We start from the raw sequence: 1,093,401 nt of genomic DNA on the forward strand, positions 1-1,093,401 counted from the left end.
CATCATAGTGATTTGATATTTGCATACAATAAGTCTAGTAACAATCTGTCCCCATACAAAGTTATTACAATATTATTGACCATGATCCTTATACTGTGTATTACATCCCTGTGAGTTATTTATTATAGAACAGGAAGTTTGTACCTCTTAATCCCCTTTACCTGTTTCACCCACTCCCTCTATCTCTCTCCCTTCTGGCAACCACCCATTTGTTCCTTATCTATGAGTCTGTTTTCTTTTTTGTTTGTTTGTTTGTTTTGTTTTTTAGATTCCATATATAAGTGAGATCATATGATATTTGTCTTTCTCTGTCTGACTTATTTCACTTAGCATAGTACCCTCTAGATCCAACCATGTTGTCGCAAATGGCAAGGCTTCATTTTTTCTTATGTCTGAGTAGTATTCCATTGTGTGCATATATATACAAGTATATGTATATCATATCTTTTGTATTCATCCATCTATCCATGAACACTTAGGTTGCTTCCATATCTTGGCTATTGTAAATAATGCTACAATGATCATTGGTGTGCATATATATTTTTGAATTAGCGTTTTTGTTTTTCTTCAGGTAAATACCCAGAAGTGAAATTGCTGAATTATATGACCGTTCTACTTAACTTTTGAGGAAACTCCCTACTGTTTTTCATAATGGCTGCACTTATTTACAATTCCACCAAAAATGCACGAGGGTTCCCTTTTTTTCACATCCTTGCCAACACTTGCTATTTATTGTATTTTTGATGATAGCCATTCTGTCAGGTATGAGGTGATATTTCATTGTGGTTTTGATTTACATTTTTTAGATGATTAGTGATGTTGAGAATCTTTTCATATATCTGTTGGCCATCTGTAGTCTTTGGAAAAATGTTCAGGTCTTCTGCTCATTTTTTAATTGGGTTGTTTGCTTTTTTGATATTGAGTTGTATGAGTTCTTTGTTTATTTTGAATATTAACCCCTTAATGGATATTTCATCTGCAAATATCTTCTATCATTAAGTAGGCTGCTTTTTTATTTTCTTGCTAGTTTCCTTCAATGTGTAAAAGCTTTTTAGTTTGATGTGGTCCCATTTGTTTATTTTTGCTTTTGTTTTCCTTGCCTGAGGAGACAGATCCCAAAAAATATTGCTAAGACTGATGTCAAAGAGTGCACTGCCTGTGTTTTCTTCTAGGAATTTTATGGTTTGGTCTTACTAATTCATTTTAAGTTTATTTTTGTGTATGGTGTTAGAAAGTAGTCCAGGTTCATTCTTTTGCATACAGCTGTTCAGTATTTTCCAACACCATTTATAGAAGACGCTGTCTTTTCCCCATTGTATATTCTTGCCTACTTATTGTAGATTAATTGACCATATAAGTGTGGTTTATTTCTGGGCTCTCTATTCCCTTCCAATGATCTATTTGTCTGTTTTTGCACCAGTACCATACTGTTTTAATTACTGTAACTTTGTAGCATAGTTTGAAAACAGGGAGCAAATACCTCCAGCTTTGTTCCTCTTTCTCAAGATTGTTTTGGCTATTTGGGGTCTTCTGGGGTTCCATACAAGTTTTAAAATTACTTGTTCTAGTTCTGTGAAAATTGCCATTGGCATTTAGATAGAGATTGCATTGAATCTGTAGATTGCCTTGGGTAGTATAGTCATTTTAATAATATCAATTCTTCCAGTTCATGATCATAGTATATCTTTCCATTGTTTGTGTTGTCTTTAATTTTTTTTTAATCAATGTCTTATAGTTTTCCAAGTACAAGTCCTTTACCTTCTTGATTAGATTTATTCCTAGGTATTTTATTCTTTTTGATGCAATTGAAAATGGGATTGTTTCTTAATTTTTCTTTCTGATAGTTTGTTGTTAGTGTAGAGAAATGCTACAGATTTCTGTATATTAATTTTCTATCCTGCAACTTAGTGAAATACATTTATTAGTTCTAATAGTTTTATGGTGGTGTTGTTTTCTATATGTAGTATTATGTCATTTGCAAACTGACAGTTTTACTTCTTCCTTTCCAATTTAGATTTCTAAATCTCTTTTTCTTATCTGGTTTTTGTAGTTAGGACTTCCATATTATGTTGAATAAAAGTAACAAGAGCAGATATCCTCTAATTCCTGATTTTAGAAGAAATGATTTTGGCTTTTGACAGTTGCATATGAAATTGGCCATAGGTTTGTCATATACGACTTGTATTATGTTGAGGTCTGTTCCCTCTGTACCCATTATGTTGAGAGTCATATCATAAATGAATCAAAGGCTTTTTCTGCATCTCTTGAGATGATCATATAATTTTTATTTTTCAGTTTAATGTGTTATATCACATTGATTGATTTGCAGATATTCAACAATTCTTGCATCTCTAGGATAAATCCCATTTCATCATGTTGTATAATCCTTTTAATGTGTTGTTGAATTTGGTTTCCTAATATTTTGTTTTGAATTTTTGTACCTATGTTCATCAAGGATATTGGCCTGTAATTTTCTTTTTTTGTGGTGTCTTTGTCTTGTTTGGTATCAGGGTGATGCTGGTCTTGTGGAATGAATTCAGAAGCATTCCTTCCTTTTCAGTTTTTTAGAATAGTTTGAGAAGAATAAGTCTTAACTCTTCTTTAAATATTTGGTAGAATTCACCTGTGAAGCTGTCTGGTCCTGGACTTTTTTTGTTGGGAGTTATTTTTTTTAAATTACTGATTCAATTTCATTACTGGTAATTGTTCTGTTCATATATTGTATTTATTTCTGATTCACTCTTGGGAGATTATATGTTTCCAGGAATTTATCCATTTTTTTCTAGGTTGTCAAGTTTATTGGTATATAATTATTCATTGTAATCTCTTATGATCCTTTGTATTTCTGTGGTGTTGGTAGTAATACCTCCTCTTTCATTTCTGATTTTATTTATTTGGACCATCTCTCTTTTTTTTTTCTTCATGAGTCTGGTTAATGATTTATCATCTTGTTTCTCTATTCAAAAACCAGCACTTAGTTTTATTGATATTTTCTATTGTTTTATCAGTCTCTATTCATTATTACCACTCTGATCTTTATTAACTCTTTCCTTCTACTAGCTTTTGGTTTTGTTTGTTCTTTTTCTAGTTTCTTTAGGTATAAGGTTAAATTGTTTATCTGAGTTTTTCTTATTTTCTGAAGTAGGGTTGTATCAATACAATCTTCCCTCTTAGAACTGCTTTTGCTCGGTCCCATAGATTTTATTTTATTATTATATATATTTTTTGGCTGTGTTGGGTCTTAGCTGCAGCACACGGGATCTTCATTGAGGTATGCAGGATCTTTCATTGGGGAGCACAGGCTTCTCTCTAGTTGTGGCCTGCAGGTTTTTCTCTTGTCTAGTTGTGGCGCACAGGCTCCAGGGCACATGGGCTCTGTAGTTGTGGTGCAGTTGTTCCAGAGCACATGGGCTCTGTAGTTGTGGTGCAGTTGTTCCAGAGCACATGGGCTCTGTAGTTTGCAGCATGCAGGCTCTCTAGTTGAAGTGCACGAATGCAGTAGCTGTGGCATGCGGGTTTAGTTGCTCTGTGGCATGTGGGATCTTAATTCCCTGACCAGGGATCGAACCTGCATCCCCTGCATTGGAAGGCAGATTCTATACCACTGGACCACCAGGGAAGTCCCTGTCCCATAGATTTTAGATCATTGTGTTTTCTTTTTCATTTGTCTCCAGGTATTTTTAAATTTTCTCTTTGACTTCTTCAGTAACCCATTGGCTGTCTAGTAGCATATTGTTTAGCTGCCACCTGTTTGTGTTTTTATTTTTGTTTTTTGCAGTTTTCTTCTTGTCATTGATTTCTAGTCTCACACCATTGTGGTTGAAAAAGATGTTTGATGTGATTTCAATCTTAAATTTATTGAGACTTGTTTTGTGGCCTAGCCACAAATTAGTGATCTATCTTGGCGAATGTTCCATGTACACTTAAAAAGTATGTGTATTCTGCTATTTTGTATGGAATGTTATACATCTGTATATATCTATTAAGTGAATCTGATCTAATCTATTATTTAAGGCCAGTGTTTCCTTCTTGATATTCTTTTTGGATTGATCTGTCCATTGATGTTTGTGGGGTGTTAAAAACTACTACTGTTATTATGTTACTGTCACTTTCTCCCTTTATCTTTGTTAATATGTGCTTTATGTATTTAGGTGCTCCTAAATTGGTCCATATATATTTACAGTTGTTACCTGTTATTGGATTGATCTGCTTATCACTATATAATGTCCTTCTTTGTCCAGTCTGTTTTAAAGTCTATTTTGGGGAATTCCCTGGCAGTCCAGTGGTTAGGACTCAGCGCTTTCACTGCCATGGCCTGGGTTCAATCCCTGGTTGGGGAACTAAGATCCCAGAAGCTGCACAGAATGGCCAAAAAAAAAAAAAAAAAGAAAAGAAATAAAGACAAATATATGATATCACTTATATGTGGAATCTAAAAAAAAAGAGATACAAATTTAAAATAATAAAGTCTATTTTGTCTGATATATATATTGCTACTCCAACTTTCTTTTTGTTTCCATTTGCATGGAATGCTTATTTTGTTTCACTTTCATTTATTCCTCACTTTCAATCTGTGAGTGTTTTTAGGTCTGAAGTGATTCTTCTGTAGGCAGCAAATATATGGGTTTTGTTTTTTTCATCCATTCAGCCACCCTATGTCTTTTGACTGGAACATTTAGTTCTTTTACTTTTAAAGCAATTATTGATAGGTATGAACTTACTGCCATTTTGTTCATTGGTTTTTGGTTGTATCTGTAGTTCCTTTTTGCTCCTTTCTTCTTTTCATCTCTTCCCTTGTGATTTGAGGACTATCTTTAGTGTTATGTTTGGATTCCTTTCTCGCTTTTTGTTTGTATATCTATTATAGGTTTTTGGTTTTTGGTTATCATGAGGTTCATGTATAACAACATATATATTCCTGTGTGTGTGTGCATGTGTGTGTATACATATGATTATTTTAAGTTGATGATCTCTTAAGTTCAAACACATTCTAACAACCCTGCATTTTTACTACCCCCTCCCAATGTTTAATGTTTTTAACATCATATTTTATATATATATTTTTTGTGTATCCCTTAATTACTTATGGATAATAAACAATTTTATTATTTTTGTCTTTTAACCTTCCTACTAACTTTTATAAGTTGTTGATCTGCTATCTTTACTGTGTGTTTGACTTTACCACTGAGGGTTTTTTTTTGGTATTTTTTATATTTCTAGTTGTGGTCTTTTCTTTTTCACTTAGAGAAGTCCCTTTAACATTTCTTGTAAAGCTGGTTTAGGGGTGCTGAACTCTTTTAACTTTTGCTTGTCTGTAAAACTCTTGATCTATCCTTCAAATCTAAACGATAGCCTTGCTGGGTAGAGTATTCTTGGTTGTAGGTTTTTTTCTCTCATCACTTTGACCATATTGTGTCACTCCCTTTGACCTGAAAATTTTCTGCTGAAAAGTCAGCTGGTAGACTTATGGCAGTTCCCTTGTATGTAACTAGTTGCTTTTCTCTTGCTTTTAAGATTCTTTCTTTTTCTTCAACTTTTGCCATTTTATTTATAGTGTGTCTTCTTGTGGACCTCTTTGGGAGTCATCCTGTTTGGAGGTCTCTGTGTTTCCTGTGCCTGGATGTCTGTTTCCTTCCCCAAGGTAGAGATTTTTTTAAGCTGTTATCTCTTCAGATAAGTTTTCTGCCCCTTTCTCTCTCTCTTCTCCTTCTGGGACCCCTATAATATGAATGTTAGTACACTTGATGTTGTTCTGGAGGGCTCTTAAACTGTCCTCATTCCTTTTTCTGTTTTCTGTTCAGCTTGGCTGATTTCCACTACTCTTCCAGTTCACTGCTCTGTTCCTCTGGTTCATTTATTCTATCACTGATTCCTCCTAGTGTATTTTTTTATTTCAGTTATTTTATTCTTCAACTCTGTTTGGTTCCTCTTTATATGTTCTAACTCTTTGTTGAAATTCTCACTGTGTTCATTCATTCTTTTTCTGAGTTCACTGGGTATTTTTATGATCATTACCTTGAACTCTTTATTGGTTAGATTGCTTATCTCCACTTCGTTTACTTCTTTTTCTGAGGTTTTATATTGTTCCTTCATTTGGAACATATTCTTCTGCCAGTAGCTTTCTCTAGCACCACCCAAATTCTGAGGCTTGATACCTACCTGATTGTGGCCTCTATTTTCACCCCAGAGGATGGATCCTCATAGGTCTCACCAGTGCTGTACCTCAGTGACTTCTCTGCTATCCAGTGAGCCAAGCTTTGCCCTTCCCAGTGATGTTTGGATCTCAGTCCAGGGGAAGACATGGGTGACTCTTCCTTCAACACTCTAACTTACCCAAAGGATAGTGGTTGTTTCTTATATATGTGATTCATGTATTCTTTGTAGTTTTCTTTCACACTCACTAGCTAATTCCATATTACTCCAGTTCCCCATTAATAATTACTTATATTACACTTTCTGTATTCAAATCACAGAGGGGATTCTATCTCCTGACAGGATCCTGACCAATATATTCTCAAAAACATATATGCTGTTATTGTGCAATATTTTAATCCTATCCTATTTCCTTCAAATTTGGCATTGTCTCTATTACTTTACAATGAGAATTTTTGTTTATATTTAAACTGATATTTATCAATACCTTAGCTCCCCACTTGTATTAGTTTCCTGTTGCTGATGTAACAAACTCTATAAACTTAGTGGCTTAGAACTATACAAATTTATTACATTACAAATCTGTAGTTCAGAAGTTCAAAGTGTGTTTCACTGAACCCATGTCATGGTGTTGGCAGAGCTGCATTCCTATCTGGAAGCTCTAGGGAGAATCCATTTTCTTGTCCTTCCTAGCTTCTAAAAGGTGCCCACATTCCTTGGCTGGTGGCTCTCTTCCTTCATGTTCAATGTCAGCATGTTGGGCCAAGTCTTTCTCATCCTGTCATTTCTCTGACCTCCTCTTCTGCCTCCCTTTTCCACATTTTAGGACCACTGTGATTACATTGGGCCCACTCAGATAATCCTGGGTAATCTCCCTATTTTAAGATCAGTTGATTGGCAACCTTAATTCCACCTGCTACCTTAATTCTCCTTTGCCATGTAAGGTAATATATTTACAGATTCCAAGGATTAGGACGTGGACATCTTTGGGGGCATTATTCTGCCTACCACACCATTTCTTCTTGTAACTCAGAGTTTCCATCTGGGATTATTTCCCTATTCCTTTGTAATTTATGTAATGAGAGTAATTTATTCCTTTGTAATTTATGTTAATGAGAGTGATAAATTTTTTTGTCTGAAAATGGTATTATTTTATTTTCATTCTTGAAAGAATATTTTGACAGTACTTTTCTTTCAGCATTTTGTGTCTTGACTCCCACTGTTTCTATAGAAAGGTCAGCATCAAATCACTCTTTGTAGGTAATCTCTCTTTGTCTCTAGTGTTCTCAGGTTTCACTTTGATGTATTTTGGTGTGGACTTTTTAAAAGTATTTATCCTTTTGTTAATTGATTAGAATTTCTGAACTGGAGACTTGGTGACTCTCAACAATTCTGTAATGTTCTCAGAAACTATTTATTTTTATATTATCTCTTCCCTTTTTCTCTCTTGGCCTCTTCTGGAAATCTCCATCTATCTCTCATGTCTTTTGACCTGTCTTTTATATTTTTTACTCATAATCTCTCTGGCCTGAATTTGAGTAATTATCTGCATCTTTTTGGCAGTTCCAAATTTCTCTTCAGATACTTATAATTTGTTGATTAGTTTGTTCATTTTGTTTTTTATCTCAATAATCACATATTTTTATTTCTAAAGCTGTATTTTGTTCTTTCCGAAATCTACTTAATTATTCAGTAATGGTTTCTTCCTTCTGTTCTTTTCAATTCTTCTAAAAAAATTCTTTAGGTACATTAAACATGCTTATTTAGATTTTTATGTCTCTAAATTCCAATATCTGATGTTTTTGTGTGTTTGTTTTTGCTATCTGAGTGCTGGTTTGTAATCACATATGTATATGTGGTTTTTGAAATTGTGCTGTTTATGTTACTCCAAACTTTACCTGTAGTAATTCTTTGAAGGCTACACAAAGTTTTATTCCTCAGTGTATACATTTGTTCTGCCACCTATAGGTGCTACCACCTTGGGACTTTAATTTTAATTTTCTGCTATAATTTGTTTTGGAATGAACAGATAACATTTTTTAAGACCACAAACACGTGAAAGGGCTGGTTTATATCTATGGATGCTCAGGAGAGATAGTTTTTAATTTACTCAGGGCTAGGGTTTAGACAGACAGGTGTCCTTGCTGTCCCTTTCTGTGTGGTGAGGTTTATTCCTCAATCTCATAGTAAATGTGTAGCCTCTTTAACTGGAATACAGACTTTAGGTTCTGAACATCACATGCCAGGCAGACATTAAAAGTGAACCTCAAGGTCTGTAAGACTGGCAGAATCACGCAGGGCAGAGCCAGCTTTGTTGCTCATATACTTCCCAGGGTTTCAGGTTTCACTGAATTTTTTATTTTGCAGAATCCTTATTTTTGTGTCAGCTCAGCAATATATTTAAAACGTTTCTGTTTTGTCTCTTATTTTAATATTTAATCTATCATATTGTTGAAAATGGAAACTTGCAATTTGTATTTTATTCTTAACATGATATTTGGTTTTCCCATTTGATATGAGTTCTACTTAATTTAATTTAACTGCTATTTAATATTCCATTGCCTGACTATATCATAATTGATGAAAACATTTTCTGTTGAAGGATATTTATAGTTTCCTGTTTTCATAATGATGAAAAATGCTGCAATAAATATATAGATAGATAGATAGATAGATAGATAGATACATGTTTTCATGTGCATGTGTATATTTTTTAAATATATAACTAATAGTGATGGCTAGGTATTATGGGTAGAATTGTATTCCCTCCAAAAGTCCCCCTTACTCTCAGTACTCAGAATCTGACCTTATTTGGAAATAGAGTCCTTGCAGATATAATTAGTTCAGGTAAGATGAAGTCATACTGGAGTAGGGTGGGCTCCTAATCCAGTATGACTGGTGTCCTCATAAGTAAACAGCCATGTGAAGACACAGAGATACAGGGAGAAGGCCATGTGAAGACAGAGGCAGAGATTAGAGTGATGCTGCCACAGCCAAGGAACGGGGCGACCAGAAACTGGAAGAGACGAGGAAGGATATTCCCCTAAAGGCTTTAAAGAGAGCAGAGCTGACATCTTGATTTCAGATTCTAGCCTCCAGAATTGTGACAGAATAAATGTGCTTATTTTTTAAGTCAGCCAGTTTGCGGTAGCCCTATGAAACTAACCTGGATCAGAGTATGTGTGCATATTTAGATTTTGTAGATTCTGTCTAGTGCTTTCTAATGTGCTTGTATCAACTACATTCCCCCATCAATGTATGAATATTACCATTGCTCTTCATTTTCACCAGTGTATGATTTTATTAGACTTCTACAACTTTCCTAATTTGATAAGTGTGAAATGGTATGTGTTTTTGTCCGTTTGGGCTGCTATAATGAACTACCACGTCTGGGTAGCATCTAAACAGCAGGAATTTATTTCTCCCAGTTCTGGAGGCTGGAAGTCTAAGTTCAGGGTGCCAGCATGGTCGGGTGAGGGCCTTCTGCTGGGTTGCCATCTTCTTACTGTATTCTCAACATGGCCAAAGGAGCAAGGGATCTCTGTGGGATCTCTTTTCTTAGGACACAAATCCCAATTGTGACAGCAGAGCCTAATCACCTAATAATAACCTAACTACCTCCCAAAGACCCCAAGTCCTAAAACCATCAACTTGGGGTTAGGTTTCAATACTAATTTTCGGGGGACACAAACATTCAGATCATAGCAGTATCTTTTCATCATTTTTAATTTCTATTTCCCTGATGACCTGTGATATTGAGCATATTTTGTGTGTTAATTTGCTTTTCAGATTTATTTTTCTATAAATTGCCAGTTTATAAATTTCCCCTAGTTTTCTTAATTGCTTAGTTTATTCTTATTGATTTGTAGAAATTCTTCATATATTCTGATACCAATACTTTGTTAGTTATAAGGACTGCAAATATCAATTTTCACCCCCATGGTTTCACATTTCATTTTGTTTATGGTGTCTTTTAATGAACAAAAGTTCCTAATTTCAAAGTACTGAATACATCAATACTTTTCTTCATGGTTTGTGCTTTTTGTTTTGTGCTGAGGAAATTCTTCCCTGCATTTAAGCTGTAAAAATATTCTCTTAAACTTTCTTTTAAAATTTATAATTTTGCATTTTTCAGATGAAGCCTTTGTTGCATCTGGAATTCTTTTATTGCCATGATTGAATAGTCCATCGTTTCCCCCGCTGACTTCTGAGCATATATTACGTTTTTTATATGTGTTGATCTATTTCTAGGCTCTCTCTGTTGTTCCATTTCTCTGTTTGGCTATTGTTTCACACAATCCTAAGTACTATTGCTGTCCGTTTTCTAACTTTTTGTGTTGGTTGCTCAACTGAAAAAAGAAATCAGATTTTCTTCTTTTCCAAGGTAAGTATTAATGACTATTCTTTCTAAATATCATGTTAGCTTCATTCTTTAAGTGTTAATATGTAGTATTTTCACTATTTTTCAATTTCTAAATGTTTTTAAATTTTGATTTTCTCTTTGCTCCATTAATCATTTAAAGCTTTTCCCCTTGATTTTTAAAGATGTGAACATTTAAAAACATTTTTTGTTATTAATTATATTTTAGTATAATGGTAATAAAAATATTGTCTACACGATATAGACTTCTTGGTATTTGTTGACATTTGCTTTGTAAATATCCAACTTGTGCTTGAAAATTAAATTGTATTCTTTAATTGTTCATTGCTGGGTTTATATTTGTCCATTAGAGCAGAATTTCTGATAGTATTGTTCAAATTTTCTCTATTCTTACTAAATTTTATAGGTTTGACCCATAAATTACTAAATGAAGTACATTAGCATCTTTTGATTGTGAATTCATGACTCCTTGTAATTCTGTAAAGTTTTGCTTTATATATTTTGAGATTATGTTATTAAGTACATGGAAGATTAGAACTATTATACCTTCCTGGCAAATTTACCATTTTATCTTTATGTAAAGATCCTCATTATTTTTAGTAATACTTTTTTTAACTGAATGAAAGATTCTTTAAATTCTATAGTGCCTTACTGTTTTCAAAAGTTTCACACACATGATTTCATGTAATCCCATAATAACCCTTCTTACCCCCCTACCCCTCTATTGCCCCTCCCCCCTTCCCTTTCCCCACTGGTTCTCTGTATCTGTGAGTCTGATTCTTTTTTGTTTTATTCACTAGTTTGTTGTATTTTTAGATTCCACATATAAATTATATCATACAGTATTTATCTTTCTCTGTGTGACTTATTTCACTTAGCATAATGCCCTCCAAGTCCATCTATGTTGCTGCAAATGGTAACACTTCATTTTTTTTTAATGGCTGAGTAGTGTTCCATTATATATATACCACATCTTCTTTATCCATTCATCTGTTGTTTGACACTTAGGTTGCTTCCATATGTTGGCAATTGTAAATAATGCTGCTATGAACATTGTGGGGGCATGTATCTTTTCCAGTTAGTTTTTGTTTCTTTCGGATATACACCCAGGAGTGGAATTGCTGGGTCATATGGTAGTTCTATTTTTAGTTTTTTGAGAACTCTCCAATACACACACTCTAATTTTCAACTCTTTTTAGGTGTTTCACTTGTAAACAGCTTACGGCAGCATTTTTAAAATACTTAATGTTAAACCTCTATTAATAGGTAAGTTTAGTCCTTTCATATTTAGTAATGGTATATTTGGATTTATCATATCAATTTATTTTGTTTTAAAAAATCTGCCTTCTATGCTTATTTTTTTTTTATTCCTTTACTGTCATTCATTGGATTGATCATGTTTCCTTCCATCCCCTTTTCTCCTTAATTTTTTGGAAGTTATTTGATCTATATCTTATCTTTAACTGCTTACCCTTAACGTTTTAACCAGCATACTTGTGAACAAAGAATATTTTAGTTCTGAGCTTTCTATTCTAGTTTTCATGCTATTTTTGCCCAGTATTTTGCTGCTATTTTGTTTATATGCCACGCAAATTACTCATTATTTTAACTTTTTTTGTTTCATTTTGTTTTATTGCTTAGATTTTGTTTAGATGTGTCCACGTGGTTTTTACTGTTCACTATTCCTTCTTCCATCTTAGAGTTTCCTTCCATGAGGGCCTGTTGGTGACCCAGCATTGGGTGCCTGAAAGTGTCTTTGTTTCTTATTTATTCCTCAACAACAGCTCAGCTAATTAAAGAATTTTTAATTATAGGCATGTTTTAAGCACTTTGAAGATACAAGCATCTGATCAGTTTCTATAAAGAGTCTGAAAGAAGCCCTAATCTCTGTTTGTAAAATACAAAGTTTCATATTCATGTATATGAATCATGTTACTTAAATCTTCATAATCACTGTTTGCACATTTGCTCTTTGAAAAACTCTCTCTCTCTCCTTCCCTCCCTCTCTCTCTCCTAGGTAGCTTCAGTATTAAATCAACCTTTAGACCAATTTTAGGAAAATGAATTTACTTTGGATTTTAGTAGTCTGATTTAAGAGTTTCATCCCCAAACTCTAAATCCAAAAAATAGCTTAATATTTTTTACAATAAAGTCAGCTTCCAATATTCAGTTGCTCATGGACGAAAGCAGGAAGGGAGCCACACTTTGCCATTTAGGGAAAGCATCGGGTTTTTAATGTCCTTCAATTCCTCTGTTGGCAAATACATACCATTTATCACGTGCCACCACACGATACTGCTTTTTGACATTCCCAGGTGCTGTAGAACATCATGTGAAGGTACTATAATATATCCTGTCCCCTTTGGACACATGATTCACTACACATTACCATGCCAACCTGGAAAAGAATTTCTTAAATATTGAGAAATATGAGAGACATAAAACTTTAAAATTACTTGGGTGAAATGATTTCCTTGGAGCAGTCTAGCAAGCCTGGATGGCTATGAAAGAGAAAGAGCAGGCATGGGTAGCCTCTTTCTCTGAACCGGGAAAGTAAAGAAATGTTTACCTCTTCACTTCTCTCTGACAGGGACCTCTCCATTGGGCTGTTGGTGTGGAAGCCATCTCCTGGCTCCTAGTCTGGTCGGCTCCATGCATTTAAAAACACTGATGTTTGTACACCTACTAACCCCCATTATGTAACTGAGCATGGTCTAGAGGAAGCTCTGGATCAGGAATCAAGAGAACTAGAACCTAGCCCAGGCTGTGTGACTTTAAGCCAACAGTGTAACCTCTCTTTGCTTCCATTACCTTGTGTATAAAATGAAAACAATACTTTCACCACCTATCCATTAAGATGGATACCCTTACCCTTTACCACCATCTCTACCAGTAAGATTTTTTTGAATTTTCCTGCATAATGCAACATGAAAATAATAGTTCTAGATTTTTATATAAGAGTGGTTTTGCAGTACAATGTTTGGTGAAATAGTCAAAAAAGAAAGATGCAGAAAAATACTCTATTCAAAGAAGGCAAACCATTCAATCATTCATTAAACAAGTAACTATTTAGCACCTGTGTGCCAGCTACATGAGTCTCTCCTCATTCTGTTGGGAAGAGACAAGAAAAAAAATGAACAAGTAAATTCACAAGAAAATATCAGCAAAGATTGATTGCAGAGAATTAAAAGAGAGCAATGTTAGACAGTAACTTGGTGGCCTCTCTGGAGAGGTGACATTTAAGACAAGACCTGAATGTCACCTGATGGTCAGAGCGAAGTACAATTTCAGGAAGTAGGTCAGTCCTAAGGCAGAAAAGAGCTTGAACAAAAGGCCAATAGACAAGGAGAGAATAGTCTGAGAAACAAGCAGGAGCAGATTAAGTAAGGCTTTGTGAGTTAGACTAAAATTTTTTTCTTTTGTTTTAAGTGAGATAAGAAGCCCCTTGAGGATTCTAAGATAGACAGGTGCTGGGGAATTAGGAGAAGACATCTATTGAAGGTAAGACTGAGTGGTTAGTGGGGAGGAAGAGGGAGAGACTGTAGGTCGTATATTAGTTTGCTAGGGCTGCCATAACAAAGCAACACAGACTGAATGGCTTATAATTAATTTTATCATAATACTGGAGGCTAGAAGTCCGAGATCAAGATGTTGGCAAGTTGATTTCTTCTGAGGCCTCTCTCCTTGGCTCGTAGATGACTGTCTTCTCCCTGTGTCTTTACATGGTATTCCATGTATGTGTCTGAATTTCCTTTTCTTATAAGGACACCAGTCAGATTGGGTTAAGACCCACCCTAATGACCTCATTTCAACTTAATTACCTCCTTAAAGACTCTATCTCTGAATATAGTCCCATTCTGAGGTGCTGGCTTCAATTTACGAAGTTGCGGTGGGTGGGATGCAGTTCAACCCATAACAGTAGAAGATACAGTGTGAGCAAAGGTGCAGAAGCAGGGTTTCCATGGTGTCTTCAGACAAACAGTGAAGGTAGCAGCCTGGAGCATAGTTTACACATAATGGAGTCACAGGAAGTCAAGTTATCAATGGAAGTGGAGGTCAGGCTCTTGAGGGTACTGAAACCTGATGAAGGAACTTTGACTTTCAGCTATAGGTCCGGGGGAGCCTTGGAGAGTTTCTCAGCAGTGGGGGAGAGCTGGGTATTAATGGTTAGGCAGTTGGTTGTATGAAGACCATGTAGGAGAGGATGGGGGCAGAGGACAGTTTAGGGCATGGGACTCGAGTCAAACCCTTAGAGAGAGAAAGGAGGGAGGAACATCCTCCAGAAGAACTTCCAGTAGTGATTTAGACAACAGGGAGACAGGACTGGATCCTGGAAAGTTGTGCTGAAAGGCAAAGGCTGCTGTGCAAAACTTGTGCTGGGATTACAGTCAGTGACTCAGGGAAGCCCTCCTTGTCTCCATCCAAACCCTGCACCTACAGACACAATGGAGGCTGGACACATTGTCTTATTTGGCTGGAAAAACATGACTCCAGTAGCAGACAGACCTCAGTTCAAATCCCAGCTCCTTCATTTATAGCCATGTGTGATGGTCAATTTGATGTGTCAACTTGACTGGACCACAAGGTGCCCAGACTTTTGATTAAGCATTATTCTGGGTGTCCCTATGAACTATGAACTGCCTTTGAACTGGAACATTGGCTTTTTCCTGACTTTGGACTCAAACTGAAATATCAGATCTTCCTGGGTCTCTAGGCTGTCAGCATTTGGACTGGAACTACACCGTCAGTTCTCCTGGTTCTCAGGCCTTAGGATTTGAAACTACACATTGGCTGTCCTGAGTGTACAGGACCCAGATCTTGGAACTTGTCAGCCTCCATAATTGCATGAGCCAATTCCTTATAATAAATCTCTCTCTCTCTCTCCCTCCATCTCTCTCTCTCTCTCTCTCTCTCTCTCTCTCTCTCTCTCTCTCTCTCTCTCTCTATATATATATATATATATATATATATATATATATATATATATTACTGGTTCTCATGTCTGGAGAACCCTGACTAACACACAGTGTAACTTAATCTCTTTGAGCCTTAGTTTCCCTAGGTTTCTAATGAGAATCGTAAGTCAGCTGCCAGACTTGTTGGAGGACTAAATGACATAATGTGTATAATGTCTGGCTCATAGTAGGTGCTCAATGAATGTCAGGTTCCTTCTCATCCCCCTTAGTGGAACAAAGCCCTGAAATGACAGAGCAGGTAGTTTAGATACTCACAGCACATCTGAACTGCTCTGGCAGGGCATGTGGTCTGGTGCTACTTGTGCCAGTGTTAGCAAAGCAGCTGGTGGGGCTGGAGCTGGAGCTGGTGTTGTCCCATGTGTGTCCGTATGTATCCACATCTTTTTCTGCATAGACAACACCAAATAATGGGCTAAGAGTCAGAAAAAAGGCACCCAACAGCAGGTGTGGCCCTAGGTGATTATCCACTATCACTATCGATGGCTTTATTTACTGCATCTCTACCATTTGGCAGAGAAAGGATTCACCTCCTTACAATTCATTTAACCCTGAAAATAACCTTGTTACATTAGGTTACATACTGTATTCCAATTTGAAGATGAGGAAACTAAGGTTCAAACAGAATAAGCAGTTTTCTTGAGTCATGTTTAGTTAGAAAATGGTAGAACTGGGTTTGGAATCTAGGTTTGTCCAATTCTAGAAATCATTCTCTTTCCACTAAGCTCTAAGTTGCTTTTCTTGGCCTCTACAAGTCTCAACATTTGAGCTACAGAATGGGACTAATTACACATTACACACAGGACTTACCTCACCATATTTCTCTTTTCCCAGTCTTTGTTGTAGACCAAGTTGGAAGAAGTATGTTCCAGTTACTCTGGAGGCATTACAAACCACCCCAAAACTTAGTGGCATAAACAACTGTTACTGAGCAAAGACTCACTGCCTGACACGCATAGAAGCCAATATTATGGCACCAGCTTTTGAGAAAAGAAAGAGCTTTATTGAGAGGTCAACCAGCAAGGAGACAAAAGACAAGGCTCTCAAATCTGTCTCCCCGATGCAGGGTTCAAAGGTGAAATTAAGGAGTTAGGGGAATTTCAAACTTGGAAACTGTTTGGCTAGTCTTGAATTAGTCTGTACAAGCTAATTGCCTGCTGGAAGCTGGGTATTCCTTACTGAAGGACTTCTTGCTTCATAAAGGGCTCTGGTGGCAAAATTTTTATCCTTTGAGTTTCATAGACTGATGATTCTTGGTTCTGGGTCATCCTGGAGACATGAGTTCCTGTCTTGCACATTTACAACACTGTCTCTGTAAAATAACTCAAGGTTTGATTAATCAACAAGTTATTTAAGGAAGAAAAACCAGTTTAAGTTGGTCAATGTTTTATGGGCTGTTTCACAACCATTTTGTTACACTCGTGGATTCTGTGGGTCAGGTATACAGGCAGGGTATAATGGGAACGGCTTGACTCTGTTTAATGATGTCCGAGACTTTAGCTGGGAAGATTCAAACAGCTGGAGGTGACTCAGCAGCTAGGAAATGAAATTATCTGGAGGTTCTGGGATGACTTAAAGGTTGGACTCAGCTGGGGCTGTCAGGGCACCTACATGTGGCCTCTTCACATGACCTGGGATCCTCAAACATGGCGGCCTCAAGGTAGTTGGACTTTGCCAATGCAGGCTCCAGGCTCCAAAAGTGAGCATCCCAGTGACCAAGGCAGAAGCTTCATTGCCCTTGTGATCTGGGAAGTCACAGAGCATCGCTTCTACCAAATTCTACCCGTAGAAGCAGTCCCAAGCCTGCTCAGATTCAAAGAGAAAAAAGATAGATCCATCCATCAATGGGAGAAGTGTCACTGAATTTTATGGCTTTTTTTTTTTTTTTTTAAACGCCACAGGGTATAAAGGTCCAAGGAAAGTGTAGGAGACTGTACTAGAATAATTCCTTGCTGTCATCAATGACATTTTTGTTTTCAGTCAGGCACTCTACCTCACCAAGCATAGAACACTGATGTCTAAACAATGTCGAACATGAACTGGATTTGGTAGTGAACAAGCTTGTCTTGCTTTCTCGTGAAGATAAATGCCTAAACTTTAAAAAGCTCCTTTGCCAACAGCAGTGTCTGCACTAGCACCAAAACATCTGAGAGATGTGGAAAATTCTGTAACCTGTACAGTTGTTTGTGGGTCATAAAGACCCAGCTTTGCCTGTCAAGATGGGGGAGGGGAGCAATAAATGACTCCAGTTCTTTAAGAATCAGGTTTTCGACCTTTCTTTTAAAGTTAAGTATTTTTAGTTAAATTCAATTTAGGTCATGTAGAAAGCCACAGTTTAATTTTCTTTTTAAAAATAAGTTTCCATAAGCTGGTATATTTTATTTATTTTCTTCATTTATCCAGTTTAAATTATTCAGGGGCTGTGTTTTGGTGCTTAATTGGGCAAGGCATTAATGACCCTGGTGAAAATGAGAGGGAATGGCTGTGTTTATGTCAGGCCTGTTCCCTTTAAATTCTATTTTCTGAAACTGGAGAGTTATTTATTTATTAAAAACTATTAACCCAAATAAATGGTCTGAGATTCATTACTGCATTGCCAGGTGGGGCTCTGGACTTGGAGCTTAAAGTGACCAAAGCCTTACATCATTCTGTTCACCATTTTTTGAGCAAGATGTGTAAAGGAACATGCTCCAATAGCAAGTCAAGAATAAAGGGGGCAGCCTCTAACAGATTCAGAGATTTGTATCACTACTTTCGTGACAACTAGTTATTTGAATAGTCATTATTCAGAAGTGACAGTGGATAAAGATTTTTTTAAAAATCGAATTCCCAAAGTTACCTCTTCGGATTTGAAACACTTTTTAATTGTTTTAATTTAATTTATTTTTATTTTTTAACATCTTTATTGGAGTATAATTGCTTTACAATGGTGTGTTATCTTCTGCTTTATAAAAATGTGAATCAGCTACACATATACATATATCCCCATATCTCCTCCCTCTTGCGTCTCCCTACCACCCTCCCTATCCCACCTTTCTAGGTTGTCACAAAGCACCGAGCTGATCTCTCTGTGCTATGTGGCTGCTTCCCACTAGTTATCTATTTTACACTTGGTAGTATATACAAGTCCATGCCACACTCTCACTTCATCCCAGCTTACCCTTCCCCCTCCCCATGTCCTCAAGTCCATTCTCTATATCTGAGTCTTTATTCCTGTCATGCCCCTAGGTTCTTCATAACCATTTTTTCTTTTTCTTTGTTTTTAGATTCCATATATATGTGTTAGCACATGGTATTTGTTTTTCTCTTTCTGACTTACTTCATTCTGTATGACAGTCTCTAGGTCCATCCACCTCACTACAAATAACTCAATTTCATTTCTTTTTATGGCTGAGTAATATTCCATTGTATATATGTGTCACATCTTCTTTATCCATTCATCTGTTGATGGACACTTAGGTTGCTTCCATGTCCTGGCTATTGTAAATAGAGCCGCAATGAACACTGTGGTACATGACTCTTCTTGAATTATGATTTTCTCAGGGTATATGCCCAGGAGTGGGATTGCTGGGTCGTATGGAAGTTCTAGTTTTAGTTTTTGAAGGAACCTCCATGCTGTCCTCCATAGTGGTGGTATCAATTTACCTTCCCACCAACAGTGCAAGAGGGTTCCCTTTTAACTACACCCTCTCCAGCATTTATTGTTTGTAGATTTTTTGATGATGGCCATTCTGACTGGTATGAGGTGATACCTCATTGTAGCTTTGGTTGCATTTCTCTAATGATTAGTAATGTTGAGCATTCTTTCATGTGTTTGCTGGTAATCTGTATATCTTCTTTGGAGAAAGGTCTATTTAGGTCTTCTGCCCATTTTTGGATTGGGTTGTTTGTTTTTTTGATATTGAGCTGCATGAGTTGCTTATATATTTTGGAGATTAACCCTTTGTCAGTTGCTTCATTTGCAAATATTTTCTCTCATTCTGAGGGTTGTCTTTTCATCTTGTTTATGTTTTCCTTTGCTGTGCAAAAGCTTTTCAGTTGTATTAGGTCCCATTTGTTTATTTTTGTTTTTATTTCCATTTCTCTAGGAGGTGGGTCAAAAAGGATCTTGCTGTGATTTCTGTCATAGAGTGTTCTGCCTATGTTTTCCTCTAAGAGTTTGATAGTGTTTGGCCTTACATTTAGGTCTCTAATCCATTTTGAGTTCATTTTTGTGTATGATGTTAGGGAGTGTTCTAATTTCATTCTCTTACATGTAGCTGTCCAGTTTTCCCAGCACCACTTACTGAAGAGGATCTCTTTTCTCCATTGCATATTCTTGCCTCCTTTACCAAAAATAAGGTGACCATATGCGCATGGCTTTATCTCTGGGCTTTCTATCCTGTTCCATTGATCTATATTTCTGTTTTTGTTCAAGTACCATACTGTCTTGATTACTGTAGCTTTGTAGTATAGTCTGAAGCCAAGGAGCCTGATTCCTCCAGCTCCGTTTTTCTTTCTCAAGATTGCTTTGGCTATTCAGGGTCTTTTGTGTTTCCATACGAATTGTGAAATTTTTTGTTCTTGTTCTGTGAAAAATGCCATTGGTAGATTGATAGGGATTGCACTGAATCTGTAGATTTCTTTGGGTAGTACAGTCATTTTCACAATGTTGATTCTTCCAATCCAAGAACATGGTATATCTCTCCATCTGTTTGTATCATCTTTTTTTTTTTTTTTTAAACATCTTTATTGGAGTATAATTGCTTTACAATGGTGTATTAGTTTCTGCTTTATATGTATCATCTTTAATTTCTTTCATCAATGTCTTATAGTTTTCTGCATACAGGTCTTTTGTCTCCTTAGGTAGGTCTATTCCTAGGTATTTTATTCTTTTTCTTGAAATGGTAAATGGGAGTGTCTCCTTAATTTCTCCTTCAGATTTTTCATCATTAGTGTAAAGGAATGCAAGAGATTTCTGAGCACTAATTTTGTATCCTGCTACTTTATGAAATTCATTGATTAGCTCTAGTAGTTTTCTGGTAGAGTCTTTAGGATTCTCTCTGTATAGTATCATGCCATCTGCAAACAGTGACAGCTTTACTTCTTCTTTTCTGATTTGGATTCCTTTTATTGCTTATATATTTTGGAGATTAACCCTTTGTCAGTTGCTTCATTTGCAAATAGTTTCTCTCATTCTGAGGGTTGTCTCTGATTTCTGTGGTGAAAACTTCCAAAACTATTTTGAATAATAGTGGTGAGAGTGGGCAACTTTGTCTTCTTCCGGATCTTAGTAGAAGTTGTTTCAGTTTTTCACAATTGAGAACGATGGTGGCTGTGGGTTTGTCATATATGGCCTTTATTATGTTGAGGTAAGTTCCCTCTATGCCTACTTTCTGGAGGGTATTATCATAAATGGGTGTTGAATTCTGTCAAAAGCTTTTTCTGCATCTATTAAGATGATCATATGGTTTTTCTCCTTCAATTTGTTAATATGGTGTATCACATTGATTGATTTGTGTATATTGAAGAATCCTTGCATTCCTGGGATAAACCCCACTCGATCATGGTGTATGATCCTTTTAATGTGCTGTTGAATTCTGTTTTCTAGTATTTTGTTGAGGATTTTTGCATCTATGTTCATCAGTGATATTGGCCTGTAGTTTTCTTTCTTTGTGACATCTTTGTCTGGTTTTGGTATCAGGGTGATTGTGGTCTCGTAGAAAGAGTTTGGGAGTGTTCCTCCCTCTGCTATATTTTGGAAGAGTTTGAGAAGGATAGGTGTTAGCTCTTCTCTAAATCTTTGATAGAATTCACCTGTGAAGCCATCTGGTCCTGGGCTTTTGTTTGTTGGAAGATTTTTAATCACAGTCTCAATTTCAGTGCTTGTGATTGGTCTGTTTATATTTTCTATTTCTTCCTGGTTCAGTCCCGGAAGGTTGTGCTTTTCTAAGAATTGGTCCATTTCTTCCAGGTTATCCATTTTACTGGCATATAGATGCTTGTAGTAATCTCTCATGATCCTTTGTATTTCTGCAGTGTCAGTTGTTACTTTTCCTTTTTCATTTCTAATTCTATTGATTTGAGTCTTCTCCCTTTTTTTCTTGATGTGTCTGGTTAATGGTTTATCAATTTTGTTTATCTTCTCAAAGAACCAGCTTTTAGTTTTATTTATCTTTGCTATTGTTTCCTTCATTTCTTTTTCATTTATTTCTGATCTGATCTTTATGATTTCTTTCCTTCTGCTAACTTTGGGGTTTTTTGTTCTTCTTTCTCTAATTGTTTTAGGTGTAAGGTTAGGTTGTTTATTTGAAATGTTGCTTGTTTCTTGAGGTAGGATTGTATTGGTATTAACTTCCCTCTTAGAACTGCTTTTGCTGCATCCCATAGGTTTTGGGTTGTTGTGTTTTCATTGTCATTTGTTTCTAGGTATTTTTTGATTTCCTCTTTGATTTCTTCAGTGGTCTCTTGGTTATTAAGTAGTGTATTGTTTAGTCTTCATGTGTTTGTATTCTTTACAGATTTTTTCCTGTAATTGGTATCTAGTCTCATAGCATTGTGGTTGGAAAAGATACTTGATACAATTTCAATTTTCTTAAATTTACCAAGGCTTGATTTGTGACCCAAGATATGATCTGTCCTGGAGAATGTTCATGAGCACTTGAGAAGAAAGTGTATACTGTTGTTTTTGGAATGAATGTCCTGTAAATATCAATTAAGTCCATCTTCTTTAATGTAACATTTAAAGCTTGTGTTTCCTTATTTATTTTCATTTTGGATGATCTGTCCATTGGTGAAAGTAGAGTGTTAAAGTCCCCTACTATGATTGTGTTACTGTCGATTTCCCCTATTATGGCTGTTAGCATTTGCCTCATGTGTTGAGATGCTCCTATATTGGGTGCATAAATATTTACAATTGTTATATCTTCTTCTTGGATTGATCCCTTGATCATCATGTAGTGCCCTTCTTTATCTCTTGTAATAGTCTTTATTTTAAAGTCTATTTTGTCTGATATGAGAATTGCTACTCCAGCTTTCTTTGGATTTCCATTTGCACTGAATATCTTTTTCCATCCCCTCACTTTCAGTCTGTTTGTGTCCCTAGGTCTGAAGTGGGTCTCTTGTAGACAGCATATACATGAGTCTTGTTTCTGTGTGCATTCAGCCAGTCTATGTCTTTTGCTTGGAGCATTAAATCCATTTACATTTAAGGTAATTATCGATATGTATGTTCCTATTACCATTTTCTTAATTGTTTTGAGTTTGTTATTGTAGGTCTTTTCCTTCTCTTGTGTTTCCTGCCTAGAGAAGTTCCTTTAGCATTTGTTGTAAAGCTGATTTGGTGGTGCTGAATTCTCTTAGCTTTTGCTTGTCTGTAAAGCTTTTAATTTCTCCATTAAATCTGAATGAGATCCTTGCTGGGTAGAGTAATCTTGGTTGTAGATTTTTCTCTTTCAACACTTTAAATATGTCCTGCCACTCCCTTCTTGCTTGCAGAGTTTCTGCTGAAGGATCAGCTGTTAACCTTATGGGGATTCCTTTATGTGTTACTTGTTGTTTTTCCCTTGCTGCTTTTAATATTTGTTCTTTGCATTTAATTTTTGATAGTTTGATTAATATGTGTCTTGGCATGTTTCTCCTTGGATTTATCCTGTAGGGGACTCTCTGTGCTTCCTGGACTTGATTAACTCTTTCCTTTCCCATATTAGGGAAGTTTTCAACTATAATCTCTTCAAATATTTTCTCAGTCCCTTTCTTTTTCTCTTCTTCTTCTGGGACCCCTATAATTCGAATGCTGGTGCGTTTAATGTTGTCCCAGAGGTTTCTGAGACTGTCCTCAATTCTTTTCATTCTTTTTTCTTTATTCTGCTCTGCAGTAGTTATGTCCACTATTTTATCTTCCAGGTCCCTTGTCCGTTCTTCTGCCTCAGTTATTCTGCTATTGATTCCTTCTAGAGAATTTTTAATTTCATTTACTGTGTTGTTCATCATTGTTTGTTTGCTCTTTAGTTCATCTAGGTCCTTGTTAAACATTTCTTGTATTTTCTCCATTCTATTTCTGAGATTTTGGATCATCTTTACTATCATTACTCTAAATTCTTTTTCAGGTAGACTGCCTATTTCCTTTTCATTTGTTTTGTCTGTTGGGTTTTTACATTGTTCCTTCATGTGCCTTGTGTTTCTCTGTCTTCTCATTTTGCTTAACTTACTGTGTTTGGTGTCTCCTTTTTGCAGGCTCAGGTTCGTAGTTCCCGTTGTTTTTGGTTTCTGCCCCCTGTGGGTAAGGTTGGTTCAGTGGGTTGTGTAGGCTTCCTGGTGGAGGGGACTAGTGCCTGTGTTCTGGTGGATGAGGCTGGATCTTGTCTTTCTGGTGGGCAGGACCGCATCCGGTGGTGTGTTTTGGGGTGTCTGTGACCGTATTATGATTTTAGGCAGCCTCTCTGCTAATGGGTGGCATTGTGTTCCTGTCTTGCTAGTTGGTTGGCCTAGGGTGTCCAGCACTGTAGCTTGCTGGTCGTTGAATAGAGCTGGGTCTTAGCCTTGAGATGAAGATCCCTGGAAGAGCTTTTGCCGTTTGATATTACATGGAGCCAGGAGGTCTCTGGCAGACCAATGTCCTGAACTCGGCTCTCCCACCTCAGAGTCAGAGGCCTGACACCAGGCCGGAGCACCAAGACCCTGTCAGCCATGTGGCTCAGTAGAAAAGTGAGAAAAAAAGAAAGAAAGAAAGAAAAAAATAAAATAAAATAAAGTTATTAAAATAAAAAATAATTATTAAAAATTAAATAATTAAAAAGTAATAAAAAAGAAAAAAAAAGAAAGAAAGAAAGAAAGAAGAGAGCAAGCAAACCAAAAAACAAATCCACCAATGATAACAAGTGCTAAAATCTATACTAAAAAGAAAAAGAAAGGACAGACAGAACCCTAGGACAAATGGTAAAAGCAAAGTTACACAGACAAAATCACCCAAAGAAGCATACACATACACACTCACAAAAAGAGAAAAAGGGAAAAAATTATATATGTCGTTGCTCCCAAAGTCCACTGCCCTCAATTTTGGGATGATTCATTGTCTATTCAGGTATTCCACAGAGGCAGGGTACATCAAGTTGATTGTGGAGATTTAATCCACTGCTCCTGAGGCTGCTGGGAGAGATTTCCCTTTCTCTTCTTTGTTCGCACAGCTCCTGGGTTTCAGCTTTGGATTTGGCCCTGCCTGTGTGTGTAGGTCACCTGAGGGTGTCTGTTCCCCACCCAGACAGGACAGAGTTAAAGCAGCAGCAGATTGGGGGGCTCTGGCTCAGGCTGGGGGGAGGGAGGGGTACGGAGTGCTGGGTGAGCCTGCAGTGGCAGAGGCTGGCGTGACCAGCCTGAGGCGAGCCGTGTGTTCTCACGGGGATGTTGTCCCTGGATCACGGGACCCTGGCAGTGGCAGGCTGCACAGGCTCCCGGGAGGGCAGGTGTGGATAGTGACCTGTGCTTGCACACAGGGGTCCATGCTGATAGCCAAGGCACGCGCCCATCTCTGGAGCTCATTTAGGCGGTGCTCTGAATCCCCTGTCCTCGCGCACTCCGAAACAATGGTCTCTTGCCTCTTAGGCAGGTCCAGACTTTTTCCTGGACTCCCTCCTGGCTAGCTGTGGTGCACTAACCCCTTCAGGCTGTGTTCACGCAGCCAACCCCAGTTGTCTCCCTGGGATCTGACCTCTGAAGCCCGAGCCTCAGCTCCCAGCCCCCGCCCGCCCTGGCGGGTGAGCAGACAAGCCTCTCGGGCTGGTGAGTGCTGGTCAGCACGGATCCTCTGTGCGGGAATCTCTCCGCTTTGCCCTGTGCACCCCCGTTGCTGCGTTCTCCTCCGTGGTCCGAAGCTCCCCCCTCCGCCGCCCCCAGTCTCTGCCCTCGAAGGGGCTTCCTAGTGTGTGGAAACCTTTCCTCCTTCACAGCTCCCTCCCAGAGGTGCAGGTCCCGTCCCTATTCTTTTGTCTCTGTTTTTGTTTTTGTTTTTCTTTTGCCCTACCCAGGTACGTGGGGAGTTTCTTGCCTTTTGGGAAGTCTGAGGTCTTCTGCCAACGTTCAGTAGGTGTTCTGTAGGAGCTGTTCCACATGTACATGTATTTCTGATGTATTTGTGGGGAGGAAGGTGATCTCCATGTCTTACTCTTACACCATCTTGAAGGTCTCTTCGATCTGAAACTACTTTTTTAAAAAATTTGTTTTATTTAAGTATAGTTGATTTACAATGTTTTGTTAATTTCTGCTGTACAGCAAAGTGATTCAGTTACATATATATATATTCTTTTTCATAATCTTTTCCATTATGGTTTATCACACGATATGGAATATAGTTCCCTGTGCTATACAGTAGGACCTTGTTGTTTATCCATTCTATATATAATAGTATGCATCTGCTAATCCCAAACTCCCAATCCTTCCCTCCCCCTTGGCAACCACAAGTCTGTTCTCTATGTCTATGAGTCTGTGAAACTACATTTTGTTGTTTACTTATTCTATATGCTTCTCTCAAAACCATGATGTGTGAGAAAAAGATGGAATTTGGAATTAGGCAGACATGAATTCACAATCTGCACAAATAGGTGAATGTAGATAAGTTACTCAAACTTTCTTAGACAGTAACCTGGTTAGAACAAAATAGGGAAAATAACAAACACCTGTTGTTGCAATGATTAAATTAAGTATGGGTTGCAAAACCCCCCATTGCAAAGCCTGGCACCAGGTGAACGGGGACACATTAATTGTTGTGTTGCTTTACCCATTTTTTGCATCTGCAGTGGCCCAGCACAGGCAGAGGGCACACCTGTGCTCCATACAGATGATGTGGACTTGAGGCTCCTGTGGCCCGAGAATTTCCAAGTCTATACTTACTCACCTTCATCCCCTCTAAGCCAGGCTGTTGGTGCCTTTCTCTCAAAAGACACAAATCAGGGTTATGACTGGCATTTCAGAGACTTGGGAAGTAGAGATAAAAGGGAGACATTTTTACATTTATTGGATGGTGACTATGTGCCAGGCAACATATTGAGTGTTTCACATGTATTTTCTCATTTACTTCTTGTAATGACCTTATGAAGTAGGCATAATGCTCCTTAATCAACCACCCCAAAACATAATGGCTTAATGCAACAACCATTTATTTTTTTTCATGAGTCAGCTGGGCAGCTCTGATGCAGGTCAGGATTGGCTGCCCTCGGCTGGGCTTGCTCATGTGTCTGTGTTCAGCTCGTGGGTTAGCTGGTGCTGACCGGTCTAGGATGGCCTTGGCTGGCTGGACAGTTCAGCTCTACTCCTTGTGATCTCTCGTCCTCCTGTAGGTCATCCCTTGGTGCAGTGGTCCAAGAGAGGAAGAGGAAACATGCATGTTACTGTCCTACTGGCCAAAGCAAGTCATGTGGCCAAGCTCTGAGTTGAGGTGGGAGAATACATCCAAAGGGAATGAATTCAGGGGGACATGAACAAATGGGGGTCATTAGTACACTTGATTTTTCACAATAGGCATAGTTATTACCCCCATTTGTAGAGGAGGAGATGGAGACTAGCAACGTTGTGCCTCTTATTCACTGGCCTGCCCCCTGGTGTCTTTCTCTGCTGTGTTCTTTTTGGTGATCTACTACATGGGGTGGGGATACTTTCCAATCAGCTGTATTTCCCCTTCTTTCTCATTATCTGGTCTGCATTTGAAGTTTCATGTAAAAGTTTTGGGACTAACCAATTGGTCTTAAAGAAACTCAATGGAATGACATCAAGGGGCAGTGTGGGTAAGTTAGTAAGGTGAGTCTACTTATTAGAAAATGAAGGGGAGGCAGATATGTGATTGGATGGAGCACAAACAGAAGAAAACGAGACAAATTTATGTTTCTCCTCCATCTGCTGATTTCCCTGATTTTGCCTGGGTCACCTTCCCTGTCTCCATGCCATCCTTTCTGGATCCTGACACCAAGTCTGAAAAAGGCAAGAGCCTGGTATTGACCTGAGGCGCTTATTAGCCCTTTGATCTTGGGCAAGGAAGTTCCTTCCCTAATTTCCCCGAGCTTCCATTTGCTCATGTGAGAAAGAATAACAGCACAGACGTGGGTTGTGTGGGTTAAAGGAGACCTGCAGGTGAAGCGCCCTGCCTAGGCTGAGCCTTCCTGCAGCCGCCAGGAGTCATGGCTGCCCTGCAAGCACTTCTTGGTGCCTGGAAATGCAGAAGAGTCGACCTGCACAACTGCAGCGGCTCTGAGTGAGCTGCCAGCGCGGTGCAGAGCGGCTGAGAAGCACGAGGGCTGTTAATGGATTTTATGGCTTTGTTGGGTATCCCAAACTACAGTTATTAATTATAGGATGCTCTTTAGACACCGTTGCAACATATACATTTTGTTAGTTGATTTGTATAGGCACATATCTGGCAACATAAAGAACGTGCAGGACCAGAACACTTACAAAGCACTGTAATTGCCTTTTACTGCCCTCTTTGGCTTCTCAGACAGGAACAAAGGCTTTGAGGAGAGGACGGACAACTCTCCTTGGTCTTTGGACTGTCTAATGTCTAATTTAGTGTCCAGTGGCAGGGTGACATAACCTGTCTAGGTGCTCAGTATATGGGTTGAATCAATGAATAAACAACTTTTGTTTCTCTCTAGATTTCTCTATTTCCTTAACTATTCCTTATGAACCCTGACTTGTGTGTGATACTGGCACTGCATATATGTATGCAAATAAGGTCAAGGATTTCTTCTGAGACATTAGTTAATGTTTAGGGAGTAACTCTATGAACCTTGTGTGGCCTGGGGGTGGTGGGGAGTTGTCAAGAGTGCAAGGCCGTTGCACTCTGGGTACTGACAATTACTCACGAGGTGTTACAAGGCATGACGTCGGGTGGCCTGGTCTCAAGATACGTGGAGCGAAACAGAAAGGTGGTAACTTCTTGCCTGGTTACCATACTGCAGGGAAGTGTCTGTCCCACTGCAGCCTCGGCAGGCCCAGCGGCCCACGTTTGCCTTTTGTGATCTGGTCTATCAGCCGCCGAGAGCCGTGGCTGTCCCTGCCTCTCCAAGATGGTGCGGAGTCCGGCCATTGCCCTCCGGGTCCTCGGTGATGTCCCCGGCTTGGCAACTCAGAGCGGCAGTCGCCCTTTCCAGCTCTAGCGTGTGCCTGGCGCCCTCCCCAGACCAGGCGGCACAGAACGTCCGGAGACCCGGCCAAGGGCAGGACCTGCAGCAACGCCCGGCCGCCCCTCCGCACGGATGTCAGCTCCAAGGGCGTGGCGGGGCACGGTGCGCTGAGCCCCCGCAGGCGACGCTCAGGCTCCCGGGGACCACTTCTGAGGGAGCCAGCCCTCCCCCGAGGCAGTTATTAGAGAGCCGGAGCGAGGGCGCGGGGCCGGAGGGCTCCCCGCAGCCGCCCACCCGGTCCTCTGGGAGCCGAGTCCTACCTGGAGCAGGAGCGCCCCGGAGCTCGAGGACGGCGGAGGAAAGTTGGGGGGAGAGGGCGCGGAGCCGCGAGCTTAGAAGCCGAGGCCGGTGTCCGCGTCTCATGAATATGCAGGAGCCACCTCCCTCCCTCCGTGACGTCACGGGCCGTCCCGGGGTGAGCGTCGGAGCTGCTCCGGGTCCGCGCCAGTGAGCGCGGCTGCTGCGGGCGAGCTAGCGGCGCGGCGGCGGGCACCGGAGGCCGAGCGCGGCGGCGCCCGAAGCGCACCCAGCGGCAGGGCAAGGCGGCCCGAGGCCCGGCGGACACCGGCAGGAGAGAGCCGGCGAGGGCAGTAGGCGGCGGCGGCGGCAGCGGCAGCTCGTAGGCGGCGGCGGCGGCGGCGGCGGCGAGGATGGTGACTGGGAGGCTGTGCTGGGTACCGCTCCTGCTGGTGCTGGGCGTGGGGAGCGGCAGCGGCGGCGGCGGCGGGGGCAGCCGGCGGCGCCGCCTCCTCGCCTCTAAAGGTGGGTGCTGGGGAAGTTTCTTCGTCTCCGAGGAGGGAAGCAGGGCGGGCTTGAGGGTGCAAGCGGCGGGGACCCCGCTGGATTTGCACACCCTCCCTTGCCGCAGCTTCCCTGGCCTCCGTGCGCCCGGGATGACCAAAGTGAGCGCCCTGCGCCCTGGACCAGAGAGATTCCACCTGCGGACGCCGGCCCAACCCCTGGGCAGGTTCTAGGGACCCAGGAGAAAGCCAGGTCTGGGGAGTCCGGACAACTTTGGGGGCTTTCTGCGCCGGAGTGGGGGTGTAGTGGCCGAGTGGCGGGCTCCGGCCCGGGAGCGGCGGGAGCAGGGCGCTGGCACGGCGCGGACAGGCAGTTGTCTGCTCCAGCCCAGAGGGAGGAATCAGTGGCGGCGCCTTCAAAGGAGGGAGCAGAGCTCGTCTCCCAGCTCGGGGATGGGGTGGAAACTTGTGGGCTCCGGGGAAGGCCTCCCTGGCTGGCTTCAGGATCCCCCAGGGTGGCTCTGGCTCCCCTGGGAACGCGCGCCCTCGGGGTGGGCCGCAGAGTCCGGAAGAAGTGCGGGATGTGACCCTCCCCATAACCTCTCCGACTGTGCTTGGGCACCGGAGCACAGAGGCGCAGAATCCGGTGACCTCCCTCCCCGCAACCCTATTGGCTTGGAGTTCTTGACCTCCCCGCTTCTCCCGCCCCGGAGGAAGCGAGATCCTGGTGAACGCCTGGCGCGGTCGGGAGACTGTAGGCTGGCGAGCCGCGGAATTTGCTGCCTGGGAGCGCGGGGCGGAGCGCCGGGGTGGGGGCGTCTGGAGGGCGAACTGAAACGGAAAGTCACGTGCTTGCTGGACGGTGGTGGGAGAGGCAAGGGAGGAGCAGAGCGGGCTTGGGTGGCGGTGGGCGCAGGAGAGGCGGTGGCAGTTCTGGGCTGGAGTGCCCGGCTTGGTGGTAACTTGTTGATTCTCTGCGTTTTGACTAGGATAGGCGGGCGTGCGCTTGGTTTAAAGGCTGTGGCCAGATTTGCCCGGCAACCAGTACGGGAAGGAACGTGGTCACTGACAATCCTCAGAGGACGGAGGAGTTTGCTCTTGTAGATAAAGAGGCTCCCTATTAGCGGCAACCTGATTTGCAAACTGGCTTTGAACCGTAGCTTACCTGTGGCTCAGGAGGGAATGTATTCTACGTTTAATTACCCTTGTAGGGTGGGGAGAGCGCGAGGCAGCCAGTTCGCCTCCTCAGGACCTCGGAAATGCCTCTCCCGCTACTTGAGAGTGAGACGGTTGAGAAGAATAGGAGAGTTTCTGTTTATGCTGTAATCTTTTAGTTTGGTGGCATCGTTTTTTGTAACATTATTTTATAAGCAGGCATCCTATTCCTTTTCATCAATTCCTACCCCCACCCCCATCCTTGAGAGGTAGTGTTTTGGGGGGGAAGACAAAGGAAAACTGATTATGAAAATGTCTCAAACGTGTGATAAAGGAAAGGTAAAGGAATGGGTAAAGGAGTCGTTGATCATTCAGAGAGACGCTTGTTTTGGTGAAAGCAAGAATAAAAAACAATGAACGACCAAATCTTTTGCTCTCTTTCTCCAGTATAGACACTTCGTTAAATAAGCAGATTACATGCTTTTGATTTTTTTCGTCACTTTGTAGCGGAGCAAATGGCGTATGTTTAAGCCGATGTTTACATACCGGGGGGCTCACAGCAAGTGAAGGAAGGGAAAAAAACCTTGTTTGGGAAGAAGACCTGGTATGCTTATGCATCGCCTAGTTCCCAGGTCAAAATGGAAAACTTGGTAGAGATAAAAGAGAAAGATTGAAAAGAAAAAAAAAAAAAAGAAATCCAGGCTCTCAGTGATTCACGCGTATGTGAATAATTATGTGCATTTTAACCAACACCTTGCATCTTCTCCACTTAGAACATATTCATTTCATGTTGAAAATAAGCCATTTGTCTTTCCGGAGTAAAAAGTTGATTGGTCCTGCGGAGCTAGAGTTGCTGTCTGAATCCCCCGCGTTCTTCCCTCTTTCTCTTTCCAACCACTGGGGGGCTGCAAAGGGCGCTGTTAGCTACATTTTTCTTTTCATTTCTTTTTTAAAGACAAATGTGTAATATTTGATCAAAACAGAGACATTTGCTATGACACTTTAGCTGGGATTTACAGGGCTGACTCTCCTTATTACAATGCACGTGCATTTTATGTCTCCAAATTTCATATAATTTCTGAAGAACATTTGAGATACTGAAGGTATGCTTCATATATGATGTGTCCCACCACTGACTTTGCCTTTTCTAAGGTTCATGTCATTATTATCCCCATCACTAAAAAGGAGAAAAGTCAGGAAGACCTATGAAGAAGATTGAACAAAAAAATAGCTTTCTTTTTCCATACAATTCTGAATTCATTCACAGAGGAAAAATGGGAGTGGGGCGTCAAGCTGCCTGGCAGACTTGAATGCACCCTCTGGACAACTGTCTGGAAGTATGTCCTCCCGGCTTGGGCTCGTGTACGATGTCGTGTTTGTGGCACACAGCTTGTTCTGCCTTTGTGTTTCTTGCTTCTTGCTGTACGGAATCGAGCAGCTAATCCCTGAGAACTGTTTGGGGTTTTCGCAGAATCGCTGCACTTTGAGTACAAACATATTCCTGACGTCAGAAATAATACAGTGGCCAGGCAGCTATTATAACCCCTTCCTTTTCTCTCCTGTATCTTGATTATTCAAAAAAGACAAACACTTCCTGCATGCCTTGAAAAGACCAGATCCTATGCATGTGTTTCATGAGCAAAGCTTGGGAAGGCATTGTGGACCCAAGGAGCCTCTAGAGCAGAGAAAGTCATGTCTTATCCAGGGAGAAAAAGACAATACAAAAAACCTCTTAAGATTTGTACCAAATTTGGTGATACATCAGTGGTCTCAGGTCTCAGGGATCTGGTACACAAACGCTTTTTAGTTCTCAACATCCAGGTATTGGTTGTTCAGGACAATGCTCGAGTAGAGACCATCAGCGATAACTGATGTGGTGCCCGCCTGTGTGCCCAGAGCCTGGCTCAGTGCTCTGGAGGATTCTTAGCAAATATAAGAAGATCACTGCCCCCCACCATTCCCATCTCAGTACTACCTTGCTTTGAGAGCTTTGATCTGGCTGGAGACAAGATTTTTATGTGAAGACTTTAAGAGAATGACAGCAGGCCGAGTTTGTGCCAAGTATAGTACGATGCGATGGGGACACAGACAAGGGAGATAGGAAGAGGGCTTGCAAGCACAGCATTTGGTAATAGGGAGGGGAAGAGACAGAGCAGAATTATAGCAGCAGTTGTATAATTGTAGTAACTGCAGTTTGTGGAACTTCTCCTTAGTGTGTTACAGGCACTGCGCTAATCCGTTTACCTGGGCTGTCTCTCATTTTTACAAATGCAGGGCTGGTTTTGGTAGCCCATTTCACAGAGGAAGACACTAAGTCTGAAAGAGGGCAAGTGACTTGCCAGGACCACCAGGGGAGGATGTGACACTGGGGTGAGAATGCGAAGGCTCACCATGGCCAGTGCCCCTTGACTGTTCATTGCATATTCTCCCCTTTGGATTTAAAGGCAGATCTAGTGACCACAGGGAAGCTGACTGTATCTCTGAGATCCCCAAGAGCCCCTGTGGCCCTGCATACACAGGGGGAGAGTCCAGGGCTGCTGTTTCAAGGGGCCTGTTGGGAGATCAATGGAGTGGGCCTTGTTCTCATCCATGGAAACCTGTACTGTAGCTTCAAGCAGCAGCCTCATCCTCCCTCTTACAGATTCAAAAACCATCCTTGCATATTCCAAAGTGCACATGCAGAACCTCCCGCGGGGGCGAAGGTGGTGTGGAATTTTTATGGTGAATTGTCCTATATCATCTCTTGGAAAGTAGCATGTGTCTCCTGGGGGTGTGGCAGTTATTTCCCCAACAACTGAAGCACAAATGACAAAATGTCCTCAGCACTGCATCAGAGGGTGCACTCTGACCTGCACTCATCCCAAAGCACCTGTGGTTCCTGGACCAGGATGTGCTCATTCCTGTCCTGGACCCTTTGGACCATGTCTTCAGGCTAGACGGTCACCTTCCTCAGCCTAATGCCTTCTGTAACTCAAGACACAGCCAGGCCTGGGCATGGCTTCCCCTAGGAGCCTTCCCTGACTGGTCCCCCTGGCTGGTCCCCCAGGATGTGGCTCTCCCTCTGGTGTACCTGTGCTCCTTGTCTGGCTCCAGCACTGCCCTGTGAGCCCTGAGGGCTGGAATCTTGTCCTGATTCTCCCTCCCTGTCCTGATCTCCAAGTCCACCCCACTGCCTGGCCTCCGGATGTGAGCCGAGCAGTCAGTAGTGAGTGGCTTGGTGAATCCACCGGTTTGCAGTTGCAGTGCTATTGTTCAATGACACAGAGATTTTGGATGTTTTCTCCTGTCCTGTAGGAAGGAAAATTTGGGCTTCATAGCGAGAGAAACCTGGGTTCCAATCCTGGCCCTACTGCTTCCCAGTTAGATAATCTTGGACAAATCAGTGAATCCCTTTGAACCTCAGTTTCCTTATCTATAAAATGGGGATACAAAGATCTACCTTGCCAAGTGGTTGTCAGGAAAGTGTTTAGAAATCACTTAGCACAGTCCATGGCATGTAAATAGCGTTAAATACACAGTGACTGTAATTACTCTAATTACTGATCATTTAAACCCTGGGTTCTAGCATCTGAGATTTGGTGACATTCTCCCTTTCTGACTGACCTCTTGGCAGTTCAGTAGCTTCGTTCATATCTTCCCTCCGTTCAAACTCTGTTCTCTCTGTCTCTGTGTCTCTCCACATGTGCTATGTGTGGACATAGTCGTATATAAATACATGCACACGTAGACATTTGGCTTGAATTGTGAAAACACCTGCCTCTTTCACTAGTCTATGAATGCCTTTGAGTCTGGGACCCATGTCTTGTCTAATTCATCTCAAAAGCCCTGGCACTTAATGCAGGGCCAGCTCTGAGGAAGGACTCAGCAATGTGTGTTATCTAAATAAATAAACATCTCTATGTGCCACTGCCGAAGGTGTGGGATTCTGGTCTCTGGAGGAAGAGCTTTATTGGTGTGATCTGGGTCGTAAAGAGAAGTCCCCTGACCAGCAAACACTATCCTTCCAACCTTGCTGTCCCAGAAAGCAGAGAAGCACTCTTTTTTGTTTGTTTGTTTAAGACACTGGCAACCTCTGTGATGATGCATGTTTATGTGGAAGGGGATAATTGACACTGTGATAACCAAATGACAGCTTGAGACGGATTATTAATTTTTTATTTATTATCTAGCCCACCACTAATTGGACCCTGTGGAAATTGGAATGGTGGGTTTGCAGATGAACCATGAGAGGACTGAGCTGGGGGAAACATGCTGAGCTGAAGACACTGGCACTAAACAGGACAGAAGTTCGCCATCTTAATCAGCTGGGGCTTCTGTAACAAAAATAACATAGATCAGGTGGCTTAGAAACAACAGAAATTGATTTCTACAGTTCTGAAGGAAGGAAGTCCAAGAATGATTATGTTCTGGTGAGAGTTCTCTTCTGGGTTGCAGACTGCTGACTTCTTACTGTGTCCTTCTGTGTGGAATGCAGAGAGAGGAAGCAGGCTCTCTCACGACTCTTACAAGGACACTAATCCCATTCGTGAGGGCCCCACCCTCATGATCTCTTCTAATCCTAATATGCTGGGATTTGGGTTGTAAGGAGAGGGTCTCCAAAAGGCCCTGTCGCCTAATACTATCACACTGAGGGTAGAGTTTCAACATGTGAATTTTGGGAGGACACAAACATTCATCCATACCAATCATGCTGTCAGCTTTGGGGGAGCAATAGGCAGAAGACAGGAGGCGGCAGTGGTTGGAGGAGGATGCTTGGGGTGAGAGTGAGGCCGACCCAAACATGCATTGGGCCCCATTTTTAGCTGTTTCAGCCAAGAGCTATGTCTCAGTCTCCTGTTATTCTCTATGAGTGGAATGAAAAGCTAAAACAAATATCAGATATCAAAGAGCTCTGTCTAGGGCAAACATCACACATGACACAAACTATTGGAGAACTTGGTAGCTTCTGGGAAAAGGGTAGTAGAAGACTGTGCATGAAACACCTGGAAAAAGTTTTGTAGGAAAGGAAGAAATTGGCAAGGATAGGAGAAGCCAGCAAAGGTTAACAGAGAAAATGAAAGAGGTCTTGATGGGTGAGTGGGCATTTGGTCAGCAGATAGGAGGTGGGCAGGACAGGTAAATGCAAGGTAAGAATGCCTATGTTGGTACACAGGCAGGAGTAAGGAGGGAGCCCAGCCCTGGACAAATATATTTCTACATACAGATTTATAAGGCTAATAAAAGAGTGAATGTTTATTGAATGCATACCGTGTGCCAGGCACTATTTTAAGCACTTCATATATGTCAGTTGGTTTGATCTTAACCCCAGTTGGTTTGATCTACCAATGATGCAGGTAGAATTACTATCCCATCTTTACAGAGGAGGAAACTGAGGCCCAGAGAAGGGAAGTAACTTGCCCAAGGTCCCACAGCTTAGAGACAGTAGAACTGAGATTTGAACCTAGAACAGTGTGGCAGACATGGATTTCCCATATCACACAGGCTTACCTAGCAGAGTGATGTGTTTTCATCCCGAGGAAGGCTCTGAGTGAGGCCAGAGAGGCTCTGTTGCCCTGGAACATTCCGAGGCAGTTCAAGAACATTTGGGTTTCACTTCAAAATTGCTGAAAGAATCAGTTTCTCTGGAAGCCTCACTCTCTGACTGACTTCCCCGTCAGGAGCGAACATCGTCTTTCTTTTCTTGCCTGGGCAGCTGGAAGCCTTCCTCCCCTCCCGTCATGCTTGGCCTCAAGTAGAGAAGGCAGCTGTCTGCATTGCATGGTCCATTGGAGGGGTCTCCTGCATCAGGAAGACCTCCCAGCAGTTGTTCATTTGGGTTAAACATGGCCCTCCTCTGACTCCTTTTTTTTTAAGCAGGCAGGGTTAAGAAAAGCTACCACAGACACTTTCAAGTATATTAGATGTACTTGAAGCCTGGACTCTGGGGAGAATGAGGAGGGGATGCTGAAAGGCGAGTGTGGCAAGAGGGGAGAGAGATGGCATAGATGAAATAGAAGGTAACGTGACTGCTTATAAGGCTGCCTTTTCTTTTGCTGTTGTGGCAGGATTTTATATATGTCAATTGTCTTTTTCACAAATACCCATTTTACAGATTGGTAAGTGAACACCACAGGGCATGTAGCCGCAGAGCCAGGAATCAGACCAAGGGGTCAGACTAATTGCAGTTGGTTGCAACCCAGCACCAGGAAGCCAGGTGATATCTTGGATGATGTCACCCAAAGGCCACTTCTCCCACTTCTTAGTAGTTTTCTAATCCTCAGGCACTTGTTTCCAGTACCTTCTCAGGACTTTCCTTGTCCCCAGCTCAGTGTTCTCGGCTTACATCAGTCCTCCGGAGATGGCCCTGACCAACTCTTCTCCTAGCTCACCTTAAGCCCTGCTCAGAGGCTTGCTCCATGTCTGTCCCCTCTAGGATGCCCTGGGGTACCACCAGCCCCATGTGTGCCAACCCAGCCTCTCATCTTCCCTCCAGGAATCTGCTGCTTACTCTGTGGCCTCTGTTTGGATGAAAGGTACAACATCTGCACACTCACCCAAGCCAGAGCCCTGGAGTCCTCCAGCATCCTCATCTCTCCTCTTCCATCACACCCAATCCTTCATCAAGTCCAGTTGATTCTACCCATAAAGACCTAGAACCTTCCCACTCCCCTCCATGCCCATTGCTACTGCCTTATTTAGCATCTCTTGGGACTGAAAGCACCCCCTCCTCATCCCATCCATCACCCTGTTGCCAGGATGAGTCACATCAACCCCAGTCCCACCAGGCCTATAAGAAATTCCATCCCAATCATCATGAATTCCATCCTTCACCATCCATGCTGCAGTCTGTTAAGGTCCCAGGGTTTTGAGAATAATGTAACACTCTTGGAATTGCCTCAAGGTTCCATCCCTCACAGGTTACCCTTGTGATGCTCATTGTCTGAACAGCCTGGCCTCTTGATGTCCCTGGCTGACTCTCTACTTCCATGGGCAGCAGAATCTTTGCTGCCACTGGGGTTCCAGCACCTGAAGTCCAATTCTCCTATTACATTTCATTGCCATTGCCCCGGGGGGTGCTTGGGGATAGGAGATGGAACAGGCCACCAGTTCCCATCCTAGAGGAAACCAGCCCTTCTCCCACCTTCTACCTCTCCTATCCCTACCATCACCCCTTCAAGGAGCTCAGGCATTCATAGAGCAAAGGCCTGGACCGAGTGTCTACAGAGATCTTCTGCCTACGCTCTTGCAACCCAAGCCTCCTCTGAAGCTAGGATACACAGAGAGCCTCACCCCTGATGACAAACCACAGTCCTCTCAAGATAGATCCAAACTCTCCAGCCTCACATAAAAGTCCGTTGATGGTTTCTCCCCTCACTTCTCATCTGGCCTCCTCTTCTCTCAGTGAACTTTCCAGCAGTTTCCAGATAATAAATACTATCTTCTATCAAGAGCTTACTGTGTGCTGGGCTCTGTTCTGAGTGCTTTATAGGTATTAATAATCATTCAGTCCTCCAGCCACTCAGTCAGATGTGTGCTCTTATTATCCCCATTTTACAGGTGAGGAAACTGAGGCCAGGAAGGTTAAGCTACTTACCTAGTTCACCCAACTACTACTACTACTACAGCAGAGCTGGGATTTGAATGGACAAAGTCTAGTTTCAGAGACTAGCCCCTTATCTGTTGGGTTAGTGACTCTCAAGCCTGGATGCACAGTGGAACCACTTGAGAGTTTCAAAATAACAGAGATGCCTGGAACACCCCTGCAGAGATGCTGGTGTCATTGATCTAGGTTAGGACTTGGGATTTAGTTTAAAGCTCTCAGATGTTTGTGATGCCCAGCCAAGGTTGAGAAGTGCCCCTGCCAACCCCTATTGCTGACAGTTACCCAGGGAATGCTTCATTTCTTGGCATGGGTTGCAGGGCTGCTACTGGGTGGGGGCCTTGACCCTCTTTATTTCACCACCTCTGGTTTCCCCCACCACAGTGCCTATCGCCTCCCTGTCTCCCCAGGCAGACTGTGAGCCCCTCGAGGGGGAAGCATCCTGTGTGACTGGTGCCCAGCACAGTCTGAGGTCCAGAGTGAATGCTGAGTGTTGAGGGAGTGACGATATGCCAGGGTGATGCCACCCACAGTGGCTGCAAGTCCCTCAGGACTCTGCCCATGCACACTTCCCCCGGTCAGGGCTACTCCCTGCCTTTGGTCACTGGTAGGAACTAGTCATCAGGCCTCTCCCCTTTAGTTAACTGATTCTCCTTCCAAACCAATGACAGCATTCACTTTGTAAAGGTTGAAAACACTCAGTTCTGCAGATGAGTTGAGAGAACTCTAGCCACACCAAGATGTGTAAGGGAGTCAAGTCCAGCAGATGCCGCTGGAATTCTCACTGAGAAAGGCTGTAAATGCCACTCCCGTAGCTTCTAAAAATGCTTAATTGGCTGAAATTTGACTTAAGTTTTGCCGATTGAAAAAAAAAAAAAAACACACAGCACATCATTTTTGTGATTTCTGCCACTTTGCATTTCCGTGACGTCTGTTGTATAATGTAGTTAAACAAATCTTCAGTCTTCAAAGAAGCCTGACGGGGAAATCGCCTGTGGAGAAGGCAGCGACTCCAAGTCACGTGACTTGGATCCACTGATCCGTGTGAGGCTCAGGGCACATCACTCAGCCCTCTGGGATCTGCTTTTCCCTGTGCAGAAAGGACAGGATGGCACCTCCCTCCTCTATTCAAGAAAGTTCTGAGTATCCACGTGCAAGTGGCTCTGAATACCCTTTGGAAGGATAAAGTGCTTAAGAAAATAAGGTGATCAGATTTAAGAAACTGGTTTTGAGACTTCAGGAAACCCTCCAAGCAAAACCCTACATCTTTCCATCTTTATACTGTCTTACCAATTTAATTAATGATATTTTCAGGAGAAGTCTGAATTTAGCGGTAAGGCCCTTCCTAATTCTGTAATGTATATTCTGCCTATGGTACACAGTGGGTGTTCACCATGGTTATGCAAGGGGTGCAGCAGTTGCAGGCCCATAAATTTTCAGGGAAGACCCAGTCAAAACTGTTAATATGATGTCAAGTTGATGTGTCATTTTCCAATTTGCATGGCTAACTGCATTGCAGCAAATTAATTAAAACAGATAAATGTTAATCTAATGCATGTCTCCTTGTAATGAATGAAATATAACCATTACAGGGTATTTGATTTATTATTTTAGTTTATAAAATGCCGAATTCTTCTGTAAAGTTAGATACAATAAGAGGAGAAGCTGACCCATATATAGCACTAGGAAAAATAATCACATTTCCGTAAATTAATCACTCTCTAAAAGGATATAGTTCATTAACACCATGAACTGAAAGCGTTAGATGTAAATTAGATTAACCTTTTTAGCGACACTTGCATTTATATTGCATACTCTCTTCAAACTCCAAGCACTTTACATATATTAATTCGATGAACCCTCCCCAGACCCTTCTTAAGTAAGTACATATATCAAAGTTGGAAGGGAGGAGAAATGAAACCCTTCAAAAATACTGAAATCCTGGTCTTAAGATTTATGATTTCCTCTTCAGCAGTACAGTGTATGCTGGACTTCTGGAGCTTGAGAACGTGGGTGGTATTCAGGCTCTCTCGTGCTGTCGGGAAACAATTAGTCCATCACTCAGCACCTGAAGCCAGAGATGCTTGTGCTTGGTGCTCAGGCCAAATGCTCAAAGGAAACCCTCTGCCTTCTTTCACAAAACACACCCCAGCAACAGTGGGTCTGGCTGTGGACAGGGCAGCCCCAAGTGGGTGTGGGTGATGGGAACTTAATGCCCCACTGGGGCCTCCAAGGGTCATCTTCCCTTGGGCCAGCTGCGGCTCCTCTTTTACATCCCTAACCTTGATCATCTGGGTGCTGAGGATGAGCTGTGGTGAGCAAGACCTTGGGAGGCTATTGGGAGAAGAAAGAAGGAGGGACAGGGAGATGGGAATGGGCTTAACCTCTTCAGCTGGGGGTCTCTACTCAGGCCCGCCTGAGTTGGGGGCCAAGACCGCTGTCTCTTTACCTGCTGGGATGGAGAGTGAGCGCCTGAGAGAGGAGGAGTCCCTCTCCATCTAGCTGAAAGCCTGCTCCTCAAAGAAACTTTCCTGAGCCAGGACCTGGGTCTTCTGTAGCAGCTTGTCACCGGGACCACTCCTCTCCTATGGGGGCTCTGCCTACTTGCAGGACTTACTGTCATTGCCTGCTGGAGATTGCACAGAGGGGAGAGGAAGCAGGGCTTGCATTATAAAAGCCTATGAAGAATCAGGGGAGGAGACTGTAAGCATTTCCTGAGCTTGGTTGACTGTGTGTTTGGGTGAGTTTGGTGGTTTGAGGTTCTGAATATTTATTTTTCCAACTCTTTCTGTTCCTTCAAGTTCTCAAACCCGCAAGTGCTTTCCTAGGGGCAGATTTTCACTTTATTCCACAAACCCATTGAAATGCTGTGTGTTTCAGACAACGGCCTGCCCTGGAGCTAGTGCATCACTAATGGTTAGATGTGAAATAGAATGTAGGAGAACAACGTTGGAGTGTCGGGGATTCTTCTCCCTGCTTCTGGAGTTGGAAAATCATGTACTCTGGTCCTCATGCAAGGACGGTTTAACACCACGCAGTCCTAGAATCTCAGCTCATTCTGCTCTGCCGGCACTTCTTGGCACACTTGTCTGCTGCAAAATGCTCCAGATTCTCTCCTCCAGACCTCGTATGGAAGGGATTAAGAATTTGGATTTAGGGGACTTCCCTGGTGGCTCAGTGGTTAGGAATCTGCCTGCCAATGCAGGGGACATGGGTTCGAGCGCTGGTCCGGGAAGATCCCACATGCCGCGGAGCAACTAAACCCGTGCGCCAAAAAAAAAAAAGAATCTGGATTTAGAGTCAAGAACTAAGACAGGCCATCACTCAGGAAACTCACAGAAATGCTAGGGAATGAGAGAAAATATTGAATTTGCAGTTTATGGTATTTTAAGAGTTTCCTTTCTTCCTTCCTCCCTCTTCATTTCTTTTTTCTTGTGTGTTTTTGTTTGTTTGTAGGAGGGTGCTTGGTCATTTGGAGCAGGGAAGGAGGCTAAGATAATTTATAATCAGAGTTAAAAAGAATTTCACTTTCAAGACCTAGATTTCACTTTCTTTTTGTTGGTTATTTTCTTTTTTCCCAAAAGCAAACCAATTATTTTGGCTTTATGACACCCTCATGAGAAATATCAAGATGGTTGTATCTTACGTATTAATTTTTAAATTATATTTAAGTCTTTTTAGTGATTTAGTCTTCTTTTAACTAGAGGTCACTAATAAAGCACTTTTTTTTTTTTTTACTGCACTTGCATCTTTTTCCTCTTGAAAACCCCCCTGCCTCCCTTCCACCCCAATCTTCCTGTCCTTAAATTGCAGCCCTCTTACGTGGATCAACTCAAGTCAGAGACCAGCCAATAATCTTTGCTTGAAGATGGAGTTTCCCTGGAGTTTTGCTTTCAGACGTGTCCCACCTCTTGTCCCAGAGCCCACGAGGGAGGAGGGGAGGGCTGACGGAATTGTTGGGTCACCTTCAGCACCCTTCTCATCCGCTGCTTCCCCCTCCTGCGATATCTCTTCCTGCTCCCCAAGTCCCTCCAGGATCTCTCTCTGCAAGACCTTGGTGGCACCAAGGTCTGCTTTTGGAGGTAGTGTTTGGCTGCTCCCTGGAAACCACTTCTTAAATTACTACCAATAATCATGAGAATCATCATCTTCCTAATCTTACAATTTGTTTTCTCCATCCAATGGGAAATGTGAATAGAAGCATCTTTAGAAAATTTTGCTACTTCTGTGGATCAGAACCACCTAATCTTTAACTAAAGACAGAGGGCTCGCTATGCAGCCACAGCTTCAAAACAAGTCACGTGGTTCATACTTCCAACCAAATGGGCTCTGGTAGAGGAACTTTGGAGCTGCCACTGCCCCTGTCTCAAGTCTACTAGACGTGGTGACCTAATGCTCTCCTTACATCATCTTATCAGAGAGGAAACACTCTGACTTTCCTGTAAGCTAAGGCAATGGGACATGATGCAGGATCTCACTTGGCGACGTGCGCATTTAGAAAGAGAGGGCGCTGCTCAACCCCTAGGGTTACGCATTCGCACACTGGTGGTGTTTGGGGCAGCGTGGCAGGCTCTCTGGAGGGTGTGGGGGACGTGTGAGGCAGATGGGTCTCTGTCATGGTGCTCAAACCATATTAGGGTGATTTAGCCCCTGTGCTCAAATTGTGGAAGCCCTCCAGGGATGAGTCTATGTGACACCTTATGTCATCTAAAAGCTGGCAGTGGCGGCTACAGGTCTTAAAAAGCTGGGCTCCTGCGCATGCTGACTGCCAGCTCTGGTGGGTCTTGATGTCTTTTCACTCTTGGGTCCCGGCATGGAGATAGCCTGGTACTTGGTGTGGGTGGCTTCCCTGGCAGTGGGTGAAGACGTGCACTTGGACATCCTCTCTCCCCAGAACCAAGGCAGCCTAGATTTCCAGGGAACTTGAGCCCTGCCAATCCCCAGCCCACCCTCCTGAGCACCTAAGAAGGCATCCCAAGAGACAAGGGAGGGGGTTGCCCATCCATTGTGATGCAGGAGCCTCAGGTGTGCAGACTGGGGGTGTGCTCAGACCCAACCACAGAAGCACTGCCTGGATACGGGCACCCAGCCCAGTGTCTCCCCTTCATTAGCCACAAGGACTCACCTGGTTCTCTAGCTAATCTGATTGCATCTGCTTAAAGGCAGGGCAGGGTTTCTCCTGAGCAGCGGCCAGCACACCTGACTCAGCAGTCTGTAGAGCACCGATCCTTCTCTAACTGGTGTTCTCAGTGTGTTCTTCAGTGTCCTGAGCTGTTCTTGTCTCTGGTCCTTGCTTCTTGTGGCAGGCACTATCTATATCCCTGACTCTTGTCTTTCTACTGCAGCCAGCTCAGGATAGGGATGGGGGGGGGGGCGGCGAGAGTGGGGGAGGGATGAGGAGGCAGGGGCCTCACTGCTCAGAGAGCACTTGGTAACTTGGATTCTCCTTGCCTGACTGTACTTCTCTATCCCTGCAGCTCATGGACTGATTCCTCTTTAATCCACTTCTACGCAGCCCTTGGTGGTTCTTCCAAACACACACACCCAGTCCATCACCTCCTGCTCAGAATCCCTCCACGTCGCTTCATCACTTTCAGGATAAAGTCCACTTTCCTTGGCTTATCCCAAAGGGCCCTTAGTGGGTGCCTACCTGTTCCTGGGCTAGAAAGTGAGCTCGTGTGAGCAGAGCCCAGCACCCGCACAGTGCCTGAGGAGTGAATGAGCGAATCTTCTCTCCATACGTTGTCCTCACGCTTCAGCCTGACCTGCAGAAAGAGCCCAGTTCCCTGCCTCATGGGTCTTCTTGTGTCTCTGCACCAATGCACACCCCACCCTTGCCCCATCTGCTTTTGCCTTGTCTGGCAGCCTGATGCCTCTTCTGGGATCCATCCCTGGGCATCCCCTGGGAGTATTCTTACCCCGTACCTCGATTACACAGCTCCCATACGGACCTCCACAGTGGCACTTACCAGCTTGCCTACCTGCCCCCCTGCCTGTTCCTCACTAAACTGTCTGATCCCTGAGGTCAGGGTCTGTGACGTCCTCATCCTGTGCCCCCAGGCATGTATGGTCTAGCACAGGGTAGGTGGGTGAGTGATGGCTGGAGTTCCCTAGAACCCAGCTCGTTGCCTTGTGGGGATGGAGGGCTGGGGTGGAGTTCCCCTTGATTCATCTTTCTCCTTCATCCCCCTGGGTCCCCAGTGCCCATCTTTCCAGTGCAAGCCCACCCGAGTAGGGCTGGTGGAGAAGGAGGATTTGGTTAGGAAGGTTAGCATCGCGGGCTGGGTGCTGGCTATCATTGGCATGAGCTGGTGCATTCAAGGATGGGGAGACAGAGCCAGGCTGGGGGCAGGTGACATGTTGGAGGTGAGACACATTGGGGACTGGGAAGCTAGATGGCTCAGGGCCTTGGACCTCTGAGGCTGATGATTCTGGGGGCCATTTCCAGAGTGTATATGCTTCTGGGATAATTAATGTAAAGTAACTTTCCCATCAATGAAAAAGCTTAGTCATGAGCTCCCTCTTTCATCTGTAACACTGACTGCCACCTATCTGGGAGAACATCTGTCACTGCACCGATGAGAATTAAGCTGTAACCATCGGCTGCTGCGGGTCTTACGCTCTGCCCAGTGCACTCTCCATGTCTCTCAGTGGTTACTCCTTGCCCGTGTCAGCATCCTCTTAAGCCTCAGACTGTAGAAGTCCTACGTGTGTAAAGCATGCCTCCTTTTCCAAACAGGCCATTAGAAGCGATTTGCAGTTAGCGACATCAGATGCATGTGTATGGAGAGGCCAGGATGAGGTCTTCAGTTGGAAAAGCTTTGCCGTCAGTTAGAGTGAGACGGCCCCACGTGATGAGGCCCTTGGGGTGCTGCCCCCATAGCTAGCGAAGTGGGCGAGCAGGAAGAGGTGCTGAGATTCCCAGGCTGTGTACACAGTCCACAAAAAAAAAAAAAAAAAAAAAAAATGAGCAAGTGGGCATCTTTCAAAGTCCACACATTTCCTTCCAGATCCAAGGATATGCTGGTTCAGTTCTAAGCATTCAGGCTTTGACACTGTGCACAGGGAAACGCCACCATCCCCATCCAACCCAAATGCAGGACTTTTGAGGCTGGTGTTGGTAGGGGACGCTCCTGGGGGTGCTCCCGGGGGATGTGGCTGTGCAGGGGTGCACGGGGCAGGTGGCTAACAGCCCTGACTCTGACCCTGAAGCCCCCCTTCTCCTTGGGGCAGGAGTTTTTGTGTAGGTTATGCTGCTGGGGCAGGGGCCTGGACAGGACTGAGATGCCACCTTCCCGTAACTCTGGCTCAAGTGGGAACAGCTTCTCCCTCTAGATATTAAGGCTAGAGCTTGGACCCAACTGGGTTTGACTAAAGGCTCAGGGTGCATAACAGGGAAATAAGCAGAAAGGATTATGAAGGCAGACCACTGGTTTGCATTGCTTCAGAACCAATGGCCCCTTTTTACGAAAAATATTTTGTAGTCCTCGCATTATTATCCTGAAATGAAGTGTACTGATATTACTGCTTGCTTGCATACATAATTTAACAAATCAGTATAATGCTTTAACTGAAATATAAAGAAACTAAACGGAAAATAATGTATCATAAAATAGTGTGTAATGCTTGTGCCCACCTATACTAGAGGAGTAGTGAATTGGATGTTTGCTGTGAATGCCACAGCTACAAATGCAGATGGATCCAGGTGCGTGGTATTGGCAAGTCAAATATCATGGTTGATATTGGGGTGATGTGATGTTAAGAAATGGTGACATACTTCCGGTGAAATTCTGAACAAGACAAAGTACCCTCTGGCCTTAATTCATAGGATGGTTGTATTCCTGAGAAACTTGGGGTTTATTAAAGCTACACGAAGAATATTTAGCTGAGTCATTCCAGTGCCATTAGTACGAGGAAGAGAACCATGGAGTTCTAGATGGTGTGCTGGGGGATGTCCAGGACGAGAGGTGCCTGGAGGATATACCGCAACACACACACACTGACTCCTAAGTTCCTGCTTCTAAGATGTACCAAAGCTGGATCCCATATGTACTTGCAGGTGAAATTGCCTTAAAAGGTAGACAGCTTCTGGAACTGTAGTCTTTCCGGGGAAATTTTGGGGCAAAGGGGAAAATGCCACTAGCTGGTAGACGCCTGAAAGAGGTTGTCCCGTTTCACCAGAAGACCTTCTGAAGAATAAAGCCTTCCCAGGGGGCATGTTGGAAGACTGCACTGAGCCCATCAACCATGTGCTGGAGCATCATTTAAGGGGGTAGACCAGCGGAAGGGAGGACCGCTACTTTGCCTAAGATGGAGCCAGGCTGGGAGTAGGTGACATGTTGGGGGTGAGACAGGTTGGGGCCTGGGAATCTAGATGGCTCAGGACCTTGGACCTCTGAGGCTGATGATTCTGGGGGCCATTTCTAGAGTGTATATCCTTCCGGGATAATTAATGTAAAGTAACTTTCCCATCAATGAAAAAGCTTAGTCATGGGCTCCCTCTTTCATCTTTCAACTGAATACCACGTATTTGGGAGAAGATACTTTGCTTTAAGTATAGAGACATGTCTTCCCCTTTCCCTTCTCCTGCCTCTCTTCCCCACAAGCAGAAGAGTAGGGTGGAGGGGAGGAGGAGAGAGCAGACCACACTCGGCCCCTCCATCAGGAGACTTTGGAATACCTTGCCTTTTTGGGGGGAGCAGAAGCTTTGTGGGTCAGATAGGAGACTGGAGCTTAAAAATGAGTTGGGTTGAGTCTTAGTAATTGAATGAAAAGCTGTAGAATTGGTCTGGAGTCTCTTTAAGGCAGTTGCCATCCAGTGGGAGGGAGGAGCTTGACAGCAAAAATAGGGGGCAAAAGTAACAGCTGTAGGGGGCAAAAATAACAGCTGTAGGGGGCAAAAATAACAGCTTTTCATGTTTATATCCAGATGGATTAAATGCTAACAAACTGGCTAGAGTATATATTATGGTCCATACTGATATTTCAGAGATAAAACATTGTTTTCTTGGATGGAAAATTCTTCCTTAGTGTTCTCATTCATAATTTAGAGGGATGAGGGTTTTTATTTTGTTATTAATCCCTAGGTGTCTGTTTATTTCCCCCCCCCCCCTTCCTTCACATAAGCTTAAAGGTGCTCCTAAGAAAGAGGCTGAATTGCCAAAGAGAGTTTCAGTAACTCTGAGATGAAAGTGCATTTTAATATTTTGATTTAATGGGAAATGGTATATCCCCTTAATAAGGAGTTCAGTGACATTTGGTAGTTCTGTAATATTTGACTTGGAGTTGAGTTTATAAAAATTTCAGCCCAACGGTAACTTCGGGGCACTAAGGGATATGTGTATTTCTGAAATGAGAAGACCTGGTTGACATTCTGATTCTAAAATCAACATCATCTCTTATGCGTCACCATATTTTCAATTATAATGGACGATGGGCCGTGCATTTAAAAGTGCTTTCCCTGCAAGCTCCCTCCCAGACCCAGCTGGGGAGGGAGAGTTCTCACACCAACTCTTCCAACTTAACTTACTAACACGCTTCCTTCTCCAAGACTGCTTTGTTTTTTTTTCTCCCCACATTGGTTCCTCAGGGATTCTTTAGAAAGTGGAATCTTTTTTAACTTCATGGGGGAATTTACATCCTGAGTCACCTGAAAAGGTTGAACTTGGGAAAAGTAAAATCATGGCAGGAAAAGCCTGAGGTTGTATGAAATAGCTCTGACAGCCAGACAAAAGTATTTCTAACAAAATCTGGGGAGTAAAACCAATGTCTAGGGCATGGCGTTCTAGTATCTTTTGGGTGTTTCAGGATGATTCAGACCTTCTCTACATTTGTTTCTCATTTCAGCATTAGCTTACTCTCCAAGGAAACAAATGCCCTAAATGGATTATATCAAGAACCCGATATGCCACTCGTAGGCAGCGAATAAGGTCGGGGTTACACTCAGGCAGTCCTAGGACGCAATGGTTTTGTGGAGTAATGTGGGTTTTTATTTTTAATTTTAAAAAGTTTTTAAAAATAAATTTATTTTTGTAATCAATGGAGGCAAATTTTATATAAGTCACCTATTTCGAGTGTACATTTCAATGATTTTTTAAATAAATTTACCAAATGGCTCAACCATCATCAATCAGTTTTAAAACATCTCTATGACCCCGATAAGATCCCTCATGCCTATTTACTCTTTGTTGCTTTTGTTGTTGTTGTTTGTTTGCTTTGCCAGGAGGCTCAGGAGCAGACGTCCCTACATCAGAGAGTGGTCACAAAACCAGGTCTGCGATGGCCCTCTCTTCTACCCACAGTCAGTCTAGGGTGGGGCAGGCCGGGTCTTTTCCCCACCCACCTCATCCGGCTGGGCTAGAGGAACAGAACAGCTGTGGACTTCGGTGGGGCCTGCTACCAGTGGCTTAGAATTAGGGGCCTCTTCCCCAGCGGGGCTGTGAGCTCCCAGCTGGCCTTATAGCAGGTCTTGACCCCTTCTCCAGTGTACATTGTCAACAGACTCAATAAGATGCAGGTTGGATAGAGAATAGTCAGCAGCCTCAAGGGTGTGTGTGGGGAGGGGATTTGTGTGGCTCTCGAGGGTGCCTTGCCCACATTCCCTCTGCTCCTGCCATTTTCATAGATTCAGGCCCAACTTCCAGCACTAGCTGCCCTGTGCCTGTGTGCTCTCTCTGGCCGTGAGACCCCTCTCTGCCTGTGTGTGTGTGGGCCAGGTCAGAAGTCCCAGGGAATTAACACCCCCAGGAATGGTCCTCCACCAGTGACTGACAGGAGTTGGTGCATCAATACCCCTGCTCCCTTGTCACTCAGGTGGGAGAACACCACAGCCTTTCACATGGTCCTCAAGGGGTTCCCACGAGGTGTGGGCTCCAGTTGCCCGGTTTCCACCCTTTGTTCCTGAGTCATTTCTCCCCTCCCCCACTGGTCTTTCCTGAGATCACCTCCAGATAAACCACCTGCACGCAAATCCTTGTCTCAGGCGGAGCTTGCTCCTGGGGAACCCAAACAGATAGGAGGAGCAAACACGAGAAGGTATTTTTTTTTTTTTTAAGTTAAATTTTATTGGAAATACATTTTTTTTTTTTTTAATTAATTTTTTTTGGCTGTGTTGGGTCTTCATTGCTGTGCGTGGGCTTTCTTTTTAGTTGCGGTGAGCAGGGGCTACTCTTCATTGCCGTGTGCGGGCCTCTCATTGTGGTGGCCTCTCTCGTCTTGGAGCACCAGCTCTAGGTGCGTGGGCTCTAGAGCGCAGGCTCAGTAGTTGTGGCGCACGGGCCTAGCTGCTCTGCAGCATGTGGGATCTTCCTGAACCAGGGCTCGAACCCGTGTCCCCTGCATTAGCAGGTGGATTCGTAGCCACTGCGCCACCAGGGAAGCCCCAGGGAAGCCCCGAGAAGGTATTTTGTAGAGAGCACTTTGTGTGCTCTCTGGACTTTGTGCTCTATAGTAAATCTGGTATTTCAGGGTTTCAGTGCTGCGATTCCTTTGCACATTTAGTCAGACTCACTTGGCGGCTGTGAGGTCTCGTGGGGCGTTTGGAGGACTGCTACCCCTGACTGGTGCCTCCCTTCACTGAACTGGGGCGCTCCTGTGTGGCACTTGGCCCGGCCTTCACTGCCACTCGGGGTGAGGAGGCCTCCCTGCGGCGAGCTCTGTGCAGGGCTCTGCAGCCCAGCGTCCCGGGGCCGGGGGGGTGGGGATGGGCGGCTGTTCCTTGGGGCCCAGGATTCTGAAGGCCCCTTGAGGGCAAGGTTGCCCCAGCTCCTTCCCCAAGATCTGGGCTAAGGTGGGTGTCCAGCCCCGCAGGGGAGATGAGGTGAATTAGGCTGATGCCTGCAGCACACATCATCCACACATCTGGGGCAACATCTGGTGCCTCTGATCGCAGCCAGATTTCTCGAGTGTCTATTTTCAGCATTTTCCCAGAGCGCTTATAAGTGAATTTGCAAAGCGGTTACCTCTGTCTGCAAAGCTTCCTTCACTGACGTGGAACAGCCGGCAGAACAGAAAATCTCTCCCCTCCACCCACCCCGGTTTGCCCATGAGTCTGAATGACTGTGGTCATTCTGTCATTTCAGGTAAGGCAGTGAAAAAATCTGATTGATACAAATTCTGCCCTTTCTCTGAGTGACTTAGTGCCCTGAACCACTGTCGGCTGAGCCGGTTGATGGGAATTAGTCCGTCCGCTTAGCTTCAGTCACATGGCCCAGCTCAAGTGGATGCGATTTGGTATTTTTTATTTTTTTTGACAGACAAATGACTTTATTTCAGAGGTGACTATTCTCAGCATATAAAATATATGTAAATAGGTGATTTCAGGTACTGAAGACAACACCTGATTTATTTAAAAAGTTCTCTTAATTCTGGGTGGCTGACTGATGCATGGTGTGTGAATGGTGTGTGAATCCTGATTCAGTGTATGGGTCCTGATGATGCAACTTAGAAGACATGGGATCTTGGAAAAGTTGCATAACTTCTCTGAGAGTTAGATTTCTCAGCTCTACGATGGGTATATGAAATCCTACCTCAAGACGCTGTTGGAAAGATAAAGTAAGGCCAAGGACGTAAACCACTGGGCATAGCAGAGGCTGGTATTCTGGTTATCTACAGCTACCTAGCAGACTACTCCCCAACTAATCCATGTAAAGCAGCAACCTTTTTTAAAAAAATTTTTTATTGGAGTATAGTTGATTTACAATATTGTACAATGGTATACAGTAAAGTGAATCAGTTTTATATATATATATCTCAGTTACATATATATATGTCATATATATCTTATAGATAGATATATATATATATCTCCATTCTTTTTCAGATTCTTTTCCCTTATAGATTATTACAGAATATTGAGTAGAGTTCCCTGTGCTATACAGTAGGTCCTTGTTGGTTATCTATTTTCTATATAGTAGTATGTGTATGTTAATCCCAATTTATGCTCATAGATCCTGTGGCTTGGGAATTTAGATAGGGGTGGGGTGGAGAGGATAGCTCGTCTCTGCTCCGTGATGCCTGCGGTCTTGAATGATCAGGAATTGGTTGGGATCATCTGGAGGTTTCTTCACTCCCGTGTCTGGTGCCTGGGCCTGGGTGACTCAAGGATTGGGCTCAGCTGGGGCCACTGACCAGGCTGCATATGGTTCAGCTTCCTCCCTGCATGAAGGATAGTCGTGCTTCTTACCAGAACACAGAGGAGAAGCTGCACCGCCTCTTGTGGACCCAGCTGCATCCTCTCCTAAGTCATCTGCAAGCAGGTCCTGCTCACCTCAGGGGTTTCTCTCACTGGATGATGGCTTGCATTTTCTCCTTGACTATGTCCTTGATCTTGGCCTTAGCCAGAGTAGTCTCTACTCTCTCATGCCCCAAGAGAGAAAGGATGGAGGACACTCATTTCCTGGGTAGCAGGCAGGGAGCACATGCTATGAGGGAGCAGCATGCACAGTGGGACCTCTGGAGGGAAGATGGGTCCCCGTAAGAGGTGCGACCCAAAGGCTGGAGGGAAGGGGGTGATGAGGAGGTGGTCAGACCCTGAGCATTGTTACCCCTGTTCTAGAGACTTTACACCCATCAGCTCAGGTCAGCTCATCCTTACAGGGGCTCTGTGCGGTAGGTCTGATAACTTCCCCACTTTATAGTTGAAGAAGTCTCCGAGAGCTCTTAGTAAGTCCATAAGTGATGATGTTGGGACTTGAAGCCGGATCTGTGACTTCTGAGTCTGCTCTTACTATCGCTCTGGTAGGCAGCCTCCTATTTGGTGACACCTTTCCATATTTTGTTCTCTATTTATTGTGCATTCATCCTTTTCCCCGACTCCATTCTGTACTCACTGAGGGCAAGAGTGTGTCTTCTCCTCTTATATTCTCCTCCTGTGTGCTTGGGAGTCCCTCAGAAAATAGCACTGGGGCCAGGTCGAGAGGCCGCCATCACCTCCATGGGTCCAGCCTGGCGATTCTCTGTCTTGTGAGCCCCACCAGCTGGGTTCCGGTGGATTGAGAGCAGGGAAGGCATAGTTGTTCATAGCCTAGTCTCCAAAGGAAATTTTGTTCTCGTTTATTGTTGAAGTATTGGTTTTGAAACTGAAACACAGAAGGTCTACTAAAGGGATGTCCCATTCGGAACGGGCTCTCTTTCCCCCCCCCCCCCCCCCCCCCCCCCCCCCGTTTTCAGGTTAAAAGCAATAACCATGAAGCAAACAGAAAAGGAACCCTCCAAAGAATATCGTGAATGGCTCTGACAGGTTAAAGCTGCTGGATAGACTTGGGATTTACATGACAAAAACCTGAGCACAATGTTGATTGTCAGTCACCAGTAATAAGATTCCCTGAAAAGCTCAAGATCTTAATTAAAAAAAAAAAAAAAAATCCCATAATTTATTTTTGCTGGTAAGTGTCCTTTTGCCTGATGAACTACTCAGGCTGGAATATTGCTTTTCCTAAACTTCATTTCACCAAGGCTGGGTCTGCTTCATCCCCGACCCTGCACCTTCAGCCCCTCTTCCTGGTTGAGCAGGCTGTTTGGAGCAGAGAAGTCTTGGGTGAATGTTGTTGATTGGAGAGAAACAAGAAGATCTACATTTTGATGGGGAAACCAACAAGCTGACAGATTAAAATAGTCAAAGATGATTCTGGGCAGGAGGGCAACACGGGAGTTGAAGTAGGCTGGAGAGTCAGGGCTGGTGGAGGTGGTGGGGGGCTTGATGACTGCTCTGAACAGGAGGTCCTCCGTGCCTTGGGGCCCCCCAGCTCTCCAGCCTCATCTGCAGCCTGGGTCTGGCACTTAGAGCACAGGGAAGGAACCAGGTGTTTCCCCCTCCAGGCAGGACCGCTTCCTCCCCGTGAAGGACCTGGGATGCCCTCACCTCCTCCCTAGGAGGTTTACCAGATCTCCAAGATGGAGAGAGATTTTTCTCCTCACTGGCGACTTTTCTGTGACACTTTGCGTTTCTCCTCCCACAGTTGTGTCCTGACTCTAACCTGTGCATACCTCAAATAGAGCCTTACTTTTCTTTTCTTTTTTTTTTTTTTAATATGAAAGCCTGGATTTGCCTACAAGATAGTGAGGTCTGTAAAGGGACAAGGCTCATCTCTTAATTCAATCCCTGTTCCCCAGTACCTGGTAACTCACAAACTTTTGACTGGGTGAGTGGACAAAGGCATGGATGACTTGTTGATTCAATGAAATGCTTTGGAATGTGGGACTCTGAGGGTTCCGGAGAGGGCAAACGATGTCAGGGAAAGAGCCAAAGTCATCAGAGAGTGCGTGCCATGTTGGGCACAAGCCGAGACCAGCCTGTTTTCCATGGGCTGCCATCTGAAGGCCTGCGGAGAACGGGGACCCCCTTTCTAAAGTTGAGCCTCACCACCCGGAGCTAGGGGGGCTGGGCCAGCACAGGAAACATTCTCAGGCACTCACAGTGTCACCATGGGAGCCCATGTGTCAAACTCCTCAAAGGCAAGCACTTTCCCTTGTTTTTCTGATTCTTTTTTCCTGCTGATTCACTGTCTGTGAGAAAGCCACTGTTTCTCCAACCTGCCAGTGGGGGACCTCGTGTTTGATCATTGATCCACACTGCAGATGCAGCCAGGACTGTTCAGAAATAGGGCTTAGCCAGGGCACCCAGCTGCTTGCATTCCTTCACAGGGAGCGCCTGGGGCCAATTGTCACTCAGAAGGCTGGTCAGAGCAAATACCTGCTCCTGCCTGATTTGTAGTCTGGACGCATCGTTGCCCCTGGACAGGGTAATGGCCACCGGAACCTTTGTTCCATAGTGATGTCTCCTAGGAGCCTGGGGGTGGGGACTGTCAACAAGGACTGAGAATGTTGCTGGCCCACTCTTGGGAGGGCTTATTGGCCACGTGGGGTATGTGCCCCACCTCCAGCACGTGTTCAGGAGGTTTGGGAGTGAGTGATGTGTGCTCATTCTTTCTTAGCTTTATCTTTCTGCTGTTTACAGTTCCTCTTCTTCTGCCTAAGTCGCTACTTTTCTCCTTTGGCACGGTATGCATTTCAGTACAAAAGACTGAAATCCATTGTAGAATGTGGTGGGGAATCCGTGGATAAAATAATACATTTGAATTCTGCCCAGGTTGACATGATGAACTTGAAGCCATGATATACTGGGAGTTATGATCTACCTGGTGGGCTGGGGGAAGGAGCATCCAGGAAGGGAGATCCACTAGGAACCTGCAGAGAAACACACCTGGCAACCCCGTGCTCCTTCTAAGGGATCAGAATGTGCCCCTGTAGAGTCAGGATTAGACGACGGTGTCACGCAAAGGAAACCCAATATGTCTGGGAAAATACATACTCCTCGAAGCATTGTTCCATCCCGCCATGTCTGCACAGGTATACCATGTTTCATCAATTCTAGGATGATGATTGTCCTTTCAAATGTTAACATCTCTGAAATCAAGATGGGTCTTTTAATGGATGGTGCCATAGATACAATGAAATGTGATGAAATGTGGGCAATGACTGTGTCATTCCTTTGCCTGTTTGCTGTCGGATCTGTCCCTACCCTCCTGTTGCTGGGCTTTGTAAGGGAGGGCACTGTGGTCCCCAGCTGCCTTGCCAATTGCCTCTGCCTCGGTACAACCCATGGGAGGCCCTGGTGGAGACTGGAGAGTGGGGGAAGGAGAAGTCAAAGTGTTTCCCCCTCTGCTTCTCGTCCCGGGCAGTCACTGCTGCCAATCTCCTGTCCCTGCTGTTGCCCTGCCAAGATTCCAGGTTCTGCCATGCGGCTCCACCTTCTGGGCTCTGGTGACCCTGCCTCTTCTGTCGCTTCAGCACTTGGTGGTGATGGTTTCCTGTCTTGCCATTTGCTGCCTAGCTTCCTTGTTCCTCGTCACTTGGGTAATTGATTCTTTGCATTAAATTTCCTCTCTTTAAAGTATCTAGAGTAGTCATTGTTCTCCTGGTTAGACCCTGACTGCTACAAAGATACAACATCACAAGATTAAACATTGAGGGGCCATTATTTCTCTTCCCCAAATCCCCTGACTGCATAAGAACATGATGTGACATTATTATTCATTTATGGTCATCATGGTGTGTGTGTGTGTGTGTGTGTGTGTCTGTCTGTGTGACTCACTGCCCTCTCAGCTCTTTCCTCCATGTTATGGCACAGTGGGGTGGGAGGGACAGGGGAGATGTAAATGAAGGAGAAGACCCCACCTCTGCCTTCAAAGGGCTTACACTCAAAATGTGGATAGAAGTGGAGCTTTAACAAAATAGAGAATAAAATTAGGTGACAGCATATGGTGTTCTTTGGTTGGTTCTCTAGGTTTTCTAAAAGTAGAGGAAGGAACATGGATTCAAGTTACAGAGTGGCAATTTGCAGGAAAGACACATCTACATTTTCACAGATGCAAAGATTAGAGAAATGCAATCTGGTTCTTATCCTTATAGCAGGGCTTGCTTTTTCAAGGAACAGGAAAGAGTGGAGGGTTTCCTTGAATATTATTTTATTTTATAATTAAAAAAATACATTCTTTTTATAGAAAATTAATAAAAAAGCATAAAAAATAGTAGCAACATTTAAAAATTTGCATTAAAAGATTAAAAATTGCTATATTTCCCATCACTCAGAGGTAATCCTCAAGGTATTTCTAGATTTTTCTATGCATATTTTTACATAATTTAATTCATACCATATATGTAATTTATATCTTACTTTTTTCACTTATCATTATCACGTAAGTATTTTTCCAGGTTATTAAAAACTCCTCATAAACATTGCCTTTAATGGCTACATAATATTTCAATATGTGAGTGTACCATAATTTATCTGAGCAGTCATTTTGTCAGATATATTAGTGGCTTCTATTTTCTTTTTTCATTTTAAATAATTCTGCAGTGAAATTTTTGTATCTCTTTTTATGCCCTTAGGATACAGTTCTAGAAGAAGTATCCAAGGATAAGGACATTTTAAGGTCCCTGATACATTTTGCCAAACTGCTTTCCAAGAGGGGTCCATTGGTTTATCTTCCTATTTATAGCCCTTTATTTCTCTAGCCTCTATTATAATTTTTTTAACAGGTATAATTAATATGCAGTAAACTGCACATATTTCAAGTGTACAATTTGATAAGTTTGACATACATGTGCACCCATGAAGCCATCCTCACAACCAAGATAATGAACAAATCTATCGCCTTCAAAATTTTCCTTATGCCCCTCATACTTCTCCCCTGCTACCCCTGCCCACCTCACTCCCATCCCACAGACAACCGCCGTTCTGCTTCCTATCATTCTACATTTAGTTGGCATTTTCTACTTTATATAAATGGAATTATACAAAATCTACTCTTCTTTTTGTCTGGCTCTTTTTGCTAAGCATAATTAGTTTGAGATTCATCTGTTGTAGCATGTATTAATAGTTCATCCTTTTTTATTGCTGAATAGTATTCCATTGTATGGGTGAACCAACATTAGTTTATCCATTCAGCTGATGGACATCTGGGCTGCTTCCCAATAAAGCTGCTATGAACATTCATGTACCAGTCATTAGTGAACATATGCTTTACTTTCTCTTGGGTGAATACCTAGGAATGGAATGGATGAGTCATATGGTAGTTATATTTTTAACTGGTATCTTTTGTTAGTAGTAATTCCCTCTTAGGGCAAAACATTGATGCATTATAATGATGATAATAATAATAGTTATTATTATTATTAAATTATTTTAATTGGCTTATTGAACCTTGTGCTGGTTCCCTGATCAAAGTTGAGGTCAGGGAGGAGTGGAAGTGAGGAGGAGTACAGAGACCCCCTTCCTGTCACTCTTTTACGTGTTCAGCAGAGAGTAACTAATGGGGATGATCTGTGCACAAAATGGTTTCTAAACCCCTGCTTCTCACTCTGGTCTGTAGCCCTGTCTCTGCTCATTATCCCTTTTTCTCAGAAGAATAGACTCATGTCCTGCTGGTCTTTGATTGGAGTGTCCTGCTTGGATTCAACTTTCTCTTTATAATACTTCGTGATGAAATAACCTAGTCCTCTGCCAATCACATCACCTCCTTTTCCTCTTCTACAATCAACACCCTTCCTAGTATTAAGGGGGGATGGTGGTTGGAGGTGGCAGGTATGGGACTGTGGAAGCAACCACATTGCGGGACCGACTGGGAACTCCATGAAGGCAGACTGGCCTTTCTTGCTTGCTGTCCTTGGCTGGAAGAGACATTCAATAAATAATTGTTGAACAAATAAATGCATGAATTTACATAAGGGGAAAAGTAAGCGTCAACAGTAGTCAGAGGACTGAGTGATCAAACCTATTTACTTTGGGCAACGAGAGAAGGTTTCATGAAGCATAGGGTACATATGAGAAAGCAATACAAGATAAAACCTAAGGTTAGATTGTGTGCTTCAGAGAGTTTAGTACAGGAGAGGAACTCTGTTTCTTGTTCGAGGAACTTTCCATACATCATGATGTTGAACACCCATAACAAACGTGGGCTAGAATTATCTCCATTTTCTGGTGAGTAACCAAGACTCTGAGATTTGGGTAAACCTGCCCAAGGTCCCAGCTAATGGGAGTGAGTTGACAGAGTGCATACCTCTTTGAAGGGATGGGCCTTGAAATGGCAGGAGAAAGGGTGAGATCGTTTTCGTCCTCTAAGTGGTGTGAGACACTCACTCTCAGTCCACTGGTCCTGCAAACATGAACCCCTGCGCTCTGCAGAGGAGATTGCTGTGGCTGGAAGGGCCTGAACCCCTCTTCCACTCTTCTTCCCAGGAGCGCAGTATGTAGTGAGATGCTGGCTGGGACCATCTCCTTTGCCCACTGTGGCAGCCCAAGGATGCCAGCTCTCATGTGGCCTGTCTTGGGGCCTTGCACTCCAGCATCTCTGGGGTTGCTTAGGAGTCAGGAAGACGAACAGAGTTTGTCTCTGCGCTAGTCTGTCTTCGTTCTTCTCTGAGTCTTCTCTGAGCCACTCACCACATTGACCCTAAAGAGAGAAGTTTCTGATGCATCTGATAAGGACTTCTGTTGAGTTCCATGAACCATCAGTTTGGGGTTAGTTTCTTTTTCTGGGAACTGCAGTCAGATCCAGAAGGCCTTTGCTTCCTGCTTTGCATTCTGGCCTACGAGAAGGATGATGACGGTGGTGGGTTCGTCTCTCAGCACAGCTTGTCAAGGAGCTCTTCCTGGACAACGTCTTGGGCTGGGGCCAGAGCAGGACTCACCCTTGAGAAGCCCGTCTGGGTGGCCCATGCTGAGTGCAGTGTTTGGCACACAGTAGCAGCTCGGCGGCTATTGGAGTGAATAGCATTGCAGGCCGGCTTGGCTGACATCGCCAGGGCAGAGGTTCCCCAACTTTCTCAGCTCCCAGTACCCTTCACCTGTGTCTCAGGAATGTTTTTTACAGTGCCCCTAGGCCGAAAGAAGTTCTGCTTATTAAATCGATTGGTCACCCAAATTTAATAACTATTTATGCTCTAACAACTTAGTGCCTACAAGGCACCACATGATGTCTCAGACTGTGGAACCACACTGGGCCGTGCCATCTTCACATCTTGTTCCACATTGATTTTTACACAGTTCTTGTAAAGAAAGATGCCAAAGATGGCATCATGAAAGGAAGGCAGCCCTCTAACGTTGAAACTGAGCTACCTCGAGCTAGTCATTTGCATGGCACCTGGCAGATGTCACTGTATGTCCCTCGGAAAATCTAAAACATCCAGGGACATCTCTGTGAGGTTGCGGTGGCTCTCCCGGGGTGCCTCGGCATGCACTTTGGGAACCGTGGCCCTAGCGTCAGTGTCCTCCTTCAGCTCACCTCAGTGTTGGTTGGATGCTGACAGTGTCCTCTGTCTCAGGGCTAGAGCCCTGCTGGAAGTGCTCTCAAGGGTCTTCTGGTCTAAGGGGAGAACGATCCTTGAAAAATCCAGTCTGGGCCATGCCGGGGGTCGGGGCAGGTGTTCTGCATGGCAGGGGAAGGGCACACTGCATCTAAGAAAGTGCATGATTGCAGGATGAGAAAGGTAGGCATGGGACATGTTGCAAGCACATGTTCTAACCCACCCTGGAGAGCCAGAGGACGCTCGGGTGGAGGTGACACCTGAGCTTGGGCTCGAAGCATGAGCTGGAGGAAGCATTCAGGGAGAAGGGGCTGCTGCCCTTAAGCAGGCAACATAGGGCCAAGCCACCCAGAAGGGGCTCTGGAGGCTGTGGAGCTGGAGGAACGGTCTGCATTTCCAGGCCAGGATGCTTTCTGAAGAGGGAGTGAGACACGGGCTTATGCACCGAAGGGCAGACTGTTGTGTCTTTTCCCCAATCCTGCGGGCTGTGCAACCCCAAACCTTTCCTGGGGTGCTTTGTCTTCTCTCTTTCTTCATTTTATTTAAGCAAACAAGAAATGCATTTTGCCTGTGTTATAAACTGCTGTTTCCAGGAGGTTTGATTCCATCTCCCAGCTACATGTCTCTGGCCCATGGCAGCCGCCTCCCTTCTCTTCTGTCGGGAATGAACTTCTTTGTCCTTCAGAACAGCGAGTTGACAAATGCCATCTGATGTGTCTCCCAGGCACCTCCATTCATCTTGATGGCAGGCTTCAGACAACACCACCACGGTTGATACTTTATACTTTGAGACTTTTCTGCAGTGATTTCATTTCGCGTGCTTTAGGTTTTAGTGCCACCTTCTCTGGGTCCCTGGCACGTTTACACGGTGCCACTTGGTAAAGAAAAAGCTTTTCTGCAGTTCTGTTCAAAGGTTGTTTAAAAGAATGGATGACAGGGTCTATCATTTGCCCAAGTCTAGTTGTGGGCAGTGGTTCTGCCAGAGATGCAGTCATTGATCCTTTGACAACAGCATTGTCTGAACCCACCTCTCTGCCTTGGTATCTGGGGTGGTACCTCTCACAACCTTCGCCGTGACCCGGAAGAGAGGCAGAGGGGAAGGAAGGGGGCATTTGGACTTGTGAGCGAGCCGTGGGTCCTGTGCAGCTCTGGGCAGAAGCCAGGCTGATCTGCTTCTCTCTTGTGGGGTGGGAATGGCATCGTCCACACCTGGGGCCTGGGCTTCTGGTCATGGTCTTGGGGCCTCTGCTCTGGTGAGTGCTGAAGGGGAAGGAGGGCGGGTAAAGGGCAGTGCTCCATCCAGAGGTGAGGCAGGGTGGCCAGCTCTGGTTTATGGTATCAAGACAGGGAAGCAAACACATTCCTTTCTCAGAGCTGGTCCAGCCCTCTTGAGAACCAGGTAAGGCACCAGTGCCTAGCTTTCTTCCATTCGGGGATCTGCCCACCCCCTGGCAGGGGGCCCAGAGCCTTCCCACAGCCTCCTGCCTCCTCCAGAGGCCTCCCACGTCTCCCTGAAGCCCCAGGATTCCCCCGCAGTGTTCTGCGGCATGCTATTCCGCTCACCATCTCTAAAACCGGAGCCCTTCTCTTGTTGCTCTGTTTCAAGATCAACTTGCCCTGACAACCTATTGGACAGTGGTTTGATGGTTGGCCCACTGAGCTAGTGTTCTGCTGTTTACCTCTGGAAGGTGCTGGCGCTTTATCAGCACTGGTCCCCGGAGGACAGGGAGGTGCTGGAAGGGCTCGGGCCAGGACCAGGAGAACAGACCAGCTAGTGGAAAGGGTGCCCTGGGCTCCAACTCACTGTGACCAAATGACCTGGGAAGATCTGGGCTCTGCAGGCCAGTGTTGCCATCCAAGTAGGTCTTGGTTGTGAGTGAGGATGACACCGAATTCCATTCTCAGCACTGCCGTGCCTGAGGCGACAGCAGTAACCTCCTACTCAGGCCATAGCTCTGCTGTCTCCCCACGATCTGTAACCCTTCATCTTCTCTGCGGCCAGAAACATCGTCCTCAATCCCAGAACCCAGTATGCCGCTGTTTGTTTGAATCCCATCAGCTGCTCCAATCATATCGAGGATGGAGTCAAAGCTCCTTGACTGCATCTGTGGTCCTTTATGACCTAGCCCCAGCCTAACGCTGGACCCTGTGTTTGTCGTTCCCACACATACACCATGACTGCTGTTACCTCCTGCTTGGCTGATGCTGTTTCCTCTGGGGGATGGCCATTCTCTCCCCATTCAAATTGCCTGCTAATCCCTATTCATCTTTTCAGACTCACCAGGCCAGGCCTCACCTGCTCCAGAAAGCCCTCCCAGGGTGCTGCAGGTTGGGATTGGAGCCTCCTCTCTGAGCTTGCACAGAACCCTGCTGTCCCTTAGAGCACAGACCACACTGCACTCTCATGGTTTATTTATTCATTAATCTAAATCCCACTAGAGGGACTTCCCTGGTGGCGCAGTAGTTAAGAATCTGCCTGCCAATGCAGGGGACACGGGTTCGAGCCCTGGGCTGGGAAGATCCCACATGCCGCGGAGCAACTAAGCCCGTGTGCCACAACTACTGAGCCTGCGCTCTAGAGCCCGCGAGCCACAACTACTGAGCCTGCGTGCTACAACTACTGATGTCCGCGAGCCTAGAGCCCATGCTCTGCAATAAGAGAAGCCACAGCAATCAGCAGCCCGTGCACTGCAACAAAGAGTAGCCCCTGCTCGCCACAACTAGAGAAAGCCCACGCACAGCAACAAAGACCCAACACAGCCAAAAATAAATAAATAAATAAAATTAAAAAAAAAAAAGAATCCCACCAGAGCCTGGGATTGTTGAGGTCAGTGACTACAGTCCTCAAAGGTACATGTGTGTCTGTCGATGGACTGAATGAGTGAAGGGTGACTAGTAAGAGTGAGGCAGGGGATCAGCCCCCTACCATGCAGCCAGGCTCCCAGGCAGTCCCCACTGGGAAACTGGAGTATGAATCAGGAGAGGAAAATGTGTAGGGTCACAGACATGTGTACATGCATCGAGGATGGAGGAAGCCTGCAGCTCTTTAAGCTTCAGCCTTGTAATTGCCACCGTCCCTGGTAATGGCCTTGGTAATGGCCTGATCACGGCAGGAGTCAGGCACTGGCTGGAAGCCACAAGAATGATAGATGAATGGGATGGATTTTGGGAGCAGAGGAATAAGAGCTACTTTTGAGGGATCTTGTGAATGGGAAGCCTCTTGCCATTCTTCTGCCTTCTTCTGTGACTGGCCCAACAGAAACCTGCAAGGTGACCTTGTCTTTTGAAGCTTTTAAATCATATCCATTAGGATGTGATTAATCTTTCAGTAGGTTATGCCTCTACCTGAGCTCCTGGGCGTGGAGGTCAGATCAGTTGTCAGCAGTGGCCACTGTCATCTTCCATCCGCACTCAGCAACACCCAGGTGTCCAAGGAAGGACCACCAGAGAATGGTCATGGCTGTCACCCACGTTTGTCCTTCAGGAACAAGCCAAGGGAATTTGGCATCTGGGACTCAAGGTGGCTACAGGACAAAACCCCATGCATTCTCTGGGAGCCTAACTGCTTTCTTTGTATAATTTTGTTTCCAAAACTGTGGATGCTTTTCTGTCTTCCCTCCTACTTTAGGAAAAGCTGTTTTGTTATTAAAAGTGGTTGCCAATTTATTCTTTGCCTAAAAATGAGAACTCCCCGTTTCCCAGGAATGAAATACTCTGAATATCTCTTGGATTTTTTTTTTTTTTAACATCTTTATTGGAGTATAATTGCTTTACAATGGTGTGTTAGTTTCTGCTTTATAACAGAGTGAATCAGTTATACATATACATATCCCCATATCTCCTCCCTCTTGCGTCTCCCTCCCTCCCACCCTCCCTATCCCACCCCTCTAGGTGGTCACAAAGCACAGAGCTGATCTCCCTGTGCTATGCAGTTGCTTCCCACTAGCTATCTATTTTACGTTTGGTAGTGTATATATGTCCATGCCACTCTCTCACTTTGTCACATCTTACCCTTCCCCCTCCCCATATCCTCAAGTCCATTCTCTAGTAGGTCTGTGTCTTTATTCCCGTCTTGCCACTAGGTTCTTCATGAACATTTTTTTTTCCCCTTAGATTCCATATATATGTGTTAGCATATGGTATTTGTTTTTCTCTTTCTGACTTACTTCACTCTGTATGACAGACTCTAACTCCATCCACCTCACTACAAATACCTCCATTTCGTTTCTTTTTATGGCTGAGTGATATTCCATTGTATATATGTGCCACATCTTCTTTATCCATTCATCCGATGATGGACATTTAGGTTGCTTCCATGTCCTGGCTGTTGTAAATAGAGCTGCAATGAACATTTTGGTACATGACTCTGTTTGAATTATGGTTTTCTCAGGGTATATGCCCAGTAGTGGGATTGCTGGGTCGTATGGTAGTTCTATTTTTAGTTTTTTAAGGAACCTGCATACTGTTCTCCATAGTGGCTGTATCAATTTACATTCCCACCAACAGTGGAAGAGTGTTCCCTTTTCTCTGCACCCTCTCCAGCATTTATTGTTTGTAGATTTTTTGATGATGGCTATTCTGACCGGTACGAGAAGATATCTCATTGTAGTTTTGATTTGCATTTCTCTAATGATTAATGATGTTGAGCATTCTTTCATGTGTTTGTTGGCAATCTGTATATCTTCTTTGGAGAAATGTCTATTTAGGTCTTCTGCCCATTTTTGGATTGGGTTGTTTGTTTTTTTGTTATTGAGCTGTATGAGCTGCTTGTAAATCTTGGAGATTAATCCTTTGTCAGTTGCTTCATTTGCAAATATTTTCTCCCAATCTGAGGGTTGTCTTCTGGTCTTGTTTATGGTTTCCTTTCTTGTGCAAAAGCTTTTAAGTTTCATTAGGTCCCATTTGTTTATTTTTGTTTTTATTTCCATTTCTCTAGGAGCTGGGTCAAAAAGGATCTTGCTGTGATTTCTGTCATAGAGTGTTCTGCCTATGTTTTCCTCTAAGAGTTTGATAGTGTCTGGCCTTACATTTAGGTCTTTAATCCATTTTGAGTTTATTTTTGTGTATGGTGTCAGGGAGTGTTCTAATTTCATACTTTTACATGTACCTGTCCAGTTTTCCCAGCACCACTTATTGAAGAGGCTGTCTTTTGTGCACTGTATATGCTTGCATCCTTTATCAAAGATAAGATGACCATATGTGCGTGGGTTTATCTCTGGGCTTTCTATCCTGTTCCATTGATCTATATTTCTGTTTTTGTGCCAGTACCATATTGTCTTGATAACTGTAGCTTTGTAGTATAGTCTGAAGTCAGGGAGCCTGATTCCTCCAGCTCCATTTTTCGTTCTTAAGATTGCTTTGGCTATTCGGGGTCTTTTGTGTTTCCATACCAATTGTGAAATTTTTTTGTTCTAGTTCTGTGGAAAATGCCAGTGGTAGTTTGATAGGGATTGCATTGAATCTGTAGATTGCTTTTGGTATTATAATCATTTTCACAATGTTGATTCTTCCAATCCAAGAACATGGTATATCTCTCCATCTATTTGTATCATCTTTAACTTCTTTCATCAGTGTCTTATAATTTTCTGCATACAGGTCTTTTGTCTCCTTAGGTAAGTTTATTACTAGATATTTTATTTTTTTTGTTGCAATGGTAAACGGGAGTGTTTTCTTAATTTCACTTTCAGATTTTTCATCATTAGTGTATAGGAATGCAAGAGATTTCTGAGCACTAATTTTGTATCCTGCTACTTTACCAAATTCATTGATTAGCTCTAGTAGGTTCTGGTAGCATCTTTAGGATTCTCTGTGTATAGTATCATGTCATCTGCAAACAGTGACAGCTTTACTTCTTCTTTTCTGATTTGGATTCCTTTTATTTCTTTTTCTTCTCTGATTGCTGTGGCTAAAACTTCCAAAACTATGTTGAATAATAGTGGTGAGAGTGGGCAACCTTGTCTCGTTCCTGATCTTAGTGGAAATAGTTTCAGTTTTTCACCATTAAGGATGATGTTGGCTGTGGGTTTGTCATATATAGCCTTTATTATGTTGAGGAAAGTTCCCTCTATGCCTACTTTCTGCAGGGCTTTTATCATAAATGGGTGTTGAATTTTGTCGAAAGCTTTCTCTGCATCTATTGAGATGATCATATGGTTTTTCTCCTTCAATTTGTTAATATGGTGTGTCACGTTGATTGATTTGCGTATATTGAAGAATCCTTGCATTCCTGGAATAAACCCCACTTGTTCATGGTGTATGATCCTTTTAATGTGCTGTTGGATTCTGTTTGCTAGTATTTAGTTGAGGATTTTTGCATCTATGTTCATCAGTGATATTGGCCTGTAGTTTTCTTTCTTTGTGACATCTTTGTCTGGTTTTGGTATCAGGGTGATGGTGGCCTCATAGAATGAGTTGGGGAGTGTTCCTCCCTCTGCAATATTTTGGAAGAGTTTGAGAAGGATAGATGTTAGCTCTTCTCTAAATCTTTGATAGAATTCGCCTGTGAAGCCATCTGGTCCTGGGCTTTTGTTTGTTGGAAGATTTTTAATCACAGTTTCAATTTCAGTGCTTGTGATTGGTCTGTTCATATTTTCTATTTCTTCCTGGTTCAGTCTCAGCAGGTTGTACATTTCTAAGAATCTGTCCATTTCTTCCAGGTTGTCCATTTTATTGGCATAGAGTTGCTTGTAGTAATCTCTCATGATCGTTTGTATTTCTGCAGTGTCAGTTGTTACTTCTCCTTATTCATTTCTAATTCTGTTGAGTTGAGTCTTCTCCCTTTTTTTCTTGATGAGTCTGGCTAATGGTTTATCAATTTTGTTTATCTTCTCAAAGAACCAGCTTTTAGTTTTATTGATCTTTGCTATTGTTTCCTTCATTTCTTTTTCATTTATTTCTGATCTGATCTTTATGATTTCTTTCCTTCTGCTAACTTTGGGTTTTTTCTGTTCTTCTTTCTCTAATGGCTTTAGGTGCAAGGTTAGGTTGTTTATTCGATATGTTTCCTGTTTCTTGAAGTAGGCTTGTATTGCTATAAACTTCCCTCTTAGAACTGCTTTTGCTGCATCCCATAGGTTTTGGGTCGTCGTGTCTCCCTTGTCCTTTGTTTCTAGGTATTTTTTGATTTCCCCTTTGACTTCTTCAATGATCACTTCGTTATTAAGTAGTGTATTGTGTAGTCTCCATGTGTTTGTATTTTTTTACAGATCTTTTCCTGTAATTGATATCTAGTCTCATAGCGTTGTGATCGGAAAAGATACTTGATACGATCTCAATTTTCTTAAATTTACCAAGGCTTGATTTGTGACCCAATATATGATCTGTCCTGGAGAATGTTCCATGAGCACTTGAGAAAAATGTGTATTCTGTTGTTTTTGGGTGGAATGTCCTATAAATATCAATTAAGTCCATCTTGTTTAATGTATCATTTAAAGCTTGTGTTTCCTTATTTATTTTCGTTTTGGATGATCTGTCCATTGGTGAAAGTGTGGTGTTAAAGTCCCCTACTATGATTGTGTTACTGTCGATTTCCCCTATTATGGCTGTTAGTATTTGCCTTATGTATTGAGGTGCTCCTATGTTGGGTGCATAAATATTTACAATTGTTATACTTTCCTCTTGGATCGATCCCTTGATCATTATATAGTGTCCTTCTTTGTCTCTTGTAATAGTCTTTATTTTAAAGTCTATTTTGTCTGATATGATAATTACTACTCCAGCTTTCTTTTGATTTCCATTTGCATGGAATATCTTTTTCCATCCCTTCACTTTCAGTCTGTATGTGTCCCTAGGTCTGAAGTGGGTCTCTTGTAGACAGCATATATATGGGTCTTGTTTTTGTATCCATTCAGCCAGCCTGTGTCTTTTGGTGGGAGCATTTAATCCACTTACATTCAAGGTAATTATCGATATGTATGTTCCTATTCCCATTTTCTTAAATGTTTTGGGTTTGTTATTGTAGGTGTTTTCCTTCTCTTGTGTTTCTTGCCTAGAGAAGTTCCTTTAGCATTTGTTGTAAAGCTGGTTTGGTGGTGCTGAACTCTCTCAGCTTTTGCTTGTCTGTAAAGGTTTTAATTTTTCTATCAAATCTGAATGAGATCCTTGCTGGGTAGAGTAATCTTGGTTGTAGGTTTTTCTCCTTCATCACTTTAAATATGTTCTGCCACTCCCTTCTGGCTTGCAGAGTTTCTGCTGAAAGATCTGCTGTTAACCTTATGGGGATTCCCTTGTGTGTTATTTGTCGTTTTTCCCTTGCTGCTTTTAATATGTTTTCTTTATATTTAATTATTGATAGTGTGACTAATATGTGTCTTGGCATGTTACTCCTTGGATTTATCCTGTATGGGACTCTCTGTGCTTCCAGGACTTGATTAACTATTTCCTTTCCCATATTAGGGAAGTTGTCAACTATAATCTCTTCAAATATTTTCTTAGTCCTTTTCTTTTTCTCGTCTTCTTCTGGGACCCCTATAATTCGAATGTTGGTGCATTTAATGTTGTCCCAGAGGTCTCTGAGACTGTCCTCAGTTCTTTTCATTCTTTCTTCTTTATTCTGCTCTGCAGTAGTTATTTCCACTATTTTATCTTCCAGGTCACTTATCCGTTCTTCTGCCTCAATTATTCTGCTATTGATCCTTTCTAGAGTATGTTTAATTTCATTTATTGTGTTTTTCATCGTTGCTTGGTTCCTCTTTAGTTCTTCTAGGTCCTTGTTAAATGTTTCTTGCATTTTGTGTATTCTTTTTCCAAGATTTTGGATCATCTTTACTATCATTATTCTGAATTCTTTTTCAGGTAAACTGCCTATTTCCTCTTCGTTTGTTAGGTCTGGTGTGTCTTTACCTTGCTCCTTCATCTGCTGTGTGTTTCTCTGTCTTCTCATTTTGCTTATCTTACTGTATTTGGGGTCTCCTTTTCGCAGGCTGCAGGCTCGTAGTTCCTGTTGTTTTTGGTATCTGTCCCCAGTGGCTAAGGTTGGTTCAATGGGTTGTGTAGGCTTCCTGGTGGAGGGCACTAGTGCCTGTGTTCTGGTGGATGAGGCTGGATCTTGTCTTTCTGGTGGGCAGTTCCACGTCTGGTGGTGTGTTTTGGGGTGTCTGTGGCCTTACTATGATTTTAAGCAGCCTCTCTGCTAATGGATGGGGCTGTGTTCCTGTCTTGCTAGGTGTTTGGCATAGGGTGTCCCACACTGTAGCTTGCTGGTCATTGAGTGAAGCTGGGTCTTGCTGTTGAGATGGAGATCTCTGGAAGATTTTCGCTATTTGGTATTACGTGGAGCTGGGAGTGTCCTGAAGTTGGCTCTCCCACCGCAGAGGCACAGCCCTGATGCCTGGTTGGAGCACCAAGAGCCTTTCATCCACATGGCTCAGAGTAAAAGGGCGAAAAAATAGAAAGAAAGAAAGAAAGAAAGGATAAAATAAAATAAAATAAAATAAAATAAAGTAAGATAAAATAAAATAAAGTTATTAAAATAAAAAATAAAAAAATAATTATTAAGAAAAAAAGAAAAATAAATTTTTAAAGTAAAAAAAAAAACAAAAAAAAAAACCCAAAACGGACAGACAGAACCCTAGGACAAATGGTGAAAGCAAAGCTATACAGACAAAATCTCACACAGAAGCATACACATATACACTGACAAAAAGAGGAAAAGCGAAAAAATAATATATCTTGCTCCCAAAGTCCACCTCCTCAATTTGGGATGATTCATTGTCTATTCAGGTATTCCACAGATGCAGGCACATCAAGTTGACTGTGGAGATTTAATTCGCTGCTCCTGAGGCTGCTGGGAGAGAGTTCCCTTTCTCTTCTTTGTTGGCACAGCTCCCGGGGTTCCGCTTTGGATTTGGACCCGCCTCTGCGTGTAGGTCGCCTGAGGGCGTCTGTTCCCCGCCCAGACAGAACGGGGTTAAAGGAGCAGCTGCTTCGGGGGCTCTGGCTCACTCAGGCAGGGGGAGGGAGGGGTATGGAGGAGGCGGGGCGAGCCTGCGGCGGCAGAGGACAGCCTGACGTTGCAGCAGCCTGAGGCGCGCCATGCGTTCTCCCGGGGAAGTTGTCCCCCGATCACAGGAGCCTGGCAGTGGCAGGCTGCACAGGCTCCTGGGAGGGGCGGTGTGGAGAGTGACCTGTGCTCGCACACAGGCTTCTTGGTGGCGGCAGCAGCAGCCTTAGCGTCTCATGCCCGTCTCTGGGGTCCGCGCTGATAGCCGCAGCTCGCACCCGTCTCTGGAGCTCGTTTAGGCGGCGCTCTGAATCCCCTCTCCTCGCGCACCAGGAAACAAAGAGCCAAGAAAAAGTCTCTTGCCTGTTCGGTAGCTCCAGACCTTTTCCCGGACTCCCTCCCGGCTAGCTGTGGTGCACTAACCCCTTCAGGCTGTGTTCACGCCGCCAACCCCAGTCCTCTCCCTGGGATCCGACCGCAGCCCGAGCCTCAGCTCCCAGCCCCGCCCGCCCTGGCGGGTGAGCAGACAAGCTTCTCGGGCTGGTGAGTGCTGCTCGGCACCGATCCTCTGTGCGGGAATCTCTCCGCTTTGCCCTCCGCACCCCTGTGGCTGCGCTCTCCTCCGTGGCTCCCAAGCTTCCCCCCTCCGCCACCCACAGTCTCCACCCACGAAGGGGCTTCCTAGTGTGTGGAAACCTTTCCTCCTTCACAGCTCCCTCCCACTGGTGCAGGTCCCGTCCCTATTCTTTTGTCTCTGTTGTTTCTTTTTTCTTTTGCCCTACCCAAGTACGTGGGGAGTTTCTTGCCTTTTGGGAGGTCTGACGTCTTCTGCCAGCGTTCAGTGGGCGTTCTATAGGAGCAGTTCCACGTGTAGATGTATTTCTGATGTATCTGCGGGGAGGAAGGTGGTCTCTGCATCTTACTCTTCCGCCATCTTCTCTCTTGGATGTTTTGAAGTTACGGCAAATAGCTATTTGAAAATGATGAAATGGCTTCTTTTTTTACACATCTCACTAATATTTACACATAATAACATGCTGGCAGACACTACCTATTTGTCAGGTGGTCAGTTTGCCAAGTGGTCCTTCTTGTTCTCTTGGAGTGAAGAGAACCACATGAGATGATTCACACCTCTTAGGTCCCATGGTCTCACATTAAGGTTCTCTGGAAATGGGAGAGTGAATGCAGGGTGTTGGGTCTGCTGAAATATTTTGTAACACAAGATCCATGCTGTGTGGCCCTTGGCAAGTTATATAACCTCTTCTTCTGCAAAGTGGGCAACAATAATTCTAGTTTGTTGTGAAGATAAAATAAGGATGTGTGTATATGTGCGTGTTATATATATATCGCACACATATAGACATATATCTGTGTATATATATATGTGTGTGTGCACACATATATCTGTATAGCAACAAACATCATTAAATATTTGGTATAATCAAAATACTTAATGATTGGTTATTTGGTTTAGAATAGGTTGAGAAACCCGAATGGTACTCTCCACTTGGATGGCATTTTATGCCTTCTTGAACATGTGAAGTCTTTGGAGAATTCAGTACTCACATTGTAGGCCATGGGGACTGAAGAATTAACTAGAGGCCACAAAGTAAACTGGAGGTCAGAGTTAACTAGAAATTCACAGTTGCAAGGACTGGGTCCCTTGGAACTGTGGAATACTAGTTAATGGAATTCTGGGGATAATAGAGGATTAACCTTCAAACTTGTCCTCTTCTGCAGTCCTTGTAGGATGTTACCAAAGTTTCAAGAAGTATAATTGATTGAGGACTCTTGGCGTAAACATTATGACCCTCATGACCACCATCTTCTGAGAGCTCCAATACTTCATTTCTTTTTCCTTTTTCTTAAGCGAAAGACAGACTGTAACTGTTTTATGGCTCTGTGTTCTGGTTAGTTTGGATCTTGAAGTATTCCAGAAACTCAATATGTCGAATATATTGCTGCATAAAATAAGGGAAAGATGTAAAAAGAAATTAAATATATTTTAAGAAACTCCAATGAAAAATTATTGACATTTTAACTCAAATTCATGTTGGTAAGTCTGTTCTCTAGCAGCAGCAAAAGACATAAACTCTTTTTATCTGTTCATAACTTTGAGCTATAAAAGAGATCATTATTGGGCTTCCCTGGTGGCGCAGTGGTTGAGAATCTTCTTGCTAATGCAGGGGACACGGGTTCGAGCCCTGGTCTGGGAAGATCCCACATGCCACGGAGCAACTAGGCCCGTGAGCCACAACTACTGAGCCTGCGCGTCTGGAGCCTGTGCTCCGCAACAAGAGAGGCCGCAATAGTGAGAGGCCCGTGCACCGCGATGAAGAGTGGCCCCCGCTTGCCACAACTAGAGAAAGCCCTCGCACAGAAACGAAGAGCCAACACAGCCAAAAATAAAAATAAAATTAAAAAAAAAAAAAAAGATCATTATTCACATTTTTTTCTCATACGGTAGCATAGCCTTCAAGTTTAAGAGGTTGGAAAAGTAAAGAGAACATGCAGAGTGTTACAGCCATCATGAAATTGTGTAGGGCTTTGTATATAATGCTTTTTCACTCCTCCAAACATGTTCATACACATTTTCTTATGTGAGACTCACAGCCTGCCTTTGAGATGAGCAGAGAGGGTTTGATTATTCCCGTTCATCAAGGCATGGAGGGTTAAGTGACTTGCCCAAGGTCACCTAACTAGTAAACGTCAGGGCTGCTACCAAAAGCAAGGCTTCCTGGGTTGTCAGTCACTGCCAAGTCTTGTCCATTCTGCCCTCAGATGGCTCTTACTCCTTCAAGTCTCACTGCCCTAGCCTGGGTCAGCTATGCATCCTTGGGAAGACTGCATCCTCCTCTTAGTTGAACTCCATCTCAACCCACCTGATCTCTCAGTCATTTTCTTGTTCCACGGTAGACCTTGAGTGTCTCCCCTGTGCCACAGCCAGATGACTCTTCTAAGAGCATCTCCATTGCCACTGGAGAATCTTCAGGGGCTTCCTTTTGCCAACCACATAAATCATCAGGTCCTCCCTGCAGCCACCTGTCTTTCTGCCCTGCCTCTGCCTACTCTCTCAGGCCTCTAAGCGCCAACCTAACTGAGTCACTGTCTTCACGTGGGTCCGGCCTGCTCTGCTCCCCTCCTTCCCTGCGTCATACATAACGTACGGTCCACCTGTACCGTCTCCCACGACCACACTATGGATCTGTGCCTCTAGGCCCCTTCCAAAGGAGACTTTCCCAAAGAAATCATCACCCACTTGCCCCCAATTCAAGGATCTCTCCTCCCTTGAACTCTAACCCTTAGCACCCACATCGTGGCATTGACTGACTTTCTCCTGCAACATTGTAGACTGGCCTAGTTCCCCTTATAGAGTCTGTGAGCAACCCGAAGGCAGGGACCTAGGATGGGCCCCCAGCTTCGGAGTCAGACCTATTTGAGTTCAAGTCACCCTGTCCCCCTACAGCCAGCCGTGGGAACTTCAGTCGGTCACTAGGCCATTGCTGGAGTCACCTGCAGGGCTTCCAAAAAAGGAGGTCTGCACCCAACTCTTAGACATTGTCCCGTAATTTGGGCTGGACTGTGGCCTGGGCATCAGAATACTAAAAGGCCCTCGGATGATTCTGATGAGCAGCACGGTTTGAGAGTCACTGATTAAACCTGCCTAAGCAGACAGGTGAGAACCTTCTCTCAGATAAAACACCTCTTGGGCTTCCCTGGTGGCGCAGTGGTTAAGAATCCGCCTGCCAATGCAGGGGACACGGGTTCGAGCCCTGGTCCGGGAAGATCCCACATGCCGGGGAGCAACTGAGCCCGTGTGCCACAACTACTGAGCCAGCACGCCACAACTACTGAAGCCCACGCACCTAGAGAAGCCACCGCAATGAGAAGCCCGCGTGCAGCAGCAAAGACCCAACACAGCCAAAAATAAATATAAATAAAATAAATAAATTATAAAAAAACACAACAAAACACCTCTTGCCCAGAGTTCCTGGCACTGCAAGCTATGGCATGCGTAAAGCATCTGGGGCAGGGTGCTCTCCTTACGCTGCCAGTAAACGGAGGTCATTACAATGATGATTCAATGTTGTAGCCTCCGCAGCACCTCACACCCTGGCCTGAACAGGGTAGGTGCTCAAAGCCCAGTTGTAAGGTGTGAAACATAAGAACAGTATGTGCTTTGTGACAGCAGTGTGATGGGTCAGTAACCCCTGGTGACCATTCTGATGACAACACTTGTCGCCAGTGGCCTGTGAACTGCCTGCGAGGCTCATCCTGAACGCAGCTGCCCTTGGCCTCGAGGGCCCTCCCTCTGCCCCTGTCAGAGGCACCTGCGATATTTGCACCCCACCCCTGCCCTGAGGCTGCCTCCTGCAATCCCATTTGGCGGGAGTTGACTGGTGCTGATGCTGTTGTTTCCAAGGGGAATTGTGGCCTCTCTCTTAACCAAGTCATGACGGGTCAGTGGCCGGGAGAGGATGCTCATTTTAGAAAAAGCTCTTAAGCATAATGATGGGATTCGGCTTCCAGAAAAGCTAAAAGAACCATGGCAAGATCCATTGTACGCCTGCCCCTTGCCCTGTGTCAGATGCATTGCACAACGTTATGGAGGGCTTGTGGCCTCTGTAAAACCCTGGGTAGTCAATGCTGCTTTTAATGGCGAATTTTTGCCTTGAGGACATCAATCAAGGGGAAGGTTATGGTTTAGAATTATCAGGCTTTCTTCTTGGCATTCATGTGCTCTCCTCGGGACCGAGTAGCTATTAGTAGTCCTTCCTGAAGCCAGAGAAAAGCAGTGACCACTGAAGATTTGGGATCTCAGTGCCATTAAATGAAACGCTTCTAGAATAAATATACCTCTGATTCGGAGGGGTGCTGAGGAGCCTCAGTGCTCTGCAGGGCTGGAGAAAAATGAGATGAGAGGCCTCATGAAAGAGCAGTCAATTATTTTAAAGATGAATTGGCATCTTTTAATTCCTCACCAGATAATGAAATAGCTATTTGAGCCTGAGACTATTGTATCATTTCTGGTGTATTCAACCAGATTTATTCAGCAATCATTTATTAAGTGCGCCTCTGTCCCAGGCCCTGGGCTGGGGCCTGGGGCATGTAGAGGAAGGAGCTACAGTCGCTGGCCGTGGAGAGATGACTGTCTGTTGGGGAGAAGTGTAGGATGGAGAGCAGTGCAGTCTTCCTGGAGGAGGTGAGGCCTCAGCCAGACTTGAAGGAAGGGAAGAGTTTGCCCAGTGAAGGACTTGTTGAGCAGAGTAAGAGGTCTCCGTCTAGGTGAGCTGGGCAGGTGCTCTGGGTTCTGAGCCCACCCATAGCTGCAGAGTGCAGACCAGGCCCACAGTTAGTGGCCTGGGCAGTACTGCCCCTCCTCCGTCAGGAGGCACTGGAGCCAGGAAGACAGGAGACATAGATCCCAGCCCCAGCTGTGCTTCATGCCTGTGTATGACATCAGCCATCGAGGCCCACTGGGCTCCAGGGTCACCATCTGCCAATGCAGCCTCTGATAGTCTCTGAATCCCTGACCTTAGGTGCTGAAGAGGGTCAGAGAGACTCTGTGTCTGCAGAGGCTTCCTGGAGGAAAGGGCTTAAATGGGGCCCTGAGGGATATTGGAAGGTCCTCATTTATTCTTCTTTCAGGCCCCCTGAAAGCATTTCAGCCCTCTGCTCTTCCCCCACGCTGCAGGCAGGAACTGCATGAAGAAGGAGGTAACAAAGTGACTATGAGCATCTCTCTGAGGATGTGAATTCCCTGTAAGTTTTAAGTCCAGAGGAAAAGAAAGAGCACAGGCTGTGGATCCTGACGGTGGGCTGCAGACGGCTCCATCACTTGCTGATGACACCACCCAGCTCCTTCTCAGAGCCTAGCATTCTCCTCAGTAAAATGAGGGTAATCCCAGTTACGCAAAGGTTTCTGAAGATTCCAGATTATCAATGAAAGCCCTTAGCAGAAAGCACTGCCCATTGCCAGGTCTCTGTAAATTGTGGTCAGTAACATCCATTACACCACGACAGTTCCCACGGTGCAGGGGCTGCACGATGGGGAATTTGAGGGCGATGCCAGAGGTGCCCCCCACTGCCTCAGTCCAGGGCAGAACGTGAGGATTGTAGAACCACTGCTTTCTTCTGCCTTGGCCCTCAGTTAGCTCTCAGTAGTGTTTATTGAATGAATAACTGGATGAATGAATGAATGGATGAATCAATAAAAAAAAACAGAACTGACCGTCTGGTATTTTTTGCTAGGAATTTTTGTCTGCACATCTGTCTTTTTTTTTTTTTTTAATTAATTAATTTATTTATTTTAGCTGTGTTGGGTCTTCATTTCTGTGCGAGGGGTCTCTCCAGCTGCGGCAAGCGGGGGTCACTCTTCATCATGGTGCATGGGCCCCTCACTACCGTGGCCTCTCCCGTTGCGGAGCACAGGCTCCAGACGCGCAGGCTCAGCAGCTGTGGCTCACGGGCCCAGCCGCTCCCCGGCACGTGGGATCTTCCCAGACCAGGGCTCGAACCCGTGTCCCCTGCATTGGCAGGCAGACTCTCAACCACTGCACCACCAGGGAAGCCCTGCACATCTGTCTTTATTGTTAGAAATCAACTGTTCCTTTAGTCTACCTTGAAAAAGAGACAGGATTCCTGCAGAGTTTTATATACGAGTGAGATGTTGGATAACTGGTGGGAAAAGGAGCCCACCCTTATTCGGTGCTCGCTGTGAGCTGGCTTTCCTGATGGGTACCCGGGGCAGGGCCTTGAAGCCAGGGTCCCTTGATTCAGAGGCTGCAGCGCTGAGGTGGGCTCTGGCAGGGCGTGGTCTACCTGGAGCCACGCCCACACCTCTGCCAGGTGTCCACATCACCGAGGAGCCACCTGTCTGTGACTGGCTTTGAGGGCAGTATGTAGCTGGGAAGCAGGCAGGTGTCTGGGCCTCCCGAGCACTGAGTTCCAGCGGCAGCCCCCTTGGTGGCTGGCTCAGGTTAGTGGCCTGGACTTGGAAACTCGGCCGAGGACTTGAGGGCTTACCTCAGATGGTGGCTTCAGGAGGGGAGGCCTGTCTGGCCTAAAGGCATGGCATTGGGGGGAACAGGGGGGAAGAACTCCTCAGGAGGAAGGGATCATCAGCCAACCTGTGACACCTGAGATTAGGCCGTGGGGCAGAGGGAGGCTAAGAACTTGGGGTTCCGAGCCCTGCCTGGCTGGGGAAGAATGACATTTCCAGGAAGCTGATATTACCCACTGGCAGGTTTCTGGGAAAGGATGGGACCTGTAGTTATGTCCAGAGGAAGAGTTCAGCTTGGGATTTGTGCAGTCAGGTGTCAGGACTGGGCAGGAAGCTGCTGGGTTATCCATAACACCGTCTTTGCTGTTCCTGCCCCAAGTGGCCAATTTTGTGACTCTACCCAAGCCAAGGTGCTTGTAAGCCTGAGAGAAAGCAATCTGATGTAAACATTTTGGGGAAACTTTGCAAAGCAGCGTGAAGCTGCAGGTTTGGGGCCTCAAGATGACACCACCCATCCTGTGAGAACTGGTTTGGGAATGGGAGCCATGGGTCAAGGACTAAAATTTCCTGTCCTTTGGATGAAACCAAGATACCTTCAGCCACAGGACTCTCCCTCTGCACCCCTGCTCTAGACACGGTCCCAGAGACATTGTCAGCTGTCCTGCTCGGGAGGGGGTGGGGGAAGTGACACGCCTGGGCTGTGTGGACCCCGCTCCCCTGCTTCCCCAGAGGTCGCTGGGTGACCTCCACAGAGCCCTCCGAAGCGGAGAGGGGGTGTTGTGGAAGGACAGCAGCATCCTGCACGGACCGAATTTCTACTCTTGCTAAATGTTTTACAGCGTACATTGCACTGGATAAATTGAAATTGGGCAGGAAGGTTTTTAAGCAATTCATCAGTCCGAGTAAACCCCTGTTAAGAGGTAGACGTGAGCTCTTATGGGGATAATAGCCATAGGGAAACAAAGTGCAATAATATTCTTCTCTTTCCAAAGGATATATAAAATCAGTTGCGGGTTCCCTGCTCACGATCCCGACCTCTGGTGCTATTATAATTTATTCTGGGCCTGAGCGGGGTTGCATGCTGGCTGCCCTCTGGCCTTGTACAGAGGCCCTGGATATTTATCTTAGAGAGGCGAGCTGAGGAGGTGATGCAGAGGGTGTCCTGGGCACAGGGGTTCAGCCGGCCCAAGAGTGGGGGGCTCTAAGGAGAAGGTGGGGCACTGCCTCACCCTGAGCACAGGGCCCAGCTCATGCTTTATCTCATTGAATCCCCGGGCCCCTGACTTACTCTGCAGAGGAGGAAGCTGAGACTCTGGGTGAGCAAGTGTCAGGTTGGGAGTGGTCACCTAGCCCCTGGACCTGGGGAACTGGAGCTTCCGGGAACCCTAATGGGGCGGGGGGGAAGGGGAGGTGTGGGCACAGGTAAGGCCTCAAGAGCGGGAGGTGCCGGAGCCCCGAGCCGGGGGTGGGGCTCGGGAAGTCTGCTAGGCAGAGGGAGGCAGGTGCTGGGGTGTGAAGCGAGAGGGCTGTGCTTGACCGTGCACTCCCGCAGGGCAGAAACCGCAGCTGTCAAGGGCTCACTGGCTCTGGAGAGCACAGAGTGGGTGCTCGTTAAGTGTTCACGAACCAAAGAGTGGTACTATTATTCCCAGTATTAACTGCAAATATGAAATGGTACCCTGAGTAGAGGTCATTCATCTGAAAAAGGACTAAGGGACTGATGGAGACATTGCAAAGTGAGATTCAGGAAATCTTGGTTCTAAGAAAGGACCTGTGATGTCTGACCCTTAGACAAGCAGTGATAGGAGTGCAAAGCTTCAGGCTTCTCAATACACAAGGTCATGAAGACCAGGGACTGGCTCCTGGTCATGTGTGGGTTCCTGCATCCAGGCCAGACTGACACAGAGTGGGACTCTGTGAGTGCTTGTCCCGTGAGTGCACGGATGAATGGACCATTCCCCCATCACTTTTCTGCAGGCGGTGCATCCTCAGTGAATCAGAAGGCCCTGCATCACATGTGCAGACCCTGCTCCCTGGTCCCCCGGGAGCCGGCTGAATCATGGCCATGGTCATTGCAACAGCACAAGTGCCGCCACAACCAGAAGTCTTCATCACGCTCTTACAGGGTGTCAGGCACGTGCTGAGGGCTTTGGACACCTGACTCCACATAATCCTCATGACTCAGTTAGGAGGCCACTATTAGGATGCAGAGACTGAAGCTTGGGGTAACATTAAACTGACTTTTCTATGGAGCCATGGAGTGAGTTCAAATCAAAAGGCTGAGGAATACAACTCATCAAATTACCAGGACCCCTTTGTGTAAATCATTGGTTTTCAGAATTTATTCCAGACTGTCATCAAATTATTTCTGCAGAGCAGTCAGAGCTGGCAGACCAGCCTGGAAACCTTGGGAAGAGCCTGTCTGCTACCCTGGGACCACCCAGAGTTTAAGGCTTAGCCGGGATGGGCCAAGCCATCTAAATTTGCCACAGATCTGAATATTAAGGTGAGAATTACTAACAGCTGCCACTTAAGGGAACAGCTGCTGTGCTCGGGGCGCTGGGCCAGGTGCTGCACACGTGGAATCTCACAGAATCCTTGAAACGGTGCAGGGAGCAAGTAATACTCTCCTCAGTGCATAGATGAGGGAAACTGAGGCTTGGTGGGGGGCGTCAACAACTTGTCCAAGGCCACTCAGCCAATGGTGATAGAGCCAGGAGTCGAATGGAGTCTGTCTGAGCCTAAGTCCCTGCCTTTTCTGCCCAAGCCTGCCCCAGTGTGCCAACCAGCAGGCCTGTGATGGATTCACCCAGCAGACAGATGGCTGGGGCGGGAGAAAGGACGGTGGTTCTGTGTCCTGGTCCAGCATGCAGCGTGCCATGGACAAGTCGCCTCACCTCGCCAGGCCTCTTCTTCCACATCTATAGTAGAAGGGAGCTGAATATGCTGAGGGTTGATGACTGCGGGGGTGTGAGCGTACGGCTGTGTCTATTGATGTGATAATATGTGTGTCCGCATGTGCGTCGGCAATTTAGAGACTTACCACCCTCCCGAGCAGACGTAATTCCTAGAATCCAAATATGCAGTCTGCTCCTTTGGAGACCTCCAGTAATGAAGCGCCCGCCTCCTCCATCTGCCTTCTCTTCCTGCTCCAGCCACTTATCACCTGGGCCCCAGCCTGGACAGGACCAGCAGCCACTTGCAAATAGGAATCTGTGGGAGAGAGAGGACAAAACCTCCAACCCTCCAGGACCTGCCTGGCAGCACTAACACATGATTTGTAGGTGAGAATGGGAGTTGATGTGATTCCTGCTGTTTTCTCCCATCTTCCTGCAGCCTTAACTGATCTCTTATCCCCACTGCATTTCCTTAAAGGGCTGGGCAGTGCTTCAGACCCCCGCGCGCAAGCGCACTGGAGGTTTGGACAGGGATGGGAGAGGGACCAAAGGAGGAGGGGACCACCGAGAAAGCCAGCTCCCCAGTGGGGAGAACCCCAAGCGTGGAGACCGTCTTGCCGAGCATCCTTGGGCCCCAGTCACTACAAGATCTGAGACTCACCATCTGCCCTCTCTTCTCTTGTTCCTTCCAGAATCCCACATTGGTCTTGAGCAAAATGATGGTGTTAGCCACACACAGTGTCAACTGGTGTGGATTTGTATCCCTGTGCCTTATTTTCCTCACCTGTGAATCTCCAAGGCACCTGCTAGATTAAGCATCCTGATAGCAGGATTACCAAGCTCCACGGGCATCATTCTAATTCACAGGCTTTGCAGCCTTTCAGGGACCCTCCTTCCCTTGTGCTGACTTTTTACTAGGTCTGTTTGGCCTGGAGGCTGAGATCCAGGCCTCTGACCAGGCAGCCTGGGCATTGTAGGAAAGCCACTGCCTGGCACAGAACAGACCTGCTGTTGTTTCTGTGTCCTGGCCAGGGAAGGGATCTATCGCATTATTTTTTATTCTTCACCTGCTGAGAAAGGTATAGTTTTGGAATCAAGGTTATTTCCCCATGTTCTCTGCTCAGCGTGTTCCGAATGTTTCCCTTGCTGGCCTGCTTCCATGACATGTGGTGACATGGGGGGCAGGGGCACTGAAAGGACCCTGTTTTGACAGTGGGAGGGGCTGATTCTGAGGAAGACCCTCAAACAGAAGCAGCATTACTTTCTGGAGAACACTGTGCTAAGTTCAGACACCAGAGGAGGGGCCAGTGCAAAGTTAAGGGAGGACCGAAAGGGCCATTTTGTCTCAACAGAGTGAGGAAGCAGAGAAAAGCAAGGGACCCTCTGAGCTCATCCATTCGATTGTTCCAAAAACTTGAATCCAATGAAACCCAATACCCGTTGTTGCTGGGTGCTAAGCCAGGCCTTTCCAACACTCCTGGGGAAAGCTTTTTTGTCAGGGGATACTTATGAATTTGTTTTTGAAATGTTGTTCTTGGGCTGCTATCTCCTTTCTCAATGAAATCTCCACGATATCGAGTGCAGGAGGCACAGAGAGTCAGAGAGAGTGAGCTTATAAATTTAAAGTTTACAGGTTTAGATTCTGCTCAGTAACTTAGAGAAAGTGCGTAGAAAGAAGAAAGACAGAAATCAAGATGGTTATTACAAAATGTTGTACTGATAAGGGAAAGTGAGGCATCTGTATGATTTAGGTGAGAATGGCATTTACTTAATCATAGTTGTGTAAACCCTGAATATAGGGCTAACCAGAGTGCAACGTAGCCAACTCCGTTGGGCAGATTGGGGGTGGTGTGTGCACACACATGTGTGTGTGCGTGCCTATGTGTATGCGTATATATGTGTGTGTGCACATGCGTGTGTGCATGTTGTGTTTCTGTGAGTGTGTGTGTGTGTGTCCATGTTTAGTTGTATGGAGTGGAGAGAGAACAAGAACTAAATCCTCTTCTTCCAAAGTGGAAAGATGATGCGTAGAGGTGAAAAATGAGGAAGCAACATAAAGACGTTTATTTAGAGATATGGAGGTAAATAATGAAAGAAGCAGCTAACATAGTCAAAAGCAGTTGCTTCTGGGAAGTGGGAAATGGGGCAGAGGGAAGATTCGGGATAGCCGCTGTTTTGTAGCAAGCCCTGCAGAACAGTTTGATTCTTAACTCTGTGTATGTAGGACTTTGATAAAAAGTAATCACACATTTTTTAAAAAGAAAATGTTAAAAAATGGACATATAATACCTAGAGGGTCCCCCTGACCATGGCCCAGGATGTGGACACCCGCTTCGGAGGCAGCAGGCTGTGCAGCTTGATCTTCTGACTTCTGAGGCCTGTCCAGCAGTGGGCTCTGATCCACGATAAATGACCAGGGCTCCAGGCTAGTCTGTGGTGACCGCCAGGGCTCCCTGCCTCCTCTGTGAGGGCCTCATTAGCAGTGACCTCTGCCCACTGCCCAACACCGCAGAGCCCTTGAGATTTGTCACTTGTTCTCTAAGGGTGTGCAGGGCGAATGTGGGCAATTCTGTTGTCATTTGTCATTTGCATTTCCTTGTTCATGGAACTCAAAATAACAGGTTCAATTCTTTCTCATCATGCAGGTAGCTGAAGACCAGGTTCCTACAGACAGCCCTATGTGGGTTTCTTGCTCGGTTTTGTGAGGACTAATTTTTAACTTTGGAGAACCGAGATGAGCTCTTCATTCTACCACATCATCATCATCATCATGCCATCCAATGGCATTTCCGTTTACCCACTTGTCCAGGCCATCTTTTAGTCATCTTTGGCTCTTGTCTGTTTCTCTCATTCCATATCCCATCCATCGCGAAATCCTGTGAGTTCTGCTTTGAAAATGCACCCATGACCCATACATTTCTCTACCTGTCTAGTCACCACCCTGGTCCAGGCCATCATCATCCCTCCCCTGGGTCACTGCAGTAGACATTTCCCTGCTCCCACTTTGGACCTACAGTCTGAAAAAGGAAATTTTAAAACTCAGATACCTTCCAGGGGCGCCCAGAGTGGAATCTAAAGTCCTCACGATGATTAGCAATGTTCTGCATGATCTGCCCGTCTGTCTAGCTTCATTGCCCGTCACTCTGTCCCCAGCTCACTCTGCTTCAGCCACACTGCCCTTCTTAAGGTTCCTGACCGCTTCAAGCTTGCTCCTGCCTCAGGGCCTTTGCACTTGCAGTTCTCTGCTAGTCTCTTCCCCGAGATATTCACATGCCTTCATTTCAGATAGGTCTCTGCTTCCATGTAAGCTCATCAGATAGGCTTTCCATGACTATCATGTGTAAAATGGCAACCCTTCTCCTCCACATCATGGTCTCTCCCATTCTCCTGCTTTATATTTTTTCATAGCACTTGTCATTTCTGCTCTATATTATACATGCATTTATTTATCTTCCTCTTTGACTGTAATCTTCTTGAGAGCATTTGTCATCTTGGTTCCCTGATATATCCACAGCCCTGGAACAGTGCCAGCACACAGTAGGCACTAGGTAGATATTTGTTGACTATCCCAGTGAATGACTTGTGCACCCACTGTGAGCAGAACACTTCCAGGGACTACAGGATATAGAGGCATTGGACTTGTGCCCTGCATTCGATTTGTCACACTCACAGAGAGTTATGTGACCACGGGGAGTGGCGCATACTGACTTCCAGCAGCAGTTGTGAACGAAGCGTACTGCTTTCTTAGTTTCCTCCTGTAACTGTCACCTGGATGTCTGGAATGCATGGTGTGTTGTATTATGGAGGGTGGGGCAGAGAATGGAGCCCAGAATACGCTGCCATTGAGAAACTTTCATGTGTGTGTTTCACTGGGCAAATCAAAGGGATCTCTGTCTATGGGTCACCTGCACATATTGGAGTTTTACTGATGTATCTCAGTGGCATCATCTCTTTTCTCTCAAGCTTTCTGGAAAATGTCATTCTCTCAATGGACTTTTTGAGACGATTTAGCTGTGTGCATTGGAGTGATGTAGCCCTCACTCCCAGATTGACCTCTTTGTAAAAATGTAGTGATATTTAACAAATATTTCTGAGCATCTGCTGTATTCCTAGCTCTGTTCTAGGAAGTAGAGATATGGATGGAATTAACCTCTTGCAGGGGCAAGAGTGACCCATGGAAAAGAGCATACGTCTATGTGGGTATTAGTGTCCTTTGAAAGTATAGTCTCACCCCCTACCATGTAACTTTTATCATTGCCTATGCTTCAAGGTGGCTATGTTAAGTTTCCATAAATTGGGCTTTCTTCTTCAACGAATGGAATACCAGACGTTAATTAATGGTCACTGACTATTCCTACCAGCTTACTTTTCTGGCTATACCTAATTATTAGAATTAAATGGTGAGACAGGTTAGGCAGACTAAATCAGAGGAACAAAAAAGAGTCCAGGCTTCCAAATTGAGTCCCTGCATTTGCTAAATCAATTTCAGTTAGTTGTATAAAGACATTTGGCTGCTTTGTGAAGGAAGATGGTTGCCTTTTCAGAGAGAGTCTTTGTTCTTCCCAGTTATCCGTGATGACTTTGGACCACATAATGACCCTGAGAGCCCATGTCTCCCTTGGGCTCATGCTGCAAGGTAAGCAGGTGAAAAAGTAGGTTTCCAGGCTGGGACTCATAGGTGGAGAAGGTAATTCTGTCTGTTTCCAAGGCTGCCACGCCCTGGCCCCCTCCGTCTCTTGCTGGTCAATATCTGTCTTCAGTATTCAAAGATGGCTGGTGGGAGAGTTGCTGTGATTTGTGTATCTCCTTCTCTCTATTGGCAGAACAAAGAAGAATAGACCTGAGTGATGAGGAACTTGCTAATTTAGCCAATAATAATTTATTTTCTGCTAAGGAGAAGCCAAATGCACTGTGGGCAGCTTTTCCCAACCAAATTAGGTGTTCATCAACAAACTAAATATGCTACTAATTTCTTGTCTCTTTTTGTGTTTGTTTCTGGTTGAGTTTTCGTATTTTGGGGTTATTATTATTTCAATTTATTTTTAGGTTATGAGGGGACAGGTGAACTTATTGCATGCTCTGGTTACACTTTAGGGAGGTCTTTTGGTATTAATTTTTAATACGTTTATACTTTTGAATGACAGTGTATCACAGTAATATTAAAATATCTTAAATTTTTTTTTTTTTTTTTAGTTATAAAACTTTCATGGGTTCCTTAAGCGAATGTAATACCCTTGGTATTGAATGCTTCTGTAGGGGCTTAATTTCTGCTGAAAGGTAATTGTTTATAGTTAGAAATGCTAGGAGGTCTTTCAACAATGGTTGGAGGGGCTTCTTTATTTGGCATCTGCAACTTACAAGCTTTCATAGATCTGAGAAAAAGCTGTGCACCATGGCAAAGAGACTTGCCAACCCCGCCCCACCACTGGGTGACGGGATCCGAACCCAACCTGCTTGTGAGTAGACATCCATCTCTAGTTTCACTGAATTGGCACTAAAATCCTCCTGTGATGTATTTACATCACGGCTAAAGTTGAAAACCAGATTTTGCTGCATCCTGTGAAGAAGAAATGTGCGTACAACAAGGGTACAAGAGAAAAAAAACCATTAAGGACTCGATTAAAATTAATAGGAACTAGACATAACCAGACACTATTGAGATAAGTTGACTAATGTTGATATTAGGCAGATTCCAGATATTGGTTCAAAGAAAAATATGTATTTCTATGGGTTCCATAATAAACAATACTCTAAACCATCACAAACACTTCAGAAACAAAAGCAACCAATAGGTCCCATTTGTTTATTTTTGTTTTTATTTCTATTTCTCTAGAAGGTGGGTCAAAAAGGATCTTGCTGTGATTTATGTCATAGAGTGTTCTGCCTATGTTTTCCTCTAAGAGTGTTATATATGGAATCTAAAAAAAAGAAAAATGGTTCTGAAGAACCTAGGGTCAGGACAGGAATAAAGATGGAGACATAGAGAATGGACTTGAGGACACGGGGAGGGGGAAGGGTAAGCTGGGATGAAGGGAGAGAGCGGTATGGACATATATACACTACCAGATGTAAAATAGATAGCTAGTGGGAAGCAGCCGTATAGCACAGGGAGATCAGCTCTGTGCTTTGTGACCACCTAGAGGGGTGGGATGGGGAGGGTGGGAGGGAGGGAGATGCAAGAGGGAGGGGATATGGGGATATATTTATATGTACAGCTGATTCACTTTGTTATACAGCAGAAACTAACACAACAATGTAAAGCAATCGTACTCCAATAAAGATGTTAAAAAAAAAAAAAAGCAACCAATAAAAACCTCAGAGGTGAGCTCTTTCCTATGTAAAATCTGCCTCTAATCTGGTATTTTTCCCCCTGATGTTACTGGAAGAACTTGGGGTTGGTTATGGCATGTTCTGTCTGCATGTTTTGATCAGTGAAACTTGATTATGTGTGTGCTACTCACCTTTCATAAGCAGCCACTCATGTGGAAATTTCATTTCCACTCATGTGGAAATCGGTTTACAAAAAGAACGAACGGACTGAAAAAAAGATGGGAAGGGTGGTTTTTATCTGGTTTAATATAATCTAACCACATTAAAATCTTAATTAGGAAAGAGAGTTTAAGCTGTGGGTCTCATCTGGAGAAATATGCCTGAAAGCACTCCTAAGAGAGAAATGAGCTTTTTCCTTAATTCACTGTCATAACTTGGTTCACATATTCATTCCAAGGCCTTGAAATAATCCCCCGTTTTAACCCTACAGCCAAGAAAATCCACATGCCATTATATTATGAACTTGAGGGATAGGAGAAATTATTGCATATTACTAAGACTGTTATCCTTTGGATTTCTAAAAATATAGAATTTTATGCGTAGAGCTCATTTTTATTAAATCTTCAAATACCCGTGTGATTGAAATTTCTTGGAGAATCAAAATGCCACTTTTCTTTTGCTACACTATAGTATTAAATGATGTAATAATTTAGTATGTAATTTTTAATATATTTTACAGTCAACTCCCAGATTATTTAGAAGATACTGTGTATCTTTTTTTGTGTAAAGTGCTTCACATTTTAAAGGGGAGCTTACCCAATCAATAGCATGTTATTAACTTTGCATATTTGTAATGACATGAAATTAAAATCCAGCAGTCTAATGCTTCTGAAAGTGAATATATAAAGCAGTATTATTTTTTAACCATTTGTAATTTGATCCAACCTCCCCAAATGGTCTCCCTTCATTACATTCCTTTTTTCCTCTCTGGGTTCTCTCTCAGAACCAGAAGTAAAACTCACTGGAGTCATTCCATAAATTGATCCATCTCGTTAGTGAGCCAAGCGATGGTTATTGATAACCGTAGTGTGGTCAAAAATACTCGTCATGGGAGTTGAGCAGGGAGTAGGAGGGGCCTGGTGGGGAAACGTGTTTGGGGAAGCAGAGGAGATGAGGGGTGGCAGGGACCAGCACACGGCAGCTGGGGAGACTAATAAGTTCTGATCTTACCCAAGAGCTCAGGTTCTTACCCTGGAACTATTCTCCTGGACGAACCATGGTTATGGAGGCTACAGGCGGTCACAAGCAAGGAGTATCATTACAGATGCTGCTTCAAGAGAGTAAAGCATCATCTACCAAAAGAGACAGAAAGAGACACATCTCGTCAGTTTCTCTGCTCCCATTTCCCCTGGATTCCCAAATCCCCAGAGAATTTCCTAGAATTCTCTGCTCCCAATTCTCTGCTTGATATTCCTGCCTGGGTCCCAGTTGAATATCTCAAAGGTCACCGGAAGTCTTGTTCACCTGTTCTCCATCTCCAATCTCAAATCTTTTCCTTTGCATATTTGCACCACATGCTTGCCAGCCAAAATACTTTTCTTTACCCATTACATTCCAAACCGGCAACAATGCCGTCAGCTTTGCCTCCAAAATGTGTCCCAGTTCTGCCCACTTCTCCCTATTTCCACTGCCACAACCAAGTATAAGTCACTGTTGTCTGCCACCTTCGCCTACATCACCTGTTACCTGGTCTCCTGTTTCTGATTTCCACACTCTCTCTACAGTTCATTATCCACAGGCAATTGTCCGCTCAACAGATTTTTTTAAAGACAAATAAGATCATGTCACATTGCTGCTTAAAACTCTCCAGTGGTTGCCCACTGTATTCTGCCTAAAATCCAAATTCAGCTGAGACATATGAGGCTCACCAGGGTGGAGTGGAGTGAACTGAGCTTAGCCTGAGGAGCTGACCATTTCGGTCTAAATAAGGACAAAGGAAGGAACGCCCCAAATAAAGTGGTATGAAACAGAAATAGAGCTTTTTGAGCTTTATTTCTCGTAAAACCTCTTAGGTATTCCTCCCAGCTTTATATCAGTCAACGATTTGATAAACAGGCCTTCTGGGTTGTTCTCTAAACTGAGGTTCCTAATCAGGGGTCCATGGGTGTGTACCTCCTGAAACTCTGACATCGTTTGCAAAATCGTGTGTGTATGTGTGTAGGAGTGTGTGTTTGTGTTCAGATGTGCATTGTTTTTCCTGGAGAGAGAATCCATTACTTTCATCAGCTTCCCATAGGTGTCTATAGCTGCCACTAAAAATAGCTTATTTAAATATACTGACTTAGGGATACAGTTGAGGAAGAAAAGGCGGTGGAATCTTGGTTGCCCAGAGATTCCTTTGGCGGGGTCTGTGTTTAGGGCCTGGTTGCCCTGAGCTCCAGTTCATGTCATCCAGGCTGCACCGCGGTCCGGTAGGACTTCCTGTGGTGAAGGGAATGTTCTACGTCTGTGCCATTCACTACGGCAGCTGCTAGCAACATGTACACTTGAAATGTGACTAGTGAGACCGAGGAACAGAATTTTTAAACTTTATCTAATTTTAATTAATTTAAATGAAGATAGCCACACGTGGCTAGTGGCTAGCACACTGGACAATGCAACCTCAAGCCTGGTGGTCCAGGGTAGTAGACAGGAGTGAATCACCCTGGTGTCATCTAGCACTTCAGCCCTTCCAACTTCTCAACATCTCTCCTCTCATATCCTAACTCTGGGAGGTAGATCGGACATGTATTCCTCTCTGATATTATTGAGGAAACACATAGAACTGAATTTTTATAGAGCATGTTCCAGGATGTACTGAAAATTCTAAAGTAAGTTATCACATGTGCATAGAGGTTTTTGTTGTGAATCATCATTATGTAATTATTAAAAATAACATGTCTTTATTACATGGTTTTGTGTTCTTGGGTATTATGCTCTGTTACCTCATTACTTTTCACCCCAGCCCTTTGAGGGAGTATGATGGGGCCCATAGAGGCTCGGATCTTGCCCAGTGTAAGTGGCAGAGCTGGGTGTCTAACCTTCCTTTGTCCGCGTTCCTGTAGGCAGCCCCCAGTCCCTGCTCCCCTTCACTTGACACAGGGTTCAGCATACTATGGGGAGGGCGTTTGTTCCGTCCACCCTGCTGCCCCGTCTGTGGAGCACATATAGCTTTCTGTCAAGTCTAGTAGCAAAGATGCTGTTTGACCCTCCCTTGCAACCCAGACTGTTCAGAGCCTAACTTGAACTTTCTCTGTTGCTCTGGGCAGCTCTCCCCAACCCTGCTTTTCTTTATGAAATTGTGCATTCCTGTGCTGCTTGATCGTGCTCAGCTCTGTCCTTAGCAGTAGGTCAGTGTTGATGAGTTCTTGCCTGGCTGGAAGGAGAGGTAATTCTCTGGGGATTAACGCAGCTCTGGCACCAGAACACAGCACCAGAGAGCTGGGTTTGTAGGCAGCATCTGTTGCACACTCAGGGACTGGCTATGGTCTGGTGTTACTGGACCATATTTGAAAGACGGTGGGGATGTTGGAGAAACAGAGTTGCTTTGAGGGCTGGGTATCTGCCCAAAGAGATACATCTGGTCATCCTCAGCCATTTTTCTTATGTACACTGCTTAACTTCAGGATAGATCATACATGCCTTTTATCTAGCTTGACGCCTTTAGTGATGCTTTAGGTCTCCAAAGCAGCATTCCCATCAAGATGTCTTTAGAAAAGTGCCAGTTGTACAATGTTAATACAACTAGAAAAGCTGGAAGCTGGCTAGCACCAGCCTTCCAGTGCTAAATTGGAATCTGGCCCGTTCTCTGTGTCTGAGAAAAAAGAATGAAGTATTTAGGTAAATACTAAAGTATACATTATAGACTACTTGTGCAGTACAAGTTCAGGAACAGTTGCAGCTGTCACACAAGACAGGTTTCCAAGGACAAAATCAAAAGCCACCTCTTTAATTAATTCCAGCTCCTGTAGCTCGGAGGCTGAACTCAGAGGGGTTTGGTGACTCGCCTGCTGCCCTCAAGGTGTGCAGTTTGTTTTGTGTGTGTATGTGTGCCTGGCACCTCAACAAGCCTCACCAGGAGGATAAAGAGTGCTGGAGACAGGAGACCTGGAAACCTTCCACTGCTCGAGGTGGATAAATTCCACCACCAGCAACGACATCTTCGTGCTGTTTGCTGGTGTGCAGAAAAATAGTATTAAGGAAGTGCTTTTCCTTTTCTATAATACCTCAGCTATCTATAAGACATAAGCTCCAAACCAATGACATAATGGCAAAGCAGCCCTTGGAGAGCAGCCCTGAATGGTGAGAAAGGTGGGATTACATGGGGGTTGAGCTGAAATATGGGAATGATGAGCTTTGTTGGCTGTTTTTAGTGGTTCCACTTGCCATCCAGTGTTTGCTGATATTAGATAATGCCGTAATTAACATTTTCAATATAAGTCTATGCCCATGTCTCATGTTCTTTCCTTAGGGTAAATTTCTATGGCTTTAATTTCTGAGTAAGAGGTATCAACACTTTAAAAACAAGTTAATACACACTGTCAAAGCACCAGCAGTTTGTAAGGGCCCAGCCCTGGGCATGGCCATTGCTTAAGAACTTTTCAAGTGGTATAAGTGAAAGGAAAAGGCAGTTGTACTTTCAGGTTGCTTTAATTGGATTATTAAAAATACTTGACTCTCCAGAAGATAGAGCTCCTGCCCTTACCTTCCTGTTCTGTGTTTTCCTCTCAGGGAAGCTCTGACTTAGAGCCACCAGCTGGCGTGTCAAACATTCCCTTCATCTTATTGGTCCCAATTAGACTCTCCTTTTCAATGTCATGAATTAAAAACAAATAACAAAGAAACAAGAAAAAAAGAAAAACAAATCATGCTAGTCTTCACAAAGATGGACAACATTCAGCTGGGTGGAATTTTAAAGAACAGTGTTGAGAGCAAAGTTGCAACATAATGAAAAGAGCCCCCAGTATGGTGACTCCTTGGTCCATTTTCCATAGTATTTGTGGGGCATCTGTAAATAGTCAGTTTCCCCTTCTCAAAAGTTTATTAAGCACAGATACACACTACTATATATAAAACAGGTAAACAACAGAAACTACTGTATAACATAGGGAACTATATTCAATATCTTGCAATAACCTAGAATGGAAAAGAATCTGAAAGAAAAAATATATATATAACTGAGTCACTTTGTTGTATATCTGAAACACTGTAAATCAACTATACTTCAATGAAAAAGAAAATATTAAAACATTTTAAAAAGCCTTCCGGGCTTCCCTGGTGGCGCAGTGGTTGAGAATCTGCCTGTCAGTGCAGGGGACACGGGTTCGCGCCCTGGTCTGGGAAGATCCCACATGCCGCGGAGCAACTGGGCCTGTGAGCCACAATTACTGAGCCTGTGCGTCTGGAGCCTGTGCTCCGCAACAAGAGAGGCCGCGATAGTGAGAGGCTCGCGCACCGCGATGAAGAGTGGCCCCCGCTTGCCACAACTAGAGAAAGCCCTCGCACAGAAACGAAGACCCAACACAGCCATAAATAAATAAATTAAAAAAAAAAAAAACCCTTCCAAAAAAAGTTTATTAAGCATCTACTATGTGCTGGTTGCTCTGCTACGTCATGAGATACAAGGATGAATAAGATGTAGTCCCTGCCCCAAGGATTTCGTGGTTCATGGGGAGACTAAGCTGTGGAAGCACTGGGGCAGGGGCAGCTAACCTGGCCTTCCTGCTGGCTTCCTGGAGAGGCAAGGTGATACCGTAGTAGGGGCGAGGTGCAGGGAGGATATCTGAGCAGAGAAAGTTGCAAGCAGTCATCAGAGAGCATGAGGCTTGAGTACTGGGGGGCTCAGTATTATCCCTGTGCAAATGGAAGTCTGCTGCTGGTTGGTGGGGCCTGCCTGTATTTGGATATTTTTTTTTAAATAAATTTATTTATTTTTATTTATTTATTATTTTTGGCTGTGTTGGGTCTTCGTTGCGGTGTGCGGGCTTCTCACTGCGGTGGCTTCTCTTGTTGCGGAGCATGGGCTCTAGGCGTGTGGGCTCAGTAGTTGCAGCGCATGGGCTTAGTTGCTCCACGGCATGTGGGATCTTCCCGGACCAAGGCTTGAACCCGTGTCCCCTGCATTGGCTGGTGGATTCTTAACCACTGCACTACCAGGGAAGCCCTGGAGATTTTTATATGAATAAAAATCCGGGCCCTGGGGCTTGTAACACAGGTGGATTTGCGTGGTGATTACTTAGTCACCCTTGGTAAGTGTAAGGACAGAGTGTGAAAGCCACGTGCCATCTCATGCATCTAATATGGAACGGAGTCCAGCCACACTCCATCCTCAGCAGGTGCAGGGAGAGCCCTCTACCCTGGGACAGGCCCTCTCATCTGCTTTACAACTTGGGAAGCACTTGGACTTGTGTTATTCAGTCCTTCCTTACAGAGGCCTTTGAGGGCACAAACGATAGCCAGCCAACGTCACACGGGTGAAAATGTTGGGTCCAGGACCTCTCTGGGGTTTCAGCTCTGATGTTGCAGCCCCTATCAGCACCCTCCTCCTCTTCCCATCTTGGGCTCTGGTGTGGTATGGGCCTCATAGGCACCTTTGCGGCCACCAAGGGCCCCGCCTTTCCCCTGCAGGGTTGCTTTTCCGCATCCCATCATAGACCCACACTTCCTCTTCTGCTTACTTTTCTCCCATGCTCTGGGGCTGCGGTTTTCCTCTCCCCTGCCTTTCTGAGGATTTTCACTCCTGTATGGTTTTCTGCTCTCCACTCGCAGAATGCCTCTGCTCAAGGCTTGTGCTCCTTACCGCCATGTGGCCTGTCACAAAGCTCTCCCACTCTCCACCCTCTGCGCCTCACTTTGCTCTGTCTGCCCTCATTTCTCCCTGCCTGAAGTAAAGGCTGCTGTCTCCGGGGACTGGAGTTCTCAGAACCTGCACAAGTGAGTGCATCCTGGAACCTCCCTGAGCTTTCTGATTTCTTAGCTCTGAACGGAGAGTGTGAGAATCAACGGGGATCATGTATTCACCAGCTGTGCGCTGAGCCTTTACTGCGTCCGGGGTGCTGTCAAATGGCAAGCTCCTTCTCCCCAGAGCACCAAGGCAAGGCTTTTCCCACCCGCCCTTCAGTCCACAGTTCTCCCCAATTTCCTCCCTCATAAAAGGAGGATTCCATTGCCAGCAACAGTGTAATCCATGTGCATTGGAATTAGCAGATTTGAAAGTGTGATGTAAAAGATTTGAAAGTGTCACGTTATGCACAAATTTGGAAATCGTTTGGCCTGCCCATATTTTTTTCCTTACAAATTACATGATTTCCAAGCCAGATGGCTGAACTAAAAACTGCACTCACCCTTGAACTGGTAAGCAGAAATACCCCATTCTTCGTCCACATCCTGGGGATCCTTTTGTTGCTTGCATGCGTTAGCAGGCTGCGAGGCATTTTTGGTAACCATTGTGCTGTTACTTTAACATTCACTGTTATTATCATTGGAATCCTCTTTTTTTATACCCTACAGGGGTATAAATGTCATGCATGTGTTTATTAAGAAGCATTGTTTGTCCTGAAAATTGCTTCTGAATGTCAATAGGTTTGGGCCTGATATAATACAAGGAGTAGGCCAGGCCACTGCCATAATATGTTGCATGGTAACATAAGGGTGACCACTCTGTGGAATATTATGACCATGCTGAGAAAATAAAAAGCAGCTTTATAAATTTTTTTTTTTTTAAACTTTGGGTTTATTTATTTATTTATTTATTTATTTATTTATTTATGGCTGTGTTGGGTCTTCGTTTCTGTGCGAGGGCTTTCTCTAGTTGTGGCAAGCGGGGGCCACTCTTCATCGCGGTGCGCGAGCCTCTCACTGTCGCGGCCTCTCTTGTTGTGGAGCACAGGCTCCAGACGCGCAGGCTCAGTAGCTGTGGCGCACGGGCCTAGTTGCTCCACGGCATGTGGGATCCTCCCAGACCAGGGCTCGAACCCGTGTCCCCTGCATTAGCAGGCAGACTCCCAACCACTGCGCCACCAGGGAAGCCCAAAAAGCAGCTTTAAAATAAAATAGGCAAGAGCGTTTACAGATTTATGTGCTTCTAGGGTTCATCCCCCTGACTTCGTATTTATCTGTAGGTCTGCAAATGTGGCTATTTTAAATTGTCTGACACCTTCAGAAATGCACCCTTTGCTTAAATTTGTCCTGAAAAATCAAAAAGGTCACCCACCATGTAAAAGATGATCCTAATTTTACTGCCAAGTTCCTGGTCTATCAATATATAAGTAATGAAATGCTTCATAAAGAGGAGAAGGCTCACTACAGGGAGGTCCAAGGTGGAGGCCCTACCTGGATGCATTACAGACAAACAGGTAGATGCTGTGGGACACAGGTAAGCTCAGGAAGGTGCTAGACAGGATGACCTTGCAGGTCTCACTGGAATGGTTTATTCACATTTCCCCCAAATGTGCCTTGACGACCATTGTTGGCACACAGAATGGCTTTAAATGGGTATAGGGATACACTGTTTTTATGTTAATAGCTATGTCTTTATTTTAATATTGTTTTAAAGCATAGCTAGCATATCAAACTCATGATATAAAGTTTCCTTTTTAAAATAAAATTATTTAAATGAACAATATGGGTCTATTTGAAGAAATATTTTAAGTAAATACTATGACAGGTGGCACGTGGCTATAGCAGAAATCATGAGAGTATTATGCAAATGATGGAAATTTGGAAAATGTTGGTTTTAGCTTGTTTAGGTAAATATGGGTGTCATGTTGATGGAAATCCTGGCAAGCATGTATTGTTCTTTTGGGGCAATATATTGCATAATTCGATGTACTGCTATTTCATATGTGGCTAATTTCAGAAGCTAAAACAACCGTGTCTATTAAATGCTATTTTATTTGATTAATAAAAATGCTAGATTGTTTTAGGATTGAATAAATATAAAATGCTAATTGGATATAAAATGCTTATTTATGTGATCATAGGCATTGCCATAAAATTATAAGACAGTTATTACTGTTTAATATTGCCTTAATTAGAAGTGCTCTTCCAAAAGTTAGAAGACAGTAAGCTTCTCCCCATAGCAATTCCTGAGGAATCAGTGATGTCACAATGAGATCAGAAGTCAAAATAGAACAGGGCGATTTTCTTTTTCCCAAGAAGGCACAGGGAGATGTTCAGCTGTACTTTTGAAGGCCAGGGTTTAAATAGGCTGCCACAGAATTGTTAGATTTAACTTATCTATAGGATGTCCACTATGTACCATTCTCTGTTAGGTCCCTGGGGAAGTGGTGATGTTTATATGAGCCAGAATTGTTTCAGGAGCAAATAGTAGAAAACCTAACTCAGACTGGCTTAAACAAACAGACAAAGGATTTATAGTTTCACACAATGAAAAGCCTAATGGTGGACTTCAGGCATGGCTGAATCCAGGTGCTCAGGAAGTGTTATTAGGACATGGCTTTCTCCATCTCTCAGCTCTGCTTTCCTCTTCACTCTCCAAGGTTCTCTCCATGTGGTAGCCCCTAACAACACGAGCTCCACCTGAGAGAGGATGCTCAGAGACACACTAGCATCTATCAGGGCTCAAGACCACATGTGGTGTAGAAGAGTCATTGTTTCTCCTCTCCCACTTCCCCTGTTGCTCATCGCTCTGTCTCAGGGTGCTCTTGTACCCTTTGAGGTCCTCTCTTTTGCATCCTATTGGGATGAACAGGGAGTTAATAGTTTCATGTTCTCTTCTTATAGTCCTGCCTCTCTTCCCAAGCCCATCTTTAATTCCCCTATAAGGGAGGAGGGCTAATTGGCCAGTGCCTGAGATCCTAATTGGGCAACAGTTCCCGGTGTGTGTGTGGCCGGGGCAGGGGCGGGCTGGCAGCAACCACTGTTGAAAGGTTTGGGCATGGGCCTTCCTTCTCTCTTTTGCTCCCATAGAAAGATCCAGCCTGGTCTTTCCTCCTTTTCTAAGAATACCTCTTTTGGGTAATTTAAGCCAAACCCTTCTTCTGGGTCTGGGGGGGGTCTCTCTTCCTCTTTTTGTTTCTACCTGCATATGTTCTGGAACACACTGGTTCCAAGATTCTGATCCATGTGGTTCTAGATCCATGTGGCCTCTGCCTCACGTCCCAACTCAGCCTGTACCACAGACCTCTGCACTGGGGGACCCTGGAGGGCCCTTTGCTTCCCATTACCGCTGCTTCTCTCCTGACCTGCAAGGAAGAAGAGGGGTGAGTGATGCCAGCGCCCAGCTAATCCTGGGTCTGTGGATAATGAGCAAAGGGGCACCAAAACCTCACCTTAACCCCCAACACGCCCTCTCCTGAAGGGCCTTTTGCCCAAAGAGTATGTCCCCACCTCTCCCACCCCCCAGAAAGAAACTCATATACTGTGCCTGCACCTCCCTGTGTGTTAATTTATTCACACTGATTGACTTATTAACACAAATTCCCCAAACGGTGGACAAAATTGTACACTTTGTGAACAAGCATATCTTGGTTTAAATCCTGACTTTGCAACAAACCAGTTATATGGTTTTGAGCCAATTTGAGTCTTAGTTTTCTCATCTGTCAAATGGGGATAAAAATACTGACCTAGTGGGGCTGGGAGAAATTGACAAAAGTGTGTGACAAGTGAATGATAAATGCAGACCGCTGCACAAAGAGACTTGTGACTGGTGCTGGGAATCTGTAACAGCAGGACTGGTCCCCACAAGCTGCTTGCTGGGGGCTTCCTGGGCCACCCAGGACACCTGTGGTGAAATCTTCACCGGGATTTCAGGAAGGTCTCCCAGTGGAGTGCCGGCTTAGCCTGGCTCAGTCCCCCGGGATGATGGCCTATCTGCCCTTTGTACCTGCTAGGGTCAGGGGCGAAGAGCAAAGCTCACTCACAGGTCTTCAGGCAGACCCAGCACTTTTGTGCTATGCCTGAAACCGTGCAGGTCTTGGGTTTGGGCACTGTGTCTTCCTGCACTGAAGTGCATTTGCCTCCCAGAAATGTCACCTTGCCTTTACCCAGCCCTATCTTTGAGCTGGCTTAGAAACTGCCTGTGACATTTCCTTGTGTTTCTATAATGTTCCATATCATACTTTCACATCCGTATTACCTGATCCTTACAGCACTTTGGTAGGTGTCATACTATTTGACAGATGAGGAAACTGAGATGTGATGTCTTACTTTAGATCTCCTAATTTCTGATCTCATGCTTACTCTATTGCTCTGAGTCACACATCTGGCATTCTGTCTTTATTATTCCTACATGGAGACAATTTTTTGTGAGGTCTTAAATTTTCTGTGACCTCACCTTTTGTGAGGTCTCTTATTATTCTGCCCGTGTTGAGATCCTGGACTGTAAGCACACCTTCCAGAATGTGCTGGTTTCCTTTGCTTCCCCCTTGCTAACCACCCCATCCCCAGCCTCCGCTCCTATTCAATGCTTATATGATATTAACTCCAGGTGCATCCTTCCTGTATATTTCTTGTTGCTTACTTGAGACTTTTGGATGGGAGAAATTGATTAGGCAATCAACAGCATTTAGTGAGAATATACTCTGCCCCATACTCTGCTAGGAAGTGAAGGTGTTATGAGAATTATGAGATGCTTCTGTTGCCACTAGGGAGTTTACAAGAGAGAGACGGTCCCCTCCTTATGATTTCTTCCCCTCCTTTCCTTCTTTAGAATCCTGATGTCCTTCCTAAATGACTCAGGTCTCAGGCTCAAAAGACTGCCTTTGAACCAAAAGAACACCATGCATTACTGGTGTCTTGACCTTTGTCTCTGACATTTGCTGGGTGCCTGTTCTGAGCTGTGGCTCTGACTTTGAGGAGCTTTGGAGAGTTGAAAGCTGGTGATATCAGTCACGCCCCGGGGTCTTCCTTGGCATCTGTCTGTCCAGGCTGAGGTCCTGCTTGCAGTGAGCATTCAGGGATGCATTAGAGGAATCACACTTCTTTCCTGAGCTCTGAACATCCAGTTTTTCCTCTGGGACCCCAAATGACCCACTCACCCATGAACAGAGATATTTCTTTGGGAAACTGGTTTTCATTTCAAGCCTCCACACCTCACAGAATAGCATATTTCCTATGTGTCAAGTTAAATATGCTGTTGTCCCTCCTGATTTTCCCTTCCTCTTGGGAACCAAGTAGGCAGGGGCTTGTGCCTAGGGCTTTGTCAACCAGGGAGCCACATGGCAGTTTTATGGACTTTGCGTCTCGCTCCATCAGCTGACTTTTCTCCTCTCTCTTGCTTGTGATCCCTTGAATTCTTCTTCTCTGAATTGTCTGCGGTTCTGACATCCTGATTGGGCTTCTTTGTACAGAACTCAGCCACTTTTCCACATGCTTCATCCCAAGTGACTATGGGGAGAGCTGTGTGAAGAAGGAGCTTGACGTCTTAGCAGATCCATTACCGATGTCTGTCATGGGCATGACAAGGAAAAATAGTCATACCTGCTATCTGTGCTAAGGTGTAAAGGGGGGATGGAAAACTTCTGGCTACAGCAGTCTGGGTGATATATAGGTACTTTTTATAGATGACAGTGTTTGGCAATTGCCAATATTCCATTGCACCCGTATCCCCGATTTTTAAAATTGGACCTTAGGTATACAGAATTGGATGAATCAGAGTTCTTTTCATGACACAGTATTATCAGTGGCCCTCTTTTATTTATTAAAAATATAGCAAACACTATGAACTCACAACTCAAACCAAGAATTGTATATTACCAATAACTTACACCTACCCTTGTGCTCCTCCCCCACCCCAGCTACGTGCCTCCCTTACTCCAGAGAGATGACCATGATTCTGAAGGTCGAGTTTATTACTCCCTTGTTTATTTTTTTTAAAGTTTTTAAAATCACACATGATACCTAAACCCAAATTGTTTGGTTTTACTCGTACTGAACTTTATAAAAAAGTGTCTTACTGGATATTGTCTTCTGGGACCTCTTTTTCCAGCCAACTTGAAGATGTTACTGTGTGTATCTGTTTAATATTTCAGTGTGAAATATACACCCTTTATTTGTCCATTCTGCTGTTGATGGGCCTTTGGGTGGGTGACTGTCCAAATTTACAAAATGATGCCAGATTGCTTTTCAAAATACTTGTATCGTTTTATATCCCTGCTGGCAATGTGTAAAATAGCCACATTAAACTGCATTTTCTCCAACACTGAATATTGTCAGCATTCTTATTTTTGCGGTTGAACGGATGTGCAATGAAATCTTGTGATCATCTTGATTTCCAATTTCTTGACTGCTACTAAGGCTTAGCATTTCTTCATATGTTATTGGCTATAAGTGTTTTTGCTTCTGTGAAAATGCCTGGTAATGTCTGTTGCTAATTTTCCTATTGGGTTGTTTGAGTTTTTCTTATCTCTTTGTAGGTGCTTTTTATAGTGTTGATACTAATCCTTTGTTGGTTGTCTATTCCACAGATATCTTCTTCGGGTTGTAGCTTGCCCTTTTTCTTTCTTTGAGTCATCTTTTGATGAACACAAGTTTTTAATTTTGTTGAAATCAAATGTATCAATCTTTTCTTTGATTGGTAGAACTTTCTTAATCTTGTTTAGGAAATCGTTTCCTGTTTCAAAGACAGAAATATAGATAGCTAAACACACACACACACACACACACACACACACACACGGAGTTGATTTTTGTGCATGATGAGTTACAGAGCCAGTTTCAATTTTTACACACAGAGAACCACATTTTGCAGCTCCATGGATTAAATTACCACTTCCTTTTCCCTGTGATGATCATGCTGTCTCTTTCAGATGTTAAAGTTCCACATGTGTGAAAATCTGTTCCTGAGATCTCTGGTTTAATGGTCATTTTTCTAGTCCTGTACCAATACTCTTCTGTCTTAATGATCACACCTCTATGTTTGGTCTGTGTGGTCTTCGTATCTGGTAAGTTCCTTCACTGTATTCTTCTGCAGAAGCAGTGCAGGCTGTGCCTTGTCTATTTCTCTTCAATATACACTTAGAATCCGTTTGTCAAATCCCTTGAAAAAGCTTGGTGTTGTTTTTGAATGGAGTTGCATCAAATTCATAGGCCATTTTGGAGAACGCTGACATCTCCCTAATGATGAAAACACCCTTTCCATGAATGTGGTATATCTCTCCACGAGGGAGAGGCCTGGAGATGATAGTTTTCTTAGGACCCTGGAATTACAGGGCACGTGTTTAGATGATAGCGCCCCCTTCCTTCTTCTTGCCAGTTAGAGGTTTGTATGGTCTTATGTTAGAAAAAAACATTCATAAGCATCTGGTTAAAAAGTTTTCTTTCCTGCTCCCAGGGGGATTGTGAGAATTTAGACGAAACCATGTTTGTAGAGTGTCTGGTGCAGTGTCTGGCCCAGGGCGATACCTCAGTAATCAGAACAGAGAGTGCTGCTGGGAAATGAGGCTCCCTGAGGTTAAGAATCATGCAGACCTGGCTTTGCATCCCTGCACCTACCAACTAGGAGGCCTGGAGCAGGGACCTCATGTCTCCTAGTGTCAGTTTCCTTTATGGAAACTAGGGATAGTAGTATCCGTAACACAGGGCTCTGGGAAGGTTCTGTAAGGCGTGCAGTTCGGTGTTTGGTACTTGGTGCAGGTCGGGAGGTCAGAAAAGAGTGGTTCCTTTCCCTGAACTGCGGCCAGGCCAGGACATTGACCGTCTCCCTTGAGCTTCAGGAACTGACCGTCCCCCTTCCCATCAGGCCGCCTCCCCTGCCCTGCCCTGCCCTGGACCAGAGTGGTCTCAGAAGCTGACAGCCCCATTTCCTCAACTGATGTTCTGACTTATATTCTAATCACACGCAGAGGCTACATAAGATCTAAATAGGTTTCTGGAAACCTTGAGGCCAAGTTTAAAATGAGATTACCTCTGATGGGAAGAGCAGAAGCCTCAGACTTGGCTTTCCTCTTCCCCCTGGACCTTGTGATTTTTTTGTTCTGAAGCCTCCAATGGCCCCATTATGTTTGCCTGTCCCCATGGCCTGCCCTGCCTGGGGCACACATACCGCAGTGCCTGCCCTTCGGAGAGGACATGTCTCTAGGCATCAGCCACTTGGGGCAGTCTCTGTGGTGATGGCCCGAGGTGCCCTGAAGTTTTCTGATCCTGACTCCTGGGGAACCTGGGGATGGGGAATAAATCTGCATCCCATACCTGCCTGCTTCAGGCCCCAGGGCCGTTCCTCCACCTGTGCAGCTCTTTAAGGAGGAATGTGAGCCTTGACTGGGGCCCGTGTGGTTATCTGCTCAGTCAGAGAAGGGCAGCTGTTCTGGAAGCCTGGACTGGATCTCAGATGTGCCTGACAGGAATGAGACCTACTAAGGTAGTGTTTCTGATATATCCTGGAAAGGTCTGATGCTGTAGCTGACAGCCCTAAACCAAATCAGAGACAGACATATTTGTTATTTATTTGACTTCCATTAAATACAGGAAAAAGCACAAGAAAAGTAGATGTTTGTAACTTTCACTTTCTGTGCGAATTATATGTATGGAACTTTAAAAATTCCAGGTCTTCCCTTTTTTCTGAGCTCTCTGTTATCACACAAATGAAAGGTAAGAGACAGCACGTCTAATGAGTGTTGACAATGTGCTGATCACTCTGATGGGCACTTTATGTAATTATCTCCCTTACACTTCACGGCAGTGCTGCGGGGGGTAGCGATGGTTAACCACAGAACTGCATTGCACATGAGGGGCTGAGCCCCAGGTGTTGCTGTTTGGATTCAGCCAGCCCAAGTATAAAAGGTTCCTAACATACTATCACCAGGTAGTAGCCATCCCTCGGGTAGTAGGTAAGAGTTGACAACCTCATTAGCTGGGTGACCTTGAGGAAGAGATTTAGCTAGTACTTACCTTAGAAGGTTGTTGTGATAAATGAATATAAAGAATTAATTATAAGTGAATTAATGAAATTAATAGACATGTAAAATGTTAAGACAAGTGCCTGGCACATAGTATGCGTTCATTCAATGCTAGCTATAAATGAAATAATATGTAGTAAGTCATAATAATCGTTAATTAATACAATTGCAAATAATGTTACTGAATATTGGAATTATTGCCTCGTTTTATCTAGGTCTCAGTCCATAAAACAGGGGTTGACCAAATGGAGAGGGTCAGATAAAAGACTTAGCAGAGCGCCAGGGCCCAGACGAGCATTGTTCCTACTGGAGTCTATAGATTGTCCCATCTCAGTGGTCATCACTGGATAATGGCAATGCAAAGCATCTCTAAGAGCTGATCTTTTCTCATGTGATCTCTGGGTCCTGGGAAGGGATGGCGCTTGCTCTGGTGGAGCAGCCTGGGTTTCTCATCTTGCTCTTCCCTGACCTACATTCTCTCTCCTTTCTTCACTTTCCCGTCCTGTGCTCTCTCATTGTGCCTGAGAGATAGGAGAAGCCACTCCATGAGTCTATATCCTTCTCTTTCCATCTTCCACATTGACCAAGGGCTTGTGAGCCTTGGAGTTCTGTATTAAGGTCTTTATTCCAGGGTTCTGCTTGTTGGCATGTGTCTTGATTTGGGACAGAGATGGTTAGGAGAAGCACACAGATAAATACTTCAAAATATCCTCCTGCCTCACTTTAAAAAGAGGTACAGTGTTGGCTTATTTGTTCCTGTTTTGTACCTGCAGAAACTGAAACTCAAAGGAGTTAAGTCACTGACCAAGCACACCATTCACTCATCCAGTAAGTGACCCAGCAAGTAACCTCAGAGGAGGGTGAGGTTCAACCCAGGTCTGTCCGAAGTCAAAACATATTACAACTTTAATTACAGTTATGTTAGACCACTTGGGTGTTTCCCACATATCTCTTGTACGCTTTTCCCTTTTTTTCCCCTATTCTTTTATCTCTCTGTACATTAGTTTGGCTATCTACTCATCTTGTCTTCTGCTCTGTCCAGTTTGCTGTTAAATATACCTGATGAATTCTTAACTTGATACATTGCATATTTCAGTTCTAAAATACCTTTTTAAATTCTTTCTTACACATTCCAATTTCTGTTGCAATTCTTCATTTTTTCATTCATTTTGTTCATCTTTTCTTCTATTTTCAACAGGTTAATCACAATTATTTTAAAGTCCTTATCTGCCAACTCAAATAATGGGATAGTACATGGGTCTATTTCTATGATCTTTCTTCCCTTGATTATTGGTCAAATTTCCTTGCCTCTTCATATGTCCTGTAATTTTTTATTGTATGCTGGTCATTGAATACAGAAAACTGTAGAAGCTCTAATATTGTTTTCTACCAGGGAGGGCTCCCCTTTCTTTCTGTTAGGTAGATAAGGTGAGAAAAGGATGATCCAATAAAACATATACATTTATATATTACACACCAGTCAGTGCTCAGTGCCTCTTTGAAGTTTCCATAGTTCAGACAGTTTTCCTCATTGTAAAGATTAAGCTGCAGTTTCTCTTACACCAAATAATTAAACAAGCACCTCCATTAATATGCAGTGCTCTTGTTTATTCACATAATTAAAGAAAAAAAGAGAGATAGTCAATCAGTTGGAAGGTAGCTTTCTTAATGTAAGCAGATGACTAATCTGACCTTGATTTCCATTTATGACAGGTGCCATATATGGAGAGCCCTCCAGGGGAGGGCAGACATTGATGAGGTGGGATGTGGGAAAAATCAGTGTAAATCCACCTCTGGCCATCTGGATCCCAACAGGGAAACCCCATCTAGCAATCAGCACTAAGAGACACTCAGAGAGGCAGCAGGAAGGGTGAACCTTTAGAATTATTTGGGAGCCCGTTCTTTAGAGACTTTCTCTAAGGCTGGGGCCCTCTCAGGGACCAGGTTCCTTGCCTTCATGGCCTTCCAGTAATTCACTAGCATAATGAAGCTCTTCATCTGGGAGTGAGGACTTGAGGAAGATGTCCGAATTGGAAAAAAGAAACAAATTTCTAGGCAGAAAGAGCTGTTTTCTAGCCCCTCCAAGTAATACAAGTAAAATTTGAGTGTGAAGGGCTTCTTGCAATAATTTGGTTGTGGCCTTTGGCCAGTTCGTGAAAGACCCAGTGGGTTTATTTGTGAGGGCCCCATGGTTTTATTGGGTGCTGAGCAAAGTATTGAAATCTAAAACTCCATCCTGGAGAAGGCACTGTTGTTCAGTTCTCCACAATATGGCCATATAACATGCCCCTTCTGTTGGTCCATTGGAACCAAAGTTTATGATTCATAAACGAGTATCATTACATCAGGTAGCCCTCATCTCCTATGGGCACTGGAGAAGGCTAGGGAAGAGAGAGTGGTAACTAGTGGCCAGCCCTGAATATCGCCACAGCTGGGGAAGGTGACCCCAGGAACCCAAAGGTAGAGGAGCTAAGGCCTACAGACATTGGCCTGGGGATGCGGTAGTTCTTGGCAGGGCAGCTCTAAGGAGGACAGTGTCCCTTGATTCCTCGGCTATCAGGTGACCCCCAATACCCTCGTGTCAGGCACGGTCTTGGTCCTAAATCACATGAGTGGGCTGTTTTTTGTCCCCCTCCTCACTCCAGATCCTTCCAACTTGTGTTGTGATTATTGGTTCCCCTGTTCACGGTATTTCCTGTCTGCTCTCACTCTGTGGTGACCTTGGCCTCCCTCCCTGTCTTTGGTGTTAATCCAGCCTCGGGCTACATTTCCTCTGGCTGTTCAAATAGTCGTGTCAGGCTCCTAGACCTTCTTTCACCCTCTGCCCAGCAGGACTCGCACACAGAGCCCCACCTACCTTCCTTTATGCCTCCTTTTGGCCCCAGTAAACCTTCTAACTCATAGCAAGTATGTGCTTATCCCACCCACTCTGCGTGCTGTGTGAATAAGTAAAACAAAATTCCTGCTGTTGAACAGCTACATTCTACCCGAGGAGACACAAGTTTCTCAATTCTTAACAAGATGGGACTATATTTAATTATGTGCTAAATGGTGTGGTGCTGATAAGTGCTGAAGAAAATCTGATGGGAGAAAAGTGAATGTAGCGAAGTGGGAGAAGAAGTAGATCTTGACCTGGGATGTGTGTCCCCCTGTCTCCCCACTTTTGGACTTTGGCTAATGTCATCACCAACTGGCAAGGCAGCTGGCAAACAACTACGGTAAAAGAAATGAAATGATAAACAGAGTTGTAGCGGTGCCAACCCACACATACCAGGATGGTGAAAACTCACAGCTTCTGAGGTTGACAGCTTAGTCGGAGCAATATTGTATATTTGAACTAGGCTAGAGTTAGCAATATCTAAGTCCATTCATGCTACTGCTAACATTAGCAAAATGATGGTTCAGGAGCCAGAGTTGATATATTGATATTCAATAATAACATCCACATTCTTGGAAAAGCAGCTCCCAGTTCAATCCCCGTGGAGGTTTCACGATTTCTCAGTGGGCTTTCCATGGATCCCTGGGCCTTAATGAGAACGTGGTATTCATGAGCAGTTAAAGAAGGCTGACCGATGGCTTTAAATCAAATTAGACATTTTTCTTGTGAGATATTTTGTTTCCTTCTTTCTGAAAAATTTAAATTTCAAGAAAAAGACTTTTGGCCACAGATTTTATAATAATCTCCCTCCCACAAATCTAAAATAATCTTATGAAAAATTCAAAGCCTGGTTTTTAAAAAAACCTACCAGGCTTTCTTCAGTATGTGGATCTTTCAGCTGGGAATCCTTTCCTTAGTTCATATGCAAATGTTCATGGAAGTGGTTGGTCTCCAAGTCTCTGGAACTTCTGCAGGCACCATGGGAACCATTTAAATCTCTCTGGCTGGCTGTAGAGCGCCTCACCACGCTTGCCCCATTCCATTTTTCCCCTGAATAAGATACACAGTAGGTTGATGTTTTCTAATCAAGCATGGTCCACTTGATTGCCTCCTGAATTTATGTCCTCACTACCTCTCCCCAGGTGTGTGACACTTTCTATGCTGTTAACATTTCATGTCTCGGTTTCCCCATTTGTCAAATGGGAACGTTCCTAAGTACTGGTAGGAGTATTGTGAGGCTTATATATAATTTTTAAGTGCAGTGTCTGGTATATGATTGATAACAAATAGTAGCTCTGTCAGTAAGGACTAGGCTGAGATGAGTGAAGTACGCATCTCGGGTAAAACTTCAGGAGGCTCACACACACACACACACACACACACACACACACACAACCTTAGAAATAAAGCTAAATATTATTTTAATGCAACATTTTAGAAAATCAAAATTAATACAAAAATCCATGATGAAAAAAATGTCAAAATTTTAAATAGTTATAAGATCAGTGTTACTGATTTTTCCTTTTGTCTCCAGTACAGCTTGGCACGGCACTGGTAGCGATATGTAACTATACATCTATGCCCGTTCCTGCCCTTTTATTCCTGCCTGGCCCACCATGAAGCCCTCTTCATCTATCACCCACTAGGGAATCTGAAAATAAGATGGAATGGGGTGGGGGGATCGTTCATCTTGCTGGGTGGCTTCCCCAAGCTGCCGGGCTTGCTGAAGAAACAGCATGCAGAAAAACATAGGCGTGTCCAGGAGCACGCAGGCCTCATTTGGGACTGAATCATTAGGAGTGTATGCTCAGGCCAGGGCCTGATTAGATGGGTGTGGAAACAGGACACAGGGGAGCAGGAGAGGCAGGTGTTCTGGCAGCTGGCGTGGTTAGCACAGCATGAGTGGTACCCATCGGGGCTGCTGGCCAGGGCTGTCCTCTAAGGTGGCAGCATTTTTCTTCTCCCCATCCTATCTCATCCCATCCCATCCTATCCCATCCCATCTCATCCCTGTTTCTTTTTGAGCTTATGGTAATTCAAGTACAGGAGTATAGTTGAGTCCCATCATCTATGAATTTAATTCCTTCATTTATTTGTGCTTCCAGCAATTTTGAAAAGGAGAGAAAAAGAACAGTTGAAATAATGCTAGGGATTCCACCATTCCACTCCAAGCAGGTGGGCTGCAGAGTGAGCAGGCCTGGGGGCAGCAGGAGGCTCAGGCTGGCCTAGGTTCCCAAGTACCCCCCATGGTGTGAGAACCTTGCAATGCCAAATGTGTCCTTGTGTTTGCATACTTCTGTGTGCATATGTGACGCTGTGCACCATGGTAACTCTCTGTGAGCCGGTAGCCACTTCCTCTGGCTTCAACAGAAGGACCAGTGACCTTGTCCAATTGTGGAAGAAGGATGCTGGCTGGTTCTATATACTGTCTGGGCAATTTAAGGGATTTACTGTTAATCCAGCTTCTGGCTCATGTCCTCAGGCTGCCCCAAATTATCTTACCAGCCTCCTAGACCTTCTTTCACCCTCTGCTCACCAGGACTCACACACAGAGCCCTACCTGCCTGACCACCCATGATTTTCATAGCATGTGAAGACTTAGAACCTAGCCTTGGGGGAGATGCAATTTTTATTTTAGGCATTCATCTACTCATTTAACGGCCAATAGTTACTGAGTTGAAGAGTCTTGGTCAGATACTGTGCCAGCCTCAAGGATGCCAGGCCTAATAGGATACAATCTTAATAGGAGCTCATGTTCCAGCGGAGAATGACCACATGTAAATAGCTGATTCCAGCACAGGGCGAGTAGTGTTGGGGGCATGATTCTGTGGGGTGATGGCCCTTCTTCTTTCCCAAGTCCTTGAGTTTGCCCCATGAGTGTCCCATGCTTCTTTAAGGGAGGAGCTATGAGCTGGCCAGCTCCCAGAAGCTACAACCCAGGTCTTTTCAGTGACAGGTGTACCATGTCCCTGGCATCCTTGGCCCTGGCATCCTTTTCGTTTTGGCTAGTGTTCCAAGGCTCAGCTCACTCCCTGCTCCTGCAGTATGCCTCTCCTGACATCTTCAGACTCCTGTGAACTCCTTCCACGCTGTTCCGAGGGAGGAGGTGCAGCCTAGTAGGTGAGGCACCCCAAGAAGTTTGTGGGACCTGGGAGGCCATGTAAGATACAGGCAGCTGTTCTTGCAATTTATAGGGGTCCCCAGGGCCCAGAGCCCCCCATTTGGCAGGTGCTTCATAACACCTGCGGTCGGCTTTCTTCAAATCTGCCAGGATCAGAGCCAGTGCTTTGCCTCTATCAGGACCTCCAGAGTTTCAAAGTTAACAGAATTTTCCCAATGATACGAACAAGCGGAGGATTACAATTTGGCTTCAAAAGGACATCAGAGAGTGGGTGGTGTTATTTGCCCAGCACATACTATTAGTGATGGTGACAGTGTAGCTGGCTGTGATTCTACCCAGCCACTGACTTGGTCGTCTGAGGCCATATTCTCTATTCTGCTAAAACATCTGGGAGAAACATGGGGGGTGCAATCAGTCACCCCAGAAATTGGTCCCAATGGCATTTGTTTGCAGATTTGCCCAAATATTTAAATGTTTGGCATACATAGACTTTTTTTAAATGATTTTGTTGGCACCATACAAACACAAGCCTGTTGGCTTCATTTTTGCATCAATGTAAATGTTTTCCTTTATGACTATTTAACTAATGTGCTGTGTTACAGATTGCTGAATAAATATGAAATATGTCATGGACTTCTGCTAAACAAATTCTGGCTGTGACATTGAAGAAAGGTTTATTTCTCTTCAATGTTTAGAGGAGGAATATTTTCTTATCTATTATGCTTATCCAGCCACACTATTTCCTGTTTTGTTTTAAGGTCCCATGTCCTAATTATACATCTCAATCTTAAAACTGACCTTATTGAGCCATTGATTGCTTTGGAAAGATTTCTTTTCATTCCTTTTTATTGTGCAAGTAATTCATGTGCACGGTACCAAAAATTAGTTCAGATAAGCAGATCTAGAAAACAATTTAAAATCACCAATAATTCCATCACCCAGAAATAATGACAGCAAACATTTTGTTTGATGTTTATCTGTCCAGAGGTATTTATTTGCCATTCATTCAGTAAATATTTATTGAATTCCTCTTTTGTACTCAATACATGAAATCATCCTATATATAGTCTTTGAGACCCGCTTATTTCTCCTAGACATGTACATCTTTCCAAGTTAATAAATGTGTGTCTACACTGTCTTTTAAAATATCTTTCAATTGTAAGGGCATATCGGTATATTCTGTTATTTTAAAATTTCAGTTATCGTAAGTTTCTGTTGTTATAAATGTTGCTGCAACAAAGGTTCTTGTAAATATTTCTTGGCATGCTTGTCTGATTATTTTGGAAAGATTTTCATATATATTTACATCCAAATTATAAAAGAAAGTGTAGAATCCCCACGGCTCCCACACACAAAAATGCCCCAATATGCATGAGCCACTGGTAATGAAATTGCTGTCTCACCAGTGGAGTTTCACCTATGCTATTGCACCTGCCCAGACTTTGCTTCATGGGGTTTGCATTTGATCATCCTTTAGTTTCAATTTAAATGTGACATTCTCAGAAAGTCTTTCCTGACTCTCCATCGGATTAGTTCTGTATTATTATTGCTGCCACCCCCAGCCCTTCCAGAGTGTCTGTACCTGTCCTGTTCTATTAAGATCCCTGAAGACAAGAATCCTGTCTGTTGTGCTATCTTTCCAACCAATTAACATGGTGCTTTGTTGAATTCAGATATTCGTTGGATGAGTGAAAGTACCTGTCTGTGGTTGTCTTATGCTTTTCTTTGATTTTCTCTTCTGTCTTTCAAGAGATTTCTGTGTCCTTGCCACCAATTAGGAGGCCTTGGTCTTATTCTTTGTGTTGGTGTAAGAGACTCTTTCTGTCCTAACTAAGATGAGAAGATATTGACTCACACACACACATGAAAATTCCAGCGGTGGGAGGGGCTTCAGACATGGCTGGATTTGTGTGCTCCATGATGGTTCCCAGAAATTCATCTTCCCATTTCTAGGCCTGGATTTCCTGTAACCTGGCCTCGTTCTCTGGCAGGCGTTCTTCTGGGGTGGGTGGTGGTACTCAGTTGCTCCAGGTGTATGTTTTGCTGTCTCTTGAGGACTCCATCAAATGTGGATGGAGGATTCTGAGTGGCCTGACTGGGGTCCCAGGCCCTTTCCTGAACCACCTGCTGTGCCCAAGGAGGTGGGGTTCTCTGGGCCCGGGGTCCCACTGGAAACCAGAAGGAAATTCAGGATGACAATGTTGACTGTTACCACCGTCCACTGCACTCTAAAGTTGTTGTGTGGTCCTCAGCACAGCCAGCCTCTTGGGGCCTTGCTTTGATGCTGTTCGTGTAGAAAATTAGCAAAATAATTCTGGCTTGATTGTTGTGAGGACCCAGTGAAACATTTATAAAACAATTTGAAAAAAGAGGGGCTCTTCGTATTGCAGATATGGAGATCCCTTTGTCTTTACCCCACAGGTGCAGCTGAGTGGCCTGTGTGTTCCAGAGGTTACAGACATGTCAGCTGGGGGACTGGTCTGTGCTCAGAGAACCAGGGCCCCTACCCACCTGCCCAGGGCCATTTCCCCACAGTTAGAACCTGAGCTGCCCTGGCAGGCAGGCTGCTTCTGCAGACCCTCTTCCTCAGACCCAGGGACCCTCCCTGGGCTGGCGCCAAGCACTGCTAACATGGCAGCTGGTTAGGGTGCCACATTGCCAAGGATCTATAACCCTTGATTGGTGGTGTGGCAGTGCTAGAGTCATGTCTGTTACAGCTACTCTGCTGGCGTCTGTGGGTGCCCGGTTCTGGGAAGGTGTCTCAGTAGAGCTGAGGAGCCAGTGACAGAGCATGGGGAGAGGGCTATCCTCTCTGCTCCAGGACATGCCTGCCTGCAACCTTGACCTACAGATCACCAGCTCCTCCAACCCCATTTCTCTTTACCTCAGACCATGGATCTGCCCATTATTTGCTGTGTGACTTCAGACCCACTGCTGAATCTCTCTGAGCCTTGGAATCCATTCTGTATACAACTATCCCAGTTGTGCACTTAAAAATGAGATAATATACCGCATCTTCTTTGTCCATGCATCTGTTGATGGACACTTAGGTTGCTTCCATGTCTTGGCAATTGTAAATAGTGCTGCTATAAACATTGGGGTGCATGTATCTTTTCGAATTGGAGTTTTTGTCTTTTCCAGTTACATGCCCAGGAGTGAGATTGCTGGATCATATGGTAATTTTTAGTTTTTTAAGTAACCTCCATACTGTTCTCCATAGTGGCTGCACCAATTTACATTCCCACTGACATAGGAGAGTTCACTTTTCTCCACACCCTCTCCAGCATTTATTATTTGTAGACTTTTTGAATATTACTTAGCCATAAAAAAGAATGAAATAATGCCATTTGCAGCAACATGGGTACATCTAGAGATTATCATACTAAGTGAAGTAAGTCAGACAGAGAAAGACAAATATATGATATCACTTGTGTATGGAATCTAAAAAAATGATACAAATGAACTTATTTACAAAACAGAAATGACTCATAGACACAGAAAACAAACTATGGTTACCAAAAGGGAAAGAGGGGGGTAGGGATAAATTAAGAAGTTGGGATTAACAGATATACACTACTATATAGAAAATAGATAAACAACAAAGACCTACTGTATAGCACAGGGAACTACATTCAGTGCCTTGTAATAACCTATAAAGGAAAAGAATCTGAAAAAGAATATATATATTCATCTGAATCACTCTTCTGTACACCTGAAACTAACACAACACTGTAAATCAACTATACTTCAATAAAAAAAAAAAGAGAGATAATACGTGGATGCCACTGGCCCAGGGCTTAGCACAGAGTGTACGTTTACTTAGCGCTCATTACCTTCCTGGCCTGGCCCTTCCGATGACTCCCACAGGACCGTTTGGCTCTGGATGACGTGCCAGAATGTAACCCTGGTCCTTCCTAAACCCCTGGACCACTGGGCCCCTTTCCCTGGCCGCTGCTGCCCTCACACCAGGGTTTCATAGAGTCCCTGCGGGAAGAGTGAGTGTCTGGGGACAGGGGTGTTCTAAGTGCTGAGCCAAGGGCTCAGGTGGCCGGCGCAGTGGGGGGAGCCTGAGAACAGGGGCTGTGAGGGAGAGGACCCCAGCTCTGGGATACAGAACCATCCTAGTCAGGAGAGTAAGGCCAGAGATGCCTCTGAGGGAGATGAGGGTCACTGCAGTCTATCAAAAGAGGAGATCCGAGATGCCGCTTTCGCTGGGGGTGTGCAGGAAGCCGCTGAAGAAGGCAGAAGGAACCATGACAGGAGACTTGACAAGGCTCAGCATGGCGGAAGGTGCACGGGGAAGCTAGCCTGTCACATTGCCTGTACGCACCGCCCTGCACTAAGGATGCCACTGTCTCCTGCTTCTTTGAAGCACAGAGCCTGTCCAGAGTGGGTGCTCAGAAAGCAAGCACTTGAAGAGACAGTGATGAGAGATGGGAGGGAGGAAGAGAGAGAAAAAAAGGAGAGAGTAATTGAGTAAGAAGGTCTGCTGCAAGCAAGCCAGGGAGTGGAGGGAGAAGAGATAAGAATGAAATAAGTGGATCAGCCAGAAAACACAATGCAGACATCTCTTTCTCTCTTAGGACAAGCAATCTGGAGACAGGCTGTCCAGAGCTTGAGGGATCCCTCAGCCATGCCCCCAAAATCCCCAGCTGTCTCTTCCCCCCTTCAGCTGTTGGCCTTGTACTTGCTGTGCCCGGGGCCTCAGGGCTGCTGCAGCGGCTCCAGGTGCGCCTCAGTGTTGGGGGGATTTTGGGGGACCGGGAAGCTGAATGGAGAAAGGGTAGCCGGCTGCATGGGTCCATATTTTCAGGACAGTAAAAGCTTTCTCAGACACCCCAGCAGATGTCTGTCTCTAACTCATTGGACAGAATCGTGTCTCATGACCACCTCCAGATGCAAGAAAGGCGAGTCATTAGCTTTCGCTGCCTCTGTGGTGAGGCAGGCGAGTCAGAAGGGTTGGAAAAGGTGTGCGGTGAGCGACAGCCAGTGCCCTTGATCCCGCGGGCTTATCCTGGGTGACTGAGCGGCCGCAGACTGAATTAACCCAGCGAGGGAGGTCAGGAGACGGGAGGCACTTTAGAGGGAAGCCAGTGAGCCTGAAATTCCAAGGTGCATCTACACAGAAGCAGAGCTGGCCCTGGAAATGCAGTCTGGAGGTGGGGCCGGAGACAGAGGCATGGAGGGTGGCCGTTACAGCTACACAGCCATGGGTGAATGTGTCTGTCAGGGAAAGAGTGCTGATGTGGTCCAGGCGGCAGGAGGGAGAAAAGCCAGGGGCTGTCAGGGCAGTGCATCCTGGTGGAGCCGAGGGAAGAGGGTCTGTCCAGTGGATGGATGGTCCAGGCACGGCTGTGGGAGGGGAACCGCCTCAGGAGAGCATCACTGGGGAGCGTGGTGGGCCCCGAGTCAGAAGGTAAACCACGTCACTTCAGGCAGCCTTTTTGGGAATTGATGAATCTAATTCTGGGTGAGGGAAAACAGTAGAAGGGTCTGCGGCTCTGGGCCCCGGGGCTGAGGCTCTGGGCCCCGGGGCTGAGGGCAGAATCACAGGCTGTGCTAACCGTGGACCCAGCCCACGGTGGGTGCTGAGGTGATGGGAAAAGGCCAACGAGTTCTGGTGGCTTTGAACGAGGGCTTAGTTACTTCGCCCAGCTCTGTGTTTGGGCTTACAAGGATATGGAGGGCATCACTGAGTGTGGGAATGGAAAAGAAGTGCATGGAAATAGGTGGGTGATATGGAAACAAGGGCTTTGGGCGCCAACTCTTGAAATGTCTTTTTTTTTTCTGGGGCTATTGCAACCCAAATATATATAAACGGCACATATGAACACACTGTGGCACATTACAGACAATCTGATGCTTGGGTCTAAAGTTGTAATTTAAGAAAATTTAATCGCGAAACACTAAAAATAATCCGAAGCATAAATAGCGGAGCAAGCCTGTCATCATCACCAAACCCAAAGCTGTAACTGGAAAGAGTATGAGATGCTGTAGAAAATGGACCAGTTGGAAAAATAAGCTGAGTCTTCCAGATGCTCCCAGCCTGTGCTGGAGGTGGGGAGCAGGGTCCACGTGCGCCTGGAACGCCTGAATCACTATAGTCTCCTTCCGGACGCCGGGCCGGAGCTCAGCCCTGGGCCACGTCTCCCTCCCCAAGTATATCTGCAGCTCCTGGGATGCAGACATTTAGATCAGCCAGTGCCAGTCACCCCTTGCTCCCTCCACCAGCCTCCAGGACCAGCCAACGCTCTGCCCTTTTGCTGAATGGAGAGCTGCTTCTTTCTCTCTGTTATCATGTCCCAGGTGCCTTTTCCCTTTCCGCAGCTGAGAGAACCTTGGGTGCCCTCCTGTATCATCAGGCATTGTCAGGGGTGGGGCTGTGACCAGGGCAGTTTTGTCTGGGGCAAGGGTGATGTTGAGACTGGGGAAAGTGACCCAAGAAGGCCACACTTGGGGAGGCATCTGTGCAGGTGGGGAGCCCTTTGGGGATCCAGGGCTTAGGGAGGTAGCATGGGGGGCCTGCGATGGCAGGGAGGATGCGGTTTTACATAGGGGTTCAGGATGGTCTCGGTGAGAAGGTGACATTGAGCAAAGATGTGAAGGAAGTGAGGAAGGGAGGGAGCAACGTGGATGAGGGGGAAGAGCATCCAGCCGATGGAACAGGCGGTATAAAGGCCACAGTAGGACATGTGCCTGACGTGTGTCTGAGGGACAGTGAGAAGGCCGCTGTGTCTGGAGGAGAGTGAAGGATGGAGGAAGAGAGGAGATGAGGTCAGAGGCCTGATGGGGGTGGGAGGTTTGCTTCTGCAGGGCCTTGCGGCCATTGTAGGGGCTTTGCGTTTTCCTCTGAGTGAGGTGAGGGTCATTGCAGGAATTTGAGTAGAGGAGCAACATGACCTGACTTAGATAATAAATGAGTAATTGGACTGCTGTATGTCAAAAATCGTGAAGAGTCCACTTCCAAGCTAACAAATTCACCTGCCACATTCTCATAGACGTTGGCAGACACAAGCCTCCTGGTCAGAGATAAAGGATTTTATTACTCACAGGATACCAGGCAGCACAGCCCCTGCCTCTCGTTCACAACCATTCCCCTTGCTCCCTGAGTTCTACCGGGGCCATTCGGAGCAGCCCAGGTGGATACTGTGCACACAGTGGGTCTGTGTCACCGCTGAGGAACCCCGGGCTTAGGAACCCACAGTCTTATAAGGGGCTATTGGCAAAGCTGCCCCAAGTTTGTCCTGGAGTAAGACAGCACCTTTATACTCTTGTTCAGGAGAAAATCTGCCCTCTGCCCAGGAAGGAGATACTATCTCTATCCTCCGAATCTGTTTCTATAAACGTCCTCGAAAAGATAGTCCAAGACAAACACTGTCACAACACACGTGGAAATACCATGGAGAATTTCCACCTTCCCCAGCTGTATAGTGACAATAAACTAAATAGGAGGAGGTCGGAAAGCCAGAGGACCCATCAGGAGGATGTTGCAGTGACCTGAGAAAGAGATGATGGTGTTTGGACTGGGTCATAGCAGTGCAGGTTGTGGAAAATAAAAAGTTTCCTCTGTGTAGACCCACTCAGGGCACTCTGCCCTGGTCATGCAGGAGAAAGATCAGTCCTGCTTGCTTCCTGAAGCCTCAACTCATCATTATAGAAGAGAGACTGTGTGATAGTTAATTTTATGTTTCAATTTGGTGGGGCCACAGTGCCCAGATATTTAATCTGACATTATTCTGGATGTTTCTGTGAGGGTGTTTTTCGATGAGGTTAACATTTAAGTTGGTGGACTTTGAGTAAAGCAGATTGCCCTCCTTAGTGTGGTGGGCCTCGTTCAATCAGCTGAAGACCCTCATAGAACAAAAGAGCAACCTCCCCTGAGCAAGAAGGAATTTTGCAGCATGTGGCCTTCAAACTTGAACTGGCTCTTCCCTGGGACTCCAGCCTGCTAGCCTACCCTCCAGAGTTTGGACTTGCCAGCCTATATAATGTCATGAACCAGTTCTATCTATATCTATCTATCTATCCACACACACACACACACACATATCCTATTTGTTTGTGCTTCATCCTGCTTTTGGTGGGAGTCACTGAAGAGTTTAAAGTATTTAGAAGAAGGACATGGTTGGATTTATATATTAGAAGGATGCTGAGGAGGTCCAGATGGTGGGTTGGGAGACTGGGCATTGGAGGACAATTATATTTATCCAGGTAGGAAATGACAAATTTGGTGGCAGAAGTGGGGATGGAGAGGAGGTCTGGAGTGGGGAGATATTTAGCCAGAGGAACGAATAGGAATCAGAATCCATTGCATGAGGGATGAAGGGGAAAGTCAGGGTGGGTCTGGTTCCTGGGTACGCTGGGGATGCCAGTGCCTGATGGTACAGGAGAAGGAGAATTGGGCTGGGGCAGTAGGTGATGAGTGTTCTGGGGGGCATGTCAAACTGTGCTCCCTTATGTTGAGGGAGTTGCCCAGGGAGCACAGATTTGGGAGATGTCACAACCTGAGGGGGGTTGAAACCCTGTGGAGTGCGTAGAGCTTGTCCCTGTTGTCCCCAGAGCACCATTCCCACGGAAAACCTGTCCGAGTGCCTTGCCCGGCATCGCCAGCCTAGGTCTTCACCCAGGGGCCCAACACAAAGAACGGGTTAATGCTGAGTGGGAAATTCAATACCTGCCACCAGAACTCAGCAAAGGCGTTAAACACCATCTGGTGCCAGACAAGTGAAACAAATGTAAAAAGACTCTGAGGAGACCCCACCCTAGAGGGAGACGGTGTCTTGCCTGTATTGGAGGGAGTAGGGGAGGGGCTTTCCTTGTGTGCACACATGTGTACTCAGGTAGAACCCTCATGCACGTGCACACATGCGTTTATGAATAATTGAATCTCCGTAAACCTGCCGTCAAGTAGCTCATTTTAGTTCCACAGACCGCCCCCGCTCTGTCCCCTGTGACGGCTGTCTTGTCCCCATTGACACATGAGGAGAGTGAGGGTCCTGGCCTGCAGACAGGCTCAGAGTGCTGCGAGGGAAGGAGAAAGGCAGTGGTTCTGGCCCAAGTCCTCCCCTTGGGTGCCATATGGGCCACATCCCACCCGGGATGGCAGGTCCAAGGCCAGCAGGCTCCAGGCTTTCTGCTGTGACCAGGAGCCTCACCCCTCCTCCCCCAGGGCTGGCTGGCCTCCGAGGCAGGACCCTGACAGAGTTATAAGTGTATCTGGCCGGGTGCATTATCTAAATTGTTATGTATCACCCCGCATAATGGCAAAAGTGAAAACCGCTGTTAGCTCAGTGAATAAATCCTCGGTGTTGATCAGTCATCGCGTGGTGTCGACTCTTTTAATAGGCACTATTTACATGGAAACTTGGCAGCCTGCTCCGTCGTCTAATTGCAGGTGGAAAATGGATGCCGGTCTCTGCTGTGCCGTAAAAATGTAAACTGTAAATGACTTAAATGCTTGTGTGCTCCCTTCTCTACCCAGCACTCGTTTCCACCCCGTATTTAGATACCAGGTGGGGAAAAAAACCTACTCTTCTGTGAGATAATAACTTTTAAGATGTGGGGCTCCCAGCTTCTCCCATCGGATGCCCCCAGTGCTTCCTGGAGCCGTAGTTTCCCTGGGTCTCTCTCCACGGGGGAAGCATCATTTTGAGCTACGCAGACAGTCCCCTGCCCCTTAAGTGCCATGATGTTATTGCATACTCTTAAGTACTCTGAGTTACTGCCCCTGTGCTCATTAATGCTCCTGTGGGCTGAAGGGATCGGAAGCTTCCAGAAGAGCTTAACTCCACCACAGAGCCCTGAGAGGAAGTGGATTCTAGGGGTGGGTGTGTGCTGATGATGGCCCGAAAGCAGGTCAGGAGAGCCAGGTCCACGCAAGTGACTCGGTGATAACGGTTTACCCGCAACCTTGCCAGGAGCCAGGCTTGTTTCACTCTACGCTTAGCTCTGAGACACCTGTAAGCCCTGTTCTGTTAGAAAATTCCCCGTCAGGGGTGTGTACCTGATGTTCTAATAGGGGCTGGGCGGGCTGTGTGTACATGAGTGTGGCTCTATATGTTGGGGCTAGTTTTTTTTTTTTTTTTTTTTTTTTTTATACAAGGGTAGCTTTATTAAAACAAAGAACTGAACATAATTTTAAAGGACATTTTTCAAAGGACTCCACCTCCATCATATCTTCTCCTAATTTTTATCTTCACTGAGAAATTGTGCAAGGTTAAGTTTACTTTTTTCTAGTGCTGCTGTCTTGCCTCGTTTTGGTAGTTTCATCTTCATTTCTGATTCTGGCTCTGGAACCTCATGATCACTTTCAGAGTCAGCCTCAGCCTCAACAGTCTGACGTCTCCTGTTTGTTCTAGCTGAAGCTATCACTTTTCTCCGTCCTCTGTTGGTCTTTTGCTGAGTGGATTTCATTCGGGATGCTTTTACATCCTTGACAGGAGTTATATATACTTCTTTATTCTTTTCATCTTCACTTTGAAAAACAGTTGTAGTTGTGTTGTCATCCTGTGCCACTACAGCTTGGTCACCATGTTCTTTATTTCCTTTTTCTAACTGAACCTTGATTTTCTCCAAAGCTCTCAGACACGTTCTATCTTTTACTTGCTCCAGAATCTCATTCAATAGAACTAGACGATCTTCAGCAAGACTGCTCCTGAGTTCTAAAGAACTCAAGGCTTTTGTATAGACCCGAATTTCTGGTGAATATGGACATGCTAGGATCTCATTGCAAATTTTTATAGCCAGATTGTCATGAACTGTTAAGGCCTGATAATCTTGGGAATTCTTGGCCTGAGGATTTAATCCACTTGGTCTTGTCAAATCTACAGGTAACTCAGCAACATTAGTGACATCTATTTCAGCTAAAGGAGAAGATGCAGGGGCATTGGCCAGTGTTTGTAGAGTTGGAAGAAAGGCTTCTTCAGAACATTCCTGGTTAGTCCTGCTTGCATAAGCAAACATTGGGAAGAACACGCCTAGGCAATGTCGAAGTCAAACATCCTCTTCAGTCACAGGATTTTACCATAACAAGACAAGACGAGAAAGAATCCTACTGCTAGTTTTTAATTCATGTTCCAGGAGCACTAAGGGAGTCCATGGAACTACTTTGGGATGATTTGAGGGGGTGCCATGAAGTCCCCTCTTTTTATGGGTCCAAACACTTTTACCCACATGCCGTGGTACCCGCTATTCTACCCATAAGGGGTGCATCTCTTAGGGATTTAAGGCAAGAAGACACCCCATTCATGTCCAGAATGGAGCCATTCTCCCTTGTTAATACATTAGTTCAGATTACAGTGTGGAGCCATTGAAGGTTAACCATGAAAAAAGGTTCGTTCTCTAAGTCTGTGGGTCTGCTTCTGTTTTGTAAATAAATTCATTTGCATCAGACTCACAGGCTTAGAGAATGAATTTATGGTTACCAGGGCGGAAGGGTTGTGGGGAGGGATAGATTGGGAGTTTGGGATTGATGTGTACACACAGTGCTATATTTAAAATAGGTAACCAACAAGGACCTACTGTATAGCACAAGGAACTCTGCTCAATATTCTGTAATAACCTAAATGGGAAAAGAATTTGAAAAAAAATAGATACATGTATGTGTATAACTGAATCACTTTGCTGTACACCTGAAACTAACAGAACATTGTAATCAGCTATATGCAAGTATAAAATAAAAATTAAAAAAAAAAGAAAAGAAAATAAACCATCCAACACACTTCTGGGGGAGAAGCACAGAATAAGAGTGAGATTGCAGTGCGCCTAGCCTGGCAGTGGGCAGAGCTGGGACCTGGGCACTGCACTTCTGAAGACAAGTAGCCTGGAGAGTTGCTGAGAGAGCATGGTGCATGCCAAGCTGTCTTGATGGGTGAAAGTGGAAGATCATACCGGGAACTCCAGGTCCACTCCAGGGTAGAGGGGTCCCTTGGAGGCAGTGGGAATGGGGCGGAGTCTGTGGCTGGCGTGTAGCCTGGATGCCAGAGATAAGAGAAGCATAGAGGTGCTGGAGGGCCCTGCTGCTCTGCTCATGCCTGGCCCCTCACTTTCCCAGGTGACTCTAGAAGGAGCCAGGCAGCCTACTGGGTGAGGGGGGAAGAAGCACAGGCCGCAGAGGCCTGAGCAATCCCTGTGCAAGTGAGAGGCACCTCCTACATTAATAATGCTTTGGCTCCTTGGTCTGCCTGACTGTGTCCACATGGCCTGCTGTGCTCCAGGCCATCCTCCTAGGGGGGCTCCTCTGCCCTGCTGCTTGCAGTCCTACCCAGCTCCTTAGCTGTACAAACACAGGTAAGGGTGGGGGAGACCTCAATGGGCTGATCAGCTTTTGTGGGTGGTTGGGTTGCTTCCCCTGAACTGATGTAATGGTCCATGTGCGATCTCTCAGCAAAAAGGGCTCAGAGTCAGTTCTCTTTTCTTGGCATCCCACGGCATGCAGGATCTTAGTTCCCCAACTAGGGATCGAACCCATGCCCCCTGCAGTGGAAGTGCAGAGTCTTAACCACTGGACAGCTAGCGAAGTCCCTCAGAGTCATTTCTAAGTAAGATTTTTTAATAAATCAAGTGATTGAATGTGGGGAAGTCAAGAAGCATAATCAAAGAAATGCGACAGGATTTCTTGTGCCTTTTATAGATATTACAAAGCCCCACATGTTTGTGAAGCTCAGGTTGTCCTCGGGCCCTGGCCCCTCTGGTTGCATCAGAGCTGAATGGGGTGCAGGCTGCCCCTGTAGAGGAATGACAGTCGGGAGGGACAGACAGACAGGCAGAGTCAACACAGTGTCACAAGTAGGTGCCAGGACAGATCTATGTGTGATGTGCAGCTCCGCAGAAAAGAGAGATGAGCCCTACCTGGAGACGGAAGCAGGTGACCCAGGAGAGGTGCCAGGTGAGCAGAGAACTAGGGGAGCTGTGTGTGCAGAGGCCCGGATGGTGTGGCGGTGTGGCAAATGCAGCTGTTCTGGGGCTGAAATGGACAGTAGGAGACATAGGGTGTCAGGGGGTGAGGCTGACAGTGAATTGGGCAAGGGCTGTTTGGTAAGGGTACTCCTTGACGTTCAGCCTGGAGGTTACGGGGAGTGCTGAGGGGCTTAAGCAGGGGAGTGACATCATTGCAGAAGGACACGTGGTGTTGCTGAGTAGAGAATGGGATGGAAGTGGTGGAGGCAGGTAGGTGTTACCTAACAGTGCCAGACCCTTGTAAAATAAGGCAAATGCAGGTGTGACTTGTGGAATATTAGATGGTTTTGTTGTTAATGTGATGCTTGGCCCCATGGGAGCTAGGTCATGGACCTCTGCAGGCAGGCGCAGAAGTGGACCCTCTGAACAAGACATATGAAATGAAGAGCCCCCTTTCTATTGCATGGACCCTTCCCAGAGTTTGTACCCTTAAGAGCCCATCATGACACCTCCAATATAGGAAAGGCCCTGGGTAGATGAGGAAGGTGATGCAGGATTGGGAGTAAAAAGATTCAGCCTTCTACGGTGACCTCTGCCCTTCACTGAGAGATGTGTGTCCTGGGAGGCCCCTCCCTCCTGGCATGCTGGTCATCCCATCTTGGTCCCTGGACACCACCACTTGCCCAAAATCAGTGGCTCAGTGAGCAGACACAGAACTGAACAGATCTCACCCCCAGGGGAAGGGAACCAGGCCCAGGACAGCAAGAGGAGAGATTGTCCTGCAGGTAGAAGTTACCTTCAGGGAGGGGGACCTCACAGAGAATTACTGGTGCTGTTGTCCAGGCTTGTGATGCTGGTGGCATGAATGGGGGGAGGGGTGGCCCAGGAAATTGGCCCCTAAGAGGAATTCCAGACTGCACCAAGAGTCACTGGAAGAAATACACAATCTCAGAAGGGGTCTCTTGAAGAACCACCAGTTTGTGAGATAAATTTCTGGTATGGTTGTGAATATGTCTTCTTTTATTCAAAAACTATTTATTGGAAGCCTACTGTGCGCCATCTCTGCTAGGCATTGGGGGTCCACCGGTGACTATGGCAGACCCACCCTGGCCTTTCTGGAGTAACTGAGTGGTGGGAGAGATGGGGCACAAACAGATCCCACAGAAATGATTTAATTCCCACTGGGAATGATGGAGAAGTCCAGGGGCCTGTTATCTGTGAGTCTTAGGTTTCTACCTCAATATGGCCAAAGCAGGGAATCAGGGGGTGGGTGGTGAGGAGGCTGGGGAGAACCCTGACAATTTGGAATGAGGACCCAGAGCAAGGCTTAGGACTGGTTCTGTTCCTGAAATGCAAATGCATTGAAGAGAGCAGGTAGAACTCTCTCAAACAGAGGAAACTTGTCATTGTTTTCTTGAGTCTGAAAGAAAAATTGCCGTTTGGCCCTGGACCAGCCCTTGCTTTCTCTGAGGCTGTGTCCCCATTTGCAATACGGAGAGCAGACTGGAAGGTCCTCCGAGGGTGGAGCTGCTCTGTGTCCCTGATACGCTGGGGCACTGGCCTCCCCAACTGTGGGTACCTCAAGCCCCCATTCCCTCAGCAGGTCCTGGGCCCGCATGCAGCACCTCTGCACAGGTCAGCTCTGTGGAGGGTGCTGTCCTGCACCCAGCGTCCCAGTCCTGGCTTCACAAGGCAGAGGAGACGCTGGTACCACTTTCAGTGACGTGAGCTGAATCTGCTGCCCTGGGAGCTGCTCAAGCTGGGCGCCAGGGCGCCTTCATGGTGGCGGGGGCCCCAGTGGAGCTCGGAGCTCTGACTCCTTGTTTACCAGGCAGCTCTCACTGAACGCTGTGTGTCTCACCGCTACCGCCCCTACCCTGCTCCTCTCAGGCACTGCTTCTTGGCAGGAGTCTGGTCCCAAGGGAAGAGAGCTCAGGCTGGAATCGCTGAGCCTGGGTGTGGCCTCCACCTGGCCCCAGACCTGGGGTTCTGGTTCCTGCTCCAGGACTCGGCGCTGCCCTCCTCCCCGATCCACAGCGGCATGGAGGGTCCCATGGAGGACGATGGGGGTTGGGGACCATCAGCAGAGGTTAAGCTCTCAGCCTCTGAAGTCCCACTGCCTGTGTTTGAACCCTAGCTCCACTCACTGTAGAGTATAGCCAATCTGGGTCTCAGTTTCCTCATCTGCAAAATGGGGATAAGTATGGATACCTACCGTGTAGAAGGTGAGGATTCAATGAGGGAGTTCATGTAAAGCTCTTAGCACACTTCCTGATGCAGCATTAGCGCTCATTACACTTTGCGGCTATTTACTAATAAGACATGTCAAGTCTGAGCATGGAGGTGGCAGTGTTCCACATGTGGGCATCCCACGGCACAGGGCACCCCCTGCCCGGGTGCCCACCCTTTGTCTTCCCCTGTGTCTGTCCCTCACACATGTGGGCAGCCTGGGGGAGTGTGCCGTCCTCCCCCAGGGAGACCTGGACTGAGCCGCAGGCAGGGCCCACCTCAGCTGCGTGTCCTTTTTCCCGTGAAGCGAGGTTTTCTTTTCCCTGGAGATCACTGAGGGGTTAAAGGACTTTTCTGCAGCCCTCTGGCAGCCTTGGCCTGGCCCCAGTGGACGTTTGGTCACTAGCAGATACCCTGTGGTTCAGGCCTGTGGTTCAGCAGTCGGGCCTGGATCTTACCCGCACCTCACACAGCTGGGTCTGTGTGATGGCTTCTCGTCCCTATAGGACTATTCGTTTTCAGTCTCATGGTGATACTGCGGGTAAAGGAGGCACAAACTTTGCACGTAGAGATGCACACAGACCCAAATCTCAGCTCTGTGGCCTCGAGGCAGTTACTTGGGCTTTCTGAGCCTCAGTTTTGTCATCTGTAAAATGGAGATGATAACCCTTATCTTGCAGGATTGTTTTCAGTCTCAAGATGCTACATATAAAGCATCTGGCACATATCTGCTGCTCAATAAATAATAGTTGCCATTTTTGTTAAATAAATATACCCAATGCCAGGGATTTGGCCCTTTAGAATAAACTTTAGTGATCACTTACAAAATTATTTGAACTACACTAAGGAAATTAAGCTGGAACCATAGTCAACTGCTTGCGTTTGGCAGATGAGAAATTAAGGACCACACAGGGTTGGTCCCCTGTCTAGGATCTCCCTGGTCAGGAACCTTGCTGTTTCTCAAATTCTTTCCCTTCAGCTACATATTATTTGTCAGTGAACAGGAACTTTGAAAGTGACCCCAATGTTGTTCCCCAAGTAGTTTTGTTTCCATTTACTATCTTGGGTACATTCAAATTTTTGGTCAGCAAAATTTTATTCATGGGGATGTTGACCCAAACTAAACCCGTGTCCACCCAGTGGCAGGCCTTAAAATACACTCACAAAGATGGTGGGCGTGCAGAAAGGGGATTCACTTTTTTCCAGGTGTTTACTTTGTAAGGCGGAGGTCACCGTTTGACTCCTGACTCTGCGCCTCCTCTGGCTGTGTGACTGCGGCCAGGTACCCATCAGCTTCCCCATCAGAGGTGAAAACAAACAAAGAGCACAGCCATATAGGGGTTTTGCTATCCTTAATATTACAGATGGTTATTTCTAATCTCCCACTGCTTCCCAGTGGATGTTGGTGGGGGATGTCGAGGAGGGGTTAAATCATTCTTCATGAGCAAAGCCGGAGAAGGAGGAGAGAGCGATGAGGCCGAGGAGATGTCCGAGGAAGATTTAAAAGATGTGCTCGGTACGATGTATGACACGGCCCCCTCTGAGATCTTCAGTAGTAGCCGTCTTGCTGGGTGTCCTACCTGAGGCTGGGTTTGCTTTATCGGGGTAAGGATAGAGTTGAGTGTGGGATGGGCGTGGAAGCAGCTCACAGGTCATGCAAGGAAATGCTGGATGGCTCAGGGCTGGGCGCTCAGGGGAACGGAGGAGGTTACATGGAGTTACATGGTTACAGTAACATGGTTACTCCGTGGTTGCGTGGAGTTACATGGCATTGAGGACAGTGACCATGGCTGTTGTTGATAACAGTGAAGGGCATCCCTCCCCCTCCCCCTCCCCCTCCAGGTGGCCCAATCCTGCTTCCCAGAGGGGGAGTGATGGGTGGTGTTTGCGGGTCTACCTCTTCTGCAGCATCTCCCCTCACCCCCTGCATCCCCCCAGGGGGCTGGGAGGAGACTGAGTCCCTCATCCCACTGGAGGGGTGTTGATGAATCTCTCTTGAATGAATTCAAGCCTCAGCACTTCAGTATTTTTGATATGAGGATATATCGCTATGGAAAAATATTGGAGTTGGGAACTATTAAAGTGTTTTCTGAAGTCCGGCTGTGGACCGCAGATTTATAGGGAAGGGTTTTGTTGGGGGGGGGGAAGGTGCCGAGAGCATAAAAGCTGACCATACCCAATATCTTTCGCAGACAGAAATGATATTTCAGTAGGTAAAATAAACAGTATATGGAAGTGCTTGCAAATACATCACCGCGCCCTTTATGTCCTGTGTGGGGTTTGTATGTGCAAAATGTGTCCCAAGGCTCAGAAAGCAGACAAAACTAAACAGACAAAAAAAATTTGCTTTCCCATTAAAGGGCCATCTTTCCTCTGCTTCCTCTCCGTGTCACAGAGTGTTATGGGGCTTGGGGAATGGAAGTACCGCTTGTTTCTTGTTGGATTGGTCACCAGAATGGGGGCGCAGAGTGGCTGGAGTCGAAGTTCCAGCCCCTCAGGGCCCTGAGCCACCCACTGCAAAGTGGCACTCTGGGGCTGGGGGGGCTCAGTGTGAGACATTTGTCCCCGAGGCCCTCCTGTCTCGGTTAGCTCACTGTCACCTGCCAGGAACGTCTGGGATCCAGAGCTGGCTCTTCGCCTTACAGATGGGTACCAGGGGCCCACAGAGGGGAGGGGAGACCCCCAGCTCAGAGGCCTCCCCACTTCACACTGCCCGTGCCTGGGGCGCATCCCTGCCTCCTGGCTGAGAGCCCAGGTTCCTGAGCCAGAGGTGGGACAGTGACCTTGGGAGCCTCAGCATGCAGCGCCTGAGGGGGTAACCTCTCCCCCGCCACCCCTCACCGTGAACGGAGCTCTGGGGATTATTGCCAATGGTGTCACAGGGTAGATTTGGGGCTGGTGGTGAGACTTCCCCTTCAGCTGTGTATTTCAGGAGAACCTGGAAAAATAAGTGTCGGTCCTTCTCCTGCAGTTGTCAGCCCAGAGGCTTCGTCAGAGCCCACGTGACTCGGCGGGCAGGGTGGAGGAGCCGGAGAGACAGCTTTGCCTTAGACGTAGTGGTGGGTTGACTAGTGTCCACAGAACCTCAGAAGGTGGCCTTATTTGGAAATGGGATCTTTGCAGGTGTAACTGGTTAAGATGGGGTTCTACTGTGTTAAATTGGGGCCTAAATCCAACCACTGACATCTTTATCAGAAGAGGAGAGGACACAGAGATGCAGGGAACGCAGCCCCAAGCTGAGAAGGCCAAGGGCCCCCAGAAGCTGGAAGAGGCAAGGAACGGCCCTTCCCTAGTGCCTTCAGAAGGAACATGGCCCTGACGAACCTTGATTTTGGGTTTCTGGCCTCTAAAACAGTGAGAGAAGAAATTTCTAAGCCACCCACTGTGTGATGATTTGTTCCTGCAGCCCCAGAATCTCAACAGGTAGAGAGGGGTTGCTCCTGGATCTGCCTCTTTGAAGAGGGCATATGGGGTGCGGGGATTTAGCCAAGGGGGTAGAGTTTGAGAAGAAGAGAATGCTCCAAATTGGGTTTTCTGCCTCAGAAGCCGAATTAGTCAGGGGTCTCCAGAGAAACAGTACCAATAGGATGTGTGTACACACACACACACACACACACGAAGATTTGTTTTGAGAAGTTGGCTCATACAAATATGGAGGCTGAGAAGTCCCACAATCTGCTGTTTGCAAGCTGGGGACCCAGGACAAGCCGGGGGTATAAGTGACTCTGAGTCCGAAGGCCTGAGAATCAGGAGCTCAGAGAACAGAAGATCTCTGTCCCAGCTCAAGCAACCAGCCAGGAAGACACAAATCCCTCTTTCCTCTGTCTTTTCTGTTCTATTCAGGCCCTCAGCGGAGTGAACGATGCCCACTTGCCCTGGTGGGCAAATGGCTTCTCAGTCCACTGATTCAATGCTAATTTCATCTGGAGACACCTTCCTAGACACACTCAGAAATAAGGTTTTGCCAGCTCTCTGGGCACCCTGGGGTCCAGTCAAGCTGACACACAGAATTAGCCATCCCAGAAGCTACGGCTAAGAATAGCGTGGCCCCTGCAGAGTGAGTGGTGGAGCTTCTGTATTACATTTAAAAAGCCCCACTGACTCGTACGGGGCAGGCTGTGCAGGAAGCCGAGGTCTTCCTTCTGAAACTGTGTGATGGGCTCAGTGGGTCACTTCCATATTCATGCTGTTTTGTCTTAAAATGGTTTCCATCTCCTCTTTTCTCTGCCTCTTCCCCAAACTCCCAGGATCTGGGACATTCTCATTCTGAGACTCCAGCACATTCTCTCAAGCTTTCTAGAGGTTTCTCTCCCTCTGTCTGGAGTGAGAATGGAGGTGGTTTGCAGTAAATGGAGGAAGGAAACAATTTTTGAAGAGAAATGAATTCTCTCCTTTGTTGTTTTTTTCCCCTGACTTTTTACATTTTAAGTATGGCAGAAATAATGAGTTTTGTGATTCAAAGTCTGGTGTCCATATGGTAATGCATGTGTCCTTAGCGTTCACAGTTGAATTTAGATCTGTAAAGGATCCCGGGGGAAAACAGAACACCGATGAGGATGTCAGGCCCACTCGTGCAAGGCCTGTGCCCCACGTGTTGACTTTTAACTTTATTGTTCAAAATTTGAAGCCATCCTCGTAAAAACATTGCCAAGCCTTTAGAATACTCTTCCCCAAACTATCTGACTCAATGAATTAAGAACTCGGTAGGGAATTTGGGCTTGGGGAATGTCTGTATGTAAGAAATGCATACATGCAAAACACAGAGATGAGATGTGCTATATTTCAGATGTCTAAATATTGTAAATTTTGAAATTCAATTTCCCCCAGAGCTTTCGCGTTTGTGTTATTTTCATCTCTGGTGCTGGGATCATTATCATTTGATTCTTCTAGGATTCCTCCTTATTTCTGCTCCCCATCTGTTGATCCCTCTGCATCACCTTGGTCAGTCTAACACTGAGATCTCCAGAGACTCAGGTTGGAGACCTCAGTGAATTTCGAAGTTGCCAGAATACAGCGGATAGAGCTCCCGAAGGCCAAGTTCAGAGAAGCCAAAACTATTTCTGAGAGTTCAGAGCTTCAGCTGGTTCTCTTAGCATTTCACCTTGGCTCTGCATTTTCTGTTTTTTGGTTCAGTGATGAAACACACTGTCCATCACTGCATGCGGCAGCACTGAGAATTGTCAGGAGCTGTGTGCTGGCAAAAACCGTAGAGTGGGGGCAGCAGCAGGATGCGAAGTCACCCTTTCCTGTCTGGAGGGCTTGCTAAGTGCCAGGCACATAGTAGCTGCTTGACATACGCCATGCCACATCATACTCTTGTGAAGTAGATAATATTATACCCATTATAGGGATGGAAATGAAGAGTTAGGTCACTTCCCCAGTGTTAGACGTCTGGTTAGAGGTAGAATACAAGCCCCAGGATGGCTGCCCACAGAGCCCCTGCTCTTTCTTCTTTCCCTGATACTGACTCTCTTTTTTTTGTTGGTTTGTTCGGGGTTTTTTAAATTAATTTTTTAATCGGAGTATAGTTGATTTACAATGTTGTGTTAGTTTCTGCTGCACAGCAAAGGGAATCAGCCATACATATACACATATCCACTCTCTTCTAGACTCCATTCCCATATAGGTCATTACAGAGCACCGAATAGAGTTCCCTGTGATATACAGTAGGTTCTTATTAGTTATCTATTTTATATATAGAGAGGTGTGTATATGTCAATCCCAATCTCCCAATTTATCCCTCCCCCCTTCCCCACCCCCCCCCCCCCCCGCCGGTAACCATAAGTTTGTTTTCTACATCTGTGACTCAATTTCTGTTTTGTAAATAGGTTCATTTGTACCATTTTTTTAGATTCCATATATAAGCGATATCATCTGACATTTTGTCTTTCTCTGTCAGACTTACTTCACTCAGTATGACAATCTCTAGGCCCGTCCATGTTGCTGCAAATGACATTATTTTGTTCTTTTTTATGGCTGAGTAATATTCCATTGTATATATGTACTACATCTTCTTTATCCATTCCTCTGTTGATAGACATTTAGGCTGCTGCCATGTCCTGGCTATTGTAAATTGTGCTGCAATGAACATTGGGGTACATATATCCTTCTGAATTACGGTTTTCTCCGGATATATGCCCAGGAGTGGGATTGCTGGATCATATGGTAGCTCTGTTTTTAGTTTTTAAAGGAATCTTCATACTGTTCTCCATAGTGTCTGTACCAATTTACATTCCCACCAATAGTGTAGGAGGGTTCTCTTTCCTCCACACCGTCTCCAACATTTCTTGTTTATAGATTTTTTTGATGATGGCCATTCTAACTGGTGTGAGGTGAGACCTGATTGTGGTTTCGATTTGCATTGCTCCCTGATACTGACTCTTTAAAGCTGGGTGTATGCTGAACTGTATCATTAGGGAGCTAAGAAGTGGACAGAAGTGGGGAGTGCGGGTCACACTTGCAGCCTCCATTTTCCCTGTCTTCTAATGGGTACGGGAGGTCTCCTCTCACCAGACAGGTGGAAGACTCAGAGAACATGGGGCTGAGGGGTGGTGGAGACCTTGTACCCCACATTCTCCCATTGAGGAAACAGCCCCAGGGTGGGAGGACACAGGACGAGTCAGGTACCTGACACCCAATGTTCTTTCCTACTCCTCTTCAGTCTTTTTACAAGAAAAATGATCTTGTCCCCTCATTGGAGATGATGTAACTGAAATCTAAACTCCTGAATGCACTTTTGGAATTGTTCATTAAAAATGCGTGACCAACAATATTTTCTCTAAGGACCCCAAGTGGCAGATAAATGGCATCTTCCGCCTTGACGTCCCCTTGGTGGCACATGATATTACAGCCAGAGAAACAGGGTAAGGGCTCTGTGGCATAAATTAGGCTGAAGGAAGAGGAGCCCTGGTTGAATGGTGGGTGCATGTCCTTCCTTTTTCATGTCAGCCTTCTGTTGAGGAGATGTCAGCTTGACACTGCCTCTTCTAGCTTTTATTCATCTTGGAACATCTTGACAGCACCATGTCAAAAGGCTAGGATGCCCTTCTGCCAAAGACCTCAACAGCTACGCCTGATATTTTTTTAAGGGCCTCAAATAAACCCAGGTAAAGGACTGGTATTCTCAGGAAGCCAGTGGGGGTGGGATGTGGTCATGCTTTGCCTCTATTTCGTTTTACGATAAATCAAACCGATTTTTACACGTGGCACGTGGAGGGAAGACATTCTTGGACTAGGAAGATGGGCAGAGCCTTGTTTGGTCATTCTTAGCTATTTGCTAATGAGGAGTGACTTAACAGTTGTCAACGGGTTGGGGTAACGTAACCACCATATCCCTGGGGTGGTTGAGGTGTGGGCTGTCCATGTCTTGGTGGCCACCCAGAAGGGTCCCGGGGAGGCATCCTTACTACCGCAACTCTTGCTGTCCCAAGTGAGGAGATTAATCGTTTGGATAAATGTTTTGAGATAGAGCAGGTATCCCTTGCTATCCAAAGTCTTGATGCTTTGCTCTCAACTTTCAGGAACCAAATTGATTCTGGGCATCTCTATTTGGGAGAAGCATCTAAGTGAATGGGTTTGAAGATCAAGGGATATTTGTATAGTTTCCTTATTCCAGGCATCTCTTGACAACAAGGACGGCATACGTGAGTTGGAACTTGGTGTAATGGAGAGGGCACAGACTCAGAAGCTGTTTGTTAGAGCTGGGTCTCTGCTGCTACAGTGAAACGGGGTGGTGTCGTCCAAAGCTGACCTGGGGAAGAAATCAGGTGGTTGGCAGCTTGCATGATTTGAGATGAGCTGAGGAAGATTCCTATGTCTTCGAGTAATTCTGTGCTCAGACTGAATTATCCATCCAAAGTCACATGGTTAGTGAGAGACAGAGCTGGCATTCAAATCAGGCAGTCTGTGGCTCTACCGTCTGTGCCTGCAGCCACTCTGCACAATTGACTGGGGACCTTGGGTGAGTCCCTCCTCTTTCTGGACCTCAGGACCCCTCTGTAAAATGGGGAGGTTAGACTCCAGGACCTTCAAACCGCTCAGCTGTCCAGGCACTCTCTAGCCTAGGGGATACTGGGGCACGCTGCTCTGGGCCCAGAGCAAAGCACAAATAGGTGGGAGGACCCTTTGACCTCCTTCTCCCCCTACTGCAGACAAAAGGAGGGTGCTGCCCCTGGACATATTGCATGGGGCTTGTCCTGAAAATTATGTCTGTGCAAAATGAACAGGCTTGCTGGGGAGAACAGGCTCATAAATATACTCAGGGGAAAAATTAATTCGTTAAAAATATATTTCCCATGTAGCCTTTTTATGAGTCTGCCTCAAATTTATTCTTATTCTCTGGCTCTGTCTTTGCTCCCACCAAGCCTAGGTTCCAGGGCCAGTAAGTACCGTTTCTGGGTGGTCCACAGCGGGTACAGGGTGGCAGAAGTGTGGGCACGCCTTCCTGCTTCCTGTCAGCTGGGCATCAGGCATGGTGCAGAGTCAGCAGTGGCCCAGGACCCAGGACCTGGCTTCCAGCCCCGCATCCGCTCTTTGCCACCTGCATGACCTTGGGCAAGTCGCTTGGTCTCCTTGCCCCTCAAATTCCCCATTTACCAAATCGAGGGTAACAAAATACTTCTCTGGGTTTGTTTTCGAGAAATGAGTTGGTGTGTGAGCAAAGTGAAAAGCACTGTAGAGATGAGAGAGACAGCCTGGCCCTTGACAGAGAGCGAGGAAACTGGAGTCAGATGGGTCCGGTGGAATCCGGCTTCAACACTTATCAGCCAGTAAGCCAGCATGAGTCCCTTCACCTCTCTGAGCCTCGGTTTCTTTATTTGTAAAATTGGAATCATGACCCCTACTTTAGTGAGTTGTTTCAGTATTAGAAAAGAAATAGGAGGCCTGGCACATAGTAGATAGTATATAAAAATTATGATATGCTCTGGGACACAGCTTAAGAGAACACTGAGGCTGCACAGACCTCCTGTGTAGACCAAAGGGGCATAGCATGGTGGCAGGGTCAACCTAACTGCATCAAGGACCAGGTTCTCAAAGATAATGACTTCACAATGATAACCAAAGCAACTTTATTTTTAACATTTATTTATTTATTTATTTATTTTTAACTTTTTGGCCTCTCCACACGGCATGCAGGGTCTTAGTTCCCCCACCAGAGATCGAACCCGCACGCCCTGCAGTGGAAGCGTGGAGTTTCAACCACTGGACCGCCAGGGAAATCCCCAAAGCAGCTTTATTGAACACCCACCTTGGGCCAGCTGCTGGGCTTCGGAGAAGAGCCTTCCTCTTCTGCTGTAACTTCCCTGGGGTGCCAGGCATGACATCCCCCGCCCCATTCCAATGGTGCATTTATCTGTCTTCTCCACAGGCCATGAGCACATTCTTAAAGTGCATGCAAAACACCTGATAATTTAGTGTGGGAGCAGAGAAATAAACACAAATACCGCTTATCATTCTGCAAGCGTCCTTCACTCAGCACCGACACTACTAATGAAACGGGCAGCCATCGGTTTAATAAACAGTTGAGTAGACTGAAAAAAGAAGAGAGGCAGAATATTCTTCAGGGTTCCTGGGATCTTAGGTGAGCCAGGAAATAACTGAAATGCTGTTTTATGTCTGTGCAAAATTACTTTTTTTGTGTGTGCATGTGCATAACTGGATGAAACGCTGGGATTTACCAGGGAGAGGGTCCATAGCACTCTTCATATTCTTAAAGGGCTGAAGATCAAAAGGTTACAGCCTATTAATCTGCTGAGTCATTATTTTTTTTTAGACAGGAGGAAGTGGAAATAATTAGTTGTATCATAATATATGGGAGAAAATGTCTCTCATTAGCCCTTTAATAGCTTGAAAGGGTGCAAACTTTCAAGACCTCACCGATGGACGTTTTCAGTTAATGTTGAGTACATTTCCATTTTGTAAATGTGATCAAATGTGTATGACGCTATATTTGAAACATTTCGAGACTCTGACAGAAAGTACAAAGCCAGAACACGGAGGTCAACGCCGATAATCTCAAGTCAACTCTCTATTTGTTTTAGAGATGGCTTTGCAGTGCATAGAAATTAATAAGTAATTTTCTTGGTGACAGCCTGAGACAACTGAATGAATGCTTAAATCCAAGTCTATGCAGTATGGAAAGGAGCAAATGATTTTTATAGAGGTTGTCTCTAGCAGTAGGGGAGAGGGAGGTACTATGGGGGAGCATCTAACGAGAATTCTCATATTTTAGTCATTAACCTAGAATCGAGATGTCACCATCCTGTCAGAGAAAGAGGAAATAAAAATCCCAGAGGCCACAGGAGTCTCGAATGCCAAATTGGAATCAAAGTTTGAAATGGGGCTTGTCCTCTCTGCAGAGGTGCTCTGTGCTGTTTCCTTGGGAATGATCCCCTTCCTGTCATAAGGCATTCCACGTGGGTAGTATGCCTGCAAATGCTGACCCCAGGGGGCTTGCAGATTTAAGGGAGCCTACCCTTACCTAGTTTAGGGATGATTGACACCAAAGGACATTGTCTTCTGCCTAATCATACATATTGGAATTTTTCTGAAAACAACATTTTCCTAGGGAGTTTTAAATTCTGGCCAGCCAGGATGCTAGCTAGTTCTATGGCCTATGTCAGCTAAGGAACTTTTACCAAAGCTCTACCTCCTTTGGAATTCTGGTTCATCCCAAGACTGGAAGAGGGCTTGGAGATCCCAGTGGCACCTTGTCAAGGGAATCACTAAGTACCTAGGATGGCCCATTAGTTGGAATGTCTTTCCTCAGTGTACTGTAAGCTTTTTGTGAACTATACAGGGTGATAGGAAATAGATGACTGTGAGAGCCTCTTGGGTGGTCTTCCAACCCCACCCTGCCCCTCCCAGTCATTCCCAACACAGCGACCCTGTGAACATAGAAGAAACAGAACATGGTGAGAGGGTGGACTTTGGAGTCGGGGTTTGAGTCCCAGCTCTAAGTCCTACTCGTTGTGGGAAATTGCTCCATCTTGGATAATAATAGTACCTGCATCCCAGGGCTGTTATGCGGATTAAATGAGAGGATCCACCACCCTCTGCCTGCCTTCCCAACCTCATTCTGGGCTCCCTGGGTTCTAGGCATGCTTGTTTCCTCTTCATCCCTGGGAAGTACCATCTTAAGACAGCACTTTTCTGCTTTGTGCATCTTCTCCTCAACTCACCTCTCCAGTTGCGTGGGTGCCACGTGCTGCTTTTACATCTTTCACATCTCAGCTGGAAGGCACCTGCTCTGAGCACCAGCGCTGGACCAGGCCCCCTGTCCTATGCTCACAAAGTAGCCAATCCTTTGGCCTCAGGGCGTTCATCACCACTTGTAATTATAGATTTTTTTTTTTTTTTTATTGGATTAAAATTTGTCTCTCCCAGTAAACTGTGAGCACTGCAAAGCCAGGGACCGCTTCATTTGCCTGTTTTGTTTCCCACTGCCTGGCCTGGGATTTGACACTAACTAGATGCTGGATAGTATCTGGTGAACGAGTGGCTGAACATTTATCTTCTGAAGCCCTGGCAAGCACATACATTCCACTAGTGTTCTGTTTCACTTTTCAGAATGGTTTCCATTCCTCCATTCCATTACAGGCAGACCTCTTTTTATTGCATTTCACTTTATTGCACTTCTCAGATACTGCTGCTTTTTTTTTTTTAACAAATTGAAGGTTTGTGGCAATTCTGCGTCGAGCAAGTCTATCGGCACCATTTTTCCAACAACATTAGCTCACTTCATGTCTCTGTGTCGCCTTTTGGTAATTCTCACAATATTTCAAACTTTTTCATTGTTATTATAGTTGTATGGTAATCTGTGATCAATGATCTTGGATGTTACTACTGCGACTTGCTGAATGCTCAGATGATGGTTAGCATTTTTTAGCAGTAAAGTAGTTTTAATCAAGGCATGTGCATTGTTTTTTTAGACACACTTAATACTTCAGTATAGTGTAAATATAACTTTTATGTTCACTGGGGAACCAAAACATTCACATGATTCGCTTTATGGAGATATTCGCTTTATTGCAGTGGTCTGGAACCGAACCCGCAGTATCTCTGAGGTATGCTTGATCTAAAACATTTCCAGCCCAGCCCAAAATCCATAGAGCGATTTATGCTGCTTTTAATTAGAACCAGCTCTGAGACAGCTTGGCTCAAGTCTAGAAGAATCCCATGACCTTGTCAAGTGTTTGCCCTGAAGATTCAGATGGCATTGTACACCTGTACCTTTCCTTGTTGATACACCTGTTTGAAGTAAGTGGGAATTAATGATATCCTGGGGTACGTATCAGAATACAGATATGTAGGTAAAAAGTCCAACCTACTGTATAGCACGGGGAACTCTACTCAATACTCTGTAATGACCTATATGGGAAAAGAATCTAAAAAAGTGTATATATGTATATGTATAACTGATTCATTTTGCTGTACAGCAGAAACTAACATAACATTGTAAATCACTATACTCCAATAAAAATTAATTTAAAAAAATGTCCAAATCTGGGCACAGCTAAGACATTTGGAAATGTTTGGATTTTCACTTTCAGAGTCTACTTTCCTTTCCCATTGTGCATGAAGTGGACATAGTATTAATGTCCAAATCACAGCATCGCATCGAATGCTCTGCCCACTCCCATTATTCTTGTCCCTTCAGTGAGGATACTAGATCTGTTTTTATAGGAGGTTGAGCATCAGATAAAATGCAAGACATTCTGTCACTCATCAGAATGTTTCCAACGTTTAGCATGTTGTCATTAATTTTGACCTACATTTTAGATCATATTTATTTATAGATGGGAGTATATTTAATCAAATTCTTGAACATTATGTACACTGTTAGAGGTAAAGAGTGATAATACTTTTTAGATTAAAATGTATGTGATAACTATAAAGAAGTACGAACTACAGAAAATAAAAATATAAAGGAAATAAAAGTCTTACATAATCCCTGCACCCTAAGATAATTACAGTTTGCATTTTGGAGTGTATAATTTTAGTCTTTTCTCTTGTGTTATACGTATATATTTATATACCAATTTAGAATCATACAGTACATGCAATTTTGTAACACCCTTTTTCTGAAAACAAATACATTGACACATTTTAACAATCTTAATGATTATTTTCAAACTTTTAAAGAACTTTTTTTAAAATAAATTTATTTATTTATTTATTTATTTATTTTTGGCTGTGTTGGGTCTTCGTTTCTGTGCGAGGGCTTTCTCTAGTTGCGGCGAGCGGGGGCCACTCTTCATCGTGGTGCGCGGGCCTCTCACTATCGCGGCCTCTCTTGTTGCGGAGCACAGGCTCCAGACGCGCAGGCTCAGTAGTTGTGGCTCACGGGCCCAGTTGCTCCGCGGCATGTGAGATCCTCCCAGACCAGGGCTCAAACCCGTGTCCCCTGCATTGGCAGGCAGATTCTCAACCACTGCGCCACCAGGGAAGCCCTAAAGAACTTTTTGAGGCTGGAAAATTTCAAACAGATATGACAAGAAACACACCATTGTTATAAACCTTCATGTACAGTTCCCCAGGTTCAACACTTCTGATTCATCTGCCATGGAGGTATTTTGAAGGACCTCTTAACCATCATATGTCTTTTATCAATACGTGAGCCTGGATCTCTAAAAGATAAGGGCTTATCATTAAATACATACCCACAGTGTCATTATCTCACCTAAAAATTAATAGTAATTTCTTATCATCATGAAATATTCAGTCACTGTTCAAATTTCCCCAATTGGCTTATAAAAGGTTTTTACGGTTTTAAGGTTTTGTTTGAATAAGGTCCAAATAAAGTCCATAAACTGCAATTGGCTGATATGTCTCAGAATTGTGTTTTAATTTAAAAGTCTCCCTGCGTGTGCACGCGCACGCACACACACTTTTTTTTTCTTGCAGTTTATATGTTAATTTTTTCTGTAGAGTTTCCCACAGTCTGAAATTATGTCCCTGTGGTATCTTTATAACATGTTCCTCTCTCCTCTGTATTTCCGGTAATTTGATAGTTAGCTCTAGAACTTTGCTAGGTTCTGGTTTGAAGTTTTGGCAAGATGGCTTCATGTGGTGTAGCATATTTCCATCAGATGGTATGTAATATCTGATTGTCCTTACTTTTGTGGCATTGGTAGTCATTAATGATTATTGCCTAAGTAATTAATTCACTGGGGCCTGTAGAATAGTGATATTCCAAGTTTATCATTCCTTCTGCACTTATTAGCTGAAAGACTTTTATTAAGATAAACTTCCCTTTATTAACTGTTTGACAGGTTTCAAACTAAGCAGTTGGTTCCTTAATCTTCCTTACTTGAAGGTAACTAATGTGTGTTTTGTGTTCTGTGAAAACATGGATTGAAGCACATTTGATGTGCTTTTCAGTAATTATTCAGATAATAATATTTCAGTTAACATTATTATTGATATTCAAATTGACCCATCTGTGGTCAGTGGAAGCCTCTTTAGGCCGGCGCCTGGGTTCTCTGAGACACAATTCCGTAGTCTTTGATGACGTCCGTGCTTTCTGTCGTGGCAGAAACATACACAGGCTGCACATGGCTCCTCTTGTTCATCTCCTGTCCCAGACCTAGAATTAGCCATTTCTCTAAGGAGTCTTTGTTCCTTTTACTGAAAAATGTTGTTTAGGTAGTAGGGGTGCCATTGCTGCTGGGTTTTTCATTGTTTCTAGTCTTTTCATTAGCTAGAGCTTGGGAAAATGTATTTGGTTAAGCTATATGAAATTGTCATGTTATTGGTTAAAGTGATCCAATGTTGGCAATTTCACATGGGTTAACCTGTGTTTAGAGAAAACACATTATGAGTTCAAACTGATCTGTTCCAGTGAGTTTGTCTTTACTTTACTTCATTGATCCCGACAATCTGATCCACTTATCCCTAGATATCTGGTGAGGCCAGTTCATACTGCTCTTCTTCTCTTAAGGGTTTCTGGGCTAGTGTTGATTTGGAACTTCATTCATTCATTCATTGTGTAATAGATGCAAGTCTGTCCCTTGTATCCACCATAATTTATTTAATCCATTTCCTTTTCCTGAATACTTTGATTCCATTTGTTCTCTTTGTAAATGTGGCTGCATTGAACATATTTGAACATAAATCTTTTGTGTGTATTTCTGATGATGTCTTTAAGATGAATTCTTAGAATGTGGAATTTTGAGGCCAAGGGGTAGAGACCTTTTAAGGCTTTTGGGTGCATTTTGCCAACTTGCTTTCCTCTCCTGCTTCCACCACTATTCACTGTTAGGTTTTTGGTCAAATTCTTCATTCCTAGTCACATGGATCTTTCTAGTTTGTATGTCCATCGTTTGCACGTTAATACTTGTGTTATTAGTACTGACAATATGAAAAACATGCGGAACTATTTGTAAAAAAATTAGAGTTTTTAGTTTATAACCATGCATGATATTCCTATAGCTAATTCAGATTTAGAGCCTGTGTTAAAAACACTATTGATTTCTTTGTCCACAACAATGCCCTATATCTCTCCCCTGCCACCAGGTTATTTGTGGGGCTGAAAACAACTTGAGGACTGGGATTCTAAGTTCTGGGGGAGAATTCCATTTGTTACGTGTAAATGTATATTATATGTGTGTGTGTGTATATATATATATATATATATATATATGAAGTATTCATAAATGCATATGTACTTTATAAAGTAATTTATTAAATAAGTAGGAACAGATAAACAATATGAATTAGATTAAAAGACAACAGTAACAACTTCTAAGTGTCAAAAATGTCAAACTCTGCCTAAATTATTTTGAGTTAGATAAATTGGAACTTTCCTTCTTTTACTTTAAGCAGTTTTAAGAAATCAAAGCTCCAGCATTCAATATCCCTTTGTACAAAAAAAATTCATTGTTTGTCTCCTGTAAGCCAGGCATTGGAGGTGAGCTTGTACACTTCATACCATTGCTTACTAAGCTGCTAAAGCTACCAGATTTTGAGCTCACCTGGTCAGTTTCTCCCGTGCCTTGCACATCAGCTGTTTTCCGTAGCTGCACCTGCCTTCCTTTCCTCATCCCCTTTGGTGCCTTTCTTATGCATTGCCCTCCTGCGCACAGCTGAGGCAGTCCTGGCCCTCAAGCTGACCGCAGTCCTCAATCTGCGTGCGTCCTAACTTCTCTGTGTCATTTATTATAGAAACACATTGTAAGTTTTAGTCGACACCCTTGGGTGCCAATGTGCAAAGAAAGGAACATCCTGAACCTTTTCAAGTTGCCAGACCATGCCTTGCATATGTTAAATAGAGTCAACTTATTCAACAGAAGCATTACAAGGTGTGTTATACACAGGAGGAGATTTCCACCGCTGGTATCATTCTCACATGCTGTTTCTGTGCCCGGGACGTGGAAAGAGGAAGGCCAGGGACTAATGTCGCCCTACTTGCGAGCGTTAATATTCCTCTCTGAGCAGACTGATCCGACCTTATCCAGATGCTGCCAGGGGTCTGAATGTTTTATTCAGCGCTGGTGTCTCTTCCCATTGGCAAAAAGAGAGTTCGAGTGGACAAGCAATTTGAAGAGATTAAAGAAAATGGACCGCTTCTTTAGAAATGTGCTTTTACTTCGCTTTTCGTTTGAACCCAGTGGCAAGAGGAAAAGAATAAAGTCTTGCCTGTTGATAAGGCAGTGAGGGTGACAGTCCCGCTGAAGGGGAGAGAGTATTTTTCATGATTACAAGGTGGAGTGTGTGGGATTCGGCTGTTAGGCAGGCCCAGCCATGAATCAGTCATATCTAGCATGACGGGAGGATGAGGGAAGAAAATGGGGCTTTGACATCCAACTCCTGTTGCCAGTAGCAGTGATAAATGAAGGAACTAAGCACCCTCCAAATCAGGCGGCCCTCGTGGAGAAGAGGCAATGTAATAAAGATGGGAGATACCTTTCCCCTGTGCCTCGGTGAGCTCTCCATACGATATATTACCCCTGATATTTATCACGTTAAATCCAGAGAGCAGTGGGGAGACATAACAGCTTATTTTTTATCATCTTGAGATAGACAAGATGCAGTCGTGACTTTAATTAACCGACTCAAAGCAAGTTTATTTAGAGTCTCCTCCCAAGGCCTTGTAAGTGCTGTCTGAGAGTGACTTGGCCACGTAGCGCTAGCTCCTGGCTGAGACGGCCATCTACTCTGCACAAGGGACCTTCTGGTTCATGCACACAGAGTTCATTTTCCAGAAACCAGAGGGGTCAGCAGAAGAAGATTCTAGGCAGGCTATGGTCTATTGTCTGGGAAGTCTGGAGCCAACAAAAGAATTCAGCACCATCTCCGACAAGATCTTTGTAGAGGACAGTCCCAGAGGAAATGGAGTTTTCCTTTTACACATTGTGGGGAGGGGTGGGTGGTGCAGGAGGAAAGATGGGAAACCGGGTCTTGTCGGAGGTTTCATCACGTGTGTGTCCAAGGCTCTTCCACCCCTGGCCTGTCTCTTTACAGCCATCTCCTTTCAGTGCTTACATCCTGCCCAAACTCCTTGCAAAGCCTCAGTCTCTCTTGCTTCCACACTTTTGTACACATCATTCCCTCTGTCTGAACGGTGTTTCCCCACCTTCCAGATTTGATGATTTCCTACAAAGCTTTTGTTTTTGTTTTTGTTTTTTTAACAATTTTTATTTTATTTTATTTTTTAACAGGCAGTGAATCTTTTTTTTTTTTAATTTATTTATTTATGGCTGTGTTGGATCTTCGTTTCTGTGCGAGGGCTTTCTCTAGTTGCGGCGAGCGGGGGCCACTCTTCATCGTGGTGCGCGGGCCTCTCACTATCGCGGCCTCTCTTGTTGCGGAGCACAGGCTCCAGACGCGCAGGCTCAGTAGTTGTGGCTCACGGGCCCAATTGCTCCGCGGCATGTGGGATCTTCCCAGACCAGGGCTCGAACCCGTGTCCCCTGCATTGGCAGGCAGATTCTTAACCACTGCGCCACCAGGGAAGCCCATCCTACAAAGTTTTTAAGGCATCTCTGTGTCACTTTAGACCATCAGAGTGATTGCTTCCCTCTACTCACCAGGCAAGAACCTGCACGGCGGCACGGGTCCTGTCTGCCTGGGTCGTTACTGTGTCTCAGCATCCCAAGCATAGATTGTGCAGAGCGGGAGAGAGAAGGCTTTGCTGAAGTAGGGAGATGGGCTGAGCTGTTTTCAGTCATGATTCCTCCTGCTCCATCACACCCTATCCTGAGTCTTTATTTTACTTTAATATAAAAGCCTTTATTGAAATAGAATTCACAAGTCATAGGATTCACCCATTTAAAGAGTGTTATAAAGAAAATTTTAGTATATTCGCCGACTTGTGCAACCATCACCACAAACAGTTTTAGAACATTTTCATCAACAAAACCCCATGCATATTAGCAGTCAACACACAGTGAAGTTCATTTGATTCGTTATGCATTTGAAAACAAAAAGAAACCCTGTACCCACGAGCAGCCTCCCTGTTACTTCCCCAACCTCCCTTTCCCCCAGCCCTCTGCAATCGCTAACCTACTTTCTTTCCTTATGGACTTGCCTATTCTGGCCGTTTCGTAAAAATTGAATCATACACTCTGTGGCCTTTTGTGTCTGGTTTCTTTCATTTAAGCACAACGTCCTTCAGGTGCATCTGTGCTGAGGGATGTCTCAGTACTTCATTCCTTTTTACTGCCAAGTAACATTCCATCGTGTGGATATATTACCTTTTACTTTTCTGTTCATTGGCCGATGGATCCCAGCCCCGATTCTTAACGACAGCTCTGGTGTCGCCTCCTCCAGGAGGCCTTTCCTGGCTCACATCTGTCACAGATTTGGGACAGTTTCCTTTCTGCTTCTACCACTCGAGTATGACACTGTGAGAGCCAGGACTCGACTGTCCTTTTCTCATCCTTGGAACTTGGCAACTGGCCTAGCTTGGTATTGCCACCTCCAGCTATCCTTTCTGGGTGATTTTTTGCACATCTTCATACCCTCTGTGTTATTTATGTTGAGAGATTTATAAAATAAAGGAAAAGGCAAGAATATTTGGTAAACATCGTGTTGTTTCCATCCAGAATTTTAGCATCATATTATATTTCCTTCAAGTCACTTTGTCTCTCTGTAAAAAAAAGGATTTAAAACTCTTAATACTTTATATCCCCTTTGATCATCAATCTTGGCCATACTCCTTCCTCTCTTTCCCCTTTACCTTCCACAGGAAACACCATCCTGTTAGTCAGTTTTGTGTATCTTTACAGTTATATACATGTAGTCATGAAAAATATCAGTAGTCCTCTTTGGGGTATGTTTTAAGTTTTCTGTAAACGATGCCACAAAATGCATATTGAGTCTACGACATTCTTTTCATTTCAGCTTATCTCTCTGTGTTGATATGTAGATTAGTCGTTCATTCTTTCTAACAGCCATGTAATATTCCACCTGGGCTTTTCATTTACATAATATTTTCTTTTAACTAACTCACTTCTTATGGAAATTAATTTAAGAAGGAAACTATGTCACCCCTATAAATGGAAAATGATTTTTGCTTGCCTTAAATAATGTTACAAGGAAATAAAGAAAAGTATGGCTATTAAAATTGAAGTATAAAGCATAAAAAATTGACCAGAAGGATATTGTTGCCATGATGACTGAGGGGAGACAGGAGGCGGGGGGGGAATAAAGTTAAGAATCATGATCTAAAGGGAGGTACATTTATCTGAAATATTAGCATTGTTTATTTAAATGGAAAGCTGATAGAGCTTGCCTTAAATATTGATATGAGGAAATTAAAAGTATACATGGCTATCAAAATTAAAATAATACCCTCCAGGGTAACCCCTGCTGTCAACTTGTATGCCATGGTTGTACTGGAACATACTTTGGGAAATCCAGCTTAGTTCAGAGTTAAATGATTGAATGAATGAACACATCCAAGAATGAGTGGTCTGCAGTGGAATTTCAGGCATCACGCCCAGAGCCCAGGGGTGATCTGTGGTGAGACTGAAGACTTCCGCAAGCCCTGCCTGCACACAGAATGGCCCTCAGACTTGGCCAGCGTCCTGCCAACCGGAATGACAGCCGGCCCAGTATAGCACTCATAGGGGCTAGCACTGTTGCACGTGCTTCTCATATATTAACTTATTTCTCACAACAACCCTATTAGATGGACACGCTTATGATCCTCCTCGTTGTACAAATAAGGAAACTGAGGCAAAGAGAGGTTAACTATCAATAAGTTGCCTAGGGTTGCACAGCTAGTGAGTAGAAGAACTGGCTGTGAACGTCGGGAGGGTGACTTCAGGCTCCGGATCCTTCCCCCTGCCCCATTGGTGCCTCTGTCCCCAGCTGGTGGGGCTGTGTGAGCCCCTCCTTTGGGGGTGGTCCTGCGTTCAAGGCCTCAGCGTAGGCTGGAGAGGGAGCTGGCAAACTCAGCGTCCACTCCTACTGAGGCCATAGCCCTGCAGCTGTGTGAGGTGCCTCCAGCCCCACCACACCCAGGGGCAAAGACCAGACTCAGACCCTGCCCGCAGCTCCAGCTCACCCAGACTCTCTTGTCTCCTGGTCTCCGGCCCGACCTGGTTCACCATCTCTGTTCCCTCCTAGTCTGACCAGCTGTACCTCTCTGGCCGGCACTGATGAGCCCCAACTGTGTGGTCCTTGCAGACTCCTGGGGAAACCCAGGCAGGTGGCACTGGCTGGAACTCGAGTTTGAGCCAGAGAAACAATCAAAGGGACCTGGCATCACGGGGAGCAGGGAGTTAACTCTGGCCCAGGCATGAAAGGCATCTCAACGGAGGACACAGTGACCAGCACGCCCTGCAGAGGGCCAGCCCCAAAGAGGAATAAATCGCCTTCAACTCGCCCCTCTCTGGGTGGCCTTTGATTGACTTCTTTGTCTTCCTAAAGGCCGTTGCCAAGGAAATCCTGAAATTTCACAGTAAAACCAAGAAAACCATCTTTTAAGGCAAGTTTTCTAATCCCAGGTACATAAAATCAAAGTGTGATAAACAGTTTTAGCCTCTCTTTTTAAACCAGCAATTATAATCTCCAGACTAGGACGATTATTTCCAGAAGGAGGGACCGGAACCAGCCCTTTATCAAATGCTTGTAGGTTCTACATGCTTTACCTTTGCTATCTTATTTTGTCTTCTTAGTCTCTCTGAGCGGGGGAGGGCCCTGCCTCCCTGAAGAGGAGGATGCTGTGTGCAGGGGGGCCAGGTGAGGGGTCCAGGGCACGGCGTTAGGAGATGCTGGCGCTGGGCCGCGGTCTCTGTGGCTCCAAAGCTTCCTGTCGACTGCATCGCTTTGGGAGGAGTGCAGTAGCGTCTCAGGGGCTGAACGTGAACTTAAAAGAGTCGAGGGTAGGGGAGGTGGGCTGTGCCCCAGTGCAAAGCCTCAAGACAGTGGTGACCCTAGTGACCCTGAGACAGTGAGCCACTCACTTGGCATTCTCCAGGCTTAGTCACTCTCACCTGTGGTTCCATCGCCCCCTACAGCTGTATGATGTACCGAATCTTGTACTAAATATGTCAGGGGCCGCCGGCGGGAGGGAGCAGGCAGAATGAAGAGAGTGGAAGGTCCTACAGTTCAGCTCGAAGGAACTCGGTAGAAGCAGCACACGGGCTCGAGGGATAAAAACCAGGCTGTGGTTAAGGGTCTGCAGTGAGGCTACCGGCCCAGTGCTGGGCGCACACACTCTCTCCTTTTATCTGAACCCAAAGCACGGGACCTTGTTAATCCCCTCCTGTCCCTTCGGGCCCGTCCTGTCCTGTGCCCTGGAGGGCCAACCTCTGGAGGCTGCTTCCTCCAAGCTTCCTTCCCTCTTGCTTCTGGCTGAGTTTGGCCAGAAGGAGTTACCTGCTCTTAACTTCCCCAGGCTTCGATGTCCCCACTGGGGACAATAGCAGTCTACAGTGGGTAGAATAACAGTCTGTACCTCAGAGTTTTGAGGACTACATGAGATCACCTGTATGAAATGTTAGCGCAGCGACTGACACACGGTAAACTCTCAACTTTACTATTTTCGCAGTCTTACCCTTGACCTGGGACGATTCAGCAAAGGCCTTTGGGTCTCTGCTCTCACCTGTGAATGGATGCTAACAGCATCTCCCCACACCTGCCGTGTGGGTTGAGCAGGACCCAGAGGCCCACTTGGAGGGATTAACTGACGAGAGTTAAGGAAGGGACTCTTCACGAGATGAACCATATGGAACTGCCAGTGATTTGACCATTTTTGACCTACAGACACAGCAGTTTCATGTAGTTCCAAAGTGCGGGCAGTGTTAAAGGGGTGACACTATTAAGGGAGATTGAAGTGCCCAGGCCTGGCAACATGGCAGCCGTTGGTGCCCAGGCCGCAGGGGTAGGGGGAGAGCAGTTAGCAGGAACGGCAACTGGGCCCTGCCCAGACCTGTGGCTGTAGAGACAGGATGGTCTGCAGCAGCTGAGACCCTCTGTAGGCGAGCAGGGACCACACTGGGACCGATGGAGAGAGCCAGAGGAACGAACACCCCGGCCTGTCACTCCTTCTGCCATTTCCATTTTCTCCTGGTGCCTTCCTTTGGTTAAACCCAACCAGACAGACGACAAAGGACAGTGGATGAAGCAGACCGTAGACATCAGCCTCCCAGACATGGAGGAGAGTTGGAGAATAAGTCTGCAGGGACGAGAGGGGTGTCACCAGCTCCCATGCTTTTGGCTCAAATGAGGGCCCTGCAGTGGGCCTGGTGTGTGTGGTTGCTTCCTTGTCATCCTTAGTGCTGCTGCTGTTGAGGGGTTTGAAGGCCAAGCAGGGGTGAAGAGGGATGCAAAGGTTCAGTAACATCAAAGAAAGAAACACGGCGCTGGACCAACCACAAGAAAAGCTCCCACAGATGGGCCTTCGGAGGCTGCCCTGCATTCCACGCAGCCTCTGGTATTCCCTGGCTGGGACTCAAGGCCAAGAGAGGCAGGAAACACAGCATCTGATTCCCACTCAAAGTCCAGGCCAGGCTGATGGTGTGAACAGCGTCAAGGTCTTTGGTAGAACCGAGCTTTAAATGGCAAATCGCTGCAGGGAGAGGCTGTTGGGGGAAACCATCAATTTTAGGGCCTATGCAACTTGCACAAGTTTGCAGACCTTCAGGACTTTTTCTGATGAATGAAAAGCAGTTGGACCTGGATGAAATATCACAGACTTCTATGAAGCCCCATTATAGTTCACAACCCATCCTCAGCATGGCCACTGCGCATCTTCCTAAAAGCGCTCTCATAGTTCATCCGTACCCCGCCTGCAGGCTTGCTGGGCCTTGCCCAAAAGGCAGGGGAAGAGGGAGGAGCAGTGGGCCATCTGCAGGCCACAGGGGCCAAGAGGAGGCCTCATTCACACTTGTGTTTCTCCATCTGTGCTCTTAGACCCAGCTCTCCACTTCCTGCAAGGACTGTGTGATCATCTCCAGAGAACAGGCATCTGGCATCACCAGGGAAGCTTCAAAATAGTGTTGAGGCCCAGGTCTCACCTCATTTACATCAGAGATGGTGATGTCATTGGCCTGGAGTGTGGCCTGGGTTCTGGGACTGCTGTAGAAACTCTCCAGGTGACTCTAGTGTGTACCCAGCATGAGGGTCATGGCCTTCAAGCAGAGAAGCTCTTGAACTGCATCAGAATCCCCAGGAGGACTTAGACACACAGATTGTGGGACCCCAGCCCCAGAGCTGCAGGTGCAATAAATGGGTCTGAGGTGGGGACTGAAAACGCACGTTTCTCTTAAGTTCCCAGGCAAAGCTGATGCTGCTTGCCTGGGGACCACACTCTGGAACCCCTGCCTTAGTGGAAACTGAGGCTCAGAGAGTTTAAATGATTTGCTTGAGGTCAAATGACCCTCAGTGGATAGAGAACTGAAGTCTGTTTATTCCCCCTCCAGGCCTGGCTGGTTGAGCCTGTGCAGAAGGCCGATATTTTCTTCAGATATTTCTGGTATCAAGTTATCACAGAAATCCAAACCTGCTCCCACCCCATTCTAGGTTTATTCTTTTAAGTCTGTGTTTATTAGACTTGACAGATCAGAAGAATCCCAGGCTGGGCGGGGGGAAAGCACCTGTTTAAAATATTTATTTCTAACCAGCCAAATCTCCCACCGCCATGAAGTGGGTTTGGCAATACCCGCTAAGGGAAGCATTGGCCTCCCTGAGCTTCTTTTCTGAAGTGCAGCCTTCTCTTCCTGTTTGGAAAATCCTTGGCATGTGCTCGGAGCCCAGCAAACCTGGGTTCCAAGCACAGCTTGTCAATGTGTAGGTTGTGTGGCCTTGGACATGTTACCTAACCTCTCTGAGCTCACTTTCCTTCTCTGACAGCCCCACTTCTGCACACTGAGGATTTGGGGAGGATTAAATAGCATGCCTTGGGTGTGGGCACAGCACATCGTTTCTCCCTTCCCTAGGCTGTGTGGTAAGGACAGACATAGCTGCCATCAGGAAAGCACAGTCAACCATGGGTCTGCAGGAGTGAGCACAGACCCTTCCTATGGGTGGAGCTGGCAGTCAGGTCTCCCAGAGCACCCGTGTGGGCTCCCAGAGCATCCACGTGGGCTCGCTGTGACTCCTGGGTGCAGGGAGGATGGGCCCTGCCCAAGAGCCCAGCCCTCCCAGTCGGCAGCCCCGCTGTGCCCTCGCTGTGCCTCTGCCGTCCTCTGGGCTCTGGGTGGGAGACAGTTTCATGCCCCTGCCTCTGCACCCTGGTGATGGATGTGTGTAAGTGACCTTAGCTCCTCAGCCACCGTTGGCACACACGGTGATGTAATTGAATTTGTATACACCGTAAATTTTATTAGAGGAAAGCAATCTAGTTCCAATTCTGGTTCTCCGGCGTTACTGGATTGTACAGAAGATAAACTGGCTGGTCAGCTGGCCGGGGACAGAGGTCAGGGCCACGGTAACTCTCTCACTAGCTTTCACTGGGCATGATAAACAGAAGTGTGTGGCCAGTGCCAAGAGCACCAGACGCCTCCCGTGTGGTGGGGAAGGACTTAAGGGAAGGGGCGGGTATGAGGCCAGCTCAGAGCTGCTCACAACAGGGGCTCACCAGGGAGGGGTCCCTCCTGGCTGACCCTCTGTCTCTGTCTGCCCCACTCTCCATCACCCATCTCTCCTTTTTCCCTTCCTCCCTCATGGTTCTCCCTCCATTCCTGCCCCTCTGAGCCTCATGGCTTTGGGGAAACAATTAGCTCACCTCTGTGAGCCTCAGTTTCTTCATCTGTGAAATGGACTCCATAATCCTTGTCTCAGAGGGATGTGGTAGGATAGAGTGAGATGATTACTGTCAAGTGCTTGGGCATAGTCAGGGTTAATGCACGTGAGGAACCTCTCTGTCATTGGAAACCCCTCTTGGGTGATTGAATGCCTTGTCTGTAGACACAGATTTACTAACTGTCTGCTTGGAAGGAGGCTTGGGCCTGACCCCAGTGGGTGACCACAGTTGGTTCTCAGGCAGCTCAGTCTGGCTGGGGGTTCCCAGCACACAGGACAAGGTGGTGAGTGACCACAAGGGGCTGGTGGTGACCAACAGTGCCACAGAGCTCGTGGGAGGGAGTGGTCCTTGGGGACCCGTATAGTCAGGGAATGCTTCCTGGAGGAAGTGAGGGTGAGCTGGGCCTTTATGTAGAAAATAGACTTATGGTTACCAGGGGGTAAGGGGGCAGGGAGGGATGAATTGGGAGATTGGGACTGACATATACACACTGCTATATATAAAATAGGTAACTAATAAGGACCTACTGTGTAGCACAGGGAACTCTACTCAATGCCCTGTAATGGCCTATACGGGAAAAGAATCTAAAAAAGAGTGGATACATGTGTATGTATAACTGATTCACTTTGCTGTACAGCAGAAACTGACACAACATTGTAAATCAATTCTACTCCAATAAAAATTATAAAGAAAAAAAAAAAAAAAAGAATGGGCCAGGTTCGGGGAGGGTGAGCCAAGTAAGGAGGTCAGACATTTATCAAGTGCCCTCCCTGTGCCAAGAGCTTTACACTATCCTTTTAAGTTCTTACTTTAAGCCAAGAAATAGGCATGCTTTTTCCTCCTTGACAGATGCTGAGACATCAGGGATAGCAAGAGGTAAGGGATTACACCCCAAGGGCTGGGTAAGGAAAATAAGATGCACAAATCCAAGGCTGTGTAGCCAGTAAGTGGTGGGAATGACTTTCAAAACTAGATCTGTCTGACAACACAGACTTTGCTGTAACCACCTCTCACACCACCGACACCCACATGCCCGCTGTCTCTCCCAGAGGCCCTTACCTCGTACCAGGGAAGGAGACAAAAGCGCCCCCTCTTGACTAGTAAGTAGGGTGCGAGTGGGTCTGTCTGTAGGAGACCCTGCACTGTGTGTGTGTGTGTGTGTGTGTGTGTGTGTGTGTTCTTCATGGACAAATTTATTAGCAGAGGTTGATTCACTGAGCACTTGCTGTGTATTAAGCGTTTGTCGACTACTGTTGACTCCCTATCAAGGATGGCCCTGACTGGGGAGGAGGGCGCTTAGGAGGAAAACTTAAAGCTGATGTCACGAGAGACACTCCTTCTATTCCATCCTGCAGCCACAAAGGCAGCTTTCCCTCACACGATTAGCAGGGACTAAGCTCCCCCTGAATTTCATTTCCACCCAACTTCTCAGAAACCTGGCTATTTCTGGAACACACCTGGGAAACGCCTGTAGGTTTATGGACTGTTGTTTCTGAACTTGACAGAAAAATTGGCTTGATTTTGTTGAAGGTTTTCTGTTTTATTAATGTTGGGTTTTCCCTCTAGATAGGAAGGCAGCTCAGTGATGTGTAAACCTCCATTTTCATCTTTTTTTTTTTCTCTCAGAATTTCATTCCACTTCATCACCTGCTGCCTCCTATCTAAGGCTTCCCAGAGATGGATGGCAGTGTCCAGAAACCTTTTTCTTATTCTTTTTATCTTGTTTGCTTAAACCCTGGCTCGGATGGGCTTAGCTCTCCCTTGAGCAGACCCTGGATTTTCACCTGATTTCAAGCCACCATAATCATACAGCAAACAAGTTCTGTGTATCTTTCCAGATTGCAGCATTTAACCAGGTCTTTGGAAGTAGAAAAGGGCATGTGTTCCTGAGAAAAAGCTTGGTGGAGGAAGAAGAGCTTACATTTCAGAATCGCCTAGAATCGCCTAGCTGTGTTTAAACCTCAGTTTTGCCCCCCTTACGAGTGGTAAGACCCTGAGCAAGTTAACCTACCTCCGTTTTTTTTTAATCTTTTGGCCGAGCCGCGCGGCATGTGGGACCTTAGTTCCCCGAGCAGGGATCAAACCCGAGCCCCCTGCACTGGCAGCGCCGAGTCAACCACTGGACCACCAGGAAGGTCCCTAACCTACCTCCTTAAACCTTGGTTTCTGTATATGCAATAAGGAAATAAAAATGCTTGCCTGCAGGCTTGTGGAGGGGGTTAAAAAGGGGTGAAATGAAAGCATCCAGCACAGTACCCAGCAAGTAGTAGATATTCAGTAAATGATGCCTTTTTCCTTCTGACACCTCAGACAAGAAAACAAAACATGCCCTGGTTTAGTGCTAATCTTAGGAAGGTGGTAACAAGTAAGAGGAAACATCTCATTTCAGCACCCTGTTAATCAGTCTCCCAGTCTGCCCGGCGTCTAGAGCTGTCCTTGGCATGATAAAGTATAAAAGAAGAAGGAAACAAGGGCCCCCGCTCAAAGGAGTTGAGTTGGGGGTGTGAGATACGTGGAAGTGAAATAGCCGGGGTGCCTCTCATGCCGGCCTCATCAGGAGCAGATATGCACGGGGGCCTTTGGCATCAGTATAAAGAGAAGTCCTGAGAAGAGGCCGAACTGGAGAGTGCCGATGGCTTTGGGCTGAATTTGGATGCGGGGAGGGAGTCTAGGATGGAGGGGCATTCTGGGAAAAAAGATGCTTGCTTGCTGGGGTTGGATGCCAAGCCACAGTGGGGAGGTCCTGTCAGTAGGGCAGAACGGTATAGAATGAGCACTGCAACGAGTGGCTAGAGTGAGCCATTGTGGATCCTTTTTTTTTTTTTTTGCAATTTTTATTTATTAAAATTTTTTTTCTTTTTATTGAAGTATAGTTGATTTACAATGTTGCGTTAGCTTCTGGTGTACAGCAGAGTGATTTGGTTATACATATATATTCATATTCTTTTTCATAATCTTTTCCATTATGGTTTATTACAGGATATTGAATACAGTTCCCTGTGCTCTACAGTAGGGCTTTATTGTTTATTTTATATATAGTAGTTTGTATCTGCTAATCCCCAAATCCTAATTTATCCTTCCTCCACCCCCTTTCCCCTTTGATAACCGTAAATTTGTTTTCTATGTCTGTGAGTCTGTTTCTGTTCCGTAAATAAGTTCATTTGTGTCATATTTTAGATTCCACGTGTAGGTGATATCATATGGTGTTTGTCTTTCTCTTTCTGACTTACTTCAGGAGTATGATAATCTCTAGGCCCATCCATGTTGCTGCAAGTGGTGTTATTTCATCCTTTTTTATGACTGAGTAGTACTCCATTGTGTATATATACCACATCTTCTTTATCCATTCATTTGTTGATGGACATTTACATTGCTTCCATGTCTTGGCTGTTGTGCTAATGTGCTGCTATGAACATTGGGGTGCATGTACCTTTTTGAATTAGAGTTTTCTCCAGATATATGCCCAGCATTGTGGATTCTTGAGGTAGGAAATGACATGGTTACATTCAGTGTTATATCCTCAGCATCGAGCAAAATGCCTCATACACAGTAGGTGCTCAATAAATAGCTGCAGACTGCTGGTTGGATGAATGTCTGGTTGGATGACCAAGGCTCAGCTTGAGCATCACCTCCTCCAGGAAGCCTTTCCTAACCCTGCCAACCCCCTCTCTGCCTGCGGGGCCCCTGTGCACTCTCTGTTGTAGACCATGACCCACCCGGTTGGCCTTGTCATTCTCTGGTCTGTCACCCCCACTGGACTCCAATCTTCCTGAGGACAGGACCGTGTTCTGTATCCTCAGCCTGGCTCATGGAACACGTGTGTTGGATCAATGCCCACAGACATGGTTGGAAAGATAGGGTGTAGCTCCTGAATGAAGACTGAGAGAGAGAGAGAGAGAGTTTGCAGAACTTAGAGGCCCTTAAGGGCTACAAATTGGACTGTTTAATTGCAGTGTAATTCTGGTCACCAAACTGTGGACCGAAACCCAAATAAGTGTAGAATAGGTCATATTTGGAGAAATTGAGGCTACTTAGTCACAACCTATTTGGAAAAAAGTGTGAACTATTTTGTAGCATTGGACAGTGCTGGGTTCCTAGAACAGTGTCTTGGAAATCACTTAGGGAAATGCTGTTGTTTTATGGATGTTGAAAGAATGACAACAATGCCCAAGATCACTTGGCTTGAACTTGAAGGGCAGGGTGGGACCCAGTATCCTGACTCTTGAATCATCCTTGCTAGAATCCCTACCTCATGCCAGAACCTCTTCCTGGAACAGGGGGTTTCTGTGGCCTCCCCACTCAGCAGCTTCGATAGCAATTTCTCCAGGACGCATCAGCCTGCTAATCTCCGTACCAAGTGCTTTACATGCATTGGCTCATGGAATCCTCACCTGTCCGTGAGACAGGTATCACAATCTCCATTTCACAGAGGAGGAAATCAAGGCCCAGAGCAATGACATGGGCCATCCAAGGCCACTTAGCTGTAACCGGTGTGGTGCTGAGATTTGAACCAAGTGTTCCTGACTCCTGAATTAATGCCATTCTAGCGGTGCCGTGTTGAAAAGAATTGCTCAGAGCAGCACACATGCAGGAGCCACACGGGAGCATTTGCAACAGCATCTGTTTCATAGCTGAGCAGATCAAGCTAGAAAGAAGTGGGTACTTTTCATGCCCTCCTCAGCCTTCCCTGACAGTAGCAATGTCTTTTCTTCCTAGATCCCTTTGGTCACTGATGCCATCAAACTGAATTGTTTAGCATAGAAATGTTACATCCCAGGAATTGATTTTCTTGCATAATATTTCTAGAAAAGTTAATCGTCTCATTAGTCATATTTGCATTCTGTTTTAATTGCATCTTGAGAGCAAATATATTCATTTTTCTCCCACGTTATAGTTCTCACTTTAACAACCTTTAAACAAAGCAGAGATCAGAGCACATGAAGAATACCTTGCTTTCTTAAAATACTCCACCTTCCAAAAATGTAGGGCCCAATTTTCACTGCAGCTATAAGCTAATTATCAGATACAAAATATGGATCACAACTCATTATCAGGATCTGACCTTATTTTGAAGCCATAGGTTCCCATAAACTAGGTTACCATTACTAAAGGAATAGAAATTTAAGTAGGAATTCAAGAACTGCAGTAATGAGTGGGTATGAAATGTTTATATTGTTAACAAATGGCAAAGCCAAGAGATCATTTTCCTAGGCTTATGTCTGGTGAAATTTTCCAGAATTCCACCCTTTGCAGGGCCTTATTAGTGGGACAGAGATGATGAAACATCCATTTCCATTTCATTAACATCCTAGAATCTTCTATTTGGAAATAAGGATGGCTGCTTCCAGTTTTCAGTTTTTTCAAAAATGGACACTATATGCCTGCTGTCTACAGAGCTCTGTGCTGCATGAGGTGAAAGATTGTGAGACAGCTAAGCCAGCATCCTTGCCCTAAAGAGGTCCATTGGAATAGGTAGAAATGAGGTGTGGTCCCAAATTCCAGGCAGGGAGCACTGAAATCCCATGAGGGCAGCTGGTGGTGAAAACATCAAGGGAGAACTCTTGTCTGACCTAGTGACATTGGAGCTGGGTTTTGATGGGTCACGAGGATTTCATTAGATGGAAGAGAGGAATGGAGGAAGCATCTGGGGTGGGAGAAAATGTTGAGAGGGAGATGGAAAGACACACGTTTAAGGAACTGAAGAACAGTAATAAGATTTGTGTGTCTAGGGACTTCCCTGGCGGTCCAGTGGTTAAGACTTCGCCTTCCAATGCAGGGGACGCAGGTTCGACCCCTGACTGGGGAGCTAAGATCCCACATGCCTCGGCTGCAAAAAAACCACAACGTAAAACAGAAGCAATATTGTAACAAATTCAAGAAAGACTTTTAAGAAATTGGTCCACATCAAAAAAAACAGAAAATCTTTAAAAAAAGAAAAAAAAATTTGTGAGTCTATTGCCGGGGTCTTCATGGTGGCATCGTGACAGTGCAGAAGACACGTGCTAACTTTGGGAGGTGTTCATACATGTGTATTTTCCTGGGGAAGGATGGTCCATAACTTTCTCAAAAAGGCCAGCGATTCCCCCAAAAGTTTAGGCTCTCTGGCACGGAGGATAGTTTTTGTGAACTGAGCATTGGGGAGCAGGAAGAGAAATGCAGAAATGCATGCTAGAGCAGACCGTGGTGGGCCTTGAGGCCAGGGCTCTATACCTGGACTCTTGGGGACTCAGCTGGGGTGGGAGGCAAGATGGAGTGGAGGTGATAGAGGCTACGTGGGAGCTGGGCAGAGGCTAGAAGAGGCAGGAAGGCTAGAGGGAGGCTGCTGTGCTTCCAGGACGGATGCGGGCCTGGGCCGCAGGGAGGGGGCTCCCAGAAAGGAGAGCAGGAGAAGCTACGGAGGAAAAGGTGAAAGGGTTGGAGACAGAGGGAAAGCAGGTAGAGACATGCGGCAGCAGAGAGTGATGATGGCGTGTGAGCTCTGGCTCCAGAGCGCGCAGTTCAAACCCAGCTTTGCTGCTTCCCACCTGTGCAACTTGGGGCAACTTACCTAACCTTCTGTGCTTCGGTTTCTTTAGCTGTAATGCTGGCTCCTCCCTCGGAGTTGCGTGGGCGAGCATCATTGGACTGAGGTGCACCAGGTACCTGGAACAGCCACGATGAGTGCCCCAGGGGCGTGGGCTTTCATCCCCAGGAGGCCGGCAGCAGCTCCACGTGGGCAGTGCTAGCTAGTCCACTGCTGTCTCCCCAGGGCCTGGAACCATTGCCCGGGGCACAGTGGGGACTCCAAAAATGTGTGTTCAGTGCTGAATAGATGACTCACGGTGACGTGCCAGGAACTGGGACATAGGCCTGCTCTTGCTGGAGGTACGTGTGATCATGAGCAGGGCACCGGTGAAAGCTACACGAGAGGGTGCCAGGGGACCACAGGACCTCACCCCGGCCTCCTTCTCAGGCCTGTGTGTCGAGCCCTTGCACACTTACCATCATGTCCAGTCCTCCCGGTGGCCTCCTCTGAGCATGGCGGGATGGATAGGATTATCCCCATTTTTCAGGTGAGAGACTGAGGTCCGTGCAGTGAAGGAACTGGCCCCTTTCAGCTACTCACTTGAAGGCAGCTGGGTGGGCCTGCTCCTTGGCCCTGTGTCTTCCCATCTCTGCTGCTTCCATGGATCCTCTATCTATGATTTCCCAAATTACAACAGAAGTGTTTAGCTTACTAAGAAAACAAAATGTCCAAAGAGAGTACGCATTTTAAACAACAAAAATTAGGGACTCTTAGCAATGCAGAAAGAGCTTATTCAGGATATAATGGTTTCACTTAACGATGGGGTTAGGAATAACATCATCACAGGCAGATTTCAGGAGCAGCTGGCACCATGCCCTAGCCCTGCCCGACCAGCTCTTGTGGCTTTTGACAAACTGCTTCATCTCTCTGAGCCTCGGTTTCCTCATCCATAAAATGAGGAAAATGAGACTCTTCCACGGCTGTTAGGAGAACTAAATAACATGTTTATAAATAACTCAGCAAGGCTCTTGGCGTATAGGAAGAGTTCAATAAAGGGTTGTTATCCTTCTTTCTTCTGATATTATGCCTTATTTGTGCAGATAGCCTAGCTTCGAGGGAATAATGTAATACACGTACTGTTGTGAAAGCTGAAAGGCTAGTCCTCCAGATGCAGGAGAATAAACTTGTCAGTGAAGGTCAGGTGTGATATTACTGGGGAAGAGGTGTGTGAGGTGGAGGAATGGGGTCATGGGAGGCAGGCACTTTACGACTATAACCAAGGCTGTCCCATGGCTAACCTGCAAAATTGACGAGGAGCTGCCTTGATACAATCCCCAAAGTCCTCTTAGAAGTGAACTTGGCAAGGGCAAGGGCAGCCTCGGCTTTCCCAGACATGTGGAAACCCTGGATCTCAGGGGACCCAGCTCTGCCACACCCTGACTGTCTGAGTGACCTGAGCCTCGCAATGGCAGGTCCAGATGGGATGACTGATGCGGTAGGGCCTCAGGGATGCCTGGTCCAGAGGAAGTGGTCCCCATCTGGCCGTTAGAGCAAGCCCTTTAGAGACTGGGTCCATCACCAGTGGGCTGCCCTCTGTGGGATCTGGGGTAATGAGACTTGTGGTTGACCTGGGTAACTGGTTAACCACAGTGGTGGGCAACACAGGGAAACATTTGAGTTTCACAGACATACATTCTGAGTGCTGGATCTGAGTTTCATGGGTGTGCCATTCTTGTCCCTCATTCAGCATTTTCTGAGCATCTCTTAGGGCCAGGTCTGTGCCAAGGGAACCTGAAAAGGATGAACCTTGATCCCTGTCGTCAGTGAAATTCCAGCCTGGAGAGAGGACAGAGGAGGAAACAGACCAGGACTGGACACTGGCCCAGTGCTCTGGCAGAGGGAAGCCCTGAGCAGAGGCAAACAGGAGGAGACACCCCTTACTCTCTCTGCCTAGGGGCCAAGAAGCAAGATTCCCCGAGGGAATCCCAAGCTTTCCCCCAAGATTCCAACCTTCTCAATTCACACGGAAATAGTAACGTTGATCATTTTCTCAAAGTGAGCTTTTCCGGATCAAATTCTATTTTGTAAGCAGTGCCGTAGTTAAAACTTCAAAGGCGAGGAATTAAAAGACATGCAGATAAATGCACATGAATGGACAGTTTCCTTTATCTGGAGCATCAGTTAGTTGCTAACACAGGTCCACAAATCCACTTAGCCCCCACTCTCTGTAACCACGTGGAAATGAGAAGCTCACTGCAGAGACTGAATTTGAGCATTCCCTTCCAGATGTTCCTGAATTTATAGGTCGTGGATCTCTCCAGATCGCCCTGAGTAGGGGTGGGCGGATGGTTCCATGGTTGTGGACAGCACACAGGAACCTGGTTTACTCTAATCCCCACCAGCCCAGCTTCTCTCCAGGTCTGGGGCAGGTGTTCTCCTAGAGCTGGAGGTGGGAAGTCCCCTGCACCACTCTTCTGGGCTGGAACCCCCTCCAAGAGTACTCTCGCCACCTTTCCTCTGAGACCAGGATAAAGTCCACCTTTCCAAGAAATCCCATCCGGACTGTTATAGCCTACTGGGACATGACACAGTTGCATTCTGAGCCAGGCAGATGGGAAGTCCTGCTGAGGACTGAATGGGCCATGTTATTTCTTGCCACAGTGCCTTTGCATGTGCTGTTCTCTCTGCCTGAAACTCCTTTGGTGCCTATGTTGCTTCTTCGGGACTCAACTAAGTGCCCAGAAGCCTTGTGCTCCCCGCTCCCGACACTGACCGCACAGTATTTTAAATGGTTGTTTATGCAGCAGCCTCCCTTACAGACAGTTCCTGCCTGCTAGCAGTCCTCGAGCTGTAGCAATTGCTACCTTATAATAATAACAGTGATAATGATGAAAATAATAACTATTACTATTATTGTTATTGTTATTACTAGTGGTAGTGGTGAAGTGTAGAGAAGGGATGCCAAGTGAGGGCTCAGCATGAGGAGATGAGTCAGGCGTTTGGGGAAGGCCAGGAGATTGGTGGCTGTGTGCCAGGAGTCCCAGGCACCCAGTTTGCAAAATGCTGGGTACGGTGACTTAGTCCCCACTAAACGTGTGTACACTGTCCTTTGAGAAGCACCTTCTTTCTGATTCCAAGTTACTGACCTCAGCAAGTCTCAGGTAGTGGGGTAAAGGACCATCCTCTAAGTGGAGGGCTTCCTAGTCTACAGACAAGCACGCCCACCCTTGTGAGGTATTATATTGAGGGATTATATTCTCTCCCTAAGCTGCTCAAATACAAGTATAAAGAACGCATGTACGTGATGTGGGTTTTAACTGCAAAGACAAATCAAGCCCTACCACCCTCTTGTGTGGCCACCGAAGGATCATCTAATCTCTTACTTGGTTTAATGTGAGCAGACTTCGGGAAAACAAATAATAAATACTTGTAACTGCTGCTTTGAGGGCCTCCCTGGCTGAGCAGGCAGGACTGCGGATGGTGCAGTCTTCCCTTTACCCTTGCCCTGCCTTGGCTGAGCCTCACCCTTCCTCCCACAGCTGTCATGAGTCCTCATATGACTAAGCTGTGTCATATGATGACACACATACCCACATGCCCATGTCCCCCTTATTGTAAACTCATCCTGTGCTAGTGGGGTTGGAAGATGGAGTCTGGTCCCAACTCTGCTGTATGACCTTGGGCGGATCACTTCTCCTCTCTGGGCCTATTTCCTTGTCTATAACCAGGGTTCTTCTTTTTTTTAATTCAAGTTTAGGTGATTTACAATATTGTGTTAGTTTCAGGTACACAGTGACGTGATTCAGATATATGTATATATATAACTGAATTATATATATATATATATATATATATATAATTTTTTTAGATTTTCCATTATAGGTTATTACAAGGTATTGGATATACTTCCCTGTGCTATACAGTAAATCCTTGTTGCTTATCTATTTTATGTATAGTAGTTTGTATCTGTTAAGCCCATACTCCTAGTTTATCCCTCCCCCCTCCTTTTCCCGTTTCGTAACCATAAGTTTATTTTCTATGTCTGTGAGTCTGTTTCTGTTTTGTACATAGATTCATTTGTATTACTTTTTAGTTTCCAAATGTAAGTGATATCACATATTTGTCTTTCTCTGTCTAACTTACTTCACTTAGTATAAAATTCTTTAGGTCCATCCATGTTGCTGCAAATTGTAATATCTCATTGTTCATTATGACTGAGTAATATTCCATTGTATATATACACCACAGAGTCTTAAGCCAATCGTGTGTTGATGGGCACTTGGGTTGCTTCCATGTCTTGGCTGTTGTAAATAGTGCTGCTATGAACATTGGGGTGCATATCTTTTTGGATTAGAGTTTTCATCTTTTCTGGGTATATGACCAGAAATCGGATTGCTGGACCATAGAGTAGCTCTATTTTTAGTCTTTAGGGAACCTCCATACTGGTCTCCACAGTGGCTGTATCAATTTACATTCCCACCAACAATGCAGGAAGGTTCCCTTTCCTCCACACCCTCTCCAGTATTTATTATTTGTAGACTTTTTGATGATGGCCATTCTGACCAGTATGAGGTGATACTTCATTATGGCTTTGATTTGCCTTTCTCTAATAATTATATAACCAGGGTTCTTAAACATGTTTTTGTACCATGGACCTCTGTAGTAGTCTGGTGAAAAATATAAACCCCTTCTCAGAGTCATGTTTTTTAATTAGTAAAATAAAATACATTGGATTATAAAGGGAACTAATTATATCGAAATAGCTATCAAAAGATTTATAAATTGTGATAGTGCAATATATATGCTTATTTATTAACACATTAAGTGACAAAACCTAGTTGTGGGTGTAATACCTATCCTAATTCTGAAGTAGCGATGGACGTAAATGATACTCTGAGATGTCTGTGATAACTGTGACGTGCCACGCAAGCACCTGTGATTTCTGTTGGTCACAAAGTCCCAGGTCCTAGATCCACAGCTAGGACTGCTGTGGTCTGCTGCCTACATACATAGTAAAGGAAATCCTGAATTGCTGTGAGATTAGGGAGGATAAAGATGCGTTTCCTATCCAGATTTTAGGCACCCCCTGAATTGTACCCGTGAACCCCAGTAGTGAACCCCTGGACTTCTGGGCTTCCCTGGTCCCTCTGGGCTCTGCCAGTCCTAGCACTTTACTGGTGTCAGACTCTGCAAAAGGTAGGCCATGACCTTCCAACTTGAGCCCCAAGCTAGAGTGGGAAAGGGGTGAAGGAACCTCCCAACCCCACGTTAACTGAGCACCTGCCATGTACGGGGTACCACCCTAAACCTATAGTACCCAGGGCTGGGTAAAGTACCCCCTCATCTTAGGGAAGGAGTGTTGGAAATAAATCATTTAAAAGTTAAATACATAAACAGAGGCTCAAAACCTTGGCTGAACTCCTGCCAGAAGCCTGCTCTGAAATAGGAATGTCTCAACCACCACCATGTTTTCCTGCCATGTCTTGTCACCCTTTGAGGAAGTGCCATCTTGCACCATCAGCCCTGCCCTGGATGTGTTCCCTAACCTCTCTGAGCCTTGGTTTCTTTATCAGTGAAGGGGGCTGAGAACTACTCCGTAGGATTAAATAACAAGCACAGTGAGGGAGTAGCACACAGTTAGGGAGTGATGTGGGCACTGGCCCCGTTTGGACAAGTCTAGCTGTGGCCTCTGGATGCTGGAAGTCTTGCATCTGGGGCACTTGTGTACCAAGACTCTCCAGGGCCTTCCTGGACCTAGTCTGGAAGACGGACCAGCACCACTCACCACCTTACCGCCTGCTCAGTGATGCAGCGCATGGCACTCTGGGAGGTGTCTTCTCAGCGTCACTGAGGGAGGACCTCCATGCCCTGTTAGAGGCCTTGTCTCTAGCTGCTGAAAACCCTTCACGTCCCTCCGCAACCCTGGAAAAGCCCACTGATGGTTGTGCATGTTCCCTGTTGCTGAATAAGGATCTTGGAGATTGTCTTCTTACGCAAAAAGTTTTGGTTCTCATTTCTGGTTTTATTGCTTATTATCTCAGAAGCTCCAGTCCAGTTGCTTAAGCTCACCATGCTTCAGGTCCTTCTCTCTGAAAAGTGGAATAAGAATGTCATCCCTGCTGATGGAGAATCATGTTGCAGTACTTACCAGGAAAATCAAAGCAAAATAAAACCTAATCACACGGAAAGAAAAAACGGAACTTTCTTAAACAACTTTTGTGTACAAAAGAAAATCAAAACCACAATTACAAGCTATTCATAGAGCAACACTGTACACCAAAACTTATGGGATGTAACCAAAGTTGTACTTAGAAGCAAATCCATAGGCTTAAATGCTTAACAATCAACGAGAAAGAATGAAAATAAATAAAGCATTCAACGCAAGAAATTAAAAAGGAGAAATCTGAGGAAATTAGGAAGCAATAAACCATAAATATGGTAGGAATTCATGTATTAGAAAAATAGAAAAACATTAGAATTTATAAGTGAATCTAAAAGCTGATTCTTTGAAGAAACCAATAAAATAGACATGCTCTTCTCAGATATAATCAAGAAAATAAGGGAGAAAGCAGAAATACCCAAGATTAAAGATGAGAAATGGAATATAACCATGATTTTGGAAAAGATTAAATTAAATTACAAGAGCATAAAACCTACATCTCTAAGCTAAGATATTGGGAAGCTTCTGAAATGTATGGCATCCTGAGGAATGTATATGATCCGATTTGACTCAAAAAGTTAACTTGGCTAATAGCCATGGAAGCAATTTAAAATGGTGTTTAATGAATTACCAAGAAAAAAATAGATGAATTTTCAGTGGAGGGTCAAAACAGACTGAGTCAGGGTTTTACTGGAGCAGGTGAGTAGATGGGGCAAAACAATGAGCAGGACATGGTCAGAGGCACAGGGAGATTAGAATGAAGTCAGGTGGTCAAGGCCAAGGGCAAGTGTGTGGGAAGCAAGGGCAGGTGAGCCAGGGTCTGGGACAGATTACATCTAGATACCAATCCACACTTTCGTACTTTTGAGGCTCAGATCTGGCCGTCTGGGCCCTGCCTTTCTTTATCTACATGGTCAGCCTGGGAGCTAGCCTTCACCACCTACTCACCCTTGAGTTCTGTGACTGTCAATGGGACAGGGTTTTGAAAAACTTGAGCACTTGTACTGATGCAACTTTAACAGTAACTTGAGGGAAAGGACTGCCCTCATCATGGTCAAGAAGTTTATTCCTACAAAGCCATTGTGTTGATAACTTCAAGACTTTAGGTGCTTCCCATGGTCTTGAATATGTTATCCTGAGAGGTGATGCCAAGAAGGCTGGGGGCAGAGGGAGATGCCCCGGAAAGCAAATCTTCTTTCTCTCTGGGTCACCATCCAAATTTAACTGGCATCCCAGACTCTCCATAGAGTCTCTCTGGAACCAGAAGGTCCGAAGATGTTGGGATTTTCAAGGTTCAATTCCCAAGGACCATTAAATGCATCACCATGCTTTGCTTCATTCATTTAAAGCACGATGTTGGCAAATACAGCCTTGGGAGTGAAGGGCACTAGACTCATGAGTGATAAAATGTCGCATGGAAATATTAGATCTTAACTGACTACTTTTACTATCCCGTGGAAGAATTACTATTATATGATCTGCTCAACCATGGTGGAGAGAGAATGGGAACTAATGGTTATCAAGTTCCCATGATTTGCCACCCATTTAACATTCACTATCCCACATAACACTCACCATCAACAACTGATATGCAAATATTATTATCCCTATTCAACAGAATGGGTAAATGAAGGAATTAAATAACTTGCCAGTGGTCTTTCAGCTAGAAAGTGGGAGAGATGAGATTTACGCGTTGATTCTAAGGTCCCTGATTTTTCTACTCCATCATCCTACAATTTTTCAGGTAGGCACAAGCCCAGAAAGGGTATTTCCTGAAATGTTCCACCCTGTTCTCCATGGTGCCTGTCAGGAGCCCCGCAGCAGCCTGTTTGTCTGCAGGAACAAATGGGAGCTGGAGAAGCAATCTCCCACTTCCTGCTTCTACAAGGAGGCTACATAGCCTCTGTCCTAGTGTTTCTCCAAAGCTGTCTCTCCAGTCTTTCTCTGATGCCTGAAATATTGTTTGCAGGCACCAAACTTTTGTTCCATAATGAGAGAAAAGGCCAAGGGAGGAAATGACCCTTTGAAAGAAGACAAGTAGATGCATATTAACATAAAAGTGTGGCTTATTTCTAGGAGATGCTTTCCTGGAAGAAGGGCTAGACAGGAAAGTGAATAGGGCTGAAGGCACCAAAACTTTCATCAGAAAGGAATAAGCACAGGGCTTCCCTGGTGGCACAGTGGTTAAGAATCCACCTGCCAATGCAGGGTACACAGGTTTGAGCCCTGGTCCGGGAAGATCCCACGTGCCGCGGAGCAACTAAGCCCATGCGCCACAACTACTGAACCTGTGCTCTAGAGCCCGCAAGCCACAACTACTGAAGCCCGCGCACCTAGAGCCCGTGCTCCGCAACAGGGAAGGCCACCGCAATGAGAAGCCCGCGCACCGCAACGAAGAGTAGACCCCGCTTGCCGCAACTAGAGAAAGTCCACGTGCATCAACAAAGACCCAACACAGCCAAAAATAAATAAATAAAAATAAAATAAATTAATTAAAAAAAGAAAAAAGAAAGGAATAAGCACAAACAGGAGAGGCTGATGATTGTCAGGACAGACTCTTTCCATTTTACAGCCTTGCTACCTTGGGGGAAATAATCCTCTACTTAGGCTCCTGTTACATTAAACCAAAGCAGTAGGTTGTTGATTTATGTTCATCTGTGACCACTATGACCTCCAGATTCCCTTCTAATGCATCACCTTCATTTCCTTTCACCCACAGACACTCACAGATGCTTAGGAGTCAGAAAAGAATGGCAAGGAGGTAGGCTATGCATGACAGTTCTTTCCGCTTCTGTGACGACCACCCTGAACCAGTTGTCAGTGGCACTCCTATCATTCACATTTCCACGTCAAGGAGTTTGGTAATTTATCATCCATGTGTTTTAATCAGAGAAAGAGATGCCTGGAGTGGATTTCATCAATCTTGGGGGAGAAGAGGTTTGACCCCTGACCCTCCCTGCACCCCCAGCCTGTGTGACTCCCTGATGGATTAAACGAGGTAACGTAGGGTAATGGGAAGTTGTCTTACCAACTCAGAGAGGGAGGCAGTGATATTACACAAGCTCACCGGGCCTCGGCCTCCTCCTCTCTAAACTGGGGACACAGTCACCTACTCGTAGGCGGTTCTGAAGATCATTGAGTAAAGCTCCCAGTGCAGGGCCAGCACACTCTTGGGGCTGAATGGCCTTGGGTTCCTTACCTCTCTCAATTTTTGTTTTTAGAAGTGATTGCTGTCATTCTCTGCAACTATCAACATTTTTTCTAATTAATTAATTTATTTTTATTGAAGTAGTTTCAGGTGTACAGCAAAGTGATTCAGTTATACATATATATGTATATATATATATATACACATATATATGTATATATATATATATATATATATATATATATATATATATACACACACACTTTTTTCAGATTCCTTTCCCTTATAGGTTATTACAAAATATTGAGTATAGTTCCCTGTGCTATACAGTAGGTCCCTGTTGGTTATCTATTTTATATACAGCAGTGTATATCTGTTAATCCCAACCTCCTAATCAAATTCTTGCTCTGTTGATGGGGCGAGGCACAGCCTTCATCTACTTCCTATAGCTTCAGAGAGTTAATGTGCCCGAGTCTCTGCAGTCCTAGGAAGATGATGTTGTTTCAGTCCTGAGGAAGAAACCGCCACATCAAAAACCTCTTTGTGGCAAGCATGTTACATAAAGGATCTTACGTGAACCTCCAGAACGTCCAGGAAGGTAGGCATTATGCTCATTTTAGAGAGGAAAAGATGGAGTCTCAGAAAGTTGAATGATTTCCCAGTGATCACACATAGTCACGAGGGATGTAAATTTGAGTGTGCCTGACGATTAAATGCCTGGATCGCAGGTGCTGTCATCCCTCCTGATCACAAGGGCTCCCCTGTGGGTGGCCATTTGAGGAAGGACACTTTCCTTGGAGAAATGGGGCTGCTTCCATTGTTCTGAAGTTGGTATCTTTGCCTCACTGGCTTCAGGAAATGGAGTTTTTGAAATAACCAATCTCCTCACCTCATCCTGCCGCATCCCTAAAAAGGATAAAAATTAACGATGTGTGTTACCTTCTCTCTGATTGACATGAAGGCCCGCCCTCTTGGCAGAGGTTGTGTCTGTACAGTCTGGACACTGTGTGTATGAGACTTTGGTTCTATTCCAGGCTCTGTGCTGGGCACTGCAGACACGGCTCTATCTCTCTAAGATTCCCAAGCCCACGGCCGTGGCAAACAGGTACAACCATACGCCCCTTGGGAGGTGATTTAAAGTGAGGCAAAGTGTCTGGTCCAGAGCAAGGCCAGCCTTGGTTTAGTTAAGCAAGAGGCAGGGTTTGTCCTGGGCATATGCCACTGTTTTTGTGGGGACCCGTTACAGCCAAGTGGAGGGTGGCCCTGAAGTTTGGAAGAAAGTGTCTGGGGCCACTTGCTTTTGACTACCTCTTTTAAGTTCCAGGAATCCAGACAATTCACTTAACCTCTCTGGATCTCAGAATCTTCATCTACAAATAGGCCCAAGGAACCCTTTCAGAGTTAAGGCCCCGATAAACTGATACCGGGAGCTTCTTGGAGCTTCTTGTTGCCTGGCACATGGTAGACTGCCCTCAGGTTCCATATGGACTGTTTACCTCGAGTTTATGCCTCTTTGTTCTTCTCTGGGTACTTGGACTTTAGATGCATTTGGTAGCAGTGTGCTTCATTTCTCTTTCCACCAAAGAACAATACATGTTTGTTGAATTGAAGGCTACCTTGTGATACTTTGCTTCCTGGGCAGGCTTTAGCTGGAACATGACCTCTTTAAATCATCCTGATGGAATGACCAATTTCTGATGATGACATCTTCTGATGGGATGTCTAATTCCCGATGGAGTGGACAGTGAAGATTTGGCCAATTTCTAATGTGATAGCCAGTTGGTAAGAGGCCAATTCATGGTGTGAGGGTCAATTTCTGCCTTATAAAAGGGCAACTATCATTTATTGAACATCTACTATGGACCTGACCCAGTGCAGAAAATGTATGAATTATATGTGATTTAAAGCACTCCAACGAGATTAGCATGTAGATGATGGCAATTAAGAGTCGGTTCTAACATCATATTATGTGGCTCAAATGTCATTTTTGCCACTTTAATCATATTACTTAACCACTGTGTGTCTCTGTGATGATAACAGAATCTCCTATCACAGGGTTTGGAGGAGGAATTATCTCCTGCCACATAGTAGGTGTCCATTAATGTTTAGCTGCCCTTATTTTTATCCATATCTTGCAGACAGGGAAACCAAGGCTTGGGAAGTGACAGTGAGAGAGACTTCCTTTCCCAAGAGGAAAACTCAAATTTAAATCTTGCCTTAAATTTTGCCTGAGATCCAATTCTGGATCTCAGAATTGTCCTATACTCATTTTCAGTTCAGGCCAGCTCTTTGCAATGTGAAGACATAAGCCTCTCACTTGTTGGGAGTGATACCTCCGGGGGCATCCTGGGTACACCATGGCACTGAGACATCAGGTTAAAGGCAGGGCCATGGTAGACCTCTCCTAAGTATAGACTGCTGAGACCCCATAGAAAGTCTGCCCTGCTTGGGGGAAGGGTAAGTTCACAGTCTCCAGAGGTTTCCCAGGCAGAGGCTGAGCCTGATTGATGCCAGTTGGCTGTATAAGAAGTGAGTTATGACCATCCCATTGCTGAACAGCAAGCTCCATGGTAAGAGTGGCTTTCAGCTCTTATGCATTATCTCTTTCAATCTCTACAGCCATGCTCGGAGGCATGCATGTTGCCTTTTACTTCTCTGAGGTCAGAGAAGTTCACATCTTGCCTTACGACACATTATGGCAAAGGCCAGATTTGAACTTGGGTGTGTTGGACCTTTTAGTCTGTGCTCTTTCTCCTCCTGTGCTGGCTTTCTCCATGAGGCTAGGACTGCAGGGCTAGACGAGGGCCAGGAAAGGATCCTGGCAAGGCATTAGGGGGCAGTTGGCTATAGACAGTTCATGATCCCAGTAAACAGTTAAGCTGAGCAAAACTCCATAGGAAGGAGGTGAGATTGGCCATGGTATAGAGTGTCTAAAATAAGAGGAGACCTCAGCCTGAAAGTCAAGGAGAGTTGGATGTGGGCAAAATTGATGACCACAGGCCCTCTGGGCTATCTCAGCCCTGAGGCAGCACTGCCCACATGGACAGCGGTAGGAAACTGCTGCATAAACCTGGCTATCACTCCTACCCCCAGAGAGCCAGGGCAGGGGGGTGGCTCTCACTCTCCCTGACTCCACAGCCAGTATGTTCCTGGTTACCTATATTTGGGTTCCATTTCAATACCAAAGCCCTGGCCTTTACCCATCTTGGGGCAGGGCATCTCTAATTTGGGACAGGAGAATGGATGGCGATATTGAGCTTCTGATGAAAGCTATAGACTCTTCCCAGGAAAATATGCAACATGTGTGAAGGTATCTAGGTCCCATGGGATTTCTCTGTCAATCCCAGAAAAGTCTATAGATCTGGTTATAAGCCTTGCATTAAACTAGTAGGTTGAACCAGTGGGTTGAACAAAAGTCAATGGGTACAAATAATTTCATGTGCAGTAACAAACATAAAAACAGATAAAATACGTCACACTAAACAAGAAATGTGCAGTAGCTAGGAGGAAAACTTCACAGTCTTATTGAGAGCAAAAATGAAGCTGTGAATAAGTGGAAGGAAAGAATGTGTTCTTGGATGGTAAGAGTCAACGTTTAAAAATGTAAATTCTCCCACTTTAATCACTAAATTCTAAGCAATCCCAACCAATAGTCCAAAACTGGTTTGGCTGCTTAGGTGGGAAAACTTTCAAAAATGATACTAGGATTCATTTAGAACAGAGGTTGGCAAGCTAGGGCTTGCTGAAATCCAGACCACTGCTGTTTTTGCAGATAAAGTTTTATTAGAACACAGCTACACTCAAAATTTGTTTACATATGACCTGTGGCTGCTTTCCAGCTACAAAGGCAGAGCTGAGTAGTCACTATACAGACACTGTATGGCCCACAAAAAGTCAAAAATATTTACTGTCTCTTTAACAGAAAGTTTGCAGATTTCTGACCCAGAAAATTAAACACATGAAAATATCCATGTAAACATGAAAAGATGGATATGGGCAGACTAGCCTTACCAAATTTCAAAATGTTTGATAAATACACACTACTTAAATCAGTTTGGTATTGACACATGAATAGAAAATTGTTCAGTGCTATGAAAGAGTACAGAAATAGGTCCAAATATCGGTAGAACTTACATCTAGTATAAGATAAGATGACATTTAAAATCAGGAGGAATAGATGGACTATTCAGTAAACTATTTGATATCTAGAAAAAAGTCTCAGTACTTTGCTTATACCTTATATGAAAGAAATCATGGATGAATACAATATTTAATAATAATCAGTGGAATCATCTGAAAGCTAAAAGGAAACAACGGTACAAGAGAAAGAAAGTTGATGTATTTTACTTAAAAAAAAAATTTAAAGCCTGCCCAGTAAATTTACTATAGCAAAGCCAGAAGACACTTGAAAAACAGAATATCCTCACCATGAGAGACAGAGGTTGTAAGCAAAGAGTGCCAGTGAATCAATGAGAAAATAATCAAACAATCTAATCAGCAAAAAGCATCAACAGGCAGTTCATACATACACAACAAAGAAATGAAAAATATCAGATAAACCATGGAAAAATGCTCATTCTTCCCGATTGAAGTGTAAACTGCAACAACTCCGATGTATCTCAATTTATTGAATACCTGTCAGATTAAGAGCTTGGCAAAGACATAAAAAGTGTCAAGGGTGTGTGGAAACAGACATTTGCATACATAGTTTGGAAAGAGCAATTGCAGTCTTGCTCTAGGGTAATTTGACTGCTCTTAAGAACATCGTAAATTCATCTACACTTTGACCCGTGTTGCCTCATTTAGAGGTTTATTCTCCAGGTATCCTCAAACACGCAAAGATACTTGGAAAATATTAAGTGCACATTGTTTGTATTAGTAAAATAACAGGAAACGACCTAAATACCCATCATTAAGGTTTCATTGTGTCAGTGTTTCTCAAACCTGAGTAGTGTATCCATTCCATTTAAGGGAAAAAGAAATTCTCGGGAACCCGCTCTATTGAATTTAATTATTTTTATTTTGAGGTTTCTCTAGAATGTGGAACTGCTGAACTAAGTATAAACCTCATAGCTGTATAGTTCTTATAATCCTATAAATTTAAAAATATATAAATCTTATATAAACAAATACAAAACCAATAAAATTCAAGTTAACACTATCAAGCTTATAAGATGTGTGTATTCTGAAACTGAAGGATGGACGTATTAAACAATGGGGTTGTATAGACACGGATTCAGTTTTATATATAGAATCTATACTTTCGGTTCAATAATACCAATAAAAGGAAGGCCTGCTTACATAAATAGGCTTTTAAATTGTATAAATACATTTAGGTTTTGCTTGTTAGTTCAGGCTATTCAGACCCATGAATAATCAAAACCTTCCAATGAGCAGTTTTAATGCGCGGTCGTTGATAATCCTGTGAAGCTATCCAGTTTATCTGAAGGTAAGGTTAGCATTCCTGGCTTATTGAAATGTGTGTTAAATAGTAATAAACCTAATTATCACTGGAACTGAGACCAGAAACATTCTTCCTGGGCTATTCACTGCCGTGCTCATTGCTAATGAGTTCACGTGCACAGGCGCAGACTGCTGTGGACGGCCTGTTTGAGTTCCGGTTTTGCCTGTTCTACCCAGAGGACTCAATTTCCCCACCACTTTTCCCTTTTCAAGTTACTCTGAAATCTTTATTTCCACAGATGACCATGATGTCATTTGATCTTCACTGGCAGTGACCCTGCAACACAAACGATGGGGCTGCATCTTTGAGCAGTTCTTGGTTAAAAGATGGCTCTCCCGATGGTCCAAAAGATGGCTTTGACTCCTTGACCTAGGAGATGTCGTCAAAATGAAAATGCAGAATCACCAAAGGCTGAGCTCCTGGCTACCAGGCTCACTGTAATGTGGTGAAATCGGAGAGTTACCCAGAAGGAGCTGGAAGAAAGGGGCGAGGGGAGAAAAAGTAGTCCCAGCTCCAAAGTCATAGTTACAGTTACCACCCGGGATGTGTTTCCTGGGAGCCTGTGATGTGCCTGTTGAAATTGTGCCTGACCTTTGGAGCCACAGGACACACGGGCTTGGATCTGGGCTCAGCCACTTACCAGTCGACTGATTTAGGGCTTGCGGAATGGTGAGTGCCAGAGCTGGCACTGGGACAGATGGCACCACTGCTCAGGGCCACCCACCTCCTTCTGCCAGGCTTAATTGACCCCTGCTCCTCACTCATGATGTCACCCAGCATCCCACAGTCAGGGTCCCCTAAGACAGTGGTCAGGGGCAGTGGAGGGAGAGGTATGCCCGGCTCACTTCAAAGATCTGGACCTTGCAGCTCTGGGCGGTTAAGTAGATGTTGGCAGAGAGCACTTAAGCATTTAAAATCTTTGCATCAGATGTTTTCATGCACTTCACTGCCAAGAAGTGCAAAGGGTGCTTGGTTTAACTGTGGTTATTTACAGCCCAAAGAAAGTGGCTGGCAGTTTGCTGGAAGCCAAGGGTTTTATTTCTCACTCCTGTTTTCCATTTCTGAGATTTATGGTCCTTGGGTCTGGCAGAAATGGCCTGAAAAGCTGTGAACTCAGTCCACTCCTGCCTCGCCCCACTCTCTAGAGGCTCTCGGAAGGCACAGGCTGTGTGCCCTTGCGAGGGGAGGCCCGATTGCTGGTGATGCTGCCAGAGGTGGCTGGTCAGGTAGGCCGTCCTCCTCCACTGTTGGCACCGGGAACACCAGCCCCAAAGCTCTTGACATAAAAACTGAGGTCAAAGCAACAACTTGCTGTTGGGTTTTTGTTTTTTTTTTTCCCATTTGCCATTTGATTTTCCTTAAGTAAAATGTGTATTTTCGAAAAATTGCCCACTTCTGCTCAGGGCTATAATCAACCATTTTTGACTTGATTCTTTGGCCCTTTAGTATCTGAGAGAGATTTCCTCATCTTGCCTACTCCCCGCCCATGAGGGTGTTGCACAGGAGGCTCAGTTGGGAGTGTGCACTGGCCCAGACAGTGACCGACGCTGCCCCTCCCTGGACCACCTCCTGGAAACCTTAACTGTTCCTGGCACATTGGAGGTGCTTCATAGGTGACTGCTGAGGGCATGGAGGGGAAAGGGGTCCCCGGTTATCTGGGCCTGTCCACAGAAGTGCAGTTCTGCCTCCCTGCCCAAATTGGTACATTGAGCTCTGTTCATAGACGTGTAAAAACAATAATAATATTCATAGTAACCCTCAGTGCAACTGAGCATGTCCTCTGTACCAACCTCTTCTAATGCTCACAACAGCCTTGTAAGGGAGGTACCCTTCTTTTTTTAGTTGAAGTATAGTTGATTTACAATATTGTGTTAGTTTCAGTTGTACAGCAAAGTGATTTCAGTTAAACTTATAAACATAAACTTAAATATATATATCTATCCTGTTCAGGTTCCTTTCCATTATAGGTTATTACAAGATATTGCATATAGTTCCCTGTGTTATACAGTAGGTCCTTGTTTTTATCTATTTTATAGATAGTAGTATATATCCGTCAATCCCAAATTCCTAATTTATCCTTCTCTCCTCCCCTCTTCTCCTTTGGTAATCATAAGTTTGTGTTCTATGTCTGTGAGCCTGTTTCTGTTTTGTAAATAAATTTGTATTTTTTTTTTTTTAGATTCTACACATAAGTGATCTCATATGATATTTGTCTTTGTCTGACTTACTTCACTTACTATGATAATCTCTGGATCCATCCATGTTGCTGCAAATGGCATTATTTCATTCTTTTTTATGACTGGATAATATTCCATTGTATACACATACCACATCTTTATCCATTCCTCTGTCAATGGACACTTAGGTTGCTTCCATGACCTGGCTATTGTAAATAGTGCTGCTATGAACATTGGGATGCATGCATCTTTTTGAATTAGAGTTTTCATCTTTTCTGGATGTATGCCCAGGAGTGGGATTGCTGGAACATATGGTAGCTCTATTTTTAGTTTTTTAAGGAACCTCCATAGTGGCTGCACCAATTTACATTCCCACCAACTGTGTAAGAGGCTTTCCTTTTCTCCACACACTCCCCAGCATTTATTTTTGGTAGACTTTTTGATGATGGCCATTCTGACCAGTGTGAGGTGATATCTCATTGTAGTTTTGATTTGCATTTCTCTAGTAATTAATGATGTTGAGCATTTTTTCATGTGCCTTTTGGCCATCTGCATTTCTTCTTTGGAGACATGTCTATTTAGGTCTTCTGCCCATTCTTTGATTGGGTTGTTTGTTTTTTGGATATTGAGCTGTATGATTTGTTTGTATATTTTGGAAATTAATCCCTTGTTGGTTGCATCGATTGCAAATATTTTCTCCTGTACCATAGGTTGTCTTTTAGTTTTGTTTATGGTTTCCTTTGCTGTGCAAAACATTATAAGTTTGATTAGGTCTCCTTTGTTTATTTTTGTTTTTATTTCTTTTGCTTGGGAGACTGATCTAAGAAAATATTGCTATGATTTATGTCAGAATGTTTTGGCTATGTTCTCTTCTAGGAATCTTAAGGTGTCATGTCTTATATTTTAGTTTTTAAGCCATTTTGAGTTTATTTTTGTGTATGGTGTGAAGGTGTGTTCTAACTTCATTGATTTACATGTGGCTGTCCACCTTTCCCAACACCACTTGCTGAAGAGACTATCTTTTCCCCATTGTATAATCTTGCCTCCTTTGTTGAAGATTAATTGACTGTAGTCGTGTGGGTTTATTTCTGGGCTCAGTATTCTGTTTCATTGACTCATATGTCTGTTTTTGTGCCAATACTATACTGTTTTGATTACTGTAGCTTTGTAGCATTGTCTGAAGTCTGGGAGGGTTATCCCTGTAAAGGAGGTACTCTTATTACTCCCATTTTACAGATGAAGAAATAGAGGCACAGAGCGGTTAAGTAATTTGTACAAGGTCACAAAGCTAGATAGTTGCAGATGTCAACTCAGTTCCAGTTGACTCCCTGCATTTGTGTCCACTATGAGATGCCATCTTATTTCACATCATTTGAGCCCCTTTGGCATTAAATGATCTCATTGTAGGACCCAGCAGGGGTTCTGCTCTCACCCTTGTTGGAGTAGCTTCTCTGGCTTCCCAGTCAGGGGCTCTCTCTCCTCTGAGCCTCCTACCTGGAGACCTCACTTGCCCGAGATCTCTTCCTGGTACTTTTCATGGACACATGTCTTGTCTCTCCCCTGCACTGTCAGCAACCTGTGGTAGGTAGAGGCCTACTCTGGGGGCAGCAGTCACACTAGCAAAATCCTCCACTAGTCATCCTGATGCAGGTTATCCCCTCCTTCTTTTTTTATCAGCCACACCAGAAGTTGATCATGCTCATTCGCCTTTTCAAAGAACCTGCCATTGGCTTTCTTGATGCTCCCTAAATTATGCTGATTATCTTATCAGTAGTGGCTTTAATCTTTTTTTTTCTTTCTTCTACTTTCTTTGGGTTCATTTTACTTTTCTTTTTCCAGTTTAGGAAGATGGATGTTTTAACGCATTCATGTTTGTCCTTTCTTCACTTAGGGCTGAATCCTGCATATTTTGATGGGTATATTTTTTATGTCACTGAATTCGAAATATTTTCTGTTTGTATCATGATTTCTTTTTTTGACTCACACTGGTTACTTAGAAGTGTGTTTCTTAACTTCCAAATAAGTGGAGGCTTTTTTGGGTTTATCTTTTGATGACTGATTTCTCCTTAAATGCTAATACTTTTACATCTAAACAGAAACACCCTCCTGTTTATCATTCCCGACCCTGGGGCAGGAGCTTACCCCTCCTTATTGCAGCTCCTTACACCCTCCCTGCTCAGGCAGTGTCAGTGTCTCCATCCCACAGATGAAGACACTGAGGTTAAAGACTCTGCCTGATGTCGCACAGCTATAATGTGTGAGTTGGAACTGTGGGGGCAGTGAGAGGAAGGCGGTCCAGTGAAACTCAGCTCTTCCTGGTTCTGAAGCTCAGCTCTGCCACCATCTCATCTCCAGTTCACAGTCACAGGGGACATGAACAAGTGAGGGCTTCAATGTTGGCAGAGGGATGGGGGGTCCACGTCATCATCACTCTGGTGGGTACCAGCGTCTGCTGCCCTGCAGTTACCCTTTTACTTCCTGCCTTGCACTCATTTTCACTAATTAAAGTGCTCCCTCCAGACTGCCTGGGTGACTTTTGACAAACTCACGTTGTGATCACCAGCTCTCCTCATTTCAGCCACCCACAGGAAGGAGCAAGGCTTCTACAGTCAGAGCAGCAGAAAATGAGTTCTAAAAATGCAAAAATAGCTTGGAGGGAAGGAGCTGCCTTGGGCTATGAGGGTCATGTCATCTGAGCAGCCTGTGGTTGTCAGTACTTGCCTCCCACACGCTACCTGATGAGCAGACCTGCCAGCAAGCGGCTCCCTTATGATCCCATCATAAAACAAGTCCATCCGGGTGGTTCATCCTTAGTAAATATTAAGGAGGAAAATGAGGACTCCGGTCATTATTTGGCACACGGGTTTTCATTATTGTCTTGTCCCCCGGCCCCCCGGCCTGTTTTTTTTCTCTGCCCTCCTGGAGGTAATCTCTTTGCTGTCAAATTATTCAGGGCAGCTGAAGAGAGAATTTGCTTCTGCACAGGTCCTTTCCAGAGATCATCAGTAAATAATAAATACACTCAGGAGTTTCTAGAGCCTTCTGTTTTATGATGAGGTCATTTGAGCTTGAGGTAGTGAGAGGGTAAATTCTATAAGGAGAAATGCAGAGAGGATATGGTCCAGGTATTCTGAGTGTTAGGGATCTAACCTGCTAGGTGTTAGTTCTTTAAGAGCCTTTAAATGATGGAGTTAAACACTGTATTCACAATTGGCCAGGAGCTGGGGCAGGCTTGGGGCGGCTGATCCCAGCCACAGGGCTATCCCCAGGGAAGATGGCCCTGAATGCCGTGGAATCTTCACTCACTTGACATGAGCTAGATGGCCAGTTTAGTCTGTGGTGTTGTTTAGTGTGTGTATGGGACAGGAAGGACTGTTCATTGTTTATTAAAATAACATTTTTTCCTTATACAAAAGCAATGCATGTTCACTCTGGATAACCCTCCCATAATCTAATCATTTATAGATAATCACTTTAACTTTCTTGAGTATATTTTTTCAAACGTTTCTTAAGGAAAACATATACTTGTAAAAAAATGGATCTTACAGTATGCATTTTCTTTGAATCTTACATTTTCAAGTAAGTATATACTGGAGACATAGTTCTGTGTTGATGACTATTCTGGTATAGTGTGTTAGTGGCTGCATTGTATTTCATTGTCTGAAGGTATCACAATTTATTTAACCAATATTTTTGGTTGGGCTCTTTTTCTTTCTGCTATACACAGTGCTTCAATAAACGACCTTTGAGATAATTTGATAGGCACATCTTTAATCTTTCTAACCCTGGGATAAATCCCTAGAAGAACTGTTGGGTGCAGGGCTGGGCCCTTCTTTCTCATGCTTTTGATCTGCACTGCCTAAGAGCATTGCACTAGAACTGAACCCATTATGCTCTCACTCCCATAGTGAAGCCGAATCTGGCCTCTGTACACCAACACCGAATTAAATTTCGGAGACAGAGTTTTGGGTGAAGCAGAAAAGAATAGCTTTATAGCTTTGCCAGGCAAAGGGGGCCACAGCAGGCTAATGTCCTCAAAACTGTGTGTCCTGACCTGGAGTGGGTAGTGAGGAGTTTTATAGTAATGGTTCAGAGAGGGTGTGATCAGCTCGTGGACATTCTTCTGATTGGCTGGTGGTGAGGTAAGCGGGAGTCAGCATCATCAACCTTCTGGTTCCAACCTGTCTGGGGTCTACGTGCTTGTGAGCAGCATACAGTTAACTTCTCCCACGTGGAGGGGGTTTCAGAATCTGCAAAACAGCTCAAAGATATTGTTGTGTGTATCCCTTGAGGGGGAGCCAGGACCCTGCCCCAAGGCCGCACTATTGTTTCTTTTCACTGTTACTCCCCTGCCTCTCCATCCCCTCTCTTCTCTGATTAGCAACTGTTTGAACCTGCCTGTTGGAACTCAGGGAAGGTCATGGAGACTGAATGAAGCCTATTTCCTGTAATCAAGAAATGGGGGACACAGAAAAGGCTTTTGTGCCCAGGAGCCCCACAGGGTCCTGCTCGGTATCAATAGTTCAAACGTGAGGGCTCTCTATGTCTTTTATTCCCAATACAGGACACAACAGACAAACTAGGTGAATATTCCCAGGCCTGGTGGTCATGCATGTCCTGAGCACAGCTTCACAATAGCACCTAACACTCTAAATGAGAATCATTTGCTTACTCTTCTGTCTGGACTAAAAGCCACTGGAGTGAAAGATTCTCATCAATCCCTACAACCCCAACAACCCAGTACCTAGTGGGAGCTCAGTAAATATTATTGCATTCATTCACTTAGTAAATATTTATTGAGTGCCAACTCTGTTCTGGGTGTTCTTCTCAGCACCAGGAAAACCTCAGTGAGAGAAACATGTTGACAGCCCTGTTCTGGTGGAGCTTTCGTGGACCTGAGCTATGTGGCCCGTGACTGGCCACTCACCGCCAGTGGTTTCTCCGCCCTTCCAGGCCCAGCTTCTCTCTGAAGTCTTCCCTGACCCCCTGTGCCTCCTGTGAACTCAACAGCAGCGAATGCCCGCATGATTTATTTGACACTTTGTTTGTGTAGTGTGAATTGTTTTCTGTATTTTTACAGCTCTTGGCCTTCCCGGCTTGACCGAGGACACCTTGAAGGGTGAGGACACCATGAAAATGGAGGCCATGGTTTCTGCATCTGTGGGTTCATGGCTCCAAACACCGCCTTGCCCACAGCTGCTTCACAGGGTGGTGCTCTGCCCACCCAGCCAAGCCCAGCCAGGCCCGGCCAGGCACCGTGCTTCACAGCTACTGGTTACCCCTCCTCTCCATTTGGCTCCCCAGCACTAATGCTTGAATTGCATTTTCCACCTCTGAACTTACAAGGACAACTATCGCGAAGATGACTGGGAAAGGCCAAATTCTCTCAACGAAGTGGAAAGTGTATCAAACTTATTAGAAGCAAACTTGAGTAAAAAGTGAATTCTGATCAACTACATGTGATGTCTAAGGAATCCTCACTGTCAGCCTGAAGTTCTCTTAGACAGTCATGGCTGGAACTGGGTCTTTGGTCATAGCTGTGTTCTGGGCCTGTTCTGTCCTAGCACTTCTCTGCTAACTGCTGACTTTTCCTTCATTCTTTGCCAGGATGTCCTCTCCTCTTATCTGTTCCAGGTCATCCCAGGCTGATTGACTGGTTTCTTATCAGAGAGCTCTCATACACATCGTCAGGTTCTCCGTCTTTCCCTAAGCACCTGGTCAATGTTAAAAGCATTGTTTAAATGCTTAAACATTTAAAGCAAGGTTCTTAAAGAGCCTAAGAGTTCTACCAGTGTTTCTATTGCACCGGTTATTTGTGTTTCTGTTGGTACCAGGCAGAAGTTTTCAAATATAAGAAATGGGGGAGAGAGATCCCCTGCTCAGTGGAAACAGGTCCTGCTAATGCCCTGAGCAGAAGGGGTCTGCCCTGCCCTGCTGGTGGGACCTACCTACAAAACCTCATCGTGCCTGCAGTGGGAAGGGTTTTGTCAGCATCCCCTTCATTGAGAGGAGAGAAAAAAACCACTCAAGTCTTATGGCGTGAAACTACTCAACCCTAGAATCCTCATCCACCCACTGCCCACACAGCCCTTTTTTCCCGTGCCCTTTCATCCAATATCAAATATCCACCTGGCTGTAGCTGCCAGTGTTTGGAATGGCTGACTCGCTCCTCTGCTGGAATATAACTGTCTGATGATTTACGTGCGGACTCTCCTGGAATCCAGTCCAGATTGGATCGTGATTATGAAAGCTTGTAGCTCCATCTCAGGGAAAATGGTTGAAACTGGAGGGAAATGAATCAACCGTGAGAAGTTGCTGGGATAGGTGGAGAAATTCCTCTGCAAAGGGTCAACTAAGAAGCTTAATTTGGGGTAGCAAAGGAAGAGAGGAAGGACAGAAGACAAAAGTTGAACCGACCTCCCCCCCCACTGACCCCATCCTTCTTTGGATCAATGTTAGGAGATGCTCAGACCAGCTCTCCTATGATAGACTTTGCATCTGTGTTCAGCTTATTTTCTCAATGAGGTGGTAGGCACAGAAGCACCGAACTAACTTCTGCTGGTGGATTGTTCAATTAAAGAATTGGGAATTCGAATCTGGAGCTGTCCAATGCACAGTGTTTGTCACTAAGGTCTAGGGGAGATGGTTGAGGCAGAACTGACCCACTTTCTACCAACATGGAACCAGGTGTGATGCAATATACTGCTGGGAGCATTAGAAAATTAAAGGTGACTTTTCAATCCAGGATTGCAAGCTGACAGCAGCTTGAGGAGCTCTATGTAATGAGTATATTGTCTCCAACAGGGGCCTTGATGACTGATACGTGAAAAGCTGTGTCACAGTCTAGAATTATTATGCTCCATCACAAAAGAGGGTGAGAGTGACAGCACAGTGATCTATTAGTGCTGTCTGTGGGGTTAATGGTGAGTTTTCCTGCTGCTGGTGGTCTATAAAGATAGCAAAGAAACGGGAAGTGGTGTGGGGGAAAAATCAGTAGTATTAGCAGAGTTATGATAATAAATGTAATCGTTTATTTCTGGGATGGTTTTTATTGAACTGGTTATGAACTTGATACTTTTTCCTTTCAGTTTATAAGTTGGAGAAAATGAGAATTCGGGAAAAATATCCAACTGTCTGGTAGACACAGCAGCCATGTTGGGTTGAATAAAGCTGGAGTTTTCATAGTCGTTGAAAAGGAGGACTGAGAAATGAATGTCTGTGCAGACAGAGGAGCTCTGGGGATGCTGGGGGGAAGAGTGTGATCTTTGATGTCAGAAAGACCTGTTTTTTTTGTTTGTTTGTTTATAAGTTATTATTTATTTATTTGGCTGCATTGGGTCTAAGCCGCTGCATGGGGGCTTTCTCTAGTTGTGGTGCACGGGCTTCTCACTGCGGTGGCCTCTCCTGCTGCGGAGCACGGGCTCTAGGTGCGCGGGCTTCAGTAGTTGTGGCGTGTGGGCTCAGTAGTTGTGGCTCACGGGCTCTAGAGCGCAAGCTCAGTAGCCGTGGTGCACAGGCCCAGCCGCACTGCGGCGTGCGGGATCCTCCTGGACCAGGGCTCGAACCCATGTCCCCCTCATTGGCAGGCGGATTCCCAACCACTGCGCCACCAGGGAGGTCCCGAAAGACCTGTTTTTGCATCCTGGTTCTGCCTGTTATTAGTTGCATGACCATTGGCCAGTTACTTCATCTGTAAAACAGGATAAGTATATCTCCCTAGCCAGGGTGGTTATGAGGCTCAAGTAGCATCATGCGTATTTGTAAAGGTGTTTAGCACAGCTCCTGGTAGGAAACAGCTACTCAGTAAATAAGCCATGGCTCTGGTTTGCTGATGCCATCACCATCTTGGAATTCATATTTCGTTATAGTCACACAGTTCAGTGGCCTCTCAGCCACAGGCCAAGAAAGAATTGTGTGATGTATTTGACTTTTTAAGTCTGTTGATTAACAATAATCACATTAGTCTCAATTTTAAGGAGCAAGCTCAAGTCTCTAAAAGATATAGAAAGTTCCTCCAAAAGATAATAATAAGCCTTGGAAATACCCAAGCAGAAGTGGAAGGGTCAGCTACCATGGACACCGTAGAAAAGATTACCTGGGTGGATGGAAAGGAGGAATGAGTCTATATGTAGATTTTTTTTTTCCCCAAAGTGAGGTTCAAATAGTTATTTTTAAAAAGCTAGAAAAAATTCTGAGGAAGAACATGTTGGTTTTCAGGTTTAGCTTTTTAAATGGTCCAGTGCATATAAGTTTGATTATTCTTGATTATTTGCTAGGGAGGAATTAATACATACCTGCTTTGCAGCAGATGTATTCATATACATTATTTTCACAATTCAGTGACGTGAGGTATTTTATCCACATCTTACAGAGGAGGAGATTGAGAATAAAATATTTAACGTAGACTAAAGTTGTACTGCTGGAGTGAGGCCAGGGTTCACATTCCAGTCTCATGTTCCTCCTGCTGCTTCATGGAAGGGAGAGGATATTGGCACCTGGAAAACCGTCCTTGAACCTTCTTCCCCTTCTTCCGCTCCCAGGCCCAGTGGGTGCCCTTCCTTAGGCTCTGACAGCAGTTGGGTCTCTGCCATCACCCTGAGACAGGGAGGGGGCAGGACACAACCTTTAAAAGAATGACAGCTATTGAGGACACGACATAAACTGGTTAGAACCAACTGGGTCCAAGATGGCAGACAATCGACTTCCACTGGACTTTGTGCCTCAGTATACACTTATTGTAATACATTAGCGTAGGCTAAATGACACACCCACAGGCACCATGACAGTTCTGAGGCCGACCACAAAAGGCCAAAAGTGGGCAGTGGCCCAATTCCTGGAAATCCCCATCCCTTCCCCCAAATAGCTGGAATACTCCTCCCACTCATTAGCCTATGAAATTACCCAGCCCTATAAAAACTGGCAACCCCATACCCTGGCACCTCTTGCCTTCTGAGGTGGCCCACACTCTGTCTATGGAGTGTGTATCTCCCTGAATAAACCTTTCACTTTACTGTGGCTCGCTCTTGAATTCTTTCCTGTGTGAAGCCAAGAAGGCACACTTGGTGGCCATCCCAGGGACTCACCTGAGGCCTGGGACGTGACCATCCTCTCACGCCCCACTCTCTTTTGCACAACAACCCCGCTTAACTCAACTGTACTGCGCTCATCTCTTCACTAGCCTTTATCTCTAGAGTGAATTCCAAAATTGCAAAAAAAAAAAAACTGTGTGCCGTTCGCCTCTGAACCTCCAGGACCTACCTGTGGGTAGCTGGCACATCATGGGTGCCTAGGAAACGTATGAATGAATATCGGAAGATAGTACCCAAGTGTCCGGCTTCCAGTCTTTTCCTTTGAGCCGCAGTGGGTCTCAGCCTCATCTATTCAGGGTCCTGTTTGGGTTCATGCTTGTCCCAACTCCATCTTCTTTCCCTCGTCCATGGGTCTTTTTCCATCAGGACAGAAGCCCTCCCAGCCCCCAACTCCTTTGGCCCCCTAGGATCCTCAGCTTCCCCAACCCCAGCTTCCCTCTGGTTGTTTCCACTCTGTCCGAAGCTCTGCCCCCTTCATAGGCTTCCACAACCCCACCTACAGCTCTAATTCTTGGCTGTGTCTGCTCATCCCCCCGTTTGTGAGGACACCGCTCCAGATACCCTCAAATCAGTGCTCTCTCAGGGGCTGGGGCTCTGTGACTCCACACAGGTGAGGCAACATCCAAGGCTTGCTATAAGAATGAGATGATTGCAAGGTGTGTAACATGGATAAATGCAGTTGTTGTTGAACCTGAGCTCACGTGCCCCAAAGCACAGTGAGGCCAAATAAACCAGAGCATCGAAGTTTTGGAGAAGAGGATGGTTTATTGCAAGGGCAAAGCAAGGCGTATGGGCAGCTCATGCACAAAAGACCCGTACTCCTTGAAGATTTTCAGGGAAGAGTTTTAATAGGGAAAATTGGGGGTGGGGTGGGGGGGGGGGTGGGCTGCCAGGTGTGTGACTTTCTTCTGATTGGCTGGTGGGGAGGTAACAGGGTGGTGTTCCAAGAATCCTGTGCTCAGCCTGGCTGGGGTCCTTAGCTCCTGTAGAAACACTCAAAGATAAGTTGTTATGTATATCCCTTGAGGAGAAACCAGGACTCTGCTTTACTGCTGCACTATTGTTTCTTGACTGCTTTTCCTTTGTTTCTGCATTCCCTCACTTGCCTAACAAGTTAACTGTTTGAATCTGCCCTTTGGAACTCAGGGAAGGTCTAGGAGGCTGAAGCCTTTTTCTTACAAACAATAATTGGCAGACAAGGAAAGGCTTTTGTACCCAGGAGGGCTCCACGGGGTCCTGCTCAGTAATTGGGGAGATTTCAGTCTGCTTCTGTCACCTATCAGCTATGGGACACCTAATTCTCTTAGCCTCTTTCCCCTTATCTCTACAATAGGGCAAAAGATACGTATTATGTAGTAGGTTTATCAAAGTGCAGGTTTCTTTCTGGCACTGTGAGGATTCTGTGTGTGAAATGAAATGGAGTGTCAGTGTCACTGAAATGAAATGGAGACGGAGCTGGCTGACCTCGCCCATCCTCAACTCCACAACATACGCGGCGATTCTAGGGATGACATAAACATGCTATTTCTTTGTGGAAACTGGATCTCCAAAAGAAAAGAAGATGCTTCTGTTAATGACAGGATAGGACAAGAGGTGAAGCTGTGTGAGAAGTTGAGGGCTCTCTTCGAGTAGAGACACACTGAATGGGGGGAGTTTTGTCCTATAGTGACATTTGTCAGTTTGGGTTTATTCCCCCCGCTTAGGGCAAATCCCTCACAGATGTCAAGATACTACTAAAAATGAACCATGAAGAAAAGATAGACAATACGGAAGAATCAAAAGCTTGGGGAAGTTTCATTTGTTCCTTTGTTTTGAAAAATTAATTTCTTGGTGCCAAGGTTGATGTTCCTCCTTTCTCAAGTTTGCCATTAGTATTCTGAGTGAAAAGTTAAACACTTGAAATGGATAAAGATTACCTGCCAATGTTTCCCCATGAATCAGATTGAAAATGCAAACTGTGACGTGAGGCAGAGACATTCATTTTATTTAGTAGGGAATGGGGAGAGGAGATTGCTGGCTTTTGCACTGCAGCCCCAGGTGCTGGTAGGTCATGCTGGCAAATTCCTCAGCCCCCTTTCCCTGAACCCACCCTGACTCCGGTTCTCCAATTCCAGCCACTTCTTTCTTTCCTCTTCCCTTTTCCAAGCTGCCCCAGCATCCTGCCACCCATACATCCTTTAGTGGTGCTTCTGAATGCTTCAGAGAGGAAGACTCCAGGAATCTGTCCGGTGAGAGGTAGAGCTTTGCTCATGTTTTGATGTACTGAATTTAGCCAGCATTCTGCTCTAGAGATCGAAGAGCACTTGGAGGTAAATTAATCAAGCTCTGCAACTTAATAGCTGTTTGGCCTTCAGCAAGTTGCTGAACTCTTCAGGATTTAGCTTACTTATTATTATTTTTATATAAAACGCAGATCTAACTACCTGTTGGCTGATTCATTTAACTAACTGTAACCCCCTCTGCTGTTCACCACCCTCCAGCTGCCTGGAGTTAGTGTCAGGCAGGACATTTCCCCCCAGCTGTTTGTAGATAACAAGCCTCTTAGGAGTGCTGCAGTGACAAAACACCTTAACTGGAGCAGCTGCGGGGGAGCAAGTACAGTCCAGACTCCCAGCAGGTGGGCGTCCAGAGAGAGGACTGTGAGCATTGTTCTGTGCCCAAGGGCTGGGGAGTTACGCAGGAATGTTAATGCTTTTCTGTGATCTTTCTTCTGACCTTATTTGAGGGCTCTAGGCTCCTCTCCTGTAGCTGGTTTTTTTTTTTTTTTTTTTTTTTTTTTTGCCTTCTCTCCTACTCCTTGACTTCAGAAGGCTGTGTGCTATATCCGGAGGACTGGCAGGGGGAATGATGGGAATGCACGTTGCTTTTTGCACTGGGGTTTACTTATTGAGAAACTGTCCGGTGGGCCATGCTTCTAGGCTTTGCTTTGCAGGTGGCAGGCAGAGTCTCAGAAATGCATCTTTGAAATGCATGTGTCTCCACTCTGCCTCATTTCTGGTATCAGAATGAGTTAGGTTCACCCTGGATTTTAAGATCCTCCAGAACTTGACCTCTGTTTACTTCTCCAAGCCCCTCACAACAGTTCTAATGCTTCTACACAACCTGCTCCAAGTGGAGAAGAGGCTTCCTTGTCCCTATCATACCCCACATGCGTGACTGCTTTCAAGCCTTGTTACCATCCCTTTTCTGCGGTGCTCTTGTTGCTTTTCTGTACTACTTCCAATCGTTTAAATTGACCCATGAACCTTCTCATGATCTACCATAGTTTCCTACTTATTACTCATTCTGGGGCTTGACCTTTGCCAGGGGCTATGTTAGGTGCTGGAGATATGAGGGAGAATTGAATATGGTCCCTGGTTGCAGTGAACTTACACCCAGGCTGTATCTTTTATACATTCCGCATGTTTGTCTCAGTAGCAAGCACAGGGCTTGCCATCAGGAACATGCAGAAAATGTGCTTTCTCTCCAAATCGGTGTAGCCATAGACAGCATCTGCATTTACACCCCAGGGCCTTTGCACATGCTATTTCCTCTTCTTTGGACTACTAAACTCCGTTAGGTTTTAGCTGAAATGTTACTTCCCCATGGAATCCTTTTGATCACTGAACACTATATCGGGGTCATTTTTATAAGCACTCGTGAGTTGAACTCTTCTGTCATAGCATTTATCACAGTTTTTACTTATCTGCTTGCATGGTGATTTAACTATTTTCTGTCTTCTTTTCAAGATTGTAAGTTCTGCAGTAAAGGTGATCTAATTTGTTCACTACTGTATGCCCAGGATCTGGCACAGTGGTAAATCCACTATGTTGCTATTCGATTAATCTGTATCAAATAAACCGCAGAAAAGATGGATGGATGGATGGATGGTTAGATCAATGAATGATTGAAAGAATAAAACCAGGCCTTCCCAAACAGCAACCCTGGCCATTCAGAGACATCTAGATATCTGCCTTTCTTTTCCCCTCCTACCATGCTTTGTCCCTCCAATCTTTCATCACCCTTGGACCCCTTGATCTTGAGTGTCTTTGTATTTCCAAGGGCAGACCCTGGTTCTTGTGTTGAGTGGCATATGGTGAGTCTGTGTTTTCAGAGTAGGGTTTTTAGCCCAGCTGTCCTCGGGAGTCCTCACTCAGTACAGAGATGCTACCCGGTTCTAGTGGTAACACTGCCTAAGAGGCATCTGTGGGCAGGACACAGCCAGGGTGAAGAACAGGAGGAAGAATGTCAGCATCTATGTGTCCTAAGCTCAGCGACCTTCCTTCCTCCCTCCCTTCCTCCCTTCCTTCCTCCCTCCCTCCCTTCCTTCCTTTCTTAATGAACTTTGATCCTCTGCCTCCATTCAGTATTCATCAAAGGTGAACTCAGTACTTATATTTTTGATGTGACACATAAACTAGAGATTGGTAGGAAACATTCTTCATTACCTTTAGAAAGTTCTTACCAAAGAGAAGTAATAGGTTCTCTTGGTCTGGGACTGTAGATGTTTCCTGATGTTGTACACATCCCCAGAGGAATGGGAGGCCAAATCCCAAGGAGTCAGCATTTGTACTATGTTCTTTGCCTCTCTTATGGCAAATTGGGCATGTGTGTATCTCCCATCTGCCTTCTGAGAGGCACCAACACATGCTTGCAGCATACTACCCTGTGTTGGTGACCTAAAGACGGAGAAGTATGTGTATGGGATCACATATTAAATAAATAAGGGCATCCTCCTTTCTTACCAGCCCAAGAAGTGGCTGGAGTACCAGGCGGGGAATGGGAAGATGAGGTTCCTGTTCAGTGAAGCCTCTAGCCAGCTGCGTGAGTTCTGGCAAGTCCTTTAATATCCGTGGGCTTTCACTGAGGTGAGGAGGAGGGGTGTGTATGGATGAGTATTCATTCATTCACACGTATTCCAGATGCCTGACAAAAACCTAATTTCCCGCAGCAGCTGAGAGTCTGCCAACGTCTGCCAGAAACCAAGCCTACAGACAACTGTAATAGAATATGCTGCTGTCTTATGGTTATTTTACCCAATTCACAGGTTCAAGGAGACAATATTTGAAGGTTCTCTGATTACTACACAGTGCAGGGCACACTGATGTAGGATACAGTCTATTGCTGAACTTGAGCACGTTCCAGAAGCAGAGATTCTAGGGGCTTGGGGGAAGCCTAGAGGCAGTCCTCCCATCAGACCCTTGAATCCTCTCTCCAGCATCTGCAATAAGTGTTTTCCTTCCCTGCCTACCCCCTTCCAATGACAGGGAATGCAGTGCCCTCCTAATGAAGCCCTGTTGCTCTTTGAATTAGGACTCAACCAACCTCTTTGTACATGTGAATGTAAGTGTGTATATGTGAGCGTGAGTGTGATTATACTTTTTGTGTAATCCATGAGTTTGTTTCCAATGTGTGTGGCTGAATCTCACACAGTTTACTCCCCGCAACAATTCCAAAGAGAAATAGAATATTTCTAGGTTTGTCAGATATTTTGGATTCTTGCAGCCTCTCTCCACCAGTACAGTTAATTGAGGGTCGATTCTGTTGGCAACTGTTATGCGTTACTTATCCAGGGTCTCTGTGGACACCTCATTTCCTGCCTTCTGTAAAAGAAATCAACAAACAGATGGGTGTCATTGCTGTCGCATTGTTGTGCTGAAAGAAAAATGGTGGATCAGAGCATTTTGTTCCCCTCTTTGCACAAGGAGCGTTTTCCTGCCAGCAACTGGGAAGCATCACAGTCTCCTAGGCACAGTCCTTCTGATCAGCATTAGATCCACTTACTTTCCTTGTTATATCTATGCAGGTAGGACTGTGATATGAGCTGGTATTCGACACACTAGGGACACTGCTCACCATGCTACCTCCTGGGACCACCCTGGCCTTGAAGTGGGGAGGGGTCAGTTGGGCTGTACGTATCTTTCATGAGAATGCACGTCCTGTGGGGTCAACTACTCTGCCGAGAGAGTGGACATGACCAATGATCTGTGGCTGGGTGCTGGGGTCTGTCTGATGAGAAACACAGGTGCCACTTTGATACACCTGGCTCTCAGCATCCTGACTCTGCTTCCTCTTGTGCTCTTCCCTCCATTGCTGCCCCAGGATCTCACACAAGCCTGGGTGGATATAGGCTTAATATAACTACATCTAGAGACTGAAAACTTGGCCCCTGTGGACACCCTAGGATTTATAGCTTCAGAGGAGGTTTTGAAGTATGATCTCCTTTGTGACTCAGTTGTGTATTTGCCAGATACTGTGCTTTAGCCCTTTGTACAAGTACTTGGTCAATCACGTTGCATAGAGCCAGCTAAAGTACAGATCATTTGGGGTAACTCCTGGAGAGCCCCTCAGATGAGCATTGACCCTTTAGTGAGATGTATGAAATTATTAGATGTGTTCAACCAACTGCAAATCTATCTTGGGGCTTTTCCCCTACCTAATTCATAAGACTATCATAATAGACTTTGCTGACTACCCTGTGGACATTTGGACATGTTATGCCAATGGCAGAAATGGCAAAGGGATTTCCTCTGGTGTGACTATGCCTACAGGTTAGGTGTGGTCCATCTGAAGTACTACTATCTTGAGAAGAATGTTGGGGCTGTATCTCTGTTCAGTGACAATGAATGCTGGGATTGATTAGCAATGTCTGCTATGGGAATGTGGTAGCAGAGCAGTAGTGTGTTTGCTGGATTTAGTGTAATGCATGGAACACAGGGTCTGGAGCTGCACTTCTTCACTTCAGATCCTACCTCTGATACTGCCTATAGTTGTAGGATCTTAGGCAAATTACTTAAACCCTCTGTGCCTCAGTATCTTCAACTGTAAATTGAAGATACTGATAGTACCTACTACCTCACTGAGATTTCCTGTAGATTGAACAAACATATAAAGTGTTTAGAATGGTTCCTGGGCACATGGTAAGTGCAACATAAGTATTTGCTATTATTGTAATTATTAATGCATACCCCTGACCATCAATCCAGTAAAAAATTAAGGTTAACCTGATGTATTTGTCATTAATAAGTCCATCTGGGGTCCTCAGGATTACTGTTTTGTTTTTTAAGAGCTTATAAATAATCTAAGATATTTTCTACAATTGTCTTGGGCATCACTGTGTATCTTATGACAAGTAGTTTTGGATTCATGCTTTCTCATTTCTTAAAAAATAAGACTTTTACCATTGCCTGATCTTTAGGCATTGCTCTCATTCCGTGTTATTGCACAGCTGTCTTTGACAAATCCTGGTGACATACTAGGTGTCACTGTGTGCCACACATGGCTCTAAGAGCTTCTCTTTCTTTGTCTCATTTGCTCTTCACAACAGCCTTTTCAGGTTGGAACTGTGATCGTCTCCATTTTACAGATGGCTTAGAGATTTTTAAATATAGTTACGGTTTACGGAACTTCAGTATCTTGCCTATGATTGCTCAGCTGGCAAATGGCAGAACCCGAATTCAAACCCAGATCAATGGCTCATGTGAAAGGTGATTTGAAGACCTTTTGTCTGGTGGAGAAGATTTTTAAATGGAGGGAAGAGGATCCCAGCTGATATCTGAGACAGGATTTGGGAGCTGGGGTAAAGTTCTGGATCAGGAACCAGTGTCATTAAAGACCAAGCAGTTAGGAGTTGTGATATGCCCATTTTACCTTTGTTGAGTTTAAGGGAAGGAGGTAGAAAGAACATCTGATTAAGATTAGATTAAGTTTCCTCAGTAGGTCAAGGGACAGGTCATTGAGATTAAGACAGAGTCCAGGTAGACGGATGGTCAAGGATCAGGCAAATAAGCCAATTAACGATTAAAAATATGAATTGTGGCCATGCTTTTAATTGGATTTATATTTTTAATATCCTAGGTAAATTTATAATATCCCCTGCCTTTATAGGTGTCTCTTAGGGTCCTGCATTGGAAGAGTCCATTTTTCTACCTGCCAGAATCAATCTCTCAGGATGAGTCCACCCTTCTACCCTTCCTAGACTTCCCTGAGCTGGGTCTTTGTGTTGTGGATAAAGAGGTGAATAAGATAGACCCATGTGTTTGAGGAATGCACTTTCAAAGTTAAACGAAGAAAATAAAAAAGTAAACACACCTGCACAATAAATTGAGGCTTATATAGAGACCATCATTAATTTCTGTGGGGGTCCCCAAAAGAAATACCTAACCCAACCAGAGATGGGAGAAGAAAGTCACTGAAGGCTTCTCAGAAGAGGTGAGTTTTGAGTTAACCAGATAAGGTAAGTTCTTCGTAGGTGGCAAGACAGGGAGATATGGTAACGTGTGAAATATTTGGAAACTTCAAAATGTTGGCATGGCTTGAATGTAAGTTGCAAGAATGGCAGGACCACGGGGCAAGACTCAGGCCATATCCCTATGGGTCTCAGAGTCCAGCTTAAGGAGTCTGGATTTTAAGGTGTTTGGAGCTACAGATCTCTGTGGTTTGGATGAAAGGATGAAGGCAGGAGAGTTTGGTTTCTCATCAGCCCTTCATTATGCTGACATCTCGGATTCATTGGGTTTTTTGTGGCCCGTTATTCTTTTTCCCCTAAGAAAACCAGATGCAAATACAATAAGATTAAAATAAGATTTAGAACACTTTTATCACAGAAGAGATGGTGCTATCATAAACGTCTCTGTCCCACAGGCAACATTTGCTATTAATAGTGGAAGATTTAACAGATGCCCATTATCTGAGAATGGGATTTGTTCTGATAATGGCCAGACAAGGAGTTCCAGACACAGTTTATAATCCAGAGTCTCCTTTATTCTTGTACAGAACACATAGAACAAGGTTGACTTTTTTTTTTTTTTAAACATCTTTATTGAAGTATAATTGCCTTACAATGGTGTGTTAGCTTCTGCTTTATAACAAAGTGAATCAGTTATACATATACAATATGTTCCCATTTCTCTTCCCTCTTGCATCTCCCTCCCTCCCACCCTCCCCATCCCACCCCTCTAGGTGGTCACAAAGCACCGAGCTGATCTCCCTGTGCTATGCGGCTGCTTCCCACTAGTTATCTATTTTACATTTGGTAGTGTATATATGTCCATGACACTCTCTTACCCTGTCACATCTCACCCCACCCCCTCCCCATATCCTCAAGTCCATTCTCTAGTAGGTCTGTGTCTTTATTCCCGTCTTGCCACTAGGTTCTTCATGGCCTTTTTTTTTTTTTTTTTTTCCCTTAGATTCCGTAGATATGTGTTAGCATACTGTATTTGTTTTTCTCTTTCTGACTTACTTCACTCTGTATGACAGACTCTAACTCCATCCACCTCATTACAAATACCTCCATTTCATTTCTTTTTATGGCTGAGTAATATTCCATTGTATATATGTGCCACATCTTCTTTATCCATTCATCTGTCGATGGACATTTATTTAGGTTGCTTCTATGTCCTGGCTATTGTAAATAGAGCTGCAATGAACATTTTGGTACATGACTCTTTTTGACCTATGGTTTTCTCAGGGTATATGCCCAGTAGTGGGATTGCTGGGTCGTATGGTAGTTCTATTTGTAGTTTTTTCAGGAACCTCCATACTGTTCTCCATGAGTGGCTGTATCAATTTACATTCCCACCAACAGTGCAAGAGTGTTCCCTTTCCTCCACACCCTCTCCAGCATTTATTGTTTCTAGATTTTTTGATGATGGCCATTCTGACCGGTGTGAGATGATATCTCATTGTAGTTTTGATTTGCATTTCTCTAATGATTAATGATGTTGAGCATTCTTTCATGTGTCTGTAGGCCATCTGTATATCTTCTTTGGAGAAATGTCTATTTAGGTCTTCTGCCCATTTTTGGATTGGGTTGTTGGTTTTTTTGTTATTGAGCTGCATGAGCTGCTTGTAAATCTTGGAGATTAATCCTTTGTCAGTTGCTTCATTTGCAAATATTTTCTCCCATTCTGATGGTTGTCTTTTGGTCTTGTTTATGGTTTCCTTTGCTGTGCAAAAGCTTTTAAGTTTCATTAGGTCCCATTTGTTTATTTGTGTTCTTATTTCCATTTCTCTGGGAGCTGGGTCAAAAAGAATCTTGCTGTGATGTATGTCATAGAGTGTTCTGCCTATGTTTTCCTCTAAGAGTTTGATAGTGTCTGCCCTTACACTTAGGTCTTTAATCCATTTTGAGTTTATTTTTGTGCATGGTGTCAGGGAGTGTTCTAATTTCATACTTTTACATGTACCTGTCCAGTTTTCCCAGCACCACTTATTGAAGAGGCTGTCTTTTCTCCACTGTATATGCTTGCCTCCTTTATCAAAGATAAGGTGACCATATGTGTGTGGGTTTATCTCTGGGCTTTCTATCCTGTTCCATTGATCTATATTTCTGTTTTTGTGCCAGTACCAAACTGTCTTGATTACTGAAGCTTTGTAATATAGTCTGAAGTCAGGGAGCCTGATTCCCCCAGCTCCATTTTTCGTTCTCAAGATTGCTTTGGCTATTCAGGGTCTTTTGTGTTTCCATACAAATTGTGAAATTTTTTGTTCTAGTTCTGTGAAAAATGCCAGTGGTAGTTTGATAGGGATTGCATTGAATCTGTAGATTGCTTTGGGTAGTAGAGTCATTTTCACAATGTTGATTCTTCCAATCCAGGAACATGGTATATCTCTCCATCTATTTGTATCATCTTTAATTTCTTTCATCAGTGTCTTATAATTTTCTGCATACAGGTCTTTTGTCTCCTTAGGTAGGTTTATTCCTAGATATTTTATTCTTTTTGTTGCAATGGTAAACGGGAGTGTTTTCTTAATTTCACTTTCAGATTTTTCGTCATTAGTGTATAGAAATGCAAGAGATTTCTGTGCATTAATTTTGTATCCTGCTACTTTACCAAATTCCTTGATTAGCTCTAGGAGTTTTCTGGTAGCATCTTTAGGATTCTCTATGTATAGTATCATGTCATCTGCAAATAGTGACAGCTTTACTTCTTCTTTTCCGATTTGGATTCCTTTCATTTCTTTTTCTTCTCTGATTGCTGTGGCTAACACTTCCAAAACTATGTTGAATAATAGTAGTGAGAGTGGGCAACCTTGTCTTGTTCCTGATCTTAGTGGAAATGGTTTCAGTTTTTCACCATTGAGGACAATGTTGGCTGTGGGTTTGTCATATATGGCCTTTATTATGTTGAGGAAAGTTCCCTCTATGCCTACTTTCTGCAGGGCTTTTATCATAAATGGGTGTTGAATTTTGTCGAAAGCTTTCTCTGCATCTATTGAGATGATCATATGGTTTTTCTCCTTCAATTTGTTAATATGGTGTATCACATTGATTGATTTGCGTATGTTGAAGAATCCTTGCATTCCTGGGATAAACCCCACTTGATCATGGTGTATGATCCTTTTAATGTGCTGTTGGATTCTGTTTGCTAGTATTTTGTTGAGGATTTTTGCATCTATGTTCATCAGTGATATTGGCCTGTAGTTTTCTTTCTTTGTGACATCTTTGTCTGGTTTTGGTATCAGGGTGATGGTGGCCTCGTAGAATGAGTTTGGGAGTGTTCCTCCCTCTGCAATGTTTTGGAAGAGTTTGAGAAGGATAGGTGTTAGCTCTTCTCTAAATGTTTGATAGAATTCGCCTGTGAAGCCATCTGGTCCTGGGCTTTTGTTTGTTGGAAGGTTTTTAATCACAGTTTCAATTTCAGTGCTTGTGATTGGTCTGTTCATATTTTCTATTTCTTCCTTGTTCAGTCTCGGCAGTTTGTGCATTTCTAAGAATCTGTCCATTTCTTCCAGGTTGTCCATTTTATTGGCATAGAGTTGCTTGTAGTAATCTCTCATTATCTTTTGTATTTCTGCAGTGTCAGTGGTTACTTCTCCTTTTTCATTTCTAATTCTATTGATTTGAGTCTTCTCCCTTTTTCTCTTGATGAGTCTGGCTAATAGTTTATCAATTTTGTTTATCTTCTCAAAGAACCAGCTTTTAGTTTCATTGATTTTTGCTATTGTTTCCTTCATTTCTTTTTCATTTATTTCTGACCTAATCTTTATGATTTCTTTCCTTCTGCTGGCTTTGGGGTTTTTTTGTTCTTCTTTCTCTAATTGCTTTAGGTGCAAGGTTAGGTTGTTTATTTGAGATGTTTCCTGTTTCTTGAAGTAGGCTTGTATTGCTATAAACTTCCCTCTTATCACTGCTTTTGCTGCGTCCCATAGGTTTTGGGTCGTCGTATCTCCATTGTCACTTGTTTCTAGGTATTTTTTGATTTTCCCTTTGATTTCTTCAGTGATCACTTCGTTATTAAGTAGTGTATTGTGTAGCCTCCATGTGTTTGTATTTTTTACAGATCTTTTCCTGTAATTGATATCTAGTCTCATAGCGTTGTGGTCGGAAAAGATACTTGATACGATTTCAATTTTCTTAAATTTACCAAGGCTTGATTTGTGACCCAAGATGTGCTCTATCCTGGAGAATGTTCCATGAGCACTTGAGAAAAATGTGTATTCTGTTGTTTTTGGGTGGAATGTCCTATAAATATCACTTAAGTCCATCTTGTTTAATGTATCATTTAAAGCTTGTGTTTCCTTATTTATTTTCGTTTTGGATGATCTGTCCATTGGTGAAAGTGGGGTGTTAAAGTCCCCTACTATGATTGTGTTGCTGTCGATTTCCCCTTTTATGGCTGTTAGTGTTTGCCTTATGTATTGAGGTGCTCCTATGTTGGGTGCATAAATATTTACAATTGTTATATCTTCCTCTTGAATCGATCCCTTGATCATTATATAGTGTCCTTCTTTGTCTCTTGTAATAGTCTTCATTTTAAAGTCTATTTTGTCTGATATGAGAATTGCTACTCCAGCTTTCTTTTGATTTCCATTTGCATGGAATATCTTTTTCCATCCCCTCACTTTCAGTCTGTATGTGTCTCTAGGCCTGAAGTGGGTCTCTTGTAGACAGCATACATATGGGTCTTGTTTTTGTATCCATTCAGCCAGCCTGTGTCTTTTGGTGGGAGCATTTAATCCACTTACATTCAAGGTAATTATCGATATGTATGTTCCTATTCCCATTTTCTTAAATGTTTTGGGTTTGTTATTGTAGGTGTTTTCCTTCTCTTGTGTTTCTTGCCTAGAGAAGTTCCTTTAGCATTTGTTGTAAAGCTGGTTTGGTGGTGCTGAACTCTCTCAGCTTTTGCTTGTCTGTAAAGGTTTTAATTTCTCCGTCACATCTGAATGAGATCCGTGCTGGGTAGAGTAATCTTGGTTGTAGTTTTTTCTCCTTCATCACTTTAAGTATATCCTGCCACTCCCTTCTGGCTTGCAGAGTTTCTGCTGAAAGATCAGATGTTAACCTTATGGGGATTCCCTTGTGTGTTATTTGTTGTTTTTCCCTTGCTGCTTTTAATGTGTTTTCCTTACACTTAATTTTTGACAGTTTGATTAATATGTGTCTTGGCGTGTTTCTCCTTGGGTTTATCCTGTATGGGACTCTCTGTGCTTCCAGGGGTTGATTAACTATTTCCTTTCCCATATTAGGGAAGTTTTCAACTATAATCCCTTCAAATATTTTCTCAGTCCCTTTCTTTTTCTCTTCTTCTTCTGGGACCCCTATAATTCGAATGTTGGTGCGTTTAATGTTGTCCCAGAGGTGTCTGAGACTGTCCTCAGTTCTTTTCATTCTTTTTTCTTTATCCTGCTCTGCAGTAGTTATTGCCACCGTTTTATCTTCCAGGTCACTTATCCTTTCTTCTGCCTCAGTTATTCTGCTATTGATCCCATCTAGAGTATTTTTAATTTCATTTATTGTGTTTTTCATTGTTGCTTGGTTCCTCTTTAGTTCTTCTACGTCCTTGTTAAATGTTTCTTGCATTTTGTCTATTCTATTTCCCAGATTTTGGATCATCCTTACTATCATTATTCTGAATTCTTTTTCAGGTAGACTACCTATTTCCTCTTCATTTGTTAAGTCTGGTGTGTTTTGACCCTGCTCCTTCATCTGCTGTGTGTTTTTCTGTCGTCTCATTTTGCTTATCTTACTGTGTTTGGGGTCTCCTTTTCACAGGCTGCAGGTTCGTAGTTCCCGTTGTTTTTGGTATCTGTCCCCAGTGGCTAAGGTTGGTTCAGGGGGTTGTGTAGGCTTCCTGGTGGAGGGAACTAGTGCCTGAGTTCTGGTGGATGAGGCTGGATCTTGTCTTTCTGGTGGGCACGTCCACGTCTGGTGGTGTATTTTGGGGTGTCTGTGGCCTTATTATGATTTTAGGCAGCCTCTCTGCTAATGGACGGGGCTGTGTTCCTGTCTTGCTAGTTGTTTGGCATAGGGTGTTCAGCACTGTAGCTTGCTGGTCATTGAGTGATGCTGGGTCTTGATGTTGAGATGGAGATCTCTGAGAGATTTTTGCCGTTTGGTATTACGTGGAGCTGGGAGGTCTCTTGTGGACCAGTGTCCTGAAGTTGGCTCTCCCACCTCAGAGGTACGGCCCTGATGCCTGGCTGGAGCACCAAGAGACTTTCGTCCACACGGCTCAGAGTAAAAGGGAGAAAAAATAGAAAGAAAGAAAGAAAGAAAGAGGCTATAATATAGTGAAGTAAAATAAAGCTATTATAAAGCAAAGCTATACAGACAAAATCTCACCCAGGAGCATATACATATACACTCACAAAAAAAGGAAAAGGGGAAAAATTAATATATCCTGCTCCCAAAGTCCACCTCCTGAATTTGGGATGATTCGTTGTCTATTCAGGTATTCAACAGATGCATCACATCAAGTTGTTTGTGGAGTTTTAATCCGCTGCTTCTGAGGCTGCTCGGAGAGATTTCCCCTTCTCTTCTCTGTTCACACAGCTCCCGGGGTTCAGCTTTGGATTTGGACCCGCCTCTTCGTGTAGGTCGCCTGAGGGCGCCTATTCCCCGCCCAGACAGGACAGGGTTAAAGGAGCAGCTGCTTCGGGGGCTCTGGCTTACCCAGGCTGCGGGGAGGGAGGGGTACAGCGGAGGCGGAGCGAGCCTGCGGCGTCAGAGGCCGGCGTGACGTTGCACCAGCCTGAGGTGCACAGTGCGTTCTCCCGGCGAAGTTGTCCCTGGATTACGGGACCCTGGCAGTGGCGGGCTGCACAGGCTCCCGGGAGGGGCGGTGTGGAGAGTGACCTGTGCTCACACACAGGCTTTTTGGAGGCGGCAGCAGCAGCCGCAGCGTCTCACGCCCGTCTCTGGGGTCCGCGCTGATAGCCGTGGCTCGCGCCAGTCTCTGGAGTTCGGTTAGGCGGCGCTCTGAATCCCCTCTCCTTGCGCGCCGCGAAACAAAGAGGCAAGAAAAAGTCTCTTGCCTCTTCGGCAGCTGCAGACTTTTTCCCGGTCTCCCTCCCAGCCAGCTGTGGTGCGCTAACCCCTTCAGGCTGTGTTCACGCCGCCAACCCCAGTCCTCTCCCTGCGATCCAACCGAAGCCCGAGCCTCAGCTTCCAGCCCCCGCCCACCCCGGCGGCTGAGCAGACAAACCTCTCGGGCTGGTGAGTACTGCTCGGCACTGATCCTCCGTGCGGGAATCTTTCCGCTTTGCCCTCCGCACCCCTGAGGCTGTGCTCTCCTCCGTGGCTCCGAAGCTTCCCCCCTCCACCACCCGCAGTCTCTGCCCGCGAAGGGGCTTCCTAGTGCGTGGAAACCTTTCCTCCTTCACAGCTCCCTCCCACTGGTGCAGGTGCCGTCCCTATTCTTTTGTCTCTGTTATTTCTTTTTTCTTTTGCCCTACCCAAGTACGGGGGGAGTTTCTTGTCTTTTGGGAGGTCTGACGTTTTCTGCCAGCGTTCAGTGGGTGTTCTGTAGGAGCAGTTCCACGTGTAGATGTATTTCTACTGTATCTGTGGGAAGGAAGGTGATCTCTGCGTCTTACTCTTCCGCCATCTTCTCTTCTCCCTCAAGGTTGACTTTTATGTGACACCTGGTCATGCCATAACTTGTTGGCGGAGACATTTTTCTGAAAGTCTTATATTTATAATCTAGAATATAGCTGAGCCCACAACCCCACCCCATTTCACATTTATGTCCACCAAGTCTACACCGACATTCAAGGTAATTTGAACTGACCTTCACAGAATTATAACTGCAGAAAAACAAAGGAAGCCAGCTCTCCATGGCAGCTGTCACTTGGCCCCTTCCTATCACTTTCCCAACCCCAAATCTTCTACCCGAATGTCTCTGAAGTGTCAGGGAGACCTTCAATACCAGGATGACGTGGCCCACCACAATGGATGTGGTGACATCATATATCATCCCTGGGGCTCTTCCTGGACTGCTGGAGAGGCCCTCACAGCTTGTAGTAGGTTATCTGAGGCAAGACCCACAAACAGGATTTCATTGGCGCTTGACGCATTCTCCTTATTTTCTCACCCTTTTTAGTCTGGTCCTAGCTTCCTGAGACCCGTTAGCATAGAGGCTAAGGCTCCTCGTGTACCACTGAGCCTGAACTCAGTTACACAAGCTGGCTGAGCCCTGGTCCCCACTCACCCCCTCACCTCCTTTTCCACTTGCTCAGACCTCTTGGGAGTCTTACTTGGGGGCTTGTTTTCCTACATGTGGCCTTGTGCACCCTTCAGAAATCAAGCATGGTCATTCTGCTCTTTTGGGGTTGACCTCTGGCTTCCTTTCTTGGCCAAGGTTCAGATTTGACCTTGGACTTTGTGGTCTCTCAGTGCCCTGGTTAAACACTTAGGTGGTTCCCCTCAGTGCAGGCCCTCAAGTCTAGGCCCCAACCCTGGCATCTTCAGGAGGGCACTGTCCCAGGACAGCCCTCTGATGTCCCCAGTGGAGAACGGAATGTATCTGTTCAGCAGGCTCTAAACACCCAAGAAGTTGAGAGAGAAGTGAAGCCCTGGGTGTTCAAGGCCATCCCATTTTAGTGGTCTTCCTTTTCAGCTTCTTTATATCCATCAATCTGCTCCATCCAGGAGGAGAACACACGGTGCGCCTCAGGCTGTTGCAACGTCATGCTGGCCTCTGCCGCCACAGGCTCGCCCCCCATTCTGTACCCCTCCCTCCCCCTGGCCTGAGTGAGCCAGAGCCCCCTAATCAGCGACTCCTTTAACCCCCTCCTGTTTGGGTGAAGAACAGATGCCAGAGAGCAACCTACATGCAGAGGCGGGGCCAAATCCAAAGCTGAACCCCAGGAGCTGTGTGAACAAAGAGGAGAAAGGGAAATTTCTCCGTTCAGCCTCAGGAGCAGCAGATTAAAACTCCACAATCAACTTAATGCACCCTGCATCTGTGGAAAACCTGAATAGACAACAAATCATCCCAAAATTGAGGCGGTGGCTGTTTGGGAGCAACTGTAGACTTGGGGGTTGCTGTATGTGACTGACTCGTTTCTGACTTATATGTTTACTTACTTTAACTCTTAGCACTTGTTATCATTGGTGGATTTGTTTATTAGTTTGGTTGCTGTCTTCCTTTTGAAAAATTTTTATTACTTTTTTAATTTTTTTTTGAATAATATTTTTTATTTTAATAACTTTATTATTTTACTTTATTTTATTTTTTCCATTCTTTCTTTCTTTTTTTTTTTTTTTCCTCCCTTTATTCTGAGTCATGTGGTGACAGGGTCTTGGTGCTCTGGGCAGGTGTCAGACCTGAGCCATGGAAGTGAGAGAGCCTCCTCCAACCCCCCGTCTCCACTCAGCCCCATGGTGTGTCTCTGACCATCCCCTGGGAGGGGTGAGTTGGGCGCTGCCTGGTGGGGGGACATGCTCTGAGCCGGCTGGTCAGGGGGCCAAGGACCAGGAACGGGGGGTGGGTGGGCGCCATTCTGCCCTTCTGGAGGCCACCAGCTCCATCTGTTCTTCCCCACGGTGTGTCTGCACCATCTGGATTCCTGGCAGGATTTAAGCCCTTTGTTACCCAAGGTGTTCTGATGGGAGCTGCAGAACTGGAGAGAGAGACAGAGAGACAGAGAGAGAGGGAGAATGAATAAAGACCAGGCTACAGGCCCATTCTGCTACCTGACTCCTTCAACCATGGCCCAGCCAGGCTTCCTCAGGTGAGGGGAGCATGGGCATTGCCCTCTGTGTTGCTCCCTGAACCGTTATTTCACAGATATTATTATTACTTAAGCCAGAGTCTACTTATAAAGTCAACTAAGTGACAGTTGAAGTAATAAATAATGGTGCCAGGCCATCGAGCCAGGAGGGGGCCCAACTCCAGTCTACACCCTCCTTGGCCTGAAGGTGTCCTCTCTGCCTTCCTACTTGCCAGTTTTCAGTCTTTTAATCTCTCTCCCAATGGCCCCCTGGCCCACTTCTGGCCTCCTTCTCTCTTATCCTCAAATAATGGAGTCCAGTAAAGTTCCCTCCGATCCCTCTGGATTGTGCACATTTCATATTCTTGGGTGTTGAGTTTCAGTGTCCCAAGGCCAATGACTGAGGGTCCTCAGAGTGCAGGGTGGGCTCTGACTCAGCGTCCACAGGGTGTGGTAGAGGGGCATAGATCTGGTCATTTTAAAGACGGGCTGGGAAGAAACCATGGCGATCTTCCACTCTCACTCTCCCCTCGAGAAATATTTCCTAACGAGCAGAGTGCAAAAGGATCTGGAATGGTGCAGGATGAACATGACTGATTTATAGTTCTGCACTGATTTCATTGGATATTAAAGCACATGCAATGAACATGTCAAACTATTTCTCAGATGGAAGTAATAATATCTTAAGACAAGGATAACTCAGTAAAGTGAGTTGATTCAAAGTCAAGTCAATAATAAGAACAAGGAGCAAATAAAAGTATCAATAGTGTCCAGATAGGGCAAGAACCCGAGAAGGGAATCTGGGAGGGGCTTAATTGTTGGAGGCACTCCCCAGGGGGATCTACAGTAAATGGCCTCACCCCTGAGCGGGTACAGTTCCTTCCGAAACCAACCCATCTGTTCCATAGGAGAAATTCAAACAATTAACAGAGCTTTGACTGCATTTTCCATCGCTAATATTCTTGGTATAAGAGAGACACCAGGTCCTAACCCCCAGCACCAAGATAGAGCAGAATCACCTGCTGCATGAACTTGACAGTCACACTTAAAACCTCTTCCTAATCCAGTGGGTGGGGAGCGGAGGACCTTGTCCAAGGTCACAGACTCAGGCAGAGTCAGAGTCAAGCATCAAACCCGCGCCTATCTGACTTCAGAGCCCATGCCCTTTCTCTTACTTTCCTAGAGGAGCTGTAAAATCTCTTCAAACTCTGCGAAATCTATGACTTGAATTAAGGGTATTTTAATTTCTCCCCATGCCCTTTGAAAAATAAAATTGACCTTCTATTTTCCTGGGGCTGGCTGATTCCTTTAACCCTCACAGGCATTTTAATTAGCATCAATTCCATGTATTCAAGGAAATGAATTTGTATTTCAAATGGTGCAAGAGCCTCTGTGGGGAAGAAAGGAAAAACATATTAGCAAATGAACTGTTCAGCCCTCAAAACTCTTTCTAAATTATAAAGGCAGCATCATAAGTGCCAAAATTAAGTGGCTAAAGTGCTGTGCAGTATTAATACTATATCCTTCAGTCTGCTACAGCAACGGCAACAAACATTGAAAAAAAGCAGAAAAAAGCTATGCCCCCAACAAGGTCTGTGTCCCCAAGTTATACTGTCAAGAAGCTCCCTTTGAATATGGAAATTGGCCATGTTCTGAGGTCCTCGTCAGCATACTGTCTTTTCCTTGTGGCAGGTTTCATGTGTAGCATACTAACTTTGCATGAATGATGTTCTAATACATCAATGATTTGACTGCAGCCAGGACTTCAGAGTCATTGCCAGGACCCATGGGACTATCAATGCCCTCTTGAGGCCTTGAAGTACCTTCAGTTAAGACCCAGACAGATTCTAGAAACTTAAGCAGATTTTATTGACTGCATGAGGCCATCACATTATAGGTGGCAAATGGTGTCTTCAACCCTGCAAGAGACTTTCACAAAGATTTTATGAGCTCAATTTCTCTATCCCTTTCCAATTAGTTCTTTCCCCCTCCCAACACCCTTAATATGTGAGGACTCTAGCTCCTCACATATTAAGGGTATTTGGGATTGGGAGCAACCATGGTGGAGAGAATATTAATGGAATACACAGAACTTGCACCATTGCGTTTTGTTCTGAAGTTTCTCCATGAATTACCACCATGCAGGGAGGACGGTCTCTGAAACTGTCTTGTCATGTGGCCCCACTCCTTATTTTGGTGCTCCAGGGTGCTTGACTGTGCTCCCCAGTGCCCTCAAGCCAAATGTCAAACATGAAAAATTCTTTAGATCTTACATATCTCCTGCTAACAGAGACAGTGTGTATGGATGTGGAAGACCAGTGACTCCGGAGAATGGGCAGAACCGGTGGGCTGTTTACAACTATTCCATTCCTGAAAGTGTCAGCTGATGGAGGGCGAGTGACATGCATTTTCTGCCTTACCCAATAATTAGCATCAAGCCTTGGCATGATTATTCCACTTCAGCTACAGACACCCTCAATTCTCAGAAAGTGTTCGGACACGTTGCTTGGTCTCCTGGTTATGAGTATTGGTCATTCTATGCTCAGATTTCTGCAGAAATGGGAGAGGAAAGGTGAGTGGCTGGAAGAGAACACCTGGGAGACAGGGATTGTGTTAGTGATCAGTGACAAACATCCGTGTCTCTTTAGTGCTATGCGTTTTCCAAGGGCAGCGACAGCTGCTCGAAACCCTGTAAATTAGCTTTAGGACTTGGAAGTAATAGAGCTACAAGCTGGCACCCACACTGTGGGTGAGTGGGTTGCCGTTGATTTGTCTGCGAGGGGCTCTTGTGTCTAATGCTTGTGCAGTTGTGTCAAGCTGCTCTCCTAGGAGATAAACCGCAATGGGTAGATGAGGAAATTTAAGGACGCTGGATGACAATTTAGTCAGCTTCTTGGAAAAACAAAAGCGCCTTTCCCAGAGAATAGATTCTAAGGGAAAGTCATTTGATTTTACCAAATGACTCCACAGTGTAGTTTCAGAGTTCTCAGACCGCATCATATTTCCTCCTGCCTTCCTGCTCCCGAAATCTCATTTTCCATCTGGTGGTCAGTGGTTTCCTACTGTCCCCAGCTCCCCGAATAGCTCAGGGCATAACTAATTCTGCTTCTAACTCCTGCCCCTTTCCCTCTCAAGCCAGTGCTTTCTAATGAAGATCATGTTTTACTTAGAAGTTTCCCAGCTTCCCTAGTAGAAGGTTTCTGATATTCCAATTGACATTAATGGCTTATAGGACATTACATCTCCCCAAAGCTTTTGTGATGTGCCAGAGGATAAATGTCATAGCTGGAAGGGACGAAGCTCTGATGGTAGACTGTGATATTGGTGCTAGGGTGCTGGGAGAGTCTTGCACAGGAATACATTCCTGGTATTTTGCTCTTTTGCTGAATGACTGGCCCCCATTCCCATGGCTTCTTCTGGTGATGATTGGTTGTGGGAAGTCTTCTGAGTCATGACCCAGGACCGTATCAGTTAGGGTCATTAGCTGTTGTGTGCTTCAGTACAGGTGGAGATCCATCAAAGCCTCCTTTGAAAATGCCCAGAGATAGATATGGCCCATGCTGGACATTGGCCAGTGGATCCAGGCTCTTGATTCAGAGTTGCTTCATCTCACAAGGGATCTGTGGTCTCTTGCCTTGACTGGTCTGCTATGCTGTGGGGAAAACAAGAGAAGGGGCAGTTCTAATCCTCTTGGACTTGGTGTTCTCTTTGAAGAAGCATGAAATAAGAGGGGCAGTAGGCAGGGGTAAATAGAGCCAGCATCTGGGTGCAGGACACAAGGGTCCTATCGTTAACCCTGCATAGTCCAGTTCCTGGTTAAACTTGGGTGGTCCACCTCCTTTCTCTGAGCCTTGCTTTCTTCATTTATAAGGTGGGAGTTTGGACCAGCTGAGCTCTCAGACTTCTCCCAGCCCTAATATCGGGTATAATATTATAGATTTATCATCTCAAATGAATGGACACTTTTTGAGTACCTATAAAGTGCCAGGGACTCTAAGTATATTTTTTCTAATATAAATAACAACTCTGCTATTACATATATTATTACATATGTAATAATAGCAACTCTATTATTTCCTTCACTTTATACATGAAGATGCCAAGTCTCAGAAAGTTTGGGTGGTTTACTACACGAAGGGGGTTGCACTTACAGTGAAAGCCACTCCAAACTTTGGGTTTGGGTGGCTTACCCAAGATTACAGAGTGGTTTGGGTGACTTCCTGTCTCTAGGCCCAGCAGTCCTTTCCTCTCTCCACTCCATCCTTAAACTGGAGAGATATACCAACTGTCTGATCTGGACTTTCTGCTTTTCTGCTTAGGGGTTTCTTTGCCCAGCCTTACTGAGGGGCTACTATTTCTCTTGGGATAACTAGCATCATAAAAATGATCATAGCAGCTAATATTATTCAGCCTTTACTATGTGCGCTTAAGCAGCTTACAGTCAAGTTGAGGAGATAAGGCATGTTAATATGAAATATGTAGGTAAAACCACACAAATTATTCAAAACGATACATAGTTGCACATGTGCTTTCAAATTCTAGAAGAGAAATAGATGGGGTGGGCCAGAGAGCCCACACATACCTCCTCTTCCAACTATCCTCAATTCCAGTGCAATTACAGGGCTGGAAGATGCTGTTATTAAAGTTTCCAGATGGGGTTCATTGACTAATTTGTGGAGTTGTACATTTTCATTGTCACAGGTGTTGGAGGTTTTCAGGAAGTGATTTAAGATCAGAAGATAAAGAATGTAATTATTTCCCCCAAATGCAAATGGCAGCTTTGATTACATTGGATGGGAGTCCTTGTATTTTTGTTCCCTGTCTACAGTACAATGAAACTTTATTTCCTGCTATTCCTCTTAGAGAAATGAATTTCCTAAATGCTTAGCACAATGCAGTGATATAAGACTTTGGGCAGACTATTTCTGAAAATGGCATTAGGAAGACAATATAAACTGAATAAATTTGCCTATTCAGCTTAAAGGCCAATAATGGTGAAGAGTGTAGGGAGAAGAAGCAGAGACCATTGGGAAACTTTATTCTGTGCAAGAGTGAGAGCCAATGGGAGGCTTCAAGAACTCCACAAAGCGAACCACAGAAGGATTGCAGCTTGGTGGATACTGACTTCTGAAAACTCCTGTCATTTTTACAACTGTGCTGGCCTTCCACAAATCCAAACTGATATTTTCTACCAACTCCCACAAAGATGGTACAATCTGCAAAGTTAGAATAAGCCTTTTCCGCACCATTAAATTTTAACATTTCACATTTCTGAGTATTTGGCTACTAACACAGCATTACTTTTAATGAGAAATCTCAAAGCTGATTTCTCTCCAGCTGTCACTGTTGAATTACTTGATGTTAAATCCTTCAACAAGACTGAGGGAGAGAAAGAGCTATAAAGTGACATTAATGACTTAATCAAAATAAGTTTGCTTGGAAATATACAGACACTGCATACTTACTATTTTGAAGGCAGTAAAAACTTTTTTTTTTTTTTTTTTTTTGCTGGAGATTTTATTCATTCCCCTGGCTTTGGATGCAATTACAAAATACTCAAAAATATGTAATCCTCTTTGGATGTAGTTCACTGTTTTATAGTAGACATGAAGTCCCTTGTTTTTTTCCTATCTGGCTTCCAAACAATTTATTTGATGGCCCTAAGTTACTGAGCTATAGACTCTGTGCTCCTGAAAGTATTATTATTAATTATTACTGTTTTATATTATGCAAAAGCATTAGGAGTTGAGTACCCACTCAGGAGCAGGAGGGAGAGGTGAAATTCACTGGACTGCCATGCCAAAAAAAAAGAGCAAACACTTTCCAGCCCAGATCATAAATCTAGGATTAAACCACAGGTTCAAGCTGTATATAGAGGTGAGATCATATGTGAACACTTGAAGCATTAAGAGTCACGTGTTGGGACAATTAGCCAAGTGAGGTGCGTGCCAGATGCCACAGCCCAGAGAAGGACACAAGAATCCACTGGTCCACACATGGCCCAATCTCATCCAATAGCAACTTTCTCCCCTTGGGCAGATATTAATGAACAAAAGGGTGAAAGAGTAACTGCTAGCTTTTAAGGAGCTCTGCTGGAAGTCCCCCTAGATTAGTTCCCTAGGGCTGTTCTAACAAATTACCATGAACTTGGTGGCTTAAAACGACTGAGATGTGTTCTCTCACAGCCTGGAGGCCAGAAGTCTGAAATCAAGGTGTCCATAGGGCTGGGGTCCCTCAAGCTTCCAGGGGACAAGCCTTTCTTGCCTCTTTCAGCTTCTGGAGTCTCCAGGCATTCCTTGGCTTGTGGCTGTATCACTCTCATCTCTGAATCCATCTTCACGTGGCTTTCTCTTCTCCCATGTGCCTCTCCTCGGTGTGTCCTAGTAAGGACACTTGTCATTAGATTTAAGGCCCACTTGGATAATTCAGGATTGTCTCATGTCTAGATCCTTAACTCAGTTACATCAGTGAAGACCCCTTTTCCAAATAAGGTCACATTCACAGGGTCATGGATGTGGACATATCTTTGAGGATGTATTCAATCCACTACACCCACCAGATTGCTGCTTCCATCTCAGTGGCAAGAACTGGGTCCCACGGCCATCCCTATCTGCAAGGGAGGGGGAGAGATGCACATTTTTAGCTGTCTAAAGCATTTCTATCATGAATTCCTCTCAGTGTGATGCTGCAGGTTCAATTGTGCTGACAGAGTAGATGAAATCTATTTGCCAACCCTGAAGAAAATGGCTGTCTCAGGTTAAGGGGTAAGATGAACACAGGAACAAAAGGTGGATTGAGGATACTGGGGCAGTTCTGTTGGTTGCACTCTGGGCCAGCCTGTGGGGAGACGTTGCCGAGGCAGTAGCATGCTTCTCTTGCTCCTAATTTTTTTGACAGTTGATAATCAGATGTTGCAGAGACCTGTCTAAAGACTGGCAGTGTCGGACTTTACCCCTCCTCCTGAGAGGTTACACGAAGTGTTTTTCCCCCCTCTCTCCCAAAGAAACACATACTTGCATACACATGCCGAATAACTCTTTCTAAAATCCCACATCACCACCTTCTGTAAATTGCATTTCTTTTTATTTTTAAACCATGCAACTTTCATGAGCTCTTTTCTGCAAAGCCCTAGCTCTCTTTATTTACCCTAAGAACTCCTCTCATCTTTTGCTGTGAACTCATTTCCTTTCTTGACCTGACATGGGGCCGTTTCCCGTTATTTCTCTCCTCCCCTCCTGTGATGTGGCAGTGGCTCCCCGCTCAAGGCCCTTGGCTGTCTGTGGACTGTACTGAGGTATTAAAATGACCAGCTGCCACCATAAGGCAATGCATCTCATCCTCCACTTATTAACTTCCGGCAGTGATCAACGTGGGCAGCTTTTTCTTAAGCAAAAGAAAATGATTTAAAATGTTGCTTTCAATATTCACTTTTAAACTCTAAAGACTAGAGACTATGAGATCCTCTTAAATTCTCTTTAAAATGTGACCCTGTGATAGGAAAGTAGGTATCTGTGTCACTGAAGGTTTTCCTTTCTTTTTCTTTAATAAATGTACTTCTCTGATTACGCAGCCTCCCACGCAGCCCAATATACCACTGAGGGTCCAGGCTGGGCATGAGGAAACGGGCACAGTCCTGTTCATGGGCTGGGGATAATTTCTTGCATATGTACAACGGAGGTGGGCTGTGAGGCTTACAATCTAACAAGATAGGAGAGGCATCTTTGGGCCACTAGGTTGCTACAGAGAGTTGGGAGACTACCGTAAACCCTGAAGTGATGCTTCCTGATAGCACCAAGGCCCAAGTGCAATTATAATTACCTTCTACTCTCACCTTGTGTCCTTGGTGCTCTTAGAGAGGCTGCCAAGGCAGTCTTTACTGGGAGCTTTTGTGATGCCCCTTGTGGTCAGGATGTATCACTACAGGCCCTCATGCGGGCAAAGGCAAGATTGTAGGGAACCTGTTAGGAAGAGGGTAGCAGATGTGCAGGGGTCAAACCTGGGTTTCCCTCTTGATGTTGGGCACTACCCATCACGTGTCCTTGAGCCTTTCTGCCAGTTTTTTTTTTTTTTTTTTTTTTTTTTTTTTGTAAAATGGAGCAGCTAATATCTCCTTTATCATTAGGATTTTTATAAGGATCAAACAAGGCAGTGTTCCTGGTATGCAGTAAGCACTCACTGGGTAAGTGTGAGTTTCTATCTCCCACCCTCCCCAGTGGACTTCACTGCCTCATGCTGGCCACAGACTGACCTTGGTTGCCACGTTATCAGTTGATCACCAAACAGTAGTAGTAATATTAGCATTAATATTGGTCGTCATTGCATTTGCCAAGCTATTCCAGTGTTCCAGTGTACATGTGCTTTCTCCTGGGGGATGGCCTAGGGATTCAGGTTAGTTCCATCATATAGCTGTGCCATCTGGAACATGTGGCCAAGGAAGGGAGCAGAATGATGGAAAAGGCACAACTGCTTTAACTGCATTGACCCAGAAGTGACACCACTCAGTTTTGCTTGTAGTAATCCATTGGCCAGAACCAGTTCATGTAGCTGTAGCAGCTGGATGGAACGCCTGGAGAAATCTCCTTTTTTTTTTTTTTTTTTTTTTTCCATATGATACTGCTTATATGTGGAATCTTAAAATGAACTTATTTACAAAACAGAAAGAGACTCACGGACATAGAAAACAAACTTATGGTTACCAAAGGGGAAAGCGGGGAAGGGATAAATTACGAGTTTGGGATTAGCAGATCAAACTACTGTATATAAAATAGATAAACAACAAGGACCTACTGTATAGCACAGGGAACTATAGTCAGTGTCTTGTAATAAACTGTAATGGAAAAGAATCTGAAGAAGAATCTGGAATTTGTTGTACACCAGAAACTAACACAACATTGTAAACAACCATCCTTCAATTAAAATAAATAAATAAATAAATGAAATATATGAACAAGAACAGAAAAAATGCTGGTCTGTCCATTTAGCCAAGCCAGGGGATGCTAATTTCTGCATTGCCTTCACACTGCCTGCCGCATCCCCTGCTGCAGAACTGAATGAACGTGCACAGCTGACCTGCTGTGATGAGAGGAGAGTCAGCCATACCATCCACGGTGAGCTCTCAGGGGAGACAGGAAGCCTCTATTCACAGTGTTCCCTCAACCTCCCATGCCTGCCATAGTGCCTCCAATTCCATCATCCCAGGCTCTCTGTAGCATCATTTAGAGATTGTATGCTTATCATTCCATCAGCAGCCTGGAGAAGTGAATTATGCATTCATGTATTTTTTAGGGTCCTTTTGGAGAAAGCGTTTTAGCTGTGATCTCAGAATGCTAGTCACAAGATATCAAATTAAGTCTGAACCAGGAAGTATGCTCAACCATGTCTAGATTGTCAAAAATAAAATACAAAGCAATATTCTGGAGGGGCTGGGGGAGATATTATTTTCTCTTGTTTTCCATGGCTTTGCTAAATTCTTGGAGAATCACACCCAGTGGGACAGGCCTTTATAGAGCACCTACTGTGTACTCAGTCCCAGTTGGGCTCTCAAGGAGTGTTTGAACTAGTTGGGGAGGGAAGATAAAGACAAGAAAAAAAGGCTTCACAATACCAGGGCCGTGCAACAACAGAGAACAAAATACCTGCCAGTCCTTGAAAAACTGTGGTGTTCTGATCTTCAGGGAACCGGAGCATGATGGATGGAGATGGTAGCGGGAACTGCGGAAGCTGATTAGAACTTTATCTTCACCTTGCTCTTATCAGGGAACAAGGAGATACTTGTTCACAGTAAAGGCTGGTCATTTTAGCCAGAATGGAAGGAATTGTACAGCTTTAATCAGAATATTGCCAACTTGCACAATTCACTCTTGTGCGGTTGGTAAGGATATCTTTCCCCCTGCTGACCGGTTCTATGGCCCCCTTCAAAGGATAACCTGGATTCTTCCAGAGACAATCCCTCCCTCCTGCCCTCTTCTTTACAGAGCAGCGAGCTAGGGGCACGGGAGAAAGAGAGAAACTCACTGCAGTATACCACCCACACTTGGAAAGTCATTGTTCTCCAAGTGAGAGCTGCCAGCAGCAGACATTTCTATTCTGTCCCCAGCACAATATGAGAAAAGACCCAGGATTCTTTCTTTGTTGCCACCTAAGCCATGTCCAGCTGAGAGGAGCCCCCTCTTTTCTTGCTCCCCACCCCAAGCCTGCTGACTTCACAGTAGAGCAGAGTTCTGTGGGCTGACTTTACATCCTCAGCAACTGTGCAAAGTGTAATAATTCTATCTCATACCAAATGCCCCTTGACTGACCCCAGAAAGAGTCGCTGTTCATAATTCAGGAAAAACCCAAAGCCAGGATGAAAAAAAGAAGCTGTTGCTGAAGCAGAAAACTAAAGGCAAAACCTGAATTTCTGGTGGTAACATGGAAGGAATCTCATTCCAGGGCAAGGACTCGGGATGGCTTAGAAAGAAGTGTTCTATTCAAGTCTTGAGATAGCTCCAGGTTTAGGTTAAGAAGTGACTAATAGCAGTTAAGAATGAGTGAGAGAAGTACCAAGTTTATTCAGAGGCTTATTTCTTTAAATTCATCCCTCTTAAGATGCATCACCTTTAAATATTTGATCCCTCTGACTTAGCTATTTTACTAAAGTACCTGACAAAGTGCATTCAGGTGCCTTTTAATAACCATGCTCATGACTGACCCTGGCTGAACACTGGGTTTTTGTCAAGGTTCATTCCCCGTCCTAACAGAGTTCCAGGAATGAAGGCATCATATCCTAAGACAGCTCGAAACTCTCTCAACCCTAACATTTAAAGGGCCCACACATGACACACATTTTGGTAATTTTAATCATAGCTAGCCATGGACGGTAACCTCCGTTCCTCCTCTTCTAGGCCCGGGGTCCCTCAGTGAAGGAGAGAACACATTACTTTTTTCCCAAGTGACTGAGTTTCAATCCTCTCCCCTCCTCAGAGCAACAGTTTGACTGCTGACTCCCAGCATCTACACCAGGCAGATTTCACAGAGTCATTCATCAGACAAACATTTACTGAGCATCTACCTTGTGCTGGGCTCCTTCCACGAGGCAGGTGCCTTCCCCAGGAAAGGCAGTCAGTGTGGATGCTGTTCGATCAGACCCCTGGCACCCTGGCCTCCCACTAGCCCAAGACTAGACGATGTAGCAGGACTTATAGACACCTGGCATTGCACCTCTGTGTCCTGGGACAGGACTTGCTTTTCCGTTATTCCCTGGCATCTGTACTACCACCCCTGAGAAAGGGCAGCTCTGGGTCCGTTTGCTGCTGTGCACACATCGGGTCCCCTTGGAGCACAGGTCATGCTCGGTGACCTAAGACGTGGTGGGCCCTGAGTCCAATCCCCTTCAGTGTAAGCCCCCAACCCCCTGCTCAGTCTGTGGGGACCGAGGTGGTGGGCCTGGTGTCACCTGCAGAGCACCTTCGGAACACGGTCACTCCTCTGGGGAGGACCAGTGGGGTTCCTGCTTTTTCAAATGGCCATGTGTAGGGCAGGCATTTGAGGCTGCCTTACCGTGTCAGATCCGGTCTGCAGAGCCTCCATCCTTTCTTTCTTTTAATACGGTCCAACTCTGAGCAGCACAGCTTGCAGATGGATAGATTCTCTGAGTGATAGATGACCAGGCCCATCTCTGCTCCAGAGAGAGGTCCCCCCTGGGACCCACATCGTCCCTAGCATGTGCTTCTTCCAGAGAGCCAATTCCAGGAAACCTCCCCAGAGCCTGCCGGAATTCTCCCAGGAAGGGGCAGATTGATCCAAAGGGGCTTTCTTCGCACTGGCAAAGTGAGCCCAGAATTGTGTCTCAGTACTCCTCCTGGACCCTGCAGGCTGGACGTCCACTGCCTGTCACCCCAGAGGGCAGCTTCCCTGACACATGAGAAGGAGCAGGAGGTCTGGCCTCAGTTGTCCCAGCATTCCGTCTCCTCCCCTGTGTCCACATGCCAGTTTCTGCCTGGAATTCTAGAAAACAAGGTCCCTCTCCAGGATGGCCCACAGGGAGATGGGAGGGTCAGTTAAGTCTTCCCAAACCCACACATGATGGTGGACAGTGCACAAAGCCCTTGTTCTTTACACGTAATTTATACAGAAGAAAGGTCACTTGCAAAATGAATCTTCATAAAAGCAAGATAGCAAAATTTCACAATAGATTTTTAGAACACTGTCATGAAAAATAGAATGAAGAAGTATAAACGCATGTTCATTTTACCTTATGTTTACCAAAAATGGTGTTATAACTGCAACTGTGTGCTATTTTATGCTAAGTCAAGTGTTGAGTATTTTTACCCGACACTCTTGTTAAGCTGTAAGCAGGGGGAACATTTGAGTGGGAACTCGCTTTGTAAATGATCATTCAATTAATGGTGTGACAACTTTTCCTTTTTTACACATTCTCACTGCCGGGCATTGATGAGAAAAATTCTCTTTGAGAAGACTAGCAATCTGGATGGATTCTTTCACTGAGTGCTAGGACAGCTGGGAAAAGACAGGCAAGAACACACTAGAATTTCTGCACGGCCCACAGGGAACTTCCAGAACGATGTGGTCCTTGGTGATGGCATCTGCTTGGAGGGTCCCCACATCCTGCCCTGGCTCCCCGAAAGTAGCCTGCCCTTTGGGCTCTTTGGTTTTGACTCTCCACCCTCTTCTCAGAGTTTTCCCTACCCTTTTCCTCTAACACAAGGAGGTGGCTCTTTCTCTGGATCTGCCCTCTTCCCCTAGCTCTTCCCAAGTCTCCCTCCTTCAGACAGGAGGAGCTCCTGGGGTCCCTGTTGTTCTGTGACATCCAAGGACAGCTCCAGGGAAGAGTCTTGTAGGGCCAGTTTTCAGGAGAGGGGTTCCCTGGCATTGAAATGTCAGACTCACCCCATCCTTTAAGCAGGGACTCTTGGAGCAGACATCTGCATATTCACCTCTCCAGGGTGACAGGAACATTCTGAGTACACCTGCATCTAAACCCACCAGCAGAAGGAAACGTCCCTGCTTGTCTCACTAGCCAGTGACGCCCCCTTCAGTCAGCATCGCTGCAGTCCAAGGGCAGGGCAGGGTTTGTTTCCTCACCTCTTCACCTTGGAGTGGAACCCAAGGGAAGATGCAGGAGCCAGAACTCTCTCTAAGGCTTCTCCCTTGTTACCCCGAGAGGAAAGGATTCACCATTCTACTGGGGATTAATGAAATGATTTTTTTTTTCTCCTCGTTCTTTTAATCCTCACAAGACTGTAGGGACATAGGTGTCCATCTCCCAGTTTGAGAGCTAAGAAAACAGAAGTTCAAAAAAGTTAGGGGACTTCCCTGAGGAGAGACAGCCAGTAGCAGTAGGGGACCTCAGACTGAGCCCAGCCCACTGTTCCCATCCAGCCGCTGTGCCAGCGCAGGGAAGAGCAGATAAGGGAGCCCTGCGAGAAGGGCGGGAGGGTGGTGTATACCAGGCATTGGGTGTTCCTCTCCAGAAAATATAGAAATGGATTTTCCAGATGGGATCTTCTTCTGAAATTTTAACATTGACTCTTCCAGTAATTATGCACATACAGGTAGAACCACCATATCAACAAGTCAGGGAGCTGACATGGGCCATCTCAAACCTTCAGTCTTAGCTCGCGTGGGGAAATTGGAGTGTGTTTGGCATAAATTATCCTTGCTCTTTAAAGTTTTAAATCTCAGTGCTTAATACCATATTATGTGCAACTATTTAGAAATCAAAGTCTCCATCATACTTGCCCAAGCCTTAGGGAGAAAGCTCTTTAGGGATTCCTGAAGCCAATGGAACCTGGGCGGTTGCAGTGGGGCTAAGCCACACCCACCCCCAGCCCCGCCTCTCTCCAGCCGCCCTTTTCCAGGCATTTCTCTCTCCTGCTGGCTCAGTGCTGCCCCTGCAGCTAGGAGTCCCGTCTCTTCTTGCAGGGAGCATGCATCTGAACACATTCACTACGTTCCCTCTTTGGATGTACTGTAGAAGATGTGCCCAGAAAGGGAAGACCTGCAGCCAAAGGGAAAGGAAGGGACCAACATTCGTTGTTCTCCTGCTGGGTGCCAGGGAGAGCTCCCCTTAGAGCTCCCCATAGAGCTCTCATCCTGGGGACAGCTCTATGAGCTGGGGATCATGATCCCATTGTAAAGGTAAGGAACGTGTGCCTCAGAGGGGTCCAATAACTCGCTCAAGCCAGGCAGCTGTGAAGTGGTAAAGCCCAGATTGGAACACAAGAGATGGGCACAGGTGGAATTCCTATGGTAGAATCCTGGGCACTGTGGTTCATAGCTAAGGGCATTAGTTCTGGGCATGTGGATCTTTCTTGGGTCTCAGTACATTACATATGGAAATGACTCCTGTCTCTTCCTTGCCCAAATAGGACATGAGAAGACCACCCGCACCATGGCCCCTTCCCTGGTGTGAGCTTGCTGGCCCCAGCGGTGAGCTCTCTGCTGTCCCAGAAATCCAGGTGTTTCTGAGAAAGATCACATCACCTCCTGGCAGGTCATCTCTGACTGCTTCCCGAGAAAATCTGGAACTCATGCTTGGGGGAAGCCTTAGCTGGACCTGTGCCCTGAGGAGCCTTGATTTGCTCTCACTGGGAGAAGTGCTCCTGCCTGACCAAGGGGATATTTGGCTCTGGCTCAGGTAGAAATGGGTGGGCAGGCTCCTTCCTGCTGCTTCTGGAGGCCAGCGATGGTTGTGGTGAGGGCATGAGCCTTTTCTGTAGACTTCTCCTTGGTCTTTCTAAGGCTATTGGACTTTTTAGGGAAGTCCCCCTGGTGGCTTTGTTCTATTAAAGCACTGGGACCCATACAGCTCTTCAGAAGGGCTGGGAGAATTCTGAGGGAACCGAGGAAGTTCCCAGGTTTTTGGAAAGACCCTCTATTTCCAGAAGAAGAATTTCAAGGCAGCACAGAGACAGGAACTGAAGAATCAGCCTAGAGCAAAAGTGACAGTGAGGATTTGGGTTGCATGTGACTCATCATGAGGCCATGCGCTCCAGTTCCAACTTTGTAGTCAACACCCAAGGGACCTAGGGAAACCATGCTTTTCTCTGGGGCTCATTTTCCTCTGCAGTAATTAAAGGGAATTCATTAAAGCTTTCTAGATTTCCTCCCAGTTTGACCATTTGATCACAATCATCCCGCCAACTCCATTGTCATGTTAACCCTCATCGGCTTTCCCAGAACCGTGATTCTCAGACTTCTGTATGCCAATTTTATGCCCAGATTTGCTAAAATATTTCTTTATGTTAAAGGGCTGACGATTTCAAGTCACTATCACCACTCATCTTAAAATCTGCAAGTATCAGAATAATTACACCTTAGTAGTCAGGTTTTGCCTTGAATTTATCAATCCTTTTATTTTGAAAAGCATGGTACATGGATCTGTGCTTCCTTGGGCTTTTTAATCAGGATGAACTTCTTGAATTCCAAATGGATGTTAAGATGATCAACATCTTCCTTAAAGAGCCGTTCACTCCTGACCATTAATACAGGAAACGCAAAAGACTGGGAAGTGGGCCATTTTTCAAGAGTAACCTCAGAGCATATTTGCACAGTAATATCTCAGCAATAAGCAAAAAGGGAAATGTAAACATTAAACACGATGGGACACCATGTTATTGAATTAAGAACTTAATTCCTACACTTCTGTAGAGAAGAGAGAACTTTGATTCTAAGGTCAGGGATTTTCATTTTGCTGTTCCTCCAAATGCTTTTATTTGTTCTTTATTATTAGAGAAAAATTTGAAAGCTAACTATGAACGTCTAAACAAGGTAACAAGGTAACAAGGGTAACAAGGGTAACAAGGTCTAAAATAATTCCATTGGAAGGTAAATATGTTGCTGCAATCACTGGGTTGATGATCATGATGATGATGATGATGATGATGATGATTTCTACTGTAGATATAGGAAAGCCAAGGTTCCTCAAGGTTCATTGACCTCAACCATTCAGGGAGCAAGGGCTTGACTTTCTAACTCTCAGTCCTGAGCTCTCTCTGCTGCCCCTCAACCTCTAGGGTGACTCCGGCTGCCCACCTGCAAGCCCTGCTTCCCAGCCAGACAGTAAACTTCTGGAGGGCTTGGTGATGGCTTCTCCTCCTGCTCCACTGTTAACCCCCAGACCAGGATAGGACTTACAATCGGATCCCAGGAAAGAAAAGCAGACTAGTTGGACAGAACCATTGTCCAGCTTCTACAGGGGTCCTAGGCTCCTCAACCCCATTCTCCTATTGTCCTCAGGGGATGAAGCTGCACATTCAAGGCTTAGCATGTATCGCTCTATGCTCCGCATCTCATGGGCTTTCTTTTTGAGCTCATTGCTTCAAGGAGGGCCAGTGATTCTAGTGGACAGTCTGAAGTAGTCTGTGCCCAGGGATGACATCTCCCTTTTTATGCTTTACATTTACCCGCATCCCCACAGACACAGTTCCTGTGCTGTTCCATGTATCAGTTCTTCTTGCCCTGCCCTCTCCATCGGAGATTATGTTTCATTGTTCATCTCCTCTGGCCAGATCCCCCCAGTCCATGGTGACGAGCTCACGGATGCGGCTCAGAAAGAGCCCATCTTTGTTAGCCAATTCAGAGAGGTGACCTCCCTAGTGGAAACTTGAGTCACCAGGGACCTGGGGAGGTCCCTTCAGCAGAGGCTACCATGAGACAAGTCTGAAGCCACATGGTGAAGGAGCAGGGTTCTTGCTTAGGTCTGGGATGTCTCAGCTAAGCAAAGTGCCACCATCTCCACAGAGGAGACACCCTCTTCCCTCCCGCAGGGCTTCCTTCTTACCTGGGCCCAGCTCTCTTTCTTCTTGCCTCCACATCCTGATTCAACAACACCTCGGTCTGCAAGACCTTGTTTAGCACCTATACTCGGTGTGTTCCTGGGATCTATGAGACGAGAAAAATGGCCCATCCCTTCAAGCAGTCAAAGTATAGTTGAAAGACAAGGTACATGTATTGGAGCAGCTAGACAGAAGCAGCAGCAGCATTTATGGAGTGCCTGCTCTGCACCAGCAGCCACTGTGCTAAGGGCTTTATATGCATTGACTCATTTATTTGATCCTTAGAACGGCCCTGGAATGTTCCTCTGTAGCTGAGGAAACTGAGGTTTAGAGAGTGCAAGTGAGTTGCCCAAGGCCACACAGCTCATGGGATGCCAAATTGGGCTTCAAACTCAAAGTCTGACCCCAAGGCCTGTGCTCTTTTTTTAATGTGTCTTTTTTTTTAAATTGAAGTATAGTAGCTGTACAATATTATATGTTACAGGTGTACAATAAAGTGATGCACAATTTTTAAAGGTTATACTCCCTTTATAGTTATTATAGCATATTGGCTATATTCCCTGTGTTTTACAAAAGTACTTATAGCTTATTTTATACCTAATAGTTTGTACCTCTTAGTCCCCTACCCCTATGTTGCCCACTTCCTTCTCCCCACTGGTCACCACTACTTTGTTCTCTATATCTGTGAATTTACCTCTTTTTTGTTATATTCACTAGTTTGTTGTGCTTTTTAGATTCCACATATAAGTGGTATCATACAGTATTTGTCTTTCTCTGTCTGACTTATTTCACTTAGCATAGTGCCCTCCAAGTCCATCCATGTTGCTGCAAATGACAAAATTTCATTCTTTTTTATGGCTGAGTAGTATTCCATTACACACACACACATCTTTATCCATTTAACTGTTAATGGGGTTTCTTCCATATCTTGGCTATTGTAAATAGTGCTGCTATGAACATTGGGGTGCATATCGCTTTTTGAATTAGTGTTTTTTGTTTTTTTCAGATATATACCCAAGAGTGGTATTGCTGGGTCATATGGTAGTTGTACTTTTAGTGTTTTAGAGGAACCTCCATAGTGTTTTCCACAGTGGCTGCACCAATTTACATTCTCACCAACAGTGTACAAGGGTTCCCTTTTCTCCACATCCTCACAATACAAAAGTGTGTGCAAAGCATAGGAGTAAAGATGCAGAGTGTCACTGGCAAGGCTTAGCTCAAACGCCAGTGAAAGAAATGGAAGCAATTCTTTAGTTTGTTGAATCCAGTGTCTTTCTTCAAAATAGAATCTGCTTTGATTTCCTGCTTAAGAAGAAGAGAAAGCACCATCTTGATGGGATTTTCATTTCTGTTCTATGAGGGGTGGCAAAGAAAAGAGAAAGATTCCTTTAACGGCTTGTCTTCTAAGCAATTTCAGGACCACCTGTATTTTGGAAGCTTATTTTGCTTTTGAAATCACAGATGAATTTGCAGTAACAGGAAGAGGACCAAATATTAAAAGTGTCCTTTTCATTACACTCCAAATAATTACTTTTCCTCTAAATTTCTTGGTGTAACATATACATTTTTAAAACCCACAATAATAAGGAGACTTATAAGTCATAGGAGTGCATCTTCATGGGGCAATTTCAAGGAGAAAGTGGCGGAGATGCAGACAACCACACACTGTATATTATACACAAGGCCATGATTTCCTTTGTAAACTCACTAAGTGGGAAAGAGTTATTCATCCCTCTGTCAAATACAGATGAATCTGAGGGCTGCGATCACTCTCACCTCTGGCTTCTCATGGATGCATACAGACCTGGGGAAGTGCTGGGTTCTAAGCAAAGGCAAGATGAACTTGAGCTAAGATTGCACGCCTGACTCAGGAAGCACCGTGAGAGAAAGGGGACTGTCTGCCCCTTTAGGGCTCTGGGCAGATCCCTACTTACTGATGCTATGGAAAAGGTACGGTAGAAAGTTCTCTTTGCAAACATACCTTTGGAGACAGAACAGGAGAAAAACATACCATAAAAGATCCCTTTGAGGCTGATTTTCATTTAAACAAAGTGAAGTGCAAATGCCTATCACAGAAAATGACTCATAATCTGTTGATGGTAATTTTCTGGAGAGGCCTTGAGATGCCAACTCCATCCTTCTGATGGCTGCCTCAGTGTTCTGCTGGAGCCAGCTCTGCCAGCTTGGGGCAACCAATTGTTAAATATTCTGGAATTTGGGGCGCCAATTCTTAAACCACTGGTGGCTTGAAATTGGCCAAGTTTGGAGTTTTTACACTGTGGAAAGCAGCCAGCGCTACAGATTGAGATTTTTGCTTTTGTCTTCTGGAGGGCTGGCTCCCCAGCACATCAGTGGGCCACCTGACATCAAGTTCAGAACATCCAGCAGCACCCCAACTGTGTTTCTCAGTGGTCTATTGAGACCCTGTGAACCTGGGGGTCCAGCCAAAGAGAGCCTGTGGGGCTTCCCTGGTGGCGCAGTGGTCGGGAGTCCGCCTGCCAATGCAGGGGACACGGGTTCGTGCCCCGGCCCGGGAGGATCCCACATGCCGCGGAGCAACTAGGCCCGTGAGCCACAACTACTGAGCCTGCGCATCTGGAGCCTGTGCTCCGCAACAAGAGAGGCCGCGACAGTGAGAGGCCCGTGCGCCGCGATGAAGAGTGGCCCCCGCTCGCTGCAACTGGAGAAAGCCCTCGCACAGAAACGAAGACCCAACACAGCCAAAAATAAATAAATACATAAATAAATTTATAAAAAAAAAAAAAAAAAGAGAGAGCCTGTGGACTGGGTGCAGACCCCGACTCTCTCCCTCAGTGATACAGGCTCTCGGGGCTTCACTCCAGCTGCTAGTGGTAGCTGCCCCCCGTCAGCATAGCCAGGGGTGCTCACACTACATTCACCCGAGCTCCCATTTCAGGGCCGTGCCATTCTGGTGCCCTGATTCCAACCCACATTGCTGCATCATTCACACAGTTGAGAATGGAGCTGTGGTTGTTAGAGTTTCAGTCACATAATTCCATTAACCTGGGGTTAAATTTTTCAAAGTTTCCTGAAAAAATATCTTATTTCCCTTCATAATAACCCTCCAAGTTAAGCTGGGTGTGATCATTCCTGTTTTGCAGATCAGGACCGGAAGGCAGAGAGTGGTTGGATGGATAGATTACGCAAAATTATGCCACTCATTGGTGGTAGCGCAGGACTCAGATTAATTTTAAAAATAAAATGAATGAAGCAATTGAGTGTGTGTGTGTGTTTGTGTGTGTGTATCATGCATGAATCAGTGACAGGAAATGTGGGAAGTTATCTGCAATCCTAGGAAGGCACCAGTTGCATGGGATAACTGTGGAAGGTCAGGCCAGTGAACATGGGATGCTCTGGGGACCTGTGATGGCCTGCAGTTACTTACAGCTGCCTCTGAGCAGATGTTGATATAGTCCCTCCAAGTCTCCTTGCTGGACTTCAGGATAAAGCCCAGATTCCTTGCCCCTGCCCACAAGCCTGGTCCAAACACCCCCTCCCTGGCAGGTCTCATGTCATTCTTCCTCACCTTAGGAGTTCCCAACCCAGTGGCTGTGTTCCCCCCTCCGCCTGCCCCATCCCCAGCTCTGTTGAACTGCTCAACTTTAGAACTTTGCAACTGTTGGTTCTTTGCTAAGGAATCTCCCCACTAGACCTGTCCTCACCTGTGGGCTGGGATAGGTCTGCCCCATGGTGCTCCTACTACCCCCTGCGTCTGTCATGACCCTCATCATGTAGCATCCTGTCTTCTCTCTCTTCTGTTTGTGTCCATCACTAGCCTGTAAGCTCTGGGGAACAGACTTGCATGAGGCTACTCTCTAAAGTTACATCCCTCAGCCCAAGCTACTCAATATATTTTGTGTTGGGAGAATAAAGGGATGGTCTTAGACAAAGGGATAATAACTCTTACAATAAGATTTGTCCAATTTCCACAGCAGAGCTTGTGCATTCAAGTGAGTTCATGCCTTCAAAGGGCCACTGGATTCTAAGGATCTTGGAGGCAGGATATCATACGCCTATCATTTCTATTCCTGGTGCCTGGCACACAGTAGGTGTGCCACTCAAGTATTTGTTGGATGAAACTAAATGATGAATGACTAACAAATGGGTTGATATTGTTTTCACCATCCTGGCTGCACGAAGACCTTCACCCTCTGCCCACAGTTTATCCATCGTTAACGTGGTGAACATCTGATGCCTGATGACCGCTTTTCCAGGAGCCATCACTGGAACCCTCTTGGTGAGAGCAGCTGCAGTCTCCCCTCTCCTGCCCTGATGGGACTTACACCTTGACTTTCGCAGACCCACTCCTGCGCCTGGATACTATTTGTTTTCCTTCTTTATAATAAGGAAAGTGTTGGCCGGTTTAGCTACCACATCTTCATTTCCAGTATGCTTTCTGATGATGATATCAGTTGTTCCCGGAAGGGAGGAAGCACCAGCCCATTTTACAATTGAGGAAACTGAGGCTCCAAGAGTTGCAAGGCTCATTCGAAATCACATGCTCTGAGCAAGTGAGAGGTGGATCTGGGAGCTGCACCCCATTCTTCAGCCCCTAAGCCTATTTCTTTTGTTTTAAATTTTTTATTTTATATTGGAGTATAGCTGATTTACAATGTTGTGTTAGTTTCAGGTGTATAGCAAGATGATTCAGATATACATATTCAAATATCCGTTCTTTTTCAGATTATTTTCCCATATAGGTTATTACAGAATATTTAGTAGAGTTCCCTGGGCTATACAGTAGGTCCTTGAGCCTACTTATTTTCTTTCTGTGATTCTGTCTGATTCTGTCTTTGTCTTCTCAGTTACAGGACTCTGTAGTGGGGTGCACAGCATTTCCCTAAAGCATACATTGCTTTTCTCTCTGTGTGTGTTTACAGTATTCAAAGGTATAAAGTCATGAATGCTGGGCAGCCTCATCCCTTGCTTCTTTTGAGGGGTCACACATTTCCTGGAAGCTCACCCCTTCCTCTGCTCACCAGGCTAGAAAGAGAGCTCATTCTTCACTCCCACTGGCGCAAGGATAGAGCAGGGAAATGTGAACAGAAGGTTGTCCGCAAAGGGCAGGCAGAAAAAGTACCTGCTTCTGATTAGATTTTTCTCCCCGAACCAGCTTGTCTTTTTCTGATCTCTGCACCTTGGCAGGGCCACCTGGGACAAAGGCTTTTGTGTTTGGGATTCTTTCAAGGGATGGCACCAGAGCCATACCCTCTTTGGTCACCAGGGTGTCATTCCCCAAGAGATGCGCTGAAACATTAAAGAAACCTTTACCAAGAAGCTGTTTCCATTGTATTGTTCTCAATGAACAGTGACTGGTTCAGAGGCTCTCACGCTTCAGGAAAGAAAAAGTAGCCTGCCAGCTTTGATCAGAAATCTTTTGTGTGGAGAAGCTTGCTATAGTGACTGAGAGTGGCCCCGGTGGTTATGCTGAGATGTTCTGGAAGCAGCCAGCTTCCTGCATCATTTGCATGGGAGATGTAAACCCAGTGTCATTGCTGGACCAGAAGCCTGCGTTCCCCTGTCCTGGGCAGTTGTGGCTTCTTCAGTGGACTGAGTGTCTGGTGTGTTGGTGCTTAATGCTGGGACGTGACCTTTCCTTGCCTCTGGAAGACTACCCATTCCACCTGAGGAAGAGCTGAGTGGGAAATCCTGGTGTTTGCCAGCTGCAGTCCCACAATCCCCACCTCATGAGATTTCCCCATCCACAGATCCCCTGCTCTGTTATTGACTTAATAGTTTTCTTCAGAGGAACTTACTTTTTTTTACTCAAATTTATTTTTCAAGGAAACTTTCTATTTTGACCACGAATGGAAACTAATATCACTCTCTGTATATCTGTGAAAGTAAATATGGTGAAATCAGAGCAATAGTATTAAATTCTAGCCAGACGCTGTGGCCTGCAGGAGGCTGTAAGCATGAGGCCCACTCAAAGCCAGAGAGAGGGCAGCCAGGTTTAGAGACAGAGAGCAAACAGAAGGATTTTATCCAAACTGAAAAGAGACTGACTTTCTCCCTTCCAGCGGGGCCAAGAGTCAGGTGAGGTCAGTGCAGCTCCTGGGCGCATAATTAAGAAGGCACTTGGTCCCAGGGATGGCCCTGCACTTGCGCCAATGTCAGAAGGGAGCGCCTCCTTAAATTTTGCACCTTGGGCCCCTCACTTTGTCCTACTCTGATCCAAGCCCTTTGTGAGTCAGTCTCACTCATCACCAGGTCCCCTTACCACTTAAGTTCATCCCTGGAGGACCAGACACAGCCTTGGGAAACACCAACTCCTTCCAACCTCCTGCCGTATCAGAAGAGAGTTTGGGTTGGTGTGTTTGTGCTCAGGTAGCTTTCTTTTAGCTGTGGTTGAACCCTCTGCTAAGTCCTCACTCAACCCCGTCCCCCCATTTAATATAACACCGGCAAGTGCATGGAGTGCTTTCATCTGCTTTTCCAGCATCTACTGTTTTGCTCCTTTTGGAACCTGGGTGCTATTTGCTTTCGGTCTGTCTTCTGGCATTGCTGCTGTACTCCTGACCCCTCTTCTTCCTCCCACCCCAGAGTCCCACGCAGGCAGGGGAATGGTGTTACTAGGATGGTCCTGAGTACACTATGCTCTTCCTGTGTCTGAAATGCCTTTTTCAGCCTGCTTCCTTCTCAGACCGCAAAGCCCTGCTCAGGTGTCCCTGCTCCCTTGATGAGTATTCCTCTGCCACCGCATGATGAAGAGTAAGTCTTGCTCCGATTCTTCTGTACTGGGCATTACATCGCGGTGGCCTCTGCAGCCTGGGGCATCCTTGAAGGTGGAGTTGTGTCTTACACAGCTCAGCGCCCTCAGTGCCAGTAACCAGGGCTCGGTCCAGCAGGGGGCCAAGAGCACAGGCTCTAGAATCAGACAGCTGAAGTTCTGCATGCTTGCCCCACCTCCACACACCACCACCCCCCCCCCCCAAAGCCTGCCTTTCCTCACCTGTAGCGCAGAACTAGCGGTACCTCCACCAGGGAGATGATGAAGATGTCATGAGGCAAAGCAGGTGGATCCCTTGACCTGGAGTCTGCCCATGACAACTTCCATGACTGCTAACTCCCCCAGAAGGGCGCTCATTGAAGAGCTGGGTCTCTGGTTAGGGTAGGGAGGGGCAGCAGAGATCAGCTTTCTGTAAACCACACTTATCACCGCCCCTCTCCTTTTTGGAAATTTTATTATCAGCCACATAGGTCCAATGCTTCTAGCTCCTTAAAGAGCTTTCATAGTCATAGATTTATAGGATGAGCAGAGCAGCTCTGGGACAGGAGGGAAAGTGGAGAACTGCCCATGTTACAAATGGGAAAATCATGGAGGTGAAACAGCTTGCCCAAAGTCACAAAGGGAGCTCGGGGCAGAGTCAGGCCTGAGACTCTGTTCTCCTAACTGGGTTCCATGTTCCTCGCATTTGGTCCCTTTGCCTCTAGGAAACCTTGTAATTGGGACGTCCTGCTGCTAACTGCTTCCTTCTTAGGCCATGTTATCGGCTGAATTGTTGAAGTCCTAACCCCCAGTACCTCGGACTTTGACTGTATTAGGAGATTGGACCTTTAAATTGGTAATTAAGGTAAGAGGAGGTCATATGGGTGGGCTGTAATCCAATGTGACTGGTGTCCTTATAAGAAGAGGAGATTAGGACACAGAGAGAGGGACGACCATGTGGGGATACAGCAAAAAGAGGTCCATCTGCAAGCCAAGGAGATAAGCCTGAGAAGAAACCAAACCTGCTAACACCTTGATCCTGGACTTCTAGACTCCAGAACTATAAGAAAACAAATTTCTGTTGTTTAAGCCACCCAGTCTTGTTATGGCAGCCTGAGCTGACTAATACAAGACATACGCTGGAATTGAAAGACAAAAAATAATAAATAAAAGAATGGGCTATCTGGGCACGGGGAATGATGGAAAAACTTTCCAATTCCATGGAAGAGCCACAAGCCATCATTTGGACTCATCACTGCTAGGACTTTCTGAGGTTGTTTCAAAGCTGAATGCTCTGGAGGATCTGGCAGTGCTGAGGTTTGAGGAGGACACTCTGGGTTTTTTCTGAATCGACAGTGGTTAGAAGAGGCAAAGTGGACATAATTCAGTGGAGCAATCTGGGCCCTGTCATGGAAGTCGGGCCAGGTAAAAGGACGGGGGTGTACTGGGCCTCAGAATGAGTTCTGTTGGGAAGTTTGCATGGGGGGACACTGGTTAATTTCAGATACCCCTAGGTTTGAAATCAGACACTGGCAAGTTACTTAACCTCTTCGAGGCTCAGTTTCCTCATCTTTAGAATATGGACAATGCGTTCTCTCCTAAGACAGAAATAGATGTCATGTCTGGAGTAGGGAAGAGGCTTTGTAAGTGGTGGTGCAGTTATTACCATCACTTCATTTGCTAACAATTCCTCTGGTGGTGCCCCTGCATTCCTAGGACACGGAGCAGGAGTTCTGGGGCTAAAGGTGGAGAAGCAGCCCCAGAGGCTGGTGGAAACAGGTGGGTGGGAGCCAAGGAAGGCATAAGGGAGGGAGAGAGAAGACCCAGCCCCCCACTAGTTACAGGGCTGGAAGGGGTCAGATGCTGGCTCAGGAAGTGAGGGTGTCACAGCTCAGAGTTTCCACAGGTCATGCTCACGTTCCTTCCCCTTCCCATTGCCTATCTCTCCGTACCGCTTCCTCCTGGATGGGGAGCAGAAAAGACGTGCTATGGCTCCATGGCTTCCACTCAGCAGAATCCCATAATCAAGTCAACCCAGGGTCAATCAGTCACTAGTAATGAGCCCCATGGCATGCCCTGAGTTCTCTTTGTGACTTTGGGCAGGTCATTTTACCTCTTTGATTTTCCCATTTGTAAAATGGGCATAATCCCGCCTTCCCCTCCTGTCCCAGAGCTGCTCTGCTCAACAAATCTATGACTGTGAAAACTCTTTGAGGAGCTAAAAGCATTGGACCTATGTGGTTGATAGTAAAATTTTCACTGAAAGGAGAAGGGGCAGTGATAAGTGTAGTTTTTAGAAAACTGGTCTCTGCTGCCCCTCCCTACCCTAAACACCTCTTCAACGAGCTCCTTTCCAGGAGAGTTAGCAGTCATTGGAGTTGCCGTGGGCAGACTCTAGGTCAAGGGATCTGCCTACCTTGCCTCATGACGTCTTCATCATTTCCCTGCTGGAACTCTGTGATACAGGTGGGGAAAAGCAGGCTTCGGCGGGGGGGTGGTGGTGGAGGTGGTGTGAGCATGCCTAGCGCTAGACATTGAGGAGTGGAAGGAGGGAGAAACCTTGGTGCCTCCCGTTACCCCAGAGAGGTGGGTGAGATGTCCAGACAAGACACAATTCAGTGAAGTAGTGGGTGTGAACCAGCCAGCACATAGTAAATGCTGGATTCATGTGAGCCGCAAGTTAGAGCACAGTGATTGCTGGAACGCGTGGGCAGCAGCCTCCTGTGTCTCAGAGAGAGCACTGCCTTTGGGGTCCTCAGCTGCCACCTGGGTGCTGAGTGGAAGGAAGCTCCTATAGCCTCGATTTGCTGGTACCTAAAATGGGTGCCTTCAGGGTTTCCCTTCTGGACTGGGAAGCGCTCGCAGTGGGGGTGCGCTTCCCCTTCGGGGCTGGAGAATTCCTCTGGGAGGAGCACTGTCCCCAGCAGGGGAAGCCTCAGCTCTGCAGCTCACCCCCACAAGAGTGAGGCCGGGGCATTTGGGGCGAGGACGGCACTGCCAGCACGAGGGGGCAAGCACAGGAATCCTGCAGCTCATCTCACCTTCCCTCCTGAGAAAATGAATCGGTGAGAAAACACACAAGTCTGCTGTTTGAAGTCAACACCAACTTTAGAGGGAGTAAAAACACAACTGTAATGGGGGTCATTAACTATAGTTCTGATCCAGTCAGGAGCAGAGCAAAGCTGAGCACCGGTCATCTCCACATGGTTCTCTCTCCTGTTGTCCTGCAGAGCAGCAGGTCCCCAACCTTTTTGGCACCAGGGACCGTTTTCGTGGAAGACAATTCTTCCAAGGACTGGGTTGGGGGGGATGGTTTGGGGATGATTCAAGAGCATTACATTATTGTGCACTTTATTTCTATTATTATTACATCAACCCCACCTCAGATCGTCAGGCATTAGATCCCAGTGGTTGGGGACCCGTGCTGCAGAGGACACTTCTCACACACCCCTCAGAAGTGCTTAGGTGTGACTATAATGCTGATTTTCATGGGGGTGCACCAGCCTTCAGTGCAGGTTTTGCAGCTGGAGGATGCCTCTCCCCACTGCACGAGCTTGTCAGTGCATCCCTAACAGGATGAATCTATTAGCTGTGCAGGGCTGGAATGTATGAGGAGGCAAGCCTGGGTGACCCCTCTTAACTTCAAAGCCAACAAAACACAGTGGATGGATGTGAGGGGCAGAATGTTGGGTCCACAACAGAAACCAAGTGGGAAAGAGTGGCCGTTACTGCTAATGGGATCACGTTAGCTGAATCATGGGCTCCTGATTCACAATATAACTATTTTATTAGATAATAAAGAATGCTTTTACTCCCAAGAAATGGATTCCTAGGAAATTCCCATGAAGAGCCCTCTTGAGCATGCTGCCCTGTACCACATTATCTCCCCAGTGGGATGGAAACATGAATTAACGGTGCAGGGAGAGCGTGCACCACTCGGGATCATGGGGGGACAGTGTCTGTCTGAAGAGTGGCAAAGCAGTGGACACAGCATGCTCTCCAGAGCGCCCCAGAGGGGCAGGGAAACACACACCAGTCACTTTGGTCTCCTAGTGCAAGGGTCCACACACTTTTTCTGTAACAGGCCAGATGTTTTAGCCTTGGTGGCCCATCGGTCTGTCACATATTCTTTTTATTTTTTAATGATGACCACAGTAAGTTTACTGAACATTCATCATCTTATATGGATACAAAATTAAAGAAACAGAAGGAAAATTTTTTCTCCTTGTGATGAGAACTCTTAGATTTCCTCTCTTAACAACGTTCACATGTAACATAAAGGAGTGTTAATATATTTATCACGTTGTACATGACATCCCTAGTACTTATTTTTATCTTATAACTGGAAGTTTGTACCTTTTGACCACCTTCATCCTATTCCCTCTCCCCTCACCCCCTGCCTCTGGTAGCCACAAATCTGATCTCTTTTTCTTATGAGTTTGTTTGTTTGTCTTTGAAGAGTAATTGACCTACAACCCTTGTTCCTATGTTAGTTCCTGTAACACAACCTAGTGATTTGATATTCCTTGTTGTTGATTGCTGTTGCTGCTGCTGCCTTTTCTTCTCCTCTTTTTCTTCTTCATCCTCTTCCTCTTTCTCTTCTTTTACAACTCTTAAAAAATGCAAATACCATTCTTAGCTTATGGGCTGTACAAAATCAGGCCACGGGCTGGGTATGGCCAGTGGGAGTTAGTTTGCCCATCCTTGTCGTAGAGGTTGGAGAGCCAGTCGGTTCATGAGCCTCACAGATGGGGGACACGGTACCGAAGGGGCCCTGGGTGGAAGTCAGTCGCTCAGGCAGTGCATTGCTGAGTGCCTTCTGTATGCCAGGCACTGTTGTAGGACACGTGGGATATGCCAGTGGGCAAAGTAAACAAGGACCCCTGCCCTTGTGCAGTCACATTGCAGTGGGGAGAGAGAGACAATGAAAAAACATAATAAGTAAGTAGGAGGGTGATAAGTGCTAAGAAGTAAATATAAATAGAACAGTAGGAACTGCTGGAGGAAGGTGGTAGGGGAAGAGAGATTAGATTTTTGTTTCAAAATCTAGCTTGACCAATTCTTGGCTGTGTGACTTTGGGTCATTTTGTTAACCTCTCTGAGTCTCACTTGTCTTTTCTATAAAATGAGGATAGTCTTTAAGGGCAGTTGCGAGAATTAGATGAGCCTATGAGCCTATGAAGCACAGGGCCACAGCAGGAGACATTCAACCAAAAGTTCCAGATATTGTCATCATCATATTGTAAGCAGTATTGGTAGTCACAGGGGTGGTGGTATTAGTAGTACCTACAACACCTGAGGTAAGCTTCCAGATCATCCACCCATTTATGTCAAGGCTGCCAAAACAATCATGGTTATGGACCCTCCAAGAGAGGTGAGCTCCCTTAAGGTCACACAGTGGGTCTTAGAGCACCTTCTACTCCTAACCTAGGGCACATCAGACCACTTCACTCTTACACTAGTGACTTCTCTTTAGTGTTATCCCCTGCCAAGAAGGACCCCTGGAAGGCATACACCCCAATGCCTTCACCTGAGTGCTAATCCTGGCCCTGACATATACCAGATAATAGGACCTTGGGCAAGTAACTTAATTTCTCTGTGCTTCAGTTTCTTCATCTGTTAAAGGGGGATAATAATAAAACTAATAGCATGTGATTAGCGTGAGGTTTAAGTGTGTTGATATTTGTAACACACTTAAAGCCGTGCCTAGAGCGTGGTAAGTGCATTATAAGAGTTTGTTAAGTGTTATAGAGAAAATAAATAAGAGAGATACCAGGAGTGAGTAGTCAGTGAGGGCTTCTCTAAGGAAATGGCACTTGAGCTGAAAATTGAAGGCTAAGATACCAACTGTGAAAAGACAGAGGGTATAACATCCCAGGCAGAAGGAACAGCACATGCAAAGACCCTAGGTAAAAATTTGTTCAGGGTATTGAAAAATAAGCCTGTTCATATTTGGGGATGGCTGGACAATGAGATGGAGAGGAAAGCCAGGGTCAAATCAGGGAGAGCCTCATTACAGCTAATCTTTATTAATATTACCATACGGAGCTGCCAGGGTTGTAAGCAGACTGCACAGAGGAGTTGAACCGCTATATACAGTGATGAAAGTAGGGAGATCAGATGCTCTCTACAGCAGTAGCCCAGGCAAGGGGTGCTAGTGACTTGCACTACGGTAAAAGTAGTAGGAGATGGTAAGAAAGGGATGAATTTGTGGAAATTTTTGAGGGTAGAGCCACAGGCCTTACTGATGAATGAGATGTTCAGGCAGCATGAAAAGAGGAGTTAAGGACGACTCCCCAATGTCTGGTCTGATCAATTGAGTGGAGAGCGGTGCCAATAACTGGTTGGGGAAGACTGGGCAAGGACCAGGTTTGGGAGAGGCAATCAGGAGTCTAGTTCTGAGCATGTTGAGATGCCCATGAGGCATCCAAGTGGAGATGCTGGCAGAGTTGGCAATTGAATATTCAGGTGTGAAGCTCAGGGGAAAACTCAGGCCTGGGGATGAAATGGTGGCATCATCAGCATACAGGAGGAGGTAAAGTTTCCTGCAGGATGAAAACATGGGGGAAGTGAGTGCACATAGAGAGGACGGCCAAGGGCCAATGACCAAGCCCTTGGCCAACACTGAGGCCAGGAGAGGGGACTCAGCCAAGGATACAGGGGACAGCAGCCACGAGGTAGGAGGAAGCCCGAGAGACTGTGGTGACGCATAGGCCTAGAGGACACAGTGATTCAGTGTGACCTTCTCTGAGGCTGAATAACGTGAGGCCCGAGAACTGACTATTAGATTTAGCAGGACAGAGGTGACTTGTGACCATGGAGGAGTGGCTTCATTGGAGCGGTGGGGACAGAGCCCAACTGGAGTGGGTTGAGGGATGATGAGGGGGGAGAAGTGAGAACCATGAGTGTTGTCAACTCTTTTGAGAAAGGTTGCATGAACAGGCACATGGAAATGGGGCAGAGACTGAAGGGGGGAGTGGAATTGTAGGATGGGGAATGTTTTCAGAGAGTCGATGTCAAGGCATGTTTATGGTGAGAATGAAGTTGACTGTTTGGGAGACAGAGGGCCTGAGTGGGCAAGAGGGACATGTCTAAGGTCTACAGAGAGGGCTTGACCTTAGGAGCAGGGAAGTTTCTACTGCGATAGGAGGGAAAGCAGAGTATGTGAGAACAGATGCCAGTAAGCCAGAGAATTTGGCAGTGGGAATATGAGGCAGTTCCTTGATTTCATCTGTTTTCTTTATGAAATATGAGGCAGAGTTAATGGCTGAGAGTTAGGAGGGGGAGAGAGAGTGTTGGAGCTTTAAGTAGAGAAGGGAAGGTGTGAAATAATCAGATGGGGAGTGAGACAGTGAATTTCCTGGGGAAAATGTAGCACTGTCCACGGTGCTGACCACTCACTGGAAATTTGAACTCACGCATAGGCTGAGCTAGAACTGTTTACTTGATCTTCTCTAAACACATTTACACGGTGCAGAATCTGAGAAGGGGGGGTACTTGGGTTAAACTGGGATTGGAGTAAGGGAGGAGAGAAAGAAGGAGAGAGAGCCAAGGCAGTTAGGCAGGTTTGTGAGAGAGGGATTAAACTGCTGGACAGTGGCCTCTAAGAAGAATAAGGGTGGAAATAAAGACACCGGGACATGGTTGACAGCAACAAAGTGGCAGCATCAGTGGGGTCAATGCAGGGCCCTGTGGGGGGGTGTCAAAGAATTGTTAGTGCATTTATGCCAGAGTGAATGAGCAGGAGGGATGGGAGGTGATGGTCAGTAATGGGTGCTAAATAGAAATTTTGTAGTTGGTTCAGTGATTGGTGATGATGTCTGACCTTAGGACTGGGTGCCTGAGGTGGGAGGAGGAAAAAGATTGGGTCAAGGAGGTCAAGGAACTCAGAGGTCATGACTATGGACAGACCATTGCCATTGATGTTCAAGTCCCCCCACATGAAGACAGGGAGGCAGGTCTGAAGTCATTGGTGAATGGCAGGGCACAGGGTGACTGGGAATTTGGCAGATGATAGCAGTGGGATGATATGCTTCAAAAGAGCTGACAGTTTTGAACGAGGAAGGCAGCGACAGGGTTTGGAAGTGGCAGTGAGGATCTAAAAGGCACCTTCCCACTTCTCTGAGCTGCAAAAAATTAGCCTCTACCACTAGAAAGTCCTGCTTGAGTGCCCTAGGGACTTCTGGGTTTCCATTAGAATAAGAAGGTAAAGGAACTATCCAAAGCTCAGCCCTGGGTGAGGGATTGAGGTGAGTTTGCTTTCGATATTCTCTGAGTTTCACAAGGACTGGCAGACAGATGGGTTAGAGAATCAGGAAGGGATATTAGGTGACATAAGAGGAGGAACAGGCTAGTATGGTCTCTCCATCACTTGCTTCTCCTTCCAATCCTTTTGCAATTTTTTTTATTACCTGACCTTTAAGACTTGAGGGTCATCCTTTCCAACTTCATTCATTCATGCACTGTTGCCTGCTCTCATTTAAATGATGAGGGCCTCAGCTGTGCTGGGGACACAGAAATGGTCATATTTGGATCCTGCCCAAAGTAGTGAATCCCTGACATTTTGTGCAGATACACAAGTAGGCTGGCATTTGTCAGGAGGTGCAAGTGCTATTTTCCTGGCAATGGTTAAAATAATGCAATTAGCAAATTGTTGAATTCAAAAAATTCAGAGCAGGTTCAAGGTTATCATGATAGTGTCACTCTTCTTCAATTGCATACCAGGATGCATTCTTGAGTGGGGGAAATCGGGGTGATGTTAGGGTCAGCGGGCTGGGATATATGGGAGTGCCCCCCAGTATTATCTCAAACCCGGAAGGCAGTAATAATCTGGGGAAACCTGCCAGGGTTCAGATCCCAGGTCCAGGACTTATTAGTCACTTGACCTGGTCCAAATTGCTTAACCTCTCTAAGCCTCTGCTTCCTCATCTGTAACATGGGAATAGTAACACTCCTAATGATAGAACTGTCATGAGACTTAAGTAAGGTGCAATGCCTATAAAACTCTTACAATGGGGTTAGTCCTGTACATAGGAAGGTTTCAAAACACAGTAGGTTTAATTATTGTTAGTAACATGCTGCAGTTCTGGATCAAGCGCATCACCATGGGAAAGATGTTGAAAACCACTGGTGTGATGGCAGGGGCAGTGCACAAACAGGTGACCATAATGCAGATGGCTGAGTGGAATGACAGTGCTGAGGGCAGGGGTCTATGGAAGTAGGATGAGTGGGCTGTCAGGAATCATGGCTCTCAGATCCCGCCTGAGTCTAATTTCCTAGTCAAGAGTTACAGATGTAGAAAATAAACTTATGGTTACCAGGGGGTGGGGGGGTGGGAGGGATAAATTGGAAGATTGGGATTGACATATACACATTACTATAGGTAACTAATAAGGACCTGCTGTGTAGCACAGGGAACTCTACTCAATACTCTGTAATGGCCTGTATGGGAAAAGAATCCAAAAGAGAATGGATACATATATATGTATAACTGATTCACTTTGCTGTACAGCTGAAACTAACACAACATTGTAAATCAACTCTACTCCAATAAAATTAAAATATTAAAAAAAAAAGCAGTGATTTCCCTGACCCTTACGAATGGAAACAGCCAGGCTAATATCAAGGGCTTGAGAAGACTGGGGGAGATGAGAATAAGACTGACTATTGGGTTATTGTGAGCATTAAATGAGTCAATATTGATAAAGCAGTTAGGACAGTGCCAGACACAGAGTAAGGGCTATCTAAGTCTTTCTGTTTGTTTTTTTTTTCTGTCGTTTATAAGACTTTAGAATTTTCAAGCTTCATCCCAGATCCTGGGAATACCACACTGACTTGTAAATCCAAGTGCCATCCCCATTTTAATAATAATAATAATAATAATAATAATAATAATAACACAGTAATCATAGTAAAACATTTAGAATTGACTGTGTCTCAAAATTAGGAAGCAAGTACTCACATTGCAGTAGGATCTTTGCTTTAATAAATAACGGATACATTGCAGGGATTCTTGACCTGTGGTTTATGGACTGCCTGAAAATTTATGCAAACATTTGCAAAAACATACATTTGTATGTTTTTCTAGGTTGAAGGTCTATAGATCATCAGATTTTTTTAAGAGATCCATGTCCCCAAAATAGATTAGGAAACATTGAGCTCTCCCAATTAAAATAGAATTTCATTAGCAAAAAAAAAAAAAAAAAAAAATCAATTTAAATAAATTTGCCACTAGTCCAACTCTTGAGTGAGTGAGGAGATATCCAATCAGGTAATTCCCCCCCACTGTGGGCCTCACCCTGCTCTGTGGTTGATACCGTAAGTAATGAAACAACACATTAAATATGGTTTCTGTTCTCGAAGATGGCATCAGACAGCATCCTGGCAGGAAACAGATGGCACATTCAAATTAGGCAGTTTGAAGAAAGGCTAGTAAAGGGGTTATTTACAAAAGTGTGGGCAGGATGTTGTGAACGACAAGAGATAGTGTGGTACCCTGGTCTAGACATGGTGGAACACGTGACAACAAACGATCCCCACCACCGCCCCCGCCCCTGGCTTGAGGCGGGACTCGTTACGGAACCTGAAAATAAAGCTGGGAAGGGAGGGTCTCCAAAAAGCTGTGACTTTCCTTTCAGTGGAGGAACTAGGCCACATTGTCGGAAGCTAAGGGGAGATTGCTGGGGCAGTAAATACCCCAACCTCTCTCCTCCCTTCCTCAATCCCTGCAGCAGCCCCCGTTTCTGAGCCCAACCACAAGTGGGCGGTCACGGGAGCTCACTGATATGGTCCATTGTCTCCCGGGGCACACAGCTGGTCAGAGAAGAGAAGGTCCATCTGGAGGGGAAGTGGAAGACGTCCAGCCCAGGGACCTTGTCGGGAAAAGGGGATGGGCTGAGTGGATCATGTGAGATTAACACATGAGAGAATCAGAGATGCAGACACAATGCATAATTAAATTCTCAGCAGGAAGAGTAGGTAGTGTTTCCACAGGTAGGGTTAGAACATGAAGTCATCACATTTTAGGAAATGTGAATCTTATATCTAAAAACTTGTGATCCTAGAAACTGAGTGGCCATGTCAGTTTCCCCTGACAGCAGCGAAGAGTTGATCCCAATTTCAGTGTTTAGTAAGTGTTTGTCAAATTGAATTGATTCCTATCACTTAAAAAAAACTTTTCTTTTGAACTAATTACAGATTTTTAAGAAGTAAAACTAGCACAGAGAGATCCCCCAGCCTCCCCTGTGGTGACAGTATGTTATCAAAACCAGATCCCTACCACTGTGTAAGATATAAGGGTCACATTTGGTGAGAGTGTTTATTCAGATGCACCCATTTTGCAGACCAAAGGCTGGTAAACACCTCTCCTGGCCACTCCCTTGGCAGCCCTGTGAGGCTCTTGGAAGAATTTGTGATGCCAGCATATAGCTTCCAACCCCTTAACAAGCTGTGTGTCCTTGCTCAAATGTCTTAACGTCTTTGAACTCTGGTTTCCTCATTTGAAAAATTGGGAAAATAACATCTTCCTCATGAAGTTGTCATGAGAATAAAGATAGTCAAAGCATGAAGAATGTCTGATATAGCCCATAGCTACTGTTGTCTGCATCTCTGCAGAATAACTACTAGCAAGGGCTCCTGGAGTCAGTGGACCTGAGTTCCAACCCAGGTTTTTTTCCCTAATTAGCTCTGACTTGGGATGGTTAGTTAATCCTTCTTCATCTTAGTTTTCCCATTCTTTAAAAGAGGATTATACCTACCTCATAGGGAAGTGGTGAAGATTCAAGGAGATGAGGCACGTGTAGTGTCTGGTACACAGTAAATGCTCAATAATCTATGCTCTCATTATTGGATGGTAGGGAAGGACCACACCTTCCTTCTCTGTCTGCAGCATCTGGCAAGCACTGGCTCAGACAAGGTGCTCAGTCAATTGTTGACAAGCAGAAGGGTATATGAATGGCTGGGTCTTGAGCGGGTTGGCATTCTGGAACCCCTAATTGGGCACCACATCAGCTGAGCCTGGCGTGTTGAAGCTCGGCACCGTTCTGAGCGCTTCGTCTTGCAGCCCTATTCATCACTTCTGACTTGTGCACGCCGGCACAGCAAGTGACGCATCGCTCAGCCCCTTATCACGCCTAGGAAGCCCGCCCGCATGTAAATGCAACCCGCACGCCATTCATCAAGGGGACGCCGTGTTCTCCTGGTAAACTCAGCTGCCTAATGTACAGTGAACACAAGTTCCCCAGCATACTGAGCGAGGCGCCTGGTGGGACAGATGCCAGGTTTGGCCTGCTGACATTCAGGAGATAAAAGTCCTGTGTGGCATAATGTGATCGTCTCTAGCACAGGTTTCCAGACGAGGGCCAGGGCGGGGACTTCACAGCCAGAGAGGCACAGTCAGCTCCCATGCACCCCTCAGGATGTACACTTGGGAATGTCACACAAGCCCTGTGAGCCTCCGTTGCCATCTTCGCCTCTCGGGAGTGGCAATAACAGACTCCAGAGTGCTGGGGAGAAAAGCACAGCTTTCCGTGGGCCTCTGCACTTGCACTCTATACAGCCACTGTGGGGCTCGCCGTGTAAAGAACACCCCCACTGCATTTTTTAGGGAGACATTGAGGGAAGCTCCACTGATGCTCTGAGGAAGTATTAGATGCATGTGCCACGAAACCCTCACTGAAGTCCTTCCGAGAATCGGAGATCAAGTCCTTAGGGAAGGTTGCCCGGGGGTATAATGAAGGGACGCCATGTTTTTCCTCATTCATTCCTTCAACAAACATTCACAATTACAAACTATATGCCACATGGCTGGGCGGGGTGGTGGGGTCACAAAAAAAATAGCCCCTGCTCTTAGGGGCTCACTTTCTAACAGTAAAGAAACAAACATGAAACAAGTGTGGGGTTAAGTGCTGTGACAGAGGGAAGCGCAGGGGCTGGGAGGAGGGGTCCTGAACCAGCCTGCAGGAGGTGGAGCTGGCGATGCTTTTCTAGATGCTGATTTTATATTTTGTATCTTTTTTTTTTTTACATCTTTATTGGAGTATAATTACTTTATAATGGTGTGTTAGTTTCTGCTTTATAACAAAGTGAATCAGTTATACATATATATACGTTCCCATATCTCTTCCCTCTTGCCTCTCCCTCCCTCCCACCCTCCCTATCCCACCCCTCAAGGTGGTCACAAAGCACTGAGATGATCTCCCTGTGCTATGTGGTTGCTTCCCACTAGCTATCTATTTTACATTTGGTAGTGTATTTTTTGTATCTTTGATTTCAAGAAGTTTTGGCATTTGCAACTTTTTAGCCCGATTCCAAGCAATGTTTGGATCCTGTGTTTAACTGTTTTCAGCACTGCCAGTCCTTTTATACCGTATGCCTGAGCTCTTAATTTTACTTCCCATTGATTTGATTGGACTGAGTTCATTCCCATAGACGTACTTCGATACCGTCTCCCTCAAGAAGCGCACATCGGGGCAGGCTTTCTGAACCTTTATGGACCAAAGGTAATCTTTCCACTTCCTTCATACATGAAGGACAACGTGACTCCTGTTCCTCTGTTGGGTCTCAACAGCTTTGTCCCTCACAACTTGATAGATCTGGGACTGGCAGTTAGTGAACCAAACAAGAAGTCTCAGGAAGCCTGACACTATTTCTTTGGCAGCAAACGTTTTTCATAATTTTTTGCTCAGGTATTTCTTAGACCATATTTTGTCCTTTCAAATGCAAATTTTCTCAGGTTACTAAGAGTGAGTTTCTTGGAGGAATTTTTTCTTTGTAATACAATGATCCTCTTAGGTCATTTTTTGGCTCAGGTAATGTTCTCTTTTTGTACATCTTTATTTGTTGCTTCTATAGTGTATACTATACCGGTGTTTTCTTATGGAATACAAGTTATGTATGTGTTTGATGATTGTAGTCATCTGTATTTATCATTTTCTCCATCTTGACTTTTACCTTTTTGTCCTGTCTTTCTGTATTCTAAGAGAGGTTGTCAAGTTTGTGGTTCACATCCAGAATATCCACAGTCCCTTAGAGGCAACAGGCAGACCTGGCTCCCTCTGGCAATTTTTAGCCCAATGTTAACTACTTCTGGTGTTGTCTTTAATTCTGCTTCTGCCTGAAGATGGTAGAGGTGTGAGATGGGGGGATAGGGGCAAGAGATGGCTGGATGGTGAGAGGTTTTGTGTCCTGTTGATGATGGGGAGTCATTCAAGGCTATTGTGCAGGGTGTGGCCCAGGCGGTTTTGTGTTTTGGGAAGCTCACTCTGACATTTGTGTAGAGGAGGATAGACTGGAAGGAAAAAGACAGAGGTAAGAACATAGCACAGGGAGGGCCCTAAACTGGCCCTACAGTTGACCAGTGTTTTGTCTGAACCGGCTGGCAGATGGAAATTAATGTAGACACAGGCAGCAAAGTTTAAAACATTGAAGACTAAATAGATCATTGTGGCTATAGTTGTGTGTGATTTAAAAGCAGGTGATACAACACCCCCAAAGTGATAAGCTTCTTTCAGAGATGAATTAAGATTCAGTCTGGCAATTACATTAAGGTTTCTGATACATAGCTCACATGGAGAGCTGCAATTATGATGCATATCGCTATTCTGCATGGCGGGCTTAAATAACACATCATGTTGGTTGAAGTTTAACAGGAGGAAAGAATGTAAAAGATGCCTCACTTTAAGGGGAAATGCCTTCCTCTGATTTCTATGATTTTTACCGGTAGCACTTAAAGAATTATTTTTCCTGTGTTTGAAGGTGAATAATAAATAGACCCATATGTCCCTTCCTTCTTAGTTTTTCAAGCTAATACAGGTAACCTCAGTTAGAATGCATAAATCTAAAAATACTATGTAAACCAACTTCATCTCCCCATGCAGGAAAAGAAGAGAAAATAATTCCCCTGTGCTGTGAAATGTAGAGGAGAGGAGGCATGGGGTAGGAAAAATGCCTGGACCCTGGGCTTTGGTAGACCCAATTTCCAGTCCCAGCTCTATCACTCTCTAGCTGTGAGAAGTTGTTTAGTGTGTCTGAAACTCAGTTTTCTGGCCGGGTGTTGAGCACAATAGGGTGTCTTGAGGATTGAACGAGATGACATGTGAAAGTATAGCGCAAAACAGGTGCTCCAGTGAAGTGAGCTCTTTTAAAATATTTTTGTATTTCTTAAAGTTGAAATACATGATTAATAGCAAAGGACATCTCAAACAGTTCTTACAAGAGCAGCTCAACTCAATAGCTAGAAAATGATTAGTCCCTTGTAATTGCATCTGTGTCCCTGTGGGGATAGCAAAACCCCTTAGGCCTTCCCAGGGAAGTCACATTTCAAAGATACTGTATTGAAAGGAATGTTCAGTGTCTTTGGAAAATGATAGATTTTTGTCATCATTTTAAAGGATGTTAAAACGGAGACGGGGCACATTCTTAAGATGTTTGCTTAGTGGAGCAGCATGTATCTGTTGACCTGGAAATCACACAGAGGTCTGATTCTTCAGTGGAATCATAGACAAGGTCTTGATCCATGCCTAAGCCACTGTGTTTATAGCCAAGGTATTTCCAAGAGTGACCTGGGGGCAACTGACACTTGGTACATCAATAACTAGGGGCTGGGTAGAAGCATGGCCAAGATTACATTTGGAAAGGCCCAGATCACTCCCACAGCATCTGAAGGTTGACTCCTGGAGAGGGGCAAAGGTGGGGGCAGCCAAGAGCCCGCCTTCATTGCCAGGTTCGAGAACATGAACAGATGTTACTGGGAGGCCAACCATATTACACACTACTGGAAAAACTTGGGAGGTAGGAATCCAGGTACGCCATGCAGGGCATTCAGTGCTGCATAGAAAACCTGGGGTATTCTCCCTGGAAATGCGGGAATAGTATCCTTCCCTACTAGAATAGCCACAGCCCACCATGGAGGCAATAGGACACTTCTGGCTGCAATTTGGACCTCAGGAGGTCAGAGCTTTGATGGGATATCCCCCTACCCATGTCCCTTGGGTAACTGATTGCAGTTAGGGTAGAAAGAGCAACTGACTTGAAATTAAAGCTCTCACCTGGCTCGGAACCACACCTCATCATTTACCTGTGATATAGCTTTACTGACTTTGAATCTCAGTTTCCTCAGTTTAGCGCAGAAGATGCCTTTATTTTTCCCTTTTGCTTGTATGCATGTCCTCTGAGCTGGGTGTTCGTCTTCTGGATGTAGAAGAAGTCATTCCACTAGAGTGGCACAGCTCTCACAGCCTGAGTCTGTCTGTCTCCTGTTTGGATGGCTCTCTGCTCTCTGGCCAACATCAGACAGGAAGGCTCTTCTCCATGAGTCAGGACAGTCCCAGCCCCACCCCCAGACAACTGACTCCTTGGGAAAAGCAACCGTGCACGGGGCTCGTAAGACCATCCAAAAAGTCGGGACTCAAGACATTCCCCTTAAAATAATGTTTTCATAGAAATGTGGACTCTGCTAAAACTGAGAAAGCTTAGGTATTTCATCAGGTCTCTTTGGGCAGAGGGAGTTATCACTTGAGCATCAATTTAGGAGAAGATAGTTTGACACTTGCTGAACATCGTCTTTACGGATTTCTCCCAATGCAGCACACAGACCACCAGACAACACACTGTGTGATGCAGATTATCACTGCTGAGCTGGGCTGGGGCAAGGAAGGGAGGGGGAGGGAACAGCTGTCACTTAGTGCCCAAGATGCATGCTCTGTCATTCCACTAATCCATCAGGGAACATCATATTCGTCAAAAGCTCCAAAATATATAAATACATTCAGCAAACCCCTAGATGATGGCTTGTGAAGAGTTTCCCAACTGGGTTGCAAAGAATAGGTTGGAAGGTGCATGTAAGAACATTTTAGAATGGAGAACACGTGGAATTTCTTGCCCCAGGGTGTGATCACTTTGCAAACAAGAATGGGTTCAAGAAAGGTTTAGACAGCATTTCCAAGAGGGTATTCCTCATAATAACAACAGTCCGAGGTGATGCTTTTAAAAAGATATATTGGGGATATACCGGGTATCATGGGCATCCTTTGGAGTTATACAATTCCTATTTACATATAAAAGACTCTGAGATCTGTAGTAAAGATACCTGTTTAATTTTGTTTCATTCCGAGTTTCCCAAACTTATTGATTCTGAAAACTTTTTGATGTCCCTAATCACACTCCCTCCCTCTTTGGGGGCACACACTTGGGAAGCCCTGGAGAGTTTCCATCACAGTTTTCCTCCGTGTCATCCTTGTGGCCATCCTCGGAGGTGGAATCTGGAGCTGAATGGAGAATGAGGTTGATCTGATGTGTTCTTTCTGATGTGTTTCTAGTCTCACATTCTCTAAACATAGATGAGTTTGGGTAGGAGAAATTCACGAGCACCTAAACTTCTAGGAACATCAAAGAAAATCATCTGAAGGGGGAAGATGAAAGCAGATATTACAGGGCCATATGGGCAGCCCGTGGCACTGTCTTATCCTACCCTGAGAGCAGAACCATAGCGGAGCACCCATGATCACATGTGGAGCATTAATAAGATTTGGCTCTTTGACAAATGGACGTGTTAATCTGGTAGAGCATATGTCGCTTTTTTTTTTTTTAATAGCTGAAGTCAGTTTATAAAAGAAATGTGTTGTGTGAGTCTCTTCCTGTCCGGAGCCCCTCCATTTTAGGAATCTGGCTTAAACCCTAATCTCTAAAATCATATAACCCCAAACCAAGTCATATTTCTGCTCTTTGCCTTGAGAACCCTGTGAATGCAGGCGTACGCGTGGGAGATTTACATCTCTATCTTAGAACATTAATATGGGTAAGTCATTGCTTATCTTGGTCTTAAGAAGATTCAAAGGTTTTAGATCCAGGAAGACAGAGTAAGGGTCGCTGTCATTCTTAATGAGCAGTTTCTTCAGAGCTTATCAAATAGAGTGAGGCTGATTATGCCTATCAGCCAAGCTTCCCTGAAATGATTTGGGTGGATGATAGTGCTCTAGTAATTAAAAATATATATCACTCTTCGTCATCAAGCCCCAATAGGATCTTGGATTCCTACCGAAAATAGACAGATCTCCCCCTTGAGTCTTGCTGTGTTTGTAGCTGGCACTAAAGGGACATTGTGGGAAGAGGACAGACTTTGGAATTAGGCAGAATTAGTGCCACAACTTAATAGCTGTGTCTTAACGAAAGTTACTTAGCCTTTCTGAACTTCAAGATCCACAACTGTAAAATGGAACAATGGTGCTTGTCTCAAGGGAACTATATGGACTAAGTAAGATGACAGTTAGTACCTTGCTTTGTCAGTGAGAGGCATGAGACTCAATATATAATTGTTATTTTTGTTGCTATTGTTATTATTATTTGGTCCAAAGGCAAAAAACACAGGTTTTGGGGGTGAAAGGGACATGAGCTAGAATTGTGACTCTATTGCTTAACCAGCTGTGTGACTTTGGGAAAGTCACTTTGCCTCTCTGAGCTTTAGTTTGTGCATCTGTAAAACATGGTGACTCTTAACTGCCCTGCAGGCTTGTTGGGAGAATTGGATGGGAAAACTTAGGGAAACCCATGAGCACAGTCCTGGCAAGGAGCAGGGGGTTGACGAATGACTGCTCTTCTTACTCTGCACCTGGAGGAGGAGGAGTTGTGGATGGATAGAGCCAGGGTACCTGGGTTTAATGTCACATATGGACTGTGGAGACTGAGTAGCAGAATACATGTCAGGTCACTGTAGAGATAGCTGAAGTCAGTTAAATGATATGGCTATAAAAATGTAGGACTGTTTGATACTCTATCATAATCATAGCCTGCTACCTCTAGATTATATTGGAGGTTGAAGATGCATTTATTCAACAAATGCTTATTGAGAACCAGCAATGTGCAGGGATTTGGGCTAGGTACTGGGGGTGCATTGATTTATTCTGAAGAAGGAATCATTGATGAGGGCTAGCTCTCTAATCAGGGGCAAGGGGAGATTCATCTTCCTCCGGTCCTAGCCTCAATAGGGCTCAGGAACCCAGTGATATGAAATCACTTAGGCAAGAGCTGGGGTCCTTTGCAGATATCAAATTACTTACATCCCAAACATAGTATACTTGTTCTTTTTTCTGTTTCATTGTACATGCTGTTTCTCTGCTTGCCTAGAGAGTGACCACCATCCCCAGCCTCCCAACCTGCATTGCTCTTATACATCCTCCTGGACAAAGCTCAGGGGTCACCTCATCCATGAAGCCTTCTTGGACCACAGTCTAGGTCAGGTGTCCCTCCTCTGGAACCTGAATTCCCTCCCTGTGTTCCCTTCTGACTTCTTTAGCACCCACCTCTCAGTGTCCTCTGGCTGGGAACCTCTTCCTCCTAGACCATAAGCTCTTGATGGCAAAGACTGTACCTAACCCAGGGATTGTAATGTGTTAGTGGCAATACTGATATGATTTGAATGTGTGTGGCATAGCATACTTGCAAATCACAAAGAGATGTAATAATGGTAGCTGTTATTGCAACTACGGCAATATTCACATAAAGCTTTGTAGTTTACAAAACACTGCCTCAGTCTTTCTTCACTGAGTTCTCACCCAGCACCATGAGACAGACAACTTCAGAGCATAATCTGCTTTCCTGTCCCCTGCCCTGCAAATGAGGAATCAAGGAAGGACTGACTGTGTGGGCTGTGCCATGTCAGGCCTAGAATTGCACTCCAGGTCTGTGTGGTTCCACAGCCTTTTGTTGTCTCTATTGCCACTTTATTTGTTTGTTAATTTTCTTGCTTAACAGAAGTTCTTAGGAAAGGACACACACACAGGACATATGCACGTGGAAACGCAAAATCCAGTGACCAGTGCAGCGAATGATGGACTCTCCAATAAAGAGTCTCCTAGCCGGCAGCAGCTCTCCTTCCTCTAAATTACTCACCTGTGTCTAATTTCCTGAGACCTGACATCTCTCCACAGGGACCAGAGTCTAACATAATAATACAATAGGGTATGGGTTGTGAATATTGCAAACACCCAAAATGGCAGATAGCAGATTTCTTCCAAGACTCTGTGCTTGAAGGGAGGACAGAGTGCTATGTGACAAGGGACAGGGACAGATAGAAAAGGAAACCAGCTTTGCTGTCCCCACAGCGCTGCCTGGCAGGGTCCTTTGCTGTTAGACCACCTGTCTGGCCCTTGTCCAGCAAATGGGGACCCCATGCAGCCACTGGGCCAGTGCTTAGGGAGGAGCATCCATCCTGGGTCAGACTCACCTGAGGTAGGTGCACTGTCCAGGTGCCCTGAGGCAGCACGGCTGGGGTGTGCTGAGATCAAGGGTGAGTGAACAGGAAGACATGGGAACCTCTGTCTGAACCTCAACGCTGAATGACAAATTCACCTTGTGGGGCATTGGAAGATATGTCAACACCTTCTCCTGGATCCTGGTGGGCCCTGGAAGCACATGAACACTTGCTCTGAATGGCTTTCTCCTTGAACCATTCAATCCCTGGACTACCCTCTCTTCTCACCCAGGTCAGTACAGCCATCCGAGGTCCTCTCTGCTCCTGGTTCATCCAGGACTTGTAGAAAAGGTAGAGGAATGTGCAAAACTAGAAAAATAGATGCGCCTCTTTCTGGTTCTGAGTTGCTTTGTTGTGATGGCTCCAAATCAAAGTCCATTTTGAGAGGCTGTGTTGGCATTTCTCATGTCTTCTCTCCCAGACATGGAAAGAGCACTAAGAACAAAAAAGATCCAGGTCCTACCCCAGCTCCATCATTTACTATCAGTGTGATATCGGGCAAGTTAATTACTTTTCTGCACTTGGGTTTTCTCTTTATACAATATGAATCATCATGTCTTGTCTGGCAGCATGGTTGCTAAGGATTAAGGATGAGTCAAGTGCTTACCACATGGTAGGTGCTCAGTGTGTGGGCACTTTCTAAGTAGAAGCTATAGAGAGCATGTCACGGTAGAGCAGACTCTTGGGAGGTAGAGGACCACGGCCAGGGGTCAAGTCTCAGCTCAGTTCTTTCTTTCTTTCTTTCTTCCTTCCTTCCTTCCTTCCTTCCTTTCTTTCTTTCTTTCTTTCTTTCTTTCTTTCTTTCTTTCTTTCTTTCTTTCTTTCTTTCTTTCTTTCTTTCTTCCTTCCTTCCTTCCTTCCTTCCTTCCTTCCGTCCTTCCTTCCTTCCTTTCCTCATTTATTGATTTACATCTTTATTAGAGTATAATTGCTTTACCTTGTTGTGTTAGTTGCTGCTGTATAACAAAGTGAATCAGCTATACATATACATATATCCCCATATCCCCTCCCTCTTGCGTCTCCCTCCCACCCTCCCTATCCCACCCCTCTAGGTAGTCAGAAAACACCAAGATGATCTCCCTGTGTTATGCAGCTGCTTCCACTAGCTGTCTATTTTACATTTGATGGTATATAAATGTCAATGCCACTCTCTCACTTCGTCCCAGCTTCCCCTTCCCCTTCCCCGTTTCCTCAAGTCCATTCTTTACATCTGCGTCTTTATTCCTGTCCTGCCCCAAGGTTTTTCAGAACTATTTTTTTTTTTTTTTTAGATTCCACATATATAGGAATCCTTACATTCCTGGGATAAACCCCACTTGATCATGGTGTATGATCCTTTTAATGTGCTGTTGGATTCTGTTTGCTAATATTTTGTTGAGGATTTTTGCATCTATGTTCATCAGTGATATTGGCCTGTAGTTTTCTTTTTTTGTATCATCTTTGTCTGGTTTTGCTATCAGGGTGATGGTGGCCTCGTAGAATGAGTTTGGGAGTGTTTCTCCCTCTGCTGTGTTCTGGAAGAGTTTGAGAAGGATAGGTGTTAGCTCTTCTCTAAATGTTTGAGAGAATTCGCCTGTGAATCCATCTGGTCCTGGGCTTTTGTTTGTTGGAAGATTTTTAATCACAGTTTCAATTTCAGTGCTTGTGATTGGTCTGTTTCTATTTTCTATTTCTTCCTGGTTCAGTCTTGGAAGGTTGTGCTTTTCTAAGAATTTGTCCATTTCTTCGAGGTTGTCCATTTTATAGGCATATAGTTGCTTGTAGTAATCTCTCATGATCCTTTGTATTTCTGCAGTGTCAGTTGTTACTTCTCCTTTTTCATTTCTAATTCTGTTGATTTGAATCTTCTCCCTTTTTTTCTTGATGAGTCTGGCTAATAGTTTATCAAGTTTTTTTTATCTTCTCAAAGAACCAGCTTTTAGTTTTATTGATCTTTGCTATCGTTTCCTTCATTTCTTTTTCATTTATTTCTGCTCTGATATTTATGATTTCATTCCTTCTGCTAACTTTGGGGATTTTTTGTTCTTCTTTCTCTAATTGCCTTAGGTGTAAGATTAGGTTGTTTTTTTTTGAGATTTTTCTTGTTTCTTGAGGTGGGATTGTATTGCTATAAGCTTCCCTCTTAGAACTGCTTTTGCTGCATCCCATAGGTTTTGGGCCGTCATGATTTCATTGTCATTTGTTTCTAGGTGTTTTTTGATTTCTTCTTTGATATTTTCAGTGATCTCTTTATTTAGTAGCATATTGTTTAGCTTCCATGTGTTTGTATTTTTTACAGATTTTTTTTCCTGTAATTGATATCTAGTCTCACAGCATTGTGGTTGGAAAAGATAACTTGATACGATTTCAATTTTCTTAAATTTACTGAGGCTTGATTTGTGACCAAGATATAAGCTATCCTGCAGAATGTTCCATGAGCACTTGAGAAGTGTATTCTGTTGTTTTTGGATGGAATGTCCTAGAAATATCAATTAAGTCCACCTTGTTTAATGTATCATTTAAAGCTTGTGTTTATTTTTTTTCAGTTTGGTTGATCTGTCCATTGGTGAAAGTGGGGTGTTAAAGTCCCCTTCTATTATTGTGTTACTGTCGATTTCCCCTTTTGTGGCTGTTAGCATTTGCTTTATGTATTGAGGTAGTTCTATGTTGGGTGCATAAATATTTACAATTGTTATATCTTCTTCTTGGATCGATCCTTTGATCATTATGTAGTGTCCTTCTTTGTCTCTTGTAATAGTCTCTATTTTAAAGTCTCTTTTGTCTGATATGAGAATTGCTACTCCAGCTTTCTTTTGGTTTCCATTTGCATGGAATATCTTTTTCCATCCCCTCACTTTCAGTCTATATGTGTCTCTAGGTCTGAAGTGGGTCTCTTGTAGACAGCATATATATGGGTCTTGTTTTTGTAACCATTCCGCCAGCCTGTGTCTTTTGGTGGGAGCATTTAATCCATTTACATTCAAGGTAATTATCGATATGTATGTTCCTATTCCCATTTTCTTAAATGTTTTGGGTTTGTTATTGTAGGTGTTTTCCTTCTCTTGTGTTTCCTGCCTAGAGAAGTTCCTTTAGCATTTGTTGTAAAGCTGGTTTGGTGGTGCTGAATTCTCTTAGCTTTTGTTTGTCTGTAAAGCTTTTAATTTCTCCATCACATCTGAATGAGATCTTTGCTTGGTAGAGTAATCTTGGTTGTAGGTTTTTCCCTTTCATCACTTTAAATATGTCCTGCCACTCCCTTCTGGCTTGCAGAGTTCCTGCTGAAAGATCAGCTGTTAACCTTATGGGGATTCCCTTGTACGTTAATTATTGTTTTTCCCTTGCTGCTTTTAATATTTTTTCTTTGTATTTAATTTTTGATAGTTTGATTAATATGTGTCTTGGCATGTTTCTCCTAGGATTTATCCTGTTTGGGACTCTCTGCACTTCCTGGACTTGATTGACTATTTCCTTTCCCATATTAGGGAAGTTTTCAACTATAATCTCTTCAAATATTTTCTGTCCCTTTCTTTTACTCTTCTTCTTCTGGGACGCCTATAATTCTAATGTTGGTGCGTTTAATGTTGCCCCAGAGGTCTCTGAGGCTGTCCTCAATCCTTTTCATTCTTTTTTCTTTATTCTGCTCTGTGGTAGTTATTTCCACTGTTTTATCTTCCAGGTCACTTATCCATTCTTCTGCCTCAGTTATTCTGCTACTGATTACTTCTAGAGAATTTTTAATTTCATTTACTGTGTTGTTCATCATTGTTTGTTTGCTCTTTAGTTCTTCTAGGTCCTTGTTAAATGTTTCTTGTATTTTCTCCATTCTATTTCTAAGATTTTGGATCATCTTTACTATCATTACTCTGAATTCTCTTTCAGGTAGACTGCCTATTTCCTCTTCATTTGTTTGGTCTGGTAGATTTTTACCTTTCTCCTTCATCTGCTGTGTGTTTCTCTGTCTTCTCATTTTGCTTAACTTACTGTGTTTGGGGTCTCCTTTTCACAGGCTGCAGGTTCGTAGTTCCCATTGTTTTTGGTTTCTGCCCCCAGTGGGTAAGGTTGGTTCAGTGGGTTGTGTAGGCTTCCTGGTGGAGGGAACTGGTGCCTGTGTTCTGGTGGCTGAGGCTGGATCTTGTCTTTCTGGTGGACAGGACCGTGTCCGGTGTTGTGTTTTGGGGTGTCTGTGAACTTAGTATGATTTTAGGCAGCCTCTCTGCTAATGGGTGGGGTTGTGTTCCTGTCTTGCTAGTTGTTTGGCATGGGGTGTCCAGCACTGGAGCTTGCTCGTCATTGAGTGGAGTTGGGTCTTAGCCTTGAGACGGAGATCTCTCAGAGAGCTCTCGCCAATTGATATTATGTAGGGTCAGGTGGTCTCTGGTGGTCCAGTGTCCTGAACTCGGCTATCCCACCTCAGAGGCTCAGGCCTGACACCCGGCTGGAGCACCAAGACTCAGTCAGCCACACAGCCAGTTACATGGGGAGTTTTTTGCCTTTTAGGAAGTCTGAAGTCTTCTGCCAGCATTCAGTAGGTGTTCTGTAGGGGTTATTCCACATGTAGATGTGTTTTTGATGTATTTGTGGGAAGGAAGGTGATCTCCACGTCTTACTCCTCTGACATCTTGAAGGTCCTCTCTCAAATCAGTTCTGACCACCCAGCAACCCAGGCAAAGTACTGAACACATCTCAGAATCTCACAGGAGCAATGTTGTTTTTCTATTCATAAAACTGAAATAATAACATTTGCTCTTCCTTTCTCCAGAGGTTTTTGTGAAGTCCATGTGACTTCTTCCAACTCATGAGCTGGCTTTCTACCTCTGCAGTGAGAATGGCTGAGTCTGTGAGCTGAGGGTGGGGACCAAGAGGTGGAGGGGTGGGGATGAAGAGAAGAAGGGGCTGGCCTCTGCTTCCTGCCTGCCTGCAGGTTACCAGCATTGCAGGCTGACCCACCTGGTTCAGTGGTTTGTATCCCTGTACTGTACAATGCAATCACCTTGGGTGCTTTAAAAACTACTCATGCCTGGGTCTCACCCCCTCCCAGAGATGCTGATGTGAGTGGTCTGGGCTGTAGCCTGGGCATCTGGATCTTTCAAAACTCCCTACATGATCCTTTTTAAAATTAATTAATTAATTAATTAATTTTTGGCTGTGTTGGGTCTTCATTGCTGCATGCAGGCTTTCTCTAATCGCGGTGAGCAGGGGCTACTTTTTGTTGCAGTGCACAGGCTTCTCATTGCAGTGGTTTCTCTTTGTTGTGGAGTACGGGCTCTAGGTGCACGGGCTTCACTAGTTGTGGCATGAGGGCTCAGTAGTTGTGGCTCGCAGGCTCTAGAGCACAGGCTCAGTGGTTGTGGTGCATGGGCCTAGTTGCTCCGTGGCATGTGGGATCTTCCCGAACCAGGGCTCAAACCCGTGTTCCCTGCACTGGCAGGCGGATTCTTAACCACTGCACCACCACGGAAGTCCCTCCCCATGCGATTCTAATGTACAGCAAGGGATGAAAACGTCTACTTTCCAGGGAAGCAGATCTAAAGAAATATAAGTGGCAGGCCATATTTAACTGGCTCTGACTCCATCTGCATGTATTGAGTGCCTGCTTTTAAGGCGAGTTCATTATTCTGTGTAATAGCAACCACTCAAATTCTTATTGGATTAGATTGAGTTGAATGTACTCTTGACTCATGTTTAAGTGTAGGTACAGGAACCACACTCTCGTCCTGTACCCAATGACTTGTCCCAGATGATCACCGTTATGTCATGACTGGTCTGTCCACTGGCCACTTCCTTCCTTTGGCTCTGTATCTGAAAGTCATTACAGATGAAGATCATTCCTTCATCTCTGGCTGTGGACAGACTATTTACTGAGTACATACAAAAGTTCTTAAACCTTTAGGTGTATCAAAATCACCCGTGGGGCTTGTTAAAACACATGCTAGGCATGATTCCTGTGTTTTTGATTCAGTGAATTTGAAGTAGGGTCGAGAATCTGCGTTTCTAACAAGTTCCCAGGAGATGCTGTTGCTGCTGGTCCAGGGACCACACTTTGAGGACCCCTGGTCTAGGCAGCCTAGGTTCTTTTATTATTTATCTCTAATCTCCCAAAACTACATGAGTAGGCATGGCCACCTCCATTTCAGAGAGCTTAGAGAGTTAAGCAACTTGTTAAGAGGAACATCCTTTTAAGTGGCAGGGCCAGGATTGGAACTCAGGGCTGCCTAACTCCCAAATCTGCCTCTCTCCGCTTACCACTGTGCCTCCTGATAGGCAGTCACTGGCTTCCTGCAGTGACCTTAACCATGTCTCAGGCGCCATGGAAGTGACAGGAGACCCCTCCCTAACTCACTTCAAACCTTTCTGTGGTCTCCATCAAAGAAGAAAACTCAGAGATACCACTCAGGTATGCAGCAAAGCAGTAGCAATAGGAGACGGCCAGTGACCCAGGGTCCAATGGCTCCTTTCCACAGAACATCTCCAGGGTTGGGGAGGGCTTTGTGCTGCAGGGGTCCAGAAAGACTCTTGGAGGAGGAGGTAAAGTGGGTCCTGAAGGACATGGGGTTCTAGGTTCTGGCCCTGCTTCAACTGCGGCTTTTATGACAGGGTGAACCTCAGAGGATGTGAGGTCTCTGCTCCAGTTTTAATGCCCGGTCCTTGGACTATGTCCCCAATCCCGCCTCATGCCTTCTGGGTGGAGTCCCGGTGCTGGCGTCCCTCCTGGTCCTATTCAGTCTTTCTCTGCCTTGTGCTTTGACCAGGTGGGCCCTGTTTGCCATCAGCAGAACTGGACTGTGCCAGGGGCCATACTGGAGCTCCCCTGGGGAAGGCACAGCAGGAGTGACAGGGACAAGCTCACCATAAGGGCTGCTTTAGAGGAAGCATGGCTGATGTTGGGTCTTCGAGAAGTCACTATGGTTGAGTTTCTGGGAAGCTGCCTGTCTTAGGAGAATAATGGCAGTAATAACATGTGGGAGAACTGCTGGCCTGTCCAGCACAGGAAACAGCTGCTAACAGAATCCCCCAGGACCTCCTGAAGGTGGTCTTCAGGCTAGAGCACATGCACGATCACCGAAGTGGGGTCAGTCAGCTCCTGGCAGCTTCTGCTGCCTGGAAACCCAGCCGTTAGCCCTGCTCAGACTTGACAGGTGCCCCTCACGTAGCATATACTCTTCGCACAGCTGATGGGGCTTCACCCACACCCCCTGAGGATGAGGAGCAGCCTCTATGCTCCATCCAGCTCTACTGTCACAGAGGACCTCCTCTTGACTCCCTGGTGTGAGTTCTGTGGCCCTAAGAGCCATGCTTATCCCAAGAAGGGGGTCTTTTCCTGTAGTTTCCAACCTTGCCTCCCTTGATTAAGGCAGAAACCAAAACACAGGAGAGCTGTTCCATGGGGGTAGAACAAGATGGGACTTGGGTTCTAAAGCACATGTGATGGCCCTGACGTTTGGGACACCTCACTTCATTCTTCTTGGACTTGGTTGCCTCATTCGTCTGATTGATAGAGTCATTTGGGATTTGCCTAAGGAGGTGGATAGGTTAAAGAGTACATATCCTTCAGTCAATCTTGGCATCCAGGTGTGTGTTTGCAAAGTCTCAACTTGGCTCCTGTTACTTCCTGTGTGTGTACACTGAGGATGGAGTTCATGGTTTTGTTGAGAATATCATCAGGACCAGTGGAGGTAGTTTCTGGGGACAAGAGACACCTAAGAGCATGAAGCTTGCTCACAAAGGACCCCCAGCCTGAGGTGAGCCTGGAGGACCACAGGACGGTCCAGGCTGCCCAGGCCGGGGAGGACCTCTCAGTGAGAAGTCTCCACCCCAGGGGTGTGAGGGAGCTGGATGTCCTTGGAAAAAGCCGAGGAGTTGTCCAGAGCTAGGCCGCCCAGCCAAACCCACACTGGGTGCTAGAGACGCCCAGGTTCCATTTCCATAAATTACAGGAAGAGTCATGAGTGACCAAGTGATACACCTGAATTTCTGTGATCGTTTTTCTTCTTATTTTCAAACCCCCTTTCATGTGTTGAGACTTATCATCATCCTGTCTTTGTGTCTGGACATTCTTGCTCAAGTAATGACTGGTCTAATGTTCTGGGGCCCTCGTGTGACCTGGAGAGGAGTCCTGAGAGGCAGGAGGTAGCATCCCGATCCTGGTTTAGCCCATTGTGACCTCAGATAATAAGTACCTTATCTCTTTGGGCCTCAGTTTTCCTAGCTGTAAGATGGGAATAACACCTGTCCCATCCACCTCATGGGAAGTCAGAGGTGATGATGCCTTTGAAAGGGCGTTGGGATGTTGCAGACAACTTTAAACTCTACAAGTGTAAAGAGCGGCCAATCAACCTGAACTTGAATGCACCTCCACTTTTTGCTAATATCGTGACCAATGAGCTCCCAGAGCTCCATATTCTCATCTGTCTGATAAAGATAATAGTCCCCTCTCACAACAGGACCATTGGGCTGCTGTGAATTATGATAATGTGTGTACAGCATCTAACAAGTACCTGACATACAGTCTACAAACCCAAAACAGCAGCAGCTGTTATAGTGATTATAATCATTAGACTGATTATAATCTTCACAGATATGAATACAGATAATTTTGCCAGGTAGACCCAATTCTTTCATGGAAATCCCTTCCCTTCCCTTTCACTATAATGGTTCTTAGTACCTCTGTTTAAATCTAGAATCAGCCTTGCTAAGCCTTCCTGGGCCCTGGATAAAGAGCATCTTCTAGAGCTCGATGGCTCACTCTCTCTGCATTTCACCCTGTTCTGTCATTTGGGGAAAGAAGTTTCTGTGTGTTGGCTGTGCCTGTCACCCCACAAGGCAGGACAGGCTTCAGTCAGAAAGCCTAATGATTTGTGTAGGAATTCAGAATGCTCTGATAGCATACTTCCAATGGCTTCTTTGCCTGAGATCTTTGAAGGAAGCTTGCAGAAAGACATGTTAGGATTCCAGCTTTCCTAACCCACGAAGGCGCATGGAGGGTGCTACGCTAATTGGCATGTCTGCCGTGTCCCTCCCAGAGTGCCTTTGTGCTGGCTGTCAGCTTCCGCTTGGTAGATACTAAACACTGTGAAAGCGAATGATATCATGACTGACAACTTAATAGATGTCTTTTTGAGCTGCACGTGCTCCCGCCAGATAAAATTAACAGAAGCCTTCAAGACCGCTCTTTTCAGGCTGAGTCTTGAGAGAGAGTCTTGTTATCAAGAGCCTCCCTACTCACGTGAAAGGCAGGGAACTCAGTCTGATTGGAGATTAGGGGCTTGGATGCTTGTCAACAGGGCTGCTGCCTGACTTGCTGGATAACTGACATTTTCCCAGGTCTTTCTGATAACAGGTAAAAATTATGAGGGGTTGAGACAAATATGTCTCCTGTTAATGTGAGCAGGCCCCCAGATGAGGCTTGATGTTAAAAGTCGTCACCTTAGGAGATGGCACACTTATTCTGATTATATTGGAAGTACTTAAAATGTTTTTTCATTTTTTTTTTAAAGGTTGTTTTCAGAGTCCATACAACCCCAAATCCCAAAGTAGTGCAGCTCAGGTTGGCTAGATTAAGCTCAAAGTGCTACTTGCTCTGGAAGTTGGTGATGCTGGGCTCTTTTCTTTTCTTTTTTTTTAAGCTTTATTGAGATGTAATTGATATACAAAAAAAAATCACACACATTTAATGCGTACATTTGATGAGTTTGGACATATGCACACACTCATGATACCATCACCACAATTAAGATACTAAATACATCTATCACTGCCAAGAATTTCCTTATGTTCTTTTGTGGACTTTTTTTTGTAAGAACATTTAACTCAAGATCTGTCCTCAACATCTCAACATGTTTTAAAGTGCACAATACAGTCTTGTTACCTAGTGGCACTGTGTTGTAGAGCTAATCTCTAGTTCTAGAGATTGCTCATCGTGCATAATAGAAACTTTCTACCCACTGAAAAACAAATCCCCATTCCCCCTCCCTGCAACCCCTGGCAACCACCATTCTATTTTCTCCTTCTATGAGTCTGACTAATTTAGACACTTCATATAAGTGGAATCAGTCAGTATTTGTCCTTCTGTAACTGGCTTATTTTACTTAGCATAATGTCCTCTAGGTTCATTCGTGATGTCATAAATAGCAGGATTTCCTTCCTTTTTAAGGCTGAAAAATAGTGGATAAAGAAGGTGCACTGGGCTCCGCCCCACACTGCCTTGCATCACACTAAACCATTTTTATTCACCCAACAGGCTGCACATTCACCTGCCTCTGGGCCTTTACATGTGACTTTTTTTTTTTTTTGCCTGAAACAACAACTTCCCTTTCTTTGGGGGCTTGATAATTCCTTGTCATCTTTGAAGAGTCATTTCAACTCTTATCTTCCATGAATGAGGTTCTCAACTCCAGTTTTCCCCCAAGAAGACCATTTCCTGCCCTTGCACCTCTGCCGCTCCATGTCCATTTCTTGGCAGTTGTGTCATCTTGGAAGAATTGAGTTATGGCATCGTTCCCCACACTGTGATTTCTTTTAGATCAGAGGGCAGATCTTTATCAAAACTCTGTAACCCAGCCTCCAGTGGAGCATCCATTAGGTGGTGTCAGCTCAGTAGATATTTATTCAAAACTCTAGACAGTTAGCGAGAAGCATGGGTAGGTGGGAAGAGTTCAGGCTCTAACATGAGGCAGCCTTGATTTTGAAACTGCACAACTCAGACTGGAACTTGAACCCATGGGCCAGGAGTTGAACCCAGCCTAAACCCAGATTGGGACTTGAACCCACTGTCTTTTAATTAAGATCACACACCTGGTCTCAGGACTTAAAGAAGCTCAGGTTCTTGCTGCCTCATCGCAGAAAGAATTCAGTGAGAGACAAAGTGATAGGTACGAAGTGGATTTATTTAGAGAGGTTCACATTCCATAGACAAAATGTGGTCTGTCTCAAAAGGCAGGAGCGGCCCTAGGGAATGGGGTCATCTCAGAAAGTGAGAGTGGCCAAGGGAGAAACACACTACACAGGGAGAGTGAGAGGCCCCGAAATATGGGGTGGTTAGTTTATGGGCTGGGTAATTTCATCCGCTAATGAGTAGGAGGATTATTACAACTATTTGGGGGAAGGGGCAGGGATTTCCAGGAATTGGGCCACCGCCCACTTTTGGGCCTTTTATGGTTGGCCTCGGAACTGTCATGGTGCCTGTGGGTGTGTCATTTAGATGCTAATGTATTACAGTGGGCGTATAATGAGGCTCAAGGTCTACTGGAGGTTGAATCGTCTGCCATTGTGGACCTAGTTGGTTCTAGCCCATTTATGTCATATCCTCAAGGCCTACGTCATTCTTTTAGAGGTTGTGCCCTCCCCCCTTCCCTCCTGTTTCAATTTCACCTTCCTTCCTGGCTCATAGGAGTGGGGAAGCCACAGGGAAACCCTCAATGTCTCTGAGCCTAATGTCTCCTGATCCATAGGAGAGAAAATGATTCCTAAAGCTGTGGGGTTTCTAGGAGAAATCAATAGCATGGGCCAGGTGCTCTGCACAGCACATACAGGCTGTGTAAAGCATCTGCTGGAAGGATCATAACTTCTCAAGGCAGTTCTCAGAAAGAAGCTCTCCAAATGGTTCCGGCAAGGCTGAAATCTCTGGAATAAGTACATAGGTTCTCGAGGGACTACTTAGAAGAAATCTCTCTCAATGGTCTGAGCAGATGCTGGTGTGTGGTGAGAAATGCAGCTTTGCTTTCCACTAGCCAAGGCTCATGATCAAACAGCGTCCTGCCCAGGGCTGTGCCAGGTCTCAGCCCAAGAGCCCCGGTGGCAAATTCTAACACATTTCCAGCTTCATCTGAGTGCCCTGTTCAGCCTTCTGCAGTTTAACAAGTTCCAGGGAAGATTCCAGTGCCTCTTCCAAGCATAGGAAAGCTTCTCAGGTTCAAAGAGTATCATTCCTGGAGCTGGCAGAATGATCGTTCCGACACATCCCGCCCATGTGGGACAGATGGCGTTACAGAACGTTTTGTCCGATGAAAACCACTGCCCATGAATGAGATTGCCTGCCATTTGAAAACACGTTTCCACAAGAAGCCTGCTTTGTTTCTGGGAATTAGTTAGAGGGGCTTGGACGTGCAGTGCCAGAATGCTTGGAGCCACAGTGCAGACTCTGGGAAGACCTTTCCCCAGGAACCCCTGAGCCCACCTGTCACTCCCTGGTGAGGTATAATTTCCTGTGATCCCTGCTGGCTCAGAAAGCCTGTTGAAAAGTATATGCCAAGGGGCACAGACTCCATTACAGAAAAGAAAATAAACAAAACTGGAGACAAGTGGAATTCAGTAAGTTCAACTAAGCATATAATACCTTACAATAGCTGGGATGCCCTAAAGTTGCTGAACACACGATAAGGGAGGAAGGATTTAACTGCACTTAAGTGTGCGATACAGGTTGTTTTTATTAGGAAAGGGGTATTACGGAAATAGCAAAAGTTCAGCAGAGCATTGTTAGGATAGTGCTGAAAAGCAGAAGGATGAGATAGCTCAAAGCAAGAGGGTGAGCCGCAGCACAGCACCCAGGAAAGTGAAATGAAAGGGTTTCGTGGAGCAGACAGTATGTGGAGACAAATGGGCAGCACTTCTCCTCCTCAAAGGCTCTTTGAGGTTTTGCTAAATAAAGCAGGTAGGTAATTCAGAGGAAGTTCAACTGGGGGAAATGAAAATTCGACAGGAATTGGTGTTGCACCTACAAAGTGGCAAAAGTAATCTAGTAAACATTTTACTGGCAGCACACAGAAGAAAATATCTTAATCCAAAAGAGTGATAGTGCTGGCGTGGAAGAGTTTTCGCACGCTGGGATGGAACAGTGAGGGAGACACTGCTGGTCAGCTGGGATATTTACGTCAGTCTCGAATCTGAGACTTTACCCACAGGGATATTATCCTCGACAGTCTCATCCATCCCTCCGGCAATAGGCCCACCTGGGAATGCAGCCCCCTTAGCAGAACAAGTCCTCAGGCACCTGTGCATTTATTCATCAACACTTACTTAGTACCTACGCTGTGCCAGACTCTGTTTCCGGTGCTGGATGTACAAAGACAAGGTAAGCACCTGGCACCGTGAAAGGAACTTGCTGATTGTCAATCTTTTGAGCGAATTAATGATTGAATGAGTGAATGGACAGATGTATGGGTGGATGAGTCAGGGCATCATACTCCCCTTCACTAGCGGAGGCCAGGGTGTAAGAGATGGAAACAAGGAAATTCAACTGAACTATTTCCATGTACTCAGATAAGAGTCTGTGCAGGACCCAGTGGGTGCCCTGGGGAGGCGGTTGCACCCCCTGGGAAGTCAGGGAGCATGTCCCACAGGAGGATAGAAGGAGTCCTGAGGCAGAGCCTTCTAAGATGACCCTCCTGTCCCCTGGCCCCCCTTCAGAGGGCCCTTGGTCTCCAGGAATGGTTCAGCTTCTCTGCTGGATCCTTGGCCCTACTGCTTGCATGGGTTGCCCCTTGCCCACTCATTCAGTCTGTTTATGGCCACTCTGGGGTGACTGACACACCGAATCCTGCCCTGGTGTTGGGCCCATGGGATTGACCCACACTTCCCATGGACGTGACAGGGTCCCCTGCAACATGACGAGGGGGTAACTTGCACACTTTATTTTTTTTTATTGGAGTATAATTGCTTTACAATGTTGTGTTAGTTTCTGCTGTACAATCAAGTGAATCAGCTATATGTATGTGTATATCCCCTCCCTCTTGGACCTCCCTCCCAGCCCACCCCCATCCCACCCATCTAGGTCATCACAGAGCACCGAGTTGAGCTTTGATTTATAGCATGTTCCCACTATCTATCTATTTTACACGTGGTAGTGTATATATGTCAATCCTAATTTAAAATCATCCTGTGTTGGGGGCAGTGAATGTAGCTCATTCCAGAATCATCTAGAACTCATAAAAGAGGATCACAGTAGAAACAAACAGATGAGTGAGAAAGGACAGGATTAAAGAGGGGTGGAGGGTCCATCACACGGCTCCCATAGCGGCTCCTTGTGGCCCTCTGAGGGACCCCGGGGCTGCCTGGAACCCTGTGAGGACCAAATAATTTCTGATTCTTCCAGCTGGAGGCTGAGTAGGAGGGTAAAAAGTGAGTATTGTCACAGGCCACCAAGGAACACCCAGAGAACTCTCACTTAGCTGGAGAGGTGGGGTGGACGTCATCTTTTTCCTAAAGCCTTTAATTGCTAACGACTTTGAGTGGGATTTGTTAAAATGATTCTTTGTGTTCAAACTCTTTTTGTTCAAAGTCATTACTCACTGTGGTTCCTCTGGATATTTGAGACAGCTTAGCCTGGCATATTCCCCATCATGGCACTTTATAAATGTTCATGCTGATTAGAACTTTTATTTTTCATAATGACCCTCTAATGTAATGATAACACAAGTAATAGTCCATATCTAATGTCTTCTTGTCCAAAGGCTGAGGGAATTCATTTCGTGTATTTAGTGCCGAACTCCTAAAGGAAAACTGTTTAAGCTGTTGCCTTCACTTATGCATTTTTATGAATCTCTGGATAATAAAAGGGAATGGCTTGTCTGGAAAGTCGGGAGAAAGGGAAGATGTTCAGGTCATTTGTGATGGCCTTTTGGATGATCTAAACACCGTTTCCTTATCACAGAGCTGCTCAGAAACATTCGGTTCTAGGCCAATGACAGGACCAGGAGACTCTGAGTGGGAAGCTGGGGGTTTTGCAATACCTGGGTCTGTTTCAGATGCAGTGACACTAGGCCACTGGACTCTGGGTGGCCCATAAACAGGTCATGGGTGCAGCTGGTTGCTAGTGGGCAGGGGTTTATTGTGAGGGTGTGAAAAGAGTGTCCTCCTCCAAGCCAGAGAGAGGAGAGCCCAGGAACCCACTGAGAAATCCAAAAAGAGTGGGACCCCCCTCAGGGAGCCTAACTGAGAAAAATGGAGACTGCCCATTTTTCACCAGGCTGCCCTGCACATCATGAGTCTTTTCTTTCATCCTGAGCCCTTCACCCCTTAGTGATGTCCTCTCCTGGCATCCCTCTTCTCCATCTGTGTCATTTTGTGTGTATTCCCCAAAACCTGCTCTCAGTAATACCTCGAGGGTGAATAAGTGTAGCTCATGGGTCCCCTCTCCCAGGGGTGCATTCACATTAAGTGTGCAATGAAAAACTTTGGGTGCAGGAAAAGGGACTGCAGACTGGGAGAGAGCTTGGTCTGAGGAAACTTTCGTGTCACTGGAATCATCTTGAGGATAAGGAGGCATGCCTTCCACTTCACCCATGAGAAAGCTTGACAGCTAAAATACCAGGCACCCAGTTAATTTAATGTCAGATAAGCAGCAAATGACCTTTTAGCAGAAGTATGTCCCAAAGATTGCATGGACATACTGATACTAAATTAATCATTTGTTGTCTATCTGAAATTCAAAATTAACTGGGCTTCCTGTATTTTTATTTAAGTTAATCTCATCCATGAGTCCTAGACTTGGTACAATCTCCTGGGGTCCTGAATGTGGCTTAAATGCTACCCAGTCCCAGCAAAGGGGTACAGGTGAGTACACATAGTGGTCCAATCCACTTGTGCCCAGACTGATCCGAAAGTGGTGCTTCTGCCTTCATCCTCCTGGTTATTTCAGTGAAGAGGAGGTCCTTCTGGTCTATTGTAAATCCAAGATGTGCTAGGAGAGGGGGCACACTTTGAGCCCCTACCCACTTGCTTGGGAGGAATGAACATTGTACAGTGACACAAGCATAAGCTGTGAAATCAGAACTGAGTTCAAATCCAACTGTAGAACTTTGGTCGAGTGATACTCTCTCTGTGCCTTTGTTTCTCATCTGTAAAGTGGAGATGACATCCACCTCTCAGGTTGTTGTGATTTTCCAAAGTAAGATATGGAAAGCAGCTGTGTAGTGAACCCCATGATGTGCCCCAGCTGCTGGGAGAACTGGTGGCAGAAACAGCTTCCAGCTGTCACCCCCTTCAGGCCCTGCCTCAGCTGTAAAGAGTCATATTGCCCAAAGTTAAATCCCTTCCAGGGGCCCTCATCCAGTGATTGACGAATGCAAGAGCCTAAAGGCCTGTCCATCTCAGCTCAACCCCGGACAACGCAGAAAGGGCCATTCAAGCTCTAGAACATCGCTGGTGGGTCACTGAGCCTGCATCACTTCTCCCTCTGCAATTCCTGCTTCCATACCTTCTCTTCCACAGCTGTGATCCCAAGGCCACTGCTAACAAAATATCCTGCACAGTAAACTCTGTCTTAGAGTCCGCTTCCCAGGGAACCCTGCCTGCCACAGCCTGGTACCGTTCCCGGCACCTAGGATAGGTGCTCAACCCATGGAAAACACGGATGACAACAACCCAAGAATGGCAACAGCAGAGTCAAACATACAACATGGATCTAGTTGTACATGGCAGCTCCTGCACCTTCTTAGAAAGGGCTTCCTTGCTGGCGGTGGTGTCATTTGACATTAGATTGTGATCAATGCAAGGCCCATGCCTGCCCCTGTGCCTCTCTTGGTGGTCGACATGGGCCTGGAAACACAGCAGGTGCTCAGTAAATGCTTGGGCAACATTTAGCTGCTTGGCCTCAGAAGATCCGATGGAGCAGTAGACTTCTATGGGACAATCATTTACAGGTATAAATAGCTTCAGGAGGGTTTGCTTATTAAGTGTGTGTGGAAGAGATACATGAGTGGTTGCAGTAGGAAAGTGTGGGGTTCGGGGATACCCTTGGTCCATGAAATAAGGTCATGAAGGAAGAGTGATGGATCCCCCAGCGACCCTAGGAATTGGTGGGAGAGAAGCTCTGGGCTACAGGCAGGGCTGGAGAGAGAGCAGGCTATACCCAGGAAATGGGAATTATCTCAAGTTGTCCAGGGGGTTAGGCAATGAGCAGAGGTCAGAGGCACATGGAGATTATAGAATGAGAAGCCTGTGTGCCAGGCTAGGGAGTGTGATCTTTATTTACAGAGCGACGGGAGCTACTAGACGGAGGGGAGCAGGGGGTGGGGTGGCCCAACCTGCATTTTACAGGCCACTCTGCCCTTGGTAGGGAGGATGCCTAGGTAGCTGTTTGGCCTAGGTAGTGGGGGTGGAAAGCAGACGCACAGGAGACTTTTCTGTGAGGGACCTTATATACAATATATACGGTAAAAGATGAATTAAAGGATGAGAGAGAAGGGAGCCATGGAGGTGGATATCCAGGGTTTTCCCCTTCCCTCGCCATTCTGTCTACCCAGCTCATCATTGCAGGACCCAGCTGAGGTCCAGCCCTCACCTCCTGAAGGTCATTATTGACCTCCCCTTCCTCTGAAGTTACTACAAAATTACATCTGAGCTACCCAATCACACAGTGAGAATTCTGAATCCTGTTCTCATTTTCTTATGTTATTGGGAGCTTCTCCAAGCAGAAGCTGCCCTTATCTTCCTAAGCACACTCGATTGTCTCTTCGTAGTTCTTTCTCAAACGGACCAGCTGTGCCTCTCTCAGAGTTTTTCCCCAGTGTGATTCTCTCTTCTTGGAATGTTCTTCTTTCTCAGCTGTCAGATCTCAGCTCACTTTTGAAGAGTGGGCCCTCCAACAACCTCAAAAAGGTCATGTCCACTTGACATGTATCCTCATGGGATCCTGTATTTCTCCTTCTCAGCACTGATGCCAGTTTAATTACCAATGTACTTACTTAGTGCCGTACCTCCATTGTCCCTCCCACATACAGTAGTTACTCATTAAATAAATCTTTGTGGAATGAAACTGTTACTTGTGGCTTCCACCGTGTACATGGGCAATCAGTGTTCACATTCCATTAGTCCAGCTCGATGTGTGGGTGGAAACCATTTTGAAAGTTGTTTCCAGGGGGTTGAATCTATTCTCTCTTTCAACCCCCAGGATGAAGCAGCCCCCGTATCATAAAGCTATGCTTCATAGCTAGTTCCCTTCCCTTGTGCTGTGGGAAATCCCATTTTCTCCCACTCCATGCTTAGTGGAGTTGGAGGCAATCTACGTATCCAAGACATAAATGCTTCATGAATCCAGCAGATACTGAAAGAGAGCCTGCTAGGTACAAACCCTGGGGACATGCTCTGGAGCCAAGGAGTGTCCCCACACGCATGAACTCCGGCTCAAACATTCCCAAAGGAAACCTGATCCACCTGTGACTGGAGCCACCTGGGCTGTGGAGCTTGGGTGCCTTCCTGGTGTATGTGCCGTCTCTGAGAGCTTGGTTTATGAGGATTTCAGAATTGCATGCCAGGGCATGATGTGGGGCTTTTGCTAAACTCCTGTAGAGGAAGAGATGAGGTTTCAGCCTGTACTGTTGAGAGGGAAGGGGGGATCCTGGCACCTTGTTACCTACATGACCCCTCTCAGCTCCATTTCTGGACCCTGTCGCTTAGACTGTGTAGATGGAGGCTGCTTTATAAAGATGTAGGGGTGGAGGAGCAGGTGCACCCGCTGGCACAGGGAAGACAAGGGGCTGCCAGGCACTTAAAAACACAAGTCACCCTATGCAAAAGCATGGGGATGCTCTGCCTTTGATCGTGTCACTCCTCAGGGCTGGAGCCGCCTACCTGTGGTGGAAATGTGGCTGGAGCTCTGGCTTGGAGCTTCAGCATTCTGCCCAGCTCAGGCAGTGGGTGCTGTGGCAAGAGCTATGAGGGCTGGGTGTACCTGTGTGTATTTAAGGGTCGTGGTTAAAAAGGAAATCACGGCACAGGTGAATCAGAGAAGTCATTCTCAAAATCATCACCTTGCCCTTTAATTCCTTCTCTGAGAGCCTCATTCTTTGGAGGTTAAAAGGCCTTTGGAGTTCTCAGATTCTCTTTGGATGAAAATGAGAGCCTTGAGATAGAGAGAGTCTGAGTATCATCCACCAACGGTGGATGATGGTGGATGTGTGGGGTGCCGTGGGGAGGGCGATCGAGGGCTGTGATATCAGCCAGGGAGGTGGGAGAGAACACCGTGTGGGGAATGGGGCTTCCAGAGGGAGCTGAGCTGAGCCAGGAAGGCGCCTGACAAGAGGAGACCCCATGTCAGAAAGACACTTCCCTGACCTCACTGACAGTCATGAGGGGTGCCAGTTTATTCACTGACTGAGCACGTATTTATCAGAGCCTATTGTGGGCCAGACACTGCCTCAGCTCTGGAGAAACAGTGATGCACAAAACAGACAGGGCATCCATTCCAGAGGGACCAGACAGACAATCACAGAGTCAAGTCTTACAGAAGGTGTGATCCCTGTGATAGAAAGATTAAAGAGTGGGTTATGGAGGCAGGGAGAGATAGTTGGGATGAGGTCTTCAGGAAAGGGCTCTTTGAGGTCTGAGCTGAGGGCAGAGTTATGGGAAGCAGCTAGTCATGCTATTGGGGGAAGGCATTCCACACAGTGAGAACAGCTAGTGCAAGCACCCCAGGTAGGACTCGGTTTGGTGAATTTGAGGAATATAAAGGAAACCAGTGTGGCTGGTGTATCGCGGGGGAGGGAAAGTGATGGGGGATGAGTCAGGACTGGGCCTAATAGACCATGGGAAGAAATTTGAACTTTATTTCAAATGTGATGGGCAGATTTGAGAGGGTCTAAGCAGAAATGGCCATGGCTTGCTTCATGATCAGATTTTCTCTTTGAAACCGTCGCTCCAGAAGCTCTGTGGAAAAGGGATTGTAGGGGAGAAGAGTGAAAACACAAAGATAAAGTTGAGAGTTCTTGCAGAGGTTCAGACAAGGAATAGTATTGGCTGGGCATAGGTTCTTGGCAAATAGAAGGAAGAGGGCTTCCACATTCTACTGTGTTGGTGTAGAAATGGCAGAACCTCTGATGGACTATGTGTGGATGTGAAAGGATTGCTGGTTAGGAAAAGGTAGGAATCAAGCCCCTCCTGGGGTTTTTGCTTGAGCATCAGTAATGGTGCCATTTTCTAAGATGGTGCCCCTGAGGTGAGGAGCAAGTCTGGGAAGGAAATCAAAAGTTGCCTTCTGTTCCCAAGTGTCAGCCAGAGGGGAGGGCTTCCTGAACATCTGAATGGGGATGGTAAATTATACCTGGTCAGGGACTCATCTTTAAGAAATGAGCAGGTAACTCAGATTCAAAAGCTGAACACCCTTCACCTTCCTTTCTCACAAAATTAGGGGCTGGGAATTAAAATACCTGGGCTCTGAGGCCATGCCTTCCACGGGCTATTCCTGTGGAGTGTGGGAATACTGGGAGACGCTAAGACTCCTGGGAGACATGGGGTTGCTCTGACTGTTGACTTTGGCTTGAGGAGGCCCTAGGGCTTCGGCTTTGTAGAGTCACACATAGACTGCATGACGGTATGAGACACTTTCACCAACCTTTTCTTTCTTTTCCCTGCACTGGGATTACATTTGCACCAAGGTCGAATCTGCATTTTCTCTTATAAAATTCTTGCACATTTAATCCCATCTTGGGTCTTGGTATTGGCTTCTTGGAGGACCTGGACCAGTAGACCTTGCTGACATCAGAAAGGACAAGGGCCATATTAACCCTACCAGATGCCAGCAGGGCAGCAGGGGAGGTCTTGCCCATGCCCTTTGTGAAGTGGATTGAGTTCTTGGAAACATACAATGGGAGCAGCCATCACTGTTGAGAAATTCAATCCTCATTTTAAAAAAATGATATGCAAAAATTATACTGAGGATTAACATATAACATTTTTTAATAAATATCTCCATTTTCACTAATATGCAGCAAACCAAATAATACACTATCAATAGCATGATACCCATCTTAAAATCACTATAATGAGCTCTGCACAATTAATTCCATGCACCATTCTGTGCTCATAAGAATCTTGTAGACTTTTCCAACCCTAAATCAGTTCATTGCTCATACATTTGTGTGTTTTGTAACAGATAATAACATATATCTTGTTCCCCACCAAATGTCCTGTGACAATCTGATTTCATGAGTCAGAGTTACTTTCCTCCTGGGACCTTCTCAATTCCATGGAATTCCATGGAATTCTCATTCCATGCTGAACTGTTCTAGGCTGGTGTTTATCTTCTGTCAGTGTCCTTTATCTAACTGTCCATACATCCTCTTTGTTTTTATTTCCTTATTTCTTCCTTGTTCAGTTATCCCCAGAAGTAATGTTGGTGTATGTGGAAACCAACATTCTCTTGATCAACCAAAGTTATTCAGAAGTAAATATGTCCAAACCAGATATCTTGGTTAAGAGAATTTATAATTGGTGAGGGATAGTGATTCCATGCAGAGTGTTACATGGGTCTTTGTGCAGATAACTGACAAAAGCAGGAAGAGCATATTCATTTATTGATCTTTTAATCACATTTGTTGGGCACCTGCCACGTGCCAGACCCCAGGGTGCTTAGAAATTGTCAGATCAGGGATCCCAAAAGTTTCTTTTGAGAAGGATGCGTTAAGCATTGAGAGACTCTTCCAGCTGCAAAGACCTGTTCTATTTACCTCTAGGAGAAATTGACACCTTTAGCAGTGGAGTTACTCTCTAAAATTGCTAAGACCGTGATTTCTCTGTTGAGATACAATGGTTGCCTCCCAAACACTCTGAAAATTCAGAGTCCAGATTTATTTCAGAAATTCATCATGATGCTTTTAACCCTTGATGCCTTTTGCAGGAATGATTTATGGAGTTTGTGTCTTTATATGGTGGTGTCTCCAACCAGGTTGCAAGTGATATAAGGGTTGTGATTTCAGACAATTATTCTCTTGACAGCATGCGCCCAGGTGCATACAGCAAGAGAGGATGTTCCTCTTGCTTTTTTCCAGAAAAGTCAGCACGGCAAAAATGAGCTACATGGCATTACAACAATCGGTGTGCAAGCTAAGTCAACCAGCTGCTCTTCTTTCACAACCAGCACAAGAGAAAGGACTGATCTGGTCACCATGTTGATGGACTTTCCCCCAACTGAGATGAATCTAAGAATTGATTATGTGAGCCTGGCCTTGACAACTTTAGACGTCCTTTCTTTCCCTCCCTCAACTCTGTCTCTTTGTTCTCTCTCCCCTGTTCCTCTGCTCACACCTTTTCTCTTTATTCCTACGTGAGTAGTATGTACTATGTTTTAAGCCCTTTGCCACGTTATACAGCAAACTTTTTGGTCTCAGAACATTTTAACATTCTTAAATATCATTAACAAACCCCAAGCTTTGGTTTTTGTGGATTTTACCTATTGCTCTTTATTTCATTAGTAATTAGAGCTAATAAAATGTGATATATATATATATATCTTTATTAATTCAGTTAAAAATAATTTAAAAACCTATCATATATTGACAAAAATATAGCACTTTTTATTAAAAATAACTATATTATCCAAAATTTTAAAATAATGAGGAGAGTGCCCTTGTTTTACATTTTTGCAAATGCCTGGTTGATTAGAAGACAGCTGAATCCTCATAACTGTTTCTGGATTCTGTTGTGATACCTCTTATACAGCCTCTGGAAAACTCCTCCCGAGAGAATGAGGACAAAGAGAGCAAATACAACCTTAGTACTTTCATGAAAATAGTTTTCACCTTGTGAACCCCTCAAAGGGTCTCAGGGACCCCTCAGGGTTCCTGGGCTGTACTTTGTGCTAGGGTTAGAGATACAGGCATGAAAGCCCCAGCATCTTTACCCACCATCTGGTAGTGGAAAGACACAAAAGGATAGTTACAGCCCGGTTTAGTCCTTGATGTGCTAAGTATAGGCAGGGGGCTATGGTGGGACAAGGAAAGAGCTAATTCAGTCTGCGGGGTGTCTTTAGGGGTGGAGAGGAATGGGGGTCAGAGAATGCTTTCCTGAGTCAGTGGTGTGGAGCTGAGCTGAGCTGAACGGATGGGACTGCAGATAATTCAACTTGAATGCAAATGGAACCACCTTGTCTGATACCCTGATCAGGGTTGATTATGAGGGTGACCTAGGGCATTTGGCTTTCAGCTTTATGATGATTTTGTGTGTTTGGTGGTGGTAGAGGGCAGGCTTTTCTAGCCTATCCTCTACCTCTGATATTCCACAACTTCCCAGGAAGGAGCCAGAGCTGGAGAAATGCAGATAACAATCCACATAAATAAGAAGTGAAATTGACCTGCCAGTGCTTTCTTTCTGAAGCACTGAGAAACAGGTGAGCATTTTGCAGTGAATATACTGTAAACCAGATAATTGCCATTCATTGTTCTGAACACCTTGGGATCTAAGGCATGAAATGGAATTTGCAATAAAAATGTATCTCACATTTGCTACCTTCTAGAACAAAGTTGATAGCAAAAGCCACAAAGGTTTTATTTATTAGTTTGCTTGTAAAGAAACAAGAATTTGGTGTTTCTGTCTGAGGTTAGAAGGCAGTTGCACTGTCACATCCAGTCTTCTCACTCATTTTGAATATAACATTTTAAAAGATTCTTCAGTGAGTGTGATGTTTAGTTTTATGTGTCCACTTGGCTAGGTTATAGTATCTAGTTATTCAATGAAACACTCATCCAGGTGTTGCTGTGAAGGCATTTTGGACATGTGGTTAACATCTACAGGCAATTGTTTTAAGTAAAGGAGATGATCCTCAATAATGTGGGTGGGCCTCATCCAATCAGTTGAAAGTCTTTAAGAGCAAAAATGGAGTTTTCCCAGAAAAGAAGAAATTCTGCTTCAAAACTGAAGCATTAACTCCTGCCTGAGCTTCCAGCCTGCAGGCCTGCCCCATGAATTTTAGATCTGCCAGCCCCCGCAATTGTGTAGGCCAATTCCTTTATATATACTTATACACACACACATACATATGTATCTATATATGCATGTGTATCTCTCTCTCTCTCTCTCTCTCTCTCTCTCTCCATATATATATATATATATATATATATATATATATATATATATATCTCCTATCTCTATATCTATTTCTAGCTCTAGCTCTAGCTCTAGCTCTATCTATCTCTATCTATCTCAATCTCTGTCTCCCATTGATTCTATTTCTCTGGAGAACTCTGCCTGTTCTCTGGTCTGTTCAGTCTTGGCTCTTCTGTGCCCCCTCAGAGCACTTGGTCCAAGGCTCGACCCACAGGGGATGGAAACAAATATTTGCTGCTGCATTGACCTCTGGTTGGGGGAGGAATGACCCAGTGGAGTGGGAACCTCAGTCCTTCCATTAGGGACCATGACCTTGTATGATTTCCTTAAGCTCCCTGAGCCTCCATAACCTCATCTATGAAATGGAGCCCATGCAACCCTCACAGGGGCAATGGGGAGGATTTAATGAGATTGCACATAGTAGGTCCTCCGGAGTGGCCGCTCCTGATTAGTTACATAGTGGTTGTGATTGAACAATGGATTACAGAAAGAGTTGTAGAGAATTACATTTAGTAGCATCAATTCCAAAGTAAGTTACGGGCTGGTTTTAGGAGTTAGAGATGTTTAAAATGCAGTGAAGGATGAGATATTGAAGTAATAACAATCTTGGGGAATTATAGGTATAACAATATAGTGCACACTTCAGTCCAATAATGTTGTTCAGTAGGTAAGACATTTTGTGTGGAAAAGTGTATTGGCTCTAGTAATTGAATGGGAACATTAAACCATCACAGTCTTTTTCCCCCCTCTTCCTATTCTAAAAGATTTTTTCCTGAATTCCTCCCAATCTTCTTTACAGTCTTAATCTAATCTTCCCCGCCCACCAGTAGATTTATTGCGTAACTTGGGCATGTCTATCTGGGGCAGGCTGGGTACCATGGGGGTCCTCACCGAGGCTGTGGGTGTTGAGATTCAGAATCAAAGGGCCTTTACTGGAGACATTTAAGGTGCTCATCACCACTGAGTCAGCTCTGACTTAGTGTCTCATTTTATCTTCCTCCCAATAACCCTGTGGGGTTGATATTACCTCCCTTTTATAAAGGAGAGTGAGCAGAGGTCTGGGAAGATTGATACTTGACTAAAATACCCTGTTGGTTACATAGTGTCAGAACTATGACATTAAGGCCAGTACCACTTACACCTAATCTCAGGGTCTGTCTTAGGGCAAGCTTTAGGCAATTGGCTTTATCTGGATGGCTTGTGCAGGGACAACTGAAAAATCACACTTTTGTGAGATTACACAATTCCCCAGTGCACAGTTCTTGCTAGCCTTTCTCCTTGCCCACGTGCCATTACCCAATGGGATAATGGTATATGGTTCATCCGCAGGCTGGGGCAATTTAGTTAATGACTTTGAGAGAACCCACACTCTAAACAGTTGAGTATTTATGGATGGAAAATGACAGATGGAAGGGAAGAAAAAAATAGGAAAGGTGGATACATGTATGGATAGATGGATAGAAGGAAAGGAGGAAGGAAGGGAAGGAAAGCACTGGTCCGCCCTCACTGAAAGCACCCATCAGCCATCTTTTCTTCAAACGCTTTTTCAACCCAATTAACACGGTATAATGTAGCCCTCATCCTCTGTGAATCTTTGCATATGTGAGTCACACACATGGGATTTGCATTTAAAACTCTCTAATTGGTACCTCTAGCAAGAGATATATAGTGCCTCTAATTAAGTGATGACAAATGTCACCCTATGTTTTGCGAGGCACACCCTCCTTCTATTTGGGTGACATCGGAATACCTGCTCATTGGAACCAAAGTGCTGCTAATTGCTTCAGGAGGTGCTGGGAAGGCAAAGGTGTGCTCACCTCATTTATCAAGGTTCCGGGCACTGTGTCAGGACCTGTGGACATCATTGTGACTAGGATGCTTCCTCTCCTTGAAGAGGGGGAAGGAGGGGCAAGGAACCAGCTAATGGCAATGTGGCGGACCTATAGCCTAATAGTAGGCAGTGCAGGGTGACAAGGTGTACAGAAGAGGACCACTGGAGGAGGGGGTGCTGGAGCTGCATCTGGCAGGATGAACAGGCAGGAGCCAGGAGAAAGGAGTGTGAGGAGAGGGGCAGACAGCACAATGAGGGCAAAGGCATGGGTCACGGAGGGAGCGAGGGTCTTTGGGTGGCTTCCCTGATCTTGTTGTTGGAGAGCAGGAGAGCTTCTGATGGATCCTAGGCAGGGAAGTCAGGACCAGATTTGCCCTTAGGCAGGCTTACCTCCACCTAGACACAGATCCCGTCCCACCCTCACTCCGAAGCAAGGAATAAAAATACTTTTTGAAATGCTATGACAATTATTGTAGTTAGGAGTCATTTTATTGCAAGAACAGACACCCACTCAAACTAGTACAAATTTACAAAATGATGGTTGGTGGAAGAATTATTTGAAAGGCTTCACTTGGGAGCCTCAGACAAGCCACGGCAGGCTGGCAAGTCAGTGAAAGGTGAGCAGGGCCAGGACTGGAGAACAGAATGCGGGACCAGCCTCTAGATCTCCTGCAGCTGCTTGGGGTGCTTCTCTTCTCTCTGTATGTCGGCTCCCAAATCCTCTGTCTCCTGACCGATTAGCTTTCTTGGATTTTCATAGCTTTCCATCTCCGTTTAAATGTTGGGTTGGGTGATCACTGCATGAACGCCAGCCCCAACTCCTTATGAATTTTCACCTCACACGGATTGGTGCCCATCGCCAAATACATTATAGTTTCTCGGCCTCTTAAATGAAAGTTTAAAGATCCAACCAATTGACCCAGCCTACTCCACCCACGGATGTCCCCTGGTCTAGGCAATTCTACCAGGGGATGGAGTCAGAAGGAGAAACTGGGCATGACAGGCAAAAGAACAGCCTGACAGTCACTAGAGTGACCTGTTTCCTAGGATGTAGTTAACCTCACTGGAGCATTTTACAATCAGTATGGTATGTTTTTACTCACAATTCAGTTTTACCCAGGGAGAATTCTGAGGACTAAGGAGCTAGCAATGGCCAGAGGGTCAACTGCAGGATGTAGGTAGAAAGACTCAAAGGGTGAATCATCAGCCACTCGGCCCTGCTGCTTGGATTGAGTGTTAATGCAGTTTTTCAGCGGTGCATTGAGTGGAAGCAGAGAGACGAGAGCCAAGGCGTGTTCTGCGGATGCATCTGTGTTCTAGTTAAAGGCGCACTGAGGGGCAAGACCTAATTTCTCTATATAAATGGAGCAGAAATATCACACTGGCATTTCCTCTATATGAGTGCAAAGACACAGGCATTTTCCAGATGCTGAAACATCATGGAAAGGAGACAAGACAGAGGCAAGAAGCAGTTCCTAAGGGGGCATGATATGACAGAGTTCAGCCTCGAGAGGAGTTGTATAGCTAACAGGGACATTATCTCATGAAGAACTGATGAAAAGTCAGTTCTGAAGTTACAACCAAATGGAGCAAAGCGTGTGCTGACTGGCCTCGGTCTACTGGAACAAAGGGGCAAAACGTTTGCCAGGGAAGGGAAGAGATTAAATAGGAAATTACAGCCGAGCCACCAGCATCAATACCTATTGTTTCTTTCTGGAAAGGAGATTGTTCTCCAGTGTCTCTTGAAGCCAGAGTTTGGAAATGGTTCCTGGATGATTCTGTGCAAGCCAATAAGCCTTGGGTGATGTAGATGATATCCATCAGTCCAGCCTCTTGGCTGGCCTTGCCCCTCAAACTATGGTCTCCAACCAAATATAACTATTTACATTCCCCCCATGGTGTAGCAGGGTGCTTTTACCATCGGGCCCTTGCCCATGCAATGTTCCTCTGCCTGGAACCCTCCATATCTTGTATCCCTGCTTAATTCTTACTGCTCATGACTTAGAATCTACTTTCTCCAGGAGGTAATTCTGGATTGCCATGGTGGGGTGAGTGCTTCTCTCTTTTTCCATAGCACTCTGCTTTTCCTCTTCTTACCTACCTCTTGCTATACTGGTTTCGTGGATCCCTTTCTAGTCTGAGAGTCTCTTGAGGATAAGGACTTTGTTTTTGTCCCATATTTATTGAAGTATAATTTACGCACAATACAATTCACTCTTTTTAAATCTGCAAATTGATAAGTTTCAACAAAGACACATAGAGGTGTGACTATCACCACAATCAAGATACAGAATGGTCCTTCAACCCAGAAAGTTCCCTTGTGCCCCTTTGCAAGCAGATGCTAGCAATTACTGATCTGTTATCTCTCCTTATACTTTGGCATTTTCCAGAATGTTATATGAACGGCATCAAACAGCATGTAGTCTTTTATGTCTGACTTCTTTCATTTCACCAGTGAAATACTTTGGAGATTCATCCATTTTGTTGTATGAATCAGTTGATTTCTTTTCAGTGTGGAGTAAGTGTCCATTATATGGATATACTGCAATTTGTTTATCCATTCACTAGTTGATGGCCATTTTAGTTTCCACTTTGGCACTACTCTGAATAAAGAGTCTATGAACATTTACCTACAAGGGTTTTTGTGTAATTTATGGTTTCATTTCTCTTGGATAAGTCCTAGGAATGGAATTGCTGAGCCATTTTATAAGAAATTGCTAAACTGTTTCCGAAGTGACTATATTATTTTACATTCTTACCAGCAATGGATGAATTTCAGTTGCTTCACATCTTCATCAGAACTTGGTATTGTCAGTCTTATTTTAACCATTCTAGTAGTGACATGGTGATATCCCATAGTGGCTTTAATTTACACATTTTTGATAACTATTAATGTTGAACATCTTTTCTTGTTCTTATTTGCTGTTCATATATTTACTCTGGTGACAAGTGTGTTCAAATTTTTGCTTTTTTAAAAAAAAACAGATTATTTGTCTTATTTTTGTGTTGTAGGAGTTCTTTATAAATTTTGGATTCAAGTCCTTTATGAGATATGCTTAGTTAATATTTTCTCATAGTCTGTAACTTTAAAATATTTTCTTTAAATTGTTTTCCAAGAATAGAAATTTATAATTTTTATAAAGTTTGATGAATCAATTTTATCTCTTATGATTCATGCTTGTTTTTTCCCTTCTAATAAGTCTTCACCTAAACCAAGGACACTCAGGGTTTTTTTCCTATGCTTACTTTTAAAGGTTTTGTAATTTTTACTCCTACATTTAAGATCATGATCTATTTAGAGACAATTTTTGTGTATGACGTGCAGTAGGACTGAAGTTCCAAAGCAACATTTAATGAAAGGACTATCTTCTCCCCCACTGAATTATCTTGGAACCTTTGTCAGAAATTAACCATATGTATGTGTGTCTATTTCTGTACCCTTCATTCTTTCTATTGACCTGTATGTCTATCTTTATGTTAGTATCACACTGTCTTGATTAGAGTAGCTTTATAATAAGTCTTAAAATCAAGTAGTGGAAGTCCTCCAACTTTGCTCTTCTTTTTCAAAAGTGTTTTGGCTATATCAGGTCTTTCTCATTTTCATATAAATTTTAGAATTAGCTTAACCATTTTAAAAATTCTGCTATTATTTTGACTAGGGTTGCATTGACACTTACAGATCAGTTAGGGGAAAATTTACATCTTAACTATGTCGAGTCTACCAAATCAGGAACACTGTCTATCTCTCCACTAAGACCTCTCCAGGTCTTCATTAAATTTTCTCAGCAATATCTTAGAGAATTTACAGATCTTGCATGTATTTTGTGAAAGTTATTCCTAAATGTTTCATTTTTTGATGCTATTATAATAATATTTTTAAATTTAAATTTCCAATTGTTTATTTCTAATACATAGAAATACAATTGATTTTTATAGATTGACTTTCTATCCTGTGACTTTCCTAAACTCATTTATTAGCTCTAGTAGTACTTTTGTAGATTCTGTAGATTTTGCTTCATTGATGATCATGTTCTCTGAAAATAAAGACAATTTTACTTTTTCATTTCCAACTTGAATGGGAAAATATTCACTCTTTAATCATTAAGTATGATGTTAGCTATAGATTTTTGTAAAAGCTCTTTATCTGAGTAAAGAATTTCCTTCTATTTCTCATTTGCTGATAGATTTAATTATGAATGAATGTTGAATTTTGTCAAATGCTTTTTTCGGGGACATTTTTCCCCATTTTACCGCCGATGTTTAGACTGTTTTTGCACATTTTAAGTACTCCATAGATATTTGTTGAATGAATGAAGCTGGGCTAAATACCTCTGAGAATGTAAGGTTATACTTCAACCATTCAGAAGCATGAGATGAGCTAGGGGGACTTCAGAGTATTTGAATGCTTAGTCATGTCAGGAGTACTAGATTTGCCTAAATGATCATGCAGTTTTTACAATATTCCTATGAAGAAAGTGTCTCCATTTTACAAGTGAGGAATGAATAATAGATGGAAAGATTAAAAACCTATAATATTGTTGGGATGTGGGGAAGTAGTTCTGTATTTCATTACTCAACAGAAATAAAAAGACAATCAAGACAATCATTAAGTTCAGAAAACAAAAAATAAACAATATGATATTGCTTATATGCAGAATCAAAAAAAATGATACAAATGAACTTATTAATGAAACAGAAACAGACTCACAGACTTAGAGAACGAACTTATGGTTACCAGAGCAGAAGGGCGGGATGGGGGGGAGAGATAGTCAGGGAGTTTGGGATTGACACATATACACTGCTATATTTAAAATGGATAACCAACCAGGACCTATTATATAGCACACGGAACTCTGCTCAGTATTACTATGAAACAACCTAAATGGGAAAATAATTTGGAAAAGAATGGATACAGGTATATGTATAACTAAATCACTTTGCTGTATACCTGAAACTAACACAATATTGTTAATCAACTATACTCCAATATAAAATAAGAAGTTAAAAAAAAAATGAAGGATGCTGGTTCCAAATATAATGCAAGTTAAAATGGAGGATGATTCAGCCATTTGATGGAATGAATAAATCAAGAATCCAACTGGTCTCTATACAAGGAACGGTGTTCTTGGAATGACGGTTGGACCACTAAGAAGGAAAAGTAATCCTTGCACGATACTTGGCTCAGCCATGAATGGTATCCTCATAGTCAAAATAATGTAAATTTAAGTTATTGGTTTGCAACCCTGAGGATTTGATCTATACACAAAGCAAAGAAGATTTCATTGGGGTTACTCATCAAAGTGCAAATGTTTATCAACCTTGACAAAGCAAAAGTTGAGATAGATCTGAAAGAAGTTAGAAAGTGGGAGAGAAATGAAGAAATTTTAGGAATATGAACCTTTTTATTTTCCAAAAAGGGAATATTTAAACCCCTCTGAGACTCAGTTCCTCACCTGCACAATGAGATACGAAGTCTCATCTAGAGGGTTTGTTGTGAGGATTAATGAATGAATGTAAAATGCCTAATATGTGGTAGGTACTCAACTAACTATAGTAGTGATAGAGAGGAGAATCCCCACTAATGATGCAGAAATCTCGACTTCTTAACTTCAGTGTCTGCAGAGCACTTTTCCTGCGACACTTTCACTGCCCAGAGAGCAGGGGGGTAATGAAAGAGCAGGGTCTATGTGGCCAGCCGAGGACATCTGAATGACATGACAACCCTGTGGGCGGTGTCATCTTCCCCATTTTACAGCTGAGGGAGTTGAGATGCTGCGTGGCCAACTGACTTGCACTGTATTAGCCCTGAAGTGGCTAAACCAGGGCCACAACCCAGCAACCGTGACTCTAGATTCCGTTGTCTGCCACTGAGCCAAGTGGCACGTGAATCTGCAACACTGGGTAAGCTCCTGGTATATCTTCTGTACACATTTCTAATGAATAGGCCCCTAGGTTTAATTAAAGGAAAAAAAGATTAATTATTTTTCCCAACAGTTGCAAATTATTTACATTGCATTTGTGTTGATGGCTAATAAAAGAGCAAAGGAGCGTGGGGACAGCCCAGAGTGGCTGTAATTCTTCCAGGGTCCATAATGAAGCACTAGTTTGAATGCCAACAAGTGAGCATAGATGAGCCTGTTGCCCCATTAAGACCTGCTCTAGGCAAGCGGTTCTCTACCCTGGGCATGATTCAATCATCAGAAATAGGTCTCAGAGGCCAACACCTGAGAATAGCAACGCATATATCCATGCCCCACTGAACTGCCCCTCGGTTAGTTCACGGTTGCTGTGGAATGGGTGACAAAGGGCAAAACAGTGGCCGAGGTTGAGCCTACCACCAATCCTGGAACAGCTCTTAACTGACCTTTTAAAGCATGATGGAGTGGGAAGGGGACAGAGCCATTGCCACAGACCTGTTCTCAAATCTATGTATAAGCTTTCGCTTTGCCATGGCTATTGAAACAATATGTAATATGTATTGTGTGTATAACATATATTATAATGTGGGTTATATAGTGTAATGTGTATTACATATATTATGAGTGTGTGGGGGGGCACTTTTTGGATATCATTATGTAGGAAAGAGTTTTGGGTTTTCACCATTGTTAGTTATTAACCCTGTGGCCATCTTGGGAAAGTCACACCTTGTGAAAGTAGTTTCTTTGTCATTTTCATAATGATCACACCTACCTCTCAGGTTGCTGGGGGGAGCATTACATATGTGACAACATCTCTTAAACTGTGAAGGAGGGTGTGAGGATTAGCATTAGGACAGCTTTGATTATTCTAGGGCTCCCTCTAATCTGTCATTTCATTTCTAAAGCAGCTACTCTGCACCCAGATTCCTGTGGGGGAATAAAAGGACAAACCAAGGAGTTCCCAGTTGAAGAATTAGATTAATAGTTTAGAAAGATCACTCTTAATGTCAGTGTGGAGGATGGATTGGAATGGGACAAGACTTCTTACTGGAAGACAAGTCAAGAGGCCATTGCAGCTATTCTCATAGGAGAGCTGGGCCAGAGACAAATCAAGGGGCTGGAATTAGCAGAAATAGGATATTCACCAGATGAGATTTTCACATAGGACTATTACACCAATCCTGGTACAAGTCTTAGTGCTGGTTGACTTTAAGTTATCTTGTATTCATTTGCTCATAACAAAGTACCACAAACTGGATGTCTTAGAACAGCAGGAATTTATTGTCTCACAGTTCTGGAGGCCAGAAGTCTGAAATCAAATTGTCAGCAGGACCATGTTTGCTCTGAAGGTCTCTCTTGTAGATTTTGGTAGTTCCTTGGCTTGTGACAGCACAACTTTACTCTTCACGTAGCGTTCTCCCTGTGTGCAGGTCTGTCTCTGTGGCCAAATTTCCCCTTTTTATAAGGACACCAGTCATTTTGGATTAGGGCCCACCCTAATAACCTCATTTTAACTTGATTACCTCTATAAAGACCCTATCTTCAAATAAAGTCACATTGCAAGGTACTGGAGGTTAGGACTCCAGTCCATCTTTTGGGGGAGACACCTCAACCAGTAATATATATTTGATACGTATTTTAAGTGTATTAATTGTACATTATACAGTATATCATTCAGCTGATCAAATTATTGAAGAGCACCTTAAAATGCTATATAATTTAGACCATTTAGATAGACTCAGTCTTTAATGGATCAGAAAATATTCAAATGTTTGTTGTATATTTACACATTTGTTGGTACTTATCCGTATACATGTATATAAGATTCAGTAACAGCTCCTAATGATGGATTGGATAAGATTGAGGTCAGAAATCTCAGCATGCAGTTGTAATCTGCTAGTTTGTTGATTGATAATGGGCTTTAACTCTGAAACATCTCTGAATAGATAGTAGCATTTAAGAATTAAAGCTTTTGATTAATTTTTTAAAATATCTATACTGGGCATCTAGAAATAGAAATAATGGGATTTGGGCAATATTCATAATATTATTATGGATTCAAATAATGATCTTAAAAGTCAATCTTTTTGTTTTATTTTTTCCACTGTTTTCCAGTGAACAAGCACAAGCCATGGATTGAGACTTCGTATCATGGGGTCATAACAGAGAACAATGACACAGTCATTTTGGACCCACCACTTGTCGCCCTGGATAAAGATGCACCGGTTCCTTTTGCAGGTGAGATGATAGCTTAGCATGGTTAGGCTCTGCTCATTTGGGAGACAAGTTGGGAAACCTCCACGAAACCCAGGCTTGGGCTTTATTGCTCTTGTCACCACCTGTGGCTCTCACAGATCAGCTTGTGCTTTCAAAGCTGTATGCTTCTTCTGATTCCTGGTGTGCATTCTGTATCTCCTTATGGTTTTTCTCCTTGGTGTTGCCTCCAATGCAAGACCCTTATACCTTCTTCTTCTGAAAGATGGTATATTGCTGAAGTGGCCTCTGGAGTTGGAAAAGCTGGGCCAGCAAGGCCTGTGGGGGAAGTTTCCCTCTGGAAAGAGGGAAAATTCTGTATCTTCTCATCGACACGAGTAGATGTGTAAACCACTGTCCCCACTACCCACATATCATGAACAGGTGAAGACTTGTAACTTGGTAGATTGACAAGAGAAAAAGGAAAGAAAAAAGGATCCGGAGTTATTTGCTAAGGGTAGGACAAGCTTGTGCCCTTGAGCTTCAAAATGGGTGTGGCCTTTAGAGGAGGAATCTGGAGGCAGTGTCATTTTGCCCTTGCAGCTTGTGGCTAGAGAGCCTTCTCATTGTCATCAAGATGACCACTGCTTCCTCCTCTAACCTCCTGCAAGGGCCAGGTCCCAGGAGGGGTGTGTGAAAGAAGATGGCTGTGTCTCATGTTTCCATAGATTTTGGTAAAAAAAAGAGGATGGATGATGGTGGGGCGGGGCGGGGCGGGGAGGGGTTGGACAGAGAATTTCTGAAGATGCCTACATCATGAGTGATATTGTTAACATTTTATAACTGTCAGGAGAAAGACAGGAAATTTAATGAAGGTTTTCAAGATTTCTGGAAGATTGCTTTATGATAGATGGGTGCCAGGCTGAGGTTTTTACCATGATGAAGTCTAGTTTTTATGACAGTTTGTATGTTACATTATGAGCTACTTGGGCGGAAAAAATTGGCTCTTTCACACTTCTAAGAGATAAGTTCTGTGAAGTCCTCTTTTTCATTACGGAACATTATAAAGTAAGGAGTGAGGGGGTGAGTTAAATGGGGAAATTCAGCCTTATGTGAAGACAAACCCATAAGCATTCTCGCAGAGCATGGGAGAGATATTCTAGACTCTCAGAAGAAGGCTTAATCTTTATTTTATGTAGAATGATAACCACCATGGGTACCTAACTGTGACTTCCATGGTGTTTAGAGTTGGGACATTTCCATACATCTTCCAGCCATCTTCAGAGGTCCCAGCTCAACCAAAGGCCACTTGGCAGTGTAAATTCCACAGTAAATGAGGTGTCTTCCCCAGACTGTCTTTACCAGCCTGGGACTATTCCAACTCATCCCCTTCTTGGACATAACTATACTGAGGTTAATCAGCAATTCTCACCAACACCCTGGAAATGAGATTTTAAAACAAACACTAGCAAAAATGTTTGGGTCATGGGAATGTTTGGATTGGCATGCACTGTGTGCTTTAAAAAATGAAATAGAGACAACATTTAGAAGTTGGGAAAGTTTGCATAAAACTGCAGGATTCTGGTTTATCTTGATGAATTAGATCTGAAATACAGAGCTGTGTTGTGGCTTCCCTCATTAGACTGAGCATGTGCAGGTCCTTTATTCATCTTTCCATTCAACTGTGTGACTCCTCTTTAAGATATAAGAGAAAAAACTAATGACATATTAAATGGGAAGTAAACAGATGGTTTTAAGTCACTGTAAGGTAGTGAGGCTAACACTTTAAAAGATGAGGGATGTGTCTGATTATTCATTGTGTCTGCCTCAGTATAGCCCTGTTCTCATCCAATAGTGTACTAGGAAACTGAGGTCGTTGAACAAGCTGTTCTACAGTAAACTTATAAACTCTAATGTAAAGACTAAAATGGGAAAAAAAATTCAAGCAAATCTGCTATTTGAAAGTTTGGATTACAAACACTTACCTTCCTTGGTTGTCGACCTGAAGGACAGTTAATCATTTCACCTGAAGATTGACCAAAGGATTTCCTTCAATGCTAAATTCATCAAATACTTTTAAACTTTAAGTTGTATTCTGACCATCAGACATGACCACAGGTGTTCTGACACCTCTTGAAACTAAGGTTTGCTTCTAAGCGAAGCCCTGAGCAGTTATTTCCATCTGAAGACAATCTCTACACTCTGCCTGATACTTGCAGCTGCGTTTAAAAAAAAAAAAAAAATCTAGCTTAATGCATCAAAATATAATCTTGCAAGTTCTTAAGAGTAAAAAGTAAAGGTGCTTTTTAGAATGGTCAAAGCTATTTTTCTCAGCGTTATTTATGATTGGCTCTGAGATAGGACACAGACACTAACCAGCCATCCATGCTGCAAAGAACATTTATCTTAAAACATTTATCTGAAAAATAAAATACTGAAGATTTATTTCAGATCCCTATCATTCTCATAAAATTGAAAAATTCATATCTGCCAGCTCCATCACTTCTTGAAGTCAACTGCAGCTTTTGGTCCCCCCCCTTATCAACTGCTCTGGTATTGTGTGTCAGTTTTTCCACCCGCATCCCAGTGGTCTTTATTTCCAGCTTAGCCAGTGAGATGAGCTACAAACTCATGAGGGGATGGTTCCATCCGTATCACTTTTGCTCTGTCTTGTTTCTCTTGAGATTTTCCCTCTTTAAAAACTTTTTAAGAAAATTTCCTACCTAAAATATCACTCATTTAAATAAAAATCATGATGGAATTTTGTGGATAAATAAAAAATTCAGGGATATAAAATAGCTTTTATTATATATCTCCTGATTATGACAATGTGTTTATTGTAGAAAATGTGAAATCTTCTTACCCCCAGAGAGAGTCTCTGTTAACATTTTAGTGTATTTCTTTCCAGTCATTTTGCTACTCTGTTTTAATCCAAAAATAGTGATACACTTTATATTCAATATTATAACTTATTTTTCCTACTAATGAATATACACCATTTTATTAAATACTCTTCTGCATCTCATTAAATGGCTGCATGATTTCCAACTCAATGAATATTCTACAGTTTACCGTTCTTTTACTTTTTTCCAGCTTTATTGAGATATAATTGACATACAGCATTGTGTAAGTTTAAGGCATACAACGTGTTGACTTGATACACTTATATGTTGCAAAATGATTACCACTGCATAGTGTTACCTAACACCTCCATCTCCTCATGTAATTACCACTTCTTTTTGTGGTGACAATATTTAAGGTCTACTTTCTTAGCAATTTTCAAGTATATAATATAATATTATTAACTCTAATCACCATGCTGAACATTAGATCTCCCAAACTCATAACTTGAAGTTTGTACCCTTTGACTGACATCTCCACATTTCTCCACCACAACCCCTGGTAACCACCATTCTGCTCTCTGTTTCTATGAATTCAGCTTTTTCACTGTCCACATATAAGTGATATCATACAGTATTTATCATTCTCTGTCTGACATTTCACTTAGCATGCTGCCCTCAAGGTCCATCCATATTGTCACAAATGGCAGGATTTCCTTCTTTCTCATAATGAGAAATTTGAGATTTCTCAGCCATTATTATGGCTCAATAATGTCTATATACATCTCCTTTATTCATTCATCCATTGACAGACAGGTAGTTTCCATATCTTGGCTATTGTGAATAATGCTGCAATGAACATGGGAAGGCAGATAATCTCTTCAAGACCCTGATTTCATTTCCTTTGGGTATATACCCAGAAGTGAGATTGCTGGATCCTATGGTTGTTCGGTTTTTAATTTTTTGAGGAACCTCCATACTGTTCTCCATAGTGGTTGTACCAATTTACATTCCCATCAACAGTGCACAAGGTTTCCCTTTTCTCCACACCCGCTCCAGCATTTATCATTTGTAGACTTTTTGACGATGGCCATTCAGACTGGTGTGAGATGATGGGCAATTTGTCTATTTCAAGTCTTTTTTATTACAATATGTGTCTACATTTCTGATTCTATCATTTGGATGGATTTCAGAATTGGAATTAATTTGTCAAATATTTTAAAGTTCTAAAACCTGTTAAAATGCTTTCCAGAGAAGTTGTGTACGTTTGCGGTCACATTCACACACGTCTCGCATTCCCTGACCCTGTATGGCTCATTCTAATGGTGTGGTTTCATGGCAATAATATGGATTCACCAATTACAGTAGTCTCACTCTTTTCATCTGTGGAATAAATATATAAGCTTCCCAGGGTTGCTGTGTTGATTAAATTTAAAAAATGTCTAGGATGCATGTTGCAAAGATTCAAGATATAGTAGAAGTTCTGTAAATTTGAGTTTACTTTTCATGATCCTTCTCTCTTCTTTCATAGAGGAGATCACTAACTCACAGGGAGCCCAAGAAAGTTGCTCAGTGTCCCAGAGCAGGCTAGCCGTGGGGCTGGGATTGGAGCCCAGGGCTTTCATCCTTGATGTGAATTCCCTTTCCCTGTGATATTTCCGTTTGATTCCTGCCACAGCTGATGAGCAGAGGTGCTCTCTCTCAGTCAGTGAAACCTCCCTCAGACCTCAGTCAAGTCCATGAGACCTGACTCAGTTCTCAACCCGGTGTCTGAGCTCAGTGGACATGATCTTAGAGAATCACATACAGAAAAATCCTTGAGTCATAATGCAAATTCTGTCCACTGCATGGCAAAAAAATGGTAATGAAAGCAAGCTGGGCACACCGTGAAATTATTAATTTCTACATAAGCCCCACTGAGGCCTGTTAGGAAACCGTGGAAACTTTTAAATTTAAAGGGAATTAGATTGCCTTTCAGAGGTAATGGAACTGCTCATTTGTCTACACTGGGCCAGTCTGGACTTGTCTTTTGGGAGGACGGGGCTACAGAGAATGATAAGGCATAATTGGCTGGCTTCCCAGCCTGGGTGACTCTCTGAAGGCTGCCCAGAAAATTGCCTGGGACATGATTTGGCCTGGTTTGATTAGCTGGTTGTAGCAGAAGGTGCTTTTTCCTCCGTGGTTGTCTCCATGGGTCCTCCTTGTTCTGCCCGGCATCTGCCCATCTATCTGCCTCCTTGTCTTTGGACCTACCCAGGGCCCTTGCTTGTGCTTTGGGCCCCAAAGCTGCCCAATGGCAAAGACCCTCCCTGGGGGGTTGTACAGCGATGGTGTCTTATAGCGAAAAAGGAATCCTGGTTGTGAACAGTCCCAGGTTCTGACCAGACACACATGGTTTCACAGTTAGGCTCTGCCTTTGACCAGCGATATGGTCTTAGATAAGGTACTGAACTCCTCTGAGGGGCAGTTTCCTTATATTTAAAATGGAGGTAAACGCAGTACCTATTCCTGGGTTAATACATGGATTAAATGAGATACTAATGTAAAGTACCAAGAGCGCTGGCAGCCAGGAGATGTTCAGTGTATCATAGTTCTGATAATCCTAGCAATGGTAGTAATGAGAGTAGTCAGAGTAATAATAATTCTCATTATCATCAATAGCCGTGTTTTATTCATTTTAGGTTGATTACAATGGTGTGATTAAAATCTGTGATGATGATGTTAAGGAAAGAAGAAAAGTAAGCTTGGAGTTTGTTCTGAAGGCTTGATGCCGTCACCCACTTGCACCACCAAGCTACGTTGCCTGGATTGTTTGGTTATGTGGCAGTCTGGGGACAACCAGTTAACTAATGCAGGGGAAAGTCGTCTGTGAATTGTGCAGAACTCTGTAAATGCTAGTTGAAAGTGAACGTCCCCTTACATTCTACCTATCATTTATCCCTGTGGAGTAACCTATTCGTTGCAAGATATACTTTTAGATTACCACAGACCATGTGCCCTTTTATTATAAACACACACACACACACACACACACACATGTGTGCCAGCTCCAGCACACACAAAATTACATCCAAGCCTCATACCAACCCTGTGGAAAAAGTGGGTCAGCTGTTATGATTCAGTTTTGCAAGTAAGGACATTGAGACTTAGAGAAATTAAGCAACTGTTCCAGGTTACCAAGCTAAGGACAGACCAGCCCTGTCACTCAGTTCCAGACCCTCAGACTCCAAGTCCTGCCTTCTTTCCCCTCTGCCGGTTGTCCAGTGTTTGAGGCATATGTCACTGGCAGTAGAAGATTTCCATGGTACCCGGACATAGTGTTAAAGAAAGTTGAGCCCCATGCTAATCCATTCCCTTTTAACTTCTTTTTTTTAATCTTTCTGATTATGTCAAGGAGAGAGGTGCAATTTGGGAGGCTCAAGATATCTTCAGCACCTCTCAAACACTTGCTAATCTCTCTTTTTGACAAAGATAGAGAAAGCGCTATCCCAATAGCATTCCGTAGGCAACAGCACTGTGCTAGAATTTTAATAACATTCTGTTGTATTTTATTTAGATTATGCTCTATTTGAGGCACATATTGCTGGCTTTTCAGTTTTCTTTTTAAATAAAGTCAACGAAGTTTTTAAAACCCCAATTTAAAGAAAAATGTAAGTAAATAAGTATTTAGGTAGTTTATGGCAGTGGCAAAAAACCATGAAAGAGGTCTTTGGCTGAGTACCACGTGGATACCAGGCAATGGTCCCATCCAGGCCTCACTGCCCCATCCAGCAACCTCAGGATCACTGGCACTGGACACAGCCATCTTCAGTCTGTCCTGCCCCACGGCTCTCTGAGCTGTGGTCCTGGAAGCAGAGGGGCGGTCTGTCAGCCTCACCATGGATGCGCCTTTGCGTTCCAAGTTGGTTGCCGCGGGGGTCATTCCTGAGGGCCAGAGGGTGGTGTCCCACCCTGCTCTCTGAGCATTCACTTGGCCTCAGCCAGAGGTCAGTGCATAGCAGGCCCTGCAGAGAATCAGGTTTAGACTTAGCTCTGGAATCTACAATGTGGGCTACTGCCTTGGACCTCCCAGAGTTGGAATCTAGCATAAACAGGAACCAGCATCTATTCATTCAAATACATGTGAAAATTACTAAAAATAATAAAGAATAAAACAGTATACCCATACTCCTAAAACCCTGCCAGACTGTTTTTATTCACGTCTAGATACATAGCTCTTATTAATTTGGATCATAGTATGTATGGTTCAGAGTCTTTTTTTTTTTCCTTTGCACAGAACATTTTCCAAGCAGATTGAAACAGATTCAAAAATACTACTTAAATGTAGGCATAATTATATATCATATAACTGTCTCATAGTTTACTTAATCATGCTACTATGTTTTGTATATATGAGTTGTTTACAAAATTTTCCCATTTAAAAAAAATTACACTGCCGTGGGCAACTTTGCTTAAAATACCTTTCTTATATAAACATAGGAGTCAGGATTTTATGTTTATGGTTTAGTTCATAGACAGTAAGTAAAAAAAAAAAAAAAAAAAAAAAACAGATGTGTCCTATTTTCAGTGGCAGATTGAGATTGTGTTGTCGAATGTTTCTGCTGATATGATCTGTGATTGCCCAATTTCCAGCAGATGGTGGGGTTCAGATTAGACTGGGAAGTAAGGACTGGAGGGGACTCCCACCCCTGTCTGCAGCCTGTGGCAGAGTCCCCTGTCCCCATCTCTGCAGGCTTCAGGCCTCCATCCCTATGGCAATGTCTCCCCCTCACTACAGTGACTGTGATCGAAGGGTTTCCAGCTGTAGGCAAGATGTGATTTGAGAACGATACAGAAGTTATTTTAAAGTTGAAAAAAATTGAGGGCTGAGGGCACAACAACCAGTAAATACGGCAGAAGATCTGGTCAGGTCGATGCTTGTGATCACTGGGGGGACGGGGAAGGGGGTGACAAGAAAAAGGTCCATTTGTAGTCCCCAGAAGCAGCAAGGCTTATTGGACCGCACCTATGGTCCTGATTCTGCTGGTGCTGGAGGGGCTTGCGAGGCAGGCTGGGAGAAAGAAAGGCCTGGTATATCCATCACTCTGGAACTGAAGTGTTGATCATCTCTATTCCTTGGTTCTCTTTCTTCTGCCAGCTTGACAGCTGCCAGCCTTGACAGTGATGGATGTGGGGTTGGGGGCATAATGGGGGTCCCTTCTTGGTTATCCCTTCACGGGCACTGCATTCACTCCAATTTTCCCCTTTCACACATTTTATATCTCCCTCCTGTCTGCTGAGGGCCAAGCAGCTCAGGAGGCAGATCTCAGCTCCAGCGGGGGTAGACAGGAGACATCAAGTCATGCTTGGGCACCGGGAGCTTGGAGCACAAAGCCCTAGCCTCACTGGGACGAGAACACAACACTCCTGCCGCCACACTTTCTAGGGTGGAGCTGCTCTGCCAAAGGGAGGATAAGGAGCTTCCCTGGTTCTCTGCTGCCCATGAGTTTGGGGTCTTTGCCCTGAGTTTTTTCTCTTGGCTATAACAAATCCTTCCACTTTTTTCTTCTTGTTAATTATCCTCTTTCTTGGTCCACCCGAAAGTGGCTCTCAGTGGTGCTGAAAGTGTCTGTCTGTGTATCCCCTGCCATGTGGCCTTTTGTTGTTGTTGGTTTTAACTTCTCTCAGGCCATGTGGCATTGCAGCCTTGGTAAGTTTTGGATGGCCCATCTCATCATAAAGATTCTACTGCTCACTTCTCCTCCATCACATTCTATGCTTAATCCTGGTATCCCAGACCTCTCCACAGGAGCCTGGTTGGACTGGGTTCTTTGGCAGCAGCTGGAGACCCTGTGAGTGTGGTCACACATGGTCACAAGGGATGGCTGGAGGAGGGACTAGAGCCAGAGTGCAGGGGAAGGAGCTTGGGAGCAAGGGGTGGTCAGTCAAGGAGGAAGAAGAGGGCGAGGGTCCCAGGTAAATCCCCACAACAGGGGCTAACTGGAGATAGAAAGCTATCCACCAGTGACCCTGACCTTCTCGATGAGAAGACTCTAGTGAAGGTGAAGTCATGCTCCAGGTAAAACTAATGCTTAAGGGAGAACCAGTGGATACTGTGGGCTGTTCTCCATCAATAAGGATGAGGAGTAAGGGACATTCAAGGAGGGAGGTTTGCCTGGGACTGAGAGTTTCCTAGGTTGTGGGACTTTCACTGCCAAAACTGAGAAGGTCCTGATAAACTGGAGCAAATTAATTACCCCAGCAGGAGGGATGTGGAGTCCCAGGTTGGAAAACTTGAGTGCTGGCCCTGAGAGAGAGCTTGAGAGACGCCCTTGAATGTAGGAATTTCAAGTCTCCTGGGATTCTGAGTTAATGACAGTATACTAAAACAAGATGAAAAGTGAACAATAAAATTAATAGTAATAGCAGGACTGTTGCCAGCCCATATGGTAACTGTGCCAATTAGAAACAGCTGCCCCTTCTTTCAGACAGACACTCTCCTGCACCAGAGCACGTTACTTAGTAAGTGGAGAAAGAGGTGGATTTTAACCCCTAAGTTGTCCCCTTGATCATACATCCTTGTACAGGAAACAACTTGCACACAGCACTGAAAATGAACTAACATTCATTGAGCCCATACTACATATCAGGCACTGTAGTAGGTATTTTACACACACTACATCATTTACTTTTTACAACAGTCCTCTGAAATAGGCATTCTCATTATCCCTATTTTATAGAAGGAGAGACTGAAGTTAAGTCAGATTGTATAATTTGCTCAGAACATAGTAGTAAAGAAGTTGTCATTCCAAATGATAAAGTTGACATCTCAGTTAAGTGTTGCTGTCCAACAACCACTGCAAAACTTAGGATCATTGAACAAGAGCCATTCATTCTTTCTCATGAGTCTACCTATTGATTGGGCAGCTGTGCTAATCTGAGTCAGACTCAGCTGATGCCAGCTGGGCTCATTCGGGTGTCTGCAGACAGCTGGTGGGCAGGCTGTAGGCTGGCTGGTCTAGAGTGGCCTTGCCTGGGATGACACCATTCTCCTGCATGTAATCTTAGGCATGTCAGCAGGCTAGCCAGGGCATATATATTCCTGTGCTGATTGCAGAGAAGCTTAAAAGCACAGAAATGTGCAAAGACTTTTGCAAGCAGCTACTTGGGACAATTTGTTACTGTCCCACTAGCTAAACAAGTCACATGGCCAAGCCCAGAGTAGGAACAAACTACCAAAGGGCACAGAGAGGTGACAAGTTAGGGTCATCAGTGCAGTCATTCTATCACTACTCTTAGGCCACAATTATTCACATCCTTCTTCAGGCAAAATATGGTCACTGCATCCTGGGACTCCCAAAAGTGGTATCCAGTCATGGCATCTAGCTTGAAGCCAAGATTTTGTGATCCTCATCAGGTCTGGATGCAGGTCCTCTTGATCCAGAGAACTGTGAACTAAAAAGATAATTTATCTTCCCCTACACACCCTCCGGGGAAAGGAAAAACACAATAAATTCTGATTCAAAAGGGAGGAAAATGGGAGCCACACAGCAATCTCTGGACTTGCCTGTAGCAATCCTGATATTCCTGCCAGAAAAATGTTGCCAGTTTCCCCCATTTTGAGGGTGATTCTGTTCTGCAAGAGGGCTCCCCAGTGCACTGTTTTCTACTGCTCCCCATTAACCACTGTTCGGTCTTGCCATCATTCGGTTCTGCTTCATCCCATGCCTGGTGGACTCAGTGGGAGTGGGCACGGTGCCCCTGAGGTCAAGTTCCTGGCCTCAGTCCCTGAGGACACTCTTAGCTTCATTCATCTCTATGTCAGTATCCCTGACTCTGTCCAGCTCAGCCAAAGACAATGGGCCCAACTGAAGTCCAAAGACTGGAGCTCCTTATATAACAAATCAGGAAACACACAAAACAAAAACAAAGCCTTTGCTTTTGCTGGAGAAACAATTCAAAAGGCACAGCCACTCTTCCAGCTCCAAGCTCAAAGACATCCGAGCATAAAGGACCCCCAATCTATGGCCTTATTGACAAGTGTGATGCCAGCATGTTTATGGTACTTTCACACTCACTGCCCCTGGTGGCCAGATTCCAGGCCACATGACCCAGCCCCCTTGCCTGACTATGATTGGACCTGGGGTGGACATCTGACTCTAGGTAGCTGATGAGTTGGCTAGTTCCAGCATGTGACCTGCTACCTGGGTAGAAAAGACCACGTAGGCCAGTTGGCTTCCTGTCTGAGTACTGAGGGGCCACACTGGAGGGTGAGGGTTGCAGATAAAACTTCTGTGACACATGCAAATCACAGTATAAGGGCTTGGTCAGCAGACTGAGAGAAAGCAGCTGGTCCCAGGGAGAAACAGATGTGACCAGAGGGAACAGAGTCTTAAGTGGTCCTGATGGGAACTGTGGCCTCAGTTCCTGTGTAGTCCTGGTTTCCTGATGATCTCTGTACTTGTATCTCCACTCTGCCCTGAGATGACTATGTCTCTGTCTCTGAAAACCAAAGAGGCCAAATAAAAACCACCTGTTAATGTGGTTCCCTATATTGAGGACATGAGACATTGTTTGAGCTACAGGAGAGAAAAGAGCCCAAGAAAGTTAGAATAAGGGAACAGCATGGAGAAGAAGTCACTGGGAATTTGAGAACACTGAAGAAATCCTCTTAAAAAGGATCGCCGTAACCGGTGATCATCATGGTGAAACCAATGATAATTGAAAACCAGCTGCAACTGTCCATAATTGGACCGTTTAATAGCCAAGCTTAGACAAGTTAATACCGATTCAAATCCCTTCTCTAGAAGCTATTTCTGCAGCTTACGACAGTAGCCATATTGAATAGGCCTGGAATCAGACCCCATCACAAATATTAATTATGAACATGGATTTGTAAGGTCAATGGTTTTACCTTAATAGGAATTAGGGGCCTATGAATGCAAGTCCTAAATGCCTTAGCTTGTTGTGAGATTCCAACGGAGTACAGGCAGGCATTTATAGTTCAGTTCTTCTGCTTTGGCAGTGTCCAGCGTGAGATCACTGAATACCTTGACATGAGTTCAGAGCTCGATTTTATGATCTTGTAGCTGCCTGTAATCACAGATGAGGCATCAAAGGCCAGCTGTCCTCCATGAACCTTGACAGTCTGTATAAACTAATTAGTTTTTTATGAGCCATTCTTTCAGAGGTTTGGAGAGAGGGCCTATTAAGCCAAGTTCAATATGATCTACAAACTTAAAAAATTATTATTATTTATCTAAGTTCCAGCTGAGTGCCATGGTAAATGACATCCCTGGCAATGGTCAGCTTGGGTGGCTGTGGACTTTATTAAAATATAATACTTTGTATTTTTTTTAGTAGAAAAGTGAATCCCAGTGTGGCAGGAGTTCTTTCTGCACATTAATGATACTAATCGCAAAATTTCAAGGTCAGGGAAGAAAAAGGAAAACAATTTGGAAAGCGTGGGCATATCCGCAAAGCCCACTCCTGGCCCGTTTTGCTGAAGGTTGCAAGGGTAAAAACAGGATGCTCTTCGGCCCCAAGTCCAGTGTCCAAGAGCATCCCTTGGCCCTTTGCCTTTTTTGTGTCTCTCTCTTAGAGTCCTAAATAGGTAAGATGCCAGATATAACACTCACCACAGCTTGCCCTGCTGCTGCCTGCCCCTCTGCTGTCCCTCCACCTCAGCGATCTTTGGGCCATCCTTCTCAGTGCTGTTTCCCGTCCCCTACGGTGTCTGCCCTGGGCTGGCCATACCATTTGGGTGTGTATTCTATCTCAGCCTCCGCCAGTGGGTGCTCCGTCACTGCCCACCTATGATGCTTGTTGCTCTAATGCTGAACTTAGGGATCCACCATGATGCTGATTGGCCCAGTAATAGGGCTTCATCACCTCCCCTCCACCTCTTTCCCAGCCAAGGAGGAAATGGCCTTTCTCCTCTTCTGGTCCACCCTTGCTTAGGGTTCCCACAGAAATGTTGTTTGGACTCCTAGTGTTTACACTTCTTTCTGTCCTCCCTTCCCAGAGATGGATGGGTGCTCCCAAGCTTTAGGTATGTAGGATAGGTTCACATGCAGGTCAGAGCTGTGCTGTGGTACGTAACCTTCCACTCAACTTTCTGCCGCTGATTCTGCCCTCTACCATCTGAGTTTTTTCTCATTTGTAGTGTTTCTCCTTTCTCTCACAAGTGCAGATATTCTTGCCTGCTGTCTGCTTTCCACTGGGTGTCTCCACTCACCCCTCCTCTCACGCCCACATGTAGTCCATCAGACATGACTCTAAATGTCTGAACTTAATTTACAAAGAGGGCTCGACTGTAAATGATACTGTTTTTTTTAATTTTGTTGTTCATGTGTTCATTGCTAGTGTATAAAAATGCAATTGCTTTTTTTTTTTTTTTTTTTTTTTGGCTGTGTTGGGTCTTCGTTGCTGTGTGCAGGCTTTCTCTAGTTGCAGCGAGCAGGGGCTATTCTTTGTTGTGGTGCACAGGCTTCTCATCGTGGTGGCTTCTCTTGTTGCGGAACACCGGCTCTAGGTGTGCTGGCTTTGGCAGTTGTAACACGCGGGCTCAGTAGTGGCTCGTGGGCTCTAGAGTGCAGGCTCAGTAGTTGTGGCACACAAGCTTAGTTGCTCTGTGGCATGTGGGATCTTCCCGGACCAGGGCTCAAACACGTGTCCCCTGCATTGGCAGGCAGATTCTTAACCACTGCGCCACCAGGGAAGTCCAATGCCATTGCCTTTATATGTTTATTTTTATGCTTTGTGTCCTGCAACCTTGCTGAACTCCTACATAGACAATCATGTCATCTGCAATTAGAGACAGTTTTGTTTCCTTTTATTCCCTTACTGCACTGACTAGAAATGAGAGAAGATTTTCTTGCCTTGTTCCAGATCTTAGGGGAAAGCATTCATTCTTTCACCAATAAGTATAATATAACCTATAGGGTTTTTGTAGATTCTCCTTATCAAGTTGAGGCAGAATTCTATTCCAAGGTTTCTGAGAGTTTTTTTGTCCTTGTTTTGTCATAAATGGGTTTTGATTTTGTCAAATTCTTTTTTTCTGGTATTGATTGATATGAATGTGTGGTTTTTCTTCTTTAGTTTGTTAAAATGGTGATAACATTGATTGATTTTCATATATCGAACCAACCTTGCATCCCTAAAGGAAACCCTGTTTAGTCATAGTGTATAATTCTACTTGTAAAATTCATGCTACTGAATTTTATTTGCTAATATTTTATTCAGGATTTTTTCTCCCATATTCATGAGGGATATTAGTCTGCCATCTTCTTTATTTGTCTGTCATCTTCTTCATCTTTCTTCATCTGATACAAAACCAGATGCCATTATCTGGTTTCATATCAGGGTAATACTATCTTCATAAAATGAATTGGGAAATGTTTTCTCCCTTTCTATTTTCTGGAAGAGATTGTGTAGCACTGGTGTTAATTCTTTTGTAAATGTTTGTTAGAGTCCTTCAGTGAAAATGCTTTCTGGAGAGTTTTACAATTATAAATTAAATTTCCTTAATAGTTATAAGGCTATTCAAATTATCTATTTCACATTGGGTGAGTGGTGATAGGTTATGTTTTTCAAGGAATTGGCCCATCTCATATAAGTTGGCAGACGTATTTGTGTAGAGTTGTTTTTAGTATTCTCTTATCATCTTTTTAATGTCTACAAGCACCTGTAATGATATATACTAGTTCACTCTTGATATTGAAAATTTGTCTTCACTCTTTTTTCTTTGTCAAACTTGCTAGAGGTTTGTCAATTTTACTGATCTTTTTGAAGAACCAACTCCTTATTTTACTGATTTTTCTCTATTGTTTTTCTATTTTTTATTTCTTTGATTTTTGTTCCTATCTTAACATTTCTTTCATCTACTCATTTGGGTTTATTTTGCTATTCTTTAGCTAGGCTTTTGAGGTGAGAGTGTAGATTATTGATTTTAGATATTTTCTCTTTTCTAATGTATGCGTTAAATTCTATCTGTTTTCCTTTCAGCACTGCTTCACCTGTGCCATACAAATTTTGATGTATTTTTATTTACTTCAATCTATTAGTTTTATTTACATTGAGACCTCCTCTTTGAGCCATGAGTTTTGCTAAGTTTCCAAATGTTTGGAATTTTTTCTGTTATGTTTCTGTTGTTAATTTCTACTTTGGTTCCTTTGTGGTCAGAGGGCATACTTTATATGAATTTAATTCCTTTAAATTTTTTGAGGTTTGTTCTATGGCTCAGGATCTATCTCTGTATAAGTTCTCCAGGTGATTGGAAAGAACATATATTCTGCTATTGTTGGGTGAAGTGTTCTAAAAATGCCTGTTGGTTGATAGTGTTGTTGATTTTCTTCTATATCCTAACTGATTTCCTGTCCAGTTCTATCAATTGTTGAGATAGGGCTGTTGAAAACTTCAACTTCTATATTTTTCCTTTCAGTTTTATCAGTTTTTGCTTCACATATTTTGCAGCTCTGTTGTCTAGTGAATACACGTTTATAATTGCTATGTCTTCTTGGTGAGTTGACCTTTTAATCTTTACATAGTGTCATTCTCTGTCTCTAGCGATTTTTTGCTTTTTCTGAAAATTTTATTTATTTATTTTTGGCTGTGTTGGGTCTTCATTGCTACACGTAGGCTTTCTCTAGTTGCAGTGAGTGGGGGTTACTCTTCATTGCAGCATGCAGGCTTCTCATTGCGGTGGCTTCTCTTGTTGCAGAGCACAGGCTCTAGGCACGTGGGCTTCAGTAGTTGTGTCATGTGGGCTCAGTAGTTGTGGCTGGTGGGCCTAGTTGCTCCGTGGCATGTGGGATCTTCCCAAACCAGGGCTTGAACCCATGTCCCCTGCATTGGCAGGTGGATTCTTAACCACTGCGCTACCAGGGAAGCCCAATTTTTTTGCTCTTAAGTTTACTTTATCTGATATTAATATAGCGACCCTGCTTTGCTGTGATTAATGTTTGCATGCTATATCTTTTTCTATTATTTAACTTTGAGTCTGCCTCTTTCATTATATTTGAAGTAAGTTTCTCATAGACAATATGTTGGATCTTTTGTTTAATTTACTCTGCCAATCTCTGTCTTTTAATTGGTGTATTCATACCATTTACATTTCATGTAATTATTGACATTTTTAGGGTTTAAGTCTGCCATTTTATTTATTGTTTTCTCTGTGTTCTCTCTGTCTTTTTGCAACTCTGTTTTCTTTGTCCTGCCTTCCAGTTAATTACTTGAATGTGTTTCAGAATTCATTTTGATTTATCTATAGTGTTTTTGAGTGTTTCTTTTTGTATATCTTTTTTAGTAGTTGTTCTGGTAGTATGTACACATAACTTATCAGAGTCTACTGGTGTCATTATTTTGTCTGTTCAAACAGCATATAGAAAACTTACCTCATTTATGTCCCTTTACTCTCCCCTGTTTATAATTGTCTTAAATATTTTTTCCATACATTTAGAATCACATCAGAGAATGTTATGATTTTTGCCTCAACTGTCAAATGTAATTTAGCAAACTCAAGAAAGTCTATTATACTTACCCATATTTTTGTTTATCATGTTCTTTCTGTTTTCCTGATGTTCCAGGTTTCCTTCTTTTACAGTTTCTTTTTTGTTTCAAAAACTCCTTTAGCCATTCTTTCAGAATAGGTCTTCTGATGACCAATTCTCTTAGTTTTCCTTCCTCTGAGAGTGTCTTGATTTCCTCTTCATTCCTGAAGCATATTTTTGCTGGATATTGAATTCCAGGTTGACAATTACTTTCTTTCAGCATTTGAAAAATATTGTGCTTCTTCCTTCTGACTTCCTTGGTTTCTGGTTAAAAATCCCCTGCCATTCTAATTGCTTTTCCCCTATAGATAAAGTGTTGTACTGGCTGCTTTCAATATTTTTTCAGTCTTATACTTTCAGAAGTTAATTGTGTCACCTTGGCTTAGACTTCTTTGGGTTTATCCTGTCTGACATTCACTCAACTTCTTGAATCTATAGGTTTGTGTCTCTTGTCCAAAAGGGAGTTTTCAGCCATTACTTTTTTATTTTTTTGAATATTTTTTCAGCATTGCTCTCTTTATCCTCTCTTCCAGAACTCCAGTGATGTGAATGTTAGATCTTTTGTCGTAGTCCCATGGGTCCTTGAAGCTCTGTAACTCTCTCTCACTCTTTTTTAGTTTGTTTTCCCTCTGTTGCTCAGATTGGGCATTTCTGTTTTTCTCTCTTCCAGTGCACTGATTCCTTCCTCCATTCTCCTGATAAGCCCATCCACTGAGCTTTTTATTTAAGTCATTGTGTTTTTCCCTTCTGAAATTTCCATTTGGTTCTTCTTTATATCTTCCATTTCTTTACTGAGGTTTTCTAATTCTTTGCGTAGGCTTTCTATTTTATTTTGATTCATGCATGTTTATAATTGACCATTCAAGTGTTTTTATCATGCCTGCTTTAAAATCTTTGTCAGATAATTCTCATATGTCCTTTATCTTTATCAGCAATGCCATCTATTGATGTTCTGTTTTTCATTCAGCTTGAGATCTTGTTAATTTTTGATATAATGAGTGATTTTCTGTTGAAACCTGAAAATTTTTATATTATTCTCTGAGACGCTAGATCTTATTTATACCACCTGTTTTAATTGGCTTTTTCTGACACTGAGCAAAGGAGGAGGGTGGGCACCATGTCCTTACTGACAACTGGAGGTAAGAGTCTAGATTCTCTACTTGGCTTTCATTAACACCTGAGGGGGCTTTCTCATTACTGCTGGGTTGAGGAGGGAATTCCAGCTTCCCACGTGGTCTCCTGTGATACTGCAGTGGAGACAGCCTCATTACAGCTGAGCAACGGTAAAAGTCCTGACTCTTTCCTAAGCCTCTTCTGACACCACCGCAGTGGGGAGCAGGGAGGGCTCCTCATTACTGTCAGGTGAGGGTGGAGACCCAGGCTCCCCACATGGTCTTCATTGACACTGTAGGGTGGTCATCATTACTGCCTGTTGGGGATGAAAGTCCCAGCTCCCTACTTGACCTTCTCTGACAAAACTTCAGCCAGGATGTTGGGGTACCTCATTACAGCATCATGAGACTGGAGGTCTAGGATCCCTACTCAGCCTTTTATGGCATGGGTAGAGACGAGGTCACAGTTTTTTATGTAGCATTTATCTGAATAGAGGGGCAATTGTATGAAAATTATTCGTTTTGCTATGTAGCACTTTTTCTGGTCCTTTGGCTAGAGAAAGCAACCTTTTGTCTGGGATTTTGTTGTTTTTTTGCTGTACCTATTCGCATTTCTGAGTTACAGCCTTCTTCAGCTTCAAGTTTGGGATATATGAGGCAAAAAGAAAACCCAGGGAACTCACCATCACGCTGTTTCTTGTGTCCTAAGCTCCCTAACTGGTTTGCCTCTCTCCAACTTTCAGAGTCTTCCTATGTATATATAGCTCCAGGATTTTTAATTATGCTTAGTAAATAGGAAAAAGTCTAATGATTTTCTTCTATAAATGTAACCCCAAGTCTACCAGGTCTTGTCATTTTCCAAAAGAAGCCAGAAATCCAGAATTTTGTATGAAATTTCCAAAATTTTTTTAAAAAGTAAATAATTCAGTTTTATCTATAGAGCACTGTGTGGGCAGACAATCTACAGATTAAACAACACTGCTGGCTGAATTTTGCCCCAGGCCACCAGCATGTGTCCTCTGGTTTAAGCTACCCAGGCAGTGAAGGATGAAGGACTGTGGGTTTGGTACACTTGGAGGTTTACACACTGCCAAAGAGGGATGTTTGCCTATCCCACATTTGTTCATTTATTCATTCGTAAGAAATTTTTGAGAGTCTACTGCATGTGAATTACAGTGGTGAATGAGACAGTCAAGGACTTCTCACTATGGAGCTTACATGAGCAAACAAAACACACCCTCGTATAGTGGACATCATGATGGAGAAGAGGTTTTCAGAAATAGATGTGACTCTATGGGCAGCTCCCTAGGTGGGCCATCTTTCTGATGGTTAATCCTAGTGGATTTCCTCAGGAATCCAAAGTCATCTTTCTTGTTGTGTAAGAGGAATACCTGGGGACAGCTCCACTGGCTCCAATGACAGCCAAAAGAGAGAGAACAGGAGCCTCCTACCTACATCAGTGTGTCCTGATCATCGTCAGAGATAGCAGAGCTTTCCCAAACTTCATGGTGGTTTGGGAAAAAAATCCAGAGTCACATTAATGAAAACCAAGGAAATAGGAGGGCTGACGTCTGGATGTAGGGCTCGGGCATGAGTTATCATTGCATGGACAGGACCTGGAGATGGGAATGAAGGTGAAGAGCAGCTGTCTCAGCATGCATTTGCCTGGTCAAACCAAGGGCTGGAATGGAATGGGTACCACTTGCCATTTCCAGGGTAGAAAGGAGACAGGTATGAACCCAAGAAGTCACCACATAAATTCCTTTCACCCCTTTCGGTCATTAGGGTGGATATGAGATGATCAGTCCTGACTCTGAAGATGCTTATGTTTCTTCAAGTCCCCTGAATTCCCAACCAACACAAACACCCACGGTGGGGTGCAAACAGAGAGAGGCAGCCAGAACAGAAAAAGTGGTCCCACTCTCATGTATTGGACAGTATTATGTTTCTGCACACACAGATTTTGTAGTAAGGCCAGAGTTTGAAAACCCCAGCATTGAACTTTCTGTTTATATTCATACCTGAACATTATCTGTGATCACAACGACACCATGGTTATTTTGTTATGAAAAAAATTACTTCTCCCCTCTTATACTCAGGCCTTTCCATCTCAAAACCCTGAAATCTTCAGAGCTCTTTGGCAATTCCACTTTTTTTATGAGTTTCAGCAATAAAAGAAGTTGACTTACTCAGCCAGGAAAAGGATGACAAATACTAATTGAATTTAATTTTGCAGAACCCTGCAGCTGGAGATAAGGAAGCTTAAAGACATGACAAAAACAAACAAAAAAGCACATAGCTTGTCTTCCTGCACAGCAAATACAACCCTGCCTGACTCACAAGCACTCTCCCTTTCCTCCAAATGTGAGGAGGCCCCAGCCTCAGCTTACTGCTGCCAAGGTAGCTGTCCCCATTAAGAAATGATTGTTCGGTGGCATTTACAGCAAATTGCAGACAGGAGAAAGAGCTTGCTGGAAATAGACTGGTATCAAACTATCACAACTCATAAAAATAATAGCCACTGCCTGCCTACTGTGTGCTTGGCACTTTACTGACAGACTTGCATACATAATTTCATTTACATTCACCAATCATGTGAACTTGTAAAGCTGGCACTATTTTTACTTTAAAGATAAGGAAACTCAGTCTCAGAAAGGTTAAGTGACTTGCTGAGATCATACAGCCAGGTACATCTTAGAGTCAGAATTCACATAAGCTGGCATCGTTCGTTCAGGTCACTGGTTCTTTACTGGGGTGATTTTTGCCCCCCAGGAGACACTCAACAACATTCGGAGACATTTTTTGGTTTTCTTAATGGGGTGGAGGGTTGCTGTGGCATCTTGTGGGTAGAGACCAAGGATGATGCAAAACATACTAAAATACATGTGACAGCTCCCCACACCAAAGAATTATCTGACCTAAAGCATCAATAGTGTCGAGATTGAGAAACCCTGCTCTGGAAGGCAGGAGGCTTCAGTTTTAGTTTCTATTCTGCATGTAGCTCAGGACGTAACTTTGGAAAAATTACTTCCTCTCTTTGAGCCTCAGTTTTCTTGTATGTAAATCAAGAGGATAGACTGTTAGATTGGATTATCTCTAAGGTATTTCCAGCTTTCATACCCTACAGATCCTGAGAAACTTGAGAATTTCATTTGTGGCTCTTGAAGTGGTCTCGAAGATGTCTGTCAAATGTACTGAGGCTTCAAGCAAAAGTAAGGAGAGTTTTTGCATGGCATCATTACACTATACAGAGTGGACATTTTATGCATTCTGCAGTAGAAAAAGATGTCTTCACCTCATTGTATTTGGGTCTTAGTTGATGGTCCTGTTAAATTTTGACTTCTTGCCATAATTAAGTTGCCCTTTCTGGACCAGCCAATGATTGTGTCACCATGGGCTGGCCCAGCTGCGTATTTCATGATATGTTGGTGCCTTTGGGGAAGGCAGATCAGCTAACCATGGGACTAAGGTATTTGTGCCACACACACCCTGGCAACCACAAGAAGAGCTGAGCCCTCAGCGTGGGCAGACCACATAAGCCTTACCTTGGCTCTGTTTTCCTGGATTGGCCCAGCTGGCCAGTGGAGGTCTGAGGAAAAAATTACTCGAAGGCCAAAAATTACTGCTTTACCAACACACTACACACATATACACCTACATACACATAGATTAACCCACACATTTGGCAAAGGATTAAACCTTTCAATCACTTCACTTGTGTTTATTTTATGAGGATTTAACTTCAGTATTTTATAATTGTGGAGAACAGACCTTCAGTGGATTAAAGATGCATTGCTAATGTTTTTGTGAAGGTCGGTGGAAGAAAAACAGGGAGGAATTTGCTTAAATTTTAGAGAAGAGAGCATTTGAGAATTGGTAAATTAAATTCTCAACTCTCTATGAGTCATGGGATAGAATGTAGGCATGGGTGTGATTCAGCTCCTGCCTTAAAGGACCTGGCAATGTCTTGTTGCGGAGGCATGTTAGAGCTGGATTGGAGGTGAATGACACTGCTGTAGCCATCGAGGCTGTGAGGCTGAGCCAGAGTCACAAGAGTAGGTGAGCTTTTTGCAGGCTGAATTACTTCTACATTGTCAGGGCTGAGCAGAGTGTCTGGCACACAGAGGACTCAGTGAGCACTGCTGAGCATAACAGACCCAGCACAGTTCTCTCTCCTGCTCCACGTATGCTGCACTGAAGGTGTTACCATACACTGCTCTACCTGAACTAGTGACTCCTTGAGGGCAGGAGCCCTGGCTTGTTCATGTCAGTATCCCCAGCACCTGGTCCAGGGAACCCCTGAGGAATGGATGAAGTCATGCACAGCTGAGTGGCATACCCAGGGGCCTGCGTTCCAAGGACTGCAAACTTCCTGAGTGCGAGGGATAGTCGGTGGGGTTCCATGGATGCCAGGGAACCTGAAAGAGAAGGCAGAGAAAAGTAGGCAGGAGACTTCCAGAGAGTGAGGGGAAAGTCAGAGTCCCTTTTCCTGGTGAGAAAAGTCAGATTTTTGGTGTCTGAAGGCTTGTCTGAGTTTTCACTTGCTGCTTAACAAAGTGCCACAAGTTTAGTGCCTTAAAACAACACCTGGGTAATCCCTGGTGGTCCAGTGGTTAGGACTCCATGCTTTCACTGCTGAGGGCCTGGCTTCAATCCCTGGTCAGGGAACTAAGATCCTGCAAGCCACGCAGTGGTCAAAAACAAAAAGAAAAACAAACATCTGCTTACAATCTCAGTTTCTGAGAGTCAGAAGACTGGGTGGGCATGGTGTGGCTGGGTCCTTTGCTCAGGGTCTCACCAGCAGAAGCCGAGGTGTCCGCAGGGTTGCGTTCTCACCTGGAGCTGGGGTTCTCCTCCAGGCTCCCTGTTGTCAGAATTCAACTTCCTGTGGCTGTAGGACTGATGTCCCTTCATTCTTGCTGGCTGCCAGCCAGGGGGAGATCTCAGATCCTGAAAGTTCTTGTAAATAACATGTAATACATGCCAGGCATTTCACATCAATTCTTTCATTTAACCCTCTAAACCAGGGGTCAGCAAACTTTCTTACAGGGCCCAACAGTAAATATTTTAGGCTTTGCAGGTCAAAAGGTAACGTCAAAGCTATTAGGTAGGTACTTAACATAACCATTTAAAATGTAACCATTTAAAGATATAAGAGCCATTCTTAGCCTGTGGGCTGTAAAAACCAGGCTGGCTGAATTTAGCCTATGGGTGGTAGTATGCCCACTCCCTGCTCTGAACAATCTCATTAGGCTGAAGTTAATATTATCCCCACTTTAGAGATGAATAGACAGAGACACAGGGGCTTTAGATTACTTGCCTGACTCTGTCAGCTCCCGGGTAGGTCTGTTTCTGGTTCCCAGGTCTGATTCTCATCTGATACCCAGGTCTGGTTCGCCAAGACCTGATCAAACCCCACAGGTGCAATGATTTATTGCCTGCTCTTCTTCCATCTAGATGCTAACTCCCTCCCTTTCTCTCAAGTTTCCACAAGGGCGTCAGGGCCAGAAGTGGAAAATCAGTCTACCACATACAAATTGCATGGTCTTTGTGGCTGTCCAGGCTTAATTCATCAGAGTAATCCTACATCTAATCAGCCATGCTCTTGCCTGAACATCAGAATCACCTACAGACCTAAAAATCACATTCATGGGTTTCTTCCCTAAAGAATTCAACTCAGTAGGTCTGGAGTGGACCTGGGAATCAGAATTGTCTTGAGACTTTCTAGGCAATTCTGATGCAGAGCCAGATTTGAAAACCACCAAATAGATCAGTGCTTCGAATCAGCTGGGTGCTTTTCAAACGTGGAGCCACTCAGGCTCCTGCCCAGTTGTTTATTGTCACCAGGGATGACTGGGACACACTGACATCTTTTCTCCCAATTATCTCCTTCCATCCCAGAGTCCCCACACTTGCCCACAGCTGGCCTTCCCAGAGATGGGGTCAGTGGGCTTGGATGAGCTGTGGATAGCTAGATGGCTAACAAGTACTGCAGGTGAATCTGAGGCGCTCCAAAGTTGTTCTCCAGAGACCCACAGGGATGAACAAACTAAACAGTACCTGGCCATCAGGTGGACCCAGCAAAGTTTGCCTCTAGCAATCACTTAATTAGACCTCAATGACATTTCATCCAAATCAGACAATGGGTGTTAGAAATTGTCACGGTCTTTTAAATTTAGCGGCATTGAACCCAAACATTGTACACAAATAGAGTTCAAGTTCTGGCTGAAGGACATTATTATGCTAGGATTGGAGCAGCTGGTGACTATTTCCAGGTCCTTCCTAGGAGACCGTTAGTGCAGGCATGAAGGCAGTTCAGCTCAGAGAAGTCTGTATTCTACATGTAGCCTGTGCTTCTTCCCCTGGAGCTTCATTCTAGGAAGAAGCTGTATGAACCAGTCCCAAGTTTGTCCTTGGTCAAGGTCATCCTGCCTTGACTGTAGTATGGTACAATAGTTTGTACACATTTTAAAATTGCAGTCCCCGTGATATCTAATGAAATATAGAGAACTTAGTGCCCTGAAAAATGCTCGGAGAATTTCACTTAACTATTAAGGGATACATGGAGCCCCTAAACCACTCCATCCTTAGACTACAGGTAATGACCCCCAAATGTAGCCAAAAGTCTTAAGAGGGGAAGATGGGGGACCTGTGTTTAAAACAATTAGCTTGTCTATGTTAGCAAGCCTACAACATTTCCAAGTTTCTTTCTAAATCTGTGAAATGGGAGTGTTATTACCGTGTTCTTTATATCTACAGAACAGTAGTGAAAAACAGAAACCAAAATGTATCATGGATGTGAAAACATCTGGAAGTGTTAAAAAGGCTATTTTGAAATGCAAGATCCTGTTATTTGTTTTTTTTTTTTTTTTTTTTTTAAAGTGTGTCTGGTTCTAAGGCAGGTGTCCCCAACTTTTTTGGCACCAGGGACCGGTTTTGTGGAAGAAAATTTCTCCATGGACCAGGGTGACAGGGGCGGGGAGGGTGGGGGATGGTTCAGGCAGTAATATGAGTGATGGGGAGCAATGGGGAGTGGCAGATGAAGCTTCGCTCGCTCGCCCGCCGCTCACCGCCTGCTGTGTGGCCCAGTTCCTAACAGGCCATGGATTGGTACCAGTCCGTGGCCCGGGGGTTGGGGACCCCTGTTCTAAGGCATCTGAGTAATTCTTCAATCTCATTAAGGCAATGTATGTATATATTCAAACATTTAAAAGAGCATCAAAGACAGAACATTTCTCAAAGACTGAACTGAACAAATATTACTGAGTTCCTCACTGATCTCTACTCTAGAATGCCTGCTCCTCCCACACCTGTCTCTTCTTTTCAACACCTACCCCATCTTCAGGCCTTGGGTCAGGCACCTCCTCCTGCTAAGCCTTCCCAGCTCCTCCCCCCCATCCCACTGACCCATCACCCAATACTTCCCTCTATGGGACCTTGACAATATGACCTTGGAATTGCTTGTTCATCCAGCTCTCTCCTCTCCTAACAGGGACCACCCTGAAGTCGGGGAAGGTGACCTGCTTGCCTTTAGGTCCCCCATCCTTGCACAGAGTAAAATGTCTCTTAAATCAAAGAGAGATAAATGAGTTTAAAGCCCTATCCTTTTTGACTGAGGTGAATATAACAAAGGCCCTGCCCTCTAAACATTCACTTAGTGAGCAAGCTGACATGAGAGATGCCCTCAAGTCCACTGTGGCCTTTAAAGACTAACGCGGTCTCAGTTCACCTTTATTATGGGAGGTGATTCTTGAAATGGCCATTGAAAGACGACTGGGTCCCAGAGGCTTCATTCAAAAGGAGAAGGGAAGCCAGGAGCAGAGATGCAGGGGGAAAAAGGTGTGGTCGGTCCCTTTGCCTGGCACACAGGCCTCACGTATGGAGGAAGTGGGAGCCACAGCAAGAAAAAGCAATGGGACAAAAATGTAGAGCACCTTCTCTGCCAGCCTGGGAGTTTGTACTCAGTGGGGAGCCAGGAAGGTTTTTCATTGACAGGACTGGGACAGAGGCCTGGGAAGTCAAAATCGTGGCCACTATGAGAGTAACTGTGACTACTCTATACATTTTGGTGTTGTGAAATACTAATTGTTTATGCAAAAAAAAAAAAAAAAATTATTGAACACTTGCTATGTGGTCAGCTCTGTTCTAGAAACTTAGGATACAAATCAGTAAACCAAAAAGAGCTCTGTGCCCTTGTAAAGCTCACATCCTAGCAGAGGGGAGAACAAGACACAGACAATAAACAACAGATTTAGCAAATAAGTGAATTATATAGTAGGTTAGATACAAGAATGAAGAGGGAAAGAAACCTGAGAAGGCAGAGCAGGGAGGTGGATTGGGAGCATCAGGTGGCCTCACTGTGAAGGTGATATTGAAGGAAGGAGGGGATGTGCCCTGTGTCATGGGGCGGGGCGTATTTCAAGCAGAGGGAATTGTCAGTACCGAGGCCTGGAGGTGGAAGCTTGCCTAATTGTTTAAGGAAAGGCTGGAGGTGAGATGGGAGTGGGGCAGATCAAGCATGGCTTGTGGGCTGTGGTGAGAACTTCAGTTTTTTGTTTTGTTTTTTTTTTTGAGTGAAGTGCAGCCATTTCAGGGTTTGGAGCAGAGGAGTGGAATGAACTGATTTCCCTCTGGTAGGACTTCTCTGGCTGCTGCATTGAGAATATATTGTAGGAGGACGCAGGCGGTATCAGGAAAGCCAGGGAGGAGGACACTGCAATAATCCAGCTGGGAATGCTGGTGGCGTCTAACAGGAGGTGAGAACTAGTGGAATTTATTTATTTATTTATTGATTGATTGATTGATTGATTTATTGGTGGGTAGGTTTTTTTGGGTTTTTTTTTAACATCTTTACTGTAGATAATTGCTTTACAATGGTGTGTTAGTTTCTGCTTTATAACAAAGTGAATCAGTTATACATATACATATGTCCCCATATCTCTTCCCTCTTCCGTCTCCCTCCCTCCCACCCTCCCTCTCCCACCCCTCTAGGTGGTCACAAAGCACCAAGCTGATCTCCCTGTGCTATGCGGCTGCTTCCCACTAGCTATCTATTTTACGTTTGGTTTTGAAGGTAGAGCTAGCAGGATTTCTTGATATGTTATATTTGAGATGTGAGAGAAATAAAGGAGTCTAAGATGGCACCAAGGTTTGGACCCAAGCTAGAAAGAAGGAGGTGCCATTGCCTGAGTTGGAAAAGCTGTGGGTGGAATGGGTTTGGGAAGGAATACTGGTCATTCTCTTTAGAATAATCCATTGCTATGTCTTCTAGCGTTCAAGTGGAGATATGAAGTAAGCAATTAGATACTCAAGTTTAGGGTTTGGGAGAAAGGTCTGACTGGGGAAATAAATTGAGAATTGTTGGTATACAGCTAGTCTTTTAAGCCATGGGGTATTCAGATGTTTGAGGGAAGAGATGGGACAAGCAAAGGAGACTGAGCAGAAATAGCCAGTGCGTTAGGAAAAAAGCAAGAGCATAAAGTATCTGGAAATAAAGTGAAGAAAGTGTGGATGGAGCATGGATGAGACTAGTAAGATGCTCCCAAACCAGTTCCTCTTTTTCCTGGGCGAGAATCAGACTATATTTCCCACCTTCCCTTGCAATTAGGTGCATCCATGTGCCTTGAGTCCTGGACAGTGAAATGTGGGTGGAAGTGAGGTATGCCACCTTCAGGCCTGGCCAACAAAATCTCCTGCTCTCAATGGCCTCAGGGGAGAGTGGAGCCTGTGGATGGGAGGATCTGGTCCCCTAATGACTCTGTAGAGCTGTACCCCCAACACACACACACACACACACACACACATAACACACATGCACACACACTCCAGAATGTGTCACAGGTGAGAAATAACCCTTTATGATTTTCAGCCACTGAGATTTGGGGATTGGCTGTTACAGCACTTAGTATCTCTGACAAAGATAGAGAGTGATCACTTGCTGCTGCTAGGTCAAGGAAGCTGAGTGAGGACTGAGAAACGGTCATTGCACGTAGCAACACGGAGGTCTTTGATGACCTTGAGAAGGGCAGTCTCCGGAGAGGGTGAAGGAACGTCTGATTGGAGTTGGCGCAATAGAAAACAGGAGGAAAGAAATTGGTGACGGTGAGTCCGGACCCACAAAGCACCGGGGACTAGCTGATGGGGAAAGAGGGGTCAAGAAAAAGGTGCTTTTGTTTTAATACGGGAGAGATAAGCACACCCTGTGCCATTTGTTGGTGGAAAATGTCAGCTCTTTCCTGAGACCGTGGCGCAATTTGGCCCGTGGCCCGCGCCTCTGACGCTCACCTGGGAAAGTTATTTGTTTCCGCCTGACTAGCAAATGATATCGTTTTGAAAGGCCTCCTGGTGCCTGATTTGTTAGGGAGCCTGACAGCCTTAATGGACTTTTCTGACAAGACAATGGTTTCTGCTGGCAGTGCTTATCTTGGAGAGGTTACAGGGATGGTAATGAACAGCGTTATGTTCAAACACAGAGGAGGAAGAGGAGGAGGAGAAGGAAGAGGGAAACGCTGCAAAGATTTGTACTTAACATGGAACCTGCACTTAACATGGGAAGGAAGTAAGCTCCCAAGTTCTGCCTAACTGGCAGATACTGGCGGAGGGAACAAAGACAGGAGAGAAGGGTGTTTCTTCTGGGTCTTCGTTAGTAGGAGGCAACCAGGACCGCCCTTTGAGGATATTTCCTTTTGCGATTAATCTCCGTGGATCTCCCCTTTCCTTCTGCTCTCCATTTTCCAAAGGAAAATGTCCTTTGGGATGCAGTGTGGCATGTTAGAAAAAGGCTCGACTTTAAATTCCTGCTTCATCACTTTCTGTGTGATCTTGAGTAAGTCATTTAACTTTTCAAATCTTCAATTTCCCCTGCTGGAATATGGAAATTGTAATACCTGAAATAGCTTCTGGCATGCAGCAGGGATCTACAAGTGGGGGTTATTGCTCTTTGGGACCCTCCCAGAAGACGTGATGGCCCAGAGAAGGAGAACTGTTGGGTTACCATCCGATTCTTTCTCTCCAACCTTGCACAGGTTACTGACCCTCCCTGTACCTCCCTCTCCTCACCCATAAGTGAAGGTCACCACAATACCTATGCCCCAGATTTGAGGGGTTTAGTGATGAATGAATACACAGAAAATGGTGTCTGGTGCATCATAACTTCTCAGTGAATTAGCTCTTAGAATTATTTGCACGTGTGTCTGTGGTTTTGTGTTAATTTGGAAAAGGGCACATTCCTTGGCTAGTTGGTTGACTTAATGTGGTACCTGGGCAGAACTTGGGGGTGCAGTGAAGGATCTGGAACTAAGGGTAACAGTGTGATACTCAGCCGGTCACTCCAGATATGTCCAAATGTCCTTTCCCAGAAGAGCTAGATGTGCTGATGGGTTCCCCTCCCCCCATCTGAGCGGCAACATGAGCCACCTTGAGGTCCTTGCAGTTGCCTGGGGTCTTATTACCCTGGTCACTGCCCCCCAGGCAGCCAGGCTGCAGTAGTGCTTGTGACGGGTCAGAACTGTGTGTCCCCTGTTCTGGATCTGTGAGGCATTGGAAGGAGCTGGTGACCCTTAATGACAATGCATTGGTGGACCTCACGGCATTATTGACCTGCTAATGATTCTTAGGGGCTCAAAATATGGTGGGGAGTAGGGGAGTCAGGAGGCGTGTGAGAAAAGGGCAGACATTTTCTGTAAGATGTGGCCCCTGTCCTGCCTATGACAGGGTAAACATTATCATGTGCACTTAAAAGTTGAGAAAAGTGAAAGTCAGAGAGGTTATGTAAATTGCCTAACATCACACAGCATCCAAAGGGATTTGCTGGGATCTGAACCCAAGTCCCTCTGACACCCATTTAAATACCATGTGTTTTACATTTCTTTTTCATTATACCTGTGTGTGGTTCAACTTGACGCTGGAAGGGGAGAATATATGCAGAGGCAGAGGACATTATGCCCAGCCATGAGGAGTGCTCAGAAGGCAGGATGTGCTCGAGGAGCACCTGAGCACGTGATAAATGGTCAGTTTAACCAAACCATGAAACAGGGATTCAGAGAAAAGCGATTCCAGGTACCTCCTGGGTCACAAATGTGGGGTATCAGAGACATAGTAAACTGAGGTTGGAAAGCAGATTAGGCGAGGAAATCCACAGAGGAGGGGTGAGGAGACTGAAGATTGGGTGCCCTTGCTGCTCAGACTTGACTCCACACGGCCATGTTCTACGCATGCTCACGATGCAGGTCTTGGTTAGTCCATGAGCTCATCAAAGCACCGCCTTCTGCCACTCCATGAGGACTGAGCACCCACTGTGTGCAGGCACCGTGTCTGGGGCTGGAGCGCAGAGGACAATGAGACAAGGTCCCTGCCCTAAGGGGCTCTTACTCCCTGATCGATGCAAACAGCCAGGCCTCACAGAGCTCCAAACCAGTGGTGCCCGCTGGTCAGCCCAGGGGGTGGGTGAGCTGTGCCCCTAGGGGCTGGGAGCTCCATCTTCTGTCCCTGAAAAAAATGCACCAGAATGCACAGGGGTAAGAGATTTTATTATCGATATAACCTTGAAGCCACTCCTACTTAAAAAAAAATAGAAAGGAAATCATTCACAAACTTCAGAACATTTGCTTTTATTAGTAACAAATCACTGCCTGTGGAAATACTGCTGCTGAGACCCATAGCTGTAAACAACTCCAAATTAGTCTGTTCACTGGGGTGGGAGGGTAGGAGGGTGGGTTATGGGTAGTGGAGTCGGGGAGTTGAGAGAGGCAGGGAGGGAACCCACAGGACACCTTCTCCTTCTCCAGAGTGGAGACCTGGGCTCAGCAGGAGGCAGATGCCTGGAGGGAAGGGCATGCGGTCATGGATGGGGCCAGCCTTCCCCAGCTTGGAAGCAGAGGCCAAGGCGGAGGTAAGGATGAGTGGCAGGGCAGGGATTTGGCAAAGTATCCCCAAAGGAACTGATGGAGGAATTGCGGCCCCAGCCAGCAGGAAATGAGCTTGAAGTGCTCCAGGCGGAATCTGGCTTCATTAATACCCATCTGCTCTTATCAAATGTGAGGACACCTGACAGTAAAAGCCAAACCTGACTCATCTTCCAGACCTGAATTAGCTCCCCAAACCAACTCTTCAGAGCTTCTTCTTTTAAATAATGAAGGATTCGATAAAGGTACTACCAAGTGAATTCAGAGCAGCCAAGGAGAGAGGCTGAGATCAGGTTTACAATCTCCCAGTGAAGCTCCCCATGGGCTCTCCAGGGAGACATTTGTACTTGCCCCGTTAGCACCTCTGTTTAGGGAGGGCCTGATGGGCTTTTCATTTTGGAATGCCGGTGGAACGCTGTCCAGGGTCCTTCCAGGGAAATCTCAGGGGCCAACAGGCACTTGGTCGGCCTGAAATGGCAGATGTAGGTCTACAACACAGCTACTTGAACCAGGAATTCTTAGTCCCAGGAGATATCAGAGCCTGCCCTGACCTGAGCAGTGGAGTGAGCCATTGGGATTGGTTCTCTCTTTCTTCTGTTCCTACTTCTTTACCCATCCCCAGGACCACGGTGTGACCAGAGCCCTCCTGTGCAAGGGTGGAACGTTGGGAGATTCCCAGACCCTTTTTCAGAGCTTCCTTAACCTCCTATTTCTCCATTACAACTGACCCAGCACGTGTCCCATTTCCAACTTCTAAGATGCCTGTGTTTTAGCTAATAATCTAACAAACAGAAAAGAGAAGAGTTTAAGGGCAGGCCCTCCTTCCCAGGAATGTTTGTGCTTTCCAATGAGTTAGTGCAAGAGAAAGAGTGTTCCAGAATCACCACGTGAACCTCAGTAAGAACCTTCCCCTCTCTGAAAGCCAATTGTTTAATTTTTAAGAGAAAGGATTTGGTCTAGGTAATCCACGCTTCCCATTCTGTCATTATATTTTCATGTCTTCGTGGCATGATTTCAGCCAGCAGAGAAAACTTTCTGTGACTTTTAACTCAGACTACATTGACCTGCCCTTTTTGTCTTCCAGTGTCTTTAAGTGGGGATAATGATAATAACGCCTTCTTCAGGGAGTTGTTTCAAAAATTAAATAAGATGACGTTTGGGAACATGATCCACAAATTCAGGTCAAAACACCTGTGAGGACTGAGGTTGATGGTAGTTTTTAAAATAACCTAGAACAGAGCAGATAGAGCATCCTGGGATTGGAGAAGTCCTCCCGGATACCCCTTGATGCACTTGTTTTATTGATGCATGGGATACATTTCTAGGAGTTGAATTGGTGGGTCAAATGTGTACACTGTTAGTATTCTTGGTACCCAGTGCAGAACTGGCTTCCAGAAAAGAACTGACTTACCAACAATTAAGAAACAAACTGCTGTCTCCTCTGTTTTGCCCCAAAAGCAAAACTGCAGTTTTACTTTGCATTTTGTTGATTACTAGGGAATGTGAACTTTTCCAGAATGTTTATGGGTATATATATTTTTTGTTTTGTAAGTTTTTGATTCATATATTTGTAAATGATTATTGCTTCCCTATTAAAATGCAAAAATATCTATCTCTAATTTCTTCTTTTTAATAGTAACCTATTGCTGCACTTTTTGTAAGAAATATTGCTCTTTTGTGCTTTTAAATTTTGATTAGGTTGTTTTGGATATAAATTTTAAACTGTATTCGTCAAATCCATTGATGTTTTCTTTTGTGATTTTTTTCCCATTACTTTTTTTTATAATGGTATTTTTTTAATATAAATTTATATATTTATCGACTTATTTTTGGCTGTGTTGGGTCTTCGTTGCTGCACGTGGGCTTTCTCTAGTTGCGGCGAGCGGGGCCTACTCTTCGTTGCAGTGCGTGGGCTTCTCATTGCGGTGGCTTCTGTTGTGGAGTACGGGCTCTAGGCACACGGGCTTCAGCAGTTGTGGGACGCGGGCTCAGTAGTTGTGGCTCACGGGCCCTAGAGCGCAGGCTCAGTCATTGTGGCACATGGGCTTAGTTGCTCTGCGGCATGTGGGATCTTCCCAGACCAGGGCTCGAACCCGTGTCCCCTACATTGGCAGGTGGATTCTTAATCACTGTGCCACCAGGGAAGTCCCTCCCATTACTTTTTGCTCTAAGTAAAAAGAAAAAATGTTCTTCATCCAAATATCCAAACAATACTAATACAGTTTTTTCCCCAAGGTTATACATAGCTCATTTTTACATTAACTCTTTAAACTACAGGTTTCCCCCACTATCCGAAGGTAGAGCATTTCTTTGAAGCCTTTCATAAGCCAAAATGGCATAAAACAAAGAGCAGTTCTTAGGACATATCTTGCTAACGGATGCACAAAATAAATCAAGGTAAAGCACAGATGCTCACAGACACAGTTCAAAGTTATGGTGTCTTGATGTTGAGGTGCTGAGTATAGTTCCCTGGGCTTTAAAGAGCTTGGTGGTGTCATTCTGGTCGAGGTGCATAAAGGCTCCCTGAAAAACAAACACTAGATGCTATTTTTGCTTTTTGCCTTTTTTTGCAAAAGTGAAAATCGCCTTCGGATTTCTTTCAGTTCGTGAAAGCAGGTACTAATGTAGGTCTTTTGAAAAAGTGAAGGGGAGTAAAGCAAACTTTCAAAAAGCAGAGATACCTGTATTTGAAATTTGTTTTGATGTGGGATTGGTGAGTCTCTAACTTAATTTCTTATTTCTTATGAGTAAAAGTATTTTACTAATTGTCTTAAAAGTAATCTTATTAATCCTTGATTTAGTAAATGTAGCTGGCTGTATCCAGGAAAAGATTTCTTTTAACTGATTTTGGAATACAGTAAGATCTTTTAATCTTACAATTATGATTAATCTTTTTTGTTTGCTTTGTTTTAGCTTTTTGTTTCTTTTTTTTCATTTTAGCCAAGAGAAATTTACAATATCTTTGTTTACTGATTCTGTTTCCCCCTAATACAGATAATGTTTAGAATCTCTGCCCTCTGTGCGTATTGTGTGTTCTGATATTGTCATGTGTTGCTTTGGCATTTACCTGCCTTCTTAGAGATCTTCTTGTTTTATTTTTTTCATCACTCATGCAGTTTTCCAGTGTTCATTTTGCTTTTGTGTGCTACCAATAGAAATTTTCATTGTAGTCCTGCATTTTGGGGTTCTGCTGCAATCCTACTTATTTCACTCATCTTGTTTTAATTAATTCTGTTGGGTTTTCACGTTATTTGTTATCTTTTAACCCAGTTCTGCAACTAAAGACCTTGTGACTTCAAGTGAGCTGTGTAACTTCTCTTTACTTCTCAGCAGGTAATTAGGAGAATAAAATGAATCAATACTTGTAAAGAGCTTGTAGCCACACGTGGCACATAGAAAGAGTTCAGTTAATCTAACCTATTATTATTAATACCCATCACCACTTTCTGGTTATTTTACACTCTGCAAGCATACAATGGATAGAAAATAACAATTCCCAGTTTGAACTGCTCCCAAGTTTCTTCATATCTTTGTGACCATCACAGCAGCTTCCTATGAGAACCATTTATTTAGGAAAAATATGTCACTGCGATTTCATCTACTGACTCCCATTTCTTGCTCTCAGATTTTTGAAACTTAGGGACTTCAACTATCTGTAGAGTAAAAACAATGATGTGTGTCTCTTGGTGGTTGTCAGCAGGAGTCAGAGTGGAGAGTTAAGGGTGTTGTTTGGAGGACAGCATTCTGCTTATCAAACCAGGAACCATTTAGTAGAAAAAAGATGGCTCAGTCTTTGGGTAGGTACTGACTTTGCACTTCTGGATCGGGGGTATGTGGGGGGGCTGAATGGGCTTTTGGGTCAGCAGGTTGCATCCTTTCAACCACAGAGCTTAGGTGGCCATTAATGGATCCTTTTCATTTTCATTTGATTAGTGAGAGATAGCACTTTCCTCTCAATTCTGGCAGGAGGTTAACTGCCAGGGCCAGATTTGGGTGCTTTTGTGAGGGGTGGTCCTTGCTGTGCCTTCGTACGTACTTCCAAGGGGTACCGAGTGAGACTGCCTCAGCTGCTGCTAACGAGGGGCCCTTCCAGACAGGAGGTCCATGTTGAAGTGCAGCGATGTCTGTGTTGCTGTCTGGACCTGCAGGTCCCCAGGCTGAGTGAGCAGAGCACCCCAGTATTTACTGGCTGAGACGGTAACAGGGCCCCTATACACCCCCCCTTCCTGTGGGCTGGAAGCTGGAGAGGACAAGTGGCTTGAAGAGGCCAGCACGAGAAGATGCAGTGGACTCAGTTCAAGTGGTGGTGGAAGAAGGATTTTCAGTGGTTCAACTTTGAAGTGGTTCTAACTTTTTAAGTGTAAGTTGGAGACAATGAATTGAATTCTCACATAGATTTCAAGGACTTTCTAAGTAACTACAGGGCCATTCAGGTATTCATACATTCCCTCCCTTATTCATATTTATTGAGCTCCTGCCATGTGCTGAGTGCCGGGGGTACGGTGGTGAACAAGATGGAACCTCCGCTGTCTCTTCTGAGAAAATCCATTCTTCACTGCGTACCTACTGTGTCACCCTCTTTTATTAGGAGCCTTGCATGTATCACCACATCTGTGTAATGACTCTGGGAGGTTGCTGCCATGTTCCTGTTTCACAAATGAGGAACTGGGGCAAAGGGACTTACTGGTTGTGTCAGTGGAGGATCAGGATTTGACCTTCTGTTTGCCTGACACTAGAGCGCTTCCCTCGCGCTTCCTAAATCTACCAATCCCCACTTCCTGTGAGTGATCAGAATATGTTTTCAAGGGTGCGACACTAGAACAAGAGCTGCGGTGTTCAAATGGATAGAAAGAGCCATAGCTGGAGCATGCTGGATACTAAGAAACATCTGGAAGTATTACACACTTTCAGGCAGGTGTTTGGCATCAAGGAGCCAGTCAACCGACATGACACATGTCCAGCAGGAAAGAGGCATTCCCACCTGGACTACAGACTCTTGAAGTTTGAGAGAAATGTTCAGTTTTGCTCGTGTCATCTTCAGGGAAATCATGCACTAGCTTGAGCTGAGGTTGTAGAGGCTCAAGAAGACATCAAGCTGCTTCCCTTTTGGTTGGATAACTCATCACGGTGCAGCCACCCGTGTCCTGACCAGTCGTTGCCCCATTCCGCAGGGAGGATGCCACTTGCCTGGATGTTTCTCTTGAGTAGATCTTAGTGGGCCCTGTCCACGCAGTGGGCTTGAGAGAGGAGGGTTTTTATAGAAACCTGCAGAGTGGACCTATTTACAATGATTGGGATGAAATTTGGGGACAAAGAGGGTTTATAAAAAATACTTAGACATCCATGAAGTCAAGGATGCTGCAGCATCCCCTCAGCTTCCTAGGAAGCTTCAAGTCTCCAAATTCATAATACCCCCACTCCTACTCTCAAGTACTTCAACAGTAACTAGAGACTCTGCTCTCTACATTAAAGTGAGCATGACTTTTAAGGAAGGTTTTGTAGACTTAGCGTTGGAGAGGGTTGCCTCATTCCCTGGATGGACAGAGCCAGCCTCCTGTGGAGGCTCCGCGTGGTGGAATCGGAGATCTGACGGTCAGTAGAGTTGGGACCTCATCCCAGCCCTGTCACTCACCAGCAGTGTGGCTCTGGTACATCACTCCCTTCCCTGGCCTCAGTTTCCTCCTCCATAAATTCAGCAATTCAGTTTAGATGATTTTAAAGAAACTTCCAGCTCTGTTCTTTAAGGTCCATTCTAGAGTGATTTGTTTGCAGGGATGAGTGTCTTTTCTCAATTATCTATGACCAATAGACAGAAGGAGAGGCCCCAAACCACATAAGATATGCCGGGTAATTCGTATATATCGATTTATCCCCACAACAAAAAACTTTTAAGTAGTTGTAATAGCTACAGTGGTACAATGGAGCTGAATCATAGTACACGTTCAATTTACTTGAATGAAAGCAGATGTGGATTGTAAGAGAGAAACCTGCATTTATCTCACCTCTACATCCCCTGCCCCTCACCCTGTTCACCATGTCTCCCTCAGCCTTTCAAACTAGACCTTCACCTCCAGTAATCAGGAAAATATGGGAAAAGAAAAAGAAAAAATATGGAATCTTTTGGGCCTCCAAGTGCCTGGTGTTCACAATTCAAAGAGGATATAAGATTTTGTTGTTTTAGTTTTCAAGTGTAATTTTGACTATGCTTGATTTCCAATTCTCAGCATGCCTGTTGACTTTTGACTCTAAATCTGCATAGATTTTCCCTGTATCATTCATGTTAGATATCAGATGCAGAGACTGTTGCCCAGGGATTAAGTGACCTGTCAAACATCAGGGATCTAGTGAGCAGCCAGGACTCCATTGCACAGCAGTGCAGTGACACCAAGGACCAAGCCTCTTCCCTGTCCCCTGCTTCCTGCATGGCTGCGCTGAATCAGCCATGGACATTTGACTCCTCGGGAATGTGATGGGTTCCTGCCGTGGGCATTCCCTTGAATGAGCAGTCATTTACATTTGGCTTTCTTATGCATTATTTTAATCATTTTGGGCAGAGATTTTCCTTCTGGATTTGGTTAGGCTCCATCCAGTGTTAGAATGAGTTTGCAGGCCTAGGGGAGTTGGTGACTAATGACAGAAAGGCAGCCATCACTGTCCTGTGCAAGAATGGAAGATCAGTTATGGCTTAACGTTTTGCAATTGCCACAGGTTATCCACAAAGCAAATAATCTGCATACAGATAATTACAAGTTGATTTGGTTGTACCTCTTTGAAATCCAGACTGGTGTAAGTAGAAAGCTTATGTGCTGTGTTCTGAGGACTACCCAGAGCCACCCGGCCCGGAAACCGCCTTTAGCAAGCCGGAAGTTCCACCCTCAACCTCTCATCTGCTTATAATTCTTCAGTGACTCCCTGCTGACTTAGGCTAAAGTCTAAACTCTTAAACATGACCCATAAGTCCCTCTAGTATCTGCATTCTGCCTATATCTTTAGCTTCATCTTTTTCTGTGCCACTTACCTCCCAGCAGCTATAACAACCTTATTTCATATTCTCAAATAGGCTGCCCTTCTGTTCACTCTAGACCTCGCCACATAATGTTGCTTATACCCAGAATACTTATCCCCCACTCTAGGATCCCCTGCCCCAGGCCTCAGTCCTCAGGCTCTGGGAAGCTGATCCTGATGCCTCCTGCCTGGGCTGTGTGCTCTCCACACTCTATTGTAGTTCCTGGTTCCTCTACCATAAGCTCCTTGAGGGGGAGAGCTCCGTCTGTCTTTCCACCATGCCCTGTCTCCTTACACTGCCGGTGCACAGGGGGCGTTCAATGGCTATTGAGGAATGAATGAACCAGCCAACCACCAATCAAGGTGGAACTTCAGACTCCTTAACTGGGAGAAATAGCTCATAGCTATCAACACTTCTCCTTTCATTTTTATAACCTCATAGCCATTAGCAATTTTCCTTTCATTTTTAATACCAGAAGTAGTACACTAATATATTCTCCTTGTTTAAACAAATAAAAAGAAAAAAGAAGAGAAACATTGCAAATGAGTCTAAACTCCTCTTACCTATCATTTCCACTCCCAGACTCCTCAACTATATTTTTTGTTAATTTCCCTGACGTGTGTGTGTGTGTATGTTTGTGTGTGTTTGCATGTTTCTATTCATGTGCCCACATATCCTCCAAAATGTACAGTATTACATGGAAATATCTTTTTGCAGCTTGCTTTTTCAAATTTACAATATGTTGTAAATTTCGTTTTGTGCTAGCACCCTTAGCTCTGATTCATTCTTTTTAGAGGCTGTCACGATTTCCGAACATGGATAGAACAGTTTATTTAGTTACTCCCCTATTGTCCATCAACGTTTAAGTACATTGTAATCCTGGAATCTTCAAGAGAGAAGGACTTCAGGGATCATATGATCAGATCTTCTCTTCTAGAGCCTGGAGTCCCTCCAGTAGCATCCCTGGGCAGACATCTCCTACTCTTGCTCAGATACTTAAAGGAACAGAACGCTCAGTACCAGAGAAGGCAGCCCTAATTACAACATTTGTTCCCATAGTAAACCAAGATCTCCCCCCTTTTAATTCCCATCCTTCTTTCTTAGTTCTGTCCTCTGGAACCTCAGCCACTAAGTGTACCTCCTCCTCATCGCCACACTTGCCCTCCGAATGTGTGATGGGAACTAGCATGTCGCCCCACTAACAATTCTTCTCAATCTTTTGCCAAATCCTCTGCCACTTGGTTTCTAGACCCTGTGAGCATCAGGCAGCCTCCTGATTGCACCCAGTTTGGAAAATCCTCTCTCAAAGTGTCACTCTTAGGAGGGAATGCAGCACACTAGATAAAGCCAAACCAGCCCTGGGCTCTTTGGGATTATCCTCTCCCTCCATCTCACCATTACACTTGTATTAATGTCACCCGGGATGGGATCTGCATAGCTTCAGGCCCCAAAGAAAGAGGAGGCAGGATGAGTAGCTTTTGTAGCTTTTGTTCTGGGAGTGGGCACTGGGGTGACCTTGGGTGAGATCTCTTCTCCTGGAATGCAGCCCTGGGCAGGGGGAAAGGGGCACCGAGATGATGCCGAGTGCCCTTAGAAAATGCCAAAGAGCAAAGGGGACAAAGAGCATAATCCCTCTCCCAGACCATTTTGCTTGGCGTGGGCAGTGGAGGAAGCCAGGTCCAAGGAAACTAGGGGTGCCTATTGATTCTTATCAGAGTAAAGTGAGGAGCACCTGCCCCCCAAGGCTTAGGCAAGCAGGCCCAGAGATGCGCAGAATACCAGGCAGAAGCACTGTCCTGGGGAGTAGCAGTTGGTGCCCAATGTCTTGTCTTCCCTGTTTGGTCCAGGAGAACGTCTAGTCTACCCTCATTCACCTAGTCTAAAGTCTGACCTTGTGATGTGAATGTAGGGCCCCTGGTGGGGTTAGCAGGAGGAGGAGCCCCATTTCCTTCACAGAGGGTTAGTATTGGCTTCATGAAGACCGAGGCTCAAATCCAGCTCTGTTCTCTATCAGTCAGAATGCTTTGGTTGCAAACAACAGAAACAGACCCTGCTGGCTGAAGCAGAAGAGGATTTACTGGAAGAATATGAGAGCAGAGGGAACTCACAGACCCCAGAGGAGGTTGAATGTCCAAATTTAATTCCCATCCTTGAGCCAATCTGTTCAAGATTTGGTGATCTGGAAAGTTCAACCAAGCCTGGCAGTTTGGTTTATCATTCTAATCTAAAATAAAGAAGCATGACGATAAGGTATCCCCAAAATAGCCATTCTAAGTCTATCTTAGATAATGTTATCCAAGCCTCAGCTTTCTCATCTGTTATATATTAAACAAAGAGATGAACATGCCTACCCACTTTGAAAGGGTTTTCAAAGTGCCCAGCACAGAGTCAGTGATCAATATTCTTTAGCTTCAAGGTATCCCAAGGACTAGAGTCAGAACTTGCATCTTTTCCAAATAGTTCGGCACAACACTTACCAGCTCGTCTGACCTCTTTCTAACACATCTTCACTGCTTGCAGGCCTTCAATAAAGAATTTCCCAATTACTTAAATGGTGTTTTCAAGGATCACATCCAGAGATTGAGGGAAAATTCCCACCACAAGTGATTACTCATGTGGCAGACAGCTTTGAGGCCAGGGAGAGTGCAGCATAGGGGGAGAAATTCAATAACTGCATAATTTAACGAAAGCAATCTTTCTTTCACTGTCTGAAGCCTTATCTGCTTTCTTACACTTTGGAAAAGCACAGATACCATATGTTTTGGAAGTGTTTATACAATGTAATAAAATTAGACTATTTATTATATGTGCGTTAATCTGAATGTATCAAATTTTTATCAAGCAACTAAAATAACTAACACTTACGGATTGTGCATTATGATGTAAATCTAGGGCAGAGGGATGAATATTTTAGTAAATGCACTTAGTTATTAAATTTTGCAATGACAGGGACCTGAATCCCCTGGTAGAAATAGAAGGTAGGGAGATTCTCTTTCTGCCCTTGCTCTTCTGTGCCGCTGGTAGGTTTGATAATCAGAAAAGCTGCCCATCATTCTGCCTTCCTTCTCCCTCCCCCTTCCTCCTCTGCCCTCATCCTTTTCCCTTATTCTTTTCTTCACTCCTCTTACAGCATTCACATCCTCTTCTTTTCATTTCCTCTCTCCTTCCCTGTTTACCCCCACGTCTTCCTTCTATGACAATCACAAACTCTCCCCGGCCTTCAAGACCCACCACTAGAGGCTCGTTCTTTGGAATAAAACAGTTTCCTCCGTAAAATGTAAGGTGCACATAGAACACGGGGCAGACAACTAGTTCTTAGCTAGATACCCCTTAACCATAACAGTTTATCTGTCTTTATCCCCATGATACTTGTCTCCATGTAAGAGGTATCAGAGGTTGGAGAGAAAGAAACATTGGATGCAGAGTTGGGAAGGGATGGGAATCCTTGTTTGGCTCTTAACTACCAGTGTTACCTCGGGAAACCTGAGACTCTTTGTTCATGTAGGCATTTAGCACAATGCCAGGCATAGAACAAACATTCAGTAAATTAAGAGAGTCGGGAGAGCCTAGTAATAATCATGCACAAGTAACATAACCTCTCTGTGCCCCACTTTTTTAATTTGAAAAATCAGGATAATAGCACTGCTTTTCAAACTGCATTATTGTTAGATTTAATAAGTAATTTATGAAAAGCTTAAAACAGTGCTTTGTATATAGTACATACTCAATGTGTGTTATTTAATATAAAGCAAGTATATCAGTCTGGGTTTGGTCAAGAAAATGGCTAACACTCCAGGTGTTTCCAACGGGAAGGGATTTCACAGAGGGGATTAGAGGACATAAGGTCTTTAGAGAAGCTGTGGGGTGAAGGAAAGGGAAAGCCACCACTAGCATTTAGGAAGTCAGGAATTGCAGCACCAGTGGGGGTGATTTGCAGAAGGATGCCCAATGCATCTGGCATCAGTCCATCCATCCGCTCTCTGCTGGAGAGCCCACATGGCTGCTCACCCCCCATGGCTTCAGGGGCCGCAGGGCTCTGCTCCTCCTCCACCTTCAAACTCTCCTACACATGCCTCTCTGCTGTTACTCTTACAAAGATAGAAATCTGTTACCTGCTGGTTAGAATTCTAGGAAATCTAGTTCCCAGGACTCTAAGCCTGTGATACAGGACAAAACACAGAGGAGAGAAGGTGATGCTAAGTTGTCCAAAACAATCAAGCAGAGTGGGGAGTAATACCCAGGGTTGATATAAAGAGTATGTGAGGTTTAGGGTGTAAGTGCGTTTTGTAATCTTCAAAGTTCCATGCAGATATTAGATTTTGATGGTAATGGGAGTGAAGTGGGAGGGATATGTCCAGACAATGAATCCAAGACCAGGTAAGAAAACCTGGGAAGCCAACTGACAGTGGAGTGAAAAGATACTCCATAGATAATCTGACATATTTAAGACTTTACCATGTGCCACGCTCTAGTATAAACCCTTTATATGCACTAACTCATTTAATCCTACAAACACCCATGCAGGAGGTGCTATCATTACATTTTACAGAGGAGGAACCATGGTCCGGAGAAGTTACATAACTTGCCAAAGGTCACACTGCTAGTAAATAGGATTTGGATCCCAACAATGTGACTCCAGGGGGCAATTTCTTAACTGCCAGGTAACAGAGAAATGAGGGGATGTCAAGTTGGAGTTGGCTGACTTCGCGATTCCCCAGGAGCTGGCTCTGGCTGGAGCTGGGGGTCTGTTACATGTGCCAGTTTGGTTTCTATATCCTCAGAGAAAAGGTTATTTTAAAAAGCACAGGTTGTTATTTCACTCTTCTAAAAGCAATTCTGCACCAAGGTTGGGGATGTTTTCGCCAATCAAAAATAATTTGACAGACTAAACTAAGCCACTTTGACCCAGGATGGCTGTCCGTGGAGCAGACTTGTAACTTGCCCCGAGAACTGACTTATCCTGTTAGAATTCATCCTCATTCAGCCCACAGTGGCACCTCCTCCACAATTTGCTGAGATCCAAGAAAAACTGATCATCATTCAATAGTCACCATTAAAATACAGTTTTGTTAATTTCTTTGTACATGACAAAAATTTAAAGGTAGGAAAATGCAAAAAGCAAAATAAATCTTGTTCTACAATATGATTATGATATTTTCTGTACCTTTTCAAGATCTGGAAGGAATAGAAATTGTTGGTGTCTTGAGAGAGGGGTTTTGGCCCTAGAAATTGTATGTAGCACATGACATATTTCTTCAGATAGCCTTCCCTGACCTTTGGTTTTCTCCCAGTCAGCTGCTTCTTGAGCAAAAAAAAAAAAAAAAAAAAAGCCATATTTTCCTTAGAAAGCAAGAGCACTGTTGTTGGGCTAGAAAATGAAACTATTTAAGAAATGTCAAGTGCAGAGGAAGCTTGGAAATTATGCTTTAAATTTTAAAAGTTCTCTAAAACAGAAAGGAAGGAAGAAACCAAACCATGTTCTGCTTTAGCTCTGAAGCACATTAGCACTCTTGCGGCCCTGCAATGAACCAGATCGTCCCCAAAGTCTTAATTAATGACTCAGCATAGAAGAACTGATCCATTTTCTATCTGCTCCAGCAGAAAGATGACCAGGAATAGGACCTGTGGTCATTTTTCAAGAGCTCATCATGGAGCTGGAACTCAGGAAACAAAAACAAAACTAAATAAATGTTGACAAGAAATATAACAGTTATTATTCTGTAAAAACAATGTCTATGTAACTAAGCTACTATCAGCAGAAATTTCCCAGTTCTTATCAGAAAAATGGCCACCCCTATTAGCTAAGAGATTCCAGTCTTTTTTTTTTTTTTTTTTTTTTCGTGTCTGATCTTATTTATGTCTCTTAGAACATCTCATTTTTGCCTGGAATCAGACTTAGAAGTAGAAGCTCTCAGAGAGGACAGCCTCCATCTCTTGGCAATCTGTTCCTGGCGTTTTTCTTTGGCATCCTTCATTCTCTTGGCTAAAAGTTTAGCATATTCTGCAGCCTCTTCCTTATTTTTCTTAGTACGCTGTTGCTTCAGAGCAATACACCTACGTTTGTGTTGTGTAACAAGACGCTGAATCTTGGGTGCTTTGGTCCTAGGTTTCTTACCTTCTTTGTTTAGGGACTTTCTAACAACATACTGGCAGATTTGGAAGCAAAACTCTGGAGTCATTGAACTTGCTATTTCTTTGCCTGTATTCATCAATGCTATGTAAGCAAAGACGCAACCTCCTGCATCCCCTTAGTTGCAAAGCTGTTAGGGCTCTGGGGTGGTGCTCTCAGTGCAATCTGGGCACTCATAAACCTTTGCTCACTTATGTAGTTCTTACTTCTTGGGTTGGAAAGACCCCACCCAAGGACCAAGTAGGATGTGAATTCGAGTGAGGGGGCAGAGTATAAGACAGAGGAGCCCTGGGATCGTGGTGCTCTGGAGAAGGTCTGCTCTCAGGGAAAGCAGGACCCAGCAATTGTTGCCTTGTTGGCCCAGATTGCTAGCTCTCCCGATTTTCAATGGGAATCTGAGTTGATCCATCTAAACCTCCTGAATTTTACATTTCAGCAAGTAGTTCAGATTTTTTAAAACACTGAGCAGATCAAGCAAGCATGTCTTTGGGCCAAATTTAGCCCACAAGAGTTTTCTCCCCAGACACTTTTCAAGGCAGGTGACAGTTTTACAAAATAGCCCAAGACCCATGACATCTGGAGCAAAGATAGTGTTTGGGGTGAATCTGTTGAGGGAAATGATGACTTGAGTTTGCTTCTGAGAGCAGAGTATGTGGAGTCCCCAGGGGGATGAGGATATAGAAACAGCCTTCACAAACACAGTCACGTGAGGCAGGATTAAACGGGTGCAATAATTTGAACCATCTCACTGAACAACGTGAGCAGAGGTGGTGGAGTGGCAAAAGGGGAACCCAACCTGGGTGGAGCAGGAAACCCCAAGTGGCAGCGTTTGGTTCACACACAAGATTATTGTAGAAGGAGCGTGGACCTATTTATTTTAATTTTAATAATTGAGAATTAAAAAAAAATACCACCAGCGCATCAACTCCAACCACGCTATGGTCCATTTGGGTAGCACCAGAGCAACTATCATACATGAACTGCAGGAATGATGGACACTCGGGTGCCCGGGTGCATTCGTCTCTGAAGAGTGGGGTTTACAACTTTTCCTAAAGAGAGGGAATGGGAACGGGGGCACACGGCTCTCACATGGGTGCCAATGACTCAGGAGTTTCTCCTCTCATCAAAGCCCTTCTCTGGCCTACCTTCCCAGAGAGCACACAGGGGACCTCTGGGCTCACACATTAGTTGCCCATGAGTGAGCTTTAATTAAAGCTCAGGGCTTTAAAAGCTCCAGATTTCCCACAGGTAACCTTTCAAACCACAGTTCCTTCATTCAGAGAATTTTGAGCTCCTTAAGAAAACAAGGGTGGCTTTTTTATCTAGGAGCAATCTTGTTTCCAGAGTTCTCTTTCTTGATGTATTTTTTAATATTTTATGGATGCTACTCACTTTTCATTCGGAGCAAGTCCTATCTTGGTGTCCTGGAGGCTGATAAATACAGTGGGAAGGAGCACCCGTGGTGCCTTGATGGAGAGGCAGTGCCCAGCCCTTCCAGACTGGCCAGTGGATTCAACTCTGACACTGGGGCAGCTGGGCTTCCGCACATCCGCTTGGTAAAGCACTCATCAGGAAAGCACCTGCTTGGAAACCTGCCTTCTTCCAAGCTTCCTGGCTGACCTCCGCACCTCCCTTAGGGCGTGCCATCTCAGGTAGACAGGAATGTCTCTGAAAGACAGCATGGTCACTATCATATCTGCTGCTTACTTACGGCTTTGGTTTTTTCTTTTTTCTTTTTTTTCTCTGGAAATTTTATTTCTTTGTTTTTTTATTTAAATTTTATTTTGTATTGGGGTATAGTTGATTTACAATGTTGTGTTAGTTTCAGGTGTATAGCAAAGTGATTCAGTTATACATATGCATATATCCATTCTTTTTCAGATTCTTTTCCCATATAGGTTATTACAGGATATTGAGTAGAGTTCCCTGTGCTATACAGTAGGCCCTTGTTGATTATCTACTTTATATATATAATAGTGTGTTTATGTTAATCCCAAACTCCTAATTTATGCCTCCCACCCCCCTATGTTTCACGTTGGTAACCATAAATTTGTTTTTGAAGTCTGTGAGTCTGTTTCTGTTTTGTAAATAAGCTCATTTGTATCATTTTTTTAGATTCCACATATAAGTGATATAATAAGTCTTTCTCTGTCTGACCTACTTCACTTAGTATGATAATCTCTAGGTCCATCCATGTTGCTGCAAATGGCATTATTTCATTCTCTTTTTACAGCTGAATAATATTTCATTGTATATATGTACCACATCTTCTTTATCCACTCCTCTGTCGATGGACATTTAGGTTGCTTCCATGTCTTGGCTATTGTAAATAGTTCTGCAGTGAACATTGGGGTTCATGTAACTTTTCAAATTATAGTCTTCTCTGGATATATGCCCAGGAGTGGGATTGCTGGATCATATGGTAGCTCTATTTTTAGATTTTTAAGGAACCTCCATACGGTTCTCCATAGTGGTTGTACCAGTTTACATTCACACAGACAGTGTAGAAGGGTTCCCTTTTCTTCACATCCTCTCCAGCATTTATTGTTTGTAGACTTTTTGATGATGGCCATTCTGACTGGTGTGAGGTGATACCTCATTGTAGTTTTGATTTGCATTTCTCTAATAATTAGTGATGTTGAGCATCTTTTCATGTGCTTTTTGGCCATCTGTATGTCTTCTTTGGAGAAATGTCTATTTAGATCTTCTGTCCATTTTTTGATTGGGTTGTGGGATTTGTGCTCCATGCTGTTCCGAGAGCTTTGGCCATATTTACTCATTCCGCCTCACTGCGAGCCCAGGCAGTGGGCACTTTTATTCTCCTCATTTTATAGATGTTAGATGGAGGATGGAAGACGTGAGGGTTCAAGTATGTTGTCAACATCTGTAAGTGGCAGATCCAGGCTGTCGGGCTCCAGATGCTATGCTTTCCTGCCTCTCATGGTTTCCCTGCTACCAGGAAAATAACTCCCAGATGAAAACAATCAGATGCATCAGTTCAGATTTAAGCATCAGCAGGGGTACAGAGTGTGCTCTGTCACCTGTTGCAGGAGTCCTCAGAGGCCTGCTGTGTAATCTGCTCACAGCACCCCCTGGCGGAGGTGGCCCACCTTCCAAGTGTCATCTCACTATGTTCATCATGCTGTATGTCAGTGTCATGATGTACTTGGTCGCTAGCCTGTAACACTGGTGGGAGCGGGGAGTGCAGGTTCCCTGGGAAAATAGAGCTGTGGACATTATCAGGACCACATGTGGAATCCGGCCTCTTGTCTTCCCACCTGAACCCCGTGGTTAGTTTACAGACAGTTTCCAATTTTAGCCTTAAATTGGTCTAGATGTGTTTAGCTTTGGAACCAAGCATCCTTGCCTGGGCAGCATAGCAAGTACCCCTCCCTTGTCTATTACTATTAACACCATCACTCAAGAAAAAGATTCTGGGTGCATTCAGAGGCAAATTCTCCAAGAGCCATTTCCATTTAATTCAGTAGAAATGTCTTCAGTAGAAATACATCATAAAGATACATGAGCAGAATTGGCGTCTGCTTCCATAATGCATTCCATCTAATTGAAAATCCAAAAGCAAAAGCAGATGCATGAACTCAGAGGCAAGAGAGAACAGAACAAGACCAAATATCATTTTGTGCTGATCTGTGACAGAGACAAGGCAGTTTCCATCCAGGGAAGGAAAGGAGGATGATATTTCTTCTGTGTGCCCAGCAGGTTCACCTACACTGTGTCCTTGGATCCTCACAACCAGCTGGTGAGGTCAATATTATTATCTACATTAATAAATTTGGCCTCTGGGGCCAGGAAGCCAGAAAGTAAATTGAGGTACTGTCTCTGTGGGACTGTGGATTTGGGGCTGTAAGGAGACCACATTGAGAGCAGGTGGGGAGTAGGGGACAGGTGAGGAGTTAGCCAAGCCCTGGACACACATGAGCCCAGTCCTATACTGGGTCTAACTTCAAATGTACCACCGTTCAAAGCAGAAATCAAGGGCCAAGTCTTATTCTTTGAATCTCTACAATGTTAGGCCTTTACCAGTTGCTGAAAAAATGTTTTCTATTATTGAAAGAATGAATTAATAATATCATTTAAGGGCTCTTACGGCTTGAAACATGATGGATACTCAGCAGGATAATAAATTTAAACGCACAGTTGCTGTCCTCAAGTCTTTGCCTATGACTTTAATTCTCAATTATCACTCTAGACAATCCTTGGAGTATGTCTGCAGCTAAGAACTAAACATCCCATCAGAATGTGGGGCAAATGCTTGAGACCTTGAATGCTGAGATGCAAGAGGACAGGATAGATTAGGAGGCCCTCCGGGTCTCATTCTGATGCCAGCAGACCTCAGGAATTCCAGTGACATCTCCATCCTTCAGGGGTTGATGTGGAACTGTGCTGAAGGTTGGCTGGCACCTGTGTTGAGACCTAGGATCCAGGGTCTACAAGACTCACAGGGCAGCCAGGACTGGGACCCCGGCATTGCAGCTCCCCAAAATAGAATTTATCAGTGCCCTGGAGTTGATCCGATACCAAGAGGTTGTCTCGCCACACTAAACACACCGAGGCTGATCTGAAGACCAGAGGGTCAGCAAGACATATAGTCATGCAGAAGACGAGCCTTACATGTAAATACCTTACATCTCTTCTATCTTTCAATCCTTGCCATAATCTTAAGAGATGCTGTCATTTTTATCCCAATTACATAGATGGGAACACTGAGACCCAGAGAAATAAAATAACTGGCTCAAAGCAGACACACTTAGAAAATGGAAGCATTAAGAATCAAACCCAGACAATCTGGCTTGAAAGTTTTTCTTCTTAACCACTGTCCTCTGCTGAGTTGTAGTCGTGTTGACCAAGAAATGTCCTACCCATCCTGGGTCAGAGGTGACTTCTTACCTGGAGCCAACACAAGATGCATGGAGAAAGCATCAACAGGAGGAAGCAAACGTGAGCTCCCAGTGGCGGAGCTGGCCTCTGGAGTCTTTTGCCAGCCTTTGGCCAGAGCTCAAGAGACCCTTGAGTGCTCGGGTGCTGATTCAGCACTTTCTGAGAGACGAATTTCCTGTTTCCAAAGAGAGATCCTCAGAATGCCTCTCTGCACCAGGCTTTTTACCGTATCAACGTCCACTTTCCTGGGCAAGTTTGTTACTTCTTGTCTACCACAGTGGGGGTAGAAGCATCATGGAGACATACTGGGAACACTGAGAGGTTGAGACGTCCTCTCTCCTGAGCCTCCATCTACTGTGTTAAAGTAAATACTCCTAATTCCTGATGGGAAGCCTTAGCGATTATTTAATTGCTTCCATGGCCTTCATCTCCCCACCCCCACCCCGCCTCCTAACCCCTGTTCCTGTGGCTGTTTGATTTCAAATGCCTCAGTGTTCAGTGTGGACTCTTTTAAAGAGAACCCCATGTAACTAAATGAAGATCAAGCCAAGTGATTCTGGTGACTCTGGTTCTTGATGACGTTCCAGTTCTCACAGGCATATGTGCCAGCCTCTGCAGCCAGGAAGGTTCTGGAAATGTGTGTTATCCCTGAGTATTCTGGAAGGCCATGTCCAAGGATGAGTTAGCTCAGAGGAGTGGGGTGTTTCAGTAGGGCCACTTGGACTAGTTCCCTTCCTGTGAGTGATTCCTGCATGGGTTTTGGATTCATTTATCTACGTATCTGTTCCTTCCTAGAAGAAGTGTAGAGAAACAGTTACCAGCGTGGGCTGTGGAGTCATATAACCTGGATTCAAGCCCCAGTCTTCCCCTTCCTATCTGTATGACCTTGGGAAAATTAATGAACTATCATAACCCTCAGTTTTCTCATCTATAGAAGCAAGTAACAATGAGACCTATTTCTTTGTATCGTTTTGAGAGTTAAATGAGGTAATATCTAAAAAAAGTTTAGCACAATTCCCCAAGCAATAATAGTTACTTTTAGTTGTTCAACCTGTGTTCAGTAAGCACTTACTATGAGCCAGGCACTGTCCTAGGGAGTAGTGATACATCAAGGAACACAATGGAAAGTGCCCCCAGCGTAGAGCGTATCTTCTTGTGTTTATGGTGTCCCTGTGCACACAGGCCCCACAGACAGGAAACAAGGCCCCTCAGAGTGGGACCCAGAGTGCTTTTGTCTGGGTAAATCTTCACAAGAAAATGAGGTCCCCTGGTCAGACAAGTTAAAAAAAAAAAATCCTGATTACAATCTTACAATCAGTCATCATAACTGTACAATCTTACTCATAATAATCTGTAGATCTCCCATGCACAGCCTCATGTCAAAGGGTCTGAGCACTCCTGCAGTAAAGATGCCTCCTTAACTTTGACTAAACCAGCATTCCCCAAACTCACGTGACCGCAAAATCTTCGTTTGCTAATTCTTATTAGACTGACTGCCTATGTTCTATGTTCTGAGAAAGATAAGGAAAATGCTGATTAGAGATGACTGAAAAAGCAAGTCTACAGTATAATGAGAAATACCAGGGTCTGTTCTTCCACCAAGGAGCCCAAGCAAGGGGCTACTTTCAAAGAAGGACAACTCTCCTTGTTGTCCCACCACATCCTCCCACCCCCGGAGTCAGTCCTGCGGAGATGTGTAAGGCAAGACTTGAGCACTAAATGCTGAACTTCCCTTCTCTTGTACAGAAGTCTGTAAATCATTGACTGGTGTTTGCCCTCTTTGGAATAAACTCCTAATTGATTTCTAAAGATTGCTGTTTGCAAATTAAATTACACTTCCCTTATACATTATACAAAGAAGCATAAACCAGTCACTTCCGCTGGGCACACACCCCCTCCTTGAGTTCCTAGGGTGTGATTACATTACTTTTCAACTGCTTCTTTTCAACTCAAGCTACATGAATTGTTTCTCTTGCTTAATCACCCATGTCTTATTACAGAGACAAGTTATTGTTTTAGTGCAGCATAAAGTTCAAATATCTTATGCAAGATGAATATGGCCACTGACATTTTTATTCCCTTTTCAAGTTCACATGCACAAAAATCACATTGGAAACTTTTCAAAATGTTTGTTGCCATTACCGCAGTGTCGAAACCTCCAGAAGGTGGTTGTTTAGATGTAGAGAATGGACTTGAGGACACAGGTAGGGGGAAGGGTAAGCTGGGACGAAGTGAGAGAGTAGCACTGACACATATACACCACCAAATGTAAAATAGATAGCTAGTGGGAAGCAGCCGTCTCGCACAGGGAGATCACCTCAGTGCTTTGTGACCACCTAGAGGGGTGGGATAGGGAGGGCGGGAGGGAGATGCAAGAGGGGATATATGTATACATATACACTTTGTTATACAGCAGAAACTAACACAACATTGTAAAGCAATTATACTCCAATAGAGATGTTTTAAAAAAGGGAACGACTCTAGAGAATATGTTTCCTCCTATAACATTGCAAGGGATTTTATTGGTATATTCACACAAGCTCATGAAGAACTTCCCCTAGGTGTGAAAATGCCTTTGAAAACACATTGGGAATGAACTGTTGATACTTACTTGAGTCTCCAGAGCATCAGGCTGAGTGAAAAAAGCCAATCCCAAAAGGCTACAGCTGCATGATTCCATATATATAACATTTTTGAATTGCAAAATTTTTGAAATGGAGCAGAGCTTAATGGTTGCCAGGATTAAGGAAGGTGTGGGGAAAGAAGGATAGTAGGTTATTTCCACCTCTTAGCAATTGTGAATAATGCTGCAGTGAACATGGGAGTGCAGACATCTCTTGGAGATCCTGATTTCAATTCTTTGGATAAATACCCAGACGTGGGATTGCTGGATCATATGGTAGTTCTATTTTTAATATTTTGAGGATCCTCCATACTATTTTCCAGAGCAGTTGAACCATTTTACATTCCCATCAACAGTGCACAATGGTTCCAATTTCTGCACATCTTTACTAACACTTATTATTTTGTTTGTTTATTTTTTGTTTTTTTGAGTTTTTTGATAGTGGCTATTCTAACAGGTGTAAAGTGATAGCTATTGTGGTTTTGATTTGCATTTCCCTTATGATGAGTGATGTTGAGCATATTTTCACATATTTATTGGCCATTTGTCTTCTTTGCAGAAATGTCTATTCAAGTCCTTTGCCTATTTCTTATTCAAGTTATTTGGGTTTTTGCTATCGAGTTGTTGGAATTCCTTATATTTTTTTGGATATTAACCCCTTAGCAGATATATGGTTTGCAAATGCTTTCTCCCATTTCCATAGGTTACCTTTTCACTCTGATGATTGTTTCCTTTGCTACACAGAAGATTTTTAGTTTGACGTAGTCCCACTTGTCTAATTAGTTTGAGGTAGCCTCACTTGTCTAATTTTTCTTTTGTTGCCTATGCTTTTGGTATTGTATCTGAGAAATCGCTGTGAAGACCAATGTTATGAAGCTATTCCCCTACATTTTCTTCTAGGAATTTTTAAAGTTTCAGGTCTTATGCTTAAGTCTTTAATCCATTTTGAGTTGATTTTTGTTTATGGTGTTAGATAAGGGTCCAATTTTATTTTTGTGCATGTAGATATCCAGTTTTCCCAGCACCATTTGTTGAAGAGACTATTTTTTCCCTATTGTGAAGTCTTGACACCCTTGTGAAAGATCCTTTGATTGTATATGCATAGATTGTTTTTGGGCTCTCTATTCTGTTTCACTGGTGTATATATATATACCTGCTATAGCTTTATAATATTTATAATGTTTTGAAGTCAGGAAGTGTGAAACCTCCAGCTTTTTTCTTCTTTCTCAAGATTATTTTGGCTGTTCAGGGTCTTTTGTGGTTCCATATGAATTTTCGGTTTTTTTGTCTAGTTCAGCAAAAAATAACATTGGAATTTTAATAGAGATTGCATTGAATTTATAGGTTGCTTTGGATAGTAGGGACATTTTAATATTAAGTCTTCCAATCCATGAACATAGGATGTCTTTCCATTTGTTTGTGTCTTTAACTTCTCTCGTAGTTTTTAGTGTACTAGTCTTTCACCTCCTCAGTTAATTCCTAAACGTTTTATTATTTTTGGTGCTATTGTAAATGGGATTGTTTTCCTAATTTCATTTACAGATAGTTTGTTGTTAGTGTATGGAAACACAAATGATTTTTGCATGTTGGTTTTGTAACCTGCAACTTTACTGAATTTGTTTATTAATTCTAACAGTTCGTGTGTGTGTGTGTGTGTGTGTGATAATTAGGGTTTTCTACATATAAGACCATGTTGTCTGCAAATAGGGACAGTTTTACTTCTTCCTGTCTGATTTGTATGCCTTTTATTTGTTTTTTGTTTTGTTGTTGTTGTTGTTGTTGTTTTTGGCCTATTTGCCCTGGCTGAGACTTCCAATATTCTGTTGAATAGAAGTGATGAGAGTGGGCATCCTTTTCTTGTTCCTGATCTTAGAGAGGAAGCTTTCAGGTCTTTTGCCTTTGATTATGATGTTAGTTGTGGTCTTTTCATATATGACCTTTATTATGTTGAGGTATTTCCTTCTATTCCTAGTTTGTTCTGTGTTTTATCATGAAAAGGTGTTGAATTTTTTCAAATGCCTTTCCTGCATCTATTGAGATGATCATGTGATTTTTTTTATCCTTCATTCTGTTAAAGTGATGTATCACATCAATTGATTTTCATATGTTGAAACATCCCTGCATCAAAAGGATAAATCCCTATTGGTCTTGGTGTGTGATCCTTTTAATGTATTGTTGAGTTCAATTTGCTAGTATATTGTTGAGGATTTTTGCGTCTATATTCATCAGAGATATTGTCCTGTAGTTTTCTTTTCTTGTAGTGTCTTTGGCACTAGTATCAGGATAATGCTGGCCTCAAAAAATGAGTTTGGAAGTATTCTCTCTTTTTTAATTTTTTGGAAAAATTTGAGAAGGATTGACATAAATTCTCCTTTCAATGTTTGGGAGAATTCTTGAGTGAAGCTGTCCTGGGCTTTTCTTTATTTGGGTGTTTTTGATTACTGGTTCAATCTCCTTACTGTTCATCGGTCTGTTCATATTTTCTAGTTCTTCATAATTCAGTCTTGGTAGGTTGCATGTTTCTATGAATTTATCCATTTCTTCTAGGCTATCCAATTTTTTTGGTGTATAATTGTTCATAGCAGTCTCGTAATTCTTTTTATTTCTGTGACATAAGTTGAGATGTCTCCTCTTTCCAATTTTATTTATTTGATTCTTTTCTCCTTTCTTTTTAGTTAGTCTAACTAAAGGTTTGTCAATTTTGTTGATCTTTTCCAAACGCCAACTCTCAGTTTTATTGATTTTTTTTCTATTGCTTTCTATTCTCTATTTCATTTAGTTCTGCACAAATCTCTATCATTTCCTTCTTTCTCCTAACTTTGGGCTTAGTTTGTTCTCCTTTTTCTAGTTTCTTGAGGTATAAATTTATGTTGTTTATTTGTGATTTTTCTTCTTTTTTAATGTAGGTGTTTACTACTACAACCTTCCCTATTATTATTGCTTTTGCTGCATCTCTTAAGTTTTCATATGTTGTGTTTTTATTTTCATTTGTCTCAATATATTTTCTAATTTCCTTTTTGATTTTTTCTTTGTTTAAGAGTGTGTTGTCTAATTTCCACATATTTGTGAAGTTTTTAGTCTTCTGCTATTGACTTCTAGTTTTATTCCATTGTGGTCAGAAAATGATTTTAATCTTCTTAAATTTGTTAAGACATTTTTTGTGATCTAAAACACTATATCTTGGAGAATTATCTGTGTGCACTTGAGAAGAATAAGTATTCTGCTTCTGTTGTGTGGGATGTTCTTTATACGTCTGTTAAGTCCACTTGGTCTATAGTGTTGTTCAATCTGCTGTTTCTTTATTGATCTTCTGTCTGGATGTTCTATCCATTACCGAAAGTGAGTTATTGAAGTCTCCTACTATTATTATATTACTATCTAGTTCTTCCTTCAATTCTGTCAGTGTTTGTTTCATATATTTGTGTGCTCTGATGTTAGGTTCATATATATTTAAAATTGTTATATCTTCTTGATGAATTACTCTTTTATCATGATATAATGTCCTTCTTTATCTCTTGTGACAGTTTTGACTTAAAGTCTATTTTATCTGATATAAGTATGGCCATCCCTGCTCTCTTTTGATTGACATTTATGTGGAATATCTTTTTCCATCTTTTCATTTTCATTATATGGTCCTTAAATCTAAAGTGAGTCTCTTGTAGACAGCATATATTTAAATCTTTGTTTTGTTTTGCTTTGTTTAATCCATTCAGCCACTCTATGTCTTTTGATTAGGGAGTTTAAACTATTTATATTTAAAGTAATTATTGATAGGGAAGGATTTACTATTGCCATTTTGTTCACTGTTTTCTATCTTATGACAATTTTGTCCCTCTTTTTCTCTCTTGCAATCTTCCTTTGTATTTTGTTGACTTTTTGTGCAGACATGCTTTGATTCCTTTCTCATCTTCTTTTGTGTATCATCTATAGGTATTTTCTTTGTGGTTACCATGGAGCATACATAAAACATTTTATAGTTATAACAGCTGGTTTTGCACTCACTTGGGGTACAGGATCCTTTTAACTGGCTTCTGCTTTTCTCACAAAGGGAATTGATTCATGTATTGTTGCTGGATCAGTATCTTCATGGGAAAAGGAGGTTCTGAGGGTTCTCATTCCACTCTCTTGTTCCTAGCATCCTAAGTTGTTTTCCTTTGACAAAGCAAAAAATATATTGATGTTCCTCATGTGGTTATTCAAGAGAGCTAAAAATCTTTCAAGCGTTAAGGAAGTAAGGAAACAAGGAAGTGAAGAAGAAAGTGGGGAAGCTGCCATGCTCACTGTGGAAGCCTGGAAATACTGTATCCACTCTTGCCTTCTCCACAAATTCCTCCAGGGCTCCTCTAGACCCAACTTTCCAGCCTTCTCCTTATCAAGGTCTCCTCTTACAAAGGCAAAATAAGCTCTTGCTCTGTGAGAGGCAAAGCTCTAACAATGAAGAATTTCTTTCTGCCCTATGGGGATATAGACAGAGACTTCTGCTGACTAGTTCTCTCACACTTGTGCTCTCTCCCATGATTGTCACTCTGAACAGGATGTGAGATGGGAGCTCAATCTATTTTTTGTTTTTGATATACAACTATCATAGAATCTATATCACTCTATTGCAAGTATTGCTTTCCTATCTTTCTTCTCTAATAGTCTGTGAGCAGCTTGGAGGATGTGTCTGATTCATCTCCTTGCCCTCAGAGTAAGGCTCAGTAAAGTAAATGGTCATCCAGTGTTTCCTAGATGACTGGGATGGATGGATAAATGGATGGGTGGGGCACTGATGAAATATCAGGTCTCAGTAAGCAGGGGTTGGGGCTAGTTTTGGCATTGATTTCTGATGTATGGAAAAATACATACTGACAGCACTGACATGAGGCAAATGTATTTGCTGGGAAGGTTACACATAGTAGTACTGTGTGGTCCAATAGGCAGCTAGCCTACATGCAAATAAATAGGTCAAACCCATGGGCATTTTCGACTTACCTGTAACACCCTCAATGACTGGTTAGTCCAGTCCCTGAAGCATGTCTCAAAGAGTAAATACAGCTGTTTCAGAAATGACCTTTAGTTGTCTGTAGAGGGAATCCTTCCCAAACCACCCTCTGGATATTGTAGTCTCCCTGGGATCTCCCATAATAGTATGAGGACAAAAAGCCTTATAGGTTCTCAGGATACTTCATCGGCAGGTCAGCCTGGCAGTTCCTGAAGGCAATGAGATAGCTCAAACTTGGCTCTTAATAAATAGGGGAATAATTCTCTCATTTTTTTTAATAAGTAACTACTATTTCTCCACATTGCAACATCTATTGTAGATTCCTCCTAATTCAGACCTTTCTCATCTCCATAACAATGAAATCCCATGGTGAGCATTGGGAAAAGAGGTATTATCCAGAGATAGAAGAGACCATTATTAAGAAGAAACAAGGGTCTTAGCTTCTTTGGGGGGAGGCTCCCACTGTCCTGGGTGATGTCACCCAAGAGTCCTTCCCACCTGAAGTAGACACTCTTCCCCATCCTGACTCCAGAGTTGTTAATATCCTCCCAGTCATCCAGCACTGGATGAACTCCATGATTCCATAAATCCCAGCCCTCTAAATTCTAAATGTCTCAGTCTATTCCCACCATAAAAAGGAGATTGAAAAAAACTTTATTGTTTTTTAAAGAGTGCAGATTATCTCATGAACAGTGAAGTAACCATCACAAAAATACTTTCCACTGAAAAACACAAGGGGAGACAAATTCAGGTCAAGGCAAGTCTGAAATATCCTTAAGTGACTGTGCCCTTTAAACTAGTTTGCCCATTATAGCTCATCTCAGGTCTAGAAAAGTACTTCACACTGAGGTGTTAAATAAAATCCTGCATTTCTCTCAACTGTCCCCAGTTCAAGTTTCCTCCACATTCTGTCACTCAACTCTATTGTCTCTTCATTGTTTGTCTTTTCTCAATATGATTGAGAATTAGTTCTAGGAGGTACTGGACTGTAAGATCTATTTGGGTAGGAATTGTAATGTTTTAGCACATTTTTAAATTGCAGCATTGGACACGATGCCTGGAATGTGGTAGTCACTCCATTAGCCTTTGCTGAATGAAAGGTTTCAGATCAATTCAAGTTGTATAGTGTATTGGTTAGGTACACCGACTTGAGAGCCAGACTTCCTGTGTTCAAATCCAAGATCTGCCTTTTTTTTTTTTTTTTTTTAACTGCACAGTCTTAAACAAGTTTGTGCCTCAGTTATCTCATTTGAAAAATAAGGATAATAATAGTACTACATTGTTGGTACTGTATATCATTGGATTATTATGAGTGAATATATTTTAAATGTTTATAACAGTGTCTAGAGCAAAGTACATACAAATAAAAGTCATTCATTTTATCATTGAAACCTGTGATGTACCTTGTGGGATAGAAGTGCATAGGTTTCAAATTAAAAAACAAACATGTTTCAATCCCACCTCCAAACCTTACTGGCACTGCAAACCTAGTCAAGTTACTTTTCCCCTTTGATTCCCTGTTCTCTTTTCTGTAAAATAAGAATAATCAGATCTAGCCATACAGCTGTTGGAAACATTACAAGAGATAATACATGTGCCATTCTTGGCAATGATGTTATGCCACTCTCTCCTGGTCCTCCTTCCCTCATCAGGGGTGCCGTTTCCCTTCTCCCTCATGGTCTCCCTACTCTGACCATCTCTCCCCTGGGATTCCCCTGAGGCCCTTTGCTCTTACTCTATTCATCCTCTTTGTGTGGTCTCCTCTCTGCCATCCCTTTGATCACAATTCCTAAAAGCTTATGTTCCAAATTCCTTACCTCCTGCCCAGAGCTCTCCGTAACTTCCAGTCCCATATACCTACCTACTCAGCATCTTCACTAGTCTGTCCCACAGACACTCAGAGTCAAAAGCTGATCTCACTACCTCTCCTCCAAACCTGATCTTCCTTCTGTATTGAATGTTGCTATAAATGACAGCAGCACCCACCCAGTTACTCAGACGGAAACTTGAGTGTCTTTAATTCTCTCTCACCACTGACATTTCAAAACTCACCAAGCTCTATCAGTTCTCCTTCTATAATTCTTCCTTCTAGGACTACCCCTTCTCTTTGAGCCCTGTCACTACCAGAGCCTCCTGATTGGCCTCTCCTCTGTATTGCACCCCACCCCCTCCTCCCCAGTACATCCATTTTCTATAGTGAAACCTTAGTAAAATTTCTCTGGATTCTTAAAACAGAAATCCATGCATTTTTTCTCTCTGATTTAAAAGGCTTCAATGCACCCTATTGCCCTAAGAATTGAGCCCACCTCCTTCAGAGGGTGCAAAGACCTTTGATAATCTGGCTGCGGATTCTCCTTCACCCATTGCCCTCCATTCCCTTTTCAGACTAATTCTCTGGTTTTGCACTCAGATTGCTTTAGCCTCCTGCCCTTACTCCTGCCTCTAGCCTTTGCACATTGTTTACTCTGCCCCTCTTCCTTCACTTAGTCGATTCCATATCCTCCAAGCCTTCAAGTATCAATGAAGGGTTACCTTCTTCCAGAAAGCTGCTCTGAAAGCTGCCCTTCTCCTGGTCTGTGTAAGATGCCCTCCTCCAAGTTCACGCCATGCCCTGTGGTTATCTCCAAGCTAGCATGCACATTGGTAGGCTACCTATTTACATCTTCCTCCCCATTGGGTTATGAGCTCTCTGAGAACAGGAACACTGCATACATTATCCTGTGTTTATTTATACTACATGGTATATAGTAGTCATTCAGTAAAGATAAGTGAATAAAAAAGAATTGATGGATGTTTTAGTTGACATTTCCCTCTACTTTATAGAGCTCATCTAACAAGAGTTGGATATGAAGGGGCAAAAAGTCTCCCTGTCATAAATAGTCTGATACTCTTCTTCACCCTGTTAGTAGTTGTAATGTTCATCCCAGACACCCAGAATCCAAAGATTTCTTGCCCCCATTGAAATGTCCTGCATCCAAGTGGCTAGTAGAAAGTCTGTTCAGTTTGAAGTATCTTTTCTTACCTTCCCTCCCTTCCATAGCCCCTCTTTCAGAGGGTAATATTTGGTGCTCTAAAATAGGGATGACAAACTATAGCCTGAGAGCCAAATTCAGCTCACCACCTGTTTTTGTAAATAAAGTTTTATTGGAACTCAACCACCCTTGTTTGTTTATGTGCTGTTTATGACTGCTTTCATGCCAGAGTTGAGTAGTCATGACAGAGAACATGTGGCCTGCAAAGCCTAGAATATTTACTCCCTGGCCTTTTACAAAAAAAAAAAAAAAGTTTGCCAACGCCTGCTATAGAGCTTTGCTCAAGAGCATCTGGGCCCATTCAGCTCTGTGCTGAGATTTACATATGCAAGGCATAACCCAAGAAAGGGTCATGGTCTTAAATCCAATGGCTGAGAGGTATTCCTAATACTTTCTCTGTGATAACGCTTTATGTTTTTCTAAGTACTTTCATATTCATTGAGAAAAAGATCTTCATATACAAGTATTACTGCTCCCAGGTGAGGCCCATGCAGCTGCTCTGCAGCCCACACTTTGAGTTGTGAGGAGGTGGAGCATAGGCTCTGGAATCTCACTGCCTGTGCCTACAGTTGGCGCACTGCTCAATGGTGTGAACTGGAGCAAATAAGGTACTTAAGCCTCTGGGCCTCAGTTTCCTCCTCTTTGAAATCTGCTCAATGAAAGTAACATCCAACTACCAAAGTTATAGTGAAGAGTAGATGGGACATGGAAAACTCTTATCGCAGTGTTTGGTTTATTTTAAATGCTTAATAAATGTCAGCTGTTATGATCTCATTCAGTTGTGTTCTAGTACCATAGCAAGAAATTCCAAGGAAGTCTCCTGGATTTTGGACTTCCCTCCCCAAAAGGAATAGCTTAGCTCTCTAGGAACAGCCAAATTTCCTAAAACTTCCTTGTCTGCATAAAATCGTCTATGTATCTCAGTGCCCATGTGAGAAGATCAAACTGGCATCCATCCATTTCATCCATTCTGATGTCATTCAGCCTCTGTCCCCATCAATGGGCCTTTTCACTGCCCTGATCATTCTTGCTCTTTTGCTTTATCATGCTATTCCCCTAAGGTCAAATTCTCTCATCCTGCCTCACAGCCTGTTTCTCAAAGACCAGCAGCTGTGCCACTTCCTACAGGAGCCCACCCAGGACTGCGGTCCCAGCCACAGTGCTGTCCTCTTTTCCACAGCTCATATAGCCCTAGGACAAACAACTGCTCTGTAAATGAGACTTGTCTCCTCAGGCTTTATTTAGCTGTGTGACTCACTCAACCTCTCTAAGCCTCAATTTTGTCAACTACAAAATAGGAATATGTATCTTTCAAGGTTGTTGTGTGAGGATTAAATATAATTTAATAAATGTTTCTTGCACACAGTACGTTCAAAATACATTCATTTTTGTCCTCCATGCTTTTAGCACATGGCTGTCTGCATACAGCTGGGCACATGGACTGATTAATGTAAATTGCCCCAGATAGCAGTGCTGCTCCCAGTGATTGGCTTCTGAGGGCCAGATGAGGGCCCTGACAGTCCCACACAAGTTCTTTCTACCCTCTCCCTTCCCTGAAGACTTTCCTCGTTAGCATGTAACATTCCCCCACCCTGCCCCCAAGAAGAAGGGTGGTGGTAGAGGAGAGCCTAAGTGCTGCTGGGAGCAAAAATGGATCAGTCTGTTTGGAGAGACATTTAAATGCATGCTCAGTGAACACAGTGGAAATGATAAATCAGGACCTAAATGTGTCCAGTGCTGTGCAGGTCTGGGAACCCACCTGTTGGTCTGAGTGGCTTTAATTAATCTTCTAGTTTGCTGTGACTGGCAGAGGGCTGGTCTTACCCTTCCACTGTGCTCTGGTGAGGAGCCCTTGCTGTCTGTGAGGAGCTCTTGCTGTCTACCTGGTCTGTGCCCACAGGTTCCAGAGCTGTTTTGCCAGTGGAGCTGGGAGAGGTAGGGGCCCCAAGGGGAAGACCAAGACCATCCTTGGGGTTCCTAAGCCTCCCCCTAGCGTGTAGACTAATGTATTCCCAATCTGTGAGTGAATGGGTGGTTTGTCTTCATCCAAGGTTTAAACCCTGCTTTGAGCTAAATTAAAGAAGGTGAAGACACTTTATTTACTGGAAGAAAGGGAATGAAGGAGAATAAAATACTTGGGAAAAGAAAATTCTGAGAAAAGGACTTTTTAGAGAAAAACCACAGATATGAAGGGGAGGTAGCAGTGAAGAGCAATACCTGTCTATCATCTATCTATCTATCTTCCATATCTTTCCTTATCTGCCTGTGCTTTCTTTTCTTTTACTTGTTAAACATATGAAATATGTTTATAATAGTTGTTTTAATGTCCTTGACTACTAATTTTATCAGCTGTGCCACTTCTGGGTCTGTTGGTATCAACTGGTTGTTCTCCTTATATTGCATATATTTTTCTGCTTCTTTGAATGCCAGGTAAATTTTTATTAGATACTGGACATTGTGAATTTTATGGTGTTGAGTTGTGGGACTTTTTTTATACCTTTAAATATTTTCAGACTTCATTTTGGAATGCAGTTATGTTTCTTGGAATCAGTTTTAGTTTTTCAAGCCTTGCTTTTAAGCCTCATTAAATGGGGCCAGATCAGCTGTTAGTCTAGGGATAATTTGTCCTCATTACTGAGGCATTACTCCATGCCTCATGCATTACGAGGTTTTTCCTCCCTGGATGGTGGGAACACAAACTATTCCTAGCACTGAGCTCCAAGGATTATTCTGTCTGCTTTTTGTCAGTAGTTTTTTCCCTCAGCCTTGGTAGTTTTCTCATACTTCTCTTCTCTCAGGGATCACTGTGCTGTGTTACCTGTTGTACAATATCTGAAAACCAGTGTTTTATACATTTTCCCAGTGTTCTGGTTTTTTAAGGCAGTAGTTTCTTATTATTCCATCACGGTGGGAAGCGGAAGTCCTATTAGATACTATTTTTATCCTTGTTTTATACGTGGTGAAACTGAGGCACAAAGAGGTTGAGTAATTTGCCCAAGCTTACATGGTTAACAACTGGAGTAGCCAGAGATGTGAGGTCATGTTCTTAAATTTGAGGCACTACTGTCTCAAAAGTATTTCTGTAAATCAAGTCAAAATTTGTATAAGTGATCATTTGGTATTTGCCTATTACAGAAGAAGGAAATCAATGTGTGTTTTCACATAAATCATCCAGCATTCAAAGGAACAGCCCCATTCTGTTCATCCCTGTGCTCAGAACTAAGCATGGGTGCTTCTCCAAGCATCAACCCCAATGCTGTATTTGCATCCTGTCTCAGATCTGAGGACATTTCCCTTGACCCTTTGGGGCCACAGGATAGATTGCCAGAGCCTCCATTTGTGACAGATTCTTGTATTAAAGAAAAATATAACCTGACTTTTCACCACTATCTGGAAAATTCCCATCTTCAGAGCACAAACCATTTACCTGAACAGGGTAAAGAGATTATGGTTAACTCTCTATGCTGAATTATGCATGGTTTTCAGCTAAGTTCTCTGTGTTCTATTTTAAGAACATCTTCTGCACAGAGTGGAAGCAAATCTATACTGTCCAGAAGCAACTATTTTTGATATATTTTACTTCCACTAGGAAAAAGAAATAATAAGTCTGAACCTTATCCATTTTTCTTGCATCATGTTTTGTAATTGGTAATAAGAGATTTCTCTTCATTTTCAGAAGTGGAACTTTCCCTTCATGTTCCAAGATGTTAAAAGGAAACAAAAAAAAAAAAAAAAGAAGCAAATTTGGCACAAGTTTTAAAACATCTATTGTGGCATACTCATTATGACATCTTTTTAGAATTAGGCTGACTAATCCTGCTTAATACATGAGAAGTGTTTGCTATTAAGCACTGTGCCTTCTCAGAACACCATGTCAAAACCATTTTAATTTGAGTTAGGGATGATTTAAAAATGTCAGCTTTAAAAGGACTATTTCAAGAATGCCTCAGAGCCTTGGGTTCAGCTACACAGAAATTTGTGATGCATTGAAATAATAGAATGACTAAGGCAAGAAAGGACTTGAATTCTAGAGTTTTTGTTCAGCATTCATGGTGTAAAGCACAATGGATGTGGATCTGAAGGGGAAGTCAGATTACCCAGCTGAACTGAAGACATTCATTTGGGGGGAGAAATCAAAGTGAAAAAACAAATCTGTGCATTTCTCAAACGTACTCTGCCTTTCATCATCTATACCAGCAATCTTTGCCACATTGGGTTTTCAGGAAGGCCTTAATAATTGCAGTTTTTGCTGCCAGTCTCCCCAAATACTGGCTGTGAGTGTGGGGCAGGGTGGTTGGTGGCATGAAAAGCAAAATGAGGTAACTTCACAGTTTTGATTCAGGCCAGACCTACAACTAAATTTTTCTTCAGGGTTGCAGAATAGACACACCCACATATGAATACATACACAATACATATGTGAGTTCTATTTATTGATGCTATGATACCATCAAATGTGAGATGCACCATTATTTGTACCACTAAGAAAGGAAAAGCGTTGCCAGCTAAACTATGACACGTTTTCCTAATACTTAGAAAAAAAAATGTTATTTTATACTTATTAAAAGACTTATTAAAACAAACAGTAGACTGTTATCCCTCCCATGCATACTTTAAAATAATATAGGTAAAGTTGAATGGTTGAGGAGCCTTCAAATTATCTTCACATTTAGAGGCTGAATTTTCTAATCACCTGTCATTCAGAGTTGTCCAATCCAAAGTTTTTGCCTACAATATTATCCTTCATGCCATTAGAGCATTGCTCATACAGCATTTTTAAAAAGTGCTTCATTATTGTATCCAGAACTTTCTCCAGGTGCTAAAAGTCATTCTCCAAATTTTGATGTGTACACAGTGGCAATGAAAACTACAGCATGACTACAGCCTGGCCAGAAATTGTGAGATGCCGTTGATTTACTCATTGTAAGATTCATTGATAAAATATGAAAAAAAAAATGCATCTTAGAAGACATGAAATGATATATATGTATATATATATATATTTGTGTGTATACATATATGCATGTGTGTATATATACATATACACACATAGATATATAAACATTTATAAAAGAAACAAAAGATTTCCTATCTTGTAGGATCTCATGCCAGAGAATAGGTTACCTTTCTTCCTTTTCTGGGCACAGACATTCCATCTGTGCAATTACCTCTGGCCTTGACATTTCTACAAGCCTGGCCCCAGCCTCAGCCGTAGCTCTGCCTTAATTGTACCTGGATATCCTGTCTTTTTATGGTAGTCCTTACAGAGCAAGTTATCATAAACAAAGAAAATAAGCATGAGAGACTGCATGACATTGTGGGAAAAGAATGAGATTTAGAACAAAGAGACAAGATTTGAGCCCCACTGAGCTATAATATTTACCAGCTATGAGACCTTGGCTAAGTTACATATCCTCCCTAAACCTCATTTCCTCATCTGAAAATGATGGTGCAATATTGCCAACTTGACAGGTTTGTTGAAAGGGCAGATAACATTTATACAGATGTAAAATTATACACACATGGATCTTACTTATACTGCCAGTGTGCTGACACATGTCCTGTCGGCCAAGAGGTGGGACCTTTACTCATGGTAGATGATCCTTAACTTTGGTCCTAGAAAAGCAGCAGAATAGAGAGCTAGAGAGCCAGCTTCAAGAGATTGAAGCAATAAAGACTGACCAGGGGATAAAGGGTGTTCTGAAGCTAGGATAAAAGAGGAAGCTAAAATTTTTTGTGGCACTACTAGGTTCCCTGCCTCTACACTCACCCTCTCTATCAGAGAACCCTCCTTTTCCCAGATGACATGCTGACCATCATCTAGGAGGTTAAGAGTGGGGGAAGTGGTATGCGTCCCCCATCATCAGGTTGTAATGCACTGACATCCTAGGAGATGGGAACTTGTAATTGTTGACAATGTGACAGAACACGAAAAATGATAATGCATGAAATCAGCTGTAGGAATTATGATTTGTAAATTATCATTCTATGTGTTCTGTTTCTCAATATTTTTAGCAAGGTAGTTTTTTAAAAAGGAATATTAAGAGTGCCATCTCATAGTGTAACTTATATCCATTTTGTCAAATAGAGCCTGCCCGTCCCTGTCACCTATGCTCAGGATGTTAAATAAGTTTTATATTTCCCGTCATCTCCAAGCAATTGGCAGTGACCACTGGGAGTGCTCTGTTGTAAAATATTCTCAGGCCATGTCCATGTTCAGCAAGTAAGTGTTCTGTGAGGACTTAAATTTTAGTATCTGCCATGGATGAGGGAGAGGAGAATGGAGTCAATGTTCCATGAATCCACTGACCCTGGCCTGTGGTCCAGGTCACTCATTCAGATCTGTTTGTTAGAATAAACATTTAAGAGCTGACTGAGGAGAAAATTGATCTTGCACTTAATTCTCATCTTGATATTAATGTCCTGTAACTGTTCCCAGGCATCTTGCCCTGATCCTAGTGTCTCAGACTCTTCTGGCAGAAGGGATTAGACTACGCCTTCATTCATTCTTCTAACAAATTTTGATTGGGTGCTTACTGTGATCAGGAACTGTGCTAGCATCTGGGGATATATCAGTGAACAAGATAGATGGAGTCCTGCTGTCAGAAAGAAAGACAGGCCTTCAACAAGCACATATGCTATTTAATACAGCTCCCTTGGGAATTCCCTGGCAGTCCAGTGGTTAAGACTCCACGATTCCACTGCAATCGTGGAGTCTTGGAGGGGGGCTTGGGTTCGATCCCTGGTTGGGGAACTATGACCCCGCATGCCATGCAGTGTGGCCAAAAAAAAATAATAATAATACAGCTCTCCTTATGTGCTACAGAGGAGAGGACTTGTATAGTACCTTATGAATACATAAAAATGGGGGAACCTGGCCTATTCCAGGAATCAGTGAAAGTTTCTTTCAGAAAAATGTTGTCATTTTTAAATGCATCTTTAATATTTTCCAGGAAAACCTGTCTATGAGAAATATGAGTAGAAATATTAAGAACGTTTGAAAAATAATATTGGTAAAGGTGGACATGGTCTACCATGGGCCAATTTCTGAGAGTATTTTTTACTCAAACTGACTTTACATTTTGGAGCCTGGCATGCCTTATTCCAAACATCCATTCTCTGTGCTCTGGCTTCCCAGAGACCAGGGAAGTTAACTTTTCCCTACATGAGATAAAGACACAGCCTCTACCACACTGTCTTCCCTCGTGGCTGGACACTACAGGGTTTTTATGGACCTTGAGGGGTTTTCACACTCAGCCATCTCCTTCCCGAGGGGAAACTTATAAGCAGTGAGAGATCACCGGACTCTGAGCTTTATGAGAGAACATGACTCCCATTCCCCAGGCTGCCATGTCTGGCATTCACAAGGGCGATAAGGCCTGATGGAGTCCTCACTGCCCAACAGCCCGTGGAGGAAAAGTGCTCCTTCCCCAAGCAATTCTCTCCCAGAGGACCACTGCAATGCCACCACCCCTCCCGGATGAAGAACCTGGGCTGACCCATGTCTCCCTCATTCTGGACTCAAATACAGGAGTACACATACACTGCCAGGGTTATCTGTACTTTTTATGTGCTTGTTTTTACCAATGCCCACTTCTTTCTCTTCTCCCTGACTCATTGTTAAGCTCTGATTCTTCTAGAACCCTTGCCAAGCCACTGCAGCCTACTGCACTTTTTTCTTTCCCTGATCCTCAGAAGCACATGTTTGCTAATTGCATCAGTTCCATTTTCCAAAACACACTCTAGGGGCAGAGGGCTTCTCAGGTCTCATAGTTCAGCCCATCCCCATCATGTTGGAGTGTAGCACAGAGCCAGAGACACAGGAGGCATAGGTGACAAAGCCCACTGGGAGTGGACAGGAACAGCAGTGTGCTTTGGCCTTCATTTCCCAAGTCAGGGTGGAATTATTCACTATCCAAAGGCATTGATGATGAGACTCAATATTTTGATCCAGACTTCAGGAGAAAAGCCATTGATGGGTAAATGATTGGCTAGTTCTGTGCTTCCCACAAGTAGGTCATGAAGGGGTGTTGATTTCCTGAGGCATCCTGGGTAATGATGCTCTCATCTGTCTGTCATTAAAGGATGGGAGGAGGTTTTGGTGAACACAGGGTGGAGAAGATGGAGGACATGTGTACATATGTGTGAATGATTGCAAAGAAGTGCATGCTCTGTGGATACCTATTTGTTCCTCATGTCAGTACAGAGTGAAAGTGCCCCATTTGGGCTGTGTGTGGCTGAGACACACAGGTGATGATCTCCACTGTATACTTGCAGGGCCTCCACGGGTTCCATGGTCTCAGCCTTTACAGGAAGTGCTAAGAACTTGGACTGTAGACTCTGGGAGAGGGAAGGGAGTTTCCTTTTTTATTTGTGTTTATGTGTCATTAGGCTTATAGTTCTAGGTTGATGTAAATTGCAATTTGTCCTCTGTAACATTTGCTCCTACAGAATGTTCATTTTATGTTATATTTTTAAAAGTTCTAAATCTCAATAAATTTTGAAATGTCAGGGTTTTAAAACATGGTGGTATATCTAGCTGTAGAACTGCTGAGACCTGAGCTGTGCTAACGTCCAGGGTGACTCCCCGGGAAGCAGCACTGGGAGGGTCCCCACGCTGACCTCACCATGGACCCTCTTCCTCACAGTGTCTGGGGTTCTCAGAACACATTTTTGGAAGCGCTGATCTAGTTGTCCTACTATGCATGTCATTTGTCTCCTAATTTGACAACCACACGTTACAGGGCTGGCAAAGTGTTTTATACTTGGCTTTTAGTCCTCAAGGCTGAGAGCACAGTAGGTATTTAGGGAATGTCTGTTGAATGAATAAATAACTCAATAAAAGTAAACCTGTGAGAAAGTCCAAATAGACATAAGTCCCGGGCTAAAATATATTCCACCAATTTAGTTCTAATCCAATGCAGTGAACATGTGTAGGTAATTGCTTCTGTGCCAGGCAGTGTGCTAGGCATGGTGAATATAAACATGAAGGAAACTCAGCTGCATCCCCAAGAATCTCAAAGGCTTGAAGGAGAGACAGGCATTTAAATAAAGAAATCACCCAACTGTGGCTAAGTGGGACAGATGATGGATGTACAGGGCTTGAAGGTTGCAAAGGAAGAGGAATATTTAACCCTTTACCTATGTGATGACTAAAGTGGGTTTTGGAAGAAAAACCATGAGTTTACCAGGTCGACAAGGAGAGGGGAGGGTAATGCAGGGAGAGGGTCCAGTGTACTGGACTGGTCTAGGGTTTCCAAACCTTGGGGGAAAACACATTGCCATGTGCCAGAGACTATTAACTTCCAAGAAGGAAAATGTAAGACTGGCACGTTTTGGCGTTGAGGATGTCCTTGGTCGCAGTGCATATTTCTTTCCTTCTCTAGAGGCAGTGCAGCTCTGCGGTGACATGGTCTCGCTCTGATTCAGGGAGATGCCACACTTCCTGACTTCAGGGATCTGTGGTGGCTTTGGACAGTGACCTCGCCCTTTGTGAATTCCCACTTAATTGTTGTGTTCCTGAGACTGAGGGAGGCTGCTGTAGAGCACGGGCCCTGCTCTAGCATGTGGCTGATAGCATCTACTGGGGGCATGTGTATCTGTGAGATTCTTATTTTCTTAAAGTCTTCTTATTATGCAGTACAGATATCTGTAGCTTTTTTAAAGCTTGCCATCAATAAACTGTGAATCTGTGACGGTAAATAAGACAACTTGTAAAAATGCATTTACGTTGATACTTCCAACTTAAAATTTATTTTGTCTTTACTTTAGTTTATTTATGAGCCAGGAACAACACTGATGGAGAATCTGTTTCCATACTAATAACACTAAAATAGATTTAGATGCCTATCAGATGGAAGCTGAGTATCATTTTTAATTATGATTAAGGTGACGTTTTATTATTTTCCCCAGGAGAGTCATGAATTTTGACTCTGAATGAAATGTTAATTGAATGTACCTCCTGCCCCTTCAATCAGAGGATATTCCTGCTAAATAATTGTTGTTCTATGTGGGCAGTTGCTAGTGGGGGAACTTTCACTGCCATGAGTTCAAAACATCATTCCAGATGCCTTTCCCCGTGCCAGCCTGTCTGAGCCAGGAGGAGGAATCAGACACATGTGAATTTGAAACCCCTAGGTAGCTGTGTACACCTTGACGATTTATTTCGTCTTCCTAAGCCTGAGTTTCCTCAACTGAACAGTGGTCATGATACCCCCCTCACAGGATGAGGATTTCATGAAACATGTTGTAAAATGCATTGCTAAATGCCTGGCACGTAGTAAATGCATTTAACACTGTTGTTGGTGGTATTCTTATAATAATGATGATAATGATATTATTATTACTATTACTATATTGAAATCTCAGTGACAATGGGAAATCTCAAACTAATATATCAGTCCAAGTAAGGGCTGGGCAGATAGTGACAAGGGTACCTCTGGGCAGGTGGGATGGCAAGTCTGGGGAATTCCAGGAGGGGGTCTTGGGCTCCTTAGCAGCCATCTCTGGGGGCTGCTTATGTCCTGGGGAACACTCACTTATTTCTGAGAGGCAGTAAATGTAGTAAGCAGGGCATGGGCTGTGGATTCAGATAGATTTGGGATCCAATCCTACGGTTATTAAAATGGGAATAATAATGCTATTTTCAGTTATTGTGAGGACTGTGAATAATGGATGAAAGCATCATTGGTGCCAGGGACTTCCCTGGTTGTCCAGTGGTTAGGACTCGGTGCTTTTACTGCCAAGGGCACGAGTTCAATCCCTGGTCAGGGAACTAAGATCCCACCAGACGTGCCAAAAAAAAAAGATTCTTGGCGCCAAATACCTGGGGGCTGTAGTTATGAAATGATACCAGAAAATGCAGAGTGGGGAACACATCTACCATGGCAGGCTTATGAAGATTCCCCTTCTAATTAGGAATGAATGCCATTGAGATTTTGCTTGGTTTTCAGAAATGTGAGCTGATGATCATGAAAGGTCCTTGACATAGACCTTGGGTCATGACTTGGCTGTCAGTGATGTCTGCCCCACGAGGGTCCATTCTTAACCCTGTGTCTCCTTTGTGGCCACGCTGAAAACCCAACCACTCAGCAATTAGGACCTCACTCTTGGTAGGATGACCAGCTCGTTAGGTTTTCTTGGGACTTTCCCAGTTTTAGCACTAAAAGTCCTTCGTCCTGGGAAATTATTTAGTTCCAGGCAAACTGGACAGTTCATGCCCCTACTTGTCACCCTACTGGCGAGAGGTGACCTTTGGAAAGCTGTGGCATCTTTATAGCGCCCAGAACTACATTTGTGTTAAGCCACTTTTTCCTTAAGCCTAAAAAAATTCAACATCAAACCTGTATATCAGACAGATTTCTTTCATTTAAAAAACAAGCACGAGAACACAGAACACCTGGGTCTCTAAAGTGAAACAAAATGATGAGATTTATTTCCTTTGCTGCTGTTCTCCCCTCCGAATGGTTTTTGGCATGCTTGCTTTTTTTGTTTGCTTGTTTGTTTTCGTTTGAATGGTATCATTTGAGTGGGAAATGCAGGCGTTTCAGTGTGTGGAGGGCCAGGAGGTACATGGAGAGTGAGACACCACTCCTCAAACCCTCCCCAGACAAAACCTTTGTCCCCCTTATGTGGCAGGAGGTGAAGACACAGCAGCCCCAGCACCCCGCAGGCTCCCCACGCCCCAGCCCAGCTAGCCCCGCACAGGACCCACTCTCCCTGCCTTCCCCAGAGCTTGGCAAACTCACTGACTTCCAGGCCACACCCGCAGAGACTCTGATTTCATTGAGCCCAGATTGGGCCAGGCATCAGGATTCCTTAAAAGCTTACTGAGGTGATTCTAACACGCTGCCAGGACTGAGATCACATTTCTAATCAAACAGGATGTATGAGCGGTAGGGGGTTCCGGCCGTCAGCACATTTCAGACCTGCTACCTCCCAGGCATCTGAAGGCACAAACTGATGGTCGCGTGATAGGCAAACTTCAAAGACCTGGCTGTGGGTGTCTGAGAGGAGATGAGAGGCAGTGACGCCCATTCCCCGGGGCAGAACAAAGCATTTGATTTGACATCCCACAGAAAAATAAGTTAAACCGAAGGGGCCGTTTTGAAGTGAGGACACAAGCCGTACTGCCCAGGGGCCCCGTGGGGGAGTGCCACCTGCCAGGAACAAGGCACCTTGTCATGATTCCTGCAGGCAGCAGTGGCTAGGTCTGCAGAGCATCAGCGGACCCCAGCCCGGAGGAGGAGGGGAGGTGGCAAGTTTGGGCAGAGGCGGAGGAGACTAAGGATCTTCCCGGAATGCTGTGGGCAGCAGGCCTCCGCCGGGCCGTGATGCATTAAGTGGGCGTGCTCTAGAGCACACGTGAGACTCAATCTAAGAACTTCCAGCAACAGTACGTGGAAGACATCCGTCAGCAGTCAGAAAGGGACGGCTGGAACACTACGATGCGAAGGAGGGGCTGAGGCACCGGGGACACTCGGGTTTCAGCTCATCTCCCATCTCCAGGGCTGAGGTCTGGCCACAGCAATTCCACCTGTGCGCACCGACCGGTAAAGGATCTGCACACAAACAAAAGGAGTCCTTATAGAATTTCTCCAACTGAGGTCTTCCATAACACGTTTGAAGATTAGTTTATGATAAATTGTCCGTGTACACAGAGGAGATAGAAGGAGCTACATTCCACAGATTTGAAGGTCAGGTTTCAACCACGGTTTTCCCACTCCCACCAAGTAACTATGTGACCCTGGACAAGTCACTTTCCCTCCTTGGGCCTCCATTTAGCCTATTTGGAAATGACAGATGTGGATCAGATGATTTCTAGGAGACCGCTTAGCACTGACACTTTAGGAATTCATGCTTTTTTAGTTCAGTATCTGTATTAGTCAGGGTTCTCCAGAGAAACAGAACCTCTGTGTGTGTGTGTGTTTGTGTGTGTGTGTGTGTGTGTGTGTGTATGAATGAATTGGTTCATGTAATTGTGGAGGCTGAGAAGTCTTACGATCTGCTGTCTGCTAGCTGAAGTCTCAGGAAAGCTGGGGGTTTAATTCAGTCCAACTCTGAAGGCCTGAGAACCAGAGGAGCTGGTGGTGTAAATCCCAGTCCAAGGGTCGGAGAGGATGAGAAGAGATGTCCCAGCTCAATCAGTGAGGCAGGAAAACAGGGATAAATTCATCTTTCCTCTGCCTTTTGGTCAATTCAGGTCCTAAAGGGTTGGCTGAGGCCAACCCACATTGGCGAAGGCAATCTCCTGTACTGAGTCCTCCACCAGTTCAAATGCCCATCCATCTCAAAGCATGCTCACAGACACACCCAGAAATAATGTTTAATCTGGGTACCTCATGGCCAGATAAGATGACACATGAAATTAACCACCACAGTATCTATGGGAAGAGAGAGCGGGTCTGAGGAAGGGTTTGCCCATGGGGTCTTTGATTCCTTGTTCCCGGCCACAGGCCCCCACTCCCACCACCCTGCTTCTCCTAAGTACGTTCCCTACAACTCCGGGAGCCACAGCGGGGCTGAGATGCCAGCCAACTTGTGCAAGTCAAGCCCTACCTCTGTTAAGATGTCACTTCAACGGACAGAACCTCAAGAGAGTCTGTCCTGTCTCCAAAGTTATTTCTCTGTTCAAATGAGTCCAGCTGAAGATCTGAGCTTAGATGAAGATAAATTGACACAGACAGATGTTCTAGCTGGGGCAATTGCCCTGCAGCTCACACAAGAACATTCAGTCGATGTGTCCAGCCTATAGTCTGAGAAGTCTGACAAAGCTGAGGGTTGAGCAGATGCTCTGCAAAGGGCTTATGGAGCACCATATTGCTTTGGGCGCTGGATCCCTCAGGAGGAAATGGTCAGGGGGAGCCAAGGGCTATGGATTCTGGTCTACCTAGCTGACATGACCTGGGCTAGGCGGATAACAGCAAATGACTTCCATATTGGGTACCTATAATGTCCCAGGTACAGTATTGGTACTTTGCAGATTTTTTCTAATTTGTCTTCCAAACCTGAGGGCATTATTATCTCAATTTTACAGATGAGAAAATTAAGGTTTAGGGGGTTTCTAGAGGGAGAGTTACTTTGTGCTCCAAGTGGTCTGGCATGAAAACTTATTTCCTTTCCTCTATTACATGCTAAATTCTAGATATTCTCATCACTCACCATTCTTGGAAACTACTTTAACTCATGGGTCCCAGCTAAGAGAACGTGGGAGTACAGGAGTTTACAGATTTCAGGGAGGGGCTTGGAAAAGCCTAAGTTTAGGACAGTCACGAGAGAGCCTCGCCCAGCAGGGCAACAGGCTGGCAGCAGCAGCAGTACCAACCCAGCCATGCATCCTGGCTTATGGCCTGTGACTAGCAAGGAGAACCCAGAAAGACAGCAGTGTGACCTCAGACACCAGCCGGAATCATGTCAATTTAAGAAATAGCAAGAGCCCCTTGCAAAAGGTAACTGCTTAATTTTTTTTTTTAACTTTTCTTTGCTTTTATTTTATGCTGAATTTATTCCTGAGCCATAAGTTTTTGTTTCTACAGTTTCTTCTGGGGTATCTTTTTCTTCCATGCAGCCTTCTCTTGGGGTTTAGGGACAATCTGTTCTTCTTTAATAAGAATCATCTCAATGTGGCAGGCAGAGCTCATGTAGGGCTAATCTGACCATGAGTTCTATAGATACAGTAGCTTTGTTCACCTGGATGTGCTCAGTGACCAGAGAATCTACATCTAAACCCTTAAGTTTATCATCACTCTTTGCATTTTTAAGCATGTGCAGCAAAAACAGCACTCTATGGGGGCCACCAACCCTGTGTCCAGCCCCACTGTTTCACCTAGACGCATCTGCCAGCTCTACCACTGTACGGACAGAATGTCACCCATTGCTCCTGTAAAGTGACATCTTTCAGATATTCGGTGGCTTATTGGATATGCAAACCTGATGGCCTGGGCAGTTACATGGGTGTTTGTAAAGTGGACACAAAGATTTGAACCTCTTGATTTTCATGATTTTTGTGGGGTTTTCTGGATCAAGCGAATAGCAATCCATTTTCAGAGATCAACTCAGTTGGCTTACGTGAAAAACCTGCTTCATTTTTTCTTGGAAACATGGGAATAATCTGTGCTATGGAAGGATATATCAAAACAAGACCAACGGACAACCTACTGGGACGACAGACAATATTTGAGAACCAAACATTCGGCGCCGGCAGCAAGCATGTCTGAGCCATCACGCATTGACTCAGCGCGGTTCACTGGTGCCGGTGCTGTACCAGGATCTAGGAACACTGACAGAGCCAGATCTGGTTCTGCTTTCCAGAAACCCCACTCATCCAGGGCCCTCCAAAGAACGTGCCAAACCCTGACAGTGGAAGGGTTAGTCCATCATTTGAGAATAAGCTAGGGAAGATTTCCATGTCAGATGGTTTCAGCTGAGAGTCATAACTGTTTGGCTGTGCCTTTTTGGGCAGCTGGGGCTAATGCTTCATGAAGTTTTCATAGGGAAAGAATGAGAAAAATCTATTTTAATTACATTTTAGAAGTCAAATTTACATAATTATTTGATGTAATGCTGTTTGTTCCAGGCTTCCCTGGAGTGACATGGCAGCCACGGTCCCTGTAAGGGCCTCAGCCCCTGGGGTTGCAGCCAGACTTTTCTCTGCACTTTGCTCTGAGCTGCGCTCAGCTGCAACAGGGCCCCGGCCAGGGATAATTAGGCCGAATGGCTGTGAAAACCCACCCAGGGGGAGAAAAGAGAGGAAAGCCTTCTCTTTAATTAATCACTCTTTTTTCCCAAACTTGAGAGGAAAACACTAAAATTAAAATCCATTTTCATCATATAGTCTTCATTAATGTGAAATGTGGTTTTAGGCAGACCTTAATTCAAAGCCTGGTTTTTCAGTGGAAAAGAATATTGCTTTTTGGTGACCTTTAATAAATCCAGAACTGACAACATGAAATTATAAAAGATTTCTTAAGCAGCTGACTTCCGTGAAGAGCCTTTTCCCCACGGGTTGGTTCTCCGTGTGGCCGAGGTGCCCATGCTGTGACATTTGTTCCAAGCACATGTTGGCTGTGACCCCTACGGGCTGCACGCGTGTGGGGATGTGTGGGTGCATGGTCCCCTCTGTGAGTGCCAGTGCCACGTCCTTCCTGGCTGGCTTTCACTGAGTCCCGCCCGGTAGGCACTCAGGCACTGTCTGTGGAAGGAAGAAACGTACAAATGGGTGACATTACGGGAAGGTAACGTCATCGTTCTCAGTACTAAAATTTGGCATCTCCTCTGGGGCCAGATCATTGAGTTTGACATTTCTAAAATTTTTTGATAAAGAATAATCATAAGTATCTTCGTCCATGAAAATTTTCTCTGGCCTATATTATTTATTCAGCATCTGTTTCTATACTTTGGTAGTTTGCCTAGTTATTAAATAGATGTTTTGTGACTAAGAGTCTGAAGAGCTAATTTGCTTTCCTCAAAATTTTGGCAGGAAAAGCTAAAAATGTTTTGAAATTTGGAGACAACATCTTTACTCTAGCCTGGTGATGGACACCTGGTTCCTTGACTAGGGTGGCAAGGGGAGAAGAAAATCACCAAGAGCAGCTGCTGGCTCCTTCCCTCCTTCCTTTGCTTCCTTCCCTCCTTCCCTTCTTCTTTCCTTCCTTCCTTCTTTCATTCCTCCCTCCCTCCCTCCCTTCCTCCCTCCCTCCCTCCCTTCCTCCCTCCCTTCCTTCCTTCCCTTCCTTCCTTCCTTCCCTCCTTCCCTTCTTCTTTCCTTCCTTCCTTCTTTCCCCCCTCCCTCCCTCCTTCTGAGCTACTGAGCACCGTCTCTGAGCCAAGCCTGTGATCTGTGCTGTCAACAGCACGCTGTGTACGTGATGAAAAGGACCCAGCTCCCACCTTCATGGAGCTCTGTCAAATGAGGGAAACAAAGAAGTAAACCGACAACACGAAAGCATGGGTCTAGTACTCCGAGGCAGTGGACTCCGGGTCATGCCTGGGAGGAGGAGTAAGAGTTGCTTGGGTGGAGAAAGGGGAGGTGAGAAGGAGGGGTTTCAGTGCAGAGCATCTCACTCAAAGCTTGGAGACACACAGCTATGACATGCCTGCGACCGCAGCGTGTTTGCTGTGGCAGCAGCTCGAGATACGAAGACAGCAGTGGGGAGACAGGGCTAGGTTCTAACGAGCCACAGATGCCACACAAAGAAATTGGTTTCTAAGCACAATGGAGAGGTACTGAAGAATGTTAAGCAAGGGAGTGACACAATGAGATGTGGGTTTTATTTGTAAAGAAGACCTTGGAAACAGAATTGAGGGGAGCAGGGATGGATGAGAGCCGAGCAGAGACGAGGAGCTTAGCAAGCAGGTTTAGTGGACAGAGCGGGGAAAAGAGGGAGCAGATTCTAGAATGAAGCCCAAGGCTTGAAATCCCATCCTGCGTAGAGATGCGAGCAGTCTACCCTTGTCAGAGGTCCCATGCTAACACTCAAGAGACCCTTGCTGTTCAAAGCGTGGTCCACAGACCAGCAGCACGGGCCTCGGCTGGGGAGACCTCAGCCCTCACTGCTGAATCAGATTCTGCATTTGAACAAGCTCTCCGGGTCATCTGGCTTATGTGCAAGTTGGAGAAGCACGTCTGCAGAGGATGGTGGGAAGGAGGAGCGCAACTCTGTAAGCTGTAAGCATGTTAGGAAAGTGCGGTGTACAGATGCGTCTCGTTCAGCTGATTATATTGTTCCGGGAAGTAGCAGCTGAGGCTCAGAGAATTGAAGGAATGTGTGGGCAGCTGATGGAGGGTCAGCCTTGACCCAGCGCATTTCATGAAAGCCAGCGATGGCTGGATCTGCTGGCCTGTGTGTCTCTGGGGCAGCCAGGGAGACCAGGCCAATGTGCTAAGATAACATCAATCCCTGCGTCTTCCCCGCCCCCAGCCTAAACTATCTCGCTGCCGGCCAAATGTGCGTTCCTGACTAAGACTGTTTACACGTGTTTACATGTGTGTGTGTGATCACCGGGATCCTTCTGACTCCCTGCATAAGTACACCAGGCAAGGGACAGGGGAAGCCCTATCCAAGGTCAAGGCAGAGGGATGGAGGGCAAAAGGCAGATTCGAGATCACAAAGTTCCAGCGGAAAAGACAGAGTCAGCAAATCTTGGTCACGGGCAAGATGAGGTGTTAAGATGGGGGCTAGTCAAGGTCAGCACTTGAGCTCTGCCATGGTCACTACAGGTCCTTCCGTGGCTGGGAGGGTGGCGCATGGGAGTTACCTCCATGGGGTACCTGTCTGCATACCCAGGACACCTGTCATCAGCCACTCTGAGCACAAGGGCACCGTGCACATGGCACCCGAGGAGATGGTGCCCCTAATTAGTGCTGGCAGCAGCTACACTTGTTTATGACGTTACATAATCAAATTTGTATAATTGCTCTTTTATACCTCACTTAAAAAATTCAAAACAGCACAGTGCAGGCCGGGGAGATATGAGCAAGGGCCTCTGACAGGTGGGTATTCCAGCCCTTCCTCCCAGGGAAAGGTGTGTACACCAAGAGAGAACACAGACAGGAGCAGGAAGTGGAAAGGCTGTTTGCAGAGCTGCCAGAATCAGGGATGGCTCCCTTCCCTGGGACAGACCTTAGCTGAATTCTTTTCATTACAAGGAGATAGAAGTTCAGGATCGCAGGAGACAGGGACCCACCAAGAGTTTGTCTTTTGTTTTTTTCTCGCATCCTCCAGACATGACAGTTGCCATGTCATCCCCCTGACAGATGTGGGAGGCTTTGATTGAGTGACACTCCTGGCATCGGAGACCCCATGCTTGGTGATGAGGGTGGGCTATCAGTTCTGCTCAAAACCACAGGCAGGCCTTTGTTGGGGACATTTGGGTAACTTTTTGCAGCAGTCGGGGAGCCGTGTTCTGCCTTCTTTGGAACTATCTTTGGGGCAGAAATTGTGGGTCCCTTACTTCATTTGGGCACATTTCTCCCCAGTCTTTTCTAGAAATCATAAAACAGATAAGGAAAGATTCTTCACAAGATATTTGCAGACTTCCTATGTTCTCACCTTTCATTGCAAATACGTGACAAGTCTAAGAAGAGATGCAGATCCTTGCAAATGTTATATAAGAGATGGAAATAATTTACTTGGCTTCCTGCAAAAAAGAAAAATTATTCCATGTAGAGGTGAGGAGGTCTTGGGCCCTGCGGGGAGGAAGTTTATGAGAGTTTCCCATAACTAATTCACAAGAGAACTGCTCAAGCTAGGACTCATTGTGGCTTCAGGAATTCCATGAACTGTCTGAAATAATTGTGGGTACAATTTTTATATAGGTGGGTACATTTTTATGGGAAGCAGATCCATGTCATTCATAAAATTGCAAAGGCTGTGATTTAAAATAGCTTGAGAATGTAGAGAGTTTTTCGAGTTTATGAGGAGCCTTCAGATATGTCCCATGTGGTCCTCATGTTATCCTTGTGAACGAGGCAGAGCAGAGACCATTATCTCTAGCTTATTGCGAGAAAACTGAGGCATAGAAATGCTCAGTGCTCATTGGCCACATGCCTATTGGTTCTCGGAAACTGGACACATAACCAAAGTTATGACTCCTATTCTTTCAACTCCAGCACAAACTTGAAGAACAGAAATTATTGCCTCCAAATAAATAATCTAGGACATTTGGACGTTTGGAAACTTAAGAGCCTTAAATTCTGAATCTGAAAAACTGACTTCCATGTGTTCAAGTCAGATCTCTGACAACCCACGTATTCCCTTTCCCCACATTTTGCTGATATGAGGTCACGTGCGATGACAAAGCTTTTTCTAGGTCAAAGTTAGCCCTGGGTATGACCACTAAAGATGAGAGACCTTCCCCCCAAAATAGCCACAAGAGTCTCCTTGCCTCAGTCCTCTCCTGGGCACTGGGACTCTCCTTTCAAAATGCAGAGGCCTACCCACCCTTTTGATGAAGGTGGACCTTAAACTTTATTTTGAGTCACACTTCTCCAAAAAGCAATCTTAAGAATGCTGTGTTTTTGGAGATAGAGAACAAACTGGTGGTTGCCAAGGGGGAGGGGGTCAGGGGAGGGATGGAGTGGGAGGCTGGGGTGAGCAGATGTAAGCTTTTATGTATAAAATGGATAGACAACAAGGTCCTACCGTAGAGCACAGGGAACTATATTCAAGATCCTATGATAAACCATAATAGAAAAGAATATTAAAAAAATAATATATATATATGTATAATTGAATCACTTTGCTGTACAGCAACAATTAACACATTGTAAATCAACTATACGCCAATTTTAAAAAAAAAAACGCTGCATTTAAAATTCACAATCAGACTAATTCCTAAAGAAAAATATGTATTGAATAGTTGCAACCTGTTCCAACTTGTGAGTGGAAGTCTGATACCTCACCTCTCCGAGCCCTGTAAAAAGAGTATCATCACATCAATCTCACTGGATTATTTCAGATTGAGTGACATGAAATGAGAACATGCCATCACTCTGCCAGGCCCCAAGTAGGAGCAAAGAAGTGGTCATTGGCCTTTTGGCATCCTTCAGCATGAGTTTCTGGTTGGTATTTCCATTCTCTGTCTTCCCTGCTTTACATCCTAGAACATAAGCTGGACCTGACATTATAGAAAAGGAGTCTTTCTCAAGGCTTTGCAGTGCTTCCCTTTTGAACTTGGCTGTCCTCAGGTTAAAATTTTCTGATTGTTTGAGACTTCTATTTGATTCAGTCCAACAGAAAGACAATCAAAGAAACATCATTAACTAAGATGTCATCAGAGCCATTGCATGACGTTTGTAATGCACTGCTTGTGTTTAATTTGCATTCTGATGTAAGAAATGGATGTCCTTGCAAGCAAGTACACACCAGGCATGGGTTTGCTCTGTGCCTAACTCCGTGCTACGTGCTGGAAGCTGGATGTCACACTCCCAGGTCTGGCTGGGGTGACAAGCTTAAAGCACCAGGAGCTTTTGAGAAAAGTATGTGTGATGTAGAAAGGCATAGGTGCTTCATAAATGACCATACTCGTGAAACTGAATTCAGTGCTCACTGGAACTGTTGAAGAAGGGTGTTGAGGATCAGTTTCAAACTTTGAAAGCAAACATGCTTCAAACTAAGCAAAGGCTGTACAAGAATTGAGTGTGTGCTCCATGAATAGCCCTTGGTGCACGCTGCAAGTGGAAGTCTCTGGGGACCACGTAGGAGATTAAAATGATTTAATAAGGGAAAGTGTTTAGGTAATAAGTAGAAAAACCATGATCCAGTGGATGAGACATAATCAACAGTAACCCAGTCTGCCTGTGAAATGAAGAAGGTCTTGTATTACTTGGAGAAATGATGGAAAAGATTTACTACAGATCATAAGTGTCATGAGAGTATCTTCTTGTCTTTTAAATTCGTAATTGCTCAGTTGTTTGTACAGAAGAAAATTAAAATCGCTGGTAGTCTCACTGGCAAGGGGTGGCAAGTATTGTTGGTATTCCAGCCTACTTCTTTCCAGCGTTGTGTGTGTAGCGGGGTGTGTGTCTGTGTGTGTGTGTGTGTCTGCTATGAGATCACATTCTATGTACAAAATTATTTTCCTGTATATTAAATATTCCCATGGCATTAAAAATGTTGTCAAAATGTGTTTTTAAATGGCTGCAAACTGTTCTGACATATAGATGTGTCACAATTTAATTAACAATTTTCCCGCTGTTGGGCATGTAGGTTGTTTCCAAACCTTTGCAGATAGAAACATAAATATTTTAAAAAGTATTACAGTCATCACTTTTGTGCCAAAATATCACTGTCCATTTCAGATTCTTTCCTTAAGATGAAGTCCCAATAGACAAATTGCTAGGTCAAAAGGATATAAACATTTCTAAGCTTCTCCACATCTGTTCTTTCCAGATTCATCATTTTATTTTCCCACTAATAGTATCCAGGTGTTCTGCCTTTCACAGATTCTGCGGGCACTATTATCATATGTCTTTTCCTATGTTGGTTGCAAAATGATCTCATCTTTGTTTTAATTTGTTATTCTTTCTTATTGATTGAGTACGTTCCGCAATGCTTAATCACATTTTTAATTTCCTCTTTTACACATTTTCATAGATTTTCAGCCTCCTTTGATTGTCTTAGGCTCCCTTTAGTAAAGTTATGTAAACAGACCTTGAGATTAGGAAAAGAAAGCTCAGTGTGGAGACTTCTAACTACCCACTTGCTAATTTCACCTGGGTAGTGACTTCCTCACAGACGTATGTAGCTGAAATTACTTTAATGCTTTGTGCTTAGGTCAAGTATTTATACATAGGTTTTTTATTTGACAGCTAATCCATGGCCCAGCTTTGGGAAGGCATTATTTCCTCCATATGGCCATAGATAATAGATGAGGTCATTTCCAATTCATTTGTCTTTTCCTTTTTTCTTCTTCTGGCTCTCTTTAGTCAAATCCTTGGAAAAGCTGTAAATGCACACAATAAGAATGAAAGTCATGTTTCTGATGGGAGGTTTGTCATTTCCCATTTGCTGCTGTGATATATATTCTTTTCAAACCTGAAGCAAGGATGAATTTTTCTACGTACGGTTAAATTCCATTACTTCCTCCCTATTCATCTTTTTTTTTTCTTCCTTTAATGTCTTTTGTGGAAACTTCCATCTTAATATCTTTGAGCTTTGAGTTTTCTATGGGTTGCAGGACCTCTTTGGGTTTTAACAAAATGTTGGAAATTTCCATTCTTCTGACATTTGCCGTGTGATTACCGGAAGCTGTCTGATGACAAGGAGTGCTTAAGAAGAGTCTTCTGTTCTTTATCCATCCTATGTATAATGGTTTACATAAGGTCCTACTGTATAGCACAGGGAACTATATTCAGTATCCTGTGATAGACCATAATGGAAAAGAATAGAAAAAAAAAATGTCTATATGTGTATAACTGAGTCACTTCGCTGTACAGCAGAGATCGGCACAACACTGTGAATCAACTATACTTCAATAAAAAAAATTAAAATTAAAAAAGCTAATAAAAAAGAAGGGTCTTCTGTGTAATTATCTTTATTTTCAAAACTGGCTCACAATATCAGCTTTCTCATTGATGAAAATCATGATATGCCTATAACATCATGACTGTTTATGTAGGGAGGCACTAAGCTACATGTGGACCTGTCCTTGGCAGTAAATGGATAACCTTAAAAATGTGATGTCTATTGACTCACACTATTGACTCACATTTGGGTCAGTCCCTTTGGTAATTGTATATTAGCTCCATGTATCTTTTATAGCTTATCTTAGCCATCAGAATGTCTTTAGAGTTTACTCTGCTACTTATGATTGATATTGGGAGTTATTCAAGGTCAACCATACACCCAAGCTAATTAGGATAATGCTATAAAAATTATAGATGTTATAGTTGCCCTGTTCTGCCTGATGAGCTGTGTGACCTCAGTAAGTGTCCTAACCTCTCTGAGGCTTGGTTTCTTGATTTAGAAAATGGAGATTATAGTAAAAACTTTGCAAGATAATTGTGTTTGTATACACTATATTTCTGTGTATGTTTAGTTGCAGTTGGAAATGATCCAGCAGAGTATGAAAAATGTGTATGTATGTGTATGTGTTGGAAATGATCTAGCAGACTATGAAAAATGTACAGTGTGGCAGCAAGAGGGGCTGATGGCTGGGATGAAGGCAAATGGTGATCAGATTCATGTGAGTGGTGAGGCTTCTCTTGTTCGAACAATAAAACATTCAGATTAACTATTCATTGATGGTTCCAAGAAGGAGGAACATCCCTGAAGGAAAGTTTAAAGCTGAATTTGATAGTCTGAGAACGTTCGAAGCCTCAGTTTACAGGCATTCATTACAAATGCCATACTGAGTATTCATATTTCATGATCATACACAGTCCATCCTCATCTTTCGCAGATTCCATATTTGCGAGTTCACCTACTTGCTAAAAATTACTTGCAATCCCAATATCAATACTCACACTACCTTCACGGTCATTTGTGGGTACTTGAAAAGTGGCAAAAACTTGAGTTGCCTAATGTACCGGTTTCCAGCTGAGGTAGAACAAGGCAATGCTCTGTCTTTGTGTTTCAACTCATCTTGTTAACAAGTATCCTTTTCATGGTCCATTTAGTGCTGTGTTTTTTGCATTTTTGTGCTTTTTACTGGTGATTTTGCTGTTTAAAATGGCCTCCAAGCATAGTGTTGAAATGCTGTCTAGTGTACCTTATGGAGAAAATACTTGTGTTAGATGAGCTTCACTCAGACGTGAATTCTAGTGCTGCTGGCCATGAGTTCAATGTTAATGAGTCAACGATATGTATTAAGTATGGTGTCTTTAAACAGAAACAGGTCTAAAACAAGTTTATATGTTTATCAGTTGATGAAAATGTTATGACCAGAGGACCTCAGGAACCTAATCCTATATTTCCCCCTAAGGGCAATGATTCAGTATTCATGAATTCAGTGTTTGTGGTGACTTTCTTGACTATAACTATACAGCGAATAACTAGAATAACAAGAATCAGCCATGGTTGGTGATGATTCCCTTTGAGGACAATTCCCTTGCACTACTTCCCCTGACCTGCCAGCAAAAGATAATCTCTAGCCTGTTAGGGAAGCACCCCAGGATCATCAGACAGAGAGAGAACAAAGTAAGAACTGGTCAGGGATTTTTTAGGGCAACTGAAAATCTGGTGGTTCTCATAGAACAATGGCTATTAACTGGGAACTAGGCCAGTGGGGGACATCTAAGCGAACAGGCCTGCTTCTACATGCAGGCTTTTGTTGAGAGCCTTCTCTGTGTCAGACTAGATGCTGAGACTACAGAGGTGACTTAGAGCCCTGCCACGGAGGAGCTGATTGTCTTTGATCCCTACCTCTCTACCCCCAACGCTTATAAAGTACTGGGGGCATGTGCTGGCCATCATGTAGTGCATCACCGTTGTAGACCATTTAATCTCCACAATGACTGTATGAGGAGGTACTAGTACTACTGTCACGTTTTAGAGGAGGCACCTGAGGTCAGATAACTTGCCTGAATGTACACAGTACATGGCAGAGCCAGTAACTGGGTCCAAACTGTGAAGCTGCAGACACCCAGGCCCTCAACCGTGGGTCTACACGACCCTTTCTGGTTAGGGGACGGATGTGGAAACAAAGACAGTTCCAGGTAAAGGTGCGCCCTGCTGGGGGCGCTTACAGGACCTGAGGGAGTCCTAGGCTGGTGTCATCTCTGGAGGCTCAGACAGTAGTAGGAGAGAGAAAGTGTGGATTAACAGCTTCTCAACAGAGCAGGGAGGGCTCAGAGACTCAGGGGCACTGCACAGTCTCCATGGGGTCCAGTTCTAAACCACAGCTGTGTGTGGGCCACTCGAGGCTCCTTGAGGCCAGCTGGCAAGAAAACAAGCTTTTGTCAAAAAGAGGCAATGACTCACGCTAGCCCGTCTCCATTGAGTGTGATTAAGTGCAGTATGAATGCACTTTCCGTCGGCATTGACTTTTAAGAGTAATTCTCCTGCTGCAGATATGAAAGAAAAGCCGGTTTTATCCGGAAGAAAAATAAAACCATCAGTGCTTTGAGTTTTCTTAGGTAAGGGCTAGATTTTCTTCATTCTTCCCACTCCCACACAGAGCTCCTGAAAAGGAAAATGTGTCAGTCAGCAAGAATGTTACACATCAAAGAGATCGTCAAGGCTAGAGGCCCAGAAAAATTACACAGATAGAGGCATCTGTGCTGGTCTGAGTTTTCCCTCCTGTGAACCATACCAATACATTCAGAAAGCACTCCAGCACTGGGCAAACTAGGCTCTAGGGTTCTTGGGCCCCTCGCTAGGTGGGCATAGCTGGTGCAGACAGCAATACTGCATTGCCTCTGCTCAGCTAGCTACAACGGATCCACTTGACTCGTGAGTGTTCTTAACAGATCTTCCAGTACTGCATCTGACACCCTTCAATAGCCTAACACCAGAAACATGGGCGCTGGATTGCTGAGGGTGACTTAATCCATCATCCTACTGTCTGGTCCCTCTCTCTGCACTCAGTGTTGGCTTGCTGACTCTCCAAACCTTTTGTCCTTTAATTTTTCCCAATCTCCAGAGGGAATGCAGAGAATATGTGGTTCCCTGAGTAGATGCTCCTAAATTCTTAATCTTATAGGTGAATGGAACCAATAAAAGTGTAAATGGGTGGAAGAGAGAAAAGCATATAGCACTGGAAATCACACCCCAACAGTGAAATCCAAAACAACCACAGCAAACTTGAAAAAGTATTGAGTGAATTTTTTTTTGAATTTATTTTATTTTATTTTTATACAGCAGGTTCTTATTAGTTATCTATTTTATACATTTTGGTATATATATGTCAATCCCAATCTCCCAATTCATCCCCCCACCACCACCCCCCTCCCCCACTTTTGTCCATATGTTTGTTCTCTACATCTCTTTCTCTATTTCTGCTTGCAAACCAGTTCATCTGTACCATTTTTCTAGAATCCACATATATGCGTTAATATACGATATTTGTTCTTCTCTTTCTGACTTACTTCACTCTTTATGATAGTCTCTAGGCCCATCCATGTCTCTACAAATGACCCAATTTCATTTCTTTTTATGGCTGAGTAATATTCCATTGTATATATGTACCACATCTTCTTTATCCATTCATCTGTTGATGGGCATTTAGGTCACTTCTATGACCTGGCTATTGTAAATACTGCTGCAATGAACATTGGGGTGCATATGCCTTTTGGAATTATGGTTTTCTCTGGGTATATGCCCAGTACTGGGGTTGCTGGGTCATATGGTAATTCTATTTTTAGTTTTTTAAGGAACCTCCATACTATTCTCCCTAGTGGCTGTATCAGTTTACATTCCCACCAACAGTGCAAGAGGGTTCCCTTTTCTCTGCACGCTCTCCAGCATTTGTTGTTTGTAGATTTTCTGGTGATGCCCATTCTAACTGGTGTGAGGTGATACCTCATTGTACTTGTGATTTGCATTTCTCTAATAATTAGTAATAATTATACTAATAATTATTATTATTACTAATAATAATTAGGCACCTTTTCATGTCCCTCTTGGCCATCTGTATGTCTTCTTTGGAGAAATGTCTATTTAGGTCTTCTGCCCATTTTTGGATTGGGTTGTTTGTTTTTTCAATATTGAGCTGCATGCGCTGTTTATGTATTTTGGAGATTAATCCTTTGTCCATTGATTTGTTTGCAAATATTTTCTCCCATTCTGAGGGTTGTCTTTTCGTCTTGTTTATAGTATTCTTTGCTGTGCAAAAGCTTTTAAGTTTCAGTAGGTCCCATTTGTTTATTTTTGTTTTTATTTCCATTACTCTAGGAGGTGGGTCAAAAAAGATCTTGCTGTGATTTATGTCAGAGAGTGTTCTTCCTGTTTTCCTCTAAGAGTTTTATAGTGTCCGGTCTTATATTTAGGTCTTTAATCCATTTTGAGTTTATTTTTGTGTATGGTGTTAGGGAGTGTTCTGATTTCATTCTTTGACATTTGGCTGTCCAGTTTTCCCAGCACCACTTATTGAAGAGACTGTCTTTTCTCCATGTATATCCTTGCCTCCTTTGTCATAGATTAGTTGACCATAGGTGCGTGGGTTTATCTCTGGGCTTTCTATCCTGTTCCATTGATCTATATTTCTGTGTTTGTGCCAGTACCATATTGTCTTGATTATTGTAGCTTTGTAGTATAGTCTGAAGTCAGGGAGTTTGATTCCTCCAGCTCCGTTTTTTTCCCTCAAGATTGTTTTGGCTATTCGGGGTCTTTTGTGTTTCCATACAAATTTTAAGAGTTTTTGTTCTAGTCCTGTAAAAAATGCCATTGGTAATTTGATAGGGATTGCCTTGAATCTGTAGATTGCTTTGGGTAGTATAGTCATTTTCACAATATTGATTCTTCCAATCCAAGAACATGATATATCTCTTCATCTGTTTGTGTCATCTTTGATTTCTTTCATCAGTGTCTTATAGTTTTCTGAGTACAGGTCTTTTACCTCCTTAGGTAGGTTTATTCCTAGGTATTTTATACTTTTTGTTGCAATGGTGAATGGGATTGTTTCCTTAATTTCTCTTTCTTATCTTTCATTGTTAGCATATAGGAATGCAAGAGATTTCTGTGCATTAATTTTGTATCCTTCAACTTTACCAAATTCATTGATTAGCTCTAGTAGTTTTCTGGTGGCATCTTTAGGATTTTCTATGTATAGTATCATGTCATCTGCAAACAGTGACAGTTTTACTTCTTCTTTTCCAATTTGTATTCCTTTTATTTCTTTTTCTTCTCTGATTGCCATGGCTAGGACTTCCAAAACTATGTTGAATAATAGTGGCAAGGGTGGACATCCTTGTCTTGTTCCTGATCTTAGAGGAAATGCTTTCAGTTTTTCACCATTGAGAAGGATGTTGGCTGTGGGTTTGTCATATATGGACTTTACTGTGTTGAGGTAAGTTCCCTCTATGCCCACTTTCTGGAGAGTTTTTATTATAAATGGGTGTTGAATTTTGTCAAAAGCTTTTTCTGCATCTATTGAGATGATCATATGGTTTTTATTCTTCAGTTTGTTAATGTGTATCCCATTGATTGATTTGCATAAATTGAAGAATCCTTACAGCCCTGGGATAAATCCCAGTTGATCATGGTGTATGATCTTCTTAATGTGTTGTTGGATTCTGTTTGTTACTATTTTGTTGAGGATTCTTGCATCTATATTCATCAGTGATATTGGTCTGTAATTTTCTTTTTTTGTAGTATCTTTGTCTGGTTTTGGTATCAGGGTGATGGTGGCCTCGTAGAATGAGTTTGGGACTGTTCCTTCCTCTGCAATTTTTTGGGAGAGTTTGAGAAGGATGGGTGTTAGCTCTTCTCTAAATGTTTGCTAGAATTGGAAGGTTATACCTTTCTAAGAATTCGTCCATTACTTCCAGGTTCTCCATTTTATTGGCATAGAGTTGCTTGTAGTAATCTCTTATGATGCTTTGTATTTCTGCAGTGTCCATTGTAACTTCTCCTTTTTCATTTCTAATTTTATTGATTTGAGTCCTCTCCCTCTTTTTCTTGATGAGTCTGGCTAAAAGTTTATCAATTTTGTTTACCTTCTCGAAGAACCAGCTTTTAGTTTTATTGATCTTTGTTGTCGTTTTCTTTCTTTCTATTTCATTTATTTCTGCTCTGATCTTTATGATTTCTTTCCTTCTACTAACTTTGGGTTTTGTTTGTTCTCTCTCTTGTTCCTTTAGGTGTAAGGTTAGACTGCTCATTTGAGATTTTTCTTGATTCTTGAGGTAGGATTGTATTGCCTGTGTTGTATTGTATTGCTTTAAACTTCCCTTTTGGAACTGCTTTTGCTGCATCCCATAGGTTTTGGATCATTGTGTTTTCCTTGTCATTTGTCTCTAAGTATTTTTTGATTTCCTCTTTGATTTCTTCAGTGATCTCTTGGTTATTTAGTAACATATTGTTTAGCCTCCATGTGTTTGTATTTTTTACGGATTTTTTCCCTGTAATTTATTTCTAATCCCATAGTGTTGTGATCGGAAAAGATGCTAGATATGATTTCAATTTTCTTAAATTTACTGAGGCTTGGTTTGTGACCCAAGATGTGATCTATCCCGGAGAATGTGCTGTATGCACTTGAGAAGAAAGTGTAATCTGCTGTTTTTGGATGGAAAGTCTATAAATATCAATTAAATCTATCTGGTCTATTGTGTCATTTAAAGTTTGTGTTTCCTTATTTATTTTCATTTTGGATGATCTGTCCATTGGTGAAAATGGGGTGTTAAAGTCCCCTACTATGACTGTGTTCCTGTCGTTTTCCCCTTTTATGGCTGTTAGCATTTGCCTTAATGTATTGAGTTGCTCCTATGTTGGGTGCATAAATATTTCCAATTGTTATATTTTCTTGGATTGATCCCTTGATCAGTATGTAGTGTCCTTCTTTGTCTCTTCTAATAGTCTTTATTTCAAAGTCTATTTTGTCTGATATGAGTATTGCTACTCTAGCTTTCTTTTGATTTTCATTTGCATGGAATATCTTTTTCTGTCCCCTCACTTTCAGTCTGTATGTGTCCCTAGGTCTGAAGTGGGTCTCTTGTAGATAGCATATATATGGGCCTTGTTTTTGTATCCAGTCAACGAGCCTGTGTCTTTTGGTTGGAGCATTTAATCCATTCACATTTTTGGTGATTATCGATATGTATGTTCCTATTACAATTCTCTTAAGAGTTTTGGGTTTATTTTTGTAGGTCCTTTTCTTCTTTTGTGTTTCCCACGTAGAGAAGTTCCTTTAGCATTTGTTGTAGAGCTGGTTTGGTGGTGCTGAATTCTCTTAGCTTTTGATTGTCTGTAAAGCTTCTGATTTCTCCATCGAATCTGAATGAGATCCTTGCTGGGTAGAGTAATCTTAGTTGTAGTTCCTTCCTTTTCATCACTTTAAATATATCTTGCCACTCCCTTCTGGCTTGTAGAGTTTCTGCTGAGAAATCAGCTGTTAACCTTACAGGAGTTCCCTTGTATGTTATTTGTTGTTTCTCCCTTGTTGCTTTTAATAGTTTTTCTTTGTCTTTAATTCTTGTCAGTTTGATTACTATATGTCTCAGCATGTTTTTCCTTGAGTTTATCCTGCCTGGGACTCTCTGTGCTTCCTGGACATGGGTGGATATTCCCTTTTCCATGTTAGGGAAGTTTTCAACTATAATCTCTTCAAATATTTTCTCTGGTCCTTTCTCTCTCTCTTCTCCTTCCAGGACCCCTATAATGCAAATGTTGATGCATTTAACGTTGTCCCAGAGGTCTCTTAGGCTGTCTTCACTTCTTTTTCATTCTTTTTTCTTTATTCTGTTCCATGGCAGTGAATTCCACCATTCTGTCTTCCAGGTCACTTATCTGTTCTTCTCCCTCAGTTATTCTGTTATTGATTCCTTCTAGTGTATTTTTCATTTCAGTTCTTGGATTGGTCATCTCTGATTGTTTGTTCTTTAATTCTTCTAGGTGTTTGTTCTTTAATTCTTGTAGATCTTTGTTAAACATTTCTTGCATCTTCTCGATCTTTGCCTCCATTCTTTTTCTGAGGTCCTGGATCATCTTCACTATCATCAATCTGAACTCTTTTTCTGGAAGGTTGCCTATCTCCACTTCATTTAGTTGTTTTTCTGGGGTTTTATCTTGTTCCTTCATCTGGTACATAGTCCTCTGCCTTTTCATTTTGTCTATCTTTCTGTGAATGTGTTTTTCGTTCCAAAGGCTGCAGGATTGTAGTTCTTGTTGCTTCTGCTGGTTCCCCCCTGGTGGATGAGGCTATCTAAGAGGCTTGTGCAAGCTTCCTGATGGGAGGGACTGTTGGTGGGTAGAGCTGGGTTTTGCTCTGGTGGGCAGAGCTCAATAAAACTTTAATCCACTTGTCTGCTGATGGGTGGGGCTGAGTTCCCTCCCTGTTGGTTGTTTGGCCTCAGGTGACCCAGCACTGGTGCCTACAGGCTCTTTGGTGGGGCTAATGATGGACTCCAGGAGGGCTCATGCCAAGGAGTACTTCCCAGAACTTCTGCTGCCAGTGTCTTTGTCCCCACGGTGAGCCACAGCCACCCCCGCCTCTGCAGGAGACCCTCCAACACTAGCAGGTAGGTCTGGTTCAACCTCCTATGGTGTCACTGGTCCTTCCCCTATGCCCCACTGTGCACACTACTTTGTGTGTGCCCTCCAAGAGTGGAGTCTCTGTTTCCCCCAGTCCTGTCAAAGTCCTGCAATCCAATCCCGCTAGCCTTCAAAGTCTGATTCTCTAGGAATTCCTCCTCATGTTGCTGGACCCCCAGTTTGGGAAGCCTGACGTTGGGCTCAGAACCTTCACTCCAGTGGGTGGACTTCTGTGGTATAATTGTTCTCCAGTTTGTGAGTCACCCACCTAGCAGTTATGGGATTTGATTTTATTGTGATTGCGCCCCTCTTACCATCTCACTGCAGCTTCTCCTTTGTCTTTGGATGTGGGGGGTATCTTTTTGGTGAGTTCCAATGTCTTCCTGTCGATGATTGTTCAGCAGTTAGTTGTGATTCTGGTGCTCTCGCAAGAGGGAATGAGCACACATCCTTCTACTCTGCCATCTTGAACCAACCTGAGTGCATTTATGTAAAGTAGTTTGAGTGTTCTTATAAAACGAAGAGAGCATCTTCCAAGAAGTAGCACTTCTACTACTTTAAGTGTAAGAAATTCCTGGCTTCACCTACACGTGTGCATGCCTAAAGAACAATTCCTGTTCTCAGCTACTAGAGAACAATTCGAAGATATATCTGTTGGTATTCTGTTTACATACTGGTTGCCTAAACTCATCATTTGATTTAAGTAGGTTGTTCTGCCTCAAGAAGTGGCTGAATAAATGAAAATGTGTCTGGATTTCCATTGCTAAATTTTCTTTTCATCCATCTTGTTTGGGCCAGGCACTAAAGCTCTGACAGTGTAGCATGGGGCTGATGGTCACCATATAGGATTTGATTGGTCTAACAAGTGATCGTCCTCCACAGTAAGTTTAAATAGACCCAATTCCTAGGTCCACTGGTAGTTCTACCTGACTGTGGATGTGAACCAACGATTTGTTCTCCATTTTAGCTCTATGGAGATCATGAAGAGAACTGTGGGTTTTTTATGTGCCAACTCTGATTATTAGTTATTGTCTGGAACACTGTGTTGGAAAGAATGCCAAGGCTGAAACTGGCTCAGTAAGGAAGAGCATCATGATCAATTAGCAATGTCTACCATGAGTGCAGGTGGACAGAATTGGGACAAGTGAGACCTATGTTTTACATCCCTGGAATAGAGCTGCAACATTTGGAAACTGGGAAATCCTAGGAGGATGGAGGATGGACCAGGTTCCTCCCAGAGCATCAAGTTGAGTGTGTAGGTGGGGGAGATTGTGTATCTTCCTGTCCGTTACAACACTTGGGTCCCCCTTTCAAGCCGCCAAGGCTCTTCTGAAGCCTCAGATCCTTCCTGAACAAGGAAGATGAGGAGAATGCAGCCTAAGGAGCAAATTTAGATAAGTGAGATTTGTAGCAAACCCACCTCCACTTTGCTCCTCTGTATATGTTCTCTGATGTAGAATGCCTTTGCCCTGGCCTAAAATCTCCATCCACAGGTTCCAATCCCCAGGTCTGCTGCACATTTCTGGGTTTCAGAGCAAGACAAAAGCCTATGGTTATTGAGAGAACACTGTAGGTCATGGAGAAAAGCTGAACCTCACTGAAACAGAAGAGTCAAGCAATAAAAATTACCTAAGGAAGCTGAAGGTGCATGGACACATCCTTTGTTAGTTGGGAACATACCTACATTCTAGAGGTTCAAGCTGGTTAAAATCACTGTGCTGCTGCCTTCAGGCAGAAGTCCAGGTGGTCTGCCATGCCCTGGGCCAGCAGACAGGTAAGCCTTTGAAAGTACAAGGGGAAACCTCAGTGATTTCTAGGTTGGTTGGCCTGAGGAAGGGCTTTGCCATCTTTCTGATACCTCAACTTCACATTGCATGGAGCTTTGGAGGCATGAGAATTCTGGTTTAGCTCAGAAGCCCCAGCGTAGGGACAGAACAGTGTGGATAAAGGCTTCAGAAGAACAGCCCAGAAGGCTGGATTCCTGGAAGGGGTAGATCTTCTTGGACTCTGATTGATTCTGTGAAATGAAATTACACCCACAGTGACATCCATTGTCTCCTGTCACATACGCATATCATTTGTCCTTGAGAAACAGACTACATAAAAACAGGGAATAAATTGGAGGCAGAGGAAAGGGGAGGAAAATAATATGAGATGGCAAGCTTTGAGCTCTGTGGTGAAAAGGTTCACCGGCATGCCCTGTGGCTGCCCTCACGTAGCTTACTATCTAGTAATTGCACAATGACCTGAGACCCAACAGGGAGGAACTGAGGGCTCTGGGTCTTCAGAGAGGGAGGGATCACCCAGCAGAGGTCTGGGCCAGGAATGTGCAGTGAAAGGGGTGCTGGACGTGCCTTCATGCATTTATTCCCTCAGCCCTTTAACCAACCTTTCTTTCAGGGGGTTTAGAAACCCCATGCCGGGCATTGGGGTCACAGAGATGACGCCAGTTCTCCCCCTCAGGAAGTTCAGGGAATGCATGTAGAGAAACACATGCACATGGTAGTTACGGGTGCTGGGATAGATCTGATGGACAAGGGGGTGGGTAGCCTGGACTAGCTGCTCCATGAGGCACTTTGGGGCACGTTAGAGAATGGCACCTCTTCTGGACAGATGCCATCCACGGGCATGTGGCTTGGCAAGCAGAAGTTTTGCTGTGAAAATCAGGAAGAGTTCCAATCTTCTGGCTGAGTCTGTACCCAGCCATGGTGTTGACTTAGCCTGTGAACCATGGGAGCACCCAGGCACTCTCGTGCAGTGTGCAACCTGCACAACTGTACACAGCATCCAGGTGGCAGTGGGCTAGAAGCACACAGCCCGTGTCTTGACTTCGATGTGTGGAAACTTAAGCAGCCCACTTGAGCTCTCAGAGTCTCATTGTCTATATGTGCAGGATGGAAACCATAATATGCACCTACCTTGATTGTTCTGTGTGTGTTAGTGTGTGTGCTGGTGCTCTGGGCCCTGGAAGGCTCTACACAGATTTTTTTTTTTTTAAAGACTTTATTTATTTACTTTATTTATTTTTTTGGCTGTGTTGGGTCTTCTTCGTTTCTATGCGAGGACTTTCTCTAGTTGTGGCAAGCGGGGACCTCTTCATCGCGGTGTGCGGGCCTTTCACTGTCGCGGCCTCTCTTGTTGAGGGGCACAGGCTCCAGACACAAAGGCTCAGTAGTTGTGGCTCATGGGCCTAGTTGCTCCGCGGCATGTGGGATCTTCCCAGACCAGGGTTCGAACCTGTGTCCCCTGCATTGGCAGGCAGATTCTCAACCACTGCGCCACCAGGGAAGCCCTACACAGATGTTAAATATTGCTATTCGGTAGAGATCTGCCTCTTGATTTATGGACCAGGAAAATCTTTAATAAATCTGTTAGTGGATAAACCTTACATTTACTACCTCTTCTTGCTTCTCTCTTTTCTTCTCTCTCTTTCCCTCCCCCCATCTCTCTCTGTCTCTCCCTGACACTCACGCCTACCTTCTACCATCAGTCCTGCCAATTCACAGGCTTACTCTCTCCTTGATGAGAGACCCTTATCTTTGTTTGCAGAGTTTCAGTCAAGAGGCAGGTTTTCTATGGAGTCGTAGAACTGCATACAACTTAACAGTGTCCTTTAGGCCCTACCTTGCTTATTTGTTGCAGAAAGGATTTTTTTTAAGAGGACATAGAAAAGAAAGTCAAGAGGTGTTTGTTCCCAATAGCTTGATTGGAAAACATCATTGGGACAAATGAACAGAGCCGCACATTTGCATTAATTAAATTGACCATGAACCCAGCTTAATGTTTCATTTCACCTTTCTCCTGGCATGATGGTGCCTGAGTGTTTTGGAACTCAGATACATACACGCTGGCAGGGATGGCTGAAAGATCAGCAACAATCAATGTTTGTAATCAAAGAAGATTAAACTCCGTATTAATTAACGGGAATCTAATGATTGACACTCTTGTGGGGCAGAGTGGCCCAAGCCTGCACTGCATTCAGAGAAATGGAGGTAATTAAACAGTGGACCTTTCTGGAAGGAAAAGCTTTCATTATTATTGAGTTAAATTCTATGCATAGCGCAATTCTTTTACCAATGGGGAATCAAACCAAGTGCTGTAGTAAATTGGGACCAGTGACATGCAGCTCCTGACCTGAGTCTCCAGGGTGCTTCTCCAGGTGTTCCCCAAAGGAACTTGGGGTAGTGTTAAGAGAAGGGGCTTACTCCTGAGTTCAAATCCCAGCCCCATCACTCAGTAGCTGTGTGATCCCAGGAAGGTTACTTAACCTCTCTGTTTCTTCATTTGTAAAATGGCAATAATAATAATTGTACCTATCTCAGAGGGGTTGTGTGAGGATTTGATGAGTTTGATGTGGTAAAGATAGATGGAAAGCAAAGGGGAGGAAATGCTGGATGGTTTCTCGAGCAAATGCTCCCTAATGGGCCCCATCTTTACAGACAGCAGCACGTTTAAGCCTCAAAGCCAACATATGAGGTGCATCTTCACAGATGAACATGCCAAGGAAATTGGAAAAGAGTAAATACCAAGACTGCTTAGATATCCTAGTGAGTGAGGATTGATGACTCCCATTTACTGAGAGGACTAACCCCGCGGCCTCTATTCGGTGCTGTTCATTCATTGCCTCACTCACTCACCTGCAGTACTCGGGACCTCCTGACACAGGTGAGGAGATGGAGGCTCAGGGAGGTCAAGGGTGAGAGTTCATGCTGGAGCTGGACTTGAGCCCAGAGGCACCTGGCTCCACTCTTCCTGGGGGTGTCCGCAGGAGGGAGGAGGCTGAATGGAAGAGGGCAGTCACCCGCTTTCTATGTCAGCCACCCTTGTGACAAAATGAGACAAAGTCCTTGCTTGGGATGCACCTGCGGTCTGGTTGTGAGGACAGAATTCAAAATCAGAGAACGGAAGAATGTGTGTGACCCACAGTCAGTTCCTTGTCAACCCCAGTGTCCCCGCCGGAACGATCCATGCATTGGACCATAAAGAACGGGATCCTCTACTGCGAGGTCAGGTTATGTAGGTGCAGGAGGGGCAAGGATGCTAGGGTGTAGGGATCCACGCTGTGCACCTTGTGGGTCTGTGGATCTATGACTGGAAATCCTGGTCCAGGAGGTGGCAAGTGCCACAGGGACACAGCATTTCCAGATGATTTTATTATGGCCTACAGAATGGTTGGAGCTCCGCTTTACTTGAAAAGCATATGCATTATCACCTGGCTGTGGCTGATAGCAGAATTCTGGAACCTGCGGTCCAGAGAGGTCCCAAGGGAGGGCATGCAGCGCCTTCTCCAACGTCACTCCTCTCTGACAGACCCAGTAAGATGTCTGCCTTTGACCTCTCACCCTGCCTTTGACCTCAATTTAGCACCCTTGCAACCAAGTCATAATTTAAGAGAAATTACTCCCTGACATCCTCATGCCAGATAATTCTTTACCAGTATCTCTGGGTGATTTCCTTCCTAGGCAGCCGCATAATCACTTTGTACTGTTTCACCAAACAACTGATGCCTCGGTGCATCATTGCCTCCCAGTCGTATGGATTTAGCGCGCCATTGCATTCTGTAATCATTTATCCGCTAATCTCTCGGATGTCACCTCTGCTTATCAGGGCCCCAGACACCCAAGAGGGCAGGAGCCCAAATGCCAGCTAAGTCCAGGCAGGAAAGAGCAAATGGCAGGTTATTCAGGGTGCTTCCATATGCCCACCTCCCCTCCGGGCTGATTGTTGACTTCCTCAAAAGATCTGCCCGTTTAATAGTACATGAAGCTGCTCACTAGGCCTGACTAATTTCAAAAGAAGGAAAGCGTGTGCAATTCAAATGAAGTGCGCTGGTGTAATGCAGACACACAAATGTGTGTGGGTTCCCAGCTGAGGCAGAATGTGATTACTCAAACCACAAGTGGTTCAGCTAAGTGAACACTTAGCTTCTAGAATAAAAGTACAAACAGAAACCAACTAACTGCATTCTCCAACCTCCTTTTCCTGCTCATCACGATAATAGCACGGTGTTTAAAGCAGCTACCCTGGTTTTGTTTTGCTCATACCTCAATCCATAAACACCTGTGGAGCGATGTGGGAAAAGAAAACTTAAGAGGTTTTTTGAACAAGTTAAATCTAGAGCCACATCCCAACTCCTCTGAGTCTAGCTGAGAGATCTTGGGAAAGTTATTTAATGTTGCTGGCTTCAGTTTCTTCCCCTCCGACATGAGACGCAGAGTGACAGTTTAATCAATATGCATAGGACATGTATAAGGTCAGCAGTTAAGACCTCACAGGATGTGTGACAAGAAATAAGATCCTGTATGGGAAAGGGTGTGCACAGTGACCTGAACATGATAGCCAATCAATACGATTATTATAATTGGGGTGACTATTTAAAATGTAATATTCAGTATTTTGCATTTCATTGTGTTGATCACCAGATGGGAAAGTCATAGAATGTTTAAGGAAGATTGCGGCTGGCAACGTTCCTTTCAGTCTTGGTTCATTTGAAAACCTTGAGGGAAAAGCTGTTACACACATGGACTTAGTTCTTTGGGGGTTTGAACCCCACCCCTATGTCCCCCTTGCCTCTCTCATTCCCCTGTCGTGTGTGACATATTCAGATGAAGACAAAAAGCACCTGAGGTGAAGGAATGAATGAGCCCACATTCTGAGGGCAAACTTCCTAAACAATGGCTGTGTCTTTGAAATCAGATTCCCCATCTTTGAATTCCTGCTGGTTGGAAAATATACTCACTTCCCTCTTTTCCTTAAAAATATCGATCACCCATGATGCTGCAAGATACTGTAACTAACTAACCTTCACAGCAGTGTTATGGCTGAGGAAACCTAAGCCTCATAGGTACATGTGGCCTCAGGATGATTCCCAAATTCATAATTTTCCCATATCACATAGAAAATGGTTAACATTTTTATAAATTTATAAAAATTGTGCAGCTAACAATATCAAGGTGCAGAGGGAAGAAATCTGTGCACGCTGTTGTGAGAATTTACAAGAGTTGTCGTGTCAGAGCCCCGGGCCTGGTATAAAGTCGGCTCCTAACAGATGCTCAGTCTTGGTGTCCCTGCACCTCCAGGCAGGCCCTCCTCGGAAAGCCCCTTGAAGCAATCCCTCAGGGTAACTCACCTGCCCTACTGATTCCTAGCGATGGGGTCGGAGCACCGGCTCTGACCAAACATTGAAATGCTGACTATTTAATTGTAGGAAGGTGTTTTTTTTTTTTTTTTTAATTTATTTTATAGAAGTATAGTTGATTTACAGTGTTGTGTTAATTTCTACTGTACAGCAAAGTGATTCAGTTTTACATACATACATTTTTTTCATATTCTTTTCCATTAGGAAGGTGTTTTGTAGATATGATCTAGTCACCTCACTCTCTCCCTCTCAGCACCTGTGACTTTTGGAGGGGGGGGTCTGGATTAATTCCAAAAGATGGCAGGGCTGGAGCAGCTCACAAAGCCTCAGAGGATGTCTAAAGGTTGAACTCACAGTGCCATGGACATGCGGCCGGCGGCGCGCTCAGGTGACAGGTGTTGGGCAAAGGTTACAGTGTAGCCCTGCCCAGCTCCAGTGTCAGAAGCATCAGGAGAGCTCTGTACCCTTCACCTTGGGGACCTCTGTCCTGCCGGCACTTGCTGGTTGACGTTGAGCTGAACACACGGGGCTCAGGGGCCTTTGGGCCCCTCCCACAGGGGAACAAACCATACGTGCGCCAAGGAGAGGTCATGCAGGTTAATATAAGGCTCTTTTCCTAGATAAGGAATGTCAGGGAGACGGTGGCTTTGGCCCTGCTTCTCCTGAGCAATGAAAATTCTGACTGAGGGCAACTTAGACACAGACCCTGCTGGGACAGCTGGAGGCTGGGACGGCTCCCCAGAGCCTGCCTGATGGTACCCCAACTCTGTCCATTCAGTCAATCTCGACAGTAATCATTCATGTAAATTGGCCCTATTAGGGCTTACTCGGTAAAATTGCCAAGCACGGGCCGCATCTTCACACAGTAATAGGACAGAAAGGCAGACAGTTGTGTTCACATGTTCTGAAACGCGTGGATGGCCGGGATGTTGGGAAAGTTGAGATAGGGCAGATCTGTCAGGCATGTCTGCACCACATCCTGGGATGGGATGCAGCGTGGACAGTTCCCAGGGCTACCGGAATTAGCTTATTCAGAGCAGGGAGTGTGCTTATCCTTAAGGAGGCAAGTCAGAGGGCAAAGGACAGGCATGGATCGCAAAACAGAGGGTAAGATGAGCAAGGGAAGATGGGTCAGAATTTAGGCTGAGAACTGGGGAAGTTTCAGATACTTGCCTTTATGAGGCAGCAACTTGTGTAGAGTGTGGAGGCTTGTGTGCCCAGGTAGCCAGAGTAGGCAGCAGGGGCCTTCCTTGGCTTTGGCTCTTGGTAGCCAGCAGCTGAGTGTCTTCTTTGGAGGACTGCCTGTGGCCTCCTGGATAGAGCTTTGCCTGTCAATAGAGAGATGGAGGTACCTGGGGATCCATGCATCTCCCCCAAGGGCACCCTGAACCAGTGACTGTCTAGCGAAGTATGAAAGTCCAGGCCCCTTGCCTCACGTCAGGACAATTCTGAGCGGTATCTTACCCTCCAGAGACCCTCGCAGAATCCAAGTGAAGCCACCCCTCCGTGGGACTCCGCCTGAAATCACCTCCTCATCTGACTTCCTCCCTTTCCTGCCGGCCAGCCCCACTTCCTTATAGGTCTCCCCTGGGAGGATGTCTTAATGAATCCCTTATACAAGAACCTGCATCTCAGGGTCTGCTTCTCAGGAGCCCTCTTAGGAGGTGTCTGACTCATGTCCATGATGGCTCATCACCTCCCAGCAGGTTCTGAGCTCCTCCTGCGCGCCCCACACAGTTCATACCTCTGTGTTCCCATTCTACCCCCTTGACGCTCACCTCCAGCAGGGGGCGCAGTGGAGCCGCACTCAAGCCGCAGCGAGTGCACACAAAGTGGTGCAGGTAATTGTGGAAAGATGGAGGTCAGGGTGGCTGTGATCATTCAAGGGGAGTTTCCTGGATGATATGGGCTGACAATTAGTCTTGAAGGGTAGGAGTTAGAAAGGCCACAGGAGGATGTGAGCAGGGGGACACATGAGCAAAGATGCTGAGGCAGCGGCCAGCACTGGGGGACTAGAGACCAGAGACAAAGGAGGCTCGGCTGCCTGGGCTCTAACGTGGGTTGGGTAGAGAGCCTGGATACAAACCAGAGGCCGGCCTTTCCTATTCCACCCAGAGAGCAAAGAATGTCCCTCTCTCTTCCTCACCCAGGTAGCTCCATGGGCACGGGAATAGTGGGGAATGTCCAAGCTGGTCCTAGTGTCTGGAGAATGAGCCAGCTGGCAGCACCGTAACCATTCACAGGTCACTGAGGATGCAGTGGGATGTGTGTCCCCTTGGCATGCCCGATATGAAGGCGCTGGGACTCCCCTTAACTTCCAGCAGGCAGCCTTTCCTTTGTGGTCCTGCCCACCTCACCAGCCCACACTCAGCCCAGGTATGAGCAAGTGTCTGGAGTGGAGCACAGAGCAAGAGTGGGAAGAGAACCACCTTGAAGCTGAGTGCTATGTCAGTCTGGGCTCCCCCTGAGACAAGGATGGAGGTGGTTTACTGGGGGGTGACCCCGGGAAGCTCAAGTACGGGAGTGGGGGACATGGGATGGAAGGGAGAAAAGCCAGTGAATGGAGCATAAACGCACAGACTCCTGCTGCAGGCAGCCGGGCTCTACCCCCCTGGGGACCCTCGGACATATAATTAGGATGATGAACCATCCCAGTCTGCCAGACTGACCCAGTGTTAGCACTGAAAGTCCTGCATCCTGGGAATCCCCTCAGCCCCTTGAAGACCAGGATGGCCACTGATATCATGAGAACATGCGCCTAAGGGCGGGGAGGTTGTGTTTGTCAACAGAAGTCCCTCATTGGTTGAGAGTTGCCTCTGGGGATCAGCTCTCCTGGACTGCCCCTCATGAGCAGCTGAGCAAGCTGTATGACCCTGGGAAAGTCCTCGGGCAGAGAAGCTGGAAGATGCAGGCTCTTGAGGTAAGAAGCCATCAGCACACAACGAACAGTCGTGGAGCTGCAGGTGAACTCAGATGTGGGCCAGGAGGATGTGGGTGGAACCATCAGTAAGGTCAGCTACCAGTACCTGTGATCTCAGGTATGGAACTCGGCAAGGCGGGGGCGGTGAGGTCAGTTGCAGATCTGAGGCACTAAGTTGCTTCCCCCAAGGTCACTGGCTTTGTTCCAGTGGCAAGGGGTGTCCAGCCTCAGAGCCCACACGCCTTGCTTTCACCTGCAGTCTCCAGTCGTCTGTTTATCCCCCATCCATCTCCAGCTGCATCCAGCCCGAGACACATCCCTTCTGAATAGTTCTGCAGACAGCTGCTGCAAAGAGAGGCTATTGAAAGCCATCCTAGAAGTGAGTTAGTAATAGCTCACCTTGAAAAATAACAAGGTTAAGGCTGAGGAATGTTCTATTCAATTCTGTTGTAATTAAGGGAACTTTTCTGCGTTGCATGCTGCATAATTGAATTATACCACCGATTAACTTTTTAAAATAATTATTTGTAGATTTGTTTCCCTTAGTAGCGCATTTTTTTAAAAATAATATACTTTGTCGCTTAATAAAGCAGATAGATGCCGGGGGAGAGATGGTGGAGGAGATATTGTTTGTGTTCAGTGGTTCCATCATTACTATTGATTGCCCAGCCTTATTATTCACCTCAGAGACATGGCAATTAATAGTAATGGAAATGAAGGAATATTCGTGTTCCAGGAGGCTTTATTGAAAGAGGAAATGAACAATACATGCGGACAAGGAATAATTCTTTGTTGCTTGTGACAACGGTGCTTTCAGAGGAAGGATTAACCTGCATCTTTAAGGAGCACCTGAGGCTCTCCCTCCAGGTGCTGGGAGATGTCAGGTCTGAGGCCCGCCCTGTTGGAAACCCCCTCCCACCGCCACCTGTCTGTGGCCCACTGAAATAAGGCGGAGGCTAAAATAAGGTGGCGGGCCTGATCTGGGTGGTCTGAGATGGCCCTTCCCTGAGCTCCTGCCTCTACTTGGTATTCAAGACTGGCTCTAAATTGGATCATAGTGAGTCATCCTCTAGACCCCTGGAGGGTCTTGGCCTGAATAATGAGATGAGATAAGTGGTGGTGGACCCAGGCACTCACAGGTGTTACCCTGAGGTCTGGCCCTGCTCTCCCTGCCCTCCCTGCCTGCACTCCTCTCCGTCATGCCACACTGCACGCCCCCGCCACTCGCCGGCGCTTCTCTCAGCCGCCCCTCACCCAGGAAGGCTGCCTCTCCTGCTTACAGGCCAGTGGCTGCTCGCCCTCCAGGACTGGCCTGCAGCTGTCTCCTCTCCCAGAAGCGCACGGCTGTCTCCCGGCCAGTCCCTGGACTCTGCGAGGATCCGCCCCGTCCGTCTTCACTACTGCCCGGGCCCCAGCAGAGCAGGGCACAGAGCAGTGCCATGAGCCGTCTGCTGACTCCAGGGAGCTTATCTGTGCATATTTACAATGACCTCTTTGCCAATGCCCCCAAAGGCGGGTTTTTTATTTTTCCAATTGAGGTATAATTTATATAAAGTTCACTAATCTTGCAGGCACAGAAGGATTATGTTTTCCATATCTACACAAGCTACTGTGCAGATAAAAGTATGGAACATTTCCAGCACCCCGGAAAGCCCCTCCTCTTGCCTTCCACCCTCAGGGTATAACCACTCTTGTGAGTTTTATCACCATTGATCAGCTTTGCCTGTCTGCAGTCTTTATACAAATAGAATCGCGCAGCAGGGACACTTGTGTCTGCCTTCTTTCCCTCAGTGTTACCTCTGTGAGGCTCATCTTGATGGCATTTTATGTGCCCATCCCCTGCAGGGCTTCCCTGTTCAATGCCCACTAGGGGACCCCTGACTGCAGAAGACAGAGATGAGCCCAGGGCTGCAGACAGAGCTCCCGCTGGCTGCTGCAGGCTCAGCACCAGAGCTCAGGGCACGGGGAAGGTGGCCAGGTCACTGCTGGGTGACCAGCCTGTGGGCTGAAGCTGCCACAGGCCCTGGTTCTTTGAGAAGGGGCAGCTCAGGGCATCCTCAAAGGAGATGGGCAAAGAGAGAAACAGAGGAGGAGGGAACCTTCATGATGGATATGGGCAGGTGGCTGTGCTCTCAGGAAACCCCTGATTTGCTCTGCCAATCAAGTCACCAACTCTGAAGTGACCCACCCTCCTGACCACTGTAGCAATGCAGCTTGGTCTCTGCTCAGGCCCAACGGGGTGAATTCGGGAAAGCAGATGACATCTGCTTAGCTAAAGTGGACATGAGCCTCTCAAGGCCAGCAGCCTGCCTTATTTGCTCCTGGGTCCCCAGCACCTGGCAGATACCTGCTACACAGTATGTGCTCAGTAAAGTCACTGCCAAATGACCAAAGGAGGGGAAAAGATGGGCAAATAGTCCCACCTTGAGGTGATGATCTGACCTCCTTCGTCACACTGCCCTGGGGTATCCATACCCATCAGTGCCCTCTTAACCTGTTTCAAAGGCGAGTAGGCCTTACTGAAGCAATGCAGGTCATCCCGTGGCAGTGAACCCAGCCCTGGGCTTGCCTGTTTGGGCTTGTCTGGGAGCGAACAGGCAGTCTGTTTGCTCCCAGAGCCAGGGCCCTGCTCTATTCACCTCTGTGCCTGTAGCCCCAGAGAAAGAGAGTTCAGGGAATTGGGCCAGAGAAGGGAGTTCAGGGAATTGTGTGGGCATCAAACTAAAATACTCATGTCCTCTCTTAAATAAAGGGAAATTTTAGCAAGGAAGAAGGAAAGTCCAAAGTTGGTGACATCCTGAGATTCCTGAATCTTATGTAATAATATGTGTGCGAAAAGAGAGAGATATTACCATTTCAATATCCATGTTCTCTCCCCGTCCCCTGCCCATAAGTCGGATGCTGACTGTCTCATCAAGTCCTGGACTCTTGTGCAGAATCATGGTAATAGGTAAGCGGGAAAATTGAGGGGCTGGATTTGTTTGCATTGAAAAAGGCATAACTGGTGGAAGGAGTAGGAGATATCTGGAAGGTAGAGGGACAAGGGACGGCCAGAGGCAGGGGGCCGGTGAGAGGAGAATTTTTGAGTTAGGAGGCTGAGGAAAGTAACTGAGAAGCAGCTGCCATGCCTGTGAGGAACTGAGAAAGAGAAAGAGAATATTCAGAATGTTTTGCTGTGCGTCGTGGATGAAGTCTCCTTGGACGGCTTCTGAGACAGCTCAGGAAAGACTTGCATTTCTGTTCAGTTGTAGAACTGGGGCATCTCCCAGTGCGCCATGATGCAATGTGGGCTGGGGGGGTGGGGGGAAGGCAGCTTTACGTAGAGTTGACACACCTGGGGGTCATAGGTGAGGTGCACTGGGGGCCGGGAGAGCCAGGGCTGTGTCTGGGGGAGTTTGAGAATCGGTGCTAGTGACCTCACATGTCTGGGGTCAGCCCCAGTCTTGGTAAAACAAGGGCTTTGGTACACTGAACTTGATCTGTGATGGTAAATAACTTTTATTCATTCAAAAGCCAATTAGTCTTAATTGGTAGAGTCTTCCAGGGGAGTGTAGGGAGAAGGGTTTTGAGGTAGAATCTGAGCTCAATAAGAAAGGGTGACATGATTGATGTAATTGACTAGCAGTGTCTGTCCTGGATGACAGGGAGAGCACACTGGCCGTGGTTTAGTTTCCCTAAGGCCTCTTTTAAAACTCAAGGTCAAAGTGTGAGTGTGATTCCATGTGTGTGGTGGATATTGCCTCACAAGGGGTTGGGAGGCGGTGTCATTAAATATTTAAAATCTCATTCAAAGAGCATTTCATATAGAGTAGGAACTTTGCAAATGCTTTTGAGTGAATTCTTACATAAATGCATATGGGTGCCTCGAACACTGGAACATAATAGGAACAAATTCTTTTCATTTTAACAAATATTGATTTGGTGCCTATAAGGTGGCAGGTACAGTGAAAGATACCAAGAAGGAGAGTTGTTCCTGCCCTCAGTGAGCTCCTGGACTTTGAGGAACTTTCCGAAATGAAAAAATAAAACAAACAAACACAAAACAGTAAGCTCACCTTGATCACATCAGCCTCAGGGCAACTGGTGCTGAAAAGTTGTATCTCAGTAGCTACTCACTATGGGCAGAGCTGGTCTGGGGTTCTGTGATCACCGCTCTTTTGCCCATATCTCTTAATCCAGAAACATGGGGCGGGACACTTCCAGTTACCTAATTAATTGACTCTGAGAAATGTTCCCAGGCCCCCATTAACAGTCCACTCATTGAGATTTTATGGGGAAAAGGTCTTTGATTTTAAGAGCTCGGCAGTCTGATTCCTCAACCCACAACTGATTAGAAGCACAAGTTTTGAGGTTGGGGGTGAGCAGTGGAGGATTCTAGAGGGAGCCCTCTGATTAAGATTGGAAAAGAGGGGCTTCCCTGGTGGCGCAGTGGTTGAGAATCTGCCTGCCAATGCAGGGGACACGGGTTCGAACCCTGGTCCGGGAAGATCCCACATGCCGCGGAGGAACTAAGCCCGTGCGCCACAACTACTGATCCTGCGCTCTAGAGCCTGTGAGCCACAACTGCTGAAGCCTGTGCACCTAGAGGCCGTGCTCCACAACAAGAGAAGCCACCGCCATGAGAAGCCCACGCACCGCAACGAAGAGTAGCCCCTGCTCGCCGCAACTGGAGGAAGCCCGTGCACAGCAACGAAGACCCAACGCAGCCAAAAATAAATTAATTAATTAAAAAAAGGAAAAAAAAAAGATTGGAAAAGAAACTCTCAAAGAGACAGCCAGTGACGAACCTGGGAGCCACAAGCAGGAAAGAGGACATGAAACCAATGAAAGCCCAGCCTTAGGGGAACTACCCACCCTTCTCAAGCACCGGCCCTCCAGACACACGCTGCTGCATCAGATTAGCTGACTGGTCCAGAGAGGACAGGGGTCTGGGGACAGGGATGTTTGTTTGCTAGAGGAGGCAGGCGACTGGTCGTGCCAACCACAGAGAAATAAAGCTCAACAGCGGGATTTTTCAGACAGTAAGCATACCAGCCAGAAACTGTATATCCTTGTTGGCAAAGGATGGTGGGGATGAACTGCTGAGCTAGGTCCTTTACACACATCTCCCTAAGCATCACCGAGAGAGCCTTACCGTCAAGTGTGCAGGTGCAGACATGTGGCACAATGGCTGCCGTGGGCCTGCAGGGGCTGGGTGGGCTGGGGAGCGTGCGGTGCCCACAGAACTGCAGCCTTCTGTGGCATGGGAAAGAGGGCTGGGTGAGGAAGAACTTCTGATTCTCCAAGAAGCTGGAAATCGGGCTTCTTATGAAATCTCCCAAGTTTAAAACATTGACAACTAATTCAATTTTTAAAACAACCCCACAAATTCCTTCTTCTCCCCTGTTTCCTTCGCCGTGTGTGATCTCCATCTGCTTGGTGGGTTATTATTATCCTGTGTACACCAAGGAAACCAGCTTGTAGAGTGGTGGGGTGATTTGCTGAAGTTCCCAGAGCTGGTGGTCAGAGGAACTGAATTCTGCAACTAGGTCTGAATTAAAAGGTATTCACTCTTCTCTCACTGTGCTGTTGTACAGTGTGTGTATTGCTTTAAAGTTTCAGGCATCTCAACTTTTATTGTTTGCAACCCATCCTCACCAAGCTGAGGATGGGTTCCACTGCAAAAGAGTCTCTGAGCTGCTGTTTCCAGAGGAAAAGTGATGATCACTCCTCAGAATGACTTTCTCCCCTAAAATGGAGCTGCTGCCTTCCCCAGAGATGACATACAGGGATGCTCAGCCGGGGATGAGATACAATCCCTAAGTCATGGTGCCAGACCTCCGATTTTCCTATTGCAAGTGGAGGCTTATCCCTTTGTTCTTTAGATAAATAGATGATAGATGATAGCTAGATAGATGGACAGAGAGACAGATGGATAGAGGGAGAGAGAGAGAGAGATGGAGAGATGGAGAGAGAGATGAAGAGATAGATAGATAGATAGATAGATAGATAGATAGATAGATAGATTTCATAATACAGAAGTTTCTAAAGACGAATACAGCTAAAGCCTGTTTTCCTACTACCTGGCTTAAATAAAATATCACCAGTTCAGGTGAAGCCCTATGTGCCCTTCTCTGACCAAATCTTCCAGATTTCATCAGCAGGAAGTTGGTGTTTATCATTTGCATGCATCCTCCTATCTTTCTGAGAGCCAAAGTCTATGTACTTTTTTAGGTTACACGCATGCATACCCAGATACAGATACACACGTACAATCACACATGTGCACCATATATATACACACATGTGCATGCACCCACACCCACATACAGAGTTTCCACTTTTCCTTGCAGGTGATTCATGCTTCACTTTCTTCCCCAGCTCTTATCTGGTCTCTTCAGTGAGCCTTTGGGGTTAGTGGGCTGATTGCATTACCCTCACTTTTTGGAGGACGAATAAGGACTTCAAGAGGGGGTAGGAGATGGACACGAGTCTCCCAGATGGCAGAGCCAGACTTGCACCTGGGCTTCCTCTGCCTTGCTCTAGGGCACCCTCCCCTCCCAGCCACAGCAGGGTCTCTGCTTTGCTCTGGGTCACTCAGTCACAGGCAAAGGTGGATGAGTCCAAACAAAAAAGTCATTCCTCCACAGACTGAAAATAGCAAGCCTCAGTTGAAATTTGTCTTTCCAATTAATGTAATACAGTCTTTTTCCCTTTTAACTTCTCTCATTAATTGATAATGTTCTCAGCTCAATCAGTTTCTTTGATTGTTCCCTTCTTTAAAGCTTAGGGCCAGGAGCTGGATGGGTTGCATTTAAGTTATGACATATAGGAAATTGATATTGGCATTTTCTGCATGACTTGCCTTTCTTCAGTGAGTTACTTTGCTCTAATCCTCCGTGAGAAGCTCCAACTGTAAAGGAGATACAGGTTAATTAAAAATTGGAAGCTGGTAAATTTCACCTTGGGCAGCTTGTGTGTGCTTTTGGCAGGAGTTGATGCAATTATTGATCAAATAAAATTGTCATCCAAAAGAACATATCTTTTTTTCTTTTAGAAAGAATGCAGCAAGATATTTATTATTAAAATCAAGCCTTTACCAAAGATGCAGTAATGACATATGAAAACTGGGTAGGTTTTTGTCAAAATGAAGAATTACGTATATTTTAAATTAAATGCTATTAGATTTTATTTTTAAGTGAAAGAATAGATTGGGCTTCTAAGTTATTGTCAGGCTAAAAAGCACCATTCTAGGCCCACCATAATTACTCAGTAAATGCTTGTCAAATCGAACTGAATTGAAAAGACATCAAGACGCCATTACACTTAACCAGTCTTGAGGGTAACAGCAATTGTAGGGCTGTGCCACATATATAATATTGATGGAGTCCTAAAGAAAACATGAGTGATTTTTTTTTCTAAGAAAATCACATTATTCACACTGCAGGGGATTGGGGGCATCAAGTTCTCAAATCAGGAGTGCGTGTTGCCTCTGTGGGTTTCCTGCCTCATGAGCTGCCCCACCTGGATGCGCCTGCCTCAGGTGCCCACTTTCTGTGGAAAGAAAGACTTCAGCAGCACAAATCCTCTCAAAGTCAACGCAAACCTCTGTCTGAAACGGTTCATGCCAGAGGCTTTGCTCTCTGGTAAGCTTCAGGTCACATTTCTCAGTGTAAAGACCCCCCTCTGTCAACAGCCTGTGTTTGCTGGACTGGTGGCAGATCCTCCACCAGCCCATCTGACTCAGCCTGACGCTGGGGACAGAGGGATGGACAGAGCCGGGGACCAGCGGAGGTCTGGAGTCAGGATGCGCTTTGTCCTCACCGCTGCCGGTCCTGGCCTGCCACCCTACCTCCCACCCTGCCTGGAGAAAGCTGAGCGAGACAAAGGCTTGCTGATTCCAGGTGACAAGACAGGAGGCTGAGTGGAGTGCGAGAGGGAAGGGGAGAAAAGCCGATACAAAGGAACGCCCTCCAGGTGGTCACCACTGTGGGCAAACTGGGGCCCAGGGATACTTCCTGTGATGCCTGATGCTAAGAATGTTCTCGTATTGTCCACTGTGGCATCCACAAGCCATATGTGACCGGTGGGCATCTGAATGTGGCCCGTGGGATTGAGGAACTGATTTTTCACATTTATTTCCTTTTGATTCATTTTTATTATTGATTATGTACAGACTGTGCTTTCAAGTTTCTGGCCCAAGGGATGGAAGAGGGTGTCATTTACCCAGTGGCTCTATCTCCTGTCACCTCAGGGGGTGTTATACCCCACAGGACCCAGCCATCAGCCTGCGCGGGTGCAGGAGTTTCCTGCAGGTACCCGCCCCGCGCACCAACCACTGCTGCATCAGGGCAGCACAGGTGCAGAGGAGGGGCTCTGGCGGTTGTAGCTGAGGCAGGAGCTGACGTATACTCCTGCGTGAGGCCATTTACAACAGATGTGCCGACAGCAGTAGTTCTCAAATCGGAGAGACCATCGGGAGCTCCAGGAAGGCTTGTTGGAACAGATTGCTGATGGCCAGCCTGAGGGGCTTTTGATGCCCGTGCCGGTGGTCAGGTGACCACATTTCCAGATTCCCTGGGCTCAAGTTAAAGGTGAGCCAGAGGATGTGTGTTGGAGCGGAGGTGACCAACCATAGCGGTTCGCCCAGCACTGAGAACATGAGACTTTCAGTGTTCAAACCAGAACAGTCCCAGAAAAACTGGGACCGGTTGATCACCCTCTCTGGAGGCATCTTTTGGCCGCCTGTGCTTCGGTGACTTTGCCAAGTGGGAAGTTTAGGCCCAGCCCTGCTCGCCCCTCAGGGTGCCTGTGAGAATCAGGGTGGTGCGTGAAGCCTGGGAAATTTTATTGTTGGGCTTTAAGATAAGCTGCTTCTCCAACAGTAGAGGGTGCAGGTGGCCTCTGGAGCAAGAGGTCTGATCTCCTCCCCAACCTCTGAGCAGCATCCGGAAGTGCAGCCCCGGTAAAGAAACAAGCCTTCCCGTGCAGGTCCCGATTCTCCTGGGACAATCCTGATGGCCTATGGAATGAACCTTAGTGCGGAGCTCTGCATGGAGCCTTTGATTCCCACCTGGTGGTGGGTTCCTTTCCATGTTAGGTGTGATGTTTTCAAGGAGAGACTCTTTGGACCATTTCTCCTTCACAATCAATTAAATATGAATATCATCTCTGTTCAGCCCTGTATAGATATGGTTGGAAGGGGCGAAGAGGAGAGGCACAAAGCTTGCTCCCTGCTCTAGGATGTCCCTGACACATTGGGGAGGAAAGAATGGTTTGATGATGCCCATTCCCATTTCCGCATCGCAGACAGAGAGATGTATGCATGACCTCTCCCTCTTACCCTACATTCTGTCTACCCTTGGGCCTGACGATGCGTTTGTCTGCCTCCCTGCCCAGCCTTAGACTGTGAGCACCTTGAGGGCAGGGACCATCTTGCCGGTCTCCCTATTCCTGGGCTCAGCTCAGAGCCTGGCAGGGAGCTTCCAATTGGAGGCTGTTTGCTGGATGAAGGAGGAACCTGCCCCTCTGTGCATGCTGAGTTCAGCCAGGAAGAGGGGCTGAATGGTAACCAGGGAAGAAGCAGGGTCCTGGAGGAGGTAAGGCAGGCCCTGGACCATCAGGATGGGTAGGCTTTTTAGAGGAGAGGGAATAAGAGACTGTTCTTGGCTGTGGGACAGCATAACCAGGGCACAGACACTGGAGAGACCCTGGAAAGTGTGGGTGACAGGGAGGGGCCCAGCCTGGCTGGAGTGAGGGATCAGACTGGTCAGCAGAGGGGAAAGAGATTGGCTCAATCCAAGGAGCAGATAATGAAGGGCCTTAACAGCCCAGCTGAGGAGTAGGTATCATGTATCAAAGTAGAATATAATAGTAAGCAAAGGTTTCTGAGAATTAGAGACAATAACATCTTTCTGGCTTCTTGATTTTTCCAGGATGTTGTGTGATTTGTTAAGGTGGCCTTAACAACTGAAAAAGTGCAGTTAGTGAAATATTACTCAGCAATACAAAGCGGTGAATTATTGATGGATCCAACAACATGGATCAATCTCAAAATCTTTGATATACTGAGTCAAAGAAGCTAGGCCAAAAAAAAAAAAAAAAAAGGAGGACATTCTGTATGATTCCATTTATATAAAATTCTAGAAAATGAAAGCTAATCTCTGAAGACAGAAAGCAGATCAGCGGTTGCCTGGGATGGCAGCAGAGAGATGGGTGAATTGTAAAGGGACATGAAGAAATGTGGGGAGCTGATGAAAATGCCTGTTATCTTGGTTACAGTGATGGTTTCACAGTATATACACATACCAGAACGGATCAAAATGTACACTTTAAATGTGTGCAGTTTCTTGCACTTCAGTTATATCTCACTGAAGTTGTTTTTAAAAAAAGGTTATCCATAACAACAGTGGAAGTTGAGAAAACATAGTATATTTTCTTAAGTAAAAGGGAATACTTTACATATGTTAATTCATGCAGTTCTCTCAAGCATCCCAGTGATGTAGGTGTTAAATTCCCATTTCACAAATTCTGAACTGAGGCCCAGAGATATTCAGTGACTTACTCAGGGTGGCACAACTTATGAGTAATGGGCGGAGCCAGAATTCCAACACAGGTCTGTCTGATCTCCAGATCACCGTGTCATGTACTTTGTCTGTGCCTCTCAAACTGGATTCTCCCTCTGAGAGCATCCCCAGTGCTCAGGAGGAGAGAGATGAACTGATGGGTCAAAAAGCACTTCCTAAACCTCCGAGGACTTGGCGTCTCATCTTTCAGAATGGCTTTGGATGGGGGAGGATCTTACCTTATGATTATCAAGGTGATTTTAGCTCAAATTCTGAACTCAACCACTGATTGCTAATCACTTCCTCTTCTCAATAGACAAGGCATAACCTTCGTGTGAAAAGCAATCAGTAGAACAGGAAACAGGAGGGTCAGAGGTGGGTGTGAGCGACTTAAGTTTCAGATATATCCCTGCTGTAATCTTTGAATGTCTGATTAGGAACACATATCACATGGAAATAGAAAATTTGAGGAAAGTGAGAAAGGAGAGTGGAAAGAAAGGCAGAAGGAAGGAAGAAGGAAGGAGGGAGATAGAAAGGGAGGAAGAGATGGAGGGAAAGGTCTCTACTTCGGGACATATGTCGAGATAAGTGCATGGCCAACTCATTCTCCTGGCCCTTCCACTCTCACCCAAGACCCTTGTCAGTAAGAAATGATGGTCACGCCAACTCCCTAGGATCCTCTCAGAGACCCAGGTCTTTGGAGAAAGATTCTATTGCCATCACTCAACACCATTTCCTGGATGTTTGGGGAAGAGTCTTCAGTGCTGGCTGAGAAAAAGTGCAGTTGATTGGGATACTTTGATTCCCTGAGTTTTTTTTATGGCATTCAGCCTCCCCAGTCCAGGACATAATTTCTGAGGTTTGCAATATTGGATTGAGGAAATGCTGATCGATTTGTTTTGATTTTCCTTCTCACTCTGCTCCAGTTAGCAGGTCCTGCTTCCACCAACCCTACTGACTAATTATCACTTGCAATGCCATCATCGATGCCGCAGAAGGTCCCATTAGCACCTTCCAAGGGATTTATATGAAAATGACTGTGAACCGGGCTTGGACACTAATGAATTAATCCATTGATATTTGTGGGGAAAATCCAGTTGCTTCTGAGCAGGCCAGGCATTCTCCACAGCCCCCTGAATGAACTGGATTCTTTCTAATCATCCTCCATACCCACCTCCCTCGACCCCGGCAGCCTCCCCAGACACCTCTCCTCCCCCACCCTGTTCTTCCTCAGCTGGGTCAATGCTGCTGTTATTGCAGTACTATCCTGAGCACACTGTGCTAAAGCTCTCTGGGATCTCCACTGGTTGCTCCCTAAGGAGAGGCACCATAGTTATTCCCTTTGTATCCACAGGACCCAACACAAAGTAGCCCCAAGATAGCCAGTATAAGTGTTTACTGTGTGCCAGGCATGGTTCCAAGGACTTTACCTGGATTCAATCCCTTAATCTTCAGACCTCTATGAGATGAGTTGTGGTATCATGCCTGTTACATAGATGGGGAAACTGAGGCACAGAGCAATTCAGTTACTTGTCCAGGGTCATACAGCTAGGAAACAGAGGTGCTGGGATTCAAACCCGGAGAGACTGGCTCAGAATCCAATTTCAAAGTTTGTTGGCGTACACTGAGTTGTATTTTTAGAAGTTGAGGTCTTTTTTCAGGTACCTAGTTAATATCTGTTTGCAACGGGCCAAAAACTTAAGCTGAAAGAACAGCACCTATGGGGACCATAGCCTAATTCCATAGCACAATTCCAGCTGTGACACCGTGCCAACCAGGCCTCTGTCCTGTTTCAAACCCTTCTCCTCACTGCCTTCAGAGTCAAGGCCAAACACTTGAGTAAACCTTTACTACTCCCTTCCTTCTTCAACAGACAATGACTGGCACATCATAGATGACTTAATTAACATTTGTTGAATGAATAAATGAATGAATGAAGAAATGAGCACATGCATGCACCAAAAGATACACCTGTATGAGGACAGAATTTAGCAATTTTTGCCTTTCTAAAATCACATTCCTGCTAACTTGCCCATGAACTAAAAGTATAACCCTGTCAATAGTCTCATATATGAGTTTCTTACACATCAGACAAGATTTAAGGACCCAAAACACAGGATTTTATCAGAATCTCATATATGCTAAATGATGACAAATTTTCATATTGCGTCAGGTGAAATTGTGTTTTCAGGTTAGAAACAGGGCTTGAGAGGCATGTAAAACAGTCTCTGAAGCCTCTTTGCCCAGACTACTAGATGCTGAACAGACATTTTTAAGGCTTTTAAAACCAGACTTTATGTAAAAAGTGGAGCAATAAAGATCAAAATCCCTTTAGTGCTCTAATTTTGCTAATAGGCTTAGGAAAAGACTTTCATTGTCTTTTTGCATGTTTAAGATAATGATGGATTCTAGAATTGTCTCAGAATTCCCATCTTATGAATTTTTTTTGAGCCTGGTTTGACATGGGATTGAGTTCATCTTGCACTCATTTACTGAGCCATTCCCATGAGTCAAGCACTACAATTGGCCCTGTGTGGGGATTTAGGGGACTGGTAATAGAGCTTTAGAGGGGGCTAAGAGAACGGAGTCCTGCCCTCAGGGAGCTTCCTATCACTGGGAGCGCTAATACAGCAGGAGGGGCCTGCAAGGTGCAAAGTGCTATAGAACGTCCATCTGGAAGGAGTTCTTTGATTTGGACTATGGAAGACCAGTTCAGTCCTCTTGGAGGGAGGGCCTTTGAGGTGAGGTTGAGGGACAGGTGGAGAGATTGTTACAAATGAAGAGAAGAAGGGAAGAAATGGGCATCCCCATGTCTTCTGAGAAGCACCTGGTCCATCAGGGGAAACAGACCCAAACACACCCAACCCTGCCAGTGGGGGACACAGGGAAGGCTCTTCCCTGGTTGAGATCCTGGTGGGGTCCTGGTTCACCCTCCACTTGAGAGTGTGGCATGGATAATGCAATGTGTAGGCATAAGGAATCCGATCCACACTTTCTCTTCTGTCTTCAAACAACCTTTAGCCTTTACTCCTCTAGCTGAGGACCCCACCCCATAATTTATTGTGAAAATAGAAGCCATCAGAAGACAGCTCCCTAACCTCCCCACCCTTCAGTGGAGGCAAGTCCTTGCTCCTCTCAGGGCCGATGTGTCACCTGACTTGCAATGATACCCTTTTTCATACCCCCAGCTAAGGAACTACTCCCATCAGCATACAAACAGGCTCAAGTACCTGATATTAAAGGGAAAAATTAAACCCCTCTTTTTTCTTCACCTTTAGCTGCATCCAAAGATCTCTACTACCCTTCTTAGCAAAGCACTGCTTATTTCTCTGCACCCTGGTTTCCTCATCTGTAAAAAGGGGCTATCATTAATAATCATCCCATAAGCTTGTTGAAACATTAAATCAGTGAATCCGTGTGAAGCACACAGAAGGGGCCCGGGATGAGCTTTCACTGTTTGTTAGCAGTTATTAATCTCCAACAAGTTGCCTGTACTCATTGCCCGACCTCCTCGCTCTATTACCCGTCACGCCCCTCTGATCTGTCCTCCCTGATGTGCAGCTGAAATTGCTTTGTCAAGGTCACCAGTAGATGACACGAAGCTCAATCAGATGACATTCCCCTGTCTGCTCCCTTTGGACCTCACATCATTCAGCAGTGTCCACTGCCCTTTCTCCTTTTTGAAATACTTCTCCCTTGGACTCTGGGATTCTGTGGTATTACTGGAAGTTCCTGCTCCTTTGCTGCCTCCTCTTCTTCCACCAAACATTGGAGAGTCTTTGATGCACTGTTTTTACCCTCTCCAGGCCAGACCTCCCATGAACTCCAGGCCCGCATATTCCCCTACTCAATGGTCATCTCTGCTCCACTGCCTCCCAGGCACCTTGAATCCAAAGTCAGAAGCAGAGCTCTGCCCCCTCCTCCCACCGCAGATGGTCATCCCTCCATCTTCACCCTCTAAACCACAAGCTCCCAACCACTCAGACTCACAGTCATCGCTGAGTCCCCCCTGCCCGTCCACATCCATGGGCACATCGTCCCTCGCCTGGAGGACCCCATGAGCCTCCCCACTGGTCTCTCTGCTCCAGCTCTTGCCCCTCCCTGGTACATTCTCCGTTCAAAGCTGGAGGGTCTTCTTAAAGCAAATTCCAGATCATATTTCTCTCTTGTTTTTTTTTTTTTTTTTATTTTAATTATTTATTTATTTATTTATTTTATTTTTGACTGTGTTGGGTCTTCGTTTCTGTGCGAGGGCTTTCTCTAGTTGCGGCAAGCGGGGGCCACTCTTCATCGCGGTGTGCGGGCCTCTCACTGTCACGGCCTCTCTTGTTGAGGAGCACAGGCTCCAGACGCGCAGGCTCAGTAGCTGTGGCTCACGGGCCCAGCTGCTCCACGGCATGTGGGATCCTCCCAGACCAGGGGTCGAACCCGTGCCCCTGCATTGGCAGGCAGATTCTCAACCACTGTGCCACCAGGGAAGCCCTCTCTCTTGTTTAATTCAGTTTGAAGACTTCCCAAGGTCCTGAAGATAAAAACCAGCCCCTCCCCCATGGCCTGGAAAGCCCCCAGGGCCTGTTGGAGGCCTGCCTCCCGTGCTCTTCTCCTGCTGATCTTGTCCTTGCTTGGGACACTCAGACCCTGTGGCCTCTCTCTGTTCCTCCAACAGGTGGGGTCTTTGCACTTGCTGCTCCCTCCCTGGGATGCTGTTGCTCTGTCCATCCCATGGCTCTCAGCTGCTTCCATCCCATTACAAGCAGCTTAGCCCAAATATCTCCTCCTCAACTGAGCCTTCTCTGGTGCAGTTAGCTATGCCATTGATATTAGTTTCTTTTCTATCTGCCTCCTATAATAGAGTCCCACAAAGTGCAAGAACATTATCTGCCTAGAATACAATTTTTCTATCTGCCCCCTATAATAGAGTCCCACAATGTGCAAGAACATTATCTGCCTAGAATACAACTGTGTCCCGAGCATCTCACATCATGCTGGCCGTGCACTAACTCCTTTGCAAATCTTTGTTGAAGAATGAACCCTTTGACACCCCTACCCACCTGCTACGGCATCCGTCTCCACTTATCCCAGCATTCCTGAGTGCCTATTAGAATAAGTGCTACACAGAGAACCCTGTAAGATGCAGAGTCCAAAGATTCTACATGGGTGTAAATCCATTTTCTAACCTTTATTAGTCAAGTAATATTAAGCAAGTTACTTAACCTCTCTCAGGTTCAATTTCATCATCTGCCAAATGAGGGTGAGAATAACGATATATCACTCACAGGGTTGCTGGGAGAACTGCACACAATAAGGCGTGCGATTGTGCTTTATAAAATTATACAGTACGTCAATACCATATATTTCAACTAGAAATAGCGTTTGCAGGCAGCTATTGTCATTTTCATTTTTACCCAATGGGGAAGCAGGGACTCCATGAGGCTGGGGATGAATTTTCATCCCCACCCACGATGTGTGAGTGTATCAAACCCTGCCATCAATGAGCATTCATTTTCTCTCTCCTTCCCTCCGTCTCTCTGAAACTTTATATCAATACATAGCTTTATATATTGGGTAGGCCACAAAGTTCATTTGGGTTTCTCCGTTAAGATGTTACGGAAAACCCCGAACAAACTTTTTGGTCAACCCAATATATTGTTTTGCCAGTTTTCTAGGAAAAGATGATACCTTGTTTTTCTTTATATTTATTTTATCATAAGCAAGGATAAGCATATGTTTATTGACTATTTATATTTCTACCGTAAATTGCCTATTTGTTTACTCTGTCCATTTAGGGGGGAAGGGTATTGAACTTTTCCTTATGACTTTGGAATCAGTTTGTATTTTAGGGATTTTAGCCTTTTATCCATCATATACGTTAAAATATTTACCCTAGCTTTTTTAATTTATCTTTTAACTATGTTTATCATAGCGTTTCCTTTACAGAAGGGCTTGTAAAATATTATAAAAGGATTTACCCACGTTTTTGTTCAATATTTAGGTACTTGTGTTATTTACATATAAATCTTTGATCCATCTGAAATTTATTTTGGGTTGAAAAGTGATGTAAAGATCTAGCTTTATTTTTTCCCTGAAGATTTATACAAATGCTTCAACCCTTCTCTGATGAATAGTCATCTCTTCCACCCTCCCTCCCTGATTTCCAATGCAGCCTTTATATTTGGATTTGTTTATGAATTTTCCATGCTCCTCTCCTGATCTATTTGTCTTTTCTTGTACCTAAAACCCACAGCTTTCTACCTTTAACTGTCTTAGTATCTGGAAAGATCTTCTGTTCTGAAGCTCCCTGGCAGTCCTTACATATTTATTCTTGAAGGTGATCTTTAGAATCTTTAGAACCACTGTATCAGTTCCCTAAAAGCCATCCTGTCTGAAAGTTGGTAGAGACAGGGTATGTTGATTGAAGATATTGATATGTACTGGTAAGTTGCCCTCTGGGAGGTTTGAACTAATCTGCATTCTCAACATCCTCTCACAGGTCTGCCCCCATCAGGCACTTTAACCCCCTACCTCACCGCTATAATGGAATAGGACATCCCATTGTCATTTCAATGTGCATTTCTTTGATTGCTAGTAAGGCTGAGCATCTTTTCAGATGTTTACGGCTCACTTGGTTTATTTTTTATGGATTGTCTGATTCACACCCTTTTGTAATCTAATTGGGATGCTCCTCATTTTCTTACTGGTATGTAAGAGCTCTTTATAAGTTAATGATACCAACCCTTTGTCTGTCATATACAATGTGCACATTTTAAAAATTTATTTGGCACTTAAGTTTGCTTTCCCTATAGAAGTTTGTGAGTTCTTATGTGTGCCTGGCACATAATAGGAGCTTAATAAATGTTAGTTGAATGTCGACTTCATAAAGTCAAATCTTCCAATATTTTCCTTACGGCTTCCGGCTCTGACCATCTCTCCCGTGGGGATTGTGTTTTATTCTTTCTGGTCATAGCAAAGGTTATACTGTCACATCCATTTTTCCATTAGTTCCTCATAACTGCCCTGTTAGGTAGAGGGGAGAGGGGTAACTTGAGTTCATTTTCACATTTAGAACCTGAGGTTCAGGAGAGAAGCAGGAGCAAGCTGGCATGGAGCCAGCAGGAGTGGCCAGTCTGCCAGACGGACAGATGGATGGACAGACAAGGGCAGGACCACTGGATCCATCTCCAGGGTGTGCCCAACTCCTTCAGGTGAAATTTAGACTCTCCAGCTGCTCCTCTATGCAGAGCTCTCTGGGCATTATTTAGAGTAATTAACTTCTTACTAATATTTTGACTAATTAGGAAACATCTGGACTCAATTTGAGTTGTTTGTTTGCCAAGTATTCTGGCCAGTTTGGCATTTAGTCAGCCAGGCTGAGTCCTTGAAGTGATCTCTGCATCGACTCTGAGAATCAATCTTGCACAGAAATCACACAGCCACTCGGAAGGTTGAAGGAGATGAAGTCTCACACCCACTGTTTTTAAACAGATGCTAAGGACTTTGGGAAAGACGGCCACCTCTGGCATCGACACTATAACTAATATTAATAGTTATTATTCATAGGAATGCCTTTGCTACTACATCTTCCTTTTCAGAACATTTCCTCCAAAAAAATTTACTCGATTCTCACAATAAACTTGTGAAGTGATTACTACAGAGAACAGGGGTCGGCAAACTATTTTTCAGTAAAGGGCCAGATAGTAAATATTTCAGGCTTTGCAGGCCAAGGAGCAAAACTGAGCTACCATTTTGTTTGAAATGTTATTGTCTTTTTTACATTTTACATTTAAAAATACAGTAACCATTCTTAGCTTGCAGGCTGTACAAAAATAGGCATAGGGCTGAGTTTGGCCTGGGGGGCCACAGTTTGCTGACCCCCAACATATAGTGTTATAACTGGTGACTAGACAATGAAACTGAGGCCCAAAGAAGCGATGTGAGTCTGGATGAATCATATTTTTATGAACATAGAGGATAATATGTAGGGCTTTCAAGCTTAATAATGATGGCTCAACCTAATAGTCATTCATTCAATTATCCATTACCAACAATTTACTAAGCATTTACTATGTGCTAGGCCTCATGGTAAGAAGTGGGGTGAGGTGAAGAATAGTCATTTAAAATTCTGACTTTGTACCAAGGGGCGAACGCAGGGTTGGGGGTGGTGGTGCTGGTATGAATTGGGAGATTGGGATTGACATATATACACCAATATGTATAAAATAGATAACTAATAAGAACCTGCTGTATAAAAATAACATTAAATTAAATTAAAAAAACAAAAAGTTCTGGCTTTGATTTAGACAGGCGTGCACTCAGACCTGCCACGTACATGCTGTGTGACCTTGGAGTTCACTTAACATCTCTGAGCCTCAGTTTTTCTCATCTGTAAAATGGGCACAATTAGTTCACCTGTAACATACAGATATTAGCTCACTGGACTGTTGTAAATATTAAAGGAAATCATCTATGTAAAATCTTTAAAAAAATGTCTCGAATATGGTGTCCATTACATGGAAGCTAATAACAATAGTAATGATACCAATAACTGTAATTTACATTGAACCTTCATGTAATTTACATGAACCTTCAAGGAGCTCACTGTCTAGAGAAAGAGACAAGCATAGAAACTCATAGTTGCCCAGCATATGTGATAAGAAATGCTGAGGACACAGAGGGGCTGCAAAGAGGTCAGCAGGGAGAAGCTGCTTGTGCTGTGTCTGGTGCGGTGAAGAGGGTTTGTGCCAGGAACAGACTGTGCAGAGCGAGCAGGAAGCACTGAGAAATCAAGAAGTTCTGACTGGCCGCCCACCTACCTCACACTGGGGAGGCCACAGTCAATGGCCAGTTTCCGTAGATGGGGAAGACGAAGCCCAGGGTGGGGAGGTCACTTGCCCAGGATCACACAGGGAGACTCATTCAGCTGTTCATTCATTCATTCATAAAATCTTTATCAGGAAGGCAAAGGGAAATGTACTTCCTGTATGTGCACTGTCCAGTGGGGCACCAGTGGGAGGGGTTCAAGGAGGGATGAGCACACAAGGACCCACAGTTTAAGGTATGACCTAAAGGGAAATGCAGGTAACCTGCAGTTGGAGTGAGGAGGCAGGAGGGCAGAAACCCAACTGGGCAGAATGGGGAGAGTTAGGGACATCAGAGCCGGGCTAAGAGGACGAAGGGATTTGAAGAGGTGAGGAAGGTACTTCAGGCCTGAGCAAAAGCTGGGCTGGGGGATGCAAGGTCTGGGCATGGGCTGAAGAGAAATATCTGCAGCCCCTTTACCATAAAGAGACTCTCAGAATAGTGCCCTGCCAGGTGGTGGACACAGTGAGCACCCAATTCAAGGTTGGCCTCCAACCCTCCCCCTTCTCCTTGGCCTCAGCCCCTCACTCTCACCTGGACTATCCATAGGCTGAGCTGCCCACTTTTTCCCCTCAACTCTGCCTCACACTACTGGTTCCTAACAGCCCAGTGCCTAATGCTTCCTCCTGCAGGAAGTTCTCCCGAACTACTCCAGGACTAACAATTGTAGTACATGAGCCAACTGAATGGGAGCAGGCCCTGTCCTGGCAACCACGTTCCTGGAAGGGGTTGTGCCCCTGGACAGCCACCCCCCACCCAGATCCTGACTTGAGTGATTACATGGGCACCCCCTGTTCCCATCTCTCTTCCTTAAGCAAACCTATGGGAGTCCTTAATCAAGCAGTTTGTTTGAAGGATTAGTTGAGAATGAAACTACATTGTGTAATAAATTCTGTTTACTAAACCGCTATTATAATCATAGCATGCATGTACGCATGTATCTGCATAACAAATTCGCAGAAAGAATTCATGTTTAAGTCCAACTATCATGTTGGACTCGTATTACCCGCAGTCCTTTCTCATCAGAGAAGTGGCGAGATCCTTAGCTAGGTATAGCGAGGTATGTGTCAGTCCACACCCTGTCCAGATCCCCTTCTTTGTCTTCTCTTAACTGTGTCTTTTGTGTCAGCCACTGAGCTTTGTCTGCACCCCGAGCGGCCCCCCATCCCACCTCGCTGTGTCACGAAGGGGCTGCAGAGACGTCTGTCTCTGTTGATCATGGCTGTGTTCTATCACACTAGTGATTTCCCTATAATTTGGTTCGCATGGAGATGTGCCGTTCTAGAATTTGACATGAGTTATGCAAACTTGCGTGCTGAAGCTCTCAGGGAAAGTTTTCTCTCTCCTCTCCTGTGATAATAAGGTGTCTATTCGTGGTTGGAAGAATGCCACATGGGATGATGGTTTTGTGTATAGCCTTGCCTTTTGATAGAACTTCCAAATTGTGAACAACTTGCAGATGTTTCCTCTGGTTGCTCACAAAACTACAGTTTTGGCTTCCTCACTGGGAGCTGTTGCCCAGAAAGCAGGCTTCCCCCTCTACCCCTCCACCTTTCATCAGCTATATATGATTTGCTGTTTATCTCTGGAGGTAGGGTCCCAAAATCTACAGTATAGTAAATACATCAAGGTAGCCTTATGCATAATACGTAGAAACCGAAGACCTTGACACAAGACTGAGCCAATATTAGTCCCTCGGTGAAATACTGTAGTTGAGAATTTTATGGTCTTTACTGGATCTTTGATGCTAATTAACAACCTTCAGACCCAAATCCCTGTAAGGACTGTCTCGCCTGCCTCCCTTCCTTCTGCCTTTTTTCTTTCTTTTAGCATTTCCTAAATTCTTCCTGGGTACCAAGAATGCAGGAATGAAAACTCCCCAGCTCTATCTTACAGAGTTGGCATTGGGCAGTACAGACAAGAAGACCTGTGTATGCAATACTAGGTAATCAGTGCAATTATAGAGGCCAGCCTGGGCTCGCCTGGGGAATGGGGCCTCTGAAGTGGCTTTCCAGAGAAGGGGTGTTGGAGATGGGTCTGCAGGATGCGTAGGAGCAGGGTAGGTCCATGCAGAGCTGAGGGGGATCCTCGGACAGGGCCACTCATGTTCTTTGGTTTTGGGACCTCTTTGCACTCTTTAAAAATTATTGAGGACCATGAAGAACTTATTTATGTAGGTTCTATCTATCAACACTTACCTTATTAGAATGAAAACTGACCTATTTTAGAAATATTTATTCATTCAACAATAATCAACCCGTTAGATGTGAACATCTTTGCTGAAGATTTTATGTTCTATATTGTTCAAAACAAAGTGAATCCAGTGAGGAGAGTGGCACTGCTTTACCTGATGGCGAATTTCTTTTAAGATCTAGCTTAATAGAAGACAGCAGAATTCTCATGGCTGCTTTTTCATTCGATCTGTTGTAATATTACACCTCGTAGCTTTTGTAAAACTTGGCTGTGTATTCATGAGTTACTAGAAGTGAAAAAGACAAAAACACCTTCATGAAATTATGAAAATAGTTTTGAGTTCATGGGCTCTTCCTCCAAAGGGTCACAGGGAACCCCAGGGGTCCCTGGATTGCCCTTGGAGAATCTCTGTTTTGGAGACAAAAAGGTCAAGGATGTATGACTGGCTAACTTGCTAGGCGTTGGGCTTCTGTTCTATTAGCAGGGCACCAAGTGCTTTTCCTGGAGGCTCCCCCCAACCCCTGCTCAGCAGGGCAAATGGGGAACGTACTCAACGTACTTTTCCTCCAACTCTTACAGAAATTGTTTTGGAGAAGAGCCTTTGCTATTATGGTACTCAGACTTCTGCAAAAGAGGCCTGTTTTTAAAGCAAATACATTTTTAAGAAGGCATATGTAAAAATATTCTGTGCATGGACTGGCCTTTGTTTTCCATCAATAACAGAGTTTCTATGCTATTATAGAGAAGAGCATTAACATTTATTTGATTAAAAAGCCACTAGGCCCACATCTTAATATTTCGAACATTGTGATCATTTAAGGCTTGGTTGGTTTTTGCTAGCTTTCGTAGTTTTTTTTTTTTTTTTCCTCCAAAAGCAAAAAGAGAAAAAGAATCCCATACTCAGAGCCACGACTGTTAATTGCAAGGCTGGGTGAGCTGTCAGAAGGCCCCTGACCTTGGAGACCACTTGTTAGCTGTGCTGATGTACAGGGGCCATATTTATGAGCTACATAATTGAATAAAGATGGGTTTAGAGATGGAAAAAAAGAATGCCAGCGAAAACGGTGAATAACTGTATTCATGTGGCTCCCTTGGGATTGGGCTTGTTTTCTGCTTCCTTGCTATTAATGAAAAGAAATCCAATTTGTTCTACATGGTGAGATTTGTAATTTAGATGCTTATTAATTCTGGCTTCGCATAGGAGCTCTTTGAAAAATATCGTCTTCAAAGCATTTACCCTCAAAGGCCAGCAGACCTTCACTGAAAACAAGCCGAACACGTGTGGCTAAAATGTTTTCTGTGTTTAACACAAGCTTATCAAGTACCTGGCATGTGGAAAACCCTGATCTAGACGTTGCGGAGGTTGGAGGTATAGCAAGAGCGTACCTAGCGCGGCCCACCGGCCGGCGGGGGGCGGTGCCTAGTGTGGCCCACCGTCCAATGGGGGGCAAGGCAGGTACATAGAGCGGACAGGGGAGTGATTCCCTGTGGGAGGCCGGGTGGTAATGGTGGCTTATGGGGGGATGGTGTGAGCCCAGTGTGGAACGAGGTGGGCTAGGTTTCCAAATGAGGATGCCGGCATCCCGGCGTGAGCGAGGGGTGTGCCTGCCTTAGCGAGGCTGTCGGTCCCGGAAATGGTGCCGGGCTGTGATTCCTCAGCCACTACTGAAGCCCCAGGCTCTGTCCAGCCCTGAAATGCACACAGCAGGGGAGGCTAGAGCAAGAGCAAGGTCTCCACCATCGAAGGGTATGTGATCTTGTTGGGGATGCAGATGAGCACGGCGGGGAGGGAAGATGGCAGGAAAGCCTGGGGCCTTCTTGGAAAATTCAGGCCTCAGGTAGGCAGTTTAGGTTCTAAATATCCACAAGAGGAAACAAGAGTGTGAGCACGTATGAGTTCAGCCATTCATTCAGCAGGTATTTCATAAGTGCGTATTTGGTGCCAAGCCTACCACTAGGCTTGGGGAACGAGAGGGGATTAGCTGTGCTCCCCTTTATTCAGAGACTGGCATCTTTTCCTCCCATGTGCCTGGTAAGATGTTGAATACACAGTAGGTGCTCAGTTAGTGTTTCACTGACTTGGATCCAAACGAAAGGTCGGGCTCTGGTCTCAGCTCTGCCGTTTCCCAACCTCGCCATCTTTGACAAGTCATTTAGCTCCTTCGGACAATTTTTCATTTATAAAAGAGGGATAATCTCTAAATAATTCTTCCAGGATTTTTTTTTCAGGTGTAATTATAATAACATCCTTTCAGCATAGAGCTTTCTACAGTTTACAAAACACGTTTACTTCCAAATTTTAAAATGAATCCAGTTGAAAGTCAAGTGGGGCAGACGAAGTAGGTCTCTAGAGATGTCTACAAAGGGTGTCAGAGCAAACCTGAGCCTGAAGGACCATTTAGTGTCCCAGCTTGGCCCTTGGCCATTGTAACTTGGCTCCTTTAACTCGGATGTTCTAAAGGAGGGAACACTGCCCTGTGTCCTAGGAGGTGTCAACGCTCTCTGGCTGGATGTGTGAGGAGACCAGCCGTGACCAAGAACCCCACTCTGGCCTTACATAGGGTCACCTTCACAAGGCAGGGCGTGTGGCCTTGGCACCGTGAGAATCCGGAATCTTGGGGAAAATGAGGTCCACAGCAGTGCCTGCCACTCTTTCTCTTCAATTTTAAGTGAGTTACTTCTTTCTCTGAGCCTCGTCTTCTTTATCTTTGAAACGGTGATCAGAAACCCTACTCATTAGGAGAATTGTATGGATTAAATGGCCAATATATGTAAAACTCAGAAAAGGATATAAGCAACCTGGGTGGTGACCTCGGAAATTGACAGGAAGAAGATTGAATGGCTCCAGACTGTAACTACGTGAGACTTCATTTCTTTGAATTTTCTGATAACTGTGGCTAACCTCAAAGCCCTTCGTGTTTTTTTCTTCATCCCTAACAATCTTCCCAAATGCTGGGTTCGGTTCCAAATGGAGTCCTTTGCTGACGGTGGGGCTCTGACTTAAGCCCCTGTTGGAGGTTTGGGTGCTGCCACTGGCTGTCTGGGGCCGTGGTGATGGAGACAGGGGACCCCTCTAACCTCCTGGAGCCAGCGCAGGGGCAGGGGTGTTGTGGAAAGAGAGCTGGCTTTGCATCCAGGCGGATCTGAGTCCCTACCCAACCCCACCACTCAGTAGGTGTGTCATCTACGTAGGTGGGCAAGAGGCGAACCTGTCTGTCTCCTCAGGTTAGAAAAGCTGACAATGTACTTTCCATGCCTATAGGTATAAACCCAAAGAAAAATGATCCCTATCAAGTGCCTAGTGCCCCACATGTCTGTAAGTAATAAGCGATGCATGATAGTCTGCTTCCCCCTGAAGGGCAGAATCAGGTGAGCTGTGTCACACATGTGCACGCGCCCCCCCCCCCACACACACACCTGTGCACGACGCCCCCTCCCTCCCCATTTCCAGTACTGAACACGGGGCAGCCTCTCCGCTCTATGCTGAGGACCTTATAAATGGATTCAAGCTGTCACCACAAAAGCCAGGGTCAAAAGGGGCTTCATCTGTATAGTAGTAGCCTGATATGCTCACCTCCAATAGGAGCTGAATTAGAAATCGCATCTCTTAATACGTCTAGAAACCTGAAACAGACTCCTTTAAACTCTGTAGCCTCTAGAGAATACCTTTTAAAATCCTTGAGTCACTGTTTGCAAGCGTGGTGGGGTGAAGGTATTTTGGGGCCCTGGCCTCCTAAGGGAAAGTAGACTCTTCCTCTTGTTTCCTTTACATCACCCCAAGCTAAGCCAGACACCATGGGAGGAGAGGGGGAGGGGAGCAGAGTCAGGGCGCAGGGAGAGGTGACCGGGCCCTCAGGCGGTGCCCCAAGAGGAGGCCAAGGGGAGGCCAAGGATGCCTTGGTGAGCCAGCCTCACCATTCCAGAAAGCCACGTCCTCATCAGCCAGCACAGGCAACACACTCGCAGGGCCAAAGAAGAACGCAGGAGGCCCTAAACCAAGACCATGAAGCCATGGAAACCCAGATTCTTGAAAAATATTTTAGGAGAACAAAATACATCTGATATTTTGTTAAGTTAAAAAAAAAGCAAGCCAGGGGATTGTATGTACAATCTGACCATGGATTAGTTTTTTTTTTTTTTTTTTAACGCACAGAGCAAAGCCTGACAGGATAGACACCATAAACTGATGGATGACTTTTTAGTTTTTTCTTTATACTTCTCTGTCTTTGCAAGGATTTTTGCAGTGAGCATATGCTACTTTTACAGTCAGAGAGGGGATGGTGCTTTGAAGTGTCCATCTCTCTGCTTGCACTAAGAGCGGGTGGTAGAGACCGCAGTCATCCCCACACCCATCAGTTGCTCACGATGTGCTTCTCCCCACCTCAGAGAGTTCTCCTCCTTTGTACACAAATCCAGATCCTATTCATCTTCCAAGACCCAGTCTCCGCCAGACTGCCCTTGCCAAAGAGACTCACAGCACGCTTTCTGGGCACCGCCGTGATTTCACGGGACTCCCATCGTGTTAGTGATGAACGCCAAGTGCCTAGGCCAGTTCTGTGCACGCAGCCGGCGCTCATCAATACTCTGAATCGATGACCCAAGTGCCATGGAGAATCCCTCCTGTTCTAATTGTTTCCCTTTGCTACAAACACTCACCGTGACCTCTCCCATTAGAAGATACAGTTCTTCCCCACATTATCACCCCTCTAAGAGGACGGCAGCATGTTCAGGCTTTACTGCCAACCCTCCTGGCTCCATCGTCCACTGACCCTTACTCCACCTCATGGCGGTCTTGGGCAAATTGCTGAAACTCTGAGTCTCTGTTTCTACCTCTGTCAAATGGAAGCAAAATACAGAATCTGATTTGCAGGACTTGAGAGTAAGACAAAATGAATGTACTGAGAACAACGCCGGCCTCACACATTTTTGTCCCCCTCCCCCTCTGCGTGCTACTCTTGCTCTACCGAGACAGCCGGGTTTCCCCGGGTCACTTCGCCTGCTCCAGACCCACAATCCTGTCACTGCTCGGCCTCTGCTCTCAGCACCCACAGACCGTGGCTTTTCCAGCAAATTTATGTCTCAGTTGGCGAAGTGGCTTTCTACCGACTCAGGGCAGTTTGTTCCATCCCCATCAGATTTCTGGTGTTCTGGGATCCCTTTGGGGGTTTTTGTTTCTGTTTCTTTATTTTTTCATTTCTGTTGTTTCTATACGAGCATCGCTGAGTAACTCAGAGTCCCTTGCCCAGTGGAATGTCTCCCCAGTCCTCTCCAATGAGCCAACTGCGACTTCCCCATGGGACCTCATGCTGCCCCTCCTCCCACCTTCCTTGCTCTTCCCCCTGGGGACTCCTGGCCCCTGTGTTTCCCTGACCCCTTCAGCAGGGCATAGACTCTGCCTCTGACAAGCCCACCTCCATGCCTCACTCCCCCATGATGCACAAACAGAACGGTGAGGCTGATCATCTCTAAACAGTCCCCCTGGGTATACAGTGAGTGCTCAGCCGTGCTTAGTCACGTCCATGGGACCATGCCTGATTTGGGGCAAGGCATGGAGTGAGCGCCTGTTAAATATTTGCTGACTGAATATTTGTTTTTTTTAATTGGTTCATTGTGTCTCGCTCCTTCATCCTTCCCAGCATTTCCTCTGTCTTGCTGAAATCAACTTCCCTAAAATGGCCAGACCCTAGTTTGTGAATTTTATGCTTTCCTCCACCATTCATGGGAGCAGAAGGGCCTCAGCCCTTTCTACTTCTGGCTTCTGGTATATTAAAAAATACAGCAATGCCATACCCATTAGAAATACCATGGTGCGTTTAAATGATTACATTTAACAATTCGAGTCATGTGGTGAAGGCTTCCTTTGAAGTCTTTTGGGGTGTCCCTTTAACATGATCTACAGGTATAACCATGCAGACCAAACATCAAGTCTCAAGGCTCTTCTTGAAGGTGAGAAGTGGACCAAAGGACCTCCACCCCAGCCCTGTGATAGACCCCCATCCCCCCACATTTGCTGAACTTTGAGCCTGTCAACTTCATCTTGGGCCTTTTGGAAACACGTGCCCAGGGAGTGGCCGTCCACATTGGAGTTGGTTCTTGGCATCAATAGAAGGCTACAGACCCCTCAATTCTGGAACACTAATGGCACCAATATCAACCCAGGAGCCAGACAAGCTAGAACTGGAGGATGAGCACAGGCTTCGGGGCCAGAGGGCCTCAGATGCCCAGGGCTGCTCCGCTCCTGTTAGATGTCAGGACCCAGACAAGTCACTCACCACAACACAGCTGTGAGGATCACCAGCTCAACTCAGTCAGCGCTGCTCAACACTGAGGAAGGAAAGGCGGGTGAAGGGCTGGCGTGTAGTAGGCTCACCATAAATGACCCCGATGGTTGCCAATCCTTTGCAGTCCCTCCTGGAATAGACGCTGCATTCTGATAGATAAATGTGGTCTTGATGGAAGATCCTGGATCTGCTCTGGGAGAGCCTACCTAGTTAATTCTGGCAAGGGCATATTTGCAGTGAATGAATGCAATTCGAAATCATTGTGTGAGGTGTTGAAATCAGATCAGTCGGCCTTCCCCCAGGGAACCGGTGAATTTTTCAAAACCTCCCTGCTCGTTTCTCAGCCAGCTGGAGTGCTGCGTGTTCCGTGTTGACAGAAGCCCCTCATCATATGGCGCCAAATTTTTCAACAGTGTTTAACATTTCAGAAGCACAATCCTCACTCCAGTTTTGTGCTAAGCCATACAGCATTCTCGGAAAATCAATATGCATGTCAGATCCCTTCTCTCCCTCCCCCATCCCATTACTTTCCTAAGCACCACCCTAACATAGATGTAAAGGCAAATTCTCCACTAAAAACTAGTTCCTAACTGGACTGGCCTATGCAGAATAGGGGATACGCCTCCTGATTTAACTTTTACTGGCTGTGTGATCTTTGAGCCGTGGTTGCATTCATGATTCATTCATGTTTATTCAACAGATATTAATTGAGTGCATGCTATGTGCTTGGCTCTATTTTTTTTTTTTTTAATTATTAGCACCTTTAATTAATTAATTATTTATTTATTTATTTTCTTTTTGGCTGTGTTGGGTCTTCGTTTCTGTGCGAGGGCTTCCTCTAGTTGCAGCAAGCGGGGACCACTCTTCATTGCAGTGTGTGGGCCTCTCACTATCGTGGCCTCTCTTGTTGCGGAGCACAGGCTCTAGACGTGCAGGCTCAGTAGTTGTGGCTCACGGGCCTAGTTGCTCCGCGGCATGTGGGATCTTCCCAGACCAGGGCTCGAACCCCTGTCCCCTGCATTAGCAGGCAGATTCTCAACCACTGTGCCACCAGGGAAGCCCTTGGCTCTAATTTTGAATACCAGGGATATAGCAGTGAATAGGTCATCGTGGTCCCTGCCCTCACAGAACTTAGAGTCAGATGAGAGTCAGACACTAAGTACATGATTAAGCAACTGATTATTTGAATTGTAATCTCGACAAGAGAGGCAAAACAGAAGTACAGGGTACCGAAACCACGTAACTGAGGATCCAAGGGAAGGCTTCTCTGAAGAAGGCCCATTTAGGCCCAAGCCGAAGGCTGAGTAGGAGGTCAAGGTAAGGTGGCCATGAACACGCCTGTGAAGGGCTTGAGACAGCAAGATGCTGGGGACACATGGCTACTGGGAAGATGTCTGGGCCCCCTGCTGCTCCCACAGGAGGGTGGTCCCAGGTAAGGCTGGTGAGAGGTGGCCCCAGTTTATGCAGGCCTGGCAGACCCTGTGCAGGACTGTGGTCTGCATTGGCAAACTGGCTCTTGTCTGAGACAGGAGAAGGTGGGAAAGACCCTGGGCACTGGGTGTCTGAAGAGGGCAAGGAGGTGGGTGGCCCAGAGGGCTCTGGGGGTGGAGTAGGGTGAGGGGAAGCCCTGGGGACAAGTCTTACCAAAGAGGTCATTTCTGGACTGCAGCCAAGCCCTCTGTTCTCCCTTACCATGGGGTTAACTCACTGATTCCAGTGGTCTGTTTCCAGCTCTCTCTCCCTTGTCGACTTAGGCTGGGATCTCAGTATTGTGGAGGGCTGGTCCTCTCCCAAGAAGGGCATAGCTGGTGGCAAAAGAGGCAGGCCAGAGGACGCAGGACCTAGGGATGCCAGCAGACCTGTTGGGCATACTAGGGTCCCTCTGTGATCGGGGCATTCAGTCAAGAGTTTCAGGTCACAGCTGCAAGAGCCAGGCAGCTACAAGAATCACCCCATGTGCCCTGCCAGGAATTATCCCCCAGATTACTAAGTCCTTCCTCAGCCCCTCTGCTCCTTCCCCGTACTGTGGGGCAACGTCCTGAATGTCTGCAGGTACTTGGCCCTGTCCTCCCACTTTCTCAGGCCTGGGTTCTGCCCGCTTCCCCCTCCCACCATGCACACGCGAACACACATGCCCAGCTCTTCCAGGACAGAAGCCTGCCAGTTGGAGCAGGACTGATGCTTGGGACTGTTGCTGTTTGTGGCATGGTCACCCTTCTGGGCCTCTCTGCCCCGACCTCCCTCTATCACCTGCAGGGAAGTTCTGGTCTTGGAGTTCTAACCTTCCGTGTTTTTCCTCCCCCACTCCTGCTCCATCTCCATCTCCTTCTAACTTGGCCTTCCTCCCCTCACTGCTACAGCTGCAGGAGCTCAGGTCCGAACATCTGTCCCCTGAGCTACTAAAGAGGTCTCCCAATTTTTCTCCTCTCTCCTGCCTGTTCCCATCCCATCTAAACTCAGTGCTGCCACCAGAGATATGTTTATGAAATCTACATCCGGTCGTTTCCTCTACAGCCCTCTGTGGACGCAGGCTGGCCCACAGGCTCTGGCTGGTCTGGCTTCCCCCCCCCCCCATCTCCCCAGCCCCTTTCCCACCACTCCCTGGAGAACTACCACTGCCTCATTTCATACACTGGTTGGTTTCCCAGGCTCTCATGAGCCTTCATGCTTTTGTAGCTGTCGTTCTTCTTTCTGGAAAGGCCCCACCTACTTCCTGCAGAAGTAGAATTCCCTACGCATCCTTCAGCCTTCATTTCAGGATTTGGTCACCTCCGTGAGCTCTTAGAGTCTGCAAACACAACTGAGAGTTCATTTCTGGGCTGCAGCCAAGCCCTCTGTTCTCCCTTACCATGGGGTTAACTCACTGATTCCAGTGGTCTGTTTCCAGCTCTCTCTCCCTTGTCGACTTAGGCTGGGATCTCCTTTCCTACCCAGTCCTGTTCCAGTGCATTGCTCTCCAACTATTCTACTTCATGCCATTCAAGCTGGAATGGATATGAGATAATACAAGAAAAGTATGTAGAACAGTGCCTGTCACAGAGCAAGCATTAAATAATTGTTAGCTAGTACCATCATGCCTTAGCACTGTCTTATGTATTATTTTTCATCTTTAATTCATTGATTTATCATTCATTAGTTCATGACTATTAATTGAGCACCTGGTACAAACCAGCTTCTATGTTAGTTGCTGTGGATTCAAGAACAAACAAAAACAGATACAGACTCTGCCTTCCTGGAGCATCCCAGGCTGAGGGAAGGGTCTGAGCAAAGGCCCCTGGGGAGCGGGGAGCAGGGCTGGTCAGAGCCTGGCAGGAGGCCAGTGCTGCCAGAGCAGAGATGGGAAGGAACAGGTGAGCAAGACGTGGCTGGGAGGTCAACAGAATCTTCATTGAAAAAATAAAGTTACCGTATGATCCAGCAATCCCACTCCTAGGCATATATTTGGAAAAGATACAAACTCTAATTCGAGAAGATGTACGTACCCCAATGTTCATAGCAGCACTATTCACAATAGCCAAGACATGGTATATACATACACACACAAACACACACACACACACACACACACACACACACAGTGGAATACTACTCAGTCACAAAAAAATGAAATAATGCCATTTGCAACAACATGGATGAACCTAGAGATTATCATATAAGTGAAGTAAGTCATAAAGAGAAAGACAAATGTATGATATCACTTCTATGTGGAATCTAAAAAAAACGATACAAATGAACTTATGTACAAAACAGAAATAGACTCACAGACATAGAAAACAAATTTATGGTTACCAAAGGGGAAAGGTAAGGGGGGAGGGATAAATTAGGAGTTTGGGATTAACAGATGCACATTACTATATATAAAATAGATAACCAACAAGGTCCTATTGTATAACACAGGGAACTGTATTCAATATCTTATAATAACCTATAATGGAAAATTATCAGAAAAAGAATATATATGAATATATATATTCATATATATGTATATATTTAGTTACATATACTTATGTATATGAATCATTTTGCTGTACACCTGAAACTAATACAACATAACAAATCAACTATACTTCAATTAAAAAAAGAGATTAGTGGGAAGCCATTGAATTAGGGCTGGTGTGACCAGACTAGCCCAGAACTGGAGACACTGAAAATACCTAATGAATACTGTTTGAATAAATAGATGATGGGTGGGCACATGCATTAATAATAGCAACATCTAAGGCTTATGAATACTTACTATGTTCTAGACATTATCCTAAGGGCTTTATATGTAATAACCCCTATAATCCCCACTAGAACCCTATGAAGTAAGTGCTATTTTAATCATTTGCATCCAGCTGAGGAGGAAAGAGAGACACAATGAGTTAAGTAAAAGTAACTTGCCCAAGTCCCACAGCTAGTGAGTGTGGGCCAGGATTTCTACCCAGGCACCAGCCCCATGTCCTGGGCCCTGTGGATGGGAAGATGGAGGAGTGAGATTGTACTAACAAACCATCCAGGGAATGAAAAGCCTTATCTAACGCTGCATCTCTAATTACGAAGATTATTCCGGTTACTTCTTTACACGTGCATCCAATGTTCTCCATTTTCATCTGAGGCACCTAATTAGAGGTAATCCAGTTAAGCCTGGTTCTGCTTTCTGTGGTTCATCCAGACCCACAGGGCTTTCCTTTCTCCCCTGCAGTCTGTGCCTGTCTTCTCCAAATGCTTAGAAGCATGGGAGACATTTATTTTTAGTGAGACGGCCAACAGTTTCATTATGATGTGAATCTGAGATCTCCTGGTAGCCGTTTGCTCTGTGCTAGTTTTGCTAACAAGTAGTTGGTTTCAGATCGCTAGGTGGGCATTACTTTAAAAATTGGGATCCCAGTTACACAGAAATAAAAGATTTCCTCCCTTCCGGTGGGGACATGTGTTCTGTGCATTGTGACCTTCCTCCGTCGGGCTGGCTGGGGAGCGATTCTCAGAGTGATTCTCTCCAATGCTGGGCCCCTGACCTGCTCCTTCATCATTGCACATGAGGAGTTTGACTTTCCTTCTCTTTATTTGCCTTCCGTTTCCCCCAGGGAAATAGGCAAACTGTTTTAACAGCCTATCCCCTTCAGTCTGCAACTCTTGTTCGGCTTTGAACTGTGAGCTGGTTTGAAGTCATCACTTTGTCTTGGGGGTATGCAAGGCAATTCTAAGCTCTCTTTTAGAATAATGACAATTGAGACTTCCCTGGAGGTCCAGTGGTTAAGACTCCGCCCTTCCAATTCAGGGGGCACAGATTCAACCCCTGGTTGGGGAACTAAGAGCCCACATGCCCCACGGCGAGGCCTAAAGGAATAAATTAATTAAAATAAAATAATGAGAACTGTGGAAACTGAACATCTTCTGGGTCCTTCCTTCTCTCACACGAGCCTTGTCAAGAGCTAGGCCAAGTCAGTGAGTTTCAGTCAGCAGTGACGTGAACTCTGTAAAACCACAATGAAATTGTAATTAATTGGGGTCAAGGGAAAAATGCGGGGGGGGGGGAGGTTTCAGAGGAACACGATTTGGTTGGCTTGGTTTTAGAGCCTGACAACGGGTACATGGGAGAAATAGCGCTGGGAATTTGCATTTGTTTTAAAAATCGAGAGCAAAACCTCTTGAGGGTTGACATTTCTGGCAATTGGATTCTTTGTTAGCTTGTCTCCAAAGGTCTCCACCCTAATCCTGGGCAATTTCTATTTTATGTTATTGGTATATTTGTTAATTTTTTTTTTTTTTTAACTTACAGAAAACATTTGAAAGAAGCAACGCAAGGCCTCTGGGGGAAAAAGTTCAGGCAATTACATTGAGTGAATCAAATAATGTGCCAATCGTGGTGCTAGGTGCTGGGGTTATAAAGGTGGATGAATCAGGAGCTGTCACCACCATCTGGAAACTTGTCCTCTAGCGGAAGAGACAGAAAAACAAGTGCAACAGGTCATTTTATGGCTCTTCATTGAAGCCCTTTATACGTCAGATGCCGTGCGTTGTGCATTTCTCATTGCAAATGAAGGACTATTAGGTCTTTTTACAGCTAAGGAGACTGAGGCTCAGAGAGGTCGGCCTGGGTTACTAGATGCAGGGCTAACTCCGTAGTCCATTGCTCCCTTTTCTCTTCAGTGTAGCCTCCGTGCCCTAAGTGGAGGCCAAATCCTTTCTGCCAGAGGAGGGGCCTCAAGGAAACTCCATAGAAGAGGTGGCAGTGCAGTGGAGCATAGTGTCATTTTGAATTATATGACAAATTCCCGCTGAGAGAGGCTGAGAGCAGAGGCGAGCCAAGAACGCCTGGAGGAGGTGGCAGCTGCGGTCAACGCTTTAGAAGAAGCACAAATGGGTTATCAAGTTGTAGCAAAGGGGCATAATGATTCCAGGAGTGGGACGACTCAGAGATTGACAGGGAGGCTTTTACAGCTTTCAAGTGCATCAGTACCAGCTACCTAGGGACTCTTTCTGTACTCACAATGTGAAGTGTGTCATTGGTAAAGAGTCTAGACATCCTAATGGCTTTGCGACACGAAGCACAATGCCCCCATCTCCAAATCACAGCAAATGCACCGGCAACTTTCTCTGCCATTGGTCCTCAGGCCTTTGGGAAGTTAGCTCTGCCAGTTTGGGAATGTCAAGGGCAGCTCAAAGTGGGAACAGAAACAGGTCCTACCTTCTGGGGTTTCCCCCTTTGCCCTTTGACCCACCTCCATCCCAGTCCTTGGGTGGCCACAGGGCCAAGGGACTAGAGTATGCAGTACAGACAGCCTGGTTCAAGGAAAGGAAATGCTTTGGACCACGCCATCACCTGTAGGGCACACATTGGCAGGTGAAAGGTCCTGGACATTTCCCGAGTATGGTCTCACGGGATCCCTACAACTATGTCATGAAATGTTTTTTTTTTTCTCGCTTCCATCTTCAGTTTGAGAAATTAAATAGCTATCCTCAAAGCCAAGCTCTTAGGGAAAGCTTTCTACCCAAGCTTTGGGTAGAAAGGAAATCTCATGAGCTTAATTCAAAGCCCAGAACTTTTTCATGATATACAAAAAACCCTAGGCTTCCTGACATGGTGCTTCCCTTAGCTGCTGCCCTGGCATTGCTCCTGGGATGGCTGTTAACTTGAAAGACCCCTGAGATGGGGAAGGGATCAGATTATCCCTTTGAACCATGACTTTGCACGTATATTTTCTTATGCCTCCTACTTGTCCTCACCTCCTTAATCTGGGTGAGAGCTGCTTATTGTTAAGCCTAATCCACGTGGCTGCTCTCCTGGAGATCTCACAGGACTACCCACATGGGGGGGTTGGATGCTCTTCTTTTTATCTCCATAATACCCTGCAGGGGCCCACGTTTCAATGTTCCAGCATGTGTTTTGTTTTTTTTTTTAATAAGCCAATTTAGAAAAATTAAACAAACAACAACAAAAACAGGGATTTTTGCATAAAAATCTAGATTTCTAACCATTGAGTAAACCTAGAACATTCAGGAACTGGGGCATGGAACCCTGACATGAAACCATCATTGTGAGTTAGTAGTGGTCACCCCGTTAGGAAGGAGATTACAGTCTCCCATTTAGTCCCATCCCTCCCTGTTTTTCTTACATGAGGACCACTTCCTGGTTTTGTGCCAGGCCTGGCCCCTGGGGGCATTGGAGTAACTGTCTTTGTAAATATCTGTCTCCCCAAAGAAAACACACCTGTGTTCCTTAGGGCAGGGCCTCTGCTCACTCATGGCCACCCTCTAGCACAAAGCAAGCACTGAAAAATATCCTTCAGGGAACCCAAGCTTGAACTAAGTTTCCATTTATCTCGGTTACATGAGAGCATTTCATCACTTTCCAGCCTAGGCCAAGGAAATAGTACAGTGGCCCAGAAGGCTGTGGGTGCTTCCTGGTGAGGGCAGGATGTGGACAGTAAAAAGCACTGCTGATAAAGGGAGGGGTGAAGACCCAGGGGGTTAGCATTCACTCACCTCCCTGATCCTGCCTTGGACCCCAGAACTGCCACCTGCACCAGCCAGGTTCAGAAACATGGAAAGCCTTGCCAGAACTAAGTGAGTGAAAGCCTTGAAACAGGCCCTTGCCAAAGTCCGGGTCTGAATGACACCTGTGATTTCCCGGCTGATCATAAATACTATAATTGGGAAAGGTGTACACCAAGAAGATTTGCTTGGAAGAAATCACATCAGACTTAATTAATGACTCCAGAGCAATCAACCAGGCTCCTCTGATTTAAAGCCCCACAGACCAATCCACGTTAATTGGATTTGATTGTATTTGCTATTTTAATTAGTAGGCGAATTATGAAAATGTTTATTTGTTCATAACAAACGAGTGGATGCTGTTATCCACTCACTACTGTGGCTTTTTTGCCTTCCCCATGTGCCAAATGTGTGACCTTCCATTGTTCTCTTGCTCAAGTCCTTTAGTTATCAAACTAGTTTTCAATTAAAACCAGGGCAATTAAAAGTTTCCAGTGTCCTGCAGGGGAGCCCTTGAATATGGGGGCTCCTCCTAGCAACTTGCCTTCCAGGGGACCCAGCTGCCACATCTGTCTGAGCAAAAGTCCCAAGTCAGAGCTGATGTCTTTCATTAAGGTTACAACCCAAGTCAGTTTCTGGAGGCTGTGCTATGGGCTTAGTGTGGTACGGGGTCTGGAGTAGACAGTAGGGGGAATAAAAAGTGAAGAATGTTTGATCACTGCCTGCAAGTTGATTTCCGTCTCACTGAGGCAATGAGCGAGAGAGGAGGGGAGCTGAGCAGAGGGAGAAAGAGGCAGGATGGGCTTGCAAAGGAGCGTTCATCTATCTACCCCAGCTCTGGAGGAACTGGAAATTTTTAGACTCACTCACTCATTCCATGGGCATTTGCTGAGTTCCAGCTGTGTGTCGCTCTCTGTTGAGGTGCCACGGGTGTGATGATAAATCAAACCCAGCTATGAGCTTCACAGCCTGGTCTGGGGACAAGCAGATTAATATATGATTACCATTCAGTATGAGCAGTGGTGTCAAGGAGAGAAGCCCTTTCTAGAGGGCAGCACAGGGAATGGGATCTCACCTGGCCTTGTTCATGACCCCAGATCTTAGGTCCTAGATCCTAAAGGAGAACCATGGCCATGCCAGTTGCAACAATGACAGCTGTTTGAGCTTGGGTGAGCCTCAGACTTACGGAGTTATGATCAAGTCTGAATTCAATGGCCTATGTCAGATGCTTAACATGGTGTTAGTGCAAGTAGCATTTGTTAAATGGTGCCTGGACTCTTACAATTATTAAATGTCATTTCTGTGGATCCGCTTCTTCAACCCACACTGTCTTCTTTTCTCAACATCTCTTGGTGTCTGTGTTACCCATTTTGCCTCTCGATCGCATGGCATTTTAATCATCGGTTAGTTCTGCTGGTATGTCAGCTCCCTGATGCCAGGGACTGTGTCTCGCGTCTTCCAGAGCTGCATGGGACAAAAGCAGGTGCTCACTGAATGCAGAATGGGGAGTGATTGACAGGGGAGATCACACATTTCCCAGGGGTGGTGGTGATATGTGATCAGAAGCTGTAATTGCCTTGGAGGCGAATGATATTCTAATCTGTCACTGCATTTGTGAAGTTAATATTTCATTTCACATAGTTAGTGGAGACATTGTGAAATTGTTATACCACTCAACTTTTGAAGAGACACCTCATATTAATCTCATCAAACTACTCAAAGTTTTAAACTCACTGCGAATGCAAATAAAGCTGGCCATGGAATAATGCGGAGTAGGCTGTTAGCATGTTGATGGGAAAATTGTCTCACTTTAGGGATAACTTGAGGAAATTAAGAAAATAAGTTCTTAGTGCTAGTCGGAGTCATAATAAAGTGAATTATTAGAGGCATTTCCGTCTGAGAGTTTTGGTGATTTTCCAGATTAGTGGATCCTCTGAGAACAATACTTCTTTGTAATGAAGCTGAGCCTTTAAAAAATAAACAAACAAACAAAGAAAACCATCTCCATGAATTATACCCAAGAAGTGTTGAGTGGACCAGATGGCTCAATTATCAACAGGATTGTTGCTTTTGCGTCATCCTTGGAAAGTGCAGGTGGTAAAGTTTAAGGAATCTTCTGGGAGGGCACAACTAATAAGTCACCTCAGTGGATGGAAGCTGCAGCTTTATGGCTTTCTGAAGCAACCAGAACTAAGGGGTGTGGCTTCAGAGGCCAGAGACCTCTGCTGGCAACCTCCCAGCCAGGCCTGCCCTGCAGCCTGGTGGCCTCTGGCCCCCAGTTCTAGTATCAGACCCAGCAGTGCCCAGCTGTGTCAGGAGTCACCACTTCTTCAGATTTTTTCTTTTCCTCACATGCAAAATAGGAAATCTCTCTGCTTTGATTTTCCCTCAGAGACACGAGGAGGCTTAACTGAGACAGTGTAGGTGACACCTTGGGTACTAATTTACTCTGGCAATACTCAAAGGGCTTGTTAAGAATGAACTTATTTACAAAGCAGAAGCAGACTCACAGACATAGAAAACAAACTTATGGTTACCAAAAGGGAAAGGGGGGTGGGAGAAGGATAAATTAGGAGTCTGGGATTAGCAGATAAAACTACTATATATAAAAGAGATAAACAACAAAGACTTACTGTATAGCACAGAGAAATAGCCAATATCCTATCATAAACTATAAAGGAAATGAATATGGAAAAGAATATACATATACATATATATACATATATATATATATGTATATGTATATATATCAGAGTCACTTTGCTGTACACCTGAAACTAACACAATATTATAAATCAACTATACTTCAATTAAATAAATAAATAAATAAATAAGGGCTTGTTAAGGATACCTGACTCAATGTCCAATTGTTAGAGAAGTGAGAAATACCAAAATTCACATTAAAGATGCAGCTGTGCCCTCTCTCACATTTAATGCCAGGCTTGTTAGTTCCCTAGGAAGCCTCACTAGTTTTTTTCCTCTTGTAATCAAGGCTTCTAGAGACTGCAACCCCCCACCCACTGTAACAAAAGATCCATGCCGAACATAGCCCTGAGAGACTCTCACCCACTCTGTCCCCTTCTGTAAGGACATAGCAGCTAGGGGCCAGCTGGGATGGCGTGGATGGCAGGGAGGATCCCAGGGAATTTAGTCAATAAAAGTAATAATAATAACAATAACAATACCTAAGATGAAGCATGTATTAATTGCTTGTTACGCGCAAGTCAGGGCCACCTTGTGCTGATATGCAGGCTGTACACACAACAGAGCCCCCAGAGCTACGCAGCTCATTGTAGTGTGACTGCGGGGTACTGCATATTGGCCACATGGGGCGGGGACTGTTTCAACTCCTGTGTTAGATGAGGACAGCGAGGCACAGGGAAATGAAGTGACCTCTCCAAAGCCACTCACCTCGTGAGCGACGGAGCCTCGTGGACTGGTTCCAGAGGCCATGCTCTTAACACCTGTGCTACGTCATCACTTGGGAAGTCTCGCAGGAAGGGTGCTATCCAGGCAAACCCCAGCTGCCTTGGGCAGAGGCAGACAGGTGGGCCAGTGACCGCCCAATGCCATTCGACAGGAAAAAGGGGCAAAGAAAGGGCTTGGGAGGCTAGATAATGAGATGAATTCCAAGGGTGTTGGGGAGAGCAGAGGGCGCGGTCGCGTTCAGCAGAGACAGAGCAGGTGGATCCGGAATCCCTGTTTTCCAGAAAAGAATGATGTCAGGATGCTGGGTTTCTGAAGAAGCCAACTCACGGTACCCAGCAGGGCAGAGCAGTTACTGAAGAGCCCCTCTGGAATACCTGTTCCTAGGAGAGTAACGAGGGCCCCTCAGGTCTCAGGCTGTGACCTAAATATTAGTGATTAATTGTGAAAACTTTGCTGTTACTGAAAGCTGATTATTTTCTTCATGCTGGCATGAATGTCTCCACATGCTAGAGTTCCAGGGAATTACTGTGATGTAAGAAAGAGTCCAGGAACCCGAGGCCCCTCCTCGGAGCCACCGTTCCCTACTGGGGGAGCTGAGGCGTATCATTTAATAAACACAGATTGAGTGCCTGCTCTGTACCTAGCCAAAGAGGAAATGGAAGACAAAGTAAAGTGGAAGATTTGAAGTTTAAAATAATTTTTAAAATCAACCCTCCCTGCAAAACAATTTATGCTCTGAGTTCTTGGGGGACAATATTGATTTAACGTATTTTTCTTCCTTTCAATAAAGGTGAACCGTGAAAATTTTGCATATTATTATAAGAGCCTATATGTAACAGTAATTAAGAGTTTGGAGTTTGGAGTAAAATTATTCTTGGATTTTACACTGTTTACTAGCTGTAGAACCTTAGAAAAGCTAATTAAGCCTCAGTTTCTTCATCAGTAAAGTGAAGAAAATAATAGTCCTCAATCAGTTAGGACTTTTCCAAGTGCAAGAGTAATTCCACCTTCCCCTGAATCAGGAATTAAGGAAATGTCTTGTTTCCTACTACCGGAAGCCCAGAGGCAGGAGGAATAGATCCAGAAGCTCAGTGACGGTATCAGGGACCCAGGTCTTCTGTCCCTCTGCTCTGCTCTCCTCAGCATGGGTACCATGCTAAGCACGGTTCCCTGAAATCACAAGGTGGCCACCAGTGCCACTTGGGTCTGTGTGCCACTCTCTTCTCATCCCAGGGGAGAATGAGAAAAAGAATCAGTTCCCCAACCACACCACATGTGTTCTTATCCTCAGTCTGTCTGGGCCATGGTCGTGAGTCCCCTCCAAGTCGAGCTACAATGGCCAGAGAAACACCATGCACTGATTTGCTGCTTAAGTAATCAGGCTGCCCCTGTGAGGCTGGGGCTGGGCTGACTGCACGTGAAATCAGGATCTAATTAGGAAAGGGGGTGAGAACATGGATACTGGGAAGGCAGCCAACAACAGTGTCCAGCACAAGTACCATGACCGAGGTTTGTCACGAAGGATAAAGAGATCACGTCGAAAGTTCTGAGCTTGCACCTTAGCGCGATTGTAGATCACTTTAATAATAAGCAAAGGCGCAAACCCTTCTAGGAATTTCTGTCTCTGCTTCAAATAATAATCGTTCTGTTCTTTTGAAACACGCCCCAGGCACAGCACTACGCTGATGTTTTGGAGAAGTGGCATCTGAGCCACTTCCCCTCAGAGAAAAGGCCACTCTTGCTGCCAACACTTTGCTGCTGCTTTATGGCTTTTATACTTTATTGCAAGTGCATTCCCAGTGGTCTCTGAACGCTGTGTTCTAGTGTCCTAAAAAAATGTCCTTGTCCTGCCGTGAGATGCATTCTCATCTGAAGTGTCATCTCAGGTCGTGATGTACGTCCAGGGTCTGACCACAGGCAGCCACGCGTCGCATCTTCCCTCAGCCCAGCTGCTCTGACAGCCCTTGTTATTGGGTTCCCTGAAGGAGCCCTGCACGGTGCAAGGCGGCCAGGAGACCCCAAGGATGGGCGGAGGAATAAGGTTGCCGGGACAACCTCCCACTTGGAGAGCATCACAGATCTGGTACTGGGGGGCCTTGTCAGAACTCACCCCCATTTTTAGTTTCCAGGTAGGGGATGGGGAAACCAGGTAAGAGGAAACACAGAAAAGGGAGTCCCAGCCATGAGTCCAAAACTAAAAGTGACAGCTCTATCACCTTCTCTCAAAGGAGAGGAAGAGGGTGTGATAAGGTTGCTGGAAAATGATGGAGTGATAAAAGGCATGGTCCTGATTTGGTGATTTTAGTTGCAGGTGTCACATGCTCCAGGGTACACTGTTGGCATTGAGTGGACACCTCAGGCCTGGCCACACAAAGTCAGGCTGGCAGAGTTCCTGAGAGCTGGGTGCCAACCAGACCCTACCTTCAGATAGGTAATGCCCATGCTTCCTTTTTATTTGAGGGGGGCTCAATTTTTATGTATCTTCTGGATTATACCAGGTTCAGGAGCATCACATTATTAGTTGGAGCTCTGAACCGTGTCAAGTAGGAAGAGGCCATTTGGGGGAATGGGATTGCAGCCTTAAGCCTCTCCAGAAATGCAAGAATAGATGGAAAATGTGCGAGAAGACAGAAACAGAAGGTAAAGGTGGTCCCTAAGAAATTGGGTTGCTTATACCTGCTTATTTGTTTGATGGGAGGTGAGCAGAGGCAACAGAGAAAAGTATCTGAAGTCATTTCTACTGAGTGCCAAGAACAATGCTCCACCAAATGGCCCCATACAAAGGTCACGCTGGGAGAATGCAGGGTGCCCCCTTATCTCTGGGGGGCGTGAAGCTGAAATCAATGGGCTTGGTTACAAAGGGTAAAGGGCAAGGGTGTCTAGGTGACTGATGGTGAGTGATTATGGTGAATGATTATGGAAAAGCGTGGCTTCCCTGGCTGTATGGGTATACCTTGGGCAGAGCACAGCTTGTTCCTGGAATGGGGGCCTCGGGTCTTGAAGACGAGGTTAGAAAGGACATATCCCAGGACCCTCCATAGCCTTGGACCCAGGGTCAGCCCAGACTCATGCTCAAGCCTCCTCAGCCCGCCTCTCTCCTCTCTGCCAATACCTTCAACACTTCCTGCCCAGTGAAATCAATCTCCTACATAATTACCTGTGAGGCGGAGTCTGGCCCAGCCAGTGGGTGAGCATGTGCCCCCCTCAGCACCAAACCTGCCTCCCCCTTCTTCTCTTTGGATCTTCACAGCCCCCGCCAGTAGCCTGTGTTGTCCAGTCTGTACCACCTCCTCTGCACTTGCTTCCCACACGCTCAGGTGTGGCTTCCCCTCAGGTCCACCACCCTCCTTCAGCAGGGATAGAGAGATGGTTGGGGACCCAGAAGCTGATAACGTAATACCCCTTCAAGCTGATCGTCCTTAAAATGTTGTTGCACTTTGATTTAGGAGTGAGGCTGAGGGTGGGGGGAGGGGTGTGCACCCCACTGAGAAACCGAAGCCCTCAAATAACCAGAGCCTTCAGATAACCAGAGCTTCCCTGTGAGAAGGTAGTTAGGAGACTCCGGTGGTCCTTCAGCCCCATGCCACCCCCAGAGATGATCAGATTGTTCTCCTCGGAAAGAGTCCTGAGAAATACGTATCTTTTCCACTTCTGCTACTTTAGTGTCCAATTCAAACTGGCTGTCAAGGGGCCACCCGTGCTCCCAGCTTCCTGGGGAATCCAGGGTCCCAGGGGAGAAGGGCTGCAGACTTGTCCAGCACAGGGTCAGCACCTGGAGCAGAGCAGCTCAACTAGTGTCTAACTCTAGGGTAGACCCCAGGCCCCTCACCGGCACCTCCTACCACCCTCTGTGGATCTATGTCTCCAGGCTGCAGAGGCCCCCGCACAGGAGAAGGGAAGCTCGGTGGCAGGGACTGTTCGCAGGGCAGTCTTAGTCGTAAGTAAGCTCCCAGCACAAGGACTTTGTCAGTAAAGAGAAAGGGACAGAAATTCAATGCGGGGGAGAGACCGGGCTTCGCCTGGACTGCATTTTACGTTGCTGGTCCCCATCAGGCTGAGACAACCTGACTACAAATTCCCATCCTGAACACTGAGATGTGAACCCACACTGAATCGTGTTCTGAGTGCCATTTAGGAGTGATGGAATAAAGAATGTGTTGAGAGCTTATCCCAGTGGCAAGCTCCCCGCTAAGGGCTGGCAATGCAGACACAAGCCTGATAGAGTTTCCGCTTAAAGAACTTCAGATTCTAGTGGGGGAGATGGACGAGAAGACAGCCAGTAGGATGGAGAGTGACAGATGTCAAGTGGGGATCATCTCCAGGGGCTGCAGGAATGTAGAGGAGGAACCCCAAGCCAGCGTGAGGGTGGAGGGAGTCAGGGAAATTTTCTAGAGCAGATGGTTCTTTTAAAATGAACCCTTCTATTATTTCTGGTTGAACCTTAAAAATAAACAAAAAATTTGCCCAAATGCAGGTTTTGAAAGACACAGGGTGAGTGAGTGAGAAGACAAGGTGTGTCCCAGACTCACACATCCACTGGAATGCTATCATCACCCTTGGAATCTCTAAGTCCCAGGTGGAAAACCTCTAAGGGATGTCTGGGTTACAAAGTTCTGATGGAATCAGTGAATCAAAAACTAAGTCCCTGGGACTTCCCTCGTGGTACAGTGGTTAAGAATCTGCCTTCCAATGCAGGAGACACAGGCTTGATCCCTGGTCTGGGAAGATCCCACGTGCCGCAGAGCAACAAAGCCCGTGCACCACAACTACTGAGCCTGCGCTCTAGAGCCTGCAAGTCACGATTACTGAAGCCCGTGTGCCTAGAGCCCGTGCTCCGCAAGAAGAGAAGCCACCGCAATGAGAAGGCTGTGCACCACAACGAAGAGTAGCCCCCTCTCGCCGCAACTAGAGAAAGCCCGCGTGCAGCAACAGACCCAACACAGCCAAAAATAAATAAATTTATTTAAAAAAAAAACCCAAAAACTAAAAGTCCCCTATTTGCAAACCAACATCCCTGTCATGCAAAGTCCTGTTTCCCCAAGCCAAAGTTTCTCACTTCCAGAAAATCACGTACATTATCTGAATTAAAACTGAAGGGAGAAATAAAAATCACACTTCATGCTGGGTTGATTTTCTCTAATGATCTGATCCCTGCCCCCTCTTTGGGTAGGAAATGATTACAGCCATAAATATTTGTAATTCTTCCTCTGATGTATTATATTTGTTAACATCGCCACAGGGTAGACGCTGTGCTTGAAAAAATAAGAATGTTGAATGGTGGGGACTGAAGAGAGAAAACCAGGAAGGAGGATGGGATTCTTCCCTTGAGCAGGCTTCCCCAGCAGTGGGCTCTAGTGGAGGGAGGTCTGGACCACTGGTCGGGGAACTTAGCTTCCAGTTCTGATGCCTGCTAGCATTGTGCCTGGGGACAAGAGCACTTAAACCTCTGTGGACCTGTCTCCTCTTCCACAAGATATCTGGAGGATACTAAAATAGACTCATAGATGCAAAAAGATTTTATAAAGCAGTAAGTTCCACACATGCACATTTCAATGAAGAGCACAGGTGCTAAGGAAGCTACCTGCTTCCTCTTCACCTTCACAAACAATATGCTTGACACTCTTCACTTCTCTGATCTTCCCATCAACAAGGCTCCAGACTCACACAAATATGGACTCAAATCCCAGGTCCGTGATTTGGGGCAAGTTGCTTAGCTTCTCTGATATTCAGTCTCTTTATCTGTTCAATGAAGAGAATTACTGTTCAATTAAAGATGAAGTCTGTACAATAATTTTATAAATGGTAGCCAATATTATGACATGTGTTGATTTTACTCTATTAGTTAGGATGCTTCCAGCAATTAATAAAAAGTCCAACTCAACTAGAAAAAAAAAACTGGAAGGAGAAAATTTTATTTCTCATGTAATAAGAAGTCAGGAGGTCAGGATAGCACCAGGTTGAATTGAGTATCAACTCTGTGATATCACTGAAGATCCAAATTCCAGTGTTGGCATCTATCCTAAGACTGGTCCCTTGCTTTTCTTCAAATATGGCTGCAACAGTTCCCAGCATCACATCTCCACTCAACAGTGTTCACAGGTCATACCCAGAAGTGGATATCCTCCTGATATCAATAGACTAGGAAATCTACCAATAAGGAAAATGAGTAGATCTCTGAAGAACAGCAAGGTAAGAGCCTGTGCCATACCCCCTTGAATAAGACTCAAGGCTAGGGACATGATCTCATACTGTCAAATCTCTCCCATACTACCTTGAAAAGGACTGTGCACACATTAGGCCTTCACTAAAGTGTTGCTACTAATTTAAAACAGTTAATGGAGCACCCGGTTATTTAAAAGCTATCATGTTACAATATTTATCCTTTATGTAGAAAGCTGTCACCTGTGGTATAATTTCTAAAAGCAAGAAAGAAAAGGAGGGACTTCCTTGGTGGTGCAGTGGATAAGAATCTGCCTGCCAACGCAGGGGACATGGTTCCAGCCCTGGTCCGGGAAGATCCCACATGCCGTGGGGCAACTAAGCCCATGCGTCACAACTACTGAGCCTGTGCTCTAGAGCCCGCGTGCCACAACTACTGAAGCCCGCATGCCTAGAGCCCGTGCTCCACAACAAGAGAAGCCACTGCAATGAGAAGCCTGCGCACTGCAATGAAGAGTAGCCCCCACTTGCCACAATTAGAGAAAGCCGGCGCGTAGCAACAAAGACCCAATGCAGCCAAAAAAATAAAAATTAAATATTTTAAAAAAAGAAAAGAAAGAAAGAAGTTAATTGTTTAACAATAGAGGAATGGTTTAATAATCAATAATGTACCCCCTAATTCTGAAGTATTAAAAATGATTTTAGATGACATATAAAAATTCTCTATAATGTATAGTGAGTAAAATAAAAATGCATATATACCACATTGTTTCCACTAAGGAAAGCAAACATATCTATAAAATAAAAGTATGTATAGGAAAAAATCCACTAGAAGAAATCAGACCAAAATATTGACAGTAATTTTTCTAGGGTATAGGAACCTGATTGATTGGTTTTCTTTTTTTCCCTACAATGTTCAAAATTTCTATAATTCACCTGTTTACTCTTTTAACAGGGAGAAAAACAATTTTAAAAAATAATGGTGCTTAGCCTGACCACAGAGAATGCCTTCTTGGCATGGATCTGCATGTATATTTATATCTCTCTATTCTGTCGAAATCAATGTGAAAAGGCAGCCCAGACTATGTGGGAAAGTCTCTGCATCTCATGCATTTTTAACAGATTTGTTGAAATAAGCGAGAGATGAGGGAGAGGACCTCTTTGCCCTGAGAACAGGTTATATAAACTAGAAGTGATATTGTGGTGACGGTGAGCACAGAAATGCAGGTTAGGAGACGCTTCTGAGACTGCAAATGTGTCATGAAAATGCTGAAAACTTGGGAAGCCACAGTTAATATCTGTGACAAATTAAAGAGGATTGGCATGCATCTTTATTAAGACATTTATTTTGATTACAAAGAGATTAAAGAGCTGAAGCTGCCTCCAAGACAAGAAGTTTGATGAAATGGATCAGAAAGCACGAGATGAGGTTTCCAGACAACAAGGTTGACGTCTAAGTGGACAGTGCAGTTCACTTCATGATGGGTGAGTTGCTCATGAAGACCTCCCCCTTCTCCAAATGCCTCGTCCATAACTTATTACTGGATCAAAGCCTTTAAGAAGTCAAATGTATACTTTTCCTCCTTACAGTCCTACCCCACAATGAAGTGTTAGCCACAGAAAGGAGTACCATTTTAATGCATTAACAAACACTGGGTGTGTCAGAATTCCACCCTCCATGTTTCATATCCAAACTCTCCCCTGCTTCTTGGCATCATACCTGACATGCCACCATTATTGCTTTACTCTTTGACCCTTGAATAGCCCCTCATTTCTTAAGATTCCCCAAACAATGCTTTCCCTCTGGGAGATAAAGCTTTATGTGACTGTCAGAGCATCTCATAGATTAGTAGTTGACCATCAATAAGGAAAGCGTCTAGTTGGAGAGGCAAGACAGGAGGAGGAAGTAGGCCTCGAAAGACAAGATCTTCTCAACATTGCATGTCTTGTGCCTGAAGCTTTCAGAGATCATGTTCTCGTTGGTTGTTCTGTGACTTACCTAAATCTTCCATGGAACTGAGGAACAGGGAACCTAGAATGTGTTGAGCATTTCCCATACACGATATCAATTCATGATCCCAGCTTTTCTTCATTTTCAGAATAAAATCAGCTCTGATTAGTTAAGAAACTTAGAAGTTTGTGTGTTAATACATGGCAGATTTTGGCAAGGACTCGAGAGCCTGAGAGACGGAATTCTCCAAAAGCTACTACTCTTTCTGACCAGCTGCCAGTTTTAGCCAGGCAAGACATGTCATGGTGCTGTCCGTGGTACTGAACGCCATGACTTTATGCCAATTATGAAGAACCAAAGGAATGAAAGCTTAGGTCCTCGTTAGAATCTGCAGCTTTCTTTTTTCCTCTGCACCTTCAGACAAAACTCTCTCATTGACCTGTGCAATTTGGTGTGACATTTTCCCAAAGTGCTCTCTACAACCGTATTTGCTTTAGACATCAACTTTAAGAGTGAAAGGTCGACATTCTGGATGTGAAATATTTTATACATAACATTTTATCTGTCATTGTTAAGATTAATACAAAGTATTTGCCCTGAAGAATAACTAAAAATGCAGTCAAACAAGATTATCTATTGCATAGAAAAAAATAACACCTCATTAAAGAGACTGTGTATATAGCTCTTGGCAAAGAGGTCAGTATCATTAAAGCAATGCCAGAAAGCACACAGCAGACAAAGAGGATGAGTTTATCTTGCCTCATCCCTGAATGAGCCAGGACTCATTCTTATGGGGAAAACTGAGAATCATTAGAATTGAAGCTAGGCTTACTGGTACCCAATCAAAATCTGATTTTCTACCATTCACTATGGTAACAAATGCTCTTATTGCTCCTCACAACATAGCCATCATTCTGCCCTCCAGAGGGACAATAATAGGGAGGATAACCCCAGACACTCACCACCTGCCACTGTTGCTGGGGTAACAGGTGCAACTTATGAAGTGCCTTCATGCAGGAGAAGAACTGAAAGCCTCCTTGAACTCATGTAGGATCAGTGCACTGCTGGTCTCAAATTTGGGGTGTAGGTCTTCCATAGCCAAACCTCCCTCATACTTCTCCCCATTTTTAGAAGATGGAGTCAGCAAAAATTCTGGACATGCTGCTTGGTGTACTCAAGAGAATATGGGTTTTGGAGTCAGACAGCTTTCTGTTCATGTACTGACTCTACTGACAAAGAGCTGTGCGATCTTGGGCAAGTCACTTTACCTTCATTCACCTCAGATCTCTAATCTGTAAAGTGGACATGACTGTAAATCCTACCCCCTAGTGTTTCTGTGGGGATAACTGAAATTAGTACCATGTACTCAATAAATGTTGGTTTACTTGCCAATCCACAGAATGCTGTGGGAGCTGAGAACCCAGTGTAGCATGTTAATTTCTTACTATAGTTTTCAGACATATTTAGTCACAGGTCCATTTGTTGAGTGAAATTGTGTGGGTGGAAGATCTGGAGTTCCAGCACCTCAGGCCAGTCGTACTTCAATCCCAGTACCCCGAGATGGTCCCAGAAGTCTGTGGGAACCACAGGTTTCTCGAGGATGGTTTATCAATTGCTCTGGGTACTCATTGTGTCTTCTTTTCGCCTACACTGGCCTTGTGACTATTTTAACTTCTTCAGAAAGAAACTAGGTGTCTTCTCTAGCCCTAAACTAGAAAGTTCCAGGAGATGGACCCTGTTTCCAACCAAATGAGTGCAGACAGACATTTCCTGGCATCCTGCAAAGTAAATAAATGACATTTGTGTTTTGATCTTCCCCACAGTTTCCAGGATGGGACTGCATACCACATATTCAGCACATAGGCCATACCTTTAAGCCAAGTCCTGGTCATTCTTCAAAACTCAGGGCAGATGTACACTCAACAGAGAAGTTTCACTGAGCTTCCAAGTCCACACAGACTCTTCTTTCAGTGACCTTCTCATTGGATTGTAAAACATCTGGGATTTGAGGGGTCATCATATCTTTGGCTGTTTTCCCACAGTTCTCAACTTCTCTCTTTTTCCTAATTTTGCCTAAGCTAGAAGCCCTAGGGAGCTCAGCATATACACAATGGATAGAAGAGAACTGAGACATATACTCACAGTATGGTTCGTTTTATTGTTTGTATTTGGGAAGGCTCCCTTGAAACATGGGATAATAGAAATACTAATGAGAAAGTGGGACAGTAGAGTGATTAAGACAGTGGACTCTGAAGTCTAATACTCTAGGTTCAAACTCTGGCTCTGTCACTGGGTGGCTTGGGACAAGTTATCTAACCTCTCCCTGCTTCAGTTTTCTCATTTGTAAAATTAAAATAATAGTAGTTCTTTATTCACAGGGTCATTGTGAGCATTCAATAAGCTAGTACATGTAAAGACCTCAGAACAGTGCCTGGCCTGTAGTTCCATAAACTTCTTATTGACACTTTGCACAGTGCTTAATAATGAAATGAGTTAGTATGGGATTGTCGAAAGAGCACTGGACTGAGAGTCAGGATCTACATTCTAATTTTGGGTCCTCCATCCACTTGATGTGTGATTTTAATCAAGTTACCTTTGCTCTTTGGACCTGTTTCTCGCAATTGTTTCATCAGTGGGTTGAAGTAGATCATCCATAAGGCCTCCTATCATCTGTATCTTGTATTTATTTATGTATTTTTATTAAAGTAAAATTGATTTATAATATTATATTGGTTTCAGGAGTACAACATAGTGATTGAATATTTTTATAGATTATACTCCATTTAAAGTTATTATAAAACATTGGCTCTTTTCCCTATGCTGTACAATATATCCTTGTATCATTTATTTTATACATAGTAGTTTTTACCTCTTAATCCCATATCCCTGTCTTTCCCTTTCCCCCTTCCCTCTCCCCACTGGTAACCACGAGTTTGTTCTCTATATCTATGAGTCTGTTTCCGTTTTGTTATATTTATTCATTTCTTTTATTTTTTAGATTCCACATATAAGTGATATCATACAGTATTTGTCTTCTCTGTCTGACTTACTTCACTAAGGATAATATCTTCCAGGTCCGTCGATATTGCTGCAAATAGCAAAATTTGATTCTTTTTCACGGCTGAATAATATTCCATTGTATATATATATATATATATATATATATATATATATATATATATGTATATATATGTATATATATGTATATATGTATATATGTACACCACATCCTCTTGATCCATTCATCTGTTTATGGACACTTAGGTTGCTTCCATACCTTGGCTATTGTAAATAATGCTGCTATGAACATTGGGGTGCATATATCTTTATGAGTTAATGTTTTATTTTCTTTAGATACAAACCCAGGAGTAGAATTGCTGAATCATATGGTAATTCTATTTTTGCTTTTTGAGGAACCTCCATACCATTTTCCATAATGGTTACACCAGTTTACATTCTCACCAACAATGTACTAGGGTTCCATTTCTCCATATCCTTGGCAACATTTGTTATTTGTGGTCATTTTGATGATAGCCACTCTGAGAGATGTGAGAAGATATCTCATTGTGGTTTTGATTTTCGTTTCTCTGACAATTAGTACTGTTGAGCATCTGTTCATGTGCCTATTGACCATCTGTATGTCTTCTTTGGAAACATGTCTATTCGGGTCTTCTGCCTATTTTTTAATTGGGTTGTTTGGATTTTTTTGATACTGAATTGTATGAGCTGTTTATATATTTTGGATTCATAGGACATATCATTTGCAAATATTTTCTCCTCTTCTGTACGTTGTCTTTTCAATTTTTCAGTGGTTTCCTTTGCTGTGCAAAAGATTTTAAGTTTAATTAGGTCTCATTTGTTTATTTTTGCTTTTGTTCCCTTTGTCTGAGGAGACTGATCTAAAAAAAATATTGCTACAAACTTATGTGAAAGAGTGTTCTGCCTATGTTTTCTTCTAGGAGTTGTATGGTTTCCAGTCTTATGTTGACGCTTTTAATCCACTTTGAGTTTATTTTTGTATATGGTGTGAGAAAATATTCTAACGTAGTTCTTTCACATGTAACTGTCCTGTTTTCCCAGTACCACTTATTGAAGAGACTGTCTTTTCCCCATTGTATATTCTTGCCTTCTTTGTCATACATTAATTGAGCATATGTGTGTGGGTTTATTTCTGGGCTCTCTATTCTGTTCCATTGATCTATGTGCCTGTTTTTGTGCCAGCACCATACTGGTTTGATGACTGTAGCTTTGTAGTGTAGTCTGAAGTCAGGGAGCATGATAACTCCAGCTTTGTTCTTTTTCCTCAGGATTGCTTTGGCTATTCAGGTCTTTTGTGTTTCCATGCAACTTTTAGGATTCTTTGTCATGAGTATTTTGGTAGAGAGTGCATTAAATATGTAATAGATTGCTTTGGGTAGCATGGACATTTTAACAATATTAATTCTTCCAATCCATGAACATGGGATATCTTGAAATATCTTGGTTTCATTGAACTTTTCTATTGTTTTTTTGTCTCTTATTTATTTCCTCTCTGATCTTTATTATTTCCTTCCTTCTGCTGATTTTGGGCTTCATTTGTTCTTCTTTTTCTAAATCCTTTAGATGGTAAGTTAGGTTGTTATTTGAGATTTTTCTTATTTCTTGAAGTAGACCTGTATCACTATAAACTTTCCTCTTAAAACTGCTTTTGCTGTGTCCCATAGACCTTGGAAAGTTGTGTTTTAATTTTCATTTGTCTCATGGTATTTTCTGATCCCCCCTTGATTTATTCGTTGACGCTTTTTTCTTTTTTTTTTTAGTAGCATATTTTTTAGTCTCCAGTGTTTGTGTTTTTCCAATTTTTCTTCTTGCAATTAATTTCTAGTTTCACATTGTTGTGGTCAGAAAAAATGCTTGATATAATTTCTATCCTCTTAATTATGTTGAGACTTGCTTTGTGGCCTAGCATCTGATCAGTCCTGGAGAACGTTCTATGTGCACTTGAAAAGAATGTGTGTTCTGCTGTTCTGGGATGGAATGTCCTGTAGATATCTATTAAGTCCTTCTGGTCTAAAATGTCATTTAAAACCACTTTTTCCTTATTGATTTTCTGTACGGATCATTTTTCCATCGATGTAAGTGTTAAAGTTGCCTACTATTATTGTATTATTGTCAATGTCTCCCTTTATGTCTGTTAATGTTTGCTTTATATATTTAGGTGCTCCAATATTGGATGCATATATGTTAATGAGTGTTACACCCTCTCCTTGGCGTGATCCCTTTATCATTATATAATGCCCTTCTTTGTCTTTTGTTATAGACTTTGTTTTAAAGTCTACTTTATCTGATATGAGTATTGCCACCTCAGCTTTCTTTTCATTTCCATTTGCATGAAATATCTTTCTATCCCCTCACTTTCAGTCTGTGTGTGTCTTTAGATCTGAAATGAATCTGTTGTAGGCAGCATATACATTGGTCTTGGTTTTTTAAATCCAATCAGCCACCCTATGTCTTTTGGTTGGGGCATTTAGTCCATTGACATTTAAAGTGATTATGGATAGGTATGTACTTGTTGCATTTTGTTACTTATTTCCTGGTTGTTTTTGTAGTTCTTCTCTATTCTTTTCTTCTTCTTTTAGTTTCTTCTCTTGTGGTTTGATGATTTTCTTTAGCAGTGTGCTTGCGTTCCTTTCTGTCTAGTTTGTGTATGTATTGTAGATTTTTGATTTGTGGTTACCATGGTGTTCATATATGTCGACCTACAACTGTCTCTACTTGTTTTAAACTGATAGTCATTTAAGTTCAAACACATTCTAAAAGATATACATAAGATATAAATTTTTACTCCCCTCCTCATTTTCTGTTTTTGATGTCATATTTTACATCTTCTTGTCTGTCCTTTAATTATTTATTGTAGTTATAATTGACTTTACAATTTTTGCCTTTTAATCTTTGTACTTGCCTATTTAAGTGGTTGACCCATAGCCTTTCCTATATATATTGCCTTTACTAGTGAAAAAGTCTTGTAAATTCTTACTTCTTATTGTAGCTTTTTCTTTACCACTTAGAGAATACCCTTTAACATTTAAGGTTGGTTTAGTATTGATGGACCCTTTTAGTTTTTGCTTGTCTGAGAAGTTCTTTTTGTCTTCTTCAATTCTGAGTGCTAACCTTGCTGGGTAGAGTATCCTAGGTTGTAGGTTTTTCCCTTTCAGCACTTAAGATATATATTCCACTCCTTTCTGGCCTGCAGAGTTTCTCCAGAAGAATCAGCTGATAGCTTTATTGGGGTCCTTTGTATGTGACTCTTTGTTTTTCTCCTACTGCTTTAAAATTCTCTCTTTGTCTTTAATTTTTGCCATTTTAATTATGATATATCTTGGTGTGAGTCTCTTGGATTCATCTTGTTTGAGACTTTCTGTGCTTCCTGAATCTGGAAATCTGTTTTCTTCTTCAGGTTCAGGAAGTTTTCAGCCATAATTTCATCAAATACATTTTCTATCCCTTTCTCTCTCTTCTTCTGGGACTCCTACAATGAAAATGTTATTATGCTTGATGTGGTCCCAGAAGTCCCTTAAACTATTCTTTCTTTTTAAATTTGTTTTTCTTTTTGCTGTTCTGAGTGGGTGATTTCCATTATTCTATCTTGAAGATTTCCTATGCATTCTGCTTTATCAACCCGTCTGCTAATTCCTTCTAGTATGTTTTCATTTCAGTTATTGTATTCTTCAGTTCTGATGGGTCCTTTTTTATATTTTCTAGTTCCTTGTAAAAATTTATGCTATGTTCATCTATTCTTTTCCCAAGTTCAGTTAGCATTCTTATTACTAATGCTTTGAATTCTTTATCTGGTAAATTATTTATCTCTGTTTCACTAGTTGTTTTTTCAGGTTTTTTCTTGTTCTTTCATTTGAAACAAATTCTTGTCTTCTCATTTTGTTTACCTTTCTCTGTCTTTATGAAATTAGGTGAGACAGTTACCTATCTAGGTCTTGAAAGTGTGTCTTTATGTGGGGTTATCCCTATGCAGTCTGTGCATGCCCAGTGGTTTTGGTGGGAGACCTGGATCTTCCTCTGGGTGTGCTGGCAGCTACTACCTTGGTGGAAGTTAAGACTGGAAATGGAGGGGCTAGACCACTGCAAGGTGTGAGCCGGGGCTTCTCCTATGCTCAATGACTGTCACTACCCTATCGGGGGCAGGGGCAGCATCCAAAGTGCTGGAGCAGAAGCCCTGAGGGTCAGATCCAAGTCGGTTCCATTCCCTCTAATTGTGTGCTCTCCCTCCACCCCCGGCAATGGCACCTTCACCCTAGTGGAGAGCAGTGCCAGAGCAAGAGGAGCTGGAGTGGGCACCCGGTGCAGGCTGAGGTGTTGGCTGCTATGGTCCCAGCAAGCCAGTTAGAGCCCTAGGCTGTTTCCAGTTCTCTGCCTTCACACACTGGCCAGCAACAGCTGCCCTCACTCCGTTCAGATGCAGGGCCAAGTCCAAGCCAGTTCTGACCACCCACGTGCACACTCTCCTTGGCAATGGCAGTCTTCTCTCTAGTGTAGAGCTGAACCAAAGCGAGAGGGGCTGGAGCAGGTACCCAGTGCTGGGTGGGGTTCATGCTGGCACAGTCTCAGGAATCTGGCCAGAACCCCAAGCCATTTTCAATCTGCTTCCTCCACCTTATTTCCAGGAATAAGCCAAAGTGTGTGCACGTTCTTTATGAGCAGAGTCTTAGCTTCTTACAGGTGTCCAGTAAGACCCACTGGTTTTCAAACCAGCAAAGGGGACTCATCTTCCAAGTGTCAGACCCCAGGGCTGGGGTGCCCAATACATGGTTTGAACCCCTCACTCCCCAAGGAGGATCTCCAAGCCTGTGATATTCCCTTTCTCCTCTGTGTCCCCTGATAGGGGCCCCAGGTCCTGACCTGATCACTTCTCCTCCCTTACTACCCAACTCCCTGTAGATCTTTCTCTACAGCCTTAGTTGTAGCAGAGACTTTCTTCCAGTTTCCAGTTTTTTTTCAGCAAGAATTGCTCCACATGTATATGTATTTTGGATTTGTTCATGCAGAGAGGTGACCTCTGCAACCTCCTACTTGGCCATCTTGATCTCCCCTCCTGTATCTATCTTTTTCAAATTTTTAACTATGGTAAAATATACATAATATAATATTTACCATCTTAACAATTTTTAAGTGCACAGTTCAGTGGCATTAAGTACTTTCACATCATTGTGCAACCATCACACCATCCATCTCCAAAATTCTTAATTTTTCAAAACTGAAATTCTGTGCCCATTAAACAATTACTCCTCATTCCCTCCTTCTCCCAGCCCTGAGCAAACACCATTCTGCTTTCTGACTCTAGGATTTTGAATACTCTAGATACCTCATATAAGTGTCATAATGCAAATATTTGTCCTTTTGTGACTGGCTTATTTTACTTAGTATAACATTTCTAAGGTTTATCCACATCGTATCACATGTCAGAATTTCCTTCTTGTTTAAGGCTGAATAATATTCCATTGTGTGTATCTACCACATTTTGTTTATCCATTCATCCATTGATGAACATTTGTGTTACTTCCACCTTTCGACTATTGTGAATAATGCTGCCATGAGCATTAATATACAAATGTCCCTTTGATTCCCAGTTTTCAATTATTTCTGGTATATACCCAGAAGTGGAATTGATGGGTCATATGGTATTTCTATTTTTAGTTTTTTGAGAACCCACAATACTCTTTTCACTAGCAGCTGTACCATTTTGCATTCCCACCAACATTACACGAGGGTTTCAATTTCTCCACATCCTCATAGCATTTGTTATTTTCTGGGTTTGGGTTTTTAATAGTGGCTATCCTAATGAGTGTGTGAGACGTCTTCTTTTGACTTTGTGACTTTCTGCTTGATGTGGCAGAAATGGCTGGTCCAGGGGTCTGCTGCCCAGGACCCTGCTCGGGTCCTCCTTCCCATGTCTGTTTTCTGTGCTGGGTACTTGGTATTCACAGAACAAACTCCAAACCTTCCCTGAAAGGATGGTGATTTGGGCTTATAAATACATGTGACACACCTTGAATTAAAAAAGAAATTCAGCCCAACCTCATAAAAAATCAGCCTCTTCCTTTGATTTTATAGGCATAAGCACTTTGGGTCATTTTTATGGGGTTAAGATCCAAGCTCTGATCGATGGCTTCTCATCTGCTTCCTGTATTCATGGCAAGGCCCCAGAAAAGCAGGCATGGGGAAATCTATGGCTGGGTGCCACTAAAATATAAATGTTCCTTCATTTCTAATAGATGCTAAAAAATGAAGCTTATATCATTACGCCTGCTATAAAATATTAAATGTAAGTAATTCAATGTTACCCAAGGGCCAGAGCTAAGCTGGTGCCTTTTCCTTCCCCTCTTCAGGGAGGAATGGCTCTGAGTACCCCACCTGGCACCCGAGAACTGGTGGGTGCCTGCACCTTTATCATTCATGGCTAGAGGCTGCCTTTCTTAGGGTCCCATGATGCTGGATGCTGCGGCGAATGAATGGCAGAGAGCCAGGTTTGCAACCAACATTTTTGGCTTCTCCTGGGAGAGAGAGGACCAGAGGGGCTGCTCCTCTTACTGACTTCTTCAAGTAAAAAGAAGATTCCCAATGTCTGATTTGACCTAAGGATATACTGTGTCAGTTACTTTTTGTGTCCCAAATCCTGCCCCCTCAGCCCATCTGGTCTCAGTGCAATCACGATGGACAGGTCAGTGCATACTCTCAGAATCTCCACATCCACTCGGAGCACCCACTTCACACTCACGTGCTGCCCAGAAGTGTGGGAAAGTTCATGTTCCCAGTAACAACTCCCCACAAATGGGAGGTGGAGGATGGGGATGGTTAATAAATATCTCAGCTGCTCGTTCTTTAGAGGGAAAATCTCCATGTGCATTCTACATGATTCTCAATGGCTTCCCAGAAGGATCGAGCCCCATTTTGCCCACAGCAATAACTAGTTCAATTCTGCACCTTTCCAAGTTTCCTTGTCTTGTTTTCCTTGCCCCCTCACTTTGCCTTCCTGAGACACCTCCCAAGGAAATTACCTGGTCCAAGTCTTTGTCTCAGGCTCTGCTTTCAGGGGGGCCCATTTCAAGACACGGGCTCAAAATATGGGAAGGATTTCTGGAAGAAGAAGTGAACTTTGAGGCTTGGAAACTGACAAAAAGGCCAAATAGCTCTAAAAGTCAGTGTCTATGAAAAGAATTAGGCTTCAGTTGTGTTTCTTGTTCTCTACACATCTTACCCAGACCGTCAAGGTCAGGCCACAGTTGTGCAGGTCAGGTATTGCACAAGGGCACCTAACACAGGAGTTTGAAATTTGATACTTGTTCTGCTCACCAGGCCACACCCTCAAGTGCTAGGCTGCATCCAGCAGAATAAAAGATTTCTGTTTCTTAACAGGATACTGACCACTCATTCTCCAGGCCATGTGGCTTCAGTTTGGCATCTGTACCAAGAAGGTACCTTTTTCCATTTTGCACAAAGGCATCTTATAGGCCAGCTGTGGTCCTCAGTCACCTGGGGTTCTGCCCTATGTCTGACTACTTTTATCCACAAGGCTAACACTGTGACCAAGGCAGTCTCTCTCCCATGCCCTATATGACATTTTATTTCTGCATCTGCCCTTGGCTAATGCTGACTTTCGCCCTCACTCTTCTCCCAAAATGTACTCCCATGTTCTCCAGTGTTTTTGTCTTCAAGTCTCTGCTCATTCTAATAAGCTTCCAGGCTCACTTGGATCACTGTAGTACTTATTGGGATTCATCTATTTGTTCATTTATTCATATGTTTATTCTTCAACAAGGTATTCAGTGTTTTCTGATAATGTGCTTGGCTATGTGTCTGCAGACATGAAGCAATCCAGCCCCTGTCCTGGGGAGGGACAAGCAGACAGAGATAGACCGGTGATCAGCGCAGTGACAAAGGAATGCACAGGGGCTCTGTGAGCACGAGGGGTCCCTCTCCCAGGCTGGGGAAGAGGCAGCGACAGATAGCTGTCTTCACACGAGGTAAAGGTGGAGGGTGGGAGATGTGGAGGACATTCCAAGAGAGAACAGCAAGTTCAAGGGCAAGGAGACAAGAATGTCCACAGGGGGCTCTAACTGTTCAGTTTTGTTGGAGTATAAACTTGGAGGTAGAGAAAAGAGAGAGATGAGGCTTGGCTGGGGTGGGGGTGGGGGGGTGAGCAAGGCCCTGTCCTGCAGGATAAGCCCAGTAAGGTGCTGATAGTAATCAACCCTGTAAGAAAGAGGGAGACACTCCAGGTGCTCGGCAATGGCTTCACTCTTGCTTATATTTTGCAAATAGTAGAAATTCAGTTGCTTTCCCCCCCAAATCTACCTGTGTTCCTGGATGGGAAGCCATGTGGAGTAGGGGTTCATTGGGCTGGGATGAACACTTGGCTGTAATGAATGGATGAGAAATGTTGTGGATGTGGACTTGGTCTTCTTAACTTGGAAGGTGCTGAGTCATGAAGATCAGAAACTCTGATTACCTCTGTTATCCCCATCCCTTTCATAGAGTGGACACTGGGTTTTCTGGTCTACACATCTCCTAGGTGAATTTCATTGTCTTTTCTGGTGAGAAAGTCTATAGGCAGGGTCTCCTTGCCCTTCTTCTGGACAGAGGCATAAGACAGGAGCAAGAAGAGAGGCAGGCAGGGAGTTGGCAGTGGGCTGGGAGGAGGGGTCCAATCCCTGTTCATTTGCTCAAGATCTTAGCATGACCTTGTAAAATTCAGAGAGAGCAGAAAAAGCTTGAGGTCTTTGCATCTTACTGACATTTATTCAAAACCAGGTTCAAGCTCAGGCAATTTATCAATCTTCTCTGAACATCAGACTTCCTTCTCAAGGGAGTTCATGGTCCTTCCCTGGGCTGTTCAGACAATTTAAGAGACAATACAGAGTGCCTAGCCCAGAGCCTGACTCTGAGGGTGACCCCAGATGGAGTTCATTACATATCATCTTGTTCCTCTCTCCACCTTCCCCTCCTTTAGGGATCTCTTTCCACTTCTCTCTGCCTCCCTTTCTGTAAATACATGAGTTCTATGCCAAGGTGTGTGAGCATTATCCAACTCATCCATCTCTCTACAAGTTAATCCACTTCTGTGTTGCCACCAGTGAGGACTTCTTGAATCAGAGCTCTGATTGTGTGCTTAATTTGCCAATAATTCACCATGTGACTGTTAGCAAGTCACATTTCCTGCCTGGGCCTCAGCATATCCATCTGTGGAATGGATGAGTGGACCAGATAATTTCTGAGAATCCTCCCAGCTCTAACATTATATGATTCATGGCTATACACTGTCTAGGAAATAAAGCCCAAACACCTTAGCATGGCATGTAAGCTCTCCCCAGGGCCCCCGCCCCATGGTCTGACTACAGTTTTACTCACATCATCCCTGGTTTTCTCTTTTCCACTATGCAGTCCCTTGCCTTCTCACCCCAGTGGAATTCTCTGCTACCACTTAGGAACCCTATCACACTACCTATCTTCCCCTCACTCATTCTGTTTCATCACAACAACTAACAGTATTGGGCAGAGAGGAGATGTACAATGCTTACTTTTTTCTGAGTTAATTTGAAATTTGATTATGAGTATTACTGAGGGGAAGACAGAGAAAGCCTGAGCTTATAATCAGAGATATGGTTGGTGAGTTCACTAGACCAGGCCATCTACACAGTTGTAAGGGCCAAAACACTGGCCCCAGAAGTACCTGCAACTCCACATTCAGCCTGTTGGTGAGACTGTTATGAGCAGATGAGATAAAAATTACACACGGATTTTATGTCTGGATATGTCACTTTGATCAAGGATGGGCAGACTGGAGTTGTGGATAGTGTAACAGAAGAAGGTGGGGTCTGTGTGTGTGTCTGTGTGTGTGTCTGTGTATGTATGTCAGTGTGTGTCTGTGTGTATGTGTCTGTGTCTGTGTGTCTGTGTGTGTCCTGTGTGTGTGTCTGTATGTGTCTGTGTGTGTGCATGGGTAAGCGAGAGGCAGGAGGCCCAGAATGGCTTACTCTTCTCCGACCTTTACGGCTCTCAGAACCCCTCCCCCTCCCTGAGAACTGAGGCTCCACGCCACACCAGAATCTCAATTAAACTAGATTAAACTAGTTAAATTAGTTAAATTAATTAAACCAGAAAAGTGTTCTTTTGTCCTTTCCAGTGTCTCGGTTGGGCCTTTGGAAGCAGCAGGGGAGCGAGGTTCAATGAGTCAATTACTGCTTTTTTTGATTCTGGTAATTCTGTTGTCAATCAGCAGAGTTATTTGTAGGTTGAATACTGTCGAATTAGGTTACTGATGCATGAGTTACTGATGATCAATAATAGCTTCTCCCGTGTGCTGACTGTGCATTGGACACCATGAAGGCCCTTTGAACATTTTACTTCATATAATCCTTATAATAACCAGAAAGAATAGATATTTGTCTCCCCATTTTACAGAGGTAGAAACGGAGGCTCGGGACCATATTCAAGCTCGCAAAGCAGGTACGCAATGGAGACCGGATTTGAATTCAGGAACGATCCCTTGTTCAGCCTTTCTAGAGCCTGGTGGTGTGGGGAGGAAGAAGACGAGGGGGGCCTGCATTTGGAGATGAGCATGAAGGGTCTTGAGTGTCATTCCAGGGGGCTTGACCTTCCTTCTTTCTAGTTTCCGGGCTCTGCCTGTGGACTGGCCTCCACCAGGCATCCCCTGAAGTGTGGACAAGCCCGTGGAATGGCAGAGCTCTCCCACAGCTCAGGACTCGGATCTGGCGCACAGAGGTCCCCGAACCAGGCCCCACGTAACAAAGTGGGGCTGGGAACTGACCCTCTGCCAAGTACACAGCCCCCCAGCTTTCATCAGCCTGTCAGAGCCAGTGTAGGCATGCCAAGATTTCGCTGAAAGCCAGCTGCTCTCGATGTATTAAAAGCTGAAGTCCTGGGGGCGGGAGGTGAGGGGGTGGAAGAGAGGGAGGTCTTCTGTGTTTTCTTTATGGAGCCGTTTGCCACTGCTCTGTGTGAATTGTGCCACAGAAAATCTGCTGCCAGAGGCTTCAACTGGCAGCTTTCACTGGACAATGGGCTGACGCGTCTGCTGAGTACACCCCATCGTCGTGAACCAAATCACACAGCTTCACAAGCGAGGAAGGGGCTCGTGGTCCTCGCAATGCTGACCCTCCTCCTGCTCCCTGGAGATAAACAGTTGAAGAAAGCATGCAGCAGCTACCTCTTCCCAATCAGCAGCAATGTGACTGTCTCCAAAAGGGTCGTTGCCCACTGGGGCTCAGCTGGCCAGATCCAGGCTCCAAATTCAGGGATGTAGGGCTTCCTTCCTGGGAGCCGACATTTCTCTCTCTCTCTACTTTAGGGCCCAGTTACTGCCCATTCTGTGTTGGCAGATGTATCAACGTCCCAGGGCTGCTGTAACAAACACAAAGCAAATGGCGTAAACAACAGAAACTTATTGTCTCACAGATCTGGAGGCTGGAAGCCTGAAATCGAGGGGTTGACACGTTGGTTCCTCCTGAGGGCTGCGTGGGAGAATCTGTCTTTCTCCCAGTTTCTGGTGGCCTTGGGCGTTCCTTGGTTTATAGATGGCATTCTCCTTTTATCTTCACATCACCTTCTCTCTGTACGTGTCTCACTCTGTGTCCAAATTTCCCCTTTTATTAAGGACACGGTCATGTTGGATTAGGGACCACCTTAATGACCTCATTTTAACTTGATCATGGGCAAAGACTCTCTTTCCAAATAAGGTCACATTCACAGGTACCGGGGTTTAGGACTTTAACATCTTGGTGGAGGTAGGGGACACAATCAACCCGTAACAGCCGAGATGCTGCCTTTGTGTCTGAATCTGTGCTGGAGCTATGGATACGCTGGCTGCCACAGCTGATGGAGATACACTCAGGGTGTGGGACAGCTTCGTTTCAGATGGAGAATAGAATCTTCTTCACTCTGAGATCTTGAGCTCTGGACCAGCCCACAAAGGAACCGTCTCTGTTTGGGGGGGGGAGGGGGGAACAGCGCCTGAGCCTCTACCAGCTTTCATTCCATTTGCATTATCCTTTTCAGAGGTAGCTGAACACTAATTGAGCTCTTACTCTTGGCCTAGAACTGGTTTAAGGGCTTTATAATATTAGCTGATTGAACCCTCATAATGTCCATAGGGGGTGGATACTAGCATGAGACCTGTTTTACAGACAGCAAGTAACTTTCCTGGGCTCACTGAAGTGACAGAATTGGGATGAAAACTCAGGAACTCTGACTCCAGGGCCCAAGCCCTTAATTCTAAATTCTAGATAATGCAGATTTTAACACACACACACCCAAACCCGCCCAGAGCTTCTGATTTAGAAAATCTTAGATAGAGCCCAGGAATCTGAATTTTAAGAGCACCTGTAGTGATTCTGATGCAGAGTCCACGGTCCACACGTGGATAAACAGTGTCCTCCTGTTTCCATGGAAATGACTTTGTCAGATAAGGTGCAGGCCTCCCGGTAGCCAGAGCAAGCACCCTGGTTTTCCTCTCACTTCTCTGACCGCTGTCTCTCTCCTCTCAGGCACATAGTGATGGGTCTCCATACACACCCACTCCACTCTCTTCTCCACACAGCAGCCAAAGGAATCTATTTGCAATACAAACCTGGGGCCACATATCTGTCTGTGACCCCGTAGCTCCTAGAAAAAAACCTGCATCCATAACACTGCCACAGGCCTTCTGGGAGCCATTCGTGCTCATGCCTGGGTTTAAGTCCGCGCTGTGCCAATGGAGCAAGTATTTTAAGCCCCCTGAGCCTCGTCTATAAAGCAGAAATAGTAACATCACTTCCACAAGGGTGGCAGCCAAGATGGAACGTGGCAATGCACAGAACATGTCCAGTTCCACTCGTGGCCCCTAGGGGGCGCGCAGTCAGGGGCGGCTTTCATGGCAAGCGCACCCTCGGAATTTCCAGCCCTGTGTGACCCCGGACTCATCGGAGAGCTCTTATTTGCTGGGCCCTAGAAAGATGTGTAATAATTGTGCAAAGACTAGGGCCCTTTACTGCACAGGTCTGGCACTAGTTCCTCGGGGGCTTTTCCAGCCCGAGACCCAGGAGAGCACGCACCTTGTAGAAAAGACGGGGGAAGTGTAGACCATCCTTCCTCCAGGCCTGAAGGTTCTCAGTGTACAGATGCCAGGCCCTCCCCTTCCCCAGCCTGGCCAGCTGCTCTCTTAATCTGCCGGGCACAGCGCTTGTCTTGTCTGCTGTTTCCAAACAGACAGTGGGGCGTTGTGGGCTCTTCTTAACTAATGAGGTGGGAGCAGAGGTGAGGGTTCTGGCCGCCTGACGCACACCCGCACGTGCTGCTCCATCAGGAGGGAACGGGGATGTGTCCTGCTATGCGGTGTTTCCTCTCGGCAAAGGTGCCCTGTGTCAGCGACCATGACCAGCAGTACCATACCATCTGCCTCTTGGACAGTGGTTTGTGGGTTTGGGGAGGGCAGTCCAGGTTTGAATGTGGCCCTCGGAACGTTGATACCTTGTCTGTACCATAAGGGGCTGGACTGAAGCATCTGAAGAATGTTTTTTCCATTTGGATGATTTGTGCTTTTTTAAAATCCCAAGAAGAGGCCTGGCCCCATGACCAATGTTCTGTGCTGACCTGCTATGCTTCTCTCTCTGCTTCCTTCTCTCCCTCCCCTCCACCACCACCCCATTCTCCGAGGAAAATGTATTAAGAAGACCAGAAGAGACCCTTTGGAATTACAGTGAGATTTGGGAAGCGTAATTACAGGCATTTAGTTTGCTAATCAATTGCTCTTAGAATCTTAAAGCTATAAGGGACCATCCAGCTCAGTGGTTTCCCAATCTGGCTGTGCATGAGCATTACCTGGGGAACTTGAAAAAGATGCCAGTTCCGAGGTCACAAACTAGACCTACTAAATGACATCCCTGGGACCAGGGCCCACGATCTTTGCATTCAGCTTGGCATTGTGCTTCCTCAGAGCCATGGGGGCCTTGCAATGGAGCTTGGAAGTTTTCATCCTTAGCTGAACTGCATGTGCTCTGTGGTTCCCACATGTAGAATAGAAACCCCTAGACCACTCAGGTATTCAAACTATGCAAGACAAGTGCTTGGGGCACATGTTACTGAATGGTCGTTATTCCAGCAGCTGCACTGCAGTTGATCTACATCCATCTGGCCATGGTTTCCTCGTCTCTGAAAGTCAGACCTGGTCCAAGCAACGGCACTGCGTTATGCGGGAGAAAGAGCCCAAGTTTTGGGGTTGGACTTGGTTCAGACACTGGCTCCACGACTGACTAATTGTCTGGCCTTGAGCAAGGTCCAAGTGTCCCCCAGTTTCCTTTCCTGAAAATGAGTACAAACAGGTTGACCTTGCAGGATTTCTGTGAGAATTCAAGGAGATGGTGGTCGTGAAGTGAGTGGTGTGTGAAGCATCAGGGTTCTTCCCCCACTCCCCTGGCTATAGCTCGGATGTGTCCCTTTATGATCTTGCTGAAACTAGTACTTGCCTAGCAGATGTCTTCCTAAAGCATGCATTGCACAGTGGTCCAGGCAACCTTGTAAAGTAGACCTGACTTTCAGGAGTTCTAATGTACTTCTTACAGGAATTTCACCTTCCCCTGCATATGGAACATTGTAATAATCTATGCTGACTAGATTTGCAAATGAGTGCCAGAGAATGAATAAAAAGGGTTAAAATTTTATAGAATAGTCTTATTTTTTGTAAAAAAAATTAAAATGAAAATAATAATATGTATACATAGAGAATGATTGTATATGCAAAGAGAAGGCTTTAAAGCATAGGATTAACAGTAGTTTGCCTGCAGGTTGCAATTATAGAGCATTCTCATTTCCTTTTCGTTTTTTCATAAACTTAATTTTTTAGAGTAGTTTTAGATTTACAGAAAATTTTCAGATGATAGTACAGAGAATTCCCATAAACCCCACTCTCAGTTTGCCTTATTATTAACATCACACATTAATATGGTACATTTGTTACAATTAATGAACCGGTATTGATAGATTCTTATTAACTAAAGTCCAACTTATTCAGATTTTCTTACTTTTTCCCTTATGTCCTTCTTTTGTTCTAGGATCCCATCCAGCACGCCACATTACATTCAGTCATCCTGTCTCCTCAGGCCCCTCTTGGCTGAGACAGTTTCTCAGACTGTCCTTGGTTTTGATGACCTTGACAGTTTTGAGGTAGACTGATCAGATATATTAAAGAATGCCCCTTGATTGAGATTTGAATCATGTTTTTCTCGTGATTAGACTGAGGCTATGAGTTTTGGAGAGGAAGATCACAGAGGTCCAGGGCCATTTTCATCACATCATATCAAAGATACATACTGTCAACCTGACTTGCCACTGTTAAATTTGACCTTGGTCACCTGGCTAAGGTCATGTTTATCAGGTTTCTCCACCGTAAATGTAGTTGTATCCCACCCCCCTTTTCCATACTATACTCTTTTGTTTATTGTTCCATAGTCTCTGAAGTTTTTTTTTTTTTTTTCTTTCAATGAACATAATTATTTTGATAATCAGGGAGAATAGAGGTATTTTCATTTTGGAAAAAAAAATGACAGAGTCTCATCAGACCTTCATCCTTTCTTTCTGTGTTGTTGTGGCTTGATTTTCACACTATTGCACACGGATCCTCCAGAAGTCCCTGCAGGGAGTGGTCTGGCTGCAGCCTCAGTTCCTGCTGAGTGTGACCCTGACCTTGGCCCCTGCTGCTGGCTTTGTGGAGCGTGTATCTTGCAGCGTAACTTCCGATGGAGCCGCCTGAGCGGCTCCATAAATCAGCCGGGAGCCTTGCCCTCACTGTAAAAGTGAAAGGGACTTTCAGCTGCACTTTCTCCTTTCTGACCAAGGTAAACAGGGTGTAAATCTTGCTGAAGGAGAAGTTCGTATCCATCCACCTGAAAACACCCCAGCAGCCTGGAAGACAATCTGCTCCACACCTCCGTCCACTTAAAACGCACAGCCCCCCGCCCCAGGCCGGGCACATTGTGTCCAATTCTCAGTGAGATGAAGGAGTGAATTATAGCGGTTTCCTCCCTTCTCTCATCCCTGGCTTTTTGTCAAAGAAGCAAGTGAGAGTGACGCATTGAAAATGGACAGCTTTTCATATGGTACCAGTTTCCTGGTCACCTGTAGCAGCCACACTGTCCTAAAATTCACTATCCTTGTTTTTTGTTTGTTTGTTTTTCCAAAGAAACAGTTTTCCAGAGTGAGTCTCAGAGCAGGTGTCTAATTGCTCTGCTTTAAAGGGAGCCTGGTGCAGAAGGCAAGGTTCAGAAAGGATATTGTGGGGTCTGCGTGCACCCGATGGATGGCCTGTGGACTGCACTTTGTTTATTTAACACCTAAAAGAGGAGAAAAGAGTCTTCAATCATACCTTGTTGTGGCCTGTCTTCCTGGCCCAGGTAGCATTCCCCTGTGAATATGGAACATTCTCAGCAAATTTCACAGCTCTGGGTGCTTACTGTCTTCTCATGCAGAGGTTCTCAACCTTGGCACTACTGACATTGTGGACAGAATAATTCTTTGTTGTGGAGGACTGTCTTGTGCATTTAGGATGTAGCAGTATTCCTGGTTCCTACCTACAAGAGGACAGTAGCACCACTCCCCCCAGGTTGTGACAATCAAAAATGTCTTCAGACATTGCCAAATATCTCTTGAGGGGAAATCACCCTCCGTTGAGAACCACTATTGTAAAGGGATAGGTATCCGCCTAGACCCTGTACAGTGGAACACATTTACAACCCTTAGGTATGCTTGTGTTTCAGCTTGAGGGCTGGGAGATACAGGCAGTTCCTGCCTGTGTAGGGCAAATGACTTGCTAACCATTAACTGCAGAGGTTTGAAACCAGGGAGGCAGTCCCCATCAAGATTCCTGTTCTAGTTATCTATTGCCGTGTAACAAAGCACCCCAAACTTACTGCAGTAAAGCAGCAACCATTTCTGGTTGCTGTGGACTTTAGGAGGGGACTTTTTGTCCCTGTTCTCAATGTCCCTGCCTCAGTAGGAAGATTTGAAGGCTGGGAGGGACTTGATGCCTGGGACCTAGAATCATCCAAAGCTGTCTTCACTCACATGCCTGGCAGTTGATGCTGGCTGTCATCTGGAACTAAGCTGGGACTGTGGACAGATCATCTACTTGTGGCGGCTCCATGTGGTCTGGGCTTCCTCACAACATGGTTGCCTCAGGGCACTCAGATGCTTACATGATGCCTTGGGGTTCCAAAGGTGACTATCAAAAGACAACCAGGTGGAAATTATCTTGCCTTTTATGACCAGGCTTTGGAACTCACATGGCATAGCTTCCACTGTGGTCAGAACCACTCCCAGATGGGAGGAGTGTCAAAGTCACATTGTATGAAGAACACATGGGTGGGGTATGTTATTGTAGCCTCTGTCCCAGTTCCCTCCCTGACTTTATCTTTCGGTAATAGTGTTTCCCTCACCCCATCCCATGGGCCCTGATGCCTGACTCTCTTCTCTCAGGCTCTCTGCTCTCCTTTATTTCACCACAGAGGCTCCCCCATAATCAAAGAGGTTGAGTTGAAATTACCCTCTAGGTCGGCTAGAAAGGATGATACTCGTGTTTTGTTTGGTTTATTCCCTCTCAATATCTCCAGTGGCTCTGAGAACCTTTTGATTCTCAATTCTAGAGGTCCTAAGAATAACTAACTCCATTCCACCTTGAAAAAGCTCATTTTAAGGCAAAACCACAGCATTGGTTACTGTGAGGTTAGCTCAAGAAAGAATTTTGGGACTGATGTACTTGAAATAAGATTTCACACAAATCTTTGCATTTAAGAGACTGTCTTAAAGAGTGAACTTGTGTCTTCCAGAGTCTACCAATGTGCAGTGCACACATTAGTTTCTTAATAAGTGTTTACTGAATAAATGTTTCTGACCTCAGTCACCAAGCATTTTATTATACTCAGTATTGTCTATATTAGAGGCTTGTGAGATTTTCCTTAAACCTGGAAGATCTAGACAAAATAGAAATAGAATATGAAGTTTTACTCCTCTTTAATCCTCATGCAAATCCTGGTTACACTGAGTAAGTTCATATGATTATTCTGTTAACTTGAGTTTCTAGGCTGTGGCCATAGCTAAATTGTTGCCTGGGATAGTTTTGAGCCAGTGCTGCAAGTAGTCTGGTATTGCTGATGTATGTACAGGCCGTTGTTTGTTCCTGGCTGAGGACTCACTGGTTTGATCATTCAACTGTCTTTACTAATTGCTGTGTGCTCAGGCTTATGCTAAGTGTCAGGCATGGGTAACCATCCAAAAGAAGGCAGACCCTGCCCTCAAGTCTCAGGGCTGCTTCTTGCTTCCTTTGTTTGTCTGCTGTGTTTATTTCCAGTTGGTTATGATTAGCACATTCTTCCTTCTCCAGCCTTCTCTCTTCCCATTCTTTGCCTTGCGTGGTGTATCAGTCCACTATATTTTTGGTAATGCTGCATAACAAGCCACCCCACTTTTTGTTGGCATACAAAAACAAGCATTTATTTACTACTTACTTGTCTGTCATCATCTGGAGTCTGGCTGATTTAAGCTGAGTTCAGTTAAGATAGGGTTAAAGTTTGCTCTACACATATCTCATGGCTGGGCCTGAGGTGTTCTGAGACATGTTCTCATGGCAAAAGGCAAGGGCAAAGAGAGCAAATCTGATTGTGTAAGCATATTTTAAGCCTCTGCTCACATTGTGTCTACTAATATACCAATGGCCAAAACGAGTCATGTTCTCAGCCCAAAGTCAAGTTGCATGCCAATAGACTCCTCCTAGGAGGCAGGGGACAGTGCTTGAATATTTACTGAGAAGTGATCTAATCTATCATGCCCAGTACTTCTTCTACAAGTGTCATACTCTTTCTGGCCTCTGGACCTTCATATGCCATCCCCTGGACCTGAAATTCTCTTCCTTTGGAGGTCAAAATATCCCACTCCCTGACTCATCTTTTAAGAGTCCAGGCAGGAGCTGCTTCCTCTGGGACACCTTTCCTGATAACACACTTAGGTTCCTGGACCATTCTCCAGGTTCCCATAATATTCTGCATATCCTGCACCAAGTGGATGTATCTGTTGGTCTCTATCACCCCCACCATTCCATCCATGAGTGTTGAACCACATCTGAGTCACCATTCTTTTCCTGGCATACAGCACAAGCTCAAAGGTTTTGAAAAGCAAATGCACGCTGTGTTTGTGGCATTGGGTGAGGGGGTTGAGATCTCTCTACACTGACAGTTCTGGGGAAGCACAGATAGAACTGGGATTTCAACATTTCCAAGTGGGAGGGCCATTTGTAATGAACCATCCGAGCTGTCTGGGCATATCTGACTGTGTCCAACAAATGCCATCTGCTTTGGAGGCATGTGGAGACTGGGAAATCAGTGTAGATCGTGTGGCTTAGGTTCTGTATTGAGGGCATCAGATCCTCACTTGCCCATTTTGAATTTTTTCCTCCTATCCTGATTTAGATAGGGAGTAGGTCTGATTAGCTGCCAGTTTGTTCCCCAAGTAGTAGGCTTGGAGGATTTGAGGCCAGGAGGCACTGGGTAGATATGGGCCGTTTTATGCAGGATCTGTCATCAGTTTGTCATTGGTGTTCCTGTGTTGATTTTTTTGGTAAAGGGGGTGGGGGTGGGAATGTGGAGCAGAAGGCCGTGCATGTGGTTAAAGGCAGTAACATGTGTGGCTGCCACTCATCTCTGGAAAATTCCAGAAGCGATAAGGAGGGTGGAGGGGACAGACTTACAGGCTGCTTTCAACCCACTTCAGCTTCTTCCAAAGCCTTTCACTGTGAATGACCAATTTGAAGGTAACTCAATTATCTGTGTTTGCCTGTTCAGTGTGGTACTCTTAGATATAATAGCCCATCATCTCAGCTTTCTGAAACCACGCATATCTTCTCAGGCTGGGTCTTCATCCAGAGAAGTGAGTGGAGACATTCAAAAGGCTCTTCCAAATCAATACACAGAATATGAGAGATGGCAGGGAATGGCAGAGCCCCAACCCCTGCTACTCCTTCTTGTGTCATTTCTAATTCCCCTAGGCAGGCAAGCATTCAGATGAGTCTCACCAACTCAGTGGTGTTTTCTCCATGCCAGCTGAACTGGCCTTAAAATTCATCAGGCAAGATACCACTTTGTTTATGCAAATTTAGAATTTCATGGTAGCCAAGTCCATGCAGCCACCCTGCATATAATAGCCCAAACAAGTTCTTTTGGGTATCCTCATTTAGAGACAGGCTACAGGGAGCTATTATAAGAACTTATGGGACAGGTACAGGGTGTGTCTGGCACCTCTGTCTTGTCTTCAGTGACCCACTCTGCTTGTTGCTCTCATTTGACCACTCTATGTATCCACAGCCCTGGGCTGTGCTTTGCCTGCCCACCTTCCCAGTTCTGCCCATTCAGATCTTCTGGGCAGTGTCCCCTGCTAGCACAAGGGCATTGCACAGTGTAGGAGTTATTCAATAAGCTTGTTATTAATAAGGATTATTAAGCTTGTTATCAATAATTAATAAGGATTATTAAGCTTGTTATCAATAAGGATTGAATTATGAGAATTAAGTATGTTTAGTAACAAGAGTCAAATATGCAGAAACTCAGAAGTGAGCCATTTTCAATCCCTTCTTATCTAAAATTGGGGCTGAAAACTTTCTTTGAGTCTCTCTGTACAGTCAGCCTCTCGGTTTCCCTAATGACTCTTAGTCAATGACTTTATCCTTCAGCATCTTATGGTGCTCACCTGCAAAAATGAGATAATGACAACCTTGAATGTGGCTGTGAGGATTATGGGTAATGGGTAGAGAGTGAAATGCACATGGCCCTCATTAGATGATCCAGAATCTGAAATAATGGTTAAAATTGGGACCCTCCATCTACCAACCCACTTAACCTGCTTAAGCTAGTATCATAGACTTCCCTGTACTAGTCCCTAGGTCACCATATTTTTATTTTCTTCTAATACATAGATAGTAAACACTGAAAGAATATATTATCTAACCTACTTTTTTACAACTTTTCTCTCCTGAGAGAGATTTCACAGCTCTACTAAAGTTTTGTTTTATTTTCTTTCAAGGGGCCCAGATTCTGTTTTCTCCTGAAAAAACTCTGTTCACACATTTTGAACAGAGTCATTTTCCTGATGCTTTTCTCACAAAACACCACCGAGTAAAATGTGTTATTTGGAGTCTCCTAATAAATCAAAAAACAAAATAAACACAAAAATATTTTTCTATTGAACTTTTCCTTGTTGAACAGGAGAGATTAAATCGTTCCAATGACGTGGAATCTGAGGGAGTTGGAGATCCCAAGGAAGTTTTGCTTAATCTTGAGTCCGCTGTGGTTTTCTTCAGTGGATATTTATAAGATAGTACTGCAGAGTCCACCATGCTGGTGAGCTCCAGTCATTTTCCTGGAGTACTAAACCAGAGAGTGAGCAAAGGTGGAATGCACCTGGAATGGACTTATCTCATCGTGGTTCCTCTGTTTTTTTGTGAAGCAAACATCTGATTAATCACTAAAACACAGACTACAACACTTCATTCTTGCTGGGCATGGCTGGAGCTCTGTGTAGATAAGACCTCCATGAATCATTTCTCCTCTCAAAGCAACAGAGAGTTACCAGTCATAGCAAATACACTTTTATGATCTCCAGGTAATGCTTCCTTCAGCCTGCCTCTCAGGAATTATTATTAAAGGAGTCAATTGTGTGTGCTTGTTTTCACATGAGTTTTCATCAAATGCTCATAGACCTACTGCATATCTACTAGGATGATCTACCCTGAATTGCTTCTTCAGGGAAAAAAGCATAGAGATGGAAACTTTGAAGAATTTATATGTGTAACCTCTTCATTGCTTTTGACCGAGAAAAAAAAAATTAGATTTTGACCCAAGAGCCACGTCCAATCAACTAATCCTGGCAGCTTGGAGAGCTGAGTTGAGAAGGATCTGATGCTTAATAATGACTCAGTACAGAGCATGCTGTGATGAATTTGCATTGACTGTCACTTGGGTAGAAAGGGAGAGTCATGGCACAGGTGTTGGGTATTGGGTCTGTCTCCTAGACTTGCAAAGTTAACCAATTGTGGTCAAGTTATCAAGCTTTGGCCCTTGGAAAAGTTCCTCTTGAAATGGTAGAGTTACCAAAAGGAGATGTAGCTGTAGTTCTTTGGCTTCAAACTCTCAGATAGAAACTAAATCATTCAGTCTAATCCCACAGGTTTGCATAGGCTGAACTGAATTCTGTGGTTTCATTTCTGGAGCACTGGTGCCTAAAACTAAGTTTTTTAACTTTTAAAACATCTCTTTCAAGTTAAAAGGGCTTTTTCTTTCTCTGATCACCTTTATATTCATTCCCCCACTTAGGGTCAATCAGCAAAGCCTGTCTACAATTGCCTTGCATTCTCCCTCCTCTGTCCCTGTGTCCCTATCAGCCAGGGCACTTTTCCTGCCAGCCAGGCATCAGCACCAGTCTGCTCTCAAGAAAGGATGTGCTATTAGTCATTTATATCTCAGCATGAGTCTCACTGTTTTTTTTCTCTCAGAGAATTAGAGTTTGAAATTTCTCTGAGGAATGAAAGACCCCTGTTACAGAAAGGTAGGCCACAGTAGCAGATAGGGGCATAATTTCATACAGGAAGGCCTTTATATTATGCTCCAAGTCACACCACATATAGAATGGCCTAATCTGCCTAATACATGAGGCCAGCCCTGCCGTTTGACCTGTACTAGAAGGAACTCCTTCTCTAAAGATTCCACTGCATTGGGCTTCCCTCATGGCACAGTGGTTGAGAATCCACCTGCCAATGCAGGGGACACGGGTTCGAGCCCTGATCCAGGAAGATCCCACATGCTGCGGAGCAAATAAGCCCGTGCGCCACAACTACTGAGCCTGCGCTCTAGAGCCTGCGAGCCACAACTACTGAAGCCCGTGTGCCACAACTACTGAAGCCCGTGCACCTAGAGCCCGTGCTCTGCAACGAGGGAAGCCACCACAATGAGAAGCCCACGCACCGCAACAAAGATTTGCCCCTGCTCGCCGCAACTAGAGAAAGCCCGTGCGCAGCAGCAAAGACCCAACACAGCCAAAAATAAATTAATTAATTAATTAACGAAAAAAGAAAAGATTCCACTGTGTCAATCACACACACATGCATGTGCATACAGGTAAATTCTCTGGAGAGCAGAATTCCAGCCAGTCTCTCTGCCTGCTCTCCCAGACCACTCCTCTGTGTCCCCTCTTCCTCCTCCCTATTATGGTACAAATAGGGTCCCAGTGACTTTGCCGAGACCAGCCATCAGTCATTACTGTGGCCGACTGCTTTTTCCTCACTCTATGTGTGTGCTCACCATCAATGTATGCTCTACTTTACCATTGGGTCTGAATCCAATTACTTTTAGAATGCACTGAAGGAATGTAACATGGGGGAAAAAAGCCCACGTTCCCCTTTGTAAAATGAAAATCCTTTCACCATAGGAATAATCCATTTATTCCTTCAAGAAATGTCTGTTGGTTGCTTTTTATATAATCCTGTAGATTCGCCAAGAAAATAGTAGATGGCATTCCAGTGGGAGTCCCATCTATGGCTGCAGTAGGGAGTGTGGTGTGAGAGCTGAGGAATGGCCAGACCTGAAATCTCTGAAACTGAAATGTCTTTGAAATGGTTGCTCAAATATTTGAAAGCCCAGGTGTTTGAATCTGATTGCAAGACAACAGGACCCAAAGTTGAAGCAACAAGTATCCACGTACCCTTTGCTAGCTCTCCTTCCATGCACACATTTCCCTCTCTAACAAGACTCTACAGATACACAGGTTAAGGGAGCAGTGAGCAGGCTGGCTTGAAAACAGGGGACAGGCATTCTGCATCCCAGTATCTCTCTCCAAAGCCTTCTCTGACTCTCCCCCACCTCACCTCATTGACATCTCCCATAAGACTGAGAGGGTCATTTCTATGACAGTTTTTGAAACTTTGCCAGAAGTCTAGGAAGGAGAGCCAAGAGTCAGGCAGCGGCTGGGAGCTAATGAACCTCTTCCTACACACAGGCACCCTGCCATCCCCAGGGGAAATGAGCTGGCTGCAACAGCAAATGATGTCCTCCCTCTTGGCTTGGTGGCAGCTTAGGAAGAAAGATAATAACTTTGGTAAGCTGAAAAGAGCACATCCCAGAAAAGCAAATCTTTCTTTAACAATGCCAAGAACACTACCTGCTAGAAATCCACACTAATCTCAGAACGTAACAACAGCCAGAGGAGTTTCACTCACATAAAACGAACTTGCAAATGCAGGTATTATGTGCAAGCTAAAAAGCCTGCTACAGATTTCGCCTTCAACAGGAAGCTTTGCCACGGCTGTTGGGTCCCTGAAAGGCCCGTGGTGAGGGACCAGATCTAATGCAGAAAATAAGATGCAGGGCAGGGATGGAGTGTGACTTGTGAGAGCTCCTCTACATGTTCTAGGTTTCCAAAAGTAAAACAATGAAGGACACATTAAGTAATGAGCATATGAGTGACATAATGCCATTGCAAAGTCATAACAGTGGGTGCTCTGTGTGATTCTGTTCCATTCACCCATTTACTCCTTGCTTGCTAGAAACTTCTTGGGTTCTCTCCTCCCAGATGTCTTCACAAGATGCTTTCAAGTTCATGTTAGCCTTTTGCAGATGGTATGCACAGAATCAGGCACTTATTTTGGTTTCTTCCTTCATCCAAGGAAATCAGTGATTTTTCTGCCTTGGACTCCAGGTTACTGAAGCTTGGGGTTCTCAGAAGTTCTGGAGAGTGAGAGATTAGCTGCTTGAGATGAAGAAAGTCACTGAGTAAAGTTATCAAAAGGCTGATTAGGTGTTTCACAAACCCTGGACCCCTCAACACCAATCCCACCCACCCTTTTCTGCCAACACCTGAGCAGTTTCTTCTCTCAGACCCCACAGAAAGCTTAGTCCTTATTGGCCCAGCATCCCTTGTATCACTCCCAACCTAAGAGAATTAGTGCTGGGGGAAGGGTACTCAGGATGCTTCAGGGGCAGGGAGAGGGGCCAGTAACCAGGATGGGATGAGGGAAGATTGCCCAAAGAGGGGGACAACTCAGGTAAGTATTGACGTATGATTAGAAGAGGATAGAAGAGCTTGTCAAAAGACATTTCTCAATATGGGGAGAGAGAGAGAGGGAATGTATCAGAGTTTCATTTAACTTGTTAGTGAGGAAACCAGCAAGATGACAAAATCAGTACAAAAGAGAATATGAGAACTGGGATTTTATATAGTCTGTGACATAAAAAGGAATGCTGGGAAGAGATAGATAAATTAGATGCAAAGCTGGGTAATTCCTGCAGGGCAATGAAACTATAACTTATAACTTCTGAGATTCTTTTCTACTAGCATCTCTTCCTTACCGGAAAACTTATGTTTTCTATATGTTAACCTCTAACCTTTACAGAATATGAAATATCTGGGACCTAATCAATAGTAAGCAGTAAGAAAAACACAGCCAAGTCCCCCTAGAGCAGGGGTCAGCAAACTATACTTATAAAGGCCCAGATAGTAAATATTTTAGACTTCGTAACTATTGTAACTACTCAGCTCTGCTATCACAGCACAAAAACTGCTCTAGACAATAGTTAAATAAATGGGTGTGGCTAGGTTTCAATAAAACTTTATTTATAAAAACAAGTGGTTAGCTAGATCTGGCCCACAAGCTGTAGAATCTGCTCCACGATGACATTAAAGGATCACATAATCATTGATTAACTTATTTCCAAGCTTTGGTATTTTTTTCCTTTTCTTTTTTTTTTAGAATTTATGTATTTATGTATTTATTTATTATTTTATTTTTTGGCGTGTCGGGTCTTCGTAGCTGTACGCGGGCTTTCTCTAGCTGCGGCGCATGGGCTTCTCATTGCGATGGCTTCTTTTGTTGCGGAACACGGGCTCTAGGTGCTCCGGCTTCCGTAGTTGTGGCACACGGGCTCAGTAGTTGTGGCTCTCAGGCTCTAGAGCGAGAGCTTAGTTGCTCTGCGGCATGTGGGGTCTTCCCGGACCAGGTCTCGAACCCGTGTTCCCTGCATTGGCAGGTGGTTTCTTAACCGCTACACCACCAGGGAAGCCCAGTATTTTTTTCTTAACAGGTTTCAAGTAAAGGAAACAGCAAGTGCAAAGGCATAGGGCATGAGCTCACACATTGTATTTGGGGACTATGAACAAGTTAAAATTCCTGGAGCACTGATATAGGTGTATCAGCTACGTGAAGAGGAATAAAGCTGGACAATTTAGGGAGAAAATCAGCCATCGTTTTACCTGTAGCAAAAAGTGTACCTGAGTAACACACCTGGGCAAGAAAGTGAACCAGACCTGGTCTAATCCCAATGAGTGACCTGTGAGGGTTGAGTGAATCTTACTAAACCTCAGTTTTCCTGCTTCAAAAATAAGGATAATATTGGACCCACTAGAGGGTTTCTGTGACAGTTAAAAGAGATGATGCATGCCCCAGGACTCAACAAATGATAGCCTTTAATTATAAAACGATCTTTAATATTTTTTATTTTTATTTATTTATTTATTTATTTATTTATTTATTTATTTATGGCTGTGTTGGGTCTTCGTTTCTGTGCGAGGGCTTTCTCTAGTTGCGGCGAGCGGGGGCCACTCTTCATCGCGGTGCGCGGGCCTCTCACTATCGCAGCCTCTCTTGTTGCGGAGCACAGGCTCCAGACGCGCAGGCTCACTAATTGTGGCTCACGGGCCCAGTTGCTCCGCGGCATGTGGGATCGTCCCAGAACAGGGCTCGAACCCGTGTCCCCTGCATTGGCAGGCAGATTCTCAACCACTGCGCCACCAGGGAAGCCCTAATATTTTTTAATCAAAGCCAAAGGGAGGTCCTGGGCTACAGTTGAATCCACAATCGTTTGTTGGAAAGAGTAGGTGCTGGGTTCATGAAGGCGTAATGGAAAGTCCTATTGCTCTTTGGTGTTTGAGGCTTTGTCCTAAGACCAACTCAATCTCTCCCTTCAATACCCAGCTGGGCTTAGAAATGCAGGCTTTCCTGGAATTCCTATTAAGAATCCCTGTACCCCGCACCCCTTGTGATAGACAACAAGGCTCTGGGGGCAATTACCTTTTAAATAAGGACACAGTTAGTGTACTTTGAGCAAAGCTGCTGGGTTAGCAGCTGCATTTGCATTCTGACAATGGATGTGCTAATTAAGAATGATTCCTACCCATTGGTTAAACCCCGAAGAGACTCTCTAAGAAATATACCAGCCCCTTTCACTTATGGCCCTGTCAGCAGTGTCCCACACTTACTCCAAGCCACTCTTTAAAATTGTACCTATTATTAGATTTTTTTTTTTTCCTAAGTGGGCCCAGTTATCGCCTTCAGAGGAGAGGAATTCATGTCTCCCCACCCAACCTCCTGGCATCCTCAGCCATGCCCCATCTTTTCAGAGAGCTTCCTCTGTCTCAGGTTGCTAGTAACATCTACTCTCTGTTCGCAGCTCTAAAGCTTACTCAGATGGCCACAATGAAATAATAATAAATGATAATGATAAAGTATTTACTGTGGGCCATTTATGTTTTTTTCTCTTCTAAGTAGTAATACTGTTGGAGTAATTATACAAATGGATGCAGTGCTATCCATCTTTGCCTGGGTTCAAACTAACAGGCTGCCTGGCGATCCAGGGCAGAGGAACAGCCCCAAGTGCTGAGTCTGCATCAGACTGCAGACTCTGACTACAAGAATGGACCTAAGGCAGGTCTGAAGGCTGAGCCCACTGGAAGATGGTCAGCCTGGGCAACCAGTCTCCTATTCATCCATCACACACGAACACTCAGGAGTGTGCTGGCTTGTTTTACAATGGCTCCTTGTATTTGGAGAGTAGCTGGGCACATAGCCTTGGTATCTAGAAGAGAGGAGAGGTGGAGGAAGTGAGGCTGGAAACAGGAAAGACCCTCCTGAAAATGGCAACGCAGCATCTCACACCCGACAGCATCCAGCCTCCGCAAGATGGCGCCACCCTAGTTGCACGGATCAAGGCAGAACTTGAGGCCACAAGAGGACTCTGGACTTCCATCTGGGGGTGTTTGTGTACCTAGCTTTGTGAGATTACATACCTTGTGTGGTTAAATTGCACACTTTGTGTGGTCAAATGTGCACTTTAATTGTAAAGAAACTTTACAGCCTTTGTCAGTCAATGGTACCCACCACATTGCCACCCTTGTGAAATGTAAACTGCATTTCTGTGTCACTCCATGTGTGATTGCCCCCAAATCAGCCCACACTGGCCAATGTCCTAGCGTTTTGGGTGGCACTGTCAGAGAAAGAGGATTTCTGCCTGTTCCACATCTTCCCTGACTCCCGCACCCCACCCCAGCCCCTCAGGCATCTCCGGAGACACCGTGAAGGTCCACTTCCAAACCACGCAGCCCCAGCCTGCGTTGTGACTACAGGCGTGTCGTGTTTTAACACGGAAGGGGTGAATCTGGAGTGGCCTGTGGTTGTTGGGAATCAAGAACAGAAAGTCAAACTTTTTAACTTTCTTCTGCGAGAGAGACTTGAAGAGAGACTTTGCTTTCTCACTGCTTCCCCTGGCACGTCTTCCTCACCATCTTCACACCTACCTTTGCTAGGCTGCACTTCTGGAGGGGGGGACCCTGCCCACTGCACAGGTGTACTGCTCACTGGCAGATGCTCTTCAGGGTGGGCGTCTCTTCAGACCCCGTCACGTGCTCCAGCCTATGCCCCACCTCTACGAGGTGTCTGAGGATGCACAGGACTGGTCCCAGCCCATCCTTGCAAGATTCAGAGTTAATTAGTAAGGAGAGGCCACACCCCTGACTCCATTATGTTATCAGAAGAGCAGATGAGCTAATGTGTAAGTCTGAGGTGTTTTACACAAAGAAAGGGCTTTGCTACTAAATTGTACGTGGACATAAGAATTACTTTCCTACAATGGCATTTTTTATTTTAAAGTGGCACCTCATTTTTTTTCTTTAAACTTAAATATGAACCTTCACTCTCCTGAATAAATAGTTTGACGCAGGGAATTTGTCTGCTACTTCACATGCTTGTTTTGATTCTTTGAGCCTCTCTTTCTTGGTCTGTAAAATGGGATTATTAATATCAATCACAGAGGATTGTTGTGAGGGTCAAATGAGAAAATGTCCTTAGCATTTAATGCGGCATCTGGCATAAAGAGGGTGCTGTAGTGAATACTTCTGAGTATTGTCAACAATATGGGCTTATCAGACACAACACTGGGGTGGCCATGACGTGCTCCATGTTTCAAGGATGAAGGGTCAGTGTGGGTTGGTGCAGCCCAGGAAGTGTCCTGGAGAAGGAGGGTGCTGTCTACACCCTGTGAGTCGGGGAGATGAGAGGTAGCCTGGCCGGCCCCAAGCATGGCGCAAGTGACAGAAGGCAGGCTGAGGTGGCCCTGCTTCCTGTCTCCCACTCACTACACCTCCTACTCCCAGGAGGAGTGGGGATGGAAGATCAGGTCCAGGACAAAAAGAAATTTATTCCACTCAAATCTGCACTTGTTTCCTGGTAGGTGAACATCTGTTTGTCGTCTTCTAAAATTGTAAAGGAATGTAAGTTTTTGTCTTTGAATAAGAATGAATGAAAAGATGACCATCAATATTTATTTTTTGAGCATCTAATGAAACACATGCCACTGAAGACACAGCTCAGATGTCATTATGTCCTCTCAGAAGCCTTCCTGGGTCCTGCAAGCTGAGGTAGGGGCTCCTCCCACCCTTGTCAGTCCCTGGTCCTCCAGCACTTGCCACACTGAATTCTGATCATTTGTTTCTGCCACTGACTGTGAGCTCCTCCAGAGAAGAGACTGTGGCCTGCAGCCCAAAGAACCTTGGACCCACAGCTCGGTAAGCATGGGAATTTGAAGGGAAGACAAATATGGGCATAGACCCTTATTAGAGGGAGTGGAAAGCAGAAAGTGAGCTGGGAGTCGGCAGAGCAAGAGATCACCCCCAATGGACAGCTCAGGAGTGGATCCACAATGCAGGTCCCTGAAGATATTCTGGACCCAAAGCTCCTGCAACTGAAAAAACTCCCCATGAGCTAAGGCCAGATCAAGGGCTTTTCCCTATGGACCTGAGCTAAGTAATACCTAGGAAAGCAATTGTCCTCCATTAAAAAGAAAACTTTTAAAACATTTTGCACTAATGTTTACATTAGCATTTCACACAGTGAAAAGGGGAAAGGAAACTGGGAATGAATACGAACTGAGTGCCAGTTACTCTATAAGTCACGCTACATGTGGTGTCGTCCACGAGGAAACAGGCTTACAGAGGAACACACCCCAGGACACATGGTCAGTATGAAGCAAAGCAGATACAGGCTTGGAGCTCAGATCAACCATGTAATAGCTCATTTTTCTGCGGTCCTGGGCAAGTCACTCCCTACACATCAATCTGGAAAATAGAAATGAAATGAGATATTTTATGTTAAAGTTCCTAGCAGAGTGGCAGGAATATAGTAGGTGTCTAGCAGATCTTAGTTTTTGTTAAATTGCTTGAAATGTTGCCAATTAAATTTACTCGGTTGCATGAATCTTCTAAAGTGGCAGCAGTGGTTACCCTTGAAGGGATATTAACATCAGACAGTTAAATGCTGCCCAGCCAGAAGGGGCCAGAAAGATGACCTGGCCCCACGTGTCTGAATGCTGCCCTGGACCAGCAACACCAGAGCCATCTCCGTGAGCTCATACTCTAGACACCCTTTCCCATGGACACAGTTACTCTCACATCCAGACACACAGATGTGAGGACAGAACCACAGAGGCCTGCCGGGAGAGGCTGCCAAAATCTGGAGAGTTCCCCTCTCCTCCCACCCCAGCAGAGAAGCTTTCCAGGAGTCCTGATGTAGACGGAAAGCCAGGGAACCCTCTTGGGAGCGTGGTGGACCAGCGTCTCAGTGACCGTGGCTGCAGCCTCCAGGGGAGCCTGCTGCCTACAATCAGGACAGCCCTTGACTGAAGAATGAACGCAGCCAGAAAGTTCCTTGCCAGCCCTCCCACACACAGCCGGATGTTCTCAGGGTTCAGCAGTTTCCGGCAAAAACCCCGAAGAGCCTCAAAGAGAGCAGATCTGGTCTGAGCCCAGAGCCCCAGAGACTCCTGAAGCCCAGTGCTGAGGGTGGCCCAGAAGACCCCATGCACAAATCACTCTACCTCCCTCAAGTATAAGAATCACAGGTCCCACGCAGGCCTGGCCTGTGCCCCTCCACCTCCAGATGCTGGCTGTGATGCGAGATGGCTCGTCTGCAGTTCCTAAAGACGGACGGAACGTCCATGGGCACCTCATGGAGCAGGGCGAGGCTTTGCCAGGAGGGTACCAAGCAGCTGCCAACGGTCCCATCCCTGCCCATGGTCACGGAGCACCGTGTGATCCTCCTGCTGCTTGGACATCTCCTCCAGGAAGCCTTCCAGGTCTCACTCTGGGCTGGGTGCCTCGGGTATGTGCCCCTCTAGCATAGAGATTTTTATTATTGTTGTCACTTGGCACTTGCCTCCTTGACCCAAGATGGTCCCTTTATGTGAGGGAGGCAAGAGCAGACAGCAACGCAGAGCCTGGGCAGAGGAGAGGCAGCTACTTACAGGGGTCAGAGCTCAGTGGAGACTCTGCATCCACCTCATTTTGTGCTTTCTCCACATGCCTTTAGAATGAGATTCGGGGAAGGAGATATTTGGAACTCAGATTATCTTATGCAGGACACAGAAGATTGTGGTTTGGGGGCATCTGGGTGCCATCATTTCCAGCCTGGCCAAGGGTCACCAGGGTGCTCCAGGGACTCAGACTTCTCCATCTGAGCCATTTAATGCAGTGCCTAGCTGACCAGCCACGGAGACTTAATATTGAGGAAAGTATGATGCATTTCTGGATTGTATGGCAAAAATGCAGACTTTTTTATAGATTCTGACAGCCCATTAGCCAATAGCAAGGGGTTAAGTATGAAGTGCCCTAGAGAGAATGTCTCTTCCTGTTACAGCACTGGCCAGGCTGACACTGAGGGAGGCTGCTCTCGCCGCATCCACATCAGGCTTAAGACGTCTTTGATCCTCCATCAGACCGAGGGCTGGCGGAGTGCCAGCTGGGCAGGCTGGGGCTCCCCACGCTGCATGTCAGGAGATGGCCCATCAACGGGTCTCCTCCGCTGGGAATTCTGTGATGCCTGTCTCCCCGGTCTCTCGCAGTGTCAGGGAGACATGGCCAACCCCATCCCACATCCCCTTGGAAAAACTTCCCAGAACCTTCCTGGCTTTAGGGAACAGTGAGAGCTCCTGGAAGGGGCTCTGGGCTAAGGGTCCACAGCCTGGCTGGATTCTGATCCCAGTTGGTGGCTAAATAGTTGGTGACCTTGGGAGAGACTCTGAACTCTCCTTTTGGGGGGGATTTTTCATCTGTAAAATTTTTCATCGAAAAATGTCTAAAATAACCTATCTTGCTGTAGTATTAGTATTTAAAGATCATTCCCTTAATGAATATGAAAGCACTTAGGAAAACATAAGGCAATATGAAAGACAAGGCATTAGGAATGTCTTTCAGCCATGGAAATGATTCGAGACTGTGACCCTTTCTTCAATCATGTCTTGCATATTCGAACCTCTGCACAAAGCTGGAAGGGACCCTAGAGATTATTCTAGATTAATATTACTCTAGTTCCCAACCCTGGCAGCTCATGACCATTCCCTGGGAGCTTTTTCAGAAGTATCAATCTTCTACTGCCATCTCCCACCCCATCATTCCAATCCCCCAACTTCCATATTTTGATCCTGTTAGTCTGGGGGTGGGATAACAGCATGGGTGGTTTTTAAATGCCACAGATGATGTGCACCTGGGGAGGGAAAGGCTGGTTTAGTCCAGCCCTTGGTTTTGTAGGTGCTGATGCAGTGAGGTCGGGAGTGGTGGGGCTCCCCGCACAGGTGCACACCGAGGCAGTCATCAGGAGGCAAAAAAAAAATAGCACAAAGGCCACAGCCAAATGGCCCTCCCAGGCAGGATGGCAATCAAACCTTATGACATGCAGGCATCTGTACCAAGAGCAAAGATCCTGTCAATCAAAGATGTCATCTCCAAGTCTGCAGTCACCCCGTGACCCCCCGGCAATATCTGCCAGGAACACTGCCCTGGGAATTAGTGCAGAAGCAGGAGATGGTGGTTTATTTGCTGGTGTTTGTGGGGTAAAGAAGTCTGTTGTCCTGTCTCCCTCTGAACTCGGCTCTTCAGGGCAGGGGCTGAGTGTCCTCATCTCTGCCTCTCCTACAGGGGAGTTAGAGGAAGTCAAACCAGAAAAAAATGTTTGGTGGGTAAATGAATGAGTGATTAAGTGAACGAACAAAAGCATTTGAAGTGCTCAAACACAAGGCTTAAATTTAAACCTTGAACATCATATAATGAACCATTTCCACACTCAACTAGCTCTTCTGCCCTAAATTTTAATTAAGTCAACGTAAAAATCATTTTGATTGTTAGCCAGGGCTGCACTGATGCTAAACATTATGTGTACTCATATTAAGGAAGTAGAAGGAAAATGAAATGGGACTTTTGATTCTCTGCCTAACTCACAATAAACCATTTATGGTGTTAATTATTTATAATAACTTAATGACATAATTACTCCCATGTAGGTTGCCTGGAATAATGAAAGCACAGAAGGATCACAAATCTTTTGAACTAGGTTTAGAAAGAAGGCTGGCTTCACCTTTTATCAGTTGGATGAGGCTGGTCATCTTGCTTAACCTCTGACCCTCAGCAGCCTCATCTTTAAATATCTATCTTGCTGAGTTAGGACAGTCAAGACATAATATGCTCACTTCCAGTTACATTCTACTGGCCAGAACTAGTCACTTGGCCCCAACCTAACTGCAAGAGAGTCTTACAAATGTGCAGTAAATGTCTACTACCTCTCTTGCGCAGTAAAGCTCCATGTATATTAGTTTTTCCCTCATTGCGCTCCTGGGAACACATTTATAATTTAGGAAGGAAGAACAGAGGATAAGAAAACCACCGGTCTGGAAAGCAAGGCCTTACTCCTCCTATAACCTTTCCTTTCTTTATTCCTTCATTCCCTCATTCATCAGCAGATATTTATCAGGCCCCTTGAGGCGAGCAGCTGTAGATAGAGTTGAGGGCAGCCTCTACCTTCATGGCACTAATATTCTGGCAGGGAGGTTTGAGGGAGGTGTGGAGCAAGAAACAGACAATAAATAAGTGAAAAGCTGACTGAATAAATAGAATAAATTCAGATAGTGATTAGCAGTATGATACATTAAAACTGACTGATGTGATCCTAAGTACCTGGGGGGAGGGGAAAGTGAGGAGGCTTTTAAGAGGAGAATGACCAAGAAAAGCCTCTTGGAGGAGTTGTCATATGAATAGAAGCCCAAATGTCTGACCTAGTCATCCACACTAAGTCCTTCACTGAGAGATGAGGATATAGTATCAGAGCCGGAAGAGAAGGGTGGAGTGAGGAGCTTGGCAAATACTCTCCTCGAAAAGGACAATAATAACTAATAACAATAAATAATTTTAAAAATTTTAATTTAAAATATAAAAATGATAATAAAAAAATTTTAAGGACAATAAAACTAAAAAAAAAATTATAAATAACAACCATTTCTGGACTCCAGAAATTGACCAAAGGTAAGCAAAAAACTGGGGGAATGTTATGAACAAGTTTGTGTCAATAAATTAGACAACTTCAATGATGGAAAAATTTCTAAAAAGACACAAATAATTAAAACTGACTCAAACAGAAATATAAGATCTGACTAGACCTCTGGCAAGCAAATATATTGAATTAGTAATTAAAAATGTTCCCACAGAAAAGCCCAGGCCCAGATGATTTTACTGGTGAATCCTAGCACATGTTTAAAGAAGATAACACCAGTTCTTCACAAACTGTTCAGGAACTAAAGGAGGAGGAAGCACATCTCACCTCATTTTATGGGGCCAATATTATACCAAAGTCACACAAAGACATCGTAAGAAAACCACAGACCATAACCTAAATGGGAGGGAAGTCCAAAAGGGAGGGGATATCTGTATGTGTATGGCTGATTCATTTTGTTGTGCAGTGGAGGCTAACACAACACTATAAAGCAAACATACTCCAATAAACATTAATAAAAATAAAAAAAAGAAAACCACAGACCAATATCTCTCATGAACATAGATGCAAAAATTCTCGTAATATGACAAATCAAATCCAGCAACACATAAAAAAGATTATACATCATGACTAACTGGAATTTATCCCAGGAATCAAAGGCTGCATTAACATCCAAAAACCAATTAATAAACTACACCATCTTATTAGAATGGGAAAAATTGGCAAGGACAAAAGCTACATGATCATCTCAGTAGATGCAGAAAAAGCATGTGAAAAAATTCAACGTCCACTCAAACTAAAAATAGAGAAACTTCTTCAACATAATAAAGACAATTTACCAAAAAAAAGAGAACTACAGCTAATATTATATTTAATGATGAAAGACTGAAAGCTTTCCCCACAAAATGGGAACAAGGTAAGAATGTCCACCCTCCACACTTCTATTCTACATTGAGCTGATGTTTCTAAGTCAGTGAAATAAGACAACAACAACAAAAAAGATATTAAAGACATTCAGATTGGAAAAGAGGAAGTAAAAATCGTCCTTATTCACAGACAACATGAACCTGGATGTAGAAAATCCTACAGAATCAATAAAATTCTACTAGAACTAATGAATGAGTTTAGCAAGTCACAGACACAAGATCAATATTAAAAAATCAGTTGTATTTTTATATGCTAGCAATGAACAATACAAAAATAAAAGAAAATTATTCCATTCAAAATAGCATCAAAAATAATAAAATATCCAGGAACAAATTTAACAAAAGAAGTACAAGACTTGTTCACTGAAAATTATAGAAAAAATTGATGAGAAAAGAATAAGAAATAGCTAAATAAATATCTAAACAAATCCAAGTTCATGGATTGGGAGAGTCACTATTATGACAGTGACAGTTCTCCACAACTGGATCTGTATAGTCAATGCAATCCCTATAAAAATCTCAGCAGGCTTTTATTTGCAAAAATTGACAAGCTGGTCAAAGGACCCAGAATAGCCAAAACAATTTTGAAAAGGAAGAACAAAGTTGGAAGACTTAGACTTTGTGATTTCAAAACTTTACTATAAATCTGCAGTAATCAAAACAGTTGGGGGTACTGGTGGGAGGGTAGGAATATAGGTCAATGGAACAGAAATGAGAGTCTAGAAATAAGCCCTTACATTTTTGATCAAGTGATTTTTCAACACAGATACCATGTTAATTCAGTGGGAAAAGGATAGTCTTTTCAACAAATGGTGCTAGGATAGTTGGATATCCTCATGCAAAATGATAAATATAGACTCACCTCACAACATACACCAAAACTAACTCAAAATGGATCATTAATTAACTTAAACATAAGAGGTAAAACTATAAATCTTTAGACTAACACAAGAGAAAATCTTCATTAACTTAAAGACAAGGAATTCTTAGATATGACACTAAAGGCATGGCCCATAAAAAATTGATAAATTGGACTTCATCAAAATTAGCAAACCTTTGTGCTTCAAAAGACACCATTAAAAATATGAAAAGACAAGCCATAGACTTGGAGAAAATATTGTAAATCATATATTTGATAAAAGACTTGAATACAGAATATATGTATAAGGTTTGATTTCTAAATTAGGCATAGTAAGAGATTAGCAACAATAACTAATAATAAAATAGAAAATTTTTAACAATATACTGTAATTCAAGTTATATGAATGTGGTCTCTCTCTCTCTCTCTCCAAACATCTTGCTATACTGTACTCATCCTTCTTCTTGTGACGCTGTGACATGATAACATGCCTACGTGATGAGATGAAGTGACGTGAATGATGTAGGCACTGTGAAATAGCATTTGGCTACTACAGACCTTCTGAGGATATGTCAAAAAGAGGATCATCTGCTTCAGGTGATCCTGAATCATTGAGCCTTGATGATGTCGAAGGTTGGGTGTCTGGAGCAGAGAATGTTGATGGTTGGAGATCCCAGACAGAGCGGGACAGCATGAGATTTCATCATGCTACTCAAAATGGTGCACAATTTAAAACATATGAATTGTTTATTTCTGGAATTTTCCATTTAACATTTTCAGACCAGAGTTGACCGCAGGTAACTGAAACCGTGGATAACTGGGGACTACTGTATTTGGCTTTTTCCCTTCCAGCCTCTGGGACAAGCGGGCACCTAGAAAAGGTGGAAGATGCCATTATCTGAGTTCTGGGAGTGACCTGGGTGCTCTTACTGACCAACCCAGAGCAGTAGCAGCACTGGATGGGGCCTGGGAAGCGTGTGCAGGAGGGAAGACAAAGCCAAACTCACATGATTGGAGTAGTGGCCACCTGCAGCCAGGAAGAAATATTCTAGGCCACTCTGCACTCAAAGGAGTGCTTGCCATGGTGGCCTGGCAGTGGGTCTGGTGGTTAAGAACATGAGTGCTGAGCCCACCACCCAGATTCCAGGCTTCTCACCCAGGGCCAAGTGATCCAGTAGGGACACCAAGGGGTGCTTTAGGCACCCGTAAAGGAGGGGGACACACAAAACGGAAAGAAGTCCAGCTTCAGAGAAATGCATCCAGAACTTTAGAATTCTAAAACTTAGAAAGTATTTTACTTCCATCTTCTGAATTGGTTTTGTGTCAATATTTTTTATTATTTATATTTTGAATTGGGAAAGTTGTGGCTGCAGAGCATTTTTTTTTAACATCTTTATTGGAGTATAATTGCTTTACAATTGTGTGTTAGTTTCTGCTTTATAACAAATTGAATAAGCTATACACATACATATATCTCCATATCTCCTCCCTCTTGCATCTCCCTCCCACCCTCCCTATCCCACCCCTCTGGGTGGTCACAAAGCACCAAGTTGATCTCCCTGTGCTATGCGGCTGCTTTCCAATAGCTATCCATTTTACATTAGGTAGTATATATCTGTTAATGCCACTCTCTGAGTTTGTCCCAGCTTACCCTTCCCACTCCCCATGTCCTCAAGTCCATTCTCTATGTCTGCATCTTTATTCCTGTCCTGCCCCTAGGTTCTTCAGAACCTTTCTTTTTTTTTCAGATTCCATATATATGTGTTAGCATATGGTATTTGTTTTTCTCTTTCTGACTTACTTCACTCTGTATGACAGACTCTAGGTGCATCCACCTCACTACAAATAACTCAATTTTGTTTCCTTTTACAGCTGAGTAATATTCCATTGTATATATGTGCCACATCTTCTTTATCCATTCATCTGTCGTTGGAGCTTAGGTTGTTTCCATGTCCTGACTGTTGTAAATAGAGCTGCAATGAACATTTTGGTACATGACTCTTTTTGAATTATGGTTTTCTCAGGGTATATGCCCACTAGTGGGATTGCTGGGTCGTATGGTAGTTCTATTTTTAGATTTTTAAGGAACCTCCATACTGTTCTCCATAGTGGCTGTATCAATTTACATTCCCACCAACAGCGCAAGAGGGTTCCCTTTTCTCCACACCCTCTCCAGCATTTATTGTTTGTAGACTTTTTGATGATGGCCGTTCTGACTGGTGTGAGGTGATACCTCATTGTAGCTTTGATTTGCATTTCTCTAATGATTAATGATGTTGAGCATCCTTTCATGTTTGTTGACAATCTGTACATCTTCTTTGGAGAAATGTCTATTTAGGTCTTCTGCTCATTTTTGGATTGGGTTGTTTGTTTATTTCATATTGAGCTGCATGAGCTGCTTGTATATTTTGGAGATTAATCCTTTGTCATTTGCTTCATTTGCAAATATTTTCTCCCATTCTGATGGTTGTCTTTCATCTTCTTTATGGTTTCATTTACTGTGCAAAAGCTTTTAAGTTTCATTAGGTCCCATTTGTTTATTTTTGTTTTTATTTCCATTTCTCTAGAAGGTAGGTCAAAAAGGATCTTGCTGTGATTTATGTCATAGAGTGTTCTGCCTATGTTTTCCTCCAAGAGATTTATACTGTCTGACCTTATATTTAGGTCTTTAATCCATTTTCAGTTTATTTTTGTGTATGGTGTTAGGGAGTGTTCTAATTTCATTCTTTTACATGTAGCTGTCCAGTTTTCCCAGCACCACTTATAGAAGAGGCTGTCTTTTCTCCATTGTATATTCTTGCCTCCTTAATCAAAGATAAGGTGACCATATGTGCGTGGGTTTATCTCTGGGCTTTCTATCCTGTTCCATTGATCTATATTTCTGTTTTTGTGCCAGTACCATACTGTCTTGATTACTGTAGCTTTGTAGTACCGTCTGAAGTCTGGGAGCCTGATTCCTCCAGCTCCGTTTTTCTTTCTCAAGATTGCTTTGGCTCTTCAGGGTCTTTTGTGTTTCCATACAAACTGTGAATTTTTTTGTTCTAGTTCTGTGAAAAATGCCAGTGGTAATTTGATAGGGATTGCATTGAATCTGTAGATTGCTTTGGGTAGTAGAGTCATTTTCACAATGTTGATTCTTCCAATCCAGGAACATGGTATATCTCTCCATCTGTTTGTATCACCTTTAATTTCTTTCATCAGTGTCTTATAGTTTTCTGCATACAGGGCTTCTGTCTCCTTCAGTAGGTTTATTCCTAGGTATTTCATTCTTTCTATTGCATTCGTAAATGGGAATATTTCTTTAATTTCTCTTTCACATTTTTCATCATTAGTGTATAGGGATGCAAGAGGTTTCTGTGCATTAATTTTGTATCCTGCTACTTTACCAAATTCAATGATTAGCACTAGTAGTTTTCTGGTAGCATCTTTAGGATTTGCTATGTATAGTATCATGTCATCTGCAAACAGTGACAGCTTTACTTCTTCTTTTGTGATTTGGATTCCTTTTATTTCTTTTTCTTCTCTGATTGCTGTGGCTAAAGCTTCCAAAACTATGTTGAATAATAGTGGTGAGAGTGGACAACCTTGTCTTGTTCCTGATCTTAGAGGAAATGGTTTCAGTTTTTCACCATTGAGAGCGACGTTGGCTGTGGGTTTGTCATATATTGCCTTTATTATGTTGAGGTACATTTCCTCGATGCCTACTTTCTGGCGGGGTTTTATCATAAATGGGTGTTGAATTTTGTCAAAAGATTTTTCTGCAACTATTGAGATGATCATATGGTTTTTCTCCTTCAATTTGTTAATATGGTGTATCACACTGATTGATTTGAATAATTGAAGAATCCTTGCATTGCTGGGATAAACCCCACTTGATCATGATGTATGATCCTTTTGAAGTGCTGTTGGATTCTGTTTGCTAGGATTTTGTTGAGGATTTTTACATCTATGTTCATCAGTGATATTGGCCTGTAGTTTTCTTTTTTTGTGACATCTTTGTCTGGTTTTGGTATCAGGGTGATGGTGGCTTCGTAGAATGAGTTTGGGGGTGTTACTCCCTCTGCTATATTTTCGAATAGTTTGAGAAGGATAGGTGTTAGTGCTTTTCTAAATCTTTGATAGAATTCACCTGTGAAGCCATCTGGTCCTGGGCTTTTGTTTTTTGGAAGATTTTTAATCACAGTCTCAATTTCAGTGCTTGTGATTGGTCTGTTTATGTTTTCTCTTTCTTCCTGCTTCAGTGTCGGAAGGTTGTGCTTTTCTAAGAATGTGTCCATTTCTTCCAGGTTTTCCATTTTATTGGCATATAGTTGCTTGTAGTACTCTCTCATGATCCTCTGTATTTCTGCAGTGTCAGTTGTTTGTTCTCCTTTTTCATTTCTAATTCTATTGATTTGAGTCTTCTCCCTTTTTTTCCTGATGAGTCTGTCTAATGACTTATCAATTTTGTTTATCTTCTCAATAAAACAGCTTTTAGTTTTATTGATCTTTGCTTTAATTTCCTTCATTTCTTTTTCATTTTTTTCTGATCTGATCTTTATGATTGCTTTCCTTCTGCTGGCTTTGGGGTTTTTCTGTTCTTCTTTCTCTAATTGTTTTAGGTGTAAATTTAGGTTGTTTTTTTGAGATCTTTCTTGTTTCTTGAGGTAGGATTGTATTGCTATAAACTTCCCACTTAGAACTGCTTTTGCTGCATCCCATAGGTTTTGGGTCGTCGTGTTTTCATTGTCATTTGTTTCTAGGTATTTTTTGATTTCCTCTTTGATTTCTTCAGTGATCTCTTGGTTACTTAGTAGTGTATTGTTTGGCCTCCATGTGTTTGTATTTTTTACAGATTTTTACCTGTAATTGATATCTAGTCTCATAGCATTGTGGTTGGAAGAGGTACTCGATGTGATTTCAATTTTCTTAAATGTACCAAGGCTTGATTTGTGACTCAAGATATGATCTATCCTGGAGAATGTTCCATGGGCACTTGAGAAGAAAGTGTATTCTGTTGTTTTTGGATGGAATGTCCTAGAAATATCACTTAAGTCCATCTTGTTTAATGTATCATTTAAAGCTTGTGTTTCCTTATTTATTTTCATTTTGGATGATCTGTCCATTGGTGAAAGTGGGGTGTTAAAGTCCCCTACTTTGATTGTTTTACTGTCAATTTCCCCTTTTATGGCTGTTAGCATTTGTCTTATGTATTGAGGTGCTCCTATGTTGGGTGTATAAATATTTACAATTGTCATGTCTTCTTCTTTGATTGATCACTATGTAGTGTCTTTCTTTGTCTTTTGTAATAGTCTTTATTTTAAAGTCTATTTTGTCTGATATGAGAATTGGTACTCCAGTTTTCTTTTGATTTCCATTTGCATGGAATATCTTTTTCCATCCCCTCACTTTCAGTCTGTATGTGTCCCTAGGTCTGAAGTGGGTCTCTTGTAGACAGCATCTATAAGGGTCTTGTTTTGTATCCATTCAGCCAGTCTATACCTTTTGGTTGGAGTATTTAATCCATTTACATTTAAGGTTCTTATCAATATATATGTTCCCTTTACAATTTTCCTAATTGTTTAGGGTTTGTTATCGTAGGTCTCTTCCTTCTCTTGTGTTTCCTGCCTAGACAAGTTCCTTTAGCATTTGCTGTAAAGCTGATTTGGTGGTGCTAAATTCTCTTAGCTTTTGCTTGCCTGTAAAGGTTTTAATTTCTCTGTCAAATCTGAATGAGATCCTTGCTGGGTAGAGTAATCTTGGTTGTAGGTTTTTCTCCTTCATCACTTTAAATATGTCCTATCACTCCCTTCTGGCTTGCAGAGTTTCTGCTGAAAGATCAGCTGTTAACCTTATGGGGATTCCCTTGTATGTTATTTGTTGTTTCTCCCTTGTTGCTTTTAATATTTTTTCTTTGTATTTAATTTTTGATAGTTTGATTAATATGTGTCCTGACATCTTTCTCCTTGGATTTATCCTGTATGGGACTCTCTACTCTTCCTGGACTTGATTGACTATTTCCTTTCCTATATTAGAGAATTTTTCAACTATAATCTCTTCAAATATTTTCTCAGTCCCTGTCTTTTTCTCTTCTTCTTCTGGGACCCCTATAATTTGAATGTTGGTGTGTTTAATATTGTCCCAGACGTCTCTGAGACTGTCCTCAATTCCTTTCATTCTTTTTCCTTTATTCTGCTCTGCAGTAGTTATTTCCACTGTTTTATCTTCCAGGTTCACTTATCCATTCTTCTGCCTCCATTATTCTGGTATTGATGCCTTCTAGAGAACTTTTAATTTCATTTATTGTGTTGTTCATCATTGTTTGCTTGCTCTTTAATTCTTCTAGGTCCTTGTTAAACATTTCTTGTATTTTCTCCATTCTACTTCCAAAATTTTGGGTATCTTTACTATCATTACTCTGAATTATTTTTCCAGTAAACTGCCTATTTCCCCTTCATTTGTTTGGTCTGGTGGGTTTTTACTGTGCTCCTTCATCTGCTGTGTATTTCTCTGTCTTCTCATTTTGGTTAACTTGTTCTGTTTGGGGGGGGGTCTCCTTTTCACAGGCTGCAGGTTCGTAGTTCCCACTGGTTTTGGTGTCTGCCCCCAGTGGCTAAGGTTGGTTCAGTGGGTTGTGTAGGCTTCCTGATGGAGGGGACTGTTGCCTGTTTTCTGATGGATGAGGCTGGATCTTGTCTTTCTGGTGGGCAGGACTGCATCCGGTGGTGTGTTTTGGGGTGTCTGTGACCTTATTATGATTTTAGGCAGCCTCTGTGCTAATGGCTGGGATTGTGTTCCTGTCTTGCTAGTTGTTTGGCATATGGTGTCCAGCACTGGAGCTTGCTTGTTGTTGAGTGGAGCTGGGTCTTAGCATTGAGATGGAGATCCCTGGGAGAGCTTTCACCGTTTGATATTACATGGAGCTGGGAGGTCTCTGGTGGACCAATGTCCTGAGCTCACCTCTCCCACCTCAAAGGCACAGGCCTGACACCTGACCAGAGCACCAAGACCCTGTCAGCCACATGGCTCAGAAGAAAAGGGAGAAAAAAATGAAAGAAAGAAAGAAATAATAAAATAAAACATAGTAATATAAAGTTATTAAAATAAAATATATATTATTAAAATTAAAAAGTAATAAAAAAAGAAAAAAAAAAGAAAAAGGCAGAGACCAACCAAACCAAAATACAAATCCACCAATGATAACAAGTGCTAAAAACTATACTAAAAATAAAATAAAATAAATGGACAGACAGAACCCTAGGACAAATGGTAAAAGCAAAGCTATACAGACAAAAATCACACAAAAAAGTATACACTTACACCCTCACAAAAAGAGAAAAAGGAAAAACATATATATATTTAAAAAAGGTAGAGAGAAACCAAATCAATAAACAAATCTACCAATGATAATAAACTGTAAATATTAAACTACCATAAACATAAAACCAGAAACAAAGTAGACTCCAAAAGCAAACCCCAAGTCTACAGTTGCTCCCAAAGTCCACTGCCTCAATTTGGGATGATTCATTGTCTATTCAGGTATTCCACAGATGCAGGTACATCAAGTTGATTGTGGAGCTTTAATCCGCTGCTCCTGAGGCTGCTGGGAGAGATTTCCCTTTCTCTTCTTTGCTCGTACAGCTCCCGGGGTTCAGCTTTGGATTTGGACTCGCCTCTGCGTGCAGGTCGCCTGAGGGCGTCTGTTCCCGCCCAGGCAGGACGGGGTTAAAGGAGCAGCTGCTTCGGGGGCTCTGGCTCACTCAGGCCGGGGGGAGGGAGGGGTACGGATGCGGGGCGAGCCTGCGGCGGCAGAGGCCGGCATGACGTTGCAGCAGCCTGAGGCGCGCCGTGCGTTCTCCCGGGGAAGTTGTCCCCGGATCACAGGAGCCTGGCAGTGGCGGGCTGCACCGGCTCCCGGGGGGGGCGGTGTGGATAGTGACCTATGCTCGCACACAGGCTTCTTGGTGGCGGCAGCAGCAGCCTTAGCGTCTCACGCCCGTCTCTGGGGTCCGCGCTGATCGCCGCGGCTCGTGCCCGTCTCTGGAGCTCGTTTAGGCGGCGCTCTGAATCCCCTCTCCTCTCGCATCCTGAAACAATGGTCTCTTGCCTCTTAAGCAGGTCCAGACTTTTTCCCGGACTCCCGCCCGGCTAGCTGCGGTGCGCTAACCCCTTCAGGCTGTGTTCACACCGCCAACCCCAGTCCTCTCCCTGCAATCCGACCGAAGCCCGAGCCTCAGCTCCCAGCTCCCGCCCGCACCGGCGGGGGAGCAGACAAGCCTCTCGGGCTGGTGAGTGCTGGTCGGCACCGCTCCTCTGTGCGGGAATCTCTCCGCTTTGCCCTCCGCACCCCTGTGGCTGCGCTGTCCTCCGTGGCTCCGAAGCTTCCCGCCTCCGCCACCCGCAGTCTCCGCCCGCGAAGGGGCTTCCTAGTGTGTGGAAACTTTTCCTCCTTCACAGCTCCCTCCCAGAGGTGCAGGTCCTGTCCCTATTGTTTTGTCTCTGTTTTTCCTTTTTCTTTTGCCCTATCCAGGTACGTGGGGAGTTTCTTGCCTTTTGGGAGGTCTTCTGCCAGCGTTCAGTAGGTGTTCTTTAGGAGTTGTTCCACATGTAGATGTATTTTTGATGTATTTGTGGGGAGGAAGGCGATCTCCATGTCTTACTCCTCTGCCATCGTGAAGGTCTCCCTGCAGAGCATTTTTAATTCATGAAGCTCCTAAAGTTCTTACCCCAGTCCTGGTTCTACCACTTAGTAAATGTGTGGCACTATGTATGGTCAGGAACCTTAACTTCCTCGTTTGTCAAACTGGAATTATGTAACTACCTCCTAGGATTTTTGATGAATTAGGTAAGCCTGTAAGTTCTGAGCACCGGGCCTAGATGTAGCGAGTGCTCAGCGCTATCATTACTCCCGTCTGGGCACAGGAAGAGGCTGCTGTGTTTACATGTGTCATCACTGGGGTGAAGAAGGGAATCACAGTGAAATCTAAAACCCTGCAGAATCTAAGAATCTCCAGACCCTGAAATCTAAACCATGGAGGGCTTTGGACGCTTCCAGGTAATTATTTTTGGCAAAACAAATCAGAGAAAGCCTATCTGAGGTAGAAAAATGTAAATATGTGAAGCCCATTACCCAAGATGGAGGGGAGACGGGCCACCAGTGAAATGTAAAAAGGTACATTCATGCACGTTCTCAATGCACCTTCTCTGATTCCCCCAAACTGAGCCCATCGTGGAGCACTGGGAGCACGGAGGAGGAACACCTGAGTTAGCCAAGGATGGAGTGGTCAAGAGGGCCTCCCAGACAAGGTGGCCTGGCCTGGTTTAAGGGATGAGTAGTGTGCTTGGTACAGGGGACTCTTCCCCTCCAGAACCCTCATCTCCTGACTTACTCTGTGCCCTGCCCTCTGGCTTCCAGCTGGTTCAGCCAGTGGGGCCATGCAGGTGCTCAGGGGAAGGAAGGAGAGTGACACCAGGTTATTCAGTGCCCTGGCACCCTCCTTGCTTGGCCACTGCAGGCGGATGTGCCCTTGACCAAGGGCCAGATGTCCTGTTAGGTGGCCCGGTCATCACAGCCTTTGGCTTCAGATATCTGAGACTGCTTCCTCACCCCCACCCAGGCTCTGGGGTGCTGTCTGTGTCCCTGACCCCTGCCCCAGTCCCTGTGGTTTCTCTACACCTGAACCTCACCCTGGTCAGTAGTCTGTTTACCCAACCCACCTCACTTCTCTCCTCCTGGAACTGTGACTGTTACAGGTAGAGATGAGATGAAGAGGGAGGTAAAGAGAAACCTACCCCATGTGAAAAGACTAAAGCTGGCCTTGGGCCCTGCAAGGCCCTCTGCATGGGAGGCTGGTGGGTAGATATGTGGGAGAAGAAACCGGGGCCCCATATAGAGAAACTTTGGTGCTGAAGCTAAAGAGGTTGGAGTTTATTTGAGGGTAAATGCTAACCACTAAAGGATTTTAAGCACTGGGGTAGCATGATCAGCTTAGCTTTATAGAAAGAACTTTCTGGCCACCTATGGAAATTGGACTGGAGGGGAGCCAGTTAGGAGACTATGGCAATTGTCCAGGTAAACTATAAGGCAAGAAAAAGGCACATTGGTGAGATAATGAGGAGGTGGGGTTTCAGGCAGTAATTACATGTAAAGTGTGAGGAGTACAAGAAAGGGGAAAATCTAGGAAACTTCCTGGATTTCTGGATCAAAACGCTTGGTAGATGGTAATTCCATTTATCAAGATATTAAAGAGAGGAAGTTTTAAGAGAAAACACATGAATCTGTAAAAATGCTTTAAAAAAGAATCCAGATTTTTTTTCTGTACATGGTATAGTTGTTCCTGAAGGAAAGGCTGAAAGAAGCACCGTATAGAAAATGAGTGACTTCTCTCCTGAAAGGGAAAACACTACGAGGTCAGACTCCACACCTACCACTTAGTAGCTGGGCGGCCCCACACCTCGCGGTGAACTTCTTTGACCCACTGTGTTCTCATCTGTGAAGGAGACTTTCTATGCTAGGTTGTGGTGAGAATGAAAGAACCTAATTTATAGATAAAACTCCCGGTATGTGGTAGGCACTCAATAAATGCTTGTGTCCAGGAGCTTCCAGAAGGGAGCTGAAGTAAACAGGAGGGGCTTCCTGGAAGAGAAGTCTCCATAGGACTAAAGCTGGCCTCAGAAGTAGACGACTTTGGCGTATGTGCAGAGGAGGAGGCTGATTCAATGATTCCATGAGGAGATGCTCAAATGTGGGACTAACCCAGTAGAAGGACAGAAGCCATCCTGGCCGGAGGAGACAGATTGGGGGAAAGACACATGGGACCCAGAGCCATCCAGACCCTACTGGAGGATACAGCCTTTGGCCTGAATGGAGCCCCATTCCTCAATGGGTCAGGGCCAGAGTCTCAACTTTCCTGCTGGTTCCAAGTTGTCATTAATTCTTTTTTTTTTTTTTTTTAATATTTATTTATTGATTGATTGATTGATTGATTGATTGCTGTGTTTGGGTCTTCGTTTCTGTGCAAGGGCCTTCTCCAGTTGTGGCAAGCGGGGGCCACTCTTCATCGCGGTGCGCGGGGCTCTCACTGTCGCGGCCTCTCCTGTTGCGGAGCACAGGCTCCTGACGCGCAGGCTCAGTAGCTGTGGCTCACGGGCCCAGTCGCTCCGCGGCATGTGGGATCCTTCCAGACCAGGGCTCGAACCCGTGTCCCCTGCATTGGCAGGCAGATTCTCAACCACTGCGCCACCAGGGAAGCCCCCCAAGTTGTCATTAATTCTTAACCAGTCCTTGTCTCTACCTATGCTTGAAGGCCCCCAGGATGATCCATGGGAGCTGTCAAAAAGTGATGCCAGGACCCAGACAGACCCAGGTCTCTAAGTTACACCTCCCCCCTCCCTCTGCCTCTGTCTTGCCTACAGTCAGAGAGCAAAGAATTTGCCCTCTCTCTCCAGAGTGTCCACCACCTGCTATTCATTCGCTGTGGAAATTTAAGAGTTATTTTTTATAGCTTCAGCATTCATTGATGATCTTACAGTGTTCTGTGTGAGCTTTAAATGAAAAGAACAATCTGGAAAGCAGTTAGAAAGAAAGGCGGGTGACTCCTTTTTTTGTGTGAAATACAATATGACCTTTATAGGACACTCGGACTGTCTTAAATACATTCAAGGCATTTAAAATATTAAATTTTCCATGCTTATTACAGTTCCTAGAAAACAAATTAATAAGATTCAATATTTCTTCAGAACAAAAATGTTGCAAATTTCTCCCACCAGATCTGGTTTTGTCCATTAAATCTCTATGGCATGGGGGATGAATCCAGAAAACCCAGCATTAACTTCCAATGAAACGTGAGCCACATACTCGACCTCTTCACCCACAAAAGAACGTATTTACTGTATAGATTTCCAGCGTTATCCTGCCCCTCTCACAGCCAGTGCACGAGTGAAGCATTTTGACTGACGGCTGACTCTACTCCTCTAGGAGAGCGTGGACCCCTAGGGCAAGGACTCGCCATCCCAACTGGGGGTCACGGTGCCCACCTTAAGTAGAGGTTCAGTAGCAGTTTTTAAGGAAATGAATGAATTTGTGGCTAGATTGTGGCTGCTCTGTTACCCAGCAATGCCTGAGACCAGTCGTTGAGATGAGGAAGAGTAATTAACAAATGCATCCATTGGATTCTAGGCACTTCAGTTGTTATAGCTTCCTATTTAACTGTCTTGTGTAAAATTCATCAGCAGCCATTATAAGTCAATACTGAGTCGGTGAGAGAGATTTTCGTGTCATGGATATTTACGAACTGCATACTTGCATTTCACGGCAGGCAGCAGAGGGACGCCAGCTCTGGGGCTTTCCTGCCTCTGATGTCACCAATTAAACCTGGGATCCAGCAGTGATAATCCATCACGGAAAGTCTGTACGTGGGTAGGGCCCTGCTTGGTCAATGCACTTGCCGTCCTTTTGGTCTGGAAATCGAATCTGATCAGTTGACATATCTGACTTGCATTGCCCAATGTGTTTTTTTGCTCATTTGTTTTTAATATTCTTTTTAAAAATGATTGGCGTTTAATATTTAAAAATCAGGAGATTTCTCATAAAAATCTGCAAAAGCATCTGAAGATGCCAGCATGGGTCCTCAATTTCTGCTTGACCACAATCAGTAAGAGCTAAATAATAGCCCAGCCACTTTGGACCCGGCATCAGCTCTCCTATGGCCAAGCTCTGACTTGTCATCCTTAACTTACCCTGCTTCACTCACTTCTGTTACCTAGCCTTGTATTACCTCCAGGAGTTGAAATCCCTAATTGCAGATTGTCGAGGATCAAGGCTGGAGATGGACACACATGCCTCACCATGGGTAGCACCTTCTTAAGGTCAGTAATCATGGGACTGAAGTACAGTCCTGGATTGAAAGTCTGGGGGCTCTGCCTGCCCCACCAGACCAGAAACCCAAGATGGCTTGGTGCTTACCCTGTATCCTTCACCCAGCACAGTGCCTGACATATGGTAGATACTCTGTATATACTTACACAAGGAAGGAAGAAAGAGAGGGAAAGAAGGCATTATCATGGAAAGCTTATGACCCAGCTTGGTCCTGATTTTATGGTTCTAGAACATGGTTGTTGTGTCAGGTTTGAAGGAGGATGGAGACCCCAGTATAACTCCACTAGCCTGAGAGAACTATACTTACTCAGCCTGCCCTTGCCCTGGGAAGTCTGGAGCCAAGCTTACATGGGAAGGACACATAGCTGAAAAAAGAGAATCCTTCAAGCTTACAGATGAATAAATACACATTTCAAAGATGAGCTGACTTTCTCTGATGCCCAGCTCCCGGCAGGGGCCATGCTGGACCTGTGAGCACACGATATTCCTTCCATCAGAACCCTAGTACCACCCCACCCCAACCAAACACACACACCACACCACCTCCGGTGACTTGGCGAGGAAAGCATGGTGACTCTGGATATCAAACACCCATCTGAGAGTCTGTGATTTCCACAAGTTTGTGCATCATGTAAAAATCTAAACACATGCTAAGTGAAAACAACACCTTTTGCTGTCTTTCTGGCAAACACATTCTGCAGGAATTTTCTCACTTCTTAGAGGTGACATATTTCACCCGGCAATTCCCCTGGCACCGAGGCTGTTAAAAGATAAAAGGGGACAGGTACAGCATGCCCCCTACGAGTCCCGATATGTACCTCTAGAGGCAGGGATCTGACAGGGCTTTGGGAAGCAGAGGGCTTCAGCCACAGGAAGAGTGTAGGTTGATCTTTGAAAACAGGGTTGGCTGGACCTGGAAGAAATGGCCCTGGAAGGCGGTTGCAAAAAACAAAATCTACAGAGGATGAAGGAGAGAACGTGCTCAGCTGGAACACAGGGAGTTAGGGGGTGGGTGACAAGGAACTGTCATAGACTAAGGACCAGACACACGCCAGGCATTTTGTACACAAGCTACTTTACCCAGGCCTCACCAGTCTTTGGTGCAAATGGGACCTGCACACCAGTAACTAGTAACATACTGTCAACATACATGATCCCACATTCAGGCTGTTCATGACACTGGCACGATGCAGGCTGCAGACCATGCAAAGTTCTGCAGTTCCCAGGTCTTGTATGAACTTCCTGGGTTATCCCACATTCCTCCCTGTTATGGATTGAATTGTGTCCCTTCAAAATTCTTTCACTGAAGTCCTAAGCCCTAGTACCTCAGAATGTGACCTTATGTGGGAATAGGGTCTTTGCCGATATGATTAGTTAAGATGAGGTCATCCTGGAGTTGGTGGGCCCCTAGTCCAATGTGATTGGTGTCCTTATAAAAATGGGAAATTTGGACATGGACATGCACACAGGGATTGAGTCCAATCTAAACTCAGACTAGAGCCTCAGCATCCATCATCCAATATAATCCTTCTTAAAGAATGCCAGAGAAGGAAATTGTACCTTTACTTTCAGCTGAGTAACTGCAACTCAGGGAGATTATAGGACTCGCCTAGGGCCACATATTCATTAATTTCAGGGTTTCTCCATCAAACCAGTTACGGTACAATTGCTGCGTAGTGCATGATCAGCAAATCTGTGGTCAGGGAGATTTATATTAAACAGTAGCACTGCCAGTAAGTGGGCATGCTCTCCTCATCCAACCCTAACCCTAGAGGGACACCCAAGATGTCCACCTTACCCTTCCTGGAGCTGTTGTAATACGTTGATGCTTCATGATGGGCCTTGGGTGGCCAAAGACACTAAGCCAGTAACAGCTGCATGGCAAGAGGGTTTGTAATTGGGGGTCTGGATGGAGCAGGAATAACTGCAAGGGCATAGGATGAATCTGGAGAAAGGTATGCAGCAGGTGGGGCTGTCCCCAGCCTGGGAAATCCAAAGTGGGGAGGGAGTGACAGGAACTCAGTTTACTACTGTTCTGTCAGGAATTCCACACTTAAACACACATGCCTTTGTCCCAGGCCATAATGCTTTCATGGTCTCCAGGATGAAATCCAATCTTCCCTAAAGGTACCTTGTGAAGATCTAGTTGCAGGAGGTGCTCTACAAAACATTGATTCCAAGAATGCGTAATCTTGGGAACACTGGTTCTCTTGGAAATCCTCAATACAAATTAGCATATTGAAGTCTCAGAGAAGCCTTGCAGTTAAGAAACCTGTTTTAACTCAGCAATTTCCAAACATAGGTCACAGCCATAAAAGGAACTATGAGTGTGTATAATATCCATTAAAAAATGGCAGAGTATACTCTAGCACACATGATCATAATACTACCTTAACATTGGTAATATGAGAGAGAATCTCATTGAAACTTTGAGGACTGTTGTTTCTTATTCTTGGGAGAAGTTCAGCTCAGCCATCAGGGAAATATGACATCTTCCCCCCGACTGCTCCTTGAGTGACCACCAGGCAGAAAAGCATGCTCAATGTGAAAACTACATTTTCAAATAGAAAATGATCAGCTTTCTGCTGTGCTGCACTCCCACAAAAGGTCCATCCTGAGTGCTGCTCCCTTATGTGCTGTCTGTCACGTTGATCAGGAGAATCAGAGACCAACAGCTCGGAAGGAATCTTTCCAGCCTTTTTTGTTTCGAGCCATCGGGCTGCACAGCCAGGGTGTGCAACTGTCTTTAGCAGAAAGAGCTCTCTAAGTGCACAGGGCGCTGGCAATCAGGACTGTTGGCTCAGGAGGGAGAGAACTCTATTTAAGGGCACAGGAACAATTGCTCTGACCTGCAGACACTATCACGAGTGAGGCTCTAAGAGTGGGAAAGTCAGGGAGGTGTAATCATCTCTTTGAAGAGCGAGGTGGGGTCTGTCTTCCCAATCTGCTGGAGGGAAAGGGGTCAGAGCAAAGAGGCTGAGGCTCCCTGTCATCACTGGAGCGCTACAGTGGGTCACTCATCCCTGCCAGAAGTTTCTGGAGCCCTCATTCAAGGACTGGACATCTCATGTGCCCCCAGCTCTTTTCCCTTCCCAATTGCTTGGGCTCTAGACCCTTCTCTCCATCTTCTCTGCAGGCTTCCCGCTGCTGGACCCCATCACTAGGCCTGGATGGCCTCCACAGCCTGCCAGCAGTCTCCCTGTCCAACTGCTTTCCCCTCCGCTCCTCTGCAGAGAGGTCCTCCTACAGGGCTGCATCCTTCCTCCGGCAGACACTGTCAGTGCCCACTAACTTCAGGATGTGCCACAAACTCCCACCCACTGGCTTTCACATCACAGGCCTTTGTGATCTGGCCCTTAGTTGCTGTGTAACTCTGTGACCTTAAATCCCAGGAGAGAAACCAAGTCAGGCACCCTGTCTGTTCTACGCCTTTGCTCACATTTGCTCTGATGTGTCTTCAGAGTGATCTCTGATAGGACCCACGACTCAACCCTCTTGTAGCATTAGCCTTTCTCTCCATGTTGTTAGCTGTGTTTTATAGGTATCCTTTTTTGCCCGAATGGGCCTCTCTATTGTAAGTTTGTTTGCTATTTCATTAATTTCTATTCTTTGGATTTGCTCTTTCTTTGAAAACACTGATACAATTGATAAACCTCTGCTAAGGATGATCAGGTTAAAAAGAAAGAGGACATAACCTAGAGCAAGAATGAAAAGAGAGGAGAGCAGATGTTAAATGACAATCAAATGGTATTAAAAATGATTATGAGGGGCTTCCGTGGTGGCGCAGTGGTTGAGAGTCTGCCTGCCAATGCAGGGGACACGGGTTCGAGCCCTGGTCTGGGAGGATCCCACATGCCGTGGAGCAACTACTCCTGTGTGCCACAACTACTGAGCCTGCGCGTCTGGAGCCTGTGCTCCGCAACCAGAGAGGCCGCGACAGTGAGAGGCCCGCGCACCGCGATGAAGAGTGGCCCCCGCTTGCCGCAACTAGAGAAGGCCCTCGCACAGAGGCGAAGACCCAACACAGCCATAAATAAATAAAATTTAAAAATCAAAAAGAAAAAAGATTATGATGTCATTTGCATTATACATTAAAAAAAATGACGATGACAATACATTTGAAAATGTAATTGACATAAACAAAATTTTAATACAGCTTTTCAAATTGATGAAAGAAGAAATGGAAAACCTAAATGATCCTATAACTCAAATAAATGGAACCAATAATTTTCATAGTCAGATGCCTGTTTCCTTTGACTGTAATGGGTGCTCCCTGATAACTTCTTTTTTTTTTTTTTTTTTTATTAAACATCTTTATTGAAGTATAATTGCCTTACAATGGTGTGTTAGCTTCTGCTTTATAACAAAGTGAATCAGTTATACATATACAATATGTTCCCATTTCTCTTCCCTCTTGCATCTCCCTCCCTCCCACCCTCCCCATCCCACCCCCCTGATAACTTCTTGATAGCATCAGAATGTACCTTAGTATCACTGGACTGAGGTTGGCCAGCCCATGCTTCTCAGTACCCTGTTGAGGGTTGGGAGAAGGAGGCCAGCTGCTCATAGACAACTCTTTGCTCTGATGATTTCCTCTGGCCACACCAGCCCAACCCAAAGCCTTTGTGCATTTTTCAGAATTTCAGACAGACAAGGCCTTTAGCCTTGCAGCTTCCTTTGCCCACTTAGGAGCAGGGTGGCAGTTCTGAATCTTGTTTTTTTTTTTTAATTGAAGTATAATTGACCTACAACACTATGTTAGTTGCTGGTGCACAACACAGTGATTCAATACTTCTATACATTGCAAAATAATCACCATGATAAACCTAGTTACCATCTGTTACCATACAAAGACATTATGAAGTTATTGACTATACTCCCCACACTGTACATTTCATCCCTGTGACTCTTTTATTTTGCAAAGGGAAGTTTGTACCTCTTAATCTCCCTCACCTATTTCACTTATTCCCCATCCCATCCCCATACCTCCTTCCCTTCTGGCAACCACCTGTTTGTTCTCTGTATCTATGAGTCTGTTTCTGTTTTGTTTGTTCATTTGTTTTGTTGTTTAGATTCCACATATATGACATCATATCGTGTTTGTCATTCTCTGTCTGACTTATTTCACTTAGCACAATGCCCTTTAGCATAATGTCCAAACATATCGTTGCAAATGGCAAGATTTCATTCTTTTTTAAGGCTGAGTAATGTTCCGTGATACACACACACACACACACACACACATCTGTTTTATCCATTCATCTACTGATGGACACTTAGGTTGCTTCCATATCTTGGCTGTTGTTAATAATGCTGAAAAAAACATAGGGGTGCATGTATCTTTTCAAATGAGTGTTTTTGTTTTCTTCAGAAAAATAGAAGAGAAATTTCTGGCTCGTGTGGAAGTTCTATTTTTAAATTTTTGAGGAACCTCCATACTGTTTTCCATGTGGCTGTACCAGTTGACATTCCCACCATAATGCACGAAGGTTCCCTTCCCCCCATCTCCAGCGGTTCTGAATCTTGACACCTGGACTCTCTAATGGACTGTATGAATGGGCCCTGTTCTAGGCTGCTCACAAAATGTAGTTGAGGGACTGATGGAGGGCAGCTGCCCTGGTCCAGGTTTCACTGTTGTGCATTGAAGAAGCTGGCATAGGGAGGAGGGACACATCGAAGGAGAGAGGGAAGAGGGAAGAGGGGAGGACAAATGTCCTGCTCTCTGACCCTGGGGCCCTCCAGCCAGAGACCATTTGCTTGGGGACCCCTCACCATGGAAGCCAGTCATGGGAGCCTGTGCCCCAGCTGCCACTAACATGGCTAGAGAGGCCCTGATGGTCTTTGCTCTTGGAAACTCAAGACTTTGGCATTGCACCAGGGCCAAATGAGCTCTATCTTCTTATCCATTTGGTTTTATTGCCTGATTATCCTAGTTTTATAGTTTGTAGGTTATATTCTTTGTCTTCACTTTGCTCTTTCGTTTCTTGTATGTTAATTGTTCTCAACTGATGTAGGATTTAATGGCTTTCTTTTATCTCCTTTATACTTTTATCCCTGGGTTCTATTTTATCTACTAATTCTCTCATCATATTCAACTTTTATTCTGAGCTTTATCTTTATGTTATTCATTTTTATTTTAGCCTCGTTATTTGTCTTTCATGCTGTTTTAAATGGCTTTTGCTTTGATTCATCTTTTTATTGACAGCCTACTGTTACTTTATTGTCTTGTATGCTCTTTAATTACCAAATGGCAAGTTTGAGGCAAAGTCGTGAAGCAACCAGTTGTGAGGGTTGTCCTGTGTCTCAAAAAGGACATCTTGAGTGGCCAGAAACAGCAAGCCACTCATGCTATCTCCATACAATGAAGGCTTATTGAAAGGATACAGGCAAATAGCAGACAAATAAAGTGCAGTAAGGATATTCAAGCCTCATTAGAAATGGAAAATTATCATCAACTATCTTTTCCATATGTCTCTCACAATGGGGTTCCTTGTTTCTCCCTCTCTGCGCCTCTGCTTCATGTGCCCTCTTCAAATAGTTGAGATCTGCTTTCCCAAGGCCCAGCCCAAGCACCCAGTTCAAATCTGCATGCCATGTAGTCCAGAACCTACTACCATCGAACTGATTCATTCACTGTCAATCAATTCCAAATACTGGGAAGAGAGGCTCTGGTTGGGCAGTTCAGCTTGGCTCAGTTTTCAACTTCCATCTCTTGCCTTATCTCCACCTGCTTAGCCAGCGGGATGATGGCAAGTAATACTCAAGGCTGTACTTTCTAGGCTGCACCAGGCAGGTTCCCTAGCCAAGGGCAGGGATAGACAGGGAAGAGAGAGAGGCTGGATGCTTTTCTCCTTCCACGTGATCCCACTGAAATATCACAACCTCCCTGCAAAGATTCCCCTCCATCTGCATCATCCCTCTATCTCTTCTTTATTCAACTAAGTATTCAACCAAATACTTTCAAAGTACTTAGTTGAATAATCCAGTAAGCAACTGGCCAAAATTCCAAATCCCCCTCCGCAGAGGTAAAGCTTACATGGATTTTGTTTGTAAATGCTGGAAGAAAGTTGTCCTTTCATGTCACTGTAAAAGTCCCTGTGGAGAATTGTGCTGTAAACCTAGGGTCTTGTCTGACTGTACAATGCCAGGAAATTTGGCAAGATTTGCCAACAGGAGAGCAGTGTCTCAGTTTAATTGAAATAAGCCATCATGTTATTTGTAGTCTTATTCTCCTAAGACTCCAAGGAAGGAAGCATCATGAAAGGTCCGTGAGCTGGGTTTGGGATCATTCTTCTATCAACATTTCTTGATGAGGTCTTAAAGTTTGACAGGAACCATGTTCCTGCCAGGTACACTGTAGGGAAAGACTATGTCTTGCTGTGAGTGCTCCCTTACTCCTTTCTCCTGGCAGCAGATCCTCACAGGAATTACTCTGGATGGCAGATAGTAGATGCTCAGTAAAAATGTGATGAATGAACTGCAAAGCCACTTGACCCCAATGGAGAAAGGAAGCTAATATCAGTACACATCTATTATCTATTATGTTCCAGGCACTGTACACACTTAGCCTGTACAAGGCTAGTACCTACAACCTTCCCGACTTCATGGAGTCTTTCCAAAGACTAAGAGTTCTTTCCTAGCTGGAGCTAGGAAAGGTGGAGCTTGAAATGCAATGACTGCCCCAGCTAGGTAGGGTCTATGAGGCCCTTATCAACCTGAAGAAGCTACAGAAGACAGACTTTTGCCCTTCATCTTCCCAGTAAAGATTTCTTGGGGTCTACATTTCTTAGGGGGATTTGAGGCAGGAGATAGATGGGCCCCAGGCTGAGCAATGGGAGTTTGTCCCCTGTGGACAGATACTCCAAGATGAAGACAATAGGAGGAGGGAGGAGGAGCTGAGCCCTGCCTAGATAAGAGACAAAGAGGCCACATATTTCTCATTCTCAAGGTCAAGGAGACCTTCACAATTACACATGCACAGGCAGGCTCCTCAGGGTCTAAAAAAGGAGGGGGTGCCACCCCATAGTAGGTGATGTCAACCTACCCATAGGCATCTTCGCTAGAATCCATCTTGGCTAAGAGATGGGCACACACACAAAGGAGGACGCTGAGATAAACCAAATAAAACTCAGAACCAGGCAAAGCAAGATGATAGGCCAGAGGAAACCCGCAAGAAATGCCTCATATACGTGATTCAAACTACCGCAAGGGTGCAACTCTTTCTCTGAGCCCACCAATGTGTCTATCCACATGTACCCTTTTTCCTCCTAATAAACACTTTACTTGTTTCACTTGAAAGAAAGAAAGAAAGAAAGAAAGAAAGAAAGAAAGAAAGAAAGAAAGAAAGAAAGAAAGAAAGAAGGAAAGAAAGAGAAAGAAAAAGGGAGGGAGGGAAGGAAGGAAGGAAGGAATGAGAGAGAGGGAGGAAAGAAGGAGAGAGAGAAAGGAAGGAAGGAAGGAAGAAAGAAAGAAAGAAAGAAAGAAAGAAAGAAAGAAAGAAAGAAAGAAAGAAAGAAAGAAAGAAAGAAAGAAAGAAAGAGAAAGAAAGAAAGAGAGAGAGAGAAAGAAAGAAAGAGAAAGAAAGAAAGGAAAGAGAGATGAAAGAAAGGAAGGAAAAAGAAAGAAAGAAAGAAAGAAAGAAAGAAAGAAAGAAAGAAAGAAAGAAAGAAAAAGAAAGAAAGACAGAGAAAGAAAAGAAAAGAGGGAAGAGAGGGAGGAAGGAAGGAAGGAAGGAAGGAAGGAAGGAAGGAAGGAAGGAAGGAAGGAAGGAAGGAAGGAAGGAAGGAAGGAAAGGAAGGAAGGAAGGGGAGACCATAATTTGTTTATCTATCATTGGGGCTACAAGAGACCTGAGACATGAGACCTAGACTTTCTCACTGGCATCGGACCCTATCGCCCATTTGAATCTGGCTGTGAGGAAGGCAGCAGGGAGACCTTGAGTCTCCACCAGGAAGGGCTTCTTTAGGTACCCAGAAGGCACACGAGCGTGGGAATCAGATACACTATGTCTGAAGCCTGAGAGTCACTTACTGGCTGTGTGGCCTCTCTGAGCTCTGGTTTCATTTTCTCTAAAATTTGGTAAAATAACTAACTCTCAAGAGTTTAGATAGAATTAAGTGTGCTGATATGCATGAAATGTCACACCTAGTGGTTAACGTATAGTAGTTGCTCACTTATGTTGTAGATGGCGCTACCTTCCCCCCACCCCCTTCCTATCGCAATCAGTGTGACTTAAATCAGCCCAAGCCTGCCTGCTACCCACTGAAATACACTTGGGCCTGAAGTCTTCAGCAGTCTTTGCTGTCAGCACTAGTTTAGCAGCTGGGCTTCCCCTGCGACAGCTCATTCTGCTCCCTTCCACTCAATTCCCACCCTACTGTCTGGAGGGAGAGGTGCTAATTGAAAATCCCCAAAGGACCCCACATTCCAGGGGAATGAAGAGGCAAAGATGAATCACCTTCCCCTTGAGTTACCACTGGGTGTCTGCCAGCAGGAGCTGAGACCATCTCATTTAGCAGGCAGGAGCCTGCTGTTTCTTGCTGATAGTCTCGGGTACCAGCCAGGCCAAATAACAAGCAGATGATCCCCAATCTCCAAACCATATTGAGAGGAATGTGCTCCCAGAGTACCCAAGGGGACCAGTCCCAGGGAAGAGGAGGAGAGTGGCTCTTCAGAGTAGCTCATTGGCTGAGTCTTGCTGGGGGTCATAACACAGCCATTCGGCCAGCGTCCACCCCACAAATGGGAAGGCTGGTTCCATTTCCTAGGAGATTGATGTTAGCATAGTGGAATGTTGGTGATAAAACGCATTCTCTTACTGGGGAAGGGGAAATGGAAGGCTGCATTTCTAAGTAAAATAGTGAAACATAGCAGGAACTTTTAAAATATTCATGCCCTTTGACTCAGTATTTCCACTTCCTAGAATTCATCGTCATTTTGCCAACGTTATTTTTAAAACACATGAAACTGTTTATCCCAGTACTACTTAAAGTTGTAAGAAATTGGAAACAAACTACATTTCAACCATTTGAATATAGGTTAAAAATGTTTGCCATTATCCATACAATGGAATATTATGCAACCATTAAAATTAATGCCTGCAGGGAGTCTTTAATAAGCTAGGAAAATGCCCTTATACTATGAAACAAAGATACAGGATACAGAATTGTACATAAAGCATGAGATCTACTGTTTAAAAAAAGTTTACCAAAAGAAGATTGAAAGTCAATATGCCTAAAAATTACTGTTGATTGCTTCCCAACAGTAGGATTACCCTTCTTTTTTACCTTTTTATATTTCTAAATTTTATCTACTGAGCATAAAGATAAAAATTGAAAATGAAACAAAAATAAAACCAAGAGATACCAGCTGAAGGAAATGGCCTCTGCTGGTGGAATTTCAGGCACCAGCAGGGCTGTATTTGTTGGAATGAGAGCCATCTTTTGTCTGTTCAATGACCCCTCCCTGACAGTAGTCTATATGCCTGACCATTGAGCCCACTCTGACAATGCTGGGCTCTGAGAACATCCAGAAATGTTTGTGAAGAGCCCTTGGGAGTGTGTGCCTGTCACAGTGCCAGGAGACCCCATAAGAATCAGCCCCTGTGGAGGGGGAAGCAGGGCCCCTACTGAGGTCTGGCCCTATTTCTTGAGAACAATAAAGGATACATCCGTGTGAGTCCTGAGCCTTGTCCAGCCAGGTATAAATTGCAATGCTTATCAGATTGGCCACCTTGAGGGACAGCACATAACAAGGAAATAATAACGGTTTTATTTACAGCCCTTTTATTGAAGTTCTTGATAATTTCTTTTTTTAAGTCTGCAATTCCTCCAAAATTTGGAAACACTGACAAGAATTATTTTCATTTCCTCTTGAGATAAATCTGGTCAGAGGCACAAAGCCTAGTTAAGCACCTTCAGCCAACCCTGGAGGGCCTTTCCTGCTGACCCAGCCTCCTGCCTCCCCACCCCAAAACACCCCCCTGTCTGTGCGTCCCCGGGCTGGGCCCCTGTGGCTGACTGTGACACATAGGTCCTCATTTGTTTAACAAGCTTACACTGAGCACACTGTGTGCAGGATGCCCATCTGCTCACACGGGGCTTGTGGAGCTGAACGGGACAGTCCGTGGCTGGACTGCGTGTCCTTCCAGGACCTTCTCTCCTTCTGCATCCCCATGGCCCCGGTACAGGACCAAGTGGACTTGAAGGGCAGCTGAGCAAAAGTGTGTCGGTAGGGTCTGCAGCTCAGAAAGCAGAGGGTATCAGCTTCAGGTTTGATTTCTATATTAGTTTCCAAGGGCTGCCATAGCAATATGCTACAACTGGGTGGCTTAAAACACGAGAAACACTGTCTCATAGCTCTGTGTGCTGGAAGTGTGTCAGCAGGGCACGCTCACTCTGAAGGCTCCAGGGGAGGATCCTTCTTTGTCTCTTCCAGCTGCTGGTGTTTGCTGGCGGTCCTCGCATTCCTTGGCTTGTGGTTGCATCACTCCAGTCACATGGCCGTCTTCTCCCTGTGTGTTCACATCGTCTTCCTTTTGTGTATGCCTGCCTCTGCCTTGAAATTTCCCCCTTTTTATAAGGCCACCATCATATTGGACTGGAGCCCACCCTAATGACCTCATTTTAACTTGATTACCTCTAGAAAGACCCTAGTTACAAATACGGTCCCATTCTGAAGTTGGGACTTCAACATGCTTTTTTGGGGGGACAAAATTCAAGCCTCAATGGTTTCTATGGCTGACTCCGCCACCTGCTAAGTGTGTAGCCTTGGAAATCACCTAACCCTTTTTCACCTCCACCACATTCTACTCTGTAAAAAAAGCACCTAATGCCAAGATCATTGCAAGGTCTAAATGAAGTTCTGTGTGTAAAGCACGCAGCGTGATGCCTGGCTCATCCTGGGTGGGACTTCTCATTGTTGTTATCAAGCTGCGCTTACTGGCCACACAGTTCCTCCATACAGGGGAGAGTCCTGGCCCGGCCAAGCAGGGCTGATACTGCAGCTCTAGTTCCACACTGCCGGGGGATCCAAGGGTGGCAAGCCAGCAGGAGCCTCCCAGGCTGACCAGCTAGGTGTCCCTGGCAAAAGCACAGAGCCAGACACAAGGCTGATGATGTACCAGAGCTTGTTGAACTGAACAATCAGAGCTTGCCATTTTAGAGCAACCTCACAGAGGACACCTTTGCCACAAGGCCTTCTGGACACCAGAAAGCAAGAAGTCTTTAAAGAATAAATTTGGGGTCAGGAAGCCTTGAATTAGAAAACATGATATGTCCATACCTACCTCTCCGACTCTTCTCCTGCCACTGACCCCACCCTCACTGTATTCAGACTCCCTTTCTGTTCCGTAAGAGAAGGCCTGCACACTCCTGCCTCAGGGCCTTTGCACTGCTTGTTTCTTCTACCCCAAATGCACTATGCATCTACCCTCCACCCTCCTTCCCAGTTTCCCAATTTATCTGACTAATTTCTTCACATTCTTTCATGAGAATTTCTTCTCTTCTCACCTACCATCCCCCCCGTGCCCAGTTATTTTTCTGTTCATTCCCATCTTAACATTAAACCCAATGTGTAACCACATCTTCAGTCTTGTACTTATTCGTTTGATACCTGCTTTTTTGATTGTTGAAGAACCAAATTCATGTGTGTGACACACAGTAAGACCAGACAGACCAAAGCAGAAAGAAGTTTATTGAACAAGAAGGCACCAGCCAAGCAGATGGGAGACTTAATTTTGTGTCAGATCAATCTTACTGACTGGCTGGGGTGTGAGGTTTTTAAAGACAAGCGTAAGAAAACGGAGGGGGTCTTGGGCCGTGATTAGCTGGTACACGGTTCTCTGATTAGAGCGTGGTGAGGTAACAAGGTGGTATTTCAAGAGTCAACATCATCAGCCTTCTGGTGCCAGCTGGTCTGAGGTCTACGTGCTTGTGGTCAGCAGTTTCCATCTGGTGGGAGTCTGAATTCTGTAAAAAACAACTCAGGAATGTATGTCAGACACTGTTATCTATGTCCTTCAGGGAGGAAATAAAGATTCTGTGACTCTGCAATATGGCTGATCTATTGTTTAAACTGTTGCCAGTTCTCCTGGTGCAACTGCTGTCTTTTGTTACTACATGTTCACATGCTTCCAATCACTAACACCCAAGCCAGTCTCTTGAGACTCAGGGGAGGCCTGGGAGACTAAAACTTTTCTACCAACAAGAGATGGGGAACATGGCAGTGGGGGCGGGGGTCTGTCCCTGGGAAGACCCTCTGGGGCCCTGCTGGGTTTCAGTCCCCGCTTTGATTTGATGCTCCTCATTCCTGAGGGAAACAGGTGGGGGACAAGAAAAGAGGAAATAAAGTTTTGGGCAGGGAGGTTAATCATAAATGTAGCAGAGAAACTCGGTTTCAAAGGAACTCAGTTTCACCATTAGACCAGATCCCAGACTGCAGGGTCCCTGCCAGGTTTATTCTCCATGGGCTGCCTAACACCTTGCTCAGGTCTCACCCATAGTGGGCGCTGGGGACTGTTTTGTGGGTCTCTGATAGACGGAAACCGTCACTCTTTCCTCCAGATAACGCGTGGCCCCGTAACACCAAGGGAGGCTGATCATCCAGGGAAGATGAGTGATTCGTAGTGTCTACTTTCAACTGAGTGGTATTTAATCCATGTGATTTTCCAAGGGCATCTGTTCATTTTCGTGGAAGGTGACAAGCACCCTTGCAGCCATCTTTGTTTGTATCTGTGGGCTGTGCTCTACCTCATTCCTTTCGGGGCTCAGTTTGCTGGGATAACACTGCTAAAAACCTCCTTGCCATAGAGAAGTGATATCAAAAAAAGAGGAAGCATCAGAGGCTGTTGTCCTTGCATAAACTTGAAGCATGCTTCACATAGGCTCCGTGAGAAATGTGAGAAATTTCTTCTCCCTAAGGAGGAGAAATGAAGGAAATCCAACTAAAAGGTTTTGGGGGCTTTCTGCTATATGACAATCAGGTGACCAGGAAATGGATTCTTTAGCTCAGGGAGGGAGGTCACCACAACCAGGCATCATTAAACTTTGTGCACTTTGAAAACTGGGACATTTGTGTCAAGCTAGAGAGATTGGGCTTCTGACCCTAGCAGAGCATCAGAACCTGGAGAAAGTGGGGGTAGCTGACAATGTGGCCTTTAAAATAAACCATAACAATCTAAACAAATGAGAGATGCTGAGCGTGAGAACAGACAACATTTTACAGTTGTTTCATGAAAGAAATAATCAGATCGTGTCACAGCAACTACCTAAACAATTTGAAAGGTGCTGGTGTAAATCAATTTTGATGTCCATGTTAGACAGTCAGTAATTTACTGTCTCTGCATGATTCCAGAGAGGACAGCAGGTAAATTAATACCAAGACATCTTGACTGGTGCCAGAGACACAAGGAAGACCACAAGGTTATATGGAAGGTTTTCTTGTCTTCCTGATGAACTCCTAATCATCCTTCCAGCCCAACTTAGATGCCCCCTCCTCCAGGAAGCCTTCCCCTACCCTTACCGTTGGCTAACTGCTCCCTCCTCACTTGTCTCTGTTGTACTTATCAGACTCCATGTTAAATAGGTAGACACATGTCTCTTTCCTCACTATGAGGGTAACAATGTCAGACTGGAAGTTGTACCTAAATAGTGCCTTCGCTTTGTCAATGATTGTGTTGTTTTTCAAATTATATTGAAAAAGAATGGATATATGTATATGTATAACTGATTCACTTTGCTGTACACCTGTAACTAACACAACATTGTAAATCAACTATACTCCAATAAAATTATTTTTAAAATAAAATTTAAAAAAATTAAAAAAATAGAAGGGTTACAAATGAAAAAAATTATAGTAGTAGTTAAAATCTTCTCTATAAATAAATTTAAGTAAAATCAAGCAAATCTAGTTAAAATTGTGAAGTAAAAATATTATAAGTCTTTGTGGATTATGGCCAAAATCATGAAGGTGATCCTTGGAAAACTGAGGTTGAGAAACGTTAGAATAAAAGCTCTGAATCTCTCTTTGGTCTAAAATGTCACGTTGCTATGTGCCTCCAGCTCCTCTTCCTAAGAAGATCTCAGCTTGGTGTTCTATTTCTTTTGCCTCCTCTGCAGTGTCTGGAAATAACAGGTGCTCATTAACTACCCCTAATATCCCATGCATGAGTGTGATTGGCTGGGAGAGTAACAAGTGACAAAAGATATAAGTAGTTGAACTCTAAGCTGACCACAGAAGTTCCAGGCCAAATGTCATCCATTGAACAGGAGTAGGATGAAAAACTAGGGCTGATAATTTTGTGCAGAAATGTGCGATGCAGACTTCCTAATCAATAAAAAATAGGCAATTCTGAGTAGCTGCAGAAATGACTCCTTCCGTCAATTTTATTTTACTGGGGTATGCAGAATTTTGGATTTCACTGGAGATAGTATAATTATGTGACCTTCACTGCTGGGAGCCAGGGAATTAAATTCTCCTGGGTCTTCTACAAATACCTCCTACCTAGAGAAGGAGGAATTCCATCTCTCCTTCCACTTCTCGGTAGCTTAAAAAGTGAACTGCATCCACATATGTTTTGCATGGAAAGTACAAAGAAGCACAGGGGTATCTACTGTACAGTGAGATGGATCACGAAGCTGTAATTTATCTTGCGTTGGCCCAAGGGGAAAATGAAGCATCCTATTATCATTGCTGGTCTGCGTGAATCACAATAGGCAAATCAGAGACAGAGCAAAGCATCGATAATACAAATATCCGTGTGCAGCGAAGGAAAATGTCAAAGGGGAGTTTGGCTCTGCTGGAAATGGGTTACATTTAGAATGCATTAGCTCCTGACACCCAGGGCCCGGGCAATCTACAGCTCTTTCAAGTTATTTACTGTAAACTTGGAAGCAGCCAACCTTTCCCATTTGCATTGGCTTTCTGTTGCCAGAAGAAAAAAAGAAAAGGTACATGAAAAGATAATGAGAGAGTTGTTTTGAGTCAGTTTGCGGAAAGGCTGGCTCACTGGGGTGCATGTCCTGTACATGAACTTGGAATGCCTTGGCCATGGTGGCTCTCAGCCTGGGGAGCATTCTCAGACCCACCATTGCATTCCTGCTCCCTCTGATTCCTTGGAAAATGATGGTTTTATTTTGTCCCAGAATTAGAAAATGAAGCAGCTGAAGCTGGGAGTTACGAGTCTTAATTATCTTCCCTGGCCTTTTCTTCAGGAACCTCAAACTGATTTTCAAATTTCTCTTCTGAGTTTAACATTTTAATCTGCCTGCCTTCTGTGTGGGCTTTGCAGGCGCTACTGATGACAAGGAAATGAAGAATTAGCCAGCCACATAGGAGGTGCTTGTTACCAGCTGAGCAGCCCTGGTCCTGTCGAGAGGTGCTCATCTGGTTGTTGTGTAAGAAGGTCCTTCATCTCCCACTCAGCTTGATCAGAATGAAAGCTGGAGTCATGGCTGACAGGCAGCAGCCTCTGAACTTTGGTTTTAAATTTATTTATTTTTATTTATTTATGGCTGTTTTGGGTCTTCGTTTCTGTGCGAGGGCTTTCTCCAGTTGCGGCAAGCGGGGACCTCTCTTCATCGCAGTGTGCGGGCCTCTCACTGTCACAGCCTCTCTTGTTGCGGAGCACAGGTTCCAGACGCACAGGCTCAGTACTTGTGGCTCACGGGCCTAGTTGCTCCGCGGCATGTGGTATCTTCCCAGACCAGGGCTCGAACCCGTGTCCCCTGCATTGGCAGGCAGATTCTCAACCACTGCGCCACCAGGGAAGCCCCTGAACTTTGGTTTTAAACTATGAAGCTGTCCCCTGAGATGCTGACTTATTAGCTCCAAGAATTGATAGAACAGTAAAATAGTCTATATACTTCTTTTTTTTTTTTTAAACATCTTTATTGGAGTATAATTGCTTTACAATGGTGTGTTAGTTTCTGCTTTATAACAAAGTGAATCAGTTATACATATACATATGTTCCCATATCTCTTCCCTCTTGCATCTCCCTCCCTCCCACCCTCCTTATCCCACCCCTCTAGGTGGTCACAAAGCACCGAGCTGATCTCCCTGTGCTATGCGGTTGCTTCCCACTAGCTATCTATCATATACTTCTGTAATATTGATTGGGCTACCATTTCTCTTTCTTCTGCAGCTAGAAATATGGATTTTCCTGACACTTGCCTTAACTTGAATTAAACATTTAAAATATGCCTCTGCCCCTTTAGGGTTCCCCACCCAAACATTTGGGAACTTCAGTACAAGATATGGATTATGGGCAGAACATGTCAAGAAGTGAAAATATGAGGTCTTGTATACCTGCAGTAGTTTGTCAATTTCAGAGGCCTCGCCATACAAGGAGGCAGCTTGGTGTGGAGTCTGGGCACCAGAGCCAGGAAAACGTGGGGTCAGATCCCATAGTGACCTTGAATAAGTCATTCAGTTGCTCTGTGCCTCAGTTGACTCATCTGTCAAATGGGGTGAATACCTGCTGGCGGTGGGCTTGTTGGTAAGGTGAGAGTCCCTGCAGGCAGAGTGCCCCGTGCCCAGTGGTGAATCTGGGAAGGATGTAACAGTATATCCAGTTCAGAAGAAGCCAGCCACAGGGTAAGCTTAGGGACAGCATCAGGCATTAGAGGAGCCCTGGCACCTGGAACAACAGCCCACCAAAGATGGTTCCCGGGACAGAGCCCCAGAAGCAAACTGGGGTCTGAAGCAGGGGCTAAACAGACCTAGAAATGACTCAGTGAAGGAGGAAGGCCAAGGGGCTTGACAGCTGGCAAAGGGAAACCTGGAGGCGGGGTCCTAGTGATGGCCTTGCTGGGATCTTTCTGACACCAGGTGGTGACCTTCTCTGAGGCTTTTTCTCTCCTGCGAGGTCAAAATCAGAAGCAAATGAGTTACGGCTTCAGTACAAAGGTGCCACCACTGATGTGAGCAATTGCCAACACCTACCATGCACATTCTCCATGCTAACATCCTGCAAAGTGCTTTCTGCACTTTGCCTTGTTGATTTACACTTCACAATAGCCCAATATAGTAGGTTCTGTTATTATTCCCATTGTATGGGTGAAAAGACTGAGGTTTAGAGAATTTCAGGCATTTTGGCCATGTTCACAGAGTTAGGAATGTTGGAGCTGCTACTTGAAGCCAAGTCATCCTGATTCCAAAGACTCTGGTCTTAACCATCATACCATTTTTCCTATAAATTGATTGAGACTTTGACATCCAATAAACATCCCCTGAGCACCTGTATTAAGTTAGGCCTTAAGCTAGGCAGTAAAGTCAGGGAGATAAGTATAGATTCTTGCCTCCAGAAGCTCCAAAGGAAAAAAAAAAGGTGTGTGGAAACAATTGACAATGCAGGAAGAAAAGTGCAGGGAGGCCAGGAAGCATGGGGCATGGGGGAGCACCAAGGAGGTGGTGCCCATCTCAGCTTGAGAAGCCAGAGCAGGCTCCCAAACAAGGTAATGCTTAAAACTGGGTTTTAGAGTTTGTGTAGGAGTTCTCCCAGTAGATACGTATAAGGGAGAGTTCTTCATTAGTTGACAAAGAGCAACTAGGATGCCCCACTTTCTTAGGAACAAAGGCTGCTGATGGTAATATCAGCTGCTTAGTAACCTCTCAAATGGGCAGCTTGCAAGCCTTTCTGTTTCCACAGGTTCCCGTTTGCAGATAATCTGCAAAAGCCTGCTTGTTAGGGTGTTTTTGCTCCTTCTTGATTTCCAGTTGAAAAAGCTTGTGCATTAGTTGCTGTTTGGCTTTCTGATATTCTAACCTTCAACCAGCAATTTCAGAGCAGAGCTTCTCTCTACCTGAAGTGGCCCTCGCCAAGCAGGTTTGGAATTGCCAGATAAGCATGACACATTTTCTCAGAATATCAATTCTACTCGAAGAGGCAAGGATACGCAACGTTAATTTCATAGTTAAAGACATTTAGATAATTTATAGAGTGAATTGAAAATTAGCATGACTCTCGAGAAATAAAACATTAACTTTGTTAGAAACATCACAGTTGACATGGGCTACTTTTTTGGCATAGCAATGCCTTCTCCATCATTAGGTGATGATGAAATAGCTGAGTGGGACTTGGATTAAGCTTGTCAGTTTCCGGCCAGTATAACGCTTGCAGTCAGTCCTTTGCTTGCCCCAAAGCCAAACCCCTCCATTCTCTTTGTGGAAGGGACGAGGGTCCATTGCCTGGTGTATAACCCAGTAGTGCCTCCTCTTTCATTCAGATGAGCACCATGGTTGTTCCTCACGCTTCACCAGCAATGGCTGAATTCTTACAGCAGTTTAATGTCTTGCTTGAAATTAAAATAATGGGAGACACAACCACAAGAAACCCACCACAGGCCGTGTCAAGTCATTAAACTGTAATGCAGTGAAAGCACAGCAGCAAGAAATCACTGGTGATGTGAGGGGAGCAAAATAAACATCGGCTGGGTTTTTAATTAACTGCCTCTAAATAATGAAAATGAGCAAATTAGACTGACTTTGCGCAGCAAAATACCACTGTAATATGAATATTGCTGTTGATGGATAGCATGGCATCTTTGATGGAGGGGTGTTAATCAGGCGGCAGCTCTCTCTAGCATCCCCTGGAAACCGTGTACCTTTTAGCCGGCGTCTGCAAGTGTCAGCAGGTATTTTTGCCTGTGGGCCTGTGGGAGGGGAAAGCGTGAAGAAGCCAGACACAGGGGCTTTCCCCCACCTCTAGATTCTATAATAATAATTATTATTATACTACTAAGAAGACAGTTGTGATAAGAGGTGAACTCTGAGGTCTGGTGGATCTGAATGTAAATGTTGGCTTATGATTACTCTGTGATGTTGGAGAAGTTTCTTAACCTCTCTGTGCTCCAGGCTTCTTATTTCTACTTGCACAAAGAGTTGCTCTAAAGTGACTGGCACAGTACGTGGCACAAAATAAGCACTCAAGAACTACTGAGTAGCGAGAGCAGGCCTCCTACCTTGTTCCTGATTTTAGGAGGAAAGGATTTGTTATTTTACCATTAATTAGTATGATGGTAACTGCAGGTTTATCATAGACGCCCTTTATCAGTTTGAACACGTTTCCTCTATTTCTAGTTTACTGGGAGATTGTATTACCTATGGGCGTTGAATTTTGGCAAATTCTTTTTCACATCTATTGAAATTACCGTGTGGATTTTCTCCTTTATCCTGTTAATACGGTGAATCACACTGACAGAATCTTGCATTTCTAGGAGAAGTTCTGCTTAGTCATATTCTTTTTTAGAGTTGGATGAAATTTGCTAGTATATTGTTAAGGATTTTTGTATCTATGTTCGTGACAGATAGAGGTCTGTCATTTCCCTCACTTACAATGTCTGTTAATGTCTGTGTCAGGTTTTGGTATTGGGGTAACATCAGCCTCTTAAAAAGAGAAAGTGTTCCCTCCTCTATTTTCTAAAAACAAATTATGTATAATTAGTGTTATTTCTTCTTTGGATGTATGACAAAATTATTAATGAAACAATCCAGGCCTGGAGTTTTCTTTGCGGGAAGATATTTTTATAAAAATTACAAATTATTTAACATATGATTTAAATATAATAATCAAGAGGGTTTTTAAAATATACTTTGGATTTACCTAACTTTTCTTTCCTAGCTTCTTGATATTAGATCTTTTTTTTAAAATAATATATATACACTTAAAGCTATAAACTTCTCTCTGAGCACAGATTTATCTGCATCCCCACACATTTCGATATATTGTTTTTATATTATCTTCAGTTCCAATTACTTACTAATATCCCTTTCAGTTTCTTCTTTGATTCATGTACTATTTAAATGCGTATTGTTCAATTTCCAAATATCTGGGATTTCTCTAGATCTCTTATTGTTAAATGTTAATGGTTTCCATTTTAATCCCTTTGTGGTCAGAGAATGGACTCTAGGATTTCAGCCTTTTTCGTTGATTGGTTCATTTGATAGCCCAGCATGTGGTCTTTGTGAGCATGACATGTGAGGTTGAAGTGAATGTGTTTTCTGCAGTTGAATGTAATGTTCTATAAATATAAGCTGGGACAAAGTGGTTGATAGTGTTCTTTAGATTACCTATGACTTTATTGATTGTTTTTTGTCTTGTTGTTCTATCAATTACTAAAATTCTACTGTGGTTGTGGAATCGTCTATTTCTCCATTTAATTCTGTCCATTTTTACTTCATTTGTTTTGAGGATCTATAATTAGGTGCCTATGCTTCTATGATCACTATGTCTTCCTTTACAGTTATAAAACGCCCTCCTTTAGCAATCATCTCTGTTTGCCATCAGTTTCATCTGATACAGATTTAGCTGCTCCAGCCTTCCTATGCTGACTATTTGTATTGGATTCTTTCCTACCCATCCCTTTTGACCTATCTATGTTTTCATATTTGGAGTGCATCTCTTATATACAGCATGCCTATAGTTAGGTCTTGTGTTTTTATCCATTCTGATAACCTCTTTTTATTGGAATGGTTAATGTAATTATTGATATGGTTGGAGTCAGATCTACCATTTTATTATTTGTCTTCTGTTTAACTTCTGATGTTTGTTTTTCTGTTACCCCTTTCCTGCCTTCTTTGTGATTTTTTTAATGTTCTTTAGAATTTCCCTTTATCTATTGAGGTCTTAGCTATATCTTTTTTTCAATTTTTAGTGGTTACTTGCTCTTTATATATATCTACGAATTTTCACAGTTTTCCTAGAATTATATTTTATAATTTTGCGAAAATTGCAGAAAACCTGCAACCATATAGGTTCATTTACCAGCCCTCTCCTGCCATCCTTTATGCTACAGTGATCAAGTGTATTGTGTCTATACATAAGCCCCAGAGACGATGTTATGATTTTACTTTAAACAATACTTTAAAATATGTATTTTAAACAAATTAAGAGGAAAAAATAGTCTTTTAGACTTATTCAGATACTTACAATTCTTCCTGATCTTCCTTCCTCCCTGAAGACTCATGTTTCCCCCAATATCATTTCTCTTTTGCCAGAAAAGAATTCCTTCAGCATTTCTAGTAGGCCCGATCTACTGGAGATGAACTAAAAATGTCTTCATTTCACCTTCCTTCTTGAAGGCTATTTTTGCTTGCTATAAAATTATGGACTGATAGGGTTTTTTTCTTTCATTTTTTAAAGATGTTGTTCTGCTGTCTTCTAGTTTCCATGGTTTGTGACCAGTTCACAGACATTCTAATTATTGTTCCCCTTATACAACATCATTTTTCTAATAGCCTCACTAGAAAAAGTAAAAAGAAACAGGTGAAAATGATTTTACCCAAAATATCGAATATTATCATTTCTATAAGTTATCAAATAGAAAATTATTAATGAGAAATTTTACATTCTATTTTTCATTAAAAAGCACTTTTAAATCCATATCCAAACATACTTAAAAGTTTCCCAGTAATTTTATTGAGTATCTGTCCTTAAATTTACATTTAAAATGATAAAAATTAAATAAAATTAAAAATCTAGTTCCTTGGCCACACCAGCCACATTTCAAGTGCTCGAGAGCCACATTGTAGCTAGTGGCCTCTGCACTGAGAAATGTAGAGTAAGGCACTCAACAAGTCATTCTTTGAAGAGAAACTTGCATCCTGTGTCTATCCAAGTTCCAAAGGCACTGTAGATGAGAAAAACTCAGAATAGAGGAAAAAAAAATAAATTTGAAAAAAAATGGGCTTGAACCTCTGACTGGTTCACTCTTGAGGCCATATCTAAGACTCCTTTCTGGACACTGAGAAAAAGGGAACAGCAAGAGATTCCAAAGATTTTAGCTGTCAGCATGATTCTACCAACTCTATTTGAATATTAAGTCTTCCTCTGGTTAATTGAGGAGGCTGCAATAGTCAGCCCCTATATCTTGAGAATTCACTAGCACTCATTAACTCCAAACACCTTTAATTATTCAGTCCAATATATAGCTTCTATTGCTTTATTTTTACATTTTTGTGTTTTTTTTTTAATTAATTAATTTATTTATTTTTTGGCTGTGTTGGGTCTTCGTTTCTGTGCAAGGGCTTCCCCTAGTTGCGGCAAGCGGGGACAACTCTTCATCGCAGTGCGCGGGCCTCTCACTATCGCGGCCTCTCTTGCTGCGGAGCACAGGCTCCAGACGCGCAGGCTCAGTAGTTGTGGCTCACGGGCCCAGTTGCTCCGTGGCATGTGGGATCCTCCCAGACTAGGGCTCGAACCCGTGTCCCCTGCCTTGGCAGGCAGATTCTCAACCACTGTGTCACCAGGGAAGCCCTAGCTTCTATTTCTGAAACCCAGCTGTGAGCCCCATGAGGGTAAGGACAGAGTCTTGGGCTTCTGGAGACCTCAGCACCTAGTAAGATTCCCTCCCTGCAGGAAGTAGATGCTTACAGAATTTTGTCGATGCAGATAATTGGACAGCAGTAAAGGGCCATTGTATCTGTATGGGACTTTTTCACTCTCTGGGGTGCTTCAACATCCATTATTTTCCCTAAGGGACAAGAAGGAGTTAGCTTCTCAGATAAGATTCCAGGTAATGGTTGTGGGTCTTACTCACCTGTACCCAATAGCTGTGGGCAAATAAGATCTCTTCATTTTTAAGTAAGATTCTGCACCCTTATTTGACAGTCCCCATTCCTGTTTGGCAGTCAGAAAGGTATTTATTCCCATCTGGTAATTGCATCCAGAGCAGTCATTTTTGAGACACAGGGTTTAAAACACTCTCGTCAAATATTAAAAATCTAGACACTATAGACACAGTCACTGCCCTGGTCAGTGTGGTTTTCTTGTTCCCTCCCTCCTCCTGCCATCTGTTCACACCTGACCCAAATTGTGGACACCTCAGGATCAACCAGTGAGGTCAGCAGGAGGGCTAGGAGTCACTAACACTGGTAAGATCACAGCAGTGGAACTAGGAAAAAGCCCATGTGATATGGCCTGCCGTCACTTTCTGCCGACTTCCTCATGCAGCTGTGGTGAGAGTTCCATTCTATAACTTTCCACAGATCACCCAACGCGGTTGAGGCCGTAGTAAATTCTCAGCTTCAGAAAGAAAAAAGTACTATACTGATTATAATATGGTGGCCATAGGAGGGAGATGGCTGTATTCCCATTTCACAAATGGGGAAATGAATGCATGGGAAAGATTAACTTTTTATCAGTTTCAGAGAAGACAAGTGAAGAGTCAGGGTTTGACTCTTAGGCACTGACCTATACTACCCTTCTGCTGGGAAAAGCAGCCCTGAAACACCATTGCAAACAGAAAGACACAGTAGTGTTCACAGAACCGGGTCTTATCTCAGCAGAGTTATTTAGGCGGAGACGATTTCCTTCTTACAGCTACAGTATTCCTCAGTGGTGGTTACACAACAACTGCTTCTTTTAGGGGAGAGATTTGACTGATCCATCATCATTTGTGTTCTCACAACACCCAGAACAGACACCTACTGCAGCCTCGGCAGTACTTTATCTCACTCATCCCATTTTGCATCTGCCTCCTTCTCCTTTCTCCTGTCTGTGAAGACAAAGCTGGTCCCCAGTTCATCTAAACCTTCCACCCCTGGCTGGGCAGATCAGCACATAGAGAAAAGCAGGCCACTTGTTTTCATTGTCATCCTAAGTAAATGTCTGGCTCATTGTAAATGCCCAATAAATGTGAGCTAGAGTGAATTTTATAAATTATTACTGTTCATTTTCTTCTTACTCTATTTGTTACACCCAGGGAAGATTTGCTGAGTGAATGACTACAGCACATTTTTGTACCTGGAGTCCTTCACCTCCAGACCATGGGCACCAGCCAGACCAAATGGCTGCCCCACAGCTCTTCAAGCTCTTCCTGACCCAATGGTGACTAGTTGAGCCCTGGGGACCTCTACAAATCTCTCAGCATCTACATTAGTTGCTACATCATTTATTCTTTTAACAACATTGCCAAAGAAGGAAAAATGCGTTAACTTCATTGGTTTTTCAGCAACAAAATAACTGTGCCGTGTTAATCTTCCAAAAGGAGGGGGATTTGATCTCAGCACAAAGCTTTAGGAAAATGGAAATGAGTTTTTAAATAAAAGAGTGTTTTATTTTTACTCAATACTAAGTACACAGAGTGCTATAATGGTGACATTCCCCGCCCCCCCCCCCCCATACACTTTGGTTTCTAATAGAAACAAAGTAAGTTGCCAATATGCTTCTAACTACTGCAGGCTTTCAGGCAGGCTTTATTATAATTGTAATAATAAAAAGTAGATAGACCTTTATACTTCCCAAAGTTCTTTCACATTTAGGGAGTCATTGCAGCCTCACTGTACTTTCGGGATTAGGCATGGCTATATCCTCAGTGGTGATGAAGAGGAACTTGGGAAGCGCCCAAGGTTATACCGCTGAGAAGAGCCAAGCTGGGGCCCAGACCAAGGCCATCTGCCTGTGTCGGCTTGTCTGAGATCTCCCTGCCATCCACACACATGAGGGAGCAGTCAAGTTCAAAGACACTCTGTTGAACCTTTCCCTTTAAGCTTTCTACTTCTGGAAATTTCAAATTTTTTTAACTTTTTATTTTATATTGGAATATAGCTGATTAACAATGTTGTGATAGTTTCAGGTGCAGAGCAAAGCGACTCAACCATGCATATACAAGTATCCATTCTCCCCCAAACTCCCCTCCCTTCTAGGCTGCCACATAACATTGAGCAGAGTTGCCTGTGATATACAGTGGGTCCTTGTTGGTTATCCATTTTACGTTTTATTTTTTGTTGTTGTTGTTGGAGTAAAACACATTTTTTAAAAATCTTTATTGGAGTATAATTGCTTTACAACGGTGTGTTAGTTTCTGCTTTATTACAAAGTGAATCAGCTATATATATACATATATCCCCATATCCCCTCCCTCTTGCATCTCCCTCCCACCCTCCCTATCCCACCCCTCTAGGTGGTCACAAAGCATCGAGCTGACCTCCCTGTGCTATGTGGCTGCTTCCCACTAGCTATTTTACATTTGGTAGTGTATATATGTCCATACCACTGTCTCACTTCGTCCCAGCTTACCCTTCCCCCTCCGCGTGTCCTCAAGTCCATTCTCTACTTCTGCGTCTTATTCCTGTCCTTCCCATAGGTTCATCAGAACCTTTTTTTTTTTTTTTAGATTCCATATATATGTGTTAGCGTATGGTATTTGTTTTTCTCTTTCTGACTTACTTCACTATGTATGACAGACTCTAGGTGCATTCACCTCACTACAAATAACTCAATTTCGTTTCCTTTTACAGCTGAGTAATATTCCATTGTATATATGTGCCACATCTTCTTTATCCATTCATCTGTCATTGGAGCTTAGGTTGTTTCCATGTCCTGGCTGTTGTAAATAGAGCTGCAATGAACATTGTGGTACATGACTCTTTTTGAATTATGGTTTTCTCAGGGTATATGCCCAGTAGTGGGATTGCTGGGTTGTATGGTAGTTCTATTTTTAGTTTTTAAAGGAACCTCCATACTGTTCTCCATAGTGGCTGTATCAATTTACATTCCCACCAACAGTGCAAGAGGGTTCCCTTTTCTCCACACCCTCTCCAGCATTTATTGTTTGTAGACTTTTTGATGATGGTCATTCTGACTGGTGTGAGGTGATACCTCCTTGTAGTTTTGATTTGCATTTCTCTAATGATTAGTGACATGAAGCATCCTTTCATGTGTTTGCTGGCAAGCTGTATCTCTTCTTTGCAGAGTGTCTATTTAGGTCTTCTGCCCATTCTTGGATTGGGTTGTTTGTTTTTTTGATATTGAGCTGCATGACCTGCTTGTATATTTTGGAGATTAATCTTTTATCAGTTACTTCATTTGCAAATATTTTCTCCCATTCTGAAGGTTGTCTTTTCGTCTTGTTTATGGTTTCCTTTGCTGTGAAAAAGCTTTTAAGTTTCATTAGGTCCCATTTGCTTATTTTTATTTTTATTTCCCTTTCTCTAGGAGGTGGGTCAAAATTGACCTTGCTGTAATTTACATCATAGCGTGTTCTGCCTATGTTTTCCTCTAAGAGTTTTATAGTGTTTGGCCTTACATTTAGGCCTTTAATCCATTTTGACATTAATTTTTTGTATGGTGGTAGGGAGTGTTCTAATTTCTTTCTTTTACATGTAGCTGTCCAGTTTTCCCAGCACCACTTATTGAAGAGGCTGTCTTTTCTCCATTGTATGTTCTTGCCTCCATTATCAAAGATAAGTTGACCATATGTGTGTGGGTTTATCTCTAGGCTTTCTATCCTGTTCCATTGATCTATATTTCTGTTTTTGTGCCAGTACCATACTCTCTTGATTACTGTAGCTTTGTAGTATAGTCTGAAGTCAGGGAGCCTGATTCCTCCAGCTCCTTTTTTCTTTCTCAAGATTGCTTTGGCTATTTGGGGTCTTTTGTGTTTCCATACAAATTGTGAAATTTTTTCTTCTAGTTCTGTGAAAAATGCCATTGGTACTTTGATAAGGATTGCATTGAATCTGTAGATTGCTTTGGGTAGTATAATCATTTTCACAATGTTGATTCTTCCAATCCAAGAACATGGTATATCTCTCCAACTGTTTGTATTGTGTTTAATTTCTTTCATCAGTGTCTTATAGTTTTCTGCATACAGGTCTTTTGTCTCCTTAGGTAGGTTTATTTCTTGGTATTTTATTCTTTTTGTTGCAATGGTAAATGGGAGTGTTTCCTTAATTTCTATTTCAGATTTTTCATCATTAGTGTATAAGAATGCAAGAGATTTCTGTGCATTAATTTTGTATCCTGCTACTTTACCAAATTCATTGATTAGCTCTAGTAGTTTTCTGGTAACATCTTTAGGATTCTCTATGTATAGTATCATGTCATCTGCAAACAGTGACAGTTTTACTTCTTTTCTGATTTTTTTTTTTTTAAACATCTTTATTGAAGTATAATTGCCTTACAATGGTGTGTTAGCTTCTGCTTTATAACAAAGTGAATCAGTTATACATATACAATATGTTCCCATTTCTCTTCCCTCTTGCATCTCCCTCCCTCCCACCCTCCCCATCCCACCCCTCTAGGTGGTCAAAAAGCACCGAGCTGATCTCCCTGTGCTATGCGGCTGCTTCCCACTAGTTATCTATTTTACATTTGGTAGTGTATATATGTCCATGACACTCTCTTACCCTGTCACATCTCACCCCACCCCCTCCCCATATCCTCAAGTCCATTCTCTAGTAGGTCTGTGTCTTTATTCCCGTCTTGCCACTAGGTTCTTCATGGCCTTTTTTTTTTTTTTTTTTTCCTTAGATTCCGTATATATGTGTTAGCATACTGTATTTGTTTTTCTCTTTCTGACTTACTTCACTCTGTATGACAGACTCTAACTCCATCCACCTCATTACAAATACCTCCATTTCATTTCTTTTTATGGCTGAGTAATATTCCATTGTATATATGTGCCACATCTTCTTTATCCATTCATCTGTCGATGGACATTTAGGTTGCTTCCATGTCCTGGCTATTGTAAATAGAGCTGCAATGAACATTTTGGTACATGACTCTTTTTGACCTATGGTTTTCTCAGGGTATATGCCCAGTATTGGGATTGCTGGGTCGTATGGTAGTTCTATTTGTAGTTTTTTCAGGAACCTCCATACTGTTCTCCATAGTGGCTGTATCAATTTACATTCCCACCAACAGTGCAAGAGTGTTCCCTTTCCTCCACACCCTCTCCAGCATTTATTGTTTCTAGATTTTTTGATGATGGCCATTCTGACCGGTGTGAGATGATATCTCATTGTAGTTTTGATTTGCATTTCTCTAATGATTAATGATGTTGAGCATTCTTTCATGTGTCTGTAGGCCATCTGTATATCTTCTTTGGAGAAATGTCTATTTAGGTCTTCTGCCCATTTTTGGATTGGGTTGTTGGTTTTTTTGTTATTGAGCTGCATGAGCTGCTTGTAAATCTTGGAGATTAATCCTTTGTCAGTTGCTTCATTTGCAAATATTTTCTCCCATTCTGATGGTTGTCTTTTGGTCTTGTTTATGGTTTCCTTTGCTGTGCAAAAGCTTTTAAGTTTCATTAGGTCCCATTTGTTTATTTGTGTTCTTATTTCCATTTCTCTGGGAGCTGGGTCAAAAAGAATCTTGCTGTGATGTATGTCATAGAGTGTTCTGCCTATGTTTTCCTCTAAGAGTTTGATAGTGTCTGCCCTTACACTTAGGTCTTTAATCCATTTTGAGTTTATTTTTGTGCATGGTGTCAGGGAGTGTTCTAATTTCATACTTTTACATGTACCTGTCCAATTTTCCCAGCACCACTTATTGAAGAGGCTGTCTTTTCTCCACTGTATATTCTTGCCACCTTTATCAAAGATAAGGTGACCATATGTGTGTGGGTTTATCTCCGGGCTTTCTATCCTGTTCCATTGATCTATATTTCTGTTTTTGTGCCAGTACCAAACTGTCTTGATTACTGAAGCTTTGTAATATAGTCTGAAGTCAGGGAGCCTGATTCCCCCAGCTCCATTTTTCGTTCTCAAGATTGCTTTGGCTATTCGGGGTCTTTTGTGTTTCCATACAAATTGTGAAATTTTTTGTTCTAGTTCTGTGAAAAATGCCAGTGGTAGTTTGATAGGGACTGCATTGAATCTGTAGATTGCTTTGGGTAGTAGAGTCATTTTCACAATGTTGATTCTTCCAATCCAGGAACATGGTATATCTCTCCATCTATTTGTATCATCTTTAATTTCTTTCATCAGTGTCTTATAATTTTCTGCATACAGGTCTTTTGTCTCCTTAGGTAGTTTTATTCCTAGATATTTTATTCTTTTTGTTGCAATGGTAAATGGGAGTGTTTTCTTAATTTCACTTTCAGATTTTTCGTCATTAGTGTATAGAAATGCAAGAGATTTCTGTGCATTAATTTTGTATCCTGCTACTTTACCAAATTCATTGATTAGCTCTAGGAGTTTTCTGGTAGCATCTTTAGGATTCTCTATGTATAGTATCATGTCATCTGCAAATAGTGACAGCTTTACTTCTTCTTTTCCGATTTGGATTCCTTTTATTTCTTTTTCTTCTCTGATTGCTGTGGCTAAAACTTCCAAAACTATGTTGAATAACAGTGGTGAGAGTGGGCAACCTTGTCTTCTTTCTCATCTTAGCGGAAATGGTTTCAGTTTTTCACCATTGAGAACGATGTTGGCTGTGGGTTTGTCATTTATGACCTTTATTATGTTGAGGTAAGTTCCCTCTATGCCTACTTTCTGGTGGGTTTTTATCATAAATGGGTGTTGAATTTTGTCGAAAGCTTTTTCTGCATCTATTGAGATGATCATATGGTTTGTATTCTTCAATTTGTTAATATGGTGTATCACATTGATTGATTTGCATATATAGAAGAATCCTTGCATTCCTGGGATAAATCCCACTGGATCATGGTGTATGATCCTTTTAATGTGCTGTTGGATTCTGTTTGCTAGGATTTTGTTGAAGATTTTTGCACCTATGTTCATCAGTGATATTGGCCTGTAGTTTTCTTTCTTTGTGATATCTTTGTCTGGTTTTGGTATCAGGGTGATGGTGGCCTCTTAGAATGAGTTTGGGAGTGTTCCTCCCTCTGCTATATTTTGGAAGAGTTTGAGAAGGATAAGTGTTAGTTCTTCTCTAAATGTTTGATAGAATTTGCCTGTGAAACTATCTGGTCCTGGGCTTTTGTTTCTTGGAAGATTTTTAATCACAGTTTCAATTTCAGTGCTTGTGGTTGGTCTGTTTATATTTTCTATTTCTTCCTGGTTCAGTCTCGGAAGGTTGTTCTTTTCTAAGAATTTGTCCATTTCTTCCAGGTTGTCCATTTTATTGACATACAGTTGCTTGTAGTAATCTCTAATGATCCTTTGTATTTCTGCAGTGTCGGTTGTTACTTCTCCTTTTTCATTGATTTGAGTCTTCTCTCTTTTTTTCTTGATGAGTCTGGCTAATGGTTTATCAATTTTCTTTATCTTCTCAAACCACCAGCTTTTAGTTTTACTGATCTTTGCTATTGTTTCCCTCATTTCTTTTTCATTTATCTCTACTCTGACCTTCATGATTTCTTTCCTTCTGCTAACTTTGGGGGTTTTTTGTTCTTCTTTCTCTAATTGCTTTAGGTATAAAGTTAGGTTGTTTGTTTGAGATGTTTCTTGTTTCTTGAGGTAGGATTGTATTGCTATAAACTTCCCACTTAGAACTTCTTTTGCTGCATCCCATAGGTTTTGGGTCATCGCGTTTTCATTGTCATTTGTTTCTAGGTATTTTTTGATTTTCTCAATTGATTTCTTCAGTGATGTCTTGGTTATTTAATAGTGTATTGTTTACCCTCTATGTGTTTGTGTTTTTTACAGTTTTCTTCCTATAATTGATATCTAGTCTTATAGCATTATGGTCAGAAAAGATAGTTGATGTGCTTTCAATTCTCTTAAATTTGCCAGGGCTTGATTTGTGACCCAAGATATGATCTATCCTGGAGAATGTTCCATGAGCACTTGAGAAGAAAGTGTATTCTGTTTTTTTTTTGGATGGAATGTCCTATAAATATCAATTCAGTCCATCTTGTTTAATGTGTCATTTAAAGCTTGTGTTTCCTTATTTATTTTCATTTTGGATGATCTGTCTATTGGTGAAAGTGGGATGTTAAAGTCCCCTACTATGATTATGTTACTGTTGATTTCCCCTTTTATGGATGTTAGCATTTGCCTTACGTATTGAGGTGCTCCTGTGTTGGGTGCATAAACATTTACAACTGTTATATCTTCTTCTTGGATTGATCCCTTGATCATTATGTAGTGTCCTTCTTTGTCTCCTGTAATAGTCTTTATTTTAAAGTCTATGTTGTCTGATATGAGAATTGCTACTCCAGTTTTCTTTTGATTTCCATTTGCATGGAATATCTTTTTCCATCCCCTCACTTTCAGTCTGTATGTGTCCCTAGGTCTGAAGTGGATCTCTTGTAGACAGCATATATATGGGTCTTGTTTTTGTATCCATTCAGCCAGTCTACGTCTTTTTGTTGGAGCATTTAATCCATTTACATTTAAGGTAATTACCAATATATATGTTCCTATTACCATTTTCTTAATTGTTTCGGGTTTGTTATCGTAGGTCTTTTCCTTCTCTTGTGTTTCCTGCCTAGAAAAGTTCCTTTAGCATTTGCTGTAAAGCTGGTTTGGTGGTGCTGAATTCTCTTAACTTTTGCTCGTCTGTTAAGGTTTTAATTTCTCTGTCGAATCTGAGTGAGATCCTTGTTGAGTAGAGTAATTTTGGTTGTAGGTTTTTCCCTTTCATCACTTTAAGTATGTCCTGCCACTCCCTTCTGGCTTGCAGAGTTTCTGCTGAACGATCAGCTGTTAACCTCATGGCGATTCCCTTCTATGTAATTTTTTGTTTTTCTCTTGCTGCTTTCAATATTTTTTCTTTGTATTTAACTTGTGATAGTTTGATTAATATGTGTCTTTGCGTGTTTCTCCTTGCATTTATCCTGTATGGGACTCTCTGCTCTGCCTGGACTTGATTGACTATTTCCTTTCCCATATTAGGGAAGTTTTCAACTATAATCTCTTCAAATATTTTCTCAGTCTCTTTCTTTTTCTTTTCTTCTTCTGGGACCCCTATAATTTGAATGTTGGTGCGTTTAATGTTGTCCCAAAGGTCTCTGAGACTGTCCTCAATTCTTTTCATTCTTTTTTCTTTATTCTGCTCTGTGGTAGTTACTTCCACTATTTTACCTTCCAGGTCATGTATCCATTCTTCTGCCTCAGTTATTCTGCTCTTGATTACTTCTAGAGAATTTTAAATTTCATTTATTGTGCTGTTCATCACTGTTTGTTTGCTCTTTAGTTCTTCTAGGTCCTTGTTAAACGTTTCTTGTATTTTCTCCATTCTATTTCCAAAATTTTGGGTCATCTTTAGTATCATTACTCTGAATTCTTTTTCTGGTAAACTGCCTATTTCCTCTTCATTTGTTTGGTCTGGTGGGTTTTTACTGTGCTCCTTCATCTGCTGTGTATTTCTCTGTCTTCTCTTTTTACTTAGCTTACTGTGTTTGGGGATCTCCTTTTCGCTGGCTGCAGGTTTTAGTTCCCATTGGTTTTGGTGTCTGCCCCCAGTGGCTAAGGTTGGTTCAGTGGGTTGTGTAGGTTTCCTGGTGGAGGGGACTGTTGCCTGTTTTCTGATGGATGAGGCTGGATCTTGTCTTTCTGGTGGGCAGGACCACATCCAGTGGTGTGTTTTGGGGTGTCTGTGACCTTATTATGATTTTAGGCAGCCTCTGTGCTAATGGGTGGGGTTGTGTTCCTGTCTTGCTAGTTGTTTGGCATAGGGTGTCCAGCACTGGAGCTTGCTGGTCGTTGAGTGGTGCTGGGTCGTAGCGTTGAGATGGAGATCTCTGGGAGAGCTCTCGTTGATTGATATTACAAGGGCCCAGGAGGTCTCTCATGGACCAATGTCCTGAACTCGTCTCTCCCACCTCAGAGGCTCAGGCCTGACACCTGGCCAGAGCACCAAGACCCTGTCAGCCACATGACTCAGAAGAAAATGGAGAAAAGGGGAAAAAAAACAAAGAAAAAAAAATAAAACAAAGTTATTAAAATAATTAAAAAGAATAAATATTATTAAAATAAAAAAGTAATTAAAAAAAGAAGAGAGCAACCAAAGCAATAAATAAATCCACCAATGATAACAAGCACTAAAAACTATACTAAAAAATGTGGGCAGACAGAACCTTAGGACAAATGGTAAGAGCAAACCTATATAGACAAAATCACACAAAGAAGCATACACATACACACTCACAAAAAGAGAAAAAGGAAAAAATTATATATATATATATATGGAAGAGAGCAACCAAATCAATAAACTAATCTACCAGCGATAATAAGCTGTAAATACTAAACTGAGATAAACATAAAACTAGAAACATATTAGACGCAGAAATGAAACCCCAAGTCTACAGTTGCTCCCAAAGTCCACCGCCTCAGTTTTGGGATGATTTGCTGTCTATTCAGGTATTCCACAGATGCAGGGTACATCAAGTTGATTGTGGAGGTTTAATCCGCTGCTCCTGAGCTTGCACGGAGAAATTTCCCTTTCTCTTCTTTGTTCGCACAGCGCCTGGGGTTCAGCTTTGGATTTCCCCTGCCTCTGCATGTAGGTCACCCTCTGGTGTCATTCTTCACACAGACAGGAGGAAGTTAAAGGAGCGACTGATTAGGGGGCTCTGGCTCACTCAGGCTGGGGGCAGGGAGAGGTACGGAATGGGGGGTGAGCCTGCAGCGGCAGAGGCCGGCATGACATTGCAACAGCCTGAGTCATGCCGTGTGTTCTCCCTGGGAAGTTGTCCCTGGATCATGGGACGCTGGCAGTGGCGGGCTACACAGGCTCCCAGGGGGGTGTGGATAGTGACCTGTGCTTGCACACAGGCTTCTTGGTGGTTGCAGCAGCAACCTTAGCGTTTCATGCCCATCTCTGGGATCTGAGCTGATAACCGAGGCTCACGCCCGTCTCTGGAGCTCAGTTAGGTGGTGCTCTGCCTTTTGTGGGCAGACAGGGAAGGAATCCCCTCTCCTGATGCACCCCAAAACAATGGTCTCTTGCCTCTTCGGCAGTTCCAGACTTTTTCCTGGACTCCCTCCTGGCTACCTGTGGTGCAGTAGCCCCCTTCAGGCTGTGTTCACGCAGCCAACCCTAGTCCTCTCCCTGCGGTCTGACCTCAAAAGCCCGAGCCTCAGCTCCCAGCCCCGGCCCGCCCCAGTGGGTGAGCAGACAAGCCTCTCAGGCTGGTGAGTGCTGGTCGGCACCGATCCTCTGTGCGGGAATCTCTCCACTTTGCCCTCCACACCCCTGTTGCTGCGCTCTCCTCCATGGCTCCGAAGCTTCCCCCGTCTGCCACCTGCAGTCTCTGCCCGCGAAGGGGCTTCCTAGTGTGTGGAAACTTTTCCTCCTTCACAGCTCCCTCCCAGAGGTGCAGGTCCCATCCCTATTCTTTTGTCTGTTTTTCCTTTTTTCTTTTGCCCCATCCAGGTACGTGGGGAGTTTCTTGCCTTTTGGGAGGTCTGAGGTCTTCTGCCAGCGTTCAGTAGGTGTTCTTTAGGAGCTGTTCCACATGTAGATGTATTTTTGATGTATTTGTGGGGAGGAAGGTGATCTCCATGTCTTACTCCTCCACCATCTTGAAGGTCCTCCCCTCCATTTTAAATATAGCAGTGCGTACATGTCAATCCCAAACCCCCTAACTATCCAAGTTTCTCTCTGAAGTGGGAGGGCTTAAAATCAACCTTTTTTGTAAAGTGTAGATTTCTCAGTTCAGCCCTAATTTGATATTCTGGGCATGAGTACCTCTTGTTGTGATTAGCATTTGTCCTTTCCATTTTATTACACCTAAAGTGAATACAGATGTCTTCGTGTAGAGTATGCTTTAAGAAACCTTTCTGCTCAGCCCTCCAGCGGTGTGGTCAATGTTCCCTGCCTGCCAAGTGTGTGTACTGGGAGGACAGAGTGTGCAGCTAGAGCAGATGGTACCACCCTCCATCGGGAGAGACCTCACCAATCTGGAAGAGAAGCCTTTGTAAGACCTATCATTTTCCCTAAAGCTGATGTCAAGAACCTGGGCATGTTTGCTCCAACAGACTAGGTGCATGCTGGGGGTGTAGTGTTTCTCAAGGGGATGCTATGGCCATTTCAGGTGAGATGGTTCTTGATGATATAAGACTGGCCTGCTCAAGGCAGGACATTTAGCACCCTTGACTCTTGCCCAATAAAGGCCATTAGCAATCCCCAGTCACTGTGATGAACAAAATCAGACACACAACACCTCCCACCCCCTCAATGAACTTTCCCCGTGAGGCAGTACTGGCCCTGGATGAGATTTTGCAAATTCACAGGATGCAGTCATTAGCCAATGATATTCAGGAAAATAAAGATGTGAAAGCTGTGACTGGTAAGTGTAAGGTACTTCAAGGAGCCAGACTGCTTTTTAATGACACATGTGACACACATTCAAAATACTTCTGACGGTGAAATGAGCTCCACATTCAGCCTCTCCCGATCTCAAACATGGACAGGGAGTTAACCAGAAGTATGTGGCTTTTCTACAACATAATAACAGTGAGGAGAGCTAACTCTTAGGTAGTGCGTACGTCATGCCAGTCACTGTTAAGCACTTTGCATATATTAACTCATTTAATCCTTCCAACAACCAAGAATGCTATGAGGTAACTATTGCTAATATTGTCCCATTTCACAGATGAGAAAGCAGGCACGGAGAGATAAGTGACTTGCCCGAGGTCACACAGGTAGTTAATAGAGGTAGGATTCGAGCCCAGCCTCTCTGGCTCCAGAGCCAGACGTTTACCACCCATGCTTGGATGAGGATGTGGAAATGAAGTTCCCCACCCCCGGAGCTCTGTAGACATAGAGCTCTGCCTGGTTACTTTCACCGCAAATGCCCCAGCTGTGCAATACAGAGAAAAATGAGTTCCTCTGAGATTGGGATTTTTCTGAGAGGTGGTGGATCATGTTTCAAGTATCAGGAATAGGATATGTAATCATGATCTGGGTGGAAACTATGGTTGGTAAATTATAAGCTTTTTTGTTTCATGACCCCTTTATGCTCTTAAACATTGCTAATGACTCTGAAGAGCTTTTATCTATGTGGGTTATATCTATCGATATTTACTGTTTTAGAAACTAAAACTAAGAAACTTACAAATGCTTATTTATTAACTTATTTAAAAATCACAATAATAAACACATTCCAGGTTAACATATATAACATAATTTGATCCAAAAAATACAGTTTCCAAAACAAAATTAGTGTGAAGAGTGGCATCATGTACATTTTTGCAATCTCTTCAATGTCTGCCTTGAATATCCTCATATCTTCTCTGCCTTCAATCTTTTGTGATATGCCTTTTAGGTCAAAGTATGTGAAGAAAAAAAATATGGCCTCACCCAGATATATAGTTGGAAAAGGGAGGAGTATTTTAATCTCTTCAGATAATTGTAGCTATTCTTCTCTGATACTGTACCAGAACTCCATAAGCAATGGTTTCTTAAAGTTTAGCTACAATACCATAAAGTATCTGAAATCACATCAATGAACTTATTATACACTGCTGCATTAAAATCCATTGGTCTAATTCACACTTTGAATGAATCTTTTACCCATACATTCTGTGTAACAGTATGCATTGGTCATTTAGAAGTTATTGATTTATGGTTAAGTAGATCTTTCAAAAGTTGACATATTTCATTATACATTATCCAACAGTCAGTCATTAATAGCACTACTCACTTCATCAGAAAAGTATTAAAGCATTGGTAAATTGTCACACTCTCTATGGCAGACACAAATTTTCCATAATTGAAGTCTCAAATTTATCATTGGCAACCACTACTATGAGTTCTTTTCCTTAAAGTGACAGGCTTACTTTAAAAGAAAGTTTGCCACACACTCAAGTTTGAATAAACATAGTTTGTCTGTCAATCATTCCTTCAGGTAAAAATAGCATCCCCTACAAAAACGTCCTAGTTTAGCTCCCATTCAACTTAAATCACATGAATGTTTTTCCTAGAGACAAACCAGTGTACTTTGCTCTGCAAAGATGTTTTATGTGTACTTTCTATTTTGTCACACAGAATATTAAAATACATGTACTCAAGGATTGAGATTTAATAAAATGGGTAATATTTACCACATCATTAAAGTCATTCTTAAGTGAAATTGGCCTTCTTTCTTTCTTTATTTATTTTTACAGTGACTATATGTCACATAGAATGCAGTCAGGTGCTACTACGGCACCAGCACTTTTATTCACCACTGGTTTTATAACAACAATGCAAATATCAACACAGGGACAAAGTCAAATAATGTCTTAGTGTTCATATGATGATGATTTTGACTTTGTGGACATAGCAGAAAGGGCCTTGGGGATCCAAGGGGTCTACAGATTACACTTTGAGAACCCCTCTCCTGGAACATCACACCCACATGAAAGAACAGAGAGCACAGGAGTTAGATTCAAAGGGTCTAGACGTCGGTCCTTGATCCACTCCTTACTATCAAAGTGACCTTGGGTGAACCAGGTAATCTCTCTGAGACTCAGTTTCCTCACCTGAAAAATAGAATCAACCCAATCTGTTGGTCAAGGGTATGCAAGAGTAGGAACAAAATACATTCTAAAAATCAATTTCATTCATTCATTCATCAATTTCTTTCATTCATTCATTCATTCATTTCCCCCAGAATCTTCTGGGAGGAATTAGGAGACAACTACACCAATTTCTGCTAGTGTGTCAGGAGGCGTGTTACTGCAGAGGAAAAGGTAATTGTGAGATAGAGGTAGGTGATAAGGGGCTGGAGCCATGGAAACCCCACCATCCAGCCCCAGACACTGCAGGGGCTCCTCTTCCGGTCTGGCCCCTCCAGGGGGCTCTTGGTGAAGCTGAGTTCAGCCACCTTAGGCCACAGCCACTGTGAGATAGCCCCATGCCGCTGGCCCCATTTCCCCACAGAACCCGTTGCTGGTCCCAAGTGCGTGTGCATCTGTGCGTTGCACTCCCACACACAGGTCCTGACACACTGTCTCCCACCCCAGAAAGCAGATTGGAAAGCAAGATTTTTTTTTTACATTTTTTTTTGAATTTTATTTTATTTTTTTATACAGCAGGTTCTTATTAGTTATCCATTTTATACATATTAGTGTATATATGTCAATCCCAATCTCCCAATTCATCCCACCACCACCCCCCCGCCACTTTCCCCCTTTGGTGTCCATACGTTTGTTCTCTACATCTGTGTCTCTATTTCTGTCCTGCAAACTGGTTCATTTGTACCAGTTTTCTAGGAAAGCTAGATTTTTAAAGTGCTATTGTTACTGAGTACAAGCTTCCTCTGCTCACCACATGACAGGCCAATAAATCAGGAGACAAGGTGTTGAGGCAAGGAATAGCAACTTTATTCAGAAAGCCAGGCATCTGAGAAGTTGGCAAACTAATATCCTAGAGTACCATCAGGGTCTGGATGCTAGTTTCTTTTATAGAACAGAGATGGGGACGAGGTGAGGATGTAAAGTAAAAAGGCCATAAGTCTTACAAAACATCTCCTGGTTTGGCCAGCCTAGGGGAGGGGATGTGTTAATTTCTTCTTTCTTGCAGCCATTCACAGGTAGGCAGGGTCAGAATGTTTCCCTGTGAGCTGAACTAAGGCACTTTAGTTTAACATTTAGGCAGAAGGGCAATGTTCCCCAATAGAGGCCATTATGTATGCCAGTAGCTATAGACAACATCCTTTTAGTGATCATAGTAACAAAAAGCAACAGAGAGCAAAGGTTAAAGTAAAAGAAACAGATCCAACATGGAGTCAGATCTTGTTCTTCCCTGTTACAATATTTTTTATATAGAAACCATTAGGTCTGATCTTTTACTTTTAAGTACATCACCCTCCCACTATAGTGCTTTATTAGTTACAACGAATTCTAGCGACAGGCCTCACAAAAGATCAAGACAGCCCAATGTGTCATTCACAGATACTGGGAACCGCAGTTTTAAATATCCTTCCTCCTCAGGATTCTATCCCAGGACATTCCTTCCACAGTCTCTCTCTCAACTTGTTGTGCTTTTAATTTGCTATTTGATGTGATTCTAAGTAAAGAAAAATTTTTAAATGATTAGCATAGATTTTACAATTTATCTTTATACTGTGCAATGCCAATTTGTTTCAAATGCAAACAGAAGAGCGGTTAACTGCTGTGCAGAATCTCTGAAAATTACAGCATTTGCATGTTCTAGCTCAGGTATGCATATGTATTTAATTCTTTATCAGAGCATTGTAAAGGCTACACAAATGGTACTCGAAGGTTTTCATTTCACTTCTTGATATGCGCATATTCTATCAACATTCTCTACATTTGACTTGCTGATAGTAAGGACGGACAGGTGTGAAAAGAAAAGGAATAATGGATTGTTTTATCTTTCCTTTTCTTCTCTGTCATCATTTTCAGCATAAGTGATTGGCTACTACAGGGAAGTAGCATAGTAAGAAAGGACAGCACAAGGTTCTTTGGTTGCTTGCCATTTTCTGTGTTCACAACAATTTTGGTTCAAACAGAGGGGTAGCCTCTCGGGGCTGTCAGCTCCCTGCTTAGTGGACTATTCAGTCGTAGCTGTCATATGCTTACCTTGTTCTGTCTCTGAGTCCCCCTGAATGCCACTCCCCGATCCCCATATCGTGGGTCCACCATAATGCTGTGCTTAAGGTGCATCCTGAACGCTAGATATGAACAGAGAGCAAGGAACGGGGAGGCATGCCTATTACACCCATCTCCACTGCTCAGAACACGCTCCATCATCCCATCTGCCTTCATTTACAAAACCCAAGTTCAAAGATAAAATTATTAAGAATTTCAACATGGTGACAGCAGAGGTGTCAACCTAGCTCAGGGCCCTCTTGAGCACGTGGCCCCCATGTACCTCTCAGGTCACACACCCATGAAACTGGCCCTACCCCATTGCCTCTACTCTGGCCACATGGGTCTCTGCAGTCCCACGTCCCTTCCTTCTGAAGGGCGCTACAGTGTGCTGCCCCCTCTGCCTGAAACTCAGTCCCCTCCCTCGTGGCCTGGGCGCCCCCCTGTTTCTCCTCCTGTGATCTCAGCTCAGCCATCACATCCTTAGCTTAGACCTTCCTGCCTGACCTGCCCAGGTCAGAAGTCTCTTAGCACCAAGAAGCCCTCCTTCAATGCATGTATCACCAGCACCATCCTTCATAAAGGTAGGTGATTATCTGATTCCTTATTTTGTTCATCACTGTTTTGCCAGTGCTGGGTGCACAGTCCCTAATAAATATGAGGTGAGCGAATGGATGAATAAACAAATGAATGTTTTTGCAACCAGAACACACAAGTCAGATGAAGAGGTGGGTTAAACGAGTGTGGCGTGAATTCTAGTTCTTGTGTAAGGGGAGCTAAGTCCCATCTCAGTCTGAGCTGGTGCAAACTAAGTGAGCATGGCATAACCCTTGTGCACTTCACTGTCTCTTCTAGGAGGTAATGAAGACTTGAGGATCGGGTATCTTTACCCCTTAAGGTATACAAGCCATTTTTTTTGTGTCTCCAGCCCCAGCATGGTGCCTTGCACTTACTTACTCCATCCTCAGAAAATTCTGGTTCTACTGAGTTGAATTGAGCTGAATTTAGTTCGATGAAAATACGTTGCCCTGAGGTTTACTTTTTCTTACCTTCCTCTTGTGTCTGCATTTGCCCCTCCTCCTTTGTCTTTTCCTCCTTCCTCTCCTTTCTTCTTGTTCAGGATTTCTAAGCCTTGAGAACTACTTTAGGTGTCATCAAATATCTCCAACAGAAAATTACCCTCATTTCTATTCAGTTTAATTGGACTCTTCAAAGAGAAATGGGTCTTAGAATCATGGCTGTAGTTGGGCACTCCAGAGAACACCCCAGAACCAGTCTGGGCTCATTTGCTGCTAATATTCCCATATTGGCATTGATCTTGGGATAGAATCTCAAGGCAGGCATGTCAGAAATCCATCCCTTAAACCCCAGCCAATTCAGAGCAGAAATGAAAGTTGAGGAGGCAATGTAACCTATTCTCCCGCCCTGAAGGCTGCAGAGCTAGCCTTGTCTGAGAGGCAGTACTGGCCTGAGCTACAGCGATGGAATGGGAACCAGCCTTCTTGTTAGAGCCTGGCCCACAAGCTGTCTGTCTTGTCCATTATTCCACAACTACATTCGAGAAATGGCCAGGAGGGAATGTAGTGAAAATGGAGTGTTCATAATGAAATTGAGGATCGACGAAATAATAAAAAACAAAAGCCTAAAGGTAAAACTGGTATTGACTGACCATCTCAGAAAACATTGTCAGTAAGAGATCGGGGCACGCTTCCTATAAGTAAAATGGGGTGGGGACTTTCTCTCCTGAGTGAGCCTTGAGTGGGAATGTAGAATGTTACTGGAAGCAATTCCCTTGGCGGTCCCCTTAGAAGTTATGGGGCTGCTTGGAGATGGCGCGGTGGGGCAGAAAGGGCGTGGAGTTAGGACTCAGCCATACTTGGGGTTTACACCAACTTTTGCTCTGTGACCTTGAGCAAGTAATAACTCCTTTGATCCTTTTTGTTGTTGTTAATTTGTACAGATCGGTATAAAACATCTGCCTTGCCGGGTTGTTGTGACGATTAAACCAGATCACCTGGGGGGAGGTACAAAGCTCGATGCCTGACACAGAGCAGGCACGCAGTCATATTACCCCCTTCTCCTCACGGTGCCTGTTATTTATGGGCAGATGCCTGGCCACCCTGAGCGTGAGGACCCCCTTAAACTGTAGACTGTAGGCACCTCACCCTGGTCACAGCAGTGCAGCTGGGGCAATGTCAGACCAGGCTTGGGGCATGTCAGGTAGATGTTCTCCCTGCGACATTATCTCCTGGGCCCTTTTACAGGTGACACAGTTGAAACCCAGAGAGTCACTATAATTTGACTAAATCAACAAGTCAGTAGTGAACCTGGAACGTGACTCAGGCCCCAGCAGTTTTACTCCCCAGCAGCCTATAGCTGGACACCTTGCTGCCCATGTCATGTGACACTCACACACCCCTTTTGCACTATGAATGGTCTTTCTGGACATCTGCACATCGTCTCCCCAAAAAGCCTGTAAGCTCCCTCAACACAGGAAGAGAACGTGTCTCAAATCTTCAGTACTTTCCAGGACATTTACTACAGGGCTTACAGTCAGGGTTCAAGAAATAAACATCCATCAACTGAGATAAAGAAGATATTTTTGTGGCCTTGTTTTAGTGCTGAGAAATAGCTATAATACACATGAACCCAGCTGATGGAGAGAAATGTATTCATTGCACAACATGGTCAGCTCTTTAAGAAGTTGGCTTTTCAGGCTCCACAGGGATTCTGGAACTCACATAAACTCACCCCCGCTGTTTGGAGAGAACATGGCAACTCCAAGTGGTGTCCCTGTCCCCGCAGGGAAGTGGTAGGTGAGAGACGGGAAGGAGGGGGGAGGGGAGAAGGGGGAGGGGAGAAGGGGGAAGGGGCTACAGCAACGCGGGGTGCTTAAACCAAGAGTAAAGGACAGAGGCAAGCAGCGCTGCTTACATTTACTGAGCAAACAGATCACCTGGGGACCCTAATTAAGTTAGCAGCTGCAAACTATTATATATAGGCTGGGTAAACAACAAGGTCCTACTATATAGCACAGGGAACTATATCCAATATCCTGTGATAAACCATGTGGAAAAGAATATAAAAAAGAATATATATATATATATATATATATATATATATATATAATCGAATCACTTTGCTGTACAGCAGAAATTAACACAATATTGTAAATCAACTATACTTCAAAAAAAAAAAAAAAAAGACATCATGGACACACCAGAAAAAAAAAAGATGCATATCCTGACTCAGGAGGTTCAGGTGGGACCTGGGAGTCTGTATTCCTAACAAGTTCCCCAGGGATGCCCAGGCCGCTGCTTCACAGAGCACACTTTGAAGACTCAAGGATGTTGTCACAAAACAAAAGACAGTGAAAGCTTTGGCCTTTTTCTCCTTTCCTCTGCAGTCATTTGTCTTTTGACCGCGGGCAAATTCCTTAATCTCATACTGGGCAGAGGGCAAGCGAGAAACCTCCTAGGAAAAGTGGCAAACTGAGACAATCAGCCAGCTCCCCTGCACGATGATCACCCACACACCCCACTTTTTCTGCCGGGTACACCAGATGGGGCACATTTCAGTCTTACCATCCAGGACATGAACGTGTTGGTATGAGTCTCTAACGGCTGCTTCTGCTTTGACAATTATCTGTGTGGAGGAAATGGTCTGGTTTTGGGTTTGCAAATCTGGTCCAGTCGAAGCTCTGTGTTCAGTCTGGCCGTTCTCAGGATCCCCGCTCTCTGCCTTCCATCCTCCTGCAGGGGAAATCTGTGCATTCAAGATCCATGGCCAGGAGCTGCCCTTCGAGGCCGTGGTGCTCAACAAGACGTCGGGAGAGGGCCGGCTCCGCGCCAGGAGCCCCATCGACTGTGAGCTGCAAAAGGAGTACACGTTCATTATCCAGGCCTACGATTGCGGCACGGGGCCCCAGGAGACGGCCTGGAAGAAATCGCACAAGTGAGTGACCTGATGGAGCTCCCTGGACCCCTCCCACCCCTGCCCGCCCATCTCCGTTCACACGCTGCTCTTCAGATATGCATGTGCAGTGGTCACACCATGCTGCTCTAGCCTGCCCGACTGCTGGCCAGGTCCCCAGGCCCCTACAGGCATCAGCGCGGGTCTCCTTCTACCCCTAGAATACTCCACCCCTCTGCTTCACATGAAGATACTCCCATTTTACCATCAGGACTGAGTTCAGATGTCACTTCCTCTGGGAAGCCTTCTGTCAGCCAGCCCATCCCTGCAGACCTCGTTGAGACCTTTCCCTGGATTTCTGCCAGACTGTGTGCTTCTCTCTGTCACAGCACTTTTCATTTGGGGTTGTAACTCTCAAATAGAGTTTAGCACAGCGCCTAACCCAGAGTAAGAGTGGTTCAGTTCTTACTGGATGGAGTGAATGAACAGCGGAGGGAATGGGGAGATGATCTAGAGGAAATGTGTTGCCTAAAGCTGGGTAACTAGGAAGGTCAGAGAAGGGGAGGCACCTCTCTGGGGTGGATTCATCTCAGAGGATCGGAGCAAGGACAGGTAAAGGGGTCTCAATGGGAGGGAGGACAGAGCACTCAGACAACAGCCACCCCGACTGTCTAGTGGTTTCTCTACTCTCCTGACCTTGGGACCTGAGTCAGTACCCGTGGGAGGTGTGGGAGGATGGTGCGAGTCTTTCTTTACCGCCATCTCTTCCTTCCCGTGTGTGGTCCTAGGGCCGTGGTCCATATCCAGGTGAAGGACGTCAATGAGTTTGCTCCCACCTTCAAAGAGCCGGCCTACAAGGCCGTTGTGACAGAGGGCAAGATCTACGACAGCATCCTGCAGGTGGAGGCTGTCGACGAGGACTGCTCCCCGCAGTACAGCCAGATTTGCAACTACGAAATCGTCACAACTGATGTGCCTTTTGCCATCGACAGAAACGGTGAGTGTCCTGAGAGGACCCCGGTGAACGGAAGCAGGGAAACAGCTCCACCCCCCCACCCCTTTGAAGGCCAAGGGAGGGCTCTGAATGCACTTGGCAGGTGACACCGCCCTTGCTATCCCTGATGTAGGCTCTGTAACCCAGAACTCAGCCCTGCGCTAGAAGGGATGACCTTATGTAATCGGCAGCCCGGCCAGGTCTAAACCACCCCAGAAACCTCCTCAGTGAATAGTCTATAGAACTCACAATGCCACGCATTTGGATACTGAAGACAGGTTGGTTTTCTGGTAGAATTTTCCTGCTGTCATCCAGATGTGAACCATGCCATCAACTCCGCCACATCTGAGTTTCCTGTATAACACGTTGTAACATGAGCCACACCACAACAATCTGCTCCCAGACAGAGAGAAGCTAAAAGAGAAGGTGCAGATTTTGGAAACACCGTCCAAGCTATAGATCCATTCAGGAATCTTTAAAGCTCTTGCCAAGGGTTTTTGAGAACTTCCACCCCAGTGAGAATGAGGAATGAAAGACCCCTCCCACCACACTCCAGTCTCAAACTAAACTTACTGAACTGAAAACAATCCTAGAAAGCCATTTGGATATTTCCCCATCACCATTATTAAAAAACTCATTGCAGTGTAAACACCACAGCCAGAGGCCCAATCAACTCAGCCCACTTTAACTGTAATTCTCAATAACTTGATATTAATCAAATATATTGTTTCATTATTAGCATGAGTGTGTGAGTATACGTACATTATCCTCACTTTGTTTCAAATAGGATTTAACTGCTCAATGATGGGAAAGTTGCAAAACCTGAGGCTCATCCACGCTGTAAATGTTTATTAAGTGCCAGGCACAGTGCTGGGAACTGGGAATAGAGATAGAGGGGAAGTCAAAACAGAAGTGGGCCTGCCCACATGGAGCTTACCGTCTAGCAAAAAAAAATCAAAATAAAAAATAGAAAGTCAGGCAGCGTCAAGGGTGAGGGTGGTGCACAAAGCGTGCCATGAACTAGGGCTAGGCAGCGAATTAGCCCTCAGCCTCCTGGTAGCCAATGCCTAGAAGGAAATACCATCAGTCACCTGCTCGCAAATCTTCAGTGCTTCCTGTGTCTCTTGATGTTGAGACCAGGGAGAAACTTACCCTATGACAGAGTCTTCTGCATCCTGAGAATTGCAGCAGATTCCATAGGGCATGGAGGCCAAGGAGACACCCTCATCCTTGGTCTCCTGGAGTTTATGATCTGTCTCAGAAGATGAAACCAATATTCATCAAGCAGACAAAATGGTAATAAGGAAGTTTCCTTAAAAGATGCTCAAACACGTGGCCAGTGTCAGTTACACACCTGGACATCACTAGATGCTAAGTGTGTAGGACACTAGATCAACACATGAGAAAGCAAAGGAGAAAATACTGGACTTTAAAGTTTGGTTCAGGACTAAGAAGCAGGTAATTTCAATTAGAAGAACTGCTCCTGACAGCTTTTCCTACAGGCCCTATAAATTGGCTGGCTTGTCCCCACCACACAGACATACATGACACATGCACACACGTACACACACACACGCCACTCTACAAAATATGAAACAACTGCTTTGTATGTTTCTGGTTCCCTATGATCAGTCTATGTCCACAAGAGCTGTGGAACTTGGGGAGTGACAAGTCCTTGCTGAAGAGCTAGACAGGACGGGGGGGAGGGTATCTGGAACAAGTGGTCAAGCTGCCCTTGGCCTCCTGCCTTAGTTCTGGAGAGCCACAACCCGGGAGAGAGGAGATGCAAATTCCTTCACCTGAGGGTAAACTGCCCCAGTCATGAAGATAATTACTCACCTTGATGAGCCATTTCACTAACACATGCCAGTTTATTTACCTAGCTGTCTCATTAAAAGTGAGTAATGGTCCTTTGCCAGGCCTTTGTGTCCAGCGTTGGTTTACAGCCTGAGACGAAGAGGAGAGCCGGCACTCCGGGGAGTGTGCCCCCGCCTCCCTGCCTGCCCCGCCCAGCCCATGGCGAGGTTTACAAAAGCAGTTCTCAAGTAATGAAGGCAGGACCTAAGGGCAGACACAGAAGCAGCTCCCATTCTAATGAGCTTCCCAGTTGGCCCGTATCCATCACTTCTCCCAGTGACCTTCCCAGCTCCTTGAAGAAGTTCTTTGCATGCACATTAGAAAAAGTACTGCTGGGCTTCCCTGGTGGCACAGTGGTTAAGAATCCACCTGCCAATGCAGGGGACATGGGTTCCAGCCCTGGCCCGGGAGGATTCCACATGCTGCAGAGAAACTAAGCCCGTGCACCACAACTACTGAGCCCGCGTGCCACAACTACTGAAGCCCGCACACCTAGAGCCCGTGCTCCACAACAAGAGAAGCCACCGCAATGAGAAGCCCACGCACCACAACAAAGAGTAGCCCCGGCTTGCCACACCTAGAGAAAGCCCGCGTGCAGCAATGAAGACCCAACGCAGCCAAAAATAAAATAAATAAAATAAAATAAATTAATTAAAAAAAAAAAAAGAAGGAGTACTGTTGAGTTGGGCTCCACTCATTCACGCCCCAGGACTTTTTCTTTTAATGCAAGACTCAACCTCTTCCAACCGGAAGTCTTCGGCCTCCCTTCCCTTGAATTCCTCCCCTGAAAAATCATGGCAGTAACAGTCCCTTCCCCATTGTGGGGTAGTGAGGCCTCAGGGAGAGGCAGTGCCTGGGGATGACGTTCACAAGGTACTTAGCACATAGTGTTCCATTCATGGTGCCATGATTATTAGATATTTACCTGGGTGACTGGGACATGAAAGATATTCATTCCCCACGGATTTACAGACTGAAATTATGAGCAAATAACTGAGTTGGTGGCATTACCTCCCTCTTGGGAAATTCTGGATCCATTTCAGACGGCTTCCAGCCCCCCATCTTCTAGCATTTGGCTGGTCTCTCTGAGATTGGTAGGGCTTAGTTCCTCACTTCCATTGAACTGATGGAAATACTGATTCCTAAAGCATGAAGAGCTGGCCATATAGCACCTGTCACCCCAGTGGCAGAGTGGGGACTGGAGCCAGGTCCCCTGAGTGTTGGTGCCAAAGCCTTTTCACCAGTGATATTATCACTGTCCTCAGTGACATTTGACAGGAACGCATGGCAATGGTATTTAAGTGCAAAAATACAAAGTTGTGTCTTAATCCTACGCCTACCACTCTGTGTATGTGTGTGTGCGTGAGAGAGAGAGGTCCTTGACAAGTTACTTAAACCTGGCCTCAGATCCTCACTGTAACATGGGAATTCAGTACTGCGCTCAGCCAGGGGTGGGAATGATGGCTGAGGAAGCAGCAGGGCTGTCAGTGACACCCGGTCTCCACTTGGCAGACTTTTCTACTTTCCAAGCAGTGGTTGGTCTCATGCAGCCTCTGCTGAGCCCTCCGCAGGCTGCCCTGGTGAGTAACAGGTGTCGGACACCTATGAGCACAGTGTGTCCTCAAGTCTGTTCTCCAAGTACATGAAAACACTTCTCTTCCACCTGAATGGAAGAGAAACGCACGTCCTTTGTGGAAAACAAGGGAAGCACAGAAAAGTATGAAGAAGAAGTAAGTCACCTGTAATCCCACCAAAGAGAACCACTACTGACATTTTACCAGCGCTTTTTCTATGAAGCTCTTGAACAAAATAAGGCCACGCTTTCCTTGCTTTTCTTTATCTTCCCCTTTTCACTTAACATTCGATTGTGTAGATTTTTTCCCTCCATAAACATGCTTCATAATTAGCACTTTTAGCATGAACAGCAGTCCGTCTAAGCAGAGAATCAGGCTTAGCTTGTCTCTTACTATTGGGCATCCAGTTTCTTTACTCTTTTTCAATGTAATAAATAATGCTTAGATGAACATATTTGCACCTTTGTCTGCAATTTTTATCATTTTTTCTGGAGTCAGTTGTTAGACGTGGAATTGCATGGCCAAAAGGTATGAACACTTGCAAAGTGACTGGCCTGCATAAGTTTCCAAAAGGGCAACTCCGATTTAAATTCCATCAGAAGGAGGGTGCAGGTAAGTGCGCTTGTCTCGTTGCAACCCCTACTCCACCTGAGGTTTTAAAAAATACCTTCACTATGACACATGGTAGGTACGGATAGTTCTTTGAGAGTTAACCTTCCCAAGTTCATTTGGAACAGAGAAATAAGCCCAGAGATCAGTACTCACCTGGGTTAACTGTGGACTCAGTTCTCCTGAGAAGGCACCACTAGGAGAAATCATTCACATGTGGGGAAAATAATACAATTGTCACAGAAGCAAAAAGGAGGGCTGTTTCTGATCTTTCAAAATGTTTTTAAATGTGTGACTTAGCCAAACACGACCCTTCCCTCTACAACCATCAGTGAAAATATTATACTCTGATACTTCAAATCCTGTGCTCTGAAACCCATTCTCCCATGCGTGAAGTCGGTGGTGGTGGAGAAAGTAAAGTAGTTTCTCAGTTTCATTAAGACTTCTTACAGAAGGGGAGCTGCCGTAAATTGAGCCAAGGATTGCAGGCTCGTGTGTTTATTTTTATTTTTCTACCGCAATCAATAGTGTTTGGTCTGCTGAATGTCACACGGACAGTAAACCCTGAGCCTTCCTCTTCTACAAGGTGTATCTTTTGAGAGCCATTTAACTTTAAAGAAAGTGAAAACATTTTGTTCAAAATTCAAGTCGATGTTGCTGAAACATACTTCTCGTGGTCCTATTACAGTGCTTCCACCTGGCAGAAGTCCTCCCCTGTGATGGCTTTAACCATGAACTAATTTGTTAACAGAAGCCACAGGGAATGTTACCAACCCCATACTGAGCTGTTCCAGGTGTGCTCGGGGCCCCGAGCTGAGACTGAAACAAATATTTGGAGAAAAAGGAAAGGGATTCTGAACATCCGCCACAAGGCCAAAGATACAGCAAACACATTTTTATTCAGAGATTCTTGACTGGCTTTGTTAAAGGAAACTTGACTTCCAATCACTGGCTGCAGTTGGATTTTTAGAAACAGTCCAGAGCAGATAGCAGAAGAAATGATTCCAATTCTTGGTCCAATGTCTTGGGCAACTTCGTACCCCCTGACCCTCCACACCCTTACATATGCTCACATTCGTAGCACCTGCCCATGGCCTCATGCTGAGTACTGTCTTACTAATATTGAGTGATGGGTGGATGAATTTTTTCCTATCTTTAACGCGTGATGTGGCTTTTCTAATTTTCCAAACTTTCTTGGGTTAGTCCCTGTTGTCTCAATTTGCATGAACAATATACATCAGTTGGAATGGAAGAAAGCTCATTAAAAAGTTTCCCCTTAGTTTTGATGAAATATAAAAATATACCTGAGTCACACAGACATAGAGAACAGACCTGTGGTTGCCAAGGGGGTTGTTTGGGATTAGCAGATGCAAACTAGTATTACATAGGACGGATGAACAAGGTCCTACAATATAGCACAGGGAAGTATATTCAATATCCTGTGATAAATCATAATGGAAAAGAATATGAAAAAGAATGTATATATATGTATAAATGAATCACTTTGCTGTACAGCAGAAATTAACACAGCATTGTAAATCAACTATACTTCAATAAATTTTTTTTTTTAATTTTAACAAAGGTGCACAAAAATGAAATATATATACCTGAGTCAGCCATTCCATGTTTGTGTATTTGCTTGTTGGTTTATTTGGAGTTTTATTGTTTTTTTAACATCTTTATTGGAGTATAATTGCTTTACAATGGTGTGTTAGTTTCTGCTTTATAACAAAGTGAATCAGTTATACATATACATATGTCCCCATATCTCTTCCCTCTTGCGTCTCCCTCCCTCTCACCCTCCCTATCCCACCCCTCTAGGTGGTCACAAAGCACGGAGCTGATCTCCCTGTGCTATGCGGCTGCTTCCCACTAGCTATCGGTTTTACATTTAGTAGTGTATATATGTCCATGCCACTCTCTTGATTTCGCTTCTGGCAAAGGATGATGATATCATTTGAATTCTAATTTGCTGTCAGCTCCACCAATGAAAAAAAAAAGCCAGAATGAAATTATTCTCAACAAAGGGAGACTTTAATCTCTGGGAATCAAAAAGTAAAAAGTATTAAATGCACTTCAGGCCTTGATTCACTTTTTGAAACGAAAATTGTATTTCAGCAAAAATAGTCAATTAAAAGTTTGCTCATTAATTGTCAACTATTTATTTCTGAACCATAATATCAAACCGACAGGAACAAAAACACACAAATGGCTCAGAAACAATGTCTGGTCTCTCTTGGAGAAGAAAAATGTCTTTGCCACCAGGGCAAGGAATCTGTTATTCTGTGTAGCTTTCAGAAGAGAGGTCACACGTTTTCTCGTATTGATTTTACTTCCTATTTGGTAGCAAAATAATGTAAGAAGAGGCAATGAACATTCTTGGCGAAGAGCCCAGATGTTAAAAAATACGTGTCAGGACGTTTCTGAATTCCATCTTTTTCCCAGAGATTTCATGTCAGATGAGCATACGTTGCCCTACATTAGGGACACAGCCTAATGTAGGGTTAGTTTGGTGCAGTTTAGGGTGGTCTTCTGTAGGGTTAATGTTGGCGCAGTTTAGGGTGGTCTTCTGACGACCCCGTACTTAACACAACCAGTTGGATTCCAGATGTGTGTGCAGAATTACCTGGCAGTTCCGTTCCACAGCTGGGGTGGCTCCGGCCAGCGGTTCCTGAGAAGCTGCCACCAAGGCACAAGCAGGCCACATGTGGAAGCCACGTCCCTACTTGCCCTAGTCTTTACAAAGAGATAGGGAAAGGGGACATTTTATTCTGGTGAAGGTTGGAAGAGGGCAGAAGGGATTTTGAAGAACTGCAACGTGGTTAAGTTGATCTGAAATGATTTTCAATGTCCCTGTATCTTCAGGCAACGTCAGGAACACGGAGAAGCTGAGCTATGACAAGCAACACCAGTATGAGATCCTGGTGACCGCCTACGACTGTGGACAGAAGCCTGCAGTGCAGGACACCCTGGTGCAGGTGGACGTGAAGCCAGTTTGCAAGCCTGGCTGGCAAGGTGGGCCTGCTCTCGTCAGTCCTGTTGGGGGAAGGCAGCTTGGCCAGGTGTATAGGAGGTGCTGGACTTGCCCTCCAATCATCACAATGCATCACTAGAGGAATTTGTAAAGCACAGACACTCTGCTGTGAGAAAGAGTACCTGTTTGTTCTTACAACTCCTGGGCGGTATAGTACCCCCATTTTACAGCTGAGAATGTCCAGGGCAACTCCTCTAACTCGTGTGCCCAGTTTGTCCAGTGTGCCCTTTCTCAAGTCTCATGACATCTTCCTATCAATAGGAATTATCCCACAGTGCTCAGGAGAAAGGGCCAATTCACTTTACCTAAGGGTTCGGAGTTCAGCTGGTGCATTTCAAGTTTTGATAATTGCTCAGCACCTGGGGAAGGTTTCGTGTTCCTTGGGCTTGCACAGAGGGCGTACAGGCAGAGGCTGGAGATCCAGAATCCAGCCTCTGTGTTAGGGGGTTTCTAAAGTGTTGGCTCTGGTAATGGAGAAGCAATGGCCTTCGATGGAGGTGGATATTTCTGCTAGTTTAGATCTTTTAGGATGCAAAGACAGAAGGTTCAGGTTACCCTTTGAGGATGGAGGTGTAGCAATGAACTAAGGGGAAATAAGGATGGGAAGGCCAGCTGCAGAGATGGAGCTCGCAGAGGATTGGTTGGTTTATGGAATAACAAGAGCTCTTGTGGTGGCACCAGTAGTTCTGGTGGCCGAGCAGGGATGCTGGAGTTATCTCTGTGCCACCATTTTGGTTGTTGATGCTGTTGCAGGGTTCTGCTTACACATAACTTAGGGCGCTCCATGGTTTCATCCACTTTATGCCTTCTGTCTGCTGCCTTCCCTTCATAGGTCTTTAAATCTTCAGGGCCCCTGTTATATTCTTTCTCTTTCTCTTTCTCTATCTCTATCTCTCTGTATCTTTCATTCTTAACTCCCCAAGAGAGGGTGCGATTAGCTGTGTTGATCATTCATGTCCCTATGGGACAGGCTGATGCCAGACCACATATAGGTCACTGGTCAGACTTTGAATGGCTGCCTTTTACTCAGGCATTTATTCCTAATCCAATTCAGCAGGCCAGACTGGCAGGACCTCATGGTGCAACGCAAGGACACCTGAGGACCCACCTGGGTCATTGCCCTCAGATCGTCCCCTGCACAACTTTATCTTCCTTAATCTTGCAACTAGAAAGATGGGAGGGGGTAATTAAATCCACCTCTGGAGAGAATCGGAATCATTTGCCTTTGAACAAAGTAGACAAGGTGAAATGCTGAGTAGAGGAGACATAGCTAAGACATATGAGAGGTAAAGAACAAAGGAGAGTCTTCTCTGTGTCCATCTATTTCAAGCAAGAGACAGAGAAAAAGGAACAAGCCAGAGTGGGAAACTGTGTGTCCCTGACCTCAGGGGACCTGAACTCTGGTTGAGTGTAATTCACTAGACCCTAAGGACCCTCAGGGCAGGATTCTGTCTCTCTTGTTCACAGTGGAATTTCTCAGGTTTAGCACATGTCTGGCCCCAATGGTAGGTGCTCAAGAAATAGTCATTGAATGAATGAATGAAAAGCTATTTGAGTGAAGAAGAACTCACCTTGTTTCATTTTGACGTGTAACAACTGGCCCCAGGGAAAGTCTCACTTTTGAAAAGAAAGGCTGGAAAGAATATAAAAGCTTTCTAAGCACGGAACAAGCTCACAATGGGATTTAAAGTGAGGAAAGCAAAACACAAAGCCATATCTGGAGAATGATCCCAATCTTTTTTGTCTTTGATAAATGAGACACCTACAGATTTGGAATCACATTGAAATATATTTAAATGTAATTTCCTAATGGAGTTTGTACTTGTTTCAGTGTTAAATGTATGCAAAGTAAAACGTGTTAATAATGTTTCATTCTGCGTGTGAAGAATGCATGGGGCCCCTACCTCGGGGCATGAGGCTATTTTCACCTCTAGACAGGGAGGTCCAGGAGGCAAGGATGTTATCCATCTACCGATGTGTCTGCAGCCCCAGCACAGGGCCAGGCACAAGGCAGGTGATTGGCAAGTGCTGAATGCATGAATGAATGGTGAAAAATGTACCTCTGTGTGGAACAAAGACAAAAGGGAAGCAGCACCTCCCTGCACCTGCTCACCGTGCCAGGCAAAGTGATGTAAGCAGGTGTAACATCTGGACCAACTACTTGATGGTGGCTCCCTGCCTAAGTCTGCCAGCCTTGGGTGGGAGAAGCTGACTCTGGATTCTGCATCACCCCCCTCCTCCCTCTAGCTCACCCACTGTAGACAGCCGTTAGGTCTGTCTCCCCAGCCATTGTCCCAGCAGGCTTTCAGATCACAGACAGGTCCTCCAAGTTCTCAGGTATGTGTGGTGACGGTCAAAATGCTTTCCTGGCATTCCTATCCCAGCCCCCAGACCTAGAAAGGAATCTTCCGTCCTACCACCGTACTGGTCCACTTTACTCCTCCACTTGGGCAACCGCCATTTCTGACCAGCCCATCTTGGGGCTGCTCTCTCTTCTACTCCTGGCCAGGGCTGCAGCCTCAGAGCTCAAAGTTCTCCTTTCTGCAGGCAAGAGCATGGCCACCGGTCCCAGATATGTGTCTCCTGTCCAGCCCCTTCTCCCAGCTTTGTGGAGCAAACTGGCGTGAGCCATGTTTTACTGGGTTGCTTTTTGTTTGTTTGTTTGTTTCATTTTGTTTTGTTTTGCTACCACAGATGAAGCAGGCTGTTCCTCACTGGGAGAGGCCATCCGGTTCCTAGGGGAAAGGGCTGGTTCTTCCTGAAGCAGGTGTTGGGTGAAGGCTGCACTGTGTAAAATAGGAGAGGAACAAAGAGACGGGAGGCCATTCAGGGCGCAGTGAACAATGGTAGGAAGCCGATCTGGCTTGCGGAGGGGGTGGGGACTGGGGAGAAAATGGGGAGCGAATTTGGAGAAGTCGGTGGAGGGGAAGGTTGGTAGTCAAGATTTTGGATGCCAGGGTGAGGCGCCGCGATGCTCCCCAAGCCCCGGGGACCCAGTTGTGAGTGAGGGCTCTGCGGACATGTGCCAGGCGTAATCGCCCAGAACAGAGGCTCCTCCCTGCACTGGCTTCTCTCAAGCAACACCAGTCACCAAGCAATCGCAGGTTGGCAGTTCAAATTCTTGTACCTGTTCTAAGTCATTTCCCTCCAGGCAGGAGGGGACTGCAGCATAGTGAAAGCAATCCATCACACTCAGAGCCTTCTGTCTCCCCTGAACCACTCACTCCCAGTCAGTGCCATCACAAGCCCTTTCTGCACTCAGCTTGTCCCAGGGAGCTAGCTATGCTGGAGGAGCAAGGGACCTGCTCACAGCTAGAGCCCTCCCTTCCTCCCAGACTCCAGTGATGCCCCAGGGCATTGGCCCTCTTCTCCATCACAATGACCCCTTCCAGGAATGTAGGGCTGCAGCTTTCCCAAAGGGATGCTGGCCTTACCCAGCTGTACACGAAGGACGTCCCACCCTCTGGCTTTGCTGCCACCTGCCTTTCAGACCTTGGCTAAGGCATCATCTGCTCGGGCTATGGTATTCCATTCTCTGCCTTTTTTCTGTGGGTGAATATTGTCTTCCCAGAAATGATATGGGCTCCCTGAGGGCAGAACCACACTCCTCACAGACCCTGGCACTCCCTGAACTTTCTGTCCATCACCTAAGCATCAACTAAAAGCTTGCTTACCACCATCACTCACCAATGGCAGAGCAGGGCTTATCAGAGGCTCAGCTGGCAGCAAGGAGAGGAAGGCTTTGCATCCAGAAAATGACCCCAGGGTACCAGGCGTATGCGTCTTGCTCTTACGTGAGTTTTGTCTTCTCTGCTGTATTCTGAGAGTGTAATTCTGAGTAGGTGGTCAGGGTCAGCTTTCTCTGCAGGGGTAGGTGGAGATTTGCCTAAGGAAATGTCACTCCCATTCTCAGCTGCCCAGGGAAGAAGAGCATCCTCAAAGCATCAGCTAGACCTGTGTGGGTGAAAGGGAGAACTAAACCTGTGTTTTGTCCTGAGCTCTGAGAACACGCAGTATCCCTATAGCAGCTCTTATTCACAGAGATGGATGATTCTAATAGGAACCAGAAAAAAGGTGTGCATGCAGTACACACGCTAAAGATGAGCTTGTGCTTTTCATGCCAGGCATCTGGACTTGCAGTCTTCTTAGTGTCTGTTTCCCTCCTGCCAAGCGGTTATAGGTACCCACGCCTGAGGACTTCGGGAAGAATCTGCATCCATCCATGGGTCAGAGCACCACAGAGGATGCAGTGCCCTCAGAGGCTCTCAGGCGGATGGGGGCAGTAACAGCAACGGACACAGTCAGAGATGGCACTGCTGACCCCTGCTTAGAGGGGCCACAGACTGTGTCCTAGAGGAGCATTTGCAATTCAGTTGCTGGTTTGAGGGTTTTGTTTGTTTAGTTTTTACATTATGTTATGTAATGTCATACTGAGAAACACATCCCTTCTTTTTCCCTTCCTTTATTGTTCTCTATAATCCCTTGGCCCATCTCTTTCTATGTTTCAAGCTGAAAACATTGTCTGCACAACACTTACTTAGGACATTTTCCCTTTTATTGTTGCAAGTCAGATTTTGTATTTATTATTACCTGCTCCTGCCACCTGAGACCCAAAGTTCAGTCTGTCACTGTCCCCTTTATGCAAAACAGCTCCCCTCTGAAGAGAACCACTATAGACTCTCTCCCTGGCCCTTCACCGTTTCTTTCCCAGGCACGTTGCTGACCAGACATCCTGCCATTCTGGATCTGAAGTTCCCACATCAAATCAGCTTTCCAGACTCCAGCCCCCGCAAAATCCCATCTTCATTTTCCTACTTCATCCCTGAGCACCATCCCACGGCAGCCAATTTACACCTCACCCAGCATCAGTTCACCCAATGCTGCGGGTTCCTAGAACTTCTCCCTCAGGCCCAATTCCTGCTCCTTTTACCTTCACAGTAAGGTGTCTCATTTAATATAGAAAGAAAAGGAGATGTGGCCACATAATGAACTATTTCTTCTCTGTTCTTTTGGGCTTGAATTATTCTCCAGGTGTGTCAAACTGTCTTGGTGTTTCTACCATCCCACAAACCAGGCCTTCGTTAGGAAGGAGGAGGGTATCTTTGAGAGGAATGTTTCTCAAATCTGAATGTGTACACGAGCACCTGCAAGGCTGGGTAAAATCCAGATTCTGACTTAGTACGTCTGGGGTCGATCTGCATGTTGCTGGTCCATGGCCTTCATTTGGAGTGAGAAGGTCATGCAGAAAATATTTCTAAACACCTAGAGTATGTCTAAGATTTTTGTGTTGAAAAGACAGCAGCCTGAAAGCTGCTGGTTGAGATTAATTTTCCCTTAGTTATTCGCATTGTGAGATAACCGAAACTGACACACACATGCCGCAGTAGGAGATATTCTGACGTGAATTCATTTACCCTTTACTGAAGGCCCACTGTGTGCTGAAGGCTGAGAATACAGAGGGAAAAAGACCTACCAGGACTCATAGTATAGAAGGCAATATGGGGGGGCTTCCCTGGTGGCGCAGTGGTTGAGAGTCTGCCTGCCAATGCAGGGGACACGGGTTCGAGCCCTGGTCTGGGAGGATCCCACATGCCGCGGAGCGGCTAGGCCCGTGAGCCACAACTACTGAGCCTGCGTGCCTGGAGCCTGTGCTCCGCAACGAGAGAGGCCACGATAGTGAGAGGCCCGCGCACTGCGATGAAGAGTGGCCCCCACTCGCCGCAACTAGAGAAAGCCCTCGTGCAGAAACGAAGACCCAACATAGCAATCAATCAATCAATCAATAAATAAATCTAAAAAAAAAAAAAAAAAAAAGAAGGCAATATGGGGGACACAAGCTCTGCTAGAGGGAGCATTGGGGACACAAGGGAAAGACATTTAACCTTGCAGGGGCCCTGGGGCAGAGGCACCTGGGATCAATCTTGAAGGATAATAGTTTTAGCACAGCGAAGAAGAGTGTTCCAGGTTAGGGAGCAGATGTCAGGAGGGTGGGAGAGAGCATGATGTGGCCAGGGCATGGGGGAGAGCATTGCAACAAGCCAGTGGGGACCAGATCAAGAGGGAGACCTCCTGTGTTACCCCAAGGGTAGTGGGGAGCCCAGAGACTTTCATGCCCTGGCGTGATGAGGGGGAATCTTGGAGAAGAAGGACTTTCTGGCCAACCACATAGATGGTGGCTGGGATGCAGAAATTGGGGCAGGGAGACCAGCTGAAGAGGATGATTTTTCCTGAGTGCACTAAGCAGAGCACTTCTGGAAAAGTATCTAAAGTCATGTATTTATTCCAAAACCAATTCAAGGTACTGAGCAGCAAAGGAGGTTAGAGTTTCAGGCAAATCCCATGAGACCCCATAGGCTAGGGGACAAGACTGGCACTCAGGCATGTCTTGGGTAGAATAGACCTCTGCTAAGCCTTGTCAAGTATATATTCTGTCCGTTCTGCAGCTGTCCACTTGCCTGCCACCCTGCCAAGGAGAAAAATGCCCAGGCCCCAGGGGTCAGTCGGTTTCACCCTGCCCCTTGCAAAAGTCAGATCAATTATTGATCAAGTACAACAAAGAGCTGACTTAGGTTTTACTACTTGAGAGGCATTGATTTTGAATCATAGAGTGATAAACCCATGTAGGTACCCAGATTTGCTTAAACAGAAACAGGCAGGGCTCAGAAGGTGGAGATGTGTCCATTGGAGGACTTCTGGTGATGTCACCCTTGTTGTAGGCTGAAAGACAGAGGAAAGGATGGCTCCTTGCCCTCAGTTCCCTCCTTCACTGTCCTGCCAGGGAGTCCAAGATACTACCATTAGGGTACCAACATTTTGTTCTAAAGGATTGTTAAAAAACAAAATTCAGTGTAATAAATGTGAAGATCTAATTGGCTTTATTCAACAGTTCATGAATTGGGCAGCGTCCAGTGTTCAGAGGGGTTGTACAAAATGGAGGGTTTTTACTGAAGGAGGGAGGGGCGAGAAAGTTGTTATCAAAAGAAAAGAAAGAATTGTTTCAGGCCAGGTCACCTTCTTTTGGGGGAAGAGCAAGAGTCTATTATCCATATTACCTCTTCTTCCTTTGGGGGACGGAAAGGGTCTCCATTGACCAGAAAATTCCAGACTGTCCAATTAAGATTACATCCCTAGACTATCTTATACACTGGAAACTAATATAATATTGTAAATCAACTATACTTCAGAAGGAAGGAAGGAAGGAAGGAAGGAAGAAAAAAAGAAAGAAAGAAAGAAAGAAAGAAAGAAAGAAAGAAAGAAAGAAAGAAAGAAAGAAAGAAAGAAAGAAAGAAAGGAAGGAAGGAAGGAAGGAAGGAAGGAAGGAAGGAAGGAAGGAAGGAAGGGGGAGGGAGGGAGGAAAAAGAAGGGAAAGGAAGGAAGGAAAAGAGAGAATGAAAGAAAGGATTACATGCCTGGGGAAGGTCAAAACTGTAGTCAGGTCAGGTATTAAATCTATGTTTGGTATCACGGGCTTTAGCACAGGTAGTGAATCTATGTTTGGTATCACGGGCTTTAGCACAGGTAGTGCCTTTTTGGGCCTGTGGTTTTCTCTTTAACAGTTCCCCCCTTTTGGTCAAACTCTCAGCCTAACTGAGAGATATGATGAAAAGTTAAGGCAATAACACCACTCTCGCCTATTGCTCTGTAGTTCTCACAGCTTTGTTGATCCTTGGTGTGGCACCTATAGGTCACAGTGTCTTTGCTTAATCCCTGTGACATTCACAGGTCACAGTTCCAGGCTCATAATCCTTAAGTTGGTCATTCTCTTCATTTTTTTTCTGATGTTCCTGTCTTAGGGAGATCATTTGCTTGGTGGTTAGCAACTGCAAACATGCATTTAAAGGGTTTTGAGAGAATACAACACAGCAAGTATTATTATGATTATAATAAGCACGATAATTCTCAATGTTTGGAGTGCACTTCAGAACCATGGTCCCCAAGACCCAAACCAATCAAAGAAAAGACCCCACTGAAGCAGTCACCCTCTTAAGCCAAGTGGCTTCTTCAGTAATCCTACGTAACTGAGTTTCAACTTCCCTAAAGTGTCAGCTCAGGTATAGCAGGTGGTGTTGGGTACAGCACAGACACCTTGTTCAGCTAAAAGATAATCAAAGGCTATTCTATTATCAAGAAAAACCTTGACCAGAGAGTATAAGGATCTTTGCTGGGCAGCTAGTGATTTTGCAACAGAATTTGTAATGTCTCCAAGTGTTAAGGAGAGATTTCTGATCATATCTCACTTGTAGTTACTCCTAACCAGGAGATGGATTTATTGCCTGCATTTGAAACTGTGCACCTCAGATTGGGACTCGAACCCACGTGGCCGGGACTCGAACCCAGCCAAAACCCAGATTGGGACTTGAACCCACGTGGCCGGGACTCGAACCCGGCCAAAACCCTGACTGGGGCTTGAACCCACACAGCCGGGACTCGAACCCGGCCAGAACTCAGACTGGGACTCAAACCCACGTGGATGGGACTCGAACCCAGCCAAAACCCACAGTCTTCCAACTGAGATCACACACCTGGTTTCAGGACTTAATGAAGCTCAGGTTCTTGATGTCTCATTGCAGAAAGAATTCAGTGAGAGACAAAGTGATAGGTAAGAAGTGGATTTATTTAGAGAGAAACAAACTCCACAGACAGAGTGTGGGCCATCTCGGAAGGTGAGAAAAGCACCAGGGTATGGGGTTGCCCATTTCTATAGGAGTGGATAATTTAATAAGCTAATGAGTGGGAGGAGTATTCCAGCTATTTCAGGAAGAGGCAGGGATTTCCAGGAATTGGGCCACTGCCCACTTTTTGATCGGTTATGGTCTTGGAACTGTTATGGCGCCTGTGGGTGTGTCATTTAGCTTGCTGGTGTGAGCGTATACGGAGGCTCAAGGTCTAGTGGAAGTCAACTTGTCCGCCATCTTGGACCCATTTGGTTCTAATCAGTTTACGTCATGTCCTCAGGCTATGTCATTCTTTCAAAGGCTATGCCCTGGCTCCTTCCTTCCTGTTTCACATTTACGTGCTCAATCCAGGGGTCAGTCGGGTTTTTAGTGCATGTGGAAAGAATCTCCTTTGTCATTTTAGCAGATGAAACAAAACCAAGTTTTAGTTTCACATAAGTATATTACTGATTGTTGGGCTGCACCCTGCAGGCCTCTAAGGCCTGTGCTTGCCCAGCTTCAAGACCGAAGAAAGAGCCCGGAATCAGCAACAGAGACACCAGTGGTTTAATGGATGGGGGAGCTTACACGTCTGAAGCAAGGTCCTGCAGCGACACCCCACCACCGTGTGCAGCAGCAGATGGTGGGCAGGACATGGTGGCAGTCTTCACTCCCCAGGGGAAGGGGAGATTGCCGGTTATATGGGAAATTGACATCAGGTTGGCTCATTAGTTACCAGGGAAACCAGCAGAGGGGCACACCCCTCACCACCCCTTTGATATGCTGTCACTAGCTGGGGCCTGGGGTAAGTACGTAGTCATGCGTGTAGGGTGTAGGTGAAACAGGCACTGGTCTGGCAGGGGATGTACAGAGAGCAAGAGAACAGCCATCTTGAGTGGCCTAACCATATACCGATATTAAAGCATATTTCAACACCCTTATAATATTGATTCAATTTTAACCAGTTTGATGGATTATACAAGGTAAAATTCCTTCTTTTTCTTGCTCTCTTCAACTTTCTGTATACAATTAAGTTTGTCCTTCATAACCAGAAGTTCTAGTTTAGGCAAAATTACTTTCATTTCCCTTAATAGGAATGCATTTCCATACCGCATATCTTTTCCTAACCAAGAAACACATCCTACTTTCCTTGCATATAAAGTTGTGTCCCTTATTATTACTAATAGCTTTAATTATGTATATTAAATAGAATTCTTAACTCTTAGAAACCTTAATTTCTAGTGAAAACTCAGAAGTAAGCAATTTTGAACCACATGTCAGATTAGCATTTTTTTTAGATTGACAAATTTATGAATGCATTTCATAATTTCTAGAAACATGTGTTTCTTCACAGGACAGTCTTTCAGTGTGACACAAAACATGTTTACTAATGAAACCTTGCACCTCTGATTGGAACTTGAACCCAGGTGAGGACTTGAACCCAGCCTAAACTCAGATTGGGACTTGAACCCATGGTGTTTTAACTAGAATCACTCACCTGGTGACTGGACTTACCGAGGCTCAGGTTCTTTGTATCTCAGCGCAGAAGGAATTCAGTGAGAGGCAAAGTGATAGGCAAGAAGTAGATTTATTAACATAGGACACTTGTGAGGAAAGCAAGAGGGCAGGCGAGGGGACTCTGCCCCACAGATTAAGCAGGCTACATTTTTATAATCAAAGGAAAACGGGGGAGGGGAAGAAGACTGCCTTCTTCCTCTTTCTTCAAGTAGATGTCAGGCTTACATCACTAACTCCTCCTTCGTATCAGGCAGGAGAGTGTTTGACCCTATGAGGTCAAACTAGGACTGTCGTAGCGCTTATTCAAATCAGCAGAAGGGTGGTAACATATACTAAAATATGTTGAATCATCTCAGGTTTCCGTATGAGCGTCTCCTACTTAAGAATGTCGCCTTTCCCTTAAATTCCTGTCCTTGGTCCTAAGGATCATTATCTTGCTGAACTCAACCGGCAGAATGCAGGCCTCATTTTTTTCTTTCACTTAGTGACCTCAGGCATATCTCATGCTTTTATTTATGGTTTTATAGTTAAGCAAGCCTGCTTCATTTCATGACATTCTGATAGCTTTCTTGACCTACCAGTAATTTACAGCGTTCTCCCAAAGTTCCCTAGGTTTCCCTCTCTATAATCCCCTACTGGGACTTCTACAACTACCTGTGTAACTATCCTACTCTATCCCAATCACTAATAGAACCAAATTTATCTTGAGTTTCTTTGCAATAGGAAGCCAAAAGCCTATGTTCATTAACTAATGTTTCACAATTTTCTTATTTATAAAAGACCTAGATATTTAATACATTTCTATCATTTAACTTTAGAAAACTCAAAAGTTTCAAGTTACCAAAAAAGATTTCAAAGGCTATTTTTAAGTACCTATACCATAAAATATAATTGTTGCTGTAAAGTTTATATATAAATTCTTATCCTATTTACATCTATCTAAAACATTTGCTGCCATCAGTCATGTTTAAGTTACCCACAAAAGCTTCATGAGACACTAGACAAAATCAGCCATCATTCTAAGTTATTTTATTTTTTGCTGACAAATTTTGCAACAGAGAAACATGAATCTGACTAATAAACCTGAATAGAATAAAAGTTGTTTATCTGCATTATATTCAATGTCAATAACCTTAAAAGATATGTCTGTTTTAATTAAACCAACAAACTTAAACTAGCTTTTAGTTACTAAAGATTATCCTAAATCACGCGAACTTGAAAAGTATCTGAGTTAGTTTCTTTTTTTTTTTTCTTAATTAATTAATTTATTATTTATTTTTGGCTGTGTTGGGTCTTCGTTTCTGCGCGAGGGCTTTCTCTAGTTGCGGCAAGCGGGGGCCACTCTTCATCGCGGTGCGCGGGCCTCTCACTGTCGCGGCCTCTCTTGTTGCGGAGCACAGGCTCCAGATGCGCAGGCTCAGTAGTTGTGGCTCATGGGCCTAGTTGCTCCGCGGCATGTGGGATCTTCCCAGACCAGGGCTCAAACCCATGTCCCCTGCATTGGCAGGCAGATTCTCAACGACTGCGCCACCAGGGAAGCCCCTGAGTTAGTTTCTGTTATATTTCTAAGAACTTTAAAATGAAACCAACTAGAGCTCTTTTACAAATTAATTTTGGCAATACCATCTGAAGGCAGAAAAACATATCTATATATGCATATATAGACAAACAAACATACTGCTGCAAAAAGAGAGCTTATAGTTACTAATATTAGTGGAAAAGATTTGTAAGATTTCTAGTTAGTCCAGTTTCCAAATACCTCCTCACTCTCTTTTTTTCTTTTTCTTCTGGTGAGAAACTTGCCTATTAAGATTGCATCTCAAAGAATGGCTCTTTGGTCCTGAAGAAGATAGGAGTAGGAAATTTATATCACAAAGGCACAGACTAAGCGCAGTACAATTCTGTTTCCAATGTCCTGATTTTTGTAAGCATTTTGAGAGGAAGAGGTGAGGTTTGGGGATTGGCAAAAAAAAAAAGGCAGGTGAACTTTGTGGTTTTTGTTTGTTTGCTTGCTTTATTATTTTTAATTGAAGTATAGTTGATTTATAATGTTGTGTTAGTTTCTGGTATACAGCAAAGTGATTTAAATATATATTCTCTTTCATATACTTTTCCATTATGGTTTATTACAGGATATTGAAGATAGTTCCCTGTAAAGCAGGTGAACTTTGAACTTCTAGAGAGCCACACCTTTGGCCCTACAGAGATTTCCAAGACAAAGACAGTTGTTTCCAATTCCCCAAAGAATAGGGTTGTAGCTTTTGTTTTAGGTACCTTTTATGTCTTTAATTTTTTCATTAGGCTTTTGCAATAAGTCTTTCAATGAAGCTATTTTGGAATATCAAAAACTATTGTAGACTTCTGCATACCTATTAAAATAGGTATCCTATTCTGTTTGTATGATTTGGGAGCCCTTGCTTTTATGTATGTTTTTTAAATGACCTATCTAGTCCTCATAATGGCCATTGTAATTCCTCTAAGGGCTGACAGCAGTTTGGTAGGTCCCTGGCTACAAATGGAGCTTAACCCATATTTCTATCCAGCTATGCCTAGCCATAAACGGAGTATAACTCACATTTCCATTTGGCCATGTTTTGGAACCCTCAACCTCATGGCTACCAAGCCCAGCTCTCAGGACACAAAACAAGCTTAGCAAGATTTTGCCATTTTTGTAAATACCTACAGCTTCTGGAATCACAGTTCTCAGACGTAAAATAAGAAGGTATGCCGGAGGTGGTGCACTCAAGTTTTGGATATAAAGGATCGCATTAGCAATTAGCCTTTATCTACACAAAAGAAGACAAACATGTGCACACTAACATATAGGCAGTAACCAAGAGATGTTTCTGCATCTTGGCTAAAAGAAGGCCCTGTATGCACCACCAACAATTCCCATGGAACCTTGGGGAAAGGACTGAACCAGCAAACCCCAAGGATTGAGGAACTGAGAACTGATTCCAAACAAAATGGAGAGCTGCAACTGCCACCAACAGTTCCCAACACGGAATCTGGGGAAGGATTCCAAGCAAATGGCGAATTGCACACTAAACCTTCATCAGTTCCCAGTGTGGAATCTGGGAACAGAATCAATGGCTGGGGTTTTCCACTCAAAAACCTGGAAATTGCATTCTGAAAGGCTAAGGGCTTGGCTCCAGGCAGAATCATCTGTCAGCTCAATTGGCTGCAGGCAGAATCATTTACCAGCTCAAGCTGACCTGCCCTATAAAGGAAGCCAGTTATACTGGGAGCTTGAAAGCAAAATGAATGGAACTCAAACTGAGAGGAATTTGCCAATCTCCCTTGGAAATGGTGAGAAGGACTGTGAACTGAGACGTATTCATGGGGCACCATGGCTGTGTTTCATGTTGTCCCCAAATGCCATTGGAAGTTTGCTTCAATCCCACTGCTGCCACCAAATCTGGTAAAAAACAGAATTCAGCCAAGTAAATGTGAAGATCTAATTGGCTTTATTCAATAATTCATGAATCAGGCAGCATCTCATCTAGCAAATAGGTGCTCTGAGGAGTGGTACAAAATGGAGGGTTTTTATAGAAGGAGCATGGGGCAAGGAGGCTATTAGCAAAAAAAAAGAAAGAAAGAAAGAAAGAAAAAGAAAGAGTTGCTTCAGACCAGGTTACCTTCTTTGGGGGAAAGGGCGAGGGTCTCTCATGCAGATTGTCTCTTCTTCCTTTGGGGGATAGAGAAGGACCACGTGACAGATTACCTTGTTGGTGCTGAGAATAAAATTCCAGACTGGCCGATTAAGATTACATTTCTGGGGAAGGTTGAAACTGCAATTAGGTCACGTATTAAATCTAGGTTTGATATCATGGGCTTATCACAAGCAATGCCATTTGTGGCCTGTGGTTTTCTTCTTTAACTGGATAATCCCCACTTAAATTGCAAATGCCAAATGTCACTATTAAGCCAAGGTTCAGCAAAGTATAGCCCACAAGCCACATCTAGTCAACCCGTTTTTGTGAAACCGTGAGATACAAAATGGTTTGTACATCTTAAATGCTTGAAAAAAATCAAAAGATGAATAATATTTTGCGTCACATGAAAATTACATGAAACTCAAATTTTAGTGCCTGTAAATAAAGTTTTTTGGCATACACTACACTCATTCATTTACATATTATCTCATGGCAGCTTTTGCACTACAACAGCAGAGCTGAGTAGTTATAGTTACATGGGGACCAGATGGCCCTCAAAGCCTGAATATTTACTACGGTCCATTCCAGAAGATGTTTGTTGACACTTGCACCAAGCTATTATTGCCCATTGACCCCTTAGTGGGAAGTTGTTTATTGGAGTACCTAGGACAGCCTAGAAAAAAATGGAACAATAAATGGACACATTTAGACAGAGGCAAAGAAGTACAAAAGTCCAAAGCAAGGTTCACTGCACAGAGGACAGATAAGCAATTCTAGCCCATTTTACAGATAAGGAAAACTTAGGCCAAGAGAGATTGAGTGACTTGCCCAAAACCTCACAGCTGGTAAATGGCAGAGATGGAATTCACATTCGTGTCAGTCTGTCCCAGAGGGACTGGGGTATGAGGAGGAAGGAGGAGGATAGAACAAGGAGGTTAGGAATTTCCAAAGGGGCAGGTAACCAGCTTTATAAAAGGGCATCTCAGAAAACTGTTCAGAAAAGACACAACCGGTGTGTCCTTAGGGAACGTATTTAACCTCTCACCTTATCTCCAAAATGGTGATGAGACTTACCTTGAAAGGGCAGCTAGAGTTCAATGAAGCAATATATAGGTTCCATCTAAAAGGTGCCCAATATTCTTTCTCTCCCCTCTCCCTGACTCACCCAACTCACATTTCCTTGATTGAGCCTGGTCCAGCACACTGTCCCCTTGAGATTACAGCTCATTTGAAAATAAACCCATGTTTGCAGATTGTCCATCTCTTGCATACTATTTGTCTGAACCTAAAGTTGCCTCTGGCGATCTCACCGGCCAGAGAAACCCCACTTGAGCCTGAGACCTGGGTGTTAAGCTTCAAATGCAAAGACGTCAGGCCCAAGCTCATCTCTTCACACCAGAGCAGGAAGACACTTTCTCCCGTAAGAGACATGAGCATGACAATTACCCACCATCTACTCTTCCATTCATCAGGACAGAACCTGGCTTTATTTGAGGTTCATCCCAGGGGCTCAGCTCCTTTGTCCCACATGCCCTCTGTGTATTCTCCTCCTGTCCTCCTGACTCTCTTCTTTATCAGAATTCTCTACCCGCCCCCCATCTCCCCATTCTCCACCCTCCTCTCCTCCCCCTTTATTCCTTCCACATTCTTCCTCTGATTCCTCCACCCACCTTTCCCAAGTGTAGCCCTGAACCCAACACTGGGGGAAGGTGATGGGGGCGCAAGGATGCAGGAGTCAGGAAGGTGACGGGGTCGCAGGGTTGCAGGAATCAGGAACAAACCAGAGAAGACAGAGCTGGATGGGGATAAGAAGGGCTCCATCAGCATTTAGCTCCATCTTGATCCACAGGCTTTGCTGAAACCGCTTCCCTGGCTGAGCTTCGGTTTCCTCAACTGTAAATTAAGAATCATAATCCTTGGCCTAGTTATTTTGTAAGATTGTTAAGAAGACCACAAGAGGCTCTATGTGTGGAAATGCTTTGCAAAATTTAAACCACCATGCAAATAATGTTATGATCAAAACTGATAAAATAGATGCTATCATACAAATGAGCACACATACATACGCACACCCTGAAATCCATAGAGTTGGGTAAGTCTGTGTGGCTTGAGCATCATGTCCTTGATTTTGGAGCTGAAGACTGGAACCGAAGGGAGACAGTGGGGTGGGGAAGGAAGAGCACAGTCTCGGGGGCTGAGAACCCAGGCGTCAGTCCCAGCTCAGCTCCAGTGCAGTCGGCAACCTCGAGAAAGTCACTCCTGCCTGGTTCAGCTTCCCCAAGTGCAAAGGGGACAACAGTGCCTTCCAATGAGGATGGGATGAAAGTCTGCGGCTGCAGCGCCACCCTCAGAACCACGCATGGCGGGGCTCAGTGAAGAACAGCTCTTTTTAGTTCCCTTTATTTCAATTTTTTACATCACGATGGAACATTTTGCCCCCAAACCCAGTAATTGGAATTCCACTAACTCTGGTGGGCGTGACCCCAGGACCACGGTCCTTGAGTTAGCTCCCATCTGCCAGGTGAGCATCCGCGCCCCGGGAGAGGCTTCGTGGGGCTCTCCTCCTCCGTGAATAATGACCTGTTGTGACAGCACTGACACAGTAGATCCTTAAGGTGCAACAAATGGCTCTGACAAGGATGCTGATTTACTTACTCGGCGGCGTTTCAATGCACCTAAAGACCTGCTGGATAAATGCATGCACGCGCAAGCCTGGCTCCCCGTGGCTCCGTGTGAGCCTGGGGGGAAATGGACCCCAAGGTTTCTGGGTCCATGACCTCAGCCCTGCGAGGGAGGGGCGTGGGTGGACTGCACTCACCCCAAGCGACACTCAGCCACAATAATAGTCACCGCTGCCGGAGCACTTCCTGTGTGCCGTGCTCTCTGTGAGGGTGATGCAGGTACTCATGTACTCATGCTTCACCACACCTTGAAAGCTGTTCTCTTCCCATTTTGCAGATGAGGACTTGGAGGTTGAGAGTCTTGCCACCCAGCTGGTAATATACAGGATCAGCCTGCAACCCCAGTCCCTCCCGCCTGCACACACAGGGCTCCTGCCCAGTCAGCTGCAGTGTCTCAGAGCAAAGGAGGATACTGGCCCCCTTGGGAGACCATTGGAGGAAAGCTGTCTTGCAGAGATTCCTGTGGTCAGAACCCTTCCCTCGTGCTATAAAGAAGATGTGTCATTGGACAGCAGGGCACCGTGAGAGAGGACAGTGGCTTTCAGGGTAGCAGTGGGGAGAGATATCACTCCTGCCACACAAGCCTGTCGCTGGTGCCTGCCTTTGTTCAGGATAGGAGGGCATCTCTCAGCCATCTTAGATGACCCCTTGGACTCCTAGAAGGGGACGGGCTTGCCCAAGGACACCCAAATGCTGAGAGGTGGAACCACGGCGGGTATAGGTCTTCTGACTCAGAACTCCACACTCCACCCTGTCTCTCCATGGACCTGGGTCTCCCCAGAGCCACACACATTCAGCCCACTTTCTCTTCCGCTGACAGTTCTTTTAATATTTGCAGGCACTTGAATTTCCCCCTGCGGGGAGTCAGGAGAGGGTGTGGCTTTAGGAGGGCTGGCTCCAAAGCCAGAAAGATCTGGGTTCAAATCCAGGTTCCATTATGCCTTAGCTCAGGGACGTTGAGCAAATCACTTACCTCTCTGAGCCCTCAGATGTGGTATCTGCAAAATGAGACTAATGACAAGACCTGTCTCAGAGGGCGGTCCCGAGGCAGAACTGTGCCCGGCACACAGGAGCAGCTCCATGAGACCCACAAGAGGCCTCTAAAGTGGTTTTAGGAGTCAGGCCAGGCTGTTGGTGCCATTTGCTGGGGGTGTAAACTTAGGCATGGCATTTCACATCTCAGGCTCAGTTGTCCCATCAGTGAAATGGCCCTCCTTCCTCAGATGGATGCCAGGCAGACTGATAACACATATAAGAAGCCCAGCCAAGACGTTACTGAGTGGCATTAGCTTAGACACTGACATCGTCATCAGCACATCAAACAGACACTTGGTTTCCGTGATATGCATGTGACCACAGCAAGCCACCTGCCTCTCTTTGCCACACTTGTCCTCATCTCTAAAGTGGGCAGAATAGTGCCCCCTCCTCTCTGCATCCTCGTCACATAGCTCTTGGTGGATGGTGCAACAGGCTGGAGAGCTGTGAATCAGCCCTGGATTCACACTGTGGAGTGTGTCATGACCCTGGAAATGCCAGGACAGGGGCCTGGAGAACTGACGCCACGCTAACCACGCAGGCAGACGGCCACGGTCTCAGCACAAAAGAGAGGCTCTCAAAGCTTCCATTCAACCCAGGGAACTTCCCCCCAGGGCCTACCCTGAGCCAGGTGGGCGGGGAGTCCTGGGGCTGTGAGCTGGATCTGCAGGGTGAGGGCAAGTAGGTGACCGATCCTGAATAGATGATTCTGATCCAGGGAGGTCAGAGCAGTGACGGGGGACCCAGGGGCTGGGAGAGCAGAGAACAGGCGCGCCTGAGCCTTTGGAAGGTCTTCCCAGATGAGATGGCACTGAAGCTGCATTGCGGGGGTCAGTACCACTCACCAGGTGCCCTGAGGGGGTGGGGATGGAGGCCGTGTTGGGAAGGGGCAGGGAGGAGTACCCCCCAGAGAGCTTGGTGCTTCAATGCTGCACCTTCTAGCGATCGGTTTCCGCCCGCGTCCTGCTCAGCATCTCTTGCTCCTTAACTGATGGGGGACAAGAGTTTGCGTTGCAGGGAAGGGTGTGGAGAAAATTCTGCAGAGGTGGATGAACCAGTGTGTGCTTCCTTGTTTGTCTCCATGACAGATGTGGTAAGATTTCCAATGCGGACAGTGAATGAAGTAGACAGAACTTTCCAGAGAGCTCCTGTAAGGCTGTGGGCGTAACAGCCAGAGTTCACCTGGCCCAGAGGAGCATGGTGGGCCTCAGCAGGGAGGGTCCCTCCTCCCTCCGTTTCCATGGAGCCCAGCCAACCTCCGCTGCTGAGGTCTGGGTGCCTTCAGGGCATCCGCAGTTGGTACCCTCAGCTGGGAGGCTGGTTTCCCTAGGCAGGACAGGGCAAGGCCCTCCCAGGGGAGCAGCAAGCATGGGCACGTGGGCCCAGGGCAAAGAGGAAGCTCAGGGGGCCTGAGGGGCCTGGAGCTGCCCTATCAGATCATGGGCCAATGTGGGGAACCTGTCTCGGACCTCTAGAAACTAGTACACTCTGAGGATGACGAATTTCTGATAACCTGGCTGGGGGAAGTTAGTATTTAGAGTAAAACGTGACCACATTTTCAGCCAGTTTAAGACAAGTGGGTTGTTTTGCCTTGTTTCAGCAATGAGGCTTTAGCTGGAGACCGGAAGCCCCTCTGCGTCCCCCAACACCAATGTGTGTCTCTGGCCTGAGACTCTGCATCCCTGGGTGATGGCGGCACACAGGCAGCACCCGCCAGTGAGGAGCTGGGGCCTGTCCACCCGTGGAGGTTTGGCAAGTGACACCCTCCCTTGGGCAGACTCGCCCACCTTCTTCCAGGCTCCAGGCCCAGAAGCAAATAGTGACAGCATGTCACCCCCTCCCAGCCTCCAAGGCTTTTGCTCTTCAGGCTCTCAGCTCCGTGGATTTATAACACCCCTCATTACTGAATGCAAGACAAAGCACCCGGTTCCCAGTATGTGGGCGGCACTCAGACATGCCAACAGGAGGCCTTTGTGGCAAAGAGAAGAGGCAGGTTGTCTGCCGGCCCAGGTGGGCAAGGGAGAAGGATGGTTTTCAGGCAACATTTGCCAGTTCTGTGTAATAAGTAGCAACTGAGCCACCGCAACTTTTTAATGTAAACATATTTTAAATTATAGAGTGTTTCATGCTCATTTGAAAATAACTTTTTAAAGGAAAATAATTACAATAAAAATTCCCCATGATCCAGTGAATGCAGTGTTATCAGTATTACAGTATACCTTTCTCCCTTCATACATAGTTATTTGAACTTTGGTTTCTTTCCACTTAACTTTGTGCCACATGTATTGTCCCACATCATGAAACCTTACCACGCTCTCAGCGGCTGCGTGACATTCTCTCCAAGAAGGTCAAACATGCTTGACAGGGTCCTTGCAGTCAGCTAGGGCAGTGTGATTGTCTGGCTTTAGCTTGGTTCCACTTTTCTGTGTATCAGTGAGTATCTGTGCAAAAGTCTTTGTCTGCATTTTGGATTACTTTCTCAGGCGTGTATTACCTGGAGCAAAGTGTTTGGGCATTTTGAGGCCTGAGGTAAGTTTGGCGGAGTATCTTTCTAATCGTCTGCAATGACTTCCGCTGCCCCCAGACATGTGAGGGACACCTCCCTCTACCCCTGTGCACTTGGACTCTCAGGTTGCCAGTGTATTTCATGGACTCTGCAGATTTGTGCCATATTTTCTGAAAAGATGATAATTTGGTTCTAATTTTAGAAAGTCGCTCAGTGAAATGAAAAGTCCTGCAGTCCTCTAATATCACCTGGAGTCGTGGTCCTTTTATTTAAAAAAATAAATAAATTCTGCAGCCGTGTGCAACAGATCTATTGATTAAAGAGAAGTTACGTGACTGGAGTATGAAAAGTTTACATAAGCCATCTTTACAGAAAGACTGAAAGTGTGTGCCTGAAAACCCATACTCTAGCATTGTAAATGCTTTTCAGGGCTATAAACGTAAAGATTCTTGAAGAATAGCTACTCCATCTTGCACCAATAACGCATTCGTCCCAAGATAAGAAAATTGCCTGGAAAATGCTCATGTTTATTGGACATAAGAGAGAAGAGTTTCTATAAATCCAAGAGAAAGTACCCTGATTGGTTGAGTTAATGATTTCCCCCTTGGGAGAATTGTTTTCCAGAATGGCTGTTCTTAAATCACCTGGTTTCTGCACCTTTCCAGCATCCATTCTGCTGGATGTGTTTCTGTTTGGGAGCTGAGAAGCCTGTGAGATGAGGATCTTTGGGGATGAAAAGGTTGGGGAGAAAGCAGCAACCAAGCTTTAGGTGGGGACCCTGCTTTCTGAACACCATACGGTTCCCTTGGATGGCAGCATCGGCTGTTGTCCCGACAGCCCCAGGGAGCGTGGAGCCAGGGTGAAAGGGGAGGGCCCGCAGGCTCAGAGGCTCGTTGGAAAACTAAGGTGATCACACGGACATCAGAGAAGCATGCCGAAGTGAATGGATCCCCTCACAGCGCATGGAGAGCCAGGGGCCAACCAGACTGGGTTGCAGTGTCCCGGGGGCCTGTGCCAGACGTGGAGGCAGAGCAGGGCTCTCCCAAGGGCTATGTGCAGATCCAGCGGACCTGGAGAAGCAGCACGCAGCATTTGGACCCCAAACCCAGCCTTGCAGAACAGCAGCAGTATCTTCAATTCAGAGAGACTGGAATGAGCGGAGAATCCAGAAGGAAGGCAACAGGAGGAAAGTCTGTCCCCAGAGCCCAGAACCTGGGCACGAACACCTTCCGTGAACCATCCTTGTCATTCATTCTTCAGATATTTATTGAGAACCTGCCATGTTCCAGGAACTGCACCAAGCACTGGAGATTGAAAATCTAACCAAAAGAGACACAGTCCCTGCTCTTGTGGAACTTGTGATGGTAGATGGGAATGGGGTAGGGGGTGAGAGTTTCAGACGGAAAACAATCACGGAAATAAATGAATAGTTGAGGCTACTGGGCAAAGCCAGTCACATCGCCAAGCCCAAAATCACCAGGGCAGGGACGTGTACTCCTTCCACCGGAGGAGGGTGTCAATGAAAATAGTCAATAAACAATCAATAATAAGAATAGAAAAGAGTTTTATTTGAGCCAGACTGAAGACTAACCCGGAAGCCATCTTCCCAGATGACTCTGAGAAACTGCTCTGGAGAAGCAGCGTTTTGAGCACAGTTTTATATCTTGTCAGACCAAAGAATATTCAACAAGTCAGGGTTATACTTCTTCAGGTTTTCAAAAAAAAGAACAGATCAGCACATACGCAGTGAGTCAGTATGGCCTTGGCACCTGGGATGGGAGTCTTATCATCAAAGGAGTATCAGCATTGGCCTCCCAAGAAGAGGGGCATTTAATCTTTACTTTTAACATGAACATTGTTTACTTCTGGTCGATGTGCCCTCTTCTTTAATCATCAAAGCATATGTACACTATATGTCTGATAGGCCACAAATGCCTGACACACAGTGAGGCCAAACAAACTGAAATGTCAGAGTTTGGAGCAGAGAAAGGTTTATGGCAGGGCCATGCAAGGAGACAGGTGGCTCGTGCCCCAAAAACCCCCGAACTCCTCCAAGGGTTTCAGCAAAGCACTTTTAAGGGCATGGTGAGGGGGGCATGGTTAGTTGCTGCAAACTTCTTGGTGCTGGAATCCTTCGTTCTTGCAGCTGTCCAGGCAGGTCAGGTCAAGATGTTCCTGTAAACCTCCAACAAGACAAATGCTATTCTCTGTTCTGCAACTTTTTATCTCCATACAAATGGAAAAGTGTTATACCCTTAAAAGTCAGAGCCTTGAGAATGGGCTATCCTGTATATTTCAGGCTATCGGCAACATTCTTAACTGGAAGCAAAAACAATAGAATACAAAGGTTAAAGTAAAAGAAACAGATTTGTTCTTCCCTATTGTACTTCTCAAATCATCTATGGTGAAGGACCAGTTTTTTTTCCCAATCATCATGGAGCATGATTTTGCAAAAATATAATAGAGACAGATTTCTAGAAAAATGAAATAAATAGCAAAGGCATTCAAAATATAAGCCAATATTTAAAGTATAATTAGATTCAACAAATGTAAAATTACTCTGTCAAATTGCTATAAAATTTCTAAATGCTACTCTGGATTTCTATGGCAGAATTATAACAAGCAGTTCCAAGGCCACACCGGTCTATAGACCACAGTGAGTAGCATTGCCCCAGAATCTGTCCTTGCCCTTGCCCTTGCCCTCCACAAAATCAGAAATGATTTAGACTTGGATTATGTTTCCAGTTTGGTCTGATCACAAGCCATCTTTACATGGTCCTTACTTTGCAGCACTGGTTCTCCTGGTTGACAATGACAGGCCAAGGAAGAGGGTACGATAGAAGCCTCGGGCTTCATCGAGAAGCTATTGGGCAGGAAACTGTCTGCAGTTTCCCAGGTGCTCCCAGAATAAGGCCTGAAATTGTCTACCTACATGCCTGACTCTGAAATCACCCAGGTGACGATGTGAGGGTTTTCTCAGGCCGAGGAGTCGGTAATCATGGTGATGATTTGGGGCAGAATTAGACTCCCTCTGTCATCAGGAAACTAGAGAGAACTTCACAGGCAGGACAAAATTTGAGGACAAATTACTAGTTGTTTCATTTGACATTTATTAAGACATCTCAGGGGATTAGAAAAATTGCAAATACATGAAGTTTTCCAAAAATGGAGTCATATGTGAGTGCAATTTCATCATCATACACACTTGTCCACAGACACTCAAACTCAGGTGGAGGTGTGTACATATGTGTGTACACACACACACACACACACGCGCCATGTCTTGGATCCTTCTCATTTTAATGCGTGGCAGTCCAGAATCTCTGAATTCCAGATGACTGCCTTCTTCGCCTTTGACGAAATTGGAGAGTGTGTGTGTGTGTGTGTGTGTGTGTGTGTGTGTAGATTTTCATACATCTAATCACTCACTCATTTCATAGATATTTATTGAGCACCTATTATGTGTCAGGCCCTGCACAGTGATGTACAAGTTATGCTCCAGAGCATGAACGGGTGATAAACAAAGAGTAAATAATTCTCAGGAGGAAGAGAAGGACCAGCCACAGAGGGGCCAGGGACTGATCACCAGGCAGAGGGCTGACCTGAGTTGTACTCCCTGATCTGAACCGTGGGTATTTTTTCTCTCCCTTCTTCTCCTTTGTAGTTAATTAAGATCTCCCTTTTTAGTAAGAACTAAAAGGTAATAAAATCTTCTTGTGAAGATTAAGTATAGTAAATGCCAAGGGGTTAGTAATAAAGGAAGGGCGAGGATTCCTTATATTTGTAATTGAGTTCAGAGAGTTTGTGTGTTCTTTCTTTTTAAATTGTGCCTGCATGTAATTGTTTTTTAATTGGGGAAGGGAAAGTCATATAATTTAATACTCAAAAATAGATGTGCCTCTTATGTGTTGGGCCCAGGGTAAGTGGTTTGCATTTGTTATCTGATATAAACCCAATCAGCAGCTCTGAAATAGGTGATAACATCACCAGTGTTTGCGTGAGTAAACTCAGGCAGGGAAGGAACTGACTGGCCCCGCCGTCTGTGGTACCAAGTGACAGAGCTGGGACTCACACCTGGGTCTAACCCCAAAGCCTGGGCTCTTCCCTTTGGGGTAATTAATATTCCCATTCTACAGATGAAGAAACTGAGGTTCAGAACCATTAAGGAACACGCCCAAGGTTATTCAGCTGGAAAGACAGCTATGTAATTCGTGGGTCCCAGTTCAAAATGAGAATGAAAAGCCTTTTGCTTTAAAATTACTAAGATCTTCAAGAAAGCGACAGCAGAATGTTACACCAAGTATGGGGCCCTTCTGCACATGAAGCTGGTCTTGGAGCCTGGACTGGACTCCTCACCACCTCCTGCCTCCTTCTGGCTGAATGTCCCATTTCACGGTTATAAACCCACAACAGCAGAAAAGGAAATGTTAAACGAAAATGAACTCAGAAAAGCAAGGGATCCTTTTTGGGGTTGGGCTTTGGAGTCATGCAGGCCTGGCACAAGTCCTGGCTCTAACACATATATGGTCGTATCTAATCTTCACACCAGCTCCCTGAGGTGTAGTTGTAATTTTTCCCCATTTTACAGATGAGGAAACTGAGGTAGAGAGTGTCTTGCCCCAGGAGCACTAGCTGGTAAGCAGAGAAGGCAGGCGTCTGACTCCTCACCCCTCATCTCTATACTCTGTTGTCTAAGTGTCACCGTGGCCCTACCCAAAGTCAGGCTGGGATACTGAGGATTTCACCCCAGGAGCCCTGTGGGGAGAGGAGAGAGAAGGCGAGTCTCAGAAGCCAGCCCTTGTCACTCCCATTTACAACAAGACCCGCTCCCTGGCCCAGCACTTAAGTCCCTTGTAACCTGGCCCCAAAGTTCCTTTCTGGCCCATCTCACACCAGGCCTCCTAGAGGCCCACCCCTGGCCTTACATTTGTCTACGTTTTCTGAGTCCTGCCAGGCTGCTGATCGGGGGGCACCATTCATGTCGTTTTCCATCTAAATAGCACCCATTGGCATTGTACAGCACCAAGGCCATGGTGGTGACACCCTAGAGTTCTCTCTGCCCCCTGAATGCCCCTCATTCTACAGTGCTGTGTTAACCATGCCTTCTACTGTCTGCCTCCTGATGCTTTGACAACTGGGGCCTTGCTGAGCCTGGAGGGACTGCCCCTCTCAATCAGCTAATTCCTAGAGAGAGCAAACAACTTACCCTTTTGCTTTTCAAACACTAACCAACCAACCCAGAACCCACATCCCCATCCACCTCTTTTATCAGGCTCTCACACTCCAGCCAACATTCACCTGCCCGAATCACCCCAGGGCCAGGTATCAGACATCTAGGGACAGCCCCTATGCCCCAGAGGCCGCTGAAATTATACAAACTAGGCGATCCTAAGGCTGCTTATCCTGTCTCGCCTCTTCCTTCCCATGAAAACCACAGTACTGGCTCTTGCCCATGGTTTTCCCCTCTCCCTCTGCCTCCTGACTGACCCTGTGCTTCTCCATGTGCCCCCAGTGGTGTGGGCCCCCTCTCTTTGGGACTTGTGAGTATAACAAATTCTCTTATCAATGGCAATAATATCCTGATCTGTTGGCCTGATCACACTTAAATAATAATACAACCTTTATTAAAACAAAGTCCAGGTTACTTCTCCCAGGAAGCTCCCTTTGATCACCCTAGTCGGGATAACTTCTCTCTTCCTCTTTGTTCTCTGGGACCTGCTTTTTGTCCCTCTGTCCCTCTGTCTGCCTTAAAGCTGGCCATGTGGCTGCCACTGCCCTGACTGTCTGCACCATCCATTTAAGGGTTATGAGTCACACTTCTCTGCCTCCCATGCCTGGGGCTCTGCCTGGCACATAGTAGGTGCTCAGTAAATACATGTCATCTAGAATAAAGATAAGAATGATACAAGACTGATGATAGTAGTGGTGGCAGTAGCTCTCTGTTCCTGGTGCTTTGCATACCTTTTCTCCAATTCCCAAAGCAACTCTGCAAGGTAGATTTGTGTTGTCATCATTCTACAGATGAGAAAATGAAGCTCAGGGAGGTTCACTGATTTACCTAAGGCCACACAGCCAAGAAGTGGCAGAGTCATGGTTCAGACCTGAGTCTGTCCAGCTGCAGAGTTAACACTCTTGAATTTAGTTAAATTGAATTGAAGTTAATTCCACATCGTGTGACACTGTCAGAGGTGATTCTCTGTGTGGGTTGATTGAGAGGTGGCAATCAGGAATGTTCTAGTGTTCTGAAAATGAGCACCAGCCCTAAGCCAGCTGCCGAGTGACCTTTTCAAAGCACAGTCTAGATTCTTCTTGCCCTCACTAAACACGCATTTATGGCTCTTCACTGGCCCTAAGATGAAACCCAAACCTCTTAGCCAGCATCTGTCATCTGATCTCCACTTACCTTTCCAGCCCATCTCCACCTCTTTACTCACCCCCAACTCAGAGGCACTGGATGGCCAGTGGAGATAAAGATGCTCCCTATTAAGCAGAGGTACCTCCCTAGCTTTTCCCTGTAGGAAAGGAAGTCCCTTGGTGCCAAATCAAAGTCACTTATTTCTAGGAGAAAGTCTTGAAAGATGCTAGGTGGTTGATGCCTGCAGAGACTGGTTAGAATGTCAGCTGCCTGAACAATCCCTGATCAGGAAGGAAAACCCCTTTCCTAACCCTCCCACTCCCCAGCATCCCCACATCCAGCCACTTACCTTGTATGAATCCAGCAATTTCCTGGAAAACCCAATGCCTCTTCCTCTGCTAGAAGGTGAGACCAGGAAGAGCTGGACGCCCTTTGAACATGCACAATAGAGGAAAAAGGAATGTTCGGAGGCACCTGTGTCACTCCGTTTCATCCTTCTGCGTCACTTCTGAGTTCAGAATTGGAACAGTGGACCTGAGTGTCTTGGATTACAAGAGCCCTCAAAGCCTGCGCTTTCCAGAAGTCTCAGATTAGCTTTTTTCCACCCACAGGCATCTAATAAGAGAGTTCCAAGTGGTTAATATTCTCCTGATGAGAACATATACGTTCCCCCAATTCAGCAGGAGTTATAATGCAATCATCCTGTTTCTAAATCCTTAATCCACCGAGAAGGAATTTAGTTCCTGAAGGCATTCCAGTGCTAACCTTTTCAGATGTCATCGAGCTTGATTATTAAAACAACAGGTGGTCTACTTCCTTTCTCTTCATTTGAGAAAACAGTGGAAACACAATTCATTAACTAATCTCTAGGTCCTTTATAAATTGAAAAGATTTTGTTTCCAAGCAGGACAGCTCAGAGAAGTTTAGGAAGCTTGTGAACCAAGGAGTGGGATGTTTCTACCATGAGGCTTCAGCGGGAAGGTTGCTGTGTTGGGCCCTTAGCCTTCAACGCTCACGAGGAGCCCACGAGGAGGTGTAACTATCCCGAATCTACAGATGAGGCCACGGAGGCCCAGAGATGAAAACTGCTTTGCAAAAGTCACATGACCCGCATTCAGAGGAGATGAGATTCAAGCCTAGATCTCTCCAGTCTTCAGTGTCAAAGCAACCCCTCACCCACACAAACTGCCCCCAAGGTCAAGCGGTGATAAAACTGACAACACTCCTTGACCCTTTACCAGCATCAGAGATTAGCATCTTTTCTTTGATATATCAGTGCAAATTGAAGGTTCAAAAATGAATCTGTGGACTTCCCTGGTGGCATAGGGGATAAGAATCCACCTGCCAATGCGGGGGACATGGGTTTGAGCCTTGGTCCAGGAAGATCGCACATGCTGCAGAGCAAATAAGTCCATGCACCATAACTACTGAGCCTGCATGCCACAACTGCTAAAGCCTGTGCTCCATAACAAGAGAAGCCACCACAAGGAGAAGCCCGCGCAACGCAATAAAGAGTAGCCCCCACTCGACACAACTAGAGAAAGCCCACACGCAGCAACAAAGGCCCCACACAGCTGAAAAAATAAATAAATAAAATTTAAAATCTTGAAAAACAAAAAAACAAAAATGAATCTGTAAAACTCACCTTTCTCAGTTCCAGCAAATCCTCAGAATCATGGAGGAGCTATTGTAAAAGAGCCCTGGGCTTCCCTGGTGGCGCAGTGGTTGAGAATCTGCCTGCCAATGCAGGGGACATGGGTTCGAGCCCTGGTCTGGGAGGATCCCACATGCCGCGGAGCAACTAGGCCCGTGAGCCACAACTACTGAGCCTGCGCGTCTGGAGCTTGTGCTCGGCCGCGACAGTGAGAGGCCCATGCACCGTGATGAAGAGTGGTGCCCGCTCGCCGCAATTAGAGAAAGCCCGCACACAGAAACGAAGACCCAACACAGCCAAAAATAAATAAATAAATTAATTAATTAATTTAAAAAAAAAAAAAGAGCCCTGTGACTGTGGGCAAGTCACATCAACTCTCAGCCAGTTTTCCATCTGCACAATTAAGATAGTAGCACTCACGGACTTCCCTGGCGGCACAGTGGTTAAGAATCCAATGCAGGAGACACGGGTTCGAGCCCTGGTCCGGGAAGATCCCATATGCCGTGGCGCCTCTAAGCCCGTGCACCACAACTACTGAGCCCGTGTGCCACAACTACTGAAGCCCACGCACCTAGAGACCGTACTCTGCAACAAGAGAAGCCTCCGCAATGAGAAGCCTGCGCGCCACAACAAAGAGTAGCCCCCACTCACCACAACTAGAGGAAACCCATGCACAGCAATGAAGACCCAATGCAGCCAAAAAATTAATAAATTAATAAATAAATAAATTTATTAAAAAAAAAAGATAGTAGCACTCACTCACTGGGTTGCTGGAAGGATTAAATGAAAGAAGAGACCTAAAAGAAGCCCTTAGCACCTTGCAGGTGCTAATAATTGTATGTCTTCTTATTTCCTGCAATAAATGTTATTGCATAAATGATCATTTAACAATAATAACTGTTGAATATGTCCCTTGTGTTTGAGGCTGAAACGACTGCATTTAATTCCCCCAGATCCTGGGTGGTAGGTGTGACTTTTATTGAGACTCAAGGTGGGTAAGTAGTTTGCCCAGAGTTCGCACAGGAAGTGGGAGGCCTGGAATTTGAACACAGGCACTCTGAATTTAGAGGTCATACTTTTAGCCATCCTGCCATCCTTCCCTCTGGAAAATGAAGATGAATAGATATTTCATGCGACAAGGCTGAATTTGATGACTTGCATTTTGCTCTCTTAATCCCCACCCCAACTCCTTCTTGGAAAATGAAAGATGTTTGTGTGAGCTTCCCACTGTCTCCAGGACACTACGCTCAGAAAGCTTCATTGATTTCTTTTACTATATGGTTGCAATTTTGCCTGCTCTTCATAAACCCTCAAAAACAAGCTTCATGAGGTCACCGAAGCAACTGGCAGGTGTGATGATCCTAAAGCTCTTCTGTGCCTGATTTCTCTCCAGAGAGGGACTTGTCCCCTCTAACCCGGGGTGGCAAAAGGAATGAAAACTTTGCTAGGACTGTGCCTCCACTGACTTTTCCTTCGTTATTTATTTGCTTCTTTATTTACACTCCTTCAAAAAAGGACTCGATGTGGAATTTCTCATCAGAGATAACCACTAAAATATCTGGATGAGAAAGAGACGCCCACAGTCCCCACAGAATAAAGGGAATCGATACTGAGGATGTCTTGGGCTTCTCCAACAGAAGAGGCTTCTGGAAGGAGGTGTTGTGGGAGATATCTTACCCAGTAGCAGGAGGAGACACTCAAGAACTGCTGATGTAAGGCCATACCAAGGTCCCCCTGCACAAAACCATTTCCCTGATTATTTTAAAATCTGTATCTCTAAAGAAAAGGAAGATCCAGGGAGAGAAGAGTGAAGAAGGGAAGGAAAGAGGCCCCCTCCTTGACACCATGTCTTATTATTGGGAAGAGATTCCTCCATTATCAGTTCTGGACCACTTGCCTTGCTGAGGACAAAGAGAAGTAAACATGTGATGGGCTGCTGTTGGGATGGATGGTTCTGCAGGACTGAGGGTAGGGGCAGATGGAGGCAGTACCAGAGAAGCTACAAACAGTCTGTGGCTTCTGTCTGTGGCTCAAGAAGGGCTGCCATGGCTGAAGTCAAGGTAAGGTCTCTGAGGCTTCTCAGATCCACCTGGCAAATATTTCCTGTGCTCAGAGCTAGGTGTGGAGGGATCAAAAATAAACTCACAATTCCTGCCTTTAAAGAGTTCTTAGTTACAGGAAGAGGCAGGCCCACGAATGGATAATTCCAAGATGATATCCTACAGGATCCATTCACACTTCCTACCACTGTCTATTGAGCATGTGCTCTGTGTTGGGCATTGTGCAGCATGATGGGGATTCAGGGTAACTGTCAGCTTGGAGTCTAATGTTGTAGTCTAAAGGTGAATATGCTGTGAGAGCACAGAGGAGGGTTTCAACCCAGACTGGAGAAATCCTGAAAGGTTACATGGAGGCGGTGACAGACAGAAGAGAATGGAAAGGGCACTCCATGCAGAAGAAATGGCATGATTGAATGCTCAATAGTACGAAACATTTTGTACCTAGGACACGACGAGACTGGTCATGTGCGGACCGCTGCTTACAGCACTGTGACTTTTAGATATACCTAAGAAAAAGTCCTCCTGTCTACCAGTGATTGGTCCTTTAGATTGACCTCTAGAGCGTGGGCTATAGCAGCTTCATGATCTCTTCCTCCAGGAGAGGACACAGCTCTGCGGAGCTCTGAGTAAAAACATGTAATTGGGTGTATTCTCTTTTACTTGTAGTCGCTATCATTTAAACATCCTCCCATGGCAAGTTCCCTGGTGATGAACCCCACAACATGGTGTGCAATCTTTGCTTATGGCTCAGAGAAACCCCTTAAAGTATGGCTGGTTAATGCAGGGGTTCAGAGTTAAACCCAAATTACCTGGTTAGCTAGAATGTGGCAGGGTTGCAGTGTAGGGGGGGATGCACATCTCCTTTGCTCACTGGGGAAGGAATAACATGGACTGGGGGCCTACTGCATGTCAGGCCCGCATTGTTGCGCCTGGTTCTCACCCCCCCCCCAGTGTGGTCCCTACTTCACTGATGAGGTGCCTGAGCCTAGGAGACCTTCACTAACCTGCCCAAGAAATTCCTGACCTGATTGAGTCAAGCCAAGATCATTGCGGCATCCACTTCAAATGAACTTCTCTGAGGCTTCCCATGGGCATTCATCCTTGACATTCATGTCTCAGCTCAGACAGGAACTCTCTCCATCTAAAGAGTCACCATTTTTCCTTTCATAGCACTTACCCTCCCTGACAAGACAGCACGGACATATTCACTATCTGCCTCTCTCTCCCAGCTCCACAAGGCAGGGACCCTTCCTGACTCCTTCACTGCTGTATCCGTGATGCTACAAGCAAAGCCAGGTACATAAGAACCCCAAACAAATAAATGCTTTCTTACTGAACAAAGCCATCTGACAGTCCCTAAGCCCAGCCCTTCCACTCCACTGCTTTCCTCAAGGTGGCGGCCGGTGGCCCATGGGGTGTTTGTGGGGAGCCCCGTGGTGGCTGATGAATGACCCTAAATTCAGAACTCTCTGAGTTTCTCAAGGGTGAGGACAGGCAGTCCATAGATTTTCATTTCTACCTTAGCAAAAGGATACCATCTAGCAATGTGACAAATGTTTGAGATTCATAAACTAATAGTATCCACAACTCATGTTCCTTGATGATTCAGACTTCTACCCACAGGTCTGGCTCAGCCTGGCACAGACCTCTCAGGCAGGTGTTGCTATCAGCAAGCGCTGCTGCCAGTCACCATGAGCGTGGCCTTGACTCGCCTCTGACTTTCAGTGGCTGCTATTGTTGTTTCAATCAATTCTTGTGTACACTCATGCTTGGTGTGTATTTTTGTTGATTGCTCTGTTTTGTGTGGTACCATTTTGATTGCGATTTTGTTCTTCTCCAGCGTTTTATTGTCCCCAGTTATTTTTCCACTAAAAAGCAGAGATAAGACCATCAGCCCTACTTAAGTGGGTCACAGTCCTGAATGTTTGAGAAAGAGTCCTTGCACCTCACCTCGTGGCCTCATGTAATCCTGAATTACCTTGCTCGCCTTTATTTTGTGACCAGAGGTATACGTTCCTAAAACTCACCTTGCTGGGCAAAACGGGGAAAATGGGGCGAGGGGCTTGACACTCAAAAATGTCATCAGTGACACATAAAAAAGAGAGAGAGAGAGAACATTAGCACAGTTTTACTTTTACACAGGTTAAATGGTTAAGAAATAGATAAGTACTACAATAAGTAGTACTTGAAGAGACGTGAGGTTTGCTTGTGGAAGTGGACACAGGAAAGGTTGCAGCTGGTATGTTACTGTGAAGAGGGTTTTCTGATGGGAATGGAAAGCTGTAACAGTGGTGCAGGCGGGTGTGGCTCTGCACACATGGTGAGGGGAGTAGCTGGTAGATGTTTGAGGTCTGTGCATGCGCCTGTTTTGTACATTCCTACATGGCTCGGCTCAGCTCAGCTGGGTGCAGGTTTCTGCATTCACCTAATGTTTCTTGTGCAAGAAATCTTGCATAAGCAAATGTGAAATTCCCATTATCCTCAAATTGTTTCCTAATATATCAATTGTGTTGGAACAAATTCACGTTTTCAAAACATGTGTTATAGCGGAACTGTCTGTACCTGACTTACTGTCATCCTTTCCTTGTTTGCTCAGATTGGACCAAGAGGATTGAGTACCAGCCTGGCTCGGGGAGCGTGCCCCTGTTCCCCAGCATCCAGCTGGAGACGTGCGACGGGGCTGTGTCCTCCATCCAGATCACCACAGAGCTGCAGACCAACTACATCGGGAAGGGCTGTGACCGCGAGACCTACTCTGAGAAATCCCTTCAGAAATTATGTGGTAGGTTTTTCCCTGTTGAGATTATTTTTTAATTACTTTTTTTAAACAATATATACAAAGCGTATCTTATTATATTATGAGAGAATCATCCCTCCCCACTTCATTGGTCTATGTAACCTCTGGATGGATATTGTTTACTTATCACGGTTAAAGGGTCAGGAGGCACAGCTTTTGGCATCAGACATACCTGATCAGATCCCACCATGTACCAACTGTACGGCTGTGGGCAAGTGATGTGACAAAGCCTCTGTTCTTCATCAGTAAAATAGAGATTCATGACCTCATGGGTTGTTTTTTTAAAATTTATTTATTTATTTATTTTTGGCCACGTTGGGTCTTCATTGCTGCACGTGGGCTTTCTCTAGTTGCAGCGCGCTGGCTTCTCATTGTGGTAACTTCTCTTGTTGCAGAGCACGGACTCTAGGCACGCAGGCTTCAGTAGTTGTGGTGCACAGGCTTAGTTGCTCAGCGGCATGTGGGATCTTCCCGGCCCAGGGCTCAAACCCGTGTCCCCTGCATTGGCAGGCGGATTCTTAACCACTGTGCCACCAGGGAAGCCCGACACCATGTGTTTAAGAGCACCTAGCACAGGGCCTGAAGGAACAGGGCTCCCTTCCACTGTGTTGGTTTACAGAGAGGTGCCTGCCCAGGGGCCAGTGTGAAGAGTGGTGTCAGCCACTTGAGGAGAGCTGGGTCTACCTCCCCCAGGACCAGCTATGGAACTTGAGGGCTTAGTGCAAATGAAAGTGCAGGACCCTTTTCCAAAATTATTAAGAATTTTAAGGCAGCAACAGCAAAGCATTAAACCAAGCTGGGGGCCTCGTGTGATTGCTCAGGTCACGTGCCGGTGAAGCCGGGCCTGGCTGCCCACGTCAGAGAAGAAGAGCTGGGGTGAGAGTGGAGGTGGGAGGTGGAAAGTCCAAGTGTGGGGGACAGAGGGCTTGCTGTCCACGGGCTGAAAGATGGCGCCCCAAGAAAGGAGCAGGCCGGAACTAGGAGCCAGGCTGGTGGAGGTTCTATACACGAAAGCTTAGCTTTATTGAGCACCTGCTATGTGCACTCTCCTAGAATCTTCACATGCCCTACCCTAATCTCCCCACTACACTGAGGAGGGTCTTATTCACCCAGTTTTAAAGATGGACACTTTGAGGCCCAGAGAGGAAAAATGACTTGTTCAAGGTCACGCAGATAGAAAGTGACAGAGCCAGACTTTGAAGGTAGGTCTATGGGAATGAAGGGCTCTTTGGCTCAGGATCTGTGACTCCGGGCCAGGCCTCTGGAGCTGGAACGTAAACCTCTCAAGTCAGCTGTGGAATAAGACACTGAAAACGGTGGGAATGGTGCCATGTGCTTGGTAAACCACACCGTGCACGGGTTGATGGGCCTCCTTCATCCCCACCACGTATATTACATTTCTTTCCTGTTCTCTCCAAGAATATTCAGGCCCTCACACCAACTCTCCAGCCGGGCTGTGGGCAGCTTAGGAAAGAGCTTTCTTTTAGACGGGGCCTACACTTGGGGGTAACTCCATCCCCACCAAAGGAAAAGGAGGCTCCCAAACACACAGCGTAGCCTGCATCCCCTCCTGCGGACCCCTCCACTACTCTCTTCGGGGCAGTTTTTCTCTCTCAACATTGACACACACACACACACACACACACTCATGCACACACAGTGCACACACATGCACACAGGTGCACACATGGACACACAGGTGCATACAGGCACACACATGCACACACAGGTACACACATGCATACACAAATACACACACGTGCATGCGCGCCCACACACACCCACCTTCACGCACACAGCTCTTGCCCAAAGGACCAAGTGACAATTTGAGAACTGAATGTGAAATACACCCTGCTCGGGTATCACCACGTCCTATTTGTCACGTCACCAGGCTGGCAAGGAAGGCATGTGGGAAGGCACGTTTTTCCAGAATGATGCAGGAGATTGGGAAAAACATCACGACCTCCATATTCCAAACTGCTCTTGTAAAAATGGCTATCAGGGGCCCGCAGTATTGAGAAAGCTGCCTCTGGCGCTCTCCTTCAGCCCGGGAGTGGAGAAGCCAGCTCCGCTGACATCTTACTTTGAATGAATATCCCATTTCGCTCCCTGCGCACCTGAATTATAAGTCAACTCAACCCCATGCCACCGCGGGTGACGGTCATTTCCTAAACTCCTCCAGGTTAGAAGGAGATGATGGAATCAGCTTGTTAAAGATCCGATGGGCCCAAGAGCACACACTGGTGATTTGATTCTGAATGTTGCGAGGGGGAGACCAGGAGATAGGGAGAGTGAGAAGGATTTTCTGAGCGAAGAAACTTTAGAGCCAGATTGCATCTGGTTGTTAACATAGCTCATTGCTTCTGGGCTGCCAGCCTCGCCTGCCAGGAAGGCAGGTTAATTCAGTCAGGAAAGCACTTTCCCCTGAGATGCGAGCTTATCTGGTGCTGGGAGCGACCATTTGTTAAGAGAAGTCTGCGTGTCTTTCTGGTCACCTTCCCGGCAGTGCCACCCTCCCATCGCACTTCTGGGAACCCTGAGTGAGCCTGACGGGCAGGGCCACTCCTGCCTCCAGATTAGGAGTCTGACTCTTGAATCTGCAGAGAGAGATTTCAGGAAGGGAGGGCAGGAGCAAATGAGTGAGACAGATGCCCATCTGCGCTGGGGTCTGCTTCCTCAGGCCCTATGTGCTCTCCAAACCGTGAGGGAAAGGCAGGCCGGATCGCTTCTAAAGCAGAGCCTGGGTTGTAATTCCTGACTCCCATGGGGCACCTTAGGTTCTGGAGACAAGCTTCTCTGTGTTTTCAGTGGGCGGTCAACAAGTTGCTGGCGGGGTTTCCCAGCCAGGGAGCCACCATGACACTTTAAGCCCCAGCGTTCATGCATTTTTTATTCTACAAATCTTTATTGACTTTGGATGGAAACAGGGAGACCAATTAAGATGTTATCGTCATAGCCTAAGCAAGAGAATGATTTCTGAACCGGGGGAGTGGCTGTAGGGATGAATTTAAGACAGATTTAGGAGGCAAAATCAGCAAGAGTCAATCACTGATTAGCTGTCAGCAGTGAAAAAGAAGGAATCTTAGAAGATTCTAAGGTGAGCATCTAACTGGACGAGAGTGCCACCAACCAGTGGCCACCAAATTCGGGGCAAGGGCAGATTTAGGGGACAATGATGACTGGACCTGTGGAACATCCAGGTGTGGATGCCTAGCTCTAGCCTGACTCTCCACCCTCCCGAGGACCCACCTCCATCCTTATAGCCCATTTCTTCCTGGTGTCCTGCCTCTTCTTGTCCAGAGTACCCCATCTGTCCCCGTTCCCAGCTCATTCCCATCCCTAAGCCTTTGTTCATGTTTTCTTCCCGCTAGAATCTCTCTTTCCTTCGCCATTCCAAATGCTTCCCTTAAGTCAATATTCGCCTGGTCTCTGTGCTCACCAGGGGCAGTCCTGGGGCGCTTCCTGGTGTCTTTGAGTTGTGGCGTTGCTTCTGTGACATTTGTTGTTGTGCGGTGACCCAGGCAAGGGTGTCTCCCCAGAGGCGCCTTGTAGAGGTCCGGTCACTGCCCACCTGCTTCCTCCTCCTGCAACGTCGCTCCACAATGAGCAATGATGGGATCCTGCGTAAGGGGCGGTCGGACAACAGCTGGGCAAAGCTGCTGTCGGGAAACACCGGACAGGTGCAGTAGCACCAGAAATAGCCTCTTTGTTTCCAGGGGAACACTGGACGTCAGGCATATTGCTGCCTGCAGTTTGTGCACTGAAACACTTCCATTCCACCTTGAAACAAAAACGATACAGGGCCCTGCACCTGTGTCCCCTTCAGCTTGTAGGACCAAACTTAGCCTAACGTGGTCCCCCATTGCCACTGGCTTACATGAAGCCAGGCCTCTCAGGGAAGTTGGGCAAGCTGCTTATCACTTCCTCTGGGTTCAGAGATTCAAGATGAAGGGATCTCCCATCTCAGTCCCAGGCTTTCCCGAGGTGAAGTGTCACAGAACTGCCTTGAGTATGAAATGCATGGTGAAGCCCCAGTGACTCTTGGCCAAATTAAACTTGACATTAACCAGAGCCCAAGAAAAGGCCCGCTTCCGTGCTCCTGAGTCTCTGCATATTACAATAAACAGCAAAGCAGTTTGTGACACACATGTCCTTCGGAGACCAGAGGCCAGGGCTGCTCCTCCCTGGAATCACAGGCTCCTGGCATCTGGCCGGCACCTCCCCATATGACACGCGGGGTCAGCTGCTTTGTATATGGAGAGTCAAGAGCTCCGAGGACAGGTCCTGTTGAAGGAAAGGCTGCAGAGCGAGAGCCTGCTGCTAAATCAAGGGACTGATCTGTCAGACCAGTTCAGATTACCAGTCGGTGAGCTGTTCTCAGGATTTATACACTTGTGCGTCCAGGAGGTCTTCGTAGCGAATCCATTCATTCATTCATTCATGTATTTATTAATTCAGCAAATATTTGTTCAGTGTCCAAATGTTCTAACTCGTGAGGTTATCTAGAAGTTAGTAAGACCACTTAACAATTTAGTCTCCTGGGGAAGACAGACATGTAAAAAAAGTTCAGTCCATGGCTTTCTACTACACCGTGCAGCTTAACAGAGCTTGCCCTCACTAAGAATCACAGTTCAAGGCTTTTATACCTTCAGAATACCCCAACCAGGGGAAGCCATCATCAGTTCCTCCAAGATGCCTCTAAAGAGCTGGAGCTTCCAGGGGGGGCAGAACCAGCCCCCCAGTCATAGCCAGTGTTTTCATTCTCAGAGAGCTGAAGTGGCCCTCTGACTCTAAGGAAAACTGCTGCACACGTGTTGGGAATCCCATTAAATCACTACTCATACATGAGCAAGTGTGCACACACTGACCCACGGGTGATGACAGTGAGCCGTGGGCTTCTCCTTGGATATGACTTCTTTGAAGTCAATTAAGCAGCTACCCTACAGCATGCCCTTCTATTCTTGGAGAAGGTTTTTGCCTGCAGTGGCCTTTCCCAGGCTGGTCAGCAACTGGGTATCCACGGCCCTGCCCCAAGAGCTTGGCTGACCACCCTCATCCAAAGCCCAGCTTGCTTCACCTGGACAATTCAAGGCCTTTGAGGAACCCCTCTTGTCTAGGATTCCAGAGGTGGAATGATAGTCTGATGGTAGGATCAATGGTGTGAGCTCTGGAAAGGACATCAGAAAGTCCTCCACATCCATCCTGAAGGTATGCAGATAGAGAAGTGCAAATGGTAGCCGCTGATGTCAGTCACTTAATGTGGTTTATCAGTCAGGATAGGGCAGGTTATGCTGCAGTAACAAATGATCCCAAAAATCTATTGGCTTAAAATAACAAAGGTTTATTTTCCATTCCTACCACATGTCCTTCTTGGGTTGACTGTGGCTCTGCTCTATGTTAGTTTCCCACTGGGATCCAGGCTAACAGAAAAGCCTCTATCTAGAACATTGCTGATCTCATGGCAGATGGAAAAAACATGTGGTGAACCATGGACCGGCTTGTAAATCTTCTGCCCTAAGATGACACGTCACTTGCACTCACATTTCATTGGTCAGAGCAAGTCACAAGGCCAAGTGCTATCAGTGGGTCAGAAAAGTATGTTGAGAACAGAATGCTTTCTATCATCATGTAGTTCAAGTACAGCCTTTGTCAAGAGGGCCTCCCTGGCTTCCCCTGAGACTCTCTATCAGTGAACTCTTCCACACACCAAAACTAAAAGACTTTCTACTGGGTGACTAGAGGTAGGGCCCATTTCTATCTGGTTCGTTGCTGCATTCTCACCACAGTGCCTGGCATAACTTAGACATTACATAAGCATTTAATGGAGTAACATGGAGTTGCTATTGCTAATCGTGAGAATATAGAATGAGGCCTGTGTCCTTGAGTACAATGGTTCCTCTCCCCTGAGACCCTCTCCTTCTTGCCATCCTTTCCCATGCCCCAAGGTGGACCATGTGGAGGCATGACTGAGGCTCCATGTCTGTCACCATTGCCACAGGCCTACCTTGAAGCACTAAGGACACTCTGCCCTCCCCAAGGCCCCCCAGAGCAGCATGCAAACCCAGCAATTAAGAAGTCAGACAATTAAGAAGTCAAACAGTGACCACTGTCCCCAGGCTCCATGTGGGCTCTCGCTCCACCGTGTGTCCTGAAATCTGCCTAAGTCACCCCTGTCTTTATCTCCTTGCTGGCTCAGAGATGCTTCCTCACCCTGATGGGGCTCAGGGACTTCGAACCAGACCTCACCTCTGGTTGTAAGCCCCCTGCCCTCAGGCTGCAGCTGCTGTGCACCAGACCAGTGTGAACCCTCAGCAACGTGGTGGGTCCCAGGGACCTCTGTGAGGGTCCCTAAGGGCGTCTTAAATACACACTGATGTGCAGACGCTGCTCTTCCACCTTTGTGAGTTATGCATCCTGTTTACCCACTGCTTTCCATGGGATCCTTTGGGGAGAGGAGCAAGAACTTCAGGAGAAAGGGAGATCTTTCTCAGTTTATTTAAGTGCACTGAAAAAATGAAATACAATCTGTTAAGTCTGTGAAAGCCGGCACCATCTGGTAAGATGCAGTGTGATGCTTCCCAGGAGGCAACATCTGTGGGTCAGGCAGGGTGGCACGCTGCTCCCCTCACCAGGGAAGACACGGAGCTCCGCAACGATGGCCTTGCCAAGGCACACGCCTCTCTGTGGACAGCCACCTGCCCAGGGAGGTGGGGTCCTGGAAGCTGGCCTGGGCTTGGCAGGACACTAGGCTGTGTGATAGAAAGAACATTGCTGGGGGTCTGAGAGCTGGGCTTGCCTCTCGCTAGCTGAGTGGCTGTGTGATCCTGGTCAAGTCATTTCCCCTCTCTGGGCCTCAGTTTCCATGTTTGTAAGATGTGTAGGAGGTTGGGGGTGGGTAGGGATATATTGGGAGTATGGGATTAACAGATGCACACTACCATATATAAAATAGATAACACGGTTTACTGTATAGCACAGGGAACTATATTCACTATCCTGTAATAAACTGTAATGGAAAAGAATCGAAAAAAGTATATAAATATATGCATATGTATATTTTATAACCAAATCACTTTGCTGTCCACCTGAAACTAACACAATATTATAAATCAACTATACTTCAATTTTTTAAAATGTGCAGGAGGTTGCAAGATCTCCCTCCAGGTTGATTGAGGTGGTGCAGCGGGAGTGCGGGCTTCAGGGCTAGCAAACCCTGATGATGGGTCCCCTTACTAGCTGGTTGTGATTCTAGGCTCGCTGAGCTTCAAGTTTCTTATCTGTAAACTGGAATCATAATCGTATTCACCACATTGATGAGTAACTAAGAAAAAGCACTGAAGTACTTAATTCAAGTCTGACACTCACTCAGTCCCCAATAAAATGTTCCAAGGAAACTAAGGATAAAGGTCTGTCAAAATTATAATTCAAGAAGATACACGCACTGCTATGTTCATAGCAGCACTATTTAAAATAGCCAAGATATGGAAACAACCTAAATGTCCACTGACAGATGAATGGATAAAGAAGATATGGTACATATATACAATGGGATGTTACTCAGCCATAAAAAAAGAATGAAATAATGCCATTTGCAGCAACATGGACGGACCTAGAGATTATCATACTAGGTGAGGTCCGAAAGAGAAAGACAAATACCATGTGATATCACTTATATGTGGAATCTAAAATATGACACAAATGAACTTATTTACGAAACAGAAACAGACTCACAGACATAGAAAACAGACTTGCAGTTGCCAAGGAGTAAGGGAGGTGGGGAGGAGGGATAGAGTGGGAGTTTGGGGTTAGCAGGTGTAAGCTATTACCTATAGAATGGATAAACAGCAAGGTCCTACTCTATAGCACAGGGAACTATTTTCAATACCCTGTGATAAACCATAATGGAAAAGAATATAAAAAAGAATGTATACATATGTATAATTGAATCACTTTGCTGTACTGCTAAAACTAATATAACACTGTAAATCAACTATACATCAATTAAAAAAAAAAAAGAATAGATGTCTGTAACTCTGAAAAGTAAATTTCCCTAAATATATGTGTATAGAATAACCCTGACCAGGGCTGGCCTTTGGCAAAATGTAACCAATTTTGCCTCCTAACCTTCTCTTTTCTGTCTTCTCCCATATCATCCCCCCACTCGTCCTTGCTCTGCACCTCCCTCCCTATATCCAGACTTGTTTGGGGGAAAAATTGCAATCAGCTCCTTCACTAGTCTAAGGTGTTAATTACAGCATGCATTCTGCAGGAACATTGGCTCCTTAACAACAGCAAGGTCCTCAGTCAAAAAGGAACCTCAAAGGGTGGAGTTCTGAGCCCTGTCAGCCCTGCCCTGGTTCCCCCATGCTCAGGCCTGCGGCTCTGTGTGGGCCCTGTACTGGGCCCTGCTAGATTGTGTTGGCTGCTCTGGCTTGAGCTAGAAGTCAGGAGCCCTGGGTGCTCAGCCTGCGTCTCCCTGGCCACCTGAAATTTCGGGAACCAACACATTCTCTGTGAGCCCTAGTCACCAGCTGTCGTCATGCTGGACAAATCCTGGTGTCCGAGCCAACTCACTCATGGGGCAGAGCAGCTGTTGCCAGGTTGCATTATTCTGGGGGGTTCTAGGAAGATGAGCTTGGTCCAAAGACTACATATCTCCCACTCCCCAGCCACCCCCAAATCTCTACCTGCTACCACCTTGATAGAGTTCTTTCTTTCAAATACCTATGGAGGGTGATAACCTTTAAGGCTTTGTTAGTCGTTAAAACATTAGTGTGAATTAGCTTATCAGATAAGTAAAATGGACATCAAATAAGTCTCAAGGATTATAGGAGAACAAGTAATATTGATGAGAGGTGGGGGGCATGAACAAGAGGCTGGGTGAAGAGGCTCACGCGAGCATTGGGTAACGGCCAGAAGCATCTCATGGAGGCACTGGGTAGAAGAAAAGGCAGTTATAAACATTAATGGAGCACGTACTATGTGTCAGGCATGCTACCAGGCAAAAGCCCCAAGAAAAATGCATTAATAATGTAGTCAACGCTGCCCGCACTTCCCCTTGCTGAGCATAGCTGCGGGGTGATCGTAACTTAAGAGACCGGAATCTCCACTCCCACCTCCCACCCCACCACATCTCAGACACTGCAGGTCCCAGAGGCCTTTCCCAGGGCGAGCTCCTCACAGACCTAAGCAGAGCATCTGGCTCTCAGGATACAGATGTGTCACACAGCCAGCTTTCGGTTGCAAACCCATGGGCATCTGTTCCAAGGCTGCAGGGAAAACTGTCTAGGTTAAACATTTTCAAAGAAGTACATCGGTTTCCAATATGGCACCTTCCTGAGGGATTTTCATGTGTCATTTTAACTGTAGATGTTTGTAGTGGCTGACTCTGAAACGCAGCCCCTAGGTGACGTGAGGCCCTGATATACAGAATTCAGAAGTCCAATGATCCCAGACAAATGGCAGGTGATATACGCCACCACTGTCCATTAAACCCATTTACGACTGCCAGGTCAGTGCTGTGCCAGGTGGGAGCCCACACGCACTTGGTCCCCTGCACCGGGCATACTTTGGACTCCCTGGCTCCTGTTTCCTGGTATCAGGAAGCCCCTGACCTTCCTCCTCCCCTGAGTAGCTGAGCCCTGCCCCTCTGTGGAACGTAAGGGTGCAGAGAACACTGCTGGCAGCACCTGAGCTTCAGTGGGAAGTGCATGGCGGCCCATTTATCCTCCCAGCTGGGCCGTCCTGTCTTCTGGGCCAGCCTTTCCGGCTCACTCAGCTCCGCCCTCCACAAAGCTGTTGGTGTGATTCTCCCAAGACACAAATCTGCCTATGGCACTCCCACGGCCTCAGGTTATCCTTAGCCTGAAATCACAGTGGTAGCAGAAATAATAACAGCTCCAACAATAACGACAGAGTTATAGGTAAAGTGAAGTGAGCTCCACTCACGGCGTGCCAAGCATGCTGCCCCAAGCGCAGGTGCTGTCTCTTATTCAGTTCCCACAACAGCTGGGAGGGCAGGTGGCAGAGAAGGGGGTGGAGAGTCGGAAAGGTGAGGTCACTGGTCACGGTCACAAGGCTAGCAAGTCAGGCCGCCACCAGGCGTCAGGTTCAAGTTCTGCTGACTTCAGAACCCGTGTTCTCAACTGCTATACCATTTGGCCTAAACGAATGGTTGGAAAAAAGCGTGGTGAGTGCAAAGTGACTCATACTCTTTCTCATGGGGTCAGGACCTGAACTTTCCCCATCACAGCTCTGAGCACACTGCATCCCAGTTGTCTGTCAATTTGCTGGGTCTGAGCTCCTCCAGGTCAGGGACTGTGCTGATTCACATTTACTTCGCCAGCACCCAGCAGGGGTCTTGGCACCCGATTGGTGCTCAATCAATGGCTGACAGGGTAACGGATGGATGAGCGCGTGAATGAATCCATCGATCCGAATCAAACCCTGGCCTTCTCCAGGAATCTTGTCTGCTTATCGAAACCCCCAGCGTAATCTCATTTCTCTAAATTCCTCCAGCACTTTTTTCTTGTATAATAGTTAATTGCACTCTGTCCTCCCACATGCAATACTTTTGTCTGTAAGTTACTGATGCCTCCCCAAGCCGACCATAAGCAACATGGGCAAGGATGGCATTTAACCCTTCTTTTCCCTAGTCACCTAGCTCAGGTTGAGCACCTAGCTCTGGGTAAGTACTCCGAGTAGTTCATTCTGACCCAGGAGCAGAAAACAGAACGTGAGGACACCCACCCTGGGAGGACTGACCCTTTGTTCTTTCTGTCCCCATCCTCTGCAGGAGCCTCCTCTGGCATCATCGACCTCTTGCCGTCCCCCAGCGCCGCCACCAACTGGACCGCAGGACTGCTGGTGGACAGCAGCGAGATGATCTTCAAGTTCGACGGCAGGCAGGGTGCCAAGATTCCTGACGGGGTTGTACCCAAGAACCTGACGGATCAGTTCACTATCACCATGTGGATGAAGCACGGCCCCAGCCCTGGCGTGAGAGCTGAGAAGGAAACCATCCTCTGCAACTCAGATAAAACCGGTGAGTCTTGCATCCAGCCCTCCTGGCATCTGCCCCCTATGTCCCAGCTGGTCAGGCACGGCCACGGCCACCAAGGGCGTGGGAGAAAAGCGGGAGGGTGAGAGGGGCCCTGGGAAAATATTCTGGTCTCTGGTTTTCTGGCTGATGATTTCCTCGCCTTGGGGTAGAGCAGGACCAGGAAAGGGAGGCAGGGTACAGACACAAAGAGTCAAAAAGCTGGGATTGGTAGTTTTCAGACTGGGTTCTTCAGAACCCCAGCATCCGCAGAAGTAACTTAGGGCTGCTGTATGAGGTGGGGTTGCGGGAGGAGGCCTCATCCTTACTTCAAGCAAAGCAGTTCTACCTTCACTATTATATTAATATATAGACAGATTTCCAGACGTTTCTTTTCAATGAAAAGGTCCTGCTAATTTACAACACCAGTTTGAAAATCACTGCTGTGCATAATGATGATAGCTAAGCTTTGTTAGGCATTTTTCAGCTTGCTGAGCCTGTGTAAGGCAGTTCACAGCTTGGTGGTTAAAAACACTCCACCACTTGTTGGCTGTGTGATCTCGGGCAAGTGGGTTAACCTCTCTATGCCTCACTTTCTCGGTCTATAAAATGGGCATTATAGTATTATCTACCTCATAGGGTTTTTATCAGGATTAAATGACAATGTATGTATAGCGCAGTAGAACAGTACCTGACGCACCGGAAGTCTAATCTGTGTTAGCTCTTCCTATTCTAAACAGTGCCTCACATCTCTACAAACAATTTTACGAAAGCATTATTGTGTTTCCTGTTTTAAGGATAAGGAAACATCCCTGAGACATTAAGTAACTTGTCCCAAGTTATTCAGCTGGTAAGTATCAGAACTGGAATGTAAGCTTAGATCCAGCTAACTCCATCGCTATTCTCTGGTCACCACACCCCACGTGCAAACACATACACACACAAATACTCTGATATCTTATGAAAATGTTATGTCTATCTTAAATTGTAAGTCCACATTTTCCCATTTCAAATGCTCCTCTTGTTAAAATACCCCAAATAAATGATAACTCCTCTACACTACAGCAGATAGTGCAGTGAGAAGACAGGATAGAAGAACGGCTGACCGTTCAGCTTTGCTACTGAACAGCCAAAGTTCACATGGCAGCTTTTCCACTACTTAAGGAAAATCGAGGAGTTGCTAATCTCACTGAGCCTTAGTTTCCCCATATGTAGAATGGGGAAAATAAACATGAAATGAGGTATGAAATCACTTAGCAGCTCCAGTTAAAAAATCTGTGCTCGACTAATTAACCTGTTGTTATTGTCATAATCATTATTATTTCTAGTTTTATTCCACATTATACTACTACCAGGACCCCACATTTCCTGTTTCAATCAATATTTGCGGTAAAAGCCAATGTATTTTCTGGATATAGAAACTGAAACAGGGGGAGTTGCCCAACTTTTCCCAGTCATATGGTGAATCTGTGTCAGAGCCAGTGCCAAGGATTTGTTTTCCAGATCCTTCGTATAGGAAGGACCCCACAGACCTGCTTAAGGTGGCACTGAGGTTTGGGACTGGGTCCAGAGCTCAGCCCAGGACCCCAGGAATCACCCTGTGGCCCCATCTTCGCAGTGTCTGGTGGGGTGTCCCCACCATGATCCAGAGCCAGCATCAAGGAGACAATGGCTTAGGAGTATACAGATGCATGCAAAGCAGCCCTGGCTGGGGTTAGCGCCCACACACATATAGTCCTTTCTGAAATGTATCAAATACCCTTGGGAGGCAGGCCTGACAAATATAGACCTCTGGCTTACACAGGAGGAAATTAGAATATGAAGGGTTGAGCAACTGGCCGAGGATAACACAACTGATTATCAAAGGAACAGACTTGGCCCCAGCTCCTCTGGCCCGCGTTTCAGGTCCACGCTACTAGACCAGCGGCTCTCAACCCTGCTCTGCACTAGAATAACCTGGCGACCTTGTAAAAGTACCTAGATGCCAGGGCCCTGCCCCAGCTCAGGAAGTCGGAGTTTGGGCGATTCTTTTGTGCAGCCATGGCTGAAAACTCTGCATTAGACGATGATGCCTCACTTTCATCAGGGCAGCACCCCGAACGGTCATGTCAGCCCCTCCAACCCGCAGGTTCTGGCTCTGCTCAGCTTTGGGCTCAGTATAAAGTAACCCTTTGCAAATCAGTTCAACGCTGGCACGAGAAAAGATGCGGAAGATTTTCCTCTAATTTCTCTGACTTAAAAAAATACCTATAGATATCTCCTTGCCCTAAATAAAAAATTATCAGGAACAAATTAAAACTTGATTAGAGCTTTTATATGTCAGAAAAATGTCCAAGTTATAAAAGCTACACAGGTTTATAACAGGCAGCCTAAAAAACACAGAAGAGTATAAAAGAATACAAAAGTCACCTAAAATTCTAATACTTGGAGGGATTTTCTGTTAACAGTTGGTATATTTCACTACCAAATGAAATATTATTTTTACTTCTATGTATATGTAGAATGTTGTTACAGTTTTCCATCTATTTTTATAATACATGTGATACCATTGTTATGTTTCTCTTAAATAACATTACATATATCCAGATCATTTCTCTATGTGATAAAATATTCTTTAAAACTAAGAATTACATGACAGTCTTCTGTTATTAGCCTTTATTATACTTCATTTAACTGGCTCCCTTTTGTTAGACATTTAGATTGTCTCCTTTTAAATGCAAATAAAACAATGCTGTAATAGGCATTCTTGTAATATATAATAAGCATTCTTGTATATGCCTGTATGGATGCTTCTGATTATTTCCTGACCAGAAGCTGAATTACTGAGTCAAAAAATATAAATGTTAGGAAGGCTATCGACGTAAATTACCAAGTCGCCCTTAGTGAAAATTGCACTGGTTTCCATCTTGTCCACTAATTACAACTTACCAATGCTGGCCTATCATGAAGTAATTTATTAATAGTTGGATAACAGAATTGATTAGTCACCAAGGGCTAATTGCAGTTTTCAGAAAGAAAGAAAACCACTCTCACCACCAACAAGAAGCATCTCGATGACTAACCACTCTCACCACCAACAAGAAGCATCTCGATGACTAACACCCTTTCATCAGTTTTTCCTCCTGCCATTGTCCAGCAACCCGAGGTGGGGCCGGGGAATGAGGTTGCTCAGCTTTGCCCAGACATTCGGGGACTCAAGATACTTCAATTATTTATCGCTGCCATTTTCAACCACAGAACAGAAAGTTAGAATAGAGGGTTGAACACAGAAGGGTTTTATTAGCTAGACCAGAAAGTGGTGTGCCTCACTTCTACTCACACTTTCTGGGCGAGAATTTGTTCCCAAGGCTCCACCTAACCATGGGAGAAGCAGTGATATGAGTTAAGCTACGTGCCTAGGAGCAAAGGAAACAAGGTTAGCTGAATACCCAGCAATGGCTCTACCGCAAGGATACTGCGTGAGGCACTGGTGCCCCCTCCAACACCACCTTTGTTGGCCCTTATCTTTCCATTCCTGGTGTGAGCAGTTTCTTTCCTGCTCTGTCTTAGAAACTTCTCTCCCCACATATATCTGCTCCTCCTGCAGGACCCCTTCTTCCTGGCATGCAGCTCTCTTGCTAACTCTGTGTTTCATCTGAATGATACGTGCCACCTGTAGTGCTAGCTACTTTCATACAGGGCTTTCCAAGACAGAGGGGCCAACCTGGTCCAGCAATCACCAGATGACAGAGGCAGAGGTGCCAGCCTGATAGAGCGTGCTGGGATAGTCCCCCAGCCTGCTGGGAAAGAAACACTCCCACACTTCCAGGGATGCCCAGAAAACCACTCAGAGAGACCGAGGTTGTCTGAGGTAGAGAGGAGGTGGGAATTTCACTCCCAGCTGCCTGTTGGCTGAGCTGCAAACACTTGTACATCTGCTCCAGGCTGGTGTTGGAGGCGAGCCCAGGAGAGCTCTGGGGAAGTTTGACTCGTGTCCCAGGAGTTGAGGGTACATGAAAGCTGGACTTGACTCTTGCCCAGGGGGTGTGAAGGCAAGAGGCTGATGGGGGCTGCCTCAGCAGTGGGGTGAGAAGAGAGGGGCAGCGGGGGAGGGGCTGCCCTACTACAATTTGGTGGAACACAGATGTTTCTGTTCTAGTCATGGGAACCAAATGGGCAACCAGAAATGGTCACAGCTACAGCCAAGAGGTCTGCATGCCAGGAAGAGGGGATCCAGCAGCAGGAGCAGATGTGGGCGGGAGGGAGAAGTGACCAAGGGAGGGCAATCATGAAAGGTGTCATGAACATCATGAAAGGAATCATGAAAACATCACTTACACCAGGAATGGAGAGGTAAGAGCCAAGAAAGGTAGGATTGAAGCTGGCACTAATGTCCCAGGAAGGACTGCATCACTTACCAGATCAATTCCTATGTAAAGATTATAACAGGCCCTTTCTTATGGGTTTGGGGAGGTGGGGAAAGGACGGCTAAAAACATATTTCACCGGGGCCCAAACCCATTTCCGTAGCCATGGGGGATCTCTGCAGAGCCTCTCCAAAAACCAGCCTGGGCACCCATGAAGGAGCCCATATGTAGACACCCACATGACAGAGGACACTGGGCATCCCTAGGAAAATGACAAACTTCACTGCTTCTTTAAAGAGACTCCACTTCTTTCCTTCTTACCTGCTTTCCCCTGCCCCTGACCATGACTGGAGCTGGAGGAGATTCAGGGAATGAAGGAAGAGTAAAAGAACACACCTTCCTCATCCTTTCCCCACTGGCGGCCACCAAGCCACGGGGCGAGGCTGAGTAGCGAAGAGGGGAAGATCTTTTAACTGATGAGACACTGGTGTTTGGTTTGGAGAGAACCCTTACAGACGATTTTAATATCTGAAAGTGACCAGAAGACGTTAGGATCTGCCAGAAACGTGGGCAAAGAAAGGGAGGGGAGTTGCCAGGGAGAACACTGAAGGACAGGGAAAGAAGTGAAGCTGATTTCTGAGTGTATCATGTCACCAGCGCCGTGAAGAGCCAGTTACCCTGGTGTGGGTGGTGACCCCAGGGACCCAGCTCAGGAAGGGCGGGGGAGGGAGGAACCTCTGGAGGGAGGCCAGGAGATACTCCCGTGAGGTCTGTCCTTTCATTCTTCTTCCACCTCTTCACCACAACCTCTCCTGACTCCAAATGAAGCTAAAGGGGAGAAATATGCCCTCTATATCTTCCTGATAGTTATCAGCAGAAACTATAGGAAATCAGTTTAAGCAATAGTGAGGGGGAAAAAGAAGTATTTAGTAAAATCCCCATAACCAGACCTGGGTGTTTCTTCGATGCAAAGGTGGAGTGGTCACCCGAACGTTGGCCTTGGCCAAACCTACAACACTTGGCAACTAAACAGTCTCCTTCCTTCCATCCTTTGGTTGCATCCTGAAGAACGGTAATGCTTTTGTGAAAACAGCATCTGACACTATTTTGTTATGTTATCATGGTCACGAGGCAGTGTAATAGTCCTTGTAATAACTAACAGTCATTGAGCATCTGTTCTGGGCAGATGCTTTACACGCATTTCCTCATTGTATCAAGATGCTTTCAGTTACAAGGAACAGGGAATACAGATCAAACTGATATCAGATGATTAAAACTCAAAATAATAAAGAGAATGTAGGGTTCTTGTAACTTAAAGTGGCCAGAGCTAAACAGCTTCAGGTAAAGTGTGATCAAGGTCCTGGGTCCTTTCCTCTGCAATTTTTCAGATCTGCTGCCATATGTATATCAATTTCATGTTAGCAAATATGGCTGCGGCAGCTCCAAGCTTCCCAGTTATATACTGCAACTTCTAGAGAGAGGTGGTGGTCTCTTCTATTTGCTTTCTGCTAAGAGATAGAGAGTTCTTTCCCAGAACTACTCAGAACAGCTCCAGAATCACTGGACTGACTTGAGTCACTTTCCTGACAGAAGCCCCATGGCCAGGAGAATGGCCTGCACTACTGAACTCGGGCCTGGGTCCTGAACCACTCGCTGTGGCAGGGGGCTTTTCATGAGCTTATCTGGCTGAAATCAACTGAAAGCCCATGCCTAGAAGTGGGACTGGTGTTGATTCCTCCCACTCATACCTCCATGGGCAAGGTTTGTACAGGATGTGCAAGAATCAATCACAATATCCTATTCTCATGATACATTAGGATAGCCCAGCATCCCTGTCATGATACAATGAAGGAAATCAAGCCTCTAAGAGGCTGAATAACTTTCTCAGCATCATCTAGAGATACAGCTCCACCCCAAGTCTCTCTGAGTCTAGGGCCCATGCTCTTTCTGCTGTATCTGGTTACCTGCTCATTAGCCCAATATTTATGGAACATGTGCATCATATTAGATTTCTGTGTGTGCTGCTATGTGTGAGTCCTCTGAGCATTGGTCGAAGAACAGTTCTTCCCCTTCCCATGGCTGTTATCTTGTGACTATAGGACATCATGGCTGGGACCCATGATGTGAATTTTTTTTTTAAGCAGGAAAGGAAGTTTTTTTATCAGGGGAGAGAAAAGTCCCATCTGTTGTCATGTATGGGGAAAGAAGTATTTATTCTTTGCTTTGGAAATTCAGGGAACTATGTCTAATGCTGGGAAATCAATGTCCCCTCCTCCCAGCAACTAAAAGTGAGGCAGCTTTCCTTAACTGCACACAGATTAGGCAGAAAAGGAGACATGCTCTGTGGTTGCTGCTGGCAAGCCTGATGAAATAAAATAAAAGCCCAGAACTCTGCGAGAATCCAGCTATGTTAAAGGAACCCAGAGTGGCTGATGTGATTGTCAGAGAGGCCCTTTGACCCTCCCGGAAGTATATGTAAAAAAAAACAAAAAGAGCTTGTGAACCTATGTAATTTTATCCAGGATCTGATGCAGTATCTGAGTATAAGTTAGGTTGGTATTTAAAGCCCAAATGGCTTCTCAGCAGAAGTTTTGCTGTGAGCTTTCTTGAATCTTCCTCTTTCATTTCAGAGAGCTCCACTATGTGTGTTCTAGAACTATTTATTAGACCCAGTTGTAAAAGAGAAAACTGGAATGCCTGTTTCTTTGTTTTCTGAGGTGTGCTAAGTGATGGAGCGGAGATCAGCACAGGAAATCTGGAACCCCTCAAATCCTCTTTCTGCTTTTCAGAAATGAACCGGCACCACTACGCCCTGTACGTGCACAACTGCCGCCTTGTCTTCCTCTTGCGCAAGGATTTCGACCAGGCAGACACCTTCCGCCCCGCGGAGTTCCACTGGAAGCTGGACCAGGTATGGCGCTCACAGCGCGCTTGCTCCCTGCTCACCCAAGTGCGGGGATGGCTGGTGTGGTCCAGGGATGATGGCAGTGGGTAGGCATCTCACGGTTCTGGTCACTTGCTGATTTGGGGGAAAACCAGCTCTGGGAAACACACAGCATCTTAAAGTCAGGATGGAAATTGCAGCCTTAAAGACCAGTCGGAGGTGGGGAGGGCCACACTTCCTGGCTAGAAGCCGCACCCGTCAGTAGGTACCAGCGTGCATCTTGTCGACTTTCTCCGCGCGGAGCTCCTGGGAAGCTGATCCTCTCGATCCCCAGGCCGAGTTTCTGATCTTCGTTAGCGCATATTTATGTCGTAAATGCTCCGTGTCTCCTCTTTGATGCTCTCTTTGGGTGACGGTGCGGCCTCGCTCTTGGTGACACAGGTTGAGAACAGGGACCTGAGGACTTTGAAGTCATCAGTGACACAGTGCCCTGTGAGCAGTTCATGTTCTTTTCTGAAGTGGGAAAATCTCTGCCTCACTCCAGAGCCTTCTGACTTGTGATCACAAGGGCCGCTGTGTCGTACTTGTCAATGACAAATGAAGTGTCTGGTTGGAATCAAAAGCTTTGAAGTGTCTGTTTCGGAGGGCTGTGCAGCGCTGAGATTGCGGAGGTGGCACTTCTCTGGGTGGCCGTGCCGCTGAAGAAGTGTCAGTGCAGCAAGCCCAGAGTTGGCCTTTGCTTAGATTTGAAGGTGGGGGGCATGAATTTTTGTTCAATGGTTTTACATTGTCAGAAGGGAGGGTGGCAGTCGGCAGGGAAGAGGGTCATCGAATGGATGCTGCTTAATGAAGCAGATGAAATGATGCTCATTCTACTGCATCTCTTTTTTGCTTTCTTTCTGTTCAACCCATATTCTGGGAGCTTCTGGGGACCCCAGTCTTGTTTTCTCCCTCCAAACCCCCCTGTGGGTGCCACCTGCCTCATCTTATTAATTAATTTATTTATTTATTTATTTTTGGCTGTGTCGGGTCTTCGTTTCTGTGCCAGGGCTTTCTCCAGTTGTGGCAAGCGGGGGCCACTCCTCATCGCGGTGCACGGGCCTCTCACTATCGCGGCCTCTCTTGTTGCAGAGCACAGGCTCCAGACGCGCAGGCTCAGTAATTGTGGCTTACGGGCCTAGTTGCTCCGCGGCATGTGGGATCTTCCCAGACCAGGGCTCGAACCCGTGTCCCCTGCACTGGCAGGCAGACTCTCAACCACTGCGCCACCAGGGAAGCCCCACCCCCCATCTTGTCTCGGGCTGAACATTTCATAATCCTTTCCCTTCTCTTTCCCAATTACCTGTGTCTACCCCACCCTCTCCTTTTTCTACTTAAACCTCAGACCCCCAGTGGGGCTGATTTCAGAGTGTGTCACTGGGAAGCATGCCAAAAGGAACTCATTTCCACCAAGATGAGTATGATTGCTACCCCCCTTCCTCCATACAGAAGTACTGACATATGCTCTTTAAAAGAGAGATTCATTAACCTCAGGGAATGTCTCAATGGTGTAACATCAGGCAGCATGACAAGGTCAAGGATGCCAGGCTGATGAGAAAGATGTTTGAGAGAGCCCTGTGGCAACTGCCTAATCCATTCTCAGTAAATCCCATCCTTCTGGACCCTGGGGTTTTGGAAATATGGCATCTGGATTAATATATGTTCCTCTGAATTAGGAATTCTGGGTCTTGCAGAAATTATGCTATCTTGACATTGTTTATTTGACTTCCCGGCAGCCTCTCAGCTAACTTCTAAAATGCCATTTGGCTTATATGGGATGTTTTTATAAATACGTAATACGAATTGAGGTGAATTAAAATAAATTCCATATCATGAGGGGTTTTAATAAAAAAACATTGCTATACTGGCTGAGATCATTATAGATGCCCTGCAGCATTTCCTAAGATGGGATTGAGAAGCACTGATACAGGCAAATGAAGTCACAGGGTTTGGAATTTAAAATAGGTGAGGAAGGAATTCTGGTTCTATAGATAAAAAATATAGTGAATCTAGGAATTCTGAAATCTATTCCCAAAGTGGTGAATTGAAGGAGGGGCTGAGAGTCACTGAATACCTTCCAAACTACTCTGATCTCATTTATTACCATTCATGGGTGCCCGCTCTGTGCCAAGCATGCTGCATGAGTGGCTCAATCTCATCTCTGCCCCAGTTCTGCCAGGTGGATAATATGAGGCAGGAGACCACAGTCCAGTAACTTGCCCAAGGTCACACAGCAAACCATGGCTAGGACCTGCTTTTCCGTAGGTTATGCTGCCTCTTTGGTGCACTTGCTAATTAAAATTTTAATTGTTTTTATTTTTTAATTTAAAATTAATTTAGAGATAGGAATTATGCAAAGTGCAAAATGTTTATAGTCTTGATGAAACCCTATGAAACTGTCAAATCTTCACTTTGCTCAAGCTCAGTCTTCCTTGTCTTAGTCAGCTTGGGCTGCCACAACCAAATACCACAGCCTGGGTGGTTTAAACAACAGACATTTATTTCTCACAATTCTAGAGGCTGGAAAGTCCAAGATCAAGGTGCCAGCCAATTCCATCCCCCCGTGAGGGCCCTCTTCCTGGCTGTAGACAGCAGCCTTCTCACTGTGTCCTCACATGGCCGAGAGAGCTTAGGTACATTTCCTTCTTCTTATAAGGTATGAGCCCTATTGGATTAGGGCCGCATCCTTATGACCTCATTTAACCTTCATTACCTCCTAATGAAGGTTGAGCCCTTTCTCCAAATACAGCCGTGTTGGGGGTTAGGGCTTCAACATATGAATTTTGCAGGGACATAATTCAGTCTATAGCGTTCTTCTACTAAAGAAATTAACATTAAAAAATGTAAAGGCGGCCTATTGATGACCAGAAGCCCCAGCTCACTTGGACAGCTGCTCATGCCCTGAAAGGAGCCACAGTGCGTGGGATATAGGAAACCTCCACCAAACTCATGCTAGCAATCCAGTGGTATATACAGACAAGCCCAGATTTCTCTGTCCCCTATTTAGCTCCCTATGTAGACAGAAACTTACCAGAAGTTTCTTGGAAGTAAATCACTTGATGCCCAAACTGAGTATACCTGATAAAGTATCCTCTCTCAGGAAGCCATCCCAGGTCACCCTTTGAGTAGTTTGGCTCTCCTCTGTGCTCCCCAGACTCCCCAATACCTACTCTATCCTAGTGACCCATTTGTCCTTCCTCTCTGCTCACTTGGTGCTGAGATCCTGGCGGGCAGGACTGTGTCTTACTCTCTCCAAATTCTCAGTGCAAATTGTAGCCCTGAGCACACAGTTGGTGCCCAGTAAAAGCTGGCATAACGATGAAGGGATACTGAGATCAAAAGAAAGGAGAAATGAAGTGACGGAGGGAGAGAGGGAAGAAGAAAAGGAAAATTGAGATCTTTTAAAACCTCCTGGTGATTAATTGATTGTTTGATCCATTTTTATGGAACATTTTAAAATTCTAAAATTTTACCATTTTTACTCTCTGGGTCTGAAACGTTCAGCTTTGATCTTGATAATATATTATGTCAAAGATCTCACTGACTTTACCACCAGGGGCTCTGTAACTATTACAAAACTTTCTGGCCTTGGCCAGAAAGGGCTCAAGCCAGTCTAATGTATTGTGTATATTCAAATTCCTGGCCCACCTTAGGGATTCCAGAGCATAATAAATGTTCTACTGCCTGATGGGACCTCATTTATTCTGAGCATAAACTGTGTGCCAGGCTCTGCAGCTAAATTAAAGCCTCTGCTCTCTGGAAGTATCCATGATAATGGGGCAAACAAACACATAAACAGACAGTGTACAATCCTATCTACAGTCCTATGTGATGTTTGCTGGGACAGAAGGCAGGGGCCCAGGTAGGGGGAGTCTGTGGGAGCCCATCCCAGAGGCACCTGTCACTGGGAAGGGTGGGAGGGCTCAAAGGTGTGGAGCCAGGTAGCTGGCAGGGAATGAGTAGGAGGGCCATCTTCAGGGTACTGTAAACTTTCTGTGTGTCAGGGCACAAGGACAGGGTGGAAGGGGAAGGTGTTGACAGTGTTACAGAACCTGGACTTGGGTCCTCTCGCCTGCATGCAGTAAAGCCAATCTACTGACACAGGTTATGGTGAAGGAAAACACAGCATTTATTGCAGGGTGCCAAGCAAGGAGAATGGGCAGCTCATGCTCAAAAGACCCGAACCCATGAATGGCTTTCAGGGAAGAGTTTTTAAAGGCAGTGTGAGAGAGGGGCCCTCAGCGTACATGATCAGCTCGTGCACAATTCTCAGACTGGTTGGCATCAAGGTGAAGTTTCAAGCATCACCAATCTTCTGGTTTCAACCAGTCTGGGGTCCACTTGCTCTTGGTCAGCAGTTTTCATCTGGTGGGTCTGCTTCCTATAAAACAACTTAGGAATGTGTGTCAGGCTTTTATCTGTATCTTTCAGGGAACTGGGGGTTCGGTGACTCTGCTATGTGGGTGGTTTATAGTCTCAACTGTTACCAGTTTCCTGGCCCAACAGCTCTTCTTTGTTTCTATATCTTCACATTCCTAATCATTAACTCTTTTAAGCCATTCTAATGTTTCGTGTGTATTTAAATTCCTGGCCCACATTAGGGATTCTTTTACGACTCAGGGGAGGCCTGGGAGACTAAAGCAAAAGGCTTTTACTTCAAAAGACAGGGACACAGGGGCTTGGGTACAGTTTCAACAGGTGTTAGGACCCCAGTTTGGAGGAGCAGGTGGGAATTAAATGCCAAGAGGCTTTTTATATCATGTTATTGAGTTGGTAATTTATCCCCAAAGAATGAACCACAATCAAAGCATTTTGTTATTCAATAGAAGACTAAGAATTTGGGGGATGTAAATGTGAGGAATGCTAATATGATGTTCATAAAATGTATCACATTTAAGCAAATGTAACTCAGGCCAGGCCATTCAGTGGGGCCAGTAGCAGGGGTTGTGATAGAATCAGGGTCTTCCACTTCTCTTTCCACAGCCAGGAGATCAAGCACATGGCAGATGCTGCTTGTTGGCATGGAAACCAGGGCGTGATAGGTGGGCGGGCTTCCACATAGCTCTTCAGGTGTGTGCCCAGGGAGTGTGGTAGTTGTCACGGAGGAGCTGAGAGCTTCCAAAAAGCCCACCCCTTTGCCCTACACCTCAGAAGGCCTTTGCCAGGGTATATGGACTGCCAAGTAAATCCATTACCAGGCAACCCCAAGAAATGCCCTGGCAATCCAGTGTACCTCTTGAAAAGGGATCATAACGATGAGGAGACTGTCATTTTAATGGGATTTTTACTTATGATCTGCTAATGTAAATCCCTCAAGCCTGCAGTTAGTCATGTGCAAACCCAGACAAGAGCAGAGGAGAAGGCCCAGCTGCCAGCTCACATGGGAAAGTGTTATTAATTTGCAGCCCCTCCTGGCTTTCATGTTATTTGGATATGGTAGACTCAGCATCATGAATTCTAATGAGCTGCCCTTTGGACTTGCTGGTGCTAGGAAGGAGACCCACTGATATTTTACAGCCTGTTCACCTATTGGAAGACACAGCTTGAGTGACAGCCTTAACGGACCAATAAGAGGACAGGTGCCCCAGGCTCAGACAAGGGAAAAAGATGCATCTCTGAAAAATCACAAGTAGCACAGGAAGCAGAAGTGAGATCCATTCTGTTGGCCATTGCCTTCTCTGTGCCAGAACTTGTAACAGGCACTGGGGGAGAGAAGAAGGATATGAATGACCCTGTTCTGGGAGCCCACAGCCCTGCCCAGATTATGCCCAGTTTTAGAGACCCTGGAGAGCATTTTCCTGCAAGAGTCCCAAATAATCATGGACAGGAGAAGCAGTCAAAGGAAGTATGGATGCCTGGCTGGGTGAATGTAGGTCCTCATTCAGACTCAACCACCACACAGCTCCAGGCCACACAAGAATCCAGGCCTGGTGCACTTCCAGTTGTTCAGAAGTGAGAAATCAGATTTCTACAGAAAATCTTCCAATTTTTAATATTTTCTTATTTAAAAACATATCATCAGACCAAACAAATGTTCTGTGGTATACCTTTATACTCTGGTCACTGATAAAAACAAAAACAAAAAAACAACAACCAAAAAACCCCACTATCATTCGGACACAGGAAAACCACACCATAACATGACTATTTGAGAAGTTTAAACCTTCTTTAATGAGACCCACTTGTCCCTTCTAAGCGCTTCCTGTCCTAGCCCCTTGCCCCACCCCCCATGAAGAATGCTGGATTCCCAGTATCAGGGGGAGTAGGGGGCATGTCTGGTCCCCAATGGCCCCTCACCACACCCAGAGGAAAGGGGCCAGTGTGAGTGGGGCAGGGTCCCTTAGACCCAGACCCAGGTGGTCTTCTTTCCTCCCACATAAAGGAGAGAATAAGTCACAGGCCCAAGTTCCCCCTGAAACAAATGACAGAGCCAGGATTTGAGCCAAATACTCACATTTGTCAGGCCAATGCCTTTGCCCATCAGGTCCATTCTACTTGCATAGGAATCTAAAGCTCCTAGAAGAGGCAAAATTCTTTATTCTTGGTGAGAAAAGAGTGTTAGAATGATGTAGAATCAGTTTATTTGCATCTGCTCTTACAGCCAAAATGAGAGTCAAATGAGTGAGTTCAATCATTATTATAGCCAAGTGCCAAGGAGTTAATTAGAGAATGGTCAGTCCAGTCCAGACCAGTCATCTTAATGAGCAAAATAATTGGGCGTTGTCAGTGCTCTAATTCCACATTTAAAGACTAACTCTTGGATACATTGGCCGTGTTTCCTCTAAAGCAGTGATGCCACCCCACTCACTGTCCTGCCCTGGACACTGGTCTTCAGGGAGACCTGCTTTCCTTTAGGAACATGTGTCCTAAACAGAGGGGGAGGAAGAATGTCCAGAACCTCTTTTGCCTCTCCTTTTGTAGGAATCCCAAATGATGTTTTCTAAGATGCCAACTTGCAGGGTTGTTCTGAATGGATAATGGACATGGGGAGAATCACAAATACAGTGACTCTGATGTCCTTATTTCTCTGTAATACAGAAGGGCCCCCGATAAGCCCCCACTTCTCTGAGTCCCTCTCCTTTCCTCTTCCCATCTCTAAGAACTTCTAGATATTTGGGGAGATGTGGCATCTGTGACTTCATGGTGTTGGCGGAGAAGGGTCCTCAGACCAACATAGGACACCCTAGGTCCTCTCGGGCTGGGACTGTGCAATGACTGGATTTCCTGCTCTTTGGAAAGGTGACTGCTGATGTGGTCAGCCCAGTTGTTCTGTTTTCTTTAGAGAGGGCACCAATATGCTGGAAATCCACCACTTCAACCCATTCCCTAAGCTGTGTTCTCTCCACCTTAAAGCTCCTTTCCTGGAAACCTTTCATCCTGCCCCATCTCTGTTGCACTGGTTACTATGCCACAATACCTCACCTGGGCTCCTCGGGGTCCCGAGTGAGCCACCTGTGGTAGACAAAATAATGACCCCAAAGATGTCCACCTCCTAATCCCTGAAATCTGTGAATATGTTACCTTACATGGCAAAGGGTCTTTACAGGCATGATTAAATTAAAGATCCTGAGCTAGGGAGATTATCCTAGATTAGCCAAGTGGATCCAATGTAATCACAAGTTTCCTTATAGGAGGGAGGCAGGAGGATTAGAGTCAGAAAAGATGTGACAGGAAGCAGAAGTCAGAGTGGTATGGGGCCATGAGCCAAGGAATGCAGCCACCCCTATGAGCCGGGAAAAAAAAGAAACAGATTGTCCATTACAGCCTCCAGAAGGAACACAGCCCTGCTGACACCTTGATTGTAGCCCAGGGAGACTCATTTCAGATTTCTGACCTCCAAAACTGTAAGATAATAAATCTGAGTTGTTTTAACACAAAGGTTGAGGTTATTTCTCATAGCAGCAATAGGAAACGCATACACTGTTCATGAGCTTGGGGAGGCCACCTCCCATCTCCCCGCACTTTACTGAAGTGACCCTGGGCCCAGCTATCCAGGCAGATTCAGAGAATCTTCTGTACCCACAGTGTGTGGTGCCTCTGCCTACCCCCACACCCCTGTCTCTATGGAGCCCCTCCCCTTGGAGGCGTGGCCCTAGGAGGGAGGGAGGAAGGAAGAGGCACTGCCTTTAACATCCCCCATTCACTGCCTACTTTGCTTTTCACCAAGCCTGCTTCCTCACGAGCCTCTGGACTAGGATCCCCAAGGGGCATATTTAGCTTTTCCTTCTGCCCTAAGCCATATTCTTCCTCTAGCCTAAGGTGCCGGCCCCCTCACCAGCCATGATAAGTGACTCTTATCATCTTCCCTAAAGGTACCTCTCTGCCTTTAGGGAAGAAACACCGAGACCTTCATGCTTCGTTCTGAAAATGCTAAAACAAACTTAGAAAATCCTCTTTCTCTTGACAGAGCCTCACCTGGAAGCTTACAACTGACAAAGCTGATACATGAATGTATCAGCTAGATAATACCTGTCCTTCCCCTGAAGCACAGAGACCTGCTTCCCTGGAAGGTCGCCCCTCGAGTTCACACCTCGCCCCACTGTGCTGTCAGCTTTGTGCCCCAGGGCTTGCTCCCAGGTGAGAGGAGACTCCTGGCTCCAAGGGGCACAGTCCAGAAGCAGCAGCTTTACTGCCCTGGGAGCACCCCTCACCCAGAGGGCACGGGAGCAACTAGGTGTGGAGGTGGGGAGCATTTCTGGGCAGCCCCCTGCACTCTTCTCAGGAGTGCCTGGGAAGCCAGCCCCCCTACCCCACCTGCCGCCGCCATGACCTTGACAATGCCCTCTTGTACTGGCTTGTTCTCTGTCTCTGACTCACTCTCCCACTTCCTCTTTCCTCCTCCCTAGAAGCAACTGTCAAATGAACCCCCTGCTCTGGTTCGTCTGGGTAGCACAGGTAGAGTTTTGATCTACAAGTGGGCAGTTAACAAACAGCCAGTGCTATTATTATTGGAAAGAAAGGGACTTCTGCAGAGTTTCAGGGGCAGAACTATGATTAAAAGGAGGAAGTTACCAAGAGACAAAAGTAAAGTGAATAAAAGGAAAGAAGGGAAGTTTAGCGAGGTGAAGATGAGTGCTGCCAGATGTGAGTGGAGCTGATCTCAAGCCTAACCAACAGTAAGATCTGATGACAAATAGATAACTCTATCTGTGTCGTACTGGGAACATAGTCTCCACAAATCCACTGAGGGTTTCCCTAGCCTTACTCATCAATATATCCTGAGCCATTTGCTTGAAGAGCTGGTTTCTCAAGACTTTCTTGGATTTCCATTATTACTCAAAGGATTTTCTTTCATTTTTCTTCTGAAGAGCCTATGCTAAAGGAGAATCCAAACTCTTCGTGAATTGAGACCTGCAGGAATGTCATTCCATTACCAAACCAAACTTGGGTCTGCTTGCCCACTAGCAGTAAAGCCAATCTACTGACGCTGAATTGTAGTGAAGGAAAGTGCAGCATTTATTGCAGGGCGTCAAGCAAGGAGTCCAGGCAGCTAGTGCCTAAGAAACCAATAGCTTTCAAGGAAAGATTTTTAAAGACAGGGTGAGGGAGGAAGGTTGTGGGGTGCTTGATCAGCTTTTGGACATTCTTCTGATTGGTTGGTGGTGAGGTAATTGGGAGTCAACATCATCAACCTTCTGTTTCCAACCTGTCTGGGATCTACGTGCTTGTGGGCAACATACAGTTCACTTCTTCCACCTGGTGGGGGTTTTAGAATCTGCAAAACAGATCAAAGGACAGTTCTCAGAATATTATTTATGGCCCTTGTGGAGGAACTAAAGGTCCTTGACTTTGTTTAATGGCTAAACTATTGTTTTGTCTTGCTTAACTCTTTTCCTTTCTTTCTGCATTTTCTCACTTCTCTGATTAAATTTATTCTTTGGAACTCAGGGAAGGCCTAGGAGGCTAAATTTTTTCTACAGATAAGAGGCAAGCAGAGCATATTGGGGGCAGGGGGGAGTCTGTACCAGGAAGGTCCCATAGGGTCCTGCTAGGCTATAATTCTCTTCTCTGCTTCAATCTCACTGGCTTCTCCCACTCTCTCATTCCATCTTGAAGTAGAAGGCTATACCACTGCTAAATTTAAACAAATCAAATATGCTAATTAGCCTATACCTTTCTCCCTTTGCTGTCAGACCTGGTTCCTCTCCGGTCTCTTTTCCCCAGATGAGCATCTGCTCAGTAATTCCTTTTGCTCCCATGAAATCATTATTTCTGTCTTAGCCTGTATATCTGCCCAGAGGCAACAAATGCATTTTTTTCAGTAGACATCCAGTAATACATATTTAAAAACAGACTCTCATTTTACTGTTAAAAAGAAAAAAACAATGTCAACACAATTACAAATGCTTGGTAAATCAAATCACTGTTTCAGTAATAAGATGCTCAAGCCTTGGGGTGGTCCCAATGGAAACAGCTTTGACTCAGTCACCACACTGGCTGTGCCTTGCTCCAGTCTTTTTAGACTGCTTTGGGGATTAGGTGCCAGTGGGAGGGGAGGGAGACTCCTCCTTGGCATCAAACCCAAGTGTCTGCATTTGTTATATGAAAGATATTTTTTCTCTCTGTCACTTCCACAGTATAGAAAGCAAGAAATTGGCAAAATTGAAACCTGATACAAAATGACACATTCTAGTGTTAACGCCTTCATTTAAGAAACACGAGGCAGAGGCACTGATCACCATGAAGTCGCTGTATACTGAGAAGGAGAATTGCACTGAACATTACTTCTGTTCTTACTTTGTGCCAAGCACTTTCTTTTAATTCTAACAGAAATCTTGCAGTTTAGGCAAAACACCCAGGTTAAGGATGAGGAATAGGAGACATAGTAGGGATCTTTCCACACCTCTTATCTAATAAATAGAAGAACCTTGAATATGACCTCAAGACACACATACGCCAAGAGGGTAAAAGGCACTATTATTGACTTGGGAGAATTTACAACCTTAATGAATATACAGGATGACAAGAATGAATCAATATCCATGCTGACAACTAAGTGTTTAGAACAGGGCATGGATGTCCAGCAAGAAACAGATTCCAAGCTCAGCTTATCAGGAATCATATTTTAGCATCTTTTGAAGTAAAGATCGCCTTGCTCCTGAGGTACAGTGGTGAAAGGGCTGTTCATCCCATAAAACAAGAGAATCCAGTGAAGCTGATTTCCCAGGGAAGGCCACTCCTCCGAGGACGTCCTGCAAAGCAATAACCCTGGAGGCCCTGGGCAGTGATATTAATTTGCCCTACCTTCCCTGCTTCCTCCCATTCTCCTATGAGTCATCTGTTTCCATCCTTAATGTCTAAACATGCAAATATTGCTGCACTTTCTGCTCATCAGTTTAGCTAAAGGAAGTGCCCTTTAATTATGCTTTTAACTAATGAACCTCCTCCATCACCTTGACAATTTGTGCATATTTAGAAGGAAGCAAGGCCTCATTATGAATCAGCTACTGCATCCCTTGGTTACTCAGAAGATGGTGGCTTTCTTGAGACAATAGAAATCAGAATCAAAACACAAAATAAGCCTTGTGATTGCATTAACTTCTAGTAGCCCTTAGGTGTAAGAATGGCAAACAGTCAATAACGTTATATGTGATGGAAAAAAGGAAAACTAGCATTTTTTGAGAGGCTATTTTGTGCCAATCCCTAAGTTCATTGTTTTGCATACATTAAGTCTAAGCTGACCAGTTACTTTTGAAGTTATTTCTTAACTCCATTTTATAGATACTGAAATTGAGGCTCTGAAAGATTAAGTAATTTGCCTAACGTGTTGAACCAAGTCCATTATTCTCCAAAGCTCCGTGTTCTTTTCCATTATGTGTTTATCTTGTTGAGAAGTCTTTATATAGCTTGGCAGAATGGGGTATCTGCCAAGTTTTCACCATATTTCTCCATGCATTAATCTCAGCAGACACTCGCAGGAATAATTTGCTTCCATACAATTCCCAGGCACAGACAGATTGGACAACACTATGTATGCACCTATCTGCATGACTTTCTTTTTTTAATATAAATTTATTTATTTATTTATTTATTTATTTATTATTGGCTGTGTTGGGTCTTCGTTGCTGCGCGCGGGCTTTCTTTAGCTGTGGTGAGTGGGGACTACTCTTCATTGCGGTGCGTGGGCTTCTCATTGTAGTGGCTTCTCTTGTTGCAGAGCATGGGCTCTAGGCACGCAGACTCAGTAGTTGTGGAGCACAGGCTTAGTTGCTCCGTGGCATGTGGGATCTTCCTGGACCAGGGCTCAAACCCATGCCCCCTGCATTGACAGGAGGATTCTTAACCACTGTGCCACCAGGGAAGCCCTGCATGGCTTTTAAGAATAAAACAGAATGTGTCATGGGAAAGCAAGTTATTTCCACTATCTGACTGACCAATTACCTGTTCATCTTTCAAGACCATCTTTCAAGACTCAAGGCTCACATCCTTGATAAAGACTTTCCTGTAATTCCCTCTCCCATAGAGAATTGACCTTAACTCCATGGGGGCCCAGAATTTTATCACATTTTTCACACTTTATTACACTTATTTGTTTGTTGGTTCGTTTCTTCCACTACACTGAGATTTCATGTCTTATTTCACCTCTTTAACATTTAACACAGTGTCTAACACAAACAAATGTGTCCAATAAATGCTGCTTAAATTTTAAAAAATGAGTCCTTATCTGAATGTCATAATCTGATCTTCTACACTGTGATTCCCAAACACTGCTCCATAGACCTACAAGTACCAGTTTGCCTATGTAGGTATTATCTGAGGAACATTGAAAAAAAGCTTCCAAAAACAAAACAAAACAAAAACAAGATGTTCTTTAACAGGTGAATGAATAAATAACCTATTGTGTATCCATACATGGAATGCTGTTTAGCAATAAAAAGGAACAACATATACAGCATATCAATTTACACAACATAGATGAATTTCAAAAACATTATGCTATGTGATACAAACTAGACAACAAAGACTAGATATTCCATGACTTCACTTACATGAAATGTCCACAAAAGGCAATTTTGAGATGGAAAATAGATCAATGGTTGCCTAGGGCTCGAAGTCAGAGTAAAAGTCAACTGTAAATGAGCACAGCCATTTTTGGGTGATGGAAATGTTCTAAAACTAGATTGTGATAGTTGTTGGACAACTCTATAAATTTATTAAAAATTATTGAATCATACAATTACAAGTGAATTTTATGATATATAAAATAAATTTTATCTCTACAGCTATTTAATAAAGTTATTAAAAATAATAATTGAAAAAAAATTAAAGAATGAAAAGAAAGAAGGAACAAAGAAAGCAAGCCACAGTTCTTTGAGCTTGAAGTGTTATAGAATGAAGTTCATCAATGCCAGAATTCCTGGAAATTTAGGGAGTTAGTATCAGAAAGGAGGGATATACAGGAGGAGATCTCAAACTCTGAATATAAACTTCCCTCAAATCCTTGTCTGACCCCTGAACTGGGTACACACAGAGGAGACTTTGGAAACCCAGTGAAAATTGATAGCAGGAAAGATGAAAAAACTGATCAGATATTTTAGTTACTGCTTACTTGAAATTAGACAAATTTTGGAATTCCTCCAAGTTATAAGGACTAGGTAAACATCTAGAGTTTTCCAATGAAATGACAGAAGAGACATATATTAGAAGTAAAGATCATATGCCAGGATTTATAGACTTGTCCAAAATTAAGGGTAAACCCAAACAGTAATACCCTTATATAGTATAAAACCAAACTCTACAGGTACAAGGTGACCATCCAGTAATTTAATAAAAATCAACAATGTCAGAGAAAGATTACAAGAATCCAGAGTTTCTAACATGTACAATCCACAGTCCCCAGTATTAAATATAAATTATTAAACATGTGAGGAAACAGGAAACAATGTGACCTGAGGTTCAGAGTAAAATCATTCAAGAGAAACAGACCCTGAGATGACACAGATATTGGAATTTTCAGAAAGCAGTTTTAAAGCAGCTATTTTAAATTGTTTTTAAAAGCTGTAAAGTAAATGTTGTAACAATGAATGAAAAGATCGAGAATATCAGCAAAGAAATGGAAACTATACAGAAATATCAAATCTAAAGTACTAAATACAATATCTAAAATGAAAAGAAGGATTTAGCAGCAGGTTGGAGATAAAAGAGTCAATGAACTGGAAGACAGATCAAAAGCAATTGTACAATATGAAGAGGGAAGGGGAGAGAAGAAAGATTTCTTAAAATCTAGAGCCAGTGAGGGGGAAGGGAGAGAGGAGAAGAAAGGAGAGGAGAAAAGAGAAAATTCTTAAAAGGACCAAAGGACAAGAATAAGTGAATGGGGCATAAAAAAATTAACTGAAAAAATAATGGTCAAAAAATTTTCCAAACTTGGTGCAAAACATCATTTTAAAGTTTGAATAAGATAAGCAAGTTCCAAACTGGATAAATACAAAGAACACTCCTAAGCACATCATCCTCAACCTGTTGAAAACCAAACATAAAGAGGAAATTTTGAAAGCACCCAGGGAAAAAGAAGAAAAATTATTTTTCATATGGGAGAACAACAATGTGAATTACAGCTGACATTTTACTGGAAATGATGGGGACCAAAAGACAATGGGATGACAAAGTAAGTCTTCAAGATAGAAAGGAAATGGTATCAGATGGGAAAACAAATCTATAAGAAGGAAAGAAGAGAACTGGAAATGGTAAATATGTGAGTGAATATAAAAGACCATCTTTCCTTCTCTCCTAATTTCTGTAAATGACCATGACTTTTACTGCAACAATTACAACAGTGTGTTGTGGGCATATAATGTATATAAATTTAAAATACATAAACTCAGTAGAACAAATGATGAGTGTGGGGAATGGAGTTATACTGTTGCATGGTTCTCACATTTTATGTAAAGTGTTATAATCTTAGCTCTAAGTATACTATGATAAACTAAAGATGCATATGAAAGAAGGCCTACTTTAAAGACCATGAGATTAAAGGGATGATCAGGAAAAAATACAAGCTCAGGGTGTTGTAGGTTTCTTGAAACAGACAAACAAATGGGCAATGGTGGTGACGATGGCAAAGAACAGTTGATGTGCATGGGCCACAACAGGAATGGAGAAATTGAACCTGGGATTTTTAGACAATGCTTATGGAGAGTGCTCAAGAGGTGGTATGAATGATGAAGGAGGGACTGATCTTACCTCCCAACCCTTAGTTGAAATTGGGCACAATATTTAAGAATGTAGGGTTGTCTATGTGCCATGAAACAGGGTTGTCAAGGGCCTAGAGAGAAAATTCTGAGGTTTGGGTTTCAGAAAGTAAGCAAGAGAACCAATAGGTGTAAGTTTAAGGGATTCGGAAAATGACCTAGGAGTGTGGGAATAGAGAGCAAGGTGGAATTTGCTGCTTTCATGACTATAAGCAACAGTGTCAACCTTGTCTCTTTGTGTATCAATCATGTTTTTTTTTTTTCCCTTATACTCTGATGCTTTGACATTTGGGGGCCTTGTGGACCCAGGAAGGAAGTACCTCTCCCAGGGTTAATTCAATCCTGGAGATAGTAAATGAATAGTCTGCCAGCACACCTTTGCTATGAAAGCCAATAAATCCAGAGTCCATACCCCACCTGCCTCCTTTGATTGGGCTCCTGCAGACCAGAACACTATACACCTGCCGTAAAGCATTCCAGGGCCAGGTACTGGACAACTAGGGACCGCCCTTATAGCCCAGAGCCCACGTGAATTATTCAGCCAATTATTCTTCCCACGCACTCTGCTTCCTGAGCAACCCTGGTGCTTCCCTGTGTGGCCCTTCATGGTGTGCCATGCCTCCTGTTTGTAGGGATCTATGAGTATAAAAACAACTTCTTTCATGGGTGTATCTTGCCACACCAGATTAAAACAAATCTTAGGTACATTTTAAAACTGTGTATCATTGGGGCCTAGAGGCCTGTGTGTGTCATCTGATAATCAGCATACTGGGATGGATTAAGTGTCCTTTTTTCCCTTTTAAGCAGAAGTATCACTCTTTGTTCAAATTGTTTATGCTGGTTGTGAAAGTGAATAAAGTGAAGAGGTCTGCAAAAGCAATGATTTTAGCTATAAATTAGAGGTTAAAGGGAAAATTATAAAAATATTTACGAATTAGGGTATCTACAAAGGTCTCAGAAATGATCCCTCATTTGCATCAAGAGCATCCCATATTTACTTGGCATTGCCTTAAATCCTCATCTCTCATCTCCAGACCTTGTGGCCCTTTTGCCATCAAGAGCCAAACCAGCCTCTAGGAACAGCCCAATGGAGGCTCTGCAGTCAATTTCCTTACAATGTAATTAAAGGTACATATTTTGGCCTTCCCTCCTCTTTATCAGAGGGGATGAATTATTCTTCCTAATCCTGTCCTGACTCCATTGTCCAAGATGAAGATAAGACAGTGCTGGAGCCACCCCTGTGCTTGACCCTGTGGATTCACTGCCTTCTTCTCTTTGGTGGGTAGGTGGTAACTTCCTGTGTGCTCATGGGGAAGAAAACTCTTTCCTATCCCAATAAGAAAGTCTAATATCTGCCTTCATGACATTACATGAAATGTTAGGCACCAAGTACCTCTTGTCATTCTGTTTAGGTTGCCCTGGAAACAGAGCTTGGCATCAGCTTCATAATGTGGTCTGCTTCTATTAAAAGGGTCATGTACCCTTCCATCAAATACAGCCTTCTCAAAAGGTTTCATTACCAACACAAATATAAGGGGACAATGAGGCTTTAGGTATGTGGGCATAAAGCAAAGAGAAACTCTTCTACCTATTATCTAGACTCAAATAAAAAGTGATTTACCAATGCAACAAAAAGAATAAAATACCTAGGAATAAACCTACCTAAGGAGACAAAAGACCTGTATGCAGAAAATTATAAGACACTGATGAAAGAAATTAAAGATGATACACATAGATGGAGAGATATACCATGTTCTTGGATTGGAAGAATCAACATTGTGAAAATGACTATACTACCCAAAGCAATCTACAGATTCAATGCAATCCCTATCAAACTACCACTGACAATTTTCACAGAACTAGAACAAAAAATTTCACAATTTGTATGGAAACACAAAAGACCCCAAATAGCCAAAGCAATCTTGAGAAAGAAAAAAGGAGCTGGAGGAATCAGGCTCCCTGACTTCAGACTGTACTACAAAGCTACAGTAATCAAGACAATATGGTACTGGCACAAAAACAGAATCATAGATCAATGGAACAGGATAGAAAGCCCAGAGGTAAACCCACGCACATACAGTCACTTTATCTTTGATAAAGGAGGCAAGAATATACAATGGAGAAAAGACAGCCTCTTCAATAAGTGGTACTGGGAAAACTGGACAGCTACATGTAAAAGAATGAAATTAGAACACTCCCTAACACCATACACAAAAATAAACATAAAATGGATTAAAGACCTAAATGTGAGGCCAGACACTATCAAACTCTTAGAGGAAAACATAGGCAGAACACTCTATGACATAAATCACAGCAAGATCCTTTTCAACCTAGCTCCTAGAGAAAGGGAAATAAAAACAAAAATAAACAAATGGGACCTAATGAAACTTCAAAGCTTTTGCACAGCAAAGGAAACCATAAACAAGATGAAAACACAACCCTCAGAATGGGAGAAAATATTTGCAAATGAAGCAACAGACAAAGGATTAATCTCTAAAATTTACAAGCAGCTCATGCAGCTCAATAGCAAAAAAACAAAAAACCCAATCCAAAAATGGGCAGAAGACCTAAATAGATATTTCTCCAAAGAAGATATACAGATTGCCAACAAACACATGAAAGAATGCTCAACATCATTAATCATTAGAGAAATGCAAATCAAAACTACAATGAGATATCATCTCACACCGGTCAGAATGGCCACCATGAAAAAATCTACAAACAATAAATGCTGGAGAGGGTGCGGAGAAAAGGGAACCCTCATACACTGTTGGTGGGAATGTAAATTGATACAGCCACTATGGAGAACAGTATGGAGGTTCCTTAAAAAACTAAAAATAGAACTACCATATGACCCAGCAATCCCACTACTGGGCATATACCTGAAAAAACCATAATTCAAAAAGTGTCATGTACCACAATGTTCATTGCAGCTCCATTTACAATAGCCAGGACACGGAAGCAACCTAAGTGTCCATTGACAGAAGAATGGATAAAGAAGATGTGACACATATATACAATGGAATATTGCTCAGCCATAAAAAGGAACGAAATTGAGTTATTTGTAGTGAGGTGGATGGACCTAGAGACTGTCATACAGAGTGAAGTAAGTCAGAAAGCGAAAAACAAATACTGTATGCTAACACATATATATGGAATCTAAAAAAAAAAGTGGTCATGATGAACCTAGGGGCAAGACAGGAATAAAGACACAGACCTACTAGAGAATGGACTTGAGGATACGGGGAGGGGGAAGGGTAAGCTGTGACAAAGTGAGAGAGTGGCATGGACATGTATACACTACCAAACGTAAAATAGCTAGCTAGTGGGAAGCAGCCGCATAGCACAGGAAGATCAGTTCGGTGCTTTGTGACCAGCTAGAAGGGTGGGATAGGGAGGGTGGGAGGGAGGGAGACGCAAGAGGGAAGAGATATGGGAACATATGTATATGTATAACTACTTCACTTCGTTATAAAGCAGAAACTAACACACCATTGTAAAGCAGTTATATCCAATAAAAACGTTAAAAGGTTAAAAAAAAAAAAAGTGAGCCCATAAATGGGGTATACATGTGAATTGAGACTTGAATAACTTGAAGATATCATCCACTTAGTTTTACATCTGTAAACATATGAATAAAATAAGCCTCACAAGCCAAGAGCAGAAATATACCTCTGGGTTTATTCCAGAATACTAAAAATATCCCTCTGCCATATCTAGGAAAAAAAAAAAAAAAAAGTCACACTGGGAACCAAAAATAAAATAAGGAAAGAAAGATTCTTTCGTGGGCAGAGTACAAAGCCAGGCTGTGTCTATACTCAGCCCCATGAAGTCAGTCAGTCACTCATTTATAAATCTCAAATGAGATTAAGTTTTAAAATGAACAAATATATTTCAGGGGCAAATATTCATGAAGGAGCTGTGAAAAGCAGGCACGCTTTGGAGTCTGTCAGACCTGAGTTTGTGGTTGAGCTCTGCCCTTATTAGCTGTGTGACCTTGATGAGTCACTTCACCTCTCTTAGCCTGTTTCCTCCTCTGTGAAATGAAGATAACTGTAAACACCTTGGGCTTGGTTGTGAGGATTAAATGATATAATGACTGTAAAGGAGGGTCAATGAGGGAGTGGCAGCAGAGCACCTGATCCATGGAAGTGTGGTATAGGGCCAGCACCACCATAATATACATACACATGGATAGATAAGTAGGTAGGTAGGTAGGTAGATACATACATACATAGATGGATACATCGATGCATAGATACATAGATAGATGCTAGATACATAGATGATAGATGCATACATACATACATACATACATAGATGATAAACTGTAGAATAAGCACTCTCCTACTTCTAAATTCATTTAACACATGCTTTTTTAGCAGCTTCTCCATACCAGGCCCTGATCTGGTGAAGAGAACTTTGATAGAGCTCTGCTCTCATTATCCAGATTGTGGTCTTAGCATATCATTTGTGTCAAAAGAAACTAGATTTTCTTGAAGAAACAGCTAATTCCAGGTTTGGGGTGGAAAATAAACAATACAAGCCTGGATCCAGTTGTCAATTTGCAGGAAATACTGGGACAGAGCAGCATTTTGAGCTGCATGTGAGTGTGCAATTAACAAAATCCAGACTGGGAAACTCCACAGGTCAAATGTCCTGAGTTCTTCCACAGATAAATTGTGAGGAAAAGAAAGCGATGGAGGAGGAATCTGTAGATTAAAAAAAAGATTTAAACACATAACAAATTAGTTTCTTAATGGGAAAAACTAAACCACAGTGTCTAGGGATACAAATTTGAATGATAAAACTGTACAAGTAAAGACTGTAAAAGTCCGGACACTGCATCCTCCTAGGAGGAGGAAGGGGGTACTGACAGGTGAGGCCAGGGTGGGCTTCTGGGAGCTGGTAAAGTTCCTTCTCTGCCTGGGCAGTGGCTGGAAAGATGTTTGCTCTATAATAGTTCGTTGGGTTCTACACCTGTTTTGTATGGCTCTCAGTATCTTGACAATAAAAACTTAGCTTTTAAAGGAAGCAGCATGTGTTGGGGGAAGGCTGCTATGTGGCTGGAGATACTGCCAGGTGCTATGGCAATGAGTGAAGTACTAGCCTGACCCTGAAGGAGGTTAGAGTTGAGTGGGAGAGAAGGGTAATTGGATTACCATGATCAGAGCGAGGACAGAGGGAAAGACAGGCAGGGATGGGCACCTAGCCAGGCCCGGTGGGCAGCCGAAGGCTTGGAGTGAACAGCAGGGACAGGACCTAATGACTCTGAATGCTGACAACACACTGGCTCAGTGTGAGCGCACAGGGGTGTTGGTGACTCTGTCTTGGCTCTAAAGGAGGTCACTGGGGGGGATGCGAGCAGATACATAGCAGGTAAGCTGCTCGTAGGCTAGGCACCCTGCCCTGAACTTCACACCACTTCTCCTCCGTGTCTCATTAATTCCTGCGAGGCATTATTGCCCCATTACTCAGATGGGAGGTAACTGAGGCTTAGGGTATAGAACAACTTGCCCTTGATCAACTGGCCAGTAAATAGCAGAGCTGAGAATTGAACCAAACCTACACTCTTGAACCAGCTACACTTCAAGGAAGTCGTGGGCCTGGATCCCCTGACAGGTACAGCTGGTATGTCTGTGGAAGTGGGCAGGCCAGGAGCTGATGGGCTTGGCAACAGAAAAACACAAACGATAAAAGTTAAAAAGTCATTTTGACCAAGTAAAACAGCAAAGTAATACAGCTTTTTGTTTTAATGAGAACACCAAGCATGGTAAGGGTATGTTACATATACACTGCTGGAGCACATGGGAATTGGCCCAGGCTTGCCTGGGGCATCCTGAGGCCTGCAGCTCCTTTCCCAGGTGACAGATGACACTTTACCATTCAAATGCCCATGGCAGAGGAAGGACGGCTGTGTGTGATATACTTGGGGAAAATATACAGCCTCATGAGGGCAGACGAAAGTATATAGAAGCGAGAGAGTGATTTTTGAACAGAAAATCTCAGGTTCACATTGCACCATGGCTGCCCTCTAACAGTGGGAACTTAGACTATTACTTAACCCCTCCAAGCCCCTGTGTCCTCATCTTAAAAATAGGTTAATAAGCATTAGAGATGTGCATAAAGCACCTGATTCATACTAGATGATAATAAATTAAATTGTTTTATCTTTGTTCTTATTTTCACTTTTTCTTGCCCATACTAGAGATCAGAGTCTTGGCTTAGCCAGTTTGAATCTGTCCTGGAGGATTCTGGAATTCTGGGCTTTATGAAAACAAGAAGCTATGACCTCTAGTGTACTTGGTGGTGGGTGGTAACCTGGCTTAGTGGTTAAATGCACAGATTTCTGAACCTGACTTTCTGGGTTTGAGTCCCAGCTCTGCCATATTTAAACTTGAGAAAGTAAGTTCACCGGGTCTCAGTTTCCCCTTCTGTAAAAAATAGGGATAAAATAACACCCCATAGGGTTGGAAGGATTAAATGTGGTAATACAACGCATTGCGCCTTGCATAGCTTTCTGACTCCAGGCTTTCTGCGTCCCTATCAGTCTGACCAGAGCCTTCTGTGAGCATCACAGGCTACCCTGGGGCTTCTCAATTCCTGTTCCCATTGCAGAGGTTCTAACCTTAAACACTGACTCGGTGCAGGCTAAAGGCATGAAAGACTTAAGTCTTTGCTTCCTTCTACTTCTCAGCCCATTGGAAGCGCATGGCTGCCTAGGTCTCTGCTCTGTGGATCATATGGGCTCCACACCAATCACTTCCCTTTTATAAAATTAATTTATTTATATATGGCCACACCCCGCAGCATACAGAACTTCCCCAACCAGGGATCGAACCCATGCCCCCTGCATTGGAAGCGTGGAGTCTTAACCCCTGGACCACCAGGGAAGTCCACCAATCACTTCTTCTCTGTGCGTGTCTCCACCTCCACAGAGATGGGAAAGGGGCTTTTAAATCTTATGAAGGAAGGATCCCTTCCTACTGGAACCAAGGCTGTACGTGAATGCCCTCGGTGCCTGTGTGTTAGACGCTCATTCTCAGAAGAAGCAGCTCATGGGCAACACCATGGAATCATCTGCCCCACAGAGTAGGGGTTCCCACTGAGTTTCATTCCAGAACCTTAAGGCTGAGACACAGAGCAGGCTTTTATCCTCACTGCCTGAACTGCCCTGGACCACTTTGGAATGTGATACATCCCCTAGGAGTATGTTCTGAGCAGACTTGGCTCCTGAGAGCAGGATTCTGTGACTTGCCACCTTTCAGGTAAGGGCAGTCTATTCACCAGGCAGTGTCGTGGGCTGAACACTGGCACCACCATCGGCTCAGTCGCCATGGGGCAGACCCCACACCTTGCAAAGGTCCTACAGCATGGCCTGCCTGGCAGTGATGTCAGGGAAAGCTCACATGTGGTCAGTTAAGGAAGACTAGAAGGCTTCCTCATTGCACTTGATCACTGGTGGCTGCTCCATTTTTGCATTTCATCTAACAGCCCCCTATCTAGGGAGAGAAAGGCGGGACATTTAAAGGCTGTTCATTTAATAAGATTTTAGCACAGTCTCAAACTCCTGCAAGTCATCTGTCCCTAATAGACTTCAGGTTTTTTATCCAGGGAGGAAAGCACAATTGGTCACTTCAAATCTTGAAAAACACACTTTACAGCACAGCTGGAGTCAAGTGTTAATTTGTCTTTCCATGTCTCCATGTGACTCACCCATCTGGCCCCCCTCCAGCCTTTTGTCCACTTGGCTACATGGCTTCGGCCATTTTTCCGAAGACATCACGGGGGCTGCAGCACCACTGCCTGACCTACATGTTTCCTGAGTGCCCATTTCACCCTTGCCCTGGGTCTGCTGGTGTGGTTCACATACCACTGGTATACAGGAAAGCTAGCCATAGCCAACCTATAAGAACACTTAAGTGTTTCATGGGAATCAACTCATTTAATTTGGGAGATATTAGTCTATCACCAATGGCATTAAGGGGGAGAAATTAGAAATACACAAATGGGGGCTTCCCTGGTGATCGAGTGGTTAGGACTCCATGGTCCCAATGCAGAGGAGCCCGGGTTCAATCCCTGATTGGGGAACTAGATCCCACATGCATGCCACAACTAAGAGTCTGCATGCTGCAACTAAAAAGACCCCGAATGCCACAACTAAGACCTGGCACAGCTAAAATAAATAAATACGTTTTAAAAAATAGAAATACATGAATGGATTTTTAAAAATTTGTTGCCCATTTATTTTAATGTGTAAGAGAAAAAGTGTAACTTGCACATTACAACTGTGATTTCAGAGCTATGAGATGATATTAAACTACTTTCTAAGTCAGTTTATTTAAGTACAAGTGAGTTGACTTAAAGAAAAAAATATTAAGAAAATGATAGTAGGAAAAGTGTGTGAATTTGCACATTTATTTAACAAGTACGTCCTTTGAGCACCTAGTACATGGCAGGAGTTGCTCTGGACCCTAAAGATGCACAGTGAACAAAGCAGGCAAAAATCCTGGACCTTCAAAACACCCAAGTAAGCACTTCACTAAAGTTATTCGAATGGCCAGTAAACTCTTGAAAAGAGGCTCAACTTTATTAGACATCAGGGAAATGCAAATTAACTCCACAATGAGCTGTTCTAAACATCCACCAGAATGGCTAAGAAAAAGAGAAAAAAAAAAAGAAACAAGACAATACTAAGACTTGGCAGGAATGTAGAGCAATTGGAACTCTTGTGTATTGCTTATGGGAATGTAAATTGGTACAGCCACTTTGGAAAACTGTTTGGCAGTATTTCTTAGTATCTCCTGGTAATTCTCCTAGTAGTCCCAGAAGTTTCACTCCTAGTAGTCCACCCAGCAAAAACACATACATATGTTCGCTAAAAGACATGGACAATATTTGGGAAATGAATGGGTCTCAGGAAATGCTAGTGGAATGAATTAAAACCTATCTGAACTGCTTTGTGCAGAGACAGATACGACAGTATCCCTGTCCTTGAGTAGACCCAGAGTAGATTCTCTTCACTGAATGCACTTTTCCTAAGTGTGTACTGTGTCCTGGATTTCATGCTAGGCACTAGGAATGCAGGGCTAAATCAGAGATGGGCCTTACCCTCTCAGGAAACAACAGTTGCTTCCTCGGCAACCAGGAGATCTTGCCCTTTTGCACTTTGCTCAAGGAAATTTGGTTGAATGAATATCAATGTGGACAACCCTCATTTATATTCTGTAACGATTTTTTTATGTAATTATGTAGCCTATCTCCATGAGAACAGGAACTTCCTCTGTCTTATTTCCTGCTGTGTCCCCCAGGACTAAAGCAGTGCCTGCCCCATAGCAGGGGCTCAGGGAGTATATGCTGGAGGCAAGGATGAATGGATGGGTGGGTAGATAGATGGATGCATGGATGGATGAGTAGGTGGGTAGGCAGATGGATGGATGCATGGATGGGTGGGTGGATGAGTGAGTGGGTAGGCAGATGGATGGATGCACGGATGGATGGATGGATGAGTAAGTGGGTGGATGGGTGAAAATGAACATAGATGGGAAGAGGTCACTAGTCTGTAGGTAAACTCTGCTCCCACTCGAGGTAGGGGCCTCCCACCATGTAAGGAATATTCCACAAAGAGTCTGATAAACCTTACTCATCTCTACCAAGGACTCTCACCGGCAGTTTGAATTGTTACAATCAACCATGGACTTTTTCTTTTTTACTTAAGACATAGATTAATATTTCAGGAGAACATGGTTCTAATTTACAGCGAAGACCTTTGGTTTAATCAGCACAAGAAAAGAAAAAAAAAAAAAAAAAAAAGAAGTCCATGAACATCATTGACCCACTTATGTCTTCCCATTGCACTCCTAGCTGGGTTTACCTCTTTGGCCTTTAATTATTTTATTCTCTTGTGTGGCCTTATCTCTGACACTTTAGGATGAAAATGTGATTTGCCATTCAGAGGTTTCAGCAAAAATCACACTCTAGTCAGCAAATTGAGAGTCTGATAAAGGAACAGAGGGATGGAGCGAGGCTTTGAACGGATGTCTTTAAAGTGTTTTTAATTAAATCTGTGTTATTATTTAGGATGGTGGAGAATCATTTACATGCAGTACAGGGTTTGTTTGGAATCTCAGTCATGCTGTTCTTATAACTGCAGCGTTAGTCACGGAGCCTAAGGGCAGTGTGACAAGTTTGCTTCTTTAGTCAGATATGTTGTGAGCCGCACCTACTGTGTATACCTGCTCTATACTAGTCATTAAGCTAACTTCTGTGGGGGTCGAAAAGAAATACTTGGCAAAACTGCTGCCCTATCATACCAGGAGCTGGATGACATTACCAGGTTGTAATTCAGCAGAAGAGAGGAGGGGGTTGAAGGACTGAACATTACTGAGTTTTTCTGGGCTGGGATCTGCTGTAGGTGCTTTGCCTGCATTCACTCTTTTAATCATCACAGCAGTCTGCAAAGAAGAACCATTACCCTCATTTCTCAGATGGGAGACCTGAAGCTTGGAACATTGAAGTGGCTGGTCCTAAGCCACACTGCTCCTTAGTTGGGCTCTCTAAAAACCTGTGTTCTTTCTGCTACAGCAGACTGCCTCCTGGAGAGGCTGAGGGGGCCACCATCCATGAAGGCCGGCCTTACCCAGAGCTGCAAATCATGTGGCCCAAGATGCTAGTGCGGGGGGGGGGGGGGGGGGGGACAGGGCCCTAGGCTTTTTCAGCAAGCCTTCTCCAACCCCCAGACTACAGGACCCCTTATGAAACCTCTCTCACTTCCTAGGCTCTTCCTTCAAAGCATTTGTCACAATTTAAAATATATTGGGGGACTTCCCTGGTGGTCCAGTGGTTAAGACTTTGCCTTCCAATGCAGGGAGTGCAGGTTCCATCCCTGGTCGGGGAGCTAAGATCCCACATGCCTCACGGCCAAAGAATCCAAAACATAAAATAGAAGCAATATTGTAACAAATTCAATAAAGACTTTTAAAAAAATAAATAAAATATATTGGTGTTTGTATGATTATTTGAAAAAAACATGGGAGCTACAACTCAAAATACTCCACACTTAACCCTTGAATTAAGACTGACCATCTGAGAACCACATAGTACCTGGACTTAATCGCAGGGCCCCTCTCAGAACAGTTTTATCAATAGCGATTTCTCCTGAATACTCACTGTATGCTGTGTCGAATTGAGCACCCTTTGTGCGTTCTCTTATTTATCCTTACCACGACCTGTCTTACAGATGAAGAATCCTGAGACTTAGGGAGTTTAATTTGCCCGAACTCACACAGGTGGTCATTGGCAGAACTGGAAATCACACCTAAGCCTCTTCAAAGCCCTGTTGTTAATCTTACACTACGCTATCTTTCTAGTTCTGTATTCTTATTGGAGTGTACCTTGATGTTAAACTTTCAGACCACGTTGAGTGTGTTATAAGAACCAGCCCCCCAAACTCATCAGATTAATAAAGGGTGATGTTGAGCACAGTGGTGTCTACACCACCCAATGTCTCCTTTTGAGAACCCAAAAGAGATTTCTGTCTGGACTCAATGCAAGGAAGAACTCTGCTTCTCTTTGACAAAAGCTGCCTCTTCGTTTCATGAGCGTGGTACAGCAGTAGGACTCACTAGGTTTCCTCTGTGCATCGGCTTCCGTAGAGTGTAGAACAAACATGTAGCCCCTCTGCCAAAGAACATAGACCCTTTCAGGACACATTTAGGGATAAACCACACATACTCCCTCCAAAGCTTCATCTTAACTTTCTATCTTAGCCCAAGTCCCTAGAAAGCAAAGCCCAAGGTGAAAATGTATGAGTTTCTCCTTTACAATAAGGAGTGTAAGCCCAAGGAGATGAGAGTGAGGGAAAAGGGAGTGAGGCAGGAATGAGGGAGATCAATAAAGAGGGTGTGTTCCAGCCAAGACACGGAAACAACCTAAATGTCCCTTGACAGATGAATGGATAAATATGTGGTACACAGATACAATGGAATACTGCTCAGCCATAAAAAGAATGAAATAATGCCATTTACAGCAACATGTTTGCAACTAGAGATTATCATACTAAGTGAAGTAAGTCAGAAAGAGAAAGACAAATGCCATATGATACCACTTATAAGTGGAATCTAAAATATGACACAAGTGAACCTGTCTATGAAACAGAAACAGAATCACGGACATAGAGAACAGACTGGTGGTTGCCAAGAGGGAGGGGGATGTGGGAGGGATGGAGTGGGAGATTGAGGTTAGCAGACTTGAGCTTTTATATATAGAATGAATAAACAACAAGGTCCTTTTATAGCACAGAGAACTATATTCAATATCTTATGATAAACCATAATGGAAAAGAATATTAAAAAAGAATGTATATATCTGTATAACTGAATCACTTTGCTGTACAGCAGAAATTAACACAGCATTGTAAATCAACTGTAATTTTAAAAATATGAAAACTGAAAAAAAAAGAGGGCGTGTTACCAAGCTTAGACATTGCTTGCGATCAAGTTCAGTTGATGGCTCTTCCAAAGCAGTTATTAACTATGAATAATTAACTACTGTGTCTTAGGTGAGGAGAGAAAGGGAGAAAGTTTGTCCACAGGCACCTGTCTCCCCTTTTCCCCAGGAGCATTCACTCCCTTGTATGTCTGGGTGTCATAAGTCCTGCTGTGCCTCATGGCTCGAGATGCCTGGGGAGCCCACAGCAGGGTGAGGGCTGTTGGGTTGTGCCCTTGAGAATCCCATCACTGGGCAGCATCTGGGTAGAGAGTTGCCACAATGGCAGCTGGAGCCAGTGTGTGGCCGTGCCCTTCCCCACCTCCTGCAGAAAGATGGTGCCGAGACCTGAGGTGGACCAGACAGGTGTCTGATAGACTTTCCTTCCCACATCTTCCTCTCCATGGCTTCTTCCTATTTCCTAACTTATTTTTTAACCTGTACTGATTTTATCCTCACAAGCCACATTCAGTCTTCTTTCGAATGGGTTGAGCGATAAATAAAAGTCAACAATCTTTGCTGTGTGCTAATCTGGTCTCTCCGATAAGAGTCATATCCTCAAGGCACCCTTTCTCGTTCATCCCCAAGGGTGGCTAAAGTGCGTGCTTGAGGCTAAATTGGTGCAACCACTAGCCATTGTCACCACTTCTCTACACAACTAGGTAGCCTTGAACTTGCATCTCATGCCAAGTGTAAGGCTTGGTTTCCTGAAGGGTTTCCTCTAAGCCTTGGTTACATTTGTTATTGGAAACCACAAGAACCTGCAAGAACAGCATTCCTTGGAGTCCCCAACACTGAGCACTTGATAAATGTTTTTGCACTAACTCAAATAATTAACAATGATTATGTAATAATAATAACCACTTATTGAGCATTTACTATATGCCCAACCGTGCCCTAGAACTGGTTTATGTTGTTTAATTTTCACAGCACTCAGTTCCTACCATCAGTGGCTCAGTTGTATAATCTGATGACAAAAATAAGATTTCTATGATGATGGATTTTGCTAGAAAAAAATTCATATACTATCTCTCTGACTCTGAAAATATCAAGCCAATATTGAGTCCTTGGAGAGTTTGCTGTCTCCACATGCTTCTCTTTCTCCTGATTGCCTTGGTCTCAAGGTTTCCTTTTCACTGTGTGACTCACAGCCCATCTACCAACTGCACTGAAAACCGTTTACCGGGACTCAGCAGCGAGGCAGCCTTTCATTACCTGATGTCTTCAAGGTCCTGAAAGTGTAATTAGTTTGATTGGACCTTGTAATTAAATGGTCAGCCAAGCACATGGGAGGATACCTTCTGCTTGGACATTCTCTTCTTTTTCTGGGCTGAGGCCCTGAGAACTGCATCACCACAAACAAAGACCCAGCGAGGTGCCGAGCTGCCCTAAGGCTGGGATGCTGGGGCAGCATTTAGAGATGGAGGGGCTGGTCTTTGTGCCGGGCAGCTCTGATCACTGGCAGAAGTGCCCTCGGTGTAGTGGGTGGTACAATCCCTCCATCTCTAAATATTTCTCATAGAGTGTCTCTGTCTGGCATGCCCAGGTGCCTGAAGTTCACCCCTTGCCTTGCATGGGGTACAGATACCTAAGACCCCTGTAAAATATTCTCATTGAGGGGAGGGCAGGGGGTGGATATCAGAGCATTTCATAGGGAGCTAGGAAGGAATTCAGGAATTCAGAGTTAGCTTATGATCCCCAAGGTTTCTGAACATAATTATCTCCTTCTTCATCCACTCAGCGTAACAGGAAGGCATTTCTTCTCATTGAATATCAGAGGCTGGTCCCCAAATCAGTCTTATTGGTAATTATTTAAGGACACAGAAAATATCTGGGAATTGAGCAAACAAACCAAGCAGCATATATATATATATACGGATGACCACAGAACAAAAGCATATTTGATGATACAAATGAACTAATTTACAAAATAGAAATAGACTCACAGACATAGAAAACAAACTTATGGTTACCAAAGTGGGAAGGGAGGGCATAAATTAGTTTGGGATTAACATATACACACTACTATATATAAAATAGATAACCAACAAGGTTCTACTGTATAGCACAAGGAACTATATTCAATATCTTGTAATAACCTATAATGGAAAACAATGTGAAAAAGAACATACACACACACATAATATATATATATATATATCACTTTGCTGTATACCTGAAACTAACACAACATTGTAAATCAACTATATTTCAATTAAAAAAAAAAGAGATTAGGAACCAAGATGGCGGAGTAGAAGGACGTGCTCTCACTCCCTCTTGCGAGAACACCAGAATCACAACTAGCTGCTGGACAATCATAGACAGGAAGACACTGGAACTCACCAAAAAAGACACCCCACATCCAAAGACAAAGGAGAAGCCACAATGAGATGGTAGGAGGGGTGCAATCAGAGTAAAATCAAATCCCATAACTGCTGGGTGGGTGACTCACAGATTGGAGAACACTCATAACACAGAAGTCCACCCACTGGAGTGAAAGTTCTGAGCCCCACGTCAGGCTCCCAACCTGGGGGTCCGGCAATGGGAGGAGGAATTCCTAGAGAATCAGACTTTGAAGGCTAGCGGGATTTGATTGCGGACTTCGACAGGACTGGGAGAAACAGAGACTCCACTCTTGGAGGGCACACACAAAGTAGTGTGCACATCAGGACCCAGGGGAAGGAGCAATGACCTCAGGGGTGACTGAAACAGACCTACCTGCTAGTGTTGGAGGGTCTCCTACAGAGGCGGGGGTTGGCTGTGACTCACTGTGGGGACAAGGACACTGGTAGCAGAAGTTCTGGGAAGTACTCCTTGGCGTGAGCCCTCCCAGAGTCTGCCATTAGCCCCACCAAAGAGCCCAGGTAGGCTCCAGTGTTGGGCTGCCTCAGGCCAAACAACCAAAAGGGAGGGAACCCAGCCCCACCCATCAGCAGTCAAGCGTATTAAAGTTTTACTGAGCTGTGCCCACCAGAGCAACAGTCAGCTCTACCCACCATCAGTCCCTCCCATCAGGGAACTTGCACAAACCTCTTAGATAGCCTCATCCACCAGAGGGCAGACAGCAGAAGCAAGAAGAACTACAATCCTGCAGCCTGTGGAAAAAAAAAAAACCACATTCACAGAAAGATAGACAAGATGAAAAGACAGAGAGGGCTATGTACCAGATGAAGGAACAAGATAAAACCCCAGAAAAACAACTAAATGAAGTGGACATAGGCAACCTTCCAGAAAAAGAATTCAGAATAATGATAGTGAAGATGATCCAGAACCTAGGAAAAACAATGGAGACAAAGATCGAGAAGATGCAAGAAATGTTTAACAAAGACCTAGAAGAATTAAAGAACAAACAAACAGAGATGAACAATACAATAACTGAAATGAAAACTACACTAGAAGGAATCAACAGCAGAATAACTGAGGCAGAAGAAAGGATAAGTGACCTGGAAGACAGAATGGTGGAATCCACGGCTGTGGAACAGAATAAAGAAAAAAGAATGAAAAGAAATGAAAACAGTCTAAGAGACCTCTGGGAAAACATTAAGCACAACAATATTTGCATTTTAGGGGTCCCAGAAGGAGAAGAGAGAGAGAGAGGACCTGAGAAAATAATTGAAGAGATTATAGCCGAAAACTTCCCTAACATTGGAAAGGAAATAGCCACCCAAGTCCAGGAAGTGCAGAGACTCCCATACAGGATAAACCCAAGGAGAAACATGCTGAGACACATAGTAATCAAACTGTCAAAAATTAAAAACAAAGAAAAATTATTGAAAGCAGCAAGGGAAAAACGACAAATAACATACAAGGGAACTCCCATAAGGTTAACAGCTGATTTCTCAGCAGAAACTCTACAAGCCAGAAGGGAGTGGCACAATATACTTAAAGTGATGAAAGGGAAGAACCTACAACCAAGATTACTCTATCCAGCAAGGATCTCATTCAGATTCGATGGAGAAATCAAAAGCTTTACAGACAAGCAAAAGCTAAGAGAATTCAGCACCACAAAACCAGCTCTACAACAAATGCTAAAGGAGCTTCTCTAAGTGGGAAACACAAGAGAAGAAAAGGACCTACAAAAACAAACCCAAAACAATTAAGAAAATGGTCATAGGAACATACAAATCGATAATTACCTGAAACGTGAATGGAGTAAATGCTCCAACCAAAAGACACAGGCTTGTGAATGGATACAAAAACAAGACCCATCTATATGCTGTCTACAAGAGATCCACTTGAGACCTAGGGACACATACAGACTGAAAGTGAGGGGATGGAAAAAGATATTCCATGCAAATGGAAATCAAAAGAAAGCTGGAGTAGCAATACTCATATCAGATAAAATAGACTTTAAAATAAAGAATGCTACAAGAGACAAGGAAGGACAGTACATAATGATCAAGGGATCAATCCAAGAAGAAGATATAACAATTATAAATATATATGCACCCAACATAGGAGCACTTCAATACATAAGACAACTGCTAACAACTATAAAAGAGGAAATTGACAGTAACACAATAACAGTGGGGGACTTTAACACCTCACTGACACCAATGGACAGATCATCCAAAATGAAAATTAATAAGGAAGCAGAAGCTTTAAATGACACAATAGAACAGATCAATTTAATTGATATTTATAGGATATTCCATCCAGAAACAGCAGATTACACTTTCTTCTCAAGTGCACACAGAACATTCTCCAAGATAGATCACATCTTGGGTCAAAAATCAAGCCACAGTAAATTTAAGAAAATAGAAATCATATCAAGTATCTTTTCTGACCACAATGCTATGAGATTAAAAATGAATTACAGGGAAAAAAACGTAAAAAACACGAACACATGGAGGCTAAACAATACGTTACTAAATAACCAAGAGATCACTGAAGAAATCAAAGAGGAAATCAAAAAATACCTAGAGACAAATGACAATGAAAACATAACGATCAAAACCTATGGGATGCAGCAAAAGCAGTTTTAAGAAGGAAGTTTATAGCTATACAACCCTACCTCAAGAAACAAGAAAAATCTCAAATAAACAATCTAACATTATACCTAAAGGAACTAGAGAAAGAAGAACAAACAAAACCCAAAGTTAGCAGAAGGAAAGAAATCATAAAGATCAGAGCAGAAATAAGTGAAATAGAAACAAAGAAAACAATAACAAAGATCAATAAAACTAAAAGCTGGTTCTTTGAGAAGATAAACAAAATTGATAAACCATTAACCAGACTTCATCAAGAAAAAGAGGGAGAGGACTCAAATCAATAAAATTAGAAATGAAAAAGTAGAAGTTACAACAGACACCACAGAAATACAAAGCATCCTAAGAGACTACTACAAGCAACTCTATGCCAATAAAATGGACAACCTGGAAGAAATGGACAAATTCTTAGAAAGTATAACCTTCCAAGACTGAACCAGGAAGAAATAGAAAATATGAACAGACCAATCACAAGTAATGAAATTGAAACTGTGATTAAAAATCTTCCAACAAACAAAAGTCCAGGACCAGATGGCTTCACAGGTGAATTCTATCAAACATTTAGAGAAAAGCTAACACCCGTCCTTCTCAAACTCTTCCAAAAAATTGCAGAGGAAGGAACACTCTCAAACTCATTCTATGATGCCACCATCACCCTGATACCAAAACCAGACAAAGATACTACAAAAAAAGAAAATTACAGACCAATATCATTGATGAATATAGATGCAAAAATCCTCAACAAAATACTAGCAAACAGAATCCAACAACACATTAAAAGGATCATACACCATGATCAAGTGGGATTTATCCCAGGGATGCAAGGATTCTTCAGTATATGTAAATCAATCAATGTGATAAACCATATTAACAAATTGAAGAATAAAAGCCATATGATCATCTCAATAGATGCAGAAAAAGCTTTTGACAAAATTCAACACCCGTTTATGATAAAAACTCTCCAGAAAGTGGGCATAGAGGGAACCTACCTCAACATAATAAAGGCCATATATGACAAACCCACAGCCAACATCATTCTCAATGGTGAAAAACTTAAAGGATTTCCTCTAAGATCAGGAGCAAGACAAGGATGTCCACTCTCACCACTATTATTCAACAGAGTTTCGGAAGTCCTAGCCACAGCAATCTGAGAAGAAAAAGAAATAAAAGGAATACAAATTGGAAAAGAAGAAGTAAAACTTTCACTGTTTGCAGATGACATGATACTATACGTAGAGAATCCTAAAGATGCCACCAGAAAACTACTAGAGCTAATCAATGAATTTGGTAAAGTTGCAGGATACAAAATTAATGCACAAAAATCTCTTGCATTCCTATACACTAATGATGAAAAATCTGAAAGAGAAATTAAGGAAACACTCCCATTTACCATTGCAACCAAAAGAATAAAATACCTAGGAATAAACCTACCTAGGGAGACAAAATACCTGTATGCAGAAAACTATAAGACACTGATGAAAGAAATTAAAGATGATACCAACAGATGGAGAGATATACCATGTTCTTGGATTGGAAGAATCAATATTGTGAAAATGACTATACTACCCAAAGCAATCTACAGATTCAATGCAATGTCTATCAAATTACCAATGGCATTTTTTACAGAACTAGAACAAAAAATGTTAAAATTTGTATGGAGACACAAAAGACCCCGAATAGCCAAAGCAGTCTTGAGGGAAAAAAACGGAGCTGGAGGAATCAGACTCCCTGACTTCAGGCTATACTACAAAGCTACAGTAATCAAGACAATGTGGTACTGGCACAAAAACAGAATCATAGATCAATGGAACAAGATAGAAAGCCCAGAGATAAACCCATGCACCTATGTTCAACTAATCTATGGCAAAGGAGGCAAGGATATACAATGGAGAAAAGACAGTCTCTTCAATAAGTGGTGCTGGGAGAACTGGACAGCTACATGTAAAAGAATGAAATTAGAACACTCCCTAACACCATACACAAAAATAAACTCAAAATGGATTAGAGAACTAAATGTAAGACTGGACAATATAAAACTCTTAGAGGAAAACATAGGAAGAACACTCTTTGACATAAATCACAGCAAGATCTTTTTTGATCCACCTCCTAGAGTAATGGAAATAAAAACAAAAATAAACAAATGGGACCTAATGAAACTTCAAAGCTTTTGTACAGCAAAGGAAACCATAAACAAGACGAAAAGACAACCCTCAGAATGGGAGAAAATATTTGCAAACGAATCAACGGACAAAGGATTAATCTCCAAAATATATAAACAGCTCATACAGCTCAATATGAAAAAAGCAAACAACCCAATCCAAAAATGGGCAGAAGACCTAAATAGACATTTCTCCAAAGAAGACATACAGATAGCCAAGAAGCACATGAAAAGCTGCTCAACATCACTAATTACTAGAGAAATGCAAATCAAAACTACAGTGAGGTATCACCTCACACCAGTTAGAATGGGCATCATCAGAAAATCTACAAACAACAAATGTTGGAGAGGGTGTGGAGAAAAGGGAACCCTCTTGCACTGTTGGTGGGAATGTAAATTGATAGAGCCACTATGGAGAACAGTATGAAGGTTCCTTAAAAAACTAAAAATAGAATTACCATATGACCCAGCAATCCCACTACTGGGCATATACCCAGAGAAAACCATAATTCAAAAAGACACATGCGTCCCAATGTTCATTACCGCACTAACAATAGCCAGATCATGGAAGCAACCTAAATGCCCATCGACAGATGAATGGATAAAGAAGATTTGGTACATATATACAATGGAATATTACTCAGCCATAAAAAGGAACGAAATTGGGTCATTTGTAGAGACGTGGATGGATCTAGAGACTGTAGACTTACTTCTACAGAGTGAAGTAAGTCAGAAAGAGATAAACAAATATCGTATATTAACGCATATATGTGGAACCTAGAAAAATGGTACAGATGAACTGGTTTGCAGGACAGAAATTGAGACACAGATGTAGAGAACAAACGTATGGGCACCAAGGGGGGAAAGCGGTGGGGAGGTGGGGATGGTGGTGTGATGAATTGGGCAATTGAGATTGACATGTATACACTGATGTGTATAAAATTGATGACAAATAAGGACCTGCTGTATAAAAAAATAAATAAAATAAAATTCAAAAACTAAAAAAAATGAAAGAAAAAAAACCATATTTGAAAATTAGGAATACACTCCTATCTGTGAGGGAGAGAGAAACTTTCTAATAGATACAGGCAATCCCACTATGGAACCAAAGCAAACCAGTCAAGCAGGAGTCTGCAGTCGTGAATCTCGAATGTGGCTTGTGCTCAGATCATGTCGAACTGGGGAACGTGTTCTTGAATCAGAGTCAGGGGGTGTGCTCTTTTGCTCTCTTTTTCTGCCTGCATTGGACTAGTGTTGTGTTGTTACTGCTGGTTTGGCTTTCATGTGAGTTTAGTGGGTTGGAGAAAATAATAAGGAAGCAAGGCCGTCTGAAATCAGGAGACACCCTGCCCACTCCATAAGCTGCCCCTGATGAAATCACCTTACTTCTCAGGCATGTACTTTTCTCATTTGTTGAGCACATAAACACCCATCCATTCATCCTCCCAGGGACTCTGAGGAGAATGTGGGATAATATGATGGGTACATTGAAAATAATAAGGTATTATTTCATTAATGGAAGATGATGAGGGCCGTCACCATTAATTATGGTTATTAAGTATCTATTATTAATACAAATTAATCCTAAATCTCATGAGGAATGAGGTGGGTATAAATAAATAAATGAGACCTAAATGAATGGGTTTAAAGGCAGTCATGATAGCATTTGAGTACCAGCCTGGTTCCTCTCACTTCTAGGTGAGTGTTGGGGAGAGGGGAGACCCCCCAACCCTGCTTAATGGAGTGAGTCTGTTGAGAAAGCTGGACCTGCACTCAACACATCTGGTGAATGAGGCACCTCCTCCCCAAAGCAACCCATCCCTCCTTCCCTTTAGAAGAAATAGAAGAAATAGAAGAAAAATAGGCTTTCTTCTATTCTCTCTCTCTCCTTCTGACTAGCTAACTCCCCTGAATTGCCATCCCTTCCTCCTTAGGCTAAGGGACTGAAGATGTGGCCTGGACAGGGGTGTTTGCAAGTGCCGTCCCCATCCCTCTGACACTCTAACACCCTTTGCAGGCCATCCTCCAGCAAACCTGTAGGAGCGGGCCTCCCCTGCCCAGCCTGAGGGACACCCTGCAGCTCAATGCTTCGGAATGAAATGGAATGCTTCCAGAGGCCTCACCTCCTCTCCCAAGGCCCTCCAGCCTCCCACAGTGCCTACTTCCACTTGACCTGCAGGAACCCTTACCAGACACACTATTCAAATTCACATCCGACGATGGGTTGTTCTTTCTTTCTTGAGTGGTAGCACCACATTGTGGTTTAGAGCAGAGCCACTCAATTTTAATGTGCAGGGCCATCACCTGGAAATCTTGTTAGAATGCAGATTCTGATTCAGAGGGTCTGGGTGGGGTCTGAGATTCTAGTTTCTAACCAGCTCCCTGGGGACACCTGTGCTGCTAGCAGGTGCTGCTGCCTATGGATGGCTCACACTTTGCTCAGCAAGGCTTTCCAGCCAGGCTTTGGACACAGACTCACTGTGAGACCTTGGGAAAGTTATTTAGCCTCCGTGGATCTGTAAAATGGGGAAAATAATACTACCACCTCCAAGAGTTGTTGGAAGAACTGAATAAGGCAATGCGTGCTAAGTTCTCAGCCCAGTGAGTGGCACAGAGCAGATGAGAGAGGTCAGTACTCACTGTACCACTGATGAGTGGGGATCACAGGAAGATGAAGTGGGAGCTTTCTCTTAAGGGTGCCTTTCCCTGGGGAGACATTTCAGAGATTTTGAAGAGCACATCGTTCAGGCTTAGCACTGCCTGGAACCAAGGCCAACTAATTCCATACCTCTGAATGCAAAGACCGTTAGCATTTTAGGAAAACAAGCCCCTATTAAACAGCATTTAGTTCGTGGGGAAACCTGGCTTTGGGGAGATTGGGTAGTCCTCCAGCTATATTGTGTGTGGCCAGCCTCACCCATTTAAATGTCTTTAGGTAGATGGGATTCTTGTTTGTTTGTTTATATAAAGTGGCCATAGGTTACACATAATGAGGAACCCTCTTGAAGATACTGAGGGCATTCAGGGGTCAGAGCAACTGCGCCTGGCATCAGTGAAGGATTTGGGGCTGGGGTGGAGAGGTGGAGAGCAGTGTGGAGAGTAGGGTGTGGAGGGGTAGGAGCTGGCCTGGGTGGGCCAATCAGGGTGGGAGAAGTAGGAGAAGGAGGGGCAAGCGATGGAAGTAGGGTGCAGAATGGAGCCTAGAACCAAAAGACAACAATGTGTTTGGAGAAGCAGGGATTATGAGTTGGGTAAGATGGGTGTGTTTGTTTCCTATTGTTATTGTACAAGTTGCCACACACTTATAGCTTCAAACAACACAAATTTATCTTACAGTTTGGAGGCCAGATGTCTGAAATCGGGACTAAAATCACGGTGTTGGAAGGGCTGTGTTCTTTCTGGGAGCCCTAGGGGAGAATAGGGTTCCTTGCCCTTTCCAGCTTCTGGAGGCTGCCCACATTCTTTGGCTCGCAGCCCCTTCCTCTTTCTTCAAAGTCAGCATGCACACCACGCCAGCCTCTGCTTCCTCACATCACCTCTGACTCTTCTGCCTCCCGCTCACTTATAAGGACCCTTGAGATGACATGGGGTTTACCCAGATCATCCAGGCTAATTTCTCATCTCAAAATCCTTCACTTAATCACTTCTGAAGAGCCCCTTTGCCAAGTAAGGGAACATAGTCACAGATTTCAGGGATTAGGGCAGAGACATCTTTGGGGGCCATTAGTCTGCCTACCAGTTGGGGGGTGACTTAAATCCTGGATGTCTGTCTCCCAGGCTTTTGTGAGAAATGCAACTTATTAAGGAAGTTCCTAAAAAAGAAAAAGAAAAGTTTATTTAAGAGTTTGGAACAAAGGAAAAACACTTTTCATGACCCGGCTATATTAGCAGGTTCGTAAGGAGAACCTCCCCCTCACACAGGGACTGAGGACCAAGGTCATACACGGCATCCTGGTAGAGTCACCTTCATCAGGATCTCTGAGGAAGAGCCAGAGGAGAGGCAAGGCAGCCCGCAGTCCATGAGGACCTGGGAGAGCACTCGTCCTTGGCCTTCCCTCCCTCTCCTCAGCACCACCCTGCGCTTACCTCATAAATGGAGAAACTCCCTTAGAGCCTCGGTGTATGTAGGACAAATTCTCCTGTGTGCTTTTTCCTTAACTCTCACACTATACCACACTCATAACTCTTCTGATACCAGATGTGTTTTTTTTTTTTTTTCTTTTCCACACCAAGCAATTTTGTCCAACACCAGCTGGGTGTCCTACAATTCAATTCAATTCTGACACTGACTGGAGTTAGCACAGATCCCAGAGATTAAGGGCTCAGTCACAGGAGACGGCTCCCACTTCAGATGCCGATCGCAAGTAGTAGGTTCCCAGGTTACCCACCACTTCTGTCTAGCTCAGCTACAAATCGGGGGTTCCCACGACCCCCTCCTTGGAGTTGATCATTTGCTAGAACAGCTCACAGAATTCAGGGGAACGTTTACTTATGTTTATCAGTTTTATTTAATAAAATATACAGATAAAGGACACAGATGAACAGCCAGATGAAAAGATACATAGGGTGAGGTCTAGAAGGGTCCCAAACTCAGGATTGTCTGTCCCCATGAAATTGGGGTGTGTTCCCCTCCCAGTACATAGATGTGTTCACCACCCTGGAAGTTCCCCAAACCCCACTGGGATTTTTATGGAGGTTTCATCATGTAGGCATGATAGATTACTAACTCTTTTTCCAGTCCGCCTCCCCTCTCCCCTCGCCATAGAATAGTGGGTAGGACTGAAAATTCCAAGCTTCCCATCATTGCTTGGCCCTTCTGGTGACTGTCCTCCATCCACCAAATGTCACCTCATTAGAACAAATGGCATTTCTATCACACAGGAGATTCCTAGGGGGTTAGGAGCTTGGTGTCAGATGCTCCTATCACTTAGGAAATTGCAAAGGTCTTAGCTCTGTGTCAGGAACTGGGGTCAAAGACTAAACGTTAGAACAAAAAATTCTCCTAGCACCCTTATTTACAAGGATTTTTAGGTCAGGAACCAGAAGTAGAGACCAATATTTTATTTACATATATATCTTATTATCTTACTCACACTCAAGCATAAGAATGAATGCTCTATGAAGTGGTTTTAAGTCTGAGCATCTCCCCCACTTCTGCCACATCACTAGAGAGGGAACCTCAGAGGCATGGCCTGGCAGAGCAAAGGCTCCAGGCTCCCCGAGCAGAACCTCAGCCTCTTCCACATGAGGCAGGGTGCCTAGCACATGGCAGGCTGCATGGGTATTTATTGAATGGCTGAATGAATGGCTGAATGAATGAATGAATATAGTGTGCAGACTTTTCAATGGGATTAAATTATTTAATTAGGGATTCTCCTTTTTTTAAAATTAATTAATTAATTAATTAATTAATTTATTTATTTATTTTGTCTGTGTTGGGTCTTCATTTCTGTGCGAGGGCTTTCTCTAGTTGTGGAGAGCGGGGGCAACTCTTCATCGTGGTTCGCGGGCCTCTCACTGTCGCGGCCTCTCTTGTTGCGGAGCACAGGCTCCAGACGCGCATGCACAGTAGTTGTGGCTCACGGGCCTAGTTGCTCCGCGGCACGTGGGATCCTCCCAGACCAGGGCTTGAACCCATGTCCCCTGCATTGGCAGGCAGATTCTCAACCACTGCGCCACCAGGGAAGCCCAGGGATTCTCCTTTTATGTGTACTTCCTGAACACCTATAACATCTCACAGTTTACCATTATTACACAGGATTCAAAGAATCTTCTTTCCTCAAACCAAAACACAGTGGTGACCTATGTGGCCACTTTGATGTTTCTGTCATGGTGCGTGGTAGGATGAAATGCTGGGTATAGCCTTGGAGCACTTTCTACGTCCCAGCCCTGCACTTTGGGAACATGGCAGAAACAAAAGAAGGCTGTTAGGGGTTGAACTGGGTCGCTCCGAAACAGATGCTAAAGTCCTAACCTCCAATACCTCAGAATGTAACCTTATTTGCAAAGTTGTTGTGAATGGAATTAGTTAAGATGAGGTCATACTGGAGTAGGGTGGGGCCCCAACCCAATATGACTCGTGTCCTTATAAAAAGATGGCCATGTGAAGATGGAGGATTGGAGGGATGCATCTGTGAGCCCAGGAGGGCCCGTGGCTACCCAACACTAGGCATGGAGCAGACCTTCCCTCAGAACCCTCAGAAGGACCAACCCTGCCGACACCTTGATCTCAGACTTCTAGCCCACAGAACTGTAAGACCAATAGTTCTTGGTCTTATAAGACTGGTGGGTGGTCCTTCATTGTAGCAGCCCTAGCAGCCTAATACAAAGGCCAACACAGAATCATGGACTTAGACCTTCCCAATCCTGTTTGAAGACTTTGTAAAACCTGGTCCTTGAACAGTGTAGCTTGGATAGAAGCCAGGATGAATGAGCCACACTTCTCTATGTTAATGTGGAAGCCCATTTGTATTTTCTGATATCTACAGTCAGACCCAAGCTTGGAACCAGCAGGTGCTTTGCACCCTATCAGCACTCAGAAGTCCACGCTGTGTGACTACCCTGGGCTTGGAGCTGGTCAGAGCACCCCACCTTCTCTCCAAAACCAGGGAAGGTTGGTGCTGGCAGGTTTTTGTGTTTCTTTGGGTGTTTTGGGGGGGGGGGGGCAGGGGAAGTGGGGAGGGAGAAGAGATATTGCTGGATCTTAGACTGTTCCCAAAGCTTTGTATGAGACTAAAACCCAGGTGTGAAAATTCCACATGGCAAATCTCCCTAACAGACTGGTCTTAAGACCTTGGATGTGCTAATGGATTTAAAACCACAACTGTCCCCTAAAGATTTCCAGAAATTCTTCCAAACTTAATGGCCTGACTTGTAGTTCAAACAAAGAACCCAATTTCTTTGCTGTGGAATTCCAAGCTGAGGCAACCTGTTCACATGCTTTCCCTGGAGGTCCCTGTGAAATGCAAATAGGCCTCTCTACAGAAATCTCTCTGCAAGGGGGATCAGGTGATCCACTTACGGCAGGGATGGATCTTTTCTGGAGCAGCCATGTGATGCTCACAGCCAAGGCCCACTGACAGTCTGTAATTATAATCAGGCACTCCAGAGGCCACCAGAGCAAGATCAGTGTGGGAAGCCCACACGGTGGAGCATCTGTGCTGGAGATTCAGCCTCTCCGTTTGGAAGGCACACTTGTCTCAGCTACTCTGCCAGAGAGCTGACAGATACACACCGGGCAGGCATGTGGCCGAAGGTGAGACAGGTTAGCCACGTGGCACCTGGTTTATGGAGCCAATACCTGAGGAAATCTTGGTGAGATTTGAGATGTAGGACATGCTGGCTGACTTGTCCTGTGCTGTGTCTTTGGAGATGGAAACACTTAACCAATTCCATTCAAGATCAGCTCAATTTTCCAAAAGGGCAGAATTTCTTATTTGAATTATTCAGAGGAGTTTTATTCACCCACACTGAGATATATATCAACTAAACTATAATTATATTTCTCTAAAGATATCCACTGAGATGCTTCCTTTTTTTTTTTTTTTTTTAAACTTGCAAGAAGTCAGACTGTGTATTTCTGGACAACCAGCCTCAATATTCTGACTGGCAGGATGAAAAATTAATTTTCTTCAAATACATTATTGAATAGTTAGCTGCATCTCAGCAACCTGTTTAATATACTGGGGTCCCCTTCAAAGAGCCTATGATTCATTCTCATCTTTGCCAAGGGATAACGTTCAAAGGCACCTGATGACAGGAAACAGGAGTTCTGGGCTCCAGCCCTGCCACTAACAAGCTCTTTCACCTTGAACGAGTCCCTGATATTCTCTGGGCCCAAAGGCTGGTCGAAGGCTCCAGAGGACCCTCCCACCTGCTCTTCTGCAGCTCCTCACAGACATCCATTCCTCCCTCTCTACCTGAAGACAGGAGCCTGAGGGCTCCCTAGGATGGGGTCTGTCCTCCTTGACACAGCGTGAATCTTTGCCACCCACCTCTCCTTCTTTGCACATCTCTCCGTATACTGCTCGCTGGGCTTCCAGGTCTTTTAAGTGCTCCCCTCACCTTATTTTTAGAAAGGTCATTGGGCACTTGGTACCCAGGATTTGGTCCCTATCATGGCTGAGAGGCTGTGTGCCCAGTAACAGAGGAAAAGGCCTTAGGGGAGAGCAGAGAGGGCTTTGCAGAACATGACAGCTGTTCACCTATCCATTCATGCTTTCACTCATGCGATCTACATTTACCAAGAACCTGGAGACAGACGTGGTCCTTGCCCTCATGGATCTCAGAGTCAAGGACTGGCCTCACCAATAAGATAACCAGCAGCCACGTGTGACTGTCGAACCCTTGAAATGTGGCTAGTCTGAGCTGAGACGTGCTGTTAGTGTGACATGCACAATGGATGGCAAAGACTTCATAAGAAAAACGTAATGTACAATATCTAAGTTTTAATATTGATTACATGTTGAAATGATAAATGAATGTATCAGATTAAATAGAGCATAGTATTAAAGTTAATTCACTGTAGCTACTAGAAAATGCTGGATTACATATGTGCCTTGAGTGTTGAGAGGGACTTGGGAGGGTGGAGGTGGGCGGGGATGGTGTGGGCTGGCACAGAATAGCCTGGGTGGCATGGTGGGGAGAGAGGCAGCACAAGAGGGCTGGGCACGTCCTGGACCACATGCGGGGAGGGCAGAGGGCTCATGCCAGGAACAATGGAAGTGGTTGGGGGTAATGAGCGGCAGGCAAACACCAGCCATAACCCCTGCTTTTCTTAAGCACTCACTATGTCAGGCGCTGTTCTACGTGTTTTGTATGTACTAAGTCATATAAATGCGGTACTCATGAGGTGGTTACTATTGTCATGATTTCCATTTTATAGATGAAGAAACTGAGGCACAGAGAGGGGGTGTGGCTTGCTTGTCCTGTCACATTTTGCTCTTCCATAGCCAGGAAGTGGTCAAATGAGAATTTGAACCCACGAGGCCTGATTCCAGAGCACCAGCGTTGAACATGCTACAGCCCCTCTCTAGGGTCGGGCTGAGTGGTGAGCACCTTGTGGGGAATGGGCACCTCCACAGGTTTGGGGCAGCACAGAGCCCAGTCTAAGGAGACAGGAAGGCTCCTGGGGTCAGGGAGTTTGGGGGAGAAGGGCAGAGACTGACGTTTCCATGACACCTGCTCTGCCAGGTTCTCTGCCCACCATGTCACGTGCTGTCCCCTCACCCTCTGTGCCCCAGCCACAGGGTCACCGCCCGCACTGTTCCCTCTGCCTTGAACATTCTTAGCCCCATTGGCCCCCTCACCTGCCTCCTTTCCTTCACCATCACTTCCGGTCTCCATAACTTCCATAACTAGGTAAACCTCCCAATCATGGGCTCATATGGCACCTGGTACCTCCCCTTCATAGTATTTCTTTCAGATATAATGTTACATTTATTTATGTGATCATTATTTTCTGCCTATTCCCTTAGGGAAGGAACTGCATCTATTTTTCCTCACTTTTTATACTCAACACCTAGAATAATTCCTGACCCGTAACTGCTATCAATAAATATCCACTGAATACATAATCAAATCTTCCTGCAACATGGGTGTTCTATCCATTGCACAAATAAAGAAACTGGCATTCAGCAAGTTTAAGAAACTTGCCCCAGGTCCAAGTCCAGGTAAGAGGGCTGAGGGGAAATTTCCTCCAAGCTGGTTCACTCCAAAACTACTGCCTCTCAGTGGGACTGTAAGTATGTGCTGATGCCCCCAGGATGGGCATCAAAGCCAGAGGCTGCGGGGAGGCCAGAGCAATAGGCATGGACCCTTCCCTGGCCAGAGTCATACTGGGACTCACCCATACCTGACAACTTTCGCCCTCCCTCCTTTACCCCATGAGGCTCCCACCTTCCAGAGCTCTCCATGTCTGCTGAGCTTTTGCAATCCTTCCTCTTGGGCTGCCAACCTGGTGAGGTTGCCAGAATTCCAAGTGTTTGACACACATATGGCCTCATCCCAATGACCATGCTCCAGCTTCCTGAGCTGGACTCTTGTCACCCTTTTCTTTCTTTTTTTTTTTAAAAAAAACAGACATTTATTTTTCACAGTTCTAGAGGCTGGAAGTCCAAGATTAGGGTTGTCACCCTTTTCTAGAGGAACCAGTTCCACTGTTTACTGTAATCATTCATTCGTTCAGTAATTGTCAAATGGCCATCATTTCCCTTGTACCATACCTCGAGAAGCTCACAGTCTTTTGCAGGAGGGGGTTGCACCCACAGGATGAGATTCTAAACACCTCAACCCCATCCTAAAGTGACTCGAATTCAAACCCCTTTCTCGAGCCGAGCGATATGCTTGGTCTTTGTGCAGTTGATTACGATCAGGGAAAGAGCACCAGAGGGGAAATAGTCTCTTTCCTAACTGTCTAATTGAAGACATGTGCTTCCCGGCCTGTTAAAATATTGAACTCACTCTGTACATGGTTGCTTACAACCTACAACAGGCAGGCCTTGCCTCCGAGGCTCAGATCGGAGGCCCAGGGCCCTGACAGATGTCGGCTGTTCAGGAAATTCAGGAGGAAAATGTCTGCAGATGAATTCCATGGCACGTCCTGGAAACAAAAACCAGGGAGGAGGGAAAAAGCTAGGCAGGCTTGAGAGGCTTTTTGTTTTGGGGGGCAAGGGAGTCCTAATGCTTAATGGGGTAAGCTGGGAGAAATGTGTGCAGAGGCAGGAAAGCTTCAGGGTCGGGGGGGGAGGGATGCGGCGGGGGGGGGGGTGGGAGACGGTGGCATATGGTGGACAGTGGGAAACACTGATGGAAATCTTCCTGTTTTGTTCACTGTGGCATTCCCAGTGCCCAGAAGTGCCTGGGACATAGTGGGCACTCAGTCAACCTGTGTTGAATGAACTGAATGAATCTCACACCATGTGCCTTCTGAGATTTTTTGTTCCAGGTGATGTTCATAGGTGCCCAACAGGAAAATAAAATAAATGAGGTCAGAAAATTCGGCAAACTGACTATTCTATCTGCCACGTTAGTATATTAAGTTCTCTGAGGCAGAGGTTCTCAAACTTAGCCCATCTGAATCACCTGGAGGGCCTGTTGAAACACAAGCTGCCAGGCCCCACCTCCAGAGTTTCTGTTCAGTGGGTCTGGGGCAGGGCCTGAGAATTTGCATGTCTAGCAAGTTCCTCAACGTCTTAGCTCAGGCTGCTATAACAAAATACCACAGACCAGCAATTTAGACAACAGACATTTATTTTCTCACAGTTCTGGAGTCTGGGAAGCCCAAGATCCAGGTTCCTGAAGGTCTGATTGCTGGTGAAGTCCCACTCCCTGGGTTGCAGATGGCTGCCTTCTCCCTGTCTCTCATGACAGAGAGAAAAGGAGGGGGCTCTGGTCTTTCTTCCTCTTCTAATAAGTGCACTAATCCCACCATGGGGGCCCCACCCACATGACCTCATCGAAACCTAAGTATCTCCCAGAGACCTCACCTACAAACATCATCACATTGGGGGTTAGGCCTTCAACATATGCATTTTGAGGGGATACAAACATTCAGTTCATAGCACTAGGTGGTGCTGATGCTGCTGGTCCAGAGACCACACTCTGAGAACCACAGTTCTGAGTCACCTTGCGAAAAGAAATCTGTTTTACTGTGTTCAGTAAAACTTTTCCAAAATACTCTTGTCCCTGGAAGCCATTGTTCATGGTACATCTTGCAGGACAGTGTTTTACAAAACCCAGTTGGGAAAGAAGCCTGAAAGGGTCTGCAGAGAACATTTTCCTGAGTGATGGCTAGTGAGGGGCCACATCTCCATTGGCTGGTCCCATCCCGCTTACTCACTCCTGCAGGACACAGAGCCCTTGGAATGCACAGTCCCTACTTCACTGAGAGCAGGATTTCTGCCCTAACCTCTGGCTCGCACATCAACTCAGGCAACCCTACCTCTGTGGGGCTTTGCAGAATTTGCCAATTAGCCCAAGCCTGGGCAAGAGAAGCTTTGGCCTGGTTGAGAGACTAATTGAAGTGCACTTTTTCACTAAGTGGAAATGAGGCCCATCAGTAAGGCCTGAAAGTTAAGGGATCTTCCCAGGGTATCATGCTGGGGGGTGGTGGGAAGGAATAAACCAGCTGGTCCAGTGAGTTGGTTATGTAGGCAAAAATCATAGAATGGTGCCAGAGTACCAGGCAAATCATTGGTGCCTAATAACGGTGTGTCTTCTCTCCCCATGGATGAGTGTAAATCCCGGGTGCTAGCAATTCTTGATTTACACTCTCCAAGCACAAATTACAAGGACAGTTTTTCAGGATGGTTTTGAGGATTTGCCTGAATGTTCCTCAACCAAATTGCAAATGGGGGTGGTCTCTTTGACTCAGATTACCTTTCATGTTTCCTGCTCCCCTGTGCTCCACTGCCCTGAGTCAGCAGTTGCTTTTTTTTTATTTCTTTTTTATTTTAACATCTTTATTAGAGTATAATTGCTTTACAATGGTGTGTTAGCTTCTGCTTTATAACAACGTGAATCAGCTATACATATACATATATCCCCATATCTCTTCCCTCTTGTGTCTCCCTCCCTCCCACTCTCCCTATCCCACCCCTCTAGGTGGTCACAAAGCACCGAGCTGATCTCCCTGTGCTATGCGGCTGCTTCCCACTAGCTATCTATTTTACATTTGGTAGTGTATATATGTCCATGCCACTCTCTCACTTTGTCCCAGCTTACCCTTCCCCCTCTCTGTATCCTCAAGCCCATTCTCTAGTAGGTCTGTGTCTTTAGTCCCATCTTGCCCCTAGGTTCTTCACGAGCTTTTTTTTTTTTTTTCAGATTCCATATATATGTGTCAGCATACAGTATTTGTTTTTCTCTTTCTGACTTACTTCACTCTGTATGACAGAATCTAGGTCTATCCACCTCACTACAAATAACTCAATTTCGTTTCTTTTTATGGCTGAGTAATATTCCATTGTATATATGTGCCACATCGTCTTTATCCATTCATCTGTCAATTGCTTTTTGACAGGAGGCCCAGCGGGTGCTTTCTGAGCTGTCATAAACACCTACCGCTGAAAACCCACTGAACTTCTCCCTGCCAGTTCGGAAGTGCAGGCAACCTCCTGGGGAAATCTTAAATAGATTTACAAATAAGGGTGGCATCTTTGCTTTGGCATGTGGTTGATCTTGGCACTAACCAAGACCTCATCTTCCTAATGTTACAAAACAGTGGCCTGAGGCCAGATGGCCTTGCAAATCCTCAGTGAGAACCCAATTTGCATGGTTTCTGCCCTCCTGGTTCAATAGCTCTCCATTTCAGGAGCTCTCCAGTTCAGTTTTGACCTACCCTGCAAGAGCTTATGTAGCTTATGTTTCCACTGTCATCTGAATCTAACACTTGATAAGGCTGTTGCAATAAAGAAAAGCTTTGTAGAACACAAGGCACTAAAATAAAGTAACACTGTTTAGCGTGGCGTAAAAATTTCTCAGGATCCCAGCCCCACTGCTCTCCACTAACCTCACCGCTGGCCTCACACATCTGACAGGGTGCTGGTTGGAATGTATCCTTCTATCATGCATAGAATTCATCTCTCTTAATTGCTTTATCAAATTTTTCATTTTGCTCTAATCTCATCTCTCTTCCAATTCACTAACTCTTTTGTCAGCTTTCTCGATTTTTTTTTTGCTTGTTTCAACAACTATGTCTTTTATTTCTGACATTTCTCTTTGGTTCTTTTTCAAACCTGCCTTCCCCTATCCCCTTTCCAATTGCTCCATTTTCTCTGGTTCCTGGAATATGAATTTTGATGCTTTTTCTCACACACGCAAAGGATTGTTCCCTCTTTGTTTTATCAGTGTTTACTCTGAGCTCATCTCCGGCAGGAATTGTCCTGCTCATGCCCTAGGTTGTGGGCACATGTCTGTCCAGAGGTTTTGAGTGTGTCTTTGATAAAGGCCTAAAGACTTCAAGGATGCATTTTTTTTAAAAATATCTATTTATTTTTTTATTTTTATTTTTGGCTGCGTCGGGTCTTAGTTGCGGCATGCAGGATCTTTCGTTGTGGATCGAGGGCTCTTTGTTGTGGCACACGGGCTTCTCTATAGTTGTGGCGCGCAGGCTCCAGAGCACGTGGTCTCAATAGGTACGGTGCACAGGCTTAGTTGCCCCACGGCATGTGGGATCCTAATTCCCTGACCAGGGATACAACCTGTATCCCTTGCATTGGAAGGAGGATTCTTAACCAATGGACACCAGGTAACTCCCAAGAATGTATTTTTAAAGTAGTGTCTGAGTTCCGGATTTCCACACCATGTGGGCTGTTTACACTTGGAGCCAATGCGCATGCTTAGAGCAGGCTTGGGGGTGTAACATCTCAGAGGAGACGCGTGTCAGAGAGGTTGGCTGTCTTCCTCCCAGCATCCTTAGGTTGATGTCAGTGGTTGTCCCAAGACCCAGGCTTCAAACAGTCCCAGGCTGTATGCAGACATGCCAACTAGAGTTTTCTTTGCACAGGGGACCTGAGACATTCCTCGTTCTCGTGGGCTTCAAAACCATGGCTGATAGCCTGAGCCTTTCTAACTCTCTTATTTTTGTTTTATTTTGTTATTGTTGTTGTTATAGTTTGTGCAGCATCTCAGTGTATTTGGAAAAGAAAAGAGTTTCCATGTTTGTTCAGGCTGAAAATATGCTCTAAGCATTGGGGATGCTTTATTTTAGCTCATTTCACACAGTAACCCTACGATGTAGATACTATTATTATCCTCACTGTACAGATGAAGGAGTTGAGGATTAGGAAGCTTTACGTATTTTCCCAAAGTCCAGAACATGATTCCCCAGAAATTCCTAAAGCAGGCGTGACATCCAACCCATGACCCCCAGGCTCAACCTGCATGGACTCCCCACCCCCTCCTTGGCTGCCCTGCTCACCACACTCTGTGACTGCCTTCAGCCCCAGGGCAGCCCCTCACTCTGTCCGCCCCCCACTCATACCAAAGCTTTCCCACCCTTCCTCTGCTACATTTGGTCCTCTCCCCCTGCTGAAATGCTTTCCATCTTGTGACAGCCTGTCCCAGACACACTTTCTCAGCCTTTCCCCTCTCTAGTACGTATTATAAGTTCTGAGTAGGAGTGAGGGTGAAGAGGTGAGAGTGGACAAGAGAAACATCATCAGAACTTGGCAGTAACTTAACTGGAGGGAGGGGCAGAGGGAGGAAGTTGAAAGCAATGCTTGGATGACAGATCGGATGGAGGAGCATTTGCTGAGGCAGGGAACACAGAACAGGGAGCAGGCAGGGCTGGAGCACGGGGCTGTAGAGTTCAATTTTGGACATGGTGAGTTTGAAGTGCCTGTGGAACATCTAGTGGACCATTCAGGGGCAATCTGACATGTGAGTCCATTGCTCAGAAGATAAGTATCTGCTCAAGATCCTGATTTGGCAGTCTGCATGCAAAGCTGAGCCAGTGTTTTGTGTATGGAATGGAAAGAAGAGAGGCCAAGCGGGGAAGCCCACCATGGGGTTGTGGTTCACTTAACTTCCAATAGAAATGCCTTGAGATTAGAAACCATGTCATTTCTTTCCCTGTATTTTCTAATAATTTTCTGCCTAAGACAGAACTGGTCCTCCTGCTTTATAGGGTTGCAGTGAGGATTAAATAGTACAAAGAAGAGGAAAAGCTGCTTTGACATTGAGAAGCATGTTCCAAGATTGATTGTTGCTTTGACAACCATCCTCCTCCAGCCCCCAAACGCCCATAAGTCCTGTTGCCTAAAGAAGAAAAACTTCAAGTCCTCGGGCCTCAGTTCCAAGCTATCCTTGCAGCCTCATCTCCCACTCCTCACCTTGCCCAAACCAACGTGACCCCTCCAAGCTCTGTGTCTGTGCTCCTTCCCTCCTCCCAGTGCAATCAGACACCCGCCCCCTCCACTGCATCACCCTGGTGCCTTGCACAAATCTGTGGACATGAGTCACAACTGTTACCTTTCTGTCAATTCTGTGTCTGAACCGGAAGCTCCATGAGGGTAGGTGCCTTCTTTTCTTCAAAGAGCAGGATATGCAGTTAGTAAATATCTATAGGACTGAGTGAATGAGTGAATCTCCATTTGCCCCAAACCTAGTAGCTTCTTTGCCAATTGAAAGGACAGATGAATGAGGGAATAAAAGGTTTCTGCTCCATTTTTCTGGAATTTTTCCTTGCCATCTATTCCTAATGAAATCTTAACAGTTTTAGCCACCCTAAATGCCACCTTCTCCCAACCAGAAGTCTGGATCTCACAGTGCTTTGCACCTTGTCTGTAAGACTTATCTCAATTCCGATTGCATCTGAGTCTTCTGTGTATTTGATACCTAACCACAACCACCATGCCCTGCCCCAGATTGAAAATCTTGCAGGCAAAGCATTTATCTGATAAGTGCTGCATCAGCCCTTATCAGCCCAAGCAGCCCTTAGTACATTCCCTCGCACATTGGTTCATAGGTAAATGTATCTCACATTGAATAACTGCATTCAAAAATACCTGACTTCCTAGGAAAACCAACTCAGAACTTCCAGTGTGGCCCTTTCAAGGACATTTGGACCAGCTTGTGGGCAGCCTGATCTCCTCCCCTCTCATGGGAGGCTTCCCCAGTCTCCAACTCAACCCTGGAGTACCAGCCTGCTCCCAACTCAGACCTCCTTGGCATTGTCCCTGCTATCCACCCTTCCTCAGCATTTGTCCCTGGGCCTCGGTCTCTGATTCACTCCCCAGCTAAACAGCAGCTGCCACCAGCCACCCTGGGAACACACCTACAGGTTTCCAGAGGGCAAAGTGTCTTTGGTCCAGCTGAGGGCTTGTGCATTGTCTCTGGGGATGGCATTGGACATGCCTGGTGCCGGCCAGGTTCCCCAGGGATTCATGCACAATCAGGAATAAAAGTTCCTCTCTCCCCCCAGGAAAGGTCACTTTGCCTAATTTCCTCCTTTCATGGTGGAGCCATTGCCTTGACACAGTTATTTTTGCTGCCTCCTGGCTTGATCATTTTTCAGTTACAGTTTGTCCCTGCAGAGGGTTAATGCGGGTCTCTTTCTCATCATAGATCCACATTTATGAAACCCTAATTAGGCGTTTCCTTTAGCTGCCTTCATAGATTACTTGGTGCAAGAAGTCTGCAGGAGTAAGCCTAGTCTGACTGATAGCCTCTGTTTGGATGCCGAGTTAGGAGCTCACTGGGGAAGCTCCCAATCTTTACTACGTCTAGGTCAGCTCAGGCTGCTCCCCACTCCCAGAAGGCCCTACCTTCTGACCTTGGAAAATATAAATCTTGCCATCTTTTGTGACCCATATTAAAATAAGATAAAACGTATTCCCCTTCCAAATTGCCAGGATTTTCTATTTTTTTAAATACTCAATGTGGTAAAGGTACAATGCACAAGCAGTCTCACACTGTGTGGCAGGAGCATAAATAAGCACAAACTATTGCAGGAAAAAATTGGATGATGTATGTCGAGAGCCTTCAAAAATACCTCCAACGTTTGATCCAGTAATTTCATTCCAGGAATCTCTTCCAAGGATATAATCAGAAATGCAGACAAATATTTATGCAAAAAGAAATTCATTGTGGTATCATTTATAATTGCTGGTACACAATGAATACCTGAGAATAAGGGAATAATGAAGTATAAAATATAGTATAGTATAATGTAGTTTATCCATATTATACAGCCATCTAAAAATGAAGATAGTAAAGGCATTTTAATGCTGATGTTAAGTGAGATAAGCAAACTTTCAAGTTGTATGTACAGTGTGTTCCAAATAGACCTTTCCCAAATGTTGTTTCATGGGATGCTTATAGGAATGCTATAAATAGAAAAGTTCCGTTTTCCGAAAAGGTTGAAAAATTGTTACAGATGTATACTTTGAGGCTGCTGGGGACCTTGGATAGGCTAATGACATGGGAAATGAAAAAACAAAAACAAAAACCAAGGCTTGGTGTTCAGCATCACTGTTTTTAGGTGGGACATCACAAGGGCTGTTGTTCATGGAGCACATTTCAGAAAAGCTGGGGGATGTGGGGATGCCTAGGAGAAGATTGTAACGTTGACAGGGGTTGCTACTCCTGTTAAGCTACGGACTTATTTTGCTTCCTCCTTGGAATTTTTTTTGTATTGTCCTACAAAAATGCTGTAAGTGTTGTGAAAGAAAGCGGGCCAGAGGACCAGCCTCCATCCAGCTTCGGCAGACGCGGAGTGATGTAGAGTCAGCCCGTGCGTGGATTCAACATGGCAGCCAGGCCCGAGAGGGAGGCCACTGGAAGAGTGGTGATGGTGGCCTGGGCAGGGGAGACCCCCAGTGCTGCCTGATTGGCTCTCGTGTTCTGCCTATATTTCAAAGGGCGTGAGGTGTGGACAGGGTCACGGCACTGCCATCTGTCCACTCTCCACCCTGGGACTGGTCAGAGGTTTCCTGATGCCTCAGAGACCATCCCCAGGATGTTCTGGCTGGTCATCCGTGATTGCAAACCCCAAGTCCAGCGTGCATTGGGTCTCCTTGGATTAGATGCTTCCTCATTCAGAACTCTCCTTAGTTCCCCACTCTTTCATCACCCCTAGACTGTGTCTTCAGAGCTTCCTTTGTGCCACACCTACACCCCTAGGTCAGCCTCACCTGGGTCAGAGACCCACCCCAAGATCCCTGCACCCAGCCCAGTGTCTGGTCTCAGGCATCAAGCAGAAGGTGGGTGTAAATAGAATTAGGACCTCTAGTGAGATGTATCAGGTACTGAGCTGTACACTCAGTGAAGTGTAACAGGATTTTGGAGACATCTGCCTGGACCCCTCCTGCTAACCTTCCAAGGGCCCCTAAAATATTCATCAGGCTTTATCAGGTTAATGGATTTCAAAAGGAGCAATTTTCTGAGACATGAGACAGAACCGTATAAAAAGAACATTAAGGGGAAAAAATCTTATTCCAGAATGAAAGGGAAAAGATCATTTAGCATCCTTTTTCATGTTATCTATTCATGAGAAACAGCACATTTAATCCAGAGCAGGGTGTAGGGAGGATTTTGATGTCCTCACTCGGGGTCACCTTCATGCAGAACCCATCTGTCTCCGCTGCCACAGACGGCAGGGGCAATGGAGGCAAGAGGACGCAGATGAGAGACACTTCCGAGGTGGACTCCACAGGGTACAGAGGGATTTGAGGGAAAGGGAGTGGGGAGGAGAGAGAGCCTAATGCGACTTCCAAGACACTTGCTTAGGGGATCGGAGGGAGGGGGCTCCCGTCCCCAGCCTTGTCACCTTTTATGCTTCCTATCTCTTTTCCCAAGACGTGCCATATTGGTTTCTATTTTGGATCATGCTGTGGGAGTTGAGTATCTTGAGGTCAGGAATTGTGACTTTATCCTGGCCCCCAATGTCTCTGCCCACCCATTAAGGTTAGGTTTTCATTCCCAGGCCTAAGACCAGAAATCATAGGTGCAAAAGGTGTGAGGGGACATGAGTGCAAGAGTGCTGTGCACTGAGTCCAGCCAGGAGGACCCACTTGTTGTTCTTCTCTAGCTCCCCAGGGACTCTAAGGAAGGATAAAACTGAGTCCTCTCGGGAAGACTGTCTGTCTCAGAATTTGTTTTGCTTGGGGTGAAGGGAGGGTGAGACTACAACAACTTCTCAGACAAGCCTTAATATAGAGACAAAGGAATTGGGGGGGGGGGGTTCCTATTCTTCTGAAACTCATTCTTCTTCCTCTTCCCATGGTCATTGCTTTCTCCTTGATCCTTTCTAACTCCTCATTTTTTCCTCTCCTATTTTCTTCTTTCTCTTTCCCTTCCTCTGCCCCTTCTCTATCTTCTTCTTCATTTCTACTTCCAATCTAGCATCTTTCTTTTTATAGCTCCATCCATCCCAGAGCTTAGAAAAACAATTTCAATTTTACTCTTTCTCTATTGAAGAACTAAGAAAAATTTCATACAGAGCAAATTTAAGTAGACACCTCCACCTGTCCACCAAGAACTTGCCAGCCTAGAGAGCTGGTAATTATGTGACCAAGATAATCTTCCCATAGCCAAATATTCACCTGATGATTAGCTTCTCAGGTGTTCCTCTACTCCATAGTTTGCCCCATCACATTTGATTTGAGTTTCTACAACCTCAGTGCATATCAACCATTATGTTCATTGAGTTCTTCGCAATAAACATTGTTGATCTAAAGGTCTCTTCTCCCTCTTTCATAATTAGAATAACAGTCTGTTTGATATTTCACTGTGTATTCAATTTTAAGTGTTGCTTCTCTTTCTTTCCACTAGATTTGTGACAAAGAATGGCATTACTATGTCATCAATGTGGAGTTTCCTGTGGTTACCTTATACATGGATGGAGCAACGTATGAACCATATCTGGTGACCAACGATTGGCCCATTCATCCATCTCACATAGCCATGCAACTTACGGTCGGCGCTTGTTGGCAAGGTAACCCTAAGTCCAGACCTTCTTCCTGGCCCATCTGTGTACAGTCCATGAAAGGTACTGACAGAGAAAAGGGCAAAGCAAGTGGTATGAGAATCAGCCAGGAAAATTTTCTATCCCTTACTAATAAAACAGGACTTATAAAAATAAGGATGAATCCAGGCACTAAGCTTGTATAATAATAAAGCACTTGGCTTGAGACCATATTTTGATTTTAGGTCAACATGAGCGATTTTAGGTTGCCTCTGAGTTGCTAATGCCTTTTATTGTTCTGGAACCTTATCCGGTTTCAAACTGGGGCTGTGTAAGAAGAAGGCTGAATGTGTAATCTTATAACAAAATTGCCAGTTGGCTCTGTTGATTGCTACACAGGTCAGGAGCCAAGGATCTCTCTTTATTCCCGATCAAACTGTCCAAGACCCCAACCCTCTATTCCAGGAACTCACAAATATGTGGGACGGAGGGGGTGGATGGATTGTCCATAGGTTCAAGGCCATGAGAGGCCACTCTCAAGTTCTGCTAAGCTCTGAGCCCCTTCCCTGCTCCCCAGGGATGGAGGCTCCTTGTTGCCTTCTCGCTTGAAGGTCTCTGCTCCCTCCTCATTTCCTCTGCTGCTGCCTCTCCTCCAGTCCCTGCACCCAGGCTAATCTCCTCTTTGGAAACAGGAAAACCAGCACTCTGAGCATGCAGGTAGCCTTTCTATTCCCCACTCAGATTTGCTGGCATCTTTGTTTTTGCTCCCTTAGCAGCTGGGGTGTTTTGAAGTACCAATGGGAGAGCAGAGGGGAAGTAAAATGCTCCCCAAATAAGCAGATTAGCACTTTGAGATGACTTGAACTCATGTTGACGGATTCTTTGAAAGTTACTAAGATCTGTGACCTTGACCATTCACCATGGGGGTTTAGGGGAAACGTGGGTTATGGTATAAGAGTAAGCCTTCAGAGGGCTGGTTCCCTCTAGGGGAGACATAGGCCCCTCTGCATTGGGACTAAGAGTGAGTTCTGGGCAGCCCCATGCAAGAGAAGATGACAAGAAGGGCAAATGGTGCAGTCCTGGGAGCACTGGAGACACAAAATCCGGGAAGGAAACAAAGCAGGAATGAGGCAACAGAAGAGAGTATATACTTTTTTTAATTGGAGTATAGTTGATTTACAATGTTGGGTTAGTTTCAGGTGTACAGCAAAGTGATTCAGAGATACATATGTGTATGTATGTGTATATATATATATATATATATATATATACACACATATACACATATGTATATATATATATACATATGTATATATATATTCTTTTTCAGATTCTTTTCCCTTATAGGTTATTACAAACTACTGAGTATAGTTTCCTGTGCTATACAGTAGGTCCTTGTTGTTTATCTATTTTATATATAGTAGTGTGTATATGTTAATCCCAACCTCCTAATTTATCCCTCTCCCCACTTTCCCCTTTGGTAACCATAAGTCTGTTTTCTATGTCTGTGAGTATATTTCTGTTTTGTATATAAGTTCATTTGTATCTTTCCTTTTTAGATTCCATGTATAAATGAATCATATGATATTTGTCTTTCTCTGTCTGGCTTACTTCACGTGTGATAATCTCTAAGTCCATCCATGTTGCTGCAAATGACATTATTTCATTCTTTTTTATGCCTGAGTGAGAGAGTGTGTTTTTGAGCAGAAGTCACCTACTTGAAGTCTGATGTACATCACATGATAGTAGAAAGCTTCTCAAACATTTCAGTAGAACGTGATAGGAGCTTCCTCAGTATTGCAGAATTCCCCAGGATAACAGGAAAGGAAGACTGTGTCATCTGGCAAGAGTCCATGAAACTAATTAGTATAGCAAGGCACTGATTCAGAGGTTGCACAGGAATCATTAGTCACTGAACACAGCTGTGCTACAGCGATGGCCCTCTTGTGTGGCTCAGTGCCCCAGCTGGGCACCACCAGTCAGCCCGTGGATATTTTGGAACATAGCTTGGATGCTGCCCATAAGATAAGGGGGCCCCAGTCATGTCCTCACCATGAACCTTACCACTACTCTTCCCTAGAGGCCCTCAGGGACCACATCTGGATCCCTGTCACCCCAGCCTGCAATGGAAACCTGCCCCCAACTCTAACAAGGACAGTTGAAACCACCTTTTCCCAGTTACATGCCAACTGGGTAGACCAGCCCCACCAAAATAAAGTGATTTTATAAAGAATTAAGATGATCTCTTTGGATCAGTTAGAATAGGCTAAGTTGTGCTGCAGTGACAATCAAGTCCCAGTTCTCAGTTACTTAAAATAATTCTCACTTCATATTCACTGCAGAAAAATGGGGGTTCCTCTCTGCTTTTCCCAAGCAGACAGAGAAGCCACACTGCTGCACGCTGAGAAAGAAGAAAAAGAAAGCATGATGGATGGTGCACAAGCCCTTAAAGCTTCTGCCTACAAGTGACACCAATCATTTTTACTCACACTTTATTGGCCAAAGCAAGTCATATGGCCACACCTAACTCCAACAAAGCCTGGAAGTGAAATCTACAATATATCTGGAAGAAAAACTGGAAATATTGTATGAACAGCACTCATGAACACTATGGTCTGTCCACTTAGTCAGCGATATTCGTTTGACTGCCCTTCCCATATTAAAAACACAACCACCCTTCTCTAAATGAGACAACCTCTAAGTCCCACCTGTTACTGGCTCCAAGCTCAATGTCCAGGTTCTCTGAGTGATTCCTGATGATCATTTCATTGGGTTGAGATGCATAGGAGGCTCTATATCTGGCCCAGATGTGGCTCCACTCGATCTGGAGACCTACACACTAACAAGAAGAAGTATTTGCTACCACCACAGCCATCACCCCCTCCATATGCGCACACGCACACAAACACGCACACACACACTATACAACAGTGGAATGAAGCAGAATAACCAAAAAACATTTCCACTAAGTAAGAGGAATAGTTAGAGAAACACAGCAGTCTTTGGTCCACAGCAATTCTGAAATTCCTCTGGGCAGATGCTGTAAGGGCCCCTGCCCTAGGGTGAGATATGTTCTTTGTGATCCTTGACTCCATTCTCTGGGAGTTGATTCCTTCCTCCATATCCACCTAGGCCACATCTGAAGACGACATTGTCACTCCATAAATAGAAGCTCTAGTATTATACCTGATGACAATTTATTTAAAATCTATACCACAAAAATTATTTTCAAACCAAAGTATACGTTCATTTTAAAAGAATGTGTGAGAGGGACTTCCCTGGTGGCAAAGTAGTTAAGAATGTACCCGCCAAAACAGGGGACACGGGTTCGAGCCCTAGTCCAGGAAGATCCCACATGCCGCGGAGCAACTAAGCCTGTGCACCACAACTACTGAGCCTGCGCTCTAGAGCCCGTGTGCCACAACTACTGAAGCCCACGTGCCTAGACCCTGTGCTCCACAACAAGAGAAGTCACCACAATGAGAAGCCTGCGCACCACAACGAAGAGTAGCCCTCACTCGCCGCAACTAGAGAAAGCCTGCACGCAGCAATGAAGACCCAGTGCAGCCAAAATAAATAAATAAATAAATAAATATTTTAAAAAATGTTTTAAAAGAATGTGGGAGAAAGAACGGTTACTAGGGTGTTTGAGTATTTCTGTCCTCTTCCCAGATAGATGCTAGGACCACTCTTCCTTGGAGTAAAGTGTGGCCATGTGACTTGCTTTGGCCAATTAAATGTGAGTGGAAGTGCCTTATGTCATTTCCTGGAGGAAACTTTAAGAGCCACTGTTGCAAGGAGGCTCTTTATGTACATGGATGTTTACAGTCCTGTGAGAAAGCACTAGTAAGTCCCCACTTGTGGATAAAGAAACTGAGGGTCTGAGAGGTGAGGTAGCTTACCCAAGGTCACCCCATCAGATTTGCCCAACCTCAACTCTTCAAAGCCTGTTCTCCTTCCACTGTGGCTTGCTGCCACTGTTGCTGATTGGTCATCTTGTTGATGTGATTATGTGTTTGGGAAAATGCAGGAACTGATGTGTATTGATACAAATGCTATAAACCCTTTACCTTCTGAGATATCTGACAACTCCGGAATCAAAACGCCACAGAAACTCTGTATTCTCTTTGCTAATCTCTTGCTGTATACTCCTTCAACTGACCCTCTACAGAACAAGAAAAAAGAGTTTAGGCTTAGGAGTCATAAAAAAATTTGAGTTTGAGTCAAATTCCAGCCCTGCCACTTACTAGCTGTGTGGACCCAGCAGAATCCCTAACTTCCTTGAACTCCTACTTTCTCATCTATTTTTTTTTTTTAATCTAGAGTAATACCTACTCCTTATTACAAGGATTAGGTGATGGTTCCATGGAGTGTGCTTGGCATGTTTCAGTTGAATGAATGTGTAAATTTGAAAACATCTGCTGGTCGCCTCCTCCACCTCCTTCTCTGCTCCTTGCACCTAAACCCAATATGGCAGATTGTCTGCAAGACCTTGGTACACTCTGGCTTCTGTGATTCCATCTTCCCTGTGGCTCCCTGCATGCACTGACCTTCTCCCCTTCCCCAGGACTAATGCTCACACACACACCCTGCCCTCCCAGGTCCATCTATATGTGAGAAAAAAGGTCACTGAGGCTGGAGAAGAGTCAGTCAGAAGACAAGTGCTGGAAGATGGGGTTGATGGTATAGGAGAGAACCTGATCATCCAGGCTTCTGGGCATGGAGAAGATCTGAGTATCTTCCCTGAGGGGAATGATAATCTATTGGTGAATTTTCAGCATAAGAGAAAAATCCTTTAAAATCTTTAAAATTGGGCTTTATTGGATGAAAAAGAGTTTGCTAGGAAGATAAAGATGGCAACAGCATATAGCATGGCAGAGAAGCTTGACGTCAGCATGCCCAGGGTGCCCTATCACTGGAACGTGCATGGACTGGAATGAGTTGAGAGGAGGCTGAGATAAGGAGTTGAGGCCAGACCATAGGACGCCATCTTGCCTTGTTAGGAACTTGGATTCTCATGAATATTTACATGCTCCCTGGAGTCATGTTTTTGTCTTGGAAGGAGACATCAAAAGGTCTTTCAATAGGACATGGCACTGTGAAATTGATGGCCTATAATGCAGCCTTTATCTCGGCATGTTTCTAAACCTTCCGAAGTCCACTTACATACACGCTATAAGCCCGCTGTGTGAACGAACCCCTTTGGGTCTGTAATCGTGGGGAGTTTTTCAAGTACTTTTGAGGTTGGCAAGGGAACTGGTTCCCATTTGTGAAATTTCCAGTCGGGGTTTAACAATGAGGATAGAAAATAATGTGCTAGCAGCTGCTTGCTCCCGGGAACTGGCTCCAGCACTGAGGCTGGGCGGTGTCCTGCAGCCCCAATTAGCCTACTGTGCCCTGTTCGTGAATTGGAAAGCCAAAGTAATTGGTGGAACTTTATTTTCATTGGTATTTTTTCCAGTAATTAAAAAAAAAAAAATTGAGACTTCATTTACACTTAAGAAATGTTGCCAGTACGGCCTAGAGCAGGCAGCCTATTTTAATTCTTGAGAAGGGCTTTTGAAGTCAGGATGGACCTCGCCTTTCAAGAAAGTCCTCCTTCCTCTGTGTGGCCGCTGCATGCCACCTGACCATCACCTCTGTGCTCCGTGTCAGTGTTCTGGGGATGGAATCAGACCCTCTCTCCTGGCCAAGATCAGTCTGTACTGACTCAGAAACGGCTGCCTTTGGACAAATACCAGGTCCCTGTCACTCTCTGGGTCATGCCATTGGAGAAGATTGTTTAAAAGACTAATTAATTTGTCCTTTTCCTTAGAGTCCCTACTCATCCATTTTTAACAGCAAAAACTCAAGTTCTATCCATATATGGTAAAAACTGTATAATCACATCTGCTTTGTGCCTGGACCTCTACACTGGGCCCAACCAACCACGGCCTGTAACTCAGCTGTCGTGGGGGTGAATCGGGAAGGCTGCTGATGTGCCAGACCACAGCCTTAGGGAGTCCCCGGGGTTTCAGAGAGATGCCTCAGCAGGTGACACCCCAGGGCACCTCTCCCCCAACACGACAACCAGAGCAATTCTGTTTTATCCATTTTGTATGATATCAGGGCAAGAGTTCTGTTAATGAAATAGCTGAACATGTTTGAAGAAACATAGTTCTAGACATGCACCCTAGTAAGCACCACCCTGCCCTCTGCCTGAGCCTCATCTGCTCTTGGGGGAGCTCATCACAGACTTCCCTGCTTGTGCCTCTGTCCCCAGAGACCATGTCATCCCTGCCTCTGCTGGGGCCTCTCCTCCAGTGCTCTGGACCTGGACCTTCCTAGAGTGTCTAGCTTTGCCCGTTCCTGATGGTGGCAACCCTCTAGTCTTGGATGAGGAGGGCTTTCTACCCTAGCTCCTGGTCTGGCTGAGTCCTACCCCCTACTTAACAAATAAAGCAGTGGGAGATAAAGAAGGGGATGGTTCTAAAAATTAGAACCTGTTAAGGGACAGATACAGAACTCCCATTGTGGCTTTGAGGAGGAGCCAAGGCAAAGAATAGGAATGGCCAAAAAAGGAATAAAAAGGTGGAAATACCCTGAGGGTTGCAGTAATCAATAGCATCTGTTCCTCAGACAAAGAGGAATTAGAGCCACATGTGGACCTGAGATCTGCTGTACATTTTCAGGTCTTTTTTTTTTTTTTTTGCCAGACACTAAAAGTAGCTCAGAGACTTGGAATACATGCCGTCACTTAATAAGCTTGGTCTAATTTAATACAAATTCTCTTAATAAAGTCTGTGCTGAAATTATTCTGCATCCCTGGGGGTCTCTGCTGCTGGGAGAAAGAGGCACGTGCTAGCACAGTCCGCTTTACATCCAAGTGGCATTTCCCGAGGGGTTCATGAAGCTCGGTCCCACAGGTTCCTCAAGGAGGCCAAGGTCCAGTTTGGGAAACTGCATAAACCATCCCCACAGCACCACATTGAAGAGTCACAATGCACATTTGCTTATTCAAAGCTCTCAAAAGCCTGCCAAGAAACCAATCAGTTTGACATTACTTAACCTATGTTTCTCAATCGTATTCCACTATGGAACTCACTCTTTGTGGAATAGTGTTCTTGGAGCACTGTTTGGGAAACATCTCATTGGAGTTATTAATGCAGATCTCCACCCGCTACTAGGGCATGAGTTTGCAGAAAGTAAGGACTATCTGCTCTCACAGATTCTCCTCCCCTTCTCTTTCCTCCTACTTCATGTCCTGGAGAAGGTCAATAATTAATGTTTATTGAATGATACCCTATTTTTGAGTTTGTTTTGACAAAGGCCTATGGTTCATGGTCTGACACACAGGGATGACTAACAGGGTGTCTCTTTGCATTGCCTGTATTAAAAAATCAAGAAAAGATGGTTCTAGGACCTGGAGTTCATTTGACATGAGGGTATATTGGTTTAAAGACAACACAGATGAAATCAGCTTTAAAATTCAGGCATTCATGTGTGGAAACACAGTATAACTGAGTTACAATTTTAACGTTGAATCTTATTCTGAAAGTTATATTAATTAGAAAATTTGACAAGGGTCTTAGAGTAAAAACATTGTCATTTTAACTTCTCTGAGAGGCACACCAGAGTGGGGAGAAAAAAACAAGAGAAGGCCACTGAAGAAAGAGACAGAAAACTCACGTGACATCATCTCATTTCAGAGTCCCTTGGTTCTTGCTGTCACCAGAACTAGCGGCCAATTTTGAGTTCCTGCACTGTGCTCAGCCCTGGCTTGTCTTCTGTTTAACAACCCTATGGTGTGGCTGTGATTATTATCCCCATTTTGCAGATGAGGAAACTAAGACTCAGAGAACATAAGGACCTTGGGAAAGGTCACCTAGAGCCTGGATTTGCACCCAGGTCTATGCCACCCAGAGCCCTCACCCTTAATTATGCTGCTACACCACCTCTGCTTCTAGGGACACGTAAAGTCAGATGGTGTTTCACAGCCAGGTAAGGAAGACCAGAGGATTCTGGAATCTGGGATCAAACCATTTACCCAGACTCCTTGGGCATTTTTCCCACAGATCAGACAAAATCAAGCTGAGGCTAAAGATAACCACTGGCCCATCGGGCATTATGGTTTAATGGGAGGGTTGAGTTTGGAATCAGAAGAGAATTCCAGACCTTCACTACTGCTGCTTATCTGCTCTGAGTCTTTGAGGACTGTGTCTTGCCTCTGTGGTCCTGGAGAGTGGAGGGGCCATCCTGGGTGATATATGAGGGCCCTTCTAACTCCATCAACTTAGGTCCCCAACCCCAGAGTAATGACTTTTGTGGTCATCCCATGAGTCATATGTTTCACTCACTTAGAACATGCCATGTAAATGTTTGCTGGAAAGGCTGGAGGGAGGGAGACATAAAAACCAAAGGATCGAGGAAGCCTGCTAAGAATGTGTCATGGCCAGCCCTGATGGCAGAGTGTCCCTGTCCACAAGTCCCTGCAAATACAGTTCAACCCCCGGGGTTGCACGGACAGTTTTAAAAGCTGCAGCTTATGGGGGTCTATTACACACTTCACTTAGTCTTTGCGTTCCGTGTGTGTCTCCATCACTGAAATGAGGAAATGAGAGAAAGCAAGATTTCAGATGGTCTCACCATTTGCATTGCTCAAAATTGATATGCAACCATCCATGAAATTGTGTTCATTGAGGAGTGTCCCCATCAACAAACCATGCACAGAGCAGCCTCCAACTCAAGCAAGAGGGAACGTGGCCCCCACTACTTTCCATGGGTTTCTCAGACTAAATAGCTGTGGGAATAACAGCAGGGAAAGAAAAAAAAAAAAAGACCAGCAGCATCCGCATACACTTTGCAAGGGGAAGAGACTTAGTACGTTCACATGACACAGATCTTTTACTCAGAGGAAGGTGAACATGACTGATTCTAAAGCTACGTAGAGACTTAGTACGTTCACACGACACAGATCTTTTACTCAGAGGAAGGTGAACATGACTGATTCTAAAGCTACATGAACAGTTGATGGGCTCACCTCTCAGTGGAAAGAAAGCTGAGTGGGAATTCATTCCCAATGCAAACTCCGACTCAGAATAACACAGGCGACGTTAAATCACACTTGCTAAATACTATTATTTTTCAGGACAACCGTGTTTCCCAGCAAACTTGACACAAATCGTTGGGAGTTGCTGCTGAAATCATTCAGTGTCTACAGAACCCAGTGTAATTGGACATTCTCCCCCAGCCTTGTGTCAGTCCCAACCTGTCCCCATCTTTCTGAAGCACCCCAATTATGACATCCTCCAAGAAATGTTGCTTGAACCCTCCCGGCCATATGTATTGTATGGCGTGCAGGTCAAAGGCTTGGGAGCAAGCAAGACCTGAGTTTGAATCAGAATTTCACTAACTTCTGCCCGTAGGGCATTAGGCCAGTTACCTAGCTTTGAAAACATCATCTGTAAAAGGAGTTGTATGTTTAGCAGGTAAGAATCTGGATTCACAAAAAAAAAAGGAGTTTTTCCACATCCATCTTAGTTTCATTTCAAGCCCCACTTCTATCTGAGTGGAGGAGATTTAACCTTGACAAATTTGGAATTCTCCCATTTCCTTAGGGTGCCAGCTGATTTCAGGGGGCTGTATTGTGTAAGGCGCTAGGGTGTCAAGGGGCCTCCAGTCATCTTTCCATGCAGGTATCCACTGAAATAGTGCCCATCTCTTTGGTCCTCAATCATTAATGGTCCTTTAGGGCCATCTGTGCTCTCTGTATTTCCTTGCCTTACTTAGGGGCACAGAAATACCTCTGCTGCTTCTCATGCTCTCTGTGAAACCATCCATGGTCCATCTGTCCAGATGTGCCAGGCTGGCATTCCCTCCCAATATCACACACCCCTTCCAGGGCTCAGCCCAGGTGGTGGGCCTCAGGTGCCCTCACTCTGCATCTCTTTCATCTTATCCCCCCACCCCTTCCCTGCCACCCGCCACTCTGGGGTATCATTTCCTAGACTGGGGGAAGGCAGATTTTCTTCCTCTATTTTTCCCCAGATGTTGAAGATACCCACATCTTCCCCACCCTCCTAAAGGTTTAGGATTCTACAAATGAAAATGAGGAAGAGATTCAGCTTCAAGCCCCATCTGCTCTTCTCCCGTCACAACCCTCCCTGTGGCAATCACAAGGCAGAGGTGCGTTTAAGTGGAGGGTAAGATGGGAGAAATCAGAAGAAGAGAGGCATATTCTTATTCACTTGATGAATATTTCTTCATAATGGCCCAGAAGGCCAGGTTTGATTTTGGAATTCTTTTATTAAAAATTGTGGCTTCAGAAAAAAATAAAGAAGAAGAGAGGCTATGATCTCAAAAGTACTATCCTGCCACTTAAGCATTAAATAAAGTAGTATACGAAAGAATTTGCCATGTTTTAGGGACCTAATACTAAACCGTGTATGTTATTTTATTTCCCCTCTGATCTGTTGGACACATTGTCTAAATCACGTGTTTGGAAATTAATCACGCACTGCCTTAGAACATCTGCTGTACTGGAAATTTACTCATATTTTTATTTTACTTTTCCAGTGTCTATTCTCCCAACTAAACGTGAGCTCCTAGGGAACACAATTCCATCTTATAATCAACTGAATCAAACAGAAGGCTAGGCAAACAGAAAACACTTTAAAAATGTGTGCAGATCTAACCTCAGGAATCCAAAATTGTGTTTGCAAATATTTAGAGAAGGTTCTTTGTATTAGAAATCAGGTGATTTTCTTTTCTTAAAATAATTCACAAGCATGTGTATGTCTAAATGTTAGCAGGGGAGCCATGTGGTGTGTGCAGACACGCTAGATATTAAATAGAAAGCGATTTTTCAATGTATCCATTATTTTTTTTAAAATCCTACATCACAACCACCTCTGAGTGCAAATATATTTCCAATGTCTGCTGGCCTCCTATTGCAAAATGCTAATAGAATTGCCTTCCTGGAGCTGCATTACTAATAAACAGAGTGCATCACAGATCTGGGATTCTTGAGTCAAAAATAGGAAATATGGATATTTGCTGAATGAAAATACTGTGTAGGAAGATGTCTTGGCATCCAGGAGAGTCACAGAGTGTGGTCTTTAAGGATGGAGCTGCTGAGTGAGCAGTTGTGGTGCCCTGGATGGCAGACCACAGCGGCTCTCTCCCAGCCGCATTCTAGACTGGGCTGCCCAGTACCACTAGGATGCCCAGCTGGTCCTGAGCACAGATGGATGCACTCACTCTCTAGAGCCCACATTTCACCAATTCCTGTTCATGTGCCCTTGGCTCCTTTCTCCTGTAAGCCCAAGTTTCCTCTGTAACTATAGAATAAGCACCTACCGGAGGAATCAGGCTCCCTAACTTCAGATTATAATACAAAGCTACGGTAATCAAGATAGCATGGTACTGGCACAAAAACAGAAATATAGATCAATGGAACAGGATAGAAAGCCCAGAGATAAACCCACGCACGTATGGTCACCTTATCTTTGACAAAGGAGGCAAGGATATACAATGGAGAAAAGACAGCCTCTTCAATAAGTAGTGCTGGGAAAACCGGACAGCTACATGTAAAAGAATGAAATTAGAACACTTCCTAACACCATGCACAAAAATAAACTCAAAATGGATTAAAGACCTAAATGGAAAGCCAGATACAAAAAAAACTCTTAGAGGAAAACATAGGCAGAACAACCTATGACATGAATCACAGCAAGATACATTTGACCCACCTCCTAGACAAATGGGAATTAAAACAAAAATAAACAAATGGGACCTAATGAAACTTAAAAGCTTTTTGCACAGCAAAGGAAACCATAAACAAGAGAAAAGACAACCCTCAGAATGGGAGAAAATATTTGCAAACGAAGCAACTGACAAAGGATTAATCTCCAAAATATACAAGCAGCTCATGCAGCTCAATATGAAAAAAAAAAAAAACCACCCAATCTAAAAATGGGCGGAAGACCTAAATAGACACTTCTCCAAAGAAGATATACAGATTGCCAACAAACACATGAAAGGATGCTCAACATCACTAATCATTAGAGAAATGCAAATCAAAACCACAATGACGTATCACGTCACACCGGTCAGAATGGCCATCATCAAAAAGTCTACAAACAATCAATGCTAGAGAGGGTGTGGAGAAAAGGGAACCCTCTTGCACTGTTGGTGGGAATGTAAATTGATACAGCCACTATGGAGAACAGTATGGAGGTTCCTTAAAAAACTAAAAATAGAATTACCATATGACCCAGCAATCCCACTAGTGGGCATATACCCTGAGAAAACCATAATTCAAAAAGAGTCATGTATCACACTGTTCATTGCAGCTCTACTTACAATAGCCAGGACACGGAAGCAACCTAAGTGTCTACTGACAGACGAATGGATAAAGAAGATGTGGCACATATATACAATGGAATATTTCTCAGCCATAAAAAGAAATGAAATTTAGTTATTTGTAGTGAGGTGGATGGACCTAGAGACTGTCATGCAGAGTGAAGTAAGTCAGAAAGAGAAAAACAAATACCGTATGCTAACACATATATATGGAATCTAAAAAACAAACCAAAAAAATGGCCATGAAGAACCTAGGGGCAAGACGGGAATAAAGACGCAGACCTACTAGAGAATGGGCTTGAGGATACGGGGAGGGGGAAGGATAAGCTGGGACAAAATGAGAGAGTGACATGGACATATATACGCTACCAAATGTAAAATAGATAGCTAGTGGGAAGCAGCCGCATAGCACAGGGAGATCAGCTCGGTGCTCTGTGTCCACCTAGAGGGGTGGGATAGTGAGGGTGGGAGGGAGAGGCAAGAGGGAGGGGATATGAGGATACATGTATACATAGAGCTGATTCACTTTGTTATAAAGCAGAAACTAACACAACATTGTAAAGCAATTATACTTCAATAAAGATGTAAAATAATAAATAAATAAATAAAAAGAATAAGTACCTACCTCCCAAGAGTTTGATGAAGATTCAACAGCATTGGGCACATAGTTCATGCCAGTAATTGAGAGTTGTTGTTGGATCTGCTGCTCCAAGTGGGGGACAAGGTGCGGAACGGATGACCACCTGGATGCCTTGGAGAGTGGCAGCTCTACCACTCAGACCCAGGCTCACACCTTTCTTCCTGCAGGTCAACAGAAGTGTCCCTTTACTAGGGCAGGGACATGCTAATGGCTGTGAGGAGCGCCCTATCCATGAGGGCTTTGAGGGCCTAAATCCAAAGACCCCACATTGGCTCCCCCACACCCAAAGCCATGGCCACCTCAGGTCATCCCTCAAAGCCAAATCTGTGGACTGATCACTTCAATAGAGGCTTCTCCTTTCACTTCCAATGTGAAGATGCTCTGGGTGTCAAGTAACAACGGTCTGAGTTAAAGCAGCTTAAGCTGTAAAGATGGACGTTTGGCTGCCACAGCTGAGGACACCCCGTGGTAAAGCAGTGAGGAGGTCTGCTCAGGGTTCGCTCAGCCTGGTCTACTCTCCTGGCTCCGCTCCCTCCAGGAATTGCCTTGGTTGTCCCTGGTCTGCTTGCAGGGTGGCTGCAGCCGCTCTCAGCCTTCTATCTTCACATAATGATCTCCAGGGAAAGAGAGCAAGAGTAGGTTCCAGAAACTTTCTAGAGAGAAGATGGAAGCTCTTTTCCCAGAGGCTGCCAGTCAATTTCTCTGCTCATCTCACTGGCTTAAATTTGGTCTTATGATTATCCCTAGAGCAACTCCCATGGCTTTTTGGATGCCAGATGCTGATTGGCTTCACCTAGGTACAAGGGGTCCCAAGTACATGCCTCATTCAGTCCCTGGAGCAATGGAGATGGAATAACCTGATTACCTTTGACTAAACAGAGTCCATCCCTGGAACTCAAGTAAACCCCCCAAACCTCAGGGCTGCCATTGCAAGAGGACAGGAGTGAGATGGATGCTGGAGAGACACCACAGGTCTACTACTCTGCTGGACCATCTTCTTCAATTCAGCAAACAATTATGAAGTATCTGCTGTGTGCCAGGCAGGGTGCAAGATGCTTGATGACACAGGGACAGGGGCCCATGTTATTGAGAGGGATAAATGAGCCAACTTGTGCAAAGTGCCTGAGGCAGCCCTCAGGCCCTAATACCTGTTCAGTATTGTCCTCATTACAATGAATCCTGCATGAGTATTCCCTGCCATCCAGGAGACAGACTTAAACAATAAATTCTAGCAGCATATGGAGAGGGGCAAGAGTAAGCCTGTGGATGGCATAAAGGAGAGAGCTGACTCAAGTAGTATGCAGAAGCCTGGCCTCAAGAAGTGTATAGCCCAACGGTCCTTAACCTTGACTTCATGTTTGATTCACCCGAAAGAGATAGACAGAGGAATGGATAGAGAAGATGTGGTATATATACAGAGTGGAATATTACTCAGCCATCAAAAAGAATGAAATAATGCCATTTTGCAGGAACATGAGTGGACCTAGAGATGATCATACTAAGTGAAGTAAGTCAGACAGAGAAAGACAAATATTATAAAATCACTTATGTGTGGAATCTAAAAAAAAAATAGATACAAATGAACTTATTTACAAAACAGAAAGAGATTCACAGACATAGAAAACAAACTTATGGTTACCAAAGGGGAAAGAGCAGGGTTGAGGGATAAATAGAAGGTTGGGATTAACATATGCATACTACTATATAGAAAATAGATAACCGACAAGGACCTACTGTATAGCACAGGGAACTATACTATATTCAATATTTTGTAATAACTTATAGGGGAAAAGAACCTGTGCCATATAACTGAAACTAACACAACGTTGTAAATCAACTATACTTCAATTTTTAAAAAAACTCCCCACACCAGTTAGGTCACAATCTCTGGGGGTGGGACCCCTCACCAGGGTCAGTTTATCTTTTTAAGTATCCCCAGGTGATTAAAATGTGTAGCCGAAGTCAAGAACCACCCCTTATAGGCTATTGAAGACATAAAGCACACATACATTAACTAACAACGCTGAGCTGTGAGGGTGCATTAAAATGAACTATTGTGTTCCAGGCTCAGAGCAGGGAGAGGGCAAGGTAGGCAGGGCGCTTAAGGGGCCTTGAAGAACCAGTGGGATCTGCCTGATCTGAGCAGTCTGGAGGTGGTATCTCAGTGTGAGAGGAACGGGTGTGAGCAAATATATGTGTGCAAGCCTAGAGGGTGTATCAGTCTGGACCCAGTCAGGAGAGAGAAACCACACAGTAATTTCAACAAGGAAATATAAAAAATTATTAACTATAACAGCGTATTAGAATAATGAAGGATTAGCTGCTAAGTAGAGAGAACTCTGAAGACTATAGGAATGCAGTTATCAGGACACCCACCCTCCCTAGGGCTGAGAAACAGCACCCTGTGGAGAGCCCTCTGCCACCCAGGCAGAGGTCCAGACTTTGCTGACACAGCGTGGTTCACTGCAGGGCAGAGAAATCGCTGTGGTGTTACTCTGGCAGAACCTTCCAGGAACCTGCCCTCCAGATGCTGGGGAAAGCTGTTCACAGGGAGGTTTCTCATGGAGCACACGGATGGGGGCCACTGCTGAGACAGCGCAGGAGAACCAGGAGGCAAAACCCAGCAGTGTCCCCTACAAGCAAGTGGAGGCTCAGAGAGGCAATAGAAGCTCCTCAGGGAATTAGCAAAGCTGGATTTCCACCCAGATCCATCTTTCCTGTACATGCAGCTACCTCTGAACAAACAGAAGTGCAAGATCAAGACTAAGATCATTGACATAAGCTGCGCAGGGATGGAAGGGGTCGGTGCTCAATGAAGTCAGTGGGGAGAGCCTCGTGGAGGAGGTGAGGCTTCCAATGGACCTTGGTGGGGCTTTTATTTTAAGGAAACGAGGGAGAAAAATGTCAAGGGGTGGCTTCCAGGCTGCCTTTGGAACACAAGCCGCGTTGAACAATTTCACACGCAGAAGAGCCAACCTGGGCTCAGACAGGACTCAGCCAGTCCTCAACCAGTAGAGGGAACAGTAAAAAACTCTTAGGTGACGAGAAGAAGGTCAGAGGTAGAACAGAATCAAGGAAGCCCTTATATGCCAGAGAACCTGGATCTGAGCAGATGTGAAATCAACTCACTGTGAGAGAGTCAGAACCCAGGGACCTGGGGCTTCTAGGACCCCTCAATCGCATGCCAGCCTCTCTGTGGAATGAATACAGGAGAGCAAATGCCAGCTCTGCAGTCACACACACCACTAGAGTACCAGCTCCAGCATTTAGCTGTGTGTCCTGGGGCAAGTCCCTCAACCTTTCTGTGTCCCGGGGTTCTTCATCTGTCAGTTGGAAACAATCATCCCTTCTTTGCAGGCTCGCTCAGGGGAAGTCCCCAGCAGACAGCCTGGCACACAGCACGTCTTTCATCACTGGTAGATTCTCCCTCTCCTACCTTTACTCTGTAGGCCCTTCCTGTCTTTTAAGACATCCCGTGCCTCTGAAAGTAAATGTTTTAAATTCAGGAATTCCAGATTCCTAAATAGGTGCACCTGGAGGAATGCCAAGGTCAAGGTCTTGGCGGCCAATACCATCCTCTTGAGACTCGGGGCTTCACAACTCTGCGCTCACCACATGGAAGGAAAAGCTCGGGTTTAGGGGATGCAGCCACTGTGTTCTTGGCTCCCCAGCCAGATGGCGCCTTGAAGCGACGTTTCCTACCCAGTGTCCGCAGGGCAAGTAACGATGCTTCTTTCTCTTTTAGGAGGAGAAGTCACCAAGCCGCGCTTTGCTCAATTCTTCCACGGCAGCCTGGCCAGTCTCACCATCCGCCCTGGCAAAATGGACAGTCAGAAGGTGATTTCCTGCCTGCAGGCCTGCAAGGAAGGGCTGGATATCAATTCCCTGGAAAGCCTGGGCCAAGGAATAAAGGTAAGGAAGGAGCCAGCATCGCGCCCGGTGAGACAGTGCTTTGTGAGGCAAAGGCTGCTAAACACCAGTGCAATCCTGGAAGCAGAGTCATTTCCTGCCACGTCACACTGAGCTGGTACCACGGCAAAGGTGCTGCCACAGCAGGGAGATTCGGGACCATGACTGCACGACAGACTCTACGCCGTCTTCTGAAATTCCTAGATGAAGCCTGCGAGTGTGATCAGTTCAGTGCACAAAAGCAGGCACAAGTTCAATGTCTACCTGGAGGGAGTTGTTATGTTTCATTGTTTCCTGGGTTGGTGGGTTGCTTTGTTGTCTATTTGCCCAAAGGAACTGAAGGAGCATGCAAGCATAACTTTCAGAAATACAGAAAAGTAGGATTAAAAGTTTGGACCATGGAAACTACTAATTACAAAGGAAGGTCACACCGGGGTGGGTGGAATTAGAAAGCAGATGCAGAGGTCACTGGGTCTGATGTTGTTAAGTTGAGGCCCAGATTGGGCTCCAGGCAATATCTGGCTGCCAGAGGGAATATGAACAGATTCACGATTTTGTCATCCACACAAAATAAAACTCTTCAAGTGATCCAAGGGAATCCAAGCTGCATTTTGAGAAAAGCTCCTCCTGAGGGGGGCAGGATGTGGCTGACTGTCCTCATCGAGCACCTCCCCACCCACGATGGACAGGGATAGATCTGGCCTCACCTGGACCGAGGAGCGCCCGCCCACATCAGGCCTCGGGGTCCTGAGCGAAGAAGAGGGTAAACATCATCACAGCCCCGCTCCGTCATAGCGGACCCCAGTGACAGCAGGCAGCCCCTTGGCCTCCTCTCTGGGAGTGAGGGCGGCCCACCCTCTGTCTCCAGGGACACAGGACAGCCCCATGAGGCCCCAGCGGCTGTGAAAGTTTCCCAAGGAGGGAGTGACCAGGACAGAGGTTTCCCACCACCTCCCATCCGTCCCCACTCAGCACTGCCCATGGAGCTGCCCGGCCTCCCCACCCCAGGCCTGCCTCTCCTGGACAGGGGTCACCCCTCCAACAGAGGGCCCTCTCATTTACGCTCTCAGTGGCCGACTGCTTGTGAGGCTCTGACTTGGGCTGGCCTTGGAGGAACCAGTGATCTGGGCAAATCATGCCTCGACTTCACGTTGCAGTCACTTCAGCAAACATTCCGCGGACACCCGTATCATTTGGTTCTGGGCTGGGGAGAGGGACACGAAAATGAATGTTCCAAGATTATTGTCTTTGGGACACTCAGTGGCCCAAGCAGACACCTGTAATCCAGTGCTCCAGTGATTACGAGCGCTGACATTTACTGAGGGTCTCCTGGGTACCAGGCACCGTTCTAAAACCTTTATGGGTTTAACTGACTTAAGCCCCAGAACAACCTATGATAAATGTACCATGAATCTTCCCATTTTGCACATGAGGAATGGAAGGCCTGGAAGGGAAAGAAAGTTGCCAAGGATCCCAGAGTGAGTCAGGAGCAGAGCCAGAATGTGATCGCAGGCAGTTCTCCTCCAGAGCTTCAGAACCTGGAGCAACAGCGGTGAGGGAAGGCTCTTGGAGGAGGTGAAGTCTGAGCGTATTGTTTAGGATGGGTAAGAGCCAACCAGGAAAAAGGCAGGCAGTGGGTGGTAGGGGAGAGGGCAGGCCGGTCACTCTAGGCAGAAAGCCAGTGTTACAAGTGCCCAAATTGCAGGAGGAAAGCTAGAAAGTGGGACCAGAGAGGTAGGCAGAGGCCAGGTCATGAGACCTCGTTAATGTCTGGTGTTTACTATTTTTTCTGTTGGCAACAAGCAAACATTGAAGGGCTCCACGCAAGGAAGCATGATCTGGACAGGCGTGGGGTTCAGAATGCTCACCCTGGAGCCCTGGTCAGAGGGGGAAGGTGGGAGGAGTACACAGGCAGGGTAAAGCATGAATGACTTTCCAGAACATTGTTTAATATGCATGAAACACATACACACAGGTGCTCTCGATAGCTAATCACCTGTCTGAATGAAACTCACAAGACCTCCTGTGCTGCAAAGGCCAGCATTCCACCTGTCAATTTCATGGCAGCTGGCCCAGGCAAGCCCCTCATGGCGCATTTCATACAGATATCCTCACAGGCAGAGCCTGGGGTTTGATCCTTGGTCTACTGTTTGTATTATTCTCTCAGTGTTTTGTCAAGCCAGTGAAATCTGTCCTCCAACAGATCCAGAATCTGTCCCCTCTCTGATTTCTGGATTTGCTCCCTGCCTCTGAGTGGATCTTCTCTGCTCTGGACCATCCCATGGGGCCACAGTTGCAGGATTCCAAGCACCACAGAACAAATAAACCAAAGATGCTGGACTTAAAAGCCACACATTCTTAGAACTATAAATTAAGAACCATAGCAATTCCTACATAGCGGTCCTAGCCTGTGAAAGAGGAAGTGCTAAATGAAGTGGCACCCAGAGCCGTGGGGAGTGGAGGAGGCACATCTGACTCTTTAGAATACCACCTGCTCAGAACCAGTCACTGCAAATGATCCTTTCCCATCCTTAGGGCGCGGCGGGCAAGAACTAGTTCACCGTATGAGAAGTTAATGATAACACACGCCATGTTACGGCGCATCCACTGGGGGCTATTTTAAGCTCATTATCCCTACTCCTCACAACAAATTAAATATTATGACCCCATTTCAGAAGTAAGGAGGTTGGGGCTCAGGGACTTGGCCAAAATAAGTCTAGGCTCTTTCCGCCACACGACTCAGAGTAGAAGGCATACTTGAAAATTATTAAAACTGCTTCCTACCTGCCTTTCCTCCTTCATCCCTCACTTCTTTTTTGAATAATGACTAGTATTTTCTCTACTGGCTCCTGGCCTCCTCCCTCCCCTCTGGCTAGTCCAAAAAAGTGAGGGCCTGCCATGATTAAGGAAACATCCCGTCTACTCACAGGGTCCCACATGGGTTCCTCTTCTCACTTGTTTTCCCCTGGATCATGCATATTTCCATCTATTTCTCCAGCATGTCTGGAGTCATCACATGATCCAAGTGGTTGCTGTTATGTATCCATAAGAGACACTGTGGAATCGCCACATTCCTGAAGAATGCACACTTCTGATTTTCATAGCGTCATCCCTGCCAAATTGTCATCTCTAGTGTGGAAGAGGGGGAAAGAGCAAGAACTTTGGGACAAAACCCTCCTAGGTTCAAAGCACAGTACGGATATTCATGACCTGGGTGACCTTGGGCAAGGTATTTTAATCCTTTAAGCCCCAATTTCCTCATGTGTAAAATGGACTTAGTATTATTTTGTAGTGATGTAAGAATTGAATAACATATATATATTTTATATATCCTTACATATATTTATATATCAGATTAGCAAAAATACACATACAGATGAGATATATAGATATAGATGATATAGATACAGATCTCCCCTAGAAAACCTGATATCTAGGCTCTCAACAAATCACAGTTCCCTTCTCCTGCTGGGCTGACCTTGCACTTGGCATTGCTGATGCCCCAGCTTCTTTTGAAAAGTAAGCCTGGGTGACAGTTGCAACAGAAGAGCCTCTATTGCAGGGAATCTTCATCTGTCCCAGCCCAGAGGAGCTGGCAGGGAGGGCAAGGTGCCTGGAGGGCCACGGCCAGCCTTTCCTCGAAGAACAGGCCAGGGCTTTTGGCAGGGACTTCACCGATGTCCCAGCCTGACCCCCCAGGACAGCTGACCATTCTGCTAAGACCATCTGTCTAACTGCTTCTTGGTTCAAAGAAAGGAACCACTGTGGCTACAGACCAGCTTTCCAGGGAAAGTGAGTGCTGTCACCTTTTGCTAGGTCCCCAGTAAGCCATCTCCTGCCCCTGTGGAAATGCCAATACCACCCTGTGTCCCGCAAAACCAGAGACCGACCCTCAGTCATGCCACGAAAGACAACACAAACATACAAGCAAAACCTATTCTAGTGGAGGACTTAATTGATCCTGCAAGAACCGTGTTAATGGCTAGCCAGTGCCCACCTCAAGCCCTGTGGCAGTCTTTGGGATGCTCTGGCAGCCAGACTTGGGTATTCACTAGAGATCCAACACATTCCCTAACCCGTCCTCTCCCTAGGAGGCTTCAGTGGGAGTGCCCTCTGCTGATGCCACGGGTTGCTGCCCAGTCCATCCTTCTGGATGAATTGCTTGATTTTCCTGTTCAGACCTCGTGCACGGCTCGGAGATTGGCCTTCTCTGCAGGGGGCATCATCTTGTCTCATGCTTGTCGTGTACTGGACCCTCTGGATGCTGAAAAAAGTCAGTGGACCTTGCCCTCGAGGTGCTCACAGTCTGCTGCGGGGGGCAAACAGACAGACAGACAGACAGCAAAAGCACCAAAAGACTGCTACAGCAGGGGTTGGCAGGGACGGGGAGAGCGCAAAATACATGGAAACTTAAGTGGTATATTTAGAAGAATGACTTTCAATCTGCTCAAATGAGAAATGGATGATCTGTAAAACACTCAGAACTATTGATGATTCACCAGCGTGTGGCATGTCCACGGCTGAGCACGCTAAGCTAGTGAGTCAGCCCCAGCAAGAGAGAGACCAACAAGAGGCTGACTGTAGCGTCACCTGTGCATATGCCCAGGGGCTCCTGAATCCAGCAAAGGGAACAGTGCTTGTGACCAGACGTCGCAGCTCAGAGAGACCCTGCTCAGGGCTTTGAGGACAGGAGGAAACTGGATCATAGGGAAAGAAGAACAGTGAGGGCAGCGGGGGACCATTCACTCATTCATCTAACAGGGACTTCTGGGGCACTAGGACAAGGTTCTGAGATTCGGGGATAACAGTCGGAGCCCCTGTCCTCAGTGAGCTCGTGGTCACTGCACTATAATAATTACACTACCATTTCATAGCACTATAGCCCACTGAGGAGCTCAGTGGGGACCTAAGTGAGGGAAGCTGGGGAGGCTTCAAGGAGGAGGTAACAATGAAACACTCACATGATAGTTGAAAGAGACAAAGATTGAACTATCAGTTGGCTGGGGGTCACAATGCAAGGGACTTACTATGCGACACAATGGCACCACAGTACTCGTGAGATAACTACCTCCTGATAGGATCCGGACACAGAACAGGAACTCTTGTAAAGACATCCGAGTCATATCAGGGAAAAGCTAATATAGATAGATTTTCCCTTAAAAGCTTGAAAACATACTCAATCTACTTCATGGAAGAGTAATGCAAAATAAAACTACACTGAGATAGTATTTATCACCTATCAGATTGGCAAAAGTCCCAAGTTTGACAGCATGCTCTGTTGTTGAGGTTTTGAAAGAACATTCTCACACGCTGTGAGAGGGAGAGCATATTGGTATAATCCCTAGCAATGGAAAATTTGCAACATTTGTCAAAATTTAAACTGCATATACTCTTTAAGCTAGCAATTTCCCTTGTAGGGATTTATTCTACAGCTATATTTACACACTTAGGAAATGTTATATATATAAGATTATTCATTGTGTCATTATTAGTATAAGACTGGAAATAACCCAATGTTCATATTAGGAGACTGGTTAAATAAATTATTTAATATTAAATAATATTATACAACTTTAAAAAAAATAAAAGATCTCCAAGACAAACGCTAAGAGAAAAAAGCAAAGTACAGTATAGTATGTAACAAGCTACCTTTGGTGTGAGAAAGGAGAAAAAGGGGAATCTATATTCATTGATTATATATTCATGAAATGCTTAAGTATAACTGTCAGGATATGCTAGGTTATGCTGCAGTAACAAGTGACTAAAATTTCAGTGAATTATACAGCAATTTTTTTTTTATTGTGTGCACTTCATGTCCATTAAAGACTGGCTGCAGCTCTGCCCCCCTCACTGTGAGAGCCAGGCTGATAGACCATTAGGGAACTTTGCAGATTTCATGGCAGAGGGAGAGGGACATGGCACCATGAATTAACTGGCTGTTAAATCTACCACCCGGGTGTGAACCAAACAATACTTCTGCCCACTTTTTGTTGGCCAATCAAGTCACATGACCACTATTGAGTGCAACAGGACAAAAATGTATATCCTGTATGGAAGAGTACCGTAAATCACATGATCAAGCCTGTTGACAGGCTTGTATAAGCCTCTCACTGGGAGGGGAAACGACAATTATGAACAATAATGCAATTTGTCACTAAGAAATTAATGGAACAGCGATCACCTGTGGGATAAGGTTGAGGAAACTGGTTGGATAGGAGATAAGAATAAGATGGACACTTTCATGTAGCACATATATATATTTGAACTATGTGGAGATATTATCTATTCAAAAATATAAATAATTGTTGGCAAGTAGCCACATAAAAGTATATCCATGTCTCTCTTTCCTATGACATGAATATTGGATACATAATCTGAATCCACAGATAAGTTCCTGACATATTATTGATAGCAGTTCCTAATAATTCTTACTCAGAAGCGTGTCAAGGTCAGTAACTCAGATCAGTACAAAAGCAGTTCTCCATGCTCCATTCAAAGAAGAGTAACTGCTGGGAACACCACGGAAGAGACAAGTCTGGATCTACTTTAACTGGTTTGAGGACCCAAGTGACTCAGTGGGGAGCACCGTACCCCCTGGGCCTTCACCCAGCGTGGGATACCAGGGACCCAGGATAGGATAGATAGATAACAAACCTAGGGCAGCTGGCAGGCGTGTAAACAGCAAGTGATTAAAACTCATGGGAAACCAGAGTTTAGCACCTAGAAGGCAAGACCAAGAATCAGATCTAAGAGAGAAGGAAGGCCATTAACTTAAAAATGAACTCTAAGGTTGGAAACTAAAAAGATGGGACATGGGTCAGGAGGTGGAGTGCAGGGTGAATGGGGGAGCAGTTCAAGGCCAAAGTCAAGACAGCAAAAGGAACAAAAGCCCCAGGTTTCCGGGCTATGAGCTGAGGGGGTGGCAGTCCAAGAGCTGAAAGTTTCTGGGAAGGACCCCATAGTAGCCCAGAGCATGAGCCCACCAAAGGCTGGGCCCCAAGAGCACTGTGTCTGGGATTTCAGAATTCATCCTGTGGCTCTCGGTGGTATTACCAGGAGTTTATAATCCGCGGGGAATCTTACAGAGGAGGGTCCCGAAGCCCACCAGAGGGCAGCAGGGATTGCTTGAGGGGTTAAAACAGTTACCTGTGCACACAGCTCCTGCACTTGCAGTTGCTCTGGAGATGCCTGTGCGGGCCTTAGTGGCCTTTGCATGGAGATGGAGGGTCTCTGTGAGACTGGGTACATGGTTGATCATTCTCTCCTGTGATACTGCTTTCTGTCTTCCAGTATCATTTCAACCCCTCGCAGTCTGTCCTGGTGATGGAAGGTGATGACATTGGGAACATCAACCGTGCCCTCCAGAAGGTCTCCTACATCAACTCCAGGCAGTTCCCAACCGCGGGTGTGCGGCGCCTGAAAGTCTCTTCCAAGGTCCAGTGAGTGGACGCCGGGCAGCCTGGGGCTCAGCCAAGGCATCAGGGATGGTCCCTGGGAATGTTCTCTCGCAAAACAGGATTCACCTCTCTTCAACTATTGGCAGCTTCTCTGCTCTCCCTATGAGGACACCCCAATGGATCTGTGTTCTCTTTTTGTTGTTTTTTTTTAAGTGAAATATAGTTGGCATACAATGTTTTGTTAGTTTCAGGTGTACTGCTTAGTGATCTGATATTTACATACACTATGAAATGATCACTATGATAAGTCTGGTAACCATATGTCCCTATACAGAGTTATTACAATGTTATTGACCATATTCCTTATGCTGTATGTTACATCCCTGTGGATTTTTTATTTTATAACTGGAGGTGCGTACCTCTTAATCTCCTTCACCTATTTCACCCCACCCCCAACCCCCTCCCTTCTGGCAACCATCTGTTCTCTGAATCTATGAGCTTGTTTTTGTTTTGTTTTTTAGATTCCACATATAAGTGAAACCATACGGTCTTTCTCTGTCTGACTTATTTCACGTAGCATAACACCCTCTAGATCTATTCGTGTTGTTGCCAATTGCAAGATTTTATTTTTTTTTCTCATGACTTAGTAATATTTCATTGTGTGTATATATATATATATATATATATATATACATCATTTATTATTATTATAATATTAATATATGTTAAATATATACTATATTACAAATATATATCATGAATATATATATACTATATATATATACATATATATATACATATATACACACACCATAAATATATAAAACCACATCTTCTTTATCCATCCATCTATCCTTGGACAGTTAGGTTGCTTCCATATCTTGGTTAATGTAAATAATGCTGCAATGAACATTAGTGTGCATATATCTTATCAAATTACCATTTTTATTTTCTTCAGGTAAATACCCAGAAGTGAAATTGCTGGATTATATGCCAGTTCTATTTTTAGTTTTGGGGGGGAACCTCCATACTCTTTTCCATAGTGGCGGCACAAATTTACATTCCCACCAATAGTGTTTAGAGGTTCCCTTTTCTCTACATGCTCGCCAACACTTTTTATTTATTTTATTTTTGATATTAGCCATTCTGATAGAGGTGAGGTAGTACCTCATTGTGGTTTTGATTCACATTTCCCTGATGATTAGTGATGTTGAACATCTTTTCATGTGTCTGTTGGCCATCTGTATGTCTTCTTTGCAAAAATGTCTGTTCAGGTCCTCTGCCCATCTTTTAATTGGGTTATCTGTTTTTTGCTGTTGAGTTGTATAAATTCTTTGTATATTTTGGATATTAACCCCTCACTATATAAGATTATTCACAAATATCTTCTCCTATTCATCAGGCTGGCTTTTTATATTGTTGATAGTTTCCTTCACTGTGCAAAAGCTTTTTAGTTTGATGTAGTCCCATGTGTTTATTTTTGCTTTTGCTTCCATTGCCTGAGGAAACAGATTCAAAAAAATATTGCTAAGACTGATGTCAAAGGGCATACTGCCTATGCTTTCTTCTAGGAGTTTTATGGTTTCATGTCTTACTCATTTTGAGTTTACTTTTGTGTATGGTGTGAGAAAGTAGTCCAGTTTGATCCTTTTGCATGTAGATGTCCAGTTTTCCCAACACCAGTTATTGAAGAAGCTGTCTTTTCCTCATTTTATATTCTTGCCTCCTTTATCATTGATTAATTGACCATATATGCATGGGTTCAGTTCTGAGCTCTCTATTCTGTTCCATCGATTTATGTGTCTGTTTTTGCGCCAATACCATACTGTTTGGATTACTCTAGCTTGGTAGCATAGTCTGAAGTCAGGAGTGTGATACCTTCAGCTTTGCCCTTCTTTCTCAAGATTGTTTTGGCTATTTGAGATCTTTTATGGTTTTAAACAAATTTTAGAATTATTTATTCTAGTTTGGTGAAAAATACCATTGGCATTTTAATAGAGATTGCATTGAATCTGTAGATTGCCTTGGGTCGTATGGTCATATTAATAATATTAGTTCTTCCAATCCATGAGCATGGTATATCTTTCCATTTGTTTGTAATGTCTTTAATTTCTTTCATCAATGTCTTGTAGTTTTCTGAGTAGAGGTCTTCTACCTCCTTGGTTAGATTTATCCCTAGGTATTTTATTCTTTTTGATGCAATTGTAAATGGGATTGTTTTTTAATTTCTTTTTCTGATAGGTTGTTGTCAGTGTACAGAAACGCAACAGATTTCTGTATATTAATTTTGTATCTTGCAACTTACTGAATTCATTTATTAGTTCTAATAGATTTTGGTAGCATCTTTAGGATTTTTCTGTGTATAGTATCATGCTCAACAAATGTTTATTAATTGAATTAAATTAACCAACCTAGCCTTGATAGAGCTCCTAAATACCATGAGTATGCAAGAGAAAGGAAAGGCATGGTTCTTGTCCCCAGGGATCAGAGTTAAATTAAGGAGATGAGACTATCACTGTGACCTTTAAATAACACCCTTACTGGCCTATCAAATCATTTCTCAGCCAAACAGCTGCTTGGGAGGGCAGCTAGGAAGGGGACCCCAGAAAAACTGAGAAGCAGAAAGGGAGTCACCTGGCACCTGGAGCCAGAAGAAGGAACCAGAAAGACAGGAACAAGGGTTGGAAAGATGGGTCTGCTGACTGCCATGTTGCCGGGGCCTGGGACAGACGCTAGGATGAAGTCCACAGACGGCAATTACATTCAACAGTTCTAGTGATGGAGAAAGTGCTCCCACCTCCACACTAAAGGCCACCCCTGGAGGCTGGGGGTAGGAAGCAGGCACCTCCAGGTCAGCGCCACACTGCAGTGAAGAAGAGGGACCAGACGGGCTAGTCTCCAGCCCTAGGACCAGTTTTCCATAAACGGGCAAGGGGAGGGGTGTCCTCTGTAAATGGCAGGGTTGGTGCCACAAAGGCAAAAAATCTGGGAGCAGGAGCCCACCACTTACTTCCACACCTTGCCCACCCTGGAGAAGTTGGAGTGTCTCAGCCTACCCTTCCCCCAGGAACTTTGCCAAGGGATGCAAGTTGATGGCTGCCACCAGCTGGTGTCCACCCATCATTCCCAGAGCATCTCTCTAGACCCTGGGGTTCTCCATTTTAGCTTAGGTCTTTGGTCTAGATGATCAGCAGAGAGTGCCAGTGACACACATGCCTGATGAGGTCTGATGACACTGTCAGATCTGTCAACATTTACTGAGCTCCAACCATGATGCAGGCTCTTGGGCAGCTTCCTATCTACATGTCATCTGCATTTAAGCCTTACTACTATAAGGTAATTAATTATTCATCCCCACTGTATAGATGAAGAGACTGAGGTTCACAGGAGTCGTGCTCCTTGCCCAGAGCCTCCCAGCCCAGGAGTGGCAGAGCCAGGCACGGACCCTTGCCTGTCTCACTTCCGAGGCTTTGCTCTTGTTGTCACACCACTCTGGCTCCCAGATATTTTTGTGGCAGTGTATCAGGAAGAAGTAGTATGATTACAATAGCAGTCTGCTGGCACATCTGGAAGAGGCACCGCACTTGTGTGATATCCTTGTAGAGAGAGAACATATACGCTGTTCCGGCAGGCAGGAGAGTTTAGCCCTGGGGTCTCACTCAGTAAGATGGCTGTAACTAACCAGCGAGACAACAATTTATTTACCAAATCCTTATGCACATAACAAGCAGTTGCTGTCTAATTAATGTTGCCATTGATTGCTTTGTTAAAGGATAATTAAAGGTCTAATGGTTACTTGTTGCTGGTATAGAAAATTCCTATTTCACCCGGGAGCTAATCTTTTCAAGTCCCTAGATTGCTAGTAGTTTTAACTAAAATGTGGCTTTGAATCTGAATGTCTGTTGACATCCTCAGAGGCTCTCGGGCAGTCAGGATGTCTCGTCGAGGACTAGAGGTGGCTGTATGTAGCTTTGTCCGTGGCCGGATGATTCCAGGGTTTGCTCTTCAGTTGCCGTGACTGCTGTTTTCCCAGGTGCTTTGGAGAAGATGTGTGTATCAGCCTCCCCGACGTGGACGCCTACGTGATGGTGTTGCAGGCCGTCGAGCCCCAGATCACCCTCCATGGTACGGACCGCTTCTGGAGACCCACTGCCCAGTTTGAAAGCGCCAAAGGGGTGACCCTCTTCCCCGACATCAAGATTGTGAGCGCCTTCGCCAAAGCCGAGGACCCCGGTGACTTGAAGACCACAGGTACAGGCGCACACTGGGTTGGGGTGGGTGGAACCTTAAATTCTCACGTAAAGTATGATTCTCGTCAATCACACTTCAGGACAACTGAGGTATTGTTCATCATAGCGGGGTAATTTATGATAACGGAACAAAAAAGCCTGGAAACAATGCAGATAAATAACAGAGAGGAATGAATGGCTTAGCATATTGTGGTACCCCCATAGAAGAGGTATGATGTTGGAGGGAAGGCACTTATGCCAAACAGTAAGTTAAAAAAAAAAGCAAGATGCAAATTACAGAGTAGCTACGTGTAGAGTGATCGCAACTCTGTCAAGAAAAAAAATATGTAGAAAAATGCCCAGAAGGAAACACACCTAATGCTAACAGTGATATTCTCTGAGAAGCAGAAAAAGAGCCAATTTGTTTCTGCTCCCCTTCACTTCTCTACAACTGCAAAATGTTCTGTAGTACACGTGTATTATTTTGGTAATGAGAAGAGAAGTTAAAGAAGCATGAAGAAAAAAATAGAGCTGCATCTTAATATATACCCCGTAAAAGTCTCCTTCAGCAATATCACTCTCAACTCTCAGGGAACTTTCCAGTTGCTTTTTCTAACAGTTTCATTGTTGGGAGGGCTGTTCGGTAAAAGTAATTTGAATTGTCTGCCAGGAAGAAACACTGAGTTGCACTGAAGATACATAATATTCGGCTGGTGGGGGGAGAGGGATGGAAGGATATGGAAGGAAGGCAGGAAAACCTGGGGCCCAGATCTACGGGGGGAATACGAGTTTGAGAACCATCCTTTGCTGCCTCCTCCAAAAGAATGTTTTCAACTCTCCCTCTCCCCCTCCCCCTCCCAAAGCAGCTGCTAACGATGTGCTAGTGCCAGTGGGCCTGAGTTCCCAAAGGGCTGCTTCTATAATAATCCTAACTACCCACTGCCTTAAACCACGCTGGTCCCCAGCAAATGGGATGCCTGGCAAGACAGCCCTTCTTAGCTCACAAAAATAGATGGTGTTATACCACCTGTCTGGGCAGGACCGTTTCGCAGTTACACTCCAAGATGCATTAGGTCGTGTGATCTTCCCTCTTGCCCTCATCTGTGGCTAATATCAGACAGGAGAAGGAAGGGCCTCCGACTGCGGTCGCTGCAGGCCGTAGCTGAGAGTATCTGGATTCCCGAGGCCTGACATCAGCCTATAGGCAATGCAGGGACAAGCAATTATCTGGGTCCACATCTCACCTTCTGTTTATGAGAGGTGCATGCAGACTGCATAGCCAAGTGCCCGAGAGCTATTGTTAGTACTTTTTAAATTTCACTTATATCGTTGTAAGAATAATCATTATTATGGGTGCCGTAAACAAGCAGGCTAATGGCATCTGCCACCCGTGACCCTCTCCACCACTATCTTCTGCCCTCATCGACTCACTCTTTGTGCTGTTTCAGTACCAATGACACCACACCCCTCTCTCCCTCTGTGTTAGCTTACATGTCTACTCACTCTCTACCTTTGGTCTGGAAGGTCCCTCTCTGTCCCGTTCCCCATTATTGCTGACAAAAATCTCTACCTTCAACCCCTCTTCCAGAAGACCCCACCACCCTGACCCCAGGCTGGTACTGTACACGCCCAACCACTCTGTACGCTTCCAGCCACTAGCACTCTCTCTCACACACACTGGCGAGCCCTCGGTGGTGATTATCTGTTTATTAAACCAGACAAGGATCTCCTCCAGAGCCCAACTTATTGATTTGCCGGTAAGTCCCTGAGCCCAGTACAGTCCCTTCAGCACAGTGGGAATCAGGGAAACTGATGGAAGACCTTGTCCATATGCAAGCGCAAGAGAACGAGAGAAAATGGTGGGGTGAACACGGCCCCTACCTAGGGTGAGCAATCAGTCAGCAGTTGGGTCATAGGAGCCAGGATGACCCAACCTGACCTGACAAGAGTACGGCTCCCAAGAAAACCCAGAAACCACAGGCCATTTGAAAGAGAGATATACGTGTACCATTATTAATGACAGACTTCGTTAAGTGTATATTAATGTGCTTTTAGATTTTGCCAACGCTACACGAAGTCATTGAGATTGGCAAGCATTTAAAAAGTAAGTGTACGAAATTATTTATAACAACATATATCCATTGAGAGCAAAAAATGTTTCTGGTATCCTTTAAAAATTAAACAAAATAAAATAATTATTTAAAATAGCTCTCTCACCTTTTGTGAATCCTTTTAAAATTTGTTTTCATAAATGTTTTATCATGCACAAAATACACCAGTCTGCTTAATGAGTAAATATACTTATTTAAATGATCTCTAGTTCACAGATTTTTCAATAAAAGCCCGCAAGATCAAAAATATTCGAAGACCACCGGCCCAGAGGTTGAGACTTTCACCAAGTGTGGGATCAGAAAGTCGTGGTTGCCATCCAGCTCCTCCCCTGTTGTCTGTGTGACCCCAGGCAATCCACCCCACCCCACCCCATGGACTGTCCATTCCCCCATCAGTGAAATGGGAATAGTAATAGTACCCCCTCTAGTGTCTGTCTGTTAGGATTTCCTTTGCACTGTGCCTAGCGTATAGCGAGGACTCCATAACTACTAATCACTTTTATTTTAAAGTAGGATTTTCATTTAGGACTGCCAACCTGTCCAGCATTCAAATACTCAGACACTCCTCTGGGAAACGTGGGGTCATAGTATCAGGCAAGGACAGCTAGGCTGTCCAGGAACCAGAAAGACAGGAACAAGGGTTGGAAAGATGGGTCTGCTGACTGCCATGTTGCCGGGGCCTGGGACAGATGCCAGGATAAAGTCCACAGACGACAATGACATTCAACAGTTCTAGTGATGGAGAAAGTGCTCCCAACTCCACACTAAAGGCCACCCCTGGAGGCTGGGGGTAGGAAGCAGGCACCTCCAGGTCAGCGCCACACTGCAGTGAAGAAGAGGGACCAGACTGGCTAGTCTCCAGCCTTAGGACCAGGCTTCCATAAACGGGCAAGGGGAGGGGTGTCCTCTGTAAATGGCAGGGTTGGTGCCACAAAGGCAAAAACTCTGGGAGCAGGAGCCCACCACTTACTTCCACACCTTGCCCACCCTGGAGAAGAGGATGGCATGTCTCAGCCTACCCTTCCCCCAGGAACTTTACCAAGGGATGCAACAGCTTGCCAACAAGACTAACCAATTTACTTATCTAATTATATCACCAGTGCAGCTGCACTTGAGCAATGTGTCGTCATACTGCTCCACGCCAGCCCCTCAGATACTGAAGAGTTAGTCACGCCAAGCGCTTCTGCCCGTGCGAAGCTCAGAGTCTGCTGGGAGAGACAGAGACACACACCATGACCACGCGGGAAAAGCTATGAGAGCCTGGTGGAGGGGCACTCATCTCTGGTCCCAAAGGAAACCAATCCTTCTTGAGCATCTATCCTGTGCCACACATTGTTTTCAATCCTCTCAATGCCCTTACCCTCTTCACAGATAAGGAAATTGAGGGGTAGGTGGTTTCTCTAATACTATACGGCTTCTCAGGAGCAGCGCTGGTATTCAAATTCACATCTTTTGACTGTTGTGTTCACGCTCTTCACATAAATTCGTGTCGCCCAGCCTCAAGGGCTGCCTGGACATCCGTCCGAGCAGTGGAGGTGATATTTGGGATCGCCCAGACTCTCCTCCTGACCCAGCCTGAACCTGGGGTTCAGTCACGGAGGAGGAGGAGGAAGTGTCAGGGCCATGATCTGAGCTGTCCTCACTCTTGTGTTTTCCACGTGTCTGTCTTCCCACAGCCCCCAAATCAGCAGTTTTTGAAGAAATGCTTCACAACTTAGATTTCTGTGACATTTTAGTGCTGGGAGGGGACTTGGACCCCAAACAGGAGTGCTTGGAGCTCAACCACAGTGAGCTCCACCAGCGACACCTGGACGCCACCAACTCCACGGCCGGCTACTCCATCTACGGTAAGGCCGTGCTCAGTCCTGCACCCAGTGGTCCCTTCTCAGTGGCCTTGTCCAGGGAGTCATGAGTGTGATGGCAGCTCCACCTCCTGTGGAGGTGGGTCAGGAGGGAACTCTTGACCTCAAAGCGTGGACTTCTAGCCCCTCCTTTGGAGAGCTACTCCAGTGTCCTGGGGACTTGGCTCCCGTTCCACTCCTGGGGAAATCTGTAGAAACTAAGCGGGTGCCTGCTCTTATCATGTTTGATCTCAGCAAGTATTACAGCAACATTTGGCAGATTGAGGCCAAACATTCTGGTCAGAGCCCAATCTAGGTGGAAATTCTGTGCTTCAGTTTAATTGGCTCCTTAGAATGTCTGCACTGGCACATTGTCTGCCCCTAAACACCCTGAGCTCTTACCCTCACCGACTTCAGGAGACCCACACTGCCAGCAGCTGCAGCCTGTCTCCCCAGCCCCTCTTCTACCTTCTTATGACAGGTGTGGTCTCTTGACACAGGTGTGGGCTCCATGAGCTGCTATGAGCAGGTGCTACGTCACATCCGCTACCGCAACTGGCGTCCAGCTGCCCTGGAGGCCCGGAGGTTCAGGATCAAGTGCTCGGAACTCAATGGGCGCTACACCAGCAACGAGTTCAACTTGGAGGTGAGTGAGTCCTGCAGTTGTGAGGGAAGCCCCGGCCCGCCCATTCATTCACTTCGTTTATTCGGGAGAAATGGAGCCACTGGTTCACCAGCCACTCCCGGTCCACAGCATCTCTCCCTGCTCTTCTCAGGTCAGCGTCCTCCATGAGGTCAGAGTCTCAGACAAGGAGCACGTCAACCACCTCATCGTGCAGCCGCCCTTCCTCCAGTCTGTCCACCACCCGGAGTCCCAGACTAGCATCCAGCGCAGTTCAGGTAGGTCACCTGGGAGGAGGGACCTCAGGACACCAGGTGCTGACTGTGACTCAAGACCGTCCACTCAACAGACAGTTAGGGTGCAGCAGCCAGAGGTGCCCAGAACTGAAGGAGGTGCCCAGCCGTGGAGGAGCTATGGGCCTGGCTCTGAGGCACTCACGGCCTCAGGAGGGAGCAGGTCAAGTACACAAGAAGTTATAAGAAATGTATAATAGTAGATGTTCTACAAAGGGCTGGGGTAAAATTTTGCAAGTCCTTTTAGACTCAACTCAAAGCTACATGCTGTATGTAGCCTTCCCTGAGCCCCTCACACATGCTCACACACACGTATGCACCATATTGCAAAGTCTCCCACCCTTACTTCTGTTCCAGTACCTTCCATATTGTCTTCCTATCTGGCGGGCACTTCTGTCTGTCCCGACTGAACTCCACAGTTTCTAGCTCTCGGGGGGAGGGGAAGGGGGCTGCCCTATACTTTGATGGAAAAAGCAGGAGATCAAAGAGAATGTGCACTTATTGAGCACCTACTATGTGCCGCTGTGGAAATTCACATAGATGATTTCATTTGCTCCTCACAAGTACCCGTGGGATAGGAATGATGAAGTCTACTATATAGATGAAAAAAGTGAAGCCCAGACAGAGTAAGGTTCTGACCCAGAGCTCTCCAACTGCGCAGTGTAGGGCCGATTTTAACCTACACGTGGATGTTTCAATCGTGTTCCATCCCAAGGGTGAGCTAGTCGCTTGCTCACCACGTCCTGCGAATTCCTTCCTCATTGCAGTGGTCCCGAGCATTGCCACGGTGGTCATCATCATCTCCGTGTGCATGCTGGTGTTTGTCGTGGCCATGGGCATGTACCGGGTCCGGATCGCCCACCAGCACTTCACCCAGGAGTCTGAGGCTGCCAAGGAAGCCGAGATGGATTGGGACGACTCGTCACTTACTATCACGGTCAACCCCATGGAGGTAACAATCCTCCCGCGGGGGCTGGGAGCTCAGAGCGGGATGCATCTCCCCCACCCAGCTCCATCCTTCCTGTGCCAGAAGCCCTGCCCAGCTAGCCCAGCCCCACTGGTCCTTCCCTTCTCTGGGCTCCTCCAGCCCTCTCAACCTGCATGAGCCACACTTACCCACCAAATGCATGCACTGCTTAAAAACATGGGAATTGCTCTCACCCAGCAAACAAAACCAGACATTTCTTAAGGCAAGCAGTCACGTGGTGTCTGTCCCTGGCCTCCCCCGTAGTATTTAGCTCAGAGCTGACTCACTCTCAGGGACTCAGTATTGAATTTTGGATTAGCTACCAGTATAAATTAGATGGCTTTGCTCCATCTGCCTGCAGAGCTCACTTAAAGACTCAGAATATGTTAATACAAAAACCCAAAGGTAATACCTGCCATTTATTGAGCCCCCATCACTCCAGCACTGCTCGGGGTCCTCAATACGCTCCACCTCACTTAATCTTCCCAGCAACCTGTGAAGTGGGAGTCACCCTCCTCATTTACCAAGGTAGGACCAACTCAGAGAGGGAAAGTAAAGTACTCAAACTCCCAGAGCTGGTAATGGCACCACCAGTATGCAAACTCACGCCTGTCTGATTCTAAAGTTATCTTTCCAGTTGGCCATCAGCCCCCAGAATCCACCCATGAGTGTCCAAATGCCCCTGATCTGGACATATGACTATCAAGAAAAGCCACTTCCGTCGGGCCCTTTGGTCTGCCCATGGCTGCTGGGTGGGGGGAAAGGCAGGAGTAAGAAAGCGAGGGAGTCAATGGCCATCAGGAGGAGTCACTGAGGAATGAAAAGAAAAGTATCCCAGCCAGTCCCCAGTTTCCCCGCCTCACCTGGCCTCCTGCTCCAACTTCAGAGCCGGCGTGCCAATGCAGGTCAGCTCGTCCCAGCGTGTGCTGTACGTATAGGGCTGAGCGCACCACTGTGCGGACCCCAGCACTTCCACCTTCAAAGAGCTGAGCCTTGGGCCTAGGAGGCAAGATCATTATGCCTGGAGCAGTCTGAGTACCCGGCCAGAGCGTGCTCACCAAGGGCTAACCTGGTGATGCCTGCAGTCAGTGAAGCGTGAGCAGGGAGAACCTTTGGGGCTGTCCAGGGAAGATTTCTTGGAGCCTAAGAGAGGCCTTGAAGAATGAGTAGGATCTGGGGGAGGCAAAGGTAGAAGAGAAAACACTCCAGAGATGGGATGTAGCCAAGCATGGGCTCACATCTTTTATGGCTGGTTTATGAACTCAAAACATAAATCCAGAAATAAGATTTGACTGGAATTGCCAAAAAGCTGGGGGGAGATGGAGGGGACTGGAAAAGCGTGGGGTAGAGCTTGAGGACACAAGTCCGGGGGTGAGGGGCAGGCGTGGAAAATGAGGACCGTGAACTTTGTCCTTCTGAAAGGAGTATTTTTGAGGGGCGGCACACCTGAGTCTTGGCTTAGAAGACCTTCTGCTCCCAGAGACATGATTTTCCCACCTGGAAGAGGGGTACAAGCGTAAATGCTATCCTCGCATTGAGAAGCAAGTCACTAAAGACTTGGAAACCTATGTAGATAGGTTTCAGAAATGCCAGAAAACAAACTTTGGCCCGAAAGCCTCCCTGAATGATGGATGGGATCGGCTTAAATGTCCAATGTTTAAAACGCAACGATTTACCTTGAGTTTGGGTCCTGGAATTTGCCATTGCTTGTCTTTGTCCTTAGCCCTCCGATTGGTCTTTCACCAAAGGACTTCCCTTCCAGAAAGCCCATCTCCCGGCCCAAGGGTTTAGCATCAAGGGAAGGAGTTCCAAGGGGCCCTAAATGTCTCCTTAATGGAGGGAGAAACTTAAGCTCCAGCGTGGCTTCCGTTTGATCCCTGATGAGCGTTTCCCTTCTCTCCCTGCCATCCAGAAACACGGAGCCCCAGGGCGTGGGGAAGATGAGACCGAGGAAGAGGAGGAGGAGGAAGACCTAAGCTCGAGCAGCAGCGACTCCGAGGGCAGTGGCGAGGAGGAGGAGGAGGAGGACGGGGTGGGCAGGGGCAGACACGGGCAGAGCGGAGCCAGGCAAGCCCAGCTGGAGTGGGACGACTCCACCCTCCCCTACTAGTGCCCCACCGTCTGCGCCCGCCCACGTGTCCCTTCTGGAAGCCCCGCCCCGATGTACGCCCCAGCCTATCACATCGCCTCTGATTTCTATGACAGGTCCTGGCAGGCTTTCCCCAGCATCCTGGAACCCACCCTTTACGCCTTGGGTACTCCCAGCCCTGGGGCGGTTCTCAGAAGCCCAGTGTCATCCTCACTGGGGACTTCAGGGGGGACTTTGTCCTGTGGCCCCCACTTCTCTTGCACTGGGCTCACCCAGCAGCCTGTCAGTGGATCCGTGGGTACCGTGTTTGCTCTTCCCTGCAGGGGAGAAGGTCAGCCTTTCTGTCCCTCCCCTACCTGGGCTCCACGTTCTCAGGGCCCTGAGGTTCCAACCCACCGTGCAGGCACTGACTCCGCGGTGTCTCCACAGCGACCATCAGGTTCTTCGCACCTGACTCTCCAGGCTGCTTCCTACAAGCAGGATGGTCAGACTCCACACACCCGAGGTCTAAGTCCTCAACACTTCAAAGGGACGTCCGTACCGAGGTGGAATTAAGTTTGCAGGGAAAGGTTCGCCTAGGCTTCCCCCACTGCTCCCCACCGCCACACACACGTGCTCTCCCATTTTGGAGAGCCTTTCCCTTTGTCCTTTTTGAGGCCACAGAAGCTCATATGAAAAGTCCAAAACCAAGAACAGGCCCTTGACCACAGCAGGGCCTGGTTCCAGCCAAAGTTCTCTGAGAACCTGCCTTCCTGGCAGCCGCTGAGACCCACGGTGCTGCCCTGCTGGGGGCTCCCACCACACGACACCATGAGAGCCAGGAAGCATTGCACATAGCCACTGCCCTGGGTGACAGCTGTGACAAGCCTACAGCCAGGGACCAGAAGGAAGGGCTTCATGGTGGATGCAGAGCTGGGTGACAGGGGTGGCTGGGCTCTCCCGGGCCAGAGGGAGACCCCAAGGTTGACAAGGCTCTCACTGTCTAGTCTTAGGGTCCCTCGTCCCCTAGTTCACAGTTTTGCCTCTTGAGAAGATACACTCCTCTTGGATGTTTTGGAACAAGCATGAACTGCGCTGAGTCTAAAATAAGAGTTTGGTGATTTAACTGCTAGAAATTAGAAGCATCTTTGCCATAATAACAGCTTCTTTCTTCTTCTCAGAAAAGGAGCAATGCTTTGGGTGGAGGGCAAATATATCCAAAAACCATTTCCTTCTTTCCTTCTTCTTTGTTTTAATAAGGAAACCTTTTCCATCTCCATCTTAACATGGACACTTTTGGAGGAGAAGTGTTGCTATAGTAACTGGTCTGTGATCTTTTCTGGCCGAGAGCATAGCAGGCAAGAGCTAGGGCTGTTAGAGGACTTCCATGAGGCTCTAAGAACGTCTTTGTTTCGAATGTCTTGGGCTTTTTTTGTCCTCAGTATGTATGATCTGTCCCCTCTCCCCCCTACCCCAACCCCCAGCCCATCCCGTACTGGCACGGGCACAGAGCTGGTCCCAAGGCACAGGGTATTCAGGTTCAAAAGAAAGTTCGGAATCTGTTTATCCTACTCCCTGTGTCAGAGAGACACAGCTACTCTCCTACTCAGAGAGAGCTTAGGAAGGGGGACCACCATCAATGTCTTTTAGTCTGACCTCCACCCAGTGAGGATCCGTGACAGGTCTTTGCAACCTTCTGATTTGAGGAAACCACCTTAGGCAGCCTTTTCCTTCGCCTAAAGTGTTTTTTGCATCTGTTTCCTCCTTTGAGCCTCACAATAATCCCATGAGGGAGTGGGGAACGCCTGTTGTTAGACCCATTTTCATGACGAGTAAACTGAGGTTCAGAGATTCAACATCTTGCTCAGAGTCGTTCCGAGGCAGAGACAAGAAGGGACTCCCCACTCCTGGCCCAGTGTCTACCACCCTGATTCTACCTATTCGTATTCACGCAGCTAACAGGCATCGCTGAGGACCTACTACGTGCTAAGCGCTCTACCAGCAGCTGTGGGAAAGGGAGAAAGCGGAAGAAGCTCCTCCCTCAGAGGACTTGATAGGTGCAGAGGAGAAACATTCAGGCATAGAAATTATACGAGAGACAAATGCAGAGGGAGGGAGAGGAGAAGTCACAGGAAGAAGAGGGACACATTCGCAAACTCCACCCATGCTCTGATTTTCCCCTCCTTAGGGGAGACGCTGGCAGAAGTTTGGGGTTTTATATTCATTGAATGGAAATAGACCCCTCTGTGAATTTTCCCAGTCAAATAGCCCTTTTCTATCAGGCAGGGTCTGCGCATCTACAAGGAGAAAATCTTGGATTCTGAGTCCTCACAGTCCCCTTAGTTAAATAAAAAGAGACTTTTTAGCCGGGCATTTAGGAGCTAACAGAATTCTTCCAAAATTAAGGCAGTAAAATGATTACCGTATTTATAGGTTTAAAGCCAATTCTTTTCGAATCGGATTTTGATTTAAAACATTTAAGCCCGGTGTTCATGCGAGCACTTTCTTCTGCTAGGTCTTTCGGTCTGGCTGCAGTGGGGAAGGTGGTCTGGTGCCCTCCACCTGCCTGCTATGGCTACATCACTTATTCATGGCTCAGTGAGCTGCTTGGGGCATGTGAAACCATTTCGTGGGTTTTTCAGGGCTGGGGGTGGGGGCGGCGGGAGGAGGGAACAGGTGAAAGTGGAGCTTGGCCAGGGCAGCAGAGTTGATTCATTTGTGACTGGACTCATATGTAGAGAAACAATGGGGTCAAGTCCCCTTGTTTCCCATCGAGCCCTTTCCATTAACTCCTGCCGTGGGAGGTCAGCCCGCATGCCAGCCCCAAGGACAAGGCACTTGAAGTGATGCTGCTGGGTCAGTGGGCACTTATCGTGTTCCCAGCAGCCTGCTCAGCGCCATGGGTGGGAACAAGAAGGGGCGACTATATAAAAGTAGCAGAAGCTTCGGGGAGTATCCAGGTGAGTGGTGAGTAATGTGATCTGCCGTCTCGCAGAGATTCTAACCACAGGTGGAAAATGCCATGCACAAGCCCAGCGTCGTCCAGGCTCCATCTGCTGGCATCTGGGAACCAAAACTCCCAGATGGCCAGATCCCCTGTGGCTTCTCACCCAGACATCAGCAGCAGTACATGTACACTTGCACCAGGGGGAACAGCTGACCAGTTTGGCCAGAGGCCAGACCAGTGCTTGTCTTGCCAGGTGGACGACCAGCTCCGGCTCTCTGGAGGTTGAAAATACATAGGCGGGAACCTCTCACATGACTCAGGTAACAGGGAGGAAGCGAAAGGGGAGCTTGAGGTGGAAGAAGCCAGTACAGAATGAGTTGCCCTAGCGGAGTAAAGCAATCAGCTAGTTGGTCATCAGTCTTAAAGAACAAGAAAAGTACATTCTAGTAGGTTTAATCAAATGCTATAAATCTGACCAAGGCCCCAGTTCATCTAGCTACCAAAAATGTGTGTTCTGCTTTCACCGCCTCTTTCTTGAATGTACACAGCCATGCTATCAAGCAGGGCTTAGCCCACCCAACTGTGCTTGTAGCAAGGGCTGTGCCTGGCGGACTTGGACCCTGCAGGGAGATGGGCTCCTGAAGGGGAAGCAATGTCCTCTGTTCCTATACAACAGGGACTGGCAAACTTCACCTGTAAAGATCCAGTTAGTAAATACTTCGGGCTATGCAGGCCATGTGGTCTCTGTAGCAGGTATTCGACCCTGCCACGGTAGCATGAGATGAGCCACAGACAGTATGCTTAAATGAATGGTTATGGCTATATTTCCCAAAAAACTTTATTTATGAACACTAAAAAGAAGCAGGCAATTTGAATTCATATTGTTATCACATGTCACAAAATTTTATGACTCTTTTGATTTTTATTTTCAGGCATTTAAAAATGGAGAAATCTTTCTGAGCCCACATGCCTTTCAAAAACTAGCAGCCGGCCAGATTTTGCCCAGGGGCCATGGTTTGCACACCTCAACCATGTGTGTGGGGAAAGCAGCCTTCCAGCTGCCAAGGGAAAGCAGATTACTATCTTAGGCCTTCCCATCAGCTACCCAGTGGTCTTTGCCTCCAAAATAAACAGCAAATAACACCACAGTCCTTAACTAAGCTGTTTTTAAAATCCATGTTCCAGGGGGAAAACCAAAACCAAAACCAAAACCAAAAAATACTTATTGCTCGTTGAATTCCCTCAAACGCAGGCAAGCATTCCTCAAGAACTGAAAGGCTTGGGTCCAGGAACCTGCTGACCGCAGAGTACAAACCCCATTGAGCTAAAGGCTAGCTCCCAGGCCCAGGGCCTTCCCCCAATGACTCAGCCCATAATGATTTCTAAGCAGTAATGTTCATTATTTCAGACTGATTTCCATTCAGCCCTGCTCATGCCATCACTCTAAAAATGATCTAAAAGTCTTGTGACCGTTTGAATCAATACAGCATAATCAGTAGAAAGCCTGCCCCAGCACACTTCAAAATTAGCATTCTTCTTGGCTGTATGATTCAATTTTAGCCAAAGGAGGACTTTTTTCTTAACCGTCCTCTCATTTAAATTAACCAAATCAGTTTTACAAAAAAGTGAGAGAGCTGGTCTAATCCTTTGAAAAAATTTACCAGTGCAAAGTAGACGCTTTCCAGGGAAGATCATTCTGAGGCCTTTGGGGGACCCCCAAAGCCTCCTGCCATGTACTCTGGCAGGCTACGGGTGCTACACCATTCTCTAGCTGCATCAGACATTTATCGAGGCTGACAAGCCAAAGCCCTGGGCACAATTTAATTTTCATGGAACCACTTTCCGTTGTCCAGCTGTAGGCAAAGGAAATGAGTAATGAAAGTTTTGAAGTCTACTCCAGCACCTTCATTTCCCTGCCTTTATTTGCTTTACTTTATGCATCTATTCTGTACCTGCTTTATAGATCTTGCTCTAGTTTTCCTTTGGGCACCAACCAGAAAGAAGAGTTAGTTGACTTGGTAAGAAGTGGGTTAGAAGCCAAACTTGACTATCCCAGGGAGACAAAAAGAGACAGAAGATGTCACCTCCACCAGCACCCAAGAAAGCAATCAGACACCCCCTGTATGCCATCAGTGAACAGATGGGATTCCATGTTTGTAGCTATGTTCAATGTAATTCAGCAAACCCTTGCTCAGCGCCCGTGGTGTGCCACACCCGGTGCCAGGAATGGGGAAGGGAGGATGGATGAGTCGTGGCCCTGCCCGTGAGGATCTCCTAGTCTTGCAAGCTGCTGGGATGTTCCCTCTGCCCTGCCGGAGGCTGTCTATGAGCAGTCAGGACAGGGGGGACAGAAGTTTGGGGTTGGGAGAGGGGGGATAACTTGCTCTGGCAGTTCTCCACCCTAAGTCAGGTGGTAGGTGTGATTCTGGGAGCCCTGCCACACATTGCTGAGGCCAAGTGGAGAACTTTCTAGGGAAGCAGGCAGTGCTTCCCTATGCGTTTCTTAATTCCACCGCAGGCTGACTCGGTTCACCTGTTGAGGGAAGCCAGTCACCCTGCCTATGGGGCAGAAATAACATGGCCGAGGTCTAGGATTCAGTGAAAGCAGCCAAAGGAAGTTCTTACATACCAAGAACAGGCAGCCAGACGTCGGAAGTTAGGAAGGGTGACCCAGATCCAGGGACCAGCAATGAAGGCCCACAGCCATGGAAGAGCCTGAGTGAGCGAGCACCTCGGAGGCCCCAGGCCAGAGCTGGAGAGGGAAGCAGGGCTGACTCCGGAGGACCCGCTGCGGGTTCACACCCCACCCTGTGGAACCCAGGTTCTCAAGGTATCCTTGGACCAGAGCAGCAGCAGCACCTGGGAACAAATGAGAAATACAAATTCTCGGGCCCCGCCCAAGACCCGCTGAACCAGAAACTGGGGGTAGGGTCCAGCATCTGTGTTTCAACGAGCTCTCTGATTCTGAAGCAAACTAAGGTTTGAAAACCACGAATGTAGAGGATGAGAAGAAAGATTTAAGCTGGCATTGGGAGCAGATGACTGTTAGCAAGATAAGAAAAGAATTGTGTAGTGATGAGAGGGGGCCAAACGGACTGGCCCACCCCCACCCCGGGCCCTCTAGGATCTAAACCACGCTCCCTGAAGCAGTGGTTTCAGAGAACCCTGGTCCTACTCCCAATTCCACTCCTCCCCTGGGGCACGAGCCACTTCCTGCTGGTCTGGCCCGATTCGTCCTGGAGAAAGACGCAGCCCAGGAGAAGCCGTAGTGAGGTCACCCAGCCCTAGGGAGGCCACCTGCCAGCCAGCTTCCTATAGGCTGAGCAACCTCCTTCGAGGCTGTATTTTAAGGGGAAACAATTAAACTGCAGCAATGACCCTGCGTCACCAGAAGAACTGGTCTCCACACAGCCTCTATGCTGGTGGAACCGCCCAGGGCCCGGCAGGAGTGGAGCGGGGTCAGTTAAGGACACTGCCAGGTGACTGCAGCATCGCTGTGTTTGTAATGAGACTGACGCATGCAGCGTCACCATGCAGACACTAAATTGGATGGGGAATGAATGGCTTTTCTTGGAAGGGCAGTAACTCACTCTGGACGTTGCTGAAATTAGAAAACAAAACCCAGAATCGAACCTGCAGCCTTCCCTGCAGACAATGTCTTGGCCCTTGAATTTCTACAACCTGCAAAGGTTCCAGGTTCCACCAATGCCCTTTTTCCCCATCAACCAGATCCCTAAGGCCCACTGATTATTGATTTGGCTTTCTGATTTATGGCTGAAACTCTGTGAAGGTCCACCAGCCTTTGGAAGGAACTAGTTGGTGCCCTATTAGTCATTTACACCTAGCTGTGGGGTACAGAATCTGTCTTCGTGTCAGGATTTCTGGGAGTCAGAGCGCTGGGGTGCTGGGCCTTGGGGTGGAAGCATAGAAGAGAAATGGGCTGGGAAACAGCCCAGATACATGGCCTGGGAGACCCAGCATCTGCTGTTTAGTTCCTGTGAACCCTAATCCCCTCCTGATCAGACTCAGTCCTGGTCCTCTCAGCCGTCTCCTTGCTGAGTCCTCCCAAATGCCCCATAGGACAATTCCGTTTCTCCAGCCCAGCTTGGAAAAGGTCTTCTGATTAAATGCTCAATCTCCTGAGACCACAGAGGTCATATGCGGAATAACTCATCCCTAACAAATTAGAACATACTAACAAGAACAAATAGGGCTGCCCAGTTGCGTGCTGGGGAGAGAGGGTGGGGAGAACTAGCCGGACCCAAGAGGGGAAGGTATAGCGTTTCTTCGTGTCGCTGAGATCCAGAAGAGTTCTCATTTACAGCCTGGCCTCTCTTTGTGAATTTTCTCATGAAACATTTCTCGCCCAAGACCTTAAGGCCATGTTATGTGTTTCCCTGAGGTTAGTCACTTATCACAAAGGCTCCTATGGGACAAAAGGACGCGGAGTGGTATGGCAGAAAGTGGACAGAGAGGCCTTCGGTAGTTCTGGAAACAGGGTGGGTTTTGTTCTCGTTGGCAGACAGGACAGGGACACATTGTGGACTGAGGGTGAGGAGCTCAGATCCAGCCAGGACACCACGTAGAGTGAGTCAATAAGGGGGAGTGTTCATTGGGAAGCCTGGATATGGGTGAGACACACGTGTGGTATGCCACTGGGTAGGACATACCAGCCATTTACATTTGCCAGAAACACTAGAGAGAACCATGTCCCAATACCAGCTGGTTCCTTCCTGCCTGGTGCCTCTGGAACCAGCTGGTTCCTTCCTGCCATTCTGAGGAGCAGGAAGGAGCGGTACCTCTGGACCACTGAGCTGACACGTCTCCAGAGTCAGGGTCCCACTCCATGAGAACTTCCAGTTGAGTGAAAAGGAACCACAGCCCTCATTTCCCAGATGCCTAATGGGGTGTTTGACCAGGGCACTGGGAAACATGGTTGTGTGAGGCTAGTATGGCTCCCCAACTCTTGCCTCCTCTGCCGTCACAGGCCCCCTCCTCAAAGCAAGAAGAGAGTCTTGTCTATCGCAACACCCTGGGTGGCTAGCAGGGCAGCTGGCCCACCACATGTGCTCCATAAATGCTGAAGTAAACGGCAGATCAGAGATCACTTAACTTCCATGAGTGCATGGGGTTTGAAAAATCAAGATGCTCCAATGGAGGAAGACTCCGCCATCTCTTCTCTTCATGTACAAGTTCAGGTCCTTTATAAATGCAGGTGGAGGAGGATGGAAGTGCATCCTTCTCCATCTGAAGGGCAACAGTGGAAAGAGAAGAGAGTGGGGTTGTTTGGAGAGGGACCCCCTCCCAGCTGTAACCTGTAACAGGAGCCCTTAGGCAAGGAGCAGGGGTAGGTGGGCCTCCACGAGACCACTTGCTCCTCCCCAAAGTCATGGGCAGCATCCGAGGAGAGAAAGCCGTACTGTGTTAATGCCCCCAGCCCTGTGCTGCTCTCCAGGCCCTTTTATCAGATTCACTGCAGAGGAGATTCATCAAGATGAAGCTCAATCCCCAATAGACTAATGAAAAGAGGGCAACAGACATGAGAAGGGCCAAAATGCAGACGTTGTGTGTTAATCACAGGCAACAGAAACACATCGGCTCTAATGTCTGTTTGCTTTTATCTTGAAATGAAAATGCATCTCTGCTGCCAAGACCCTTTTTCCTGAGCATTTCAGTACAGAAATGGAACACACACACACACACGCACACACATACACACATACACACACATGCACACACAAACAAAATTGGAGGGTTCTTTTCCCCAGTGGAAAGAGCTATCAGAGAAATGAGCCCACAGGTTGTGTCTATTTGCAGAAGCAGAAAATCGACCACAAGTCTCAGCTACAGGCTCCAGCCCCCATGTAGAAAAGGGAGTGAAAAGGATGAGGAGGCATCAGCCCTTGGGAAGGGTTCGTTAACAGCTCTGTGATGGGGGCCTCCACCTGTGCCTGGGGGTCACAGATATGAATACAATGTGCACATCCACCCCTGGAGACAAAAGTACATCTGTCCTGGTGCATATGGAATGCAAGGATCTGGAGCCCCTGCCCCAGCCCCCAGCTCCCTTACACGGCTGCAGAGGAGCCTCTGGCAGATGGGATTGATGGGATTCGGGAGAGGTCATGCCCATCTTCACTAGTCAGTTTCAAAGGGTGGAAATAAAGCAGAAGCGTTTTGGAGGTCGGTAAGCTAGACCAGTAGCCAGGGCTGATCACTCAAAAAGCAAGAGAAGAGATTGAGGGAAAAGGTGACTCAGAGTTGGAGAGGGAACAGGTAAGGCTGTGCAGGAGTGAGAGCAACAGGGACACCCTTCACCGGGGAAGCCAGAGGATTGCTCCGGATTGAAAGCCATATCCAGATTTCAGCCAAGTATGGGTGAGTCTGGCCATATGACCACAGAGGCAGTCAAATCAATTGCTTCCAAAGTCAGAGCTGTTTGAAGGTGATTTCAGTTCTTCGTTGAACTAGTCATGATGGATCAATCCACCTGATTGCTTCCAGCCTGACCTCAGTGCTTCCAGAACCGGTTGTTGGTGGACTGAGATGGACAGGCTTGGAATGAGATTGAAGAAAACCAGTTCGTGTGTTTGTTTAGAAAAGAAATTGCGTGTAGAAATCAGTTGTTTTCAAAGAAATCTGTAGGGATTAGAGTGGGTGTGCTATGTTATTGGCATGGACATTATGTCAGTCAGGTAAGAGTCAGAATGATTTTGTGGGACATTCATTTGGAAAATTAATACACTAAATATAAATTCTCAGAGACAAGTAGCTAAGGACAGCTAAATATATGTGTCATATACATATCTATAATGCAGAAATAAGTGAAATATAGAATGCAGATGTCGATGGTTCACATTTTAAATTCCTTAGAAGCCCTGGTTTGGATGTTAGACTTTTTCTTATTGTTGTTTACTTCTAGCTCTCAAAGCACTGGAACAGTGCCTGGCACATAGTAGGAGTTTGCTAAGCGTTTAGAAATTGATGGTCCAGCTTGTCACCACTCAGTAGACACTCAGTAGTGTCACTATACCCCAAGTTAAATGAGCTGCAGAGAAGCAGGTCGGCCACATCCTCCTTGTAGATCATCACAACTGGTTGAGGAGAAGCCTTTGTGGATTCCCAGATTCGGTGTGTTCAGCCAGCTGCAGGTCTTGGGTCTGGCTCTCTGGTAGTGATCAGTGATGGGCTGTTACATTAAGTGAGTTGATCCCACTTAAACCAAATCTGCATAACTTCCAGCAAGCTACTTCTACAGGGAACAGGGCTGTGGGCTCCCCTCTTATTGCCTCTGCCATTTCCTAAATACTCAATGAAATTCTGTTGAATTTTGCCAACTTCAGTTCTGGAACTAAATGTAAAGGTTCTGGGCTCAGCCAGTCTGAAAGGTCTAGCAATTCCTTCTCTCTGCCTTTCCCTTCTCCCTTATCTGGAGATGCCACCACCATTTAGATGCCTTGGATGGCTGTTTCTTCCCAGCTGCCCAACCACAGTGTGTGGGGAAAAGGTCCGGTGAGCTTTCCCTCCTTGGAATCTCTGTGGTGTTGACACTACAGACAGAGGAAGGACCAGCAGCATTATTTTATAGAATCACCTTAGATCACTGTTACAGTCTGGGCAGTTCCTGCCAGTGTGGCCAGAATTCCTCTCGCTGTGGCCGTCTGTATCTCCGTGGCTGGGCCAGTGTGTACCTGACACATGTCAGACTTCTGAGATCTTCCAGCTGCCTCAGAGTGAATTCTTTCAATTTAAAAAATGTGTTTATTTGCTAAATATACTATTGTGTGTGTATGAGTGTCATACCAGGCAAACTCTGGACTATCTCGTTAGAAGGATGTTGTGTGTTTATAGCATATTGAATCTAATTTCAGGAGAGCACACTATCAACTTGCTCAATGAACGGGGTTGTCCAGTCACAGAAGATCAGAGAAGATGCCCTTTCACACCCCTACCCTCTCTCAGCACCCCTCCCCTGCCTATTGAGCTGTCCTATCCACTCTAGGCTGACACAGAGTGAGGGGCACTGAGAATCAGTATGTATATAAAGATATAGGAAGAAATAAGAACCATCACAGGAATCTGCTGGGCTTCTTCCCATGACTGTGATCTTACCCATGTTTGAATCACAAACTTTAAATTTCTAACAATTCAGATTCTTGCCATTTCCAAGTAATTTGTTAAATGCCTATTCAACACATAGACAGATATTTATTTTCAGCCTTGGCTTGTAAATGTCTACAAACTGATTCATGTTGGTGGTCATTACGACACTTTCTGTGAATTGGTGAATAAATATGATTTTCGAATTTCACAGTAAGGATGACGTTGGAGAGTTTTTATTTTTCAGACTATTTGATGAAGTAAGATGGCAAGAACAGCTTTAGCTGGGTCACTATTCTCTGGGGCTCTGTCCTAAATCCATGCATGGGGAAGAGAGGGACGTGGGACGTGAGGGGTGGTGACATGGCAAATTGGCTGCTATCCGGGCTCCATCAGGGCACCCTGTTACCCCCAGAGCTGAACTCAGCAGCACTGTTACTGGAGACCAAAACAAAGGCAAAGCTAAGGTGTTTATTGAGCACCTACAAAGCGCTGGAGCTCAATGTGTGTAATCTTAATTAAGATGAAGAAGATGAGACCCAGAGGTGCTGAGGGCATTGCAGAGGGCAGGTGGAGCTGAGCACAGCTCTCTCTCTCTCTCTTAGCCTGTTCTTTCCTGCTCCTCCATTCCTGCTGACCTTCCCTTACGCCCAGGTGCCACCCAGGGCCATCTAGCCCCTGAAGCCCACTGAAGATGCGCTGCCTCCCCCTCCAAAGCTGGTGGGGATCCAGAGCACTTCCCTAAGTTTATGTGAGTCGCAGGCACAGCTGCCTCTCCCTCCTGATTCATATTGGGCCCACCCAGGGGTTAAGTGTTACCTTTTGCTTCCAGAGAGAAGGAGGGAAAATTCAAACAAAGTTTTCTTGGAGGTGTTGGCGTCGTGGAAGGGATCCGCATTGCACGTGACACAGCAAACACCACCTATAGGCGCTGTCATTTTTTTTAACTCCTCTGGCTACCCTCCTCCAGCCATGTGCCATCTGTCTGCCCTCTCCACTGGTTCCTTTCCTACCCTTGCTCACATCTCCCCCATCCTTCTCCTCAGTAAAAAAAAAAAAAAAAAAAAAAATTTCCCTTCTTTTTCTCTTTGACAAGCAGCTTCATCATCTTTTGTTCATACCCTCGTCTCCAGCCAAAATCCATGCCCATTTTTCTATCCCAAGAAGTTCATCATGATCTTCTCCCAGATATAGATTGTTCACACCCTAAGAGGAGCTCTTCTGCCTGATGTTAAGACAGCATGTTTATCACATCAAACTATATTTTTCCTATTACATCTCAGAGAGGCAGCAAGAAGACTGAGAAGGCTTTGTCTGTTTGGGAGTCCTTCTATCTTCACCTGCATAACACACACACACACACACACACACACCCCTATCCTTGGGCTTCTCTGGAGCCCAGTGTACAGGGTCCCTGACAGTTCTCACCATTCCCTTATTCCCAAAACAATGGGACCCATGTTCTTGCTGTCTGATAAATAGACTCTTCCATTTTCTTTAGGTGCCTATTCCCTCCCATCTCTTTCAAAAGCATCCCTTCATCCCTCGGCCTCAACAGCAGCCCCCTCCCGGCCTCCCTCTCTGACTCTGTGCCTGCATGAGACCGAAGCTCTGCTGGGAGGTGCCCTCCCAAGCTGACAGGCTACAGGAACTCGCCCTTCATATACAAGGCCCCTGGAGCTCCAGGGGTTCCCCCGTCCCTCAGGGCAAACAAGTTAGATCTTTTTTTTTTTTTTTTTTTTTAATAAATGTGTTTATTTTTGGCTGCATTGGGTCTTCGTTGCTGCGCGCGGGCTTTCTCTAGTTGCGGCGAGCGGGGGCTACTCTTCGTTGCGGTGCGTGGGTTTCTCATTGCGGTGGTTTCTCTTGTTGCAAAGCACGGGCTCTAGGCGAATGGGCTTCGGTAGTTGTGGCATGCGAGCTCAGTAGTTGTGGCTCGCGGACTCTAGAGCGTCCGCTCAGCAGCTGTGGCACATGGGCTTAGTTGCTCCGCGGCATGTGGGATCTTCCTGGACCAGGGCTTGAACCAGTGTCCCCTGCATTGGCAGGTGGATTCTTAACCATTGAGCCACCAGGGAAGTCCCAAGCTAGATTCTTTAACCCGAAAAGGTCCTGGTTTATTGGGTTTGAATATAGGGCTTCATGTTAGGTAAACCTGATAGAGGGTCCATGGCAAAAACTTACAAACACCAACAAAAACCAACTTTTAAATGACTCAACTATGGAGAAAAGTCCCAGTCAGAGGTTTCATCTCAATCAGATCTGTGTTTATGCTCTAGGGGAGAACGTAGAGCATAGATAGGATAGAAAGGGCTCAGTGAAAATTTATGAAACTGAACTGAATTAAACCTCAAATCCAAGGTGCTCCATGACCTGGCCCAGCCTACGCTTTCACCCTTATATCACCCAGTTGCCCAACAGGAATCCTAGGTCTTGGTATTCCCAAAGCACATGGTGAACATTTCTGTCTCCATGCTTTTGCTCCTGTGGTCCTGCTACCTGGAATGCCATCCCTCCTCCCATAGCCGAGACCATGGAAATCTGATCTCTGATAGGAAGTTCCACTCCCGAGCTCCAGGGCTATTGATCAGTGATGCTATCCTTGATTTCCCCAGTGGAAGAGGATCCTACCACCCTCTGCACCCTGGAGCGTGGCCTGCCTTATTGTAAACTGTCCCGAGCGGACAGTGGGAGGAACAGGGCACAGGACTTGTTGTTCTAAGCTGAACTCAGATGCCTGCAGAGGTAAAGCAGGCAGCAAAAGTGAGCACAGCTACCTGGATGGGGCCTTCAGTGTAAAGGTGTGCAAGTCCAGAGGGGTAACTGCTCCTCAGCCCCAGCCAACTGTCTCAATGAAAGGATGGTTGCCCATGATGGCCAGATCTTCTGATTTTCTCTTTCAAGATAGTCAGAAACCTGTGCTTTGATGTGAAATCTGCCAAATTTTAAATTTTGGCAACGAATCCCTATGTTTTAAAAAATCCTGTATGGGGCTTCCCTGGTGGCGCAGTGGTTGAGAATCTGCCTGCCAATGCAGGGGACACGGGTTCGAGCCCTGGTCTGGGAAGATCCCACATGCCGCGGAGCAACTAGGCCCGTGAGCCACAACTACTGAGCCTCCACTCTAGAGCCTGTGCTCCGCAACAAGAGAGGCCGCGATAGTGAGAGGCCCGTGCATCACGAAGAAGAGTGGTCCCCGCTTGCCGCAACTAGAGAAAGCCCTCACACAGAAACGAAGACCCAACACAGCCATAAATAATAAATAAATAAAATTAAAAAAAAAAATCCTGTATGGACTGCCAAAAATGGAATAGCAGGCTGACTTCAGGACACAGTTGACCATTTTGTGACCTCTATTCTAGACCATATTAGTGTGGATCAGGTGAGTCCGACCCATCAGAAAAACTAAAACATCACAACACCCTTGATTCAGATTATTTGTTCCTATGGGTGATAGCTACTCAAAAATGCCACTGCAAGGGTGGCAGAAGGAGCAGGGCTGAGAGAAGTAAAGGTCAGCCATGTGGATATTCAAAGGCATGGCCAAGGGGAGCAGGTTTCTGGGCAGTGATGTGCTGGCAGATGGCTAACAAGTAGTTTTGAAGGAAGTGGGTCTAGTTTGTAGCATTTGCTGATTCCCATGATGTAAGCACTACCACCATGGCGGATTTTAAGCCACCAATGTGATGTCTCTGAACTCAGAATTGGGAAGAGATGTTAACAGTGGGCTTTTTTGAGGCAGCTCTTGAACACCACTGTTTACAGGTCAGGTATCAAGAGAAACCCAGGAGCACCTTTACCCATGACCTAAGGCCAGGAATTTTCAGAACGTGCAGTGGGAATCATCTAGAAGAGAATATAGGAAAGAGTGTTTCTCAAACCTATTTGACTATGGAACACCTGACCTCCTAAAGCATCCTTGTGACCAGCATTGAATTGGGGAAATGTTGCCTTCAGCCTGAGATAAGGACTTGGAGCCCAGGTCCACAGTTCTTCCCTCTGTTAGTGCCTTATCCAGGGGAACCGTCCTGAACCAAGCAGTTAATTTCATCCTAGGCACGATGCCTCTGATATCCTGCTCCATTTCCCTCAAGACCTATCTGCTCTGACAGCCCACTTAGTATCACGCCTTAAATTTCCAGTTTGTATCCTCTTGATTGGGCTTGTGAAGGCAAGACCTCAGGTTCAATCAGCGTACTTCCAAGGCTAAGCAAAGTTGTGGAGCTCAAGCAAGTAGAAACTGCTGCTGATAGAGGGTGCCAGACCGGGGGTGTGATGTTGGCAGTGATGCGCTGGCCAGCAGAGGGGAGCAACCTACAGGCTGGAGCTGGCTGGTGTCATGCACGCTGAGATGCTGGGCTGCCAAAGGGAAATGGAAAAGGTAAAGGGCCCAATGTTGTCTTCCAAGGCCAGGTGCCATGGGCAACACACGGCATCCCTGGGAAATCTCTTCCTCTCCACTGGTTGTTCACCGTGTTAACAGCCTGCCCTGAAACTCACTCTGCGTCAATCCCACCCAACTGGGACCAGAACATGTTGGCAAAGTAATCCAAGGGAGAAACCTTCCAAAGAGCCTCTCCAGGCCTTTGTAATAATCTTAAAATAAAGCTGAATGGACTGTGGCTTAGAAATATTTTCCATTCCAACAAATTTTGTCATGGGAATCATTATTAATATAGGAATTTTATTAAGCTCGAACTAGGTGCCTGGAACTATGCTGTGCTTTATATGCATTATTTTATTTTAACCTCACAAAATTTTATTAGATTTATATCTCCATTTACAAAGTGCAGAGAAGCCAAGTGCATAATCCGAGGTGACATGATGCTAAAGTTCAGGGTCACCTAGGCTCAAACTGGTGCCTTTAACCCATATATCAGTCCAAGAACGGGTGCCTATATTCTGTGAGCTCTATATTCATAAAGCTACTTGGAAACCTTTAAGAGGACAAGATCTGGGTGCTCACATACATGGGTCACATTGCAGAGACTTCCATGTGTGCCTATGAACTTCACCAGGACCCTAGCTGGACACAGGCCCCCAGCCTTGGGTCCCAGGATCTACAAGCACTGCCCTCTGACCTCGCTCAGGGCCTTCAGCCCAGCTGTCTCTTCCCTAAAAGATAGGAAGGCAGCCCCAGAAGCCCTCTGTGAGTTGACCTTGAGTTCCCTTCCTCAAGGCCACATTGTCAAACCATTATTCCTGTTCTGCCCTTCACTTTATCTGCCCTTACCCTTCTAGTTACCACCAACGTTTACAGTCTTCCAACAATTGCACAATCATGTCATAAGGGCCTACCATTTTCTTGGGATGAAGCTAAACACCACATGCACATACATATATCTGCAAATACACCTATGCACACACGTACGTATCTAGGGCCTTCCATTTTCATGATACCTTAGTAAAACCACTTACTAGTCATGGCACCACTGTTATGTGACAGTCTTCCTGAGCTTTCATTTCCTCATTTATAAAATGGTGATAATGGTACCTTTCTTAAAGGACTCGTGATAATTAAATGAGATAACTTCCATTAAGAGTCTGCCACAATGTCCAGCCCTTTAGGCATTCACTGAATAAATTACACCACAGCTGTGATCTCCGATCTCCCCTAGTCATAGTGTGGGTCACACCCTCATTCATTCAGTCCTTCCTTCATCTACTAATTCATTCATTCATTTACTCATTCATTCATTCATTCAGTGGTCTGGGGTCTAGCCTGGACAGCACTCTCCATGGGTGGCCTCCACTTTATCTCCTCAATATAGAGGTTTTCAGAAAGAGGGAAAGGGGAAAGGGCACTTCACTGGTATTTTGCTTTGGACCAGCATCTCATTGGTATTTTTTAACTTAATCCTTCCAGCAGCCCCACGTGGAAAGCATCTTCATCTTCATTTTATATAAAGGAACTGGGTTCCAGAGAGATTAGGTCTCCTGTCAAGGTCACACAGGCTGGTGAGTGGCAGAGCCCAGATTCCCACACAGATGTGGTTTTCTAAACACTGTGCTTGGGCTACTGAACCAAGCGTCTGACCACATGGCTAGGAAATAACCAGCCTTGAAGAGTGAAATGTTGACTTTGAGCAAGCAAAGTGTGCAGGTGCCGGAGCCCAGTAACAAACACTCTTTTCCTTTTTAGCACCTTGGGCTACCACTAGTCCCCAAGCACACAGCAGATAAGAACTGAGAAGTCCCTGTTAGACAGCTATAGTTCCAAAAATAAAGCGAGTGCTAAAACGTCTGTAAACCAGAGAGTCTAAAAACCAACAGGAGAGCAAAGAATGTGGAAATACACACTTAGAAACAAGGGCAAATGGGTCTCCTCTCCCAGAGCAGTAACGCCAGCAAGCCATCCCCGAGGTCTCTATTGACCTCTGCGTCCTGGACTCTGTGACAATCCTGAGAGCAATTTGGAGTCTTCATTCAATTCATCTATTTGTTGCCCAAAGATGTTCCACAGTCATTACTCAGTGTCTCCTCTGAGCCAGGTACCAGGATACCAGGAGCACCAGCTCTCCTCATTCACTGGATGACCAGTCGAGTGGAGAACAGAAATATTTATTAAATAACCCATAAGTAAGGGTATAATTGCACTTATGAACTCTGCAAAGGAGGCACCTCTGGAGCTACGGGCATCTATACTAGGGTGGATTGTCATCATCAGAAAGCTAAAATTCCCTAAGGAAGTGATGATTAAGTTGGGAGAAGAGGGAGAAAAGGGAAGCGTACTGGTCAAGGTTCCTAGCTGCAAACGAGAAAGTCGCCTTTAGCTAGTTGAAGGCAGCAGATATTTATGAACAGAATCATTGGGAAGACGAGAGAATCTGAGCTTCCAGGAACACCTCCCAGCCGTGCCTTCTCCAGCACAAATGAACTGAGGCCTGAGTTCAGATAGGGGCTGCAGATGTGGTAGAATTTCCATCTTGCTTTCCTCTCTCCATTTCCTTCCCTAAGACTTTTACTCCAAAACTCCCTGGGATTCCACCTCCTGAAACGCGATGCCTCAGCCAGGATGAGCCACCTGATGGAGAGTCAGTGAATGTGTAGAATAGGCACGGGACTACTCTAATCCAAATGGGCTCAGATTTTGTCAATTAAGGTTATGCTACTTCCCTGCTCAACATCTACCGAGAGACCCCCATAACATCAAGATAAAGGGAAACCCACTGCACAGCTGATGATACAGTTAATGAGCTGGCCACCACCTACGTGTAACAGACGTACATCCGCCACTCCTTCCCGTGTGGAATCCTGCAGCCCAGAGCTCGTCCGTGTGCCCATCAGACTTAACTAAGCATGAGGTAAGGCGGCTGGGGAGCCTGAATTGATCTCATAGAACAGGCTGCTTTCTGGAAAATGGAGCTATTTATCTGCAATGCCGGTGATGCGCAGCCACGAGCCTTTTCAGACATGACGTGTTTAAAAAATTGAAAACTACATTGTGTATTTTCCTTCTGTTAATAAATAATAAACTAACTTTTTGCCTGACAAAAATATGTCAACTCTGTCACTTGGCAGGAGATCACTTTGATTTAAAAGACCCTCTGCTGCACACACACTCTCTCTCAACAGCAGCCGGAAGGGTAGCATGAAAGCCTGGTGCTAGCAGATTTTTGACCCAAACACAAGTGGAAGCATGCTTCTTTCACTAGAAGGTACCTCCGGCTGGGACTGGGTTTGACAGAGGGGCAGTGGGACAGGCTGCTCGCTACCAGGAAACTCTGGCGAAGGCTTTCAGAGATGAGCAACCTGGGTGCGTGTCCAACATACCTGCAACAGCTGTGCTGCCAGATTTCCTCAACTTGTCCACACAAGAGGAAACATGGCATCCAGACCCAAGGATAAAGGTGGTATCAAAGAGGTACATTGAAGAATAGCCACTCCTAGCTGAGAAAATTAATTTAAGGCACCAGTTTCAGAACTGTGTGCTAGCTGGAGTGGAAACTGAATTTTCCTGGGGGTGGGGAGACACTCAGCCTGCACTGTCGGCCCATCTTGAAGGCAACCTGGGCTTCTGCAGGAAGAGCCCTGGGAGGATTTGGTCTGTACACAATGAAAATCTCAACCCAAGACAGATGGGTGTGAATGGATTCTTCCCCCGACACAAACGTCCCCTGAGGAAAGCTGAAGCAGACCAGCCTGAGGGTGTTTCTCCCCCGTGTAGGAGATGAGCTATGAAAGGAGTCCAAGGATGTATCCACCCAGGATGGTGGCCTGGCTTGTGCGCACATCATGTGGCTAGAAAGGCTTTACATTTTCTGGGATGAAAAATATCTCCCTCAAACGGGATATTGTTTTAGAGAAAAATCATGCACCTTAAAGACATCCCCGAAATGATAGAACTCAGGGATCCCAAGACTCTTATTTTGACCAATATACCAGAGAGAGAAGAGAGAGGAGAGGGGGAGAGGGTGGGAGGGAAGGAGAAGTAAGAAAACCAGCCTTCCTACCCTCCTTCAGCTCCTTTATAGATTCAGTCGACTATAAGATGGAAGTTCTAACCCTAAAATGTTAGAAAATATTGTAAGTTTTTGTAGATTTACATATAAAAAGATTACTAGTAGGCACAAAGAAAGCAGTGAGGGTTAAACACACACACACACAACAGCCACTCCAAAGAAATCCTCAGTTAAAATTACCTAGACAATTGTTATTTAATCAAAGTGATAATTTCTTCAAAAATACTTCATAATAAACAGCATTGTATGTGAGGCAGAGAAAGAGAGAGAGAGAGAATGGTTAGTTAACATTGAAATAATCTAAACAGGAATCCACACTCCAGAGAGGGTTGCTTAACTTCTTTAGATATCATTATTAAAATCTATACAGGAGGTTTGTTTACCAGCTAAAGAGAGATCAGAAATATTTCTCAGAACCCAAGAGGAAAATAGACAAAGAATATGAACAGACATTTCAAGAAGAGGAAACTCAAGGGGCTAAAAGGCAGATAAAGAAATTCTCAAAAAATATTTGCAAATGAAGCAACTGACAAAGGATTAATCTCCAAAATTTACAAGCAGCTCATGCAGCTCAATATCAAAAAAACAAAAACCCAGTCCAAAAATGGGCAGAAGACCTAAATAGACATTTCTCCAAAGAAGATATACAGATTGCCAACAAACACATGAAAGAATGCTCAACATCATTAATCATTAGAGAAATGCAAATCAAAACTACAATGAGATATCATCTCCCACCGGTCAGAATGGCCATCATCAAAAAATCTACAAACAATAAATGCTGGAGAGGGTGTGGAGAAAAGGGAACCCTCTTGCACTGTTGGTGGGAATGTAAATTGATACAGCCACTATGGAGAACAGTATGGAGGTTCCTTAAAAAACTAAAAATAGAACTACCATATGACCCAGCAATCCCACTAGTGGGCATATACCCTGAGAAAACCATAATTCAAAGAGTCATGTACCGCAATGTTCATTGCAGCACTATTTACAGTAGCCAGGACATAGAAGCAACATAAGTGTCCAACATCGGATGAATGGATAAAGAAGATGTGGCACATATATACAATGGAATATTACTCAGCAATAAAAGGAAATGAAATTGAGTTATTTGTAGTGAGGTGGATGGACCTAGAGTCTGTCATACAGAGTGAAGTATGTCAGAAAGAGAAAAGGAAATACCGTACGCTAACACATATATATGGAATCTAAGAAAAAAAAAGGTCATGAAGAACCTAGGGGCAAGATGGGAATAAAGACACAGACCTACTAGAGAATGGACTTGAGGATATGGGGAGGGGGAAGGGTAAGCTGTGACAAAGTGAGAGAGTGGCATGGACATATATACACTACCAAACATAAAATAGATAGCTAGTGGGAAGCAGCCGCATAGCACAGGGAGATCAGCTCAGTGCTTTGTGACCACCTAGAGGGGTGGGATAGGGAGGGTGGGAGGGAGGGAGACGCAAGAGGGAAGAGATATGGGGATATATGTATATGTATAACTGATTCACTTTGTTATAAAGCAGAAACTAACACACCACTGTAAAGCAATTATACTCCAATAAAGATGTTAAAAAAGTAAAATAAATAAAAAGTTGATGGAGCCCAAACACCCTTGTGCCACACTGCTGAGAACACAGGCAACCAGCACCATCACCCAGGACCCAGGACTCCAATCTGACAATCCCCAGAGAAGCTCTCTCGGATCCACCTGGTAAATGGGGATGTTGGTTGCAACATAATTTGCCGTACCAGGAAGTTGAGTCCATCTGAAGACATGTAAGTAAATGGGATGTGAAGCAGGGCTCAGAAATAACAGACTGGACTTAACGTGTAGAGTAGCAGATACTAGAGTATGCTCCCCGGCCTCTGTCAGAACAGAACCATTATTCCTCCAGCCCCTGGAACTTCTGGCCACTGACGCTCTTACCCACATCCCTATCTGACAATTGCTCTCAACCAGAGCAAGCCCCTTACCCACCCATGTCCAAAAACTGGTTGATGCCTTGAGACTGGGCCTGTTGCCTTAAGTTAGGGCAACTGTGCCTGAGTTCCAGCTCCAGAGCTCTGCACAAGGTCCCCATCATCTGCATCACAGGTTAATTCTTCCCACTGCCCAGTCCTGCTTCTCTCCGTCCTCCCCTCCCCCTCTCCCAGGGCTTGATCCTGAAGCACAGAACATTCCCAGTAAACTTCCTTCACGCTAATCTCTATCTAAGAGTCTGTTTTCTGGGAAATCCAACCTAACATGCACAGCAACATAGGCACATCATGTAAGAACAGTGATAAGGGAAGAAAAAAAATAAGTAACAGAATGAGATCTCTAACCCAATAGAATCAATATAAATTAACAAAAAAATGCACACAAACCATACATGTTTTCAAAATCACATACAGATAAAAGAACATACATTGACACATTACATGGATTACCTATGCGATAGGGAATGGGGCCTTGAACAGAGACCAATGATGACAGCATGACATGAGCTGAAGGGTGCACTGAGTCAGCCCTTTTGCACCTGAGGTCCAAATTAGTACTACTAATAATAATAATAGCAGTAAAATAATTTGAATTGATGAAATTGAAGGGTGGTTCAGGATATGTGGTTGCCTACAGAGATGGCTTGGGTCTTTGTGGTCCTTGTATTAAGAACAGGTAAGAAAACAAAAGCAGTAGCTTGCTTCCTCAGACCAACACTGACGTCTAGAGCTCACTGGCCCTGGGAGCCCCCAATTTACAGACCACTCCAACCAGCCCCCCAGCTTTATGGCTGGCTGCTTCTGCCATCAGAATGTCTTAAATATCTTTGGGTCTGACCTGGAGTAAACCTTTCATTCAAGGTGTTCATAGCAGTCACGAAGGATAGAGAGTGAGGACTTCCCTGTTCACAAACGGAGCTCACGTGACTGTTTCGTGACTTCTTGTACCTTGATCAGAATTGAGTTTAGAATGTGTTTCTGCTGTTCTTCTGCAGCAAAATTGTGGAGGAGAGAACTATAGCCCCACCAACCTCGAATTGCCAGACTCAACCAGTGTTTGCCAGAAGGTAATTGTTGACCAGCCAAATCAGCTGTGTGGCAGAGCCCAGCTCTCTCTTTCCCAAACCCCTTTGCTCTTCTCCTTGGCAAGAAGTTCACAGTGCCCTCTCCTTGCTATGGGGCTCCAGTTAGCGTGGTCCTGAGATAAAGTTCTAGCCAATGCCATGTGCATGGAAGTGATGCCAGCCACTCCAAGCCTGGCCCTTAGAAACTTGCTGTGAACAGTCAGTCCTGCAGGCTCTTTCCCTTCTGTCATTGGATCCAGAGCAACATGCATCCTTGCAAGCAACGTTGACGATGGCAGAACCAGAAGACGGATCACTTGAAGCAGAGCTGCCCGCTGATCAAGAACACTTGCTTTGGACTTTATGAGCAAGTTCAAAACGCATTAAAACACGTTATAGAACAAAGCTGGGAAATGTAACATTTCATAGTCTGGTAATCATTTGATACGCTTGGGTTTGTGTATTAAGGCTTCTAGCATTTCCTTAATCAGGTCTGTTTACATCTGCCTGGTTATCTCACCGATTAACCAAAAGAGTCCTCCTCAGATTTTATTTTTAAAATAGCCTTTTATTTAAAAAGAAAAAAAGGGATAAAAACCCAGGTGTCAGATATAGAAGGTCATAAGAATGGATCTGAGAAATATTTTAAAATGGCTCTCTTTATAAGAAGGAACTCTTAAAGGGATTATAACATTGAATGTTACTCATGCACTGGTTAAATAAAGATGTACATGTTAAGCTTTTAATTACATAAGTACCCTTATTTTAACTTAGGTAAGTTCAGCAAACGTTACTAATTGTCAATTCGGTATCCATTCCCACTTCCCTGCTAATGAACAGAACAGTTAAAATTATACAGCCTCCCTGTGCCCGTGCAGGTAAGCATGGCCGCATCACTCAGTTCTGGCCAATAAGACGTAGGAAGACCCTGAGGAAGATGTTCTTGCCTGAATTAAAAGTCAAGGCTTGGTCAGCCTTCGCCCTCCCCCTTCTTCCTTCTTCCTGCCTGGAACACTGGAAGGTGCAGCCGCCGCCTTGTAACCATGTGACCCAAACCCAAGGCGGAAGGTGGGCGTGCTGTGGGGGAACCGAGCAAGGAGATGTAAAGGAGCCTGGGCTCCTAGTGGCCTTGCTAAGCCAGAGTAACAGCTTGGACCCCGCCCACCTCCCCTCCCCACCCCAATTAAACCAATGTTGGTTGGGTTTCTGTTATTTGCAAACAAATGGATTCCTGATACCATATATTAATCTGTCTTCTCATTTTCAAGTACAAAGAGTTTGCTCTTTAAAAAAAAAGCTGTGAACTTAGTGTGCTACAAATTTATACAAACGTGCTGTAATTTATAGCTTTAAAATGATATTCACAGATTGGAAGTCTCAAAGAGAGAGAGAGAGAGATTGTCTGATATGTAAGGGTGTCTCCTAAATGTCCAATATAAAAAAGTTAATTGAGGGCTTCCCTGGTGGCGCAGTGGTTGAGAATCTGCCTGTCGATGCAGGGGACACGGGTTCGGGCCCTGGTCTGGGAAGATCCCACATGCCGCGGAGCAACTGGGCCCGTGAGCCACAACTACTGAGCCTGCGCGTCTGGAACTTGTGCCCTGCAACAAGAGAGGCCACGACAGTGAAAGGCCCGCGCACCGCGATGAAGAGTGGCCCCCGCTCGCCACAACAAGAGAAAGCCCTCGCACAGAAATGAAGAACCAACACAGCCAAAAATAAATAAATAAATAAAAATAAAATTAAAAACAAAAAGTTAATTGAAAGTCTAAAACCCCATTTGTAAAATTGTTTTTTAAAAACTTCTTTTAAAAAGTTTTCTTGAGAAATAAATATGTTTTGACCAGGAAAAAAAATGACCTGTATGCAAGTGTTTGTAAAGAGCTGCAAGTTATAACTTTTATAAATTTCAAGCTGAGAGATAGGGCAAGATGGCAAAAGAGTAAGACGCGGAGATCACCTTCCTTCCCACAGATACATTAGAAATACATCTACACATGGAACTGCTCCTACAGAACACCCACTGAACGCTGGCAGAAAACGTCAGACCTCCCAAAAGATGCCCTCAGGCGACCTACACGCAGAGGCGGGTCCAAATCCAAAGCTGAACCCCGGGAGCTGTGCGAACAAAGAAGAGAAAGGGAAATCTCTCCCAGCAGCCTCAGAAGCAGTGGATTAAATCTCCACAATCAACTTGATGTGCTTGCATCTGTTGAATACCTGAATAGACAACGAATATTCCCAAATTCAGGAGGTGGACTTTGGGAGCAGGATATATTAATTTTTCCCCTTTTCCTTTTTTTGTGAGTGTATATGTGTATGCTTCTGGGTGAGATTTTGTCTGTATAGCTTTGCTTTATAATAGCTATATCTTACTTCACAATATTTTATCCTCTTTCTTTCTTTCTTTCTATTTTTTCTCCCTTTTACTCTGAGCCGTGTGGATGACAGGCTCTTGGTGCTCCAGCCAGGTATCAGGGCTGTGCCTCTCAGGTGGGAGAGCCAACTTCAGGACACTGGTCCACAAGAGACCTCCCAGCTCCACGTAATACCAAATGGCGAAAATCTCTCAGAGATCTCCATCTCAACATCAAGACCCAGCTTCGCTCAACGACCAGCAAGCTACAGTGCTGGACACCCTATGCCATACAACTAGCAAGACAGGAACACAGCCCCATCCATTAGCAGAGATGCTGCCTAAAATTATAATAAGGCCACAGACACCCCCAAAATACACCACCAGACGTGGACGTGCCCACCAGAAAGACAAGATCCAGCCTCATCCACCAGAACACAGGCACTAGTCCCCTCCACCAGGAAGCCTACACAACCCACTGAACCAACCTTAGCCACTGGGGACAGATACCAAAAACAACGGGAACTACGAACCTGCAGCCTGTGAAAAGGAGACCCCAAACACAGTAAGATAAGCAAAATGAGACGACAGAAAAACACACAGCAGATGAAGGAGCAGGGTCAAAACACACCAGACTTAACAAATGAAGAGGAAATAGGTAGTCTACCTGAAAAAGAATTCAGAATAATGATAGTAAGGATGATCCAAAATCTTGGAAATAGAATAGACAAAATGCAAGAAACATTTAACAAGGAGGTAGGAGAACTAAAGAGGAACCAAGCAACGATGAAAAACACAATAAATGAAATTAAAAATACTCTAGATGGGATCAATAGCAGAATAACTGAGGCAGAAGAACGGATAAGTGACCTGGAAGATAAAATGGTGGAAATAACTACTGCAGAGCAGAATAAAGAAAAAAGAATGAAAAGAACTGAGGACAGTCTCAGAGACATCTGGGGCAACATTAAACGCACCAACATTCGAATTATAGGGGTCCCAGAAGAGGAAGAGAAAAAGATAAGGACTGAGAAAATATTTGAATAGATTATAGTTGAAAAATTCCCTAATATGGGAAAGGAAATAGTTAATCAAGTCCAGGAAGCACAGAGAGTCCCATACAGGACAAATCCAAGGAGAAACACGCCAAGACACATATTAATCAAACTGTCAAAAATTAAATATAAAGAAAACATATTAAAAGCAGCAAGGGAAAAACAACAAATAACACACAAGGGAATCCCCATAAGGTTAACATCTGATCTTTCAGCAGAAACTCTGCAAGCCAGAAGGGAGTGGCAGGATATACTTAAAGTGATGAAGGAGAAAAACCTACAACCAAGATTACTCTACCCAGCAAGGATCTCATTCAGATTTGATGGAGAAATTAAAACCTTTACAGACAAGCAAAAGCTGAGAGAGTTCAGCACCACCAAACCAGCTTTACCACAAATGCTAAAGGAACTTCTCTAGGCAAGAAACACAAGAGAAGGAAAACACCTACAATAACAAACCCAAAACATTTAAGAAAATGGGAATAGGAACATACATATCGATAATTACCTTAAATGTAAATGGATTAAATGCTCCCACCAAAAGACACAGGCTGGCTGAATGGATACAAAAACAAGACCCATATATATGCTGTCTACAAGAGACCCACTTCAGACCTAGAGACACATACAGACTGAAAGTGAGGGGATGGAAAAAGATATTCCATGCAAATGGAAATCAAAAGAAAGCTGGAGTAGCAATTCTCATATCAGACAAAATAGCCTTTAAAATGAAGACTATTACAAGAGACAAAGAAGGACACTATATAATGATCAAGGGATCGATTCAAGAGGAAGACATAACAATTGTAAATATTTATGCACCCAACATAGGAGCACCTCAATACATAAGGCAAACACTAACAGCCATAAAAGGGGAAATCGACAGCAACACAATCATAGTAGGGGACTTTAACACCCCACTTTCACCAATGGACAGATCATCCAAAATGAAAATAAATAAGGAAACTCAAGATTTAAATGATACATTAAACAAGATGGACTTAATTGATATTTATAGGACATTCCACCCAAAAACAACAGAATACACATTTTTCTCAAGTGCTCATGGAACATTCTCCAGGATAGATCATATCTTGGGTCACAAATCAAGCTTTGGTAAATTTAAGAAAATTGAAATCGTATCAAGTATCTTTTCCGACCACATGCTATGAGACTAGATATCAATTACAGGAAAAGATCTGTAAAAAATACAAACACATGGAGGCTACACAATACACTACTTAATAACGAAGTGATCACTGAAGAAGTCAAAGGGGAAATCAAAAAATACCTAGAAACAAATGACAATGGAGACACAACAACCCAAAACCTATGGGATGCAGCAAAAGCAGTGTTAAGAGGGAAGTTTATAGCAATACAAGCCTACCTCAAGAAAAAGGAAATATCTCGAATAAACAACCTAACCTTGCACCTGAAGCAATTAGAGAAAGAAGAACCAAAAAACCCCAAAGCTAGCAGAAGGAAAGAAATCATAAAGATCAGATCAGAAATAAATGAAAAAGAAATGAAGGAGACAATAGCAAGGATCAATAAAACTAAAAGCTGGTTCTTTTTTTTTTTATATAAATTTATTTATTTATTTATATTTTATTTTTGGCTGTGTTGGGTCTTCGTTTCTGTGCGAGGGCTTTCTCTATTTGCGGCAAGTGGGGGCCAATCTTCATTGCGGTGCGCGGGCCTCTCACTATCGTGGCCTCTCCTGTTGCGGAGCACAGGCTTCAGACGCGCAGGCTCAGTAGTTGTGGCTCACGGGCTTAGTCGCTCCACGGCATGTGGGATCTTCCCAGACCAGGACTGGAACCCGTGTCCCATGCATTGGCAGGCAGATTCTTAACCACTGCGCCACCAGGGAAGCCCTAAAAGCTGGTTCTTTGAGAAGATAAACAAAATTGATAAACCATTAGCCAGACTCATCAAGAGAAAAAGGGAGAAGACTCAAATCAATAGAATTAGAAATGAAAAAGGAGAAGTAACCACTGACACTGCAGAAATACAAAAGATCATGAGAGATTACTACAAGCAACTCTATGCCAATAAAATGGACAACCTGGAAGAAATGGACAGATTCTTAGAAATGCACAAACTGCCGAGACTGAAGAAGGAAGAAATAGAAAATATGAACAGACCAATCACAAGCACTGAAATTGAAACTGTGATTAAAAACCTTCCAACAAACAAAAGCCCAGGACCAGATGGCTTCAAAGGCGAATTCTATCAAACATTTAGAGAAGAGCTAACACCTATCCTTCTCAAACTCTTCCAAAATATTGCAGAGGGAGGAACACTCCCCAACTCATTCTACGAGGCCACCATCACCCTGATACCAAAACCAGACAAAGATGTCACAAAGAAAGAAAACTACAGGCCAATATCACTGATGAACATAGATGCAAAAATCCTCAACAAAATACTAGCAAACAGAATCCAACAGCACATTAAAAGGATCATACACCATGATCAAGTGGGGTTTATTCCAGGAATGCAAGGATTCTTCAATATACGCAAATCAATCAACGTGATACACCATATTAACAAATTGAAGGAGAAAAACCATATGATCATCTCAACAGATGCAGAGAAAGCTTTCGACAAAATTCAACACCCATTTATGATAAAAGCCCTGCAGAAAGTAGGCATAGAGGGAACTTTCCTCAACATAATAAAGGCCATATATGACAAACCAACAGCCAACATTGTCCTCAATGTTGAAAAACTGAAACCATTTCTACTAAGATCAGGAACAAGACAAGGTTGCCCACTCTCACCACTATTATTCAACATAGTTTTGGAAGTGTTAGCCACAGCAATCAGAGAAGAAAAAGAAATAAAAGGAATCCAAATCGGAAAAGAAGAAGTAAAGCTGTCACTGTTTGCAGATGACATGATACTATACATAGAGAATCCTAAAGATGCTACCAGAAAACTCCTAGAGCTAATCAATGAATTTGGTAAAGTAGCAGGATACAAAATTAATGCACAGAAATCTCTTGCATTTCTATACACTAATGACAAAAAATTTGAAAGTGAAATTAAGAAAACACTCCCGTTTACCATTGCAACAAAAATAATAAAATATCTAGGAATAAACCTACCTAAGGAGACAAAAGACCTGTATGCAGAAAATTATAAGACACTGATGAAAGAAATTAAAGATGATACACATAGATGGAGAGATATACCATGTTCTTGGATTGGAAGACTCAACATTGTGAAAATGACTCTACTACCCAAAGCAATCTACAGATTCAATGCAATCCCTATCAAACTACCACTGGCATTTTTCACAGAACTAGAACAAAAAATTTCACAATTTGTATGGAAACACAAAAGACCCCGAATAGCCAAAGCAATCTTGAGAACGAAAAATGGAGCTGGGGGAATCAGGCTCCCGGACTTCAGACTATATTACAAAGCTACAGTAATCAAGACAGTTTGGTACTGGCACAAAAACAGAAATATAGATCAATGGCACAGGATAGAAAGCCCAGAGATAAACCCACGCACATATGGTCACCTTATCTTTGATAAAGGAGGCAAGCATATACAGTGGAGAAAAGACAGCCTCTTCAATAAGTGATGCTGGGAAAATTGGACAGATACATGTAAAGGTTTGAAATTAGAACACTCCCTGACACCATACACAAAAATAAACTCAAAATGGATTAAAGACCTAAGTGTAAGGCCAGACACTATCAAACTCTTAGAGGAAAACATAGGCAGAACACTCTATGACATAAATCACAGCAAGATTCTTTTTGACCCAGCTTCTAGAGAAATGGAAATAAAAACACAAATAAACAAATGGGACCTAATGAAACTTAAAAGCTTTTGCACAGCAAAGGAAACCATAAACAAGACCAAAAGACAACCCTCAGAATGGGAGAAAATATTTGCAAATGAAGCAACTGACAAAGGATTAATCTCCAAGATTTACAAGCAGCTCATGCAGCTCAATAACAAAAAAACAAACAACCTAATCGAAAAATGGGCAGAAGACCTAAATAGACATTTCTCCAAAGAAGAGATACAGATTGCCAACAGACACATGAAAGAATGCTCAGCATCATTAATCATTAGAGAAATGCAAATCAAAACTACAATGAGATATCATCTCACACCAGTCAGAATGGCCATCATCAAAACATCTACAAACAATAAATGCTGGAGAGGGTGTGGACGAAAGGGAACCCTCTTGCACTATTGGTGGGAATGTAAATTGAGACAGCCACTATAGAGAACAGTATGGAGGTTCCTTACAAAACTAAAAATAGAACTACCATACAACCCAGCAAACCCACTACTGGGCATATACCCTGAGAAAACCATAATTCAAAAAGAGCCACGTACCACAATGTTCATTGCAGCTCTATTTACAATAGCCAGGATATGGAAGCAACCTAAGTGTCCATCATCGGATGAGTGGATAAAGAAGATGTGGCACATATATACAATGGAATATTACTCAGCCATAAAAAGAAATGAAATGAAGCTATTTGTAGTGAGGTGGATGGACCCAGAGTCTGTCATACAGAGTGAAGTAAGTCAGAAAGAGAAAAACAAATACAGTATGCTAACACATATATATGGAATCTAAGGGAAAATATAGGTCATGAAGAACCTAGTGGCAAGACGGGAATAAAGACACAGATCTACTAGAGAGTGGACTTGAGGATATGGGGAGGGGGAGGGGTAAAATGTGACAGGGTGAGAGAGTGGCATAGACATATATACACTACCAAATGTAAAATAGATAGCTAGTGGGAAGCAACCGCATAGCACGGGGAGATCAGCTCGGTGCTTTGTGACCACATAGAGGGGTGGGATAGGGAGGGTGGGAGGGAGGGAGATGCAAGAGGGAAGAGATATGGGAACATATGTATATGTATAACTGATTCACTTTGTTATAAAGCAGAAACTAACACACCATTGTAAAGCAATTATATTCCATTAAAGATGTTTAAAAAAAAAATTTCCAGCTGAATTCAAAATCAAAAAATTAGATGCTATTATAATTAAACTCATTTTAATTACTAATTTTATTTTTAAGTATAACCTTTCAATAAGAAACTAACTTACATGCTATGGAAACTGGTAACATTCCAAAATTATTCTGTGTTATAAATATGAGCTTAAGATAAACATAAAATAACATGAAAATTTCTTCAAGGTGTGAAATAATAGAAAATATATATATTGGTCTCTGCCCCTGGTTCCTGACACAGGGGTCCTAAAACCCTTGGTATTTCCTCGGTGATAGGAGTGTCTTTTGTTCTAATGAGGTGACTCTTGGTGCGCTCCTGGATGAGGGCAAGTCACCAGAAAGGCCAATCTGTGATTAGAAGCTTGGAACTTTCAACCCCACCCCATTCCCATCCTCTGGGAAGGGGACAGGGGCTAGAGATAGTTAATGATTGATCATGCCTACGTGATGGAGCCTCCATAAAAAATCCCAGTAGTATGGAGTTCAGAGAGCTTCTGGGTTGGTGAACACATCTACATGCCAGGAGGATGGAGCACCGCAACCCCATGGGGATAGGAGCGCCTGTGCTCAGGACCATTCCAGACCTTGTATCTCTCCACCTGGCTGTTCATTTATATCCTTTATTATATTCTTTAAAATAAACTGGTAAACATCAGTGTTTCCCTGAGTTCTGTGAGCCATTCCAGCAAATTATGGAGCCCCAGGAGGGGGTTCTGGGAACCCCAGGTTATAACTGATGAGTCAGAACTACAGGCGACAACCTGGGACTTTGTGATTGGTGTCTGAAGTGGGATAGTCTCGTGGGACTGAACCCGTAATTTCTGGGATCTGGTGCTGACTCCAGGTAGATTGTGTCAGAACTGAAGTAAAGTACAAGACACCCAGCTGGTGTCACAGACCGTTGCTTGATGTGTGGAAAACCCACACATCTGGGGTCAGAAGTATGGTGAGTGTTTGAGCAAAGGAGAAACAGAGGAAGAGTACTTTTCTTTACACAAGACTAAAAAGTCTTTTCTAAAAAATGAAGAAAAAGCATTACTTTCTATCTTGGCCTATGAAATGGTAGGTTCTGAGTCAAGAAAAGGAAATGAAACTATCCCCTGACTTTTCTTTAAAAAAAAAAAATCTTATGTATGAGCTTTATTTTCTCCAAATAACTGGGAATCCCAAACTTGGAAACTTTGTATTGAATGCTTTTAGTTCCAAATAAAAAATAGTATTGGATAATAAAACCGGGAAATTTAACATTTCGTAGTCTAGTAATTTCCCTATAAATTGGAATGAGAAGAAAATTCTATTGGTGAATTAAGTTTTTGTTGAAGCTCAATTCTTTGTAAGTGATTGTGTGTTTTATCTCTGTAGTATTTGAGCACTTACTACAGGAAGCAAAGATAGAAACATATCATGATAAGCTTAAATTATGCAGAGATTGGGTTTTATATCAAGGGCAAAATAGCTATGATTTTTATGACTGTAACTTTCTGAATTTCCTATACTTATTTTCAAATAAAAACAGCAACAGTAAAAAATATCATTACTCTTAATTAAATTAACATTGGAAAATATATAAATGTGATGTCAATGTGGTAATGTTACAGATTATATGTCAACATCTAAATAAGTAGGGTTTTTAAAAAGTAAATTGCTTCCAATGAAACCAGACATAGATGCATATCCATTTATGTTTGTTTAGATTTTCAATAAAAGCATTTTATTAATACTTGCTAATATTAATTGTAAAGTATTTTATTATTGTTTTGTATATATTTTATGATGTAATTTGGCTTTGGGGACTTTGGATTTATACAATATGGAGCATGGCAGAGACATGTAACAGTCACTATATACGCCTCCACATTTCTCAACCCCGTGCAGTTTTATGGGGCTGCATGACTAGTCTTGGCCAAAGGGCTATGAATCAAAGCGGTTCATATCCCTTCTGCGACAAAGCACTGTAGAGCCAGGACATGACAAAGCGGCTCTCTTCTTCCCTACTAAAGTGACTGCAGAAACCAAATGTTCCAGCTGGTATAGCTTCAAGATGGTAGACTTTCTGCCAGCCTGGATCCCGAGTAACAATGTAGAGCAGAACTCCCACTGACCCATGGTAGATATGAACTATGAGTGGGACATAAACCTTTGTTGTGTTAAGCTACATAGCATTATTCTGGCTAATTAACTGAAAGAATGAATGACTATATTCATCTAAATATAATACAACACAAAAGTAAAATAAGAGTTAAATAATCTCCTTGGTGAATTCACACGTATATGCAAAAGCTAGGGTTACATATTAGGGCTTGGAGATAGAAAGTCATAGGATAATTTTAGGCAAAACCTCAATTATCTTGTATTTGTCTATGTTCTCTATTAATAGCATGGATGTCTACCTCAGATACTGAGAGTCCTATGGTTTTGTATTTCCTCGAGTCCCCCTGAAGAAAAATAAAAATAAAATGGAAGTTGTTTTCTTCTTTAAATTACTGGTACAATAACCAGATGATGCCAACACAGAAAATTACCTGGAATTGTAAAATGGAAATCATGCTTGCCATTTGGGGGGCTTCCCCAACCATCAAGAGTTCCTTGGAAGCTCTGTCTGATCCTATCCTGTCCTAGGATCATGCCCAAATTCAAGAAAACTTCCCTGGAGACTGATCTTCCTCCTACATTTTGACCATTTCGTCACAATCTCCTATGAATACTCCTTCACTTCTTTGCCTTCAATGTTACTGTTTCAGGATTTGGTGCTATGTCCTCGATTCCGTGCCATGCTCTCTCCTTTGAAGATCTCATGCACGCTTGTGGCTTCACTGACTTCCAAAAGTCACCGCTATCGCAGGTGCCTCCCCAGCATTGCGGATGCATCTGGTGCCTCTTCACGGGGCACCTTCACTGAGATGCCCTGTAAGCACCTCAAGCAGCTCAACAACTTTCCCCAACAAACCTACTTCTCTCCCTCTGCCCTCTCTCAACATCACATCAGCCCAGACACTTGGATCATTATCCTTGGAAATCCCCACTCATCCAAAGCCTTTTTTTCTCATCTGTAATATTTCTTATTTTTTCCTAACATCTGGGCCTTCTCACACAAAGCTACTCTTAAGCATACTACTGCACCAGCCCCAGTCTTAGTTACCCCACTCCTATTCAATTCAACACAGCTTTAAGTGAGCTTTCTAAATGCAAATCTCATCTGCCTCTTTCAAAGCCTCCCCATCACCCAGAGTAGAGTGCCCCTGGCATGGTACTCCAGGCCCTTTGTGACTTCACCCTTGCTTTTTTTATTGAGTCTCTTTTCTGTCCCCTCCTCTCCTGACACTCTGAGTTCCAGTGCAAGCTACTTGTGCATCCCTGGACTCCAAGTACATCCATATCTCTGGACCTTTGCTCATGCTGTGCCCTCTACCTGAAACGTCTCTCTCATCCGGTTTGTCTGGCTAAGTGCTGGTCATGATTCAGGTTTCATCTTGGACACCATCTCCCCAAGGATGCCTTCCCTGCCGCCCAAGCTGACCCAGGTCCCCTCCTCTCTGATTCTCCGCTGCCTTGTGCTTCCCTCTGACATGGAACAATCAGATCATCCTGCCATGGCCTGTCTACTAGCCTACCTTTCCTCTTCCCTCCCTCTCTATGGATGGACAGAGGTAGATTCTCTATGAAGCTGAGGATGTTGTAGCCTCAGGGCTCCTCACTTAACCAGCTCCTTCCCTAGGCTCTGCCAGGGGCCCCGACAATGTGTCTTCACGGTCACATGATTTGTCAAAAATAAGATATTTAAACAAAATGGATCAACTCTGCCATCTTTCTCTGACATCCCCCCTGCGTCACTTCCCTTCACGTAGGGGGCATTGGAGTGGTTGTGGGATAGATTTAATTTGGATTGAGTGGGGCAATTTACAAAAGTGCTACACAGTTATTCCTGTGGGATACTCTTACCACCCACATGTGCCGACCCCTCCAGCATCATGTACAAAGGTCCAGAGGTGGGATGACAGTACAAACATGTTCCACAGCACCTGCAGGTGAAAAAGAAACACAGTGAAAATGCATGGAGCCAGAGCTAGAGATGTATACTCTTATCTTCACAGGAAGAAAACAATTGTAAGCAAAGCCTTCGGTGCTCATCCATACCCAGATAAAAATGTCCCTCTTCTTAGGATTACAATCAAGAATGTTCTATACACAATTATAAACTTGGCACACATTTTAAAATTCTTTTGAATGGAGTGTAACAGTAAATTTTATCACTATTCTTGTGTTATATGGCACAAACCTGTAGCAATAATGCAAACAGAGAACATGTCTATGTGGAAAATAGCATGTCTTAAACATCCCCATGTATCAGGGTACAGCTTAGTGTAGCTGATGCAATTTTTTCTCCAAAAAGTCTGGAAGTTTCAGATAAAACTGCATAAAAAATTACCACTGATGCAAGAAAATGACCTGAAGACACTTGTCTGGCCAAACTCCTATGCAGTCAATGTATGAAGTATAAAAGTAAGTTGATTTCACAGTTACGCAGTTAAATACAAAGTACTGGCATTCAAAAGTGGATTTGAATGTGCTTTGTGTAATTCTTAATTACAGATCAATTTTGTATAATTTTTTCAAAATTAATGAACATTCTAAAACTAAAGTATGACAGAAGGAAATTATCCTTGGGGAAACCAAAAATATCAACTGGAAGACAGACTAACAAAGGCTTCAAAATGTCCAAACCTCTTCTATCACACTAGACTAAAAGGCTGGTGGTCCAGAGGAAGATAAGGAAGGAACTGTGATATCTAAAATGTATAGGGGACTTCCCTGGTGGTCGAGAGGTTGAGACTTCGCCTTCCAATGCAGTGGGTGTAGGTTCGATCCCTGGTCGGGGAGCTAAGATCATCCCACATGCCTTGGGGCCAAAAAAACAAAATATGAAACAGAAGCAATATTGTAACAAATTCAATAAAGCCTTTAAAAATGGTTCACATCAAAAAAATGCCTTAAAAAATAAAATAAAATAAAATGTATAGATAACAAAAGAGCAGGAAAGATAAAAGACATGATGAAAATCAGAGCACTACCAAACAGGAAACAAAAGAGCAAGAGAAATAGAATAGACAATCCATATACTGGAGATACTAGTTTTCCCCAAATTTACAATTCTCCCATTTACATGCCATTACTCTGATGAGACATGAGGATGAAAGAAACTTTCCTCAACCACAAATAATATAAAGCAATTTTTGACAAACTATGCAAAAGGAGTGACTGAATCATCTCTGTCCTCCTTAGAAAATAACATAAAATTGTTGCCACATGAAGAGATGATCAAAGTATATGCTATCAAAATATGTTAGTAAAAAGCATTACAGAGCTGTGTCTGTTAATTCAACACAGTATTATTTTTCTGTTTTGTCAGCTTTTAAAAATATGAAATTTGATATAATTTCTTTCTTATTCTAAATAAATGTCCACTTTTTCCTAAGTTCATAGTCAAGATCAGTAAAGGGCAAACAAAAGCTGGATCCGCTCCCTGATGGGGGAACTTGCTGTTTCCAAGTTTCTGTGTTACCGACCTAGGTCCTTGGACTCTTTAATCAACAGAAATAAATAAGAGGCCGGATGAGGAATTCAGGCAAGACTTTATTGGGACTCATGCTGCAGCATGCATGCAGTTATTTTTAGCCCCTTATAGTTTCTTTGTGTTCTATTGTTCAAGGAGACGTTTGTCCAGGTGCAAGCACTGCAGTAAAGGGTCCCAGGTCCCAGGTCCCAGCCTATCTCGTATCCACTGTCTCAGCTTGTGCCTGGCACCTCAGCACTTGCTCAGTGAAGGAAAAAGGGGCAAGGTCGTGAGCCGGCTTGATTATCATTGCCCTGCCCCTATGACTCCCTAAGTCACTCCACAGTTTATTCCTCTGCAAATTCAAAGTCCTTTCTTGTCCCAAAGGCTGTTACCTGGAGCTGGGGGATCTGCCTCAGCTCCTGTCAGGTCATCAACCCTGCAGAAGCCGCCTGCACTCCACAGATGAGCAGAAGTTCTGGGAAGTCTGGTTTGGATGTACATGGTCCAGCAAAGAGCTCCGCCACTGTGATGGGCTCATTGCGGTTCCGCCAACATCGTAGAAATGAATAGAACCTCCTGTTGCGTGTTCCCACTCAGTGGACAGCTACAGGCTCACGGGCTTATTCTTTAAAACAGTAGAACAGTAATCACTCTCCTCCTCTCCTAATGCTGGCTCCTTGGAAAGGATCGCTCAGTGAGGATGCCCAGGCTCCCATCTGGCCGGGTCTTTACGTCTGTTTTCCTGGAGGCTGCCCGAGTCCCAGACAAGAGCTGTTATGAGAGCTTTAGTAGCTTGTTAAAGGTGTTCTCTTCTGGGCACATTTAAATGGCCCCGGGCCATAGCTGCAATGACTTGCCTCAAACAGTACGTTCCAAAGGGAGGCTGCCAACTTGATCATTTCTTTGAAGGTTCACGTTCTGCTGCTTTCTCCCCGCTACCCAAGTGCTGAGCAGAAGCTGTGCTTAGAGCCAGGCTTCCACCATGTAGACCAACCCCACAGCCCAGGGCAGAAAAGGACATTCACAGTGAGCGTGCAATTGTCAGAAAAAGCTATAGGTTGTGCAATCAAGGGTCCTCAGCTTTTTTGCCTCTGGTAGAAGTAACTATACGGCACTTCCAGTAAAAATAACTACTATAGGTCACAAGCCCAACCTAAGTGCTTTATTTTTATAGTTAATTGTCTCAACAACCTATGAAGTTGTACTATTATTAACCCATTTTGCAGATGTGGAAATTGAGGCCCAAGGACTAAGTGACTTACCCAAGTGCAAGCAGCTGGTAATATTATAAAAGACAATTAGATCACGTGTGTAACACTGTTTTCTTAATTGTACACTGACAGTGACGACAGCAACCACACAATCGCACACCTACTTAGTGCCAGACCCTGTGCTAAGACAATGGAGAGTCCAAGATGAGAAGGACAATTTTCTTCTCCCACTGCCTTTAAGGAGCTCATGGGGGCAGGGACAGACATTTTAGCAGGTAATTTACGACAGTGGAAATACAAACACAGCCTGTGTTAATGGCAGGAAGCCTGGGCAAGTAAGGAGATGTTTGCTAATGCAGGCCTAAGAAGGAGCTATTTTGCTTCCCACAATCATTTCCTACAGAAATCTTTCCATATGACATTTTAAAATGGTGATACTTTTAAAGAAGGATGAGAAAACAGAGAGGTACAGAACCAGCATCAAATGTTCATTTCTGTCTTTACTATTCTTCATAGAAATTCCTATTATATCATATCATATCATATCATCCCCATTCAATTTCTCAGGTTAAAAAAAAACTGAGGTTCAGAGAGGTTAAGAGACCAGAGCAAGGTTACACAGCAGAACCCAAATCTGAATGCAGGTCTGTAAAATAATCAAGTCCACTTGCTCCCCAGTACCCAACATTGCCTTTTCTGGAATGTAGCCACTACCTGATGCAGGGACCACCACGCAGGACCTGGGACCTGAGAAAACTCGAGGCTGATGGGAGGTTTGAGGCCTGCTTCTCTACTGCTCACCCACAGCTGCCTCACCTCATCAGGCCCAAGATTCATCGCCGCCAGCATCCAGGCCTGAGCTCAGCTCTCTGAGGACCACTTCTGAGGAGCTTGGTGATTCAAGCCCTCCTCTGTAAATTCCTATTAAGCACTCTAGATTTAATAGCTGCTATTAATACAAATTATGCTTCATTAAGCATGAAGCTAAGGAGAACTCTGCTCAGAGGCTCCAGTTCAATACAGGGCTGAAGGACAAACAGAACGGCTATTTTTAATCCTGGCAATGTCAGCGGGGAGAGAGCAGCCTGACACTGCATGTGCCTGTCACTTCTGCTGCAAATGGAGTCTTCCACATTTCAAGTAAATATCTCTTATTTTCAGCTCAAGGTGTATGAGAGAGGGAAACCTTTCCAATCTCTGAGGGTGGGTAACACCCGGAACATTTTTCCCTTCAGAAGACTTTTTTCTAGAAAGCTCGAAAAAGAGCAGGGAGGAAGAAGCTCTCAACAGGTCCCCAAAGCTCCGAGAAGGCTCTGGTTCTCTGGGGCTGGGGGTTTAGCAATGCTTGCCCTGCTGCCCTCACTGTTACCTTGCTGCTTATGGACTGTGGTGTATCCAGAGGTAGCTCAAGAATAGGCAAAAATCAGACCGGGGTTATTCTAGATCAGGGGTCAGCAAATGTTTTCTGTAAAGGGCCGAAGAGTAAATATTTTAGATTTTTTGTGGGCCCTGTGTCTCTGTTTTAAATATTCAATTATGCCCTTGTAGCACAAAAGCAGCCATAAGATGACACGTAAAGGAATGCGCATGACAGTGTTCCAATAAAACTTTATTTACAAAACTGGTGATGGATCAGATTTGGCCCCTGGGCTGTAGTCTCCCACCTCTAATTCAAATTTTCTATTCCATCCTAGATGTTTTTGCAATGGGTGTAACCTTAGTCTATTATGAACATGCTTATATCAGCTCTGTTTACCTACAAAGCTGTGACAAGTGGCATTCTTTCTAAAAAAAAAAGAAATCTCTGTATGTGATACCAGGGCAGGATTATGGCATTACCATGTTTGAATTGGTTAAATATACTTATTATTTCCAATCAGCTCAACCAAGTCTGTGATACACATTCATGGGGGTGCAATTTGCAATCAGCACTTTTGCTGAGTAGTCAGTTTGCATGCTTTTACATTTTACATAGTACACGATCATTTTTATTTGTTCTAAGAATCTGACCATGAGTGCACTGCAGTGAGTCCTGCTAATGGAATGCCCCAGTTTATCCACTGTGGTAGGCGTATCAAGTTAGAGTTCTCCAGAGAAACAGAGATAGATACAGATACAGATATAGATATAAATACTGATATACATATAGATAGATAGATGGATATAGAGATAGACAGATGGATAGATAAATGATATTGGCTCATGGGATAATGGAGGCTGAGAAGTCTCACAATCTGCCATCTGCAATCTTGAGAAGCCAGGAAGACCAACGGTGCAGTTCAAAGGCCCATGAGCATAAGAGCCGATGGCGCAGAATTACAGTTTGAGTCTGAAGACCCGAAACCCAAGGGTGCCGAGGGCAAAGACTGCTGCTCAGCTCCGCGGTCAGGCAGAGAGCATTCTCCCTTCCTCTGCCTTTTTTTTCCATTCAGGCCCTCAGCAGATTGGGTGGTGCCCACACACACTGGAGAGGGACATCTGCTTTACTCAGGCCTCCAATTCAAATGCTAATCTCGTCTAGAAACACCCTCACAGACACATCCAGAAATAATGTTTAGCCACCTATCTGGGTATCCCAAGGAGCCAGTTAAGTTGACACCTGAAACTAACCATCACAACAGATTTGATACTTGTTGAGCTACAATTCATTCCCACCTCCTTTGCCCTTGTGTTTGAGGAGATTTGCTTTGGCCAATGGGATGTGAGAGTTCATTAAGGGAGGACGGGCTTGAAATTACAGGCTTGGAGCATGCCTTTCACCATAACTACATGCCAGTAAAATGGTACAGCTGCTTCCAAGAGTATGTGAGGAATAGAGTTTGTAGAGTTCATCAGCAAAAGGCTTTTTGAAAAAGAATGCTGAAATGAAATTGCTAGGGAGAAAAAGGACAAAAATTTTTTTTAAGATAATTGCTGGGCCAGATGTAAAACTAGTTACTGTTTTACACAGCAGTAGAGCCATAATTGTGAGGGAGAGGGGCAATTCTCTATCAAACAGAATTACAAGTCAAGATGAAATTTTACAATGTCTCGACTCTAACAAATAGCAAGTAGCCAGGTCAAACACAGGAACATTCTCATAAAAATTAAATAATCCTTGGTTGAGCTTGTTAGCCATTAAAAGGACATCTTACATCTTTGCCTTATTTTCAAGCTTCAGGGAAATTTTCTTTACAGTCGTTTGAGGGATACACCACAATTATGGAGAATAGTCTTGGGTTGTAAAGGAAAAACCGTGTCCTGAATCTGCGTGCTCCGGAACTGCTTAGGTACAGCACACATGATGACGCTCCCATAAGTGTGGTCCCCCAGGGTAAATAAACCACACGTTTTGTGCACCGTGTTGCCTCAGCTGTTCTACCCGGAGCAGGGGATGAATGGGCAGAAACTCGACAAGGAGGAAGGCATCACTCATTCTCCCAATGTGGTGGCTTTTGTGGATTGTCTCAGACTGTGGCAGTCCACAGCTCTGCTGTGCTCCTTGACCTTGGGGCCAGCAAGTGGGTTTGAACTCCTACAAATGGGTTAGGATGAGTGGTCAAAGAGTTTATAGCCTCACTATGTCTAGTGAGGTGTCACCAAGCAAATAATATAACACCCCAAGACCTTCACAAAGATGCAAATAATCACAAACATTATTTTCGTTTCTAATATTACAATATCATTTTTGGTTCTGTCCTTTCCTACGAGCATAGCATCCCTTAGAGGGGGTCAATGGGCACAGGTCAACTAGGAACCTCACTCAGGCTGTCGTACACAGGCAAAGTCACACTCACTTAGATTTATCTTGGTACGTGGGTTAGCACCACTCATATCTCACACAGCCAGAACAGGTACTTTAAGGGGTGTCGGATAGCTTTCAGAAAGCCTTCCTGAATCTCTCAGGGCTTTGCTGGAAGCCTCAAGTTTCTTCTCCTCAACAGACTGAAGACCAGGGGTTGGCACACTTTTGATGCAAAAGGTCAGATAGTAAATACTTTGGGGTCTGGGGGTCATGTGATCTCTGTTGCAACTACCCGACTTTGGCATGAAAGTAGCGACAGACATATGTAAACAAACAACTGTGGCTCTGGTCCAGTCAATTATGAGAACAGGTGGCCAGCTGATTTTGGTCCATGATCTATATTTCACCAACCCCTGCTCTAGGCCATAGCAGGCTTCCTGCTGTGAAAAACCCTCCCATGTTTGCATGGCCTTGACATGCTGCTTCCTACACGTTGTACCTACATCCTTAAAGCCAAGTAAACTGTTGGTTTGCTTTCCCACCATCTGTGTGAGCTCCATCATTTCCACGCAATGAGCACTAACTTCCCCTCCTTCCCTGGGCAGCAGCTAAAGGGCTGCATGCAATAGCTCCTTAAAAGTGGGCAAGGGAAACATGAAGGCTGGGAGACAGTGTGTTGCTGCGGAGATAGAGCCTTAGAGCTTCTGATTATAGGTCAACTCATCAGAAAGAGTCAGATCCCACAGAGATGGTTTTAAAGGTGCAGTGTCAGCTGATGGGGTGAGGAGGTGGGGCGCGGATGCCGAGGGCAGAGCCCACAGAGGAGGCGTGGATTCCGAGGGCGGAGCCCATGGAGGAAGGGTTGAGGCAGTCCTCGGCCAGTCCCAAGCCAGGCCAGCAGCTGGTATGGACATGAACATGAAGGTGGATGTGGCCAGAGGTTGAGTTGGCGCCTGAGAAGAAGCCAGAAGATGAGCAGCTATAAAGCTGGACCCCAGACTGTGAGGAGGGGTAATAAGATGGTAGCTACAGCACCCCCCTGCCAAAGTCACAGGCTGAAGCCCCTTTCTGCTTGAACACAGCAGACTAGGAGCTGGGGAGAATTTGGCAATGAATACTTCAGCCCTCTAAGAAGCTGCCCTCAAATCCCCTTAGAAAAACTACTTTCATAAACTGTATAGATCTAACTTTTTATCTTTGAAAAAAAAAAGTGGAAAGAAAAACAAATCTGAAAACAAAGGCTTTGAAATGCTGAACTTCAATTCCCTGGGAAGAGCTGCTAGTAAATAAACTATACAGAGCTACCATTTTTTTCCTTTGAGAGAAAGAGAGGAAAGTGAGTTCCGAAAACAAAACCTTTGATATAAAGTCTTTGAAACAGCCCACCTCTGCTCCAAAACTGGTCCAGCCAGTCTAGAAAAGCCAGCAATAAACAAATAGGTGCAGAGGAAACAAAGTGTTATTTGCTTGCTGCCTTATAACTTGATCTGTAAAAGACATCCTCCCATGAGGGGAGGTGGGGGGCGGATGGATTGGGAGTTTGGGATTAGCAGATGCAAACTACTATGCAGGGATGGATAAGGAATTCCCTGATAGTCCAGTGGTTAGGATTCTGCGCTTCCACTGCAGAGGGCACAGATTTTGATCCCTGGTCTGGGAGCTAAGATCCCGCATGCCTCGTGGCCAAAAAAAAAAAAAAAAAAAAGGAATGGATAAACAACAAAGTCCTACTATATAGCATAGGGAACTATATTCAACATCCTGTGATAAACCATAATGGCAAAGAATATGAAAAAGAATGTGTATATATGTGTATAACTGAATCCCTTTGCTGTATAGCAGAAATTAACACAACTTTGTAAATCAACTATACTTCAATAAAAATTTTTTTAAAGATGTCTTCCCATGAAGAAGTTACAGAAAAGACCCTGCAACTCCCTCCACCTGCCAACCCCCTCCCCACCCCAGGCCTTGTGGCATAGACATAAATACCCTCTGGGCAGGGAAAAAGGATTTATGGGTCAAAGGTTGATATCCTACCCCTATCATTTCCAAATAGTAACTGACATTCCAGTTAATTAATATGAAAATTAATTAATGTGAAATACTCTCCACAACTGCTGTAGCATAGCTAATTCAAGGTTTAAGTAACAAAAATTCTGTCTGTGGTGGTTGATTTTTGAGTTCAGGTTTACATGGAAAGTATATCTGGGCTCAAACTCTGCCCTCAAGTGTTAATAAGCTGAATAAGCAGGTGTGTCCTTTCCGGGTAAGTATGTATCTTGTGGAGGGTGTTTGTTTATGTCTTGTTCTGAGCTTCACCTGTGCCTCACACATCCAGAAGTGTAGTACAAGCTGGACCTCTCCTTACCAGTCCAGCCCACATCCTTCAATCCAAGTAAACTTTATCTCCATTAGTTGTGTGAGTTTGATCATTTACCCAACGTGTGCTCACATCCCATAATTTAAAACAGAAAGGAGAGTGGGACTTGGATCAATGTAGCATTATAAGTACAAAATTTGAAACCCCCTTTCTTTCCTCCAATCTGAGCACATGGTAATGACAGACAAGATATAAAAGGAAACTGCTAAAATCATAGCCAAGTTCAAAATCAGGATGACTGTGTCTATCAATGTGAAATGGAAGAGAAATCCAAAGTGGTGAGTAGAAGCTAGAACTTCTGTCTCGCTAAGCTCTGGATTAGTCTGGGATGTCTGAAAATTTCATTCTTGCAGATTGAGTAGGAAGTATATGTTTTGAACACCAGGTGAGGGACCCAAACCAGCTCACTGCCCAGGGTTTTTAGGAAAGATTTTCTTCCAAATAAAGCACTCATGAGAAAAAGGTTCCATTTTCTGCCTACATCTCCCATTTTATCTGGGATGTTCCTGTGCAAAGACAGGATGCCTGAAGCTGAGACAACATCTTGTAACTATCGAGGAAAAAGAGACAACCTGGAATCCTGATATTGCTGGACCACTCAATGAACTCTGGACCACCCAGTCTCTGTAGTTCTAAAGTAAATAATAAATGTCATATGGTTTAACCAGTGTTGGTTGGATTTCCTCTTACACGAAGTCAAATGCATCCTAATTGAAATGTATGTGTGGATGGAACAAGACCTCCCTCTTGACGATGACGAGTCTTCCAAAACACATGAGGAAACCAAATGCAATAAAAGACAGAAAACAAAATAAACTAATAAATAATCAAATATGAATTCACCCCAGATGAAAGGAAAATTCTAGACAGTCTGACAATGACTTTAAATAAATATGTCTAAGATCCTCAGTGACAAGAAATATCATCAATAAAAAACAGAAATTATGAGATAGGCAGAAATTAAAATACTAGTAAATCATTGAAATGCTATTAGAAATCTTGAAAATTAAATACATAGTTATTGAGATAAACTCAATAGAGGAAGTACATGCTACACTGGGCACAATACAAGAATTGACTCAGAGGTAAAATATATAAGTCATGGGGATGGGATATACAGCATAGAGAATATAGTCAATAATATTGTAATAATTTTGTATGGTGACAGATGGTTACTAGACTTATTGTGGTGATCAATTCATAATGTATATAAATGTTGGATCACTATATTGCACACCTGAAACTAATATAATATTGTAGGTCAACTGCAATTTAAACAAGGAAAAAAAAAAGAATTCTGAGAGGAAATAACCCAGAGGATAACCTAAGAGAGATAATTATCAAAAAGACCAGTTAAGAGACATGGAAGATAATGAAGAAGTAATATTTGAGAGGTAAAAGTAGAACATTCCCAGGATTTAAGAGACACATAAGTAAGTTCTCAAATTAAAATTTCCTCTACAAGCAAAGCAAGATAAACACAAACTAATCCAAAAGTAGACATATCATAGTGAAACAGAGAAAGAGAAAAATCCTTAATCTACCCAGACCAGAAAAAAAAAAAAAAAAGATTACTAACTAAATAAGATGTGGTAATTAAACTGCACTAGGGTGTTGCTGGGAGCGACTCTCCCTCTTCCTGAGCTGTCCTCACTGCTCTGATTTCACACGGTCTTTGCTAATACCCTCTCAAATCTCGATCCTGTCTGTAACTTCCTATTCTTCCCCTGTTCCATTTCCCACATTTCTTCAACATTCAAAACCCATTTTCCTCCCATCTCAGCTTTTTTATTCATAGCCCCTCTTGCTCAACTCCATGTCAGCCATTCTCTCTCCAAAACATCACCCTTCTTTTATTCATACCCCCTTTACTTTTCTAAATAGGATTTGTGGTGCTTTTCAAATATGTATACAACAGACAAAAAAAAAAAAAGAGAGAGAAATTGATTAGCTACCATTAGAATAAGGCATTGAAGCCAAAATTCCTAAAAATGTACATCACACAGTCCTTCTTATTTACTAAGGTCATATGGTTTGATAGGAGCTTCCAAGTGTCCAAAGCAAAAAGAGAAATACCTTCAGTGCACCATGCATAGTTTCCATAACACAGAAGTGTACCAGTTGGTAAGGAGAAGCATTTCCATACAGAAGTCAGGGATACAGGACCCTGTTGCAAGGGTCCTGTATCTTACCCCCTATTCTTTCTTGCTCCCACCCTTAATACCATTTCTGTGGTGTCAAAGCCAAAGGGTGGGCTGGTGTTAAGTCACAGAAACCCAATTCCATAGTGACCTACTGAAGGCTTTGAAGCATTCATGCTGGAACACAGAGCACTATTCAGCTATGTGGCTTCTCCATCAAGCAAGCCACAGCTGACCAAGACAGGCAATTCCCCTAAACATGCATCTTCGGTAGCTAGGGATTTATCACATGTGCAGTTCTTCATATTTAATGTTGTCTGTGCAGCTCCTTTAAAGCATTTTTTTCATCTCCATTATTTTTTTCTTTTGCTTATTTTTAAGCGTTTTAAGCATGCTTTAGTCAATTTCTCTAAGTGCATTCAATTTATTTTGGTAAAATTCTTTGAAATATCAAAGAAGACATGGTAGAAAAAGATGCCTCAAAGAATATAGAAATTACATAAAGGACCAAACTGTCCAATTTTGTGATATTATGCACAAGTATTTAAGCAAATATATCATTACATGAGACATACCTGAAAAAAAAAAAAAAAACTTGAAGGTTTCCCAGATGTGACAACAACCCTAAAAATGTACATGATGTTTCCAAAAATAAATTCTTCAACCGAAAGAAATATTTTTAAAACGATCAACATTAAGAAGCAAATTTGGATCAACCATGATGGAGGAAAGACTGAACTATCTTTTATTTACTCTGTAAACAATATCACAAAATTATTGACTTATGAAAAGACCATCAGAGAGTATATAGCCAAAAATGTACCAAGACAAGCTCAGGAAATGCTCCTATTGATGAGATGAGGATGCCGAGGGCCAGAGTAGTTGATGTGTGTCCCCCACGCCTAAGAAGCTGATCAGAGCTGGAAGCTAGATGTCCAACCCCTCAGCACAGGGCCCTGTTCCTAACCTTGCAGAGCCACCCACACACTGTGCACAGGGACACAGCTCAGACTCTGAGCACTAATGGTTGGGTCCAAACCTGGCCCTGTGACTCGCTCTTCCACACCACTCAGCCTCTCCAGGCAGCTGCTTTTTCCATTTGAAGCCTGAATTAATAAATAAATGATTTTGGCTTATAATAATGCATGCAAATCAAGGCATTCTGTCCATGGGCCAAAGCATGACCCACAGACCTTCAGGCAGCTAAAACCTTCACTCACTGACCCAGAGTGTTAGCCTTCAATTTCTTCAGCATCCTGGCTTTCAACCCTGAGGTCTGTAATGATTAACAAAGTTGTTCCAGGCAGCAGCAAACACCCAACTTTAGCCTTTCCCTTGAAACTTATTGTATTAAGGCTGCCAAGTCTGGATGACAGGCTGCTGTCCCCGTTTCCTAGTTTCCTGGGTGTTTTTCTGGGTTGTGTTCTAGAGACAACTTGTATGGAACATAGGCCCAAATGTAAGACCGCTGATCACAGCCCAGACCAACCCCTGCTGCAGACCCCAAAGGAAGCCCAGCCCTACCTGTCAAAATTGCCTCTCTATTATCCGCATTACCAACTGTGATGGTTAATTTTATGTGTCAACTTGGCTGGGCCACAGCACCCAGATATTTGGCCAAACATTATTCTGGATATTTCTGTGAGAGTTTTTTTGGATGAGATTAACATTTAAATCAGTAGACTTTGAGTACAGCACAATGTCCTCCATAGCGGGGTGGGCCTCGTCCAATCAGTTGAAGGCCTGCATGGAATAAAAGACTGACCTCCCCTGAGCCAGAAGGAATTCTGCAGCAGATGGCCTTCAAACTTGAATTGCAACTTTGGCTCTTTCCTGGGTCTCCATAATCACATGAACTAATTCTTTAAAATAAATATATCTCTCTCTCAATCTCTCTCATATATATAGGGTATATATATACACACACACACATATATATATATATATATACTATTGGTTCTGTTTCTCTGGCAAATTATGACTAATATACCTGCCAAGATGGTTTCAAGCAGCATGTCATCCAAAAATTCAATACACTATTCCAGATCTTTGAATATAGCATATGGCAAAATTCCTTTTGGGTTTGTAATCTTAGACTAAAAGAAAATTATATAGACAAAATGTTGCAAACTTTGGGGCTCAATCTAACCCACAACATGTTTAGTTAGGTCCACACAAAATTGTTCTTAATTTTCAAACTAAAAATTAAAAATCAGGATATTTCACTTTAAAGATTACTTTAAAGAAATTCAGATTTCTGCTTCTCTTGGAAAACCAGTGGAGCTGGCCACATGGAGCTGGCACCCCTGCTTGGAAGAACTTGGCTGGAGCTGAGAAGATGCTGGCTCTTTAGACGGGCCGTGTTCCCCACCGTTCCACCCTTGAAACAGTCTGACACCCAGCCCTCTCTCTCTTCTACATCACCTACCTACCTGGCTCCTAACAGCATTTGGGTTTGTGATTTTTGATAACAACACGAGGATAACCAAGCCAGGATAAAACTAAGAGGAAAAAAGAAACACACGGTGTCCTACCTTCCTAACTGCCCTTCACTCCAGTCAAAGTTCTCTGGCCGAGTGACTTGACAGGTCTATAACTTTCAGGAACCTTGCTTTTCTCCTGGGTAAAATGGGGCTAATGGTACAGATCCCGCGTGATGTTTATGAGGATTAAATTGTATAATGTTTGCACAACACCTGGTAGCTATTATTATGATTAATTTATTCAGACAGAAGCCATACTCCACTTGGAAATGATGGACCTGACACCAACGGGGCCTAGAGATCAGAAACTTGCTATGAATGCAGCTTCATTATACAACTTGTGCAATGGATGATTTGAAGATGTTTTAAGTTATTTTGCTAATTTCCCACAATGACCTTGGGAGGTTGCTATTATTACCCACATTTAATAGGTGAAAGTATTGAGATACAAGAGTCCCAGCCCCTGGACTCCCATGAATACCTCTTTCTATCATTGCACTTGTCAAATGCATTATGATTATCTATGCTCATGTCTGCCTTTCCTCCTAGACTGTGAGAACCTTGAAATGAGGGACTAATGGGAGTCCCCACTGGAGCCCTGCTGGATCACAGAGGGCTGGGCCCAGGAAAGTGCTCAGCCAGCCCCTGCCGTATCAGTCTATCAACAGAGGAAAAGCCCGCATCAGAGAAGCAGGTGATGCCCTGGCCTGACCCCCAGAGCACTGTTCTCTCCCCTGTGTGGCAACATTGTTATTTTTCTTTTCACTTCCTTAAACTTCTCTTGGGCCACTACTCCTCCACCAGATGGAAGTGGGGAGTTCCAGCTGCGCAGTTATAGGTAGATCCCAGGGTGCTGATGGGAGCTCCAGCAGAAAGAAATGTGACACTGACCCATCGGTGCCAGAGGACGTAGGTGACTTCCCTAAGCCCACGGACTCCTCTGCAGCTCAGGCTGTTCCCCTTTCTTCAAAGTACTCCACCCACACCCTAACCTTGGCCCTCCAGCACTCTGATGCCAGATCCACTGTCCAACAACATGGAAACATTGCAACCAACACAGCAAACACTACAACAATTTGGAAAATCAGATTTATTAAAGTCTAACTTTGAAAAAGTCACCTGTTTTAAGTGAGCAGTGAGATGAGTTTCGACAAATGTATACCATCTTGTAATGACCACCACAGTCAAGATATAGACTATTTTCATTATCCCCAAAAGTTCCCTTTGGCATCCCCTAAGGTTCCTGGCTTCAGGCCATGACGATCTGCATCCTGTCACTATAGTTTGGCTCTTTCTAGAATGTCATAAAATGGAAGCATAGAGTATATGTTCTTTGGAGTCTGCCTTCTTTCATTTAACACAATGCTTTTAAGATTCAACTGTGATGTTGCATCTATCATCAGACTGTTCCTTTTTATTGCTGAGTAGAATTCCATTGCATGCATATATCACTATTTATCCATTCACCTGTTAAGGGACATTTGTGTTGTTCTCAGTTTTTGTCGATTTTTAATAAAGCTGTTAAGAACTTTATGTACAAATCTTTATGTGGGATATGTTTTCATTCCTGTAGAGTAAAAATCTAGAATTGGAATGGCTGGGTCATATGATAGATATATGTTTAACTTTATAAGAAAGCACCAAACTATTGTCCAAAGTGGCTATGCTATTTCCTCTCCCATAATTTATAAGTGTTCCAATTGTTCTATATCCTCTTTGACACTTGGTATTATCAGTTTTTTTAATTCAGCTATGCTAATTTGTGTGTAGTGATATCTTGTTGAGGTTTTAATTTGAATTTCCTTTTGCCATCTTTTCATATGCTTACTTGCCATTCCTATCTTCTTTGGTAAAGAGTCATCAAATCTTTGTCCATTTTTTAAAAGCTGGGTTCTTTGGATTCTCAATACTAGGTTTTAAAAGTTCTTTGTATATTCTGGATACAAGTCCTTTATCCAATATATGAGTGACACACATTTTCTCCTAGTCTGAGACTTGCATTTTAATTTTCTTAACAGGGCTTCCAAAGGGCAAAGTGTTTTAATTTTCATGAAGTCCAATTTATCAAATTTTTTCTTTTATAGTTTCTGCTTTTTGTGTTTTATCTGGGCAATCTTTACTTCAGCCAAAGTCATAAACATTTTCTCCTATATTTACTTCTAGAAAATTTATAGTTTTAGTTTTTATATTATAGTAAGTTGCATTAGAGGTTAATTTTTATATATAGTATGAGATTAGGATCAAGGTTCATTTGTTTCTCCTTATGACTGTCTAATTGGTTCCACTCCATTTGTTGAAAGTACTAGCTTTTCTTCATTTAATTATCATTGCACCTTTGTTGAAAATCAATTGACCATATACACATTGGTCCATTTCTGGACTTTTCATTCTATTTCATTGAGTTATATGTCTATCCTTATGCCAAATCCAAACTAACTTGATTACTGTAGCTTTAGGTAGTCAGTCTGGAAATTAGGTACTATGTGTCCTCCCTTGTTATTCGACTCTATAAAAGTGGCTTTGGCTATTCTAGGTTCCTTGCATTTCTATAAAAATTGTAGCATCTTCTTCTTAAAGAAGCTATGAAGAGCTTTCTAGGATCTCAGTTGGGATTGTTTTGGATCTATAGATGAATTTAGGAGAACTGACATCTTAATATTGAGTCTTCAAGTTGATAAACATAGTATATTACTCCATTTCTTATGTCTTTTTAAAGTATACATAAACATATATATATATACACATAAGTTATATACATAAGCATACACGATCAAATACATTGTTGGTATTATTTCAAATAAACTGTTATCTATTCAATCAATTAAGAATAAGAAAAATAAAAGTTTTTATTTTACCTTCATGCATTTCTTCTTTAGTGCTCTTCCTTACTTTTTATAGACCCAAGTTACTGAGCTGTATTGTTTCTTTAAAGAACGTGTTGCAAGGTAGGTCTACTACTGGCCACAAATTATCTTAACTTTTATTTGTCTGAGAAACAAATTTTTATTTGTCTTAATTTTTCCTTCACTTTTGAAGGCTAACTTCACAGGGTACAAAATTCTAGTTTGGTGGGGTTTTTCTCTCAATACTTTAAATGTTTCTCTCCAATCTCTCATTTCTTTCATGGTTTCTGAGAAGTCAGAAGTAATTCCTTGCCTTTATTCCTCTATAGAAAACATTTTTACCCCTCTGGCTTCTTTCAGGATTTTTTTTTATTATCTCTTACTTTCTGTAGTTTGAACATGATATGCCTAGGTGTAATTTTGTTCTCTGAGCTTCCTGGATCTGTGGTTTGGTGTCTGACATTAATTGGGGTCAATTTTAGTCATTATTGTTTCAAATATCTCTTTTGTTCCCTCCTTTCCTCTCCTTCATGTATTCCCATTACATATATGTTAATCCTTCCGTAGTTGTCCCACAGTCCTTGGATATTCTGTTCTGTTTTTTCCAGTCTTTGTTCTCTTTGCTTCTCAGTTTTCAAGGATTCTATTGTTGTATACTCTAGCTCAGAGTTTCTTTCCTCAGTTGTGTCCAGTCTACTAATAAGCCCATCAAAGGCATTCTTCATTTCTGTTACAGTGGTTTTTATCCCTAGGGTTTATTTTTGGTTCTTGCTTTAGATTTCCATCTCTCTACATACATTGCCCATTGCTCTTTAATGCTATCTACTTTATCCATAGGGCCCTTAGCATATTGATCATACTTGTTTTAAATTCTTGGTCTGATAATTCCAACATCCCTGCCATACCTGGTTCTGATGCTTGCTCTGTCTCTTCAAATTGTGTTTTTTGCCTTTTTGTATGCCTTGTGATTTTTTTTCTTGATAGCTGGACATGATTTACAGGGTAAAAGGAACTCTAGTAAATAAGCCTTTAGTGAAGTAGTGGGAAGGTGTGGGGGAGGGGAAGTGTTCAATAAGTCCTATAACTAGGGCTTGGTCTTTTAGTGAGCCTATGTCTCTGGACTGTGAACTTCATAGAAGTTTTTCAGTTTTTTTCTCCCCCCTTAGGTGGGACAGGATGGGCTAGAACTAGCCCCATTTGCTTATTTTTCTTTCTCCAAGTCAGTTAGGCTCTGAAAACACCCCAGCAGGTTAAGCTCCAGTTAACTAGTTTCCTTGAGTGCAAGCCTTGTTAGGAAGAAAAGAGTGCTCTGCAGATTTCAGAATGGTTCCTTTTCCCCTACTCCTCTGGGAAGCACAAGGGAATTTTCTCTGATATCAATATTTACTGTGGGAAGCTGGTCAAGCTCCTGGAGGTAAAGCTCACAATATTTTGGGGTTTCCCCTATGACTGAGATTTTAACTCTCAGACTTGTCCACAGTAAGCCTCCAGCAGTTAGTCGATTACAGTTCAGGTTTTCCTACCCCAAGCACTGGTTTCCTTGGCAGTTGCCACTCATGAATCTCTGCTCCAGTAGGCCATGACTCCATGCATTCTCCTGCCTCTTCAATCTTGGGGGCAGCAGTTTGCCTTGTCTCCTCCCCTCTCTTACAGATTCGACCTGTTGATTTTCCAGTCTGCTCAGCTTTTTATTTGTTGTTAGGGTGGAACGATGACTTCTAAGCTCCTTACATGCAGAACCAGAAACTAGAAGACTCTTAAGTCTTCTAAATTTTTTCCCAGCAATAATTTTTTAGTATACTAAAAATATATTCGGTACATACAGATTTTGTATGTATTTTAAAAATTTTCCCCTAGATATTTTATATTTTCCCTAAATAATTTTGTTTTCAATGTTACTTTAAATAGCATTTTTAATATCAGTTCTGAAGTGTTTGTTGCTAGTATATAGAAATATAATTTATTTTTGTACATTGACTTCCTGTCCTGCAAGCCTATAAAATCATTTAGTAGTTTAATAGCTTTTTATAGATTTATTAAGATTTTCTATGGAGATAACTATGTTATCTGTGAATAAAAACAGTTTTACTTCTTCTTTCCCAATCTACGTACTTCTTATTTCTCTTTCCTGCCTTATTGCACTGGCTACAACTTCCAGTACAATGTTAAAGCGATGTGGTAAGAGTGGTCATGCTTCCCTTGTTTCCCAAACTTAGGGGGAAATCATTCAATCTTTCACCAGTGAGTATGATATGAACTGTAGGTTTTTCATAAATGCTCTATCAGGTTTAGGTAATTCCATTTATTCCTAATTTTCCACGTGTTGTTGTAATTTTGTCAAATTTTTTTTCTGTATCTATTAAGAAGAATACATCTTTTTCTGTGTTAGTCTGTTACTGTGGTGAATTATATTGAGAGATTTCAAATAATAAACCAACCTGTTGCTCTATCCCGAACTGGAAATGACCCACATGTCAATAGGACAATGATTAAACAAATGGTAGTTTACCCATACCCTTCTCCTTTATTTTCTCTATCATATCAGCAATAAAAAGGTAGGAAACCTAAAAAAATATAGACAAATGGTGTGGGAAAATCACAAGAAGGAAACCCCAAATTGCTGATGAGTATATGAGGAAGTTCTCAGTCTCGCTGGTAATCGGAGAATGGCACATTAAAATAAGAAAACACCATGTTTTACCCAGTGGGCCCAATAGCCACAGGCTTCTGGTTGCTTCCCTCTCAGTGGGACACAAGGGTTGATGCTGTGATAAAACACCCAATTAGTGACATATACTAAACCATTACTATCTAGTGCCTGGCTGGGAGGAGTAACTGGTGTTGCTGTGTTTGAGGACAATCTCAATAGATGGCTAGTGGGAAGCAGCCGCATAGCACAGGGAGATCAGCTCGGTGCTTTGTGACCACCTAGAGGGGTGGGATGGGGAGGGTGGGAGGGAGGGAGACGCAAGAGGGAAGAGAGATGGGAGCATATTGTATGTGTATGGCTGATTCACTTTGTTGTAGAGCAGAAACGAACACACCATTGTGAAGCAATTATACTCCGATAAAGATGTTAAAAATAAAAAAAAAAAAAGTCTGAGCGACAAGAAGCTGCCCCATATCTTGATGTTTATCTGGAAGAAACTCTTACACAAATCCAAGTACAAGAAGAAGAAGAAAGAAACTTAGTTGTCCCTCTGGATAAATAATTGTGGAACTTACCTATGATAGAACGCTATGCAGGAGGAGTAATAGATTTGATTTTTAACACAGCAACATGGATAAATCTAAAAAACTATTGAGTAGAAAAAGTAAACAACACAATGAGATCTATAGCACAGAGCCATTGACATAAATTAAAACAAAATGTGCATGATATATCTTGAAGAACAGACTTATCTGAATAAACACATAGAAGGTGGATTGAATGGATGGACATAAAATATTCTAGAAAGGCCTCCTACAGAATAAGGGAAATTAAGTGGGTTTGGGGGATAAAGGGGAAAAATGGAAATAAAATAAATGAAAGAGGGTATGTGCACCAAACAGGGGGTGATAATGTGCCTTGAGCTGAAGCATACGATCAGCAAAGTCTGGGGACATGCATCTTATGGACAAAAAAAAAAAAAAAAAAAAGTTCTGTTTTAAGCAAAATTTCAGCTCCTGAGACAGCATAGTAAGGAACAGATTTGGGATCCCAGGTGCTTCCATGGAGCCCTTCCACAGATGAGAAAAAATGTAGCCGTGTCATTGACTAGACCCAAATCTACAAACTGTCAAACTCTATATTCTAGGTGATTTGTTAGCACTGTCCTGGCCTCAGCACATGGCTCAGCCCTATCTCTTCAGAGGTGTTATTTTGCTGATGTTGATAATTATACCCCAGCATCATGAACAACGAACTTTTGCACATTCCAAAAGGGCTTAAAAATCCAACACCATCGCAAACTCCTCTCATTTTTATTCCCCTGAACAGGTAAGGCAAGCCTCTCCACACCTACAACAGGATAGGTCTATCCTGAGTTTCTGCATCTCCTGGAGGAGTGAGGGACCTGTGTGTCCTCTGTTGCCTCTGCTGGGGCTGTTGCAATGACTTTCCTTACCTGAGGCAAATCATCGTAAAGATAGAGATTGAGGAAAACATGTTGGTTTTCAAATTAATTTTACGTAGAGAGATGCTGTGCTCTAGTTTGGGCGGGTGAACAGCTGTTATCAACTTTTTTGTGTCCCATCAAGAGCAAAGGAACCAGAAGCCTATGTCCGTCAAGATCTTTGGGAAAAACATGGTAAAGGGAGATAACTCACCTTTTCTGTCATTTTATCTATCTATCTATCTATCTATCTATCTATCTATCTATCTATCTATCTATCTCTATGACAACGTTATGGAAATGTCATAGAGCAAATGACTCCACAGTCATTGCCTTTGTTGCAAATGATATATTTCTGTGGGAATAAAGAAAATGTTACTTATTTAAACACTTCATTTTTATAGTAAATTTTTGTTACTCATTTTAAGTATTCAGTTACCTGGCAAACACCGTTACGTACTCAAGTAATAACTTACCTTGAGCAAGCATCTCATTTATAAACGTCACATTTAGACCAACTATTTAATATGAATTCCCAGTACTACTATGTTTATAAGGCAGTTCGTTAATTTCAAAAAAAAAAAAAAAGAATGATGGGCTGCAAATTGTACGGCATTTCCATTGCAATGCATACCCATTCCCTCTGCAGTCCTAGATCTGTATTGGTATAAATGTTTTTGTTTTTTTTTTCTTCCACACACTTACCACAAAATGGATGCACTTGTCCTCTGCCTTGATGAGAAAATGATCAGCCCTGGAGAGGATGTTGTTGGTTGCCCCCTCCCCCCGACAATGTCTATCACTCACCACCTCACTGTATAGCAGGCATATGGTCTGAGTGAGGTTGACCTACCACTCTCATTCCTGATATCAGCCCCAAATGTCCTACATCAATCAGCATAACTCCCTCTTCTTCACCAGAGTAACTGATCCAATTAAAATAAAACCCGGGACTTTGGATGGTTTAGAAAAGAGCCGATATCAGGAATGAGAGCAGCTCTCAGTGGCATGGACTAATATATACTACCAAATGTAAAATCGATAGCTAGTGGGAAGCAGCCGCATAGCACAGGGAGATCAGCTTGGTGCTTTGTGACCACCTAGAGGGGAGGGGTAGGGAGGGGGTGGGAGGGAGATGCAAGAGGGAGGAGATATGGGGATACATGCATATATATAGCTGATTCACTTTGTTATGAAGCAGAAACTAACGCACCATTGTAAAGCAATTATACTCCAATAAAGATGTTAAAAAAAAAAAAAAAAAAGAAAGAAAGAACAGCTCTCTTTCTCTGGATGGAGTGGTGTGTGGATGTGAAGCCTAGAATTGCTGCAGCCATCCTGAACTCTAAGGCAAGCCAGTCTGGGAATGCAGCTGACCCACAGCAGAGCAGAAAGAATGCTGGAGCAAGGAGCAGTGTCCTGGTCAGACTGAGCCTGAAGGAGGCAATTTCTACCTATGGCATTTTAGTCATGCAAGTCATTATTTGTTTAAGCCAGTTCCCCCCCCCCCCCCCGCCCCATTTCTTGGTAACTAAATGCATCTTCTCCACACTGGTTCCAAAGTGCTAAAGATAAGTAAGAAGTGGGGTGGAGGCAGTTTATTTCTTGGAAACTCTCTTCCCCATTTTTTTATCCAGCATGCTGCCCTCCCTCTAAGAGCTGTCTTTGTGCATCTGTGACATAGACCAGCTAATAAGGAGCCATTTTTTTCTTTCTAAACCCACCTTCTTCTACTTCCAGGATCTCTTCCACACTTGTGACTCGTCTAAATCTAGCCATAACTTGCTTGTGGGGACTCTGGAACATCCACCAGGAGCCTTGGGACTCAGCCTCCTCTAACTGACAGTGCCGAGGGCGGGCTGGGAGCTGCACCTCCTCAGTCACTGGCCCACAAGTCCCCAAGGCAGCAAGAAGAGCCAATGGCACAGCCTTCTCTGTGGCAGTAATGGAAACGGAGCCCGGTGGATGGGCTTCCTGTCTGTAAAAGAGTCTGGGGAGCTCAGCCACTGATAACCACAGTGGCCAGCAGGCTCCTGCCCCTGATACTTGGCTGCCATCATGTCCCATGACTGCTCCAACCTCCCAGACTATCCATCTGCTTCCCAAAGATAGAGCCCCTTCCTGGTCACCATTTCTCCACCATGACTTTTCATTCCCACTACTCCATGGGCCTCAAGTCCCAGCACCGAAGGCCTCCTCAATCATCCTGCCACCTTCCACCCCTAGTACACCCAGTGCCTTCTCATTCTTGTGCCTTTTCTTGCTCCTCTGTCCTCTGCCAGATCTTCCTTCCCCATCTCTCTGCCTTTCTAAATTTTACCTGTACTTCATGGCCCTACTCCTGAGTAGCAAAAGTTTAGGGAAAAGGGCATGAGTTTGGCTTCGGACTGACTTGGGTTTAAATTCCACCTTGGGTGGTTATGAATGATGCAAAGAGCCTGAACGTGTCTGGAACGAGGGTACCAAATATTCAGGATCCATTTCCACATGGCCATCTGTCTCAGCTTCCCCTCCTTGCCTCGTATATCCCAGGAGTCACACATCCCAGGAACAACCTCCTGCAGAGACACCTTATGTGTTACCATGAGCCTATGGCCCCAAATTCCATTCTGGAAGCTAGGCTGAACCATGTAGAGGGCTTCTGTTACCTGAGTGACAGGCAGCTGTAACCCAAGCCATCTGAGATACTTCCTTTTAAGGTCTCAACTCTCCAAAGAGGAGGAAAGGTATTCTCAAAGGAAGGCACCCCAAAAATAGCTGGAAAGGAATTTCTAACACCAAGAGTAGAGCTGACCTTCTCAGGTTACCATCCAGGCCTTTTCTAGATGAGACCCTTTCCAGGCAGAAGGTGTGCTGACCTTTACAATATAAGCACATGAGACATGAGAGAAGGGGGAAAGGAGAGATAAAACTTAACTAGTACATCGGGCCTTACAGCTCTAGATTAGATAAGGCCACTAGCATCTTCTGCTTTTAACTTTTTTTCTTGGACATCTAAGTCCCTAAGATCATCCTTTAGACGACCTCAGGACCATAGAATGATCATTGGCTTTTTGGCACAAAATCCTTCCAAAAAGTAATACATCATGTTAATTTAATTTATAAAAACAAAATGAAAAACAAAAACCACCTTCCAGCCCAGTGATTTTACCACCCAAGGCCCCAAGAGACAAGCCCCTCAAAGTTTATGGGCCTACTATTCTCTAGGAACTTACCATGGTTTTGTCTTTAATGAGTTTGCCCAAATGCTTCCCCTCGCCAGCAGGGAGACCATTCCCCTAGTGGAATGGAAGTTTCTCAGGGAGACTCCTGAATTGAATGGCTTCTACTCACCTGTATCCAGTCCTCCACTGCCCTGCTTTCTGATCTATGCAGCATGGTTCTGTCTCCCCACCACTATTAGGTTACCGTCCTGGAAGAAATTCGCTGTTCTGTGCTCATTCTAAAATATGTGCAATATAAAACAGATAAACAACAAGGACCTACTGTATAGCACAGGGAACTATATTATCTTATAGTAACCTATAATGGAAAAGAATCGGAAAAGGAATATGTATATATATGTATAAGTGAATCACTTTGCTGTACACCTGAAACTAACACAGCATTGTAAATCAATTATACTTCAATTGGAAAAAAAAAAAAAAAGGCACTGGGTAGTATAAGCCTTAAAAACAAATAAATCATCTAAGATTTAAAATAATAATAATAATAAAATAAAACATGTGCAATGATTAATAATTTTGGTTGCCTTCTTGAGAATCTGATGAACTTTGAGGGAATCACTTGGTTAACTTGAGTTTACTTATAAAAGATGCCCCCCACCAGAATTTGTGCTGAGGTCTCTTTTTCACATTATAATGTTCTGCTCTGCAAGCAGAGACACTCCAATGTCTTTGAAACTATGGGTGTTTCCCTTATAATTACAATGATAAAGGTGGCATCTCTCCCACTGAAATCGTTAGTAAAGGGCTTACTCAGCATTTCATACCTTTATTCTCTCCTATTTCCTTCCTCAGGTCAGCTGCTCAGATTCAGATGGAATAAAAGCTAATGGGAAACAATAACATCTTTTCCAAAGGTTTCTCTTCCTTTCTCTGGCCGACTTGACATTTTGTTGGCAGACTTCAGGGCACTTCACACTTCTCTGGAAAACGTTGAGAGCAATTTATAGGTTCTCGGCACATATAATAAATAGATTTCAAAACAATCTCCATTAAAACTGCCAACAATATCTAGACTGGGTGAGACACACTGTTTTTTCGTTGTTGGTTTCCCCTGGGAGGTATTACCAAATAATTATAAAGACCATAGGGATTGAGGTAACAGTTCAGTGACCATAAATCACTGATATTCTGTGACAAGCTTGTCTTTGCACAAAAAATATGTTCCAGAAATGACAATACACTGGCATCATATTACTTCTCTCAATCTGATTTTATGTCTGGAAGTTCAAAAATTCTTGGCCAGAGCAGGTGTGGTGAATATCTGTAGTTTTTGCCCCCTACCATCCATTTGCCATGCTGGTAACTATTCCTTGTCTTTCTCTGGGGAACCACCCCTTCCCACACTCAGTCCATGTGCTCCTGATGGGTTCAGCCCATGCCCAACTCCAGGGGTGAACAAATAACTTGGATCTAAGCACATTGCATTTCCCTGGCCACAGCAATTGGCTTAGGAATGGTCACATGACCCAACCAGAGCCAATAAGATGTTGCTGTGGCTTCTGGGAGAGAGACAAGTGTCTTCATTTCTGGATTTAAACTGTAAGGAGGAAAGGGTTTGAGACCTGTTGCCACCATCATGTTACCATATGGAACCTGAGAATGTAGCCAAGACAGAAAGGCAGAGATGAGATGTGGAGGGAAATTGAGTCCTGATATAAGACTGTTTGAATCTTTAAATCCATCTGTGCCTGAAAGCATCTATAACTCTGGATGGTTCAGTTAAATGAGCCAAAATTTCCTCTTTTCTGCTTAAGCAGGTTTTGATTGGGTATTCTGTTACTTCAAAACCAAACCAAACAAAAAATCCTGAGTGCCCCACCATGTACCCTGATTTTAAGTTTGAAAAGTACATTCAGTGAAGGTAAAAGTGTAAACTGAGTGCTTGACAAACAGCCTGCATTTCTACATTTCCTAGAGTAGCTAGCACATGCTGGCCATACTCTAACTTCCCAAGATAGTGTTTGTGGTGTCTGTTGGACTGACTGAATGAATGGACAATGAAGGAAGGTCAAGAATAATTGATGTCAAGTGTTAGGAAATCCTTGGGTTTCAAAACAACAACCACTGGAATTTGGAATCTCCAGTGTAAATATGCAACTGCCTATCAATGTTGAAAGAGCAGAGCTCAGGAAAGGCTGAGCCACAGAATGACATGCCTGTGAGCAAGAAGGCTCTCACTGGCCAGACTCTTGACAAGGCCACCTGTCTCCCTGAAAGAGAGAAGAGACAAAGCCTAAGGGAAGCGCCCCACCCCCACCCCCATCCTGAGACAGGCTGGGACCTGGGGCCTTGGACACTTTACTGCAGTGCTTGCACCTGGACAAATGTCTCCTTGAGGAACAAAATACAAAGAAACTATAAGGGACTAAAAATAACTGCGTGCATGCACAGTTGGGACAAATTATGGACAAGAAGATACAAAAAGACTGAAAAATCCCAATGCCACTTCTGAAGAGCTGGAAGCAAAAACAGGGTGTCAGGAGCAAAAGCAGGGTACTGCCCATGCCCCTTGCACTCAACACCACCAAAGGGGCGGGCAAACCACCTAAGCCACACCTCCAGCCCAACCCATGGACAAACCCCTACCCTCACCCATATGAGGAACCAGCTCGCCCCGCTTGGGGATCAATCAAGGGAACCTGTTACTTGTTTTCACTCCCTTCTGCAGCCACAGAAGCCCCAAAAGAGCCTTGCCTGAATTTCTTATCTGGCTTCTTATCAATTTCTATTGACGGCCGAGAACCCTGGTAGGTATCACTCTCACCTCCCCATTGCAGATGCACCCCTGGAGCAGGGAACAATCAGATTCAGGGCCTCAGAGTGCCTCCCACCTCAAAGGGGTGTGAGGGTGTGGGATAAAAGGGGAAACATGAATTTATGGAAGAAACTCATGCAGAGCCTGAGGTCGGTGCAGGAAGAAGCTGGCTTCCTCCTGTCACTGGTGAGTTAAGCATCCTTGACAACTCAAAACACCTTTCAGACTAGGAAGGCCCTGGACTCCAAGAAAGAGGAGTACTCACAAGACCTGGAAATAAAGGAAGAACCTATACATAAGCAGGAACAGCTTTAGAAAACTGTAAACTGAGCAAAGTTTGGCTCTCACCCACTGAAGCCTGTGTCTCCTCTTAGCACTTTCCTCCCAGAGATCCAGGGCTCTTGTGTGGATTCAATCACAGAAGAGATGGGTTAGGACTCCCCTGTACAAAGGAATTGGGAATTCATGTGAACAAAGGAAAACAAGAATAGAAAACCAAAGAAAAGAGAGGTGCTGAGAGTGAGGTCAGCCTTCGGTTCAGCTCCAGAGGTGAAACTTCTCAGGCTCTGAAAGACTCCCTTCTCTAAACAAGGAATGGAATTCCACTGCTGGAGTTGCATTCTTTTGGCTTCTGACTTTAATCTCATTAAAATACAGATCTCTTTGGAGAGAAAATAGCTCAGACTTTAAACTGTTGTCAGTCATTTGCTCTTTTTTGTGAAAGCTCTGTCACTTTGTCACTAGAAAGTGTGATAATTAGTAATTAGTCTTTTTTCTTTTTTTTTTTTTTTTTTTTTGGCCGTGCCACGCTTCTTGCGGGATCTTAGTTCCCCGACCGGCAGTGAGAGCACGGAGTCCTACCCACTGGACCGCCAGGGAATTCCCCGAAAGTGTGATAATTAATAACATAAATACACGAAGAGGATGAGGAAATGGGACATCACTGAGGGTAAAATGGCATTTGGGCAAGTGGCACAAGGCAGTGGGCAGAGCACAGACTTTGGAGTCAGAAAGACCTGGTTCAAAACCTTGATTCTATGTTATAAAGCAGAAACTAACACACCATTGTAAAGCAATTATACTCCAATAAAGATGTTAAAAAAAAAAACAACCTTGATTCTATTACCTACTAACTGTTACCTTGGACTAATTATTTCACTCCTTTGAAACTCAACTACCTTCTTTGTGATGTAGGTATATAAATACCCATCTCCATGCCTTTGATCATTGCAACCTCTCTGTCTTGAATGCCCACATATTCTTTGCCATTTGCCTGGCTATCTTCTATGTAGGCTCTATGTCACCTGTGTGACCTCCTCAGGGAGACTGGATTGGGGTGTCTGAGTCCTACAGCATCCACCCACATAGAGCAGAGGCTGCATCAATTGTAACTCTTGCTATTGTCTAGTGTGACTTTTCCCTCTGAATGTCTTCACTAGAGTGAGAGGCCTTAAGACCCAGGGTCTGTGTCTTATTCACCAGTGAATCTCCAGTGCTTAAGAAACTTGAAAAGATCAGGGAAAGGGACCTGAAGAGCTCTCACCTAGGAGAGATGGAGACATTGCACTTGGGTGGGCCAGAGGAGAAACAAGGCCCTCTGTGGGAGGCTGTTCTTCCACTGTAGACAGAAACAATACAGGCAGGATAGACAGAGAGAGATGGGCAGCCACACCACTTCTCCTGTCTCCAAACCATCTTCCTAACCTGGGGCAGAAGCCTGAATGGAGAAAAGGCAGAAATTGTGACTCTGCTATTAGACAAAGTTGAATTCAAGGTCAAAAGCATCGTGTGAGGGCAGAAGCAGTCACTTCATAACGATGAAGGCTACAATCCACAGTGCAGATAATACTGTCATGAACCACTGGGAATCAAATAACAAAGCATCAACATTTGTAAAGTAAAACCACAGGAAATACAGAGAGAAACTGACAAAAATATAAGACTAATAGAAGGTTTTAATATACCTTTTTAGATCTCCAACAGATCGAGTATATGAAGATAAATAAAGATATAAAATATATGAACTATATAATTAAATTTAAGTTTTTCCAGGTTGCTATGGTGCATTTACAAAAATTACCATCTTTTAGGCATAAATTCCAAGAAGCTGTTATAATGCAAACTATATTCTAAGTTTGCAATACTATAAAACAATAAATAAATAGCAAGCAGAAACATAGAAATGCCAAACACTTGGAAATTAGGGGGAAAACATCACTCAATTAACTATTGGGTCAAAGATAATAGATAAATTGCAATTGTCAAATATCTAAAAAATAAAATAATAACATCACAAATTAGAACTGGGATACATTCTAATTGTACCCACAGGGAGATTCATAACTTTAAACACTTAAACACAAAAATAAACAAGAATGAATATAAATTAAATAAGCATTCAACATAGAAAGTTAAAAGGGAAAGAAAAAAAAAAGAAGTTCAAGGAAAAACAATGAATTTGTGATCTGAAAGTAATAGAATTAAAGATTTTAAGATCAGGTTCTTTAGAGAAAAAAATCAACACAACTAATACGTTATTAGGTAGCCTAATCAAGAATGAAAGAAAGTGCAAAGTTATAAAATTAGAAATGAATAAAGAAAACAAATATGCAAGAAAAATTCAAAGATACATAAGAAACATTTTGCCCAACACCGTATTAGTAACTTTGAAAATACGAATGGAATATATGATTTTTAAAAGAAAATATAAATTACCAAAACTGCCAAATTAAGGAGAAAACCATGGTAGAAACTAAAAAATATGTCAAAGAGCTATCCCATCAAGATCTCACATCTGCCCAAAATACTACACCCAGATGATTTTACTAATGAATTCTAGCAAATATTTGAGGGGCAGATAATCCTCATTTTTTTTTCAAAATTGTTCTAAAGTAGGTCCAAAGGAAGGGGATAAACTCTCTACCACCAGGTGAAAGAACTCACAGTTTCACATTTTAAGAAGAGCATATAGGTTGGGAGATATTGTCATGTCCATAATTGGAAAATACAGTCTCACTTTCATACCCACAATTCTGGTCTCCTTCATAGTACCTGAGCCGTCCTTCAAAGCTCTAAAAAATAGACTTTTGACTGTTATGAGAACACCACAGTAAAAGTATACCTGATGCTGTCCTGCTGTACTTATTGTCCTATATCCTTCTGGTTGAAGCTGAAGCCAACTGTGCCTGTTGAAGTCGGGTGAGTATAATTGTCAGTTTGAGCCTAAGACCACCAAGACAGGCTTTGCCCTTCACAAATGTCTTTAAGTTCTTGTTCTACTCTTGAAGAAATCCAGATTAGAAACTGTGGAGATACATACTCGAAGAAAAATGGCATGGCCGTACTGAAAAACTTGGTGAATTTGTGTGCAAGTATATATTTTATGGGAAAATTAAAAGTTTAAGGTACAGGAATTCTGCTTCTGTAACAAGAGTAGCTTATATCAGATAAACTTTCCCACAGATATCACTTATAAACTCTGGACAAACTTGGAGAAAATCTAATCTACCTGGAAGCATTAAAGAGCAATCAAAAACAGGTAGATACTGGAGGAGCTTGATAAAAGGAGACAGCACTGGATATTAGTTTGTGCAGATTTTCATCTGCAGGCTTTCCCCAATCCATACAAAGTGGGGCTGGAAGTCAAGCAAACATCCACAGTTCTGCAGCCTTAAGGACTCAGAAGATGGAATACATGGTTGCCAGGGTGCCTGGAAAGTCAGGGGGCTACAGAGGTAAAGCCTACAATCTGCATGTAAAGCCTACCCAAATCCTCAGTTGACCCATGAATTACACACACGTGGAAGAAAATACCTGGAGCCTTGGCAGAAAGCAACAGTCAAAAGGCAGAAAGAACTGAATGCATATTTCGGCTGTTGCCCATCATAGAAGAGACAGAGTTTGGAGTTTGAGTGCCACCAAGAAAACTCCTTCCTAAAATGAAAATCACCAATCTTTGGAGGAAAATAAGAAAATCTAGAGTTTCAATCATGTGTCATCCATCATGTTCAGTATACAATTATATCTTACTAGACAATATGAGGAAACAGGAAAATGTGAGCCACAGCTAAGAAAAAAACAGTCAATATCAACTGACTCTGAGATGACTCTGAGATGACACTGGAATTACCAGTTAAGGACTTTAAAGTCACTATTATATTTTCAAACACTTAAAGGTAAATATAAAAATAGATGGACAGAGGAGGATCCTATGCACAGAAATGGTAACTATGTAAAAGAACCAAATAGAAAATTAAAAACTAAAAAGTATAATATCTGACATGAAACTTTTCTGGATAGGCTTAATGGCAAATTGGGAATAGCAGAAGAAAGAGTCATTGAACTTGAAAGAGATCAATATCAGTTTTCCAATGTGAAGAGCATGGAGAACAAGGAATTTTTTTTTTTAATAAATTTATTTATTCATTTATTTATTTATTTATATTTGGCTGTGTTGGGTCTTCATTTCTGTGCGAGGGCTTTCTCCAGTTGCGGCGAGCGGGGGCCTCTCTTCATCGCGGTGCGCGGGCCTCTCACTGTCGTGGCCTCTCCTGTTGCGGAGCACAAGCTCCAGACGCGCAAGCTCTGTAGTTGTGGCTCACGGGCTTGGTTGCTCCGCGGCATGTGGGATCTTCCCAGACCAGGGCTCGAACCCGTGTCCCCTGCATTGGCAGGCAGATTCTTAACCACTGCGCCACCAGGGAAGCCCAGGAATTTTTTTTAATGAAAGGGTCACAGTGTCCTATGGGACAATAACAAGCGACTGCAGTCCCAGAAGGAGAGGAGATGGACAATGGGGAAGAAAAGGACATTTTCAAAAATGATGGCAGAACTTTTTTTCAAATTTGGTTAACATCAATTTATAGATCCTGAGGCTCAGAGAAACCAAAACAAAACAAATACTAAGAAAATCAGAGCTAGGCATGCCATGGTCAAACTGCTGAATTCCAAAGATAGGTGAAAATCTCAAAAGCAGTCACAGAAAACAACACACTAGATTAAGGGGAAAAATATAAGAATGATGGCCAGTTCTCTTTAAAAACAACCAAGATCAAAGTACAAAAAAGTGGTATCTGTAAAGTGCTGAAAGGAAAAATTCAGAATTCTATAGCCTGTGGAAAATATTCCCCCCCAAAATAAAAGTGAATAAAGACATTTTTTAGATAAACTAAGATTGAGAACATTTGCTGTCATGAGAATAATACTTCAAGAAATGCTAAATGAAGTTCTTCAGACTAAAAGGAACTGATATCAGATAGAAATTCAAATCTACACAGAAAGACTGAAGAGAACTGAAGTAAAGATTGTGTAAATACAAGATATTATACAAATCTTAATTCCTTTAAAAGACATGACTAAAACAAAAAATATAACACTGTTTTGCAGGCTTTTAACATATGTAAATATAATATATAAGAATAGCACAAAGGACTGGTGGTAAAATAGAACCAAACTGTTATAATAATCTTACTAAAGAACTTAAGTATAATACTAAAAACTACTTGATTAACCCAAAAAAAGATAAGAAAGAGAGAACAAAGGATAAAAACAACAGATGGGGCAAATAGAAAACAATAAGATACTATAATTAAATCCAACATCAATAATTGCATTAAATATAAATGGACTAAGAAAATACAGCACACTAGTGAATATAACAAAAAAGAAGCAGACTCAAAAATATAGAGAACAAACTAGTGGTTACCAGTGGGAGAGGGAAGGTGAGGAGGGGCTATACAGGGGTAGAGGATTAAGAGGTACAAACTATTAGGTATAAAATAAGCTACAAGGATATATTGTACAACACAGAGAATATAGCAAATATTTTATAATAACTATAAATGGAGTATAACCTTTAAAATTGGGAATCACTATATTGTACGCCTGTAACTTATATAACATTAAACATCAACTATACCTCAATTTTTAAAAAGTCAGAGGTTGTCAGACTGAATAAAAAAGCAAGAACTAACTATATGCTGTCAACATGAGATGAACTTTAAATATAAAGGAAAAATAAGTTAAAAGCAAAAAGATACTCCATCAAATACTGAACATTTAAAAATTGGTGGTTAATTAATATGATGGAATCATATTTTTAAAAATACCTATTACAGGGACTTCCCTGGTGGCACAGTGGTTAAGATTTTGCCTGCCAATGGAGGAGACATGGGTTCGAGCCCTGGTCCAGGAAGATCCCACATGCTGCAGAACAACTAAGCCTGTGAGCCACAACCAATGAGTCCGCGGGTTGCAACTACTGAAGCCCGCGTGCCTAGAGCCTGTGCTCCGCAGCGAGAGAAGCCACCGCAATGAGAAGGCCGCGCACCGCAACAAAGAGTAACCCCTGCTCACTGCGCAGCTAGAGAAAGCCCACACGCAGCAATGAAGACCCAACACAGCCAAAAATAAAAATAAATAAATAAATATATCTATTGCAGAAAAAAGAGAGCTAAAAGAACCAATTCATTAGGCACTAATATATGTGTATGTGCCTAATATCTGAGCTTACAAAATAAAGCAAAATCTGACAGAACTAAAGAAATAGATTAAACCACAATCATAGTTGGAAATTTTCAAGACACCTCTCTGAGTAATTTATAGAAGAACTAGTCCAAAAAAATCACTAAAAATACAGATGATAAGAACATTATCGAGTGCCTTGGACTAATTAATATTTATAGACAACTGAAGAATGAACATGGGATGTTCTCCAATCTAGACCATATGTTGGATCATATAAGGCTTAAGACATTTCAAAAAATTGAAATCTTACAGAGTACATTCTTGACCACCATACAATAAAAAATAAGAATAGAAATCAATAAAATTGAAAACAAATAATAAACAACATCAATAAAACCAAGGTTTTTTTATTAATAAATTTAAAAATCCCTAGTAAGAATGACAAGAAAAAATAGAAACAAATGCAAAATACCAATTTCAGAAATTGAAGCACAAACATCACTACAAATCTTGTAAATACTAAATAATAAGAGATTATGAATACTATGCCAATATATTCAACAAGTTAAAAAAAATAGATAAGTTCCTTTAGAAACACGACCTACCAAAACTGACAAGACTTAATATATAATATGAATAGCCCTGTAACTATTAGAGAAATTGAATCTGTAGTAAAAAAAAAAAAAAAAAAAAATTTCCTGCAATGAAAACTCAAAGGACAGATGGTCTCATTTGTGAATTAAGAACATTTTTTAAAATACCATTTGATTATCTCAATAAAAGCAGAAAATTATTTGATAAAGTAACACCCATTAATAATTTTAAAACTATGAACAGAAGGAACTTATAAAAGAAATATAATTTAAAAACTCAATCAATATCAATAAAACTACAGTCAACATCACTCTCAAGGGTAAAAGATAGAATACTTTTCCCCTATGATTGGGAACAAAGCAAGCCTGTCCACTCTCACCACCTCTGTTCAGCATTGTACTGGAATTCCCAGCCATTGCAATAAGTAAGAAAAAATATGAAAAGGAAAAAGTAAAGTATTTATGCACAGATGACATGATGGTGTAGAAAATCTTAAGAAACCTACAATGAAATTATTAGGATTAATAAGTGAATTTAGCAAGTTCATAGCATATGAATTCATTACACTAAAATCAAGTTCAGCAGAAAACAAATGGAAAATGAAATTTAAATTTTCAGTTACAGTGCAGTCAACAAACTTATTCTTTCAGGAATAAATTTAACATAAGATGTGCAATACCATCGTCATTTTAATGGCTCCATTATTTTAATGGAAATAATGGGATCTGGAAATAGCAAAGAGACCAGGTGGTAGAAATTAATCACCAGGAACAAGGATGGTGTAACCAGAATGCTGGGAAAGTTAGATAAAGTGGCTATCAAAGTTTTGACCCCATGGGACTTTGGGCAATGGATAATTGATCACAGCATCCCTCGGAATGAAAAAGGTTGACAACCTACTGAAGAATTAATGTATCTAGATAGCTGCAAGTACTCTAGTTTGGGCAGGAAGAAGCCTGATGGATCAACTCACAGAAGGTTAGAGTCTACATTGATTCAGAGGCAGTGGCTAAAGGTTTGGCTATAAGGTCACTGTTTGGAAAGAAAAGAATTGGTGACTAGGAAGTCTGGAGGGAAAGTATGTGGATGGACGTCTAAAAATGGACACAACATCTGGATATGTGTATCTATCTGATTGCTCATTCAAAGGAGGTTGTTATTATCAGGGGGACAAAATAGAATCTATTGATGTCAGTCAACCTCTTGCCCCAGTCACCGCAGTGCTTGCTCAACGAGCCCCTGAATGTAGTGACAGGGATGGAGACTACACGTGAGCTCAAAATGGACCTCCCCCACCAATTCTAACCTGCCTAACCATTGCTGAGTGGTGACCTGCCAACAGCAGAGATCAATGCTGGAAGCCCAACCTGGCACCACTCCCTGGGGAGCCATCCAGTCACCTGGTGGTACAGTGGTTACCGTGCCGCCCTTCCATCCTAGAGGAGCAACAGTGTGACTTCACTGAAATAGGTCCTTCTACTGAATACGGATCAGCCCTACTGAGCGCACAGCCATCCGTGAACTTAAATGTTTATTCACTGTCTCATTACCCCTCACAACACTGTTTCTGACCAAATAACTCATCTTCACGGCAAAAGAAGTACAGCACTGGCTCACGCTCATGGAATTCCAACCCGTCCTACCACCTACCCCATCACCTAGAAGCAACTGGACTCATAGAATCATAGAACAGCCTTCTGAAAACTCAGCACAGAGCCAGTTGGGAAACAATACCTTGCAAGACTGGGGTACTCTCCTAAAGGATGTTTTTGAACCTATATCCAATATATGGTAGTTTTCCCTACAGCTAGTGTACATGTGTCTGAGAATCACAAGGTGAAAATAGGAGTAGCCCTTCTCATGATTACACCTGACAATCCACTTGCAGAATTTTTACTTGCTGTCTCTATACCTTTGGGCTCTACTAGTTGTACAAGTCTTAGATCCAAGAGGGAAGTCTTGCCACTGGATGACTTGCCACTGGAAGTCCTTTGAATTGAAAGTCAAGATTGAGAGCTGGTCAAATTGGACTCTGCGTGCTAGTGATCCAACAAGCAAAGAAGTGGGTTACTCTTCTGCCTGGGATGATTAATCCTAACTATTGAGGGGAAATTTGGTTGCTACAGGGAGTGTTGATGCCTGGAACCCAACTACTGAACCCTTTCTACCCAGTGAAGACAGGATTCGCTGGCCTGGCAAGGATTCAGATCATTCAAGTAAATGACATTGACCAGTTACTGTTACGCTAACTCAGGGCTGTCATAAAATGAGAGTTCTGAATAATAAGGCTAATGTTCCCTGTCATATAATTAGCACAAGAGAAATATGAGGTTTTGAATGTAGCTTGGAGATAATACAAATTAAATAGGTTGTTTACTTAACCCAATCAAGAAACTACTTATTTTCCTGTGGAACTCAAAAATCTTTTACTGTGAATTAAACATGTGAATATGTCATAGAAAAAAAAATGTGTCAACCATTTGGGAGTATAAATGTCCCCCAGATTGGTTAATGAATAAAAATCAACCAAAATGATTTCATAAGAAGAAAGTAATACATTGAAGAACCTTGTTCCCAACCCTGAGATATAGTTCCTGTCTTAGTCTGTTCACACTGCCATGGGCAGAGTGGCTTAAACAACAAAAATTTATCTTGTCACAGTTCTGGAGGCTGGGAAGTTCAAGATCAAGGCACAGATTTGGGATCTGGTGAGGACCCATTCCTGGTTTATCGATGGAAGTCTTCTTGCTGGGTCCCCACATGGCAGAAGGGGCAAAGAATTCTTTGGGTCTTTTTTTTTTTTTTTTAGGAATGAAGATGATTTTTTTTTATTCATGGGCTTAGCACCATACCTGGCATATAGTAGGTGCTCAGTAAAATAAATACTTGCTAAACTGGAAGGTGGTAACATTTTTTTTTTTAAACATCTTTATTGGCGTATAATTGCTTTACAATGGTGTGTTAGTTTCTGCTTTATAAAAAAGTGAATCAGTTATACATATACATATGTTCCCATATCTCTTCCCTCTTGCATCTCCCTCCCTCCCACCCTCCCTAAGGCCACTAATTCCACTCATGAGAGCTCCACTCTCATGATCTAATCACCTCCCAAAGACCCCATTTCCAAATACCATTCCACTGGAGATTAGGTTTCAACACATGAACTTTGGCGGGCACACAAATATTCAGTCTATAGCAGTTCCAAACTGACTCTGTTTCCTTGAGTCTTACTGCATATTGACTCAAGAGCTTCCCAAGAACTAGAGATCTCCCAAACTGAACTGAAATGGGCTTCCTCAGGCAGAAGGAAAAAGCTTCCCAACACCAAAGAAGTACAAGGAGAGGCTGAGGGTGCATGAGTCGAGGATATTAGTGGAGTGCTGCTGGAGCAGATGACCATCAGGTCTGTTCCAGTCCTGCTGGTATGACCGTCTTATCAGATGCTCGAGCCAGCTGCCAGCCCTCTTCTCCCCTCACCTCTTCTGCTCCCAAAGTGTGCTAACCACTAATAAGATTTAGCACTGAGACAAACAGGTGGTAGGTTGTGGTCTGGAAACCAAAGATCCATCTAATACCTTGGTTTGAAGCAGGTGCATGGAAATAGCTTTCCTTACCCCAAACTATCATATTACTTTTATTTACCACAGGCTTGCTGCTTATGGACGGCAGGCTCTAGAAAATCCTAATAGTGATTTCTCACATGCCAGACATGGCGAGAGACTCTGCAGCATCTCACTGATATATAAAAATGACCCAAAAATTGGGTCTTCCTATGGTATCCTTCCCATTTCACAGATGAACAAACAGCAACTTTGAGAAGGTGATTTTATCCAAAGCCACATAGCTAATTAGTAACCACACTGCAACTTGAACCCAACCAGACTGACCCCAAAGCCCCCAAACTGGAGTGTGCTGAGGCTGCTGGTCCAAGGACTACACTTGGTCTTCAGGTCACATCTCTATTCTGCCTCCCAATAGAGTGGATCACTATTTAGCACCTACTAGAGCCAGGCATGGCAGAGGATGCCCTATAGCCTTTACTCCCTTAATTCCCACAACCGGCCTATGAGGTAGATATTATAATTCCCATTTAACCAAAGAGAAAATTGAGGCATCGAGAACTAAAGTGCTTACCCCAAGTAAGACAGATCTAAGAGGCAGAGACAGAACTCACCCCCAGATCTGGCCAACCTCCAAATTATCCTCTTTACCCTTCACCAGGTTACTCTGGTCCACTTGTCCGCATGGGAACTGGCAGGTTTATTTACAGTGCAGTAGTTCGTGGATCAAGAAATGAAATATCCCCCCAGAAAATTAGGAGGCCACAGCCAATAATGACTCCGGAAGAAATATTACTATGAACTGTGGTACAATCCTGTGCTTTTGACAATTCTCTCAAGAGAAGATGCATTATGTTAGTTTATCACTTTAAATAAATTCTCAACAAGCTATTTACCTGCCAGTTTGTATCTGTGGAGACTGTTTTTTGTAACATCAGATAAATGAGCAATTAGAGACTTTAAAAGACTCTTAAATGTGGTGGAACTTATAAACCTGAACTCCCAGGGACGGTAAATGTCACATCAAATGTCTTCAGCACTCATTTCCTGTCTACCCTTTGTTTCAACAGCTGTGATATGGCACTCCTTATCCTAGTCTGAGGACACCTGCCTTCCAGCAGGATGTTGGGAAAATTGGGGACCTGGGATATAGGTCGCTTGGATTCTAGACCCAGCTGTTCTTGGATGACCTCGACCAAGTCAACATTTCTCTCAGTCATTTGTAAATAAAATGAGAGTGTTGAAGCTAGAATATTGTTACAAGCTCTGCAGGCTCCAACATGAATGACTTCACGAATCTATGACTATGAATAGCTTCATTCTTTACAATTCCTAGGCCGGATCCTAAACACTGGCAAGTTTAGGCCTCAATTAATATTAGTTATCGTTGTCATCATCATTATTATTTGATGAAGTAAAAGAATCTATTTGTAGCAAAACAAGCAGAACCATGATCTAAAATTCCACCATTAGAGATTCATTTCTTTGGAGTTAGAAGGTTTTAAAAATCTCAGACAGGAGAAATGCTGTAAGACAATGGGTTATTTTTAAGAAGCAGAAATCTTCTTGCTTTTAAATAAAACTCTTTAATGAGCCCCTCTATACAAACCATAGATATTGAATTTTCTGGATAAAGTGGGCAATGAAGCAGAGGCAGGGGGAATGGTTGGGAATACCTGGGAGTTCCTCCATTTAGGACTTCCTGCACCCTCACATGGCCCCAAGGCACTGCCTCCAAAACCTAGGATTCATCGGACAACCATTCAAAACATTTCTTTAAGCCACTACCAGCTCACATGCTTTAAGGATTAAAGAACCGATAGAGATTAAGATGAGTGATGGGGAATGGAGAACAGTGGGGTGGGTGTAGAGGATGCCAGTCTTATCTCAGTCATCTCCCACCTGGGTCACAGCCACGGCTTCCTAACCACTTCCCCACCCATCCACAGTGTCCTATCAACATAGCCACTCTGCCCGGAACCACCGATAGATATGCTCTGATAAAAGCCAAAGTCCTTCATGGGCCTCCAAGGGCTGCATGATCTGGGCCTGATCCCATCTGACTTCATCTCCTGGTTCACTCCACATACTCTCTGCTGCAGCCACGCTGCCTTCCTGCTGCTCCTGGAAAATCTCAAGCACATTCCTGCCAAGGTGCCTTTGCACTGGTTGTCCCCTCTACCTGGGACACTCTTCTTTTCTCCAGATATCCACATGGCTCATTCCCTACCTCTTTCAAACCTTCTCTCTAGTGTCCCCTTCTCCACAAGTTTCCCTATTTAACACTGCAGGCTGCCCAACCCCTTGGACACTTCAATCTCCCTTCCTGTTCTGTAAATCCATGTTAAAGTCCCAACCCCCAATAACTCCAAATCTGACCTTATTTGGAAATAGGGTCATTGTTAGTGTAATTAGTCAAGATGAGGTCATACTGGAGTAGGGTGGCCCCCAGTCTAATATGACTGGTCTCCTTATAAAAAGGTAAAATTTGGACATTGAGACACACATGCAGAGAGGGAGAATGTCATGTGAAGACTGAAGTTAAGACGCCACAGGAACTACCAGGGAACTACCAGAAGCTAGGAGAGGTGCCTGGTACAAATCCTCCCCTAGAGCCTGCAGGGGAGCATGGTCTTGATCCCAGACCTCCAGCCCCCAGACCTGTGAGACAATACATTTCTGTTGTTTATGCCACCCAGTCTGTGATATTTTGTTACAGCAGCCCTAGCTAACTAATACACTTCCCCTGCTCTGCTTTTCCTCTTTCCCATAGAACTTTAATGTATCACAGAATTTACTCATTTATTCCTTTTAATGTCTATTGCCTGTCTCCCCTTTTTGGATTATTACCTCTGAAGGGGCACAGATCTTGGTCTATTTTGTTCACTGCTGTATAAGGTAGTAAGCATGAAGTGAATGCTTTCAAGTGAAGGATAAATGCACACATTTGGCTCCTTTTTTCTGTGTTCTCAAGAAACCATCATACAGTTCTACCTCACTCTTCTGTCTTAGCTCTCAGACTGACTTTCCCTGACCGAAGCCCCTGCCCCAACTTACCCACTCTCAGTGCCCATCTTCCCGCCCCTGGAGGAAATACCAGCAGGTTGCAGAAGACTGTGGCCCAAGACGGGGCAGTGAGACTCATGTTGCACATATTTAAACCTCATAGTAACCCTGTGAAGCAGATGTCGTAATCTCATTTTATGGATAAGGAAACTGAGGTTCATAAAAGTTAAGCAATATGCCCATTGCACCCTGTGCAACTTACACACGTCGACCTGTCTCCTTCCCTCAGTAGCATGGCAGCTTCCAAGGGACAGGAACTGCATCTTTACTGGTGTATCACCAGCTCCTAGGCCAGCCAGGCACACAGGAAGTGCTCCATGAACACTGTTGAACTCTCCACGGTGACACCACTGGTAAGGGGCAAAGCTGAACCGGAACGCAGCCTGACCCTACAACCCATGTTTGTGCTATAGAGCTCACCTGCCAGTGACAGGGGCCACGTCATAGCTTCCTCATATTTTTACCAGCGTTTTTCAGCAGCCTCATCTCTCCACCATCCACACAAAACACTTTCCCACTCCCCCGACCCCAAGGAATCCATGTCAACACCCCTCTGGACTCCCTCTCATATACACATAGTACACAAATATGCACAGGTAGAGTTCTTGTCTTTTTTTTTTTTTTTTCAAATAATGAGGGCTTATACATCCATGTGTGCATCTCGCTTTTCTCATTCAGCAATATTCCTGAAAATTCCAGGTGAACTGGTTTGGCTCTAAATTATTCTTTTTAATGACTGTATGGTATCACAGTTTATTAAACCATATGTCATTGTTGGGTATTCAATTTACTTCCGGGATTTTTTTTTCTTTTTGTTAGTGTTGCTACATTAAACATCCTCAGAGGACTTCCCTGGTGGCACAGTGGTTAAGAATCCACCTGCCAATGCAGGGGACATGGGTTCAGTCCCTGATCCGGGAAGATCCTTCATGCCACGGAGCCACTAAGCCCGTGCGCCACAACTAATGAGCCTGCGCACCACAACTACTGATGCCCAGACGCCTAGATCCCGTGCTCTGCAACAAGAGAAGCCACCGCAATGAGAAGCCTGCACACCGCAACAAAGTGTAGCCCCCGCTCGCTGCAAATAGAGAAAGACCTCGCGCAGCAACAGAGACCCAACGACCCAACAATGTCCGGTGGTCTCTGTTTGGCTCTATTAGCAGTCCCTGGGTCGTTGGGTCTCTGTTGCTGCGCGAGGGCTTTCTCTACTTGCAGCGAGCAGGGGCTACTCTTTGTTGCGGTTCGCGGGCTTCTCATTGCAGTGCCTTTTGTTGCGGACCACGGGCTCTAGGCGCGTGGGTTTCAGTAGTTGTGACATGCGGGCTCGGTAGTTGTGGTGCACAGGCTTTGTTGCTCCGCGGCATGTGGGATCTTCCCGAACCAGGGCTAGAACCCGTGTCCCCTGCATTGGCAGGGGGATTTTTAACCACTGTGCCACCAGGGAAATCCCTACATTTACTGTTTAATATAATCATCTATTAGCAGTCCCTGGTGATATTGTCTAGATTCATCTTTTCAGTAGGAGTTGCAATGGATGATATTTCAATTCCATCCCTCTTCATTTATTAGCCGGGATACTTCTATAAAGAGAAAATTCCCTTTATCAACTCATTATCCTGATGCATAGTTCATACAACAGAGTCTAAATAAATTCTCTCCCTTTATTACAAGCTTTCAAAATAACAAGTTAGTTTCCTAGTATCCTCTAAGTGAGGGTTGTTGGGATTTTTATTTTATTTTGGTTATCTTTATGAATTCATTGGTTTTTAAATGTGAATGAAGGGTTAACAAACTCTTTCTCTTTCTCTATGAAAAAAATGACCTTGAGTTAACTTCCCAGCTCTGTTCCCCTGGAAACATAATAAAGGTGGAAGTCATCTATGTTACCAGGCAAACTTGCTTACAAAATGACTTCTAGTTAGTAAACTACACCTTGCCTGGAGGACTATGAATTAACTATAAATAAATACCTAGGGGAAATCCATAGTTTGAGCTTCTCTGAATGTAGTGCATTCTTGTAACTGTGCATGCCCCTTGCTAGGACCCCTGGAAGTTATTCCCCTGGGAGGAAATAAAACATATTGGCTTATATGAGGGTGGGGCTTATAAGCCAGAATGGCTCCCATACCCATCTCTTGGGCCAGGTTCCCCAAGAAACAAACTACTAGATGGAGATTTATGCACAAGAGGTTTGTTGGGGAGGGTTCTTTGGGAGTGAAGAAAACAGGATTGTGCAGCGGGAAGAGCTAAACTATAATATAGTTACAACTGGAATCCTCAGCCATTCCAATAGGACTTCCTCAGTAGCTGGGATGGCCCTTTAAAGTGGTCCCAATTTAGGCAGGACTGCTCCCTGAATAGGGGTGTAATCTTTGGCAAGGCAGCTCCCCTCCACTGAAAGCAATTTACAGAGAAAGATTCAGGTGTGCGCTGCGAGCAGCCAACACTCCAGACAACAAGAGGAATGAGTATCTCAGACTTAACGAGGATACCTGGATGGTGCACTACAGCATAACTATACCCACTCATTTGGTCTCATTCCTTTATACCTGAGCTGTCACACCTTCCCCTGCCCTGCTGGCATGCTGTTCTTCTTCTCATATATCCTCTAACAAAGCTAAAAGAACTAGTGCCAAAAGGGACCTGTGGAATTTTGTAAAATGTAGATCTAAACCCACATTTGTCTTGTACATTTCCTGCCCCAGACCTGGGATCACCCATTTCTCCAAAGAGCCCTGGTTCGTTTTGCTGAAATTCAGAGACCATAAGGGGGTTCATTATTAGTGGATAAGTCGTGGTTTCTGGACCTTTTCAGTGGCCAGAGTTAAGAAATTTTTTTTTCAGGTAAAATACAACGTGAGTTGATATTGGTATTTTTAATTGAAATCAAGACTACTGATTTTCTTAACTTCAGCAGTCATCCATCTGTATGTTTTCTCCCATGCCAAAAATTGTGATTCTCATTGACATCAACAAAATTTCTCATTTATTTTTTTGAAAAATACACACACAACCCTTTCAGAATAACAATACCAACACTACCATTAACAATATGATTACTGAAAGAACATAAGATTTCTTTTTGTTTTTTTTTTGTTTTGCTTCTACTTAGGGATAAACCCCACCGGGAATGTACAGTCAAATTACCGTGTTTTAAACTAACTTAGAGAATGGACTTGAGGACACGAGGAGGGGGAAGGATAAGCTGGGACGAAGTGAGAGAGTGGCATGGACTTATATATACTACCAAATGTAAAACAGATAGCTAGTATAGCACAGGGAAGCACCCTCATAAAGCAGCACAGGGAGATCAGCTCGGTGCTTTGTGACCACCTAGAGGGGTGGGATAGGGAGGGTGGGAGGGAGGGAGACGCAAGAGGGAAGAGATATGGGGATATATGTATATGTATAACTGATTCACTTTGTTATAAAGCAGAAACTAACACACCATTGTAAAGCAATTATACTATAATAAAGATGTTAAAAAAATTTTTTAAATAAAAAATAATAACTTAAGATAATTCCTCTTTGTATGGCTATGGCACCAACTCAAGTCACAGGCTCATTTTTTCATTTTGCTTTTAGTATTAGGATTGCTCTTTTTAGTTTAATTTTGTGTTATAATTATTTAAAATATTTAAGTGGCTTCGAAATCAATTCTATAAATTAAGATATATTTTCCCCTCAACCTTATTCTTGCACTCCCTCATAAATCTAAATTTTTGGTTTATCCTTCTATCTCATATGTCAGGATAAACCAATGACTTAAGACCTTTTCTGAGATGAATGGTAGGATATTATACGCACATTTCTACACCTTTTTGCACTGAGAAAAATATCTTGGAAATCATTTTGAAACAGTCAACAGAGGTCTTTTCTCATTCTTTTATATAACTGCATTAGATACCATTGTGTGGATGTACTTCAGTTTATCAATTCCTTGATGATGGACATTTGGATTGTTTCTAGTCTTGTGCTGTTACAAATAGTGCTGTAATAAATAACACCATGAACGAATCTTTACTGTATTTTTGTCAGTATATCTTTGGGAGAAAGTCTTAGAACTAGAATTGCTGAGTTAACAGGTAGATGAGATTTTGAGAATTATGTCAAATTCCCCTCCTTAGTGTTTGTGCCGTTTGTAACATTCTCACTAATAATATATGAGAACTTCCGTTCATCTAGAGCTTTGCCAAGAGTGTATGTTCTCAATTTTTTGGAATTTTGGTAATCTCATGGGTGGAAAATGGTATCTCAGTGTTGATTTATCTTGCATTTCACTTATGATGAACAAAGGTAAGAACCTTTATATTGATTAAAGGCTAATAACATTTTCTCTATAAACTTCATATTTTTAGCTCATTTTTCTGAAGGAAACCTGATCTTTTCCATCTCCAATATTTAGAAACTCCTTAGATGTTAAAGATATCAAATCTTTGCCCATAGTATACACATTGTTTTCAATTTTTCATTTTCTTTCTACTTTGTTAATGGTGGGTGGGTTTGGTATTTTTGTGAGGGTTTTGTTTCACTTTTTTGTTTGTGTTTCGTTTCAGTCCTTTAAAATATTTTTATTTATGTAATCAAATTTATCAATCTTCTCCTTTATTGCTTTCGCATTTTTGTCATAATTAGGAAGGTTTTCCCCACTCCCAAGTTATAAAGCCATTAATCCATGTTTCCTTTTGTTATTTGTATGATTTAATTTTTCACCACATTTAAATCTCTTATCCATTCAGCATTTATCTTGGTGTGAAGAATGGAGTAAATTTTATTTTTTTACAGAAGACTATCTAATCCTCCTAACCACGTAGCTTAAATACCTTGTCTTTTCCCCATTGACCTGAGATGCTGCCTTTTTATACATATTAAATTTCCATATGCAATTTGTTCTATTTGGATTTTTCTATTTCTCTTTCAGTGTCAGTCTATTTCTTCACCAACACCAATGCTGTTTAATTATAGAGGCATTAAATTTTAAAAAAATATTTAGTACACCCCTTATTTCTATTCTCCATCAGAATTTTCCTGACTATTCTTGCTTATCTGTTCTTTAAGTAAACATTATAAGCAACATTTCTAGCTTCAGAAAAAAATTATATTTTTATCAGAATTGCATTGAATGTGTTAATTTAGGGAGACTGACATCTTTATGATGTTGAGTTTTCCTATCCATAAATATGGTACATATTTCCATTTGCTCAAGTCTACATTTAAGTCTTTCAAGGGTGTTTTAGAGCTTTCCTGATATAGATTTTGAACTTTTCTGGTCAAGTTTGTACCTATACACTTTGTTTTTTGCTTTTGTTTTGTTTGTGAATGTAAATAGGTATTTTTTCCTTTTACGTCTTCTGTTTTTGTTTGTATATATGAAGGTCATTGATTTTTGTATGTTGATTTTGTTTTTTCCCCAGCTTTACTGAGGAATAATTAAGAGGTAAAATTGTATATATTTAAAGTATACAACTTGATGACTTGATATACATATCAACTGTGAAACGATTACTACAATCAAGTTAATTAATACATCCATAACCTTTGGTATGATGAGAATGCTTTAGATCTACTCTCTTAGCGAATTTCAAGTCTATAAATATTAACTCTATTCACCATGCTGTACATAAGATCCCTAGAACTTATACACCTTATAAATGGAGGTTGTACTCCCTAACCAACATCTGTCCATATCCCCTCACCCCCCCGGAAACCACCATTCTACTCTCTGTTTCTATGTGTTTGACTTTTTTTTTTCAGATTCCACATATAAGTGAGATCATACAATAATTGTCTCTCTCTGTCTGACTTATTTCACATAGCATAATATCCTGCAGGCTCATCCGTGTTGTCACACAAATGGCAGGATTTCCTTTTTTATGACTGAATATTCCAGTATGAGTGTGTGTGTGTGGATCACATTTTCTTTTTCCACTCACCTGTCAGTGAACACTTAAGTTGTTTCCATATCTTGACTATTGTGAATAATGCTGCAATGAACATAGGAGTGCAGACATCTCTTCAAGATACTGATTTCTTTTCCTTTAGCTATATAACCAGAAGTGGGATTTCTGGATCATATGTTAGTTCTATTTTTAATTTTTTGAGAAACTGTCATACTGTTTCGACAGTGGCTATATCATTTTACAGTTCCACCAACAGTGCATAAGGCTTCCCTTTTCTCCACTTCCTGAGGTGATATCTCATTGTGGATTTAATTGGCATTTCCCTGATGATCAGTGATGTTAAGCACCTTTTTATGTACCTGTTGACTGTCTGTATGTCTTCTTTGGAAAAAGAATGTTCATTCGGGTCTTTTGCCCGTTTTTTAGTTGGACTATCCGGGTCTTTTTTTTGTTCTTGAGTTGTATGAGTTCTTCATATATTTTAGAAATTAACCCCTTATCAAATATATGGTTTGCAAATATTTTCTCCCATTTCATAGGTTGCCTCTGCACGCTATTGATTGTTTCCTTTGCTGTGCAGAAGTTTTTAGTTTGATGTAGTCCCACTCATCTATTTTTGCTTTTGTTGCCTATGCTTTTGGTGTCATATTCAAAAACATCATGTAAAAGTATCTCTATTCACAGATGGCATGAAGTTTAAAAAATTTAAAAAATGTTTTTAAAGATTAGAGCTAATAATGAATTCATCAACGTTGCGGGATACAAGACCAATATAGAAAAATCAGTTATATTTCTATACACTAAAAAAGAACGATGCAAAAATAAAATTAAGAAACAGTTTCATTTACAGTAGTATCCAAAAAATATACTTAGGAATAAACTTAACCATATAAGTGCCAGATTTGTACACTGAAAACTAAAAAACATTGTTGACAGAAATCTTAAAAGACCTAAATAAAGGAAGAGCATCCTGTGTTCAAGGACTGGAAAACTTAATATTGTTAAGATGGCAGTACTCCCCAGAGTCATCTAAAGATTAAATGCAACCCCTATCAAGATTCCAATGGCCTTTTGTGAAAAAATAGAAGAGCTGATCCTAAAATTTATACTGAAATACATGAGGTTCAGAATATCCAAGATAATCTTTACAAGAAAAAGAAATGTGGAGAGCTCACATTTCCCAATTTTAAAACTTACTACAAAGCTGCAATGTCTAAACAGTGTGGTCAACATAAGTATAGACATATAGATCAAAGGAATAGAATAGAGTCCAGTAGTAAACTGTACATCTATGGTCAATGGATTTTCTCAAATCAAATTAAAAAATTAATTCAAAATGGATCAAAGATCTAAGTGTAATAGCTCAAACTATAAAATATTAAGAGAGAACATAGGTGTAAATCTTCATGATCTTGCATTAGGCAAAGCTTTCTTAAATGACACCAAAAGAGCAAGCAATAACAACAAAAATATAGATAAATTAGACTTCATCAAAATTAAAGATTTTGTCCTTCAAAGGACACTATGAACTTGCTGTACACCTGAAACTAACACAATATTATAAATCAACTATACTCCAATAAAATTTTTTTTAAAAAAGGACACTGTGAAAAAAAGTGAAAAGACTAAAAACAGAATGGAAAAAAATATTTACAAATCATATCTCTGGTAATGGTGTAGTATCTATATTATTCAAAGAACTCAGTTACAACTCAACAATAAAAAAGACAACTCAATTTAAAAATGGGCAAATGGGGACTTCCCTCTGGGCAAAGTGGTTAAGAATCCGCCTGCCAGTGCAGGGGACACAGGTTTTGAGCCCTGGTCAGGGAAGATCCCCCATGCCGCAGAGCAACTAAGCCCATGCGCTACAACTACAGAGCCTGTGCCCTAGAGCCCACAAGTCACAACTACTGAAGCCCATGCACCTAGAGCCCATGCACTGCAACAAGAGAAGCCACCACAATGAGAAGCCCGTGCACTGCAACGAAGAGTAGCCCCCGCTCACCGCAACTAGAGAAAGCCCATGTGCAGCAACAAAGACCCAATGCAGCCAAAAATTAATTAATTAATTAATTAAAAAAATAAATAAATAAAATAAAATGGACAAAGGATTTGAGTAGACATTTCTCCAAAGAAGATATACAAATGGCCAATAAGCACATCAAAATGTTCTCAACATCATTAGTCATCAGGGAAATTCAAGTCTAAACCACAATGAGACTCCACTTCATACCCACCATGATGGCTATAATAATTATTATTTTTAAAAAACGATAACAAGTTTTGGTAAGGATGTAGAGGAATTGTAACCCTCATAATATTGTTGGTGGGAATGTAAAAATGTAAGATGGTGCAGCTGTTTTGGAAACAGTTTGGAATTTCCTCAAAAAGTTAAACATAGCGTTACCATATAACCCAGCAATTCCACTGCTCGGTATATACTCAAGAGAAATGAAAACACATGTTCATACAAAAACTTGTACACAAATGTTCACAGTAACATTATTCATATTGGCCAAAAAGTGGAAACAATCCAAATGTCCAACAATTGATAATGGGTAAACAAAATGAGGTATATCCATACAATATTATTCAGTCATAAAAAAGGGAAATATTGATACATGCATGAACCTTGAAAACATTATGCTAAGTGAAAGAAACCAGATTCAAACGACCACATATTATATGATTCCATTTATATGAAATGTCCAGAATAGACAAATCTAGACACAGAAAATAGATTAATATCTGCCAGAGGCTGTGGGGATGGGGAGTAGAGAATGATAGCTAATGAGTACAGTGTGTCTTTTTTTGGGTGATGAAAATGTTCTGGAAATAAATCGTGGTGATAGTTACACAATCTTGTGAATATATTAAAAACCATTGAACTGTTCACTTTAAAACAGTGAGTTTAATAGTCAGTGAATTATGGGACTTCCCTGGTGGCGCAGTGGTTAAGAATCCACCTGCCAATGCAGGGGACACTGGTTCGAGCCCTGGTCCGGGAAGATCCCACATGCCGCGGAGCAACTAGGCCCGTGAGCCACAGCTACTGAGCCTGCGCTCTAGAGCCCGAAAGCCACAGCTACTGAAGCCCACAAGCCTAGAGCCCGTGCTCTGCAACAAGAGAAGCCACCGCAATGAGAAGCCTGCGCACCGCAACAAAGAGTAGCCCCCACTCGCTGCAACTAGAGAAAAGCCCTCGCGCAGCAACGAAGACCCAACGCAGCCAAAAATTTAAAAATTAATTAATTAAAGTAAATAAATTTTTTAAAATAGTGAATTATATCTTAATAAAAATTTTATTTCCCTTTTTAAAAAGAGGAAGTCTTGCACAGACCAATGCTGAAAATAAATTCAGGAGTGAAACTCAAACCTCTGTGCCTAGAGAACAGATGGGAATATTGATAAAATTCCGTTTGAGAAAACATGTGGGGAAAAAGTGTCTGTCATACACCACTGCTGTCAGTATGCACTGTCATATTCATTTAAGTAAGCAATTTAGTAATTATAAATAAATACATAAATAAAGCACGTAGCCTATGATCCAAAATTTTCATCTGTAGGAATCTAAAATCAAAGTGTGGCTGGAACAGTTAGCACCCAGTGAATGTTCTTTCTTATTATAAAGGTGATAATCATAGGGAGAGATCATATATTATGCAATAAATTCCTACAGCCAAATTCAGCTCCCACCTCTGCTTCTTTTTGGAAAAAAATAAGACAGTGTTCATATCATGTATATGGTATGATAATGAAATTTCTGCTCTTTCAATCTTTGCAAGCTGCATAAAGTGGAAAGCAAAATTCTCTCCTAAAATAGAAGGTCATTTCTAGAGATGCTGAGCATATACTAAAAGAAGAGATAAAGAGTCTCATGTAGAGTTCCAGCCTCTTGATAAAAGGGGTACAGTGAGATAGGACTGGGGAAGAGGGCAGGGGTGTAGGAAACAAGAGCTTGAGTCTCAGCCTAACCCCATGAGGCTGCAAAAAATGCCAAGAAATATTCACAGTGACTAACGCCTGAAGCCTCATAAAAATCAGCAGTGACTATGCAGCAACTGACAAACTCAATCACTACTGACAGAAGTGCCTTAAAGAACCTATATCTGTTTTTCCTTTAATTCTTTCTCCAAATGGTGATTCCCTTTATATATGGCATTATTGTTTGGAAACACTGCACTTTGTTCATCAAATAAAGAGTTCTATCAATACAAAAAAAGCCCAGGGAGAGGAATATCATGTCAGTCTGTGTTTTCCAATGCATCATACCCAGGCCTTTCAGCCCATGAAGACATACCCTGAAGTCAACTTGCCCAAGCTGCAGGAAAAGGACCAAGCAAAGAGAAATAGCTTCTGAAATCCACCCAATAACCCAAAGTGTGATACAGGACAGGATGTTCTTTTCATTGACACTCCTCTGGAGCTGGTCCTCTGGAAGCAGGGAGTATCTGTCAGCCCACCTGCCACTACCCCCCAGATCCCACCCTCCCTCCTATCCTGTATGGTGAGATATGGTGGGGAGACAGGGATTGTGACATAAGCAAAGGGCCTGGAGCTGATCTATGTAAATGCCAGCTCATGAGCTTCCTAGCAGGGACACCGCCTGTGAAGGCCTCACAACAGCCAACCTCTTGCAACCTCCAAGCTGACTGCCTCATCCGGGGGAGGAGGGACCCCCTCCGCGGGAGAAGTGACAGCAGGAACCTGGTAGAGGAGGCACCAAGAGCTCCAGGGAGCGGGTGGCCATCATGTAGGCGCCATGGAGACCGCCATGTGTGTTTGCTCTCCATGTTGTACATGGCAGAGGTGTTGTCCCCGCTTATGCTCGTGTCTGTGCTGCAAGTTCCTCTTCACCTCGGAGCGGAACTGCACCTGCTTTCCCTGCCCTTACAAGGATGAGCGCGATTGCCAGTGCTGCCACTGCACCTGCTCCGAGAACCCCAACTGCCACTGGTGCTGCTGTTCCTGGGCCAATGACCCCGACTGTAAGTGCTGTTGCACAGCCAGCAGCAACCTCAAGTGCCACTACTACGAGAGCCGCTGCTGCCGCAACGCCACCATCACGTTCCGCAGGGGCCGCCTCCACAGCATACGTACCTCGTAAGTGCCGCGCGCCCGACGCGGGCCCCCGGGGCTCCGGAAAACTGGGGGGCCCCCTGCCAGCTGTGGGGACAGGGCAGGTCAGCAGCCCCGCCCCCAATTCCACCTCTTTATCTGACAAAAGGGAGGCCAAGGACCTGGGAGCAATTAACTCTAGTTACAATATGTCTCGGTGCAAATATATTACATTGTCATTGTGCGGTGAGAGTCGGTAACTAGACATCGTGATGATCATTTTGAAACGTATAGAAATAGCAGCTCACTATGTTGTGTAACAGGAGCTAACATAGTGTTGTGGGTCAATTACTCTTCAAAAACAAACTCGTAGGAAAAGATCAGATGTGTGATGACCAGAGGCAGGGGGTAGGGGTGGGGCATTGGATGAGGGCAGCTAAAAGGTACAGACTTCCAGTTCATGATAGATAGGTTACTAGGGATGTAATGTACAACAGGATATATATAGTGAACGCTGCTGTCAGTTACATATGAAAGTTAAGAGAGTAAATCCTGAGTTGTTAGCCCAAGAAAAATTTTTTTAATTTTTTATTTTTTTCTGTTTCTTTAATTTTGTATCTGTATGAGTTGATGGATGTTCATTAAACTTACTGTGATCATCACTGCATGGTATTTGTAAATCAAATCATTATGTTGTACACCTTAAACTTATACAGTGCTATATGTCAATTTTATCTCAATAAAACTGGAAGAAAAAAAAAGCTAAAAAATACTATAAAGTCTGTTTTGCACTTAATGTAACAGTAAAAACATATATTCAATGGTGCTATTATTTTAAATATTTTTTGTGTTTCAAAATGTAGCAATAAAATCTACCTCAACTGCAAGAAAAAAAAAAAAAAAACACTTTGTAGCAATCAAGTGTATGTGTCCTAAACAGTCACTAATCAGTATAGACCTGAGTTCCAAATCCCAGCTGTGTGAGTGAACGCTGAGCTCTCCTGAACCCCACCACTCTCACCTCTACAAAATACTAATAGCTAATACTTAGTGCATAAGCAACTTGCTGGGAACCACGTGCGTGACCCCAAGTAACCCCTACCTCATGCCCATTACACCAGTGAAGAAACTGAGCATTTGAGAGGTTGAGTGGCCCAAGATCACACAACTCGTAAGATGCAGTCAGAATTTGAACCCAGAGTCTGTGTGCTTAAATTAAAACACTGTCCTGCAAAATGGAGAGTATGGTACCTGCAATGATTCAGGGGGTTAATATTGCTTTGAAATCTGTTACGTGATATAAAAATATAAATTGCTCTTCCTCCTCTGAACCCTTGATATCTGCAACACTCATTGGAAAAGCAGTAACTTCCACAGGCCACTTTCCACCCCTATGGCCTGTGTAAGTACCCCAGGTGGCCATGAACTCCTGCCAGCCTTCTCTTTGTTCCTACCCAGAAGTCACGGCACTGAGGGTCTCAGTTTCTCACTTAGGGCATTAACCCTCTGTGTCAGGCACTGCATAGCCTCTTCCTGCCCTGACCAAGGAGGTTTCTTTATGCCACACATGAGGGGCGTCTGGAGTAGCAGAAGATGACAGCACTTGGAGAGGCGGAAAGATGAGAGGCAGGTTGGAAGCCTTTCAAGGCTGGAAAAACAATTCTGTGAGCAAAGATTCAGTGAATTCAGGGGAAGAATATGATCTCTCCCACAGTTCAGCACTTTGTATCTGGTTAATAAAAATTACTCTCAGCTCATGGACCTCGCGTGGTGTTTGCCTGAACAGAGAACCCAGGGGTTCTGGATGCAAGTGCAGAAGTTCTAATGTGCAGAAAGTAACTCTCACACCCCTCTCTCCTCTCAACTGCCCCATTTTCTGCACATCAGCAATGAAGAGTCACCAAGCCCATTTCAACAGGGAAGGATGACACTGGTGCTTTGGAGATGCTTAGACCAGTAGCTCCCAAACTTTGTTTTGCATTAGAATCACCTGGGGATCTTTAAAAACTACTGATGCCCGGCCCCCACCCCCAGACATTCCGATTTCATTGGCTTCAGGTATGTCCTGGGCATCAGAATTTTTAAAAACTCTCCTGCCCCCAGGTGATGCTAAAGTGCAGAATGGCCTGGAGGGAAAAAGAAGGGAAGCCAGGAGACTTGCCAGGTGACATACGGGAACCCAAGTACAAGGGGAACAGGCCTAAATTTGGGAGGAGGCTGCCGCCTTACAGAGGAGCAGAGGCCAGTTATCTCGACAAAAAGGCAAGGCTGCTGGGCTTGGTGAGGGTTTTGGCATGGAATCATGACCGCTGAATGCCCAAGTCCAAGCCTGAGGCTTTCTGATGATGGTCAGAGATGCTATTGCAAGTGTCAGGGGGTCGGCGCTGGGTACACTGAGGCTTGTCTTCCACCTGGCCTCTCTCCTGGTGCCTGGACCACTGCCTCCCCTGTTCCCCACCACTGCTTCCTGCTCAGCATCTTCCTCATCCTGCCTCACTCTGATCTCATTCATCCCTCTTTGCCTTACTCATCTCTTTTCCTCACTTCCTTTTTCACCTTCACCCCAACTCCCTGGGCCATTAACACCTGTCTCTTCTCCCTGTTCTCTCTTTCTCTTTCCCCAGCACCCTCCCCTCTCCCTCCTTCTTTCTGATTTCTCCTGCTTGTCTCCCTTTATATAACACACTGATTCTCATAGTCCCACCTTATCAAAGTAGAGAAGTCCACCCAGCTATCATGTATACATCTGCCCTCCCCCTCCAGATGATCCCTTCAAAGCTGGAGCAGGAGAAAGCAGAGAGGCTGGGAAAGCAGAGAAGAAACAAAGCTGAGAACATTGAGTCTGGCAGGCTTGGACACCAGCATCCAAATCTCTAAGGGATGAGCTTTCCAGGTGCCTGAGTCTCCATAACGGGCACTGTCCCCATGGTGCCACTCCCTTCCAACATGTTTGAGTATCACCCTTGACTGCCTGGGCTCTGAGACCTGGGTCCCTGGCCAAGGGAATGGGGAAGGATCCAGGGGCATATAGGGACTGCAAGAGGCAAAAGCAAAAGAGAACACAGGCACAATGTCAAACTCAACCCCTAGACATCACTAATACAAACAGAGAAGAAGGGATAGGAATAGTCACAAAATCAGCATTTTTTTTAACATCTCTATTGGAGTATAATTGCTTTACAATGGCATGTTAGTTTCTGCTTTATAACAAAGTGAATCAGCTATACATATACATATATCCCCATATCTCCTCCCTCTTGCTTCTTCTTCCCACCCTCCCTATCCCACCCCTCCAGGTGGTCACAAAGCACCAAGCTGATCTCCCTGTGCTACACAGCTGCTTCCCACTAGCTATCTATTTTACATTCGGTAGTGTATATATGTCCATGACACTCTCTCACTTCGTCCCAGCTTACCCTTCCCCATCCCTGTGTCCTCAAGTCCATTCTCTACATCTGCGTCTTTATACCTGTCCTGCCCCTAGGTTCTTCAGAACCATTTTTTTTTTTTTTTAGATTCCATATACACATGTTTTAGCATCCGGTATTTGTTTTTCTCTTTCTGACTTACTTCACTCTGTATGACAGACTCTAGGTCCAAATAAGTATGTTTTATACCTCCATCCCCATGGCTAATTCATTTATTTTCATAAACTGCTTTTGCCCTGATTGTAGCTTCTTAGAACATGCACTTGAATTTTTACAAGTATGCACTTACTTCATCTATAGTTCTTACAGTATATGAAATCAGCCTCAGATATTAGACAAAGATTCAACACACACACACACACACCGTACAAGCACATACTTTTCATAGACTTGACCACTGTTTTCCCCTGCTGTGGACATGAGCTGGCTGGGAACAGAGGGGAGTCATTATAGTGGCCATTTATTGAATGCTTACTATGTCCAGGCAGTTAAGCACTTATCGTGGATTATCTCATGGAGACTTTAAAATCCTCATGAAGGAAGTAGTATTGTGAGCTTTGATTTACTGAGGATGAGAGAGGTAAAGAAACTTATCTCAAAAGTGCAACTCTACAGCAGCGCATTTCACCATGTGCAACCTGCCCCTAGCACCTAGCCCCTTAAGTCATAGTTGAGGTCTGGTGGTCAGAACACACAGGCTTGGCTGGGGAACTAACCTCCTGGTGTCCTGGGAAGAACACTTTGCCCATCATCTTCTATGTTCCATCTTACACACAATAATAATAAGGATGTCAGTGCCCTCTAGGCAAAACCCACCAAGAACACACCTGTAGTTGGAGGAGGCTGGATTTACTGGCCCAGTGCAACAACTGAGAGATACACCATGAGCAAGTGTGAGGTGTCTCCGTAAGAAGGCATCACTAAGTTATTACAGGGTTTAGGCTCATGTTAGGTGAGGACACAGGGGTAAATCTCCTATTGGGTATCTTAATAAATCTTGCCTAGAATGTGGGAAGAACAGAGTTGAGCCTGATGCTGCAACTGGTGAAAAAGCAGCAGTCACTGTCCTTAACCAGGACAGGGGATGTTTGATCATTTTTGTGGTTTGGACAGTGTTCTTGCTTTTGTCTGAGTTCAAACATGAAGAAGCAGTCTTGTTTCTGTTTTGCTCCATCACAGTCCCAGAACGGCCTTGTCTGCTGTGGGTGTTCTGTGATATTATCCAGGGCCAACAGAACCCCAAGACCCAGCTGACAGGCCCCTCTGGACTGTTTTTCTCTTGCTCAAAAAATAACTAGCAGTTGTATAGCACTTACTGTGTTCCAGGGACCGCTCTAAGGCCGTGCAGGTATTCAATTCAATTTTAATTTTCTCAAGAAACGCTATCAGGTGAGTACTAATTTTATAACGAGGAGAGAGGCGGAGAGAGGTTAATTAACTTACCTGGCATCGCCCAGCTAAAGGATGGTGGAGGCGGGTTTAGAACCCAGGCACCATCCCTCCGATCCCGCCCCCCCACCCCGGCACAGCCATGCCCCTCCCCATCACACCACGAGGCGGCTCAGTGACACCCCGGTTCCTTCCGAGGTGGAGAAACGGAGCTCTCCTCCTGAGGTCCCGTGTTTGCTTCCCCTTGCAGCTCCAAGACGGCCCTGCGCATCGGGAGCAGCGACACGCAGCTGGATGAGGTGAAGATGATGCCCGCGAACAGCAGCCTGGTCAGCCACCTGTCGTGCCCCATCTGCAGCCGGCTGCGCCTGCACTCCTTCATGCTACCCTGCCACCACAGCCTGTGCGAGAAGTGCCTGCGGCAGCTGCAGAAGCACGCCGAGGTCACCGAGAACTTCTTCATCCTCATCTGCCCCGTGTGCGACCGCTCGCACTGCATGCCCTACAGCCACAAGATGCAGCTGCCCGAGAACTACCTGCGCGGACGCCTCACCAAGCGCTACATGCAGCAGCATGGCTACCTCAAGTGGCGCTTCGACCGCTCCAGCGGGCCTATCGTCTGCCAGGTCTGCCGCAGCCAGCGCATCGCCTACAAGCGCTGCATCACCTGCCGCCTCAACCTGTGCAACGAGTGCCTCAAGACCTTCCACTCGGACGTGACCATGCAGGACCACGTGTTCGTGGACACCAGCACCGAGGACCAGGACGAGAAGATCTGCATCCACCACCCGTCCAGCCGCATCATTGAGTACTGCCGGAACGACAACGAGTTGCTCTGCAGCTTCTGCAAGACCGCCTTACACAATGGCCACGACACCATAAGCCTCATTGATGCCTGCTCCGAGAGGGGTGCCGCGCTCTTCAGCGCCATCGCCAAGTTCAAAGCAGGTCCTGGTCCCCTTTTCTCCCTCCACCACTCCTAGCTCCGGAAACTGATGGGGAAGGTGCTTTGGGAGGATCTGTTTAGAGAGAGCCTTACCTCCACCTGGTGGGGCAGTCCAGGCCCTGAGAGACACTGAGCCAGGCTGCAAGTCAGTGGCCTGGAATCCACATCTGGCAACTACCGCCAGCCACTTAACCTCCCTGTGCCTTGGTTTCCTCATCTATAAAATGGGGATAATGGTGTTACCCAATGCAAGTTCGTGTGCCCGGCACACAGTGAGGCCAAACAAACTGACAATAGGTTGGAGTTTGGAGCAGAGAAAGATTTATTGCAGGGTCAGGCAAGGAGACAGGTGGCTCCTGCCCCCCAAAACTCCAAGCTCTTGGAGGGGTTTCAGCAAAGCACTTTTAAAAGCAAGGTGAGGGAGGGGTCAGGTTGGTTGCTGCAAGCTTCTTGGTGTCTGTATCCTTTGTTCTTGCAGCCGTCCACATAGGTCAGGTCACGCACGATGTTCCTGCAAACCTCCAACAAGACAAATGTTATTCTCTGTTCTGCAACTTTTTATCTCTATGTGAATGGACTTTTAAAGATGAGAGCCTTGAGAATAGGCTATGCTGTATATTTCAGGCTATAGGCAACATTCTTTTACAAAAGGTGCAGAGCCTGCAGGACTAAGCACCTGTTAACAAAGCACAAAGGTTAAAGCAAAAGGAACAAATCTAATACGATGTCAGATTTGTTCTTCCCTGAACAATTTGTTCTTCCCTCATTGGGTGGTTGTGAGGATTAAATGAGATACTCTAACTGAAGCATGCAAAAAAACGATCTAGCACATAATAAGTACATAAATATTCTATAATCTTGGTTATAATTTTCATGACCTTGGGCCTCATTTCCTCCTTTGGAGAACGAAGAGCTTGATCCTGTAGTATCCTGAAGTTCTGTGAGCCTTTCTAAGGTGTTTTGTCCCTAAAGATGGATTTCTTCAGTATCTTCCCAATTTAAAGGGGAAAAGAATAAAGTCGATGCTGAGAGTTACCTCAGTTTTAAATTTCCCCTGAAGTTGCAAGCAGCACAGTAAATGAACTGGTAGCAAATACATAATAATGGGAAGACCCAGAAATACCCAATAATGTTCTAGTCAACAGCTTGCTTTTCCTCTGCATGCCTGTTCATGGTTATTTTCTGTTGGCTACATATAATACAGTTACAGTTTCTATAAGGGAAACTGACTCAGGTTTTCATGATGGAATCCAGTACAGTGATATTTTACAGGGTTCAGCAAAGAGCCCAATAATTTCTGGGTGTATATCCACCAGGTTAGACATGAGGATCTCAGGGATCCTTTTAGGCTCTTTGCCCCCTGGGAATAGCTTCCTTGAACAGAGGCCTACTTTACCGGGGCCTTTTAGAAGACTTATGTCTAATCCTCTCCATAATCCTACAGTACAGGAACTAAAATTCCCCCCCAGGATAGACAACTGGGATTCCAAGAAGGAATTGGCACAAGTCCCCTAGTAAATGGCAGAGCCGGTTTCTCTGACTCCAAAGCCCATGTTAATTCCACAACATTCATTTGACAACCTATTCTGCTAAACAGTGACCAGAATCTAAAGATAAAGAGATTGAAAAACAATGGGAACCACCACCACATCTGTGGTCTGTTTCCCTACGTGGTGGCCTAGAGTCAAGTGACCAGCGTGCTCCAGACCAACCCAGCCTCTCCCCTGTCAGAAATTTCAGTGTCCATACAAACAGGTCTGAACAGATTGACAAAGGGGCAGCTTTCCGCTGAGCTGCACAGGAAGGTCCCATTGGACATAGAAGTGGGTCAGAGACAGACTTTGCTAAATATGTCCCCCAGGACCTCTCACCAGCATGAATATTTCAGGAATACCTTGATTTCTCAATTGCTCCATGCCTAGAAACATTGTTTGTCAATTGACACATTCAAGTTGGGAACAGCACCAGGGAAGCCCCTATATTAAAGAAAGCCTACAGGAGCCATGTTGCCAGGCCAATGGAAGCCCCCATTGGTTCCTAGAGGGTTTTCTTAAGGCAGGACCCATGGCCTGAGCTTGGCTGGTTTCTTTTTTAAGTACCCCAGGTGATTCTGGTGTCACAGAGGACTGAGAAGGGCAACCGGAGCAATTAAGAACATAGGCTCTGGAGTTAGACAGATAGAATTAGGGACAGGCCCTGGGTCCTTCTAGTTACTTGCTGTGTGACACTGGGCAGTCATTTAACCTCTCTGAGCCTTAGTGTCCTCATCTATAAATGGAAACAACATCTTCCTCTTCTGAAGTTATATGTAATGTATGATAATATATAGATATGATCCATATGTGTGATACATGATAATGTATGGATTGGATCTATATAAACGTTTAATAAATAGTAGCTAGTTTTAAATATAGTGCCTGAAAGAGACCTTGCTTTGACTTTGTTCTAAGACCAGCTCTTGCAAAGCTGCCTTATTTGTAAGGGGCATCTGGGGGGGAGTAGTGCTTCTGGTCTCCTCTCTCTTTCCTCTTCTCCTGGTGCTCCCTCTTCCCCCTCATCTAAGACATTTTTATCCTACCTCTCCAGACTCAGCTCTAAGAAGCCTAACTAATCCCCAATAAAGCAAGGAATTTCCTATTCAGATTTCTTTTAACAGTGAGTAACTATTGAAGAGTCAAAGGAATTAATGCGCAAAGTGGAATTTCAGGGGCCCTAAGTCACAGCAGGGCTTGCACGTGGAGAGGGCAGGGAGCATTTCTCAGCACCACTGCAATCACATCTTGATAGTCTCCTGTTCAGCCCCCATCTGTATTGCCTCTCCATCCCTTCTGGGCCAGTGTGAGGGAGGAGGTGAGCAGAGGAAATGGGGGCTTCAGAAAGTAGGCCAGAGAGCAACACTGCTGACCTTCACCCCAAAGATGTTAGAAAACAGGACAGAATGGCTTTCACTCAACAAACACCATTCTAGCACCTCTACACATCCTAGTCACGGTGGTAACTGAGACAGCTGTGGTCCTGTTCTCATGGTCTGCCAGAACCCGAGGGTTTCTCTTACTGTAATGCACATCTCTGTGCCACCACCCACAGAGATCCAACCTACTGTGGACCCAGGGCTATGTTAAGAAACATGACTTGGTCACCCCCACTGCTGAGTAAAATTTGGAGAGGATCATAGCCCATCAAATCACTGCAGAGTCAGCCTTTCATGGGGAGGCCCTTACCTCTAGAATAGGCCACAGAAGGTCGACATGTCTTGAAATCACTGCCTAATGCCTAAGACCCTATAAAGATCCTATAAATCACTGCGTAATGCCTAAGACCCTATAAATGGCAACTGTGAAATTGCCATTTCACAGACAGAGGTGGGCCACATGCTCATCCTGCCCCAGCATCCTCCACACTGCAGTGTCGTTGGGCTTATGCGTGCCTGGAACACCAGTGGCCTCTCACACTCATATCTGTATCCCTAGAGCCTAGAAAAGCATGTGACATGGAACAGGTGTCACATGTTTGTTGAATGACGGAGTGAACTTAAAATCCAAATGCCATGTGAGAGGCGGCAGGATAAACTCGGTTTTCCTTGAAGTGTAACAGCAGACGCTTTCTGGAAAGGAAGTAGGGCGTAAGCAAGAGAGGGAGCCCAGCTGAACCCAAGGGAGTCAAAGTCCCCAGCAGAGAAAAAGAACATGTCAAAGAGCAGCCACAGTGAAGGGGAACTTGGCTGATGTGCCACCATTGTCTAGAGCTGGGTTTTGGTGAACGAGGCAAGGCAGTATTTAGAAGTAGTCATCAGAAATTTAGTTCTTTCTCCCACCCCTGAAAAAGCTTAAGCTTTCACACAGGGAAAATCCATCACTTTGTGACATCATCTCTTCTCAAGTCCAACTTGCTGACAAGTGAAGTCTGGTGAAAACTAATATCAAAGGTGGCCTTGAACTCCCAACTTTAGACCCAAGGCTGCAGGGATTACTAGATAGAAGTATGCCAGGGAAGGATGGCTGTCATACCCAAGGGAAGTACTACACAAGGAGAAAGAGAGGGGTGTATGGAGAGAGGCAACATTCATTTTATAAACCTATGCTAGCATCTTTCAGCCCAGCAATAAGTGGTTTCCCTCCCTTTCCACCCACATCTTTGGAGCCCACGTTAGTTTGCTCCAGTTTGCCACTGGCTTTGACATCTGGGGAAAGGAAAAATTTAACTGAAGTAACTCACTTGGTTGTTTTGCAGTCCGATATGAAATTGATAATGACCTCATGGAATTCAACATTTTAAAAAACAGCTTTAAAGCTGACAAGGAGGTAAAGCGAAAAGAGATCAGAAATGGATTCCTCAAGCTGCGCAGCATTCTCCAGGAGAAAGAGAAAACCATCATGGAGCAGATAGAGAACCTGGAAGTGTCCAGGCAGAAGGAGATTGAAAAATATGTGTACGTCACCACCATGAAGGTGAACGAAATGGATGGCCTGATCGCCTACTCCAAGGAAGCACTGAAGGAGACAGGCCAAGTGGCGTTTCTGCAGTCGGCCAAGATTCTGGTGGACCAGATCGAGGACGGCATCCAGAGCACCTACAGGCCAGACCCACAGCTCCGGCTGCACTCCTTGAACTGCATGCCCTTGGACTTTGCTGAGCTCTCCAGTGCCATCCACGAACTCTTCCCCACAGGACCCAAGAAGGTGTGTTCCTCAGGGGACTCCCTGCCATCGCCCTATCCCCTGCACTCAGAAACGATGGTTGCCAGGAAGGTCACTTTCAGCACCCACAGCTTCGGCAACCAGCAGATATACCAGCGAAGCTCCTCCTTATTGTCCTTTAAGGCCCCCGGCTGTGAGAAGACCAAGATGGGTCTGGAGGCCTGTGGGCGAGCCCAGTCAGCTGCACCTGCCAAGCCCACAGACGGCCTCTACACCTACTGGAGCGCAGGGGTAGAAAACCAGCCTGTGCAGAACAGCAGCAGCTTCCACAACTGGTACTCATTCAATGAGTCTTCCCTGAAGACTCCAGGCCCAATTGTTATCTACCAGACTCTGGTGTATCCGAGAGCTGCCAAGGTAAGAAAGGCTCTGGGCCCTGTAGGGAAGATAGGAGGGTGTGGGCTATGGAATGGAGGGGGGCAGTCAGGAAAGGTTGCACTTACTTGTTTGACCTCTAGGGTCTGGTCACTCAAATCTGTTCCTCTAGGCTCTTTGTGGTCAGTCCATTCAAAAGGGATAAGTTCCTGAAATCTTGAGTAGCCCAAGATTGTTTTAAACCAAACAATGTATTTAACTCATAGCCAGAAGTACATCTGAAAGCCCCAACTCCACTTCAAAGGCAGCTTCTCTATTGAAAGAGAACACAATTTGGGAAACAAAGTAATCTGAAGAGACTTCTTGGAGAGGGTAATATTTCCCAGAGGAAAATCTGTAACAGTAGAGGGAGCACAGAAATTGGAATTAGAAAAGCAGGCTCCATTGTCTATCAGCTGTGATTCCTCTAAACTGCTACTTCTTCTAAAGAAAATATCCAGACTCTTCATGATTTGGAAAGATTCGAAGGATAATCCCCAATGGAATTCCAATTCTTATCTCCCGAGATTCAGCTTTTTGGGGAAGGGGGGGTGGCATTGGAGGTGTGTGGATGTCTCACAGACCTTTACAGCTGCCATCACCCAGCTTCAGGGGACATGACTCTTCTTTGACCTTCTAGGCCTAACATGAACAAATGGCGCATCTCTTAACATGCCTTTCAAATCCAGCTGAACCTAAATTGAATTGTTTATAGAATGTTTTATTAAAGTCCAGGGAGGAAAAAAGATATTCTATCAGAGCATATCTTGCCTCCTCTTGGGGTCCTACAGGGATATCTCCCAAGCCAACCCACTGCCTGCTTCCATGTGGCAGAGCCCATCTTTTGTCTCCATGATCTGAGAACACTCACAAAGACTTTTAGCATCCTTGAATCCTAAACTAGTGGTTCTCAAACATTAATATGCACCTGGGGATCTTGTTAAAATGCAGATTCTGCTTCAGTGGGTCTCAGTGGGGCCTGAGATTCTACGCTTCTAACAAACTTCCAGATGTTGGCATTGCTGCTGGTCTGCAGACCACAATTTAGTATCAAGGGTCTAAAAACAAGAAAATGAAAGCCAGACACTGACCAAGCCTTACTTTTCTATTTTCCTGAGACATTATAATCTATGTTTTGTCATTTATAATTGACCCTAAGAATGACCTTATGTTGCAAGGTAGAACATATAGAACATATCCTCCCATGGGCTGTCAGACACAGCAAAAGTATCTCTGCCCTTCACATAGCAGATGCCCGCAATGGAGCAGCTGAACCTACATTTCCAAATGATCTTAGATCAGCAAAACCTGCAGTGTATGTGATATTATATCAGGGATGGCATTAGGTCTCATCTCACGCAACTCAGATCCCTTGGGAGGTGGGCAGGATCTTGCTCTGGAGGGGAAGGACTGGTGATACCTGCTCTATACTTGGGCTCGGAGAACAGTCACCCTATGCCACCTATAAATGGTCCCTTGATGAGCTCAAGAAAGGGCCCTACACAGAAAAAATCCAGTCAAGTTATTGACTCTCAAGATAGGACACCTAAACCTACTGCCAAACAGTGGTATTTGATGTAAAAATATCATTGATCCTTATTTCAGGATCATGGGATGTAATTCACACAGGAATCATAGTGCTCAGTAATGCAGGAGATGAAATCTGTTTTGGCATCTCTCTCAAGTGATGGTTGACTAACAGTGCTCTTTTGGCATGGGAAATATTCTTTAAGTTAGCCTTATACTTGTCACTCTGTACCTTAAAAATCCTAAAGAGTTTTTTCATAAAAACTCAACTTTATTTCTAGAACTTGTTCCCAAGGAAGTGATTAAAAATTCAATGAAGATTCATGTCCCAAAGTGTTCAATGCATCATTATTTATTAGAGTGTAAGATTAGAAACAACCTAAATGTTCAGCTATAGAAGGAGTAAATCACTTATAGGGCAGTTATTAAAATGGTGCTTTGCTGAATTTTTAATGCTATAGGGACATACATAAAATGTAATAAGTTAAAGAAAGCAGGAATCAGAGCAATATAATCCAAATTATATATATTTGTGTGCTTGTGTATATTCCAAAATTGGAAAGAAATATAATGAATTATTAACTGAATTGTGGGATTAAAAGAGATGTTTATTTTCTTTCTTTCCTTATAATTTTTCTGTATTTTCCAGGTGTGTATTTTAAATGAGTATGTTTTGATAATCAGAAAAGATAAGTTAATTTTTATTAATAAGTCATGTAAATGTACAGTTTTAAAAGTGTAAATTCATTTAAAAATTATAAATTAATTATACAAATTCATACAGATTTTAAAATTTATGTAGTTATGAGTAATTATAAATTAACTTTATACACAATAACATTTAAATTTATTAAAATTTAAATAAAGCATGCAATATCTGTTTAAAAATGCAATTATTATAAAATATTTATATGCCAGGCACAATCTGCTAATTGACACTTGTTAATATACCTCTTCCCAAGAGTTGACATTTTATGCTTTGAGGGTGAACATATATTCTCCATGACTTGGATAAGTCACTTCACCTCTTTGGGACTCTACTTCCTTGTGTATGAAATAGAGAGTTGAAATAGATACACTGTTCAACTTTAGTAGTCTGTGGTTCCATTGGAATTGCTGAACGTAAGCCTTCTGAGCCTCCACTGTAAAATGGGATAATGAAATCTCCCTCCTAGGGAACTGTGAGGACTAAATGAGGCAGGCAATGTCTGACACAGAATCTGATGCATAATATGTGTTCAATAAATGGTAGCCACTTTGGTTAGTGGTGTCAGGAGGACGAGGTCACCTCCACATTGACAGGAACAGAAGCCAGAGGAGCATTCTTCTGTTCTTGAAACACATTGCAAGCCTCACGTCAGGATTCATCACGAAGCCTTTCAGGACTGTTGCACAAGGTCTCATTCAAAGTCTTCAGCAGCTAGAGGGGATGAGTCAGCTTAAACTCACCCCAGAGAGTCCACGACACAGATCTTCATGGAAAAGAAAGCTGAATGGCGTGTGCTAGTACCCCACTGACATGTTCATTTCTTCCTAGGTTTACTGGACGTGCCCAACAGAAGACGTGGACTCTTTTGAGATGGAATTCTACGAACTCATTAATTCCCCTCCTAACAATGTGCGGACAGAGCTCTGTGGACAAATTCGGGACATAATGCAGCAGAACCTGGAGCTGCACAACCTGACCCCCAACACTGAGTATCTGTTTAAAGTGAGAGCCATCAACGATAACGGTCCTGGGCAGTGGAGTGACATCTGCAAGGTACCGTGCACTTTATTTCTCAGACGGGTGTTCTTCATCCACTCTGGATGAAGCTCTGTTAGGATTGATTGTGAGGTCATGGAACCCACCATATGACCTCTCCCTCTACTCCCAGAAAACTCATTAACTCAAGGGCACAGAGAGGGCCCCTGGCCTCAACCAACTTTGCAAATGAGAATCATCAGTTCGCTTTGATTCAGAAAACATTTGTGCCAGGTATTGTGTTAGGATGTAGAGGTTCCGAGGAAAATAAGACGTTAATTCTTGCCTTCAAGGAGCTCAGGGTCTAGTAAACAAATAATTGTGGTGTGAGAAGGACAAAAAAAGAGTTAAGTATTAGCCTCAGTGGTGAATCAAAGCAAGGATAGGGTATCAGATTTAAGCAATATAAATTAAACTTATAACTAATATAAATTTAATTATAAATTTAAATTTATAATTTATAATTATACACATGCAGTGAATAAATTTTTAGTGTTAGTATATCACATGCAATGAATAAATTTTTATTGTTAGTATGTCTCATGCAGTATTTAGGATATACTTATAATACTAAAAAAATGTATTTGTTGTTTATCTGAAAGTTAAGGAATAGCCAGTGAGTAAGCCAGGATGGACTCCAAATAAAGGAAGGGACAAGATTATTCCTATCTTTTTTGTGATGCAAGGTTGATTCTTCTTTACATCCCCAGGGGAAATACATTCATGGGTATAATTTTATTGATATTCAAAGGAGAAAGGGAAGAAAAATATCAAGACTGCCTAGAGCTATCTTACTGTACAGCCATGATGGTGTTCTTAGGAATCAGAGTAGACTAAGTCTTAATGAGAGATTCTTTAGAAGGAAAGAGAATAAATCCATTCATTTCGGCTATTGAAAAGCCGAGAGAGAGGAGAGTCTCATGAGACCACTTCCAGCCAGGACATACATCTGATACCCAAAAAAACTGGAAAGTCATCAGTTTCTCTCAATCTCTCAATCAGTATCTCTCTCTCTACTCCCTCCCTCTGTCTCTCCTACACCCCCTCCTTCCATCTCTGCTTCTCTCTAAATCTGCACCATTTTCAGCTAGCCCATCGTTTCTCCTCCCCTAAATTCAGCTTGCATGTGGTTTTGGAGGTTCCTGGCCCATGCTCTGTGAGACCAACACAATCTGACTAGCTTCACGCCCTCGGGCTCTGGTCACATGTTGGCAGAAGAGAATCTGATTGGTTGCTACCTCTGGTGATAAAGGGAAGCAGGAGGTAGGGTGGGGCAGGATTATGCTCTTGGTCATTATACCAGAAGCAAGTCTCCTGGAGGGGGGCGGAGGGGGCTCTCTACCCCATCCCCATGTTCTGCTTCTGGAGCCCGGCACCCATGTGCATCCCCTCCCCCTCCACGGAGGTCAGACACTCACACGGGAAGGACATGGGATGAGAAAGTCGCCTGGCTGCTCCTCCTGTTAGATCCCAGCCAGGTGCCCTGTCCGTCAGGTGCCCCATAGCCCAATTCTTGTTGATACTCTTCTCTCCAGAGCACAGAACACCCACAGTTGCTACCATGTTTCACAGCAGGTCCTTTTGACTATGGATTTTTCCTTCAATCTAATTCCATCTGCCTTCTCATTTTTAAAAAATTCCTCATGAAGGGCACACTCAATGCTGTTACTAATTTTTTTTTACATGTATCTTAAGTCATTTTTAGATGCTAGGGACAAGGACGGGGGTGGAGAGATGGAAGTGTGTCAGCCTTTCTCAGGTAGATATTTTGTCATCCCTCTTAAACTTTGAACCCCTTGAAAACAAAATTCAAGTCTAATTCATCTTTCCTTCTGCCACAATGCTTTACCAGCACTGTGCACATAGCTTAATGGTTCTTAATGGTTATTGAATGAATACATGAGTGAAAATGTGACCAAACAAATGAATCTATGAACGAACATCTAAATAAATAAAATTAATAATTACAAAGTACCATAAGATGCCTGAGAGCTGTTAAGTGTTTTTTACCATCAATCAAGAAATAACAATCCCCCTGAAATTGTGTTTGTGTGATGAATTTGCGCTCCCTATAAGGGAAGGAAACTCATTCCAGTTTCTTTGCTTTTTAACACAATTTCTTAATGAGCAGAGCACTAACTAATGAGGTTTTCTGGAAGCTTCATTTTTATCTGACTCACAGAGCTGCAATATAGGTTTTTCCTTCAGAAGTAATTCTTCCTCCCTCTTTGTGATTATATTAGCATTCCAGGGGAAACTTGGCTTTCCTTCACATTTGTCATGATTTGCATAAGTAAAGGCTTCAATAGCAAATGAAAAGAAGATGGTGTGTTTGAATGACATTTATAAAGCTTCATAAAAGTAATGACTTTAGCTCCTTCCTATAAAATCGAAATATTTTTCCTTCAGCATCAGTTCTATGCAGGTATTCCTGAAAAGTTTCATTTAAAATGCTGTAACAAGGCAGCAGAATCATTTCTTATCCAAAATGCAGTATTTCCACCATACATCCTTTTGTAAAGGAAGTGAAATGACACCTTTTATATTTGATTTTCATAGTCTGTGGCTTGATTTTTTTTAAGGGATTTTATATGAAGTCTAATAGACAAAGCATGAAAATTAACTTTAATGCTTTTTAAAGGTCTCATTTATTGAAGGCTGACTCTGTGTCAGACACTGTATATTCATTATCACTGATCATCCAGACTGCTCAGAAGGCAGGGAGTTATTGCCTCCATTTTACAGATGAGGAAACTGAGGCTCAGAGAGGAAAAGAGTCTGGCCTCGTGTAACTCGAAGGAGTTGAGTGGGAACCTAGGCCTCATCCAAGGCAGGAGCTCTTCGTCCCCTGTACCATAATCAGATAATCAGATGCAGCAAAGTCTAGGCAGAGTGGGCTCAGCCTTAGGGACCTGGCACCACACTCTGGGAGAATGTTGTCAGAGCAACAGCCGTGAAAGTGGCACTTTTATTTTTCTTGCGAGGCAAGATCATGCATTGGGAGGATCGTTGGACTTGGGCGGGTGTACTGGGTCCAAGCCCCAAGTCTGCTAGGCGGCAAGCTCAGCGAGGACGGGCATCGTGCTGGCCTTACTCACATCTCTTGGCTCCCAGTCCCCAGCTGAGAGCTTCTAACGCCCCAGCACCTTGTTGATATTTTTTGAAGGAATGGAGACGTGTTTTTAGGCAAATCACATACCCTGTGACCTCAGTTCCTCCTCCTGCTTTTCATCTAAACCTCAGCGTACCTGATGACGACGGACCCCATTTTTTTTAAAATTTATTTATTTATTTATTTTTGGTTGTGTTGGGTCTTCGTTTCTGTGCGAGGGCTTTCTCTAGTTGCGGCGAGCGGAGGCCACTCTTCATCGCGGTGCACGGGCCTGTCACTATCACGGCCTCTCTTGTTGCGGAGCACGGGCTCCAGACGCGCAGGCTTAGTAGTTGTGGCTCATGGGCCTAGTTGCTCCGCGGCATGTGGGATCTTCCCAGACCAGGGCTCGAACCCGTGTCCCCTGCATTGGCAGGCAGACTCTCAACCACTGCACCACCAGGGAAGCCCACGGCCCCCATTTTTGAAAATAGCCTCCTCACCTGGATGTCTCCCTCTGACTGCAAATCTCCGCTAACTTCCAGGAAGTCTTCCTATGAAATATCTAACTTTCCACATGTTCACTGGTTTCCTGTTGCTGCTGTAACAAATTAGTAGCTTGCACAATACAATTTTACCTATTAACTTACAATTCCGGAGATCAGAAATCTAAGGTGTGAGCTGGGCTGTGTGCTTTCCGGAGGCTCTAGGGGAAAGTTCATTTCCTTGCCTTTTCCGGCTTCATGCAGCTGCCCACATTCCTTGGCTCATGGCCTCTGCTTCCATATCCAAAGCCAATAACGTTAGGCTGAGTCCTTCTCACACCATCATCTCTCTGGTTCGATTCTGCCTCCTCTTCGACTAAGGACTCTTGGGATCATATTGGATCCACCTGATGATTCAGGATAATCTCCCTATCTTCAAGCCAGCTGACTAGCAACCTTAATCCCCCTTTGCCATGTAACATAAAATGTTCACCGGTTCCTGGGATTAGGACATGGACTTGGGGGGCCATTATTCTGCCTACCACAATCTGATGTAAACCAGATGTCCCAGGTTACATCAGACTTGGAGGTAAATATTCAGGCCCCAGAATAGTCACAAACTGGTACTGTTCTGGGTCTTTCCCTATAGCTCTTCAGGAAAGGCACCCACCCTTCCCCCCACCCATCCTCTCAAATTCCTTCTCAGTCTATACTGGGTCCCACCCCCCAACAGTGCCTCACGTGTGCTCAGAAAGTGGTCCTGCCAGATAAACTGAGCATCTGCAGTACTGCTTCCTACCTGCTCAGGCTGCACTCAGGCTGGAACTCCAGCCACAGAGCAGGGCTGCTTGGCCTTCCTGGGCATCTTGCCGCGGTTTCATGAAATCTCGCTCTGGTTTTTCTTCTGTCCCTACTGCAGACACTCTGCCTTAGGCTGAGACACACATCTTCAGGGGTTGGGGTTAGAGGAATGTGAGTGACCAACACTAGTCCACATTTGGAATAACTACCCCAAAACTACCTGCTCACCCACCCACATACTCACAGTGACTCCATGCCCTGAAATGAAATCAAAGTGGTTTGCATTCATCTCCTTAGAATTCATTCTTTTCCAAAGGGCCTCTTGATCCTTCACGTAAATAGAACCCTATTGGTCCCTCCCTACTTGCCCTGCCAATAGGTTAGAACCCTGGAATGACTATAATTTAGGCTCAAGCTGGACCTATCATTTTTAACCTCATACACAGAAGGTTGAATTAGTCAGACACCTCAATTCATGGTCCTTTACCAGTACTGGTGCATGCAAGGCCCTTTTCTTGTTTATGTGTTTGTTTCCTTTTGTGATCCTCTCTAGATATCCATTCTAATATGTTTGATGTGCATCTTGTTGCTTTTATGTGTTCTTACATGGCGTGTATTGTTTTGAATGTGTTATTAATTTGCACAAATACTAGTATTGTTACATAACTTACTGTGTCTTACCGTTTTCCCCTGAACACTGTGTTTTTAATGATCCATCCATGTCGCTGGGCACATTTAGTCCCTAACTCCTAAAGCTGCCTCATCCTTTACAGTGTGTGTTTGTTCACCACGTTTTACCTGTCTATTCAGCCAGGATGGACACCCAGGTGACCTCCAATAATGCTGCAGTAAACAGCCTCATTCATGACATTTTGTGGGTGGGATGGGGACGTGGGACTTTCTCTGAGACATTGTATTAGTTTGCTAGGGCTGCCACATCAAAATGCTACAGACTCAGTGGCTTAAACAACAGAAATGTATATTCTCACAGTTCTGGAGGCCAGGAGTCTAAAGCCAAGGTTTTAGTGGGTCTGCTTTCTTCTGAGGCTTCTCCCCTTGGCTTGCAGACATCTGCCTTCTCCCTGTACACTCACAGGGCCCTTTCTCGTGTGAGTGCACCTCTGGTGTGTCTCTTTGTGTCCAAACTTCCTCTTCTTATAAGGACAACAGTCAGATTGGGTTAGGACCCTCCATAATGACCTCATTTTAACTTAATTACCTGTTTAAAGGCCCTATCTCTAAATAAGTCACATTCTGAAGTACTGGGAATAGGACTTCAACACATGAATTTTGGGAGGACACAATTCAGCTCTTATCAGACATACACCATGAGTGAAATTGCTGGGTTGTAGAGTGTGTGCGTACTTGATTGGACTGCATGCATGTACACTTCCATAAGGAATGAATGAGGACCCCATATCTTAAGCCCCACCTACATTTGACATGATCCAGCTTTTACTATTTTGCTAGCCCAATAGGTATAAAGTGCTATCTCCTTATTGTTTAAAATTTCATTTCATATGGTTGTTTTCAGGATTTCCTCTTCTGTAAATAGCCTGCTAAATATCCTTTGCCCATTTTCCTATTGCATTTTTCTTTTCCTAGGTGATTTGCAGTATGACCTTATATAGTCTAGATAATGGTTGTAGACATTGCTAATATCTTCTCCATTCTGACATTTGTCTATACCTTTGTTCATTGTGTATGTCATGAAACAGCAGAAATCTTCAATTTTGATGTGATCAAATTCATCGATTTTTTTTCATGGTTTGACCTTTTGAAGTTTTGTTTTAAAAATCCTTAAAATGGAGAATTTCTGAAGATGGCGGAAGAGTAAGATGTGGAGATCACCTTCCCACAAATACATCAGAAATACATCTACATGCAGAACAACTCCTACAGAACACCTACTGAACGCTGGCAGAAGACCTCAGACCTCCCAAAAGGCAAGAAACTCCCCACGTACCTGGGTAGGGCAAAAGAAAAAAGAAAAAACAGAGACAAAGAATAGGGACGGGACCTGCACCAGTGGGAGGGCGCTGTGAAGGAGGAAAGGTTTCCACACACTAGGAAGCCCCTTCGTGGGCAGAGACTGCGGGTGGCAGAGGGGGAAGCTTCGGAGCCACGGAGGAGACCGTAGCCACAGGGGTGCGGAGGGCAAAGCGGAGAGATTCCCGCACAGAGGATCGGTGCCGACCAGCACTCACCAGCCCGAGAGGCTTGTCCGCTCACCCGCCAGGGCGGGCGGGGGCTGGGAGCTGAGGCTCTGGCTTCAGACATCGGATCGCAGGGAGAAGACTGGGGTTGGCGACGTGAACACAGCCTGAAGGGGTTAGCGCACCACAGCTAGCCGGGAGGGAGTCCGGGAGAAAGTCTGGAGCTGCCGAGGAGGCAAGAGACTTTTTCTTGCCTCTTTGTTTCCTGGTGATCGAGGAGAGGGGATTCAGAGCGCCGCTTAAAGGAGCTCCAGAGACAGGCACGAGCCGCGGCTATCAGCGCGGACCCCAGAGGCGGGCGTGAGATGCTAAGGCTGCTGCTGCCGCCACCGAGAAACCTGTGTGCAAGCACAGGTCACCCTCCACACCACCCCTCCTGGGAGCCTGTGCAGCCCGCCACTGCCAGGGTCCCGTGATCCAGGGACAACTTCCCCGGGAGAACGCACAGCGCACAGCAGGCTGGTGCAACGTCACGCTGGCCTCTGCTGCCGCAAGCTTGCCCCGCATCCGTACCCCTCCCTCCCCCCGGCCTGAGTGAGCCAGAGCCCCCGAAGCAGCTGCTCCTTTAACCCCGTCCTGTGTGAGTGAAGAATAGACGCCCTCAGGCGACCTACATGCAGAGGCGGGTCCAAATCCAAAGCTGAACCCCGGGAGCTGTGCGAACAAAAAGAAGGAAATCTCTCCCAGCGGCCTAAGGAGCAGCGGATTAAAACTCCACAGTCAATTTGATGTACCTGCATCTGTGGAATACCTGAACAGACAACGAATCATCCCAAATTGAGGAGGTGGACTTTGAGAGCAACGATATATATTTTTTTCCCCTTTTTCTCTTTTTCTGAGTGTGTATGTGTATGCTTCTGTGTGTGATTTTGTGTGTGTAGCTTTGCTTTTACCATTTGTCCTAGGGTTCTGTCGGTCCGTTTTTTTGTTTGTTTGTTTGTTTTTTGGGTTTTTTTAGTATAGTTTTTAACGCTTGTTCTCATTGGTGGATTTGTGTTTTGGTTTGGTTGCTCTCTTCTTTCGTTTTTCTTTCTTTTTTTTTTTATTACTTAAAAAAATTTTTTTTAATAATTATTTTTAATTTAATAACTTTTTTATTCTATTTTATTTTATATTCCTCTTTCTTTCTTTCTTTCTTTCTTTCTTTCTTTCTTTCTTTCTTTTTCTCCCTTTTATTCTGAGCTGTGTGGATGACAGGCTCTCGGTGCTCCAGCCAGGCATCAGGGCTGTGCCTCTGAGGTGGGAGAGCCAAGTTCAGAACACTGGTGCACCAGAGACCTCCCAGCTCCACTTAATATCGAATGGTGATAATCTCCCAGAGATCTCCATCTCAACGCCAAGACCCAGCTCCACTCAATGACCAGCAAGCTCCAGTGCGGGACACCCTATGCCAAACAACTAGCAAGACAGGAACACAACCCATCCATTAGCAGAGATGCTGCCTAAAATCATAATAAGGACACAGACACCCCAAAACACACCACCAGACGTGGACCTGCCCACCAGAAAGACAAGATCCAGCCTCACCCACCAGAAAACAGGCAGTAGTCCCCTCCACCAGGAAGCCTACACAACCCACTGAACAACACTTAGCCACTGGGAACAGACACCAAAAACAACGGGAACTACAAACCAGCAGCCTGTGAAAAGGAGACCCCCAACACAGTAAGTTAAGCAAAATGAGAAGACAGAGAAACAGCAGATGAAGGAGAAAGGCAAAAACCCACCAGACCTAACAAATGAAGAGTAAATAGGCAGTCTACCTGAAAAAGAATTCAGAATAATGATAGTAAAGATGATCTAAAATCTTGAAAATAGAATGGAGAAAATACAAGAAACGTTCAACAAGGACCTAGACGAACTAAAGAGCAAACAAACAGTGATGAACAACACAATAAATGAAATTAAAAATTCTCTGGAAGGGATCAATAGCAGAATAACTGAGGCAGAAGAATGGATAAGTGACCTGGAAGATAAAATATTGGAAATAACAACTGCAGAGCAGTATAAACAAAAAAAAAAAAAAAAATGAAAAGAATTGAGGACAGTCTCTGAGACTTCTGGGACAACATTAAATGCACCAACATTTGAATAATAGGCGTTCCAGAAGAAGAAGAGAAAAAGAAAGGGACTGAGAAAATATTTGAAGAGATTATAGTTGAAAAATTCCCTAATATGGGAAAGGAAATAGTTAATCAAGTCCAGGAAGCACAGAGAGTCCCATACAGGATAAATCCAAGGAGAAACATGCCAAGACACATATTAATCAAACTATCAAAAATCTAATACAAAGAAAAAGTTTTAAAAGCAACAAGGGAAAAACAACAAATAACATACAAGGGAATCTCCATAAGGTTAACAGCTGATCTTTCAGCAGAAACTCTGCAAGCCAGAAGGGAGTGACAGGACATATTTAAAGTGATGAAGGAGAAAAACCTACAACCAAGATTACTCTACCCAGCAAGGATCTCATTCAGATTTGACAGAGAAATTAAAACCTTTACAGGCAAGCAAAAGCTAAGCGAATTCAGCACCACCAAATCAGCTTTACAGCAAATGCTAAAGGAACTTCTCTAGGCAGGAAACACAAGAGAAGGGAAAGACCTACAATAACAAATCCAAAACAATTAAGAAAATGGTAATAGGAGCATACATATTGATAATTACCTTAAATATAAATGGATTAAATGCTCCAACCAAAAGACATAGACTGCCTGAATGGATACAAAAACAAGACCTGTATATACACTGTCTACAAGAGACCCACTTCAGACCTAGGGGCACATACAGACTGAAGGTGAGGGGATGGAAAAAGATATTCCATGCAAACGGAAATCAAAAGAAAGCTGGAATAGCAATTCTCATATCAGACAAAATAGACTTTAAAAAAACACTATTACAAGAGACAAAGAAGGACACTACATAATGATCAAGGGATCAATCCAAGAAGAAGATATAACAATTGTAAATATTTATGCACCCAACATAGGAGCACCTCAATACATAAGGCAAATATTAACAGCCATAAAAGGGGAAATCGACAGTAACACAATCATAGTAAGGGACTTTAACACTCCACTTTAACACTCCACCAATGGACAAATCACCCAAAATGAAAATAAATAAGGAAACACAAGCTTAAATGATACAATAAACAAGATGGACTTAATTGACATTTCTAGGACATTCCATCCAAAAACAACAGAATACACTTTCTTCTCCAGTGCTCATGGAACATTCTCCAAGATAGATCATATCTTGGGTCACAAATCAAGCCCTGGTAAATTTATGAAAATTGAAATCATATCAAGTATCTTTTCTTATCTAGCTATGAGACTAGATATCAATTACAGGAAAAAATCTGTAAAAAATACAAACACATAGAAGCTAAACAATTCACTACTTAATAACCAAGAGATCACTGAAGAAATCAAAGAGGAAATCAAAAAATACCTACAAACAAATGACAATGAAAACACAATGACCCAAAACCTATGGGATGCAGCAAAAGCAGTTCTAAGAGGGAAGTTTATAGCAATACAAGCCTACCTTAAGAAACAAGAAGCATCTCAAAAAAACAACCTAACCTTACAGCTAAAGCAATTAGAGAAAGAAGAACAACAACAAAAAAAAAAAACCCCAAAGTTAGCAGAAGGAAAGAAATCATAAAGATCAGATCAGAAATAAATGAAAAAGAAATGAAGGAAATGAGAACAAAGATCAATAAAACCAAAAGCTGGTTCTTTGAGAAGATAAACAAAATTGATAAACCATTAGTCAGACTCATCAAGAAAAAAAGGAAGAAGACTCAAATCAATAGAATTAGAAGTGAAAAAGGAGAAGGAACAACTGACACTGCAGAAATACAAAGGATCATGAGAGATTACTACAAGCAACTATATGCCAATAAAATGGACAACCTGGATGAAATAGACAAATTCTTAGGAATGCACAACTCTCTGAGACTGAACCAGGAAGAAATAGAAAATATGAACAGACCAATCACAAGCACTAAAATTGAAACCATGATTAAAAATCTTCCAAGAAACAAAGGCCCAGGACCAGATGGCTTCACAGCGAATTCTATCAAACATTTAGAGAAGAGCTAACACCTACCCTTCTCAAACTCTTCCAAAATATTGCAGAGGGAGGAACACTCCCAAACTCATTCTACAAGGCCACCATCACCCTGATACCAAAACCAGACAAAGATGTCACAAAGAAAGAAAATTACAGGCCAATATCACTGATGAACATAGATCCAAAAATCCTCAACAAAATACTAGCAAACAGAATCCAACAGCACATTAAAAGGATCATACACCATGATCAAGTGGGGTTTATCCCAGGAATGCAAGGATTCTTCAGTATACTCAAATCAATCAATGTGATACACCATATTAACAAATTGAAGGAGAAAAACCATATGATTATCTCAATAGATGCAGAGAAAGCTTCTGACAAAATTCAAAACCCATTTATGATAAAAATCCCCCAGAAAGTAGGCATAGAGGGAACTTACCTCAACACAATAAAGACCATATATTACAAACCCACAGCCAACATCGTCCTCAATGGTGAAAAACTGAAACCATTTCCACTAAGATCAGGAACAAGACAAGGTTGCCCACTCTCACCACTATTATTCAACATAGTTTTGGAAGTGTTAGCCACAGGAATCAGAGAAGAAAAAGAAATAAAGGGAATCCAAATCGGAAAAGAGATGTAAAGCTGTCACTGTTTGTAGATGACATGATACTCTACATGGAGAATCCGAAAGATGCTACCAGAAAACTACTAGAGCTAATCAATGAATTTGGTAAAGTAGCAGGATACAAAATTAATGCACAGAAATCTCATGCATTCCTATACACTAATGATGAAAAATCTAAAAGTGAAATTAAGAAAACACTCCCATTTACCATTGCAACAAAAAGAATAAAATATCTAGGAATAAACCTACCTAAGGAGACAAAAGAACTGTATGCAGAAAATTATAAAACACTGATGAAAGAAATTTAAGATGATACAAATAGATGGAGAGATATACCATGTTCTTGGATTGGAAGAATCAACATTGTGAAAATGACTATACTACCCAAAGCAATCTGCAGATTCAGTGCAATCCCTATCAAACTACCACTGGCATTTTTCACAGAACTAGAACAAAAAGTCTCACAATTTGTATGGAAACACAAAAGACCCTGAATAGCCAAATCAATCTTGAGAAAGAAAAATGGAGCTGGAGGAATCAGGCTCCCTGACTTCAGACTATACTACAAAGCTAGAGTAATCAACACAGTATGGTACTGGCACAAAAACAGAAATATAGATCAATGGCACAGGATAGAAAGCCCAGAGATAAACCCACACACATATGGTCACCTTATCTTTGATAAAGGAGGCAAGAATATACAATGGAGAAAAGACAGCCTCTTCAATAAGTGGTACTGGGAAAACTGGACAGCTACATGTAAAAGAATGAAATTAGAACACTGCCTAACACCATACACAAAAATAAAGTCAAAATGGATTAAAGACCTAAATGTAAGGCCAAACACTATAAAACTTTTAGAGGAAAACATAGGCAGAACACGCTATGACACAAATTACAGCAAGGTCTTTTTTGACCCACCTCTTAGAGAAAGGGAAATAAAAACAAAAATAAACAAATGGGACCTAATGAAACTTAAAACTTTTGCACAGCAAAGGAAACCATAAACAAGATGAAAAGACAACCCTCAGAATGGAAGAAAATATTTGCAAATGAAGCAACTGACAAAGGATTAAACTCCAAAATTTACAAGCAGCTCAATATCAAAAGAACAAACAGCCCAATCCAAAAATGGGCAGAAGACCTAAATAGACATTTCTCCAAAGAAAATATACAGATTGCCAACAAACACATGAAAGAATGCTCAACAACATTAATCATTAGAGAAATGCAAATCAAAACTACAATGAGATATCATCTCACACCAGTCAGAATGGCCATCATCAAAACATCTACAAACAATAAATGCTGGAGAGGGTGTGGAGAAAAGGGAACCCTCTTGCACTGTTGGTGGGAATGTAAATTGAGATAGCCACTATGGAGAACAGTATGGAGATTCCTTAAAAAACTAGAAATAGAATTACCATACGACCCAGCAATCCCACTACTGGGCATATACCCTGAGAAAACCATAATTCAAAAAGAGTCATGTACCACAATGTTCATTGCAGCTCTATTTACAATAGCCAGGACATGGAAGCAACCTAAGTGTCCATCAACAGATGAATGGATAAAGATGTGGCACATATATACAATGGAATATTACTCAACCATAAAAGGAAACGAAATTGAGTTATTTGTAGTGAGGTGGATGGGCCTAGAGTCTGACATACAGAGTGAAGTAAGTCAGAAAGAGAAAAACAAATACCATATGCTAATACATATATATGGAATCTAAAAAAATAAAATAAAAAGAAAATTGTCATGAAGAACCTAGGGGCAAGACTGGAATAAAGACACAGACCTATTAGAGAATGGACTTGAGGACATGGGGAGAGGGAAGGGTAAGCTGGGACAAAGTGAGAGAGTGGCATGGACATATATACACTACCACATGTAAAATAGATAGCTAGTGGGAAGCAGCTGCCTAGCACAGGGAGATCAGCTCGGTGCTTTGTGACCACCTAGATGGGTGGAATAAGGAGGGTGGGAGGGAGGGAGACAGGAGAGAAGAGATATGGGGATATATGTATATGTATAACTGATTCACTTTGTTATAAAGCAGAAACTAACACAGCATTGTAAAGCAATTATACTCCAATAGAGATGTTAAAAAAATAAATAAATAAGAAAACATATACTTAAAATGGCTTAGATCACAAAAGTAATCTTCCACATATTCTTTTATTAACTTTAGTTTCGCCTTTCAAATTTAGGACTTTAATCCATCCATATTTCACCTTTGCATGTAGTACTAGGTAGAGATGTACTTTTTTGGCCATCTAGTGGGCCAGTTTTCCCAATACCATCTACCTAGCAATGTCCTCTCCATTAGAATACAATAAAGGTGCCACTTTAATTTTGCATTAAATTGCCATATATTTAGGGTTGTGTCTCCGAGCTCTCTATTGTATTCCATTGGTCAACTTGTCTGTTCTTATATTAATACCACACTAGTTTTATTGTTGTTTAACCTCAGCTTTATGCTACGTCTAAATGAACTGCTAAGGTAAACCTGCCTGTTACCCTTCCTTCTTTTTCAAGGTTTATACGGCTAATTATAGAAGTGCATTCCTTCATATGAATTTTGTAAAAATTTTCAAGTAAATTGAATTCCTTTAAAATAACCAGATAGAATTTGATTGGGAAGGCACTGGGTCTCTAATTTGGAGACAATGTTTTTGTAATATGTTTGATTTTTATTCAGATCATCTTCTACATGCTCTACTAGGGCTTTTAAATTCTTCCCATAGAGGTACTATATATTCCTGGTTAAACCAGATATTTTACAGATTTAGTTGATATTATTAATGTTATTTTTATATCTGATTATACTTTCTAATGTACTGCTGGTTTAGAATAAAAACTACTGTGTTTATAGGATAATCTTGATTCCAGCAATATCAATAATATCTCATTATTCTGAGTCTCTCTGTTGATTCTGCTTGTTTTTCCAGGCGTATGATCCTATCGTCTATAAATAATGATAGTTTTATCTCTTTCCTTACAATTCTTGAACCTCTATTTCTTTTTCTTTCCTTATAGCTTTGGCCAGGGCTATTGGTCCTACAGAAAATGGTGGCTGTGAGAGTTAATATCCTTGTCTTATTCCTGATCTTAATGTTTCTCCATTGAGCTATGATGATTTTTGATATAGTTTTTTTTAACAGTATTCTGACTTTTTATTTTTTATAAAAGCTTTATTAAAATATAGTTCACATACTAAATAATTCACTCTTTTGAAGTGTATAATTCAGTGGTAATTTTTTACATATAAACCTTATTAAGTTAAGGAAAATTCTTTCTACTTCTAAATTTCTGAGAGCTTGTGCAACTTTGTGAATTTTTTGTATTATTTGAGACAATCATATGATTTTTCTCCTTTAGGCATTAATGAAATTAATTACATTGATTTTTCTGATGTTAAACTCTACTTGCATTCATGGACTAAACCCTATGTGATCATGATGTATTATTTTTTTAATATACTTGGTTTTAGTTAGCTCATATTTTGTTTTGGAGTACTGCATCTCTCATCATTCGTGAACCAGATCTATAATATTTTGCTTATATTTCTTTTGTCTGGTTCTGGAATCAATATTTTACGAGCTTGAAAAATGAACTAGGAAACTATTGCTCTTTTTCTATTTTCTAGAACAACTCTTTCTTAAAAGTTTGGTAGAATTCATTTGGAAAACCATCTGAGCCTTTTGGGCAGGGGAGGGAATGTCAACTATCATTTCAATTTCTTTAGTATCTCAAGTTCTGTTCTCTGTTTCTTCTGTCCTGTTTCATCTGATCCTCTGATTCGCAGGCACACCTCATTCCCCACTGCCCCATTCACATGTCACACTCAAGTCTTTATCTCTGGAGATCCTGACTATACTTTAAGGCAGAACATAAATACCCTATTTTTATGAGTCAATTCCCAACCCACCATAACACTGTTATTCCTTCCTCATTGCCCCCTGATAGTTCTGTGTGTATATCTTACACATTTATACCACCCTTATCAGGATTATCTCTATGTGTTATTTCCATTTTTATCCAGCAATGAATAATCTAACATCATAGGTATAACATAATCTTTATCTTGCATGAAGCCCTGTTTGCTCTAAAACTAAAAGTAAATTTTGTAAAACTAGAGAGCATAATAATAATAGTGTCTATTTTTTGCCCTTTCCCTTTGAATACAAACATAAAAGCCTTTGTATATACTTTGTACTGTGTGCGAACATTGCTCTTCCTCATCCAAACTGCACGCCTAGCCCCATCTGCCCCATGAATCCTGATTGATCCTGTGGGCTGTCTCTCATACCTGGATCTTGACCTCACTCCCTAAACGCCTTCTCAGTAAATGTGTATTAGGAAGGAATAGGAATGCTGCCAGACCAGAGTTGTGGAGAAGTTCACCACTTTCAAGGTAAGGCACAGAGCTCCACATCTAAGCTGAGTTGGTGAGACTTCTAGGAGGGTTCTGCTACCCAATGTAAGCTGCCTTTTCTAGGGAGCATTGACTATTCACTGTGATCAGAGATAGTATGATGCTTCAAAGAGAAACAGTTGGCAGATGTACAAATAATTGTTCTATTCACCTTTCATTCACTTTTCTAAGAAACTTCTCTGTACCATAACCACTGTTGGGGTTACAGAGATGAAAGACTGTCATTGCCTCCACACCCCATTTAAGGTGCTCACAGTCTGGTAAGAAAATTAATTAAACACACTCACTCAAATTTACAAATGATAAGAGCTGTGACAGAAGCAATTTCCAGTGACTGGGGGAGGACCCCGGGGGCTAATCTCTGGTGAAGCCCACCTGGGGTCACAACCACAACACAGTAATCAGCAGTCAGTCCTTGAGCTGTCTTAAAGAAGTGGGACCTTGTCTGTGAAATCCCTACCCCACCACGTATTAGCTGTGGGACTTCAGGAAAGCTACCTGGTTCTTCTGAGCCTTAGTTTTTTCATTTGTAAAATGGGGTCAGTGGCACCGGCCTCATGTGGTTGTTGACATGAGGAGTTAATGCTGTGATGTGTGTAACGCCTGGCCCGCAGCCGGGGTCAGGCTCCTGGGAGCTGCTGTTTCCCTTGTGGCTGGTGCCATAGCTCTCTGCTTCTGATTGCAGGTGGTAACACCAGATGGGCGTGGGAAGAACCGAGCTAAGTGGGGCCTGCTGAAGAATATCCAGACTGCCCTCCAGAAACGCTTCTGAGTGCCCCCGCAGAGCAGGCAGCAACCTCAGAGACATACCACAAAATAGACATATATAGACACACACACATATGTATATGTATTTTTCTCACCACATTCTTCAATGAGGTTGTAGACGATGTTCCTGGGACGTCTAAGCCATTTCAGCAGGAGTCTACTAAGAGCTAATAAAAGGAAATGCCTGATGTCATGGCTTGCTGTTTGTTCATTAAATAGAAACTAAGACACAAAAGTCAGCAAGTGGCTACGTTTCCATGAGCTCAGACCTAATCCTAGGCTCAGAATTCTGTGGTGTTTTGTATGAGGCAGCGTTGGTTTAAAAAAATTAAAAAGGCACTCTCTTTGAAGTCAGGCTCCCTGGGTATGCATGTTGACCCTGGTCTAACTAGCTCTCAGTGTTTGGGCAAGCCACTGATTGATGGGGAGCTCATTCCCTCACTATGCGGTCTATTTTAATATGAAAAGGCTAACATTGTTAGAATGCGCTTCCTAGTTATTGAGCCTGAACTTGTTTTCCCATAACTTTAACCCCATGGTCTGAGGTCTGCCCCAGAGCCGTAAGAATGAGAATACTCCCTCTTCTCACTCCTTCTGATCCCCAGGCAAAGGAAGAGCAATAGAATGCCTGGTGGGGGGCACCCCCCTATGGTTCTTTGAAGCAAGGCAGGAAAGAATGGCAGAGTCGTGTGTCAGCTCCCGCCTCACTGAACTTGGCCAGGCCCTTCAGACCATGTGAAGTACCCAAGCTTCACAAGGACCCATCTGCCTGGAACGACCCACTCCTGAACCCCACCCCACTGCTGCCTAGAAAATACCACCAGTCTTTCAAGACCCAGCTCAACCACTTCTGTGAAGCCTTTGCTGATTCTCCAGGTGGTCTAAGTGGGGATGATACCTCCTTCCCCTCCTGGGTTCTCACTAAACCCCAAGCCCTCCTCCCCCACCCCATCCCCCACAGAGACATCTCTTCCAGCCCGTGATGCTCAGGAGCTCTCATTGGTCCCCAGTCTTTAGGACAGAGATGGCATCTCATTCATTCTGTCCCAGTGGCTGGCTCAGTGAAACTCACATTGCACATTAATACCAGGGACAGAGGAACTACTGCTGGAAGGCAGGCACACAGAGTCACCCTCCTGTGAACCCACCCCCAATACGTCAGTTTGCACCATGAGGGTCTACACACAGAAGTGGGAGTGGGCATGGAAAGGGACCAGTGGTCAGTGGCCTCCACCTCCTCTAATCCCATCCTTTTCATGAGCTGTCCCATGGCAGGTGTGGCCAGCTCATCTGGCTTCACCCGGAGGACCATGGCTTTGCAACCCATTATTTTGCCCAGAGACTCAGCATCAGAGCCAGAAAAGCCCCTTTCCCTGTGAAAGATCCCTAGCGATGATCTTCTAATAATGTGAGATGAAACCAAGCAGATTCCTGCCCCGCCTCCCAACAGCATTACAAGAAGGAATACCCGAGGGAGCTTCGTTATGATCCTATTACTATAAATGATGGCTTGAATCCACCATCAGATTTGGTATTACCATATAATCATTTCTGTAAAAGCCTTCAAAATCATCATTAGCACGGGGAGCAAATTAAATGACATGCCAGCAGGGATTTTACTACTGATAAACTAAAATGAAATTAAACTAAAAAAAAAAAAAAAAAAAAAAAGAATGATACGAATTTTGCATTACAATGATCACACCTATTCACAGAGCCAAGTAGGATGGCCAGAATCAGATAAGCACCAGCACCCTGATCTTGCCTCTTTAGAGAACGTGTAAACTTGCATTCAGCAACCAGGAAGTTAGTGGGATTCTCTGAGAGGCCCATTTAAGTGGTAGCTGAGCTGTTCTTCCAAACACAAGATGAAATTTCTTAATGATGCAGAAACCCTTGCACATCATTTGTTCCCTGAGGTTATGATTCACACAGAGTGCACCCTCCCAGGACACTTCCTGTGGTATAAAAAGGGAGGCAAGAATCTGGTGTAATACCAGCACTTTATTAACCAGTTGCATGGTCTTGAGCGAGTCCCTCTCTCACGCTGGATGTCAGTTTCTTTGTCTATATGATGATGTGGTTTGATTAGGTATTTTAGAGCTGATCTTTAATTAAATAAGAATAATGTTTCTTTCCCTGCTTCTTCGGATTGTTGTCAAATTCAAATGAGTAATATACATGAAAGCATGTTACAAAGTGGAAAATACTGTTAAAGAGGAAAGTTTTTTAATTGAAGTATAGTTAATGTACAATATTATATAAGTTACAGGCATACAATATAGTGATTTGTAATTCTGCATGTGCACAGTAGTACATATATGTTTGTGTGTGTGTATATATATATATTTATGTGCCAAATATAACAAAGATTCATCTATATACACCACTGTGTCCAGCTATAATCTCTCTGTATATCTACGTATTTCAGCATCCCTATCAGTCTTTCTTTAGAGAACAGTGTATGGCTATAGGAACAGATAAATAGTGGCAGTGTCTACTTGAAAAGAGCTTACAGTATATTCGTACAGTTGATAGCTAAGAAAATGGTAGTTTTCTGGCACCTCTCCTCTTCTTACTTTTTTTCGTTTTCTTTTTCTTTTTCTTTTTATATTCACTCTAGATTCATTCATTCATTTAACACATCTGTAATGAGACTTGGGTGCAAGGAACACAGTGGGAAATTCAACAGGCATGGTCCCTGCCCCACATATTTTATAGTCTAATGAGGAAGACAGATAAAGATATAAGTATATAGATGACTAGAAATGATGAAAAGTGCTAGGGAGGAAAGGAGCATGGAGCTGGGAGGTATCGATTCTAAAGAGGGTGCAATGGCCTGAATGTTGTGTCCTCCAAAATTCATGTGTTGAAACCCTAACCCCAATGTGGTGGTGTTTCCTAATTACCTTAGGAGGTAATTAGGTCATGAGAGTGGGGCCCTCAAGAATGCGATTAGTGCCTTTATAAGATGAAGCTAGAGAGCTAGCTCACTCTCTTTCCACCACAATGAGAAGACAGCCATCCACACCCCAGAAGAGGATCCTCAACAGAACCTGATTATGCTGGCACCCTATCTTGGACTTCCAGCCCCTAAAACTGTGAGAAATAAATTTCTGTTTTTATAAGACACCCAGTCTATGATACTTTGTTATAGACACCCAAACGGACTAAGACAGAGGCTGTCAGTGAAGGGCTCCCAAGAGGTGAATTTAAACCTGTCTCCTTAAGAATGGAGAGGAACCAGTCATGTGACAAGCAGAGGAGAAAAACATTCTTGATAGAGCTGCAACAGGTGCCAAGGTCTTGTGGCAGGAAAAAAAACAGGAACACAGCCCCGGAGGCTGGATTGCAAGAAACGAGGAGGAAAGAAGGACGGGTAAATGGTCTTGGCAGAACTTGTGGGCCATCACAGAGGTCATGCGTCTCAGGAAGCTGTAAGCCAAGCAATGTCACAACCCTATTTATATTTCAGTAGTGTTACTTTCGGTTCTGTATGGGCAGAGAGTTGCAGGGAGCCAAGAGAAAAGGCAGGAAGACTGTTAGCACAAGCGTGGTTACTTGGGCTGGGGGGACAGATTCGAGGTGGAATCAAGAGCCCTTTCGGACCAGTGGGGTGAGTATGAGTGAGCAGGAGAGAGTAATCAAGGATGGTGTCGAAGATTCTGGATTAAGCACTGGGTGGGTGACGGATCCAAACAGGAAAGAATGGACAAGTTTCAGTTTTGGGAAACATTAGAGTTCTGCCTTAGATGAATGGAGATACTTGAGGGACTAGTGAGCAGAATCAAGTAGCAGCAGCTGGTTATTGTATCAGTCTGATTCAATCTGGAAAACAGAAACCACACCAGTCCTTTTAACAGGGAGAACTGAATATGGGAATTGGTTCAATAGAGGTTGGAGGACTCAAGACAGAAAAGGGACACTGGGATAACACAGAGGTGGCAACTATCACCCCTAGGAGCCACTGTCACCCCTAGGACTGGGGGAATGAAGGGAAGAGGATGGGGTTATCAGAACCAGAGGCTCAGAGGAGGAGCCCTGCAGAGCTGGGGCCCAGATCTCTGAGCGAGGGTCGCTGCCAGATTGTGCTGGTGTCTCTGGGGGAGTTCCAGGAGGCCAGTTCTAGGAGTGTGGGGAAAAGAGCTGGAAACTGACAGTAACAGCTAAACTGCCACAGCCTGGGAAGGACCATCACTGGGAAGGACAGTGATACCACCCAGAAGAGGGAACAAGACAGAAAGGAGCTCTTTCCTTCACTCCCTTCAAGGCATCCAGTCTTCCTCTGGTGTCCCCTAGTAGCAGAACCACATGGAGCCAGCTGGCAAAAAAAAAAAAAATGCTATCTGCAGAGCCCCAGCCTCAGCATCAGAGACCGAGTCCAGACAGTCGAGGTAAGGGCTGAGAGACACCAGTTTAATAATTGGCACAGTTTTGTAAGACTAGGACCCAAAGGATAGGCCTGGGCTAGGGACACAAACTGGAGTCAACAGTGAATGTGACTCTGTGATTTGCTAGAATGCTAATGACACCAATTGTCCCCAGCTCAGCTAGGTTCTTCAGGAGAGACCAAAGAGACATAAAGCTAGTTCCCATCTTCAGGTTGCTTCCTAACCACAAGGCCAACTGGAAAGCAACTGGACATATTGCTTGGCCTCTGGAGCTACCCCCACCCCAAGTGAGCATTGGAATCACCTATGGAGCTTTTTAAAAATACAGATGCCCAGGGCCCACCCCAGAGCCACTGATCAGACTATATAGCACAGGGGCCTGGGCATTGGTGTTTTCTAAAAGCCTCTGGGTGACCGTGAGGAGCAGCCCTCTCCCAGACCAGCAAACATTTGGGACCCTCTAGATGGTGGCCTGAGTTGTTGGAAGATGGTTCCTGGCTGCAGTAGGACCAGAGTTAGCCTTTGAGGAATGGGCAGGAATTGGACAAGGCACAGGCCAGAAGGAAGGGCACCACAAGGACAGCTTGCAAAAGGGCAGGGAGACAGGAATGAACAGGGAGCTGGGCACCACAGATCCTCAGAAAATGCTCATTGATTTGAGTTGTTAAACTCTGAGTTTACCCTGTGCTATATATCTCTCTTTTTGCTTTGAGAGATAATGAAAAACAGGGTATGTGGGGAAATGTTGATATCGTTTAAATTATCGATATCATTTTAACAGTTGCTCTGCTCCGAGATAAATAAAGTGGTATATGCAGGGAACAGAGAGATAATATGAACCCCAAAATGGCAGGAGCACTGCTACCCACAGGTACCCCTGTTTCTGCCCACTGCCATGTCTTCCTGGTACAAAATCTCAGCAGCACCCAGACCCACACACTCAACTGTGTCACATGCACACACACACATACACTAATATACACACACTCACACTCATGCACACACATATGGGTACACACATACACGCACACACGCACACAAGTGCTCCACATTCACCGCATCTGAACCACATCATCCATTCCAAGGTCAGTGAAATTTTATACACACACACACACACACACAATGTACTATATATGTGCATATGTAATCGAATATTAATGGAATAAAACATTATTCAGCCATATAAAAGAATGAAATAATTCCATTTGCATCAACATGGGTGGACCTAGAGACTATCATACTGTACTAAGTGAAGTAAGACAGACAAAGACAAATATCATGATATCACTTATATGTGAAATCTTTAAAAATGATACAAATGGAGAGGCAGGGGATGTGAAGATAGAGGTTGGAGTGATACAACCGTTGCCTGGAAGGGGGCCACAGAACACAGAATGCGAGCATCCCTTAGAAGCTGGAAAAGCAGGGCATCATGCACGTGATCTCCATTTGACAGTCCCACACTACCTTCCATTTGGATCAAGCAGTTTAGGAGTCACCTGGTGGCAAAATATATAAGAAAGGCCTCAATAAGAATCAATGAGAGATTAGGAACAAAGATGGCAGAGTAGAAGGACGTGCTCTCACTCCCTCTTGTGAGAACACCAGAATCACAACTAGCTGCTGGACAATCATCAACAGGAAGACACTGGAACTCACTAAAAAACATACTCCACATCCAAAGACAAAGGAAAAGCCACAATGAGACAGTAGGAGGGGCACCATCAGAGTAAAATCAAATGCCGTAAGTGCTAGGTGGGTGACTCGCAGATGGGAGAACACTTATACCACAGAAGTCCACCCACTGCAGGGAAGGTTCTGAGCCCCATGTCAGGTTCACAACCTGGGGGTCTGGCAACGGGAGGAGGAATTCCTAGAGAATCAGACTTTGAAGGCTAGTGGGATTTGATTGCAGGACTTCAACAGGACTGCGGGAAACAGAGACTCCATTCTTGGAGGGCGCACACAAAATAGTGTGCGCATCGGGAACCAAGGGAAGGAGCAGTGACCCCAGGGGAGACTGAACCAGACTTACCTGTGAGTGTTGGAGGGTCTCCTGCAGAGGTGGGGGGTGGCTGTGGCTCACTGTGGGGACAAGGACACTGGCAGCAGAAGTTCTGGGAAGTACCCCTTGACGTGAGCCCTCCCAGAGTCCGCCAATAGCCCCACCAAAGAGCCCAGGTAGGCTCCAGTGTTGGGCTGCCTCAGGCCAAACAACCAACAGGGAGGGAACCCAGCCCCACCCATCAGCAGTCAAGAAGATTAAAGTTTTACTGAGCTCTGCTCACCAGAGCAACAGTCAGCTCTACCCACCACCAGTCCCTCCCATCAGGGAACTTGCACAAGCCTCATAGATAGCCTCATCCCCCAGAGGGCAGACAGCAAAAGCAAGAAGAACTACAATCCTGCAGCCTGTAGAACAAAAACCACATTCACAGAAAGATAGACAAGATGAAAAGGCAGGGGGCTATGTACCAGATGACGGAACAAGATAAAACCCCAGAAAAACAACTAAATGAAGTGGACATAGGCAACCTTCCAGAAAAAGAATTCAGAATAATGATAGTGAAGATGATCCAGGACCTCGGAAAAACAATGGAGGCAAAGATGGAGAAGATGCAAGAAATGTTTAACAAAGACCTAGAAGAATTAAAGAACAAACAAACAGAGATGAACAATACAATAACTGAAATGAAAACTACACTAGAAGGAATCAATAGCAGAATAACTGAGGCAGAAGAACAGATAAGTGACCTGGAAGACAGAATGGTGGAATTCACTGCTGTGGAACAGAATAAAGAAAAAAGAATGAAAAGAAATGAAGACAGCCTAAGAGACCTCTGGGACAAGATTAAACGCAACAACATTTGCATTACAGGGGTCCCAGAAGGAGAAGAGAGAGAGAAAGGACCCGAGAAAATATTTGAAGAGATTATAGTCAAACACTTCCCTAACATGGGAAAAGAAATAGCCACCCAAGTCCAGGAAGCGCAGAGAGTCCCATACAGGATAAACTCAAGGAGAAACACGCCAAGACACATAGTAATCAAGCTGGCAAAAATTAAAGACAAAGAAAAATTATTGAAAGCAACAAGGGAAAAATGACAAATAACATACAAGGGAACTCCCATAAGGTTAACAGCTGATTTCTCAGCAGAAACTCTACAAGCCAGAAGGGAAAGGCATGGTATACTTAAAGTGATGAAAGGGAAGAACCTACAACCAAGATTACTCTACCCAGCAAGGATCTCATTCAGATTCGATGGAGAAATCAAAAGCTTTACAGTCAAGCAAAAGCTAAGAGAATTCATCACCACCAAACCAGCTCTACAACAAATGCTAAAGGAACTTCTCTAAGTGGGAAACACAGGAGAAGAAAAGGACCTACAAAAACAAATCCAAAACAATTAAGAAAATGGTCATAGGAACATACAAATCGATAATTACCTTAAACGTGAATGGATTAAATGCTCCAACCAAAAGACGCAGGCTTGCTGAATGGATACAAAAACAAGACCCATATGTATGCTGTCTACAAGAGACCCACTTTAGACTTAGGGACACATACAGACTGAAAGTGAGGGGATAGAAAAAGATATTCCTTGCAAATGGAAATCAAAAGAAAGCTGGAATAGCAATACTCATATCAGATAAAATAGACTTTAAAATAAAGAATGTTACAAGAGACAAGGAAGGACACTACATAATGATCAAGGAATCAACCCAAGAAGAAGATATGACAATTATAATTATATATGCACCCAACATAGGAGCACCTCAATACACAAGGCAACTGCTAACAGCTATAAAAGAGGAAATCGACAGTAACACAATAATACTGGGGGACTTTAACACCTCACGTACACCAATGGACAGATCATCCAAAATGAAAATAAATAAGGAAACAGAAGCTTTAAATGACACAATAGACCAGATAGATTTAATTGATATTTATAGGACGTTCCATCCAAAAGAGCAGATTACACTTTCTTCTCAAGTGCACATGGAACATTCTCCAGGGTAGATCACATCTTGGGTCACAAATCAAGCCACAGTAAAATTAAGAAAATTGAAATCATATCAAGCAGCTTTTCTGACCACAATGCTATGAGATTAGACATGAATTACAGGGAAAAAAACGTAAAAAACACAAACACATGGAGGCTAAACAATACGTTACTAAATAACCAAGAGATCACTGAAGAAATCAAATAGGAAATCAAAAAATGCCTAGAGACAAATGACAATGAAAACACGACAATCCAAAACCTGTGGGATGCAGCAAAAGCAGTTCTAAGAGGGAAGCTTATAGCTATACAAGCCTACCTCAAGAAACAAGAAAAATCTCAAATAAACAATCTAACCTTACACCTAAAGGAACTAGAGAAAGAAGAACAAACAAAACCCAAAGTTAGCAGAAGGAAAGAAATCATAAAGATCAGAGCAGAAATAAATGAAATAGAAACAAAGAAAACAACAGCAAAGATCAATAATACTAAAAGCTGGTTCTTTGAGAAGATAAACTAAATTGATAAACCATTAGCCAGACTCATCAAGAAAAAAGAGGGAGAGGACTCAAGTCAATAAAATTAGAAATGAAAAAGGAGAAGTTACAACAGACACCGCAGAAATACAAAGCATCCTAAGAGACTACTACAAGCAACTCTATGCCAATAAAATGGACAACGTGGAAGAAATGGACAAATTCTTAGAAAGGTATAACCTTCCAAGACTGAACCAGGAAGAAATAGAAAATATGAACAGGCCAATCACAAGTAATGAAATTGAAACTGTGATTAAAAATCTCCCAACAAACAAAAGTCCAGGACCTGATGGCTTCACAGGTGAATTCTACCAAACATTTAGAGAAGAGCTAACACCCATCCTTCTCAAACTCTTCCAAAAAATTGCAGAGGAAGGAACACTCCTAAACTCATTCTATGAGGCCACCGTCACCCTGATACCAAAACCCAACAAAGATACTACAAAAAAAGAAAATTACAGACCAATATCACTGATTAATTTAGACGCAAAAATTCTCAACAAAATACTAGCAAACAGAATCCAACAACACATTAAAAGGATCATACACCATGATCAAGTGGGATTTATCCCAGTGATGCAAGGATTCTTCAATATACGTTGATCAATCAATGTGATAAACCATATTAACAAATTAAAGAAGAAAAACCATATGATCATCTCAATAGATGCAGAAAAAGCTTTTGACAAAATTCAACACCGATTTATGATAAAAACTCTCCAGAAAGTGGACATAGAGGGAACCTACCTCAGCATAATAAAGGCCATATACCCACAGCAAACATCATTCTCAATGGTGAAAAACGGAAAGCATTTCCTCTAAGATCAGGAACAAGACAATGATGTCCACTCTCACCACTATTATTCAACATAGTATTGGACGTCCTAGCCACGCCAATCAGAGAAGAAAAAGAAATAAAAGGAATATAAATTGGAAAAGAAGAAGTAAAACTGTCACTGTTTGCAGATGACATGATACTATACATAGAGAATCCTAAAGATGCCATCAGAAAACTACTAAAGCTAATCAATGAATTTGGTAAAGTTGCAGGATAGAAAATTAATGCACAGAAATCTCTTGCATTCCTATACACTAATGATGAAAAATCTGAAAGAGATATTAAGGAAACACTCCCATTTACCATTGCAACAAAAAGAATAAAATACCTAGGAATAAACCTACCTAGGGAGACAAAAGACCTGTATGCAGAAAACTATAAGACACTGATGAAAGAAATTAAAGATGATACCAACAGATGGAGAGATATACCATGTTCTTGGATTGGAAGAATCAATATTGTGAAAATGACTATACTACCCAAAGCAATCTACAGATTCAATGCAATCCCTATCAAATTATCAATGGCATTTTTTACGGAACTAGAACAAAAAATCTTAAAATTTGTTTGGAGACACAAAAGACCCTGAATAGCCAAAGAAGTCTTGAGGGGAAAAAAAAGAGCTGGAGGAACCAGACTCCCTGACTTCAGACTACACTACAAAGCTACAGTAATCAAGACAATATTGTACTGGCACAAAAACAGAAACATGGATCAATGGAACAAGATAGAAAGCCCAGAGATAAACCCACACACCTATGGTCAACTAATCTATGACAAAGGAGGCAAGGATATACAATGGAGAAAAGGCAGTCTCTTCAATAAGTGGTGCTGGGAAAACTGGACAGCTGCATATAAAAGAATGAAATTAGAACACTCCCTAACACCATACACAAAAATAAACTCAAAATGGATTAAAGACCTAAATGTAAGGCCAGACACTTTAAAACTCTTAGAGGAAAACATAAGAAGAACATGCTTTGACATAAATCACAGCAAGATATTTTTTGATCCACCTCCTACAGTAACGGAAATAAAAACAAAAATAAACACATGAAACTTCAAAGCTTTTGCACAGCAAAGGAAACCATAAACAGGACGAAAAGACAACCCTCAGAATGGGAGAAAATATTTGCAAATGAATCAACGGACAAAGGATTAATCTCCAAAATATGTAAACAGCTCATGCAGCTCCACATTAAAAAAGCAAACAACCCAATCCAAAAATGGGCAGAAGACCTAAATAGACATTTCTCCAAAGAAGACATACAGATGGCCAAGAAGCACATGAAAAGCTTCTCAACATCACTAATTATTAGAGAAATGCAAATCAAAACTACAATGAGGTATCACCTCACACCAGTTAGAATGGGCATCATCAGAAAATCTACAAACAACAAATGCTAGAGAGGGTGTGGAGAAAAGGGAACCCTCTTGCACTGTTGGTAGGAATGTAAATGGGTACAGCCACTATGGAGAACAGTATGGAGGTTCCTTAAAAAACTAAAAATTGAATTACCATATGACCCAGCAATCCCACTACTGGGCATATACCCAGAGAAAACCATAATTCAAAAAGACACATGCACCCCAATGTTCATTGCAGCACTGTTTACAATAGCCAGGTCATGGAAGCCACCTACATGTCCATCGACAGACGAATGGATAAAGAAGATGTGGTACATATATACAATGGAATATTACTCAGCCATAAAAAGGAACGAAATTGGGTCATTTGTAGAGACGTGGATGGATCTAGAGACTGTCATACAGAGTGAAGTAAGTCAGAAAGAGAAAAACAAATGTCGTATATTAACGCATATATGTGGAACCTAGAAAAATGGTATAGATGAACTGGTTTGAAGGGCAGAAATTGAGACACAGATGTAGAGAACAAACGTATGGACACCAAGGGGGGAAAGCGGCGGGGGCAGGGGGGTGTGGTGGTGTGCTGAATTGGGCAATTGGGATTGACATGTATACACTGATGTGTATAAAATTGATGACTAATAAGGACCTGCTGTATAAAAAAATAAATAAAATAAAATTCAAAAACTTCTTTAAAAAATGATACAAGTTAACTTATTTACAAAACAAACAGACTCACAGACATAGAAAACAAATTTATGGTGACCAAAGGGGAAAGCTGGCGGGGTGTGGGGATAAATTAGGAGTTTGGGATTAGCAGATACACACTACTGTATATAAAATAGATAAACAACAAGGACCTACTGTATAGCACGGGGAACAGTATTCAATATCTTGTGATAACCTATAATGAAAAGAATCTGAAAAAAGAATATATACATATAGAACTGAATCATTTTGCTGTATACCTGAAACCAACACAACCTTGTAAATCAACTCTACTCCAATAAAAAATAAAGAGGTTGGGCTTCCCTGGTGGCACAGTGGTTGAGAATCTGCCTGCTGATGCAGGGGAAGCGGGTTCGAGCCCTGGTCTGGGAAGATCCCACATGCCGCAGAGCAGCTAGGCCCGTGAGCCACAACTACTGAGCCTGCGCATCTGGAGCCTGTGCTCCGCAACAAGAGAGGCCGCGATAGTGAGAGGCCCACGCACCGCGATGAACAGTGGCCCCCGCTTGCTGCAACTAGAGAAAGCCCTTGCACAGAAACGAAGACCCAACACAGCCAGAAATAAATAAATTAATTAATTAAATAAAAATAAAAAGGAATTCCTTAAAAAAAATAAATAAAAATAAATAAATAAGTAAAGAGGCACAGCTCTGTGACAGAAAAGGAACAGGGAGGAAAGGAAGGGCTGACGTGATGGAAGGGGTAAAGTGAGACATTTCCCTGTCACCCTGGGTTCCAAATGATCTGTGAGGACATTCTGGTTTGAAATCAAAGAATTTCTTTGCCAGTGAACAACCGGAAGAGTCAGGTTGTGTAGAAGTTCTCAGAAAAACTAATGCACTCCAAGGAAAATAATTGACTGAAACTAGGAAAAGATGCAATTTGGGGAGAAGCCCAGGGGACACGGGTTACTGCAAAGCTGAACCAAGCCCAGAAGCTTGAATTTTTTACCAAAGTGTAGAAGGTAGCAAAATAGAGTCCCAAACAGAGTTCTTCAGCTGCTGTGAATCTATGCATGACTTCATTTTCATTCCTTTAATTCCACCAAGAGCTACAATTTCTAAATTTTCCTTTAGGAAAAAAATCATTTAGCTCAGAAATAATGCCTTCTATATAAAACTGTAGACGTTTCAGGATTTATTTCTTTGATTTTTTTTTTTTTTTGGCCTTCCAAGAAAATCAAGATAAAGGGGGTCTTTCATCTTAATAAAGCCAGGCATAGGAAGTTTCTTTCCGAACACCAAAGTAGACCACAAATTGACTCCATAAAAATTGACCAAGTACTGCACCAGCCAAATAGAGGAGCAGACAGAGGAGGCTCTGCCCTCCATGGGCTTCCACACCTGAAGCAGTGGGAGAAAGTCAAGGCCACCCCTACTGGGCTCTGTGTCCAGACCAGTTTTCATGGAAGACATGCAACATCCCTGGGGTCACAAAAGTTGAAGGGAATTAAAGGAGCAGAGAAACGAGAAGTAGGCAGGGGAACAGCACAAAGAAGGAGGTAGAAGCTGGACTAGTGTGTCAAATGCACTAGTGTAAAACAAAAAGAAATATATACATTAGTCTCTGCCCTCGGTTCCCGACACAGAACTTCTAAAACCCTTGTAAATAGGGGCTCTAGGAGAATCTTTTGTTCTAACATTTAGCCTTTGACCCCAGTTTCTGATGCAGAGCTCCTAAAACCCTTGTAATTTCCTAAGGGATGAGAGCATCTTTTGTTCTATTGAGGTGACTCTGGGTGGGCTCCTACGTAGCTCTCGGATGGGGGTTGGTCACCAGAAAGGCCAAACCATGACTGGAAGCTTGCAATTTTTCAGCACCACACCTTCCATCCTCCAGAGAAGGGAGAGCGTCTGGAAATGGAGTTAACAATCAATCATGCCTTCATGATGACACCCCATAAAAATCCCAATAGTACAGGTTCTAGGAGCTTCCGGGCTAGTGAATACATCCGTGTGCTTGGAGGGTGATGCACCCCATCTCCATGGAGACAGAAGCTCCTGAACTGGGGACCCTCCCAGACCTCACCTGTTATATCTCTTCATCTGGCTGTTCATCTGTATCCTTTATTATATAATAAACTAGTAAACATAGGTGATTGTTTCCCTGAGTTCTGTGAGCTGTTTTAGCAAATGATCAAATCCAAGGAGGGGTTTTGGGAACCCTGATGTGTAGCCAGTGGCTCAGAAATGCAGGTAAAGATCTGGGTATTGTGACAGGTCTGAAGTGGGGACAGTCTTGTGCAACCAAGCCCTTCCCTGGTAGGATCTGAAGCTGACTCCAGGTAGACAATGTCAGATTTGAAGTGAATTAAAGGACACCCAGCTGGTGTCATGCACAATTGCCTGGTGTGGGAAAACCCTCACACATTTGGTGACCAGAAGTGTCAGAAGGAAAAATACACGGGAATGTGTTTTCATCTCCAATGAGTGATAAGCCTAAATGGGGATTTGCAGCCAGATTAGAGGGGTCAATGAAAAACAAATTTTAAGTTTATCCTGTGGCTAATGAGGAGCATATATAGGTTGTTGAGCTGAAAATGAATAATAATAGTAATTATGACCAAAAGAGCTAACATTTATGACTCTATTCCAGGCACTGTACCAAGCATTTTACATGTATGGGCTCATTTACTTTTCACAAAACCCTATGACATAGGCACTATTATTATCTCCATTTTACTGGTGAGGAAACTGAGCCAGAGAGGTTAAGTAACTTTCCCGAGGTCACACAGCTTGTAAGTGGCACAGAGAGGTTGAGACAGAACGCAGCCTTGCCCTGGAGGCTGTGATAGGTGAGGGCTCTGACTTCACACCACACCCTTTTCTCACGAACAGCTAGTCTGAGAATGAAGCTGAAAGGTGAGAGGTTGGCAGGGGGAGGGGGGACGGTGAGGGTGCTGGGGATACAGAGATGAGGGGGGCACTGTCCCGCCCTCAGGAGAGAAACCTAGTGAAAAGGGCACAGCGCGTGCAGGGCAGGCTGGGTCGTGTTGGGAGGAGGGCTGAGACTCCCCGGGAGTCGGGAAAGGGTCCCAGAGGAGGCAGGTGACACCCAAGGGATGGCATGGAGGGTGAGTGGGGTCTGCCAGGTGGCCTGCAGGACAAAGACATTGAAAGAGGTGCCCAGGTCCTCACCTGGACCCAGAGACACCCACCAAGACCCTGTAACAAGGTCCAGACAGGCTCTTCCCCTGTGCTGTTGTCTCGTCTCAGCAGAGGCTTTGGGCACCTGTCCCCCAGTGACAGAGGGCCACTAATGTCCAGTGTCGGACATTAGCACCCTGAACTCAAGTGTTTGTTTCCCACTTTAAAAGCAGCTGAGGTCTTGTGTGGGCAAAATTGAATGGCTAAGCTTTAGAGAAATGAATGAGGCACCTTCTCTTGGGACCAGCCCAGCACTCTGTGGGTTTGTGGGTGAGAAGCCACCTGCTGATTTCTTTTTAATTTTTTTTTAAATTTTTTATTTATTTTTGGCTGTGTTGGGTCTTTGTTGCTGCGCGTGGGCTTTCTCTAGTTGTGGTGAGCTGGGGCTACTCTTTGCTGCAGTGCACAGGCTTCTCATTGCGGTGGCTTCTCTTGTTGTGGAGCACGGGCTCTAGGCGTGTGGGCTTCAGAAGTCGTGGCACATGGGCTCAGTAGTTGTGGCTCACGGGCTCTAGAGCTCAGGCTCAGTAGTTGTGGCACACAGGCTTAGTTGCTCCATGGCATGTGGGATCTTCCCAGACCAGGGCTCGAACCAGTGTCCCCTGCATTGGCAGGCGGATTCTTAACCACTGCGCCACCAGGGAAGTCCCCACCTGCTGATTGGAGGGACCTCACCTGAGACTTTGCCTGTGACGTGTGGATTTTCTCAGGAGATTGACACCACCTCTAAAAGCAAGGTCTCCCTCCCAGCTCTCCAGGAAGAGACAGGTGGGAAGGCAAAGTCTCTCACACATTTGCAGGGATTCCCAAGAGGACACCTCACTTGAACCATTGTCACCTTCCTGGGGTGATTTCCCAGAAAGGCACCAGCATCAAGGCACCAGACCTGGGCCCCTGTCCAGTCTCTGCCACTCTGTCTCTGCAGGACCCTGGCGAGGTGTTGACACTCTGAGCCTCAGGAGTTCACTCTGTGAAAGGGGAGAGTAATGCCCACCGGGAAGGACACTCATGAGGACCACGGGTTACAGAAGAAGAATACATCCCCACAGCCTCAAGCACAGTGCCGGCCTGACGCAGATGCCCAGTAATTGGGATTTGTTGCTACAATTGCAATGATAATCCATGCGATTGCCATCATTCCATTCAGCCGTGTCTTGATGAGACCTGCATCTTTTAGGGCAGAGCAGTTCTGAATTTTTCCCAAATTCCTAGACTCTCTTTGAGAATCTGGATAAATGACAGACCCTAGCGAAAAGCACACATACACAAGATCTGGTACAGGATTTCAATGCAGACCAGAAGCCCCTCATCGAACCTCCATGCCCTGCCCTGCCGGAGTCCAGGGACTCCAAGATCAAAGGCCCTGCATTCAGGAGAATTTGCCCATCTATGAGCTCTTTAATTTTACACTGAGATAAGGGTAAGAAGTCCTCTTTGCAGTTTTTCCCAGGGCAGTCTTGGGAGGCCCGTCACCATCGCTGCCATGAAAGGCTTACAGAGGTCTCCTGGCCTAGAAAGGCCCACTATTGGGCCACAGAGCAACCAAAGAGCCCCTGGAATTGGCATGCTCACCAAGCAGTGAGCGCAGCCTAAGAGAGTAGCAGCACCTGTTCTACACGCGAGCTTGCATTTTTCAAACTTGATGCTGCTGTGGCAATGAACAAAGCCAATATACAAAGAGCTTCTGAAAGCACAAGCACTAGCCTGTGGAGGTACCAGAAATAGCTCGACATTTAGGGAGACCCTCAAACTTGACAAGGTCAGAAATCCCTGCTATGGTCCAGCTGCCCTTCCCCAGCCCCCAGCACAGCATCAGCATCTGTGACAGAGGGTTGTCTAGGCAATGCCCGAACATTGGGCCTCCTGTGGTGACTAATATAATTAAAGTGGAAACCTTTTAGAGCATGGTGTAAATGGAAGAGAATCATGCCCCTTTTATTTAGCTCCTGCAAATAAATCCCATTTCCAGGGTCCCCGGGTCACAGATTCTCCTCACAGCCACTTTGCCAGTTCTCTAATACCCAAAGAGAAAGGTTGTGGTTAGGTTGGTTGGTTTGTCTTTGTTACTTTTTTCTTTCATCTTACTCTCTTAAAGTTATAGAAACTAACGTTAGAAAGAGTAAATAGTTTTGCCTGATTTTCAAATGTGGGAAGCCTATGTTTCAATTTGCTCCAAAAGAGCTACTCAATCAAAACAGCAGGTTTACACTGTCTTCAACTTACTATACTGTAGCCAATGAAATATGAAGAAATTTAATAATAGTAACAAGCAGAGATGCCTTAGGACAAGAGAGTTGAATAAATGAATCGTTTTTGGAAACCCTATCCATCACCTCTGTGTTCCTCCTCTGATTCCAAGCCTGTGCTTCTTCCATCCCCTCTCCCCAGCTCTTGCTGAATCTTCCAAGGCTGTTTGTCTTGAAATAAAGGTGAACAAATCTATCACTTCCTTTTCTCCGTTGTTTCTTTCTTAGTAAATGATCGATCACCTGCATTACCTGCAATTCAGGAAGCTCCCATCAGGGGGCGATACTCCATTTTTGCAGACTCAGCAATAATATTTGTATGAATCAGGGCCAAAACACCAAATTTATTCTATAGGCCTCTAAGTGGTGAGATTATGGGGTAAATCTTTCTCTGCATCTTTATACATTTCTTCTACTTTCAAAAGAGACTATATTTCTTTAATAATCAGAAAAGAAATAAGTTTAAAATATTTTAAATTTATTACAATGTAATAGTATTACTCAAATAACAAAGACAGAAGAATAGATGCTGGGATATTACCTTTTATTACCATTCAATATAAGAGTTTATGTTCCATGGTGTACATGATGAATTCAGGGAATCTGGATGCAACCATGATCTATAGCTTGTCCATCCCATTAAGTGGCTATGTATTATCTGAACAGTCCTCCTTGTCACTCCTGCATTTGGCATGTTAGTCTGGCTCAGAAGACACCAAATGCTGCTGCTGCAAAGAATCTGGAGACCCTGCAAAGAACCAGAAACTCCAGTGACTGGTCTCTCCTTTGGTCTTAAGATATTCTTTCAACCTGGCACTACAACCTGGCAATACATTCTTTCAAGCATGTATACAACAAAATTTAGAGAAAGGAAAAGGGAGCAACTGAGGTGTTTTTCTTGCCTGTATCTTCTCAACTCTAAATCAGATTTACCATTGGGACTTTCCACTTTCACATCAGAATTGCCAGTATACACAAATGTAAAAGAGTAATGCCTCCAGCAGTAGTGGTTGTAAAGAAATGTTGTATGGAAATATTATGTTAGCTTTTAATTTCCCCATGAAAAAACACAAATTATTTTTTGGAGTTTATTGTTAATTCAGCAATCCCACTATTAGAAATATATTCTATGGAAATAAACAAGCTATAAAGATGCATGTCAGGAATACTTATTGCAAAGCTGTTCAAAATAACAAAACAATAAAAACAAATTAAATTCCTACCACTTAAGAGCTTGGGTATTTAAATAATGATATCTCCATACTCTGAAATATTCTAAGGTCATTAAAAGGAATGAGAGTTTATATGTTGGCATGGAAAGGTGTCCACTGATTGGTGTTGCAGGGGAGTAGGGGGAGAAACAGATAATCCTGTGGAAAGAGACCAGCTAATTGGACTTTTCTTCTGGTTGGCTGAAGCTCCAAAGCTGATAACAAAAGGTGGTACATATACACCCATTCTAAAGAGAATCCCTAGACACATCCATGCAGGACTAGTCAAAAGACAGCAAAACCAGTCCAGTAACCAATACTTCGTCCGCTTATAACTGAGAAGATGAGTCATTCAAAGAGAGCTCATTGAACATAAAGTAGGATTCGAGAACTGGTCTCCTCCCTTCCTCTGCTGTGTTGGAGAAGGTGTGCCCCCGCTCAAGACAGGAAGAAGAGAACTCTTTGGAGAGACTGAAGGTGTTTGCAAGAAGGAGGGCTGGCAGTTTGCTCTCCAGCTAGAAGCTGAGTTGCAGAAACGAAATCCCATCTTAGTGACTGTGGTAAACTAGATTTCTATTGAGCAAATATTCCTTCCAATCAACCGTCTCCATGGGGGTGTTCTTTCCTACCCCACTGACTTTGGACTTGGTCATGTGACTTGTTTTGACCCCATGGTAAGCAGAGTACACCTACCTCCTCACCTCTGGATTTGCACTCAGTCATGGGACTTGTTCTGACCAATGAGATATTAGCAGACATGGTAATTAGCAGAGATTTGAAGTATGCATGGTTTGTTCTCTTGTACTTCTGTCATCTCCCGGGTTTAGCTTCCCCAGGGAAGCTGCTCCCCCTTTAGTTTTGGCCCTGAAGGAACACACATGAACCAAACCTGAGCCCAACCAGCAGCAAGGAGCCAAGACCACCTAGAACCATCACTTGAAGCTGAGCTGCCAGACAAGGCAAACTTGTATCAGTTGAACTGAAGTCCCACGATTGTGAGAATAAGTGCTTATTGCTACATGTTGCTGAGTTTGGTGGTGGTTTGTTACATAGCATTATTGCACCACTAGCTAACTGATACACCTTGATAATTTACTCTGGGATTTGTGATACATGAGCCTAGAGACTCATGCCTGGAAATATGAGGGCAGAGCCTGACAATAGCTGCCCATAATGTCAGAACAAGGAGAGATGGGACAGAGTTTGTGGCTGCACTGCCACCATTTGGTAAGGCAAGGATGTATGAGATTCCCATGTGTCCAGTGGACACAGGAGTTAGTGGGCTTGAGGCAGTCTGATGGAATCTTATTCAAAAGCAGTGACCGCCAGGTGGAGTAAGATGCTGTGGGTGTACCTTTGGGGGAAAAAGTAGTGGGAGCAGGAGCCAGCAGCAGGGCCATGGAAGGACATCAAGGAAGCATGACAAGGTCACTGTACCCTCCTTTCCCTCTGTAGATCCCTCAGTTTGGCTCATTCTAACCTGGAAGAAGAGAAGTAAGATGTGAGATTAGGGTTTTTATTTAGATCTGACTAGACCTTTTAACACCTGAAAACAGGATTCTTGTGACCAAGAAGTGACCAGAAAGCTATAAAATCTTCTAGAGGTAACATTATGGAGAGAGAAAGATGTGAGAGAACATATTGGAGACAGTAATGGGGCTTTAAACCACTCGATAAAATGGTTACACCATTATATAAACTATATAATTTATAAATTATAATATATATATAATTATTAAATATTATATATGAAGCATGTCAAGATATTTATATTTTTATTTCTATCTTGAGAAAACAAATGGGCAAGGGTGGGTCTGAGCGAGGCTGCAGTCTCCGGCTGTGGGAACAGACTGCTGCCTTCTCTCCTCGTTTCCCTTGGCTTCAAGTACGGCTCAAGCTCAGCAAATTTTCCTTCAAATGTTCAGCCTGTGGCAATGAGATACTTTCATAGCTTTTTATTTACTATCCCCCCCAAGAATGATCTTGCTTTTACAGGGTGTTACCAAGAAACAAAGGCAACAAAACACATTTTAATTGTTCAAGCAATTCGTTCTTCGTCTTTCGGATAATAGAGAAATCAGAAGACTGTAGGGCAGAGAACTGGACCCTGGAGTCAAAAGGTGGGGGATTATGTCTGGTCAGTGGCCCAGACTCCCCAGGTGACCTTGAGCTAGGCCCTCAGTCTCTCTGAGCTTCATTTTCCTCTCATGTAGATCCTCTGCAAAATATGCTCCAAGCATCCTATGTGCCAGGATGTCTTTTGTTGTGGAAAAACCCTGGACAAGGCTGATAATCAGAAGATGTGTGTTCTAGCCCTTTTTACTGCACCAAGGAGCTGTTACCCGAGCAAAGGAGTTGGCGTCATTTAGCATCAGTTTCCTTACCTTTAAAAGAAGAAAATAAGTCATGCCTTAGCTATCTCCAGGTTTTACTGTGTTTTTCATGTTGTGGTCGTCTAGTTCTGCATAACATACTACCACAAAACATAGCGGCTAAAAACAACCATCTGTTTTGCTCATGATTATATGGGTCACGCATCTGGGGAAGGATCCAGCTGGGTGGTTCATCTTAGCCCTACGTGGCATCAGCTGGGGCCTCTGGGGCTGGAGAATCCAGTTCCACGATGCTTCTTCACTCACATATCTGGCACTATAGTACCTCTTAATATATCTTTTCCCTCTCTCGCTCTCTCTCTCTTTCTCTCTCCACATGGTATCTCATCTCAGAGCTTAAACACAGCAGACAAGATGCAGTCAATTAAGAGCTACTCGCAGAACAGGCAAAGCACAAAGTCCACTGGATTGATTCTATCGGTCAAAGTACTCAGAGTCCTCAAAGTCCAGCCTAGAATCAAGGATTGGGAAATCAACCTCATCTCTTGACGGAGGAAGGGCAAGGTCACATTGCAGAAGAGCAAATGGGATGGTAGATATTGAAAAATAGAATCTGTCACTTATAGTTTTTGTTGTTATTCTGGGCAAAAATTATGATCAATGCAGAAAGTCTTTGAAAAATTAAATGTCCATGCATCTATCAAGGGCCATTATGATCCTCATTTCAATTTTCCATTTTTAATCTACTTTGGTTACTGTGACTTTGAGGTAAGCAATGGGTCCATCCCAAATCCAGCTACAGCAGTCTCCAAAGCATGATCTGTCCCTTAGATCAATTAGAGACCTAGGGTAATTCCTTCAGCAGGGGGACAGACAGACTTGATGCATCAGTCATGACATACCAGATCATGATCTAGTAGCCAACAACTCCAAAATCAATGGCTTAAGAAAAGTGTAACTCTCTCTCTCACTGCATGCCTATCACTTGCCCGCTGGGCTGTGCCGCTCTGAGACCCAGGCTGACAGAACATGCGTCATCTGCAGCTTGACCAGCCCTGCAGCAGAGGGAGGGAGCATGGCTTCCACCCAGAAGTGAGACATGTCACCTCCACTCACATTCTACCGGCCAATGCAAGCCACATGGCCACACCTGACCTCAAAGTGGCAGGTGTGTGCAGCTTTGACCTTGCCATGCCCCAGAAAGAGGAAAATCAGACCGCATTCCTAATGACCACATTTGGGTTGGCCTTTCCCAGGATGCTGCTCAAGCATGCTTTCAGAGCCCCTTCTCAGTGCACGTGTATGAAGATGCAGAGAGAAAATGCACGCGGTTATGCTATATTCTCCTGTTCTGATATGCTGCATTTTTTTTTGCTAAGCTTTACTTTGCTATTTCTTGTAAGATATTTCCCAGGGGAGCGACAGTGGTTGAAATCCTGACCTTGCCTGGAGATTCACGGAGAACAAAGTGTTCCCGGGCAGGGCGCAGGGGTCGTGGGGAGTTCACAATAGTATCCATCTGCCAGTTCCATAGAACACATGGAGATGCCACATGCAACCCACATAAGCGAGTCTCCACCCAGAGGGTCATGTCGTTGACCTAGAATGTGGTGTGTTAACCAAAGGCAGTTCAGCAGAATGCAGAGAGCAGAGCAATTGGAATCACGTTACCTGGGTTCAAAACCACCACATTTTAGGATGTAACTGTGAACAACTGACTTAAATTCTTTGAGCCTCAGTTTTCTCAGCTACAAAATGACAGTAATACCAGTACTTACCTTTTGGAGCTGTTGTGAGAATCACACAAGATAATATGGATAGAACACTTAGACCAGTGCCTGGAATTTTTAAACTGCTATTCTTGCTGTTAGTGGTGGTTATTTGGCCCAGCTCTGCAAGCCTGTAACTGGTGTTGAACCCTGTGCATTGATGGTCACACTCATATAGCCAGGACCTTGGTGTTCATGTAGGATGGCATAGCCAGTAAGTGCTGTAAGGATGAAATGAAAAAAAAAGATATGAAAAGCGGTGGTCCCTTACATTTAATTATTATGGGATGAAATAGTTTTCTACCTGGAATAAGGAGATAGTTACGCTTCTTACCCCAAAATGTCTCCCCTACCAACCTTCCACAATGCCTGATATTTTATTGTTAGAAATACATTCCTTTGGCTTAATCATTGCTTTGTGTAAGTGCCTTATAAACACTGATTGAGTAAATGAGGAACAGAGGGAAATGGTTTAACAGGAGTAGCCAAGGCATTTCTAACATGTGTTTTGGTGAAAAGGAAGCAGGAGAGAAAGAATGAGAGAGAGAGAGAGAGACCTCATTTTCATCCCTGAATCCAGTCAAACCTGGTGCGATGAATTTAAAATATGTCTACAAATTATTTGGCACTCCTCCCTTCAACAGGTGGAGCTTAATTGGGGAATTGTGGGTGGGCTGGATTTGGTGAGTGGCTTCTAATATATATAATGTGGTAGAAATTACAGGGTGAGACTTTTGAAGGTAGGTCTTAAAGGCATTGTGGCTTCTATCTTCTTTTCTTTTGAATCTCTTGATCTGGGAGAAGCCAGCTGCCATGTCAGAGGATGTTCAAGCAGCCCTAAAGAAAGACCCAGGTGAGGAGCCCAGGTCTCCTGCCAACAGCCAGAGAGCTATTGCCCACAGCCATGTGAGTGGACCTTTCAGCCCTGGTCGAGCCTTTGGATGCCCCAGCCAATATCTTGTCTGCAATCCCATAGGAGACCTGGAACCAGGACCGCCCACCTAAGCCACTACCAAAATCCAGACCCTCAAACTGCAAGATAATAAATGTTTGTTGCTTTAAGTCACTAAGCGTTGCAAATGTGTTTCTCAGCATTAGGTAACTAATACATGAAGCATCTCTAAGTCCATGCTTGGATATCCCATATTTTTTCTGTAGTTGAGCTGGGTTTCTATCTTTTTTTTTTTTTTTTGGCTGTGTTGGGTCTTCGTTTCTGTGCGAGGGCTTTCTCTATTTGAGGCGAGCGGGAGCCACTCTTCATCGCGGTGCGCGGGCCTCTCATTGTCGTGGCCTCTCTCGCTGTGGAGCACAGGCTCTAGACGCGCAGGCTCAGTAGTTGTGGCTCACGGGCCCAGTTGCTCCGCGGCATGTGGGATCCTCCCAGACCAGGGCTCGAACCCGTGTCCCCTGCATTGGCAGACAGACTCCCAACCACTGCGCCACCAGGGAAGCCCTGGGTTTCTATCTTTACATCTGAAATTTTCGTTGTTAGAATATCCCCTTTCCTTTGCTCGCCCAACTTCTTCACCCAGCTAAGCCGTCTTTCAGCTTCATACTGGCTATCACCTCTGGGAAACCTTATCTGTCCCCCTCCAAAGGCCCCACCCCTCCTTCCCTGAGTCTCCCGTGCTTCTTTCCACTCAGTGCAGCCATTGTCCTTTTTTGTGGGTCTCCCCAAGCAGACTCTGGGCTCCTGAGGGCAGGGACCATGTCTTTTTACCACTGACCGCTACCTCCCCATTACCAAGAAGAGTTTTTACACTTCACGACCCTCAGGCAATCAAGGAGACGTGGTCGGCGCCCCACTCAGCGTCCTTTGCCGCCGGGTAGGGGGCACTACTAGTGCCAGGCTGCCCAGGTGTTAGGGAAGTGAATAAAATAGTCTTGTTCAGGCTTCAGAGGCAATAATAAGCCTTTGACTGAACAGAGACCCTGAAGAGTTTCATGCCAAACTGCCGACCAGCAGAAGCCACGAAAGTCGGTCTTGAGAATCAGCAAAGGGAGTAAGTTGCAAAGCTTCCTGGGCCCTGGGAATCTGGCCAGTTCCCGGGGATCAGCGAACATTCTGAGACTTACGATTAGAAATACAAGCACTTAACATAATAGCCAGAGCTGCACATTTGCACGTAAGCTGATGATCATCAGCTTGCGGCTTGGTGATAAAAGCAGGACTCCTTGGGATGACACTCTGAAGTCTCACCCGTGGGGTGGATGCATTGCCCGGGACCTTCCCAACTGGGACTCCAGATTGCTGTTCCAGGGACTTCCCAGCATTGCTTGGATCTGGATGAAGTTCTCCCAAATTGGTGAGGTATGCACTTCTATCTCTTTATATATTGCTTGTTCTCCCAACCTGGTGATGCAAATTCTCCCAGGTTGATGATATTGCTTGTTCTTTCAATTTGGTGATGAACGTTCTCTCAAACTAGTAACATGCATAGAGATGTAAGTGCTCCCAAACTGATGATGTATGTGTATGTATATCTATATAGATAGATAGATAGATAGATAGATAGATAGATAGATAGATAGATAGATAGCTTGTCCTTATACTGTAACCTACTAATAATATAATAAATTTCCTTATTTCTTGCTTATTGAAGTGTGGAGTGTTATTTTGCCAGTGAATCCTCTGAACCTGAAGCTGAAAGCAGGTCCTTCAGCAAAACATCAGGACTGCCCAGGTCTTAGCACTGAAGATCCTGAAACCTGGGAACCTTTCACTCCTGGGCAAAACGAGGTTACCCTACACGGACCCTGGTCCTCTTGGGTGAAATGAGTCACTGTAGGTCAACCTACAGCATCAGTTATACCAGCTCCTGCTACAAGAGCTGGCACATGTGACCGTCCCCAGAGAATGGCCTTAGGATGACAGGAGCTGTCTCACCCAGGGACACTGGGAGGTGGCACCACCACCCCCAGGGGGCAGTGACCAGCTGACACAAGGGTTCAAGATCTCAGCCCCCTTGTCTCAGGTGGGGCAACTCTGTGGCGCTACTTATGCTCCAGAGCCCCCTCAGTGGTTCAGGCCAAGGCAAGACTACACCTGAGACCACATCCTTGTTCAGCCCTTTCCCCAGGCTACCTGCTTCCCCCACTTCCTGCTGTGATTCTCCTGAGAGCATCCCTCACGACATCACACAGGCCCAAACCCCTGCATCAGGCTCTGCTTCAGGGGAACCCACACTGAGGTGGTAAAGAGTTGCTGACTGAATGAATGAATGAATGAATGAATGAAGGGAATCTTAAGACTTAACATCTCTGAGCCTCAATTTCCTGACCATAAACAGAGATAATAATACTCCCCTTACAGGGTTGTTATGACAATTAAAGGAAGTGGTGCCTGGACCATGCTGCCCCCATCTGGTGTTGTTCTGTAGCAACTCTCATCTCCCCTCCCCACGTGAAAGCCCCCTGCATGGGCAGTGCCACCTTTGCCCCTGGATGAGCCAGGCCCTTCCTTCTGCCCACAGTGACCGACAGCTTTCCTGAGTCTGACCCAGCCCATAGGTCTGACTGTGGAGAATGAGTTTGTCCGGAATTGAAAGGAGGCGCCGTCTCTGCAGAAATCTAGGCAGGTAGACAGGGATTGACTGGCAGGCCATCTGATAATAGGCTTAGGTAGTTAGCTGTTTGGGCTGAAGCACATCTTATTAGTTTCCTGAAGATAAAGCAGGCATGCTGAGAGCCCACCAGCAGGGAAATGTAAGTTCCTATGTTGAGGAGAAGAGGTGCCCAGACATTTCCCACTTTAAACCTCTCCAAGTTCATTGCCTCTGTTGATGAAGAGGCCCAGGATGGGCTCGGGATCCTGGGGACAGCAGCAGGTGGCGTGGGAAGGCAGTGGACAGAGCCTCGGCATGGCCAGGCGGCAGTACTTCCCCCACTCGGCACCTGCCTGTGCACGGGCCCCCGGTCCGCCCTTCTGGGAAATTCAGGGCTCCGGGGAGAATGACCGCTCACATTCAGGTTGGAAGTTTAGCAGAGGGAAGACCCTTGACCTGGCTCTGGAACCACAGGCTTCTGAGGGGATGGACAGCAGGCCTTGGTTATGACCCTTTAGGGGAAATTGCCCCTCCTCCACCACCCAAACGTGTGTGGTATGTCTCTGGTGCCAAAGGGCAGCTCTTGGAATGGGGGAAGAAGTACCCCCTTAAGAATGCTCCGGGTCTCAGCTTAAAGAGACACGACTTCAGAATCAGGCAGAAATGGACACAAAGCCTGACACCACTCTCATTGGCTCCAAGACCTTGGGTGAAATCATATCTCCACATCTCTGAGCCTCTCTTTATCCATCTGTAAAACAGGTGTGATCACCTCTGCTTCACAGGACTCTGGGGAAGATGAGCTAACACCACAGCTGTAAAGTGCTGGGCTCACTACAGGCACTCATGATGCAGAAACAGTGGCCTCTCTGAGCATGAGAACTGAGCCAGGGCGCTCAGACCACATACTGGACCCCAAGCTGAATCCCCAGGCTGTCCTCTCTGCCCATCCCCTTCCTTCACCCAGGTGGGCAAGGCTTCAGGCTATGCTGGACCCTAAGCCCAGTAAAACTCGGGTAAGAGGGACCTTGCATTCTAGAAAGGGAATTCCAGATAGCTTCATAGCTAACTGCAAGACATAAATCAGCCATGATGGAATTTGCACACAATAATAAATCAGGATGGTTCCCCTTGTCTATTACTGCTTAACAAACCAGTGCAAAACATAGCAATTCAAACAAAACAAAACCAAGTTTATTTACTTATTTATTTGTTCATTCATTCATTCATTCATTCTTTTGGTTCGACGAGTTGACTAACTGGCCCTCCCTTGGGGTCTCCATGCAGTGACTGTGGTTGGAGCCACCTGAAGCCTTGACCAAGATGGTCCAAGTTGGCTCACTCACACAGCTGGCATTTCATGTTGGTGATCACCTAGGAGTTCAGCCGGGGCTGTCGACCAGAGCAACTACCCATGCCCGCTTCGTATAATCACGCCAGCTGGGTTCTGAGAAGCCACACCCCAAGAGCAAGGCTTCTAGGAGACCCAGGGGAAGCAGCAAAGCTGCTAGGAATCTAGCCTGGGAAATCACACAGTATCACTCCCACTGCCTTCTGCAGGCCAAGAGCTAGTCCCAAGCCAGCCCAGAGGCATCAGGAAGCCCAGCTTACTGGGTGCCATCTTTGGAGACCAGTAACCACAGAAATAAATGCTAATTAAGGATGGGAAGAGGAAGGTCAGTGTTTATCAAGTGCCTGCTCTGTGCCAGGACTTTCAAAACTATCCCCCTATGGAGTCCTTACAATAATGCCAGGTAGGTGTTCTTGCTCCCATTTTTAAGAAAAGGCAGCTGAGGTTCAGAGAGATTATGTGTTTACCCAAGGTCATAAAACCACAGAGTGGCCAGGCCAGAGCTTGAAATAGGGACTGTGTGCTTCCGAGCCTGTGGCCCTCTTCAGATCAGCCTGGGCTGCGGGGCTTCCCCAGGCAACCATTTCCCGGCCGCTGAGGATGTCACATGCTGTTAATTCCCTTCTCCTTTCCACTTGGACAAGCCGCCCTTTCACTGGAAAGGGAAATGACCTCCAGCTCCATCCAGGAAGCCCCCGACTCCTTGCTCTGACCACGGAGATAGTGAGGTCCATCCATGCCTGAGGCCCGGCCCGCCTGTCCCTTTACTGCTGCGTTAGCTCAGACCCTGGGGTTTGCCAGGAGCAGAGGCAGCCTTGCTCTGGGTCCTTCTTTCCTCCCCAGCTTCCCTCCTCCCCCTGCCGCTCTGAGCCCCCGTTTCTCCGTGGGCCTCCCAGCCTGCTGTGCCGACTGGCTTTGCTAAGGTTCCCTGACTTTTATAGACATGAGCTAGAGCTGGGTCATTAAGCCTGAATCTTTTGAAATCCCAGAGATTCATGGTCCAATCTAACGCCTGCAGTGGGTGAGGGGTAAGGTACATGTGATCTGGCACCACAGATTCGGGGCCTATAACTAGCAGTTTGAGGCCAGCCCGGGAGGACAGGGCTAACTCCAAGGGGCTCCAGAAGCTGAAGGCCAGGACATGCCATAAGTCTTGGGCAAGTCCTCCCGTGTAACCGGGTGCGAGTCAGAGCCCGCAGGGATGCAAGATGAAAAGCGAAGAGCCCTGCTTCCAAGATCTTTAAGAGTTTAGCCCTCCTGGCACATAAATACCTGTTGATCGACACACAAAAGAATGAATGAATAACTAATAAGGACCTACTGTACAGCACAGGGAACTCTTCTCAATACTCTGTAATGACCTATATGGGAAAAGAATCTGAAAAAGAGTGGATATATGTATATATATAACTGATTCACTTTGCTGTACAGCAGAAACTAACACAACATTTTAAATCAACGATACTCTAATAAAAATTTTTTTAAAAAAAGAATGAACGGGTGAATAAACTGTAGGTAGCACGACAGCAGATTTTATAGGCGTATATGCACCCCCAAAAGACAGTATAGTAGGAAAAAACTAATCTATTCATCTCGACTGAGCACCTATTTTATGCTTCTGCCACCAGAAAGATCTTACCCACTTAACCATCTGGAGTGGAGAAAAGACGGTGTGGCCTTAAGCTGACCAGGCTCTGCCCAGGGACCATAGAGAGAGAGAGAGAGAGAGAGGGAGCCCACTGTCCTTGGACACAGGATGTGACAGGGGAAGCATGCCTGCAGGCCTAAGGCATGGTGACCCTGCCCCTAGTAACTTGGCCGCATCTGACCCAGGTGCTAAGTCATCACATTCATAGAGGAAATCAAAGCAGGATGGACAGCAGGTTTGAAATGTCCCTGCTCAGCTCCTCCCTAATAAAAAAAAAGAAGGCTGAAATGTGAGATTAAGGCCAGAACTTTCCCCCCACCCCTTCTGCACGGAAGTGACAGCCAAACCAGGAAGTACCACAATGCCAGGGACTGTTCACAAAGACAGCCCTCCTCAGATGGAGACCACGGGGCAAGTGCCTGGCTGGATGGCCACCTGCAGGTGTGATGTCATCAGCATCCTCAAGCAGTGTCCCTCTCCTTGGGTTTGAACCCATGTCTCCAGCGCCCATGGGAAGGCCCCATGGAGAGGAAAGGATGCACATCCTCCTGTGGGCTTATTTACAATCCTGGTTCCAGGAATCACTCTGTATCACTCTGCCCAAATTAGGGCACTGATGCCCTTGCCTCTTGCCCTAGGGGTGGAAGGGGCCTGGGGAAGTAAAATCGCCTCTTCCCTCTTTCTCCCAAGAGCACAGATCACCTTCCTAACTATGGCTGCACATGTGCTCATATTATCCCTATTTCAGCTGTTCTAGCTCAATTTCCTTATCTGTTTGATGAGGGGTTAAGCTCAATAAAGCCTCCTCCCAAGTCTTAAATCCATGATTTTTATGTCAGAGTGATTGGAGTGAAGTGAGAATGGATTCACCCATAGAGAATTACCTATAATTTCTTCATTAGTGTTATTCTCTGCTGCTTTCGATCCCAGGAGTAATTATGCTTTCACTGGCACTGTTGCAATCCCTGTTCTACCACTGTGTCACCTTGGGCAAGTTACTTAAAGCTCTGAGGCTCTGTCTCCTCCTGTGAAAGTGGGGTTGACATTAGCTGACTCACAATGTCATCACAAAGATCAAATGAGATCATGTCTGCAAAGCATAGAGTGCAGAAAGTACTCAGGAGATGCTCAGCCAATGTTAATCCATTTCTGGCTCCTCCAATATTCCCTGCTCGGAAAGAAATCCCCACAGGAACATCCCGTCCTTACCAGCCCCAGCCCCTTTGCTATGGAAGTAAAGGTTCTTCTGTTCGTCCATGTCCTTCCCAAGCAGGTGGTGGTAGCCCCAGCTGGCTCATACCAGTTTGCAAGCGGGTTCACACCACCAACACCATCTCCTCCCAGCTCCATGTACAGGGACCTCATATTGGCTGTCTGAAATCAGCCACAGTAGGAGTGTTTACACTATAGCAATCGTCATAGTTACACATCAAAGCTCCCATCCTGGAGCCTGTTTATCTGCTCACCCTGCAGGCAGGCTACACTTGTCCATCATCCTACTTACCCAGGCCCACCCAGGGCCCACGGGCAGGGGGCTGGACATTGTGGGGAACTTTGGACCTATGGCATAGCTTCCCTCCATACTACACAGAGTTTTCTCAACAGGGGCCATGGGGCCATCACTGATTCTCCAACAAGAGGAAAAGCCAGCAAAAAGAACATGTACCCAGAGGCCGGCCAAACTTTTATCAAATCAGATGAACCCAACTGAAAAGCAAATGCTGGGAATTCCCTGGTAGTCCAGTGGTTAGGACTCGGCGCTTTCATTGCCATGGCCCAAGTTCAATCCCTGGTCGGGGAATTAAGATCCAGCAAGCCGCATGGTGCGGCCAAAAAAAAGAAAAAGAAAAAGAAAAGCAAATGCCAAAAAACTTTTGGCCAGGACAGGATGACAGGGACTGTTTCTGAAATAAAACCACTTCGTTGTTTAAATGTGTAAAGCTGACAGATTCGGGGCTTCCCTGGTGGCACAGTGGTTAAGAATCCGCCTGCCAATGCAGGGGACACGGGTTGGAGCCCTGCTCCAGGAGGATCCCACATGCCGCCGAGCAACTAAGCCCGTGCGCCACTACTACTGAGTCCGTGTGCCACAACTACTGAGGCCCGTACGCCTAGAGCCCGGGCTCCGCAACAAGAGAAGCCACTGCAATGAGAAGCCCGCGCACTGCAACAAAGATCCAACGCAACCAAAAATAAAAATAAAAATAAATAAATTTATTTAAAAAAAAAAAAAAAGCTGACAGATTCTTTTCTCTCCCTGAACAGAAAAGAAAATTTTCTAAAGAAAATTTTAAAACAGATAGCTAATCTGTAAGGAAAAGAAAAAAAAAAAATGAAGGGCCACAGATTGTTCATCATAATAATACCTACACTTGTACGGCCCTCACGGCTCACCAGGCCCTGTTTTAAACACTTTACAAATGTTAACTCATTAAGTCCTCATGATAATCCTATGAGCTATACACTAGCATTAGCCTCATTTTATAGAGGAAGGGACTGAGGCAAAGAGAAAAACTGTGTGATGTCAGGATCTACAACCTTTGACAAGGTCCCTGACAGGAGTTTGCCGAAGCACGTGGAGGTGGGGTGAGAAGGGGGCCCTGGCGAGTTCACAGCCTCCCCAATTGTTCCTTCTCTCTGACCATCTTCTCTGCCTCGACCACCCATCCCCCTCTTCCATCTGACAGCCCTGCTCCTCTTCACTTTACATTCTCACCCGCTGTGGCATAAGGAGGTTTGCTTTTCCCTATTTGGCCTTCTTTTCTTTCCAGCTACCCCCCTCCTGGAGAAGACATTAATATCATGGCAGCTAGGAAATGCCATTGATCCTAGGAAAAGAGACTTGTTTGTCTTGTGGGGCTCCCTGGAAGAGTCTGGAAGCTCTAAGTTCCCCGCCCAGTTGCACAAGACTCAAAGTTCTCAGACAGGACCTCCAGGAGAGTGTGACCCTAAAGGAGACAGCAAAAAGAAAGGGAAGACTGAGGGCAGGGAGCCCCTGAGCATCCACCACGAGGCACCTGTGAGACCATCGGTGACCCCATGAGAACAGTTTGCATCCGTGCCCCAAAATCTGAGTGCAGGCTTCATCAGCAAAGACAAAGACTCCTAGACATCATGGTTAAGAGGTAACAAATTCAACCAGCACAGTGGGCTGTAAAGTGAAGTGTGAAAATCAGGAGTATATTCGTGTGTGATTTATGTAAAAAGGAAAAAAATTATGGAGAACCAAGGAATAAAAAAGAACGTAAAACTTTAATGTCACCCATCGATTTTTACATGAAGAGGGAAATTAATCTAAAAGTATAAGAAAATGGAAAAGTCAATATTCAATGATCATGACGAAAAGCTATATTTTAAATACTGAGCCATAAGTCAATAAAAATAGAAATGAATACCCTCATTTAGGCTTTTACTTGATGACTACGCTATTTTCATGAAATTAGGAGTGTCACTTAAGAGTCAAATTTTGGAACAATTATATATCAAAACTGTACTGGGACTATTCTATAAAGAAAATATATCTGTGACTCCTTTTCACCATTTTTTTTTACACTAACAAACACAATATTCTTTCATTTGAAAAGAATTAAGTCCCTCTTTAATCTTGCCCAAGTTCCCAGGGAAATTGGTGATGTCCCAGGCCCATTTTCTCACTTACACACAACTGGTACCATACTCTACATAGTACCCTGTGACTCACCATCTTAGAAAACCTCCCTGTCTATATACACAGACTGTATTTGCCATTACACTGCATTTCATAATATCATATAATCATTCCCTATTGAAGAATGTTAGACGGTTTCTAATTTTCTGTGAGCACAAACTATTGCAATGAAACTTGGATGTGTTCGTTCTCATTTAAGTATTGTTGGAGGATAGACTCCTAAAAATAGAATTGTTAGGTCAAAGCTGTGACAGGGTAGATATGGACAAATTTCTTTCCAGTCATGAAGTAGCAACAAGTCTCATACTAACAATGAACGTGAAGTATTGAGTTTATACAATAATTTGAGGAGAAATGCCATCTTTAAAATATCATCTCCTCCAATCTAGTAACATAGTATGTCTGTCTGTTTTCTCGAATCTTCTCCCCCATAACCTCTTGCTGTATAATCTAAGCATTCACACTTCTGAACCTGCTAGACATTCCGATGGTTTCTCAATTGCCTTGACTTGAGTTTTATATTAAAACTACCATGTGTGGTTTGTGACCACCTAGAGGGGTGGGATAGGGAGGGTGGGAGGGAGGGAGACGCAAGAGGGAAGAGATATGGGAACATATGTATATGTATAACTGATTCACTTTGTTATAAAGCAGAAACTAACACACCATTGTAAAGCAATTACACTCCAATAAAGATGTTAAAAAAAAATGAAGTGAGTAGTATTAACAGAAATAACTTTGAAAATTAAAAAAAAAAACTACCATGTGACGTCATCTTTTCTTGTATGATTGTATCAACAATTTATCTTTACACAGCCTTCACTAACCCCTCACTCTGCTTCCCCCAAACATACACAATACTTAGCACCTGGACAGGAATTTACCCATGTACCAGCATCTTCCCACTTGCAAGCAAGCTTCTTATCAGCACCATTTCAAGTATGTACAATGTGCCAGCGGCTGGGCTAAGCAGTGTACCTTCACTGCATCATTTAATTTTGATATCCTACCTCTGGAGACGTTATTATTATTTCCATCATGCCAGTGTGGGAACTGAGGCTCAGACAAGTGGTGTGGGGCTCCCAAGTCCACAGCTAACGGTTGAGGAGCTGAGATTTTAACCCCCATCAATTGTCACAAGCCAGCACCACCCCCTCAGCTATGGTACAGCCTTAAGGACAGGAACTCATGTTGTATTCATCTCCTCATCCTTTCTTCTAGCACAGGGTATGACGCATCCCAGATCCTTGCCCAATGTCACTCCCTTGATATGTCAGTTAGCTCAGAAAGGTTCTAAATAGTTTGTTGAGCTTGGACAGATCCCATCCGGTCTCTACTTGCAGTCTCCAATGCACGGAAGATGCTTTTAATAACAAGATAGAAGTGAGGTTTCAACACCAACACAAAAGGACATTCTAGTAGGAGGAAATGTCACATGTCTTGAGCCTCATTTCACACCCTCTTTGCCTGCCCTTTTACTGCCCCCATTACGGCAGCCACCAGCTGCAAACACCTGCCTCCCCAGCTGTGTGTTTCCCTCTCCTGCCAGATGCCCACCTCTGCCTGTGAACCACACGTGGCCACGTGGTCAGGCCCTCGGCAACGAGAACCAGGTGAGATGGGCGAAGGCTGTTGACACGGCCAACAATGACCCCCTCTCCCACCCCGCATGGGGATCAGCCCCAGGCGCATCCTGGACCCTCCACCCAGGGCCCCAGAAGTCTTGAGCCCACTGTCCACAGCAGTAACCAGCTGGATGACTCGCCCTTGGACTGGCTTTCCCACCTTCTCTGTTTCACTTCTCTGAGTTCCCCACTCCTGTTCCCTGGAATCACCTGCCAAAATAAGCTACCTGCACACAAACCCTTATCTTGGGCTCTGCTTTCTGAGGCTCCTAGTTCAAGTTAACAGAGGACGTTATACCCACGCTAGCTCACATGGGTGCCGCACACACACACTCACTCACTCACACCCCCACTCACTCACACCCCATTGGTCACGTGTGCACGTGTACACTACACACACCAGTTTGGATCCTTCACGGTTTTATATCTGCATAAAGGAACTCAACTGTAGTCAAGGAAAATGAAGCATTTGTCCTTTTCAGCCTCATCAGAGCCTGATTTTAGATGCCATTATTTCTTATGCTACAGTAGATTACATCACTAAACATCCGAGTCTACTTCAATGTCAGCAGAGCCCATGCAACGCTCATTTAAGAACAATCCTTTTTTTCTTTCTTGATCTGTGCCCATGGGAGGGAGGAGAGCTAAAGGCCAAAGAACTAGTCATGGGTTTGGTAACTGACAAAGTAGGAAGGAACATATCTTACTAGCAGGAAGGAGCACTCAACGGGCAGGGCCAGAGATATAGTCAGGAATTTCTCTGAGCCTCAGTTTCCCCATCTATAAAATGATGGGTTTTTCTTTTTTTTACCAAAAGCCTAGAATTCAAATTTTTTTTACTAATTCACAATCACTTCCCCAGTTACTCAGAACGTTGATACCTCATGTATCTGTGAGGAGAAGGATGAGGCATTTAAGATGAATGGACCAGTCACTGACCTCACCATGACTCCACTGCAGCCCTTAGTTCATTTCATGTTCACAGCAGGCTGCACACTTAGCCCCATTTTCTGCCACTGGAATTCAAGAGTTCAGGTAATGCTCTCAAAGTCAATCAGATAAGAGATGGTGGCACCAGCCTTGAACTGGTGTCTCTGAGCCTAAACCCCTGTGGCCCCCAGCCCCAGCCCCACTCCACTTCACTGCTAAGGGTGCTGGGAAACAATATGGTGCACAGGTAGTGTCCAAAGATTCCCATGGGTCTTATCTCACCTCCCAAAGTGGAAGCCCCTTAAGGGCCAGGATGCCAAGGATGAAAATTCCCACCTTAGCCCATGTATTAATTTCCCGGGGTGTTGTAACCAGATGGCACAAACTTGGTGGCTTAAAGCCACACACGTGTATTCTCTTACAATTCTGGAGGTCAGAAATCCAAAACAATTTCACTACCAAAACTCAGGTGTTGCAGGGCCATGTAACCCCCAGAGACTCTAAGGAGGACCCCTGCTCTTGTCTTTTCCAACCTCTACAGCTGCATTCCTTGGCTCGTGGCCTCTTCCTCCATCTTCAAAGCCAGTATCTTCTCTCTCTGACTCTGACCTGCCTCCCTCTGCTTCTATCATGTGGCCTTCTCTGCTTTGACTATAGCCAAGTCTCCCCTCCCTTCCTCTTCTAAGGAAACTTGTGATTACATATAGGGGCCACCCAGATAATCCAGGATTATCTCCCCATCTTAAGATCCTAAACTTAATCATATCTGCAAAACCCCTTTTTCCGTATAAGGTGACCTACACAGATTCCAGGGATTAGGGCTGGATATCTTTGGGAACTTTCTGAAGTCAAACAAAGCCAACCAAGGTAGGAGCCACTCTAGAAAAGTAACCCAGAAAACTACTAAATAGTCCAGCCAAGCCAGCCACATGCACACAGTTTTGACCTGCATAAGGAGGCAAACCCACAGTGCACCATGAAATCAGCAAGTGCAAAGACATCCCTGATACCCCAGCCTGCCTTGACCCACCTGCCCGTTCTCCCCAGGTGCTCAGTCCTCTCCTCCTTTCCTCCATAGCAATGGACTCTCCAGGGAAAAGGGTATCAGAAATTTACTCTGCCATGACTTGCAGCCTCTGCCTAGTTTTTAATGGTAGGATGAAAGGCCTTATCCTCTGCGGAAAGAATTTCCAGCATCAGAGACCAACTGGGGGGGTCCTTCTGCTCATGCAGGCAGCACTGAGGCCCTTTCAGCATTTTTTTTCCCAACAAGGAAATACTCAGTGTTAAGCCAGAGACTTCTTTCCCCCAGAAAATGCGTTTGCATTGCAGGCATCTTCAGCAGAGTGAAGATTCTACTGAAGACTTGTCTTCCCTCCTCCATCTCGCATCGCTAGCAACACCTGTTCTTCTTGCTTAACAAACCATTGTATCTAGAACTCCCGCTGCAGCAGTGGCAGCCTTGGGGAACCAGGGTACCAAGAACGGGTGAAAAGCAGTGTCCTGAAGACGCTTTGGTCCAGATCCAAAAGCGGGATTCTCCCCTGCCTTACAGAGGCCATGTCAGTAACCTTCTGCCTGCCTGTTGGCCTCATCCCTGGCCATGAAAACACAAGGGAACCAAAGCTATCCCCGGCCTCCTGTCACTTCCAGGCACCCACCCTCTTCCCAAGTGGCTCTCAACTCATCCCTTGCCAGGTGTGATAGATCACTGAGGATGTTGAGAGACTGAAAAACATTTCAAACACAAAGGAAATAAGAACTAATGGTGACATCATTTGGGGCACCATAACAGGCTAGAGAGGGAGATATTTGGGGGCAGAGAAGTGTCAGGTGACCCTTAAATCATACCAGTGGGCAATGATACACCTTCTTTGCACACATTCTACTGGGCAAATACATTATACTTTGGGCCTTGTCTGGTTCTTACTGAAGGACAATTTGAGGGATTCACTTCAATCAAGGTCCCCAAGATGCACCGCTCTGGCCTCCACCAGACCACTCCTCCAGCTGTTATGCTCTCCGTGCCCCTGGGGCCCTTCAAGAGTCAGATTTGATTAAGTGTAGCCATGCACGGCCCCAGCATATGAGTCCCTATGAAAGTGGCTTGCGTTTTCCAACCCCACAGTCAAGCCCACAGAGCTTGGCCAGTATTAACTTAGAAACTTGAGTGGGTAACTTAATCTTCCTGAACCTTACTGTTTGTCATGTGGAAATTGGAAATAATGCCTCCTAGATTGTTGGGGAATCTCAGTGAAGTACATACATAAAAGGCATAGCACAGTGACTGCTACATATCAGGAACTCAATAAATGCACCTATTCTTAACGTTATTTATAATAGTATTAATACAACATCACACTGCTAGCTTATAGATTATAATTTAAGATCATAATCTATAGCTAGCTATCTGAGAACAAGAGTAATGACCCACAGAACTCTCTCTCTCTTTATGTTTTGCTGTTAAACATCTCCCAGCTCCTTGAATATGGAGCAATGTTTTACTTCACTCTTCTACATCCATAAATATGGACTAGGTGCTTGCTCTGTGCAGGAAACAAGCTCCAGGTATGGAGTGTGGTCTCAAGGGAATCACCACCTCAATGTGGAGTCAAGAAACAACCGGTACCTCAACATAATAAAGGCCATATATGACAAAACCACAGCCAACATCGTTCTCAATGGTGAAAAATTGAAACCATTTCCTCTAAGATCAGGAACAAGACAAGGTTGTCCACCCTCACCACTATTATTCAACATAGTTTTGGAAGTTTTAGCCACAGCAATCAGAGAAGAAAAAGAAATAAAAGGAATCCAAATCGGAAAAGAAGAAGTAAAGCTGTCACTGTTTGCAGATGACACGATATTAAACATAGAGAATCCTAAAGATGCTACCAGAAAACTACTAGAGCTAATCAATGAATTTGGTAAAGTAGCAGGATACAAAATTAATGCACAGAAATCTCTTGCATTCTGATACACTAATGATGAAAAATCTGAAAGAGAAATTAAGGAGACACTCCCATTTACCATTGCAACAAAAAGAATAAAATACCTAGGAATAAACCTACCTAAGGAGACAAAAGAACTGTATGCAGAAAACTATAAGACACTGATGAAAGAAATTAAAGATGATACAAACAGATGGAGAGATATACCATGTTCTTGGATTGGAAGAATCAACACTGTGAAAATGACTATACAACACAAAGCAATCTACAGATTCAATGCAATTCCTAACAAACTACCAATGGCATTTTTCACAGAACTAGAACAAAAAATTTCACAATTTGTATGGAAACACAAAAGGCCCCGAATAGCTGAAGCAATCTTGAGAAAGAAAAATGGAGCTGGAGGAATCAGGCTCCCTGACTTCAGACTATACTACAAAGCTACAGTAATCAAGACAGTATGGGACTTCCCTGGTGGTGCAGTGGTTAAGAATCTGCTTGCCAACGAAGGGGACACTGGTTCGAGCCCTGGTCCGGGAAGATCCCACATGCCGTGGAGCAACTAAGCCTGTGTGCCAAAACTACTGAGCCTGCACTCTAGAGTCCACGAGCCACAACTACTGAAGCCCGTACACCTTGAGCCGGTGCTCCACAACAAGAGAAGCCACAGCAATGAGAAGCCCTTGCACCACAACGAAGAGTAGCCCCGACTCGCCGCAACTAGAGAAAGCTTGTGTGCAGCAATGAAGACCCAAGGCAGCCAAAAATTAAAAAAAAAATTAAAAAAAGACAGTATGGTACTGGCACAAAAACAGAAATATAGATCAATGGAACAGGATAGAGAGCCCAGAGATAAACCCATGCACATATGGTCACCTTATTTTTGATAAAGGAGGCAAGAATATACAGTAGAGAAAAGACAGCCTCTTCAATAAGTGGTGCTGGGAAAACTGGACAGCTACATGTAAAAGAATGAAATTAGAACACTCCCTAACACCATACACAAAAATAAACTCAAAATGGATTAAAGACCTAAATGTAAGGCCACTTTAAAACTCTTAGAGGAAAACATAGGCAGAACACTCTATGACATAAATCACAGCAAGATCCTTTTTGACCCACCTCCTACAGAAATGGAAATAAAAACAAAAATAAACAAATGGGACCTAATGAACCTTAAAAGCTTTTGCACGGCAAAGGAAACCATAAACAAGATGAAAGACAGCCCTCAGAATGGGAGAAAATATTTGCAAACGAAGCAACTGACAAAGGATAATCTCCAAAATATATAAGCAGCTCATGCAGCTCAATATCAAAAAACCAAATCCGAAAATGAGCAGAAGATCTGAATAGACATTTGTCCAAAGAAGACATACAGATGGCCAACAAACACATGAAAGGATACTCAACATCACTAATTATTTGAGAAATGCAAATCAAAACTACAATGAGATATCACCTCACACCAGTCAGAATGGCCATCATCAAAAAATCTACAAACAATAAATGCTGGAGAGGGTGTGGAGAAAAGGGAGCCCTCTTGCACTGTTGGTGGGAATGTAAATTGATACAGCCACTATGGAGAACAGTATGGAGGTTCCTTAAAAAACTAAAGTTAGAACTACCATACAACACAGAAATCCCACTACTAGGCATATACCCTGAGAAAACCATAATTCAAAAAGAGTCAAGTATCACAGTGTTCACTGCAGCTCTATTTACAATAGCCAGGACATGGAAGCAACCTAAGTGACCATAGACAGATGATTGGATAAAGAAGGTGTGGTACATGTATACAATGGAATATTACTCAGCCATAAAAAGAAAGGAAACTGAGTTATTTGTAGTGAGGTGGATGGACCTAGAGTCTGTCATACAGAGTGAAGTAAGTCAAAAAGAGGAAAACAAATACCGTATGCTAACACATATATATGGAATCTAAAAAAAAAAAAATGGTTTTGAAGGACTTAGGGGCAGGACAGGAATAGAGACGCAGATGTAGAGAATGGACTTGAGGACACAGGGAGGGGGAAGGGTAAGCTGGGACAAAGTGAGAGAGTGGCATGGACATATATACACTACCAAACGTAAAATAGATAGCTAGTGGGAAGCAGCCGCATAGCACAGGGAGATCAGCTCGGTGCTTTGTGACCACCTAGAGGGGTGGGATAGGGAGGGTGGGAGGGAGACGCAAGAGAGAGGAGATATGGGGATATATGTATACATATAGCTGATTCACTTTGCTATGCAGCAGAAACTAACACACCATTGTAAAGCAATTATACTCCAATAAAGATGTTTAAAAAAAGAGAAAGAAACAACCGGTAAATGAAAAGGTAGATACCGGTCATATTTCTCAGTGCTCATTAAGTCAGAAGAACTTCCAGAATTCAGAGAAGGTCTTGGTCCTTGGGGCGGGAGGTGCACAAAGAGCCTCTTTGGGAACTGGACCTTGAGGAAAGGGTAGGATGTGAACACGTGGAGAAGAGTAGAGGGGCGTCAACGCCAAGAGCTTGGTGCAAAGGGAAGGAGTGATGGGAATTTAGGTGGGGACCCTTCCCCCATTTGCCCCCAGCTGTCTGTGTGACAGCCACCAAAATGGTGCCCAGGGGCCGGAGGCAGTGAGCGCTGTGGTCTGTGGGTCTGCACCTGTGAGAGCAGCTCAGCCTGCAAGCAATCCAAGAGTCTGTACAGGCACCGCTCCTACCTTCTCTGCCCCCGAGGGAAGGAAGCGTCTTGGAATTCACTGAAACAGATCTTCTCAATTCAAATTAGCTACAGTGGTGTTGTTAATCCCCTTGTTATGGGATTAGAATATATCACTGCGTTGAGATTAGAGCCTGACAGAGAGATTGGAGGAGTTTGGATTCAACTCAAAGTTCCAAGCCATGTGGTCCTGCCCACAGGTTCTGTGGTCTTTGGCCGGAACAATGGTGCCACCTTGTGGCCACAAGGATCTCTATTTGGAAGAGTTTCCTTTGGGGCACGTTTTGCATGTGCTGGGGGCAGAAATACAAAGAATAAGTAAGGCAGGCTAACTCCTCCCCAAGGGGCTTGCTGGTGGGCCTCATTAGTCCATCAACTACAGACCCCAGGGACTGCCTTTCTGAAGCCCGGAGCTGACCTTGAAGTGGGTGTGTGCCGAGTGGGACTTCAGGGGCTATAAAATGGCCTTTTGGACATGCCTACTCTCCCTAATGCCTTAAATCCCTTTCACAGTTGACAAAACCTGTTCCTGCACTTACTCATTCATCAGCATCTATTTACCATTTGCCTCTATGAACTATGCTTAGGGCTGAGACATAGAAATATTTAAGGACCAGCCCCTACCTTCCATGCATGGCCAAAGAGACAAAGACAAGTTTGTTGTTGCCATCGTTTCCTGCTATGCAGAGCGTGAAGCCCTCTCCCAGGCTGGCAGAGCCCTGCATCACCTTCTCTCTCACTCCCCCAACCCAACGCCCCCTAGGCCCCACTCCCCAGTGCTCCTTGGACACCGTGCTGCCACCTGCCACCACATTCTTTCCTGGCTGCTCCACCTGCAGGAAATGCCTTCCCTCTCTCCTCAATGATGGCTGCTTCTGGAGGCTCTGGGCAGGAATTGCTGAGCTAGTGCTGTGCTGTCAGAGAAAAATGACTTCCAACAGCAGAAATTATGGAAGCGGCTGCAAAGGGTGGCTGCAGTTCCAGGTGGACGGACAAGGCTGGATCTGGGAGAACGCAAACAGCAGCCCCAGGGGCAGACAGGGGAGCGGGGCTTTCCTTGGACAGAAGTGCTAGTTCCACCCAAGGACTATGAAGGGAGCGGGGAAGAGCAAGAGGATTTCCATCCGGCAGCTACTGGGCATAAGAAAATGGAGAACGCTGTGTTTTTCTCTGAAACACAAGGGACGGTAGGAAAGGGGAGAGGGGAGGTCTGCAGATACTGAGAGGCGAGGGGACTCTATGGGGTGAGGAGGGCATGGAAATGTCCCTGGGTGTGGTCACCATACATAATGTAAGAGTGGGAGTGACTCATGTCAAACCTTAGCCTATCTGGATGGCCAGCTAGAAACCATCTTCTACCCACCTCCCAATCCTCAAGGAAGGATTAACATTCCTACGTTTACATTAATGAATACTTTGTGTGAATAGGTTTTACTTAGGCTCAGGGCATTACCTAAGAAAAGAAGTGTGTTTCCACGTCTGGGTTGAGGCTAGGTCACATGGAGAAAGCACCCACAGGCCGAAGAGGCTGGGTGCCAAGGGGACCTGGAAATTCACAACGTCCAGAGGAGGGCCACGAGCTCCCACAAGACATGGAATAGGTCGTAAGCCCATCTGAGGTCCTAGTGGCCAGGAAACCTATCTGGTCCACCCAAACGTTTCTACATCCTGTCTCATTATGAGTCCATTTTCTTATCCATCGTTTCTCTGTTTTCTCCTTGCTGACAACCTGGTCTCGAGATGTGATGCTGTGTAGATGATGCTGTCAGTGTGTGTAATGAAATAAAGGCTTTAATAGAATAGATAATCGACTGGGACCTACTGTATAGCACAGGGAACTCTACTCAATATTCTGTAATAACCTATACGGGAAAAGAATATGGAAAAGAAAAGACACATGTATATGTCTAACTGAATCATTTTGCTGTACACCTGAAACTGACACAACATTGTAAATCAACCATATCCAATATAAAATAAAAATTAAATTTAAGAAAAAAGAAATAAAGGCTTTAGAACCAGAAACATGTGAATGCCCGTCCCAGTCCTCCTTCTTCCTATAGATGCGACCTTCACAAGTTCCCCAACCTCTGTGATCCTCAAGTCCACATCTGAAAAACGGGGCTGTTGGCAGGCTGAGAGATCATGTACAGAAAAAGTGTTTTTGAGGGACAGCAGCTTCATCATGCGGCCGGGAGCCCCTGGTTTGTTGTGGATGTTACATAAGGAAGAGCCAGTCTGGGGAAGGAAAAGGAAGCACATTTGCGGGGAGGGGTGGCCCCCCCAAGTCAGCAGCACACGCTCTTGGAATGAGGTGTTAAGTGTCTGCAACTTAGGTCTAGCCACAGCTTCACATGGAATCACAACCCCTTTTTCATAAGTAGATATTTATGGGTTTCATTATCAGAACTTGAATTCCAACATGGCAGGAGGCCCTGAACTTCTTATCCATTTGTGGGGTGACTCTAGGCTCTTGCTGTCAATGTAACAGACACCTCTTGGATTATCTTCCTACTATGACTTTTCTAGGAATTGACCCTTCCCCACCCCATCCATAGGGTTGTAGGAGAAGCTCCACGTGATAATAGGACCTACCCCCTGCTTACTGTGGATGGTCAAGAGAAGGGCACTGCATTTGGGAAAGAGATCAGGCTCTCTCTGGATGGCTGTGTATAGCTCGTAAATTTGGGAGCTGGTAGTGGTGACCAGGTCCCACCATGAGAACTGGGGAACAGAGAAAGTCTGGACAACAACAGGACAGAAGGACAAAGACAGGAAACTGAAGAAAGGACAAAGAGTAAAGACTCCCAGGTTGGAACCAGGTTGGGCCAGCTCTGGTCCTGCTTCCTGGCTTTATCTCTGAGGTTGGATTCAGCAACACACCTAAGATGCTTCCAACCACATCCTTTTTCTCTTGAAGTAGATGGAGCTGAGTTTCCCGAGCTGACATCCAGACCAAGGTTTCATTTGGGGGAGAAGAAAGACATTGATGTTGAATGCATGTCTCCCCAAATGATGAACAAAGAGCCCCCAAGCTCGGCAATTTGGGCAAACTTCCTCCAGGATGGTCCCCCTTCGGGGACTGATGCTTTCCGTGGGTGATAATTCCACGCAGGCACAGCAGTAACATTTTACTATTTAATGGGCTGCTTGTAGAGATTTCCCTCCACAATGAGAACATTTCCCTATTTCAGGAGCAAAATGAAAAAGGAGTCATTCATTCCACATGAAAACAGGGACTTCACAAAATGGAAACACTGTCAATCAGGCTGAATCACAAGCTGTGATTAAAGCCTCCAGATTTTTTCCCATTAGTATGAGTATGCTTGAATTTTAGCCCAACTCTGAGCCTGTATTATAGAACATCTGATGCGTCCTGCTTTGAACCTGATGCCAAAGAGGTTAGAAAAATAGAATACTTATTGCCTAAGTTCAAGCAAATTTGGGTCTTCTATTCAAGAAGCAATCACGGCATCTCATGTACAACCTGAACTCAGAACTAGGTCTGCCTAATCAGGGAAACAAAGATAGAGCTGGAGTCTGCTGTCATTGTCCTGCTGGTGTGTTAAGTACCGTACATGGAAGGGAAGCTGGACACCTCTGGGAAAGGCAACTTTCTCTCCCCAGCCCACTGCTGCTGTGGCCCATGATGGATGCATTGGTTGCTTCACTCCAAACAGGGACAGAGTCCCCTGGACTGGGGGCTGGGAATAGAAGTGAGACATGGTCCCTGCCCTCAGGGAATTCTCCAGCTCAGGAAGGATGACCCTCAAGTAAAGAGACAATTCACTTTAACCAAGAGGCTGTGGGCACTTAGAGGAGAGGGCTGGAGTGGGACGGGCTGGAAGAAAAGGAGTGTGAGGGGCTGGAGTGGGAGGGGCTAGAAGTGGGAGGGGCTAGAAGAAAAGGCTCCGAGGATGAGCAGGGTCAGACCCCAGAAGATGGGGAAGGCCTTGCAGGCATGAACAGTGCACAGGTGTGAGCCTGGCACCCTGCGGGAAGACCGTGTCCTGTGGGCAGCTCTCCACCCACCCCCGCTCACCCAGAGGCATGCGGTGACCTCCACCCAGCACCCGAGAGGTCCAGGAATGGAGGAGTATTCCAGTCCTGGGAGGCAGGGGTGCCCGGAATGGCAGGCAGGCCTGAAGACAAGAGAAGTACACAGTAGCACCAAGTTTCCTTAGTGACCTGAGGTGCTTCCAGAGGCAGCTCTGGCCAGCTGAGAGGGCAACTAAGGAAGAGGTTAGCGGGCACTAACCCAGTGCTCAGGTGGGATGAAGGGACTGACCAGGAAAGGCCTCAGCCCAAAACCTGCTGGCTTTGACCTCTCTGTGGCAGATGCCATCCCTGACCCCAGTCTGGGCCTCTGCTGAACTTAGAGATGGCCAGATCACCACTGGTCATCTCTAAATGGCCAGTGTTTCTTCCTTGAATCCATTTCTTCTTTTGTACCCCTCCCCAGAATTTTGTGCCCCTCCTCAGCAGCAACTCCTCTACCTCCAAAATATACCCCACCTCCCATGCCTGTCCCTCCTCACTGCCCACACCCCAGTCCAGGCCACCATCAGCTCTCACCTGGACAACTGTGGCAGAGGGACGCCGTATTCCATTATGAATCAGATCACAACGTCCCCTACTCAAGACCCTCCAAAGAATTTTCTTCCCACTTGGAGTAAGTCTGAGCTCTTTTCCATGGCCTGTGAACCTAACTGTTGGGACTCCATCCCAGAACCTCTAGTCTCACCAAAGACCACCCTGTCACGCTTACAAGGCCAAGCCCCATTGCCCCCTTTCTGCACCCACCTTTGCCCTAGCTCTGCCCTCTGCTTGTAATGTGCTTCTTACCTAATGTTACTGCCTCAAGAAGCCAACATGATGCCTAATGACTTCACACATCACTGTTTCTTTACTGCCTGCTCTCCCATCCCTGCTGTACCAAAGGCCCCATAAGAAGGGAGACTTGTACCTCTGCATTCATGACTGTATTCCTGGAACAAGGTCCATCCCATAAAGGATGCCTGATGTTCATTTGCTGAATAAACAATTCTGTGCATCTGCCAATACCCCTCACAGCTTTGGGCCCTAAGGAAGCCTGGTACCTGGAATTTGCCAGGGCAGGGCAGGGCAGGGCAGGGCAGGGCAGGCTGCCATTCTGGGGCCTGCTCTGATGCTAGGGAGGGTTCATGTGTCCCAAGGACTCCTAAGCAATGGGAACAAAGGCCCACTTTCTTGTCTTGGTGGAATCTTTGTGACAGAGCACTCAGACCTCCATCACCATGCTGATCACTCTACTTTATAACTGTGCTGTATTAGGTTCACCAGAGAAACAGAATCAACTCTGTGTGTGTGTGTGTGTGTGTGTGTGTGTGTGTGTGTGTGTGTTGTGGATGGAGGGAGAGAGAGAAAGAGAGAGATTTATTGTTAGACTGGTTTACATGATTTGGAGGCTGACAAGTCCCGAGATCTACAATCGGCAAGCTGAGACCTGGGAGAGCCAGTGGTGTAGCTGAGTCTGAAGGGCTGAGAACCAGGGGAGCTGATGGTGGAAGTTCCAGTCCAAAGTCCAAGTCCATCAGGTTTGGGGGCAGGGATAAATCAGGAACTTGGGATTAACATACACAGACTACTATATATAAAATAGATAACCAGCAAGGACCTACTGTATAGCACAGGGAATTCTACTCAATACTCTGTAATAACCTATATGGGAAAATAATCTGAAAAAGAGTGGATATATGTATATGTATAACTGATTCACTTTGCTGTACACCTGAAACTAAAACAACATTGTAAATCAACAATACTCCCATAAAATTTTTCAAAATAGACTATTAATCCACCATTTTAAAAAAAGCCATCAGGTTCAATATCTAGGAAGAGCTGATGTCTCAGTTCAAGTCCAAAGGAAGGAAAACAACAATGTCTCACTCAAAGTCAGGCAGGAAGAATTCCCTCTTCCTCACCCTTTTTCTTCCATTCAGACCTTCAACTGAGAGATCACAGACCTAGGACTAGGTCCCAGCTCTCCCAACTCCCCTCCTATTGGTTTCTTTCCACAAGATCATTTTCCCTCTCCAGGATTATGAACTGGTGTCTGTAGGGAAGAGCCTGTAAGTGAGCCTTTAACAGGCTCAACTGAGTGCTGACCTTGCCTTAGAGACCATGGAGGCTCAAAAGAGAAGCCTGGCCACTGAACCTGAGGAATTCATGCTCCAGTGAAGCCATGCTTGTTGCCAACAGAGGAAGAGGCTCTGACTGTGCACCCTTGGCTGGTAACCTACTCCCATCTGGAAAGCAGAGCTGACAGCTTCAGAGGGGCACCTGGGAGGTGGCCAAGTGGTCCTCCTCAGTCCTCACAGCCATCATGGCGCATCGCATCAAGCCAGGCACATCAACCAACTGCAATTCCAACTCAGCCCCATCTCCCCAAGGACCCAACAGCTGTTACGTCTGCTCCAAGAAGCCACAGATCCTGCCAAGTCAGGAGGATCATGGAATGCCATCTGCATCCAAGAAAACAAAAGTCACATCCACTAACATATATAGAGCACTTAATATACGCAAGAACCAGCTCTTCCGTGTTACATGTGTCCCAGGAGTTGCTGATGTTTTCTGGTTGATTAATTGCTTCGCACAGTTGGGTCGTTTGGTTGTTTTGTTGTTTTCTATTGTGGGTTTTGTTAGCTTGCTGGTTGTTGTCTTACTATTATGGAACACAGCCTTATAAATGTGGTTGTTCTATGGTTATCTGAAGAAAATGTCCAAGACATTCCTACAATAAAATCTTTGAGCATGAAGAAGTTGCTTGCATTGGAAAGACATGACTTTGTTTCTCTAGAAAATGTAACCTTCACCTCACCAATTCCTCTTATGATCTGAAAAGTTCCTTTGTTTCTTGTGATCATTGGGTCTCAGGATTGTCTGCAGCAGAAGACTTCATGGGTGAGGGAGCCCTCTGAATGTCAGCTACTGTTGCCCCCAGTCTTAGGTGACTCCAAGGAAGATAATCAAACTCTTCCCATAGGGTTTTCCCCATCAATCCCACCCAACTCCCATCACTCATCCTTTCAATCTATCATTCACATGTTCATTCAATGTGTATTTTAGCATCTACTGTGTTTGAGGCACTGTGGAGGGCAAAACAGACATGATCCTTGACCCCATATAGTTATAGTTTAGTGGGAATATTAACATTAAACAGATAAGTACATAAAAGTTTTCTTTGGAACTGTGGTACCTGCTGGGGAGAGAGAAATACAGCGTGTTTATTCATTCAACCACTAGATATACACGGAGCACTGAGACAGGCAAAACCCTGCCTTAGGCGCTCACTGGAACTTGTAACAAGACAAAAGCTGGAAAGGAAGAGAAGGTCTCCTGAGGAAATGCTGTTCAAGCTGAGACCTGAAGGACAGGTAGAGTTTGCCAGGCAAGGAGAAAGCAGAAGAACATGCCCGTCAGAGGAACAGCATGATGGGTCCTGGGGAAGGACGTGTCTGGAAGAATAGGCGGGGAGTCCCATGGACCTGGAGCACAGGGGCTGGTGCAGGTGAGGCTGGATCAAGGGGAAGTAGCAGGGCTCCACTGAGAGCTGTCAATTGACCCCAAAGGCAGGGGGAAGCTCCTGAAAGATTTTTAAGCTGAGAGGTCATGTCCTAATCATTAACACTATACCAACTTGTAGTCTCCTCTTTATCAAGATTCAAGAACAACTCAAGTTTCATACTGCTGTCCTTCAAAGACACTGGCAGGTAAATTCATATTTGAGATACGAAGCATTCCTCACCTGCGTGCCTTTCTTTTTTAAGATTTTTTTAATTGAAGTATAGTTGATTTGCAATTTCGTGGTAGTTTCAGGTGTACAGCAAAGTGATTTAATTATATATATGTGTGTGTGTATATATATATATCTTCTTTTTCAGATCCTTTTTGCTTATAAGTTATTACAAAATATTGAGTATAGTCCCCTATGCTAAGCAGTATGTCCTTGTTGGTTATCTCTTTTATATATAGTAGTGTGTATATATTAGTTCCCAGCCTCCTAATTTATCCCCCCTTTCCCCTTCAGTAACCACAGTTTTGTTTTCTATGTCTGCGGGTCTATTTTTGTTTTGTAAATAAGCTCATTTGTATCTTTTTTTTTTTTTTTTAAGATTCCACATATAAGCGATATCATATGATATTTGTCTTTCTCTCTCTGCCTCCGTCCTTTCAACATGCTGTTTCCCCTGTTCTGTTTTTGCTCTTTTCTTCCTCATAAACCTCTATTCCTACCTCAGAATTCAGCCTGGACATCACCTCATCTGTAAGGCAATCTGACTGCCCCAGGCCTCGACTGCAACTTATACTCACCTCCAGGTAACAATCAGCTCAGGGTGTGGGCCGGGACCAGGCACCAAATTGTCTGTTCCCCGCCCACAGAAAGTGACACGAGGACAGAAGACGAGAGTAAATGTAGAGAAATTTTCAGAGCAATTACCCAGCACAATGTTATGGCTGCTGAATCTAATAAAAAAAGAGTGAGGCTTGGATTTTGTATGTCCTTTATTTCATTTGTTTCTAATGATTCATTTGTGTTGTATTTTATAAAAGCATTGATCCACAATGGATTGAAATTTATTAAAAGGGGGGAGGGGTCTTCATCACTGACAGTGTGAGAAGCACTGGCCCAAGGGCCTGATGCCAAAGGCCTTCCCCTCTTCCTTCTGAAGTAGAAAATTCACTACTTCATTCACCCCCAGAACAACCTTATGGGAAAGCAATTTCTAGCCTGCCTTCTCTTCTCTTATTAGAAATGAGCTAACGGAAGCTAAGAGAGGGAAAGTAGCAGGCCGCTATCGGTTTCCTATGGCTGCTGTAACAAAGTACCACAAACAGTGGCTTAAAACTACATACATTTGAGGACTTCCCTGGCGGTCCAGTGGTTAAGACTTCACCTTCCAATACAGGGGCTGCGGGTTCAATCCCTGGTCGGGGAGTTAAGATCCCCCAGGCCTTGGGGCCAAAAAACCAAAGTATAACACAGAAACGATATTGTAACAAATTCAATAAAAACTTTTTAAATGGTCCAGATCAAAAAAAACTTAAAAAAAAAAAACTACACACATTTATTATTGTATGGTTTGGAGATGAGACAGTCTAAGTGGGTTTCACTGGGCTAAAGTCAAGGTGTCAGCAAGGCCACAACTCCCTCAGAGGCTCTAGGGGGAATCCTTTTCCTTGCCTTTTCCAGCTTCTAACAGCCATCTGCATTCCTTGGCTCACAGCCCCTTCATCCATTTTAAGAGCCAGCATAACATCTTCCAATGTCTTCTCTTTCTCTCTCTCTGTCTCTTTCTGTCTGTCTCTCTCTCTGTCTCTGTCTCTGTCTCAATCTCTCCATCCCTCCCTCCCTCTCTCTCTCTCTCACTCACCCCTCCCTCCATCATCACATCTCCTCTGACTCTACATCCCTCTTACAAGGATGCCTGTGATTACATTGAGCCCACCCGGAGAATCCAAGATAACCTCCCCATCTCAAGATTCTCACCTTAATCACATCTGCAAAGTGTCTTCTGCTTTGTGAGGTAACACATTCAAAGGTTCCAGGGATTATTCTGTCTACCACAGTGGCCAAGATCACACAGCTACTAGGGCAAATATTTCCAGGATTCAAACCTTAGTCTCGGCCTCAGAATCCATGTTTATTGCTTTGTTTCATTTTTCCCACTACTCCACTCTACCTTCTAACATATGCGCATATGCTGGTAGAACTACTTTGTTTGAAAGCATCAGGAAATAGCTAGTCGAGATGTGTGGGTGGCAAGAGGACTCATGCAATTGCATCACCCTCAGCCGTGGAGACCTCTGAGTGCAGACAGTCACAGCAAACAGACAGGAGCTGCCCCGTTCACGCTCTAATCCAGAGAGAGCGTCAGGAATACACCAGCAGCCTGGGCCCAGGAAGACCTGTGATAAGTCACCAGGACTGCACACGCATACGTCTCAGGAAAGATAGGGTTTTCTCCAGCAAGGACAGCCTTGGCAGTGTTGAATTGTTATTCCTGAGCAGATAGTTAAATAGATATGATACTTATTAGCAAGAAGAATAACCTGCACAAAGTTTCTCCAAGAAGACATTAAGATAATCCAGTAGCAGCAATCCACTGCCAGGCCAAAGTGATCCTTCGCGGGGAAGTTTTACAAATCATACACGGATGACTGCAGAATCCCTCAAGAGCTTGTCCTACGATGTGCTGGTTGATGTGGGTCCTGGTACAATCCACTGCGTGAGGGTTGTTCAATCACAGCGTTTTGCTCACCACATCGATTCCGGCTTGTCCCACCTGAAGCCCCAGGACCATCAGTCCCTGGGACTCCCCTGGCAATCCAGTGGTTAAGGCTCCGTACTTCCACAGCAGGGCACACAGGTTCGGTCCCTGGTCAGTGATCTCAGATCCCACAAGCCGCGTGCAGTGCAGCCAAAAAATTTTAAAACTAAGTAAATTAATTAAAAGACCATCAGTCCCTCCAGGAGGCTGTGATGGATGGTCTCCTAGGGCAGCACCCCGGGAGAGCACAGCGGAATCCACCAGGAGCACAGGCCCTACTGCTCCCTCCTTGCCGGGCTCCTGGGGCCCACTTGGCATTGGGGTGTCCCGGCCTGGGCAGGAGCAGGTGCGTGGCGCTTCCCGTCCATGGAGGTGGCCCAAGGTGCTGAGGGGCCGTTCCAGAGTCCAGAGCAGGCGAGGCCAGAGCCAGGACCCCACCCCAGCAAGCCAGGCAAAATGCAGGACCAAGACACAAAGGCAGATGGGGCCAAGTCGGGGCCTGGGAGATGAAGGAGAGAAGAGCTGGAGTCATCCCTGGCCATCTGAGAAGCTCTTTACAGAATCCAGACGCCCCGGGCTCAGGCAGTCCAAAAGCGTTGAAAGGGACCCCCTGGAGCAATGTCAGTGCCGCCCCCTATGCTCCCTTTCGGGACTGTGCTCACCTCTGTCTTAGCACTTGGTGTTGTTGACGTTGATATGTCTTTACCTGTCCACAGGGCTGCTATTTACTGATGTCCAGCTGTGCACTGGACAAGGGCTCCACACACAAGGAATGCCATCGCAGTCTACACATACACTCACTTGCCTGTGAGCACACAGACCTCCCTGCCATGTGGGTACTGGGACAGCGGCCATGGGTTGGCTCCAACATGAGCCCACATGGGCACAGCCAGGCTTGCCCACACTCCCTGGCTCACCCTCATGTGTGCAGCTGTGCCCTGTTCCAGCTGCGCTTCGGGCCGCTCCTGACATCATTTCGCTTGCCTGCCCATTGCTCTCAGGGATGCAGTCTGAGTCTGATCCTGACTCAGCCACCTGCTGGAGGATGGGAGACTGGTGGGCTCTCAGCACGTGCACCTCCGCATGCAGGGGTGGTAGGTGGGCGTGTGTGCCTGCAGCCCCAGGACAGCTGCTGGGGCTCTAGAAAGCTCCCCTAGGCAGAGGCATGACTGATGGGCACTATTGTTCAGGAAACAATTTATAAATTTATTGATTTTTTTTAACTTCAATAAAAAAGCATGCTTTCTTTCAAAAAAAAAAAGCACCTTTTAAAATTTTTTATTGCTGTACAGTGGAGACTAACACAACATTGTAAAGCAACTATACTCTAATATAAAATTTTTTTAATAAAATAAAATAAATTTTTTTAGAAATGTATCTTATGCTCTAGCTTGTCTCCCCCTCCCTAATTTGTGAGTTCACTGAGAGTTTGGATTAGGCACTACTTTGTGTCCCCAACCAGTCAGGGGGCACAGAAAGAGGGGAAAAGGAAAAATGGAAAAAAGGGAGGGAGGGAGAGAGGGAAGAGGGAGAGAGAAATATGTGGATGGATGGATGGATGGGTGGATGGGTGGGTGGGTGGATGGGTGGATGGATGGGTGGGTGGATGGATGGATGGATGGATGGATGGATGGATGGATGGATGGATGGGTGGATGGATGGTTGGATGGATGGGTGGGTGGATGGATGGATGGATGGATGAGTGGATGGATGGGTGGGTGGATGGATGGATGGATGGATGGATGGATGGATGGATGGATGGATGGATGGGTGGATGGGTGGATGGATGGATGGATGGGTGGATGGATGGGTGGATGGATGGTTGGATGGATGGGTGGGTGGATGGATGGATGGATGGATGAGTGGATGGATGGGTGGGTGGATGGATGGGTGGGTGGGTGGGTGGATGGTTGAGTGGGTGGGTGGGTGGATGGATGGATGGATGGATGGATGGATTTCCTATACCCATTAGACACTGAGATTCAGCCTGCTCCTCCCTACTCCTTCTGTTTTGACCATTTCTGGCCACCTCACCACTGCCCCCTTTCTCCTGTTTCTCCCACACTTTCTGTGTTATTCCTGAGGCCAACCACATGTTCTAGGCTGAATCACTGCAGGGAACCATGCACTACCCTTCTACAGATGTGGCCTGAGTCTCTACCCCTTTTCCACCACCCCACCCTGCTGAGGGAGCCCGACGTGGGGCCCAGGCCCCTGGGTGGAGGTCATCCCATGGTGTGTCTGTGCAGCTCTGACCCCAGCACTTATCCCTAGGAAGTAGGTGGGTCTTCCTCTCCCATCTCCCTGAGCAGCAGGACACACCAGGAGGATCTTGCTGTCACCACCTCCCTCCTAGAAGACAGAGCCCCCTCTTGTATTCAGACCAGTCTGTAGATTCAGCTTCTTTTTTCTTTGGGGGGATATGCTTCCCTGACATTCTTAGTGTCCAGTGCTGTTAGGTTCCTTAAGTGGCCTATTCCACAGAACACTGAGCATTTTCAAGGCTCTGGGATGTTGACTCTAAAATGAATCCCCCCATGGGCTTCCCTAATGGGCACCCAATAGGCTGAAGCTGGGGAAGGTGTTTTCTGAGCACCTAATCTGTGCCGGACCTTGTCCTATGCCCCGGGGACAGCAGTGGACAGAGAGATCCCTGTTCTCATGGAATTTCCAGTCCAGACAGAGGGGAGAGACAATAACTGAGTAGATGTTGGCCTGTGCTGCATCACGCGGGATAGATGGCGGTCGGTGCAGGGGGCTTGGAGAGGCTCTTGAGCCCCGGGGTCTCTCTGCAGACATCACTTTAGACTTGAGAGCCGAGTGATGACGAGGAGCCCTGAGTGCAGATAGAGGGGGCAGGTGAGAAGGGAATGGGCTTGGGCAGTGGGGGAACAGAAGGAGGCCAGCGCGCCTGGAGGGCCGTGAGGGAAGAGGAGAAGGGGTAGAGGAGAGCTCCGGAAGGTGGGCAGGCACTTGATCAAATACCTACTCGGACATGTTACTGATACTTACACTAATGACTACCCTGTGTCGAGTGTTTGTTGTGGGCTCAACACTGCATTAAGTCCTTCACCTAAGTTACAGTATTTAATCATCATAAGAGCTCCCAAGATGGCGCATATGAACCCATTTACCAGGTACTCCCAAGAATGACATATATTGAGTGTCTATTATGGGCCATGCACTGGGCTGAATGCTTTATGTGCATCATCTTATTGATTCCCTACGACAGCCTTATTTCTCCCATTGCTCAGGTGGGAAAACTGAGACTTGGAGCATTTGAATGACTTGTTCAAGGTCCCACCACCCTGTCAGTTCACGCTGACTACAGGCATATGACCGTCTACACCACGTGGGTTCTCCCCCTGTGTGTCTCTGCCCTCCTGTCTGCTTGCACTTGAGGTCTGTTGGACTTTGGGAAATGAGAGGCATGATTCCCACCGGAGGGACGCGTACTGGGGGTGCAGAAGCATTGGTCCTTCCACCTGAGCTCTTTCTGGGGTCCCAGGAAGCCCATGTTGTAGGAGGTGCAGTGTCCTTTCCAGCCGGCAGAAGCTTCAGTACTCTCCCAAAGTGGGCGTGGCTCACACCCCATCTCCAGAGATTCCGTCCAATCTGCTGCCGGCTTTAAAACCTCCACCATGTTTGAGGAACCTTCGGCCTCTGAAGCAAAGCACCAGAGCTGCTCCATTTTCATTCTTCTCTGTCACAGCCCAGACAAAGCCCAATCGACTTTAAAGCAATTTGCGTCCCAGAACTTTCCCAGTCTCCCCCACAGTGTTCAGGCCCATAGATCATTCGAAATGTTTTTATAACATAAAAATCCGATCCTTTATAGCAGGCAATCAGCAGTCTTAAAATAATTACCCATAACTAAAGAGAAACCAAAGTAAGATCAAATGAAATCTGATTAATGGGTGGTAAAGACCAATGTTCTTTAAATAATTCCTTAAAATAAATTTCAATGAAATAATCTCTCCATGAAGATATTTCTTTAGGGGCTTAAGATAAACAGACTTTTTTTTCCAAAGCACCTCATGACTAAATTACATAGCATTTGGGGGGGTGGGTTCTGGTTACTTTTCCTAGGTAGAAAATTTTCTGTGCGCTTCTATTTTCCCTCGAGGCCATCACAGAAAGAGAATAAAATTTCATTTCCCCCCTGCAATTATGTAGCTGTATTATTTTTGTAATAAGCTTACGAAGAACAAGCTCCCTAAACACAATTCTCCAGTTGAAGTTCACAGGGTTGAAATCGAGAAATATATCCTCTTTGCTTCTTATTGGGCTTTTTTTTTTAAGGTCAATGTTGATGGCAATTCAGAAAACTCAATTTCTCCTCAGATGCCCAGGTTTCTAAGACACACCTGGTAGAAATATAGCCAGAGCCAACCTGGTCCATGAGTGAAATGGAAGGTTGGAAGGACTCAATTCTCACCCAGCCCTGACCCCCACCGACCTCATGGCTTGAGCTCTGAAGTCATGTAACATATGGGTTGGGGACCTTAAAAATGGGACAAACAAGAAGGAATCTTGTCCAGCTAATGAGGAGAGCAGGGGGCCGAGGGTGATCAAAGAACCCTTCCAAGATGAGAAGAATGTGATGGTCAGAGTTTGAACAGAATGTACAAAGAGAAGGAGAGGAAAATTGGGACCCAGCTGGAGCAAGTGGCCCTACCCCAGAGAAGAGAGCTTTCTTCTGTGAGACCAGAAGGAAGGAGACAAAGTGGGTGGAGGTGGAGGTAGTTTGAGGAAGTAGAGCAAGTTTTGGGAGGGTGCCCTTCTGAGCATCTACTTTCTCAGTTCAGTGGAGGTCAAGTCAACCCCCAATGGTGAAGAGAAACATATTTGCATATAGGGTTTGAAGAGAGAGAAGAAAGTGTGAATGAGCTTCTGAGAGGAACAGAGGGGAGCACTGTGAGGGAAACACGATCTTTCCATGCAGAGCTGAGCACCTAACTCAGGTCAAGAACCATGAGTTTCTGGTGGCCCGACCAGCAAAATTCTGTAATTGTGCCTAACAGCATTTGGAGAAGGTAGACAGCCAGACTGATCCGTCTGGTGTAGAGGCTGTTTGCTTGTGTGGGTGGTAGTGAAGGACAAGTATAAAGGGGAGGGAAGATCTTGGCAAGAGAAAGATCGAAGTGATGAGCCCAAGGTAGATTGGGAAGGAAGTGACTAAATGAAGGGTGAAAATAGAAAGAAATTAGGATGATCAAGGGGGTAGAAATCTCAATGTGAACACAGAGAAGATGCTGTGGGAGGAACACAGTGAGAGCGATAGAAAGATTGGGAGGGATGGTCAGAGTAAAACCACAGTTTGGGATGTCAGAGTGGAGGAGATCTGAGTGATAAGGACGGTATGGGCTGTGGGATGGCCATTGGAATCGATGGCTAAAGTGGAGAGGAGATGAAGGCTTCTTGAGGTCTGGAGAGCAAGACTTGGAGGGGCAGAGCATGGAATGGACCATCCATGAGGATTTCAATGTCCCCAAGAATGACAGCAGGACTTCCCATTGATGTTAATTCCAAAATAGATCTTAAATCCACCAGCCTCTCTCATTCTGCATGTCTCCTGGTCCCTACTCCAAGCTACCACCATCTCCTGCTCTTCCAATGGCCTCTTACTTACCCCTCCACTCCCAACACTCCCACCCCCCAAAAATCCATTTCTGCACTTCAGTCCGCTTGATCTTAAAATGCAAATCTAGTTATCTCCTACCACGTTGGTGGTTCCCAAACTGTCCCCACCCCAGTGGTATCCTATGGAGAACTTACATACCTCACATATAAATATGGAATTTCTTGGTTGAAAAGGAATGGGGACTTCAGAGATCTCTGCCCATTTAGCTTCCCCTGCACTTGACCATCTGCATCCCCGTGAGCTTTTATGCTTATTTTTATATTCACTTACATAAAAATAAGAATGATGGCAAATACATTTGACACAAAATAGTAGAGCAGGTACTATCCTATTAAGGGTACCATATGGTGTGGTAGTTACAAATGGAGGTTCCAGATATAGGCGTTGGGTTTGAAATCTGGCTCCTTCACTTACTGTGTGATCCTCCCAAGTTACTTTATCTCTTAGATCCCCCTTTTACACTATAGTTTTAGATGAGAATAATACCAGTCTTTAATTGTTTGTAAGTTAACCCTACCCAACCTTGCTAGAAAATTCTCAGGACTTCCTTCTCAGCAATATCAAGAAGATATTGGTAACTTTGCTAACTCTGCAGAATGGAATATGCCTGGAAGAGGGACCTGGTTTGGTGGTCCTCCTTCCAGTGCCCAATGGTGGCTCAGGGGTTAACCCGACCCCTCTGGATTCTTCAGAATTCCCAGGCACCCAGAACCACCATGAATGCATAAGATGGAGGAAGTCTTGGAGAAACCTTTCGTTGACCCTTTTGAGTGGTTTTCCTATGACCCTCTTCTCCAAAGCCCAGGGTTGTCAAACCATGACCACCTCACCCCATGACCCATCCTGGAAGCTAAGAGACCCACTACCATTCAAGGACCGGAATTTACTCCCTCTCAGCATCCTTAACCTTTCTTATAGTCTCATGGCTGGCTCTTTCCTTCTGTCTTCATCCAGGCTGCTCTAACAAAATACCATGCATTGGGTGGCTTAAACAATAGACATTTATTTCTCACAGTTCTGGAGGCTGGCAAGTCCAAGATCAAGATGCTGGAAGATTTGGTTCTTGGTGAGAGTCCTCTTCCTACCACCTTCTTGCTGTGTCTTCACATGGTGGAGAGAGAAGAGAGCTCTGGTTTCTCTTCCTCTTCTTATAAGGACACTAATCCCGTCATTGGGGCCCCATCCTCATGACCTCATCTAAACACAGTTATCTCCCAAAGGCCTCACCTCCAATTACCTCCAATTGAGGGTTAGGGCTTCAACATACAAGTTTGGGGAATTACAAAACACTCAGTCTTGGGCTTCCCTGGTGGCGCAGTGGTTGAGAATCTGCCTGCTAATGCAGGGAACACGGGTTCGAGCCCTGGTCTGGGAAGATCCCACATGCCGCGGAGCAACTGGGCCCGTGAGCCACAACTGCTGAGCCTGCGTGTCTGGAGCCTGTGCCCTGCAACGGGAGGGGCCGCGATAGTGAGAGGCCTGCGCACCGCGATGAAGAGTGGCCCCCGCACCACGATGAAGAGTGGCCCCCGCTTGCCGCAACTAGAGAAAGCCCTCGCATGAAACGAAGACCCAACACAGCTATAAATAAATAAATAAAGTAGCTATTAAAAAAAAAATAGGTCTCTCTAAGCTATAGAAAACAAGATTCTTAAATTTAAAAAAAAAAAAAAAGCACTCAGTCTTAATACCTTTCTTTTATCTTTTTTCCCCCCAATCCCTCCATGGAGGGCTAATAACCTCCACAAAAGGACTCAGTTACTATACCCTAGATTCTCAAGAAAGCTAACAAAAATACACAGAAATAAAAAGCGCATTTCATAGAGTGTAAATGTACAGTGGGAAAAGCATGATCTAAAGTCACAAGACTGGCTTGAAGCCCTACTAGCCTGCCCTGTGTTTTGGGTAAGTCTCCTCATTTGAGCCTACTGTCTCATCTGTGATATGAGAATAATAATACTTAGTCCGTAGGGTTTCTATGAGGATTTAATGAGTTAGTTCATGCAAAGTGCTTAGAACAGTGCCTGGCATGTGACAAGTGCTAGATACATGTTTTCATTATGTTGAGGTTGTGAGTGAGCTATGCAGCTCTTGGTGATGAATCAACACAAAAAGCAAGAAGCAAGTGGCCAAGGCTAGTCCAATCCCTGACTCCCAGAAGGGGCAATATCTGGAGACCATGGGCTCAGTAGGCCAAGCTTGCCACCTGTCTTAGTTTGGGTTGCCCCAGAAGCAGAGCCTGTACCAAGCATTGGAGGACAAACCATCTATAGGAAGTACAGGAACAGTGGTAGCAGAGGGGGCTGGTAGTCATCGGAGGTGAAGGCAATGAGTAAAAGCATGTTATTAAGCCAACTACCATAATGGAAGACTGACATTTAATCTCATGGAAGAACTCTGAAAAGTGACACAAAAATATGGCTCACAGTTATCCTGGCCCCAGGGAGCCAGGAGACTCTTGCCTGGACATCCATCAGCCAGTGGTTAAGGACAGACCCCAGGGGGACGTTAACTCATAGGCACTTCCAGCCAGCAATGCACAGGGACAAAGGGGCTTCCAGTAGCCCAAGGGCAACCCTAACAAAGATGCAGGTGCTGGCTCCTGGGTGTCGGGCTGGCACAGGTGGAAATGTTGAAAACTTCTGAGGAGATATGAGCAGAACACCCACTGCAGCTACCCTCATCCAAGTTTTATGGGATCCCTCAATGGGATTACAATTCTGATGCGATTGTCATAAGGTGCAAGTGTTGTTCTTAACTCTCAGCCCTCACCCTGCCCTTCCACTTCCCTTGAGACCCATGTGATTGAATTCATCACTTTTCTCACGAGAGCACTTGCTCTCCCCCAGGAGAGCGCTCATTGTGAAAGCAGCAAGGGTTTCCATCAGTACAGGTGGACTCCGTGTAGCACTGATACACTGATGCTGTGCCTTGCGCGTTCAATGTCATGTTCTTTACAGTGCCAGTTAGGGGAGGTGAGGAAAGGGGCTGAGCAGGAGGAGAGAGGAAGTCATATTTGCTGAGCACCTAATATGTGCCAGCGCTGTGCTGGGTCTCTACACCTGGCGCCATCCACAGCCAGCCCTGCAAGGAGAAGTAGCCAGCCCTGGGAGCCAGCCAAACCAGAGGGTGACAATTGATTCATCTCCATGCAGTTTTGACTTGACTTTGCCTGCTTACAAATGAGTTTGCACAGCCTTTCACATTTATGGTTCCCCAGCCTTTTAGCCTGTACATCACTGCCTTTCTCAGCACGGAAATACCATTCCTCGCCTGGTTATAACGTCGTTCTCTTGGGAAAGCCGACTTCCGATCCAAGATGCAGTTTTGAGGAGCCAGCTGTGTTCCAAGCCCCTGGTGCTCACGAAAGAACCAGATTCAAAGGGCAGAAAAGAGGGGTCGAGGCAGCAGTTTCTCCAGTGCCCTTCGGATGGATCCCCTGCCACCACTGGCTCTGACAGTGAAGAAGACAGAAGCCGGAGGCAGGGCTGGCTGGGCTTATTCTCCACCTACAACCACCCTCCCTCCACCCTCCGCCCCGCCCTGTGCCCAGAGGCTGACCTCTAGAGACTGCACAGCTGCTCCTTTGCTTTCTGGCTTCCAGAGAGTGGGGGCCTGTCCAGTGAGAGGCACCACCATGAGAGAAGAAGGCAGGAGAACAGAGCTGAAGGAATTTTTCCACCCCACCCTGTGTTGATTCCCTAGAGCTGCCACAACAAATTACCAGAGACTTGGATGGCTTAAAACAATGAAATGTATCTGTCACAGTTCTGGAGAATGGAAGTCTAAAATCTAGATGTCGGCAGGGTTGGCTCCCACTGGAGGCTCAAGGGAGAACGTGTTCCCTGTTTCTCTCCTAGATTCTGGTGGTTGTCAGCAATCCTTGGTGTCCCTTGGTTTGTAGACGCATCACTCCAATCTCTTCCTCCGTCTTCACCTGGCATTATCTTCTCTTGGTCTGTGTCTCTGTCTCTGTCTTCTCTTCTTATAAGGACACCAGTCATATTGGATTAGGGCCCACCCTAATGACCTCATCTTAACTTGATTCCATCCGTAAACACCCTATTTCCAATTAGGGTCACATTCATAGAATACTGGGGGTTAGTACCTCAATATATGTTTTTGAGGGGACACAATTCAACCCATAACACACCCCTACCTGGCTATGGCTGGTTCCTTGTAGCCACTGCATCTGTCCGGCAGCCTATCTTCCCCAAGTGCACCATTCGCTCCCCTACCCTCTTCAGGGCACAATGCTGGTATCTGGGAGCCTCACCTTCTTTTGTTGTTACTTTGGCACACCCCTGTCCATAGTCCCTTCACTAAACCCTCCTAGGTTGCTCTCTGAAAGCCCACAGCCAAACTGTGAAGTTAAGAAGATCCAGAAAGGGCATCTCAAGAACTATCTGGGGAGTTTGCCCTGTGCTTTTAGAGTGTAACAGGTACAGAGACAAATGCAACACCTTGGTCTAGAGAAGTGTATGAGATTTGGCTTGAGGTGTCCCAGGAGCAAATTGCCTTCCACCGACAGCAGGGCAGAGACATGTGTTGTATTTTAGCCCCCAGGCTTCATTATGGAAGCTGAGTGGGTCATATTGCAAAGACCAAGACTGTTTCTACCTTAGGACAAGGCAACCTCAGCCAGGTAAGAGCTTTCTTACCCCTTATCTTCCATCCAACTCAGGAGGAGCAACAGGCAATCTGGGGAAGAGGGTGCAGGCAGTTAGAACAGCAATTTGGGGCAAAAGAGATGCTGACTGCACCCCCCCAGTCCACAACTCCCCAACAAGGTTCCCATCCAGAAGTGAGCTCAAAGCTGGAGAAGTTTAACCTGGAAGAAAGTTCTGAATTTTGGTTACTGCTCTGGAGTGAACATTGTAACTAGTTAAGATGAGACTTCTGGTGTTTGAAAGTGAACAAAATATGTTTTTCCCCAAGAGTGTCAAGAAAAGTTAGGGAACTTCACAGGGATTTTATCCAAGGTGCAAGAAAGTATGAGCCACAGAGCAGGTCTGATGGGACTGTAGTGGAAAATATAAATACTTATCTTCTGCTAGCACCCTGTTGGGCTCTACTCATTCTGTGTGTTTGATAGAAGGGGCTAGAGCTGGAGATATGAATATAAATATACATCAAATAAAATCAGAAAAGAAGTGTAAATAAAATAGAAAGGTGAATCAAGGGACAGCATACATAAATATAGGTTCACAGGGTCATACACTGGTAAAAATTGGACTGCAAATATGGCTCTGAGTTTCCTGGCAGCCACAGCAAGACAATCATTTACGAAATTGAATCCATCCACGAAAAATAAAGCATCGTAGTTTTGCAGATGAAACAATGCCTTTCTTGGACTCAAGCTTTAAATTTTTCAGATGGCTCTTCAAACAAGGTCGACTGATTTAGTACACAATATCCTCACCAACCAGCTACAATAAATACCATAGAGGGCTTCACCCATCAGTTTCTTACAACATCCATCAAAGGAAGTTAAGGGCAGGGCAGAGAAAAGCATGTTAGTGGGAAGTTAACACAATTGGATACAAATAGGTAGCTCCCCTGATAGGTTTTTACTGTTTTGGTTGGAGCAGCCATTAGAACAGTGCTCACCTGATGAATTTCACAAAGCAGGAGATGGGAGCAACAGGGCAGATGGAAGGGTCTGTGCAAGCGGCAGGGTCACCATTTTTCATCATCCACCTTCCTCGGTGCCCAGGAAGGAAAATCCATCCATCACTCATAGCCAATACTGGCACAAATAGCCTAACCTGTTCTGCTGGTTGAAACAATCTCAGGCTTTCCAGAGTACCCAGAAGACTTCATATATAAGAAGTCTGTTTTCTTTTTTGAGACAAATTTTTACGTTTTTTTCTGGGCTTTGATTCACAGAACACAATTAGGAGCTCCTTCATGTTAATTCTGGCTGCAAATGGACACTGAGGCTGAATGGTGTCAACAAACGGAATGATATTCCACCAAGATGAAATACGTGTGTCCTCAAAGACGATGTTTCAAAAGCATAGAGTGATTCCAACAAGGAATTGATTTGGATATACGAGTATACTATTATTCAAATAACTTTCAAACATAACAGAGCTTAAAGAAAAATGCCATTTTCTACCTCAGCAGAGCATGTAATGGTTTGCCGCTGCAAGTAAAGTTTAATTTGGACAAAGGCTCAGTGTCTCTTCCAGCAGGACTCCCTCTCTGAGACCCACACTGGGTTATCTGGACCTCCTTTCGCCCTCTGTCTGCCGTGAAGTTTTAGGAATGAACGACAGAATAGGAGAAAGTATATCACCAGCTAGGCTGCTCCCAACTCCACTTAAACTAAAAGAAAGATCAGAAGTGGTTTCTTTCAAAAAAAGAACTAAAAAGACAATAATAACATTTAAAAAAAAAAAAAAAAGAAGAAGAAGTGGTTTCTAGGAGGAAGTTCCCAAACCCCACGGGCATTGCCATGGTTAGGAACCAAGGGAGAGTTAGCCAGACAGAGGGAGGGGCAGCAGGGGGCACATAAGGTCATCCAGACTGAGAGCAGCATGTGCCGAGGCTGAGAAACTGCAGAGCCCTGAGGACAGGGTGCTTTGGGGACTCCGAGAGTCTCCGTGTGCGTGGAGGGTCCCGGAACACCCAAGGGCCAGGAAATGAAGCTGGAGTGGTGGGGAGCACTCAGATCTCAGAGGGCCCTCCTTATGTGCCCTGCAAAGAAGTTTGGGTTTTCTTTCTCCTGAAGGTGACAGGAGACAGACCAGTGAAGGGTTTTGAGCAGAGGAGTTACACTGACCATTAGAAAGCCTGGCTGGCTTGTCCCCACACAGAAGCCAGATGTCTAGAATACCATCTGTATCTCACACTTCAGCACGTCACCACGGTCCATTTGGTCAATTTGTTGACATGTATCTCAGGTGTGTGTTTCACCCCAGGTAAACTGTCAGACCCCAGAGGCAGAAGCCCCGGCCTCACAGCTCATGCTCCCTTGGTGTGGAGATCTCCTATCTCCTTGCGCACAAGGCCTTGGGTCACCCTCGAGCCTTGTTCCAGCATTAGAGTGGTCTGTTCCCTTCTCTGGCTCCACCAGTAAGCTGGACCTTTCTCAGGGAGCCAATGCCTTTGTTGTAATTATGAAAAGGCATCCCTCCCTCCAGGGCACCTTCCCGGGATGCACACAGCCAGGGCATGTGCTTGGACGACAGGACCCAGGCACAGCCACATCCAGCAGCCCTGTTCCTCCAAGCCTGGCCAGCGTGCCTTGTCTCCCTGCCCTCAGTAACTAGCACGGTGTCATCCCAAGCCACAGCCACACACAAATATTTGGTGAAAGACTGTTCAAAATCCTTCAAGCCGGTACACATGGTCTTAAAAAAAAAAAAAAATCTTGTGCTTTATTTGTGGTTCGGATGTGTGTGTTTACGTATACTTTTTTTAAAATATTTTATTTCTTTTTTCTTTTTTAAGTTAACCATTTTATTTATTTATTTTTGCTGTGTTGGGTCTTCGTTGCTGCACGTGGGCTTTCTCTAGTTGCAGCGAGTGGGGGCTACTCTTCATTGCAGTGCGCAGGCTTCTCATTGCAGTGGCTTCTCTTGTTGCAGAGCACGGGCTCTAGGTGTGCGGGCTTCAGTAGTTGTGGCACGTGGGCTCAGTAGTTGTGGCTCACGGGCTCTAGAGCGCAGGCTCGGTAGTTGTGGTGCACGGGCTTAGTTGCTCCGTGGTATGTGGGATCTTCCCGGGCCAGGGACCGAACCCGTGTCCCCTGCATTGGCAGGTGGATTCTTAACCACTGCGCCACCAGGGAAGTTCCTATGTATACATTTTAAAAGGTCTAGGGCAATACAGAGCTACTATGAGAGGTTATCCTGGGAAAGTGAGACCAGAAGGAAGGGAGTTTTATTTTATCTTGTGGTTGTTTATTAGAAGAAACCTATATAACTTTTATAATGCAATTTTTTAAATAAAAAAAAAATCCTTCAAGGCTCAGATCAGGCCCCAACTCCCACTGGAAACCTCCCCGGACTCTCAGATCTGTGGTCTTGTCCTATTCCAAACATGCCTTGAGCATTGCAAAGACCTCCAGCCAAGTCCATTGTCATGTGTGGTCTGATGCTGCCCATTCACCTGCGCACGAACAGAAGGATGAAAGATTTTCCTGCTTAGCTCAGAATCACAGCCCCACAGCTGAGGGTCTTTAGTGTTAAGTGCCCCTAATTATGGAGAAAGCCCCAAGGTGCTTACTAAGAAACAAGCTAGAGGTCCTGTAAGCCTGACCCCACCACTGCACCCTCCTGTATACACAGCCTGGAAAGTCAGAGGAGGTCATTGATGGGGGAGGGAGTCCTTGGAGGCAATGGCCTTGAAGAGGGATGGGAGTGCTCCCGGCCAGCCGAGCCAGGTGAAGAGGGCTCTTGGGGCACCACTCGGAAAGGTGGAGGGTGCTTTTGAAAGGGAGCTGGCTGCCCCTCTCCAGCCAGAAGCCGGCCCCAAGGCTGCCCCGGCGCAGACTGTGGGGAGCCTGCTCTCGGGAGGCTTGGCTGTGCGTTGCCTGGACTTTGGGAGGGAGGGGCCCCAGTCTCCTGAGAGCCACCTGGAGAACTCTGAAGGTGGGAGGCTGGAGAGCAGCCCATGACAGCCCCGTGAGGTGACAGAGCCACAGAGCTTGGAGGGACAAGGGTGCCCCTCCCATGGTCCTAGCCAGTGCCATGGGAGGAAGTGGGCTGGCGCCACCCCAGGGACGGGCTGCCAGGGCAAGGGGCTCCCCCAGGAAAAGCCTGGGTTGGGGGGCGGACAGGAGTGTCCCAAGAGGTCAGGGACCTGGACAGTGAGGAGCCCCTTCCTGAGGGGCTGCAGAAAAGTCCACATATTTACCTGCAAGACAGCCAGCATGACCCGGAGACCATCCACGGCCAGCTCCCGCGTGTGGAGAGGGGACCACAACTGCAGGGCCCGTTAAGCACAAAGGCTTTGCCCCTTGTCTTTAAGTCCCCCTCCTCCTGCCCACCCCAGAAGAGCTGAAGATGAAGAGAGAATAAAAGAAGAGCTCAGTCACAGGCCACAGCTGAGCTGGGGGAGGAGAGGCTTTGGATGGGAGAGAAGCTGAAGTGGGGATTTAACCAGAAGGACTTGCTGCTGCGTGAATGTGAGTCTTGATTTTCAGGATGACTATTTCTATAGTTAAAGGAACCATAAAATCGCGGGGTCTGCAGGAACTCTTGTCAAGAGGTGGGGAAGGGAAATATAACAGAGCAGGTTTAAAGGCTGTGGTTAGAAAAAAATAAATTTTTGTTTCGTACCCCAGAGAGTTTGGCTGAGATTTCAGTTACAGGTACGTATGTGTATCCCCAACAAGACACGATCTCTTGGTAGGAAAGGATTTGTAGCCTGTGTCTCTGGCATCCCCTTGTCCAGGATGGGGAGACCATGAAACGCCTAAGAAAACTGTGTTCATCAGGGGCTGGTGATTGGATCCGGCAAAACTCCCAGCCCAGATAACCTCCCCCTGTTTGGATACCCTGACCTCAGTGAAACAATATTTAACATTTTTAACTAGAAGAGCCTTTCCTATGGTGATGTGCATCCCAACTCTCCCAGTGGGGAATGAAATATGCAACTTTTTCAAACTTATCGACCCACAACATGCCTTTAATAAGTTCTCATAAAACAGCTGAGGAAGTTTAGAATAAATACTACGCATCACTGACCCAGCATCTGCCAGAGATGGCATCTCCAAGCCCCCAGCCCCTACCTATGAGACCCTCCTTTCTCCTGTCATTCATTTATTCCAGAAACACTAGCGTGTGTAGTCTGTGGCAATGTAGTAGGTACTGGATATATAGCAGAGGATAAGGCAGACGCTACTATTTTCCTTCTGGAGCTTATGCTCTCATGCGGGAGAGCGATCATGGGCATGAACAATGGGTGGGAATGTATACATAAGCAATGAGGAAGCGGGAAGCTATAGCAGCCCTTGACAGGATGACCTGATCCAGTCAGGGGCGTGGGGGAAGGTATCCCTGAAGAAAGGACATTCAAACTGAGAACCGGAGGATGAATATAAGTGAAGAAGAGAGAGAACTGGAGGGAATTCCAGGCTGGAACAGCAGCGTGCACAGAAGCAAGAAAAAGCTTGGCTACTGTCTAAACCATCCTTAAATCCAGTGGCACCAGACACTCTGGACAAAAAAAAATACAGAAAAGGAAAACCGCACTTTAGATGTTTCTTGAAAGTTAAAATATACATCAGCAATCTATTTTGCAGGAATCACTAAGAGTTTTCCACATTCCCCTTCCATGCAGAGTCTATTGACTTTACTTGCCAGCTCCTTTGCTGCCAGTCTGGGCGTCTAATATCTCCTTGGGTGAGAAGGCACTGATGGATGTGCCACAGTTTTCCTTTATTGCGTGGTTCAATTTATCATAATGCATTTTATAAATTAGTATTCTTAAATTCCCATCATACATCTGTATCTTTTGATTTATATAATACAGATTTGATTTATGGATCACTGCAGTAATTTATAGCTCAGATAACTAATTTGTTGACCCAGCACCAAAATGTGTAAGTCACCTAGCACTTTTCTCCATGACACAGATGGGTCCTAAATGATTTGTGTGATTTATATTGGCAGGGGACTAATTCAGGGCATGGAAAGCCCCAGCTTTCGATCACTCTGAGGATCACTCTTCTCCTCAAAGTCCTCAAAAGAAGATGGTCAAATGTCCTTGAACCCACATACCCCATACCCAGGAATTTACTCTAAGGAAAATAAGTAGCCTAGAAGAAAGGAATGGCTATGAGCTTGCCTCTTATAGTGAAATTTAAAATGGAGAGTGTTGGAAATAATATGTCCAGTAATAGGAATTATTTTGGCAAAGTATGAGTCTTCAACTAAATGTATATAATGTTAGGCTGTGAACAAAAATGATTCCCAGATTCAGTGGTCCCCAACGATGGGTGATTTTACCTCCCAGAGAACTTTTGGCAAAGTCAGGAGACATTTTTGATTTTCACAACTAGAGGGTTGGGGTCTACTGGAATCTAGTAATTGTGGAGTTCAGGGGTGCTGCTAAGCCACCCACAATGCACAGGACAGCTCCCCACAAACAAATCTGGTGCAAAATTTCAATAGTGCCAAGGCTGAGAAAACTTGCCATAATACATGCAACATAAACAGGGTGTTTTACTGATATAAGAGAATGACCAGAACACAAAATTGTACCCATGTTATAATTTCAGCTATAAAAACTGTAAATGCATATGCACCAGGACTACAGAGGGACAAGACAAAAGGAAGGCAGATGTATTGTTATGAAGGGGAAACTATGGGCAATTATTTAAATTTTATTTTTGCTAATTAGTTTTTAAAGAAATAAAAATGGGAAAAGCACTTAATTACAAATTAATAATATTAGAGAGAAAGGAGTTAGATGAGACGTGAGAGGAAGAGAAATAAAAAATGCAGAACTCAAACACAAAACAGCTGTTTTGGCAAATATTCTGATTGAAATTCAGAATCCTTATTAGAGATGTTTAAACCAAAACGCAGCCCCTCACTATGAAATGACCCACTTTATTTCTGGTAATGCTCCTTCTGGGATAGTAATATAGCCACACCAGCTTTTCTTGTGCTTAGTATTTGCACGGCATATATTTTCCTTCCTTTTACTTTAACCTCCTTGTGTCTTTGTATTTCAAGTGTATATCTTTTAAACAGCATAGATTTAGGTCTTGCTTTCTTATCTGGTCTGAGAATCTCTTGCCTTTTAAGCAGCATGTTTAGTCCATTTACATTTAATGTAATTCTTATTTTTTACTTATCTACTCTGTTTTCTCTTCCTCTTATCCTTCTTTCATTTGGGGTTAATCAAGCATTTTTCAATTCTACATTCTATTCATTGGCTATTTAGTTATAACTCTTTTTGTTTATGTTTTGTGGTTTCTCTCATAATTAAAAGATATATCCTTATCACATTCTGTCTGAAATTAATATTACTTCCTTTACAATGAAGAAACTTACAATGCATAATTCTCTTTACACCCCCTCCTGCCTTTGTACTCTTGTTGTTGTATATTTCACTTCTACATATATTTTAAATGCCACAATACATTTGTCATCATTTTTGCTTTAAACAGTCAGTTGGCTTTAAGTAACATAGAAAATAGAGGAAAAACAATATGTGCTATTTCTGATTTCCAGGGTTCTTCTTTCCTCCTTACAGATTCACATTTTCACCTGGTATCATTTCCCTTCCACATGAAACTTTCTTAGCATTTATTGTAGTTCAGGTCTGCTGGCAACAAATTTCCTCAGGTTTTATCTGAAAATGGTTTGTTTCACCTGTTTTTTTGGTTTTTTTTTTACCAATTTTTCATTATAAAGGCTTTCAAACATACAGGAAAGTTGAAAAAATGTATACCATGTATTCACTAACTAGATTCTACAATTGACATTTGATTATAATTGTTTTATTATATATCTACCATCTATCCATCTCTCTATCCATCATTTACCTTATTTTTTATGAAAGTAAGTTGCAGAAATCAGTAAACTTCACCCTAAATATTTTAGCATGTGTACCATAATTAAAGTGAATATTAATTTACTTTTTTCTTTTTAGGTAAACTTACATACAATGAAACTCACAAATCTTAAGTGTACCATTTGATGAATCTGACATGCATACACACATTCAACCCAAATCTCTTTGAAGATACATAATATAACTATCACCCAAGAAAATCCCCTCATGCCCCTTCCAGTTAAATCCCTGCCCCCTTCCCACTAAGGCAATGGTTGCTGATTTTTTCCACCATAGATTCAGTTCAGTACTTTAGTACTTCATACAAGTGAATTTGATACCTAGTTAGCTAGCTAGATGGATAAATAGATATAGATATAGAAAATAAAGATTCACAGTATGCATTCTTTTTTGATGCTTATTCTGGATGAATTTAAGGATTCATCCATATTGTTCCATGTATCAATGATATATTTATTTTATTTTTGAATAGTGATTAAGCATTTTTATGTGATTTCTATTTGTGTTCTCTGATTTTGTTCCTCTCCTCCTCCTTTCCTGCTTTCTTTTGGATTAATTTAATAATTTTTAGAATGCTTCTTTGGCTTTTCAACTATGTCTCTTTCAATTATATTTTTTAGGGGTTGTTGTAGGGATTATGATATACATCCTTAATTTTTCAATCTACTTAAAGTTAGAATTGTACTATTTCACGTAAAAATGTAGAAACCTTGCAACAATACAGGGTAGGCCCTGCCTCTCATTCCCTTTCCTATCTGATAAAACCACTGATACAGGAAACCCACAGTCAAATCTTGCCCTGAGCTATCATCATGACATGATTTTTCCTTCTAACTTGGAAATTGATGGAATTAATAAGCTGGCTACTTTTTATTACTCTTAAGCAAAACTCATCAAAGATCTGTGTGCTCATTCCCAGGAGACTAACAAGGCAAATGCAACACAAGAAAGGAGCATGTAATGTTAGTGAAGTTCATGCAAGCCATCCTGCTTTGACTGGTGTCAAAGGAAGTGACCCAGGAAAGCAGTAAGGAGAGTGCCAACCCCTCCCAGCTTTGAGAGGTTGCCCAGGAGTGCTGGCAGAGACTCAGAGTGGATAGCAGGCACCCACTCCCCTCCCCACCCTGAGGGCCAATTACAATGATAGCAAACCCTTACCAGCACTTACTGCATGCCAGGCACTGTCATAAATACTTTAGCTCATTGATCCCATCCACAACCCTATGAGGTTGGTATAAATGTAAGTATCTCTATTTTACAGATTAAAAAAATGTTTATTCTCTGGGCTTCCCTGGTGGCACAGTGGTTGGGAGTCTGCCTGCCAATGCAGGGCACACGGATTCGAGCCCTGGTCTGGGAGGATCCCACATGCCGCGGAGCGGCTGGGCCCGTGAGCCACGACTACTGAGCCTGCGCGTCTGGAGCTTGTGCTCCGCAACAAGAGAGGCCGCGAGAGTGAGAGGCCCACGCACCGCGATGAAGAGTGGCCCCCGCTTGCCGCAACTGGAGAAAGCCCTCGCACAGAAACGAAGACCTGACACAGCCAAAAATAAATAAATAAATAAATAAATAAATAAATAAATTTTTTAAAAAAATGTTTATTCTCTACATCTGTGTCTCTATTTCTGCCCTGCAAACTGGTTCATCTGTACCATTTTTCTAGGTTCCACATATATGCATTAATATACGATATTTGGGAGATTGGGATTGACATATATACACTAATATGTATAAAATGGATAACTAATAAGAACCTGCTGTAAAAAAAAATAAATAAAATAAAATTCAAAAATTCAAGAAAAACCCAAAATGGAGACACAGAGATTAAGCAACTTGCCTAATGCCACCCACTAGGAAGTGGCAGAGCTGAGATTTGAGCACAGAGTCTCTGTTCTGAGGCCCTGGACCAAGTAAGTGCCCACCTGACAGCATGAATGAGAGCCAGTTATGACTTGACTCACTTGTACGTGTCTGTCCCTCTGCCTCCCAAATGGTCAGAATGTGTGATGTGGCCAGGAGAGGGGAGACCTCCTCTGAGAGCATGAAGACCCCCACTGAGAGGTGCATGATTGGCAAACACCAGGGTGGAGCTTTTGCTCTTTAACAAGTGAGAGCAGGAAGCTAAAGGGATGAAAGGAATAGAGGGATTCCAGCTATGATCCAGAAGATTTGGAGTTGAGTTGGGGAGGGAAGGAAGGTCTTACCAGGCCTATTGAAATCACCCCAGCGGGCAGGCTGACAGCTGTGTTCACCATGGCTGTCTATATGGATTATTTGGTGTTCTATTTAACTGGATTCCACCACTCACATTTACTGAGCATCCACTATGTATCAGAAACTGTATTATGTGTTATGAATAACGCCCGGGACATAGTCTCTATGGAGCGCAGAACCCAGGGGAAAGCAGACATACAAAACAGTGACACTTGTTTGCAGTAGCAAAATTGGAAATAAACTAAATGTCCATGAATGGGGATTAGTAAGTATGGTACATCCATAGAGTAATACACAGCTGTAGAAAAGGATAAGGATGCTTTCCATGGACTGGTATGGAAAAGGCTTCATGATATATTAAATGAAAAGAACCAGGTATAAAATACAGTATGTTACCTTCCACATAAAAATGGAGGGAAATTAGAGTATATATTAATGTTTGCATATATAAGCACAAAGACACTGTGGAAGGACACCCAGAAATCTAATAACAGCAGTTCCTGTGGTTGAGGTTGGAGGGTCGGGGTGCTGGGCAGGGGCTGAAAGTGGAAAAAGAGAGTTTCACTTGTTTTTATTTCATTTTATTTTATTTTATTTTATTTTATTTTATTTTATTTTATTTTATTTTACTTTATTCTGAAATTGAATGTTAGAACTGGTGAAAAAATTAAATTAAAAAGAGATGTCATTACAGCCCATGAAAACGGTCTTAGCACTGCCTCCCCATATGAAGAACACTTTTTCTTTCTTCCTTTTCCATCAGCCCCAATGCTGGGTCCCTGGAAGATAACCGGTGGTGGGGAGACAAAGTAAATAACAGGGAGCCTGCTCTTCCTCCTGCCGGGAGGGGTCAGAGAACCATCAATCTGACACCCCCTAGTGATTGTCACTCCGAAATGGCATGCCAGCTCTCTCAAAACCACTGCCGCAGCTCTCTTCATTAACCTCCTGCCCCTGTCAACAGCGTAAGGGGATGATTTCAAAGCAAACCCTCAGAGCCTTCCGGGACTCTCAAAGGCAACAGAGGACCCTGAAGGCCATGCTCATCTAAATGTTTTTGCTTCTTGCCTCTTTCCTCTTTAATTACAGCATAATTTGCATTTATATGATTTCATCCAGTCATTTTGTGGGCAGCGTTGATGATGATCGACACTCCATAACTTCCCATCATAGTTGGAGAGTCAGGAGGGTGGCCGCCATCTCCGATAAAATCCTTTCCAATTAAACAGTTCATTGGACATGTCACAGTTTGGGGTTCTCGTTATCATCTGATGTGCACGTCTCATGGATATTTCTTTACACCCATCATCGTAATAAGGTCTTACTACAGAAGATGCTTGGAGAACTATGCTCCCCCACTGAGTGACTGTAATGACACTGACTTGAAAATGGGCCTCCTTAGACTTGCATAAGAAGCAGAACTATTCCCTTAACCGGATCATAATTCTGGGCTTTAGTTTCCCAGGTCTTGTGTCCAAATGGGATCAGATGCTCCACGTAATGAAACACACCAATGATATTGACAAAATAATGTCGGACCACTAACAGGGTCCACCTACTCAGGGCAAATGTGTCTGGAGATTTCTCCAGTCAACACTCAAGCTGGAGGTCTCTGCTCTGGCTGATGTGGTTCACACCTAGACAGCATGCCTCACCTGGTCAGCTCATCTGGTTGAAAACACACAAGCTCAACAAGTTTCTTTTAACATCCAAAATACCAGGAAGGAAATTCACCAACATACCAATGATAGTTATCTCCGGATGGTCTAATTCCTGGTGCATTTTTATTCTCTTCTTAATTCTCTTTTGTGCTTTCCAAGTTGTGCTTTTTTTTAACCATTCAGCACATTTTTTTAATAATAAAATATTTTAAAGCAATACTTATAACCGTAAAATGGGAAAATGTACAAGTTGAAAATGTCATTTATTTACAACTGATTCTATAGCCACAACCATGACAGAGAGGAAGGGAAATAAACACTGAGAGTCCCCTTCAGTATTGTCTGACTGGATCCTACACCTTCAGGGCCACCTAACAAGCCCATCTACACCAGTCCCCCACTCCTCCCAACCAACAAAGGTAAACTTCGCCTGCACCAGTGCCAGCCAGCAACCACCACAGGACCACCCCACTTTGTTCCAGAACCACTTCCATTCCTTCCATGTCCAGCTTGACTCCTGATTGTCCATTCAGGCCCCCTTTCACGTCCCTCCCCGCCATGCCATGGTCGTGGTGTTGATTTTGGCTTTGACTCACGGTACTGGTCTTTGGTTCTTTCTACCCCAGACTACTACAAGAAGCCCCCTCCCAGTACTGTCCCCCTGGTTGGCACTCTGGCTTTTGTTTGGGGGCCTGGGGGGTGAGGGCATTTTAATCTATAGTAAGATTGTGCCAAATGGCTTGAACCATGCTGTCTGGGGACCCTAATTAGTAAGCTTCTTAGTCAGAAAAAAGGAATGAAGGCAGCTTTTCTTAACTTCCTCCTTCAAACACTCATTATGGCGCTTCTTTAAACTTGAGCCCTCAGTGAGGATTACCATAAGAAAGTGTTGCCTCAGGAGGGACCCCGGGGAAAGGATGAAAAGTTTGTGAGGCTTAGACATGTCTAATGCTTTAGGGCCCACCAACCCTGGGGCTGCCCCTCTCCCTGGAGTAAATGGCACTTCAATTATTTTTAATTAGGATAAAATTAAAGTTTTCAAAACCCTAGGTGACAGAGACTGGCCAAAGGTCTCACATGCCTTTTAAATCTGTCAAACACAAAATCCAAGAAATATCTTGTCCATCCTGCATTCTACCCAACCATTTCCCCAACTAGCAGAATATCCCCCTTATCTAAAAGTCCTTGACCCCAGCTCTGACACTTCTCCCTCATTGACTGAAGCCAGTTACAAAGGGGTTGCCTGCAACTTACAGCTGAACCCCCACAGGCCCAAGCAAACTGTCCCAGGAAAAGGCAGACTTGAATGTTATGACCCTTTGTATTAATTTTGCTGGGCAAAAATTGTGGGTTCAAGGCAAACTCCAACTGCAACTTCCTTTTGCTTTATTTGGGAATCAAAGGAACACATTTATCTTTAGTATTTTTATTTACTTCTGCTGAGCAGTAAAAGCTAAATACAAATTCCTTTTGATTAAAACTACATATAGGGCTTCCCTGGTGGCGCAGTGGTTGAGAATCTGCCTGCCAATGCAGGGAACACGGGTTCGAGCCCTGGTCTGGGAGGATCCCACATGCCGCGGAGCAACGAGGCCCGTGAGCCACAACTGCTGAGCCTGCGCGTCTGGAGCCTGTGCTCCGCAACGGGAGAGGCCGCGATGGTGAGAGGCCCGCGCACCACGATGAAGAGTGGCCCCCGCTTGCCGCAACTGGAGAAAGCCCTCGCACAGAAACGAAGACCCAACACAGCCAAAAATTTTTTTTAATTAATTAATTAATTTTAAAAAAAATGAGTAGAGGCTTCTTCCTTCAACTCTACCATGAAAAAAAAAAATGAAGTTCAATCTGAACCTCACATCTTAAAAAAAAAAAAAAAAAACTACATATATATCAAAAGATTTAATAAATATTATTGCTAAACAAAGGAGGTTTAAACAGTAGAACGAGAATAATGTTCTCTCTCCCCGGTATGGATATGCAGCAAACCTTCCAAGCTGGGGTGCAAAGGTTTTGGTCTCCCTTACTTAAGGAAAGACTCTAAAATTATTACTGCTATTCGTTCTTACAAGAAGAAAAAAATCAGGACTTCCTAGTGGTCCAGTGGTTAAGACTTCTTGCTCCCAATGCAGGGGGCCCGGGTTCGATCCCTGGTCAGGGAACTAGATCCCACATGCCGAAACTAAGACCAGGTGCAGCCAAATCAATAAATCAATAAATATTTTAAAAAAGAAGAAGAAGATGAAAAAAATCATATATGGCCATACCAGGAGTTTCAGGACCCATTCAGGGACTCAGCTAAAGAGCCCGTGTAATACTAATGACATCCTTTGGTTACTGCAGGCACCAATTGCCATTTACACCTCAGCAGACATCATGGTTTAAGCAAAAATCTCATATTTCCAAAGAATCTGGTAGCAAATAACATGCATAGCATGTTCCAAAAACAAATAGAAATCTGCTTACAAATGATCAAGGAAGTCACTTCTATAAAACTATCACTGTTTGCAGATGACATGATACTATATATGGAAAATCCTATTGACTCCCCCAAAAACTGTTAGAACTAATATCAATAAGTGAAATCAGTAAAGTTGCAGGACACAAAACTAATATACAGAAATCTGTAACATTTCTATACACTAATAACAATCTATCAGAATTAGAAATTAAGAAAACAATCCCATTTACAATTTCATCAAAAAGAATAAAATACCTAGGAATAAATTTGACCAAGGAGGTAAAAGACCTGTACTGTGAAAACAATAAGACAATGATAAAAGAAACTGAAAACAACACAAATAAATGAAAAGATATACCGTGCTCATGGATAAGAAGAATTAATATTCCTAAAATATCCATACTACCCAAAGCAATTTACAGATTCAATGTAACCCCTATCAAAATACCAAAGGTATATTTCACAGAAGTAGAGCAAATAATCCTAAAATTTGTATGGAACCACAAAAGACCCTGAACAGCCAAAGCAACCTTGAGAAAGAAGAACAAAGCTGGAAGTATCACACTCCCTGATTTCCAACTATACCACAAAGCTGTTGGTACTGGCACAAAAAGAGACACGTAGATCAATGGACTAGAAAGCCCAGAAATAAAACCACGCTTATATGATCAATGAATCTTCAACAAAGGAGGCAAGAATATACAATGGAGAAAAGACAGTCTCCTTAATGAATGGTGTTGGGAAAACTGGACAGCTACATGTGAAAGAATCAAACTGGACCATTTTCTTACACCATATACAAAAATAAACTCAAAATGGATTAAAGACTTACATGTAAGACTTGAAACCATAAAACTCCTAGAAGAAAACAGAGACAGCACACTCTTTGACATCAGTCTTAGCAATATTTTGGGGGATCTGTCTCCTCAGGTGAGGGCAACAAAAGCAAAAATAAATAAATGGAACTATATCAAACTAAAAAGCCTTTTGCGTAGCAAAGGAAAGCATGAACAAAACAAAAGGCAACCTACTGAATGGGAGAAAATATTTGCAAATGATAAATTTGATAAGGGTTAATATGCAAATTATATAAAGAAATCACACAACTGAATATTAAAAAAATCCAATTAAAAAGTGATCAGGGGGACCTCCCTGGTGGCGCAGTGGTTAAGAATCCACCTGCCAATGCAGGGGACATGGGTTCGAGCCCTGGTCTGGGAAGATCCCACATGCCACGGAGCAACTAAGCCTGTGCACCACAACTACAGAGCCTACGCTCTAGAGCCCGCGAGCCACAACTACTGAGCCCACGTGCCACAACTACTGAAGCCCGTGTGCCTAGAGCCCCTGCTCTGCAACAAGAGAAGCCACCACAATGAGAAGCCCGCACACCACAACGAAGACCCAACGCAGCCAAAAATTAATTAATTAATTAATTTTTTTTAAAAAAAGAAGAGGTACAAGCCTCCAGTTATAAAATAAATGTCATGAGGATGTAATATACAGCATAAGGAATATAGTCAATAATACTGTAATAATTTTGCATGGGGACAGATGGTTACTGCACTTGTCATAGTCATCATTTCATAGTATATTTGATTGTCAGATCACTATATTGTACACCTGAAAGTAACATATATCAACTATACTTCAATAAAAATAAATAAAATAAAATAAAATACCTACCTGAGTAGAAAAAAAAAAGGGAAGTCACTTCTAGCCTTTTTGTGGCAATCAGGCCCCTCTGTTTCTCTGTGGCACCCTCTACTCGAGGTCCCAATCACCAGCATGTTCTGTTCACTAGCTCCGAAGCAGGAATAATGCCACTCGACTCTCAGGCAGCATACTCCAATGTCCTAGCAATAGCTCTAAAAACACAGTTGTCTGGAAATTCCAGAGCCAGCCAAAATGAATTAAGTCCACCCCAACCTTCTCTCCCACTGGTTACAACTAAAAATTCAAAGTACAAAAAACAACTACTCGCAGACTCCGAAAAGTTAACAAATTAGGTAGATTAAGGAAGGGAACCAACATGTAAACAGTGATCTGTATCAAGGGATGAGTTTCCCAGTTTTTCCCTCTTTTATCTTCTGACTTTGACCAAAGGGTGGTGCCACTGCAGAACTATACAGCAGACAGGGGCTCTAAAACACCAGAGAAAAACAGAGCAGAGGACCTGGAAAAAGGGCTCTGGAGAGCTAAGAGTGTGGAGGAAATCTCAGAGAGAAGAGGGCTGGAGAGGGAGATCCCTTTATTCTGTCACAAGCACCAGGATCACCTCTAAGCTGTACATGCACAGCATCAACCCAAAGCACCATAGCCAAGACTTTGAAATCTGAACTACAATATCATCCACTGCCCATGCCCTAGATAGGGACATGCATGGAATAGACCCAAAGCAGCATAACAAAGTCTTTGAAACCCAGATAAACATTGGAACCACTGCCACAGATGGCAAGAAAGAACTTGCAGTTTGAACCCAATCAGATTGATTGCCTGCTAAAACAATAAAATCAACATTCTGCAGAGAATTTAACAGGACCCAAAGATTCACCACATAGTGTTCCAAAGTACTCAGCACACAAAGAATCAGGGCAATGTTACCAACTCTCAAAAGAAAATACAATCAACAGATGTCAGTTCTCAGATGATCCAGATGTTGGAATCGTCAGACAAATACTTTAAAAGAACTATTATAAACATGTTCCATGAGGTAAAGGTAATACTCTCAAAATGAATGGAAAGGTAGACATTATCAGCAGAAAAATAAAAACTATTTTTAAAATGAAAACTTGAGAACTAAAAAGGAGACTATGAATCTATGAAATTGAAAAGTCACTGAATGAGCTCAAAAACTGAATGGAGAGGACAGAGGAAAGAGTCAGCAAACTTAAAAACAGATCAGTAGAAATTATTTGATCTAAACAACAAAGAAAATAAAACATTTTAAAAATGAATACAGCATCAAGAACCTATGGGAAAATATCAGAAGGTCTAACATTTGTGACATTGGAGTGCCGGAATTAGAAAGAGATTGGCACAGAAAACAAATATTTAAAGAAATAGTGACCAAAAACTTACTAAATTCTGTGAAAGCTATGGGAATGAGTCTTTCTCTATGAATGGGCACAGAATGGAAAGATATTTATGTTCCATGTGAATGCTCACCAAAGGACATCCACTGCAGAGGAGACTCTTCATAACACGGACAAGATGGAATGTTCTGTGGATATCAATCACCCCAGTGTTTGCTCTATAGATGATGTATGAAGTGGGCATGTTGGCAGGGATGGCAGCTATACACAAGCTCAACAACATGAACTTCCCCTCACTAAGGCTGACTTAGTTACTGCTGTTACCAAGGGTCTAACTTACCAAAAGAAGAGCCCAGCCCCAAGCTCCTAGTGTGGCACAATTCCCTAAGGGAATTAGACAGCCACCTAGTGGCAAGTTGATTATACTGCACCCATTTCATCGTGGGGTGGGTGGCAACATATTCTCCCTAGACTAGGTATATATTTTGGATATGAATTTGTCTTCTCTAACTGTCATGCTTCTGCCAGTTTAGCAGTTTCCTAAAAAATGAAACACACTCTTACCATATGGTTCAGCAATTCCACTCCCTGGTATTTACCCAGAGAAGCTGAAAACTTATGTCCACACAAAAACCTGCACATGGATGTTTATGACAGCTTTATTCATAATTGTCAAAACTTGGAAGCAACCAAGATGTCCTTCAGTTGGTGAATGGATAAATCAACTGTGGTACATAAAGACAATGGAATATTGTCTAAAAGAAATGAGCTATCAAGTCATGAAAAGACATGGAGGAAACTTAAATGCATATTATTAGATGCATATTAAATGCATATTATTAGTGAAAAAAAAAAAAAAAGCCAATCTGGAAAGGCTACATACTGTATGATTCCAATTACATGACATTCTGGAAAAGGAAAATCTATGGAGACAATAGAAAGATCCATGGTTGCCAAGGGTTGGGGGGGTGGGGGTAGGGAGGGAAAGGAGAATAGGCAGAGGACAAAGGGTTTTTAGGAGAGTGACACTGCCCTGTGTGATACGATAATGGTGGACAGATGTCATTATACATTTGCCCAAACCCAGGGAATATACAACACCAAGAGGGAAACCCCCTGTAAACTATGGACCTTGGCTGATTATGATGTGTCAACACAAGTTCATCAATTGTAACAAATGTATCACTTTGTGGGGGACGTTGATAATGGGGGGACTATCCTTGTGTGAGGGCAGGGGGCATGTGGGAAATCTCTGACTTTCCACTCGATTTTGCTGTGAACCTAAAACTAAACTCTAAAAAATAAATCCTTTTTTTTTTTAAAGCACTCCCAAAAGGTTACATACTGTGATACAAACAATTCCATTAATATAACATTCTGAAAAGGACAATGTTATAGATACGGAGAACAGATTAGTGGTTGCTAGGGGTTAAAATTGGGGGAGGGGGGAGTGAAGAAAGGGGGTGTGGTTAGCAAGGGCAACCTGAGGGATTTCCAACCTGTGACGGACTGGCTATCAATGTCAGTATCCTGTTGGTGATGGTGTACTATATTTTTGCAAGGTGTTACCATTGGAGGAAACTGGGTAAAGGGTACACAGCACCTCTCTGTACTATTTCTTACAACTGCATGTGAATCTACAATTATCCCAAAATTTAAAGTGTAATTTTTTTTAAAAAAAGGAATGGACTGCTAATACACTCAACAACATGAATGAATCTCAAAACATTGTGCTGAGTGAAAGAATCCAAACGCAAAAGAACATATACTACATGATTCCATTTTTGTAAAATACAAACTATTCTATAAGTGACAAAAATAGATCAGTGGTTACATGGAGCCAGGGGCAAAGGGGGATGGAATGCAGGTGATGAAAATGCTTTTTGTCTTAATTGTGATAATGGTTTTATGAATGTAAATAACGGATAAAACTCATTGAATCACACACTTTAAAGATGTGGTTTATCCGAAATAAATTATTTCTCAATAAAGTTGAGAAGAAACAGAAATAAGTTAATGGTCCAGAAACCAAGGTCTACAGGTCATGACATTATAGCTTTGAAAACCTCAGCCTGGCCAGGGAGGACTCACCAAGGTTTGGAGGAAGTCTTAAGAGCTAACCTAGCAATTAATCAACAAACACCTCTTTAGTCTCTTAACATATGAAAAACACATGTGGAGTTCTGCACAGAAAAGAACATAGCATAGTCCTGGAACCCACGGAGACGACCATCTGGCTGGAGAGACATGGCACACATGAGGAATGGAGATGGCCATGCAGGGTACAACTGTGACCCTAAACAAGTCCAGGAAGAGGGGCAGCAGCCACAGGGACAGGCCCAGAGAAGATGGGAGAAGTGAGCCAGAGATAGGAAAGGACACAGTATACATTGCTTCTTTCATTAACCAGTGGCATCACCACATGTGCCCTCACTCGCCTCCACTTGAAGTATCAGTCATGTTTGCCCCCTCCTTCACCCCCTTACCCAGGGGTCCTGATAGATCATCCATCCTGATGTCTCTGGCATCTCTCTCTTCCTCTCTCTGTTCATTGCCACTTTCCCTGGTCATGACCTTATCAGCTTCTGCCTGAACCACTGCAGAGCCTCCTGCCTCATCTCCCCAGCACTAGGTTTCCACTCTCCTGTGCACAATGACTGCACAGGTCAGGTTTCCCAGAGGCAAAGCCTAAGATGGGGATTCTTGTTCAAGTGATATATTGGGGGCATGCTCGCAAAGAACGGAGCTGAGCAAAGCAGGATGAGGCAGAGGGAGGAACCAAGCAAGGATGTGCTCTAAGCTTGAGCCCTCAGGTAAGTTCAGAGGCACTAGTTGTACCAGAGCTGGTGCCACCCTGAGGCAAAGTGGATTGATTGCCTCCTCTGAGTGTCAGCCATTGACTTGGGAGGCGGCGGGCAGGGCATGCTATTTTTCAGGCAGAGTGGCTCAATTTGGCCAAGGACAACGCTTTAGAAAAAGGGGACAGCTGTGAGCTATTAGCAGCAAACACTCAGAAGCTGGGAGATGGCACCAACATAAAAAAGAGATTTAGGCTGGGTAGCAACAGCATTCACTACAATGACCTTCGATGACCTTCCCAACAAACTCATCTGCTTTCATCATGTCTGTGATTCAGACTGTCAGATGATTCCAACTGCACTGGGTTGGGGTGGGTGCACATAGCCCAAACTCTCCGTCTTCATGGAAGACCACCACGACCTAGTCCAAATCAAACCAACCTTCCTACTTTGTCCTCTCTCCCGCTCTCTCTCTCTCTCCCCCTCCCCCTCCCTCTTCATCTCCCCCTCCCCCTCCTCTCTCTCTCATCCACGGAGGTGAAGTTGGCTAGTGAGCTGAAGCAATTATCCAGATAATTGCATTTCCTAATCCGTTCGCTTTACAGCGATCCAAACTGCTTGTATGGGTTGATCAAGCAAAGCTATGAGTGCATCCCCTCCTCTGTCACTTTGGCTCTCAGGATGTTTCCCTGAGGCCCGGTTTTCTTGCCTCCAGCTTAGAAGGGCTCAGAGAAGGCAGCCTGACACATGAATGGACCGTCAGGCTGCCAGGCGTGACATTCCAGCCCGATGCTCTCGATCCCACAGGTCTAATTGGGCTTCATAGGGATCACAGCCTTCGCAGGAGGACATGAGCTGATTCAGTCTGATGGGAGTCAGGAGGCGCTGTCAGCTCCTGTCTCTGGGGCCGGGGCACCATGTCAACATGCTGATCCCAGACCAAGGCCACAGCCCCACACAGGGACGCCAGGCTGGAAGCAGGGACAGCGTCACCATTTAAAGATGGCAACAAAATGCAGAAAAGTGCCAGTGCCCTGCATCGGGGGGATGGACCTGTCCCCTAGGGGCTGGCAGACCTGGCCACTCAGCCCAGCACCTCTGGGTCTGATGCCCACCCAGCACTACCCAAACCGTAACCGTCGCAGCTTCCCTTCCAGAAAGTGTAGGTTGTGAATCCTTCCGCCACACTGTGCGGCCGGCACCGTCCTCCTCTTTCCACAGGCCGGGGCCCTGAGGCTTCCGGAGATGCGGCCACCTGCCCAAGGCTACCTGCTACCCTCCCAGGACCTGAGATTCACGTTCAAACCTATTTTCCTCTCCTAACCATTCTACTCCAGAGAAAAGAAAACACGACCAAACAGGAAACAAAGTCTCAGACGAGAAAGGCTAGCTGCACGTGATTCTTCTTAGCCCAGGTAAGAAGGAGGCGTTGAAACGGGGTTTTCATGGCCCCCATCACTGCCTTTTCCATGTCGTTCTTCATAAAGCGGAGAGGAGACAGGGTCTCTTTGTACAGCTTTGGGGTCCAGGGAAGGAAGCCTGGGTGGGGGCCTCGTACAGAACGAGAGCAAAGGCACAAAACGCGGGATGACCCCTTCAGGGTCTTCACAGGGTGGAAGATGAGAGCTGAGCAGGCAGGAGGAATGGGGGGAGGGGGCACCAGACAGGAAGCGGCTCAGAGGGAAAAGCACAAGCCTGTGATGGGATCCATCCGGCAGGGGCTTCGGAAGCGGAGCTACAGACCACTGCTCCTTACCCGGCACCTAGCGCAGCACCAAGCACACAGAAGACTATAAATGAATAAATGAGTAAATGAAGGGAAAAATCTGGGATACAGATAAAGGTGTGACTGCTGAAAGCTGCCCTGCTGAGAGCCAACCCCATTTATCGCATCACTTAGCGGAGAAAATTCTTCTCCAGACAATGCAGAACTGGGGCTGTGGCTCCCCTGAACCAGCAGGGCTGCCCCACCAGCCAGGGCCCAGGCCAGCCGCTTGCTCGTTAGTGCTGGGGGCTGCCTTGTGCCGCCCTTAATGAGATGTGACGGCTGAAGGGAAGCAGCTAATTGCATGATGTTTTATTAATCTTTTCTCCATGAAGTATTAATGGGGAGCTTTCACAAATACAAAGATCTGTCTGCTTCGTAACGGCTCAGGTTTGCGGTCTCTCTGGATGAATGTGTGAGAGTTTCCTGTTGAGAGATGATGGTGACAAGCACGAGTCCAGATCCTGTAGCAGGCGCACAGCTGACAGCCTCAGACGCCCGGAGCTGTCAAAAATGCCTTCATCGGTGAGCTGCTCTTCCAGCAGCCAGGGTTCTGTCCACAGGGAACAGGGGGAAACATTGCTACTTGGTGCTATGCGATGGCTTAGACTAAGGAGAGATTTATGTCCAAATATCCAGCCCACGGAGGGCCAAAAAGAGGTAGGACACCTGCAAGAGGAAGCCATCAGCACTGCCATGGCAAGGATTGTGTTGTGAGACTCACCTCTGCCTTCCCCTCTTTTCCCTGAGATCACTTCACCTGGGAGGAAAAGATTGCAAAGAGAAGCACGAGCCTCAAGTCAGGTGTGTTGATTGAATTCTGAGGGTGGCGGTTCCTGGAAGCAGGAGGGGAGAGAGTGGCTTCCGGGCATGGAGTGGGATAGGCGGAGACGGTTTGATGAGGAGACTCGGCCCACTTCCCACCTAGTCCTGGAAGGCTGCTGTGGGATGCCCAACGGCCCGACACTGGACCCAAGTATTGTATCCCCCCGAAGGGGTTTCTGCGTGAGAGGGAGAAGCAGGAATGGCCACTCCCCTCAGCCAGCCCTACAGCCAGGACCCAGCACCAGACACAGAGGCTGGTTCCACAGGAATAATTGGCCCCAGGGCCATGTGAGAGGATGCCCAGCCTGGTGAAAGGGCCACTGGGATATACCTCCAGGAGCCAAAGGGAGGTAAACCTACCCCTCTGGTAGGTTCCCAAGAGATGGAGGGGCCATGGTGAGCACTGCCCCCAAACCCCTCACAGCACGGTCATGGAGAAACCAGCAAAGGGCTCCAGCGATGGCTGGAGCTGCCTGAAGCGGAGTAGTGTCTGCAACACTTCCCACGGCCAGCGTGGAGGAGGCTAAGGAGAGAGCCTTCCCCTCCCCGCCTCCCTTCCCTGTCTGTCTCCAGGGAGACCCCTGATGAGATGCACTTGTGGGGAGAGGGGGGAACCTCAGGACCAGACCTCACACCCCCTTCCCAATCTAAGAAGGCAGGACCGCAACTCTAGCCTGCACTAGAGAAAGAGAAGAATTTGTCCAAAATGTTTGAGACTAATAAATTCTTAAAACCTTTATTTTAAGTTTTTAAAATAATGAATAGGAGGAATAAGCTTTGACTTCCAGAATGAGTAGAACCTGCAACTGTTGGAAAGTGTGAAAATAAAACAAGGATCATGTTTACAGAATCACAAAGGGGCAAGGGGCATTGCATAAGGTAGATTTCCTTGTTACTCCAAGTGCAGTCCACAGACTGGCAGCATTGGCTTGTTAGAAAAGCAGAACGTCTGCCCTTAGCCCAAACCAGCTGAACCAGAATCTGCATTTAACCATGATCCCCAGGTGATTCATAAGCACATTAAGGTTTGAGAATCACTGGTGTAGTTGGATGAAATAAAACATTTGATGTTTATATCTCAGTGAATTGAGATTTCTCAATCAACTGGTTACATTAGACAGGATCTGCTTCTGTTGCTTGCGACCAAAACCTTAAACTAACAAAGAAATCATCACTATGAATAACATGCCTCCTAGGATCAGCCCTTATCAAAGCAATAAGGGGGAATAGTTGGTCTTAGGGAATACTGAACCTGTCTTTGAGCCTCTCTGATGTCCAGTGCTTTCACCCAATCTCTCACCAGCACAGAGCCCATTCTGCACCACACCCACCCAGGGAAAGCACATGGCCACAAGGACAGATTCTGCACACTCTGGGTACCATGGTCTGAATCAACATGGCAGCCCTGCTCTTCACCCTCCTGGAAGCCTGCTCTCCCTAACACTGAACTTTGTAAAAAACCAGAAGTAAAATTAGTATCAGAATTAGAGCACAAAATTGCATTTCTCAGCTCAGATTTTTCTCCCCGACAGAACGGTAGCCACTCCAACCTCCCTTCCCAGCACCCCCAAGGGTGTCTCACACGTGCGCGTGAAGGGTCTCTCCCATCACCCTTTAGGGTCCACCGTGTTGCTCCTCTCTCCTCCGGTTCCCTGCCGTGCTCCCTGCAGACTCGGGGCACAGCAGTCCTGCGTGCTGCATTGGAAGTTTTGACTGAGGGTAACTTCCCCCTAAAACCTGGGCACAAGCCTGCATGGGGCCAGAGGACAATCCCAACTATAGATCCTAGAGGCTCTCCAATCACTCTCACTTGAAACTTCTTCTCAAAGGATGTATTGTTTTCCATATATACATAGAGAGAGAGAGAGAGAGAGAGAGAGTTAATATTTGTCTTCCCCACTGGACAGTAGTCTCTGTGGGGGTTGGGTCTAGCTCTCCTTGGTTCACCACTGATTTTCAGAACCAACCACATCACCAATGCTTACTGAATGAATAAATAGATAACTGAATTTGTTAAATAAGTAATAACTTCCCACTTTGGGCACATCTCAACCACTCTGAGCCTCAGTTTCTTTATCTGTATAAGGGAGATTAGAGTATCTACCTGAGATGGTTGTCAGGAAGCTAACCTCTGTCCATAAAAGGTGCCTAGCACAGGACTCTGTACCAAGCAGGATTTCAAAAATATCTGTTTCCTTATTATGTAATGTTGGTGAAGTGGCATTCATTGCAAATCCGATACAGCGCCCGTTAAATGCCTAAATAAGCACTTTTCTCTTACTTGGTCTGCACGGTCCAGCAAAATGGCACCTCGTCTCTGATGCCTTCCCCAGCCAGCGCCCCATTCCTAGGTACCATTAGCTCTGCCTCTTCTGTGTTACTCTGGCACTTTATGTTACCCTGCATCTGCTAGAACACTTACCATATTCGCTATAACCAGCTCTGTATGACTGTGACCTTCTTGAGGGCAGGGTCTTGTCCTTCCCACCTCTGCAGGCTCCACACGTCACTGAATGTCTGAATGAATGGAGTGAGTGAATGAATGAATTAATGGTCTCAAGCCTCTTCTCTTCTGTCCACGAGCTTTTTAGGTTGAGAAATATGCTTATTCATTTTGAACATGGGCTTTGAAATCTGACAATCCCAAACTTGAACCCAGGGTCAACTAATTACTACTTAGGTGACTTCAGGCAATTTCTTATCTGCTCCACACCTCCACTTCCTTGTATGTAATGTGGGGTTAATAATACCTAATTCTCAGAGAGGTTTGGGGAATTCAGTTAGATAATGTCATTTATTAAATGCTTCATCAGTTGGAACTTATTCTTAGCTGGTATACTAATGTATACTTAGATATGAATGGTAAGTGAGTTCTCAATTTGCTCTCATTCCTAGGGTATCTATAAAGTTCACCTTGGGTCTCCTAAATTAAATACATTTGCCTTAGTCTTTACAAATAAATCAGGAATAGTGAAATTATAGAGACTTAGAGTATTCTGGAACTCAGTGACCTCGGAGAAACATCACCCACGAATGTCATTAACATTTCTTTAGGCTGCCAATAGCGTTAATATACCCACCAACAAATATTTTCAGAGCCCCTACCATACCAATGTAGGGGGCGCTGAGAGGAGGGGAGGGATGGATACAAAGCTGCAGGCAGTGAATCGCACCTGCAAGGAGGTTTAAGGGAAAATAAAAGACCGACACCAAAAGATTCATTTCACAATTCAGGAATACTCTGCCACTTCCCCCTTTGGGCTCCCATAGTGTTTGGACATACATCAAATACAGCGCAGGTTTTAAAATAATTTTTAAATTCTATTAATCCACATTTATCTAGTACTTTTACCACGCACTAAGCACTGTTCCGAGCACTTCACAAGTTTTAACCCTTTAATCTTCTCACCAACCCTCTGAGGTCGATATTAGGATTATATTTCATTGTACAGATGGGGAAACAGTGGCACAGAGAGATCAAGTCACCTGCCAAGATCTGACAGTTAGTAAATGGCACAGAAATGGTGCAGCCCTGGGTCACCCTGCCTCTGCCTAGTAACCGCCACTTCTGATCAATGCCAAAGGCGGTGATGTTGAAGATGATGATAACAAATGACAAACTCCTTGTAGACAGACAAGTCTTAATGGAGACTTTTCAATGTCCAAAGCATTGAAAAGATACGGATGCCTCCATCCCCATATGTCATTAAAATTAAAAATTATAGTACTCTGGGGAATTCTCTGGAGATCCAGTGGTTAGGGAGTCCACGCTCTCACTGACAAGGGCCAGGGTTCAGTCCCTAGTTAAGGAACTAAGATCCCACAAGCCACGTGGCCAAGAAAACAAAAAAAATATGTAATACTCTGAAAATAAGTCACAAAATTTTCATATATACTGAAATTAAAATAGCTTTTCTTTAGATATTGATTGCAAAATGCTGGAGGAGTTATTCAAGCTGAACATTTTGCAGTGTTTTTTCTGAGACCCTACTTGGCTGGTGACCTAAATACATGTTTGGTGCCTCCCAGCCCAGAGGGCAGTGCCCAGTACAGGGCATGTCCTATCTCTACAAAGGTTTGTTGAATGAATGCTTAACTGTGTGTTTCCCAATCTTGTTGGGTTGCCAGATAAAATGCAAGATGTCTAGTTAAACTTGAATTTCAGATAAACGATAGCTTTTTAGTATAAGTATGTCCCATGTAATATTTAACTGACATCCTGTGTTTTTGTAAGCTAAATCTGGCAACCCTACCCTCTAGATTAGGAATTCACAGAAAGGAAAGTGAGTGTGGCTTGGAGCCAGAGAAGGGACTGTCCTGGAAGAGATGGAGATTGAGCTGACTCAGGAGAGAAACATAAAGGACAGTGTTAATGGCACCCCCTGGAGTTGTACAACCCCATGATCCTGAGAAATGGAGGGGCGTTCCCGGCAGGGAAACCAGCATGATTAAAGGCTAAAGTGAGGGGAGTTCCCTGGTGCCCTAGTGGTTGGGATTCCAGGCTTTCACTGCCATGGCCCAGGTTCAATCCCTGGTCCGGGGAAGTAAGATCCCGCAAGCCGCGCAGCGCAGCCAATAAATGAATGAATGAACGAATGAATAAATTAATAAAGGCTCAAGTGAGCATGTCAGGGTGGAGGACAGTGAGGAGGACAGCTGCCTGCAGCACCTACAATCCACATTTCCAAACGACTTTCAGGTCCTCAATGCCCCTTTCCGTCCATGCTCCCCACCCACCAAGGCTTTCACCGCGCAGTCCCTCTGCCTGGAACTCCTTGTGCACTAAACAGCTGTCTTGTATCAACTGACACACCTCTGCCCCAAATCCTTGTGTATCAATCTTTACAAGCCTCCCAAAGCTTGCATGACTTTCCTATAATCTTCCAGCATGCCTCCAGCAACAGTTAAAGGAAGTAGAAGTGAATCACGCAGTGACCACATGTGGCCAGCCTCTGGGGTCCTGCCTGCCCGTGGGAAGTCCCGTGATCCTGTGCCTGGTTTGCAGAGCTGTGGCCAGAGGTCACCTGTTGAGTATATAGCCCTGCACTCCCGACATGAGGCTGATAGCAATGTTCAATACTATCTTGAGAATCCTTCTTCAAAAACGTCCGCTGCAAGGGTTTAACAAGCCCAAGATCTGATTTACCCAGTTAAACGCTGTCCTGACCCATTCCGCCTCGGCCATTTTTTAATTCATGAGCACTTGCCTAAAGGGGGCCCTTGCGGCTGCCCTCTGGGCACGTCTCGGGCCCCAGTCCATGCTCTCCCACCCTCCTAGACAGCTGCCTCCCCTTCTCCTGTCCCCGCTCACATCTCTGACATCTCCTCCCCATCCTCACACACAGCAGAGAACCCAGCTTCTCATTTCACCGAGAAAACAGAAGCCATCAGGAGAGAACTCATACGCCACTCACTCCCAGGCCCCCACCCACCTGCCCTCCTGTTGCAGGCATGAGCTGCCGCTGCTTCTGTCCACTGGTTGCTGGATCCCACACCCTCTCACCTGCTGGACATTGCTCCTGTGGTTGCCACTCTCTCCTGCATCACCATGTTTCCTCTCTACTGGATCATTCCCACAGACACACAAACTTGCTGCTTTTCTCCCACTTGGAAATATCCTCTCTTGACCCCACTTCCCACATCAGCTACAGCCTCATTTCTCTGCCCCCTCCTCTGTAGCCAAATTCCATAGAAGAGGTGACTCTAGGAGCTGCCTTCCCTTTCTTCCTCTCGTCCTCTTTTGAGCCCACCCTATCAGGCCTTGCCCCCATCACTCCATCACACCTGCTGTGGTCCCCAATGACCTCTAGACCTCATCTCCATTGACCTCTCAGCAGTGTCAGACAGAGGTGGTCATTCCATCCTCTTTGAAACACTTTTTCTTTACTTGGCTTCAAGGGCAGCGCACACTCCTTGACTTTTCTAACTCATCAGCTGCTTCCTCTCCATCTCTTGTGGGATCTTTCTTATCTTCCCAACCTCTAAACAATACAGCCCGCACCTCCCACCAAGGCTCAGCTCTCAGACCTCATTTCTTCTCTCTCTAGGCTCAACCACTTGATGATCTCAACCTATCTTATGGGTTGGGATCAAACAATTGTTCTCAATGACAATGTACCAAACTCTCCCTTGAAACTGTGAAACGATCTGCCTACATAAAATCTCCACTTGGATGATTGCCAGGCATAACAAACTTAATATATCTTTGCTTCCCAAAACCTGCTCTTCCCATGGTCTTTCCCATCTCAGTCAACGGCAAATCCGGTCTACCAAAATCCTTTGAGTCATCACTGATCCCTTTCTTCTCTCATTCCCCCAAACAAATCATCAGCAAACCTGTCCGTTCTACCTTTTAGGTATACTCAGAATCCAGCCACCTCTCCCTCTTCCACCCCAGCAAGCTACCAGCATCTCCTGCCTGGACCATTACAATAGGCTCCTAATTGATCTCCTCGTTTCCACTCTTGCCCTCTACTGTCAGATCTCCATACCGAAGCCAAAGTGATCCTCTTAAATGTAAATCTTATATGGGGCAAGACCCTACTTTATCAGGCTCACAGGGACCTCCACAACCTCATCCATCTCCACTCTCTTCCTAGAGCTCTAGCCACCTGGCCTTTCTACAGTTTCCTGGACAATCCTAGCACACATCTTCCAGAGAGCCTTTGCCCTAGTGGCTCCCTCGGCCTAGAATGCTGTCCCCTCCCGCTGCACTCCACTACCCAGATAGCTATGTGACTCACTCCTTCAATTCATCTGTTTTTGCTCCAATATCCCTTCACAGAGAAGCCCAGACCACCCTATTTAAAATAGTACATACTACAACACGCATACAAGGATATACACTCTATCACCTTACTCTGTTTCATTTTTTTCCATAACACCCAAAATATTATATATATTTATTTATTCATTCATTGTCTGCTCATCCTTACTAGAGTATAAGCTCTATGAGATCAGGTGCTTTGCTCGTTTTGTTTACAGCTGTTTGGTTTACAGAGTCCAGGACACTGTTTAGACCACAGAACTGTTCAAGAGCTAGGTACTGATTGAATAAATAAATTCATTTCCTGTGTGTGATGGTGGCAGCAGCCAAAGGCAACCAAGAACCTTAAGTGCCTGGCAGCTCCCCAGATCAGACAGGGGTATCCGCAACAGCTTTAGGGAGAGTTTCGAACATCTCCACTCACACTTTTAGTTCTCAATTTCTATGTCACTTCCATTCCGACACCCTCCTCCCCTTAATAAAATCGAGTTCTCTTGCTATCTGCTCCCATAGCATCCTGTGTTTCTCATTTCAAGGTATTCGTCACAACATACTGTAATTGTGTCTTAATTGTCTTCCTTGTAAGATTGTCCATTTCCTGAAGATGCACACGGAATTCTCAATAAGGGCTTGTTGAGGGAAAAAATGAATGAAGTAGAATGAACAGTGTGTGGCCATGACATAGTAGCTAAGGGAACTGAGCTGGGAATCAAAGAGGATGATTAAAGGAGCAGGGACAGAGCCATAAGCTTGAAATGTTCATAATAAGAAAGGAGGATGGAAAGGAGGGAGAGGAGAGGGAGGAAGGGAGGAAAACATATTTAATATCCCTGCCGAATGTCAGCAAACTAACTTTGGTCCCACCAGTGTCTACACACACAACCTAGCTGGCATAATCTGGTCAAATGATCTTTGTGTAGCCTACCTGCCTATCTAGCTGTAGTGCGTTCACTTCTCCATCTGCCATTTTGAAGAGGTGCAGAGCAAGAGACTCTTGCACATTCTGTGGTCCTGCTGGCCACCTGCAAGCCTCCTCCTGTACTCCTCACTGCCTACCTAACCTTACTTATCTCTTGCAATCTGTACCCTCACACTGAGAAATGTAGCCTGTCTCCTCTCACTAAAGCCTTCCTGTGGACAAGACCCAGCACAGGCCTGCCTCCTCTAGGGACCTTCAAAATTAATCCAGCCAATACGTATCTCTCCTTTTTCTGACCTTGTCAGCATTTATTTTGAAATACATTCTATGAATCATTTCTTAGTATATTTGATTGGTATGCATATAGTAAGTGCTAAATAAACAGTAGCAATTAGCATTAATATCACATAATCATAATTAATATGGCTTTTCTCCCCAATTAAATGATAGGCTCATCTAGGGTAGAGATCATATTATATCTTTATTTTGAAACCCCAGAGAACTTACCCAAGGGCTGAACAAAACTAAGTACCCAGAAAATACTTCTTTAAATCTGTCTCCTTTAAAGTTATTGTAGAATAAAACCAAGGAGCCATAGAAATGGCTTCCCTGTTGTAAAAGAAGGAAGTGATCTCAAAGATGTCTTTAAAATGCTGTCTGTTGCCCTGGCCCTATCTGAGGAGCATATGGTTCATTCCAGGAGAGATGCCGTAATGGATGAAAGGTACGTTTCTGCTGAGTTAGGGGTTATCACATTCCCGCATCCAGGTGCCAGATTGATGGAATATGCCTCTATGATTTATAATACACTAATCTCACTGGAGAGTGAAGCACAATTAATCTTAGAATCTTGCAGCTTACACTTAACAACCTTAGAACCTTCCCTGTGCACTTGGCCTGCATAACAAACATCTGCCCCTCCCCGAATGCTGGGACAACAGGGCACTAAGAACACAGACACCCTTCTCTGCAAGGCAATGGAATGCAGTGGCAAATGTTTTCCTTAGACTTTCCATGATATTTCCAGAGAAAAGAGACTATAGAGCGGTGGCATTTTAAATTAGAGTTACAATGTTCGGTTACAATAATCTCATGAAGCATGCATAAAATCAAAACCACAGAAACATGTGATGTGTCAGAAATGTAACTATTCAGCTTACTTTCCCTTTTGTTTTATTCTCTGCCAAACGTCAGCAAACTAACTTTGGTTCTAGCAGTGGCTACACACGCAACCTACCTAGTATAATCTAGTCAAATGACCTTCTCCATGCAGCCTACAGCGCCTGCCTATCTCACTGAAGTGCATTCTTCACTTTCCTACCTGCCATTTTGATGAGTTACTGCCATGGGAACTCTCTTCTTTTAGACAGGGTTAGGGGCAGCTGAGATCCAAGAAACAGCAGATTCCCAAGCAACTAAAGCAGATATTACCAGGTCTGTGCACTTTCCTCATGGGAGAGTCCCTCATGTCACACCCAAAGTGTATTTACTTTTACTATATATTTAATTCCATCAATCCTTGTTGTCTGAATGCTGAGCCTTCATCAAATTCAAAGGAGGATCATAACAGGCAAACACGCTACAAGAAAGGCACCTATAGAAAATATACTCACCAGAAAAAAAGGGGGAAAAGCTATGTATGACAAGAAACTTCAAACATACATTTTGGAGCCTCTTCTTACAGAAGCCAACACCCTCTATTCCTTCAATGAAATAACTGTGTTTTAGTACAATATAGTCATAATAACCCCTAGTATCCAATCACCTATGTAGAGTAGATTCTTCAAGCTCCAAGAAAGCAAGAAATATGTTAGTATTTAGAACGCTTTCCTTCCAAAATGGTTCAAGTGGAAAATTCTAGTGCTTCAAGTTTTAACTCAGATTTAGCTAAAAGACATATTCCTTAAATTTCTGGATAGCCAAGGATATGAGGTTTTTAAAAAAAATCTGTAATCTCCTTTATTATTAAGTCAGGGGCAGAGGCAGGGACTCTTCCAAGGACTCAGAGACCTCAGTTCTCCAGTGTTTCAAAACAAGAAAAACCCATGATGGAAGATAACCATAAAGTCATTGTAAACAGATAAACAACAAGGACCTACTGCATAGCACAAGGAACTATACTCAATGTTTTATAATAACCTATGTGGGAAAAGAATATGAAAAAGAATATATTTATATAGTCTTTATATATATAAATATATATACATATATATATATAACTGAATCACTATATATAACTGAATCACTTTGCTGTATACCTGAAACTAACACAACATTGTACATCACCTATACTTCAATAATAAATAAATAAATAAATAAAGTCATTGTAGCGGTTTCTGGTATGAACACGGCTGCCCATTTCAGATTATTGTCCATCCTCTCCATAAAATCACAGGAAAGGAGCAAGGAGCATTGAAGAAAATATGTCCACAGACTCCATTTGCAGTGAAACTAGAAACCAAATATAATCTGCAGACTCCAAAATATGCTTAAGGGTTGGCAAAAGCAACTGAATCAGACAGAAACTACATGGGAAGAAAGGGAAAAAAAGAAAAATGGAGTTGTGAGAGAACTTAATGACGGCAGATCTTAAAAGTGCCAGTAGAAATAAAACTCCTGAAGGCAGGCAACTCACCATGAAGTGTGTAAGCTACCACCCTATTTGCAGTAAGGTGCAGGGACCGAGGGAAGCAGAAAGCACAGGAGGAGTCCCCCTGGGGTTCGGAGAAACAGAGGAAGTAAGGCCACACAGAGGATGACACAGTTAAACCATATTTCCAGCAATCAGTCCTTTTTGGGAAAAGCAAAGAAAGCTTTGATTTATGAAGCATTACATCAGACACAGTATGTAAAGAGCTGGAACTAAAAAATTCAGCACATTTAATAAGTGATTTTTTAAGGTGAACAGGCATCATCACATCTATACAAAGTTACTGTAAGGTAAAAACTTGAAGAGCAGCAAAATTTACCAACAGGTGAACAACATCCATTCAAAAAAATGTTGCTATAAAGCAAAAAAAGTACATAAATATTTCACCATGATACTTAAAAATTAATAAAGCAACCATCCCTCTAAAAGAATATCACAAAATAGAAATGCCAGAATTCAGGGAAGTTGTAGCAAGAAAACAGGAGGAAATGAACTGTGAGCAAGCAGAACTCTGTAAAGGGATTGACAGAAAGTTTAAAAAGCCATCAGTGGGACTTCCCTAGTGGCGCAGTGTTTAAGAATCCGCCTACCGGGCTTCCCTGGTGGGACAGTGGTTAAGAACCCGCCTGCTAATGCAGGGGACACAGATTCGAGCCCTGGTCCGGGAAGATCCCACATGCCACGGAGCAACTAAGCCCGTGCGCCACAACTACTGAGCCTGTGCTCTAGAGCCTGCGAGACACAACTACTGAGCCCACGCGCCATAACTACTGAAGCCCGCATGCCTAGAGCCCATGCTCTGCAACAAGAGAAGCCACCGCAATGAGAAGCCCATGCACCGCAACAAAGGGTAGCCCCCGCGCACCGCAACTAGAGAAAGCCCGCACACAGCAACGAAGACCCAACGCAGCCGAAAGTTCTTTAAAAAAACTTTTTTTTATAAAGCCATCAGAAAAATTAAAACAAAATTGGAAAGTTTACAAGGGAGACTATACATTGTAGAAAAGACATTAAAGGATATAAAGGACAGATACAAGAAATGTAACCAAGATTACATGAGATAAAGATGGAATTAAAGGGGATTAGAAAGAAAATGATACCTACAACAGGCAAAGGAGATCCAACATACACAAAATCAGAGTCCATAAGGAAGAAAACAGAAACGATGAAACCGAATAAATAAAAGAAGACTCGACTCTGCATATTAGAAGGGTACACCATGGACCAGGGAAAATTGAATGAGAACAATCAGCCATGAGACATACCCCACAGGGTTGGAGGGTGAAAGAGAAAGAGGGAGCGGGAGAGACAGGAGGGCAGAAGGGGAAAGTGAGGGAGCAGGAGATGAAGGAAGGGAAAGAGGGAAGGAACCTTCTGGGCGTCCAGGCAAAGAGATCAGCCATTAAATAGGGGGAAATTCAGGCATGTCTCAGATTTATCCAAAGCAACATTCAAAACAAGAAGATAATGTAGTTAACACACCTACAAGAAAGAGAAAGAGACTTGTGTGCCAAGGATTTTACACCCAGCAAAGAATGTCCTTCCAAAAGCAAACAAAACTAACAGTTTTGAAATTTTCAAACTTATGTAATATTGTCCCATGAATCTTTCTTGAGGAATCTACAAGAGATCAACCATCAGCCAGCCAGGAGATAATGGAGGAAACAAACTACAGCAAAAAGGCAAGTGAAGGGTACTCTGTACCACAATCACAAAATTAAGATTAAACATCGAATGTTAACTAGACTGAGTGTGGTGATCATTTTGCAATATATACAAATAATGAATCATTATGTTGTACACCTGAAACTAATACAATGCTATATGTCACTTATACCTCAATAAAAATTAAAAATTAATTAATTAATTAAACAAAGCTGGAGGTTGAGGTGACAGAATTTAAATGTTATATGCCTTAACAATGTATAAATGATACAAGTAATAAAAAATAGAAAGGGGAAGGGGTAGGGAAGATGAAAAGTAGGGTAAGTTTGCAACTTGTTGCATTTGTAATAGGGGAGCCAAAGAATATGATACAAAGCTGACAAAGCAAATAAGGAGTATGTGTAAACAACTTTACAAGACAATGGTAAACACTAAGCTAACTAAATGTGGGTGATGGAAGAGAGGGTACAGAGCATGAAACATATTAATTTTATAATTATTCATACAAAAGAACTAATCAATTCTGTCTAGAGAAATAGAGCACTCACAATATTATACAAAGCTACAATTATAAAGGTAACCATGAGAACAAAAATACAAACCCTGCTGAATATCAGAACTGCAAATGATCTTTTCAAACAAAGAAAATTCATTTTGTAACAACTTGCTGATAAACCACATAAGAGAAACATAAAATAATATGCCACACCAAGGTCAAATATTAATATTTGTCACATTAACAAATGTAAATGGACTTATCTGTTTATAAATATATTTCAGATAAGATCACAAAGCAAAGCTAAACCCTAAGTTATATACAAGGGATACACAAAAAACAAAATGATTCAGAAAAGTTGAAAATAAAAGAATGGGCCAAGGTATAACAGGTAAAAGCAAACAACAAGAAAAAAAGCAGAGGGCGTAAACTAAATTTTGGACAAGGTTAAGTTCAGAGCATGAGGCATTAAACAACACAAAGAAAGGCACTGTTTATAAGGCTAAAGCACGCAATTCACAGTGAATATATAGCAGTTATGAATATCAGTGCAACAAGACACATAGAAGCAGCTGTCAAAAAAACAGTAATTATAGCACCTGCAAGGAGAAACAGGTTAAAAAAATGGTAAGGAAATTTTAGTTCCTCTCTCAGTCTACAACAGATCAGGTAGATAAAAATATTAAATCAGTATATAACTGACCTAAAAAACATAAATGTGCAGTAGACCTGATTCATATATATTTAGTACTATACCCTGAAATGCCCTTGGAATGCACATGAAATCCAACCATAATTCAAATCATAAAAATAATGATTTTTTTTTAAACAATCTTATGTTCTCAATTACATGACTCAGACTAATACTGAGAATAATTTTGCTACCATGTCACAGCAGGTGGCCCAATGAGTGAGCTTTATTTAACACTGGCTAGAGATAATCCTCAAGGGGAAGAGAAAATGGGATTGAGAGTTCACAGAACAAAGCTAAAATCATTTGAGGGTAAAAATGGTGGAGTTTAATGACAAGGCATGAGGAATGGGTGAACCCACACCATAGATTCTTCTCAACAAATGACTTCCTTCCATAGAAAAGGTCTGTAAATGAGAGAGGAGAGAAGGGGGGAACATGTGGAGGAAACCATCTGACCCATAAATGTGGGTGAAGAAGCACCTGCTCTCCCAGCAAGGCAGGCAGCCAGTGGTGTCTTCCTGTCTCCAGCCTCCCCTCTCTGCCCTACCCCCAGCCCCAGCCCCTCTTCAATGCTCCCTTCCACCTACTGCTTCCGGGTACTCACCTACTGGTCATAACATTGATGGCTGGGAAAAAACTAAAATGCCCCCTCCCCACAGTATTCGCATTTTCCCTGTTATCTTTGAAAGAGAGAGAAATTAATTCCCAGTGTGCATCTCAGAGCCCTTGGCCAGCACAGAGGAGGAGAGGGTTTCTGAGTCTAGTTTTCTTGCCCCTCAGATCTCATTCGCAGGCATCATGCCTTCTTCCTTGTCCCCCAGCTGGGCTCGGGAAACCCACAAATTGCCCAAGTTAGATGATGCTATTTCCATGGCTCTCACCTGTTCACCTGGAAGCTCCCTGCGGAGAGGGAGTATGTCTTTCATCTCCATATTTCTAGTGCTGAGCACACAGTGGGTCTTAATAATCACCTTATAAATGCATGTGTTATGGACTAAGTGTTTGTGTTCCTCAAAATTCATATGTTGAAATCTAATCCCCAGTGTGATGGTATTTGGAGGTGTGGTCTTTGGAAGGTAATTAAGTTTAAATGAGGTCATAAGGGTGGAGCCCCCATGATGGGATTAGTGTCTTTATAAGAAGAAGAGAGACCAGAACTCTCCACCATGTGAGGACACGGCTGCCTGCAAGCCAGGAACCAAATCTGCCGGCACCTTGATCTTGGATGTCTTAGATCCCAGAGCTGTGAGAAATAAGTGTCTGTTGTTTAAGCCACACAGTCTATGGTACTTTGTTACAGCAGACCAAACTGACTAAGACAGCACGTATTAATTAATGCACGCAGACTTTGGATAATTTGGGAGTTTTTGTGTTTCATGCTCAAGAGGCATCTTATCCAAACTCAGTGAAGTGGTAGCAAAACTACAGGGCTGGTATCAGACAGTGTGCCCCAGGCCACCCAGCCTGGTGAGATGGAGACAGGTCTGGAGCCCAGTTCTCTTGATGTCTGGAGCCTTTCCCATGTCACCGTGATGCTCGCCCTAGTGACAAGAGTCAAATGAAATGCAGGAACAGGACTCACTACGGCAGGGCAGATGGGGCCCAGATATCCTTCCATGAGCCAAATGCCTATGTAGGGAGCCAGTGAGCACCCACCTGGGCCCCGGCCCCAGCCCCTCTGCTAGCAGCTCTCCGTTATATAAGTCCCATCCCCTCCCGGAACCTCTGTTTCCCCATCTATGCAACATGGATACAGAACCAGAGGATCTCAGAGATCTCTGTCTGCTCTCAATGTTTCCAATTCAAAGGCTGACCAAAGAAGAGTAATCAGCTTTACCAGCTCTCCACTCGCCCCTTAGATAAGCCAAAGTGTTTGGAGTGAGTGGTTGGGTGGATGAGAGATTGCATAGGAGCCTCCTTAACGAAAAGAACAGAGAAGCACATCACTGAGGTTGCACTGCCCCATGCCACTCCATTTTTGTCTCAGATGCAAAAAATCAAAAATGAAAAAAAAGTTACACTCAGTTAACTATGAAGCTGTTTGCCCCAGACTACCATTTATCTATTCCTGGGAGGTGTGCCACAAAGGAGCTCACATCTACAGATGGAACCAGGGCCTCTGACACGATACAAATGCGAAGATTAGTTCCGAAGAGGTGGTTCCTTGAATACACATATCTGTCAAAGCTGAGAAGCTGCCCTGTGATCAGAGAACGGGGAAAAGGCCCTGAAAGGCTCCCTGAGCAACTCCTTGGGCTACCGTGGTCCACCAGAATCAGGAATCCCTCCAGGGGTTTCTAGAGGAAATTAGCCACCAGACACTGAGCCATGCTCCCTTCCCACCAGTCCCAAGGGATCAATAAAGGGTGCTCCAAGCACAGGAAGCTCAAAATCCCCAAATTCCGCAGGCCTATGGGGACAGATGGAGCCACATGAACAGAAATGCCTCAAACATCACTGGCTGCTGTCACCCACAGCCTGCTCACACGGGAACTCCAGTTCCCTGCAGTTACCCTTGACCAGGGCTGGTCCTTCCAGGGGCTATACCATGTATGCTCCCCAATGCCAGCTGACTGCTGGCAGAAACCACTGCTGCCCCACACACATCCCCCAGGCACCTGCCAGCCATCCTTTGTTGGAAATCTGCCAACCAACTCTAAACAAGCAGGCTTGCCAGGCATGTCATCTCCCCTGGTATGAGTGAGAAAGACCTCGATGCACAGAAATTACTCTTCCAGAGACTGAGGGTCCAGCTCATCATGCCTGGCTCCTTCTTCCCTTAGATGAATCTGTTCAACAATCTCCAAAGGCATCATGCAAATGGGCCTTTGGCAGGCCTATTCGATCCATGTTGCAGTCATGTTTAATTTCTTGTTTAGACCCTGGCTATCAATCTCCCTATCTGACTCCCTGCTCAGACCTCTCCAACTTCTCCTTGTGTCTTCCGGTTAAATTCCAACTCCCTGATGTGGGTACACGGAGCCCCACGAAGTACACGGAAGTATCCTTGACACTAGAGGTTCACAGAAAGTGGGAAGTGTCCTCTGGGAGGCAGTGCAGTGTGGTGGTTAGAACCAGCCTAGGCACTGAGGTTGTAATACCAGCTGCACCTCCTAACAGCTGGTTGGCCCCAGCAAGTCCTTTGCATGTCAGGAGGTTCTCCCAAGCTGCATGGTCCTGCTTCCCCTTGACTCCTGCAGCCACTCTTGACCAGCTCAGCTTCTTACCCACCAACTTCTGAAACAAGGAGCAGCCTCCAAAACTCAAGAAATCAGCCACCAGAGACCTCCAACTTGCGTTAAGACCAAAGCTTACTTTTTCTGTTCACCATGGTGGCCACTCATGGTGGGGGGCTAACCAAGAGGTACCCACAATGATGAACCTCAACTAGAGCTCTTCTTGAGCTCAGCTAACATGTGATTCTGTGTAAATAATTGCAGTCAGTCCTCCAGCACCAGGTCTGTCCAGTCAGGGCTTTCATGATTTTATTGTCCCTCTTCCCTATCTTGTCCACTGGGGAATGGCAGACAGGAAACAACAGGACAATGGCATGCAGGCTTCGTGGATGTGATGCTACACGGGGCTCTCCTGAGGCTTGTGGGATGTCAGGTGTGTGTGCCTGATGCTGACCTTCACATCCATCTATCTAGTCCCCCATTCCTTTCTGAACCTCAGTCCCTTCATCAGTAAACCGGTGTGAAAACACAAACCACCTCTGCCTATTGTGAGGATAACAGGAGATGATATGTTAAGTCATTAGGAGTCAGATTATGGGAAACTTCATATTCTAGACCTGGGCTGACAATAGAAATACAATGCAAGCCACATAATTATTTTAGATTTTCTAATAGCCCCATTAAAATTTTTAAGTAAAATTTATTAATTTAAAAACTCTATGTATCCAAAATATTATAATTTCAACATGTAATTAATTAAAAACCTAATGAGGCATGTCATAGTCTTATTTTTTTCTTCTGCACTAAGCCTTTGAAATTCTGTACAGATTGTACACTTACTGCACATCTCAATTCAGAGTGGACACATTTCAGGTGCACAAGCTACATGTGGGTGCCATACTGCCAGCTTTAAAGTTGGACTTCATTCTCGGCACAACGGAGAGCCATGATGGATTTTCGCCAGAGGAGCGAAACGCACAAAAATGCAGTTTAGGGAGCTTTAATCTGTCCTTGGGCTAGGGGCACAGCTGTTCTGCTTCAGTGGTCTAAGCAATAGACCGAGAGATGGCAGCTCTATTTTCTATCTCCCCGGCACCTACACAAGACCTGACAGAGAGTCCTGGGTAATTGGGTTGGATGAAACCATCAATCAACAAATCACCAGGACCGGTGGCTGCCTGGATCTGCAGAGCAAGTTAAAGAGAAGGGTCAAGATGAGTCTGAAGGTCAGAGCCCGGGATCAGGGCAGAAGGATGGGGTGCTGCAAGAAATGAAGAGGCTGGATGAGGAACTGGAGCTTGGAAGATGTAAGTCACGGGAGTGGCCATCACCAGGGGGCTGGGAGGCACTGACACTCCTGAGCCAGCGCCAGGGGATGGACACAGTGAAGTGAGATGCCAGTGAAGGATTAAACACATGTAGCGACCAGGGGAAAAATTCAAGTTCATGTGGACATTCTCAGATGCTTGGAACAGCTGGGGACAGGAAAGACGGTTCGGAGAAGTCTTGAGCAGGATTTAGACAGCCAATGTTTGCTGAGGCAGGCAGGGCCTCCTCCACCCCAGAGCTCTGGTCCAACCATTTGCATTTCATTATCCAATCACGTTCTCCAGGGACCTGGGGTGAGATTGCTCAACAAAAGCAGCTGTTTCACTTTAAACAGTTTTAGATCAAAGCCTGCAGCACACAAGCTCTCTGTGTGACACGGGTAATGAAGAAGGAAGCCTCCCAGCAGCTCAAAGGAAAAAAAAAAAAATGATAATAATGGAAATAGAAGGTATTAACACTCATCCAGAAGAAGCTTGCTTCTCAATATTCATGATTCCTGTGAGCCCGTGTGTCACGGACGGGAAATGAGCTAACAGACATGGTCATTCCAGGACTGGAGCATGCTCAGTGAGCTGCCCGTGATGGGGACACCATCAGGACACCCCCACTCTCTGCCTCTTGTCTCCCCCTCTCTGGCTTTGTTCTCTCCGGCCCGCTGCCTCAGCAGCTCCAAGCAAACATCCTTATAGCCTCACAGCTAATGAGGAAAGAGTCTTTCCTGCCAGCCTCAGCAGAACCTTGCAGAAGCACTCTGGTTGACCAGGCTTGGGTTGCATGCCCATTCCTAGGCTGCAACTGTGGCCATGTCATAGAGAACCATTGGTGGCCCAGCTGGGTCAACATGCTGCACCCACTCCCACCTGGGTGTGTTTCTAGTCGAAATAAGAGGATCGGGTGCTGGGCAACCAAAACAGTAGCCTCTCCAGTCACCGATAGGAAGGCTACAACAAACTGAGGAGGCCAGAAGGCCAACCATCTGGCTTGGACCTCATTCATTATTACTGATTCAATGAGTATATATTGCATCAGATACACTACAGTAACCAAAACAGACCTCGTGGGCATACAACCTAGCGAGAGAAGCAGACAATAAACAGGTAAACAGACAAATAGCTGCTAATTGTGACAAGTGCCATGAAGGAAACCAACAGGGTGAAGTGATAAAGAAAATTAGGCAGCTATTTGGGTAGAATGTTTAGAGAGAACTCAGAGGAGAGGCCATTAAGCTGTGATCAAGACTAAAAAAGAGCTACAGGGAGAGTGAAGGGAAGACGGTTCCAGGCTCAGGGAGGAGCTCTGCGTGCAGAGGTCCGGAAACGGGAAAGACCCTGCCCCACATGGGAGATTAAAAGAGGTCCCATGTGGCTGCAGCCCAGTGGGCAAGGTGAGATTGGAAAGGTCTGCCCCTGGAGAGTTGGCAGAGTCCAAGCACACAGGGCCTGCTAGGCCCTGGAAAGGAGTTCAGATTTTACTCTGAGGCACTGCAAGGCCATGAAAGGATCTTTAAGCCTCAGAGTACTATGAAATGATTTGTATTTTAAAAGAGTTGAAATAGAGAGATTGGATAAGAGGCTGTGATTGCAATAATCCAGCAAAAGTTGATGTGGCTGAAACTACAGTAGTGGCAGTGGAAAAAACTGGAAAGATGAGAAATACATTTGGGAGGAGGAAAGAGGCAGGGATTGTAGGGTTGGCTGTGTGGTTTGAAGGAGAGAGAAGAGTCACAGGGGATTCCCTGGACTGCACATGTGGCTGAATGGTGGGGTCATTTATGCAGAGAGGTCAAATTGGAGTTAAGACATTTGATTATGGTGGAGATGGAGAACTCGGCTTTGAGTAACTAATTTTGAGTTGACTATGAGGTATCAAAATGTTAAGCAGGCATTTGAATATTTAAGTCTGGGATTCATTAGGAATTTGGGCTGGCGATGGAAATCTAGAATACATCAAAATATAGAAGATATTTAAAAGTGAGGGCATCAATGAGATTACTTAGGGAATGGCTATAGGGATAAGTGAGAAGAAGGTCTAAGACTGACTCATAGGAAATTCAAAACATAGAGGTGGGGACTTCCCTGGTGGTGCAGTGGATAAGAATCCACCTGCCAATGCAGGGTCACGGGTTCAATCCGTGGTCCGGGAAAATCCCACATTCCTAGGAGCAGCTAAGCCCGTGTGCCACAACTACTGAGCTTGCACTCCAGGGCCCACGAGCCACAACTACTGAAGCCCACGCCTAGAGCCCATGCTCTGCAACAAGAGAAGCCACTACAATGAGAAGCCCGCACACCGCAATGAAGAGTAGCCCCCGCTCACCACAACTAAAGAAAGCCCATGGACAGCAAGGAAGACCCAATGCAGCCAAAAACAAACAAACAAACAAACAAAATGTAGAGGTGGAAGAGGAGAGCTAACAAAAGAGATGGAAGAAGATGATCAGACAAATAGGAGGGAAACCAGGAGAGAATGATTCCATAGACACCAAAGGGGAGAATGTTTCAAGGAAGAGGAAGCAGCATGTCAGAGCTGCTGAGAGGTCAAGTACAAGGTGAACAGAAGAGTGCCATTGAATCTGGCGAGACAGAGGCACTGGAGAACTTTGCCAAGAGCAGTTTTGATGGAGGATAAGGGTGACACCTGGACAGGGGTGGTTGGAGAGCGAATGGGAGCGTAGAGCATGGAGAGAGCATGTGTACACATCCTTTCAAGTTTTGTGAGGGAAGTGGAGAAGTGAAATGGCAACTGGACAGAGATTCAAAAGCAAAGAACATCTTTAAGGAATTGGAGAGAGATACAAAGAAGTGCTTCTTTTATCTGCTTTATAAATTGGCTGTCTGTAGTAAGTTCTTACTTGAACACTGCATTCTCAGGCTTTAAGAAGTATATTCCATGGGACTAGATGTTCCCCAAGGTCTGTTCTATATCTGTCATTCTAAAGTCCTACAACTATTCCTTTTTCAAAGGTCATAAAGAAAACATTCTTGGTATCTTGGTGTCTTAGTCCATTTGGGCTGCTACAACAAACTACCATAGACTAAGTGGCTTAAACTAAAAACATCTATTTCTCACAGTTTTGGAGGCTGGGAAGTCCCAAATCAAGATGCAAGCAGATTTGCCATCTGGTGAAGGCCCTCTTCCTGGTTCAGAGACAGCCTTTTCTCGCTGTGTCCTCACAGGGTAGAAAGATCAGGGGAGATCTCTGGGGTTTCTCTTATAAGGGCACTAATCCCATTCATGAAGGCTCCATCCTCCTGACCTAATTACCTCCCAAAAACTGCATCTCCTAAGCCATCACATTGGGGATTAGGTTGCAACATATGAATTTTGAGGGGACACACACATTCAGTCTATAGCAACTGGTATCCAAGCAACAACTCCTCCTCATCTCAATTCACTGGGTCCTTAATTTATTCATTCATTTCCCTGTATGGTGAGCACCATGAGGGAAAGGATTTTTGTCGTTGTTCACAGATAGGCACATAGCAGGTGCTCAATAAATATTTGCTGAATGAATAAACAAATGGATGGATTTTATAAGTCGTCAGAATGCCTACACATGCAGAACTCATTCAACATTTACTCAACAAACATTAAGCATCTGACGTGCGCCAGGCTCTACGCTAAGTACACCTCAGTCAGTTCCTCCTTAAAGTGGGAGAAAAGACTCTGGCCTTTCCTGGCCTTCTCTGCATCCTCTCTCTTCTTATTCTTTGAAGAGAAAAAGCTAATAAGTTACACTACAGGCTACTATCTACTAAACAAAATGATTGTTCTTAGTCCTGCACACCATAACCCCAGCGTGCATCCTGGTTTCCACACTGGCGATCCATGCAACCTTTGGAAAGTCACTTAAGAAAACAATGAAAAATCAAAAAGTGTGAGTATGGGTGTGTGCTTGCACAAAGGAAAAGGACCAGGATGAAATGCATCAAAATGTTGGAGGGGGCTGTATTTCAAGTAATTTCTTCCTTACACTTTTCTATATTTTCCACTGTTTGTACAATGAACCTGGATTATGTTCGTAATTAGAAAATCCCTCACTGACTATCTCTGGGCTTCAGTCGCCAAGGGTATCAAGTGTGGATCGCACCTGCCTTGCTTCTGTCATAGTCCTATTTGGGGAATGATGAGATAATGCCTAAATCCACACAATCCACATCACCAGCTGAGGCTACAAACATGAGCGCATTTCTTTCATTTTTCCAATTCATCACTCGAGCAGTTGCAAGCCCTAAGCAATACAGTGTCTGCCCTCTTGGGTCTCTCCCTAGTAACACTTAAACATGGGTTCCACTGTAAACACTGGAAATTCAACTAACTGTGGCATACACAAATGGGGTGTATTTCCCTCCCATAATAAGAAATGCAGAGTTAGGCAGCCCAGGGCTGGACCACTGCTCAAGGATGTCCTCAAGGATCCAGGCTCCTGGTTCAGCATCCTTAGTTTATGACTCATTCTTGTGGTCACAGGAAAGCTGCTGTGCCTCCAGGAAAGAAGGAGGAAGAGCAAAGGGAAAAGAGATGTTTTTCTTTTCACTTGAAATGGGAATTCTGCCTACATCCTATTGGCTAGAACTAGATCACATGACCACCCCTAGCTGCAAGGGAAGTTGAGTAAGTTCACTTTTCATGCTCTATAGTTTATTCAACCTAAGGGGTTCAGTTCCACTTCTGAAGGCCAGGTGGAGTGAGAACTGGAAAGTCTGACCTGTCCACAAGGAAGCCCAAGTTGTCATCAGTCACTGAGTGTGTTTCTGCCTTGCAGTATTGCTGTTAACAACTGGTCCACTGCAGAGGTGATGCTGTCATTGTTCCAGTTCATTGGACAGGCCATGGGGGTCTCATGCTTGGTTCTCATGTTGCAGTCATTCAGGTTACACTCACATGCACAGCCAGTATGCCTCAGTTATAAGTCTAGTGGAAAGGGGGCTGGGTCATCAAAGGCTTCTTGCCTCAGCTGCAACCTGTGTCAGATATGGCCTCTCCATGATTCTTGAGACCCCAGTTTTCAGCCTGGGTCACCTGTCCAGACTCTCCAGAGGATGTCATTTTCTAACTGGAAGACCTCAGACTAGATCATCCCCAATCTATCAGAGAAGGTCTGGTACAGCTGAACATTTCAATGGAGGCAATCAGAATCTCCATGCCTTCCCCACAGGAGACTCCTTGACCCCTCTGCAAATTTGCACACCTTTCTCCCCAAATCAGCTCTGAATACAAGAATCATTGATAGGGTTCATCTCCATTAGGCCACATCAGGCCCTCTTCTGTCCTTTTACCAAGTTCTGGGGGCCTTACACTTACATAATTAAAAGGGCCCACACCAGGGGCTCTTCCTGAACACAAATCTGCCTCAAAGTGATTTGTCATGAACACCTAGGTAGAGAAACAACTATGCTAAAAATATGTCATATTACGCTGGATGCACCTGCTACATGCATGCAAAACTGATTTAAGACAGAAGGAGGCCTAAGACTTCTCGATCTGCAATATGATGGACTCTTGTGAGCCATCCTCAAAGAAACAGCAGGGATTCTGGGAAACGTATCACAAATATTCTTTTACCTTCTCAGCTGAACTCACAAAAAAAAGAAAGGTTAATCTCCCCAGCCCAGAAATACAAAGGAACTCCAGAGGCAAGCAGAGAGGCAAACATGTTAGCTACCTTATGACTGCTCTGTTGGATCTTAGCTTTTGTTTGTTTATTTTTTTATTGAGGTATAATCAGCATATAGTAAAATGTGTAATTCTTAAGTGCAGAGCTTAATGAAGTTTTACATATGTGTACCACCATGTAACCACCACCCAGATCAGAATCTAGAATATTTCCACAAAAGGCTCCCTCATACCCCCTCAACAATATCTCCCTTCAAGTGTAACCACTATTCTGACTCATCACCAAAGATTAGCTTTGCCTGTTCTGGATTTTTGTAAGAATGGAATTGTACATTGGCTATTCGTTTTTTGTCTAGTTTTTTAAATTCAATAGTATGTCTATTTCATTCATCCATGTTATCACATGTATCAGCAATTTACTCTTTTCATTACTGTGTAGTATTCCATGGTAAAAAAAAATCCACTATTTATTTATCAATTCTACTGTTGATGGGCATTTGGGTTGTTCCCAGTTTGGAACTTGATGAATGAAGCTGCTATGAACACTCCTGTATATGTCTCCTGGTGGAACTATGCAGGGCTTGGGTTTTAATGCTCATTTGGGGACACTGTGAGATGAGACCATCAACCTAATCAAAATAAGGAAATGATGCTTAGAAGCCCACATGAAGCCAGGACCATCAAAGGACTATACTCTTGGTGACAGTGTAGACTAGGAAAAAATCTACCCACAAATACAGGGAGAAAAAAAGGACACCAGTCTGCAAGCTGTGTGGGGGAAAAAAAAGAAATCCTCGCCTGGGAACCTATGATCACAGCCCCATACCTCACATAGCTTTAAAGTTAAAATTTACACTATCAGCATACCCTAGAAAACCCCAAGCTGATGAATTAGCATATAAATCTATTACAAGCTGGTAATATCCCTAGAGCCCCTGACAGAAGTGAATGAAAAATCATTGCAGAAGGACACAATTTTATCCCACACTGTGGATGATTCCAATAGATAAATGTCCACTGAACATAAGTTTAAAATTAAAAAGCAAATGAGGAACAAACCTACCTTGAGAGAGTCAGCATATAGAATACTCATAAAAGCTTCAGATAATAGGACAATATAATAGAGACCATAAATAAATGTGTTTAAAATAATAACCCAAAATAAATGAAGTATAATCATAAGAAACAAGGCACTATATTTTTTTAAAGCAGGCAAATTTTTTAAATAAACAAATGGAATTCTTGGACATTAAAAATTCAGCCATTTATAACAAAAACCACTGAATTGTATCATTTAATTGGGTGAATTGTATGGTATGTGAAATATATCTCAATGAAGATTTTTTTAAAGTTCAACCATTGAAATAATGTTTAAAAAACTTAAGACTTAAGGTTTAGTAAAATAGTGCTAGACAAAGCTGTACAGAGAAATAATGAACTAGAAGATGAACTTGAAGAAATTCCACAGACAAGGCACAAATAGAATAAAAGGTGTAAAAATATGAAAGAGCACTTAAAAGAGCTGAGGATAGAACAATAATGTTCACCTACATCTAATAAAATTTCCAGAAGAAGATAGAGTAAATGAGAAAGGTAATATTTGAAAAAATTATAAGAAATAATGGCTGAGAATTCCAAAATTGATGAAGGCATAGCTTCTCAGATTTAGGAACCATAATGAGTATGAGGAAAATAAGTAAATCTAAACCTAGACACATCATAGCAAAACTATAGAACACCCAAGAAAATCTTACAAGCAGCTAGAGATAAAGGGCAAACTTTCAACAAAATAATAACAATTAGACTGGTATAGACTTCACAATAACAGATTTCCTACAAAATAATATTAAGTAAACTGGTACACCTCAACAATAGCATCAGTGAAGGGCAGAAGACCATAGGAAAATATCTTTTATGTACTGAGAGAATACACTCATCAACCTATACTAATACTAATTTCAGCTAGGCTAGTATATCCCAGTGAAGTTATTTCAAACAAATAAGGACTGAGTTTACCACTTCAGACCCAAATTGAAAAAAAACTGAAAAAACTACTAAAGGTGAAGGAAATTAAACAGATACAAAAGATTCAAAAAGCAATTATGCTTATTATTTTTCATCTATTTATAATGTATTATATTTAAAATTAAATGTGTGTGTGTGTGTGTGTACAAAGTGGGAGCACAAGAATGCTCCATACATGAAATATGTGATGATTATTAACATTGTCCATTTGGCGAACCTGTCGCCTTCCAGGCCAGACACTGATAATTAACCATATCACGGTAAAGGGGTGTGGCTTCAGAGACAATAAGCAGACACGTGAGTGCGGTAGGGGCAACTCAGGATCAAGCCAAGTCATTTCAAGGAGAAGAGAAACAAAAGCAAGTAAGAATAGGCAAGTAAGAGCCAGGGGGACTTCCCTGGTGGCACAATGGTTAAGAATCCGCCTACCAATGCAGGGGACACAGGTTCGAGCCCTGGTCCGGGAAGATCCCACATGCCGCGGAGCAACTAAGCCCGTGCGCCACAACTACTGAGCCTGCATGCCACAACTACTGAAGCCCGCGCGCCTAGAGGCCGTGCTCCGCAACAAGAGAAGCCACCGCAATGAGAAGCCCATGCACTGCAACGAAGAGTAGCTCCTACTCGCCACAACTAGAGAAAGCCCGTACACAGCAAGGAAGACCCAAAGCAGCCAAAAATAAAGTTAAAAAAATAAAAAATAAAAAAGAGTCAGGGGCTTCCCTGGTGGCGCAGTGGTTGAGAATCTGCCTGCTAATGCAGGGGACACGGGTTCGAGCCCTGGTCTGGGAAGATCCCACATGCCGCAGAGCAACTGGGCCCGTGAGCCACAACTGCTGAGCCTGCGCGTCTGGAGCCTGTGCCCCGCAACGGGAGGGGCCGCGATAGTGAGAGGCCCGCGCACCGCGATGAACAGTGGCCCCCGCTTGCCGCAACTAGAGAAAGCCCTCGCACAAAACGAAGACCCAACACAGCTAAAAATAAATAAATAAATAGAGTAGCTACTAATTAAAAAAAAAAAAAAAGAGTCAGGCATTGCTAAGAAGGAGCTGGTAAGATGAGGTATGGGGGAGTGGGGGGAGACAGACCCCAGGCAACAGACTGGGGCATGATTCCTAATTCCCTGCCCTCTGGTAGAACGAAGATGACAAAGAAGCCTGCTACCCCAAGCAATGCAGGCAGGTGGGCATCTGGATATACCACAGAGGACTGGGGATTCAGGAGGCACTGTTCGTCTTATCACTGAGGCATCTGAGACTCTAGCGCTTAGTTGAAAAGCAACCAAAATCCTTGACAGCCTGACCTGATGACCTCTCCCAGATTCTGGAACAGATCAGGCCGCCTGCTGGTTGTTGAGAGCTTGCTATGGCCTGCTGAGATGAAACTAGGCCAAGGCAGATGCAATAAATGAGAACTTCTCTCTCCCTGATTTTTTAGTAAGAAAACCAGTTTTTTTTTTTTAACATCTTTATTGGAGTATAATTGCTTTACAATGGTGTGTTAGTTTCTGCTGCATAACAAAGTGAATCAGCTATATGTATACACATATCCCCATATCTCCTCCCTCTTGCATTTCCCTTCCACCCTCCCTATCCGACCCCTCTAAGTGGTCACAAAGCACCGAGCTGATCTTCCTGTGCTATGTGGCTGCTTCCCACTAGCTATCTATTTTACATTTGGTAGTGTATATATGTCCATGCCACTCTCTCACTTCGTCCCAGCTTACCCTTCCCCCTCCCCGTGTCCTCAAGTCCATTCTCTACGTTTGCGTCTTTATTCCTGTCCTGCCCGTAGGTTCTTCAGAACCTTTTTTTTTTTTTTAGACGCCATATATATGTTAGCATACGGTATTTGTTTTTCTCTTTCTTACTTCACTCTGTATGACAGTCTCTAGGTCCAACCACCTCACTACCAATAACCCAATTTCATTCCTTTTTATGGTTAATATCCCATTGTATATATGTGCCACATCTTCTTTATCCATTCATCTGTCGATGGACACTTAGGTTGCTTCCATGTCCTGGCTATTGTAAATAGAGCTGCAATGAACATTTTGGTACATGACTCTTTTGAATTATGGTTTTCTCAGGGTATATGCCCAGTGGGATTGCTGGGTCATATGGTAGTTCTATTTTTAGTTTTTTAAGGAACCTCCATACTGTTCTCCATAGTGGCTGTATCAGTTTACATTCCCACCAACAGTGCAGGAGGGTTCCCTTTTCTCCACACCCTCTCCAGCATTTATTGTTTATAGATTTTTTGATGGTGGCCATTCTGACTGGTGTGAGATGATACCTTGTAGTTTTGATTTGCATTTCTCTAATGATTAGTGATTAGTTGAGCATCCTTTCATGTGTTTGTTGGCAATCTGTATATCTTCTTTGGAGAAATGTCTATTTAGGTCTTCTGCCCATTTTTGGATTAGGTTGTTTTTTTGGTATTGAGATGCATGAGATGCTTGTAAATTCTGGAGATTGATCCTTTGTCAGTTGCTTCATTTGCAAATAAGAAAATCAGTTCTTACTAAAAGAAAACGATGGAACCATTACCTAGGACCCAGAAGTACTTTTAAAATTAAGATGCTGTCTGTAAAATGATAAGAAAACTGAATATTCAAGGTCTGAACTAAGTAAAGAGCTTTTCGTTAGTTGGTTGATTAACAGAGGTGAAAGTGCCAAGTAAGACAAGCCATAACCACCTCTGCTCTGTATTTAGGTGCCAGATTCCCTTTCGTGTGTTATTTTCATGTTACAGAGCTAATCTTCACTCATCTAAATGATAGCCCGCTATTTGTATAGATGTCTAAGTGTGAAACTTGTTTAAGAAAATTGTGGAATGTCATAAAGCGGTACGAGTAGGAGGTACTCAGTTGATTAATTATATTTATGACATAAATTTGAGATGTAACTCAAAATGAACATTTTAAAATTCTTTTCCTGCCTCTTTGGGTTTTTCAAAACATAAAATCCCAGCAGTCTTCATTTTTGCAATGGGCAATTATAATTTGACTTCCCTTCTGAGGAAGTTTATAGTACATTTAAACAAAATTAAAAGTGCTTCCACTATTATCTAGGTCTAACACAACGCAGAGCTTTTTAAAATATTTCCTTCTTGTTACTATTAAATCACCGGAATCAGGCCAGATTTGAATTTTGTAATATAGCTCTAGACCAGGCATCTTCAAGCACCAGATCTCCTTTTGCATTCCTCTTCCATCTTGTGTCCATGTGATCGGGCAGAGGTCATGGGTGGAGGGCCCACTTTGTCCATTGAAGGGAGAGGTAGACAGGTTGCCAGGGTGAGGAGCTTCTGAGGGTAACTGACACACCTCTCCAAGTGGACACTTTCCTCCACTGGTGACCAGTTTCCTCTACACCAATAAATAAGTTTTCATTCTGCAATTAGAGAAGGCAGTGATTTAAATTCACATGTTAAATTATTCATTGAGAGAAAACTGTTTTTCAGTTGGGGGAGGAGGAATGGAGTTCTTAATTTGTACAGACTCCACATAAGACACATTGCTACTGAATATTTGCTTCCTCCCAAATTCAAATGTTAAATCCCAACCCCCAGTGTGACAGTATTAGGAGGTGGGCCTTTGGGAGGTGATTAGGTCATGATGGTGGAGCGCTCATGAATGGGATTAGTGTCCTTAAAAGAGACCCCAGAGAACTCCCTCACCCCTCCCACCATGTGAGGACAGCAAGAAATGGCCACCTGTGAACCAGTAAGAGAGCCCTCAGCAAACACCTAATCTGCCAACACTTTGATCTTGGACTTCAAGACTCCAGGACTGTGAGAAATACATTTCTGTTGTTTATAAGCCACCCGGTCTACGGTATTCTATTATAACAGCCTAACAGACTAAGACACACACGCATTGTCTTTTTTCAGTCCCCCCAAGCCTATGAGGCAGACAGCATTAATATTCCCATTGTACACATGAGGACCCCAAAGCTTAGAAATGTTCAGCGACTCTCTCCAGGTCCACAGCTAGTAAAGTAAGAGTAGCGATCTGAAGCCAGGCAGTGTGAATCGAGTCGCAGGGCTCTCAGCCACTGTGTTGGGTCCCTGAGAAATGGCATAGGAAACAGCAAATGTAAACTGATCCCATCCAGGCTGGGTGTGCAAGTGTTGAGAAAGTGCAGGATAAGTGTGCTGGGGCTGATCTGGAGGGCTTTCTCAATCCCCTGTGCCCACGTTTTGGGTCTGCTTCCACACTCCTGACCTGCAACTCAGAAATACTGTCCATGCATTTTCATTTGAATGTCATTCGAATTTACAACCATGGAGGTCATGGACTGTGTGCCTTGCCTGAGTTTCCTGAGAAGCAGCTCTTCCTCACCCCAGCCAGGTGCATTAGAAGTCCTCCTCATCCCTGCCCCACAGAACAGGAAGTAAGAGGTACCGTGGGACTCTACCCTTTTTCTTGGTATCACTGTTGAAATCCAAAGCTGCGGGGAAAAGGTGATCAATTCCCCCAGGTTCTCAGTTCAGAAAGTCCCCTGTGGTGGAGGAGAAATGAATGAGAAGTGTGGGGTCCTCAGCCTTTGGAGGGCATAGAGTGACCACAGAGAGAGGCTATTCCTGCGCCAGCCCTTGCCTCCCCTGTGAGACCAAGGAGGAGACTACATTAGGAGTGGAGATCCACAATGGAGACCTGAACAAGAGGGGCTGTGAGGTGGGCGGCCTGGGCAGGGTCTCAGGGTTGATGGGGGAAGACATCAGACACAGCCAGGTCTCCAATATCAGAGAGCTGTGCATTGAGGAGGGCCCACAGCGCCCCCCCCGAAAAGAACTCAGTGATGCAACCCCCAAGACAGCCTGCACCTGGGTGTTCTCTACACAGAGGGCATTAAGAACCAGGTGCATGAGGGGGGACCTTCAAGATGGCAGAGGAGTAAGATGTGGAGATCACCTTCCTCCCCACAAATACATCTACATGTTGAACAACTCCTACAGAACACCTACTGAACGTTGGCAGAAGACCTCAGACTTCCCAAAAGGCAAGAAACTCCCCACGTACCTGGGTAGGACAAAAGAAAAAAAAAAAAAACAGAGACAAAGAATAGGGACGGGACCTGCACCTCTGGGAGGGAGCTGTGAAGGAGGAAAAGTTTCCACACACTAGGAAGCCCCTTCACTGGTGGAGACAGGGTGATGGGGGGGGAAGCTTCGGAGCCACGGAGGACAGCACAGCAACAGGGGTGCAGAGGGCAATGCGGAGAGATTCCCGCATAGAGGATCAGTGCCGACCAGCACTCACCAGCCCAAGAGGCTTGTCTGCTCACCCGCCGGGGAGGGCGGGGGCTGGGAGCTGAGGCTCGGGCTTCAGAGGTCAGATCCCAGGGAGAGGACTGGGGTTGGCTGCGTGGACACAGCCTGAAGGGGGCCAGTGCGCCACAGCTAGCCGGGAGGGAGTCCGGGAAAAAGTCTGGACCTGCCTAAGAGGTAAGAGACCATTGTTTCTGGGTGTGCAAGGAGAGGGGATTCAGACTACCACCTAAATGAGCTCCAGAGACGGGCGTGGGCTGCAGCTATCGGCGTGGACACCAGAGATGGGCATGAAACACTAAGGCTGCTGCTGCAGCCACCAAGAAGCTGTATGCAAGCACAGATCACTATCCACATCTCCCCTCCTGGGAGCCTGTGCAGCCTGCCACTGTCAGGGTCCCAGGATCCAGGGACAACTTCCCAGGGAGAACACACAGCACGCCTCAGGCTGGTGCAACGTCATGTCGGCCTCTGCCGCCACAGGCTTGCCCCACATTCCGTTCCCCTCCCTACCCCCGGCCTGAGCTAGAGCTCCCTAATGCAGCCTACACGCAGAGGTGGGGCCACATCCAAAGTTGAACCCCAGGAGCTGTGCGAACAAAGAAGAGAAAGGGAAATCTCTCCCAGCAGCCTCAGGAGCAGTGGATTAAATCTCCACAATCAACTTGATGTACCCTGCCTCTGTGGAATACCTGAATAGACAACAAATCATCCCAAAATTGAGGCGGTGGACTTTGGGAGCAACTGTAGACTTGGGGTTTGCTTTCTGTACCAAATTTGGTTCTGGTTTTATGTTTATCTTACCTTAGTATTTAGAGCTTATTATCATTGGTAGATTTCTTTATTGATTTGGTTGCTCTCTTCCCTTTTTTTATATATATACATATTTTTCTCCTTTTTCTCTTTTTGTGTGTATGTGTATGCTTCTTTGAGTGATTTTGTCTGTATAGCTTTGCTTTTACCATTTGTCCTAAGGTTCTGTCTGCCCGTTGTTTTGTTTTTGTTTTTGTTTTTGTTTTTGCTTTGTATAGTTTTTGGCACTTCTTATCCTTGGTGGATTTGTTTTTTTGTTTGGTTCCTCTCTTCTTTCTTTCTTTCTTTTCTTTTTCATTAATTTTTTATTTTTTAATTTTTAATTTTTTTTATTTTAATAACTTTACTTTTTTTTCTTTCTTTTTTTTGTTCCTCCCTTTTCTGAGCCATGTGGCTGACAGAGTCTTGGTGCTCCGGCCGGGTGTCAGGCCTCAGCCTCTGAGGTGGGAGAGTCGAGTTCAGGACATTGGTCCACCAGAGACCTCCTGGCCCCACATAATATCAAATGGCAAAAGCTCTCACAGAGATCTCCATCTCAACGCTAAGACCCAGCTCCTCTCAACGACCAGCAAACTACAGTGCTGGACAACTTAGGCCAAACAACTAGCAAGACAGGAACACAACACCACCCATTAGCAGAGAGGCTGCCTAAAATCGTAATAAGTTCATAGACACCCCAAAACACACCACCAGACGTGGCCCTGCCCACCAGAAAGACAAGACCCAGCCTCATCCACCAGAACACCGGCATCAGTCCCCTCCACCAGGAAGCCTACACAACCCACTGAACCAACCTTACCCACTGGGGGCAGACAACAGGAACTATGAACCTGCAGCCTGCAGAAAGGAGACCCCAAACACAGTAAGTTAAGCAAAATGAGAAGACAAAGAAATACAGAGCAGATGAAGGAGCAAGGTAAAAACCCACCAGACCAAAAAAATGAAGAGGAAATAGGCAGTCACCTGAAAAATAATTCAGAGTAATGATAGTAAAGATGATCCAAAATCCTGGAAATAGAATGGAGAAAACACAAGAAATGTTTAACAAGGACCTAGAAGAACTAAAGAGCAAACAAACAATGAAGAACAACAGAATAAATGAAATTTAAAATTCTCTAAAAGGAATCAATAGCAGAATAACTGAGGCAGAAGAACGGATAAGTGACCTGTAAGATAAAATAGTGAAAATAACTACTGCAGAGCAGAATAAAGAAAAAAGAATGAAAAGAATTGAGGACAGTCTCAGAAACCTCTGGGACAACATTAAATGCACCAACATACGAATTCTAGGAGTCCCAGAAGAAGAAGAGAAAAAAAAAAAGTGACTGAGAAAATAGCTGAAGAGGTTATAGGCGAAAACTTCCAAAATATGGGAAAGGAAATACTCAATCAAGTCCAGGAAGCACAGAGAGTCCCATACAGAATATATTCAAGGAGACACACGCCAAGGCATATATTAATCAAGCTATCAAAAATTAAATACAAAGAAAAAATATTAAAAGCAGCAAGGGAAAAGCAACAAACAAAATACAAGGGAATCCCCATAACGTTAACAGCTGATCTTTCAGCAGAAACTCTGCAAGCCAGAAGGGAGTGGTAGGCCATATTTAAAGTGATGAAAGGGAAAAACCTACAACCAAGATTACTCTACCTAGCAAGGATCTGATTCAGATTCGACAGAGAAATTAAAACCTTTACAGACAAGCAAAAGCTAAGAGAATTCAGCACCACCAAACCAGCTTTACAACAAATGCTAAAGGAACTTCTCTAGGCAGGAAACACAAGAGAAGGGAAAGACCTACAATAACAAACCCAAAACAATTAAGAAAATGGTAACAGGAACATACATATCAATAACTACCTTAAATGTAAATGGATTAAATGCTCCAACCAAAAGACACAGACTGGCTGAATGGATACAAAAACAAGACCTGAATATATGCTATCTACAAGAGACCCACTTCAGACCTAGGGACACATTCAGACTGAAAGTGAGGGGATGGAAAAAGATATTCCATGCAAATGGAAATCAAAAGAAAGCTGGAGTAGCAATTCTCATATCAGACAAAATAGACTTTAAAAAAAGACAATTACAAGAGACAAAGAAGGACACTACATAATGATCAAGGGATCAATTCAAGAAGAAAATATAACAATTGTAAATATTTATGCATGCAACATAGGAACACCTCAATACATAAGGCAAATGCTAACAGCCATAAAAAGGGGGAATCGACAGTAACACAATTATAGTAAGGGACTTTAACACTCCACTTTCACCAGTGGACGGATCATCCAAAATGAAAATAAATAAGGAAACACAAGCTTTAAATGATACAATAAACAAGATGGACTTAATTGATATTTATAGGACATTCCATCCAAAAACAACAGAATACACTTTCTTCTCAAGCGCTCATGGAACATTCTCCAGGATAGATCATATCTTGGGTCACAAATCAAGCCTCAGAAAATTTAAGAAAACTGAAATCGTATCAAGTATCTTTTCTGACCACAATGCTATGAGACTAGATATCAATTACAGGAAAAAATCTGTAAAAAATACAAACACATGGAGGCTAAACAATACACTAATTAATAACCAAGAGATCACTGAAGAAGTCAAAGAGGAAATCACAAAATACCTAGAAACAAATGACAATGAAAACACGACGACCCAAAACCTATGGGATGTACCAAAAACAGCTCTAAGAGGGAAGTTTATAGCAATACAATCCTACCTCAAGAAACAAGAAACATCTCAAGTAGACAACCTAACCTTACATCTAAAGCAATGAGAGAAAGAAGAACAAAACCCCCAAGGTGAGCAGAAGGAAAGAAATCATAAATATCAGATCAGAAATAAATGAAAAAGAAATGAAGGAAACAATAGCAAAGATCAATAAAACTAAAAGCTGGTTCTTTGAGAAGATAAACAAAATTGATAAACCATTAGCCAGACTCATCAAAAAAAAAAAAAGGGAGAAGACTCAAATCAATAGGATAAGAAATGAAAAAGGAGAAGTAACAACTGACACTGCAGAACTACAAAGGATCATGAGAGATTACTACAAGCAACTATATGCCAATAAAATGGACAACCTGGAAGAAATGGACAAATTCTTAGAAAAGCACAACCTTCTGAGACTGAACCAGGAAGAAACAGAAAATGTAAACAGACAAATCACAAGCACTGAAATTGAAACTGTGATTAAAAATCTTCCAACAAACAAAAGCCCAGGACCAGATGGCTTCATGGGTGAATTCTATCAAACATTTAGAGAAGAGCTAACACCTACCCTCCTCAAACTCTTCCAAAATATAGCAGAGGGAGGAACACTCCCAAACTCATTCTACGAGGCCACCATCACCCTGATACCAAAACCAGACAAAGATGTCACAAAGAAAGAAAACTACAGGCCAATATCACTGATGAACATAGATGCAAAAATCCTCAACGAAATACTAGGAAACAGAATCCAACAGCATATTAAAAGGGTCATACACCATGATCAAGTGGGGTTTATCCCGGGAATGCAAGGATTCTTCAATATATGCAAATCAATCAATGTGATACACCATATTAACAAATTAAAGGAGAAAAACAAGATGATCATCTCAATAGATGCAGAGAAAGCTTTCAACAAGATTAAACACCCATTTATGATAAAAACCCTCCAGAAAGTCAGTATAGAGGGAACTTACCTCAACATAATAAAGGCCATATATAACAAACCCACAGCCAACATCATTCTCAATGGTGAAAAACTGAAACCATTTCCACTACCATCAGGAAAAAGACAAGGTTGCCCACTCTCACCACTATTATTCAACATAGTTTTGGAAGTTTTAGTCACAGCAATCAGAAAAGAAAAAGAAATAAAAGGAATCCAAATCGGAAAAGAAGAAGTAAAGCTGTCACTGTTTGCAGATGACATGATGCTATACATAGAGAATCCTAAAGATGCTACCAGAAAACTACTAGAGCTAATCTATGAATATGGTAAAGTAGCAGGATACAAAATTAATGCACAGAAATCTCGTGCATTCCTATACACTAATGATGAAAAATCTGAAAGAGAAATTAAGGAAACACTCCCATTTACCACTGCAACAGAAAGAATAAAATACATAGGAACAAACCTACCTAAGGAGACAAAAGTCCTGTATGCAGAAAACTATAAGACATTGATGAAAGAAATGAAAGATGATACAAACAGTTGGAAAGATATACCATGTTCTTAGATTGGAAGAATCTGAACTGTGAAAATGACTATACTACCCAAAGCAATCTACAGAGTCAATACAATCCCTATCAAACTACCAACGGCATGTTTCACAGAACTAGAACAAAAAATTTCGCAATTTGTATGGTAACACAAAAGACCCCAAAGAGCCAAAGCAATCTTGAGAAAGAAAAACGGAGCTGGAGGAATCAGGTTCCCTGACTTCAGACTATACTACAAAGCTACAGTAATCAAGACAGTATGGTACTGGCACAAAAACAGAAATACAGATCAATGGAACAGGATAGAAAGCTCAGAGATAAGCCCACACAATATGGTCACCTTAGCTTTGATAAAGGAGGCAAGAATATACAATGGAGAAAAGACAGCCTCTTCAATAAGTGGTGCTGGGAAAACTGGACAGCTACATGTAAAAGAATGAAATTAGAACACTCCCTACCACCATACAAAAAAATTAACTCAGAATGGATTAAAGACCTAAATGTAAGGCCAGACACTTTAAAACTCTTAGAGGAAAACATAGGTAGAACACACTATGACATAAATCACAGCAAGATCCTTTTTGACCTACCTCCTAGAGAAATGGAAATAAAAACAAAAATAAACAAAATGGGACCTAATGAAACTTAAAAGCTTTTGCACAGCAAAGGAAACCATAAACAAGACGAAAAGACAACCCTCAGAATGGGAGAAAATATTTGCAAATGAAGCAACTGACAAAGGATTAATCTCCAAAATATACAAGCAGCAGATGCAGCTTAATATCAAAAAAACTAACAACCCAATCCAAAAATGGGGAGAAGACCTAAATAGACAGTTTTCCAAAGAAGATATACAGATTGCCAGCAAACACATGAAAGGATGCTCAACATCACTAATCATTAGAGAAATGCAAATCAAAACTACAATGAGGTATCACCTCACACCAGTCAGAATGGCCATCATCAAAAAATCTACAAACAATAAATGCTGGAGAGGGTGTGGAGAAAAGGGAACCCTCTTGCACTGTTGGTGGGAATGTAAATTGATACAGCCACTATGGAGAACAGTATGGAGGTTCCTTAAAAAACTAAAAATAGAACTACCATATGACCCAGTCATCCCACTACTGGGCATATACCCTGAGAAAACCATAATTCAAAAAGAGTCATGTACCACAATGTTCACTGCAGCTCTATTTACAATAGCCAGGACATGGAAGCAACCTAAGTGTCCATCGACAGATGAATGGATAAAGTAGATGTGGTACATACGTACAATGGAATATTACTCAGCCATAAAAAGGAACAAAATTTAGTTATTTGTAGTGAGGTGGATGGACCTAGAGTCTGTCATAGAGAGTGAAGTAAGTCAGAAAGAGAAAAACAAATACCATATGCTAACACATCTATACGGAATCTTAAAAAAAAAATAGTTCTGAAGAACCTAGGGGCAGGACAGGAATAAAGATGCAGATGTAGAGAATGGACTTGAGGACACGGGGAGGGGGAAGGGTAAGCTGGGACGAAGTGAGAGAGTGGCATGGACATATACACACTTCCAAATGTAAAATAGCTAGCTAGTGGGAAGCAGCAGCATAGCACAGGGAGATTATCTCAGTCTTTTCTGTCCACCTAGAGGGGTGGGATAGGGAGGGTGGGAGGGAGACACAAGAGGGAGGACATATGGGGTATGTATATGTATAGCTGATTCACTTTGTTATACAGCAGAAACTAACACACCATTGTAAAGCAATTATACTCCAATAAAGATGTTAAAAAAGAAAAAGAAAAGAACCAGGTGCATTGACCGAAGTAGCAGCACTGACCACCAGAGACCTGCAGTCTCCATGCCAGATGAGGAGACAGGTACCCTCTCATTTTCCCACCAGAGAAGCCAGAACATAGAACAGAAAGGAAGAAAAGAGTATGACGACTGAAGACACAGCCATGTCACACCCCCAAAATAACATTTAGAGACACAGCTCTGGGAGGGAAAGAGAGTTTTAAATCAGACATGAGGTTGCATTTTTTGAGCAAATAGGATTGAGTCTTTAATACTGGAATGAGACTCTTCTAATAACTAGAAGTAGCTGAAGAGCTGTATCTCTCGTCCAGAGGTTGATGAGGTGACAGCTACTGCCATCTGGAAAGTAGGGGAGGTCAACAGCACAGCTGAAGGGCAGGTACTAGAAAAAGTTATTTTGACACCCCAATAGTTGAGATGCTGTGACATCCACTTCACACCACTAGGATGATTAGAATCCGAAAGTCAGATCATAGCAAGTGTTGGCAAGAATTTAGAAAAATCAGAACCTTCGTTCATTTCTGGGGGGAATGTAAAATTGTGGAGCCGTTTTGGAAAGCAGTGTGGCAGTTTGTCAAAAAACTAAACATAGCGTTATCACTTGACCTGGAAATTCCACTCCTAGGTATATTATACCCAAGAGAATGAAAACATGTCCACATAAAAACTTGAATGCAAATGTTTATAGCAGCATTATTCATAACTAAAAAGGGGAAAAACCCCAACTGATATTTAACTGATATTTGTGATACATCCATACAATGGAATATTATTCAGCCATAAAAAGGAGTGAAATACGGATGCTACAACGTGGGTGAATCTTGAAAACATTATGCTAGGTGAAAGAAGCCAGTCACAAAAAACCACATACAATTCCACTTATATGAAATGTCCAGAATAGGTAAATCCATAGAGATAGAAAGCAGAATAGTAGTTCCTTAGGGCTGGGAGGGTTGGAAGGTAATAATTATAAGGTGTACGGCTTCTTTACAGGGTGATGAAAATGTTCTACAATCAATTGTGGTAATGGTTGCACAACTCTGTGAATATACTACTTCCCTGGTGGCACAGTGGATAAGACTCCATGCTCCCAATGCAGGAGGCCTGGGTTCGATCCCTGGTCAGGAAACTAGATCCCACATGCATTTCACAACTAAGAGTTCACATGCCACAACTAAGGAGCTGGCGAGCCGCAACTAAGGAGCCTGTGAGCTGCAACTAAGAGCCAGTGCAACCAAATAAATAAATAAATATTTTAAAAAATAAAATAAAAACCATTGACCTGTACTCTTCAAATGAGTAAATTATATGGTACGTAAATTACATCTCAATAAAGCGGTTACCAAAAAACAAACAAAAAATGGTGACATAATGGAAGACAAGCACCAGACAAAAACAGAGAAGGAGGTTGGGCAGATGGACGGACCTGGCCTGGAGCAGCGGTGCTCACGCTGAGAGGGCCCTGGAGTCCACTCCAGGGAGGGTAGGCCTGACCTGGGCACCCTGAGCTGGCCCCAGCTGGCCCCCATGCAGAGTGTCCTGACCACCGTGAGAGCACAGTCCCAGAGGTCTGCCCACAGGGTTAGGGGACCTGACTTGGGGACCAAGAGGCTGGAGAATGTGAGAGGAGGCTGCTGAGCTCTAGACAGTGGGGTGTCCTTACCTCAGCTCTGTTCTCTACATCTCTCCACTCAGGGTGCACCGCAGACCCTCACGATCCAGCTTGTTAAACATGCAGAATCTCAGGGGGCGCCCCAAAACTACCGACCCAGGATCTGCATTTTATTACACCGTGGAAATCACAATGCCTCCTTCAGAAGGATTTTGTGAGGATCCTTATTAACAGTGATTGCAGCCATTACCTGACACTGTCTATGTACCAGATACTAGGATAATTAATAGAGAGAGAGGCCTCATTTAGTGCCTGCACATTGCAGGCGCTACACATGAGGTAGCTATCCTTTAAAAGAGCCTGACTTGGGGGAGGGAAGAGCCTGGACGCTGGCATCACACAGGCCGGCTCCTCATCCTGACTCTGCCCCTCTCTGACACTGATATCTGGGCAAGGTACTTAACCTATCTGCGCCTCAACTCGCTGATCTGGAAACTAGGCTCACCCCAGGAAGCGTGCGCAGTGGCGCTCCGCGCCGAGCGGCACGCAGGAGTCCAGCAGACGTGCGATATTGCCTCCGCGCCGTACAACCAGATCTCGCGGGACTTCATCAGGAAGAGACCCAACCACCCTGAGTCCCCCTGACTCTTGCGTCCAGCCCCACCTCCATTGTTCATTCGTGAACCCACTAAGCCGATTCTTCCTGAGCACCTACTGTGTGCCAGACACGGTGCTGGGAGTGCAGACACTGCAGCAGGGATCCCTGAGTCCTGAGTCGCGATCTGGCCTTGTAGAGGGAATGAAACAGGCCTGTTTACCCATCTGCTTCGAGAGCTATGAAAACAAAGCCCATCGTCTCTCAGCAACCATCTGAAACAATGTTTCAACTCTCGGCCCTAATGGGCTTCCACACTGTGAAAAAGCACTTTTTCGAGGGAGGCAGGAGACATAAATTAGTATAATAATACAATTAAAATGTATTTTCCTTCCACTTATTTAAATTACTCTTCTTTGCGTCTTGAGAAGATGCATCCTTCCTTGGAGGTATTTAAGGAGAATCAAAGAGGCTGTAGAGATGAAGCAAGAAATGCCCCACACGGAAAATACAAATACCCTACCTTGCAGGCCAGGGAGAGCCGCCCTCCCGGTGATGGCTGTCCGTGACTACAAGAGACTCGGCCCTTTGGGGCTCCACAAAGCCCTCGGACAGAATGTCCCCGGACAGGTCACTGGCCCTCTCCATAAACATCCATTTGTTCATTCATTCAGCAATAATTTTTTTCTGCACCTCCTCCATGCCTGGCACTAGGAATAACCTGAGATGGATAGGACACAGTGCCTACCCTGAAGGGCACTGTCTAGGAGGAAGGAGCCAAGCAGAAAAGAGTAGGACCTGGGGCCACCAGTGCTGTAACAGGCAGATGTACGGTGAAGGAGCCCCACCCGTCCTGGGTGGGTTGGGGAGGGGCGGGCAGTGTGGGTCTCCTGTGGGAGAGCCTTGTGCTGAGTCCCCAAGGATGAGAAGGAATTACCAGATGGGGGAGGACAGAAGGGGTCTTCCAGGCAGAGTGACCAGCAGAAACAAAGGCCTGGAATGTGGAAAGCAAGGTGCGTGAGGAGCATCAAGCCAGAAGGCAGAGATCAGAGGAGGGCAAAAGGAGGAGGAACTCACCAGACCAGAAGGGTCTGAGCAGCGCTAAGGCGTGGGGACTTTGTCCTGAGGGCCTTAGGAAACCAAGGTGAGCTCCAAGGTAGCAGAGTTGGAGAATCCAGTAGCCCAGAAGTCACAAGATGAAGCCAGACACCCATCCTGCAAAGGACACAGCAGCGAGTACCATTCCGTCCTCTGGAAAGCACTGATTTGGATCCCGAGTTATTAGTTTTGTGTCGCCACCTGCTGGCAAGATTTCTTCAATGCAGCTGATTCACCTAAATTTTCCAACAGATCTTTTAAAAACGTATTAACAGGCACAGGGAAATTCCTTGAAGTTAGGAAAGATCAAATTAAAGTAGCACTTATTATAGAAAGAATATTGTTAGAATTTCATTCAAAAACCAGAGAGGAGAGCATCATATGAGAGTCATGAGTTCAAATCCCAGGTCCCCCCATTTATGATGTGCAAAAATCACTTCACTTCTCTGAGCTTTGTTTTTAATATCCATAAAGTGGAAATAATATCTTACTCGCAGTTGTGAGGGGAATAAAAGATATGAATTGTGTAAAGAGAAATATAACGGCAGTTTGAGTTAGGGTCGAGGAAAACCATCATGTAACCTATAGCTACCACCTCCACTGCCTCTGCTGGAAAGACTGGCTTCCTCCTTTAGGTCCAAGACACGAGGGAACACCCACAGTCCCACAACCGCACCCCACGCAGGACCACTCCCTGCTCTCTTTTCCTCTTTCCTACAGACTCCAGGAGGTCGGCTGCCCCCTCTGCCCTGTGGCCTCCATCCTCAGCCTTGCTACCTCCTGGAAAAGGATCTCCCTCTTGCCATGCTTCCTGTGAACCATGCTGACATCTGACTAACCCCAGGAAAACAGCAAAACAACCAACAGAGGAACGACCAAACTGAAGAAATCTTCAATGTCTTACCCTCTGAGGGGGTAACAAGAGAGTCTCTGCATCTCACTGAACTCCAGTGTCGTCCTCTGGGAAAATGGGACAATATGTGGCCATGTGACAGACAACTCACATAAAGTGGTTGGCACAGTCCTAGCAAACAGAAAACCTTCCAGTATGGATGTTACTATTAGAATTATGGTGGATAATCTTAGAGTAAAATGGCTTCAAACATCAGATTTAGGGGAGAGGGGAAGATACATGACCATTTTGGTCTTTTCCAACCTAAAACTTGACTCCATTATCTTAAGGCATCTTGCAGATGTGGGAGTGTAACCCAAGACAGGGAAGTTTGATACTGACAGGACAAGAGTCCAATGATTGGGACCTTGCCAGGGAGACCATACAGAGATCTATAGCACTGGGGCCTCTGGAGAAAGAGGGCACCAGAGTTTCTGGGAGAAGGGGAGAGAGTCCTGAAAGGAAATGTGTAGTGAGAGATGTTTCTGTCAATCAACACCACTTCCCCCAGCCCCGAAACTAGAACCTTAATATCAGTACAACTACCATCTATTGTGCCCTACTTATGACTCTCCCTGTGCTAAGCCTTTCTACTTAATCCATTCACCCTAATTTAATGCTCTCAACCACCTTGTGAGGTAGATACTATTACTCCCATTTTACAGATGAGAAACTGGGCTTGGAGATGTTAAGAGCCAGGATTTCAACCCTGCCAAGCTCCAGAGCCTGTGTGCTATCTGCCTTCCTCACCCTGCCACAAAGCCCTGTCCATTCTTCGTCCAAAATGTCCCAAGGACTTGTCCTTCCTCTCCATTTTCTGAAGTTCAGGAGCTTGTCATGTCACATTTGTATTTCAGCCTCCTAATTTATGGTTCTGCCCACACTCTATCACATTGCTTTTGCCACCATGGACTCTAGGCCAGTTCTATCCAACAGAACTTCATGCAATGATGTAACAGAACTTCATGCAATGATGGAATGTTCTAGATGAGCACTGTTTGAAATGCCAGCCACCGGCTACCTGTGGCTACTGAGCATTTGAAGTATGGCAATTGTGACTGAGTAACTGAATTTTTATTTTAATTGATTTAAATTTAAGTAGGGATAGTGCAGTGCTTGGCAATCCAGATGCACCCTATGTAGAGTGGGACTCCATAGTAAATGTGTACTGTGTGACAGTTTAAGCCTGGTAATCCATCAGAACCCAAAATGATGGTTTATGCTCTTTCTCATCCTGGAAAATGTAGAAAGCCACGAACACCTTGGCCTAGGCAGTCATTTTTTGACAAGAATATCTGCCTTTGGTTGAGTACCTCCGGTGCCCTAGCTCCTGTGTTAGGCACTTGACATGTATTTTTTCTAAACCTCACAACCCCTGCAAAGTAGGTACTATTACCTTATTCATTCATATAGTCAACTAGCACTTACTGAGCACCTACTATGTGTCGGACACAATGCCAGGGACTGAGGACATTGGGATTAATAAGACAGATCCCTTGTAGTTTCGATTTTATAAACCACGGGGCTGAGGCTCAGTAAAGTTAAGTAACTCACTCTCTGTCGCATCGCTGAAATTGGAGCCTAGGCTGCGGGATTCCACTGCCTCCTGACTCCTCCTCCCAAAAAAACAAAATACCTCCCTCTTCTCTGGGTTAGTCAGACCACATTTGGAGCCTGCAGCCATGTCTTAAGATAGGCGTTGACCAGGACTTCCCTGGTGGTCCAGTGGTTAGGACTCCACGCTTTCACTGCTGTGGGCCCGGGTTCGATCCCTGGTCTGGGGAACTAAGATCCCGAAAGCCGTGCAGCAAGGCCAAAAAAAAAAAACCAAAGACGGGCATTGACCAACTTGAGTAAAATAGCAACTCAAGAGAAACAGCTGAATGTTCAGGGGACAAAGAATAAAAGAATAGAAAGAGAGAATGAACCACTGCTACACACGACATGGGTGATTCTCAGACATAATGTTTAAAGAAGGAGACCAGAAACAAAACATTCCCTAATGTATGATCCCATTTATATAAAATTTAAGAACAGATGGTGATAGAAGTGAGAAAGGTGGTTACCTTTGGGGTGGGTAACAGAGGAAGAGTACGGGAGAGAGGCTTCTGGGGAGCTGGATGGGGGTCTTCCCTTGGAAACAATTCATCGAGCTGCATACTTAATATTGTGCACTTCACTGTCTGTATGTTATCATTCAATATAAAAGCTCATGAAAAGAAAAAAAGGCAGTGAAGGTGTTGTCAGACAAATAAAAACGGTGATAATTCATTCCCAATAGATCTTCACAAAAATATTTCCAAACAACGCACTTTAGGAAGAAGGAAAGTTAAATAAATAATAAATAAATAAATATCAAAAGAAAAGGAAAGTGATCCCAGAAGGAAGGTCTGATATGCTGGAAGAAATGGTGAGCAAAGAAATTTAAAATTATATGAGTAAATCTAAACAAGTATCAATTATATAAAAGAATAATAAATAATGTATAATTTGTGGGGTTAACATAATAATACAAAATAGATTTCAAATACCAAACAAAATTAGATGGAAGTGGAATGAAACTGATTAATGTTAAAGTAAGTTTAGGAGGAGAGATGATAAGTAATTAATTTTTGGCTTTGTTATAGTAAGTAACAAAGTAAGAAAACCACTAATAACAAGGATCTGTGACTCACTCACACAGTCAACCCTCCCTTTCCATGGATGCAAAATCTACAGATATGAAAGGCTGACTGTAAGGGACTTGGGTATCCATGGATTTTGTTATCCACATGGGTCCTGGAACCAATCTTTTGCAGGTACCTACAGATGACTGTATAACCAAAACTGAGCAAGAGCCAGTTAGCAGAAGGCAGATGCTGCTCAAACCCAGAGCCTGTCTATAAAAGGGGAGACCAGATCCCATACAAGTCTGCACAACAGGTTGTTAAAAAACAAAATTTAAAAAAAAAAAAACAAAAACAAAATTTAAGTGAGTAAATTTGAAGATCTAATTGGCTTTATTAAATGACTCATGAATCAGGCAATGTCTCATCTGGCAAACAGAGGTGCTCCAAGGAGTTACACATAACAGGCTTTCGGGACAAGGAAAAGAAGTCATCAGTAAGGGGGAGAAAAATGAAAGTTCATTGGAGGAAAGTAAAAGTTCAGGTGAGTACGGCTTCTCATTGGCTGAACTGCAGCGTTTTCCATTGGGGCTTGTTGCTGGGCAAGAAAGAAGTCTTCCTTTCTCTTACTGTGGGAGTAAAGTAGTTGCACTACCTGCTTGGTAGTGCAAGGTACCACTCTTCCTGTTGGGGTCAGTAACTGAAGTCTTCCTGTTTGGGGTAACTGACGATGGGCATGATAGGGCATGAGAGCTCCCTCTCCAGGCCTTCCCAACTCCACGTTTAGTTGAGGTTTCCTTTTATTAATTTTCACAAACTATAGTAGCATTTTTCCCAATTCTTCCCCCAAAGGGACCTCCAGCCGTTTATCAGAGTAGCTGTACACCGGAGTGAGCAAAATACCCAGACCTTTACAGCGTTATTATATACAAGTTGTGAGGTGACACTGAGACCAGGGCCCCAAAATGCCAGGCAGAATGACAGAGATTAGTGCCATTCTCAAAGACTTAAAGATACATACACCCCTTTTAATTAACTGTAATCCCTGCAAAACCAGATGGATAATAGAAGGTGAGGGTAGACTACTATAAACTGAACTCCAGGTAGCCACATTTGCAGCTTCTATGCCAGATACAGTATATTTATTATTGACAGAACAGATGAACACAGCCTCTGGTACTTGGAATGTGTCTACTGATCTGGCCCCATCAGGAAGGATGATCAAATCACTTCCCATTCACCTGGAATGGACAGCAGTTCACATTTACAGTCTTGTTCTTGGGCTGTATTAACTCTCCTGCTCTGTCACAATACAACTTGAAGGAATCTTGATCATCCTGACATTCCAAGATTGGTCCACTATATTGATGATTCCACATTATTTGGACATGGAGACTAGGAAGTGACAAGTACTCTGAACATCCTGGAAATAAGCATTTATGCCAGGGAGTGGCAGATAAACCCTAACAAAGGTTGGGAGGCCTAACTACCTAGTGAAGTTTTTTGGAGTCCCTGGTCTAGAATATGCCAAACATGCTCTCCAAAATAAAGGACAAGTTACTGCACTTGGTGCCACCTGCCTCTAAGAAAGAAACACAACACTTGTTTTGGGTTTTGGAAATAGCATATAGAGTGCACTTGGGAATACTGCCTGAACACCTTGCAGGTAACATGGAAGGCTGACAGTTCTGAGTGGGGCCAGAGCAAGAGGGAGATTTGCGGTGGATTCAGACTGTAGTACAAGCAGCCCTAATGCTCGGGCATATGGTCTGGCAGGTCCAGTGATGCTAGAAGCATCTGTGGTAGTTAAGGACACTTTATGGAGTCTCTGGCAAGACCCTGGATGAGAGTTGCAGCCCAGACCCCTAAGGTTCTGGAGCAGGGCCATTCAAAAGACAGCTTCTGGCTCAGTACTGGACCCTGGGGGAAACTGAAGTTCTGACCATAGAACATCATAAACTGGGGCAGTTGTCAGACCCACCAAATCTTAAGCTGAAACAGGCAAAATTGCAATCTGTCACACAATGAAAATAATACATTTGGGATGAGGCTCAAGCAGGTATGGAGGAAATAAGAAAACTGTATGAATAGGTGGTCCAGGTCCAACATACCCTGCCTCTCTTGCCCTGATGCCTTACCATCAACCCACATCAGTGGCCCCTGGAGATCTCTCTACAACCAGCTGACAGAGGAAAAAATAAATAAAAGGTCTGATAGTAGTTAGGTCAGCAAAATATGTTGGTGTAAACTAAAAATGGGCTGCTGCTACAGAGAATGGCCCTGAAAAGGAGTGGTGAGGAAAAAGCCTCCCAGTGGGCAGCGTTTAAAGTAAATCAGTCATCCACTTTGTGTGGGGGAAGTGATGGCCTGAAGTAATGATACACACAGACTTCCAGGTAATGGCAAATGGTTCGTCTGCTTGGTCAAGGGCTTGGAAGGATCAAGATTGGAAGACTGGAAACAAGGATGTCTGAGGATGGACGAGGCATGTGGATGGAGTATGGAATGGGCACACAGTGTGTGGATCTTTCTACCCCACATCAATGCCCTCCAGAAAGTGTGAGTGGCAGCAGAAGAAGCACTGAATAAGCAGATGGATAGGATGACTCATCCAGTGAATGCGAGTGAGCCTGAGCCACCTCAATCTTGCAAAAAGTTTCATGAATGAATGGATGTCATGGTAGCCTGACATGATGGGCTGCCTCTCACCAAGGCTGATCTAGCTACCACTGCTGCTGAATGCCTGACCATCAGCAGTACAGAGCAATGCTGCACCCCCAATATGGTACACTCTCTCAAGGACATCAGCAGCCATTTGGTGTCAAGTTCATTATCTTAGATCTCTTCTACCCTGGAGGAGGCAACAATTCATCTTTACTAGAAAAGATACATATTCCAATTATGGGTTGGCCTTAAGTTGGCCAGCACCATTATCTGAAAGCCACAGATTGTCTGCTTCTGGGGCGACCAAACCTAAGGCAGTCAACAAATCAAAAAGTTTGTTCCTTGAAAAGTCTAATAAAATATACAAAATTCTGGCAATATTGGACCAGTAAAGGAGAAAGAACAAATAAACAATATTGCAAATTAAAAAGAAGACAAAACTATGGATGCTGATGAGATTTGAAAGGACTAAGATAAATAACTGGAGGAGAAGAAAGAACTCTTCCTTAAAGAGAATGCCAACCAATAAATAAAGAAAGAATGAAGGTGCTAGAAAAATTACTGTTTTGCAACCATCATCATAATGACTGAGGCAGGCAAGAATCAATAATGGATGCTAAAACTCATGTGTGAAAGTTTGATGAGGAATAGGATAGTTCCATCATTTCAAAGTACCTCCCACAAATTACTTATTTAATACAGAAAGTAACATAGTAACTTTACAGTGGAGAAAACTGTTGGATATCACCTTAACCAAGTGATCAAAGTTGACATAACAAATTGTCATCAACTGACTTGTGATGATGACTTATGCACTGAGAAGCAAACAATATTTTGTAGTGCTGCTACAAAGACATGCATAACTCAAATCTAACCATGAGGAACATGAGACAAGTTCAGCATGAGAGACTTCTACAGAACAACCATTCTGCCCTCTCCAAAATGTAAATGTCACAAAGGACCAAGGAGGGACTTCCTTGGTGGTCCAGTGGTTAAGGCTCCATTCTCCAAATGCAGTGGGCCCGGGTTCCATTCCGGGTAAGGGAACTAGATCCCGCGTACGCAACTAAAAGCCTGCCCGCCGCAACTAAGAACTGACGCAGCCAAGTAAATAAATAAATATTTAAAATTAAAAAAAAAAAAAAAAAAAGGACCAAGGAATGTCTGAGGAACTATTCGAGATTGAAGGAAATCTAAGAGCAATGACAAATACATGTAACCTTGAAATGGGTCATGAAACAGAAAAAAATAACGCTAAGGAGGAAAAAATATTTTCCTCTCTACCCTCCTAGGTTCTTGGCTAAGACCCTCTGTAGTAAGAGACAGATTAACAGGCAAAAACAGAAGTTTAATAACATGTGTACCTCCTGTATACATGGGAGACATCCAGGGAAACTGTGTAACTCCCCAGAGAAATGGTCCAAGCCACCACCTTAAATCTCTGGCTACAGACAAAAGAAGATATTGGGGCAGGGGAGGGGAGAGGCTAGATATGGGGGGTGACCAGGAAAAGCACAGTAGACAAGAATAAAGTTGTTATACAGATTTACATCATTGCTTTCTCCATTGATAAGTTTCCTGAGATTTAGAGTCACCCTTCTCTTCCTGGTAAAGACAGGGAGATACCCTTACAAATGGAGATTTCCCTTATCACTGTAAATGTCTCTTACAAAAAGGTAACTTCTACTCAGTTTTCAGAGCTTTCCTATGTCTGCTGTTTCTTAAAAACAATCAGCTTAAAATGATCTTTATGCCAAAAAGGTGTATTTGGGGGTGACAGACTCTGTACCCTTTCACTATAGAAGACATTATTAGCACAACTAGCAACAGTGGAATATGAACTGTATATTAGATAATGCCAGATTGTCTAACAGTTCGCTAAATATTAAATTTCCTGAATTCATTAAGTTCCCTGTAGTTATGTAAGAGAGTACACTTATTCTTAGAAAATAAATACTGAAGTACTAAGGTACGAAGAGGCATGATTATCTGCAACTTAGTCTCAAATGATTCAGGAGAAAAAAAGAAAAAATAGAGAGAGAGTGTGTTAAAGAGAAAACCACAGGACTAAAATGGCATCACTTGTGCTAAAGCTCATGATACCAAATCTAGATTTAATACCTGACCTAACTGTGGTTTTGACCTTCCCCAAGGATGTTGTCTTAATCCGCCAGTCTGGGATTTTTTTTGGTCTGCACCAATGAGGTAATCTGTCCAGTGTTACCCCTCTAGCCCTCCAAAGGAAGTAGAGGTAAATTGTATGATAGACCCTTGCCCCTCCCCACAAAGAAGGTGACCTGGCCTGAAACAATACTCTGTTTTCTTTTGTTAATAGCCGCGTTGCCCCTCCTTCCTTCTACTTGTAAAAACCTTCTATTTTGTACGGCCCCTCAGAGTGCCCTTCTATTTACTAGACGGGATGCTGCCCAATTCACGAACCATTGAATAAAGTCAATTAGATCTTCAAAATTACTCAGTTGAATTTTGTTTTTTAACACAGGGGTGGGGGGAATGATATAGCAAATATGGCAAAATATTAACAGTGGGAAAATCTAAGTAAAGAATATAGTTCTTTAGTATATTTCTTTACATGTTTCTGTAAGTTTGAACTTATTTCAAAATAAAAATTTAAACTTTAAGAATAAAGGAATAAGAAAGTATTGCGAACAATATTATACCAGTAAAATTTTAAATATAAATAAATGAATAAATTTCCAGAAAAATCTAACCTGATAAAACTGACTCAGCTGAAAATTTAAATAGATTTATAATCATTAAAGAAACTCAGACAGTAGTTTAACATTTTCTCCACAGTTAAACACCAGACAGACTAGATGGATTTACAGGTGAGTTCCACCAAACTTTCAAGGAACAAATATTTCAAACTCCCATTTTTATTCTTTGAAGATGTTATAACCTTGACATGAAAAGCACACACTGATGGAACACAGAAGACCATGAATAACCAAAGCAATCCTGAGAAAGAAAAACGGAGCTGGAGAAATCAGACTCCCTGGCTTCAGACTATACTAGAAAGCTACAGTCATCAAAACAATATGGTACCAGCACAAAAACAGAAATCTAGATCAATGGAACAGGATAAAAAGTCCAGAGATAAACCCATGCACTTATGGTCACCTAATCTATGACAAAGGAGGCAAGAATATACAATGGAGAAAAGACAGCCTCTTCAATAAGTGGTGCTGGGAAAACTGGACAGCTACATGTAAAAGAATGAAATTAGAACACACCCGAACACCACACACAAAAATTAACTCAAAATAGATTAAAGACCTAAATGTAAGGCTGGATACTATAAAACTTTTAGAGGAAAACATAGGAAGAACACTCTCTGACATAAATCGCAGCAAGATCTTTTTCTATCCACCTCCTAGAATAATGAAAATAAAAGCAAAAATAAAAAAATAGGACCTAATTAAACTTAAAAGCTTTTGCAGAGCAAAGGAAACCATAAACAAAATGAAAAGAAAACCCTCAGAATGGGAGAAAATATTTGCAAATGAAGCAACTGACAAGGGATTAATCTCCAAAATACACAAATAGCTCATGCAGCTCAATATGAAAATAACAAACAGCCCAATCAAAAAATGGGTAGAAGAGCCGGAAGGGGCGGGGCCGCCGACTGAGGCCCCGGGAGGCCTGGGGATGCCAGTGGCGGAGGCCTGGCGTGTGGGGCGCAGAAATGAGGCTTCGGCCCCAGGCCTGGCTCCAGGCTGTGAGCTGACACAGCTGCCCTGCTCACTGGCCGAGGCCACCAGGACCCAGGGCACCAGGAGCTCGCTGTCCTCCGTTTTGGAAAGTCCTGGACCAGATGACCTAATGACAGGTTCTGCAGAAGTCAAACCATCTTCCTGTACGAGGCAACAAGGGCCCCAGAGACAGAGGCTGCACAGGAGCCCTCGGCGTCCCATCCACCGTCTGAGCGACGCCGGAACAGCCTCTGCTCCTCTCTGAGCCCCATGCACCCAGCTCCACTACAGGGTGAGCTGGGCGTGAGGACCACATTTCTCAAGTTTTCCCCCAGGAGGGCTGTCCCCCAGGAACGGGGTCTCAGAGCTCGTGCAGGTGCAGCCGCCCTGGAGGGTCCACGTCCCGAGGGAATGTCTGCTGAGGCATTTTTATGCCTTCCTCCATCCTTTTCCTCCTAAGGGGCCCAGCCAGTGGAGATGTTCTGAACTGGGCGGATGTTACTGGAACCCCTGGGCTATGACACACGCTTCTTTAAAAGGATTTCCCCAAGAAGCTGCCTTTCAGGTGATCCCCCATCACGCCTGCAGTCTCTCTACCCACCTTGAGGACCAGGCTGACGTGAGGCCCTGGGAGAGGCCCCCGGGAGAGACACGGTGGGTCTTCTGGTCCTGGAAAATGAGGCCTGTTTTTGTTTCCCCTGAGGTCAGTGGTGTCCTCCATCCTTAAGCTCCTGTCACAGTGTTGGAAAGAAAAACTGATCCGACAAACAACATTTACTACTAGGAAACCACACAGAGACTCAGGCCTCTGCTTTCACTGTGCTCACAGCCCAGTGTCTGGGTTTTCCTAAAAACCTCCCCCTACCTAGTTTCTCTGTGCATATATCACCACATTTTGGACACTTGGCTGTTAAAGTTGTCTCCAAGCCTCTTTGGCATTGGATAAAAATATCTGCATAATTAAAAATAAGCCACCAAAAAAAAAAAATGGGCAGAAGATCTAAATAGACATTTCTCCAAAGAAGACATACAGATGGTTAAAAAGCACATGAAAAGATGCTCAACATCCCTAATTATTAAAACTATAATGAGGGACTTCCCTGGTGGTGCAGTGGTTGAGAATCCGCCTGCCAATGCAGGGGACACGGGTTTGAGCCCTGGTCTGGGAAGGTCCCACATGCCGTGGAGCAACTAAGCCCATGTGCCACAACTACTGAGCCTGTGCTCTAGAGCCTGCGAGCCACAACTACTGAGCCTGAGTGCCACAACTACTGAAGCCCGTGCGCCTAGAGCCCGAGCTCTGCAACAAGAGAAGCCACTGCAATGAGAAGCCCACGCATCACAATGAAGAGTAGACGCCACTCACCACAACTAGAGAAAGCCTGCATGCAGCAATGAAGACCCAACAACGAAGACCCAATGCAGCCAAAAATTAATTAATTAATTAATTTAAAAAAAAAAAAACTACAATGAGGTATCACCTCACACTGGTCAGAATGGCCATCATCAAAAAGTCTACAAACAATAAATGCTGGAGAGGGTGTGGAGGAAAGGGAACCCTCCTACACTATTGGTGGGAATGTAAATTGATACAGCCGCTATGGAGAACAGTATGGAGGTTCCTTAAAAAACTAAAAATAGAGCTACCATATGATCCAGCAATCCCACTCCTGGGCATATATCTGGAGGAAACCATAAGTGGAAAAGATACATGCACCCCAATGTTCATTGAAGCACTATTCACAATAGCCAGGACATGGAAGCAACCTAAATGTCCATCAACAGAGGAATGGATAAAGAAGATGTGGTACATACATACAATGGAATATTACTCAGCCATTAAAAAGAACAAAATAATGCCATTTGCAGCAACATGGATGGACCTAGAGATTCTCATATAAATGAAGTAAGTCAGACAAAGACAAATATCATATGATATCGCTTATATGTGGATTCTAAAAAAAGGTTACAAATGAACTTATCTACAGAACCAAAATAGAGCTACAGATGTAGAAAATAAACTTATGGTTACTAGGGAGTAAGGGGGATGTAGGGATAAATTGGAAGATTGGGATTGACATATACACACTACTATATATAAAATAGATAACTAATAAGGACCTACTGTATAGCACAGGGAACTCTACTCAATACTCTGTAATGGCCTATAAGGGAAAAGAATCTAAAAAAGAGTGGATATATGTATTTGTATAGCAGATTCACTTTGCTGTATACCTGAAACTAACCAACATTGTAAATCAATTATACCCCAATACAAATTTATTTTTAAAAAGCATACATTGATAAAATAATCAAGGTTAACATAGATAAAAAATCATAAACAAAATATGGGTGAACTGAATCCAGCAACCCATGAAAAATATATTCATTACCAAGTTGAGTTTATCCTAGGAATTCAAAGTATGCTTAATGTTAGAAAAGGCATTAATGTACTCCATTAAATTAACACATTAAAGAAAAAATACAATTTACATATTCAAAACTGAATAAGCAATTCCTATATAATCAAGGATCTGGCTGGCCATTGTCTCCCATTCCTGGGAGTCAGCCTCTAAACCCTGAGAATTTCCTGAGTGCTAGGAATGTCTTTGTTATTCATGATGGCTCTTCAGACCACCCCAGAGCTTATGCTAACATGACTCATGGTGGCGTAGGAGAGCAAACTTTGTTGCCCCAAAATGTGTCTCTTGGGCATGAGGATTAATTTGGCTGATTGTTTTTAAAAAAACAGAAGACTCAGGAAGTTTGTCTCCTTACCACCCTTTTAACTGACTAAAGGAATTTAGGTAAAGGGCCTGTTCCCGGAACAGAGCTATCGCCAGAAATATTTACAAAGAATGTGGGCTAGCTGTGATGGGGGAGACCCAGCAAGACCCAGAGATCAGAGTTCACTCTGTGTCCCATTGTCTCTGCATGGCCCAGCAAACATTTGTTTACCAAACATTTGCTTTTCCATATCCATGTGAATTCCCTTTCTCCCCTTTGAGGTCCCAAACTACCACCCCTAACATCCTCTTTTGTCTTTAGCTGAAGATGGTATTTAAGGTGAGGGCTTTGGTGAGTTACTCTGTTTTCTTGGGTCTCTCTCACGTATACCTGTTATTAAACTTTTGTTTGATTTTCTCCTGTTAATCCACCTCATTGTCAATTTAATTCTTACACAAGTCAGAAGAACCTAGAAGGGTAGAGGAAAATGTTTTCCTCCCTGACAGTGGGCCACTAGGTAGTTTATCTAAGGAAATGACTCAGTAGGGGGGCTGGCTACCCAGAAAGAACAACCATGTGATTAGAGGGTTGAGGTTTTGTACCAGGTGATAGCAACCAGATCTCCAGGGAGGGGTGACTAGAGACTGAATTCAATCATATGGCTAATGAGTCAATTAATCATGCCTACATAATGAAATCCCAATAAAAAAACCAATAAAATGTATTGATACCTCGAGTGAGCTTCCCTGGTTGACAACACTCTATGCACATCAGTACACATCAGTGTGCTGGGAGGGTGACTTGTCCTGATGCCACAGGGAGAGGACACAGCAAGCTTCCCACTGGGGACCCTCCCAGACCTCACCCTATGCATCTCTTCTTTTGACTGGTTCTGACTTGTATCCCTTTTGTGATAATAAAACTGTAATCGTAACTATAGAACTTTCCTGAGCTTTGTGAGTCACTAGCAAATTATCAAACCTGTTTGGGTCGTGAGAACCCCCAAATCTATAGCCAGTTACTCAAAAGTGAGGGATCCCTGGAAACCCCTAGCTTTGGCTGGTGTCTGAAGTGAGGCTAGTCTGTGGACCACTGTGCTCTTAGCCCATGAAGTCTGGCCTAACTCTTGGTGGTTAGTGTCAGAAGTCATTGCGGCAAAGAACAGATAAACCAAAACCTAATAATAAATGGTCATATAAAAGGGGAGGAAGAGAACAGATGGGCTGGGATAAGGTAGAAGCTAGAGTTCTCTGAATGTACTTTGTATTATGGTATTAAAAGGAAGAAAACAGGACTAAAATAGGGTTGCTTATGCTAATCTCCATGTCACCAAACCAAGACTTAATTACGAGTTTGATTCTACCAGAAATAGCATCTTAAACTAGTCAATCAGAAATTGCCTATTCAGCACTAGTTAGGTAATCTGCCTGACAGACCCCTGTCATCCCCTAAAGGAAAGTAACCTTGCAATAACCAACCCGCTTTTTTGACTAGTATAACTTCCTTGTTCCCGCTCCCCTCTGCCTATAAAAGTCTTTTATTTTGTACAGCTTCTTGGAGCTCCTTTCTATCTGCTAGATGGGATGCTGCATGATTCATGAATCATTGAATAAAGCCTATAAGATCTTCAAAATTTACTCAGTTGGATTTTCTTTTTTAACAACGGTTTGACTTTGGAATCATATAAATATTTTGCATAAAAAAAACACAAAATTGAATCAAAAAATAAAAAGCAACCTCTAAAAATTAAAACTAAAACAAAAGAATCTAACTCTTTGTCAGTCTGGTAGCATAACTACACAGAATTATTTCAAGTGACTTTATTTTATTTATTTATTTATTTTTATTGAAGTATAGTTGATTTACAATATCGTGTAAGTTTCAGGTGTGATCCTTTCTTTTCTTTCTTTTTTTTTAATATTTATTTGTTTGTCTGCACCGGGTCTTAGTTGCTGCACTTGGGATCTTCGTTGCGGCAGGCGGGCTCTTAGTTGTGACGTGCATGTGGGATCTAGTTCCCAGACCAGCGATGGAACCTGGGCCCCCTGCCTTGGGAGTGCAGAGTCTTAACAACTGGACCACCAGGGAAGTCCCTCAAGTGACTTTATTTATTTATTTATTTTTTAACCTCTTTATTGGAGTATAATTGCTTTACAATGGTGTGTTAGTTTCTGCTTTATAACAAAGTGAATCAGTTATACATATACATATGTTCCCATATCTCTTCCTTCTTGCATCTCCCTCCCTCCCACCCTCCCTATCCCACCCCTCTAGGTGGTCACAAAGCACTGAGCTGATCTCCCTGTGCTATGCGGTTGCTTCCCACTAGCCATCTATTTTACGTTTGGTAGTGTATATATGTCCATGCCACTCCCTCAAGTGACTTTAAATACAGTATTTTGACTGTACACCCTAGTAGGATAGATCACAGGGTTTAAAAAAAAAACCAAAGGAATCAAAGCTGCATTCAGGGATCTTATTGTCTTGTAATATTGGTATGGTTATTCTGAAAAGAGTAGAATCAATAAATACACCCCTAACCCCAAGATTATGGTGTATAAATATTATTTCCCTTTAAAAGGAACCAGGGCTCTTTGGACAAATTTTGCCATATCTGGGGAAGGAAATATAAAAAAGATCCTGGTACATCTTGTCGTAACAGAAATCAAGGAACATGTCAAAGGCTACTGGGGGCATCTCAGTAGTACACTGGAACAGCTTGAAGAAGCTCCTGCTGGCCAAAGATGGGAAAATTTAAGCATCAAAAATAATAATGAAGAATGAAATATTGCCACTTGCAGCAACATGGATGGACCTAGAGAACAGTATACTTAGCGAAGTAAGTCAGACAGAGAAAGACAAATATGATATCACTAATACGTGGAATCTAAAAACTAATACAAATGAATCTATCAATACATACAAAACAGAAACAGACTCACAGACACAGAAAACAAACTTATGTTTACCAAGGGGGAAAGTGATGAGGGGAGGGATAAATCAGGAGTTTGGGATTAACATATACACACCACTATACATAAAACAGATAAGCAACAAGGATTTACTGTATGTATAGCACAGGGAATATATTCAATATCTTATAATATTACCTACAATGGAAAATAATCTGAAAAAAAAATGCATATGCATATGTATAACTGAATCACTTTGCTGTGTACCTAAAACTAACACAATATTGTAATTCAACTATACTTCAATTAAAAAATAATTATTATTTCAATAGATTGAAACACCAAATATGTAAACGTGTACTTTAAAAAACACAACAAATATATAGAAATACATTGATTTGTAATGATAATTTTATAAAGCCATCATTGGATGCCTTTGGAGGTTGCTAGGATGTCAACTCATTCTGAAATTGACACTTAAAAGGAATCCAGCATTTATCTTGCCTTTCCCATTCAGACTCTTTCATGGTAAACAAATAGTTGATTAACTTCTTCTTTGCAGAAAAATCACAAATGATAAATGTAGGAAGAGTTAATGACTTAGAAAATGACTATTTTGCAATCTCTAGTGAAATCATAGCGATAACGATCAACAATGGCTGCCAAAAGCATGGCGTGAAAGGTGAATGGGAGACTGTAATAGATGGGTTAGGCTGATGCCATCTGAACCAGCTGATAAGTATTAAGATCACTAAAAGCGAGACAGTCAGATATTATGTATCTCCTGATGTGAGGAAATAGGAAGTACACAGCACCACCTACAGAGAAATTTTGTTAAATAAATATTTTAAAATTTTAAACATTTTTTAAAAAGAAAAGGAAGAGCCTAACTCTAATCAGGTCTCTGCTTCTAATTATTAGTTTTCAGAAACACAAGGGATGGAATAACATGTAAATAACAGTTCAAAATTAAATCAGATAAATACAGAAGGCAAGACACCCTCTAGTACAAATGATTTAGTTTCTTCACAAAATAAACAGCATTTTTAAAAAGAAGAGAAAAAATTTACAGCCTAAAAGCGATTTAAGAAACACACTAACGAAATGAAATGTGTGCACCTTTTTGCATCCTGGTTCAAATAAACCAACAAAAAAATACAATAATTTGGAAAATCAGGAAAAACTGAACTCACACTGGATATTAGATGATATTAAAGAATTATTATTATGGGGGTGGGGGAGTAATCACGGGTGTTGTGGCTATGCTTCTTAAAAGTCCTTATCTGTTAGAGGTACACATTACTGTACTTACAGATTAAATTACATGATGTCTGGGAATTACTTTCAAATACTCAAAAAAAATTTAAAAAGTGGGGGAGAAGATGGTACAAGAATGGCAGGAAATTGATCACTGTTGAATTTGGATGATGGGTCATGAGGATTCATTATAACATTCTCTCTAATTTTGTGTACGTTACATAATAAAAAGCTAAAGATAAACATATTATCACCTTAATAGTTGCAGAAAAAGTTCATTTGATCACGGTCAACACCCATTCATAACTGCTATTCTTAGCAAATTAGGAATAGAAGGGAATTTACTTAATGAAGTGTGCCTATCAAAACCTACAGCAAACATTATAGTTAACAATGAAACAAACATTTAAAAAAATCAGGAATAAAACAAGGATGCCCCTACTATTACCACTTCTCAGCAGTGCTGAATCAGAGAACCTAATCAGTGCAAAAATTCAAGAAAAAGAAATGAGATACAAGGATTGGAAAAGAACAAATAACAGTTAATTTTCTCAAATGAAATGATTCTCTACCTAGAAAAACCCAAAGTGACAATAAACAAATTATTAGAATAATTCTCAGAATAACTAAGTTTTAGCAAGGGAATGGTAAAGAAAACAAATGGTATTTACCCTCAGTGGGGAGAGAGAGGATTCAACAGGGATAGAACACAGGTAGCTTTCAAAAGCATTGGTAATGTTCTATTTCTTTTTTTTTTATTTTTAATTATTTATTTTATTTATTTATTTTTGGCTGTGTTGGGTCTTCGTTGCTGCACGCAGGCTTTCTCTAGTTGCAGCGAGCGGAGCTACTCTTTGTTGCGGTGCACGGGCTTCTCATTGTTGTGGCTTCTCTTGTTGCGGAGCACGGGTTCTAGGCGCGCAGGCTTCAGTAGTTGTGGCACGCGGGCTCAGTAGTTGTGGCACACGGGCTCCAGCGCGCAGGCTCAGTAGTTGTGGCGCACAGGCTTAGTTGCTCTGCGGCATGTGGGATCTTCCCGGACCAGGGCTCAAACCCGTGTCCCCTGCATTGGCAGGTGGATTCTTAACCACTGAGCCACCAGGGAAGCCCTGTTCTATTTCTTAAGATAGATGGTGGAGAGGAGGCTGTTTATTTTATTATACTACATACCTTATAGTGTGTGTGTGTGTGTGTGTGTGTGCATGCACATGGTTTTGTTTGTATGAAATGTCTTATAATAAAAAATTAAAAGCAAATGAAAAATAATGGATTCCCTATTTCTGGAATTCCTAAAGCATAAAACATAGGGCCACGTCTGTCAGGGATGTTGTAGAGAGAATTCTTGCTTTGGGAAAATTACAGTAACTTGCTCTTGAATGTCAGTTGCCATTTTCAAAATTTCTCTAATAGTCTTTATATCACCCAATTATTGCCATGTGGCAGTGTGAACTTGGGGTTGCCCATGCTAAAGGTTCAGAAATAGCCAAAACAAAACCTATGAATCACAGAAGTAGTAATTAGCAAAAAAAAAAAAAAAAAAAATTATTGTGCACAACATCAAAAAGACAGTTTGCAAACTGGGAGCCCTCAAGCCAAACCTGGAATGAGGCTCGGGGGTACAACGTTACAAAACAGCTCATATAGTGAGAAGGCAGTGTCTTCGTAGTAACTGGTAATTAAGCTAAATTAATGACTAAGCTGGTTTCGTCTGCTCAGGGAAACTTCAAGACTGGTCCCCATTTGCTTTTGATTTTAACCCCAAATATTCAGATATTTACCAAAGTTCTGGAAATAAAAAAATTTTAATGTACGCAACTATTTTGAAACACTGCATGGATCGACACGGTGAAGGCCAAACAGAAGACATCTATCTGCAGGCTCCTAGGCTATGACCTCTGTCTAGACTCATAATCTTAGGAGTAGCCTTCCACCCTGAGTGAGTAGGGTCATTCCCTTTTAGACGGGCCCTGAGTTCTCCAGTACACCCCACAACTCCCCATTCTTCTCACACCCTGCCATCGTTCTTCTACACTGGCCCAGCAGGTAGCTGAGTTTGCAAACCTGTCTTCCAGAATCTATGGCGTTCATGGGAATTACCTGTATTTCTCTCAATTCACCATCAGAGGGCAGGCGTGGAAAACAAGAGGAGAAACCCATAGCTTTTGCTACTACTAGTACTTTGAGGGAAAGGAATCTAGGGATTACCCATGTGCATCTGAATTTTCACCATGAAAACGTTACATGTTTATCTGAATTGAGAGGTATTCTGCAAACATAAGGTATGAGGCTGGGAATGTTCATGTCTTGCTAGAGCTGATCAAAATCAGCAGCCACAGTCTAAAGTGGGGCCTCTCTATACAAATGCTGCTCTAAGGATCAGAGCTTGGCATTATGCAAGCATGTGGCTCGGGACAACCGGAAACTTGGTTTATTTCAGAAATTCTTATAAATGAGTGAATGATTCAGTAAGCTTCAATCACACTTTTCTGCTGAACGTGTCTCTTGAAAATCTCTCCGGGTCTTCTCTCTTCATATAGTAAATAAGGACTCTCTACGGGGCAAGGAGGGGACAAGCTAGCCTCTGTCACAAACAATGGCCAGTTACACTGCGTGTGGTGTGCTGGTAAATGCTTAGCAACCAGTTCTCAAAACAAACAAAAAAGCCAAAAACTCTGATTCATGGCATTGCCATTTCCATGGCGTAAATACTCCTTCCTACCTTGACCAACTGCAAGCTACCAACATGGCGTCACTGAACATGGAGTTGGGAAAAGATGCACACAATGGGCTCTCAGCAGCCAGAACAAGTCAGCTTTACCACACCACTGACTCCCACCCACCCTCCACCTCCATTTCAAAGTTAACTCAACTGTGGAAGCAGGCCTACCCTAACATTTGCAGAGTTTAGGGTGAGGATATAAATGGAGGTCCAAAGACTCTACGTCTAAATATTTAAGTTATAAGTCAAACTAACAAACTGTTCATTAAAATATTGTTTATCCTGCTGCCATGACAAATATACCATCATAATTACCTAGTCAGGTTTACATTTAGAATTCTATGCCTAACACAGCCAGACAGAAGAAGCCATCCCTGGCCCTCTATCCCAGGCCCAGCCCCTGCCCCTGCTCACCGCAGCACACACAGCCCTAGTCCGTGCTTCCAAGCTCCACTGCACCCTGTGCAAACAGCAGCCGCTTGGCCACCCCTTGGCCCAAGTGTGAGCACATTGGCAGTGTGGTCTCTGCACAGGAGAATGGGCCCAGGCTAGAGGCCACACCAGCATAAAAGTGGACTTGAGGTCATCTGGGCAGGGAGTTATGGGGTCCCAAGTACCTGAAGCATGGAGGAAGGGGTGAGTCTCCAAGCGGGCATGTCTCCATTGCCCTGTAGATTCTTCATCCCATGGGGAGGGTAAAGCCGGACCAGGGCCAAAGCAGGCCCTTTAGACTGACCAGGACTCAGAGCAGGGAACTGTCACTGAGAGTGATTATTGCACAGAAGTCCTCCAGTCATCCAGGTCCTCTGATGATCTACAGTGTTTAATCCCCCTACCTTGATAGGGCTCCTGAAATTTCAATCACTCAGGTAGAGTACTGAGTACTTAAAATTGGCTGGGACTGAGCTGTATGGTGAAGGAATGAAAAGATCCTTCTGGTCCAATATTCCCAAAAGGATAGTTCATTACACTGAGTCTTCACTTATACTTTAGGGCGGGGTCAGCAAACCAGGACCCAAGGGCCAATCCTGCCAGGCTGTTTTCGTATGGCCCTTGAGTCTAGAATGGATTTTACATTTTGAAAGAGTGAGGAAAAAATCAAGAGAAGACTATTTCATGACATGGGAAAATTATATGAAATTCTAATTTCAGTATCCATAAATCGAATTTTATTGGAACACAGCCCAGCGCATTTGTTTACACATTGTCTGTGGCTATTTTCACTCTACGACTGAAGAATTGAAGGGCTGCCTCAGAGACCATGGCCACAAGGCCTAAATTATTGACTCTGACCCTTTACAAAGAAAGGTTGCCTGCTTTAGAGTTAAATTTCTATCCTGTGTTTCTCCAGAGAAGATGGGTGATATGGAGGGTAAAGGGATGTGAATCCCTGAGAAGGAAGGGCAGAAAGGGGACCAGGAAAAGGGAGACCGGAAGTTCTGACTGGGCGAACTGCAGAACCTTGCCCCCTTTCCTTAGAAAAGAAACGCTACACAAAGGCAGCGAGGGCCTGCAGGGAGGGCATTTAAGGACAAAGAGGAAGGAGAAGTTGGCATGTTACCCTCTAACTTCATCAACACCCAGGCCAGGGTTTGCCTTTATTTTCCCCATTAATCTCATTTATAGCCTCCACTTAACTGGAACATTAAATCTCAACAGTGGAAGTCACTACAGTTCCTTGTCCGTGTAATGATTTTTATGGTTGGAAACAGCATTGAGGGCTCATTGTTAAAACATCTAGAGCAGCTCTGTCTCCTAGAAATACAATGTAAGCCAGGTAATAACCTATAAGGGAAAAGAATCTGAAAAAAAATAGATATATATGTATGTATAACTGAATCATTTTGCTGTACACCTGAAACTAACACAAAACTGTAAATCTACTATATTTCAATTAAAAAAAAAAAAACAACTAAGGGTAGACAAACTTTAAAAAAACAAAGAGGGAATTCCCTGGTGGTCCAGTGGTTAGGACTCGGCACGCTTTCACTGCCAGGGCCCAGGTTCAATCCCTGGTCAAGGAATTGAGATCCTGCAAGCCTTGCGGTGCAACCAAGAAAAAAATAAAATAAAAATAAAAAATAATAAAGTAAGCCAGAATATAATTTTTAATTTTCTAGTAGCCTCATTTTAAAAGGTAAAAAGAACAGGTAATATTAATAGTCTCTTACTTGATCCAATATATCTACAGTATTATCAATTCAACATGTAATCAATATAAAATTATTAGTGAGCTATCAAATTATTCTCAACACACCTAAATATTTTCTAATAACTGAGTCAAGTTTCAGGTTTTAAATGTAAATTGAAATTAAATAAAATTAAAATTCAGTTCCTCAGTTGCACTAGTCACATTTTAAGTGCTTAATAGTCACATATAGCTAGTGACACGGTATTGAACAGTGCAGCTCTACACAAATCCACAATACAAAACTGCCATGCATTGTTCTCTGTGATTAGCTTCTATCAACACAGGGCATCATTAAATATTTACAGAGCACTTAATCTCTCCCTTTAAGCTTTCCAGACAACAGGAAAATGACATGGGTAATGTCTCCATGTTGACTGCCTTCTTTGCTTTCTGGCACTGCAAAATATTCCAGGCTCACCTCGAACCTTCCCAGAAGCTTCATCTTTTTAACAGATAATTTCGGCCAGGTCATCCCCTGCTTCACACCCCTCAGTGACTTTCAGCGAATAAAATCCTTACTGCAGTTTCAAGGCCCTTTTTCACTTTTCAAACCTCAATCCCTGATGCTCTCCGCCCTTGCTCACCTGTACTCCAGTTACATAGGGGTTCTGACAGTTCCTAAGACATGCCCAGCTATTTCGACCTCAGGGCCTTTGCACGGCTGGCTCTGTCATGCTTCACTTTTCACCTCATATCCCCTCCGCAGAAAGGATTCCTCGACCTCTGTACCTAAAAGAACTCCCATCCTCAAGTTACTTATCATCTCACCACCCGCCCACCTCACCTCAGCACTGGGTATAATCTCTGTTATGGCCGCTTTAAAGCATATATATTGTCAACCCTTTTTTCTTTATTTTTGGCATTTAAAAATAAGGTTTAAATCAATACAAATGCAACAGCTATAAATGCAGACTGATAAAGGAAAGTTGAATTGGGCATCAAATTTGACAGTGTTGCCATTGGTGACATGATTTCCAACTCCTTGAACAACCCTTGGCAAAATTCCAAACAAAATAAAGTACATTGTTCTTTGATTTACACAGTAGTTGCACCCCTGGAAAATTCAGTGTTTATTAAAATTGAGCAGAAAATACTTTTGTGTTTACATGTAAAACGGGATTAGGTTTTAGGCTCAGAGCATTATAAACAAGTTTTCCACCTACTTGAGTGTCAGGCAGGGCACTTGAGCGTCATGTACAATCTGCAACCGTTTTTCACTGAGCCAGACTGTCCTGGGCTTGGCAGGATGTTTAGTATCCCTGACCTCACCCTGACCTTGCCAGCAGGTCCCCCAATCACTGTGCCACTCAAATGGGTCCCCATTTGACTGAGATTTCTAAAACATTTTGATTTCTAAAACCCATCTGTTTTAGATTTCTAGAACATCTCCTGGGCTGGCTAGGGCCATTGTTTTTAAAGAAGTCATGACACAAGACTGAGACCCATAGATTAGGTAAGCAAAGAGACCACGGGATAGGTGAGTCTGTGATCACCCCACCTCACCACAGCAGCTATCGCGATATTAGAAACGGGCTCTAACTGCTGGGAAGATATTCTGTTATCGGGAAGGTAACAGAGCACCTGTGCGTGAGGTCTTCCCTCAGCCCAACAAGGAGTCACCCCTTCTTCCTCTAACCCCCATAGCTTGGCACCTCTCTTGGGCCACTGAGGGCTTCTGCTGTGTATCAGTATTACCTAGGGTACAGTCGTCCTTCCTATTAGCCTGCAGGCTCCAGGAGAGCTGCATCCAATCCACTCCTGCATCTCCAGCATCCAGAATGGAACCCAGCATATACTCCACCAACGTTCGTGGAAGAAATAAATGTGTATGTGCTTTAACCAGGGAAGAATGGGAGACGGAGCAGGCCCGAGGCAAGCCCTCTCCCAGCCTGCTCCTAAATGCACCGCTGGTCATCTGGGAGCCCTGAGCCCCACCATGGACCAGGTCCTGGGCTAGACCCGGGATGCAAGTGAGCAAGACAAACGCCTGTGCCTGGAGAAGAAACAGACCCCACACCCTTGGCAACTGTGGCCATTGAGGAATGCATGGGACTGGGTGTTGTGGAACACGGGCAGCTAACTCTGCCTAGAATGGCTGGAGCCAGGGAACAGGTCCGAAGGATGGTGTCTGAGCAGAGAGTAGGAGTTAGCAGGAGTTGGCCTGGGTGAGGATAGAGATAGTTCCAAGCAGAGGGAGCCAAGCTTGCAAAGTCACATTAAGGGAACTCTTCCTCCAGATACCCCTTAGGCACTGCCCTCCTCTGGTCACCACCATGTCAAGGAGACAGGAAGAGCACAGGAGACAGACTGGGGGCAAGTTCCAGACCATAACTTACTTTAAAAGACAAACAAACTGCATATCCAATGGTCAGCCCCACCTCTCTCTCACCAAGCCTCAATTACTGACCAAGTTCTTCAGAGCTTAGACAAGTCCTCTTGGCTTCCTGAGGATTCCACCTGTCGGAAGTGCCTTTCCTTGGGGATATGATGTTTCCAGACCAACATCTATTTAAAAAGTGTGACCTGACCTTCCTACACTGTTGGTGGGAATATAAACTGGCACAAGCACTATGGAGAACAGTATGGAGGTTCCTGAAAAACTAAAAATAGAGTTGCCATATGATCTAGCAATCCCACTCTTGGGCATGTATCTGGAGAAAACTCTAATTCAAAAAGATACATGCACCCAATGTTCATAGCAGCACTATTTACCATAGCCAAGACATGGAAGCAACCTAATTGTCCATCAACAGAGGAATGGATAAAGAAAATGTGGTACATATATATAACAGAATATTACTCAGCCATAGAAAAGAACAAAATAATGCCATTTGCAGCAACATGGATGGACCTAGAAATGATCACACTAAGTGAAGTAAGTCAGACAGAGAAAGACAAATATCAGATGCTATCACTCACATATGGAATCTAATTTTTTTTTAAATAATATAAATGAACTTATTTACAAAACAGAAACAGACTCACAGACTTCGAAAACAAACTTATGGTTACCAAAGGGTAAACATGGTGGAGAGGGATAAATTAGGTGCTTGGGATTAACATACACACACTACTATATATAAAATAGATAATCAACGAGGACCTACTGTATAGCACAGGGTTCTCTATTCAATATTCTATAATAACCTATATGGGAAAAGAATCTCAAAAAGAATGAATATATGTATGTGTATAACTGAATCACTATGCTATACACCTGAAACTAACACAACATTGTAAATCAACTATACTCCAAAAAAAAATTTTTTTTAAAGTGAGACCTGATTCACTTAGCCAGTCAGGTTCACTCCCTAGCACATCTTTGTGGGGAAGGCAGAGGCACTCAGGTTTACAGAGCTCCTACTCTGTTCCAGATGTGGTTCCAGGTGCTCTACATATGTCACCTGGTGCAATCCTTCCAACACACCACAGAGCAGGCATTAAAATCCCTGTTTACAGTTGAGGAACCTGAGGCTCAGAGAGGCCATGCAACGTGCCCAATATCACACAGCTCTTAAGGGGCCCACCAGTCTCCCCCCAGCCCCTAACAACAACTTCATGATGGCTTGAGGGGTGAAGGTGTGACCTGTGTGAGGACTCCAGGGGCAGGATTCTCAGGAAGAGTCTCCTTGGCCAGGAAGAAGAATCAGCCAGTCTATGACAGAGGTGCAGTCTGGGGTCTGGCTCAGGTGATCATCAGTGAAACACAGAAGATACCTTCTTCTAGGAGGTTTGTGAGCCTTAAATGAGTGAATGCCTGGTACATAGTAGAGGCTCACTCCCATGCGTTCCCTGCCCTGCTATCCTGATATGCCTGTGCTCTGTTATCCATGGACAGTTAGCTTTCCAGCCTTTGCCCACAGTTGGTGCCTCTGCAAATCAATCAGGCAAATAGCAGGAGACAGGCAGTGCACTCAAACCTTTTAACTAAAGAGACTTTGCAAAGGCACAATAGGCAGGGATAAGGCAAACCATCAAGAGGTTATGAGCTACTGAAGTACCAGCCGTGCCGAGAAACCCTTTCTACCCCCAGACCTGAAGGACAAAAGAAGGGGACAGAATTACTGGAGTCTAGTAAAAGCTGGGACTGCAGAGAAAGGTCTGCCCACCAGAAGCTGTGGCTGTACCTCATTGGTTCTCAAATTTTACAGAGCATCAAAATCACCTTGGAGGGCTTGTTCAAATACAGATTGCTGTTTTGCTATTATAAATATTCTTAAACGCTAAAAAAAAGTACAGATTGCTGGGCCCCCCAGAAGGTTTGGCGTTGGGCCAAGAACTTGCATTTCTATGAAGCTCCTAGGTGATGAAGATGCTGATCACTTTTTGAAACCCAGTGCCTCGGAGAAGCAGAACCACAGTGAAGAGGTGTAAATACCATGACCTCTCTCTCCTTCCATCTTCCAAGCCTCTGCTAGCGTTTTCCATTGGCTGGACCCGACCTGATTGCTAGAGGGTAGAGGCTGGAGAGAACCTACTGCTGGGACACAGAGCAGGGAAGGAAATGGATCTGAGAGGCACAGAACAAGGAATAATCCGCAACCCTCCTCCCCTCCCCCTCCCCTCCACTTCCACCACCCCATTCTCATTCAAATAGTCTTCTGTCCTATGGCTTCCCTGAACATTATTCTTGAGAGCTAGAATACATTATATTTTGCTCAGAGGCATAAAGGAAATTATGATTCTCTCAACTCAGTTAAATAAATAAGCTATCATGTCTTATTTCCCTGCAGTAATTGTATGCATTTCCTGTGTTGAGAAGTATTGAGATTCATATCCGGAATAAAGCTGTCATTCTTCACCCCTTTTAATTCAGCTTTCCCACAGCTGTTTCCAGGAGGTCAGTTTTCTGATTAATTTTTTTTTCTTAGAATGTAAGGGTTTTTTTAAACCTAAGGAAATGATAATAAAACAGTATTTCTTGAACTTTCTCACAATGTCTCTTCTCATATCCCTTGCTCCCAACTTTGAGGAGTAAAAACATTTTTTTCTTAGCAGTGAGCCTAAATCTCTGAAGATTTGTATGAAGGGTTCAGGAGGAAGAAAATCTGTTTAATTAAATTCCACTTTATATTTGTGAATGAAAACATTAACCAGTGTTAGTAGTTCTTCAAAAATCCCAGGTCTCCAGAGCGATCCTCGAGACTGAGATAATTTATAGACAGCAACTCCCAGAACTGAGGCAGGATTGATAAGAAGAGAAATCAAGGTGCTCTGGGCCAGGAGCCTGCGGGGGATGAACCTTGCTGAAGTGTGACTTAAAGGCAGCTTCTGAGTCACTGAAGAAGTTCTCCCCCATTGAATGCCCTCACGGTGCCCCTCAGCCACCTGTCAGAGTTCCCGGCTGCTCTGCCTTCCTCACTGAGTAACCATGCTGTTTGCCTACAAAGGGGCTAGGGTTTACCTTTTGCACCAACTCTCATCCATTGATAGTGGCAGCCTGTAGTGCTGTGTGGAGAAGAATCGTGGTGCTTACCTTCCAGTAAAACGAGTCAACAAATAAAGGAACGAGACAATTTTAAATCGTGGTAAGGAAAGAAATCCTAACATGGGAGTGTCTGGCAGAGGCAACTTTAAATAGAGGGGTGGTCATGGGAGACTGCTCTACGGTATTTGAATTTAATCTGAAGAATGGTATCTTAATACACACTGAAAGATGAAAATGAACCTGGCATACAATTGCCAAAGGAAGCAAAGGCCTGGAGGAAGAAAAGAGTTTGGAATATTCCAGGAACAGGACGGGCCAGTGGAGCTAGAGTAGAACAATCAAGGGAGGGAACAGTATGAGGTAAGTTTAGAGAAGCTGGCCAAAGGCATATGGAGCCTTGTAGATGAAGTGTAACAGGTATCCAGAGCTGAGTAACAAACCAACCCCAAACTTAGTGGCTTAAAGCAACAGCCATTTATTTGCTCACAATTCTGGAAGGCAGCCTTTTGGGCTGGGATTAGCAGAAGAACCACCAGTCTCACCTGGTGTCACTTAGGTGGCTGCCATCATTTGGTGGCTCGTCTGGGACTAGATGATCTATGATGGTTTCCCACACACGTCTGGTGGTCAGCGCTGGCTATTGGCTGGTCAGTCTAGAGGGCCTCAGATGGAAGAGCTCTTCTCTGTCAACATGATTGCTCATCCTCCAGGAGGCTAGACTAGCCTTCTTCACATGTCGGTCTCAGGGGAACATTCCAAGAGGATAAAAGTAGAAGCTGCAAGGCCTTTTGAGGCTTAGGCTTAAAAGTCAAATAATGTCACTTGTACTGCGTTCTACTGGTCAACACAAGTCACAAAGCCAGGCTAGATCCAAGGGGTAGGAAAATGGACTACTCCTCTTTATGGGAGGAGTGGCAAAGTCACATAGCAAAGGGGCATGTGGAGAGGGATGGGAAAAATTTGTGACCACCTCTGCAATATACTCCACCAAGGTAAGAGGTTTACATTTTAATCTAAGAGCAACTGGGAAGTCACTGATGAGTTTCAAATATGGAAATCAGGTAAATCTGGTTTATGCTTTAAAAGGGTCACTCTGACAAACAAACAAACTCATAGAAAAAGAGATCAGATTTGTGGTTACCAGAGGTTGGGGAGCGGGGAGGGGGAATTGGATGAAGGCAGTCAAAAGGTACAAAGTTCCAGTTATATGATAAATCAGTACTAGGGATGTAATGTACAACATGATAAATATAATGAACACTGCTGTATGTTACAGATGAAAGTTGTTAAGAGAGGAAATCCGAAAAGTTCTCATCACAGGGAAGAATATTCTTTTCTCTTTCTTTAATTTTGTATCTGGATGAGATGACAGATGGTCACTAAACTTATTATGACAATCCTTTCATGATGTACGTAAGTCAAATCACTATGCTGTGCACCTTAAAGAATCACTCTGGTAAATGGGTGGCGTAAGGCAAGAATGTAAACAATGAGAGTGAGGCAGGAATGTAAGCAGAGAGACAGGTTAAATGGCACTGGCTGTCGTCCAGGCTGGAGATGGAGGCTAGCCAGGGTGGGGACAGGGGAAGAGTTCCAGCCTGCTCTTCCTGACAGCCTGACCTACAGATTTGAGGCTTACCTAGCAAGCCTTTAAAATCACATAAGAAATTCCTTGCAATAAATCTCTTGATACATTGTATATTCCTACTGGTTCTGGTTCTCTGGTTGAACCCTGGCTAATACAGGTGTCATCCACAAATATATAATATAGATGATATCTTACACCACAGGACTGTGTGAGATCTCCCACGGAAAGAAAAGAGAGGAGGGCTAAGGAGACACCAGCCCAGGGCACACCAACACTTAGAGGTCAGTTAAAAGAGGAAAAGAGAGAAAAAGAGACCGAGAAGGAACAACAAGAGGAGTAGGAGTAAACCCTTGTGAGTGGGTTGTCACTAAAGCCAAAAGAAAAAAAGTGTTTCAAGAAGGAGGGAGCAGCCTGGCATCGGCGCCCTGGGGACGCCTCTCGCACCTTGACTCGGGCTGGCTACTCGAGCTGTCTGTGCTGGGTGTCCTGTGTACACACTTTGGAAGTGACAGCGCCATGAATGCAACCTCCAACTTAGAGCTGAATGGATTGTAGCCGTTATCATTACTGCTGGGACAGCTGCAGTTGGTTATCTAGCTTACAAAAGACTTTATGTTAGAGATCATTGCAGCAAATCTATGGTAAATCTTCACAGCCAGAAAGAACACTCCAAGATCGTGCATGCGTTTGACATGGAGGATTTGGGAGATAAAGTTGTGTACTGCTATCGTTAGAGGCCAAAAAGTTCCCATTCTGTGATGAATCACACACGAAACGCAACGAAGAGGCTGGAGCCAACATGGGACCTCTGATCATTAAGAAAAAAGAAACTTCAGTGGACAGTTTTGATGCTAAAAACCAACTTGTCATGATGTCACCTGATTGTTTAATTAGAACGACTACCACTTCTGTCTAATTCACCTCCCCTGGGTTCTAGATATGGTATATTGCAAACTGCAGCTTTTATATTTGTGGAATTTGCCTTACTTGCTGAACCATTGTGATGCGTATTTGTTTAAACAAAAAAAAAAAAGGAAAAATGAAAAAACCAACCTCATGGCCTGTGAGTTTAAAAAAAAAAGGAATGAGGAAATGGTCAACTGGGTTTAATGCTATTGAGAGGTCAGGGAAAATGAAAACAGAAAAGTTTTTATTAGGTTTGGCCATATGGAGGTCACTGATAAATTTAGCAAGAGTGACCATTTCTGTAGAATAACAAGATCAGAAGCCACATACCAACGTGTCGCCATCCCCAATCCTCACAATAGCCCTTAAAGCTAAGGTTTGTTAACCTTCCATATTACTCAACATTGAGCGTGGTGTTGAAGTCTGAAGCTCTGCAGCCCAAGAGCCTGGGTTCAAACCCTGGCTCCTCCACTTACTGACTGTACGTTATTTAACCAGTCTGTACCTCAGTTTCCTCATCTGTAAAATGAGAATAGTGATAATACCTCCTTCACAGGGTTGTTTGAGAATGGTATGATTTAATATATGTGAAGCCATTTGAAGGCTTGTTAAATATTTACTATCTACCTTATCACCCTTCCCCTGTGCAGATAAAGAAACAAGAGGCTCTCAGAGCTTTCTGTAGATCCCAAGACTAATAGTGAAGGAGAAAGGATGTCAGCCCTGTTCTCCTGGACTCCACGCCCTGAGTTAAGAATTTGAAGAATGGCTCCCACTCAGGCACCTGCACCTCAGATCCAGGTTCCTTTCGGAACAAGAGGCGTCTTCTGGAGGTGAGCCAAGCGCTCAGCAGGACCCAGTAAACGAGCCATACCCTTCTGGTGATACCCTCACGTGCCCAGAGACTGAGCTGGTCGGTTATGGATAACGTACACACTCCTTAACCGGATGATGTGAGCATCCATCCCATCTAGTAGACAAGAACTAATACATACCCACATCCAGTAACTGGGGTTACTTAGTCACACGTTTCCAAACAGGATTATCATCTAATCCCAACCTATTCACTCCTTTTCAGCCTGGAGATTACTTACCTACATCATTATTTATCAACGTTCGATTATTTCAAGGAGACCAGAAAATAAATTACAGCCATACCAACATAATTACTATCGCAGAACTCTTTAGAAAAACAACATGATGTTCTGTATCCAGAATCAAAATAATGTTAACACCCTTTGACATATCAAATTCCTTTCTGGGAATTTATCCCGAGGAAATAATCCAAGAGAAGGAAATAGTGGGCCTGAAGATGCTGGATTATTCAGTGGAATATTACATAGTCAGGTCTTCATATCTCCATAGCAATATGAAAATTACTCATGCTTTAATGCAATTTTTAAAAAATACAAAATTATGTCTGCACTCTTATCATACAACAGGAACTGCACAAAAATCATGTATGCAGACCTGAAGAAAATAATAAGGAACGTGATTTTGGTCCATCTTCTCTCAACATCAGGTTTATGACCTTGGGCAATAACTTTAGCTCTCTAAGACTCAGTTTCCCCATCTGTAAAATGGATATAATAGTAATATATATCTTTTAAGCATTTACTATGTGCCAAGCACTGTGTGTGCTAAGTGCTTTACAGGCCTTACCCCTCAGTGACCCTGTGAAATCGGAATGAATCTCATCATTTTCCAAATATAGGAACTGAAGCCCAGGGACTTCCCTGCTGGCACAGCGGTTAAGAATCTGCCTGCCAATGCAGGGGACACGGGTTCAAACCCTGGTCCGGGAAGATCCCACATGCCGCAGAGCAACTAAGCCCGTGTGCCACAACTGCTGAGCCTGCGCTCTAGAGCCCGTGAACCACAACTGCTAAGCCCGCGTGCTACAACTACTGAAGCCCGCGCACCTAGAGCCCATGCTCTGCAGCAAGAGAAGCCACCACAATGAGAAGCCCGTGCACCGCAATGAAGAGTAGCCCCTGCTCGCCACAACTAGAAAAAAGCCCGCACACAGCAACGAAGACCCAACGCAGCCAAAAAAAAAAAAAAAAAAGAAACTGAAGCCCAGAGATGTGAAGTGACTTGCCCCAGGTCACACAGGAAGAGAAGATTTGGGATCTGAACCCAGATTCCTTCCCAGCTGATCACTGAGCCAGAGCTCAGGATCACTAGACTATAGTTGAAGGTAATGGTAAAAATTAAAGTTAGTATGTAAAAAGCTTTTAGCGTATAGTATCTACTACACAGATCTATTTGCCTGGTGGATCACTGGGTAATGAAAAACACCAGCAGTGGGGGGAGAGGACACAAGATGGAGCCCAGCTGTGGAGGCAGCCCAGAAGGTTGGGATCCAGAGAATAATAATGCTGATAGTTAATTTATATGAATTTGTACCTGGCACTGTGCTAATTGTTAACTCACTTAAACCTTGTAACAACCCTATGAAGTAGGCAGTATTATTACTCCCATTTCTTAAGTAGGAAAACCAAGACACAAGAGGTTAAGAAACTTGCCTGAGGTCACATAGCTAATAAGTGGAGGAACCAGAGATCAAACCGCAGGCAATGGCGGCTCTCGAGTCCACCTGTTGTGCCACCTTGCTATAGCTGACTCTGTAAGATTGTACCAGTTGTTTGCCCCACAGTGTGGTCATCTCACATCTGGGGATTACTGGTGAATATTTTCCCCATTTCATTCACTTACTATTGCTATAGTGTGTATATGGTTTTTTTAAAAAATAAAAATGTCTAAAAGTGGGCCAAGGACTTGACATTCTCCAAAGAAAACTTACAAATGGCCAGTAAGCACATGAAAAGATGTTCAACATCAGTAATCGTTAGGGAAATGCAAATCAAAACCACAATGAGCTACTACTTCACATCCATAAGAATGGCTATTATAAAAATAAACTAATAACAGAAAATAACAAGTGTTGGCAAGGATGTAGAAAAGTTGGAATCCTGTGCGTTGCTGGTGGGAATGTATAATGGTACAGATGCTGGGAAAAAATGATTTGGCAGTTCCTCAAAAAACTAAACATAGAGTTACGATATGCTCTAGCAATTCCATTTCTGGGTATATACTCAAAAGAACTGAAAGCAGAGACTCAAATAAATATCTGTACATGTTCAGAGCGGCATTATTCAGAATAGTCAAAGGGTGGAAGCAACCTGTTATGGGGTTAATTCTGCCCCCCAAACTCATTTATGGAAGTCCTAACCCCCAGGACCTCAGAATGTGATTATATTTGGAGATAGGGCCTTTAAAAAGGTAATTAAGGTTAAACGAGGTCATTAGTGTGGACCCTAATCCAATATGACTGGTGTCCTTATACAAAAAGGAAATTAAACATACACACACAGGGGAAAGACCATGTGAAGACACAAAAAGAAGACAGCCATCTACAAGCCAAGGAGAGAGGCCTCAGAAGAAATCAGCCCTGTTGAGACCTTGATCTTGGACTTCTAGCCTCCAGAACTGTGAGAAAATAAGTTTCTCTTGTTTAAACCATCCAGTCTGTGGTACTTAGTTATGGCAGCCTTAGCAAGCTGCCATACAACCAAGTATCCATCAACAGATGAATGGATAATCAAAATGGGTTATGTACATATAACGCAATATTACTGAGCCTTAAAAAGGAAGGATATTCTGACATAGGCTACAACATAGATGACCTTGAAGACATTATGCTAAGACAGTCCCAAAATATTGTATGATCCCACTTATACGAAGTACCTAGAGGAGTCAAACTCACAGAGACAGGAAGTGAAATGGTGGCGCTAGAGGCTGGGTGAAGGGGGAAATGGGGAGGTTCAGTTTGGGATGATGGAAAAGCTGCGGAGATGGATGGTGGTAATGGCTGCACAACAATATCAATGTACTTAATGTCACTAAACCGTACACTTTAAAAAAATGTAATGATATAGGAGTTCCTTGGTGGCCCAGTGGTTAGGATTTGGTGCTTTCACTGTCGAGGCCGGGTTTCAATCCCTAGTCAGGGAATTTAGATCCCAGGCAAGCCACTTGGCGAGGCCAAAAAAAAAAAAAAAAAATGATAAGATTTTCTGTTGTGTATTTTGCCACAATTTTTAAATTTTTTAAATGAAAAAAATAAGAATTTCTAATAACAAAATTAAATGAAGACTATATTAGTACAATTAGAAAAACAGAAACCACTCCACATATTTTAAACAAAAAGGCGTTAATACTGTACCAGGAATTGGTTACAAGATATTGAAAGGAGCAAAAGAGGGAAAATCACCAAAGGATTAGTAACTGCAGGGCCACTACATACTAACCCTGGAGCTGAAGACGTAAAGGAGAAAATGGTGTTGTCACCCAGAGCCCTGTTGTCACCCACAGCATACTTCTGAGGCTGCCATACCCAGGAGCCTGCGCTTGCTGGCCACAGCTCCGGTCCCCACTGTGCCCAGAGGCCCTACCAGAAACTGGGGGGTCTTTCTCTCACCTTCCAGTCTCTGGCCAATGTCTCCTATTGGAAGATCCTACCAGAAGCAAGCTGAAAGAGATTCTGGGGAATGTAATTTGCAGGCTTCCAGCCGAGGGGAGTTTACAGGGGGAAGCTGATTGATGACAGACTCTATCCAACTCATAAGTTTTTAAACAAAGTGATCGGAAAGAAGGGAGCAGCAATGGGAAAGAAAATGAGGTTTTGAAATTCACAGGATTCCTGGGGACAGTTGTTACCTGCTATCACCCCTGTCTCCCCATTTTGTGGAACTACCCTTTACTAACCCGTGGGATTACGTGGGGCTGTCAGTCAGGGAGGATATTCCCTCCCACTCCACAGGGGTGAGCAAGGGACCCAAACAAGTCAGTCTCTCCCTCCTATCCCCTTGGGCAGTGATTAGTTCAGGGATAGGTACATCATCCAAGCAGGCATATTCACAGCCATTTTAGGGAATTGCTAGGCAAAAAAAGGATCTCTCACTTTAAGAGATCATTAGCTACAAGGACCCTATAAGCCTGAAGTGCTGAACCCATCTTCCTACTAATGAGAGAAGGCCTGCTTGGGAATATAACGTCAGCTTTTTTTTTTTTTTTTTTTTAGCCACTGTGTCAACTACTTGTTTGTGTTCGGAGTGGCATAAATTCAAAACCCAAAGACAGCTTCTTCTGCCTCTTTGAAATATTCAAAGCTTTCTCATGTGAAATGCTCTTGATTCAGGTCTCCTCGCTTTAAGCTTATGCAGTGGAATATTTATTTATTTTATTTTTATTTTATTTTATTGATTGATTTTTTTTTTTTTTAATCCTAAATGCAGTTTCAGCCAGTTCAGTGAATTTTCTTGTCTAACACCCTTGGTTACACACAGGAGCTGCCCTCATGGTGCAGGGCCCTGCAATGTGGCCCTACAATTATATGCTTTGGGAACTTCTGTAAATAATTGCCTTGGATGGCATCCAAGCAGCTTTCTACTGAGTTCTGGTGTGTATATAAAGGTGTCTCTGTGACCTGCCAACTGTGTTTGTTTGCTTGGTGATGACAGAGGTCACCAAAGCCAGGAAAAACCTAGAAACCATAGCCTCTACCTCAGTTACTAGGTGACAATCAGAACACCTTGTGTACAACCAAATGCTTTTGGAGTTTCCCGTGTCTATAGTTACTAATATGATATTTATATAACTGGAATTCCTTCTATTGCAGGTGACAAAAACCCAAATCAAACTAGGCACATAGGAAATTTGTTGGATTCCAACAAGTTCCAGATGCAGGAATCTCTTTCATCTCTAGAAGCTCTTGTCTTCCTTTTTCCAGATATCCCCATGTTGTAATTCTGTTCAAGCATCTCAGGCAAATACCAGCCGAGTTCTTGGTCAGAGCATACCTGGAGAGTGGTGTGCCATTTGGGAAGTCATTCTCCAATCAATGAATGAACAAATGCAAGGGGACACAGGTGGTGACATACCGAGGATGGGGTGTGGGAGCCATCTGCCCCAGCAGAAAGAAGAATTTTATCATTGATGTTGTTTAGAATCACTTGCACTCATGACAATAAAAAGCTGACTATTAATCAGTTTTTATTACTGTTTTTAAATTATCTACAGACAGTGCTCCCCTTAATTCTGTACCCAGGCCAAAGGCTCCCACCAGCCCACTAGATGTAGGCATCCCTCCTACCACTCAGCACACCTGCCCAAAGAGCTTATCGGCTCCCACAGCTTCACCTGCCACCTCCTGACTGGTGGCTTCCAGATCTCTCTCTCCCCCAGCGGCATCAAGAGCTGCCCGCAGAGCATTTCCACCTCAACGTCCCACTCTGTCTGATACTGAACTCCACCTTGCTTCTCCCCCTGTGCTTCTGATCTCAGAAAATGCATCTCTATGACAAGTGCTTAAGAGAGCTATCAGGAATGCATGAGATGCATTCCTAATCTGGCAGGTGAGTCAGCAATGGCCCCCCTCACACTGCCCCTTCTTGGGGGGCCTCTCAGCGACAAGGCTCTGTGCTGGACATCTGAAAGGGCTGACCTAATGTGGCCTGACATTGACACAAGTTGTTTATTCACAAATCTCCTTCACAAACATCTAAGACACATAGAGCCTCTGCTTTCCCCAGCAACTTCCCAGACAGGAAAGGGAGCAAAGCTCAAGTCACGTTCTACTTCTTACCCTTTGTTCTCACGGGGACTCTTGCTTGTGTGGCGCCCAGGCCTGGGGGACTCATCAAGGAGGCCTGAAGAGGTTCTCGGAGGGGCCTCCAGTGTTGGCTGGGACCCACTGGGGGCAGCGGGGGTAGGGGAGCCCCACAGAATTCAATCACTTCTGAAATTTATCTCCAAACCTGACCCCTAGATACCAGAATTTCAATGGGATTATTTGGACTCATTTCTACAACATCCCAAACTTTACCCGCCCCCCAACAAGGCTAGTCCATGCATGATATTCATTAAAATATTTGCCAAATGCCCAATAGTTTCTTTTATATTTACACACTCGTCTATTTTTCCCTTCCACCCTGTGAGCCTGGAAGAGTTATTTCCTCACTTCAGAGAAGAGGGAATTAAAGCTCAAGGAAATTAACATGACTTGGCTGAGATCCCAGAGCTGGTAACTGGAGGAGCCAGGACCCAAACCTGGACCTGTGCTCCAAGGTCTCAAGGGATGCTCATTGCCAGAGAAGGCTGTCAGCACCCTGGGTAGGGCTACTCCACTCACAAATGCCTCTCCCACCAGCCTGTCCCGGTAATCAAATTAGCACCCCTACAGAGTAATCCCCTTTGAGCAACAGAGCTGAGGTGTTACACATTGGCTGGTGTGAATTCATTTACCCGGTTGCCTTCTGAGATCACGGCACCAAGGACGTAGGCATCTTGCCAGGAAGAAAAGGAAGGTGCAGACAGGCCCCAAGTGCTATATGGAAAGGGGAGACTTGCAAGGTGGGCCCTCCTGGGAGACTGAGCTCCTTAGGGCACGGGGGTTCCTAGAGGAGAACCAGGACCCACAAAGGGACAGTGTGTGTGCCTTCTGGCTGAGCCTGGATTCTCTCCTCTCCAAACAGGGTCAGAGATCAGATGCAAACATGACCCCTCTGACTGTTTACCAACCTGCAATCCCAAGCAAACATGAGAAAGGACAAAAGAGATTATATATGAGGTCATCACCGACACTGCTATTCTTCCCTAAAGTCACTGACCTGACTCTGTCGTGATCTTAAATAGACATCAGCACTCACCATGTTTCCAGTCAGCCATCCATTCATTCATTCATTCACTCGTTCAAACACCCTGAGCACTCCATGCTGGCTTCTAGGGAGCCAGTGAGACACGGCCATACTCTCCGGGCCATCGCTGACTTCCCAGCCTCCTCCTAAAACCCCAAACTCCCTGGTCAACTTGACCCAGAGTTTCTTAACCTAGGATCCATTGACTCTTAGAAGCAATCAATGGAACCCTTGCAAATTTTTTTATTTATGACTATGAATTTTTCTGGGGAACAGTCCCTTCCCTGGCTTCATCAGATACCCACAGAATGACCTGCTGCTTAGGTCGTTACCGGAGCAGTGCTGCAATATTATTCTTCTGCGGAAACTTCCAACAATGTACAGTGTGCTGGAGATCCTTCCCATTTGCAACAGCAGGTTCTATAAAAGGAATGTGTGCACTAATGAACAAACCCTGTAATTCGACTTTCTCTGTATAATAAGTTCCTTCTTTAAATGAGGACTAATTTGATTCACATTTGGTAACAGGAAGCTAGAGCTGTCAACACAGACATTTATACATGTCACGAAGGCCCTAAAATAGCACTTGAAGCCAGCTACTAGATTCCATAAAGCTGATGCCTTAATGGAACCATTCTTCCCTTATGGCAAAACAGTCTCCACATTGATAAATATGTTGCTAACTGTGGCAAAGAAATGTAGGTTTGGGGTTTTTTTTTTAAATAGTAGCACTTCTGTGTTGCAGGGAGAACTGTTTACATATTTTCAGATTAATATTAGATTGGTTTATTTTAAGCAGAGTTTTAAAGGGTGAGAGCCTGTTTTCCTCTGCAGAAGTCAGATTAATTCACACTGTTTTAAAGAAATGAATCCAATCTGGTTTGATAGCTTCCCTGCTGGTTGCTAGCTGTACTGAGGGTTTTAGCAGTTAATTTGGAAACCCAACAAAATCATAGCAGGTGAAATAAAATACAACACTTTACATGCAGAGATTCCTGATAATATCTGTACTTAGCTACTTTGCTCCTTCCTCCTTCCCTTTTCTTCCCCACCTGAAAGTCTTCTGAGCTCAAAGCAGGGAATTCACTCTGTAGCCAACTTCCCAAGAACACCCAGTATCTTGAACAAATGTCAAGCAATTAGAAAAAGACAGAATCTAACTGTGAAGACAGGACTGACACAAAATAAATAGAAAGTAATGTAAGATGATAGGTAATTAAGCATTAAATTATGAAGTGCTGACTCAGATGCTATTTGAGTTTAGAACACGGAGATGGCAATGTTGATTTGATTACTGTGGTAGATTTGAAGTAGCTGTAAAAATTGAGTTGGATCTTGAGAGAAGATGGTAGTGATAAAACTAAAACCAGTATCATTAATAGAGAAAATAAAGTAAATAAATAAAATACCAATTTTTACAAGCTACTGCCAGCAAATGCTATGCATGAATTATCTCATTTGATCTTCAGAGCAACCCATTTCACAGATGAGAAAACAGGCCCAGAGAGGTTAAGGACTTTGGCCAATGACAGAATCAGGTTTGTCTGCAACCTAAGCCCCTGTTCTTTCCACCACACCACATATACCACCTCTCCAAGCTGTAGGCAACAGCACCCTTCCTCTTCTCTTGAAGAACGTGCCTTTTAATATTTTGGAATTGTAAAACCAAAGTAACATGATTCAAGAAAAGCTACCCCCTGGCTGTACCTAGACTCTCAAAAGGTAGACATGGTTTGTTAGTTGAGTCAGAGAAGATCTGGTTATTCATCTGGCTCAGAGTGTGTCCTATTGATTAATCCCCCAAGGAGTGGAGTGAGAAGGAGCGACTTCCACAAACTAGAAACAAAAGATGGGAGGCCAAAAGGAAAGCCCTCACCCCCCAAGCAGGAAGAGGCAAGGAAATGTCTAACTTTCTAAGAGATTCCAAGTAAAGATGAGGGGCCCCAATGAAGCCACATGGATGACTGGGAAACTAAGTTTACATGTTACTATGCCTAAGATCACAGGTGATGCAATCCAGTTTAGCCATAGGATATGTGGTACCCAGCCTCCAAGATGGCCCCATTGATCCCATCTCCTGGATTCACACTCCTGTGTAGTCCCCTCCCATATTGCACCAAGGTTGTCCTGTGTGATCAGAAGAGTGTGGTAAAAGTGATGGGATGGGGCTTCCCTGGTGGCACAGTGGTTAAGAATCCGCCTGCCAATGCAGGGGACACGGGTTCGAGCCCTGGTCTGGGAAGATCCCACATGCCACGGAGCAACTGAGCCCGTGCACCACAACTACTGAGCCTGCGCTCTAGAGCCCACAAGCCACAACTACTGAAGTCTACGAGCCACAACTACTGAAGCCTGCAAGCCACAACTACTGAAGCCCGCATCCCACAACTACTGAAGCCCGTGCACCTAGAGCCTGGGCTCTGCAACAAGAGAAGCCACCGCAATGAGAAGCCCGTGCACCAAAACAAAGAGTAACCCCTGCTCGCCGCAACTAGAGAAAGCCCATGTGCAGCAATGAAGATCCAACGCAGCCAAAAATAAATTTAAAAAAAAATGTCCTAAAGAATAAGAGACTTCCATTTCAAAGGCAAATACAAATGGGGAGATATATTCATTTAAAAAAAAAAGTGATAGGATGTGACTTCTGAGATTAGATTACAAAAGACTGTGGCTTCTTTCTCTACCACTCTCTCACTGAAGTCCACTACCGTGTTATACCTTGTTATAAGCATCCCTATGGAGAGACCACATGGTGAGAAACCAAAGCTTACAACAGCCTTGTGAGTGAGCTTGGAAGCAGATTCTCCAACCTGAGTCAAACCTTCAGATGACTCTGGCCTGGGAGACAGCATCACTGGGACTGCGTGAGAGATCCTGAGTCAGAACCACCCAGCTAAGCTGCTACCAATTTCTGACCGCAGAAACTGTATGCGATAATAAACATTTGCTGTTTTAAGTTGCTAAATTTTATATTAGATCTTAGATAGCTAATCCAGGGTAAGATGGGCCTTACAAAAGGAACAGAAGCTCCTGACAAATATAGCCCAACAGAGGAAAATGAGCTCCTTCCTCTGAAACCGAGCAGGACCCTGTGGGGCTCCTGGGCACGGAAGCCTTTCTGGGTTCCCTGTTCCTTGTTTGTAGGGAACAGCCTCCAGCCTCCAGGACCTTCCCTGAGTCCCAAAGGGCAGATTCAAACAGTTGCTAATCAGGGAAGGGAGGGAATGCAGAGACAAGGGAAGAGCAGCCAAGAAACAATAGTGCAGCCTTGGGGCAGGGTCCTGGTTCTGCCTCACGGGATACACGTAACAGTATCTTTAAGCTCTTTATAGAATTAAAACTCCCAAGTGGAAGATGTCAGCATTCTTCATTCCAGAGAAGACCACCTTTGGCCAGATTAAAGTAACCAGAGAAGCTCATCAAGATATTCCCCAAGGGGAATTCCCTGGTGGTTCAGTGGTTAGGACTCACTGCCAAGGGCCTGGGTTCAGTCCCTGGTTGGGGAACTGGGATCCCGCAAGCCATGTGGCATGGTCAAAAAAGAAAAAAAAAAAGAAAAAAGATTACCTGAGACCAGATTAAAGGAGTGCAGACCCTGCACACACCCTAATCTTATCAGCAACCCCACCCTTGAACTATTGGTATAAAACTCCTCACCAAATCCTGCTGGGTGTGGACACACAGTTTTCAAGGGCAGGAGCCTGCTGTGTCCCGCTTTGCCTGGCAAAACAATAAAGCTATTCTTTTCTGCTTCACCCAAAACTCTGTCTCCAAGATTTGATTCAGCTCCGGTGCACAGAGGCTGAGTTTTCGGCATCACCTCCATGTTCCAAAGCTCACTCTCCTGTTTCATGCTTCTACAGAAGCATGAAATAGCAGAATAGCAGAAAGGCTATTCTTTCTGCCTGGGGCATCTCCCTGACATGTCTCCCTGTCTGCCTTTCAGATCTGGGTTCAAGCATCACCTCCTGCAGGAATCTCCTCTGATCTCCCTAGCTGGGTGACTCTCTCTGCCTTCTAGGTTCCCACTGTTCCTCCCCACCCCGTGCTTCCCTTTATCACAGCCATGATTTGTTACGGCCTGTTTACTTGTCTGACCACCTCCACTAAACTGTGAGGTTTAGCAACTTGAAGGCAGGGCTGATCCCGGCATCCAGCTAAGTACTTGGCACATAGCAGGTAACCAGGAAGGTTTAGAAGGATATCTGGGAGCTCAGATCCATAGAAAGCTCCTGAAGAAGAAAAACAAGCAACTTCAAAGCAAATGGGGAGTGGCTTGAAGAGCAAGGAGGGGATCTAAGGGACACACAAGAAAGGGACTTCCTCTTCAAGGAGCCAGGGACCAGTGCTGGGATCAAGGCAACCCGGCAGCATGGCTTAGAGTGGAAATACCATTCAGAGTGGGCTGAGGGGGGTGACTTGGGGCCCAAGGCCTGAGACCAGGAAGCCAGCTCTGGGCAGGACGCAGCATCTAACCAGGCCTGGACTTCATGCCAACCAGTTGACGTTGGCCTAGAAGCCAGGTTGTCTTTATTTAGGATTCAGACAGAGCTGCCACAGGGAAAAGGAGCCTGGGGCCAAGTGTGAGATCAGCAGGGTCAGCCAGTCTAATCTGGAACTAGACTTCGGTTAATCAGAAACCAGGTTCCTAGACAATGCTTAGATGCGAGGCAGTGGAGGAGGGGAGCAGTGCCCAGGAGAAGTTTTCCATTTGTTTCCTTTTTAAGATTTCATTTGGGAAAACAGTTCAAGCTCATAAGAAAGGGATATTTCCTACATCGTGATCAAGACACAGGGGTAGGTGGGCTTCCCTGGTGGCACAGTGGTTGAGAATCTGCTTGCCAATGCAGGGGATACGGGTTCGAGCCCTGGTCTGGGAGGATCCCACATGGCGCGGAGCAACTAGGCCCGTGAGCCACAACTACTGAGCCTGCGCGTCTGGAGCCTGTGCTCCGCAACAAGAGAGGCCACGACAGTGAGAGGCCCGCGCACCGCGATGAAGAGTGGCCCCTGCTCGCCGCAACTAGAGAAAGCCCTCGCACGGAAACGAAGACCCAGCACAGCCAAAAATAAATAAATAAATAATTAAAAAAAAAAAAAGACACAGGGGTAGGGAATGAGGCTATCCTGGGAATAAAAATCTTCCTAGATCCCAGTGCCCCCTTATCCAACCCTGATGTGCACAGATACACTAAACTGAAGCACAAGAGGTCATTATCACCAGCAGCAGCAATGGCAACATCAGTGGCCCACTAGTAGTCTGAGACCAAAGTTGGATGGTAAGTTTATGGTTGTATCTCTCAGTTTCAGGTGGGGATGGGATAAGCCCTGTTAATACAAATCATTTCCCACAGGGAACTCTACTCAATACTCTGTAATGGCCTATATGGGAAAAGAATCCAAAAAAAAAGAGTGTATATAGGTATATGTATAACTGATTCCCTTTGCTGTACACCTGAAACTAACACAACATTGTAAATCAACTCTATTCCAATAAAAATAAAAATACGTATATATATAAAAATCATTTCCTCTAGCAAGCCAAGTCCTCCACGATTAACCCAGCACAACTCCAATCACCACCCCCAGTCCTCAAAACATACATGCCCTTATATCCCTCACCCAGGCTCAGTTTTGAGACAACACAGGTTTATATATACACACTGTTTCAGTTCAAGTTCTTTAAGAACAAGAGAAACCAAGTTGTAAATATTTCCCCCAATTTGTCACTTGTTTTCTTTTGTACATGGTATTTTATTGCTCTACAGAAAATTTTCATCTCTATAATCAAATTTGTCTGTCTTTTCTTTTATGCCATCTAGGTTTTATGCCTTATTTAGACAAGACAAAATTATATACTTTTTGAAGCCTCTCATATTTTCTTTTCTTTTTTAAAATTTTTTTAATTGAAGTAGAGTTGATTTACAACACTGTGCTAATTTCTGCTGTACAGTAAAGTGACTCAGTTATACACATATATACATTCTTTTTTTATATTCTTTTCCATTATGGTTTATCCCAGGAGATTGGATACAGTTCCCTGTGCTACACAGCAGGACATTGTTGTTTATCCATCTAAATGTAATCGTTTGCATCTACCAACCCCAAACTCCCAGTCCATCCCTCTCCTTCCCCCTGCCCCCTTTTCATCTGTTTTCTATGTCTGTGAGTCTGTTCATTTGTGCCACAGATAGGTTCATTTGTGCCATATTTTAGATTCCACATATAACTGAAATCATATGGTACTTGTCTTTCACTTTCTGGAAGTCTCTCATATTTTCTTCTAACATTTTTATGGTTTCGTTTTCAAATCACTTTTATTGAGGTATAATTTACGCACAATAAATGCACCCATTTCAAGTATGCAGTTCAATGAGTTCTGACAAATATATGCAGCCAAGTAATCAGCAGTACAGTTAAGAGCATTTCCATCACCTCACTGATTGAGTTCCAGCCACTGAATTCCCTCCATTGTGTCTCCATCCCCTTTAGTCAATCCCCACCTCCAGCCCCACCCCAGGCAATAATGTGTCTGCTTTCTCTCCCTCTAGATTAGTCTTGCCTATTCTAGAATGTCATATTGGAATTGTATCTGGCTTCTTTCACTAACATCTGTGAGATTTACCCATGTTACTGTGCATATTTTCTTTATTTTGTATTGTTGAGTAGTGTTTCATTATATGGATAAACCATAATTCATTTATCCTTTCATCTGCTGCATCTGTTCCAGTTTTGGGTTATTATGAATAATACTGCTTGGCTCTGCTTTTTTGTTTTGTTTCTGATGGTTTAAATTTTTTTTAATACCCTTTATTTTGTAGAGCGGTTTTAGGTTCACAGCAAAATTGAGTGGAAAGTAGAGAATTTCCATACACTCCCTGACTCCACACACGTACAACCTGCCCATTGTCAACATCCCCAACCAGAGTGATACATTTGTTATTACTGATGAACATACACTGACACACCTTTGTCACTCACAGTCCATAGTTTACCTTAGGTTTTACCATAGGTTGTACGTTCTATGGGTTTTGGCAAATGTGTTAATTTTGACAAATGACCTGTATCTACCATTATAGTATCATAGAAAATAGTTCCACTGCCCTAAAAATCCTCTCTGCTTTGCCTATTCATCTCTCCTTCCTTCAGCCCCTGGCAACCCCTGATCTTTTTACTGTCTCCATAGTTTTGCCTATTCCAGAATGTCATGTAGTTGGAATCATACAGTATATACTCTTTTTAGATTGGCTTTTTTCCCTTAGGAATATGCATTTAAGGTTCTTCCTCCATGTCTTTTCATGGCTTGATGGCTCATTTCTTTTTAGTGCTGAATAATATTCCATTGTATGGATGTACCACAGTCTATTTATCCATTCACCTACAAAGAACTTCTTGGTTGCTTCCAAATGTTGGCAATTATGAATAAAGCTTCTATAAACATCTGTCTGCTGATTTTTCTGTGGGGACATAACTTCTCAGCTCTTATGGGTAAATACCAAGGAACACAATTGCTGGATTGTAGGGAAAGAATATGTTTAGTTTTGTAAGAAACTGCCAAACTGTCTTCCAAAAGTAGAAGCCAAAGTGGCTGTGAAATCGTCCACCTCAGATTGGGACTTGAACCCATGTGTCAGGACTCAAACCTGTCCAAAACCCTGACTGGGACTTGAACCCATGTGGCCAGGAGTCGAACATGGACAAAACCCACAGTCTTCCAAATAGATCACACACCTGGTTTCAGGATTTAATGAAGCTCAGGTTCTTTATTTTTTTTTTAATTTGTTTATTTTATTTAGTTATTTTTGGCTGCTTTTGGTCTTCATTGCTGCACACGGGTTTTCTCTAGTTGCGGCGAGCAGGGACTACTCTTTGTTGCAGTGTGCGTGCTCCTCATTGCAGTGGCTTCTCTTGTTGCAGAGCATGGGCTCTAGGCGCACAGGCTTCAGTAGTTGTGGCACACGGGCTCAGTAGTTGTGGCTCGCAGGCTCTAGAGTGCAGGCTCAGTAGTTGTGGCACACTGGCTTAGCTGCTCCTCGGCATGTGGGATCTTCCCGGACCAGGGATCGAACCCATGTCCCCTGCCTTGACAGGCAGATTCTTAATCACTGCGCCACCAGGAAAGTCCCAAAGCTTAGGTTCTTGATGTCTGATCACAGAAAGAATTCAGTGAGAGACAAAGTGATAGGTAGGAAGTGGATTTATTTAGAGAGAAACACACTCCACAGACAGAGTACGGGCCATCTCAGAAGGTGAGGAAGGCACCAGGGTATGGGGTTGTCAGTTTTTATACAGGTGGGTAATTTCATAGGCTAATGAGTGGAAGGAGTATTCCAGCTATTTCAGGAAGGGGTGGGGATTTCCAGGAATTGGGCCACCGCCCACTTTTTGATCCTTATGGTCCGTCTTGGAACTGTCATGGCGCTTGTGGGTGTGTCATTTAGCTTGCTGATGTGTTACAGTGAGCGTATACTGAGGCTAAGTTCTAGTGGAAGTCGACTTGTCCGCCATCTTGGACCCATTTGGTTCTAATCAGTTTATGTCATGTTCTCGGTCTAGTCATTCTTTCAAAGGTTGTGCCCTGCCCACTTCCCTCCTATTTCAGCTGTACCGTTTTGCATTTTCATCAGGAATGAATGAGAGTTCCTGTTGATCCACATCCTCATCAACATTTGGTATTGCCAGTGTTTTGGATTTTGACCATTCTAATAGGTGTGTAGTGGTATCTCATTGTTTAATTTGCATTGCCCTGATGACATATGTTGTTGAACATGCTTATTTGCTATCTGTATATCTTCTTTGGTGAAGTGTCTGTTCAGTTCTCTTGCCCATGTTTTAACTGGATTGTTCATTTTCTTATTTTTGAGTTTTAAGAGTTCTTTGTATATTTTGGATAACAGTCCTTTATAAGATATGTGTTTTGCAAATATTTTCTCCCGAACTGTGGTTTGTCTTCTCACTCTCTTGACTTGGCTTACCTTTTTGTATATAAATCTTTGGTCTATCTGGAATTTATTTTTATCTAAGGAGTGAGATTGGAAGCCCAAGTTTTGTTTGTTTGTTGCAAATGGGATAATCTAGTAATCCCAACATGTTTTATCAAATAATTCATTTTTCCCCACTAATCTGCAATGCCACTTTTACACCAAATTCTCATATGTACTTGGATCTAGAAAACAGAATGGTTTTTAAAGTCTGTGTCTAATGGCTACTTAAAACAAGTAGCCTATATATTACCTAAAACTTCTTCAAATGTGACAAAGTACCCAAGTCATTTTCATGCATGTGTTCACCATTTCCTGTTCTTTATTGGAAACGGTGGTTGTGTAAACTACATTGGGCTGGAATTTGCCCAAGGACAAATCAGGGGCTCCCTGAGAACAGAGACCATGAGCCTGGGAGCTCCCTGACCTGTCTGCTTTCTCAGACTGGTCACTCCCTAAGGGCAGCAATCCAGTTACCTCCTTTATCAGCAGGTCAAACACAGTAACGTGTTTCCTCCTACTTGGGGGAAAAGACCCTTTTGCTACTACTATTACGATGAGGATGCCCCAGGGCAGAGGCTGTACCATCTCTGAAAATCACTGGATACCCACCTCACATACTGGCCACTCCCTTCTTCTTGTTGACTGTTTATTAGACCTGTTCCTAGCCCTGGGGGCCCCCAAAGAGAAGGTGGCAGTGTGTGCTGTGGGCTGAGTAAAAATAAAGACCACCTCTGTTGGGTGTTCATTGCTGACATTCCTCCCAGCAAGCAGAAAACCACTTGCGGGGTGGAGGGTGGCCTAAGCTCAGGTCCACGTCCCCCTCTCAGTGGTCCACGCTGGAAGAGGAGGTCTTCAGCTTGACCCTGTAATGTCCCATACCCCACCTCCTCCTGGACTGCTGCTCTCCCAGCATTGCCAGCTGCCGCCCTTCCAGCCCTGGGCTTCTCCGAGCTCAGCTCGGAAAACAGAACTCGGAGGGTGGGGATGAGGGGAGGGTTCAGGACTTCTTTTTTTTTTTTTTTTTTTGGTGCGGGATAGTTCCCCCGACCAGGGACTGAACCTGCGCCCCCTGCAGTGGAAGCACAGTCTTAAATACTGGACTGCCAGAGAAGTCCCAGGTTCAGCACTTTGAAGATTGCCTTAAGTCAAAGTTACTCACTGCTTCCCAAACTTTGTGTTAGCAGGAGCTCATGATTAATATTTCACAGAAAACAAATGAATAAAACATGCCGCTAAATGTTCCTTTTTAGCAGCTCTATCTCATTAAAGGCCTGCGCTGCAGGTCTGTGAGGCTCCCTCTGCTGGCAGATCTGAGACGGGCTCAGCGGCTCAGAGAAGGTAAAGGAGCCAGCAGCCCTCCTCTGAGCCCCACAGTGAGCAGTGAGCAAAGCATCTTGGGAGGGCCCAGAGCAGGGGGAAAAACAGGATACTGGGGGTTCGAGGGTGCATTTCCAGCTCTGATGCTCACCCGTGGTTTCACTAGAGCTTGTGTTTCCTCATCTCTACAAGGATGGTGGTAATTCCCTCAAGGGGTTGTCACGAAGATGAGATGAAACTACACGTAAAGCAAGTATCTATCACATAGTCAAGGCTCAATGAATGGCACCAATCAAATTATCCAAGACTCATTGGAATGACTTTGCTCTATTCGTGGAAAGTGTTCTTAAATTAGCACCTTCTACTCACCATGATGATGAATCTTGGTTGAAAACTACATTTTAATGAAAGGTATCATGGACCTTCTTCATCCTCCCCATTCACCTACTCTCCCCCGCACCCCAACCTACTCATTATTCCTCTGAGAGCGCTCAGTCCAAGCCACCAACTGCAACAGCCCCCTAAGGCATTTCCTGTTTCCTTTCTTGCCCTCCTTCCACCCAGCCTCCACACATTACCAGAGTGATCTTTTGAAATTGAAAACTGGGTCCCTTAACAGATACTACTATGTATAAAATAGATAAACAACAAGGACCTACTGTATAGCACAGGGAACTATATTCAATATCTTGTAATAACCTATAATGGAAAAGAATCTGATAAAGAATACATAAATAAATAAATATATATATGTAACTGAATCACTTTGCTGTACACCTGAAACGAACACAACATTGTACATTAACTATACTTCAATTAAAAAATGGTTAAGAGGAAAAAGAAATAAAATACAATCGATGTTTTAAAATAATCTATATAGCTTTCAGTAAGAAAATTATTCAATGTATATTGATTGTGTGCTTACTTTATGGCAATTACTTTAGGAGGCATAATTGAAATTGTCATGATGTAAGGTGAGTACTGATACTTCAGTTCTACATTTGAAATAGCTGAATGTCACAGACTGTTAATTAACTTGCTTGATATCACAAAGTGGCAGAAGTATAATTCAAACCCAGATCTTTCTAATTCCAAAGTCTGTATCTTTATTATTTCCCTAACCAAGTGGCTCTATTTGTAAGTTTGCAGGGTGGGGCAATGGGGCAGGGGAAAGTTACATGAAAGATAGGAAACTGACTATTCAAATAAAATGCAGTATTTGATTCTGAGCCAAAAGAAAGGAAGGAAAAGAAAACTGGGTCCTTGCACTACCGGCGCTTAAAAGCCTCCAGTGGGTTTTCCTCTCACTTAGAATATGCAGACAAAAAATGTCACCTGCCATATCAGTAAACAAAGGATGTTGCAGCCATCAAGCCAGCAGCCACTACCCCCAATTGTGTACCCTGAGGGGATTCAGGATGGAAGAAAACAGGATACTGGCCCTAGATAGTTAAGGTGCCTATCAAAGGAACGATTTCAATGAGCCCAGGCTCTTGCATCTTCCCATACACAGAAAAGTGCTAAATTCATTAAGATGTCTGGTTTTCTTTAATGAGCAGTAATCTTTTGATGTTCGACTACCTGTTTTTTGTTTGTTTGTTTGAACTCCTGCATATCCTGGCCCTTCCCTTACCTTTTCGGAGCAGTTCCTCAGAACTATCTGAGAGGCTGAATCCCCAGGCTTAAGTCCTTAGTAAGGCTGCTGAATAAAACATAATTCTCAACTTTTAGGCTGTGCTGTTTTTTTTTTTTTTTTTTTCCGGTCGACAGACCTACAAGTGCCTACATGAGCTGGCTCCTGTCTGCCTATCCAACTCCATCTCCAAGCTGTCTTCTCTTGCTCACTCTGCTGTGCCCCACTGCCTTCCTTTCTCCTTAAACTCACTCAGAGCCTTTTCACTTGCTATGCCTAGAAATGCACTTCAGGGCTTCCCTGGTGGCGCAGTGGTTGAGAGTCTGCCTGCCAATGCAGGGGACACGGGTTCGAGCCCTGGTCTGGGAAGATCCCACATGCTGCAGAGCAACTAGGCCCGTGAGCCACAACTACTGAGCCTGCGCGTCTGGAGCCTGTGCTCCGCAACAAGAGAGGCCACGATGGTGAGAGGCCTGCGCACCGCGATGAAGAGTGGCCCCTGCTTGCCGCAACTAGAGAAAGCCCTAGCACAGAAAAGAAGACCCAACATAGCAATCAGTCAATCAATAAATCAATAAATAAATCTTTAAAAAAAAAAAAAGAAATGCACTTCACCCCTGTTACAGGCTGAATTGTGTCCTCCCCAAATGCTTATGTTGAAGTCCGAACCTCCAGTACCTCGGAATGTGACTGGATTTGGAGATAGGGCCTTTGAAGAGGAAATTAGGGTAAAATGAGGTCATGTGGGTGGCCCCTAATCCAATAGGACTGGTATCCTTATAAGAGGAGATTAGAACAGGGACACACACGGACTGAGAGACATTCATACAAGGACACGGTGAGAAGGTGGCCATCTGCAAGCCAAGGAGATGCCTCAGAAGAAACCAAACCTGCCAACACCTTGATCGTGGACTTCAAGCCTCCAGAACTGTGAGAAAATAAATCTCTGTTGTTTAAGCCACCCAGTCTGTGGTATTTCCTTATGGCAGCCCTAGGGAAGTAATACAACCCCCATCTTCACACAGCTGGTTCTTTTTTATCCTTCTCAGCAGTCAGCATAAATGCCATGTCCCCAGAGAGTATGTCCATCACCACTCAGTCTAAACTACATCTTGCAAGAGGGAAGAGATATGGGAACATATGTGTATGTATAACTGATTCACTTTGTTATAAAGCAGAAACTAACACACCATTGTAAAGCAATTATACTTCAATAAAGATGTTTAAAAAAAAACTACATCTTCCCATCACTTAATTTTCTTCATGGTAAAATAGTTCCACAGCATGAAATTATTTGATTTGTTGACCAGCGTATTGTCTGTTGTAAAGTAGAATATAAACTCTGTGAGAGCTGCCACCTTTTCTGTCTCGTTGCTCTGCTAGGACAGTACCTGGCACAGGGTAGGCACGTGGAAAATATTTATTTAATGTCCACGATGCCAAGTGCCCAAGAGGCTACATAGACAAATATGAAATGGTTCCCAACCTGGGGAAGCGTGGGGCCCGTGGTTGGCCAGGAGTCCTGGCTCTCAGGGCGTGCACGAGCCTGCGGGGTAGACAGAGCATGGTCTGGAGAGGCCAGCACAGAGCTGTGCAAGCACACAGCAGGGGAGGGAGGTGTTGGGACATTTCTGAAAGCCCAGAGGAGTGAAGCAACTGTGTGAATGTGGGCAACGCCAGCAGTTCAGTTGGCTTAGAGGGACCTGCGCCTATAGGAAGGGGTAGGAGAGTAGGGGGGCGGTTGACAGGGACTTCACCATTAAGTGCCAAGCTAGGGGAGCTGAACTTTCTTCTCTCTCCTTTCGCCTCTGTCCCTCTCTCTTCCTCCTTCTCTGTCTCTCTATCTCTCTGTCTCTCTCTCTTTGCCTCTCTCTGTCTCTGTCTCTCTCGTTTTTCTGCCTCTTCCTCTTCATCTTCATCTCCTCTCTCTCCCCCTCTCTCTCCCCCCTCCGTCCCCCTTTTCTTTTTTCTTTTTTTAAAATAAATTTATTTATTTTTATTTATTTATTTTTGGCTGCATCGGGCCTTCATTGCTGCGCGCGGGCTTCTCATTGCAGTGGCTTCTCTTGTTGCGGAGCACGGGCTCTAGGCGCGCGGGCTTCAGTAGTTGTGGCATTCAGGCTCAATAGTTGTGGCTCACAGGCTCTAGAGCTCAGGCTCAGTAGTTGTGGTGCACAGGCTTAGTTGCTCTGCGGCATGTGGGATCTTCCCGGACCAGGGATCAAACCCGTGTCCCCTGCATTGGCAGGCGGATTCTTAACCACTGCACCACCAGGGAAGTCCCCCCATTTCTTATAAGTAGAAAAAAATAAAGAAATCCAACCTTATAGGTGTGCTGTGAGAACAGAATGATATAATACATGTGAAAGCCTCCACCAACGTGTCAGATCCCTAACTGATAAAAATTTGTTGAATAAAAGTTAGTTGCATAACTGTAATAAATAACTGCATAAACTGTAATAACTATCTAGGGCCCGTACATCCAAAAGCGCAGAATGCTTCCAGCTTTTTCCATCCTGAATTCCCCTCAGGGCACACTGGCACTGTGGGTTGTGACTTAATTCTCTGTATAAGGGGATGATGAGCAATGCTCTTTGTTCTTTTTGTTTACAGTTTTATATATTTTGCCTGGATTTTCATATTTCTGATCCCTGTTACTCCATTTTGTTTGAAAGTGAAAGTCTTACAGAGCCAAAATTATGGAAAAGCTGGGAAAACAACTTTAAGTATTTCCCAATCAATGAAAAGAGGAAAAACAGTTTCGCTGTGGCCAAGACACTGGATGGCGATGGTTTCACGGACATCCTCAAAGAAGACATTAAGGGATTAATTGAGGAGCAGAGAGAAACATAAAGTAAAATAAGTTCTTAGTACCTCATACTTCTGGGAGATTTAAAGGCTTTTCCAAGGTAATTCTGACTACAGGCTGTGGGGCTTTCCCCGACACTGATCTTTGACCTTAACTCCAAGGTCAGTGAGACTTCCCAGTCCTGTTTTCTGTTTCTCTTCTGTTCACCCAACTACTAAGCAGGGTAAGAGGGCATGGCCTGAGGTCAAGGATGGAGAAGGTGGAAAGCTGCTGAAGCAGTTCTGGGGTGGGGCGTGAGGGGGGACCCAGACTCAAGGGAATCGGCCACCTATGAAATAAAACTGTTATCACTCTCTTCGCCACCAAACATTTGCCAAGTGCTGCTTTGCACAGCATTGCTGCCAAACCAGAAGTCTATCCTTTCAACTTTCGGCCATTGACTCTGGGTATTGACCAGTGCCAACTTCTTGCCAGGTACTGTTCAGGGGAGAAAAAATCAACTATACTTTTTGGCTTTGGGGGCTCAAAGACCCAAACTAGCACATGTGAAACCGTTAAAGAACACTCCAAGGGTGAATTCTAGTTTTTCATTTCCAGACTTAAAAGGCCCATAGGGTACCCAGCACAATGAATGAAGAGACTCCACCACCATCATGGTACTTTGTGGTGAAATTTCCCAAAACCAGGGATAAAAGAAAGATCCTAAAAGGTTAAAATAGCAAAAAAACATGTTCTATATAAAGACCAGAGCTACAAATGGAGTCAAACTTCTCAATATTAGCTCTGGATGCTAGAAACCAGTGGGGCAGTGACTTCAAAAGTCAGGGTGGGGGAACTTCCCTGGTGGCACAGTGGTTAAGAATCTGCCTGCCAATGCAGGGGACACTGGTTCGAGCCCTGGTCCGGGAAGATCCCACATGCCGCAGAGCACCTAAGCCCGTGTGCCACAACTACTGAGCCTGCGCTCTAGAGCCCACGAGCCACAACTACTGAGCCCGCATGCCACAACTACTGAATCTCGCGTGCCTAGAGCCCGTGCTCCGCAACAAGGGAAGCCACCGCAAATGAGAAGCCCGCGCACCGCAACGAAGAGCAGCCCCCACTCGCCGCAACTAGAGAAAGCCCACACGCGGCAACGAGGACCCAACACAGCCAAAAATTAATTAATTAATTAATTTTTTAAAAGTCGATTAAAAAAAAAGTCAAAGGGAAAATGATTTTCAATCTGGAATCCCATACTTAGCCAAATTATCAAATATGAAGATAAAATAAAAGCATGCAAAATCTAATAATAATACCTCCTATGCAACTCTTCTTTGGCAGATGCTGAAGAATGTACTTCAGCAGAATGAAGCAGCAAGTAAAGAAGAAGAACAAAAACCAAAAACCAAAAAGCATGAGATCCAGAAAACAGGTAAGGGGATGTAAATCCCAGGACGACAATTGTGCAGCCAAGAGAGTAACTATAACTAGTTCAGGTTGGAGCAGGAAGATGGAAGAATCCAGGAGGGAGGTCTCCAGAGGGAGGGGGAAGAAAATGGGATTGACTAACTGATCTTAAAACATTTAGAAAATAATACTTCTAGCCATTGATGGACAGATATGATGTAGTATGTGGAAAAAATTAGTACAGGTAGAGAAAATTAAGCAAACGGAAAAAAAAGGACAATTGTTAACTAAGAAAAGTAAGAAGTTGTGCAAGAACAGCATGTACACCATTTGGCTTTGCAGTGGACAAAATTTACATAGCCATAAGATGATAAATAATTGTCAATTTAACAAAAAATCATGATACAACTATTAGGAAGATGAAGCAGGAAAAATGGGGAGTTTAGGAGTGGAGTAAGAAAGATAAATCTGCATCTCTGATAACCTGAAGTGTAATGGATAACATCTGAAATTAATAAATCAAGAAAAACAGCATGAATTGCTATAATTGAGAAATCTGGAACTAAAGAAAAAGTAAAAAGTTGAAAGTGGCTACCTCTAGGAGCAAAAATGAGGAGACTGAGGAATCGGTAGGAAGTCTGAAGTTATTATAACTTTTCTAATACTATATATATTTCCTTTTTTACAACCATATGCATTGCTTGAAGTATTTTTTTTATTCTGGTAAAATTTCCATAACATAAAATTTACCATTTTAACCATTTCAGAGTGTATAATTCCGTGGCATTAAGTACATTCACATTATTGTTCAACCATCATACTATCCCACTCCAGAACTTTTCCACCATCACAGACTGAAACTTCATACCCACTAAACACTAACTCCCCACTCCTCCCTTCCCCCAACCCCTGGGAACCACCAGTTTACTTTCCTTCTCTATGAATTTGACTATTCTAGATATCTCACATACATGAAATCCTATCAATACAATTTGTTGTTTATCAGCTTATTTCACTTTAGCATAATGTCTTCAAGATTCATCCATGTTGCAGCATGTGTCAGAATTTCCCTCCTTTTTTAAGGCTGATTAAATATTCCATTGTACATACCATATTTTGTTTATCCATTCATCTGATGATGGACACTTGGGTTGTTTCCACCTTTTGGCTATTTCGAATAGTGCTGCTATGAATATTAATGTGAGTGTATCTGTTTGAGTCTCTGCTTTCAGTTTTTCTGGGTACATATTTAGAGGTGGAATCACTAAATCTTATGATAATTCTATGTTTAAGTTTTTAAGAAACTGCCATAGAGTTTTTCACATGAGCTGCACCATTTTACATTCCTACCAGCAATGCACAAGGTTTCCAATTTCTCCACTTCCTGGCCAACACTTGGTATTTTCTGATCTTGTTTGTCTGTTTTGTTTTGTTTTTATAGTAGCCATCCTAATCGGTGTGAAGTAGGATCTCACTGTGATTCTGATTTGCATTTCCCTAATGATTAGTGATGTTGGGCATCTTTTCATTCCCTCTGAAGAAATGTCTATTCAAGTTCTTTGCCCATTTTTTTGAATTGGGTTGTTTGTTTGCCTTTATTACTTTGAGATAAAAACAAAGCATTAATGTTAAAAGCAAGATTCAAATGTCAACAGTCAAGTTGGGTTTCAAAGCAGGGACCGTGGGGCTTCCCTGGTGGCACAGTGGTTGAGAGTCCGCCTGCCAATGCAGGGGACACGGGTTCAAGCCCTGGTCTGGGAGGATCTCACATGCCATGGAGCAACTAAGCCCATGTGCCACAACTACTGAGCCTGCGCTCTAGAGCCCGCAAGCCAAAACTACTGAGGCCTGCGTGCCTAGAGCCCGCGCTCTGCAACAAGAGAAGCCACCACAATGAGAAGCCACTGCAATGAGAAGCCCACACACCACAACGAAGAGCAGCCCCCGCTCGTCCCAACTAGAGAAAGCCTGCGCGCAGCAACGAAAACCCAATGCAGCCTAAAATAAATAAATTTATTTAAAAAATAATAATGTATATATGTGTATAACTAAATCACTTTGCTGTACAGCAGAAATTAGCACAACATTGTAAATCAACTATACTTCAATTAAAAAAACAGAGAAAAAAAAAAAAAGCAGGGACCCTTGGTAAGGCCCTTAGATGGTTTCTTAAACAGGAGGCAGGGCACAACTTCTGCATTACCACACACGGTTGAGGTCCCAGGCATTGTCCACACAAAAGTGTGTTACACCCTATCTCAACAAAATCTATGCATTTCTTTGCAAGGTCTCACTACCCTTCTAATATTCCTGTCCTGGAGGGTAGGAAAAGTCGTATTTTGTTTTTTGGGGTTTTTCTCCAAGCCACCTGGGACACATTCCTAAATTGCTCCCTGGGGGACAGTGTTTCCAACAAGCTAACTGAATCCTTCTGGGGGAAATCCATTTTCTACCAGCTCCTTATATATTTCCAGTGCGAGCTCTGCTTATCACCTGTGTGTCTAAGGAGAGCCTTTAACCACGATTGAGTTGAAATGTGACACAGAGTAATTGATGCTGCTGACGGGAGAGGTGGCTCAATGGGACATGAAACCTGCATTTGGGAGCCACTGCCCTCATGACTCCATCTGGGGCTCAGATATAAGTATACATTTCGTCCTCTGGGCACCACAGCTCCTTAAGTTCTCTCAAAAGCCCCCACTCCCCCACCCCACCCCCACCCCCTTTTTGTTTTGAAACTATAGCTAATATTCTCATTCAACCAATGAACAATTGAGATAGTGTAGAACAAAGGATGAGAGTACAGATTCTGGAGCCCGACTCCCTAGGTTTCCATCCCAACTCAGCTACGTGCTAGTTGAGTCACCTTGACAAATCCTCTAACCCCTCTGTATCTCAGTCTCCTCGTCTATAAAATATCCTTCATTGGATTCTACAGTTAAAGTACATGAAAAGTGCTTCCAACAAGGCCTGGCACATGGTGAGTACTGTACATGTCTGAAGCTCTTTGAGATGATTACCATCAAGGCATCAAGTACCCAGGAGGACGCTTACCCAACTCTTACCAATGATGTCCTCTGAGGAGTAGGATTTAGGAAGGGAGGTTGAAGTGAGGATTTTAATTTCTAACTCATGCACTTCTGTATTGTTTGAATTTATTACTTTTTATTAAAAGCAAAATAAGGGAAAAAATTTAATGGCATCTGGCTGAGAATATAAAACAATCTCTCCAAACCTCCCACTAAAAGCTAAAAAGACACAAAGATTTTTTTTTAAATCCTACCCAAATATTTAAAACTAATGTTGCCAATCTAGAACCCATATGAATTTTCTGTACCTACAAGACCAACAAAGGCTAAGTGGGGGGAAAATGGCATCGGTGGTCCATCTGTGCTCCACTTCCCAACGAGTAGCTATTAAGAACTTTTCTTCAGCCCATAGCAATTAAAAAAAAATTTTTTTTAGTAGAATTTTACTTTAATATAAAATGAAAAAAACCCACAAAAACCCAAAGCCCTAATAGGTTAAAACAAGTCAAACAACCATTCCACACAGATAAAACCTTCACAAAAGTCAGCTGAAGTAATCCAGAGCTAAAAGTGAATTGTGCGTATTTTCAAGGAAGTCACCAGTCATGTAACACAAACAAATTATTTACACACTTGCAAGCCCTCTAAGAAATGTGCCCCAAGAAGCATTAACTTTGTTTTTTCATGTGCCATCCTGAAGACTTGCACATTTTATTTTTCAGATAATTTAACATTTTTAATAGAGTGTGTTGTCTACCAAGTGGTAATGCTTTGGTACTATTCATATAGGACTGTTTATCCTAAAGACTTGACATTTCCCCAAGAGGAGCTTCTGCTTTAGAAGTTTCATACAGGGCTTCCCTGGTGGCGCAGCGATTGCGAATCTGCCTGTTAATGCAGGGGACACGGGTTTGAGCCCTGGTCTGGGAAGATCCCACATGCCACGGAGCAACTAGGCCCGTGAGCCACAACTACTGAGCCTGCGCGTCTGGAGCCTGTGCTCTGCAACAAGAGAGGCCACGATAGTGAGAGGCCTGCGCACCGTGATGAAGAGTGGCCCCCGCTTGCCGCAACCAGAGAAAGCCCTAGCACAGAAATGAAGACCCAACATAACAATCAATCAATCAATAAATAAATCTTTAAAAACAAAAAAAGAAGTTTCGTATAAATTAAAATCTTTATCAAACATCAATATGGAGGGAGTTGACACAGGATGCAACATATATAGTCAAGTTACCTCTGTATATTTAGAAATTACTCTTTCAAGATACTTGCACCAGAGAGCTTAGTCTGTCCTGCTTAATATTCGGTAGTACAGGTTTGAATCATCAGAACCTTGGCAAGACCTTAATATTTCAAAGTTATTAACAACTACCTCTAGGGGCAAGTCCATGTTTACTGAGTTATGACAAATTTATTATAACGAAGGAAAACAAGTATAGCCAGCCATCTTAAAAAAATGCTCTAACCACTGCTTCTGAATATAGAAAGACTAAAACTACATACATTTATCATACAACAAATCCCATTTCTGTCACCTGAAATTCCCCTAATTTAATTCATTAGAAGGGGATTTTTTTTTAATAAATGGATACTAGGAAAGCCCAAGGGGATTTTTTAACAAGACTTAAAAGCACTTTTCAGTCACATTCAGCTTTCCTATGAAATACTCAGCATCTTAAATATTGGGTTGGCCAAAAGGTTCGTTTGGGTTTTTCCATTACATCGTACAGAAAAAAACCGAACGAACGTTTTGGCCAACCTGATATTATGTAGACTTCTTTTTTTTTCCTTTTAGTAAGCTAGACACTGGCTTCAGAGTTTGTAGAACTGAAGGAAAAATAACCTACTCAAAACTATCCTAAGGGCTTCCCTGGTGGCGCAGTGGTTAATAAGAATCCACCTGCCAATGCAGGGGACACAGGTTCGAGCCCTGGTCCAGGAAGATTCCCCATGCCCTGGAGCAACTAAGTCCGTGCAAGCCTGTGCTCCGCAAGAAGAGAAGCCACTGCAATGAGAAGCCTGCACACCGCAATGAAGAGTAGACCCCACTCGCCACAACTAGAGAAAGCCCACGCACAGCAACGAATACCCAACGCAGCCAAAAATAGATAAATAAAATAAATAAATTAAAAAAAAACTCTATTAAAAAAACCACAACTATTCTAGAAATCGTCTTTTGGCAGAACAGCAGGGATCCAAGTTAAAAATAGGAGGGTCATTTTGTTGCTTTGTTTTCCAAAATTTAAATTTTTTTGTTTCCTTTCTACATAAACCTCAGTCACCACTCCTGAGTGGAGATGGGCAGAGGCTCTAGCCCCTGCTCCTCCAGCTTCTCAGCAGCTGCTTTCCTATTGCTGCAGCAAGACTTGAATAGATGTGTGTCAGATGAGGACTTCCCCAAGACAGCCTTTATAGATAATGCCACAGCATATTTTCTGTCTTATCCAGTATGTGAGATCCAAAATGGAAAACACTGGCATTCTGTTAGAGCCAGAAGCCATCTCTGTATCTGAGCCATCATCTGACTGTTACTATAACGAGGAGATTGAGCTGGAAAGGCACTTGAGGTGGTACTGTGAGCATCAGAATTACGACGTTTAAATTCCTTCGGCAGTTTACTGATCTGGTTGCTTTTTATCCTGTTTCCAGATGGAGTTTTCACTTTCTTTGGTTTCAGTGTAGTCTTTAGACTGGGTCCTGCCCTTGCATCTACCACGTGATTCCGGTTTTGTTTTTTTTGTTTTTTTTTGATCCTGCTGGTAATTTCTTCCATCTTTTCACAGCAGGACACAGGCATTACAGATGTCTCCTGATCAAGTCTCATGTAACCGAAAGCAGCTCTGGAAGTCCTTTTCATAGAGTTTACTGTCAGTGAATCGAGAACTGGAGGATTTAGCTCTGCAAATACAGTAGCCCTCTATATTTTGGTATATCTTTGGCTTGTGAAAACCAAACACTTCTTCTGGGCAATAGTCTTCCAAAAGCAGCCAATCCACATGCAATAACGTTCCTGAGGTGTGGCGTGCATGCCAAACCAACCCCCCCTCCAATCGCTCCCTCCTCCTCAACTGCCATGTCTAGAACGATTGTTTCCTGCAGTTCAGCAGCAATTAAAATTTGAGGTTAGTACCAATCAGGAAATAGAGTAGCAGTCCCCTCTACTTCACAATGAGCTTATTTGTTTGTTTTGAGCCAAGCAACCAGTTGTGGCCACCCCCAGTTTCCCCATCAGCTTCTCTTTCTATTTTCAGTTAAAAACTACAGCTCCCAGAAGACCCCTCGGTAGGAATGGGGGTCTGGAAGAGGTACAGGTGTGCCTGACACTAAAGCAAGGTCAGTTAGCCCCACCCACCCTGCCTTAATATCATTCTGGAAAAGCACCTAGAAGCTTGCTTGTTTAAGGGGCAAGGGCTCAAGAAACCTCGTCTTTGTGCTGGTCTTGAAGAAATCACTTAAAGACATTAGCCAACAGGAATGAGGAAGGAAAATTATAAAAAAGCTGGCAGATGACACAGTACAGTGGAACCTCAACAAACATGACAGCCAACTAACCCTGGAATCCGCACAAGAATGAAGGCCTCAGCAACCACACCCCAGTGGGGGGCCCCAGGGGCTACCAGACGGAATGTGCAGGGGGCAGAGTCTCCTTCCACGATGCCATCTGAATGAGGTTCCAAAGTAAACGGTCACATTATGAATTGCTATTGCTCTTACGGGAATAATTTACTCCACATAAGAACCTGGGCTCCCTCCTTACCAGTTTCAGAAGCTTCATTGAATGTAATTACCACAGCATTCACTATGCCAAAAACATGGAGCTACAGCCATTGTCTTAAAAGAAATACATCTAAAAATGGTGCAGGCACTTTGGAAAACAGTCTGGCAGTTACTCCAAAGGTTAAACATTGAATTATCATATAACCCAGCAATGACACTCCCAAGTATATTCCCAAGAGAAGTGAAAACGTACCTGCATGCTAAAACTTGCACACAAATATTCATGGCAAGATTATCTATGACAGCCAAAAAGTGGAAACAATCCAAATGGCCATCAATTGAGAATGGATAAACAAAATGTGATATAGTCATATGACGGACTATTATTCAGTCATAAAAGGGAATGAAGTACTGATGTGTGCTGCAACATGAATGAACCTTGAAAACATTATGCTTAGTGAAAGAAACCAGACACAAAAGACCACATATTATATAATTCTATTTATATGAAAAGTCCAGATTAGGCAAATCCATAGAAAGTAGACTAGTGGTTGGCAGAGGATAGGGAGAGAGGAGAATGGGAATGACTGATAACAAGTGTGGGGTTTCTTTTTGGGTGAGGAAAGTGTTCTGGAATTAGGTAGTGGTGATGGCTCTACGACCATCAGAATATACTAAAAACCACTAAACTGTACACTATACATAAGTGAATTTTATGGCATGTGAAAGATCCCTCAATAAAACTGCGGTAAACAAAGATAGAACTAACCCCCCCACCAAAAGTTAATACAAGGGTTTGGGGGAAGTATGGCCAGGGTGTCAATTTTTATTTCTACTTTTTGGAGTTTCATTTGTTTGTTTTTTTCAAAATTTCCCTCTCTAATGTGCAGCTATTACTTCACTAACTGAAGCTCTGGGATCAGAGAGATTCTGCTGGATTCAAATCCAATCTCTTTCTGGATGAACTGGATAATCTTGGGCAAGTCAATTATTCTAAATCTCAGTCTCCTCATGAAAAATTGGGGGAATAATATCAATGGCCTCATAGGGCAGTTGTGAGAGTTTAATAAGAGAATGCTGTAGATCAGAGCCTGGCATATTAGTAAGTGCTCAAGCAATATTAGCTGCTGCCAGTTTTGCTATTAAGAATACAATGCAGTAAAATAATATTACTAATTATCATAGGTAGCACTTACATAGCACTGCTGTGGTGCTTTACATAATTTTAAGGTGTTTAGTCCCCACAACTGCCTTGTGAGGTAGGTATTCTTATGCCCATTTTACAGATGAGCATTTACTGTGGAGTAGATGCACACTTGCCAGTGACATGCAGTCTGTACATTCTGTGGGAATTTAGGAACAGGTAATGAGCATAGAGAGCTAAGGCAATCAGGGAGGACTTCGTGAAGGAAATGGCCCTGGAAGGAAAGGAAGGTGAGCCCTGGATAATCCCACATGGGTGGGAAAGTGTGGTGAGGACCTTGCAGGTGAAATGGAAGTTACCAAACAAAAAGGCGGGAAATATCAACACTTGTTCATTGTGGGTGATGAATACAGATTATGTGTTATATTATTTCCTGCACTTCTGCACCTTAGAAATAATCACTAATTAACAAAAAATTTAAATATTTAATCATGTTGTAGAGGGATAAAACATTTTCTTTCCCTCAGTCTTTGACCTTCTTGTATATACATACAAGAAAAAACTAGCTGGTTAGAAAAATGAGTAAATGCCAGTTTTCTTTATTCTTTCTAAAATAAAGAATATTTATTCTACACTAATAGAATACTACACTAAGCATTGTCTGTAAACACCGTTTGTGATCCTGTACGAGTGTCTGTACAAGCCTTTCCATGCACTGAGTGCTACTCTGAGGTAGACACCAGGAAGCATAAATGTTGGGTTATAGATCCAATTATTAAAACGTGAATCAAGCAGGGGCCAATGGGAAATTTCTGTACCTCCCTTTCAATTTTGTTGTGAACGTCAAACAGCTCTAAAAAAAAATAGTCTAAAAAAAGTAAATCAGAGACTGGGCAGGCTCGCGTCCCAACTCCGCTTGCGTACCGGGCATCCAGGTCGTTTCTCACGTGGTCGGGGCCGGGAGCGTGAAGTTCGAATCCGCTTGTCTGCGCGGGTCCAGGCGGCACCCGGCGCAGCCCTCCGGGCGGGCGGACTAGGTGCGAGGACCTGGTGACCCACTACCCTCCGGGCACGCTCTCTAGCCCCGCCTCCCGGCCCCTTCCATTGAGAAACCCCTTAGCGATCACGTGAAAGAGGCATGCCGGCTGCTTGACGTCACGCAGTGCGGACCAATGGTAGCTTCTGTTTATATCGCGGGGGGGGGGGAGGGTCAGAATATTCACGCCCCCGCTGCCGCCGCGTCGCCCTCCAGCGCGGGTGGTGAAAACCTCGCCAGGGTGGGAGGCGGCGTGGCTGCAGCGCGGCGGGGAGGGCCCCGCCGGTCGCCTTCTGCAGCCGCGTCTCCGTCAGTTCCCGTCGCCGTCACTGGGGCGCCGTGCGGCTCCAGTCCGGGGCGGAAGCTGCGGCCGTCGCGGCGGCCGGATCCGCGTCCCGCCTCAACGCCCGGAGGACATGCGGGAGAGAGAATGAGCCAGAGGGACACGCTGGTGCATCTGTTTGCCGGAGGGTACGTCCCAGGAGGGGCTTGCAGACTGGGGCTGAGTGCGCTGGGCTGAGGCCGAGGGCCGTGGCCTGAGACGCGGGCGAGAAGGGAGAAGGGGCTTCAGCGCCGGGGACCGGGAGAGTGAGGCCCGGGCGGGGAGGGGTGAGGGGACTGGAGCCGGGGGAGCTGAGGGAGCCCACGGGACTGAGGCTGAGGCGGGGAGGGGTGGGAGGGCGAAGTCGGCAGGATGTCAGGCTTTGGGCCCGCGGAACCGGAGCGAGGCCTAGGGAGTGGCCGGCGGGGCTGGCGTCCACGCAGGCCCAGTCCACGCGCCGCGGCCTAGCGGACGTCGGGGATGCGGGGCCGCGAAAGGTCAGTAACTGCAGGCCTCACGTAGGTTGCTCGGTCGGGACGGCGTGGGGGGGTGGAGCGGGAAGTGCGGAGGCCGAGGACAAAATGGGCGCCGGGCCTCCTCCTCCTTCCGTCCCTGGCGCGCGGGCTGGGGGGCTGCCTCACGTCGCTCACGCCCCGCCTCGGATCTCCGGCAGCTGATTTCCGGGCCCTCCTTGGCCCCCGTGGGTCGTCTGGGGGCTTCCGGCGCCAACGGGAAGGCTTTGGGGTTCTGTCGCCCGTATTAGCTGTAGGTTTCTAGATCTTGGAAAATTTCCTTTCTCCAGGTTGCGAGATGCGCTACAAAGCGGCAGTGCTTCTGGGGTCGGATTCTATTCCTGAAAACCAGGCGTCTTGCACACCCGCTGCTTTTCGTCTGCTTAAAAGGAGAAAGTGAGGGGTAGGGGAGAGGTCAGAAGCTTTGGCAGTAGTTACTATGTGTACAACATTAAGACTAAACTTAAAGTCTCAGTTCCCTGATTGCCAGCTTGAGTGCTACAGATCTTTTTGTTCAGCCAGTTTAGTCTCCTTTTTAGGTTGTTCTTTCCAAATTATTTGGAGAGTCGTAGCAATTTTAAATTTAGGAGTTACTTCTTATCTGTAGGATCATAGTCTTATCAAAAATGGCTACGGTGAATTATGCTGAGGCTCTTCTCTGCCATTATGGCCATATAAAGTCGCATCCCTTTAAAGCATACAGTTTTTTTTTAAATCGACTACTTTAATAATATTAAAGTAATACACGGCGGTTCTATTCACAGTGGCTTGATTGGAGTTAAACGTGTGGACTCTATTGCCGGTGATGACAATACTTTCCTTGAGTTGGCACGTTCATTGAAGAAACATTTATTGTACACCGATTATGGGCCAGGCACTGTTCTGGCATTAAAATACTTTTCATTTAATACTGTTCATTTAATTCGTGAGACAGGGTTTAGGCAGGGTTTGCTTTCTATAATTCTGATACGTAAGAATAATCTTGGCAAATTAAATCATTTTTTAAAAACCATTAGCCATGTAGATGTTCTTGTAAAGATGTCTTGTGCAAATATTTGGGTTCCCTCCTGTAACTAGATCATAAGGTAATTTTTGAATGTTAGGAGACCACACATCTACTTTTGGCCACTATTTTGAGCGAAAAGTGGACACGCTCTTTGATTTTAATTCATCTTCATCTGTAAAATGAGGAAGTTGTACTAAATGATTTCTAAGGCCCTATTCTAGGTCCTAACATTTTTACTGCTCTGCATTCAAGATTCAGGTGTCAAGTTTTGTTAAAAATAGGGCACATTTATTTGAAATGTTAGCTTGATTGCACTAACGTCTCAGTTTGGATTAAGATCATCAGCCACGTTGTTGTTATTAATGCATGTAAAGGCCCTTATGGTTAGCGTTTTCTTTAAAAACAGAAATGGGGCATTTTTGCAGCATCTAAACCCAGATAGATTTAGGAGCCCCTCTACCCCCCAAAAAAGAACCTAGCATATGCAGGTTTTTTAGAGTATTAAATGAAGTACTTGTTTATAGGGCCTGACACAAGATACGTACTCAGCCTTATAAATTTTCTTCTTTTGCATCCCATCTCGATTTTATGTTTATATGTGGTCTCATAAGTCATTTCAGTAAAACTTGGCTTACCTTTTTTAGAGAAACAGTAGAACTAGGAAGGATGGTAAAGATCATCTGGTTTAGCCCCTCCAAAATATGGGAAAGTACCGGGCTTCCGTGGTGGCGCAGTGGTTGAGAGTCTGCCTGCCAATGCAGGGGACACGGGTTTGAGCCCTGGTCCGGGAAGATCCCACATGCCGCGGAGCAACTAGGCCCGTGCACCACAATTACTGAGCCTGTGCGTCTGGAGCTTGTTCTCCGCAACAAGAGAGGCCGCGAGAGTGAGAGGCCCGCGCACCGCAATGAAGAGTGGCCCCCGCTTGCCGCAACTAGAGAAAGCCCTCGCACAGAAACGAAGACCCAACACAGCCAAAAATAAATAAATAAATAATTAAAAACAAAATATGGGAAAATACCAAGGTATAAAAAATTTACTTACCCAACATTAAACAGCTTTTCATACATGTAAAATGAGAGTTAATCTCTGAAGAACCTCCCAGCTCTATATTAAATAAAATCATTTAGAATAGATTTCTGTATGAAATTTCTATTTCTGTATGAAATTTCTATAGAATATTCTGGAAGTCTGTATGCTAAGCATTATGGAAATGCAAACTGAGTTGTGGGTAACATTGTTCTTAATTGAAGATGTCTAGTATATCTCAAAGTTGCATATTTAGGCAATTAATTTTTGGATGTTCTTAGAAAACTAGATTTCATTTTTTTATCATGATAGAATTATGTAAATTAGGAGTTAGGAAACTTATTTTTTACTTTAATAATAACAAGACAGAGAAAGGGAGAGAGATCTTTGTATTAGCCGTTGTGCAAGAACCAGTAACCTTTCACAGTGGCATTTAATCTTTAGACAAAAATTGTCTTAAGATGGAGCCTTTGGATTGTTTTCCTGATGGTTATAATTGTATTTATTCAAATATGTGTTTATCAGGATCTCAGATTTCTAGTAGCCTTATAGATGTATTATTAAATCAGGAAAACTTGAAACAGACTAGCACTGGACCTTGGGTCTGGGTGACCGACTCACATGCATAACTCGTGCTTTCTTTAACACACCCTTTGGTCCCATTATGTTTTTGTCAGGGTTAATATTCAGAGTTTGTAAGGTCATCGGTTAGGTTGATTGAGTTACGGAGGCTACTCACAACTGCCCGAAAAGGGTGTAAATATGATTTAATTTTAGCTATGCTTTTAATAACACTATATGTTTGTGTATGAAGACATAAGCAGTGTGTTTTTAAATTCTTTGATAGATCTACATTGTTTAGTTGTGTGTCAGCTGCATATGTCCACCAAGAGGCAGTTTGGGTTTTTTTCCATTTGAGAGAGAGATTGCCTCAAATGGGAGGAATAAACCTTCAACATTTAAGTGGATGAATTTCCTTCCTTTGTAGCTCCTGTGACAGTGAGAGCTTAATACATATAGTTAGTAATTTCAGATTATCTAAGAAATGGTTTATTTTTATATCCTGGAATTAATCAATCCATTTATCAAACCATTTATTTTTCATTCAGTAAGAAACTCCATTTGGGTGTCAGATAACGTCGATTCTGTAGAAATTTTGTCATAATATTTGTTAAATTACTTCACCTGTTTCCTTGTAAAATCAGTGCAGAAGTAGACTACTTAAAAGTATAATGTGGTTTATTTACACTTTGGCTACATTTTTTTATTAGCCTTATTTCCATAATTTTTATAACCTTTTTCTTCTTTTTTTTCTTTTTAAAAATACATTTTAATTCTTACTAATAGATTGCAAGACTAAGGTAATTTGCTTATCCTGATGTATTCTCAAACTTATTTTCCTGTAAGAGGATTAGTGTAGTATATAGCATTGTGGGTCAGGGACCCCTGGGAGTTTCCAAGACCTTTTTGGTGGTCTGAGACGTTAAAGCTCTTCTCATAAAAATACTAACACATTATTTGCCTTTTCACTTTGTTGACATTGGACTGATGGTGCCAAAGCAATGACTGGTGAAGCGCTGTTACCTTAGCATACGTCAAGGCAGCATCACCAGACTGTGCTAGTAGTCACTAGCACTTGCAATTTAAAAACACAGGGTCTCTTAAGAATGTCTTGAAGCAGTAAAAATTAATGTTTTAAATCTTGACTCTTGGGATTTCCCTGGTGGTCCCGTGGTTAAGACTCCACGCTTCCACTGCAGGGAGCGTGAGTTCAATCCCTGGTCAAGGAACTAAGACCCCACATGCCACGTGGCACGGCCCAAAAAAAAAAAAATCTTGACTCTTGAGTATACATCTTCATTTCATATTCTGTTTGGCAAATGGGAAACACGAGTAAAGCATTTCTACAATTGTTTCTGCCTCAAGCTGAACTAGCGTCTTTTTTCATGAGAACCACTCTTGAAAGAACAATTGATAGACTATGACAATTCAGGCTTGAATATTTGGCAGACATTTTCTCAAAAAATGAAGGAAGTGGGCCTGTTGGTTCAAGGAAAACCACAACAAATGATAACATTTGTTGCCATATGATAAAATTTGAGTTTTCAAGCAAAAATTAGAATTTTTGAAGTCTTTTTTTTTTTTAATCATTTATTTATTTATGGCTGCGTTGGGTCTTCGTTGCTGGGCGCGGGCTTTCTCTAATTTCAGTGAGCGAGGGCTACTCTTCGTTTTGGTGCGCGGGCTTCTCATTGCTGTGGCTTCTGCCGTTGCTGAGCATGGGCTCTAGGCACATGGGCTTCAGTAGTTGTGGCTCACGGGCTCTAGAGCGCAGGCTCAGTAGTTGTGCCGCACGGCTTAGTTGCTCCGCAGCATGTGGGATCTTCCGGGACCAGGGCTCGAACCCATGTCCCCTGCATTGGCAGGCGGATTCTTAACCACTGCGCCACCAGGGAAGTCCCTTGAAATCTTGAATAGATAGAAAATGTAATTTTTAAAATACTGTATCACAAAACATATCTACACTTGGAAGACCTGTATAATCCAGTGAACCAATATTTTTCAAATAACCAATGCATGATGTTATAGAGTAGTGCATAGATAAAGATTCAGAATGTAAAATAAAGCAATGGATTTTAATGTAACAATATGAAAAGTTTATTGGTATAGTTCAGATTCCATATTGCAGCTAATTTCAAGAGGCTACCACATGCCCAGTTTTAATGTAATATTGAAAAATATCCACAGTTATCTGAAAGGAGGTGTTGAATTGTTACACTAAGTAAATTATATCATTAATTAAAAGGTTTCAGTGCCATGGTTGGGGAAAAGGTGGAGTACGATAAAGGGGAATAATGGGGGTGCACTGTAGTTTCAAGTAGGAGGATAGTGGAGTCTCTTTGAGAAGGTGACTTTTGAACAAAGACCTGGAGAGGAGAGAGTTAACTATTCAGAGGGAACAGGCAGTGAAAAGACCCTGAGTAGGGTAGGAGCACTGAAATGAGGCAAGTATAGCCAGACTAGTAGGCCATTGTTAGGCCATTGAAGATCTTTGGCTTTTTTTCTGAAATGGGAAGAGTCATTGCAGGAGTTTTAAAGCCAAATTCTGGTCGCACCATGCTTAGAATAGACTGTACGTAGGGCAGGGCCAGAAGTAGGGAAATGATTTGGCTACTGGAGTAATCAAAATGAGAGGTAACGGTTCTTCAGAGAAGGCTGTAATGTACTGTATGTGGTGTGTGAAGAAAAGTCAAGAGTAACTCCAAGGTTTTTAATTTAGGCACCTAGAGGGAGGGAATTGCTGTTAACTGAGATGGGAAGGTTGTGGATGGAATAAGGTTGGGGTGGGGGAAGATCAGTATGTAGTTCCATTTAAGACGAAAATTTGAGAAGTAGAGAAGTCAAAAAGCCAGTTGTTTAGGTGGATGGATATATTAGGTAACTCCAGGAAGGAGCTCTGGACTAGAGAGAACACATTTAATAGTTAGTGGAACATAGATGATGACATGAGCCTAGACGAGGTCACTAAGGGAGTGAATATAGAGCAGAAGAGAGGAAATTTCAGCAAAAGAGATCAGAAGAGCAGGAACCAGCAAAGTAGACTTAAAAAGTGACCAAGAAAATGTGTTCTGAAAGTCAAATGAAGAAACAAATATACAGTATTTAGGAAGGACATATGTTATTGTCCATTAAGATGAGGTCTGAGAGGTCTATTAATTATTGAATTTAACAGTTGTGGAGACCTTTGGTTACCTTGATCAGCAGTTTCCAAGGCAGAGCAGGGGGAGGGAAATCTGATGGGAATGGGAGAGAAATTAGAGACAGTAAATAGGATTTTGAGATTTGTTGCAAAGGGGGATCAAAGAAACAACGCAGTAATTTGGGTCGGAGGGGGGTTACTTTTACTAAAACTACCACATACCCTCAGCATATTTTGCTTCTATAATGAATTTTAGTCCTGACTATACATCTACATCTTGCGTTGTATGATAATGGCTTTCCTCTGTGTTTCCATGTTTATGAAAGTTGTTGGTTAACATTTTCTTTTTTTTTCAGTTTATCAGTGTTTTGATTTTGCTTTAGCATTTCGAATAAGCCTAGCTTGTTAATTTTTTTCCTGCATAAGAAACACTACATGTACCTCCCCAGCCAAATACTATTATTTTCAACCACTCTTATATCCGACTTTTCATAAGTTAGTCTGTCGAGTATGTAGAATATGTCCTTCATTCTTCAAGAACTTGTTTCTTGCCCGAACATTAAAGCTTCAGAAGAAATAACCTCTACAAATATACTATCAGAGAAACAATCTTTAGTAAGACTTCCTAAATGATTTTTATGGAATTTCAGAGACAGGCTACATGTTTTGAGATTGCAAAACTCTATAGCTAACATTTTTTTTTTTAAATTTTTTAAAGTATTTATTTATCTAATTTTGGCTGTGTCGGGTCTTAGTTGCAGCAGGAGGGCTCTTCGTTGCTGCACATGGGCTTCTCTCTAATTGTGGCGCCCGGTCTCCAGAGCATGTGGGCTCAGTAGTTGCAGCACGGGGCTTAGTTGCCCCGTGGCATGTGGGATCTTAGTTCCCTGACCAGGGATTGAACCCTTGTCCCCTGCATTGGAAGGCGGATTCTTAACCACTGGACCACCAGGGAAGTCCCTATAGTTAACATTTTAATGAATCTCTTTCTTAGTGGTATTTCTTAATTTGACTAATGCCCTAATTAGGAAATTACAGGGGAGTGTTACCTGCAGCAGAAAAATGACAAAATATTTTAACCTATTCAGTTTGCTTTACAAAGCTAGACACTGCAGTTGTCTGACAAAATAGTTTTGTTTAATGTTAACAGAAATATATTTCTAAAGTACCTACATATACATATACGTGTGTGTATATACGTACACACACATACACACAAATATTGTGGACCCAATCAGAATAGATTTTGTCCATTTATAAATTAATCTTGCCTATTCAAAACAAGTGTCCTGATCCATACATGCTCAAAAGGTCAGAATCAAAGATATATGTGTAACAGCCACAGTCTTGGAATCCCGTTTCTTTTCCTTGACCCATCCTTTCCTTAGCAGAAACCTGGGGCACTTTAAATTCCTCCATAGGTGTGGCTAGTAAAGTTCTCTAAAGCCAGGGGAACTGAATCTAGTGGTTCAGGCCCTTGGGGCTATCCTGCTGATCAGGTTTTGCATCTGCACTGACCTAGGGATTTATGACTCTTGGCATCATGGCTGAACTGATCTGCTTGTTACTCATATTTACTTAGTGAACAATTTCTTTTTCCCCTTCCCTATCTTCCCCCAACCTCCCACATTTCTGATTTTTGTGTTGCTGTAACTTGGGTGAGGGAGAGTATTTTAGGGCCCTCAGAGTCCTTTCTCTTTCTTAAAGATCTATTTTCCCAAATTTTTTTGTTTTGTTTTTTTAACCAGTTTCTTGGTTACATTGTGCCTAGCTTCAAAAAAAAAAAAAAAATTTCCATTCTAAGCAGCTTTTAGCCGTTGTTTTACTCAAGGAATCCATAGCCCTTGAGTAGTTAGAACCCCTGGCATGTCAAAAAATTTTATCTTCATTATATACAGTAAACAAGTAGAAGCAACACTTGAAAGTTCTGAGACATTTACACTCCCAAATTACCATAGGCTAAAAATGTGTCTACATTCCAGTAAATTCCTGGGGTGACTTGATTTACTTATTGTATAATTTCTCAAACATCATGAAAATAGAATAGTTTTAAATGTCTTGTAAAGGTGTTTCGTGATAACCATGTTAAACAATTCTTAAATATTCTCTAAAATCAATGCATAGTTATATGATAACCTCTCACCAAGCAACCTTGTCCTTATATCTTTAAAAGGTATGACATTTGCCTTTGAAACTTTAAAATTAGCATTGATCCAAATAGTTTTACGAAGAATACATAGTTGAGGTTTTCTAACGTGGATATACCAAGGGTATAGGGGCGTGTAACAGTTTTATTTGATTCATAACCTTAGAAACCCCCTTTCTAGATTTTTTTTTAAATTATTTATTTATTTATTTTTGGCTGCACTGGGTCTTCATTGCTGCGCACGGGCTTTCTCTAGTTGTGGCGAGCGGGGGCTACTCTTAGTTGCAGTGCACGGGCTTCTCATTGCGATGGCTTCTTTTGTTGTGGAGCACGGGCTCTAGGCGCATGGGCTTCAGTAGTTGTGGCACGTGGGTTCAGTAGTTGTGGCTCACGGGCTCTAGAGCGCGGGCTCAGTAGTTGTGGCGCACGGCTTAGTAGTTGTGGCGCACGGCTTAGTTGCTCCACAGCATGTGGGATCTTCCGGGACCAGGGCTCGAACCCATGTCCCCTGCATTGGCAGGCGGATTCTTAACCACTGCACCACCAGAGAAGTTCCCTTTCTAGATTTTTGATGTTACAGAATAACACATTTATATGCTCTTCTGCTATCAAACTTGGCTGTTCTCTCCTTGGAATTCTTTGCTAATCAAAGCATTTAAAGCAAATGAGTGAGAGACTTTGAGTTGTAACTTTTTCTTTTAACAGTAAAGCATCCAAAGTAGTACTTTCGTTAGTAGCAAATTACATTGGTGACACCTTGCAATTGATCTTGACACATTGGCCACATCACTGGATCAGAAGGGACTCAGGACCAGCTAGAAGGCTAGAAATAAAATGAGGCCCTGCTTTAAGGCACTTGCAGTGAGGATGGTGAGGGGAAATATAAGAGGAAGTTTAGAATGTAGAACCAGTGAGACTTGAGCATAGTCGGATATCAGAAAGCCTCTTTATCCTTTGATCTCCCTTCGAACTGATGATTGTTAGCCTCCAATACCACAGGAGCATGCTTGGTGTGTTAAACTCTAATAATTAGAATTAGAGCAGAGGCCAGTATGGTTGGAACAGAGTGAGTGAGAAGGTGTATAGTAGATGAGATCAGGAGGAATCAGGGAAGATCAGATTGTGTTAGATCTTGTAGGCCAGTGTGAGGACTTTGGCTTTTATTCTGAATGACATAGGAAGTCTTTGGAAAGTTTTGAGCAGAGGAGTGACTTGATCTGACAGGATTTTAGTACAGTCACTCTTATGTGTTGAAGATACATCGGAGGGAGTGGGGTAAGGGTAGAAAAAGAGAGACACTAATTAGGAGGTTACTCCAGTAACCTCGACAAAATATCGTGGCTTAGACCAGGGTGGAAATGGTGAGAGGTGGTCAAGATTCTGGATTTATTTTGGAGTTCTGAGTCAAAGACACTGGCACAAATACATCATTTTTTCATGGAGTCCATTGGGTCCCAGAAACATCAACCACATTCTCCAGTTAAAAACCCATGCTGTTTTTAAAGGATACTTACTGCTAGAATTATGATTAAACATTTATTTAAAAATAAATGTATACGTATAGTTTTAAAAAAAAGCTGCTGAAAGACAATAAAAACCAACGTTTCCCGGCTCCCTTCCCCCGTGTCTCCTTACCAGCGGGAACGTCTTATTTTATCTGCTTAATAGTTAGGTTTGGCATAGAATTCTAGAATAAGTAATCTTCTGCAGTTGTTGAGTAATGTGATGCTATTATGACTTTTCCTGTGTATGCGACCTTTTGTTCTTTCTAGAAATTCACGAGATCTTTGTCTCCAGTATTATGAAAGATTGCAGTGTTGTAACTTGATGTGGGTTTTTTGCATCCATTGTACCCGTTAAACCTGACCTCACAGTTTGAGTTCATGTTCTTCAGAAAATTAGGCTTCTGCCTTGGAATACAGTTTTACCCATGGCGGGGAGGAAGAGAATACCACCTGGGTATCCTAGCTTTGCTACATTACCTGTCAGCCAGTCCTTCTGTTTTATATTCTTAGACTTATCTCCATCTTGAGTACTTGGTGCCCTTAGTCATTAGGCCTGTTGTAAGGGGTTCAGCAGGGCAAAACTGTTTGCTTCTCTTTGGTGTTTCCTTCTTCAAGCCTTTCTTCCTCTTTGCCAAGGCAGTTAATCCTTCCCATTTGCTTCATTGCTTGAAATCGTGTTAATTTCTCCTCTCTTTGTCCTTGTGGCATTTTCCTTTAGACAGTGAGATTTTTGACATGGTGAAGAGATAAATGTAGTTAATCCTGCTTTCGTACATAGAGATTTTTAAATGTTTATTGACAGCAGTAGTTTTGTTCTCTACATCAATTATGATGATTTCAGTGTACAAAATAATTACTTTAAAATGACTAAGATAAAAGCAGCATGAGAAACACTGGAGTGTCACTCCTGTACTACATACCTATTGCATTTTATAATGTAAAACTGCTTCAGGACAGTGTAAGTGCTTGTGTGTACACCCATTTACATCGCCCTCCCCCCGCAGCTCTGTACAGTTTAGATCGTCATGTATTTTATTTATTGAAGTGTTTTTTTTAGGAATCATAGTATATACGTCTGTGGTCTGCCATAAAGTATTTGTAATAGTTCTGTTAAAAAATGTGGTTGCTATAATCAGTAATAGATGCTGACAACTTCAGTAGCTAATGCTTATTGAGTACTTTCTATGTGTCACATCATGGGTTATATCATGTATCGTATATTATCCTTACAACAAGCCTGTGAGGCATAGATACTGTTCTTCCCTGGTAGGTTGGTTGGTTGTTTTCTTTGTGTAATGTGTTTATTCTCTCGGAACCAGGAATGACTGAGTATGATATAGGTAGTCATTCCTGTGAATGTGCTAACTTTGCTTTTTGCTTGTTTTTATTTATTTTAATTATGGAAGTAATTCATGTTCACTGTGAAAACCAAGGACATATTCTTTAGGTTTTACAGAATATAAATTTTGCATGTTTATTACAAATTTGGGGTCTTATTGGGTTTTATGTTCAACAAACTTACACAGTAAATATATTAAACAGCTTTCAAAAAGCTAGGCAAGGGCTTCCCTGGTGGCGCAGTGGTTGAGAATCTGCCTGCCAATGCAGGGGACACGAGTTCGAGCCCTGGTCTGGGAAGATCCCACATGCCGCGGAGCAACTAGGCCCGTGAGCCACAACTACTGAGCCTGCGCGTCTGGAGCCTGTGCTCCGCAGCAAGAGAGGCCGCGATAGTGAGAGGCCCGCGCACCGCGATGAAGAGTGGCCCCCGCTGGCCGCAACTAGAGAAAACCCTCGCACAGAAACGAAGACCCAACACAGCCAAAAATAAAATAAATAAATAATTAATTAAATAATTTAAAAAAAAAAAAAAGCTAGGCAAATTTGAATTAAAAACAAATATGAGTTACTATAAATAAATCACTACTATAGTGTGAATACAGTGTGGTCTACCATGTAGGCTCTCTTGAGTTCTGCAGTATATATTGAAATGTATACTGTGATGATTCTTATCTCTTACTACTTAGCCTGAACAATTAACATAAATAAACTATGGCTTCTGTTTTTAAGATTCTCCTTGGGCCTTATGTATAATTAGGTTTTTAAGCCTATTTCATAGCTGTTTAAAAATATCAGTTTCTTATTCATTGAGTGTAGAAGTCTCCCTTGGCTTACTTAATTTTGTTTCAAATCTTTTATGGCCCTAGTGTTTGTCTAATTGATGCTTGATTTCTGAAAATATAATCATGGTTTTGATCTTTTCTTTTGGGGGATTAAATTTTTTAATTTCCTATTTAAAGTCATAAGTGGAATTTTTGAGAAATACTAATTTTTTGGTTTCCCAGTACATATAAAGCTTTGCTTATACTATACTGTAGTCTCTTAAGTGTTCAATAGCATTATGTCTAAAAAAAACGTATATACCTTAATTTAAAAATACAGATGACCCGGGGACTTCCCTGGTGGTGCAGTGGTTAAGAATCCGCCTGCCAATGCAGGGGAGACAGTTTCGATTCCTGGTCCGGGAAGATCCCATGTGCCGCGAAGCAACTAAGCCCATGCACCACAACTACTGAGCCTGCGCTTTAGAGCCCGCGAGCCACAACTACTGAGCCCGAGCACCACAACTTCTGAAGCCCACGTGCCTAGAGCCCGTGCTCCACAATAAGAGAAGCCACTGCAATAAGAGAAGCCACCACAATGAGAAGCCCGCACACCACAACGAAGAGTAGCCCCCGCTCGCCGCAACTAGAGAAAGCCCACGCGCAGCAACAAAGATGCGATGCAGCCAAAAATAAAATAAATAAGTAAATAAATAAATTTATATAAAAATACAGATGACCCTTGAACAACACAGGTTTGAACTGCACAGGTTCACTTATAGGCAGATTTTTTTCAGTAAATGCACACTGTAGGACTACACAACCCATGGTTGGTTGAATCCACAAATGTGGAACCACGGATACAGGAGCGCTGACTATATAGTTATACGTGGATTTTTGACTGTGCAGAGGATCGGCACCCCTAACCCCCAAGTTATTCAAGGATCAAATGTACTTGATTGCTGGGAATTCCCTGGCTGTCCAGTGGTTAGAACTCTGTGCTTCCACTGCAGGGGGCATGGGTTTGATCCCTGGTTGGGGAACTAAGATCCCGCAAGCCGCGAGGCGCTGCCAAAAACAAAAAAACAAAAAAAACCCAAATGTATTGATACTTGGTTGCTAAAAAATGCTAACCATCATCTAACAACACAGCATTGCCACAGACCTTCAATTTATTAAAAAACGCATTACTTGTGAGGCACAATAAAATGATGTATGCCTATACTATAATCAAAACATAGGACATTTCTGTTATCCCAGGAATTTCTCCATGCCCTTTGCAGTCAGTTATTCCCACCTCAGCTGCCTCTTGGTGACCACTGATCTTACTTCTGTTCTAGTTTTGCCTTTTACAGAATGTCATAAAAATGAAAATGTTGTAAAATGAAAGCCTTTTGTGCCGTTTTTTTTCAGTTAGCATAATGTTTTTGAGATTCATCCAGGTTGCTGCTTTTTTGTTACAGAGCAGTAATCCATTGTATGAATAGACCACAGTCTGTTTATCCTTCATCAGTTGATGGACATTTTGGTTGTTTCCAGTTTTTGGCTATTAGGAGTAAAGCTGCTGTAAATGTTCATGGACAGGTCTTTGTGTGGACATATACAGGCATAGCACGTTTTATTGCACTTTGCTTTATTGTATTTTGAAGATAATGCCTTTTTTTTTTTTTTAACAAATTAAAGGTTTGTGGCAACCCTGTGTTGAGCAAGTCTATCAGAGCCATTTTCCCAACAGCATTTTTATTTCTTTGCTCATACCCTTTTTCTGTCCTATCACATTTTCCCACGATTTTCCATTCTTCATCAAACCTAGCATAAAAATGCTCAGTTTTAGCCGCTTCTTAGGGTCTTCGTTTTCTTATAAAGTTTTCCACATAAAACTTAGATTAAATAAATTGTATGCTTTTCTCTCTTGTTTTTTAAATTGAAGTATAGTTGATTTACATTGTTGTGTTAGTTTCTGGTGTTCGGCAAAGTGATTCAGTTATTTTTATATATATCCTTTTCAGATTCTTTCCCATTATAGTTTATTACAAGATATTGAATATAGTTCCCTGTGCTGTACAGTAGGACCTTGTTGTTTATTTTACATATACTGGTTTGTATCTGCTAATCCCAAACTCTAATTTATCCCTCACTCTCCCTTTCCCCTTTGGTAACCATAAGTTTGTTTGTAAGTTCATTTGTAGCATTTTTTTTAGATTCCACATAGAAGTGATATCATATATTTGTCTTTCTCTCTCTCTTCCTTCACTTAGTGTGATAATCTCTAGGTCCATCCAGTGTTGCTGCAAATGGCATTATTTCATTTCTTTTCATGGCTGAGTAACATTGCATTGTGTATATAATACCACATCTTCTTTATCCTTTCATCTGTTTATGGACGTTTAGGTTGCTTCCATGTCTTAGCTATTGTAAATAGTGCTGCTATGAACATTGGGTGCATGTATCTTTTTGAATTAGAGTTTTCTCCAGATACATGCCCAAGTGTGGGATTGCTAGATCATACGGTAACTCTATTTTTAGTTTTTCGAGGAATCTCCATACTGTTCTCCATAGTGGCTGCACCAATTTACATTCCCACCAACAATGTAGGAGGGTTCCCTTTTCTCCACATCCTCTTCAGCATGTATTATTTGTAGACTTTTTGATGATAGACATTCTGACTGGTGTAAGGTGATACCTCATGGTAATTTTGATTTGCATTTCTCTAATAAGTAGTGATGTTGAGCTTCTTTTCATGTGCCTGTTGGCCCTCTGTATGTCTTCTTTGGAGAAATGTCTGTTTAGGTCTTCTGCCCATTTTTTGATTAGGTTGTTTTTTTTGATATTGAGTTGTATGAGCTATTTGTACATTTTGGATATTAATACCTTGTCAGTTGCATCATGTGCAAATATTTTCTCCCACATCTGTAGGTTGTCTTTTCGTTTTGTTTATGGTTTCCTTCGCTGTTCAAAAGCTTATAAATTTGCTATTATATATAGAACGGATAAACAACCAGGTCCTACTCTTACAGTACAGGGAACTGTATTCAATATCCTGTGATAAACCATAATGGAAAAGAATATGAAAAAGAATGTAAATATATATGTATGACTGAATCACTTTGCTGCACAGTAAAAATTAACATTGTAAATCAACTATATGTCAATAAAAATTGAAAAAAGAAACTCATCTGCTTTTTCAAAGCAAAAACTTATAAGTTTGATCAGCATTTTAAAAAATTAAGACGTACTTTTTTTAGACATAATGCTATTATTGCACACTTAATATACCACAGTATAGTGTAAACATAACTTCCATATGCACTAAAAAAACAAAAAATTCATGTGACTCAGTTTATTGTGGTAGTCACTGTATTGGGATGGTCTGGAACTGAACCTACAATATCTCTAAAGTATGCCTGTATGTGTTGGTTTTTCCCAGGTCAACACCTTAGGAGTGGGATTGCAGGGTTGTACGGCAGTAATATGTTTAACTTTGTAAGAAACCACCAGTCTTTGTTTCAAACTGTACCTTTTTTTTTTCTCCAAAATCTACCATTTTGCGGGAATTCCCTGGTGTTCCAGTGGTTAGGACTCAGCACTTTCACTGCTGGGCCGGGGTTCAGTCCCTGGTTGGGGAACTAAGATCCTGCAAGCCACACAGTGTGGGCCCCCCCTCCCCCCGCCAAAAAAAAATCTACCATTTTGCATTCCCACCAGCAGTGTTTGAGGTTTCTAGTTGCTCTGTATCAACACTTCTTACTGTCAATCTTTTTAATTTTATCCATTAGTAGATGTGCAGTGTACCTCATTGAGGTTTTAATTTGCATTTTCCTGATGAAAAATGATTCTGAAAAATCTTTCTGTGTTTATTTGTATCCATAAATCTTTGGTGAAGTATCTGTTCATCTTTTTTTAGTTCTTTTTATTTTTGAGTTTTGTTTCTGAATATAAGCATTTACAAGATAAGTGTTTTGCAAATAGTTCTCTCAGACTGTGGTTTGTTTTTTCATTTTCTTAACAGTTTCTTCCAGAGTGTGGAATTTTTAAACTTTGGTGAAGTCCAGTTTATCAGTTTTTTTCTTTTATGATTCATGCGTTTGCTTCTTGTTGTTCAATCTAAGAAATGTGTGCCTAACCCAAAGTCAAAAAGATTTTTCTCCAAATGTTTCCTTCTAGAAGTTTTGTATAGTCCATTTTGAGTTACTTTTTAAAATATGATATGAGGTAAGAATCAAGTTTTATTTTACATGTGGATGTTCTCTGTTTTTCATTTGTTGTGTTAATTTTTCACTTTTATTGCATAAAGTTTTTCAATTTTATTTTCTTGATGGCATGTACTGTTAAATTAATATGAAATACTCTTGTTAATGATTTCTTGTCTTAACTTTTTTTGGAATGGTACTGTTTTCATGCCTGCTTTCCTTTTATTATATCTTTTGTATATACACATTTTTAAAATTCTAGACGTAGAATTGTTTAGTATCTTTCTGTGGTGGGCTGTTTTTCTTCTTGCTCTAATGCCTGTTTTGGAGGTCCAGGTTACTTCTGACTCAGTCTGCTTTTCTCTTTCAGTGCAGTAAGAGGTCTCTTGAGTGATTTTCCTCTGGTTAGAAAACAGTTCTCAGAGCTCCATTAAGTAGCTATTAATGCTTTAAGAGAAAATTATTTTCCAGTCTTGCATTTAAAAAGAATAATTACTCAGCCTGTCTCTTATATACCTTTAAAAAGTTTAAATAATATCATTTAAGAGCTTTTATTTTGTTGTTGTTTTGGTGATCAGTCCTTATATTTAAATTGGATTCTTCTAGCTAAGCCTACCTACTTTGCACCGATTCCCACATGGTGGGCCTAACATACAGATTTTGAGACTCAAATTCTGTATTTATTTGTAGGTGAAATGTCTCTGAGTATTTGGATATTTAAAATAAGGGGACATGTATGATTATCCATCAGTGGTTTATTTCATATTGCTCTCAAGAACATTTCTTGAATTTTGAAAGATAAGATAGGAGTTTGAGAAATAGGATATACTTCAAATAATGGTCTAGGTTTCAACACAAGTAATATCTGGGCAAGGAGTACCAAATAAAACCCTAGAACAGTGTTGAAAGCTATGATGTGACGTAACAGTAAATTTCAGTAGTAACACCCACCGTTTGGAATCTTCAGCTAATTATTCTTGCTAGGTAGATATTAAGCTCAGTTACTTTTTTTTTTAAAGATTTATTGATTGATTGATTGATTGCTATGTTGGGTCTTTGTTTCTGTGCTAGGGCTTTCTCTAGTTGCGGCAAGCGGGGGCCACTCTTCATCGCGGTGCGCGGGCCTCTCACTATCGTGGCCTCTTTTGTTGCGGAGCACAGGCTCCAGACGCGCAGGCTCAGTAGTTGTGGCTCACGGGCCTAGTTGCTCCGCGGCACGTGGGATCTTCCCAGACCAGGGCTCGAACCCGTGTCCCCTGCATTAGCAGGCAGACTCTCAACCACTGCGCCACCAGGGAAGCCCTAAGCTCAGTTACTTTTAACTACTAAAGGTGTTTGTATACAGTCAAATAAGTGAAACATTTAAAAAATTATTTAGTCTTCTAAAACCAAAAATGGTAAATTTTAGTACCTTCACAAAGCCCCAGTTGTTCATTTGTTTCACAGCTCTGCGCATGTGTACTAATTTGTGAATTAAGTAGATAAGTTTTGTTCTTTGCATTTTTTTGTAGATGTGGTGGTACGGTGGGAGCTATTCTGACATGTCCACTGGAAGTTGTAAAAACACGGCTGCAGTCATCTTCTGTGACACTTTATATCTCTGAAGTTCAGCTGAACACCATGGCTGGAGCCAGTGTCAATCGAGTAGTGTCTCCTGGACCTCTCCATTGTCTAAAGTGAGAGCACAGTATTCATGAATTTTTTGGTCGGCTTTACCTTAATGATGCCCATGTTTGTTTATTTATATTCTGCCATATTTAAAAAGGTTTTTACAACCTTAATGACAGAATTACTCCCATAAATTCAGTAGAAACAATAATCCCTAATGGAGAGGAACAGTAAGTTGGATAATATAAAATGTAATATTATTTCCAAATCATGTGTATTTGGAGTATTTTTCTACATTTATCCAGTGGATTTATTTTCTCAAGACATTATAGGTATTTTGTTTTGTTTAAATAAATTCATTTATTTTTGAAATGTGATCATGTTAAATGCTAACTCTTTATGTGTATTTTTAATTTTCCAAGTGCTCACACAAGTAAGTACATCCAATTAATGTCAGTCTGATTTTTATATAACCTAAATATAACTAAGATTTAAAGCAGAGTTCTACTGATTTTAAAATGTACTTCAGTGTTCGGCATTTCTTAATGGTTTGAAAAAGATGTGTTTTTACATTTTACCATACTTCATTATGTTACAAATTAGATTTGAAATTTCAAAACTATTGAAATTGAGTTTTATATGTTTAAACTTAGATATGTAACTGTGAATGCCTTGTGTGTCTGTCTTATCAGCTCAGTTGGGACATAATCTATTTGAGCTTAGTTCAGCAGTGTTTATTTTGTAGTAGCAAGTAAACTCATACTGTGTGTTTTTCACTACCAAAAGATTTCATCACTCTTTTTTCAAATTTACTTAAGTACATGAGTAGGTAGAATAAAATTGTTAACAATTTGGGGTTAAAATGCCATTGTTGTAGATATATACTTCTATCTGCTTAATAATAGAGTATTTTAATATCATGATTTTGACAGTTATTACCGAATGTAACGCTCCTCTTCTTAAAATTCTTCCTTTGACCTTTGTGACAATACTATATTTTTTTATTCTATTTTTCAGTGGTTTTGCCTTCTCTGACTTTCCTCAGAGGAACTGTAGGAATCCCTCTGGGCTCTGTTTTGATTTCTCATTTAAGAGTCAGTTTAATGTTTCACCTGTCATCGGTATCCAGATGGCTTCCGACTCTGCATTCTCTTGCCTTAAAGTCTCTTGACTCTTATTCCCATTTTTTCCCTACCTGGGGGCTCTGTCCTAATCAGTCTGTTTCATGGTTTCTTCCTTTGGTTTTTAATTTCCCAACATCTCTATTGAGAGATAATTTACATACCATAAAATTCACCCATTTAAAGTGTACAATTCAGTTGTTTTTAGTATATTCACAGAGTTGTTCAAACCATCGCCACACTCTAAATTTAGAACCTATTCATCACCACCACAAAAAGAAGCCCTTTCCTGTTAGCAGTCACTCCTGTTTTCTCCTCTTCCTCTCCCCCTAGCCCTAGGCAACAACTACTAATCTATTTTCTTTCATTATAGATTTGCATATTCAGGACATTTTACATAAATGAAATTATATAGTATGTGGTCTTTTACTGGTTTCTTTCAATTTAGTATGTTTTCAAGGTTCATCTATGTTGTAACAAATATCTTTTTATTGCCAAATATTCCATTGTATAGGTGCATACCACATTTTATTTATCCACCCATTGGTTGATGAACATTTGCATTGTCTCCCCTTTTGGGGTGTTATGAGTAATGCCGTTATAGGAACACATGTTTTATTTTTCTGGGGGATATACTAGGAGTGGAATTGCTGGGTTGTATGGTAACTTTATATTTAACACTTAGGGAACTGCCAAACTGTTTTCCAAAGCGGATACATCATTTTACATTCCCACCACCAATGAATGAGATTTCCAGTTCCTTGCCAAAAAATAAAGTATAAAATAAAATTCCTCACCAACCTTTGTTTTACTCCATCTTTCTTTCTGATTATAGCCATCCTAGTGGCTATGAAGTGTTTCATGGCTTCTTAACCAGGAACTTTGGGAATCCCCCCCAGGCTCTGTCAATTTCTTAGGGGCTCTTGGATGAGCTTCAGGAGGTCTGTAAATTAGGTGAAATTGTATGCAAAATTGTGAGTGTTTGCAAACGTGTGTGTTTTTTTTAAAGGACACTTACCTTCCTTTACTTCTCAAAGGGATTATTAACACAGAAAGGGCTAGCAAACATGGAAATTTTCAAACTGTGCTCTACAATTTGTCATTCTTAATTCTGCTTCTGTCTAATCTAGTTTTATCAAAAGTGCTTCTGGGGACTTCCCTGGTGGTCCTCTGCGCTCCCAATGCAGGGGGCCTGGGTTCGATCCCTGGTCAGGGAACTAGATCCCACATGCATGCCACAGTGAAGATCCTGTGTGCCACAACTAACACCTGGCACAGCCAAATAAATAAATAAAATTTCTTTCTTTTTTTTTTTTCTAAGTGCTTCTGTATCACCTGTGTCAGTCATCTGGTGGTGTGGTAAAAATGTAGATTGCTGGGCACTGTCCTGTACCTATTGAATCAAGAATACTTTGAGGGTGGGATCTAAGAAATTTGCATTTTGAACAAATGCTCCAGTAATAATTATAAGAGTTACCAAGTGCTTACTGTGAGCCAGGTACTCTTCTAAGCTCTTTTTTTTTTTTTTAATTTATTTAGTTTTGGCTGCGTTGGGTCTTCGTTACTGTGCGTGGGCTTTCTCTAGTTGGGACGAGCGGGGGCTACTCTTCGTTGCGGTGTGCAGGCTTCTCATTGCGATGGCTTGTTGTGGAGCATGGGCTCTAGGCACATGGGCTTCAGTAGTTGCAGCACTTGGGCTCAGTAGTTGTGGCTTGTGGGCTCTAGAGCGCAGGCTCAGTAGTTGTGGCCCACAGGCTAAGTTGCTCCGCGGCATGTGGGATCTTCCCAGACCAGGGCTCAAACCCACGTCGCCTGCATTGGCAGGCGGAGTCTTAACCACTGCGCCACCAGGGAAGTCTTAAGCTGTTTTTTTAAATTAACTTATTTATTCCTTACAGTAAGCACAACCCTACCTGCCCCCTTCCCCCAAAAGTACTGTTTTTCTCTATTTACTGCTGATGAAAATAAGGATAAGAGAAAAGTCATTACTTACCAAAATTGAGCTCTTTATATTGGGAAGTCAGGCCCCACAGTTCAGGCCCTTAATTAACCATTCTGCTCAGCTGCCTTTCAAGAGATCATTCTTAAGTATATAGGTGCTTCAGAACCACTGGCCCAGTCTGTTAAGTCTGAATTAAAATACCTACTCTTCCTCAATCTTTGTTTCTTACTCCAAAACTTCATTTAATAACTCACCTTCAGAAAGCCTTCCATGACTTGGACATGTCTCTGTTCCTTTTCCTACTGGGCATATATATCTAGCTTGTATAGTATTTGCTTATTGATATGGTCTGTTAAATTATTTATTTCAATATAATTCTTTTTTCCACGACTGGATAGCAAAGTTCTCAGTGGCAGGGGCCTTACCCTCTTTTCTGTTTCCTTATTCTGCTTAGTCTTTATGCAGTACCTATTCAATATAGTAAATGTTAACTAAGTAGAGGAAGAAATAGTAGCAGACTAACCATTTTAGTACCCTAAAGGATGTTAGGGTGATAAATTTTGCCATGGCATTTCCCTGGAATGGTTGGATAAGATAATGCTGCAGTATGAGGGAGTTGTCCAATATCAAGGAAGAGACCTCAAATACTAGGAGGGAACTACATTTCTAATTGGGAAATGAATTTGCTGGTAAAGGTAGTAAAATAGAGGAGATTGAAGATAAGAGTAGCATGATCATATGAAAATAAATGTAGAAATCTATATTGATAATTAATGTCTTGAAAACTTTCAGGAAAGAATCTGAAAGGAGTGCTTTTTATTATTGCTGCTAAATCTGTTAACAATCTTTATTATTTTATACTTTGTCAAGAAAAACAGATTTTCATAAGTGAGCAACACTGACAAAAGAGTATTTATAACATATTATAGTGCAAACATGGGGAACTTAGACTCTACATTTGCTGTATAAAGTACCACACTTTGAAGGACATTTCTTTCTAAATAATATTTTTCTCTTTCAGGGTGATCTTGGAAAAAGAAGGGCCTCGTTCCCTGTTTAGAGGATTAGGCCCCAATTTAGTGGGGGTGGCCCCTTCCAGGTAAAAAAAATACATTTAAGTTAATCAAATTGTGGCAGTCTTTCTTGTTTCAAGCTTCATGAGGGGGGATCCTGAAGAGAAATCAAGATAAAGCACTGTGGTGTAACAAATGGGTATCAGTAGCCATCTAAAAGGATAGGCAGATTTCACCGTGTGCAGGTGCAGAGGACCTCTTAGTGAGATCATTGTGAAGCAGTTTTTGCACCAAGTTCAAGAAACCAAGAAGGCCTTAAGACATTAATTTTGTCATTTTTTTATGATTTCTTTTTATCTTAGATTGACTTCTTCCATGACAGAACACTGCAGAGTTCACATTCAGAGTGAAAATGTGTATCCAGCTCTCTGTATTCAAACAGTGTAGTAGATCCATATCTTATTTATTGGGTTTCAACTTTTTATGGGCTCTTTCTTTTTTTAAAATGATCCAAAATTTCATTCTTATTGTAAAGACTAAAAAAAGTGTAGTGTAAAGCTTGACATATTACCTTAAACCCATCACCTCTCACCGTGTGCACCTTTCCACACAGTTACTCCTCTTCCCTCCCCATACATAACCACCATTGATAAGCAGTTGGTTTATAGTCTTCCATTAATTTTTCTGGCTTATGTACATAAAAAGCATAATATGTAGACTTATTATTATTTACATAAATTGAATCATATTAAAAACATTTCACCAAATTTGTTTTGAAGCTTTTTCCATGAAAATAAGTGAAGCTTTTAAAAATTGTATAGTATGACTGATCCCTTATTGATAAACCTTTAGATTTATTTCCAGATTTTTGCTGTTAAAAACAATGGTTTTGTGAACATAGCTGTACCTTTATTCTTGAGTATTTAAGCAAATATTTTTCTTTAGGATAGTTACCGAAAAGTACAATTTCTGGATAAAAGGATGTATGAACATTTAAACTTAGTGAACATTGCTCAATTGCCTTCTGAAAAGGCATGCCATCTTTTTATTCTCAGATAGTGAATTAATTGCTCTTTATCCACATATTACCAATGTTGGCTACTGTCCATGTCTTTTAATACTTGCCAAATAGACTAACCATGATTTTTCGCTGTTTTTTTGCTTTTAAATATACATTTGTTTTATTTTGGTGCTTTCATGTCCTCCTTCTTGTAATTATTTGTCATTTGTATCTCTCTTCTGTGAATTACCTATGTATATTCCTTGCCCGTTTTCTCATTAGGATGCTTTTTTTTCTTATTCATTTCTAGTAATGCATTATTTATTCCCCTTGCTAATTTGGTATCATTCAATGTATCCTTTTTTTTTCTTTTTCATGAAGTAGAATGTTTCATTTTCAGTCATATTAACTTCCTTTTTTTCTTAAGCACATTAAAAAAGCACAGCAGTGATACTCTCCCCATTTTTACTTGTTTACTCTTTCCCTTATTGGACAGATAATCAGGATTGTTGGGCAATAGTAGGATATTTGATACAGCAAGCAAGTAACTCAATGCCTGGAAAGCTAAACAGTGAGGAGGTAGTCGAGATGCATGAAGTCACAGTCAATAAGTTAACAGGGAAAATATTTACAAATTTAATGCAATGTTTACAAATGTTAGAAAACAAGATCTGACCTGATGGGACTGATTTCTTTTGCAATTGTTCTTTTAAAGGGTGCTGTGAACTACTCTTTGTGTAGTATAGATTGGTATATAGCACAGTATCTCAAAATTGTTTAACATATACTTTGATCACTTGAGTCAGTTCTACCTTCCTCTCTTCAAAAAAACATGAAGTACTCATATCACGTTTACTTAAGTGTATTTAACTTAGCCTTATTAGCATTATATAGGCCTGCCAAAGTCTTATACTTTTTCAGTTCGTTGCTGTCAAATTATTGGGGTAGGACTATCTGAGGATACTTTATCTTTAATGAGTTGATATAAAAAAGTACTTCATGGTCTTCATGAAAAGATAACGTATGTGATGTTGCATGAGAATGTAAATAAAAACTAAGATATTATGTTTTTAGATTTCTGGACTCTGGAATAATAAAGATCAATTTATATGTCTTTTAAATCTTATGAATTAAGCAACATGCTTATTGACAAAATTTAAATCTTTATTTTAGAGCAATATACTTTGCTGCTTATTCAAACTGCAAGGAAAAGTTGAATGGTTTATTTGATCCTGATTCTACCCAGGTACACATGATTTCAGCTGCAATGGCAGGTATGAATATATGATACTAAAAAACAAAAAATTTTCTGACACCTAGAGACTTAATATTGAATTTTGATGAATTTAACCTTGTAAAGTTAAGGCAGTTAATGTGCTTTTCATTGATTAGCATCTGTAAACATGATTTTTACATTTATTAGTATACAATAAATTTGATTAGGTGGTATATGTAAAATCTGTTGTCAATTGGCATTTTTGTATTTAGGAGTTTGTGATAGCATGCAGGTAATATAATATTTACATTGTCTTGTGTAGTCCACTGAATATTTAGTGATCACTTTTAACAGTTTTAACAATCCAACCATAATTACACTTACAAGTTACAGAGCTGTAATTTACTCTTTTCTCCTCAATTTCTGTTAGTGCCTTTTCCCTTTTTGCTGCATGTTTTGGCTTCTGTCTGAAATGTGCCGGCAGTTCTTGGTAAAGTATTCATTTTGTCCTGTGCTCAAATGCTGAAATTTTTGTGAGTGATATATTATTGATAATTCAGAGTTTTTGTAACGTATGTATTGAAAAATATGTTTATCATTCCACATAAATCGCACTAAGATAACACTCAAAATGTAGGTACCAGATATGTGTACATGCTTGCTCTAGAAATGTTTCCAGGAACTCTTCTATCATCATTGATGAGACTATATGATTCTGAATTAAAACAACTAGTCCTGGGCCTCTGCACTGCCTTAAAGATAAACTGGGAGATTGGTTTGACTAGTGTGGTTCTGGAATCATTTGCTGCCCTGCATGTTAGACAAAGCCATGACCTTTGGTTCTCATTAGAAAAATTCTCTATAGTTTTCTGAGATTTGTTGTATATTTAACCATGTCTCACATTTCCAAAATATGCTGTGACTTTATAAAGCAAATTATAACTATACTTTTGTCAACTGTTGATCAGTATATTGAGTTTCAATTAGATGCTTAATAATGAGTGCCTTAAACTGTTAACCATTTTCTGTTTAGAAATAAATTGGATCAATTTCAACCACATATTTAATGAACTAAGAGTAAGTTTGAAATACTAATTTCTGAAAGGTCAATAGCCATATAATAAATCTAGCATGTACCTTAGAAATTATTTTCATGGCTTTTTATATTTAGTAATTGTTGACTGACTCATTGAAGTTTTAAAGCTGGAAGGTAAAGCTTTAAAGATCAAAGTGGTGAAATACTCTTTACCAATGAAGAGAGATCTTGGGCAAGTTAGGTAATTTATGTGAATCTCCATTACCTTATTCTTGTAATGAGTGGGTTGCTCTACATAGGTTTATGTTTTGAGAATTAGTTCTTTAATACCACAGAGATCATCTAGTTACAACTAGAATTTTTTTAATATACTTTTACAGATGTTGAATACAACTAGATATGATTTTTCCTTCTACAAATTTGAGTGTAAAGTTAGTGGCTAATTTCAAACTACATAACCACTGTATTAGGGTTTTTAAGAATATATTTCTGGATTACCAGTGTTCATGTTTTTGTTTCTTAACCCCAGAAAATTGTAAAGAAATGTTAATCTTTCTTTTTTAAAAGAATTGATGCCAAGAAAGTAGGTAAGCAATTATTTTAAGTTGAGGATAGTTATATATCCAGTATTACAAATTTAGAGTTTCAGTATATCTTAATTCCCACTGGAACATCTTTTTTCATTGGAATATCTAATCAGAATTTATTACTATATTTGTACCACATTGCAGAGAATTTCAGTGGAATTGTCATTTTGTACTTTTTTTCTCAAATGTGTACAAATGTTAACTCATAGTTTTCAGTTTTTATTTATACATTGATACTATTTCCCAACTTGAATTTCTTGAATTTTGGTAAATTGATAGTCTTATACTTGTTCAGAGAGTCTTGCACTATTCACTTATTGTGTAATTTGAAAATACTTCTTCCATTTGTTTGCAGTTAGATTTTTCTGAGAACTATGCCTTCAGAGCTTCCTTGCACTATTCATGAGCAATAACATTTAGCTTTGCAGTTTTTATACATAGCTACATGGTTGGTGAAACTGAATGGTACCATGCAGACTTGTTACGGTAGCCTTTTGCTCCCTTCGTTCTTGTAAAAATCTAGACCAGACTGCATTGGTTTTTCTTCAGGATAATTTTTAGAGGTCTTCAAAATATGAATTGGGGGTGCAAAGTGCTTAGAGGCAGTCATGTGGAAACTTGTTTTTTAACTGGCTATTCAAAAAAAAATGCTAACCTTGTCACTTTAATATCAAAAATGCACTAAAATACACCATTAATGATAGTGTCTGCAAGATTTTGCTACATCAAATAGCACATGCATTAAGCTTCAGTAACATACCTTGTATATAGTTTTTATTCCAAGTAACCTCTCAATTCAGTTGCATTTTGTATTTTATTAATATGAACTTGAGTGTTTTAGATACTAAACCTTTTTAATTAAAAGGACAGTTTGTTTAAAGGCCATCTTATTTTCTTTTGTTTTAGTATTTCAAGGGAATAGTATAAGAATTTGTAAACCTCTCAATTTGAGCTATGAGTTTTCATACATTGAAAAATTTTTTTCCAGTTGTGAGGCTATTTAATCAAATTAAGTAATGGTGACTCTGTTTTACCTGCCTTCCCCCCACCCCCTCCCCATATGACCTTTGCCAGACTAAGTGTATCTTAGCTATTGAGGGTATTTATTTTCTTGAGAGTTTCTGTGTGTTTTTGTTAAAATGAATTTGCATATCCCTCTGTATACACCTGGACACAGGCGTGTATACAAAAAAAAAATAGTATTACATTTCTTCTTTATAGTAACTCCCAATTTTCAAAAGTTTTTATCTGGGTTGTATATACTTTTCTATACAACAGTACAGATTTAAAAGAAATGAATTCTGATTTTTATTGGATTATATATTCACACAGTGATTGCTTAATTTTTTCAATACCAACAATGTAATTGTTTAACATTTACTACATACCTAGTGGGTTTTATTTGCTTATAGCATTCACTGTTATTTTTCAGGATACATTTTCTATTTGACTTATTAAAGGTTAAATTTTTACTCATTAAGTAGAAATTTTGTCTTGCATTATAAAATATTCTTTTAAATAATTTGTCCATGGCAGTTTATTTAGCCAAATGGATGGCTAGACGTTTTGTGTGTTTGTATGTAAACATTCTTCCTGTTTTTTATTTTGTAGAGCACAAGAAACTGAATACAAAATAATCCAAAATATTTCATAAAAATGGATGTGCAATATTACTGATCATAGTGCAAAAGGTGAAAGGTACTATTGTGTAGCCACCTATACTTTATTTTTTTTTTAAAAATTATAGTTACAAAATGAAGTTACTTGAATTTTCTATTTTTGTTTTATTTATTTATTTGTTTGTTTATTTATTTATTTAAATTCTAATTCTTCTGGCCGTGCTGCGCAGCTTGCAGGATCTTAGTTCCCCCACCAAGGATTTAACCCGGGCCCACAGCAGTGAATATGTCGAGTCCTAACCACTGGACCACCAGGGAACTCCCCTGTTTTTGTTTTTTTAGATTTACTAAGTAGGCTGATTGTTAAGGAATAGAAAATTGTGATTTCAGCTCTGAGCATGGTAGATAATGGTAGGAAAATGGGATATGATAATCCCCTCTAAATATTTTCTTAGATTCCCCTTTGACAAGGTTAGCATTTTTTCTTTAAGGCAAAATTGATCTTCTTTTAGGTAAGTATTTGGACTCTGAAACTGCTACAGATGGCAGAATTTTCAGTACTCGGTACTTTTTAAAAAAAAATTATGGCCCATTCTTATATTCCTGTCTTTTTCTTTTTTAACTTAAAATTTTCAAAAAGTTAGATCTCACAGTAAATATTTCTCAAATCCTTCCAGTGGGATTCATTTTGTACACATGTTTCTGATGAGGTCACTGCTTGTTGTTATGATACAGAAAAGCCTGTGTCTATTTTAGGCATTTACTGTACATTTCTCCCGAGAAAAGAGTGAGATCGTGTCATCTCATGCTCCCCATCCGCAGGTCACTTCCTGTAGAAATATGGACTAACTTAAACCTCGTGAGTACTGATCTGAGCATCTCTTGCAGCCTCTAGTTATAAGAAACACACCCTGGGAATTTATTATAATAGCTGTGGAATTAATAGAAGGCGGGAAGTGAATTTTTATTTCCTGAATTTGTGTGTGCGTTATCTGAGTATTTTATAAAACTTTCATTCTGATTCCTTTATAATATTCCTTCTAGAAGGAAGAATTGGGTGACTTTTCAGTCATCGTTAGCTTGGCCGTAGTAGCCTTGACCGCCAAAGAATTCCTTAACAGTATTTAAGATTTACATAGCTATAAATGGTATCATGCCGTCCGACAGCTTTTAGAAAACAACAGTAGTTCTCTTCGCTTAGCATAACGTATTTTAAAAGTCTAACACAGTGCTTTCTATACTCTCTTATCTGTTGATACTTGGCTTTCTACCTTCTTGCAAAAACATTGATCTTAATACCTACCATTACTTTCCAAATATGGGACAAGAATATATGGGATCTTGTTTGTTTTAGTTTTAATTAGGTTTTTGGGGTTTTTTCCTTTGGTAGTTTTAATATATTTTTCTCAGAAGGTTAGGTGAGCTTTGTTCTTACCGAAGTTAGTTGAAATAAGAAGTACCGAAAATGCAGTACTGCAGGTATCACTCACTTAATGAAATAGACATTTTCGGCACGTTTACTATAACCAGGATTTCTGTTAATCTGGTTTTTAATTGGTGTACGTTATCAAATGGGCAATCGGATGAAACAGAACTTCAAACGTTGCATTTTAGAAGTTTGTTTTAAACTTCCTGATAAACTGTTCACTGTACTACTGATAGTATGGCCAGCGTACAGCCATTTTGCTTGAACCGACTGTGGAGCAGCACCAGTAATTCTTCTTAACCTGCAAATAGATTCTTCCCATACGTCTAAGTCAGTTTTAATGTTTAATGGGGTGCTCGGAGTATTAATATGAAATAGCTTATTATCAAAATGTCACAAAATTTAAATGTCAAAATAAAAAGTAATGGGGAATGTCTAAATTTCAGGGCCACCATCCCCAAGTATCTTTGTCTTCAAAGGAGTAGGAAGATATGTTAAACTTTGACTGTTTCTCAACTTCGAACTGCCTTAACCATACATATATACTTCTAAGCTAGTAGTACATTTTTATTTCTTCCTGCTTGTTTCATGTTTGGAATTAATAGGTCATATTTTTCTAGATTTGATTAGCCGAATACTGTCTCCATAAGTTGATAATTAGAGTGTCTTCGGTCAAGAGGATGCAATAGCATAAAACCCAAGGACCAGGACTGGTAAATGACCAATAGCTAAAAACCTGTGGATTACGCCTTGATTCGTCTGTCTGCCTTAATGGTTTGCTAGCAGTTAGGCCAGTGTCTTTATTAACTAGCTTGTTACTGGAAGAGTTGAGCCCCAACTGTAGTAAGCACAAGCTGTATAGATATAAGATGACGACATTCTCTCACTTACCTAAATTTTAATGTGTCATGTTCCGTAGGTCAATCTGTGTCTGGAAATGAATTTTAGTTAAGTGAGAAATACCTGTTGTTTGCTTCCTGTTTAGTTTATTAACGTGTACAGAGCATTATGGGTATTTAAAATTTTATTCCTAGTAATATTTATAAATATGTATTATAATACTTTAAAGTTTACACATATGGGGTTTTTTTCAGCCTCTAATTGAGGAATTTGAGACTTGGAAGAGTGTTAATAAGCTTGGGTCCTAAGCTTATATTCTTAGACATAGAACTTTTATTCTTTTTAAAAAAAAAAAAAAGCTTTGATGCTTATCTTCTTTTCAAGTAAAGTATAATAAATCGAATGAGATTTTTACCTAGGCAGACTGCTTTTTTTTAAAGTTGGATATAAGCATTCCCAGTTTTATGCTTGAATTTCAAAATTTAATAAAAAGCAAATGTTTTTTTTCCTAAAATTTCCACATAATAATTAATAAAAACCATTGCGAGTAATGCAGTGTTTTGTTGGTTTGTGCTGCTAAGCAGCTTTTTACTAATAAACTCCTACTATTACCGTCTAGACATTTAGCTAATACACATATTTAAGTTTAAAATAAAGAATCATCGAATTAGGCTTATGACCAGAATTCTGATGTCAGGTGCACATTTGCTTTGGAATATAATTTGAATATCTTTAGTTTGACGTTTTCACTGAGAAGAATGGGGTTCAAGAGAAAAAAAAATTGAACTCCGTAACTTTATTCTCAGTTAAGCCAACATGCAAGAAAAATCTTGTCCAAACAAAATATTTAAACTGATCTGGTTTCATATTTTTCTTCTCTTTCCTTTTATCAAGAATATATGCATGAAAAGAACTTTTTATTTGAAACATCTTCCTGACACCCTGTCCAACACATTAAATTTTTATTATTTTAGTACTGCCTGATGCTTACAAAATTGTCGGTCCCTTTCTAGTTTTATATTATGTAGGTATGTAGTATTAAAAGCACTTGAGAAATGGAGACTATATAATCATTACAAAATTATTGAAGGAGTTATTAAATCAAACTTACTTCAGTTATTTTGCTTGATAATAGAGTCAGTTTGAGCATCTCTTTGTGAAACATCTGGCTGTTTCCGCAGTATTAATATAGTGGATTAAGGGAGTAAAATTTGAGTTAGCTAACTATCTGACATTATAGAAGGGAAAAGGACCTGTGAGACTAAATTCTACCTTGTAAACAATTTAGTAAAATTATTTTGCCTTTGTAGATATACCCATACTAACTCTGAAAGCGAAAAAAGGTTTATGATTAGTTCTCCACTATATGTTAACTAAAAAGACAAATTACCCCTAGGTGTACCACAGCATTTTTGTTCCTGAAAGTACTTTACTAACATTAAATGTGCTGGTTATATTTCAAAACCTTCCTAAAAATAATGTGCTTGACCTGCTAGTATTTGATAGCAAGTATTAAAAATTAAGATCCTTAGACATTTCTGCATGTAAGTTTTCACTGAATTTAAAGGCCAAATGAATAAATGTAGGTTGATGTAAGTTCTATCAAGTTTGTGTAGTGATCTTAAGTGTTCACAAGTATTATATGAAAATCCTGTTTTGTATAGATGAAGCAATCTTCATAAATTTCCATCATCAAGATTGCATTTCATGTGCTGCTATTTTCCCGTAACACTAGGAAGATAGCAAGTAAAAGATATGCACTAGCCTAGAAACATACTGTTCCAGAGATCTTACTTTACTACCTGGAATGAGCCATCTTAGGGGACCACCCTTCTGCATTGATAGTTAATACATAGTACTTTAGTTTTAAAGTAAAATAGAACTACCTTCTACCTTAAGTTTCTCTCTTCCGTGTCTATAAAAGTAAGAGGGAAGTTCTGATTTGTAACTTTTTGAACTTTTAAGTTTTTGTATGTTTTTAAGTGGATGAAAGCTAGATCTGTCCTATTAACCCTAACAGAAACCTTATCTCTGTGATACCATTATTTTTACAGTATTAGTAATTGTGTGCTTACAAAAAGTATTCACAAGGCCAAACAACAATTCTTTCTGTTGTACAGTCAACTTAAGATCAGATATTGGTAAATGCTGACGTTTATGTAGACTCCATTTTGAACATTAGTGATTTGTGATTTAGTTGGACCCCAAGTAGCTATTGTAGAGTTTGCATGCTAAAAAGCCCTAGAATACACAAAATTTCTATGTTTCTTCGTAGAAATGGGTTTCGGAATTTAGCGTAGAGAGTAGAGAGTGCCGCCCATAGCATATTCTGAATATGTTGGAAGAGAAGTTTATATATAATCAGATTTTGCTCTTAAAAGAATCTTTTAGTTATGGTCAGAATTTGAGACTGATTTGGAAGTAAAAAGTACAGATGTTCATGGTTGAATGGATTTGTAAAATAAAAGTGTAAAGCATACATCAGTTGATAGTTTAAATATTTATATACTTTCTTTAATATAGATTTATATAGTTTTAAAAATCTTGAAGTTAATAGTGTGTTCTTCATTTTTACCAGAGTTCATTTTAAACACGTTTGTTTAGGTTTTACCGCAATCACAGCGACCAACCCCATTTGGCTTATAAAGACTCGGTTACAGCTTGATGCAAGGTACGTTAATTCATTAAAACAAAATTTGTTAAAGTTGGCTTCAACTAAGTTTCTTCTATAAATTTGTATCAGTGAGATCTCAGTGCCAGGTATCTAAACATTTTTTCCCCTCATTTGCTGCTGATTTTGTTTGTTTGGTTGGTTTTTTTGGTTTGGTTTTGAAACTTGGATGTACCATCAGAGGCAAAAGTGACAGTAATAGTTGACAGTATGACAGTTTCTAGGAAAGAAAGTATACTATGCATTGTGTTTTTCAGTAAAGGAAGAAGAAAGGAAAAGGACATATTGATCTAGCCCGAGCTGTGATACTTTCATTCACTCCATGTGTGATTATTATAATCGGCCTCCTAACACCTAAATAAACAACATGATCAATGAGTCTAGACTGAGTCTTTAAGGATCATTGCTCAAACTCACGCACCTTGTACCCAGAGCGTTCTGGCGTGGAATTTAGCTCTCGTGTATTCACGGACTTCCATCTGTTACTGCCAGCCACTTTATAGCAGCAAGATCATTCAATACATCTATAATGAGCAGGTACTGGTAGGTTCTAGAGATATCCCAGGAAACAGTTGGGACCAACTTTAAATGGAATAGTCAAGGGATGGTTTTTTGAGCCCATTTTTAACCAGAGGCAGTAGTGCAAATCTCACATATCCTAAGTTCAGGGCCTTTGACGTGTTCTGGGAGCTGAGAGAAGGCTAGAAGCAGTGTGGCTTAGAGTCCTGCCATCTCAACACCTGTTGGCCTTCAGAATGGAGGACAGGGGAAAAGTAACACTTTTAAGTAGAGAGATGACCTTATCTGATGTATTATAATAATAATAATCACGTTGATAGTTTTGAAACTGTTTAGCCTTTCAGTCTGGAGTAGACTCTGTATAACAATTTTCACTGTTCTTTATGTTTTAGGGTTTGGGAAGTCTAGTGTAGATATCATAGATTATAAATAAAACTGATCTAAGAAATCATTAACAATTATGCCTGCTTAAAGCTCTGTTTTCCACGTCCTGTCATGTAGAATTGTATGCTATTTGGAGACTTGAAAAGCAATGTCTAATTCTTGTTTCATCTAGAATAATTTTTAATGAAATCTTAAATTGAGTGTTGCAGCAAGACTCAGAGTTTATCTCCTGAAGTCAGAGATCTGAAAGGTAATGGTAGGTAAGCCAACCCAGAGGTTAAAAAGTGTGAGATGCCAGTCCCTACTGTACTGTGATAAAACTACCAGGGGCATGCTTCAGTATGCTATAGGGTGGATTGTAGGGGATCCCGGAAAAGCATGGATTAAAACTCTTTAATGGGGCTTCCCTGGTGGCGCAGTGGTTGAGAGTCTGCCCGCCAATGCAGGGGACACGGGTTCGAGCCCTGGTCTGGGAAGATCCCACATGCCGCGGAGCGGCTGGGCCCGTGAGCCACAATCACTGAGCCTGCGCGTCTGGAGCCTGTGCTCCGCAACAAGAGAGGCCGCGATAGTGAGAGGCCCGCGCACCGCGATGAAGAGTGGCCCCCGCTTGCCACAACTAGGAGAAAGCCCTCGCACAGAAACGAAGACCCAACACAGCCATAAATTAATTAATTAATTAATTAATTAATTAATTAATTAATTAAAAAAACCTCTTTAATGTTGTAAGTGAAAAAAGTAGTAATCAAGCCAGCACAATTTCCTAGGCTTAGGGGTGGGGAAAGGGGATGGGGCTGGGGTAGTAGTGAAAGGTTGATTAGAGGACGCTCCCTTACAGCACAGATCAAGAACAGGGCTGATGTGTTTGCATATTAACCTTGAGGACTCACAGCCCTTGACTCCCTTGTAAGAAAGGATTTATAGCAGAAACTAATTACAGTTGGTTGCATGGATCATTCAACTAAGAAATATTTATTCAGTACCATTAGTTGAGGATAATCATTGATTCAAGACAATTAGTTTATAAGATTGGAAGAATCTATAGGTTATCAGGTAGGTGTCTTAGTTGTGGTTTTATTTTGTTATGTTATCCAGTTGTATATAATTTATAAATAGTTAAGTTTTCTATTTCTTTTCCCGTGGGTGGCATTTAAACCCATTTCTTACAGATAAAGTTCTATTGGGGGAATCATAATGAAGGTAATAAATATTTTTACAAACTCAAAATTATAGACTTGTAAAAGAGTAGATGCTGTACCCTTAAGTAACACTAAGAAAGTTTTCTTGGGCACAGTGCTTCATAAATACTTGATAACTGTAGAAGTCCTCATTCACTATTTACTGAGGTGAAAGATATGGCCATTACCTTCAAAGGATCATAGGAAATTTGATTTAGAGTCACCCAGTCACTTTTGGGGAAGAACTGGGTGGGCTTGGAAGAATCCCCCAGGTACACAGAAATTAGCTTAATTATACTCCTTGCTTTGTGATATTCTATTATCATTGGTGTTTCAGTCATATATATATATATATATATATATATATATATTTTTTTTTTTTTTTTTTTTTTTTTTTTTTGCCTGTATTGGGTCTTTGTTGCAGTGTGCGGGCTTTCTCTAGTTGCGGTGAGCAGGGGCTACTCTTTGTTGCGGTATGCGGGCTTCTCATTGCGGTGGCTTCTCTTGTTGTGGAGCACAGGCTCTAGGCGCGAGGGCTTCAGTGGTTGCGGCACACGGGCTCAGTAGTTGTGGCTCGCGGGCTCTAGAGCACAGGCTCAGTAGTTGTGGTGCACGGGCTTAGTTGCTCCTCGGCATGTGGGATCTTCCCGGACCAGGGATCAAACCCGTGTGCCCTGCATTGGCAGGTGGATTCTTAACCACTGTGCCACCAGGGAAGTCCCAGTCATTCTTTTTATATATTATTAAATGCGAAAGACTCAGCTTACTTAGAATTGCTTTTAATATAATGTGAGGGGTTTTTGTTTATTCTGTTTTTATCTTGAGCTGCAGTCACAGTGTGTTTGAACACAGTCACAGTGGATTTTGTTGCTTATTCATACAGTCAGACGTCAATGAAACTGAAGATTCAAAGTAGTTATTTTGCATTCAGTAAAACTACTTATGTGTTACCTATCTAATATGACAAATTTGGGACAGAAGAATAGGAAATCTAAAATGAATGTTTTAAAATTCTGATTTTACTTCCTCATGAATTAAAGAGGGTTATTCTTTAGTAGAGTGGCATATTTCTATATATTTTATTTACTTTATTTAAAAACCTATACTACTTTATTTTTGTTAATAAGGTTTTTCCCTTTTGCTTTTCAGGAACCGTGGGGAAAAGCGAATGGGTGCTTTTGAGTGTGTCCGTAAAGTGTATCAGACAGATGGACTTAGAGGATTTTATAGGGGCATGTCTGCTTCATATGCTGGCATATCAGAGACTGTTATCCATTTTGTTATTTATGAAAGTATTAAGCAAAAACTACTGGAATATAAGATTGCTTCTACGATGGAAAATGAAGAAGAGTCTGTAAAAGAAGCATCAGATTTTGTGGGAATGATGCTAGCTGCTGCCACCTCAAAAACGTGTGCCACAACTATAGCATATCCACATGGTAAGAGGACTTGAATGTGTGTGAGTAATCTTCTGTTAAATCAGAAATATTTTCCCACCCCAGCCAAGGGCCACCTTATTAGAGTGTTTATAATTTTACTGAATTACAGTATAACTAAATACAGTTCATCGTAATGGGATTAAATCTGTATGAGTAACATAAGGCTGTTTTAATAGGTCAGTATAGGTATGCTATAGTAGCATGGTGGTGATTTAGCATGGGCTCTGGACAGTCAGATTTCAGCCCAGAGTCAGATTCCAGCCAGGTGACTTGGGCAAGTTTCTGTTTTTTAAAAAAGTATGGATGTAGGTGCCATACTAGATACTTTATTATTACGTACATATATACAGTATACATTATTGCTAATCTGCACAAAAATCGTGCAAAGTACTTATAAGTCTAGAGGTATACCAGAACATAACCAGAATTGTCTTCATTTTCAGATGGGAAACCAGAAATGTTAAGATTAAGTAACTTGCTCAAGGTCACATAGCTTACTCAGTGGAGGAGCTCAAATTTGAATTGAAGTCTATAATCCCAAAGACCAAGTTATTTTACATTGTTTCATGTTGGCAAATAAGTATATATTAATGATTTTTAAAACTTCTGTTTTTTAAGTTTTAAAATATTAGCCTTTTTCATTAATAACTAAGAAAACCACTTAAGAATTTCTCTGTAACACGCCGAGGGTTTTTTTGTAACGTTTTTGTTGTTTTGTTAAAGTGTAAACTTTGATTTTGGTACGTTTGAGGTTTAGTTTGGTTAGGGTTTTTCATCTAAGTGCTTCCCTTTTGTTATGCTGATTAATGTTTACAGTCACCTTTGTAAAGCTAAGGCTATGTGATTAAAGCTCTGTCAGGAAAAATGAAATACAGCTAGAAAATGAGTATTTGCTCTAAAACGTAATTTATGAATAAAACCAACTCTTTAGCAAAATTGGACTGTCAGCTTACCTCCAGTTCCCTGAGGGCCATTCCTAACTTCTTTAAGAGAAATCAAAAGAGGACAGTACCAGCAGCATTGGGTAGGTTCTGGCCTTCTATGGGAGGTCTAAGATGGTGACCTGCTCAGGTGAGAGAGAGAGAGAGGGTTTTGGAGTTGCAAGCACCCTGTCTCTTCAAGTGAGATGATGTCATTATAAGAAGAGGTACAGTTTATAAACAGTATTTTGGATTGAAATATATAAATGACATGGGTATTTAAGACAGGACATAGGAGATTTCAAATGTTAACATTTGCAGTGAAAGTTAACTTTCGGCCATTTCCCTCAGGCCCATCAGGAGCGTTGTGTTGAAAAAGTTTGAAAAATAATGGGGTGGAAAGAACAGATTCTTCAGTTGAAACTCTTAATTCTTGTCCCAGCCTCTGCCTTCAGCTGACTAAAACTTCTTAGTAGTCCCCATTTCTTTCTTTACCTTTTAAAATGAAGAAAAATTAGACTAACCTTTAAGATCCTTTTCAGATCTAAAGGTTTATGATTTTTGCCTCGTTGCTTCCCAGATGCGGCCTTTTAGCTGACACTAGTATTTTAAACATTTTCAGCCTTATCCACGTAAAATTTCATGTTGGTGTATGTGGACCATTGTGAATAAATTAATAATTCTATTTTTTCATTGTTATGTCCACTTCTTAAAAATCTTCCCTGTTTGTTTCTCCCTGTATCTTTCTGTATTCATCTTTGATACCATCTCTATTCTCTTTCCAGCTTTACCTTTATTTATCACATCTATTCTCCCTTTTATCTATATCCAGTATACAACTGATACTTCTGTTTATTCTGTCTTTTACCATTCAGGAACCTATGAAATTTTATAATTAGTCTATGTGATTTTAGCCAGCTAGCTTTTAGGAGTTTGGTGAAAGACATGGCTGTGGTAACTAGTTTCAATAAGTTGCACATTATAAATTACTCCTCATTTATCCTGAACTTATTTACACTTACAGTCTGATAAATGGGGTGTGTCCAGTATTAGGAGGGTATAAAGATACCACACTGGTGTTTAAATAAAATGACTATTTTTTTCCCATACAGAAGTTGTAAGAACAAGACTGCGTGAGGAGGGAACAAAATATAGATCCTTTTTTCAGACACTATCTTTGCTTGTTCAAGAAGAAGGCTATGGGTCTCTTTACCGTGGTCTGACAACTCATCTGGTGAGACAGATTCCAAACACAGCCATTATGATGGCCACCTATGAATTAGTGGTCTACCTGCTCAACGGATAGCACCACCAGGCTGCTGTACCATAAAGAGGGAAGACCAAAAGATACAGTGGACCATGGAGTACCGAAGCCAGCTTGGTGGACAGAAGGAAAATAGTGTGGGAACATGGAACTATACCTAAGTGGAAGTTTGGTTGTAGGAATTAAAGTAATCATAACCACATTACTTAGTCTTTTTAGTAATGTGAAAAAAAACCTTGGCTGCCTCCAAGAAAAAGCCTTTAGAAGCGCTCCTTCTTCAAAATTGCCATTTTCTCTACCATGTCCACAGGACACAGCTGGCATTTTGTTGATTTATGGCAATCAGAGTATAGTGTTTGTTCCATGAGCACTTTTCCAGTCTTCTAGACAAAGCCATCTGTAACTGTATAACTATCCAAAGATAGTATTGACAGTCATAAATTTCTAACTTCTGTATAACTCCTATAAAATTGAAAAATAACAATGATAGTAGTATTTTCACATTTCCTTGAGAGGAGCTGGCACTATATTTTAAAGTTAATCATTTGGCATTAGTAGTCACTGTTTTTGATGACAAATGAAGTAGTGTCTAAACATGTGTTTATTTTTAGCTTTAAAATGTTTTGGTTTCCACTGCTCACAGGTGCTTTTTATGTTTAGCATAATGTGAACACTTAAATTGTTAATGTATCAACTTAAATGGTAATAGTTTGGGACACAGTAAACCAGTAAAATGTTGATTCTTGGCCATTTCAGTGACTTGAGCATGTCCTCTTATCTTTTCTAACCTAATGATACATGAATGAATGCAATGTCTTTGCAGTGACTTAATAATTATGAACCGGAATTATCCCCTGTCATACCTAGGTGTCATTTTCTTAAAGTGGAAAACATTTACTGCTTCTGAATCTTTCTCAATTTGGTTTCACATTAAGAATTTGAACCTTTGAATTATTTCCAGAAGCTCTGCATACATTGCATTTATTTAGTAGAGAAAATGGTAATTTTCAGCTTTGCCCTTACAAGGTGTTTTCTTTTTTTAAGGTGACGTTATAAATACCTGGGGCAGCATAAACATTATAGAAGAAGGGCCCTCTGCAATCTGATTGGGCAGGTAGTTATCCTAATTAACTTACAGTTTTATAAATGAACAAACTGCTTTGGACAAGGAATTTATTCCATCCTAATTTCTTGAATGGTAAATCATAGAAAGAGTCAAGTTAATTCAGATTAAGCGTGTTAACAGGATATAGCTTTTACATTTTGCTGTTGAGTTCAACTGCACCTTTTAATACTTTAAAATGTATTATATGTATGGCCCTTATGAAGATATTTGCTGTAATTCTATTAAAAGACTTTCGCTTATGGATGTTGCTATACTGGTGTACGAAATTTATACAATTAAACTCCAGTGTGGTAGTCATTTCAGTATACATGAACTGTACATTTTGTGCAATGGCTTTATCTTAAGAATGACTTTTTGTGAATGCACTTTGTGGCCTTCTCGGGGGGAGGGTGAGAGTAGGAGAGAATTCCCATGTTAAGATTACTTTTTTTAAGTATTGGTTATGTATTAGGCAGAAACAGTGTTCATAACGTTTTTCTGGGATTTAGGTATATTTTGGAGATCTTTACTATAAATGTTTTAAGTATTCTTATGTACACTGTAGTGCCCCTAACATATAAAAAATCATAGCATGTCATTGCAAGCTTTTCTCCACTGTCACCAGTGAGACACAGTGCCCTCTTAAATTCCTACACCTTAACTTCCTCGTAATCAACAGTAACTGGATGTTTTTGAGGTGCTTCGATTGGAATTTAAAGTATTCCAATCTATTTGGAGACCAAAGGCAAATTCAGTTTCATTACCTTTGGGATTATTCTTGCCTTTTATGGTGAATTTCAGGTTTGACATTTATCGTGAGGAACATGCCCCCCCACCTCCCCCAAAAAAACAGTAATGGGGTTTCGAACTTAAATCTGTAAAAGTGTCAATATATAGTGTGTTCATTTTCATGTGCCACTTATACTGCCTAATACAGTGCCATTTGCCTTGTGAAGATCTGTAAACATTAGTTGTATTGAGTGTCGGACAGAGACTCTCTAATCTTAGTGATCTGAATACCCCACAGATGATTAAGAATGATATAAAAACCAGCAGCTAAGGAACATCTTATTTAGTTGTAGCAAATTCATAACAAGTGTCCTTCAAGGATGAACTCGTATTCTATTCCTGTTTGTATTTGTATTGACCCTTTAGTGCATTTTTTTCAGCTTTTAAAAGTGAGTATATTTATGTGCTGGAAGGAAAAGATCTTAGAGTCTCAGACTTCGTTTCTTTGTGCGACAGCTGGAAAGGAGCAATGAAGTTTATTTTGTTTCTTCCCCCCAAAGTACACTCTGCCGTCGTTTATGTATGACAAAGATAATTTAAAAAGAAAACTTTATATAAAAATTGTACATAAAGTTTGTCTTTGAAACATTTCTTTGGAGATTTTTTTTTTAACTGATGCAAACGTTTAAAAAAAAAAAAAACTTAAAAAGCATTGGGCTTTTTTTTTAAACTGTGTTTTATTTTCATCCGTTTTCTCTCAGATAGCTTTTTATTTCTAGTGTAGAGGTAGTAGTCAGCACTCTTCAAAGTGGTATGTACTTTTATTGGAGAATCGTCTCAGAAAATTGAACTTTTCAGGTTAAAGCGGTACATACTGAAAGAACATACTCATAGAGCAGCAGATCAGAACTCTGGTACTTGTGGCTCACAGAAACAGTTTACTAGATTTCAAAGTCAAAAATCTGAGAATGACCAACCTGTGATTGTGGGGTACCACACAGTGCTTTTAAATCCAGGGAAAAAACTGTATCACCAAAGCTTTTGTCTTGGTTTTCCTTATGTATGTAATTTCGTGGAACCAATCTTACTAGATGGGACCCGCAAGCAATTGATTTTTTTAACTCTGACACCAAGAGAGAATATCATTACATTATTTAATCCAGCCTTTTGTCTCCTAAAACCAAATGCCCATTGTGGAATAGCATTATTCTGTTAGGACCAGCTGAGTTTGGGTTGTTAAGAATAATGAGTGTTTACCCTTTTACTGGAGTATAAATATGTCAGCATTTTTAGATTTTGTTCTCTATCACTAAAAATACTGATTTGATCTTGAAGGACTGAAGTGCTAGGAATCCATTTGTCCTTTACGCTTCCAGCGTTGTCCGTGCTGTCTTTGGTTGTTTACATGCCCTTCTGCCTGGACTGTTATAGCGCTATAGGGGCCCCTCTGGGGCTGGTAGATAATATTTCAGCCTTTTTCTCCTCTGGTATTGATCATGACTTAACATTCCTAAGAATATAGGTGTTCCTAAATGACTTAAATTGGAAGGGGATTTTAACTATATAAAAGTATTTAATGTACTAACTTTCGGCCCACACAGATCTCCATTGTGCCCTTACATTTCTCCATCTACACCCTGCTTTTTATGCTACTCCTTGTAGAAACTGAAGATTCTAGTTTTCCTCAGTTTTTGTGTTAATAAACATTTTGAATGTGTACCCCTGCATATGTGAACCATTAAATTATGACCTGTCAGTCGTAGCTAAATAATCAACTTCAAAGAGTTGATATCCTTTGACCATTTATGTGAGGTTTGCTATTGAATTCCTGTATGTGGCTGTAAATTATGTGCATTTACTCTGTATTTATGTTAACTGGCTGAATTTTATTTGAATTGTTAAAATTCCAAAAATTAAAATATGCGTATGAAAATCTGATGTTTGTTTTTCAGTTTTTCTATAATGTGTCCTAATACTCTGGTATGGTGAGAATGTAATCATACTTTCTTAGGATTAATGTGTAGAACAAAAGTGCATAGCCATTTCTTTCAAGTTAAGTGTTAGGGTCCTACCTGCTAGACCTAGTGATAGATGCCTCTAGGGGTCGAAAGGTGGAATAATCCCACTCCCTCATAGTTCAGGAAGAAATTTCTGTTCTTGCATATTTTCCACAGGTTTGCTGATCTGTAAATCCAGTACTTTTCATGTATCAAAATATCTAATTTGCAAAGAATATTTGAGAAATTGAAGCCTGATTAGGTTATTTGATTGATTCCTCCCTAGCTTGTAAATTTTTTTTTTTTTTAACAGTAGGAGCTTTTGTTTGTTTTAATTTCAGCCTTTGGGAAAGCTAAGAATATTAAAGGTAAAGAGCTGGAAACTTGTTATAATAACCAAATGAACCCACATATGATAGATTGAAATACAAGTGACACAGATATAAGTGTTATGTAGTGCCTACCCACTTTATATTTTGTCTGTTTTGTTTTTTTAGGTTTTCCCAAATTGTAGCAACCGTCAGACATCACCTAGTTTTGTTAGTAAGGAAACCAGGACAAATTTGTCATGTTGCATTTCTCAATGTAAAGCTGAAATTGTTTGGCCTCCTGACAGTACTCTCTCCACTGAAGACTGAAATGGTGGGTAGAGTGAAGATATTGGCAAAATAATGGTATGACTTAGCTCAGGTGTCCCAGGTTTAAATTGTGTGGATGTGTGTTCATTACCAAATATCGGGAGCTGTGATAGAAGAAGGAATCTGTGAGTTAATGATTTCTTAAGGTTCAAGTGTGACATCTGTACAACTGATACTCAGGCAAGCAGGCAAAGTGTAGTTAAATGATTTCCTTTGTTAATTTTTTGCATTGCACAGACCAGCTGACTGACTACCTTTATATATGGAGGCAACTCAGTAAATTTGTAGAGTGCTATGTTTATACAGTGATTTCATGTGATTTCCCAACAGCCTATAATATATTGGGTGAATAGACCCATGATATTTAAAGGGTTGTTAGTTACAGCTGGTCTTTTTCAATTTGGGTGTTCATGTTTACTCACTACACTAGGTTATTCATCAGCACTTGAGATGACACTGAGATGATTTAAAAAAAAAAAAAAAACTAAAAGCTAGATGGGGATTGGCTTAGAATGAAACATTGGGGAGTGATGAGAAATGGAGCTCAGTAAGTAAACTGGAACAACATGGCCTGTCTGTCTTTGAAACTGATCTATATAGAGCTTAGATTACCTCCTGAGGCTACTGGAACAGCAGTGGATTTTTTTTTTCCCCAAAGCATCATAGAAAATCAGACTTAACAAATAGGTTCAGTTTGTCTTAGATGGGCAGCCCTCAGTTATACTACCTGTGAACCTCAGGGATGTCGTATTTTCTCTGAAGTGTCATGGTGATTAATTCTGTTAGAAAAATCTGGAAAGGCTGCCTGGAAAAACATAGTATTTTTACCCAGACTTTGAAACAGGGATGGAAATACGGGCTGATACAGGGAGGGGTGTTCCTTGAAGTAAAGATCAAAGTTTTCTAATAGCCCATTAGGAAAAATAACCCATTTTCTTTTATTCTTTCCTGGAAATTGATTCAAAAGTAACTGTCTTGACATTTTGAAACTAGTGGTAGATCCAGGATTCTAAACCTAGTCAAATTCAAAGGAGCTCATTACATCTAGCCCAACAAAATTTAGTGCTAGACCCTGGTTTTCTGTTATCCAGTTCCCTACTCTTAAAAGCACCTCATAATTCCTCCTTGAGTCTCATTGTCAAGAACAAATAGCCCATTTTCAACTGCTACTTCTGCTACTTAGCTTTCAAGATTATCCAGTAAGATTGATGAAAATTGTATGAACTATGAGTTTTAGTGGCCCAGGTTATTTGATCTATATCTTCCTAAACTATATACTGATTTTTTGTTTTGCTTTTTGTCTCCACACCCCTGACAAGTATGCTAGGGCAACTAGACAATAATATGAATAAAAATGAACAATTACTTCACCATACACAAAAGATGGATGATAGGCCTAAAGGTAAAAATTAAAATTGTAAACCTAGAAGAAAATATCTTTGCAACCTTGGAGTAGGCAAGGATTGAAATTTACCAGAAAAAGGCACTAACCATTAAGAAGAAGAAACATCAAAATTAAAAAGACACCATTAAAAGTAAAAATGCAGCCACAGACAAAATATTCACAGTATGTCTGACAGGACATTTAATAAGGAAAATTTTTAAGGTAAAGACCTGAACAGCCACTTTACAAAAAAGTAGGCATATGAAAAGATACTTAACATGATTAATGAATTAGAACCAAGGAAACACCACAGTGCACCCTGTACAATGACAAGTAGGCATCATACCTAGGATGTTCAAACAACTGAGACTCATACATTGTTGTTTAGAGTGTAAAATGGTGCAGCTACTTTGGAAAGATGCCATTTCTGGGAAAATTTAAAACTATATCCACTCTATCACCCGGAATTATTACCAGGTGGGGAGGAAAAGTTTCCCAAGAGAAATGAAAAGTTGTCCTCAAATGTTCATAGCAGTTTTATTACTAAAGGTGGTCATCAAGAGAAGGTCACTTTATGTTCATACAGTGGAATACTGCATAGCAAAACAAAAAGCAAGATGTGAATTACTGATACATGCCATAGCATGGATGAGTATCAAAAACATGTTAGATGCAAGAAGCCTGGCACAGAATAGTATATGCTCTATTCCATTTATGTGAGGGTCAAGAACAGGCAAAACTAGTCAACATGATAGAAGCCAAATTAATGTTTACTGGAAGGTGTGGAGGAGGAGCTGACAAGGGGGCCTAGTGGAACTCTCTGGAGTAATGGCAATCTCTCACATGTTGATTTGGGTAGTGGTTAAATAGGTGTGCACACAATATGAAAATCATTAACTGTACATTTAATATTTGTTCACTTTATGTATTTTAAAAGTAATAACGTGAAATAAAGATACTTAAGGAAAAGAGTAAATTTTGAGTGAAAGCTACGGAATGAAACCCATGAAGACTTGAGATACTGGAAGTATCAAAGTACAGTTCATAAAGTAGTCATGCTTAATATGTTTCAGGAAATATATAAAATGGCGGTTTTACAGGTGAATATCTGATTTTGGTGTCATGAGTAAGCCGGACCTCTGAGCAACTCACCTCTTCCGTGACAGCTAATCTTAGAACATGCTTCTTAAGGCATTGCTGGCACAAATACAGAAGGGTTCCCCAAGGACTTTTTCCTCTCTACTCCTCTACCCCAAGCCCAAAGCTAAACAATTAGAGTAAATCGGGATTAATCAGGGTAGGGACTGGTGCTGCAGCTTAGATGACCAGGAGCAGTTAGTTAGTTATATTTGGGGTCTGGGGCTGAAGAGTAGGGGAGTCAGAGCGGGCTGAGGTGCTTCCAGGATGGGGATACCAGTAGAAGTAGAATCAAATTGTTACAGGAAAACTTTCCAAGTTAGGCCTACAGAATTCTCACAGCATTACTTGATGATCACCAAACACGTAAGACCAGCCTCTATGAGTGATTACAGAAACACGGAAACAACACATTTAACACTATCAAACACTTAATAGGTTCCAACTGTCAAGAGAGAAAATGCAGAGTAGCTGTAATTACTAAGATGAGCATACAATAAGAAACATAAGGGATAAACAGACCAAAAGTTAAAATATAGGAACTGACATCAACTCAACAGATAAGTCAAAAATGGACTAGACATAAGTGAAGTGATTTAAACTGTAAGATATATCTAAATAATTGACCTAGAAGACGGCAAAGAGAGAGAAAAGGGCTGTATGAATGAGAAGTTAGGAGACATGGAGGATGGAATGAGAATGTCTAATACTACATTATATTAAAGTAATGAAGAGAATAGAGAAGTGGTAATATTTTAAAAGGTAAAATTCCCAAAGTTGATAAACATGAATCCATAGCTCCACGAATCACAGTGTATCCTAAGTAGGATTAAATCATGCCTATACACATAGCGAAACTGAAGAACATCAAAGCAAGGTGAAGATCTTGATTTCTGCTACCTGCATAATGGGCTACGTTTAAGGGCCAAAGTTTCTAATGAGTGTGATTAAAATACTAGATAAAATACTTCAAAAATCTTATCATCCTAGAGTTAATATAATAATGAGGAACAAGCAGGCCAAAATCCAAGATACAGCAAGAACCTATAGAGTTAATAGGCACTTAGACGTGTTTGCTGATCTAACTATAATCTTGATAGCCTTTCAGAACAAGGGAGACAGAAGCAGATGACCAAGTAAACCTCCCCTAAGTTGGGGAGCCTAGTAGACCCTTCCCGTTAAGTTGGGACCCCAGAAGTACATTTGGATTCTTTCTTCTGCCCCCTTGAGACTAGACAAAGTTTCCTTGGTGCTGAGCAGAACTGAGAAGAAAAATTGAAAGAGGAAAAGAGCCTATCCCTGAGACTGTAGATCAAGTACTGACCCTTGAGCAGAATTAAAGCCCAAATCTGCATTATTAGAGTGGGGAGGGGGACCCTCGGGTCCTGAATTAAAGTGGTTCCAGAAATATAAATCTCAAGTGCACAATAGAAGCAAATCCCATTCATTTCTGGAAAAAGCAATCCTCATCCCTCATCCCAGGTCGTGGTAAAACCACGTCGATAGTTTTTCAAGGACTATGAGCCGCACAAAGTGAATAATAAGCAAGGAAGGAGACCGCACCCGTGGTGAGAACCCTCAAAATAGAAGCAAAACCAGACTATCCTCCCCCCACCAAAAAAAACAAAAAAACAAAAAACCAGATTCTGGAGTTATCAAATAAAGATTGTAAAATGCAAATTAGTACATTTTTAAAAATATAAGGCCTACTTGAAAACAGAATGGGCCACTTAAAAATGGTAGAACAGATTTGAAAACCAAATATAACTTCTAGAAATGAAAAATAAAATTTAAAGCGCAGTTGGACAACGTTGAAGGAGAATTGTTTAACTGAAAGATGGAGCAGAAGAAATGCAGAACGCGGCAAAGAGGAAGAAATTAACAGAGGAGAGAGTAAGATGCAGGCAGGATACACACCAAGTCCAATAGGCGTTTGATTGGTGTCCCAGAGAAGCAGAGAGAAAACGGATCACAGAGATCATCTGAAGCTACAAAGGCTGAGAATTTTCTCAAACTATGAAGAACAGCACTCCACAGATTCAAAATCCCAGGTAATCCCAAAGAGAATAGATAAAAATGGGCCCATATCTAGGCACAAAGTCATGAAATTAGATAACCAAAGGCAAAGAGAAAAATTTGAGACAAAAGCATCCAGAATTTTTCCTCTGACAGAAGCTTCAAAGCAATGACAGGTAGGCTGACAACTAACTCCACATTAATAACAGAAGACAATGGAACAATTCCTTCCAGGGTACTGCCAAACTAGGATTTTATACCCAGTAAAAATCTTTCAGAAATGAGGATAGAATAAAGAAATTTCAGAAAAATTAAAACTGGGAGTTTGCTATCAACAGAAGCTCACCAAAGGAAATCCTAAAAGATTTAGGCAGAAGGAATCTGAGACCAAATGGAAGGCCTAAAATGCAAGATAAAATGGTAAACAAAAAAGCAGTAAGTTAGGCAGGCAAATGCAAAAGGTGTTTAACCATATAAAAGAGATAATTGTGGCATTTTTTTAAATAACAGAAAAATACAGCACATTACAATTTTTTTTTAATGTTTTAATTTTTGGCTGCGTTGGATCTTCATCGCTGTGCGCAGGCTTTCTCTAGTTGCGGCGAGCGGGGGCTACTCTTTCGTTGCGGTGCGTGGGCTTCTCATTGTGGTGGCATCCCTTGTTGCGGAGCACAGGCTCTAGGTCTGCATGCTTCAGTAGTTGTGGCATGCGAACTCAGTAGTTGTGGCGCACGGGCTTAGTTGCTTCACAGCATGTGGGATCTTCCCGGACCAGGACTCGAACCCGTGTCCCCTGCACTGGCAGGCTGATTTTTAACCACTGCGCCACCAGGAAAGCCCCGAGCACATTACAATTTTATGAAAGTGAGGAAGGAGGTAAGTGGGAGTTTGAACATTCTATGAACCTCGTATTAACCAGAAGGAAGACAAAGATTTTGATTCATTTAAAATTTTAAATATACATTGTAAGACATAGGATAACCAATGAAAGGCCTCTTCCTCATACTAGTAGAAGGGGAAAACATGAAATTCAGTTAAAAAGAAGGCCAGAAAGGAGAGACAAAAAGCATGAAATAATATAGTTTTAAATCCAAATATATCAGTAGTTACATTAAGTGGAAAAGGACCAAATGTTCCAGTTCAAAGATTTTCAGGCTGAATTTAAAAACGAACAACAACTTTGTGAAAGACATGGCTAAACCATAAGGACATGCTACGGTTGAAAGTAAAAGAATTGGATAAGGTGTAAAAATACTACCCAAAGGAAAATAAGTGTAACTATATTGCTACCAGAGAAAAAAGGCTTTCAGGCAAGAAAACATTCCTAGAATTCAAGAAGGTTAGTCACCACATAATAATAAAAGATTTGTTTCACCAAAACACAGTGATTCAATGATTTAAAATTTTCATGCATCTAATGACATTTCCTCATTGTATAAAGCCAAAATGGAAAGAACCACAAGAAGAAACAGACAAACCCACAGCAATAGAGGTAGTTTTTGACGAAGTTCACTCAGAAATTGATAGAACAAGCAAATAAAAACAGTAAGCATATAGATTTCAACAAGATGATTAACAACTCTGACCCAATGGAAACACATAGAACACTGCATTCAACATCTGCAGAATATGCGTGCTTTTTCAAGCATACACAGAATGTTGATAAAAATGGACCCAAGCAGTCTCATCGAACTTCAAAGTATTAAAGTCATACAGAGGAGTTTCTGGGACCACAAAGCAATTAAACTGGAAATCAACAAGAAAACTGAAGAACTTTGTAAGTTTGGAAATTGAGACACATGCTTCTAAAGAATCCACAAGTCCCCTCAATCAAATGGACAAAATATTTTGAACTGAATGATAATAAAAAGTCTAAATGTCAAAACTGATAACTTTTTAAGCAGTCCTTAGAGAAAATTTTACCTTTTAAGCCCATATATTATAAAAGGAAAAAAGGCTGAAAATTAATGAGGTAAGCATTTATATTAGTTAGGGTAGGCTAGGGCACAGTAGTTTAGAGACTCAAATACATAATGGCTCAACCTAATAGGAATTTATTGCTTGCTCATTTAAGGGTCTTGGGCTGAGAACAGATTGGTTCTGCTCTAACAGTCCTTTAGGGACTCAGCTGACTGAGGCTTTGTGATTCTCAAAACTCCCCTTCCAAGGGTACACTGGGGCTGTGGTTCTCATACTTCAACATGTATCCAAATCATGCAGACAGCTTTGTTTTGTTTTGTTTTTCTGGTGTTGTCATTGTTCTTTAAAGTGCAAAATGTTACCTATCTCAGAGAAGCTATCAATAGGTAGGCAAAATTCCATCATTTGGGGAAATAGTTCAGAGAATAGAACTTTTAGATGTATTTTCCCCATACTCTTACAAAAATATTTTCCCCCCAGCCTTATTGAGATATAGTTGACATATAACATTGTATATGTTTAAGGTGTACAATATGATGATTTGAAAGTACACTTTTGTGTGCAAAATTGTTGCAGGAAAGAGAATGGGGCACGAGAGGATGGTCACATCCCAGGTCACGTCTGAGTCCCTGGGATGGCCACCAAGTGTGGGTTCTTGGCTTCACACAGGAAAGAATTCAAGAGCGAGCCACAGTAGTGAAAGAAGGTTTATTCAGGGAGATACACACTCCATATGTCATCCATATGGACCATCTGGGAAGGTGAGAGAGGCCCCAGGGTATGGGGTGGTCAGTTTTTATAGGGGTGGAGAATTTCATAGGCTAACGAGTGAGAGGAGTATTCCAGCTATTTTGGGGAAGGAGTGGGGATTTCCAGGAATTGGGCCACTGCCCACTTTTTGACCTTTTGTGGTCAGCCTTGAAACTGTCATGGCGCCTGTGGATGTATCACTTAGTTTGCTGAGGTGTTACAATGAGCATATACTGAGGTTCAAGGTCTAGTCATCTGCCATCTTGGACCTATTTGGTTCTAATCAGTTTATGTCATGTCCTCGGGCTATGTCATTCTTTTAAAGGTTGTGCCCTGCTCCCTTCCTTTCTCCAAATGATTACCACAATAAGGTTAGTTAACACCTCCATCCCCTCTCATAATTACCATTTGTGTGTGTGTGTGTGTGTGTGTGTGTGTGTGTGTGTGTGTGTGGTAAAACATTTAAAATTGGACTCTTAGCAACTTTCAAGTATATAATACAGTATTGTAAATATTGTCACCATGCTGTACTTTAGATCCCCAGAACTCATAACTGGCAGTTTGTACCCCTTGACTAAGATCTCCCCAGATCCCCTCAATCCCAGCCCTTAGCAACTACCATTCTATTCTCTATTTCTATGAGTTCAGCTCTATTAGATTCCTATGAGATCATACAGAATTTGCCTTTCTCTGTCTAACTTACTTCAGAAGATGTTTTAGTATGATGTAGTCCCACTTATTAATTTTTGCTGTTGGTGTCATATCTAAAAAATTGTTGCCAAGACCAATGTCAAGGAGATTTTCCCCTATTTCCTTCTAAAACTTTTACATTTTCAGGTCTTACATTTAAGTCTTTGATCCATTTTGACTTAAATTTTAATCCATTTTGACTTAATTTTTGTGTAAGATCGGAGTTCATTGTCATTCTTTTGCATGTGACTATCCAGTTTTCCCACCACAATTTATTGAAGATACAATCTTTTCCATATTGAGTGTTCCTGTCTCCCTTGTCAAATATTAGTTGACTATACATGCATGGCCAGTATCCTGTTTTTCTCCATCCTGAAGCCCTTCAGGGTACACCAGGGAAGGAGTAGGGGGCAGAGGCTGTAGTGGCTGATAGCTTTAAGACCTCCAAAACATCCTTCGTTTACTGAAATGGCAGGCGACATTCTTTGTCCATAGTAGATTATGACCAAATTGGGATAATCCCAACAACACAAGGCTAGTTTAACATTAAATAATGTATTAATGCAATTCATCACATCAGCAGATTAGTGAAGAAACACCATATGATCATCACAGATATGGAAAAAGCCTCCAGTGAAATTTAATATTCAGTCATGATAACACTCTTCACAAACGAAGTAGAAGCTGAGTTCTTTAACCTGATAAGAAATATCTCCAAAAAACCTATAGTAGCCATCATACTTAGAAGTGAAATGTTACTATAGTTCCTTTGAAATCAAGAACAAGTCAAGAATTCTGCTATTACCACTTTTTGACATTGTACTTAAGATCCTAGCCAGAAACAGAGAGGAAGAGACTAAATTATTATGATTATCCACATGGAAAACTCAAAAGAATCTATAGATTAATTATTAGAGTTAACATATGTTTAACAATGTTGCTAGGTATATAGAAATAATTGTGTTTTATTGAAGCAACAAACAAAATACTACAAAATTTAAATAATACCATTTACAATAGCAACAGTGAAAAATAACATAGCTGGACCTAAAGCTCAGAAAATATGGAGAAAATGATACAAAATGATACACTCTTTTGGAAAACTATTAAAGAAGTCCCGAATAATTGTAGAAATACAACATGTTATGGGTAGGGAAACTTAGAGCAATAGCAATGGTCTCCAATAGACCTATGGATTCTATATGATTTAAGATCAACAGCATTTTTCTTAGAATTTAATTAAAGTAATCATAAAGTGTACATGGTAAAACAAAGGGCCAGAATAACCTCGATGCTTCTAAAGAAGGATAAGATAAGGTGACATTTTTATTATAATGTTAGAGTAATTAGGACTTCTGGTATTGGCACAAGGATATACAACTGAAACAATGGAGCAGAAGATAGAGCCCAGAAACAGACACACACCTAGACAGAGACTTGATTGTATCTGAGATAGCATCACAAATCCTTGAGAACTGGATGGACCATTCAACATGGTGCTGGTTCAAGGTTATCCATATGAAAAATTATAAAATTGGATATTCATATCCACTTGGTGGACACCTTATGCCATACTAAAAGAATCCATTTCAAATGGATTAGACGTAAATGTGAGAGGCCAAAATTTTACAGTTTTAAGAAGAAAATATAGGAGAAAATCTTTATAAACTAGTGGGAGAGAAAGTTAAGCAAGACACAAAAAGTGTACATCGTACAGGAAATGACTGATAAATTGGACTACATTAAACTTTATAACTTCTTTTCCTCAAAATACTTCAAAAAGAATGCAAAGATAATGCCAAATGAATATATTTGCAACACTTGTAATTGACAAGGTATAGTATCAGAATGTATAAAGAACACCTGTGAATCAATCAGTTAAAGACAACCCAATAAAAACCTGGACAAAAGTCATAAGTAAGCATTGTGCAGGAGAATAAAACCTGATCTGCAATAAGCATGTGAAAAAATGTTCATCTTAGTAGTAATTAGGGAACTGCAAATTAAAATCACGAGAAGTCATTTCATAATGATCAAAAAGGATGCAGAACAGAGGAATTCTTCTGCACACCAGTTGGGAGTGTAGAGTGGTATCATCCCTTTGGAAAACATTTTCATTATATTATAAAGTTGAAGATGCTTATACATAAGCAGCCCTTTCACTCCTACGTGTCTACACCAGAGAAATCTTGGCTCACATGTTCCAGGAGTCATGCCCAAGAATGTTCACAGCAGGCTGGTGGCAATAGAAAAACACTGAAAACATTCCAAGTGTCCAAGGACAAACGAGTGGAGAAATTCACATCAGTGAAAATGAATGAACCACATGATCAGCATGGATCAGTCTCAGGAGCTTAATTTTGAATAAGAAATGCAAATCACAGAAGCATACGTGTAACTCGATTTATATAAGATAAAGTTTAAAAACCTTCAAAACTCAACAAAATGTGTTTAGGCAAACATATATGTGTGTTTTTTAAAAAGCAAGGGAATGATAAACAAAAATTCTGGATGGTGGTTACTTCTGGCAGGAGAAAGGGGAAGAGGGTGGGATGGAGAATAGGCACAGAGGAGACACTGAAGGAACTGATGCTCTGTTTCTTCAGACTGCGGTCTGATGATTTAAAATTTTTTCCTTCCTATCTATCACTGCATAACAAATTACGCCTAAACTTTAATAACTTAAAGCAGCAAATACCTACTGTCTCACGGTTTCTGTGGGTCTGAGTCCTTCATCCCAGGGACTCTCGGGGGCTGCAGTGTCAGCTGAGGCTGCAGTCAACTCAAGGCTCGCCTGGGAAAGGATCTGCCTCCAAGCCCACACCCACTCGTGTGATCATCCGTAGGATTCAGTTCCTCACTAGTTCTTGCACTGAGGGCCTCAGATGCTTGATAACTCTTGGCCAAAAGCCACTCTCAGTTGCTTGCTATAGTGCAGTTCACAACAGGGCAGCTTGTTTCATCAGAGTGAGTGAGTTAGTGGAAGCAAAAGAGGTGAGCAAGAGGGAAGCCAAAGTCTTTTTTTTTTTTTTTAATTATTAGCACCTTTAATTATTATTTATTTATTTATTTATTTTGGCTGTGTTGGGTCTTCGTTTCTGTGCGAGGGCTTTCTCTAGTTGCGCCAAGCGGGGGCCACTCTTCATCGCGGTGCGCGGGCCTCTCACTATCGCGGCCTCTCTTGTTGTGGAGCACAGGCTCCAGACGCGCGGGCTCAGTAGTTGTGGCTCACGGGCCCAGTTGCTCCGCGGCATGTGGGATCTTCCCAGACCAGGGCTCGAACCCGTGTCCCCTGCATTGGCAGGCAGATTCTCAACCACTGCGCCACCAGGGAAGCCCGAAGCCAAAGTCTTTATAAACAGATCTTGGGAGTGATCGCCCACTATTTTTATTCTGTTCAAGTAGAAGCAAGTCACAGGTCCAGCCCACCCTCAAGGGGAGGGTATTACACCAGGCGGTGAACATCAGGAAGCAGGTATCACCCACACAGCCACTTTAAAAGCTGCCTACCACACCCATCTGGGGGTGTGTGTTTTCTCTCAGTAAATATTCCACAATAAAAATCCCTATTGTGGCGATTTCCCTGGTGGTCCAGTGGTTAGGACTCTGTACTTTCACTGCCGAGGGCACAGGTTCAATCCCTGGTCAGGGAACTAAGATCCTGCAAGCTGTGCCACGCAACCAAAAAAAAAAAAAAAAAATTTTCCCTGTTGTGGGCCCCCCAGGAACTTCAGGATCAGAACAGTTTCCTCATCATGGTAATGCCATGCAAAGAAGCCCTCTTGCATGGCCTGCCCTTGTCTGCCCTCCAGCCTCCATTGTCCTCCCATCAGACCAATTGACTTGACTTTCTCAAACAGGGCATGCGCAGTCAAGCCTCCAAGCATTTCCCCACACTGTTCTCCCACGTAGGGTGCCTTCTCCTTATTGATCTTCTTCACTTGTTTACTAACGTGCATCACCTCTCCCCAAAGCCATCTCTGCTCCCATTCCGAATCTCCCTGCCCTCAGGCCCGGGTTGGGTTTTGCTGATCTCACTGTGGCTTTGGCACTGGCTGCATTTGACTCTGGGCTCTCAGAGGGCAGGGCAGTCCTGCCTGTATTGCCTCCCAGGACCTAGCCCAGAGCCTGGCACGTGAGCCACCCCAGGTGAAACAGCCCAGAGAGAGTGAAGGGACGCCGATGGACGTCCAGTCACAGCAAGGGGGTAAGAAGAGGCTGTGAAAGCCTGTGATGGTTCAGGTGGGCCTTTGAAGTCAAAGGAATTATGAAAAATGGTTAGTTTTTAGAGTTTTTGAATTTCAGATAAGAGATTGTGGATTTGTGTTGTTTGAAATATTCAGCGTTATCGTGAGGAGTTTTTTTTTTAACTGAATTTTTTCTTTGGAAAAAAATTTAAACCCACGAAAAGTTGCAAAAATATTGCAGTTAACTTCCATATACTCTTCATTTATGGTTAACTTGTTAACATCTTAACACATTTGCTTTCTCTCTCTCTCTTTATTTCAGTGTGTGTGTGTGTGTGTGTGTGTGTGTGTGAATGATGGCCCCCAAAGATGTCTACATCCTAATCCTTGGAGCCTATGAATATATTATGCTGCATGGCAAGGAGGAATTAAGGATGCAGACAAAATTAAGGTTGCAAATCAGCTGACTAAGATAAAGAGATTATCCTGGATTATCCAGGAGGGTCCAATATAATCAAAAGAGTCCTTCCGAATGGGGACAAGGGAAGCAGAAGAGTCAGAACCAAAGAGATGGCATCGAGACAAAGACTCCACCAGCCGTAGTGAGCTTTGAAGATGGAAGGGTGTCATGAACCAAGGATTATGGGCAACCTCTAGAAGCTGGAAAAGGCAAGAAAACATTCTTCCCTAGATCCTGCAGAAAGGAATGCAGTCCTGCAGACACTTTGATTTTAGCCCACTAAGACCCATTTCAGACTTCTGACTTCCAGAATTGTAAGATAAGAAGTTTGTGTTACTTAAAGCCACTAAGTTTGTGGTAATCTGTTAAAACCACAAGAGGAAACTAATACAATGTGCATATAATGTACACATTGACATTCAATTATTTTTTTTAGTTTAATTTTCAGTTAAGAGTGAGTTTCAGAGGTCGAGGACATTCTCTTATATAACAATAGTGCAATTATTAAATTCAGGAAGAGTAGCATTTATACAATACTATCATCTAATGTACAGTGCATGTTCAAATTGGCTGCTTGTCCCAATGATGCCCTTGAGAGCAAAACGATCCAGTTCAGAATCACATGTTGCATTTAGTTTTCATGTCTCTTTAGTCTCCCTCACTCTGGAGCAATTCTCAGCTTTTCACTCTCAGACACTAATATTTTTCAAAGCACAGACAAATTCTTTTGCAAAATGACCCATAATTTGGGTTTGTCTTATTTTATCCTTATGATTAGATTGAGGTTATGCACTTTGGGAAGGAAGACCACAGAAGTAATATTGTGCTGTTGCAAGGCATTTAAAGAGCTGATAATTCTATTCCTGAAACCGCTAGAAAATGATTACCAATGCAACCCAATTTTTAATTTACGTGAAAAGTAGCTTAGGAAAAAAATCTACCCCAACATTTCTCTCAATTCAAGCGTGTTTCTTTCTTTCTCTCTTTTTTTTTTTTAACATCTTTATTGGAGTATAATTGCTTTACAATGGTGTGTTAGTTGCTGCTGTATAACAAAGTGAATCAGCTACATGTATACATATATCCCCATATCCCCTCCCTCTTGCATCTCCCTCCCACCCTCCCTATCCCACCCCTCTAGGTGGTCACAAAGCACTGAGCTGATCTCCCTCTGCTATGCAGCTCCTTCCCACTAGCTATCTACTTTACATTTGGTAGTGTATATATGTTCATGCCATGCTCTCACTTCGTCCCAGCAAACGTGTTTCTCCTTCAGGAATAGAAGGAGTTTAAGACTTACATAGAAATAAGGCATCTTGCCCCTTCCGAAGCTCTAGGGGGCGCCCAGCAGCTGCTGTAGGGCTCGCAGCCCGGTCTGTCTCCTGGGTTCTGCAGGGGGTTCTTCCCCTTTGAGCCCAGCAGCTGGCACTCAGAACCCACAGAACCTGGAAACAGCATGGACCCACAGAGGAGTACCCCCGAAAGTTCGTTGCAGTAACATTTTAGGAAAATCTGGGCGATGCTTAAGGGCCTGGTAGATTACAAACATTAAAACATGGAGAGAAATACAGAATGATTTTATAGTCTTCTGTGATGATAGAGAACAAATTAAATGTAATTTGAATAAATATTTTCACCATCAGGTATTTGTCCTCTAAGAAAGACACAATTTGGTACTGGTTATATATGTCCAAAAGTGGGCTGCATATTAATAATTTTATGATTTAATGGTATAATTTAGCCAGAATGCAATTACGAATTTGAAAGCAGCAGCTGGGTACTCCTAGAATCTCTACCCCATAGGGACATCGTATGCAAAATATTCACATTGTATCTTTAAAACGATTAAAGATACAATTCTTTAATTGTATCTTTACAAATCTTAAAAACTGATTCTAATTACAGTTGTGATAAATGCCCTCTTTTTATCTCCCCCTAGCCCTTCTCCTCTTGGGGCATGGGATTCTATGATGACTTGAGTGGGTATCAGAGTAAATACTTTGCTGTGTCATACAGGAAATCAAGGATTTAAAGTAATATTGTGTTTTTTGGTTCAATTTCCTCTTTGTTCCCGGAGGGTTTCCCTTTAAAGCAGGTGGGACGAGGAGAAGAGCCAGTGACTGCAGTTGGCCTGTCCCGGCCTTTCCCTAGGCCCCCATCACCGAGAGTGTGTTCACAGTCTAGGGAAGCACAGAACACATCAGTTTTCTTGTTTATTTGTGTATTAATATTCAGCAGTGTTTACTGAGTTACAGAGAAATCCTGGCAGAGCTTGCTTGAATTTAGAACTTCCTTCAATGGTTCTTCATTGTTTATGAAAGACCAATATAATTGCACTCAGTTATATTTGTGGGAGAGACAGAGCTGGGAGAGAGAACTGCTTTCCAAAGGATTTGGTAGGTAGAATTTGCATTTACAATTGCGCCCCTGGAGTTTCAGATTTGGAGACGGAGACGGAGTCCCAGGGCAGATTATTATTATTATTTTGTGCCCCACAAAATAATCGTGCCTGATGGGCAGTGAAAGCCCTGCCCCAGGTGAGGAAGTAGAGGAGGGCAAAGCTGTTCAAACGGGGAATTATCAAAGGGGGTGAGAGAATCACCATGCTTTCCTAGCTCAGACAGATCTGGGTTCAAATCCTGAGTCTGCCGCCTGCTCTGGGAACTTAAGCAAGTCATCTTCTCCGATTTTTCCCATCTATATAATGAGAATTGTGATACCTGCCCCAACAGGGCTGCTGTGAGCACTAAATGTGAGATACACTTGTGAGTAGGCCTGCTACCCAGTAGAAGGCCAATACGTGCAGTACCCCACGGGGCATTCCATTTTGCCCAAAGGAAAGCTGTCAACTCCGCCTTTATTAAAACCCTTTATCTGCCTGACTTATGCTTCAAGAAATTTCTGCCAGTGTCAGTCTTTGCTGTCTCAAGAAAAAAAGTAGAAACTTGTGTGCAAAGGAAAGAGTTGGGTAAAGAAAGCATTTTCCTGGGCTTCCCTGGTGGCGCAGTGGTTGAGAATCTGCCTGCCAATGCAGGGGACACGGGTTCGAGCCCTGGTCTGGGAAGATCCCACATGCCGCGGAGCAACTAGGCCCGTGAGCCACAATTACTGAGCCTGCGCGTCTGGAGCCTGTGCTCCGCAACAAGAGAGGCCACGATAGTGAGAGGTCTGCGCACTGCGATGAAGAGTGACCCCCACTTGCCACAACTAGAGAAAGCCCTCGCACAGAAACGAAGACCCAGCACAGCCAAAAATAAATATAAATAAAAATAAATTTAAAAAAAAAACAAGAAAGCATTTTCCTTTATTTTAAAATGAAAAACATATATGAAAACAGTGAGAGGGGCTATGTCAGTAAGTTGAGTTCACCCATTGCCTACAGAGGGAAGGAGAGAAATCATAATATAAATTTGCCATGCCCAGAGTTCTGCAAAACCAATCTGGGGTTAGAAGACAAAAAAGTTGGTCAGTTTTTTGGTAGAAGAAATATGAATTTTGGTGTATTTTGTATTGATTCCTCTCACGTCACAGTTCTTGGGAACTCGTATCAGTTCCTTCTTGTGACTGTCAGGCAAGGGCTAGCTTAGCACTGTGAGGCTACAGCTCCTGCTCATCCCTCATCCTTGTCGCATTTCAGGCTGAGAGGTTGGCGGAAATCCGCCACAGATGCATTTCCTCTCTATTCTTACGCTGCAAGCAAAGCATGGTTGGATTATAATTTCATATCACCTGAGGATTAATTAGCCAACCCAATTTAATTGGCAAGTGTCTTACGAGAAAAATGTGCAGCGTTGGCTTGGCGAGGTGTTTGTGTATAAAACAGAATTGTGTTGATGGTTACACTTATTCTTTGTTAGCTCTTCTAACAAAAATTTAGGATTTAAGTCATCGAGGGGCTCAAGGCTCGGCTCTTTCAGCATCGGCAATTTCCCAGTGTCTACGGCTTTTTCATCCAGCAAATGGGGCCAGTGATCCCCGACCCAAGAGTCACCCTTGGAATCCAGCAGAAACCTGGCGAAGAAAGCACAGCTCTCATTGTGGTGACTCTGCTCTCGTTGTGGGGCTGCAGAGGCCATGTTTTCAGCTGTGCAGCCAGCAGTCCTCAGCCAGGACAGTCCCACACACTAGGGAGCGCTTGCAATGTGCTCTTAGCGCCCAGGTCCGCTGGAGGGGTCCACTGTCTCCTGCAATGTGTGGGACAGCTCCAAACCACAAAGCTGTCCTGCACCCCACACGAATTCTCCGTGTCCTACCAGAAACTCATGTAGATGAAAAACCTGTTCCTAATTAGCTCATCCTGGAACTTTTTTATATAAACACATAGTATTTTTTTTAACATCTTTATTGGAGTATAGTTGCTTTACAATGGTGTGTTAGTTTCTGCTTTATAACAAAGTGAATCAGTTATACATATACATATATTCCCATATCTCTTCCCTCTTGTGTGGTTTTAATATTGTGTTTTCTAGAAATGCATCTAACTGTGTAAATCGAGGTAAGATTATGCTTTGTTTCATTCTGATTGAAACTTTACTGAGGGTTTTGACATTTTAGAAAGTTGAAACCAGTCCTGTATTTGAGTCACTAAGAAAACACTCCGGTTAGCCTGCCACACACACAGCGATTTTAGGTGTAGGTATTAGCATCTAACTATATACTTCATTGTGTCTGCTGGTGTAATTGCACCCAAGCATTTATATATTGAAATACCTATTTTTACAAATTACTTTCTTTTCATTTCTCCTAACATAACATTAGAATTGGGACATTATACTGATTTGGATATATTACATGTGACTGATTTTTATTTCAAGATAATAAAGGGGACTTTGCAAGATATTTGTCATATAAAAGGAAAGTTTTCTCGGGAAAGCTGATAGCCTGTGAAGCAGGGCATCACTGAAGATCCAGAATTCTGCAGTGCTTCTGCGTCTGACGTTGTTGTTTATATCTATTTGGATTAGGCTCATCTACCCTGAACAAAATACCCAAGTACATGGCTTAAACAAGATAGAGTTCTGTTTCTCTCTCCCATAAAGGAAGTCCAAAGATAGGTGTCAAAGAACAAATGATACATGACACTTGATCAAGACTGTAAGGAAGACTCTATTCAAGGGGATCCACTACGATGGGGTTTTGTAGCAGGGGATTGAGATCAGACTCAACTCTAAATACAACAAAGACAAGTAGGGACTTATACCTAAGGAGCAGGGTAGGAGGTAAATGGATGAAAAACTACTAAAAGCAAACATCAGGGATGAAGGAGGGTTCTGGCTAAAATGGCCTAACAGTATTCCTGCTGAAGGCAGGCCAGTGCAATCAGACATCACCTGGACGATGGTGGAGGATGAGGAAGCTGATCTGATATCAAGGGTGATCAGATATTGATGGCGGAGGCACTGTTCTGGCTAAACTACTTTAGCAGGATTCTTGCTAAAATTGAACAATGCAGAGATGAACACGGGAAGCTCAAAAGTCAGGGTCTAATTGAGAAGAGAGCTCAGGGGAGACTGACTAGAGTTTGATCAAGTAGAGAATCTTGGTCATAGGCAGTCCCACCTGGCATGGCAATTCCTCATCATCAGGGACCCAGGCTCCTTTTATCTTTTTGTTCCCTTATCCTCATGCCAGGTTTCCATTCTCAGTGCTGTTTTATGATCCAAGATGACGATGGAGCTCCAGTCATCCTGGCCACAGTGTAAGCAGGAAGCTAGGAAGAAGGAGGGCAATGGCTACCCAGCAGCTGTCTGTTCCCTTACAAGGAGCTTACCCAGAAGTCCCAGCCAACAACTTCTGCTTATATTTCATTGGCTACTCCCTAACTGCAAGGGAAGCTGGGAAATGTAGTCTTTCAGCTGTGCACATTGTTTTCCAGAGTTCCGATAATAAGAAAGAAAGGGAGAATGGATATTGGAGTGACATTTAGCAATTTCAGTTGCTGCTGCTAGTGTTTTTGATATTGTAAAAGCACCTCTCTCCCCAGGTGTAGGGAGCTTCGTTTTTATGAAGTCCAAGAGACTTGGGTCACACTGTAACCCATCCACTTACTTATTATGTGCTGACCTTAACCATGTGACTTAACCTCTTTGAGCCTCACTTTCCTTGTCTGTACAATGGGGATAGAAATGGTACTTAGCTCTTAGGATGGAAGTGAGCTTTAAATTGTTTGTGTAGGCCTTACCAAAAGCCCTTAGGAAATCCACCTCTCCTCTCCCACACAGACACAATTACACACTTCGCAGTAGCACCACTGAGTCCTCCATGAGGAAACTTGTCACTCTTTGTTTGAGGTATCAGCTTGGTGAGCAGAGGAAGCAGGTCTCCAGGAAAACCCCCACCTCACACCTGTCAGCTCTTGGCCAGTTGCTCTGCGGGAAGGATGCGAAGACAGCTGGGCTTGGTTTTTCTGGGCTTTTCTCCATTGTCCTTTCCGGCAGGGCCAGCCAGAGGCCAAACTCTTGAAAGCAGTGAGGTTTCTTTGCAGCATCTGTCTCTCCTGGCGGCACCAGAAAAGATCTGACCAGCGATTGTGGGAACTGCTTGTCTGCTTCACTTCCACAGGAGGAGAGCTTTTAAGATGATTGTGTCCTTCGCCATTGTAAAGCAGTTATACTCCAATAAAGATGTTTAATAAAAAAAAAATTATTAATTAATTTTTAAAAAATGATTGTGTTCTTTTAAGCACCAAAAAGGAATCAGGGCTCCTTGGAAAAATGATTAACCCCAGGACTGGGGCAGGATGTGGACAAGATAAGCCTGGGACATCTTGTGCCAGAAAACAAGGAAGCTCTCAGGACTCCCTGGGTCCTATGGAAAGGAGATAAATCTACTTGAAGGGACTCTCTATGGCCAAAGATGAGACAGTTTGAGCATCAAAAAGAATAATGTTCATAATTTATTGAAATAGCATATATACTTTAAATCCTCTTTAAATGATACTTACTAAGAATGTATTGTGGGGTTTTTGTTTAAGTTTGGTAAGGAGTAAGTCATTATTCTGAAAACAGGTAAATAAAAAAAAAAAGAAACAAGCACTTATCCTGTCTTTACTGGATAGACTATATTTCAGAGTAATCAAAGAGTTGATGGGGAAAAGTTTATCTTTAGAGAAGAATCATGGTGAATAAAAGCAAGAAACATGATTTGATTAGAAAACCACTATTTTTGCAACCCCTGTTGAAATAATGGATCTAAGCCACAGTCATCATTGCTGCTAAAACCACACAGTGAAAGGCAAGGGGGCTTTATGATGGTTAATGAACCCCCTGATCCATTTTAACATCACCCAAAGTGCAGCACCCAGATGTGATATGCCTCTGGGTGCAATGCCATGGAAAATACACAGTACTACTATGAAGTATCCCTACCCCCCCAAACTGACCCTGAATAGAACCACACTTCTAGATCTTCCTACAGAAAACGCAGGGAATGGAGGAACGTATTAAGAAGCACTGGGAGGATACGATCGGCCAGGGCCAGAATGTGGGAAATTCTACAGGATAAATGACTCTGTTTCTCCAATAAATAAATGATGTAGGGTAAAGAATGAAAGAGGCTATTATTATAGATTAAAATAAATTAAAAAGATATTAAAACACATAAGCCGTATGCAAAAGGAACATAACTGGATTCTGATTTGGACAAACCAACTACAGAAAGACATTTTAGCACAGCTGGGGAAACACAAATATGGATTGGGTATTAGAAGATTTTAAGAAATTACCATAATTTTGTTGGGTGTGATAATGGTATTGTGGTAATGGGTTTTTTTAAATAAATAAATTTATTTATTTATTTATTTATTTATTTATTTATTTATTTATTTATTTATTTTTGGCTGCATTGGGTCTTCGTTGTGGTACGCAGGCTTCTCATTGCAGTGGCTTCTCTTGTTGCAGATCATGGGCTGTAGGTGCGAGGGCTTCAGTAGTTGTGGCACATGGGCTCAGTAGTTGTGGCACATGGGCTCTAGAGCACAGGCTCAGTAGTTGTGGCGCACGGGCTTAGTTGCTCCGCGGCATGTGGGATGCTCCCAGACCAGGGCTCGAACCTGTGTCCCCTGCATTGGCAGGCAGATTCTCAACCACTGCGCCACCAGGGAAGTCCGGTAATGTTTTTTAAGTCCTTATATGAGGGTCAAATGGTAAGGTGTCTAGAATTTACTTTAGTATGATTAAAAAAAAAAAAAAAAGATGAGTGGATAATGGATAGAATAGCTGAAAGAAGAATGGCTAAAACTCAGTCACATCTCCTGCTGACTGCAAGGGAGGCTGGGAGGTACATCTTCCCATGTGCCCATCCTCTGCCCCCTGAGACCTGCCAATGGCTGATGACAATGGATCATGACTGAGGAATAGGATTAGCCCCATCATCTGAACTTGAGGTTAAAAAGAAGAGAAGGGGAGCTGGGGAAGCAGAGGGAAATAGGCAGAAAAAGAAAACCAATGGGCTTAATCAAAATTGGGTATTGCTTTGCTCACATACATGAAAGGCTCAAGCAATGCCAGACTCAGAGGACCCTCAGACTGGGTCTTACTCGTCTCTTGGTCCTGCTCTATATGGTTCAGTCTCAGGAAAGTTCGTATTCCACAGAATGCCCCCAGTCTCTCAAGGCCAACAAACCACCTGTCATTTCTGCCATTCCAGAGGAGAGAGAGCTCCTCTTTCCCAAGAAGCCAGCAGAAGCCCCAGGACTGACTGAATCTCCTTGGCTGACTTGGGTCACGTACACACCCCTGAGCCAATCACTGTGTCCTACGGACTGAATTGGTGAGGGGCCCGGCTGGGTCAGGTGTGCATCCCGGGAGCCAGGCAGCCTCACCTGAGTCATAGTTGACTGGGAGGGGGGCAAGGGTTGCTATTGCCAGAAGAAGGGGGATGCAAGCATTGGCAGAGGAGACACATAGATACCCCTTCATCACATCATCGTCTTCAGCCCCCGTTCCTCATTTGTAAAATGGAGATGGTCCTGCCTACGTGAGGAGTCGATGGGATCTGCAAAATCCTGGCGCATGGTAATGTGATCAGTGTAACTGTTCTCACCTCCACTCTCTCTAAGGGTTCTATTTCTATTCCTTTTCATGGAGACAGAGCTTGTGCTACAGGCAGCCCTCGAGCCAGCATGTGTGTGCTGCATGACAGCTACCTCATGTCACCACCCTTCCTGCTCGGTGGTACCAGAGAGCCCTGCAATTTGCCACCCCGCCCAGGAGTAGTGGTACCCAGCAACTGGTCAGGCCACCTCCAGATATTTGCAAAATGTGTTCAGTGGAGCCAGTGGTGGTTCAGACTGGTTGTGCTTCAGCATATCTGTGTGTGGTCAAAACTCTTTCTTTTTGAAAACAATGATTTTAAACATCTGAAGACACACATTTTATTGTGATATGAATATCTCTAGACAAGAAATTTGGTAGCTTAATTCATTTGTCCCCATGGAGAATTCTGATATTTCCTGGCTTCTGATAACACAGGTTGAGGAATTTTTAGTGTTTTGTCTTTCTTTTTTTTTTTTATAAATCTATTTATTTATTTATTTTTGGCTGCATTGGGTCTTTGTTGCTGCTACTCGTGCATTGGGCTACTCTTCATTGCGGTGCGCAGGCTTCTCACTGTGGTGGCTTCTCTTTCTGCGGAGCACTGGCTCTAGGCGGTGGGCTTTGGTAGTTGTGGCTCGTGGGCTCAGTAGTTGTGGAGCACGGGGTTAGCTGCTCCGCGCCATGTGGGATCTTCCCAGACCAGGGCTCGAACCCATGTCCCCTGCGTTGGCAAGCACATTCTTAACCACTGCGCCACCAGGGAAGTCCCAGTGTTTTGTCTTTCTGACCAAGGTTAGAAGTCGTGCAAGAGGCCAAGAGCACAATACTTACCTTAGGGAAAGAATCAAGTGAAGCAAATCAAGAATATTGGCCTTGGAAACAGACTGCTTGGTTTAAATCCTGACGTGTGACCTTGAACAAGCATTTCTTTTTTTTTTTTTTTTAAATTGTTGTTTTTTTAATAATCCTTTTTCTCACTTGTTTTTTTTTTTTCACACACACACACTGTATTTTATTTTTACAAGAGATAAATAGACTGACACCAAGCATTGTACATGGATGACCACAACAAAAGCAACGATGATTGCAATTACCAAACATGAAACACAGTCATACTATGTCATAATATTGACATTCAGTCCAGTAATCCTCCACTGTAACAGCTCCTTTACTTTGCAGTGAAAATTGATTTGTATATTCTTTGCCTCTGAGTCCTTGTGGGATTTTTTTTTTTTTTTAAATTCAGACAGAAAGTCACAAAAATTATACTCATCCTCATCAGTTCACTCAGTCCCATGTAATTAATTTTTTTTTTCATCTTGATCTTTTGTTAGCACTTTTATGAGTTCATCAGTTTTTCATTAGAGTTCTGAAAATGCTTATTCATTCAGTTCAGCAGTACAGTCAGTTACCAGAAACCTGTACTTGTCAGAGTCTTTTCCATGAATTTCTTGAAGATGGAACCCTTTTATAGGAACATATTTGCGAAATCATCAGAGTACACCCAGAACTGTCTGTAAATGACAAAAGACTTAAAAATGACCATGGTTAAAGATTTGATGAAAGTTCATAATAATGCAGTTGACAAGAAAATTAATTATTTCTGAGATATACATTTTAAAGTAATAACTAGGATTATTACTTATAACATTATACCAGAACATATAAGATTTTTAGAAATTTCATGTAATGTCTGAAACATTTATATTAACATATTTCCATACGTATTTCCATACAAATACAAATATAAGATTTTTAGAAATTTCATGTAATGTCTGAAACATTTATATTAACATATTTCCATACAAATAACCCAATGAAAGTTTAGTATTAGTTGTTTTGTTTGTTTTTTTATATTGCAGGTTCTTATTAGGCATCAATTTTATACACATCGCTGTATACATGTCAATCCCAATCGCCCAATTCAGCACACCACCATCCCCACCTCACCGCAGATTTCCCCCCTTGGTGTCCATATGTCCATTCTCTACATCTGTGTCTCAACTTCTGCCCTGCAAACTGGCTCATCTGTACCATTTTTCTAGGTTCCACATACATGCATTAATATACGATATTTGTTTTTCTCTTTCTGACTTACTTCACTCTGTATGACAGTCTCTAGATCCATCCACGTCTCAACAAATGACTCAATTTCGTTCCTTTTTATGGCTGAGTAATATTCCATTGTATATATGTACCACATCTTCTTTATCCATTCGTCTGCTGATGGGCATTTAGGTTGCTTCCATGACCTGGCTATTGTAAATAGTGCTGCAATGAACATTCGGGTGCATGTGTCTTTTTGAATTACGGTTTTCTCTGGGTATATGCCCAGTAGTGGGATTGCTGGGTCATATGGTAATTCTATTTTTAGTTTTTTAAGGAACCTCCATATTGTTCTCCATAGTGGCTGTATCAATTTACATTCCCACCAACAGTGCAAGAGGGTTCCCATTTCTCCACACCCTCTCCAGCATTTGTTGTTTGTAGATTTTCTGATGATGCCCATTCTAACAGGAGTGAGGTGATACCTCATTGTAGTTTTGATTTGCATTTCTCTAATAATTAGTGATGTTGAGCATCTTTTCATGTGCTTCGTGGCCGTCTGTATGTCTTCTTTGGAGAAATGTCTATTTCGGTCTTCTGCCCATTTTTGGATTGGGGTGTTTGTTTCTTTGATATTGAGCTGAATGAGCTGTTTATATATTTTGGAGATTAATCCTTTGTCCGTTGATTCATTTGCAAATATTTTCTCCCATTCTGAGGGTTGTCTTTTCGTCTTGTTTATGGTTTCCTTTGCTGTGCAAAAGCTTTGAAGTTTCATTAGGTCCCACTTGTTTATTTTTGTTTTTATTTCCATTACTCTAGGAGGTGGATCAAAAAAGATCTTGCTGTGATTTATGTCAAAGAGTGTTCTTCCTATGTTTTCCTCTAAGAGTTTTATAGTGTCCAGTCTTATATTTAGGTCTCTAATCCATTTTGAGTTTATTTTTGTGTATGGTGTTAGGGAGTATTCTAATTTCATTCTTTTACATGTAGCTGTCCAGTTTTCCCAGCACCACTTATTGAAGAGACTGTCTTTTCTCCATTGTATATCTTTGCCTCCTTTGTCATAGATTAGTTGACCATAGGTGCGTGGGTTAATCTCTGGGCTTTCTATCTTGTTCCATTGATCTATGTTTCTGTTTTTGTGCCAGTACCATATTGTCTTGATTACTGTGGCTTTGTAGTATAGTCTGAAGTCAGGGAGTCTGATTCCTCCAGCTCCATTTTTTTGCCTCAAGACTGCTTTGGCTATTCGGGGTCTTTTGTGTCTCCATACAAATTTTAAGATGATTTGTTCTAGCTCCGTAAAAAATGCCATTGGTAATTTGATAGGGATTGCATTGAATCTGTAGATTGCTTTGGGTAGTATACTCATTTTCACAATGTTGATATTTCCAATCCAAGAACATGGTATATCTCTCCATCTGTTGGTATCATCTTTAATTTCTTTCATCAGTGTCTTATAGTTTTCTGCATACAGGTCTTTTGTCTCCCTAGGTAGGTTTATTCCTAGGTATTTTATTCTTTTTGTTGCAGTGGTAAATGGGAGTGTTTCCATAATTTCTCTTTCAGATTTTTCATCATTAGCATATAGGAATGCAAGAGATTTCTGTGCATTAATTTTGTATCCTGCAACTTTACCATATTCATTAATTAGCTCTAGCAGTTTTCTGGTGGCAGTTTTAGGATTCTCTATGTATAGTATCATGTCATCCGCAAACAGTGACAGTTTTACTTCTTCTTTTCCAATTTGTATTCCTTTTATTTCTTTTTCTTCTCTGATTGCCGTGGCTAGGACTTCCAGAACTATGTTGAATAATAGTGGTGAGAGTGGACATCCTTGTCTCGTTCCTGATCTTAGAGGAAATGCTTTCAGTTTTTCACCATTGAGAATGATGTTTGCTGTGGGTTTGTCATATATGGCCTTTATTATGTTGAGGTAGGTTCCCTCTATGCCCACTTTCTGGAGAGTTTTTATCAGAAATGGGTGTTGAATTTTGTCAAAAGCTTTTTCTGCATCTATTGAGATGATCATATGGTTTTTATTCTTCAATTTGTTAATATGGTGTATTACATTGATTGATTTGCATATATTGAAGAATCCTTGCATCCCTGGGATAAATCCCACTTGATCGTGGTGTATGATCCTTTTAATGTGTTGTTGGATTCTGTTTGCTAGTATTTTGTTGAGGATTTTTGCATCTATATTCATCAGTGATATTGGTCTGTAATTTTCTTTTTTTGTAGTGTCTTTGTCTGGTTTTGGTATCAGGGTGATGGTGGCCTCATAGAATGAGTTTGGGAGTGTTCCTTCCTCTGCAATTTTTTGGAAGAGTTTGAGAAGGATGGGTGTTAGCTCTTCTCTAAATGTTTGATAGAATTCACCTGTGAAGCCATCTGGTCCTGGACTTTTGTTTGTTGGAAGATTTTTAATCACAGTTTCAATTTCATTACTTGTGATTGGTCTGTTCATATTTTCTATTTCTTCCTGATTCAGTCTTGGAAGGTTATACCTTTCTAAGAATTTGTCCATTTCTTCCACGTTGTCCATTTTATTGGCATAAAGTTGCTTGTAGTAGTCTCTTAGGATGCTTTGTATTTCTGCGGTGTCTGTTGTAACTTCTCCTTTTTCATTTCTGATTTTATTGATTTGAGTCCTCTCCCTCTTTTTCTTGATGAGTCTGGCTAATGGCTTATCAATTTTGTTTATCTTCTCAAAGAACCAACTTTTAGTTTTATTGATCTTTGCTATTGTTTTCTTTGTTTCTATTTCATTTATTTCTGCTCTGATCTTTATGATTTCTTTCCTTCTGCTAACTTTGGGTTTTGTTTGTTCTTCTTTCTCTAGTTTCTTTAGGTGTAAGGTTAGATTGTTTACTTGAGATTTTTCTTGTTTCTTTAGGTAGGCTTGTATAGCTATAAACTTCCCTTTTAGAGCCGCTTTTGCTGCATCCCATAGGTTTTGGGTCGTCGTGTTTTCATTGTCATTTGTCTCTAGGTATTTTTTGATTTCCTCTTTGATTTCTTCAGTGATCTCTTGGTTATTTAGTAACGTATTGTTTAGCCTCCATGTGTTTGTCTTTTTACGTTTTTTTCCCTGTAATTCATTTCTAATCTCATCGCGTTGTGGTCAGAAAAGATGCCTGATATGATTTCAATTTTCTTAAATTTACTGAGGCTTGATTTGTGACCGAAGATGTGATCTATCCTGGAGAATGTTCCGTGCACACTTGAGAAGAACGTGTAATCTGCTGTTTTGGGATGGAATGTCCTATATATATCAATTAAATCTATCTGGTCTATTGTGTCATTTAAAGCTTCTGTTTCCTTATTTATTTTCATTTTGGATGATCTGTCCATTGGTGTAAGTGAAGTGTTAAAGTCCCCCACTATTATTGTGTTACTGTCGATTTCCTCTTTTATAGCTGTTAGCAGTTGCCTTATGTATTTAGGTGCTCCTATGTTGGGTGCATATATATTTATAATTGTTATATCTTCTTCTTGGATTGATCCCTGGATCATTATGTAGTGTCCTTCCTTGTCTCTTGTAACATTCTTTATTTTAAAGTCTATTTTATCTGATATGAGTATAGCTACTCCAGCTTTCTTTTGATTTCCATTTGCGTGGAATATCTTTTTCCATCCCCTCACTTTCAGTCTGTATGTGTCCCTAGGTCTAAAGTGGGTCTCTTGTAGACAGCATATATATGGGTCTTGTTTTTGTATCCATTCAGCCAGTCTATGTCTTTTGGTTGGGGCATTTAATCCATTCACGTTTAAGGTAATTATCGATATGTATGTTCCTATGACCATTTTCTTAATTGTTTTGGGTTTGTTTTTGTAGGTCCTTTTCTTCTCTTGTGTTTCCCACTTAGAGAAGTTCCTTTAGCATTTGTTGTAGAGCTGGTTTGGTGGTGCTGAATTCTCGTAGCTTTTGCTTGTCTGTAAAGCTTTTGATTTCTCCATCGAATCTGAATGAGATCCTTGCCGGGTAGAGTAATCTTGGTTGTAGGTTCTTCCCTTTCATCACTTTAAGTATATCATGCCACTCCCTTCTGGCTTGCAGAGTTTCTGCTGAGAAATCAGCTGTTAACCTTATGGGAGTTCCCTTGTATGTTATTTGTCGTTTTTCCCTTGCTGCTTTCAATAATTTTTCTTTGTCTTTAATTTTTGCCACTTTGATTACTATGTGTCTCGGCGTGTTTCTCCTTGGGTTTATCCTGTATGGGACTCTCTGCGCTTCCTGGACTTGGGTGGATATTTCCTTTCCCATGTTAGGGAAGTTTTCGACTATAATCTCTTCAAATATTTTCTCTGGTCCTTTCTCTCTCTCTTCTCCTTCTGGGACCCCTATAATGTGAATGTTGTTGCGTTTAATGTTGTCCCAGAGGTCTCTTAGGCTGTCTTCATTTCTTTTCATTCTTTTTTCTTTAGTCTGTTCCACAGCAGTGAATTCCACCATTCTGTCTTCCAGGTCACTTATCCGTTCTTCTGCCTCAGTTATTCTGCTATTGATTCCTTCTAGTGTAGTTTTCATTTCAGTTATTGTATTGGTCATCTCTGTTTGTTTGTTCTTTAATTCTTCTAGGTCTTTGTTAATCATTTCTTGCATCTTCTCAATCTTTGCCTCCATTCTTATTCCGAGGTCCTGGATCATCTTCACTATCATTATTCTGAATTCTTTTTCTGGAAGGTTGCCTATCTCCACTTCATTTAGTTGTTTTTCTGGGGTTTTTTCTTGTTCCTTCATCTGGTACATAGCCCTCTGCCTTTTCATCTTCTCTATCTTTCTGTAACTGTGGTTTTTGGTCCACAGGCTGCAGGATTGTAGTTTTTCTTGCTTCTGTTGTCTGCCCTCTGGTGGTTGAGGCTATCTAAGAGGCTTGATGGGAGGCTCTGGTGGTGGGTAGAGCTGCGAACAAGCATTTCTTAGACCCAATTTCCTCATCTGTAAAATGGAAGTTAGAATTTGGCTGTGACACTTAAACGGAGAAACTCTTTGGGTCCGGCCCAGGCAAGCCAGCACACAGGGCAGCTTCCATCCCCCAGTGTCGGGATGGTCTGAGGCAGCAGGTGTGTGTGTGTGTGGTGGGGGGCTTGGTGAGGACCGCCCCGGGGCCTTCGCCGCCTTTGTCTGTCCCCTTTGTTCGCCATCTGTCCGGCCAGGGTGCTGCCTGCTGGCAGGGTCCCACCTGCTCCCCTCCCCCAGCCGGGAGCTGCCCGGGGCCTCCCTTAGAACAATGCAGGACGCCTTCCGGGGCCTGGGTCAGACCTCTGCTTTGTGTCCGCCTGGGGACCTCTCTTCCTCCCAGCCAAGCCCAGATGGGCGCATGGCCAAAGCCCTTGCAGGGGACGTCAAAGAGGGGCTTTGTAGATAGGAATGTGGGGGACAGAAGACAGGGATGGCCCCAGGGCACCACAGCCTCCCAGACACCCTCGCTGTTCACCCCAGCCCTCGGTTTCCTCAGCAGGGATGGTTCTGAGATTGTGCGGGGACCAGGCAGGCCTAGAAGCACAAGTGTGTCTGGACTTATGAGAGCTTTATGCAAAGTTAATTGTCTCCTGGGAACTATTTTCTCCCCTTTTGGGCACCAACCCATTCCGTGTGTTCAGGTGGCATTCTTTAAGGTAATTCTCTCTCTCCTATAATTTTCTTGCAATGACTCTGTGGATTTTTTCTTTTCCAGTTTTATTATGATATTGACATATCACATGTAAGTTTAAGATATACAGTGTGATGATTTGATCCATGCATATATTCCAAAATGATTACCACAACAAGGTTAGTTAATACCTGCATTTTCTCACATAATTCCTTCTGCGTGTGTGTATAACATTTAAGATCTATTCTCTTAACAACTATCAATTATGCAATACAGTAATGGTAACTATAGTCACCATGCTGTACACTAGATTCCAAGAACTTATTCATCTTATAGCTGCAAGTTTGTAGCCTTTGACCAACATCTCCCCATTACCGCCACCCTCCAGGCCCTGGTAACCACCATTCTACTTTTTATTTCTGTGAGTTCAGCTTTTTTAGATTCTACATATAAGTGAGAACATACAGTTTTGTCTTTCTCTGTCTGACTTATTTCACTTACACAATGCTCTCAAGATCCATCCATGCTGTTGCAAATGGCAGGATTTCCATCTTTTTATGGCTGAATAGTATTCCATCTTCTTTATCCATTCACCTGTCGATGAACACTTATCTTGTTCCTATATCTCAGCTATGATTAATAACGCTGCAGTGAACACGGGGTTGCAGCTATCTCTTCAAGATAGTGATCTGTTTTCCTTTGGAGGTATACCCAGCAGTGGAACTGCTGGATCATATAGTAATTCTATTTTTCATGTTTTGAGGAACATCCAAATTTTTTTCCATAGTGGCTGCACCAGTTTACATTCCCAACCAACAGTGCACAAGGGTTCCCTTTACTTTGGTGGATTTTTTCTGAGTTAGACTCAAGCACAGGGAGAACTCATGGACTGAGGGTGTCTGATGATGTACAGAAGACCAGGAGGAGGGAATAGAGGAAGGTAAAACAGCGAAGGAAAATAATAGTCTCAAATAATCAGTGGGGTGGGGAGACAGTTCCATTTTTAATTATATACATAACATGAGGCTTCGAATGTTTAGTTTTTTTTTTTTTTTTTTTTTGGCTGCATTGGGTCTTCATTGCTGCACACAGGCTTCTCACTGCAGTGGCTTCTCTTGTTGCAGAGCACGGGCTCTAGGCACACGGGCTTCAGTAGTTGTAGCATGCAGGCTCAGTAGTTGTGGCTCGTGGGCTCTAGAGCGCAGGCTCAGTAGTTGTGGTGCACAGGCTTAGTTGCTCTGCGGCAACTAGATCTGTGGGATCTTCCCGGACCAGGGATCAAACCCGTGTCCCCTGCGTTGGCAGGCGGATTCTCAACCACTGCACCACCAGGGAAGTCCAGAATGTTTAGGTTTTAATATTTCAAAATAAAATGAGTGAGTAAAGACACTCCCAAAGGAAAAAGTCACAAATAAGCAGATTTGTCTTCACAGAGAAAGAAATCAAATGAGTTCCTTGTAGAAGGTTTTATACATATTAGTGTATATATGTCAATCCCAATCTCCCAATTCATCCCACCACCACCCCTCCCCACCACTTCCCCCCCCCCTTGGTGTCCATACGTTTGTTCTCTACATCTGTGTCTCTATTTCTGCCCTGCAAACTGGTTCATCTGTAACATTTTTCTAGGTTCCACATATATGCGTTAATATACGACATTTGTTTTTCTCTTTCTGACTTACTTCACTCTGTATGACAGTCTCTAGATCCATCCACGTCTCTACAAATGACCCAATTTTGTTCCTTTTTATGGCTGAGTAATATTCCATTGTATATATGTACCACATCTTCTTTATCCATTCGTCTGTCGATGGGCATTTAGGTGCTTGCATGACCCGGCTATTGTAAATAGTGCTGCAATGAACATTGGGGTGCATGTGTCTTTTTGAATTATGGTTTTCTCTGGGTATATGCCCAGTAGTGGGATTGCTGGGTCATATGGTAATTCTATTTTTAGTTTTTTAAGGAACCTCCATACTGTTTTCCATAGTGGCTGTATCAATTTACATTCCCACCAACAGTGCAAGAGGGTTCCCTTTTCTCCACACCCTCTCCAGCATTTGTTATTTGTAGATTTCTGATGATGCCCATTCTAACTGATGTGAGGTGATAGTTCATTGTAGTTTTGATTTGCATTTCTCTAATAATTAGTGATGTTGAGCAGTTCTTCATGTGCTTCTTGGCCATCTGTATGTGAGTTCCTTGTAGAAGAATTTTATCTGCGTTGTGCATATGATCATCATTAATAATCCTGGGAGGCAAGTAGTATTATTACAGCAGAGCACAGGAAATGAAAGCTCAGAGAAGGTAAGTGACTTGCCTAAAGTCACACAGCTGGCAAGTGGAAGCCAACTCAGACCTGAGTTTCTCGCAGGTTCCGAAGTCTGCACTGGTTTCAGGACTCCTGGTCTCCCATGAGACGTCGGGCATCCTGTGAGCAAGGTGCTTGCTCATTTTGATGGCAGTGAGGAAGGCCCTCTGGGCCAGAGTCTCCTTCCCTCTAAAGTGAGGATTTCTCATCCCACTGCTCAGGGCAGTCCTAAGTCTTAAATGAGCTGATAGATATGGAGGAATTCTTAAAAGTATAAAGAGCAGTTGTTCTCTGTACAGGTGCTGCTTTTTATCCCGGGAGCCCTGTTACTTCTTCTAATTTGTGGCATTCGCAGTCCAGGCATGCTCCACAGTGGCACAGTGGCACCTCCCCCGACAGACAAGGGGAGAAATGCGGCAGCTCCGGCTAGAGAACAGGCAGCTGATTGTGATGGCCTCGAGAAGGAAGCGATGAAGATGAGGAGGCAGGGGCAGCCCCGGCCAGGGCAGGAGGGATGATGAGCATCCTAGAGGCAAAGCCAGGGAGGAGGCCTGACAGCAGGAGGGGAAAATACACACACAAATGAAAGAAAGGAATTCACAGGAAAGAAGCCATCTTAGCATCTTGACCTGCCAGTGACCTTGGATGCCCACAACACATACCCACACACACACGCACACATACACACACACCCCACTGGGTACCCCATTCACCCTATGGCCTAGTGCTTTTCCCAGCCCGCACCCCTAAATAATGATCTCCAAGATACCACTTTATTTTTCCTTAAGTATAAAAAAGGGTAATTTGTACTTCTATTAACATTCTGTAGTTGTGTACAGATACACATTTTATTGCCCATTTAAATGTTTTAAATAAATTTATTTATTTATTATTTTTGGCTGCGTTGGGTCTTTGTTGCTATGCATGGGCTTTCTCTAGTTGCAGCGAGCGGGGGCTACTCTTCGTTGTGGCGCGTGGGTTTCTCATTGCGGAGTGCGAGCTCTAGGCAAGCGGGCTTCAGTAGCTGCAGCACGCGGGCTCAGTAGTTGTGGCGCACAGTTGTAGATGCTCCGCAGCATGTGGGATCTTCCCAGACCAGGGCTCGAACCCGTGTCCCCTGCATTGACAGGTGGATTCTTAACCACTGCACCACCATGGAAGTCCCTGCCCATTTTTGAAACTGACTTATTTGTTTTCTTATTATTGAGCTGTGCAAGTTCTTCATAAATTCTGGATATAAGTCCCTTATCAAATATTTGTTTGGCATGTATTTTCTCTGCATTGTGGCTTGCCTTCTCATAATCTTAACAGTCTTTCAAAGAACAGAAACTTTTCATTCTGAGGAAGTCAAATTGACCAATTTTTCTTGTAAGGTTCAGGATTTTTGTGTCCCCTTTAAGAAATCTTGGCCTAACTGTTAGGTCAGAAAGATTTTACATTAACTCTATGATTCATTTTGAATTAATTTTTGTACATGGTGCAAGTTTAAGCTAAAGGTCCTTTTTTTTTTTTTTTTTTGAAAAGATGATGTAGAAACCATTGAATTACCTTAGCAATTTTGTTGAAGAATAATCGACTGTATATGAATCAGTGTATTTCTCAGCTCTGTTTTGTTGCATTGATCTATATGTCTATGTGATCTATATGTGCGCCAGTTCCACACTGTCTGGATCATTGTAGCTTTACAGAAAGTTAGGAAACCAGGTAATGCGAGTCCGTTAACTTATTCTTCCTTTTCAGATGGGTTAGCTATGACAGATTCATTGTTTTTCCATATGCATTTTAGAATCAGCTTGTCAATTTAAAAAAGCCTCCTGGATTATTGATTGGGACTGTACTAAGTCTATACATCAATTTGAGGGCATTGAATCTTAGTAATGAGTCTTCTAATTTATGAACATGGCATATCTTTCTGTTTATTTAAGTCCTCTTTAATCTCTCGCATACAAAGCTTGCACATACTTTAAACACTTTATCCCTACGTATTTTATGATTTTTATGCTCTTATAAATGGCACCATTTAAAAATTTTCAATGTATAATTAATCATTAATAGTATGTAAAAATACAATTGATTTTTATATTATGACTGTGTTTTCTGATTTCACTTATCTCAGTTAATAGTCTTAATAGATTTTTTGCTGATTCTTTGGAATTTTTTTACCTCGATGATCATGTCGTTGGCAAATAAAGACAGTTTTGTTTCTTTCTTTCCTATTTAAATGCCTTTCGCTTTTGTTTCTTGCCTCATTGCTCTTGCTAGGATTTCCAGTATGATGTTGGTAGGAGTGATGAGAGTGAACGTTCTTTTTTTTTTTTTTCCAGCCCAAAGTAACAAATTTATTCTTTATTTTTTTATTGAGAGTGAACATTCTTGTTCCCATTCTTGGGGGAAAGCCTTCAATCTTTACCAAGGGGTATGAGTTTAGCTGTAGGTTTTTAATAGATACTCTTTCTCAGGTTGAGAAATTTCCCTTTGTCCCCTTCTAATTCTTAATTTGCTGAGAGTTTTTATCCTAAATGAAAAGAAAATTTTCAAATGCTTTTTTTGCATCTATTAAGATGATCACATAGTTTTCTTTTTAGCCTGTTGACATTATGAATTATATTGATTGACTTTTGAATGTTCAGCCAATCTTGCATTCCTGGGATAAACCGCATTTGGTCATGATGTAGTCTCTTCTTTAATAGACTGTTGGATTAAATTTGCTAAAATTTTAAAGGAATGTTTATATCTATGTTCCTATTGGTCTGTGGTTTTCTTTTCTTGCCATGTCTTGAGCTTTGGTATCAGGGTGATGCTGGCCTCATAGAATAAGTTGGGAGGTGTTCTCTTCTATTTCCTGGAAGAGTTCATGTAGAATTATAGTATAGAGTTATAATAGCTGCTTTAAAATCCTTACATGCTCATTTGAACATCTGAGTTATCTCAAGGTGGTCTTTTTTAATTTTCTTTTTTTCTTCATGATGGGCTAAATTTTCCTGATCTTCGTATTTCAAATAAATTTGAATTGTATCCCCAACATTGTGCATCTTATTTTGTAGAAACTCAAGATTCTGGTTTGTATATTTATTCATTTGTTTCTTAGCAGGCGATTACCTTTGTTGGATTCCGACTGCAAATTCTCTTTAGGAGCAGCTCAAATCTCACTTCATTTCTTTTCTCTTAATGAGGCTGTTCACAGTCTGCCCTGGGCATGCACGGGTCAGTGGTTCCGGAGATGTGAGCGGAGCTTTTGCGCTGAATTTGGGACTTCCTCTCTCTGGCTCTCTCCTTTACAGGATCCGCCTTCACTTTTCAGTGGCTACAGTTGCCCTGAACTCTGTCTTCTTTTTCAGGCCAAAAAGTGCAGGTTTTCTAGCAGAGGTTTACCGACCTTGTGTGGAGCTAACTTAGGCTTACTTTAAGTCTAAAACCCATAAATATGAGTAACTCACCCTGTGCCATTCATTTTTTTCCAAGTATAGACTCGTCCCCAGATTCTGCCTGCTTTGGTTCATTCTTCAGTGTCTTCAGATTTTTTTCTTTTTTTTTTTAGTACATTTATCCAAAGTTTTCATTGTTTTCTCTGGGAGGATCAGGTCCTTTGGCCATATTGGCAGTGGAAATATCCTTTACCTTTGTTTTGTCTATATCATGTTCCTTTTAAATTTATTTTAAGCTTTTTAAACATATGTCTGACAAAATATTGTCCAATATAAAATGGACTTTCATTTTGCCAAATTCTAACAGCCATGACATCAACAAAAACGTAAGATTATTAAAAGGAAGCCTGTTGACACCCCTTCAAGCTCTCCACAAGAAAGTGTTCATTCTTGTGTGTTCTAACAGCACTGGGGGAAGCCCTTTGAGGAACGCTTTTCTGTGATGAAGGCAGTCCTTAGCTCATATTATGGGGGTAGGAAGGGCAGGAGAGGGGCCGTGCTGGATAAACAATGCCGCACTTCCACAAGGGGAGATACCCCCCAGCTCTGTAGGTGATTCATTTACTCATTAAATATTTACAGAGCACCTACTATGTGTCAGGTAAGGTGCCGGATGACAGGAATATGATTATCAGCGATTTACTAAGGGAGCCAGGCACGAAACGACCCACAGGTATAGGATTTGAAACTGTGACTCATGCCCTGCATTAAAAGCATAGATGTTACAAGAGTGAATAATGGGGAGCTTGGTCCAGCCTGAGAGGTCAGGGAAGGCCTCCTTAGGAGTGAGAAATCATGGGAAAGAGGAGTAAAAGTTAATTAAGTGTGTGTGCTAGTGGGGGTAATTGCAGGCAGAAGGAAAAGCATGTGTAAAGACTCAGAGATGGGACTTCCCTGGTGGCGCAGTGGTTGAGAATCTGCCTGCCAATCCAGGGGACACGGGTTCGAGCCCTGGTCTGGGAAGATCCCACATGCCGCGGAGCAACTAGGCCCGTGAGCCACAATTGCTGAGCCTGCGCGTCTGGAGCCTGTGCTCCGCAACAAGAGAGGCCGCGATAGTGAGAGGCCCGTGCACTGCGATGAAGAGTGGCCCCCGCTTGCCACAACTAGAGAAAGCCCTCGCACAGAAATGAAGACCCAACACAGCCATAAATAAACAAATAAATAAAATTAAAGAAAAGAAAAGAAAATAGTCCTTTAAAAAAAAAAAGACTCAGAGATGGGAGGGGGGATTGGAAATGTGCAGAAGGGAGAGACACAGGCGAGCCAGAGCGTGGAGGACCAGGAGGGCCCGGAGCACAAGATGAAGCCTTTCAGCATCACGAAAGTGCCTGATCACTCGAACTTTGTGGTCCAGTTTAGGAGTTTGTTTTTCCTTTTCCTCCCCTTCCCCATCCTCCTTCCGCTCTTATCCCTTTGTTAAATTGTTATGAAAATGACTCATGGGTTATAGTCAAAGAAAACTCAGTGCCCTCCCCAATCCCTGCCCCATGCTATAGAGACAACCATTGTCAAGGTTTCTCATATGTGCTTCCAGAGTGATTTCACACACACACACACACACACACACACGTAATATATAGCTTTTTCTAAGAAACAGCTGGTGTGTGAGGGGAAGGGGGATGGAGTTCTACTTGCAGTGTTTCATACCTTCATTTGTTCCTCTTGACAACACACGCAGAGACTTTTCCACATTAGCGCTGTTGGATATACATCAGTTTTTTCCAAGGGCTGCACGGTACCCCAATGCACGGATGTGCCATTATGTATTTACTCAATCTCTGATTGATGGATACTTTAAGTTCTTACTATTTTTTATTGTTACAAACAATGTGGCCAGGAACACTCTTATAAAGACATTTTTGGGCACATGTGTGAATATACGTGTAGGATAAATTCACTTCAGTGGAATTTCCTGGTGAAAAGTATGCACCTTTATAATTTTGAGAGGCATTACCTAATTGTCTTCTGAAGATGTTTGTCCAGGGCCCTTTTACCATTAAAATGTTCTATAGGCATAGTTTAGCATCAGGGGCCTAGGAAACCGTCTGGGCACTGAACAGTATGGATTAGCTTCCTGACACAAAGGGAAACTGCAAATTCGAGATCAATAAATATTTAATTAAATATCTCTACAACGTATTACTTGTAATGCTGCTATTCAGACAAAGTTCATTATATCTGAAAACAATCTGTAGGTTATATATTTTGCTGATTTTGCAAGAATTCACAAGTACGTATAATGACTGTTGAGAAATAGGCTGTTATAAATTCATTAGCTCATCATAAGAATTACTTACAGCCAAGTAACTTCAAAAGCAAAATTATTAGAACCCTTTCAATATCAGCAAGAATTGTACTTAATATCGGATGAACATGTATTGTAGTGTATGATGTAGGGCATGGCTTCTGACAGTAAGAGTGCCTGAAATCTGTAAAGGTCTTAAAATGGCCTTGATTATACAAACCATGTAGGGAATTGCCTGAACCCTTATACCTTCATCAACATTTTGTATTTTCAAAACTTTCAATCTATGCCAAGCTGATAGGCAACTTTTTTGTTTGTTTCTTAGTTTCATATTTATTTAGCTATGAGGGCAGTTGGGCACATTTTTTGTGTATTTCTATGCCATTTTTCTCTTTATTGTGAACTAAATTGTTGTGTTCTAGATCCATCTTGCTATTAGAGGTTGATCCTTTTCTTGTTGATTCGTGAGGTCTTTTATACAAAGGAGGAATATAGCTCTTTGTTACTCAAATATTTGTTGCAAATATTTCCCTCCAATTTGTTATTTGTTTTTAGCCTGCTTTATGATAATTTATATGTATTCTTTTTTGCCTCAGAGAGTTTGATACATTTTTCCTAGTTAAATTTAAAGTTTTCCTTTATGGCTTCCTGCAGGAAGTCCAAGAACAAAAGGAAGCCTCAAATTGTTTTTCAGCGGGAAAGTTGATACGATCTTATTTGTGTTCTAAACGTGGCTGCTGCCCAAGGAACTGGAGACCGACTCTCAGGAGGGAGAGATGAAATCCAAAGAGAGTTGTTAGAAGGTGAGAGGTGATGGTGGCTTGGCTTGAAGGGGACAAATGGGAGAGCGATCAGGAGGCAAAACCAGTGCAGATTATGATGGAGAATTTCCCAGATTTCTCGTTCTGATACTGAAATGCAACAGGGCAGCCACTCTCCGATACAGCAAACACTAAAGGAGGGCTGGGGATAATAGATATATTTATTGTTTGTTTATTTCGGTGGGGGGCTGGGGCTCAGGTTGGTGAGAACGTGAGTTAGGATTAGGACATGTTGAGCTGAAGTACCACTGAGATATCCAGGGGGGAAGTAGAAGAAGCAGTTGGATCCATGGCGATGGAGTGTAGAGGTGAGACATTTAGCAGGTGTGTTTCCAATTTATGAGTCTTGGTTTCCACATTGAGCATCAAAGTTCAACAAACACCTTTGTGGGGTTTTTTAATTAAATTAAATTAAATTTATTTACTTTTGGCTGCGTTGGGTCTTCATTGCTGTGCACGGGCTTTCTCTAGTAGCGGCGAGCGGGGGCTACTCTTCGTTGCGGTGCGCGGGCTTCTCATTGCAGTGGCTTCTCTTGTGGTGGAGCACGGGCTCTAGGTGCGCAAGCTTCAGTAGTTGTGGCATGTGGGCTCAGTTGTTGTGGCTCGCGGGCTCTAGAGCGCAGGCTCAGTAGCTGTGGCGCACGGGGTTAGTTGCTCCGCGGCATGTGGGATCCTCCCGGACCAGGGCTCGAACCCGTGTCCCTTGAATTGGCAGGCGGATTCTCAACCACTGCGCCACCAGGGAAGTCCCCCCTTTGTGGTATTGACTCACCAGGTTTCACTCAAAAAGTTCAACTTGGGTCTAGAGGTTGGCATAGTAATTGCTAAATGTTTTTCCTGCTGAAAAAAAAGAGCTTTTGGTTTAAGCAAAAATACACACCCATTTTAACTGTGAATTGATGGCCCTAATTTTTTTTTTACATTTAAAATTAATATCAAACATACAGAAAAGCTGCAAGAACAGCACAAAGAATGCCCTTGTAAAAAATCAATCTACCTAGTGCTAGTTATCTATTTTTGTGTAAAAAAATACTGCCCCCAAACTTAATGGCTTAAAACAACAACCATTATAGGATGTATCATGATTTTCTGAGTCCAGAATTTGGGCAGAGCTCAGGTGAGTGATCTCTGTTCCATGTGGTGTTGACAGAGGTCATGGAATGCTCTTCAGCTAGTGGATAGAATGATCTGGAGAAGCCAGGAGAGCTTCACTCGCGAGTCCGGCACCTTGGCGAAGATGGCTGTAACGCTGAGCTGAGCTGGGAGTGTCGACAGGAGCACCTATGCAGGGCCTCTTCAGTACGGTGCTCTCAGGGAGCTGGATGTCTTATAGCAGCTCAAGGCCCCTGGAGAAAGCTTTCGAAGTAGCCCAGATCGAAAGGTCAAAGCTTCTCATGACGTAATCAAGGAAGTCCCAGAGCATCACTTCCCCCACAATCTAGTGGTCTAACAAGTCACTAAGACCAGCTCAGATTTAAAGACAGGAATTAGTCTGTCTCCCAATCAGAAGAGTAACAATAAGTTTGTGACCATCTCTACTGTACCACAATTCACCAATTGTTATCTTGCCATATTTGTGTCGTCATTCTTCTCTCTGAACTAGTTGAGAGTAAGTTGCATACATCATGCTCCTTGACCCCTAAATATTTCCTTATATATTTCCTAAAAACAAAGAATCCTTTGACATATCCACAGTACAGTAGGGATTTTAACATTGAAAACTACTATTATCTAATCTATAGTCCACATTGTAATAGTTCAAATAATATAATTTATAGAAAATTTTTTTTTTCTGGCCCAGGATCCAATCCAGGGTCGTATATTACATTTAGTTATCAGGTCTCTTTAGCCTTCTTTAATCTGGAAGGATTCCTCATCCTTTCTTTTTCTTTTATAACTTTGACATTTTTGTTTTTGTTTTTGTTTTAATGAATTGACATGTTTTTATTTAGTTATTTATTTATTTTTGGCTGTGTTGGGTCTTCGTTTCTGTGCGAGGGCTTTCTCTACTTGCGGCAAGTGGGGGCCACTCTTCATCACGGTGCGCGGGGCTCTCACTATCACGGCCTCTCTTGCTGCGGAGCACAGGCTCCAGACGCGCAGGCTCAGCAATTGTGGCTCACGGGCCTAGTTGCTCCGCGGCATGTGGGATCTTCCCAGACCAGGGCTCGAACCCGTGTCCCCTGGATTGGCAGGCAGATTCTCAACCACTGCGCCACCAGGGAAGCCCAACTTTGACATTTTTAAGAGTCTTGCCAATTGTTTTGTAGAATGTCCCTTAATTTAGGTTTGTCTGATATTTCCTTGTTATTAGTTTTAGGTTATGTATTATACTTTGGGCCAGAACACCACAGAAGTGATGTAGTGTTCTTCTCAGTGCAACATATCAGGAGGCAGTGATGTTGATTTGTCCCATTATTGGTGGTATTAACTTTTTTTTAATTTTATAAATTTATTTATTTATTTATTTTTGGCTGCGTTGGGTCTTTGTTGCTGTGCATGGGCTTTCTTTTGTTTTTTGGTTGTGGAGAGCGGGGGCTGCTCTACGTTGTGGTGCGCAGGCCTCTCATTAACGTGGCTTCTCGTGTTGCAGAGCACGGGCTCTAGGTGTGCGAGCTTCAGTAGTTGTGGCTCATGGGCTCAGTAGTTATGGCTCGAGGGCTCAGTAGTTGTGGCTCGAGGGCTCTAGAGCACAGGCTCACTAGCTGTGGTGCACGGGCTTAGTTGCTCTGAGGCATGTGGAATCTTCCCGGACCAGGGCTCAAACCCGTGTCCCCTGCATTGGCAGGAGGACTCTCAACCATTGCACCACCAGGGAAGCCCGGTGGTATTAACTTTGATCATTTTGTTAAAATGGTGCCTTCAAGTTCCTATTTTTCCTTTTCTAATTAATAATTACTTTTGTGGAGAGATTCGTTGAGACTGTAAATATCTTGTTCCTCAGTAGACTTTCAACCATATGTTTTAGCATCCCTTGATGATTTTTGCCTGGCTCTTTTACTAGGATGGTAGCAAAATGGTGGTTTTCTAATACTGTCATTTCTTCTGCATTTATTATTTGGCATTCTACAGTAAGGAAGAGCTGTCCTTTAGGTATGTGTGTACAGACTTGGATGAACTTATGGATTCTTATTATACTCAATTGGTTATAACCCATAACTGTCATATATTCGGATGTTTACTGCCTTTGGGTGTCTCCTTGTACTTTTGATCTATTCCTATTATTTCTTATTTTCTGTCACAGTCTGATGTTCCAGACTCATCTTGTACTTGCCCTGCCCCAGTCCTTGAATCAGCCATTTCTTCAGGGATCCCTGGTTCCTTTTAACAAAGAATGCTTTTTAGAAACCAAAAACTGTGTGCTGTACTGTGCTCAGTGACAGTCATGTCAACGCTTCTAGGCCCTTTCACTGGACAAAGCTAGAAATACTGATATCTCTAATTCCCATCGAACTCTGTAGGGATTTGCTTGCTTTGCCCTGTTTCAGGGTTGTGTCACCTTTCTTCCACAGTGAGAACTCTGATTCCCGACAATTAGTATATTCATTTATTTGTTCAGATCTCAAAATATAGAAAATAGTTTCAGAATTCTTGTACTCATACTACTACAGAAAACCAAATCTATTAAGTAAAATACAAGACTTATTTATTTATGTATGCAGTTGCCAGGAATGGCTGAAACCCATCGAGATTCATCCCTGAGGCTGGATATATTGCTACTGGATTAAAACTATTGTTCTGGTAATGTAAAAGGTATAGGGGAGCCTTTTCAGTGGCAACCAATAATAATTGCCACAATCACTCTGGGTGTTATTTGGAGACCACTAGGAAGTGAGATGGGAGAGAAGAGTCTAAACTGCCAAGATCCAGGGGAGAGATGATAAAGGCCTGAACCAGGGAAGTCTACCAGGGGCACATTGCCCGTGAAATCAGCTGAGCCCTTCTGGAATCTTCACACTCTAGTCTGTACCAACTCCCTGGATAATACATTTCAAATGTGCATCCTCCAGTGTCAGGAGAATACTAGCTGTGTGACCTTGGACGAGTTATTAACCTCTCTGAGCCTCACACAGGTCACGCTGGCTCTACCAGAAAGGGTGTGGGCTTGTCCACGATGTTGCACAGAGAATTTTTCCAAATTTACTTCTAATCAATGGTTTGGACCAATAGCACACTTTTCTTTAATCGGCAATTACATATTCCTTTTAACGCTGCAGGAATCCCAGGTCCTTTTAATAGATGGCGCTGTAATTGCAGTTTTCATCTTAAACCACTTTATTTTCAGAGGGAATGAGAGACTATGTCAAGAACATAATGAGATAATTCAGTGAAAACAATGAAATGCTTGACTACCACACAGGTAATAGCTGATAAAAAAAAGTCTCCAGTGACAATAGATCAGGTAGCGTGGAGCGGGTAACTTTCAGTTGTGTGGGTGGAATGTATTCTGAGTTATTAATTCCCCATTTGCTCAAGGCCGGCCATCCTCAGTGATGGCTTGACCAGGCTTCCTCTCCACAGAGGGTGTGCTATCCGTGTCAGTAGTGGGGTGTAGAGGCAGCAGTCGGGGCTCTGGAGTCAGCCTGACCTGTATTCAGATTCCAGCTCTGTTATTTATTGCTGTCTGATACTGAGGTGTTAAATGGGGTTAAGAAACATGACCCTATAAGATATTATGTGCCTTTGCTGAGATAATAAATGATGAAAGCCCAGTAGAGAGACATATTGTAAGTGTGAGTTCTCTTCTACTGTACCTCTGCAACTTCATGTATTTACTTCTGTGCCCTGACAGAGCCCTCTTATCTATACATCCTCTCAGTCACACAATGGCCTCAGCCAGCTCTGAGGATTAGACCACCAAGGAATGAGAGCAGACGGGAGCAATACTTCCTGCTACACCACACCCGGTATTTCTTCCAGGACTCAAGGAGCATTAAGTCACCTGCTTCTCTCGTTATAAAGACATTTAATAACGTTTTAAAATACCTAACCAGTGCTCAGTCTCTGTATTGGATTTTTGCGGATGACACGAAGAAGTATAAGAAGTAGTCCTTGTTTTCCAGGAACATAAAATCCCACTAAGGACCCAAAATAATTACAATGCAAAGCACAAAGACCTGGGTTCAAATCCCAGCTCTGCCACTTACTAGCTATGTGACCTTGAACAGTCACTTAACCTCTCTGTACCTCTATTTCCTCACCTGTGAAACAGAGCCACCAATAACCTACCTGGTCAGGTCATCACGAGGTTTAGAATAGCTGCTACGTGTAAGGGACCTGGCACAAAGTAGGCCCTGAGAAAATCCGAGTTCCTTTGTCTTCAAACCATGCGGTAGTTAAATAATGTAACAGGAGACCTGTTACAAAATTGCCTGTAATAACTGGCAAGTGAGATGCCCTGAAATAAAGGCTCTTGGAGTTCGGTGGAGGAGAGAACCATTCAGGCGGAGGTGGGTGGAGTAGATTCTTACATGAAGAAGGGAAGTGACTGGCATCCTCCACGGATGGGCTGATTTTCTCAGGTGCATCATGGGAGCCTTGTTTCCTGCACCAACGATAATGAATAAAGACTTGGATGCCTAAGATAGGAGTGGCACACTGAAGACTGAGGAAAGTCATTAAGTTATCCACCCAATGCCCAGACCACTGATACCGTTTGTCCTTGAATTGCCAGTTCTCACCATCCGTCTCAGTGGCCTTTGGGCCCACTGTGAATGAATCGTTCCAACTCCTGCAGTCATCAGAGTCCTCTGGGCAATAACAAACCAAGTGGAGGACAGATATATACCCCAGATAAAGGAAATGCTAATGGACAGAGATGTGTTCACCCCAATACTCTTTACAAAGTATAGCTTTGAACAAAAACATACAGGGAAACTTACTTGCAGAAGATGTTAATAACAATCACCAGCTGTTGTAAATTATGTTTTGTTCCCAATTATCAGCTCCCTCTTCTGTAAGAGAATCATACATCCTTTCTCTGCCAGGACTCTCTGAGGATGGAGTATAGGGGTCTCCCATTGATTTTCAGGATGGCCAATGGGATATGAGAGCACGCAACAGGCACCACATCAAAGCAAAAACATTAAATGCATTTCAGTGATTTATTTGGCCTCATGCTCTTGTCTTCTCAGATGATCCTACTGTCAATCTGGGTCCCAGAATGAGAAAGCCTGGTGCTCAAGGTGAGCTAAGCACAACTGAGTCATGACAGATAAAGACCAATAAACCAGAACACCCATGAGCTAGAGGTATTTGTTATTGTAAGTCACTGAGGTGTGGAGGTTGTTTGTTGCCACAGCAAAGGCTGACAAGTACATCAACATTAACTGAACACTTGTTCTGTGCTGGCGTTGTCCTGAGCAATTATATGTGTTCTCTCATTTAATCTTCACACTAATCTTGCAAGGCAGAGTTTCATCCAGTGTTCTCCATGGTAAACATCAGAAAATTACTCTGCCTGTGTACAAAGGGAAGTACAAAAGGAAGTCTTCTGCTTCCAGCCAAGATAGAAAAACACAGGCTGGATGTGCCCTCCCACCTGAAAGAACTAAAAAGTCAGTGAAATATATAAAACAATGTTTTTGTTTTTTAAACAATCGTTTTTAAGATGTTGTATAATGGGCAGTGAAGGACAGTAAGCTCTGAGATATGGGAGTTTGCAAAAAAAGGGGAAGACTGGCAGAGCTTGGTATTCTCCTTGGTTTAGGAATATGGAGCTGAGAGCAAGGAGGCCAAGGCAACTAAAATTTGCAGGACAGAACACTGGAAAGGAGAAAGCTACACAGAGAGAGGACCATGGAGATTTGCAAAGGGTCGCCCTAGAAGATTCAGCTGAGCACAGATCAGGGCATGCACAAGAGGAAACTATCCAAGGCATGGAAAGTAACTACCAGTAAAACTAGAGGGAACAATCTCTGGAGCTCACCTAGGACTAGAAATAGCATCTCTCCCTACCAGCCAGAGTGGACATCAGGCAAAATAAGAAAAGGGTCTTGCTCCACAGTGGGAAAAAATTACCAGACATGCAAAAAAGCAGGTACATGCAACCCAATGTGAGGAGAAAAATCAATCCATTGAAACTAACCCAGAAATGACCCAGATAATAGAATTAGTGGACAAGGACATTTTATTTTATTTACTTATTTATTTTTTAAAATTATTTATTTATTTTTGGTTGCATTGGGTCTTCGCTGCTGCGCACAGGCTTTCTCTAGTTGCGGCGAGCGGGGGCTACTCTTCATTGTGGTGCACGGTCTTCTCATCGCGGTGACTTCTCTTGTTGTGGAGCACAGGCTCTAGGCACGCGGGCTTCAGTAGTTGTGGCACGTGGGCTCAGTAGTTGTGGGTCACGGGTTCTAGAGCGCAAGCTCAGTAGTTGTGGTGCACGGGCTTAGTTGCTCCGTGGCATGTGGGATCTTCCCAGACCAGGGAATCGAACCCATATCCCCGGCATTGGCAGGCAGATTCTCAACCACTGCGCCACCAAGGAAGTCCCAAGGACATTTTAAAAAGTACTATGACTGTATCCCATACATTTGAGATACTATTTGAGATACCAAATCTGTTAAATAAAGACATGGGAGATATAGAAAAAAAAAGGCCCAAGTTGAATTTCTAGAAACAAATCTACAGTGTTTGAGATGAAATCCCACTGGGTGGGATTAATCACAGATTAGACATGGTAGAAGGAAGAGTTAGTGAAATTGAGGACATAAAAATATAGAAACTGTTGAAAATGAAACACACAGAAGAAACAGATGAAAAGCATGAACAGAATAACAGCAAGCTGTGTGACAACTTCAGGCAGCCTGGGCATGTGGAGTATGGGTCCTTGAAGGAAATGGAGGAGCAGAAAAATATTTGAAGAAATAATAGCACCCAAATTTCCCAATATGAAGAAAACTCTAAACCCACAGATCTAAAAAGCTTAAAGAAACTCAAACACAAGACACATAAAGAAAATGACACTGAGGCACATCATAATTGAATTGATTAAAACCACTCATAAAGAAAAAATGTTGAAAGTAGCTAGAGGAAAGGAGGAAACACATTACATACAGAGGAACAAAGAGGATGACAGCAAATTTTTTGTCAGAAACAATTTAAGCTAAAAGACCATGAAGCGACATCTTTAAAGCAATGAAAGAAAAACAGTCCATCAACCTAGAATTCTTTACGAAGAGGAAAAACTTTCAAAAGTGAGGGCCAACAAGGCTACTTCAGATATACAAAAGCTTCAAGAACTCATTACCATCAGACCTGCTCTGTAAGACCCACATAGTTTAAAAGTAAAAGGATGGAAAAGATGCATTGTGCTAACACTAATTTTAAAAAGAAGTGAGAGCAGATATAGCAATATCAAACAAAACAGATTGCAGGCACAGTATTAGCAGGCACAAAGAGAGTCATTTCAGAAAGGGATCTAACAACCCAAAGGTATATGCACCTAAAACAAAGCTTCAAAACACATGAAACAAAAAGTGATAGAACTGCAAGAAGCAGATAGATCCGCAGGTATAACCATACATCCTTCTCTTAACGACTGACAGAACAGATAGATAGAAAATCAGTAGGAATAGAGAAGACTTGAATAACACAACCAACCTGACCTCATTTGTATTTCCAGAACACTCCACCCAACAACAGCAGAATACACGTTCTTTTCAAGTACACGCAAAACGTTTAGAAAGTTCAACTATATTCTGAGCCATGAAATGTTTCAGTAAATTTAAAACTATTTAAGTTATACAAAGAATGTTCTCTGACCACAATAGAAATAAATTAGAAATCAATACTGGAATGATGTCTGGAAAATCTTCAAATATTTGGAAACAAAATAACACAATTCTAAGTAAGCTACGCATCAAAAAGAAAAAAAAATTACGTTACAAAGTATTTTGAACTGAATGTAAGTGAAAATGCTACATTGCAAAATTTGTGAGATGTGGTACTTGGACAACAATTTATGGCACTAAAGGCCTATATTAGCCAAGAAAAATGGTCTAAAATCAATGATCTCAGCTTCCACCTTAAGAAACTAGTGAAAGAGCAAATGGATGCCAAAAGTAAGCAGAAGAAAGGAGATAGAGCCAAAAAACAAACAAACAAAAACAAACAAAAAAATAGAGAAAATAAATGAAACCAAAAGCTGATTATTTGAGACCATCAGTAAAATTGATAAACCGCTAGCCAGACTGAACAGGCAAAAAAAGGAGAGAAAAGACCCAGGTTACCAGTATCAGAAACAAGAGAGGTGATATCACTACAGATTTTTCATGTAATAAAAAGAAGATAAGGAAAAATTATGAACAACTTAATGTCAATATATACAATAATTAGATGAAATGACAAATGTCTTGAAAGATATAAACTACTATAGTTCATTCAAAAAGAAACAGATAAACAGAATGGCTCTATATCTATTTTAAAGTAATTGAATTTCTATTTAAAACTCTCCCCATAAAGAAAACTCCAGGAATTTCCCTGGTGGTCCAGTGGTAGAGAATCCGCCTTCCAATGCCAGGGACAGGGGTTCAATCCCTGGTCAGGGAACTAAGATCCCACAGGCTGCGGGGCAACTAAGCCTGTGCACCACAACTACTGAGCCCATGCGCCTTGGAGCCCATGCACCACAACTAGAGAGAGAACCCCGCACACCACAGCTAGAGAGAAGCCCGGGCACCACAACAAAGACTCAACGCAGGCAAAAAAATAATAATAATAAAATAAAAAAGAAAAGGAAAACTCCAGGGCCAGATTACTTCACTGGTGAATTCTATGAAACATTTAAGGAGGAAATAATACAAATTCTATATAAACTCTTCTTTTTTCTTAGAAGAAAAAGGAACATTGTTAACTCATTCTTGAAAGCCAGCATTAGTTTGGTGCACAGACTGTATTCCTCATGAACATATATGCTAATGGGATCCAACAATGTATTAAAAGGATAATATACCGTGGCCAAGTGGGATTTATTCCAGGAATGCAAAGCTAGTTCCACATTCAAAACTCAATCACTGTAATTCACTGTATGACTAGATTTAAAAAGAAAGGAAATTGGGAAATCACAGAATGCCTGGGAAGGCTGGAGAGCAAGATCCAGAAAAAAAACAGGCAGGAGAAACAACAACAACAATAAAATCAACAACAAATGCAGGGCAGCAGAAATACAGCTGGAATCACACCCCAAACCCAGACTACCGAGCTGCCATTCTCAGCACTGATCACTGGACACGGGAGTGGGAACCACTGCTAATGGCATCCCTGGGATCTGGATGTTGCTGCTGCCAATGCCCCCATCAGAATGAATTCTCCACCATCTTTGCTTTTTTGGAATAGCTGATTCCAGCTTTGAAAACCCAGGAGGGAGGTTCTGATTGGCCAAGCTGTCAGGAAGACAGGAAAAGGGAGGGCAACAGAAGGGGTTCTTAGTTGCCAACAATAGAATCCACTCCACCTACTTCATGCAGGTGGGACTTAGCAAAACAGATTAAATAGCTTATGGAATCATTCAGATTGCTGAAAATTAGGCTCTGGACCGAGTTTCTGGAAAATACTTCTGTCTACACTGCAGAACAGGCCTGGTAAGGGAGCTTCTGCCACAACTGAGATGAGGAAGCTGCCACTCTTACCCTGATCCCAGAAAAGAGCTGCCTCTACTTCCCCAGAAGTACCAGCCAGAACTAACGCCGTAGTCCTAGAGAATTTCCTGAAGTAGCGAACTTCTGAATCTGACTGGTGTATTTGTCTGGTAGAATCCAGATCACACCCCCATCTAGGGAAAGGGAGGCTAGGACATGAAGGGGTTTTTGTTTTTATAAATTTATTTATTTATTTTTGGCTGCGTTGGGTCTTTGCTGCTGTGTGCGTGCTTTCTCTAGTTGTGGCGAGCGGGGGCTACTCTTCGTTGCGATGCATGGGCTCTAGGCGCACAGGCTTCAGTAGCTGTGGCACGTGGGCTCATTAGTTATGTCTTGCAGGCTCTAGAGCACAGGCTCAGTAGCTGTGGTGCACAGGCTTACTTGCTTCGCGGCATGTGGAATCTTCCCGGACCAGGGCTCGAACCCGTGTCCCCTGCATTGGCAGGAGGATTTCTAACCACTGCCCCACCAGGGAAGGCCCATGAAGGGGGTTTATTTGTTTGATTTTACCAAAAATAAAATGCAAAGAGGGTTTGCAAGAGATTTGAGAGCCATGACTGGCGCTGGGCTTTTTGTCCATCAGCAGGAAGCGACTCTGCTTCCTACCTGGATGCATGCGGAGGGGAGCTCCTCAGGCTTAGAAAGGTGGTTCAGCCACTCAGTGTCCCAATGTGACAAATGCCACTAGAGAAAGGTACATTTATTAGTTCACAGATTGGAAACTGAGCTTCCCAGACATTTGGTAACTTGTGCAAGATCACAATTTGAAGAACAAACATTGGCCAAGCCCTTATAGACATCACCTCCTCTAATCCCTACAACTCTATGTGGTAGATAGTATCTCTCCCATTTTATATAAGAGAAAAATGAGGATTATAGAAATCCATTAAAGGCTAAAAATTCTGTGGTGTGACCCTGCCGTGTTCTGCCCTCCATCCCGCCACCTCATCCCACTGTACCAAGGTGTTTTATGACCACAGAACTCCCCAGGACTCTGGGTGTAGGTGTGTGTGTGTGTATCCTTAATATCTTGTCCTGCATCAAGTTCAGTGTTCACTGGATGAATTTGGGGGTCTCTGTCACTGAGTCTCACCTGTCTTCTTTCTTACTACAGGCTAACTCGGGTGTATTCCAGAGTCCTCCTGGGGTGCTCAGACCTCAGGGCCCCAGTAGCTCTGCTCATCTAGGAAGTAAAGGGCAACAGGAAGGGGAATGGAATAACCTGGGATCTGCAGCTATGTTGGTATGCAAATCATTTGTATGCAAATGATTCTAAGGAAATAGCGTTGGGGATCCCTGGGTCAATCATTTTTGTGTCCTGTGAATGATGCAAATTATTTTTGGTGCCTTTAACCCTCCATGTTTCGTAGCTGGACTGAAACAGTTTTTAAAAAAAAAAAAAAAAGACTTCATTTTTAGAGTAGTTTTAGGGACACAGCAAAACTGAGTGGAAGGTACAGAGAGTTCCCATACACCCACTGCTCTGACACATGCACAGCCTCCCCCATAATCAGCATCCCCCACCAGAGTGATACATTTGTTACAATTGACACACCTGCACTGACACATCATTAGCACTCAAAGTCCATAGTTTGTCTTAGGGTCGCTCTTGGTGTACATGCTGTGGGTTTCGACAAATGTCTAATGACCTGTATCCACCATTATAGCATCACACAGAGTAGTTTCACTGCTCTAAAAATCTGCGCTCCACCTATTCATCCCTTCCTCCCCCCTAACCCTTGGCAACCAATGATCTTCTTACTGTCTCCATACTTTTTTGCCTTTTCCAGAGTGTCATATAGTTGGAATCATACTATAAGTAGCCTTTTTAGATTGGCTTCTTTCACTTAGTAAGAAACATACATTTAAGTTTCCTCCGTGTCTTTTCACGGCTTGAGAGTTCATTTCTTTTTAGTCCTGAATAATATTGTATGGATGTACACAGTTTATTTATCCATTCACCTACAAAGGACATCTTGGTTGCTTCCAAATTTGGGCAGTTATGAATAAAGCTGCTATAAACATCCATGTGCAGGTTTTTTTGTGTAAACATAGGTTTTCAACTCCTCTAGGAGTCTGCCAAACTGTCTTCCAAAGTGGCTGCACAATTTTGCATTCCCACCAGCAATGTATGAGAGTTCCTGTTGCTCCACATCTTCGTCAGTGTTTGATGCTGTCAGTATTCTGGATTTTGCCCATTCTAACAGGTGCGTAGTGGTATGTCGTTGTTTTGATTTGCATTTCCCTGATGACATTTGATGTGGAGGATCGAAACAGTTTTTAGCATATCTTTGGATAGGCTGACCCATGCTAGACAGTGAATCAACAAGTCCACTCCTACGAATAGGCACAAGAAAACGTTAGCACAGATGCAGTAGGGAACCTGTTCAAGAATATCCATAGCAGCACTGTTCATAATAGCCCCAAACTAGAATCAACCCCAACACTCCTTGAAAGGACCATGGAAAAATAAATTGCTGGCAAAGACTCTTTCTTTTGACCAAACTTTAATGTTTCCTCTGCTCATCCAGGCCTGACCTTGGGCTTCCCTCTCTGTTCCCCTAGAATCCAATTTGAGCAGGAATCCTGCTAAGTCAGTTTAGCAAAACTCTCCCACCCTTCAGTGTCTGACCACCCTCTAACATCTGATCAAATCTCTCATCCCTCATGCTGGCCTGCCTTCAGCAAGGACCCTGATGAGTCAGTCTAGCAAGAACCCTTCTTACCCCTGTGTTTGCTCTTAGTAATTTTCCATCCCTTGACCCCCAACCTTGCTCCTTGGCTATAAATCCCCACTTGTCTTTGTTGTATTCAGAGTTGAACCTGATCTCTCTCCCCTGCACCTCCCCGTCCCGCCCCCATGGAAGAGTTTTCCTTACCATCTTTAACAAATGTCAGGAATAATTTTTTAACATTGTGTTTGTTCACCCAATAAGCTATTATAGCCATGAAAATGAATGAGCTACAGTTGCATGCATTAATATGGATGAATCTTGTTGAGTCCAGAGAGCAAGTCCTAGAAAACTACATACAGTATAACATCTTTTAATAAAGTTCAAAAAACAAGTAAAACTAAATAAAATAATGTTTAAGCATATACATTATATATATATGTGTGTGTGTATATATATACACACATGCAAACACACACACACACATACACACACAGTTGACCCTTGGGTTTGAACCACACAAGTCTACTTACACACGGATGGTTTTCAATAAATATGTCCTACGGTTCTACACAATCTGTGGTTGGCTGAATCCTTGGATGTAGAACCTCGGATACAGAGGGTCAGAGGGCCAACTCTAAAGTTATACAAGGATTTTAAACTGCGTGGGGATTGGCACCCCTAATTCCTGGGGTTGTTCAAGGGTCAACTGTATAGATATCTGAAAAAAATAATCTAAGGAAATGATAAATCTTAACAATCAGGAGAGTGGTTTTATGTGATGGGGAGGCAAAAAGATGGGCTAGAAAAGGAGCACATGGGAGATGCAGGTGCCTTGGGTTGGATGGTCGACTCATAGGTATTTACTATATTATGAATAAATACATAACTATATAAGGGCCATGCATAGGTTAATGATGACAGTGTGTCATGAACCAAGGACTATGATTAATCCAATTCTCAGCATTGATGTCAGAAGGAAGGGAGGGAGGGAGGGAGGGGGTAATGGAGATAGATTTTCTTCCTCCCAACCTTTGTCTTTCCTTCCTTCTGCCCTGCCTTCAGTCATTTATTCCATGACCTTTTATTGGCTGTCTACGGCATACCTGGCCCTAGGCTGGGTGCCAGGAGCGCTGAGGTGAAACAGACACAGTCGTGCCCTTAAGAGAGCCGCTGTCTGCTGTGGGTGTCTGAAAGTTCCCAAAGGGTTTGCGAAGTGCTGTGACAGAGGTAAGACAACAAGCTGCTGTTGGGCTCCCTAACCCACCTGGGGCTGCTGGGGAGGGCTGTAGAGCTTAGAGAAATTAGTGAGTTGGAAATGGAGGTGGGAGTGCAAAAGCTGTAAAGAAGAAAAAGACAGCTCAGCCCTGGAAGTGCTCACATCTTGTGGGAGGGGAGGATGGCAAGAAAAGAGGCAGCAGCAACAGTGGAATTGGGGCCCTGAGAGAGGACACAGGCCAGAGGGCACACACAGGAGGGGGTACACCGAGACTAGGCTTTCAGGAAGGCTTCCTGGAGGAGGGGGCATGCATACAGGCAGAGAATTGGAGTTACCTGGGCAAAGTCTGTGCCAGGGGGAAAGGTCAGTGTGTGTGAAGGCTGATGTCAAGGAGGAAGCTTGGTTCCCTGGAGTTGCTCAGAGGTGGCCTGGCCCAGAGCAAGGGTGCAGGAAAGTGAGACTAGCACTCAGGAGCCAGAATCAGCTAAGAAGTGGGAAAACCACCCTGTGGGCCATCCTCTGAAGGGGGCGGCAGGGGTGACTTTCACTTTGAGAAGCCAGCTCTAGCTGTGGAGCAGAAGTAAGGAGGTGCTGCAGCAGTTGGGGATAGAGATGCTGGTGAGTGAGCTGTAGAGAGGACCAGAGAGGAGGGCCCGTTAAGGGCAACCCCACACTGTAGGCTGGACTCAAATGGGGTTCCCTCTGAGGGAGGGCAGAAGATGTGCCGACGGCACACACCACCCTTCTCCTCCCTGGCATGCATCTCCTCGGAGCAAGCCTCAAGCGCCAGAATTTCTCAGTACTGACGGTTTTTCCTCACCTTCTATTAAACTACAGTTGATACTTTTGGAAGACTGAGAAGGAGACCAAGGTTGCTGAAACCTGGTAAGTAGATTCTAAGCCGCTTGGGAGAAGAGGCAAGCAAATGGTGGGGTTCACAGCTTTGCATTACAAACAGAGGTTCTGGACCCCTGACTGTAGCAGCCCCCCAGTGGACCTTCTGCTCTAGGCATGACTTTGCCTTAGCCCAGGAACTCCAAGAATGCTGCAGGTCTTCGCCTACTGCTCAGAAGTAGGAGAAAAAGACTTACTGAGCAGCTACTATGTACGTAACGTGCTACAACACATAATCATACTCAGGAAATCCTTCTGTCCCCATTTTACAGTGAGAAAGCTAAGACCAAAAGAGTCTGAACTGAAATTAAACCCAAAGGCTGCCTGGCCATACCCATGAAATATTGTGTTTTCTTTGGAGTGACACTGGCTAGTTCTTTGAGGGTTTATTTTTTGAATCAACCTTGGACAGTTAAGAACATCTTGCATGAGTTATCTATTGCTGCACAAGAAATTACCCCCCAAATAAGCAGCTTAATACAATAAACATTTATTCTTTTACAGTTTCTGTGGTCAGGAATCTGGGCACAGTGTAGATGAATGTCTCTGATTCAAGGTTTCTCATGAACTTGCAGTCAAGGTGTCAGACAAGGGCTGCAGTCTCATATGAAGGCTCAGCTGGGACTGGGGGGTGAGATCTGCTCCTAAGTTTGCTCACTTAGAAGTTGAAGTGAGTTGTTGGCAGGCCTCCGTCCCCACCACATGGGCCTCTCCACAAGGCTGCTTCAGCATATAGCAGCTGGCTTCTCCCAGAGAGCTAATTCAAAAGCAAGTGAGAGAGACAGAGAGAGAGAGAGAGACAGAGAGAGAGAATGCTCAAAGTAGAAGCCACAGTCTTTTTATAACCTAATCTTGGATGGGTCATCCATCACTTCCACATTATTCTCTTGGTGAGAAGCAAGTCCATGAGGCCAGCCCACACCTAAGAGGAGGGGTCACACAAGGGTGTGAAACCAAGAGGCAGAGACTGCTGGAGACATCTTAGAGGCTGCTTACCTCAATGTGAAGAGTTTTAATAACCAGGTTATTCTGGCTTCTCCCAAAATGACAAATTGCTTCACCTGGTATCCAGGGGCTGGAGTATTTTAGGGCCTGCAGGGACACTTGGGGTGCTCTTGTGGCCACTCCTTTGGGCCTAAGGCATATTTGGAAGGGTCAGTACGGTGAACCTATCTGGAGCCCCCAAGGGAGAGGGAAGTTAGTTTCTCAAATTGTGGCTATTTCTCCTTCCGCATCTTGTCCTTGAAGCTGTTGTCACGTTTCCAGCAAAGAGGGCAAGTGATGGGTATCCCCCTCCCCGACCCCGTCAGCCAGATTAGGTTCAGGTGGAGAAACCACTGAAAGTCTTCTTTCAATTCCCCTTTGCTTCTGTATCTTTTTTCCCCAGATTTTCTTTTCTTGTCCCCAACCTGTGTCCATAGCCCCCTCAGTAACTTGCCGAGTAGGTGCTCCAAGAGTTTCCTGATGGGGGTTAGAAAGGCCTGCTGTGGAGACACCCAAAATACAGTAAGTGTGAATGTACGTCAGAACTGCCACTCGGGTCAGTTCAAATCACATTCACTCCATGTCTGTTCTGTGCTGGGTACAGGGAATCCAGAGATAATAAATGTATATAAATAATAAATAATAAATAATAAAATGTATTCTTGCCCTTTGAGGGGGTTCACAGCCTTAGGAGGGAGACAGACATACAAACAGGCAATGACAAAACAATAGGATAAGTGCAACAAATTCTTGATCAGTACACCCTTTGGCCATCCCACCACGGCTACCCTGGTTCATGAGGCATCGTCTTTTGCTTGGACTATTTCAGTAGCTTCCAAGCTGATTTCCTCCATCCACCCACTCTGCTACTGAGAGATCTTTATAGAATGCAAATCTGACAAAATATTACCCTGGTTAAAGGCCTCAATTAATCTTGGGGGAACAGTCAAACTCTCTGGATGGCTCCCAAGACCCTAGCCACTGTCCATCCCTCCAGCTACATCTTACCTTATTGTTTACATTCCAGTCATACCATAGGCTCTGTGCTGTGATAGGAACCTAGCCAGGTGACCATCCCGTCCCTCTCCCTCCAGGAGCTAATTCCAGACTGCCCTTCCCAGTCTGGGAAAGGAGCCCCAGAACCGCCATCAAAACATTTCTCGCACTAGGTTGGATTGCCTTTACTTGCCTGTGTCCCAGATGAATGGGCGCTCTGCATCGAGGCTCTTTGGTACCTGGCACAGAGAGGGCTGGGGTCAGACCAAATGACTGTGGAATGAACTGAGGTCAACTCTGGGAACAGAGACGAAGGCACCCAGACCAGTAACTTTCAATATCCCCAAGGAAGCACTGATGCTACAAGCACTCGCTTGGCCTCCGCTCTGGCCACGCCCTCTTCCTTATCTCTCTGCGCCTGCTGGCAAAGAGGCTGCCCACCTTCAGCGCTGGTAGCAGGCAGAGTAGAGAGACCCACCTACTTGCGCCTCGGGTGGGCGGGGAAGGCTCCGTGAAGCAGGTGCGGTATGAAATTGGACTTTAGAAGATGAGTTGGATCCTGATCTTAAAAAATAAAGTGTGGACACGTGTCTGAGGAAGAGGTTATTAAACCACGACCTTTCCCCGGCTGCTATTTCCCACATGCATTGGGTAAAGACAGCAAAGCTGCCGAGTGACTGTGTGTGTGTCCCTTCGAGCTCAGGGGTACCCACCCCGGCGCTTCCGGAGCTCTTGAATGAATAGGGAGGGGCGCGCATGAATGAGTGCGTGAGTGAGGGAGTGCGCGGGCTAGCGGGCTGGTGAATGGCGACCGCGCCGACTCGGCACGGGGACGCGGGCGCGGGCTCCACTTCCCTCTCCCGCCAGCTGGTGGCCTCGGGAAGGTGGCGGCGCCGGCAGCGGCCCGAGCTGGGACGGGCCGGGACGCGGGATGGTGGGGGAAGGGGCGTTCCCGGCGGCCGCGCCTTCCGCGGCTATTGGATTAGTGGCCTTCAGGGATGAGCTCAGCCGGATCGGCTTTCAGCTGCAGCCTCCGGGCTGGCCGGGAAGGCGGGGAGCGGGCGGCGGCGGAGGAAGAGGGGGAGGCGGCGGCGGCTGCAGCATCCAGAGCTGGCCGCGGCGGCCGACGCGCCCCGCGCACAAAGGCGCCCAGCCCCTGGGGAGGGCGATGAGCGCACCGTAGCCCGGTCCCGGGCCCCAGCTCCAACCACCAATGCGTGCGCCCAGGGCGCGGGGGAAGTCGCAGGGCGCGCCAGGGGCCGGAGGCCGAGGCGCGGCCCGTGCGCCCTGAGCTCAGGACTCGCCGCCCTCCGGGTCTGGCGCGGAGCTTAGAAACCGCTGGAGCGCGGGCCTTGGCGCGCCCCCGGGATCCGCGCAGAAAGGCGCTTCCCCACTCCCACCCAGCCTCCTGCGCCCTCCCGCCGCGCCGGAGCGCCAACTTCCCAAGAAAGCTCCAACTCCAGGCCACCCTGCTGGGCAGAGGGGGCGCTGCTCCTGGGCACGGGCCGTGAGGACGCGCCCCTGGCCCCGGGGAGCCAGCCGGCATCTTCGGGATCGCTCGGGCGCCCCTGAGTGGGCGGCAGCGGCTGCAGACGCCTCCCCCGGCAGTCCAGGACCTGCCAGCGCTGGCGATTCCTCCAGGGCAGGCGCTTGCCCTCTCTTTTATGGTGAGTATTCTCCATCTTCTGGTGAGGGGCGCGCGGGAGCCGAGATCTGGCCGCGCGGACCTCGTGCGGGCCGGCACTCGCCACAGCCGGCGCTCCTGGCGTGGGTCCCGTCCAGGTCCCCGGGAATTCCTCTCTGCGGGCTGTGGCAGTCCGACCTGGTTGGTTTGCGCGCAGCCTTGGGGAGTTGAGGGCTGGCCCCTGGTGCCATAGGTTCGAAGCCCGCTGCTTTTCTGCGTAATGGAGACAGCACAAAAAACTACCCCCTCCCCCCAGTCACCCTGCCTGGGTTTGGGTCCATGATCTGTCATTCACTGGCTGGGTGACCTTGGGCAAGGCGCCAAACCTCGATTTCCTCATCCATAGGATGGGGATGATAATGGTACCCTTTTAATAGGGCTATTGGTAAGATCTGTGGGGTGGTCCTCGTAATGTACGTGGACCTGTGCCTGGCACATAGGAAATACTCGATCAAATGTTAGCCAGCATTATTATTAGCTGTGTGAGCCCAAGCGTGTTATCCAACTTTCCAGAGCTGCAGCAGCTCTCTCGTGTATGTATTGGGGACAGTAATTTCCAGGGGTCTGTTCATCTGGGTTGGTGGGGGGCGGGGGCGGTTCGGAGCGGTGGAAATCAAGCGCCCGGCACGCAGTGGGCGCTGGTGAAGTGGTGGCTGTTATCGTTTACTCTTGACGCTGGATAGTGAGGCTTGTCGCCCGGTCCGGTCGCTGCTTGGGGCCAGTTCCAGGCCTCGCTTGGAGACAAACTTGGCGATGCTTAGGAAGGGAGGGGGTCGCGTGCTGCGTGAGTCACGGGCAGGGGGTGGGGGTGGGGTCTGGGAAGGAGGGAGGAGGCCAGAGCTTGGAGCGCGGTAAATGTGTCCGCCCGGGTAGCGCAAGACGCGCCACGGGCTCGGAGCCAGGAGGGGACGCGAGCCCAGGACCTCTCCCTGGCAGGAGAAGCGGGGGGGGGGGGGGGTGGGAGTGGCTGCTCCCGCCTCCCGGATGGCAGAGCGTGGGCTGTTGCGGACTGGAAAGGAGAGGAGGGCACTTCTGGGCCGCCAGCGCTAGGAGGTGGGGAGCTCTCGGCTCTGGAGTAAGGCTTGAGTTCGAATTCCGCCTCCATCACCAGCCCGCGGTGTGACCTTGGGCAAGTACTCTCATCTCTCCCAGCTCAGTTTCCTCGTCTGCCCCATCCTCCTCCTGGGGGAGTTTGGGGGGTGAAGGTAGGAGTTCTCTCCTCTCTAGGAATGTGAGCCTCCCTCCTCCATGCACCTTCTGTCCCCCTGCAATCGATGAGCATAAATCAGGAAGGCGTGCCTGAGCCTCAGAAAAACGCTATTAAAAGGAGAATCCAGGAGCTGCCCCTCCCCCCTTCCAGGAGGTCATCGCACCGAGGGAAGAAGCATCAGTGCACTACGTCTCTCCCCTCTCCCGTCTCTCCCTCTGTTTTCCCACCTTGGTGCCTCTATCCTCCAACAAAATCCTGCAGCCTCTGTCACTGAGGCTGATGGGGGAATCCCTCCTCTTCTCCCACACCTTCATTTTTCAAAAAGGGCTACTGATAAATGGAGTTAGTAGAAAGACGGTGTCAGTAACATGATATGAACGTGCTTGACACAAGGGCATAATCCTCTTGAGATACATACCCTCTGATTGATTCCATTTTTTAAACTTCCTTTAAAAGTACTAATAAAAGGAATTTAAGCCACTTTTGGCAAACAGCAAACAAAATTCAACTTGCTGGCCATTCCACTCAAATATCTCTCCAGTCTGTATTTCTATTTTATTTCAGAGACTGATAAACTCAATTATATAAAAAGAAAATCTACAGGGACATCACCAGAAACAGTTAAAAGACATATGACAAACTGGGGAGAGAATCGTCACTCCTGTCACAAAGGGCTCATCTCTTTAATGTGTAAAAATGTTCTCAAGTCAAGAAGAAAAAGAGCAAAAACAGACAAAGACCATTAACAGTTCACATGCACGAAATAAAATTGAAATAACAAACATAAGACAAGCTGCTCTACCTCACTCAGTAAGAAAAATGTAAGTTAAAACTACAATTAAGGTACAATTTTTCACATATCAGATTAGCAAATAAGAATAATTTATCAGAAACATCTTTTAAAAATATAAAATAGATCAAATCCCTCCCAGTCTTAGAACGTCCTTGAGGTTGCCAGGGTGTAAAATCTAGGTGCCCCCAGGGCCCTCCGGGTCTGGTTACTGCTTCCTTCACCCCTTTCTCACTGTTTGCCTCTCTCATTACCCTCCACACCCTGGCCTTTTTGGTTTTGCTCCAACACTCCAAGGACTTTTTCCCTTGGCTTTTTTAAGACTGGCTCCTTCTCCTCATTTAGACAGGCCTGTCCTTGGGAGGCTTCGCTTCTACCCCAGAAAGTGGCCAAGACCTGTGCCAGTGCAGAGTTCCCCATCCCTCTGGGAAAAGACCTAGTACCATTCACCATATGGGGGCTAATTGATTCTCCCCGAGTTGCCTGACCTGTTGTAACATAGCCAGGTTCTTGAAAGGCCCCTTCTCTATTGGGACAGGAATGAAGGGTCTCAGGCAGCCTGGCAGGTAGAACAGGCCACTCGGTGCAGAAGATCAGGGGGTGTGAAGGTACCTGGAGCAAAGCTACCAGAGGTCTCTGCCTGAGTCATTTAAAAAAATAAGTACATAAATACATGCACTTAACTTATGTGAACATAACCAAACATACTTGGCAAGAAAGATCAGCAACAAAAAAATTAAATAAAACAGCAACACATTTTATTTTGTTATTATTATTTTTTTTTGGCCGTGCCGCGCGGCATGTGGGATCTTAGTTCCCCAACCAGGGGACGAACCCACGCCCCCTGCAGTGGAAGTGCAGAGTCTTAACCACTGGACCATCAGGGAAGTCCCCATTTTCAATAAAATATTTTAAATAAAACGTGGTCCCTAAATAAGTCTCACTGGCTGTATCCGTTCTGAAGCTGGAGGGAAAACAGTTGTCTGTGCTGAACCCCTTGGGAAAGAGGATGGCAGACCCAAATTGGGTATCATGAACCTTCTTCAGAAGAACTTTCCAGGGCAGTGTTGATTGCATGTGATTTTTTGCCACACATATTGAGTTAACCCCCATTTAAAATGTTATGAAAGAAAAATGAAAGAAAAGTTACGAAAGAAAAATGTTTGTTGTTAAAAATGCAAACTATACAAGAGGTGTGGAGTGGAAGTTTCTTCTTCAGTCTGAGAAGTGCTTTCTAATGCAGACAGAGGTAGCAGGTGCCGGTACGGTGCTGGTAGGAGATAGAGGCTGGCTGGGTGCTGGCCTTGCCAGCAAGAAATGTAGCACGGGGTGCAGAAGACAGCTATGGATGCAGGACGAGGCCGAAGGGGGATGGAGGGACGCCACAGAGGGTGCCCGGCCCCGCGTGCGGGTGGGAGGAGAATGAATGACTGTCAGCCAGGCTAGGGAAGGTGGGAAGGCCCCTGGAGGCCAAGGTATGGGCAGGATGTGGTCTCTCAGGGCAGTCTGCTATGACTGGTCTGATGGGGGCCGTGCTGGGAGACTAGGCGTGGGAGAAGTAAGCAAGAACAGGTCTTAAGGACTCTTATATGCCAAGCTAAGGGGTGCGGCTTCTCCCTGGAGAAGCCACCCGGAGAGTTGAACAAAAGGTGTGTGTGTGCCTTGGTCAGATTTACCCTGTGGCAGCATGGAGGGTGGTTTGGGGGCCACAGACTGGAGTCAGGGAGCCCCACTGGGAGACCATTGTAGTAATCCAGGCAAGATCTGAATTGAGGGAGAGCTGAAAGCATTGAGGGAGACTGAGAGACAGGGGGATCCATGGCAGAAATGGGGACGAGAGGGGAACCTGGTTTGCCGGAGAGGGAAGAGGCTGCTTTCAGTCCTGGGCGTGTAGATTCTGAGGTGCCAGTGGCCCCCGAAACCCCACGTCTGATATCTAGAGTGGGTGGGCGTGTCCAAGGGGAAAGAGACCAGCTGGCTTTACAAGGTCGTTTGAAGGAGCCCCTCGTCTGGTGTGGCCAGAGGCCTTGGGATAGGTGGGTCTGGTGCTGAGGAGAGAAAGCGGGGCTGGAGACTCAGTTTGCGAGGATCCACAGAGGGCTGGAAATGCCGGTCGTAAGAGAAGATGCATGCAGGGAGGGAGCAGCAGGCCCTGAAGGTGCGGCAGTGGGTGTGCCCCATTTATGAGGCCAGCCAGGTGGACCTCAGAGCCGAGAGGTGGCAGGAGACTGCCCCGAGCTCTACACCTCCATGTGCTGGTGTGTGCAGAGGGGGAGGCCCAGAGCAGTTCCCAAGTACCCCACCTGGCTTTCAGTGCTGTGAAAAGTCACTTATGAGTGAGCCTGGAGCTCTGACTTCTCCAGAAACTAGTGGGGCTGAGTCCGCAGAGGCCTCTCACCTGTCAGCCGCATTCTGTGTGATGTGCAAGTCACACAGATTCCCACAGGTAACACAGATTCCCGGGGCCAGAGTGGCTCTCTGCTCCCTGGGGCTCCTCCCTCCCTCTCCTCTCTCTCTCTCTGGGTCTCCCTGTCTCCCCACTTCCTCTCCATCCCCTCTTCCTCTCCAACAATGCCCACCCCGCCCCGCCCCCCGGTAATCTCAAAAATGCTCCCAGAGACAGCTGAAGCTTAACAGAGGGACCTTCAGAAATCCTAGCAGGTTCCTACTATGATCTCCTAGACCAAGCCTGAGTTTCCCTTTTCATTCAGGCATCCCGAGTTTTCAGACAACCAGTTATACTAAGTGGGCAAAGTTCGGCTCATGAGATAAATGATGGGCCAGACATGAAGATCATTGTGTTTTCTTCATAGAAGTTGATCCAAGAGGGTCCTGTCATGCAGCACCCACCCTGGCCCCTTTCTCCTAGCTCTGCTCCAGCCTGAGCCATGCTGGGTCTCACAGAGGCCAGCTGTCCTGCAGAACTACCCACGTGTGCTTGAGGCACAGGGCACAGGGGCAGCTGGAGCGATGACCAGACCCGCCAGGAATGCACGTGGAAATAGGGCCTCTGACCTTCCTGCCTTGGAGGTGTGTCTCTTTCAAATGACTTGGCAGAGCACGCTGGCTTGGTCACCGCCTGGCACACCTCCTCCATCCCATCCCCTGCGTTCCTTGCTGGCTGACAGCCTGAGCTTCCACCCTGGGGGCTCCTGGCTCAGTCACGCGTGGGAAGATTCCCATGGAAACCCCACAAGAAGGAGAGGCACGGGGAAGCCTCATTGATTCACACTCCAGGAAGATGGGCGTGAGATGGTTACACCTGGAGCTGGACAGATGGCTCTCCTGGGAAGAAAGGTCCTGCCCAGCCTAGTGTCGTACGAGCTCCATGCATGTGTACAGAGAGAAAAGTTAATGGATGCCTGTGAATAAAAGCTTGGAGGTTCTTTAGCTCATTCACCATTGGCAGGTTCATTCTGAATCAGCATCTTTTAGTAGAATAGCCTCTCTACTTAATATTTGCACTAAGAAAATCTTAGAAACATCCCAGCCGAACCAGGTCCAAGTGGGTACCGTTGGCACCATTGCACAGAGGTGAAAATTGAGGGCTGAAAATGTAAATGAGTTGCCCGAGCTCAGGGAGCTCTGCTCTCCCAGTCATGCCTCGGTGGAGGTTCTTTCTAAAGTGGCAGGTTGCTTTTATTTCTTTGCTCGTGCTTGTGCATCCACCACTTTCTCTGAGCCAGGGCCCTGCAGAGTCCTGGGGACTCCGGTGAGGAGACCCAGCCCCTGCTCTTGCATTGTCCCCCGTCTGGTGGGAGGGAGGCAGCTGAGGAGACGTTAAGGCCCCTCGTGATAAGTCTGTGATGGAGACAGGTGCAGGGGCTCTGAGGGCACGGGATGGGGAGCTCCCCAGGGGCACTGATACCCGAGTAGAATGAATTCCCCAGGTGTGTGTATGTGGAGGGGTGTGCAAGGGAGGGGGAAGGGGTGAAGGCAGCAGAGGGTCAGGACACGCAGGTTAGTGGGGATGCCGTGAAGGGCTTCACAGAGGGAGATGGGCCAGGGAAGCATCAGGGAGCATTTGGGGAGGGTTAGGGCTAGGAGGTTGTACTTTATCCTGAAAGCTGTGGAGATCCTGTGAAGGATTTTAAGCAGGGAGCGTGATTAGATCAGCTTTGCGTTTTTACAAGTGGTGTCGTATATAGTTGAAACCAATATGCAGTCTATTATAGGAATTCAAGTGGTATCAAAGTGCACTGCTTTTTACAGTCCTTGTCATTATTCAGACCTGTCGCTGGGTCTGACCCCTTTGGCGTGAGCTCTCCCAGAAGGGAAGTGATCGGGTCTTACACTTTCCTGTAGCCTCAGATCCCCAGGGAGGCACCGTTACTGCTGGTTAAATGAAGGAATGAAATCCGCCCCCAACCCCTACCCCAGCAAGTCCAAAACCACAGGCCGCATTGAGCGGAGGGCATTTCACCGAGTCATTATCAATCCTGCGGCAGTCCTGTCTCCTGGCAGACCCCGTGCCTGGCTGAGTCCAGCAGACAAGACTTCGAGAATGGGATTTTGGGTCCTGGGCCTCTGAAGACTGAGTGTCACACCTTGCAAACCGTTGAGGCTCCTTAAGAAGTGCCACATCCACGCTTCGTGTCTCCTCATTTCCCCTGTCAGGTTGCAATACCCACCAGCGTCCTGGGAAGGGCAACTGGCAATCTGAGTTTTTGTTTTCTTGCTCAGCCATCACTGAAGCCCTGGGGCGGATCCTTCTGGATAATGTCATTAAGCATCCCCATCCAAGCATGGCCTAAGAAATTAAGTTTGGTTTGAGGAAATGTGATGGAGGCATTGTTCAGTATGCTCTCTGCTTGCTGGGTTGAGAGACAATGTTATTCCTACCAGGAAGTTAGACTCTGTGGTATCTCCTCTGTGCCTGGCCCAGCGCCACGAGCTGTGGTGGAGACAAGAGGAGAAAGGTGACCAGTACCCGCTCCCTCTGTCTGGAGAGAGAGGGCAGGGGCTGAGCCTGACTTGGCCACGGCTGCGTGTCCCTAGCTCTCAGCCTCACAGAGCCTGGCACGTGACAGCCATCCACCAAGTGTTTGTTGAAAGAATAAATGAGGCTGGGAGTAGGGAGGGTGCACAGCAGTATATAACAAGGGGCAGACTGGATACAGCCCAGGGTCAGCGGCTCAGAGGCAGTGACTGTGTTAGTGGAGAACTGGGACCCGTGCTCTCATCTCCTGACTCCAGCCCCGGCCCTTTCCCTGCTGAATCCTCTAGAGAGAGCAGAACGTGAGAACTTACTGAAGCCCAGAATCTCCTCTTCACATCCATACATGTATTCTTCCCTGTCTTCCAAAGCACCATGCTTGTTTGTATTATATGTGCTAGGTGGGGTTGGGTGGGGGGTGGTGAAGAAGCCCAGGGGAGAGCTTCCTGTCCCCAGAGGAATGCCCCTCAAGGCAGAAAAATGCACATCAGTGGACCAGAAAGTCGTGGCTGGCTCAGGGGTGACAAAAGTGTGGGGCAGGCACCTAGAGGCCCTGGGGGATCAGGGCGGGCTTCCTGGAGGAGGTGGGGCTCTCAGGCTGAATTGGGGAGGTGAGGAAGGAAGGACTGGGGGTCCCAACTGCCTGGACAAAGACATGAAGATTGACATGTGACTCCGGTTTAGGGGTTGGGAATCTGCATTAGTAACTCCCTGTCTCCCAGCTCTGGCTTCTGATCCTGACCACTGCCTTTGACAGGTTCCATGAGGAGTAAAACCAAGTTGCTTAGCCTGTCTTTTATTCATTTGTTAGTTCAGTCACAGTTGCAGGAGACCGTAGGAGCTGGAACTTCTCTGGGGTGAGGACTGCAGAGGCAACGTCCCAGCTGGGTGCAGGCAGAGTAGATCTGGCTGGAAGCTGGGGACCCCATGAAAAAGTTATAGCCCCCTATTGTGAGCATTTACATTGATCTCCACCGTTTGGTTCTATGAACCACGCTGCCCTTTGCTTCTGTAGCTGAATCCTAGTGCACGCCCTGGTGTTTCTTTAGGATGCATTCAGGTGCTGAAATGGCAATGTCGGAGGACATACACAGTTTAAAGGAGCACTTAACATTTACTCGGTGCCTCCCAGGTGCCCTGTGCCATTTCAGACTTTACAGATATCTCCCCTGATCCTTGCAAAGACAGGCAAGCTTAGCACATAGTTAGAGCACTTTTCAGATGAGTCTCAGAGAGGGTAAGCCCTTGCCAGGGCCCAATGGACAGGAAGGGATTCAAACCCTGCCCTTCGTTATATTGTGCTGTCACTAATTTTCCTTAGTGGATGGCCATTAGTGGACATGAGCACTCCACTCTGGGTCCTGTCTTGGGGGGAGTAGCAAAGGGCTGCTGTGTGTCCACTCCACCATCGCCAGGGTGGGCAGCTTTTGAGGCCCCTGCCTGCCACTGATGGGGCAGAGGCCGGGAGGCCAGAAGGGAAACCAACATGCCCTCCACGACTCAGCGTGGTCTCCTCTGGGGCTGCTGCTTGGCCGCTGCTTTCAAATATGTTACAGTTGTCTTTCAACAGCTCCAAAGTTGGCATGGTGTGCACAAGGATAAAGCAATGTCCCTAAGAAATGTCCCATGTGGGCCACAGAACTGCTTGCAGTCGGCACCGTGAGAGGCCCTGTTCTGTTTTTTGATTAGATCTTGTTTTTTGTTTTGAAGTCTATTAATTTATTGAGTAAAAAAATCATTGTCAGACATATTAAATTCAGTTTGGTTCAAATTTGGCTGATGTCCAGTTGCAGCAGAGATGAATGGAGGAGAAGAGAAGACACAGTGATGCTGGTAAGGGGACACTGAAACAAAACCATCTTCTGTTAATTATAAAAGCGGGCATCACACAGCCAGCGTGAGTCAGTTAGCTAACGAGCAGGGATAAAACCAGAGTAAGCGAGAACTTTCAAGGAAAGAGAGGCCAGAGCTTTCAGAGGACAAGATGCAGCAGGGGCTCGCTGGAGAGCAGTGTTGGGTGCAGAGCTGCCGGCTCACTTGGGGAACACGGTGATCACATCATAGCCCTCGGGTGGAGTGACCCGCTCCCGGGCGTGCTTTTCACAGTAGATCTGATCCTCCACAAAGAAATGGCCCTTCTGTTTCAGGTTGTTGCCATACTCGGTGCACACGTAACACTCAGGGTGGCGGTGACGGTCCCGCCGCTTCACAAACATGCCGACAATGCCGGTGCCACATTTGTCACACATGGGCAGCTTCTGGGCATTTCCAATCTATGCAGCCACTTTGGTGACTGGAGCCTTAACTCTTCTGAATCCTGAGGGCTTGTTGGGATCCCCTTTCTCCTCAGACTCCAGGATTTCCTGCAAAACCAGGAATGAGGTGGACTGTTTCGGAGGCTCATTTAACTCTTGTTTCTCCTGAGGCATCTTGTAAACGTCAGATTTTTATCAATGACGAGTCCGCTTGGAAGCTGAGAATGGTCTAATGCTCTGCCATTCGTCTCCTGCCCACTGGCTGCCGTCTTTGACTCCAAGGCACTGTTGAAGTTGGATGTTTTCAGAGGAGTAGAGGCCAGCTGGGCTGTCGTACTGGTTTGTGATGACCCTGGGGCAGAAGTGGAGGCAGGTGAGGCAGTAAGGGGCAGGGCACTCTGGTTGTGGGCGCTTCCTATGTGTAGGACCTCTTGCAGTTCAGAGGCTAAATTCATCTTGTATGGATGATGTTTCCCTTCCTCTGTCACCAGAGGAGACCAGATTTTCTGTTGAGATCTGGTTACTGTGAGAGTCATGTTGTCTGTGCAGCCCTTGATTTTGTCCTGAGCTTCCAGGTGCGTCATGTTGCTGGTATTTTCCCCATCGATGGCTGTGATTATATCTCCAACACATAAATTAGCTATAGCAGCCTTGCTTCCGGGAGTGACCCGGGAGATGGTGAGAGGCTGCTCGAAGTCCTTGCCCACCACAAGGCAGAAGCCCCACGGTCCCGGGCCCTGGAGGACTATTTGCTGGGTGGTCATGGCGTGGTGTCGGCGGGTGGCGACTCCAGGGGACAGACGGGGCAGGACGCGGAGTGGAGCGTTGGGCTCCCCGGCAGCTGTGCTGATTAGATCTTTTATTTTTCTATTTTATTATGCTTAATTTGTATATTTTCACTCTTTTTCATTTACTAACATAAGTACACCAGCCATGACTTCCTCTGAGCTCTACTTTAACAGGATCCCACAGGTTCCAATATATGGAATGTTTTTTGATATTCTTGTTTTCTAGATACTCTACAATTTCTATATAGGTCTCTTTTTTGATCCGAGTTTTTTAAAAGAGAGTTTTCAAAAACGTCCAAGTGATAGGATTTTGTGATCCATAATTTTGTGATTAATTTCTAGTTTTTCTTCTGTGTTACCAGGTTCTGTATTATGTCTGCTGTTTTGGTGAGGTTTTATTTGTGGCCTAATATATGGGTAATTTTTAGAAATACATATACATCAATTAAATGTCATTACTTATGCAATTTTGGTTTTTCTATGTCTTTACTTAATTTGGTCCATTGATCTGTCATGAGCTGAAAGAGGTGAATTAAAATCATCTGCCTCTACTGTGTATCTGTCTGACCTTTCTTGTATTTCCTGTAGCTTTTGCTTTGAATTTTGGTGCTGTTACTTGGTGTGTTCGATCTTCAATTGTGGATTATATTCTTTATTGTTATAAAGTGTTCTTTGTCTCACTTAATATCGTTTGCCCTGAATTCAACATTACTTGCCTCATATTAAGGTTACTGTACCTGCTTAGTTTGATGTAGCCCTTACTTGATATATATTTACCTCTCCTATTTTTTCAACATTGTTGAATTACTTTGCTTTGGGGTATCTCTTAAATATGCCATATGGTGAGAGTTTTGTCTTGTTCCCCAACCTTACAATCTTTTCTTTTTAGTAGTTCACTATGGCCATTCATTAACATAGCTAGTATTTTGGTCATAGTTTTACTATCATACTTTATGTCTCTGTGTTTTTGTTTCTATTGCTTCTTTTTTTTGTAATTTTTGAATTTTATTTTATCTATTTTTTTATACAACAGGTTCTTATTAGTCATCAATTTTATACACATCAGTGTATACATGTCAATCCCAATCGCCCAATTCATCACACCACCATCCCCACCCCTCCGCAGCTTTCCCCCCTTGGTGTCCATACATTTGTTCTCTACATCTGTGCCTCAACTTCTGCCCTGCAAACCGGTTCATCTGTACCATTTTTCTAGGTTCCACATACATGCTTTAATATACGATATTTGTTTTTCTCTTTCTGACTTACTTCACTCTGTATGACAGTCTCTAGATCCATCCACATCTCAACAAATGAACCAATTTCGTTCCTTTTTATGGCTGAGTAATATTCCATTGTATATATGTACCACATCTTCTTTATCCATTTGTCTGTCAATGGGCATTTAGGTTGCTTCCATGACCTGGCTATTGTAAATAGAGCTGCGATGAACATTGGGATGCATGTTTCTTTTTGAATTATGGTTTTCTCTGGGTATATGCCCAGTAGTGGGATTGCTGGATCATATGGTAATTCTATTTTTAGTTTTTAAAGGAACCTCCATACTGTTCTCCATAGTGGCTGTATCCATTTACATTCCCACCAACAGTGCAAGAGGGTTCCCTTTTCTCCACACCCTCTCCAGCATTTGTTGTTTGTAGATTTTCTGATGATGGACATTCTGACCAGTGTGAGGTGATACCTCATTGCAGTTTTGATTTGCATTTCTCTAATAATTAGTGATGTTAAGCAGCTTTTCATGTGCTTCTTGGCCATCTGTATGTCTTCTTTGGAGAAATGTCTATTTAGGTCTTCTGCCCATTTTTGGATTGGGTTGTTTGTTTCTTTAATATTGAGCTGCATGAGCTGTTTATATATTTTGGAGATTAATCCTTTGTCCGTTGACTTGTTTGCAAATATTTTCTCCCATTCTGAGGGTTGTCTTTTCATCTTGTTTACGGTCTCCTTTGTTATGCAAAAGCTTTGAAGTTTCATTAGGTCCCATTTGTTTATTTTTGTTTTTATTTCCATTACTCTAGGAGGTGGATCAAAAAAGATCTTGCTGTGATTTATGTCAAAGAGGGTTCTTCCTATGTTTTCCTCTAAGAGTTTTATAGTGTCCGGTCTTAAATTTAGGTCTTGAATCCATTTTGATTTTATTTTTGTGTATGGTGTTAGGCTGTGTTCTAATTTCATTCTTTTACATATAGCTGTCCAGTTTTCCCAGCACCACTTATTGAAGAGACTGTCTTTTCTCCATTGTATATCCTTGCCTCCTTTGTCATAGATTAGTTGACCATAGGTGCTTGGGTTTATCTCTGGGCTTTCTATCTTGTTCCATTGATCTATGTTTCTGTTTTTGTGCCAGTACCATATTGTCTTGATTACTGTAGCTTTGTAGTGTAGTCTGAAGTCAGGGAGTCTGATTCCTCCCACTCTGTTTTTTTCCCTCAGAACTGCTTTGGCTATTTGGGATCTTTTGTGTCTCCATACAAATTCTAAGATTTTTTGTTCTAGTTCCATAAAAAATGACATTGGTAATTTGATAGGGATTGCACTGAATCTGTAGATTGCTTTGGGTAGTATAGTCATTTTCACAATATTGATTCTTCCAATCCAAGAACATGGTATATCTCTCCATCTGTTGGTATCATCTTTAATTTCTTTCGTCAGTGTCTTATAGTTTTCTGCATACAGGTCTTTTGTCTCCCTAGGTAGGTTTATTCCTAGGTATTTTATTCTTTTTGTTGCAATGGTAAATGGGAGTGTTTCCTTAATTTCTCTTTCAGATTTTTCATCATTACTGTATAGGAATGCAAGAGATTTCTGTGCATTAATTTTGTATCCTGCGACTTTACCAAATTCATTGATTAGCTCTAGTAGTTTTCTGATGGCATTTTTAGGATTCTCTATGTATAGTATCATGTCATCTGCAAACAGTGACAGTTTTACTTCTTCTTTTCCAATTTGTATTCCTTTTATTTCTTTTTCTTCTCTGATTGCCGTGGCTAGGACTTCCAAAACTATGTTGAATAATAGTGGTGAGAGTGGACATCCTTGTCTTGTTCCTGATCTTAGAGGAAATGCTTTCCGTTTTTCACCATTGAGAATGATGTTGGCTGTGGGTTTGTCGTATATGGCCTTTATTATGTTGAGGTAGGTTCCTTCTATGCCCACTTTCAGGAGAGTTTTTATCATAAATGGTGTTGAATTTTGTCCAAAGCTTTTTCTGCATCTATTGAGATGATCATATGGTTTGTATTCTTCAATTTGTTAATATGATGTATCACATTGATTGATTTGCATATAGTGAAGAATCCTTGCATCCCTGGGTAAATCCCACTTGATCATGGTGTATGATCCTTTTAATGTCTTGTTGCACTCTGTTTGCTAGTGTTTTGTTGAGGATTTTTGCATCTATATTCATCAGTGATATTGGTCTGTAATTTTCTTTTTTTGTACTATCTTTGTCTGGTTTTGGTATCAGGGTGATGGTGGCATCATAGAAAGAGTTTGGGAGTGTTCCTTCCTCTGCAATATTTTGGAAGAGTTTGAGAAAGATGGGTGTTAGCTCTTCTCTAAATGTTTGATAGAATTCACCTGTGAAGCCATCTGGTCCTGGACTTTTGTTTGTTGGAAGATTTTTAATCACAGTTTCAATTTCATTACTTGTGATTGGTCTGTTCATATTTTCTGTGTCTTCCTGGTTCAGTCTTGGAAGTTTATACCTTTCTAAGAATTTGTCCATTTCTTCCAGGTTGTCCATTTTATTGGCATAGAGTTGCTTGTAGTAGTCTCTTAGGATGCTTTGTATTTCTGCGGTGTCTGTTGTAACTTCTCCTTTTTCATTTCTAATTTTATTGATTTGAATCCTCTCGCCCTTTTTCTTGATGAGCATGGCTAATGGTTTATCAATTTTGTTTATCTTCTCAAAGAACCAGTTTTTAGTTTTATTGATCTTTGCTACTGTTTTCTTTCTTTCTTTTTCATTTATTTCTGCTCTGATCTTTATGATTTCTTTCCTTCTGCTAATTTTGGGTTTTGTTTGTTCTTCCTTCTCTAGTTCCTTTAGGTGTAAGGTTAGATTGTTTACTTGAGTTTTCCTTGTTTCTGGAGGTAGGCTTGTATAGCTATAAACTTCCCACTTAGAACTGCTTTTGCTGCATCCCATAGGTTTTGGATCATTGTGTTTTCATTGTCATTTGTCTCTAGGTATTTTTTGATTTCCTCTTTGATTTCTTCAGTGATCTCTTGGTTATTTAGTAACGTATTGTTTAGCCTCCATGTGTTTGTGTTTTTTACGTTTTTTTCCCTGTAATTCATTTCTAATCTCATAGCATTGTGGTCCAAAAAGATGCTTGATATCATTTCAATTTTCTTAAATTTACTGAGGCTTGATGTGTGACCGAAGATGTGATCTATCCTGGAGAATGTTCCATGCGCACTTGAGAAGAAAGTGTAGTCTGCTGTTTTTGGATGGACTGTCCTATAAATATCAATGAAATCTATCTGGTCTGTTGTGTCATTTAAAGCTTCTGTTTCCTTATTTATTTTCATTTTGGATGATCTGTCCATTGGTGTAAGTGAGGTGTTAAAGTCCCCCACTATTATTGTGTTACTGTCGATTTCCTCTTTTATAGCTGTTAGCAGTCGCCTTATGTATTGAGGTGCTCCTATGTTGGGTGCATGTATATTTATAATTGTTATATCCTCTTCTTGAATTGATCCCTTGATCATTATGTAGTGTCCTTCTTTGTCTCTTGTAACATTCTTTATTTTAAAGTCTATTTTATCTGATATGAGTATTGCTACTACAGCTTTCTTTCTTTCTTCTTTTTTTAAACATCGTTATTGGAGTATAATTGCTTTACAATGGTGTGTTAGTTTCTGCTTTATAACAAAGTGAATCAGTTATACATATACATATGTTCCCATATCTCTTCCCTCTTGCATCTCCCTCCCTCCCGCCCTCCCTATCCCACACCTCTGGGTGGTCACAAAGCACAGAGCTGATCTCTGTGTGCTATGTGGTTGCTTCCCACTAGCTATCTATTTTACGTTTGGTAGTGTATATATGTCCATGCCACTCTCTCTCTTTGTCACATCTTACCCTTCCCCCTCCCCATATCCTCAAGTCCATTCTGTAGTAGTTCTGTGTCTTTATTCCCGTCTTGCCACTAGGTTCTTCATGACCTTTTTTTTTTTCTCCCTTAGATTCCATATATATATATGTTAGCATACTGTATTTGTTTTTCTCTGTCTAACTTACTTCACTCTGTATGACGGACTCTAACTCCATCCACCTCACTACAAATAACTCCATTTCGTTTCTTTTTATGGCTGAATAATATTCCATTGTATATATGTGCCACATCTTCTTTATCCATTCATCCGATGATGGACATTTAGGTTGCTTCCATGTCCTGGCTATTGTAAATAGAGCTGCAATGAACATTTTGGTACATGACTCTTTTTGAATTATGGTTATGGTTTTCTCAGGGTATATGCCTAGTAGTGGGATTGCTGGGTCGTATGGTAGTTCTGTTTTTAGTTTTTTAAGGAACCTCCATACTGTTCTCTATAGTGGCTGTCTCAATTTACATTCCCACCAACAGTGCAAGAGGGTTCCCTTTTCTCCACACCCTCTCCAGCATTTATTGTTTCTAGATTTTTTGATGATGGCCATTCTGACCGGTGTGAGATGATATCTTATTGTAGTTTTAATTTGCATTTCTCTAATGATTAATGATGTTGAGCATTCTTTCATGTGTCTGTTGGCAATCTGTATATCTTCTTTGGAGAAATGTCTATTTAGGTCTTCTGCCCATTTTTGGATTGGGTTGTTTGTTTTTTTGTTATTGAGCTGCATGAGTTGCTTGTAAATCTTGGAGATTAATCCTTTGTTAGTTGCTTCATTGGAAAATATTTTCTCCCATTCTGAGGGTTGTCTTTTGGTCTTGTTTATGGTTTCCTTTGCTGTGCAAAAGCTTTTAAGTTTCATTAGGTCCCATTTGTTTATTTTTGTTGTTATTTCCATTTCTCTAGGAGCTGGGTCAAAAAGGATCTTGCTGTGATTTATGTCATAGAGTGTTCTATCTATGTTTTCCTCTAAGAGTTTGATAGTGTCTGGCCTTACATTTAGGTCTTTAATCCATTTTGAGTTTATTTTTGTGTATGGTGTTAGGGAGTGTTCTAATTTCATACTTTTACATGTACCTGTCCAGTTTTCCCAGCACCACTTATTGAAGAGGCTGTCTTTTCTCCATTGTATATTTTTGCCTCCTTTATCAAAGATAAGGTGACCATATGTGTGTGGGTTTATCTCTGGGCTTTCTATCCTGTTCCATTGATCTACATTTCTGTTTTTGTGCCAGCACCAAACTGGCTTGATTACTGTAGATTTGTAGTATAGTCTGAAGTCAGGGAGCCTGATTCCTCCAGCTCCATTTTTCGTTCTCAAGATTGCTTTGGCTATTCGGGGTCTTTTGTGTTTCCATACAAATTGTGAAATTTTTTGTTCAAGTTCTCTGAAAAATGCCAGTGGTAGTTTGATAGGGATTGCTTGAATCTGCAGATTGCTTTGGGTAGTAGAGTCATTTTCATGATGTTGATTCTTCCAATCCAAGAACTTGGTATATCTCTCCATCTATTTGTATCATCTTTAGTTTCTTTCATCAGTGTCTTATAATTTTTTGCATACAGGTCTTTTGTCTCCGTAGGTACGTTTATTCCTAGATATTTTATTCTTTTTGTTGCAATGGTAAACGGGAGTGTTTTCTTAATTTCACTTTCAGATTTTTCATCATTAGTGTATAGGAATGCAAGAGATTTCTGTGCATTAATTTTGTATCCTGCTACTTTACCAAATTCATTGATTAGCTCTAGGAGTTTTCTGGTAGCATCTTTAGGATTCTCTATGTATAGTATCATGTCATCTGCAAACAGTGACAGCTTTACTTCTTCTTTTCCAATTTGGATTCCTTTTATTTCTTTTTCTTCTCTGATTGCTGTGGCTAACACTTCCAAAACTATGTTGAATAATAGTGGTGAGAGTGGGCAACCTTGTCTTGTTCCTGATCTTAGTGGAAATGGTTTCAGTTTTTCACCATTGAGGACAATGTTGGCTGTGGGTTTGTCATATATGGCCTTTATTATGTTGAGGAAAGTTCCCTCTATGCCTACTTTCTGCAGGGTTTTTATCATAAATCGGTGTTGAATTTTGTCAAAAGCTTTCTCTCATCTATTGAGATGATCATATGGTTTTTCTCCTTCAATTTGTTAATATGGTGTATCACGTTGATTGATTTGCATATATTGAAGAATCCTTGCATTCCTGGAATAAACCCCACTTGATCATGGTGTATGATCCTTTTAATGTGCTGTTGGATTCTGTTTGCTAGTATTTTGTTGAGGACTTTTGCACCTATGTTCACCAGTGATATTGGCCTGTAGTTTTCTTTCTTTGTGACATCTTTGTCTGGTTTTGGTATCAGGGTGATGGTGGCCTCGTAGAATGAGTTGGGGAGTGTTCCTCCCGCTGCAATATTTTGGAAGAGTTTGAGAAGGATAGGTGTTAGGTCTTCTCTAAATGTTTGATAGAATTCACCTGTGAAGCCATCAGGTCCTGGGCTTTTGTTTGTTGGAAGATTTTTAATCACAGTTTCAATTTCAGTGCTTGTGATTGGTCTGTTCATATTTTCTATTTCTTCCTGGTTCAGTCTCGGCAGGTTGTGCATTTCTAAGAATTTGTCCATTTCTTCCAGGTTGTCCATTTTATTGGCATAGAGTTTCTTGTAGTAATCTCTCATGATCGTTTGTATTTCTGCAGTGTCAGTTGTTACTTCTCCTTTTTCATTTCTAATTCTATTGATTTGAGTCTTCTCCCTTTTTCTCTTGATGAGTCTGGCTATTGTTTTATCAATTTTGTTTATCTTCTCAAAGAACCAGCTTTTAGTTTTATTGATCTTTGCTATTGTTTCCTTCATTTCTTTTTCATTTATTTCTGATCTGATCTTTATGATTTCTTTCCTTCTGCTATCTTTGGGGTTTTTTTGTTCTTCTTTCTCTAATTGCTTTAGGTGCAAGGTTAGGTTGTTTATTCGAGATGTTTCCTGTTTCTTGAGGTAGGCTTGTATTGCTATAAACTTCCCTCTTAGAACTGCTTTTGCTGCATCCTATAGGTTTTGGGTCGTCGTGTCTCCATTGTCATTTGTTTTTAGGTATTTTTTGATTTCCCCTTTGATTTCTTCAGTGATCACTTCGTTATTAAGTAGTGTATTGTGTAGCCTCCATGTGTTTATATTTTTTACAGATCTTTTCCTGTAATTGATATCTAGTCTCATAGCGTTGTGGTCAGAAAAGATACTTGATACGATTTCAATTTTCTTAAATTTACCAAGGCTTGATTTGTGACCGAAGATATGATCTATCCTGGAGAATGTTCCATGAGCACTTGAGAAAAATGTGTAGTCTGTTGTTTTAGGATGGAATGTCCTATAAATATCAATTAAGTCCATCTTGTTTAATGTATCATTTAAAGCTTGTGTTTCCTTATTTATTTTCTGTTTGAATGATCTGTCCATTGGTGAAAGTGGGGTGTTAAAGTCCCCTACTATGATTGTGTTGCTGTCGATTTCCCCTCTTATGGCTGTTAGTATTTGCCTTATGTATTGAGGTGCTCCTATATTGGGTGCATAAATATTTACAATTGTTATATCTTCTTCTTGGATCGATCCCTTGATCATTATGTAGTGTCCTTCTTTGTCTCTTGTAATAGTCTTTATTTTAAAGTCTATTTTGTCTGATATGAGAATTGCTACTCCAGCTTTCTTTTGATTTCCTTTTGCATGGAGTATCTTTTTCCATCCCCTC

The 1,093,401-nt window shown here is 43.8% G+C and overlaps 4 protein-coding genes and 2 pseudogenes across 5 annotated transcripts; 3 read left to right on the forward strand and 3 right to left on the reverse strand.

Annotated features, from left to right (window-relative positions):
• The first annotated feature begins 29,104 nt into the window (after positions 1–29,104).
• Positions 29,105–673,030, forward strand: CLSTN2 (calsyntenin 2). The gene is made up of 17 exons (XM_068545999.1): positions 29,105–29,417; positions 275,133–275,255; positions 519,565–519,760; positions 520,507–520,715; positions 527,618–527,767; positions 560,502–560,687; positions 571,498–571,746; positions 578,875–578,996; positions 634,106–634,268; positions 650,966–651,132; positions 658,420–658,568; positions 662,560–662,777; positions 666,543–666,713; positions 667,208–667,353; positions 667,484–667,607; positions 668,390–668,574; positions 670,502–673,030. Exons 1-17 carry the CDS (start codon positions 29,306–29,308, stop codon positions 670,697–670,699), a joined length of 2,868 nt encoding a protein of 955 aa, XP_068402100.1. The 5' UTR covers positions 29,105–29,305; the 3' UTR covers positions 670,700–673,030.
• LOC137766644 (condensin complex subunit 3-like) lies at positions 117,122–121,879 on the reverse strand. The gene is given in 4 exon segments (XM_068547265.1): positions 117,122–117,995; positions 119,588–119,664; positions 119,789–119,903; positions 121,818–121,879. Coding segments are annotated over 4 exon segments (1,128 nt in total).
• Positions 673,031–756,397: 83,367 nt separating the features above from the next.
• TRIM42 (tripartite motif containing 42) lies at positions 756,398–787,301 on the forward strand. Its single transcript, XM_068547336.1, has 5 exons — positions 756,398–756,738; positions 761,761–762,458; positions 766,687–767,510; positions 770,572–770,796; positions 787,215–787,301. Exons 1-5 carry the CDS (start codon positions 756,398–756,400, stop codon positions 787,299–787,301), a joined length of 2,175 nt encoding a protein of 724 aa, XP_068403437.1.
• Positions 787,302–971,043: 183,742 nt separating this feature from the next.
• LOC137765830 (SIN3-HDAC complex-associated factor-like) lies at positions 971,044–975,080 on the reverse strand (annotated as a pseudogene).
• Positions 974,866–1,016,710, forward strand: SLC25A36 (solute carrier family 25 member 36). 2 transcript variants are annotated; one of them, XM_068546000.1, is made up of 7 exons: positions 974,866–975,133; positions 992,686–992,850; positions 996,867–996,944; positions 999,032–999,132; positions 1,007,187–1,007,253; positions 1,010,484–1,010,773; positions 1,012,806–1,016,710. In XM_068546000.1, the coding sequence occupies exons 1-7, from the start codon at positions 975,093–975,095 to the stop codon at positions 1,012,997–1,012,999; spliced, it is 936 nt and encodes a 311-aa protein (XP_068402101.1). In that variant the 5' UTR covers positions 974,866–975,092; the 3' UTR covers positions 1,013,000–1,016,710. The 2 variants fall into 2 exon arrangements, with proteins under 2 accessions (XP_068402101.1, XP_068402102.1); XM_068546001.1 differs by having other exon boundaries at positions 1,012,809–1,016,710.
• A 66,799-nt stretch (positions 1,016,711–1,083,509) lies between these two features.
• LOC137766747 (PDZ and LIM domain protein 1 pseudogene) lies at positions 1,083,510–1,084,506 on the reverse strand (annotated as a pseudogene).
• Positions 1,084,507–1,093,401: the final 8,895 nt, after the last annotated feature.

Source organism: Eschrichtius robustus, chromosome 6, assembly GCF_028021215.1.
Source record: "Eschrichtius robustus isolate mEscRob2 chromosome 6, mEscRob2.pri, whole genome shotgun sequence".
NCBI classification, from domain to species: Eukaryota; Metazoa; Chordata; class Mammalia; order Artiodactyla; family Eschrichtiidae; genus Eschrichtius; species Eschrichtius robustus.

What these genes read in the sequence shown, in the direction of transcription:
- CLSTN2 (XM_068545999.1), top strand. Translation starts at nt 29,306, where the DNA reads ATGGTGACTGGGAGGCTGTGCTGGGTACCGCTCCTGCTGGTGCTGGGC. An exon ending in ATCCCTTCAGAAATTATGTG is followed by an intron (nt 560,688 to 571,497) that starts GTAGGTTTTTCC and finishes CATCCTCTGCAG; the next exon opens with GAGCCTCCTCTGGCATCATC. An exon ending in TCACGGTCAACCCCATGGAG is followed by an intron (nt 668,575 to 670,501) that starts GTAACAATCCTC and finishes CCTGCCATCCAG; the next exon opens with AAACACGGAGCCCCAGGGCG.
- TRIM42 (XM_068547336.1), top strand. Translation starts at nt 756,398, where the DNA reads ATGGAGACCGCCATGTGTGTTTGCTCTCCATGTTGTACATGGCAGAGG. An exon ending in CATCGCCAAGTTCAAAGCAG is followed by an intron (nt 762,459 to 766,686) that starts GTCCTGGTCCCC and finishes GTTGTTTTGCAG; the next exon opens with TCCGATATGAAATTGATAAT. An exon ending in TGTATCCGAGAGCTGCCAAG is followed by an intron (nt 767,511 to 770,571) that starts GTAAGAAAGGCT and finishes ATTTCTTCCTAG; the next exon opens with GTTTACTGGACGTGCCCAAC.
- SLC25A36 (XM_068546000.1), top strand. Translation starts at nt 975,093, where the DNA reads ATGAGCCAGAGGGACACGCTGGTGCATCTGTTTGCCGGAGG. An exon ending in GTGCATCTGTTTGCCGGAGG is followed by an intron (nt 975,134 to 992,685) that starts GTACGTCCCAGG and finishes ATTTTTTTGTAG; the next exon opens with ATGTGGTGGTACGGTGGGAG. An exon ending in GGACCTCTCCATTGTCTAAA is followed by an intron (nt 992,851 to 996,866) that starts GTGAGAGCACAG and finishes TTTCTCTTTCAG; the next exon opens with GGTGATCTTGGAAAAAGAAG.